The 962,415-nt window shown below is 49.6% G+C and overlaps 331 protein-coding genes and 15 non-coding genes across 346 annotated transcripts; 178 read left to right on the top strand and 168 right to left on the bottom strand.

Moving 5' to 3' along the window:
- Positions 1 to 2,744: 2,744 nt before the first annotated feature.
- Positions 2,745 to 5,034, top strand: BO83DRAFT_329049 (uncharacterized protein). Its single transcript, XM_025528181.1, has 2 exons — positions 2,745 to 3,304; positions 3,367 to 5,034. Exons 1-2 carry the CDS (start codon positions 3,054 to 3,056, stop codon positions 4,994 to 4,996), a joined length of 1,881 nt encoding a protein of 626 aa, XP_025393566.1. The 5' UTR covers positions 2,745 to 3,053; the 3' UTR covers positions 4,997 to 5,034.
- Positions 5,035 to 5,109: 75 nt separating this feature from the next.
- On the bottom strand, positions 5,110 to 8,545 carry BO83DRAFT_404890 (rRNA-processing protein UTP21; the record flags this gene model as incomplete). The annotated part of the gene is made up of 5 exons (XM_025533758.1): positions 8,410 to 8,545; positions 6,805 to 8,307; positions 6,493 to 6,750; positions 5,793 to 6,431; positions 5,110 to 5,694 (listed from the first exon to the last, which is right to left on the bottom strand). The coding sequence occupies exons 1-5, from the start codon at positions 8,530 to 8,532 to the stop codon at positions 5,110 to 5,112; spliced, it is 3,108 nt and encodes a 1,035-aa protein (XP_025393565.1). The 5' UTR covers positions 8,533 to 8,545.
- Positions 8,546 to 10,348: 1,803 nt separating this feature from the next.
- Positions 10,349 to 14,710, top strand: BO83DRAFT_11480 (inositol polyphosphate kinase VIP1). Its single transcript, XM_025525961.1, has 3 exons — positions 10,349 to 12,951; positions 13,001 to 14,330; positions 14,402 to 14,710. Exons 1-3 carry the CDS (start codon positions 10,515 to 10,517, stop codon positions 14,463 to 14,465), a joined length of 3,831 nt encoding a protein of 1,276 aa, XP_025393564.1. The 5' UTR covers positions 10,349 to 10,514; the 3' UTR covers positions 14,466 to 14,710.
- BO83DRAFT_11481 (diacylglycerol/lipid kinase family protein) lies at positions 14,711 to 16,480 on the top strand. Its single transcript, XM_025525962.1, has one exon. The coding sequence runs from the start codon at positions 14,956 to 14,958 to the stop codon at positions 16,381 to 16,383; it is 1,428 nt and encodes a 475-aa protein (XP_025393563.1). The 5' UTR covers positions 14,711 to 14,955; the 3' UTR covers positions 16,384 to 16,480.
- A 703-nt stretch (positions 16,481 to 17,183) lies between these two features.
- Positions 17,184 to 20,674, top strand: BO83DRAFT_443595 (lipase ROG1 family protein; the record flags this gene model as incomplete). The annotated part of the gene is made up of 3 exons (XM_025536452.1): positions 17,184 to 17,374; positions 17,464 to 18,300; positions 18,536 to 20,674. 3 exons carry the CDS (start codon positions 17,184 to 17,186, stop codon positions 20,391 to 20,393), a joined length of 2,886 nt encoding a protein of 961 aa, XP_025393562.1. The 3' UTR covers positions 20,394 to 20,674.
- Positions 20,675 to 20,715: 41 nt separating this feature from the next.
- On the bottom strand, positions 20,716 to 22,238 carry BO83DRAFT_374333 (inositol monophosphatase family protein). Its single transcript, XM_025530171.1, has 3 exons — positions 21,905 to 22,238; positions 21,721 to 21,802; positions 20,716 to 21,555 (listed from the first exon to the last, which is right to left on the bottom strand). The coding sequence occupies exons 1-3, from the start codon at positions 22,047 to 22,049 to the stop codon at positions 20,877 to 20,879; spliced, it is 906 nt and encodes a 301-aa protein (XP_025393561.1). The 5' UTR covers positions 22,050 to 22,238; the 3' UTR covers positions 20,716 to 20,876.
- A 2,361-nt stretch (positions 22,239 to 24,599) lies between these two features.
- Positions 24,600 to 26,201, top strand: BO83DRAFT_374331 (protein HGH1). Its single transcript, XM_025530170.1, has 5 exons — positions 24,600 to 24,701; positions 24,779 to 24,824; positions 24,940 to 25,043; positions 25,120 to 25,233; positions 25,291 to 26,201. The coding sequence occupies exons 1-5, from the start codon at positions 24,681 to 24,683 to the stop codon at positions 26,080 to 26,082; spliced, it is 1,077 nt and encodes a 358-aa protein (XP_025393560.1). The 5' UTR covers positions 24,600 to 24,680; the 3' UTR covers positions 26,083 to 26,201.
- A 540-nt stretch (positions 26,202 to 26,741) lies between these two features.
- On the top strand, positions 26,742 to 29,476 carry BO83DRAFT_374328 (transcription factor IIF subunit TFG1). Its single transcript, XM_025530169.1, has 4 exons — positions 26,742 to 28,262; positions 28,343 to 28,636; positions 28,690 to 28,933; positions 29,001 to 29,476. Exons 1-4 carry the CDS (start codon positions 26,913 to 26,915, stop codon positions 29,240 to 29,242), a joined length of 2,130 nt encoding a protein of 709 aa, XP_025393559.1. The 5' UTR covers positions 26,742 to 26,912; the 3' UTR covers positions 29,243 to 29,476.
- Positions 29,477 to 29,878: 402 nt separating this feature from the next.
- BO83DRAFT_384355 (tetrafunctional fatty acid synthase subunit FAS1) lies at positions 29,879 to 36,203 on the bottom strand (the record flags this gene model as incomplete). Its single annotated transcript, XM_025532585.1, has 3 exons — positions 29,879 to 30,352; positions 30,412 to 31,218; positions 31,239 to 36,203. 3 exons carry the CDS (start codon positions 36,201 to 36,203, stop codon positions 29,879 to 29,881), a joined length of 6,246 nt encoding a protein of 2,081 aa, XP_025393558.1.
- Positions 36,204 to 38,357: 2,154 nt separating this feature from the next.
- On the top strand, positions 38,358 to 44,667 carry BO83DRAFT_433535 (trifunctional fatty acid synthase subunit FAS2). Its single transcript, XM_025535694.1, has 3 exons — positions 38,358 to 39,366; positions 39,440 to 44,388; positions 44,448 to 44,667. Exons 1-3 carry the CDS (start codon positions 38,835 to 38,837, stop codon positions 44,556 to 44,558), a joined length of 5,592 nt encoding a protein of 1,863 aa, XP_025393557.1. The 5' UTR covers positions 38,358 to 38,834; the 3' UTR covers positions 44,559 to 44,667.
- Positions 44,668 to 44,941: 274 nt separating this feature from the next.
- On the bottom strand, positions 44,942 to 48,932 carry BO83DRAFT_329021 (tRNA (guanine26-N2)-dimethyltransferase). The gene is made up of 3 exons (XM_025528180.1): positions 48,503 to 48,932; positions 47,758 to 48,416; positions 44,942 to 47,044 (listed from the first exon to the last, which is right to left on the bottom strand). Exons 1-3 carry the CDS (start codon positions 48,735 to 48,737, stop codon positions 44,993 to 44,995), a joined length of 2,946 nt encoding a protein of 981 aa, XP_025393556.1. The 5' UTR covers positions 48,738 to 48,932; the 3' UTR covers positions 44,942 to 44,992.
- A 442-nt stretch (positions 48,933 to 49,374) lies between these two features.
- Positions 49,375 to 50,470, top strand: BO83DRAFT_433532 (putative C2H2 finger domain protein; the record flags this gene model as incomplete). The annotated part of the gene is made up of 2 exons (XM_025535693.1): positions 49,375 to 49,419; positions 49,508 to 50,470. 2 exons carry the CDS (start codon positions 49,375 to 49,377, stop codon positions 50,126 to 50,128), a joined length of 666 nt encoding a protein of 221 aa, XP_025393555.1. The 3' UTR covers positions 50,129 to 50,470.
- Positions 50,471 to 50,478: 8 nt separating this feature from the next.
- Positions 50,479 to 52,203, bottom strand: BO83DRAFT_374323 (pyruvate dehydrogenase (acetyl-transferring) subunit E1 beta). Its single transcript, XM_025530168.1, has 4 exons — positions 51,776 to 52,203; positions 51,577 to 51,700; positions 51,198 to 51,484; positions 50,479 to 51,130 (listed from the first exon to the last, which is right to left on the bottom strand). Exons 1-4 carry the CDS (start codon positions 52,015 to 52,017, stop codon positions 50,659 to 50,661), a joined length of 1,125 nt encoding a protein of 374 aa, XP_025393554.1. The 5' UTR covers positions 52,018 to 52,203; the 3' UTR covers positions 50,479 to 50,658.
- Positions 52,204 to 52,646: 443 nt separating this feature from the next.
- BO83DRAFT_374322 (uncharacterized protein) lies at positions 52,647 to 53,094 on the top strand. Its single transcript, XM_025530167.1, has one exon. It carries the CDS (start codon positions 52,724 to 52,726, stop codon positions 52,967 to 52,969), a length of 246 nt encoding a protein of 81 aa, XP_025393553.1. The 5' UTR covers positions 52,647 to 52,723; the 3' UTR covers positions 52,970 to 53,094.
- On the top strand, positions 52,647 to 54,682 carry BO83DRAFT_413440 (Ser/Thr protein phosphatase family; the record flags this gene model as incomplete). The annotated part of the gene is made up of 1 exon (XM_025534486.1): positions 52,647 to 54,682. Exon 1 carries the CDS (start codon positions 53,036 to 53,038, stop codon positions 54,680 to 54,682), a length of 1,647 nt encoding a protein of 548 aa, XP_025393552.1. The 5' UTR covers positions 52,647 to 53,035.
- A 37-nt stretch (positions 54,683 to 54,719) lies between these two features.
- Positions 54,720 to 56,622, bottom strand: BO83DRAFT_374321 (enoyl-[acyl-carrier-protein] reductase). Its single transcript, XM_025530166.1, has 2 exons — positions 56,115 to 56,622; positions 54,720 to 56,031 (listed from the first exon to the last, which is right to left on the bottom strand). The coding sequence occupies exons 1-2, from the start codon at positions 56,339 to 56,341 to the stop codon at positions 54,990 to 54,992; spliced, it is 1,269 nt and encodes a 422-aa protein (XP_025393551.1). The 5' UTR covers positions 56,342 to 56,622; the 3' UTR covers positions 54,720 to 54,989.
- Positions 56,623 to 56,839: 217 nt separating this feature from the next.
- On the top strand, positions 56,840 to 58,673 carry BO83DRAFT_329009 (glutamyl-tRNA(Gln) amidotransferase subunit HER2). Its single transcript, XM_025528179.1, has 4 exons — positions 56,840 to 57,016; positions 57,088 to 57,412; positions 57,489 to 57,664; positions 57,737 to 58,673. The coding sequence occupies exons 1-4, from the start codon at positions 56,878 to 56,880 to the stop codon at positions 58,609 to 58,611; spliced, it is 1,515 nt and encodes a 504-aa protein (XP_025393550.1). The 5' UTR covers positions 56,840 to 56,877; the 3' UTR covers positions 58,612 to 58,673.
- A 322-nt stretch (positions 58,674 to 58,995) lies between these two features.
- On the bottom strand, positions 58,996 to 60,849 carry BO83DRAFT_394967 (SPRY domain-containing protein; the record flags this gene model as incomplete). Its single annotated transcript, XM_025533047.1, has 1 exon — positions 58,996 to 60,849. One exon carries the CDS (start codon positions 60,847 to 60,849, stop codon positions 58,996 to 58,998), a length of 1,854 nt encoding a protein of 617 aa, XP_025393549.1.
- A 908-nt stretch (positions 60,850 to 61,757) lies between these two features.
- BO83DRAFT_374318 (snoRNA-binding rRNA-processing protein ENP1) lies at positions 61,758 to 63,732 on the top strand. The gene is made up of 3 exons (XM_025530165.1): positions 61,758 to 62,280; positions 62,344 to 62,591; positions 62,647 to 63,732. The coding sequence occupies exons 1-3, from the start codon at positions 61,912 to 61,914 to the stop codon at positions 63,509 to 63,511; spliced, it is 1,482 nt and encodes a 493-aa protein (XP_025393548.1). The 5' UTR covers positions 61,758 to 61,911; the 3' UTR covers positions 63,512 to 63,732.
- A 1,585-nt stretch (positions 63,733 to 65,317) lies between these two features.
- On the top strand, positions 65,318 to 66,993 carry hacA (transcription factor HAC1; the record flags this gene model as incomplete). Its single annotated transcript, XM_025533757.1, has 2 exons — positions 65,318 to 65,830; positions 65,892 to 66,993. The coding sequence occupies exons 1-2, from the start codon at positions 65,625 to 65,627 to the stop codon at positions 66,991 to 66,993; spliced, it is 1,308 nt and encodes a 435-aa protein (XP_025393547.1). The 5' UTR covers positions 65,318 to 65,624.
- Positions 66,994 to 67,482: 489 nt separating this feature from the next.
- Positions 67,483 to 68,238, top strand: BO83DRAFT_302284 (putative SNF7 family protein Fti1/Did2; the record flags this gene model as incomplete). Its single annotated transcript, XM_025527145.1, has 2 exons — positions 67,483 to 67,527; positions 67,648 to 68,238. The coding sequence occupies 2 exons, from the start codon at positions 67,483 to 67,485 to the stop codon at positions 68,236 to 68,238; spliced, it is 636 nt and encodes a 211-aa protein (XP_025393546.1).
- Positions 68,239 to 68,326: 88 nt separating this feature from the next.
- Positions 68,327 to 68,870, top strand: BO83DRAFT_10975 (uncharacterized protein). The gene has a single exon (XM_025525922.1). It carries the CDS (start codon positions 68,414 to 68,416, stop codon positions 68,747 to 68,749), a length of 336 nt encoding a protein of 111 aa, XP_025393545.1. The 5' UTR covers positions 68,327 to 68,413; the 3' UTR covers positions 68,750 to 68,870.
- Positions 68,871 to 68,948: 78 nt separating this feature from the next.
- Positions 68,949 to 69,021, top strand: BO83DRAFT_t8. The gene has a single exon. It is a non-coding gene; the product is annotated as a tRNA-Lys (tRNA).
- Positions 69,022 to 69,422: 401 nt separating this feature from the next.
- BO83DRAFT_394963 (uncharacterized protein) lies at positions 69,423 to 72,349 on the top strand (the record flags this gene model as incomplete). The annotated part of the gene is made up of 7 exons (XM_025533046.1): positions 69,423 to 69,613; positions 69,672 to 70,166; positions 70,228 to 70,752; positions 71,180 to 71,318; positions 71,376 to 71,452; positions 71,507 to 71,580; positions 71,649 to 72,349. 7 exons carry the CDS (start codon positions 69,423 to 69,425, stop codon positions 72,347 to 72,349), a joined length of 2,202 nt encoding a protein of 733 aa, XP_025393544.1.
- A 289-nt stretch (positions 72,350 to 72,638) lies between these two features.
- BO83DRAFT_302468 (3-oxoacid CoA-transferase) lies at positions 72,639 to 74,498 on the top strand (the record flags this gene model as incomplete). The annotated part of the gene is made up of 5 exons (XM_025527153.1): positions 72,639 to 72,876; positions 72,944 to 73,228; positions 73,286 to 73,472; positions 73,525 to 74,278; positions 74,364 to 74,498. 5 exons carry the CDS (start codon positions 72,639 to 72,641, stop codon positions 74,496 to 74,498), a joined length of 1,599 nt encoding a protein of 532 aa, XP_025393543.1.
- A 464-nt stretch (positions 74,499 to 74,962) lies between these two features.
- Positions 74,963 to 77,233, bottom strand: BO83DRAFT_443571 (uncharacterized protein; the record flags this gene model as incomplete). The annotated part of the gene is made up of 6 exons (XM_025536451.1): positions 76,605 to 77,233; positions 76,267 to 76,528; positions 75,801 to 76,199; positions 75,404 to 75,724; positions 75,114 to 75,343; positions 74,963 to 75,053 (listed from the first exon to the last, which is right to left on the bottom strand). The coding sequence occupies exons 1-6, from the start codon at positions 76,952 to 76,954 to the stop codon at positions 74,963 to 74,965; spliced, it is 1,653 nt and encodes a 550-aa protein (XP_025393542.1). The 5' UTR covers positions 76,955 to 77,233.
- A 168-nt stretch (positions 77,234 to 77,401) lies between these two features.
- BO83DRAFT_422554 (putative MFS transporter) lies at positions 77,402 to 79,049 on the bottom strand (the record flags this gene model as incomplete). The annotated part of the gene is made up of 4 exons (XM_025535049.1): positions 77,402 to 77,791; positions 77,855 to 77,996; positions 78,065 to 78,553; positions 78,634 to 79,049. The coding sequence occupies 4 exons, from the start codon at positions 79,047 to 79,049 to the stop codon at positions 77,402 to 77,404; spliced, it is 1,437 nt and encodes a 478-aa protein (XP_025393541.1).
- Positions 79,050 to 80,163: 1,114 nt separating this feature from the next.
- On the top strand, positions 80,164 to 80,253 carry BO83DRAFT_t9. The gene has a single exon. It is a non-coding gene; the product is annotated as a tRNA-Asp (tRNA).
- Positions 80,254 to 80,440: 187 nt separating this feature from the next.
- BO83DRAFT_328984 (cytochrome P450) lies at positions 80,441 to 82,593 on the bottom strand. Its single transcript, XM_025528178.1, has 3 exons — positions 82,141 to 82,593; positions 81,242 to 82,078; positions 80,441 to 81,189 (listed from the first exon to the last, which is right to left on the bottom strand). The coding sequence occupies exons 1-3, from the start codon at positions 82,271 to 82,273 to the stop codon at positions 80,483 to 80,485; spliced, it is 1,677 nt and encodes a 558-aa protein (XP_025393540.1). The 5' UTR covers positions 82,274 to 82,593; the 3' UTR covers positions 80,441 to 80,482.
- A 434-nt stretch (positions 82,594 to 83,027) lies between these two features.
- BO83DRAFT_351945 (putative cytochrome b5 reductase) lies at positions 83,028 to 84,794 on the top strand (the record flags this gene model as incomplete). The annotated part of the gene is made up of 2 exons (XM_025528970.1): positions 83,028 to 83,121; positions 83,173 to 84,794. The coding sequence occupies 2 exons, from the start codon at positions 83,028 to 83,030 to the stop codon at positions 84,477 to 84,479; spliced, it is 1,401 nt and encodes a 466-aa protein (XP_025393539.1). The 3' UTR covers positions 84,480 to 84,794.
- A 504-nt stretch (positions 84,795 to 85,298) lies between these two features.
- On the bottom strand, positions 85,299 to 85,643 carry BO83DRAFT_384336 (uncharacterized protein; the record flags this gene model as incomplete). Its single annotated transcript, XM_025532584.1, has 1 exon — positions 85,299 to 85,643. The coding sequence occupies one exon, from the start codon at positions 85,641 to 85,643 to the stop codon at positions 85,299 to 85,301; it is 345 nt and encodes a 114-aa protein (XP_025393538.1).
- Positions 85,644 to 86,594: 951 nt separating this feature from the next.
- Positions 86,595 to 89,243, top strand: BO83DRAFT_10836 (putative C6 transcription factor). Its single transcript, XM_025525911.1, has 2 exons — positions 86,595 to 87,203; positions 87,273 to 89,243. Exons 1-2 carry the CDS (start codon positions 86,718 to 86,720, stop codon positions 89,001 to 89,003), a joined length of 2,217 nt encoding a protein of 738 aa, XP_025393537.1. The 5' UTR covers positions 86,595 to 86,717; the 3' UTR covers positions 89,004 to 89,243.
- Positions 89,244 to 89,539: 296 nt separating this feature from the next.
- Positions 89,540 to 91,273, top strand: BO83DRAFT_302370 (MFS transporter; the record flags this gene model as incomplete). Its single annotated transcript, XM_025527147.1, has 5 exons — positions 89,540 to 89,902; positions 89,982 to 90,386; positions 90,455 to 90,572; positions 90,628 to 90,882; positions 90,936 to 91,273. 5 exons carry the CDS (start codon positions 89,540 to 89,542, stop codon positions 91,271 to 91,273), a joined length of 1,479 nt encoding a protein of 492 aa, XP_025393536.1.
- A 1,149-nt stretch (positions 91,274 to 92,422) lies between these two features.
- Positions 92,423 to 93,573, top strand: BO83DRAFT_422549 (putative 2,3-diketo-5-methylthio-1-phosphopentane phosphatase; the record flags this gene model as incomplete). Its single annotated transcript, XM_025535048.1, has 4 exons — positions 92,423 to 92,468; positions 92,583 to 92,908; positions 92,976 to 93,404; positions 93,466 to 93,573. 4 exons carry the CDS (start codon positions 92,423 to 92,425, stop codon positions 93,571 to 93,573), a joined length of 909 nt encoding a protein of 302 aa, XP_025393535.1.
- A 764-nt stretch (positions 93,574 to 94,337) lies between these two features.
- BO83DRAFT_374310 (uncharacterized protein) lies at positions 94,338 to 96,547 on the top strand. The gene is made up of 4 exons (XM_025530164.1): positions 94,338 to 95,058; positions 95,119 to 95,482; positions 95,538 to 95,987; positions 96,038 to 96,547. The coding sequence occupies exons 1-4, from the start codon at positions 94,430 to 94,432 to the stop codon at positions 96,113 to 96,115; spliced, it is 1,521 nt and encodes a 506-aa protein (XP_025393534.1). The 5' UTR covers positions 94,338 to 94,429; the 3' UTR covers positions 96,116 to 96,547.
- A 266-nt stretch (positions 96,548 to 96,813) lies between these two features.
- Positions 96,814 to 96,903, bottom strand: BO83DRAFT_t7. The gene has a single exon. It is a non-coding gene; the product is annotated as a tRNA-Asp (tRNA).
- Positions 96,904 to 97,967: 1,064 nt separating this feature from the next.
- Positions 97,968 to 98,970, top strand: BO83DRAFT_443554 (uncharacterized protein; the record flags this gene model as incomplete). Its single annotated transcript, XM_025536450.1, has 2 exons — positions 97,968 to 98,401; positions 98,463 to 98,970. 2 exons carry the CDS (start codon positions 97,968 to 97,970, stop codon positions 98,968 to 98,970), a joined length of 942 nt encoding a protein of 313 aa, XP_025393533.1.
- Positions 98,971 to 100,143: 1,173 nt separating this feature from the next.
- BO83DRAFT_422546 (uncharacterized protein) lies at positions 100,144 to 100,476 on the top strand (the record flags this gene model as incomplete). The annotated part of the gene is made up of 2 exons (XM_025535047.1): positions 100,144 to 100,174; positions 100,271 to 100,476. 2 exons carry the CDS (start codon positions 100,144 to 100,146, stop codon positions 100,474 to 100,476), a joined length of 237 nt encoding a protein of 78 aa, XP_025393532.1.
- A 3,186-nt stretch (positions 100,477 to 103,662) lies between these two features.
- BO83DRAFT_413425 (uncharacterized protein) lies at positions 103,663 to 104,863 on the top strand (the record flags this gene model as incomplete). The annotated part of the gene is made up of 4 exons (XM_025534485.1): positions 103,663 to 103,753; positions 103,808 to 103,897; positions 104,129 to 104,270; positions 104,347 to 104,863. 4 exons carry the CDS (start codon positions 103,663 to 103,665, stop codon positions 104,861 to 104,863), a joined length of 840 nt encoding a protein of 279 aa, XP_025393531.1.
- A 2,162-nt stretch (positions 104,864 to 107,025) lies between these two features.
- BO83DRAFT_351930 (Arabinosidase A) lies at positions 107,026 to 109,303 on the top strand (the record flags this gene model as incomplete). The annotated part of the gene is made up of 8 exons (XM_025528969.1): positions 107,026 to 107,169; positions 107,223 to 107,737; positions 107,786 to 107,869; positions 107,918 to 107,994; positions 108,043 to 108,075; positions 108,125 to 108,276; positions 108,327 to 108,815; positions 108,872 to 109,303. The coding sequence occupies 8 exons, from the start codon at positions 107,026 to 107,028 to the stop codon at positions 109,262 to 109,264; spliced, it is 1,887 nt and encodes a 628-aa protein (XP_025393530.1). The 3' UTR covers positions 109,265 to 109,303.
- Positions 109,304 to 109,897: 594 nt separating this feature from the next.
- Positions 109,898 to 111,789, top strand: BO83DRAFT_351928 (DUF914 domain membrane protein). Its single transcript, XM_025528968.1, has 2 exons — positions 109,898 to 110,614; positions 110,686 to 111,789. Exons 1-2 carry the CDS (start codon positions 110,388 to 110,390, stop codon positions 111,659 to 111,661), a joined length of 1,203 nt encoding a protein of 400 aa, XP_025393529.1. The 5' UTR covers positions 109,898 to 110,387; the 3' UTR covers positions 111,662 to 111,789.
- Positions 111,790 to 112,018: 229 nt separating this feature from the next.
- Positions 112,019 to 112,090, top strand: BO83DRAFT_t10. The gene has a single exon. It is a non-coding gene; the product is annotated as a tRNA-Ala (tRNA).
- A 3,807-nt stretch (positions 112,091 to 115,897) lies between these two features.
- Positions 115,898 to 117,723, top strand: BO83DRAFT_374307 (pepsin-like aspartic protease). The gene is made up of 3 exons (XM_025530163.1): positions 115,898 to 116,437; positions 116,492 to 117,352; positions 117,410 to 117,723. The coding sequence occupies exons 1-3, from the start codon at positions 116,093 to 116,095 to the stop codon at positions 117,482 to 117,484; spliced, it is 1,281 nt and encodes a 426-aa protein (XP_025393528.1). The 5' UTR covers positions 115,898 to 116,092; the 3' UTR covers positions 117,485 to 117,723.
- Positions 117,724 to 118,065: 342 nt separating this feature from the next.
- Positions 118,066 to 119,550, top strand: BO83DRAFT_404860 (uncharacterized protein; the record flags this gene model as incomplete). The annotated part of the gene is made up of 5 exons (XM_025533756.1): positions 118,066 to 118,183; positions 118,222 to 118,303; positions 118,398 to 118,480; positions 118,503 to 118,964; positions 119,057 to 119,550. The coding sequence occupies exons 1-5, from the start codon at positions 118,126 to 118,128 to the stop codon at positions 119,548 to 119,550; spliced, it is 1,179 nt and encodes a 392-aa protein (XP_025393527.1). The 5' UTR covers positions 118,066 to 118,125.
- Positions 119,551 to 119,857: 307 nt separating this feature from the next.
- On the bottom strand, positions 119,858 to 121,303 carry BO83DRAFT_422541 (MFS general substrate transporter; the record flags this gene model as incomplete). Its single annotated transcript, XM_025535046.1, has 3 exons — positions 119,858 to 120,618; positions 120,677 to 121,050; positions 121,107 to 121,303. 3 exons carry the CDS (start codon positions 121,301 to 121,303, stop codon positions 119,858 to 119,860), a joined length of 1,332 nt encoding a protein of 443 aa, XP_025393526.1.
- A 4,468-nt stretch (positions 121,304 to 125,771) lies between these two features.
- On the top strand, positions 125,772 to 126,759 carry BO83DRAFT_10585 (uncharacterized protein). The gene has a single exon (XM_025525891.1). It carries the CDS (start codon positions 125,967 to 125,969, stop codon positions 126,450 to 126,452), a length of 486 nt encoding a protein of 161 aa, XP_025393525.1. The 5' UTR covers positions 125,772 to 125,966; the 3' UTR covers positions 126,453 to 126,759.
- A 1,135-nt stretch (positions 126,760 to 127,894) lies between these two features.
- BO83DRAFT_422539 (uncharacterized protein) lies at positions 127,895 to 128,221 on the bottom strand (the record flags this gene model as incomplete). Its single annotated transcript, XM_025535045.1, has 1 exon — positions 127,895 to 128,221. The coding sequence occupies one exon, from the start codon at positions 128,219 to 128,221 to the stop codon at positions 127,895 to 127,897; it is 327 nt and encodes a 108-aa protein (XP_025393524.1).
- A 726-nt stretch (positions 128,222 to 128,947) lies between these two features.
- Positions 128,948 to 130,171, top strand: BO83DRAFT_433506 (hemolysin-III family protein). The gene is made up of 3 exons (XM_025535692.1): positions 128,948 to 129,546; positions 129,600 to 129,829; positions 129,880 to 130,171. The coding sequence occupies exons 1-2, from the start codon at positions 128,959 to 128,961 to the stop codon at positions 129,756 to 129,758; spliced, it is 747 nt and encodes a 248-aa protein (XP_025393523.1). The 5' UTR covers positions 128,948 to 128,958; the 3' UTR covers positions 129,759 to 129,829; positions 129,880 to 130,171.
- A 284-nt stretch (positions 130,172 to 130,455) lies between these two features.
- BO83DRAFT_t6 lies at positions 130,456 to 130,545 on the bottom strand. Its single transcript has one exon. It is a non-coding gene; the product is annotated as a tRNA-Asp (tRNA).
- Positions 130,546 to 131,253: 708 nt separating this feature from the next.
- Positions 131,254 to 132,264, top strand: BO83DRAFT_443534 (uncharacterized protein; the record flags this gene model as incomplete). Its single annotated transcript, XM_025536449.1, has 2 exons — positions 131,254 to 131,563; positions 131,631 to 132,264. The coding sequence occupies exons 1-2, from the start codon at positions 131,268 to 131,270 to the stop codon at positions 132,262 to 132,264; spliced, it is 930 nt and encodes a 309-aa protein (XP_025393522.1). The 5' UTR covers positions 131,254 to 131,267.
- A 261-nt stretch (positions 132,265 to 132,525) lies between these two features.
- Positions 132,526 to 135,049, bottom strand: BO83DRAFT_443532 (uncharacterized protein; the record flags this gene model as incomplete). Its single annotated transcript, XM_025536448.1, has 3 exons — positions 132,526 to 134,124; positions 134,352 to 134,693; positions 134,765 to 135,049. 3 exons carry the CDS (start codon positions 135,047 to 135,049, stop codon positions 132,526 to 132,528), a joined length of 2,226 nt encoding a protein of 741 aa, XP_025393521.1.
- Positions 135,050 to 138,295: 3,246 nt separating this feature from the next.
- On the bottom strand, positions 138,296 to 140,737 carry BO83DRAFT_279472 (glycoside hydrolase; the record flags this gene model as incomplete). Its single annotated transcript, XM_025527090.1, has 2 exons — positions 138,296 to 139,949; positions 140,034 to 140,737. Coding segments are annotated over 2 exons (2,358 nt in total), but the record flags the coding sequence as incomplete, so codon positions are not given.
- A 1,043-nt stretch (positions 140,738 to 141,780) lies between these two features.
- On the top strand, positions 141,781 to 143,061 carry BO83DRAFT_384322 (uncharacterized protein; the record flags this gene model as incomplete). The annotated part of the gene is made up of 3 exons (XM_025532583.1): positions 141,781 to 142,120; positions 142,181 to 142,801; positions 142,880 to 143,061. The coding sequence occupies 3 exons, from the start codon at positions 141,781 to 141,783 to the stop codon at positions 143,059 to 143,061; spliced, it is 1,143 nt and encodes a 380-aa protein (XP_025393519.1).
- Positions 143,062 to 143,806: 745 nt separating this feature from the next.
- Positions 143,807 to 145,438, top strand: BO83DRAFT_404857 (uncharacterized protein; the record flags this gene model as incomplete). Its single annotated transcript, XM_025533755.1, has 2 exons — positions 143,807 to 145,244; positions 145,320 to 145,438. 2 exons carry the CDS (start codon positions 143,807 to 143,809, stop codon positions 145,436 to 145,438), a joined length of 1,557 nt encoding a protein of 518 aa, XP_025393518.1.
- A 2,326-nt stretch (positions 145,439 to 147,764) lies between these two features.
- On the top strand, positions 147,765 to 148,124 carry BO83DRAFT_422532 (uncharacterized protein; the record flags this gene model as incomplete). Its single annotated transcript, XM_025535044.1, has 1 exon — positions 147,765 to 148,124. The coding sequence occupies one exon, from the start codon at positions 147,765 to 147,767 to the stop codon at positions 148,122 to 148,124; it is 360 nt and encodes a 119-aa protein (XP_025393517.1).
- Positions 148,125 to 149,085: 961 nt separating this feature from the next.
- Positions 149,086 to 149,496, bottom strand: BO83DRAFT_443519 (endoribonuclease L-psp family protein; the record flags this gene model as incomplete). Its single annotated transcript, XM_025536447.1, has 1 exon — positions 149,086 to 149,496. One exon carries the CDS (start codon positions 149,494 to 149,496, stop codon positions 149,086 to 149,088), a length of 411 nt encoding a protein of 136 aa, XP_025393516.1.
- Positions 149,497 to 149,926: 430 nt separating this feature from the next.
- Positions 149,927 to 151,533, top strand: BO83DRAFT_443518 (MFS transporter; the record flags this gene model as incomplete). The annotated part of the gene is made up of 3 exons (XM_025536446.1): positions 149,927 to 150,057; positions 150,114 to 150,433; positions 150,500 to 151,533. 3 exons carry the CDS (start codon positions 149,927 to 149,929, stop codon positions 151,531 to 151,533), a joined length of 1,485 nt encoding a protein of 494 aa, XP_025393515.1.
- Positions 151,534 to 151,763: 230 nt separating this feature from the next.
- On the bottom strand, positions 151,764 to 153,496 carry BO83DRAFT_443514 (uncharacterized protein; the record flags this gene model as incomplete). The annotated part of the gene is made up of 3 exons (XM_025536445.1): positions 152,534 to 153,496; positions 152,061 to 152,476; positions 151,764 to 151,996 (listed from the first exon to the last, which is right to left on the bottom strand). The coding sequence occupies exons 1-3, from the start codon at positions 153,442 to 153,444 to the stop codon at positions 151,764 to 151,766; spliced, it is 1,560 nt and encodes a 519-aa protein (XP_025393514.1). The 5' UTR covers positions 153,445 to 153,496.
- Positions 153,497 to 155,426: 1,930 nt separating this feature from the next.
- BO83DRAFT_351920 (NAD(P)-dependent oxidoreductase) lies at positions 155,427 to 156,605 on the bottom strand. The gene is made up of 2 exons (XM_025528967.1): positions 156,418 to 156,605; positions 155,427 to 156,358 (listed from the first exon to the last, which is right to left on the bottom strand). Exons 1-2 carry the CDS (start codon positions 156,460 to 156,462, stop codon positions 155,489 to 155,491), a joined length of 915 nt encoding a protein of 304 aa, XP_025393513.1. The 5' UTR covers positions 156,463 to 156,605; the 3' UTR covers positions 155,427 to 155,488.
- Positions 156,606 to 158,039: 1,434 nt separating this feature from the next.
- On the top strand, positions 158,040 to 158,500 carry BO83DRAFT_413417 (uncharacterized protein; the record flags this gene model as incomplete). Its single annotated transcript, XM_025534484.1, has 1 exon — positions 158,040 to 158,500. One exon carries the CDS (start codon positions 158,040 to 158,042, stop codon positions 158,487 to 158,489), a length of 450 nt encoding a protein of 149 aa, XP_025393512.1. The 3' UTR covers positions 158,490 to 158,500.
- Positions 158,501 to 159,433: 933 nt separating this feature from the next.
- BO83DRAFT_374299 (uncharacterized protein) lies at positions 159,434 to 160,233 on the top strand. Its single transcript, XM_025530162.1, has one exon. The coding sequence runs from the start codon at positions 159,559 to 159,561 to the stop codon at positions 160,069 to 160,071; it is 513 nt and encodes a 170-aa protein (XP_025393511.1). The 5' UTR covers positions 159,434 to 159,558; the 3' UTR covers positions 160,072 to 160,233.
- Positions 160,234 to 160,423: 190 nt separating this feature from the next.
- Positions 160,424 to 163,126, top strand: BO83DRAFT_351917 (uncharacterized protein). The gene has a single exon (XM_025528966.1). It carries the CDS (start codon positions 160,467 to 160,469, stop codon positions 163,116 to 163,118), a length of 2,652 nt encoding a protein of 883 aa, XP_025393510.1. The 5' UTR covers positions 160,424 to 160,466; the 3' UTR covers positions 163,119 to 163,126.
- A 1,210-nt stretch (positions 163,127 to 164,336) lies between these two features.
- On the top strand, positions 164,337 to 166,630 carry BO83DRAFT_404854 (FAD-dependent oxidoreductase; the record flags this gene model as incomplete). Its single annotated transcript, XM_025533754.1, has 4 exons — positions 164,337 to 164,797; positions 164,858 to 165,324; positions 165,419 to 166,023; positions 166,073 to 166,630. The coding sequence occupies 4 exons, from the start codon at positions 164,337 to 164,339 to the stop codon at positions 166,505 to 166,507; spliced, it is 1,968 nt and encodes a 655-aa protein (XP_025393509.1). The 3' UTR covers positions 166,508 to 166,630.
- Positions 166,631 to 171,776: 5,146 nt separating this feature from the next.
- BO83DRAFT_433499 (cytochrome P450) lies at positions 171,777 to 173,556 on the bottom strand. The gene is made up of 2 exons (XM_025535691.1): positions 172,351 to 173,556; positions 171,777 to 172,293 (listed from the first exon to the last, which is right to left on the bottom strand). Exons 1-2 carry the CDS (start codon positions 173,477 to 173,479, stop codon positions 171,881 to 171,883), a joined length of 1,542 nt encoding a protein of 513 aa, XP_025393508.1. The 5' UTR covers positions 173,480 to 173,556; the 3' UTR covers positions 171,777 to 171,880.
- Positions 173,557 to 174,637: 1,081 nt separating this feature from the next.
- Positions 174,638 to 175,075, bottom strand: BO83DRAFT_422522 (uncharacterized protein; the record flags this gene model as incomplete). Its single annotated transcript, XM_025535043.1, has 1 exon — positions 174,638 to 175,075. One exon carries the CDS (start codon positions 175,073 to 175,075, stop codon positions 174,638 to 174,640), a length of 438 nt encoding a protein of 145 aa, XP_025393507.1.
- A 738-nt stretch (positions 175,076 to 175,813) lies between these two features.
- BO83DRAFT_374292 (uncharacterized protein) lies at positions 175,814 to 176,492 on the bottom strand. The gene is made up of 3 exons (XM_025530161.1): positions 176,352 to 176,492; positions 176,220 to 176,290; positions 175,814 to 176,143 (listed from the first exon to the last, which is right to left on the bottom strand). Exons 1-3 carry the CDS (start codon positions 176,403 to 176,405, stop codon positions 176,029 to 176,031), a joined length of 240 nt encoding a protein of 79 aa, XP_025393506.1. The 5' UTR covers positions 176,406 to 176,492; the 3' UTR covers positions 175,814 to 176,028.
- Positions 176,493 to 178,269: 1,777 nt separating this feature from the next.
- Positions 178,270 to 179,711, bottom strand: BO83DRAFT_374291 (A4/G1 family peptidase). Its single transcript, XM_025530160.1, has one exon. The coding sequence runs from the start codon at positions 179,305 to 179,307 to the stop codon at positions 178,357 to 178,359; it is 951 nt and encodes a 316-aa protein (XP_025393505.1). The 5' UTR covers positions 179,308 to 179,711; the 3' UTR covers positions 178,270 to 178,356.
- Positions 179,505 to 180,182, top strand: BO83DRAFT_10363 (uncharacterized protein). The gene has a single exon (XM_025525877.1). The coding sequence runs from the start codon at positions 179,734 to 179,736 to the stop codon at positions 180,091 to 180,093; it is 360 nt and encodes a 119-aa protein (XP_025393504.1). The 5' UTR covers positions 179,505 to 179,733; the 3' UTR covers positions 180,094 to 180,182.
- A 3,291-nt stretch (positions 180,183 to 183,473) lies between these two features.
- On the bottom strand, positions 183,474 to 185,064 carry BO83DRAFT_10311 (putative allergen). The gene is made up of 2 exons (XM_025525875.1): positions 184,537 to 185,064; positions 183,474 to 184,486 (listed from the first exon to the last, which is right to left on the bottom strand). The coding sequence occupies exons 1-2, from the start codon at positions 184,634 to 184,636 to the stop codon at positions 183,480 to 183,482; spliced, it is 1,107 nt and encodes a 368-aa protein (XP_025393503.1). The 5' UTR covers positions 184,637 to 185,064; the 3' UTR covers positions 183,474 to 183,479.
- A 1,490-nt stretch (positions 185,065 to 186,554) lies between these two features.
- Positions 186,555 to 187,723, bottom strand: sec11 (signal peptidase complex catalytic subunit SEC11). Its single transcript, XM_025535690.1, has 3 exons — positions 187,624 to 187,723; positions 187,310 to 187,518; positions 186,555 to 187,207 (listed from the first exon to the last, which is right to left on the bottom strand). Exons 1-3 carry the CDS (start codon positions 187,702 to 187,704, stop codon positions 186,985 to 186,987), a joined length of 513 nt encoding a protein of 170 aa, XP_025393502.1. The 5' UTR covers positions 187,705 to 187,723; the 3' UTR covers positions 186,555 to 186,984.
- A 61-nt stretch (positions 187,724 to 187,784) lies between these two features.
- BO83DRAFT_374287 (glycosyltransferase) lies at positions 187,785 to 189,344 on the bottom strand. Its single transcript, XM_025530159.1, has one exon. It carries the CDS (start codon positions 189,185 to 189,187, stop codon positions 187,985 to 187,987), a length of 1,203 nt encoding a protein of 400 aa, XP_025393501.1. The 5' UTR covers positions 189,188 to 189,344; the 3' UTR covers positions 187,785 to 187,984.
- Positions 189,345 to 190,538: 1,194 nt separating this feature from the next.
- Positions 190,539 to 190,611, top strand: BO83DRAFT_t11. Its single transcript has one exon. It is a non-coding gene; the product is annotated as a tRNA-Lys (tRNA).
- Positions 190,612 to 190,633: 22 nt separating this feature from the next.
- On the top strand, positions 190,634 to 190,706 carry BO83DRAFT_t12. The gene has a single exon. It is a non-coding gene; the product is annotated as a tRNA-Lys (tRNA).
- Positions 190,707 to 191,144: 438 nt separating this feature from the next.
- Positions 191,145 to 194,224, top strand: BO83DRAFT_404847 (flavin-dependent quinone reductase; the record flags this gene model as incomplete). The annotated part of the gene is made up of 5 exons (XM_025533753.1): positions 191,145 to 191,761; positions 191,885 to 191,965; positions 192,179 to 192,324; positions 192,411 to 193,706; positions 194,110 to 194,224. The coding sequence occupies exons 1-5, from the start codon at positions 191,228 to 191,230 to the stop codon at positions 194,222 to 194,224; spliced, it is 2,172 nt and encodes a 723-aa protein (XP_025393500.1). The 5' UTR covers positions 191,145 to 191,227.
- Positions 194,225 to 194,833: 609 nt separating this feature from the next.
- BO83DRAFT_394932 (YukJ family protein) lies at positions 194,834 to 195,517 on the top strand (the record flags this gene model as incomplete). The annotated part of the gene is made up of 1 exon (XM_025533045.1): positions 194,834 to 195,517. The coding sequence occupies one exon, from the start codon at positions 194,834 to 194,836 to the stop codon at positions 195,515 to 195,517; it is 684 nt and encodes a 227-aa protein (XP_025393499.1).
- Positions 195,518 to 195,692: 175 nt separating this feature from the next.
- Positions 195,693 to 197,241, bottom strand: BO83DRAFT_394931 (aldehyde dehydrogenase family protein; the record flags this gene model as incomplete). The annotated part of the gene is made up of 3 exons (XM_025533044.1): positions 195,693 to 196,316; positions 196,370 to 197,149; positions 197,212 to 197,241. 3 exons carry the CDS (start codon positions 197,239 to 197,241, stop codon positions 195,693 to 195,695), a joined length of 1,434 nt encoding a protein of 477 aa, XP_025393498.1.
- A 3,759-nt stretch (positions 197,242 to 201,000) lies between these two features.
- Positions 201,001 to 201,736, bottom strand: BO83DRAFT_374284 (uncharacterized protein). The gene is made up of 3 exons (XM_025530158.1): positions 201,651 to 201,736; positions 201,228 to 201,588; positions 201,001 to 201,169 (listed from the first exon to the last, which is right to left on the bottom strand). The coding sequence occupies exon 2, from the start codon at positions 201,519 to 201,521 to the stop codon at positions 201,267 to 201,269; it is 255 nt and encodes an 84-aa protein (XP_025393497.1). The 5' UTR covers positions 201,522 to 201,588; positions 201,651 to 201,736; the 3' UTR covers positions 201,001 to 201,169; positions 201,228 to 201,266.
- A 1,309-nt stretch (positions 201,737 to 203,045) lies between these two features.
- On the top strand, positions 203,046 to 205,742 carry BO83DRAFT_394929 (vWA domain-containing protein; the record flags this gene model as incomplete). The annotated part of the gene is made up of 4 exons (XM_025533043.1): positions 203,046 to 203,442; positions 203,499 to 203,818; positions 203,881 to 204,142; positions 205,378 to 205,742. 4 exons carry the CDS (start codon positions 203,046 to 203,048, stop codon positions 205,740 to 205,742), a joined length of 1,344 nt encoding a protein of 447 aa, XP_025393496.1.
- A 1,238-nt stretch (positions 205,743 to 206,980) lies between these two features.
- Positions 206,981 to 208,945, top strand: BO83DRAFT_351881 (cytochrome P450). Its single transcript, XM_025528965.1, has 3 exons — positions 206,981 to 207,093; positions 207,154 to 208,266; positions 208,332 to 208,945. The coding sequence occupies exons 1-3, from the start codon at positions 207,046 to 207,048 to the stop codon at positions 208,662 to 208,664; spliced, it is 1,494 nt and encodes a 497-aa protein (XP_025393495.1). The 5' UTR covers positions 206,981 to 207,045; the 3' UTR covers positions 208,665 to 208,945.
- Positions 208,946 to 209,422: 477 nt separating this feature from the next.
- Positions 209,423 to 210,656, bottom strand: BO83DRAFT_10161 (Zn(II)2Cys6 transcription factor domain-containing protein). The gene has a single exon (XM_025525862.1). The coding sequence runs from the start codon at positions 210,603 to 210,605 to the stop codon at positions 209,475 to 209,477; it is 1,131 nt and encodes a 376-aa protein (XP_025393494.1). The 5' UTR covers positions 210,606 to 210,656; the 3' UTR covers positions 209,423 to 209,474.
- A 556-nt stretch (positions 210,657 to 211,212) lies between these two features.
- BO83DRAFT_351877 (RTA1 domain-containing protein) lies at positions 211,213 to 212,195 on the top strand (the record flags this gene model as incomplete). Its single annotated transcript, XM_025528964.1, has 3 exons — positions 211,213 to 211,378; positions 211,437 to 211,685; positions 211,750 to 212,195. 3 exons carry the CDS (start codon positions 211,213 to 211,215, stop codon positions 212,193 to 212,195), a joined length of 861 nt encoding a protein of 286 aa, XP_025393493.1.
- Positions 212,196 to 212,556: 361 nt separating this feature from the next.
- Positions 212,557 to 213,957, bottom strand: BO83DRAFT_413398 (pyridoxal phosphate-dependent decarboxylase family protein; the record flags this gene model as incomplete). Its single annotated transcript, XM_025534483.1, has 1 exon — positions 212,557 to 213,957. The coding sequence occupies one exon, from the start codon at positions 213,955 to 213,957 to the stop codon at positions 212,557 to 212,559; it is 1,401 nt and encodes a 466-aa protein (XP_025393492.1).
- Positions 213,958 to 215,017: 1,060 nt separating this feature from the next.
- On the top strand, positions 215,018 to 215,088 carry BO83DRAFT_t13. The gene has a single exon. It is a non-coding gene; the product is annotated as a tRNA-Gly (tRNA).
- Positions 215,089 to 216,201: 1,113 nt separating this feature from the next.
- On the top strand, positions 216,202 to 218,603 carry sit1 (putative siderochrome-iron transporter Sit1; the record flags this gene model as incomplete). Its single annotated transcript, XM_025528177.1, has 12 exons — positions 216,202 to 216,417; positions 216,470 to 216,553; positions 216,606 to 216,681; positions 216,731 to 216,795; positions 216,863 to 216,967; positions 217,024 to 217,117; positions 217,164 to 217,489; positions 217,541 to 217,598; positions 217,645 to 217,738; positions 217,790 to 217,977; positions 218,030 to 218,089; positions 218,137 to 218,603. The coding sequence occupies 12 exons, from the start codon at positions 216,202 to 216,204 to the stop codon at positions 218,496 to 218,498; spliced, it is 1,728 nt and encodes a 575-aa protein (XP_025393491.1). The 3' UTR covers positions 218,499 to 218,603.
- A 486-nt stretch (positions 218,604 to 219,089) lies between these two features.
- BO83DRAFT_443462 (uncharacterized protein) lies at positions 219,090 to 224,902 on the top strand (the record flags this gene model as incomplete). The annotated part of the gene is made up of 11 exons (XM_025536444.1): positions 219,090 to 219,404; positions 219,475 to 220,156; positions 220,250 to 220,492; positions 220,552 to 220,850; positions 220,909 to 222,056; positions 222,104 to 222,311; positions 222,381 to 222,644; positions 222,717 to 222,914; positions 222,974 to 223,483; positions 223,545 to 224,047; positions 224,107 to 224,902. The coding sequence occupies 11 exons, from the start codon at positions 219,090 to 219,092 to the stop codon at positions 224,900 to 224,902; spliced, it is 5,166 nt and encodes a 1,721-aa protein (XP_025393490.1).
- A 2,707-nt stretch (positions 224,903 to 227,609) lies between these two features.
- On the top strand, positions 227,610 to 228,080 carry BO83DRAFT_433480 (uncharacterized protein; the record flags this gene model as incomplete). The annotated part of the gene is made up of 2 exons (XM_025535689.1): positions 227,610 to 227,836; positions 227,904 to 228,080. The coding sequence occupies 2 exons, from the start codon at positions 227,610 to 227,612 to the stop codon at positions 227,920 to 227,922; spliced, it is 246 nt and encodes an 81-aa protein (XP_025393489.1). The 3' UTR covers positions 227,923 to 228,080.
- A 1,235-nt stretch (positions 228,081 to 229,315) lies between these two features.
- On the bottom strand, positions 229,316 to 230,368 carry BO83DRAFT_374278 (uncharacterized protein). The gene has a single exon (XM_025530157.1). The coding sequence runs from the start codon at positions 229,976 to 229,978 to the stop codon at positions 229,760 to 229,762; it is 219 nt and encodes a 72-aa protein (XP_025393488.1). The 5' UTR covers positions 229,979 to 230,368; the 3' UTR covers positions 229,316 to 229,759.
- Positions 230,369 to 231,195: 827 nt separating this feature from the next.
- Positions 231,196 to 233,037, bottom strand: BO83DRAFT_404836 (DEAD/DEAH box helicase; the record flags this gene model as incomplete). The annotated part of the gene is made up of 2 exons (XM_025533752.1): positions 231,248 to 233,037; positions 231,196 to 231,215 (listed from the first exon to the last, which is right to left on the bottom strand). The coding sequence occupies exons 1-2, from the start codon at positions 232,836 to 232,838 to the stop codon at positions 231,196 to 231,198; spliced, it is 1,611 nt and encodes a 536-aa protein (XP_025393487.1). The 5' UTR covers positions 232,839 to 233,037.
- A 761-nt stretch (positions 233,038 to 233,798) lies between these two features.
- On the bottom strand, positions 233,799 to 234,543 carry BO83DRAFT_351865 (glycoside hydrolase family 11 protein; the record flags this gene model as incomplete). Its single annotated transcript, XM_025528963.1, has 2 exons — positions 233,799 to 234,198; positions 234,266 to 234,543. The coding sequence occupies 2 exons, from the start codon at positions 234,541 to 234,543 to the stop codon at positions 233,799 to 233,801; spliced, it is 678 nt and encodes a 225-aa protein (XP_025393486.1).
- A 1,233-nt stretch (positions 234,544 to 235,776) lies between these two features.
- BO83DRAFT_433477 (uncharacterized protein) lies at positions 235,777 to 236,765 on the bottom strand (the record flags this gene model as incomplete). The annotated part of the gene is made up of 2 exons (XM_025535688.1): positions 235,777 to 235,859; positions 235,925 to 236,765. The coding sequence occupies 2 exons, from the start codon at positions 236,763 to 236,765 to the stop codon at positions 235,777 to 235,779; spliced, it is 924 nt and encodes a 307-aa protein (XP_025393485.1).
- A 1,382-nt stretch (positions 236,766 to 238,147) lies between these two features.
- On the bottom strand, positions 238,148 to 238,611 carry BO83DRAFT_422499 (uncharacterized protein; the record flags this gene model as incomplete). The annotated part of the gene is made up of 2 exons (XM_025535042.1): positions 238,148 to 238,181; positions 238,232 to 238,611. 2 exons carry the CDS (start codon positions 238,609 to 238,611, stop codon positions 238,148 to 238,150), a joined length of 414 nt encoding a protein of 137 aa, XP_025393484.1.
- Positions 238,612 to 240,075: 1,464 nt separating this feature from the next.
- On the top strand, positions 240,076 to 241,877 carry BO83DRAFT_351864 (sugar porter family MFS transporter; the record flags this gene model as incomplete). Its single annotated transcript, XM_025528962.1, has 4 exons — positions 240,076 to 240,152; positions 240,208 to 240,646; positions 240,699 to 241,346; positions 241,405 to 241,877. The coding sequence occupies 4 exons, from the start codon at positions 240,076 to 240,078 to the stop codon at positions 241,837 to 241,839; spliced, it is 1,599 nt and encodes a 532-aa protein (XP_025393483.1). The 3' UTR covers positions 241,840 to 241,877.
- Positions 241,878 to 244,207: 2,330 nt separating this feature from the next.
- On the top strand, positions 244,208 to 246,171 carry BO83DRAFT_384287 (sugar porter family MFS transporter; the record flags this gene model as incomplete). Its single annotated transcript, XM_025532582.1, has 5 exons — positions 244,208 to 244,630; positions 244,676 to 244,790; positions 244,846 to 245,277; positions 245,339 to 245,692; positions 245,768 to 246,171. 5 exons carry the CDS (start codon positions 244,208 to 244,210, stop codon positions 246,169 to 246,171), a joined length of 1,728 nt encoding a protein of 575 aa, XP_025393482.1.
- Positions 246,172 to 246,465: 294 nt separating this feature from the next.
- On the bottom strand, positions 246,466 to 248,144 carry BO83DRAFT_302761 (uncharacterized protein; the record flags this gene model as incomplete). The annotated part of the gene is made up of 2 exons (XM_025527162.1): positions 246,466 to 246,582; positions 246,669 to 248,144. Coding segments are annotated over 2 exons (1,593 nt in total), but the record flags the coding sequence as incomplete, so codon positions are not given.
- A 1,106-nt stretch (positions 248,145 to 249,250) lies between these two features.
- On the bottom strand, positions 249,251 to 250,273 carry BO83DRAFT_384285 (4-hydroxybenzoate octaprenyltransferase; the record flags this gene model as incomplete). Its single annotated transcript, XM_025532581.1, has 1 exon — positions 249,251 to 250,273. One exon carries the CDS (start codon positions 250,271 to 250,273, stop codon positions 249,251 to 249,253), a length of 1,023 nt encoding a protein of 340 aa, XP_025393480.1.
- A 1,189-nt stretch (positions 250,274 to 251,462) lies between these two features.
- BO83DRAFT_301814 (O-methyltransferase) lies at positions 251,463 to 252,844 on the bottom strand (the record flags this gene model as incomplete). Its single annotated transcript, XM_025527133.1, has 5 exons — positions 251,463 to 251,776; positions 251,839 to 252,278; positions 252,343 to 252,466; positions 252,515 to 252,641; positions 252,704 to 252,844. 5 exons carry the CDS (start codon positions 252,842 to 252,844, stop codon positions 251,463 to 251,465), a joined length of 1,146 nt encoding a protein of 381 aa, XP_025393479.1.
- A 1,077-nt stretch (positions 252,845 to 253,921) lies between these two features.
- BO83DRAFT_443438 (uncharacterized protein) lies at positions 253,922 to 255,259 on the top strand (the record flags this gene model as incomplete). Its single annotated transcript, XM_025536443.1, has 5 exons — positions 253,922 to 254,086; positions 254,161 to 254,536; positions 254,607 to 254,724; positions 254,787 to 254,854; positions 254,922 to 255,259. 5 exons carry the CDS (start codon positions 253,922 to 253,924, stop codon positions 255,257 to 255,259), a joined length of 1,065 nt encoding a protein of 354 aa, XP_025393478.1.
- Positions 255,260 to 256,028: 769 nt separating this feature from the next.
- Positions 256,029 to 259,824, bottom strand: BO83DRAFT_413390 (phosphatases II; the record flags this gene model as incomplete). Its single annotated transcript, XM_025534482.1, has 7 exons — positions 259,416 to 259,824; positions 258,665 to 259,355; positions 257,912 to 258,613; positions 257,842 to 257,862; positions 257,623 to 257,783; positions 257,233 to 257,498; positions 256,029 to 257,183 (listed from the first exon to the last, which is right to left on the bottom strand). Exons 1-7 carry the CDS (start codon positions 259,648 to 259,650, stop codon positions 256,029 to 256,031), a joined length of 3,231 nt encoding a protein of 1,076 aa, XP_025393477.1. The 5' UTR covers positions 259,651 to 259,824.
- Positions 259,825 to 259,993: 169 nt separating this feature from the next.
- Positions 259,994 to 263,048, top strand: BO83DRAFT_351852 (5'-methylthioadenosine/S-adenosylhomocysteine nucleosidase family protein; the record flags this gene model as incomplete). Its single annotated transcript, XM_025528961.1, has 3 exons — positions 259,994 to 260,847; positions 260,899 to 262,929; positions 263,009 to 263,048. The coding sequence occupies exons 1-3, from the start codon at positions 260,015 to 260,017 to the stop codon at positions 263,046 to 263,048; spliced, it is 2,904 nt and encodes a 967-aa protein (XP_025393476.1). The 5' UTR covers positions 259,994 to 260,014.
- A 34-nt stretch (positions 263,049 to 263,082) lies between these two features.
- On the bottom strand, positions 263,083 to 263,999 carry BO83DRAFT_374273 (uncharacterized protein). The gene has a single exon (XM_025530156.1). The coding sequence runs from the start codon at positions 263,947 to 263,949 to the stop codon at positions 263,323 to 263,325; it is 627 nt and encodes a 208-aa protein (XP_025393475.1). The 5' UTR covers positions 263,950 to 263,999; the 3' UTR covers positions 263,083 to 263,322.
- A 269-nt stretch (positions 264,000 to 264,268) lies between these two features.
- On the top strand, positions 264,269 to 265,942 carry BO83DRAFT_328885 (MDR family MFS transporter). The gene is made up of 2 exons (XM_025528176.1): positions 264,269 to 264,289; positions 264,356 to 265,942. Exon 2 carries the CDS (start codon positions 264,425 to 264,427, stop codon positions 265,934 to 265,936), a length of 1,512 nt encoding a protein of 503 aa, XP_025393474.1. The 5' UTR covers positions 264,269 to 264,289; positions 264,356 to 264,424; the 3' UTR covers positions 265,937 to 265,942.
- BO83DRAFT_328883 (uncharacterized protein) lies at positions 265,903 to 267,543 on the bottom strand. The gene is made up of 3 exons (XM_025528175.1): positions 267,010 to 267,543; positions 266,894 to 266,961; positions 265,903 to 266,748 (listed from the first exon to the last, which is right to left on the bottom strand). The coding sequence occupies exons 1-3, from the start codon at positions 267,400 to 267,402 to the stop codon at positions 266,103 to 266,105; spliced, it is 1,107 nt and encodes a 368-aa protein (XP_025393473.1). The 5' UTR covers positions 267,403 to 267,543; the 3' UTR covers positions 265,903 to 266,102.
- A 144-nt stretch (positions 267,544 to 267,687) lies between these two features.
- BO83DRAFT_404827 (uncharacterized protein) lies at positions 267,688 to 269,047 on the bottom strand (the record flags this gene model as incomplete). The annotated part of the gene is made up of 4 exons (XM_025533751.1): positions 267,688 to 268,482; positions 268,536 to 268,606; positions 268,657 to 268,788; positions 268,844 to 269,047. The coding sequence occupies 4 exons, from the start codon at positions 269,045 to 269,047 to the stop codon at positions 267,726 to 267,728; spliced, it is 1,164 nt and encodes a 387-aa protein (XP_025393472.1). The 3' UTR covers positions 267,688 to 267,725.
- A 355-nt stretch (positions 269,048 to 269,402) lies between these two features.
- Positions 269,403 to 271,071, bottom strand: BO83DRAFT_374270 (uncharacterized protein). The gene has a single exon (XM_025530155.1). The coding sequence runs from the start codon at positions 270,878 to 270,880 to the stop codon at positions 269,627 to 269,629; it is 1,254 nt and encodes a 417-aa protein (XP_025393471.1). The 5' UTR covers positions 270,881 to 271,071; the 3' UTR covers positions 269,403 to 269,626.
- A 1,788-nt stretch (positions 271,072 to 272,859) lies between these two features.
- On the top strand, positions 272,860 to 276,199 carry BO83DRAFT_302060 (putative ubiquitin conjugating enzyme; the record flags this gene model as incomplete). Its single annotated transcript, XM_025527140.1, has 2 exons — positions 272,860 to 273,019; positions 273,075 to 276,199. 2 exons carry the CDS (start codon positions 272,860 to 272,862, stop codon positions 276,197 to 276,199), a joined length of 3,285 nt encoding a protein of 1,094 aa, XP_025393470.1.
- Positions 276,200 to 276,403: 204 nt separating this feature from the next.
- BO83DRAFT_9915 (uncharacterized protein) lies at positions 276,404 to 277,164 on the bottom strand. The gene has a single exon (XM_025537773.1). It carries the CDS (start codon positions 277,088 to 277,090, stop codon positions 276,608 to 276,610), a length of 483 nt encoding a protein of 160 aa, XP_025393469.1. The 5' UTR covers positions 277,091 to 277,164; the 3' UTR covers positions 276,404 to 276,607.
- A 401-nt stretch (positions 277,165 to 277,565) lies between these two features.
- BO83DRAFT_9911 (ankyrin) lies at positions 277,566 to 279,509 on the top strand. The gene has a single exon (XM_025537772.1). The coding sequence runs from the start codon at positions 277,658 to 277,660 to the stop codon at positions 279,392 to 279,394; it is 1,737 nt and encodes a 578-aa protein (XP_025393468.1). The 5' UTR covers positions 277,566 to 277,657; the 3' UTR covers positions 279,395 to 279,509.
- An 821-nt stretch (positions 279,510 to 280,330) lies between these two features.
- On the bottom strand, positions 280,331 to 282,043 carry BO83DRAFT_404823 (non-structural maintenance of chromosomes element 1 family protein). Its single transcript, XM_025533750.1, has 3 exons — positions 281,780 to 282,043; positions 281,081 to 281,697; positions 280,331 to 280,998 (listed from the first exon to the last, which is right to left on the bottom strand). Exons 1-3 carry the CDS (start codon positions 281,910 to 281,912, stop codon positions 280,705 to 280,707), a joined length of 1,044 nt encoding a protein of 347 aa, XP_025393467.1. The 5' UTR covers positions 281,913 to 282,043; the 3' UTR covers positions 280,331 to 280,704.
- A 203-nt stretch (positions 282,044 to 282,246) lies between these two features.
- On the bottom strand, positions 282,247 to 283,283 carry BO83DRAFT_374265 (zinc finger CCCH domain-containing RNA-binding protein). Its single transcript, XM_025530154.1, has 2 exons — positions 282,832 to 283,283; positions 282,247 to 282,749 (listed from the first exon to the last, which is right to left on the bottom strand). The coding sequence occupies exons 1-2, from the start codon at positions 283,130 to 283,132 to the stop codon at positions 282,421 to 282,423; spliced, it is 630 nt and encodes a 209-aa protein (XP_025393466.1). The 5' UTR covers positions 283,133 to 283,283; the 3' UTR covers positions 282,247 to 282,420.
- A 207-nt stretch (positions 283,284 to 283,490) lies between these two features.
- BO83DRAFT_413379 (NAD(P)/FAD-dependent oxidoreductase) lies at positions 283,491 to 284,898 on the bottom strand (the record flags this gene model as incomplete). The annotated part of the gene is made up of 2 exons (XM_025534481.1): positions 283,491 to 284,390; positions 284,444 to 284,898. The coding sequence occupies 2 exons, from the start codon at positions 284,896 to 284,898 to the stop codon at positions 283,532 to 283,534; spliced, it is 1,314 nt and encodes a 437-aa protein (XP_025393465.1). The 3' UTR covers positions 283,491 to 283,531.
- A 1,872-nt stretch (positions 284,899 to 286,770) lies between these two features.
- BO83DRAFT_374264 (SDR family oxidoreductase) lies at positions 286,771 to 288,114 on the top strand. Its single transcript, XM_025530153.1, has 4 exons — positions 286,771 to 287,016; positions 287,105 to 287,418; positions 287,507 to 287,877; positions 287,932 to 288,114. The coding sequence occupies exons 1-4, from the start codon at positions 286,977 to 286,979 to the stop codon at positions 287,966 to 287,968; spliced, it is 762 nt and encodes a 253-aa protein (XP_025393464.1). The 5' UTR covers positions 286,771 to 286,976; the 3' UTR covers positions 287,969 to 288,114.
- A 580-nt stretch (positions 288,115 to 288,694) lies between these two features.
- On the top strand, positions 288,695 to 289,761 carry nctB (negative cofactor 2 transcription regulator complex subunit NCB2). The gene is made up of 4 exons (XM_025530152.1): positions 288,695 to 288,802; positions 288,876 to 288,902; positions 289,051 to 289,310; positions 289,376 to 289,761. The coding sequence occupies exons 1-4, from the start codon at positions 288,781 to 288,783 to the stop codon at positions 289,493 to 289,495; spliced, it is 429 nt and encodes a 142-aa protein (XP_025393463.1). The 5' UTR covers positions 288,695 to 288,780; the 3' UTR covers positions 289,496 to 289,761.
- Positions 289,762 to 291,234: 1,473 nt separating this feature from the next.
- BO83DRAFT_443405 (hydantoinase/oxoprolinase) lies at positions 291,235 to 295,506 on the bottom strand. The gene has a single exon (XM_025536442.1). It carries the CDS (start codon positions 295,463 to 295,465, stop codon positions 291,401 to 291,403), a length of 4,065 nt encoding a protein of 1,354 aa, XP_025393462.1. The 5' UTR covers positions 295,466 to 295,506; the 3' UTR covers positions 291,235 to 291,400.
- Positions 295,507 to 297,069: 1,563 nt separating this feature from the next.
- Positions 297,070 to 297,969, bottom strand: BO83DRAFT_394899 (uncharacterized protein; the record flags this gene model as incomplete). Its single annotated transcript, XM_025533041.1, has 1 exon — positions 297,070 to 297,969. The coding sequence occupies one exon, from the start codon at positions 297,967 to 297,969 to the stop codon at positions 297,070 to 297,072; it is 900 nt and encodes a 299-aa protein (XP_025393461.1).
- A 3,197-nt stretch (positions 297,970 to 301,166) lies between these two features.
- BO83DRAFT_302853 (pectinesterase precursor) lies at positions 301,167 to 302,552 on the bottom strand (the record flags this gene model as incomplete). The annotated part of the gene is made up of 5 exons (XM_025527165.1): positions 301,167 to 301,579; positions 301,629 to 301,693; positions 301,745 to 302,136; positions 302,191 to 302,331; positions 302,391 to 302,552. 5 exons carry the CDS (start codon positions 302,550 to 302,552, stop codon positions 301,167 to 301,169), a joined length of 1,173 nt encoding a protein of 390 aa, XP_025393460.1.
- Positions 302,553 to 304,157: 1,605 nt separating this feature from the next.
- On the top strand, positions 304,158 to 304,939 carry BO83DRAFT_328858 (uncharacterized protein). Its single transcript, XM_025528174.1, has 2 exons — positions 304,158 to 304,510; positions 304,565 to 304,939. Exons 1-2 carry the CDS (start codon positions 304,178 to 304,180, stop codon positions 304,907 to 304,909), a joined length of 678 nt encoding a protein of 225 aa, XP_025393459.1. The 5' UTR covers positions 304,158 to 304,177; the 3' UTR covers positions 304,910 to 304,939.
- A 233-nt stretch (positions 304,940 to 305,172) lies between these two features.
- Positions 305,173 to 307,198, bottom strand: BO83DRAFT_351820 (MDR family MFS transporter; the record flags this gene model as incomplete). Its single annotated transcript, XM_025528960.1, has 4 exons — positions 306,867 to 307,198; positions 306,777 to 306,806; positions 306,294 to 306,726; positions 305,173 to 306,239 (listed from the first exon to the last, which is right to left on the bottom strand). The coding sequence occupies exons 1-4, from the start codon at positions 307,044 to 307,046 to the stop codon at positions 305,173 to 305,175; spliced, it is 1,710 nt and encodes a 569-aa protein (XP_025393458.1). The 5' UTR covers positions 307,047 to 307,198.
- A 543-nt stretch (positions 307,199 to 307,741) lies between these two features.
- BO83DRAFT_404817 (uncharacterized protein) lies at positions 307,742 to 309,580 on the bottom strand (the record flags this gene model as incomplete). The annotated part of the gene is made up of 6 exons (XM_025533749.1): positions 307,742 to 307,948; positions 308,013 to 308,975; positions 309,048 to 309,101; positions 309,126 to 309,278; positions 309,336 to 309,444; positions 309,540 to 309,580. The coding sequence occupies 6 exons, from the start codon at positions 309,578 to 309,580 to the stop codon at positions 307,742 to 307,744; spliced, it is 1,527 nt and encodes a 508-aa protein (XP_025393457.1).
- Positions 309,581 to 309,996: 416 nt separating this feature from the next.
- BO83DRAFT_384262 (uncharacterized protein) lies at positions 309,997 to 311,187 on the bottom strand (the record flags this gene model as incomplete). Its single annotated transcript, XM_025532580.1, has 5 exons — positions 309,997 to 310,019; positions 310,099 to 310,144; positions 310,274 to 310,445; positions 310,715 to 310,751; positions 310,929 to 311,187. The coding sequence occupies 5 exons, from the start codon at positions 311,185 to 311,187 to the stop codon at positions 309,997 to 309,999; spliced, it is 537 nt and encodes a 178-aa protein (XP_025393456.1).
- Positions 311,188 to 315,041: 3,854 nt separating this feature from the next.
- On the top strand, positions 315,042 to 319,257 carry BO83DRAFT_443384 (uncharacterized protein; the record flags this gene model as incomplete). Its single annotated transcript, XM_025536441.1, has 4 exons — positions 315,042 to 315,235; positions 315,294 to 316,885; positions 317,117 to 317,232; positions 317,293 to 319,257. The coding sequence occupies 4 exons, from the start codon at positions 315,042 to 315,044 to the stop codon at positions 319,255 to 319,257; spliced, it is 3,867 nt and encodes a 1,288-aa protein (XP_025393455.1).
- A 1,193-nt stretch (positions 319,258 to 320,450) lies between these two features.
- On the bottom strand, positions 320,451 to 321,281 carry BO83DRAFT_413373 (uncharacterized protein; the record flags this gene model as incomplete). Its single annotated transcript, XM_025534480.1, has 4 exons — positions 320,942 to 321,281; positions 320,789 to 320,888; positions 320,641 to 320,739; positions 320,451 to 320,576 (listed from the first exon to the last, which is right to left on the bottom strand). Exons 1-4 carry the CDS (start codon positions 321,235 to 321,237, stop codon positions 320,451 to 320,453), a joined length of 621 nt encoding a protein of 206 aa, XP_025393454.1. The 5' UTR covers positions 321,238 to 321,281.
- A 231-nt stretch (positions 321,282 to 321,512) lies between these two features.
- Positions 321,513 to 322,944, top strand: BO83DRAFT_443379 (glycoside hydrolase family 27 protein; the record flags this gene model as incomplete). Its single annotated transcript, XM_025536440.1, has 2 exons — positions 321,513 to 322,258; positions 322,322 to 322,944. Exons 1-2 carry the CDS (start codon positions 321,655 to 321,657, stop codon positions 322,942 to 322,944), a joined length of 1,227 nt encoding a protein of 408 aa, XP_025393453.1. The 5' UTR covers positions 321,513 to 321,654.
- Positions 322,945 to 324,763: 1,819 nt separating this feature from the next.
- On the top strand, positions 324,764 to 327,127 carry BO83DRAFT_394889 (putative C6 transcription factor; the record flags this gene model as incomplete). The annotated part of the gene is made up of 3 exons (XM_025533040.1): positions 324,764 to 325,480; positions 325,540 to 326,099; positions 326,149 to 327,127. The coding sequence occupies 3 exons, from the start codon at positions 324,764 to 324,766 to the stop codon at positions 327,125 to 327,127; spliced, it is 2,256 nt and encodes a 751-aa protein (XP_025393452.1).
- Positions 326,850 to 328,733, bottom strand: BO83DRAFT_433455 (glycoside hydrolase family 88 protein; the record flags this gene model as incomplete). The annotated part of the gene is made up of 2 exons (XM_025535687.1): positions 326,850 to 328,513; positions 328,584 to 328,733. The coding sequence occupies 2 exons, from the start codon at positions 328,731 to 328,733 to the stop codon at positions 327,224 to 327,226; spliced, it is 1,440 nt and encodes a 479-aa protein (XP_025393451.1). The 3' UTR covers positions 326,850 to 327,223.
- Positions 328,734 to 329,086: 353 nt separating this feature from the next.
- Positions 329,087 to 330,857, top strand: BO83DRAFT_413370 (putative MFS transporter; the record flags this gene model as incomplete). The annotated part of the gene is made up of 6 exons (XM_025534479.1): positions 329,087 to 329,361; positions 329,424 to 329,650; positions 329,709 to 329,787; positions 329,850 to 330,323; positions 330,377 to 330,807; positions 330,848 to 330,857. The coding sequence occupies exons 1-6, from the start codon at positions 329,107 to 329,109 to the stop codon at positions 330,855 to 330,857; spliced, it is 1,476 nt and encodes a 491-aa protein (XP_025393450.1). The 5' UTR covers positions 329,087 to 329,106.
- Positions 330,858 to 331,133: 276 nt separating this feature from the next.
- On the bottom strand, positions 331,134 to 332,414 carry BO83DRAFT_351811 (uncharacterized protein; the record flags this gene model as incomplete). Its single annotated transcript, XM_025528959.1, has 2 exons — positions 332,035 to 332,414; positions 331,134 to 331,978 (listed from the first exon to the last, which is right to left on the bottom strand). Exons 1-2 carry the CDS (start codon positions 332,309 to 332,311, stop codon positions 331,134 to 331,136), a joined length of 1,122 nt encoding a protein of 373 aa, XP_025393449.1. The 5' UTR covers positions 332,312 to 332,414.
- Positions 332,415 to 332,895: 481 nt separating this feature from the next.
- On the top strand, positions 332,896 to 335,562 carry BO83DRAFT_351807 (uncharacterized protein; the record flags this gene model as incomplete). Its single annotated transcript, XM_025528958.1, has 4 exons — positions 332,896 to 333,547; positions 333,610 to 333,694; positions 334,309 to 334,444; positions 334,500 to 335,562. The coding sequence occupies 4 exons, from the start codon at positions 332,896 to 332,898 to the stop codon at positions 335,403 to 335,405; spliced, it is 1,779 nt and encodes a 592-aa protein (XP_025393448.1). The 3' UTR covers positions 335,406 to 335,562.
- A 162-nt stretch (positions 335,563 to 335,724) lies between these two features.
- On the bottom strand, positions 335,725 to 339,832 carry BO83DRAFT_404811 (uncharacterized protein; the record flags this gene model as incomplete). Its single annotated transcript, XM_025533748.1, has 4 exons — positions 335,725 to 337,720; positions 337,781 to 338,411; positions 338,469 to 339,054; positions 339,191 to 339,832. 4 exons carry the CDS (start codon positions 339,830 to 339,832, stop codon positions 335,725 to 335,727), a joined length of 3,855 nt encoding a protein of 1,284 aa, XP_025393447.1.
- A 215-nt stretch (positions 339,833 to 340,047) lies between these two features.
- BO83DRAFT_374257 (uncharacterized protein) lies at positions 340,048 to 340,887 on the top strand. Its single transcript, XM_025530151.1, has one exon. The coding sequence runs from the start codon at positions 340,509 to 340,511 to the stop codon at positions 340,752 to 340,754; it is 246 nt and encodes an 81-aa protein (XP_025393446.1). The 5' UTR covers positions 340,048 to 340,508; the 3' UTR covers positions 340,755 to 340,887.
- A 231-nt stretch (positions 340,888 to 341,118) lies between these two features.
- BO83DRAFT_351801 (putative chromatin remodeling complex subunit (Arp9)) lies at positions 341,119 to 343,581 on the top strand. The gene is made up of 3 exons (XM_025528957.1): positions 341,119 to 341,170; positions 341,251 to 342,679; positions 342,733 to 343,581. Exons 1-3 carry the CDS (start codon positions 341,141 to 341,143, stop codon positions 343,278 to 343,280), a joined length of 2,007 nt encoding a protein of 668 aa, XP_025393445.1. The 5' UTR covers positions 341,119 to 341,140; the 3' UTR covers positions 343,281 to 343,581.
- Positions 343,582 to 344,047: 466 nt separating this feature from the next.
- On the bottom strand, positions 344,048 to 344,670 carry BO83DRAFT_433448 (RidA family protein; the record flags this gene model as incomplete). The annotated part of the gene is made up of 2 exons (XM_025535686.1): positions 344,048 to 344,473; positions 344,559 to 344,670. The coding sequence occupies 2 exons, from the start codon at positions 344,668 to 344,670 to the stop codon at positions 344,139 to 344,141; spliced, it is 447 nt and encodes a 148-aa protein (XP_025393444.1). The 3' UTR covers positions 344,048 to 344,138.
- Positions 344,671 to 344,965: 295 nt separating this feature from the next.
- BO83DRAFT_384249 (uncharacterized protein) lies at positions 344,966 to 346,181 on the bottom strand (the record flags this gene model as incomplete). The annotated part of the gene is made up of 4 exons (XM_025532579.1): positions 344,966 to 345,198; positions 345,248 to 345,424; positions 345,503 to 345,704; positions 345,759 to 346,181. The coding sequence occupies 4 exons, from the start codon at positions 346,179 to 346,181 to the stop codon at positions 344,966 to 344,968; spliced, it is 1,035 nt and encodes a 344-aa protein (XP_025393443.1).
- Positions 346,182 to 346,519: 338 nt separating this feature from the next.
- Positions 346,520 to 348,335, top strand: BO83DRAFT_302000 (FAD binding domain protein; the record flags this gene model as incomplete). The annotated part of the gene is made up of 4 exons (XM_025527138.1): positions 346,520 to 346,702; positions 346,817 to 347,237; positions 347,292 to 347,353; positions 347,412 to 348,335. 4 exons carry the CDS (start codon positions 346,520 to 346,522, stop codon positions 348,333 to 348,335), a joined length of 1,590 nt encoding a protein of 529 aa, XP_025393442.1.
- Positions 348,336 to 349,113: 778 nt separating this feature from the next.
- BO83DRAFT_9616 (Pfs, NACHT and ankyrin domain protein) lies at positions 349,114 to 350,927 on the top strand. The gene is made up of 3 exons (XM_025537750.1): positions 349,114 to 350,192; positions 350,250 to 350,318; positions 350,376 to 350,927. Exons 1-3 carry the CDS (start codon positions 349,205 to 349,207, stop codon positions 350,687 to 350,689), a joined length of 1,371 nt encoding a protein of 456 aa, XP_025393441.1. The 5' UTR covers positions 349,114 to 349,204; the 3' UTR covers positions 350,690 to 350,927.
- Positions 350,928 to 351,165: 238 nt separating this feature from the next.
- BO83DRAFT_422457 (uncharacterized protein) lies at positions 351,166 to 353,677 on the top strand (the record flags this gene model as incomplete). Its single annotated transcript, XM_025535040.1, has 3 exons — positions 351,166 to 351,223; positions 351,271 to 351,346; positions 351,403 to 353,677. 3 exons carry the CDS (start codon positions 351,166 to 351,168, stop codon positions 353,675 to 353,677), a joined length of 2,409 nt encoding a protein of 802 aa, XP_025393440.1.
- A 1,022-nt stretch (positions 353,678 to 354,699) lies between these two features.
- On the bottom strand, positions 354,700 to 355,779 carry BO83DRAFT_433444 (BTB/POZ domain-containing protein; the record flags this gene model as incomplete). The annotated part of the gene is made up of 4 exons (XM_025535685.1): positions 354,700 to 354,937; positions 355,013 to 355,485; positions 355,529 to 355,652; positions 355,712 to 355,779. 4 exons carry the CDS (start codon positions 355,777 to 355,779, stop codon positions 354,700 to 354,702), a joined length of 903 nt encoding a protein of 300 aa, XP_025393439.1.
- Positions 355,780 to 357,585: 1,806 nt separating this feature from the next.
- BO83DRAFT_433443 (uncharacterized protein) lies at positions 357,586 to 358,300 on the top strand. The gene is made up of 2 exons (XM_025535684.1): positions 357,586 to 357,850; positions 357,896 to 358,300. The coding sequence occupies exons 1-2, from the start codon at positions 357,604 to 357,606 to the stop codon at positions 358,078 to 358,080; spliced, it is 432 nt and encodes a 143-aa protein (XP_025393438.1). The 5' UTR covers positions 357,586 to 357,603; the 3' UTR covers positions 358,081 to 358,300.
- A 476-nt stretch (positions 358,301 to 358,776) lies between these two features.
- Positions 358,777 to 359,409, top strand: BO83DRAFT_9545 (putative integral membrane protein). The gene has a single exon (XM_025537744.1). It carries the CDS (start codon positions 358,898 to 358,900, stop codon positions 359,396 to 359,398), a length of 501 nt encoding a protein of 166 aa, XP_025393437.1. The 5' UTR covers positions 358,777 to 358,897; the 3' UTR covers positions 359,399 to 359,409.
- Positions 359,410 to 360,041: 632 nt separating this feature from the next.
- On the top strand, positions 360,042 to 360,600 carry BO83DRAFT_9538 (uncharacterized protein). Its single transcript, XM_025537743.1, has one exon. The coding sequence runs from the start codon at positions 360,130 to 360,132 to the stop codon at positions 360,511 to 360,513; it is 384 nt and encodes a 127-aa protein (XP_025393436.1). The 5' UTR covers positions 360,042 to 360,129; the 3' UTR covers positions 360,514 to 360,600.
- Positions 360,601 to 361,915: 1,315 nt separating this feature from the next.
- BO83DRAFT_374250 (putative C2H2 finger domain protein (Kin17)) lies at positions 361,916 to 363,821 on the top strand. The gene is made up of 4 exons (XM_025530150.1): positions 361,916 to 362,300; positions 362,351 to 362,424; positions 362,479 to 362,659; positions 362,712 to 363,821. The coding sequence occupies exons 1-4, from the start codon at positions 362,247 to 362,249 to the stop codon at positions 363,423 to 363,425; spliced, it is 1,023 nt and encodes a 340-aa protein (XP_025393434.1). The 5' UTR covers positions 361,916 to 362,246; the 3' UTR covers positions 363,426 to 363,821.
- Positions 361,984 to 362,365, top strand: BO83DRAFT_9519 (uncharacterized protein). Its single transcript, XM_025537739.1, has 2 exons — positions 361,984 to 362,300; positions 362,351 to 362,365. The coding sequence occupies exon 1, from the start codon at positions 362,030 to 362,032 to the stop codon at positions 362,219 to 362,221; it is 192 nt and encodes a 63-aa protein (XP_025393435.1). The 5' UTR covers positions 361,984 to 362,029; the 3' UTR covers positions 362,222 to 362,300; positions 362,351 to 362,365.
- Positions 363,822 to 364,359: 538 nt separating the features above from the next.
- On the top strand, positions 364,360 to 364,450 carry BO83DRAFT_t14. The gene has a single exon. It is a non-coding gene; the product is annotated as a tRNA-Pro (tRNA).
- Positions 364,451 to 365,081: 631 nt separating this feature from the next.
- On the top strand, positions 365,082 to 366,046 carry BO83DRAFT_394877 (pyrroline-5-carboxylate reductase; the record flags this gene model as incomplete). Its single annotated transcript, XM_025533039.1, has 2 exons — positions 365,082 to 365,142; positions 365,229 to 366,046. The coding sequence occupies 2 exons, from the start codon at positions 365,082 to 365,084 to the stop codon at positions 366,044 to 366,046; spliced, it is 879 nt and encodes a 292-aa protein (XP_025393433.1).
- A 696-nt stretch (positions 366,047 to 366,742) lies between these two features.
- On the top strand, positions 366,743 to 367,990 carry BO83DRAFT_433439 (putative proline oxidase Put1; the record flags this gene model as incomplete). Its single annotated transcript, XM_025535683.1, has 2 exons — positions 366,743 to 367,110; positions 367,177 to 367,990. 2 exons carry the CDS (start codon positions 366,743 to 366,745, stop codon positions 367,988 to 367,990), a joined length of 1,182 nt encoding a protein of 393 aa, XP_025393432.1.
- Positions 367,991 to 368,057: 67 nt separating this feature from the next.
- BO83DRAFT_413355 (uncharacterized protein) lies at positions 368,058 to 368,918 on the bottom strand. Its single transcript, XM_025534478.1, has 2 exons — positions 368,803 to 368,918; positions 368,058 to 368,738 (listed from the first exon to the last, which is right to left on the bottom strand). Exon 2 carries the CDS (start codon positions 368,645 to 368,647, stop codon positions 368,249 to 368,251), a length of 399 nt encoding a protein of 132 aa, XP_025393431.1. The 5' UTR covers positions 368,648 to 368,738; positions 368,803 to 368,918; the 3' UTR covers positions 368,058 to 368,248.
- Positions 368,415 to 369,228, top strand: BO83DRAFT_9441 (uncharacterized protein). The gene is made up of 2 exons (XM_025537728.1): positions 368,415 to 368,743; positions 368,808 to 369,228. The coding sequence occupies exons 1-2, from the start codon at positions 368,672 to 368,674 to the stop codon at positions 369,156 to 369,158; spliced, it is 423 nt and encodes a 140-aa protein (XP_025393430.1). The 5' UTR covers positions 368,415 to 368,671; the 3' UTR covers positions 369,159 to 369,228.
- Positions 369,229 to 369,248: 20 nt separating this feature from the next.
- treA (alpha,alpha-trehalase treA) lies at positions 369,249 to 372,966 on the top strand. Its single transcript, XM_025528956.1, has 4 exons — positions 369,249 to 369,516; positions 369,568 to 371,310; positions 371,357 to 371,647; positions 371,693 to 372,966. Exons 1-4 carry the CDS (start codon positions 369,505 to 369,507, stop codon positions 372,863 to 372,865), a joined length of 3,219 nt encoding a protein of 1,072 aa, XP_025393429.1. The 5' UTR covers positions 369,249 to 369,504; the 3' UTR covers positions 372,866 to 372,966.
- A 127-nt stretch (positions 372,967 to 373,093) lies between these two features.
- On the bottom strand, positions 373,094 to 375,762 carry cat1 (catalase catB). Its single transcript, XM_025530149.1, has 6 exons — positions 375,412 to 375,762; positions 375,137 to 375,362; positions 374,671 to 375,086; positions 374,456 to 374,620; positions 374,194 to 374,368; positions 373,094 to 374,125 (listed from the first exon to the last, which is right to left on the bottom strand). The coding sequence occupies exons 1-6, from the start codon at positions 375,685 to 375,687 to the stop codon at positions 373,200 to 373,202; spliced, it is 2,184 nt and encodes a 727-aa protein (XP_025393428.1). The 5' UTR covers positions 375,688 to 375,762; the 3' UTR covers positions 373,094 to 373,199.
- Positions 375,763 to 376,811: 1,049 nt separating this feature from the next.
- On the bottom strand, positions 376,812 to 377,987 carry BO83DRAFT_443340 (quercetin 2,3-dioxygenase; the record flags this gene model as incomplete). Its single annotated transcript, XM_025536439.1, has 2 exons — positions 376,812 to 377,478; positions 377,542 to 377,987. 2 exons carry the CDS (start codon positions 377,985 to 377,987, stop codon positions 376,821 to 376,823), a joined length of 1,104 nt encoding a protein of 367 aa, XP_025393427.1. The 3' UTR covers positions 376,812 to 376,820.
- Positions 377,988 to 379,298: 1,311 nt separating this feature from the next.
- Positions 379,299 to 379,388, bottom strand: BO83DRAFT_t5. Its single transcript has one exon. It is a non-coding gene; the product is annotated as a tRNA-Ile (tRNA).
- A 389-nt stretch (positions 379,389 to 379,777) lies between these two features.
- Positions 379,778 to 381,844, bottom strand: BO83DRAFT_404799 (SRR1 family protein). The gene is made up of 3 exons (XM_025533747.1): positions 380,989 to 381,844; positions 380,252 to 380,920; positions 379,778 to 380,175 (listed from the first exon to the last, which is right to left on the bottom strand). The coding sequence occupies exons 1-3, from the start codon at positions 381,387 to 381,389 to the stop codon at positions 379,884 to 379,886; spliced, it is 1,362 nt and encodes a 453-aa protein (XP_025393426.1). The 5' UTR covers positions 381,390 to 381,844; the 3' UTR covers positions 379,778 to 379,883.
- Positions 381,845 to 382,232: 388 nt separating this feature from the next.
- On the bottom strand, positions 382,233 to 385,712 carry BO83DRAFT_328810 (pyruvate decarboxylase; the record flags this gene model as incomplete). Its single annotated transcript, XM_025528173.1, has 10 exons — positions 382,233 to 382,649; positions 382,696 to 384,041; positions 384,088 to 384,547; positions 384,601 to 384,854; positions 384,909 to 384,978; positions 385,032 to 385,208; positions 385,259 to 385,341; positions 385,399 to 385,431; positions 385,482 to 385,586; positions 385,646 to 385,712. 10 exons carry the CDS (start codon positions 385,710 to 385,712, stop codon positions 382,293 to 382,295), a joined length of 2,952 nt encoding a protein of 983 aa, XP_025393425.1. The 3' UTR covers positions 382,233 to 382,292.
- A 2,109-nt stretch (positions 385,713 to 387,821) lies between these two features.
- Positions 387,822 to 389,434, top strand: BO83DRAFT_351773 (MFS general substrate transporter; the record flags this gene model as incomplete). The annotated part of the gene is made up of 3 exons (XM_025528955.1): positions 387,822 to 388,325; positions 388,362 to 388,478; positions 388,527 to 389,434. Exons 1-3 carry the CDS (start codon positions 388,004 to 388,006, stop codon positions 389,432 to 389,434), a joined length of 1,347 nt encoding a protein of 448 aa, XP_025393424.1. The 5' UTR covers positions 387,822 to 388,003.
- A 4,384-nt stretch (positions 389,435 to 393,818) lies between these two features.
- Positions 393,819 to 395,111, top strand: BO83DRAFT_9321 (high affinity zinc ion transporter). The gene has a single exon (XM_025537717.1). The coding sequence runs from the start codon at positions 394,021 to 394,023 to the stop codon at positions 395,071 to 395,073; it is 1,053 nt and encodes a 350-aa protein (XP_025393423.1). The 5' UTR covers positions 393,819 to 394,020; the 3' UTR covers positions 395,074 to 395,111.
- Positions 395,112 to 395,875: 764 nt separating this feature from the next.
- BO83DRAFT_404794 (uncharacterized protein) lies at positions 395,876 to 396,632 on the bottom strand. The gene is made up of 3 exons (XM_025533746.1): positions 396,421 to 396,632; positions 396,306 to 396,368; positions 395,876 to 396,250 (listed from the first exon to the last, which is right to left on the bottom strand). Exons 1-3 carry the CDS (start codon positions 396,581 to 396,583, stop codon positions 395,910 to 395,912), a joined length of 567 nt encoding a protein of 188 aa, XP_025393422.1. The 5' UTR covers positions 396,584 to 396,632; the 3' UTR covers positions 395,876 to 395,909.
- Positions 396,633 to 397,406: 774 nt separating this feature from the next.
- BO83DRAFT_394867 (NAD(P)-binding protein) lies at positions 397,407 to 400,428 on the bottom strand (the record flags this gene model as incomplete). Its single annotated transcript, XM_025533038.1, has 2 exons — positions 397,407 to 398,462; positions 399,499 to 400,428. 2 exons carry the CDS (start codon positions 400,426 to 400,428, stop codon positions 397,407 to 397,409), a joined length of 1,986 nt encoding a protein of 661 aa, XP_025393421.1.
- A 676-nt stretch (positions 400,429 to 401,104) lies between these two features.
- Positions 401,105 to 402,214, bottom strand: BO83DRAFT_9261 (uncharacterized protein). The gene is made up of 3 exons (XM_025537711.1): positions 402,179 to 402,214; positions 401,377 to 402,121; positions 401,105 to 401,315 (listed from the first exon to the last, which is right to left on the bottom strand). The coding sequence occupies exons 2-3, from the start codon at positions 402,005 to 402,007 to the stop codon at positions 401,194 to 401,196; spliced, it is 753 nt and encodes a 250-aa protein (XP_025393420.1). The 5' UTR covers positions 402,008 to 402,121; positions 402,179 to 402,214; the 3' UTR covers positions 401,105 to 401,193.
- Positions 402,215 to 411,901: 9,687 nt separating this feature from the next.
- Positions 411,902 to 413,721, bottom strand: BO83DRAFT_374235 (C1 family peptidase). The gene is made up of 4 exons (XM_025530148.1): positions 413,496 to 413,721; positions 413,355 to 413,443; positions 412,429 to 413,286; positions 411,902 to 412,372 (listed from the first exon to the last, which is right to left on the bottom strand). Exons 1-4 carry the CDS (start codon positions 413,620 to 413,622, stop codon positions 411,938 to 411,940), a joined length of 1,509 nt encoding a protein of 502 aa, XP_025393419.1. The 5' UTR covers positions 413,623 to 413,721; the 3' UTR covers positions 411,902 to 411,937.
- A 667-nt stretch (positions 413,722 to 414,388) lies between these two features.
- BO83DRAFT_384227 (uncharacterized protein) lies at positions 414,389 to 414,724 on the bottom strand (the record flags this gene model as incomplete). Its single annotated transcript, XM_025532578.1, has 1 exon — positions 414,389 to 414,724. The coding sequence occupies one exon, from the start codon at positions 414,722 to 414,724 to the stop codon at positions 414,389 to 414,391; it is 336 nt and encodes a 111-aa protein (XP_025393418.1).
- Positions 414,725 to 415,933: 1,209 nt separating this feature from the next.
- BO83DRAFT_394865 (uncharacterized protein) lies at positions 415,934 to 416,880 on the bottom strand (the record flags this gene model as incomplete). The annotated part of the gene is made up of 3 exons (XM_025533037.1): positions 415,934 to 416,120; positions 416,162 to 416,437; positions 416,501 to 416,880. 3 exons carry the CDS (start codon positions 416,878 to 416,880, stop codon positions 415,934 to 415,936), a joined length of 843 nt encoding a protein of 280 aa, XP_025393417.1.
- A 344-nt stretch (positions 416,881 to 417,224) lies between these two features.
- On the bottom strand, positions 417,225 to 417,861 carry BO83DRAFT_413343 (uncharacterized protein). Its single transcript, XM_025534477.1, has 5 exons — positions 417,797 to 417,861; positions 417,679 to 417,735; positions 417,611 to 417,626; positions 417,413 to 417,544; positions 417,225 to 417,342 (listed from the first exon to the last, which is right to left on the bottom strand). The coding sequence occupies exons 1-5, from the start codon at positions 417,806 to 417,808 to the stop codon at positions 417,308 to 417,310; spliced, it is 252 nt and encodes an 83-aa protein (XP_025393416.1). The 5' UTR covers positions 417,809 to 417,861; the 3' UTR covers positions 417,225 to 417,307.
- Positions 417,862 to 418,454: 593 nt separating this feature from the next.
- BO83DRAFT_351760 (S53 family peptidase) lies at positions 418,455 to 421,216 on the bottom strand (the record flags this gene model as incomplete). Its single annotated transcript, XM_025528954.1, has 9 exons — positions 418,455 to 418,910; positions 418,986 to 419,160; positions 419,236 to 419,411; positions 419,458 to 419,634; positions 419,682 to 419,819; positions 419,872 to 420,068; positions 420,113 to 420,644; positions 420,698 to 420,961; positions 421,008 to 421,216. The coding sequence occupies 9 exons, from the start codon at positions 421,214 to 421,216 to the stop codon at positions 418,838 to 418,840; spliced, it is 1,941 nt and encodes a 646-aa protein (XP_025393415.1). The 3' UTR covers positions 418,455 to 418,837.
- Positions 421,217 to 423,195: 1,979 nt separating this feature from the next.
- Positions 423,196 to 430,790, bottom strand: BO83DRAFT_413341 (ketoacyl-synt-domain-containing protein; the record flags this gene model as incomplete). The annotated part of the gene is made up of 6 exons (XM_025534476.1): positions 423,196 to 427,519; positions 427,559 to 429,547; positions 429,621 to 429,957; positions 430,019 to 430,351; positions 430,423 to 430,549; positions 430,653 to 430,790. 6 exons carry the CDS (start codon positions 430,788 to 430,790, stop codon positions 423,196 to 423,198), a joined length of 7,248 nt encoding a protein of 2,415 aa, XP_025393414.1.
- Positions 430,791 to 432,153: 1,363 nt separating this feature from the next.
- Positions 432,154 to 433,623, bottom strand: BO83DRAFT_374233 (uncharacterized protein). Its single transcript, XM_025530147.1, has one exon. It carries the CDS (start codon positions 433,427 to 433,429, stop codon positions 432,239 to 432,241), a length of 1,191 nt encoding a protein of 396 aa, XP_025393413.1. The 5' UTR covers positions 433,430 to 433,623; the 3' UTR covers positions 432,154 to 432,238.
- A 513-nt stretch (positions 433,624 to 434,136) lies between these two features.
- On the top strand, positions 434,137 to 435,518 carry BO83DRAFT_374232 (uncharacterized protein). Its single transcript, XM_025530146.1, has 2 exons — positions 434,137 to 434,369; positions 434,435 to 435,518. The coding sequence occupies exons 1-2, from the start codon at positions 434,202 to 434,204 to the stop codon at positions 435,356 to 435,358; spliced, it is 1,092 nt and encodes a 363-aa protein (XP_025393412.1). The 5' UTR covers positions 434,137 to 434,201; the 3' UTR covers positions 435,359 to 435,518.
- Positions 435,519 to 436,069: 551 nt separating this feature from the next.
- On the bottom strand, positions 436,070 to 438,055 carry BO83DRAFT_443305 (anion exchange family protein; the record flags this gene model as incomplete). The annotated part of the gene is made up of 6 exons (XM_025536438.1): positions 436,070 to 436,594; positions 436,741 to 436,884; positions 436,952 to 437,155; positions 437,209 to 437,384; positions 437,437 to 437,792; positions 437,850 to 438,055. 6 exons carry the CDS (start codon positions 438,053 to 438,055, stop codon positions 436,070 to 436,072), a joined length of 1,611 nt encoding a protein of 536 aa, XP_025393411.1.
- A 355-nt stretch (positions 438,056 to 438,410) lies between these two features.
- BO83DRAFT_443293 (SET domain-containing protein) lies at positions 438,411 to 440,729 on the top strand (the record flags this gene model as incomplete). Its single annotated transcript, XM_025536437.1, has 7 exons — positions 438,411 to 438,794; positions 438,846 to 438,917; positions 438,971 to 439,336; positions 439,387 to 439,419; positions 439,472 to 439,704; positions 439,757 to 440,318; positions 440,391 to 440,729. Exons 1-7 carry the CDS (start codon positions 438,555 to 438,557, stop codon positions 440,727 to 440,729), a joined length of 1,845 nt encoding a protein of 614 aa, XP_025393410.1. The 5' UTR covers positions 438,411 to 438,554.
- A 677-nt stretch (positions 440,730 to 441,406) lies between these two features.
- BO83DRAFT_374230 (catalase R) lies at positions 441,407 to 444,021 on the bottom strand. The gene is made up of 5 exons (XM_025530145.1): positions 443,634 to 444,021; positions 443,346 to 443,571; positions 442,867 to 443,282; positions 442,644 to 442,808; positions 441,407 to 442,592 (listed from the first exon to the last, which is right to left on the bottom strand). Exons 1-5 carry the CDS (start codon positions 443,925 to 443,927, stop codon positions 441,501 to 441,503), a joined length of 2,193 nt encoding a protein of 730 aa, XP_025393409.1. The 5' UTR covers positions 443,928 to 444,021; the 3' UTR covers positions 441,407 to 441,500.
- A 1,069-nt stretch (positions 444,022 to 445,090) lies between these two features.
- On the top strand, positions 445,091 to 447,860 carry BO83DRAFT_374229 (catalase/peroxidase). Its single transcript, XM_025530144.1, has one exon. The coding sequence runs from the start codon at positions 445,483 to 445,485 to the stop codon at positions 447,769 to 447,771; it is 2,289 nt and encodes a 762-aa protein (XP_025393408.1). The 5' UTR covers positions 445,091 to 445,482; the 3' UTR covers positions 447,772 to 447,860.
- Positions 447,861 to 448,103: 243 nt separating this feature from the next.
- On the top strand, positions 448,104 to 449,560 carry BO83DRAFT_443287 (flavin monoamine oxidase family protein; the record flags this gene model as incomplete). Its single annotated transcript, XM_025536436.1, has 1 exon — positions 448,104 to 449,560. The coding sequence occupies exon 1, from the start codon at positions 448,118 to 448,120 to the stop codon at positions 449,558 to 449,560; it is 1,443 nt and encodes a 480-aa protein (XP_025393407.1). The 5' UTR covers positions 448,104 to 448,117.
- A 950-nt stretch (positions 449,561 to 450,510) lies between these two features.
- BO83DRAFT_9175 (uncharacterized protein) lies at positions 450,511 to 451,599 on the top strand. The gene is made up of 2 exons (XM_025537705.1): positions 450,511 to 451,433; positions 451,496 to 451,599. Exon 1 carries the CDS (start codon positions 450,657 to 450,659, stop codon positions 451,380 to 451,382), a length of 726 nt encoding a protein of 241 aa, XP_025393406.1. The 5' UTR covers positions 450,511 to 450,656; the 3' UTR covers positions 451,383 to 451,433; positions 451,496 to 451,599.
- On the top strand, positions 451,491 to 452,561 carry BO83DRAFT_443276 (uncharacterized protein). Its single transcript, XM_025536435.1, has one exon. The coding sequence runs from the start codon at positions 451,754 to 451,756 to the stop codon at positions 452,315 to 452,317; it is 564 nt and encodes a 187-aa protein (XP_025393405.1). The 5' UTR covers positions 451,491 to 451,753; the 3' UTR covers positions 452,318 to 452,561.
- Positions 452,562 to 452,825: 264 nt separating this feature from the next.
- On the bottom strand, positions 452,826 to 454,203 carry BO83DRAFT_413334 (uncharacterized protein; the record flags this gene model as incomplete). Its single annotated transcript, XM_025534475.1, has 3 exons — positions 453,907 to 454,203; positions 453,819 to 453,855; positions 452,826 to 453,769 (listed from the first exon to the last, which is right to left on the bottom strand). The coding sequence occupies exons 1-3, from the start codon at positions 454,114 to 454,116 to the stop codon at positions 452,826 to 452,828; spliced, it is 1,191 nt and encodes a 396-aa protein (XP_025393404.1). The 5' UTR covers positions 454,117 to 454,203.
- Positions 454,204 to 455,939: 1,736 nt separating this feature from the next.
- On the top strand, positions 455,940 to 458,804 carry BO83DRAFT_443269 (putative endoglucanase; the record flags this gene model as incomplete). Its single annotated transcript, XM_025536434.1, has 7 exons — positions 455,940 to 456,039; positions 456,088 to 456,232; positions 456,276 to 456,474; positions 456,521 to 456,761; positions 456,811 to 456,864; positions 456,914 to 458,716; positions 458,763 to 458,804. The coding sequence occupies 7 exons, from the start codon at positions 455,940 to 455,942 to the stop codon at positions 458,774 to 458,776; spliced, it is 2,556 nt and encodes an 851-aa protein (XP_025393403.1). The 3' UTR covers positions 458,777 to 458,804.
- Positions 458,805 to 458,921: 117 nt separating this feature from the next.
- On the bottom strand, positions 458,922 to 460,297 carry BO83DRAFT_374228 (FMN dependent dehydrogenase). Its single transcript, XM_025530143.1, has one exon. It carries the CDS (start codon positions 460,219 to 460,221, stop codon positions 459,019 to 459,021), a length of 1,203 nt encoding a protein of 400 aa, XP_025393402.1. The 5' UTR covers positions 460,222 to 460,297; the 3' UTR covers positions 458,922 to 459,018.
- Positions 460,298 to 463,987: 3,690 nt separating this feature from the next.
- Positions 463,988 to 465,865, top strand: BO83DRAFT_443267 (MFS transporter; the record flags this gene model as incomplete). The annotated part of the gene is made up of 5 exons (XM_025536433.1): positions 463,988 to 464,412; positions 464,477 to 465,087; positions 465,144 to 465,390; positions 465,451 to 465,574; positions 465,641 to 465,865. The coding sequence occupies 5 exons, from the start codon at positions 463,988 to 463,990 to the stop codon at positions 465,863 to 465,865; spliced, it is 1,632 nt and encodes a 543-aa protein (XP_025393401.1).
- Positions 465,866 to 466,360: 495 nt separating this feature from the next.
- Positions 466,361 to 466,432, top strand: BO83DRAFT_t15. The gene has a single exon. It is a non-coding gene; the product is annotated as a tRNA-Ala (tRNA).
- A 636-nt stretch (positions 466,433 to 467,068) lies between these two features.
- On the bottom strand, positions 467,069 to 469,292 carry BO83DRAFT_443265 (beta-hexosaminidase; the record flags this gene model as incomplete). The annotated part of the gene is made up of 4 exons (XM_025536432.1): positions 467,069 to 468,670; positions 468,717 to 468,794; positions 468,825 to 469,189; positions 469,238 to 469,292. 4 exons carry the CDS (start codon positions 469,290 to 469,292, stop codon positions 467,069 to 467,071), a joined length of 2,100 nt encoding a protein of 699 aa, XP_025393400.1.
- A 791-nt stretch (positions 469,293 to 470,083) lies between these two features.
- BO83DRAFT_433415 (uncharacterized protein) lies at positions 470,084 to 471,420 on the bottom strand (the record flags this gene model as incomplete). Its single annotated transcript, XM_025535682.1, has 2 exons — positions 470,084 to 470,367; positions 471,045 to 471,420. 2 exons carry the CDS (start codon positions 471,418 to 471,420, stop codon positions 470,084 to 470,086), a joined length of 660 nt encoding a protein of 219 aa, XP_025393399.1.
- A 1,375-nt stretch (positions 471,421 to 472,795) lies between these two features.
- Positions 472,796 to 474,956, bottom strand: BO83DRAFT_8928 (amino acid transporter). The gene is made up of 5 exons (XM_025537693.1): positions 474,500 to 474,956; positions 474,398 to 474,444; positions 474,294 to 474,347; positions 473,193 to 474,240; positions 472,796 to 473,131 (listed from the first exon to the last, which is right to left on the bottom strand). The coding sequence occupies exons 1-5, from the start codon at positions 474,791 to 474,793 to the stop codon at positions 472,955 to 472,957; spliced, it is 1,620 nt and encodes a 539-aa protein (XP_025393398.1). The 5' UTR covers positions 474,794 to 474,956; the 3' UTR covers positions 472,796 to 472,954.
- Positions 474,957 to 476,464: 1,508 nt separating this feature from the next.
- Positions 476,465 to 478,066, bottom strand: BO83DRAFT_8924 (magnesium transporter CorA family protein). The gene is made up of 3 exons (XM_025537692.1): positions 477,900 to 478,066; positions 477,270 to 477,789; positions 476,465 to 477,213 (listed from the first exon to the last, which is right to left on the bottom strand). Exons 2-3 carry the CDS (start codon positions 477,773 to 477,775, stop codon positions 476,628 to 476,630), a joined length of 1,092 nt encoding a protein of 363 aa, XP_025393397.1. The 5' UTR covers positions 477,776 to 477,789; positions 477,900 to 478,066; the 3' UTR covers positions 476,465 to 476,627.
- Positions 478,067 to 478,640: 574 nt separating this feature from the next.
- Positions 478,641 to 478,941, top strand: BO83DRAFT_422418 (uncharacterized protein; the record flags this gene model as incomplete). The annotated part of the gene is made up of 3 exons (XM_025535039.1): positions 478,641 to 478,663; positions 478,723 to 478,866; positions 478,920 to 478,941. 3 exons carry the CDS (start codon positions 478,641 to 478,643, stop codon positions 478,939 to 478,941), a joined length of 189 nt encoding a protein of 62 aa, XP_025393396.1.
- A 924-nt stretch (positions 478,942 to 479,865) lies between these two features.
- Positions 479,866 to 480,690, top strand: BO83DRAFT_302283 (RibD family protein; the record flags this gene model as incomplete). The annotated part of the gene is made up of 1 exon (XM_025527144.1): positions 479,866 to 480,690. One exon carries the CDS (start codon positions 479,866 to 479,868, stop codon positions 480,688 to 480,690), a length of 825 nt encoding a protein of 274 aa, XP_025393395.1.
- A 1,339-nt stretch (positions 480,691 to 482,029) lies between these two features.
- BO83DRAFT_328768 (uncharacterized protein) lies at positions 482,030 to 484,950 on the top strand (the record flags this gene model as incomplete). The annotated part of the gene is made up of 2 exons (XM_025528172.1): positions 482,030 to 483,483; positions 484,594 to 484,950. 2 exons carry the CDS (start codon positions 482,030 to 482,032, stop codon positions 484,781 to 484,783), a joined length of 1,644 nt encoding a protein of 547 aa, XP_025393394.1. The 3' UTR covers positions 484,784 to 484,950.
- A 639-nt stretch (positions 484,951 to 485,589) lies between these two features.
- Positions 485,590 to 487,464, top strand: BO83DRAFT_374224 (putative aromatic-L-amino-acid decarboxylase). Its single transcript, XM_025530142.1, has 3 exons — positions 485,590 to 485,750; positions 485,864 to 486,794; positions 486,847 to 487,464. The coding sequence occupies exons 1-3, from the start codon at positions 485,702 to 485,704 to the stop codon at positions 487,415 to 487,417; spliced, it is 1,551 nt and encodes a 516-aa protein (XP_025393393.1). The 5' UTR covers positions 485,590 to 485,701; the 3' UTR covers positions 487,418 to 487,464.
- A 1,332-nt stretch (positions 487,465 to 488,796) lies between these two features.
- BO83DRAFT_443240 (uncharacterized protein) lies at positions 488,797 to 490,730 on the top strand (the record flags this gene model as incomplete). The annotated part of the gene is made up of 1 exon (XM_025536431.1): positions 488,797 to 490,730. One exon carries the CDS (start codon positions 488,797 to 488,799, stop codon positions 490,681 to 490,683), a length of 1,887 nt encoding a protein of 628 aa, XP_025393392.1. The 3' UTR covers positions 490,684 to 490,730.
- A 123-nt stretch (positions 490,731 to 490,853) lies between these two features.
- On the top strand, positions 490,854 to 491,589 carry BO83DRAFT_8854 (DUF427 domain-containing protein). The gene is made up of 4 exons (XM_025537684.1): positions 490,854 to 491,026; positions 491,083 to 491,188; positions 491,278 to 491,358; positions 491,430 to 491,589. The coding sequence occupies exons 1-4, from the start codon at positions 490,946 to 490,948 to the stop codon at positions 491,462 to 491,464; spliced, it is 303 nt and encodes a 100-aa protein (XP_025393391.1). The 5' UTR covers positions 490,854 to 490,945; the 3' UTR covers positions 491,465 to 491,589.
- Positions 491,590 to 492,832: 1,243 nt separating this feature from the next.
- BO83DRAFT_8848 (uncharacterized protein) lies at positions 492,833 to 493,546 on the bottom strand. Its single transcript, XM_025537682.1, has one exon. It carries the CDS (start codon positions 493,423 to 493,425, stop codon positions 492,991 to 492,993), a length of 435 nt encoding a protein of 144 aa, XP_025393390.1. The 5' UTR covers positions 493,426 to 493,546; the 3' UTR covers positions 492,833 to 492,990.
- BO83DRAFT_433406 (uncharacterized protein) lies at positions 493,267 to 494,132 on the top strand (the record flags this gene model as incomplete). Its single annotated transcript, XM_025535681.1, has 1 exon — positions 493,267 to 494,132. The coding sequence occupies exon 1, from the start codon at positions 493,593 to 493,595 to the stop codon at positions 494,130 to 494,132; it is 540 nt and encodes a 179-aa protein (XP_025393389.1). The 5' UTR covers positions 493,267 to 493,592.
- Positions 494,133 to 494,385: 253 nt separating this feature from the next.
- On the bottom strand, positions 494,386 to 496,712 carry BO83DRAFT_404775 (C6 zinc finger domain protein; the record flags this gene model as incomplete). The annotated part of the gene is made up of 2 exons (XM_025533745.1): positions 494,386 to 495,611; positions 495,664 to 496,712. 2 exons carry the CDS (start codon positions 496,710 to 496,712, stop codon positions 494,555 to 494,557), a joined length of 2,106 nt encoding a protein of 701 aa, XP_025393388.1. The 3' UTR covers positions 494,386 to 494,554.
- Positions 496,713 to 497,167: 455 nt separating this feature from the next.
- Positions 497,168 to 498,756, top strand: BO83DRAFT_443224 (putative MFS monocarboxylate transporter; the record flags this gene model as incomplete). Its single annotated transcript, XM_025536430.1, has 5 exons — positions 497,168 to 497,217; positions 497,266 to 497,482; positions 497,536 to 498,324; positions 498,389 to 498,486; positions 498,565 to 498,756. The coding sequence occupies 5 exons, from the start codon at positions 497,168 to 497,170 to the stop codon at positions 498,716 to 498,718; spliced, it is 1,308 nt and encodes a 435-aa protein (XP_025393387.1). The 3' UTR covers positions 498,719 to 498,756.
- Positions 498,757 to 498,909: 153 nt separating this feature from the next.
- On the bottom strand, positions 498,910 to 501,009 carry BO83DRAFT_404774 (extracellular metalloproteinase; the record flags this gene model as incomplete). Its single annotated transcript, XM_025533744.1, has 5 exons — positions 498,910 to 499,108; positions 499,183 to 499,597; positions 499,648 to 500,198; positions 500,240 to 500,628; positions 500,674 to 501,009. The coding sequence occupies 5 exons, from the start codon at positions 501,007 to 501,009 to the stop codon at positions 498,910 to 498,912; spliced, it is 1,890 nt and encodes a 629-aa protein (XP_025393386.1).
- Positions 501,010 to 501,330: 321 nt separating this feature from the next.
- On the bottom strand, positions 501,331 to 502,512 carry BO83DRAFT_8825 (2-oxo-4-hydroxy-4-carboxy-5-ureidoimidazoline decarboxylase). The gene is made up of 3 exons (XM_025537676.1): positions 501,924 to 502,512; positions 501,768 to 501,867; positions 501,331 to 501,712 (listed from the first exon to the last, which is right to left on the bottom strand). The coding sequence occupies exons 1-3, from the start codon at positions 502,325 to 502,327 to the stop codon at positions 501,653 to 501,655; spliced, it is 564 nt and encodes a 187-aa protein (XP_025393385.1). The 5' UTR covers positions 502,328 to 502,512; the 3' UTR covers positions 501,331 to 501,652.
- Positions 502,513 to 503,795: 1,283 nt separating this feature from the next.
- BO83DRAFT_374221 (putative GPI-anchored cell surface glycoprotein) lies at positions 503,796 to 507,785 on the top strand. The gene is made up of 3 exons (XM_025530141.1): positions 503,796 to 504,292; positions 504,419 to 504,606; positions 504,674 to 507,785. The coding sequence occupies exons 1-3, from the start codon at positions 504,219 to 504,221 to the stop codon at positions 507,760 to 507,762; spliced, it is 3,351 nt and encodes a 1,116-aa protein (XP_025393384.1). The 5' UTR covers positions 503,796 to 504,218; the 3' UTR covers positions 507,763 to 507,785.
- Positions 507,786 to 508,183: 398 nt separating this feature from the next.
- On the bottom strand, positions 508,184 to 509,804 carry BO83DRAFT_374220 (pseudouridine synthase PUS4). The gene is made up of 2 exons (XM_025530140.1): positions 509,582 to 509,804; positions 508,184 to 509,519 (listed from the first exon to the last, which is right to left on the bottom strand). The coding sequence occupies exons 1-2, from the start codon at positions 509,613 to 509,615 to the stop codon at positions 508,348 to 508,350; spliced, it is 1,206 nt and encodes a 401-aa protein (XP_025393383.1). The 5' UTR covers positions 509,616 to 509,804; the 3' UTR covers positions 508,184 to 508,347.
- Positions 509,805 to 510,107: 303 nt separating this feature from the next.
- BO83DRAFT_374219 (uncharacterized protein) lies at positions 510,108 to 512,616 on the top strand. Its single transcript, XM_025530139.1, has 5 exons — positions 510,108 to 510,544; positions 510,615 to 510,883; positions 510,949 to 511,107; positions 511,163 to 512,366; positions 512,416 to 512,616. The coding sequence occupies exons 1-4, from the start codon at positions 510,340 to 510,342 to the stop codon at positions 512,291 to 512,293; spliced, it is 1,764 nt and encodes a 587-aa protein (XP_025393382.1). The 5' UTR covers positions 510,108 to 510,339; the 3' UTR covers positions 512,294 to 512,366; positions 512,416 to 512,616.
- On the bottom strand, positions 512,547 to 513,919 carry BO83DRAFT_374217 (EBP2 family rRNA-processing protein). Its single transcript, XM_025530138.1, has 2 exons — positions 513,076 to 513,919; positions 512,547 to 513,002 (listed from the first exon to the last, which is right to left on the bottom strand). Exons 1-2 carry the CDS (start codon positions 513,857 to 513,859, stop codon positions 512,689 to 512,691), a joined length of 1,098 nt encoding a protein of 365 aa, XP_025393381.1. The 5' UTR covers positions 513,860 to 513,919; the 3' UTR covers positions 512,547 to 512,688.
- A 938-nt stretch (positions 513,920 to 514,857) lies between these two features.
- Positions 514,858 to 516,835, top strand: BO83DRAFT_433398 (HET domain-containing protein; the record flags this gene model as incomplete). Its single annotated transcript, XM_025535680.1, has 2 exons — positions 514,858 to 514,875; positions 514,935 to 516,835. The coding sequence occupies 2 exons, from the start codon at positions 514,858 to 514,860 to the stop codon at positions 516,762 to 516,764; spliced, it is 1,848 nt and encodes a 615-aa protein (XP_025393380.1). The 3' UTR covers positions 516,765 to 516,835.
- Positions 516,836 to 518,666: 1,831 nt separating this feature from the next.
- On the bottom strand, positions 518,667 to 520,446 carry BO83DRAFT_301782 (phthalate transporter; the record flags this gene model as incomplete). The annotated part of the gene is made up of 6 exons (XM_025527131.1): positions 518,667 to 518,934; positions 519,001 to 519,037; positions 519,088 to 519,598; positions 519,654 to 519,905; positions 519,977 to 520,148; positions 520,238 to 520,446. The coding sequence occupies 6 exons, from the start codon at positions 520,444 to 520,446 to the stop codon at positions 518,667 to 518,669; spliced, it is 1,449 nt and encodes a 482-aa protein (XP_025393379.1).
- Positions 520,447 to 521,227: 781 nt separating this feature from the next.
- BO83DRAFT_8703 (Zn(II)2Cys6 transcription factor) lies at positions 521,228 to 524,107 on the bottom strand. Its single transcript, XM_025537670.1, has 5 exons — positions 524,064 to 524,107; positions 522,849 to 524,000; positions 522,100 to 522,800; positions 521,888 to 522,052; positions 521,228 to 521,838 (listed from the first exon to the last, which is right to left on the bottom strand). Exons 2-5 carry the CDS (start codon positions 523,668 to 523,670, stop codon positions 521,448 to 521,450), a joined length of 2,079 nt encoding a protein of 692 aa, XP_025393378.1. The 5' UTR covers positions 523,671 to 524,000; positions 524,064 to 524,107; the 3' UTR covers positions 521,228 to 521,447.
- Positions 524,108 to 524,292: 185 nt separating this feature from the next.
- On the bottom strand, positions 524,293 to 526,632 carry BO83DRAFT_374215 (putative MFS multidrug transporter). Its single transcript, XM_025530137.1, has 2 exons — positions 524,705 to 526,632; positions 524,293 to 524,650 (listed from the first exon to the last, which is right to left on the bottom strand). Exons 1-2 carry the CDS (start codon positions 526,446 to 526,448, stop codon positions 524,532 to 524,534), a joined length of 1,863 nt encoding a protein of 620 aa, XP_025393377.1. The 5' UTR covers positions 526,449 to 526,632; the 3' UTR covers positions 524,293 to 524,531.
- Positions 526,633 to 527,511: 879 nt separating this feature from the next.
- On the top strand, positions 527,512 to 528,051 carry BO83DRAFT_374214 (uncharacterized protein). The gene has a single exon (XM_025530136.1). It carries the CDS (start codon positions 527,582 to 527,584, stop codon positions 527,801 to 527,803), a length of 222 nt encoding a protein of 73 aa, XP_025393376.1. The 5' UTR covers positions 527,512 to 527,581; the 3' UTR covers positions 527,804 to 528,051.
- A 95-nt stretch (positions 528,052 to 528,146) lies between these two features.
- Positions 528,147 to 529,091, top strand: BO83DRAFT_302562 (type 1 glutamine amidotransferase; the record flags this gene model as incomplete). Its single annotated transcript, XM_025527157.1, has 3 exons — positions 528,147 to 528,384; positions 528,484 to 528,710; positions 528,807 to 529,091. The coding sequence occupies 3 exons, from the start codon at positions 528,147 to 528,149 to the stop codon at positions 529,089 to 529,091; spliced, it is 750 nt and encodes a 249-aa protein (XP_025393375.1).
- Positions 529,092 to 529,126: 35 nt separating this feature from the next.
- On the bottom strand, positions 529,127 to 530,306 carry BO83DRAFT_374212 (OPI10 family protein). Its single transcript, XM_025530135.1, has one exon. The coding sequence runs from the start codon at positions 530,072 to 530,074 to the stop codon at positions 529,412 to 529,414; it is 663 nt and encodes a 220-aa protein (XP_025393374.1). The 5' UTR covers positions 530,075 to 530,306; the 3' UTR covers positions 529,127 to 529,411.
- A 155-nt stretch (positions 530,307 to 530,461) lies between these two features.
- Positions 530,462 to 531,846, top strand: BO83DRAFT_413310 (thiamine pyrophosphokinase-related protein). The gene is made up of 2 exons (XM_025534474.1): positions 530,462 to 530,604; positions 530,670 to 531,846. Exons 1-2 carry the CDS (start codon positions 530,564 to 530,566, stop codon positions 531,595 to 531,597), a joined length of 969 nt encoding a protein of 322 aa, XP_025393373.1. The 5' UTR covers positions 530,462 to 530,563; the 3' UTR covers positions 531,598 to 531,846.
- Positions 531,637 to 532,469, bottom strand: BO83DRAFT_433391 (DNA-directed RNA polymerase core subunit RPB8). Its single transcript, XM_025535679.1, has 2 exons — positions 532,005 to 532,469; positions 531,637 to 531,916 (listed from the first exon to the last, which is right to left on the bottom strand). Exons 1-2 carry the CDS (start codon positions 532,331 to 532,333, stop codon positions 531,811 to 531,813), a joined length of 435 nt encoding a protein of 144 aa, XP_025393372.1. The 5' UTR covers positions 532,334 to 532,469; the 3' UTR covers positions 531,637 to 531,810.
- A 157-nt stretch (positions 532,470 to 532,626) lies between these two features.
- On the top strand, positions 532,627 to 534,296 carry BO83DRAFT_443184 (elongator complex protein 4; the record flags this gene model as incomplete). The annotated part of the gene is made up of 3 exons (XM_025536429.1): positions 532,627 to 533,098; positions 533,164 to 533,490; positions 533,547 to 534,296. The coding sequence occupies 3 exons, from the start codon at positions 532,627 to 532,629 to the stop codon at positions 533,870 to 533,872; spliced, it is 1,125 nt and encodes a 374-aa protein (XP_025393370.1). The 3' UTR covers positions 533,873 to 534,296.
- BO83DRAFT_422394 (uncharacterized protein) lies at positions 533,912 to 534,202 on the bottom strand (the record flags this gene model as incomplete). Its single annotated transcript, XM_025535038.1, has 2 exons — positions 533,912 to 534,087; positions 534,145 to 534,202. 2 exons carry the CDS (start codon positions 534,200 to 534,202, stop codon positions 533,912 to 533,914), a joined length of 234 nt encoding a protein of 77 aa, XP_025393371.1.
- A 145-nt stretch (positions 534,297 to 534,441) lies between the features above and the next one.
- BO83DRAFT_374208 (tRNA splicing endonuclease subunit SEN34) lies at positions 534,442 to 536,073 on the top strand. The gene has a single exon (XM_025530134.1). It carries the CDS (start codon positions 534,790 to 534,792, stop codon positions 535,732 to 535,734), a length of 945 nt encoding a protein of 314 aa, XP_025393369.1. The 5' UTR covers positions 534,442 to 534,789; the 3' UTR covers positions 535,735 to 536,073.
- Positions 536,074 to 536,654: 581 nt separating this feature from the next.
- BO83DRAFT_422392 (RNase P/RNase MRP complex subunit) lies at positions 536,655 to 537,489 on the bottom strand (the record flags this gene model as incomplete). Its single annotated transcript, XM_025535037.1, has 2 exons — positions 536,655 to 536,869; positions 536,967 to 537,489. The coding sequence occupies 2 exons, from the start codon at positions 537,487 to 537,489 to the stop codon at positions 536,655 to 536,657; spliced, it is 738 nt and encodes a 245-aa protein (XP_025393368.1).
- A 781-nt stretch (positions 537,490 to 538,270) lies between these two features.
- Positions 538,271 to 539,430, top strand: BO83DRAFT_351679 (putative oxidoreductase, 2OG-Fe(II) oxygenase family; the record flags this gene model as incomplete). The annotated part of the gene is made up of 2 exons (XM_025528953.1): positions 538,271 to 538,636; positions 538,726 to 539,430. The coding sequence occupies exons 1-2, from the start codon at positions 538,283 to 538,285 to the stop codon at positions 539,428 to 539,430; spliced, it is 1,059 nt and encodes a 352-aa protein (XP_025393367.1). The 5' UTR covers positions 538,271 to 538,282.
- Positions 539,431 to 539,639: 209 nt separating this feature from the next.
- Positions 539,640 to 542,764, bottom strand: BO83DRAFT_413305 (AAA family ATPase; the record flags this gene model as incomplete). The annotated part of the gene is made up of 3 exons (XM_025534473.1): positions 539,640 to 540,555; positions 540,631 to 542,095; positions 542,165 to 542,764. 3 exons carry the CDS (start codon positions 542,762 to 542,764, stop codon positions 539,744 to 539,746), a joined length of 2,877 nt encoding a protein of 958 aa, XP_025393366.1. The 3' UTR covers positions 539,640 to 539,743.
- A 1,011-nt stretch (positions 542,765 to 543,775) lies between these two features.
- Positions 543,776 to 546,021, top strand: BO83DRAFT_404757 (uncharacterized protein; the record flags this gene model as incomplete). Its single annotated transcript, XM_025533743.1, has 6 exons — positions 543,776 to 543,945; positions 543,998 to 544,313; positions 544,359 to 544,557; positions 544,634 to 544,800; positions 544,825 to 544,966; positions 545,020 to 546,021. 6 exons carry the CDS (start codon positions 543,776 to 543,778, stop codon positions 545,961 to 545,963), a joined length of 1,938 nt encoding a protein of 645 aa, XP_025393365.1. The 3' UTR covers positions 545,964 to 546,021.
- A 1,818-nt stretch (positions 546,022 to 547,839) lies between these two features.
- On the bottom strand, positions 547,840 to 548,637 carry BO83DRAFT_374204 (ribonuclease H family protein). The gene has a single exon (XM_025530133.1). It carries the CDS (start codon positions 548,421 to 548,423, stop codon positions 548,094 to 548,096), a length of 330 nt encoding a protein of 109 aa, XP_025393364.1. The 5' UTR covers positions 548,424 to 548,637; the 3' UTR covers positions 547,840 to 548,093.
- A 2,876-nt stretch (positions 548,638 to 551,513) lies between these two features.
- On the bottom strand, positions 551,514 to 552,901 carry BO83DRAFT_384177 (uncharacterized protein; the record flags this gene model as incomplete). The annotated part of the gene is made up of 4 exons (XM_025532577.1): positions 551,514 to 551,687; positions 551,749 to 551,815; positions 551,867 to 552,682; positions 552,738 to 552,901. The coding sequence occupies 4 exons, from the start codon at positions 552,899 to 552,901 to the stop codon at positions 551,514 to 551,516; spliced, it is 1,221 nt and encodes a 406-aa protein (XP_025393363.1).
- A 3,086-nt stretch (positions 552,902 to 555,987) lies between these two features.
- BO83DRAFT_374201 (uncharacterized protein) lies at positions 555,988 to 556,277 on the bottom strand. Its single transcript, XM_025530132.1, has one exon. It carries the CDS (start codon positions 556,218 to 556,220, stop codon positions 556,029 to 556,031), a length of 192 nt encoding a protein of 63 aa, XP_025393362.1. The 5' UTR covers positions 556,221 to 556,277; the 3' UTR covers positions 555,988 to 556,028.
- Positions 556,278 to 557,281: 1,004 nt separating this feature from the next.
- On the top strand, positions 557,282 to 557,581 carry BO83DRAFT_8485 (uncharacterized protein). Its single transcript, XM_025537655.1, has one exon. The coding sequence runs from the start codon at positions 557,356 to 557,358 to the stop codon at positions 557,524 to 557,526; it is 171 nt and encodes a 56-aa protein (XP_025393361.1). The 5' UTR covers positions 557,282 to 557,355; the 3' UTR covers positions 557,527 to 557,581.
- Positions 557,582 to 558,035: 454 nt separating this feature from the next.
- BO83DRAFT_8368 (GMF family protein) lies at positions 558,036 to 559,007 on the bottom strand. The gene is made up of 4 exons (XM_025537644.1): positions 558,899 to 559,007; positions 558,726 to 558,825; positions 558,449 to 558,579; positions 558,036 to 558,384 (listed from the first exon to the last, which is right to left on the bottom strand). The coding sequence occupies exons 1-4, from the start codon at positions 558,899 to 558,901 to the stop codon at positions 558,193 to 558,195; spliced, it is 426 nt and encodes a 141-aa protein (XP_025393360.1). The 5' UTR covers positions 558,902 to 559,007; the 3' UTR covers positions 558,036 to 558,192.
- A 350-nt stretch (positions 559,008 to 559,357) lies between these two features.
- BO83DRAFT_302453 (flavin adenine dinucleotide pyrophosphatase) lies at positions 559,358 to 560,446 on the top strand (the record flags this gene model as incomplete). Its single annotated transcript, XM_025527151.1, has 3 exons — positions 559,358 to 559,444; positions 559,551 to 559,717; positions 559,819 to 560,446. The coding sequence occupies 3 exons, from the start codon at positions 559,358 to 559,360 to the stop codon at positions 560,444 to 560,446; spliced, it is 882 nt and encodes a 293-aa protein (XP_025393359.1).
- A 122-nt stretch (positions 560,447 to 560,568) lies between these two features.
- BO83DRAFT_8428 (uncharacterized protein) lies at positions 560,569 to 561,397 on the bottom strand. Its single transcript, XM_025537648.1, has one exon. The coding sequence runs from the start codon at positions 561,120 to 561,122 to the stop codon at positions 560,691 to 560,693; it is 432 nt and encodes a 143-aa protein (XP_025393358.1). The 5' UTR covers positions 561,123 to 561,397; the 3' UTR covers positions 560,569 to 560,690.
- BO83DRAFT_8478 (Ras family protein) lies at positions 561,397 to 562,984 on the bottom strand. The gene is made up of 4 exons (XM_025537654.1): positions 562,586 to 562,984; positions 562,317 to 562,431; positions 561,974 to 562,249; positions 561,397 to 561,907 (listed from the first exon to the last, which is right to left on the bottom strand). The coding sequence occupies exons 1-4, from the start codon at positions 562,595 to 562,597 to the stop codon at positions 561,672 to 561,674; spliced, it is 639 nt and encodes a 212-aa protein (XP_025393357.1). The 5' UTR covers positions 562,598 to 562,984; the 3' UTR covers positions 561,397 to 561,671.
- A 4,433-nt stretch (positions 562,985 to 567,417) lies between these two features.
- On the bottom strand, positions 567,418 to 569,491 carry BO83DRAFT_328707 (isocyanide synthase family protein; the record flags this gene model as incomplete). Its single annotated transcript, XM_025528171.1, has 5 exons — positions 567,418 to 568,033; positions 568,107 to 568,194; positions 568,291 to 568,741; positions 568,828 to 569,213; positions 569,275 to 569,491. 5 exons carry the CDS (start codon positions 569,489 to 569,491, stop codon positions 567,559 to 567,561), a joined length of 1,617 nt encoding a protein of 538 aa, XP_025393356.1. The 3' UTR covers positions 567,418 to 567,558.
- A 1,378-nt stretch (positions 569,492 to 570,869) lies between these two features.
- Positions 570,870 to 572,004, bottom strand: BO83DRAFT_302475 (oxidoreductase, short chain dehydrogenase/reductase family; the record flags this gene model as incomplete). The annotated part of the gene is made up of 4 exons (XM_025527154.1): positions 570,870 to 571,014; positions 571,090 to 571,145; positions 571,202 to 571,511; positions 571,568 to 572,004. The coding sequence occupies 4 exons, from the start codon at positions 572,002 to 572,004 to the stop codon at positions 570,870 to 570,872; spliced, it is 948 nt and encodes a 315-aa protein (XP_025393355.1).
- Positions 572,005 to 577,363: 5,359 nt separating this feature from the next.
- Positions 577,364 to 579,159, top strand: BO83DRAFT_328699 (PTH11-like integral membrane protein; the record flags this gene model as incomplete). Its single annotated transcript, XM_025528170.1, has 6 exons — positions 577,364 to 577,558; positions 577,629 to 577,665; positions 577,719 to 577,786; positions 577,846 to 578,219; positions 578,274 to 578,341; positions 578,399 to 579,159. 6 exons carry the CDS (start codon positions 577,364 to 577,366, stop codon positions 578,785 to 578,787), a joined length of 1,131 nt encoding a protein of 376 aa, XP_025393354.1. The 3' UTR covers positions 578,788 to 579,159.
- Positions 579,160 to 581,129: 1,970 nt separating this feature from the next.
- sreA (siderophore transcription factor SreA) lies at positions 581,130 to 582,965 on the bottom strand (the record flags this gene model as incomplete). Its single annotated transcript, XM_025527134.1, has 3 exons — positions 581,130 to 581,965; positions 582,030 to 582,568; positions 582,634 to 582,965. 3 exons carry the CDS (start codon positions 582,963 to 582,965, stop codon positions 581,130 to 581,132), a joined length of 1,707 nt encoding a protein of 568 aa, XP_025393353.1.
- A 4,723-nt stretch (positions 582,966 to 587,688) lies between these two features.
- On the bottom strand, positions 587,689 to 588,889 carry BO83DRAFT_374193 (TVP15 family protein). Its single transcript, XM_025530131.1, has 4 exons — positions 588,750 to 588,889; positions 588,566 to 588,681; positions 588,414 to 588,503; positions 587,689 to 588,353 (listed from the first exon to the last, which is right to left on the bottom strand). The coding sequence occupies exons 1-4, from the start codon at positions 588,767 to 588,769 to the stop codon at positions 588,181 to 588,183; spliced, it is 399 nt and encodes a 132-aa protein (XP_025393352.1). The 5' UTR covers positions 588,770 to 588,889; the 3' UTR covers positions 587,689 to 588,180.
- Positions 588,890 to 589,551: 662 nt separating this feature from the next.
- On the bottom strand, positions 589,552 to 590,738 carry BO83DRAFT_351659 (uncharacterized protein; the record flags this gene model as incomplete). Its single annotated transcript, XM_025528952.1, has 2 exons — positions 589,933 to 590,738; positions 589,552 to 589,865 (listed from the first exon to the last, which is right to left on the bottom strand). Exons 1-2 carry the CDS (start codon positions 590,642 to 590,644, stop codon positions 589,552 to 589,554), a joined length of 1,026 nt encoding a protein of 341 aa, XP_025393351.1. The 5' UTR covers positions 590,645 to 590,738.
- A 42-nt stretch (positions 590,739 to 590,780) lies between these two features.
- On the bottom strand, positions 590,781 to 592,497 carry BO83DRAFT_413293 (FAD-dependent oxidoreductase). Its single transcript, XM_025534472.1, has 5 exons — positions 592,287 to 592,497; positions 592,071 to 592,223; positions 591,900 to 592,003; positions 591,746 to 591,849; positions 590,781 to 591,692 (listed from the first exon to the last, which is right to left on the bottom strand). Exons 1-5 carry the CDS (start codon positions 592,313 to 592,315, stop codon positions 590,973 to 590,975), a joined length of 1,110 nt encoding a protein of 369 aa, XP_025393350.1. The 5' UTR covers positions 592,316 to 592,497; the 3' UTR covers positions 590,781 to 590,972.
- An 876-nt stretch (positions 592,498 to 593,373) lies between these two features.
- Positions 593,374 to 594,933, top strand: BO83DRAFT_394814 (OTU domain-containing protein; the record flags this gene model as incomplete). Its single annotated transcript, XM_025533036.1, has 3 exons — positions 593,374 to 593,599; positions 593,696 to 594,123; positions 594,175 to 594,933. The coding sequence occupies 3 exons, from the start codon at positions 593,374 to 593,376 to the stop codon at positions 594,931 to 594,933; spliced, it is 1,413 nt and encodes a 470-aa protein (XP_025393349.1).
- Positions 594,934 to 596,410: 1,477 nt separating this feature from the next.
- Positions 596,411 to 596,501, top strand: BO83DRAFT_t16. Its single transcript has one exon. It is a non-coding gene; the product is annotated as a tRNA-Asp (tRNA).
- Positions 596,502 to 596,815: 314 nt separating this feature from the next.
- On the bottom strand, positions 596,816 to 599,967 carry BO83DRAFT_351649 (MHYT domain signaling protein). Its single transcript, XM_025528950.1, has 4 exons — positions 599,621 to 599,967; positions 599,001 to 599,565; positions 598,763 to 598,948; positions 596,816 to 598,696 (listed from the first exon to the last, which is right to left on the bottom strand). Exons 1-4 carry the CDS (start codon positions 599,773 to 599,775, stop codon positions 597,242 to 597,244), a joined length of 2,361 nt encoding a protein of 786 aa, XP_025393348.1. The 5' UTR covers positions 599,776 to 599,967; the 3' UTR covers positions 596,816 to 597,241.
- Positions 599,968 to 600,623: 656 nt separating this feature from the next.
- On the top strand, positions 600,624 to 601,050 carry BO83DRAFT_8032 (uncharacterized protein). Its single transcript, XM_025537618.1, has 2 exons — positions 600,624 to 600,874; positions 600,924 to 601,050. The coding sequence occupies exons 1-2, from the start codon at positions 600,757 to 600,759 to the stop codon at positions 601,001 to 601,003; spliced, it is 198 nt and encodes a 65-aa protein (XP_025393347.1). The 5' UTR covers positions 600,624 to 600,756; the 3' UTR covers positions 601,004 to 601,050.
- Positions 601,051 to 602,162: 1,112 nt separating this feature from the next.
- BO83DRAFT_374188 (uncharacterized protein) lies at positions 602,163 to 602,947 on the bottom strand. The gene has a single exon (XM_025530130.1). The coding sequence runs from the start codon at positions 602,794 to 602,796 to the stop codon at positions 602,569 to 602,571; it is 228 nt and encodes a 75-aa protein (XP_025393346.1). The 5' UTR covers positions 602,797 to 602,947; the 3' UTR covers positions 602,163 to 602,568.
- Positions 602,948 to 609,174: 6,227 nt separating this feature from the next.
- BO83DRAFT_374186 (purine and uridine phosphorylase) lies at positions 609,175 to 610,472 on the bottom strand. The gene has a single exon (XM_025530129.1). The coding sequence runs from the start codon at positions 610,278 to 610,280 to the stop codon at positions 609,297 to 609,299; it is 984 nt and encodes a 327-aa protein (XP_025393345.1). The 5' UTR covers positions 610,281 to 610,472; the 3' UTR covers positions 609,175 to 609,296.
- A 3,732-nt stretch (positions 610,473 to 614,204) lies between these two features.
- Positions 614,205 to 614,507, bottom strand: BO83DRAFT_302884 (thioredoxin family protein; the record flags this gene model as incomplete). The annotated part of the gene is made up of 1 exon (XM_025527166.1): positions 614,205 to 614,507. A coding segment is annotated over one exon (303 nt), but the record flags the coding sequence as incomplete, so codon positions are not given.
- Positions 614,508 to 615,960: 1,453 nt separating this feature from the next.
- Positions 615,961 to 618,807, bottom strand: BO83DRAFT_7858 (uncharacterized protein). Its single transcript, XM_025537609.1, has one exon. The coding sequence runs from the start codon at positions 618,490 to 618,492 to the stop codon at positions 616,084 to 616,086; it is 2,409 nt and encodes an 802-aa protein (XP_025393343.1). The 5' UTR covers positions 618,493 to 618,807; the 3' UTR covers positions 615,961 to 616,083.
- Positions 618,808 to 627,966: 9,159 nt separating this feature from the next.
- On the top strand, positions 627,967 to 628,038 carry BO83DRAFT_t17. The gene has a single exon. It is a non-coding gene; the product is annotated as a tRNA-Met (tRNA).
- A 318-nt stretch (positions 628,039 to 628,356) lies between these two features.
- Positions 628,357 to 631,390, top strand: BO83DRAFT_7789 (AP-1 complex subunit gamma). Its single transcript, XM_025537601.1, has 5 exons — positions 628,357 to 628,518; positions 628,629 to 628,752; positions 628,815 to 629,003; positions 629,055 to 631,167; positions 631,223 to 631,390. The coding sequence occupies exons 1-5, from the start codon at positions 628,509 to 628,511 to the stop codon at positions 631,316 to 631,318; spliced, it is 2,532 nt and encodes an 843-aa protein (XP_025393342.1). The 5' UTR covers positions 628,357 to 628,508; the 3' UTR covers positions 631,319 to 631,390.
- A 3,215-nt stretch (positions 631,391 to 634,605) lies between these two features.
- BO83DRAFT_422370 (nuclear transcription factor Y subunit beta) lies at positions 634,606 to 636,053 on the top strand (the record flags this gene model as incomplete). The annotated part of the gene is made up of 5 exons (XM_025535036.1): positions 634,606 to 634,765; positions 635,143 to 635,253; positions 635,319 to 635,446; positions 635,543 to 635,799; positions 635,852 to 636,053. The coding sequence occupies 5 exons, from the start codon at positions 634,606 to 634,608 to the stop codon at positions 636,051 to 636,053; spliced, it is 858 nt and encodes a 285-aa protein (XP_025393341.1).
- Positions 636,054 to 636,482: 429 nt separating this feature from the next.
- BO83DRAFT_404740 (C6 transcription factor) lies at positions 636,483 to 639,564 on the bottom strand. The gene is made up of 3 exons (XM_025533742.1): positions 639,377 to 639,564; positions 638,113 to 639,298; positions 636,483 to 638,058 (listed from the first exon to the last, which is right to left on the bottom strand). The coding sequence occupies exons 1-3, from the start codon at positions 639,438 to 639,440 to the stop codon at positions 636,897 to 636,899; spliced, it is 2,412 nt and encodes an 803-aa protein (XP_025393340.1). The 5' UTR covers positions 639,441 to 639,564; the 3' UTR covers positions 636,483 to 636,896.
- A 455-nt stretch (positions 639,565 to 640,019) lies between these two features.
- BO83DRAFT_374176 (S-adenosyl-L-methionine-dependent methyltransferase) lies at positions 640,020 to 641,851 on the bottom strand. The gene is made up of 5 exons (XM_025530128.1): positions 641,458 to 641,851; positions 641,248 to 641,371; positions 641,047 to 641,170; positions 640,525 to 640,982; positions 640,020 to 640,468 (listed from the first exon to the last, which is right to left on the bottom strand). Exons 1-5 carry the CDS (start codon positions 641,779 to 641,781, stop codon positions 640,158 to 640,160), a joined length of 1,341 nt encoding a protein of 446 aa, XP_025393339.1. The 5' UTR covers positions 641,782 to 641,851; the 3' UTR covers positions 640,020 to 640,157.
- A 2,495-nt stretch (positions 641,852 to 644,346) lies between these two features.
- Positions 644,347 to 645,789, top strand: BO83DRAFT_301959 (uncharacterized protein; the record flags this gene model as incomplete). The annotated part of the gene is made up of 6 exons (XM_025527137.1): positions 644,347 to 644,517; positions 644,594 to 644,823; positions 644,883 to 644,972; positions 645,019 to 645,263; positions 645,320 to 645,350; positions 645,429 to 645,789. The coding sequence occupies 6 exons, from the start codon at positions 644,347 to 644,349 to the stop codon at positions 645,787 to 645,789; spliced, it is 1,128 nt and encodes a 375-aa protein (XP_025393338.1).
- Positions 645,790 to 646,015: 226 nt separating this feature from the next.
- BO83DRAFT_7547 (TatD family hydrolase) lies at positions 646,016 to 647,419 on the bottom strand. The gene has a single exon (XM_025537580.1). The coding sequence runs from the start codon at positions 647,314 to 647,316 to the stop codon at positions 646,135 to 646,137; it is 1,182 nt and encodes a 393-aa protein (XP_025393337.1). The 5' UTR covers positions 647,317 to 647,419; the 3' UTR covers positions 646,016 to 646,134.
- Positions 647,420 to 647,613: 194 nt separating this feature from the next.
- Positions 647,614 to 649,156, top strand: BO83DRAFT_374171 (uncharacterized protein). Its single transcript, XM_025530127.1, has one exon. The coding sequence runs from the start codon at positions 647,755 to 647,757 to the stop codon at positions 649,000 to 649,002; it is 1,248 nt and encodes a 415-aa protein (XP_025393336.1). The 5' UTR covers positions 647,614 to 647,754; the 3' UTR covers positions 649,003 to 649,156.
- Positions 649,157 to 649,441: 285 nt separating this feature from the next.
- On the bottom strand, positions 649,442 to 651,209 carry BO83DRAFT_384155 (putative alpha/beta hydrolase; the record flags this gene model as incomplete). Its single annotated transcript, XM_025532576.1, has 2 exons — positions 649,442 to 650,974; positions 651,042 to 651,209. 2 exons carry the CDS (start codon positions 651,207 to 651,209, stop codon positions 649,442 to 649,444), a joined length of 1,701 nt encoding a protein of 566 aa, XP_025393335.1.
- Positions 651,210 to 652,104: 895 nt separating this feature from the next.
- BO83DRAFT_394800 (Spo7-like protein) lies at positions 652,105 to 653,499 on the top strand (the record flags this gene model as incomplete). The annotated part of the gene is made up of 1 exon (XM_025533035.1): positions 652,105 to 653,499. One exon carries the CDS (start codon positions 652,105 to 652,107, stop codon positions 653,497 to 653,499), a length of 1,395 nt encoding a protein of 464 aa, XP_025393334.1.
- Positions 653,500 to 654,715: 1,216 nt separating this feature from the next.
- On the bottom strand, positions 654,716 to 670,916 carry BO83DRAFT_394798 (MCM DNA helicase complex subunit MCM3; the record flags this gene model as incomplete). The annotated part of the gene is made up of 10 exons (XM_025533034.1): positions 654,716 to 654,752; positions 654,815 to 656,812; positions 656,858 to 656,883; positions 656,941 to 657,204; positions 657,259 to 657,364; positions 657,415 to 657,461; positions 657,733 to 657,787; positions 665,952 to 666,061; positions 666,152 to 666,210; positions 667,439 to 670,916. 10 exons carry the CDS (start codon positions 670,914 to 670,916, stop codon positions 654,716 to 654,718), a joined length of 6,180 nt encoding a protein of 2,059 aa, XP_025393333.1.
- An 845-nt stretch (positions 670,917 to 671,761) lies between these two features.
- BO83DRAFT_404731 (signal recognition particle subunit SRP68) lies at positions 671,762 to 673,926 on the top strand. The gene is made up of 3 exons (XM_025533741.1): positions 671,762 to 671,989; positions 672,082 to 673,215; positions 673,272 to 673,926. Exons 1-3 carry the CDS (start codon positions 671,799 to 671,801, stop codon positions 673,777 to 673,779), a joined length of 1,833 nt encoding a protein of 610 aa, XP_025393332.1. The 5' UTR covers positions 671,762 to 671,798; the 3' UTR covers positions 673,780 to 673,926.
- Positions 673,927 to 675,448: 1,522 nt separating this feature from the next.
- On the top strand, positions 675,449 to 678,088 carry erg5 (C-22 sterol desaturase erg5). The gene is made up of 4 exons (XM_025530126.1): positions 675,449 to 675,998; positions 676,072 to 676,222; positions 676,307 to 677,555; positions 677,607 to 678,088. Exons 1-4 carry the CDS (start codon positions 675,839 to 675,841, stop codon positions 677,640 to 677,642), a joined length of 1,596 nt encoding a protein of 531 aa, XP_025393331.1. The 5' UTR covers positions 675,449 to 675,838; the 3' UTR covers positions 677,643 to 678,088.
- A 3,622-nt stretch (positions 678,089 to 681,710) lies between these two features.
- On the top strand, positions 681,711 to 682,316 carry BO83DRAFT_443041 (uncharacterized protein; the record flags this gene model as incomplete). The annotated part of the gene is made up of 1 exon (XM_025536428.1): positions 681,711 to 682,316. The coding sequence occupies one exon, from the start codon at positions 681,711 to 681,713 to the stop codon at positions 682,314 to 682,316; it is 606 nt and encodes a 201-aa protein (XP_025393330.1).
- Positions 682,317 to 682,486: 170 nt separating this feature from the next.
- Positions 682,487 to 683,660, top strand: BO83DRAFT_413275 (rhodanese-like domain-containing protein). Its single transcript, XM_025534471.1, has 3 exons — positions 682,487 to 682,564; positions 682,653 to 683,029; positions 683,088 to 683,660. Exons 2-3 carry the CDS (start codon positions 682,751 to 682,753, stop codon positions 683,475 to 683,477), a joined length of 669 nt encoding a protein of 222 aa, XP_025393329.1. The 5' UTR covers positions 682,487 to 682,564; positions 682,653 to 682,750; the 3' UTR covers positions 683,478 to 683,660.
- BO83DRAFT_328634 (putative mitochondrial translation initiation factor IF-2) lies at positions 683,636 to 687,790 on the bottom strand. Its single transcript, XM_025528169.1, has 4 exons — positions 687,594 to 687,790; positions 686,954 to 687,477; positions 684,385 to 686,876; positions 683,636 to 684,331 (listed from the first exon to the last, which is right to left on the bottom strand). Exons 2-4 carry the CDS (start codon positions 687,407 to 687,409, stop codon positions 684,088 to 684,090), a joined length of 3,192 nt encoding a protein of 1,063 aa, XP_025393328.1. The 5' UTR covers positions 687,410 to 687,477; positions 687,594 to 687,790; the 3' UTR covers positions 683,636 to 684,087.
- Positions 687,791 to 687,934: 144 nt separating this feature from the next.
- thtA lies at positions 687,935 to 692,318 on the bottom strand. Its single transcript, XM_025537567.1, has 5 exons — positions 691,549 to 692,318; positions 691,380 to 691,494; positions 689,766 to 691,320; positions 689,540 to 689,706; positions 687,935 to 689,489 (listed from the first exon to the last, which is right to left on the bottom strand). Exons 1-5 carry the CDS (start codon positions 692,118 to 692,120, stop codon positions 688,047 to 688,049), a joined length of 3,852 nt encoding a protein of 1,283 aa, XP_025393327.1. The 5' UTR covers positions 692,121 to 692,318; the 3' UTR covers positions 687,935 to 688,046.
- Positions 692,319 to 693,202: 884 nt separating this feature from the next.
- Positions 693,203 to 694,951, top strand: BO83DRAFT_413272 (TBC domain-containing protein). Its single transcript, XM_025534470.1, has 3 exons — positions 693,203 to 693,724; positions 693,774 to 693,905; positions 693,958 to 694,951. The coding sequence occupies exons 1-3, from the start codon at positions 693,475 to 693,477 to the stop codon at positions 694,842 to 694,844; spliced, it is 1,269 nt and encodes a 422-aa protein (XP_025393326.1). The 5' UTR covers positions 693,203 to 693,474; the 3' UTR covers positions 694,845 to 694,951.
- Positions 694,952 to 695,140: 189 nt separating this feature from the next.
- On the top strand, positions 695,141 to 696,576 carry BO83DRAFT_351591 (Yip1 family protein). The gene is made up of 4 exons (XM_025528949.1): positions 695,141 to 695,232; positions 695,291 to 695,342; positions 695,413 to 696,118; positions 696,196 to 696,576. Exons 1-4 carry the CDS (start codon positions 695,188 to 695,190, stop codon positions 696,284 to 696,286), a joined length of 894 nt encoding a protein of 297 aa, XP_025393325.1. The 5' UTR covers positions 695,141 to 695,187; the 3' UTR covers positions 696,287 to 696,576.
- A 175-nt stretch (positions 696,577 to 696,751) lies between these two features.
- Positions 696,752 to 697,377, top strand: BO83DRAFT_374158 (uncharacterized protein). Its single transcript, XM_025530125.1, has one exon. It carries the CDS (start codon positions 696,848 to 696,850, stop codon positions 697,058 to 697,060), a length of 213 nt encoding a protein of 70 aa, XP_025393324.1. The 5' UTR covers positions 696,752 to 696,847; the 3' UTR covers positions 697,061 to 697,377.
- Positions 697,299 to 697,637, bottom strand: BO83DRAFT_404725 (ubiquitin-domain-containing protein; the record flags this gene model as incomplete). The annotated part of the gene is made up of 2 exons (XM_025533740.1): positions 697,299 to 697,498; positions 697,601 to 697,637. Coding segments are annotated over 2 exons (237 nt in total), but the record flags the coding sequence as incomplete, so codon positions are not given.
- Positions 697,638 to 698,036: 399 nt separating this feature from the next.
- Positions 698,037 to 700,330, bottom strand: BO83DRAFT_328622 (TFIIB-type zinc finger domain-containing protein). The gene is made up of 8 exons (XM_025528168.1): positions 700,146 to 700,330; positions 699,971 to 700,061; positions 699,761 to 699,870; positions 699,454 to 699,698; positions 699,292 to 699,397; positions 699,097 to 699,235; positions 698,659 to 699,045; positions 698,037 to 698,608 (listed from the first exon to the last, which is right to left on the bottom strand). The coding sequence occupies exons 1-8, from the start codon at positions 700,248 to 700,250 to the stop codon at positions 698,157 to 698,159; spliced, it is 1,635 nt and encodes a 544-aa protein (XP_025393322.1). The 5' UTR covers positions 700,251 to 700,330; the 3' UTR covers positions 698,037 to 698,156.
- Positions 700,331 to 700,555: 225 nt separating this feature from the next.
- On the bottom strand, positions 700,556 to 701,716 carry BO83DRAFT_374156 (Eukaryotic translation initiation factor eIF-5A). The gene is made up of 4 exons (XM_025530124.1): positions 701,656 to 701,716; positions 701,167 to 701,430; positions 700,976 to 701,108; positions 700,556 to 700,908 (listed from the first exon to the last, which is right to left on the bottom strand). Exons 1-4 carry the CDS (start codon positions 701,665 to 701,667, stop codon positions 700,838 to 700,840), a joined length of 480 nt encoding a protein of 159 aa, XP_025393321.1. The 5' UTR covers positions 701,668 to 701,716; the 3' UTR covers positions 700,556 to 700,837.
- Positions 701,717 to 702,178: 462 nt separating this feature from the next.
- On the top strand, positions 702,179 to 706,163 carry BO83DRAFT_302793 (putative GARP complex subunit (Sac2); the record flags this gene model as incomplete). The annotated part of the gene is made up of 8 exons (XM_025527163.1): positions 702,179 to 703,039; positions 703,091 to 703,385; positions 703,440 to 704,224; positions 704,270 to 704,346; positions 704,749 to 704,796; positions 704,852 to 704,885; positions 704,964 to 705,089; positions 705,171 to 706,163. 8 exons carry the CDS (start codon positions 702,179 to 702,181, stop codon positions 706,161 to 706,163), a joined length of 3,219 nt encoding a protein of 1,072 aa, XP_025393320.1.
- A 695-nt stretch (positions 706,164 to 706,858) lies between these two features.
- On the top strand, positions 706,859 to 707,754 carry BO83DRAFT_433345 (uncharacterized protein; the record flags this gene model as incomplete). The annotated part of the gene is made up of 1 exon (XM_025535678.1): positions 706,859 to 707,754. The coding sequence occupies exon 1, from the start codon at positions 706,999 to 707,001 to the stop codon at positions 707,752 to 707,754; it is 756 nt and encodes a 251-aa protein (XP_025393319.1). The 5' UTR covers positions 706,859 to 706,998.
- Positions 707,755 to 707,773: 19 nt separating this feature from the next.
- BO83DRAFT_351579 (FTFMHR domain-containing protein) lies at positions 707,774 to 710,759 on the bottom strand. Its single transcript, XM_025528948.1, has 7 exons — positions 710,615 to 710,759; positions 710,512 to 710,566; positions 709,389 to 710,460; positions 709,220 to 709,342; positions 709,123 to 709,173; positions 708,951 to 709,075; positions 707,774 to 708,906 (listed from the first exon to the last, which is right to left on the bottom strand). The coding sequence occupies exons 1-7, from the start codon at positions 710,688 to 710,690 to the stop codon at positions 707,865 to 707,867; spliced, it is 2,544 nt and encodes an 847-aa protein (XP_025393318.1). The 5' UTR covers positions 710,691 to 710,759; the 3' UTR covers positions 707,774 to 707,864.
- A 321-nt stretch (positions 710,760 to 711,080) lies between these two features.
- BO83DRAFT_433342 (Pfs domain protein) lies at positions 711,081 to 717,256 on the bottom strand. Its single transcript, XM_025535677.1, has 5 exons — positions 716,057 to 717,256; positions 715,464 to 715,989; positions 714,758 to 715,401; positions 713,759 to 714,709; positions 711,081 to 713,699 (listed from the first exon to the last, which is right to left on the bottom strand). Exons 1-5 carry the CDS (start codon positions 717,057 to 717,059, stop codon positions 711,409 to 711,411), a joined length of 5,415 nt encoding a protein of 1,804 aa, XP_025393317.1. The 5' UTR covers positions 717,060 to 717,256; the 3' UTR covers positions 711,081 to 711,408.
- Positions 717,257 to 717,633: 377 nt separating this feature from the next.
- Positions 717,634 to 719,394, bottom strand: BO83DRAFT_404719 (homogentisate 1,2-dioxygenase; the record flags this gene model as incomplete). Its single annotated transcript, XM_025533739.1, has 7 exons — positions 717,634 to 717,774; positions 717,826 to 717,944; positions 717,995 to 718,082; positions 718,108 to 718,344; positions 718,404 to 719,026; positions 719,060 to 719,106; positions 719,198 to 719,394. The coding sequence occupies 7 exons, from the start codon at positions 719,392 to 719,394 to the stop codon at positions 717,634 to 717,636; spliced, it is 1,452 nt and encodes a 483-aa protein (XP_025393316.1).
- A 1,538-nt stretch (positions 719,395 to 720,932) lies between these two features.
- BO83DRAFT_394784 (dipeptidyl peptidase III) lies at positions 720,933 to 723,355 on the top strand (the record flags this gene model as incomplete). Its single annotated transcript, XM_025533033.1, has 8 exons — positions 720,933 to 721,024; positions 721,084 to 721,285; positions 721,335 to 722,133; positions 722,180 to 722,229; positions 722,276 to 722,714; positions 722,767 to 722,840; positions 722,889 to 722,912; positions 722,966 to 723,355. The coding sequence occupies 8 exons, from the start codon at positions 720,933 to 720,935 to the stop codon at positions 723,353 to 723,355; spliced, it is 2,070 nt and encodes a 689-aa protein (XP_025393315.1).
- Positions 723,356 to 724,162: 807 nt separating this feature from the next.
- BO83DRAFT_374149 (uncharacterized protein) lies at positions 724,163 to 724,877 on the top strand. Its single transcript, XM_025530123.1, has 2 exons — positions 724,163 to 724,216; positions 724,274 to 724,877. The coding sequence occupies exon 2, from the start codon at positions 724,315 to 724,317 to the stop codon at positions 724,705 to 724,707; it is 393 nt and encodes a 130-aa protein (XP_025393314.1). The 5' UTR covers positions 724,163 to 724,216; positions 724,274 to 724,314; the 3' UTR covers positions 724,708 to 724,877.
- A 723-nt stretch (positions 724,878 to 725,600) lies between these two features.
- On the top strand, positions 725,601 to 727,651 carry BO83DRAFT_374148 (3-oxoacid CoA-transferase). Its single transcript, XM_025530122.1, has 6 exons — positions 725,601 to 725,943; positions 726,012 to 726,206; positions 726,267 to 726,653; positions 726,717 to 727,061; positions 727,121 to 727,218; positions 727,288 to 727,651. Exons 1-6 carry the CDS (start codon positions 725,682 to 725,684, stop codon positions 727,513 to 727,515), a joined length of 1,515 nt encoding a protein of 504 aa, XP_025393313.1. The 5' UTR covers positions 725,601 to 725,681; the 3' UTR covers positions 727,516 to 727,651.
- A 58-nt stretch (positions 727,652 to 727,709) lies between these two features.
- BO83DRAFT_374147 (uncharacterized protein) lies at positions 727,710 to 728,153 on the bottom strand. Its single transcript, XM_025530121.1, has one exon. It carries the CDS (start codon positions 728,041 to 728,043, stop codon positions 727,768 to 727,770), a length of 276 nt encoding a protein of 91 aa, XP_025393312.1. The 5' UTR covers positions 728,044 to 728,153; the 3' UTR covers positions 727,710 to 727,767.
- A 609-nt stretch (positions 728,154 to 728,762) lies between these two features.
- On the bottom strand, positions 728,763 to 730,044 carry BO83DRAFT_433336 (Zn(II)2Cys6 transcription factor domain-containing protein). The gene is made up of 4 exons (XM_025535676.1): positions 729,855 to 730,044; positions 729,785 to 729,798; positions 729,661 to 729,723; positions 728,763 to 729,608 (listed from the first exon to the last, which is right to left on the bottom strand). The coding sequence occupies exons 1-4, from the start codon at positions 729,927 to 729,929 to the stop codon at positions 728,939 to 728,941; spliced, it is 822 nt and encodes a 273-aa protein (XP_025393311.1). The 5' UTR covers positions 729,930 to 730,044; the 3' UTR covers positions 728,763 to 728,938.
- Positions 730,045 to 730,691: 647 nt separating this feature from the next.
- Positions 730,692 to 734,708, top strand: BO83DRAFT_404716 (transcription factor; the record flags this gene model as incomplete). Its single annotated transcript, XM_025533738.1, has 5 exons — positions 730,692 to 730,941; positions 731,005 to 731,827; positions 732,333 to 732,873; positions 732,898 to 733,982; positions 734,117 to 734,708. The coding sequence occupies 5 exons, from the start codon at positions 730,692 to 730,694 to the stop codon at positions 734,619 to 734,621; spliced, it is 3,204 nt and encodes a 1,067-aa protein (XP_025393310.1). The 3' UTR covers positions 734,622 to 734,708.
- Positions 734,709 to 735,295: 587 nt separating this feature from the next.
- Positions 735,296 to 737,914, bottom strand: pab1 (polyadenylate-binding protein). The gene is made up of 2 exons (XM_025537545.1): positions 735,590 to 737,914; positions 735,296 to 735,529 (listed from the first exon to the last, which is right to left on the bottom strand). Exons 1-2 carry the CDS (start codon positions 737,722 to 737,724, stop codon positions 735,370 to 735,372), a joined length of 2,295 nt encoding a protein of 764 aa, XP_025393309.1. The 5' UTR covers positions 737,725 to 737,914; the 3' UTR covers positions 735,296 to 735,369.
- A 1,149-nt stretch (positions 737,915 to 739,063) lies between these two features.
- Positions 739,064 to 743,250, bottom strand: BO83DRAFT_433332 (IQ and HECT domain protein). The gene is made up of 2 exons (XM_025535675.1): positions 740,077 to 743,250; positions 739,064 to 740,019 (listed from the first exon to the last, which is right to left on the bottom strand). Exons 1-2 carry the CDS (start codon positions 743,092 to 743,094, stop codon positions 739,348 to 739,350), a joined length of 3,690 nt encoding a protein of 1,229 aa, XP_025393308.1. The 5' UTR covers positions 743,095 to 743,250; the 3' UTR covers positions 739,064 to 739,347.
- A 713-nt stretch (positions 743,251 to 743,963) lies between these two features.
- Positions 743,964 to 744,962, bottom strand: BO83DRAFT_374142 (mitochondrial 54S ribosomal protein mL41). The gene is made up of 2 exons (XM_025530120.1): positions 744,714 to 744,962; positions 743,964 to 744,635 (listed from the first exon to the last, which is right to left on the bottom strand). The coding sequence occupies exons 1-2, from the start codon at positions 744,894 to 744,896 to the stop codon at positions 744,414 to 744,416; spliced, it is 405 nt and encodes a 134-aa protein (XP_025393307.1). The 5' UTR covers positions 744,897 to 744,962; the 3' UTR covers positions 743,964 to 744,413.
- Positions 744,963 to 745,113: 151 nt separating this feature from the next.
- On the top strand, positions 745,114 to 748,351 carry BO83DRAFT_374141 (UTP14 family protein). Its single transcript, XM_025530119.1, has 2 exons — positions 745,114 to 747,959; positions 748,043 to 748,351. Exons 1-2 carry the CDS (start codon positions 745,221 to 745,223, stop codon positions 748,223 to 748,225), a joined length of 2,922 nt encoding a protein of 973 aa, XP_025393306.1. The 5' UTR covers positions 745,114 to 745,220; the 3' UTR covers positions 748,226 to 748,351.
- A 622-nt stretch (positions 748,352 to 748,973) lies between these two features.
- BO83DRAFT_6992 (uncharacterized protein) lies at positions 748,974 to 749,828 on the top strand. The gene has a single exon (XM_025537544.1). The coding sequence runs from the start codon at positions 749,074 to 749,076 to the stop codon at positions 749,554 to 749,556; it is 483 nt and encodes a 160-aa protein (XP_025393305.1). The 5' UTR covers positions 748,974 to 749,073; the 3' UTR covers positions 749,557 to 749,828.
- On the top strand, positions 749,826 to 753,243 carry BO83DRAFT_443000 (glucan endo-1,3-beta-D-glucosidase; the record flags this gene model as incomplete). Its single annotated transcript, XM_025536427.1, has 6 exons — positions 749,826 to 750,262; positions 750,315 to 750,798; positions 750,853 to 750,962; positions 751,011 to 752,738; positions 752,793 to 752,854; positions 752,901 to 753,243. Exons 1-6 carry the CDS (start codon positions 750,101 to 750,103, stop codon positions 753,241 to 753,243), a joined length of 2,889 nt encoding a protein of 962 aa, XP_025393304.1. The 5' UTR covers positions 749,826 to 750,100.
- Positions 753,244 to 756,870: 3,627 nt separating this feature from the next.
- On the top strand, positions 756,871 to 758,310 carry BO83DRAFT_422327 (calcium/proton exchanger; the record flags this gene model as incomplete). Its single annotated transcript, XM_025535035.1, has 3 exons — positions 756,871 to 757,251; positions 757,325 to 758,175; positions 758,238 to 758,310. The coding sequence occupies 3 exons, from the start codon at positions 756,871 to 756,873 to the stop codon at positions 758,308 to 758,310; spliced, it is 1,305 nt and encodes a 434-aa protein (XP_025393303.1).
- A 616-nt stretch (positions 758,311 to 758,926) lies between these two features.
- BO83DRAFT_404710 (putative plasma membrane phosphate transporter Pho87) lies at positions 758,927 to 764,336 on the top strand (the record flags this gene model as incomplete). Its single annotated transcript, XM_025533737.1, has 8 exons — positions 758,927 to 759,337; positions 759,441 to 759,773; positions 759,844 to 760,262; positions 760,642 to 760,706; positions 761,001 to 761,550; positions 761,703 to 762,954; positions 763,013 to 764,132; positions 764,191 to 764,336. Exons 1-8 carry the CDS (start codon positions 758,990 to 758,992, stop codon positions 764,334 to 764,336), a joined length of 4,233 nt encoding a protein of 1,410 aa, XP_025393302.1. The 5' UTR covers positions 758,927 to 758,989.
- Positions 764,337 to 765,268: 932 nt separating this feature from the next.
- Positions 765,269 to 766,110, bottom strand: BO83DRAFT_384119 (uncharacterized protein; the record flags this gene model as incomplete). Its single annotated transcript, XM_025532575.1, has 2 exons — positions 765,269 to 765,700; positions 765,727 to 766,110. 2 exons carry the CDS (start codon positions 766,108 to 766,110, stop codon positions 765,269 to 765,271), a joined length of 816 nt encoding a protein of 271 aa, XP_025393301.1.
- A 1,556-nt stretch (positions 766,111 to 767,666) lies between these two features.
- BO83DRAFT_6447 (uncharacterized protein) lies at positions 767,667 to 768,561 on the top strand. The gene is made up of 2 exons (XM_025537501.1): positions 767,667 to 768,245; positions 768,422 to 768,561. Exons 1-2 carry the CDS (start codon positions 767,758 to 767,760, stop codon positions 768,426 to 768,428), a joined length of 495 nt encoding a protein of 164 aa, XP_025393300.1. The 5' UTR covers positions 767,667 to 767,757; the 3' UTR covers positions 768,429 to 768,561.
- BO83DRAFT_6564 (uncharacterized protein) lies at positions 768,428 to 769,175 on the top strand. Its single transcript, XM_025537511.1, has one exon. It carries the CDS (start codon positions 768,606 to 768,608, stop codon positions 769,104 to 769,106), a length of 501 nt encoding a protein of 166 aa, XP_025393299.1. The 5' UTR covers positions 768,428 to 768,605; the 3' UTR covers positions 769,107 to 769,175.
- Positions 769,176 to 771,156: 1,981 nt separating this feature from the next.
- Positions 771,157 to 772,015, top strand: BO83DRAFT_374134 (DUF2470 domain-containing protein). Its single transcript, XM_025530117.1, has one exon. It carries the CDS (start codon positions 771,287 to 771,289, stop codon positions 771,947 to 771,949), a length of 663 nt encoding a protein of 220 aa, XP_025393298.1. The 5' UTR covers positions 771,157 to 771,286; the 3' UTR covers positions 771,950 to 772,015.
- Positions 772,016 to 772,360: 345 nt separating this feature from the next.
- BO83DRAFT_6403 (uncharacterized protein) lies at positions 772,361 to 772,778 on the bottom strand. The gene has a single exon (XM_025537499.1). It carries the CDS (start codon positions 772,677 to 772,679, stop codon positions 772,395 to 772,397), a length of 285 nt encoding a protein of 94 aa, XP_025393297.1. The 5' UTR covers positions 772,680 to 772,778; the 3' UTR covers positions 772,361 to 772,394.
- A 19-nt stretch (positions 772,779 to 772,797) lies between these two features.
- Positions 772,798 to 774,971, top strand: BO83DRAFT_422322 (40S ribosomal eS8 domain-containing protein; the record flags this gene model as incomplete). The annotated part of the gene is made up of 3 exons (XM_025535034.1): positions 772,798 to 772,871; positions 772,951 to 773,475; positions 773,945 to 774,971. 3 exons carry the CDS (start codon positions 772,798 to 772,800, stop codon positions 774,969 to 774,971), a joined length of 1,626 nt encoding a protein of 541 aa, XP_025393296.1.
- Positions 774,972 to 775,152: 181 nt separating this feature from the next.
- On the bottom strand, positions 775,153 to 781,979 carry BO83DRAFT_6378 (guanine nucleotide exchange factor DCK1). Its single transcript, XM_025537495.1, has one exon. It carries the CDS (start codon positions 781,818 to 781,820, stop codon positions 775,467 to 775,469), a length of 6,354 nt encoding a protein of 2,117 aa, XP_025393295.1. The 5' UTR covers positions 781,821 to 781,979; the 3' UTR covers positions 775,153 to 775,466.
- Positions 781,980 to 783,837: 1,858 nt separating this feature from the next.
- Positions 783,838 to 789,267, bottom strand: BO83DRAFT_404706 (GTP-Rho binding exocyst subunit SEC3). Its single transcript, XM_025533736.1, has 4 exons — positions 788,838 to 789,267; positions 786,470 to 788,766; positions 785,278 to 786,395; positions 783,838 to 785,222 (listed from the first exon to the last, which is right to left on the bottom strand). The coding sequence occupies exons 1-4, from the start codon at positions 789,034 to 789,036 to the stop codon at positions 784,304 to 784,306; spliced, it is 4,533 nt and encodes a 1,510-aa protein (XP_025393294.1). The 5' UTR covers positions 789,037 to 789,267; the 3' UTR covers positions 783,838 to 784,303.
- A 1,688-nt stretch (positions 789,268 to 790,955) lies between these two features.
- Positions 790,956 to 792,224, bottom strand: BO83DRAFT_374130 (short-chain dehydrogenase). The gene has a single exon (XM_025530116.1). The coding sequence runs from the start codon at positions 792,056 to 792,058 to the stop codon at positions 791,084 to 791,086; it is 975 nt and encodes a 324-aa protein (XP_025393293.1). The 5' UTR covers positions 792,059 to 792,224; the 3' UTR covers positions 790,956 to 791,083.
- A 135-nt stretch (positions 792,225 to 792,359) lies between these two features.
- BO83DRAFT_302676 (uncharacterized protein) lies at positions 792,360 to 793,922 on the top strand (the record flags this gene model as incomplete). Its single annotated transcript, XM_025527160.1, has 1 exon — positions 792,360 to 793,922. The coding sequence occupies one exon, from the start codon at positions 792,360 to 792,362 to the stop codon at positions 793,920 to 793,922; it is 1,563 nt and encodes a 520-aa protein (XP_025393292.1).
- Positions 793,923 to 794,380: 458 nt separating this feature from the next.
- On the top strand, positions 794,381 to 795,621 carry BO83DRAFT_384112 (nucleolar and coiled-body phosphoprotein 1 family protein; the record flags this gene model as incomplete). The annotated part of the gene is made up of 2 exons (XM_025532574.1): positions 794,381 to 794,440; positions 794,509 to 795,621. The coding sequence occupies 2 exons, from the start codon at positions 794,381 to 794,383 to the stop codon at positions 795,619 to 795,621; spliced, it is 1,173 nt and encodes a 390-aa protein (XP_025393291.1).
- A 330-nt stretch (positions 795,622 to 795,951) lies between these two features.
- On the bottom strand, positions 795,952 to 798,349 carry BO83DRAFT_351533 (F-box/WD repeat-containing protein). The gene is made up of 3 exons (XM_025528947.1): positions 798,299 to 798,349; positions 797,082 to 798,234; positions 795,952 to 797,011 (listed from the first exon to the last, which is right to left on the bottom strand). The coding sequence occupies exons 2-3, from the start codon at positions 798,155 to 798,157 to the stop codon at positions 796,267 to 796,269; spliced, it is 1,821 nt and encodes a 606-aa protein (XP_025393290.1). The 5' UTR covers positions 798,158 to 798,234; positions 798,299 to 798,349; the 3' UTR covers positions 795,952 to 796,266.
- Positions 798,350 to 799,069: 720 nt separating this feature from the next.
- Positions 799,070 to 800,778, top strand: BO83DRAFT_328566 (cytochrome P450; the record flags this gene model as incomplete). Its single annotated transcript, XM_025528167.1, has 3 exons — positions 799,070 to 799,401; positions 799,470 to 800,578; positions 800,639 to 800,778. 3 exons carry the CDS (start codon positions 799,070 to 799,072, stop codon positions 800,776 to 800,778), a joined length of 1,581 nt encoding a protein of 526 aa, XP_025393289.1.
- A 149-nt stretch (positions 800,779 to 800,927) lies between these two features.
- BO83DRAFT_6334 (mitochondrial 37S ribosomal protein mS37) lies at positions 800,928 to 802,071 on the bottom strand. Its single transcript, XM_025537492.1, has 3 exons — positions 801,612 to 802,071; positions 801,457 to 801,536; positions 800,928 to 801,350 (listed from the first exon to the last, which is right to left on the bottom strand). The coding sequence occupies exons 1-3, from the start codon at positions 801,736 to 801,738 to the stop codon at positions 801,252 to 801,254; spliced, it is 306 nt and encodes a 101-aa protein (XP_025393288.1). The 5' UTR covers positions 801,739 to 802,071; the 3' UTR covers positions 800,928 to 801,251.
- On the top strand, positions 801,982 to 803,720 carry BO83DRAFT_433314 (DnaJ family domain-containing protein). The gene is made up of 2 exons (XM_025535674.1): positions 801,982 to 802,402; positions 802,462 to 803,720. Exons 1-2 carry the CDS (start codon positions 802,025 to 802,027, stop codon positions 803,644 to 803,646), a joined length of 1,563 nt encoding a protein of 520 aa, XP_025393287.1. The 5' UTR covers positions 801,982 to 802,024; the 3' UTR covers positions 803,647 to 803,720.
- Positions 803,721 to 805,477: 1,757 nt separating this feature from the next.
- On the top strand, positions 805,478 to 807,333 carry BO83DRAFT_374125 (uncharacterized protein). The gene has a single exon (XM_025530115.1). It carries the CDS (start codon positions 805,655 to 805,657, stop codon positions 807,062 to 807,064), a length of 1,410 nt encoding a protein of 469 aa, XP_025393286.1. The 5' UTR covers positions 805,478 to 805,654; the 3' UTR covers positions 807,065 to 807,333.
- Positions 807,334 to 807,566: 233 nt separating this feature from the next.
- BO83DRAFT_374123 (GNAT family N-acetyltransferase) lies at positions 807,567 to 809,889 on the bottom strand. Its single transcript, XM_025530114.1, has 3 exons — positions 808,037 to 809,889; positions 807,799 to 807,967; positions 807,567 to 807,741 (listed from the first exon to the last, which is right to left on the bottom strand). The coding sequence occupies exons 1-2, from the start codon at positions 809,473 to 809,475 to the stop codon at positions 807,850 to 807,852; spliced, it is 1,557 nt and encodes a 518-aa protein (XP_025393285.1). The 5' UTR covers positions 809,476 to 809,889; the 3' UTR covers positions 807,567 to 807,741; positions 807,799 to 807,849.
- Positions 809,890 to 810,166: 277 nt separating this feature from the next.
- BO83DRAFT_413237 (putative proline utilization protein PrnX-like) lies at positions 810,167 to 811,674 on the bottom strand (the record flags this gene model as incomplete). Its single annotated transcript, XM_025534469.1, has 1 exon — positions 810,167 to 811,674. Exon 1 carries the CDS (start codon positions 811,577 to 811,579, stop codon positions 810,167 to 810,169), a length of 1,413 nt encoding a protein of 470 aa, XP_025393284.1. The 5' UTR covers positions 811,580 to 811,674.
- Positions 811,675 to 813,424: 1,750 nt separating this feature from the next.
- Positions 813,425 to 815,217, bottom strand: BO83DRAFT_6190 (cyclin family protein). Its single transcript, XM_025537481.1, has one exon. The coding sequence runs from the start codon at positions 814,927 to 814,929 to the stop codon at positions 813,628 to 813,630; it is 1,302 nt and encodes a 433-aa protein (XP_025393283.1). The 5' UTR covers positions 814,930 to 815,217; the 3' UTR covers positions 813,425 to 813,627.
- Positions 815,218 to 816,662: 1,445 nt separating this feature from the next.
- On the bottom strand, positions 816,663 to 817,450 carry xgeA (putative endoglucanase; the record flags this gene model as incomplete). The annotated part of the gene is made up of 2 exons (XM_025527141.1): positions 816,663 to 817,065; positions 817,128 to 817,450. 2 exons carry the CDS (start codon positions 817,448 to 817,450, stop codon positions 816,663 to 816,665), a joined length of 726 nt encoding a protein of 241 aa, XP_025393282.1.
- A 1,094-nt stretch (positions 817,451 to 818,544) lies between these two features.
- Positions 818,545 to 819,510, top strand: erg2 (C-8 sterol isomerase ERG2). The gene is made up of 3 exons (XM_025530113.1): positions 818,545 to 818,886; positions 818,963 to 818,989; positions 819,064 to 819,510. The coding sequence occupies exons 1-3, from the start codon at positions 818,604 to 818,606 to the stop codon at positions 819,399 to 819,401; spliced, it is 648 nt and encodes a 215-aa protein (XP_025393281.1). The 5' UTR covers positions 818,545 to 818,603; the 3' UTR covers positions 819,402 to 819,510.
- A 92-nt stretch (positions 819,511 to 819,602) lies between these two features.
- Positions 819,603 to 821,061, top strand: BO83DRAFT_433307 (putative PP-loop ATPase superfamily protein). Its single transcript, XM_025535673.1, has one exon. The coding sequence runs from the start codon at positions 819,763 to 819,765 to the stop codon at positions 821,011 to 821,013; it is 1,251 nt and encodes a 416-aa protein (XP_025393280.1). The 5' UTR covers positions 819,603 to 819,762; the 3' UTR covers positions 821,014 to 821,061.
- Positions 821,062 to 821,595: 534 nt separating this feature from the next.
- Positions 821,596 to 825,682, bottom strand: BO83DRAFT_394760 (putative Ras guanyl-nucleotide exchange factor RasGEF; the record flags this gene model as incomplete). Its single annotated transcript, XM_025533032.1, has 7 exons — positions 821,596 to 821,822; positions 821,867 to 821,996; positions 822,452 to 822,886; positions 822,931 to 824,369; positions 824,776 to 824,961; positions 825,040 to 825,361; positions 825,440 to 825,682. 7 exons carry the CDS (start codon positions 825,680 to 825,682, stop codon positions 821,596 to 821,598), a joined length of 2,982 nt encoding a protein of 993 aa, XP_025393279.1.
- A 239-nt stretch (positions 825,683 to 825,921) lies between these two features.
- Positions 825,922 to 827,110, top strand: BO83DRAFT_6039 (uncharacterized protein). Its single transcript, XM_025537470.1, has 2 exons — positions 825,922 to 826,407; positions 826,781 to 827,110. The coding sequence occupies exons 1-2, from the start codon at positions 826,161 to 826,163 to the stop codon at positions 826,996 to 826,998; spliced, it is 465 nt and encodes a 154-aa protein (XP_025393278.1). The 5' UTR covers positions 825,922 to 826,160; the 3' UTR covers positions 826,999 to 827,110.
- A 1,382-nt stretch (positions 827,111 to 828,492) lies between these two features.
- On the bottom strand, positions 828,493 to 829,132 carry BO83DRAFT_422303 (zinc finger HIT domain-containing protein; the record flags this gene model as incomplete). The annotated part of the gene is made up of 2 exons (XM_025535033.1): positions 828,493 to 828,991; positions 829,062 to 829,132. The coding sequence occupies 2 exons, from the start codon at positions 829,130 to 829,132 to the stop codon at positions 828,493 to 828,495; spliced, it is 570 nt and encodes a 189-aa protein (XP_025393277.1).
- Positions 829,133 to 829,669: 537 nt separating this feature from the next.
- On the top strand, positions 829,670 to 831,482 carry BO83DRAFT_422302 (Zn(II)2Cys6 transcription factor domain-containing protein; the record flags this gene model as incomplete). Its single annotated transcript, XM_025535032.1, has 4 exons — positions 829,670 to 829,729; positions 829,819 to 830,346; positions 830,412 to 830,552; positions 830,631 to 831,482. 4 exons carry the CDS (start codon positions 829,670 to 829,672, stop codon positions 831,480 to 831,482), a joined length of 1,581 nt encoding a protein of 526 aa, XP_025393276.1.
- Positions 831,483 to 832,168: 686 nt separating this feature from the next.
- BO83DRAFT_5981 (NifU family protein) lies at positions 832,169 to 833,400 on the top strand. Its single transcript, XM_025537463.1, has 3 exons — positions 832,169 to 832,535; positions 832,617 to 833,153; positions 833,224 to 833,400. Exons 1-3 carry the CDS (start codon positions 832,236 to 832,238, stop codon positions 833,377 to 833,379), a joined length of 993 nt encoding a protein of 330 aa, XP_025393275.1. The 5' UTR covers positions 832,169 to 832,235; the 3' UTR covers positions 833,380 to 833,400.
- A 7,636-nt stretch (positions 833,401 to 841,036) lies between these two features.
- Positions 841,037 to 843,767, top strand: BO83DRAFT_302831 (uncharacterized protein; the record flags this gene model as incomplete). The annotated part of the gene is made up of 2 exons (XM_025527164.1): positions 841,037 to 843,183; positions 843,245 to 843,767. The coding sequence occupies 2 exons, from the start codon at positions 841,037 to 841,039 to the stop codon at positions 843,765 to 843,767; spliced, it is 2,670 nt and encodes an 889-aa protein (XP_025393274.1).
- A 716-nt stretch (positions 843,768 to 844,483) lies between these two features.
- Positions 844,484 to 846,109, top strand: BO83DRAFT_413226 (60S ribosomal protein eL15; the record flags this gene model as incomplete). The annotated part of the gene is made up of 6 exons (XM_025534468.1): positions 844,484 to 844,494; positions 844,744 to 844,786; positions 844,903 to 844,989; positions 845,218 to 845,374; positions 845,440 to 845,666; positions 845,735 to 846,109. The coding sequence occupies 6 exons, from the start codon at positions 844,484 to 844,486 to the stop codon at positions 845,873 to 845,875; spliced, it is 666 nt and encodes a 221-aa protein (XP_025393273.1). The 3' UTR covers positions 845,876 to 846,109.
- Positions 846,110 to 846,878: 769 nt separating this feature from the next.
- Positions 846,879 to 850,931, top strand: BO83DRAFT_5832 (HECT-type E3 ubiquitin-protein ligase). Its single transcript, XM_025537451.1, has 3 exons — positions 846,879 to 847,731; positions 847,791 to 849,902; positions 849,965 to 850,931. Exons 1-3 carry the CDS (start codon positions 847,164 to 847,166, stop codon positions 850,867 to 850,869), a joined length of 3,585 nt encoding a protein of 1,194 aa, XP_025393272.1. The 5' UTR covers positions 846,879 to 847,163; the 3' UTR covers positions 850,870 to 850,931.
- Positions 850,932 to 852,631: 1,700 nt separating this feature from the next.
- Positions 852,632 to 854,197, top strand: BO83DRAFT_433298 (zinc-dependent alcohol dehydrogenase family protein; the record flags this gene model as incomplete). Its single annotated transcript, XM_025535672.1, has 7 exons — positions 852,632 to 852,723; positions 852,806 to 852,861; positions 852,921 to 852,990; positions 853,063 to 853,131; positions 853,202 to 853,564; positions 853,631 to 853,943; positions 854,004 to 854,197. Exons 2-7 carry the CDS (start codon positions 852,824 to 852,826, stop codon positions 854,195 to 854,197), a joined length of 1,047 nt encoding a protein of 348 aa, XP_025393271.1. The 5' UTR covers positions 852,632 to 852,723; positions 852,806 to 852,823.
- Positions 854,198 to 854,592: 395 nt separating this feature from the next.
- Positions 854,593 to 855,857, top strand: BO83DRAFT_328524 (uncharacterized protein). The gene is made up of 2 exons (XM_025528166.1): positions 854,593 to 855,098; positions 855,189 to 855,857. Exons 1-2 carry the CDS (start codon positions 854,683 to 854,685, stop codon positions 855,718 to 855,720), a joined length of 948 nt encoding a protein of 315 aa, XP_025393270.1. The 5' UTR covers positions 854,593 to 854,682; the 3' UTR covers positions 855,721 to 855,857.
- On the bottom strand, positions 855,731 to 857,437 carry BO83DRAFT_5589 (RING-H2 finger protein). The gene is made up of 4 exons (XM_025537432.1): positions 857,327 to 857,437; positions 857,141 to 857,208; positions 856,557 to 857,088; positions 855,731 to 856,506 (listed from the first exon to the last, which is right to left on the bottom strand). Exons 1-4 carry the CDS (start codon positions 857,328 to 857,330, stop codon positions 855,830 to 855,832), a joined length of 1,281 nt encoding a protein of 426 aa, XP_025393269.1. The 5' UTR covers positions 857,331 to 857,437; the 3' UTR covers positions 855,731 to 855,829.
- A 720-nt stretch (positions 857,438 to 858,157) lies between these two features.
- Positions 858,158 to 860,833, top strand: BO83DRAFT_351483 (histone acetyltransferase NGG1). Its single transcript, XM_025528946.1, has 2 exons — positions 858,158 to 858,938; positions 859,029 to 860,833. Exons 1-2 carry the CDS (start codon positions 858,392 to 858,394, stop codon positions 860,534 to 860,536), a joined length of 2,055 nt encoding a protein of 684 aa, XP_025393268.1. The 5' UTR covers positions 858,158 to 858,391; the 3' UTR covers positions 860,537 to 860,833.
- An 88-nt stretch (positions 860,834 to 860,921) lies between these two features.
- BO83DRAFT_351481 (nitrogen permease regulating protein NPR2) lies at positions 860,922 to 862,883 on the bottom strand. Its single transcript, XM_025528945.1, has 4 exons — positions 862,820 to 862,883; positions 862,333 to 862,761; positions 862,127 to 862,263; positions 860,922 to 862,070 (listed from the first exon to the last, which is right to left on the bottom strand). Exons 1-4 carry the CDS (start codon positions 862,860 to 862,862, stop codon positions 860,991 to 860,993), a joined length of 1,689 nt encoding a protein of 562 aa, XP_025393267.1. The 5' UTR covers positions 862,863 to 862,883; the 3' UTR covers positions 860,922 to 860,990.
- Positions 862,884 to 863,410: 527 nt separating this feature from the next.
- BO83DRAFT_5508 (uncharacterized protein) lies at positions 863,411 to 864,527 on the bottom strand. The gene has a single exon (XM_025537422.1). The coding sequence runs from the start codon at positions 864,341 to 864,343 to the stop codon at positions 863,429 to 863,431; it is 915 nt and encodes a 304-aa protein (XP_025393266.1). The 5' UTR covers positions 864,344 to 864,527; the 3' UTR covers positions 863,411 to 863,428.
- A 1,139-nt stretch (positions 864,528 to 865,666) lies between these two features.
- Positions 865,667 to 868,648, top strand: BO83DRAFT_442924 (putative DNA repair protein; the record flags this gene model as incomplete). Its single annotated transcript, XM_025536426.1, has 9 exons — positions 865,667 to 866,192; positions 866,251 to 866,268; positions 866,326 to 866,459; positions 866,509 to 866,607; positions 866,654 to 866,807; positions 866,864 to 866,979; positions 867,004 to 867,132; positions 867,182 to 867,766; positions 867,818 to 868,648. The coding sequence occupies exons 1-9, from the start codon at positions 866,165 to 866,167 to the stop codon at positions 868,646 to 868,648; spliced, it is 2,094 nt and encodes a 697-aa protein (XP_025393265.1). The 5' UTR covers positions 865,667 to 866,164.
- A 314-nt stretch (positions 868,649 to 868,962) lies between these two features.
- On the bottom strand, positions 868,963 to 872,366 carry BO83DRAFT_351476 (urease Ure). Its single transcript, XM_025528944.1, has 6 exons — positions 872,045 to 872,366; positions 871,885 to 871,971; positions 871,787 to 871,813; positions 869,661 to 871,718; positions 869,544 to 869,603; positions 868,963 to 869,488 (listed from the first exon to the last, which is right to left on the bottom strand). The coding sequence occupies exons 1-6, from the start codon at positions 872,063 to 872,065 to the stop codon at positions 869,228 to 869,230; spliced, it is 2,514 nt and encodes an 837-aa protein (XP_025393264.1). The 5' UTR covers positions 872,066 to 872,366; the 3' UTR covers positions 868,963 to 869,227.
- A 429-nt stretch (positions 872,367 to 872,795) lies between these two features.
- On the bottom strand, positions 872,796 to 874,711 carry BO83DRAFT_374096 (HMG-box). Its single transcript, XM_025530112.1, has 3 exons — positions 874,488 to 874,711; positions 873,559 to 873,945; positions 872,796 to 873,502 (listed from the first exon to the last, which is right to left on the bottom strand). Exons 1-3 carry the CDS (start codon positions 874,566 to 874,568, stop codon positions 873,059 to 873,061), a joined length of 912 nt encoding a protein of 303 aa, XP_025393263.1. The 5' UTR covers positions 874,569 to 874,711; the 3' UTR covers positions 872,796 to 873,058.
- A 1,676-nt stretch (positions 874,712 to 876,387) lies between these two features.
- BO83DRAFT_374095 (cytochrome b5 reductase family protein) lies at positions 876,388 to 877,770 on the bottom strand. Its single transcript, XM_025530111.1, has 4 exons — positions 877,642 to 877,770; positions 877,256 to 877,535; positions 877,126 to 877,200; positions 876,388 to 877,069 (listed from the first exon to the last, which is right to left on the bottom strand). The coding sequence occupies exons 1-4, from the start codon at positions 877,684 to 877,686 to the stop codon at positions 876,501 to 876,503; spliced, it is 969 nt and encodes a 322-aa protein (XP_025393262.1). The 5' UTR covers positions 877,687 to 877,770; the 3' UTR covers positions 876,388 to 876,500.
- Positions 877,771 to 878,762: 992 nt separating this feature from the next.
- Positions 878,763 to 880,129, bottom strand: BO83DRAFT_413215 (60S ribosomal protein eL20). Its single transcript, XM_025534467.1, has 5 exons — positions 880,059 to 880,129; positions 879,991 to 879,994; positions 879,432 to 879,616; positions 879,184 to 879,360; positions 878,763 to 879,120 (listed from the first exon to the last, which is right to left on the bottom strand). The coding sequence occupies exons 2-5, from the start codon at positions 879,992 to 879,994 to the stop codon at positions 878,968 to 878,970; spliced, it is 519 nt and encodes a 172-aa protein (XP_025393261.1). The 5' UTR covers positions 880,059 to 880,129; the 3' UTR covers positions 878,763 to 878,967.
- A 221-nt stretch (positions 880,130 to 880,350) lies between these two features.
- csn12 lies at positions 880,351 to 882,407 on the top strand. The gene is made up of 5 exons (XM_025528943.1): positions 880,351 to 881,030; positions 881,081 to 881,306; positions 881,362 to 881,423; positions 881,473 to 881,893; positions 881,949 to 882,407. The coding sequence occupies exons 1-5, from the start codon at positions 880,465 to 880,467 to the stop codon at positions 882,033 to 882,035; spliced, it is 1,362 nt and encodes a 453-aa protein (XP_025393260.1). The 5' UTR covers positions 880,351 to 880,464; the 3' UTR covers positions 882,036 to 882,407.
- A 196-nt stretch (positions 882,408 to 882,603) lies between these two features.
- BO83DRAFT_404679 (BTB/POZ domain-containing protein) lies at positions 882,604 to 883,905 on the bottom strand (the record flags this gene model as incomplete). The annotated part of the gene is made up of 4 exons (XM_025533735.1): positions 883,660 to 883,905; positions 883,123 to 883,572; positions 882,757 to 883,030; positions 882,604 to 882,645 (listed from the first exon to the last, which is right to left on the bottom strand). The coding sequence occupies exons 1-4, from the start codon at positions 883,875 to 883,877 to the stop codon at positions 882,604 to 882,606; spliced, it is 984 nt and encodes a 327-aa protein (XP_025393259.1). The 5' UTR covers positions 883,878 to 883,905.
- Positions 883,906 to 884,783: 878 nt separating this feature from the next.
- Positions 884,784 to 886,703, bottom strand: BO83DRAFT_374091 (ubiquitin-protein ligase RMD5). The gene is made up of 4 exons (XM_025530110.1): positions 886,388 to 886,703; positions 886,189 to 886,316; positions 885,363 to 886,130; positions 884,784 to 885,302 (listed from the first exon to the last, which is right to left on the bottom strand). Exons 1-4 carry the CDS (start codon positions 886,506 to 886,508, stop codon positions 885,084 to 885,086), a joined length of 1,236 nt encoding a protein of 411 aa, XP_025393258.1. The 5' UTR covers positions 886,509 to 886,703; the 3' UTR covers positions 884,784 to 885,083.
- Positions 886,704 to 888,795: 2,092 nt separating this feature from the next.
- Positions 888,796 to 891,979, top strand: BO83DRAFT_374089 (putative Sin3 complex subunit (Stb2)). The gene has a single exon (XM_025530109.1). The coding sequence runs from the start codon at positions 889,286 to 889,288 to the stop codon at positions 891,860 to 891,862; it is 2,577 nt and encodes an 858-aa protein (XP_025393257.1). The 5' UTR covers positions 888,796 to 889,285; the 3' UTR covers positions 891,863 to 891,979.
- BO83DRAFT_328493 (Tim10/DDP family zinc finger protein) lies at positions 891,880 to 892,806 on the bottom strand. The gene is made up of 3 exons (XM_025528165.1): positions 892,751 to 892,806; positions 892,549 to 892,680; positions 891,880 to 892,421 (listed from the first exon to the last, which is right to left on the bottom strand). Exons 2-3 carry the CDS (start codon positions 892,644 to 892,646, stop codon positions 892,238 to 892,240), a joined length of 282 nt encoding a protein of 93 aa, XP_025393256.1. The 5' UTR covers positions 892,647 to 892,680; positions 892,751 to 892,806; the 3' UTR covers positions 891,880 to 892,237.
- A 167-nt stretch (positions 892,807 to 892,973) lies between these two features.
- On the top strand, positions 892,974 to 895,514 carry BO83DRAFT_5321 (putative lysyl-tRNA synthetase). The gene is made up of 4 exons (XM_025537417.1): positions 892,974 to 893,583; positions 893,645 to 893,805; positions 893,861 to 894,286; positions 894,337 to 895,514. The coding sequence occupies exons 1-4, from the start codon at positions 893,210 to 893,212 to the stop codon at positions 895,152 to 895,154; spliced, it is 1,779 nt and encodes a 592-aa protein (XP_025393255.1). The 5' UTR covers positions 892,974 to 893,209; the 3' UTR covers positions 895,155 to 895,514.
- A 118-nt stretch (positions 895,515 to 895,632) lies between these two features.
- BO83DRAFT_328486 (uncharacterized protein) lies at positions 895,633 to 896,922 on the top strand. Its single transcript, XM_025528164.1, has 2 exons — positions 895,633 to 895,724; positions 895,796 to 896,922. The coding sequence occupies exons 1-2, from the start codon at positions 895,661 to 895,663 to the stop codon at positions 896,836 to 896,838; spliced, it is 1,107 nt and encodes a 368-aa protein (XP_025393254.1). The 5' UTR covers positions 895,633 to 895,660; the 3' UTR covers positions 896,839 to 896,922.
- Position 896,923: 1 nt separating this feature from the next.
- Positions 896,924 to 902,913, bottom strand: pxa1 (putative peroxisomal ABC transporter (PXA1); the record flags this gene model as incomplete). The annotated part of the gene is made up of 6 exons (XM_025534466.1): positions 900,080 to 902,913; positions 899,443 to 899,659; positions 899,072 to 899,148; positions 898,873 to 898,929; positions 898,636 to 898,818; positions 896,924 to 898,537 (listed from the first exon to the last, which is right to left on the bottom strand). Exons 1-6 carry the CDS (start codon positions 902,513 to 902,515, stop codon positions 896,924 to 896,926), a joined length of 4,584 nt encoding a protein of 1,527 aa, XP_025393253.1. The 5' UTR covers positions 902,516 to 902,913.
- A 4,562-nt stretch (positions 902,914 to 907,475) lies between these two features.
- Positions 907,476 to 912,281, top strand: BO83DRAFT_302630 (NIF-domain-containing protein; the record flags this gene model as incomplete). Its single annotated transcript, XM_025527158.1, has 11 exons — positions 907,476 to 907,575; positions 907,672 to 908,867; positions 908,921 to 909,070; positions 909,126 to 909,228; positions 909,295 to 909,464; positions 909,838 to 909,886; positions 910,792 to 910,983; positions 911,079 to 911,110; positions 911,332 to 911,628; positions 911,685 to 911,759; positions 911,826 to 912,281. The coding sequence occupies 11 exons, from the start codon at positions 907,476 to 907,478 to the stop codon at positions 912,279 to 912,281; spliced, it is 2,820 nt and encodes a 939-aa protein (XP_025393252.1).
- A 232-nt stretch (positions 912,282 to 912,513) lies between these two features.
- On the bottom strand, positions 912,514 to 913,420 carry BO83DRAFT_433277 (uncharacterized protein; the record flags this gene model as incomplete). The annotated part of the gene is made up of 2 exons (XM_025535671.1): positions 913,185 to 913,420; positions 912,514 to 913,098 (listed from the first exon to the last, which is right to left on the bottom strand). The coding sequence occupies exons 1-2, from the start codon at positions 913,314 to 913,316 to the stop codon at positions 912,514 to 912,516; spliced, it is 717 nt and encodes a 238-aa protein (XP_025393251.1). The 5' UTR covers positions 913,317 to 913,420.
- A 148-nt stretch (positions 913,421 to 913,568) lies between these two features.
- Positions 913,569 to 914,867, bottom strand: BO83DRAFT_351441 (aldo/keto reductase; the record flags this gene model as incomplete). The annotated part of the gene is made up of 3 exons (XM_025528942.1): positions 914,507 to 914,867; positions 913,664 to 914,451; positions 913,569 to 913,595 (listed from the first exon to the last, which is right to left on the bottom strand). The coding sequence occupies exons 1-3, from the start codon at positions 914,649 to 914,651 to the stop codon at positions 913,569 to 913,571; spliced, it is 960 nt and encodes a 319-aa protein (XP_025393250.1). The 5' UTR covers positions 914,652 to 914,867.
- A 341-nt stretch (positions 914,868 to 915,208) lies between these two features.
- abaA (transcription factor AbaA) lies at positions 915,209 to 917,699 on the bottom strand (the record flags this gene model as incomplete). Its single annotated transcript, XM_025528941.1, has 3 exons — positions 915,209 to 916,973; positions 917,030 to 917,206; positions 917,261 to 917,699. The coding sequence occupies 3 exons, from the start codon at positions 917,697 to 917,699 to the stop codon at positions 915,226 to 915,228; spliced, it is 2,364 nt and encodes a 787-aa protein (XP_025393249.1). The 3' UTR covers positions 915,209 to 915,225.
- A 992-nt stretch (positions 917,700 to 918,691) lies between these two features.
- mrd1 (RNA-binding ribosome biosynthesis protein MRD1) lies at positions 918,692 to 921,527 on the bottom strand (the record flags this gene model as incomplete). The annotated part of the gene is made up of 4 exons (XM_025527136.1): positions 918,692 to 919,909; positions 919,960 to 920,232; positions 920,446 to 921,204; positions 921,300 to 921,527. 4 exons carry the CDS (start codon positions 921,525 to 921,527, stop codon positions 918,692 to 918,694), a joined length of 2,478 nt encoding a protein of 825 aa, XP_025393248.1.
- A 185-nt stretch (positions 921,528 to 921,712) lies between these two features.
- BO83DRAFT_328469 (dynein light chain DYN2) lies at positions 921,713 to 922,670 on the top strand. Its single transcript, XM_025528163.1, has 7 exons — positions 921,713 to 921,847; positions 921,899 to 921,921; positions 921,972 to 922,005; positions 922,059 to 922,093; positions 922,139 to 922,165; positions 922,219 to 922,288; positions 922,338 to 922,670. Exons 1-7 carry the CDS (start codon positions 921,817 to 921,819, stop codon positions 922,400 to 922,402), a joined length of 285 nt encoding a protein of 94 aa, XP_025393247.1. The 5' UTR covers positions 921,713 to 921,816; the 3' UTR covers positions 922,403 to 922,670.
- Positions 922,671 to 922,905: 235 nt separating this feature from the next.
- On the top strand, positions 922,906 to 924,160 carry BO83DRAFT_433272 (rhodopsin family protein). The gene is made up of 7 exons (XM_025535670.1): positions 922,906 to 923,056; positions 923,188 to 923,241; positions 923,354 to 923,387; positions 923,467 to 923,491; positions 923,552 to 923,584; positions 923,652 to 923,692; positions 923,761 to 924,160. Exons 1-7 carry the CDS (start codon positions 923,026 to 923,028, stop codon positions 923,954 to 923,956), a joined length of 414 nt encoding a protein of 137 aa, XP_025393246.1. The 5' UTR covers positions 922,906 to 923,025; the 3' UTR covers positions 923,957 to 924,160.
- Positions 924,161 to 924,329: 169 nt separating this feature from the next.
- BO83DRAFT_413201 (sodium:solute symporter family protein) lies at positions 924,330 to 926,633 on the bottom strand (the record flags this gene model as incomplete). The annotated part of the gene is made up of 5 exons (XM_025534465.1): positions 926,490 to 926,633; positions 926,242 to 926,414; positions 925,673 to 926,189; positions 924,967 to 925,620; positions 924,330 to 924,906 (listed from the first exon to the last, which is right to left on the bottom strand). Exons 1-5 carry the CDS (start codon positions 926,609 to 926,611, stop codon positions 924,330 to 924,332), a joined length of 2,043 nt encoding a protein of 680 aa, XP_025393245.1. The 5' UTR covers positions 926,612 to 926,633.
- Positions 926,634 to 928,012: 1,379 nt separating this feature from the next.
- BO83DRAFT_413200 (HIT family protein) lies at positions 928,013 to 928,945 on the top strand (the record flags this gene model as incomplete). The annotated part of the gene is made up of 1 exon (XM_025534464.1): positions 928,013 to 928,945. Exon 1 carries the CDS (start codon positions 928,040 to 928,042, stop codon positions 928,943 to 928,945), a length of 906 nt encoding a protein of 301 aa, XP_025393244.1. The 5' UTR covers positions 928,013 to 928,039.
- Positions 928,946 to 929,003: 58 nt separating this feature from the next.
- On the bottom strand, positions 929,004 to 930,142 carry BO83DRAFT_374074 (SEC61-beta family protein). Its single transcript, XM_025530108.1, has 3 exons — positions 929,983 to 930,142; positions 929,500 to 929,845; positions 929,004 to 929,439 (listed from the first exon to the last, which is right to left on the bottom strand). Exons 1-3 carry the CDS (start codon positions 929,983 to 929,985, stop codon positions 929,405 to 929,407), a joined length of 384 nt encoding a protein of 127 aa, XP_025393243.1. The 5' UTR covers positions 929,986 to 930,142; the 3' UTR covers positions 929,004 to 929,404.
- A 143-nt stretch (positions 930,143 to 930,285) lies between these two features.
- Positions 930,286 to 930,357, top strand: BO83DRAFT_t18. Its single transcript has one exon. It is a non-coding gene; the product is annotated as a tRNA-Glu (tRNA).
- Positions 930,358 to 930,469: 112 nt separating this feature from the next.
- BO83DRAFT_374073 (uncharacterized protein) lies at positions 930,470 to 931,556 on the bottom strand. The gene has a single exon (XM_025530107.1). The coding sequence runs from the start codon at positions 931,087 to 931,089 to the stop codon at positions 930,892 to 930,894; it is 198 nt and encodes a 65-aa protein (XP_025393242.1). The 5' UTR covers positions 931,090 to 931,556; the 3' UTR covers positions 930,470 to 930,891.
- A 2,737-nt stretch (positions 931,557 to 934,293) lies between these two features.
- Positions 934,294 to 935,480, top strand: BO83DRAFT_302481 (uncharacterized protein; the record flags this gene model as incomplete). The annotated part of the gene is made up of 4 exons (XM_025527155.1): positions 934,294 to 934,376; positions 934,446 to 934,884; positions 934,941 to 935,135; positions 935,190 to 935,480. The coding sequence occupies 4 exons, from the start codon at positions 934,294 to 934,296 to the stop codon at positions 935,478 to 935,480; spliced, it is 1,008 nt and encodes a 335-aa protein (XP_025393241.1).
- An 807-nt stretch (positions 935,481 to 936,287) lies between these two features.
- BO83DRAFT_t4 lies at positions 936,288 to 936,359 on the bottom strand. Its single transcript has one exon. It is a non-coding gene; the product is annotated as a tRNA-Glu (tRNA).
- Positions 936,360 to 936,965: 606 nt separating this feature from the next.
- BO83DRAFT_433267 (ABC multidrug transporter) lies at positions 936,966 to 941,439 on the bottom strand (the record flags this gene model as incomplete). Its single annotated transcript, XM_025535669.1, has 1 exon — positions 936,966 to 941,439. One exon carries the CDS (start codon positions 941,437 to 941,439, stop codon positions 937,129 to 937,131), a length of 4,311 nt encoding a protein of 1,436 aa, XP_025393240.1. The 3' UTR covers positions 936,966 to 937,128.
- Positions 941,440 to 943,988: 2,549 nt separating this feature from the next.
- On the top strand, positions 943,989 to 944,836 carry BO83DRAFT_4899 (uncharacterized protein). Its single transcript, XM_025537391.1, has one exon. The coding sequence runs from the start codon at positions 944,116 to 944,118 to the stop codon at positions 944,605 to 944,607; it is 492 nt and encodes a 163-aa protein (XP_025393239.1). The 5' UTR covers positions 943,989 to 944,115; the 3' UTR covers positions 944,608 to 944,836.
- Positions 944,837 to 945,079: 243 nt separating this feature from the next.
- On the bottom strand, positions 945,080 to 951,045 carry BO83DRAFT_394729 (uncharacterized protein; the record flags this gene model as incomplete). The annotated part of the gene is made up of 7 exons (XM_025533031.1): positions 945,080 to 945,375; positions 945,432 to 945,861; positions 945,926 to 946,197; positions 948,989 to 950,099; positions 950,224 to 950,676; positions 950,737 to 950,936; positions 950,997 to 951,045. 7 exons carry the CDS (start codon positions 951,043 to 951,045, stop codon positions 945,080 to 945,082), a joined length of 2,811 nt encoding a protein of 936 aa, XP_025393238.1.
- A 1,906-nt stretch (positions 951,046 to 952,951) lies between these two features.
- Positions 952,952 to 956,220, top strand: sha1 (putative calmodulin-binding protein Sha1). Its single transcript, XM_025528940.1, has 2 exons — positions 952,952 to 955,737; positions 955,788 to 956,220. Exons 1-2 carry the CDS (start codon positions 953,133 to 953,135, stop codon positions 956,123 to 956,125), a joined length of 2,943 nt encoding a protein of 980 aa, XP_025393237.1. The 5' UTR covers positions 952,952 to 953,132; the 3' UTR covers positions 956,126 to 956,220.
- Positions 956,221 to 956,458: 238 nt separating this feature from the next.
- Positions 956,459 to 956,886, top strand: BO83DRAFT_374066 (uncharacterized protein). The gene has a single exon (XM_025530106.1). The coding sequence runs from the start codon at positions 956,520 to 956,522 to the stop codon at positions 956,688 to 956,690; it is 171 nt and encodes a 56-aa protein (XP_025393236.1). The 5' UTR covers positions 956,459 to 956,519; the 3' UTR covers positions 956,691 to 956,886.
- The last annotated feature ends 5,529 nt before the right edge of the window (positions 956,887 to 962,415 follow it).

Raw genomic sequence — 962,415 nt, 5'->3', positions numbered from 1 at the left:
TTTTTTTTAAAATTTAATAATAGATATTTTTTATGTTAATCTTAAAAAATATTTATTATCTGAGATTCTATCAAGAATCTCTAAAATAAAAATAAGAATAATAATTTTTATAAAATTTTATTAAAATCTTTATAATTTATATAAAAATATAAATTATTATTTTTCTTAAATATAAAAAAAAATAAGAATCCCAGTAAAATTTTTAGAAAATTAAATTTAATTTAATCTTAAATTTTTTTTACTATATTTATATAAGATCTTAAGTTCAGTCCTAAAAAAATTTATTAAATTATATAAAATAATTTATTAATTTTAAAATTAATAATATAGTTCACAGGACTATAAAATAATAATTAATAAAAAAATTTATAAAAAATATATTTTAAACTTTTTAAATTTACATAAGATTTATTTAAAATTTATAAATAAATTATAAAATTTACTTTTAAATAGTTAAATACTTTTAGAAAATTTAATAATAATATATATCCCAGCTTAATTCTGAGTAGCTCTAGTAAACTGGATAATTAAAAAAATAAAATAAATAATATAATATATTATTATTAATAATTATAAAATATTAAGTTAATATGTAAATCCTGAAGAATAATTATTAATAATAAGATTAAATTTTTTTTAAGTTAAAAATTATTATTAAATTTTATATAATATTATTTAAAAGTACAAGTGCTTTCTTATAAATTAATAATAATAATAAAAATTTTTTATATATTATAAGTAAAGATTAAGACTTGATTAATAATTTTAATTTTAAGAATAATAATAAGAATATATTAAAAATAATATATTTTAATAAAATAATAATTAATAATATTTACTTTAATATAATTCTTAAAATTTATAAAAGTTTCAAGATCATTTTAAATATAAATAAAAATATAAAAATTATTTTAATTTTTTATTTTTTTTCTTAATTATAAAAAAATAAATAAATTTTAATAAACTAAATCTTCCTGCTCTTAATATAATAATAATTTAAAAGATATTAGATATTTTTATATATAAAAAAATATGATTAATTACTATTCTTTTAATAGAATTTTTTTATAATATAAAATATTATTTTTAATTGATTTATTATTATAATCTCAGGACTGCTGCTATAATTTATAATTAATAAAATATTTATTTTTTTATTTATATTTTCTTCTATTATTTTATAATTTATAATAATAAATAATAATAATTACTATTTTTTCTTATTCTTCAGGTAAGTGTAGAATATATTTTTAAATATAATAATTTAAATTTAAAAAAATTTTAATAAAATAAAATAAAACCTGTTTCTTCTTAATTTAATAAAAAAATATTATTTTAAAATATTAAATAAATATAAAATTCTTTTAAATCTTGATTAAATTATTAATATATCTGTTTAAGCTGAGTTATAATATTTAATTAAAATATTATAATATTTTTAATTAAAATAAGAATCTAGTCTTTAAATTAAGATTTTAATTTTTAAAAAATTATTTCTCATTTAAAAATCTTATTATTAATGAAATAATACTATTTCTGTTTATATATTAAATCTATATAATTAATAATAATAATAATAATCATTTTATATAAATACTTCTTGGGAGTTTCCTGGAATATATATTTTAGATTAATAATTTATTTCTAATATTTTTAAAGATTAAAGTTTAATATAAAATAAAAAATATAAATAAGTTTAATTTTACTCTTTAATAAATATGATTTTCAAGTTATTTTTTTTAGTAATTAGAATAGTATTCAATAATAATTCTATAAAGATTTAATTATTGATTAACTTTAATTTTTTATTATTTTAACATAGTGGTATCTTTCTCAGATAATTAAAAATAGAAGAATTAAAATATAATAAAATTTATTTATCAGAATAGAAGACTTGTTGACTAGATAAGAAATTAATTATTAAATATTATAAATTTATCTAATAATAATAAAGATAATCTATATTCATGAACTAAACTAATTCTTGAGGAATTAATAATCTTCTATAAAGAGATTAGTATCTTATAAGTATTAGAATAATATAGAATCATTGTTAATAATCTTACAACTCTTACAACCACTACAATACGTCATCCTGATGATCTTTACCATGATAGCTGGGTTAATCTATCATACAGCTCCACTCTAACAATTTTTCTAGTCTTATATAATTTTATTTAAATTTGTTAATTTAATATTTTGTTATTATTTCTTTTGGAGCAAGACTGAATTACTTATAAAGAAAATATATCTAATAAACCTTCTAAGAAAAATCTTGCTAGGAAGAATTATAAACCAGTCTTAGTATAAAGGAATTAGTAAGACTTATTAGTTTTTTAATTGTCTGAAAATTATGATAATTGATTAAATCTAATAAAAGCCTGTGTATCTATAAGAATTAATAAATATAAAAAATTATCTACTTGACTACTTCTTAGAAATTAGGCTGTTTTATATGTTTCTATAAATTAATTTTAATATATAAGTTCTATCTTTTTAAATTATTTTTCTATTTATTTTTTACCCATTTTTTTTAATTTCTTTTTCTATTTCTCAGTTAGTTCCTGTTTTATTTTCTAGTAGTCTTATATTTTGATTATCTTGCCAGAGATTACTGTGTTCTTTAAGTCTGAAAGGTAACGTGACCTTGGCGCAGCAGTCCCGTGATAAGGCATGGGATGACTGAGGTCTCACAGTGCCTAGGCCACTAGCAATCTCTGTAATTTCATGAAAAAGTCTAAAATTTTCAAGTCCTTCAGCCTTCTCTCACGGTCTTGTTCTTCGTAATTTCCTTTTTAATTTATATCTAGTTGTTATTATTTCTAGTCCTTAAAATCCGATAAATTATATGACTATTATGTATGTATCACATAATAAGACTAGGGATAATGGTGGGCCATGTGATAATACAAGTTGCATAACTGTGGATCAATCAGCATTCCAACTCTGTCAATATCTTTTGTGTTTCTCGCACATCCAACCTAACATCCGAGCCTCGTTGAAGTGCGACATTACACACTGTCCGTGCTTGTGTAGTAGCCATTCTGTCCACCATGGGGATTCCATTCCTCACACGTCATTTGTATCCGTTTGCCGAGGCCGTCATATTGGGAAAGTCCCAGGAAGTCCAGCACAAACAAACAGAACATGTTGAGGCTGTTGTAATAGATGGACCAAGTCTTGTTTACCATGTCTCCACGCGCCTGTTATCGCTGTCGAATACTTTCTCACAGCCAACCTGCGATGAAGTAAGCTGTGCGGTGATGGTCTACCTCTTGCAACTAAACATGCTTGGTGTGAAAATGTACAGTATATAGTCCATTGTGTTTCCTATAATAGGCCGTGTTGAAACTAAATTCTTGATAGACATAAGATATACTTTGACGGGGCGTTACCTGATGAGAAACGGGAAACGCGCCTTGCTCGACTGGAGAGGTCAAGAAAAAAACTTGTGACGCTCCGGACCAATTCACCGCAATGCTTTCAAAAGTCTAGTAGCTCACCCAGGTCTCGCACAATAAGCCCGAAGAACATTTTGCAGAGAAGGAGCCTACCGGCAAGATATGCTAATATTCCCGAAAATCCCTTCATCGTTCCTGCGGTCTTTGAAGATCTCAAAAATCGATGGTGCAAGAAGAACATAAACAGCGTGGTAAAAGACGTTGCGGACCTGGATACTGCTTCCTTAAGCGGTTTTCCCTGGAGAGATGCTGTCATGATGGTCCCAGGTGAAGCAGATACATATTGCGCTCATGTTGCTAGGCTCACCGGCTGTGCTATACTCACTAATGACTCGGATCTACTGCTTCATGACCTTGGGAAACATGGTTCCGTCGTCCTAATGGATTCAATTGAGCAGTGGACGTGCGAAATTTCTAGACATAAGCACACCTTGATACGAGCTTTGAGACTGTGTCCAAACCTAGTCGCAAACCGGCTAGGTCTGACAAGCTTGCTTCCTTTGGCTTACGAGTTGAAAAGTCATCCGGACACTGGTTTGAAGCAGATAATACAGCAATCAAAGGATAAAGACGAATCCTCCGAACATATACCGGGATATTGTCACTTTGTGGAAGAATACAAAAGCAGACCAAGCCTTTCCCAGGAAATGCTATGTGAAAGCTATCCCCAACACCTTGATCCAAGAATATCAGAGCTATTCTCATTGCGTGGGAGAATTCAGGACTCCTCAGGACAGTTATGCATGTATCTCGTCCTTCTGAATGAGGACCCTGCGCGACAATGTGCATGGGCTCAGGGCAAGCTGTATAGAAGCATGGCGTATACCGCTCTCAATATATCTTTCTCTGCTGACGAAAGCTATGCTTTCGTCGACGAGTATGTCCGACGAGGAAGTAGAATTACAACAGACCGCATACCACTGGGAAATAGGGAGTGGCTTCTGCTGGAAATGAGTTCACTATGTTCACTTTTGGACACAGTACATCTTCAGTCGCGGCTTGAACCTGCTTCGCCAGCATATTGGAGAATCCTCGCATTCTATATAATTCACTATGAGCAAACCGGTTCTGCTATCAATCATACGGAGCATTTAAGGCGACTGTTAATGTTGGGAAACGGTGACAACCTTGATTGGGCTGATGTCCATCTAATGGCGCAGATGCAATCTGTGCTATATTCATTGAGGATTCTCAGACAAATCCTTGGATTTACAGGGTTTACCGACGATCTGACACTTCGAACTAGGACTATATTGGATAATTTGCCCCCCCTGCACATTTTGATGAGGCCTGTACACGAGATGACTCAGGAATTTCGCACTGATTGCTCCGTCAGTGACCTTGTAGATCGGCTGGTTAAGCTCATGGGAAATAGCTCATATGAAGAAAACTCCCCAGACTACATGGCCGAGTCGCACACAGGTCGAGATGAGTCTGCATCGTCACCCACAGAACTTAATGGATCTGGGGATGCCCGAGCTAGTCGATCTACCAGGACGCTAGCTAACATGTACGAATTACTTTCAGAGCAATGAATTTACATCCCTATGTACCGAAACATCACTATACATCGAATTGTGCTATAATAAAGACCATTCATGTTAGCTCGTGTGGCCCAACTTTCCAGAAAGAAGATACGAAAATATCATCAGCGTGTAGACCGCAAGAACCCAACTACTCCTCTGCAGTAACCGACCAATCCAGCCAAGCGCTCTGCCTCCCGCTGCAGTGCCTGACTCCATCCCGTAAGGGCAGATTTCAAAGCGTTTTCGTCGTCCACACTGGTACCAGAGCATTCTGCCACAATATCGGCATGTATTCTCAGAAAGACTGCCATCCATGTGTTGACGAGCTCAAAGTCTCTTCTCGATCCCAGGCGAGTAGATAACGCGGAGACAAAGGCGGATAGCTCAGAGTAACCGTCTCGTACCTGTGGATCCAGTGACCTAATCTCAAGATCTGCCTTTGCTGGAGGCATACCTTTCAAGTGCTCAACAAACGAATCGAAGTTTCCCGAGACATAACCTGAATGTAGAAGATCAGTGAAACGCGTGCTCATAATTCCGGACGTATCCTTGGAATTGTGGAGTTTCGCGATTCGCGAGCGCTCAGCAACCGTGCCCTCACTTGATGTATTCGGGTCACTATCGGGGAGCTTTTGTTCACCGGCAGCTGGAAGAAAGAATGGAGCCTTCTGGGGGGCTTTCGGTGGATCTTTAGGTTTGTTGCGTTCCTGGCAGAGGTCAGAAGCAAATCACGAGACCAAGGCGAGGCACATTATATATTTGATAAACCTGCAGCTGTAACAGCAAAGATCGGGAAAGGGCTCACCTTGATTAAGTTCAACTGAAGCAACGTTTGCCACTTGCTCTTAGGAACAACACTAAGAGTGACCATATCCCCATTGAGCTGTTCGATGGATGGTAACGGGCCGTCCACTTCCGCTTCATCAGAGCCATCTGAAAATGCTGCTTCGATAACTCCAGGATAGCCGTCGTTGGAAGAAGTGGGGATGTGAACATTTGTCATGGCATGCTCATCCACATTTCGCGTTGAGATAGGTACAAACAAACTTTTGTTGGACCAAAGGCTGATCCCTACCCCGTCAGCATGTGCAGTAGCCAAGAACTCGCCCGTTGAGGACATCGCCAAAGAGGTGCATGTGCTTGAGGCGCGGAATACATCAATGAGATGGCCCGTGGGTAAATCCCAAACGCGGATTGTAGAGTCCATGGAAGCTGCAATGATCCAGCGTCCATCGGTTGAAAATGTGAGATCATTGATTTGGCCCACGCATCCCCAAAATTCACGAATGACTTTCTTGGTTTCAACATCAACAACGCGAATTGAGAGGTCGTCACAGCTAAATGCAACAAGCTCGTTTGTGTGGTTGCTTCGAAGTCCAATGATAGAAGTCATAGGATACCAATCAAGCTGATCAACCAGGTGACCCGACACTAGGTCCCAAAACTGATTTGGAATGACAATTTCAGTACAATTTAAATCAGGCACAGAGGGGAGTTGGTCTTACCTTGACTTTACCGTCGAGTCCACAACTAATAACAGTGCGATTCAGTCCATCAATCATCAAGCCAGTGACTGCTTTGGTGTGTTTGATATCATGGCTCTCAGAGATGGGCGACGGAGTAGGCCGTTGTTTAAGATCACCCTTGGGAGACTTGGCTGGGAAACTCTGTCTGTATAGACCAGATTGCATGTTGAACATGTCAATGGTACCTCCCGCAGACCCAATTATTGCGAAGGTTCCGCAACGTGAAAGAGCCACGCTCTATCACAAAGACATCAGAAAGAAAGTTCTCGATATACCGAGGTATTTGCTTACCTTGACTTCGGTTCCATCGCTGGTTTCGAATGCCCAACGCCCGGCTTTCTTTTTGCCCCAGAACCATGTTCGAGCATATTTATCTCCACGATGGCCAGTAACTATACTTTCCCAGCCCGTCCTGCTCGAATCTTCTGCTCTTGTTGTTTTAGGATTCGCCCAGATGGGGCCGGACGTCGTGGTACCCATCCCGCCATCGCGGTTCAGGGAGCAGGCGATACAGGTAATTTCCGGTGCCCGGAAGTCGGTCTCCAAGTTAGCATGCGTGACACCAGTATAGGTGCTGGGTGCACCCCTTCTTTTGGATTTGTGTTCAACGGCTCCCTGAGAAATCTCGGTGTTCTGGCTATCCTTCCGTACACTGAAACCCCAGAGGCTGCAATCCTTACTAGCGCTCAGCAACCACTTTCCACTGAATTCAGAGCCATCAGACCCTGAAGGCAAGAACTCTAGGGCAGTAATTGCAGCCGAATGCCCACTTCTTATGTGAAGAGGCCTGGGAATATGCGAGAATGGAACTTCATCGAAAATCCATGTCTTGAGAGAATTATCTTTCCCAGATGAGACCAGGACAGGCTGGCCGTCCAAGAACTGTAAATGGCTTATTCCCGAACCCGACTCACCAGCGAGTGCATGTGCCCGACGGAGGACGCCCATCGCCCTTCCACCGTTGTTCAGGTCCCATATAGTAACATCACCACTTTCAACAGAACCAGTCACCATCATGCCAGCAGTTCGTCCATGTTCGCCCGCACCTAGGCCATCTTGCCGAAAGGCGAGCGATGTGACACAGTCCATTTGTGGAGAGCCTGCACGCAAGGTCATAGCCAGTTGGCATGTCTCAACATTACAGATAGATAGTGCTCCACTCTTGTATGCAATGGCAATCAGGGATAACGCGGGTGTTGGTTGAAGAGCAGTCACTGCACCTGCATGTGCTGACATTGGGGGCATTGAATATACTAGCCTCCCGGTCTTTACATTCCAGATGTCAACCTTTCCGTCACATCTGCCAACGAATACTTTGTTGAGGTATGTCGGCATGTTGCAGATTTGACCGGTATATACCGGTTCATCTGAAAGGTTACTGACACGTTGAGGTCTGAGAGTCGTGTAGTGTTGATACGAGGCATTTTTCCACACTTGAATGCACCTGCTGCTGCAGCCAACAATCCATGTGCCGAATACAAGCAGCCGTTCAATGGGCTCCGAAAACCCAGCAGGCACTTCTAAAGACGCAATCTTTTTACCTCTCTTGAACACCCATATACCCCCTTCCGAGCCGGGGCGAAGATTTCCCCATGCTGCAAAGATCCTGTCTTGCCAAGCACAAGTAGCAGTGATGATATCTGGAGTCTGAGGACGACTTATAAATACCAAGTTGAGACCTCGCTTCAGATCGTAGGTCTGCAAGCAGCGCCCTACAGATGTGGTGATTTGGAATGTCGCTTTGCCTAGGCGGACAGAGGTGAAGGGAACTTCGGTTGATACCAGTCCTAAAGTCTGCATTAAAATTAGTATATTTCATTATATAACATCTGGGCAGCTAGCAAGCCTCCAGATAGAAACGTTCGTCAAAGTAAGGTTTTTTTTTTTTTTGCGTACCCGGAAGGGCGAAAAGATTTTAGATCCAGGCGTTCGCGGGGATTTCTCAGTTTCCTCTGCGACTGTTCTCTTTTGCCGTTTTGCCAGAGGCAAATCAAAGCCATCATCTTTCAAAGACGGCATTATTCGTTTATTCAACTGTAATTGAGTGAACGAGGCGCCAGAAAGCTAATGGTATCTAAAGTAAATATTTCTGGAGGCATATCTGCGACGGAATTATTGTATCTCCGGCTTACAGGAACCCTTCCTATTGGTTCAAATTACAGTGTGCGAAGTACGACCACTAGTACTTACTATACTAGTACTCGATAGGTACTGCGTCCAATGTAACTACTGGATGACAATATTATGGACTACTCTTGCGGAAACATTTGTTTAAAAATTTTTGAGGAAATTCAATCATATTATCTTACATTGAGATTCTGTGCTACTCTGATTCTGGTGTCTTTTGAAAGTAAACTACACTAACCAGTCACAGTCACATGATCTGTAACACTTGGTTCTACCGTAATGATAATTACCACAGACAATGTAATAAAGTAAAGCTCTTTATTTGAGGATATACACTATGTTCAAACATGAACGTCTTCATGTACGTAGCTTTCAAGTCATATGACCAATTTGGATTTGACAGTCGTATATGACTTGCTGTACTTCTTACGATTCCATAGCATGGACATATACCCTGCTGATTGGTATGGTACTGCGGAGGCAATGGCTCAGCAATTGAAACATTCATTTTGATTACTATGGTAGCACTAAGCATAGCTTTGCTTAACCGCCTGATTTTGAATCATCTACTAATATCATCTCTTGCAAATCTAGAAAGGAAGGCCTATATATTCTCGATTTTCGAAACACTCAATTAGTTTAGAGCGTTTCGATGAACCAATGATGTACGTGGAACGCCACTGTAAAACAGACGACTTTGTAAGTCATGCTAGTCCTCTATAGGTTGGTCACGCTGATCGGTAGACTCAAGAAGATTCTACGACGTACTGCAATCTCTAGGGCGTCTACACTTACAGAGTACCAAAGTATTCATTGTCTGCCCCTTTCAGAGACAAGTAGAATATACTCCATCTACCCCTCTTGACCCACAAACCCACAAATCGACCAAAATGTGGTTAAGCTGCAGAACGTGATTTGGCAGTTTAATCAAGGTAGGTACTTAAGTTAGTTGAAGCTACTACTATAAGTAGTAACTATTGCTTCGTGAGGGAATCAATGGTATGGTAGTAGTACTTATTCGATATGGTTGTATTGTGAGAACCTCCAAACAGATTCATTATATTCTTGCGCTTGGTTTGGTAGAAAGGCAAGGCAACAGACAAAACGAATTAGCCATTGCCTATAAGCCTGTGTACTGTGTGTAGGCTGGGGTTCAACCAGGGGTGACATTAATAGATTGTTGGTGATCCGAGTTGTGGAACTAAATTGCTAGACTCCGCACTGCATGCATTAGCTTAATACTCAAAGTCGCACTGTATGTACTCTGTAAGTATAATTATACACTGTATGGAGTACCAAGCAGAAGAATATATCTGCGAAAAATGCTCTGTAGACCTTCAAAAACTAGATTTTCTTTCAGTTAACAAATCTGATTACATTTCTATAGTACTCAACGCAGCCCGCAATCCACAATGAGTTCAGTAGTATTGACCAGAAGGCCAACCTGCGATTTGCCTTAAGCTGGACCCGGCACAACGGGAAGGTCAATACGTGAGTACCCACAATGCACAATCGCTCCTGCTGGATAACCACAGGGTTTAATTGCGCCACTTTCACAGCGGTCGCCAACGGGCCAGATTTAATTGAAAGAAAGCGAGGATAGAAACAATCCCGATCTATTTCTCTTTTCTTTTCTTTTCTCTTTTCTCACTTATTATATTTAATATCATTTTTCCCTTTCGAGGCAAAGGATCAACTAACAAACTGTACACCAAGACACATCTTCTGAGACGAAAATACGTCATTCACTGACTTTTCGTTATCTGTTGACTCCACGTTCGGCAAGCTCCTACCCAGAACCTGACCAGTGCCAACCCGTGACCAAGCTCATTTTATCCGACATCTTCGTGCCAAATTTCTAAGCCTTATGTTCAATGGATATCAGCGAGCCCATTGTCTCTCTTTCTAGTGACGTTGGCACCACAGTCCCCAGTATGGAAGCGAAGCCAGACTCCCGAGCATCGTCGCCGAGTGTAGGCTCCGATCGCATAGACAAAGGCTCCTTCAGCTTCCTCTCTGAACCAACCGCCCCGAATTCTTCGAAAGGAAACACCAATGGCGTGCAGGTCCAAGGATCCCAGCCGTACCAATTCGAAAGTTCTTCAAGTAACTGGAACGTTGGACAAGGCCCTAACCCTTCAGTCCGCTCATCTAGTCGAGCGCCCAGAAGGCTCAGTGGGAGCACGGCTGCAAGCTCCATCAGTGAAGCTGAAGTCTCCGGAACACCGCACCTTGGAAGAATTGGTGTCTGTGCATTGGACGTGAAAGCTCGCAGCAAGCCTAGCCAAAACATATTGACGCGTCTTCAGTCCAAAGGTGGATTTGAAGTAATTGTCTTTGGTGACAAGGTGATCCTCGACGAAGCTGTAGAGAATTGGCCTATCTGCGAATACCTGATAGCATTCTTTTCTGATGGGTTTCCGCTGGACAAAGCTATCGCATATGCAAGACTTCGAAAGCCATTTTGTGTCAATGATCTTCCCATGCAGAAGGTATTATGGGACCGGCGTCTCTGCTTGAAGATACTAGATCAGATGAGCGTCCCGACCCCCAAGAGACTGGAGGTTAACCGAGACGGAGGGCCTACCCTGGAATCCCCAGAACTCGCCGAGCATGTATATAATCTGACAGGAGTGAAACTCGAGGGTCCCAGTGACGGCACTGGTGGAGGAGCCTCGAGAACAATGAACGTGAGGATATCTGACGATGGCGATTCTCTTATTGTTGACGGCAAGGTTTTCAGAAAACCTTTCGTTGAGAAGCCAGTAAACGGGGAAGACCACAATATTCATATATATTTCCCTAATGACCAGCAATATAGTGGCGGTGGTAGAAGGCTATTTCGAAAGGTTGGGAACAAAAGCTCCGAATACGACCCCGACCTTACCGTCCCCAGATCAGTCACAGAAACGGATACAAGCTACATCTATGAACAGTTCCTGAGGGTCGATAATTCAGAGGACGTCAAAGCCTATACAGTCGGTCCAGATTTCTGCCATGCAGAGACGAGGAAGTCTCCTGTGGTTGACGGACTCGTTCGCCGCAATACCCATGGAAAGGAGCTCAGGTATATAACAAAACTGAGCAAGGATGAAGCAGCTATTGCTTCTAAAATATCAAATGGATTTGGCCAGAGAATATGCGGGTTCGACATGCTTCGCGTGGGGGAGAAAAGTTATGTGATTGACGTTAACGGCTGGAGCTTTGTCAAAGACAACAATGACTATTACGACAGATGCGCTGCTATTCTGAGAGACACTTTCCTGAATGAAAGGCGCAAACTCGAAGGACTTATTGAGCCCGTCGATGCTATTCCTGCTGATTCTGGACATTCTTGGAGACATTCTATGTCTCACAGACACACCCTAAAGACCCTTTTGAAATCCCCAAGTGCATCGAAGCTTCATGGGAGCCAAGCGGGCTTAAGAAGTTCTGACACAGGCTCGTCTGATTCCATTGTTTCGCGACCAATAACTTCATCATCCGCGGAGAAGGTCGACAATGGAAACGGCCATGTAGACCCTAGTGGGCTCGACAAACTCGCGCACCCCAAGATCTATACTTCGCAGAACTCTAAGTCGTCAATATTACCAGTGGATCTGCCTACCGAGGGCCTGCCGCCGCCGCCGCCGCCAGCTTCGAAACACTCATGGAAACTCAAGGGAATGGTAGCAGTCATTAGACACGCAGATCGCACACCCAAGCAGAAGTTTAAATTTACGTTTCACAGCCAGCCTTTCATTGACTTGCTCAAAGGCCATCAAGAAGAGGTAGTGATAAAGGGTGAGGCTGCATTGGCAAGCGTTTCGGATGCGGTCAAGGTTGCCATGGACCAGAATCTTGAAGATATGGACAAGTTAAAGCTACTCCGAACGTCACTTGAGAAGAAAGGTGGCTGGCCAGGGACTAAGGTCCAAATCAAACCAATGTTTCGCAAGCGGAAGCCAGAAGAGCTACGCGGGCAGACTTCGTCGGTCCTCCCGACATCCCCTTCTGAGCCACCGCAGCATGAATTACTTGTATCTATGCAAGACCAGCATGCCGCAGAAAATGATCGACTCAGTCGACCTCAAACGCGGAGTGACTCGATATCCGGTGCAACCTTTTCGAGATTCTCTGCCGCAGAAAACGACCTGATTCTAGACAAACTCCAACTCGTGATTAAGTGGGGTGGGGAACCAACGCATGCAGCACGCTATCAATCGCAGGATTTAGGGCTTAACATGCGTGATGATCTGAAGCTCATGAACAAGGAAGCATTGAATAATGTCCGCATATATACAAGCTCTGAACGAAGAGTAAGCACGAGTGGTAAGTCAAGACAATGTTCTTTCTGGTCTCAATCTAATGGGTAATATAGCCCAAATATGGGCTTGCTCCTTTCTCGATCAGAAGGAGCTTCCCGAAAATTTCATACAAGTCCGAAAAGATCTTCTGGACGACTCGAATGCTGCGAAGGATCTCATGGATAAGGTGAAGAAGAAGCTAAAGCTCCTTTTAAGGGAAGGATCCGCGCCCTCGCAGTTTACGTGGCCAAAGGACAATATCCCGGAACCATCAGTCGTGCTAGCTACTGTGGTTGAACTGATGAAGTTTCATCGGGATGTTATGAGACACAATTTCCGCAGATTTGACGAATCGTCGTCTCAGCCTACTGGGACAGATGAAATAAATGACGGCTGCCCATCCTTCCAGCCTAACACAGGATGCGAAAAGCCTTCTTTGTCTTCCATTCAAGGAAGATGGTGTACAGGTGAAGATCCCATGCTTTTCAAAGAACGATGGGAGAAGCTTTTTGCCGAATTTTGCGATACGGAGAAGGTTGATCCCAGTAAACTTTCTGAGCTTTACGACAGCATGAAGTTCGATGCCCTTCATAACCGACAATTCTTAGAATGGGTCTTTATGCCACCTGATAGCGACGATAGTGAAGACGAAAAGCATCATTATACCTTGAAGAATACCAGACGAGATGATTCTGTCAGTCCTAACAATGAGAGTGACAATGATAAAAATGAAGAACAAACAGAAGGCTCTCTTTTTGCCCATCGGTTCGGATGGAAGAAGCGCATGCATGCATTCGAACTAATGCCACACTTCAGAGCACTTGATGACAGTTACGACCACTATTTCAAGTTATATCCAGGCTCCAGCTCAACGAAGGCTAAGATTGATGGGAGACTTTCGAAACTGAGGGAGCTATATAAACTGGCCAAGGTACTCTTTGATTATGTGACACCGCAGGAATATGGGATAACGGACACGGAGAAATTGGAGATTGGCCTTTTGACATCCTTGCCACTCCTTCAAGGAATAGTGAGGGATTTGGAAGAGGTCCAGGCTTCGCCGGACGCAAAGTCTTTCTTCTACTTCACGAAGGAGTCACACATTTATACTCTCCTAAACTGCATCTTAGAAGGGGGGATACAGACCAAGATAGCCAGGACTGCCATTCCCGAGCTGGACTACTTATCTCAGATCTGCTTCGAGCTCTATGAGGCCAAGGACTGTGAATCTTCAACAAATTCCTACTCGATTCGGATATCAATAAGCCCTGGTTGTCATGCTTTTGATCCACTGGACGTGCAACTCGATTCCCGGCATGCCATTGGATGTGCACCAAGGAGGAGCTTGACTGCCCATCAGGACTGGAAAGAGGTTATCGAGACCTTGAAGGCGAGATTCGACACGTAAGTTACGCCCTCAAACGCTATACATGAAATTGATACTTTCATACTGATCAGTCACTATCATCTTCCAGAGTAAAGCTTCCCAAGACATTTATCGCAGTGAACCTTAGTGATAAGCACGGATCACACTCTTGACGAGAATTTCATATATGATGGTTTCATACACGGGTTTGAGTTCCTGCCATACAGAATTTGTGGCTGTATGGTCTCTCCTTTCCCGTGTACATTCTCTTGAGCAGGTCCTCTGGTATTATGCTCATCTACACAGGATGTTGCGGTGCGACACATATTTCCGAGCAATCCCTTCCATGTAGAACAATCTAGAGCTTACCAGCGAAAATGGCGAAACAATCATGGGGTCTTAGTTGGTCGAGTTAGTGACTTGGTGACCGGATTGATGACATGATAGTGTTAGTGTGCCCCGCTCTTAGAGCTACTTGGGTCTAGATAGATAGTCCCGCTTAGGAAGCTGACATCCATGGACATTCCTATATATTCCGGCGTGGTCCTGACCTTCTTAGGCCGTTAGTCTACTGCTTATTGCTTCTTTTCTGCTTCTTTTCATGTGTCCTTGAGCCCATTCCAAATTTTTCCGGATAGGCGACCTTCAAAACGTTCGCCCCACATGGCATCTTCTGTTGTATATACTGTCGACGTTGAGTGCTCTAATGACTGTGGTGCACACAAAGATAACATCCGGTGCATATCCCAACACGATCAAAATGAATTAATAATCGCCTGTAATAGCATTATCTCCATAGTGCCCCTAAAAAAGGATGGGGATATATTGTATCGCCTGCTATTCTTCCGGGATGACGACGACACATGCGACCATGAGAGCAAACACACGTTACTCGAAAGCATTCAGCTAGCTACTTTACCTCCACAATTGCAAAAGCACCTGTTTACGGAGTTGCCGCCTTATCTACGTTCCTCTGGTCCTGAAGGGGCTAAGATAGATATCATTGTTTCTACGACATCTGGAACAGGAACAGGTGCGAGCTTCTGTAGCAACATCCTACGGCCGTTGCTGTCATACATCGGAGTAGCAGATTATGAGCTCCATGAGACGAAGTCGACTCAAACTATCACAGAATTATGCTACGAAAAGTTCATTCCGCGTGCCAAGCAAAGACTTCCGCAGACAATTATTCTCCTCTCAGGTGATGGAGGCCTAACCGACATAATTGATGCTTTCCACAGTACCCTGGAGGGTCTTCTCGTGCCTCCAACCATTGCTCTCATCCCAACTGGAACAGGAAATGCTATGGCGAATTCAATAGGATTGTTGAGGTACCCAACGGCTGGTTGGGTAGCATTATTACAAGGGACACCGACTAGTGTACCTACATTTGTCGCCGAACTTTCACCGGGAGCGAGATATATTATTGACGAAGGTCGTGAAAGAGTTCCCATTACACGCAATTCGGCGAGCTTTCAAGGAAACCCCAAGGTTTACGGTGGCGTTGTTGCGAGTTGGGGTCTTCATGCGGCATTGGTTGCCGATAGCGATACTGTTCAGTATCGCAAGTTTGGAGCCGATAGGTTCAAGCTAGCCGCAAAAGAATTGCTCTACCCTTCTGACAGTGCCGAACCCCACAAGTTTAGCGGCAAGGTTACACTTTTCAAGTCGGACGACCAAAGTAGGAGCACGCGCGAAGAACTACTGGCGTGCACCGAGCATATGTATGTGTTGGCTAGTCTTGTCTCGAGTCTCGAGAGAAATTTCATGATTTCTCCTTGCTCAAGGCCTTTGGACGGTCGGCTGTGGATGGTTCATTTTGAGCCAATGTCGTCATCAAAGGTTATGCAAGTTATGGCTTCTGCATACCAGGCGGGGCAGCACGTGGAGGATGAAAGTGTCTCTTATGGTGAGATTGAAGGATTCCGGATTGAATTTCGTGAAGCAGACGAGAGATGGAGGCGGATCTGCATCGATGGAAAGATCATAGCGGTTGAAGATGGTGGTTGGGTGGAAATACGTAAAACTTCCAGGGCCTTACTTATGATTTTGCAGCACCAGAAGGCCTCGCCCGGATGTAATGACGATTGAGATAGTTACCATGAAAGGATAATTCAGTTGCAGAGGTCATGCCTGTGGTGGCCACTGCCATAGCCCCTGGCTCAGTTACATTGTACGTTTGAAGTAGTTAAGCTTTGAAGGTCTGGCCACCCGACCCGTTAGTTAGTTAGTTATAACTGCACTGAGTGACTAGTGGTTATTGCTTGTAACTAGTTACCGCAATTCAGTTTTGGAGGGTTCTAGCGTGATATGAATGCACTGACTGGACCAGGGTCCAGTGGAGACTACTTATCCATACCTCTTCGTAGCTTTCTACAGCTAATCTAATTATTATACCTCTCAGAAGCGCTACTTGTCCGAGCTATCCGATGGGGGACGTCTCTCTTATTTCTGTAGGTTAACCATAGAAGTAATTTGAACAAGGGAATAAAAGTAGAAATACCAGGCAGAATATCTGCTACCACTAGTACGTATTTGGCGAGCAGAATAGGAGAAGAAAGGCGGTCATGCTAGTGCGGACGGAAACGAAAGGAACTTATTAGTTAGTTAGTGTAAGTATAGTGTAAGTAGTAATCCTAGCACTTTATTTGACAGTCCTCCCGTCCAGTCAGGGGATACTACACTTTTAGCCATGGCATAATGGACGTATCGGGTGACCGGGCAGCATCTTCTTTTACACCGATCTGCAGGCCTTTCATTGATAGCTTTAATGAAACACATATTCTATCTATTTACCTGGACATAGTCGGCCACCTGCCATATACCCTTATCTGACGTTCAGAGAACCGGTCAGTCATCGTCTACGATGGTAATATATGTACTTGTCTCCCATGTTCATATCTCCACGAACATATTCCGCATCGCAAACACCAGATCAAGGGCTTCGCTTGGCCGCCAGTGAAAACCGACTGAAGTATCATACGCTTCAAGGGTGGCGTGCAGACGCGACAGTTGCTAGCCGAGCTCCTGAAATGTTACTGATTCATCAGGCCGGCAGTGTTCGTGTCGGCGAGATAATCAGGTTTGTGACCTTCATCCCTTAGCTCCTCCCTCATCATAGAAGCTACGCTACATGCAAAACCTGTTACTTATTAAAACCCGCCGAAACAGATACACGTTGACGTACACACCTGCGGCAGACAACATCCGCCCTCCTCCGGCTAAGCTACACGTCAAGGTTAAGAATACATCTGCGCTGCCCCTACGAGCTGCATATCTACATGGCCCGTACACTCTTTATGCGTCATGTTATCCGTCCACGTACAACCCGAATATTGGCGTCGACCAACAAGAATCAGAGTGTATTCCACAATACGAACCGTATCTCAAAGCCGGGGGCAGTTGGAATGCGGCCTTAATTGTACCCCAGAATACTTGCCACGATGGAGGAGAAATCCACTACAAATCTGAGAAAAGTACGACCTGGGTCATTGAAATCATATCTCAAGTCGTATTCTCGAGCACCGCAACCGTCAATTTCGAGCTGCTAGTTGGTCGTGATGAGAATTCGGTAGAATCACTAGCTACGGGTGCATCCTTTGGTGCCGGGCTACCGAAGGCTGCTCAGTTGCATGAGCACTGGTCAGTTGATACAAGGGGCAAGCAGGTGCTTGCTACCAAGGGCGTCTACTCTCGTTCTATAACTTTACTATTGGACGACACTGCTAGTCTCTGGAACACACCGCATCTTCCACCAGTGGACTCTCATGATGAGCAGGCTTCAGCAACAAATGGTGATAACCAAAGCCAGCCGACTAAAGACAACCACATGAAAAGAATTCACCTTGTTGTGTTGACCCATGGACTACACAGCAATCTGGGGGCAGACATGCTTTACCTGAAAGAGAGCATTGATGCCGCCGTGAGGATGGCTAAAAGTAAGGCGAAAGCTAAAGGTCAGGGACACGGAGATCAGCAAAATGCCGAAGCATACCCAGCAATGGAAAGGTAAGCGGAGCGTTGGTGCGCCACATGCGGATGCTGCAGCGACCTATTTATTTCAGTTATCGGTTGCCTTGCGCGAAATTTTCCACACATGGCTTACAACAAAATGTTCTTTTCCTCGTTCTTACGGACTCTTTACTTCCGAATTCTCCTCCCCTTCCGCACTTTGATTATTATCTTTTCAAAAAAGAGAATTGAATGACTCACAGGATGAATTGCTAACTTAAGCCTATAGTAGGCCAGATTGTGAAGACAGCGAGAACGACGATGAGCAGGTAATAGTAAGGGGCTTTCCCGGAAATGCAACCCGCACAGAGCGTGGTATACAGTACCTTGGCAAACGTCTCGCAAAATATGTTCTGCGAATCGCATGTCCGGAGCAGCCTTTCGGTTCCCAGAAAGGTGTAGGAAAGAATCCAGCGCCGTTTACACCGTGGAAGCGAGCCACTGGAGAGCCTTCACAACATGACGAGTCTCGCGATATGTACGGAGAACCGTCGCTCTCTCGGAATGGTGGTTATCAGGTCACCAGCATCAGCTTTGTCGGTCATTCACTTGGCGGTCTCGTTCAAACGTACGCGATCGCCTATATTCAAAAGCACTTCCCTGACTTCTTCGACAAAATTAGACCGGTGAATTTCATAGCCCTGGCAACCCCATTTCTTGGTCTAAGTAATGAGAATCCGGTGTATGTTCGTTTTGCCTTAGATTTGGGACTCGTTGGTCGGACAGGCCAGGATTTAGGGCTAAGCTGGACAGCACCAAGGGTGAGGGGTGGTTGGGAGACTTTGATAGGAGGAAGGGGGCATTCTGTAAACTCCCAAGGAGTTTCAGACGCTCGTTCCAAGCCTTTGCTGAGGGTGCTTCCTTGTGGTCCCGCCCATGAGGTTCTTACAAAATTTCAACGCCGCACAATTTATTCCAATGTTGTAAATGATGGAATAGTACCTCTGCGGACCTCTTGTTTGCTCTTTCTTGACTGGAAAGGGCTTGACCGGGTTGAAAAGGCTAGGAGGGAAAATGGCATTGTGGGCACCATGGCCGAATGGGGCTGGGCAGAATTGACAGGAGCTAATTCAAATTCTTCACGGACCCATCTGACCAGCGAGGTAGAACTGACAATCACCAATGAGCAGAGCAGCTATGGCAACGGGGCTCGGTCAACAACAGACGATGCCTCTGCGGACCAAGATGTTACAATCGCGGCTGGTGTTACAAGCTGTACAACTAACCCCCCCTCATTCGAACAGCATCGGTATCCTGCTTCACCTGGAAACAGTGTAAATACTACTCCCAGACAGGCCTTGTCTCGATCTACGTCAATGGGCCCATTGTCCAAGATGTTTTCAATTTTGCGACCGAAGGAGACAGCCAGAACACAGTCGGGAAATAAACAAACGAGGATATACAAGCGCAGCCAAACCGTTGACACACTTGGTGTTATGGAGAGCCCAACCGTTGGCAGTTCTTGCGCTCAGGGACCCTCTGCTGCTGGCGACTTCCATGATTACGGGCCTCATACCCCTCCCCAAACTACGTTCTTCGAATCAGCTAGTGATCTTCTTATGCCGCCCCTTCCTTCCATAGACTTTATACTCGATCCCGCTAAGAGGCCGAGAACAATATTCCATGATCGCATCTACAACCCCGAAGATATACCGCCCCCGATGGCGCCTAAGCGGCGAGCATTGACATTGGGATCTTTACAACAAAAACCATCGAATGCACAACCTGCTCCAAGAGTTGATTCCCGGGAGAAGTCACTTCCCGTCAACGAAACTGAGAGTGGCCTTAGGCTTGAAGAAAAAATCGCTAGAGCTTATCACCGTGATTTGTCATGGCGCAAAGTCCTTGTCCGCCTTGAGCCTGACGCTCACAACAACATCATTGTACGGCGAATGTTCACCAATGCCTATGGCTGGCCTGTTGTGGAACACCTCGTCAATACCCATTTCGGACCTCCATCAATAGCTCGCTACAATGATGCAAATGGACAGTGCGCTGACCCGTTGAATGCATCGACAATCGAAACTGAAAGCTCGAAGAATGGTGATGAACCTCGAGCCACTTTACAAGAACCACAATTGGATACATGAAGTTTGTTGCCAATGTCATACATACTGAAAGGGATTCAGCGCACCGCGCTGAACACTCATTTCAGGTCTAGACCCTAACCCACATACAATCCGGGGTCAAAGTAAAGGAACCTAATAGCCGATACTGGTTACCTTTGAATTTCTCGCGTTCCATGGGTTCATGCTTCCGTTGGGATCTTGAGGCTTGCCAAGGATTGCTCAACATGTACGCCAATATGTGTTGATTGCTTTTCGATTCGTATGATAGGTCTCCTATCAGAACTGGGGCTAAGGAGGAAAGTGCTGGCTGCGTCCATATATATATTCAGCTGAGGACTCAAATACTTGCGCATTCAGAGATGCATATGTACGTCATATAGTATATAGTATTGTAATTTTACTCATTCACAGCACAGTATATTTGCACACCGTAAACGATGATACTGATCTGAGACATAGCTGACTCACGGTAGACCGAAGCATTTGATCCTCTAAGTGCAGGTATCAGTATTCAAAACTTCCCTGAATCTGCCCCCAAAACTCCTTAATGAGCTCCAACCTGCTGTTCTCATCGGAGCATGCTCTAACGGCAAGGTATTTTCTTCCATCGAGAGTTGCTTCCCACGTTCCTGGGTTTCCATCTATCATGACACCACCTGCTTCGGTCAGTATTACCCAGCCTGCACAAACATCCCAGGCCCAGCAACCCCCTTCCCAGTATATGTCTAAAGTTCCAGCTGCGACAGCACAGAGGTTCAGCGCCGCAGAACCCATGCTGCGCATCGAACGGACCATTGCACCGCCATCTTCCTTTGCTCGGCCGAGTTTCTCGAAAGTTCGCACCTTTGTTTCCCAATTGGCACCTGTCCTCTCCGAGCCCCACTCAATACCGACGAGTGAATTTTCCAGGCCTTTCAAGGGCCCTATATCATCGCCCTTTAAGGGAAGCTTGGTGGTGCGGTTCAAGTATGACCCACGGCCTTGTATTGCAGAATAAAGACTGCGAGTTAAAGGGTTGAAGACGACACCTACAATGGGTACACGGCGAACAGCGAACCCAAGCGAAATACAGGAGCAGGGGAATCCATGCACAAAATTGACCGTACCATCGATAGGATCAACTACAAATGTGGGTGCATCGGTTAGGGGATGGGCTGGGTCATAGGTCTCCTCTCCATGAAACCTGTCGGTCATGTAAGTCAAGAATAACATCGAGTTGAAAGTAAGATGGTGTCAGTGAGAGTGAGTGCAGTGGACCGCACTTTAAAGCGCAGGTAGGTGAGGAATGGACCGTGAAGCATGGTTGTTGGGGGAAGGGGGGATGATAAAGAAATCCGTATAGACCTACTGGTATGATGGATATTTTTCCATTAAGGCAGAGGATATCATAGTTTCAACGGCTTTATCATATCGAGTGACGATATCAGCAGCTAAAAGGACGGGTTTAGCGGAGCTTCGTTCATCTGCACGACCAAACCGCATAGCTACATTGCGTGTACGTCAAGCTGGTGGGGCATATATAGTAGTCTTACAATTCATCTTTGATCCAGTATTATCATCGGTAGGTAGAGCGCTGTTGATGATATCCCCAGCACGGAAGGCCAGGCTGATCAGGTAATCATGGATCTCGTCAAGATCAATGGGTTTGCCGTCATGTTGGTAAGATTTAGGAGCCATGATTCTCATGCATAGGAATATGCATAGGAATGGAGTTCGACGGAAATGGAAAAGTGTCTTTGACTTTAGTGGATGCTCCGTTTGTACAGTGGGATGGGCACCGATTTATGGATCAGAATACCAGGGTACGAGGAAGAGAGATACAAGATGGTGAGGAGGTCTTCAAATTGAACGAGAAGCCGCTTACGCGTGAGAACGGAGAGGGGCCCCCGAACCTTGTCTGTCTGATGCTTTTGGTTTTAGCCATGCTCGGCTCGGGCCGCCGAATGTACTGAGCCTATTCCATCTAGTCCTACAACGTATGTGAGGGGTAGGACCTTCCTCTGTTGGCAGGTCGGTTGACTGCTTGTCCTGGCGGTAGTGATATTGAACTCGGTCGTGAGTACCACATCTATGAGACTTGTATATTGCCGGGAAATTTAAGTTTGAATGTCCTGTAGTCTAATTCCGAATATAGGTAAACCCCAACTATGTTGAAGAGTGGACTGGCCGGTTCGGCATCCGTGGCTCTGTGCCCGCAGATGTCATTCTGCATCCATGAATCAGGAGAGTATTGCGCAATGCCAGTGAGGAAGAAGATCGTTTTTGCGCCAAGGTCCAACTCTACTTATGATATCTATTCGTATCCGAGTGACTACCCGACAATTCAATAATTGTCATCACTGGCTGGAGGCCCTAACGCTCTGGCTCAGTTTTTTGTTTAAGAGGGCTCTTAGCACCAATCGACAGCATCCAAACAGTGCAGCCTGGATGGTGGTCTGGCCAAGGATACTGAATACCAAACAATTATTGAAAACGTGCATGTATGCTGCTTCACAAGCCTTATTGCCACCTCAATCTTGACTGGAGATCAATGACCCGGGCCCAGTTCTTTGTTCTATATCCTTGGAACGTATTTACAGCTGTCAAGCAATGTTTACTGGGTTGTGGTCTCATCCGTGGCATTGGATGTTAAATGCTTCGTAAAGCCCATCAAGCCGTTTCACCACGAGTTAATCAGACCAGTGGCCATCGCATCTTCCCGATATGCCATGCCACCATCATAGCAATATACAACACCATTCCGAGGCTTTACTCGCTTCATTACTAGGAGGCGGTGATGAGAAATGTCTCTGTTAATGCTGCTGGTCTAAACCGGGAGGAGCTTCGTCAAGAAGCTACCCGGAAAAGCATCAGGGAACTGCGTTCGGTCCCCAGCAGCAGAGTCTGGATTACCACCAACAGATACTGCACCATCGGAAATAGCATGGACAGGCTGGAAAGATACTTGCACGGCATTTGGCATTTATATTATTAGGCAGGTAGGTATTTATCGCATGAGAGTCCTGAGCATGATGCTATTGTCCTAGATATCCCCCGCATTCAGGGCAAAGGCCCACTATTCAGGCCAGTAAAAAGGGTACCTGGTGTTGATGTGGCAAGGAACCGAGATGAAAAACTTGGGAATGACTTCCCTTTCATCGTACCGGACAAGGCAGACTACTGGATTAACGGGTTCGTGACAATGTCTGGGACCTAGCGGCTTAACTTGACCTCCTTTCTCTCGCTGAAGTGGCCTCAACTCGCGTCTGCAAGGATCAACTCTGCCGGATTGCCGCCTTCCTGCTCCGCGTTACTTTGGAGGAAAGAAATAGATCACCGCCCCATAAATAGGACGGACAAAGAAGACCCATTGCGTACGATGAAGTGGGTTTCAATGGCAGACTTGCTGCCCTCTGCCTACGCGTGGTTTAACAGGCTGGCGGGAAACTTGTCTAATTGGCGAATATCTCGTGAAACGATAGCCCGAGATTGATTAGGCGCGGTGGCTGGCAATTCAATGAATGGCAAATAGCACAGCAGCCGCAGTCCGGCTTCACTCCTTGGAGGTGATTGTTCTGGCCTGAAGAAGTCGTTGAGGCCACACGGGAATGAAGGCGAGGAAGACGAGAAGGAGAAGAAAGGCGAAGAGGCCGATATCAATGAGAAAGTGGACAAAGCGAGTGCGGTGAGTAAGGACTCTGTTTAGGATTGCTACCTTCCATGTTGTATTGACTCACCCTTGCAACTCCTCCCTGCCTTGATGCTGTTGCAGCTCCCTGGAGCGTCAATAGTACATTGTGCGTCTTCTTGTAAGTCAGCATGCGCACAATCATGCTAAATTCGATAACACATATTTATAACCCTAGTGCTCTCAGTCCTTAATTGATCAAATGGTGACAATAGGGGTGACTTCTGTCTCTGTGACAACCATATAACTTTGTATACATCGCGGGGCACGCAACTCGGAAGAGATGGGTCACCGCCCAGCCCAGTAGTAGAAGGTCCTCTCCTCAATCACGAAGCAGTGTCTAACACCGCGCGTTTGTTTTACCGAAATCCAGTAGTCTGTTTGATACTTATATACATAGAAACTTCACATGAATGTAGTAAATCAAGCCAGATTGAACAGGAAGAACCTACTACCTTATGGCTGGATGGCTACCCAATCGAGTGGGCGGTACCGAAGTCTGAAATAGTTGACCCCCACCAGCCGGCGGGGAAAAGAAGACGAAGAAAAGGAAGAGAAAGCACATATTACATTAATATCAGCGTGTGCAAATTGTCGCCTCTTTACCTCTTCACTCAAATTGAAGTTAAGAACCCTTTAACATGCCGACAGAGCTAGAAGAGGTAGGTAGAACCATGCCTTTGACTGAAAGGAAGCCCGGGGTCCTCAGTTTGGAGACTGATATATTCGCATCGACCAGCTTGTTGAATTCCTCCACCATGGAAACACCCCGATCAGACAGATTGGTAAGCTACAGATTGCATAGACTTCTGCTTCTTAGACCGCAGGTTTCTGCTATATACATATCTCGCCATCTTCCGAGGCATACATCAGCGTCATTCTAACTTCTGGTCTTTTCAGCATGCGAAAATCTAGTTGGCTTTTCGGTCTCACAACCAGAACTTTTCAAACGCCACCAGCTTCTACCAGTCCGTGACTTGAAGCTTTTGGTCCGCGACTACACAGTCAGTACTCGGGTCCTTCATTTGTGTCGACAAACATTGACCAAGGCATTCGCTGATCTTCTTCCGACCCCGAAAGCCTATCGCCAAAAATGCGATAACAATACTTATCAACCTTTCGGCCGATGATGAAGTCTTAGCGGCTCTTGCGGAAGACGATGCTTTCGTCGAAACCCTCTTAGTTAAATTGACGGTGAGTTGTCTAATTGATATCAATATCTGCATAGCAGCCTAACACCCAGTTCTACAGAATGTCAAGGAGCCGAATGCGGATGATGTCGCCATGTTGTTCGCCAACCTCGCGAAATCAGAAAAGATGAAAAAATTGCTCGCGCTGAAACGGAAGGTTCCTGAGGGGGTATCAAGTTCTGCTAATGCGATCGATCAGCTGATGGACTGTTTCGTCAAAGGGGCCGAGGGCACCCTTAACAAAAACGCCAATTTCGACTATCTGTCCTATTTGTTTGCTGATCTCTCAAAATATGAGGAAGGGCGGGCCTATTTCACTACAAAGCAAGAGTACGATGATGTTGTGCCAGTGACGAAACTAACCGTTTTCACGGAACACGCGAGTGGGATCCGGAGAAAGGGAGTCGCGTCAACTATCAAAAACGTCGCATTTGACCTGCCTTTCCATCCCAAACTCCTGTCTGAAGACGAGGCTGATATTCTTCCCTATATCTTGTTGCCTATCATGGGCCCTGAGGAATATGATGACGAAGAATCTATGGATATGCTGCCAGATCTCCAGCTGCTGCCGCCCGACAAACAAAGAGACAGCGACACTAGTATCATTGTGACACACCTTGAGACCCTGCTGCTGCTCACCACGACGCGTGAGGGACGGGATAAGATGAGGGCCATCAAAGTATATCCTATAATCCGAGAATGTCACCTCCATGTTGATGACGACGCTGTTCGGGAAGCCTGCGATAGGCTAGTTCAGGTTTTGATGCGGGATGAAGAGGGCGAAGAAAAGCCGCATCCCCCTATCGACAGGAATGTATATGATGATGACCAAAAGGTTGAGGAGCTATTCTAAGGATCTGCATTTGAAAAGGTGCGCATGTGTTGTGAGGCATTCGGGAGCCCGTACCAATAGACGAGCCTAGTGGCCTTTATACAAAACATCCAAAAAGTCTTGAAAAAGATTCATCTTTTCAAAATCTCTCGATAATGATTCTTGACCTGTAAGCTTGGGCCGTCATGTATTGTAGTCTAGACCTGTGACGCTGTTGTCAGACTGAAGTCTAGTCAAACTATTTCCTTAAAGTAGTTAAACGGATGCATTTGTTCGCATCGTTGCCAATACTATACATTATGTATATATTTACCTATATGACCAGCCTGCTTGCCCCAGGCATTTCGCATGGTATATCAGACTGAAAATAGATCATACCCACAGTCCGCTTTGTATCCAATACTTCAAAGTATTTCTTTGATCTGTACAGGCCGAGGTAAAAGGTAATTCGCATAATAGTGATAATGTCCAATAGACACCATAAGGGCTGACAACTTGAGTAAGTTTTTGTAAAAATACAATGTAGCCCACACTGACATTATCTGAGCAACACCAGACGGAGTATGCCGTTGTACCTTTGTGACGCCACCACCTTTGTCAACAAGTGAAGGTCCACTTACATAATCACTTTCACTTCAGTCATCTCGCGTCCGCCCGGCTTCACTTCAAGTACTCATCGCCTGAGTAGTTATCTACTCTCGCTCGAGATCTTCATCTTCCACCCGGCACACCGCATGAATTTGACAATCTCACTCTGGCCTTAAGCACAACACTTGCAGTATTCAAGCCAGTTTTCCTTGAAGACTTTCCAAAGGCTTCCCTGACCCCGACAAGTACCACAGAACGTTATTATGACCACACCTACTAATGATCAGACTCTCAAGACCCCGACGGGGTCGAACGGCCCTCCACCACTGCGCATTCGCCGGCCAAAAGTGGCTGATCCTCTAGTGCGACCGAAGAGGAGACCGGCAATGAGACCCCCAGCTCCAACGTCGGCAGCAAATGGCGCATCAAGAATGCCCAACTCCAGACCAGTCACTTCGGGCCAGCTACCAGGGGCTCGCGCTGAGAAAAGCTTGACCCCAAAGAATGATTTCTCGGCAAACGGTTTCAGCGGCCCGTTGTTGTCTGAGAATTACGTTGATTACCCCGTCGTGACTACAAGACGAGCATTGCGCGAAGGCTTGAAGCACCATATCGCCAGGTTCACCTCGAAAAAGTCCGTCGATCCTCGCGACGAAAGTCAGTTTACTCGCCCCGTTAGACTCCAGCGCCGAGATCCACGAGCACGGCCGAACGACGCGAACGTCGAGAGAGGCCAACTCAATTCGAAACCCGGCTCCGAACAAAGTACCCAGATGGATGAACTTGAACGCGAGGAGTTGGAGGCTAGAAAAGCAGCTCGTGAAAAAGAGCGCGCAGATAATATGGCCCAAATAGCCCCTTCCGTCGGCTCAGCGCCGAAAAGGCATAATGCTCCCAAACAGAAAACTCAGCAAGTGACTAAAACAGACATGACCCCCGAGGAGATTGCCAGGACCCGGATCAAGTATGAGGAGGCCCTTCCGTGGCATTTGGAGGATTTCGACAACAAAAATATCTGGGTTGGAAATTATGAAGCCGCGTTGTCAGAGACCCACGCAGTCTTTGTGCTTGAGAATACAGGGAAGATGAGAATGATACCAGTTGAGAAGTGGTATCGCTTCAGCGCGAAGAATACATTCAAGGCTTTGACTATAGAAGAAGCCGAGAGACTCATGGCTAAGAAGATCAAAGATCCGCGGTGGTTCATGGAGAAACAACAAGAACAAGCTCAACGGAAGGAACTGGAACAATTTGCCAGACAACAAAAAGTGTACGCTGGTAAACAGGGAACCCCAGGCGGTGTCGAAGGATTAGAAGCGGATGAGATGGACTTCGAAGAGGATAGATTTGCCGATGATGAGGAGCATGATGATCTTTTCAACGAGGATGAGGAAGCCAAGGCCGCTGAAAAGCGAATCAAGCAAGACCAATTGAAAGCCAATGTGTTTGATCTGAAGAACGAAAAGGACTATGAAGAGGAGGAACTTAGAGAGAAAAGAGAAAAGGAAGCCCGTCGAGTGCTTGGAAAGAAAGTACGCAAGGCCCTCCAGAAAAGGGAAAAGAACTATGATTATAGTAGCGGTTCAGATGTGAACCCTTATTCAGATGAGGAGGTACATTTTTCGTCCTTACCCTTTTCATATGTATTTGTACAGGATTTTTTTTTCTCTTGTGACAATCTGACATTGGACAGAGCTCGGACGACAGTGAAGCCGAACGACAGAAGGAGGAGGAAGAGGGCAAAGCCGAGGAGGACAAGAACAAGAAAGAGTCCTCAAAAGGCAACCTTACTCCATCAGGTCGCTCACGACACGCCGATCCGACCAAGAAAGGCTCTGCCGCAGCACCTAGAAAGCGACTAGGGTCTCCTTCTGATGCAAGTGGTACAGATACGTCCCGCAAGAAGGGGAAGAGCAAACATCCGTCTTCCCAGCCGACACCTCAGCCACCATCTCGTCCTATGTCTCCAAGCGCGTCATCATTACCCGTACGTTTTACGTTGGCTAAACTGCATTTGTTTCGATTATTGACTCGGCCTAGGTCAGCAAAAAGCGTGTTCGGAATGTGTTAGCAGGCGGCGCGGGATCTGCTAGCGATGTTGACGGCGGGGCTGGATCGGGAGGCGAAATGAGTGAGAGTGGAAAGGTTAAGAAACTAAAGCTCAATCCTCCGTCAGTGGCATCACAGAGTGTGACACCGCAGGGCTCAAGGGCCGGCAGTCCGGCTCCCTTGGGCAGCAAGAGCTTCTCTGGCAGTCGTGCTAGCAGTCCGGAATCTTTGAGGGGTAAGTTATATGATTCTATCATTCTGTGCACTACGAATCGATTTACTGAGTGGCTGTACACCTGCAGGTCCAACCCGCATTTCAACCCCGGGTCCATCTGGTAGTGCCCAGGGCTTCCCAACACCTGCAGAAATCCATGCTGCTATTCCGCAGTCTGGTATTGGAAGTAGTGATCTGCTTAGAATCTTCCGTCCTCGTATTGGGGAATCCAAAGAGAACCACCGGCGTTTCATAGCAATTGTCAAAGATGTTGGAGTGTACGGGAAAGAAGATAGGCTCCTACGACCTGGTTCACTGAAAGAAACATAAACCGATACATCACTATCATGCAGATCATATGACAGTGTTGTCTCGCACCAACGAACAAAGTGCTTTCGCGAAGCGTGAGCGATCAATGGAAAGACCAGAAAAAAGCCTTGCCGTTGCACTGACCTAAAGGCAAATCCCCATGGTTTTGTAGGGGTTGCTGGACAGTGTACAGCTAGCTATAGGGCACAAGAGACAAAGGCGCCACCGGTGTATCTAATCTTAATTCGATAATCTACATAAGTTGAATGCTCTTCGTACCTGTCAAGGCAAAGTGATTTTTTAGACCCGATCGTTGTCAAAGTCTTCGTAATTGTAGCGAAAGAGGCAGCGTCAACCCATGAACGAGCGAATCGACTTGTGCATAGAATAATGTTGCAAGTAGTAACGAATGCATATGAGCAGTTTGAAATCACCTCAATTCGTAACAGAGTATGTGAAGAAATTTCATATTATTCTCATTCGCACCGTAACAGTTGATTGATACGACTATATTCCTACATCAATCGCCAAGGGCTTGACATATTGAACAGTGATATTAGGGGCAAATTCGAAACACCAGCGCTAGAACAAGACTGAGATTTAGAAGAAACAAACGAACAACAGAACTCCTATATATATTGGAAAATGAATCTACCCCTAGGCATCAGCCACTCCAGTGTTGCGTTCACCATCCTCATATTTCTCCCAGTTGGCTAGGATATGCGCGATTCTGGGAGAGTTGGTGAGTCTGTAAACATCCTCGAAGTACTCCTTGGTGATCTCGAACGGTCTTGCTGTGACGTTCGGGATGTATTTGCCGATCAGTTTACTAGGGTCAATAGTAGTCTTGTTGATCTTCTTGAGCAAGAAAGAGCGGAAGGGCTTGACACCAGAACGAAGGAAGGTGCTGTGGAAGGGCACATCAATGCCTCGGAGAGGAATGGTGGCGAAGCCGCGCTCGAGAGCAATAGGCTTAGGCTTCGACTCTGTCTGCTTGACACACTCTTGGATAATATTGACAAGGTGCGTCTTGACGTCGTCCAAAGACATGCTCTGCATAAGTGCAGGGATGTCAATGTTCTGAGCCTTGAGATAGTTGAGCAGGTTCGTGAGACAGTCGAGTGCCCGAAGCTACAAAGAAGTTAGAACAGAACGCACAATAAGTTGTAGATATAGGGGTTAAGACTCACATCACCGGCAGCAACATATTGCATGTTGGCGACATTGTAGTTGACAATCTCCAGGAGCCAGCCAGTCTCCTCAGAAATGTTCTCCACCACATATTGCAAGGCTTGTTCGTTGAACGTCTTGGAGATTCGGCTCGGGTTGACAGCACACATAGAGTAGTTAGAGCGACCTTGCTCGTCTCGCTCAACAGCAACCTGCATTGTCAAGCCACGATAGAACACAACAGAGACCAAGCTTTCAATGGGCATGACATCGGCAAGTGCGGCGAGAGCCGAATACTCACCCAGCGAGTGACCTGCAAAGCTGCTATCTCTTTGGACGAGACCCTTGGAACGCATGTCCTCGAAACTTGCCTTCTCCATCAAAGTCAGAGCCGGCTGAGTGAACTGAGTTGCGGAAAGCAGGCCAGAGGGCGAACGGTAAGTGTAAGACGCCGTATCCTCATCGATCTCCTTGAAGATCTTCTCAGACTTGATGGATCCATCTGCGTTGACGGTTTCAAAGGTCATCGACATGTAATTCTGCCGGATAGCTTTACCACGAGGACCACCAAAGTAGACAGTCAGCTCCTTGGGGTTGTTCTTCACAATGTCGATGATTGAGAGACCGTAATTCTCGATGAAATGGCGGTCTGCACGATCCCAAACCTCTTTGGCAACTGGGCTGTTGGCGTACAATTCCATACCCATTCCCTGCTCCTGGGATCCCTGGCCGGTGAAGACGTACGACGTGACAGGTTGCTCTACTTCAGCCTCACCAAGGAGAACCTTATCTTCAGTGTCTTTGTTGATGACCTCGACCTTGATGATCTTACGACCAGCGATCATACCAACATGCTGTAACTTGACGGCGATGACATCATTGGGCAAGACCATGCCAACCAGGGACACATGGAAGCCTCGAACGCGGCCAATGTTGTTTTCGGCGCCCACGTCTCAACATAGCTGCGGACGGCAGCACTCGAGTACATCCCGTGAGTGATAGTACCGGGCAAGTTGGCGTAGCTGGAGAAGACTCGAGATACATGGATGGGGTTGTAGTCGCCAGAGACACGAGCGTATGTTTCGTTGGACGCAGGAGCGCGCAATTCCAAGGCAGTCTTGCCGCTGAGAGGGATGGGGTTCTCAAAGTAGACCGGTTGTTCAATAGACGTTCCGTTGCGCTGAAGGTAGTCGATCACGGGGTTTCCGTGAGAAGTACCGGCTTCATAGTCCACAGACGCCACTTGGATAATCTCCTTAGTGGGGAGCTCGAGAAGTACTTGACCAATTGTCTGGACGTGGCTGAATACAGACTTGTTCTTGAAACGGATCAGACTTTGAAGACGGAAAGTCAACGTCTGACCCAACAGCTCAACATCGGGGCCATCCATGCGGAACCATTCCTTCGAGCGAAGGATCGCAACATCCCGACTGGAAGCGAGATGAACCTGCATAGGCACTTCGTCCTTGCGCTGGAAGGTGTTTTCGAAGTCCAGATAGGCTCCACGGTACAAGAATTGACTGGTGACGTGCATGATAGGCTGACCATCTCTTTCAATTGTACCGCAGACTTCAACCATCTTACCAGATTCCTGGTTAATGACAGCGTTGATCTGAGCAGTAGTGTCCAGAACATCCCCGACCTTGAGAGGCTGAGCTCCAGGGACCATCTTAAACCCATTGGAAAGGTGAACCAGCTTCAAGAGATCACCATCGATGGTGCGTGGGAAGATAGGCTTCGTGATTGCCTGCCAACCAGCAACAATGGCAAAGTCCATGGGAGCATAGACCTCTTTACCGGGACGGTCGACAAAGGCTTCGCCAGTGTTACCGACTGCATGAACGAAATCAGCAACGGCTTGGGACGTGATAGTGGTACGCCCGCCGCTGAAAGTGGCAGTGGTGGGCGTATCAAACGGAACATCCTTGTTGCCAAACCACACACGGTAGTAGAACTCCTTGATGCGGTCATTGCGGCCGTCCATAACCTCACGGATGGGAGCGTAGCCTGCCTCAGGGTGATATGTGAACAAGAAAGTTAAAGGCACAACGCCGGCCTCGGCCGTTCGTCCTTCATACATAGTAAAGCTGATTTGACTCTGCTCGTTCATCTTCACCTCGACTGTCTTGACAAGCTTGCCAGACTGATAAGGTTCTCTCACGATGATAGTCGTCTTCGAAGGATCATCCGGGAAAGAAACTTCAACATACATACCCGGAACGGGCGCAACAATCCGTTTCATCGGGTTAGTCTGGAAACGATGGCCTTGGACAAATACATCGGCCAGGAACATGGCATGCCGCCAGGAATATGACGGTCCAGCAAGGAGACGCAACCAACGGTCCAGATCCGGCAGGTCAGCGGTAGGGGAGGACGACAAGCGGTAGGCGACCTTGTTAGCGTCTTCCGAGATGGTGAGGCCGTCGATGTCCGAATCATCAACATCCTGCTGGAAACGACCTCCGAAGTATTCAATAACAGGCACTCCGCTGTTATCGCCGCCGTAGACATCCTTGGTCAAGCTTTCAATATGACCTTGATGAATACCATTCAGGATGTCCGCAACTGGCTCGTCAATAATGTTCGAGAACTTGGCAGCCATCGGACCCTGCAGGATACATGTTCTACCAACGTCCTGACCAACAACCGCCTCAAGGTCTTCGCTTTGCCACAGGGAGTCCTTCTTGAACCAGTACTCGAAGTTCTCATCCAGAGAGGGGACGAACGGCACTGGCTTTTGACCGCGCCGCTGGCAGAGCAATAGGAAGTGCTGGACATCTTGAGCGTTGATCAACTGAGATGCCGCTTCCGGATAGGAAGCCAGGATGTTGTCAATGGCCGGGTACGGTGTGTTGAGCTCCGAGTAGTTTTGAAGCAGAGACGGTTGACCCTCAGTAGTGGTGAATCGTTCTTCAACTCGACGGATGAAATCGCCGGTCAGCTTCTTCAAAGATTCATCAATCCATCTACTCTCATGCTTGACATACATGAGGTCCACCATGCGGTGAACCACTTCGGTGTAAGTCATGTCTTCCAGGTCGACTGTCTCTCCGGCAGCGTTGCGACCGAACCAAACCTTCTGGAAATCGTCGTTAAGCTTTTGGATGATGTAGTTCCGAAGCTTCTTGAGCTCGGGGACACGCTTTGCCTTGTCAAGCTTGAAGATCTTCTGGTCCATTTCGTGCCAGAAGAGAACACCTCGAGTGGCCAACTTGTGAATAGGCTCACCCATCTCCGAAAGTACGGTGACAACACCACCTGCCGAGCCCTTGTAAGTCTTCTCCCAGTCCTTGTCGTCGAGACCCGGAGCCTCGGCGATGGCCTTCTTGGCGTTCTTGGATGTATGCGCTTCTTTGGAGATCATCATGCGACTGCCGAACAGGCATCCATCAAAAGGCATAGGCGGGTAACCGAAGCCAGAAGACCAGGTACCAGACAGGTAGGGATAGGTATCTTCCGAGCCGCCGAAACCACTGCCGGCAACCAGAACGATATTCTCGCAGCGCCTAATGCGGCTATACATCTGCAAAATTGGCTGGTGGAAATCTTCAAAGGAGTGATGTCCACCACCACGTCCACCAGTCCATTGCAGGATGATAGGGAACTTCGGATTAGCCTTTGCGATATTGATGACTTGCTGAATTGCATCGACAGAGCCCGGCTTGAAGGCGATGTGCTTGATACCCAGCGTTTCAATGTATTCGTTGGCCACCTCGATAGATGGCACACCGGCACCGATGGTCAATCCTTCAATTGGCACACCCTCAGCCCTCAGCCTGCCAATCAGGGGAATCTGCCAAGCCATAGCCCGGGGGTTAACATAGATCAGGTTGATTGTTATACCACGACCAGGGGGGATCGCCTTTTCAATCTTGTTGACGGCCTCGGTCATTGATTTGGCATTATAATAACCGCCACCAGCAAGTTCAATGTGATAGCCAGCGTTCATGGTCGCAGCAACAAAATCCCATGGAACAGTGGTTGGCGTCATTCCAGCAACCATGATGGGAGGGATGCCTAGCAACCGACTCATCTTGGTATCAACGAAGGTTTGCCCCACTGCATTCTTCACGAGACGCGGTCCATATTCCTTAACCCAGTCAATGGCATACTGGACGGAGTGTTCATCGCGATCGAAGAGCTCAGGCTTGTAGCCAACTTCGGCGTTGGTGCCATCCATAGCCCCAGCAAGAACCACGCGGACACCGGTACCATCCTTGTTGCGGTTTGTAAGAACTCCAAGACCGGAGATGCCACCAGGTCCAAAGTCAACGATATGTGTGGCCCCTGAGAAGACAGTTGCCTGCTCCCAATTAACGGCATCGTGAGTGATCATTCGAACCAGGGCGGGAACAACATTAGCTTCACCGGACTTGCTCAGATCACTGCCAGACTTCGTATCGAAAACCGGGATTGCGAGGGACCCGGCAGGGATCTCGATGTCTTCAAGATCTTCCAGAATCCGGTCATATGCCGGGTACAAGTACTGGCTGTGGAACGGAGCGGTGATAGGAAGGAAGCGGTTAACGAAGCGAACTTTACGTTGTGTGTAGGGCACCCGGTTTTGGTCCAAACCTGTCGGAGCCTTGACCTTGCGCAGGCGCAAGTTGAGACCGTAAAGAGAGAGAGGCGGTCCAGTGACAACGAAATTCCGAGCACTGTTGACAAGCGAAATGGAGATATGGCGATCCTCGGGAAGATGCTGGTTCGTAGTGTCAATATGTTCCTGAACGGCAGATCTTGGGAGGTCTCGGATAGACAACATAGGCGTAGGCGTGCCTTCTCCGTTTTCGATCGAATCCTGGAGGACAGACGGGGCAATGGAAGTGCGGGGGTAGGCCTGCTGACTACGGAGACCAATCCAGAAAAGCATCGTCAAGGCATTCTTGGCGGCCTTGTCGAAGCTCTCCCAAGTAGAGGCAGAGGCAATTGCAGCAGCTGTTACGACTCCCTGGGAATGACCAGTGGTTCCACTGAACCTTTCCAGAAGCTCACCGGGCGTTTTGCCCAAGACCTTGCATGTCACAACAAAGTGCGCCAGCTGAACCAATCCGATCAACGGCAAGCTCACCGGGGCCGACACAAGGTAGTCGGTGTCGGGCTGAGAGTCACGATCCTGAAGCCATTGCATGATATCCAATCCCTTGGAATAGAGCTTGCTGGCTTCGGGCTCATGAGAGAGACTCTGCAGCAATTCCGCGGACGAAGTGATAAGATCGTCGACGAAGGAAGGGTAAGTGGTGTAGATTTCTCTCAGCTCATCAAAGTACTCTTCGATATTCCCTTGTCCTCCGAAAACCGAGTAGATGCTCGCCTTCTCGTCCGAGGCAGCTCGGAACAATGCGGAGTCGTAGGGCTTAAGAGGGCGACCAACTGCTGTTCTCCCAGCATAGTAAGCCTGGACGACGGTAACCTTCTTGGAGGTAATGCCGGGTAGGCTGGCAGCAACAGCATGGACGTCATTGCCCCTCATAAAGGCGCGTTCAAACTCGTTCAGAGCCAGCTTCAGAACCTCCACATAAGTTCCACTCGCATCATCCTCGCCTTCTTCAACTTCATGTGCAACATGTCCGATGTATCTAGCCACCAGTTCCGGAACTGAGGAAGGCTCATCATCCTGAGCAAGCTCGTCCGTCGGCTGTGGTAAAGAAGCTGTAAAGGTATCCTTCAATTGCGACGCATGGAAATGAAGGGAGGTCGGCACAAGGAAGGAGAATTCGAGTGACCCATGTGTGAGAATAAGGGGCCTCAACGACTGTGACGAGCGAGGGGTATTAATGCCCGTCTGGGGGCCAGTGGACGTTCCGTACATCTCGTGGTCTCGTGTATGTCTCTATTGGTTTGGTCTGGGATAACGCAATTGAAAGCCAAGCAATGGCGAAGGTATTATCAACAAGGATATATCGAGAGACTCTGTTATGTATAAGCGTTATGCAAGATCCTAGAAATTTTTCGAGAAAGGAATGATATTGCAATGGCAAGGCTCTGATTGATGGGGTAGGAAAGGCACTTGCGGGGAAAAAATCCGGAACGAAAACACTTATTTTTTTTTTCTTTCCCAAGGATGGGAGTGCAGGAGTTGAGTGAAGGGTATGAACAATTGAATCAACTGTTCCCGGGGTATCCTACCTAATTCTATCACGGATGGGTCTTTTCTTTCGAACAATACTTGATCAAGTCTGGCCGAGTGTCATCGACTGGTCCACCGTCCACCGATGAGAAGATAGCGGTGTAATGAGGTTATGGGCAAGTTTTAGAGGGAAAATATTACAATATGGAAAAAACGGTAAAATAGATATGAAGAACAAAATGAAGAAGGATGACAATAGAAGGGGAAAAAAAGGGAGAGAAGGTGGACTGGTACAGACTGGAGTGGACGGGGTGAACCAGACCTTAATTGGTACAAAAAAAAGCTGTTCACCACATCCAGGCGATATTTTATTATTACACGTGCAGAGATAGGTGTGGCACTCACACAACGCTGCCCACACAACCAAGCACCACAACCACAACACACTCTGTTGAACCGGCCGAGCGGAGGCAGAATTCCGCCGGCTTGGGCTGGTTGAATGGGAACTGACCGGATTAGGTATGGTGGGCAAGAGGATCTCCCCAAAGGTCCAAAATGGTTGGGCTGGCCCGTAGGGTTGGATATGACAATACCTGACCAGTGACCACTAGTCCAGTACTCATAACTACTCCGTCTATCTATCTATATATCCATGCACCGTTTTTCAACGCCTGCCTGGCAGCCACAAAGTGTGCAATGTAGGTAGTAAATTGCAATTGTACTGGTTGTAGTAGCATTAAGGTAGCGTACCTACCCGCATTATACATGTATACCTTGCAGTTTAAAGAAAATCTATAGGAGCTCTGAAAGACCTAGCTACTGCCTCCATCAATGGCCATATATGCGGACCATAGTCTACATAGAGACATATAACATGCTAAGGCAAAAGTATTAGTCCCTTCATAACACGTATTTGAGATGTATCTAGCCCCGTTTCTAGCCTGAATGTAGTCGCTTATACTGCTCTCACGTTTATTACTTATGCAAGGACGTCTACTGGGAAATGGGGACCCAAGATCGGTTCAACTATAATGGGCCAATCAATGCTACTCGAATGTTATCATAGTAGTACTCAGAGATATTGACGAGTGGCATATAGTCGATCAAAGAAGTACTTCCGTGGTACACTGTTGTCAATGATAGCCTAGCTGTCACTGGTTGAGGCATTCCGTTTCATACTTCTTGAAGCCAAAATGTAGATTAGTACTTGCTACACATTTCCCAACCATTACCATCTAATTAACTCCGAAATCTCCAAATTCTAAACTCCAGATAGTATGTATGTAAAGCTAGAAAATGCTGCTGAGTGACTATACAAAGGCACCTATGATGAACAGGCACTACTTAGTAGAGATAAGTAACTACTAGTATTGTAGAAAGTATACTTTGTATTCATGGAGTGTAGGTATCAGCTAAGTCATTTATTACGCGTGGGTAATGAGAAAAAAATTACGGAGCCAAGTTAGCTCAACTTATGATTTGGTTTGACTCCAACTTCCATATTTCCGTTTATCATGATGATTATTATTATTATTATTTTTATTATTATTATCACCATCATGGACTCTCATTGGAGGGAGAAGATGTTCTACCCTGTTCCATTCCAATTTAATGGCCGTTTCCATGAGTTGTTCCCCAAAACGTCCCTCCTGGAGTACATCCATACTCCGTACTCCGTACCGCACGAAAGTAATCTCCCGCCCCAACACTCACCAAAAGCTTCTAGTCCAAAATCCCATCCACCCATAACTCTGTAAGCCCTCTTTTGTCGGTGCATAGATAGTATCCTTCCAATCTCCCTATTTCGTCTAATGGAAATTCATAATTCTACTATTTTATTTTTTTTTTATTGTGATTTTTTTTGTCCCCTATCCCATCCACTTTTCTTTGGGACATCTCGGTCCCAGGGCATCGGCGAATTCTCCCCACCGCCAGTGGCTCCAGGCTGGGGTGAGTACTCTTAATTCCCACCTCTAACAACTTTTTTTTCCCTTCCGTTCCAGCATCTTTTTTCCGCTGGCTGGTTGTATGTGCGGTTCAACCAGGAGCCAGAAAACAACTTCTTCTTTCCAAGTAATTATTTCTCTATTTTGCTGACTGATTCTTGTTCAATTAGAACTGAAACTGTTCAACCATCATCACCTTATATTATCACTTTAATTATATTCTTCTTCTCTTACCCTAAGCCTCATCACTCGATTTCCCTACCGTTGGCCGCTGTTCTTCCTGGATTATCTCTCGAGCCGGTTTTTCCAGTCGTATCTTCCCCCCACCAAGTCTGTCGCAATTTCCTGATACTGCGACCGCTATTCTTGAACCGCACCGGGGCTCTTTTCTATACTCTTGCTATTCTATTACCTAGTCTCCTTCAATATGCGGCCCGAAATCGAGCAGGAGCTGGCTCACACTTTGCTGGTTGAACTTCTGGCCTACCAGTTCGCTTCACCGGTGAGATGGATTGAGACCCAGGATGTCATTCTCGCAGAGAAGAGGACAGAGCGAATTGTGGAAATCGGTCCCGCAGACACACTGGGTGGTATGGCGAGACGGACCCTCGCATCAAAATATGAGGCATACGATGCTGCTACTTCCGTGCAGCGTCAAATACTTTGCTACAACAAAGATGCGAAGGAGATCTATTACGATGTTGATCCCGTGGAGGAAGAAGAAGCGCAACCATCGGCAGAGCCTGCGGCCGGTGCCCCTGCTGCTGCTGCTGCTCCTGCTGCTGCTCCTGCCGCTGCTGCTCCCGCGGCTGCTGCTCCACCTAGTGCCGGCCCTGCAGCAGCAATTGAGGACGCACCGGTTACGGCAGTGGATGTGCTGAGGACTCTGGTCGCGCAGAAGTTGAAGAAGAGCTTGTCGGATGTGCCCTTGAGTAAAGCCATCAAAGATCTGGTTGGAGGTATGTATTTGCCATCTCATCCGCCCCCACATCATTGCAAATGGATATTAATTTGGTTCCCTCTCACTACCAGGCAAATCCACTCTGCAGAATGAAATTTTGGGAGATCTCGGAAAGGAATTCGGTTCGACGCCCGAGAAACCGGAAGACACCCCTCTGGACGAGCTAGGCGCATCTATGCAGGCGACATTCAATGGACAACTCGGCAAGCAGTCTTCATCCCTCATTGCTCGCCTGGTCTCGTCGAAGATGCCCGGTGGCTTCAACATTACCGCAGTTCGCAAATACCTTGAGACAAGATGGGGTTTGGGATCTGGTCGTCAAGATGGCGTCCTTCTCCTTGCTCTCACTATGGAGCCACCCTCCCGTATTGGCTCCGAGGCTGAGGCCAAGTCGTACCTTGATGATGTTACCAACAAATACGCTGCCAGCGCCGGCATCAGCCTTTCGGCACCGGCAGCTGGTGGTGATAGCGGGGCAGGTGGTGGCGGCATGCTTATGGATCCGGCCGCGATTGATGCCTTGACCAAAGACCAACGGGCATTATTCAAGCAGCAGCTGGAGATAATTGCGCGTTATTTGAAGATGGATCTACGCGCCGGTCAAAAGGCTTACATCACTTCTCAGGAGTCTCAGAAAACATTGCAGGCCCAGCTGGACCTTTGGCAGGCCGAGCATGGCGATTTCTATGCTTCTGGTATCGAGCCGGCTTTCGATGCCCTGAAAGCACGCGTGTATGATTCTTCTTGGAACTGGGCACGCCAGGATGCTCTGAGCATGTACTACGACATCATTTTCGGCAGGCTCAAGGTCGTGGATCGTGAGATTGTGAGCCAGTGCATTCGCATTATGAACCGTTCAAACCCACTGCTTCTTGAGTTCATGCAGTACCACATTGACAACTGCCCCACTGATCGGGGTGAGACTTATCAGTTGGCCAAGGAACTTGGTGAGCAACTTATCGAAAACTGCAAGGAAGTCTTGGGTGTCGCCCCTGTGTACAAGGATGTCGCTGTGCCCACCGGACCCCAGACAACTGTCGATGCCAGAGGAAACATTGGGTACAAGGAGGTTCCCCGGGCTAGCGCTCGCAAGTTGGAACACTACGTGAAGCAAATGGCGGAGGGAGGCCCTATCTCCGAGTACAGCAACCGCACGAAGGTCCAGAATGATCTCCGCAGTGTCTACAAGTTGATCCGCAGACAGCATCGCTTGTCCAAGTCATCGCAACTTCAGTTCAATGCGCTCTACAAGGAAGTTATTCGTGCTCTCAGCATGAATGAGAACCAGATCATGCCCCAAGAGAACGGTTCTGGCAAGAAGACCGGCAGGAATGGTGTCAAGCGCAACGGCAGCCCCCGCGCAGGTAAAGTGGAGACCATTCCCTTCTTGCATCTCAAGAAGAAGTCCGAACACGGCTGGGATTACAGCAAGAAACTCACCGGTGTTTACCTGGACGTATTGGAATCTGCTGCACGGTCAGGTCTCACCTTCCAAGGCAAGAACGTCTTGATGACAGGCGCAGGTGCAGGATCCATTGGAGCGGAAGTGCTGCAAGGCCTGATTAGTGGTGGCGCCAAGGTGGTTGTCACGACAAGCCGATACTCTCGTGAGGTCACTGAGTACTACCAAGCCATGTATGCCCGCTATGGTAGCCGTGGCTCCCAGCTTGTTGTGGTGCCTTTCAACCAAGGTAGCAAGCAAGATGTGGAAGCACTTGTCGACTATATCTACGACGCAAAGAAGGGTCTCGGCTGGGATTTGGACTTTGTTGTTCCATTTGCCGCCATTCCTGAGAATGGACGTGAAATTGACTCGATTGACTCGAAGTCTGAACTGGCTCACCGCATCATGTTGACAAACCTCTTGCGACTTTTGGGTTGCATCAAGACACAGAAGCAGAGCAACGGTTTTGAAACCCGTCCCGCTCAAGTCATCCTCCCCTTGTCTCCTAACCATGGTACTTTCGGAAACGATGGTCTCTACTCTGAGTCTAAGCTGGCTTTGGAAACCCTCTTCAACCGCTGGTATTCGGAGAACTGGAACAACTACCTGACCATTTGTGGTGCTGTGATTGGATGGACTCGGGGTACAGGTCTCATGAGCGGCAACAACATGGTTGCCGAAGGTGTTGAGAAGCTCGGTGTCCGTACCTTTTCCCAGCAAGAGATGGCCTTCAACTTGCTTGGTCTCATGGCGCCTGCGATCGTCAACCTGTGTCAGCTCGACCCTGTCTGGGCCGACCTTAATGGTGGTCTCCAATTCATCCCTGACTTGAAGGACCTCATGACCAAGCTTCGCACGGAAATCATGGAGACAAGTGATGTTCGCCAGGCAGTCATCAAAGAGACTGCAATCGAAAACAAGATCGTCAATGGAGAGGATAGTGAGGTCCTCTATAAACGGGTGATCGCTGAGCCCCGTGCCAACATCAAGTTCCAGTTCCCTAATCTGCCTAACTGGGAGGAGGATGTGAAGCCACTTAACGACAACCTGAAAGGCATGGTCAACCTGGACAAGGTCGTGGTGGTCACCGGATTTTCGGAGGTCGGACCCTGGGGTAACTCTCGCACACGCTGGGAGATGGAGGCTTACGGCAAATTCTCCCTTGAGGGATGTGTGGAGATGGCATGGATCATGGGTCTTATCAAACACCACAACGGTCCATTGAAGGGTAAGGCCTATTCAGGATGGGTTGACGCGAAGTCTGGGGAGCCCGTGGATGATAAGGATGTGAAGCCGAAGTACGAGAAGTTCATCCTTGAACATTCTGGTATCCGGCTTATCGAGCCCGAATTGTTCAAGGGCTATGATCCCAAGAAGAAGCAGCTGCTCCAGGAAATTGTCATCCAGGAGGACTTGGATCCGTTTGAAGCTTCGAAGGAGACCGCAGAGGAATTCAAGCGTGAGCATGGCGAAAAGGTGGAGATCTTTGAATTGCCAGAGTCTGGCGAGTACACTGTGCGTCTGAAGAAGGGAGCCACTCTCTTGATCCCGAAGGCCCTTCAGTTCGACCGCCTTGTTGCTGGCCAGATCCCTACTGGCTGGGATGCTAAGAGATACGGTATCCCTGACGATATCATCGAACAAGTTGACCCGGTCACGTTGTTCGTCCTTGTCTGCACTGCTGAGTCTATGCTTTCAGCTGGTATTACCGATCCGTATGAATTCTACAAGTACGTCCACCTGTCTGAGGTCGGAAACTGCATCGGCTCGGGTATCGGTGGTACCCACGCGTTGCGGGGAATGTACAAGGACCGCTACCTGGACAAGCCTCTTCAAAAGGACATTCTGCAGGAGTCTTTCATCAACACTATGAGTGCCTGGGTTAACATGCTTCTCTTGTCCTCAACTGGCCCGATCAAGACTCCAGTCGGAGCTTGCGCCACTGCGGTCGAATCCGTTGACATTGGTTACGAGACGATCGTGGAAGGAAAGGCTCGTGTCTGCTTTGTTGGAGGATTCGACGATTTCCAAGAAGAAGGATCCTATGAATTCGCCAACATGAAGGCGACCAGCAATGCTGAAGATGAGTTTGCCCATGGTCGCACCCCGCAAGAAATGTCGCGGCCCACCACTACCACTCGTGCTGGCTTCATGGAGTCTCAGGGTTGCGGTATGCAACTCATTATGAGTGCCCAGCTTGCTCTGGACATGGGTGTACCGATCTATGGTATCATTGCGCTGACCACCACGGCTACCGACAAGATTGGTCGCTCTGTTCCCGCACCCGGTCAAGGAGTTCTCACCACCGCGCGCGAGAACCCTGGCAAGTTCCCATCTCCTTTGCTGGACATCAAGTACCGTCGCCGTCAGCTTGACCTGCGTAAGAAGCAGATTAAGGAATGGCAAGAATCCGAGTTGTTGTACCTCCAGGAAGAAGCCGAGGCTATGAAAGCCCAGGCCGCTGATGAATCTTTCGACGTCTCTGGCTACCTCCACGAGCGCGCTCAGCACATTGAACGCGAAGCTATCCGCCAGGAGAAGGATGCCCAGTTCAGCCTTGGAAACAACTTCTGGAAGCAGGATTCACGTATCGCTCCTCTCCGTGGTGCTCTCGCCACCTGGGGTCTGACTGTTGACGATATCGGTGTCGCCTCATTCCACGGTACTTCTACTGTCGCTAATGACAAGAATGAATCGGACGTCATTTGCCAGCAGATGAAGCACCTAGGTCGGAAGAAGGGCAACGCCCTTTTGGGTATCTTCCAGAAATATCTCACTGGACATCCCAAGGGTGCTGCTGGTGCCTGGATGTTCAACGGCTGTCTTCAGGTTCTTGAAAGTGGTCTGGTTCCTGGCAACCGCAACGCTGATAACGTCGACAAGGTGATGGAGAAATTTGACTACATCGTTTACCCAAGCCGCAGCATCCAGACTGACGGTATCAATGCCTTCTCTGTCACTTCATTTGGTTTCGGCCAGAAGGGTGCACAGGTTATTGGTATTCACCCCAAGTACCTCTACGCAACCCTGGATCGAGCACAGTACCAGACCTACAAGGCCAAGGTCGAGGCGAGACAGAAGAAGGCATACCGCTTCTTCCACAACGGCCTGATCAACAACAGCATCTTCGTCGCTAAGGATAAGGCTCCTTACGAAGATGCCCAGCAGAGCAAGGTCTTCCTCAACCCTGATTACCGTGTGGCTGCCGACAAGAAGACCTCGCAGCTCAAGTTTCCTGCCCAGCCCCCCAAGGCTGATGACAAAGGACTTGAGAGCACAAAGACTATGATCGAGTCGCTGGCCAAGGCTAATGCTTCTGAAGACTCGAAGGTCGGTGTGGATGTGGAGAACATCGAAAGTTTCAATATTGAAAATGAAACCTTCATTGAACGGAATTTCACCGCAAGCGAGCAAGAGTACTGCCAAAAGGCAGCGTCTCCTCGATCATCCTTTGCCGGACGGTGGAGTGCCAAGGAAGCTGTTTTCAAGGCCTTGGGTGTCAGCAGCAAGGGCGCAGGTGCCCCTCTCAAGGACATTGAGATCTCAAGTGACTCAACCGGGGCTCCCGTCGTCAATGTAAGTACTACTTTGTAACTGCCCCGCCGATAGGAAATCCCGACTAACTTGCTATCCAGCTTCACGGTGCTGCAGCTGAAGCTGCCAAGCAGGCTGGCGTCAAACAGGTCAGCGTCAGCATCAGCCACAGTGATACCCAGGCAGTCGCGGTCGCGGTCTCCAAATTTTAATGCGCTTGATGAGGAATAATGGCCTGAATTTATGTCATGTACCTTGAGTGTAATCTATCATGTCTCTTTCCTAGCCTCGTTAGACAGTATTAGATTGTCAATACATAACGTGTTTTATTCCAATGCTTGCTCAAGTGTTTACTTATCATTGTCTCTTCCTCATGTTTGTTGCACTGCTTCGTTCCGATAAGAAAAGTAATACGTGGCTTGCTGACCTCACAGCGAACACCTCAACTCTTTAACTCGGTTGTATTCCCACGGCGACTTAGAAGAGTGTAATGAATCCATGATGGACAAATTCTCAAAGCTTACACGGGTATACTTCAAAACTATCTAAGGTACTATTAAGTACGTAATGCAATGATAATTGAAGTGTAGTTATGGTGGATGATAGCTATCTACAACTACACTAGATAAATGCGCATTTCAGTGTTCTACTTGCCTCCGGATGCTCGGCTCAGAGGACCCCAGTTCTCACGAGGATTTATCTGATACCGCACCAGCCGCTTCTTGGCCGTCTCCCTGCCCAATGCCTCATCGAATACAACCTCCAGCGTGCTAGGGTGCGGTCTGCCTGTACCATTGGGACTACGGGGAGGCTTTGTGTCCTGGGGGCCCTTCTGCGTTGTTCCCGGCTGTTCACGCTGGGGATCAGATTCTCTTCTCTTCCTTCCAAACGCTTGACGGGCACCGGAGCGATACAAGGCAGCTTCAATCTTGGTAACCATATCTTTGACATCCTTTGCCTCTTCTGTGACTGCCTGAAGCTCGGTCTTGAGAAGTGCCAGAGACGGGTCTTCCCCCTCACAGCCTTGAACGTTCTCCCGGCTCTTGGACATAATGACAGCGCCGGGACTACCGGGCTTGAGGGCGCCTTCTCTGATGGGAGACTTCTGCCTCACCCATTCCCTCATTATCTCCCAGATCACCTCCCAAGGAGCATCGGTACGAATTGTATTCGGTCTGGCGTGGCTACGGGTCGACCGGTAGCCTAGGTGTCGAATAGCCCCACGCATGGCATCAATGGAAATTGTGGATGTATGCAAGACTTTGGATAAGGCGCTGAGACTGAAGTAGAAGGGGTATTCTTCCCGGGCGGCGGGGTCGAGCCGTGGGATGATTGCAGAATACTCGTTCACGGGGATATCCCCACCGACTGTGCCAGTAGGTGTCTGATTGGCTTCGTCACTGGGAATTTCTAGATTCAGATCTTCTTCCATTGCTGTGGTCAACATTCCCTCGATCCGGTCAAGGGTGTGATACACGTCCCTATCTGCCTGGGGAAGCATATCAAGGATCCTGCGGATGAAGTGAGCATTATGAAGAGGACCAGCCCACATAGGACCGCTGAGGTGAGTCCTAGAGCCACAATGGCCACAACGACTATCTGCTACCGGACCCTGAGCGAAGCCGAAGTGATAGAACGGATTTCCTTTCTTGTCCAGCTTCTGTTTCGTCTGGGTTATAGGCTGAGTCGACCAAGCGCCACAACCAGCATCGCAGTTGTAGACCATCATCATGTTTCCAGATATATACTTGACTTCAGCTGGGGAGCGATGGACACGGACGAACACTCGGGCATAAAAATCGATCGATAGGGACAGAAGCGGCTCAATCGCGAGACCATATTTCGCAGCGGAGGCTGCAAGCCCGTGCAGAATGAGACGCAGGCCACCTTCGTGGCAATGCGGTCCTTTCACTGGAATTCCGCCATATAGGGCGAACGACTTCTCGGGATACCCGTACGACGCCCAGACACCTGCATCGGTACAGGTCACACAAAGAAGGCCGCCATCCTTGACTCCCTGGACCGCAGCATCCATGAACGGTGCAGCAGAGCCGTAAGGGTCCAGATCAATCACGTCGAATTTTCCTAGGTGGTTCTCGACAGTTGGGGTGTTGGCTTGTTGGTTTAAGAGACTGTACATGTAAGCGCGCGCATCCCCGGTGTTAGGACGGATCTTTTCGCCGAGACTATTGTATTTGATGTTCGTCTTCATGGATTCAATTGCCGAGGGTGACAGGTCGTTTGCGACGACGCAAGAGGTGAAAGGTATCTCCGAGGCATATCGCAGGGCACGCAGACCCGTAGCCGAGAGGGCGTCTAGAATCGTAAAAGACGGCGCCGTGTCCTGCTCTGCCTGCTGTGCTGCAGTCGGATTCCCTTGGCCTTGATTCTGATCCTGCGTTTGTTCCTTGACATCGACCTCTTCTCTCTTGCGCTTCTTGCCCTTCGCTAAGTCGCTCGCCGCAGCCTTTTGCTTCCTCTTCTCGGCCTTCTGTTTCTTCAGGGCCAGCAAATGCTCCCCATATGCGCGAATGGCAAGGACACTAAGGTCCCGATTGAACTGTTGGATAGGGTTGTAGAAGACTGATTGCGATTGCTCGTCAGCTTTGCGATCCCTTTTCGTACCGGGAGCCTGAGCCGGGGGGTTCAGAATGTACGCCAATCCTTCCTTCACTGCTCTGTACTCAGTGCCGTCATACTGTATCAATTGTTCAGCCATCTCCGCAGCCGATGAGCGGGTAGAGTAGACTCGGCGGAGTGGCGGGCGTTGTTGGAATCCTAGGGTGGTGCAGCGGGCAATTGCGCGATGGCTGCGGAGTCTGAAGTGGACTGAGAGGGCACGATAAAGGACACCAAGGTGTGGGCTCATGGACCCGGACTTTGGAAATTGACCTGGTGGTGACTTGGCTATGGGCTAGGCAATAGATGAACAGCAAGCAAGTCCTTCGTCTTTTTTTCTGCTTGTCGGGAAACTTTTTTTTGACTTCCGCCCGCCAACCTTTCCGATCAGCTAAGCACGGACCAACTCCCTACTATCTAACCACATAAATGTCATAACTATAAACTCAACTCATTCCCCTCTTCACATTCTATCAGAGCTGTCATTAACATTAATTCTTGCTTCTTGCTTATTATACAATCATATCGGCCGTTGCTCCCGTCCTTGAAGTATTATGTGTCGAAGCACTAACCGCTAGACCAAGAATGATTTATCGCGTCTGATCAGCCAGGCGACGAAGAGATATGTGTCCCCAAAACTATGTTTGTCCGAATCAATTTGGGTCAGAGCCAGGACCCAATGACGGGGACCTGGCTATAGATTTCATTCCATCCCTTGGCCTCCCAGCCATAACCTTGCCCCGTACGCCCGATGATGCCCAAGGCGCCTGCAAGCCATATGGATGCTCCCACCGCGGCAATGCCGTTGACCGTCCACCACATCTTCCTCTGTCGGCGGATTCGTTGTTCACTTTCCGAGGCTCCCAGATAACCCTCTAGGGAGCCCTTTTTTCGGTCACGTTCTTTCCGGACCGTTGTCACTCTCCAGCCCATCCATGCAGCCCAGCCGCCGACGAAGTGCCACACCCCAACGGCGACGAATAACAGATAGTATAGATTCCAGAGTGCGGGGGCCCGTGCAAAGCCGTGGGCCACATAACCCAGCCCGACTCCTGAGCTTCCCCCATCGACCATTAACGGAGTGATGCGGTTGACGAGCACATGGGCGCCAAGTAACGGAACCAACGAATATCCTAACCGAGCTTGGAGACTCATCCGAGGCCAAAACGTCAACGAGTGTCTCTGTGACCTTGTCTCGGCACCGTAGAGTCGCGCCCGCCGTGCGGAACGAATGTTGCGCAAAGCAATTCCGGACGCAATATGAATCAGAACAGGCGCGGTCAGGACGAGATGTTCGAGGCCCGGAGATTGATAGACGGGTCTGGTGAGAAGTAGGAAGCTCTCGCTATCGGGTACGGATCGAGTAGCCAGGGGGATGAGAGAGGTATTGGCCCAATGCAATGCAAGGAATAGGGTTGGTGGATACGTCGAGTATCGTTGAAAGGCAGACACTGGAGATATTGAGGTCATTGTTAGCTCCTAGGAACAACGTATATTCTTGCCATTATCACAATAGCTTGCATATACTTAGCCATACACCAGGAATCCCAACTGTGTCCGCGAAGACCTAACTTGAGCGATGAGAACCGACCACCCCCGGCGATGGGCTCGCGTGCCGATGGCGGACTTGGTTCTCTGGGGAAGTATTCACCAGATTCGAGGTCTGGAAACTCATCTTGGACTGGCGATGGGTCTAATTCTTGCATTGAAAATATGGAGCGCGTTTCGATATCCTCTGGTTTGGATGGCTTGCTTTCTTTTGAGGCAGCCATGGCTCCAAAAACAGCACCGGGCCACCAGGTGCTATGTTATATATGTCCACGCCAGGAGTCAGAATTAGGGCTGGTCAGCTATTACAATCAAACCGGCTGCGATGCGGTTGTCTGAATCCAGACCATGGTCGTTTGAACAATAATTCCTCGCTGTGATTTGGGGCAGCAGATTTCCTTGGAACTTGATCTCATCGACACTTTCTTGGTAAAGAACTGCTAGGCGATGATCCTCCGTATTAGAGGCCTCATGATTGGCCCGTTATGGTCGACCTCCCGTAGTCACGGTATTGCACCGGTATTGACGGTATCTAATCGAACACCAGTTCAAGCTCCTCTTCCGCGGGCGGTGGTTTTCTTTCGGCAGAAAGTATCGATCTCAAGGCGCAGTCGCTGATAGATGTATGCTACCTAACAAGTTACGACAACCAGAGGCTCAAACCATCACCGCTCAGCGAGCAAACAGCAAGTTTCCAGACCCGTACACACGCTCTTTCGCTGTCCGCGACAAAACCCTTTCCAAGCGTATCTGCGTACTCCTCATAGAACGATGGCGCCTGCAAGTGCCCAAATTCCGAACATTTCCCCTATTGAAGTTATATATATTCATAGCAACAAGTTCCCAAATTTTAGCTGACCAATGCGTCTACATACACAGCGAGGCTTTACCAATCCCACTCCCAAGGTGCGATTCAAGGCTTAGTTTCAAGAGCTTGAGGGATGTAAAGACCCGTGCTTTCATGCTAACTCAGGACCACCGCATCTCAAACTAGACCGAATCTGCGCGTTCCGCTCTGAGCTCCTTCACCTGCACGCTCTGCAACAAGTCTTACTCTCGCCATCCAGAATACGAGGCCCATATTTCTTCATATGACCATCAACACCGCAAGCGTCTCCAAGACCTCAAGCAGTTATCCCGGGACCCCAATGCCGCCGAGAAGGCCAGAAGAGCCGAACGGAAGGCCGACGCCGAGGCCGGGTTAAGGGTCATTGACACCCCCAAAGCTGCATCAGTATCTACTACGGGAACGGGATCTGGAGCAGGTGGAAGTACAGGGGGCGGGGGAGGGTTTAAAAAGGGAGGCTTCAAAAGTTCCTTTACCACTGTGAAAGGACCTGTGGCTCCTGCAGCTCCCACGAAGAAAAACGTCCTAGGCGGTGACGATGATGACAATGAAATTCCAGAAGCAGATGATACGAGTCTGCGGCGCGCTCGGAGCCAATCGACGAAACGCGAAAATATGCAGGTTGATCAGGCGGAGAGCGATACTGATGAAGAGTACGACGGGGATGGGGGTATGAATGGGGTGTATTACAATCCTCGAAATCCCACCGGTTGTTCCCCTGCGTGTGCTGGTGCTAGGAACGTTCCTCTAGAGACTTCCTTTGTCTGAAACGAGCATCATGCGGAGCACAGTACGGATGTGGCGATCACATCGACTATGTACTGTGACGTCAAATGGCCGATCACTATCCCAATTTCCTTTCCTAATGACTTGGATGCGTCCAATACGTATGTGGATGATGCTATCCAGAAACGAGACATTGCAAGCATGGAGGTGGTTTCTCAACCGTCTCTCTCCTTAGCCGAGGGTCGATAATCTAGTAATAGCAACGGCACCGGAGGAGCAGACCCGAATTCATCGCGGGCTCGTTTGTGGTGGCACACGCCAAGAGGAACAAAGCCAGATGCGATTATGAGAACATGCTACGGAAATTTACAACCATGCTCGAGCACATTAGCTTCTAAGAATGCAGAGTAACGTTGATTGTGTTGTATAGTCGTACAAAATCCAAGGAAGTAGGAGAGCGAGGTAATATGAGGGAAAAGGAGAAATGGCTGTAACAATGATAGGGTACTAGACACATGATTTTATTAATTCAGTTTTTCTTCACCGTCGGTTCATATACAACGGCTCATCCTTTACAGGCGCAAGAGCTTGGCAGCCTGGCTGACGATGGTGTCCTCCTGGGGGAAGCTCATGTTCTCGAGACCAACGGCGTAGGGGGTGGGGACCTCGGCACCAGTAACACGGACGGCGGGAGCAGTCAGGTAGTCGAAACCGTATTCCATGGAGAGAGCGAGGATCTCGGAGGAGACACCGAACATGGGGAAACCGGACTCGACGCACATGATGCGACCAGTCTTCTTGAGCGACTGGACGATAGTCTCAACGTCGAGGGGCTTGACGGAACGAAGGTTGATGACCTCAGCATCAACACCGTACTTCTGCTTCAGCTCAGCGGCAGCGTTGAGCGACTGTCCAACACAGCGGGACAGAGTGACGATGGTCAAGTCCTTTCCGGGGCGCTCAATCTTGGCCTTGCCAATAGGAAGAACAAAGTCATCCTTCTGAGCGGCCTCGCTCATGGGGAAGGCCTGACCGTACAGCAGCCTGTACAAGAATTGTCAGACTCAAAAACATTCCACAGATACTCCAATACTTCCACGGGGCTACGTACTCGTTCTCAAGGACAACAACGGGGTTAGGGTCGCGGATGGCAGCCTTCAGCAGACCCTTGGCATCCTCCGAGCTCCAGGGAGCGACAACCTTCAGACCAGGGATACTGCCGTACCAAGCAGAGTAGTCCTGGGAGTGCTGGGCGGCAACACCAGCGGCGAAACCGTTCGGTCCACGGAAAGTGATGTTGCAGGGCTGGATACCACCAGACATGTAGTGGGTCTTGGCGGCAGAGTTGATGATCTGATCGATAGCCTGCATGGCGAAGTTGAAGGTCATGAACTCGCACTAGAGATCGGACACCAGGTCTTAGTATATTGCGCATTTTCCCTCTGATGAACGTTGAATTTCCAGAGGTAACAGCAGATCCAGGAACTTACAATGGGGTGCAGTCCAGCAAGAGCAGCACCGACGGCGAGACCACAGAAACCGGCTTCCGTGATGGGGGTGTCAATGACCCGCTTGGGACCAAAGCGGTCCAACAGACCCCTCGTTACCTTGTAACTATAATAGTAGAGCGAATTCAGACATGCGATCTATGGACTGCAGCAAATTCAGACGAGGGACAGGGTGCCATACGCTCCGTTGTACTGCGCAACCTCCTCTCCAAGAATGAAAGTCTTCTTGTTGCTCTCCAGCTCCTCGGCGAGCGCCTCGTTCAGAGCATCACGGACAGTGACCTCCTTGGTACCAGATTCCGTAGCATATCCCCGGAAGCGCAGGATTGAGGGCGCGCATGCGGTCTGAGGGCGAAGGGGAGCCGAAGTAAGGCGCGAAGAAAGCAGACGAGCTGCTGGGCGGAAAAGTCGGGGAGCAGCCATGGCCGGACTGTGAGATAAATAATATAAGAAGAAGGAAGGGAGAAAAAAAAAAGCAAGAGTAGAGGAAAGGAGAATTACTTCACGGAAATACCGGTCTGTTGGACAATTGGTATCAAAGGAAGAAAGAACAGCCGATGGGGAGGCTCGTCACTCTTTTTCGGGGGTTCGGGGAATCTTTTTCGTCGACGAGGTTTCGGCGGAAGGTTGGTTTTTGGTGAGAAGCTTCGAAGGGACTTGTTGGGCTTAGCGCTGACTAAGCCGTGTTGCGGTTTTGCTCTTTCCTGACGGTCTCACCGGTCGCCTCCTTCCGTAGCCTCCGTTTTGTCTCTCTCTCGCTCTTTCCCTCTCTCCCTGGCGTCTCGTCGGGATCTTTCCCTCCGATAAGCACTTCTGGGCCCCCCCTTCCTATCTATCTGAACTATTCCGTTTATTTAGTTAGCGCCTATCCGTGATAAGCTTGGTGTCGATGCGTAAACCATCAAGGTACTTCCCTCACTTATCCATCTACCACCACGGGTGTTGCATGGCTAACTGATCCGACTCTCTTTCCATCCTTCTCACAATTAGAGAGAGAGAGTTTACTTGCGCGTGTCATTCATTACATTAATTGCTCGTTGTCGGTCGATACCTCTGCTTCGTATTTAGATATCCAATCCACAATTTCTGCTATCATTCTTCTCAATATCGTCCCTAAGGGAGCATGAGCATGAGCATGTTCAGCAGCTACTATATGCTCTTCTCTACATTAGTGACCTTTCTTCTATTCTTTATATCCCCCTTCGTTTATGCTGTACAACCGACTGCGCCCAAGCCCATCGAGGCTCCATTGCGTGACCTGAAATGGGGCCAGCTCAATTTCCTTCACACCACAGATACTCATGGCTGGTTAGCTGGTCATTTACAAGAGTATGGCGCTGAAGTCTTCTTCGGAGCCATTCCCAGGCCTTACTGATTTCCAATCCCTTATAGACCGTCGTACTCCGCTGACTGGGGTGACTATATCTCCTTCGCTACCCGCATGCGCGAGAAGGCAGAGTCTATGGGTGTCGATCTACTAGTCATTGATACCGGCGATAGAGTGGAAGGAAACGGACTTTACGACTCTTCAGACCCCAAAGGCATCTACATCTCGAAAATTCTGCGAGAGCAGCATATCGACCTGATGTCATCGGGCAATCATGAGCTGTACAAGGAATCCACAGCATCAGCTGAGTTCTTTACCACTGCACTCAATTTCGCCGGACACTATCTTGCATCAAACATAGACTTCTATGACCCACGGACAAACTCTTTCAGGCCATTGGCACCTCGCTTTACGAAGATCGTCACCAAGCAATTGGGCATCCGCATCGTGGCCTTTGGATTTCTCTTCGACTTCAAAGGAAATGCTAACAACACTGTCGTGCGGCCTGTGAGGGAGACAATAAAGGAGGCATGGTTTCAGGAAGCTATCAGGGACCATGAGGTGGACCTCTTCTTGGTGATCGGTCATGCCCCTGTACATTCGGAGGAGTATTGGGACATATGGCGAGAAATCAGATCTCTTCGCTGGAGTACACCCATCCAATTCTTTGGCGGCCATTACCACATCCGTGACTACGCAAAGTATGATCGAATGTCCTACGGCTTGGCCAGCGGTCGCTTCATGGAAACGATCGGTTTTATGTCCATTAGTGGCCTCCCGACCCACCGTCAGCCCGGACTGTCCGCCTTAGCGTCCTCCCTGTGGCCATGGGACCGTTTCCATTTCAATCGGAAATATATCGATAATAACTTATTGTCATTCTATCATCATACTGGCCTGAATGAGACCACGTTCCCCACGGAACATGGACAGAACGTTTCCCAACTCATTGAGGAATCCCGGAGCGCTCTTCAGCTGGATGAAGTGTACGGGTGTGCTCCTCGCGATTTGTTCATGTTTCAAGCGAAATATCCAGGTGAGGGTAATATTTATACCTGGCTGGAGACTGAAGTGCTACCCGTATCCGTGAGAGACGAATCTCGTGCTGGGACGCCAGCCGTTGTTATAGTCAACACCGGTGCCATCCGCTTTGACATCTTTAAGGGTTCTTTTACGAAGGATAATACATATATCGTCTCCCCATTCACAAGCGGCTTTCGTTATGTGAAAGATATCCCTTACTCCCGAGCCTACCGTCTCGCCGATGTGCTAAACCGGGGACCGGGAATCTTGACTGAGGGCGACCAATTAGACAATTTGACTTGGCAGCTTGCTCCCCCTGAGCAATCAGCATATACCCGTGGTGTATTTGGCAGCAGTGGTAGCCAATCAAGCGCTGGCTTCCTTACCAACCAAGTCCCATTCCTGAGTAGTGGAGATGCTGAGCCTGACCTAATTCCCGGATACACTACCCATGATGATGGAGGCAAAGATGGCGATGACACCATTCACTCGCCGATCGACTTCTTCCAGGTGCCGAATGTTATCAGGGGAACACCTCGTTGGGGTGCATCTGAACCCCCGGAAATAGTAGACCTGGTCTATATTGATTTCATCGAGTCTAACGTGGCTGCAGTGGCCCCATACGCTGGTATTGATGCAGATTTTTCTCGCGACAGCGACGTCTATATGCCAAATACAACATTGACCGGCTTGATAGAGGACTGGATAAAAGGAAACTGGCCCTGCGAGCAGGCATGAGCGTTCACCGTGAATCGCCTTTCAGTTGGTGGCTGGCGTATACATGCAAATTGTGCAATGACGGCCAACGGGCCACTATTTCCTTAGTCTTGTTCTTACTACCAGCGCACAAGCAATGAAACTAGCTGAGTTTTAGATAAAGAATACTAGTGGGTATGTGGGGTCTTCCCACTTGACTGGTAGTAATAGCTATGGATAAAATGTACTAGCTATACATCAACCGAAGTCATTCGACAGCCAAGAAAGCGTACTGTACAGATTCGGATTTATCGAAACACCCGAGTCAGAAGATGAGCTTGTAGCTAGTTCATTCCTGTTCCTCGTACCTGAGCAAGCCCTTGCCGCTGCGGTAACCGCTGAGGGTTTCCTGCACGCCTGCTACAAGCTCGGAGCCCTCCGTGTCCCATTTCCATTTGAACTCCTCAACGGGGATATCCTTGAACCTACCAGCCCGTGTCAGCTGCAGTACATCATTGATGGTGTTTTCCTTCAGCTGCGGATTCTTGTCGCCCCATTTGCTAACCCAGAAGCCATCGAAAACGAGGTTCTTGAAGATCAACAATCCCGACGGCAGAGAAACTGGCTGCTTCGACATGGCCCCGTAGGTGACCAGATGCGAACCTGGTGCGAGTGTTTTTGCCAGTGCGGTGGCACTCTTTCCACCGACACAGTTCAAAGCGAGGCGGATGGGCTCCTTCCCCTTGCGCGTGAGCTCATGTACAACGTTCCTGAATTCGCCTGAAAGCAACTCGGCCTCTGTAACCACCGCAGTCGCACCGAGATCTGTGAGTTCTTTCTTCAAAGCTTCTGTCTCCTCTGGAGTCTTCCGTTCCCGGACGACATTGAGGGTCTTGATACCCCACTCTCGTGCAAGCTGAATAGCAGCGCGTCCAACACCACTGTTTGCCCCGTTCTGGATCAACCAGTGCTCTCCGGCACGCATCCAGTCCCAGTCGCAAAAATCTTTGATCATGCGGTAAGCTGTTACTGGGTTGACACTAACCGTGCTGATCTGAAGTGGGGTCAAGCCGTCCTTGTTTTCAATTTTGATCAACTGCGATTCATCCAGCTGAGCATGAGTGCGCCAGGTGCCCTGTCCAGTCTGTTTCATGACAACCCAGTCACCCTTGCTGAGGTTTTTCACTCCAGAGCCGGTGGACAAAACCTCGAATGCGCCCTCATTTCCAGCGACAGCGGCCGGCTCCTGCGTACCGAGTGTCGATTGGAACGGTGGCTTGCTCGGGTATACACCCTGGATCTGATTCACGTCGGCAGGATTCAGCGGCGCAGCGAGCAGGCGGAGATTGACTTGAGTACCATGGGGCGCGGAGATGGAGTGCTTGTGAAGCCTGGATGACTGTCAGATACCTTGTCCCATTGTGCAATAGCCGGGTCGCTGAAATGTAGGATCCGACGCGGTGCGAGGACTTACTGCAGGACGTCCTTGGGCTCTCCGTAGCGCGAGTAGATGAGAGCCTTCGATTGCGTATACCCGTAGACCGAAATCCATCTTTTATCCCCAATCTGAGTATGAGGATATGCTCCTTGCAATTGGCGCTTGCTCACTGAGGCTATTTGCGATGCAGCTCCAGTTCTGATGGAGCACGCAGCGTGGCTTCCGGAAGCCCTCACCGCGGACCGAATCATACCCCCAGACATCATTGTAACCACAGTAAACTGGTATAGTCAGATTAGTCTGGTGAGATGAGAGAGAGGGTGAAGTCTCCACGACGATGCGGTCGCGAGGAAATTCCTGATGACGTCGTCCCTGCAGCCCTCGGGCCGACGGAGATGAAGACGCCGATTCGGGTATTCATTTTGGCCCTCTGGATTGACAGAGGAGGGGGATGAGTTCTGTCCTTGGATATTTACAGACAATCGTAAACACAGATGCAAGGGACATTGCTACCAAGACTAACCCATGTCTTCATGAGTGTGCGGCACTGAGTCTGGTCCTTGTTTACTATACGTCAAGTTCCTACTCAGCAGGCGCTGGAGCTTCGAGAAGCTCTCGAGTACCGGTATGGTACCGTACAGTATGATACCATGGAGAGAAAGCACTCACCGCCCTGTCTCGTCCACCGCCCGCGGGGATGTCCGCCGCATACAATCAATCGATCAATGAATCGATCAGTTTTCTAGAAAGCTTCCATTGTCTGGGTGGTAACCCTTTCTGTATAGAGCTACACACATCAATGTCGCTCTTGCGCGAAGCCGAGAAGTGCTTGGCTAATCAGGGCTCTCATGCGGCTCTAAATGCGCTAATCACCACTCTACATCAGTCCGGGCAATGGTTGGAACGTGTGAGAGATGCGGATGCGCGGCGCACCCGGGGTGAGTATGAAGGCTGCATTGCAACCAATCCTCGCTTTCTTCAGAGCTAACAAACTCGCTTCGCCAACTAGGAACGCCCAAATCCGAGGTAGACGGCCTGTTGGTCGCCGTTAAGGACAATATATGCACACGCGATCTTCCAACAACATGCGCTTCAAACGCTCTGGATAAATTCGTCAGTCCGTTTAACGCGACAGTTGTTCAACAATTGGAAGACGCAGGTGCCGTCGTGGCCGGCAAAGCCAATCTCGACGAATTTGGAATGGGATCCCACTCTATACATTCGAACTTTGGTCCTGTCAAAAGCTCGCGCCGTGACCTGCATGCCGAGTATCTCTCGGCCGGTGGTAGTTCGGGTGGAAGTGCGGTTGCTGTTGCGACAGCCCAATGTTATGCGTATGTAACTCTCCGGATCCGCCTTGAATCATAGGGCTAGGAACGGCTTGGCTTAACATTGCTGGGATATTTATAGAGCGTTGGGTACTGATACAGGCGGCTCCGTGCGATTGCCCGCCGCATATACGGGAACAGTCGGCTTCAAGCCTTCTTATGGGCTAGTTTCTCGCTGGGGAGTGGTTGCGTACGCCAATTCACTGGACACGGTCGGAGTACTGGGAAGAGACGTGGCCAGCGTTCGCCGTGTCTTCGGTATGTCTTGACTTTGTCGGAGTCCTCCTGTCTCGCTGCGTCTCGACTTGCTAACCCGTGCTCGTAACATAGGCGTGGTGAACCAGCATGATTCACGCGACCCCACTAACCTTTCTCCCTCCAGTCGGTCGCGGCTAGATTCACATCTTAGGATGCCTGCCTTGGCGTCTCGGACAAACTCTCCCCTGAGGATAGGAGTTCCAGTCGAGTACAACATATCAGAGTTGTCTCCATCTGCGCGACATGCGTGGTCTCGCTCGCTGGCCCATTTGCAGCGACAGGGCCACAGCATCCAAACGGTCTCCCTTCCAACGACTAAACTCGCGTTGTCGGCATACTATGTACTCGCGCCTGCTGAGGCATCCTCAAACCTGGCCAAGTATGATGGCGTCAGGTACGGGAGCCGCCCTGAAGCACCAGATGGGAATGCATCGTCAGAAAGTTATCTATATGCGAAAACACGAGGTGAAGGTTTCGGCTCCGAAGTCAAAAGACGGATCCTGCTCGGGGCATTTAGCCTAAGCGCTGATGCTATGGATAACTACTTTATTCAAGCACAGCGGGTTCGCCGCCTTGTTCAACATGATTTCAACACCGCGTTCAGGGCACGTCAACCCCTGATTTCTACGCAACTGGGATCAAATTCAGATTCTGCAGACGATGGTGTAGACGTTCTCATTTGCCCAACAGCGCCGTCATCACCACCACGCATTTCAAGCCTTATCGGACCCGATGCGACAGCTTCGCCCTTGGAGGCATATACGAATGATGTTTTTACTGTGCCTGCTAGTCTGGCAGGCCTTCCAGCCATATCTGTACCGGTCACTACAGAAAGCGCTGGTGATGCCGAGGATGGAGATTTGGCCGGAATCCAGATTATTGGTCAATACGGTGATGATGAGCTTGTGTTAAAGGTTGCCGAGATGCTCGAGGGCAGGCACCTATGAAAAAACTTTTGTCTCCATAAATGCGAATACCCCAGACCCCATTCATAGACGTCTATATGTATACAGTTAACTATGTTTAAACTAGAGGAATTCTGCGCCAGTTCTCCTAACAGGTGTTGCTGTAGTTCGTATAAAACCTTGCAAACTGAGATGTGCTCAGGGTTCGGAGCGCAAAAAGAGGGAACTATTGCAGACTAGCATAATATGTATACTTGTTCAGAGTTCGAAGTCGTACTATAATTCTACCAGCCCCGTAAGGTGCCCTTGTCACAGGTCGATCATTACAACACCAACCACCCTGAATCAAGGCCGGTGTAGTAGGTTGGGTTAGGGATGCTAGACGTAATCACGTAACCAGTGGCCGAGGCGTTGATGGTATGGCGTTCAAGACATCTCAACATCTCCATCTCCAGTTGACGCGTCGGGTATTGTAGTCTGAGGTGCCTCTGGGACCGTGGCATCGGCGCTCGTGGTGTCTTCAAGCGTGGTCTGGCCTGAATCTAGGTCCATGACACTCCCGGCTTCGTTGCCATTGCCAGCGGGATTAGCAGCAGCCTCGGTTTGACCGTCGGCAACTGGAGGAATAGCGGACTCATAAGCCGCACTGACACCACCTTTCAACACCTCGGAGCCACCAACTGCCCCAGTTCCAGAGCCATCGATCTCTGCATTGTTGACAACGTTGCCATCTACTCCGCCCCAGACGCACATCGCCTCAACCTCGTCCACGATATCTGCAATTATGTCCTCAACTATTTGCTCATTGAATCGTTCGCCAATTCCCCGAATTGGCTCGCCGTTGTCTGTATGAGATGGCGGGCCCACCCACCATGGCCCGTCGAAGCGGCATTCAACCGCGCCTCCGCCGTAGCAGCTGACAGCGGGATAATAACCGATCATTCCATCATCTGCATTCTCGCGCTCACCGATGCCCAAGTTATTCGTGCCATTGGCGAGTCGGCTAGCCGGTGGTAAGAAAGCATAGAGTTCTTCGAAAGGAGTGCCCATCTTCACACCGTTCTTGTATATCGTGATGCTTGAACCGGGTAGAGTCCGCAAGGATGCATCCTCAGCATTGAACGGAGATGGAGGCCCAAACGTAGGTGTTTCTTTGAGGTTGAATGCGTAATCGCGTAGCTGTTTTGTTGGAAACACGTTCGATTGTTGCCAACAAAAGTCTGATTTATAGTGAAAAGGAATGCGGTCACGGACTATATTCGTGACTGACGGGGCTTCTGAGCTTGGTGTTGAAACCTCGCCATCCGCACCTGACTCATAAGTTCCCTCTACAACTTTCTTGTGAAGAGAGAGTGGCGGAAGGGTGATCAGTAGGCCGATAACATCTCCCTCACGAATGGATTCGCCTTTGGGAAAAAAGTACTCGCACCGCATCCGATTGACAACCTCGCCATTCACATCACGAATACCGTATCCATAACAGTCGACGCCAACGTTGGCATCAAGGTCTGCCTCCCTTCGTGCGAAACCGAGACGTACATGTCCCCTGGACGGTAAACTTCCATTGCTATTTGAAGAGGGAGCCGATGAATTATTCATAACACCACTGACGATGCGCGCTTCGTAGTAATAAGATCCCTCGCGCGCGCAGACATTGGCGCGTGCAGTATGCCAAGGCTCGTTAGAAGTAACTGCGAGAGCGTCTTTACTGAAAAGTATGGCAGCTGGAGAGTCTTCGAAGCTGAAGCGGGCGTGGTAAGGCTGAACATCAGTCTGGCGGTATTTGATATGCGGAAAGCTGGGGTCGGCTATAGCGTAGCTATAACGAAATCCATTCTTGTTGGTGAGCTTATCGACGATCTCAAAGAAGTCCCAGCTCTGACCGATAACGCTTGATGTTTTTCGGTTGACAAAATTCAGCTGCCGGGGTTGTGGGGGTAACAGATCAGATGAGCGAGGCTCTGCCAGCAAAAGAGGCCTTAGTATGCTGAGATCTGAGCTGGGAAGTGCAGTGTTTTGGACAGCAACTGCTCGCTTCTTCGGTGGCATGCTTTCCTGATCCAGACCCTTGGCCTCACGCTTTTTGCGGCTGTCACGTTTGGTACGCTTTGACTTCAATCCATCGGCTTGTGCAGGGGCATTGCTTGCAGGTATAGGAGAAGATCTCGCATTAGAATCAGGTAAGGAACCGGCGAAAAATGGTGTTCCTCCAGGAGGCAAGATCGGAGAGTTCAAATTAGACGAAGGTGCAGAAGACCCAGCCGGTTGTGTAGAAGCCATTGTTGATCGACTCGAAAAATGCAATGTTGAGTGCAAGAGTTTATAGGCCCGGGGCAATATCAGATAGAATAGACGTCAGTACGGAATACTTGTTGATGGGAACCCAACAGTCCGGTGTAGGTTGCGCATATGACTCGGTATCGGCAACGACAGGGAAAAGCCAGTCAGATATACTGTTACCACAGCTTTGTCGAATCAAATGTACAGGTCTCGGAGGGGAGCGGCTCTATCAAGAGTGACCAGAAGCCTCGATATACGATGAGCGGAGGTGATGTTACAGTTTCCAGGATTACCCGGGGTCGCAATAACGCCTGTTAAAAAGTAGCAGAAGGTCAGAATCACATATGAATCAGTGTCAATCCAGAGCTGTCTTTGTATTCTCATTGTGGGTGTCGGAGATGAGCCTCCACGGGATATTGAAGGTGCCATATGTACCACGCCCTGAACACCATATAGAAAGTTGGAGATGGTGAACGCGGAAGTGGGTTCGGAGTGGCCTGGGACTTACCACAAGGGCTGCTGGTCGACACGACTTAGATTAGCCAGTTGTAGTTATGAAATAGACCGCATTCAGTTTATTAGGCAGTCCTATAAGGTCAAATAGTCGTTGATTGAACTCTTCTTGCAAGCTTCAAGGCCCGTCCTGCATCACATGCCTGTTGTTTATGCGCAAGTTGCATGCGACGAGCGGAAAGCAATCTTGTCGCCCATTAAAGGCGGTGAGCTACAGTATTGCCGGCAGGTGTCGAGGGCCAAGTGGTGCCTCGAGATAAGAGGGGTAAAGGCGGTCAAAATTACCATCCAATTAAGAGATAGCATGTATAAAGCGGTGAGGACTGACTCCGCTTTGGCGACGCCAAAAAAAGAGCTCGACAAAAAATTTGAATCACATGACCTGGAAATTTACACACATTTTCTTGGAGATTGATACCCGAGAGAGAGACGATCCACGTTCGCAGTGCCTATTATCCGGTGATTAGGTGGATTCGGTGCTAGCTGGAGCCTTTTGATATCATATAAACCTCGGCTTCTAAGACACACATCCAAAGGGGCCCCGTCACCATGCCCAAGGCAACATCCTCTCGCTCCGCCGCCGGCCGCCGGCACAATCCTCTAGCTGAGGATTATATGACTGCTGGTCATCTGAGAACTCAATCGGCCAAAAAGTCCAGTCGCAAGTCTCGTGAGGGAGACGAACAAGAAGATGGGGAGCGCTTCGTTGATGCGAAGATGTCCCGGAAGATCTTGCAAATCGGACAGGAACTGGCTGATGAGGATGCTGAAGAACAAAGAGCCACAGCAGGCGCTGCTGCTGATATGACGAACGCAGCCTTTGATTTTGAGTCTCGCCTGGAAGGCGATGAGGCCTTTTCCGATGATGAAAAATTCCAAGACGACCAATGGGACGACGAAGAGGAAATTGAGGAAGTTGTATGTCACTGGAATCTTTTCTTCAAAAATCTCTGGGAACCCTTTTGCTGATATATCGATTAGGAGGTCGACCCCGATGACCTTGATATGTTCAACAAGTTCATTCCTGCAGGCGACGAAGACCCGATATTCAACCCCAGTGGACCCGAAGCCGAAGGTCAGACTAGGAACTTAGCCGATCTCATCCTGGAGAAGATCGCGGAACATGAAGCGAAGCAGGGCGGAGAGAGCGGCGGGCCCTTCATTCAGGGTGGTGGATTACCGGAGGATGCTGTTCAAATACCCGCGAAAGCGGTAGAGGTATATGAAAAGTGAGTACGGATTGCGCCGTGTTGCGGTTCACGCAAGGCTAATTGAAAATCAAAGGGTCGGCATGATACTTTCTCGCTACAAATCTGGACCTCTTCCGAAGCCCTTCAAGATCCTTCCTTCCGTGCCCAACTGGCCCACCCTTCTCGATATTACACGGCCTGAGTCTTGGACGGCCAATGCTGTCTATGCCGGTACCAGAATTTTCATTTCGTCGAAGCCAGCAGTCGCACAGGAGTTCATCGCGACAGTGCTCCTTGACCGCGTCCGGGAGGAAATTCACGAGACCAAGAAGCTCAATGTCCACACCTACAATGCGTTGAAGAAAGCGCTATACAAGCCCGCCTGTTTCTTCAAGGGCCTACTCTTCCCCTTGGTGTCGAGCGGAACCTGCACACTACGAGAAGCCCACATTGTCTCTTCTGTCATTGCACGTGTCTCTATTCCGGTCTTGCACTCAGCTGCAGCATTACTCCGCATGTGTGATCTCGCTGCTGAACAGTCGTTGCGCTCTTTGGAAAGTACCGGTGCAGTGAACATGTTCATTCGCGTTTTCCTGGAGAAGAAGTATGCGCTTCCCTACAAGGTGATTGACGCCCTCGTTTTCCATTTCCTGCGCTTCCGTGCTACCGACAATGATGCCATGATGACCGATGGATCCCGTGAAGCCAACAAGGTTTACAAGCTTCCTGTCCTTTGGCACCAGTCTCTGCTGGTGTTTGCGCAACGCTACCGCAATGATATCACCGAGGATCAGCGTGAGGCGCTTTTGGATTTGCTTTTGGTCCGTGGACACAAGGATATCGGACCCGAGGTCAGGCGGGAACTGCTGGCAGGTAGAGGACGAGGTGTGGTTGCACCAGACCCGGAGAACCAAGGTGCTATTGATGCCGGTGATGATACGATGGATGTCACGTTATAGACGAAATGCTGCGGGACCGCGTTAGGAGTATAAACTGGGAGGCGAGACGAGGTGCCCCCCGGTGACTTCGAAAAATTTGCATCTTGCTATGATTCAATCACGAGTCGTGACCGGCATGGGCGTTATTTTTGGGCTATTGAATTGTTACATCCATTTCTTTTGTTTCTTAGGCACATATTATTCCCACGGTTACACATGAGTTTGGCAGCTAGGTGCTTTCACTTGAGCACAGTAAAAGGTAGATAAGAATCAATCAACCCTTTGGATAGAAAACGAGGGGGTGAACACATCTTGTTGTTACGTACAGCATTGTTTTCATAAGCGCATGCCACCATTCATTCATACATCATTCCTACCTTCCGACGGAGTGCAACAAAGCGTGAAGGGGGCGACGGCCCCAAACCTGAACAGGGCTGTAGGATTTCTAGAAGCGTTTTTAATTAAGTACGAGACGCTTTTTGCCCCCTCTCCCCCACTCCCCCTGTCTCTCGATAAGTGTCTAGGAGTATATTCGATATTGCGTCGGAGCTAAGATCAATCTAACGGCGAAGGGAGACCGTCGGACTTAATTATTTAGATATCAGGCCATGACCCGAATAGTACTACTGTGCATGCGCATTGCGCAATACTGAGCCCGTCGAGGGTGACCCCGTGTTTCTGGTACATTCCACCCGCTAACCTAGTCGGTCAAGGAATGCGGGAAATTGAATAACAAGTTCCAGACCCCCAAGATACTGGTGCTCCAATGATTTCCCCTGCCACGACCACAACATTGGAAGCCCCCTTCTGGCCCCATCTTTCACACCCTCCGTCTCTAAGAATGGCGCCACGGTGGATCAAGTTCCACGGATTCACTTTGTCTATCACCAATGAACTGCGCCAACCACGTTCTTTGGCCCCTGGGAGACTCTTTCAATCTAGCCCTGGATGCCACACTCAAAAAGGAGTGCACAATAAGAGTCCAGACGCGTTCACACATGGATGGTAATAAGTGATAACATCAATGAAAAATAAGGCCTCCCAGATCGAAAAACAGTTATGACTACACACTACACACAAAAGAGCGAAAGCAAGGCTGTATGTAATACAGAATAGAACTACTATCTACTAAAGCTTGCGGATTTAATTGCCGGACAAAGTAAGACATCGGCGGGGGTCGTGTTCAAATAGAGGCAGTGCGAGAGATAAAAATGGCACAGGCATCATCGGAAGAATAATCACCGTGGGGAATTGGGCTAGAACAAAGTGGAATGGAGTAAAGTCCGTCAATCATCTATCGACTATGTAGTTAGTATCTACTATGTACGTACCTATCTCCAAGGTATCTACGGAGTATGATCCGCAAGATTGCGAGTTGAGACCACAAGAGGGGCGCAGGGAGCCACCGGGGGAGGGTTCCACCTTGAGAGCGAGACTTGTCGCAGGTAAAGAGGCCTTTGAGACGGAAGGTGTGAAAGATGGGGCCAGAAGGGGGGCTTCCAATGTTGTGGCAGGGGGAAACACACTGGGGGGGATCTCTTCTCTCCCTTCGCAGTCCCTCCCCTCCCAAGCATTTGGCTTACAGAACGTACTGTGTAAAGTTACGGGGAACCATGGTGCCTGTAGTATTTACCGTACGGTCATCTGGGGCGCAAAAGGGCACATTCACCCAACCGGACATTGCACAGGGGCGTAATGGGTCTGTAACGGTTACCGGAACTTGGCTGACGACGATGACTCCGCCCCCTTACTTGCAGGGAGGCGGCCTGATCTGACCACGTTGGCCTTTTAAAGAGTCGCTCACTCCCCCAGCTCTCACAGTCGATCAGGAAATCGTCCTCACTCTCATCCTTTTATTCTTTCTTGGTTATTGAGGACACCTGTCCTTCTTGGCCCCATCCATCTTGTTGTCTGGTACACTTGACCTCAGGCACCACTTGGCCAGGCCTGGCCCCCCCAGCTTCCCCCGTTATGACACCGTGGCCTGTGTTCCTGTGACACGGGCAAGCAGACCTCCACAACAAGCTGTGTCGACCTACATCACCGTCCTCCCTTGCAGTGCGGTTTAAGATAAGGCTCATAGTAATTTGATTGATCCACAATCAAAGATCAATCACCTGTCACGCTTGCAATAATGGAAGAAGCATTCTCTCCAGTCGACTCCCTCGCCGGCTCCCCGACGCCTGAGTTGCCATTGCTGACAGTGTCCCCGGCGGACACGTCGCTTGACGACTCGTCGATGCAGGCAGGGGAGACCAAAGCCGAAGAGAAGAAGCCTGTGAAGAAGAGAAAGTCATGGGGCCAGGAATTGCCTGTCCCGAAGACTAACTTGCCTCCGAGGTAAGACATTTAGATCCATATATAACTATATCTATTCACATGATGCTAATTCGACATCCAGAAAACGGGCCAAGACTGAAGATGAGAAAGAGCAACGTCGTATCGAGCGCGTCCTTCGCAATCGTGCGGCAGCACAAACATCACGCGAGCGCAAGAGGCTCGAAATGGAGAAGTTGGAAAATGAGAAGATTCAGATGGAACAGCAGAACCAGTTCCTTCTGCAACGACTATCCCAGATGGAAGCCGAGAACAATCGCTTGAACCAACAAGTCGCTCAACTATCGGCTGAGGTCCGGGGCTCCCGCGGCAACACTCCCAAGCCCGGCTCCCCTGTCTCCGCTTCTCCTACTCTCACCCCCACCCTGTTCAAACAAGAGCGCGACGAAATCCCTCTTGAACGAATTCCTTTCCCCACACCCTCTATCACCGACTACTCCCCTACCTTGAGGCCTTCCACTCTGGCTGAGTCCTCCGACGTGACACAACATCCTGCAGCGGTGTTGTGCGACCTGCAGTGTCCGTCGCTGGACTCGAAGGAGAAGGAAGTGCCCTCTCTCTCTTTGACGTCGGCTCAAACCCTGAACCTCACGCTGCCGATGATCTTGCAGCTCCTCTTTCTGACGATGACTTCCACCGCCTATTCAACGTTGATTCACCCGTTGGGTCAGATTCTTCAGTCCTTGAAGACGGGTTCGCCTTTGACGTTCTCGACGGAGGAGATCTATCAGCATTTCCATTTGATTCTATGGTTGATTTCGACCCCGAGTCTGTTGGCTTCGAAGGCATCGAGCCGCCCCACGGTCTTCCGGATGAGACTTCTCGCCAGACTTCTAGCGTGCAACCCAGCCTTGGCGCGTCCACTTCGCGATGCGACGGGCAGGGCATTGCAGCTGGCTGTTAGCGAGCAGTTTCGCCAGGGAGATGCATCGGCTATCGATGGTAACGGAGTCCAATGGAGCTGGGAGTCCTTGTTGACCTTGGCGTGGACGATAGACCTACTCGAAAAGCCGGGACGACGCAAACGAATCTTGAGCGGTTTGAAATCAGCGAAAACTGGACGGCGAAGTAATATCGGCAAGTCTCAAAGGAGTACACGGAGTTCATGGAGTTCACGAAGCACCCAAGAGGCGTTGACGTCTCTCCTGATGGGCAAGCATAGTTGAGGTTCCGGCTGTAAATTATCATAAATCATTATAATTTTATTTTAGATTTTCAATACAGCAGTCAATGGTCTGCTTATCAGTTTCCTTTCGCTTCTTGTCATCGACAGGTGACTCGGAATATTAGTTTCTGATCCCGTTGGATTTGCAAGTAGCTGAGCACCATAGTATTGTAGGTACCACATCAGTTCTTTAGGCATCAGCGGTAATACTTTACTGCCATTGTTGTCAACTGTAGTCGGCATGCAGGCTGGAGTGGCACCTCCGCGCGCAGCGGATACGGCGATCGGGATGACGTTGCCACGCAGTCCCCCGCCCTCCCATCTAGACTGTGACTGTCTGTCCATCGGGGCTGAATGTTGCCTCCCGCTTCCAATCCTTTGACCCCAAACTTCCCATCTCTTCCATGCGCCCAAGCCTCACATTTTGCCTAGATACCCTTTTTGTGCTCACTCTATTTTTCGTCACCTGTTCCTTTAGTCCTAGAACAAAATGGTTCGGAAGGATCCTATCTTTGAAGCCCGTACCAATGTCAAGGTAGGCGGTGCCCCATTATTCCCCCTCTCTGCGGCAACATTTCAGCGTTTGCCCGCTTATCAGCACTCCCTTGTCTGAGTAATTGTCAGTTGGCTGATTCTATTATTGTCCATCTTTTAGCTACACTCTAATCGACTGAAAAAGGAGGCCGCCCGTGCCGAAGCGACCTTTAAATCCGAGAAAGCTAAGGCCGACAAGGCCATGAAAAACCGCGAATTTCAGATCGCCCGCATCCATGCCGCTTCTGCCGTACGAGAAAAACGCAGACAGGTGACCCTCAAGGCGGAGGCTGCTAGAGCAGATGTTATTATCAACGAGCTCAAGGCTGCGCAGAGCACTCGGGACACGTCTCGAACGCTTGCATTGGCATCACGGGGCTTGGATGCTGCTTCCAAGAGTGTAAATCTTGAGAGCTTGGTTTCCCATGCGAACAATTTCCTGGCGCGCTCCGAAGATTTCAAGATTGCTAGCAGTGCGATCGAGGATGTTGCGCAAGGGATCTCTTTGCAGGAGAATGGCGCAGAGGGTGAAGCCGATGTGGATCGCCTGATGGAGCAACTTGCTGATGACGCTGGGGTGGATCTCCGGATGGCTTTGGAGCAGGATGCTGCTGCTGCTCCTAAGGAGGAGGTTAAGGCTCCGAAACAAGTTGACACTGAAGTTGAGGATGGTTTGGATGCTAGGCTACGAGCTCTCAGGGCGACCAACTGAATCTCAACAACTTCGTTTTTATCGTCCTCTACGGTCACGTTAACTTTGGCCTTGTACTTGTTGTTATGCTTTCGGATTCGGCGAACTTTTGGGGTCTAACAGCGCGTTGGGTATTTTTAGCTTTGAGGTTCAGTTACTCTTGAGAGTATATTGTTCTGTGGGCGCTCATGACTATATGGTCCATCATCATGCTATGCTTTACATACTTTGTGGGTTCTTGCAATCTCTTTCGTTACATACCCGTGAAAATCGCACTTTTGCTGCATACGTTCATTGTCTTGCCATGCATTTGAAGGATTTCCAAATGGTCGGTCTTATAAGAGAGACGCACTTTTCCTCTGCACAGATACTGTTCGAGTGGTATAGATACCTTTCCTCATATTGTCATTTTCGGTCCTTTCTTGAATTGGTACGTTTCTTCCATGCACGTGCTCGATTTTCTGTCCATGGACGATTATGGAGCATTGTTACAAGGAGAATGTCTTTTATCCATACGCTCATTGTGGGGTAGGTACCATCGTCTATTCAAGACAAGTGTTTCAAGGAGCAGTGACATGGTCAGTATGTAGGATTATGGCCGCTAGTTAACAATACATATAAAAAGGGTGCATAGAGGAAATTCTCAGTAGGCGCAGCATTATACTTCATTGCCCCCTCACGGCTGTTGTAGACTCATAAATTCTAAATAGATACCAGTATTCAACGAGCAAGCCCGGCTAGCTCAATCGGTAGAGCGTGAGACTCTTAATCTCAAGGCTGCGGGTTCGAGCCCCGCGTTGGGCTTTCCTTTTTTTGCCCATCACAAAGTGTGTTTGTTCACCACCCGGCTAACATGACTTGTCCTTCATTTTTCTTCTTCCACCCGTCTTTTGCTATGCTTGTACCTTGTGCTCCCAATTCAATCGACCTCTCGTAGGCCTTCTTACAGTTCTAGCATAGCTGAAACTCTTTTCCAGAGCCACAGCCGTTTACTTCCGGATGTTGTTCCGCCACTGTCTATGAATGCCGCGTAAAATATGTTTCCGTGATCGTCATTTATCAGCCAGTGAGCCACTTTTGATCCGGGCCGTGTCATCTTCATGAGCCGGTAGTATGTTTCCAAGACCCAGCCACGAATGTTGGGATAGCGAAAAGGCTATACCCAACAACCACAAAGCTGCTTGAGTTAACCCTTGTAACAGGCGATGGATAGCTCCGCTGCGTTGGATCCCAACAAAGCATCTCATGGTCGACAAGCCGCCTGCTTGAATTGTAGGAAAAGCAAGATCCGGTGCAATCGAGGCCAGGATGATGCGTCGTGTAGCAGATGCAAACAGGCCAATGTTGAATGCATCATCCCCAGTCACCATGTCGGTAGACAGAAAGGGGTCAAAAAGTACGCGCTAAACGCATTGATCTTTCAAGGACCCCCAAGCTGACATGGTGAAAATTAGCAAACGCAAAGGCCTTGAAAAAGCATTACATCAGATTGAACAGGCCATAAAAAGGCCGAGGAGTGATGCGTCAGGGTCTGAGGCGGCCCAGAAGCTCATATCTGACCTTCAAGAGATGCTCAGCAATACACGCGAACCGCAGTTACATAGCGAGGCAGACGACCAGTCCGAAGATTTTGACCGGTCCTATACGTACCATTCGCCCCGGGATAATATCGACGATAACCTGTCTCTAGATGATGCAGAGAATCCTTTGCAACTACTCGCACGTGCATCTGATCTACAGCTATCGCCGACCGAGGTGCGTGGTGCACACAAATGGCCACCTTCAACAATTCAACCATCAGGCATGCTGCAGAACAGCACCGAAGGAAGCGACCCTGCCGCGCAATCATATTTTGTTCCTATCAGGGCAAGTCTAGATGTTGGCCCGGATATAGACCCCATCGACATCGGTCTTGTAACTCCGAGTGAAGCTGAATCGCTGTTCTCTTTGTATGCCCAGGCTGCGTTGACTAAATTTGTGCCTTCATAGCTTACTTACCATTGATGCCAGCTTTTATCAGAACCTCGCACATACTCGATGGGGCCTTGATCCCCTGGTCCATACTGTCTCGTTTGTGCGGACCCAATCCGCATTTCTATTCACCTCTATCATGGCCGCAGCTGCATTGTTCTTGCCATCTGCTACAGCACTGTCGAAGCGGCTATCTAGACACTGCAAGACACTTGCTCAGAATGTCATTGTTCGACGCCACAGATCTGTTGAGATCGTCCTAGCCTTCATGGTGAATGTTCCATGGATGGAGCCAGGTAGTTGCTTAGGAGATGACGATACATGTTCCTACATTGCCATGGCTCTAGCTGTTGCTTTGGATCTTTCGTTGAACAAGATTGTGCTTCCATCATCTAGCTTTGAGCCGAGTCTACTTAGGAGACTCGCCAAGGCCGAGACTATCGATGCAAAGAGAGCTCTATACATGGACCGATTTGATGGCGTAGAGCCGACATCTGCATGGGGCCGAAGACTTCTTCGAAGGCGCGAGAGAACTTGGATAGCGCTGTTTGTTCTCGAAAGAGGGTAAGCATTTCATTCATCAGAAGCTCTGCTATTATACCTGTGAGGCACTACTACCACATCAGCCACGTTCCTCCATACCACACTTCCCTCATGGCACACCCTGCTGCCTACTTCGAAGGGTAATGCTTTCTCCTTATAAAATTTTCCTCTTAGTACAGGCAGAGGCCCTTCCATCTTCTTGACAGAGATATTTACCTATCTGAAGTATGAAATACTGCCTCGGGCCTGAAATCAACCAAAACTACAGATAATAGAGCCTCTGCCCGTACTAAGAGAAAAACCTTATAAGCAGAAAGTCTTACCCTTCTTCAAGATGGGCGGCAGGTTGTGACACGAGTGAAGTGTGATGTAGAGGACGCCTGGCTGGAGTGGCGGTAGCATCTTCCTTATACATGGGTGTAGCACCCGTCTAACCCTTGGCTTGCAGTGTATGTTTAGCTCGCGGACGAAGCTATACAGTTCCTTCGACAGCCCTTATAAACCACTGCGATAAGTGGCATGTGTCCGATTCTGCAGACTCGCGCGATGGCCCGATGAACTCAATGGCTGTCCTCAGACGGAACCTGGTAAGTACACTGGCGGTCTCAAGCGTACGAAAGGACCTTTTTGACCGGAGCGAATAGGATGGTCTCTTCCTGAGAGTAAAAGCCAATTGCGATAGCCACCAGGTCACAGATGCCGGGTCTGAGGTAGCGCAATCGTACGTGTGCATCCCACAAGTTGTGGACACGCGAATAACTCACGGCGTTCCCAGGATCAAGAATATGATTGAAAGCTTCTACGACCAGTGGTATGAGATATGGGCACCTGAGATAGGGGAAGGTCACTGTAAGTCCCTCGTAGGGGTGTGGCAGGCTCGCATCAGCCCATTGTACAAACGGCTAATCTACATCAAGCACGCTCCCTTCCACCGTATGTGGAGATTCTTGTAACGCATACGAGGTTATCGACATATGGTGGTGTTATCAATCACCCTACAGCACCCGTGGAAGTCAAAAGATTCTTTCGTGCCGCCGGCCTATCTTCTGCACTAAATGTCTTGAGAGCAGCTATACAAGGAGAGGCGCGATTGAAGTCTATGCCTAACAACACAGTCATCATGATATCCTTTGCTGCATGCTCAGCACTTAGTCTTAGCGTCATGCCAGAAGACAGCAGGTCTAGTTTGGCGCCAAGTGTTCATAATCTGATCGAAGAAACTGCAGGGGTCCTCGAGCGTATCGGAGCTACTACCCGCCATAGAAACGGCGCCTCTGTTCTCTATGGGCGCTTTTTGAGGGCGCTTGTCAGACGCGCTCCTGTAAGCGCAGGCTCCCAGAACGGACCGCGAGGCTTGGTCGAAACGGGGGCCCTACAACCTCCGCCAGACTTGGATGGGTATTGCCCAGTGGCTTCCGGGACACAGCCATCCTCGATACCGTCGCCTTTTATATGGCCTGAACCACTTAGATTTTCTGCCATGTCCGATGACCAGATCATAGACGCAGTGAACCGGGCTGGCACTGCATTTGGGACAACTGTGCCTGACGTCCCACTGGATGACCTAATGACTTGGGACTGGTTCGACGTCGGAAATGCGGCAGATTTTGGCTTCTGAATGGGTGGAAGCTTGCGCGCAGATCGGTGGCTACGCGGATTGATGAATGATCTCATTTCTGGTTCCGATCCGAAGGGTCCTGGGAGCTCCGCCGCTCGGCGACCAGAAGTAGCGCCGAGTGCCGAGGGGTGCCGTTCTCAGCTTCTCATATTAACCAGCCCGATTCCCTGCTTTTCTTTAACTGGATAGCTTCTGCAACACTTTCTCGATTGCTATTTAGATTATTTTGTCGCCACGAGGGAAAATGGCAACCATTCGATTATCTGCGTCGGTCTTGTCGCGAAGGTTGATGCTCCGTCCGCAATGCTATCGACGGTCGCAACCACTCACGAGCCTCTATGCGCCTCCCGCTACTAAAGCCGGTAGCCGGGCCAGATACTCAACTTCTACACATGAGCAAGCTCCGCGGGCTCCGAAGATTGATCGTGCCGCTTCAAAGTTATTCAAAGATGCGGATGCGGCCGTAGCAGATCTGAAGAGCGGGTCAACCATTCTTAGTTCAGGCTTCGGCCTATGTGGTGTCGCAGGTAAGGTCTCTCCTCGCGCTTTGCCAGATAATAATACAGTTTGACTGACAAAACAAAACTACTGTAGAAACGTTGATCTCTGCGATACATCGCAGAGGGGCCGACAACTTGCATTCCTTGACGGCGGTTTCGAACAATGCTGGTCTCGCTGGGAAGGGCGGGCTGTCTACCCTAACGCAAGCGGGACAGGTCAACAGACTCATACTTTCCTACCTGGGAAATAACAAAGCTCTGGAGAAGAAGTACTTGACGGGAAATATTGCCATCGAACTGTGTCCACAAGGCAGTCTGGCCGAGCGACTACGTGCTGGAGGAGCTGGGATCCCCGCGTTTTATACCCCCACGGGAGTTCGTAAGTCGTTGGTCACTAAGGGATACATGATATAAGTTACTGACTTGCTTTTGGCAGATACTCTGCTTCAGAAGGGAGAGATCCCGGTGCGTGTAGACGAATCCGGAAAGGTGCTCGAGCATGGCAAGCCCCGCGAGACAAGGGAGTTCAATGGAAAAACTTATATGATGGAGACTGCACTCAATGGGGATGTGGCGATTCTCAGAGCATGGAAGGCAGATGCTGCAGGAAATTGTGTTTTCCGGTAGGCATTTCTCGACTCTTAAATACGATGAATTGCTAATGATGTGACTTAGTTACACTACGAAGGCATTCGGCCCCATCATGGCGAAGGCAGCAGCCCTTACCATTGTGGAAGCCGAGAACATTGTCCCCATTGGCTCAATCGACCCTAATGATGTCGATCTACCTGGAATCTTTGTTGATAGAATTGTCCCCGCAACCGATGAAAAGCATATCGAAATCAAGAAACTGCGATCTGACAAGGGTGATGAGGCAAACAAGAAGGCAGATGACGCTGCGACTATCCTGCGGAACCGGATCGCCAAGCGGGCTGCTCGGGAACTCAAGCAGGGTTACTATGTCAACCTCGGTGTTGGTATTCCTACACTGGCCCCCTCATTTCTGCCCGAAGACGTAAAGGTTTGGATCCAATCCGAGAACGGTATCCTGGGAATGGGACCTTATCCGACCGAAGAGGAAGTTGATGCGGATGTCATCAACGCCGGCAAAGAGACCGTCACTCTGGTACCGGGCGCTTCCACATTTGATAGCAGTGAGTCGTTTGGAATGATTCGCGGCGGGCATGTAGACGTGTCGATCTTGGGGGCTTTGCAGGTCGGCGCGAACGGCGACCTGGCGAACTACATGATTCCCGGCAAGGTGTTCAAGGGAATGGGAGGAGCCATGGACTTGATCTCCAACCCCGAGAAGACCAAGATTGTGGTTGCCACCAGCCACACGGCGAAGGACGGATCCCCGAAGATTGTGGACCAGTGCAGCCTTCCTTTGACTGGCGCCAACTGTGTCAGCACTATTATCACCGAACTGGTAAGTGGGAAAAGAGCCCTGGCCGATGACGGCAATCAGCAATCTTTCAGGGAAGGAAAGACAGAACTAACAGCGGACTATATAGTGCGTCTTCCAGGTCGACCGGACCAAGGGCGAGCTTCTGTTGACGGAACTGGCCCCAGGCGTGGAGGTCGAGGAGATTCAAAACAAGACTGGGGCGAAGTTTACGGTTGCGGAAAACCTGGAGATCATGGAGTAAAATGAGTCGAGGCTGGGTGTACATGTTATGAACCGCCCGTTACCTGTAAATCTACTTCTTTGGTTATATATATTGTCAAGACAAAGGATCAGCTGACCCTGGCTGGAGTGAAAGTCTCAACATTATATGGAGTATCATTACTCTTGCCCGGTCTTCTTCACCTCAATGATCCATAATTACCGTACCCAGGAAATCAACCACACATATGATATAATAGATCAATGATATACTACTGCATGCAAGATAAGGTGAGCTTATCCAGCTTTCAAAGACTGTATTGTATGTATATTGAAAGCCCTCCAGAGAACTAGTAGTGCTTACTTACTTACTACCAGCATACATAGCCGACCACCCAAAAAGGGCATGGAACCAATGTATAAACGGGCATCTATTCCGTTACTGCCATCTCCAATGTCCTTTTCGCCATCAAAAGAGTAGATAGAGAGAGATGCGGCGTATATATATCATGTTTGCAATTGCACCTCCAGGAGGACATTCGGAATGGCGGTGCTATTCGCCGGCATGGAATAAGTGAAGTTCCAAAACCTAAAGTCACTATGAAATGTGTTAGCTTATTGATCACCAAAAAAGGCGCTAGAGAGAGGCTTTATATACTTGATGACTTGGTCGCTCAAGCTATACGAGATGTTCAGGGTATTCGGGTCCATATTGCCCGACACGGTAATATCCAGGCCAACAATGTCCTCCCAGCCGGCCACATTCCTTTGGGTCTCAAACGGAGATACCAGAAACTGGAACTGAGAGGCCGACGTTCCACGTGGATAGGTCAGGTTCAGATACCCGGGTCCAACCTCGGCATTCAGAGCCGGCTCCGTCGCATACAACTGTGTGATGTTTATTAGTTATGGCCTTTGATTCCGTATAGTTGTTCTAGGAAAACCCACTGTTATCCACCCTGTTCCAGCCCCAGTATCCCACTGAATGACAGCCGGGTTAAACTGTGATGGATTAATGGCCGGGCCACCAACAACAGACTCATTGAAGGTCTCTGCTCCAATGCTGATGCCTTCACTCAGCCACGCAGCCACCTGTCGCGGGAAGGAGTCATATGGAATAGAGTAAGCGGAAGTGTTGACCGTATGCTCACCAGGGAAGGCCTTCAGGGCTTGAACGGCCGATGACGGGACAAGCGAGTTATGAAAATTCGACAGGATAGCTATCAGGGGCGAGATGGAAAAGTCGGAGTTATGAGACATCATATACACCTTGTATTTTATCGGTTGTTAGCGCCCAGACCCAATCAGCACAGTAATGATCCACCCCCCGGCCGGTCCTGCTCACCTTATCAATAACCGGAGAAGTCTCTTTCCCGACCAGCGACCAAATATGTCCCGACATGATACCAAAGTACTTTTGCATATCAAACCCATAAGCTCGATCCCAAGGACCTGCGAGGTTCTTCAGCCCAGCATGATACAACTCCCCAATGGTGTCCCATGTATCCTGCAACATCTCCTTCCCTTTCCCCTTCATGACCGAGTCCTCTGCAGCGTACTTGGCCCACATGGTCAACGCAATCAGGGAAACGCCCGTGTACGTGGCACTGTTGAATTCCGAAAGCGTGTCTGCGCGATCGAACAGCTGGATGATCTCCTTTGCGTACGTCTCGCCGGAATTTGTCATATTCTGGTCTCCAAGTTTGCGTCCCGTCCAGCCTGTGATGATGGCACGCATTAAGGACTGCGCAGTCAACTAGTCAGCTAAACTCTCACTTATTCGTATGGAGAGTTGATGAATCCTCACTCACCGGGTTCGTATACGAGGGATACAAATTATCATCATCCACTCCACCGACCCGATAACTGTCCCCGGTAGTGTCATTGTAAAGCGAGGCATGCATCAGTTGCGTCATATCTGCATCGATCAGATGCGGGAATTCCTCGAGAGCTATGATAAAGGCTGTGCCGATGAACTCTCTCCAGTTGGGGTCCCAGGTATCGTAGATGATCGGCGGGTATGCTGGGGTTCCTACTGTAGGTTCTTCGGGATATTGCTGGTAGTCTCCGTACCTGTGTGAGACGCATAGGCCGGCCGGTTAGTCAATTATTATGTTTAGGGGAAAATGCCTCCCAAGGTGCTAATCACACCCACCATTGATCACTTGTATCCTTGAACTGCGCATCTATCACATTTCGAATGATAGTCATGGCCTGAGCTACGTCATCGCCCTGATCCCGAGCCAACAATCCCACGGCATACCACACGGACGTCCTGGTATCGTGTCGCAGCGCCGTCGCAGCACTCGGATCATAGACATATCCCGCCGAAGCATCATATATCCGATCGAGGTAATCCATTGACTCTGTGAATAGGTGGCATGTATTTGTGGGCCAGGATGACTGGCACCAGCCATTATTATTGCTAGTACTGGCTGATACCGCCAGGGTAGTAGATCCGACGAGTGCGAGCACGACTGCTCTCAGATACCGCGACATTTTGTCTAGAAACAGAACCAGAAAATCCGAGTTAATCCTCACAAAGTACGCACAAACAGCGGGAACAGGGAATGCCAGTGTTTTATCCGTCTACATCATCGCTTTCCATCTGCGGGGGAAAATAAATACAACACAACCCCATCGACGACCATTATTGGTGCGAGTTATTTTCCCCCTCTCCCCCTCTGTGGGGTTCGGGTTTATCGCAAGTTTTGTTTGTTGACTTCGGTCTTTTAGCCGAACTGCATGGACTGGTTGACTCTCCTATATACTAATTCCTAATCAATCGGGTTGGGATCGGCCGAAATGCGGGGTTGCAGGTGAGCTAGCATTTCATTTATCCCAGTCCCTATCTATCTGTCTATCTATTTATCCCTTAGTTGTACAACCAGTGATAGATAGATAAGATAGGGCTATAAGTATTATAAATAGATGTTACAGAGAAGTTTAGGCGGCTTCTTCATCTTCATTCCTTGGTGCCGGTCGCCGCTGCTGCTTTTCCTTTCCGGCAAAACTGAGCAGCATGCCAATGTCATAGACAGCCTTCAAAATACCCGCAATGGTGAATGAAAGCCCGAAGACACCTCGATCAGCCAAGATACCGGTCAACAGAGGTCCAAGGCTCTGGGCACAGGTTTTGACGACATTAATCGATCCCATGATAGCCGTGCGACGGTCCGGCGGCAGCGCTGCAGCAAGGAAGGCCGAGCGAGGAGCCACATCCATAGTTTGAGAGCAGGCGCGGAGCACCAAAAAGGTCAGCGCCAGCGGGAGAACCGAAGGAACTGGGATAAGTGCCAAGCAAACAGCGGAGGGAAGATGAGTGAAGACCATGGTCTGCAGTAGTCAGCAAAAGAGTGGCCTGATGTCGGAAAAGGATATATCTCGGAGAGAGCAAACCTTGACATTGCCAATGCGCTTGGCGATGGATGAGGCCACCAGCACCGAGGCCGCAGAGATAAGGCTAGTTGTGAAGAAGATGGATCCGAGTGACCCTTCAGGGAGGGAGAACTTGCGCTTAAAGAAGTATGTCATCCACGACCTATACGACATGTCAGTCTCATTGAACTATACGGTTTAATGGGGCCAGCCTTGAAAGAGTTGCCATACAGAGATGCCAGTCCAGAGGCGAACGAGTCCAATGCGAACAGGATCGCAAGTCGCAGAAACAAGGAGACGACCTCGGAATCGCCGAGGAAAGAAAGGATCGATTTCTTCTTTTGAGGCTGCTGCTCTTGAGGGGCGGCGTTGCTCGTTTGATCGCCCAGCAAAGGTTGTCGTTCACCCTCATTAATAGACCGTTGCGCAGGCTTCTTCTTCTCGGCCTCGACAGCGGAGCTCAGTGCAATAGACAGGAGAAACTTGAGCGCGCCGATAGCGGCGTAGGCAAAAAAGATTACTCGACAGGCGGGGATATAGGGCCATCCCCAGATAACCTGAAGCAGGTTGATGGCCCATCCACCGGTCATCATGCCCAGAGCGGTGCCCGCATTGCCAATCAGCGAGTACCAAGCGAAGATATCGCTCAAGATCTCTTTGGGGGTCAGATGGGCCAAAGTTGATTCTTCGACAGCCCGGAAGGGGCCAATTTCGTTTCCACTGTTATTGAGTTTGTAAGCCCGTATTGTCGGGGATACTATAAATAGTCGGATGCTTCGCTCGGAATTCGGAGAACTCACCTCGGACTTATGACACCGAAGACGGCCGCCGCCAGAAGGACCCAGTAATTGCCGACCGAAGCAAAGAGGATGCCGCTGCCGACCATCAAAGCTGAACCCAGGGCGAGGACGGCCCTGCGACCCATGGCATCGGCGAACAGAGTGAGGAGGAAGCTGATAGCGACATCGCCCACCAGGGTCAAGGTCATGAAAAGACCGATGCGTTCATCGGAGATATCCAATGCTGAGAGATAAGCAGCCAGTATCAGAGTTGAACCACCGTAGGCGAAGAGACGCACAAAGCGCTGGGCGCAGAGCAGTTTGACATCTCGAGGGGATTGCCAGACTGAAGTCAGGCCAAGTTCAGCGAGGATGCGGTGATGCACACGCGTTCCTCGCGCAGAGGCGGAGGAGGGTGGATCGGACGGAGCCGACATGATAATAATGCGCCCTTAAGTAAAATAGGCAATCAACCCCTCAATTGAAAAAGTATGGTAGTAAATATACAAATGTAATGTAAATATGGACAAGAAGAAAAGGAGGTAGAGAAGGGAGAAAGAGAGCGAAGAGGGGGAAGGAAGAGAGTAGAAAGAGAAGAAGGATGGAGGGGACGGGGAGGCGGAATTGAAGTTCTGCAGATCGTCTCCTCCAGGCAGCCAGGCACCCCTGCAGCCAGGCACCCCATCCAGGGTCCAATCCAGAAACATCAATTAATCGGCTGTCATCAACACCTCCAATTGGACCTGCACTCAAGTTAAGTCTTTAATTCACTTAGAAGAAGTTCATCTTGCTCTAAGTGATTACTCCACGAAATGCCCAGCATTTTCGTCAATCATGTTGGGAGTTAGTATGTCTGTTCAGCCAACATGACACGCCCTGATCCTTCCTCTGTCCTCGTCTTTCTCCTATTTTGCTCTTATACTTTTTCATTTATCATAGTCCATGATGACCTAGTCTCTCGTGCCTTACCTTGACCCCTTCTGCTTCTCCATTCCACTTAGAAAGAGCTTTTCCCTCACCGAGACCTTCACCGGTTGTAGCTACACCAGGACAGTCAGTCTCTTCTATGCCGAACTACGACCAGAAAAGCCTAATGTTGATTTAGCTCCTCATAGGAATTTGTGAATATTCTCTTGTGTTACATCCAAATCTACTATGGAGCATCCAGCTGGCAGGGAGATATAGGAACAACGTATAATAAGCAGATGAGTAATAACTACCGAGGGTGGCCCACTAATAGGGCTGATAAACACTCAGCCTTACAGTAGAAGTCAACCTTTTCAGACTTCATTCATCTAAACCTCATAACCTACCCACAAAAGAAAAGTGATAGTAGCTATACCGTTTACCAATATGAGACTAAAATAGTTCTATGGCGTTGCCAACCTGTGGTTCCTTGGTCAATTATTCAGTTAACAACGCAGATAATCCAGAGGCACGAAAGGGAAAGTCAGGCGAACCGATGTACAGAAAATAAATAAACCAAGGATATTCCTACGCTCCTCAATGCTGCTGTTCATAACATTAAGTCACAATTCACAACATATAACATCCTCGATGGTCTAACGGTCATGATTTCCGCTTGTCAATCCCTACTGGGAACAAGCGCGGGAGACCTGGGTTCGACTCCCAGTCGGGGAGATGTCTTTTTGGTTTTTGGCCTTTTGAACCGTCCAACCCTATCGGGCCACCAAGATGTCTTGGTTGACTTTATCTTTGTAAGGGTAAGACGACAGGAGATAAAATAATCAGAAAGGAGAAATCTATCGTGATATAGGGACAATATAAACGCTACTCTATTTACAAGAACAATGCACATCAAAACACACTCAACAAAGGCTCCAACTCTCGTCTCTCGCTCAGTAACTGTTCAAAGCGACGCCGTTATAGGAGTTTCCGTCTTCGGCGGCCACTTGAGACGCCGTTCAGCGCGGACATACAGGTTATTCGGCCTGATCAGCTGGAACATAGGATCGTACTCAATCGGGCCGTCAGTCTCCTTGGTGAACTTGTACCGGTACACCAGTTTCGGCAAGAACACCTTAACTTCTTGCAGAGCAAAGTTGAAGCCGATGCACATCCGAGGACCGGCCGCGAAGGGAATGTAGGATGATTTGTGTCGGTTCTTGACCTCTTCAGTATCCCATCGGTCTGGGTTGAAACGCGTCGGGTTGTCCCAGACGTCGGGATTATTGTGAAGGTGATGAAGTGCACCGATGACGACCGAGTCTTCAGGCAGTTTGTAGCCACCAGGCAGAATCATGTCCACCTTGGCTGTACGCGCGGGTTGGTAGGACGGGTTGTGTCGGCGCTGGGTTTCTTTGATAAACTTGTCCATGAATGTCAGACGGTCGGTCAGGTCGGCGGTGATTTGCGTATCGGCGTCGATGCCGTTATCCACAAGCTCTTGCAAAAGCCTATCCTGCACACCAGGGTAGTTGACGAGACTGTAAATCAACCATGACAGCAGCGAGCTGGTGGTGGTGAAGCCAGCTCCAGTGGCGACAACCAGGGCTTGGATTAAGCTCGTTTTGGGCAACTTTTCGCCTTTGTTATCCGTCGCCCGGATAGCGTAGTCTGTTCGGCAGTTAGCGGCTGTCTGGAAGGTGATAGCTCTGGGTTGACATACCAATCATGTTATGGGCTTTTAGGGCGGCATCCTGAAGTGGGAGATCCTCAACACCACCACGACTAGCGTTCTGGATGGACTCGTCGACAATGTTCCAAACCCGTCCACGGATTTGTTGAAGACGTTTAGGGTCTCCGAAGGGCAGTTTTGCGTACCAGTCACCTCTGGCAGTGATCTTCTTGTTCAGTTCAAGGGACTCGGCAATCAGAAGGATCAATTCATGCGGGGGTGCATTCATGTTGGAGAAGTGTTGGAAGTCAATTCCCAAGACTAGCTTTCCAACCGCCTGAGAGCCAAGCTTCAACATGTATTGATAGACATTCCACGCTTCGCCTTGCTCATCAAAGGCATCAAACACCTTGAAGGCATCCTCAACCGTCTGCTGCATGACTGGCGCATAATGACGGACAGCCTTCGGGCCGAATGCGGGTGGGAGAAATTTATGGGCAGTTCTCCATTCAGGTGTGTCGGTGTCGCCGAGGAACACACCCGCTTCTTTGTTTTTGATTGCATGTAGCGGATGGGATTCATTGATTTTCTTAGTAAAGAAATCACTTTCCGAGAATACAATCGCACTGAGCTCTGGGTCGTTCGTGTGGTATACCGTGCGGCCGTAATTAGTAGTCTTGAAGAGAGGCCCGTACTGCTCAAACAAGCGCTGGTGGTTGCCCAAGTGATCGGGGTAGATTTCAAAGAAATTTCCAATTATCGGAAGCCCCTTTGGCCCCGGGACCTCTCTCACTGGTTTCCCATCAATGGCGATACTAATTGGGGTTTCAGAAGCGATGATCTCAGCCACACTGGTGAAGACGGCGTCTTCAGACTGAAAGCCAATGCCTAAAGTAGTCAGCTTGGAGCCGATTCTGGAAAAGGACAATGGGAGATAGGAGGTTTGGTACCATTGGGGTCAACTATCGCAAAATGCGCAGCGATTAGGTTTCTAAGCCCATCATAATCTAGCGATGAGTCCACTTCGATCTCTCGAGCGGTTGCCACGGGCTCACCCAGGAGATGAAAAAGCTTTGCAGACATGATGAGAGTGGTTGTTGAAAATCTCTCGACGGGCGGTTGGGGAGATTCTGCCTGCCAAGGGCCATCGTAGAGCTTTATAGAGAGTACGTACTATCTCTAATAAAACCACCCCGATGCGACAGACAAATCAGGGCGAACGACCCAGACTGACAATTAACCCACATAGACCGGTCATGGTTCTCGCTATCCACATAGCACGAAATTGAATGGTTTCTAGTTTCAGCGATAGTGCACCAATGGCGTTCATTTCAAAGACAATTATGCGCATAGACATTGAAGGCCTCGGTGCCTGCCTCGGTTGTTTCGTGAGTCGCCGTCACCGAAAACTTGAACTAACTGCAAAGAAGACAACGATCGCCACCCCAGACCCACTGGCTAAGGAGTTTCTGCCATGAAAAGGAGAATGCTATGGCAGGCTCAAACCAAGAGGTGGGTGGCTTCATCGGCTACGCCGTGCCGACCCTCCAGTCGGGCCGTTAAGCGTCAGACGTGGCCAATCTCCGAAGGAATGATACCGGCCGAGCCAAGAGTTGCGAGACTTTTAGCAACGCAATGTGGGTATCAAGTTGACAATTATGTCGCGCTTCATTAGACGCATACCGCTGCTATACCTCGGAATAAAAATTTGGCAGTTATAATGCCAGAGCCTTGGTTCATTTCGTTCCCTCCTAGCAGAACGGTTATCTTTTAAATTTCATCAACTCTCCTTCAACCAAAAATGGCCCAACCTGTACCCTTAGACTCGACAACCACAATGGGAGCTGATTCCCAGCTTGCCGAGTATACATTGGCCGATGTTGCCAAACATAACCGCAAGGATGACATCTGGATTGCCATCCACGGGCAAGGTAAGGGCTTTTGAGGTATTCACGTGATGAATTACTGAAACTGTTACATAGTATTTGACATCACCGAGTACCTGCAGGACCATCCAGGAGGCGTGGATGTTCTCCTTGAGACCGCAGGCACTGATGCCACCGCAGATTTCGAGGATGTCGGCCATTCGGAAGACTCCAGGGAGATCTTGCAGGAGTATCTGATCGGTACCCTGAAGGACGCTAAAAAGTTTGTTCCTCCAAAGGCAGTCCGTGTAATTACTCAGAAGCCAGAGAAGACCGAAAACCCAGCAACCAATCGTTCGTCGCTCCTAGCAGTCACTGGGGCCTTAGGAGCGGTAACGACCCTGCTCTACGTTCTGAATCGGAAGAGTCCCGGAGTTTTCGATATGAGAAGAGTTCTTGGCAGTGCCATGCCACAAGAGTTCAGTGGGATCAGACTACCAGGCGGTGGATTCGCCAATGGATTCCTCGCTGCCACGCTTTTCTCCTGCGCAATTGGCAGCGTAGTGGCGCGCCAAGCTGCCAAAATGATGAAGATCGAACATGGGTTCATGCGCTATCCTCCGCATATCAAAGCTCGGAAAGTGGCCCGAGCAGACCCTCACATGGCAAAGGGCTTCCTCGACTCCAAAGAATACCAGCGTCTACCCCTGATCCAGAAGGATTTGTTGTCGCCCAATGTGTACCGATTTGTATTCGCTTTGCCTGATGCCAAGGGCGTGATTGGCCTTCCCATTGGACAGCATGTTGCCATCCGCGCCATTATTGATGGGAACACAGTGAGCCGATCCTATACCCCTGTCTCCAACAATTTGGACTTGGGCCGACTCGAACTGGTCGTCAAGTGTTACCCTGATGGTCTACTGAGCGGTAAATACCTTGCCAACCTGAATGTTGGGGACGAGGTGGAGTTCAGGGGACCCAAAGGAGCCATGCGCTACAGCCGAGGGTTGTGTGCCAAGATTGGAATGGTAGCTGGTGGAACAGGCATCACCCCCATGTATCAACTGATTCGGGCTATTTGCGAGGACGAGCGTGATACGACCGAGATCAGTCTGATCTATGCTAACCGGAGCGAGGGGGACATCCTGCTGCGCGAGGAGCTGGAGGAATTCGCTCGCAAGTATCCCAAGAACTTCAAACTCTGGTACATGCTGGACGCGGCCCCCGAGGGGTGGATGTATGGGTCGGGCTACGTGAATGAGACTGTTCTCCGTGAAAGGTTGCCCGTCCCGTCAGCAGAGACTAAGGTTATGCTCTGTGGGCCCCCGGGAATGGTAAACGCGTGCAAAAAGACCTTGGGCGCCATTGGATTCCAGACGTCAGGAACGATCTCGAAGATGAGTGACCAGATCTTTTGTTTCTAGATAGAACATATAATATTAGACCCAAATAATGCTCCAGACTTCTTTTTCTACTCATCTTCCCGATGAAATTGACCGTAATGCTGGAGGAATGACGCCTGGGAAATTTGTACCGCACGGGTGTTTGTCGCTCAACTTGGGCGACGATGGTCACTCAGCACGGGCAAGGCCCGACTGGCTGGCAAATCAGAGGGGCTAATACGTACGGTTTAGTGGATGAGGTTATGACAAGGGTCAAGAGGGTCTGCCATCTCGAATTCCTGAGATAGCGGACCAAGCCCGAGTACACAGTAATTGTGGTGTTACTTTGTGAGCCGTTATGTGTCATTTGTGCGTGGTTGGGAAAAAGGGAGCATCGTATGGACTAGTCTTGCCAGAAAAGGCAGGCCGCAGTGGAGGCAACTAGGCCATACTTGCCTAACCGAGACTGGTGGCTCCATCCTGATAATTAAACGCTCCACCTTCCAACTTGGCTTCGACTTTCTAGAATTGCTTCTCTCGCGTTGTACCTCGGCTTACCTTTGCTCTGCCCTATTATGTGGCTTAGTCTGTTTAGTGATCTTGGTTTTTGCTTCATATCTTTTCACCCCCAATCACCGCTGTTTCGATTGTTGTTGCATAATTGTCTTCTGGTTCATAACGACCTCTGCTCCCGAACAATGTACAGACGCCCTCCCTACAGTAGTAGATTACGTCCTCGTCATTAAACGAGTGTCAAACAACCGAGGCTCAAAGTCTTTATCTAGATGCCTTACTCCCTTGAGAGGGTCCCGTTTCCAGGCTGACGACTCCCTGCCGTGTTTTCGTTGAACCGCATCCACTCTACATTAACTGGTCTTCCCTGGAATAGAAATCCTTTTCGGTCTTAGGAAGAGTGGTAGGTGTCTGTTTCAGTGTCTGCTTGAAATTGTTGCCTCCATTCTGGCCTTTCCTGCTTGCCTCATTCAGCTGGCTGCTGACGATGCGTATGCTGATAAAGGATTGGGTTCGCTTAATATAGAACCCAAGCGTCAAATGACACAACAACAAGACATGGTCTGCTCTGATTGTGCTAAAGCCAGCTAAGGATAAGGCCAAAAGCAACCGGAAGACCATGCAGAGCATGTAGGTGTAGTAGGGAACGCCCGACCGGGCAGGTGCGAGGCGTTGCATGCGGCAGCCTGCCATCTTTCATTCAGCAAGCCGGTGGCCTCATCGGATATCATATACAAGTATTCCCTGTATTATTCACATTCCCAGGATTATTTGTGTCCACCAAGGCGACCTCTTTTGCATAAGACACGGCACACGGCCTCGACACCAATTACATCATCTTAATAAAGGGTCAATTGTCATGGCTGATGTCTCATAAATAGTTCTCATCAATCTACTCCATAAGCCTGGCCACATCCCCCACGAGATCATTATATTCCCTAGCCGCCCCTTGAATTCGCACAGAACTTCCTAATTCTTACCTTTGCAGTCAAGTTACACGCTCGATGGTCGTCACAATTGACTGGGCCCAGGCGGGAACATTCGCTTGACCGGTGTTCATTATGGCAAGACTCGCCATAGCAAAAGCTGCTTGCTTCGCTTTTGTTTGAGCCGCATTTGCCAGACCCTGATCCTTGATCAGAAAAAGCATCATCATCAGCTAGCTGAACGAGGCTCTGCTGAGCATATTCAACAATTTGGAATGCCCCTACCCTACCTAAGATGCTTGTCTGCCGTCCAATGTCTCGAAAGAGGATATATAGCAGCTTCTACTTATCGGATCGATCCAAGATGACATGTCTGACCAATGAAGTGGAAGATATACTTGTATTTGCTTTTGAGAAGCACGCCAAATCCTACTAACATGTTATAGATGAATGCCCACATACAGCGCTGCATTCTAGTAGCCCCGCTTGCGTTACTATGAGTGCCATTGGCCACGGCTTTAGTGTACAAAGTACTACTCACCAGACTAAAGCAAAAGGTATTTGTATGAAGAAGCAATTTTGATACTTTTTTCATGGACAAGTGATGTATGTCAGCATCGATCGGGCTGGTCGGGGTCGCATAAGCTTATGCGGCTTGGCGGCCCCACGTGTAGTACTTCTTACACTTCAGCCGGAACGTTGAACTGCAATTCATCAATTCATATATTTCCTCGTCATTACGAAGTGCGAACAGAAATCGGATAAGTTGGAGCCGGGCGTCCAGTCGTGTCTTTCTTCAGTACGACATTTCGAGCGCAGAGCCCAGAAAGTCTTAACTACGATGAGCGCTATATCACCAAAGCCACAAAGTCTGACTGATGCTTCCTCTCCACTTCAGACTTACGCCCGCACTTGCTCTTCTTGTCGACAGCGAAAGATAAAATGTGACCGACAACGGCCTTGTATCAATTGCAGTCGCTCGGGCGTGGAATGCATCTATCCCCCCGGACGCGGCAGGGCTCCTAAGCGGCCCCGCAAGGCTGTGAACGCGCAGTTGTCACACCGATTAACTCGGCTCGAGTCTATCATAAGGAGTTTTGAGTACCATCAGAATCAGGGAAGCTCAACTCCCCAATCTGCAGCGCCAGTCACGCTATCGTCCTCAGCAGACAGCAGAGTGTCAGGAACTTCCCGTACTCAATCTGTCTCCCGCACGGGCAATTCAGACTCGGAGAATTCAATCGAGCAGCATCTAGGCCGCCTATTGATAGATGAAACACGGAGCTATTATGTCAGTAATGTGCTCTGGGCGAATCTGGGCGATGAGGTATGTCTGGGTCCCGACCAAGACCCGCACTGCATCCGTTCGCTTTCAAGCTAACGAGTAACGGTGCAGATTGCAGAACTGCGGGATCTACTACATGAGCCCTTGGAAGAAGAAGACTCTGCCTTTTTGGAGGAATCCGTTTCAGAGCGACCTTTGCCCACAGGTTCCAATGCTTCAATATTGGGATTCCGGGCTCTTGCTCATTCGCTTCATCCCTATCATCCACCCTTGACTGAGTCGGTAACCCTTTTCGGGGTATTTCAGGAGAACGTTTCCCCGATGGTGCGTATCTTCCACATGCCCACGTTAGTTCGCAACTATTGGGATGCGGTTGCGTCTCTCGAATCGCTCGATAAAGATACTGAAGCACTCTTATTCGCCATATATTACTCTGCAGTAATAAGCATGGAGCCCGAGCAGTGCCTAAGAACTATTGGCGTCTCCAAGGCACATGCTTCAGAAACCTATCTGTTCGCCATAGAACAAGCCTTAGCCCGTGCTGACCTGCTAAATACGCAAAGTGTCATGCTATTGCAAGCCGCAGTGCTTTTCCTTTTCGCGCTACGCAACGAAGACGATTCCCGGACCGTCTGGTCGCTCACAGCACTCATCTTTCACATCGCGCAAGCTATGGGCCTCCACCGCGATGGCATCGTGTTCGGGCTCAAGCCCATGGAGACAGAGCTACGCCGGCGGCTGTGGTGGCACATTTGTCTTCTAGATGCCCGCTCATCAGAGTACCATGGCTGCGAGCCAATTGTGCGGGGCTCAGCCTTTGACACGAAGCTACCGCTCAATGTTGAAGATGCTGACCTGACTGCTGACATGGGCGAGCTACCCGTTGAGAGGGCCGGTGTAACTGGCATGTATTTCTGTCTTATCAGGTGTGAGGTTATGCAGACCATGTGGAAGCTTAGCTGTGTGGTTCCAGGCTTGGGAGGTCCGAGAAATGGGACTGGCAGGCCGTCATTGAAAGAACGTGAAGCATTAGTGCAGAACCTACACGATCGCCTTGAAGAGCGATATTTACAGCATTGTGATACGTCACAGCCTTTTGGCTTGGCTTCAACATTCGTAGCCCGTCTAATGGTTGCACGTGCGTGGCTAGTTGCACGATACCCTCTAGATGAGATGGAACATGGTGACAATTTATCGGACCCTGTGCGCGATCAGCTCTTCTTGTCATCCATTGAGGTCCTGAAACTATCCAGCTTGGTCCTCACAAACAAAAGGATTGCCCACTGGAGTTGGCACTCAAAGACGCATATTCAGTGGCATGCCGTTGCCTTTGTGCTCTCTGAGATCTGCACTCGGCCCCCTTCGGCAGACTGTGACCGCGCATGGGGGTACGTCAATACCGTTTATAACAATTGGAAGATGAAGGAAAGCGGAAGAAAGGGTACCCTATGGCGGCCTATCAGACAACTGATGGCCAAGGCACAGTACATACGAGAGATGCAGGAGCTTGACCCTGCTGGCAGAGGGAGACAACGAGCACCGACCAATCGAGATGATATGCAAGGGGTCCCAGGCTCCGAATTGTGCTGGGATACGAACACGACATATGGGCCTACACCTGTCGACCCAACCTGCAATGTAGTAAGGAATCTTCCTAGCGATTTCTTGACGGAGACTTTGGATCCCTTTGAAGAGCTTTTCCCGGGTGTTCCGCACGTTGAAGGCTCCGCTCATGAACCGTGCGATAATTTCGGACCAATGCTCCCTCTTCTTGATGACTCCCATATTCCTGAGTGGCTGGTTCCGGAGTGGGCGAGAAAATCACCAGGCAATCAGACATAAGGTGAAGCAGGGGACACAATTTCCCTTTCTTCGGCATACTGCAGGTCTCACATCATAAGACCAGAACGTACACGATCCCTAGAAGCTATCCAAGCGAAAATTGTACCACATTTTAAGCCTTGTTAACCCATTACCATTTTGGTATGTACGAGCGTGCCAAAGATTTGGCAGGAAGAAGTAAGGATAAAAGCGATTCGATATTAGTTTGGATGAGGGTGCACAGAGCGGGCTTTCAACATCTTCGTTTTGGTCGTCATGAGTGCGACCGAGTGGAGGAGCCCATGGGATCTAAGCTCGATGTCATTGGAATCATACGGACTATGACTGAGGCAGACGGGGTTCGGATAAGCCTATGCGACCCCGGACCAAACTGCATGAGCCTTCCGTTCCGGCCATCGGTTGCGCATAAGACCAGTCTGTCCGGGGACCCCCTCTGCATGGATGCTTGTTAAATGGAGGGAATCCCCCCCAAGTGAGGCATGGCAGCGCTGTTTGCTTGCTCTCATTTCATCCCAAACTGGGTACTAACATCAACCATGTCTCTCGACCACCAAGAGCGTACCAAAAGCGAGGCGGTTTTGGTTCATCCCCTACTTTACGAGGCAACAACCCCTGATGTTCTGGTCGACTTCAATGGCCAAGATGATCCCTACCGTTCCATCAATTGGCCTTTTCGGAAGAAGGCCATCACGACCATTCTATATGGAATGACTACATGCTGGATCACCTTTGCGTCGGCGATCTATTCGGCGGGGATGCTGCCGATCGCGCACGAGTTTGGCGTCTCGAAAGAAGTAGCCACATTGGGAATCAGCTTGCTGGTCTTTGGTCTCGGGCTAGGACCGTTACTGTGGGCGCCTCTGAGCGAGGTTTATGGTCGTAAAATGGTCACCATCTTGGTACGTGCCCTGTCATGCGACTGTTAGTTCAGAACGTCAAGTCACCAAGTGCAGTCATTCGAGCTGACTGGCGATACAGCCATATTTCATAGCAGGCATTTTCTCTTTCGGAACGGCAACAGCAAAGGATATCCAAACATTAATGATCACCCGATTTTTCTCTGGATTCTTCGGCAGCTCTAGCGTGGCGATAACCGGCGGTGCAATGGCGGATATCTGGAGGCCCGAACATCGCGGTGTGGCCATCGTCGTTTACTCGGTCACTCTCGTTGGCGGACCTTGCCTTGGCCCCATCATTGGCGGAGCCTTCGTGTCTAATAGTAGCCTAGGTTGGCGCTGGACGGAATACCTGACGGGGATATTGATGGTAGTGCAATCTGTGCTGGACTTCTTGATTCTTGATGAGAGCTATCCACCTGCATTGTTGGTCCGAAAAGCACGCCGGCTGCGGCTGGAGGGCAAGAACTGGGCTCTGCACGCGAAGGTGAGCAAGCGCAGGTGCTGAGAGAGTTGTTGCTTCTTCAAGTAGGTTTCAATCTAACTAAACAATAGCACGAAGAATGGGACGTATCTGTTTCCGAAATGTCGCAGAAATATTTGATCCGTCCTTTCCAGATACTGAACACCCCAATTGGGCTGTTCATGTCGATCTATGGGTCTTTCGTTTACGGTTGGTAGTAATTTTTGGCAAGGGTTTTGGATGCGGTGACTTACGATCTTAACAGCAATTTTATATGTAAACCTCGAAAGCTTTCCCATTGAATTCCAGGAGAAGCGCGGATGGAACCATGTTACCGGAGGCCTTCCCTTTGTCGCCCTCCTCGTCGGGATCTTCGCCGCGGCTCTAGCCAACGTTTATAACAACCGATATTACTTTAGAAGGCTTCGCGAGAATGACGGCAAACCCGTGCCCGAAGCACGATTGCCTCCGATGATGGTTGGAGGGGTTGCCTTCACCGGGGGCTTATTTATTTTTGCCTGTCAGTCCCTAACTCCCCGATATGAATTGTTGTGCCACACTGACTAGATGTAGGGACCTCATCGCCTCACATCAACTATTGGCCATCACTCATTGGCATCGCATTAACGGGCTTCGGGTTTACCACCATCTTTCAGAGTTCAATCAATTATTTGGTTGACACATTCCTGCGCGTCAGCGCGAGCGCAGTTGCGGCCACCACTCTTCTGCGATCCATCCTAGCAGGTGTATTCCCTCTATTTGTGCAGCCGATGTTCCAGGGCATCGGAGTGAGTTGGGGCATCACGGTATTTGGGTGCGTTGCGGCGGTCTTGATCCCCGTTCCATTTCTCTTCTTTGCATTTGGCAAGAGAATTCGTGCAAAGAGTCGATGGAGCAATCATGGTGCATGATCCTGGATTCGCACGCATCGACCCATGTGTTTTCTGGGGTCTCGGGTGGCTTTTGAAGACCCTCCGTTTAACTAGTTTTGCTTCTTTCCGGTACCTGCTAGACTCTACCTATTGAGATGCTGTTGATAGTCATTTGGATACATAGAATGCGATGATGGCCGTCTCATATCCTAAGAGGGGGACGTGACCAACCTATGTTATATGCATGCATATACGATGAAGCAGGCAAGCTACAGATACCATAATGATAACTTTCTCGATTTTAATGTAGGATCGTGGAAAGGCCTATGTAGGCACTGATGATATCTGGGGATGGCACGGCCTCTGGTTGGGCGTAAAGTGACCTGGTGGAGAAGGAATGTTGTCATAACCCCATCGCTAGCCGAGCGGCTTCATCCGGATTTGCGCAACCACTCCTCGGCAAGATAGTTGTGGCGGGTGGCTCTTCGGAACCGAGCATGCCATGTGTACACATAATGAGTATCTTGAAAACTGAATGCATGCTTATTGCGAAGATGTCAAAAGTCAAAGCAGTTTACAAAGTATTCAAAGTTCATTAAGTCCAGTATGTGTGACTGGTGGATGTGGGAGCATGTTGGCCCGCGATACCTTCCGTAACCGGATGAAAGGGTAGTAGATCAGAACAGTTGGTTATGTCACCAAAGGGACGATGACGTTTATGGAAGATTCAGACCAACCCAATCCCTAACTTTACTTACTTTGTTTAGTGTCCCCTCGGCTTGCCGATCGGATCTAATATTAGCCACAGTTCCTTCATGCTGCACCATTATTCGGTCCCCTGTTGGTCCCACCAGATAAGAAAACAACAACAACTTACCCCCCGGGGAATTCTTGGATCCACTGGGGCTGGACTACCGTTAGTCAGTCAATTCGGTCGGCAGTGGTCGCATCATTGCCGGTTTCTTCAGAGCCCAGGTACGTCATTGGAAAGGTCCGGTTTCTCGTCGCCACAAGTTCTCCTCTTTTCTTCTTTTTTTTTTATCCTCCCCGAAGCTATTTCACCAGGGGCATATCCTCATATCTTTAGTCTGGGCTGTCGCCATCTATACATCATCATTATCAGCATTATTATTACTCCTGTTTCACCGGTTTCTCAACCCGTCCAGTAAAGAAATACCTGTCTTAGATATGTCGTCCAACGGTACCACAACGAGGAAGATTGTCTGCTTCTCAGGTATGTAAAAGAACAGTAACCCCTGTACCTTTGCTTGTAATGCTTGCTTTCTTGTGCCGTGGATCAGTATATCTCCACTTGGACCATGCCGCTAATCCGCGACCTATCGGACAGACTTCGATGGAACGATATTCATGCAAGATACAGGCCATGTCCTCTTCGATAACCTAGGATGTGGCGCCAAGCGCCGCCAAATGCTTGACGAGCAAATCAAATCCGGCGAGCGCTCGTTCCGCGAAGTCTCCGAGGAAATGTGGGGTTCGCTACGGATCCCCTTCGAGGACGGCTTCGATGTGATGCAGGAGGAGCTGGATATCGATCCTGGGTTCCAGGAATTTCACAAGTTTTGTATCGAAAAGGGAATTGAGTTCAACGTTATCAGTGCTGGGTTGAAGCCTATTTTGCAGAAAGTGCTGGACACTTTCCTGGGAGAGCAAGAGGTATGGTGATTTGATTTGGGAGTGAGAGTTAGGGTTTGGTTGGGTAGTTGCTGACTGTTTGTCTCAGGCTTCGCGCATTCAGATTGTCGCCAATGATGCAGAAATCAAGTCCGACGGGTCGGAGTGGAAGCCGATCTGGAGGCATGAAACAGAGCTTGGTCACGACAAGGCGCTGTCCATTAAAGAGGGTCGTGCGCAGGCAGCAGAAGATGCTTTGGAAGGAGAGATCCCTCTTATTATCTTCATTGGTGACGGCGTGTCCGACCTCCCGGCTGCTCGCGAAGCAGATGTTCTCTTTGCACGCAAGGGCCTGCGGTTGGAAGAATACTGCATTGAGAACAAGATCCCCTACATTGGTTTCGACTCATTTTCCGACGTCAAGCGGGAAGTAGAAGCGATCATGAAGGAGGACCAGGAGAAGACCAAGGGTGTGGGCAAGCCTGCCCGATTCAACCCCCGGGCTAACATGTGGCGGCGGATTTCTAGCAGGCAGGCTGTAAGTTCATGTTGGAGTGTTGCAGATGCATGATTCATCCAAGCTGACAATATCACAACAGGTTCCGAAATTTGTCGCTGCCACACCATCCAACGAAGAGAAGATGTTCCTCTGGCCAGAGAGCTTCTCCGAATACCGACCCAAGAATGCGGATGATATCCGAGTGTGAGAGCCGATCTCAGTTAATGGCTGGATGATTCATTTTCAGGCGTTTGGAGGAGTGAGCTGGGTACATAGATCCTAGATGTGTCCAAATGAATGTTACTTATGGTATTTTCTATTGTGTTCGTGTTATATTGGATATGGGTGAAAACTGGGACGGCGTTAGGTTGGCTAGTACGCACCATGAGAGCTTGCATTTGAGTGCTTGGTGTGTGTTAGTGGGATGGGATAGTGACCATTACATGTCAAACAAAGAAATGGATATTGAGATCCCGAAAAGGAAGCTGATGCGAAACTCTCATCGACACGCCATGTGGCGTCGAGGGCCAAGCAATTGCCAAGAGACGACAAGCTCTGGAGTATATCCCCTGAGAAGATATGTTACTGGATTTCAACCTTGGCACCGAGTATTGCTGCCATTATTGACAGGGTTATTATGAATCTGCTTGCCGATACGAAGTGCACAGCCCTCACGGAGATAATTTTGTGCGCCAATAATCCGCAGGTTCATGTTCTCCTAGTACAGTCGCGCATCCTCTGATATATTCTACCCAATCGACATGATCTCTTCAGCGTAACAACCTGACCTTGCAACAGATGTAATGGCTGATGCCTAGTGTGGCTGCAGCACAGCCTCGTAATCTGACCCTCCCGTCGCGCTGACTGCCTAATCGGGGCAAGTGTTGTCGGATATGGCCGAAACATCCAGCTTAGGTGTACAGTAGTAGAGAATACAATAAGAGTTCTTTGTCCGGATGGGCGCTGTCTCACCCCATATTTCACTTATTTTCCACGTCTCACGCCCTATAACGTCGTGGCATTTGTTCCTAGACACCGTCAGCGACAACGCTTCCTCAAAAGTTATGGCTCTCAGAGCCAACCTCGTCAAGGGTATCGCATCCGGCATCGGTCTAGCCTCGGAGAGCATAACAGCCTATAAAGCAAGTAGAGACGAGAAAAAGGCGAATGCATCGGACACGGATAATACTGTCAGAGAAGCGACTGCAGAGGATGCCGACAAAGTCGAGCAACTCATCAACGAGCAACATGAAGAGGAATGGGTCCTCGACGAGGCGCAAGATGAGTTAGCTGGGGATGAGCACCGTGCCGAGTCCGAGCCTGCCGGTGGTGATATCGAGGGCCTAGCAGTCTCGTTCCTCCAGAACTATCCCGCTCCACCTTCGTACGCTCCCACGTCGGATTCTCCCAGACTGTCTTGTCCTGTGGTGCTACCTCAGCGAAGGCCGAAGTCTCGCAAGCGAGGCTTCATTCGAGCCTATGCTCCTGTTCTGGAGGCCTTTGGTATCGACAAGACTATGTTTCTTGACTTTTTGGAGACGTCGAACCGAGCGTGTCAGGCGACTCCGTGGTTGCAAGCTATTAATTTGGCTTCTATTGGGACTATGTTCATTCCTGAGCCTATTTCGATAGCTGTTTCGATTCTGATACAGTTGGCGACTGATGTGGCTATGGCTGTTGATGGTAGGAGAAGGTAAGGCCTGTGTGGTAGGATGTGGTGTTACTTTATGTGATGCTGATGCATAGTATATAGGACGAACAAATTCTTTGACAAGATCAATGACGAGTTCTTTCGCCCTCGTGGTCTTTTCTGTTTGGTTATGACATGGAAGCCCGGGTCTGACTCACCCTACGCTACCTTCGATATGAACTCCACGATATCCGCGGCCATCGAGCATGGTGGAGCAGGATTGATGAACAGGGTTCGGCATAAACTCAAGTCATCGGACGCTAAGACGCACGGCACTTTGCCCTTCTCGGAGTGTGCCCCTCTTGTCTTTCCCGACCTGGATGAGTTAGCAGAACATCGAGGAGACAATCAGTCTAAACTGAAGGGTACGAAGCGAAGAAAGGAGTTCGTCTCGGATTACTGGGACCGGAGGTCACAGGCCAAATTTGTATGTCATCGGGACCACATACTAGTGGGTAGTGGAACTGACCCGGAGATTTTAGATGATGAAGAATCCCGATAGTGCTTTGAGTCAGGGTCACAAGCCAACGTTCACATCACGTTATGCCGACCCTAGCCATCCTGCCAGCAGCGGCTCCTTGGTCGGTCTACTTACGGGTGGACATATGACTGGTGAGCGATTAGTGCAACTTCGAGGTGGCGGATATGGAACCGATAGAAGAAGAGGTCTCGGCAGGCAGTCGATTGAAACGCCACCTTTGTCCCTTGGAGGGCTGGCGGCTGGTATTCGTGCAGCCAGGTTTGGACGATTACCGATGGAAGATCCACGAGGGCAGGATGAGATGCACCGCGAAGAGAGTTATCAGCATTCACCTGCTCATATGTCGTATGGTGGCCAAAGCGTTCCTGGTCGTGGACGGGGAGTCAGAGACATTCGCCAGACAGGATCTCTAGGAAGTCCCATTGGAGGAATCAAGAAGCTGCTGAAAGAGGTATTTATGATACCTTTTCCGATGACTTACAGATGCTAACATGATGGCAGAACATTATTTATCTCATGATTGTCAATATGCCTTCGGAGGAAGATATGGAGGCAGCTCGGCGGATTCTCCAGTCGTGATCATTGCTTTGATCCTGCGTCGATCGGTCGCTTTATTCTTTAGCGGGACTTGGTAACTTTGCTGCTTTATTGATATTTTTTGGTGGATCTAGCGATGCCAATATAATAGCAAAGACGTGCAGAGTAGTGATTCAGACTGGTTAGGGTAATGGGTACCTGCATCGTTTCTGTTGTCATTAGGCAGTTATGGGATACGACTCAAATGGTTCCTTAAAAGCCCGGCTTTTAGTTGTCACACAAAATGGCAGTAATAGCAGCGATTGATGATCAATGCATGACAGGGGAGTGATGCGCTTCTGGTCAGCGAAGCATGGCGTCCCACACTTCGTCACCCACACCTGCAGAATAGCTCATCCAGTGGCACATTTGATCAAGGCCCATAAGTTTGCTATTGCGTCAGAGAGTAATTACCAAAATACAGGTCGATGTCAGCCATTTTCTAAGAAGCCGTCTGCGTAGAATGCATGGGACGCGGCCCATGATAAAAGAACACGAATTGAGCTGAAGATGTGCTAGCTGGCCGAGACTTTTATAGTATGGATACTGGATGAGCTAGGGGGAGTGCACCGTGCATTTTCATTCACAATGGAGCGGAAAAACTGGATTGATCAATAAATTGCCTGTGTTACGTTTATATCACGCCAACAAAAATTATAGTTAGTGTAGGTAGGTAGGTATGGAAAAATTTAAAAAGAAATCTCCCCGACTGGGAGTCGAACCCAGGTCTCCCGCGCTTGTTCCCGAAAGGGATTGACAAGCGGAAATCATGACCGTTAGACCATCGAGGACTTCTTATTTGCTGAGGCTTTATTTTGTTTTATGTTCTTGACAGATATCTAAATGACTCGGACTACCACGCTCAACGAGGCAGCATACCACCACCCATCTGACTATATTTTATAGTGTATCTATATCCTGTATTTATGATCTAGTTGTCCCTTAAGTTACCTGGGTATTTCGTGCGTGGATAGTAACAGAACCCGGTAGTAGTATGGTTGCCGGAGATATATATATTGCCGCAACCCTAGCCGCGCATCCATGGTCAAAATGTATTAAGTTCAAGGTAATATTATCATTATCATACTGGAAAGACACCAATACACAGCATGAGCTATTTGTTAAGCTTGAAAATGTTGGTACAGAGAACCTGCATCGACATGCAAAGCCAGTCTTTGATAAATCGGTGTACCTAAATTCTTGGTTCAGTCACCCGCCGTGCGTTGACATGTTGTCATTGAATCAAGTAATCCCCGAGGGCCAAGTCTTAGAGCTTATGAGGCTTCAATCGTCTTGAATGAGGCATCCATGACTGTCATATACTTCAATTCTCACGCAATCAAGTCAAGCTCTCAAAGAAAAAGAAATGAGGGCTCATTGTAGTGACACCAAGGTGAGTGTCTCCAATGATAATGACACCTTGACAGGCTGCCTTAATGACATCTGTTGCTGTCACATACCCCGCCCCTCCCTTGACTATCCTCATCAAGAGCCCTTGACACAGCATAAGCTCTAGGTCAATACGGCATCACTGCGCTTCATTCATCGATCCGGAAAGAGCCATATGCCCATAGCAATCAATATTTAAGTTTAGGGAGAGTTTGTTGGCCGCCACGTGCATGGGTTGGGTTGTCGAATAGAAAGATTCGAAAAGTCAATATATAATCATTACTTACTTAAGTTGAGGTCCAGAATTAGTGAGATTTGTCAGTGAATACCCTGTCACATGATTGTGGCCTTGCTTCTGTTCCTTTTTCCAAACACTCTACTATCATCCGCGGGCATCAGGGTCGACTAATCACCTACCTACTTTCCTTAATCTGGATCAGACCTCCTTTCCTGACTATCATCTACGATGAAGGAGAGTAAAGCTCGGAAGATATTGAGGTCGCTGTACCTTGAAGTGGTCGGAAGAGAGCATAGCACACCCTTCGTCTCAAATTCGCCTGGCTCACAAGGGGACGTCATGCCGCTGTTTCTGCAAGAACATAACATATCTGTATCTTCTTGGGATCTTGAGTCAAGCTCTGAAAACCCGTCATCTGTACCGTTCGTTCGGCGTTCTCGGTCGTTTCTACAAGCCCACCCCACTACCTCTTATCTTCCCTTCCCCAAGTACATCCCACTGGCCGACAGAGACGAGGCTCGGGAAAGAGGGTGGTTGGTGACCAACGAAGAGAACTGTTCCTATGAGGCTGCTCTTTTTTTTACCCAATATGCCACTGCCAATCGAGTCTTCCACCGTCCGTACTCATCACTGATGGATTTCTGCGAAGTACGCAAAATGACGTGAGTACCGTCTATTCCAGCTGGATTACTGGTTCAGTCATTAAAGCTTGCTAATCTTTAGGCCACCGAATCCTTTCATGAGTTACGCTACACAAATGGGACAGTGTCCATCTACAGGACGCTGCTGGGGCATCCGTCTTTTCCTTGAGCCTCAGATTCGCGATACTCCACCACTTCCCCATATTGCCGCAGTGGCTTACCAGCCAATGAATGCCAGAGATGGTTCGATTTTGGGTGGTGAGCTCGCTACCATCCTCAATATCATGCGTAGTCGCGTCAAGGAGTTTAAAGTGGAAAGTGAAGAGATGATAGAAGGTCTTTCTGATATGAATGAGCAAGAGCTTGAAGATCTTTCCCAGAAGAGTCCAGCCTTCCCAGATGAACAGAAGTTTCCCGTTCTACTTGTTTCATTTGTGGGGCCACAGCATGCACGACTGCTTTGTGCCTCCATGTACACACACGTTCTGATCATTCATGTGTCGAAGCTTTATAGCTTCGAGAGAGAGCAGGATGCTCCGCTCGATCTATTTATGTCTTGGCTGTTTGCGCGTCCTGTGGCGGGAGCCTGACAGATTGTTCTTAAGGGCATTACGAATTTGTATCTACTTATTATGGACTAATTTAATGCATTGTGCTACGTTGCTTTGGTCATTGCGCAGTAGTAGCTGGTCATATACAATAGAAAGATTGGGGCGGCGCCGTCCGGCTGATTTTGGGTCAGTACTCATTCAGGAGCACTTGTGCGGATTGGCGAGCATATTATATGCGGTGGTAGTAATAACCCTTCTATTGGAATCTTCTTCTTCGGCTTTGAAACTGATCCACACCGTACAACACAAGCTCGTAGGGGGAATCACGAACAGAAAACAGCGTAGACTTGAAAGAAGGATAATCCGATACCCTATCACATCGAGAAGACCCAATCTACCTATGGTGTACCGAATGAAATGTTTTTAGGTCTTTTGCTCTTCGATGGTCCCATGCTATCCTCACTAGAGGTTTGGGTTGAAAGGCACTGAGTAGGATACAGCGAAAGAGGAATGATACCTTTACATTCCATCTACAATTACTCTGTCTTTCTCCCTTTATTTAGAATGGCTGGTTATTTGTGGGAGAGAGGTACAATGGGGTCGGGGGGAAAGGAGGGTCCGAAAGAGGAGATACTGCCGGTAGATGACTTGCGATGCCGAATATACTTCACGTTCATCCAGAGTGTCTGCTTTGCGACTTTTTCTCTTCTAGCTCGGCGTTCCCAGTCAATTTATTGTTCAGGAAGGACGAGGGCCGTCATTATGACAATATGAGAGGGTATACCCAAGAATGAGTCTCAAGATCATTAGGACGGGATGTGGGATGTAGTTCCGGTGAACAAGAGATGACTGGAGATGCGAGGCTCAGTGAATACTTACTCGCAGTGGTACAGCCCTTCTTGTGTTGTGGGAAAAATCTTAATTCTGTTTGTTTGATTCACTTGCAAGCTCTTCGCTTCTCGTGTTTCCTTTTTACTTTTCTGCCTCTTCTTTCTCTCCTTTCCTCCTCTTCTTCTTCTCACCACAACCTGCTTCCATCTCAAACGGCTCTGCCAACAGGATTTGTTCAGGGTTTCTCTTCTCACACGTCGACAATCTCGTTTTAACATCCTCTCTCCTTCTGTTCCCTCTCCCTTCCTCCACCCCCCTCTCACCTCCCTTCTGTCAACCTCCCCAGCACTTCGGTTCCTTCGCTTCGCCGGAACCGTCGTGATGGTGGTGCCCGAGTCTGGCAACGTCTGGGGTCCGCCGGCCCTCTGACCGGGGCAGCCGAGACGAACAATAATATTCCTTGGCTAGCAACCGGAACGGAGAGGCCGAAAAGCTGACCACCATGAAGACGTTCTCGCCCTCGCCGGCACAGGCCTGGCGAGCCCGCCAGGAGGAGGAACGACGGCAGCAAGCGAGAAGTCGAAAGGCTCCTCGAGGATGTTGAAGTTGCCCGCGGAAACCCGGCCCTTGTCGATCGACAAGGGCTTAGTGGATGCGATGCCTGGTCGACTCGATCAGGATCCGGCGATGGATGTCACCTTGCTGAAACCTTGATTTTACCCTTGGCCTGTGTCGAACCCGATCAGGCCGAGAAGTGGTGCCTGGTCGATCTCGATCAGGTTACCAATGGGTGCTGGTGCCTAGGTCGACCTCGATCAAGCTCAGCTTTCGGATATACTGCTAAAAAGTTCCTAGCAGCAAATGAGACCTGTGTCAAATTCGATTCGGTCTGAAGTGAGCGGGTTTCTGGTCGATTCCGATCAGATATCCTGCTGAGATATTTCCCTATTGGGGTTCGCGAATGAATCCTTGGCCTGAGTCGGGCCCGACCAGGTTTCAAGAAGTGGTGCCCAGTCGTTCACGATTAGGTTACCATTGGGTGCTGGTGCCTAGGTCGAATGCGATCAGGTCAAATTCGATCAGGTTCAGCTTAGTTATACTGCTAAAAAGTCCCTAGCAGCAAATGAGACCGGCTTCTGGTCGATTCCGACCAGCTTCCCTGCTCAGATTACTCGCCTGCACAAAATCCCGAGCAGAGATTGAGGCCTGTATTGACTCGAACAGGTATCGAGTGGACAACCAGTGCCTGTGTCGACTCGATCAGGTTACTGGTGGGTGCGGGTGTCTGGTCGATTCCGGTCAGGTGCCCAGCGATTCTCCCTGCTGAAAATCCCTGGCAGAGACTGAGGCCTGCGTCGTTCTCGATCAGGTGGTCAGTGGGTACTGATACATGGGCATCCAGCTATCTTGTGTCCCTGCTAAAAATCCCTAGCAGAACACGAGTCCTGTATCGCATAGATCAGGGCTCATGTTGGACACGGCGCCTGCCCTGTAGAGTATATGCGAGACTCGGGCGCAGTAAGGGAGCCTAGCCAATTGGGGTCAGGTGTCCTCGCATTCAAGGGCCTCCTTAATGACCTACAAAATCCCGAGCGGAGCATGAGGCCTGTATCGAGGCTATCAGGTCTCATGTAGATGCCGGGTGCCTGGTCGATTTCGGCCAGGCCTCCAGCGATGAGCTCGCACCTCACCGTGGTGCTGGAGTCTAGTAACCTACGGGTGAAGCTAAGACGAGCTCCCTTTATATTCATTACTGTGGAAAGAATATGTGTGGGTAGATTGAAGTATGGACCATTCGCGATGTACATGCGAAATATACCTACTATTGTGTGTATAGCCAATTACATTGATAGAATGCAATCATTTGGGATAGATACTATAGTACACCCCGACTTACGAGGGTGGGATCCACCAATCATTCATAGAAAAGGAAAGAGAATTGGCTCTGATATATCCTTCTAGCCACGAGCACTGAGATAGTAAAAGTTCCGGCAATATAGCCAGCATTTTGCAATGGCTGGCGTGGTGCTGTGCTCTCGGCAAATATACGGAAGTAGGAAAGGGAGCAACAAATAAGAAGGCTTCCAATATTCCGCTTCCAATATTCACACGAAGACCGAAATGGCATGTTTAAACATATCTTCATCTTGCATTCACCCCATGCAAGAGATCAGCACATACATGACCGTTCGACCCAGGTGATTCTGGGAGGTTTCTTCCCTTCACCTAATGCGTACTTTTGATGAAAGGATCACCTACTGCAATGCAGGGTCAGTAGTTGCATATTCGGAATTATGAATTTCTCTTCTTTGGATAGGAAAGATCCTAAGCTATAGTTCAATTTTCCGGGTTGAAGCTGCTCCTTTCTATGGTCTGCTTCGTGTTGAGAGGAGAATTGGTACAAGCTTACAGATCGTGTTTACTTAATTCATCTCGGTTCCAGCTTGATATCCCAGAGTAGACAACCTTGAATACATTATTTTCTGTTAAAACTATATATACCGACCTGACTGTATACCTTACCAAGTTTGCACCTCGATGGATTCCCTTGAGTTAGGTGAGTTAGGGGTAAATATATTCGTCGTCCCCTCTTGGATCCCAGATTGGTCTCAAGCGTTGTCCATGATCAGTACTCCCGTTCCGGCATGCAATATTCAAATGGATTGAACAACCCGCCATAAGCCTCTCAGGGTCAACTGCCTCATTTGCTTGATCCAATGAATTGAACAAGATTCAGAACAGAGACTGCCATAGCACTGCAGACCAGATGGTATAATTCATTAAACTGGTCTGCGAGGTCGAGGAGCAGATTCGTACCTTTTTCCTTCCCTTTTCTCTTTTCTCTTTCCTCCTCCTTCTCCGTCTCTTCTTTTCGACGCTAAGGACATGCATATCTTGCAAGGCTCGGCCTTCACGCCAGTGAGGATATAGGATCTGCGTCCTGAACGAATGGCCACACTGTGTGTTTATCTGGCTCATTGGTCCCCCGATGAAGGACGGTGTAAAAATGCTTGGCTCATGAATAGTATGACTTGGTGTATCAAGCTGCCTTTAAGGACCACCACTGAACGGATAAGATTCGTCAAGCATTCGAGGGACTTTGTGACATCTTGAGCGTCTTCGAACCAGTGTCTCTCCATCTTACCCACGGCAGTAAGAGTGAATGGTGGTGTAGAATTCTATGAAGGTATAAGGTTGTAAGTTTCAGCTGAATATAGCTTCTAGACCATGTGAAGGAGAACATGGCCTATTGGCGATACCCCGGGTCTGGCCTTCACAAGATCGGAATACTCCCCCGAAGACCAACTTTAACTCTAAATGGGGCCTCGACTTTTCCGGCTGGATGAGGTAACTAGCATCGTCATCATTTTACAGTATCGATACTAGTCTTCATGGCTAGCAGTCCCTGCCGCCCTTTTTGAATTGGTTGATAGCCGCCTGTGAGTCACGGTCGCTTAACTATCAGAAGCGATGGATAGCCCCTGATGGCATTGGAATTGGCGGGTAGGCCGCGTTCCAGAATTCTGCAGGGGCCTGGGCTACGCTTGGCAGGAAGATATCAAGGGCAATATTGATACGCTCGTCTTGCGAATAAGCTGAGGTTATTAAGGGGGATATTCAGACGTCCTATCCACAGTCACTTTGTTAAGACATGCGACTACTTGAAAACTTTCCATGTAAAAGCTATACAACCGCTTCAAGTGGCGTGAAGAAAAAGAGAAACTTGTTAGTTAGCCCTCTGCAGGAGGCCGGGGGGTGAAAATTCATCTACATCGTTTGACTCCCTCGGTAATGGACCCTAGGATTGTCCTGAGAAGCTGATATTCACTTATCGACTTTTGGGTAGTGAGTGGATTTGAAGAAGGTTAGGTCATTTTTTGTCATTGAATACTCTGTCACATGATTGTAGCCTTGCTTTGTGTTCCTCTTCTCTTTGCCTTCCTCAGTCCACCACACTTCGCGCATCTACCACCCGCAACTTACTACTACAGTAAGTCGTCAAGTTGCCTACTCCTTTGGTTCAGTATCATCTCTATTCTTTCAGATTCCTTTTCTAAGATGACTGAAAACGTTGTTCGTGAGCGAGTCATCTCGCTATACCACATTGTTACTGGAGAAGTCGAGGGCCCTAAGAGTGTGTCTTTTGTCTCAAATGAGCCTGGTTCAGAGGGAGATGTTTTGCCATCGTTCCTTCATGAACATAAAATCTCTATCTCTTCTTGGGATATCGAAGCGAACCTTACGGGCTCTCCAGTAACACCGGTGCCGTTCATCCAACAGCCTTAATTATTGCCGCACGACTCCCTTCCTCTAATCGAGCTTCTCTTCCCTGACTATAACCAATCGATTCGGAGAAGCTGGGCAGAAAGATGCGGGTTGGTGATGGCTGATAAGGCTGATTGGTCCGATGAATTGTGCCATTTCTTCGGCGAGTTGGCTCTTGCTACTGAAATCGGCCCTGGCTTACGCTCGAGCTTACTGGATGTTTACAAAGTGCGGCACATAAGGTGAGTACAATACATGTCAGCTAAATCTTAAGAGACCACCATCCTTGTCCAATCACTGATACATTCAAATCTCCAGTCACCCTCATCCTTTCATGTTGTCCGCCCGAGCGTATGGGTTTTTTCCCAATTTCGAAGATGGTTGGAAGATCGATCTTTGCCTTGAGCCGGATAGGCGAATCAAATCACCACTCCCCCATATTATGTTAACTGCTTCCCAGCCAGCACAAGCTAGAGAGGGCTCCATTTTGTATGGGGAGCTTGCAGTGATTGTTTCTGTTATGCATGATCGTGCCATACAGCCTGAGGTAGGAAGCGAAGAGGAGATGAAGAAGCTGTCTCGAATGGATCTAGAAGAGCTTGATGAAGTAGTTGGTGAGAAGGCACCAGCCTTTCCAAATGAGCAGAAATTTCCACTCCTCCTTCTTTCCCTTGTGAACCCACGGCATGCAAGGATACTCTGTGCTTACATGTCTGACGATCTGCTGGTGGTTGAGACGTCGAAGATTTACAGCTTTGAGGAAAAGGAGTCAGCTCCCATCGGTCTGTTCCTATCCTGGCTGTTTGCTTCCCCCTCCCCCGTGGTAGAAACCTGATTCTGTTTAAGCGCCCGTCCCTGATTAAGAACCCAGCAGGAACCTGTGCCTGGTCGAACCCGAGCAGGTCTCAAGTGGACGCGGCCGCCTGATCGAACCCGATCAGGTCTCCAGCGATGAGCTCACACCTCACCGTGGTGCTGGAGTCTAGTAACCAGGGCGTATTGCCTATGGTGAAGCTAAGATGAGCTCCCTCTATCGATCCGGCTACAGCGATCATTAGCTCCTGCGTTAAGGGTATATTTTCGTCGTACGAAACCATTGAGCCTAAGAGCCGCATTATCATTTCTTGTACTATGAAGTATTCATGACGGTGTGAAATATTGAATGCCAATATGTATCTTCATCTTTGCACAATAGAACATGTAGGACGGGTTTTTTTTTCCCCCCATATCAGAACTCTTTACCAGCTTAAAACTTTCAAGTACTAAAATTACTATGTGGTAGAGTCTGACATAGCTTGAGCTATTGCAAACTGAAAGAACATGGTTTCGAACCTCTGGTGATGTCTATCGGTGTGCAATGTATGTACAAGTTACTGCTAGTATGATCCATTTCGAGGTTTAGAATTAGTAGATTCTCTGCGGCCAAGGCCTGTGACACGAGTGGTTGAGGATCATAGCATTATGACGGCTATTTTATATTCTAGGATTACTGGTTGTTCTTCATTTCAACTTGTCTTTCATTTCAACTTGTCAAGGAACAGTTGTGGCCCTGCTCTAGATTTTGTGTGGTGTCGCCGAATTGGAGTGAAGACAGAGTCACGCCTGGAAAGTGGGAGATCAACGTAACCGTCGACTTTCCCGGTCCTTGGATTGAGATATGCGGCTATATTCAACTGAAGTCTAAAGGGCATGGTCTGGTTCGAATATGCAAGTACAATGGGAGACGACTGAAACTAGAGAGACTCGTCAGTAGTGATATAAGCAGCTGTGCCGGTAGCGAAGCTCCAGGAACACTGCACCCGATCGCCATAAACGGCATGAACCATAATGATTGAGGTCTAAGTTTATAATGTCTCGCATAGCGCGGTAGGCGCAGCAGTCAAAGGATGAAAAGAGCAGACTCTATGATGGTTCGGAATCAACGATAAAGCAGAAGAGAAACAGGGGCAAACTCTAACGGTATAATTATGACGAAGGTGGCAGCGACATCCCGGAGAGAGATAAGCCGGGAAGAACCAAGGGACGGCTGTGGCTGGATCAGGGACCGAAAACTACTCCAGTATCAGCAAGTTGTCTCAGGGGTCCCGCCGGGGTTTTCCCTTGCTCGGAGAACATCCACCACATTAAAATGCGGAGTAACGATGAGGGGGAAAGTGCACGGCCGACGTCAGAGTTTCGCTTGGGTGGATCTGCAAAGGCTAGGCGGCTGACTAGCCCGATAGTAGTCCAGCACATGCCCTGAGGGTTCAAGACAACGGATTGACCATATGTTGAGAAGACTGAAATCTCAATATCTTCCATAGATAGGATTTCTGTATCACTATCGACTCCGCATTGGTAAAGCGCAGGCACAAAACTTGTCAGCTGGTTGGACATTGCGACGGAGTTGAGGCGACATGTCTTGAGACACCAACCTTCCCTGACGGGGGACTATGAGCCGAGCTTTGATGCGCCAAAGTTTCTGTAGAACTGAAGAATGGGTGGATCGGCATGTCGTACGACCGGCTAAGGGACCTAAAATTGGAGAGCCGGGGAATTCTGGGGTTAGCCGTCGGGATTATTTCGGTACAACACAGACTCACTGTCCACTTGGATCTCGGCGTGGGTGCGGCTAAAAGGATGGCACAGATGATGGAGTGAGCAACTGGAGGGACTCGGAGGACGCGGTGGAGAGAGGTACCAAGACATCGTGGCGGGCAAGTGCATGCCCCGTGCAGTCACGCTTTTCCTCCCCCTTCTGTCTTCTCCTCCACATTCAACATTCCACCTCCACTCTCCTCCACTGTTCCACTCTTCCACTGGCATCGTCCCTCTTCCTCGATTTCTTGGCTTCTCGGTTGATAGTCTTCGACTTCGTTGTGATGACCCCACCACATCCGCTGCTGTCTTGGTTGTTTACTGCCCCGGTTAATTTCATGAAGTCCGATTATAAAAGGCCTCGTATCCTCCGTTTGCAACAATGAGACCAGGCTCAGCTTCCTTCAGACAGCCGGCAACATGGTGGCATTCTCAGCACTTTCGGGCGTCAGTGCTCTTTCTTTACTGCTCTCCCTCGTTCAACATGCGCATGGAGTTTCCTTGAAGGTCTCCACCCAGGGTGGCAACTCATCCAGTCCCATTCTATATGGGTTTATGTTTGAGGTAGGCTGCAGAAACGGCGCCCATTGACAGTGCATTCTCTAACGATGGTTTAGGATATCAATCACTCAGGAGACGGAGGAATTTACGGGCAATTGCTGCAGAACCCTGGCCTTCAGGGAACGACACCCAACCTGACTGCTTGGGCGGCTGTCGGTGATGCTACCATCGCGATTGATGGTGACAGTCCATTGAATTCTGCCATTCCCAGCACTATTAAGTTGGATGTTGCGGATGATGCTACCGGTGCGGTGGGTCTCACTAATGAGGGATATTGGGGCATCCCAGTCGACGGCAGCGAATTCCAGAGTTCCTTCTGGATAAAGGGAGATTACTCGGGCGACATCACCGTCCGACTGGTTGGAAACTATACCGGCACGGAGTACGGCTCTGCCACTATCACCCATACGTCCACAGCAGACAACTTCACCCAAGCCTCCGTCAAGTTCCCCACCACCAAGGCTCCAGATGGCAACGTCTTGTACGAGCTCACAGTTGATGGAAGCGTGGCTGCTGGTTCGTCGTTGAACTTCGGATACTTGACGCTTTTTGGTGAGACTTATAAATCAAGGTTCGCATGTCCATATCTTGAAGAGTGACATAGGGGCTGATTATGTAGGGAAAATGGCCTGAAGCCCCAGCTTGCCAATGTGCTGGCTGATATGAAAGGATCTTTCCTGAGATTTCCCGGCGGCAACAACCTGTAGGTCCCAACTCATCTAGCAAGGTTAGCGACGCTCACCAGAGACAGTGAGGGAAACAGCGCAGAAAACCGCTGGAAGTGGAACGAGACAATCGGCGATCTCTGGGATCGTCCCGGCCGTGAAGGTATGTCTTAACATCAGGAGCGAAACATTCATTCCTGACGGTAAATAGGCACTTGGACTTACTATAACACTGATGGTCTTGGTAAGTACAATTATATGCAAATATCTAACTACGGTACTAACGCTTGTAGGCCTCCACGAATACTTTTACTGGTGTGAGGATTTGGGACTCGTGCCGGTGCTCGGTGTCTGGGATGGGTTCGCTCTGGAGTCGGGTGGCAACACCCCAATCACAGGCGACGCACTGACCCCTTATATCGATGATGTTCTAAACGAACTTGAAGTATGTTGAGCAACAAATCCCATTGATAGCTGAGGTTAACCCTACGGTAGTACATCTTGGGTGATACGAGCACGACCTACGGAGCATGGCGCGCTGCCAACGGACAAGAGGAGCCGTGGAACCTTACCATGGTCGAGATTGGCAATGAAGATATGCTGGGAGGCGGATGCGAGTCCTACCCCGAACGTTTCACTGCCTTCTATGATGCGATCCATGCAGCTTACCCGGACCTCATCCTTATTGCCAGCACCAGCGAGGCGGATTGCTTGCCCGAGTCGATGCCCGAGGGTAGCTGGGTCGACTACCACGACTACAGCACGCCCGATGGACTGGTGGGCCAGTTCAACTATTTCGACAACTTGGACCGCTCTGTGCCGTACTTCATCGGCGAGTATTCGCGCTGGGAGATCGACTGGCCCAACATGAAGGGGTCGGTTTCCGAGGCCGTTTTCATGATCGGGTTCGAGAGGAACAGCGATGTGGTCAAGATGGCGGCGTATGCGCCATTGCTCCAGCTGGTGAACTCGACTCAGTGGACGGTGAGTCATTGTTGCACAGCGGTATTCGACGGCATAGATGAGCTAACGAGTGGTAGCCGGACCTGATCGGATACACACAGTCACCCGATGACATTTTCCTCTCGACCAGCTACTACGTGCAGGAAATGTTCTCGCGCAACCGAGGTGATACCATTAAGGAGGTGACCTCTGACAGCGACTTTGGACCGTTGTACTGGGTTGCGTCGAGCGCCGGCGACTCGTACTACGTGAAGCTGGCCAACTACGGCTCGGAAACGCAAGACCTTACCGTGAGCATCCCAGGAACGAGCACGGGTAAGTTGACGGTGCTGGCGGACAATGATCCGGATGCGTACAACTCGGACACTCAGACGCTGGTCACGCCGAGTGAATCGACGGTACAGGCGAGCAATGGTACATTTACCTTTAGTTTGCCGGCATGGGCAGTGGCCGTCCTGGCTGCGAACTAGCGTGGACTGGTGCTCGCATAGGCGGCAAGTCGAAAATTATCTGCAGGTGTGGTGTCATGTATTGCAATATTTCAGATTAACGATAGGGAGGTCATGAAGATGAAGTGACGATAGATCCATGCTATATACCTGCCTGTATATAGGGCATTGTCCAATGAAAAGCAACGCCACCACACGTGGCGATACACATGACACCTTAGTACTACTTACTATGCTAATAGTCAGGGAGGGGTAGCACAGAACGAACTGTGTGTCTCTATGTGTGACTGACTGCTATGTAGCGGTCGGTCGGGGAGGACATTTGTATACCGCCAGCGAAGAGAAAGAATCACCCAATCCCCGAACGTGTACCTCCGGATCACTTTATACTTACTGCCGGCATGGCCTCCAACGACCCAACAGAAGAATTAATGGATACGATGGAAAACAAGGCACGGGTAAGCGAAGGAAAAAACAAGCGGATTGGTTGGTTGTGACTGGATGCAAACGGGCGGCCTTTTCTCCACTCGAACTGGGCAGAAGCGAAGACCGTGCGCCGAGACGGGTTCGGGCGCCTTCCGTCTGCAGCTCCCCTCACTTTTCCAAGTTCTCTTTTTACAACTGCTATTTCCCTCCACTTCTCCTTTTGCAATACTGTAATTATGTTTTGACAAGTGCTGACTACTACCATCTCATACAGGGATAGTACTAGTAGTACTACTGTCTGCTGGATCTCAAGTCCACCAAACATTGTATGGTGGTTCCCATGACACTAACTAACTACTGCATTCTACTTACATTATAGAAATCTCCCCACCCGGCCTGCCATTCGCTGCGGCGGCCCACTCCGCGATAAGGAAATCTGAAGTTTTTTGCTTTAGTTGCTTTTTAGTTTCGCCCTCGCGGTCTGGCCTCGTCGGCCTGCTTTAAATCTCCTCTCATCCCAGCGTCCCGTTTCTGCTTTCTTTTCTCTTCTTTTCTTCTTTGCGCCCTTTGGTCCTGGCAGTGAACGACTTCGGAGCTTTGCGTTCACATTTGCTGGCGAAAAGCTCCATTGGATACCCTTTTTCGCAGTTCGCATTTCCTGTTTCTGTTTCTGTTTGAGTTCCCCGTGCGCCTCGTCGCATTCTGCAGCTTCCCCGCCATGTCTGCCGATAATGAAAAGTCCGCGGCTGTCGCCGACGTGCAGCCTCAACCCCAATATTCCACGGAAAAGACAGAGCAGGTGCATACTGTGACCGAGTCGTCGGAGCAGACCGGTCAATCGCAGGATCAGGAAGCCCAGCAGGAGCAGCAGCCAACCCAAAGTCGCATGGCCAGGCTGTTTGCCTATATGAAGACCCGCGATTTCTGGTTGGTTTTGATTCTAGGGTGAGTGCATTTCTTGTCAAAAGATTATTTCAAAGAGCTTCAAAGAGCGGCCGAATACTAATCCAGAACAGTCAAATCATCGCGCTGGCCGATATCAGCTCCTCTACCTTCTCATCCCTCCTCTCCGACGCTGGCAACAGTATCCCCGCTTTCCAGACCCTCTGGAACTACATCCTGCTCAACCTCGTCTACACCAGCATTACCATCTACAAGTACGGCTTCAAGAAATGGTTTCGAATGCTCTATCGTGACTGCTGGCGGTACTTCATTCTTTCCTTCCTGGATGTCGAAGGCAACTACTTCATGGTGCTCGCCTACCGCTATACCTCGCTGCTCAGTGCCGAGCTTTTTAGCTTCTGGACCATCATTTGTGTCGCCATCATCTCCTTCATCTTCCTGCGCGTACGATACCACATCACCCAATACCTTGGTATCTTCCTCGCCTGCGGTGGTCTGGGCATGCTCATCGCTTCCGACTACCTGCGCGGTGCCAACTACCCCGCCGAAGATCAAGTGAAGGGTGACCTGTTTGCCCTTCTGGCCTGCACCATCTACGCCTTTAGCAACCTATTTGAAGAGTTTATGGTTTCCAAGCGGCCCATGTACGAGGTCATTGGTCAGATGGGCTTTTGGGGTATGTTCATCAACGGCGTTCAGTGCGCTATCTTCGACCGGGGCTCCTTCCACGGCGCCACCTGGAACAACAAGGTGGGCGGGTACATTGCGGGTTACACCATAGTGCTGTTCATCTTTTACACGCTGGCGCCCATCATGCTGCGTGTGTCATCAGCCATGTTCTTCAACATCTCCTTGCTGACGATGAACTTCTGGGGCTTGATCATCGGTATCCAGGTGTTCCATTACTCCGTGCAATTCCTGTATCCCATTGCCTTCGTGCTGATCGTCATTGGCCTGTTTGTGTACTTCATCATGGAGGGCGAGATGGGTGAGGCGAAGAAGCCGTGGCTAGGAAAGGACCAGGAGGGTGGAGTGGATGGAATTGGAACGGGCCGTCGCGCGCAGCAGACGGGACATGCGATTGTCTAGATGTGGGTGGTATGAGAATATTGTGCACGGGAACAAAAGTTTATCTGGTTTTTATTTACTTCAACAACTTAATATATAGTACTAGTGCTGGAGTCTGCTGTGCAGGACGGAATGTAATGGAATATGAGTGATCTTAATGATGTTTCTCCTACTTTCCAACTCAATAGTGTTTATTAAATGGTTTTCACTGTATTATCCATTTGATATGATTGTAGGTTGTTTGACATTCTTCGTGGGTCAAGTGCGGAGTACCTCCGACAATACCCTCAAGTAGCGTCTGAGCTGCGAAGTCCACGCTACGTGGGGAAGCCTTTGTCTCCTTGATAAACCATAAGATCTAGTCATCTTTCAACAAATGGGGCTGTGGTTTAGTGGTATAATATTCCCTTAGCATGGGAGAGGTCCGGGGTTCGATTCCCCGCAGCTCCATTTTTTGTCTTTTTCTTTTTGTTGCCTTCTTCCTAGCCGTCATCTTATCTACCCGAGACCAATCTTCTACCGCCGCCTGTCCCAGTCAGTTTATTTTGTTCGATTCTACAAGACACCATTGTAAAGCCGGGATCCGTACATAGTCATCTACTACTACCAAAATTCTATGAATAATTGATTCTTCACCCTTATACCTTCACCATATGGCCTTTTCACCTCATTAGCCTCCTCACTTTCACCATTTTGTAGCAGTCACGGAGACCGTACATGCTAGTTTATCTAGGTAGGAAACGTGACTCAGATAGGTTGAATCATGCCCTCATGGGAATATGCGGGATTCAATGTAGACAGGCTGTTTCACTTGTCTGGCTCTTTGGATCGTCTATATAAAGCTGCTTCTTGCTCTTCATCTTCTTACTTTTTCTCTTCTTTCCCAGGAAGATTTGAATATATATATGAATATATATATCTGAAGGAGGGATGGCTACTTCCTATAGTTCCTACTAGTAATTATATATATTCTCAAAACATAAAGACATTATTCACACCCTATGGCTACGGAGAATCTATCAGGAAGATTCTTTACATATTGATAAAAGACCCAATGGCATTGAAATCGCTGTAATAAGATCAAGCAAACCCCAGCCAAGCCCTCGTGAACCCAAACACCAAGCATTCTTCTATCGCAGGCTCGGTCTTCCTTCTAATCCACGCTGCAAGCTCGAACAACGCTCCTTTATCGACAAAGACATAGTTAGAGTCCTAATCGAGCAGGTATTACCCTATGTCGCACCCGTCAACGACATGGTAATCACCTCCCTTTCTGGAAGCACCCATTATGACGTTAACAAACCCACACCTCGAGGCTCGAGCATCCATCCCCTGTATGTAGCTGCTGATTGCAAGAATAAGTTACATATTTACCTCGGCAGGCGACCAAAGTGGGGAATGGGAAAGCCAAATCACCGGAAGATGCAGGCCATGCTTCAGCCAAAGGAAAAAGACAGATGCAGGGCTGCTGCTCCAATTACAGGTTTGATCGTTCATCTTCCTGCTGCGGGAGCTAGTGGCACAAAGGTTTGATGATAACGCGTCACCAGCGACGCCGTAATGGCGGCGGTGGTGCCAGGTATGATGCAATACGCCCGTACTTGGAGGCTCGAACTCTCGTCCTGTGCATGTGGCCGCTGAAAGGGATAAAGCCTCGGTAGAAAATGCAACGGGGATGCTGGGGGTAGTTTAATGCGGTCGATGCGATGGATGCGTCGATTGGTTTGAAAATCTTCTGAAAAGATCATGATAGAGGAGCTCGAGCCCATTTATCTTGAAAATGCCCTACAGTTTCTCTACAAAGGGGATGACACCAGACTGAGCGATACAACGAGGCAGCTTAGATAATTACTCTGGCCTTGTCAGGTGGCTTGAGAATTTCGTTTCTTGACTAGTCAAGCGTGCTTGTCATATGCTTTCAGGTTGCTCACTAACATAACAAACAGACTGACCATCACTTCAACTCAGGTAATAGCCGTCACACGAGCTCTACATTGTCAAGTCAAACAGATGCGACCTTTGATTCTTCTCATTTTCTCTCAACCATTTCTCATTTCTGCCGCACACATCTTACTATCACTAAAATTCAATTAGCGGCAAAGTTGAGCGTATTCAGGTTAAGAATTGCAGAGGTTCCCGTGGGTCTGCCTGAAAGGCCATTTCCGAACATGCTATAGAAGGCATTTTGTCAATGAAACCGCTGCCGCTATTTGGCAAAGGTCTGCCCACCACTCCTACAGGCGCTGGCCAAGCTCCCGAGATACCCCAGAGAAGTATTAATGTCGAAGTCTTCTCCAATATGTCGCTCGACGATAGGGCGGATGAAGTATATCAGGAGGTTACCCCGCGATGGCCATACTCCTGTCAAGGGCAACGTGACATTTATGAAATCAGGATACCGTGTGTGTCATGTTGAAGACAGGAAGAAATCAACATCTTGGGTCTGCTCCTGAATGTATTTATTCTGTTCATATTATGTATGACAAACTGCCTCTATTCGCAGGATGGATAGTGAGTTGCGCCAGATCCGTCTGAAGATCGGAGGTAAGTCTTCTTGTAACCGGGATGAGTGGCATTGGCTAACCCAGACTTCTCAATAGCAGAAGGGACGACCCCCCCATCTGCGTTCTCCGTTTAAAATCCTAGCAGACAACAGTCGGGCCAGTGTTGCACAGGCTTCAAGTGGATGCGGGTACATGTTTCGCACTCATAAGATTAACGGGTCTCCAGCAAGATAGCTCACACCTCATCGTGGTGCTGGAGTTTAGTAGCCTTGTAGCGAAGCTGAGATGAGCTTTATTTCTTCTCTTTTCCTGTGAGCATGGAGATGGGAGTGGATTCTGAATGCGTGGGTTGAGGGGCTGAAGCGGTTAGGATATCCTCAAGAGATCTCTAGTATGCGTAGTTGAATACTGTGATATCGATGCATTTGTTAGAGATGAATACAGAAGTACGGCTCTCTTGCGTATCGATAGATCAAGTAACACAAAACCCGTGGTACTGCACCATGTGAGATCTCATGCATGGCTTAGCAGTAGAAGAGGAAGACATTAAAGGACATGTCATGTTCGTTTCAATGAGCGGTCAGCTGGTCTGATCCCTGTTTAAGGTTCTTACATGATTAAAGTTCTTACCCCTCTGCCCTGTATTGACTCGAGTATGGATTGGATCATTGTAAACAATTGATTGCTTTCATCCGAGCTGACTTCCAGGTATAGCAGTGATCTTCTTTGTGGTACTGTCAGTATTAATGACAGCCTTGTAAAATATGGCCCTTTCTGGACGTGGCAGAATTACTAGGCTGCTTACCGCACCGGAGAGATAAAGAGTAAACTCCATGAGGAGATTCCGGCCATGGTTTGCGTGCAATTATGACTAGTTACATAGGCATCTTTGCATCACAACCATATCGCATATATCCCCTCATTGTCTGACTTGATGACATCATTCATATAGGCCGGTCTCATTAAGAATCCATTGATGCTTTGAATTGTTGTGAGCCATGCTGAGGCCCGCTACTCCGCATTCTGCAACTTCTGGAGTCTGCATAGGGGAGGTCAAAACTAGCTGCACGTAGAACATGACATCGGTGTAGATATACCAAGTGACTAGAAATCGCTCAATTGTACAGTGTCGCCATCTCTTCGTTCCTCAGGAATTGTGTAAGAATATGCTATTAAAAAACAGAAGATGGAGACAGAGCCACCCGGTTAGGGCCGGGCCGCCCGGGATAAGAAACAAAAATAAGGGCACAGAATCTCAGTGCCATCATGGGGAAGGGAGAAGAGGATGAGATAGTGGCGACGTGACAGACAGTCCACACACACACGACACCAACAAAATAAATCACATCACATCATGAAGAAGACCTGCGTAATGATGATAAGCAATCCCACCAATAACACGGGGGCCACTGATAGTGGCTGACCTGAAGCAATTCGGGGAGGAGACGCCAAGCTTGACGATCACCGGAGCTTGAAAGACCAACGGGACAAGATGACAGGCCCGTCGCACCACGCCACTAACTGGCCCTAACACAACTCGGCCTGAATAGTGCGATGAATGTCCCTGTTCTGGGTCTCCGCGATAAGATAAGTCATGGGCTTATCGCGTCATCGGCGCCGATCTCGCGATCAGCTGAAACCAATCATTCAATCAATTTGCATCACCCGACTGGGGGCGAGATTCCAGGGCCAGCTGAAAGGGTCGGCTGCCGAGCCTGTCAGTGGATGCATGTCGCTACGCTGGACGGGAGGGGAGAGAATGACGTCTCAATCTTGGGTCACTTACTTAGTTCACTAGCCAGCTAGTAATTAGTTAGTTAGCTGCTGGCTGGGTAGGTGGTTTAAAAGGCTAGAGGTTTCTCTCTTTCTCTCTCGTCATTTTCTCTTCATCTCATATTCATTTTCTTTCATACCAATTGCCTTCCACTCTGATCAATAATCTTCCATCATGGCTACCAAAATCAAGCTCATCCCTAACCTCAACTACAAGCGTTCAGGCACCAAGTCCTACGTACACTTGATCCGCAAGTACCGCTTCCAACCCACCAAGCCTGGTCCCTACACCCTCAGCAGCTCCATCCAACAGACCGGCCGTCCGTACACTGAAAAGCCCATCGGAGGTCGGGCTCATATTCGCCAGCTGGTGCGGAAGAAGAGCACCACCAGCGATGAGGTTGGCGATGTCCCGGCCGAAGATGTGCAGAACGACTCCATGTACCTGGCAACCGTGGGTATCGGAACCCCGGCGCAGAACCTGAAGTTGGACTTTGACACTGGTTCCGCTGACCTCTGGGTACATCTCCATTATGAAAGAGCTACATAAGAATCATGGTACTGACAGATGTAGGTCTGGTCGAACAAACTTCCCTCAACCCTTCTATCTGAGAACAAGACTCATGCCATCTTCGACTCGTCCAAATCGAGCACCTTCAAGACCCTGGAAGGTGAATCTTGGGAAATCTCGTATGGAGATGGTTCCTCCGCATCAGGGAGTGTCGGCACCGACGACGTCAACATCGGCGGCGTAGTAGTCAAGAACCAAGCCGTCGAGCTGGCAGAGAAGATGTCCAGCACATTCGCCCAAGGCGAAGGGGACGGATTGCTCGGTCTAGCATTCAGCAACATCAACACTGTGCAGCCAAAGTCCGTGAAAACGCCCGTCGAGAACATGATCCTGCAGGATGACATTCCGAAGTCAGCTGAGCTGTTTACGGCTAAGCTGGATACCTGGCGGGACACTGATGACGAGTCCTTCTACACCTTTGGCTTCATTGATCAGGATCTGGTGAAGACGGCAGGCGAAGAGGTCTACTACACCCCTGTCGATAACAGCCAAGGCTTCTGGCTCTTCAACTCGACCTCTGCAACGGTAAATGGAAAGACTATTAACCGGTCGGGTAACACCGCCATTGCTGATACTGGCACCACGCTGGCGTTGGTGGACGATGACACGTGTGAGGCGATCTATAGCGCAATTGACGGCGCGTATTATGACCAGGAAGTCCAGGGCTGGATCTATCCGACCGATACGGCGCAGGATAAGCTACCCACTGTGTCCTTCGCCGTGGGCGAGAAGCAATTTGTGGTGCAAAAGGAGGACCTGGCCTTTTCGGAGGCGAAGACGGGCTATGTATACGGAGGAATCCAGAGTCGTGGTGATATGACCATGGATATTCTGGGAGATACCTTTTTGAAGAGTATTTACGCTGTAAGTGTATTCATTTGCTGCTGACGGCGATATTGAAGCTTACTAACTGGATTGCAGATCTTTGATGTCGGTAACCTGCGCTTTGGAGCCGTCCAGCGCGAGGAGTTGCGCCAGAGTCTGAAGTCGGAGTAGACGCGAATATATTATGGTTTAATGATGTTATGTAATTGCAGTCTCAATGAATTTCCCCGATAGTGCTTCCTCGCTCAACTCATCCGTAATGTGTTCGGCTCAAATATACGAGTCACGAAGGGCTACCGGATACCCTCAATGATTGAGGTTTGGTACCACTGAATTGTCGAGACCCAGTATGAAGGGTTACTTTCTTGGTACACGCATTTAGGAGCATTATACGGCGTATCAGTAGTGTGTATCATTGTGTAGATATCTGTAGTCAGTCATGCATTTTCCTGCGACGGCGCATAGCAGTCACTCCAGACATACGAGCACCAATAATTGGACTATATTCCATCGCGCTTGGCGCCGCCTATATTCCCGACAGATAGTATTGAGGCAAGTTAACCACTAGAGTTCTATTTTAGTCATCAGCAAATCCAGCCCCCCATGTTGGAGTGGCGAAAGAGTATTTGTAGCTGTTCCTGGCGCTTAACGAAACACCAAGCAAAAGAAGATCAGGCTGCTTGTCAGGGACTCGAGGATCCCCTCACCTTCGAACAACTTCTCAGAACCTATACTAGATATTCAAACTTCTTTTTGTTTCTCAAAGACCCCCCTTTGCCTCTCTAAGACCTTCTTGCATCATCAGTCCTCTCATGGCTTCATCCCTGGCCGATCAAACTCCTGAAAGTTCAACGACAAATAACATGGTCCGTTCGAACTCACATATACAACTTGAAACCTGCCACCAGAAATTAGAGTCCACATTCTCTTTCTACTCAATGTGGAAGGGCTTAAGTCACTAGTTCATGCATCGCCCATTTATCATGACCAGTATCTTCTAGATCGCAAGCGCCTTCTCCTCAACAGCCTAGCAACCACACTGGGCAGCATTTTCTTCGAAGCTTGTATTGTTCCAAGAGACTAGCTCAGTGAGCTTCTCGCAGACACGCAACCACGATAGAATCCATGATTTATTCGAGACACTCACAAAGCGGCGCTTTTCGGCCCGTCACTCAGATTCCAACGGCAGGACTCACATTGAAAGATGCCATAGATATGGTAACTTTTTATCTCTCGGTCTTGAAACCTTTCTCACGGCACTATTCTGCGTGGGCATTAGGAAATCTAGCCGAAGAGCGGGAAGCAACACATACCAAGATCGACGAAGGCCTGAGTGAATCGGAAGAATTTAGGATAATCCGCTCTCTGTATCGCTTCCAGTTATGTAGTAATGTATTCGGCATCGGACCCAACAAGGACAAGCTTGATCTTTTCAGGATAGACTTTCAACTCAGTGATACCGAGATTTTAAAGCTACTCGAAGATTTATGGGAACCATGGGAAGTAGAGGAGATCAATTGCATCAATATCTTTGCGGAAACAAAATGTCGTGAGATTCATGATGCTGTGAGCTGGGATTTCAGTGAGAAGAACCCACGGTTTGATGATCAGGAAAGACCGCCCAGTCCGGACGGGGCAGTGAATATACCACGTTAGTGAGCCTCTAAATATATGCAAGCTTTTTATTGTGTTTATTCTGCTGTAGAAACCTAGCTAACTGGCAGACAACCCGCGAATAAAAAGAGCACAGCCATGCTTTTCTAATCGGGACTATTACACAAGGCCTCGAGCGTTTGTATACTATCTTTTTCAAGGTCCAGGAGCACTCGGAATTAGTCAACATAATGGAGCAGACCTTGGTTCTTTGGCTCGAGGATTTCCTTGAAGGAGATGTTCATGGCGCGTTCACCCACGCGGCACAAAGTGGGCGTCGAGTTAGGGCACCGTCCGAGCGAGATAAGAAGGAGGAGCGAAGAGAGCCTTTGCCTTTCCGGGGTGATAGGGTGAACGACTACTCGGAAGGAGCGTATCCGCCATTGGCATGGACACTTTTGTGGAAAGGAACATACAGCAATATGTTAGGAAGCTACATACCTGATGAATTCCACAGGTGGGGGTATGTTATGTGGGATGCGGCCCGGTTGGAGCGCACCGGTGCGAAGGAAGTATTCGCAAGGGGGTGGGACTTGATGTGGGGTGAGAATGAAGATGCGAGAGACCAGAGAGAACTTTTTTGAGCGGATCTGGGGCTGTGTTTCTAAACAGAAAGTAAGCAAGTACGCGGTATTGATGTCGCTCCGTCTATAGTTACTTTTGGGTCAACCAGCCACATGACTGGCAAGCTCATCGTATCACCTCGACGTGGGTTGGTTAGCCAGTTTTCTGATGTTATGTAATTGCAGGTTCCGTCTTTTAAATTGATGCTAATGGCTGAGCTCAGATGTACGTACGTAGTATATGATAGAGCAATTTAGCACTCCGTATCTTGTTGTGTTATCGATCGTTCTCATTTGAACCGCAAATGAAACTCTCATTGGGTTCCGGTCAGACCTTCCACCCTTTTCCGTCCTTCCACTGCCACAACCTCAACGCCACAAAAAATACCATCCCAGCTCCTACCGTAACAGCCGCAAACAGCTGCCCCTTCCAGAAAACGGCATGTTCCAGATCCAATAACGCTCCCGCAATAGGATTGCCAATGAGAATGCCAAGCCCCGAAAACACAGAAGCCATGCCCAACCACGTCCCCATTAGAGCCATGTCCGGACACAAACCCGCCAAAACCGGAGGCATTAGGGCGACAATCGTTCCGGATGGGAAGCCATAGATAACAGCAAAGACGATGGCGCCAGCGTTATTGTGTATGCCCATCCATGCGAATGCGAGGATAGTGACCACAAGACTCACCATAATCATGACATTCAGCGGTCCCAGACGATCAGCGAGCATGTTGGGTGCAATCCGACCGAAGAAAGAAGAGGCGCTGAGAATGGATAGGATGTAGAAGGATATGTTATCGCCTGCGTGGAGATAAATGGTGAAATAGGTCGGGAGATAGAAGTAGGGGAAGTAGAGGCCCACAAGGTCGAAGAAAAGCGCGAGGCAGTAGATAACGAAAGGAACTTCACGAAAGGCCGTGAGATCAAGGAGCCGCCGAGTCTTTTCAAGAGGAGGAAGGCGTGATTTCATCACCGCTATGGAGAAGAGGAGGCCGGCTAAAGCAATAAAGGCAATTATACGGGTTGTCCAGCCGAATCCGACGCGGTCGATTAGTTTGTGAAACACGATGGGATAGATTACAGCGCCTAGCATGTAAATTTCAAGTGAGTATAATTTAATGAAATCAATCGAATCAGGACTTACCGACACTGCCCCCTGATGCAGCAGTTCCAACGGCAAAGGCTCGTCGGGAGGTAAAGTATGTGACGGGTATGGCAAGGCTAGGGATGAAGAGAAGGCCAGAACCGATGCCCACGGCGACGCCATGAGCCAGAAAGAATTGGTAGTATTCCTTGGATATTGAGGCCATCATCAGTCCAAACACGACCAGAAACGTGCCTCCTATCAGCAAAGTCTTGATATATCCTCTATCAAAAATCGGACCAACGACAAATCCCAGTGAAAGTAAGAGGAAACTTTGAACTGTTCCGATCCAGGCTATAGAGGATGGGGAGTAACCTTTCAGCAGTCTGGTTTCGTAGTAACTCTGATAAACGCCAAATGTATTGATTATGCCCCTATAGTCCTCGGGGTCAGTTAACGGGACTGCACAGGGATGATCCAGCAGACCGACCAGGAGTTGAAGAAAAGGAAGAAAGCGCCAGCTACTTGTACCCAGGCAACGATGCCTCCATCGGGTGCAGGAGAAGATGGAAAAGCAGCATCCTGAGCAGCCGAGCGTTTCTTTGTTTCTACAATATTTGGTTTAGCTATGTGATTTGCGGACAGGGGACGTATTGACGAAGCATCGTTATCCGAGGGAACAGCCATGGTCAACACCTTGAGCGAAGATTGTTGAGGAGCCAAATATGGGACCCCGAGGACCACAGCACCATATTGTAATACTGATCATGCTGTCAATAGAGCTTGTCGTTATGCACATCAGAAATCGCCCATTGGTCTGAGGACGACCAAGGTGTTGTCAGTGACCAGAAGAAGAGGATCGCACTATGCTTCGTTGTCGGCCTCCTAAGAAGGGCGGCAGAAAATGCAAAGGAGATCATTTATAGCTTAGCTCCCAGCATAAGCCTCTTATTGGTTACTACTTGGCAGCTGATGAAGCAGCGTGACGAAGCAGCTATTGCTATGGTCATCTCGGACTGGGGTGTTCGTCTCGTTGATGCAAAAGCAAGAGAAGCAGCAAATTCGTCTGTTGTTTTATTTAGGTGATTGTTGGTTGATTCTTGTTGAGAAGATTTTATCCAGAGCAAACGGGAGAACAAGACGTAGATGGTAGGTAGAAAGGAGTGGTCGGTCGGGAAGGTGTGGGCGTGCCCGCAGCAGCGATGCGAACGCTGCATGATCTGGCCAGGTGTTGTTACTGGACTGGGCCAGTACAAAGACTATTTGTAGGTTTATTGTCCGACAATTAAACACTATAAGGCTCGACGTGATTCTATCAGACCAGACTAAGGTCAGCAGATGCAGAGTCTAAAGACTTATTCAGTCACCGCCCCCTGCCCCCCTCCCCCCAACTCAAACCAAAAAACAACACGGCAAGGCCGGCGAAGCAACCGATCATTTGTTCACCTCCGGCTCAATCTCTTGAAGCTCGTCACTTTTCAGGTAGTAGCCATCTTTGCTTAGAACACAGGGGAAGCTGGATCTTCCAAGCTGGAGCCTTTAGTGGTCTTTCCATTGAACTTTGGGAACCTTCTGCGCTCACATGACTCTGTATGTGGCCGACCCTTGCGTCCAAGTGAACCGTAGGACTACTCTGCTGTGTAATGTTATCAACCGAGCTTTGCATTGCAGTCATCTATAAACCAGAACGTAGCCTGTTAGCACAGATAGATGTTTGATTGATGCCAACTGGGTGGTTGCCCATTTGGTTCAATTCAGAGAGCAAAGCTTGTCATATTCATTCGCCTTGCAGGGGAGGTCAAGAGATGACCTCACTTCTTTGTAGACCAGAGTGAGCGATAGAACATTCTGAAATTGCCGATGGACGATCTGTCTCTGAGAATTTAAGCACCGTTGGATCATCATAGTATTACTTTGATCAGGCCCCACATAGCTTAGCGACCGTGGTTTGAATCCAGCCAGAAGAAAGCAGAATGGAAAGATGAGAGGTGGGGATGGAAAGAGTGAGAGACGGCTAGTTTGTCGGACGGCTGCTGCCGAGCCGTTTAGTTATAGGCCGATCGGGACCAGGGACTGCACCTAGTAAAAAACCATTAGACGAAACGCACAATCGCAGTCGCGCCGTCCCTATTTTTGCCCTACATGGTACTCTGCTCTTCTTATGAGAAAAGGGAACAGAAACAATTCTGTCAAGCTGCCATATTGCGTAATATATAGTGGCTAGGACAAATCATCAGCTGTACTTTGTTTTCGTGTGCATGTCGTTCACCATTCCTTTTCCTGCTACACCGTGGATATCACCTCAGATTGGTACACGAATATGGTGGCCTCTGGGTCTCAATAGATTGAACTTACGCCCAATCCATTCCCATTGGCGAGTGCTTAGATGACAAGCGACCGTATACCATCAGGTCAAATTGTGAGGACATGTGTTATCAGTAAATGCCATGAAATGGGCGCCATCCGCGCATGACTACATACAAAAGAGCCGAGCTTGCCAGATGGCAGAAGGTCTATACTCACCAACACGCCGCGCAAGCGACAGATTGCATCATCCGATTCAAGCAAAATTTAGTTGCCGAGGACAGCGACCGGAAAAAACCCGCAAGTCGGGGTGATGCCCAGGCAGGTTGAAAAACAGGGATGGCAGCATGAATATGCCCATTAGGGAGGATCATCTCCAAGACCCGCCAGTCTATTGAAGTTGCTACCCTCCTTGATGACGAGACACTACCAAAGTCTCCACTGCTGGAGGGGGTCAATAGATGGTCACATGGATCAGTCCCGCCACAGTCAATTGAACTTTGGCATCCATGCAGGGATACCACTGTGGTTAGTTTCCTGAAGGAAATCAGCAGCGTCGCAACAATTGGGCGACTTATGTCGGTAAGCTGACACACAAAGTGCAATGATGCCGAGATCCAATGCGCTTGTTCACTATCGGCCCCTTTAGAAGGCTTGCGTTGATCAAAATCTTCCTTTATCAAAGACTAGCCGGCAATCCTTCAGCGAATCCACTTGGAAGCCTGGGAGATATTGCGCCATATGACTGAGTCGTAGCCCACACCGTTAATCTCGGCGGTCAATCCCCGATCGTGTCACCCTCCCATTTGTGCGACATGGTCAAATCCCGAAGCCATGCCCATTTCATTGAGGGCATGCTTGGTGATTGACCTCTTCCGCGGCGGTTGGTCTAGGCACGTGGGGCCAGCAAGCCTATCAGCGTTTGCAAGAACTTCTTTAGACACTGCTGCAGACAGAAGCTTATCAGCATTCCTAGGGAAATTCTAGACCAGTTAATGGACCGTAAGAGCTTGAGGATTTGATGATTGTGAAGTGCCTGTGCAGTAGGTGGTTATGGCAAACATACACCTCATCCAGTATGTACGTCCGATAAAGTTTTTGTACCCGAGGGGTCCGACTGGTAAGCATCCACGGCAGCAGTGGCGCATTTCCAGGACACCGGATAGGAGATAGTGTACGAGCCAATGGTAAGACAGTGAGACTAGTACCTCGCTGAGAAAATTTTTGTGGGATCAAAAACCTAAGAGTTTAATCTCCTGGCTAGACCGGGGAGGGGCGCGGAAGAATAGGAGAGAGTTAGAGGGACAGAGAGGGGCAAGAGAGCTAAAGACTAGAACAGAAAATGCCAAACAAACATTTCTTGGAATTTCGCGCACTATTGCCTTTGGCACTCCTCTTTCCCTCCCAGCCACCACTTTTTTTTTTCGGTTGGTTGGCCCTGGCTTTGTTGCGCTGACTGACTTTTCGCCCCTTTTGCGACCATGGTCCGGGCGCGTTGGCGCGCAAAATGGCCGCGATGGGAATTGTGTGCCGCTGTAGAAACCAGAAATTGAAGACAAGGTGGTGGTGGTGCACGGAGATGAATTGATGAGGGTAGTGTTAGCCTGAAACTTGCATGAAAATATTAGCTATAGTTTTGAAGAAAGTCATGAATGCCCAAAATTGGAGCTATGACCTCTGCCCGCGACAGCATCTATTGCAGATGGTGGGTAGCTAGTAAGTAATTGAATGACATCTCCCCTTAATCAGGATATTTGTCCAGCGATAACCCTGAATGGAAATCCCTCATTGGTGACATTCATGTGATGTAAAAGAGTGGAGTGCATATGCAGAGCACAGAAGCATTGACATTGCTAATAGTCAGTCACAAAAGCAACCCAAAGGGTAAGCGACAGGTCTGCGACCGTTCTATGAAATCGATCGTGATAGACAGGAGACAAGGATTATCAGGGCCCTATGACGGGAGTTCCTGGTCAACAGGATCGCCCACGTTAGCGTCTTATCACGCAAGATAAGCCGGCGGTCGCATTTGCCACAGACGTGATGGGATCTGCGGATAGCACCGGCTCTGGTGGGAGGGATCGCCACCGGGGTACGTACGATGTTTCTATGTACAGAGCATGTCGTGGAGGCTGTGGTGGTACGAATTGGATGTGTCACCAGAGTGATCTTCGACAATCCAGACTGGGGGGGGGAGAAGTGGAGGGAACCATGAAAATCAATCAGTGAATGGGTGGATGTGACTCTGAGTGTGACTGTGACAAGCGAGTCGAGAAACTGAGACGGTGACAGAAATCTCCACTAAGTTTCCGAGAATAGAAAAAAAAAAAAAGACCACCGACAAAAACAAAAACAGACACAAGAAATCTAAAATAGAAAAGCTAACAAAAAGAAAAAGCCGACGAGCTTATCAGTCCCACGTGCCCGTGCACGGACTGTCTGGATGGGCTTCTGGAACATTGGCGCTCCTTCATGATGATTCAATGGCTGATGCGGTCCCTTTTACAATTTTGATTTTTTGTTTCAAGATTGTATAATATTTGACTTGACTATGATTGTTTCGAGTCCAGATGCATTGTTCACACGCAGCCCATTGGCTCCAAGTTTGACTGCATCATCAGACGCGTCTCAGGAACAGCAGAAAAGAGCAGGTTCGCCAGGAGGGACCCGCGATTGGGCTGTGTTTGTCGGCCTGAATTGCGGGCTGGAACAGTCGGTCTCCACCGGGCGATCCACCGCAACGTCGATTTGGCTTTGGCAGACCGAGTTCTAGAGCGTTCGCCCACCAGGTTTTCCTGTCCCATGACCTGGCGGTTATCAAGCTTGCTCATCCTCCACCCTGTCAAAATGTATATAGACCTTCCCCGACCAGCTCGGAGAGAATTCTTTTGACATTCAGACAAGCAAAAGCCAAAGCTCCTTCTTTTCTCCGGACCTTTCGATTCTTTCGCCCTTCCCTCTCCCATTTCGGGTGCGGGACTCTGCATCTGCTCCTCCATTAGCACACGCAGCAGAGAGGCAACACAGAACTACGCTAGACCATACAATGTCCTACACTTCCTCCTCCCGCTTTTCCAGATCACCTTCCCCCGCGCCTCGCACTAGACGACCTTCTCCGTTGGAAAGAACCTCATTGCACCTCCGTCTCAGCCTGCTCTCCGGCGAGAAATATGACCAGGAAAGCAGTGCCAAGGAACCCGATCTTCGTCGCTGCCTCAGCCATGCCCACATCCACGCCAAGTCCATGGCTATGGTCAAGCGAGACATTCGCGTCCACATCCGCTCCATGGGCATGGCCATGGACGATGACAGCGACGAGGAGCTCCTTGATCACGAAGTCCTCCCGCCGCCACCGTCGCGCCGATCGTCCCGCAGCAGCTCCAAGTCCGCTGCGGCCCCACGGGTGACGGTATCACCCAAACCCAGCGAGAAATCGAGTCTGCTCGATAAGGGTCGCAAGTGCTTGGAGAAGCTTTTCCCTCGCAAGAACAACGTGCATCTAGCTCAGTCTAGAGTTACCGTCGTCACTTGAAGCCCGTCCATCTCTTCGCCTGCTCGTCTCTCGGTTTAAACCCCCACTGCTAGTGCTTATCGGTTTCGCCACCAACCTCTACTACCCATAGTATGATGATATCCATCTCTGCTTGTGGTAATCACGCCATTTCGGGTACCCGCGCCCATACCCATGGTGCTTCACCGTCACCTAGACTGCCCGTCAGAGTCTCTTGTCAGTCCTATTCATCCCGCCAGTCCGTTCGAGACTGGCGCGCTCTCATCCGGTTGAGAGCCTTGACCTGACGCCGGCTTCTGGTCGTGAAGTCCATATTACTATCTCCTTCACTTTTTCCTACCTCAATGTATCTTCCCCTATCATGTCCTTGAAGCGGGCTTCAACGACCACGATGTTCGGAAGTAATGTGTGCCAGTCACTATTTCCTTTGTTTACTTGTCTGGGCTTGGAGTTATAGCGTGCTTTGCTTTTGCTTAGCAATGGATACCAATTAGAGTATAGAAGACCATAGATTAGATTTTTAGAATCTATTTTGTCAGTGACATCTATCTTCCTCCCTCTCAAATGTAGTGTGTCTTTGTGTTCCCCCATTTCATCCCCAGCTAACCCGAATGACTCACCCAAATCACCATTAACTAGCACCAACACCACGTTCCACACACGGTCGCACAACGTAACCGTTCACAACCCCTAAAACAGCCAATCATACTATTATGCACCTCATGACTCGCAAATGCTAATACTCGGCTCTCAAGCCACCTGGCACAACCCCGCCGTGGTTGGAATAGCCAACTTCGGGCCGACGATAACAAAGCCGCTCTTGCAGCGGCTAATTTGATATTCAGCCTGAACCGCGATAGGCCGACAGTTCCCGGGCCATCCTTGTATGTATGCAGGTCACCCCCTCCTTGGCCGCACCTGCATAACCGAGACGTATCTCGGTCAAACATGTCGTGCTCTGTTTCTCTGATGCCGTGCAATGCCCTACAATGCCGTGCGGGCCTGAATTGCGGTCGGACCGACTTTACACCTCATATTCTCTAAGTTATAAGATGCCAGTTCGGGATTTGTTGACGCCACCGAAGTCATTAATGTTGTTTTCTTATTTTGTTTTTTTTGTGTCTTATCGATTGCTACTGATGATTATGAGAGTTCATTGGAGTTTAGTAAAACAATAATAGACTGATGAGTAAGGATGGAAGGTAAATCTGGGCCCCTCTGCGCTATCCGCCAGCGGTCGCGCGATTCGAAGCTTGATTCGGCTGGATGTCACCACAATCTCGACTGAAACATGATAAACTGACATAACTGGTCATTGAGACAGACCCTTCTGAAGAGCAGACGGGAAATAGGATAATGAAATATAAGTTGGATGAAAGAAAGGAAATGGCAACACCCCGTTGACTAGCCGAAAATGGGGAGTCAAATGGTACACGTCCATAGCTAAAGCATAATCCATGTCTTCAGAGGTGAGGCAGAAATGTCGTCCAATCCACAGTGCGATAAGCGCTGACTTCCAAAGCTCTTAGCCCAACGAAAGCCTCCACGATCAAGTATAACCTTGCAGCAGCATACGTGCAAGCAAGGGGGAATATACTCCAGAATTCGGCCTTCAGTGGCAGTACTTTGGAGACCTTGACAGATTCCCTTGTCAGTCGCGCTTGCTCCACGTCTTCCAGCTTGGATTTCCAGAAGATTCTGCAAAAGAAGCGCTGCCAGCGTCCTATCCGATACCAGGCAGCTGACGTCTCGAAGACCCAGAACGCAACAGTGTTTCCGAACAGAAACATACTGCATACTCGCCAGAGGATGAGCTCCGCCTTTGTTGGGAACCCGAAATTCCAGCCAATGAGATGGATCGAGGCATATAACAAAGTCGCAACACATAGGAAGGACAATTAGGCACGCATCAAGTCTCTTCCATGGAGCGTCAATGCATGGTGCAACTGGGTGTATAAGCTTGGGCTTTCAAAGCACATGAGCTACCTGGGGATCAGTGGTTTGGTATCAGCCGGGAGGAGAAGGATATATTCAGCTGGAAATGCGATATATTGGCAGGTCTGTAGACTTAAGGTATCTCAATCAGTGCCATTCGGACCGGTGGGGGGGGGGGATTGAATCTTATCTCTAACGGTATATACGTCGATTGAATGGACGAGCTCTGCTCGGCTAAAAGGAAGAGAGGATGAGGCTAGACATCAGTACGTGCCGGGGTACCATACTACATCTACTATATGAAACAGCAACCCCAGGCACGCCCATGCACCACTACAGTACTACGTCCGGGGCCCCCTGTCTGTTCCTGCGCACATCCGCCTGTGATAGGCTCGTGGGCCTCATCTTGCATGCGCCACTCCTGGGAGGCACCCCCTCACCCAACTCTTCCGTCAAGCGCCTGGTGTGACAGAAGCTCGATTCCTCTCCAAAGAAAACTAACCGCCCAGTAAAATATTGACCCAGTCCGCTCAACCATTCTCATTACCTTGTACGCTCTACTTCAAAGTAAAAGAAAGATACAATTTGCGATATGCAAGCAACATTCGCGGACAATCCATCGACAACGGAAACACTCCCGCGCCAGCGGAAGCCTTCTCCTCTTCCCCCGGGAGCCATTGCGGAAGAACCAGCAACACCGGAGAAAATCTTCTTCGATGACGGTGCCCCCATTCTTGTCTCTTACGAGGAGATCCCCGAATGGTATCAAGACAATGAATTTATTCGACACGGCTATCGACCTGTCTCCAATTCCACCCATGCGTGCTTCGCCAGTTGGCTATATCTGCACAATGAAACCGTGAACATCTATTCGCATCTAGTTCCAGCCGTCTTCTTTCTCGCAGCAGAGGGCATGTTCCATCAGTATCTTCAAGTCAGATACCCAGAAGCCACGTTATCCGACCACGCCATCTTTGCCTTCTTTCTCCTGACTGCTGTTATATGTTTGGGTCTGTCGACTACCTATCACACATTAATGAATCACTCCCTCCAGGTCTCGGAATTGTGGTTACGACTCGACTTTGTTGGTATTATTGTCCTGACCCTGGGAGATTTCGTCTCGGGTATCTACATGGTCTTCTATTGCGAGCCTCTATTGCGACGGATATACTGGGGCATGGTAGGTTCCCTACCGCACCGTTTGGTACATAAATATCTAATAGGGATTTGAAGATCATCTCACTGAGCTGCATCACAATAATGATCCTCGTGAACCCCAAGTTTCAAGGACCCTGTTGGCGCACCTTCCGTGTCGGCACCTTTGTCGGCACTGGACTATCTGGCTTCGCACCTCTAATCCACGGTACAGCATCTATGGCTTTGCCCAAATGATGGTACAGTCCGGCATGCCATATTACCTAGGCGAAGGAGGGCTCCTCATTCTAGGTGCACTTTTCTATACTGTTAGTACACCGACCTAAGAACTAAGTCCCATCATGACAAGTGAATATAGATGCGCATGCCAGAATCAATGAAACCTGGGAGACTTGACATTTTCGGTTGCTCTCACCAAATATTTCATGTCCTGGTCGTCCTTGCCACGGTTGTTCAGCTGGTTGGCATTCTCTCCGCGTTTGATTATAACTACAACCATGGCGAATGCAGGCTGCCATGACGTGACGATTTCTCAGCCATATGACCCCTCAGTTATAACGATACATATCTTATATCCGCGCTCATTTCATCTGTGTTTACTAGAGATGGTGGTATAAAGACGAAGTTCGGCACTTACTATTATACGCTACAACAATACCTCACGTCAGCATTTAAAGAATCATTTCAACGAAACCAGCTATAATTTCCTATAAAACACACCCTTTGTACTACAAAGAACACCCGCTCTACAATAATGTAAATCAGAGGAGACTTATAGAGTAGACATACTTACTTAGATCTCATTATCAGTGAACGAATCTGAAGAAAATCCCAAAGAAAATCATTATTACAACAAACAGTGTGTCAAAATTACAACCTCAACCTGAGATGGATAGAAAAAACTGGCAAAGATACGCAAAAAGAAAAAAGAAATCTCCCCGACTGGGAGTCGAACCCAGGTCTCCCGCGCTTGTTCCCGAAAGGGATTGACAAGCGGAAATCATGACCGTTAGACCATCGAGGACTTCTTATTAATACGCTGCATTTATCTGCTATATGAAATAAAGAAAAATTAATTATAGCCCTACCATAGCGGGTATGGAGGGTAAAAGTAGTCAAAATATTACGATTTACTTTACGAAAATAGCTGAACACCAAATGATACCAAATGATCCCATACACTATATACTAGTATGGAAATAGGGAAAGCCTCGTAGACTCACAAGTTGCCTGTGACGAGCTCACCATCACCACATAACATGCAAGGCTTTCTGACCTGCTCCCTATGTTGTTCAGCATATCCCAGTTTCTGATTACCCTGCATGATATTGCTCAACTTCCCGATTTATTTAGCTGTAATATGCAAACGGATTTTCTATATATCAAGCCATGGTTCGTAAGTCTGCACCGACGACATGGCGATTTCCGCCAGGCTTGTACCGAACGGGATGTTCCCGTGCCATTCGCAAGGACATAAAAGTACCTAGAATATCTGCGCTAAGTACTATACATAAGCCACCCACCTTTCAGAGGGCTTTCTCGGAGAATAAAAAGATATAAGGTCGTCACTAGCGGCTGGTGGCACTTCCTTTCGCAGTACAACAACTACTAGCTTTCCTCTCAGCTGACTGGTGCACTGACCCCCCCAATCTGCAGCCTAGCCCATCTTGTGTCTGTTTACGCGCCTGCATCTTCCACTTTATTCAAATTTCCCACACAGCAAACATTTTCACTTGAAGAGACGCAATGGAAAGAGCCGCAAGCCCAATTTCCACTTTGGTCGGGCTAGCAACCCGAGCTGACCCTTCGCCTCTACCGCCCCCTCAGGAAATATTTGTCCATATCCAGGAGATGTATGACTCTGGGAAGCCATTCTACACCAAAGAGTTGTTCCAAGATCTCAAACAGCAGATACAGGATGCTCGCGATGGAGTTATCCAGAGTATACGTGTGCCAGTGTTGGATGGAGTAATTGTTGAGTTTCCAGTACTCATAGGGCAGGTCTATCCAGCACATGATGAGCCTGGTATGGAGTACATTATGTATGTGTTTTTATTGATACATTTCTCATGCTAAGCTGCCTTAACTCACGGACTTTGATCTGCGAAGCCGAAACCCCTGTATATCATATTCATCTCTGCAAGAAGTACTTGATGATGATAACCTAGGGGATTATCTGCCCTACAACCATATCGAGATTGGCCATTACAAGTATCTACGGGATATCTACACCAAGGAGCTGTACCTGAACAGTTCAGTTGATTCAGTACATGACGCAAGCAAGCTCCTACAAGAATGTCGCCAGATCTGGGAGAACACCACAGAGTGCCAAGAGCTTCGGGTAAAGCTCATGTCAAGAAAGACTGTCCCTATTACCAAGATCGTTGGGATTGCGCTCGGATCTTTCGCAACAGTCTACCCTGAACTACAAGATCGATCGGTTTTTCAGCACGCTCTACTTTTGACTCTCCGTGACGTATATTGCAAAATGCACAATGTGTCACAGGATGCTATTCCATGTTTTGCACAGGACCCAGAATGCAAGAAGAATGATATACTTGCTGCAGGGGAGAATGGAATCAAGATCGTAGAAGACCCCGACGCCTTTCTCAAAGTTGATGAGTCCACAGTGGTGGTTTCGGTTGCTCCGGATATTGCTGTGCGGCAAATTGTCTTTGATATAGCTCGGCCAGCTGTCCTGATATGGAGCAAAGTAAGGGATGAGAATGAAGATCATATGTGAGTTGCTCATTTTCTCTTCCTCTTCCTCTTTTTCTTCTTCCTCCAGTCTACGGGATATGCAAACTTATCTTGTCTAGGACCGACCCTGTTTCTCCACGCGTGTTAACTTGCATACGGGAATACTATGATGAATTTGATTTCCCTGATTATAATTCATATTTTTCAGACCTTGCGGTATACATTCGTCGGAACTAGGGTGGAGCCGACGAGGACGCAGGATATTAAACCGAAGAGACTTGTCAGAGCAGAGTCAGCGGATCTGTCAAAGGATGTCTACCATTTGCTCATCGTATAACTCCAATCCTAGGGATCTGGAGCCCGCATGCACTGCTATGTTACTAGCACTTCCTGATTCTAGTTCGGGAGGTAGGTTGAGATCCCATAGACGACATCTAACTCGGGCAATAAGTTCGAACTCTCGTACGTCCCAGTGACACGATAAATCCAGTGATGTCCTCAGGTCTGCTACGAAGTAATTCATATCCATATCCAGAATCTTGTAGAAATTTTCGTAGTTTTCAATCCACTTCTGAGGTAGTTCATTCCCAGGAAATGATGTCCAGCTGGCGCCGAATATAGTTTGACTATATTCAAACAACTTCAATAACTGTTCCGTCGTTTCTGTCCATTCTATAATCTTAGGAACAGCCGTCATCATCCTTCCCAGCACTGGAGTCCATTGTGGTCCTTGAGCCACTTGTTCTGGATTCAAAGGTCGTAAAAACGACCAGATAATTCGACAGAGATCCCATGAATATGTCCAAGGCAACTTCACACCGCAATACAATGTAGTCTGGATGTCATCGAACTTGTCCACTAGCATCTCAAATTCTCCTTGTCCCCCGGCAACTTCCGAATAATTGACTTGTCGAAGAAACTGCCATGTTGCATGCTGATCACGGAACATCCATCCAAACTCTCTGTTTGAATCTTCCCATTTATCCCACAATTGTTTCTCAAGCTTCGGCAACGGGTTTTGCAGATATAGAGAAAAGTTAAAGACCCTGTCTCTGACGCTGGCGAAGGGGATGGGAAGTTCGTCATCGCCTAAGGTGATGACAGATTGATGTGTAGTTTGTTCCATGAGCAGATGGAATTCGCGAATCAAACTATTTTCTTCTGGGGACAGTCCTGAAACAATGTACCGCTCATTCGGCCTTTCACTGGCCCAAGGCAGCAGCCATCTACTGGTAGGAGGTTGTCTGAGCGAAAGTGCGCAGGTCGATACGAAATGATAAGAGCCCGTGACAGATTTTTCTCTGAGAATGACAGGGTTGTTGTATCCACCGAGAAGGAACAAACTATCTTGCCCTTTCTTATATCCTCGATCTGGGAGGGAAACCGATAGAGTTGCTCTTTCATCAAGCGTCATTCTGATCTTTACACGAGTTGGACCACGCTTGATACTGCCACTTAACCCGCAAACCTTGATAGCACAAGTGCGCAAGATCGGCGTAGCTGCACTTAGGTGGCTCTCACTGTCAAAGGCAAGGTAGGATCGGAATATTACATGACCTGAGCCTGAGACTTTATTGTTTTTTCGGTTGAGTCTTTGATTCGTTGTTGAAATGGGTGTAGCGGTCGTGGATACTGCTTGCGACCAGTCTGGGACCCAGGAGGGGAGGTCGAATGTCTTCTTTATTGTTAGACCAGCTAATTCGAGAACATCCATGGAATTGCAAACTTCCATAAGGTATGCAGATAGGCCGGTGTATACACTTTCAACGGAAACGGTGTAGTCGGGTTTAAGTTCACTCTGGGATACCAAGCTAAGCACGGCAAATACCTTGTCCCGCGGATCGGAACATTCATAGGAGGATGCTTGGGCTAATATGGGTAAAAGTTCACGATCGGTAAGCCCCTACCAGTGTTCATTCCAGAAAAGCCAGTCGGGTATAGGAACGTCTTCATTGGCCAACGCAAAGGGCGCTTTAGGCCATGTAGCTGAATGTGCACCGCATAGTAACTCAGGGTTCCGAGCTAGTAATGCTTCAACAAGGAACCATAGTCTGGTGAACAATGGTCTTTCTAGAAGAATCCTAAAGCTCTCCGAGTATCTTTGTTTATATGCTCATGGCCAGTGCTCACTTCGGAGCCTGTTACAGCGATGCTGTTGAGAAAATCCAAAGCTTCTCGACTGTCGGATGTTTCTTCACCCAAGTAGGCAAGGACTTTAGACCCCCTTTGGCAGATTTTTCGTTTCAAAGAGGTTTGTTGACTTTTTACTTTGAGGTTAGCCTGATCGATGCATAATGAATCAACCCATAAGAGTCGATCAAACTCCTGGTTCCTTATAAAGCGAAGCGCCTGTTGGCAATTGTATGATACATGAACAGTGTCCCAGTACTTGCCTACGAAGACAATGTGGGAATTGTCGGAGTCTTCGTTTTCGTTGGCTCGGGGCATATGATAAGACTTCAAATGATTCAGCTGGACAACTGGGGATGTTCATCACCTCCTGGTCAATATGAAGCAGGCTATCGAAAGGGCCAGCATTCAACCTGACACTCTTTGGAGGGTAGTGTCGGGAATGGACTCTCTTCAGAGTCTGTCGGAGGTTCGCTGTCGCCATGTTCTGTGCTCTCCTCTGATATAATTGTGTTATCTGAATTGAGGCATGATGGCCACAGAGAAATATGAGATAGGTCGTTCAGTGGCAGTGGTGAATCTGTGAGTTCTCTTTCTTGCTCGATGATCGCAATGGCGAAGCAATGATTGCAACATGGAATACCACTTGCCACACTGGCATCTGGCCGTTTGCAGCTTGAACTGTGCCAAAGGCTCATTGTGTGTTGAATTGATGGAGGAGACTGGGAAAGTGAAAGACTAAGGGTGATGGTCTGGAAGAAGAACGTTTTGGTCGGGAGGAGAAAGGACAAATGGGCGACTTAGAAAATACGGGTGAATCGCTGCTTTCTATAATTGGTGACCGTGAATCACGGAAACTTGGGATTCTAGTTATCTGGGTCGGACTGAAAAGGGATGAGACCAGACTTGATGCTTGAAGCTGAAAATGATAAGTTATCCGACCCAGTTGAAAGAAGTCTAGGCCCCATTTATAGGTCAAGGCGCGTGCTAGTTCACTTGGAATTTGGGGGATTTTTTTTTCCAACCTATCGTAGACAAGACCCGGATTATCACCGATTTCCAGGCATTTATCTCATCTAATACTCATAGAGGTTGTCTTTCGGGGGGTCCCACAACACTACTTGCTATCCACTAATTTTAGGTAGAGAAAAATCAATTCAAATACGCTCGAACTATCTTACACAACCCAATAACTAGTCAAGGAATTCCGTCCCCTCCCAGTCATTAGAGTTATAAACATCTCTTACGTTGTCTTTTTCCAAGCAACAATTGAGAGAGATAAACAGAGGTTATAATTATTCATGCAACATACAGGTTTTATAATTCCGCTGGCGTGAGGGCCTCACAACACATTCATGTGCACAGCACCAAAAGAAGGAAATCTACTCATTAGCGATAGAGACAATATAGCTTTATAACATATGCTATCTGGTCTGCAATGCTGTGGAATTTTTTTGATTCTATAGTTGTTCGAGACATTGAACAGGTATTTACAGTTGAAGCAGTCGACATTAGAAAGGACTTATGGAAAGTTGAACAACTCGCTGGACTGCACATCCAGCCCGCCCATGTCGCTCAAAGACCAGATTGGTGCATTTAGTTAGTATGATAACATTATACTATTACTGCTTGAAATGGTGATTTTCTGCGGCTGCTTCTAGGAGGTTCAAACTTCCTTGCAAAAGTGTCTTTAATACCATGAGGACGTAGAAAACTCTACTTATCACCAGAAGGGCAAAAAACTGCGCAGTTGTGTGAGTGGAGTAAATTCAGCCCACCTCTTTTGAATTTAGAGAGTATAATGTTACATTATCATCACTCATCACCCTAAAAATCCACCGCACAACTCCACTCTGCAGTACAATTAGCCAACAAGTATGAATACACATCCTCACCGTTACCCGTCCTAGTCTCCTCGCACGTAACCAACGGTGATGAACTATCCGTCGACTTGACACAACGAGCAGTATTCCCTCCATCGGCATCAGCACACTCCCACACCCCCGAGGTGCTCGATGTCTCAGTGCAGGAGTAGCCTCCGGAGACACCACAAACAGACCAGTCGGAAAAGGTGAAATCAGCGACTAACTTCGTAGTCAGGGCCTTCCCTGTATTGGAATTGGTCGCTTCATACGCAAGGTTCTCGCAGAAGTCCCCGTCGGTGATATCTGCTGATGAAGCGATAACTTTATTCCCGTCGTTGACCGTAATACAATTGGAGTTGACACAGGACTTCTCCACTGTCTTGGTGCGCCAAATGGCAAAGGCCTGGGAGGTTTCCGTAGCGGTTGCTGAGGCTGTAGAGATGGTTGTGCGGGAGCCAGAACAGTAGCTCACATGGTCGATGATGCCCGTGGTAGCACAAGCGACGATATCGCCGTCCGCTTGAGTGAAGGTGTAAGGGTACGGGTCTATAGTGCGGTCGACGCCCACGGTGGTGCGAGAACCAGTGCAGTAGCTCACATCGTCAATGATGCCCGTGGAGGCGCAGCCGACGATCCAGCCATCGGCCTGGGTAAAGGTGTAAGGATATGCATTGGTGGTCGTCTTGGTCGGCAAAGCTGTGTATCCGCATGGGTTGGTCCCGACAGTGAGGGTTGGGTAACTTCCGCTACCCCCGCTGCAGGAGCAGACGGTGTCATCCGATCCACTGTCAGGATCCTGGGCCTCTACGCAAAGAGGGATGCTGGAAGTGATACTTGCTTCGGCAGCGGTGCCGGTTTCTGTAGCGGTGATGGCCGCTACCTCACTACCGTAGAGGGATCGGAAGACGGATCCCAGGTATTGATCGATCGATGATTGCAATGCAGAATTGGTGGACGCGGCGGTGGGAACGAACTCGTAGTAGATGGTAGTGCCTGCTCCGCCCATGGTCACGTCCGCCGTTTCAGTGCTGGTGCTGGTGCTGCTCGTGCTGCTGGACTCGTCGTCGCTGTCGTCTCCACTGTCGTTGCTGCTCCCGCTGCTGCCACTGCTCCCGCCACCACCGCTATCACCTTCTCCCCCAAAGCTCCCATCCAGATTGAGGTCAGGAGGGCAAACTGCACAGGCGCAGAATATGAGACCTTTATCCGTCCGATTAGAGCTGGTGCTCAAAATGTACGGGACATCGATGAGAATACTTACAGTGATGACCGGTGTGCTCTCCAGAAGAGGTAGGGGTCGGTCCAGCAGGGGATCCTGTGCTCATTCGAGTAGTACGAGTGTTCAGGACCGGATCAGTAGTGCTGGTATCGGTGGGGTAGGGGTGTGGCGTAACAATAGTCGTTGAAGGAGACAGTGTTGTGCCCCCTGTCACGCTGGTTGTGCCCCCAAATACTCCAGTCCATGCGGGACTGGTGTAGGTGGCATTTCCAAAGGACCAACTGACACCTGCAATAGTACTTGTCGTACCCCCATAGACGTTTGTCACGCCGCCCACCGTTCTATTGGGTACGAAGTCAGCTTTCATCAATATATATGGTGAAATGGGGAAAAGATGTTTCTTTGAAAGGAATGTTGGCTACTCACGGGGTATACACCACAGGAAAAGGAGTGGGAAGGATAGAGCTGGTCTGATAGACCCTGGATTGGCCTGGCGTGATGGCCTGATTCCAGACATTGATATAATTGGTAGTGACGGGAGCGATAGAAAGTCGCGTGGGAATGGCCGAATTCTGCATGGATTTGTAGGTCACAACGTTTCCGTTATCCAGGGTTGTGGTCTTGGTGGCCGTGGAGGCCCATGTGATGTGCGTGTCCCACTCGCTGAAGGTAATGGTGGTTGTAGTTTCCAGCGGCTTGGGCGGCATGATCATGAGGCAAGGCGGCACGCAGGTTACGACTGGAGAGGGCTCCATCCAGACAGTTGGGTCGATGGTGACAGTCGTAGTGCTCGTGGTGGTGGTTAAAGGACTGGTGCCATCATCATCATCATCATCTGAGTCTCCTAGATGATTGGTCTCCAGGTCAATGGCCCACTCGGCCGTGCCACCGAAGTTGAACTGCTCGTAGTATGCCATCCGGCTCGCGCGCGTAGTGGAATTCATGTAGCCTACCCATTGGGTCTCGTTATAAACCAGAATATCAGTGTCGTACGTGGAGTAAGTCTGGGTCGTCGTATCCGAGGCTAGAATCTCCTCCATCTCGGCCTCAGCGATGTATCCGGCTGTGTCAGTGCAGGGTCCTGCGGCGCCCGCAGTATCATATGTACACCACGACTCATAGCAGCCCGCGGTGGTCATATGAAAGGAACGGCCGTAGCTGGAGACACCGACGCGAATGTCTTTTGTCGCTACCCCAGCTTTGGTGATCATCGCCAATGCCCACATTGTTTCCGTCATATTCACATGCGAGAACAAACAGTCTCCATCGCTGCAACCCCATTGCGAATATTCGTTGCCCAGATCCCAGATACCATGAAGATCGTAAGTCATGTAATTGATATAGTCAACGACTTCGGCCATCTCAGCGATTGGGAAGGCTTTCAGATACCAGTACGATGACGGAGCAGTTACCGAAATGATTGTATCATTGGCCACGAGTGCACGCAGGACTTTCAGAAATTCCAGGTAATTCTCGCCTTCATCTGAACCACCTGCCGGAATCCCGGAGATATCAGGCTCCCCAGGATACTCCCAATCGAAGTCGACTCCATCAAGTTCTTTCTCAGTAATGAAATTGGCCACGTTCGTCGCGAAGGTCTCACGATTTGCCGCAGCGGTTCCCTCACGGAATATCATATACGTGCTGCTGCTCGTAGAAAAGTCCCATCCACCAAAGGACAAGATTCGCTTAGTCCCAACCAGTTTCAGAAAAAGATTAAAATCTGATTCCATCCCATCTACATTGATAGAGAAGTCGGATGCAATGTTTCCAAAGCCGAAATTGACATGCGTATACTTCGTAGTATTCACGTCAGAGGCCTGCCATCTGAGACACGTACGGTTGACACTGCTGGCTTCCAGATAACCAATCACATCATATCCAGACGGCTCCTCGGCATAGTTGGTAATGTTCGTTCCACAATTGTAGATGCAACCATTTGAGCCAGCGGCTGCGGTACCTGGGGCCCCTGTGGAAGCTCGCGTGTCATTGCAGTACAACGGGGTAGTACCACACTGACCCCAGACATCACAGCATGCATTTAGAGGACACGGGTTTAACTGAGCCCAGTAAAAGGAAGTGGGTGCATCAGTGAAGTTGGTTCCCGGCACCTGGGGCCCACAAACAGCGTTGGTTATAGCTGCCGGGTAGGGGGCATTGCCAGTAGAAAGACAAATGTTGGTCCCCGCCTGCAAGTCATCACATCCGTACCAGCCCCATGTATCGTTGTTGTAGGAGTCGATCTCCGCGACCGTGAGGCTATAAGTCTGCGCCAGCGCCGAACAAGTGTCACCGGACTGGACTGTGTAGGTATAACAGGTGCCGTTGCTATAAGCGGATGGGGAGAAATCTGGCAAACCCCCGGAGGAGCAGCACACATATTGTCCAACTTCCAGTGTCGAGCATAGATCTGAGGCAGTATTATATTGGTAGAACTCAGCAGCAGTGATACCACATTCAGAGACGAGTGTAGCACATAAATCACCTGACACGACCTGGATATAAGAACAGCTGCTGTCACGATGAGCCAGATGAGCGTGGGTGTGTGAATGAGTGTGGCCGTGGAAGTAGCCGTACTGAGAACGACGGCGAGTCAACGAGTGGGATGAGGTAGTTGTATTTGACGTAATAGTAGTGAATGCACCAGTACTGTTGCGAAGCCCTGTTTGACTAGTCCACAGGGTTGTTGTTCCAGAACTGTGGCTGTCATAGTCCGATATACAGTCGGCCTTGCTCCAGGATTGAATGTATTGTTGTACAGTAGTGATGTCTCCGTTCGTTGAAACTGCCACACCCAAAGTATTATTGGCGTTTGAACCGCAGTATTGCAAGATTGCCCGGTCGTAAGTGGAATTTTGTGACAGGGAGATCATCTCATTGAGTGCAAAATCAACGTTGGGAGTCAGCTGCAAACTGCCACCAAGGTAAACCCCGACGCTTACTCGATTAGAGTAGCCGAATAATTCTCCCTTGTGAGGGTTGGCAATCAGGTAGCTATGCATATCTCGCAGCAGAGCGAGAAGCTGCGAACTCCCCGGCGGGGAGCTGGCTTTCCAAATGCCAACCTCATACGTAACAGGAGAGCTGGAGCCGCTGTCGGATGAATTGGTGCTGGATGGACCCCAGGAGGCAAGGTCTCCGGGGGTTGTGCAAGTGTAGATGGTTGAATGATGTTGAGGATCAGTCACAGTGTTGTAGATGTTGAAATCGAGAAGCATGCTTTCATTGCACTGCGCGAGTCTTTCCAAATCAGGGTAAACAAACCAATCGGCTGGGTCTGTGCTGGAGCAGGGCGCAGGGCACGGCTTTGGCTTCTGCACTCGAGCTCTTGCCTGGATTTCACGCTCCGTGCTTGCCAGCGCTGGGTGAACCAGAAGGCTGCTCGCCAACAGTCCACCCGTGAGCTGCGAAATCAGGCGCATATCAGGAATTGCCGCCGCTTATAATTCAACAGTCGTTAAGAATGCCAGGAGTATACAAAAGAACAAAAGGAACGACTAAAAATGCGAGGCTGCAAGGGAGAAATCTAAGGAGAGACACAGAGTAAAATAAGTAATGAACGGCGGTGCTAAGCAGAATCCGGCAGAGAAACTGATCTTTGGTGCTTCACAAGTGTTGAGAAATATAGCCATCTTAAATCATTTGAGGTATACCACTCATCCTCTAGGCATCACTATCACACAGTGATTCATAATAGGCTGCAATATTCTGTATAGTATTATTCTATTCCCTTTTTTTTGGATGTAGTTACACCCGAAATGAAAAATTATTTCCGAGACCCCACTGGTCAATGCAGGCAGTCGTGACCGTCCACAGGATCCGGCCCGAAACTAGTGAGATCCGCCTCAACCCTAACACAGATCCGGGGAAGCTCAGATACAACCAGACCACAATATACCCCTACCAGTAAGATTTGGTGGGACCGGGCAATTTCCGACTTGCCATTGCTATTTCTCAAGCCCCAAACACCGGGTAGCTGCGGCCTAACCGAAGGAGTATGTTGTATGAGGGATTTACTTGTCTCTGGCACGCGATACTGGCTAGATTTTGTTAGTTGACCACGCCCATTGAGTGTCATTTCCCAATAACAACCCAGACCATGAGTTTAGCTCACCTTGCATCGCTATCGGATCCACTGTTTAGTCCGATATGAAGATGTTATTGCAATCTCTGGTGGATGGGCTAATTCTTTACGCGGTGTGCTCAGAAAAGGGCTGTGGACGAGGGAAGCGTTTCACCGAAATCGTCATACTATAATGGCGTCGGAAATATAAATCTAGTTCTGAATTTCCTGTAGAAAGAGAGCATTGTGAGTGACTATATTTTCAATGATTTGAGCACCGCAATGTTCCGATCTTTTGTTGCCTTGGGGTTCACTATCGGCCTGCTGGCCATGCCAGGAGCTGCCGTTACGGTAGACAATGCCTTCAATATCTATACTGGTACTGGTACTGGTAGCTGCGCCAGTCGATTGTCAACGCTTACGAACCTGTGGAAGGATACAAATACCTTGGTTGCTGGTCTTGCTACTGCGTATAAGACTGCGGTGGGCACGGAGGCGACCGAGGATCGAGTGGTCGCCCAGAAGCTCTTTACGGCATGGATGGGAGTCCAATTTGATAACTCTGGTGACGCCCCGGCACCTATAGGAGAGTGGAGTGGGACTTACATGGCGGCTTTCAAAGGTTAGTGGTCCCTTTTGCTGTCAAGAGACATGCCATCCTGAGATGTCCGAAATCAAACAGAAAACTTCGATGTGCTGGAACAATTCGTGGCCAGTGGAGAGTATCCGTCTTGGAAGACTCCGCCTAAATTATTTTGTGACAACTTTGGAGACTGGTTTGACTGGACAGATCAGGCATTAGACGCTTCAGGAAAGCCCGTGGAATTGAACGGAGTCGCTCTAACTATTGAAGACATGTTTGAGCAGGTAAGGGAACAGGATGGATATGATGCTCACCGCCCATACTGGGTTTCCGACCTGGGTGTCTATGTCTTCCCACGGCCAACATCGACCGGCGATTTGTGCGGGCAGAGTTCAGGCAGTAAGACTCTTCAGGGGGTGAGCATTCCTGGCTACTGGCAGGGATACTACCAGGCTACTGTCAACGGAGAGACGGAAACCATCGAATACGACGACCTGGCGGACATTGTGCTGCTATGTCCCGACTCCTTTGATAGTAAAGTCCCGTGGCAGTACGAAACCCTAGCCGACCTGTCAAAACTCAGTATAGGGGAAAAAGTGCCTCTGTATGATGTGATGCCTCGGAGTAGCACCTTATTCCACGAACTGTGGCACCTGATGACTTTCTGGATGGGGAAGATATACGATGAACCCATAACTGGCCGCCTTACCGATCACAAGTGTAAGTTCCCCTCCGAGTGGCTGTTTAAGAAGGCCAAGTCTTTGCGCTGAGCCTGACATCATTATCCTCAACTGCTAGATCTGGTTCAAGATTGTATTGTACTTGCGGCTGGTTGGTACAGCAATATGCATCCCATTCAGAATGTGGAAAACTACGTGTATCTGGCAATAACTTGGTGGTTTTGGGTCGAAAAAAGGGTTGCCTTTTACGACGGCAGGCCTCGTGCCTGGAATTGGGACTCCGAAGAGGAGGACTATTAGGGGGAATAATTCATATATAAATAGACACCTTATAGCCGTTGCTGGCGAGGGATGAGCCCCGGCAACGAGCTTTAAAGAGTGTATACGAACAGGAAGGCAGTTTCTTAGCTATATCTCTCACTCTCTTGTAGCCTGGAATCTTCTTTTCTACGACCCGACATTCTCTCAACCGGCTGATCTCCTGTTCGCATCGATATTTGATGGATCCTGTGTAATGGTGCCTTGTCTATGCGGTCAATAGAGTGAGGTTTTCATCGTATCCTACATGTGTTCCGGTCTTAGTACCCCTGTAACCTTGGCGCAGGATCTGTATCTTGCATGTAGTGTGGCACGATGCACGCTACAGTGAGTCATTTTCAAGATAGTCGATGATTTCTGCGGCCATCATGCTAGTGCCACACTCAGAGATCAGTTCTTGGCCAGGAATCGCTGTCATGGATAAATCTAAAACCGGGCTTTTGGCTCTACGAACGGATGCAGTATCCAAAGTCAGGCTTGCCCCACTCACCAATACTCCAAGGGTTCTAGTAAGCCTCAAGGACTCAATAGTGTATGGGTCCATCCACCCGTAGAGCGTTCGGAGATAAAGCTTTCCAGGCAGACCCACGGGAATTTCCTTCGGCCGCAACTACCCGAACACACTCTACTAGTATTCTTTTTATTTACGCACTAGATTGTCCAACCAATCTTGTTTCACTTCACCCTTCTTTTTGAAATCCCCCATCACCATCAACAACAAGCCACTATGAACAAGCTTCCACCGGAACTTATTGATGCCATCGGAAGCCATTTTGATTACTCGGACTGGTGCGCCCTCCGACTTACATGCAAGATTTTCTATCAACTCTCTTCTTCCCACTTTGCGAGGCGCTATTTTCGGCATGTCAGCGTGATTCTAACCCGGGATGCTCTTGCGGAGCTCGAATCTCTCACCCTGCATGAATCATTCAGAAGGGTAGTAGAAGAGTTGAGCATCATCCCCCAGGCATTTGGAGATTACGAGATGGATCTTGATGCCTTTAAAATTATCTTACACCTTTGTACGCCGGAGAGCCAAGATTGGACAGTTGAGGAAGTGCAAGCGCAATATTTGATATATGAGGCTGCTCAGACGGATCATCTAGCATTCGCAGAGTCTGTTAGCTTAGTCAAGAGTCTTAGTCGATGCCTAGAGCGATTGGAAAATGTTTCTATAATCGGGTTGAGACCCTATCCTTCCCAACGACCAGACAGTCAGAACCCGTTTGTCTGTCTCGGCATGCGCGCCTTACGGAAACAGCTCCCCTTCGACCCCTGTATACGGTTCTTGCTGGTCGGTGCCGATGCACATCGCCCTGTTCATCGGAATTTCATTTCGCGCTCCATAGTATGGACTATGTGGAAGGACATAAGACATCCGGTTTGGGCCAAGGGGCTTACCAGTCTCTTCGAAGCTATGTGTGCAGCGTCTCCCCCTATAAAAGTTCGAAGGCTGTACACCTGCCACGTTGAAGACGAGTTCGTGGTTCCGCCAGACTGTTTTACTCTTTCTGAATCACTTTACCAGAGCCTGAAATTTCTTCTTCATGAGCTACGGGACCTGGAAGTACGTCTCGGCCCCTCAAATCGGAATGAAACATCGGAGTCTCTTCCATGTCTCGTTATCCGGGCTGCTCCGAATCTCCACATTCTCCGTCTTACTCTGTGGGACCAATTCCATAACTTAAGCGCGGATAATTTCACCAACCTGGCCAAACAAGTCCGTTTCACCTGCCTCTCGGAGCTTCATCTCCACTGGGTCGAGCTCACTCAACCCAGCTTCCAGTTATTCTTGCGCACAGCCGCCCCTACCCTGCAGGTTCTGACCCTGATTGCAGTTAGTTTGAATGACCCAGTACCAGTAAGGATGGGTTCTTCACCAGAGTTCCGTGAGGCCATGTTGACTCTCTGGCGTCACTTCTTGAATACTTTGCGTGACGCCATTCCAGGTGTTAACTTCTTCCGGATGCGGGGGCTTGCATATCGCCAGCGTAGGTTTTCCATGGACGATCCCTTAAAAAGTGCGATGGATTTGCGCAATCTATACTCCCACGACAGTTATGTCTATAAGATCAATACGACAGTGAGCTTTACCGAATGGATCAATCAGTTAAAATTGCGCCCAGGATGTCCCTTGGAGGATCGCCGTCTACCAAGACATCGCAGTACGTTGCCTATGAGTCATATTGTGGCTGTTGACCGTCACTAACTTTGATGACCTTTATGACAGTGATGTTGAGCCGCAAAATTACATCACCGCTTCCAGACGGCGGACCGCGAACGAAACCTAGAAATGTCTTTCATGAACGATATTGTAGTGGCTTCTGCAAATGCGATGTTAAACATCGATTTAACATGACATAAGGAAGGGATCTGCCCACAATCACACATGCTGATGTTAAGTCCATCTTCTTTACAGCGGATTATGACGTTTGCTTGGATAGGTCCTGTATGGCAACAATGATAGTCCCAGAGCCATAGTCTGAACCAGGCAATCACACCCCACCGGACAGCACTATTTAATTCTCCTCTCCAACATTTGCTCTGACTTTGAGGCCGCAAGCCTTTGAAAGAGAGTAGATGACCCACGGAGGCTATATAATTCATCGAAGTCTTCATGTATCATATTTACACCACTCACAGCCTATGCAAACTTCCGGTTTAACAGGTGGGTGGTGGAATCTCAATGTCGTGATCTTGGTGCAATCTGTCTCTTATGCATCACCTTGTGAGTGTATGTCCTCGAACTGGCTGTAGTGACCAGTATAGCCTTATCTGTAAGGGGGCTGGTAACAAGCAAGAGGCTTAGTGGAGCCGGCTTCAAGGACTATCAAGAATAAATAATAATGGCTTTATGGTAACTAGAATACATTCTAGTCAGCACTGCAGCACAGTTATCATTCGGTACACCGTATTGCAATGCTTATGATTGGACTTTAGGGAAATTATTCAATCATTCTGCTGTGTCAGCCAATGCAGAATACTAATATCTTCCAAATATATGAGACATGGAAAGTTAGACTAGTGATACCTATCTAGGTTACCCGCCAGCTATTCTATCTCTTGTTTCACCCCCTCCTGAGAGGCCTATCTGCTATCAAAGTAAAGTCTCTAATGAGGAAGCTCATTAGTGCACTGCATCCTGCCAAAGCACAACACCCCGCCCACACAATGCGTAGACTATCCGAATACGCCGTCTTCAAATCCTCTTTGGCCACAGATTCCGGTATCTTCCACCAACGAAGCAACATGCCCACTGTATTCATCTGCATGAGACATATGAGCTGGATACTTCATGAGTTTAGAATAAATGCAGTTCTGGAAGATGACTCCCCCAATTACGATGCCGATGGCCTGCCCCAGAGTTCGGAAAAAGCTGCACTAGCCACCGCCATGGCCAAATAGCGCGGCTCAGCAGATGCCTGAATCACATATATCAGGGTAGGAAAAAGGTATCCAAGCCCGAGGCCGTGAACAAGCATCAGACAGACCCATCCAGTCACGCTTGTATGGGTGTTGATAATGCAAGAAAGGCCAGAGCCCAAACAGGCAAGAAAGGAACCCAGAATCACGGCCCAGCGGTAGCGGCCCCAGCGGGTGTTTAGGTAATTGGCAATTGTGAACATGGTATAGCAACTCCTGAATTGGGATTCGGGATGACCCTTGCAGACTTTTGCAAAATTGCACGGCTTTGATCGGTGCTAGAGCTGCATGAGTTCTGTGAGTGTGGATCACGGCGGGCTGAGCCTGCAGCTACAGACTCGGTTTCATAGTCTGTATGCTTCGTCGGTGATTAGGGGTCATCGGACAACTAAAATATAATTTAAGTTTGAGATATTCAAAATTCAAATCTAAGATATGATGTAGTAATATCTTATCTTCTTCAAAGTATTTTAATCACACGTTAAAAGCTTATATCCTAGAGTTTTTCCAGATGGTGATGTCTATCGCTTGTATGGCATCTCAAGTATGGTCATTGTCCGATGGCCGCTAATCACCGCCGTAGTATGACCATTCCGTCTATGGATCTGCATGTCTTGTGACCAAATTAGACCTACTTAAGGCAGACATTATGCACAAGATTCGTTAGTTGATCAGGAGCGCAACAGAGCCCTTCGCGGGGCTTCCATTTCTTTCCCTACATGCCTGATGAAAGAAATTATGAAGCCAGCGTGGCAATGTGGATATCCTCAAACTATTCACGAACAAGAAGTATACTTCGTCTGTCCGCCAGGTGTTAGCGTCGATTCAACACTTACGCCCGGTCTTAAGACTGGAAGCTCTTCTGGAATGTATTAATGTTGCCACAATTCATCACTACGTAGTTGATTTTTGTGCATGGTAGTTATCATTATTTCTATACGTTTCGAGTCCGCACTCCAACAATGCTGAGTATCAATGTGGCTCTGTTAGCCTGCATTGCGATGTTCTACACCTTCCGTCGATTGAGGAAGAGTTACAAGTTTAGGAAATTACGTCAGTCATTATCATGTCGTACTCCGCCTCGCGTCCAACGACGAGGGCCTCTGGGCATCAATAATGCCCTTGAGCGACTACGATTCTGAGGCGACATATTAGACGGATATCTGGTCGGAAAATTCGAGAAGTAAGGATTTACCCACGAGATTAAGGAAACAGGGCTATATGCTATCATTACAGCACAACCTGAGAATATCCGAACCATCATGTCTACCGACTTCGAGAGCTTCGGACCGGGTAAAACTCGAAAGCGCAGTATGGCTCCTCTGCTCGGCCAGGGCCTGTTTACAGTTGATGGAGAGAAATGGAGGCATGCACGGAATCTGCTTCGCCCGCTCTTTGGGAAGAGTAATATCACAGACCTGACACTGGCCCACAAGTATATGGAAATGGTCTTGGATTTTACGATTCCTAACGACGATGCCACTTGGTCTGGCTGGACGGGACCCATTGATTTGAAAGGTCTTTTCGAACGCTTTACAATGGATACGGCCACTGAAGCAATCTTTGGACGCAGTGTGAACTCCCAACTGTGGGCCAAGGCCTCAAATTCCGAGGGTAAATAAGACGATTCTGCTGCCAACATGACCCAAGGTTTTTCCAGAGCATTTGACGTCAGCCTACTGGGGATAGTGATCCGCCTGATTACCGGGCGCCTCTCTTTTCTTTTCAGCCGGCGTAAGTTCAGTAGCGCATTCAACTTCGTCCAGAGATATGTGTCGCTTCAAGTCCACCATCTGCTGAAAGATGACCTGTCGCAACATAGTGGGATACAAAAGTCCATAATGCATCTGATAGAAAAGGAATACTAATCCAGGTTCGTGATTCGGGTGAGGGCAAGGTATTCCATCGGCTATTGCGGGAAATTTTGAAGAAGAAAAGTAAATTTCAAACCCTAGATTCCCGAAACACTATGGATAAACTAGAATCTTTTGACTAATGGTCTATATTAGTTGACCAGCTAATGGGAAGATGATACAATGTCTGCAGGTCTCTTCATTCTGTGAGTAAGTTTTCTCATAGATTATAGTATATATTCATAATAAATTTTAATCTAAAGCACAATAAAAATAAAACTGGTAGTATTATAAGATAATATAGTTTGAATCTTATCATAAGGTAAAATAAGTAAATATTTTTATTAATTTGAATATATTCTTAGCATATTTGTCTAATCTTGTTCTTGGCATAGCTTATCATTGTCAAAATAGAAAAAAGTTATTCTGTTTTTAGTACTAGATTACATGGAGTTTACTTCAGACCATGCTGAACTGTAAGCCCATACCCTTCTTGAAGATACCTCTTCCAATAAACAGCTTTGAATATGTCAGACGGACAGATATTGCACATAGTCTAACACATCTGAAATGACCGACAAGCCGCTCCACAACCATCTCCGCAAAGATTAGCAGTCGGCGGATGTACACAAAATCACCTTTTACGCACTTCGTGTTATTCAATGCCACGTCCTGAATTGAATGGGATCATAACCTACCAGAATCTGATGTTGCACACATTTCTATTCTTCTATCGTCGGGAGTCGAATGCCTCCACTTCAATCTCAATCAACATCGACGGAAAGGCGAGGCGAGGGACAGCTATAGAAGTCCAGACGGGACGGTGTCCAGGAATACGTTTCTTAAGCTTTTCGACAATGTAGTCAAAAGAAGCGCCCATGTCGACATGGTACGAGCGGATAAGGTAGACGTCCTCCCAACCTTTCAAACCAGCAGCCTGAAGCACTTGATCGACATTCTCAAAAGCCAGATCAACCTGCCTGCGCACGTCTGTCGCATCCAAATCACCGGACTGAGTCCAGCCACCCTGTCCTGCACATTTCACAATGTTCCCGGGAAGGATGACAGCCTGGGAGTAGTGGCACAGGTCGCTATGCTTCTGCCCAGCACCATTCTCGTTAACAAAGGTAAGTGTCGACATCTGGTAAGAGGAGTCCGAAGGAAGAAAGAAACCTGGACACAAATAGCCAGCCTATAATAGCATGAAAATGAGCGAGACCGAATCTGTGCATTCCTGTCGAAGATTCTTGAATACTTATGTCACGTTATCAATGGACCACAACCACCATTGGAGAAGTCTTGGCGTTTTGGAGACAAGTCCAACGCAGTGAGAAGCAATCACCTCCCCATTATCCAAGCCGTCTTTCCAAATCCAGTTGGGTTACTGCGCTTCTCTGGGGTAAATATATTTGCGCTGGCTTTCTCCAGAATCTCTTGGCGTGTTATGGAGGCTGGTATGCAATATATTACCCTCTGCGCTTCTGGTCCTGGGACCTCTATCCAGAGCTAACCCATCTTCCTGCTCTAACAGCCAGAGTATTTCCGCACGATCCCTGGGAAGGAAAGGTGAGATGGAGTCTTGCAAGCCGAAAAAGCACGTATCTAGCGTGAAGGAGATGTCGAGGACACGGGAAGTTCTCTTCGTCACTGTCCTCTGCATGACCCAGTTATTGAATCAGTCAAGCTTGGGGCAGACATTGAGGTACGAGTTTCGGCCATAGCTGTAGCTATAATTCTTTTCAATCTGACCATCCCCAGTATAATCCATATAATTGGGTCCTCATTCGGAATCGCCGAGACCGGCGAGCTAAGCTGGCTGATTGCCGGGTACAGTCTCACCGTGGGCACATTTATCTTAATATTCGGACGCATGGGGGATGTCTTTGGGTACAAACGGCTTGTTATTATTGGACTAGGATGGTATGCAACTTGGTCTCTGGTCTCTGGTTTGGCTGTGTACTCAAACAAAGTGCTTTTCATATGTTGTCGGGCACTGGCTGGGATCGGGCCCTCAATTACCTTGCCGAATGCCCTTGCCATGTTGGGGTCTTCATATGAGCCGGGCTTCAAGAAGGTACGTTGCACTGGGCCGTCAAATGTTACCTTAATGGGGCTCGCTAACCAAATGAATACTTCACAGCAAGTGGCATACTGCCTTTTTGCCGCCGTGTCACCTACAGGAATCGTGTTGGGTGCTACGTTTGCTGCTTTATTTGCGTTAACATGGTGGCCCTGGGCATTTTTCGCATCTGCCATTGTCACCGCGATGATTGCAGTAATCGCGTGGGCGGTTCTTCCGGAACTACCAAGAGGAGAACATATGGTTTCAACCGGACCTGTCGGAAACACGCTACATCGCTACTATATCCAGCTTGACCTAGCAGGATCGTTCACCGGTGTGATTGGGTTAGTCCTGTTTAACTTCGCCTGGAACCAAGCGGTCTTGACGGGCTGGCAAGCACCCTATGTTTGTGTCACCCTAGTCCTAGGCGTTGTCTTCACTATTGCCTTCATATACATTGAGAACCACGTATCGCAGTTTCCTCTGATCCCTCGGGAAGCTTTCAACCTGGACACGGCATTCATCCTGGGCTGCGTCGCCAGTGCATGGGGAACCTTCGGAATCTGGATTTACTACATCTGGCAATATTTCGAGGTTGTACGAGAACTGCCACCGCTGCTCGCCTGTGCTTGGAAGACACCGGTGACAATAACGGGATTTGTTGCTGCAATGGTAACTGCTATAATCCTGAACAAACTACACCCCTCGTGGGTAATGGTTATCGCGCTTGCAGCCTCCGTTGTCGGGACTGTTCTCCCTGCAACAACTCCAGAACATCAGATTTACTGGGGACAGACCTTTGTGTGTTTAATTGTTATGCCGTGGGGTATGGATATGAGTTTCCCGGCTGCTACGTTGCAGTTGTCTAATCGGATGACGAGAGAACACCAGGGTGTTTCAGCGAGCTTGGTGAATACCGTGGTCAATTATAGCATTTCGTTGGCTTTAGGCTTTGCTGGTACAGTGGAAAGGGAGGTTAGCAAGGGGTTGACAGGGAAAGAGAAGGTTTTGAAGGGGTCTGCTGCGGCGTGGTACTTTGGGGTAGGGCTTTCGGTGTTTGGGCTTGCGCTCAGTCTTATGTTTGTGCTATTGAGGTATCACCGAGAGAAGGTTTGAGGCCGCAGGCGATCTCAGGAAGAGAGACTTGAAGCGGGCTGTGAGTCTGGTAATTGCCTCGACCTTGTTTCATTGTTTAGCGTTGGTTAATCCAATCAGATCCCAGTGCCTGGCTCGAATAAAATAAAATGGTGCCTTGGAGACGCATCGGGGAATGGAGGGATTAGTAATGTTTGAGGTACAGATCAGAGAAGATTCCGCGGTATAGATTTTAGCATAACACGTTGGTTTCATCCTCCGCCGACTACATCAGCACCGCTTGCATATAACTGCAAGCTTTGCCCTATCAGATCAACGAACGGCCACTGCTCATTTCCACGCATTATTCTCGCCCACAGTTTGACAACAAAGGACGCCAATTGATTGCAGTCCCTATTATCGAGGAAATCAATTTCAAAATCTACGGATGATCGCCCTTCGTCCACCACACGTTGGATCCACCCTAGTAGTAGTCGTTCGTGCTCTATACAAAAGGTTAGCCTACTCCTTCTTTTATAGTGCTGACCAGCGAGAGACAGGAGACAGACCCTCTAACGGTTGCTCCTCCTTTGTTCTTTCAACCTGTCTAAGCCACTTTTCTACCAAAACCGCAAATTCCAACCCGCAAAGCGCGTGTTGGATACTCCATACGAAAGCCTGGCTGCGCGAAACATATTCGATGCCTAGTTTAACGGGAATACTAAGAGCGTGTGTGGCATGAAGTAGTGCTGGAAGAAGATTTTTCTCACGCGACACAGGAGGAGATTGATGTAAGGTACGAGCTATCTCGACTGGACTTCGTGTTTCTAGCTTTCGGCACGGCCCAAGGTCGATTTGCAGCCGGGTATATGCTAAACCAAGTAATGCAGTAGCGGTAAAGGGGATAGGACCGTTTGGGTTCAGCGGGTCCAGGCTGGATTCTGGAGCGAGTTGCCATGTGGATGTCCAGTTACGGAGGGCATTCCTGAGGAGATAAGTACGAAGATCACGAATGAGATCCTCCGGAGTAGGAAAAACGTACGTTAACATGTCTGCTTGAGGCACACTATTGCATAAGGCTGCTTGGCGGCCCAGCAGGATGCGCTGCAGCAGACCATGCAATGTCAAGATGCTGGCTGTTGGCGATGGGGTCGGCTGCGTTGTAGACACAGGCATAACCTTACCTTCATCCAGCAATGATGCGAGTGCGTCCTGGAAAAAATTCTGCTCGTGATGAATACTCTGACGAACTTGTTTCCAGTGCATTTCGTTGACCGTTCGCCATTCGTCACATGTGCACGGCAGTCGTAAGTTGATTTCAGTGCTCAAGAGGATAGGAGGTAGGTTATAAGCGATACTCTGCAGATTTAGAAACGCGAAGCCAAAAAGCTTCACCCGCCGCGTCGCTTCTAGCTCAAGCCACGTTTGCCAATTGAGGTTCGACGCATCTGACTCTGAAGTATCCTCCTCGACCAGTCCACTCTCTCTCATTAGACGAACAAATAGACTCTGAAAATCACAGGCGTCCCGCAAAAGCTCAAGGTCCTGCTGCCAGGTACCAAAAATCATCAGGTTCAGCAGACATCTAAGGTCATCCGTAATGGTTGGGCGCGACGAAAACGGCCCAGAGGTTACGGGCAATTCTGCAGTCAGCTGCTCACCCCTTGAGATTCCCCTGGCCTTGGCCCTCTGCTTCTCTTGGAATATGGCCTTGGCTGCAAAGTAAAGCATCCGGCCTGTGCGATGTTGGTATCGATACTGTGCTCCGGCTGCTGCCATTGCCAGGACTAGCTCTAGCGGATGCTTTTCCGGGCTAAATGACGCGCAATGGATGAAGGGCATATGGAGATAGACCCCATCAAAATAGGCATTCAAGAAGCGGGTAAGCGACTCGCGAGACGGCAGGCTGAAGCTTGGTACAAGATGCTTGAACGGGCCAAATGCATGCAACATATCTGCCCTTTGTGCCTCTGTAATCCTAAGAAGCGGGATATAAACGGCTGCCTGTACTATGCGTGGTAGAAACAGAGCAGAAAGACCACGTTAGCACCTTTATAAGCGTAACGAGGGCGTCTAGACCACTACTTACTCCATGGATTCAAGGGGATGGGGAGCAATGTGGGTATTTGCGCCCGGTGGCCTGACTCTATCTGTTCTTCTGCAGTATCGGGTTCGGGCGCCAGAGTATAAAAATTGCGATCTTGAAACGCAGCATTGAGACCTTGGTCCGGAGCAATACCGTCGAAATTTCGTAGACTATCAGAGTCGAAGCCAAGTCCCATGCTATCAATGAAACCTGTAAACTCTTCAAGTGACGGGTAGATGCTTGATGCATAGAGAGCTATAGCCAGTATCAGCATGAGCAAGTCACTCAATATAAGCAGTCGTAATTCACCTGGGTCTTGATAGCTATGATTTGTAGTTCCGACGCCGTCAGCTCCCTGCACGGGTGCTGCGAAAGGGTTCGTGACTTGCTGCGCCAACAACTGATGATCTACAGCGGGCTCTTGGCGGTGAGTGGCGCTAGGTGTGCTAAAATCACCATTTGGTTGTTGTGGTTTCGCCTGTAGGCCAGGGGCTATGGTGGATGACGACAGGAAAGGTTCAACACCCCCATGAACCAAGCTGTGATGGCGCCTCAACAGATCCCGCCTAGCAAACGCTTCCCCACAAGCGCAGGCATATGGTTTCTCGTGTGTATCTAGGCCAGGTGAGAAGTCGAGCAAACTAGGGAGTCGCCAGTAACCTACGGAGCCTCACATGTCGTTGAAGGTGTTCGAGCCGGCGGAAGGCACGCTGACAGTAGGGGCAGATACGCGACTTCCTGGTAGCCCTTACGGGTACAGTAGGGGGAGACATCATTGTGTCGCACAAAACTGCCTTTGCAGCAAACTCTCGGGAGGAGACGCCCGCCCCTTTAGACAATCACTACTTTTCGAACTACACGTGACATGATGATGTCACGGAAATTCCGTGATAGTCACTCATGAAATGCTTATGAATAGTCAAAATTTGCAATAACCCACTGTGCTTTTATCACGTTTAGACATCCAATGGGGCGTCAAAGCCGAACATTGGCTCTAAGCTAAAGAACACTTTGGAGACGCTTTGGAGACGCTTTGGAGATGCTTTGGAGAAGCTTTGGAGACCCTCTGGAGACGCTTTTGGGACACTTTAGAGATTTGTAAGAGAGTTAACTATTGGATTCTACGAAGCGTGGGTATATGAGACATAATCTTAATATCACTTCTGAATCTTCCGCATAATAGGAGTAGGTAAACACAATTGATACTAGGTAGCTGATATAGTCCATAAATAAATCCACGTACACTAGGTGAGTTTTTTATTATTGCCTTCCTTGATCACAACTACGATATCAAAATGACACACGAACATTCTTTATTACCGGCTCTTCCGGCTGCCTTGGTGGAACTCTCCTCGCCCGTTGAGAGAGCGTCCAGCTCCCTCCATACAATATCCTCAGTATCTCTACCTGTAATTACTCCCAACTCCTTTATACATAGACGGCCGCTGTCTATATAATATGATATAGTATATAGACTATAATACACTCTTGCTTATATTAGACTAGTATAATAAGACCAGGCTAAGTGGTATAACCTAGTATAGAATCGAGAGCCGCCCGTGTTATATTGGCCTTGAAACTGAGGATCTCGATGACCGGGTTTTCGATTCGGCATGCTAATTTGAATGTCATTGTCGCAGATGAGCTGATTTTACGAATGGTAGACTTGGCTGTGAGTGTAGGTTCAAAAACATGATGCGACATAGGTGATTTATGGGGGTCGACCTCGACGCTACGGATTAAGATCCTAACTTGCTAATTTCAGCTAGCTCGTCTAACCACTTTGACTCTCGGAATAAAGGGCCGAATAAATCGTAGTGTACTATATGTATATGGTCTATATATATTTCAAGATGATGGCTCGTCGGTAGGTAAGAGGTGCCTCGCTCCAGTGAGCATCTCAACATCAACCTACTGCTCATTCTCAAACTTCATACCCGCCTCCTGGCGCACAGCGCCATACATACCCGCCACATCGCCCCTCTCACCCATATGCTCCTTCACCTTCGCCATGTAGTCATCCGCCAACTCAACCCCTTTCATCCTGGCGCCCACCTTACCCGCCAAATCCATCGCATGACGGGCATCCTTCCTAGCCAAATCAACCGCAAACAACGGTTCCTTGCGCTCATGGTAATCACCCGACCTCATTCTAGCGGAGTAAGCAACATAAGGACCGGGGAACACAGCCTCAAAGAACTGGTGCAAGGCATCCGTGCCCAGGCCACACTTATCCGCAACCACCAATCCCTCCGCAATACTCTCAACCATACCCAGCACAAACGTGTTACCGAGGATCTTCAACTGCGACGCCTTAGCAGGAGACTGATCACTGAAATCCACAACTGCCTTGGCAATAACTCCCGTCGTGTAGGGCTTGACCTGCTCGACTGGACCCGCCAGCACGGGGATGACCTGGCCGGCGGCGGCCATGGGCGGGGCACCGAAGACGGGACTGGCGACGAAGTGGGCGCCCTTGGCTTGGAGCTTTTCGGAGATGGAGGTTGTGGTGTCAGGGTGGACGGTGGAGCAGTCGACGAAGAGCTTGTCGGTGAGGGGGGAGCCGCTGGCGATGCTGGCATCGATGATGGATTGGATGGCGGCGTCGTCGCCGACGCAGGTGAAGATGATGTCGGACTTGGTGACGGCTTCAGAGATGGTGTTGGAGATGATGGTGTTGGGAGTCGCGGCTTGGAATTCTTGAGCGCGGGTGATGTTGCGATTGTAGATGATTAGGGGAGTGGTCAGGGACCCTTTGGCGGCGAGGTTTTTGGCCATGCCCTGTTCTTTGGTTAGAGGTTGTGGATTGTTGGTCAGTTATTGCGAATGGGGGTGCGTACGCGGCCCATGTTACCGAGGCCCAGCCAGGCGAGTTGAGGTGCCATTGTGTGTGATGTGAGAAGGTGATGGGGATAGAAGGGAAGTGGTCAAGGTAGAGACGTTGGTGTCTTGATGATCTCACGGGGAGGATGGAAGAAGTGTTGGCTTGAATGATGGTTTTGAGAATGCCATGTCTGTCTGTGTTTATACATCTTTTGCACCGGGTGTTCTGGTCATGAACACGAGCAGAGTCAAGCTGATGAACAAACGGGGCAGTTCTACAAAATCATTCTAAACGGGTTTAGATTCCGCCCACGCTTGTTCCGAGCGGAGGCTAAGCTGGATTCGGACGGTGTTTTTGCACCCAGCATCTTCCAGAAGGTGGCCTTGATGATTAATTCAGCTTAATAATGTAGCTGTCGTCCTTGATGATTGTCTTTGGCTGTTTATTTGTGTTGTGTTGAATGAATTCGCAGATGATGTCAGGTATATGTGATCTACTACGGTAATGCGCAGTTGGTGTTTGGCTCTGTCGGTCATTGTCCGTTGTCAAATGTATTATTTCCATGTTGTTGTGTTATACTCAGGCTGTACATTGGTATTATCCCACTACCATTGATACTCATTGTCTGACGGCATGAAGTATGTGTGATGGATGCCACCGACGCAGGGACAACCGTGCTACGTACAACAGACCCTGATCTGCCGTCTAACCTTGATCGGACTAGTCTGTCTGATCGAACAGGGCTTAGTGTCCGCTAGAGAAATTTAAGGTTAGTGCGACGGATGGAGACTAAGCCAAAGGCGGAAAGATGGTCCGCACCCCGTCTTGCCACATCGCCTGCTTTGACAATTTAGCTATACCGGCCATGATTGCTACGGGCGAGGTGCATATGATGAAGCTTGGAGAATTCTGATCGACTGCTTATAAATGCTGTTACTTGTAGTGGGTGGTCCAGTCATAAACAAGGGACTTTGCTAAGCGGTGAATCCGGTACTCAACTTCAGATGGAGAAAAGAGTGGCATCAACTGTGTGGCTTCTCTAGTATCAGCTCAGGCTTACAACCCTTTGTTAGATCTTCTCGCTCGAGGACCGAATGGGATGTGACCTTGGCTTTGATAGGGCCTCGTCGGTATCTCTAGTCAGTGTGTTTGGTACCAGATTATACTCAGTCTCTAGGGCCTATGAATCAGAGATCCTAGAGACTAAAACAGTAGGGGAAATAGTCCCCCATGTTCTGACAGCAATGAGTCGTGGCCCAAAGCTTATCCTCTGCGCTAATTTGAGAATCCAACGTTACATTTATGTCATTCTAGGCAGGGACTTGCGGAAAACAAAGAGGGGAAATGAGACATTTAGCAGGGGTTGGAGCTTGACTATGATGGCTGCCTCTGGATGAGCGCTTGGTCGTGGACATGTGATCCCAGCTTCCTCCTAGTTTGACAGGCGTTTCATATTAGACCAAAGTCTATGTCAGGCTGGATACCTGCCAGTCATCAATAAGATCGAAAAGTCTTATAGAAGGCCATCCTTCTTTCTCCCTTTTTAAAGACATATCTCAGAAGCCATTCTCTTTTATCTTTCTTTCACTCTATCTCAAGCAAAGCTCAAACCCAATCCAATCCTCCCAGAGCAGAAACATGAAATACGTCTCAAACTGGCATCCTGTCCACGGGGTCCCCATCGTGGATGGAAAGTTCCAAAATCCCACTACTGGTGTCATCGAAGAGATAACCGACAAGAACTTTGTGATTTGCGGGCCTCCTTTTATCAAAACTACGTGGATAAATCTGAAACCTGGCAACGGATTTCGCACTATATGCACCGACTTTCCACCCCCGATCGAAGATGTTTTTGTTGCTATTGCGGGCCATGTGAAAGAAAGGGCGTACGAAATCGAAAATATCAGCGCGACCAAGTATGAAATGACGGTGGTCTGTTCAACCAATCTGACTCAGGAGATGATGCACGAGGTGGTGATGCGGATGAAAGGGAATTTGTGGAAGGATGTGTACGTTCCGCCGGAGGCAATTGCGGCTTTCGAGGCATTTATGGAAGACGAGCGAAAGAAGGAAAATCCTCGGTTCTGATTCATTGTCTGGTGAGACAAGACTCAAGCTAGTAGCAGTAGGTTGGGCAGTAGCTCGTTCCACTATGCTTGACTTGGCCTGTGACATGGTCCTTTTGGGACATGGGTTGACAGCTGATGTTAAACATAACCAGTTGAGAGGCACTACAATAGCAGCGATTTATCATTAAGCTTCATCCAACAGCCACTGGATATAAAACTTTACCCCTTGTAGAAAAAAAGAGCAATTCGACGGTCTACGCATAACTGGTCGTGGTATAGAATCCTAGCAAACTCAACATCCGCACTAAAATCTCACTTCGCTTGTCTCCAGCCTTACAGGCTCTAAGCATGCTCCCAAGCGTTTCTTTCCCTTATTCCCTGAGCCATGGCCTCCGATTAAATTCACCGGCACCGATAATAAGCGAGATTATCACTATCACCTTCTGATTCACCGAGAACACCTATGAATGTGTGCACTGAGTGTGGGCACCCCATACTCTGGACACAACGAGAAGCACGCACATACTGTGGTGATGGCAATGATGTTGCCTCCACTTCTTCAATTACTTCTGATGTTATAATGGTGCCTTCTATCTTAAGTTCTTGAGATAATGACCAGCTCCGATGACCTTTGGCGAGGATACAAATGTGAGCGACTCATCGCTAGTACTTGTCGCCAAGTCGGTAAATATGCAAACATTGATGGTAAGCTGGAGGTAGCGGCAATCGTTGTAAGACGCATCTTTGAGTCATGTTTAGAAGAAAGATGAGATTAGTAGATAGTTAAGAGACAACCATGAAATGGTATCCATTAAGGTTATGTCAAGCTCGGGTAGCCGTCCGGATCCACCGATCAGCATCGTGGGGTAAATGATGTAATATCCCCTCTCAAACACGATATAAGAACCTTCATTCATCCCATGTGTCTATTTCTCCCATTATTCTCTTCCTTCAATATATATACTCAAGACAATCTCACTGAAATCACATCGCACATTGTGAACAGTCATCATCACCCTATCCTCAACAACATCATAATATATACTCTACCACGAACACTCACCCAACCACCACCTCAATCAACCAAAATGTCCACAATCCACTTCCCCCACCGCTTCCTCCCCGGCACGACCGAAAACTTCGTATCCAACGAGATCTACGTCCCCAAGTTGACCGCCTCCCGGGTATGGCCGAATTTGATCACCCCCTCCCGCTGGACATCCTACTACAGCAACGTGGACCAAGTAACACCGCCCCCAACCAGCGACGGAACGTTCCAGAACCCCGGCGACAGGTTCAGTTTCGCGACATTCGGATTCCCGCCGCTCCAAGCAGAGATCTGCGAATGCGTGGCCCCCACAGCAACCTCACCGGGTCGGTTAGCCTGGCGCGCATGGCAGGAAGGAGATGAGGAGACGGCGCTGGAGGTGTATCATGCGTGGATTGTGGAGGATATGGAGTGGGGAGTAGTGAGGATTCTAACGCAGGAGGTGCAGGCGGGAAAGCCGGCTGCTGGATTGGCGGAGAAGAAGCCGAATCCGATGCTTTTGGGACATCAGGAGTGGGTGGATGGTTTGGGGAGATTTAGTTTTGAGAATTGATTAATTGAGAAGGGACGGGTTAAGGGTGTTGTTATCCCTGTACATAGGGTAGAGGACTTATTGGGATGGTTTCGTGGTTCTTTGCATTCTTTGGTAGTGGTCGCAGACATGGTTGGATCATGAATGAAGGGTCGAGGGAGGGTTGAAAGAGACCCTGGCATGTCCATATTTATCCCTTGCAGATGCTTTGTAGATGGTTGTAGAGCCTCATTGGTGGAATGTGGATGCATGCCGATCGCTAGGCAGCTGCGCAGGCAGAACTGCTGCCAAGCTGCCAGCCGGGGAAGTATAAGACCATTGACGATATGGTCTGGGCTTGAGACAGCACACAGCAGTCTGTCTTTAATTGATGATTTTTTAGTCGAGAATCGTGCAGCTTGATAATAGCCCCTGCAATGTCCGCCCTCTCGCAAACCCTGCGGTCCCTGACTGAGAGCAAAATCCGTGAGCTCGAGAAGCGACGCAAAAGCTATGAGGCTGACAAGGCTGCCATTTTAGAGGCGGCTCATGCCACTCAGGACACTCGTCAGCGACTCGAGCACCTGCTCAAGGGAGCAAAGGAGCTCTGCCCATCGGCTTCTAGCGATCCCACTATGGTTAACATTGAGCGGTGGCTGCATCAATCAATCTACGACTCGTCAATCCCGCCAGAAAAATTGCAGGAATTTGAGGCTCAGCTTCTCAGGAAACTCAACATCCAAAGTCGAAAGCTAGGCCTGGCTGACTTGTACTCGCGGCTGCTAACGGAGTGGGTGGACCCGCCTGTTGCGGCGCCCCAGGATGAGAGCGAGATGGCGGTCGACGACGACTACATGGTTGTGGATGAGCGACAGAAGCAGCGTCTGCAGCAACTGTGTGATCAATTCGACGCGTCCGTATTCGAACCGTTGGAGACAAACGAATGGCAGATACGGGCCTTCCTTGATGACCTGTTTCCGGATGAGGAGAGTGTAAATGCCTTGGTCAATCTTCGCAGGCGGCTCAAGGACGAGACCACGTCATTCTGGGAAGAACAAGAGCCTTTTACCACGCAATCTGTAGAGTATTGTGTCCGTGGACTCTTGAATGAAGAACTTCTCAGTGAGGAGAAGCGGGAGATTATGAATTCTTTCCTGAAGACACCGGTCGCTCTGACTGAGATCGCCGATGTGTTGAATATGCGATACAGTGATATCGAAAACTGGGCCTGGCATGCTGGGGAAAATGGTATTCCCGTTGTCCCCCGGCAGCAGGCAAATGGGAAGTATCGTATCTGGATGGACGAGGATCTCCTGCAGTTGATTTTCCTGCAGTATATCGGCACGCGACATTGTAACATTCTGAAGCGTCTATTATCAAGGTTTGTCCAAAAGGACTCGGTGTGGAACTGGAAACCCGAGCGACAGATGACGGCACGCGATCGCCTTCGACGGAAATACTACATGGATAATGACGAAGTATATTCAACTGCCGAGCAGTTGCGATTCACAGAGTACCTGGAAACTTACTTCTTGTCGCAGCTTCCAAAATCAGAGAGAACATTGAGTGAGAAGGGCAATTCATATGATGACGACAATGAGGTTGCTGGGACAAATCCAACAAGGCACGAGGGAAAGAATTTCCGACAGCAGCTGCTACGAAAGATTGCCACGGAGGCGCTTGTCCGTCGACACTTGCACGGTGCAGCGGTGGTGGTTCAATCCGACATGAGATGGTACGCCACTTGTCTGCCGCACAGTACAATTGTCATTATCATGAAGTATATTGGGTTCCCAAAGAGGTGGATTGACTTCTACCATCGTTATCTGGAAGCTCCCCTAAACATGGACAGCTCCTATGAGGGACGTGAGCCAGTTGGACCCCGCATCAGGAAGCGGGGAATTCCATTCGGGCATGCCGCTGAGAAACTGTTTGGAGAAATGATCCTCTTTTTCATGGATTTAGCAGTAAATCGCGAAACGGGCTTGCTCTTATACCGTCTGCATGATGACTTGTGGTTGTGCGGCGAGCCAGCCAAGTGTGTACGAGCATGGGAAGTGATGGGTAATTTCGCCAAAGTCACAGGGCTAGAGTTTAATTACAGCAAAACTGGGTCGGCTTATCTGGCTGAGTACAGAGATCCCAGAATCGCTGCCCAGCTCCCGGAAGGTTCAGTCACATTTGGATTTCTGAAACTGGATGCAGACACCGAGACGTGGGTGATTGACGAGACCCTTGTCGATGCGCACGTTCAGCAACTCAAACAGCAACTGGATCGTTGCGATAGTGTTATATCCTGGGTCCGCACATGGAACAGCTGCATCGGAAGGTTCTTCAAGAATACCTTCGGTCAGCCTGCCTACTGCTTTGGGGAGCCACATGTACGTGCCATTTTGACCACGTACAAGAATATCCAAGATAGGATTTTGAATGACTCGGCATCAACAAGTATTCCGGAACATCTGCGGGCAATTATCACAGGACGGCTTGGTGGATTTGAGATTCCGGATGCTTTCTTTTTCTTCCCCGAAGAACTAGGTGGACTTGGCCTACGCAATCCCTTCACATCCGTGCTCCTGGTTGAGGGTATCATGGGCGAGCCACCGCTAGCGAGGATAAAGCAATATCTAGAGGAAGAGAAAACTTGGTATTCTCAGCGAAAAAAGACGTTCGAAGACTTGAGCGATCAACGGCGGCGAAAGATGCTACAGACCTGTGTTTCCAATGCAGATCTCGACGGCGACTTGGTGGCCGAGCGAGAAATCCATGCTTTCATGTCATTTGAGGAATTCTCTCGATTCCGCGAAACTGCAAGTGGCAATCTCAGACGAATGTATATCGATCTGATGCGCGTTCCGACAATGCAACCACTTGAAGCATCACCGGAGCTTGAGAGAGCTCTACGGGAGACTCTAACCCAGGGGCAAGTTGGCAACTTGGACAGTGAAGAGCTATGGCACTTGCAATTATATGCCGGAGAGGTGCTAGAGAAACTGGGAGGTCTTAGACTGGTGGACCAGAAGTTCTTGCCCGTCGGAGTTCTGGGGATGGTGAAGGAAACTCGGGTCAAGTGGCAAATGGTGCTCTGACGTATCACCTTCTTATGAGCTTTGATTTTCTGAAATATAGTCAATTATACAGTTTCAGCAGCGAATATTCTGGTCTGTTACACTCACACTCAAGGGCTTTGGCTACTAAGACATGTCTGAACTAGTGCCATCGGTGCAATTATAACAGAGCACAAAACGCAACAGACGAATGTACTCAGAGAGAGGAACATCATTGATGCCTTTTTCATATTTCAGCAAGGATCAGCTTCGTGCAAGGTCAATGAGAGTAACCTATCCAATTGCATCTGCTCGTTCTCGTGTATGGCGTTTAGTGCCCCAATAGTATATGCATCAATGTCTGCACTAGCCTGCTACTCAGTCACATTGACCTATCAGCGCTTAAACCCTGGGGGCCAGAATTGTGTCGAAAGAGAAAATCAGTGGTGACCAGTCGCGCTAATTCAGCCGCGGCTGACTAGCGGCGATGGGAATCAATAGCTGCATGCCGACAGGTTATTGCGATTTGCGACGCGGGCGCCGTCCCCACATTTTGAACAATAGTTTGGAGCTGACTCTTAGTATATTGCTTTTTCATGCAGAGTTCCCTGGATTTTGAGTAAGTCGATTGCAGTTAGCGATTGCATATCGTCAATCTTTTGTCGATCTGTCGCGTCTGCTGAATACCACAATACTTGGAGCCGGACACCCATCCTGTATAGTATTAGTGAAATGCGTGTTCTTGTTTCCATGCGAGTAAGCTAGTTTAAGAGTGACCGGGTTATTCAATGCCAGTGAGTCCGACCATGAATGTTTCGGTGGAATAAGCGGTGTACACCGATATGTCCAGCTGAGTGTGATAGTCAGCTAGGTGAGAAAATATCGTCCGTGAAACATAAACAAAGGTAGCTTTTTGTCGCAAGATAGGCTAATCCTCGATGATTAATATCCCTCTGTTATAGAGTAGGGAACGATATAGGAAGCTGTCGATGACCTCACGACTTCAAGAGTATTCAATTTCAACCTCCGCGGGCCCCGTACGTCATAAGGCCACTGGAAAGTCTCTGTTAAGCACATTGTGACAGATCCAAGATCAATAAAGTTCATTGTAAAAGAACGTGAGGGCGGCGATCGACGATCTGAACCTATTAGCGTCTCATTCAGCCGCTAGCCGCGGGATACTTATAGTACTAGAGTAGCCATTACCCGCCCATCACTTTGCATTCGCAGCGGGCCTCCCATAGCAAGTTGGCAGTAACCATGAAGGGGTATCTTTCGAGGGGATTGCTCATCTCAATGGTGGCACCTGGAGCATATGCACAGGCTACAAGGGCTATAGCTTCGCTGAGCGCAGCAGCGGCAATTGTGACAACGAGCCCTTCTGCTGCGCCGCCCTTGTTTCCCTATGAATCAGTACAGCTGACTGAGAATGCATTGGCTAGAGCTGATGCCGCCCTTAATAACGCGAGTCTTTCGAGGATATTTGCTTTTGGGGCAAGTAACTCGATTAACAGCAGCGGGACTCCCCAGCATCGTTGCAAAGTCATGCCAGGGGATGCGACATGGCCAACCGAATCGACCTGGAGTGTTTTTGACCAGTTGCTTGGTGGGAGCTTGCTTAAGCCTGCACCTTTGGCAGCGTCCTGCTACCCGAACTGGCCTGAATATAACACTGAGCAATGTTCTGAGGTAACATCAAACTGGCTTGACAACTCTCTGCAGTGAGTATATCAGTGTCATACTTCCGCGTCAAGGTAAAACTTCAAGCTGAGAAATTTCAGCTACGATGACCCTAGCTCTATCATGGCACCCTTGGATGAGGGTCGCTCGTGCATGCCCATAGGGTACAACTATACCAGCACCTGTACGCAAGGCGCTTACCCTACGTACGTCGTCAACGTGTCCACTGTTGCTCAGATTCAGTTGGCTGTGAACTTTGCCCGAAACCAGAATCTTCGTTTGATAGTCAAGAACACCGGTCACGATTTTAACGGCAAGCCATCAGGGAAAGGAGGTCTGTCAATTTGGACGCACCGACTCAAAAACAAGGCTTTCTACCCCTCCTTCACGTCTGACGGTGGTTATGTTGGACCTGCTATAAAGCTGGGAGCTGGGGTTCAAGTTTCGGAGGCGTATGACTTCGGGAAAGCGTTGAATGTGACCGTCATCGGAGGCGGATGTCTCTCTGTTGGAGTTGCTGGTGGCTTCACACTTGGTGGAGGCCATTCGCCATTGAGCAGCATGTATGGCATGGCGGCAGATCAGGTTTTGGCTCTGGAAGGTTGGTTTTCCCTGTGACTCAACATATTATCGTTGGTGACAATTCGCTGATCAATCTACAGTTGTCTTGGCGGACGGTCGCTTTATCACTGCAACTTCCAAGCAGAACTCAGACGTCTTCTGGATGCTTCTCGGCGGTGGAGGCAGCACAATTGGCGTGGTAACATCCATGACCATCAAGGCGTATCCGAAATTGCCCACGACAATTGTAAATTTCAACTGGACGATGAACGACACTCCAAATGCTGAAGCTTTTTGGGCCGCTTTCCAGTCTTACCTAGACCACTTCGAGGACTTTGTCAACGCTGGAACATATGGATACTATTTGCTGGGATCTTCGGCAGCTGAGAATGGGCAAGCTTCTTCCAATGACACTGACTACAACTTCCGCATGGTCTCCTTTGTTGCGCCCAACATGACCATTCCACAGACGCAGAACCTTCTCAGACCTTGGTTCAATACCCTCAATAGCCTTAACATCAGCTTCACTCCCGTTTACAGCCATGCGGATAGCTTCTATGAAGTTTGGGAGGAGGATAACTTCCCTCTGGAAACCGGGGGGTTAGACATATACAAACTGGCTTCACGTCTTCTGCCTCGAAATGTCTTCGAAAACGAGGACCTCCGGAACAAAAACTTCCTTGCCCAAAGGGACGCTGTTGAGAAGGTACGCTGACCGTTCAACTCGTATTCGTATTAGTTACTGACCTTAGTAGGGCTTATTCATCATGGGCTTCCACATCAGTGGAAAAGGAAGCGCTGTCGAGCCGCCGACGAACATTGCAGTTCTGCCGGCATGGCGTGACGCTCTTTCTCACGTCATCGTCGCAACCGAATGGGAGTTCAATTCGAGCTGGGAAACAGTCAAAGATTCTTCACTCTTTGTGACGAACTGGATGGATGCTCTGCGGGAGATCTCTCCCGACTCTGGCGCGTATATGAATGAGGGTGATTTATTGGAGCCCAACTTCCAGCAGGCATTCTATGGTGCCAACTACCCGCGGCTATATGAGTTGAAGCAAAAGTACGACCCGACCGGGTTGTTCTTTGCTCTTACGGCGGTGGGGTCGGAGGACTGGGAAGTTCAAGTCACGGATCCTTTGCCGTATTCGTGGAACAATAATGGGCGGTTGTGTCCGAGATCTTCTTGAAGAGGGGTGAGGTCAGTGCACGAATGATATGTGAAGAGTAGCGCTTAGAGCCATCAAAATATTCAGTGCCATCGTACCCCGTCTCGGTGGAAGGACAGGGGTATAGAGCGGTTGTCAGTCAAGGCAGGCAAGCAATTAGAGATGATAATCGGATGATTAATTCCCCATAATTGAAATGATTTCAAGGCAAGGATGGATCGTCAGGATAAGGTGAAGAATGTCGGAGGACAAAGGTGACACCAACACCGCCGGGGGACAACTCGAGGCTGCAGACCGAGAACGTGACTTTCTCGGTTCAGCTAGCCCCAACGACGACAACGAACATAGCCAAGTATCAGATTCAGCTCTGACAGGATTGGAAGCACATCCCTTGGTTCTTCGAGCGCATAAACAGCTGTACATTGTACCTGTTCCTCGACCTGAACCACGAGAACAATAGCCTTCTCTGACCCAGTAATCAAGCATGTGCCATTACCGCACATGAACGAAAACCTGAAGAGCTGCGAGCTATCCCTGCCAATCTTCTATGATAGGCGAGCAGCTTTTTCGGTTAGTACGTGTGCATCTCATAAATGACTCACTCCAGGCATTTAAAGAATAGATCTACAACCGCGACAGTCGCCAAAATCCACCTCTCCCCGAAACCCAGTGAGTAGCCCAAACCGGGAAATACCCACGCGCCGAACGCGACTCAGCTGAGCCCGCAGGCCAACCTGTCCAGTCATTTGCCAACAATCTGGTCTGCATCTGCCCTATGTGTCAGCAACTGCCTCGGTGAAAAGATTGTCCAACAATCAAAGAAATTTCTCAATTGATACTGGTGAAATGAAGGCGGCTAAGTGAGTCGGGCTGCAGTCACCAGATAAACCCTCGCACACATACAAATTACATCATCAGTCATATGAGCGAAGGAAACACGAAAAAGGCAAAAGGACATGATGCATGAAATAGATGGGGCCAAGCAGCCAACCTCCCAAACCAGTTACTGGTCGTGGTACTTTCTGGCAAGAAGGCATGGTACTTTTGCTCGAGGGCTACATACAGGGGGGGGAGGGATCGGCGTGGACCCATCTTCTTGTAACGGAGGGTTCGGAAGTCTCCGCGGCGAACGGTAATGCAATGGTACTTTTGGCCGCATCAGATCGGAGACACCCGGTGGAGCCACCAGTGCTTCAATTTCTACTAGTAGTATTGGGATGTGGCAGGACTCGTAATTGAGGTCTGTCTAGGAAATGAGTCTGGCCCCCCTTCCCCCAACGGAACTGGGCTCTTTTGCTTGGTGGGACGGTTTATTGATTTTGTTTCTGTTTATATACTCTAGAGTAACTTATCTTGGCGGTCGGGATGGTTCTAATACGATAGATCTAGTGGTGTGGCGTGCTGACGTTGGTAGGTCCCGTCAGCGATAGGAACTAGTATGACTTCCAACTTCGTGGCGGTGCTGTTGTTCCTCTTCCTCCTCTTCCTTTCTCCCCGGGTAGGTGGGTAGGAGAGGTAAGAACGTCATCCTACATATCACTCTGGTTCTTCTATGGTCGAACACCAGCTGAGTTCTTCATATGATTAGGCAACAAAGGGTACACCGGCAGCTGTGACGTCAGGGATTAATCTAACTTAGGGCGCATGGACAGTGTCACCCCACGCTATGAATTTAGCTCATCACAGGGCGTTCATTCGTTACAGGGGCAGCTGAAGGATAGTGAAGTTGTCATAAATCGAATAGAAAGAGATGGTAAAGGGCTCAGATAACCTTTAAGTTTCAAAAATAAAGGAGAGATAAGACTTTTTGAAATATTCAGACTGCTAGATGGTATATAATGGAGCAACGCTGATCCGCTTCACGGCAAGGGAAATGCAAACAAAAAAATCGAGGCCAATAAACGTAAAAATGCGGAAATTTGGGAAAGTCTGATAAAAAGGGAGATCAACACGAAGTGAAGAAAAAGCAAGCAGATGCCGAACAAGGAAGAAAAGAAAGAGTCCAGAAATAACAGAGTTCCGTTAAACACCCGACATCGCCATTTCTCCGGAAGCTCATCACTCATCGCTAGCTTGAAGAAGACTGCTTTGGTCGGTTGGTTATGCGTTTCTTCTCTTGTTCTAGAAATTAGACGGCGTCAAATGATGCACAAAAGACAGAGATAATGGGCAGTACATACCTAAAGCTTCGTTGATCTGGCGCACAGTATCATCATGTATTTTGGCCCATTGGGCTTGGTATGTAGCCAGGTCCGGTAAATCAGAATGTGTGCCATTAGTGGCACGACCAGAGCCATTGTTTGCGCTGGTGGCACTTCGGTCCATTGTGTGTTACTAGTATGTATGTTGTATGGTCGCCGCCTGAACACGAGTGAAAGAAGAAGACGTCCGTTAAGGCTCAAATTAAGCTTCGAAGAGGAGAGGGGTAGGTTGAACGCAAGATAAGCTCTCACTGGGAAGTGATCATTTTAAGTCGACCTGTTAGCAGGCTGTTGAGCATATTTATAGACAACTAAGTGGCCCCGACGTCAAGTCCATTCATCATTCCGGGTCTATCGACCTGATAATTCACTCTCCCGTGCCATGTGGCCGCCCGTCGACGAGGAGTCCACACCCTTGTGTATCGGCCTTGTTCGACAATTTCCTTGCATTCCGTGGAATGGACAAGATTTGTTATTCAAAGAACTGAAGAGATGACCCGCTGCTGATGGGGGGGGGGTAAAAGCTTCCCCATTGTGGCAGAGTGGACAGGCGGTGGATATGCAGGTTAGCTTCTGTGGAATACCACCGTCCGACAATAATGCGCCAGGCCCTTCTTCCCAAAGGGAGCCCGTCGTGACCGACGAGTCCTTGGGACATCAGGCTGGTCGGCTCCCGATTGGCCGGGGAAGTAGAGAGAAACCAACACCGGAACGAAGTCGAAGGGCGGGACGGAACACGTAGTTCGCAGGGTGAGGGTTTGTGTGACAGACTGTCGGGATCAACGGTTCTGGTCTGATTGGCTTCTTACTCTCCGATCCGTTCACGCGGATGGTCTTCCGGGCATACTAGTAGTTTTGATCCCGGGTATTGGGCACCGACGAGCCGGTTAGGCTATAGTAGCAATGTAATCTATTGTGCGACAAGTGACGACGATGTTGGAGGAGTGGGCACGACTGACGGTCGCCGGGCGGAATCTAGAACTCAAAAAGAAAGAAAGGGAGGACAGGCGACAAAGAAGAGAAAAAAATATGATGAGAAAAAGCAATGAGATGCAGATCGACACATCGATCAATGGAAGATTCGCCCTTTCTTCTTTCGAGGTGTGTGGATGCGTTATTCGAGAAAGTCAGACATGTTTAATTCGGTGGGTATCGCGATTGATCGTGTTTCCGATCGGCTGGACCGCGGCGGATGGAGTCCGTCAGCCCGTCTATTGAACCACATCTGCGCGAAAAATGGCTGGCAATTGCTTCAGGCGATCAATAGTCCAATCGGGGAAGCAATTCCGTTGTCCATCTTGCAGGACCCTGAGATCCACCACTGACCACAACTTCATGGATGATTTAGAACGCCGGAAAAAGCACCATTGGCAGATAAAATTGTGGGACGGGAATCTTCTAGGCCTCCTTTTCACCGCCACTTCCGTCGCCCTTGTTAATCAGTATTTCCAGCCTCAAGGAAAAGGAACCCAAGGCTCAAAGAACGGCTTGTGGAAGGAAGCCTGTGAGGGTTGAGTTCACCGCCATAAGCGTCAGAACCAACAAACGATGATAAATACTAACCTCCCATCTCTGTGGCTGGCCATTGGATCTGGATGTTGTGGAACCCGGCTGGGTTCCTGATACTAAATGACTAGTAAGATTTAGAGCTGGTGCAAAAGCATGGCAAACCAACAGGCATCTTTCCAGGTACCAGCCGTCGTCGCATGCAAACCCATCATATGACAGGATACATCTCAGCCTCGTTTCACCCGACGACAGGTACAGAGCGCGGGTTTGATACGCTAGACGTGGCCTGTCATGTCGGTTTGCCTAGTGACGAGTTCCCTATTTCGTTATAAGCTCTACTTCCTAGCCAGGCGGGCAGATATATGTGATGCTGCTGTGTCACGCCCAGTTGTTATAAGGCAGCGGGCCCTGGTTGCATGTTTTCCTTGGCTTGGGCTTCCCTTTGTTTCCGTTCTTCGTCACCTACTAATAATAGGTAATCATGTCGACGCCCATGAATCTTGTGTTCCGTCTCCTTTCTTTCCGATACTTTTACTTGCCGCCCCCTTTGCTCCGGTTTTCTTGTGCAACATCAGGCTTTTCGTATAGTTTCGCTATACAGCCCATGGCCCTGTTGAGTCTGCAGTAGTTCCCCACATAACAGCATCCAGCAAACCCGCTATCAAGTGAGACATCCATTGTCCCTCTACCCGAGATCCCTGAGGGTTGAGGCGGACTCAGCCTGTTGAAAAGCCCAATCAGTCAGCGATGCGTATCATGGTTCTTATGGTCTGGAATGTGTCAGTGGCTGTAGCCTTCGTACTGTGGAGCGAAGGTCAAAGAATGTTATCAACCTATTAAACACATGTTAGAATAGTCCGACGTACAGCAACTAATTGTCCTTGAGCTACTAGGGGATAGCAAGGGGGGCTCTACGTACCTACCTCACCTCGCCTGACTGAAGCTGTGGCAACTATAGCACCTGTAAGGAGTCGGCCATGCAAAGTTACCTCGCTGACATAGTGTTCGTTTCCTCCATGTTTCTGCAGCAAAACAACTCAAGGCAAAGGGAAGAGACTAGGTCGGTCATGTGTATAACCACTGACACATTCCCTGATATGATTCATCACTGACTTGTTTGGTTGTTCAACATGCCGGATCTGTCTGAACCCTCAGGGATCTCGCAAAGAGAAACAATGAATGCCTCACTTGATAGCGGTTCTGCTGGACTTTTTACTCCGTCTAGCCATCTTCATTCTATAATCACCAAAGATACATCAGAATGATGCTAGTTGCCATGGCAGTAGTTGTGGTGGTCAGAGACTACATGGACACAGATGGTGAAGGATCTGGTAATACCTGGCTCCAGTGAATAAAATATCTCCGCATAATACATAGCGAAGTAATTGAGATTTTTTGAGCTGCGGCGCATGTCAGACACATCCATGCTACAGAGTCCTCCCTGGCATGGAACTGCCTTCCCTCCAAGTCAGGGTACCCGGGCAAAATCTCGTGATCAATTGGCACCTGACTTTTCTTCGCTTGTGACACTGGCAGCTACCCCGAGTTGATACAGTTCTATGTAGAATTGCACAAAACCATGCATTCTCAAATCCCCCAACTAATAACTGGAGGAGATACTATGTAGGTAATACGCTCTTAAATCATCGCCATCTCTACAAATTCAGACAGAAACAAGCAGGAATCATCTTAATGCCACCTTCGTCCCATTCCTTGAACAAACGGTCAGTGCATACTCCTCCACCCACGGCCCTGGATCCCTGCTTTCAAGCACAGAGAACTTCTGGGCTAGCCGAACCGTGACATACCCTGCCTCCGTCAGTGCATACTGTTGGCCAACGCAAATTCGTGGGCCCCCGTTGAATGGCAAGTACTCCCATCCCGGACGGATCTCAGCCCAACGTTCAGGCCGGAACTCATTTGCATCCGGGCCGAAAAAATCTTCACGACGGTGAAGAGCATAGACATGATAGGCAACAATAGAGCCCTTTGGCACGAAAACAGACGACTTGCCGTCTGGCCCACCACCGCGAGGAAGTACTGTATCCGTGTTCGCAAAGCGCAGATTTGCTGGGACAACAGGGTGGAGGCGAAGAGCTACAGTGCCAAGTAAGCCATGACTCCTGAGACTTTTTGCGTGTCGGGATCACTTACATTCATTCAGGCAGAATTTCACATATGTCAGATTACGTAGTTGCTCGTACGACGGCGGGCGGCCTTCTAGGAAAGCAACTTCCTCGCGCAATTTGCTCCAGATGCGAGGGTTCTTTGCTAGCATAAAGAACAGGTTGCTCAACAAGGATGCCGTGGTATCTCGCCCGGCCAGGAGAATATTCATTAGTTCGTCGCGAATCCGCCTTCGGTCTCCCGTCTGCTGGGCTAGACTACGCAGGAAAAGGTAATTCTTCTTTCCCTTTGCATCGTGACTATCCTCTTCGATAAATTCTTTCTGGTTGCTGGACTGCTCTCGCACTTTCAGTGCACTGTCGACGAATTGCTCCACCAATTTATGGCAGATACGATTGGACTCTTCTGCTTTACGGTCGCGCAGGAGATATTTGAGCTTACCAAGGCGTAGGTTCATTGCGATGGCCTTTTGTGCATAATTGAAAGCTCCGGCAAAGTCCTGTTCTGTACTGTCACGGGTCCCAGCCAGTCGCTTCTTGAGGCTGTGCACGCTGTGCCCGAAGAGGAATTCCGTTGCAGAGTCGATGGTGAGCTCAAAGAATAACTCCTGTAGATCGACCGTTCTGCCATCGGTTGGGATCAGTGTGGTCATTTCGTTGACGAGTTCCTCAAAAATATCCAAGTGCGCGACTTGCTCTTTCGCGAAATTTGGACGGACCATGGCACGCGACTGCGCCCAGTGCTCGCCGTCGCTGGTGAAGATGCCATGGCCCAAAAGCGGACCCATTGCATCGATACGGCCTGCCAAGCCATAATCCTTAAATCGGAGGGACAAGATTGTCTTTATGTTCTCCGGCTCGCAAGTTATAACGTAATGGGTCAATCGTCGTTGTGTATATGTGTTGCCATATAGCTTGAATCGCTCGCTGAACCGCTCGAGAAGCTTGTGTTTCCTGACATATCTGATCTGCTCAAAAAGAATATCGAGGCCGAAGATAGGATCCTTCTGAGGATAAGATGGTGGTGGTTGACAATTGTTCGCTTTCATTATACGACGATGCGTCCATTCCCGTTGCAGGTAGGTTATGGTATACCAAAGAAAGAGAGTGACGGTCGCAATCGTAAAAACAGGATGATCAACTTTGTTGAAATCCATGGTGAGCTGCAATCCTGTCTGGAGATGAACAGTAGAAGAAAACTCTGGGTTGACGGGCGACCAGAAGTCCTTTTAAGCAGCGGCTGAGTGATATATCAGATGATGGCAAGCTGCAGCTCCCACGGCTACCACGGAGGGTGTCCGCCGATTGTGAACCATACCTTGTAGCGCTAGGATGCCTGAATCATTCGGCGAACAGGGTCTCCTCATGTGAAGTACAGCCTCGGCAGCAGGATTAGACTGACATGCTGATGGCCCTGCGAGGAGGGGGCATTCGCTGGCCCTTCAGCCAGCCATTCATGCTCTGTTTAGCGGGGGTCTTACTAGCTTTCAGCTAGATGAAGATACTTGCAGAAAAAAGCAATTCGACTTGAGTCATTCTAGTTGCGCAGCTCATCTCTCACGTGTCAACTTTCGATTATCATATTTCACCGCAGCTATACAGTTGGACGATAACAGTATGACGGTTCCACGGCAAAGCCCCGAATGACATCATTCATGGCGGTGATGATTTTTGCTTCTTCCATTTATTGCTTTCTAATTCCTTTTCGTTGTCTTTTCTGCCACCTCAATGGCCATGATGACCTGTTCCCGGGATGCAGAATCTCGGAGCTTCCCTAACAATACCAGCCGTACGCTCACCGAGATGTACGTACATAATCCAGCATAAGGCCCGCCCTCTTCAGCCAAGTAGATAGGCCCTCAAGCGGTTTAGTCGGGTGTAACCACTCCAAACTTAATCTGTAACTGCTGAAAGAGGTAGGCCTCGCTAATTGGAGATCACGCTTGCCTGGAGACTGATGTGATAAGCACTAGAAACCCCGTGGACGCGACAGTGCCACCACGAATGGGTGTTGCGTATTCCGTGGTCTATACGCATTCACGCAAGTACCGATAAATTATGGAGCTTGCTTCTGGGAGGCAAAAATAGTTCAAGTGACGCCTTTTTAGCCCGGTGCTACCCCACACTGCAGCAACGCAGTCTCAACAACCGATCTCACTCCCAGCCACCAAGGCGTGAGATCACTTTCCACCTCGAGGATGACCATTGATGGAAACCTAGGAGAATTAATCGACATCTCATGAAGAATGAGCGAGCAAGGATATACGCAGACATACTGTCATAGTTGAACAAAAAAAAAACAATAATAAACCCGATCACTGAGCATCAAGCAGCTGGTCATCACGGGCCTCCAAGCAAGCATCGGTCATCTTATCGATTGCATCCGCCCGCTCCGTGTCTGCGACCCAACCTCTGTCCACCAATCTGGCCAAGGCATCCCCCACCCAGTGCTGGCAGTTCCACTCCAAATCCAAATACCCATTGCGCACCGGCGTTCGTGCCACCGTCTCCCGAATATCATCTTCCTCAACGGAGACCGACAAATCCGTCACCGGCACCGCACGCACCAAATCCCCAAGTTCCATCGGATCAGCCCCAGGGTATTCCACATATCTATAGAGACCCTGGGTACCTAGGATATGTAGGATACTGCGTTTTTGTGATGCGAATTGCACGTATAGAGCCGTGTGTCGGTATTCGCTGTAATCGAGGGGATCGCCTCTGTAGACAAGGATAAAGAGTCTGTGAGACATGCTCACAGTGATTATCTGTTGTTGTTCTGGAAAGTTCTCAACTAGAACAAAAAAAGAAATCCCCCAAGAAACGGGGATAGCAATGGTAAATGATGATCAAGTATGGAGGGGCAATTAATGCGGTGGTCGCGTTAAAGAGATAAGGCCGACCGGGAAGAAGACACGCTAATCGTTATTGGGAAGTTGTGGATGGTGGGTTTGGTACCCGTTCTGCCTGCCGAGGTTTGTGTGTGCCTGAGCGCATTCAAGTCATACAACAAATCAGTATGCAAGATTTCATAAGTATTCAACATGAATAAGTAGTACTTCATAGAGGATAGTAGCATTGTTTTATATTTGGATAGGTATGATGTGTGGCTTGCTTTTGCATTTATGATGGCAACGGAAGCTTGCTTCGGAAGCTTCTGAAGGTTCCGGAAAAGTAAGCATATGCTTCACATGATACTAACTATCAGCCTCATATTTTGATCAATAAACTACTAATCATTGAACAGTTGAGTTTCCAGTTAAATAATAAACTTTCAAGAATAACTGCCGTTAGCCAAATCTTGAATAAGAAACTTTTGTATATTCTAGTAGGTATGCAAGTACGTACAACTTCAACCGTTTCAATCAACGCAAAACGCTACGAACTTATAACATACGATCTAAATAAGATCTTCAGGCCAAGTAGTACCCCACTAGATAGCAGATATCTTACTTGGATTTTCATAAAGATTAGCACTTAATCGAAGCACATGCATTTGGAGAAGAACAAGCAAACGTCAGGTCGAATTCCTGCGGTGTAAAGATACTCCGTCGCTATACCATCATTATTATCCTCGTCATTGATGGGGAAGAAAGAAGCTCAATCCCAACAATAACTGGTACAGCTACAGGAGATATTGCATTGAGCTACTACCACTAAGTCTCAATGTGATCCTCCTCAGCGTTCAAGGCTCTAAGCTTCACACTTATTTCTTTCCGGTCGAGCCACCGTTTCCGCTGGGAGGAGTATAGGTCGAACCACCACTTCCGTTGTTGTAGTAGGTACTTCCATTGGGGTTGGAGTAGTAGTAAGATCCGTTGCTGAGAGGAAGGTATTAGATGGGTTTTGGTTCGCTCTAGTAGAATTATAGGTAGGGTATTGAGATGGATGACTGACCTGTTCGAGTAGTGGTAAGAGTTCGAGTTAGAGCTACCGGATCCGTAGTCGCGGGAGCACCAGTGATTTCCCTTTTTTTTTAGTTGATTTGTTAGTCGTTGTTGAGGGTGACTCATGGTATATGGAACTTACCTGGCTGTTGGTGCCGGAGCCCTTGTAGCTGAAGTCCTTTCCGGAGCTGGACATGGTTTTGTTTGTTGTTTGTAATTGTTTGATGGAGAGAAGATGTCAGAGGGTCAAGAAAATGGGGCTTGGATGAAGAGTTGGAAGTTGGATAGAGGGGAGTGAGAAGGGTGGAAGCATCTTAAATAGAGGAATCTTAAATGGAAGGAGGGGCACGGCAGCAGCCGGCAACGGATCTTTGGTTCCATGTCGTGAATATGGAACTTTCCTTATTCCATTCACTATATCTATATTGGTGATTTGACTGGTATTAATTGACAAATATTGGGAGATTGGTTACACGCATGTAGGATAATAGACCTGTCACGTGTCGAGGAGTTGAATGATTGATGTATCGAATTTGCTGTGACTGAGTGGACAAGATCTTTGGTCATCATTGATTCCTATGTGTATGAATTAGAGATATCCTTCTGTTTCAAGATGCATCCAGGCCATCGTCTGCGTTACGATGGAGATACTACAATCGATACCAGCACTAAGTACTAAGTAAGAGTTGGTCCTGCTGGAAAGCTTTCTACCCAATTAGGAAGGCACTGCGTTGGCTTATGCATTTTGCACAAATACTTACGTCAGCATACGTCACACATTCTGTGCACATTCCCAATACGGAATAGTCCCAATCAAGGAAAGTATGTGCGACAGGTGGGATCTCTGCCTTATCCCAGCCTAGATCCTGTACCTGACAGCTTCAGGGTAACGGTATCGGACCCCGAGGTCCCTGCATTGGCTGCATTGCTAATAGAGCCTAATGGCACGAACTCGCTTCGATCGATAAGGCTGCAGTTATCCCGCTACATTCGCAGAAACCTCCTTGCCACGTCTGGCGAGGAAGTAAGGTATACAAAAGCCCGTCCTTGTATGGGAAAGAAGATAATCTCCTATGTCTAGCTAATGCGTTGTTCATCGTCCAAAAACATGGTGGTCAGAGGTGGTATGTCACATCATTCATAGCTGACGTTCTCAGAACATCGTTGTCCCGGACGAAGACACTCACACTTACAAAGGTAGTGATGTACTTCACCCCGGTGTCTTGTACACAGTGCCTAATCCTCTTCAATATATCAATACCACAAACTTAAGGTGTGGCGCTACTCTGCTGCCTATACAGATCACGTGTCTCTTCTCAACGTCGTGTCTTCCAAAAAGCATGAAAGTTCTGACGGCCTACACTCATCACCGCAACCGAGCTACCATGTTTATGTTGCCCCTATGCCTCTGATTCGTGTTTTCTAGGCCTCTACCTTATTTTCAAAATATGACTTTGCCTTAAATTGCACTTACCAAGCATTGGCTATGTTGGTTCCTGTTTGACCATGTCTCTATCGCGATGGCTCAAGGACTATTACCGGAAAAGGTAATCCAAGCCCTCCTTCATCTCCTTTAGTAAAGCTGACTTCAAAGCCCCTATAAGATCTTTTAATATTTTTTCGGTTCTCCCTTTCCCATTAGTCCCATACTACCAATGCTTGGGTTCATGCTAAGAGCCTTCCAACATGCCATCCACGACCCGACGCTTCCCCCCAACGCTCCCAACTTCTGTCTAGATTGAGCTGTTCATAGAGATAATTAGTTTGAGGCATTCAGATAAACGATATATGTCACGCCATGCATACAAGCTTTTACAAAGTTATGATCGACAGAGCAAAAGCACTTACACAGCCGAGCTGCGAGATCTCACTAGTGATCTTCGGATCTTCAGATCGACAGCACAACTCTAGAATACCTTCTACAATTTATCGGATCAGGAACATTGATTCTCAGCATCGCGCGCGCGCATTCATTTCTTCTACTCAAAGTAGGTACAATCACTCAAAATTATCAACAGAAATTCAATTAACAACTCAACAAGATCAGATCAATCCGGATAGCTCATCACTCATTTTTCATTCATCCCCGGGTTTGTCGTCTGGACGAAGACATTGAAGCGACCGATATCTCATGCATAGGGATGCATTTAGATGTACTTGACAGTGACGCTGTCGCTGGTGACGGAGGTCTCGGTGAGGACAGTGTCATCCTGCTCAATGTCCATAATGGTGGCGTCAGCGGGGCCGACAGTAGAATCGCCGCTGGTGGCCTCAGCATTGGTGAAGGTAACGGAGCCGAAGTCAGCGAAAGCAACAAGGGAGTCACCGGACTCGAAGTCCTCAACGATCCACTCGGCGTTGTACTCGCAAAGGTCACCCTCAACGTTGCCGCTGAAGGTGTGGGTAACGGACTGGCCAGTGGTCAGGTTCTCAATGGTAGCGCTACCGCTGCTGTCGCTGGTGGCCTCAACAGTGACCTTGATGCTGTCACCCTCGGAGATGGTGATGTCGTCGAAGTCGTAGGCGTAGTCGGGGTACCACTCGTACCAGGCATCGTAGGAAGTCTGGCCATCCTCGTAGCAGAAATCGATACCGGTCTGGAGGATAGCGGTCTCGCAGGTGTCACCGTCGATACCAACCCAGGCGGAGGCGCAGTACTCCGTGGACTGTCTCTTGGCCTTGTTCTTGAAGCCACCGCCGCCGAAGCCACCGCCGCCGAAGCCACCGCCGCCGTAGCCACCGCCGTAGCCACCGCCGTAGCCACCACCGTAGCCCCCGCCGTAGCCCCCGCCGTAGCCACCGCCGTAGCCACTGGAGGAGCTAGAACCAGCAGAGACACTGGGTACAGTGAACTCGCCAGTGACCTTGGTGTAGCCGGTGCCGACCAAGACGGCACCAGCCCAGTTCTCACTGTACTCCTCGTTGGAGGTGCCGTTCAGCTTGAGGATCTCCTTGTCGGAACCAGGGACGTAGGGAGGGTTAGTGTGACGCTTGCCAGCGGCGCGGGCCTCCTTGCGAGCACGGCGCTTCTCAGTGAGAGGAGCAGCCAGAGCGGCAGTGGCGAAGAGGGAGCCGGTCAGGATGGTAGAGAACTTCATTTTGACGGTTGGAGGATTGGTTTCTTCGAAAGGATGAAGAGCTAACTTATTGGCAAGGCTAGTGATGGGAAGAGTGAGATGATCGAACCAGGCGATGCTTGAGAGACTTGCGATGCTGGATGAAGAAGAAAAGCAACCAGAAAAGCGGGACTCAGGTCTCTATTTATGCTCGAGCTTTCTGCAAATGAAGCTGGTGTTTTCTTTCTCTATTTTCCCTCTTCCATGCTCTTCCGATAGCATGCAATCCGCCGACGATGACACCACTGCTCCTCCTCGTCCGACGGAGTTTAATCTCCAGGTCCGCCAACTAAAGTCGACTAAAACCGGGGATGCAGAGTCGTTCACCGTCGGGGCAGCAGCAGCCATAGCTGCAGAAAAGACGTTCCCCGCCCAACGATACGGGGAAAACGATTGTGGACATGCAAAATGTCGAGCGAGAGTGGAGCATCATACTATCCGTCCAGCATGACCCGCACGAGTCGCCATCTCTCTACGCCAAAAAGACATTCTGGTTGGAGCGCAATTCCTTGCAAGCCAAGATTGTGTTGCATTAGTGATCATCTCCTCTTCCTTCGTCCAGGCCGCAAAGGACCTCCCGGCAAGCCATATCCACCTTTTTTTTTCCCCCTCATTGTTGGATCCCGTTTCTACCTAGTAAGGTCCTCCTTCAGAACGTACCTAACGGGCACGGCTAGCCAGCCAGCCGGCAAGCCAACCCGCGGACTAAACACGGATACTCCGGATAGAACGAAACTCTCCCTAGCAGCGCGGACGAACATGCAATAGTACGGCAGCCACCCGATCAAAGGGGCGAATTGAAGTCAACCAGACATCGTTCCACCAGTGGAGAGGGGAGGGATTTGGGGGGAGGGAGGGAAGAGAGGGGGGGGACGGAAGTCCGACGGCTTGGCCCAGCGCCGGGAGCAGCGGCAACTAACTAGGTTACTCGGCCTTATCTTACGGCAGGGCTTAATGGCGCTGGCTGGCGCTTTGGGCAGGTTTGGTATATTGGAGTGGAGGATTAGTGGTCGGATGGCGTTGCCCGAAGAGGCATGGGAAGGTGAAAAGGGAAGAGGCACCGGCGCAGGCACAACAAGCTTCACCCAAGCCTTGTGGGCAAATGATAAGCAATTAGGGAGGGGCGCGGGTTGGGATGGAAACTGCAAAGAGGATAGTACAAATGTTAGTAGTACCATACTAGATGGATTAAGGTAAGAGAGGGGGGAAAGGTGTGCGGGGAAAGTCATCAATTGGCTAGCAGGGGTTTGATAAGGGAGGATTGGAGATGAATAATGCTAGGTAACTACTATCTCTTAGAATGCTGCTGGCTGGCTGGCTAGGTAACAACAAGACTGAGTACGAACAAAAGTAGACTAGATAAATCGATGGGCTTGAGCCGGCGTGTCTTGGCCGAAATCGGATGTAACCTTTTTCAGTCAGTATATTAGCAGTTTTGTTGAAAGTCTGCACTGCACGGGCAGTGGAGATCGAAAATGAAATGGATCATGACGGACGAGGCGCGAGGGGAATCCGATTCGGGGCACAGCACCAACAGCGATGGAGGGTTTAGTGGATAGAGAAATAGATTAAAAACGGGAGTCTAATTCTGCAGAGATAAAGCCGGTGACAAGGCACAGCAACCAATCAGATACGATAGAGCTATACAGTCAGACAATGCCGCCACAAAAGGATTGTTTGGTGTGGGGGGTTTCTCTAATATAATCCATCCAATCATAACTAACGGGCGGGATCCGTCCGGCTGATCCCTTCTGGATTGAGCTTAATCTCCTTGACGAATACTCAGAGTACTGTTGCCAATTCGCTTGTAAGTTATTATTTTAATCAATTGTTACTTATACTTATCCGCTTCGGCGAATTTATCTCCGGGTTTCTTGCTTCTACTATTTGCAGCGGATCTCTGCAGGCACCCAACTTTACCTTACCCAGTCTAACGAATTGATTGGTTTGATTTGTTTTCTAAATGAAATCGTAGTAGTAGTATCTTGTATCTTCTATCTGTTTCTTGCTGATCCTAATTCTTCCTTCACTTTATACCGATCCAATTATGTCATTATTCCAGTCTCTCTAATTCAGCTCCGAGCGAGTTAGCTCCCACTAAATTCCAGCTTCCAGCTCGGGAATGGACTTTCCCTTTCGGGGAGCTTCTCCGGATTTAGCAGAGTACTAGACTAATAGTAGGCAGCACAAGACAAGAACCTATCCAATATGGAGTAGTACCCACTACAATAGCAAACAAGTTCAGTTAACTCCTCCTCCTTATCAAACCTCCGATATGACCGATAAAAAACATTATGCAAAGATAAGTTGTGTGGCAATTCCGCAGGATTCCACTGACAATCAGAAGATACTAAATATGTACTAGTTACTCCGTAGGGTACCGGCGAAATCCTTCCTACGAACCAGCTAGCTAGCTAGCTAGCCAGCCAACTAAGCGGAAGGTCGGAAAACCCGCACAAGCCCCTGACTTAATCCCTCAATCCATGCCCTTTTCCAACATCATACTTATAGTCATCGTACAGTCATAATCCTGCAACCTACCTATTGCATCGGAGATGCAAGGTACATACCACAGATATATACATACAGGTTATGGGTAGGGATTGGGTTGGTTATACGCGGTATACGCCGGATATGCATGATTTTATTATCATCTCCTGCCGGGGCATCATGGAATAGAGTGATTAAAACCTATATTTGCATACCATGGATATTAACGATAGTAATAATCACAAGGGTCATGATCATGATCCTGATCGCAACCCGATCATTCGAACCAGGCATGACACGACTGGGCTGATTTCTGCAGCTTGGCCAGGGAAACACCCCCCCCCTTGGGGTGAGCGCTATGACATAGGAGTTTAATTTGTACTATACTAAACTAGTTATAGTCAATTCAATTCATTTAAACAATTTCCCTTTCTAGCCGAGATTGTTCTCTATCCGGATATCCCACCCGGACTTTCCATCTCTGCCAGAACATAATACTACTATACTGTCGCTAAAATATCTTCATACTAGTATACTACTCAGTAAATAGAATACTCCATCGGTCCTCCGACAATCCAAAATGGATCTTCTTCATTCAAATTTCGCAGTTTCCCCCCGACACCATGCAGACGATATCATGCGAGATGCACGTGTGTGTTTATCTCATAACTTTCCATTCTAATCCCTGATAATGTCTGCGCGGGATTCCGTGGGGACTCCGTGACAATTCCACAGTGCTTGTCTGAAGAAAAAGATAGCGGAGAGTACTCGGGGAAATTTTTCCCAAGGTGCTGCTTCTGCAAGCATGTGATGGACAGGGGTTTTGTTCTGGATCCTGATTTTTGTACTATGTACTACGTATGTATGTAGTGGTGGAATGGTCTAGATTGTTGCTGGTGGGATTTTGGATGTGTTTTCTCGGTTGGTGAGGAGGGAGTGGCTGGGTGGGTGGGTTGGCTGATCGAGGTTGGAGAGTATGGGTGGTGAGGGTATATACTTGTTTCTTTGGCGTGTGTGTTTGAGGGATTTATTTTGATTTACAGTGGTGGTGGTGGTGGTGGTGAATGTGTTTCGTGGTAGTCGTGGGGGTGAATGTTGTTGTTTGGTTGCGATAGTGGGTAAGTAAGTAGTGATGATTTGTTATAGTGCGGGTCGGTCTACTCAAGGAAGGTGAGTATTTGAGGTGTTGGATTCCCGGCAGGTGCGTTTGCATTCTTTGCTATTTATTAGCATCTATCATTGTGATATTTTACTTCAATCTCTCATGGCTATATTACATGATGTTAAAGTTATAAGTGAGTTGAGACTGGAGTTATCACCAAAGTGCGCCCTTCAGAAAAGTTAAGTCCAATCCGTTCACTATTAAGTACCACTACATTGTTGAAATTTAACCAGGACAATCAAAGAATACTCTGCATCGATATAGATGAGGTCGTGAAAAGATCATCAAGATCGACATGATCGACAACTAAATCGTGGCGTTACTAGCTGTCGCCATGGCGGAAGAAGTCGCGATCAGCCATCCGCCATCCGCCATCCGCCATCATCAGCCACCCGATAAGCCTGTATACACATCTACATTAATCGTACACTCTACTCTTCACTACAATTCACTCCAGGTATCTAAAAAAAATACATCACTCCATTTCTAGTCTATAAACTGTTTAACCACTGTAGTCAATGACAACAGCCAACCGAACAGGCCCAGCAGAGAGGTTTCCACCAATACCACCCTCATCAGTCTCAGCAGAAGTATAAGCATTGTCAACCTCGGCGGCATCAGCCGTGATGCTGGAGCAAGTGGAGCCCAGGGCATCACAGATCTGCATACCCTGAACGCTCATATCATTGTCCTGAGCCTGGATAGCACTAACATCGAATCCAGACCAATCGTCGTTGGCAGTGGATCCGAAATCAAATTCACCCCAGGTGCAAGCATATCCGCCGCTGCTACCAGTGGGGAGGGAAGAGCCCTGGGCAGCACCGAATGCACCCTGAGTGTCCTCATCAAAGGCGACGTACTTGGTCTCACCAGAGGACAGGGTGAAGGACAAGGCAGAGTATCCGTACCAGCCGTCCATCTTTCCATCGGGGCCGTACTTGTTCCAGAAGACAACGGTCCAGTCCTCGGAGTTCTGGCCCGTCAGTTGCATGACGTACTTGTAGTTGGAGGCCTCGGAGGCAGACACCTCGATGATGTTGCTGCCCCACGGGTCGCCGACGTTGCCGATGTAGGTGTCGCCGCTGCCGTAGGAGGAGGTCTCGCTGCCGAATCCAGAGGTCGAGTAGTCGCCGTCACTGGGGGTGGAGGTCCAGTCGGAGGAGCTGGCGCTGCTGGTGGAGCTGGAGCTGGAGCTGGAGGAGGGGGCGGAGATGGAAACCGAGGCAGAGGCCGAGATGTCGATCTGGCGACGGGAGTGGCCTTGGACCTTGGTGGGGGTCGGCTGGCTGAGGGCGCTGGGGAGAGCAGCTGCCAGCAGCAGGAAGGGGGTGGTGAAGTACATCTTTCTTGTTATTTGAAGAGAGTGTATGTAGAGAGTGTGTGTGTCGCGTCGAGCGAGTGTGTATAACGATAGTGTGAATGTAAAGAATGGATGTCGTACACCTATCGAAAGAGTACGACGGAGTCTTGGTATGTAAAGACTGTGTGGTAGTTGGGAATCACAATTTCCTGAGTGTTCAGAGAGGAGGATATGGAAGAAGAAGACGAGGTCTATATACCTGTGCTGGTGGGCGTGCCATGGCTGTCTCTCTTCTGGAACTGAAATAATGGATGTGTCCAGAACAGGGAGGGGATGGGGTGCGTCAGCCTGAATGCCATGGATTGAGGTAGTGGAGGGTGGTTGACGCGGTGGAGGGTCTACAAGCCATTGTGGAAGTCAGAGCAAGCAAAGTAATCCCATTGGCTGGATATTGGCTTGGGATGAAGTTTAGAGGCATCCACTGCCATGAATCTGGACTGTGGTCGGTGGAGGAGTGGATTAGGGTTTCTTGGTGGGGGGAATAGGTTGTGACATGAGAAGAGTTGTTTGAAAACTCAGCCAAAGGTATCGGCTGTTTCACGTGTGTGAGACTGCCGTCGATTCATGCCTCAAAAAGTGGCTTGAGGCTGTTACTTCCATTGTATGTGTGTGAGAACTGGGCTGTTTCAGTTTCAACGGCTATAAGGCTGATGCATGAGACTGTGTCTGTTCAGATAGAAGCAAAGCGGGCGAAAGGATCAAAGAAATCACCAATCTAGAGTGAAGTGGACGACAAACTCCCGAGAAAACTGGGTTTCCTATAGTCTGGTGGAGCTATTAGTACGCACTATTTTCGTTGACAGTGATTCTGGCCAAGCGTATCTGTTTTCTGTCTGTCCAACTGGTCTTTGCTTCCCCCTTCTATCACTCACCTTCAACCATCGGTAACCTGCCTCTACACCCATTCAGCCCCTATTCACCCTCAACTTACCAGCAGCGCACAAAGCCCTCCCAGCCAAGACAGGAATAAAGCCCACAAAAGAAGAATTCACAAAAATAATCAATCCACGAATTGTCACCATCAACCATGGTTTTACCTTTCTGGGCCAGGGGCTCGAACCCAATGCACGCAAGCAGTGGTTCCGCCCTTAGGCAAAGCAACAACGCTCATTGGGCGAAAATGTAACCGGTCCAGGGGAACATCCGCTCCGACCAATGGCAAAACATCGCCTACAAAATCCATGCACAGTCAGCGGTTATTGGGCGAGAGCGAACCGTGGGTCAGAAGCTTGGATTTCTCAAAGAGGGAAAGCAGCTGCTCCTTGGCGGGCCAGCACACGTTCTGAGGGCGTCGCCCTGTGCGCGGTGTTCCTGACGACCCAGCGTCCTGTTGCCGAGAATTCCATGGACGGTGTCCTTCCAACGGGATCAAAGAATTTTCTTTCACGAGGGTCTGTTGTTCTGCTTGTGGGTGGGGAGGAAGTAGATCTGGACACTTTTAGTGTCGTTTGTTTATCCCAGAAAGAGCAGGTGGAACCAGCACACAACTTGTGCCAATGCATGGCATTTGTGCGGCAATTCTAATAGCTGCTGCTAACCTGCTTCAGCATTGCTCTCTCCACAGTATGTGTTTGTTTGGTTGACATCCACGAATATTCAAATTGGATTGGACTTCGAGGCGAGCCGATCCTGCTTGCGAGGCTCACACTTTGCAATTGAGTTCAGCCATGGAGTTTGTGGCCAAGATTGATGACCTGGCAGAAACTCTTGGGGTGTGGCGAAGAATAAGCGGTGCGAGTTGGATGACACTAGGCTAGTGTCTTGCTTGTTGCGATCAATGTGAGCTAGCGTAAACTGGGCTGGGTGTCTAGACTCAGCGATTACGCAGTATAGTGCACACTACTAGAGAGAGGTCAGTATACTCATCACATACCCTAGGTGCAGTCGTCATGAGAGGTTCGAAACCTGATTCTCCGCCTCCCACACTATGGATATACAAGCTTAAACTTCCGCTGTGGCAAGATGAGCTTCAGCATGTTGCCTCATGTAGCAATCTGGAGTGAGCTGTGCAGCTTGAATTGACTTTGGGTGTATGAGCAGAGCCGGCTGAGGAATCTGGTTCCGAGTGTGCCCGGTCGGGGCGTGTTTCAGTGGCCACTGCGAGATTTGAGAAAGGCTGTTAATCAGCGGGTGAGATATTTATGGTGTGACTAGGCAGAAGTTTAAAGGTCCTGATATCATGAATTAGCTTGTCACTAATGTCTTAGTCTAGTGTAAGGCACTTTTGCTTTCCTGAGGTGCCGGGGTTTTATACAGTGTCATATGCAGGTGAAAGTTTCCCACATGATATCATGTGAACAGCCATAGTTGGTGTCACTGATCTACTGCTGATAGCAGTCAAACATGTCATAGATGTCCTGTTGTCGACCGAGGTCTGATGCAGATGGAAATCAATCTGGCCAAGTCTCCGACAAAGCATACTAAGTAGCTCTGTTCTTTTCCCGATCGCATCATTAACCAGTTACTGCTCCGAACACACTCCAGCACCAAACCTACAACCACCCTACAACAAACACAACCGCACTTGAATGAACCGCAACCCAATTATGCATTTATTAACCCAGCTAACCCCAAAACCCAAAAAATACCCTGACAAACAAACAAGGCAGAAAGAATCCAGTTCCAGAAAAAACGAACTCCTACCGCATTACTCCCTTTGCAAAAGCACCAACAACCCCATAACCCCCAACATCACCGTCTTCAACCACGGATGCTCTGACAGAAGAATCGTCACATACCCCACAAACGGAATATACCCAAACACGCTTCCCACGACATCGTCCCGATCGAGGTAATCCTGTCCGCGCGCATAGAGTTCCGTATCATCCGCAATGTTGTTGTCGCCTTTCGTGAGAAGCTTGGCTTCGGATCTGCATGATTCGAACCATAACCAGATTAGCATACTGCGCTCACACACTCCAAGTTTCATTATATCTGGAACGAATATATTCCGAATCGGGGAATACACTCACCCCTCTCCAAACTGCCTCACTACCCGATGCACAATCGGAATATCCTTATCCTTGACCTGATACACCACGATTTCTCCAACGTTCAGCGTCGGTTGCGTATTCCGGAGGAAGAGGAGATCTCCGCGCTGGAAAGCGGGCTCCATGGAGCCACTGAGGACGACTACTATCGGACTGGGGGAGTTGGTGAGGACCGAGAGACCTTTCCACATCTGTAGATTTCCACCCGAGTGTTAGTGTCTGTAAGCAATTGATCTTGCGATCGTATATTTTCCCCGATGGTAGTTTGTGATGGGGAAGGATTGAAGGTATCGTACCATAAATGCAGTGCTCAGGACCAGCCCGAAATTGAGCAGCTGGATGGCTGTTTGCCGTACATTTTGGATTCCGGATAGCATGGTTGCGTTGGGGGGTTGTGAGGGTTGGTGGTGACGTGCTTGTGCTTTGTATGTATGGATGGTCTAGGTGGCCTTGTTTGTTTGATAGGTCGTGATGCTTAGGTAAGGTGTGGCTGGTGCTGATGGTTTTGGCACGTGAGTGTGGCGTGTGGTGGGTGTGGGGCTAGCCGGCCTGGGATGTAAAGGCTATTGCGGTGATTCTTTGTTTAGGATTGGGTTTTTCAGGCCTATGTATTGTGAGTCTAGTAGATGATATTAACACTGGTATCATAGTGTCTATCTACTCTTCCCGCAAGAGCGGTCCCCTCTTAATCGGCTCTAGTACAGTATACTGCTGCGTCGGCGGAAGTGCATCCTGACTCCAATGCACGATTGCATGCCGAAGCCAATGCGCATATGTCCCGGGAACATTATCTGATCCCTCATTCTCCCTCCACAACGACCCGAGTGTCACATTCATCACCTCCAGGATATATCCGTGAGCGAGTTTAAACCCGAAACTCTTCGTCAGACAAGCTTCGACGATCTCTCTCGCCTGCTTCTGCTCTGCGGTCTCCACCTCGCCTTCCTTGGGCAGCGGCAACAACATGAGCTCGAATGCTTTCCGGCCATCCCATCCAGTCATGTCATTGATCAACTGCGACCCCTGCATAAACTCGATGCCGTAGAGATGCTCCGCGACATACTTCGGTCCATCCCAGTTATCTTCTTCATCGACTAAGCCCATGACCAGAGTCATGACCTGCCCCTGGATAATATAGTCCGTTAACTCTCTGCACTGCTGCTCCGTCAGATTACCAGTTCCAGTGAGGAACGGCAGTTCCTTCAACAGTGGACTTCGATGCATCCCGTCTGTACACGTCTTTCCTTCCCATAACTTCAATAGTAGACGATGACACCGCTCGAATAGCGGGTTGTTGCGTCTCGACATGAGGAAATAATTGGTAAGACTGCGCTCGTTGGCATCGCCAGCATTGTAGGAGAGCACCTCGAACCGCGAGTCCGGGTTTCCGACCGTCTCACGCCACAATCGATCCACGTCGCCGATCTGGATCAGTCCGACGTCGGCGTAGATACCGCCGTACTTAAGGAGTAGAGGTAGGCGAACAAGGTCAGATGTGTGCTGCTTCGCGTAGGTACCACCGATGGTGCCTTCGGCAAATGCGCGAGGGAAGTTGTTCGTGTCATTGGTATCGATGAAATTTGCTATGTTGAGAGGGGAAGACGGTTCGCGGTCGATCACACGTACGACCCAGCCGGCTTTGGAGAACCGCCGGTGCCATGCGCGCACGTTTCGCTTTGTATATGGGTGCATAGTGGAGTAGCCGCTGTGCCAGAAGAGCCAGATGTTTTTCTCGTCTGTCACGGGTCGGGGGTGGAGGAGGTCATGGTCGACTTCGGAATCGGAACGGATGTCCAGGAGATGTTCTGGGATGATGTGTACCCCTGCTGGTACGGGATATTGCTGGCTAGAAATACCCATGTTATTGTGGTGAGCTGAGGATGTAGTTTGTACTAGTGGCATTTATCACTTGGTGATCGATTCGGGGAGGATGTATGGAGAAGCCTGGGCCTGTCACTCTGTGAGGAGTGCTTGAAATGATATTGTTGTTGATTGTCGGCGACATGCAGGATTCCTTCCCCATTTATACAATTCTGATATCTATACAGGTACCGAATCTGGAATATCCGCGACCCACCTGGTGGAGAGGCGGTGCAGCATTTAGAATGAGTACAACATGACTCATGGTGAGTGAGGCCTTCCGGGGCCAATCAAGTCTCCTAAATTAAGCTAGTGCTCACTCGTGGCGCACATAAGAGTTCTCAAACTGACACTGCAATTTTATGCCGGCATATATCGCTTCGCTTGACTAAATCCGATCACGGGCTATTCCAAGTATGTTATTTCATTGAATTCAGACCTCAGTTGTGGCTGAGTGACTTTGGTGCTCTGTGAGTGTTCTGACAGCAAATGTGGCAAAGTATGGGTTTTAGTGCACCCACACGGCGCTAGTCCAGAATGGTCGGATTGTCTATGGAATCGGATATGCGATTTGATGCAACTGGCATCTTTTCTTCGGAGATATACAGCACCACGTAGACAATGGGTTGCAGGATCGACGCTACTGCAGGTCTGCCAGATCCATGATACAGTGGGTTGGTCACCGTAGGCGGGTCATTGTACAGCATCTGCCCGGTACATCCAAGGGGTCAGGCAATTAGCCCACCACCACCACCCAATATCTCCTCACAATAACTGAACGGTGAATACACTCTCATCAACGCGTCACGAGGGCGCGTCCTCATCGGACAAATGTTGAAAGTGGATTTTCGCGATTCTTTCGACATCTCAGTTGGCGGATGCTTCTTATTGGTCTGTCTAGATCATATCAGATCGATATCTACGGTGTGAGTGTGAACTGGGGCATTTCATGGTAGCACGTGGTTCTTCTAACATTGAGCTGTCTTACATACTCTGTGGTAGTTTGGTGCACGTCAGTGTATTGTATGTAGCTTAATGGTTATTGTTATTACTATAGTTGGTTATATGGAAAATGCCCGAGATACATCCTATCCGCACAATATATATCTCGACACCCTAGAGAGAAATAAATCCACCATCGCCATCTCACGAAGACAGCCCTTCCAGACATCTCAAGCAAGATAAATAACTCCAAAGTCTCTGGAAAATCGAAAGGCAGGACAGTAACAAGCAATGTATACAAAGCATCCAAACCCATGTCACATGACATCAAAAACAGACTATACCCAGAGCGGCCAATCATAAGCCCCAGCTTCTGTAACACTAAAAGAAAGCGGTTTTCACCAAGCCAGCCCGGCTAGCTCAATCGGTAGAGCGTGAGACTCTTAATCTCAAGGCTGCGGGTTCGAGCCCCGCGTTGGGCTGTTCAACTTCCTCTTTCCCTTTGCCCGGCTAGCTCAATCGGTAGAGCGTGAGACTCTTAATCTCAAGGCTGCGGGTTCGAGCCCCGCGTTGGGCTTGAGGAGTTGTTTCTTTTTTCTCTATCTCATGTCAAATTCTTTTTTTTGGTGGTGGATTGTTTGTTTGCCGGTACCCGCTGTGTCGGGTAAGTAGATAGATTGCCCGCAGTCTGAGGAAAGTCACGTGCCCATGCCTATCTTCCGCACTTTACAGAGAAAAATACAATGATTCGCCACGCTCGGCATCACGCCGAAGAAATCCGCAACCCTCTCAAGGCCCAAACTGCATCAATATAAAAACATATACTTTGTCACGCGTAGTAAACAAAGTGCATCAGCAAAGAGCATTATCAATCAACGTATACAACATTGACTCACCTCACATCAGCAAACGGCGTTCGGCCTCGGCCTTCGGACAAGGCTTATCCGACCACCAGAACCGAAACATATCAAACAGCCTCTGAATCGCATAAATACCCATACACCCCGTAGAACCGTACCACGAACGTAGCACAGAGAAAAACAAAAACACCCATCGTCCTACCTGGACCAAAAAGAGCAAGAACTGGGATTGATCATCATGCCCCCCTCCATCGGCCTCATAATCTGCAGCCAGCGCACACCCCGCGCAGGCCCCCAAATCGGCACATTCATCCACAACACCATCCGTGAATCCTACCCCGCTGAAAAAGCCACCATTACGACCATTGACCTGGCAGAATGGAATCTCCCACTCTATAATGAGTCAGGGATGCCTTCGCGCATCAGCTCAGCAGATGAGTACGAGCACGAGCACACCAAGGCCTGGTCACGGGAGATATCGCGCCACGAGGCGTTTATTTTCGTCACACCGCAGTATAACTGGGGGTATCCGGCGAGTGTGAAGAATGCAATCGATTATTTGTTCCATGAGTGGAAGGGGAAGCCGGCGTTGGTGGTGAGTTATGGGGGGCATGGGGGTGGGAAGGCGGCGGAGCAGCTGAGGCAGGTGTTGCAGGGGGTGAGGATGAGGCCGTTGGAGAGGATGGTCGGGTTGAAGTTTCCGGAGATGAAGGAGGTTGAGAGGGCGGCTAGAGGGGAGGATTTGGGATTGGATGGGGAGGGGGGATACTGGGTTGGGGAGAGGGAGGGGATTCAGGCTGCTTTTGGGGAGTTGATTGCTGCGCTGGAGGGTGAGAAGGAATAGATGGGGGTGTTTTGTGCTTGCTTGCTATAGCATGTGGCTTATGTGATTCAGTTAGTAATAGATCATTGCCCTGAGGCTGGGATAGAAGACTGGCGCAAGAAGATACTGTCACAAGTTCATGATATTACCTGGGTGTTGCCATGTGATGCCAACCCGGCCATATACCTGAAAGTAGATGATCAGATGCACATTAATGTTGTACAGACAACCCCATATCTACCCCGTCATTATGGTAAAAACCCGCAACCACATTGTGATTCATGATCACCCAGAGAAATTAGATAATTGTGTCAAAGTTGAAGTCAGGCGAACTTGTCTTGTCAAATAGTGTCTGTCCACAAACAGATAGATGCAGGAACTGCGCACCCCTGCGTACTCTACACCCGTGGATATCTCATAAGTGAAGCATATGATTCCCTGTTTGTCATGAGGACGCCGGGGTGTATCATCACATATTATCCAACTGGACTATTGTCCAAATCGGTGTATAAGTAAGCATATTAAGAGCTTTACAGTGGTGCAGCACACTCCCCCAGCCACTATACGCTTGAGATGACCAGTTAAACACACTAGCCAGTCATCGACACATCCCCTTTAAAAACCTACTGTTATATGATCAACCGTGTCTGATGGTCCACCTCTTTATTTTACTCTGCTCCCTCGTAGCCCTACTACCGGCGGCTGCCCCTTTCGAGACCATAACCTGCGACATCTGCATCCTCGGAGGCGGAAGCTCAGGAACATACAGCGCCATCCAACTAAAAGATGCAGGGAAGCACGTGGTAGTAATAGAGCCCACCAACCGGCTCGGAGGACACGCAGAGACACTATACTTACCAGATGGCAACTACGTCGACTACGGCGTCGAAGGTGTCTTCAACAACGAGCTCTCCCGCAACTATTTCCGCCGACTAGGGGTAGACTGGAAGCCACTACTCCCACTGAACAAACGAACCGACTTTGTTGACTTTTCAACTGGTGAACGTGTCGACCCGCCAGCAGGAATCTTACAAGCCCTGGTATCAACATTCCATTACCGCTCATCCATAAAGCACTGGACGTTCCTCACAAAAGGGGTATACGACCTCCCCGACCCTGTACCAGAAGACCTCCTCCGTCCATTCCGGGACTTCGTCGAGGAACATTCCCTCGAAGCTGCCCTGCATGTGGTGTTCCTTTTCTCCCAGAATGTAGGGAACCTTCTCGACATGCCCACTCTCTATGCGATCCAAAACTTCGGAGTCCCCCACGTTGACGCTCTCATCCATGGCTACATCACACCGAAAAACGGCATGTATGAACTGTACAGACAAGCAACGGAAACACTCGGTTCGGACGTGCTGTTCCAGACAAACGTGGTTGCAACAAACCGGTCTAATTCCGGGGTGGAGGTAACTGTTCAGCATGCGAACGGCACCCACAAGCTCATTCGAGCCAGAAACCTGCTTATAACCTTCCCTCCGCTCATGCAGAAACTTCAAGGCTTCGATTTGGATGAAACAGAAACGGACCTGTTCCAGAAATGGTTCTGGAGAACATACTACGTCGCCGTGGTCAATAATACCGGTATCCCAGACAAGCTGTGGGTCACTAATACCGATCCCTCCAACGGACTGGGTTCTTTACCTCGCATGCCATTCGACTTTCTACTGCAGTATATGGGAGCGCCGGGACATTCAACGAGCAAATTAGTCGGCGATATGAACTTCACCGCAGAAGACGCGAGAGACCTTATCGCGGCGGATTTTGCGCGGATGAAGGCGAAGGGGACGTTTCCGATCCAGGATCCTCAGATCGTGGTGTTTGGGGATAGTTCGCCGGAGACGTTGATGGTGTCACCGGAGGAGATTCGCAATGGATTCTATCGCAAGTTGTATGCGCTTCAGGGGCGGAGAAGTACGTATTTTACGGGGTTGACGTTTTGTTCGGATTTTTCGTCGTTGATATGGGCGTATACGGAGACGGTTTTGGAGAGTATGAGTTGGGATGTGTAGGATTATTGATCGTATATACCATGCTTAATTATATTTGCCATCCTCAATTAAATTACACTAGTCTATTAATAGACATCACCAACGGAAAGTACTTTCTTTCTTATAATCTAGCAGATAAATTTTATCATAATAACCTCTACTATTACCCCCCCCCAATGACGTCGACAAACCCGCCACAAACACCAAGCAAGTTATCCTCAGCGCGGGGGAAATCAAAACCAGAATTTGGTACAGTACTGGATTATTTTCTCACCCATTAAGACACTACTAATTCTAGCACAGCATACATTGTATCACCCACCGCAACGCCACCAATATGACCAGTGGCCTGACACATAGACCTGACACATTCATCGTCAGATACACTCCGTATAGACAGTTCCAGACCGCACTCTGAAATACCGCACTACGTCACAGCCATTGAAGGGCTAATAGTAAGTATCTCCTATTAGTACTCAGCTAGCCTGCCCCCGCCGATCCCCAAACCAAGATTTAAGCGACAATTTACACTCAATGAATGCAGCAGATCGAATGGGGGTGACGATAACGGGCGGGCCAAGCATTGAATGCGTCGGGCTGGTTGGCTGGCGGGGAAACGGACGGGATGCCCGTCCCGCCGCCCATCGGTTGGCAGTGAGCTAAGCTTAGTACTCTCTCTTAGTACTAGTAGCCTGCACGTGGGGAAAGCCCGTCTCCCGCTTGGCTTATCGCTTGGATTTGGATGGTTGCGATCGGCAAGAGATAAGTTAGTAAGTAGTTGGTTGATGTGTCGATTTTGTACTTGTCTTATCTATTGGTGGGTGAATTGTGGCTGGCGTGATGATGATGATGATGATGATGATGAATTGGGGTGGGGTGGTACATACCCTTAGGTAGGTAGTATAAAGGAGGGGTTTGTGTTCCCTTTCCCTTCACTGTAAACAGCAATTGAATTCCACCACCATACACCAGAACATTCTCCAAAAACAGACTGTCTAAGGAACATCCTTCATATCAACTCCACAAAATGACCATCCCCCACTACGGCGTCTGGATCGCCCAACCAACACGCTACACCGCCCAAACCGAGGAAGAAGATCCCAAGTCGCCTCACATCTACCTCTACTTCAAAGACGACTCCTCATCTAGCAAAGACTACGAAGCCGCCATCAACGTCAAATCCACCGACAAGGACACTCGTCTAGTCTACTGGTTCGACCGGAACTTCACGCACCCAATCACAGAGCAGCTATCCATTCTCGACGAGGGTTTCCACCTCCTAAAATCATATTCCCACCGCAGTCGTCGACACCAGGAATCCTCCTCCAAGCTGCGGGGTCTGGACTTCCTGCGCACAAAGGGTCTGGTGAATATCGAGGCCGGCGCTGTTTTGTCTGAAGCTGATACGGGACCGCATAATGCTGTGCTTGAGGCCTTGGAGCCTATTTTGAATGATGCGATTAGTCAGAAGGCGACGGTGTATATCTTTGGATCGTCGTATGGGTCCGGGATTCATGATGTGCATATGAATCAGGGCAGTGCGCCGTCGTATGAGAATGGGATTTATGAGGATGGGGCGCTGTTGTTTAGCTTCGAGGATGGCCATTGGGAGGCGGTGTTTTTGGCGTTTGCGTCGCAGGAGATTCCCACGGATGATAAGGGGGAGGCGGAGGAGGGGAGTAAGTCGCTGGCTAGTATTTTGGGGCAGTAGGTTTTATGGTGTTGGGTATGGGGTTTTGGGGTAGGACTAATTTGGTGGAATGTTAGTGTGGAACTAGGTTCATGGATTAAGATTTGATAGTGATGAATACGTATTACTATGATAGCTTCAAGTATCATTTATTGAAATCTCTGTCCAGGGTCTATGTACAGACTATGTCCCCAAGTTAAGCCTTCTTCACCCACAACATTTGAGACTGGGTATAACTCTTCAGCCCCTCCAGACCCCATTCGCGACCGTTTCCACTCGCCTTCATACCCCCAAATGGAATATTTGGAGCAACCTGGAAGTGGGAATTGATCCACACCGATCCAGACTCCAACTGAGTACCGATACGTTGTGCGCGATCCACATCCTTGCTCCACACCGAGGCTCCAAGACCTGTATCGGTGTCATTGGCGCGAGCAATAACCTCATCGTCGTCGGACCATTTCATCAACGGAAGAATAGGTCCAAACGCCTCCTCTTGCACCACTCTGGAGTTGTCAGGAGGATTGTCGATGATAGTAGGGGTAACAAAGTAGCCCTCGGATTCAGTGATAGATCCTCCAAGGGCTGGTTTAAGGTTCTCGGTTTGAATAGAAGAGAAGAGATCCTTGAGCTTCCCGTATTGCATTTCATTCTGTACAGGGCCAAAGAATACGTCGGGTTCAGTGCCATTTCCGACCTTGAGGTTCTTAGTGAAGTTGACGAAGGCCTCAAGGAATTTGTCGTAGATCTTTTCGTGGACGTAGAGACGCTTGATCATCATGCAGACCTGGGCCGAAACGAGGAAACTCAATGTGGCAATCTAATCTCTCGGTTAGCCTTCAGTGGATTCTGCCTGAAAGAAGATAAGCATACCTGCGGAACAACCTGCTCAATATCCACATCCTCACAAACAATAGCGGGATCATTTCCTCCCAGCTCCAAGGTAACCGATTTCAAGGTATCCGCACAATGACGCATGATCCTTTTTCCAGTCTCTGTTGATCCTGTGAAGCTGATCTTGTTGATTCCCGGATGCGCCGTCATCAACGGCCCAATATTCCCATCGTCACTCAATACCTGTACCACACCGGGCGGAAAGATTTTCGCCGCCAACTCCCCAATCTTCAACGCGCAGTACGGTGTGAAAGGAGATGGCTTAATGATGATACAGTTGCCCGTATAAACTGCCGGGGCAATTTTCCCTACTGCGAGCAGCAGGGGAAAGTTCCACGGCACGATGCCTGCGACCACACCCATGGGCGTAAAGCGTTGAATAACGCGCTGGTCATCAGTATCTTGGAGCACTTCATCATTAAGTTCGAGTTGCGGAATTTGTTTGCACCATGTTCCGGACATGCTAACCTCGATGGCTGCTTGGCCGTGCGGCTTGCCCTGTTCTTGGACCAGGAGAGCCGTGAGCTCCTCAGCGTGTAGATCAATGGCTTCACCTAGGGCGACAACCTTGCTACGGCGCTCGGAGGGGCTCAATTTGGACCACGTCTTGAAAGCGATCCGGGCGCTATCTACAGCACGGTCCAAGTCTGACGCAGTGGAGACGGGGACGGGTGGATTGGGCTTGCGCGTGGCCGGATTGAGGCTGTGGCGTGTTGCTGATGTGGTTGTGAGTTCATTGTTGATAGTGTTGTAGAAGGACTGTAAAGAAATTAGTCATTTTGTGTCGAGGTATTAGGAGATGAAATGGATTCGACACGTACAGTGAAATCGATCTTATCCAAGGAACCCATTCTGATGTGTAAGGTCACGATATAACTTCAGGCAAAAGAAATTGACGTGCTATTTTTCTTGAAGAGAAGAGATTTCTCTGTCTTATAATTTCGAGATATGAGCTAGCAGAGCTAGCATTTGTAGCTTCGTATTTGTATCTTGGCTGGCTGGGTAATCCCTCAAGCAACTCCACCTTCAGCTCCCAGGTGGGGATAAAGTGGGAACTATGGGCCGCATGCCGTGCCGATGAATACGAGAGGCGTATGCCGCGTGACGACGCGTGACGGCTGGAGCACATCACGAAATGATGCTATGTAGCCCGGGTATCCGTAGTGTAGACTGCATTATGGGCACTTTCTGATCGTCGGGATCAATGGCGTCTCGGGAACTACCCCGAAAAAGGGAATACGGGTTTCGCGGGGCCCCGTGACTCACCAGATCATTCAGCTTCCTTTCAACACATTCGGATCGAATTTGGCTTAGTAGATAGTGGACGGCAGATCAAAGCGGGAGTTGTAATGCCTTATGCCCGAAAGCTAGATAAGGATCGTTAACCCCGCAGGATGGAGATCTGCGAACGGATCAGCATCTGAAGGCTTGGCTGCCTACAGATCCACGCCGCTCATATCACGCCCGCCAATGAGAGTGTAATATCTAAGCAAAGATGTGAGGAGTCACATCGGGTTGTGCTGAGAACGGCCCGTTGATTCGGCAGGGTTTATCGGCGACAAGAAGCATAGGTATCTAGCCCGTTGTACGGAGTCTGAATACTCCACAAAAGATGTTCGCTTAGCTGTGAGGCTGGCCTACTACTTGGCGGCGCATCAATAGCTTGTAATGAAGTGAGTAACTTACACATTTGATCGCTAGTGGCGTGCTTAGTAAACCTTTAAAAAACTCTCCCCGCAGTTCAGAATCCTATTGTGGAAGTCAATTTGTAGCCTCCGAGAAGTTCCATAGCTGCCAGAACGTAATGACTTAGAATATTCGATGATAATGATGATAGAGTTGATGAATTTGGTGGAGTTGTTGTAATGCAGAGTAAAGAAGCGATGACTGAGACCGCCGAAGAGATCATGGAGCCTGATCATGTGATTCATGCATCTACAAAGATAAGACAATTGACGAATATAAGACCAGTCCGTTTTTATCTCTTCATTAACAAAATACTTGGTAATCTCATTCTGGTGTCGCGTCGCACAAAAACAAAATAGAACAGAGCTAGATAGCAAATCCTTCAAAATGAATAAACAAACGAAAAGAAAGCCCTATATCCGCTGCAGATACTTGATAATCTCCAAACGATCCTCCCTCTTCGCCAAGTCCAGGGGAGTATGTCCTTCATCGTCAATGCTGTCGGGATCGGCCTTGCTCTGTACCAGAAGCTCGACACACGCCAAGTGCCCTTTCTCGGCAGCTGCATGCAATGCAGTCTTACCCCACTGACAATGGACCGTGAAGTCAGCTCCGTAGAGTAGCAAGTATTGCACGACCTTTATATGACCGCTGGCAGCCGCTTCAAATAACGGTGTGTCGTTTGTGAATTTAGCTTTGGCATTGGGATTGGCCCCTGCTTTGAGAAGCAGCTGTGTTAATCCGTTGTGACCCATCCTGGCAGCGTAATGCAGCGCGGTCAGTTCCCACTCATCAGTTGTAGTGTTTAAATCACCGCCCCTTTCAATAAATCTCTTCACCGATGGCATATTACCTGCTTTAGCTGCTTCTACCAGCCTTCTTCCGTAGTCTTTCCGGAGGCGAGGGTCGATTGGTTGCTGGAGTGGTCGTGAAACAGGGGATTTTGGAGAACTGTTTCGATCCGCTCGTTTCTTCTCAATGTCAACTTTCTTTGGTTGTTGACAAGGCAGCTCAACTGGTACAGGTGCAGGTTGAAGAGAACGTGCTGCCTGTGTATAACTTGGCGGAGGTTCGCAAGTTATTGGTGGTTGTTGGTGAAACTGCGATTGGTGGACGGGAACGTTCTGGGGATATGTTCTGACCTCCGCATTACCCCCGTGTGCTGGAACACCCAAACTGATATTTTCCGGGACCTCAACCTCAGGAGGGCTGGGGGAAGCGATAGCTAAGGGATTGTTATTAGGACCTTCCATAAAGGAAGAGACACACAAATATGTAGATGGGTTACTCACCATCTGGGGTGACCGGGCCCTCAATCAAAAGCAATAGGTCTTTTGTGTATGCAGCTGCTGTAAGCGCTGCATATCCCTGCCACAGGTCATTCTTATGGGAGTCCGAGTAGTCGCAAATGCCTCGAATAACAAGACACTCGAATGCTTCCTGATAATTCAAAATCAGAAATAAACTTCACGATACTAATCGCGGTACCTCTATTACTTACCAACGCACCTGCTGCTTCCATCTCAAAGCACAGAATATTATGCTTTTTTCTCAGCCGCTCCCGAAACTTCCCATTCATGATGACCTGGTTTCCTGATCCAATAAGTCCGTAGTGAATGCGTGGTTCGTTTATTTTCCGTGCCCTTCGGCTCATCACCATGCTGTTACTGCAACTGGAGCAATCATCTCCAGACACATGATCATAATCCGCACGGTATAGGACATCATTCACTATACCAGGGTGGGAGAAATCATCCCACATTCTGGGATATTTCTCCAGTGCTTTGTTGACGGCATCTAATAACTTATTATCCTCCATCATATGCCTTGCCCTCATAACGTTAATGGCTGCCAAGGCTTTCCATGCTGGTTTCCGAAGAACTCCAGTTGTAGTGATGTCTTCGTCCAGTCCTCGCTTGCCGAGATCGTACTGAAGCACGCCAGGATACCTGGCAACTGGAGTGCTGACCACCACATCTCCTAAGCGAATATCATTGGTTTGGCTTGGTACACCACCTCCGATACCCACCAGCAAAGCGAACTGTATGGCGGGAAAGGCACGTTTCATCATGTTTGCGGCAAGGGCTGCCTGAGCGACCCCATAGCCACCGGCGGGCAAGACAGCCAACACAACGTTATGACCACCAATCTGGCCAAACTCATATTGGTTATCGTCGAACTCTGATAGGATTTCATGGTCAGATGGTTTTCCATGTCCCGTGTCTAACATGGCTTTTGCTGCCGTGAGCTCGAGCGCTAAGGCGCAGACCCAGCCCACTCGATAATCGGCGCATCGTAGTGACTGTTGGGGGCTGTATGCGCGCATAGTTGTTTCATAAGGAAATCAAACGAGAGAGAAAGAATATGAGAAGCAACTTGTATGAAAGGAAATTGAGGGTTTGTCTTTTTCTTGCGAGGGGCATTGCCGACTTTTGTATTATGTTTGTCAGTCTGCTCAATGTTGGGCCGCAAGGCAAGCCCATCCCCTTATCAGCAGTCATTGCCAGCTAGTTGCAAGTATAACTCAGCTTTACAAGTGTTCGGGCAGCTATACGTTCACAAATATGTGTCCAAGTCTGCTTTCAACTCTCGGAATCTCACGGAAAACACTCTATGGCTTCTATGCCGTTCAGAATGTATGCATGAAACAATTGAGCGATGGCGCCTGAAGCAACGGGTATGAAATGTTCTTGGGAGCTTGGTTGGCGGTCTTCAAGCTAACCCAAAAGCTTGAGCATACACTCTAGTGATTTCAGCAATGCGTGATATTTTTTTTTTTTTTTTTTTAATTGTCTTCATCTTAATCATTATTATCTTCTAAGCTTGGTCTCCGCTTCATATTGAGCAAACTTGAACCAGTACAATACTACATTGCTGATCTACAGGCCTTCTTCGTATCTTGATGAGCCACATCATAACTGCATTGGACATCTATGAACATAAAACGAGTGGAAAGCACAAAAGTTGTCACGGAAACGGTTGTGGTATGTATAAAGCGAGTATATTCGAAGAAAACCACCAACTCAACCACCTCAATCACTTGACCATACTTCCAAGGAACCATAACTGCGCTGGGACTGTCTAGATAGACCACTGTAGTTAGGTTAATCAAAAACGCTTCACAATATGTGTACGACCGGAAAAAGCTTACCTCACACCCCCCTGGCCTGACGTGAGCCCAACAAAATGTTTAGGGCGTTTTGCCCAACTCTGAGGCTAATGCTCGGCCGAAACTCTCAGCCACATATATAGCCATAGTCTGTGCTAGGTATGACATCATATACTTCTTGTAGTTGTCGTTTGACTTGTGGAAAGCTTGTAGCTTCTCGGAAGGACAGTGCCTGATCAGATGACTTTGCAATAGCTTTCGGAGAGAGTCATTCATGGCTGCCTTTTGAACTTCTGCCAAAGCATGTTCAACAATTGCTTCCTCGGGTGGTGGCATAGTGTTCGTGGAAAAGATAAGGAAGTAGAACTAGTTGAAAGATAGAATATGATTATTGGAAGGTTTTCTGAGCAATTGTTAACGTGTTGGTGCTTGGACGGAGATAAGTGAAGGTAGATTTGACCAGACTTATATAGCCTTGACTGACATATATCTACTCCGAGATCTAGGATATTCGAAAGGCAGATATTGCTGTAACCCCCTCATCATTGAACGATGTAGCCCAGAAAGGCAAGACCGCCTAACAAGCAGACAGCGTGTACGGGTACATTGCGGTCGTTGTGTCCGTACAACTATCAGATCAATGCCAGAGACCTTCAGCCTTCGAGGCTGAAGGAAATTTTGGCTTGCTTTGGTCGGGAATCGGGAGTTGGTCTAGGGCATGAAGCACATAGTAATCCCATAGGTAGTCAGCAGTTCATTGTCTGATTAGGGTACTTGGGCGTGATTGCATTGACATAGGAATACATGAAACAAACAAAAAAGTGGCAAATGGTTCACGCAGGCAGCTGATCAGAAGCGGTGTGGATTGGTGTGCCTCATACAAAAGCATCTTGCAGGAAGGCCCCTTACTGGATGGACATCAGCCGGAACATTTGCAGGCAATAATTTGCAGATTTGCACATTTGTGGACACACTGCATATCAACTGGGGGTATGCCAGCAGAATGACCGACGTGTCTTCACGCTATCAGGCCACGGAGAGCTTGCCCTTTATCTTCTTCATGCAGCGCAAGGCTGAGCGTTGTGTCTGAGTGCGTTGATTGGCCACTAGTAACAGCACTGGACTTTGCTTGCATGTAATGTTTCGGGCAGACGATAGGCAGTGATGTCATCGAGTTTCAACAAAATTCCAGATGTATTCTTCACATTAGCAGATACTGAGTCAGGCATTATCGACAGTTACAAGGGGTGAGCACATCTGGCGAACTCAACCTTCGAATCGGCCACATAAAGCCGAACATGGAGGCAGATTTGAAGAGCAGCGACCGAAACTTCCGACATCAGGCATCAAGACAGCCTGTTAGGCTCTCCCCTGAATATGTTGTCAGGAATAACTGTACTCATATTGTAGGCCGTATATCGCCATACATTGGGAATGGAAGGTTGCTTCTCCGCGGTTGTCGCGCAACGTTGGGGGGAGAATGTTATAACATGCATGATATCATAGGTGCCCCGCCGCGAGCCCCGCCCTGACCCCACCTGTCAGTTGTCGTTTGCTTCGACACTTTGTTCCATATTCATTCTTCGGCACCCAAAAACTCAGCCGCTTCTTGAGGAACGCCCTACAACCTCCAGACTAGCATGAAAGCTGGCTGTACAAGATTTGGGCTCCCCAACCCTCAGTCACGCGCACACGATATATGGCTGCCTTATCAGGGTATTGTGTGCTGGCAACCTTGCGGCGATAACATAAAAGATGTCGGGCCGAAGGCAGAAAAGATGGTCGAATACATAGAGTCCACAACTATAGCCAACACTCAAGAAACCAGTAACGATCACTTCCATTGTCAGGCCTTCAGTCATGGGTTCGGAGTACAGCGATGAGTATGAAGGGTACGAATCCTCAAGTGTTGGCGACGAGCACGAAGATACTATCAATGAGATTGTTGCCGAGGTTGTCGACCAGTTTCTCACCGAATTCAGTAGACATCTCGGAATCCAACAGCCCGAAATCTCATCATTATCGCGCTCGTTGGCGCCCAAGATACCCGAGACTGAGGAAGAGTATCGAGAGTATGTCTGGGGTTACATTGAGCATTACCTCCAGTCGTATTACCAACCCGGGGATCCATACGTGGAGGAACTAGTGAAGAGTGCGGCTGTTCGCGCCAAGGATCTCACACAAAAATACGACTTGGAACCCGGAACCACGCCAAAGTTGGCCGTCATGGCCTTATATGACTTTGTGATCCTCTGCGGTACGCTTTAGATCCCCTCAACAGATCCCTATTCCCACGCTGAGCTTCTGAGTTAGATGACAGCCGTTCAATGAAAAGGGAAAAGGGTGCTCGTATACGGGCTCTCGAAGATACTTGTCAACGTGTTGCTGAAATTGCCAGCGCTATACAAGACCAGGATGTGTATCTTCGGTTTCTGAACAACCAAGAAGATCGGCACCTGAATAAGCTGTCACCAACTGAGATCAAAAACCACATGAAGAAGGTCAGGTATTATGGGTGGACCAGACTGGGAAACGCGCTCAGAACCAAGATTGTCCAGCCTCTCATTTTCGACCCGTTGGAGAATGGCCTTTTTGCGAAGCCGGTCATTACTATCGTTGTAACAGATGGACACGTGAGTATTAACAAGTTCCTGCAAGGTTGTCTTAAGACTAACCTATACATGATCATTGTTAGCCAGATGGTGAGGATGAGAATTGCTTTGGTGAGACCATCTTGGAATGCAAAAAGAGATTGACCCAGCTTTCCAAGCAGCCAGCGGGTGCAATATTTCTCATCTCGAGGGTTGGCAATGATGCCAATGCAGAGAATTTCCTAAGTAACCTCAGGATGAACAAGGAGTTACAAGAGGTGCTCTATTGTTGTCAAGACCAGCTGGATGAGAGGCGGGAGGTGTTCCGCAGAGCTGGCGGAGATAATCAATATTCTTCGTATGTGAGTATACTCTCTCTTGCTTCTGTTGAGTATAGAAATGCGTCACGATTTCTAACTTATTGTTACAGCTGATTAAATTATTCGTCGCTGCACTGGACAGCCAGACTAAGTGAAGTAGGTCATGGTGACCTCTACCTGTTCGCATGAGAGTACATTCTTTGTAAATAATTTGAATTCAAACTGCCTTCTCGTATGTTACCGTATTTTCCTTGTACTGTATGTTTCGAGTAACAAATAAGTCAAGCAATACTAATCACCTGACGATGTATGGAAACCACGTCGGCTTCTTCTGCAGCATATGTGCAAGCAAGAACAGCGATGCTGCAGATGCAATGCAGCCGTAACTATGTCGCGAGGCCTGTGCTGCAGGAAGCTATCGCCCGAAACCACCCAATGCTAACGTAAATGTGATGAGCTGGTCTTTTAGTGTGTATGCTTAGCTGAAGGAGTAATCAATGCCAAACGGATAGTTATATCCACTCTCTGGAGTTATCTATCTATCTATCTATATCCACACTCTAGACATCAGAATATGAGTATGATGACAAAACTTACATACTGAAATAATTTTCTCTGATGACATCATAGTCTTTATATGTGTTATCCTTTTTTTTATTACAGCTATGTTATAACACGAAAATTCATAAGAAATACGTAGTGAACAATCGTCTATTAAGCTGACATTATGCACTTCACTCTGACACTCCTAGTCAGGGAGAATGTGTCTAGCTTGCTGAGCACTGGCACTTCTCCATTTAGCAAAATTCGTGTCGATGATAACATGCGATCATACAATCTAATGAACTACAATGACCTAACGGACCATTCCGAACCTTCACCTTAGCACAATAAGCAGATACCATAATTGTTACATTCAAATTACATAGTAAGAACACCCCAGTCTGAACGTATTTTTGGTCTGTACGACAGGGAATTGCCGCGATCTAGAACCAAAGCTTGTCTCACCTACAATTTATCTCAAGGCTGGCTCAGTAGGTGTCATCGCACACCTCTTATCTCGCTGCAACTCACACAAGACCATCAACATATTGACTGACAACCTACTGATCTGCTTTCTACGTTTTGAATGATGTCTGTAACCATCCACTCGCAAGTTGTCGATCTTGACTGCCTAATACCTAGAGTCGTTGACCGCGAACGCGAAGGTATCTACTGCAGACTTTTTCTTTTTTCTTTTTTTTTCAAAATCCAAATACGCTCTGCTAACGCATGCATCAGATGAAGATGTCCAACAACTCATCCCCTGGGTCTTCCAACAATCAAACCTTATGGACCGGGACTGTACACAGAGCTGGCCAGAAGAAGAGCTTCTCTTCAAGACCTTGTTCGCTCAACTCGTCGCCTATATAGAGGAGCAAGAACATGGAAATATGATTTCAGAAATCTTGTGCAAGGCGACGGGGATAACAAATATTCTGAAACCCAGCGAGACAATCACGTTACCTAGGAAAAGCTGGAGGGTTGGTGACAGGTCGACGCATGTGCAGTTCCTCCACACGCAGAGCCATGTTTTTGGGGACTTGATGCGAAGCATCTATCGTAGACTTGAGGATGTGGATGATGAAGCACCGAGGCTCGGGTAAGTGATACATACACTCTATATTGGATGGGTATAGTTAGCGTGGTGATAACATATCTCCAGTGCCTTGCCATTCCCACGGGATGTGAAATATGTAGTGGGCAGGATGCAATATGCTGCCCGATTAGAGGGGGATGTTCATGTTGGGACTCAAGCTGAATTTATACCGATAGTCTCTTTTACCGGGGTAGGTTTATTGGTTACTCCTTTTGGAAAGGCGGCTCTCTAATGGAGTACAGTGGTACAAGGGACAAACTTGGAACGATCTCTTGACAGATACAATTTGCACTATGCTGGGACATCTGACCATGAATCTAACACATAGTTCACATGGCGGGGTCCAAAGCCAGGAAGTCTTTGTTGTTGGTCTCCATGGACCCTATCTTCATATATGCCGGGCATTCTTTCCGCGAGATCGAATTGCTAGGGTATATCAACATGGATACTCGGATGAGGAGGAGTTTGATTTGGAGTTTACGCAGGGATATAACCTATATCTGAAAGAAGATTGGCTTGAAGCTACACGTGCATTGAGCAGATTGCTTCGATATCTTCTTAGTGGAAAGGCAATGGTTGCGGCTGTGCACAGAAAGGATTAAGATGGATGGGGAGGTGATGTTTGGTGTCATTAGATAGATTGGCTGGTTTGAAAAGAATCAAGCTGCAACTGCGATAGATAACGTTCCACGCCAGTGACTTGCATTGCCTCGCAGGTTCTCTAGCAAAGCGGAAGTATTTATCGTACATGCCGACCGGAGGCACCCAAGAGCGAGCAGCAACGCAATGATGGCGTGATGATAGCAAAGCTTCTTGAGCCAACGACATGGCTACTCAACTTTTGTCTTCAATCCGCCTCTGCTTGCTCATTGACTAGTAAGTAATCGAGATCTGGGGTGAAGCGAGCACACCTGTGAGATCTCATAATGCTTGTGGGACTGCTGGCCCGCCCAGGTGTGAGATGTGAGATGCGGACCACCAAGACGTAAGCATAAGCACTAGTAAGTCAGTACTCTCAGCACCCAATCAGTGATCACATATCTGAAATGCCAAAGTCAACTAGTCCTACATAAGTATTTGAGGTGCAGATAATCCTTCCCACTGCACCAGGCTGTTCATGCATGCTGGAAGCCTGGAACACACCGCCCAGTCGCATTGCCTTGTCCCCCATTCTTGACATTTGAAAAGGGCCCCCAATCCAGGCCCCGCCAACAGAGGGGACATTGCCAGATGATTAGCAGCAATCAGCCGCATTTAAATGATCCCACCCACCCATCAATCATGATTCATCCAGCTCTGCATCCGTAGCAATGGCGCTCAACGTCTCGGTCTACGCGACCGTCGTAACGGTCCTGCTGGTACAATATTCCCTAGGCCTTCAACTCCCTATTAATGATTATGAACTAATCCCGTTCCAGCTGCCCGTTCTTCTAGCAATAAAACGGCTCTACTTCCATCCTCTCTCCCGCTACAATGGCCCACAACTCTGGGCGCTAACGCGACTCCCTTATATGCTCGCCTTTCGGTCGGGTCGGCTGGCTCACGACATCAAAAGATTCCATGACATATATGGCGATACTGTCCGCGTAGCCCCGGATGAGTTGTCATTCTTGGATCCCGACTGCATAAAAGACATCTACAGCCGTCGGCCCACCAACCCACATTATAAGACGCTACCCAAGGATCCAATCCGCCAAAAGCCTCCACAACCCGGGCAGCCCGGCGACATTCTAGATGTGGAAGATGAAGACCACTCGCGCATTCGGAAAGCCTATGCTCCCGCATTTAGTCCACAGGCCTTGAACGCCCAAAAGCCACTAGTAACTTCATACGTCTCGAACATGATTGCTCAGCTAAAGTCGCGGGCAAACAGCTCCGACCCATCGAGGAGAATAGTTGACCTTCAGCGATGGATCACTTACTGCACATTTGATATCATCTGCTCACTGAGCTTCGGGGAAGATTTCGGCTGCCTTGACAATGATAGTTACCACGAATGGGTCGGGATGGTGGTTAATTCCGTGAAAGGCAAAGTGCAGATTGCGGCTTTTCGCTTCTATCCATGGCTCTTTAACTACCTAGTTAAGAGCTTACCGAAATCTGCCCAATTGATGGTGGAAAGGCATCAGGCCATGACTAATGAGAAGGTCCAGAAGCGTTTACATACAGCAGTAGACCGACCGGATTTCTTCTCATACCTTCTCAAGTCGAAGAATGAGCTTACAGAACCCGAGATGGAAATTAACGCGGGCACCTTTATCTTCGCAGGAAGCCATACACTCCAGTCCTCACTCACGGGGATCCTGTTCCATTTACTGAAGAACCCCGAAGCCCTGGCCAGGGTAACAGAAGAGGTCCGAAGTAGTTTCCCCGACGAGAAGGATTTGGATGCGAACAAGCTATCGAAATTACCAATCTTGGATGCAGCCATCAAGGAGGGTATCCGACTAACCGCGCCTGTGCCGCTTGGAATTACAAGACTTATTCCCAGTGGGGGACATACCGTCTGTGGAGAATTCTTCCCCGGGGGTGTAAGTGTCCATGAACGCTTCTGAGAACCCCTCGAACACAAAAGCTAATGCACCCAACTATACAGACCAAAGTATCATACAACTCATGGGCTGCAGGCCTATCCCCCCGAAACTTTTCCGACCCTACCAATTTCCATCTGGAGCGCTGGCTGAACCCCGATGAGGGTCGCTTCGCAAACGATCGGCGCTCTGCGATACAACCATTCCTGCAGGGGCCGCGGGACTGTATTGGACAGAATCTGGCACGGTTGGAGATGTCACTCGTAATCGGATATCTGATTTATCACTTCAATTTCGTATTGCCGAAGGGACGAGATGCTCTGGGTGAGTGGGAGGATCAGGAGACTTATGCTGTGTGGATGAAGTCGCCACTTATGGTGGAGTTGGTTGCGCGTTGATTTTATCTCAAGACAAGATGCTAGCAGGAGCGGAATTGAATGGAATGACATGTTGGGTTCATGGATCGCAGGGTGGACTTGACTTGGTTGTGTAACATGCTTTTACGAAGACTATGTAACTCTGTTTGCAGCTCATCATCGGGTCGCAGCTCATCATGGTCTGAAAAATGGTGAGCGTGGTCTAATATTCTGCTTTAGAACCACGCTGAAGTCAAGTTCAGACCACACCGAGGTATTTTCAGATCATGAAGAGCCTGAATTCTGAGAATCGATAAATAATTGCCTGATAGAAGAAGCCTAATCTACACCCTAACTACTTTTTTTCTTTCCAATCACATGCACCTTAAACTCCCCTGAAACTCTTGAAATGGGGAGGGGGATTCGGTATAGTAGCGGGTGACTGGGATTGATTTATAAACGCCCTTTAGAACATGGTTGACGTATTTGGAGACCATGTTGAGCTTCAACCCGAACTAGCCTCGAGTCATGAATGAGTGAAACTGAGCCACCGACTCCATGAATACCAATGGAGGAAAGACCACGCCGCCAGTAACATTGTCTCCCTTCTTGGTCTTAACGCCTGATATACTAGTTCGCACATATAGATGCAGCAGAGGGCTTTCAGCATACATGCTTCGTGTTGTATGCCAGACTGTTAGGAAATTATCTGAGAAACTCCAACAACAGTGGCTCTCGGATGACTGACGAACGGGTGTTTTCAAGAAGATAGGATAGTCTGGTTCCATAGCATGTGACCGTGAAGATACCTCGATCCAATCTTCCTACGAAGATGGACTGGACGACTGGGCGTTATGACTTCCGCTTTATAGCTTCCCAAGCCCATACGAGCTCTGGCCCAGGAGCTGGTCCCGAACGATACAAAGCGGTATTCACCAAAAACGCACCCCATCCATCCAACCACCAATTCTCAGCCATCAGCTCAAGTGCAACACCATAATGAGCAAGTACCACCAGTGCTGTGGGATGGTTTGCCTGTAACAAATCCAAATACTTCGCATTTATCACGGCAGGCCATCTCATCATAATGGAAGGGGCTGGGTTTGCTACGCCGATTGCCTGTTGCAGCAGATCAAGGAACTTTTGAACGGATTCTTCAATCACTAGGCTCTCGCTATCGTAGCATTCCGGCCGAGAAGGTCGTCTCAGATTGTCATATATGTCCGATATGCGAGCATACAGTTCCCGCGCATGCGCGGTGTTCGATTCTTCACGCGGCTGCTCGCCGAGTTTTAGTAAATCTCTCATACCGCCTGCTTCAATCCATGGGCGAGCCTGTCCCACTATTGAAGCCACTCCCCGAATTAACATGAAGACCTCAAGAACAGCTGACAGATGCTGAGCTCCTGGGTCGACCTTTGGTCCATGCGCAGCAAACGAAAACATGACGACGAAACATGCAAACGCGAACAAAGCATGACAGTTTCCCGAAGTCACATTGTTTAAAAGAGGCTTACACAAAGATAGCGAATGGTTGTTGTGTGTCATGGCGGCCTCAGTGTACTTGTGTCTTCTGTCGACAGGGCCATGGTGACTTAGGTGAAGTGCAGATAGAGCCAATAGACTGTGCATTAAGAACGGATGCGATAGAGCCTCCTGTGGGACAAATTCCCGCAGAACCTTCTCTGTGGATTTGTCGTGCACCAATGTCCGCACGGTCGCCACGTGCCAGTGATTCAGGAGCTCCAAATCCAGCAGTGGGAGCTGGAAGCTGTCGTTTCTCGGAATGAGATCGACACGGGTCCTAGGGGCAGCAAAGTCGTGATGCAATGTTTGGGGGGTGAATTCGCCCTCGAATGAGCATCTGATGTGCTTCTTATGGCACGAGCTGCAAATAGGTCGAAACTCGTCGCATTTTATCCGACGGTGTTTGCACTGGGCACAGCCGTGATGGGATTTGGTATGAGACCGTCGAGATGGCATGCCATTTACCTAATCTCCCTAGACCATGCAGATAGCAACCGTCGCTCTGTGCCGATACGGTGCAGCTGTGTGAAGCGAATTCTGGGTAATTCCCAGCGTCTCGGCATTTCGGCCTAAGGTATCAACTCAAGCCGTAAACTATCCTTTTTTGGGAATGGTTTTCGAAGCGGCATCGGAACCAATCCTTCGCAGCTAATCAGCAACTGCCTTTAGTTCCACCCATCTATTCTTGTTTCCCTGGCTGTGAGATGAACGGTCTGCATAACCACGGAAGCGCAGCAACGATCATCGATATATCCAAGTCGCTGGCTAATAAGGATTCGATCTCAACCGAACTTCAATGACTAAGCGTATAGCCTGCAGAAACTATGCTCAGATCGGGGACGCGTCCAGTGGGACTTGAGGGCCTTTGCTATCTCTTGGATAACGTTTCTCTTTCTGAAAAGGGCATAGTTTTCGAATGGATGATTATGTCCACATCATGCCGAAATGATGCCTTTTAAAGCTGGCCTGCCCGTGCCCCAGACTTCTCCGCGCTGAACTGCATATTTTTGTCAAAAGGAAACGTGTGAAGCAGTCCAGGGAGAGGGGACTCAAGCCGATCCAAATGGGGCTTGTAATTCGTTCCGGCTTTGAATACTACTATTATTACCCGTCTCTAGCAGCGGCGGTGATATTCATCATCTGTTTCGTGCTAACCACGCTCTTGCACACGTTCCAGCTCATCCGGACGAAAACATGGTTCTTCATACCGTTTCTCATTGGGGGATACTGTAAGCAAGATGAACTGCATACAAGGATACTGAGAAATTCTAACGTGATTCACTGCAGTTGAGTTTGTAGGCTACTGCGCCCGTGCCGTCTCTTGCAACCAATCACCCAATTGGACACTGGGCCCTTTTCTGATCAACTCACTGCTACCTCTGGTTGCGCCTGCTCTCTTTGCGGCTAGCATATATATGGAATTGGGGAGGTTGATCGTTGTTCTCCATGCTCAGAATCTCAGTCTCATTCGAGTGAAATGGTTAACCAAGATCTTCGTCGCCGGTGACGTTCTATCATTTCTTCTTCAAGCCGGAGGTAGGATCATTTTAGTTGGGGATGCCACAAACACCTGCTAAAGTTTCAATCCTTCTACCTACAGGAGCTGGTCTCATGGGTACTCACTCTCAAAGCGGTGCTCAAAACGGCTCGCATATCATTGTTGTCGGTCTCGTGGTCCAGATTGTTTTCTTCGGTTTTTTCATCATCACCACCGCAATTTTCCACCGTCGCATGCTACAAAGTCCGACGCCGTACTCCCTTGAGATAAACTGGAAGAAGCTTATCTGGGTGTTGTACTCAGCTAGCGTGCTCATCCTTGTGCGGTCGATTTACCGTCTCATCGAGTATATCGAAGGGTTCGGAGGATATTTGCTTTCTCATGAGGCGTATCTTTATGTATTTGACGCTTTGCTTATGTTTGCGGTCATGCTGATATTCCATGTCGTCCACCCGAGCGAGCTTAATGCTTGGTTGAAGTCAGGCGGACTAGTTAGCAAAGGGTTTCGCTTTGAAAGGCTGAACGGGAACGCGATACCCATCAGCTGATACTACCTTTATTATACACTTGTTTTCCGCTATTCACATATTTTGCTGCTCAAGGTGATTACGGTCTCATCCTAACCAGATTTCGTGTAGTGACAGGTTTGTGTTGGTCCACAACGCTGCAGCAAGAATTGTATTCATTCAGTGCTGCTGCATATAATGCATGCTGTCATATCAAACAAACTCGGCTACATGTGTTTCACTTAAGAGTCAGCTGATCAGAACAACCTTAAAGCACTAGATGTCAAATGCGACAACCACCCCCTTCACTTACACTTGTGTTACGCCATTCCCGCCTGGGAAAATGAAACGACTCTGGTTAAAGCAGTAAGTATTATGCTTATATTTCCCAGCATGCTTTATTTCAATCTATGATCCCTTTGCTAACCAGTCGTGCATTCCGATCCAGAGCGTCGATTATATCGCGAATGTCGTCATCTGTAGTCTGTGGGTTGATTGTACACATACGAAGGCAGACAACCCCGCGAATGCGGGTGGTGAGCACGACTGCGATGTTCTGAGCCGCCATTCTTTGGGATACAAGGCTGTTAATCTCATCGATGGCCTCTGCACTCTTTCCAGGCGGATTGAAACGGAAGTTGATAACAGCCATGTTACTAGGTGTGACGATTTCCCACTCGCTGAGCTTACTCAGCTCAGTCTGAACGAGATCCGAAAGTTCGAATCCACGCAGAGTCATCCGGTCAATCATATCCGTCCCGAGAATTTGCAGGGAGAACCAAAGCCTCATGTGACGAGCTGGTCGTGTCAATTCGATCCCGAAGTTGAAGGGATTTTCAACATAGCCGTCTTCGACATCACGTAAGAAGTGCGCGGTTGTGGCGAAACTCTCCCTTGGATGGGACTTGTCCTTGAAAAGGACAACACTACAGCCGTAGGTTTGGAAAAACCACTTGTGAGGATCCCAAGCAATGCTGTCAGCGCGGCCGATACCTTGCAGAAGGTTCCTGCGCGATTCGCAGAAAGCGACTGATCCTCCATACGCAGCGTCGACGTGCATCCACATTCCGTGCTCTGCGGCTATGTCTGCAATCGCATCAAGGGGATCAATACTCCCAGTACTGGTCGAGCCGCAGGTTGTGATTACCACATACGGCTTTGAACCGTTTTCGATGTCCTGGGTAATAGCCCGTCGAAGACTCTCCGGATCCATTTGAAATCCGGCATTACAGGGCACCGACCTTATCTGATGCTTTAAAAGGCCCGTTATACGGAGCGCTTTTGCTATACAGAAGTGTGTCTCCTCTGTCACATATGCTGTTGCTTTTGTGCGCATGTGATCTTCCACAAGCTGGTCCCGTGCAACAGTCAATGCAGTAAGGCAAGCAAGGGAGGCACCAGACACAAACTGTCCCCCTGCTGATGGAGGCAGTCCAAACTTTTCGGCTACCCAGCGAATGATGGATTCTTCTACCGCGCAAATCCCGGAACCCGACTCCGAACTCCCTGCGTAATTGTTGAAGGCGGTCGAAATGACATCCCCCAGCCATGATAGAGGAGAGGCTGCCGAGGGTACAAAGGCGTAGAATCTTGGGTGATTGACGTTGAATCGATAGGAGAGAATATCTTCGAACTCTTTCACAACATCTTCCAGTGACCTCCCTTGGTCAGGCGGAGACGACTTCAACAATTTGACCAGCTGCTCTTTTGTGGGACGTTTGACCAAGGTTGCTTGATCAGATAGAAATTTGTCGCCGACAATGCCTGAAAGCCCTTGGAGTGCTTCTCTCACGATTCCGTCCATAGCGAAAATGGCGAAGGGCCACTAAAACTGGATGTGGCAAGATCTAGGGATCAATGTAGCCCGGTTTCAATATAATAACTGCGCTATGCAATCTTGGATGGCCTTTATCGCCAATACTCGCGGGAAATAGACAATTTTTCTTGGTTTTATACTGCACCATGATACCAGGGGCCCATCACCACTAGATACGCAGGAAACGCTAATGCGAGCAGCCGCATCGTGAAAATCATGGGTGTCCACTGGCACATTCCACCCTTCAGCTAGGAACTGCCTATCATTTGCAGGATATTGTGCGTTTTCTGTGCCGGCAAAAGTATAGTGTTGACCTCTGTCGCCTCTGGAAAGCAAGGTTAGTTGGTTAAGGTTCGGCGAGATGTCCGACTATCAAGGTTCCTCTTGGCATAACTTGGTCATTTGAGTCAGGCTTCAACAGGTTACCGAGAGGCTTTCAGGTCATTATGTGAAATATCAGGGATAAATAGGCTAATTTAACCACGAGCAGGTCACTGATTGTAAACGCGCCTGTCGAACGGTGCTCGAATATGCTCTGCGGGTTGGAGAGTACCACGACGCCTTCTTGTCCTTCTCACCTCACTGTGTCTAGGGGGTCGCAGGCTTTTTTTTTTTTTTTTTTTTTTTTTTTTTCTTTTATCCCGTTCTCATATAATTATTCCTGTATTTAGCAACACGCATAATACTTTACCAACTGGGCTTTGATTTGCATAGCTTGGATGATGAAAATGATGGGTTGTGTAATACTTGTGCAACCACCCCTTGCAATGAAATATATCACCAACCTTTATGCTGGAAATGATGATCACAAAAAGCCTACTGTTAGTAGTAGGTATCTACACCCCTCGCACAAAGTAAGCTTGGTAGGGTGGCCTGATGATCTAGGTACCGTAGAAACTAATAAAATCTGAATTGTACACGTCAGGTCAGATGGTCGAGGTTGTGCCATGATACTGTGTGTTGCGGATGACGATCGTCGTGGAGGATTGCTTACTACATGAACTGTTAGGGTATGTTTCAAAATATGAAAACTCTTTTCAATCAAGTAGCATCATTGGTCTAGTGGTAGAATTCATCGTTGCCATCGATGAGGCCCGTGTTCGATTCACGGATGATGCATTGTGATTTCTTTTTTGGGTTTCTTTTATCAACCTTACTGTACCCGGCTTACTGGACGAATGGACCCATTCTTTTTTTCCCCCACCCTTCTATCTTATCCGTGATTGTTTCTTATCATAGGGCATTCAATATTCTTCATTCTTGAGTTACTTCCCAATTGATAACTGTACTGTCTCGTCCTCGAATGCGAGATACACCATCACACTTCAACATCTCAATAGACTCCTGTTGAATGTTATTGATGCCTAGCATACTAAGACACTGGCCTGTGTAACATTCCACGCCCTTTACACAAGGGACTCGTTTGACACTTGTCATGCCATGCACAAGAGTCTATCCGAAAACGCGATCGGCAAGCCATCATGTGTACCACAAGACTGGAAATCCTAGAGAGAACCGGTAGTCGTTTCCGAGGAGTGATTGAAGCGATGTCACTCGGTCGGGTGGCCCGGGTGACTTGATGGCTTTTCAATGGTTTGGTATCTTCATGGACAAAAGATACTTGCACAAGGTCACTGAATACATGAAGTGAGTATGTCATATTGATTGCTATACTATTTAATTGCTCAGCATGACGCGAGCCAGGCGCATATATCTGTAAAATGGCCTCATCCAGAAGTGGCGCGCCATGTGGTGATATAATTCGAGCATCTGCACATGACGAAAGTAGCACTTGGATTTGCGTCAAGTTGGCGAGAGCTGCTCATCATGATAGTATTGATCCTACACCTGCAACACCAACGAGAGGGTGGACACAGCATATCTTGCTCTCCGACCGGCGTTTCGAAAAGGTGTATAAGGAGATTCCTGTTAATGTGAATAGCTACAGCAATGCAGCATATTTATCAGATTGAAGTGGGGTCTTTCCAAACTCCAACCTCTTTTCATCAGATAAGATAGATAGTAAGTTGTCTACTGAATCGATGAAAGAGGGGTTTTATTCCCGTCACATAGGTGTTAGCTGATGCTGGGATGATGGCCGCTGACGTTCCTACCACTGTCCGACACTCTTTTATCCCCTCATATTCCCCCACTCGCTTTCACACCACTTCTCTGCTATCATTGGCAAAGCTCCCTCCGGATACCTGACAGAATAATCAGGCGAGGGCTATGATGTCTAATAATAAGGAGAGCTCTCATGCCACCGAGACTCCCGCTTCGGCTCATGACGCGCAAGGTCCTGGCGTAGGACTTGGAAGTCCAGGCGTCCAGCGGATCGAGGCTCTTTCATCCCACCTACATATCCTCGACCGTGTGTTTCTATTCTGTGGCGTTTTCCTTATTGCCTATGTTTACGGCCTCGATAGTCTATTGCGTGGCACTTATCAGGTTGGCCTCCGCCAGCATGCTCACCGAACTATCAATGCTCATGGTCCGCTAGCCATACGCTACAGCGTCATATGAATCACATAGTGTGTTGTCGAGTGTCGATATCCTTCGAGCCGTCATTGCAGCAGCAGCGCAGGTTTGTGGCCCCTATTTCTCCAATTCAGCAACTAACCTAATCTACTATACAGCCGACTGCAGCTAAGATCGCCGATGTTTTTGGGAGAGTGGAATTGATTTTGGTCTCGATATTTTTCTACACCCTTGGTACTGATTGCAATTCATCCTGAGTTGGGGTGTTCTAACACTAAATTAGGCACCATTGTTGAGGCGTCTTCGAGTACGGTTGAGCAGTTTGCTGCGGGAGCTGTGCTTTACCAGGTGAGTTGAGTCCTACTTGGCTAAACAGATACTGCTACGCTTTGACTAACAATGTGGTGTATGATAGATTGGTTACACGGCTATTATCCTGCTGGTTGAGGTTCTGGTTGCAGATGTCACGTCGCTTCGCTCCCGTCTGTTGTTCTCATATATTCCAACACTTCCATTTTTAGTAAGTTGGACAGATTGGAATCAAATGAAGTATTTGAACCCAGCTGATGCCGGTAGATCAACACTTGGATTAGTGGAAACATAACTGGGGCCGTGCTGAAAGTGACTACATGGCGCTGGGGAATCGGCATGTTTGCGATAATCTATCCTAGTGAGTATATCCCCGCACGAGTCAGTCAATATCTGACAGGTTTCAGTCTGCACGCTCCCTCTTCTCATGGTACTTTACATTGTGTACCACAGAGCCAAGAAGGATGGTACAATGGATCATATCGCAGGCGCCTTTCGCACGTTGGGTGTTCGGCGACTGGCGATTGAGTTGTTTTGGCAACTGGACGTGATTGGTATTATCCTGATGATCGCTTTTCTTGCCATGATTCTGGTACCTCTCACGATAGCCGGCGGCCTGGACTCTCAGTGGAAGAAAGCAAGGATCATCGTTCCTCTCGTTTTGGGGCTGTGTTGTATTCCCGCATGGGTCATTTGGGAGAGAGCCTGCAAGCATCCTATGGTCCCATTTAAGGTAGGCAGCTAGTATATGGTCTGGGAGTTTCTGATACTAACGGGTCTATAGCTTCTAAAGGATAGAGCGGTCTGGGGTGCCTTGGGAATTGCTGTCATGTTGAACACCGGTAAGCAGGAGCATATACTTCCAGTACTCCGTCTAACGAGGTGCAGCATGGGCTCTTCAAAATGAATATCTATACACCGTTCTCATTGTTAGCTTTGGTGAGAGTATTACAAGCGCAACGAGGATAAGGTCCCTTTATAGGTAAGCTGGTGGAGCTCTGCTCTGCATAGACGTCAAACTTATCCTTCACAGCTTTGCCAGTGTTCTCACTGGATCCATTCTAGGCCTTGTAGTCTACAAGGCCAGGCGACTCAAGCCATTCATCGTTGGAGGTACATTGTTGTTCATGGTGGCCTATGGTATTCTGATCTACTACCGCGGAGGGCCCACATCGTCCAGTCATTCGGGGATAATTGGCGCCCAGATTCTTTTGGGGATTGGTAAGTCCAGATACACCAATTGGGAGTTTGATTTTCTGACGAGTATGTTTAGCTGGAGGATTGTTTCCCTATCCTGCGCAAGCCAGCATCCAAGCTGCCACCAAGCATGAGCGTGAGTTCCCTATTATCTTCTCTTCGACTACTACTGACGTCAGAAAGACTTGGCCGTTGTCACCGGATTATTTCTAGCCTGTTACAATATCGGCACCGCAATCGGAGGAAGCATTTCTGGAGCCGTCTGGACCCAAGTTCTTCCCGGAGAGCTAAACAGTAGACTCAGTAACGCCACAATGGCAGCTCAAGCATATAAGGATCCGTTCACATTCAGTGCTACTTACCCAATTGGGACTCCGGAGCGTGATGCTGTGGTAGCTGCTTACAAGCATACGCAGAGGCTGTTGTGCATTACCGGCATTTGCTTGACCGTGCCGCTGGTTGCATTTTCTCTCTGCACCCGCAACTTGGTTTTGACGAAAGAGCAAAGTTTTGCACATGCGGAAGAGGATACTGATGAAGCTTGATCGGCTATGACAACATACTAGTGCGGGGTCATAGATGCTACTTTGAACTTGTAGCAGGGAGCTGTGATTGCTTAGAAGCATAGTGCTTATTGATGATATCCTGTTGCCTCAATTGCTTATTGAACCATGGAAATCAGAAACACACCATATTTTCATAACATGTGACCACAGAGTAATTGGATGAATCAGACACGTATCGTACGATTGTTGCGACTAGAACTGGCTCAACTCGTTGAATTACAGGTTCGCAACTCCGTTAGTCAGCCACCTTCCATGAAAACCTGGTCAACTGGTTGCTGTGATCTGTGAAAAAAAAACCACCACATACGCGCTCACTTGGACGTGTACCAGAGAATCAGAGAAGTTGTGTCTCATATGGGGGTGATGTCAAGTTGAAGTATTACAACTCATTAGAATGTGAAGATAACTCTACCTTAAGTAGCATGAGATCAGAAAGAGATGTTCTCATCCCATTACCTCTAGACTGATGGTTTGCTACTCTGTCTTTCAATTCTACTTGACTTCGACTTCAGTCCTGCTCACACATACTTTAGTCCTGCTTCGGACCAAATCATAGGATACTCAGTGATCATGCCTGTCGACTTCGATGCTATCTGGGAGGACCTTCTTGCAGATTTGAAGACACTCCCCGCTATCTCGTTTGATGGATTTGCCCGCCGAATTCATTTCCGAGCTCGCTGGAATAGTGACTTCAATAGTCTGAGGAAGTACATTGACACTGACCAGCCATACCCTGCTGGCGATGAAAGTCACAACCAGGAGCTTGATGGCATGGACACGGGATATGACTTCAGCAGGCTGGGGAATTGGTTCCTTGCTACCGAATTCATAGGTATTGATGATGATGGCTATTGGCAGATGGCTATGGCAGCGCAACTTGCACCGGTCAGTCCATTACTTCATTATGGCTGTGAAATGCTTCAGCAATAGCTAACATAGAGCCCACTAATCTCAGTACCTTATCTATCCCATTTTTACCCCAGAAGTACTCCGCGGTCTCATGTCGATGTGTCTTGCCGAGCATCTCAATAGTAAATTCAAAAGCAATGGTCATCCTAGCCTCATGGAGCTAGCAAACACTACCGGCTTCGCGGACTACTTCATCAACAGAATACAAACCAAATCTTTCATCATTAACCTTGCCTTGACTGACCCCACAAGGTCAGATCATTTGTTTAGCATTTCAACTCTTCTGGTCGCGGACTATCTGTATTACAAAACGGCTTGGCTTGACATATTTAAACTGCTCTCGAAAGACAGACCAAGCTTTAAAGCACTCCATGCCTGGTCTCTTGTGACATGGAATGAGCAAGAACGGGGAGATGGAGTGGAGACAGATAACATTGTGAAGAACTGTGGTATAGCCGCGACAATGGCATATTGTTCTGTGCTAGGCTCGCTGTCGACTTTCGATGCACTGAACTTCTTCTACAAGGCAGTAATGGCTGCGATTGATACGGATTCGTTTCCAGAACTTCGCCCGTACCTCGACAGCATCCAAGCAAGTCTGAAGAGGTTGATTGACGAAGCCGCCATCATCAACGAATTTGTAAGCTACTCCGAGAAGCTTTACACGACCTTCTACCACAACATGTCCGAGAATTGGCGTCATGGAGTACGCACCGCGTGGAGAGAACGTAATACTGGCGCTTTAACAGACTGGATCAACAAGGGTTAGGCTCGCCCATCCCGGCCTACTTTTATGTGGACACTATGGAATGAGGTTAGAGCTAACTTTAATGATATAGCTACACACTCGAATTCTAGGAATCTATCTCCGCCTATACCGGTAGAATTACAATCTCGTCTCTTATCTGGAACGAACCTGAATCTTTCTCGAAGTGAATCAAAGCAGATAGAGGCCGTTGCTAACAACAACCGATTCCTTGTGTCCGCGAAGCCGCCACGATATAGCCACGAGGGGTATGGCACCGTGGCGTCAAAGTCTCTGAAAGTGTGCTCGATCGGCTTCAGTAAGTTCCGTACATATGGATATATTTCAGCAGTATTAATTTGGCTGATGGGAGGATAGACCGTGAAGAGCCCTTCACAACACCCTCGCAAGTATTCTACACTACTACTGGACTTCGAGCGGTAGATCCAGATTCCACCAAAGCGAGTTGTCCACATGCCCATATTGGACCACTGAGAAGGGGTCATGTTCTCTATCGCCTGACTGGCAACCCCGATGACTATACGTACGAGGCGGTGGAAATAAGGTCTATAGAAGTGGGCCCTGAAACAGAACAGACCGTATACAGCGTGTCGCTGTGGGCAGGCGAGCAATCGCATCACGCGAACGGTTACCTTCTTGCCATCAATGATCCCAACGTAAGTTCAACCAAATTTTGTTACCATCTTTGATCCGTCCTTGTAACTGATTCATTAGAGAGCTGTGGAAGCCACGGCCCGTGCCCTTCGTGCCCTTCCACCGAAGAAGCGACTTTCACTTCTTGCGTCATTTCACGAGCTCAGTTCGACATTCACGAAGAACGACATTCAGGCTATCCATGAGCGACTGAGTTTTGAGCTCTATGGTAGTTATGGGAAGAGAGAGGAAGACCCTATCTCACGGTCCGAGATCTTCCCGGCCCTCGTCTCTCCTAGCGACCTGCTAAAGGCGATGAAATATAACCCTCGACAGCTACCCAATGGTATTCCTCTGGACAGGATACAAAGGAGATTTTCGTTGTTCGCAATAGGCGACGCTAACTTGCCTTCGGCATACACGCTGCCCGACTTGAGCTTCCTAGATGACTGTATTCTTATAAATGACGTGCCTCAGATCAGATGCAGGTCGAACCACCATAGCAGAACGTTTCAATGGACACGCAGAGTGCAAGAAAATATGTTTGAACATGGAGTCCTATCACTTTACTCTCACGGGCTGTCGGGCAAGGGTGTGGTACTCATTTCTACCACAGATGCACCTGAAGGCTGCTCAAAGAAGGACGTCCAAGCATTTGAGGCATTGCCCAAAAGCGTAGCAAAAAACGTCCAGCTGCTTCACGCTAAGCGGCAAGCAGGCGAAAATGAAAGCGACGATGAAGGGGAATACATACCCGTTATCACAGTCTCAATGCAATACGACAAGAACACATGGGCCCCGGATGAACCAATAGATGAACCGAAGGATCCTATGTCCGGTATGGACGTGCAATGGGGTTTTCTGTACCCACCTGATGGATCCCAGACCACAGAAACGAGAGTACCCATTCTTGACGAGCTCAGAGATCGACTAAACGAAAAATACAATCGAGAGTTTGACAGGCTTTATGATAGCTGGGAGGTAATACTGGATGACGGCAGGACCAGAGCAACCGTGGAATTTAACCTTGCAAGCGTCGTGCCTTTCATCTCCGATGCTGGAATGGACGTCAACACCTTGAATGTGAATTTCAAGTCCCAGTTGGGGATCGATATCACTCTTCCGATTCTTTTCCAGTCATTTTATATCGACTATGATGTGGACCTGCGCACAGTCAAGGGGGCCATATTTGACTACAATCCTCTGATGCGTGACACAAAAGGAGATAGGTAGGGCTAAATGTGTCATGTTTTGCTTCATGTGCTAACATATACAGGCATTACATCTGTGGGACTTCCGACATTGATGATTCCGAGATCTATGATATGCGATTGAAGACATCTAGAGCGTTTGCAGATTGTGCGAACTTGACTGCGCCGACCTCGGTCACGTCGGCCTTACAGCCAGCACATGTGACCGAACAGTTGCATCTGCTGCAAGAGCCTACTGTTGATGAACTTCTCAATCCGTATGGCTATGATGAGGTTGCAGTAGGTTAAACATGACAAACAGGATGAACGGGTTTCAGTAGCTGACCAAGTATCGCGGCACAGATTCATAACATGACTCAAATACTCATCAAATCGATGATGTTCTACCACATGGATGACGATCAGCGCGAAGATTTGACAGGCCAGGCAAAGCCCACAGATTTAGATTCGAGTTTGGCGGAAAATCTCCCGTCAGACCTGCAGAAATTTTTTCGAGAGAAGTACGCCCCGGCGTTTCTATGTCAGTCGGTGATGCGATATGAAAAGTATGAAGATAATTTCACGGAGCAGGAGAAGAAGAACATGCGGTATTGGTGGGACGGAAATGTGAGTATTATGCGACATAACAAACCTCTGATGAATGAGTGAATTCTAATGCGCTTCCATTATCTCTTGTAGGGTGACAAGTGTCTTGCAAAGTCCAAGGAATATGCAGAAATCAACCGCCGTGCTTCTGTTGAAGCCGTTCGACAATTTAATAAAGACATACTCGATAAATATCTCGACAATAACCCGACGGAATGGGCCTGCACTCTTTACGCCGCTCTGAAGGATAAGGGCCGAATGTTGACGTATCTAGCACATCCTATCCAGGGCGTAAGTTAAAGCGTTGCACTTATACTATGGCTTTCTATTGATGCGATGTTTCATTTCAGAGCGTAAATGTGATCAACCGCGAGTGCTGTATCCTTGACGCATTGGCACCATCGGAGGGAATAGCTGATCAGTGGTTCGAATACTTCGTTGGCTTCGCCAGTGAGCGCCATATTCACTATCCATACATTGATCCAGACGAGGACCTGGCTGGTCAATGGTTACATGATTCGATGAAGGATCTCATTCAACGTGTCCTTGAGGGAGATCCTTCCGTCGATGAGGATGTGCGCAAGGGGTTGGAAAAAGACATAGAAGAGTTTGAAAAGGCGAATGGACTTGATCAAACTGCAACCGCTGAGGCCAGGGCCAGCAATATCGTGGAGAAGGGGGCGGTGTTCTTTGCAGAAGCGAAGAAGTGGCTGACCGCGGTAGGCAAAGGCCTTGCGGTTGCTTTGCAAGGCACGAGGTTGTTTCAATTGGCGGAAGCTAGCTTTGAGCAGGTGACAAAAGCTATCGGTGACAGCTTGCCAGGGCTTAAGAAGCTGAAGCCAATTGCTACTATAGGAATGGTATGTCATTGTGACTCTTCGCGATCGGACCGGACCGGTAGAGCTAATCGAAGTTCACTAGGTCGCGTTTTACGTATTCCAACTTGCGTCGAGTCTCTATGGGCTGATCACAGATTGGGACACCATGGAAGACGCTAAGAAAGCTGTGGTAATTTTGGAGATGATACAAACCGTTGTGAATGGCATCAGCCAGGCTCGTGATGCCTGGAATAACTACAAAAACAGAGATACTGCCACAACTCCAGAGGACGCCTTAGATACCGCCACTCTAAACCAGGGGGTTGAGAAGTCAGTTTCTGAAAGTGGAGGCGGGCTCGCTGAGATGTCCGACGGGATTAATGGCGAAGGCACATTCAACGAGATTGTTAGCGAGCACTTGCTCCCAGAGGGCCCAGCTACCGAAGGCGACAATGCAGGACGGTGGAACGAAGGCGCCGACAAACCTCCAGAGAATATACCAGCTGGTGGGGAGGATGTAGTGTCCAAGTGGAAGGTATCTGGAAATGCTGTCAAGATCCTCAATGCTTTCTTAGGCATTGGATTAGTTATCGCAATGACCTTCAGGTCGGTTCACTCATTCCAATCCGCAGCTTACTTATCCGGTATCCACTAACAAGAAACAGTTTGGTTCAGGACTGGGATAAATTGACAACGGGAGGAAAGATCATCAACACGATCGCGCTGCTTTCGCAAACACTCACCGTGGTTTTGGATATTGTGGAAGTGGGCTCATCCATTGGACTCTATACAGTCACAGGGGTATTTGCCACAGCTTTGCCCATACTCGGGGCTGTGCTCGCGGTTCTTGGCGTTGTGATGATGCTGATCAACCTGTTTGTGAACTTGTTCGGGGGCTCTCCACCTCCCGACCCGGTGCAGGAGTTCATCGACCATGTAGCGAAAGACCTAGTTGGGGGATTTGAAAAGGCGCCTCCGCCGAAACTTGACTATACCATCCCCAGCGTCAGCTATGAATCCGGCAAAGTGACAAGCATCACCATCAAGGGCGAAAACACCACAGCCGATGAGATCAGCATCCCTAACGCACGAATCATTGTGACCAGCGGCAGCGCCGACGTCTGTCTGTTCTCTACGAATGAATTTGAACTGGTGGAGGATACAGACACCGACAAGGACTCGGATGGACATCTCTATGTGACTCCGAACAGTAAAGCCGAGGGCACCTTGTCCAGTAGCGTCCTCGGTGATGAGACGGAATACCATGAATATGATCTAGTAGTCGGAGGAAACAAGAAGGATACAGAGAACAGTTTGCACAAGCTGATCCTGCAAGCGAAGGAGAGCTTCACTGCAGTCTGGACAGGGAAGATTAACAAACGCGGTCGGAGCATGGTCGAGATCATTGAGAAATCGGATCTTGACAAATGCCATGTTCAGTACACGGTGGCGAGAATCTGAAAGTCCGAACCTGCTGCTAATGATGATTGCTTTGTTCCAGCCCACAGAATGGACTCTGGGTATTGATTATGGCGTGCTTCTTAGCGAACAGAATGAATCAAACACGGATATTCTGAATGGCTTTGATACCGACCGGCACGGGTTCATCCAAGCGACCGTATTCGTCGGCGTCTTTTGAAACTGATAATCAAAAATCCCTCAGTAATAATTGGATGCGATGTTTTCGAAGATATTGCCTCCCGGTAGTAACACACAGTCCTCTAGTGTGTGGAAGTGATGCGACCGTGAGGGAGTAGACGAAATCGAACCATCTAGAGCTGTTTAGTTAGTTCGGTTGGGCAGTCAGTAGATAACCAGTAGATAGTCAGTCAGTCAGGTGGTCGCCGGTCGGTCGGTCGGTCGGTCGGTCGGGCGGGCCAGCCAGCTAGACTAACTAGATAGCCAGTTGTCGGGAACTTGGTAGAGAGTGAGTATCTAACTAGCGTCCGGTGGGACGAGGCGAGAGCGATCGAAGGAAGAAGAAGAAGAAGAAAAATCAGGGCGAGAGCGTGATCAACAGGGGTGAGGCAGCTGCTAAGCATTCATCACACCAACACCACTACCACCAATCCACGTCGCCTGATCAGGGCGAGCGCGTAAATAGTTAAGAGCAACATCATTCATACGACAATTTTAATTATGTTGGAAGATCAGTAGTCGTCATCAATTGATCTATAATTCCATCCCACATGAGATGATCACCCCTTGAAACAATTCCAAGTGAAAGAAAACGGTCGCATGCCATTGACGACTCGTTACACAGGAATGCCCAGAACATGAGGAATTGAAGGCAGGGGGGGTGGATGTAGCATGTAGCAACCTGTTGCAAGTTTGAACTTGCAATGAAATCAAACTAAGAGGAGGTCCGGGCGGCGGAAATATCCCCGTGACAGGGAAACATTTTCTTAGCTTGGCGTGGTGGTGGTGGTAGTTGGTGCCGTGCCGGTGCCGATTTACCGCGGACTTTTGACCTTTAACTTTTTGAGTTTCATGTTAGGAAGTATAGAAGGTGTCGATTGTATGGTTCCATCTAATCAGCGGGTGATTCATGGATTAGGTATTTTTATTATTATCATTATTATTATTGATGATGATTTTACGTTCCGTTCCGTTATCCGGATTATCGTCGACCAACCAACCAACAATTGCAGGTCTACCACTCTTCTTCGTGCTTGGTTCTTGTGGTCCGTCCTGGACCATAATTCTTAATTGATCGGCAAAAAAGCAAGAGAAGGGACTAAACTAAGCATTGCTCGCTACCAGTAAATCAAGTAACGTAGGTAGTGTAGTTACTTGTGATACTCATATTAGGGGCTAGTATACATATTTTATTTTTTTTATCGTAATCTATAAGGGATGTATGTTACCTTGGCGGATATCATCATCATCATCATCAGGCCTCGTCATCATGAAGAAAGTAAATATGGAATATGGAATGAGGAACCCCTCTGACCGATTTCGTGAATATACGTGTACTTTGGTGGTGTGGAATGACGATCGCATTTGCAATATTGTTAAGGCGGTGTAAGGTGTAATGATGGGTGGTATAGTCATATGGTAGGAAGTATCTAACTAGTTAGTTTTGTAGTTACGGTGTGTGTGTGTGTCACATCTAGATCTCAAGCCAGAAAAAGAATCGGAGAATTAAACATTAGAGTTTCAGCACCGGAAAGTTCTGTCCCCTTCAGCTGCCATGGTACACACAGCTAGACGGGAAGTGAGAATAATGGGATGGAGGGGGGGTGGTTAGTAGTGAACCCGATTGCCGCCACACCTTCTCTTTCTTTTTTTTTTGCCCCCTTCTCGGTCGGGATCCCGTGTTGCAAGTTTGCAAGTTGCAACAGCACAAACTCGCATTCCTCAAAGGGGAATTGACTGGATTGGGGGTTTGGTTGGGGGTTGGAAGAGTTACGTACAACTTTTGGTAGTAGATTGTCTGGTGATCGAGACTGTTTCTATGTAAAAAAAATAATAATGATAATTGCAATGGCGAAAATCTATCAACCCAACGCGCCGATTTAACCGAGTTAGATACTACTATCATGAAGATATTGGTGGTGGTGGTGGTTATGGTGGTGGTTGGGTGTGAGTAACTAGTATCCAAGTCAAAAGTGTTGGGTAAAGGAAAAGAAAAGTTTTTCCTTCTAGACTTGAAGCAGACTCTTGTCTTCTATGCGTGATTTGATAAGGGTGGCGTTGCTTGTTAGTTAGCTAGTTACTACTTCCTTAGTAGCTTTCCCGTTTTTCGCCAGGACTAAACCCAAAGCAGAGCAAGCTAGCCACGTTCTAGTCCTTGCAATCGCCCGTTCGGATCCAAAGTGCCGTTCGGACGGTCGAATTATTTTTGGAATGGGGGCCGGGTTTACTGTTCGCATGATCAGCAGGGAAAAGAAAAAAAAAAGAAAAAAAAAAAAAGGGAAAATAACGCAAGTCAGGAACAAGGAGTCATAGAGTACGTACTACTCGCAAAGGACAAGAAAAAGTTATATAAACTCCCTTCTGGTACCGTCAATTGCGACTTGGAATTACTATCCATCCAACAAAGCAAAGCAAAGCAAAGCAAGCTTCTCTCTTCTTCTTCTACTACTACTCTCTACATCATCGCATTCCAAAACCTCTCCACACAAGTCTATCCCACATTCCTCCAAAAACAACCACAACCATCAAAATGACTATCCCTTATCCCTTGATCGGCCCTGAATCCTACGGCCTTGGCTCCAAGCAGGCTCGTCGCAACCGCAGTGCCTGCAGCACCCCTCGCAGCGTTGACAGCAACGTCATTGATGCTGCTTTCGCCAAGGAAGTCCAGTCTACCAACGCCTCCCAGGAGCATTTGGATTCTTGTGCCAGCAGCAACAAGTCTGAGAAGAAGTGGAAGGCTAGATTCTCGAGGAAGTATGTTCCATACCACTTGTCTATTTTATTCCACTTTGGGATTGATGCTAACGATAAAACTAATTAGGTTCTTCCACTTCGCTTGAACTACACCACCACACTATACACAACATTACACTACGAACGAAAACAACATAATCAACAACAATAATGAAATCGCTGGACGGAATATAGCAAAGCAAAGCAAAGCATGGGTGTTTAGATGGATTGGATTGCATAGTTGGGAGCATTGGTTTTTTTTTTCTTTTTGCATCATGTCATGATTGTTATGGATAATTTAGATATAATACTTAATTAATACCCGCGGGATATGCACGCTCTACATTTATATCTTCTTCTCCTTTCGAATATAAATTTTGGGTATTATACAAAACTTAATGATTAGCATTGACCGGAGAATAAATCCTATCCTATCCTACATATACTACTATGTGTACTATGTATGTACTCTGCAGAAACCTGTTCTGAAGAAATGAAATAATTAATTAATCAATTGATCCCTGTCATCACACGCACATCATACACACTAATCTGCTATCTACTACGAAGTAGATAGCTAGTTAGATAACCGACAGAGTGACTCAAACCGGTTTCAATTTTCTAGAACAGCCCAGACACACTTTCACAGATAACGCTAGCGACAAACTAGTCTAGCAAGTAGTAGTAGCAACCACTCACAATCCCTGAAATTTCTCCTCCCTCCCTCCCGACGCTAACGATTTTAGTCTCCCGCTCGGATAGAACGGCCCTTGCCCTTGCCCTGCCCTGCCCTGCCCTGCCACGCCACGCCACGCCACTAAAGCTACTAACTGTCTATCTACGCCACGGCGATCGGGTCAATCAGTCAATCAGTCAGATTAATCAAATCAGTGGAGAATCATGTCGGCCAATCACGGAAACTATTTATTCGATAGTTGGGATGATAGTCTGTAGGGATTTTGTTCTGGGTATGGGGGGGTTTGATCGTTTTCTGCAGGTAATCATGGTGGGGACTATTGGTGTATACTAGTTTGTGGTATGGGGATCATATTTGGGAATTTAAGGTAATTAAATTAAATGGTTTGCTAGTATCAGGGGTAGGGGTAGTAGTATAGTAGGTAGTAATTTTTAATGTGTCCATTTATCGCTGGCTTGGGAGCTAGAGCCTTAGAATCAGGGGTAGTAGAGTAGTACTTGCAAGGCGATGCTTACTGTAGTACGGAGCTGACTAGTAGTAGTAGAAGTAGAATGTAAGTGAGTGATTTACTTGCACAGCATTGATCAAGTCAGGTGGTGTTTCATCCATCCATCCCCTGAGGTAGGTACTTAGTAATTCTGTCATGCTGACTGACTGGACTGGTGAGTTTTCATGTTACACGACGGGCGATCAACTAATGTCATGTCATGTCGTGTCATGTCTGCTTTCGGGTAGTCTTATATTACTACTACTACTAATACGAGGAGAATTCATTCATATCATTCATAATTTCATTTATTCATCGTAACTGCTTCGCATCTATGTATAAGGTCGGATGATGCCACTCCTTTCCTTATAGTATAGTCACAATGACATACTCAAAAGTAAAGTTACCCATGAATCCACCCACCCACAGGGTTTACTTACTATATATATAGCAAGCAAGGCAGGCAGGCAAGCAACCAAGCAAGCAACATCAAAGTCCATGATGCCACGACCTGTGGAGACTCAGATGGGACCCTCCCTGAATATCACTGCAACCTACTTTGTAAAAACAGACCCACGGATAAAGGAGCGATCATACAGAAAGAAAGAATAAGACAGGGTGAGACTCTCGTATGTGGGTCCAGACCATAAAAAAAAAAGCTCCGATCAACCCGACCGGATTCGGTCGGTCGGTAAGTCTTGGCCATCCGGTATGACAGGATAACAAATTGCCAGACAAGCTTTCATTTCATCATCCCCATTTACCTGGAAGGAGAATCAGATGGTCCCTTACTGTCAGATCCTTTGTTACCTCCCTGACGTCTGTCTCGGGCGGATTGGCCCCAGGTACTCAGTTGGTTGATGTTCCTTGGGCTGGTGATGATGCTGGCTTTCGCTTCAGTGATCTGAGCACCGCCGCTGGTATTACCTCCGGACTTGTTGTTGTTGTTGTTGGTGGTGGAGCCGGTTCTGTCAGACATCTTGGATATATATTATACCGGTAGCAGATTGCGGTGGGGTATACTATATGTTAAGTGGTATCTTGGGTTGGACGAGTGAGATTCTCTCGAGAACAACTGTTTAGATACTGTCTGGAGGAGAGCTGGAGCTGGAGATGTCAGGGTGTGAAGACCGTTGTGAGCGATGATGCTTTTGAGATTGGTGTGATGGTTTCATGGTTTATATAGATGAGATGACTTGTTTCTTGACTTTGGGGATTGATGATTGAAAGATACTGAAGCTGCTTTCTCCGGCGACGTGAGAAATATGCATCGCTGGATTTCATCTTACAGCGGATATTGTAGAGGAGTATACCGTCAATCTGGAGAGTTAATATGAGGGATATGCATCAGTAAACTGTGATTTCTGAGAGATTCCGAACCTGTCTGGAGCAGTGTAGGAAGATGAAGAGTCCATCATAAGATATGCTTCACAAATCGAGACACGGAATGCAAATAAGCTTATGTGACTTCAATCACTGCATTTCTGGGTCATTGCCGCAATATCAATGTATATTTCTCATATCGATGCCGGAGGATTTTTTGGGGTTGGGCGATTGAAAGCTTATTATAGAATATGCAAGTAAGCTTGTATGACCTGAAAGCACTGCATCTCTGGTTTGTACCGCAATATCAGGTACGGTTAGCCCTATTAGAAAAAGAAGACATCCTTGAAACTCACTTAGCTGAAGCTTTTAACGTCTAGTCACTATGTCGGTGCCGCAACTTCTCACGCGAAACTGGCATGGCCGTGGGAGCAAGCCGTAACATCGACAGCTTGCGATCCACGAAAGAGAGACAACAAAGTGGGCGCTTTGTTGCGGAAAACAGATTTTGCAGTGGCTTCTGGAATCAGAGGATAAAGGAAAGGAAGGGAGCGAGGCTTTGTTGGTGGATGAATGGGAGGAACAATCAGAAGAAAGAGGAGAAAGAAACGATGCGGATGAACGTGACGTGACAATGGGCTCGTGAGTTGCCAAAAGAAAAATTACGAACTGAGTTTCTTATCGGAGTTTACATGATGATGAAATGCATCTTATTCCAGGATTATTTGTAGCTTTGGGCATGTTCCCGACAGTTTGGATGATATCCTGCTTGTGAGTTTGCTCAAAGTAAAGTCATAGTCATTTGTAAGTATGATGGTATGTCTATTGTCTATTGTCTAGAATGCTAACACTATACCCATAGTGACTGTCTAATTATACTGATCTCTGGCCCCCTCCACGCCTTCCACGGCCCTGCCGCGGGCACTCTTCTGCCTCTTCTCAAAACCACTGCCATCGCCTGGCCCGCCAATACTGGCATCGCGTTTGCCACCAGGACGACCACGCGGCGCAAAAGACGAGCCTCGAACCGAGTCACCTCCGTGTCCATAGTTGAATCCGGGAATACCCTTCAACCCCATCTTGCCAACGATCTTTTTGTCGATGACAGGGGGTTCAGGGCATGCCATGCCTTGGATAGCCATCTCGTTGGCCATCTGAACAAGACCCGGTTTGTCGAGACGAAGCTGCTTCAGGAGACCTGAACCAGCAAAGAAACCGATGAAAGATGAGTAGGCGCGTTGCTTCTTCTCTTCGTCAATCGTGTACATAGCCTCCGCGACGGTCTCTGCATACGAGGCAGCTCCCTCGATGATGGCGTCGGTCTGGGGATGGGGCTGGATGGGCAAGTGGCGATTGTTCCTCAGGAAGAAGGTCTCCGCTTCGGTAAGGAGGATGATGGCGCGACCATCATTGCCAGCACGGGCTGTACGGCCAACACGGTGAACGTACTGTTCGCCGTTGGTCGGCAAGCCAACCTGGATGACCAAGTCGACGTTGGGGAAATCCATGCCCCGACCAATGACATCGGACGCGAAGAGGATTCCGGCAGCCGCTTCCTTGAATTGAGCGGTAGTCTTGGTGCGAGCGCTCTGACTGAGTCGGGAGTGAATCTCAAACACACTCAACTTCGTCAAGCCCCGAGAAAAGGCAGCTGCGAAGAGACTGACCATGTTTGCCGTGACGCCAAAAACGATGATTTTCGAACTGGTCTTCGTTTCCAACTGAAGAAGGGAGGCAAGAGTGGTAAAAGAATCTGCCACAGACGGCATCAGCACATGATACTGGGGAACTCTCTCATGCGTTGGGGTTTCGTTTTCATCAATAGTAGAAATGCTACTGTAGCCTGGCTTGAGCACAACACTGACCACATCCCTGACTTTGGGAGGAAGAGTGGCAGAGAAGCACATTCCCTGCCATCCAGCGCTTTTGGGGGGAATGTGTCGGATAATGTGCTTCACATCAGCTAGGAAGCCACTCTCGAGCATCGTATCAGCCTCGTCCAGAATCAAGGTCCGGATGTTAGACAGCTTGATGGCCGCCTCGGGCTCGGACAGGTAATCTTTCAACCGTCCTGGAGTTGCTACAAGAACAGAGGGAGCCTCTTTCATGAAGCGCGAAAATGCAGAAGCCCGAGCGGTTCCACCAACAGCAATGTCGCATTTCAGAGGTACTGCCATTTGCGATGTCAGTTGATCACATGACTTGGCAATCTGCTGGGCCAGTTCACGCGTAGGGGTAACGATCAAGGTGGCGACCTGCCCTCTAGGCGGTGCCATAGAGGGATCAAGAAGACAGTGCAATGTAGGTAGCAGGAAGGCCAGCGTTTTGCCGGTACCAGTCTTAGCCTGGACGAGGCAGTCACTGCGCCAATCTGGCAGTTCAGTTAGCACCCGTTGCTGAACGGGCGTCATATGGGTGAAACCCAGGACCTTGAGAGCTTGGAGAAGCTTAGGGTTCAGCTTTCCAGCCATGGTCTCATACAGCACCGTGCCGACGGTAGTTCCAGTATTCTGCATGATGAATGGTTGAGTTTCTATCTTTATAGAAAAACTTGCAACTAATTGCTAGAGGAAAATTTCGACAGTGAAATTATAGTATGACGATTCGGCAAATGGCCGTTTTTACCTGCAAATAGCAAGGTAGTGAAACAGTGAGTGAGTCTGCTCCCTTCTCATCTCCTTCTTCACTTTATATATATGATATATGATGGAGGTGGTTCTGATGGGTAGGTGCGAACCAACTGCCTCGTGGGTCTCTTCGAATCTCGTCGAGATTTGCCTGCCAAGACAATACTTAGTAAGCTGTTGGTGATTGGCTGCTTTGAACCCACCACCCTGAAATGGAGTGCGGGCCGCCCATCTTTATCGGAAAGCGAATAGGAGCTTTCCTTTGCGAAGCTTGTCCATGGCGCTGACGGGCTTGTCGATTTTTATTTACATAGAGAAAAGTGGCTTTTCATTGGTAGATGTGTTGAAGGATCATAAGAGATAAGTGGGACATCCCAAATGTGAAAAATTGCTGGTTGTCTGAAACTGAGACACCCCCTGACGTGTAAAAAGAAGATGCTCTGGGATTGCTGAGGTCGAAAATGTCTGGACTCCTGCTGTTCAAATTATAGCTCATAGAGTCATGGCTCGATCAACCCTGTCGTCTACTCTGAAATGACCGCCACAATATGACAGGAGCTTGCATGCATAACACTTGGCGTTAATGTCACAGACTGCTACAACTAGACCAAAAGAGGTATCTTTCGGATAGTGGCGCGCCTCGATCTGCCGACATACTTCGTAATATACTATTCTCCGAGTACGAAGGATACTACGCTAGATGGCTTGATTGACTCCAGATGACAAGTGCATTGATAGCGAACAACTAATTGTTTCACACATCATACGACTGCTCAGTATCTGCAAGGACCATCGCACTTATTTCCCACATCCACTCAATCCCTGCAAGCACGGTTGGACATCTGCAGCTCACTGAACAGTGATGGAGGAAGATCCGCTGCTCTCATAGCCCTCGGTAGCCACGATCTGGTAGTTGTGAGTACCCAGGTTCATCCCCAACTTAGCCCAAGCGTTGAAGTGGTTGGAAGTGGTAACAGTTCCTCCAACTCTCTTGTTCTGGCGAACGGACCAGTACTGGGTGAAGGTAGCGGTTCCTTGGATAGAAGCGGCGTTGGTGCGGGTAGCCGTGTAGATATCGTAGACGGATCCATCGGAGGTGACGGTGCCCTTGTACGTGCCTCCACTGCCGGGGTTGTAGTCGCCGTAGGACTCGACGATGTAGTACTCGATCAGGGGGTCAGTGGTCCAGCCATAGACGGAGAGGTAGCCGTTGCCGCTAGGGGTGAAGGTGCCGCTGTAGGTGATGTCCCTGAAGTTATGTGAGCATTTGTTTCACTGGATACCCTAGAGGGACGGCTTGAGAGAGGTTAACTTACTGTGCACTTCCAGGGTTCCAGCCCTTTCCACCAACAAAGTTGCCAACGTTGGACCACTCGACGGTGTACGAGCCAGCGTCACCGTTGGTGTAGGTCACATCACCACCGCCGTCGGTCCAGAAGGAATAGTAGAAGCCGTTGTTCTCGCCGGTCGAGCTCGGGGTCGAACGCTCAGAGAGCTTGTGCAAGGCATCTGAACGCTCGACGACAGAGTCGTGGGGAACGGCCAGAACAGCCTTAGCTGCGGCGAAGCAGAGGAGAAGGTTCTTGGTGAGCATGTTGAAAGAGACTTGGCTTGAGGAGTTGATTCAATGGGGCTGGGTGTAAGAAAAGAAGAAGGTCTGCAGCGATGGAGGAGACGTTCCTGATATACCCATGATTCTGCAGAAGCTATTTAGCCTTTATTAAGAAGGGTACCTGCCGAGACCCTGCCGAGGCCCTAAATGTGAGACCCTGCCGTACCTGAAACGTCCGCTGTGATGGGGTTTAGCCTAGTCGGTGGAGCATCCGTGGGCGATTTGGAAAGCCGGATTGATCTCCCGAAACAGCCTAAATCGCCTTCTAGGGTCCTGCAGACATCCTGAAATCATAATGCCTGTTCGGTTTGGCAGTGGAGCTTCAAGGGTCTAGATTTCGGTTGTGAATCTCGATATCCGCCTGTATAGCTTGACTCTATTGCTGTGTTAAAAGCATCTTGGCTCGAATGCTTCATTGTTCATTACGTAAGACCCATTGTTTGGCTCTCATCCAATCAAGGATGGAATATAAAACCATTGATGACACTGTATACTACTTTAACAATGATTATAATCCTACTGGAATCTAGACGGAGACATACTGCCGGTATCTAGTTAGGAAGGAAAATGCTAGCGTGTGCCAAATTAGGGATGTATCTCCTGCTGTTAGTGACTCAGCAGAGTGCCACCGCCGCGTTAAATTTGAGGATAACACAATCACTACTATTTTAGGAAGGTGCCAATTGAGATCCTTCGCATGAAACCTAATTGGAAAGTAGAACGCGAGAGGAAAGACCGTGCAGAACCGGCTTCCCGACGGTCAAAGAAAAAAAGGCTAGACGCCAAAAGATGTTTTGATATTAGCCTGTGGCTCAAGAAGATCCGATTGCTCAGATAGCCGCCCGATACCTTGTAGTATAAGTATCCACTAGGTGGGGCGCCAATAGTTCCATGACAGTGCTCTTTCCATTCTGAGAACTGGTGAGATGGCTCTGCCGTGAAATTACCATACTCTTCCCTTCTGTGGCATTATCTGAGGGTCTACGCGTTTCAATATGATTTAGAATATTTGTCATTGAGCACTGCTAAGTCTGTAGGCAGCTGAGCAAAGCAACATGAAGTGTATCATTGTGATGCAGTAAAATAATAGCAAGGGCCAAAGCCGGCAAAACCTATCACCAGCAAAATGGCTAACAATTGGCTAATAAAACATCAACTTGAAGAAAGTAATATAGCAATCGAAAATTCATTCTTCCCCGAAAAAAGCAATAAAATTCAGCAATAGTCTTTGGTATCGTAATCCGGATAAATGTGATCGAGGCTGCAAACCGAGTTGCCGCCCAGATAGAACGAGGTAACTATGATTCAACCATCAGTATAGGAGCACGACACAATGACAACATCAACATGTAGAAGAACTCACGATCAACAGGCAGAGTACTGCTTGGGTTTTTGATCACGACCTGGCTTTCTTCAGCCGAAGTCAGACTATTCTCGCACTTCAGCTGCTCCGTGCCGTAGGTGGTTGAATTGCCTCCCAACCACACGTCGACATGCCATATATGGCTCTTCCAGTCTTTAGTGCACTGTTCGCAGTAGTCTTCGTTGATCAGATATTTCTGTAGGTAGGGGGAGTAGATGACCTCGCATCTATCGAATTCGCCAGGTGCCGTGGCAAAAGTAAGCGGATTCTCGTGGGTGCCGATGCCGCCAGCCGCCATGCCGCGGCCACAGTCTTCCGAGATGTCTGAACCTGGAGGGTCGTTGTCGGGATATCCATAGAAGGTGTAGGATACTCTGCTGACAACATGGCATTCTCCATCCTGGGACTGGCTTCCTCCCTGTACGGACTGTGTGTCAGTTACATTGACAACTGCAGTTGGCCGCTGAGAGTCCTCCCCTTCAGAAGTAGCACTGGGCTGGTGCGGAACATCACCGGTCGGAGTGGCACTCGTGGTATGAGTGCCAGTTCCATTGTGAGGACCGCCTTCGTTATAAGTGCCTCCATCGGGATCCATAGGAAGGGTGTCATCTCCCTGAGTAGTACTTACTCCGGTGTTATGGCTGACTCCATTGTCGTTGTTGTCGTGCTTAAGCTTTTTAGGGAGCAAGACTGAGAGACAGACAACGGCAACCACTATGGCGACGAGGAAAATGGTTCCGAGAAGGATCCACACCAGCTTTTTGCGTTTGTATTTTGGACCTTTTGTTGGCTGCACATTGTTCGGAGCTGGGAGAGAGCTGGACTTTGGATTGGAAGACATGATTATACGTAGAGACGAAAGATGGAAGTTATTTGTAGTGAATTAAAGAGCGCGTGGGTAGTTTGTAAGGTAGACAGTCTGTGTTGTGGTGGCTTGGAAGGAAACAAAGAGAAAAGGGGCTTAAGAGCTTAGAAGCGCCATGTTGTTGATAGACTCATCGCTACGTCTGCAGGTTGAGTCACAGACCGGGGTCAGCCACGGTTCGGTTCTCAACCATGAGCAAACATCAGGATAACCAACCCATGATGAGCTACATAAACAGTAAGTATGAGCGTGGCTAGACAGCACAGCCTCTGATGACTGCGTAGCCGACAGGACGAAAATGAGAGCGCATCATTGGATCGCCCTGCGAGGCTGTCGGCGTGTTGATTGCCAGTTCTATTCCATGAGGGCCTAGCCCAGAAAAAGTCGGATACTGGCTGTCATCCACTGATCGGAATAAGTCAACATAGATGACGCCAGCACGCAGCTTCAATAGTACGTCGCGGTGATGCAGGATATCGGCCAGGAGGAGCCTAGCACCCTTACGCTGGATCAATCCCTTCTTAAGTACTTCGGCCCCGGATTTATAAACTGACTGCACCTAGATTTCCTGAGCGACGCAGGTGTCAATGCCACACGGGGTATGAACTGTTTTCGTATACCCGTTAACTGGGTGATATTGGCGGCGTAAGGCGCAGCGTCGGCGTGGTGAGCGACATACACCATTCGATCTAATATCGACGAGATAATGTAATAGATAACCCATAACACTCGTAATGCTATTGCTGTAATTAATATAACCAATGAACGTGTGTTTAATTGTAGGCCTGTTCAACTTGATCATTTTGAGAGGAATGATAGATCCCTCAAGAGTCCACGCTAAGAAATCCTGCCGTTTTGGTTACAAACGGCAGGGAAAGGCGAGACTAGGGTTCGTTGTCCGATCGGCTTAACTGTATAAGCCTTTACAAAATATGAGTATCAAATGATCGTAGACGAGATAGAGTGAGCTTCACGATTTATCGTATAATTGATGCTCAGCTCAAGACCCGTTATCATACTAAAGAGTTATTCCGGAACCCGTTTAAGTAGCTTCATATAGAGGAATAAGATTAAGAATCCTTGCCATTTTTATGTAGCAAAAAACAGCAGGAGACGACGAGACTAATTTTCGTTAATAATCAAATACAACTGCATGAGGACTTTGTTAGAGCGTCGAAGACAATGCAGACTGAGAGGAAGTGAGTTTCACACACCTTGTTCGTCGAGATCAATTTCAACCCACGACCCAGCGTTATCAAATCAACGTAATAACTTAGAGGCCCAGCCCTATCCATGCGATAGAGGGTCTTTTAGAGAGGTATAATGTTTAAGACTGAGGACATCCAGATATAACAAGTTCACTGAATGGCCGTGCTCACAATCGCGTCTTCGCTATAAACAGAATCAGCCAAGGATGAACTTTACTCAAGCGCTGTACAAACCTGATGTCCATAACATCGTCCTCGGTAAGCGAGAGATATATGGTCGATTCGTTAAGCGGGAGACAGATGGTCGACTGACTGGGTCCCATTAATTGGGGCTGTCCTGCGGCAGCATATTGATAGTTGACTAGATCGCCGCGTGCAATGGCCAGGATAGAAGTTGTATCATAATCCGGCGGGTGATAAACCGCAAGCAAAACACCACGCATAGTAGGGGGGATGGCTGGGTTGTAGTTGTAGATCGCGTAGGTCAAGGTATCGATATCATCGATGGCCCTCTGAAACTGGTCGGGTCTGTTCCAGTATTCTTCTGTACACGGGAGATATAGCCATGTTGTAGTAAACTGCCACTGAGACACATCAAAAAGATCATCGGCCATCTTTAGCTATTGAAACACGATATTAAGCGGATAGTTAGAAGTAACACGCGTCTGAGCAAATAAAGAAGCCAGAAGAAGCGAGGAGTTGGAAGAGGTAAGGTTAGAAGAGGATGCTGAATTCATACTTCCATCTCTGAGCAGTCACTCCTTCCGAAATTCGAATTCAATATAGTAATTCCTGGGGCTGGTAACACGGCTTGCCGAGAATATGATAGCCATTCCCATTCTTGCAAGCTTTATGAATGCAGATGTCTGCGTATCTTGAGATTCACAAAGAAAGGTTGCCTCGGTGAAGACCTGTGGCAGCTTTCATCGATCCGGGCCCAGGGCCCGTGTTGGTCTTTAAGGAGTTGGTTAGTTTACGACACGGAAACGAGGGAAGAGTGACTGTGCAATTGAAAGCGTGCAACGATCGTCATGAAAAGTAAGCCACAGCAACTAGGGGTTTAGGCAACTTCAAGTCCAAAGCCAGATACTATCTGTTAAAGCCCTAAGTGTAAGGAATCACAGTTCGGTTCAGATAAGGTGCACTGACGCTCGGAGATACTGGTCCTCCGAGGTAGGGCCCGAGGGGCATGTACGTGAAAGCACGCACTAATGAGGTGGCAGCGAGGTAGTAGTGAGCTCAGGCGACAAAAAGTAGATGATGGAAAATAGGTAACATTCTCGTTTGAACTAGCCTGATTGTAATTCAGTGTAACCCCTACTTTAGTGGTCGCTATCTGGTGTTAAGCTCAAGGATAGCTCATGTCGGGGTTTCTTAGAAAGCCCCACTAACTCTAAATATTGCAAGCTGGATAAGCATTTAAGGTTCAAACTGATATTATTGAGGTGGATATAGTGGTCTATCCCATCTCTGTGATCAACTACTAAACTCTCTGCCTTATGACTCTTGTTCTAATCGGTGGGGTAATTGGACGCACCACACAACACTTGCAATGATTTCTTGTCGCGACGCGCGTCAACTTCATCGAATCAGACGGCTCAACGGGCAACAGATAGCCACTAGTACTCCATAGCCATCACCTCATCAATCAGCACGAAGGCGTCACCACTAAGCTTCAACCAAAGTCCACTGAGCTGTGGTGATGTATCGCTAGAGCAATGTCCGTGCATCGGCTCTCGCCTACGATAATAATTTGGGATTGTCGAACCAGCGAGCTTCTCCCTGTCTAGTTGGTTGTTGGCAATCATATGAATAGCATGGGCTGATATAAAAAAATATTCCTGCCAGTATATATCCAGCGAAATTGCGCACTCACAGGGCACTCAGCACGCAATTGACGCTAATAGCATGTCACCACCAGCACATCCTGGCCGCTCAGCGAAGCGCCATGAGAGGTCATGGAGCCCCGATCGGAAAGATCATTTATATCTTGTGCTGAGCCTGTTTCTAGTCGCCCTCAGATGTTCTGGAGTTTTACTTTTCCATCCATCCACGAATAAGCCAACAGCACCGTTATCATGGCGCTTTTGGAATTTCCCAAGCTCAACTCCACACTAGGGACACTGAGGGCCTATCATTTGGCCGCAATCATATTGTGAGAGATGCCAGTGTCCTTTTCTATGTGATCGCTAACCTCGAGCCCCTTTCAGCGTCTCCTCGTTCTTGGCAGGTTATGACTCCGGCATTGCGGGCGGAATTTTGAGCTACACAACCTTTGAGGATGACTTTCGTTATACTAGCGGAGAGGAGTCTAAGGTCTCCTCCTTAACGGTCGGTTTGGAGCAGCTCGGTTCCTTCGTCGCATCTCTCTTTGCCTATTATCTCACCGATAAGTTCGGGCGCAAATGGGTCATCATCGGCTCAACTGCCGTCTTCTGCATCGGGGTCATTATCCAGGTCATTAACACCCACTCGCTTGGCGCATGGTACGCAGCCCGCATCATCGCTGGTATTGGTATGGGAGGCCAAAGTGTTGTCGTCCCTATGTACTCCGCCGAGATGACGCCGAAGGAAATCAGAGGGCGATGTGGTTCCTTCTACCAATGGCTATACACATGGGGTATCCTAGCGGCTTACTGGATAGACTACGTACGTGTACTAACAGAGCATTGTGCCTGGTCATTGGCTGACAAACGCATAGGGTGTCGCAGCGAGTGCAAGCATTTCGAAAACATCGCGCGAATGGCAAATCCCCGTGGGTCTTCAGCTGGTCTCGGGAGGAATCATGGTGATCGGAGCGTGTACACTGCCCGAGTCCGTACGTTGGCTGCTAAGCCAAAACAGAACCGACGAAGCTTGGAAATCCTTGACCTGGATTCGTGGTGACGAAGGAGAGAAGACCATCGAAGAATTTAAGGAAACACAACTGGGTTTGAAGGCAGAAAAGGCAGCAAAAGAGAACTTTTCTCTTCGTGAGCTGTGGGAACCGGCTAATCGCCTGCGTTTCTGCGTCGGGCCTATGCTTTTCATGTTCCAAAATGCGACGGGAAGCAGTGCCCTCGCCGTCTTCGCGCCAGAATACTTCAAGCTTCTTGTCGGAAGCGGAGGTAATCGCGATCTTCTGCTCACTGGTCTCTTCGGTGCCGTGAAATTCATCGCTTGCACGTTCTTCATCCTCTTCCTCGCAGAGCGATTCGGTCGTCGGATGTTGCTTACGGGCGGATCAGTCTTCATGGCCGTGTGTATGTTGATCACCGCTTTGATCGTCAAATGTATCCCGACCGAGTCGAGTACGTCGGTCACCTCTGCCGGCCGAGCCACGGTGGCCATGCTCTATTTGGATATCATGGTAGGCAATCGTCTTCTTACATTGCTTGCCTTAGTGCCTGACTAACGTTTTCTACTAGGTGTACAACTGTTCATGGGGTCCGGTCCCTTGGGCATATGTGCCAGAGATCTTTCCCACGCGTATTCGAGCCCTGGGACTAGCATGCAGTATGTTGGCTCACTGGGCAACATCATTCTGTTTCTCTTTTGCCAGTCCCTACATGATTGATAACATCGGTGCAAACACCTTTCTGTTGTTCATGGCTTTCGACATTGCCGCTGCACTCTTCTGCTTCGTCTTTGTGCGAGAAACCCGGGGTCAGAACCTGGAGGTCGCGGCAGGAACAGAGTGGGACGTGGTCGAAAAGTCCGCCGATGGTCTGGAGGCAAGCGAGAAAGGTGAAATCGACCCTGATAGACCTTCAGAGATTGCTGTGGCGCCTGGTGCTGGCAAACAGCTAGAGGTCGTCGCCGTGCATGATACTTATGGCTTGAACTTTAAGCGGCGGTCGTAAAACTAATCATATATAATCATCGATCTGAGGGTATAATTGTTATGCAGGAATTATGATTTGCAGTGCTGGAATGTTTTACAGGTATCTTGTCGGTTGATAGTGGGAATACACTAGAAGTGGTCATTGTCATGCATCTCGATCCATTTCATAATTGCTAGGATATAATGGGTCTTATCATTTTGTTACAATATTCTTAAGATACTACAAACCATGGAGTTGTTACTCAAGGTGGAGAGATCTTCAATCATACTAAGGAGGGTCCAGAACCGTCCAGAACCACTCCATCTTACTTCATGTACTGTAGCCATTAACCGTCCGAAAATAAAATAAAAGTAGAGACAGGAGGCTCGGTGTGATTCTCACGTGGTCGATTCACCTCTCTAGCGACTGACTGTTCAACTCAATCTTTGCCGTCCACTTCCCCTCCTACTCCGGCACAATATTGTCTCGCTCTCACCTAAGATCATCTCATAAGACTATGTCTATCTCTGGTCAGAATCAAGTTTTGCCCCATGTCGGCCCAAACTTAAATGGACAATATAGACGTTACCAATTCCTCTTAGCATTTGTTGGAGCCGTAGGTTCAAGTCCGTCTGTCTCCAGGTCTCTTTGTGAGACAACAGTTGGGTTCAATAACTTCCTACCCTCTATAGAATCACTATTGAGCTAAAGTTTCTGACAAGTGTGTCTAAGTAGGCCATCCAGGACACTCGAAAGATACAGCAGCGTCAAGGATTGTTTGACAACAATTGAAAGTTATCAGTTTTGATCAGACTGTGTTCATGCCAGAATGATATACACTCTAGACCAGCAAACCTCAAATCATCAAAAGCCGGGGGGTTAGCCCGATAGCGCATATGTCAAAAAACCTGCTCAAGCGAGATGATCCATGATCGGACAAGACGCCACGCATTTATTGCAGCCCCACGGGTTGCTACAAACGAAGGGTTAAGGTTCGATGTTTTCTAGACTGATCGGAAGATCATTCACCTCGTGGATGCAAATCGATTTTGTCGATGACGGTTCGTCAAGATGCAGGAGAAGCCGTGGCACAAAAACCATTGGAGGTCGCAACAACCATTGGAGGTCGCAGCAGAGGGGGTCTACTTGGCAGGTGACGATCGAAAGGCTATACCATTCCCTAAGGGTAAATGCCAATTTACGGCTAAGTCCTTTCCCTGTGAGCAACACTTTGAGTATTGTTTACGTTCCATTTTTCCATCTTAACTTTTCATCAGCAGACTCAACTTTCCCCCACTTTGCCATATTGAAAGGCTTTTGATCACCTCATCTTACGATCATGTGCCTGCAGTGGCGTCTGGGGGGCCTAATAGGAATCAAACTAGGACATTACCCCGGTCAAGGGTCATCTGCACAGTCAACTCCTTCTGAAAGACCATCCCGAAGTGGTGCCGCATCAAGAGCCGGGCAATTTGTTAGAGTTCGGCCGCTGCCGACGGCCGACAGCCGATGAGGGCCCAGACTCGCCCACACGGCCCGTGCCCGGCCATGCGATACGGTGATTGGATACATTGCTCGCTTCTTTTCACCTCGATTGCGAGACCTGGAGCAGGAATCGTGTTCATAACTCCGAAGTCTCAGAGAGACACGTTGACAACCACGCTAAGCTCATGCACGTGAGAGCTGACGCCGCCACGTGGATCTAGCCGGTTCCTGTTCTTTTCGCCATGCCGTTGTTTGTTCCCAGATTTCCCCAGATCCCCAACCAATCCCCCATAGGGCAAGGCAACGTGACATTTGGGGTTGCAGTAGGACCCTTTTCTGACATGCGTATGCCTTATGTTGTACTCTGGAAGCGAGGTCCTTGTTTTCCTCCAGTAAGCCACGTGCTGCTTACAACTTCCAAGTGCGTCTCTTTGGTCAAATGGGCCACTACCAGCGAAGCTAACGGCCCCTGTCTACTATTTCTGGGGTAATACCCCGGGTCGAGGTCGCCCATGGGGTGAGGGTGTGTCACAGGCGGCTAAAGACTAGCCGGGATTTTTTTTTGGTGGCGTTTTCCAGCGGCCTCGACTGGCTCTTTCGCTGGGAAATTGAGAGCCAGGACCATCACGCCGACCCTCGCCAGTGGGTGAACGCTACGAGCGAGCCAGAATCCTATCCCGACAATTGCCCGGTATGGCTTCTTGGCTGTTGGGCCTCAATTCGTAACCGAGCCCTAACCAGACGCCACAAAAATGCCTTGCGCCGATGCTGAGGTTCGTGGCGAGACGGCGTGCTTATAATACACGGCGTCCCTCGTGTTGCTGTGTCGCTTGGCGAGGCTTGACTTGACTTTTCTCCCGTTTCTTTGCACGATTTTGCCTTCGAAGCATATTCTTGGCACTTGAGGTGAAAGCTTGTCACGATGGTGGTCAGTCAATCTGTCGTTGGTCGTACCAACGCCGAGAAGCCTCATGGCTTGATGGGCATGCTCAAAAATCCCTATGTCTTTGCGACATGTGCGTTCGCCTCCCTTGGTTGTATCATGTACGGATATGATCAGGGTGTCATGAGTCCCGTCCTGGTCATGGAAAATTTCGAGAACCATTTCCCGTACTTCATGGGCTCAACCGTCCAGGGATGGCTGGTTGCTTCTTTGGAGTTGGGTGCTTGGGCTGGTGCGCTGTTCAATGGTTACCTCGCGGATCGCATTTCTCGCAAGTACTCTATGATGGTTGCTGTGATAATTTTCACTCTGGGCTCTAGTCTTCAAGCCGGCGCCCAGAAGCCGTCGTACTTCTTTGCTGGTCGTATCGTCGGTGGTATCGGTATTGGCATGTTCAGTCAGGTAAGCGATTCTCTTATTCTTCTTTTCTTGTGCTAATCGGTGTAGGTTATTCCACTTTATCAAGCCGAAATTGCGCCTCCAGAGCTGAGAGGTTCTTTGGTCTCCCTGCAACAATTGTCCATCACCATCGGTACATCGATCGCTTTCTGGCTGGATTATGGTACATTTTCCCTTCGCTGTCTATGCATAATACTCTGTTTCTAACCCTGCATCAGGAATGCAATACGTCGGCGGCACTACCTGCAATCCCGAAGGCATCTCCAACCCCTACCTCGCCGATGGCACCTACAACGCTGCGCAGAACCACGGACACACATGCTTGGGACAGAAGACCATCGCGTGGCGCCTGCCCCTCGCCCTGCAGATTTTGTTTGCCTGGATTCTGTTCTTCGGGATGTTCTTCTTCCCCTTCTCCCCTCGCTGGCTGATGTCCAAGCACCGCGAAGAAGAAGCGACCGCCGCCCTCTCCAAGCTCAGACGACTGCCACCAAACGACCCCCTTCTGCGCGCTGAAATTCTCGAAATCAAAGCTGCTGTTCTCTTTGATGAGGAATCTGAAGCCGAAGCGATCCGTCAGGGTGGCAAGCTTGCCCCCTGGAAGATGCTTTTTGCTCCCAACATGTTCAAGCGTCTTGTTCTGGGATGCGGTATGTTATTCCACCCGTCTTCATCCTCAATGACATATCTAACAATAGTATTCGTAAACAGGAGCCATGATCTTCCAACAATTCACCGGTATCAACGCTGTCCTCTACTACGCCCCTCAGATCTTCTCATCGTTCGGTTTTTCCTCCACCAAACAGACCCTCCTGGCCACCGGTGTCACCGGTATTCTCCAGATTATCTTCACCCTGCCTGCAGTGCTCCTGCTCGACAAGTTCGGTCGTAAGACCTTCCTGATCGCCGGAGCGATCGGCATGTTCTGCTGTCACATTGTGGTCGCCATCGTGGAGGGCCTGTACGAAGATAACTGGAACAAGAACGAGGGTCTGGATAAGGCCCAGGGATGGGTAGCCATTGCGTTCATCTGGCTGTTTGCCGTCAACTTCGCCTACTCTTGGGGTACGTACATACCAACCACTCCCCCTCCACCCCCCTCCCTCATAACAAATACTAACCACTCATGGAAAATTACAGGTCCCGTCACATGGGTTCTTGCCCAGGAAATCTTCCCCAACAGTACCCGCTCTCGCGGTGTCTCCATCGTCGCCTCGACCAACTGGATGTTCAACTTCGTCATCGGTCTGACCACCAAGGACATGCTGAAATCCATGAAGTACGGTACTTATATCTTCTTCGCTATTTTCAGTGCGTTGGGTGGTCTTTTCATCTGGAAGTTTGCCCCTGAGACGAAGGATAAGACCCTTGAGGAATTGGATATCTTCTTCGGTGGTGGTATGGATAGTATTGCCGAGGCGGATCGTCAGCGCATGGAGAGAATCTATGATAGTTTGGGATTGTCAGGTGTTAAGGAGGTGGGCGATCTGGTGGTGGAGAAGGAGAAGGGTGAGATTACGGGTGAGGTTGTGGAGATGTCGTAAATGGTTGAGTTAGCTTGGGGGACAGTGTGATGACAGGGTGGGTGGGTGTGCAAAGGTGGTTGGGCTGATGTCGTTTTGTGGTAATGTGTTTAATGTGTTGGGTTATTAGTGACTGATAACACTGGAATTGCAGTGTGTAGCTAGTTTGGTAATAATGATTGCTTATATGCAAATACTCTCTCCTTGTCTCAGGATATTATCTGGTAAAGTATATACTAACACTGAAGTCTTACAATGCCCAGTTCTGAACAAGTAGTATACGAAATGTAGGATACAAAATATACAAGTACTAAATCACACCCCCGAATCAATCTCATCCACAAAACCCCGATTACTAAAAGCCGTCCAATCCCGACACGTCTGCGCCATAGACTCCGGAATAGCAAGTCTTTCAATATCCTCGGGTCGTTCCTTTACCACAGAAAATACCCATTAGCGATTAACCCATCACAATAGAGCACAACCAAGACAGAAAGAAATGAAGGAAGGAAACTTACAACCACATTCAAAAGCAAACCCACACTAACATGCCACGACATATGACAATGAAGCGGCCAAACACCGGGATTATTCGCCTGCCATTCAAGCACCACATACGCGGGACTATCCTCCGTACCTGGCTGGACGATCTGTGTATCGCGACGTTGAGGGTTTATAGGATTAGTGACGACTCCATCCCAGGTCCCTCTTCCCTGGGCTAGCACCCAGTAGTTATGGCCGTGGAGGTGCAGCGGGTGCTGCATGGAGAAGAGATTGTAGATGATGAGACGAACGGAGGAATTAGAGCCGAAGTTGTAGGCGTTCAGGTCTGGGTCTGGGTCTGAGAAATTACCGGATTTTCCCAGGAGGAGGAGAGGGGTGTTGTAGTCTGAGCGGAAGGTGGAGTTGTTGATGTAGAATAAGGTGTGGCCGGTGGTGTTTTGGGCGAGGGTGATTTCGATGGTTTGGGTGGCGGCGGGTGTAGATGGGGGTGTTTGGGGGTAGTAAGGGACTGTGAGGTTGAGGGGGTCGTTGGCGCAGTTGTTGCTTTCCCAGGTTGTTGTGGTGGTGGTGGCTGGCCAGGTTGCTGTGTCGGCGTGTTCGTAGTAGATGGCGGCTTTGACTGTGGGGATGCTGGCTGTGGCGTTGAGGCAGGTCATGTCGATGGAGGCGCGCATCCAGTATGAGTCTGTTGGGTTGCCGGTGGCTGTTACTATTACGTCGGTGCGCTGGCCGACACCGAGGGTGACGACGTCGGTGGTGTAGGGGTGTACGGGGACGAAGTCGTTGGCGATCACGGTCATGGTATGGTTGTCGATGGTGAATTTCTGGTTCGCGTTGGAACCCGTATTCATTAGTCGGAGACGATGGGTTTTGCCGGAGGAGAAGTTGAAGCGGGATAGGCTGGAGCTGGGGCTGCAGGTGGTAGTGGAGCTGCTGTTGCAGTTGTAGGCGCCGCGGCCGTTGATCAGGTTGTTGTCGACGTTGGGGAAGACCGGGGGGATGGAGAAGATGCTTTCTAGGACTTCGAAGTAGCTCAAATGGCTGTAGTCGGAGATGATGACGGGCCCTAGGTCATAGTCGTAGGTGGCTTCGGGCTGGACAGGGCCGTGGATGATCATGGGCCCGTATGCACCATCGGTGTACTGGGCGCTGTAGTGGGAATGGTACCAGCTGGTGCCGTACTGGTCGGCTTGGAAGGTGTAAGTGAAGCTTCCTCCGGGGGCGATAGGGCACTGGGTGATGCCGGGGACTCCGTCTTCCCAGGGAGTCTTGGCTTGTGTGAGTCCATGCCAGTGCAGGGTCAAGCCTTCTGCTGTGTCGGTCGTGATCATGTTGTTGACGGTGACGAAGATCATGTCGCCCCAGTTGGCTTCGATTAATGGGCCGGGAAATTGCCCGTTGATGAGGATGCCGCTCTTCTGGTAGCCATCTGGGGCGGTGATATCCCGTGTGATGGTAAAGTTGTAGTGACGTGTAACACCTGTGTCAGGGGGGCCTCCTGAGGGCGAGATGTCCTTCCATGGGGGGTGTTCGAGGTTGGAATGCTGATTTTGGTTGTTGCCATTAGAGTGCAAGAAAGGGCTAAGAGGGGATGTTGGCAAGAGGCCGTAAGGAGAGAGACCTATCAAAATATTAGTTAGCCGAGAGAGCACTACAGGGTTGAAGGAAAGAAAAGGGGCATTTATGAAGAATACCGTCAGGGAAATGTTGCTCAAAAGCGTTGAAGGAGACAACCGTCCCCAAAAGGAGGAACCAAGACTGCCAATAGACCATGATATTACGCTATTCTGTTGTTTGCTGGGGAGACAGCATGATTTCAGATGGGTCGCAGCTTAGATATAAGTATGTTTTACTCCTAAATAAACACGGATCCTGCGAGTTAGATATAAATTTAGACTTGTGAAGGATCAACCTTTACGCCCGATTTGAGGTGAACAATTGATCTGAGTGGGAACAGGGGGCTTGTAGATGGCTAGCCACGTTTTCCTATGTTTGTAGCATGCTTGTTGGGATCATCTATAGTACTACTTCAAATATTCAGTTCATGGACCCAGATCATGACACCAAATAGGGATGTTTCCAGAACTCTACAGATCTGCATCAGCAACGTGGTGCATCTCTGGAGAGCAACGATAATCCATGAGTATGAGGGCCAGCTCGACCCCCAGATTCGAGTTGGACAGGATCGCGTTTGATGCAGACCTTGTGGTGGCCCCCAATTAGTGACCCACTTACGGATAAAGATTTAGAAGATCTGGAGTTATGTGACTGTAGATGTTGATTCTTTGTTTGGCCCCCACAATACTACTGCTTACTACTGCTTAGTATCTAGAGACTTACCCTACCTAACTGCTTGCTGAGAATGTTGATGCAGCATGTTGCAAAGATCAATAACTAGACACCCTATTTTCTGCCACGCACTTTCTGATGATTTACATTCATAAGTAATCAGCGGGTTTGAGTAGATCGATAGCCTATGGGGGAAATAATCCTCGAACTATAACTATTCTTTAATTCAATATATCTTAATCTACTCTATCACAACTCTCCCCCTTACACCACTCTCATCCACCCCTCATGAAACTTCTCCTCCAACCTACGCCAAAAGATCCACCAAATACTGAGCCAAAAACCCAGCCGACTTACTCCCCCCAACAATAAAGAACCCCATACGGAACCAATACAAACAACTAGCCGGCTTAGTCAAATCGACCGAATAAATCATCACGGCCAACGAAAGCGCGGTGCCACCACAGCCCACAAGGAAGTAAACCGCGGACAAGCCCGCAGTAACACCCACCGCAACCATGAACCCAACCATAGCGACACCGAGCACAGAGGCAATAATCTTAGTAGAATGTCTATACCTCACCGCCATGGACTTAACACCCGCCTGAACATCATGCTGCACATCCTGATGCGCGTAGATCGTCTCATAGATAATCGTCCAGAGGAACTCAACCACGAACAAGCAAGCCGCTGGAGCGGAAAACGGGTCCACGCCCATCCCGACAGCGGGGAGGATCATAGTCACGGAGAAAGGCAGGCCCAGGAAAACGGGGGTGAAGTCCATGAAGCGTTTACAGAGGGGGTAGATGGCGTGAAGTACGCCCATGGCGAGACTGTATGCGTGACATTGGGCGGGGAGGTGGCTCAGGATCCAGGCGGTGATGGCGACTTGAGCTAGGGTGAAGATGTGGCCTTGCGTAGTGGAGACGGCTCCGCGGGCAATGGGTCGACAGCGGGTTCGGGGTACTTTGCGGTCGAAGTCTTGGTCGACATTGTCGTTCCAGGTGCAGGCGGCCCCGCGGATGAAGTTGGTGACGATCCAGAAGAAGATGAAGGATTGGAGGAATTCAGGGGCTGTGATGGGCGGGGATGCTAGTGTGGCGCCCGCGGAGAGGCCCATTAGGGTGGGCATGAAGAAGCCGAGGAAGCCCGGTCGGTCGAGTCGCATTAGTTGGACGTAGGGAACCCAGGATGATGGGACCAATTTGGCTACGCCTTGGATTGGCATCTCGTTTGTAACGGGGTTGCCCTTTGGGGCTTTGACCTCCTCGTGACGGGCCGTTATGGCCACTTTGTGCACGGTTTGGCGCTGGGTAAGGGTCTCTTCCATTGTGTTGGAGTCAGGAGTGAAGGATGGTTGAAGGATGAATCGGGGAGGCTATGATAGGGTAGACACTGTGAGTGCAGTGTTGAGAAGTGTATATCTAATCTTAGAGGAACCGACAGTGTTTTTGGAAGGATGAAGGATGATTGATGATGGATGGTTCTGGTTCATTGATATGGGAGGAATGTGTCTTATATATCTTTGATTCCAACATTCGTTGCACACACACACATTGTTCTAGATACAGATATTGATCCGAGAACAGGTAGATACACATGAGTGAGAGATTATTCTGCCAAGTCGTTCCTAAGCTATACTCACCATCTGGAGACAGGCAGACTCGAGCCACGGCAAATGAAGAAAACTGGACGAGTGAAGATTGCGGGCTGTGCTCACGGTGGCCCGCCCTCTTCGATTAGGTTGGGGTCCAAGAAATGGGGCAGTTAAGCAAGCGAGCCTGCAATGGCTTAGCGGTTTACTGTGAGGGAGTCGTGCTGCAGTCCGAATGCAGTAAGTGATGTGCTTGAGAAGGCGTTCTGCCAATTATTCGGACCGTCGATCTTTGACTAACTGCAGAAATTGGTTGCTGCATACAAAGGAGTGCCTTGATACAGATGAGGCTGTATACTCAATTGTTAGTAGATGTCATAGCATTTGATTTTGAGATCAGGGATCAAATGCATCAGCGGATAAGTATTTAAGCATGTTTTGGCAGGTCTCCACTTATCAATTGTCTAGACACACTACTACTGGTACTCCACTGCACCAAGTGTTTGCAGCTGCAGCCAAGCGTTATGCCGGAGCAGTCAAAATCTGACGTGAGAAGAAGTATATAAATGGAAAGAGAAAAGAGAGTGAAAACGGGATAGCAGAAAATGATGTACTACGGAGTACTTACAGCACAAATGGGATCGATGATTCGATCGAGCGGTACTGCAATACAATACAGCAGCGTAACAAGAGGTAATCAATTGGATTAACTGGTCAATCTCGGAAATGAACTCTGCTTCCAGCAAAATGGGGGCCCATCTATCTCGAGGTCTCCGCATATCAGAGAGCGGCTATAGCCCCCACCGAACTAATAGAAAGGAGCCCTATCTCCGATTTGACATGGGCCAATACACTAGCAACATGGAGAAAATTCAATTTTCAATTGAGCTAAGTAGAGGTACGTGCACCAGCAATAAGTTCTGCATTATGCAGCAACGGCTTCGATAATGCTATCCTGCAAGCTCTCTGTATACGTGTGCACCTTGTTAATCTTCAGCCCTGCGCTCTGTAACAGCCGATTCCACTGTTCCTGAGTTCGCTCCCGAGCACCCAAAGCCGCCATCATGAGCATGTCTAACTGTGCCTGCTGCCAGTGAACGCCAACGTTGGGCAGGACCATGTCATCAATCAGAATGTAAGAGTCTGGAGCCATTGCATCCTTGATATTCTGCAAAATCTCCACGCACTTGTGGTCTGGCCAATCATGGAGGATATTCCGTAGATAGTAGAATTTCGCTCCTATTCTCATGTTAACGATTGTATACTACAGGGTAAGCGATGGGAGTTGGGAGAGGTCATACCTTTGACTGGCTGCGGAGTGAAAAAGTTATAAGCCATGAACTCTACGCCAGGATGCTGCGTCGCGTTGGCCGTGGTCGGGGCCAGATCCTGAACAATCACTCGGCCTTCGAGTTGGCTGTACTTTTCCCGAAAGGAAATGGCTTGCTGGCCGAACCCTCCTCCAATATCCACGAAAAGGGCTCGGTCAGCGCTTGTTTCATTGGCCTTGTCGGAGGCTGGGAAGACATCCAAGAAGGTAGGCATGCCAAATCGGTTGGCCTGCATGTGTTCATTGAAGAACGCCAAATTCTCAGGGTGTTCTTGCAGCCATAGAAACGCCGGTAATTCCGTGTTCATGACTCTCTGGAAAGGTGTCTTTACACTGTCCTGAATATCGGGGTACCCATTGTCCTTCAGGAAGGCCGGAAGATCTTGGATGGATGGGCCGGCATTGTTGAAGCTGCATTAAAAGGCAGTTATTTAATCAAGTCCCTTTTGAGAGTCGGGGTATGGGTATTACATACAGATGGCCAACGGCAGCTTGGAATCCACGCTGGGAAAATGTTCTAGAGATGTTGGACGCAGTGAACGTATCTTTGGCCACCTCCTGGACCGCGTGATAGGAAGCCAAATAACGCAGTAACCGGCCTTGTTCGGTTAGAACCGAGCCCTCTCACTTGTGAGGGAATTACATACCCATGAACACTGGATTGGCTCCTGTGCTCTCACTCAGCTGGTCCACAGTGAGGGGGCCATCGGCCTGGGTTAATAGCTCGAATAGCTTTAAATCGATGGCGGTGCGGATACAAGCCAGTTGCATATTCTGGTGAGGGAATATCCAGTTAAGTATACTTGGCTTAGCCAACTGCAGGAGCGGATGCATACGTAGAAGGTAAAGCGCTGGACAGTATCATCTGGAGACTCGATAGAAGCATACAGCTTGCTCAGTGAATCCAAGATATCCTTGCGTGTTTTCTCATCACCGGCCTTGGCCTGTCTCCGAACTTCTTCCACTAGGGCCTCCATTGCTTTCTTTGCTCGTTCGTATGTTTGGGGTTTCAAGTCACTGACGGGTGTTGAATTTTGAGAACCAATGGAGGAGATGAGGCCTGAGTAGGACAGGATTGTTACTACTATTTAACTACAGGGAAGATCACACTGGACACAATGTACAAACATCACATTGGGCATCCTTGATGCTGGGTTCGCACTGAGGACAAAGAAAGAACCTCTGGGCGGTTAATGTCAATGCCGCCTCCAGCAACCTACGTTTGGATTTCCAGGGGACCTCTAGTCGACTAAACTCCAGTAAAGTAAGCTTTGATTTGTATGGTGGAGCCGGTTTGGGGGCCGCTGCAATACTGAAGCCCTGGTCCACATAGGGTAAGTCGCTCCCCGCCCTGGAGGGCCGCTTTCCATCGCAAACGATAATACAAACGGGATAATCTGATCGACGGCTGGTGGAGACCCTAACCCACAGACAGCACTCATGCCGAGCCTTCCCAGCCTTTGAGTTGGCCGCTCGGCTACACAAATCTCCAAATTTCATACTAATTTCTGACCGGCGGAGCCTTAGCCCAAGTCTGTTCGCGGCTCGCGTTCCAGTTGCATGTCTTCGGCCAGCGCAGCCACTGGGAATGACGAACGACGAATCACACTAACGAACTGGTCAGTAGTTGTCGGCAAAGGACAAACAGCTTGCTAATGAACTAGTTAGTGAGAAAAGCGTACAGAAGTGTCAGCAATACGCATTGACGGCCGGTAATCTTAATGGATGGTGGCTACTCCAGATGTGGTAATATTCTCTCGGCTATCCCGTGGACTAAACATGTTCCCAGCAGGTACTCCTCCTCACTTTGGCCCCCAGACAGGTACAAGAATGTACATGAGTCCGATACAGCCACAGGTCGATCGGGCTCACTACCACAAACTGGCGAGGTTGACTGCATATTCCAGCTGCACGTCTACGCCTGTGGGGGCGTCTTGTTCATGGATGCATGCTTATATGCGTGAAAACCCCTCCTTTCGCTATGAAGACAAGCCAAGCCCATATCAGTCGCCCCTACCAGCCCCGGTCGCGAAGCAGAAAGAAAAGCATTCAGTATGAGTGCACCACCGGCTGGCGGTGATCAGAATCGCGGCCCTGCTCTGGTGGCCATTTACTGGGCCGAGACATCTTTCGCCATTCTGGCGGTCGCATTGCGACTCTATGGCCGGAAACTGATCAACGGCTTTGGCGCTGATGACTATATGATGGTCTTCACCCTGGTACGCACTCCATTCCATTTCCTATGCCTCATATCCAACCATACTAATATGTATCTCCTCTTCCCCTTCTTCAGCTCCTATTCATCACTCTAGCTGCATTTGTGACCTACCTCGCCGACAAAGGAGGCTGTCGACATCTATACTACTTGACAACCGACCAACAACTCCTAGTCGTGAAGTTCAACTGGATCACTCAAGTATGGGGTATTTTCGGCTTCGCGACCGGCAAGAGCTCAGTGGCTCTACAAATCAAGCGAATCTTGGGCCCGAATGATAACTGGATGAAATGGCTCTTATGGTTCCTCATGATCTCTACCATCATATTCTGCGGTTTGGACTGCCTCTTCGGCTTCGTGCAGTGTGATCCTCCCCGCGCATTATGGGAGCCTTGGATTCCCCATACCTGCTGGGACACAAACGTGCAGGCGAATTTTGCGATATTCATATCAGGTATGTTGCGAATTACATCCCTGGAGAACATCTTTCACTGGATTATCTGACTGATATCGTTGCCCTACAGCATGGAACGTGCTGGTAGACCTTGTCCTCGCTGCTATTCCCATCCCGATTATCTGGCGTACGAGCCTCACCCTCAAGCAGCGGATTGCTACCTGTACCCTTCTTGGGCTTGGTCCAGTGTTAGTATTATATCTTTTATCCCCGGTATTCTGATCAATCGTAACTAACTTCTTCATTCTAGAGCTGCAGCCTTCGGCCTCGTCAAAATCCAATACCTCGCTGGACTGAAAGAGCGTTCTGACCTGACCTGTACAGCCTCCCTTCTTCCCAACCCCCCTCTTTCATCGCAGTGGTTACTAACTCCGACTCTTCACAGGGCAAACATACAACCTGTACGTCTGGTCCGGGTCCGAACTCTTCGTGATCATCATCTGCGGCTGCGTGCCCCCGATGCGTCCTGTATTCACGACTCTGTTCGGACAAAACAAGAGCCAGTTTACAGGCTACTATGACTCCTCCTCTGGATATAAGCGTCGACAGAGTTACAAACTCAGTACCCTGGGATCGTCACAGCCGGTCCAAAGTCAGGATGAGGACACCGAAGCGCTGCATTCTCGGGTGGAGGGGACCGGATCACATCTGCCCCAGTCGCGTTTTACTGAGGGGGGAATTTATCGGGAGGTTAACATATCGATAGTAGAGGGACCTAAGTGATAAGTTATATTTATATTATAATTGATTTATGTTATTCGTACATTTGTTATTTTGTGCTTGACTCCTTTTGTGGTTTTATAAATGCCATTTTGTAGGAGCTACTTCTCGTTTCGAGTAAGATACGGTATTGATACTATAGGTAAACGGCGCCAACCTGCTGTATCGACTACAATTTTGCCGCTAGGGGTATGTTTTCGACGAGGGATGGAGTAAACAATCGCTGGGTTCTGCGTTACCCTGAGGAAGAGAAACAGGCGCAACCCTGGCGGAGAACGGTTGAAGAGAGATGCAGTAGAGTCGCCTCAAGGGAAAGGCAGAACGGCGAACTTAACCCAACCCACTGGTTTTCCTTCCCAATCAAACTGTCATATCTCCCTCTGTAAAGGGTCCGAGTTGCGACGAATGCGATCCGGATGACGCAGGGGAAATATTGCTAGCTTGGCGACCTTGACTAGTCGTGGATCCTCCATCTAGCTCCCGATTGATCCCTTGTTTCGTGCTGAAACATTACTCAGTTTATATAGATAGATTGATTGGAGATCGGACTGCCCTCATTCAGCGCAGCCAGGGCACTTTTGTAGGGCGTATGTGACCAGAACAGGCCTCCAAACTGCAGAATTCGCTACATACAGGACCCTTTTCCTTCACTCGTAACGTATCGCGTATCTGGCAGTATTGCTCAAATACCGTAATTTTAAATGAAGCTATACCCAACTCAAACTGGCCAATCAGACCGTATATACCCAAGCTCTTTCAGGGGTGCGTTCCCCTATGGGACTCTCTTTTCCTCTATCCTCACGTTCTTTCCCAATGTTCTTGGGTTCGTTTTAAGCTTCGGCGTAAGCCTCGTTTCCGACGTCTGGCGCCTGCGGGGGCCCGCTCGCTCCTTTTCCCTACCCGGTAGAACGCTTCCGACCTTACCCAATTTAGTATCCGTTTGCTCTCGGAGCACATCATAGATGAACTGAAATTGCATCTCGTTATAAACCATCATCATGCGTTGCTCGCGCATCTGGTTAACCGTGTCAAAGACAGGGTCGGCTTCGGGATCGGCTAGCTGCAGCAGCTGGCCCGATTCAAGCTCTTGGAGGAGATGATCAAGGGCGATGAAAGTCCCTGTGCGGCCGACTCCTGCACTGCAGTGGACCACACGTGGATTATGAGGCCCCGATTTGGAAGTTGATGATCTGATCAGTTCAAGGAGAGCCTCGCGATCGTCGCCTTCGGGCTTTGAATAATCTGCCCAGCCTACAAAGAGATAATGCCACACGGTTTTCGTCTCCGAGCCGATTGTCAGCTCGAGCTTGCGAATCTCCGAGCGAGACTTGACATCATACGTTAACTCTAATAAGGTAACCTTGCCAATTGTTTTGAGGCGTTCCTCCTGATTGTTTGGGTCGATCACGGGTGTATCTATCTCCTGAGCAGCAAAAGACCTATTCGACTCCTTAGGCGATTCCTCGTTGGCAATCACCTCAGCAACAGGGTGGCCAACAATGGTGGGTCCAGAAGTTTCTATAACCTCAGCTGTCTCGGTTTTCTCGGCCGCGGAACTCCCAGCCATGTCAGTAGTGGTTTCAAATACTTTTTCGGGGGCAGTCTCTTCGTTATTGGCCTGGTCGACAGCAGCGGGATCAGCGGGGTTGGCCTCTTGAGACTGTTTTGTTTCAGCCGTCCCCTCTGAGAATGGCTCTTTGATAGGCTCCTCAACCAGGATCATCGAAGCCTGCTCCAGGTGCGGAGGAAAGTACTGTGCACATTTTTCCCGACCATCCTCAAAGGTCTGCGTCAACATGACAATGACGGCGACATCTTTGCTTTCATGGAAAACCATTTGCCAAAAGTGCGAGAGATACCCGAATACAGGGCCCTGCCGATTGAGACGACGGTTATTGTCAGCATTGGTGTAAGAGGCAGACAAATGCTAGCCTAAAGCAAGGTCATCAAACATGCCAAGAAATTGGCCAACGTACCTGCGTCGCAATATACGTTCTCTCCTCTTGCGTAACTGAGTCCTTGAGTATGATCGGTGAGGCGTTGATAAAATCACATTCGCCCTCGGGCACCCGCAGATGAATCCGGCAGTTCGCCCATGCCTGGACATTGACATAACGATTGCGGGCCCTGACTTCGGGACCATTTTCAAGGGCATAGGGATGCGCAGGATCGTTGGCAAGTATGCCTTCATGCAGACGCGTCCTTTCTTGCCATGCGATTTCCTCAAACTTGTTCTGAATCTCTACAAATAAAAAAAAAAACGATCAGTCAGCCGGCTTCCCACATGTGCGAGGCGCTCCCCTGCCTCGTTTTTCCTACTTTCTATATCTTGTTATCGGTCGTATGTTCTCCGCTCCCTCACTTACCCGAGTCTGATTGGCACAGGAACGGTGGTAAATCATCTGTATTCTGATCATCCAATCTGAAGTTTCCCTCCTCGCCAAACATCTCAACAATCTCTAGGCTGTCTTCGCTGCTTCTGTTCAGCTCGGGTGCTGTAGCCTGTCCCTTTTTGAAGCTCTGCGACCTGCAAAACATGATTTCAGTAGGAGTACAGTGCAATAATGCAGCACTGGAAGTCATACGTATCCAGATCATCACTACCCCTGAAGAAAGCATCAGTATCAGAACCCTAATTTTGGGTTGAGTACATACCCAACTGCAAATTCTGTGATCCCCTTCGCTTTCAGTTCAGATTGAGCGATGAAGTGGCGAATTGTCAAATCCAGTGAGGGATCGTACTGTGGCTTTTGAACATTCTGCCACACCGCATAAATCAGCTCCTCAGCTGCATCTGGAATCACCTCACCCGATATGGAGGTGAGATATTCATTTTCATCGTCATCTGTAAATTCCGAGTGCAATCGTTCCGGAAGAGATCCTATACTGGTTGGAAGCGAATTTGAATCCCTTCTTGATCCGGACCATGCTGATTGCGACCGCCCGCCATCTACATGTCCTGCAAGAGAGATTTGTGCCAGCGAAATCAGGTGGTTCGCGACATGATCTATCATATCCTTCGGCTTTAGCTCTAGTTTCTGCACTGTAGGACAGAAAGGACATTCTCGTATGATGATATCGTCGGGTGATTTTTGATAGCATGCGGCCGCGATGTCGTCGATGTCATCGTCATCGAATTGGCCTTCATGATGTTGATGCAAATGTTCCCTGAAGCCAGATTCTAACTGGAAGAAGAATGTCGTATTGTGTGTGCTATCGACACAGGTCCAACCACTGGCAGGGTGCTGATTCTTCATGTGACTCAGCCAATCCTTGCCCGACTCAAAAAGGGAGTTTGGGGTGGGACAAGACTCCAGGACACAAACATACGGCATGAGGTCTTGAATAAAGTGGCGCCTTTCTCAAGGATTAGTTATAAATCTTGCTCTGTGTGCTTAGAGCACTCACTTCCAACTTCTTCCGCTCAGCTCTTCTGTAGAACAAGCCAAGAAGCAGTATGGACACTCCGACTCCTTGTGGTTGCCAGACACCTTTGGTGGTGGAGGGATATCCGCACCGCTACAATCCACATCATAGGATGTCCTTTCATTGGCCGACTTTTCAGAGTAAGCTTTTGAAATTCGATCGGGTTGAGCTGTTGTCGCTGTCATAGTAGACGGGCCTACCCTTCGCATACGTGATGGGTTTTGTGTCACAGCTCCTTGTGCCTTCGACGTGAGGGAACCTGTAATGCTGGCGCTGGCCCTGAGCGCTGGCCTTGGAGTGAATTGATGGCTCTGGTCAGTCCCCGCAATTAGAGCGTTTGTAGCCTTCTTGGCTTTCAGGTAGGAAAAGTATTGCTGGCGCAAACAAACGGTACTGAAAATGCGTTCCCGCAGGCCATCAATCGCTTTGGAACCCTTCATGCGGAACTCTATGAGCCTTTTTGCACCGTCCTTGAATGCTTCTGTCAGATTTACTCCATTCTCATCAAACTCAGCATAGTTCCCAACTTTGACGTATCTGCGATGAATCCCCGAGCGACGGATGGCGCGAGACAAGCGGAAAAGGCCATCCAGCGTCTCACTGATAGCTTGGAGGGAAGCTTCATATAGCAGCCCAGTAGGCATGGTGGAATTTAATGGAAGTGTAGACTGCTCTGGGTATGTTGATATCAAAGATTATCGAACCAGGAAGAAGCTCCAGGCATATGACATACTGATAAGGTCAACTTTTAAATCATCTAGCAAATCGACCATCGTCGATTGCAGCAATGGGGCGTTGCGCAATCTCCAGTCCATCGAAGCTCGGCCAGGGGCCAGTATGAAATTATTTGCCGCCCACGAGTTGAACCGGAATATTTCGTTTTCTATGTCCGGCTCGGTCCCATCCAGTGCGCTCGCAAATCTGTCAAATAGTTGGGCACATTCAGCAGCTCTGGATGCAACAGCCATTTTGACTGAGTGATTCAATGTTCTGATAACAATGAGGCCGTTTGGTATATTGGGCCGGATTTTGAGAGGAATAACATCAAACTATGCGGGGGGGTCATCTGCTAATATATGAGAGTCGGGGAGCACCTTCCAATTGGGCGTCTACTTACATCAAAGCGCTAAACCCGAAAGGGCAACAAGAATCCTTCCAGATGAGGGGTTAACAGGGGAGGATTTGCAGTTCAGTTAAATAGTTAGCAGCCACCAGGCAAGCTGACAAATCCTAACTAGGAAGTGAAGCACCAGCCGCACATGAGGATAGTTCACTGACAACAATACACAACACTAATTCTTCCGCGACATTCTCCAAGGCATACCTCCCACGATGGCTCATCGTTCAGCAGACATCGACCTGGTGTATTTAGTTTCAGATGTCATTACAGCGCTAGGGGGGGCCTGCAAGCACTCCCCTCGATTATACCGCGAGCTGAAGGTATCGCTGGCTATAATGGCTCTGGAAATACACAATACAGATATTCGCATGGCCCTCTTCGAACGACCAAAATTACAGAGGGCATTTGAGAACCTGGCGAAAGCGTTAGACGGGGCTTTCCGCAAGGACTTCGTCAAGGCGAAGTATCAGCATTTAAAGGCAGAAGAAACGCAACCTCTTAGCCTCTCCAAGTGGTGGCCTTGGTTGTTCACCAGTTGGGCTGACAGCTCTAAAGAGTCTATGCAAAATTGGACACAAACCCCTTACTCATATCTTGGAATGGTCTGTGAGCTTTTTCAAAGCTCTTTACCACGAGAGCTACGGGTCAGAGAGCTCCTAGTTGATGATTATCGAGTAATTCGAGACCTGACCAGGTTGGTCAATGAGCTGGTAGAACAACTCGATCGTGGTCAGTTTCTTGATGATGACGAAGACTTCACTGAAAAGGCACAGCCGAACCCGCCGATCAGCGAGGCAGCTATTCGTGGTGGGACCAGCGTCCGCTATCTGTCGCAGAATCTGTACCACACACTGCACGAGAATTGGCCTTGTCAATTGGAAGGGCATGAGCATGGCGGAAAGTTAGGCCATTGTGTGGAAGCAAAGTTCTGCCTTGACCCCCAGTGGAGTTCGCGCGATCCGGATCCATCGCGCGGTAGCTTTTTTATCCTGTTGGCGGGTTCAGATATCATTCAGGAATGCCGGATTCATTGGCTTCCCACCAAGTTAAATAGCCCCTGCCTTCCCAGAGCAGCCAGTAGCTAACATATATCCAGTATTGTAAATAATGAGAACACCCCTGCATGCCTTGTGGATCACGAAGCCTCGAAAGACGTCTGTTTGCAGCTGACGAAGGACGACAACAACCGATTATGGGGTCTGGAATTAGGGCAGCCACTTGAGGTCCTACAGCTCGAGGAAGAGTGTGCTGAAAGATCTCTTGAAAGTCTTCGAAAGTTGCTGGAGATTGTGAAGCCCACATATGCAGCAAAGCGAGTTCTGGGGCTGGTATTAACGCGATCTCTTCTACACCTTCTGGAAGGACCATGGGTCAATTCGTATCTATCTATCGATGATATCTTCGTCTTCTGCAAAGTGCAGAATGGCTATCCATGCCCATTATTTGACAGGGTATTCCTCTCGACGGCTTTTAAGGCAATTGATAGCGAAAGCAGTCCCCAAGCTAGCCGACGGCCTCCTTACAGCATTCACCCGTTTCCGACAATCCTTGCCCTCGGGATCGCGCTGGCAGAAATGGAGCTAGGAGACGAGCTTGTTGACATCTACGGTCAGCCATCTTTTGCTGGACTGAGAAACAAGCCATCTAGGCTTGCAAAGAAGCTATGGGAGGAGTGTGAGCGTCGGTTCCATTTGGGGACTGGACTAATGCGGGCCGTCAAATTTTGTACGGATCAAACTTCGTTCCTTCGCTTCGCCGACATGGGAAAGGAGACTGTTTTCACCGATTCAGAATTTGTGGACGCCTATTACAGGAAGGCTATCAGACCGTTGGAAGAAGACCTTGTGAATGGGGCCAAGTGGACGTGGGACGAAGTAAACTGGCTGAAACGCCGCGACCTTGGCGATCAAGGAGTTTGCAAAATCATCAAGTCGAAAAATTACCCCCCTTTGAATGACAGCACTCATCGAATTCGAAATACAGAACAAAAGTGGAGCAAATCACCAGGACATGCGTCAAGCTTACTCGCAATATCAGAGGTCAATGGTTCCATGGAAGATTTCCAACAGAACCCCTCTAGCGACATAACCCTGCTTACCAATGACAGGGCACAACATTGCCAACCATCCAGCACCCCGGAGCCTGTGAGACCGAAGACTAGAGATGGCTTCGACATAGCCATCATTTGTGCACTCCCTCCAGAAGCCGATGCAGTTTTGTCTGCTTTCGACCATCACTGGGACAAAGACTTGTACGGCAAGGCAACGAATGATCCAAACTTTTACTCTGTGGGCGTTATGCGTGGTCGAAATGTTGTATTGGTTCATCCTCCACGCTCTGGCAAAGCACCTGCCGCCAATGTCGCTACCGCGTGTGCCATGAGTTTTACCAAAGTGACGCTGGCTCTCATTGTTGGGGTGTGCGGAGGCGTTCCATATAAACACAACAAGGATGTCCTACTTGGTGATGTTGTGATTAGCAAAGGAGTCATACAATACGATCATGGACGACAGTACTCGGATGGATTTAAACGGAAGGTTGAAATGGAAGCAGCATTAGGTAGACCGAACCCACAAATTGGCTCGGTGTTGGCGGCACTAGAAACTCAGTTTCACCGAGAGAACGCCCAGCATAAGATTACCGCCTTCCTCGATGGCTTGGACGAAGATGTGACATCCTACCCTGGAGATATGGAAGACAGGTTATTCCCATCCTGGTATCGTCATAAACACCACAATCGCCAGGTGTGTCGAGTGTGTGCAGATTGCTGCAACAGCAACGACTCCGTCTGCGACGTTTCCCCAGAACTCAACTGTCAAGTGACTGGTTGCGAGGAGATACACATCGTAAAACGACGTCGGCAAAATCAAAAGAACCAACCGTTTGTACATGTCGGTCTCATGGCCTCTGGAGATAGCGTTCTCAAGTCCGCTATACATCGGGACCAGATCGCGGAGAACGAGGATGTTATTGCATTCGAGATGGAAGGAGCAGGTGCTTGGGATGCCCTACCCTGTGTTGTCATTAAGGGAGTCTGTGACTACGCTGATAGCCACAAGAACAAATTGTGGCAGAAATATGCAGCATTCACTGCAGCTGCTTGCGCTAGGGAATTCATCCAGTACTGGTAGTGCCGCCAGAATCGACTGGCAGGTCAATCTGCAACAGTTTCCTGGGCTCGCTCCCACCTGTACCACAGGTACCAGTTCACTCGGGACCACCCAAATGGCACCGATCGCAAAATAGAAGCCACTCGTAAAAGCGCACAAGTAATTGGCGCTCAGATTGTGCGAATTGCTGAGGGGAAAGAAGCCATAGAACTTAGCCGAAGCAAGCCACTGCCACAGCTGCAGGACATGTGAGCCTTTCACTCCGACTTCGCCTGAGAACGTCCAGTTCCTGACTATTTGCTGTGAGCAAACTGGAGGAAGCCAGTGGTTTTGGCTACTATATAGTATATTCAAGATGTTCTACACAACTTGGTACCCATCCCAAGACTAGGGTACTCTAGTACTCGGCCTCAAAGCGTTTCACGAAGCTCCTCCACCTGCGAGACATCCTCCACAAAGGCAGCGCCATACTCTCTCATAATCTGTATCCTCTCCTCCATTTTCATGGCAAAACTGATTCTCATAAAACCCCTTGGCATTTCCTCGGCATTCGCAAACCTCAACACCCACACGCCTACACCATCCGCCGGCCACCCAAACACCAGCACTTTCTTTTCTTCCTCCGTCATCTCTCTCACCCCTAGAACCGCCTCAAGCTCATCCTCCCTACTCGGCCACCACGTCGCCCCAGTCCGGCGCAAGAGCTTACAGAACCTGTCCTCCTCGTCGACACTGGATGCGCGCTGCACGGCCTGAAAGCGCGGGAGCGAGAGGAAAAGCAGGTCAACCAGGTCAGCGTTTTTAATGAGGACGCCACCGGTGGAGGGGTACCCATAGACCAGGCATCCTCCGGGGCTGAAGACGGTCCGTTCCGTTGTCGGGAGAGGGGGGTTAACGGGACACGAGACGGCGGAGTCGTCCTGCTCCATGCCGTCGAGTGCTGGGAGTCGTCGGCCCACGATCGGGAGGCGGTCCACGTTGATGGGGAGGACGCGGCCGATGGTTTGGGCGTAGAGGAAGGAGAGGATGCTGGACATGTTATGTTGCTCGACTGAATCTGGGTTTGATAAGGCCAGCGGGTGATAACTAACTAGTTAGTTAATCGGCCCCGAACTGCCCGGGTCAGGCGCCCCACCGCCGAGAGAGTCAGTCGGTCCACAATCTCCGAGTCAGAATGGTGCCTGAGGCATTAACCCCATACTATATAGAATTTCAGGTATGATTGGGGATTCTGATATTCAGAGATATTATTTCTTTGAACGTCTCTACTACAGATCAAATCCTTTACAACTCTTACATTTATCTCTTATTATGGAGCCTCAAGTATCGTCTAGTTTACACGGAGGGGAAGGTGAAGAGAAAGACTGGCGTTTCTGGGTATCTACTTCCTAACATCATCTTCGACATAGAGTATATACTAACACATATGGGAACTACTTATAGACCATCTTCATCGCATTATCTATAACGTCCATTCTCTCCGCCCTCGACACCTCGGTCATTTCCACCGCCATGCCTACCATCGTGCACGACCTCGACTCCAGCTCCGCTTACGTATGGATCGCGAACGCATACTTTCTCACCAGCACTGCGTTTCAGCCGCTCTATGGCCAGTCGGCTAATATATTTGGCCGACGCAGTCTAATTATTCTTTCTGTTGTTCTCTTCGCCATCGGATCTGCTGTCTCTGGCTCTGCCAGGTCCACGAATGTCCTGATCGTCGGACGTACGACCCAGGGCGTAGGCGGCGGAGGTATCAACGTGCTCGTTGACATCATCGTGTCGGATCTCATTCCTCTGCGTGAGCGGCCAAAGTATATGGGAATCATATTCAGTGTTTTTGCGGTGGCGTTGAGTCTTGGTCCTGTGATCGGTGGGATCATGACGCAGCGGGTGACCTGGCGATGGATATTTTATATGAATTTGCCAATCTCGGGAGCTGCGCTGGTGCTTTTGGTGTTGTTCTTGAGGACGGAGTATGAGAAGGATTCGATACGGGATATGTTGAAGCGGGTGGATTTTGCTGGGAATACGCTTCTCGTTGCCTCGGTGCTTGCGGTCTTGTTGGCTTTGACGTGGGGTGGAACGGAGCATCCCTGGTCGTCGTGGAGGACAATCCTGCCGCTTGTGTTGGGGATTCTGGGTCTCGCTGGGTTTATGGTCTTTCAGGCGTCAGGGAAGGGCGTGGAAGAACCGACGATGCCGATTCGGTTATTTGCGAATCGGACGTCGCTGGCAACGTTCGGGCTGACGTTTTTGCATGCCATCCTCACGTACTGGATGACATACTTTCTTCCGGTATATTTTCAGGCGGTTTTGGAGGCGTCGTCTACGGCGTCTGGGGTGGATTTCCTTCCTAGTGCTGTTGTGGCGATCCCGTTTGCGATTCTGGCGGGGGCCGGGCTGTCTATATTGGGCCGGTATCGCCCGTTTCAGTTCATTGGGGTCATCTTGCTGACTATTTCTTTTGGGTTGTTGACAAGGCTGAACGCGATGACTTCGACGGGGTATTGGGTTGGGGTGCAGATTCTCGCTGCAGCTGGGAGCGGAGTGCTTCTTACGACCACGTTGCCGGCCATTCAGGCCCCGTTTCCTGAGGCAGATGTAGCCGTTGCGACAGCTACCTGGGCGTTTTTGCGCAGTTTTGGGGGTTTTTGGGGTGGGGCGATACCGTCGGCTGTATTCAATTCCAGAGTGAATGCTTTGGTGGATTGCGTGAAGAGTTCTGTACTGCGGGAGGAGTTGAGAAATGGTGGGGCATATGCACTGGCGTCGAAGACATTCATGCAGTCTTTGGATTCAACGCCTGGTGTTAAGGCGCAGGTCTTGGGGGTTTATGTTGACAGTTTGAGGTTGGTGTGGCAGGTAGGAATCGCGTTCGGCTTATTGGCGTTTGTGGTAGCTTTCATTATCAAGGAGGTGCCCATGCGGGAACAGCTTGAGACAAAGTTTGGCCTGACTGGTAGGGAGGATGACGGCTGCAGCAGTGGGGCACCTATTGAGAGCGCAGGGAAACATGTATGAGTGAGGGATGAAAGGAATGTCTGGTGTTCGGCGAGAAGTAGATCTTGTTGTTTTAGTTCATGCCACGAATTGATAACTTGATCCACTCCCCGGCATTCTAAACCTGGTCTATATAGTAATTTTGGCCACAAAGCCTGTCCAAACGTAAGTTAATCTCACTACCTAGCTAGCTAGGCTGGCCCTCGCTGAGTTGATCGTGAGATTCAGCTGGGACGGTCGACCTCAGAAGCCAAGTTGCATCGATGTCATCATAGCCCATTAGCTCAACGGAGTCATGCCAATAGCTACTCGGCTCGCCACCGAAGTCGCCTTCGGTCGGGTCCATCAGGTTTAATGGCTGAGAATGATGGCACAAGTTCGCATCTTCCGACCCACAGAGATCTTGAGACGATGACTTTTCTTGCGATGAAAGGAGTTTGGGAATTTCAGGATCTTTCTCTAGGAGTAAGCACGGCTGGTCAAACGGTGATAGACTTGCCAATTCGGAAATCCCCTCAGTACAATGTTGTGGTCTACTAATTGTTTCCTTGACAAACTCAGGAACGAAACCTCGGAGATCAGGATGTGCGATGAGAAAGTCCGATCCGACAGCGAAAGGACACGAGACAGAAGCTGGAGAAAAATATTGTCGAAATTGCGGACTAACAGCTAGTCTGCGGTCAAGGCCGATTTCGTATGCGTCTTCGAATTTTAGCGCCGGGGAAAAGTACATGTCGCGAAGCGCATCCATCGCAAATGTCTCACATGCTTCGTTATGGGTAATTATGGCATTTTCTGATTGGGTAGAGAGCAAGTGGGAGCGTAGTTGTGGCCTGGATTTGTGTTAGGCGAGTTCTATCGAGGGAATAACTTTAATCACCATGGTAGCATGTCTATGGAGATATTATGAGGGAGGCTCATCTGGATTGGTCTTCAAGGAGTCAGTAAAGGTCAAGAACGGACTCTGATCTCGCTCACGTTGGTCGTAGCCAGCCTGGAATCTGTGACGCATATAAATGGCACCCGCTATGTTGCGTGAGCAAAGACTATACCCGAGTTAATAAAGCGTATGCTAACTTGTGATGACCACCTACCAAGAACGCCATTTGAACAAGGTACAGCAAGGCCAGCTGGTCTATCGGCCTTGCCAATGGTCGCAAAAGCATGAACCGGCGATGCAAGTGAGCCAAGAGGCGCTGTATCGATTCCTCATTCTCGCTAACAGGATCATCCCAGCCATTTAATACTCCATGTACTATGATGTGCGTGTCACAGAGCGGTGAAAATGGCGTGGAGTCGACCGTCTTCAGGTCTTCGTAGTCGAGGAAGATTCGACTAATTAGACCAGGATCCGGTTCAGTGTGTCCTTCTTCTGTACCAGCCTGGGCGGCTTTATCGTCGGTGGAATTCAATGTTAATTTCATCGCTTCAGCGATAGTAACTAAATGATCGGCCAGTGTGCGCAACTCGTTGCGCTCTTTGCGCATCTGCCTGAGCTCATCCGAAAGTGCCTTGTCTGCGCCGCCTTGCAGCTGCGAGACTTGGAGCTCCAACAGTGCGAGGCGGTCCTTGGTGCGTTGGCGAGCAGCGCGTTGTGCATTTCGATCTTGGACACTCTCTTCGTTCCGCGTTTGAGATAGCCTGCGACATATGAGAAATGAGAAGCAGCCATGACTGTCTTGCTGTCGCCTGTTTTGGCGGGACACGTGCTGACTGCTTAGTGAGCCGCTAGGAAGTGATCCTTTCACTTAGTGTAGCTATTTGAACAGGGAGTGATATTCTTTTGTTAAAAATTTCTTTGCATGCATTATTATAACGCTCTTTCATGTCCCCCTCTCTTATCCGTCCACTGAAGAAATGAATGGGGTACCTCAAAGAGATCTGGGATAAGCTCTGGAACTATAGCATCATCGATAGTGGCTCGCACGGCACACTCTCCGTCCAATATGTGCTCAATATTCCCCAGAGTACTGTACATGACCCCAGAGGAATGAGACATCGGGCTATTAACGACTTGTTGGTCGTTATCCGAGGAATATTCCTTTCTGCCGCCTTTCCATCTCCCAACTAGCGACGGGTAAGACGAGTAGCACTCCAATGAGCCATTGTGACAAAGTCCACTAAGGAGGTCTGGGAAATCCATATTGTCATCGTCTGTGAGCCGTGTCGAAGCAGCGAGGATCTTCTGGGACGCCCTGTATGTAATGGCGTACGCCGCACTGCATGCCGCCTTTTCTATCATGCATGCCATCCGGACATTGTTCCCAGTTCCAGCTGGGGGATCGTACGAATAAGGCGGAAGGTAGCGAGATGGCATCGCCGTTATGTCGTGAGGCATCAACTGAATAGGTGAAGAGCCGTCGCATTTAATACCACAGTGACCGATCCAAAGAACGTCCCAGCTGTCACCGTACGGAGAATCTGTGGTCGCATTGCTTTCCGGAGAGTTGATCCTCGGTATTTGCTGAGCGCCTAGGGCGAGTCCTTTTAATTGCATTTTGATATTTATATCCCAGTCAATGTCGTCCTCAAGTATTAGTGCGCTTGCGATCCCAGCTGCGACGATTCTATAGATTCCATTAGATGATTTGAATGAACAGTATGTAAGACAGGTCGCTACCTCTGTACAGCATTCGCATGCGGGCGGGAAGCAGTAAAGGCTTCAACGCCCTTCTTTGATTCGTTCAATCCCTACCACGAACAGTAAGCAGACATCCATCGTGCGTTCCAGCTCCACTAACCTTGGCGCTATCTTCCTCGAGGACAAACCCGTCGATGAAGTCGACGTGAAATCCTGTAGCTGAGGATGCAAGTACAATCGCATCGCGTCTGTCTAAGCGTTGTACCGGGCTAATCGCAAATATTTTCTCAAACTATAATATGTCAATATTTCGGGTGAAAGGTCAGCGAGGTGGTGGAGTAACATACACCTAGTGTGTTGTTTGCGATCGCGTCGAAGGGGTCCCGGATCTCGTCGGGCTTAACATTTCGGCCGTGTCCAATGTTCCCATGAAATAACAAAGACCAGAGTAAAGCTAGGATAACGAGAAATAAGATGGCCAGATTTAAAGATCGACGGCGTGTTCCAGGAACCAACCTGACCGGAGACCCCGGAGTGATCATAGCAGCCATGTTCATTAATGGGATGATCAGGAATGCGAGCGCAGACCCCGCCTTTTTTAAGACCCCAATGATTACCTTTCAGATCTCCACTCTTTCTTTGATTGATGCGATGCATTGTGACCAAACAGCGTGACAGGCAGGTCAGCGTCCAATCAAATGCTTTGTTTAGACGCCGTAGTTGTGGGACTTAACCTGAACTAGCAATCAGCTTAGGGACCGGCCACTTTACCCGCATTAGAGCATGGTCAGAACACCAATCAGCACTTCCACTGAGCCGTAATCATACACAGGTACGAGATCATTGTGTGGTGTCTGAAGAATATGGCTTCAAACCTAAAAGTCCTTACAATCTATGTTGGATGCATTCAGTCGCAGTTCATGTGCTGATCAGTCTCTCAATAAGAAGGCACGAGAGGTTGTAGCTTGATTGAGCTTTGAGCAGTCGCAACAATCAGGCTTGTCCTCACTGTCTTGGTCTATCTTTCACAAGCCATTAGTTATGCCCCGGGTCTCCTAACTGACGGGTCCAGAGCGGCTACCGAGAATAGCACGCTGGGCATACAGCCAATAAGAGAAGCATAGCATTACTCAGGCTTTCTCAGGCGTTATAATTGATGATGTTGACAGGGTTGAAGCAGATGCATACGGCGGCGGGATTTCTGCCTCCGCAACGTACCCTTCGAAGCTTTGAGTAGCTTTTTCTGGCTCTCGAGAGTTTGCCAATAGCTCCACCGGAAGATCAGGAATATCAAAGGTACTTGTTTTCCCCGCACATTCAAATGAAAATGACGCGCACAACCGATACGTCCTGCTGATGTTGAATGTGCGGAAAGATACATCCGTATGCCTGATTCTAAGAGGTCCAAAGGCCTGTGCTAAGTCCACTTTCCCCATAACTGGCATACCGAGCGACGTCCGTGATAGTATCTCAATCCGCTCGTCAACTTGGCCCGATAATGTTCCCATTAGAGACGGAGCGGCCCGAGCGGCAGTTTGACTGACCATGGAGATGGACAGAGATTGCATCACAATGTCGGGAGGTGATGTAACAGAGGAGTCCTCCATAAACGGCGTAATATCTAAAAGGCATGGAATTGGTGTGGATTGTACCAGGCGTGTGAGATAGGAAAAAGACGCTTTGAAGCTGAACCGAGGCAGCTGACCAGGTGAAAGCCATGACTGGATCTTCTCCTGTACCTTTAAGCTTCTTCCCTTGTTTTCTGGGAGTAGAAGCATGCTTCGAATATTGAAAAGCTGCTCCTTCTGTTGTTGATATGTCGTGGGGTAGTCATCTGTGCTCTTCAATTCCAATCTAGCTTCAAGCGGTAAAAAGTTCAATCGTATGACCTCAGAGAACAATGGTGACTTTCTCCCTAAGATCCCCCGCTGTGGTCTAAACACTTCGGCGTGAATTCGGTATTCGATGGTGCACTCCAGCTTCCGTAAAGAATCATGAGTTTGCGTTGCAAAGGTTGGTGGCAAGGGATGATTTGCGTCGCTGCGGAAAGGCAAAGTTTCTGACCATCTTGAAGACGCGGATTGGACATGTGATGGAAAGACAAACTCAAACGGCCATTCATACGTATCAGGGGCAACTGTATTGCCATTTGGGTGCCATAGAATCCTCTCCTTTTCGAAAAGCATACACTTGCTTCGATAACTGGCGGCAGGGGCTGCGGATCCCTTGGTCTTCTGCACCTTTGCCTTTGCGCGCCCGGAGAATGTCACTCGAATGTCCTGAATTTCCGTTGGGGTGGAACATTGAAAGACAATGCGACCTCTGATTCGGTCATTTCCAGCGTACCATTGCTGCTGGTTAATCAACGACACGGTGATGGGCATTGTGAGGAATAGCACACAACCCAGACTTGGGTGGCTTTAGTGACAAAGGAGATGCTGAGAAGTGATCGCAAAAAAGAGAAGTGCAGGAGGAGCGGGATGGCACACCTTTGTACCATTGTGTAGTGGCTTGTCCCACATGTTTTTTTTCATCTGAAAGCATTGCCCAGGATATTAATAGGATTTGAGTGTCAAAGCTGTTAAGACCCATTGATAGTCGATGATGTCTGTTACAGTGGGGGGACGCCCGTAGCAATTCGCAAATGAGGCGCGCCATCCTAAACGAATACGCGGGAACTTCCTGATTCGGAAGGGGTGGCGTCCCACTTGCTCTCCACTCGACCATCCCAAATCAGTGCAACTTCCTCGGTTCCACTACCCATGTCTGCTGAAATCGAGATATCTGGAGCTCTACCTGTTATGTACTAGATGAACAGATCACTGACCTTCCTCATGCGATTTAAACCGCGGCATCCCATGGTCATCAATTCAGGTAGCCTACCCACTGCTAGCAAGCAAGATAACACGCTTTCAACCAATTCTCCAAACAACACAATCCCTACCTTGCCTCTACCTAAGCAAACGCACGGGAAGTACCTCTACAAACATTGATCCAAGATATCTCTTTCTCTATGAAACAAATGTCCTCTACCGCCTCCTGCAGCCCCTTGGTGATTTGTGTTTTGATCGAACAGATAGTTACTAGCTGGGGTCCTGGTGTTCATATATCAGGATCATGCAGATAATACTGTTTTCACGCCTTTCAAAGGCCTCAATCTTACAAAGGGGCAGGTAAGCAGACAGTTGTGGCAGGTAGAGGTCTTGATTAGAAACATGTCAGCTATGCTTGATCATAAAAAACAATCATAAAAAACAGGTGGAGTAGTATATTACCGCTATTTTAGTAGAGAGGCACTGAAATCGAGGATGTTGCGGTGGAGGCCTGGGGGAGGGGTTGGTAAGCACTTTATCCACTTGATTTTCAAAGATGAATGGATGTCCTGTACTAATTCTACTACAGGGTCAACCCAGCGTGATACTCGATTGGTTAGTTCCATTTCTGGCCAGGAACCCCCAGATCCAATCTGTATAGCATGTATGACATATCTGCGAATCAAAGGAAAGCGATCGTGGGTTGCTTAGACGCGAGGATCATTCCGCGGCGCGTGATGTGCTATCTAACCCACAATGATCCTTTCAGGTTCCTGGCAAAAGAAAAGGCAGAAAGTAAGATTTGCGCACAGGCCAGGGTTCTTGCTGCTTGAGTATGGAGTACTCCACAGGAAGATCCGGTAGTACGCATGCAAGATATTACCTCCTAGTAATAACACACCACAACCAGTATTCGTCACATCGAAGACTCTACAGAATCCTGAGGTTTCCTTTTCAAGAGATATGAATCATATAACAAAGTGTTGTGGGATTATTGTTTATGTGAGACCCCGGTATCTTGCGAGACTAAGACCTCTTTATTCATCACATAATTAAATAGTCTATGTTGTACCTCCGCCTACATAAATGGTTTAGGCATCCTGCCCATCTCCCTTACCGCTGGATGCCTAGATTCTCAGTCAAAACAACAACAGGGAGTAACGTGATCTACTAATCTGTTAGCCTATCCCCTTCGAGTGGCTTACAGCCACAGGAACATCAAACAGCCTTATCAACTACATATACTTACCACATTTATATCTACAGATAACTTTTGACAAAATCCCTAAAAAGCGCTGCATTACTGAAGCCATCAACTGTCTCGAACCTCATCAAAAAATCTTCCTTTCACCACCGTGATCGCTGTTGCTTCTCCATACTTGATGTGTTCCTGACTGCCCCGCCTTATTTCCACCACCGAGCCTTGCACGGAAAACTGACCCGTTGCATTTCCTCACTTTGCGCCATTACGTCTCCCCTTCTGTCACACTTCTTGATCGGCTTCCCAGTTAAACTTGACGAATAAACTTGTTCTATCCTCAGCAATCAGCATGCCTTGGAAAGCCTTTCGCAAGGACCTTTCCGATGCGTGCCTTCGAGCGAAATTTTCCCATCTGAGTCACCTCAGGCTCGGTGACGAAGACAGTACCATTGCCTTTACCTACAGCTTCCAGTCCTGCATGCACATTGAATTTATTGTCTCCATTCTCGGTATGTGAGCACCTAAATGATGTGGTCTTGGTCTTTCTTACTAATGACGTGGTAGATGCCACTGAATACCCCGATGATCACAGTTATTTTGCGTTCGCTGTCACGGACAATATCCCCCCAGCCGTGTCCTCCCTTCTGGAGACAGTACAAACCAAGTTCAATGGTTGTTCCTTGGAAATATTTCTAGAAGGCTTTTGTGATTATCTTGACCAGGCTGCCCTTGGGAAAGAACCGCGTGCGAGTTCCCCAGTAGATGACGACTTCGACGCCATCTCAGATGATGAAGATATCGCCTGGGATGAGTACTCTGATGCCCCACGGATGGACCATTTTGTGGATATGAAGCAACTGCGGACTGATCTTCGAGCAGCTAAAAGCGCAGGCTTCAAAGTCGGCTATCTTGGCGACCTGGAGGGCTCTTTCATTGTGTCTGTTTCCTGCCGCATTGCTAGCCTAGGCATTTCACAAGACGCTATGCAAATGTGGAATGTCTGCCCCCAGCATTTTATAGTGCTGCTTCTTCATTATCCATGGGGTTACCGGAGTCTAGACCACATTGTATCCCAGTCACAGACAGCCCCTTCGCCAGTCAAGATGTATGTCGGTCTTTGCGATAGGTACAAGCCCACGACAATGTCTATCCCAGAGACGCACCAGGAGATTTCGAGCCCCGGTGTATCAAGCTCGATGCCCAATTCGGCTTTAATATCTTCGTTCATTACTGACCCGTTAGAGATCCTTCTCAATGATCGGTTCGTTAATATTGTACAAGATCGACTCAAGCACGGGTTCTCATGGACAGGCGCAGAAATATTCTACAATGACGCTCAGGGTAAGAAGTTAGATCCCGAGGATGCCAAGCTTCCCAAATACTTTGTTCCGGAGAAATGGGCCAAGTTCACACCCGGCTTCGTCAAAGCAGATGATCTGCCACAGCACACGGCACATCAGCTATCCCTTCCTCTCATTGCGATGCAATATAGCCTTCGCCGTTTTGTCAAGTGCACCGAATTCTGTCTGAACTGCCATTGCAAAATAGACACCGGTTTTGAGGCCCTGAAGCCATATGTTTGTTCCAGTCCGTTATGTCTCTATCAATATATGCAGCTTGGGATGGGTCCCAAGCTGGAATGGGAGATAGTCACACAGCCGTATGTCGTCGACATGCTCGTGAGCTTTGCTTATGCTCGGGCTGCGCAGGGGCAACTGACTGATCTTCCCTCTGGACTCGGCATGAAGGTTGCTCGTGGCGCCTTTGCTGGATCGAGTCCGCCATCATGCAACGCGAGATTGGATTTTGCCAAGATGACACTAATGGCCCGAGGGCCTCATAATCTCAAAGTTGGTGAATGGATTCTACTGAAGCCAGGCAATGTGTGCGATCCTTCATCGTACTTTCCATCGCTCTGCAGTACTGTGCTCCAGGTGCATGACCAGTCGCTTGTCGAGATTTCGCAGCCTATCTCTGTAGGTTATCTGGCCGGCCAGCAAGACTTGCCTCCGGTCGGGCTAGACGTGCAAATTGTGCCATTTCAATCTGAATTTGATAGCTTGAGTAATGAGCTGAAGCAGAAAGCAGTCATGCTACTCCTCGACACACTGCCCGATGTCTTCTCAATGAAAAGGTTCATCGAGAGCAGTACGCCTGAACACAGACCCCTCGCCTCATGGCATGACCAAATTTGCCCATCAGCTCTATATGTACTACGGTGGATTCTTGCTTCAAATAGGTCATGCATCGTATACGACGACGACCCTGAGCACCAGGTGACAGGGATGCACAACTACATGCAGTTCAGGTTAGCGCAAGGGTCTCCAGACAAAGAAGCTCGATTTGTCCAGGAACTCAACAACAGCTCAAGCAAGGAGTTCCCCACGCTTTTCGCTTGGCACGGAAGTCCACTTTATAACTGGCACAGCATATTGAGAGAAGGTCTAAACTTTGATCGACTGTTGAATGGCCGTGCTTATGGAAATGGAGTTTATATGGCGAGCGATCTTCACACTTCTCTCGCATACTGCTGTCGTGGTGGTATGTCTGGAGGCAAGTGGTCAAGAAGCCAGTTAGACATCACTTCTGCTATCTCGCTAAATGAAGTCGTCAATTCACCGGAAAAGTTTCAGAATAAAAACCCCTATGTGGTTTCTCAACTAGACTGGATTCAGTCGCGGTACCTGTTTATCTCAGGCGATGGTATCAAAGCTCGGGGAGAAAACAAGAGCAAACCCTCCAGGGTTTACGAACAGGACCCGGCTTGGACGGCGCGCGGCCCAGATTTTCAGCCGGTTTCCATTCCTATATCGGCCCTTGGCACTCGACAGGGCCAGAGCCACAAGAACAAAAATGAAGCCGATAAACAAGCCACAGATAATAGACAAAAGAAAAGAAAGTCATCTGCAAAAGGGCTATCTGGTCTGTCTGAGAGCTCATCGACAACTGATTCCAACGATGATACGGAGATTGAGGATCTTCGCTTGCTTGATTCGGATTCGGATGACGATGTCATCGGAAAATCAAGACGCATTGATGCATCAAAGTCCAATCACAATCTGAGACGCGGGTCCAAAACCGACTTCCAGCCCGGAACTTTGCAAGCTCATTCCTTCAAGCTCCTCGGACCGCCGAGCTACGCGACCACAGCCGCAACCAAGTCACTACAGCGTCATCTCAAGACAACATTGCGCATTCAGGACCGAGAGCCCCTACATGAGATCGGCTGGTATGTGGACCCCACACTTATCAACAACATCTATCAATGGATCGTCGAGTTCCACAGCTTCGATCCCTCTCTTCCTTTGGCACAGGATCTCAAGCAAAAAGGTCTCAAGAGCGTCGTTATGGAAATACGCTTTCCGCCGCAGTTTCCAATGTCTCCGCCTTTTGTCCGTGTTGTTCGACCCCGATTTATCTCTTTCCAACAACGCGGTGGTGGCCATGTGACCGCTGGTGGCGCCATGTGCATGGAGCTGCTCACCAGCTCAGGCTGGCTTCCTACGAGCTCCATAGACAGTGTGTTTCTGCAGGTGCGTATGGCCCTTTGTTCAACAGAGCCATGGCCTGCACGCATTGAACGAGATGGCGAATATCCGTTCAGTGAAGCTGTGGGTGCGTACAGGCGAGCTTGTCAAGCACATGGATGGAAGATCCCAGATGATTTCAACCACATCGAGGCGTCATGATTTTAATTGTTGACTATGGTTTTCGAGAAATTTTTCGTCAGTGTGTGACTATACCTTATGCTGCAACATTCTGCGCCAAGTTTCATTGTTATAAAGCGTTCGTCGCGGTGTCACACTAGTTTGAAAGCATTCAGGTATCAAAAGAATAGGAATCTGCAGAAATTGTGAACCATCAAGGGTTTTTATCGTTTCCTCTGGTAATTGATGTAGATAAATCAGGGAATGTTCTACGAAATCTCCTACTAGCTTCATTCAAGGGAAGATCAGTCGGTCTTCATGCCCATCCCTCCCATCAGGCCCAGATCTCTTATAAGCGCACATATAAACAAAGCAGGTAAATATGCTCTTACTTACATCAAGTTTCAAAATTCTACTCCAGTCACAACTTTACGCAATTCCCTGGCAGATTCATACCGAGACGGATGACTGCAAAAGACCAGCCTTCCTCAGCGCCGGAATAGCCTTGTCAGCCACCCATTCAGTGCATTTGACCAACGACCGTCTTTCCTCGCCGTCCTCATAAAACTCTAACGGCGATAGCCTCTTGAACGGTTCAGTCTTCATTCGTTTGATATTGAACGCCTTTTGTTGTGGGGGAGCTGGAAGCTCTCGTAGAACCTTGTCCCACGAGTCGGGATAATTTGCTGCATTCGTCATACCAAGTAGCGTTCGTGAAAAGAAGTTTTCATCGGACTCTGGTCGAGCAACGAGTTTAGTTTCGTAATGCATTCCTTCTGGTGAGGTGATGTCCCCGGTCACTTCATGGATGGTTCCAGAGCCAGTCACTGGGTCTGTTTCAACGAAGATTGCGGTGTGATAACGGGGAGAAGGAAGGTCGGGGTCTGGGATTGTCAAATGGGTTCTGATTGTGTAGACGGGGTGGTGAGCCATGTTGGATTTGTGCTTTCTGATATGGTAGTAGTGGAGGGGAATATTATAAGGCGGGGGTGTGAGGCAGGGAAGTCGGTAAGGAGGGAACACAGTGGAAGTCATGTGTCGTTGGCGGCTACGGCTTTTGGTTGCCTGGTGTGTCTGCCTTCATCCTACATTGCTTACTCTCACTCACTATCACACTCTACACTCTATATTCCATTTTCAGTAACTTATATGGCATGAGTATCTCGGAGACACGGGAACATGGAGAGAATTCCCTCACAGCAACGGCATACCTCAGCACACACCACGATGACCACACCAAAGATATGCACCGCGCAATTCACTACGCGCACAAAGGTAGCCCCAACCCTATATGCAAAACTGCAGAAGCGATATAGCAAACAGACGTCACCGCCTTCAGACTGGTGATTCTGCCTGAATATTGCTTATGTGTTGTTCGAAGAGAGTGAATAGAGATGGCTAGAAGAAGAATCTTCTCTCTACTGATCTCTTACTCTTCTTTCCTATCTCCATTTTCTTTTCCATCCAAACGGCATCTTGAACTATCGGCTCTCAAGCATTATGTCTAGCGAACTGGATACTCAAGTCTCTTACGACACGGATATCAGAGTCTCATTGCCGTTTCTGCAAGCAGCGCGGCAGAGGAACTATGACTATCTGACTTCGTTGCTCGCTGAGGGCTATCATCCCAACAAACGCGACGAGAATGGCTACATGGCTTTGCATCGGGCCATAATCGAAGCTCCTGAAGACCTTACTACTGTGGCAATGCTGCTGACGTACGGGGCAAGTCCACATGCCTTCTTCAGGCCAGGGAACAGCTCGCTAGAGATCACGCCCCTACACTACGCTGCCATGAGGGGTGATGTTGGACTCGTTTCCCTCTTCCTCCATCATGGAAAAAATGACGTGACACCTCGAACACTCAAATATTGGACCACTCCGCTGGAGAATGCCATCAGCTATGGTCGTCTATCGGTTGTGGCGAGGTTCATTGAGTTCTTCTCCAGCAGCCAGCTTCTGCACAAACCGACCCGTGGAATTGATGAATCGATCATCTTAGCCGCTAAGCTCTGGTACTCAAAGGCGTTGACCTTGCTTCTGGACTACAGAAAGCACCACATGTATCCCAATTCCAGCGGGTTTGATGTACTCAAACATGCCTTCTGCGAAGCAATCCGGCCTGAAGCTTGCACGTCCAGCGTCCAAGGCATTACCGAACGAACTGGAAAACCCGGAGACAATACTCCTTCCAAGTGCGCCCATCTTCTTATCCAGGCCGGAATCCGCTTCAGGGATGACGAAATGGACAGATTGCTCAGTATAACCTGCAGCAACGCCCACTTGATCGGTGTCACCCGTCTGCTTCTGAACATGGGCCCCAAGGTGACCGGGGATCACATTACCCGCGCTATCGAAAGCCAGAGTTATCACATGGTGAAAATAGTGACCAAATATGTCATCACCAGTGGCGGAGAAGCCGCAATGAAGCGTGATAGCGAGCCAGACTTCATCCAGTATGCTGCTGGCCACGGCAATTTGGACACCTTTGAATACCTTTCCACGGAACTCAGTACAACCTCATCCCAGAGCGCATCTCTGTCAACGACCGAGAGTCGCAAGACGCCCCTCATCCACTACGCCGTGTGGGGCCTCCGCCTCGACGTGGTCCAGCACCTTCTATTAACTCGAGGCTCGAGCGCCAACGAAAAAGATGAATATGGCCACTCACCATTGATGTACGCTTTCGATATCGCCGACGCAAGCGACGAGAACACACGTCTGGCCATCATTCAGCTCCTCATGCAGCACGGTGTCGATATCAAGGCCAGCTCGATTGAAGGACTGACCGCTCTACATCTCGCCGTCAGATTAGGTGTTACACCCGCCGTCCAGCTCCTTCTCGAAAAGGGCAGTAACCCCAACGCGAAAACCGCCACTGGCAGCGATCTGTATCTCAGACGCAACCCGTCCTTCTGGAGTCCCGAAACCAACGCGCGCCTCCGAACCCCCTTGCACTGGGCCGTCGATCGCCTGGCCAATGTTTCCGTGGACATCGTGAGGCTTTTGCTTCATTATGGTGCGGATATGAACGCTCAGGACGGAAATGGTGTCACGCCTTTGAATCTTCTCCTCGGCGACGGATGGTGTATTAATGGAGCTTGGAATGCTCGTATGGAAGTCGCGAATCTCTTGCTGTCCTGTGGTGCGGACGTTGATATCAGAGATATGAGCGGCATCTCGGCACGTCAGAGAGTCGATCAGCGTGATGCGGAGTTGCATGCCTCTGCTGTTTAGATGGCTTGAAGGCTGGGCACCTTGGTCTTTGGCTTAAGTCTTCTCTGTTTTATTAATTTTGACTCATGATTTACTGCTTGATCTTTGGTCTTGCCTTACATGAGGGGTTCGTTTTACATATTGGCTTTGACTTGAATTTCCCATGGTTTATTCCCTGATCTTTCAATCTCACCATACCGAATTTGTTTAACATATTGCCTTTGGCTCTCCTTCGCCTGGTTATGTCGATTTACATAATATGTTGCTTGGTCTTTTTTCGGAGACTCTTGCTTTGCCTTTGGCTTGAGTAGAATTGTCGCTTGGTGTTTACGAAGATGATGACATATTGACATGTTGGTGAAGTGAATTTTACATCAGGAAACATTGTGGATATGCTGCTATGTTCAAGCTTTCTTTTCTTGTTATCTCTGGTATGAGACTCGGGGTTTGTCTTACTTCTGTGCTTTGCTGCAGATGGTTTGTTGCGGAGTTGGGATAGGAAGGCTGTTGGGGATGTAATGGTGGAATGGGATTTTCTTTTTCTCGAAAGGAAAAAGAACAAAAAAAGAGAACAGAAAAATGAAAAGACAAAAAAAGAAGAATATCTACAAGAACAAACAATGGTTGGAAAAATACTAAAAGAAGAAAAAAGAAGGAAAAGGAAACAACAAAAAGAGGGGATGATGGGACGTGTAATATCACGGATAATACTGGAATGTTTTCTCATTTTGCTAATGCTTTACAATAGTGATGATAGTTTGATAGTAATTCCACTTGAATTGAAATTTGAACTTATCTCTAGTAATGCAAGATGAAGGTCTAAAGGTGGTAGAAACTATCCGACTAGAACGCTACCAACACAAGCTATTGTAGTCTTACATGACACAGTCTGTATAGGATAGAACTTTTGAATAGCTTCAAATATACGAATTGTGGTATCTGAAGTGATGTGTTGCCCTTCTTTCCTCTTCTTTCTGAGCAGTGGCCATATATTGTGACCGTTTTCGATAAATACCAGATATGGTGGTCTGTAGATAGTGGTCACACTGAGTGGTCTTTCAACCAGGTTCGACTGATGAACAGGCCAGTCGTTGACTGGAATCAGTCGATCCCCTCAAGGTACTACATCAAGGAAGTATCCTCTCCGTCGGGGGGCCTCGCAGGTGTATCTTGGTATGACCCTGCGTCCTATGGCTCCGAGCGAGTCCTCGAAGTCTCCGACCCTCGAAGTTCTGATTGCATCCGAAGAGCTCATGGCCAAGTGCCTCGCGACATGCTCCTAAGGCAGCCTAAGGTATTCTGATGATAAAAATAATCATCGCTCATCCCCTTCAATCACTCCCAGCCTCTTCCTCACCACCATCCACTTCATCTTCAACATCCATCTCCGGCAACGTGAACTGCGTACTAGGCCCCGCCTCCGCCTGCTGAGCATTCGCAGCCGAGCGTCTAGCCCTCTGCGCAGCCGGATCAGACATGGTAATGGCGCGCTCACCAACAAACCTATCACCCGGCCAGGCACTCTTGCACACAGGACAACTCTCGGACTTTTGCATACGAAAGAAATTCCGCATGCAGTGGTCATGCAATCGTCCAGTACAATCGCGGTCTCCGCATCGTTGACCCTATACACAAACAACACAATCATTAGCCAATGATGCCCCCAAACCACATTTCACTCCCACACGTATAGAAATTCGAACTCACCGCAGTAATAATATCCCGACACGCAGCACAGAACTTAATCTTCCTAATCCCCTCATCATTATACGCCGCCACCAACCACCCCCTCAACTCCATCAACCCGCGCGGACTCAACCGATAATACCCCTTCCTACTCTTCTCAAACCACCCCTGCTCCAAAAGCTGCTTCAGCATCGTCTCCGCCTGCGTCATCGTCAATGACTGCGCTGCACCTCCCTGCGTCGCTTGCTGCTGTTGTGTCCCTGATTCCCGTCGATTTGCGTCCCCTGCACCTGCCTTGGCTAGCTGCAGCGCCTGCATACTACTTATGACCATTGCTTCCTGGCGGCGGGTGTTGTATGTGTCGAACATGGCGTCGAGGATGCGCTTCACGAAGGCAATTTCGTCGGCGGAGTAGGTGGTCGCGAGCTGGGTCAGGGCGTCGCTGGTTGTGTTGACGAGGGCGTAGACTCGTTCGGGGGCTGGGGGAGGGGGTGCGTTGGGGTCATTGTTGTTGATTTCGATTTGGGGTAGTATGCTCCGGATTTCGAGGTCGAAGGGGGATATAGCGCTGTTGGCGGCTGCGATGTAGGTTTGGAGGTCGTCTTCCGTTATGTCTTCGGGTGAGACTTGTTCTTCGTCTAGATGTAGAGGGTTTGACGTTAGTGATTGACGTAGATCTCATTTGATATGCTGGTGTAAGGTATATGGTATAGGGAATACCTCTAACGGAGAATATCGCAGCCAGGACGGGCTTTGCTTCTGAAAAGGTCATGGTGGACCGCGCCATGAAGGCTTGGAGAAATGCGCGGTTGCTGTCATCGTAGCGCTCGTGGTCTTCTGCGTATCGGGGCATTTTTGTATGTAGTTGGTTGGGGTTAATGGGAGGGAGATCGTGGGCTTTGGTGGTTATACGGTGAGATGAAGCATTGCGAATTTTCTTGTTGATTGGAGGGGATTTGGTAGCTCTTTTATGCGGGGAGTATATGAATGGATGAACTGGACAAAGAAATTGGATGCGACGGACGACGCGATGGACGCGCCGGCGGCCCCGCGTTTATTGGTTCTGGATGCCAAGACTGGAGGTTCTTTGTGGCATCCAATGTTTATGACTTCGATGATAGTTTCTAGCAGCGTTAATTACTTTTTATAGAAACGATTAATACAGAGTATACTACCATATAGAAGAACTCGGTTTCATTCCTAAACACAATCCAGAACCATATTGCGGATATCGCAAATGCAGTTGATATCATAGCGTAAAGAAACTAGAATAGAAATACAGCTGACAGATGATGGTCATTCTCCCCCAACGCCGCATATAGAACAACACAAAGGACATTCCAAATCACAGATCTCCCCCCCTAGTACCTCCTCCGGGTCGGCTCCGGACTAGGACTGCGGCTGACACTTCTCGCATCCCTGCCACGCTCCTTCAGCCACTTCTTCGTACTGAGACGAAGATCCCGGTCCAACTCATTGCTGGGGTCCTTCCGATGAATGAAATTGCAGAATCCACCACGTACACACCCCTCGCCACTATTTAACCGACAACACGCTTCTCGGAAATCCGTAACCGGTGATAATTCACAATATATGGGTCGTGCCGCGTACCATCGTGAATTCAAAGCGTCGCAGGCCGCCTGGGCATCTTCTTCGTATTTGAAACGCGCGTAGACATTTCCGATGAGGTCTGTCAAAGAGGAGATGTAATGTTAGCCTATATCGTTCTACTATCCGGGGAAGGGATAATATAATGAATGGATGCGACTCACGGTCATTGTTGTTATCGCAGACAACCAGTTCCTCCAATTCGCCATACTTGCACATCTCACACCACACATCCTCGTAGAAAGCATCAAAGTGGTTCTGTAGCTGACTGGGGTTCATCTTGCTCTTCGGGTCGTACGCGGGATTCTGATACATGTTCGGCATCAGGATCGTCTGAGAGTATGAGGGCTTGACGTGCTTCCGGGAGCAGCGATCGCCATGTCTGCAAGCTCCAATTTTATAGTAGAAGGAGCAGTTGACCTTGTCCTGCTCTGTACCGAAGATGGAGGCGAGATAGTTGGCCATGGTGGATCGTGTTGCGCCGAGCTCGGTTCGCGGAGATGGAGTAATGAACGGTGATGAGGAAAGGATGTAGGTGGAGGTACCGAGAAATTAGAGAAGAATAAGACTACGCGAAGGCTGCAACAACGCAGAGCAAATATGTTAGCGCGACGTGGTTTCCCCAGCTCTTGATTGCAGATTCTGGAGAGCTTCGATCTCGTGGCGGCCGCGCTGACTAATCTCGGAGAAGCTTCTGGTGCCTGAGGCTTCAATAATCAACATGTACCTTACTCAGCTTTTTATGTGTGATTAACTTTGGGTTGAATTACTATTTCTTTATAGTTCACTAGCCAAGGAAAAGTCTTAGTTATTATTCTATTGAGGAGATCTAGCCACTCTGTACGTTTGTGGATGCAAAGCTGACTATATACGTTCCAAGCCTCTACGGCTCACCCCCAGCCCGCTGATATCTACAGCAGGCTGGACCCCTTCCACCAAATCGGCAATGACCTTGCCAGTTCCAAGAGCAAGCGAGATTCCCCAAGGGCCATGGCCCGAAGCAACAAACACTCCACCTTTCCTGCTTCCTGCGCTGGTGTTGATGTCACTTCCCAACAAGCTGTCGTCAATTCTCCCCACAAAAGGTGTGCCACGATCTGAAGCAGGACGGAAACAAAGGCCTTCACGGACTATCTTCAGGTCGTTGACGTTCGGGGTTTCGTCGGTCGATTCCGTTTTGCCTTCTGCAAGTTTTCCAAGCAGGCGAACGGACGCCGCCTTCAATCTATCCATCTCCTTTTGGTCTATCGACTTATGGGAGTCGTCCGCTCGTTCCGGAAGCGGGATTGTCTTGGTATTCAAACCCGCAATGTAGATTTCCCTTCCTTCCCGAGAGAACAATTCCGGGCTGAAGCCGCAGGATGGCGGCCATGTCGTGAACAACGCATGGGTCTCCCCATGATACTTTTCCTGCTCGTGTTCCAGAGTATGTCTTGGAGAGTGGAGAACCAAAGAATATCCAGCGAGTGGATATATAGGAAGTGCAACTTTGGAGAATGGGAACAGATCACGGAATACTTGCGGTGTCCACGGTCCAGCGCAGACAACCAGATTCGTACAGGGGATAGTAGATTCAGATTTTGTGTTCAAGTCCACGATTCTGACGCCGGTGATGGTCCCGGCCTCGTTCCTAACAAGCGACGAAGCTTTTGTTGGGTAGTGGAGCTTGACACCTCGTGACGTGCAGCTGTCCATAAGGAATCTGCATAACCTCACGGGATCACTAATGATTATCAGCGTCTTTGCTTCGTTGCGCGAGGATTCAATGAGCCTTACACTTGACCTGTCGTATTCTTATCACTGATTTGCTCTACCTTCGCCCCCTGCTGCCGTGTCACCCATTCTGGGACCTCGGGTTCCCCGTACTGACTTGTGCCTGCGGCTGTCTCTGCGCGACTTGTACCTGCACGAAGCCAATCGTCGCCACGAGCACCTCCTTGGTTGTTCACGGAGCCTAAGCTCAGCGCCACACCTTTCATATAACCCCATTTCTGCCTTCCATCGTGCTCGGCAGCAAGAGACTCGTGTAGGTTGAAAGACAGCTCTCCTAATGGCGCGAGAGAAGGCGCAAACCAATCCTTGGCTAGGAAGCCAGCAGCGTAACCAGACGCAGAGCAGAACAGCTCGGATGCTGATTCAACGACATGGATTTCTTCTTGCGGTTGGCTTTGAGACAGATAGTAGGCAATTGAGGAGCCAATGATACCTCCTCCAAGAATGACGGTAGGCATGTTGAAATGGAGCTATGACTTTTATGGGGGTTTTCGGGTAACGATTGCGCCCAAGTTATACAACCCCAACACGGGTCTGGATATGAATCTTTGTATTTCAACAAACTCAGGTTGGGTTCTGTCAAGTTTATATAAAGTAGGAGTGGGAGTGGGTATCTCCAGAACTCCAAGGCGGGGTAGATCCGGGACAGTCGATTAGATGAACAGAGTGGATCACGCCCTTCGAATGATGATTCCCGGACGAGGACCTGTGCACGCTGCCCGCTGCCATTTGCCCTTATCGAACCGGCACCCTTCCCGAGTTGACCGGGCCGGTTGACTTTGTATTAACAAGCATCAGGATGCATTATCTGGTTAATGTATCTATCTTGAACTTCAGATAGAGCAAGCAAGTTTGCTACCTTGCGTGATGTTGTTGCTTGGAGATAGCGTTCCGAACTCGGACGGCCTGCCGATTCCGGAGGGCCAGACGTTTCCGGGTCTTCGTCCCTCCCCTCAAAATTGATGGGAAATCCATTCTCTAAAAGGAACTTATGCTTATACAATTATTCTAATACACTGTACTCAATTACTTGTCTTGAGAAGCAAGAGTTGAGACTACCCTCATGTTGAGTGGTAGACCCATACGTTCTACTCAAGTTACCGGGAAAAAGTATAGCTTCCCCACGGGCTTCAGGATACAGTGGGTTCTCTCCAGATTGTTTAGGCCCTTGGCAGATATTCTAGAATTTTCTAAGACATGCTCTGTTCATAGAATGGCATTTGCATTTGGGAATTGATTTCTGGACCCTAAAGGATATAGGCGTGGTATATACAAGCCGTTTCATTCAAGCCTGTGGCTGATTGAAGGCCATCGGAGGACTGACTAGCCACAATACTAGCAAAATCGGTCAGTGTATTATAGATTCCGCTTCTTACCATTTATAGAGACTGGAGTATACATACTAGTAGGATGATGCTATAGTATGTTTTGCTATGCCTTTCCACGGGCTCCACCAACCATGGTTAATGTTTTCCGCGGAAAAGTCAACCTCTCAAGAAACAATTACTTCAAGGAACTTGTCAGAAGTCTGAGAATAGTGCGACTGGGGGAATTATAGTCATCTTGGTAGTATTTGAGTCTAGAAGGTCTATGGCAGTGGAATTGACTAGCGCCATACATTAAATAGCGGATAAATTGCCGACAAAGACCCCACGTTTCCCCTTGTTTCATCAGCGCTACTAGAGCTCGCGGGATCTCACGACTCTCCTTGTCATTCATAGTAAGTAACGTTCTATATATCAGTCACATGAACAATGAAGGGGATACTTTCTCCATCGAGATGTCATTCTGTTGGATGGTACCACTACTGCCGAGCCGCTGCTCCATACTACAGAACGCAAACAGGCTTGCACAAGGTTGTGTCCCGCGGGAACCAGTGTAAACCTTCCTGACTCTGCATCCAGCTATTCTTAGTATACTAGCATTCACCTGTGATTTTTGTCTATTTTGGCCATCCACCAAGTCAATTATCATGACTCTTGGTGCAAGTCTCAGTGCCCTAATTTATCAAAGGGATGGCTCCCAACCTCATCAAGGTTGTCGTCAAAGTTATCGGAAGTATGTATCTCAGGCAAACAGCTGCTCAGTATAACACAGTTCACCTACTCTACGCAGCGAGCAGGTGGTAGGGCTAAGCGCCATGGGCTCTATCATCCAGGTACTCTGTAGGTTTACCAGACGCTAGAAATATAAGGACATATTCGAGCCAGACCGCGTGCACTGCCTCACACCTCCAACTGATGGGTTCTTTATAGTCATCAAATCAATAGATAAATCAGGCCCACTCTTCTTTGGCGATGAATATGAAAGCTTTGTAATTGTTCACATTTCACTGCAGAGGTGTTGGAGGAAGTCAGTTGCACGGGGGATATGGCATAGGGCTCTCGTGTAGACACTCCGTCGGGCCGTCCGTTCTTGGAAGGCAGTGGCCGGGTCCGATACGAGAGCATCCACCCCCACTCTCGTCATAGCATCCATTTATTCAGCCACTTGCTGTGCAACCAGACCAGTTCCATCGTCACACAAACCAAGCACAATGTCGAGCAAGACTATCATCGTTACCGGTGCCTCTCGAGGTAATCTTGTCCAACCCATTCCATGTCCTCAAACCCAATTCATCCGCAACCTCAACCCCGCAGTCACTGACCACACTCGCACACCCAGGAATCGGCCTCGCCATCACGAAATACCTCCTCACCGCACCCCAATCCCACAATGTTGTCGTGATCGCTCGTAGTCGCGAACCCCTCGAGAAGCTCAAGGAGCAATACAGCAAGCAGGTCGAAGTGCTCAATGGAGACCTGGCTGATTTCTCCCTTGGTCAGAAGGCCGTGGACCTGGCTCTCAAGTCCTTTGGCCGTCTGGACGGCATGGTCCTCAACCACGGCATGCTCGGACAAGTAGGCAAGGTCAAGGATGCCGATTTCGCGCAATGGAAGCACGCGTTTGACGTGAACTTTATCAGTCTTACTGCTTTCGTAAGTGCGGAGTTTTCGAGTCTATGGCGGATAGTGTTGCATCAATGGATCTCGATAGCTAATGCATTGATATTGATTAACTGCTTAGATCAAAGCCGGTCTTCCCGCCCTCCGTGAATCCAAGGGAAAAATCATCTTCACTTCGTCGGGCGCTGCCGTCACGGCTTATAGAGGATGGGCTCTTTACGGTGCGACCAAGGCCGCCATGAACCACCTCGCTTTGAGCTTGGGAGAGGAAGAACCCGAGGTTACTACGATTTCTATTCGGCCTGGCATGGTTGACACCGAGATGCAGCGGGAGCTGCGTGAGGACCACGCTACGACTCTGGAGCCGCAGATGCATGCCAAGTTTACGACGGTCCACAAGGATGGCAAGCTCCTCAAGCCAGAGCAGCCCGGTCATGTTATGGCCAAGCTGGTGTTGGACGCTCCTAACGAGCTTACTGGGAAGTTCTTCACGTGAGTGATTTGAAAAATCTCTTCATTTCAGGATAAAGCTAACGGCTAAACTAGGTGGAACGACAAGGCTCTCGAGGCGTTCCAGGAGTAGATTACAACTAGATGATTCTTATGAAGACAGTCAGTATATACCGTCAACAAGACTCAATATAGAACATATTGCGAAATAGAATACAAATCAGCCGAAAGATGAAAAGCAGGTTACATTTCTGAAGCATTAGGCGTAAGCCTTCATACTTAGCATGGAATGTAATGTGATCATCATGTAAAAAAGTGTGGACGCTTAAAAAGAATTATATGTCGCATACCTTACGGATATCGAAATGGGGTATTGTGTGGTCGTGATAAGCGATTTGCAGATTCTGCACCTAGATTCTTTGAATAAGTCAGCAATGTACGATGCAATGACTGACTGGCAAATTCCGAAAGTGAGGAAATATTTCAGTGGTCCGTTTGGCTTGGACAGTGTACGTCACCATAGATGGTATGATAGGGGCGACAACGATGTTCATCATGATAATTGGAAGGCAAATAAGAGAAAAAGGGTGAAATACATACCATTGAAGTTAGTTCCTTGAGGAATTTCAAGAATTGAGCAAGCAAACCAAGAAAAGTGAAGCCATTTTTCACTTTCTGTTGTGCGAAGAGCACTGCATGAGTGAAGAAATCATGAACCGAAAAAAAGCTGTGAACCGAGATTAAAAACCCCAGAGGCGGTATGTTTCTGCCAGGCGGTTCTTCCGTTCCGTGACGAGTCCCTCCGCGCCGGGATTTAATCGCAAGCTATTTATACCAACCAGTTGCTCCCCGCGCACCGTCACAATACATACTTTCCAATCTGGAGCCAACTTCCACCACTGTGCAGAACGCGCGTTTCGCCTAGTTCCTTCCTTGTCGCCCATCATGTCAGATCGCGAATTTAGTGGTAAGTTTTATTCCAGATTACTTCCTCGCGCAAATTCAAGGTATCGAGCTAACTCGCCGCTTTTCCCTACTAGCCAACGACGACTTGTCGCTACCTAAAGGTATGTCGCCTTCCTCCGTGTTGTCGCGTCGCATCAACTCCGCCACGTTCGAGGTCGTCGGGGCCAGTCGCCTTTTGCTTTGTTTTTCTCGGATTCAGTACATAACATAATCAAATATACATCATATACTAAATCGCAAACTATACAGCGACGGTTCAAAAGATTATCACCGAGATTCTACCACCCTCATCCGGCCAGACTTTCTCCAAAGATGCCCGCGATCTCCTCATGGAGTGCTGTGTCGAATTCATCACCTTGATCTCCTCCGAGGCCAACGACATCAGCGAAAAGGAAGCCAAGAAGACTATCGCCTGCGAACATGTCGAGCGCGCCCTCCGTGATCTCGGTTTCAGCGACTACATTCCCGATGTCCTTGCCGTCGCGGAAGAGCATAAAGAGCAACTGAAGGTATGTAGCTGACACCCTCCTCATGTTTATGGCGTTATCCGGCTGACATGAATCTATCACACTAGTCGCGAGAGAAGAAGCAGAGCAAGATGGAGCAGAGCGGGTTGTCCGAGGAGGAGCTTCTACGGCAACAACAGGAATTGTTCCGCTCAGCTACCGAGAAGTATCATGCCGCTCCGGAGTGAGGGTCACGAGTTCTGGATATCCGGAAACGCAAAAAGTAATGCGGTTAGTCTCATGCTGGTCATAGAGGGTCTGGTTTCGGAGTTTTTGAGACGTTTCCTACGACGGGGGCTTGGAGTTTGGGCGGTTATGGTACTTTAACGCTTTATACGATTTGTGGGAAGGGGGCTTATCTTTCTATATTCATACTATTTTCTATATTCTCTCGGCTGGGCAAGTCTTACTGAAATACCTTATACTATTTATTGATGTGCATGGCGGTACACGGATGCCTTTTAACAGGAGGATATGTTTTATCAATAGTGCTTATACCCATGGTAGTGACTATGGTCGATTTCCGGGAAATACCTAATAGCAAGGACTAACAGTGTCCAAATACCTTGGCGGCATTGCAGCTCGCTAGGCGTTGGTCGAGGCTATCCTGACCTAGTACCACTTATATTCTAATCTAATCGCTTCCAAGCATACTGACTGTTTGAAACCCTACATTTGAAATTATTGTCGGCATAATTTCTCCATTGGGTCCCCTTTGTATTTCTCGGGTAGTTCGTAGTGGTATATACTAGATACCCCGACTCACCGCGAATTGAGACTCATGGCAACTTAGTACGTACCACATTCGGCCAACCAATGGATCTCACTCCTAACAGTGTACCGTATAATAGTGTCACGAACCTAACTACCTACAATTCTTTAAAATTAAGAATAAAAAGAAAGGAAAGCATACCAACTAGCTACTAACAGATAGATTGAAGAGGAAAAAAAGATATAAAAACATACAACAGAAGGGATTCGCTGGTGGTCACCCACCCAACTACTAACCTCCCGGCGTGTGGCTTAAGTACGGCTGAGCGGACGGGAAGCCCTGTTTTCCACACCCTATGGTCGTATGTACCAGACTCTACTAAGCAATGGGTTATATTGTACTCTCTCATATGTTAGCTTCCACTAAATTGGCGGCTTCTCGTCTGTGGGTTGGGAACGAGGATGAACTTCAGAAGAAGTGTGGAGGGTGCTATAGAGCGGGTTAGTGTTAGTGAATGAGATGGGGTGTATACAAAGATTGCTTATCTAGCTAGAGAGCTATTATTCGTCCAGTGCTGGTCTATATGCTGATATTTAAGATTACTGTGGTTTATCCTCGGTACATCCACTCGTTATATATAAACGGGTAGGGCTCTTGTTCGTCGGAAACTACAGTGCTGGTAGATTGACATTGGCAAAGAATGATAACCCCCAACTAAAATAAAGGAAAAGCCCAACTGCAATGAAAATACTAGTAACAACCCCAAAATAGTCTACTCACAGTAGAGAAAGAAATCAAAGGTGGTAGTTGAACTGTGGCGTTTTCAGGCTGTTCCAGGCACAGAAAGGGACACCGCCTGCGGCAGTAGTAGTAGTCGCCCACCCAGTACAGCAGCCGAATCACACCAAGTGCTACAAGCAACATGACTGCTTCATGCCTCAATTTGAATTTATCGAGCAGGCTTCCGATCCGATGAAGTATGAGAGTGAGGTTAATACATTCACTCACTCCCATCCGACCCTGTACCTATCTTTGAACCCACTGTATAAACAAAATGTGCGCTACTGAGAACGCTCGGCTTTGCGCCGGGAATCATGAACCAGCCCATCGCTACCGTGCAGAGATCTCTAGGGACCGGAGTCTCAGCGGACTAGAGAGATCCCTAAGCTGAATGGTGGTGAACTAAACCAATGAAGCCACTGCACTGTGCTATTACGATAATGTTGACTATGTGGCCTCGTCAAAATTACATCTTATTATCGAATAACAATCTGTGATACGACAACTTCTATGAGGCATTTGAGGGCCAAGTATGCAAATGCCTGGATGATAAAGGAGCTCGGATGAATTGTCATGCAGTGACACCTGCCCCCATGAAGCATTACTCCAATTCCCACCCCCTCTCCTCTTGCTTCATGGCATACCACTGCTTCACATACTCCAGGCCCGTGTGTGGTCCATATGGCTCAGCTTCCCACAGTGGAATCGGGGCTTGCTGCCCCGTCTCTTGTAAACATGACTTTTGCAGCTCGTCCAGACTGCCTCCGCGGTCATAGATGATGCCATCTGTCAAAAGGCTCCGCATATCTGCCCTCAGTTCTTCTGTTTCCAGAGTACAGACCATCCCATCATCATCGAGCAAAACACCATACCCGTTGCGTGCACCCTCCACCGTCACCAATTTCCGACGGACATCCATTGCAACTCGCTCAGCGGGTCTAGTAAGAGGATCACCCAACCCACCACCTCCCCACGTCACCCATTCTAACAAATCCCCCGGATCAACACGTACATGGTCGCATTTTGACGGCAGGGTCTCCGTAACTGGACTATCGGCACTGCGAGAGGACCGATATAAGATCTTCCGCGAACGTTGTCCCGGCTTCCCCCCTTTGAGACCCCATGGCTTCGTGAACCACCGATCATCATGCAGACTGATCTCCCCTCTCGCTAGAAATCGATACAGGGTTCGTTGTGCATTGCCTCCTCGGAAGTATCCCGGGCCACCGCTGTCCGCGACACTCTCGTTCGCCTCAATACGAAGGGGGTAGTTCAGCTCGATGCTCTCCGTTGGGATTGACTTGATAGCGGGGAACAAGCAATGACAGTCCAGTCCATCGCCTGCTGCTCGAGCCGGAACCCCACCAAAGCCAATCTGATATAGTTGATACCATTCTCCAGTGGGATAGTACCCAGAATAGAAGAAATGGGGCGAGTCGCTGAACCCAGCTGCCGCTACATAGGCATCGTTCTTCTGCCCGATCAGCGCTTGGATCACGTCCATGGTCCGGCCTAGGAAGTGAGTGCGACAAGAAATTGGGGCGGGCCGGATTGGCTTTAGAACGGTGCCTTCGGGGATATGCACTTCAATGAGGTCGTGGAATCCGTCGTTGATGACTGTTCCCGGCGCGGCAGCGGCAATGAGGTAGTATCCCACCAGCATCTTAAACATGGTTTCTGAGAGAAAAAAGTTGATGCTGTGCTCACTCTGCGGAGAAGTACCACTCCAATCGAACATTAACCCCCCAGCGCTAGTTTTCTGCATCGAACATGTTACGGCCCAGGGTCCGACGCCGTGGCCGTCGTCGTCGACGAAGTCGGTAAATGTGCTGAGTTTATCGTCGAATTGACGCCCAACAATCTTGGCTAGACCAGTTTGATTCCGATCTAGAAGCTCCTGACATGCAGCTAGATACACCTCGGTTCCGAAGCGGGTGGCCAGCTCGGAGATGCGCGTTGCTGCCATGCGACATGCTGTCACCAGAGCGGTCAGATCCGATCGATACCACGCCGGTTGGCGGGAGTTTCGACATAGCAGATCAACCAGGTCGCTGTTCATCACCCCTTGGGAGTAGAGCTTGATGCATGGAATCTGGACTCCATCATCATAGATGGAGGTGGCTTTGATGGACATGCTGCCCGGAACCATGCCGCCAACATCGGTCAAGTGTCCGAATTGAGAAGCCCAGCCAATCAACCGATGTTCATGGAAGATGGGAAGGATGATAATCACATCGTTCAAGTGGCTGACAGCCCCCTTGACCATGTATGTGTCATTGGTAATGAAAACATCGCCTTCTTCGATACTTCCCGTCCACACCCCAAGGAACTCTTTGATGAAGCTGCCGAATTGGCCCACGAGCATCTTGCCCTCTGCAGTTGTGATGACATTGAATTCGTCTTGCTGCTCGCGGATTGCAGGGGACATGCTGCAGCGGAGCATCAATTTGTCCATTTCGCCACGGATGCATGCCAGTGAAGAGGATATCAGAGTCGCGATGAGCGGATTACTGCGCATCAATTCCGCTGCTGATTCCGAGGTATGTTGCGTCGTTGGAGGTGGTTGCTCCGCAATTGGCAGGATGAGAATATTACCCAGGCGATCGATCTCACCTGAATAGCCGGGAAGAATCAGTGTGTTGCTGTCCATTTCCGTGATGATGCAGGGTCCTGTAACCCGGATACCTTCGAGAGTGATTTTCTCTCGCTCCCACACTGTCGCTAGCTGTTCTCGGCCCTCGATAATAATAACCTGGGTGCCAATGACGGCCGAGGACGGAGGCTCGCTAGATTCTGCTTTAGGGACTACTGTCAGCTCCACATCTGATGAACCATCCTCGAAAATTACGCCGATACGCATCAGCTCGAGTTCAAAGCCAGGAAGACAGTAGCCAAACTGCTGCTGATGCTTTTTGTTGAAAGCGTCTTGTAGCACACGGCGCCAAGCCTGGTCGTTCAGTTGGATTTCGTCGTGCGAGAGATTGATTGTGATGGTCAGGGCCTGCCCTTTGTATCTGACATCAACCTCGTACGTGGCAACCAATGGCATAGGCCAGTCTGAACCACAAGAGTCTCGCATTATCTGTTCGCAGTGCTTTTCCAGTTCTTCCACCTGATGTCGCAGTTCCTCCGACGAGGTATCGCTCACCATCCGAGTAAAGGTGACGGACTGCTCATGACTCAACTTGGTTGTCAGATCGCCCTGTGCACACAGGATGCCTGGAGATGGAGGTACGATGACTGGCCATGCACCTAGAAGCTTTCCTACTGCATTGGCATGCAGTGGCCCAGCACCGCCAAACGCAACGAGTGCAAAGTCTCTTGGATCATATCCCTGTTCGACAGAGACCAATCGAACAGCACCATACATTGTTTCATTGACAATGTTGATTATGTCCTCTGCCGTCTGTCTCAGAGGTAGTCCCATTGCAGTGGCAAGTTTCTGAACCGCGGTCTTTGCTGCCTCTGTATCCAAGCAAAATTCACCACCCAGTAGGGTATGGGGTAAGTATCCCAGAACAAGATTTGCATCGGTCACCGTCGCTTCTGTCCCTCCCTTTCCATAAGAGGCTGGACCTGGCGCTGCCCCAGAACTCTCTGGTCCAACCCGCAAGGTCTCGGTGACCTCCATATATGTTGCGATTGAGCCGCCTCCAGCCCCAACGGTATGAATATCCACGGCCGGTGCACGAACCGTTAGGGTATCGACCACAGTATCCCGACGGATACGCGGCTTCCCCTCCAAAATGAGCGCACAGTCCGTTGAAGTCCCTCCCATGTCGAGAGTGATAAGGTTTTTGTAAGGGGTGCTTCGAGCGACCGCATCAGCCACGCCTTTGGCTCCTCCAGCCGGCCCAGACATCAAGATATTCACGGGGAACTCCCCGGCGAGGCCGACACTCGTCAAGCCACCATCACTCTTCAACACCCGAATCGCCTCTGTCTCCGACGCCAACTGCTCGGACAGCTCGCGCAAGTAATTCTGCATCACCGGCTTTACCAAAGCATTTGTACAGGTCGTGACCGTTCGCTCATACTCGCCCACCTCCCGCAACACTTCACTCGAGCAATTGACCGCCACTCCCGGACCACATACCTCTCGAATTATTTTCGCAACAGCCTCTTCATGGGCAGGATTCCTATACGAACTCAGCAACGAAACCGCCACCGCCTCCGGCATCTCTCTCTCCACCAACTCCAGCAAATCCCCTCTCAGCCTCTCTTCATCAACCTCCACCACCGTCTCCCCACCAACCGACATCCTCTCCACACACTGAACCACCCTTTCCAGCGGCACCGGCGGCTCAGGAGGGGTATAGTAAAGCCAAGCTCCAAGACCCCCAGGGATTTGCGACCGCCTCACAGCTAGAATATCTTTATGTCCTGCTGTGACCACCAAGGCAGTCCGCGCCCCTTTGCCTTCCAAAACGGCATTCGTCGCCGTCGTGGTACCATGATGAATGAACCTGAATGTCCCATTCCAATCATATCGTCCCTTCAAAATCCGTCGCACCTTCGCGATCCCCTCTCTGATCCCGATCGTTTGGTTAGGCGTGGTGGGGACTTTGGCGCGGACTGTCTCCCCATTCGGAGTGAAGACGCACACGTCAGTAAACGTACCGCCTACGTCGACTCCGAGGCGAAATTCGTTGGATGATACCATCATTATAACCAATTCAAAGCTCGTTGTCTATATAGAAGAAGTCGGAAATCATAGCTCAGAGAGTTCGAATTGGGATTGGGACTGGGCATAAGCATAGGCAACTTATCTCAAACGACTGAGGGGTATAGTCGCGATCGGCGGACTGATAATATTTTAGCTGCAGATGCGTGCCGTGTATGATGCACCTAGGACGATGATGGGTCCCCCGGACGGGCCGATTGACTGTACGATATACGTTTTGGCAAATAGGGTTGATGCCGTCGGCATGTACGCATAAGTCTCGGAAACAAGCTACTGTGTATGGTAAGGTGCCGCGATTGTAGATCGTTTCCGCTGCTAGGAACTTTTGTAAGACCATGCGGCTTAGCTGGAGGGGGGGAATTCTACCTCGTATTAGAGAAAGTTACCCTGTGGTTTTGCATGCCGTCTCTTATCTGTGAAGGGATGGCACTTTCCATGATTGATGCATGTATCGGGCCTCCCCTTCCCGGGGTGATAGATACTTGCTAACTCGAGGACATCATCAAAACCTTAATGCAATCAGCCTTTACATTTGTATAAAACCCCAGTATATATAAAATCGGAAGAAGAATTACATTATATGATCACAGAATACGGAGGCCATCATTAACATCCGTCTAGCCTCTGGTGCCTGAACGTACCTATACGCTTACCTATTTGAATGTTCAGTAGTAATTTCACTCGATTATACCAGCAGTTGTTAATCATCAACGGTCGTTCCCCGTTCATTTTCGTTCATTTCCCCCGGTATTTAAATAGTAGACTTCCTAGGTTACCCTACGCCCCCGATTCAGTTGTCCGTCCGGGTGGAGTTGCTCGGGATTTAACATACGCAGTTTGATACCCGCTTATGTTCGTGTAAGATCAGGGTTTTTGAGGTACTGCTATGCTAGCATCCGTGCCAGATTTCCGCATCCCTTCCTCGACCGATGGGGCTTCACTCCTCACGCAAACAAAATACAGTGAGTGGTAGTTGTAACTTCTCATTGTTGCTCTTATTGTGTAGCATCGCATTGCATGATATAAACCTTTTCAGTGAAATAGCAAGTACATACGACCACAGGGTGTGGAAAACAGGGCTTCCCGTCCGCTCAGCCGTACTTAAGCCACACGCCGGGAGGTTAGTAGTTGGGTGGGTGACCACCAGCGAATCCCTTCTGTTGTATGTTTTTGTTTTGCCTAGATGCAGTTCGCGAAGAAGGGCGAGCAGGAGATGGCTACCTACTCATAGTAATAAGCAGAAAAATATGTCTGATGAAGTTGGTCTTTTTTTCATTTCTGTTGTGCATATTCCCCCTGTCTTGACTTATCCATACCTAGAGAATTATAGAAACGACATGTGATAGTAAGAACCACATGATGTTGAAGACAGAAATTCCCTGCTTCTTATTGTTTTGAACTGGCTCATAGTGAATAGGTGTTTTACCCTGTGGCTTTCTTGCTTTTTCACCTTTAATTAATCAAAACACAAAGTTTTCTAATTTCATAAGACATTGGTCCAGGCTCTGGTTTACTGATGAAGAGGTGAGTTGTGAAACACGTGATAGAAGCCGATATGCTATACCAATTTATTATTCACAGAATCTCTATCCAAGAACAAAGGTGTGAAACTGGGGTTTTGCTTGTATCCAGATTTTCAGAGCAGCCTCTGCAAGTGCAACGCGCTTCCTGATGCCGCTTTCTGACTCAACAACCATCAAGTTCACAGTGGCAAGTCGGACATAGTAGTGACTAGTGTGGTCGTCTGTAAAGATGGTTTTTTGTTCCGAGTCACGCCAGTCCGCGACGTCGAGACCATAGCTTTTTGCAGGATGAGATTCGGAGTACGAAACAGTATATTTTCCTTCGTACGGCAAGGACAAAGCCAGGACATCGAATTTAGCTCCATTATTCCAATCAGGAATATGACGAAGGCGTCCCCAGTTAATAGAAGTAGGTTCTAACCACCCAACCATGTTGCCACCTTGATCGAGAAGCTTGACATAGTCCATGGAGTCTTCAGGGCCTTTCATCCGAAGCCTAAGCGACTGGGTATGAACAAGGATGCATCCATCTAGACAAGCATGCTGGGCTTTAAGTGGAAACCTTGCCTCTTGGTCGCTCACAGCGAGGAGGCCTCCTTGCATGCAGTATGCTTCATCACCCATCTGGGCAAGCGATGACCATCTTCTCCGAATGATATTATCATATTCTTCCCAAGTAACCTTAGCATCAAGAGCTTTCGGGAGCTTACCTGGGAAGCAACCTCCCTTCCAGGCTATTAATACAGCAAGACGAGCCCGAATATTCGTTTTGTCACGCTGAAAAGGATCTAGCTCGTGGGGCTCTGTTGATGTATTTTGAAGAACTTTCCATGATATGTGCCCATCCTGGGAGGACGGGATAGCAATTTGTGCTAGCGATGCAGAGATTTTCTTCCATATGTGGGATTTGTGGCAGAAGCGTATCTCATTATCAACGGACGACCATGACCATGATGGAAACATTCCTTGTATGTTTTGATATCTCATAGGATAAGTTCCATCATTGGTCTTCCAAAGAAGAGCCCGACTAAAGTCACTAAACGGCAGGCCATAATGATGGTTTTGTCCATAAAGGAAGTGCAAGATCCCTGAGAATGCGAAGAGAATATCAGACTTGCAAGTAAGATCCCTGCTTGTGAATTCGCCTAACAAATTCGGATATTCAGACCACGGTATTTGGACATCTGAAATTATAGAGTAATGACATGGACAGTCCTCATCCTCGAGTGCGGTCTTCCCATGGCAATGATAAAATACCCCTTGGTCAGTGAATACTAGTAATCTTGGTGAAAGGTTTGCTTCTTGGAATGTCCATCCTCGAGTTTGCCATTTTGAGAATCGACAAATCTTATCGTACGCGTCAATGTCTTTAAGCAGGTATATTCCCTGTGTTTGACCTGTCCACAGTGGGGATCGCCTCTTTGCATTTGTTCCGGGAAGACCGTAATGTGCATCACTTCCTGCCATGGCAACTAGGGTTAGATATGACTGATTGTATATCTTGCCCATGGCATTCAGCTGTATTGCCTTCTTGCATGGCTCATCGTCTTGTAATATGCAAAGTCGATCAACCCAGAGAAATGATATTCCTAGGCTTGAACATGCCTCTATTGCATTCTTGATTGTTGCTGGCAAGCAGCTAACATCTGCAAGAGACCCTTCCTTGCCTAGGTCGTCAATATTACCCAGCTTTGCTTGTAGGACGTCACCTCCTCTTCCCCAAACATAGCTTAGAGTAGCATATTTGCAGTCTTGAGGGGCCAATATGACACATCTTTTCTCGGTGTCAATGACGCGAAATTCTCTCACTGGTAAGCCATATGTTTCATGATGATGGGGTACCTCATGACCGGCGCTATCTGCGCAGTTCTGAAGCCAAGTGAAAACTTTGTTCCAGTTTACTTGCGGCTGTGGCCTTTGCAGAGATATCAATTTTTTTCCCGACAGTGCACCCGCAGCCCCGATGAAAGTTGCCTTCCCTGCAAGACAAATCTCGTTAGCCTCTTTGATTCAATACGGGTATATTATTAGGAGTTCAGGGAGACACATAAAATGAAGAGGGTGGAGGGGGCTATCGTACGATGGATGGGAGCCACAGTGGAAAATTCAAGTGACTTGAGTGACAGCTCGATCACCAATTCATATTTGATACCTCTGATTACCCCAGGAATAAATTCCACATCTAGTCTGATCATTGTCTGCGATGAAAGTCGATTCTGGTTCGCTATTGACGTTGCATGGCTGGCAAATGTTCCGCAGGTCTGACAAGATGTAGATCGTTTTTGAACATCATTTAGAGTTCCCAAATCAAATGCGAAACTTAATAAATTCGTATTGGCTCCATACCGTCCCCATATTGGTAATTCTGCGTCATATTTAGAGACGAGGATACATCGTGCAAGGTGTCCTAGCCTCATATGTGCACAGAACTGACAAAGGGGATCTGTTTGGATGTTCGAGCATTCTGAGCACTCAGTATGAAATAAATCATGCACTGTCATGCCTCGAATCATCTCTCCATTGTTGGTATAGTATCTTAGCTCCAAGTTTCCCACCTTAGACTGACACAATGAGCATGGCTCTTTCGTAGGTTCTTGATGTCTTGAGAAGATAAGGTCACGTATGCTGACGGCGTACCTCATTTGTATGACCAGAGTTTTATGCAGAGAGATGCTTCAGAGATGTAAAAGTAAACAACCCATCATCAAAACAACTGAAAGGAAAAGAAAAAGTATACCTAGGTTGATGGTCCCTTTATAGGCCACAGACCTTTTTAACAAGTTATGGCTGTGGTAAACATGGAGGGGTAGTTAGCAATTTTATTTGCTTAGAAGGACTTTCTCCTCCTTTGATCTAACGTGATCAGACAACGAAGGCTGCGGTCGGACCGCTGCCATAACAAATTGCGTGTATTGATAATTAATCAACCAAAATTGAAGCCTTTCAACATCACATAAGTGGAGATATATACAGTTTTACTCGGTGATTGATCTAATTGGACGTTATAAAACTTTGTGGCCTTCATTACTGCAGTGGCTGCAGCATGATGGCCAGCGCTATGCGTCACCTACTATTAAGATGCCTGATGTTAACTCCTCTTCTCCTTAAGCTGAAATACAAGCTTCATCTTAACCTTCCTTTTAGTAAAAGCTAACATAAGGCCTTTTCTTTTCTTATTCTACCTCTCTTTACTAGCCCCTTCCCGTTCCTTCCATTCTAGGAGACATTTCCGAGCTGATAGGCAACCTAGAAACTAGTACGTACAGTAAACGGGTACCGGCTGACTTCTTATTAGCTGTCGATCCCTCAGCCCTTTAAAGATCATAGGGTTATCATTTTCCCAATTTGTAAGAAATAGAGTGCTGCACGCAGCCTGTGGACTAAGAATTATGATTTGTACTTGAAGAGCAGTGATAGCTAAATACAGTATTATGTTCTATGTATACTATGTTATCTCAAAATACTGCTGAGTATATGGTAAAATGGAAGCACTTAGAAGATTCACTACTGGTCACTATCGAGCGCTACAGGGGAAGGTAGGGAAGATAGAGGTAATTGGACCTAGGTAGAACACAGGATGCTAACATGTTGTAACTCTGTACGGAGTACTTCCTATGGACTTCCAGATTGTTGTCTCGGTATATCTACCAATCTCATGTCAGTACGTGGCCGTGCATGCTGCCAAGGAAGACAGTACCACAGCCAGCAACATCTGATCCATCTCATTAATTCAAGTGGACATGAGCGGGGTAAGCATGGTTATCCCAACCCTTATGCACTTATCCTAAAGTCACCCCCGTCGCCCAACAATAAAGCAGCGCTCATTCTTGGCTCATGCAAACAGCACCCACTGCATCCATGATACTGTTAGTCGCTGCGGCACTGCACGTTCTGATAACAAAACCTCTTCATCCGCTCCCATATCTATGGGATATTTCATTTCCACAATCGGATTCCCTTCTCGAGATAAGATCACTATACCAACAGGCATATGTTGTGAACGTGCGCGCAAGAGACGGTGATGGCCTGTTCTGATGGCACACATCTCCACGAACAATGAAGAGGAGATTTTCACGTTAAACAAATGCTATAATGCACTTCCCATTCAAGCACTTGCGTTGCTGATCCATTTCAATACCATTTTTCTTATTTCTTGTATTCTACACATCCTCCACGGTAAATGTACGATGAACGCTAACCCGATGCTTATGCTGCACTCCGCCGTGCCAACCGCCCGTCAAGTTCTCTCGACTACCGTTCAAGTATTTACTCCCTAGTGGCGTCGACACAGACGTGATAACCCCGTGCGCGTGCGAGTTATCTACAGACAAAAGATCCGGTCGCCAGCAGTTCACCTCGTCCTTGGTGACCGATTTCTTCGGCGTGGAGCTTGACAATCCATAACCCCCCGCAATGCAGGCCCCCCGCCGCACGCAATGTGGCCTGTCCAAGCGATATGACGAGCTGCCGTCGAGGAACCAGCGGAAGAGCGGGCGGAGGGTAATGAGGCTGCCCGCGATGATGGCGAGGCCAGTCTCCATGACGGACCAGATGGCGATTTGGTAAGTCGAGTCTGCATTGTCAGATAACCCTACTTGTGATGAGGTTGTGGAGAAGCTTACAGAGGAAGTCCGCGTCGGCGTAGTGTTTCAGGTATGGGAGGCGGATGACTACGGCCACGCTTGCACTATAAGGTTGGTTAGCGTGTCCTTGTTCAGGGATGTGGAAAGTCACATACATTGCTCCCAGCCCGAGAATCGCACCTAATGCTACCTTTGTTCGCGGCGACATGTGCAGCCCCCAGATTAACGCTGCCGGGAAGATCCCAAGCGTAAAGTCACAGACCATGGTGAGCGAACTATAGGTGTATGCGATGATGAGAAGGATATCGGTTGATAAGCAGTTGCCCGACTCGAGAGGGTTGATCTGCCCCCAAAAGTACCCGATTGGTAGGCAATCGAGCAGCAGAATAAGCCAGAAGACGAGTCCGATGCATACCACAGTGCCTATCACACTCCAGAGGATGTAACGGTGCAGTGGACGGACGGCCAGTCGAAGGAGGGCAAGGGCAATGGCTACTTTAGCGACGGCCGACGCCCACAGGTAGAGCATTTGTCCAAGCCACCAGTACTGATAGGTGTTAGAGGCAGGTCATGATGGGCAGAGCGGCTTGGTGGAACGTACTATCATCGCATACTGCACTGCGTGCAGACTATCCGAGGGATTCATACTCTTTAGACTAATCGACTCGAAATCCGCGAGCGCATGGCCGACCCCGGCTTCCGTCCCTATCATACACAGCACGCTCAATGATATGAACAGCGCCTACAATTAGTCAGTCTTCGATATCAAGCATCTACTAAGGATAGGACGAAGAAAATTACCAGCGCTGCTACCATAAGCGCGTCATCCCACCCAAACGCGCGCAGGATGTATAACCGCACAAAGCATCGCAACGCCACAGCAATTATCGCTAAGCCAACCGTGACAGACGAGACGATGAAAATTGCTAGGCTGTGGCCAACCAAAGGTAGGGTGTATTCCATTCTGACCAGCAGACAACGGGGAGCTCGATTTGTAAATCGGCTCGAAACTCAAGAAGCAGGGAGCAGAAGGGCCTTATACGCATTTGTAAGAGCTAAAGCGCGGCTCAAGAAAGGAAGGTAAAGGATCGAATCAGCAGCACATCGAAACCCTACCTACTGGGGGATTTACAAGCAGGAAACGGTTCATCTCATCAGCAGCAGCATGACTCGCGTGCTGATCAGACTGGGCGTCGGCTTTGAAACAGTAAGTATGGTTCTCTATATGGCGTGTAAAGGCTCCAATTACCACTCGATAACCCATATCAATTGGACATTGCCTGTGCTTTTTGCGAAGGGGTTTGCTAGGCAAGTTGGATTGATGGCCTACTTCTCATTCTGCCAGTAATGACATCCACGCAAAATCATCTCCCTTAGCTGTGCTGGTAAAATTCAGGAGGTTATCCCGGTCGACATCACTTACTACTGCCATAGGAACGATGCAATGGCCCAAGCTCTGTTTCAGTAGTGCTCTTCACTTGTTTCATATCCTGACCCCCACAGTTTTACAAACCATTGTAGACTAGAGCAATACACACCTCATCTAATCAAATCGCCCGCATTCATAACATCAGATCAACAGTTCCCCATCTACGTACGGATCAACCCGATCCAGACCCAATGTAGGCCTGAATGCAGCAGAGCTTATTCCATGATAGGAGGTATGTGGGGCTGAATTAGAGACACACCGAAACTCTCCTGACTCGCGTCTTATGAAAGGAGGTTGAACCATATCTTTGCAAACAAAATTCGGCGACTCTGCGCTGATAGAACTCGATACGAGGATAAGTTACAAAGCCATGTCTTTAAGTGCTATTATTAGTGCTTAATTTTAAGTTGTGTGCTTACTGGTGGGTCTGACTATGCCGAGATGGCCAAGACGGTTTATATGCCGAGACTCTTATGAAACCATGAATGACGTTTCAAGTTGCCTACGGCAGTCTTGTTGTTCTTACATGGGGACTGATTGTAGCTAGCTACCTTAGTCTATAGTCGCAGTGCATTAAAGTGTTAATAAACTGCGGGATACCGCATACAGCCGGAGAATCAGGCATCCACCCCCTCCCCATCTCCACAGCACTCGTTAATTAGAGGCTTCATTTAGTTAGGATATATTAGGGTTATACTGTAAATATGGTTATACCGATACCATCTGGAACAACCTGGTAATGACAGACTTTGATTTCTTTCTTAGATCAATTGTTTCTGTGATGTCATCTCTTATTCTAATTATCTTATCTTGAATCATTCGACGCTATTATTCAATACTCTCGTCATTATCCAGACTATTCTTCACACTTATAAATGTCTAAGAGTTTATTGGTCAGGAACAAGAATTACCAACCTTGGCTTCCCGCACGGGTTATTAGTAAAAGCGCCGCCTGGTCATCACTCGGCAACCGCAGCTGTCGTGATGATGATGCCGCCCAAACCTTAAGTATGAACCACGATCGTATTTAGTATTGATAGCAAGGGACACGTTACACAGTAATTCATAATGACGTCTAGTTAATACACAGTTTAAAGAAGGCTAGAAGGACCATCGATAATTACATAGTGCAACCAGTACTCCTTTCTAGCCCTTAATAATGACTATCCGCCATTTTGTCAACCCCTCTCGCCCTATTCTCAAGCCCTTACCATCTATTCAGAAACAACACCGCTTCATATCCCAATCACCCATCATCATGGCATCCCGTATATCCGAGGCAATCAAGACCGACCACCGCGAGATTGAAGACTACTACAACAAGATCCTAAGCTCTGCTACCGAGACCGAGAAAACCAAATGGCAGAACCAATTTACCTGGGAACTGGCTCGTCATTCAATCGCTGAGGAGCTGGTCGTCTATCCCCAGTTCGAGAAGTCTCTTCCTGACGGCCTGGCTATGGCAGATAAGGACCGCAAAGAGCATCAATCTGTGAGTCATCCATCAAGCGTTTCACCCAACAGCTATTGATCTTAGTGTCTGTAGGTCAAAGAACAACTGAAGAAATTCCAAAACATGAAGCCCACGGACCCGGCATTTGAGTCTACTGTCCGAGCTCTGATGAAGGACCTCTCTGAGCACATCAAGGAAGAAGAGAGCCAGGATCTCCCGAAGTTGGAGGACGCCGTGTCGGTAGAGGAAAGCGAGAAGCTTGCCAAGTCCTTTGGAAGGACGAAGATGTTTGTGCCGTCGCGGTCTCATCCTAGTGCGCCTGATAAGCCGCCTTTTGAGACGGCGATTGGATTGTTGACGGCTCCCATTGATCATCTGGCGGATTTGTTTCGGAAGTGGCCGCATACGGAGGGGATGCCGAATCCTTCTACTAAGTGATGTATCTATTTTCTTTAATGTATGCTTGGGACGTGTAAAATATCTTTGGTGTTGATTGTGTCCGATTATCTTGGATATATTGGGAGGGATGGCAAGAATGACACACGCGAAGTGCATAGTATTGTTAAGCTCACCTGGTCTATATTATCATTTTATGTGCTAGATACTGCAATTTTTATCTAGCACACTCAGTGGAATAATGGAAATGCAATGCGCACTAACTATAGCCATATGACTATTAAAGATTAGAAGTGATGTGTACCCTATGTACCTCCTCTCTTCATCTCTCGTTCCTCAATCTCCTGACCAGTAGCCTTTTGATGCGCATCGCCCAACCGAATATCACGCAAACACAAACTAAGAAGAAACCCAACCCCGGCGACAGCAGTATAAAACACCCACACCCATCGCAAAGCAGCCGTCAACGCATGGAACACCACCGTCCGATCCTCGCCAACAGGTAGTGTCTCCACAATCGCAGCAGCAGCCGTCGAAGCCTCTACGATCTCCTGTGCGACCTTATCCCCCAGCACCGCGGCCATCTCTCCGCGTTGCCCGCTTACGGCGCGCGCATATAATACTGATCCGACAACGACAGATATCGCGGCTGCTAGCTGGCGCACGAATGAAAATGTTCCAGTCCCGCGACTCAGCTCGGCAGGCGTGGTATTGGCCTGTAGGGCGATTAATGTAGCTTGGAAGTTAGGACCGATGCCGAGACCGGCGACGATCTGAAAGAGAATAATCCGCGGCCAGGACTTGGTGGCGGGGAGGTCGATGAATAGGCCATAGCCTAAGGTGGCGAGGAACATGCCTAGGATGATGGCTTCGCGAGAGCGGCCGGTGGTGCGCATGACGAAGCCGGCCAGGCCGGATGAGATGGCGAGGGCTCCTACCAGTGGGAGGAGGTAGACGCCGCTTAGTAGGGAGCTGGCGAGGAGGATGTTCTGGAAGTAGACGGGGAGGTAGAAGCAGGAGCCCAGGAAGACGGTGGAGTGGCAGAAGTTGATCAGTAGGATAGTGAGGTTGTACCGGTTGGAAAAGAGCGTTGTGGGGATAATGGGGATCCGAGCGACTCGGGCTTCGTAGACGAGGAAGAGGCCCGCAGTGAGGACCCCGAAGATAAGGAGACAGATGATCGTGGGGGAAGACCATGGATAGACTGAGCCGCCTAGCTCGAGGCCGAAGAGGAGCATGAGTGTCGCGCCGACGATGAGGCACAGTCCGATCCAGTCGAGGGAGAGAAGGCCGGCTTTGAGAGGGGTGAGAGACGCGGTGTGTAGTTGTAGGAAAAGGAGAAGGCCAAAGAAGGCAAGGCCGCCGATGGGTACTGAAGATGGGATTTAGAAGACTGGCATCAGGAGGAGTGGGGGATAGGACGAACGGTTGATATAGAAGCACCATCGCCAGGTTGAGTAAGTCGTGAATGCGCCACCGATGATGGGTCCGATGGCACCAGCAATCGCCCAGGTTGCGCCGAAAATTCCTAGATACGCTGATCGGCGACGTACGTTGAACATATCTGACACGCAGATGTTAGCTAGCACGGTGATGCCGCCGCTGCCTACGCCTTGGATAGCGCGGCCCGCGATGACCATTTTGACATTGATTGCTACGCCGCAAATCAGGCTGCCGCCCAGGAACAGTGCGACAACTGTCATAAGGATCGGTTTGCGGCCCCAGATATCGCTGATACGACCCCACAGCGGCACACAGGAGGCATTGGCTAGCAGATACGACGAGGCGATCCAGGTGTAGGCGCTGTCGGAAGCTTTGAAATGGGCGACCATCTCTGGAAGAGCTGTGGAGACAATGGTCTGTGGAAGCGTAAGGATTTTGCCAAGTATGATCGGTTTTGTTGACCTACGATGTCTAGAGCTGCTAGGAAAACACATAACTACGCACGAAGATTAGGCAGTGTACGAGACAGAGACGGTGATTATATGGATATGCGTACACTCAGGGATGTCATCACAACTGCTACCCTTTGTTTGCTCTGATGATCAGTGGGAAAGACATCCTCCGCTGTTTCAGTAGAAGTGCCTTTTCCCACGTCAACATGATTGGAGAGGTTGTGGTCATCTTCTAGGTGTTGGTACTGTCGAGGACAGTGATCTTGTTCTGCATTGACAGCCATGAAACGGAGACTATCGTGAAGAATAAATATGAAAGGAACGTGACAGCCTCTAGGGAAGAGGAAAATGCAGTGGTAGCAAAACAAATTCAATGAATGAGCGGCTACGACAAAAAGAGTCAAGAAAATCAAATAACCGAAGAAAAGGTGTGGTGGGATAGTCTTCTGCAGACAGATGGCCACAAGAGTCCAGAGGACTCAATATGTAGGCAGCACTTCTTAAAACCTTCAACGGCAGCATGTGGGGAAATAGATCGATCATAGATTTACACAACGTCATGGCTATTTTGGGCTCTGATCGCGATGCTGACCACTGGTTGGATCTGCCTGTGTTAAGGGTGGAGACATAAAGGAGGAACATCAAGAAAGGGGCAGGAGAAACATAATGGGACCCAATTAGATGGATGTCCGGCTCAATCTTCTAAGACTAGACTACTTACTGGCCGAGGAGCCGGTCGGCAAAACAACAGAAAATTCAACGCAAATGGCCTGCAAATGTGGGTCCAGCTCCTTTTTTGTGACTGGCATCGTGCCATGTGGTAATAACGCCGGAATTGCCAAAGCTATTGGCATCGGCCCGTGCCGTGAGAGGGAAGGAGGTTTGGCGAAGACGCTTGGCCTGGCAGCCGCGCATTCCAAGTACCCTAATAAAAAGCAAAGACTGGCGTTCCTGCCCCTGGGGCCCCAATTTAGGCTACCTACATATGCCTCCATCGGTTTCTCAAAGTCTGGGCTGCAGCCTTTGGTTTCCTATCCCTCGTAAAGATACCCTTCTTGTTACCATCCACCCTGCTGACCCCTACAGCCGCCTGAAAGTCAGCAAAGTTCCAGACTTGCTCTCCCACCACTGACTCCACAGGGTCAAACACCCGATGATACATGTCGAGCAGTTCGACCTGGAGTTCCTCGCTCCACGGAAGCCCAAGCACAGAATGGAGGCCAGCAATAGTATCCGCCCCGTATTCTGACGATGGGCTTGTCGTATTTGCCCTCCCAGCCCAGTAGCTCCTTTTCGAGAGCCGCCTCTGCCTCCTCAATCTCGCCAGTTTGGGTATACCACCCGAAATAGCGGTTAAGGCAGAGAACATCAAACATATCCGAGATTCGATCAGGCTCATAGGTAGCATCTCCGTAATTTGTAGAACAGACGGGACGGGTGGAGTCAAGCTGGTGAGCCAGGTCAATCAGTGGCGCGAAATAGTCACGGGCTCCTGCCTCATGCGATGCAGGCTCATTTGCAATCGACCACATGACAACGCTGGCGTGGTTTTTGTCCCGAGCAATGAGCTCCCGGATTGCTTGCTTGTGAGCTTCGCGCGTCTTATTGTTGATTCCTTCCGGGGTGATTGTCTGCTGACTGTCCTCGCTGGACTGCCCAGCCCCAATGGAGTATGACAGGCCAACGGCGGGTGTCTCGTCAATGACAACAATTCCGTGCCGGTCCGCGAATTCCATCACCTCTTCGGCGTAGGGGTAGTGTGAGGTGGGAAATGAGTTTGCTCCCATCCAGTTCATCAGCTGAAAATCGTGGACCATGTACGCTGGGTCGTAACCTTTGCCGCGCACGTTACTGTCTTCGTGTTTCCCAAAGCCAGTGAAGTAGAATGGCTTGTCGTTGATGAGAAATTGGTTCCCGCTGACTTTGACTGTGCGTACACCCGTCGCAACACTATAAGTGTCAATTATAATGTCGTCCGAGCCCACTATGCTCACTTGAAATTGGTAAAGATATGCTTCTCCCGGATGCCACACTCCGGCAGAATCTATGGTAACGATACCACGAGTACCTGATGCCTCGGTAACAGTCCTTCCATCCTCATCGACCACGTTGATCTTGATGCGCTCTGTCGTTAAGTTTGATACCGTGACAAGGTAATCGATCAGCCCGGTTGTGCCATCCACGTTAGTGACAACTCTGATGTCCTGGATGTGCTGTTTCGGAACAGAGTCAGCGAGACGGAGCGTGCAAGTCCAGCATAAGTGAAGAAATCATGCTGAATAGACCTGTGTTATTTTACCTGTATACTCCTCCACCTCGATCCTACCGGGAGGGATAGTCTCGTGAGTCAGCACGTTACTTACGGCGATAGTCAAACGGAAGCTATCACCCGCAGAGACGAGACCCGTGATGTCTGCTTCGAAAGGCGTGTAGCCACCCACATGCTCGGCGACTAGATGATCGTTGATATAAATACGACCATGGTGCGTGGCGGCCTCAACGCGCACGAGATATTGCTGGTGTGATTATCCACTGGGAACAAAAGCCTCGCGCTGGTAGTAAACTCATCCGACATGGTCATGAATCTGACGATTGACAAAGATGTCGTTGTAAGAGGCTGGAACGGGGCACTCGAGATTGGTGGCTAATGGGGCTGTCCAGAGTGCGACCGTCTCATTACCGCTGGATCCGAGAGCGAATTTTCAAAGTCCATCAAGGGAGACTATTTATCTGAAAGGTGTTTGTTGGGGCTTTGGCATTGCTGGTCTCTGCTGGACCGTTTGCCGTGAGTGTAAAAGTGAGGGTGTAGAGGTTGCATGTTGGATTAGGGATAATATTGACAATACTGAGAGGTACCTCATCTTCACAAAGTCCAGGTAAATTTATCAGGAGACTCGATCTTGCCAGGAGTAGACTAGTCATTGTGTGCCATAATAACGCATCTTATAGAACAGAGGCGGCAATTGACTGCTATGCATATACTCACCATCGGCTACTGATACATTTATCACGTTAGCTATTTGGTGAATTGAAATCTTTTATTCCAACAGTAATATCAAGTCAATAGTCCCCTTGGCAGCATTGCCAAGATACTGCCAAGCACGACCCTCTTGTTCTTCTTTGCAGATGTGGTCCCGAAGCGGTCCCGAAAAAGGGTCCAGAATGCAGCCAAGAACCAAAGTGCGGAGAAATTAGAGTGTGCGGCGCCCACGGACCCGATTAATACTATAATCATCAATTGCCGATTAAAGGTGAAACTAAATGGGGTGTTGTAGAGCATGGTGCTTACAGTCATGCCATCAGTGATTCATCTGTCGATGACAAACCTATACATACCATCTAACTGCGACTGTATCAGGCTCTCTTCTTGCATCATGTACCCCTTTAAGGGCACTTGTGCATCGTAGCCATATCAATTGGTGAGAAATCGATTAATGTATTTCTCGCCCAGGTGGCAACGTTTCTTGCTCATATTTCTGTAAATCCTTGTTTAGTTCCATTACGCATATACATTCCTCTCATTTGCATCGGCATAGCGATATAAGATTAACATATCTGGGCCTCCATTTGAATTTCCGCCCCTTGGAATGACAAACGGAGCTTCACCGGCTGTATGAATACTTAATGAACGAAAGATTAGTGCCATCCAATTCTCTTCTGACCTAGTAGGTGAATTGTTGAAACTAAGTTAATAGGAACATAATGTCAGAGAAATTAGATGTGGGGTTCTACGATATGAATTTCTATGAAACTCAGGTTAACCAGCCGGCCTTCACCAATGGACGCGCAAGGTGACAATGAGATAACAGAATGAAATAATGACAGATAGAGTGAAGATAGGGATACTTGGCGGTCACAGATAAGCAGCACTGTGCGAATTGATGAGCTGTGGATGAATTGACTAAACTAGTTAGCCACGTCCGGTGCAGGCTGTCCCAGAGTATGAACACACATTTGTTGTGCGCCGATTAACTCGACGCATAATGTCACTATGTAGAGAGATATTACATTCACCTTTAACCCAGTATACGTAAACAGAAATGGGCTATTAAATCCAGCTTCTAACCCCCCAAACTGCTTTCTTCCCCTCTCCCAAACAAAATTGTGGAAAATCCCTATCTCATGAGATGTGCCTGGGTCTTGCCTATATATAACCTGGGACTTACCGTCAATGTCAGATACTCTGGCATATATAAACGTGTTTATCTTGCCGATCGGAATTTTCCTACACTCCCGCATCATCGCGCTCAAGTGTTCGCCTTTTGTATCCTTACAGGAATGGCACAATGCGAACAACTTCTCCCCCAAATCCAATCTTTTCTGACAATAAAACGGGTTCAAAGGGGAGCTCTCAAGCGACGCTGTAATTACACTTCTGACGCCACCGAATGAGATGTCGAACATCGAGTCTCTTATCCCAGCCATCCTGCATCACACAAGATAGACCTTTCTACCATACTCACTCATCCTTAATGCGAATATAAGTGAGCTAGCAGGTTATATATACTAGGCAACTTCTTGACACGGTGATAATTCGTTGTGGAGCCGCGTCAGTGTTGAGTTTTCATCGAATTGCACACATACGATTACCATCAGAATAAAAGCGCGACTGGAGAGCCGCAAAAGTTGTTGACATTCAGAGAATGAAATGGGATAGTCCATGCTTACTAGGAGGGAGGGTTATGGGAGAGTTGATGAAGGAGCACAGTGACTTCCACCTGCTCCTCTGTGATGGAAAAATTATCCGGTGTCTGATAACATGTTATGGTGAGTCGATAATACCACAGGATAGCTACTGCCATTGATGCTGACTGGGAATAGCTACTTGATGGTGCCTAGCTGGGGGCTGACAACTTCCAGAATGGATAAACAAAGATTTCGTGTTTCTTGTCCACTTGTTGTGACGTCGATACCTCGTGAGCACTTGCTTGCTGTGGCAGGGAGATCAAGGAACGATCAGACATGCAAATATACAGCAGCAGTACAGTTTCAAGCTCAGCTGAGACACTGACTACCAGAGAATGTCTTTTGGGGAGGTTATATGTGGATGCACTATTATCTTTACAACATGTGATTATTATAATTACTTTGATCTGATGATTGGGCTGTGGCACGCATTGGAGCTTGTCTATGAGACCTAAAGGGTACGTCGATGTATTCACTTTGCAGGAAAGAGCGAAAACTAGCAAACGTTCACCTAATCGTCACATGCTTGCTAACTATAGAGCACCATAAGAGCACACAGCACCATATCATGCTCGCTGCCACACAATGTTCATTGCTCGCTACCACAAACCGTCTTTGTTCACAACCATGCACTGTGCCTCGTTCACTGCTGCACAGTCTACCCGCTCGCAGCCACAAGCTCTCCTTGTTCACAACAAGAAATTCTGCCTTTCTCGCTGCCGCAGAAGGATTCTAATTCATAGCCTTCTGTATATAGCCCACTTCTGAGGGAATTGGTCCATATGTTCCTTCACGAATGGGTTTGTATCAAAGGCATAAAGCCTGTCTCCTTCCCTGTCGTTTGGTTTCCTTTCCTTTTTCTCCCCTAGTTCTCACTGCTCTTCTGAGACATTGGTTGTAACAATGGATTAAACGGAGTTGAATGAGGTTGTGATTGTCGCAGGTCTTATTGGCTTTGCTATTGCTCTTAAGAAAGAGGGCCTCAAGTTTCGAAAATGATATCGCAAGCTACAGGAAGCCAGAGCTGCTCAACCGGGCGCCTCTGTCTTCCAGCAGTTGGCAGTGATTCGTTCGCCGCCTCCAGCTTTGCTGCCGATCCATTCACATTCAACGATTGGACTCAACTTCTGGGAGAATCAAGGTGCCTTAGGGGAAGGTACTCGTCTTGAGGACTCAGGAGAACGGGGAAATCGAATGTGGTATGGAAGTGACCCACGGTGGTAGTTGCATATATATCTCGCTGGCCTGGGAACTAACCTCTATTTTTGAGCGGTTGGCAGAGTTTGGGGACGCCCACCGGCGATGAGTCTACCCTTCTACGTAGGGCCGGTGATTAGTAGCCTTCGGGCGAAGCTAAGATGGGCTCAGATGTATTTAGATCGAATGAAAGTATTTGCAGTTTACTTCTTCACTTCCTGTCCTATTAAGCAATGTTGCTTCTAGTCATCTTCAGGGTTCAACCCCTATGCGGTGCAACTATTGCAACAGCGCTCTTTAGAAGACGTGTCTCAAACTTTTGTACTGAGGTTTATGATATAAAAAGAACGTCCTCATAGTAATTTCCTGATAACATTGTTACAAGGAAATGGATTTAAATGGCATACTAATCTTCAAAAGATTCCTTCGAACTTGTTTCTTCCTCCCAGGTGGTCCCATCGTCATAATCTTTCACATGTACTCTGTCCATTAGCCATGACATCTGTGAGCGCACTTCCAGCTTGCATATTGAAAGTTTCGGCATATTGATAGCCAAACACCACTTATTAAATGATATACTTCAGCTGCCCCATTTGTAACCCATCGCTAGGTCAATGTAGCTGACAAGGGTCTTGAGGTATTTCTGCGGAGGATCATTTATACGGCGTCCTATATATTCCAAACTCTTCGCCTGAATACGCTCCTGGTTTTATGTCTAAGTAGCCACAGCCTTTAGGCTGCTCTGGAAAAGTTGACGGAACAAAGCTTTGCCATCGACCATTGCCTTGTAAGTCCAACTTGGCACGGACCATATTCGCTCACTCCAAGACCGACAGGCGATTTTTCTGAGGAAGGCTCGGCCTCTGCCATCTACTTCTTACAACACTTCTTCGTGGGTATATGACGCGCTGGTACCAACATACAGGCTTGCTTCATGACAACAATGCGTGGTTGGCGTCGGCGACCATGAAGATTGTTGCAGTCTTGACGGCCATGTCAACAGAGCTGACGAAGGAGGCTCTGTAAGATATGCTGCAGTCCAGGCTGTATTGTAGGACTCCACCGTCGTCTGTTTACTAGATCCGCTGATTTCAAACGACCTTGTTCTCATTCCTCTTACTATGTATCTGTGAGCAACAAAGTGGCGACGGTGCTGTATCGGCGGATAAGGGTTCGTAGAACCAAGGCTTCGCCAGATAAGACATTAATAGTGTGTGTTCTGAAACCAAACAAAGCGTTGATTTAAATCGGGTTGAAATGCTTTTGCCAAAATGTCCAGGTTGCTCCAACTGCTCCGACCAATTATAGACTGGCATGAAATTCCCACTTCCTTTCCACGTACTAGTTCCCTAAACAGAAATGGGCTGCGCGGCCAATTGATCACTATGAATCACGCACGTAGGCACGGAATATCACATCAGCTGCATCGGATGAGCAGCGTAGCATGGGTGGGGGTCATTGATCATGGGGTTCAGAGTGAACTTCGGGTCGAAGGCCTGACATATATTGTTTGTGACATGAGTTAAGATATATACTCCTAGGTTGTGACGTGTTCCGCAATTACGAGCTTTGAGTAACATGCCCCGTCACTGGTAGGACATCATTCCTGACCATGCACCTACGTTTCTCGAGCCTCAAGAGCTTTTTTGAAACAATATGACCCATGCCGATTGCCAGTATCATAACAGCAAAGATTTCCAGCATGTGAGAGGAATAGAAAGAAAGAAAATCCAAAAAAATTTGGCGAGGTATTCCGCTAGCTGCAGCAGTTTGTGGACCATCGTGGGATCAGCAACCAAGAACGCAGGCATTTCTATCCCTTTCCTCCCCCTTCTTTCCTCGGTGTTACCACAACCACCAGGATCAAAGTTGGGGCAAAGCCCGTAAATTTGCAATAAGAAGGATAGCGTAAGATATTTAGGCGAGAGAACAAATGTGTGTCAATTATCATACGCAATTGAACAGCAACGAATCACATAACCTCTTAGTGATCGGCGTCGGGTGATTAGATGCCCACATGCTTGAAAAAAAAAGTCTCAGTCGAGTAAGCACACCAATCGGAAGTCTGGGGAAAATGCAAGCACCTTAGAGTGAAAGCTGGATAGGTGCTAACCTCAAACATAACCCCCAGACTGAGATGCCCTGGAACCTAGTTTCATGTAAGCGGAGGCGTGAGTGCCCTCCCCTGTTTCTATTTCATCATCTTATCTTTTGGTAAATCTCCGATCATCCACTGTGGTTACAGTCGGAAGGTAAATGAGGTTCTCGTCCATCAGCAAAGAGTATTAAATGATTTCATGGTGGGATCAAGCGGCATAGAATTCCAAATGGAAGGAATACTGACCAGCTTCCCCGCCACAAGAAGACGCTGAACTAGCGTAAGGGACTGCTTAAGTATGATTGCGGGCTTCTTGAATCGAAACGGCCCGAATGATCTCGCCATTATCCTGGCCACGAGTGGGACTAGTGGCACCAAGAAGCTGGTCCCAATCACGTTGTTCAATCTTCTAGTCAGTACAACCTTCACAATGGATAGTCTGGGATTGGATACTGAATCCCGCTGTCTGAATATGATGCCGCTCCATCATGTGTATGATCCCGTCGCAACCACACAAGAGATGTGAAAAGACCTGCGCTAACAGAACCAGTGGTGGTATTATACGTAGCTTGTGGGCTCCCCTTGTGGCGGGAGGCATGACAATCTGTTGCTCGCAATTTGATCCGAACCTGTTCTGGGACGTGGTTGAGAAGTATCACCCAACGTGGTACTACGCGGCACCAACAATGCACGAGATGATAGTAGCTGAAGCTGCGCATCGAGCTGATGCCGTAAAAAATTGCGTAAAAAATTGCACCATTACATCCATCTGCAACGCAGCAGCCGCATTGCCCCCGAATGTTGCACAGCAACTTCAGGTAATATTTCTATGCCCAGTGTCACTCAGCTATGCGATGACCGAGTGTTTACCCATAACTGCTCCGCCTCAAAGTGACGCTTCCAATCGACCTGAAAGCTCAGGCCTGGCGGTGGGTCCAGAGCTGGCTATTTTCGACACTCAACATCCGCAGCAGCGTGCCTCTACTGGCTCAGTAGGCCGAATTTGCGTGCGAGGTCTGCCCGTATTTCCGGGTTACCTTAACAGTGATGGGCTGGACCGGAACTCATTCAGCCCAGCAGGGTGGTTTGATACAGGCGATCTCGGACATACTGACGGGGACGGGTGGTTCTATATCACAGGACGAACAAAAGAAGTCATTAATCGCGGAGGAGAGACGATCTCTCCCGTGGAGGTCGAGGATGCAATCATGTCGGCTGCCCGAGACAAGTCTTCTAATCTTTACGGCCGTATCAAGGCGGCTCTGGCATTTCCTACTCCGCATGATGTCCTTCAAGAGGTCGTCGGGGTGGCCCTTGTAATCCCAGCAGACCACACAAGGCCCGACCTTCGCCAAATGCATCAGGCCCTCAAGGAGCGTCTACACCAACCCAAATGGCCCGTTCTCTTGGTTTATATGGATGACCTTCCTAGATCAGGGAATAAACTGCGGCGCATCGGCCTAAGCCAGCGACTGGGCTTGGAGACATTGACCGACCAAGTTCCCATAGCCGAACGGCACTACGAGGCGCTGTGCCCGCCAGTGGATACGCCTGTCAGCGAGCCCATTGCTCAAACACGATGTGAGATTGATTTCCCTCTGGTCAAGACATATATCACACAGGCTTCCGGCCTGTTCAACCTAATACTGCGAACGCACGTGGACGGATACCCGCGAGCTATCCTCTTCCGAGACGGGACCGGAGGAGTGTCGCCAGAGGAGGTCCTCACCCGTCTCTCCCATCTCATGCATGGATATCTCATCCCCAGCACGCTGGAAATACTGGATGGTTTCATTCCGCGGGACACCCATGGGCTGATTGACGAAGCTGCTGTGCAAGCCAAGCTGCGCGCCTTGCACGCAACAGCCACGTCGCCCACGCAGCAGCGGGTATCTGATCTTTTCGCGACGGCACTCAGGCGTGCCCCGGAAGATGTGACACCTGCGACCGACTTTTTTGAGTCGGGCGGGGACAGTATGAGCGCGGGCCAGCTTATCTCCAAGATCCGACAGGAGTTCCGGGTGCCTGTCGCAGGGGATGTTCTGTTCCAGCACAGTACCGTGGGCGCTATTACGGCCATCGTTGAGGCGGCAATTGCTGACACCAAGATACGTAAGATCAGAAAGCAGGATCTTCCAGGATGTCGAGAGACATATAGCTCCACCCAGCCGTGGGTATTATTCTTGAACCTGGTTCCCTCCGTCATCCTTTACCCAATGCTTCAGGCCCTGCGCTGGACATTTCTGGTGTATATGCTCTTCGGGGTCTCGACGCGGTTTCCGCTGCGCCCGAATCTCTTTGGACGTTTGCTTGGCCTCATACTGATGCGACTGACTGTTCAACTGGCGATGGAATTAATCTCTCCCATCATAGGGATCTCACTGAAATGGCTCCTTGTTGGTAGATATCGCGAAGGAATGTATCCAATGTGGGGACTGTACCATATGCGGTGGTGGTTGGCACAGAAAGCGCTCCAAGTGTGCGGCAAGGTATGTTATCAATTCTTATACTCTCCGTGTCACCACGGTCAGCTGATAGAAGGGCACCAGGGGGTGTTCGACCGCTTTGATTTCAGCCGCATCTGGTACTACCGAGCCCTGGGAGCACATATCGGACGCAATGTCTACATCGACGAATTCACGGGCCTTGGGGAGTACGACCTCCTTCACATTGGCGACAATGTAGTACTGGAGCACTGTATCTGCCGTCCGTTTGCGAGTGAGCGCAACACCTCGATGTTGCTCCAGCCCATCTCCATTGGAGCCAGCTCCTACATCGGCCTTAGGTCGACCGTGGTGCCTGGGACTACGCTGCCCCCGGGAACGTGTCTCGGCGCCAACTCGTCCACCTGGGAGATTGACGATGCCGATGAATCCAACCGCGACCAATCTTCTGCCAAGGCGCTGAAGCCCCACTGGATCTGGTACATCTTGGTCGCGGGATGGCTGGAGATCTTCGTCCGCTTCGTATCGGAACTACCGCGGATCGCAGGACTGCTCCCCATCGTGAGTCGCTATCCGACGGTCGCGGACGACCAGTTGCGACACACTGTCTCCTGGCTCACCAGCCGTACCCGGATCGGCTACTTCCTTCTCATGCGGGTCTACTCCGCTCTTGCCGGACCCCTGGCGTGGTTCCTAGCCGTGCTGGTCGTGAAGCGTGGGCTGGATGCATGTTGTGGCCGCCCCCTTCGAGGCCCTATGAGCCAATTGTCCCCTGCTCAGAAGGTAAGACGCGCGGCTCTCGACGCAATCATTCCACAAGGGGATATTTCCCGCCTGTCGCGGCTCGTGGGACCAAACTACGAGCTGGTCTCAGTGGCGGTGCGGATGCTGGGTGGGCGGGTGGGGAAACGTGTATACTGGCCTCGCACGAAGTTGAATCTGATCCCTGATTTTGACCAGATAGACATTGGGAACGACGTGGTCTTCGGATCCCGGTCATTCCTGGTCACAGCGGATGGATTGGGGAGGGAACCTATTGTCATAGGGGATGGCACCATGCTGGGGGACAGATCTGTGGTGTTTCCGGGAGTCACCATTGGAACGTGCGCGATGGTGGGCTCGGGGGCATTGCTGCGCCGGAACGGCTTCTATCCGGATGACAGCGTCTGGACTGGTAGCAAGCATGGAGATGCCATTCGCTTCCCTCAACTCAAGGGAAAGAGAGATGCTGCTAGAGATCCCGACGGAAGGCGCGACACGACAAAGCCGTTTGGACGCGCCTTGTACCAAGGGAAGGCGAACTACCATGTGCTAGGTCTGGGACCCATTGTCGGGTTCTCTAGCTTCATGGTCGCCTTCACCGCGGTATATCCCATGGCGGTGCCGCTGGCGGCATTGTTGGTGGTGAACCGTCTTCTCCCAATGGAGCTGATGGCATTTGGGATGCGATGGTGGCGTCCGTTTGCCGTGTACGGCGTACTAGCTGCAGTGATGGCGGCAGTGACGCTAATTCAAACGGTGGTGTCCTTGGGTATTGTCATCGCCGTCAAGTGGATACTCGTTGGACAGCGGACTGAAGGCTCATACCCCTACGACGGTAGCAGTTATTGCCAACGCTGGCAGATTATGCGGACCATTGACATCCTCCTTGAGGAGTCCTTTGGCGGGACGGGTATCCTGTCGTTACTCACCGGAACGGCGTATCTGAGCTGGTTTTACCGGGCCATGGGGGCGAAGATCGGGGCAGATTGTGCGTTGAATGCGAACGGGGATCCACACATCTTTTTCACAGAGCCGGACTTGGTGACGTTGGGGGATAGAGTCACGGTGGATGATGCTAGTCTGGTGTGCCATCTCAACACGCGGGGGGACTTCGAGTTGCATACGCTGAAAGTGGGCGATCGAAGTGTGATGCGCACGGGGTCTCGATTGCTGTCGGGGGCGTCGATGGGGAAGGATGCGTGTCTGTTGGAGCATACACTGGTGCTGTCGGGGGATCATGTTGAGGATGGCACGACGTTGCAGGGCTGGCCAGCGGAGGAGTTTAGGGGGGATCGACTACGACCGTAGGCTATATACAATCTGCGCGATGGAGAAAGTATTTTTACTTGCAAGCTGGTGGCATCTGGGTTGGAGGTAAATCTAAAAGCTCTAAATACTTCTAGGACAACAGTTCCTTGCATTCAATCGACTCGCAAGAAATAATCAGGACGTACATGTTCAGAAATTTAGTAGACTGTCCAGTTCTGCAATTCAAGATTCTTTACGTAGAAAAGCTCTCAATCCCCCGGATCATCGCAGATGCAGAGCTGCAGTTCAAATCATTCCCTCGTCCATAACACGACATCATGCCTCCAAATCATTCATGGACTCTGACCAACCATTTGCCCTGAGATATGTTTATTTCAGCCCTCACACCCCAACAACAACCGGAACGAGATAAGATAGAGATGAAATGTCCATCTCAAAACATCCAACCCGGCAGAATACGCTGCAACCCACTACTTGCAGCAGCACCGGGGTGCGGCAGGTGGCCCAGCGGATGATCTGCGCACTTGCGCACATCCGCGGGGGTGACGCCTTTGAGGGAGATCGGCTGAGTCGAGTTTCAGTACTCCGAGGGAACCGCACTCTTCTTCGGCACTGTTATCGGTGGATATGGCGTTGGTGGCGTAGATGGTGAAGAGGAGGTAGGTGAGAAGTTTCATTTTGGGTGGTTTTCTTCGAGGATGGTGGGATGAAGAAGGATGTATTGGGGTTGCTGAGGGTGGAGGCAGGATAGAAGATCGTAAGAAGTATGAAACAGGATTTGGTTCACGGATTTAGTATTCTTTCAGTAGAAGTTTCAACAATGATGTGGTGGCCTTACGGTGAGGTGTTGCTGCTGCTTTATAAATTGGAGTTATCAAGTAAAAAGAAGACGTGGCAGGATTGGTCTTGTCTGCTGCCTGTTGTCTGTACTACCTGTTTCTTTGTTCTATGGCGTTATGGTAGATACCTAGACTTGGTGGCCCGACTGAACTGAGAATGCCAGTGATTCATTGGAGTTACCATGGTGGATTTGGTAGGTTTTAGCTTGGAGCTCCTTATCTACAGGGGTATGACTCCTGTGAAGGAATGAACCCAACACTTGGTGAGATGAGATTAGTCTATGAATGCCTATTTAGTGGCTCTTGGAAGGGTCTGTACTATATGATGAGATAATATTCTGACAACGATAGATTTGGGATAAATCTGGCCAATTTGCAAATTGCTGCCTGAAATCAACAATACGAAAACTGAGGATTCGAGCAACTCCCTGCGATGAAAGTCTGTGACATCCGCGGAAGATCGGGCTCGAAGATCTGTGCTGATGGGTCTAGGATACGGTCGATGATGTGCATCACGCCCTATGTCAATAATAATTATAAGATTATTGTTCGATGGTCTTGCAAGGAAGCAATGAGTGCGTACACTGGTAACCGGGATATCTGATTCCACTACTCTTGCCACTTGGTTGAGAATAACCGTTTCATCTTGTACTTGCGAGCTCACAAAGAGGTAGGTGGCAGTCTGATCTTGATATCAGCTACAAGCATTATATCTGGATGGGTATGTTCACCTGAAATCGCTGCAAAGTCTCATTGAAAATAGCTGATGTGAACTCGGAGTTAGGCACATAGTGGTGGATGATAGTGTTCCCCAGCCACCATTTCCCTTTCCTATGCGAAATAAGCCACAACGATACAAGATCAGAACATTTGATCAGACATACGGAGTCGGCTCGAAGCTATCAAAGTATGCCCCAGTATATTTCTCAAAGGCATCGTTATTCGGCGCAAAGAATGTAAATTTCCAATCTGGATCTGTGTCTAACGCTTGTGCAAATCCGCCAAGTTCATCGATCTTCTCAGACAGGATGCTTAAGTCGGACCGAGACTTAATGAAATCTAGAGCGGTCGTCGTATTTGAGGAACTGGGTGCTACATAGCCGGGTATGTTTCGGTAATTCAGAGAGTCTGTTGTGGCTATCGCAAGTCCAATCAGTGAAAGGAGACCTGGGTATATCATATTGAAGTTTCGGAAGTGTTGCCAAAACAATTTTAAGAAACGAGATATGATGAGCTAGGAGAATCTCATTGAAGGTTTATGATAAAGAACTCGGGCAACCTGTTCAGTTACTAGTAGTAGTTTGGCCGCTAGATCTCCCGGAAGATCTCCCGGAGCATCTCCGCAACCTCATCCACCAAACCCGGCCAATGAGAATATATCACTCGGCTGAAAGGCTGCAGCTCTATTAGCTGGTAACTCTATTCTACCTATCCCCTTTGATACGGCGGGGAACCCGGACAACGACCGGAGGTTGCAAAGTTAGCCACTGATCTGATAGAGAAACGAGCCTGCTACAAATGAAACTTTTATAATTGCCTCATAAATGACTCCTCGGTTACCTCCGCACACAAATGGTCCAGCATCACCAGCAGCACAATGGGACGCGATCATCAACTCTTCTCATGCCGCTTGGCCATAGTGGCAATTTTAACCTTCGCCCGCTCGGTACTGGGAGGCACTAGCCTGGCACACAAACCTCAGATGGGCTGGAACGCATGGAACGCATTCAAAGCGACGGTAAACTACACAATAGTCCAGGATGTTATGGAGCGCTTCGATACTCTTGGGCTGAAAGAAGTAGGCTACGAATACGTGCTGCTTGATGACGGATGGGCAAGCTACAATCGCACATCCGACGGGTATCTTCAAGCCAATGCAACATCTTTCCCCAAGGGCATTGAAGCACTGGCCCAAGAGGTACATGCCAAGGGCCTAAAATTAGGTCTTTACGGAGACAGTGGGCACTACACATGTGCATGGAGACCAGGAAGCTGGGGATATGAAGAGAGAGACGCTCAAACGTTCGCAAGCTGGGGGGTGGACTACCTCAAGTATGACAACTGTGGTGGATTCCAGTCGTTGACGGAGGCACCTCAAGTCCGCTTTGGAGCAATGAAGAATGCGCTCGCACTTTCGGGCCGAGATATCTTTTATTCTGTGTGTGGTTGGGGTTATCAGTTCCCTTGGCACTGGGGCGGAGGTGAGATACATCATGCCAACGATCCTATCTTCCATTCAAGATACTAATTTCGCCTATCCGAAGATATCGGTCACTCTTACAGAATGTCTGGCGACATCACGACAAGCTTCACCAATGAAACCGAGTGTCAGTGCAAGACCGCCTACTGTCTTAACACTGGATATGCCGGTTGCTCAGTCCTATCGATCATCAATAAAATGAAAGAAATCAGCCAATATCAGACTCAGGGTCACTGGTTAGATATGGATATGCTCGAAGTCGGAAATGCCAATTTCACACTTAACCAGCAACAAACACACTTTGCGTTCTGGGCGGCGCTGAAATCACCCTTGATCATTGGGGCTGATCTCAGCAAGCTTTCCAATGATAGCTTAGGTGTGCTCACCAATACGGCAATCATTTCCGTCAATCAAGATGTTCTTGGAGAGCCTGTGACGTATAGAAAGGCCCAAAGTAAGGAAGGCCTCTTTCAAGTATGGGCTGGAAATGTCGAGGGGGGGTATGTTGTGCTTCTACTGAATGAGAAGAGTTATCCGCAGACTGTGTTTCTGAGCTTTGCGAGTCTTGGGCTTGGCGCGCCTCAACAAGTCATTGAACTTTGGTCGGAAAAGACTCTGCAGGATGCCAATACATTCAATGGAACTCTAGGGTCCTATCAAACTCATGTTTTTAGAGTGCAGACATGACAAGTTAGGTTGTGGCTTCTAGTTTCAACACTTCAACTCTATCATCACTAAACTTACTATCCTCGCCTTAGTACGTCTTTACGTAGTTATTTCTTACTTGTATCAACTAGACTTGTTTGTGCCTTAACGTTTGCTAGAAGGGCATCTCATCCGGGGGTGAACGGGACGTCACCGGATGGAGCACTCAAGTTGGGAAGCTTGGTTCGATGGCATGATTGAATACTAAGGAGACTTGTTATGCATTCACTACGGGTGTTCCTTCTGCCGAATGCATCTCGGCAGGGTGATGTGGAGGATATACTTGTGCTACTGATCATGACTGTGTGGGGGCATGCTCCACCTATGGTGGCGGAGTTGGGAGGTTCAGTAGGCTGAAAGCCAGTCACTCTGTAAAGGGGCGATTGAAACATCTGCAGGAATCAGCAACGCCGAGAGACAGCACACGCAAGGGACAAAGCCGATAGAACACGTACACATAGTGTATGTCAACCTCCGAGCCAAATGTGATTGGAAGCAAAATGAAATATAGGCCGTTAAGGTACGCCTAACGACATATACCAAGCTTCATCTGTGTTAGTTAGCGCGTGATACACTAGCAAATACGTCAATTATGAATAACGGATGTGAAGACGATCCATCTCATTCTCCTACAATTTCGGCTCGTAGTGGTAAGAGTTCATTCCACAAACCTCGTGTCGAGTGCGTTGCAAGTTGATAATTGAGTGGTCCAAGCTTCTTTGGCTAGATCCTTAAAACATCCAGTCGATGCTAAATCTTGAAATCTCTGAGAGATGGACTGATTTTGGGTTGACAGGTTGCGCGGCCAGATGGATCCCGTGCACAAGGGTTCGCAAATTCCCTCTCTTTTCATTCGCCCCACTAAGCTGTTCTCTGTCTTTACGGAGTATTCTCTTCAGGATTGTCTAGGGTGCATTGCAGGATTTTCATGACGCACTCACACACGCGGAAAGGGTCTTTAGTGCCCCCTGCACATACGTAAGTTACCCGCCGATCCTTCCCTGAAGACATGGACCCTGGGTATTAACTGCAGGTGGGTCTGTCTTCCACTCCGCACGAAATACATTTTCTATGTCCTATACACAACAGTAGAAGCAAACGCTGGAACTCAGGGAGAACGAACATGCTAGTTCAGTAAAAATCCGGTGTTATTAGAGATCCTGTAAGTGAGTTAGTGAGGGTCAGAGACCAACCCGGCTTTCCTGTACAATTAGGGCCAGCGCGCCCCAACTCCTGATCAAGACTTGACAGTAGCAACGAACCACTACCTACAGTCAAAAGCGGAAGTTCCTGATCAGTGATCTATCGGAGTATGTCCATCTCTTTCCTAATTCAAACCTCTAATATAGCAAATCGAACATCTTGCTAAAGCATTTTAGGGAAATCTCCGGTGTCGGACACTCGCCGGCAACTACCCCGCCCGCCGACAGGAGGTTGATTGGTGCAGCACAGGTCTCCATGTCAACTAGGCTCAACGGCAAGGAGGATGTTCCAGAAGTGGCATGACGAGTGCAAATTGCGGGGAAAAGAAGGAATTCCCCATAGGGGCGTTCGTCTTTGAGAATGTGTAGTTCTGTATGTCAGACGTCCCTGTCTTCCTGGACAAAACATCCCTATCGTGAACCTCAATAATTCCAGCCCTGTCTACCCGATGACCGCAAAATCTCAACCCGCGACAACCAACGCCAGCGCAGGAGACTTGCCGGAGACAGCTACCAAAGGAGAGGAGGAAATTCCAGCCTGCCAGTTTTGTCGCAAGAAAAAAGCCAAATGCAATCGAGCGCAGCCCTGTTCGCAATGTATGCGATCGGATGTCGTTTGCGTCTACGATGATCGACGAAATAAGCCCGGTCTCCGAGCTGGGGCGGTCGACCAGCTATATCGCCGCGTCGAGACGCTCGAGAATATGTTTCTGGGCCAGGAGATGCTCTGGCAGCAGATGTGGCAGTCTTTGTTTCCGAACACTGAGCCCCCGCGATCCCTGGCCAAGGGGACCACGGCAGCCACGACCCTGGCGGAGCGTCGGGAGCAGCTGAAGGCCTCAGTACTAGACTCTGCAAATGTGGCGACAAAAAGAACGAGCACAGAAGCAATTACACACGATTATTTGCCACCAGATTGTGCTCCTCCCCAAGCCAAACGCGCCCGCGTGGGAAGTGAGCTGGCTTACCATGCGGTTGCTCTAGAATCTGAGTCTCGCGTGGCCAGCCCCTTACCTGATGCCGTCTTGACCGAACTCGTCGATTTTTACTTCACCAATATACATCCATGGATACCGATACTACACGTCAAGAAATTTCGCGAGCGGATGCGATCGCCGGAAGAACGAAAGCACATAAATTGCATCTTACATGCCATTGTCTCTGTCTGCGCCCGCTTCTCACAAAACAAACAATATGGCGATACGTTGGATATGAAAGAGATCGCCAAGAAAAGTCGACAAGAGGTAATCTTGCAGAGCACCGAAACCTTCTCGGTCGAGAATCTACAGGCGCTGGTGATTGTCGCATTTGAAACAGTGAGCTAGGGGCCCACGCTATGTCTTAGAGAGAAGTAGACTGATTTACTTTCGAACAGATAAATCGCGGTCGCGGGCCCTCGTCATGGTCTATGATTGGCAGCATGGCGGGAACCGTAGAGCAACTTCAACTTGGAGTAGAAGAAGATGACCTATATCGCGTCAAGGGCATGGGGGAACGGCTAATCAGGCGCATGGTTTTTCTTACACCATCACGGTCGTGGAGCGAAGCGGAGGAGCGGCGACGTATATTCTGGGCCGTCTTTCTCATGGACCGCTTCTGCAGCGTCTCTACAGGCTGGAAGATCAGTCTGAGAAATGCGGATGTGAAGCGCCGTCTTCCATGTGAAGGCGCTCTATGGGAGAAGGAGCAGGAAGTCTGCACCCCGTATTTTGGAATCTCTGATATCAAGAACACTACCCTTTCTAATAGCCATTCCGCTACGATAGATGGCTGTGAAGAGCAGGCCATCGGCGCTTTTGCGTACATAATTGAGGCTACTGAATCACTGGCCCTTGTGACCAACTTCTATCTCCACCACGCCTTTCTGATTAACGATGCTAGCAAGGCACGATTATGGCTGGTGAAATTCAAGGAACTAGATTTGCGACTAATTCAGTGCGTATGAAGTCTTGTACCGTTCTCTTCATGATGCTGATGCGCGCAGATGGAAAATCCACCTACCTCCTAAATGGCGCGAAGCCTGCGTCCTCAACGAACAGAGAGTCATGGATCCAAATCTGACTCTGGCGCACATAACCCACAACACGGCGGTAATTCTGCTACATCAAGGCATTGCTTATCCACCAGCGCACTGGCAGAAATGTCCCATTAGACTCCCGTCGGCATCCTCCGCCGATACGTGCTTGGAAGCAGCTTCAGAGATAGCAACTATTGCTGATCAATTCTTGTCCTTTTCTCCCATTTTCACGAACCCCCAGTTTTCTTTCTGTCTATTTATCGCCGGCCGCACACTCCTCGCACACGCTAGGCACAATAGGGTGCCGCCATCCCAGGCTCTCAACACCTTAATTGCAAACCTGATGGAGATCTCACAGCGATGGACAAGACAGCATGATGGCAGTCAAGCCCAGCAGGAGGACAGCCTAGCATTCAAATTCGCAACTAGGCTGACAGAAGCCCAGCAGAACCGAGCCCGTGTATCTCGTCCGAGCCTGGATATTCGCACGACCGCCTATTCAGATGAGTCTAAGGAGGAGATGTACAAGGATCTCGCGGGAACAAACTCGGATGATCCACCAGAGTATGAGTCGCTTGGTGGACCATTGCAGCTGGCCTCGTTCCCCTCGCAGCAGGCTACTTATGGCTCATTCGACCCATTCAGCCTAGCCTTCCCACCGCTGCCACCAGCCTTTCAGCAGGATTTCTCGCCGACTGGTCTAGATCCATTTTCTTTTTATAATATGCAACTGCCATCAGATCCTAGTATCTCTTCTCCGCTTGAAACCCGCAGTCACGAGTCAGGTTCCAGGCATGATTCGGAGAGTTCCATGACTAGTCTCATGCCGACAGATATCTCGCACCTCTTCGATGTGACATCTAGCCCAGGACAGCGGATTAGTTATTACGGCAATACGCGGGGCCTAACCAAGGACTCGGTGACCGACGGAAATGAGAATCAGTAACAAAACTGCGTGATTGATCGTTTGCATATTTACGTCAAACCTTTATATTCTATGTCTACATTCCCACCCAAAAGGAGAACTGATGCTTGTACCATGCTACCCTTTCATACAGTCGTCAAGCAAGTCCATCTCAAGAAGCATATTTCCAAACAGCAAGAAATAGTAATCAGCATATACAAGCCCGTGGTTCGACCACCTCCGAGGAGCAAACTCATAATTATTGATCGTCGCGCCCGTGAGGATAGTTTCAAAAGCGTTCCCGTCCCCAACCACCTTTAGTGCTTCAAAGCCTTTGCAAGCCTCAGTCTGATGGGTCGAACACCGGTCAGCGTAGATGGGCACCTCCAACGAAGGGCCAGTCTCGAAACGCATAGGGGGATTTAGATACCCTCCGACCGTACAATCAACCAGCTTCATCGCGGCCCGAAGGTAGCGATTAGCCGTGTCAGTATCCTGCAACTTCTTATATGCCTTATAAAGCAACAGCAGTCCACAAGCGGCGATCATGGCAGCAGAAGTATCCCGTGGTGAGGTGTCAGTAACAGGCGCATCGAAATCCCAATACGGGACGCCATCGTCCGGCAATCTCGCAAGAAATACATCCACCAGCGCTCTAGCAGTGCGAAGAAATTCCGTCTCCTTTGTCCATCCGAAGGTCTGCACAAATCCCAGAATCCCCCATGCCTGGCCCCGTGCCCAGCAGCTACTGTCACTGTATCCCTGGTTCGTAAATTTTGCCTTGACTGCCCCAGTTTTGGGATCCAAATTAACCACGTGGAAGGTCGTACAGTCATCTCGGATGTGATGCTTCTGCGTGGTGATTGCATGCGCCCTGGCTATGTCATATAACCTCCGACAATCTGTTTCCCTCGCCACCCAGAACAGTATATCCAGGTTCAGCATATTATCGATAATAACTAGGAAGTCTTGCGACGGGTCTTTGTATGCATAGCGCTTCGTGATACACTGATCCCAGCTGCGGATACACTGGGTTGATTCGCTGAAGCGGCTAGCAAGGGAGTGGGCTGCTAGTACGAGGGTGTTGTATGCTGCTGGGTCTCGATGCAGGGCCCATGCCTTCATTGCCCAGGGCCAAATCATGAAGCCTAGGTCGTGGGTGTCCTTACGGAGGGCATTCTGATGCAGGTTGGCTGTCCACCAGCGACAGAGGTGCTCATGTTGGAAGGGATGGGGGCGGAGAACGGACTCGCTGTTTGCTTGCGTGGATTGGGGAGCAGGATGCCGGTCGCGGAAGAGAGTGTTTCGCTCTAGAAGGAGATATAGAGAGCCTGGGAAGAATCCGGATGTCCAGAAGTCGAGGGCTCGGTAGATGTATGTGGTTTTGTCTTCGCCAGTGTATTCGGGGTATAGGGTTGGAGGTTTCGTCTGTTTTTGTAATAAGCATTTTCGGGCTTACTGACGGGCCTATAATGCCTCAAAAGGTTGTTTCACTCACACTACCCATCGCCTTGGATGCGACGAACCAGACCTTTGCTAGGACGGATTCTGAATATAGGGCTTCGAGTACTCGCGTCCATTGCTTGGATGGGAGTACTTCGGAGCCGGAGCCGTTGACGGTCGCTGGGGGTCCCGCTTCGATAGACATTGTTCTTAGTTTGTCAAAGGACCGATGCTGAGTTAGGAGAAGTTAATCGAACACTGAATACGCAATAAGAGACTTGTTAAGACCTGCTTGTTCCTCTCTACAAGAATTCGTTCTCCATTTGTGGAAGTATGCATTCGCAGTCGGAAAAGGGTCCGGGAATTCCTCCGCGCAAGAAGTCCATGCCAGAATTCCGTGGATAGGCATTTCGGGGCATCTCCCGGAGTCCCTCCGACGAGCCTACGAGACACCCGTTACAGGTAAGCCTTCCCCACCATGCAAGCTCTGAGTCCGGCGGATACAAATCCATACATTGATAACCTTCTTTGATGTGCAATTTGCCTAACTCCACAACCCCACAATCCCCAGATTCACAATGGCATCCAAAATCTCCGATATAGACACCACAACAGCCGATCACCTCGAAACGACCGAGAAGAAAGACCCCTATGCAGCAGACCCAGGCATTGAGATCGACGAGGCGACAGATAAACGACTGTTCTGGATGATCACTCGTCGTATCTTAGTTATTCAGATCGTTACCTACTTTTTCCAGTCACTTGACAAGGGCATTTTGAACTATGCCTCTATCATGGGTATTAAGGACGATGCACATCTGGTCGGACAAGAGGTACACACCAAGCCATTATTAGCTCACCATGTGCCTTTTATGTTGATTTGATAATCATTTAGTATTCGCTACTGGGCACGATTCTGTATATCGGCATTCTTGTGGGCGAATACCCCCAGAATCTACTGTTGCAGAAGTTTCCAGTTGCCAAGATGCTCTCTGTCAATGTATTTATTTGGGGTGCGATCGTGGCATGCTCGGCTGCATCTACACGTTTTGGATCGTTGATGGCGGTCCGGTTTCTGTTGGGGTTCTTCGAGAGCTGTATTCAGCCTGCGATGATGCTCATGTGAGTGTCCTCTTTCCGGTCTCTGGATTGAGTGAGTCTTGCTGACTTTAAATGCTAGAACAGCCATGTGGTATAAACGAGAAGAACAGTCGGTCTTGAACTCGATATGGTACTGCATGACTGGGGTGCAGCTAATGGTATGTCATTCTTCCTCTCGCTTGGCCATTGAAGATGCAGCTCGGTTAATTACCCACATAAGATCGGTGGTCTACTCGCCTTTGGCACCTCCCAGTACGTAGGCGGAGTGATCAAGAACTGGCAGTTGCTCTTCCTCGCTCTCGGATGTGCTACATGCGTGTGGTCGTTCTTTATTGGATTCTTCCTTCCAGACAGCCCTCTTTCGGCAAAGTGCTACAGCGAAGAAGACAAGAAACTGATGGTAGAGCGGGTACGACACAACGAGACCGGAATCGAGAACCGACAATTCAAGAGATATCAGGTTATCGAAACGATCCAAGACCCTATCGTTTGGTGCTGCGTGATACTCATTCTCGTGGCCAACTTGGTCATCGGTGGCCTAGGCGTCTTCTCTAACCTGATCATCGAGCAGTTCGGCTTCTCGCTGCTCCAGACCGAGCTATTGAATATAGCTCAAGGCTCATGGACAATTATCGTGATGGTCGGATCAGCATGGTGCTCCCAGCGCTTCCAACAGACGTGTTTAATCATGATCGTGAGCTTTACCCTTACCCACCCACTCACCACCAAAAGCTAATTAAATACCAGCTCTGGACCATCCCAGCCATTGTCGGAACCATCGTCATCCTCGTCGTAACACCCACAGCATCCAACGCCGGCGGCATGCTGATCGCCTTCTACTGCACCCAGTTCTTCCTCGCCGAAGGCAACATGATCATATCCCTGATCACCCGCAACACAGCCGGTCAGACTAAAAAAAGTCTCACCATGACATTCCTTTTTGTTGGTTGGGCGGTGGGAAATCTCATCGCTCCGCAGATCTTTCAGAGTTCTGACGCTCCAAGATACTTGCACGGCTTTCTGGCGCATATTGTGATTTACGCTGTATTTATTGCGCTAACAGTCCGGACAAGGGTGATTTTGATGAGAAGGAATAAGGCGAAGGAGGGTGAAAGCAGTGATGTCTCGCATGAGTTGGCGTTTCAGGATTTGACGGATAGGGAGAATCCGAATTTTCGGTACGTTTATTAAGTTGTGTTCAAATTCTTGTGAATTCAGGGAAGTATAGTCTGCCTGCTAGTAGCTAGTTAGTGATGTACGGATTTGGAATATGTCACAATAACTGTATGATTATAAAACTCATGAAAGATTATCCCGGACATGAGTGCTGAATCTAACCGACATTCTTGGGTACTATCATTACTACTATAGTGAACAAAATAATCTCGGTCTTATCAGAAGTCTATATAGAGCTTCTATGAAACAAATCTATTTCATTTAGTAACTACTTATTCTCAATTCCAATGTTTATGTACATGCCAAGCAAGTGCATTCATCGACTTATCTACTTCTCTGCAACCGCAAACAGCAAATCCGCCCAACTGAACGGATCAACTGGCGATGCCTGACCCTTCACAGACGCATCATAAGCATCCTTCACACGCGAAGTCCAAGGCACATCAACCCCCCTCTCCAAAGCTTCATAATAGAGTAGACCCCAAGCAGCCGGATTCGTCTTTCCATCCTGATATCCAATATACCGATTCACCGCGGAAATGTTCGCCCAAGGACCATCCACCAAAACCACCTCACACCGATAAAAGCTCGCATCATACGGCACCGTATAATTCATGAGGTATTTCCCCGCATACTCTGCCGCCGTAAAGAGAAGATTATCCTCCAAAGCAAACAAGTCATAGTCCTGGTTAGCCACCACCCTCGCAGCAAGTGCCGTCCATTGCAGCGCATCCTGTACATGGGACTGATCGCGACCCGCTTCGGAGTTCTGGCCTGTGGATGCTAGATAATTATAAGGCACTCCGGCACAGCGATCATACTTGTATGCGTATAAGGCATAATTGTATAGAGCCACGTCGTCCAAGTAGACTGCGAAATTGAGCAAGCCCATGATACTGGCCATGCCGTAGTTCGCTTGTCCGATGATAATGCTCTGTCGGGCGAAGAGCCAGTAGAGCTGGACGCTCAAGCCCGAGCCACCTTTGTATGTCGCGCCTTGCTCGACCCAGCCGCCTTCCCAGCGCATGATCTCGGCTGCGTTGGCGAAGATGGAGCCTTCGATGCCGATTAGAAGGGATCGGTCTGTGCCGATTATGTTCTCAAGATCGGAGCCCCAGGCGTCGAGGATCGTGGTGGAGCGGTTCCAGTGGCTTTGGCTGCGGGTGATGTACCCTGTTTCAATCCAAGGTATTAGCCCTGGAAAGGGCCCTTTGGGTTTGTGTACTTACACATAATAGCATTCTGATATGCAGCGCGGGAATCATCATGAAAACTGGTATAGTTGCTTATCTGCCCGCGACTGATCACGGGATACGGGCCCTGCATTTCATAGGATGCATTGGAGTAGGGGTCTTGAGCGAATCGGGTGTATGCAGATGCCCAAGGTTCTACACCGTTGAGGACATTTGTTCGCATGAGCTCGAGTTGATCGTGGCTATGCCAAAGGCCTGGGTGTTGGAATTGATTCGTTTTGTTCTTGGAGCCGGGTGTGTCGGGGACCATCATTACGGGCCCTGGTGTGGATAAGCATGTGGGTGGGAATGTTGGAGGTTGACGTCTAGCTCGTACCGTTTAGACGTGGGACATCTTGAATCAGTCCGTAGACGTGAGTAGCGGTGGTCACCGCAAGGCATAGCTTGAGAATATGCATGATCGTAATGCTTGATAGTAGTGAGGTTGGAATCTTGGTGGTGGCATGTTGTTCATATTACCAGCTTTCATCTCATGTTCAAAGATTAGATTAGACACCGGGCTAAGTGCCGGACAGGGACCGATTCTCTAACTAAGCTAAGGAATATAGTCAATATCCATGCGGGGAAGAGCTCGGAAAATGCGCCGGTGTGCATAAATTAGGTGGCATACGCGTTCTTCCCGAGAAGACGGGAAGAAAGGCGGATCTGGTGGGGAGCAGGAAGAACGGCTGCTTCATTTGCCGATGTCCCTGAAGAACGAGTACAAAACAACCCTACTTTAATATAGATATCAAATTCAATTGATTCAGAGTAGTAAATTCAAAGCATATAAAGTAGCTTGTATCACCATCACATCCTCCCTTCTCAAAATCATCCCAAGCTTCACAACACTTCAACATGATGTCCATTCTTTCCCTCCTCGCCCTCCCTCTCTTTCACCACCTCGCCCACGCAGGCACCATCTACCACAGCAACTTCACCTCCGGACTATCCCCCTTCTCCGCCTGCAATGTAGAACCCCCATCCTACTCTACCGCCACAGACGGCAACCTCACTGTCTACTTTGACGAGTCTTACTACGACGGCACCCGCGACCGCAAAGGCGCCGAGATCTGCGTCTTTGAGAACGACACCACCATCAATGTGGCCCAAATGACCAAGGAAGGCTGGCAGGGCTTTTCTATCTACGTGCCCTTGGATACCTACCCGACGGACAAGAGCGCCATCATTGCCCAGCAGTTCTGCCCCGGCGGGTGCTCCTTGTGGTGTGGCACCGTCGAGATCGTGAATAATACTCTTCAGACTACGCATCGCGCGGCTTGTTATACGGGCACAACGGCGACTATTGTGGATGATATTGAGAGAGATGCGTGGCATAGTGTCGTGGTGCATATGCGCGTGTCGGAGGAGAGTGATGGCTCTTATGAGGTTTGGTGGGATGGGGAGCAGGTTTACAGTGTGTCGGATATTGATGTGGGTTTTGGGACTTCGGACGATGATGATGCGTTGACTACCGGGTGGTACTTTAAGAATGGGGAGTATTGTTTTGGTGAGTTGATTGATCAGTTGATTAGGGGTTTTTTTGTTACTCTTGCTAACTGGATTATCTAGATACCGACGCCTACACTGATGTGACTAGAACCCTGTACTTTGATACCATCACTTGGTATGAGACCGATGATGGCAGCGATGATGGGTATAAGACGGTTTATCCTTGATTGTGATTCATCTTGAGGGAAACGTGTGTATAGTGTCGCTGTGTGGTTTGTGCTGGCGAGGAAGGGGTTTTTGAGATAAACCTGTATTATTGACTTGCTATAATAATGAGAAAGTATTCTTTTAAAAATCAAAATGTACTGAAGTAGAATCAATCCACCTCTTGTGCTCTGTTACGGCATTGGCCAAGCAAGATGCTTCATCGGGTGGAAAAGTGGATCCCAGCGCACTGACATCGATCTTCATACTACGGTAGCCACTTTGTGGCATCTGCAATATCTTGTCCTCTTCCCATTTGGTAATCTGTGCCCTATAACCTCTGGCCTTGCTGATTGCTTCTTCTGAACAAGAATTTGAGAGCACGATGAGTGAGACAAAATGCTCGCTTATCATAAACGCCCCGCACTACGGCCTTGGCGGCGAAGAATTATGTGAGATCCCTGCACTTTTCATGGTTTGCATCTGAGACATTTTAGCCTGTACTTAGAGTGGCGATTTATATTAGATTCGTATGTCCCTCGTCCGCGCTGACTTTTGCAATATTTATATATATATATATATATTTTTTTAATGAGTAAACATGTCATCTGTTAGCGCTACTCTCATACGCCGAGGCACCGAAGTTATATCAGCTCGGCTTCAACCCGGTCAAGATCCTCTGGTGAAAGAATGGATAGGCATCTTTCTCATCTTCTTCACTGTTTTTGCTTTCTTCCTTGCAACCTTCTGGGTGAGTCAATAGTATTATCAAAATAAACAAGTAATATACTCATAAAAGAGAACAGATCGCCTACACCTCGCAAGTCATCGGAGCCCTAGCTGCAATCGAAGACCCTAACTCCAGCCCACCCCCCTACATCCGCCTCGACAACCAAACCGACAACCGCAATGATCCTGAACTCACAACCACCCCAACCCGAAAACCAATAACCAGCGACCTACGCACATCCATCAACTACCTCTTCAGCATCGGCGGCGGCGGTATTTTCTCCACCTTCCGCGGATTCCGCATGTATCTCGCCTTCATCTCGCTAGATATGGTCTTAGCCCTCTTAATACCCGCATTCATTTCCATTCCTTTCCACATGACCCTCGTCTCGTTTCTAGCCAATTTCATGGGCAGGATGTTCCTCGCTACATGGCAAATGGCATGGGTGCATGTAGTCATCGCAGATAAATCGCCTTTCGTCGGCTATCGACGCATGCTAGGGTACCAGCATTGGAAACGGATTGCTCCTGTTGCAGTGCTGCATAGTGCTGTCATGTCTGTGACTTCCTCGCTGAATTTGGCTGTCTCTAGGGCTGTTGGGTGGGTTATTGTGGGTATTCTTGGTGAGAAGGGATCGAGTGGTGGAAAGGAAGAGGGGGGACTTGGTGTTGTTCTCTTGTTTATGTTCTTTTTCTTACTCACTGTCCCTGTTAATGCGATATTCACTCGTGTGGCGGCTTCGATGTTGCCTGAGGGACTTGATCCCATTGTGCCGTTTGATCGGCGGTTTGGTGGTAAGGTGAAGATGGGGGGTGGGGATGCGAGGTTGGGTATTGTGGATGCGTGGAGGACGATCGAGTGGTCTGCGAGGGTTCGATACTTTAAGATTGTTTTTCAGGCGATTGCTATTGAGATTGTTTTGGGTGTGGTTGGGGGGTTGCTGGTTTTGGGGGAGCTGAAGTGGTTGCTTTACTCTCACTGAATACGTCCCCGTTGGCTCAATTCTTGCGCTGATTGCATTCATACATGAGCGAAAGTCTTCCGGACTTAATGCACGATAACCTACTGAGCGTCATTGAGATGTCGCCTTTCTATAGCCTCGACTGGAACTATCGAAGGACAAAAGTATGGTGATCTGAAAACGTACATCACAATCTTTCTGGATATATGCAACACTGATTGTCTAAGATCTTCATAAGAGTGGCCACGCTTTCCAATCTAGAGAAAGCATGCAAAATGATAGTAACCATTGTCTACTTACAGTCATTTATCAAGAAACAAAGCTAACGAGCAGTTGTGACTCAGATTATAACACCTTTCTTGAAATACGTCGATAATATGTCCATATCAGTCTCAGAAAGTTTCAGGATATTGTCTTCACGATACACCCGTTCCACATATCTGGCTTCTTCAAGGCCAAGGGTGCCACCCTTATATTGCTGCCACATTGCCGTTTGTAGCTCAACAAGCGTGGCCTTTCCGACTGCCCTGATTATCTTCACATCTATATAGTCCTTTGCACCGTCATCATCGCAAATAAGGCTCTCCCTTCCATTTGCATCTATCACCGAGCACTCTTCATCAGTCATAATTCCGGGCCTTAATCCCAGCCAGCTTTCGCTATTGAAACATTCAAATGCATCCACGATTACCCCATCCCCAATATCTGACACAACAGAGGCTCCTGCCGCAAGCAGAAGCCGGACAATATCTCTCCGTTCGAACTGGAAACGACGAATATCCGGGGACGGCTTCTTCATTGTCGACAGAATCTCGAGATGAGCCTGCCTGAGTCCAACTCTCCAATTCATCACTGACATGGTCAACACATTACCAATTCTCCTCGAGAGTGGTACGTTGACATCAGCATTTCCGACCTCGATCAAATATTGGACACATTCTGGATTCCCTTCCATGACGGCAGCCGCCAATGCACTCCCGTATTCACCAATCTGGGGGGCCAAGTTCACGTTTGCACGTTTAACTCCCACCAAATATTTTAACATATTCAGAGAGTCGAAATTTTTAGCAGCGGCATCCAGGGCGCTACCGTACGGTCCGTATTGCAGAACCATATCAACATCTGCTCCGCCCTGCTCCACCAAGAATTTTGTGCCCTCCAACCAATTATCACGAGTTGCCATAGCCAATGGACTGCCACCGTATTTCAAGCGCACGTTCACTTCTGCGTGGCCTTCAAAGATCAATAGCTGCAGCATGTCCATATCTTCTCGACGTATGGCCGCTTCAAATGCGCATAGACCCCAATGCGCCCCGCCTACCTCCAAATTCACGTCCGCTTTAGCGTCCTTCACCAGAAATTTGGCCACCTCAACATGTCCATAATAGGCAGCCTTGATCAGTGGCGTCGATTTGTTTGTGTCGTCGGGTCCGCCTTGTATCCCAACAGTACCACCTTTTGCCAGAAGGATCCGCAGGATTTGGATATGGCCATATTCCGCAGCAAGGAGCACGTAGGTTCGACCATGGAGATTAGTACTGGCTAGATTTAGCTCGCCATTATTCCACCATGAGTCCGATAGTTGGCGGAATCCAAATTGGCATACGGCCAATATAGAGTATTCAGGAGGACTTAAACTTGCACCATAACACTGAGCCCAGATTCGGTATTGCGCACTGCTATCCTGCGGAGCACCGAGAAACCTCTCTAGAAGCTCAACTACAGGAGAAAATTCCTCTGTCGACACGCAGGTAGGGTCTAAGATCGCAATATGTGTTGGCCAGAAACAGGAGAGGTAGTAGATGAATGCTCGTGTAAAGCAGGACCATTTGGGCGTCTCTTCCCATTGGTAGCGAGGAAACTTGTGTGTGGTTTCATTCCAAGCTTCGCTCAACATAAACAGCAAGCACGCTTTGCCCACCAACAGGTTAGTGACTGCAGTCGTCCAGCTTTTACGGAGCTCGAAGAACTCTGCCACCGATAAATGCGATACTCTCCATACGTTCCGCTCGGAATCGATGACTAAAAGATTGCGGCATAATGCCAACAGTGCCTCGTCGCTGATTGAGGCACACAACTTTGCATCCGTACTGTCAGGATTGATGCGGATTGCATCGAGTAGAGCTTCCCGTGAAAGCGGTTGTCGTGCGTCCAGAACCCACTTGAAAGCGCGTAGCGCGAGATCTCGGTCGTGGGGATGACTTTCCTCTATCTCCTCCAAGAGCTTTTTATACGTATCGTCGAGGGTTCTGGGAAGTGTCTGAAGACACTCCAGTATAGCTTCAGATGACACGCATCTTTCGAGCTGTTTAAGTTGTAGGTAGGTCCATTGAAACCTAACATTATCATTAGCAACCTTCGAAACTTTCGCCGAAAAAGAGAAGGACAACGCTTACATTCCTTGGCTTTTTTCTGACAGGGTCGACTCAACCGTTTCCCGCAGTTCACGGAATGCACCGTTGTTCTCGATCAGCCTTGGCATCTCTTGGCTAATGTAGGCCTCAATATCCTGCTGGTTATCGTTCGCCTGAACATCGATGTTTGGATGCGAGCGAACCTGCTGCTGAACATCCCGGTCAGGACGGCTTGCAATGAACAACTTGACTGGCCGTTTACTGCTCGAAAGCAACTTCTTGAAAAGCTGAAGGAGTTCACCACGCGAAGCAGGATCGCATTCGTCGAAAGCGTCCAACACCAATGTAGTTCGAGGGTAGAGGTTTAGGGACTCGGTCAATAACTCCTCGCAGGTTTTCAAGCCAAGATCAGAGGCACGGGTACGTAAATACAGATATTTGGATTTAAGCCTGGATCGTATGTACAGCGAATGGGTCTCGCTTGGATTGGACTTGCTTTCGTTAGCAGATAATTGACGCACGTAGCTCCGCGCTACGGCAAGGGGTCGTGTTCGGATGTCCTCTTCTCGGTAGCAGTAAAAATAGGCAAACCCTTCGTCGTTTGGCACTCTTGCGAGTGTGTCTTTGACATGATCGATAACTCTCGAAGTCAGGAAGGTTTTTCCCGTGCCCGCTTGACGGCGTCAGCGCCAAGTCCAAACAGATGAAAAAAGAGTGCTTAAACACTTACGAGAGCCACGCAACCATAATACGGCGGAAGAACTGCTTTCTTCCCATTCTCGGAATTCATCCTTTTGTAAGAGCCACTCGCCCGTCCCAGGTGTCCGATTGCCGCTCACAGTATCATGATGTGCCCCATACTTAACTGGTGAGATCCACTCTAAGATCTTCAGAACCTCCTCACTTTTAAGCTCATCCAAGGATTCTATCACCTGGGCCTCTATGCGGGGTAGGCGCTTTCGGATGACCTGCAAGTCGTTGGATGCCTTTATACCTGTGGCTGCACTGCACGCCTGAGCAGTCATAGCGAGCTCTTCTTCCTTCGCAGTCAGATCCGAGAATCGCCCCGAGCTTTTGTCAAACATCGTGTTCAATATCTTAGCCCAGGTCGATTGTTTTAGCATCTTAATGCTGTAACTCAATATTTCCAAGACAGCTGCGTAAACATTAATCAGGTCTCCCCGTAGAGTGTCGACAATATCACTGTTTTCGGTTGCATAGGCGGACTGATATTCTCTGCCACGGAATGTGGCATGTAGAACCCGCTCGACAGTCCCAAGCAAGGCGAACATCGCATTGTTATACTCTACAGGGATCTATACACTTTCAGTTAGGAAGTTGGTTCGAAATATCATGGACCGTGATTACTTGAAGGCACGCTGTGTGAAACCTCAAGCCAAAGCATTACAGGCACATCATGTTAAGGAGCTGTGTAATGTGGACACAACCTACCTCCAAAGCCGCTTTGATCAACCCCCACGGCCCTGCAGCCTGTGAGGGTGCGAACGGGACGACGAGATCCCCGATCCATTTGATCCAAGTCGCGCATTTGACAGCGTAGTCTCGTACGAATTCACCTTTGTATTTCCAGCCTTTCTCATCGCAGACCTTTGCCTTCTTTCGGAGATCCTTAAGCAGAATATCCAGATCTCTTGGATCGGTGTTCGAACTCGGTTCGTAACCCAATTCGCGAAGATGATCTTGGGTTTTCTGGAGGAGCCTCGCAAACGCTTCCTTCCAGAGATTTACGGATACTTCCTCGTCGCTGTCTGGCTTCTTCCAAATCTCGGGCAAGCTGGAATCAGGGGTTTTATCATCACCTATAACACTGCTGACCTCATGTCGGGTGTCGCTGGTTGATAGCGACCTTCTCTTCTCTGGAAGGCTTCGAGGCACAGCTCCTTCATGCTGACTCCTGTTGGTGATCGACGGCTTACTCGACACAGACGTACTTCTCTTCTGCGAGAGCTCCTTTGCGGGTTCAATGGGGTCACTTCGCTTGCAGTCTGGTGACGTGGACTGATTGTCGGCAGCAGGCTCTTTATGTCGAGAACGATGCAACCGGCGTGAAATTTTCGCTTTCAACCGATGCATCAATGCTCCGCACGTTGACCATAACGTGGGCATTGCATAGCAGAGGTTAGACTCCAGTTGCTCCGGGAGGGCATGTCCCGGTGTTTAAACCCAGCTGTCGGGTGCGATCAATTGTGTGCTGGCTCAGCCGCACGCGGGGTTCACGCGCTAAGTAGGTCGATAGGACTATCTTGTTTCTTTCGCCCACTGACAATTGGCACCGGCTGCAAACATTGCTTTTTCTGAGGGTATTTTCGTCCTCATACCAGGAGTGGCTGTCTGATGACGTGTCACTCTTGGGCATCTATCCAAATAGCATACATTATCGAGATGGTGCTTTTAACAATTTCTATCAAGTTGTCAAGAAACACCAGCATAACACGAAATGAATTTGATGAGCTCAGGCTCGACTGCTTTGAACAAACCAATGCCAGCATCAATAGAAGGCAAGCGACCGGCAGTGAGGATACAGAATGCATGGATGGGGTGGTTAGTGGACAAAGGAGGTGAACTGTACACACCTAATACCCCTGCATGGAGTATCCCCCTCCATCCACTTGCTGCCTTTTCTCTGCCAGTTGTATTGACGCTCTGATCTGCGTGGCCTTCCCCTGTCACTAAAACAAGGAGTGGGTGGAGTGGTTGGAGCTTCTACAATCGTCTCGATTCTAGTTTCACAGACATAAAGATACGTTTTATGGCCAAGATCAGGCTCAGTCTGGGGTTCAAGTTCGACCTATTGCTACTCGTCGCCTGCCGGCCAATTCATCACACCCTCCACCCCTGTGAAATGGCAGTATGCTTGCTCATCGCTGAGCCCCGCAGCACTGTTCGACAATGCACATTGCTATGCCTCAGAATGCATTTCAAGCGAAGTGAAAGGCTGGAAGAGTTCGAAATATCTCAAGAAAATCAAATATATATTTCAATTTCCCAAAGATAGCAAACGTCGACAAAGATGGAAATTTTTTTGCAGGTGTGAAATGTGCATGGGGAAGTTAAGGTTACCTCGACGCAAAGGGGAGGGCCCTGGGGCCTGGAAGCATTACAAAGCTAAACCATTAAGATATGGCCATGACAGTTTCGCTATATCATGTTGGATGTAATCAAGTACCACTCAACATCAAGCCTGATCATTATATCATGGAGAAATGAAATGTGCAGTAGATTTCAGACCGCGGTCAAAGCACGGGCCGCGACCGCGGCGCACTAAGCCCGATTAGGCCATCCGCCCAACCTCGAGCGCGCAAAGATCGCTGGTGCAAACACCGCGGAGCATTGGCTGCTACTGCGACAGTTCCAGCTCTCCTCACCCTCCGACTGTCAAGGATGCCGCCCTTCAGAGATGAGCATATCCTGGTACGTGCCGATTTCTCCTAGCGCACTAATCATTGATCTACCCCCTACTGGCGGACTCAAACTGACCCCCTCCTCCCCAGATAATTGCGCCAGGCTCGCAAGTGACCCTGGCGCAACTGGGTCTCCCAGAGTCATTCACCCCTGCCCGCTTTCGCTTCCCTACGCGCATGTTTCCCGCCGAAAAGAAGGGTGAATACGAACCGTACAAGATCCGCGAGCGACGACAGGAAGTTCCCGTCAGCAATGGCAATGGCACCGACGCGCCCAAGGAGGACGTGGAGATGAAGGATGCGGAGTCGGCACAGCAAGACGGAGCCGTGAAGACCGAGAATGAACCCTCCGAACAGCCCGAAAATGCGCAAAAGACTGAGGGCCAAGATGCCAATGGAGAGGAGAAGCAGGGAACGACAACTGAGATCTTCTACGAGGAGGACGTAACCTCCGATGAGGGGGCTGTCTATCCAATTCAGAGTGGTCGCATTGTCGACTGGCCATGTTTCTTTGCCCTTCTGACGCATGTTTACAACACGATGAGCCCGCCATTTCACACCCCGATCATGCTGATCTCTGAACCGGCATGGTCCGCCCGCGACCGGGAGACGATCACACAGTTTGTCTTTGAAAAGTTCAAGACGCCCGCCTTCTGCCTTATGGACTCCGCTCTCGCTGTATGCTACGGATACGGTACTTCGACGGCTACGGTGGTTGATGTTGGCAAGGACAAGGTTAATGTCACTGCCGTCACTGACTTCCTTGTCAACGAGCATGGAAGAGGTATCGCACTGGAAGGCTGCGGTGGTGACTACATGACGGATAGGATTGTGGAGCTTTTGGGCCCGAAGGGATTTACAAGGGAGATGTGCGAACAGTTGAAGCGCAGCAATATCACTGAGCTTTTGCCCCCGGGCACACCCCTTCCTGGTGCCGCTGCAACTGCGCGACAGGGCGCTAACCCAGCCGCTTCGGCCTCAACCGGGACCAAGGATGGTAATGCACCGAATGAAAACATCCCCCGCGGTCCGGGTGAAGGCACCCAGACCGGTGGTGAAGGCAACGGCGAGGCCGACGAAGATGAGGGAGTTTTGGATGTCGCAGCCATTGTCAGTGGTAACACGAGTGAGTTCCTCGCCAATCGGGAGAAAGAGAAGGCCGAGAAGGCATCGACCAAGAAGGGCGCGACAGATCAATCCGGCAAGCCCCTCCGTCTCCCCAACTCCAAGAAAGAAAAGGCTTCGTTCCAATTTGAGGAGTACGTGAGGATAGAACCTGAGAAGGATACGCCCAACGGGCCCGGGCGGTATATGCGTCAGTCTCGCGAGATCGAGGTCGGTGTTGAGCGCTTCCTCGCCGCAACTCCCAAGCAAAATTCTGGAGACCGTCTCACCGGCGGCCTGCTCGAGGATATTGCAACTCAGATCCACCATACTATCCTCGCAGTGCCTGATGCGACGAAGCGGAGTGAACTCTGGGACTCGCTCATCGTAGTCGGCAATGGCAGCAAAATCAAGGGTATGTAGCCGAATCATATCACCATGAAGATATTAATTGACGTTCGCTTATAGGCTTCACACAATCCCTGCTGGGCACAATAACCCAGAAGTACATTCTCTCCCCATCCGCCACTATGTTCACCTCCGAAATCCCCTCCAACTTCTCTACCCCCCTTCCTACCGGAGGAACCAACACTCCGGCACCTTCCGGCCAGGCCGGTCCGATGAATCACCCTGCGGGTCACGGTGTGAATCCTCTGCTTGTCGCAGCCACCCATGCCAACAACCCCATGCCCGGCACTCCTTCTATGGACCCCGCCATGTCGCATCACCGCTCGACGGGACACTCTCAAACCCCCACATCAGTCAAAACTTTGAGACCCCCGGAATACTTCCCCGAGTGGAAGGAGCAGAGCAACACCAATGCCCCTGGCGCTGCTACCACGGGAGGGCCTGGTGCCCCAAGCGGTGGCCACGGCATGGAGGAAGCCGTGTTCCTCGGAGCACAGGTTGCATCGAAGGTTGTTTTCGTGATCGACCAAGGCGTCAGCAAGGGTTTCATGAGCCGAGTGGAGTACAACGAGAACGGCCCTTCTGCGATCCATGAGTACACCATGTGATCACCTTTAATGAATGGCCTCTGTGCCTGGGGATTGATACGCGTGTTTGTTCACATATGAAAGCGGATTTTTATTTACGGACCTGGTTCTGGTTCCTTTTGATGCTTTAAATTTACGGTTAATTATTTTTCTTAACTTGTTCCTCGTGGATATTGTATTCTACGTGATGGCGTCTTTCACTGAAAAAGCAAGTCTGACTCGGATGCTAGGATAGGTGGAGTCTGGTCGGATAGTACTCTGAATAGTATTCGTGCAATGAGTTGATGTAGTTGCTTTGGTAGGCAGCCGGAGCCATAAGCCTAGAGAGAGCTACTGGTGCTGATTTGTGGCCGACGACGTATGCTCTGTTATGATGATGTGTGTAGAGATACCTTTACTCTCCTCATATACGCGACGCACAAACAACAGCCAGCAAGCTTAAACTCCCTCCTAGGCCCAATCTACTGCACATCTCTTACAGACACAGACTGGTTACTTTACAATAAATATAGTCCACCCCATGTGGAAAATCCGCCCCAACCCCAATTCAACACCGTCCTGCACTGATCTGACGCATAGAGGTTCTACCGAAGTCTCAAAGATACGTGGATTCTCAAAGTTGAGGGGTTCAAGTGCAAAAAAGTGCCGATGGCGTTCGAAAACAAACGATACGTTCCCAATCGGGAATTTACGGATACTTCGGGAAGAGGTTCTGAACGGATCAAGGTGTTGATCGAGAATGCATATGGTCAACTAATCGAGGAACGTGTAAGTACCTTGGGAATAAACCAGTCTACTGCATCTATACATATTGAACCCACAAGTTCTCACAAGATATACCTCCACAGCCTATATATCAATCCCATCTCCAACTTTTTTTCACCCCAAAAAAACATCCACCTCAATCTCCAAATTCTGCCCTTCAAACGGCAACGCCTCAATCCCCAACATAGTCCAAGTAGGCTGATGATCGGGACACCACTTCTTAACATGCTCCACCATCAGGTTGATAATCTTCTCTCGGGTCTGGGGCAACTGGACATGGTACGTGCGGATCTTTACCACGCGGTCCCAGCCGGATTTCACGCTAGCGCGTAGATCGGGCTTGGCTTTTTCTAGTGTGTAGAGGATGACTTCGTTGATGTTGGTGAATGCTTGGGCGACTTCTTCTTCCAGGGTCGTGGGGACTTCGGTGGATGTGGGGGACATGCCGGCTGATTTCCGAGGGGGGTGGGGGGGGAGTAGTTAGTTGGTGATGAGAGGAATGGAATGGGGCTGGCCGGGGGGAGGGGGGCTCACTCTGGCCGGCTATTTCCATTCGGTCTCCGGCTATGCAAGCTTCGGCGAAGCCGTAGGCTTCTTGGAAGTGTTGGCCGCGGCCGGGGCGGGAGTAGCTGGGGATTGGGGACATGGTAGTAGTGAGGTTGGTGTGGAGATATGGGGTAAGAGGGGATAAGAAAGGTAAACTGCTTTGTTTTAAGAGGGTTTATGGCTTTTTATGTTGTGTTGTGCCTGGAAGTGTCATTTATCGATCTTGACGCTATCAACTCTAGTTGCAGTAGTGCTTACTAGCTGTCAGGGGTCCTTCGTAGAATTGATAATCAGTAGCCGCTCAGACATGCGATGTAGTGTTGAAGCGTTGATCATTGGATGTTAAAGCATAAGTTTTCCTCGTAACCACATAAACATCTATAATGTTGAGCACCTCACTCCTCGCCAGATAGTTCCATTGGCAGTTCCGGCGTAGTGTTGAATGCTTTCAAGCCTGTCTCTCCCGTGCCAGTATTCACCCCACGTGTAGCAAGTTCTGACAAGGCGACATCGCCCTGTGGCACGTAAGCTGATGAGGACATGCCGACATAGCTGCTTCGATATCGATGAGTGTTCTTAGTGCGGCGGTAGATGATAGCGAAAGCTGGAAGACAGCCGACGATAACAGCTAGCAATAAAGTTTAGCATAGCAGAGAGAATAACAGGGAAATTCATACCTATCCCCGCCTCGATCATGCCCCAGAATGCCAGCCAAGAACTGCTTGGGGTGCTGTCGTTGTTGGCGCGAGTACCAATTTGGATGACTCGTACAACTGCCATGATCACGCAGATGGTGCCCAAGGCAAACACGGCAGCGACACTGATCTTCTGGCTCAGCGGAAGACGCAGCGACACTACCAGTCGCAACGGCAGCACCATGACTTATTCACTTCAGTAATGAATTCTCATCGTACTCGGGAACAGAAACCTACTCATTATATCGCTAACTGCATCGACCGCAAAACTATAATACAGACTGGCAATCTCTGCCACGGCGTCTCGATGTGTACTGCACTCCCCTTCGCACTTGTCAGTATCCACACATGCAGGGGACACGGAGCACTGACCAACGGTGAACCATGCATGCATACTTTGACATGAGGTAAAATTGGATACAATTGCCCCGATAAAGGTCTACACAGCTGTCAGCTGAACGTTTTCCCGCAATAGGTCGACTTATGGACGCACCACGATGCAAAAACACAATACCGCATACCACCATTTCATCTTACCCGGCAGGTCTTGGAGAAGTCGGCGATAGAGAAACAGAAAGTATAGCTTGACGGACCACAGCGACCCCCATAATAGCATGGTGTTCGCAAAAAAGACCTTGATCATGAAAAGGGCGTCGGATAGCATAGTCGCCCAAGGACCGATCTTGCCATCCGTATACGCATCGATTTTGTACACAACCGGGGTGACGATAATGTACGCAATGCTCATGGCCAGGAAGCAGGCCCACGACAGCAGAATGCAACCATCCTCGACCTGCAGCGACCGTAATTTCCAGAAGATCAGACTAAACCGAGCAATGACCACCGCCGACGACAAGGCGATCATGGTATAGCCAGTGGCCTGTACCTGGCTGGCTGAGACATAATTTCTTTCCATCCGGACTGGTGGAGCGATCGCCAGCGATGTCTAAGTCGTTTAACGGCAGACATCCTTTTCATATTCTGCCGACAGCCCGGGTGGTAAGCATCCTGCGGCGGGCAACAGGATGCATTAGCAAGTGTTAATTTTCACGGATACGGCTAATCTGGATGTCATCCGTCATCAAGCGAGCCGGACGGCCGCTAAGGAAGAACCGGCGGTATAGCGCCTTGTTTTGGGTAAAGCCACCAGGGTGGCCTATAAAGGAATGAGCCCCCTGCAGTAAGTCAATGCCTCCTGAAACCTCTACGACTCCTGCTTCAACCCTTATCTTCATCCTGTTCCTGCCAAGCACCATGCGGCCCGGCACGCTGTTCATCGCTACGCTTCTGGCGAGAGTGACAGCGCTGGACAACACAACCAGTCGCATTGTTGCTAAATTGGCATCCTATGGAGTTGATGCCTATGAGTTTTTCAACTCCAGCGTGCTGCTGGACTCGTCATTGAGCACGCGGTCGTTGGGATTTTGCTCCGAGCTGGTGAGTTACTTCCCGTCTTCCTACGTGCTAAAACCGGACGATGGCACCCGAACCCTGTCTAGTCGTTGGGCTAACGCATAAGCACCAAATTGACATTTTCACTAATTCGACCAGTGTTCCGCACTTCCCCGGCTCTATCCTGGCCACGTGTTGCAACGCTCGACTACGGCTTACTCGACTTGGGATGCCAGCTTCTGGTCGCAGCAACAGGAGGATGTCGATCCAGCCTGCGTATTCCAGCCAGCCAGTGCAGTGGAAGTCGCTGTCAGCCTGCTGCTGTCAGAGCTGACGCTGTGTCCGTTTGCTGTCAAGAGTGGCGGTCATGCCGCTTTTGCCGGCGCCTCCAATATCCAGGATGGCTTGACGATCGATCTGGTCGGGCTGAACTCCACGGCCTTGTCCAGGAATTCCACTATTGCGTCTGTCGGTGCGGGTAACCGCTGGTTGGATGTCTATGATTGGCTAGATCCCATGGGCTTATCGGTCATTGGTGGTCGTGTGTCCGACATTGGCGTGGGCGGCCTGACGCTGGGAGGTATGTGACAGATCAACCAGAGGCAAGGAGAATGTAAGCTAACAAGGTATCCAGGAGGTATCTCCTTCTTCTCCGGTTTTCACGGCTGGGCCTGTGACAATGTTGCCAATTATGAGGTATATCGATCTATATTGCTTATCAATACTGCTTCTGTATCTGACAAGATTGGTCTAGGTTGTTCTGGCCGACGGTAGCATTGTCGATGTTAACCTTGACACTCATCCCGATCTTTACTGGGCCCTGCGTGGTGGTGGCAATAACTTTGGCATTGTTACCCGCTTCGACCTGACAACGCACACTCAGGGCCTCATGTGGGGAGGTTCACGCATTTGGCTAGAAGATTATCAATCCGACATCCTCCATGCGCTAGTTGACTTTGGAATCAATTCGCCGTCGGACCCCAACGGGGCACTAATTGTGTCGGTGGCCTACGCTGAGGGTCTCTACCTACTGGTCGCAGACTTGGAGTACGCAAAGCCGGTGGTCAATCCTCCTATTTTTGAGAACTTCAGCAGCTCGGGAGTTCTCGAGGATACCATGGCCATCCGTAGTCTATCCAATATTACCCTTCTGTTCAAGGAATCCAATCCTAACGGACTGCGCGAGAGCTATTGGACGGGCACCGTCCAGCTTGACTATGAGCTGGCGACCAACATCACCAACATGTTCAAGCAGGAACTCGTTCCTATTCAGAACGTGACCGGCCTTGTCCCCGCTCTCGTTTGGCAAGTTATCAGCACTAACACCATGGAGCACATGGCCAAGAATGGAGGTAACGCGCTAGGACTCGATCCGAAGGACGGACCCTTGCTGCTGATCAACCTTGCTTTCATGTGGGACGATGAGGCTGATGACGCCGCAGTTATGGCTGTTCTGGGCAGAGTCACTCAAAAAGCGCTTTCAGCAGCGAAGGCTCGCGGTCTGGGAAGTCGCTATCTGTACATGAACTACGCGAGTCAGTACCAGTCCGTTGTGCCCTCTTACGGCACGGCAAACCAGGCTCGCTTGCAGGCGGTCTCCAAGAAGTACGACCCTTTGCAGGTGTTCCAGAATCTGCAACCGGGTTATTTCAAGCTTGATGGGGCGCCAGCTTTGTAGGATGCTCGATGCATAGATATTTCGGGAATCACGAATTTCTTTTTCATGCTAATTGCAGTGGATTATACAAAACTTGGCTCTTCAGGTCAGTGCCTACGACTGAATCCCTATGGACCTCAAAGCTGGGGTTTCCCAAATAGAAAAAATTATTTGATTGTACTGGGGTTAATAATGATACTACACTAAGCAATAACACCTGTGTCCGACAGCACGCTAGTTCACTTTATTTAAAAAAGAATAAAATAAAAAACATTTCTAAGTTCGAGTCATTCTTCCGACCCGCCGTGCCCGACTCAATCACCTTCATAAGAGACAAGGCTGAGAAACGGAAATGACTTCCCCTGCAGCAATGATCAGTTTCGGCGCTAACCATGCAGTACGAGAGCAATACTCACTTATTTAACCATCACCGAGAACGAAAACGCAACTTGAATTCTAATTTTAGAATACATTTCGCGAACTATTATTACTGTTCATATGGTGAATATTCAGACTACGACGTCCTTCTCTTTGCGAAGCTTCTACAATAACCGCACCCAAGACATCTCCTTAGCGCCAGCCATTTTCAGGCACCCACCTTATGAAACACGACACATGAGAAACGATAGCCTGAGAATACGCGCCCAGCTAATACCGAATCCTGCTAATCAGCTATTCCTACCGCGACACCACCTTACACTCATCTAATATGACAACCCCCCTCAGCCTCGCAGCGCCTATAGACGCATTAACATCGTAGCCTGATGACAAGCTACCCAACAAATCCAGCACAACACCGGTCCATCTCCTTCCAATTTTCTACCACTCAAGACTGAAATCACTTTTCCAAGACCACCATCTGAATAAAGAAACTACTGAACGCTATCAATATGTCCTCCCCCCACCCCAACGCCTCCTACACCCTCGCCTGGATCTGCGCGCTCCCCGAAGAATATGACGTCGCGATCGCAATCCTTGACGAAATCCACGGTTTACCGCAACACCAACCCCTCGAAGACAAGAACGCTTATCTACTAGGCAGAATAGGCGCGCATAATGTCGTTATGGTCTGTCTCCCTGCAGGACGGATGGGGACAACTGCCGCCGCAATCGTAGCGGAGAACTTGTGTCAGACTTTCCGGTCGGTGAAGTATGGGTTTATTGTTGGTATTGGGGGTGGTGTTCCAGGGTCCGGGAGGGATATCAGGTTGGGAGATGTGGTGGTTAGTGTTCCGGGGGGTGGGTATGGGGGTGTCGTGCAATATGATTATGGTAAGGTTGGAGGTGATGGGAAGTACATTCATCGGGAGCATATTAATGCACCGCCGGGAAAGTTGTTGGCGAATGTTACGCTTTTGGGGTGTCTTTCGAGGAGGAAGAATGTGGGTGATCAAGGGAATATGACGGCTAATATCTTGGCGTCGCTGGGGGAGAAGTATGCGTATCCTGCCGGTCTGCGGGATAGGTTGTTCTGCTCGGATTATTCGCATAGCAGTATCCCGGGATATACTGGCTGTGAAGCCTGTAATCCTGTGGGCGAGATTTTTAGGAGGCTGAGGACTAGTGATTTGCCAGTTGTGCATTTGGGTACGATTGCTTCGGGGGATAGTTTGATCATTAATGCTGAACTCCGGGATAGAGTAAATGGGGAATATGGGAGATCGATATTGTGTTTTGAGTGTGGATCAGCTGGGGTTATGAATATTTTGCCTTGTTTGGTTGTTAAGGGCATTGCGGGCTATGCGGATTCGCATAGGTATGATGCGTGGAGGCCGCGAGCTATTGCTGCTGCTTGCAGCTATGCAAAGGCTTTGATTTTGCAGATTCCTCCGGAAGAGGTGCCGCAGCAGAAGGATTTTGTGCATGTGACAGATCTGAGTAAGTGGGACACTTCATTAAGGTTACATGCGACTTGCTAACGGTTTTGCCTCCTAGTCAAAAATCTGCGTGATGAACTGGGTCAAATAAAGGCGGCAATTGATGGTCTCTGGAGTCTTCAGAAAGGTGAAGTTTCAATTAGGAGAGTGTTGTCCCTTTTGCAATAAGCTAACTACAGTACAGATAATGCATATACAAAGAGCTACACTGATCACTGCCTGACGACTGTGAGGAGCAGAAGCGTGAGCATCATGACAAGCCTCACTAGCAGGCTAGCCTTCACATATTATGGATTGATGCATGCGAGCCAGTACGTAAGCCACAGGATGTCGTTCTTCGTCGACAGCATGAAGCGGTATATCTGCTCCAAGCTACCTGGGTACCCTTCAAGAGACGCAAAAGCCGGCCCTAGTGCTGGAGCACTCCCTTCCGTACTTTCATTTCAAGGATGGGGGTGGCATCTCATTGCAGAGCCGCATATGTGGATGTCCTCGTGATATATAGTGAAATTTCTCAATCCGACCTCACTTGAATGAGGATCAACACATGTCTGCCTATTTACGGAGATAAAGTCGAGCAATGTTCGTGATGTGGCTCGTATGGAGGGGTCAAAGGGATTGCCGAGACTTGCAAATTGGCATTTCCGGCACTTCATGCTCTCGCTTGGTCGCACGATCATCACTTTAGCCTGTCTGCCTTCAAGTTGACAATCGTTTTCTATTTCTATTGGTGCGGAAGCATTCCCACACACGGCTCAGCGGTCTCGTATTCGTGCCGATCAGAGGAGATTGAGTATGGCTTCGTCTTGGCATGACAGATATATAGACCCTGAGCTGAAAATTTAGCCTTATATCGAGGGATAGGGGATTCTACTCCCATCACGGGAGTTTATAGAGTTTTTGTCAGATTATCTCTAACTGCTGCAGTTTTGGTCAGCACAAACGGGGAGTACTAACAAACAATCCCCTATAATATGGCGGAACTCACAGTGGGATATGTTTCTGGTATCATTGCCGCTGGCGTGTTTCTGGGTAGGTGACTCAGCCCTGAAGATTAAACATAAGCTAACTGCTTCAAGTCCGTCTCTTTATTCCAACGATCATTTGTCTCTTGGTTATTGGCCATCTGCCCGCTGAAAATTCGATCGTCTCTTGGTATTGTTTCCCTCACGGCCTGTCTCGTAAATCAAATATCACTGATAATGCTATAGGTCAGTCGTTAGCCGGCTGCTTCACTCATCATATTGGCCCACAATACTAGACTCAGATACCGCCGCCAGCACAGGCGTCAGCAAGAGGATTCTGACCTATTCCTGGCTTCAGTTGATCGCAGCTGTACTTGTATCAATTACCGGAATCGTCACTCCTCTTGGTCTCTACGACACAATCGGTCCCCAAGACAACCCCACAGACGTTCTCTTCCACTACGCACCTGATACATCAGCCTTTGGAAAGGCAACCCCTAGTAGGGATGGATATAAATCACTTCGGATGTGTTATGCAGATGAGGATCCCGACACCCCAGAGGGCTGTCCCGGCGCACCACCAAATCGGGAGGACATGGACGACATCACTGAAGCCTATTCCGTTTGGCCTAGCAGTATCAGTCTGTTTACGAGCGGAAACGTGTCAGCGACAGTCTCCAGCGTGTTCGATGTCCAGTGGCGGTCGTTTCGCTCATCGACGCAAATAGTACCAGGCGCTAGCCCTACAGGCAGTGTCTTCTCTCAGGGATATTATCGACAAATTTCCCAGCTGATCTTGGATGAGGACTTGTTGGCTGTTGAGGGTTTAATCGTGGATAGCAAGGCTGGACGGATCGGTTTCCGCAATCATACTATTCCTGCAAACCTGCCCATGGGTGCTGAGTGGACAGAGGATATCCTGTTCATCGAACCCGAAAGCCGCTGTGTCGACACTAATTTGACAGTTGATTACAACTACGATCCCCAGGCACAATTTAGCAGCTTCAGTACCGACAACATGTATAACACCGATCTTCGGAATCTAGCACTAGTTGACCGCGGTGGCTTCGTTAATTTATCACATGAAAGATACGATATCAATGCCTCCAATTTCCAGGAGAATGCTGCACTGTACGAACGTGCCTACAATGCCGCATGGAGACACAATATGCTCATAATGCAGTACTTCAACGTGACGACCAACGGATCAGACGGACGCGTACCATTTGAGTATATGCACTCAGAGCTTGGAAAGAGATTTAGTCTGGCAAACATTTCGACTAATTTCGTCGAGCCGATGACTGTCCAAACAGACTCTGGTTACGGTAGTTTCCTTGACCTGCAGGACGGTTTTAACTTGGGAACCAACTATTCGACTGAACAGTCCAAAAATCCGCTAAACCTCAGCACCTATGATGTCTACGCCATCGGCAGTGAAGCCTGTCATTACCCTTCCGATACGGCTCTATCAAACATGTCATTCGTCGGCATAGCCTGCGGTACTATTTTCGCCGCTCCTCGGAGACTCGACGGTGACCCGCTCATCCCAGACACAAACAGCACCTGGAGCACCCCGCTCTATTCCTGTGCAGCGGCGACCAAGGCGGCTGTTCGCGAGGTCACTTTTCGATTCAACGGTACCGGAGGCCTAGACAAACTAGTCATCCAAAGCATCAACGAAAAGAAATACAAAGACCCCTCCGAGCTCCCCCTCTGGGGCGTCGAGCGACTGACGAACCACACCATGCTAAATGTGCGCCCTCTATGGGGCCTCGTCTCACCCGAAGTCGGCGCTCGCGACGACATCTCCACCGTGCAAAGAGACTACCTCTGGCTGCCCGGCTACACGGACCTCCTCACATCTGACACCTTAGTCGGCGAGCCAAGCATGCCCGGAAACCTATTCTACACACAGAGACTCCTCTCCCTATTTGACATCACGACTCTCGACGATGCGACCTCTCGATACACAGGATCCGGTGACCTAGCTCTATACAACCGCTGGTATGAACTATCTTCCTCCGCCAGCGGCGTCGAGAAAATGCTCGGGCTTATATGGACCGACATGAGCGCCAATACCATTGTCGGGACGCGTGGCTGGCATAATGCTCCAAGCCAAGCCCCTGAGAATAAAAAGATGGCGAAGCGAGATGCGGGAGGGGTCAGCGTGCCCGTGACACTGTGGTCAAGGAATATCAAATATCACGTTCCGTATGCCATTCCGGCGTTTATTGTTCTTGCTCTTTCTCTTGCGCTCGCGGGATTCACGGTCTGTCTTCTCATTTCACGCCGTACGGGTTTGGGACAGATGCGGACTTATCTTGCTCGTACCTCGCCGGGTAGGATTCTTGGAACTGGGCTTCATCCGGATCAGGCCGGTGTTCTTGCGTCAACCAAGGCTTGGATTCAGCAGGTGGGTGTGCGGAAGGCTACATTACCGGGACAGAAGGAGGACGGAATGATTCCATTGTTGGATATCCCTGCTGCTGCTACTGAGGAGGGGAGTCGAGATCGGAAGTAAGGTTGGCTGTTGTTTATTTCGGTCTGGGAAGTTCGTTCTTATTGCTTTTATTTCATCATGATCTATTCTTTCTGTCCTGTAATGAACTTTGATACCTAGGGACAAAATTTAGCTCAAAAAAATGCTGATCATGTAGGCGCTGGTTAGGAGCATTGATATCACGCAATGTTCTGGGGATTAGTATGTTGCAAAGATCAACGTGCAGTAATCAGCTTTAGTTTTCTAAATTTCGAGTATCTATATCTGCATTCGCCATGATCGAGTCTCAGGCCGCTGCTGTCGGGCACTTCAATCTGCTGGATGACAGCCAGCTCTAGCAAAAGGACTACTGGAATGAATTTGCTTGGAAAAGCGCTATTTGTTGGATCCTTTTGACAAAGATCCTGCGTAAGTCCCAGTCGGAATGCCGCCGTGACTGGATAATGCACACCTGGCTTTGATTACTGCGATGGGGTGCTCGATAACCTCAGTGAGCTAAGGTCCACTCACTTACATGAAGGCTGCTCGAGAAGTACTTATACTGATATGCAAAAAGGCGACAACGATGCAGCCATAATGAACGCACTGAGACGATTCGGTGGTGTACCAGACATCTGTAATCGAAACAATTGGCGTTGGACCTTGTTCTATTGCAACGAAGATCATTCGCTCACAGTTGTTGAACGTTGTTATGATTGATGCCAGAATAATGGGAAGGAGAACACTGATACCTGCTTCCGTTGGATCGTGACCTGATTGGTATCGCGGGATTGAGGATATATGAGTATGTAGATTGAAGGCTTGAGTTTACGTTCTTGATTGGTGTTGGTTTGGGCTTACTATGCAATTTACCATTGGGATTAGTATCATGTACTACGTTTTTTCGTACATAGGCCGTGGGAATGTTGTTTGAATGGAGGGGCCATGCTCTATCTATCATCCAGGGTTCGAGTAGGATCGTCTTAATGTCATACCAATGAGACCTGCAAACACACTTCATAAACATAAGCTGCAAAATAACGAATGAATAAGATAAGGCATGCTCAATACCCATTGTGAGCCTGCGTCCGATGACGCTTCGCCTCGCCTCGCGGCCCAAACGACCTCTTGCAATCCGAACACCAAAAATGCTTCATCGTATCATGTCGCTTCAAACTCGCCTTATCCATAAAAAGCCGACAGCAGTCTAGACAAACCCTCTCGCGATAAGTATCACAGGTTTCACGAATAAGTGAGATGACGCCGGAGGGGATAATCTCTATATCCCAGGTTGTCATGATCCTGTCTCCATAACGTAAGCCACAATGGAATGCACTCCTGGTGCTTTTAGTTGATTTGAATGATCTGATCACATACCGTAATTTCCTCTCCACACTAGCCATTTTTTCTATCATTAATGTGGAGAAGTCGTATGCAAACAGTGGGTATTCCATGCGTGTCTCGCGGAATGCGGGAATCTCCTTCAGTGTAGCAAGATGCTCCAAGGCGAAACTTGCTACTGTATCCCGCAGCTTCGAGCTTGGCGGGCTATCCGGTCCGTAGACTTTCTCGATAATCCGGATAAATTCCTTGTAACTCCAGAATAGGGTAAGTCTATCTTCTAGCTTCTTCTTCGCCAGAGCCATTAGGGGCTCGACGGCGTATTTATCAGCGACGTTGTACATTGCGATACTAACATGCGCTTTTGTAGTCGGAGCCTCATATTCGGGGTTATTGGCAGGGTGTTTCTTGTCCGGTGTTTCATCATAGTCTCCACGATAGAAATAGTCGATCATCTTACTAATGATTGTGGGATCATCGTGGATAGTAACGACACTTGTTTTCGCCTCCTGTAACCCGTCAGATTCATTCTAATGTATCCCATAGACTCACCTGAAATTTCCCACACAAGGCCTTTTCGAAGAATGGAGACTGCGGACAGATGATACATCGATGGACTTTGAAGGTCGATGGGTGGCATTTTATCTCGAAGTCGGAGTATATTCCATTTCGGATACTAGGTTTGTTTATTGTTAGTTGGTGTGTGGTTTATAGGGTTCTCGAACAAAATATCACTTCGATAGGATGGCAAGCGGGGTGCTGGGGTTGGTGGCCATGCTCCTCAACAGTGCGAACCAGTGCATTTTCGACGGATGAGTAGAGATGCTTAGGTGTTTAAGGAAAGTAGGTCAATGATGATATTTTAATGCTTGTATGAATACGTCACAGAAGTAGGGTAATGCTAGGGTCATGTTTGCGTTGTGGTCGGATGCGCGCTATAGGCTTCCGTACCAATGAAGGCTATGCATAGGGTGGAGTGGATAACCTCGCCAACGGTTCGGACTGTATGGCTTCAGGGCTCTTTTTGTATCAGGTTCAGGTCTATATAGGCGGATGTTAACAGTTGTTCTGATTATAATTCAAGGAATCAGCTGGGCCGACGTTGTAAAAAGCAATCTTGAATTTGACATATCCAAAATGAGAACGACGCGCATCACATACAACGACATCAACTAGACCAACGCCCAAGTAACCAGTCGGCTAGCTCATGATGGCCTCCCCTTCTTGCAAAGCCCGCTGCCTGACGACGTATAGACTCCAGATCTGCATCTTCCCCATAGGCATTCAAAAACAACTGGACCATATCGAAATGGCCATACTCCGCAGCGCGGTCAATTGCTGTTCTACCACATATTTGTGCAGCTGGTGCAGTGACATCTGCTCCACGTTCAAGAAGCAGTACAGCCAGCTTCAACATCCCACTTCTGGCAGCCGCCTGGATCGCAGTAGCCCCTCCTTTCAGTGCTGGAAAGGCATTGACGTCCGCACCTCGGTTCATTAATAAATTGGCTAAGTTGAAATGGCGCCATCTGATAACCTCTTGAAGGGGTGTCCCGTATGATCTGGTTGCGTGGATGTTAACGGCGGCACCATGATTGATAAGAAGAATACAGGACTCCCTGTAGCCATTGTGAGCTATGCGCTGAAGCATAGTGCTTCCATCTTCTGCGCAGAAGTCTGGATTTGCGCCTGACTCTAAAAGAAACTCAATGGCGTCCTTCAACTCCCTTTCCCTCCTACAAAACAAACCCGGGATACAATGCAGTCGATCCCATGCCCTTTGGATTGCTCTGTGGCGAAGCGATGGCAGAATCATGTTTAGTTTTTCAAGTATTTGCCGACAGTAAGCTATGTCAACTTTCCGGGTGGACGTTAGATTCACCGCCAGCGTGTCAACCCACCCAGGCTGCTTGTGAAAGTCAGAGACTTCGGCTAGAAGCAAATCAATAACGCTAAAGCTCAATCTTTCGCGTAATGCAAGCCATAGCAGGCTTTGGTGGGAGGTTTGGTGTATTCCAGGAGGTGCAACAGCGTTGGCGCCATATTGTAACAATAAATTTATCATCTCCTCGTTCCTGTCCATTATAGCCCAGTCAAGAAGGCTTACCTCTTGTAGACTCAAAAGAAAGCTCGGCCCGAAGAAAGTGAACTTTATACCTAGCTTCAAAGCCATATTCCTCCATCATATGTTTCATCATTTGATCTAAGGTTCTCGATAAATAGGAAGCAATGATTGATTCTTTGTGTCGATTCCATATCTCCTCCGGAATTCGAGGAGCTTTCTTCGGCATTGTGGTGCAAGTAAAGATGATCCAGAGAATCAGTTTCTCACGCTGGGGAAGACTTTGATGAAGGGGGGGGAGAAAGACGTCACTGACTATCCTTATAAACGGCAGGTAGGTGGTACTATATCCTTCTCGGGGCGCACCGATTTCAACTGAGACCAAGGATTCATCTTCTGGTTGGGCAACACCCGAATCAGGGTTTACTAGGAGCACAGCCTCCGCATACTGACGCCTTCATTGGCTGAAGCCCAACTTCGGACGCTGTGATACGGTGCGGCAGAGTGCCCTCAGCTTCCAGAATTTGGTTTCCTCAACTGTGTTGGACGTTTACTAGTGCTGTTCATGCTATGGCCACAATTTGGTTTTCACCGACCTCCCTATTCAAATCCAAAATTTGGTTTGTCGCCTGGAATATATAATAGTCGAAGGACACTATGGAGATGGACATTCTTCCAAAGGGCAGCAAAGATGCCTTGGTCGATAGACACGTCGCTATCGTTCATCACCCTTCTCCTCACGAGAATCTCGTTCCTTCTTAAAATCTGGAACCATGTTGCAAATTGGTCTTACAGGAGGGTTCTACCCCAAGGTTTGCGGTCGCACGGATTATAACAACCGATACTAATGAACCTAGGAGTAGCCAGATCTACCCCCGATGCCTCGATTCTCAGAAGGCAACAACGACATCAACAACATCAACTACACCATGTCGATCCAGAGATTCTGCTCGAATCTGGGCTACATCCCGGAGTCTACCAAACGCTGGTTGTTAATCAGGTCTGTGAAGCGACGCCACCTAAAGCTTCGAGCCCGGGTTGACTCGCAGAAGACACTCGTTGTAAACATCGGTTCGGTTGCGTATACTGTATGACCGACATAGCTGTTCCAGCTTTACCTACGATATCTATCCATCGGGATTTACAGATATTCAATATGACTTTGGAATATTACAGCTATCATAATAATTTTTGAACAAGAGAAAGCTCTTGGATTTGTCGAATCGCAATACAGCCTTTGGGCCCTAATACAGTTTGATTAGAGCGAAGTGGGGCTCATATCAGTGGACTGTCTCAAGTCATAAAGCATAGAAACAATGGATGCAGCGTTTGTCCTTAGATGACTGACCACTTGAACTCATGACTGAGTTAGGCACCCTCATCTAAGTGAGGTGCCTGATTAGATACCTACATCATGCTGCGTAGGCTCAGATTCGGGGCACTTTCAACGCATGACCACATTCCAACGGAATAGGGACTTTTTAATCAGGCACCATCAAATCTTATTAACCCCACAGACAGCTCTTGGTCCTCTGGGAGCCTCCCCTCCCCAAACTGTCGTACAAAGGCGAATGCGTCGGATGACTGATCCAAGGCAACCTTTATCAAGGCCGTGAGATTTTAGTGCGGGGTGTGTGGCTATGCCATGTAACCAAGCTACTACCAGCCTCACGCACTATGGCCGCTATGCCCGCTGTAACACACTAAACAGTAGCTCGTCTCACCCGGGAAACAGCCTCCCGACATCCGGCTGCATCTTACTCTTCTCTTCTCTTCAATCACCCATACTTCGTCTAACTCCTCTTTTTTCTGCATACACCTCCCCCCCTCCATCTTTAAAGTAATACAATCAAATCAAAATGGCCTCCGGACTCATCCTCAACCCCCAAAACCTCCTCCGCGCCGCCCCCCTCATCTCATCCACCTGCACCCTCTGGTTCGCATTCGACCAAGACCTCGTCCTGAACGTCTTCCTGCATCCGGACCACCGTCCCCGCAGTAACGAGATCTTACCATCCTATTTCCGCGTATTCTTCCGCCGCGGCGTCGTCCGCGTCCTAGGCCTCCTGGCCCTCTCCATGGCGGGAGGCGGATACAACATTTTAAAGGACCGTCGATCAGGGGTAGTCGCGGGCCTCCGATCATCCTTGTCGTGGTATGTAGCCGGCACAGCACTCGCCGCTAGTCATTTGCTTTATGTGCCTGTTATTGCACCCAAGGTGCTGGCCATCATGGAGGATGAGTCGAAGGGTTCCTCGACGGAGGATTTGGAGGGTTGGTTGACCATCCATCGGGTGAGGACTTGGACGGTGGATTTTGCAGCGTGGGCTTGTTTTGCGGTGGGGGTGGGGCTGGCGTAGGCGGTTTGGGGATTGGTTGGTATGTGAATAGGTATTTACTGAGATGTACTTTGATGTACTCATCTAGGAATATTCGATGGGATTCAATTCAGTTCTATGTGATCATACTTCGCTGCAATCTCCACCACATGCCGTACCTTCGTATGCACCAGACAGCCGCAGCACTACATATCGTGCTTAGGGTTCCAAGCGCGGTAAAATACCACCCTAGTCGGGGAATTCGATGCACAGTGTGAGCTCTACAGAAAGATGCCAGACTCCGCATCAAAGCCCTATTCTTGGGGAGAGCCCGATCGGTCAGAACCAAAGACATATTTCTTCCTTTCTAGATTCATACGTACTGACGACAGGACACCAGAACCACATCAACTATGCACGAAGCTTGCCCGGTTATGCCACGAAAGTGCATCCCCAACGGAAATGTTCGGCTTTCGCATCACGATCTCCCAGGGAAATACTCTGCAGGATGTCTCATGGGAGAGTAGCTGGACTACATTCTATTGCAGGTTACTTAGGCATGCCTTTAATCGAGATGTCGCAGTTAATGGGATTTAGGAGAATCTCAACATACTCTCAAAGGGCCTGGACTATGTTGTTCTCCAATTGATGGGAGTACTCACGTCAGGAGGACGAAATGTCAAGCCATGCTTGATCCATGCCGATCTATGGGTGGGAAACACGGGGACATTCTCTGATAGGAAGCATCTATATCTTTGACTCTGCCGCATTCTATGCGCATAACGAGATGGAGACAGCAAATTGGCGATGCAGCAATAACAAGATCCATGACCAAGTGTATATACGCACTTACTTGCATCACTTCGCGCCCAGTGAACCACAACAGGAATGAGATGACAGGACCGGCATGTACTCGGTATACTATAATACTATCTACTCTGTCAGTCATAGAAGTGAAGGGACTGCTGTTCATCAGAAGTGAGTTGCCCTCCCAAGCTCTCTGCACGTGCGAGGCTGACTCCGAAGCCAGGGCCTATGTTGAATTGTATTATTTGGTCGATGAATACGTGCCATTCGGAGAAGGTACCGGGCCTCGAAAGACTGGCAAGTCTGAGCGGGTTTCACTCTCGGATGAACGAGATTATACTAGAGCTTGAGCGATCGTAGCCTTCGCTACCTGGGAGCTGGGACTATGGGCATGAAGCTTTCGACAGCTTATTGCATAGACAACGAACTGAAATTTTAGGACATTGATTTTCAATCAGGAACCTCATACATGTTTGAACAGACTTTCTTTGCTTATTCCGGCAATACATGCGTGGAACAAATTGATGTGTTATTGTTGCCCCCCGAAGTTCGGATTTATCCGAGCTCAAAGTGTAGTTGTAGGTCGGCTAGACAGTATCTTAACTCCGTTGACTCTATGGTGGCTTATCAGCCACATCGCACCACGATTGCAGGTCAGATATACAGTGGATTTAGCTCGGTTGACCCCTTTCGAGGACGCAGCTCACCAGGCCCACGCTAATTCCTCACCAGACCTGCGCTAACCCACTTGGGTGGTCACGTGAGGTCTGACCTGACCTGGTCAGGTCAGCTATAGTTTCATTATAGTCCCAAAGACGTTAGCCTGGTCTGGCGAGAAATCAGCGTGGGCCTGGTGAGCTGTGGTTATTTTACTTTCCTTACAGAACATCATCTTTCGGGTCACCTCATCTATTCAGTTCAGTTACAAGTTCATTTACTGAATGTACAATCTTTAAACGAGGGAGCGCTGGTAGTAATAAGTATTTATATATTCACTAAGATTCTATTCCAACTTGTAAGAATATCTACTGTTGTCTTTTAAAAAATTTATTCCTCTATGTTAGAGATCAAGTGGCATGGTTTTTGAAAATACAAGAGAAACTTAGTAACTAGAGGTCACGGCAGCTCTTTTTTAGGGTGACGTGGAACATTCACTCTGCACGTGATTGGTTTTCATTCCACGCGACGCTAAAAACCGACATAGCTGACCTGCAACCACACTCTTACAGCACAAATTAAAACTTTCATTCCACGTCACCTCTTTCATCTCTCTTACACACTGCTACCACTACTAATCACCTTCTTCCCTCTCCCCTCTATCATCAACCATGCGCAAGTACTCGAGAATATGAGTATTATCACTTATTCAGTGCTTATCTACTGCTTATATTGCTTTTTATGATTCCAAAGTAATTCTAAAGTGAGATTTTAATAAAAGACTAATGAAATTTTAATGAAATAGTCCTGGTACCAGTGGTATCTGCGTGAAGTTGAGGCCGGGCGCCTGAAGTTGCCGGAATATGATAAAGTATATAAGTACTTTCCAATTACTTGCCAAGCACTTTCTAACTACTTAGAATGCTAATGGGGAAGTCATCAAAGAAAGTAAGTTTAATCACATCAGAACAATCCATCCTTGTAAGTAGAAATATATAAGAACGATGAGTTTCCAAAAAAAACAGTAATTCATATAGTCGCGTGGAACAAAAACTGCTTAGTAATGGACTTGGCATCACGTGCAGGGTGAACGTTCCACGTCACCTTAAAAAAGAGCTGCCGTGACCTCTCACAAAGCTCGTTTGACCCTCAGTTTGACCCTCAAGGTTGAAAGGGTTCAAGAGCTCGAGGAGCTGGGTTCAACCCCTTATGAAGCTCGGCACTTGTCTTATCGGCTTATCTAGCCCAAATGGGAAGACTGGTCTTTCACGTGATACCTTAGTCATCTCAGCGATTCCGCCACCCGCTCCGCGTCTTGATTGCAAAGCGCTCCGCTCGACATCTAAGTTCCTTGTCTCAGCGTTCTCTTCTATCCTTGTTCTTCGGTTCTTTGGGAGATAATTAGATTTGATTGTCTCTGCCCACCATGCCACGCGCAGAAGCTGGTTCCACAAAGGCGATCAGCAACAAGATCAAGGCTGTACGTTGCCCTCCTGTCCGCACTTAAAACAACATACTAACGTTCAACAGAAAGGCTTAGGCAGACTTCGATGGTACTGTCAGGCTTGTTCGCGCCAATGTCGCGATGAGAACGGGTTTCGCTGGTGAGTTCTCGGAGTAGTGGAATATCTAACGCCTATGATACTGACGTCTCCAAGCCATGTCCAGAGTGAAAGCCATGTGCGCCAGGTACTGCTTATCGGCGAAGACCCTAAGAAATACATCGAAGACTACAGCAAGCAATTCCTCGACAACTTTCTCAATTTACTCAAGACCGGTCATGGCGAGAAGAAGGTCCACATCAACCAGTTTTACCAGCAAGTCATTGCCGATAAGGAGGTTAGTGGTCCGTAATCCATGCTGAGTGAGTCCGTTGCTAACATGAAAATAGCACATCCATATGAACGCTACGAAGTGGAAGAGTCTTTCACAGTTTGCTGCATACTTGGGTCGCGAGGGAATTTGCCGTGTTGAGGAGACGGAGAAGGGACTGTTCGTGTCTTATATCGATCGGAGTCCGGAGGCCATGAGACGACAGGAGGCTTTGCTAAAGAAGGAACGTCAGGATCGAGGTGATGAGGAGCAGGAGCAGCGACAGATTCGGGAGCAGATTAAGCGCGCTCAGCAGTCTGCGAAGGAGGAGGAAGATATCGACCCTGAAGCTCGCAAGCTGCAACGCAAGGAGGGTGAGAAGGTCAAGCTGAATATTGGATTCGGTTCGAAGACAAACGGCGACTCGAAGAGCGAGTCACCGAAGCCCGCATCGTCTGAGGAGAAGGATAACGGTGCGTCGGCCACTCCAGAAACTGCCGATGCTTCGCCTGCGCCTGCTGCCGCTGCCACTCCCACCTCCGCCCCGCCTGCGCCGCAGGCTGCGCCGAAAGTATCTTTGTCCTTCGGTGGTGGTGGAAACAAGCCAAAGAATGTCTTTGCTGCGGCTGTAAAGAAGAACCCTCTTGCAGGAAAGAAAGGGCCAGTTATGGAACAACCCAAGAAGATGACGGAGCAGGAGCGCATCATGAAGCAGGAGATGGAGGCTATGGAGCGGAAGCGTATGCGGGGTTCTGCTGGGTTCCCTGATGCGAAGCGCCCGAAAATCTCTTGAGCTGTCTTTCGAAAATAATATTTCTATGTGGGTAATGCCCATACCTCACACCCTCATCGGCATCGATGCCGCTCCGCCCAGGCGACGTTGATCTGTTTTTCCGTCGGCCAGTGGGCTTTTCTAATACACCATGCGGTTGTTACTATGGCAAGTCCGACTTGAATAACCCTCACGCCGTGCGCCCTCGTTATCGGTGGCGGCATTTCAAGCAACGCTTTCTTATGGTCGCCGTTCAGTCGGATATCTGTTGGTTGGGACGCACTGTTTCTGTTTGGTGCAATAACTATGCTATTGGCGTAGTTATCTTAAATTCCTCGGTCGCCTTCGATAGATTTATGACTAGATAGCGTTGGCAATAAGGTTGCCAACGAATGAATATCTAATTTACATGTTCTTTGTCACTGTTTCTTTCAGTATTGCCTCGATGAGTAAGGTACGTGCATATCTCCCAATAATGCTATTTATTCCCCTGCCGTAACTCCGGGTGTCCTTCACCCAGCACGATATAGGGGGATGGCTATGTGTACTGTCAGGCAGGGTAATGAGCTTCATTTGAGTGCTCATGTCTGTCTTGTGCGAGATATTATCGCCGTCTTTTGATTTTATTGGCACTATTTACACATGTTAAGTGAAGATGGTGACGATAGTGATTACCGCTTCCCACTAAAACGCCCAACCCGTGGGTAAATATATATTAGTTACACCACTCTATCCGTGGAAACGTATTGCACCAGTGAGAACCACACTAGACACAACTAAAAGAAGTAATGAAGCCGGAATAGGATTTATGAAATAGTAACCTCATCTCGAACCGAAAACTAAACCAGGATCTATGGTACTCCGCCAAACATAGTGTTAAGTCGTTCGCGATCTACTTGGGAGTTATTTTACTGGCTGTTGATAAAGCCAAAATTAGAGGCATTTATCATAACAAGCCCGGGTGGTCTAGTGGTATGATTCTCGCTTAGGGATCCAAACCCAAGCATATCTGCGAGAGGTCCCGCGTTCGATCCGCGGCTCGGGCCTTGTACCTTCCTCTTTTTTTTGTCTTTTTTTGTTCCGCTCCCGCCTTACACACAACTAGTTGTCTCACTCTCCCAAGCCAGGAGACAAGAAGCGCGCGAGAGAATCAGTCATGACGATCATCAAGGAGGGAGGCAGCAGAACAGTGTGCTCCTTCCTGTATTCTGTCCCTTAGGGAAGGAACTTCGAGATTCCGTCTTTTTCCAGCTCATTATCCCGATCCCTCAGCATGAATCTATCTTCAGCTCTCACACCCTTCCACTCACTCCAGTTGGCCTCGCACTCCTGCCTGCATCCTCCACAGACCCCATATATAATGTTGTAACACAGCGTGACCTAATCAGCATATGAATCTGACACCAGACGTGAGGGTTCGAACTCAATCCAATGCGTTGTCAGTCACCGACCCACCATCCCCGCAGTGAACCATGATAGCTATCTATCATTCGGGTTCAACCCCCGAGCCCGGCATATCGCGCCGTGCCTTTTCTTCCACCGGCGGAGATACGCTCCGCTGATTGATTGACTCATCCACCAATCTCAATTTTCACATTCCATAATCGAACATACATCAATCACACAAGAATTGAGAGTTACACTTACAACCACAAAAACCCCATACTGAAACTAAAGATGGCTGTACAATCGCTTTCCCCCGAGGGGAGAGAGAAAACCCTCGCATTTATCGGATGTGGTATGTTTCCACCACCAGCACCAACACTACAATTCAACAACCATCAACATCCCCAAATATTTACAACCTACTAACGGAGGATAAAGGCAACATGGGCTCCGCCATTCTAAGCGGTCTACTTGACGCAACGCGTAACCAAGCGGGAAAAATCAACCACTTCATCATAAGCACCAAGACCGCCGCATCCGCGGAACGTCTCCGCACCCAATATGCAGAGGATGCGTCCCGCGTGACCATCGCACACGACTCCAACCTCCGCGCGATGCGCGAAGCAGACATCATTCTACTAGCCTGCAAGCCCTTTCTAGCGAAAGGTATTCTCTCCGCCCCGGGTGTCGGGGAAGCGTTGTCCGGAAAGCTAGTGATTAGTATCATGGCGGGGATGACGCCCACTGACATACTTGACTGTCTGAGCGATGGTGACCGCGAAAGCGTCAAAATCGTTCGGGCAATGCCGAATGTCGCTGCGCGGTTGCGACAGTCTATGACTATTGTTGAGCTTCCAGAGAGGAAGCCGCTAGAGGAGGAGTTGGTGGAGATAGTGACGTGGGTGTTTGAGGTGATTGGGAAGGTTAAGTTTCTTAGTGCGGACTTATTTGATGTTGGAACAATGTTAGTAGGCGCGGGGATAGGGGTTCTGACGGTGCCTTTGGAGGGATTGTTGGATGGGTGTGTGGTGGAAGGGTTGAGGAGGGCGGAGGCCCTGGAGATGGCTGCTCAGACGTTGTCCGGGATGGCGGCGTTGTTGAAAGAGGGGTCGCACCCTGCAGTTTTGAGGGAGAATATTTCCTCCCCGAGGGGTTGTACCATCCAGGGAGTGATGACGGTGGAAAGAGCTGGGGCCAGAGCAACATTTGCAGATGCGGTGATTAACGGCACGAGACATCTGAAGGGGGATCGATAGATGTACTATTTTCGGGGTATGATTCCGAAAAGATTAGATCGAAAGATAGACAATGATATATAGATAGAACACCGATAGAACCCGTCAACTGATACACTGTTTGTCTTCGATAAGAACGCACAGCACCCATTGGTTCATACTAAATGCCCTCCTTCCATATACCAGTTCCATCACCCTGCAGCGGTAACCTTAACCGAATACCACCGGAAACACCCACCGAATGCAATCCATCATCCATCACAACCACCACCAACTTACAACGTCACTAAAACCATGCAGACACAATTCCCCCCCCTCGCGTGGACTCAAGCCAATCGGTCAAAAAACCGCCCTGTCGCGATCTACAACCACATACTCTGCGCTGGCATCCCTACCCCTCACTACTACTATCTGACGGACATCTAACAAGGGGTAAATAAGTAGACAGGGGGATACCATAAACCCTGAACGTAGAATGAAGGAACACACTTATCCAGTCCATCCTCTGAAATGAGATCAAAAGTATTACTCTGGCCAAAACGGCCTACCACTTCCCCTCTTCTCTACTACCAACTCCTCCACAACCACCCACCAAACTACCACCATGCCTACAACACCTCACCTACACACCACACCATCCCCAAACCCCCCATCCCAGCCCCCCTATCCGCCCTCCCAACCCGAACCTTCCTCCGCTCCCTCCTTTTCACCTCCGTGATGGCTTCCCCACTCCTCAAACCCTGTCTCTCCGTGCTAAAGTACTTGGTCGACTCCAATTCCCTCCTCTTCAGTCCGGCCAAGAACCCCGTTGTGAATTATCTGCTGCGCAGGACCATCTACGATCATTTCTGCGCGGGGGTTAACGAAGGAGAAGTCCGGAGTACGGTGCAGGAGATAAAAGGGCTTGGGTTCAAGGGTGTGATTTTGGGGTATGCGAGGGAGTCGATTGCGAAGGTTGAGGATGTGCATTCTATTCAGTCTGCTGAGGAGAAGATGGAGGTGTTGGATCGCGCGGTCGAGGAGTGGAGGGTTGGTACGCTACGGACGTTGAGGATGTGTGGGAGGGGGGATTATTTGGCTGTTAAGTATGTTTTTCCCTTTTCTTTTGGGTAGGTGGGATGCGTTTGGGCTAATGGTGTTTTTCATGTTAGGTTTACTGGAGCGGGGCCTGCCGCCGTGGAGGCACTCTCGCGTGGTGATCGTGTTCCGCCGAAGCGGATTCAGGACGCTATGATGGAGATTTGTGATGCTGTTGCGGCGCAGGGATCGCGGGTGTGGATTGATGCCGAGCAGCAGATCTTTCAGTCGGCGATTGATGCGTGGGCGGTCGATTTGATGAGGAAGTATAACCGGGTAGAGAGGGCGGATGCGCCGGTGGTTTTGAATACCTATCAGGCGTATTTGAAGTCTTCTACGGCTAGGCTTAATGAGCATCTACGGCTTGCGCAGGAAGAGGGCTGGGCTATGGGTGTTAAGCTTGTTAGGGGAGCGTATATTGCGCATGATCATCGGGACCGGATTCATGATTCTAAGGCCGATACGGACAGGAACTATGATCATATTGTGGAGAGTCTGATTACGAGACAGTATCCGCTGGGAGGAGAGCCTGGACAGCCGTTCCCTAAGGTGCGTCTGTTTGTGGCGTCGCATAACGGGGTAAGTGTGCGGAAGGCGTGTGCGCTGTATCGGCAGCGGGCGCTGAGTGGGTTGCCTTTGATTCCGGTGGAGGTTGGTCAGTTGCAGGGAATGGCAGATGAAGTGAGTCTAGGGATGGTAAGGGGATCGACGGATGGGGCTGCGCCGGGGGTGTTCAAGTGTTTGGCGTGGGGGTCGACGGAGGAGTGTCTGCATTTCTTGCTGCGGAGGGCCGTTGAAAATCAGTCGGCGATGGAACGGACGAGAGATACGGCGCGGGCGCTGAGGGAAGAGGCGTGGAGGAGATTGGGTGGGGGAGCTGTGATGTAAAGACATACCTTTCGGCTTTCAGTTCAATGTGAATATGATTCGATGATTATCAATCTAGAGATACCCGGTTGTATGTATACCTTTCGGCTCGGAAACCGACCTCGGAGGACGTTCCGGAGTCTGGATTCTCTTTAGTATGAGTATTCTCTCCTTGAAGGAACCATAATTAATCCCTGTTATCGCAGCACTCGGACTTGGGTTCCTGTACCTTAGCGGTATGCATCTGTCCTTATCAACTAGGGATCGTTAGACGCTAAGCTAAAGGATCGGCCCCCGTCTACTTCGTAGGATCTCCATGGCCTCTTCGTAATCGGCATCCTCATCCTCTAGCACAGCTTCCTTCTCACATCCCTCAAGTATTTCTAGCACGTAATCCTGACAGTCCCATTCGAGGGTCTCATTATCCACGGGCGTGGCGTTGACGACGTCCTTCACGGTCGGGATATCGGGGCTGCCAATCTGACATACAAAGATGGACTCGATGAAACCCGGGTTATCGGAAGGAAGCCCATTGAATACCATCTTTTGGAAGCTGGGATGCTCGCCATCGACTTCGAAAACGAGGTCTTCAGTATCTGAGTGGAGATGGAGGGCCCAGTGTTGAAAGTTGCCGTAGCGAGGGTGGTAGATGGCCACGGCGAGGTATGGGGGTTTCATGACCGGTGAGGTTGATGACCCGGAATGAATGTGTACTGTAACTTTGGAGGTATTATGAGTATGTTTGGATCAAGGGATGAAATGTCATTTCCTGTTGTTGCGGGGATCATCTCCTACTGTCAGTAAGGAAGAGGGAGAGGGGAGGCATGACATGCCTGAGGCAGTGAGGCATCAAGGTACCGTAATTGTGTGGTTTGCACTGCTTGAGCCTCTTCCTCCTTCTTTCCCCTCATCTCACTTCACTTCCTCATCATTTCCACCATCATCATCAACATCATCTTCCGTCATTCAATTGCCTCACCGCCATCCCGTGTCCGTTCCTTGGTTACCTCCCTTTTGCCTTCCTTTGTTCCCCCGGCCGACCACCTCGCTACCCAATCATGGCCCACCGCAGGGGCTTGTCCGTGGCACTGGGCCCAACGCGGGATCCCCGGACTTCCGGCCTCGCACCATTCCAGGGCCTTCCGTACCCCACAAAATGACCTGGTCGAGTAGGAATGTCTTGCCCTGAGGACCGTGCCAGCAAGTGACGAAGGTTCTTCGGTTCGGTTCCATCGTCTCCCGCGGGGTAATTCCATCACCGCTGACCCAGAACTGAAGTTCCTCAAGAATCTTTTCTCAAGGGGCAGTGCATTTAATCTCCTGGTGTTCGCCTGTCTCTCGTTCATTTCACCGATCGCCCTTGGCATTCCCTGTCTCGGACACGAGGTGGACCGACTACTGCAGGATAAAACTCCGATCAAATCTCGCGTCGCTCTCAAATCTTATTTATATCTCCTATCCTTTTCTCCTTCCCTTCCACTTTCTGAGCGGATAAAGCAACCGCATAGCTTCACTGGGCTCCCGGCCTTTGCAAGATGCAAGTCAAGGTGTGTTTTAGAATCCTGACCCATAAAACTGTGGCTAATTCAATGTGGTAGTTCCTGGCAACGTTGTTGCCGCTTTTGCTGCATCTTCCTGCGGCTGTGGACGGTCTGCAAGGCAAAAATGCGCGTATTTCGGCGTCTTTGAAGAGACACGCCGGTCGCGACGTGCCCCAAACAGCTCTTAACTCCACCAATGTCTATGCGACTAAATTCTCGGGCGTGACCTGGGATGAGGACCATTGGCTGCTCACCACCACGACGCCTGACCAGGGCCACTACCAGTCGCGTGGGTCTGTTGCCAACGGATACCTGGGAATTAATGTTGCCAACATTGGTCCCTTCTTCGAGCTTGACGATCCCGTCAATGGCGATGTGATCAATGGCTGGCCCCTGTACTCCCGGCGTCAGAGTTTCGCTACTATTTCCGGTTTCTGGGATAGACAAGCCCACACCAACGGCTCCAATTTCCCCTGGCTTTCGCAGTATGGAGATGACAGTGTAATCAGTGGTGTTCCGCATTGGAGTGGCCTGGTTCTTGAACTGGGTGATGACACGTACCTGGACGCTACCGTGGATAACCGCACGATTTCGAACTTTGAGTCTACCTATGACTTCAAATCAGGCGTGCTGTCCTGGTCGTATACCTGGACCCCTCAAGGAAACAAAGGCTCTTATGCAATCACCTATCGACTCTTCGCGCACAAGCTGTATGTGAACCGAGCCGTGGTGGACATGGAAATCACTCCTTTGACGAACGGCAATGCTACGGTAGTCAACGTGTTGGATGGCTATGCAGCTGTCCGCACAGACTTTGTCGCATCTGGTCAAGAGGAGGGTGCGATCTTCTCTGCTGTGCGGCCCTGGGGAGTCAATAATGTCACGGCTTACGTCTATGCGACTTTGGATGGCTCCGAGGGTGTCAACTTGTCTTCGCGTAGGATCGTTACCGACAAGCCTTATGTGAGCACAAACAGCTCGTCGGTTGCACAGGCGGTCGATGTCACGTTTACTGCGAATGAGACTGTCCGCATCACCAAGTTTGTGGGTGCCGCCACCACGGACTACTTTCTTCTCACACAGGAGACAGCCAAGGCTGCATGCCTGGCTGGCTTGGCTGATGGCTACGTCAAGTCGCTGCAGTCGCATGTTGGAGAATGGGCCACGATTATGCACGACAACTCAGTTGATCGCTTCACGGATCCAGCGACCGGCAGGCTGCCTGAAGATAGCCACATTGTCGACTCGGCCATCATTGCTGTGACGAACACCTACTATCTGCTGCAGAACACCGCAGGAACCAATGCGATCGCGGCTGCTGGTGGAATCCCTGTGAATGTTGACAGTTGTGCGCCCGGTGGACTTACCTCGGATTCGTACGGTGGTCAGATCTTCTGGGATGCAGATCTATGGATGCAGCCTGGTCTTGTGGCCTCTCACCCTGAGTCGGCTCAGCGGTACACCAACTACCGTATCGCATTGCACTACCAAGCTCAGGCTAACATCGAAACTGCATTCACTGGCTCGAAAAACCAAACCTCATTCAGCTCTTCCGCCGCGATCTACCCCTGGACTAGCGGTAGATTTGGCAACTGCACCGCAACCGGACCGTGCTGGGACTACCAGTATCATCTGAATGGCGACATTGGCCTGGCAATGATCAATCAGTGGGTTGCAAGTGGCGACACGGCATGGTTCAAGAACTACCTGTTCCCCATCTATGATGCAGCAGCCACTCTTTACTCTGAACTGGTGGAGCGAAATGGCTCATCCTACACATTGACGAACATGACTGATCCGGTAGGTAACATGCCCCTTTTACATGACTTAGCTCTGACCTCCGCAGGATGAGTATGCAAACAGCATTAACGCGGGCGGATTCACGATGCCGTTGATCGCCGAAACATTGCAGAACGCCAACAAGCTCCGCAAGCAGTTTGGTCTGGAGCCGAACGAGACATGGGACGAAATTGCAGAGGACGTTCTCATTCTCCGCGAGAACGGTGTCACCCTGGAATACACAACGATGAACGGCACTGCCGTCGTTAAGCAAGCCGACATCGTCCTCAACACGTTCCCGTTGACTTATGAGTCGGACAACTACACGGCGACGAACTCGCTGACCGACTTGGACTACGTAGGTTGCAAGTACCCATGTGAGGTTCCAAGCTAACAAAAACAGTATGCAAACAAGCAATCCGCAGATGGGCCAGCAATGACATATGCCATCTTCGCGATCGTCGCCAGCGATGTCTCTCCGTCCGGCTGCTCTGCCTACACCTACCACCAGTACTCTTACGCCCCATATGCACGTGGTCCGTGGTACCAGCTGTCCGAGCAGATGATCGACGATGCTAGCATCAATGGCGGAACTCACCCCGCGTTCCCATTCATTACCGGCCACGGTGGTGCTAACCAGGTAGCCCTCTATGGGTACCTCGGTCTGCGTCTCCACCCTGATGACACCCTCTACATCGACCCGAATCTTCCGCCTCAGATCCCTCATATCACTTACCGGACCTTCTACTGGCATGGCTGGCCAATCTCCGCGTGGTCCAACTACACGCACACCACAATCCAGCGGGATTCATCTCTTGCACCACTGGCAAGCGCCGACCTTCTCTTCTCCAACGTTAGCATCAAGGTCCAAGTAGGCCAGTCCACCGCGTCGGCCGACGAGGCGACTATTTACTACCTTCCACTCTCTGGAGAACTGACGGTCCCCAACCGCATGATCGGGTCTGTTAACACAACTCCTGGCAACCAGGTCCAGTGTCATCCAGTCTACTCCCCGGATGCCTACGAGCCAGGCCAGTTCCCCATCTCTGCCGTGGACGGTGCTACCTCCACCAAGTGGCAGCCCTCGACGTCTAATTTGTCTTCTTTGACGGTCACTTTGTCCACCACGACAGACGCGGCTGCGGAGGCAGTTTCTGGCTTCTACTTTGACTGGTACCAGGCACCGCCCCAGAACCTGACCGTCATCTTCCACGATTCGCCTATCGAGAACCCCTCCACTGTGTTCGCTGCCGCTGGCTCGAACTCCACAGGATACCGGGTGGTTACATCGATGTCCAACATCGTGCAGTCGAAGCCGTACAACGCCATCTCTGCGGAGGAGCTGAACGTGGTCTCTATCCCCACCGCCAACACCACCACAATCACACTGGATGCGCCCGTCCAGAAAGCCCGGTACGCCACGCTCTTGATCGCAGGCAACCAGGCCAACGAGACTGCTGGTGCTACGGTAGCCGAGTGGGTCATTCTGGGACAGAACAGCACTTCCAGCTCCACGGCGCAGGCCAAGCGGCAGATGAGTGCACGGAGCAAGGCCACTCTGGCCCACCTTAGCTGAATAGCTTGCTCACTTTAACTACGAGACGGTCGCTTCTGTAACATAAGTATCCTTCCATATCTGGATGAGAAGTACATAATCAATTAATGCTACATAATATGAATTACGATCGATCGATCCTCGCTAGCCACAACCGGCTACACCACTCCAGTCTTCCGACCGGCCAGTGTACCAGCCACAACTAGATAATGTATGTATGCGAGCACGCTAATAGATACAAGAAGACAACCCCGCCATAATACCGCTGTCACATAAACAGCACAGCAGACCATAAACTGATGCCCCTAACCTCAGAGACACCCACCACTCACCCTCACTCATTAAAGAGGACTGATTACTCCTCATCCAGCGCAAACCGATCCAGGAACCTAAACGTCCTCAACCCCTCCCTAACACTATCCACAAACTCGGCCCCAACCGTCTGCCCCACCACAACACCCTCTCTCTCATCATCAATCCCCGCATTCCGCAACGCACCCTCCCCACTCCCAACCGCCCCCACCGTCTTCCCGAACCGAAACGCATCCACCAGCACCTGCAACGGTCTTCCAGCCGGATACAGGGTGCTCACCGCACTAGCCGTAGAATTGCGCTGTGGTGCAGTGACCGATCCCTCCGGAAAGAGACCCTCCGCACCAGGCGCGACAATCACCGCATCGAACTGGATCGCGTCCGAGGCCGAATACGTCTGATCGACTCCGTCGGTCAATCTTTCCGCGACGACTACTACGTCCACTTCATCGTCTTTCAGCTCTGTCGCGAGGTCCTGTGCGGCGGTGATCGACGAGGGGGTTTGCACGGAGGCGAGGAAGCCAACCTTCAGGTTGGAGAGTTTCTTGAGTGGCGTGCCGAAGGTGCCTACGTCGGTGGTTTTGTTGTCGTGGTAGTATGTCGGGTCTGGGGAGGGGGCGGGGACGTCGATGGCGCGGGCGACGCGTCGGGCGAGGTCGTTGGAGATGCGGTTGAGTTGGATGATGACGTTTTGGCGCACCGTGGTCGATTTAATGTTGCTGGTTTCGAAGCGGATGGCGTCGATTAGGAATTGTTGTTCCGTGGGGACGAGGGAGTTGTAGAAGAGCCGCGGTTGGGACCAGACGTCTTGGAAGGTCGGGGACGTGCTGCGTAGGAGGTGGCCTGAGGTGGTGCGGCCCGGGGAGGTGAAGAAGCCGTTGCCGGTTGTTTGGTTGGCTTGTTTCGGGGAGGCGGAGTTGAGGGTGTTGGGGCTGTAGGCGTTCGGGTTCAAGGGGATGTACATTTGGCCTAAGATAAGTGGGTGGGTGGTTAGTGGGAGGTGAACGGGGAGGTAAGGGAGGGAGGAGGGGATTTACCTGCGCCATCGCGGTTGTTGTTGTGGATTGGGACGCGGGGCTGGTTGATGGGCAGCTGTTCGAAGTTGGGGCCGCCATGGCGGTTCAACTGGGTGTCGAGGTAGGAGAAGAGACGGCCCTGCAGCAGAGGGTCCTCGGTGAAGTCGACTCCGCGGACGATGTGGCCGGGTTGGAACTGGTTGCGGTTAGATTGGTTCGTAGCGTAGGTAAGGTCCATGAAGGTTATGCGGGCGGAGAGACAGGGAAGCAAGGAGCGACATACCATGACTTGCTCGGTCTCCGCAAAGTAGTTGAGCGGGTTGCGGTTGAGGGTCATTTTTCCGAGTTTCGTGATAGGCACGTACTCTTCCGGCACGATCTTGGTGGGATCAAAGAGATCGAACCCGAAGCGCAGCTGGTCTTCTTCGTTCATGATTTGCACGCCGAGCTGTGGATGTTAGTTTTGAGTTCGCTGCAAGGGGATGTGTAGCAACATACCTCCCACTCCGGGTACCGTCCATATTCAATCGATGTCCAGAGATCCTGACGCATAAAGTCCGAGTTCTTGCCCGAGACCTGTTGCGCTTCTTCCCAGACCATGCTGGCCTTGCCCTGCAGCGACTTCCAATGGAACTTGACTAGCTTGGACGTGCCGCTGTCCGTCACGAGCCGGTATGTGTGCACGCCGAAGCCGTCCACATGCCGGAAGGAGCGCGGAATACCATGTCCAGCCATCGCCCAGAAAAGAGTATGCAGAGCACTGGGCTGTTGGCTGAAGAAGTCCCAGGCCGAGTCGTGGGCAGTAGCAGCTTGGGGAATCTCGCTGTCACCTCTGGGCTTGACGGCGTGGATCAGATCGGGGAATTGAATGGCATCCTGAATGAAGAACACGGGGATGTTGTTTCCGACGAGATCTGACGGGTCAGTGTTTGGCTGAGAGTAGAGAAAAAAAGGGATGGCTTACCGAAATTACCCTCATCAGTGTAGAAGCGAGTCGCAAAACCGTGCACATCGCGAGCAAGATCGGTACTGCCACGACTACCAGCGACAGTGGAGAAGCGCACGAACATGGGAGTTTCCTTGCCCTTTTCGGAGAGAAAAGAGGCCGCCGTGAGATTGGAGAAGTCGCCGTAGGAGACGAAGACACCATGGGCACCGGCGCCACGGGCATGTACGGCGCGTTCGGGAACCTACATTCTTAGTGGTGCAATTGCGTTGTAGACGAACAATAGAACTTACTCGTTCATGATCGAAGCGCTGAATCTTCTGGCGGAAGATGAAGTCCTCCAGCAAAGTGGGACCGCGTTCACCAGCGCTCAAACTGTTCTGGTCCTCAATGGGGCCGCCCACGTCGGAAGTGAGGTAGGTGTTATTGTCATTGAGGTAGTACTGAGAGAGGAATTCCTCAGTGGATTCTGAGGCATCTGAGGCGTCGCGAGCAGAGAGGTCACGACTCATGTAAGGGCAGGCGGCATTAGCGAGGCCAATGAGGCCGACGAGGCCGATGGGACGCATGGTCGCGTGGAAGGGAAGGGGAAGATTGGACTAGGTCCAGGGAAGATGAGGCAATTGGAGAAGTGAGAGGGTGAAGGAAGGGGAGGGGAAGGGGAGAGAAGAGAGGGGGAGACTGAGGGAGTTATATAGAGTAAATGGGATTGGCATTGGCATTGCATTGGCATTGGCAGTGAGTAGCTACTATCTGAGTAGATACTAGTAATACTAGTACGAATGTAGGAGCCGTCTGTTCCCAGCATGTTCTGTTAGATACCAGTCGGGTGTGTACCTTACTTGGGATGATATCTTTCGGTAAGGAATCCTGGGATGCGTATTGAGATGCAGACACACGGCCAATGGCGCGTTGCTCATTGGCCGGGGGGTCCATGCCCCGGCCGAGACCCAGGCTTGGCGATGAGGAGGAGGTCGAAGCTGACTGGCGGGAGGGCTTGGTAATCGGGAGGTCTGGATGAAAGGGACTGGCTTGGCAGGCGATGACGTTGAATTCCACTCGTATCGTGCCATAAAATACAGTATTATCACGATGAAAATAATAAAATGACAAAATAGCAATGATGTTGCACAAAACCTGAAAATAGGAAGTGTCGGGATTGTCAATTAGTCTTCCCCACTCATGTAACAATAACAATGATAACAACAACAACACACTACTAGTAATTGGTCTTCCCCTTGCAGGGTGAGAACTACAATTCAGCTGTGACCCAAATACTTACTGTACTACCTCAGGCATAAACTTACTAACAACCAGGGACAGGCTTTATGCACGAGGAAGATAATTCTACAACGTACATTGGCCGGACATGTTCATGTTCATGTTCCATCTGCAGGACCCTAACCAACTATTAATAACTAACCCGACGGTTCCTTACAGCACATCCCCTCCCCCAGTCACACTACTACTAGTACCACTACTAGTACTACAACTAAATATGATCAGACCATCCCGCCAAGCCTACCCCCGCAGCCGGGGATTCTTGGTCCTGCAACGTGCTGAATTTCCATCACACCGACGCGTCGCCGCCCAGACTCACTCACAAAGAAAGAAAGAACATCACAAAATTTCTATTTCTGTACAATGCCTAGTCTACACATCCCCTATCATCTATCATACTAGTAGTATACTATACTAGTATCTAAAAATACTTCGGCCAAACCGGATCCTCCCACGTCCTTCCCCCCTTTATCAACTGACTATCCACTCCATCCGCTCCCGAAGAAACATACAACACCTTGGCCTGTGCCCCCTCATTCCAATACTTATACGTCACTCCCTTAGGCACAAACACCACATCTCCCATCTCCACTCTGGCAGTCTCATACTCCCCAATCTGCACCTGCACGCTACCCTCCAGCACCTCCAACGCCGCCGGGCCCGCCGTCCACGTCGGCGCCGTCGCGTTGCTCGGCTGCCGACTCATGATGATCGTGCTCAGGGTATAGTTTGTATCCTGGGCCTGCGTGGCCGTCACCAATGGCTGCACGATCTGGTACGCCCCGTACTGCGAGTTGAGGTACTTGGGGCCGTAGTTGTTGGCGATGAAGTATGGCTTGCCGGCGGCGCCGAGGGTATCGGATTCGGCGTGCCAGCCGGAGTCGGAGGGTGCAGTGCCGTTGACGAAGTCCCGGCGGGGAGTGAAGTCGAGTTGGGCGTAGACGTCGTATTGTTGCAGGCTGGAGATGGTGCTGCTGTCGGGACCGGTGGCGGAGGAGGAAGAAGAGTTGCCGGAGCCAGGTACGTAGGGGGTTTCGGTGCCGGAGGTGTAGTTGGTGCCGAGGGCGTAGAAGAGGTCCCTATTATTTCAAGATTCGATTAATATGCTGATATGTGAGTACATAGATGGGGTATTGGTTTACTCGAATCCACCAGGAACAATCACTCCCACCATCTCAGTGTCCGGGTCGAGGATCTGGAACGTGTGTGTTGTGTTCCGAGGTACAGAGCCATAGTCTCCCTGTGTGAGGAGACGGGCCTCCTGTTCTCCATCGCCCTTTTGGGCCCAGAGCTGAAAGCGACCCTTGAAGTTGAAGAAGTTCTCATAGTGCGTGTGGTGGATGTGAGGGAGGACACCGAGGGAGCCGCTCGAGGGCGCATTGGTGCTCATCAGCGTGAAGGCATAATCGGAGGAGGGGCCGGTGACGGTGAACCGGTACAGTTGGGAGTCAATCGTCACGGCATGTGAGTTCTCATAGTGAGGGAGGATATAGGGGCGAGGGGACGACGGGGCCTCGGAGACGTAGAGGTCCTCGACGGATAGGGCTGAGGAGAGGGCCAAAAGAGAAGAGAGAACGAGAGAACGCATGACGATGGAGTCTTCAGATCCAGATTCCGATCAGATCTTGCTAATTCTTCGATTGATAGACATTCTCTGCAGCTACGATTCTACACACTTATACCCTTCGCGTGGACAATGAAGCCCGATACTTCACCCCGGAAATCCCGAGATTCTGCAACAGGGCCCATCTGGTACGCGAAATGAGCTGCAGACCTCGTCGCAGGTCCCGACTTGTTGGAATTGCAGATACCTCAACGACCAGGCAAGACAATAGGGCAGACGAACCTCGGTGCCTGTACGTATCAGGGCATGAGTCTCCGGAATGACGAAATGCCGTGAGTGTCGGAAATTCCGAGAGTAGGAATAGCGATCAACAGGTCCACTGCAGGAACTATCCAGGCCAAGGACGCCATTCTTGGCGGGAACAGAGTGAGTCGTCGTCCTGCCTTGGATTCTTCACGCCCCGGGCTGCAGATTATCTGCAACCACCTATACCTACCTTAAATCCCCATATACTCTAAAAGTATCATTTACAGGAATATCAAATGTCTACTTACTCTGCACCTCTAACACAGAAACCACCCAGCAACACTGAAGAAACCAAATGCCCCCGATGTCGATCACCGTCGATCATTCAAGGTCCGAGAGGTCCGATAAACGGCGGGTCGTCAGGTCGGCATTTGTCTTTGCGGAAAAACCACACAGGCAGCGGGGAAATGCCGCATACAGAGTAGTCTACCCAATGTCAACCGGACTTATACAGTAGTCTGTAGATAATAGCCATACACTAACCCACTCTAGTAAGTCAAGACATCGCTTGTAAGTCCACGACAGACGGATCCAGGAACATTGACGGTCAATAAGCACGTAAATAGCATAGGGTTGTCCGTGAAGATTGACTAAGCGGGAACAATCGGAAAATAACTAATTTGCCAGACTCCGTAGGAGGGAACTTGTGGCTGTACACTTGGGTCAGTTATGAGGATCTGCTTGCACCAAGACTTGGTGCGGACAGTGGCCGAGTAAATAATCTATCAGTGTCTGCATTTGTGCTCCGTGGTGTTGGGGGGACAGTGCCAAGGATAGTTTGACGTGAAACGTGCCGCCAGTTTTATCTACTTTCGCTTCTTTCTTTTCACTGGTAGATTATTATCTCTCGGTAGTGGATAACCCGAGAAGAAACATTTCCAGCTGAGCTCATTACGACATAGACACCATATAACATATTGTAAACATGTAAAAAGGTAAAGGGAAAATTGAAATGAAAAGAAGATGTGTGTTGTTGTGGGGTGTGTGCGGGTAAAAAAAGTGCAATGAAAAAAAAGGAGAAAAAAGAATTGTCCCTGGGCGGGGTCGAACCGCCGATCTCAGTGATTCCTGTATGATGAAACCATAAGCACTATGCCTTAACCACTTGGCCACAGGGACAACTGTTTTATGTGGGGAATTTCTTAATATGGCTTATACCCTACTTTTGGCATATCCGATATCCCGGGGTGAACTTTTATTTTTTTTTTTTTGTTTGTTCATGGTTCCTTGGGTTGATTGTGGGGAGGGGGAAGCTTTAAGTTTGGTACGACGTGACTTTTGCCTTTGTAGAGTGGCGTGTCTTGTTTATTTGGGTTGGTGTTGTTGTAGCTAAATGTATCTGAGGGGTTTGGGTTGTGGTTTTGACTGACGTGCGACCGAAATACATAGATTCGCAGACCATGAAGCAAGGTAGACTATCAGGCTATCTATCTATTCATCAGTTGTTTATTTTCTAACTACAGTACATATTAAATCTTCTCAATCGTTCAGTCATCATTATCATCCAACAAATCTGATAAGTTCCATCACTTCTCCAACCTGTCGTTCTCACCACACCCCCCGACAGACAGATTGCTCTATCCCGCCGACCGTCTCACAGAGCGAGCGACAGCATTAGAGCCTACTACTTGCATCACTCCCCTGAGACCCTCTCATCCGGCGATAAACAGAACACACATCCTGCACATTATCCTTCCCCCAACTAACGAGAAGTTTATTCCTCTGGACAAAGTCCATAGTATCCAGCATCTTCTCTTCCCTCCGCTCGCATTCCGTATCCGAGAGCTCGCCATCAGCACACCGCAGATAAACTTTCAACATGTTGAAATGCTTATCCTTAGGGAGATGGAACGTATTGTAGTTCTGGTTGATTTTTCGGTGGATGGTAATGTCCCATGGATCTCTCCTAAAATAAAATACCACCATCATTAGTATACTACTCATGTCTATGACACAGAAAGGAAAGGAAAGAACAAACTCACGTATCCAGCGACATCCCCTCCGCGACCACCGCATCCCAAACCATCCCCACGGGCAACGCCAAATCCATCACAACCTGCCGAACAGGAACATCCGGCGTATACGAGAAGATAAAACTCTCATCATCGACCAACAGAAACGCCTTCGGACTCTCCAGCACAGTCATTCCGCAATCGCTCAGTATCTTCTTATCGAGCTTCGTGTATGCCGAATCCTGCAGCAGGATTTCGATTTCTGTCGCTGTCCATGCCATTTCCTGCAGAATTCGTCGCAGCATAAGCAGGAATGCGTGCTGGTAGGCACTTCGCTCCCTGGTGAACTTGTCAAGTCTGAGGTTGGTTATGCTATTGCAGCCGAAGGCGATGATCTTGCTGACGGGACGTTTGATGGTCGGTAGATTGCGCAGAGCCGCGAGCATGTCCTTGTAGAGGGTACTGTCTGTCCAGGTGTGGAAAATGGTGTTGAAGCTTTCGTGCGCGGATGCTATTTCTTTCTTGGTGGGGTCGTAGTCGTCGTAGTCGTCTTCTTCATCGTCTTCGTCTTCCCCGTCTAGACGGCGGAATTTGTGGCCTAGGGCGAGGTTCGAGTATAGGTAGGAGGGATGGCGTGTTTCGGGGCTGGGGGTGATGTAGTCTGTTGGGGCGGGGAAGAGTTCGAGGAAATGTTTTACACTGAATTTATGGTCGATTAGTATTTGCAATTTAGTAGATGATGAAGAAGTAGAGGAAGCAATACGTACCCAACCATAGCTACACCCTGTTTATTGCGCTCAATCCTTTCCGTCATCACTTCAAACCCCACATCCGCGCCATCCAAAGCAGAAATGTACACGATATCCCCCGGCTTACACTTCTCCACTCTAGCCTGTGCCTCCTGGATGGCTTCCTTGGTCCACCGGGGTGTCCCCTCTGGATATAGTTCTTTGTACCGTTGCGCCCTAAGGTGTGGATGCAAACCGGTCTCCGGCCCGCTAGGTCGTAGAGACGGCTGTAGGCCGATCTCCGAGGCGGCAAGGCTTTGGGTGGTGTTCGTCGGTGGTGCCACGTCCATGGGGTCGCTTGAGGTTGTGGACGACGCGCTCTCCTCGGACTCGTCGATGTCCATGGGATCGGGGGTGTACATAGTACTAGGAGTAGTCATATCGATTATATGGACTGTTCACGAGAGTAGAAGATTCAAGCTAGATTCGGCGAAGATAGGTGAATGCGAAGGTCGTTGATTCGATTTCTAGTATAGTCTCGATGACCAGCGACAAGGATGATTCAAGAAGGAGTTGCATGTTGGAGTAATTTATACTTGTTTTTGAGAGATGTGGAGAGGAAAACAGTAAAGGTAGGTTTCCAGGACAATTGATCCTATTGCGGCTCTTCCCTGTACATTCACTGTCAGTTGGACTATAGGTTGGGGAGTCGTAAAGGTTATTGTTGAAACCAGGTTTCCAGGGAGATTCGGGAAGAGAAAGAAAAGAAAGTATGCTGTATATAGATGGTAAGTGCCGCATGATGATAGTGCAGCAGCTCAGACATTGGATGTGAATAGGGAGAAGTATCATGTTTTAATGCTGAGGTGTACAGCCATGCCTCGCATTAGAGGCTATTCATTGTGCATCAATGGTTGGCAGTTGGTGACATGGGTGGCTTGCATTGCTGTATTGACTGTAGGCTACCGTGAATATATCGTCTAGCTGATATGCCGAGGTCTGTATCACCCGCTAGTTAATGAGATGGACCACGGAAAATTGTTCCGTTGTTCGAAAGTAACAGAGGAATTATGTTCCGGGATAAACCATAGAAAATGCCCCACAAATCCAACCATTCAGTTTGAATCAAAATCGAACAACACATCCATACAAGGTTACCCTGTCTATCACCCACGATCCGACCAGAGTTAGATTACGTCACCTGAAACAAAAGCAAATGATATTTTCATCCTTTCCCACCATAGCTATTCGATGGAATGTAAATAGCTCATTGAATATTAAACATCATAGCACCATGGTTCAAAGCTCGCAGATAAGATATTGCTATACCTCTGGCCTATGCCCTAATCATTCGCCTCCTCTGTACCAGGACTTTGAGAATTCTCTGACCCTTCCGCGCTTTGATCTGCAATAATTTTGCCCAGCCGCCTAAGGTCATCGGTTATATCGTCAGGCTGGATGCACAGCTCGAGGAAGGCGAGTTTATCCGACTCTGCATCCACCCTATCCAGTGCTTGCTTCAAATCCCCTATTGTCTTGATCTTCATGGCGAACATGGGCGGACTGTCCTCTAGCCCCTCATCTTCCTTGCTGGCATAAGGATTATGCGACGGAGCGTGAGGTTTTGAAGAAAAGGAATTGGCCAATTGGACATAGTCCCAGTTTGCCAAGTAGTTATACGGTCCATCATGCATAGCAGTCTACTCCGTTGTCAGTGATGTCCACGACTTGTTCTAATTGACTTACCTCGATCTTGTAACCCAGATTGTTGAAAAGAAATATGATCGCGTTCGCTCTATGCCGAATCATGGTGCTGACTTCTTGCGCTGTCATCTGAAACCCTCCATCTCCAATAAGGATGATGGATCGACCTTGTGTCCGAGCAAGCTGGGAACCAAATCCAGCAGGCAATGCCCAACCGATAGAGCAATATGGAAATTGTAGCTGGCAGTTGGCTTCAGGGGGGAGGAGAATATGATTAGCAATGAGCCATGACTCTCCTGCGTCGCAGAGCAACGTGTCATGCTCCTTTATAAGTCCCTGGATACCGCTGATAGCGCTTTTCAAGGTTAAGGGTGTCTCTGAGGTTTCTGTTTCCTCGGGGGGCAAGCAACCAAGAAGTGGCTTGGGTCGCGGAATGGAATCAGTCTTCGGTTTCATTCCAGACATGATGAGCTGCGCTACCAATGCATCAATCTTCACAGGCTTAATGTGCTTTCCGTCGGGCAGCTCGACCCAGTCATTGTCCACGCTAATCATGCGATAACCTTCTTGCTTATTGCTACTCATCATAACATGAAGATCGGACCAATTTCCACCAAGAACTAACCAGAGATCTGAGCGCATGACAATTTGCTCACCCTCTGGGTTCGTCATCCCAGCCCAGAACTGACCGCAATACTGCGGATGAGATTCATCGATGCAACGGCCATCGGGCTGACAAAGAACCGCACAACCAAGCTTGTCTGCTAGACGTTCAATTTGACGACGGGGGAGAGATAGACCTGCTAGACTCCCAAGCAATAGCACAGGCCTTTGAGACGAGTTCCATATACTCTTAATGGATTCTACAGCCTCTTCTAGCACGCGTGGCTGGCTCTTCGAGTTCACCTTCCGGCTCAGTGGCGAAGGTTGAGCGCATGCGGCGGAACCAAGATCATTAGGAATCTCAATGTAGACCGGCATATTGGAGTCGAGGCATTCACCTATCGTATCATCCAGTACATCAGAGGCAGTCTCTGCAGATTCGAGGCGCACGGATGCAGCAGTAACTCCTTCGAATGCACGGAGGGCCTGGTCTTTATTCTTAGCGCTGGGAGCGTGATGCAGAAATTTGTCGCTTTTCACCAGGCTCGTGGTGGGACAACCGGAGAGTATAATCAATCTGATATTTTGCGAGCAGGCTCCTGATACGGGATTGAGAACAGAGAGACTGCCTACAATGTAGGGAACAACGACAACCGCAATGCGGGCTGGTGATACGCGGGCGTATCCATCTGCGGCATATCCAGCGTTTAGCTCGTTGCAGCACGTCACCATACGAAGATTGGGGTTCTTCAGCAGATTATCGAGGAGGAAGAAATTAGTATCCCCTAATAAGTTAGCAAGCGATACGAAATTATAGATTGATATACAAACCTGGTACAGCGAAGTAATCGCGAATGCCCAGCTCCTCAAAGCGATAGGCCAGAAATGTGCCAATATTATAAGTGGTCTGATTAAATGTAGGCCGAGAGCTCGGCAAGTTCGCTACCACCTGGGGTTCTGGGATTGTTTCAGCATTAGGTATCTTGATGACTGCCTCGCCGAGCAATTGACTGCCATAACGTAACGGCGCTTCTGGGTATGTTCCTTTAGGTATATCATTCTGCATAGAATGGAGAATTCGAGGAAGCTCGTCCAGTGCAAAATCATGGCATGGTTGATAGAACCTTTCTTCGGTGAAAACAAGGATAGCCTTTTCTATCTGTTCTCGAGTACCCCCATAAGGTACAACTTTCACCTGCGCCATCCTTGACACCAACTTAGATATGTCAATGCCAATCGGGGTCCCTGGAGGCAAGCCCACAACGACAACTGTTCCTCTAGGTTGCACATACTGGGATTGGTAAGAAGGTAGTTATATCAGGCGCCGCTCAGGAAAAGACTAACCTGAAGTGCCCCTTTGAGAAGTGCTCCCGATCCCTCTATTATAATTGCAGCATCGGGCCCGTCGCCAATCATACCCTGAACTTCAGCCACCATATCGGCTGGGGAATTGTAATCTATGTAGTACTCGGCACCAAGCTTCTGTTTATATAGGTGATCACTATAATCTCCTGTAGATATGACCAGAACTCGACAGCCACGGGCCTTAGCGTATTGACATGTCAATGTTGTTAGTCCGCCTGGCGGTCCCGCAACAGCTTCATCGCGTTAGCTGTGGCCTATTAATTATAACCATTCATGGACAGACGTACCTAGAAGGCTATCGGGCTGTGCACCACTTTCCTGTACCGCTCTGAAGCACGTAGTCCCGACGCAGATAATCTAAGTAGGATATTAACGATCTCAAGGGTAATAGATGACGAGCCTGAGCTTACCGGAGCCACAACATCAAGAGGGATCTGTTTAGGGAGTCGCACGACATGGCATGCTTGGCTGATGCAGTATTCCCGAAAGGTACCATCAACTGAATATCCGGTCATCCGAGCGTGTGGGCACGAGACGTAATCTGATTGTTTATCTGCATCGCAGACACCACAGGTCCTATTGATACACTAATCGAACGTCAGAAGCATACCATTCCAGCAGCAATGGTGGATATTACCTGTATACCGACATGATCACCAATGTTAATGTCCTTCACTTCGTTACCGGCCGCTACAACAATACCCGTACCTTCGTGACCATCTTACACCGGAAGTCAGTATAATGTGGGAAAGCTTCGACAGCCGTGGACCTGCACACCGACGCGATGTTCCTTTCTAGTGACATGATTTCCTAGAGTAGTCAGCGCCTGGTGTCTTAGTCTGGGACCGGATAAGGTTAACCTCTCCACTGATGAAGGGCGGAGTGACAAAGCCCGGAGAACTTCAAGTTGACCAGTACTTCGTCGGGACCTGGGGATAGAGGGGGGTTGTTTCTGCATTCCCGACCTGATACATCAGCAGGCGAACAGAGCGACAAGTGTGCACAGAAAATTAAAAATCCTCACCAGTAGTAATGCGTGGCCGCCCGAACAGCTGAGGCTGTGGCATTGGCATTGTCTGAATCGGGGCCATTGCTGTTCCGATGTTTCTTTGTCGAAGTATTAGGAAGAGTAAAAGCAGCAACAAGCGCTACTGCGAAAGAGAATGACGACCTGTGGCGATAGTTAAAGAACTATAAACTCACCAGATCAATTCCTCAGCCTGTTCTGCTAGCGAGTTCACCATCCGCCACCCCGGATCATGTGCATGTTTTTATAAAATCCATGAGTACGTGAAGGCTGCGCACAGACATATTATCATCCATAGGTAAGATCTCAAAGCCCCTGATGACCTGAGTGAGTTCCAGAAATTAAAAACACCTTAGAAGGATATACTTTCTAAAAACCTGGCACCCGCAAACATGGGGGGAGAAATGAGGAAACAGCCCGCCGGTGGATCGAGACACATCTCAGGTGACTAAGCTTACATCACCTGGAGCTCGACAGGTAAATGGGAGCTAATAAAGTCATGGGACCTCGCATTAATCTGAACAGTAGCCAGAATTGTATGCAAACTTCATGTACAGCAAGTGGAGGGATTTATACCCGGTTTCACTGCCAGGGTAGTAGAGAGAAGCGATAACATTCGAATGCAACCAGGCAGACCCATATTCCATCAGCAGAAGTATGCCCACAAGCCCAATGCAGCAGGGTTACCTGGGGATCCTTGTCTATTGACTCGAGAGGCCTATGAACCAAGAACAGAAAATGCGCTTAACAGTAACTCATAGCAGCATATCTCGCGTATCACATGGCTATGGTCATCGTAGTCATGGTATTTCAGTTGCGCACTTCCTTGGCTAAGTTGCTGAGACTTGATTGTGAGACATGTTGCTGGGATAGCCAAGCTTGATGGCCAGCTATCAAGGTAGTCTAGACGTCCGCGTTACTACAAGAAATGATGCCGAGCAAAGTGTCTGATACTCTCGGTCCCTGTCTGACCGCATGCTATAGCATTTTCTTGCAATGGCAGAAGCGTGAAAGGTGCGGACCGACATTGCCGGGCCTGTGTGAGCAAAACAGTTGCCTACGAAGCTACTACAGGGATTAACAGACAGGCGTCTGCTCCTCGGTAGACATCGCATGTGCTTATGCGCTGTTTGTAGTTGATATTCTGGTTCTAGAGGGAGAGAAAAGGAGACTCACGAAATCCTCGGAGAACCGATCAAACAATCCCCTGTAAGGCCTAATTTAGGAAGCCGTTGACCGCTTGTTCACTGCGCTGGTACCCGAGGAAGCGAGTGGGGGCCTTTAATCGGGAGGAAGAGCTGGGGTGTTTTGAGAACTGTCCGTCGCTAATACATGCAGCTCGTGTCCGGAAGCCGGGACCCGGTAGCTGTCTGGGAAATGAGCCATGCCGTTGTATGGATCACCGGGTGTAAATATGAGATATTCATTGCAAACCCTGCAGGTGATGTTAAGTGCCATTTGAGCAGTCAGTTTAAAACCAGAGCCAACTCAGCATGCAACGCTGAGATTTCGTCTTGGCGAATGAATCTCAAATGAACAATAGCAGAGTCGAAAGGGTCTGCTCTTGCATGCTGTGGTTACCATGACTAATTCGTAGACAACCATTGGCAGCTGTTCGAAGTATGACTGGTTCTTAGCCAACTTTCGGCGTCTGCGAGCCAGGAAATTGACTGATCATAACGTGCAATTGATGAATCGATGGTAGTCTGTGAGTCATCAACAAAGTATGTGCTCCAGCGGTTGCTCCAGCGGTAACTGCAGCTCAAGTATGGGTTGGCACATCTTGAATGAGGTCTCCAGTAGAGCAGCCGGCAATTACGTAATTGGAAGAAACGGTTGACCTCAAGCCTTGTGAGGTGGCTACAAATGAGCCACTCTTTCATGAATCAAGACGCCCGATAGACAGGAGCCTTGTAGTCGCAACAAGGTAAAATTAAGAGCAGCCAGAAGCGACGCGGAGTCGCGGGGCCCGATGTGGTACGACGGGTGATTTCTGGGGATTTCGGGAGCGCCCTACGGCGACGACTGCCGGTTACCGAAAAAGGGGAAGTTCCCGGAATGGGCCAACCAGAAACGAGGGATTATTATCAGAATACCCACTTTCGGAGATAAGGGCTATCGCAATTTTTTTTTCCTGCAGCGTCCAGGCCCGCAAGAGCAGATGCCCAATATGCAGGGTTCAATAAGCTGTCTGGCTCAAGACCCTTTGTGTAGACCCTTTCTTACTATTTATACCAGCTTCCTGTAACCAGTACTGTATCTCTGCCAGTTCTACTCAATCGCGTTGGTGTACATTGAGCGCTTGTGCGAACGTTCTTATCCAACGAGGGCAATTCGCAAGCTACCAATCTGGGAATGGCTGATATTGAGACCCATGTACGCCATAGCCTGGACCAAGGGGCCCACGCAACCATAGAGAAATCGGCTTCACAGGTAATAGCAGCAGAGGAACAAGATGACACTTTCGATGAGAAATATCCAGAGGGAGGTCTTCAAGCCTGGCTTGTGGTATTAGGGTCATGGTGTGCAATGGTTCCCTCAATGGGATTGTTGAATACCATTTCAGTCCTCCATGCATGGACATCCACCCATCAGCTCTCTGAATATTCTGAATCCAGTGTTGGATGGATTTTTGGCGTCTTCAGCTTCTTCCTATATTTTGCGGGCGCCCAGGTCGGTATGTTTTATCCCAATATCCACACATCAAGCGCAGCGGCTGATTTGACGATGCCGACAGGTCCGATATTTGACAGCCGTGGACCGCTGCCAGTTGTAGTTCCGGGCTCGATTGGTTTGGTGGTAGCAGTATTCTGCTTTAGTGAGAGCACAGGTTAGTCTTATTTCATGATTGTTCGAGGGTGCCACTAACGCATAACAGAGTACTACCAAATCATGCTCTCTTTTAGCGTCCTAGGCGGCCTCTCATCCTGCTGTCTCTTCACTCCTGCCATCTCCGCCATCGGGCACTGGTTCAATGTTCGGCGTGGCATTGCCACCGGAATCGCCTGTACAGCCGGCGGACTCGGTGGCGTCTTCTTCCCCCTAATCATATTGTATGTCGCCCCGAAGCTGGGCTTCGCGTGGGCCATGCGCATCATCGGGATAATCTGTTTTGTGCTATGCGGTTGCGCATGCCTTCTTCTAAAGACACGGCTCAAGCCCGACACAAAGCGTGGCATGGCGATCGACCTTCGCGCCCTCCGAGAGCCCAACTACGCCCTCACAACGCTTGCAGTATGGATGGTCGAATTCGCTGTATTCGTACCTTATACCTATCTCTGCTCGTACGGTTTATATGCCAACATCGGAGAGTCGCTCTCGTACAAACTGTGTATCTTCCTCAACGTCGGAGCCATCCCGGGACGTGCATTCCCAGGACTCCTCGCGGACAGATTCGGACGGTTCAACGTGATGGCATTCACTGCATTAGTTTGTGCCATCATGACGCTCGCATTGTGGTACAATGCTGGCACGAATGATGGTGCCATTATCGCGTACTCGGTCATGTTCGGGTTCTGGAGCGGTGCGGCTATCAGCTTGACGCCCGTTTGTATCGCACAGGTGTGTCGAACGGAGGATATAGGCAAGCGAAACGGAACGACGTTCACTCTGGTGAGCTTCGGAACCCTAACTGCGATCCCTATTGCGGGGGCGATACAAGAGAGGGACGGAGGTGCTTTCTGGGGATTGATTCTTTTTGGTGGAATCCTGTATCTTGCGGCGTGTGCTGCATTCGTCGTCGCGAGGGGATTTGCTGGTGGTTGGAGGCTGAGAACAAAATTTTAGAAGTATGTATCTGAGACAAAACATAGAAGGATAATATAATAATGCATAGGAATACTAGTAGGGGATTCACTGTTGCAGAATTGGCTGACTGAGTGTTTGTAAGTGGAGAACAAGGAGGCTGGCAGACGGGATTAGGAAGACCCTCGCACCGCCTCGCTGTCTTGTATATACTGGCCTGCTCCGGGTGATGAGATTCAATATCTCCTGTTATAGCGTCGCCAATTCTCACTAATATCTATAAAGCGGGGTGAGGCAGGAGCAATCGGTTAGTATTAGGGGAGTAGCTAAGCAATAACCTCCTTTGCATTATTGGTTGCCTCAGGCACACAGACTAACATGTTTACTCTCCGGGACTCCCGGACCAAGTCGCAATTCTATGCTAGTGTGGAAGCAGGATCTACTCCAATTACTCTGATATGGAGCATAGAAGGTCTCTATTCTGTTAGTCTATAGTCCTGGCACCACCAGGGCGTCCGGATTCGGAAAGTATACTGTCCGAGCGACTGAAATCGATCACATTACTGGGTGCCTGAGCTGTGGTATGAACAAGGATGTCAGTAGAGGCAGTGCTGAGGAGAGTTTTTTTCCAGGGAAGCGCCCTAGCCGGGCTCATAGCCACTTGTTGTAACTTTCTGCTTTCCGGAGGATTAGTTTGGTCTGAGAGACAAGGATCATCGGCGTGACTCTGTCCCGTGTCCAAGATGGAGGCAACCCCCATGCCTCTGGCAAGTGCTGTAAGAGAGACCAGAAGCTTGCATCACAATGCCTCCGTCGAAAATGATTTCTCTGGAGCCGAGTATGAATGAATGATCACTGCGTTGCACAGGATGCGACTTCGTGAACGCTAGCCTCAGTGGCGCGGAATGCACGTTCCCAGGACTAGACTAATGCAAATCAGGATGCAACCATTTGCCTTGTTGAACAGCACCACTCGAGCAGAAGGCAGGACGAAGCCACAGTGGGTACACTGTTTCCAGACGAGTTCCTCCCGAACACGTCCTCGAAGCATGGAATGGGTATTTGGCCTCACTCTGGCCTGGAAGTAGTGCACACTTTTCTAATTGGCATAGCTTTGAAGCAACATCTTAGACAGACTTCCGGTGAAAGTGATTCCGTAGACAATATTGATGACACACCGCGGGAGGTGTGTGGAGTGTCGCGAACCGCATGACTCGAATATCTTTACTACAATGAACATATTGCTGCTTGTAACCAGGGGTTTCGGTGCCACCGATTGGTGGATAGGAGAAGTCCGGGAGTAGTTGAAAATGAATTCTCTTCGTGACTAGAGAAGGAAAAAGTAACGAGAGCGCACCGCGCTCTCCGTCCTCGTAAGCTGGATAGGACTCGTTATGTCGGTGGGGGCAAGTTCACCAGGGCAGCCTAGCCTCCATTCTGATGACTGCAAAGTTGGCGTCGAGCTGGATCATGATACGTGCGCAAGGTATCTCAAGGTGGGTAAGCAGTACGAATAGAAATCTGTAGCGTCGAGTATGTGAGTACCCTGCTATCCGGATTGGGAGTTAGAACTCGCCAATCTCGAGGAGGACGAAAAACTCTTACTTGCACTAGTCAAAGACGGCGAGAAAATGGTGGTCACTAATAGACCAGACACACACACGGGCGCTTCGGAGCGTTTCAGGCCGCCAGAGAGAGTAGGAAAAGGAGACAGAGCAGAATGAGGACCTTGAGTGACCGGGAAGACACGTGAGTGCCACCAAGGTGCTCATGCTCTCAAGGTGCTCATTCTCTCCATTTTATAAGTATTCTGACTTTCAACACCCGCACAACGATTCCTCTCGTTTCTTTCCTTCCTTTCGGTCATGAATGCTGGTCTTCGCTCACCTGGCAGGTGTATCCAAGATGAGACGGATGAAGGAGGTTGATCGTCATTCACCAACCCGTGATTAGAATCCACTTCAGGCGACGGCTGCTGACATTTAGCGTCTTTTCTGGTCAAGCCTGTGGTGGGGAAGCAGGGTCAGGCAACGCTCCCTCACTAACCAAGGTTTAGCCATGCTACAAGAGTTATTGCAGGCTGTTATGTAACTCGCCGTTCAGCTGCCTCACCCCACAGCCGACTCAAGCCAAATGAGGGGCTGCACCGTCATGCTTGGTGCAGCGTGGAATGGTTATGACGCGCGGATAGCGCAGGAAAATGGCACGACGGATGAAATTGGTTGCTCTGGAAGGACATAAATAGGCCCTCATGCCTCTGGTTGCTCGATCTTTTCTAATTAACCACAAATCAAGTCTCAAGTTCTCAAGCGAAAACAAAGCCTTCAATCTCAAACTACTTTAGTACATCTTTACCGGTTTTATACCAACTTTGCCAAAATGTCTCCCTGCTCCTGCAACTGCTGCTCTGGCAACTGCTCCAGCTGCTCCTGCGCCTCTTGCAGCGTGAGTAACCCATATTTTTTGAGCCACCTGGTCTTGTATACCGCCGAAACCAGAGGAAACTAACCTTATAATAATTAGCATTAAATGCTGTCGATGCTCGCTCCCCGGCCATGACTTCACCACCGCGCCTCGGCCATCTATACCAAAACCACCAATTTCAGGCTGCATCTCGGGCTTGAAGACAACACTTTAGGGTATATTGAGATGGTTGATTTGAAACACTTGGGTGCGCAAGTGGGAGTGAATGGAATGTATTCATGATATGGGTTTATGATTTTAGTTGTCTTGTCTATCATGTCACCTACATATAAGCTTCAGGTGTGCCAAGTACAATAAAGGCTTTTAGGATAAACCTGTCCCGCAATAAACAGATAATCGTAGATAAAGCTGTCAAAAGGCAACGCTATGAAGCATCTGCAGACTCCATGCAGATGCACGTGTCAAATGCATGTAGTGAAACGTTGGACAGCACTCCACAGGTTGATCGCAGTCGCGTTCACTATTTCGACCTCCACTACAGAAGGGTTCGAGACAAGCACGGGAATAGCCGCAAGGGGCAAGAACTTCCAGATGGCTCGCTTTTTACAGCATGGAATGCATCATCCACATGTTGGCGGCGGACTCTGCATCGGAACTTTCCCCGATAGGAAGCATCCAGCGTGACTCAATTGGCAGGATCCACGAACAGCCAAAGAGATTTCAGGCTTTTAGACTCTGAGGACTGGATTAGGGGTCTCAGCTGTGTGGGACTTTGCAGTTTGCATCTGCCGACGGAGCTCTCGGTTAAGCTAGATTATGACTGCATCATCGCAGTGCGATATGGGGCCAAAACGCAAGGGGTATTTGACAGCGCCTCGTACTGCGTGCTGTACATGATATTTTCTATGTTTATATGCCTTTTATGTTATTCAAATGTGTTGCTTCTGTATCTGGTCTTCAGTCATGATGTCGGTGACTATGAATGCAGGAGGTAGTACCCATTGTCAATCAAACCGACTTGGGTGTATCGACAATGATTGAGCTAACAAAGAAGGCAAACCGCAGCAATAGTGTAAGACATGGGGCTAAAAGTTAGCGAGGACTGGTTCACGAGGGCGAATAGAACTAGGAGGAATTATGTAGGAGACAGGCATCCATTGACCACTGTTTCGCTTGGGTTAGACAGCGGCAACTTCGGATTTGTTTCCTGATCAGTTCGATCAACTGTGGCGTTTTCTAGTCGGCATTAAGCGCCGCAGGGTGGTCCACCATGAAGAAGAAAATGACTGAATCTTTATAAATGCGTCTATTATCCATCTAAGACAACCCGGGATAGGAGCCATGCGATTCGACTAAGATGGTGGACTGGTGTAAGTACCTGCTTGGTCGCCAAGAAGTGAGCAAATAACTCACAGCGCCAGTCGGGGGACATCCGATATCACAGCTGAATCTGGGTTTGGGCAGCAGGGGCACACACCAACCAGGCTATGCACGTAGTAGAGAGGGGGCGGACAATGGATCGGGCCAACCGGTGGCATGCGCGACGAGGGAAGCGGTACCTTAGTGGAGGTCTAAACCATGCTAAAACCAGGCCAGACCCGGTCGGGTGTGGGCTGGGCTTCATCTCTTCCGCCGACCATCGTCCTCGCTACCTCCCCACCCGCATCCACGGCACCTGTCTGACAGCCCATCACCATCACCCTCATCATTACTACCAACGTTCTTCCTCCGCTGACTTTCCACCAAGGTCCTACCTGCTACAATTCCCTCTCCTGATTATTTTTTGCACCGTGAATTGAGTGGTGGTGTGATGGTGACAATCTGATGATGGTCATATCCTTTTCTTTCCCGACGAAGATGCCCCTGCTCTTGGAGCGATATTCTTGCATGAAGATGATGCAGAACGTGGGATTTGACGAATGTAGTTGACTCAATCATTGGCTAACACTCGCAAAAAGCAATAGTCAGATAAGTTAAATGAATAAACGAGTCAGAGGCAGGCTACCTTGTTAGTGTCGGGGACCGGGCCTGTCCACGCTCTCAAGGTCCTCACAAGGTCCTCACCTGGAAAATCTCTGCCACGCACTTCCATTATATAAGACCGTGACGCAACGATGGCCAAACTGAGGAAATGATCAGAGCCGTCAATTCTATTTTCTCATCTTTCAATTCCCTGAGTGACATACTATCTCAATACTATCAAAATGTCGTTCAATCCTAATGATGTTGATCTCGACACGGCCGACCCAACGGAGATCATTTGCTATCTCAACAAGTCAGAAAATGACTACAACGGCCATCTGGGCGCCCGCATTTCGGCTATTTTCGTGATCTTTGCCGTTTCAACTGCAGTGACCTTCTTCCCCGTCGTCGCCAAGCGCGTCCCCAGGCTGCATATTCCACTATACGTCTACCTTTTCGCTCGTTACTTCGGTGCTGGTGTTATCATTGCAACAGCTTTTATCCATCTTCTGGACCCCGCATACTCTGAAATCGGCCCGCAGTCATGTGTCGGAATGACTGGTAACTGGGCGGATTATTCCTGGTGCCCTGCGATCGTCTTGACCTCGCTCATGTGCATCTTCCTCCTTGACTTTGGTGCTGAGCGCTATGTCGAAGTCAAGTATGGCGTCTGCAGAGAGGATCCCGAGCCAATCATGACCAGTGCAGTGGATAACTCGACTGTGGACAAGGCATCGCCCGGAAACTCTAGGAAGAGCGAGGCTGATGTGGAGGAGTTGTCCACCACTGACACATTGATCGAAAGGTCTTTCAAGCAACAGATTGCCGCCTTCCTCATTCTCGAGTTCGGTGTCATCTTCCACTCCGTCATTATTGGTCTAAACCTGGGAGTTACCGGCGAAGAATTCGTGACGCTCTACCCGGTTCTTGTCTTCCACCAGTCCTTCGAAGGCCTGGGTATTGGAGCTCGTATGTCCGCCATTCCTTTCCGCAAGGGCAGCTGGCTGCCGTGGATCCTTTGCAGCTTGTACGGATTGACCACGCCCATCTCGATCGCTATTGGCCTTGGTGTCAGAACAACCTATAACTCTGGCTCATACACTGCCAACGTGGTCTCCGGTGTTCTGGACTCCATTTCCGCCGGTATCCTAATCTACACTGGTCTGGTTGAGCTTTTGGCTAGAGACTTCCTTTTTGACCCTCACCGCTCCCAAGACAACAAGAGACTGGCATTTATGGTCATCACCATGCTCTGGGGTGCTGGTATTATGGCTCTTCTCGGAAAGTGGGCTTAAGGTCCGATGGAGGTGCTGTCGTTAAATCGTGTGTGTCGCTTCTGTTAAGATTCTGCTCATGCAACCTTCTTCTTGCTCATATTGCACCCATTTGCTGTTCGAAATACCCTTGCATTCTATTCCAAAATTGTTTGTCATGTGCACATATGTATGGACGATAATAATTAGCTAGAACAAAATTGCTCAGACTAATATATGATCTATATTTCCTCCTTCTGTTATTATAGATGCACATCTACGTACTTCTCCACGAACTAAGGTGGCATTCCTTTCAGCAATTTAATCTGAACGAGACTGGCCTCGAATATCAAATCGACAAATATTGAGCTGAGCAACAAGCAAAAGTCTCCTCTGTCCAGCTCGATATCCGGCTAAGATCTATATGAGGGAAGATGTACTGCGACGATGAGTGGCCTTCATCGAGAAGCACGTGCCACCTTAGCTGTCTTCCAAGCCTGCTAGTACGGGTCGCCTACTACCAACCAATCTACAAACATGCAGAGGTCTTTATCGAGACGTGTCGCGTCCTCAAATAGACATATAATTGTGCTTATATCGAACAAGATGTGGTCCTACCGATGCTGGGTTCAACAAACACCTCGGAGAACTGCATAGACAACGACAGCAACCTCCTGTCTTCCACCATCAAACAATCAAACTCAGTTAGTTTCTTTCAATTGCAATAACCCCTCGATTTTTTTTTTTTTATTTCATCATTTAATTCACGTCTACATTGACTAACCAATTCTTATCTTCATACCAGCCCTCTCACCATCACCCATCCCCCCCCCCCATAAATATCCCCACCAACCCCTTTTCAGCTGCTCAACAACATCCTAACTAGTAGTAGGCGCCGTGTCCTTAACAATGGGGTAATAATACCCACTCTCATCCAAGCTTGACGTATCCCAGTACACCTGGTAAACATCGGTGACATTAGTCTCCTTGAGACGGAACACATCGGTCAACTCGCCTGACGACTCCTCCCACATGAGATAAGAGCCATAGAAGAGGAAGTCATCAGTGACGGCATCAGAAGGCGTATCGATTCCGTTGCCGGTGAAACCAACGGGTAGGATCTCGTCGGCCGTGGGACGGATATAGAACAGGGTGTCGGAGTCGAGGGTGACACCGTCGGTGGTGGCAGTGGTATTTAGTTCGGTGTCGGTGATGACGACTGCAGCATGGTTAGTAAGATTGCTCTGTGTATGTGGTTTGGAAGGAATGCTGACAGGTGACGTCGGTGGTGACGGATCCATAGGGCCAAAGAGATGAATCACCGGCGTAGGCGAGTCCTGGTGATGTCAGCGTGATATTGGGGATTAAGTTGAGATAACTACTATGTACCATCGGAATAGAAGAACTTGAGAGCGGAAGCGCCGACACCCCAGGCATACAGACTGAAGGAACCGCTGGGGTTGCGCTTCTCGAGGCTGGATTCGATCTCTGCAGACGGAGCGGCAAGAGCACCAGCGGCCAGGGCCAAGGCGGAGATGATGGACGACTTCATGGTGAGCAAAATTGATCACTGGAGTACTGCAGACTTACAAGAAAACTAGATACATTCATGACGAGAGAACAGTCCCGCTTTATATCCTCAGTTCCTCAGCGAGGGAACTATCCTCACCCAACTGCATAACCCCGCACCCAACATGATTGCCTAAGCTTAAGTTCCTTAGGGGTTCGGGGTCCAAAAACAAACCAATGACAGATTGAGAACTCTTATTCTGTTATTTTTAATCTCGTATAGACTATGGGCATACGTATGCAGACCAACTGTATGCGGGATAGTGGCGACTAGCGCTGGGACTCCCGGCTTGGCCTGAAGGGCCTTCGGAGGGATATGGACTGAGAAATATACGCTTAGGTGCCATTTCAGGCCTTGAAGATGTCATGCGGGATGATTATTTTACAGACACTCACTCATTGTTCTTCGTTCGTAAATCTGCTAACTACACTGGCTGGTATGATAGAACTGTACGATTTGAGAATGAAGCTCTACAAAACAAGAACGAATAGCTTCACCCCACTACAGCTCTCCTCGACCCTGCGATGAGGCGAAAAGTGGAGATTCTAACAAATAACGTTATTGCCCACTTAATAATTTTTATCTAATCCGGGCGAACCAAGTTTGACGGTGGGCCAGAGATCTAGATAGCAGCTCAACATCGGAAATCCCGAGATTCTGCAGACATTCCAAATATTGCTATCCTGCAAGCAAATCGAGCTTTTTCTTATTCCATACATCAACACACACTGTTCAAAACACAAAATGACATCACCAAAGTGCTATTCATTAAAGTCTATATCTATCACTTATCTATAATGTCACCCTACTCAGGAACCCCCCTCAAACTCACCACCGTATCCCGCACACTCTCCCTCAACCCGCGATAAACCAGCCCCAAATCGCCCACCGACGCCGAATTATCAAACCCATACTTCGGCCCACCCTCCGGATACTCTCCATCCCTCAACGCCTCCTCCCCCTCCGGCAACCCCCCCTTAACTTCCGGAAACTCCTCCCCCAGAACCTCGACAATCTCCCTATTACAAAACCCCCCGGCCGTCAAAAAATACCTCTTCCCATCCGTCACCTCCCCCTTCTCCAACGCCACCGCATGCGCCATTGCCGCATCCCTCACATCCACCCAGAACGCACTCCCCGTCGCCGGACACTTCTCCTTAAACTTCCCCGCCACGAAATCCCTAATCCTCGTATTCGACGTATTCACCTCCCCCAGATTCCTCAACGACCCAGGCACAACCGGCCCAAATATCAACGACGGATTCATCACCGTTAACCCAAACTTCGGCTTCTCCCGCTCCATAAACTTCCACGCTTCCCGCTCCGCCAGCGCCTTACTCGTCCGATACCCAGCCTGTCCCTGCGCATTCGCAGGACTAACCGCCTCTTCCCAGGACACGTTATTCCAATCCTTCTCAGAGTACTTGCTCCCCGCAGGTTTACTGGGATTCCACATCGCCGCGAACGACGACGTAATCACCACTTTCTTCACCGTAGGTGCGTACTTTTGCACGGAACTTAATATCCCGATGGTGCCGTTAACAGCTGGATCCAACATGTCCTTCTTGATATTGTCGATGCTATAGTGGAATGGACTCGCCGTGTGGATTACACCGGTGAGTGGAGGGTCATTGACCACGGCAGAGTCGAATGCCGAGAGGAGGGAGATGTCCGGGACAATTTTTATAGTAAGTCGGTGAGGTGGGATATCAGGACGGATGGATTGTACCTGCGAGGCTTTTTCAGCGCTCCGCACGGTCGTGATTATGTCGTGGCCTCGTGAGAGTAGGATGTCGATTAGTGTGCTGGCGAGGAAGCCGGTGCCGCCGGTGATGAGGATTTGGGACATTTTCTTGGTAAACTTAGTAGTAGTTTGATTGGTGTGGTTGGAGAACGAGAATTAATATTTTATATTTAAGATGAGAGAGAGAGAGAGAGAGAGAGGATGGGTTGAGGTGAGTATTATTTATACTATAACATTTTTTTCTTAGATGTTAAGACTTCTCCGTCAATTGATAATCTGAAAGTAAGCAAGCAGGTAGTTAACTAGTAGTGATAAACACCGACCCTTATCACCGCATACCTCCGCTCTGATCGGGAGGAGATTAGCGGGTGGGTCGGGGTTTATGCTAAGCTCCGTGTACTTACCTAGGTAACCCGTTGTACCTGTCCGTATCCGTGTCCGGTTTATATTACTAAGGCTGTGTAACTTTGTAACTAACTAGATCGGGCTAGATGCTTATGTTAATCAGCTGTGCGGAAGTGGAATCCTTCGCGTGGTCTCTGTACTGCTGATAGGTGTTTGTGGCGGAAGGACATAGGATTTAGGGGTTTACTACTAGTACTTATCGAAAGAGGGGGGAGATGATTGGGCTGTTTGAGGGGTTCGGTTCGGGTTCGGAAGGTTTACTAGGACGTGGCAGCTAGGTAGTTAGTTGGTTAGTTTGTACTTGGAGGATGGATGACATCATGGGGTTATGCTTATCAGCTTGGTGTTTAGGTCAAGTACTTTTAAAAGTGTTGTTTGATTGATGGAGGTGAGGAGGGATAGTATTTTCTGATTGGTGTAGGTGGTCATGTACTGAGTTGATTGTTGCGTTTCTCCAGCCCACATGTCAGCTGTGCATGAATGATGGCTACTGCGTATGGATGATACTTTGAATTTGATGAATGTACATCGTAGATACATCCTGTATTTTGTACAAGGTTAGACTACTAAATAATTATCGAATCGCATCTCTGGCTCGGAAGACGGCCCGACCCGAGTTCATGGATCATGAGCTTTTATTATTTTATTAGCCATCAGGCAGGGTCTCAGGTAGAAGATATGAGATGTGAGTAGTAAGTAGTCATAACAGTGATAAAGGTATGATGAATCACCTCCTAACCACCCTCACAACCCCCATCTCAAATCTCGTTCTATTAATCTTCGTCAACACCCTCCCCATCCACTCACACCATTGCACAATCCTCTCATGCACCTCATCACTCCCAAACCTCTCTTCGACCGTTTCCACAAACCGACTCTCCATCCACTGCCAAACAAACGCCCTCCTCGACACCAACTCCACATCCCACCACCTCTGCACCCCGCCCTCCTTCCACTTCGGCTGCTCCCCCACCAGAATAAAAACCGGTCCCATGATCGAAAACAGCTCCATGATTTCCTCCACAAGCGCCTCATCCTCAAGCCAGATAACCTCCTCGCTCACAACCACCAACGGCAACGAAAACACCACCCTTGCTGCCTTGCCATTCATATCGGGCTGCTCCAGACGGTCCCCTGCCCCGAGGATCAAGTCGACAATGTTGTCGGGGACGAGGTAGAGAACGTCGCTGTCGATGTTGAATTGGCGGGAGAAGGGGGGTATATATTCGCTACTGCATTCGTCATTGTACATTTGAGCCTGGATTTGTTGTTGGTCATCAAGGCGGTTCGTTTGTGGAGCTGATATACGCTGCGCCCATTTCTGTGCAATGGCTCGCGATTCGCTGTTCACGTGTAGTAAAGGAGTATGGATTTGTACGTGGTCCAGGAGGCTCATGTCGAATACTATCTCGTAGTTGCCATTGGGGTCGCTGACTTGGCCTGCCTCTCCTGTATAGGGGATGGGTTTGGCCACCCAGCAACCTTTTCTGTGGGGAAGTAAGGCTGAGGGAGGGTATGTGGGTTCGGGGAGGGCGGATTGCCAAATTTGGTGTCGGAGTTCGGCGGGGAGGAAGTTGAAGAGTGGGAATGTTTCTGCTGTGTTGGCTGTTGTTGTTTGATTTCTTTTTGGGGAGGTGTGTGGATCGGGGTCGGATGAATCAATCGGAGTGTTCCTCATGTTTGTAGATTGGATGGTGTAGGAGCAGTGTCGATCAGTTCTCGACTGGACTTATAGACTGGGGAAAGGTGACACGGAGATAATAAGCAGGGAAAGCTGTCAAGGCTGACTGATGGGCTACCTATGTTAGTGAATGAAGACTGCGCCACACCCCCCGCATGTGACTATCCGGTCGCAAGATTGCTGTCGATAAATTTCGAGATGATATTGACAGGTAGAAAGTGAACTTGTAGTCGCTGAATAACTTCGTTTGGCCTTTTTGGTGATTGATGTTAGATTGACGAGGTAATTGACATCCTTAATGGCTTCTTTGAGGGAGGAGGAACGTACGCGACCGTTGTAAGTGTGCACCAATGAACCCAACTGACCGAAGTTCCAACTCAAGCACTCTCTACGTCTTCTTTATCGGGAAAATGTTTTGAAAGCAGTAAGAGCCATGAAATGATTAACACAAAGATCTCGGGTTTACTAAGCACCGAGCTCGTGAGTGACGTGATCAGAAGGGTATGTAAATTTGATGGAATGACCCAGGCCAGGGACAACAGCGCTAAAGGATTCAAGAACCAGCTCAGAGCAATGCAGATCATGAAAGCGTGATTGAACAGAAATAAATAGCACAACGCGACTTGCACGTTTCACATCTCAGATGTGCGTGAGGGAATCTATGCATAAACAAAGGAAATCAACAGCCGGCTAGAGAAGAATCAGGGTCGTGAGGAGACATAAGGAAGAAAAAAAAGAGAGAAAGAGCTAACACAGCATTGGCTATACTGTGGGATCAACATGCACCCCCAAGCATAGGTCAATGAAGGATGTTGAATAGTGTGGGTATAGATCAGGCTGGCATAGAACCGAAGGTAAAGGGAACTTGTAGTCGCTTTTTGCTACTGTACAACCAGGCCTATTAGCCATACAATGTAGTCAACATTCATGGGCTGAGTATCGTACCTTGGAAATTCGTTCTTGCTTCGCGCAATGCACTCATGGCACTGAAGAGATGTCTTTCTGCCTCTTCTATGTGCGAGTGGATAACTGTGACGTCATAGGCATTTCGATAGTTTGCAAGAACATGAATTCTCGCCTTGGCCGAGCTACATTGTACCAGATGCATTAGCATTAATGCAATCAAGATTGCCATGATCGCGACTTGTTTCGCCATAGCCACACGTGGACAATGAGATGGTAAGGAATACCTAAGAGCAGCTTCCCCCCATTCGATCGCCAACTGTATCGACTTCACATGTTGATCAGGGGTGGCCTCCATTGTCAACAGCGGCTCGTTCATGTAGATGGCCTTTCTTTGAATAAAGATCTTATCGAGGTACTTATAATGCTCATAAGCGTCGGTGAGCTCCCCCGACCACGGATTTTGTTTGCGATAGGTTTTAGGATCTATAGTGTCGAACCATTGACGAAGCAAGGCAATCGTGTTATGATTCTCGCGAATCTCATATTTCATATGTCGTAAAGTCCACGGACACGACCAAGGAACGTATGAATAGCGCCTGGTATGTTGGCCCAAAAGCGACCCCGCACACAGTTTTGACCTCACAATCGGCCGTTTGGTGATGTGATGCATGTGATCTGGCGGTGAGGGGAGATTCGCTTGATAGAGGGGTAGTTATCGCTTCGATAGATACGGACTATGAAGGGTGTGGATGGGTAGTGGGTGTTATGGTAAATGGTTGCGGTCCTGCGCAGCTAGCATTAGAAGTGTGAATGAGGAGAAGAATGTGGACCGAGCAGGTACCTCGCTCAGTGTTATAAAGGGAGCTCTCAGCTTTGTGCTCCCTGGCGTTTACAGGGGGGGGGGGGTTACCCCGCATCTTCGGCGTTGCTTATGTCACCGCAGTTAACAATGCGCCGGGGAACGTCAGCCGACCAAAGTCAATCATTCCACTGTTCTGCACTGCCCAGATGAGTCAATTTCTTGCAGTTATTTAGGAGACTATAGTAGAATATTCTCCATGAGCAACTAAATTGGATGAGGAATTAAGGATCTATTATTTAACACGTAAGGTGAAGAATTATTATTTGAAAGTAAAGACGGATCTCGTGCTTCCCGTTGGGTGTAACTCCCGCCCGCTGATCGACAATCAGGCACAAATAAAGCGGCAGTTGCACCGATGCCAGTAGCAGAGCCAGTTTGTCCACCGTGTGGCTGTAATTAGCGTAGTTAGCGAGCATCGGAGTATACAATCAGTGTTGCCTAGCGCTTTATAGACCCTATGTCCACCTGTTGCGTCACCTCATCAAAGATCGCCTTGCCCCATGGCCGCTAATTACTTGCATACCGTCGGTCGGCATCCAGATCCTCTTGACCCACCAAATTACATGGAACTTAGGCTAGATTGTGGTAATACAACGAACTAGATAGTTAAGTATTGGTTGGCCCAGAAGTATAGAAAGATTTCTTGCAGCGCTTATGCATCACACACGGAGCGGTATTATAACCGTGCACTTGCTAGCGTAGTCTACTTCTGTTTAAGAGGGGCCTCAGGCATATTGCCGTCTCCATTGTGTAGAGCTCAAAGGTAAAAGTGGCAGTGAACATGGGTGCATGTAGCTAGTCCTATCGCAGAGCTACGTATCTATCGTTGTATTCCCTTGGGTCCTCACCCAATAATAACCGTAAGGTTTCACTTCCTTCGCACCGGTGCGTTCCAGCCGCGCTGCATCCCACATAACGGAGCCTCATTCTGAAATATACGACACACCCTCATCTCCTATCATGTTACTGTAAGTTCCTTCCCATAGTATTGTCCACGCCAGTGGCGGGTACTCTCCGTCCGAGTTATTGACAATATCACCTCGAAAGGGCAAAGGATCTCTCAGCTCCTCTCTTTTGTCCGTGGGCGACGGGTAATCGAGGCGGCGATCGTGTCTTGTCTCAACTTCGAGAGCCCCGCCGCACCCACCCAGAAAATCGGCCCCTAACATAACCAAGTTATTCTCCATAATGCGGACTACCTCCATGTGGTCTTGGATCTCGTACATGATCTTGTGGAGGAATCCGAGGCCTCGTGTAAAGATTCCCCTCATGTAGCAGTCATCGTAAGCAGTCATCAGAATAGTTTCCTCCCGAATATTCTGTGTGTCACAAATCAAGGCATCAAAGTCTTGGAACTAGGGGAGTACTGACTGCGAATATTGATTGCACCAATTGGGGTACATAGAAGGTCACTAGATTGCAACGGTGTTGTCCTTGGACAAGCCTTGAAATGTGAGTTGATGAGGTCCTGGGGACATGGGTCTATTTTCCGGTAATTCTCCGGATCAATGCTCTGGGCCCATTCGTCCAGTGAGGCCACGGTCTCTCCCATGAGACTGGACCTCATGGAACGTGGCCCTTATCTTCGTATGGAATTCATTCAAGAACGTAGTTGACAGCGATGGCGTTTATCCGGCGCGCTCTGAGGTGAAAGTAGTTGTCAAAGACAACACGCATGCTCAGTATCTCCCCGCAGAACGCACACAAGGGTCCTGGGGGATTATATTGTTCCTCATTCATTGTTATGCAGCTGCACCGATCTACCTAGTGTCTGGAGTTTTAAGAGAGATTCAGGCACAGCGATGAAGTAACAATGTTCACAGAGCTTCTGAACAGGCTAGCATGTTATATCTGAGCGGAAACAGACCCCGAATGTAAGGACAGCAGTGCGCACACCCTGGCTTTGAAGGTATTGGTTGTTGGCGAAAAAGAGTTTTTGACTTCTCAAGTAGACTGAAAGACACGATGGACGGATGATGTATTGCGTAGAAGCCGTTCTATGAGAATTGAGAGATGTGAAAACGAAAGGTTACCGCTTCATCACCTCGACTTGACTGACTGCTCCCGATCAACTGGCACACCCAGAGGATAAGTAGCCAGGGGTTTTCATTTCTTTCTCGCTTTCAGATGCTGCTTCTCCCGGCGATTGAGGACAAGACAAAGACAATATAGACATTTAGAAGTTCTTTGCGCCTACACGCCAGCTTGAGTTTGAATTTGGCTCTGTGCATCTAACACATGAAGCCAACGCCCATATGCGGGTGCAGAGGATGTCACAGGCGTCTATTAGCTATGGTTGAGATAAAGCTGTCCATGGGAGGATGGTCAATTGCATCCCAACTCGTATGAGCGGCAGAGACTGTCGGGACCAAATTGGCCACGGTGCTTGTCGTGCTCGTTATGGAGGCGCCGGGGGATGTCAGGCTCGGTAATGAACCCGCAAATCGGCGAATTTTCTTCTTTGATCAACACATATTCTAGGCTTTAGAGGAATATTGTCCGTTATCTAGGCTTCTGTGTCATAGTGGGCAGCATAACTGACGAGTTCGCTAAGGCTGATGCAGGAGAACTGGAATGACTCAACAGAGCAACAAGAATGATATTAGAATGCGTCATATTGAGCCCGGAGGGGAAGGATTTGCATTCGATCCTCTTGAAAAGTCTAACATTACATGAGACTTGTTGCTCCGGAGAAAGTTGGCAAAACCAGCATATTGGTAAGCCGGGCACAGAGCCTGAGACGTAGGTCGCATACCTCGGACTGCCCGAACATGCCTTTGCACTAGACATTGACCTCATGGAGGACACCTAGCGACAAACCAGCTTGATGAACGACAACGCAGCAACCAGAAAGAGAGCGCGGTCTCAAAAAACAGCATAGAGAGTTTTCACATGTCGACAAACTCTTAGAACCCGTAGAAAAGAATTCGGTGTCCTCATGTTTACGCACCACCGTCCCTCTCTCCCAAGATCGAGTGACGCATCTGCTTCGTAACATATACCGTCAACGGCACGCCTGGGGTAATCATCCTCATCCCCCTCCATCGCGTTGTCCCAACTCTCTCGACCACAGCAACCAGCGTCGGGACTGTACGCCTGCCAGGTTCTTTCCCCGATGGGTCCCAGTTGTCGCAAGCGTCGTCGTCGTGGTTGTTCTCCATCATCTGCTGGCTGTGCAGCTGGCCGTGACGACCCGGCCGGAAAATAGAGACAGCTTTCTTTCCGTTTCTGCACTGCGTGATGGCCAGACAGATCTCTTGGAACACGATAGTGGTGGCAACGATCAGTCAGGCAAGGAATATCATCGCCACACTACTGAAACGGCTTGTGGTGCCTATTTGAGACAATTCTTTTGCATGCTGGACTCCACTTCGTGTGCATCCCGTCGGGAGGTCATCGACGAGGATGATTTCGTCTAGGAACTGGTCTCTATCTTGTGTGTACCATTGCTAGCTGCAAGCTTACCCCAATGAGAGCAATGGAAAGTCCTATTTAGAAAACCATCAGTCGTGATGCGAGTTTGTTTAGGTCTGGAGGGCTTACCATTCTTATATATATAAGATCCGGCTAAGCGAAACTGAGATTCACCACCCACATTCGTGTCCGAAAATCTTCTCACATAGTCGATCTGGAGATAGAGGAACGCTCAGCTTAACGAAGCAGAGTTTACGGCAGTCCCCCTCTGCCAAAGTGGTGGGGCGTTTGCCAACGAGACATGCCTTAGGCGTGTGAAAATACCAAGTTCTGGGTTATTCGCCCATTCCAGGACTCTTTCCAAAGCGGGTAGAGTTGTGGAGAGAAAAGAGTCTCCTAAAGCAGACGGTGTACTAGGGAAACGAACGAAATTATATATCCGAGTGGCAAAATTCAGGTGAAGCAGTCAGCAATGGTGAAATCAGGACAGTGACCGAGAAGATTGGTGGCAAATGTCGATTGAATATGATTTGTGTACATGGATTCCCAGACTCGTAGGGAATGAAGACCTATGGAATACCTATTGCAGGGGTTTGATATCCTTCACACCCACGATCCAGTGGTCTAACGACATTGAATATCATAGGTTAATGATCAACGAACGCACACCCCCTCGCTTGAACCGCCTTTGACAACTGTTACTGGTTGTACGTTGGTTTCTCTAGGAGAAGACAGCGATTGCGTTTCCTTTGGAGGTCCAGATGAAAAACTCGAAGGATGAGGGATCCTACCCACCAGTTTTATCATTGGAGTCTTCGGTTTTGTTCCTTTCTTTGTCGCAGTCACAGGACGTCACAACCTTGCGAGTTGACGGCCACCGAGTGATCAAACACCGTATGTCTGTCTTTTGTGATGGTTTCCAGGTACTTGTCCAAGTAACCGTCGCAGCAATTCGGTCCGCGTTGAAGGGAGGTCCAACGTCTGATCCGGCTATCTTCAGCCAGATACCAACGACTTTCTATATTACTGCAGACAATGTATCCTCAGATCGTCATCATGTTTCATCCATTCCACTTCTTTTGGTTTCGCTCCGCAGCAGTTCCCAGTAGAGGTCGTTGGATCTGAAATGGGCAATTTGCCGGTGGTATGGATCTTCACAGGCCGATATACCGGGGAGATTCTTTTTTTCTGAATGATATCGAAGTCATCATCGGACTATGGATGAAAAGCTTGTTCGGCTGGTAGTAAGCCATAGCATCAATCAGGGATCGGAAGAAATAGCGTGCTGAACAAGAGCAGATGCATGCATCTTATCGAATTGTATATAAGGTTGCTGTTCTGTAATGGCTCAACCGATGCTGGACAGGTCGAGAAAGGCTCACACCAAGTGGCCTTTTGGTGAGATAAGTTTTTCTGGACCCGAGGACACGCTATTAAATGTCAAACATTGGATTTGGCTCGAGCCGTGAGTGATTATATATGGAGATAGCCGAGCTTCAGAAAGATTCATCATGTAACTTGTCCAATGTAAAAAGCTCTCGCAGGCAAATTTTCAACATTTAGTTTGACAAGCATCTGCTCTAACCGGAGGAGCAAATTGAGTCTGAAAATGTAGGTCGAACACTTCATAGTAGACACGCACTTGAGAGACGGTAGGAACACCCACAAATTTGGGATCGAAGCCATCTTTATCGACTGGATCTCTTCTTTGATACCACAACTGAAACCAGGCGTATCTGCTTGATTGTGTGGGTCTGGAACGTTGTTCACAGAGAAACTCGTTTCTTCCTGGGCTGTTTATTCGACACCCAGAACCACTCCTGCTTGGTGATGAAGTAAGGACCTGGGTGTCGCAACGGTGCCTTTATACCACATTTAGCAGGAAGAAATTGAGAAACATATGCTTGCATTAGCTGACGCCAGCACGCGGCACCGATCCTGCTTGGTGATGGAAAGGTGTTGCAGTGGCGATGAGCGATTTATAATCGTCTCTTGGGACCAAAGCAGGTAAATAGTTATAGACATGAAATACATGGACACGAGATATGTCCACCGTTTCTCTAATAAACCATAAAGTGAGACAAAAGTCGACATAAGTCCGGCGGACCGAAAATTGACCTGGGTAAGCCTGTATACGGCGTAGATAAAGCAGCAGAGGGAAACGAATTCCTTCGGAGTTGGTTTCGGTATCCCAAAGCACCAATAACCAAAGCCCGGTCATAATAGGCGACGGAACGCTTCGATGGTTCTCGTCCGAGTCACTCGAGAACATTCATAGGCCGTGATCCGTCCCGTTCACTTTGACCGGACCTGCGTCCCTGGATGAGCACGAATGCCATTCGAAACCTCTAAGGTGTATCTCCCCAGCTGGATGGAAGGGATGATTGAGTAGACGACCAATAAACTCAAAAAGCCATGGTGCCCGCATATCGATCACACCGATTTACGGCGGTCGGCAGTTCCCTTGTCGTCCTTCTGCTTTTTGTTACTCTATAAATCCTGGGCGCAACCTTCATATTGCGCTTCTGTTTATGTAAGGAGCAGTCATGCATTCTCCGACAATGTTATCTTCGTTAAGCTTGTAGTGAAATGGTTGGATGGGCACCAGTAGGTTTGTTCCCTTCTGCCTATCATCTTTAGTGAGCAGCTCTGTACAAATAGAGGGCATATAACGATGGCAGTGGATGGCATTCACTCTTTCAAAGTTGAATAACGATGTCTGGCGAAGGGAGGCAAGTCGTACTTTGCTAAATCACGGGTAACAGCCTGCTCAACTCTTTCATTGTGTAGACCCCGTACATTATTTTCATGATGGGAACATTCTCTCTGCGTAGCACGGCTGGGCCCATACCCAATCACTCCGATGCCGATTATTTCATATTGCAAGCGTAAGAGGAACTATAGCATGTCTGCGTAGCTGGCCTAGTGCATATCACCAAAGAATGAGCGGGTGAAATGAACATTTGTTCGAGCTCAAAGCCAAGGGAGGGAGCCAATGATGCTTGTGTTCCGTGCTGTGAAGAAGAATGTGGGATCCAATGTGAACGACAACTGGACTTTGAGCCACACCATGGTATTCCACTATATTATTCATGGCTTACATGAAGAAATATCCGTCATTGTCGAGGGGCAAGCCTTGATTCCTTGTCGGGAAGGGAGAACATCCAAAGAGAGTCAGTGCGCAACAGCCAGAGTCAATGAGCTCATCAGTATCCATGCTATTGGAATAGGCAAAGGTTTTCTAGACCTATCATGCACGAAAGCCCAAGCCCAAGCATCAGTGCACTTGTAGATCTTGCATACAGCCAATGAAAGCGGCCTCATCATGACTGTTTGATTATGTTCACACAAGATAGCCGTTCGGGCGACGACAGCAATGAGACATCTATATGTCGGGAAGTGGCTCAGAGGACACAGCAAGACAAACAACATCATAGGGATAACTCGATTGCAATATTATCAAAGAAACCACCAATGATCTTGTCTTCGTATCCTAGGAGTGGATGTGGCTACGCCACAATCCCGACTGTATGAAATCACCTCGTGCAAGGCGATACTTAAGAGAAGGATACAACTTGTAGTCGTAGAGAATGCGTAATGCCGCAGATTGAAAGGTGACTGCATAGTCAACATTCAGATGCAGGAAGCTGGGTCATTCGCGTGTAGTGCCAGGGCGACACTGTCATGAATGTTAAAGAATGCAATGGCGGAATAGGGTGCCGAACCCAGCAAGTATAAGTGCTTCTCGTATAGACCGCCCTCCGTAGCCTTCAGAGATTGCAGCTGTGGGTATATGGCAAGTGTCTCTTGCATAGGGGTAAAGAGAACAAGTCCTTGAGATAGACTGAACGAAGTAATGAAAGGCGAAGAATGCGAGGAAAGGATTGAACGAAGAAAATCCAACACTAGTCATAGTTGCACTTTGCATACTGCAGCAGGACATAAACTGGTAATTTCTGGGGCTGGATGCAATAGCTCCGGTGCTAAAAGCTGGACCCCGCAATAAAAAGTTCAGACGAGCGCAGGAACGAATAGGTTGATCCTCTCAAATGCATGCAGCCACCTTCCCGGCAGTAGGCACAGCAGAAACGGCTTTTGAGTAAGGAAGGTCAGAGATGAGATGTATGACTTATACCATAGCCCGTATATCCTCCTACTCATATTCAAAATGCTAGTGTATTGAAACAAGCACAAGATGAAGCCCTTTTCAGCTTCCAGAGGCAAGATTTGCAGTAGAGCCCGCTCAGTCATTTCCATCGCGAATCGGAAAATATCAGCGGGGGCGATTTTAGTTGACATAATATATATTTCCATCATTCTGAAAGACTCGCAGAACTTTTGTGCCGTTCCTTGAACGATATGTCGATTGACCCGAATTGGATCTCTTTTGACACATCACTGAACTCAGAGTGTGACGAGGAATGTGTGATATATAAAGCTCACACTGACTTGGAAGAGATGTGAGATACCATTTCGAAAATATCAAGTGTTGTCGTTTGACAAATCTGGTTTGTGGATATGCAACCCCTCAAGCCATCATGTTTGTGCTTGAAGCGCACTGTCGTCAGCCGAGTCTTCAGTACTTGGCAAAGGGGGTATCTTGGAGGGTGCCAAAGAACATCTCCAGGTGCAAGGACATTCCAGAGGCAAAATTCTTATAATGTTTCGAGAGCTTGTGTGTTTTGGCGACCAGACATCATAAGCTGTGTGGTCTCAGAGGCCACACAAGCAATTCTGTAGTCGTCAAAGACAAACCACAATGACACAGGGTCAAGATGCACCTCGAAACGTGGTCTGTATTTCAGGATGTACGGTATAGGAACGCCGAGTTCAATGTCAGTATAACCGTCACACGCATGTTCATCACTGAGTGTTTGTGTAGGTGTAGAATGCACACGATATATAGCGCTTCAGCAGACGGTAGGTCTTGGGAGGTATTCTGTGAGGTCTCAGAGTAGGAACATACGCCGGACGACATAGTTTAGCGTTATATACTTCACAGAACCTGCAAAGTCAAACCGCTCTCTGTATTTCGTGTCATACTCAGGATGCTAGACAACAACCGATTTGCCGTAGTGGTGGCCCCCAAAGAGACCCCGGAAGGTCACTTTGTGACTTCCCATTAGGATGGGAGTAGAAAGGCAACGCGTCAGTTGGAAATTGAATCGACATGCGAAAGCAGAACCACGTCGCATCTTCTTCTGCATGGCCGAGACCTTCAATAACTGACAATATAGTGAACAACAATGAATGTAATTCCCAGATGTTGGTCGGAGAGCAGAGAACACATTCTCCGGGAAATCTACCAACAGGAAGCTCGAACAACATGGTGATTATATTGCATTCTTCTCATGGGACTGGACCATGCTCTTCTCATGAGAAAGAAGGAAGATTATTGTCATTCACGACAACAGATCCAGTTCGATCTCTGATGCCAGCTCAACGGAGCAAAGGGCTTGGGGAGTGTCTCTGGCAATTGAGGAAGTGAGATATGCGTCACTAGTTGTGGACTTGCAAGGCTTGGTTACTCGCCATTGTTGCCCTGGAAATAACCGACAATGGCATGGGGAGGTTGTTCATGAGTTCATGACTTGAGTATATAGTATTGCTCTGTATTGATTGGAGAGAAGGAATGAGGAGCAATAGAGGATAAGATAGTGGCGCCTCTTATAGACTTGGACTGGTCTGTGATATGGCGTTTGCCGTGAATTTGAAGTCAAATATGGGAAAGTTCCGTTCATATAATCTGTAATGGAGACATGGTAGACTCTTAAGGGATGTGTAGAGAGTGGAATATCCCGAGAGGATTCTCTAGGAACTTGCGAGTTTTTATATCTAAAATGTCAACATAATTGGATTCACCTATGTACTGCGCCATCAACACAATTTGAATTCCAATCCGCATTGATGGATACTATGTGAAGTAAAGACGGGAGACGTAAGTGATCCACTCGATATCATCTTCACGCAGTAGACTGGCGCTAAAGTGCTATAGATTGACTGCAATGCACCTAGATACCTCGAATTTGTTTGGGAAAAGTGCTGCTCACAAAACAATCATTCACTCGAACTGTACATCCGACGCTAATCGGCTCAGGCTGTTTGTCCTGTACCACGAGAATATCTGAATATTATTGGTTAGACACTATGTTTGGCCTGAGAGGATATTCGATAATATCCCGTCGCTTTCATCACTTAGCCGTCACTCTCATCAGTTACCTGCCCCTGTCCACGCTTCCTACGGGATATCACCATCACAGATGAGAACATATTATGATTTAATGATTTGTCATTGCGCCGCACTGAATACTAGAAATAGCGAGTTCAAGCCAACACGCCCATCGGGTCCCACCTGGGCAAGACCTTCGGACTCTGGTCTAAAATTGCGCGCACTTCACTCGAAACGAAGTCCGAGTCCACCACTGCCTGAAGTGTATATTCATCCATCCAGCGATCTGTCATCACAAACCAGCCCTTATCGCCAGCAGCTTCGCCCCACGAATTCTCGACACGCCAGCGCACTGGCTTTCCATCTTCGATATGCACACCTGTGATGACCATGGCATGGGTCATTGCTGATTCTCCGCTCACCAGCCTTTGGGCTTTGCTCATTCCCAAGGAGATATTGAATCCCAGTGTGAGGTCCATGATGTCGAGATCCATAATTCCCAGCGTACTGTTGCTGAATTTACCTACATCACAACCGAAGAACACAGGATGCCCGGCCTTGAGCATGGAGATGACCGCTTTCTTGAGGATCTATGATAGAAGCGTGTTAGTGAGAAGGAATCGAAGAAGATGATATGTTCACGTACTTTCATCTCGACGTTGGCATACGTGAGTGGTCGTCCTTCCAGCACATTTCCTAGCCTCTCCACTGTCAACAGTCGGTTATATTCATTGCGCGGATCATTGACCAAGCTGAACAGGCGCGCAGGAGCGACAGTGCCCTTCCTTACAGCTCCCAGGCTCGTGGCTTGACGAGCAAACTCCCGTGGAGTGAGTCTAATCTCTTTAGACTTCCCTTCAGCATCATAATACTGCCACACAAACGTCTCATCAGGACTAGGAGGGGGTCCCAGCAGAAGAGTAACCATCGAGTGGATCTCCTTCAAGAATCGCTCCTTAGCATCCGCCAAGCCGGCAGCATCATTACTCCGCACCAGCCGTCTCAACACAAGCGCCTGCTCACGCAACTTAGCCGTGAGCAACCAATTCATCTTGGAGCTATTCTGCGCATGGTATGCATCCGGATACAGATCATGCGGGACGAGACCATACTTCTCAATCAAGTTGACGACCATGTCCCACTGGCCGCCATCACTGACGGGGTCTTCGAGAAGTTTCTGGACCAAACGACCGGAAAGGTCCTCGTCCGCAGTGGTGATAATCTGCTCGAAGAACCAATTCGCCTTCTCCAGCTTGTCCCAGTAAAATAGGTATGCTTGGCTCAGCTCAAAGTCCTTGAGGTTGTACGCCTTCATCAACGGCACTCGGTATACATTGGTCGATGCGAAGAGCCAGCATCGGCCAGAGGATCGCTGGTTCGTGATCGGGGAGCCTTCGATGGGGACTTTGATGTTGAAGATGTGGAGGTCGGATTGTAGAGCGGGGCGGTTGGCTAGCACTTCAGTGTAGGGCTGACTGGCGAGACTAGATATGGCGAGACGGTTCTGTTGTTATCCGTGAACAGAGTTAGTTTGGCTACGAATGAGAGAGCTGGACGGGTTGCTACACTTGCCTTGGCATTGCCCAGTAAGGTCTCGTTCCAGTCTTGGACATGCTGGAGGGAGAGAGTGGAAGTCCGTTCGCGCTCATGGTATGGTGGTGCTGTGATTATCAGCATATGTCCTATCTAAGATAGAAGCAGGTGCTTTCGTACGAGGCTGGGTTGACTCCTTCGTGTAGAGTGGCAGAGAGCAAGTATCGGCATCTTCAACCCACTCGCGGTGCGAGCGCTTTTCCTCGCTATGGCTAATGAGTTCTGGCTTGGAATAACTGGCACCCATGGTGACTGGTTACGCTTTCTAGTAGAACTGAAACAGAAATGAAATTATATGGGTGCCTATGGGGGGAAACGAGGGAAGATGACCGATAAGGAAGCAGACAGGCAGGCGAAAGTGGTCATTCATAAGCGTGAAGGACCCGGGGAGCCAGCGAGCGGGGAATCGAACAGCGCAGGATAAGATATAGGCGTTCTATTGGACTGGCGGGCAAGGGATTATCGGCTGATTGTTGATAATTGGCCGCTCTGGCGGCTAAGCAAGGCTTAACGCTCGGACGGGGCAACCAAGGATGATCACATTCTCGGCGTGGATTCCGACATGCGGCAAGGTTGCCTTTTAGCCCTACTGATATCTAAGGCATCCAATTTAGGTACACTACCGAGCAAATGATCGATTGTACATGGTCTGGAGATCAGGAATATGATAGCCTGCATTAGTTCAGCATAACGACGGTTGTTGATCGACGTGACTAGCTACGCGATAACTGATAATGAAACCGGCGACCACCAAGATATTTTTTCTGTATCGGCAATACTAGTACAGCTCTGTGGATGAAGTCTGCTCAACGAAGTAAATCTCCAAATTATAAGACACACTTAATTTTCTCCCTTACTAGGGACATACATACATGCGAGCTTGTCTTGGCTTCATCCCATGAACTGGAGACTATTGAACCCCAGCACCACGCTAAGGTGCAAGCTCATCGTCGGGGGTAAGTAGTGAAGTAGATAACACTATATGGCGGGACATGTGCATCTATACCTACCACTTATGACGGCAATATCCAGCCTATTCCCTCCTTTTCTTGCTTAGTCGTAGCTCTCTCCTCGCCTTCCGATCTGCCAGCCATTGGCTGACTATACTGCGAGCAGGGGGTAGGATCTCTGAGCAGGCCCTGAAAGGTATATGTACGCTGACTGGCAGCAGCCCAGGAGCTTGACTTGCTCGGCAAACGTTCATTATCTTGCGAATGCAGTGCTGAAACCGCCATGATCTTGCGGAAGCGAAGTCTTTTCAAACCAAACTTCCCATTTCCGGGCTTGATGAGATATCTATATATTCTATTCTCCCGGGCAGACTTGTTTCTCGCCATATTCAGTGCCATGACCTTAGTGCTGGGGTCGGCCTTCCACGAATTGTACGATAACTTGGAGATTCTGTCTCGAAGCTGGCCCACCCTTATCCGCGGGCAATGAATTAGGGTGGAAGCAGCCTCACAAATCTCCGACCCCCCTTCCCAGCGTTTCGAAAACCATTGTCGTGAGATATCCGCGGCCTTGTGAAGGCCTCAGACTTGTCGAAGCACCATACCGCGGGGTATGCCGACGCTTTGTTCATGTCCTAACTCTGATACATCCGGCACTTGACAGCTACGGAGTATAAGCATGGACTGAAGCTTAAATTCGAAGAACGGAATAACATACAGGAACAACAACACGGAAGTTTGTAGAGAACAGTGATAAATCGATCATCTGATAAACGATGTACAAGTAACAGTAATTGGCAAACGAGATGTAAGAGATGAAATGCCCAAATACTAGCTGAACAGCTGGTAAATAGCTAGCAAATTATGCAGCCCGCCTGGTGAGGCCAACGAGAACAGATTGAGCCGGAGATGAAGTGAGTTGAGGCAGAGATAGTTAGTGAAGGAAATGTAGGCGAGGAAGTGCGGCGAAAATGGACATGTTTCTCTGCGTAGCATTGTGATGAGACAGAAGGTGCGATGAGGGGGTGGAAAGTCCGATGTCAAGAACTGGCGCTGAGACGAAACTGGGAAAGAGCACCTATGTGTCACAATAACCAGATTTGCAGAATACTGCTCACCATGTCCGTGTATGTACATGTGTGTAGACACTACTAGCAGATATCACCGGGAGGATGTGTGCTCCCAACATCTGTATCTAATCATATAATCATCTATAAGCAAAATAGTATTGACTCTAGCATAGTTGTAGTCGGACCCGTATCGGGTCCTTGCTATCTAAATGTTTCTAATAGTGCGAACAGGAGTCCCAAAACTCAAAACAAATCATGGGCCTCTATTCAATGACTCTCGCTCATATCGCCGCCTTAGTTCCATATTTGTGCGCGTGAAAAGGTCGAATATCTAGCTCAAAGTCGGCCTTGCAGTAGTGCGAGATACGCCGCATGTCCAACAATTAAATAATCAAATCCATCGAGTTGTAGATAAGTACACATGGGAAGCCAGAAGGGACTAAATCCTCCAGTCCGAGATTGGCCAGTAAGTCGGTCGCCCTAAGACTGCGAAGCAGGAATATGGGCCCCATATGGCGCAGTGATTCTTCCCTGGGCTTCATGCCCTATGCATCATTGTGTCGACAAGGTAAATCTGCTGCTCACGGCGCATGAGTGTTAGAGTACGCCCGGGAACCTGAAGGAACCGATAATCCACCCAAGGAGTGAAAAAGTCGTCTCTGTGGTTCAGCAGGCCTGCTATACCATCGAAGGTACGGGCTATATCACCGTATCCGGGATCTTGACTGTAGACCGCGTTGTTAAAGGTGACAAAACCTTCTGTCACGATAAACGGGTTGCATAGTTGGCAAACGCCCAGTCGGCTGCTACAGCCATTTCTTCTGTGTCTGAAATGATCCCAAACCTTCTAACGCGGGATAGACGACAAAACGGCAATAAAACTTCGTTGAAGTCGTATCCAAGTCCGTTATTGCAAAAGGTCGAGCTAACTTGGCCGTTCCTGATCCAGTCAACGCCATTATGCTTGCGCAGGCGAATCACCATAGATATAACAGCCTCTGGAGTAGATCCAGATTGATATGATCCCTCGTACATCGGTTCACTTCAATATTCGTAGTGTGGGTTTCCTCGATCACGGTATTTTCTCGAATCGTCGATAGTGCACAGCATTTGAGTTAGTTTCGATATTTTCTCCCAGAGCAAGATGAATTGGCCGCAGTCGTCAGGGTCAGGCGCATATATGTGAACAACAAGTTTAACTTTATCGTACGGTACCCTTGGCAGATTACTGAATTTGTTATGATCTCGTCTTCCGATCACCCACTTCACACGTAGTAGTTTACAGCGAATCTCGATCCACGGATCTTCGAAGGTTGAGGAAAGATGAATGTCAAATGTATTGTAAAGACGGTCGGCTATATCATGATAGATTGCCTGACTGGTTCGAAGGATCGCAAGGGAGCCCTCCTGAACAAGCTTCTCCCAGATGAGTAAGCGTATTACGGAGGCAAAAAAGATAAAATAACCAAACGGTGCAGCGTTCATATTGGATGTTGGCTGATATTACTGATTGATAAAGATGTTAAGAGAGTTGTATTGGGTAATGTGGGCTATAGTGCGGACTAAAGGAGAAATGGTAAAGTCATGTTCATAGTGACATCTAAAAGTCAAATCAGCGCCCAAATTCGTAGAGTCTTGAAGGCATCATGACGACTTCCATGACAGACTTCCATGACACAAAAACAGGAGCAATTCTTAGACTGTTTAGCAGCCCAGAGACCATATATAATCATAATAATATCTACCATGACTTTAGATCCAGCGCGGTACGGCCCAACACGATTTACGCAGGCTTTACCATGCAGTACTTGATCATTCTATATATCATTGCTAGAAACCACCGTAGAATTCCTTAGGGCGTAGAGATAACCTCTTTAACTCACGTACAATTGCCATACATCAAATGCGGCCCTCATTTCATCATACTGTTCATCTTCTTCCACACACCTACGCGACTTCGCATTAGCCCAGACATGATACCAAAAAGAAGTAAAGGGAAAATGTGAACTTCGCATACTCTCAAAAGAGACAAATCCAGTCTTGTCTTCATCATAGAAGTTGAACATTGCCTCCAACTGCATATCGTTCAGTTGGCTGCCGCTGCTGCTGCCTTTCACGGCGTTCTTGAACTCGGGAAGAGCGAGCTTTCCTATTCAGATACATGCACTATTAGTATCGAGAAGCCACTAGTGGGCATGTTGTACATGGTATTTACCTTCGCCGGATTTATCCTAAATTCGGTGTTAGTATCTAATAACCCAAATTATTTTAGGTACGACTTACCGCCTGCTGGAAGAGAGCCTTCAGCTCATCGTAAAAGCCCTGCGTTCCCGTGGATTCCTACATAATCAGGATGAGTCTATGACAAGGAGTAATACACCTAAAAATAGCAGGTACTAACCGAAGCAGACATTTTGTATATTCCGAGAGTTGATAATTACTAGTAAGTATGAAAATGGATGTGTTAAGCACGGCCAGATCGATGTCGTGGAATTTTTCATCTCCACTTTTCCTGCTCGGATGCGCGACACTCACTCGCTGAAGGGGCGACCCACTTGCTTATTTGGGTCATAACCATGGATTAAGTTGACGACCGATATTCCCTTCAAGCATATGCCCTACTATTGATTGAGTGACGCCAACGTAGGAAGAGTGTCTTTAGAGGGTCTGATCTTCGAATTTTTCATACTCCTGCATTCTTCTTTTCGGAACATGCTCTCCCACCATCCACTGTACCGTGCAAACCCCACGTTTTATGGAGACTACTAACGCACCTGTGACACAGTTGCATATTTCATGTAGTCAGAGGGAAGTACTCGACATTGTAATCGTGTGCTCAACTACCAATGTTACGTAACTCTCTGTCCTTTCATGGAAGTTAGTCATTCTATGCAGTTGAAATTCGACAATCTAGCTGGCACTAGTAGTAATATACTTATGTGAGGAATCTGCGACGTGCATTGCAAACTTTCGGCGTAGAAGTGGTGTCCCGAAAAGTCTTCATTGACTAATGATTCACATTTTGTATATTCATACCTGTTTCTATGTGAAGAAGGGTTCTACTGGGAGGTTGTTCTACTTGGTTAGAACCCCTGATCAACACAAACCCAACCCCAGCCAGTCCCTTCCCAATATAGCATCAAATGAGCGATATACAAAGTACTCTCTGCTTTCTAAATATCCGAAAACGACAAATAGTTGGTCCATGCCAATATAATTCCCGATAAGAAATGTAAGCATCAAGATCAGGATCAGCAATCTTGGCACGAACATCCCCGGCGGACCTGCGTCGGAACCCCGGTGACACGATAAGCAGCCGTCTGCAGGATGCACGGGATGTGACCAATATCACTGCGGGGTTCCTTGAAGAGATGTCTCACATTGCTAATCAGCTATCAATCTTGCCTCACTTTCTTTCCTCCGAACACGGTCAAATCCCCCGTTACGGTAGGTTCAGGAACACGTCCAGCAATTTCGGGAAGTTAGGCGTTCCGAGGCCGCTGACGGGGTCCCATCTTTTTTTCACCGACTGTTAGCATATTGTTCATATATTGAAGCATGATGATAAAGAAAGGAAGGGAACTTCATACCCAGGAGCAGTATAGAATCCTTCCGTCCCACAGCCCGGGTTCGACCCATTCGTGATATCGTTCAATGCCCACGCATTTCGGTACAGAACCGGGTTGAGGAAGCCCAGTGGGCCCTTTCCTGCCGCGATACGCTTCTCGATAATGCGGTTAATTACAGAGGAGAAGATCGGAGTGCCTTCGTATCATTGTCATTAGTAGTTGGATTAGGACGGAGATTGGTGGATGTGAATGGGGTAGGGTAGCAACGCACTAGCACTCGTTCCACCCTCGAGGATGAATTCTCCCGCATTGTATTCGGCGATGTTGTCGCCGTTTGCTGCGACGTCGGGGTACCCGCGTCCCAGGCGGTTGTAAATTCCGCCGTTTTTGCCGAAGCTGGCATTGCCTTCGTAGTAGGGGTAGGGTGGGTTGTGGTTTTCGAAGTACCTGATCTTTGTTAGACTGGAGCAAATTTTAAGTCGGAAGGACGTACTCAGCGACTGCTTCGGCTTGGTAGTCTGGAATAGTGTAGATATTGCTGAAGCCACCGCCGGAGGAGTATGCGATCGAGTAAGGGTGGCCGACCGGGTCGACGACAGCGCTTTCCCCATCCGCGATGGTCTTTCCGGGGTAAAGCTTCGTGGCGCCGACGTTGGTCACGTAGGGGCAACTAGTAACATTAAACATAGCTTTCAAATAAAGGAGAAGTGTGCATACGAGTTAGGGAACGCGGGACTGAAGATGGTTCCGTTTCCGAGACAGCCGTTGGTCGAGTCATCGCCTGGGGGACCTGCAACACCGTCATCGCCAGATGCGAAGAGGATGGAAGTTCCTTGGAGCCCGAGTTTCAAGAATCTATTATTGGTGTCAGCCTAAGTATGTATAAGCAGAGGTGATTGAGTTATACTCGTTGCATTGCCTCTGCTGATAGTAAGCAGGGAGGTCCGCCTCCTGGCCACCGTAAGAGACGGAGATGACGTTCGTGGGCTTGTAGACACCACACATCAACTGTCCCTTGTAACCACCGGTTGAATTATCCGGATAGGTTGGATCGAGGGTCGGGCTGTCTCCGCATTCTCCATAGGCACAGTAGGTGCAGTACGACTAATTCATTAGCTCAATTCCAAACACCTAGTGAGCCAACTTACCCCATCAACCGCATCAAGGAACGTATTGAAGAATCCATCCGTTTCAATCTCCCCACTGGCATAGTTATAGTCGTCCGTCTGATAAAGCGTGATGGTCTGAGGATAAACAATCGGATATGCGAGCTGAAAGTCCAGATCTGACTCCGCACCAGCATCTGCGACAGGAACGGGCGCCGACGCTCCATCGATGAATGCCGGCTTAGGGTGTGTCCCTCTGGGAATGTACGGGGTGAAGTTGCGGAAAAAGAGATCAAGATCTTCCTGGGCGTAGTAGTCTCCTTCTTCGAAGATTCCGAGCGAGTTGCTGGCGCTGACGTTGCCGCTTGAATGAGGAATTTTGTACAGAGCGGCAACACAAGCGGGTGTAATAACCTCGTCGCAAGTGCTGAGAGACGTCGCGTTAACTGATGTCTGCTTCAAGGGCTTGTACTTTTTAGTGTGCTTGGCAGATGGTCCCTTGGAGGTTAATGGTAGAAGAACACCAGGCTTAACAAAGTCAATGTGTTGTTGGATCTTCTGCGGGACGCGGTACCTGATTGTCTGTTATTATACGATACGTCTTGGGTACTTAAGCGGGATTCATACTCTTCTGCTGCTAGGGTTTTGAAACCGGAGACCTTGTCGGTGTAGTGGTAATACTTGGTGTGTAGGAGGCTTTCCGCCTCTTTGGTAGTTGCATCAAACACAATCCAACCTTTGTTTTGGGTGTGGATTAAACGAGACTGGTCCACACCGGATTCAATAAGCCAGTTTCGCACTGCGTCAACAGTCTCATTTGACGGTGCAAAGGCGCTGTGTACCTCTTCTTGAGTCCAGAATTTGCCGTAGTTAGGCGACACAGAGTCGGACCTGACTAGTTAGTCGGAATATTTCAGAAGGCAGGGAATCAACATACACGCTCATGAGATACTCATACGCGCGATCAAGATTGCTCTGCGTCAGACCGATGCGCACCAAGACATGCTCAGTGCCATTGACCCGCCCAATCTTCTCCCATTTCGATGGTGTACCAGATCGCCTCTCATGAATGACATGATCGGAGGTTGGCAAGGCTAGTGCAGAAACCGCGAGGGTCACACTGCAAAGTGTCGAGAAGAACTTCATACTGACTGCCTGTCACGTCTGTACTCCCCTTCAGTGCCAGAGTACTGGTGACCAACACATACCGCCAGCTTCCTCTTTATGTTCGAAAGCCTCCGACGCAACTCCGTATACACTCCGATGGGGTTGCATCCTTTCGGCATCCAAATCATATTAGGGCACGGGAACTAGCAACGCTTCACTTGAACGGACCCTTATCGGACCATCGTGAATATCTAGTTATGTAACTAAATGTATCTTATCCACCATTGCGACCAATGATGTCCCGAGACGAGTGAAGGATGATTAAATGTCTTGCTTTTAGATGTCAATGGCGCCATGTGAGTGCGGACACCTGACGGGTGTTTGATTAATCGGAGAGGGGTACCCATGCATGCACGGGATAAGAGCTATCACATACTGCCCTGTCATGCCGGCAAGCCCAGCTAATTGCAGTTCAATTTACGTTGGCTGTCAGATTGACTGGATAGACCGCTATTTATTGTTATCGGAAGGAAGGCTTCGTTGAAAACAGATACTCATCTGATGCGAAAGAGATAACGGGGGATCGACGTCTGGAAATTGCTAGGAAGATTGGAAGGTTGGATGTCATCCTGTGCAAGAGAAGGAGCCATTATGAGGGGATTACTACGACCCTACATAGGACTGAGGGATTCCTATCTACTAACTAGACATCTGCACTTTCAAAAAATTTTGGACATTTAGTATCTAAAAGTTCTTACGGTGTAATTTTACCAGACTTAAGTCGCCTTCCTTTTCCGATCTAGTACGCCGGGTATTAGCGCATCGGGCAAGATTGATTTTTGAGACAGCCGTAGTCTAGTCCAGATTGGCGCCACTTTTTGCTCTGTGGCAACAGCTCGGGAGGTGAAGTGTGCATATACTAAAGTGCGTGGCATGAGTAAATGTTCCGGGGGAAAATGAGAATGAGGAGAGTATTGCACCAAGCGATCTTCTCTCGGAGCTCAAAAATATTTTTTTCAACGTGCGTTTACATCTAAGAGGTATGAAATGAAAATAGGGAGGCACAGTGCTTATCATAACATCTGGAAATGTGAACTGAATTCCCCAATTTCTCATAGTTTCGGGAAAAACGGGAGATATGGTTTCAGTAGGGAAAGTTCGCTAGGAGGCAGTTCATTCAATCAGCCTCATAGAAAACGACAAAGAAATCTCACCTGGTAAAGTTCTTGACTACTATGGACAAGTTACAGCAGGCAACCGGTTAGAGACTCTTCGTAACTTAGTTATGCTCGTCAAATTTTGGCTTCTACGAGAGACGGACACGAGTTACACAGACAGGTACTATACATTTGCAAGCATTCCAAAAATGAATCCGGCTGGTAGGCATGTTCATAGGATGGGCCGTAGATCTTTTTAATACCCGAGCAACGCAGGCTAATCGTTACGAATGCAGCAGCCCCTGCCTCATTCATCATTATATTGGCAATTTGGCCCCGGCACTCATATTATCTCAGAGTCTTATTTTAAGACTTGGATAAGGGATCGCAGGGTGTTGTTGTACCATATTTTGTGATAATGTGCCGTTATGGAATGAAAAGCCTTACTTTGTAGGTATTATGGCAATGCAGTGTTGGCTACATGAATGTCAATGGAACTGTCAAAAAGAAAAGCCAGCAAAGTTACCACAGTAGTGGCCAGTAACGATCTACCACCAGGAGCATATCATCAATAGCAGCCAGTCGTCCATTGCCCCCGCTCTGTGATATCATCATATCAAAAAGGAACGATCGTTGAGATACGTGCACCCTTCAATTGCTTTTTCTGCCCCGCTCCTTACCACAGCGCGGCTATTACGGGAACAAATACCACCGGTTGTGTGATCTCCGGAAAATATGTTCGATCGAGAGAATGCACTACTATGCCCTCTCACCCTCGAAGTTCAATCGCGATATTAAAGACTGGTGCCGCATTTTGGAGAGAAGAATTACTATCATGAAATATCCAAATGCGAGATCACTCTATTCCGCCTCCTTCCCCATAATCTTCCTCAATTCCCCCACCACAATCTCAGCAATGCTCAACACCGACGTCGCCGAATCCATCAAGGTCAAAAACGGGACATCCACACCCATCGATGTGAATATATATTGTCTTAGCTCCGCCGACAACATACTATCCATGCCATACTCACTCAATGGCAACTTCAAATCCAACTTCGGTAGCGGCAATAGAATAATGTTTGACATCTTCTTCGCCAATGCCTGATTCACCGCTTCACGTACTTGCTTCTCGTCGCCTGACGCCAGTACAGTTTGAATTACCGACGCAGGGGTGTTAATTCCGCCTTCGGACTGGGATGCCTGACGCTGCAGGGCGTTGATGAGTACCGAGAAGCGGGTGTTGTCTAGATTGTGCCAGAAACCTGTAAAGCCTTGTTTGCGGTGGTCTTGAAGTCCGGTGTCTTCAATACCAGATAGAATGTGGCATTGTGCGAGGCGATCCCTAGGGACGGTTTGTTCCTGATCGATCTCGGAGGAGAGGGCGAAGTCAATAACTTGGAGGACTTCATTCTCAGGGAGTGGGCGGATGCCCTTGCGAAGGAGGAGCTCGCCGATTTCGCTGTGCTCGTGGAGGTATCCGACCTCGGATATAGCGCCCAATCCGAGGGAGATAGCGCGCAGCCCCAGACTCCGGCGATAGCGAGCAAAAACGTCCAGAAAGTGGTTTGCAGCGCAATAGTTGCCTTCAGTAGCTGTGCCAATCTGCCCAGCGACCGAGCTGGTCAGAAGGAAGAAATCCAGAGCGGACTCGCACTTGAGATTGTCCAGGGCTTGGTGAAGATTCCATGTTCCGCGCACCTTGGCTTGCGTGCCTGTGAGCCAGTGCTCGTGAGGCATGTACTTGAAGATGGCTTCGTGGAGGCCCATAGCGGCCTGAATCACTCCCCCTAGAGGCGCATCAGCAACTGCTGCCGCTACTGCGCGCTCGACGTCCTCATACACAATGACGTCGCTGGTTGCGACGGTACAGCGGGCCCCAGCCTCTTCCAGCTCCTGGACAATTTGCCTGGCAGCTGGTTTGGCTAAACCCGTGCGGCCGAGGAATACGAAGCGACGGGCTCCGCGGCTCATCATCCACCGTGATAGACTTCGACCGAGGCCGCCGAGACAGCCGACCAAGAGGTAAGATTTGCTTGGGTTGAGAACGGTGCTGTAGAGCTCAGGAACCGTGGGGACGATCTGCGTCTCATCTTCAAAGGAAATTACGATTTTACCCATCCGCTTGGCGTTGTTGAAGTGGTTGCAGGCTGCACTCAGTTCTGAGACGGGGAAGACGGCCAAGGGTTGAACGGGCCGAACGTGTCCGGCGCGGACCAGCTGCAAAACACGCGCAAGGATTGTACACTTCAAGTGGCGAGCCGCTATGGGCGTGTCGAGCTCGTTCAGCATGTTCAGGTCGAATGACGTGAAAGTAGTTCCGCGCGCAAACGTGGACATGTTGAGCTTACCGCAGTCGAGAATATCGCGTTTACCAATCTCGACAAAGCGCCCCCAGTCGGCTAGGCAGTTCCAGCTTTCGTGGAGGAGGTCCCCCACCAAGGAATTCAAAATAACATCGACACCGCGGCCTCTAGTTTGGACTTTGACCTTCTCCGCGAACGTGGTATCACGCGAGGAAAAGATGTTCTCGGAACGGAGCCCGAATTGCTCTACCAGATACCGCTTCTTTTCCTCGTTGCCCACGGTAGCGTAAATCTTGCCTGCCCCAAGATGCTGAGCGAGTTGGATGGTTGCAATGCCGACAGCACCAGCAGCAGAGTGAATAAGAATCGACTCAGCGGGCTGGAGACGTGCGCGGTATTCGAGCGCGTACACGGCTGTGAAAAACACAAGGAGAACGCCCGCCATGATGACCAAGTCTTCGTTATCCTCTAGCCTGATACAGCTCCACCAAGGAACCGGCTCGTAGGTGCCAAAGTGGCCGTTATGCATGACTGCCACTCGATCGCCGACCGCGAATGATTGCACGTCGGCACCCAACCCCACAATTTGCCCTGTGAACTCAGAACTGCAGGTGGCATTTTTCGTCGACACTCGACCGGCCATCACATAAACATCTTTGGCATTGAGACCCACACATACAACCTTAACAAGAACGTGGTCGGCTGGCAGCGTGGGTGATAATGGCCGTTGCACGAACCTTGCCGAGTTCACTTGGCCTGGCTCCGACACTAACAAATAGGCGTTGTCAGCCTGAGCTAGTGGCTTGGGAATGGAAATGCTGTTTTGTCGTCTCCTGAATTCACGGTTCAACCGCTCGTCGGGCACAACGCGGCTGATCAGGAGCTGCGAGCTGTCGCAAATGTACTCAAAGTCTACTTCATTCTTCTGCTGCAAAATTTGGCGGACATATCGGGAAACCACTGACATTTCAGTTGCTGGGTCAATTTCCACAGAGAAGATCCTGGTAGAGGGCTGCTCGACGATGAGAGCCCGAGCCAGACCGGTAAAGATAGACCGTGTGGGATCAAATCCGTTGTGAACACCACTTCCGCTAATCCAGAAGATATGGGCGGCATGCTCGATCAATTCTTTGAATGCATCATACTCCTCTGCCGTTGGGTCTGACAGCAGGGATTTGTGCATTTCTATCACCGAGACGGCCAAGGCTTGGGGCGGAATGGGTGAGGAGAGAATATCGCGTAGCGTCAATGCCTGCACCGGCCTGTCCAACTCTTTGCTTAAATGACCAGCTAGCTCCGCGTCCGAAGATGAAGCCCCGATCAGAACAACATGGTTGAATTGTGGGGTGAATTTGGGGTTGGGACGTAGAACGTATACACCGTGATCGTGATCCGTTAGTTGCAAGTGCGATGAGGGCACTGAGGCCGGAAATTGTGTGCAAGGACCCAGAAAAAAGGTGCAGTCGTTGGTATGCTTCCTCAGGTGGCCAAACACTGCGTGGTCACTTCCCTGTCCCAGAATGCACACGTTGTACTGGTTATCTGAGGTGGCCTTGCGGTAAGCCATAGAGCGAAGGCCTAAAGGCACTGCATACTTGCGGATTTCCGCAACCTCCAGCGCTCCATTGCATCCTATTCTACCCAATGAAAATGTCTCACAACGCCGGTAGACTATAGAGGTCTCCAGGACCTCCAAGCAAGCCAAGGTTACAAAAGACAGGTCGGTTGTGAGGCACAGAATCCTGGAATCAGGCTTCTTGTGGACAATCATGTCCAGGGCAGCTAGCAGCCAGGAGCGGGACCCAAAAGCTCCGAGATCGGTCACAGAGAGCACATGAGCGAGACCAGAAGAAAAGACGGAATCTTCGGATATCTGTGTTATGTCGGGCTTCCAGTGCACGCGTCCCATAGGATGGCGGACATCCTCCATGCCTTCTTGTGCGCTGAAGGCGGTCATTTCAATGTCCTTAAACTGTACCACGGGCTGATTCTTCTGATTGAACAAGTATATGGTTGCCCTGTGCATTTTGAGTCCGACTACCGAAGCCTTGGCACGAATGATCCCAGCCTCGCCTGGAGCATACGGGGCCAGGCTCATGCTGACCTCTCCGAGCAGAGTCGGGACCCGGGCCACAAGCCCATGAAGGGAGCCACCATTGCATGCAATGAGGGCAAGCTGAAGAACAGTGTCCAGTAGTGTCGGGTGCAGGAAGTATCTAGGATACGGCTGAGCGCTGGTGGGGATTTCGGGGGCAAATGACTCGGTTGGAGCTTCGGCATATAAGATTTTTTTGCTTTCTGGAGTATAGACCGCTTTTATGCGTTGAAACGCCGTACCATACTTGAGGCCGCCTCGAGAAATAATGTCATACCAAACGTGTTTAGTTCGGACAGCCAGTCGGCAATCAGGGGATGGGGCTGCGTGTGAAGTATTATCGGGGTTGCAACCCAACCGGATCATTCCCTTGGCGTGAAGGGTGTAGCTATTTCGGTCCAACACGGTGAAAATTTGGAATTCCCACCAATGTTGCGAATCGCGAACGTTGGAAATCGAGAGTGGATGAAGCTCGGTAAATAGCTCAATAGAGTCCTCATCTTTTAAAGAGAGGGCTTTTAGCAAGGCTACTTGCCGAAGGATGACGCATTTGCTAATTAGGTCTGCGCCTGAGGGCAAAGCTTTTTGTATCAGTGCCTCCACTGCCATGGCAATATATCCTGCGGCGGGGAATACGGCGGTATCTCCCAGTCGGTGGTCCCGGAGCCAAGGTACATGACCGAGGTGCAAGAGGTTGCGCCACGCAAAGGATGCCGGGCTTCCTCCAGGCACTTCTGTCCCGAGCAATTCGTGCCTAGGATTCTGGCGGTATCGGCTCTCCTGGCTTGTTCTTGATTCATTTCAGACGGGTTCCTCATAGTACCAGGCGTAAGTTGGGAGATCGTAGATGAATCTAGCTGGCGATCCGTCGGGGTAACTGCGCAGTAACTTCGTGAAATCCAGACTGAAGCCATGAACGAAAAGATATCCGAGGAAGCTGAGTAGTGTCACTGATCCATCTTGACCTCGCTCTAATGTGCCGTGGTAAGGTGTCAACTGTCCGAGCGTTTGCGTGATGGGGAGTTTCAGGGCCGTGTGCGGTCCAATTTCGAGCCACAAGTCGGGATCTATCAACTCTGACAGCCCCTTCAGACCTTCGGAGAACCTCACAGGGGACTCTAGGTTAAATCTCCAGTACCACGTAGTACGAGCAGCTTGGCGCTCCAAGGGTTTACATATAGCCGTCGAATACATTTCCGCGTCAGAATTTTCTGTTTCAGGGACCAGGACTTTGGCAAAAATGGCAGCTTCATCGAGGAGGCTTTGGTAGATTTCACCTACGCTGACCATGTGATGAGAATGGTACGCTTTCCCATCAGTCTTCAGTATCCGAGCAAACGCGCCTTTTGCCTGAACAGCGGTAACCAGAGTCTCAACTTCCCTACGGTCACCACTGATGGTCACATTAGATGACGAATTGATACACGCCACCTTAACGCTGTCGGTGAGGTCTAGCTTGATGATCAATTCCAGAGCCATATCCGAGCTCAGACCAACGGCTGCCATGGCGCCTGCGGCTGATGCTTGTTTTGCAACCGCGTAACCCCTGTAATATGCAAGAACGATTGCCTCGCGCGCGGACAGTAGACCAGCCACGTATGCAGCTCCAATCTCACCAGAGGAGTGTCCGATTGCTCCCCCAGCAAGGATTGACCAAGATCGCAGCAGCACCACCAAGCCAATCTGAACAGCTGTGGTGATCGGCTGTGCGAACACTGCCTGGTTGATGGGGCAGCTGTCTGACTCGTCCATTAGGACATCATAAATTCTCCAATCAGGGGCGCGTGAAAGCGACCTCAGTTCGTCGTCGAGCTGTCGAATTGTATTGGCAAACGTTGGGTAGTGTAATAGCTGACGAGCCATGCCTTGCCACTGGGCGCCCTGACCGGTGAATACAAATGCTATCTTTCTACTACCTAACTCAAGGTTGGAAGAAGGAAGTTGCAGGTTCGCAACTGTGATGTCTTGTGTCAAGGTCTCTTGTCGGGCGATCACATAGCCACGACAGGCAAACTGAGATCTTCTCTGTCCTAGGGTATAAGCAAGGTCGCTGACTGAGACGCACGAAAGGTCTGAATTGGATAGCCGTTCCACTCGGCCCTCGAGGGATTGAGGGCAGTTTGCAGAGAAGGGAAGTATATACGGCGGCTGTGATGATTGAGACTGCTTATAACGTTCCGCAGCTGTTCCCCCATTTCTTATTGAGACTTGATTTTGTTTATGGTCCGCTTCCTCTATGATGCCGTGAGCATTCGCGCCCCCATAACCAAACGAGTTGACACTGATGCGGCTTGGCACACGGCGGGTGGATACTGGGAAAGGGGTTATGCGGGTAACGACGTCGACGCCCCATTCCTCAGTCTTGATCTTGGGGTTGATCTTTTTGACGCTAATGGTCGCTGGAATCTGCCTATGCTCCAAGGCAAGGGTAGCTTTGATGAGACTAGACAACCCGCTAGACACCTCACCGTGGCCGAGGTTTGGCTTGACTGAGCCAATTAATGTTGCGCAAGTCCGTTGCTCTTTGCGGAAAACGCGCGATAGGGCTTCTACCTCCATGGGATCGCCAACTTGAGTGCCAGTGCCATGACACTCGATGTACGCTGTCTCTGCGGGATCTAGCCCAGCTCGGGCATATGCCTTGCAAATTACGGCCACCTGGCCGTCGATGCTTGGTTGTGCTATACCTGGTGTGCGGCCATTACTGTTCACCGCAGTGCCACGAATGATCGACCGAATAACATCTTGATTGCGGATAGCATCATCTAGTCGTTTGATGTAGATAGCACTAACACCGTCTGCTCGTGCGTACCTTAGCGTTTTGGTGCCGTGTTAGTCATAGGCATGAATGACCGGTAATGATTGGGTCGGGGCACCGGACTCACCCATCAGCGGAAGTATCAAAGGTATGGCAAAAAGATGTTGGCGATAGAAACCCACCCTGGGACACTGCCGCATGTAACTCAGGGGATTGAATCAGGTTGACACCCGCCACGATGGCTGAATCACACTCGCCATTCTGTAATGCGTTGCAAGCAAGGTGAAGTGCGTAGAAAGAGGACGAGCAAGCTGTGTCTACCGTACAACTCGGCCCTTTAAGATTGAAGACATGGCTAATGCGGTTTCCAAGAATAGTGGCGCCCATGCCCAGGTTACTGTACCGCGTCAAGTTCTCTGGGTCTTTCGTCTGCATGGCGATGTAATCTGGGGTGAATGATGCCACTGTTCGTATGATTAGCAGATTATCTCGTAGCCCAGTTCATTAAATTGGCAGGCGACGCACTATAAACTCCCACATTAGCACCGGATACTTCATCGAGGGTTACGCCGGCGCTCTCAAAGGTCTCGAATACTACCTCTAGCACCCTCCTCTGCTGAGGGTCCATAACAGCTGCTTCTCGATTATTGATGCCGAAGAACCGGTTGTCGAAGCTGCGGAGGTCATCCTGAAGAAAGTATCCGCCCAACGGGAGAGTCGTGCCCGGCTCATCCTTGCCGCCCCTATAGCTATAGATGTTGAAGCGATCCTTAGGGACCTCACCCACACCAGAGCGGCCTTCTCTCAAAAAATCCCAGAGCTGTGCGGGACTGGAAATATTGCCGGGAAGCCGGCAGCCTAGACAATTCTAAGGTTAGTCTTATTCAAACGCCGGACTGCATGGGCAAAGTAATAAGGCCGACACTTACCAATACCGACGACGGCCATAGGCAAGCTTGTTTGCCGCGCAGTGGCAGGAGCAACCAGCAGTCCTGGAACTGTCTCGGCGTCTGGTAATTGCATAGTTATAGTCAAGATTCTGTGACGTTCTACACACTATATGCCGCTTTCGAAGGGAGGCTTAAGGAGATTAAATACTGCTATAAGGACCACACTTCCGGGGTCGTTCCTAGGCACATTCGGCTTGAGTTATACATACATCACCGTTACTCCGGTTCGCAAGGTAAGAGTAACAATTAAACAGTGCAGCACTACGTCTAGGAGGCTCAGCATTGATTTCTGGGACATCCGGAGAAGGCGGCTCGGAGCTAGAAATGGCCTGCCCACCGTGAACCATCTAGCCGAGTTGTTAGTGCAAGGGACACAGCTGTGGATTCCAAATGTTACTGAGTGGGCGCTTTCTGAAAAGCTGGAGATCCACTGGGGTGGCGCAATCAGGTCAGTACTGCATACATACCAGTACGGACTATGAAGTCCGAAATGCGGTAATCAATTACTGCTTTAGACCACCGGCAGTAGTGCGACAGAACATGAGATTCTAGTACAGTCTAGACGCGGCAGCACCCGCGCCCGCCTCCTCCTTCTTCAGCCCCCACTGTATGTCATGCTTATCCCAACTCCTGTTTCATGATCTCTAGCTTGGGTTCCTTCCTGGCCGTGCCCTACCTGTCATTCATCCCATCCACCAACGTACTTTCCCTATATAATTGACGAAGACTGAACTCATTCAGAAGACTGAAAGGTGATGTAGCTATAGTCCAAGTATTTTGGTACTACCATGGTTTGGGGCAGCTTTTCCTAGCTCGATATGTTGAGGTAGATACAAATGTATTGCTAGCGATAGGGCGCTCGGATGCAGCGGTCGGAGGAAGATGCACATGATTATGTGGTATCGCCATTGAGTGATCTGCCAGTCTTACTTCGGGGTCCCGGTTGTGGCGGGTTTAGGAATTACTTAGCGTGCTGTGATATAAATGATCTTTGGCATGTGATCAATTCTGCATGTCAATTACGATCAAACAATACCGTTATCAAACATTACTCGGGTGTTTTAGGAGGTTCGTAGAGAGCTTTTAAAAAACGGTGTATATATTTCCAAGTCACACAAAGCAGCCTATTCAGTGTCAAGGTTTCTCTGACTATGACTGAAGTGTTTTGTCAGTTCCTGCGCGATCTGATACTCTCCGACTATTCTTCATCCCGACCTTGTGAACGCGCCCTCTTACATTTGAACACTGCTAAATATAGACTGGAGACACTGGTAGTCATGAATGTGCCCTCACTCAAGGCAATCGCCGACAAAGCGCGACGGGGTGGGACGTGAGAACTACAGCCTTAATTCAATCAAACCTTTGAATTACGAGTAACGCTGCATCCGAGTGGGTTTCTTGCACGGACATGTTTACTACAGGATCCTACTGAGGGGTGCATATCATAGATCTTCAGTGGAAGGCAAATGGAGGGTAGTGTATTGTATTGTTTGAAAGCCTACTGTGTGAGTCCGTGGCCACGCCAGTACACAGTAATCTGCACATCTTTACTTTAATAGGAAGGAGTATGCCAGCACAAGATGCAGAGTCGAACGATCGTTAGCAAGGCTATTCTGTGAGGTACACATCTTGACCGTCACTTTGCTTACTCGGTTGGGCAAACAAGAAAGTCTACTATACACGCACTTGTTTGGGAGGACGCTTCAGAAGGACCGATAATTTCTGCTATTTCCTATTGATAGACTAATAAGATCTACATGTGACAAGTGCAAGAGGGGGATTCGCTTTCTCTGCCTCAGTTTGCCAATAGCTCCTCCGTAAGAACTTCCACAATTCCCTGCAGGTACTGCATGATATGTTCGGGCTCGTGGTACGCGTCATTGAAGCTGTACACTAGCTGCAGTTGGTCCCGGAAGGTGGACATAAGCAACATATTCATACCCATCACAACATCGACTCCGAGCATGAAATCCCGAATGATCACTCTGTTGGTTCCGTAGGACCGTTGCATGTAATTCTCAATTATTCCCAGGCTGCTAGGAATTGCGTCTCTAGGGACTGGCCCCTTCTGATACTCCGGATTTTGGGTGACAGCAAACAGAATGTCCGTCATATGCGGCACCAAGGGCAGCTTACTGGGATCATTGGCGAACGTCGTCCGGTAAAAGCGGTTAAGAGCTTGCGCCATTTGGTCGAATGAATTTGGAGAATCCAGGTGCACTGGAAACAAGGTGTAACCAAGCGAGGCAGTGTACTGCGCCTTATGTTTTGGCAGGTAGGGGCGGAGATTGAACTGCGCAGTATTGACGTAATGGCACGATGGATGGTCAGGATCGGCATGCTTCTTAATCGTCTGAATGTAGGCTGCGTGGACCGCGGAAGTAACAGTGATGCCTCTCGCTTTGCAGGCCTGGATGATGGCCTCGGTGGTACGCGTGGGTATATCCAGCCTCGCATGCTGTGACTGGCCGGCCGGACGATTGCCGAGGTTAGAGACAGGCCCGATGCCAGGAGCGTGGTCCATGTAAGGCTTATAGAGCGCCATTACTCTTTCCAACTCCTCAGGGGTCGGTTGCGCAGCCACCCCGAGGATTTCACGAAGGGTAGGCGCCAACCGGGAGGGTTCATCGCCAAACGTGATATTCTCCGTGGGTGAAGACACTAGGATGCTTAGCAGACGGTCCAACAACCGAATGACTCCAATGCCATCGATCGTCTCGTGCGGGGTACGTAGGACCAATTGGGAGGAGGCAGGTAGGTAGTACAGAGTAGCCTGCGTGATAGGCGTGATAGTGGCGTACAAGTCCTCTGCGTTGGCCGCTGCAGATGTGATCACGGTCGAGGCAACCCAAGCCTGCAAGGCTGTCTCGTCGGGCACCTCATAGACTTTGGTTGTGTCGTTGTGGACTGTAGCTATCTGGGGCTGTTCATACCGCAGCTGCGTCCAGGCCTTCTTCAACGATGCTTCCACCTCAGTCACCGGCATGTCCAACTCAAGCTGGAGTTTGGTGAAAATGGTGTAATGACGCCTGCCATTGCAGGCAGCGGCAGAAAGAGATGCGATCAAGGCAAAATAATTTTCAAGGCCATCTCCAGGGCGCTCCCAGCGATGGGCTGACACTTGTGACCAGGCCATACCTGCGGTAGATTGTCGACGAGAAAGGGGAGATAAAATTTTGAGGGGATATGACTGCAGCGATAGTACAGTGAGTGGAAATGAACCCCTCCGGCCGCCCTTTTTAAGAGTACCGCCCCCTCAGAAGTGAACGCGAGCTATTGGAGACAAAGGGGCGGGGGGCGCTGTGACATGCAGTACAAACAAGGGTTAACCATGGGGATCGTCGTAAAGCTTCACAAACACTACTCTGACTCCTATTGATCCCTGTTCTTTTAGTGCTTACTTGATGCCTTAGGGCCTCTTCACTCAGCCACTTAGCGTCAATTTTCCTTTCTTTCCCTCTTTTCTTGGCTTGATTGCCTTGTGATTGAATGCGGCCTTTCATACTCCCTACTGCAGTCAGCATGTTGGATTCCCAACGAGGCCAGGATGCCCTGACGCTGACAATGGAAACTGACAGCGGGCACAAGGCTGAGCCGCCACCAACTTCGTTCGCTCCGCTCCCCGTCAATGATGACACGGACAGGTCCTACAGTCGTATGTTATTTACCAATTCCCATACGGCGTCTTCCTTTGTTCTTGCTCTTCCTGGTTGCAAAGGTCACAGTATTCGCCTTAAGTTGCTTTGACTGTGTCCCTCATGGCGCTTGACATCCCATTTGGTACCCCCGACTGCGGAGAAGGGATTTTCATTACAACCATTCTTCTTATTGTCCTCATCACGGTGTTCACATTGCTTCGGGTTATCAGTAAATTTGTTGCCCATCAAGACTGGTGGTGGGATGACTTCTTCGCCATCCTCGCATTGGTATGCGTGCTTCTATACACTGACAAAGTAACATACGTTTCTGACTGCATTGTCATTTGACTCAGCCGCTCGAGTTAATCGTTCTCTCCCTCGTGCTGGCGTGGAGGCAAATCGGTCTCGGCTATCATATGGATGTAGTTGCCGAAATAAACCCAGAATATATCATGACCGGCGCCCGCTACCTATACGTGGCAACGTTTTTCTTCGACGGCTCAGTCTGTGTGCCAAAGATTTCGGCCTTGTTTTTCTACGCACGCGTATTTCGATCCAACAACCGCGCCTTTCGCATACACCTCTGGATCGTGGGTGGGCTCACATCTGGATGGCTCTTAGCAGCCTGGATCACTACCATTCTTGAATGCCACCCCATCCCAAAGGTCTGGAACACTACCATACCAGGAACATGCATCGCCCAATTCCAATGGTATATCTCAACGGCCGCCCTTTCGTCTACGATCGACCTGTACATCTTGTGCCTACCAATCCCCATGATATGGGGTCTGCAAGTCAGTCTAAAGCGACGCGTATACCTCCTGACTGCCTTCATGATGGCTTACTCGGTCGTTGTGCTATCCCTTGGCCGCCTCGTCGCTGTCGTCCAAGTCATACCCATCATGAACCAGGACTTCACCTGGCTCTTTGTCAAATACTGCTATTGGTCCGTACTTGAGGGATCAATCTCCATTATCTCCATTAGCGTGCCTAACTGTATTGCCTTGGTGAAGGCGCTGCGGAATACTCCAGATTCAAAGGTTAGCTTGGGTAGCAATCAAGGGAGTAGAAAGTCCCCTAGCAATATGGGCTCGCATCTCGGTGGGCGGAAAGACACTGTCTCGTGGCAAAAGGGACATGCAGGCTGCGGCAGTGTCGACAAGCTCGTTTCAGATGTTCAAGTCAGCCCGAGTGAGTACGGGCATCGCCGGAACATGGATATCCCACTCGGCGCGGTCCGCATTGAAACTGATATTGAGGTGAGCAGGCTTGTATGATATGACTAGATATGTGTACATACACCAATGGAGATAGCATAACATGGGGTTTATTGTTACTAGTATGCCAAGTGTTATCTGGCTGGGCAATTCAGCAGCTTGTATAGATGATTACATGCCAAAGTCACCACAAATCAGTCACTGCATGCATGCGTTGCGATATCTGGCCGCCGGACACGGGAAGAAACTCTGTTGACAGAGCGCTATATTGTTGTATTCAGTTAATGTACCAGATCTACATATACTATCAGCTGACGAGGCGTATTAGCACAGATGACTAATGGTAGTAAACTCTACTCCCCTTATGCCAAGGTTGTGATACCGAGACTCGAGATATATAATTACGACACTGTCCACGGGGCCTTGAGCAAATTTTTCATCTTGGCGGAGGGCATCTTGAGAGGAAGGCTGGGGTAGTCATCCACTATGTTCCTAACTTATTGGCAACATGCTCTCAGATGCTATTTGGCAGAGAGTAGGCGTGAGACAGAAAGTCAGACTGCTAGCCTCAATTCGAAATAAGTATTGGTATCAAGCAGAAGTAATCAAATTTCAACCATACGTCTCGGTTTGCCACCCTGCTAGAATCCTCGAGAATACGATTGGGAAGTATTCACCTTCTCTCTCGGCCATCGCTATAGGAGACTTCAACTATTTCCCACTCCTCTAGCGAAGCAACTCCCCCTCGCCCTCCATTCTTCTTCTCTCGCCCTAAAGACCCCTCCCCACCTCCCCAGGAAACCTAGGTGGACCCCCCAAACTGCACAAAACCGCCTCCCCATCCGCCGTCAACCCATCCAACACCCCCAACTCTTCTGCTCCAAACCACCTCGGCATAACCCACACCCGGAACGGAATCAACCCTATAATCAGAATTGGGAACCCTATGGCCGCAATAGTCTGAGAGATAGCCACGCACGTAGCGACCCCCACAACCTGGCACATCACGTAAAGTACAATCTTCCGCTTCGGAACACGGGGTAATCTCTTATTCCGCGGGATGAACCGATCCTCCCGAAGTAGAAAGATGATCTTCTGCAGCATGCCGTTTGATTCAATGGAGCCCCAGCCTACTATGAAGAAGACACCCGCGAACACGGCGGCCGGCATGGTGTGTAGGACTATCAGGAGGGGACCTGTCATGGTGCCGATTATGGCCAACCCCATGAGGAAGTGGGAGATGCGTTGCTCGATTACGACTGTGGGGGTAGTGATGGGGTGGCGGAGTTCAGTACCCTCGGGGTCGTCCGGGTCGGAGGTGGGGATGATGTGGAGGGTTGTTTCGGTGACAGTTAGGGAGGTGGTGTGGACGGGGGCCTGGATTGGTAGATTGTTTAGTATCGGGTTTGTGTACGTGGGGGAAAAGTGAGTTGGGGTTGTACCTGTGGGACGAGGCCGTTCGGCATTGGGATGCCGGTGATTCCGGCGATGAAGGTGGTGCAGCCTAAGAGGAAGAAGTCCCAATGGAAGCCGGCTGGTTTCTTTAAGGGGTATTGTCTGCTTTGAGCACCGAGGCTGCTGACATTCTGTTTCGGGTTGGTATCATAAATCGGGGAAGTAAATGTCATGTTTACTGGGGATTGATTGACTTACATGGTCATAATAGAAGAGCAGCATGACCAAGAATCCGAAAGGTAGGGCTGCAAATATCCATTTTGTCTCCAACTCCCAGAAATGAATCAGCCAACCACGCGGCTGTGTAGGATAGAATGCCCGAGTTATGGGCACGAATGAGATACCGGTCTCCTTGAGGTTGCCAGGGATATGTGCGAATCCTACCCAGAAGATGGTTCCAATCTGGTTGAGAGTGAGTGTAAGGTCGTCAGAAATGAATAAGGAGTAAATCTTACCACATAAGCATAATCAGCCAGTAGTCCACGAAACCATGGTCGGCAGATTGTGCTTGAGCCCAGCAACTCAAGTCCGTATATTGTGAAGAAGTACAGAATAGCAATCATGCAACTCATGAAGCCTGCGGTTGGCCCGTAGACAGTGAACTCGTTAACGAGCTCTTCGACGCCCTTTACTGCTCGGTTTAGTACTAATCCCTGCAAGAAAATACTCTCCATCAGACTTACTGCAATAGATAATCCCAACATATGCACCAAATGACTCAGATGAAAAGTCGGTCACATAGCGCATATAGTCGCAGAGGTTGCACACAGCAACAATCCAATGGAAGATCGCCGCCCAGATAGCAGTCCAGCACATGAAGTTAGCGTATATGGAGGGCTCGTATATGACTACAATATCATATATGGTGTAGTTGAACAGCGATATTAGTCCAGTGATACCGACAATAGTAAGTGGTTGTGCGCCCAGGACGCTGAACACCATAGCTGCGAGTGCCGAGGAAAACAGCGCTTCATTGATGCCGTAGAACTCTCCGGTTCGGCGATACATATCCAATGTGTAGGCGATAGCAGGGAGAATACTGAGTACGTTAGAGAAAACAATACCAAAGTGGTGTAGTCAAGGACCTAGGACCTACTTAATGAAGTATATGCGAATCGTACTTGCGACGGTTCGATAAGTGAACGCATCTCGGACGTCACTCCAGTAGTAGGGTAGTCGCCGACGCACATCATGATACATGCCTCTGCATGGATTCAGGACACGAAAGCGTCTCCATCCTGTCCGGTTGTCATAAGAGTAAGTATATGGACTCTGCCTACTGAGGTACTTAGTGTCGGGCATGGTGGTTTGATTATTGTCATGTATAGGACAGGGACGGTAGGAAAAGACGGTCTCTTATTTATACTAATGATTATTGGGCTTGTACCAGACCTAAAACCCTTTCGCTTTCACACATCTCCGAACCGATCTAGCCGATTTTGTAGGGCCGAGAGGGAAAGTTCTCATGTTGGGGTGGACGGTCAACTGCCCTTGGATGATGCGTCAACACAACATACTGTTCGCAACCTTGGAGAGAACAAGACCTGACTCTAGTGTTACCTGCTATCTAACCCACACTTTCTATATAGATACTATCGTCCTGTCTACCTTGCTAGAGCAAAGAACTATCTTGGATAACTTGGATAATTGGGTTGAGCGATGAGAGAAAATTAGTCAGCAATTCTGCCCGAGCAGAATCTGCCTTTCTTGGCATGCCAGGGGTAGCCGATAGCCGAGTAAAGACCCTCTTCATAATAGTATGATCTCAGTATTTTCAGCAATAAGCTATCGTTGAGGTATAATGGACTCTATAGCACTACCCCTTGTTTCACAATTGTCGAACATCCTTCAGAACCCAATCTTTCCGGCGCATCTTCAGTCGGCCGTACAGGCTGTCCAGCAGAGTCTGGATAGGAAGCAGAAACGTGCAAGTAAGGACGGTGGCTCAAAAGAAAATGGCGACTCGCAGCTCTACCTTAAAATTGAAGCTTCATTAGTAAATAAAGAGACGAGTTCAGCGCAAGGCAGCAGGTTAATCTTGGTAAATATCAGATTTTCACCGACGATTCCGACCTTGCCTGACTTTGCCTAGGGACACATTGATCTTCGAAGTGGGAAGGCAGTGCCGTTGCCACCCACTCCGGTCTCAACGCCTGACTCTAGGGTAGGCTTGCTTGGTGCCCAATAGTACAATGATTCGAGTAACAAGTTTTACAGATTAGCACAGAATATGCTACTACCACCATTGACTCCAACAAATGCCGTGATAACGGGGACGCTCAGAGCTACCCCAACAAGCGGCGCAAGACCATAAGCGCACTTCGACCAGCAAAGGCGAACACCATTCATCCGGACAGATCAGTTGATTGTGAGTTCGAAAGCTTATCCTCAGCAGCCGCTGCCGATTCCAGTGGATCCAAGCCTTCTGTGCGACAGGTCCACAGTGACACCCGCTTTCCGCAACGAAAGAACCCACGGCAGGAGTATTCGTTGCCTGTTCTGGAACCGACCTCGGCCGATAAGCTTATAGCAGGGATATGGCGACAGCTACATTCGCCTGTAAAGCTGAGTCGTCTGCCTTCGGTATGATCCTGTTAGGAAAGGAAGTATGCTTCAAAGGCTAACAGATTCAGATCATACAATCCAATACGGACATCCGAACCGGTGTCAGTCTTGAGGTAACCGTCCCGAGAGCATTGACACGAGCTTGACTAACAGGAGAAGGTCTTTCGCGAGATCAACACCCTATGTCTGAAATACTACAACCAAAGCCAATCCTCCCGTGCTCTGGAAATGATCGTCCAAGCATACTGGGTAGAATGTTTCGAAGCACGCGTTGCCGTTATCCGACTAGAGAAGCCCCAACTATCAATGACAGATGCGCGAATGATGGTTCTGAAGGAGGCTTGTATGGTTCTCAATTGGAAGGAAAAGGATCTTCGTAATCGAATGTACTGCTTTCGCCTCTCCCATCGACTGATTGCATTACTAATGCATACATAGGGCTATCTGGCGCGGTTACAAAGAAATCAAGGACACAGGCGGCTGGGCATGTCTCATATTCGCAAGTACCGGCATATATCGATTCTGCAAGTATCGCACGGAGTTCGGGGAAGGATTGTTTACCCGCCTACGGCATCTGCGATCTAGCTTCGAGGTAGCGGCCGACACTCTTCACCCGGGATGGCGGGACCTGCTGCAAGTTATCAGGCAAGATACGTCGATCGCATATCACGGCCATCCGCATGAGTGGGTAACCATGTCTGAGGATGCAGCTGTCCCTCTGGCTTCAACATACGCGCATCTCAACCTTCCCCAAGGGTTTCATTACCAGTTCATCGACGTGTGTGTACTAGATCACGCTGTATTTGGAGATCAGGATCCACGTCATGTCCCGGAGCTAGATCCCGATGTGTGTCTTATATGCAAAGCAAGGCAGTCAGATGAGATGGAGAAGAATCAATGCCTGTGTTTTCCAGCGTTATTCGGTGGCGTTCGTCATCCGGTGCCAGTCCAGGTATTTCGGACGTCGACTGGGAAGAACAATGGCGTTATTGCGCGGTGTGTGAGTTATTTGTTTTCTTTACCCGAGCATAGCGCACCCCTCTCTTTTGACAACTTACTGACGCAGAAGTAGAACTTCGAACGCGGAACCGTCATAGGCGAATTCACAGGCCTCATCACAAACGGCATAGAAGGAGTAGACGTGATGCTTGGTGGCTCACGTGGTCGAACATATCAAATATATCAGGAACAGATGGGCAATTTCACCCGGTTCATCAACCACTCGTGTCGACCGAATAGCCAATTTCAACGGTTCTACTGGAGGGGCATGGAGCGCATAATTGTGGTCTCACGGGGTATTATGGCAGGAACTGAAATCACTGTCGACTATTCGGATAATTATTGGCGCCAGCTGAGCAAGAAATGTCTTTGTGGGGAGTCATGTTGTCGATTTGCTGGGAGGGAGGGATAGCGGTTACTAGTATCTTTGCACAGTCCTGATTTGGCGTTCAGAGAGTGAACATTCAGCGGATCCGGATTCAGGGACCTAGTGCAGCCATAACATGCGATAACAGAGGATAAAGAGCAAGAATGGCAACCAGAATAAATATATCCCTGTAGATAGCAACTTCGATCAGAGAGTCTCATATAACTTTCCTCGAGATACCCTATCACCTCCCAATGCCTAATCTCCTACCATGGAGTCATACTAGCACCTCACTATCGTACCTCTCCCCATCTCGTACATCTTACATCTCAACCCCTTAATCTTGCCCCCGACGATCCCCAGTCTCCCTCTCCACCCCCAATACTGCCCCCTCATTTTCCTTCCTTAAATCATGAGCCCTCGCAAACAGTGTAACCACTGACGCCAACCCTACAAAAGCAATATACATCACCCAGACCATCCGCAGCGCCCGAAAAAATGTCCCTCTGACAGCAACCTGCTCACTGACTTCCAAGACCACTAATCTTCTCCACATCCGACGCCGCAATCGTAATTTCCATTCTTTATTCGAGGGGTCCATAATCATAGATATTTAGACAAGCGAAAAGTCTGAGGGTTGTTGATTACACTGAAAGCTTTCACAAAGAAAAGAATATATATATTCATAAACGTGTGTTAGAGCAACACAACACATCAGTAGAGATATGTACAGTCTAGTACATTCTATTTAAATAAATATATCGATCAAGCGATCTATCACAATCAATGATGATCATGAGTACATGTACAACACCCTTACTCATCAAGGGCAAACCGATCCACAAAGCGGAAAGTGTAAAGTCCCTTCAAGACCTCCTTGGCGATCTTCTCAGTGGTCTCACTCGAGCCAGTGTACACACCAGAGCGGGAGGTATCAATACCAGCATTCTTGAGCGCAGCGCTACCGCTACCCACAGCAGCCACGGGCTTACCGTACCTAAAAGAGTCGACCAGGATCTGGTAAGGTCTGGCAGGAGGGTAGAGAGTAGAGGTGGCGGTAGAGTTCATCTGGTTGGCGAGGGAGGGAGAGGCAAAGAGGCTCTGGACACCGTCGGCGATAATAAGGGCATCAAAGTTGATGGCGTCAGAGAGAGCGTAGGTGGTGTTGACACCATCGGCGTAGGCCTCGGTGACGATGTTCAGGTCGACGCCAGCAGCAGAGAACTGAGCGGCCATGGCCTGACCCTGCTTGATGGACTCAGGGTGAGAGTTGGAAGCGAGGAAGCCAACCTGCAGACCTTCGATGCTGAGGAGGGGCTTGCCGAAGGTACCGACGTTGGAGGTCTTGTTGGAGTGGTAGTAGGTCGGGTTGGGGGAAGGCTCGTCAAGACCAAGACCACGGGCGACACGGACAGCAAGGTTGTTGTTGACCATATTCAACTGGTTGACAACGTTCTTGCGAACGTGGGGGCTGTTGACCTTGGAGTTCTCAAAGACAATGGCGTTGACAACCATCTGCTGCTCAGCGGGGATCAGAGAGTTCCAGAACATGGCGGGCTGGGACCAGTGGTCGTGGAAGGTCGGGCTGGGCTCGCGGATGAGGTGGCCAGAGGCGTAGCGGTAAGGAGAGGTGAAGAAGCCGTGACCGTGGGTCTGGTTAGCTTGCATGGGGTAGCCATTGCTCATAGTGTTGGGGGTGTAAGCCCAGTTGTTGGTAGGGATCTGCTGCTGACCAAATCCGTCACGGTTGTTGTTGTGGACGGGCTTGCGGGGACGGTTGACGGGGATTTGCTCAAAGTTGGGACCGCCGTGACGGGTCAACTGGGTGTCTAGGTAGGAGAACAGACGTCCTTGCAGCAGGGGGTCATCGGTGAAGTCAATGCCAGGAACAACGTGGCCGGGTTGAAACTATAGAAATTAGAATTTGACTTGAAGCTTAAAGCAACGGGTGATACATACACCAGCCTGTTCAACTTCAGCAAAGTAGTTGGTGGGGTTGGCGTTGAGCTCCATCATTCCGAGAGGGGTATAAGGGACAACCTCCTCAGGGACCAGCTTGGTGGGATCCAGGAGGTCGAAGCCAAAGCGAAGCATGTCAGCCTCATCCATGATCTGGGCTTGCAGCTAGAGGATTGTCAGCGACCGAGGTTATGAGTGAACAGGAGCCGGATTGGGGACTAACCTCGTATTTGGGGTAGTGACCGTTGGCGATCGCATTGTACAGATCCTGACGGTGGTAGTCGCTGTTCTTACCAGCAGCAGCCTGAGCTTCATCCCACACCAGACTGGCAACACCCTGCTGGGACTTCCAGCGGTAGCGAACCACCTTGGAGGTGCCATTGGCAGCGACAAAGCGGAAGCTGTGGACACCGTATCCGTTCATGTGGCGGAAAGAACGAGGAATACCGTTACCAGACATCAGCCACAAGGCACTGTGGAGGGCAGTGCTCTGCTGGCTGAAGAAGTCCCAAGCGGAAGTGTGTGCAGTTGCGGCCTGAGGGATCTCATTGTTGGGCATGGGCTTGATGGCGTGGACGAGATCGGGAAACTGGATGGCATCCTGGATGAAGAAAGGGGCAAAGTTGATTCCGACGATGTCTAGAAGAGACATAATCGTTAGCATGTATAACAATTGTTATTGTGTTGTCATATCAAGCATACCATAGTTACCCTCGTCAGTGTAGAACCGACAAGCATGACCGTGAACATCACGCGCGGTATCAACACTTCCACGGAAACCGACAACAGTAGAGAAGCGACAGAACATGGGGGTCTCCTTGTCATTGGCACTCAAGAAATCGGCAGCCGTGACGTTGGACCAGTCGGCGTAGGACTTGAAAGTACCGTATGCACCGGCACCACGGGCGTGGACGACACGCTCGGGGACCTAATTGAACAAGAAAACTTGGTCAATTCATTGTTAAACACTGTGACAGCTACTATACTTACACGCTCATGGTCGAACCGTTGGAGCTTCTGACGGAAGATAAAGTCCTCCAACAGGGTAGGTCCACGGCGACCGGCCTTGAGACTGTACTGGTCGGAGATCGGGGTCCCAAAGTCGGTAGTCATGTAGCTACCAGTGTCATTGACATAGAGAGTGTTGTCAATGGTCTGTTCCGTGACCTCAATGGTATCGCCAGCATTGTCCTGCTCCTGGGTGAAACTCATTTCACCCGACAGATAGGGGCATTGAGCCCCAGCGATACCAGCAACAGCTGGCAAAAGCCAGAAATGACGCATGGCGGAGGAATCGAAGACGAAAAGAATTCAGAATGCTGGGATCTTTCGAGAAGCCTCACCAAGGGAAGTCCTCTCGGGTCCTTATATCGGCTTCCATGGCGAGGCCGGTAAACAGCCCACGCGTCTTAGTTAAGCTACAAATCCAGAATTTGAGTCGATTTACAGCCAAACGGTGTCGGGACTTGGTAATCCGGACCCTCCTGTTGGGGAGACGAAGGGGCTCCACCAGGGTCATGCAATGTTGATCACTCGATGTGATGAAACGAGGAACACAATGGGCTCAATCAAGATAGATCACCACAATAAGTGACAAACCGGTACTCGGTGACAAGAACAAGTACCTTCTGCATGAGGCTAATCGGAAAGTACACCCACGTTGAGTTAGCACATGGGATTTCTATGGGCTACTAATGACTTCGCGTCATACCAATTTCGGCGATTTAGTGTTGTGCCTGCTGCAAGCCGAATAGAAATGCGCTGAGAGCGGGTGGCTTGCAGGCATGCCAAGGCCGTGGGTTAGGCGTGGGTTACTTCAGCAAGCGGTTCTGGACACACGCTGCTTGGTAAGAGGCCAAGCCGATGAACATCATCATCTCCACCGACTTGGTTTCAAGAGGTTAGGGCTGGTGGCCCGATTGGTGCGGCTGCTTGGTAATCCCCGGAATCTGGATCGTTCCGCCGGTTCCATAGCCAGACCAGCTACCCAGACACTCTATCTACATGTTGCGAACGAGGTTTCTGCACGTTTCTGAGCTCTGGACCTCTCCCAGTTATTAATCGGTCATCATCCCATGCCTTTAACCTGGTGCGTCATCGAGGGTGGGAGGATCGCCGATGGAAAGATGACAATTATTAGAGAAAGGGCTGGTCAGGTCATCACCCGCCACGTGATCGGGTCTGGAGCAGTGGGGAGAAAACGATGAATAATGACTGCTACTAATCAATAAATGCTCCTAGTGAAGGAACCCCCAGAATTATGCAGAGGGTAGTTCGCTACGAGTCTCTTCACTAAACCTCCTTGGTAATACGGCTAGTCTGGAGGCATCTAGTTCGTCTACCATGATGCGCGACGTCGCACGGCCCTTCACTTGAGCACCAATCTGGCTTGAACTCTCTCAAATCCTCGATGCTGGCTGGCTCTCTCCCCGCACTTGCCACTCTTAGTCAGTTGCCGTTCTGCATCTCTGGCAGCACCCAAACTTCCTCAATTTTCCAATCGTTCTTGGCTACAATCCCTTGACTCAGCAGCCGATGACCAAGCACCTCCCCGGATTTGCAGATCCTTGCGGGGTGAGTAATCCGGCGAATTCGAGCTGCCGCAATCCGGGTGCTACGAGGGCGTGTGACCGGGCCATTTCGGGCCAGACAGAGAGGGGTTGATGAGGGGAAAGTGCAGAGGGGAAAGCCTATATAAGGTGCATCCCAGGGACAGGCAAGGGTGTGACTGGAAAAGTTTATCGTGGCATCATCATTTTTGTCTGAGAACCATCATCCATCCCATCAGACATCTGCCATAGACATCACATCTCCGCATATCCACATCTAATATCCAACCATGGCCGAGGCTAAGTGTCCTTTTAGCCAAAGCAGGTCTAACGCCAACGTTGCTGGTGGAGGCACCCGCAACACTGACTGGTGGCCTGATCAGTTGAACCTGGCCATTCTTCGCCAGCATGCTCCAGCATCCAACCCGTACGAGCGGGACTTCGACTACACCGCCGCTTTTAACAGCCTCGACTACTATGCCGTCAAGAAAGATCTTCATGCCTTGATGACCGACTCGCAAGACTGGTGGCCTGCTGATTTCGGTCACTATGGCGGCTTGTTCATCCGCATGGCTTGGCACAGTGCCGGTACCTACCGGGTCTTCGATGGCCGCGGTGGTGGTGGTCAGGGTCAACAACGGTTCGCTCCTCTCAACAGCTGGCCTGACAATGCTAGCTTGGACAAGGCTCGTCGCTTGCTGTGGCCCATCAAGCAGAAGTACGGAGCAAAGATTTCCTGGGCGGACTTGATGCTGCTGGCCGGCAATGTAGCCCTGGAGTCGATGGGCTTCAAGACATATGGATTTTCCGGTGGTCGTGCAGACACATGGGAGGCAGACGAGTCGGTCTACTGGGGAGGAGAGTCAACCTGGATGGGTAACGACGTACGTTACTCCGATGGCTTCCCGGGAGTCACCAAGCATGGTGCGCTCTCTGGGGACGAACCACCCCATCGCAACATTCACACCCGCGATCTGGAGAAGCCGCTGGCTGCATCGCACATGGGTTTGATCTACGTTAATCCCGAGGGTCCCGATGGCAACCCAGACCCGGTTGCCGCCGCGCGCGACATCCGCACCACCTTCGGTCGCATGGGAATGAACGACGAAGAGACGGTCGCTCTGATCGCTGGTGGCCACAGTTTTGGCAAGACACACGGTGCCGCTCCATCGGATAATGTCGATGTTGAACCCGCTGCTGCTGGTCTCGAAAACCAAGGGTTGGGCTGGTCCAACCGCTACCAGTCCGGCAAAGGGCCACACGCTATCACCAGCGGTATCGAAGTGACCTGGACCAAGACTCCCACCAAGTGGAGCCATGCGTTCCTCGAATACTTGTTCCGCTTCGACTGGGAACTCACCAAGAGTCCTGCGGGCGCCAACCAGTGGCAGGCCAAGAACACCGAGGCCATCATTCCCGATGCCTATGACCCCTCCAAGAAGCACCTGCCTAAGATGCTGACCACCGATTTGTCGCTCCGTTACGATCCCACCTACGAGAAGATCTCGCGGCGCTTCTTGGAGAACCCTGACCAGTTCGCCGATGCTTTCTCTCGTGCTTGGTTCAAGCTTCTCCACCGTGACATGGGTCCCCGAACCCGGTACATTGGGCCCGAGGCACCAACCGAGGATCTGATCTGGCAGGACCCCATCCCGGCTGTCAACCACACTCTGGTTGATGCGAACGACATCGCTGCTTTGAAGCGCACTATTCTCGACACTGGACTGGACAAGTCCAAGTTTGTTTCCACCGCCTGGGCTTCTGCATCGACCTTCCGCGGTACCGACAAGCGCGGTGGTGCGAACGGTGCCCGCATCCGCCTGACACCACAGCGCCAGTGGGAGGTCAACAACCAGCCATGGCTGGAGGAGACCTTGTCCGCGCTCGAGAAGATTCAGAAGGACTTTAACGACCGGAATTGCTCAACTGGTAAGAAGATCTCCCTCGCCGATCTCATCGTCCTGGCTGGTTGCGCGGCTATTGAAAAGGCTGCCCAAGAGGCCGGCCAATCCATCACCGTTCCCTTCACCCCCGGCCGTATGGACGCCAGTCAAGAGCAGACCGAGGTGGAATCTTTCTCTCACCTCGAGCCTGTGGCTGATGGATTCCGCAACTATGGAAAGTCCTCGTCTCGGGTGCGCGCCGAACACTATCTCGTCGACAAGGCACACCTGTTGACGCTCACTGCGCCCGAGATGACCGTCCTGGTGGGTGGCCTGCGCGTCCTGAACACCAACTACGATGGATCGAAGCATGGTGTCTTCACCTCCACTCCTGGTCGCTTGACAAATGAATTTTTCACCAACGTCCTTGACATGAACACGGCCTGGAAGGCTAAGGATGGTGGTCGCGATCTGTACGAGGGTACGGATCGTAAGACGGGTCAGCCCAAGTGGACGGCGACTCGGGCGGATCTGGTCTTTGGCTCGCATGCTGAGCTTCGCGCTCTGGCTGAGGTCTATGGAAGCTCGGATGGACAGGAAAAGTTTGTCAAAGACTTTGTCACCGCTTGGGATAAGGTCATGAATCTGGACCGGTTTGACCTGAAGACCTCGAGTATTGCACGCTCCAAGCTGTGAATAGTGCTTGCATCCGTTCAAATTGATTTAGTTAGCATGAGTAATGAAATAGTTGATTAATGACACTACTTGGATCTCACCGTTATTAATTGGTCAAACATACCTTATGCAATGATGAATCTAATGTAAACGAATGCCATGTAAAGTTACTTCCATCTTAAGGTTGCACAGTTGCGCCTTCCTACCGATACTCTGTTGTCCCGGCGGGTTTTCAATCGGGCAGGTCACAAGCCACTCTCGGGTTATATTGTCGAGCTGTCGAGCCGTCAAGAGACTGACCTGGCCGGCCTGTTGAGACAAAGCTCGGATTTCTTGATCTCAGCAGATGATATCAACCTCAAAAGCTATGACTCTCCATCTCCTTATTCTACTCCTCATCTCCCTCTTCGCAGCAGCCTTCTCCGTCTCGGAAGTGGACGTTGCAATCATCGGCGCAGGCTTATCCGGCCTCTCCGCAGCAAAAGACATCGGCGCCGCTGGTAAAACCTTTGCCATACTTGAAGCCCGCAATCGTGTCGGAGGTCGTGTCCTGAATGTCGAACTTCCTGACGGTATTGTCGAGGAAGTTGGGGCCGAGTTTGTGGGTCCAACGCAGGACCGAGTCCTAGCGCTTGCAGCTGAACTGGGGCTAGTTACCTATCCAACCTATAACACAGGAAATTGCACTTTTCTGAGAAACGGTACAATTACCAATTATACATGTGAATTGGGTAGTGCTAGTCTCCCGCCCTTAGCCACTGAGGCTTTGATCGAGGTGGGAACACTCCAGCAGCAGCTCAATGCCCTCGCCGCCGAAATCGATGTGCGGGCACCATGGGACCATCCTAACGCCTCTATGTGGGATACCATGACTCTGGGGACCTTCTTCGCCTCGCAGCTTACATTGTCTGATGCGAAGTTTCTCCTCGATACATTCGTTACTGGGGTTCTCGCTACCGAGACTAATGAGCCCTCGCTGCTGTATACGCTCGCTTATATCGCGGCAAGTGGGAATGAGACGGAGGTGGGAACTCTGGATCGGCTTATTGATGTGGTTGGAGGTGCTCAGGAGAGTAGGATAGTTGGCGGGACCCAGCTGATAGCGTTGAGGTTGGCGGATAAACTGGGAACAGAGAACATCCACCTCCGCAGCCCGGTCCAAAGAGTCCAACTTCACGATGGACGATACATGATCATCTCGGATGCGACCCAGATCATAGCAAAGCGAGTCATCGTCGCAATGTCCCCTCCCATGGCCGCACGCATCTCCTACGACCCACCTCTCCCCCCAGCACGAGATCAACTCACTCAGCGTATGGGCATGGGGTCAATAGGCAAAGCAATCGCCATCTATCCAACCCCTTGGTGGCGTGAGCAGGGGCTGAATGCGCAAGCACTTGCCGATACCGGCATCATCCACATAACGTTCGACAACACCCCGGTTGATGAATCCGTTGGTGCTATCATGGGGTTCATCGTTGGTGATGACATGAGACTAGTGGACAAGATGAACCAGACAGAGATTGAAGCAGCAGTTGTTGACAGCTTCGTGGGTATGTTTGGTCTACAAGCCGCGCATCCTGACCATGTGATTGTTCAGCGCTGGGACTGGGAGGAATATTCCCGCGGTGGACCAGTCGCTTTTGCGCCTCCTAGTGTGCTCACTGATTATGGTGAGTATTTGAGGGAGTCTGTGGGTGGGATTTACTTTGCTGGTACGGAGGCGTCATACTATTGGACTGGGTATATGGATGGGGCTGTTCGGTCGGGAGAACATGTGGCGGCGGAGGTGTTGAGATCGTTGGAGTGACCAGTTGTTCTCAGTTCCTTTGTTCAGAGGATATTGGGGTATTATTATTATAGGCAAGGGAGTCGTCTATATGGTCGTGGCGACGAATGGCAGTTGCTGTTTTCATAACTTCATGGTAGTTTCATGGAACAGTCAAGTGGTGGTCGACCCCGTCCGCAGTAGTATTATGAACTTCGTCTGCTCAGTTTATATATTGCCCTAATAGTACTGAAACCCTGAACCGCACGCATACTATCTACTAACTCTCTCAAACAATCTCCAATTCTATTAGGACCGAAGATATATATTGTTGAGACATCTATCTGAGTTACCCCTGCTGCTTGGTGGCTATAGTGTCGATATATCGGTTTGGTCTACTTGGCGAATGTTCCAACATATATTGCTACATCATGCGAGATAACCGCAACCAGTCGTTCTGACAACCGAGTCGCATGACTAGAGGACTATGGGAGACTACTCCGAGCAAGTCCAGGAACCTAGAAAATCACCCCTGTGAACTGAACAGAGTCCGCAAGGTTCTGGTTTAATCTCATTGCTCCGGCGATCTGTTCGATGGGCCGCCAGCTGGCCATTTTGATAGCCCGGGCGGCTCGCTGTCAAATCATAGCGAAAGAAGGCCTGCCAGACCCACCGCAAACAAAAGCACTGATGCCCCACCATATATCAGCTCGGCAGCTGAGCTGAAAGTTGAGCAGTCATGTCTCTTGCGAGTTCTTCACATCCTTTTCCCCCTCTATTTGACCACCTCGCACAGAGGATCCTCTCCTCTATGTATCGGACACTGCTTGGTTCCCGAACTGTGAAAGCAAACCGTTTTAAACAAAGACAATGCGCTTGATACACGCCACAACCCTCGGGTTGGAGGAATTTGTGGGCCAGAATATACCCAGGTACGCCATCCTGTCTCATACCTGAGGAGAAGATGAAGTCACTTTCCAGGACATGCAGACGCCAACTGCCACCAAGAAATTGGGGTACGCCAAAATCAAGCATTCGTGTGAACGGGCTCTGCAATATGGCCTAGGCTATGTATGGGTGGATAGATGCTGCATAGATTAAGACCAGCAGTTCCGAGCTTTCTGAAGCCATCAACTTTATGATGGCATGGTACGCCAAGTCTAAGATATGCTATGCTCACTTAGCAGATGTACCTCCAATTACCGATCAAGGGCTTGATGAAGCTGCCTTTTCGCGGAGTCGATGGTTCACTCGAGGGTGGACCCTTCAGGAGCTTATTGCGCCATGTCATTTGCTATTCCTGGCTCAAGATTGGTCAGACATATACGAGAGGGGGACTTTAGCTGGGCTTATAAGTGACATCACTGGCATTAGTCACTCCTTTCTACAAGTGAGGCTGTACAGTGAAAACAGTGAAAGTCTCAAATTCGAGCTTATATCAACAAGCATCGCGGAACGAATGAGCTGGGCATCGAACCGTGAAACAAGCCGAATAGAGGACATGGCATATTCTTTGCTGGGTATTTTACAAGTCAGCATGCCCCTCTTGTATGGAGAAGGATCTGCTGCCTTTCGAAGATTACAAGAAGAAATCATCAAATATTCCGACGATCAGTCATTGTTTGCGTGGAGCTACAGAGCACCAGAACAGGATTTGAGTCATAAACGACCTATACGTCGGTCATTGCTCGAGGGAATAGTTTCCTTCTTCATAGTCTTTGAAACTTCTCCAGAATGTTCTGGAGCAATGCAAACAGACGACTCAAACATCTCGGGAATACTCGCTGAGTCCCCAGCGGCATTTCGAGGTTGTGGCGACATAGTTCTATGCGACGTCAAAAAGCCGACCCCTCCTTTTCGATGACCAATAAGGCCTAAGCATAGAACTGCCACTTCTTGAGCTCTCAGACGGCTGGTTCGTTTTCCTTCAGTGCCAAACGAAGAGAGATCCTACTAGGCTAATAGCGGTGCCATCAGAGAAGATAGAGAAGATAGACAATACCTATTGGCGATCCCAGACGTGGGAACTACGTGGCCGATCATGCAGCCTGGCTTAGATGGCCCCGCTAACAGCTTTATGTTTTCCCTGATACTGATGCGACCTATGCAGGAACTGTAAATCGCCCATGGTATTCTATCTTTATTAGGGGTCTTCCGCCCAATCTTGGGATAGTGAACATACTCCCATCTAATCCTGGCGAGCAATCTGATTCGAGGGTCGTCTTCAAAAGAACCATGAGAGATTTTAACTTCGACACCGAAGACGTTTTTGTTTGGCTTCAGGACATGGATGACAACCGTCACTCATTCATATTGGATGTTAGAATAGAAAAGCCCAGCTGGAGCTACGACTCCAATTGGACTATCCTCACACCTTATTTGTTCCTTCCTCCTCTAAGTAATGACACGCCAACGTTCGAAGACTTGAAGAACTCAGTGCGAGAGCAGCACTCGGCAACTAAGCCCTCGATCCCATATTACGTTGAAATAACGACACAGATGTTGTCTCAAAGTGCCATTTACGTCATTGATATTGTACCCAAGCTCCTGGACAGGGAACAAACTAGTCTAGAAATACATGATTCAAGATACTGGATAGGTCTTCTGCACGAGGGTCTCAACCGTGACTTACTCGTGGAGAGCGTTTATCGAAGTTGGCTCGATTACTTGTGTGACAGAGGCATTCACGTTCTTCGACTGCTTGCGCTTTCACCTTGGTTCTTCACTATTCCCATTGACCACTTAGCTAAATTGTGTGTTTCATTGACCATGCCAGTAGTCTCACACATCATTTCCTGAAAAGAATGTTTGACGGCTACCAGCTATCAAGATCATCTAGCAGCTGTCTTTTGAAAGATGCGTCAAACAGTCATGGCTGATAAATTCAGTCTCGCAGCTGTTAGCTCGGCAAGCTATTTACTATTTAGCAATCCTTCTGCTGTACGCAGGATTTGCATCTGGGTTCTGAAGTATTCACGTTCGCGGAGTGTCATGAAGATGTTTTTGTTGTACATCATCTGCAAATGTATTCCACCAAAGACGCCCTTGTCTCTTGCTGGTAAGGAGGAAACATATGGTGAAGATTGAAAACTCAAATTTGTTTACACTCTCATCAATTAAATACTAATGAATCTATATTTTCCGAGCAGACTGCGTAGCTATTATGTACTCATCTTAAATCAAAGATAACCATAACTTCTATATTGTAAGACCTCCATGTATTTAATGATACGAAGATCCCCAGCAACAATGGGTATATCCGTAGAAACAAGTAATTCTATTCATTGCCAGTACTATAGTATAAAAGTTACACCTCACCCTCCGACACCTGTTTATACACCTTCAACTCAACCACACTACCAGCCTGCCTATCCAAAAGATCCCTCTCCGTATCATTCGACCCCCTCTCACCCCCTTCATTCTTTACCCCCCTTGCTTCCCCATCAACAGTATTGGCTCTCATCCTAGTATTAACATGAACCCCCACACCCCCCTCCTTAACCCACTTCCAACTCCAACTCCGTCTCCTCCCAACACTCCAACTCCACGACCCCACCCCACTCCCACTTCCACTTCCCCCCTTCCTGACCCCACCACACCCCACACTCCTCACAAAAACATTAACCCCAGGCAAACACGAACACCACACGGCAACATCCACCTCCAACATAGCAAGCACCCAACAATACCAAGCCTCCCAACTGGCATCATAACTCACATAAAACATCCGATAAATAAACCACACCCTCACCCCAGCCACAACAGCAGCCAAATACCCCAACCCAAACACCACCCCATTGAGCAACAGCTTCTGCCTCAACCTCATCTGCAAGCCCCAGCAAAGCACAGCGGGTAGCGTCGTGGCTACGATATCTTGCAAGAGACTTATAAACGTCGCGGCGATGAGATGAGCAGGTTCATTGTAGCACGTGTATTTGTGCGTGGCGGTATACTCGGGATCGACTTCCATCCAGTAGGCCGAAAAGGGACGACAGGCGACCCAGATCACGATGAAGAAGGCGAGCGTGTAGGCTGCTACGCTGGCGATGCTGATGTAGATGATGTTGAGGAGGCGAGGGGAGATGGTGGTACGGTGGCCCATGCGCCGATAGAAGAGAAGGACCGAGATCTTGGTGAAGCTCGAGGAGAGGATGTAGAAGAGCTCTTGTGCGATGGCGAGTTTGCGTGATTGGAGAAGTTGGGGAAGTGTGTTGTCCCAGACGTGGTGGTTTTCGCCGTATTTGTAGGCTCCTGGGTGGTTGGTTAGTACGGGTGAGTTGATGAGGAGTGATTTGGGTACCGAGGGGGAAGCTGATGTTGAGGCCTATGGCTGGGATCTGGGGGTTGTTAGAAGGTATTGGGTTGTGATTGGGGGACGCCTGTCTTACTAGTGCTAATGCGATGAATATGTCGTCTAGTTTACCCTGTCGCTGAATTACACAGCGAGCCCATAATCGAAGGATGACTGCTGTGACGGCGATGGATCCGAAGATAACTGGAAGCACAATAGACGCTGCCCCATGGGTTTCCGGGTTGATGGTGTTGCGTGCAGGCCATGATTCCATGACCGAAAGTGGTGGATGCAGCCCCCCTGGCATGTTGAATGGAATGAATAGAACTGACAGGATGATGACCTGTAGTCAAGCTCTACGTGCAACAAACCAGGAAACGCATCCTTTACATACCTGCCACAGCAAGCATAATATAAGCTCCAGTGTCTGTATATTTAGCTCAACGCGCAAAAAGATGACATACACAAAACAAGGCTCCCTATTAGGGATGCAAGCAGGAAATGACACGAAAAAATTCTCTGAATCAATTTAACCATGACACCAATGACTAGATGGAGCCAATAAGGCCCCGAAGCTCAAAAATGGGACAGTCCGTTGTGGGGCGGCAACCCTAAATTGGCCGTCGATCTGGGGCGTTTCAGGTGAAACGCCCACACAAAGAAGAGGTGGTAGTCCTGGCACCTGCTGTCAACTGGATCAACCTGCAGGTGGATGTCGCAGTGGCGTGAGGGCAGTAGACGTATCAATATTTCATCCCGGCTTGTGGTCTTCAGTCCCGGATTGATTGCACGGGCCGGTTTTGACGTTGATGGATCAACAGGCACCTTCAAGATTCACTCTTTATCTTGCTTCTTGTGGTGACCGTCCGTAGACATTATTCGCCGGATATGGTTCCAGGACGTTGATCAAATCACGATGTCCACAGTAACTTTAATGGCTTTACCGGCCTTGCTTGGAGCTTTGATCGCACTTTAGTTTCGGCCGAAGGGGCTTGGTCACGTCCCCACTAGCATGATCCCAATTCGATGACTTAAAAAAAATTTAAATTGCATTCTTCGCTAACTGCCAATAATATGATTTAATTCGTAAGTCACGTCCATGTTACGGGTGTGAAGATGGTTCATTATTGGAGGGTGTTCATATTAGCTCCCCGCCACTTCCCTCTGTCGGAGTGCCATAGGGCCAATCTCTGAACAAAAACCTGGATCGAGTCTATTCCGACCGAGCGGCAAAAGCCTCAAGTCAAATTTTTGTCTGGAAGTGTGGAGCCTTTCGGCATGTTATGGCAGGCCTTGCAGTTACTGCTCCGGATATGACAAGTTATCAGGCCGGGTACCAGGCGAGTCATAGCTGCCAAGCCCTCTTTCACTGAGACATGCTTTACCTGAGTACTCCTTTGGGCAAGACGAAAGCCAACTGCACATTTTGTGTGAATTTCAACTGGAAAAGGTCGTTCGGGTCTAAAAGCTAACATGGCTGCGCTAGCCCTGCAGGCGTCAGGAGAAATACCCGACCGTGCCTGTCCGGGACTGCGTGCCATCAGACTGGCATGCATTCATCCTCATCTGCAGCTCGTTGTTCCGCCAATCAGAGCTCATTCTGTCTCCGGCAATGCCCTATGAATGTCAAACAGTTCACAGCTTCTATGAAGAGTATTGCATCATGATCCTATGAGTACTGTCCGAACACACGCGGATATTAGCCAAGTCTAAGGCCCTCTGTCAAGATGTTGATGGCTATTATGTCGGAGGCTGCTCCGTGATGAATCAGTCACGCAGCAACATCTGCCCCAAACCTCCTCATAATTAATCTATTCGGCTATTCGGTCCTTTCTCCGGATATATGTCCTCGTCTCTGCATCCACAGAATCAGATCATCCATCACTTCGCAGGTTAAGATTCGTCCGTCTGACCACACAATGCCTTGGTCCGTTCCAGGTCAGGTATAGCATGTCCGTTCGAATCACTAACGCAGGGCCAGCTGCATGTCACGCATGTGCTAACATCGTTGTTTGTAGCATTGTGCCTGAAGAACAGCTCCGGCACTTGAACCTGCTAGTTATATAAGCTTCATGCTCTCCCACATGGATTGACAATCTATCAGTAGCACCAAGGCAATCAGCAGTCACAATGTGGCGTACACTCACAGCCCTGGCAGCAGGCTACTTGATTGACTCGGTCCAGGCAGCCGATTCTCAGGAATATACCTGGAAGAATGTAGTCACAGGAGGTATGATTTATTTTTCGGCATAGGGAATGAACAAGCTAATGTTCCCAGGTGGCGGAGGCTTCACGCCGGGCATCGTGTTCAACCCTTCAGCCAAAGGTGTCGCGTATGCTCGCACCGACATCGGCGGTGCATACCGGTTGAACTCGGATGATACATGGACTCCCTTGATGGACTGGGCCAACAACTCCAATTGGTACGTAAGCCCCTCCTACGGTATGCCCGTGCTCACTGTTCAGGCACGACTGGGGTATTGATGCGATCGCGACTGATCCCGTTGATACCGACCGAGTGTATGTTGCAGTAGGCATGTACACCAACGACTGGGATCCCAATGACGGCTCGATCCTGCGGTCAACCGACCAGGGCGATACCTGGGAGGAGACAAAGCTTCCCTTCAAAGTTGGAGGGAATATGCCCGGTCGGGGCGTTGGCGAAGTATGGCCCATGTCTGTTTCTTGCAAGCATACACTGACCACTGCAGCGACTGGCCGTGGACCCGAACGACAACAGCATCTTGTACTTTGGAGCCCGCAGTGGCAATGGCTTGTGGAAGAGCACGGACTATGGCGCGACATGGTCGAACGTGACTGCCTTTAAGTGGACTGGCACTTATTTCCAAGACTCCAGCTCCACCTACACGTCTGATCCGGTAGGAATTGCCTGGGTCACCTTCGACTCGACCTCAGGGTCCAGTGGCTCTCCGACTCCGCGCATCTTTGTCGGTATGTTAAAGACTCCAGATCCTTCAGGGCAGTTCATTGACAGTAACAGGCGTGGTGGACACTGGAGAATCAGTCTTTGTTTCTGAAGATGCTGGTGAAACTTGTAAGCACTTCTAATTCTCTTTTTCACAAACTTCAACCAACAATCACAGGGGCTTGGGTGTCCGGAGAGCCATCGTATGGCTTCCTCCCCCACAAAGGTGTTCTGTCACCATCCGAGCACACTCTCTATATCTCCTACTCTAACGGCGCCGGCCCGTATGACGGCACCAATGGCACTGTCCACAAATATAACATCACCAGCGGCACCTGGACCGACATCAGCCCGACGTCTATGGCGGACACCTACTATGGCTATGGTGGACTAGCAATCGACCTCCAGGTTCCTGGAACCGTCATGGTAGCAGCTCTCAACTGCTGGTGGCCCGATGAGTTGATCTGGCGTAGTAAAGATTCAGGAACAACTTGGTCACCTATCTGGGCTTGGAATGGCTATCCCAGCATCAACTACTACTACTCGTATGACATCTCCAACGCCCCGTGGCTACAAGACGACACCTCAACGGACGAGTTCCCAGTCCGCGTCGGGTGGATGGTCGAAGCCCTCGCCATTGACCCCTTCGACTCTGACCACTGGCTTTACGGTACTGGCGCGACCATCTACGGTGGCCACGACCTACAGAACTGGGACAGCTCGCATAACGTAACCATCGAGTCCCTCGCCGTAGGCATCGAAGAGATGGCTGTCCTAGGTCTCATTACTCCCCCGGGCGGTCCTGCCCTCCTTTCTGCGGTCGGCGATGACGGCGGTTTCTACCACACTTCCCTCACCACCGCTCCTTCACAATACTACCACACCCCGACCTACGGGTCAACCAACGGTATCGACTATGCCGGCAACAACCCCGCAAACATCGTTCGTTCTGGATCCAGTGACTCCGATCCCACCCTCGCTTTATCTTCCAGCTTCGGTGAGTCCTGGTACGCCGACTACGCCGCCTCTTCCTCAACTGCGACCGGCCAAGTCGCCCTCTCCGCAGACGCCGACACCATCCTGCTCATGAACAGCGACGGCGCCTATCGCTCCAAGAGCTCGGCTACCCTCAGCGCAGTCTCTTCTCTCCCCTCTGGAGCTGTCATCGCCTCTGACAAGGCTAACAACTCCTACTTCTACGGAGCGTCCGGCTCCTCTTTCTACCTTTCATCTGACACCGCGGAGACCTTTACCGTCACCGCCACCCTCGGCAGTAGCACAACCGCCAACGCCATCCGCGCGCATCCCTCCCTTGCTGGTGACGTCTGGGTCAGTACTGACACAGGCCTCTTCCACTCAACCAACTACGGCAAGTCCTTCACTCAGATTGGAAGTGGATGCACGGAGGGATGGAGCTTCGGATTTGGCAAGCCCGCTTCCGACAGTGATTACCCCGTGCTATTCGGCTTCTTCACCGTCGATGGCGTCACGGGTCTCTTCAAAACAGAAGATCAAGGTGTCAATTGGCAGATAATCTCCGACGCCGAGCACGGATTCGGGGCTGCATCGGCGAATGTCGTTAATGGTGATTTGCAGAACTATGGAAGGGTATTTGTTGGGACGAATGGACGGGGGATATTCTATGGCGATCCGAGTGGTAGTCTTCCGAGTGCGACTGCTACTGCATCTAGTGCTTCGTCGACGGCGGTGAAGACTTCGACCTCAACTTCGACTTCTAAGGTAGGTACGAGCACAACGATTTCGAGCACAAAGAGTACGGCTACAACTATCACTACGAGCAGTATTAAGTCGACGACCTTGACGACGACTACGAAGTCGAGTAGTTCGACTACTTCGACGACATCGACTGCTACTGGGACGGCGTCAGCGTATGGGCAGTGTGGTGGCAGCGGGTATACGGGAGCGACGCAGTGTCCGAGTGGTTGGACGTGCACGTATGAGAATGAGTATTATTCGCAGTGTAAGTTATTCCTTGACATTGGATGCATGGAGACTGAATATTGCAGGTCTGGCGGGTTGAGTGGTCGTAGTAGGGGTAGGGAGGGTTGATGATGATTATTGATATCGAAAGTATATTTTGACATCGATACTGAACCAACCGAATTCGTAGTACTCCGAGTTATGCAACTGGTCTGCTTCGTAAGTTCTTAATAATAAATGCTTATCGATGGCCTAGTATGCGTTAATCTACTGCAATGCGCTGATATGAGGACATCATGTCCATCCCTTCCATACCACATATACCACCCGCGTAGCACACATCTACTCCCTCACCAAACACTCCCTATTCAAATCCTCCTTGCTCACACTCCTTATCCCCCCCAAATGCAACGACAACTGCAACTCACCCAGCAAACTCCTCAACACATGCCTTACCCCCTCCTCCCCAGCAATCGCCAACCCATAAACATACGGCCTACCCACCAGCACCATCTTGGCCCCCAACGCCAGCGCCTTCATCACATCCGCACCACACCTCACCCCGGAATCAAACAACACCTCAATCTGCTCCCCCACGGCATCCACAATCCCCGGCAACACCGTCAACGACCCAACGCCCCCATCCATCTGCCTGCCCCCATGATTCGAAACAACAATACCCTGCATTCCATACTCTACCGCCCTCCTCGCATCCCCCACACTCTGTACCCCCTTCAAGACAATCGGACCCTCCCAATGCTCCTTCAAAAACGCCAAATCCTCCCACGAATGTGACACCCCGGGGAATACAATCTTCGTCCACTCCGCCGCAGCAGTGCCCTTATCCTCCTCCACCTCCTTCCCATATTTATCCTTGAAATGCTTCCTAAACACCGGATCACTGAATCCCATCTCCACCCCAATGCTATCCGCCCTCAGGAACGGATTATACCCATTATCCATATCTGTTGGCCTCCACCCTAAGATATACGTATCCAATGTGACAACCAACACATCATACCCATGCTTCTTCGCCCGCTCCAACAAACTAACCGTTATATCATTATGCTCATTCCCAGGCCAATACAGCTGAAACCACCGCTTCCCATCCGCCCCGTTTGCTTCCGCTACATCCTCAGTAGAGGTCGCTGTCGCCGTGCTCAACGTATACGGCACATCCAGCTCCGCCGCGGCGCGCGCTACGGCACGTTCACCCTCTGGGTGGAAGATAGTTTGCACCCCTACGGGGGCGATGGCGATAGGCGAGGAGAAGGTTTTGCCGAAGAGGGTGGTCGATAGATCGGGGAACTTGGCCGAGGGGACCAGTCGGGAAGGTATTACGGACCAGCTCTGGAATGCGGACCGGTTTTTGCGGTCGGTTTCGCCTGTCCCTGCCGACCCATGTACGTAGCTGAAACTATTGGCCGAGAGGCGTCCGCGGGCGAGGTTCTCCCATTCGCTGGGGATGAAGGTTATAGCGGGCTTTTGGTCGCGGAGGCCGTGCGCGTACACTTCGGATTGGTAGGCGTAGGGTGAGGGTGACATTTTGGCGTTATGTTTTTGTGTTCTGGGGTTTGTATATGTAAGAGTGTAGGAAGGAGTAAAGGTTGTATGAGTTTTAAGAAGGGAAAGGAGTTATGAGAGTGTATTTGGGAGATATATGTGTCAACAGCTGTTGCATTTCAGGTTTTTAGCCAGGATGATTGATATCAGCGATGACGACATGGATGGAGCGGGTGGGGCGGATCCTCAGGCACCGAGGATGTGCAGCGGTTCATGCACTGAGTTCAGGGACATTTATCCTGGTAGAATAAGGACACCATACTGAGCGGCACTATAGAAGGTAAGAGATCTATACTTGTGACATAGTAGTCGCGTACGGGCTCGGGTGAGTCCTTGTAGGGTCCTGCGGCGGTGTTTCCTAAGAGGCATCTTACCCGTCTGCAGCGCTTGTCTCGACACCCACCTTTTCTCGGTCAGGTTAGGTAAATTATCCAACAACCCATTGGTCATCTCTTGTAGTTGTTATGTTGCCCTGAGTAGATAAGTCCTCGTTTAATGTACAAGGTACTATTGGACCCTTACCACTCAGAGAAGAAATCGCTTCACTATACAGCCTGACGGACGGTTGGATTTCTGCATCGGGTATGGGTAAAATAAGGGTTCGTTACCACGAAAGACAGGGGAAATTTACCCTTTGCTAAGCCCATTATCATCAGCACAATATAGGATGTCCTTGCTTTCCTATTCGAGTACACTGGTATCTCCTCCTCCATGGTAGGATGTCCATCCCCGTCGAATCGGTAAATTCTGAGGACATCTGCCACTGCAATGGTTGTGGAGCGAACAACGCTGTCAGCAACACAACCACTATCATCCCATGAAAGGATCACACTGGTGCCAAACAGACCCTCTTAACTCCATCAACGAGATAGCCAAATAGCCAGCAGGAAAGTCCGGATGGTCCGTGGCACAGTGGGGCGATGTGGATCATCCGTGACTTGGCTCAAAGTTTTGATGCTCTAGAACGCCACTGGTGATCCACCCGTTAAGACTCTGTCTAGGCCTTCAAGGTCCCATTCATCGCCATCTCCCACCCTTCAGCCTTCTAGACATTGGTAAACAAAGCCCTCACCGCCACCTCAACCTTATCTTTGCTACTTACTGTACCTCTCAGCTCCTACTAGCTGGAGATATCCACATCGCCGCTGCCGTCCAGGTGCCTTCCGCCCGTGTCCGGTCCGCTGCCCCGTTAGGGTATGGTGCCTTGACGAGAGCGTGGTGGAGATGGAGCCAGAGGCAACCAATTGAGCAGTGTGTTCTCGATAGCCGACTGCCAGTTGTTAATCCCTATGTTTACCTTAGTGTCTTGGATAATAGCTATTGACTGACCAGACCTGGTCTATGGAGAACTTACCATACGGTAGATTGCGGGTCCTTGTACGGTCGCTTGGGCATGCTTCAGTTAATAGCGCGCTAGAAGCGGCCATTTCTGCCATATAATTCTCGTGAGAAAACAGTCACCCACGTTAATGACAAAAGTATCAGGGACACTCAGGTATATCGGACAATATCAGCCCCAGACAGCAAAAGCAGAAGGCGTAGCTTCCCGCCAAACATCCGGGGCCTGACAGTTCTGCCTAAACGCATACTCCATGATGAAGAATGATCACCAAGCATGCATGCAATGAATGGACATAAAAGACATTGATCATCAATCAGACTGTCAGCCCAAGGGAGGATGAGGGTGGGTGACGATTGAGATTAGCGTTTCAGCCATCACACTTATAACCAGATCTAGCATAATTTTGAAGCATGACCTCACAGAAGTGTACGTCACTACCATCCAATTTCGCTTCACTTGCTATAGTATTAAAACTGTCAGCCTGGAGAACCAGCCCTTTCAGTCGCGGTTTGGTGGGGCTTGTGATACACCACATCGAATTATTGGCAAGTCGTCCTGGAAAGTTGGGGGCGCCCCTGGCATTGGAATCCGGGTTGTCTGTCGTCATCTCATTCAAGGGGAATCTGAGACATGGGGATTGTTGGTCAAAACAGGGTTATCTAGGCACCGTTTTCTTGGCCAATTTTTTCGTGGGCAAGTCTGCCGAGGATGGATTCCTGGCGATAACAGAACGATATGGCTGGAATTCGACACGCTAGCTGATTTTCATTGCAGTACTTTGGTTGGTTGGTGAGGGAAATCTCTAGCTTCACTATCACCGCTACTATTGATATACTACGCTGACAGACTTTTTTCAGTTCTTTCTTTTTATTCTTTATGACCCGCCGTCCATTCAACGTGGGCCAGTCAATGCGAGATTTACGACCACGCTGTCGAGCTGCGTGGATTATATACTTCAATATCAATAGCTCCATAGCATTACAGTATCAGTAATCAACTAGTGGAGACTGCGATAGCCCGTAGGGTTGTGTTGGTTGTAATGCTTCATTAATTTAGTATACAGTTGTGGGTTCAACGGACATGTCGCTCTCTCTTGGCTAAAACGGTTGTTGCTTGAAGTGCATACTATGGGGATCTGCCACCTCTCATTCTGATCTCTCCCCCTCTCAGCCCCTCCAAAGTACTGACAAAAAAGCCACCCTTGCGGGAATCAGTGGGTGATCATGGTGATCATGACGAATCCTCTACATACTTACCTACCCCTGAGTACGCAATGTGCGGAGATTATTTACATGGCGGACATCAAAAAGCGGTCGCGCAACAGGGTCCTGATTTTACCGGATGCGGTCAGGGCGGTTAGGGTAATCATTCAGGGCCCGGTGGATTTGTTGTTGTCTCGGCCCGATAGTTTCGGCATTGAAGCTTCTCACTATTTGTCGATCGACCCAACGGGAGCGACGGCTTGGGTCTCGGGATGGAAGGCTAAGGAGAAGAAGAAAAAGCAAGCAAGTAAGCAAGCAAGCATTGGGAAAAAGGGACCGGATCAGCTTCCCGCCGCACACGGGTTCATCCGGACGGTGATCAGTGGCTAGATAGAGATAGGGGTGCTACAGTAGGGATTCCAGACACTCTCAAACCAAAGGAGCACGCAATCAGGTTTCGCTGACTGGTTGAAAAATAATCCATTCCAATTTTTTAGAGGTGTTGTATTTTTCTTTCTAGGCTTAATCCACGTCGCCGATCGATGAACAGCTGGTCACACAAGCTTTCCAAGCAATACTACTATCCATTCATTGACCCTTCACAGACCACATGTCAAGCGGCGATCGTGGAGCAGAAAGCATTGGATATCCACCCCGTAAATCCACTATCGATAGCATCGTTGTAACGATCCACTCTGTGGCGAGCATGTGAACAGTTACTCGACTCTGCTGGAGTCGTAACCCCCGTCTGGAAAAGGGAAGAGGAGAAGGATGGGGGGTGGTAGTGTTATTCAGCAGGGAGGCGAATGAGAAATCACAGACCTGATCCACCAGAGACAATGTGGTCGCACTTCGCACTGCAGGGTGAGACTGGAGGAGACAGATAAGCCAGTAGACTATTAATAAACTAGCGATAATGCGATAAACGCAATGGCAGGGTCAACTGAACTATGCTGGACGCGCAATCGATGAAGAAATGCTGCAACACCAGAAATTAGGGCACGGAGCGCGACCGAAAAAGAAGTGTGGACGGAGAGAAAGTCTATCGATGCCACACCATCACTGCCTTCCCCCAGCTGAGAGAACCCACTTTTTCCTCAGATTCTTTACAGACTTTTTTTCCTTGCGCCCCGCCAATCTACTATTTAAAAAATGACCCGGCTGTCCCTGTCTCGTAGTTCCTCAATTCAGAATCTCTATCAAAATGGCCATCTTCGATCTTTTGCGAGGCCGCCGCGCGCAGGAGCAGCCGCAGCCGCAGCAGTTTGACGGCGATACTCCCTCCAAATTTCCCCAATTCACTATCTTTTCTCGTCCGGGCTCGTCGTTAGGTGATGCCAGTAGCACGCCTTCATCGGGTATTGCCACCCCAATCGAAGAGAAGCAGCTCACGAAGCTGGGACCATGTCCCGAAATTGGTCGTCTGGCCTCGTGGAAAGGCGCCCTCATCCTGCTCGTCACCTCCGGCTCCCAATTCCTAGACAATGTCTTCATGACCAGTGCCAATGTTGCTTTGTCATCTATTCAAGAGAACTTTGACGTGTCGGACACCAATCTCCAATGGATGATCTCCGCATACACCCTTACGTTTGGTGGGTTCTTGCTCCTTGCGGGTGTTCTTTCCGACCGGTATGTACCATGTCCCCTTGAGACAATATCCTTCACCAAGCTAACTATAGACTTTCTCATCCAGGTATGGTCGCAAGTTGATCCTCTGTCTGGGTCTCAGCTGGCTCTCCCTATGGACCCTGGCCATTGGCTTCGGCCAATCATTCATCCAACTCACAGTCTTCCGCGGTCTGCAGGGCATGGGAGCTGCGCTCACTGTGCCTTCAGCGATCGGAATCATCAGCTCCTACTTCAGTGGTCTTGATCGGACCCGCGCACTGTCCATCTACGCTTCCTCCGGAACTGTGGGGTTCTGCGTGGGTCTTATTTTTGGTGGCTTCCTTACTTCCTCTCTGGGATGGCGATACATCTTCTACTTCATTGTCATCATCACCGGCTCGCTAGGCATCCTGGGTGCGATTGTCCTTCCCAAGGACAACCTTGCTGGCAAGGAAAAGCCCAAGATGGACTATGTCGGCGCCATGCTCTCCACTGCGGGTCTGATTCTCCTCCAATTCGTGCTGTCCAGCGGTGGCTCCTATGGCTGGGGCACACCCTTCATCATTGTCCTTCTGGTGCTAGCCGTTGCCCTGCTGGTGGCTTTTACTCTCTGGGAGAAGTTCATTTCGTACCCACTGATGCCTCTGGGCTTGTGGAAGCTCCCTAACTTTGCTGGTCTATGGATCGCAGGATTTAGTGAGTCCCTCCACCTCTAATCTTTCTGCATACAGAAAACTAACTTACCCTTCCAGCCTGCTACGGCAGCTACCAAAACGTCATCTACTACATCGTCCTAATGGCGCAAGAAGTGGACAAGCTGTCCGCCGGCGACACCGCACTCCGCTTCCTCCCCATGGGAGTGATCGGTTTCATCGCCTCCATGGGCACCGGCAAGGCCCTCGAATACGTCAATGGGAAATACACCCTGCTGGCGGGGCTGATCCTCACTGTTCTCGCCCCAGTCCCGAGCGCTATCACATCCAGCCCGGAAACCAGTTTGTACGTGATCCACTCACTATCCCCTGAATGAATGAATGTTGGCTAATGATTTACATCCAGCTGGGTCAATGTCCTCCCCACCTCCCTGATCAGCATCACTGCCGTGTCTCTCATCTTCGTCACCACCAGCACTGCCATTCTCACTACTGTCCCGGTGCATGTGAAGAGTCTATGTGGTGGAATGGTAAGCTCCATCCCCTATTTCCCGTCTTACATCACATTGGAAACCCTGAACTAATGAAGAAAATAGCTCAACACAGCCTTCCAAATCGGCTCCGGCGTCGCCCTTGCCATCTCCGCGGCCGTCGCTGAAGAAGTAGACATCAAAAAGGGACATGATCTCGCGCATCAATACCGCACGGGATTGTGGTGCTCTGCCGGTCTAGCTGGTCTAGGCCTGATAATTGCATTCTTTAGTGTGAGCAGGAGGGGAATTGGGCCGGGTGATAGGGATGATACTGTTTGCGCGATATAAGTAGACTTTTCTTTTTCTTTCTCTTTTCTTTTCTTTGTCTTCTTTTCTTTTTCCTTCGATTCACTTCTCTGACCCCATTATTTGTTTTGCTTTTCGATGATTCCCTTCTTACTGATTGTGATTTGAGATCTGTTGTGTTTGGTGTTGGTGAGAGGGTACTTCATTACTTGCTTGCTTATTTCTTTCTTTTTCTCCCTAGATGGGATGGGATACAACGGGTTATAGATGGGAAACAGCGGGACGGAAAAGTGGGCTATACATTATCATTGGTTTTTGGGATTTGATTTTCATCGTTCCTTCTTGCTAGATGATATGACATGTTATGACTGCTATGATATATAGATAGATAGATGGGGGGGCGAATATACATACATACATATATTGATTATTGTGAATATCACTTGTTTACTTTTGCTCATTGATCCCAGTGAATGAAAGGGAAAAGTGATTGAGTATCTCCTGAACCATTAGATCAATCAGGAAAGTATCTCAACTGGGGTTGTAGCTCAGTGGTAGAGCGCTCGCTTTGCATGCGAGAGGTCAAGGGTTCGATCCCCTTCAGCTCCATTTTTTGTTTTTTTTTTCTCCCGCACCCCCCTCTCCTCTCAAACTCTCTATGCTACCTACCCACCCATCAAAACTAGGTCAGTTTGACCATATTGAAATTTTGCTTTTTGTGACTCATGCGACATATTTTTATTAGTGATATGAACATAAATAGAGAAGAATAAAGTTTCACCAGAACAAAATCCTGCTTCTGGATCACTTTCGCTTATAACTAGTACGGAGTAGATTGCAATGAGAAAAACTTTAAATCTGGGCGGGTCCGGCAGACGGGAGGGAGGGGAACCATTACCCACCTCTATTCTACCCACTATCCAGTGATAATAATTTTCAGGGACTCGTGGGTGACTTGGACCATGAATGGGTGGTTTGGATTCTTGGTTTTTTTTATTAGGGGGATTGAAGTGGCGAATTCTGTGAAGTTCGAACTGGGTGAGGTTTTTGTGGTTGGTTTCTAGGTCTAGTTCAGATGCACTCGTTCTTGGCAGTAGTAAGATATATTTCTGCTCCTAAACATCGACTTCACCACCAGAATTCTTGTGATGCGCTGAAAAATTCACCGAAGGATACACTACTTATCACTAGTAGCATTGACTACCAAAGGTGATTGGGAAAAACAGCAACTACTAAGTAGTTAATTCACTTCGCACTCCCCCACAACTTAACCTCCCCCATCATCCCTACAAATCCCTCCGCGATCCTCTGCACCGGTGCCTCGATCGCAATGGGTGCCCACACCGAGTACTCCCCATTAACGCCAAGTCTCGCTAGGAATTCCATCTTCTTACCCCCGTCAACAGATAAAAATGTTTTATTTCCCTTTCCGATCAAGCTCACATCCGACCATTTTCCGACCGGGAGACTGTAGTTCAGTGTGTATGGGTTCCCGCCGCTCACAAGGGTGATATTACTGATTGACCCGTTGCAGTTGAGGAGGGTAGAATCCCTCCCTGAGAATAAAGGTGACGGGTGACTTGTGGAAGGATATACAGAGAAAGAGAGGGTGTAGTCTCTCCCTTTGCTTTGGATAGGGGTGGTGAGGGTGCATGTTCCCGTGAATCTTATGGTTGAGTTAGAAGTATTGATGGGACAGGTGTGGTTTAATGTAGCGTGGTAGTTGTTCCCAGATAAATCCGGGACAGTTGTCCCAGTGGTATTGGCGAAGTTGTAATGTAGAATCAGATCGGTCTTGCTCGGTACATGACGATCGAGGCTCTGGCCTGGGATCACAGGGTGGAGTGTATCGAACACATCATCGTATTCATCTTCCAGGATATCACCGCCCCATTGCTTGTCTGCTAGTGTGGGGAGAACGTCACGCCAGGAGTAATACGCCTTGAGATAGGTCGTTGCGTTGGGACCGTAGTCGTTCCAGAGGGCGGCGATGTGGCCGAGTACGTAGGGGTTATCTCTTGGAGGATTGTTGGTTGCGTTAGTGGTAGAGAAGATGTTGGGCGCGTAGGGGCCGTTGTTTGCTGGATCACCGTGGAAGACTCGTGTCTTGTTGAGGTACTGGGGATAGCTTCCGGACCATTTCCCGACTATGTAGAAGGCGTCGTCGGAGTTGAGAACCGAGTAGTTGTTCTTGATGTAGTCGAAGTAGGGGTTGTCTTCGTAGAATTCCCAGTGCTGGATGGTGACGGCTTTGGAGACGTTGGCCCCCTGCGATGGTGTGAAGGTGCCCCAGATGCGGGAGTTTTTGTCGGATTGCTCGGCAATGTAGGTGTGCATGTCGTTGACGAAGTCGGTATAGTCGGAGACGTAGGAAGAGGAGTATTCGTCCGCACCGAGGTGGACGATTTTGCTGTGGAACCAAGGAAGGAAGATCTTCCAGATTGTTTTCATGGTCGGGATGGTGTCTGGATGGCTGATGTTGAGCATGCTGAGGTCTGTCAGGCCGAGTTCTGGTCGCCATTGCACGATGGCGAGGGCATGGCCGGGCGCTTCGATTTCAGGGATGATGGTGACACCGCGACGGGCGCATTGGCGCTGGATGTGATCGAATTGGCTGCGCGTGTACGATTCGTTGGCTCGTTTGTTGAGCCCGGATAGGGTGGGGTCGTCGGACCAGGGCCGGAATGCTGCGTAGAGATCTAGAGATTCCTGGGTGGAGTAGAGATCGACGTTGTTGTAGAGATTGTCGCTCAGATGGAGGTGGAAGACGTTTTGCTTGAAGAAGGACAGATACGAGCACATCTCAATCAAGAAGTCGGGTGGGTAGTAGTGACGTCCGGCATCGAGCTTATCGGTTAGATGTATGGTCGTGTACAGGTGTTTGAGGGCTTACCATGACGCCTCGCGTCCCCCATCCTGGAGCATCGATGGCAGAGCCTTGAGGGAGGTTGTGTTTACTGACCACAGCAGCCTGGATTAGCGAGCGTGTTCCCCATCAAACGCCTAAGGGGCTTGCCCCAGAGATGGTAATTCCATGATTGTCGATGAGCAAGGCATATGCCTCCGCTGTGAAGCGTCCCGCAACATCGCGGAAGTCCGTATCATTGGAGAGGGTCAGGAAAATTGCATGGTCGCTAGAGGTACTACTGGTGACAAGTGGGAGGTCGATCCCAAGAGAAGAACGAAGGTCCTCTTGGAAGGTCGCGCCAAATTCTTTCAAAGTCGGTGGAATCAATGTTTGGCCTTGAGTATCCACAGTACTGGCATGGCGAGCATCCACGACAATCTTGGTGAGTTGTGACAGTTCATAGGTGCCATTATTATCAGCAAAGGGAATAGTGGGGACCGTCACCAGACGGGCGAACCCTGTAATTGTAAGAGACTACATGAGCTATGATACGTCAAGGTGCATACCGCAGATGGTGAAGTCGAGAATAAGACCGACGGTGCCAAGTGCCCTCCACCGCATGATGATGCCTGAACTATTCTTAAAGTCTTAGAATGGGCGTGCGTCCGAATAAATAGTACCCTGGCAGACCCGCATGTAACCTGCAAATACTAGCGAAGTTGTGCAGCACGATAGCAAGGTTGCAGCTCGGCTAGCAGGGTTATATTGACCGTTTCATGCGACCTGGAAACGGTACTTAGAAGAGATCCTTGATTGGTTATGATTGCCAAGTTGAGGGCTAAGTCCAAACCCCGCACGGACGTGATATGCGCTTCACTCTGATAACCTATGAGGGGTCGGGTTATTATCGGATTGCCCCGACAGTTGGATGCAGATCATGTACTAGAGCATGCTAGTAGTGTCACCTTCCCCTCTTCATGTAACGTACTGTTGTGCAGAAGGTACTGATAGATCGAGGTTCTTCAATGGGAGAATGTAACATATAGGCCATGGAAGGTCTGTGTTGAAGGAACCGATAAGCTAAAGCAGCACTGGATATGATGTAGTCTCTGATCAGGGTATACGTCAAAACTACAAAGCGCATGATTCGATATTGCGAGTAGCATTTTCTACGTAGATGTACTGATACGCGATGGAAGTAAAAGGTAGAGTATGGGGAACTCACAATCGAGTCAATCATTATTCCGGCAACAGCTGAGATGCCTGAAGTGTATATATGACATTATAATCCCAGATATCCAGAATAGTGCAGATCAGGCTAGCAGAAAGCTTCATATTTTAGTATCAATATACTAAATCCAACCACACCACCCCATTTCCCATCCCAGATACAGACAGTCTATCCATCGGATCTACACTAGATCTATGTCGTACCCGAACAAAGTGTTAAAATCCTCCTTTTCAGCCCCAACTTCACGCTCCGAGTCCGCATCACCATCGCTTTCCTGCACCTTAACCTTTGCTGGAGGTGATAAACGATGTTTCGGACTCTTCGTAACCGGACTCTTCGCTGCATGATGCTGATGCCGATTCTGCTCACTTTCCTTCTTCACTACCTTATTCTCTCCTTGTGACGCCTCTCTCTCCTCAACATCGAGAGCCTCCAAGGTGGTATTAACTTGATCTAGTCCTCGGGCTAGTAGATCACGTAGATCCTTGAGATTGGTTTTTTGCAGCTCCAGACAATTGGAAATATCGTCCACGTGATCCAACAATAAACTAGTCTGGGTAGATAAGAAGTAGTCGACGTCCCGAGACAGTCTTTTCTGTATTCTCTTCAAGTCTCTATCAAGGCAGTCCAGATCCTCGGGGCTGAATGATCTAGATGGGGAGGACATGGTGGTGAGGTTGCTGCTAATGCTGGGGGATGAGTATCGAACACGATACGTGTTTGAGTGGTAAGTGGTGAGTGGTGAGTAACTGAGCTCGAGCCTGATCAGACCAAATTACACAATATGATCTCTACAACAGAAGATTAGAAGGAAATAACAATCATATTTATGTCCCCCAAATAACATAACCCAATATCATCCTAAATCCAAAGATACCCATATCCCCGGAACCTTCCAATCCCACCATTCCCAATATCAAACCACCAACCCCCAAACCCGGAACTTCCCACCAACCTCCAAACCCAACAAAGACTACTGCAATACTACCTACCCACTTACTACTCCTCATTCCCTTCCCCGCCATCCAACCCACAAGAAAGTAAACTCTCCGCCTCACTCTCCCCACCACTCTCCATCAAACTCTCGGGATACTCCACCCGACAACAAGCGCACGCGCACGCACACCCAGACCTACACTCACACTCACTACCATCCAGACTCGGATCGATTTCCACCTCCGTCTCGGAATTGCTCTCCTCCTCACTTTCCGTCTCGGACTCGGTACTTCCCTCAGTGTGTGCCTGTTTTCCATTTTCCTTCTTCTGGATTCCGTTTCCCTTGTCCGGAATGTAGAGTGGCTCCAGTTCCTTTCCATACCCATATGAAAAAAGCCCCATTCCGGAACATTCGGCATCTGCCTCGACCGCGTCATCGATCACTTTATCCCATATGTCTCTGCACTTGTCCTTCAGGGTCCGGGAACAGCCCTGCTCGGTCATCTTTGACATGTAGATTTTGCGCACTTGGCCGAGTGAGGAGGCCGAGATGGAGGGTTTGTGGGAATGTTTTTTGGTCATGGTGGTGACTGTAGTAGTTTTGGTCGGGGTGCGATGGGAGGGATGAATGGAGGTGGTAGGGTCGGAGGGGTGGTGTTGATTTGCGGTCCCCCCCTTTTCTTTGCCTTCTTTTTTTTTGGGGTTTAGTTCAATGTAGTTGGAGTAGATAGAAGGAGAGAAGAGACTCTAGAAAGGATCGAAGATGGTAAGGGGCAAACGTGGCACCCGTGGAGTACGAAAGACTGACGGAGAAAGGAGGATGGAACACGGAACGTCAAAAAGGTCATCAGTTTTGAGTTTCTCTGGATTGGGATTGTGTTGCTACCTAGCAGGGGGATTGAGTTACCTGTGATAATTGCTCGACGATAGTGAATGGGCTCATGTTAGTCGTTATAGCGGATCATTTTACAAGGGAAGTGAGCACGCTCGGGGGAAAAGGAAGATAGAGCTGCGTGAACGGATGCATAGTATCAAATCTGACATCCCGACCACATCTAAAAAACGGAACGCACCACCTCTCCCAAAAATTCACTCGCTCTAGTATACATTTGTAAGCGATGGACTGAAATCGTGCCAAAATCCCATCGCCGTAGGACAAAGTAGAAGGAAATGGGAACCTCCGACGTCTCGCTGTCTCGATGGATGGACGGCTGTTGGCGTGAGCTCGAGTTCAATAGCGCATAGGGCTGAACCGTATCGGAATGGTCGACGTTGATAAAATAATCTATATCGGATGATACCCCGTCCTATGTCGACGTCTCTGGAAAATAAGCATGAAATAGTCGGACTTGTCTTCTGGCGTTAGGGCAGGGGCACGTGCGGCAGTATCCGCGGGGGTCTTGGCGATCGATTTGTCGAACCGTTGACGAACAGGCGCATGGGCATTGGGAGGTCTCCGATTGCTGTGTTGGGTCGTATCCATCATGCCACTCAAGGCTTCAAAGGGCCACAACAAACAAACGAACAAGCATTCTCAACAGTAAGCACCAGGTAAAATCATTACTTGCAAGAAATGCAAGAACTTTTGGAACAGTATATACAGAACAAAGAGCAAGTCAACAATCTCCCACACCAGGCAGAACCTCATGTGAAGAGAAACCTTCCTACATATGGGCCACTAAACAAATCTCTGGTTGCTGGGGCATCGATCCGGTCGGTCCATTGTCGCAAGGGAACTTCGGCACACGCACGGGCTTCGGATTGTCGCTACAGGGCTTCGTTTAACGGAGGTCGCTAAGGGATGGTATCCAAATGGGGGATTAGTAGTCACGTGGCGCAGGGGAAATCCAATACTCGCTGGGATGGCCGGTTGTCGCAAGGGATGCAATGGGTGGGTGAAGGGCTCCGTATGGGGATGTTATGTCGCTGGGTATATAACAGGCGCTGGGTATAAATTGCTGCGGGGCTCGCTTGGGTCGGCATACGGGCTGTCGCTCAAGGGATCGTTTCGTACACGGGCTTGTTGCAGGGGTTCGCTCGGGTATCAAGTCGCGGGGGTAGATATAATAATGCGGGTGTGTCGAAGAGCGCCTCGGGCAAACACAATGGCCGTCCATCAGTTCTCTCGTCCGTCCTTATCCGATTTGGCGTCGCCGGGTAGATTTCTTTCGGAGGCTGAATCTGCTACAACTGCTTCGGTAATAGGGCCATGGTAGAAGCGCTTGCCGCTGATGAACCAGTAAACCAGCGCAAACAGCAAGACAAACACCAGGAACACACAGGCATAGTTCATCTGAGGGAGGGCGGTTTGGTCAGCCCAAAGAGAGCACGGGTATGCAATCATTTCTACTTACGTTGTCAGGGGTCACGGGACGGTCCGTGGGAAGAACGAAAATAATGCTGACGAAGAGCGTCCAGAGGCAGGCCCAGGCATTTACAGCCTTGCTGAAGATGCCCATGTGCCAAGGTCCGGGTCTGAATTGGCCAAACAGCAGTTTGCACAGAATGGGGATGCAATAACTCCAGTCAAGAGCGATGGAGCAGAGGGTGAACACGGCATCAACTGCCGTGTAGGACCCCAGAGCGATAAGATTGATGGCAATGCAGAAGAAAACGGAGATCCAGACTGCATAGAGGGGAGTGCCAGTCATGGGAGAAACCTTGACCCAGACGTTGGAAAAGGGAAGCATGCGGTCACGGGAGAAGGCAAAGACAGTTCGGCCAAGCGACTGCATGGCTGTGAAGGTGACAAACTTGATAATGAGCAGAGCAGAAACGGTGAAGAAGATGGCACCACCCTTGCCAAGGCTGTTATAGAAGATCTGCGCGACTGGCTGTTCCATCTTGGAGTTAAGGATAGCGTTCGGGTCACCCATGCAGAAGCACAGAACAATGTTGAACAGGAAGCCAGCCAGATAAGTGAACAGCATAGCCATTGAAATCGCCCAAGGCGCCTTAATCTCAGGGTTGCTGATTTCCTCGGTAATATGAGCCGTGGCATCATAGTCCGTCATGGTCCAGCTGACTGACAGGAAGCCAAACAGCCAACTGAAACCGATGGGCTGCCAACCAGAGGTCGATTCGACATGGGTGAAGACGTACGAGGCATCGTGTTTGTCGTCGGTCATGACCAGAAGAGCAATAGCACAAGCTACGAGGATGCAGACGTGAAAGATGACATAAAACTTGGTCATCTTTTCCATCCAGTATGTAGACAGAGAGTTAACCAGACCGGTAATGAAGGTCAAAGCAGCCATCACACCAACTGTCGTTGTGGTTTTGATCTCGTAGTTGTCCATTCCCTTGCACATCGAGACAATGGCCAGGAGCATTTGCGCACCGCCATACTCGGATGAGGCCACGCCACAGATCTGACCGAGAAAGTTCAACCAACCGGTCACCCTAGACAGTATCAACATTCATCCTCTGAAGCAAGATCATCAGTGTTTTCATACCAACTGATCGACGGAACCCAATCATGTGGAGCAAGTCTCGAGATCGTAAAGTACCTGTCGCTTAGAGTCAGCAGCCGTCGTCCCGAGCGAACGGTGAAACTTACAGGCCTCCAGAGGTCGGGTAGGCAGATACAAGCTCAGCAACCGAAAGCTGCAATATGTTTCATCAGCGTCCGCACAGCGTATTGTTATATTGGACTACCCACCGCGATACACATGCACCCAGCTCCCGAAACAAACCAACACCATACCACCGCGCTGCTTCCTCCCGCCTCGAGAGGATAGGACATGGTGGTCATGATGGTTGCGAACAGACCACTGATACTGACTGCGAACGAAAAAGTGGAGAGATAACCGAACTCTCGCTTGAAGACGGGCTTGTAACCAAACTCTGCGGCGAGTTGAGTGTCGGCCTGATTCGTACCGGCGATGCGGACTTTCTCGAGTTCGGCGCCGTCAGTTTCCATGGCTGGGTTCGCAGCTGCTTTGATGTCTGCCATGATTGCTTGTCGGTTATGCAGCGTGGTTGAGGCAAAATAGAAAGGGCAGGCTGAGTTAGGAAGCGTCAACTGGCAGAAAATAAAGAAAACGAAAAAAAAGTTTTAAGAGAAACCGAAAAGATTTTAAAGCTGCATGCAAGGCGTCAGCAACAATAAATCCGGTCTAAGATATATCCGGTTTAGTTCATATCGGCAAGACCAAGTTGCGCGTCGGTGGGACGAGTTATAACGAAGCTCAATGGTCAAGCGACGCAGCGACCTGGTAAGCTTCGCCGGCGGGTCGTATAGAAAACCGCTACGGCGTACTGGCGTTCCGGAGTTGCCCCTCTATCTCCCTATTCCACGGAGACGAGGCACAGGAACATGGGCTAGTGGACTCGAGTGGATCACCATGACATCCCGTCTGGGATTCCTGGCTGTTTTGCGGGACAGCTTTCCTACACCCGGTTTAGCCGATGCACCGGACCTTGAATCCAACGCCTCCCCAATGGCCAGCCGTCCCCCGCCGGCGCTCATTTCCCAGAGGCTCTCCTCGTCTATCGGTGCCCCTGATTGGTGTTATCCGTTAGCCACGACGCCACATGGGACCCCCGGTACCGCTGATGTCATCGCACGGGCCTGGGGTCCTCTGGTGACTCGGCTAACATGCCTAGTATGGTGATAATAGAAACCATTGGAAAGGCAGAGCAAATTGCATGTGCGAGGTGACTGAGTCGTATGAATTGTGGTTGCGAATTTACGTGATTCTCTCAGGTGACCTGGCTGAGAATAGGGGAGAGACGGAGGCAGCCTAGTGCAGCGAAGTCTTTAATCGGGCCGAATGTCTTGGTGGGACACTGTTGGATTACCTAACTGGCTTATCTTGCAGCTGGGGAATTCCATTGGCGGACTGTTCGATAGGAGTGCGTCTTGGCTGCAGTGATGGAAAGGCTTGTCTTACTGGCCAGATAAGGTGTCGGGGCCGTATCTTTCCGATGCTGACAATGACTGACGGACACAGTAGGGATGAGCATTCTTTGAACCAGCCCTCCCCTGTCACGTGCAAGGGTACCGGAACAGGCAAGTTTTTCCAGGATGCCTTGCCAGCCAAGCCGTATGTATAGTCCGGCCATATTATACCCTTACACTATCCCAACAACAGAATGGTTGATATTATCTAAGGTTTCATCAACTTAGTGTCTGGAAACTATCACTCTATCGGGAAGGATTAGCTTTGGTTCATGATAGAACAGCAGTGCTTATCTGTAATTGCGCGGTCCGCGACCGTGCCTTCGACTCTCAGTTTATCAAGCCCGGACACTAGTCTGCAGGCCCATTGGTTGATACCAGCAATGAGCAGGTACTCGTATGATCAGCGACCCGGCTAGATCGGTTTGCCTGCCCGTGTTCCGTCTGAAGCGCCTCAACATTTTGCGATGTACTCCACATGGGACGGTCCGTCGTCCCTGGCCAGGAGCGGGGACGGGGAAGCTTGCTGTATGGGACTTTGGTCGGAGATCTCGTAGATAACAAATATCGATTGAGAGATATGGTTATCGATCAGAGATAGCATGAGAGGTGATTAGACGATGACAAATGAATGACAGACGATAAATTGGTAACGGTGAGTTGATGGCAAGATTATGGACAGAGGGATGTGGAACTGGCATGAACTCGGTCACCTGAGACGGCGTGACTTCTTCAAACTCCCCAAAAAGTACACGGTCCTCAAGCTCATTCCTATACGCTGGAACATGTTGTCCGACGGGAGTATTCGCGAATAGCATTGCCCCAGTAATGCTATCATGGATGATTTGCGACCATATGAAAATAGTGCTAGGACCCCAAATTATGTCTAGAGCAACCGCAGCCTCTTCGCAAGTAAGCAGCAAACCACGACAAATACACACATGCACCCTACGATACCAAAAAACCATCCAAGATTCTCCACATTCTGTCCAGGGACCTCCACGTTCATACCAAACAACCCAGTGACCATATGCAAGGGAACAAAGATTGTCGCCAGGATGGTCACTTTACTCAAGACTTCATTGACATCGTAACTCAACCGGATATTGTTGACGCTGAGCTGCGCCAGGAAATTCGATTGCGACCGGCCCACAATCTCATCGAAATGTGACAGACTGGTCAATGTGGTCACCAGATGGTCTTGCACGTCGCCCAGGTACACCAAAAGATCGCCATCCGGGAACATTGGATTTCTGTCCTTCGCCTGACAACGCTTGACGAAGCCATTCAAGACGTCGTATTTACCGGTCAAGCAGCGGATAAGCTGGGTGATACTCTTGCGGAGGCTGTCGAGTTGAGGAATGAGCGCCTTGACGTCGTCGACGCGGGCGATGAACACTTGATCTTCGATCGCATCGGCTTCGCGTTCTGCTGCGCGCATGTACGGTTCGAAATCATCGATGATCTCGTCACTATTGGTTAGTGTGTCAGTAGGTTCGGGGATTAGAACAAGAAATAGCAGGCGTACATAAGAGCGTAGCAGATCCAATCACTGGATACGAGATGCGTGTCCTGTGTCCGACGGATCCGGTCCCGGACTCGGGCGATGTGGTGACAACCACTGGGAGAAAAGGTCACTGTGGCATTCTTGAACACCAGAATGTAGAACCCTGAGGAGCCGGGGATAGACGATGATGGCTTGAGGCTTCGAGAACTCTTGAGGTCGTCTGTCGGAAGCAAGGTTTGGAAGGAGATCAAATAGTAGTTCCGAAATGCTTCAATCTTCTCGCGAGGTTCCCTAGTCGCAATGTCCTCTGCCGTCAGAGGGTGGATGGACAATGCCTGGCAGACAGTGCTAACCTCCTCCTCGGTGGCGTCGCAAATGTCAACCCACCATGTGTCCCGCTCCAAACCTTTGGTGTCGGCAGACAAGGTAGACTGCTCGATGAGCAGGCCCTCCCAGGTGGACGAGGTGACGACCTGTTGGGTTCGACAGGAAAAGTGGGAAAACCGGTGGAGTCCCTTCGCGTCCATTCTGTGAGTCCAGACTGAGCAACCACCTCAGGGAGGGAAAAAAAACGACACAAAGCAGATTTGATTCACGACGGGTTAAACCACAAGAAAAACGCAAAAGCCAGAAACGGGCAGAAAGGCGTACACTCAGCCCATTCTATGATATAGACGCTTGTTGACTGATCGAACAAGCAAAACGCCAAAGATCGACACGGTTTTCATCCGTGAGCGCCTGGGCCGGAACAGGTAGAAAGTGAGTGATCTATTCTGCGAGAGAAAGCTGAAAGAAACAGAACATCCACGTTGCGCAAAGCCAGGGGTCAACTGATATTTCACAGAATCCAAGCAGCAGCCTTGTAGGGCTGAGGGAGCGGGCCCCTTTCCCCTCCCGAGGAGCCAATAGTGGATCCCCCACGCAAGTTTTCCGGCTGCCCTGCCCAGTCACCCTTCACACCTGGCGCGACTTGACCCTGCCAGCCCTCCTGGTTGGCCAGCCCTCGAGGACCCCGTGGACAGCTTACGGAAAGTCGGAAGGCAGGATTTGGTAGGATCATCGGGTTCAGGCAGCATTTTTCACCACGGACCTTCCTGAATGGGACTAGACAATTCTAATTAGAGATCCAGCGTCTTTGGGGCGGTGCAACGTTTACCCACGCTGTTGTGGCTCGGACGAGACCCGTTGGAAATGACGATAGTAGGCTGCCACCTTGGCAATGGCGCAAGCAAATGAGATATAACCTTGACATAAGATCCTTGGCTTGTTTTTCCCACCTTCCAGGATCATGTCTTGATCATTTTGTTCATCATTGAACTTTGAAAGTCCTCTCCCTCAATACCACAAAGGCCCTTTGTTCGTTGAAAGAAAGAACGCCCACGACTAACCGAGATGTCCTCCACCTCCACTCTCATGTAAGCTGCAGCACGATTGCTAACTAACTTTGCTAGCGAGCTGACCTGATTTCCTACAGATCCGCAGTAGGGGTCGTGTGGAGATATGCCTGGTTTTTGGCGTTTCGTCCATTGGCCATCCTCGTGCTGACGGGTGCAACCATATCCCTTATTCGATCTGGTGTCTCACTTTGCAAGGATATTCCCTCTATGGCCTATGAGATGTAGGTATCTGCTTGACTGGAGATTGCGCTTTCAGCTAATCTTGATGCCCCAGATTCATGTGGTTCACCTCCTAATGTGATGGGAAGGGGATGTGTTAATACCTGTATTACGTACTGGAGCGAAGGTATCTTGGCGTTGATGATTTGTCATGGTTGCATTGTGTGTCTTATGAAGCGATACTTGCATTGCATATGTACATTGTATTGTGTTTTTCTGCCAGCATCTGCTGTTCAAACTATGTGTCATATTAATTGGAGTTCAGTGTTTGAAGGTAATTCAAACTGCCGTGTGCCCAAAACAAAGGACCTGTCATGTTGAGACTTGAAACATTCAATATTGAAAGCTATCAAGCCCCGAAATTCTTTGATTATCAAGCGATTTCTAAATAGAAGTCCTGTAGACCGATTTATTGATTGTATCACGACTGACAACAATGATTTGCATCGTGTGTGTCGGTTGAGGAGAACAGGGCAGGGAGAAGGCGACCGGAATTGACCGGTAATTGGAAGGGTCACATGACGCAAGTGTATTTCCAAAAATGGGTAGTCCGACAAGGTCATCAAAGAAGGTACTGGATTGTTCAATGTTGTTGAAAGCAGGGAATATGAAGAAACCGCGTGAACAAGTCTCTAGCACATAGCACAGTTCACTGGGATTGAATTCAACAGTCCGCTTGGAGATGACATACCAACTATCATTCTGGCATAAACCTTCGATATCTCTAACCTCATCACATTATCATATAATTACTGCCATGCAAACCGGTCGCTGACAGCCAAAACTGGACTTGAGAGAAGCATCCAAAACCAGCCAATCAGATGCGATGACTTTCGAAGCAAAGCGGACATAATTTCGACCAGTCATCAGTTCCCGGCGTTGAATCCGCTCAAAGTCTCAATACTATGCCTGAGGCATCAGTGCACCCCGCCATCCAATCCGAGCGAAGATCACCGATACCGCACCACCATCAATTCAACAATAACAACAACACCACCACTATGGATAGCCTCAACTTCCCCACCGAAGGCCGCACCTTCCTGGAACCCCATCTCCCACCCAAAGATGGCAACCCATCATCGTCATCGCTCCCCTTCACCACCCTCACCTTCGCCACATCCCTCGACTCACAATTAGCTCTAGCCCCGGGCACGCGGACCGTACTGTCCGGACCGCAATCCAAAGCTATGACGCACTATCTACGCTCGCGCCATGACGCTATTCTTATCGGCGTAGGCACCGCCGTGGCCGATAATCCCGGCCTGAACTGTCGATTGGCAGGGGTAGGCGGATACGGCTCCGAAGGTTTGGCGGGCCAACCCCGACCAATCATTATTGACCCCTCAGCCAGATGGGAGTTTACGGCGCAGTCAAAGATCTTTGAGCTAGCGAGGAATGGACGCGGCAGGGCTCCGTTTATCGTTACGGCTGCGGAGACGGTGCCTTCTGCGGCTCAAAAGGAGGTTCTGGAGGGTCATGGGGGAAAGTTCATTGCGTTGCCAATGGGGCTGGGTTCGGATGGTGCGCATCGAATTGATTGGACTGCGTTGTTGGAGTGTCTTGTGCGGGAGGGACTAAAGAGTGTGATGATTGAAGGGGGTGGTTCAATCATCAACTCATTGCTTGAGCCGGGATGTCAGTCGTTGTTGGATTCGGTGATTGTTACGATTGCTCCGACATGGTTGGGCCAAGGGGGCGTGGTGGTTTCACCAAAGAGGAGGGTCGAGGGGGGTGTGATTGTTCCGGCTTCGAGGCTGACCGGCGTGAAGTGGTATCCGCTTGGGGAGGATGTGGTGCTTTGTGGCAGGATTAAGGGTTCTGAGTAGGGGTGGTTGGGTTCGTCATAACGCAGATTTCTCCATTCAGGATAAAATAGATGGTTCAGTTATGATGCTTTAGTTTTGTTCGGACTCTGCCGTTATAAGCATCTTCACTGTATTCAGTATAATATCCAGGCAGTTGAAGATATTCGTCTCCCCCAAGAAGTTTTCTCTGCTGGAAGGCCTCGAACCTCAAAGTACAGGTTTTTGGCAATCCTACATCACGAAAGGGTGTTGTTAACGCGGATACCTAATGCCATAGTAAATGCTCATGATAGAAAAGTAAAGGAGAGCAACAAGCATGGTATATATGTAAGGTATGCGGCTCCTTGACGGCACTAACGACAGGAAAGCGGGAATGCATTTCCGGGCCAATTTAATGGACCTGCCGCCGGGTCCCGCATATATTTTTGACGTGTCGAATCTGAGAGCGCTTTTCTGACTACGCCGGGGAAGGAGCGTCTTCAAGAATTCATTCTATCGGTCTCAGGGCGATGTATCCATGGCGCAGATTACGGTTGAGTAATGGCCACCTTTTTAATGACTTCAAATCCTTACCAATACCTCTGCGAGGGTGTCACCGGAGCTATGGTTGGTCATTGCTTTAACTAGATGCACAGTTATATCCTCTACACAATCCATGTCAGTCGTCCCTCTGTTATAGATGTAGGAGTGGTGCTGCAATGGAGACAGATATGTTCCGTACCATCAGCCGTGATCCTTGGCTTTGTGCCCAGTAATCATAGAAAATAACTTTGCGGCACAGCACGTATCCTTACAAGAAAAGTTTATTGGCCGGCCCATTATAGAGAAAGAGGTTATAACCGTGAATGACTACCTTTTCGGCCTGGTGGGACTGACCTACGTGGATTCTTCCTCTCAAAATCTTGCTTTCTTTTCGGAGTCTTCCACAGCGCACTTTTCAGTGATGAAGTTCTTATTTCTGTGGCGTCTGGCCCAAAGAATACAGATTCTCACTTTTCCAGCATGTGACGACTGAAGTACTCCACAAAATCAACAAGCCGTTTGTAAGATCCTGGAACACGCCAGAAAATTTCGAAAAGCACCGGTTCGCAAAACGGTTCATTAGTAGGCTGGCTGGTACAGGATCAGATTTTACATCTTACTGGATGGTAAGCAGAATATCCTCAAACCTACTAATCTCGCAGAATAATGCTATAATCGGGGATTTTCCAAGATCCCAAAAGAATTACTGAAAACACAAAACCATGGTACCTTTATAAGGTGCTGTTATCCTATAGATGATTGAGCACATCTTGATATATCGCCACATGCCCATAAGTACTACGAAATCGGAAACGCAAGCATCAAATCGATCGCCACGATGTCCGACTTTTCTCTTATGGAAGATGTCTGGAATGAGATTTGCGGGTATCTCGAGACCGGAGACCTCAACAGCATTTCCTTGACATCCCGCACACTGAATCGTGTTGCCACTCGCTATCTCTATCGAAAGATTCAATGGGATTGGAATGGCAATATGTCTCGATACCGAATCATGTCGCTGTGGACAACTCTTGTCCGAAATAAGGACACACGCAGCCGCCTGTGTGGCTTAATCCGAGAGGTGCACTTACTGGGGCGCAGTCCTCCCCAAAAGACTCAGCTCATTGGGAGTCCTGGGATCCAAGGGTGCAGTCCTGACCTGACCTATATCACTAAGACTGATAAAATGCCGTTTTACCAGGAAATCGACTATCTTCAATATATTGTGGGTTGTATCATAGAAAGCCCGAAGGACCGTGCAGATTGGCGCAGGTCCATTGCAGCACGAAACGTCTACGCCATGGTGGCCCTCCTCCTACCTTTTCTCTATAATTTAAGGTCTCTCAAGCTCGATTACACCTTCCTTGTTAACGGCGGACTTCCTGGAGTGATAATTGAACGCCTCACTTCTGGTGCGAATATATGTTCCGCAGAGTTGCGAAACAACTTTGACCACCTCGAAGAAATCGATTACGGAACCAACGCACTACAAAACAATCTTCCACGTTTGCGTGATAACACACGCGTTCCGTTTGGTTTTTCATCACAAGTGATCCCAATATTTCGGTTACAAAAGATCAAGCACCTCAAGGTCTGGCTACATAGCCATCATGGTCTTCGGCTGTGGCGGGTTCCAGGTATTCAAACGGACTACACGGCACTCAAAACCCTTATCCTGGACCAAGTTTCAATCATGGACTGCGCGCTCTTCAAAATTTTACAAAGAATGAAAAACCTTCGCACTCTTCACCTTGGTATGGACAACGAAGAGAGCAGTTCTTTGTATCATGTTGTACCCTCTTACGATGATGGAGAATGCATTTTGAATGGACTGGAAGCATTATATGAGTGTCTGGAGCACCTCTCAATCAGCTTCTCTAGCACACCAACAGACCTGGAGACTGCCAGTGACACCCACATATGGGGTCCTTTATTCAGATCTATGATGCCTGAATTCTTTCAGGGTTTTACTCGGCTCAAAACACTCGAATTACCGGTCGAGCTGCTTAATGGATTCGAGGATATAAAAGTGCCTTGTATAAATCGAGGTTTACCAGTAACACTGGAAAGGCTTGGCCTACGGTGGGACTTCCAATATGTGGGAAGGGCAGAGGGGTTGACCTCCTATACAGTGCGCGTTCTCCGGGATGTGTTGGCGGATTTCCTTCGGTTGTCGGACCGTCATCGGCGGGTGCCTCTATTGCAGGAAGTGATTATCCGTCTGTTCATCAGCGATGACGAGCTTGATATCACTGTGAAGGAATGTGATGACTTGATTGAGGAATTCAACATGTATGTTGGAGTTCGCTTTGACCATATGCGACCAGGACTCTGGACAAACGGACCTTGATGGTCGATTATATGTCACTGGATATAGGCCTTTGATAACGTCTATGGAATCAATCCAATGAAAGCCATATACACAGCCACCTCCTTAATTCCCCCTCCCGATTTTTGATATTCAAATACGTCCTTTATACCAGGGATGCTGGGCGCTTTTTGTTCTCCTGATTGTCGCCAGAATGGAAGACACAAATGTCATCAAAAGTACATCTTTTTACAACATTTATGTACTACACGATACAAACAAGAATCAAATCATCTACATACACCTACGAAACTCTCATCGTGATGCAACATTTTGTTCATGATTCAAGGTGCACCAATAATTACCTCCTTTCACCAGAGACTTCCAAAATGACTACAAATTTATTAATCAGTGAGTAAAAGGATTGTTGGAATATGAAATCCCTGATAAACATCGCATTGTGTTTGGTCCCATCAGCAAAGCTCATCGCATCATGAGATGTCCAAAGATCGACTTATTGCTGCCGACCCAAGATTATGTATCGAGCAAGGCAATCTCATTCATCTTCCTACTACAGTTATTCACCACCAGAATCCTTAGCAAACAATGAAATAAACTCAGAAACCCTGCAAATCACCACATCGCACATGCCTTCACCTGCAGCCTCGTATCTCGCTCAGCCAGTCAGCATAGCCACATCCTACACTCCGAGTCACGCAAACACGAGACGAGGCGGAGTTATCCGCATGACTACGCCCATCAGCAGCCTCGCGCAACATAAACAAGGCTGAGGCTCTACGCACAATTTTTTATAACGAACTCTGTCCCTACTCAATTCACCGTGCTACAAGACATTTCACCTTTCTACTTTATACAAAGAACTAAAGACATATATATCATTCCAGCGTTAGACGAGGCATCTTCCGATTCATTAAACTCTACACTCCACATAACCAACCTCAACCATAACATAAATACCACCCGCTGTCTCCCCAAATTTTTCAAAATTGAAGACAATGTGCTTCACCTCATACTCTGACGAACCCGCTTCCCCGTACCGTCTTCGACCCACAACCACGTATCGACCCGGTCAGGGAACATCCTGGTCCCGATATCCAAGAAGAACAAGGAGGCGAGGCGGACGATACTATGGAGGAGGCTATGTTCCTGGCGCAGCTTGTGGCGGAGGGGGAAGTGGGCCAGGCTGTGGTGGTGGTGGAGGAGGCGGCGGAGGGGGAGGCTGCGGAGGAGGTGGAGGGGGAAGCTGAAGATGTGTCTGGATGATGTTATTCATTTTGCTTGGGTAGTTGTTTTTCTGTTCCGTTGGGCTACAGGAAAGACTTTGTAATTGGCTTGAGGGGGTAGATGTTTGGCTAGACGGTTTTCAACATATTAAGGGTTAATATTGTGGTATTGATATGAGATATAATCTATCTTTATTTCACGTTTTCCATTAGTCTATACCAAGACATTAAATGAATGCATCATACGCGCTAAAACAAAGGGACTCGGCTGGAACAAATATACACAAGTAGTAATCATTGAGTAGTCAGTGTGCTTATGAGATATATGCTAGTGTATTTGGATTTCAAAATTTCACTGCAATGGACAACCGAGCAATTTGAGCTCGCTCGGAAATCGGAATGGAAGCACACCCTGGGAGCCTCATTAGCAACCACAACATTGTCAAAACCCCACTCACTGCCTAGCAAAATTTCATTTCCAGAATATTCTCATTATTATTAAAGTAAACACGAAATCGTATCCTCTTATCAAAACCACCAATAAGTACTCAAATGCATACTCACTCGGAAAGAAGCAATGTCCTGTCGACAAACACCGCCGTTACCCGCGAAATATCCGTCAATACCCCTAATAGCACGCTTGTCCAACGCACATGATGCACAAGGGGCAATTTATCCGGACCCTGAATAGATTAACTCATTTCTGGCGCATTATCAAGATCCATGTGTAGCTTCCAATTAGACCAAAAGCGTAGATCAGACGCCCTTTCCAAGACATGTCGGAACACCTTCGGAACCAATTCCGGTGCCAACCCCACCGGCCTCGGCTTATCGATAAAAGAAATCCAGATCCTCATTCCTGCCTCCTCCGAACTCTCCGCTGAAGTTCATTTCAGTTCTCCCATTCCACTTCCTCAATCCCTCCTTGGATTACCCCTGGGACTCTCATATCTATTCAATGGATCGCGAACAATTTCGGGAAGCCGCCCACTCGGCCATTGACGACAGTTAGTCCCTGTGCCCAATCCCTGCACCCCGCACTTCTCCAATCCCCGCTCGGATCACCACAAAAAAGCACACACGGAGAGAGAGACACAGCTAACCACCCCAAAAACAACAGTAATCAACTACTTCGATGACCTTCCGAACCAGCGCGTCCTTCCCACCATCGAACCAGGCTACCTCCGTCCCCTAATCCCATCCTCTCCCCCCGAGAACCCCGAACCATGGAGCGCCATCCAATCGGACATTGAAACCAAGATTAAGCCGGGCATCACGCACTGGCAATCCCCCAACTTCATGGCCTTCTTCCCCGCAGGCGTCACCTACCCCAGCATTCTAGGTGAAATGTACAGCGCAGCCTTCACAGCCCCCGCATTCAACTGGCTCTGCTCCCCGGCGTGCACGGAACTTGAGACCATCGTGATGGACTGGCTCGCTCAGGCGCTTGCATTGCCGGAATGCTTCCTCAGCACGTCAGAGAACCGCGGAGGAGGTGTGATCCAGGTTACGGCGAGTGACACGGTCGCGACAATGATGATTGCTGCGAGGGAAAGGCGCGTGACTGAGATTGTGGTCAGTGAGGGGTTCAAGCCTGATACGGTGGAGTATGAGGATCGGATGATGGAGTTGAGGAGTCGATTGGTAGCATTGGCTAGTAACCAGGCGCATAGCAGTACGGCGAAGGGAGCGTTGTTGGCGGGAACGAGGTTTAGAAGTGTCGAGGCGAGGTTGGAGGATAACTTGGAGATGACTGGGGAGAGGTTGAGGGATGTTTTGGAGGGGTTGGATCGGAATAACCTGACGCCTTATTTCATTACCTTGGGTCTTGGTACGACGAATTCGTGTGCCGTTGATCGGTTCAGAGAGATCAAGGCTGTATTGGCCGAGAAGGAGCATTGGAAGAGGATTTGGGTCCATATTGATGCTGCTTATGCGGGTGCGGCGCTGGTCGCGGATGAGTGGCAGTATCTTTCCAAGGAGTTTGCCGAGGGAGTCGACAGCTTCAATTTGAATATGCACAAGTGGCTGTTGGTTAACTTTGATGCTAGGTTTGTCCTTTCCCAGTTCTTTTACGGCACTTCAAGTTGCTAACCGGAATAGTTGCCTCTTCATTCGCAACCGCGAAGATCTCACCAACGCCCTCGACATTACCCCTGCCTACCTGCGCAACCACTACTCCGACTCCGGCAAGGTGACAGACTACCGTAACTGGAGCATGTCTCTGGGCCGTCGGTTCCGCGCCTTGAAGATCTGGTTTGTCATGCGCAGCTACGGTCTCACCGGCATGAAGGACTACATCCGCAAGTCCATCGGACTGGGAGAGACCTTTGCGGGTCTAGTCCGTAGTCGGGCTGATCTGTTTGAGATCATCACCACTCCTGCATTCGGGTTGACTGTGTTCCGGATCAAGAGCCCCAAGTCGGGGACGACGATGGTGGAAGCTGAGAATGGGGTTGTTGTTGCACAGCCGGATGAGGCTGCGAACGAGCTGACCAAGGAGGTGTATGAACTGGTTAACTCTCGGGGAGAAATCTTCATTACTTCGACCGTTATCTGTAAGGTTTATGCTATTCGGGTTGTGAGTACGAACCCGGCGGCCGAGGAGAAGTATGTTAGAAGGGCATTTGAGATTTTGGTGGAGACGGCGGAGGAGGTCATTAAGCGGGGGTAGGTGTTGGATACTCTTTTCTAGATGTTGTAAATGTCTTTGATTTTGGCTGTAGATATGATATATGATGTTTCATTCAGATAGTACTTTATTGAAATTGAGGTGGAAGTGAGTTCATGATGAGCGCGTTCAAATTATCTGGCCATGTTGTTGGCTTGACAGTTTGATGATCATGCTCATCTACGATATTTCCAATGTAATATACATTGTTAGACGAGATAATACAGAGAAGCTCTCCGGTCTCCGGGGTTCTTACCAGGATAGGGGACACATTTTTGGGGCCATAGCATCTGGCAAGGTACGTCTCTCCGAATTCAGTTTCAAACCATCTTTCTAGGTCTGCGGGCCGGTTTTGCCATCCCTCTGGAATTCCGAGTGGGGTTTCAGTAGTCTAAATTGAGCATCAATCAATATGTCTTGTTGGGCGAGGCTTGGCTGTACATTATCTCAACTTCCGGGGAGCTCCATCTCCATGACTTCGAGGGAAACTCGCTCGTAAAGGGGGTTGGCGGAGTTTCGGATTGGCATGTCTATTATGACGGTAACCGTGTCTGAGAGAACTGTTTTCTGGAAATCCAAATGAACTCGGCAACTGAACCAACAGTATGAAGAAAGACACATTTCAATGGAGTGGAACTGCAGATGAAGTCTCAGCCAAGTAGATACGCCATCTAATTATGCGAATGGTCCGAGGGTACGACCCGGGAGAGTCAGTCCTTAGTTTCTTAGATGTAGGATTATAATGACTGTCAAATCCCCTGCCAATTTCTTTGACATAAAGAAGTACATCAAGCTAAACATTGAACTTCACTTGTTACAAAGACATTTATTATCCCCAAAGCAGAGAAACCGCGAATGGCCGCCCACTCACGCAAGAAAGAAGTCATAATGATAAAGTCATTGTAAAGCAGTGACGAAGCCACACTATACATGCAATGGAAGATCCCACTGCAGACCGTACATTACATCGAATGACTACCATTTTTCGCAAGGGAAACGACGCACCAACCACAATCCCTCAAAGCCATCTGCAGATCACATAAATACTCAACACCTCTTCAGAAACCCAGTCTTGGTCACCACGTTTCATCTATCACCCCCTATTCTTCCTTGCCTTTGTAATGCGCACGGTCAGAGAAGGAAAACCCCATGCCATGCATTACCAGTACTATAGAGTAGAAGACCAGCATGGATGTCTCCGAATCATACCTCCCTGGAAGAAAGATATATAGATAATACCTGTACCTCATGAACAGGGGGATGTATCGACTGCCAGCCCTAGTTCCAACACCTGTCACTGCCAGCATCACTATATAAACGTCATTTGTCAACACACGCAAAATTTGAGAAAGAACAAGCCATTTGTCGATTGTCTATTCAAGATGCACCACGTCGAAGAACCAATCGCTCAGATGGAGGACTTTAACATGCTCAGTGATAGTGATATGGATGTGGTTGATGGGTTGGTGCCAGTCTTCGCCGCCTGTGGCTTCATCCCTACCTCCAACCCCGATGATTCCAAGGAGAATATACCCCCTCCAGCAGAGGATGAAGGTACCATCGACGACGATGCTACCGATGTGGCTACCGAGGTAGCTACCGAGGTTGATCTCAACGAAGTCATGGAGGACTTGGACATCGATCATGACTATGAGGCGTCCGAGAGTGGGGATGATAGCGAGTACAGTGAGGAGGATATGGACCTTGCGGATGGTGATAGTGAGCAAGGTGTCGACAGTGACTGGGGGGATGATGAAGAACGGAGAGAAGGTGAAGATGAAGAAGATGAAGACTATGATCCTGAAAACGTGCCCATCAAGAAATCTAGTATTGATCGCATCATAGACACCTTCAATCATCTGTATGATAGTGACGCACGTCTATCTTCTTCTCATCATAATGAGGATGATAGCATGGAAGATCTGGTCTACGGGGATACCGAAAGCGATGAGTCTGGATCAGCTAAGTCTCATGATGGAGACATGGAGGACACCCCAACTGACGACCAGGGTGAGCCTGGCTGTTGCATTCCCTCGCAAATGGATATGTCAGACGATGATGATGAGAGTGAATCTGAGGATGATTCTGAAGACGACGATGAAGACGACGACACTGTGTGGTTCCCTAAATTCCGCTTTCTAGCAAGAGCCAACTATATGGAAGGGTACAATGAGAAGCAGGGAATTATTCATGATCTACGCCCATCAAACCAACCGTACTCGAAATATCCAACGGCGAAACTACATGTATTGATTGAAATCACCACTTACGATCCACCTACCCGAATTCGCGTCCCCGTGAAGCCACTAGTCCTTTCATCCAGGGTCTTCTCCAGAATCTTCGGATATGAAGAAACCGGAGATGCACAGCCCAATAAGCAGGCTCTCTGGGACGAGGATGAGCTTATCTGGTACGAAAATCTGTCGTTCGATTGGCCCAATCCCGCAGCTATGCTATGGGTTCTGCAGACCCTGACCAGGGGATGGGTCGATTGGACAGAACCTGTTGAGCTTGCGCTTATCAGGGACATCGCTGTTATTGTGAATAGATTCGAGCTACGAGACGCCATGGAGCGCTTTTCAGCTGTCTGGCTGGGACACGTCTGTGTGGGACCGGATAGACACGTGCCCTCACACAAAGAGCTAGTGGACTGGGTGTTGTTCATTACTTGGGTATTTCAGTCTGGATCCGGACGGGATTTCCGACATGCTACGCGTGGTGTGATTATGGATTACACGTTCAAGTCCAAGCCAAAAAACGGACTTCTGCCCAGGGATATGTATGAAGCTATTTATCAGGCTCGAGTGGATCTGTACCGGAGCTTGGGGATTATTATTCGGAAACACTGGAATTCCATGGCTGAGAACAACCAGAAGGGTTTTGGGACTCCCTGCGAGCATCAATCAATGTATCCTTGGCTATCTATTCTCAAGGTAACGGATAACCCAAGCAAATACAAGGCGTCTCTGAGTCGCGTTCATCAGGAGATGAAATCGATGGTGATGAACAAATTTGTACTCGAGCCTTCAGCCTGTGCGTGGTGTGAAAGGACAGTGAAAACCCTGCAAGCCTGCGAGGATGAGATGCGACGGATATTGGGGATCGACTGTGATGGTAATCAGGTTCATAAGTCCGATTGCTCCGAAAGACCGTGTTTGCATTGCCCGCAGTTCAACTTCTGGCGAGTGTCCTGGCCTTGTCTAGATTGGCTGGGATGCGAGTCGGATGAAAGGCCGTGCACGAGGATGCATGGGTTAGCGATGAGATGAATTATATAGGTAGAGGGTCCTTTTACCCTGTGCTATACACGGTAGTGTACTTACAGGTGGAGATTTGGTCTCTGTTTAGGTTTTATGCACTCGGGGCAATTTCCCCGCACTTACGCCATGACAGCATTATTAATGCAACTGTATCACATCAGCAACAACTAGCAACATAACTATTATTTCTCCTTCTCTTTTGCTCACTCCCTTTGCCTGTTTCTTCAATACACAAGCACTAGTGTAACTCATCTTCCGCTCCCCCATAACCATGCCCCTCGCTAGAGCAACCTTCAACGACATCGTCCTCGCCGAATCCCCCACCTGGGAGACCGTCGAAGGGAACATCTACGTAAGCCCCCAAACCACATAGCCTATATACCCAAACAGACTTACCACAATATCCAGTTCCCACCCACCGCAATCAAAGATAAATCGCTCTTCGTTCCGATCGACAAAGTGACATATTGTCCGTGGAAAGGAGATGCATCATATTATTCTCTTGTGATTGGGCGTTAGAATCTCCCTCCATCTCTTCGTTTGTTCAAACTGCTCCCCACGGAGACAGAGTGATTATATCGTTGTTAACAGTTTGATATCTAGCTACGTCAATCCCCGGTGCAGCGTGGTATTATCCCAACCCATATGACGCTGCAAGCAATATCAAGGACCATGTAGCGTTTTGTATGTTTGACCTATTAATTGTTTCTAGGCTAGTGGAAGTTGTGAAGTCAGCTAACAGCGCACGGGTTCAGACACGACAGAGAGTATCAAAGTGACCGTGGAATGAAAGCATAGTGGAGCTTGATGTGGTGAATGGCATGTTTGTAGTAAGCATGGATGATTGATACAGAAGTACTAGTTTGATATAACATTCACATTCAATACCCGAGTACATCTATCCTAGTACGAAAGAAACAAGCACCCGTCACTCACTACTCCATTTCTTCACAAGGCCATACTTCTCCTTCAAAAGTCGAATGGCGGCCTCCGCCAACTTTCCAATCTTCCCAATCTTCGCAATCTAACCATGCTAATATCCCAATTGAGATCGCCTCGCAACCCGCGCTGTATCTCCACCGCCATAAGGGAGTCAATCGGCATCTCTACAATATCCTCCGCGGACATCTTAGCAGCCCGCGGCATATGTCGCGCCAGGTGCTTGCTCAATTCGTTAAGTCAGATTGTTCTCCACATTGGGCTCAAGGAGCATGGCCGGCTTCTGCTCGATCCACCGCAGGAGCTCCTCGAAGGCTGCCCCACCAGCAATTGTTCTTTGTCCTTCCTTTAGCTCGATATTGGTATAGAGGGAGAATCGCGGGTCGGAAGGCGGCCACACTGTCCGGACAGTAGGGTCGCTCGTGGGGCGGGTGTTTCCAAGGCCGACAATACAGGCGTCTGACGTTATCCCCAGGGAGGTGGTGGACCGCTTCGTGGAGCTCCTGGAACATGAGTATGGATGCTGCGCCGTGGATAATGACAGTCACTTCCTGCTGCAGTCTATCTCAATCGGCTTTCTTCAATCCCAGGTGTGACTCGGTGGTATCGCCGATGAGGCAGAGCACTTTGCCGGAGTCGAAGATCTCTTTCACCTGTTCCGGCATTGATGCCTCCCATTTCTCCATGGCCTGTTGCAAAGAGTGGCGACACAGTACGTAAACTTTTTGGTGGGCAGCTGCACGGCCAATTTGTATAGGATACATCCTCCAAGATTGCCAGTGGCTCCAGTCAGGAAGACCACTTGATCGCGATACCAGTTGACATGGTCAAGACGGAGGAGATCGTCAGCCATACTCGTCCTGGACTGTCCGGATATTGGAATGCAACGCTGCTCAACGACCCTTTCGGTATAGCTAGAGGTGTATTCATTCCCATCATGATCCCCAAGACATGCGACGTAAGGGCCACTGTCGTGCTGCAAGGGATACTAGCGGACTGACCCTTGTCGCAGGTCTCCATGAAGTTTAGTAGCCTACCCCGGGCATTCTTGCTTTCTTGAGAAATGTACCCGAGTAAGGACAGCGTGTTTACCTACACGTTTCTTCCCCGCCCTCAAGATCTCTCTATGAAGATCCCCAAAGAGGCCCGACACGTATGAAAATCACTTCCTAATGAATTGTCACCTCATGCATAAATAACGCGGACAAGCAGTAGTAGCAGCAGCATGCAATGGAATGCCCTTTACCTGGGCTTCCCATGTCTCATCTTGACTTTTTGGCGTCCGATACATTGACATCAAGATGAGTCATTTCATGATTGCAGCTGGTCGCAATAAGTTGAGGAATTAAGGAAGTTAAACGTTGAAACCTTCTTCTCTTAGTTTTTGTTTCTCTTCGTACTGGATACCGTGTTCACCACCCAACCACTCAGGCATTGCCTTTCGGCCACCCACACAGCGCATAACAAGATCAGAGTATAGACCGCAACACAGTAATGACACCACCGATAGACATTTCCGACGTTAACGGCCCCTGATGGTCGGATTAAATTGCTAAGAGCGCAAGAGCTGCATGACGGACGAAGTAGGTGTATCACTGACCTGGACGGATTTTCCTCCTGCTGCCGGCCTTCTATAAGAACGCTGCTGGTTCTCTTAACTAGGCCGTGGAGACATCCGAGTTTGACCTCTGCTAACCCTGTCGACCTCTTTCTGTTCATTGGCTCAGACGATTCGGGGTTTATTTCCCGGAGTAATCCGGCCGTACGAACGAGAATGCCGTATACCATCGGGAATGCTGGAGTCCTGTCCATGGTTGTTCATGGCCCCCCTGTCTAGCAGTAGGGGTATGTTAGTAGTAATGCTCAAACTACAGAGCCAATAAGTATATATCTTTCCCTCCCTCCCTTTTCACAGAGCCAACGCCCCATGCAAACACCTCATATTCATTACCCTGTCAACAGAACCGACAAAAAGCATCATGCGCCTCCTCAATTTTGCCCCATTTCTGTGTCTGCTTGGGTCCACCCAGGCCCTATCATTAGGCCAACGCTGTCTAGAAGCACTCAATACCATGAGCACCGTTCCCGGCCAATACATCGCAACCATCGAGCGGGAAACATGCAGTTGGGGTTGCAAACCTCGGCCAGAAGAATGGGATACGGCGTTCGAAGGGGTCATCCAAAAGGTTGTCGAAGATGGGGCGCGATACACTGGCATTGACGACCCCAAGGCGCAGGATGCTTTCGCAAGCTACCTGAACGACGTCTTCCAAGATATCAACAGCAAATGTGGTGATCGCCTCGGCGATGACAATCTGTGCAGCGATTCTCCCCAAACGGCGGCGCTGAAGCAATGCGTCGATGATAACGCCAAGTGGGCGGCAACAACAGCTGCCTTGCGGCTTGTGGGCTATTTGTCCGAGGACAGGTGCGAGAAGGTATCGGACTACTTCAAGAGTGAGCAGCTGTGGAACAAGGATTTGCCGAACAGGTCTCAGGTCTATGTTCAGAACTGTTAGGGGGTATAGAGTCTGGCTGAAACGATAGAAGTTTATATCTATGGTCCACGGAGGAAAGAGGAATTGTCGCTTTCCGATGGGGTCAGACAAGAGACGGATGATCTGGCTGAAATGAAAGGAATAACTCGTGACGGATAATGGAAGAGCCATGTCAGAATGAACCTTTCGGTATCAATTTTCGCGGTGATCAGTAGGCCATGGTGGTGGGAGGAAACGGGATCCACGGCAGGTATTTGCGAAGATTTAGCCAGGCGTCTATATACTATTGAGATGGCAAGGGCTTCAAGTAGAGGTCTGCAAGCTTGTATCTCTTAAAGACGGCGTAGCATTGTGTAAATGCAAACCTTACTTGCATGCTGGAACAAAGTGATATGATCGGATATACTCTGGAGTATTACTGAGATTGTCTGGAATTGAACAGATCACCCCCGAGATAACTCTGGGTCTGTCAGCTCATTCAACAGTTCCGTCCAGTCGGCAGTGTCCAGGGCTAGGTCGTTTCCTGTCTCAAGCATTTCGGTCCAGATGTCCTCTAACTGCCTTTCTTGGGTAACATTGTCACTAGTGGCAGCTGGGAGATGTGGCGGGACATTGCTAAAATCAGTTCTGAGAGGTTGGGTATAAGCCTGTGTGTGACCCGGATGAGAACGCGCTGCGTCATTCCCATGTGGAACAACAGGGGCGCTCTCATCACTCCGCTGCAGCTTTCCAGTCCTCCAATGCTTTTGTAGTACACCCATCATGGCATTTATTCCTTCCCTGACCAGGGCAGAGGACTCTTGTGCCTTGCTCAGCATGCGGCAGGCCTCTAGCACTTCTTCCTTGCGCTTCTCGGCGAGTATATCGTCCCAGTTGAAGCACACGTCCAGTAATAGTATTACGGCGGCAGCGAATACATGATGCATAACTGACCAGACAACAGAGTTGGGTGGGGTATAGTTTGGTTCGTTTCCGTCCATGATCCTCTTAATCTCGAGCACCTTTCGGGCGGATTGTAGACAAATAACATGAGAATAGGAGTACGCTGGCTCACGGGCCCCTCTGATGAAGAAGTCACGATGTAGGCGGCACAAACGCGAGAAGAAGCCCTGTTGCAGGAGACAGCCTTGCCAGGCAATGGTCGGGCGCTCTTCGTAAAGCGAAGCGAAACGTCGTCGAGATGACGGGTCCAGGCGGAAGAAACCAGGTATTTCCGCCACAGCTTGATGGAACTTTCGGTCTAGCTCGAGGACTTTTTCGTATTGTGGCTCCAAGCCATGCAGGTGCTCGTAGGATGTTGCATCAACTATCTCTCGGCAGACAGACGCTAGTTTCAGACGTTGAAGGAAGAAGGACATGTCTGTTGGTGTGGAACTTGGCAGTGATACCATTTCGCGACACATTGCTTTGTCATCTATATTTAAGGGTTGGTTGACGTTCATGTGGCGCGGCTGGATGAGATACGTCCACTCTTGAGGACCAGGGAGGAAGCCCAGTAGCCTGCAACGTTTAGTGAGCGCTTGGCATTCACAGAGCTCTGGATAGTTATTACCAGTCAAAAGACGTCAGATCCCACCAAATCCGTCTCTTGAGTTCCAGATCTACTGAATCGTAATCAACTCCCTCTCTCTCATTCCGAGACCGTGGAGAGTCAATGCAATGGAGCATAAGACTCTTTGCTTGGCTGACGATAGCGCCGTGCACAAAGAGACCGCTCACAGACGGTGGAATGTTCCAGTTGGAGACATTATGCATGACTACCATGGTAGCCTGTAAGCCCACGAGCGTCGGAGATAGCGAGTAATGGCTCTGGATTAACGCGGCACCAGTAAGGAAGGCAAAGTCTCGGCTTCGACCTTCTACATCGGCAGATGCCACCACAGTTTGCTGCAGACATAGAGAGCTGGCTAGGATGCCGAAAAGCAGCGCCAAGTGGCTGAGATCTACGGGAGCACCCCTTTCGATGCAACAGTAGATCCCATCTATTTGGTCCTCCACGCACTTGGGAACAAGTATATGGTAGAGATAGTCGACGTAGCGATGATAATATCGAAAGAGATCCAAAGCCTCCGACTTCGCGGGGATAAAGTCAGTCAATTTAATCGACGCCGGATTCTCGTTAATGGCGGACCGATTCATGTATGGCATTGATAGCAGGGGTCTTGCTGTCTCCTGGTTCACGCTTAAGTTGCGCCCTCTTACCGAATCGTCTAGTTCATCTCGAAACCATTTCGGGGTTGCTGTTGGCACCCGGTCAGCCATGGGGATGTTCTCCAGCCAGACCGCTGTGAGTAGCGACTCCCGATTGCTTGGCCGCAATGGAGCTTCAGTAGGTCCAGTAGAAACATTTTCGGCTCCCGGAGGCACACTTGAGTTACTCGCAGGTGGTGTCTGCATTGCGCCAGCCGGTGATGAGTTCGGGACCCTTGTGACCTCTGGTCTTCCATAACGGCATGCCAACCGGCGCGCGGAGCAACTGCTGCATGGCTGCTGACGATCGCATTTAATCTTCTTCTGTCGACAAGAGTCGCAAGACACTGGGTCCTGCCTGGGAGCGCGTCTGGAGGTATGCGCAAATTGTAATGCAGCCTTGCGCTTCATGATGAGATCAGATGAGATGCCGAGTTGATGACTTGACCGGAGGCGATTAATTGACCGAATCACGTGAGTGTCTATCTCCGCTTTAGCAAACAGTCATTTCACTCCTACACTACAATGTTGTAGAGAGCAATGATGTTCCGTGATGCTGATAGAATTGTTGTCGGTTGTTTCTGCAGTGTGGATTGTTGGTCGTGATGGCCCGCCGCCGCCGCCCGGAAGCTCCGCGGACAGTCCGAGCCTCCATCAAGCTTTATACATACTATCGCAACACCATGAACCATGTCCCCGGAGGCTCCGGGGCTTACAACTTTGATCTGTATCACTTGTCACTGTATGAAAATGATATATATGCGCTCGGAGGCTCTGCTTCAACATGTTCTATCAACCCCAAATAACATTGAGCCTCACTAGACACCATATCTTCAGCTTCACCTTGTCAAACCTAACTAGCAACCATGGCTCACCCTAACGATGCCCCTTCCACCAAAACACCCTCCGAGTACACGTACCTCCCCCATACCCCCAACAAGAAACATATCACTAACTACACCAGACCCCTTGCCATAATGACCCTCCTCGGCTCATTCTGCGGCATGTTCTGCACCGTCGGCTTCGTGAACTCCTTCGGCCTCTTTCTCGAGTACTACAAAAAAGACCAACTCTCCAACCAACCCGAATCGACCATCGCATGGATAGCCTCAATCGACATCTTCTTCATCTTCGGGGTGTCTGTCGTATCTGGCCCTCTTCTCGACACACTCGGGCCACGAGTGCGTATTCACCCCATGCATATCCACACTATACTAACTAATAAACGATGCAGCTCCTCCTCTGCATCGGCTCCCTCGGCACCATCTTCTCCATAATGATGACCTCCCTCTGCAAACAACTCTACCAATTCATTCTCGCCCAAGGCATCCTCCTGGGCATCTCCCTATCCCTACTCACCTGTCCCATGATCGCCCTCGTCGGCCAACACATCAAGATCAAGCGCGGCGCAGCAGTCGGCATCGTCATCGGGGGATCCTCCCTCGGCGGCGTCCTCTGGCCGATTATCGTTAATGAACTACTCAAGAAACCGAAAATCGGGTTCGGATGGACCATGCGCATCGTGGGATTCATCATGTTGCCGCTACTCACAGTGACGTGTATTTGTTGTAGGCCTGCTGCACCACCACCACCATCACCTTCTCAACAATCACAGGCGCACCCAGAACCAGCATCAGGAAAACCCTCACCCCAACATTCTTCTCCCTCCCCAAAAGAATCAGAATCAAATACAACCCCCCTCCTCAAAAACCCAACCCTCCACCTAACCTGCCTCTCCTTCTTCATCATCTACTTCGGAATGTTCTCACCCTTCTTCTACGTCTCCAGCTACGGCGTCGCGAAGGGCTTTTCCTCCTCGTTTTCATTCTATACGATCTCAATGCTGAACGGCGCGTCCCTCTTCGGGAGAATCATCGGGGGCATGCTAGCTGACAAGTACGGACGGTTTAATGTCTGTATCGTGTTTACGATCCTCTCCGGGGTGATTTGTCTCTGTTGGACGAAGGCGACGAGTGTGGCAGGGTTGGTAGTGTTTGCGGTGGCGTATGGGTTTGCTTCGGGGGTTGAGTTCTTCCCCTATCTTTGAGTTGGGTATGGATATGAGGGCTAATGATGGATGTGTGTAGGCTATTCTCTCCCTCCAGCAAGCATGTGCATTGCAGCTTGCTACGCCGAAGACGGTGGGGTTGGCGGTGGGGGTTGTTATGGGGGCTACTGCTTTGAGGTATGTATCTACTAGTATTTCATACTATGGTGGTGGTGGTGGTGCTTGGGCTAACGGTATCCTGGGATGGGAATATAGTGCTATGGCTGGGATACCTATCTCCGGAGCGCTTGTGCAAAAGTATGGGTTTCTTGCGCTGTCGGTATACGCCGGGGTGAGCCTGTTGGTGGGTGGGGTGTTGTTGGGTGTGGCGAGGGGGAAGCAGAGGTTGGAATTCTGGGCTGTTGTTTGAATTCTTACATACTGGGGGGTGTGTTGAGTGATAGATGGGATGTCGTGTTGGTTCAGTTGTTGGTTATGGTATGCCGAGTAGGCTAGAGGGTGATGACTGTTTTATAGAATGTATTTCATATTTAAATCCGCTAATCTTGTATTAGCGCTAGCTAATTAGTCTCTCTTCTCCACTCATCTGCTACGCTACAACTAACATCCCCTAGGAAGAAGTGTACTCCCCCTTCGCATCCGACTAAACCCACCACCACCACTATAACCCGCTCCCTGTCCCAATCCTCTCTTCGCAAAGCCCCTCCATATCTCACATCGGTTCTTTCCCCCAGTCAAGACAATATCTGCGTCGAGGATCGCATCTCTCGCTTGCACGAAGTTCGGATTACATGGTTGTCTTCATTCAAATATTAGTCAAGATCCGACGGAGACTCTGGAGGTAGAAAAACAGCTAATTTGTGGACCACTTACAGCGCCATCCCATCCACCACCAACTTCATCATCAAGTACTTCCCGTCTGTCGGCACTCCGTCTCTGAACACCGGTCTGGGACCATCATTCTTCCCGTACTTGTCGATGAGATTCCACATCACCTCGTATAGCATAGTCGCCCAGACGGTTCCGATAGCGTGTACACCATTCATGGTATTCACGCTCGTGTAGTTCAAAGGATTCTCGGCGAATGAAGTGGAGTAGGGATAGTCGCGGACACCGCGTTTATCGTTATCCGCCCAGGCGCCCATAGTGTAGGACGTCCTGCGTGTATCATTGGGTCTGATTCGAATGGCCGTGGCCATAAAGTCGCCCCAGCCTTCGCCCATACCGCCCGATTCGAGGGTGTTGAGACATCCGGCGTTGTGAGAGCCGCCGGTGAGGCGGTTCGATACTGAACGGTTAGACTGGGTTGGTTAATTGGTAATGGGAGAGGGGGCTTACCACCGTGAGTGTATTCGTGAATTACGATGCCCGCGTCGAAACTTCCATCCCGCGACGGGGTGGATTCGATCCAGATGTACATGCGCATACGGCCGGGGATACCGTCGGGTGGAGTGGCAAAGTTTGCGTTGCTGTATCCGGAGCCGTCTTGTGCGTTGAGGATCACGTAGTCTTTGTCGCGGCCGCCGCGGCCGCTGTTGTTCCATTGGAAGTTGCCGGCGAATTCGGTGAAGCCTAGTGTGTAGAGGAGGTCGTGGTAGGTGTTTGCCGTATAGAAGAGTTGGACGATGGAAGCGTTGATGTATGATCGGGGTGGGGACATGTTGGGGGAGTAGGGCCATTGGAAGTTCAAGTCTGGGTTGGAGGGGCGTAGGTTGTAGAGATAGGAGTCACCGCCGGTGGGATTCCAGTGCGCGATGGCGTTGTTGCCTCTCGTGGTGGTGTAGTTGTTTTGTCCGTCGCTGACCCAGGTGTATTCGGATGCGGATAGGTCCCAGGGATTGGCGAGGATGGCGCGATGTCCTTCTGTTGGGTCGTTGGTGCCCCAGGGACTGTTTCTTAGCTTGGCTTTTTGGTTGGTAGGGTCACTTACTAGACTTGATATGTCGCGTCTGCTACGTAGTCGACTACGCCATGGACAGTGGTGGTTTCTGCATCAATGTAGGTCAGTAGCCAGTGCTCGTACATGTCCGTTTCTATCCTCCATGTGAGTGCCAGAGTCCCATCTGGCTTGACGAGGTAGACTAGTTTAGCTGTAGGGTCAGATACTGCACCCACTGCCTGTCTGAAGGTGTACTTGTTTTGTCCGTCAGCAGCTTCTGTAGAAACATTGTCAATAGTGAGTGGAAGCTGTAAAACATCTCTTGCTCCTCTAAGAGCAGCTACGGGACTTGACAGGTTTGGGTTGTCCAGGTAGCTGCTCGGCAACGCGCCTGTATAGAATGAATGTCCGAAAGATAGAAGCTGTCCGTCTCTTTCAATCTGTAACAGTGAGCTTCCCCTCACCAGAGTGAATGAGGAGCATACATTAACATTACAGTCCGCATTGTCAATGTCAATACCATGAGCCGTTTGGCGAAAGTATACATGCGCAACACCATTATCGCCAACATAGTGGTCATCGACGAGACGGAAGCTTGCTCCAGGAACTATGGTTTGAACCAGTCGAGCTGCTGTATTGGTATAGTGCTCATCGGCGGACACTGTTACTGATTGGTTTGCGTTCACATCGATTGAGTTGACATATTCTGTGTTAGAGGTCAAACGAAGGGAGTTCAGATCCAAAGGTGCTGGAGTTGAGGCCGCAGCATATGCCAGAATGGCCAAAGGCAATGGCCTTCTGCTGAAGTGCAGTCCATGCATGTTTGCCAATGGGTGGATGGAATGAAAGATGATTTAGGATCATTGATAGACTAGAACATGGTTTATCTATTTTGCCAGTTTTCTCAGGTACTATAAGAGCAGTCAGTACAGCCATAGCTACCCCTATCCTTCCCATTTCCCCATAGCATCCCCTATCAAGAAAAGCTACTGTCCGACGTTGCATGGCTGTCCAACGATGGCGATGTACAACCTCACCTCCTCCGATATCATTGGCCTATCGATGACTGACCTCCCGGGTTGTCTCACAAGCTAGCTTGCAGAATGTTAAGGGATCCCATAAAAAGCTACTCTATAAGCAACAATAGATCAAATCCAGTCCGTATAATACTAAAGAAGTGCTGGTAGTACGCATCCTAGGGACGGAAGATCGTCCCGCTGTGAGACAAGACCGACTTCCCATAATTGGCCGGCACTAGTCAGCCACCTTTATACTAACGGAATCACCAATTGCCACGCAGATTACCGCCATTGTCTCCCATCGGAGATAGAGAGCTCCGCTGAGGAATCATTTAGATGGATATTGTACGTTGCAAAGCAGCGGCTTTGGCAAGGAGATATATCGGCGTCTGCCGATGTCCAAGGGTATTCATTGTTGATATTAGGTATGCCCGCATGATGTGAATTATATTTTAGCAGACTGCTCCAATTTCCGCGCCCGATCCTTTGCAATATCGCACATGGCCTGTAAAATACCCATTGTCAGCACTGTTCGGTGGTTGGGTGGACAGCCACCTCACCTGTATGATCTCCTCCACTTCGCGATCCGCATCACCCCGGTCGATCCTCTCACGCATCTCCTCCATGATGACATCCCTGTTGCGACCGTTGACAAAAGTACTATGCCACGGAGATATGTCAGACCGACACAAGTCATTGGGTGATTGACAACATACACAAATCGCAAGCCGGGGAACTTTTCCTCATATTCCGCATTCATGCGCTTCAGCTTCTCCGCTTGTTCCTCTGCTCCGGTGTTCAGGTTTGCTTGTTCCTTCTTGCTCATTTCACTCAAGTGCTCTGTCGGGGCTCCCTTGGGCTGTCCCAGGCGAGGATGCGACCCCAGAATCCCCACCAGGATATCGCGATCTTTAGACGAGTTGGCAGCGGACAGAGCGGACATGCGACCGCCAACAGCATCGATCAGCGTGGAATAGGATGAGAATGTCTGGTTTGCGAGAACGGGAGCCATGAGGGTGTGCAGCTCCGGCGACGACTCGAACAGGGTATCCAGGACGCGGAATTGCTGCTCCTGCGGGAGTGATGTAATAGACGACGGAGCGGGGAGATCGGAGGACATGATGGCGGGGAGGGGGGCGGGGAGGAGATTAATTGACAAGGACTATGAGCTGAAGCTGATGTTTTCGAGTAAAAGTAACTTGATCAATTTCCATTTGTTTTAGAAAAGCAACGGTGATAGTTAAAGTGGGGGTAGTTGGATATATGCTGCTTGGATGAGTCCCCGCATCGGCAGCCTCCGAGCGATGAAGAGGCAGCGGGACGGAGACCTCCAGATGCGGACAGTTCATCCACCCCCATACCCCCATCACAATTGTGAATGAGATCCATCTCAATTGCAACGAGGAATCAGTATTCACAGAAATTTGGACTAAGACTGAAGGTGCACGGACAAGAGCTGTGGGAGCTAGAGCTAGAGCTTGAGCTTCTCATCAGCATCCGTTAAAATGATTACATTGCAGACTGACGACACGGTCGGACATGCTCAGAATATCCGCAGGGGTTCTAGATCCCTGACCTTCCATATTCCCTAGCGAGTAAAATGGGGAATCTGGGGAGGGGGAGAACGATGACAAAGAATCGGATTGTCCATCGATAGGGGCCATGTAAGGTAGGATAAAGTTTAAGTGGGCAACCAGATAGACTCCAAGGAGAATTTCTCAGTGATAGAGAGATAGATATTGGGGGCCTGGATAATTAGCAGTGGACGATCGCATGGCTATCCTGACCGATTTTGAGCCTAGCCGATATGTACTAGTACTATGTAACACCATACCGTCGTGTATGACCTTGGTATTCTATCGGTAAAGTAAGTAACCGTTCGCACGGCCCTGGCAGCGACCAGGAAAGCCACCTGCAGATGAAAAGCAAACCCGCATCATCCCTGCTGCTTCTTCTTCTTCTTCTCCTTCCTCCTCCTCCTCCTCCTCCTCCTCCTCCTCCTCCTCCTCCTCCTCCTCCTCCTCCTCCTCCTCCTCCCGTTCATGCCGGTTGTCGGATGCCGAGAGGAATTGGAACCACGAGCAACATGAGTCGTTCTCTAACAAATTGTATTCCGCGACCGTGGAGAAGGGGTGTGAACTAGTATTAACAACTACTAAGTAAAGCAAGTCGGTACCTGAAGAGTCAGTCAATTGAAAATTGGTTCAACCAATAGTCCCACGGTCGGACTTCCTTCTGCGGCGTCATTATTGGAACCCCATCTGGTGTTGCCTTCAGGGACATAATTTCATCAAGTACTAGTAGTAGTCCACTTGTCAATGGCCTGATTAATGAGAGAAGCGGACAGAGACAGATACATTAATATTGGGATTAAACTACTTGACTTCCTTTCTTTTTCTTTTCCCTTCCTACTCATTCTCTCCCTCAGTGAATGAATGAACTTATTCAAGTTATTGGACAACTTGTGACTTGAAAGTGGAGAGAAAGGCACCCAGGCCAATCCACTTTTTCCACACCCATTCATTATCAACCAACCAACCAACCATCACTCACCATCTCCCCCCCTCATTTCTGCCCCTGAACGGTCTCAAAGACCGGGCTGAACTCCTGAGAGGTTCGTGGGCACAAAAGTCACCAACCAACTCGGTCCTCTCGGCCGTCTTTGCGGATGGATCAGCATTCTTGTTCACGGAAAAGGAATTAGTTATACATTGTATCTGATTCTCAATCCATCCCCCCGTTTAGTGTGTCCCGCCCGTCTTGATCTCGCTCCACCGCTGGTGTGTGTCTCGCTCTCGCTGCCATCACACATCGGCGCACTGCTTGGCTTTGCTTTGCTTTGCTTCCTTACATCCTGAACCTTTCCGCTAGACCCTCCCTTTCCCCTCTTTTTTCCTCCTCTCGCCCTCCTCTTTCTTCTCTTCCCCTCCTCCCCCATCGTCCATCATCATCATCACTTGAATCGTGATCTGTGACGGTCCTTGGCATCTGCCTCCAATGCAGTTCCCGTCATGTCGCTCAATGGGCTAGATAATCCCACCGTCATCGATGCCTACCAGACCGCGCTCACTGAGGCCGGTGGATGGTAAGTACTTAGTCCGTGTGTCTCGGCTATACCCTGCAGCACCTTCGGGTCCTCCGTTGCAAGGGTGGCCATTGCAACCCAATCGCATCGACTGTCGCTAATGCGCATGGCTTGGGTCTCTTCTAGGTTTCTCCTCCGGTATGTATCAAGGGATGAAGTCGATCTCCTTGATCGCGGCACCGGCGGGGTGCCCGACGTGCGCAACGCGATCGACAGCTACGAGGAGAAGTCTCCGCTCTATGGCTTCCTACAATATCGGCGACGGAAAGTGGTCCTCAGCTATCTGCCAGAGGGCATGTCCCGTCTCGTTCAGGGTTCGTCCAAGATATATTGTCCCGTCCTGACAATCCTGCATCCACTGACCTCGTCATCTCCCTGCAGCCCGAACGACGGTCCAATTCCAATCGATTCTAGACAAGTTCTCCCCGCATGATACGGTATTCTCGGTGACGCAGCCATCGGAACTTACAGAAAGCGCATTGTCCTCCGCATGCTTACTGCATACGGCTTCCGGTTCGATCACTTCCTCTTCCAGCTCCCTCCGTCGTCGCCGATTGAAAGAGATCGCGGAAGATGCCGAAGAGATTACCGTAGGCAAGGACGAGAACCAGGCGCAGTCCGCGGCCGATGGAATGCCGCGCCAGAGATCGTTCAGTCAGCTGTCCGAAGCCACGGTGGTTCCCCCATCAGTGGTGTCGAGTATCCAGCAATCACCAGTCGGCAACGATTCGACCCCGAAAACTTCCGAAAACGCCTCCATTCGAGAGCGGTCCTCGTCCGTGGCCACGTCGGAGCGGGCTCCTTCCTATAAGAGCTTTCGAGAAGACGCATCCTATGCTCCGTCGGAGCCCCGCCAATCTTCGCAGTCCGCCAGGCCGTCAGTACGTGACCTGGAACGTGCCGGATACAAAGCTAAGGTTAAGCTGGGCCCCCGCCCTTCAGTAGATGGCAGCGGACGCCCTCGCACGGCAGGCAACCTCTCTCGGAGCGCTGAGCGGCGGCCTGTGGCATCTTTGCCTGCGGGCGTTCGATCATCATCACTGCGCAAGTCCAATCCCAGTCCTTCGCGGCCTCGATCTTCTGGAGGCAACGGGACCCCCGTCGCCAGCAAAGTACCAGCGGTGCCTCCGTTACTGGTGCCTCCCTTTTCCATGCCCATCTCGCGGCCCAAAATATCGCCCGGTGCCAAGTCACTAAGCGCGCTGTCTTCCTCCACCACGTCCAACGAGAAAGAGCGGTTGATGAAGGCGCTTCAGATGCGGAAAACGCAAATGGAGAAAAAAGCAAAGGAAGGGAAGAACAGTTCCGCGACAGATAAGGGAGAGACGTCCGGGCTGGATATGACCGAAAATAAGGAGAACATCGGTCATATACCAAGTAGAATGAAGCACGACGGGGGCGATGACCGAATGGCCCACTTGGCAGGGCCGAACAAGGAGCCCCTTTCCGAAACTCAGCCAAGCCTGCAGCCCACGCTCCGTCATCAGGGGGCTGAGGAAGAAGACGGCCGTACTACTCCTAAATCCCCTGAACCCTCGGGCGACCACCTCTCCCTTAGCCAACCGGAACACCTGAGCGACAGCAGTAATGAGGTTCAGGCGACAACACCCACTCGTTCGGGATCTGAAACGCAGGAGGGCGACAGGGACTTGGACGCATCCAATTCCGGAGGCGTCTCGGGTGGCCCCAGCTCCCCGACTAGGCTGCCTAGCGCCATCGCCGCTCCACTCGAGAACAATTCTGGAAAGGCTCCGGACGAAGAGATTGTTGGCCCCTCGCCACCAAAACCAGTCCCCCATCCTGTTGTTCCTGGCGAACAAGAGGTCCTCCCTCACCACCACCACCACCACCACCAACCCAGCACGCCAGACGTGACTGAGTCCGATCTATTCGAGTCGCCTGCTCGGCCCGATTCCCCCCACCATCTTCCAGCGGCCACCTTCACCCCCAAGTCCTTGTCGATCGCCGCTCCCCCTCCGACGGAGCCGCAGCATGACTTGACCCCTGAATCCTCGAATGTGGAGCGACAGCACAGCACGTCTCGAAAGGAGAAACGCAAACCCTACCTCGAACCTATTCAAGTCCCAACTCCCGACTACTCGGATGACGAGAACCTTCTTTCAGACGACTCCTTCATGGAAGAATTGACCAGTGCCACGGTTGAGGAGGCCAAGCCCATCTCCGTGGGCGTGTCACCCCTCTCCCCAGGCTACTCCAACAGCAGCAACGGCAACGTCTCGCCTGATGCGTGGAGGAATTCGCGTGCCGTTTCAAACCCCAGTGCCATTGGACACCAGTCTCCCAACATGTCGACCGTAGCCATGGGCCGCTCCGTCTCGACGACGGGTGCCGATTCTGGTTCCCCGAACGGGCCGGTCCTGGTGGCAAGGAAGATCAATGTGTCGTCGGGCATCTCCAGCCGCATCAAGGCATTGGAGAAGTTCTCCAGCAATCGCGACGCCCCTTCTACGAACGGCCAAACCCTCGCCGCCCCCTCCGCTGCCTCCTTCGAGACTCTTCGCAAAGGCTACTCGGGACCTTCGATGCCCCGACCTCTCTCATACGCCCCTGAATCTTTCTCGCGCTCAGCAAGTGTGAGACGACCTAGCTCACAGGCGGGCCCTGGCCTCGCTGGTCCTGGCCTCTCGCGCTCTCCTAGCTCGGTCTCTGTGACCGCTCGCATTGTTCGCGATCCCACCGCTGCTGAAACCAACCCGAACGCTGACCCATCCGAGCCGGCCGTCCTCAATCTACAACCCAGCCAGATTACTGTTGAACAGGAAACTACACAGCTCCCTGTGTTGAGTCTGCAAACAGAACCTACCATCACTCCGTCGGAAGATGATACCTTGCCCCCGTCCTCTGCTGGATCCGACCAGCAATCCTCCGTGTCCATGCAGCGTCCGGAGAGTCGAATCTCTACCCCTACATCCATTAAAGAAGAAGAGGTAGCATCACCCGCCAAGTCGTCTGGTGATGCGCCCTCCTCCCCTGATGAGAAGAAAGAATCCCGTGCGACGCGACTCCTGCGCCGCATGTCCTCTATCACTTCGCGTAAGAGCGTTGTTGGTGTGTTGAACCCTATCAAGGGAGATGACCATGTGGTCCCCATCAAGCTTGAGGAACCCGAGAGGCCAGTCTCGAGGGCGACGGAGGTGGCTCCGGCGATTGATATTGGCGAGGTCAATGTGCAGTTTCCTGACACTCTCCTGTGGAAGCGTCGGTTTGTCCGAATTGATGACCAGGGTTATCTGATCCTGACGCCTGGCAATCTGGACTCGACCAACCGCAACCTAGTCAAGCGGTATCATATGTCTGAGTTCCGCACTCCTTGCCTGCCGGACGAAGACCGCCAGGAGCTGCCCAACAGCATCCTGCTGGATTTCCTGGACGGCAACACTCTCCAGTGCGCCTGCGAGTCGAGACAGGGGCAAACCTTTGTGCTTCAGAGTAAGTCGCCCGCCTTTTGAAACGTTCAACGGATGGTAACTAACACAATGTTAGCGCTGCTCGACGCTCACAACACCTACCAGACCGTCTCTCATTAGCCTTGATCTCCTGCATAGAGCTTGTGCCTTTTCCTTCTCCTTGACCTGCATATATTGCGCATTCCTTCCTCCTTTCCTTCCTCATCCGGTGTTTTCAGCGGTATACCCCCTCAAAACGGTTTCCTTCTACCCACTGTTTTGTATCCATCACATTCTACTCTTCTATCCCTTTTTGTTGGACTTGTTGGTGAGACAGGATGTTCTGTCGGCTTGCTCTGTAGGATGTGGGTCTTGGGATTCTTCGTGTCGACATTAGCAGCATTGGCGGTTGGTTCTTTAATAGCGTGGCGTGGTTGTCCAGACATTTAGATTGTTCTACTGTCAGCAGTGCGGTCCCGTTAAGTCTTGGATTGTAGCCTTAGACTGTTGGTTGACTGGCTAGCTCCTGCTTGAGCAAAGTTGGAAGACTATTCCCGACATGTTGGCAAACATCTACTCATCCTTCAACATCCAAGAATACATGCGAACATTTATTACATCTCCCAACGCCGGCCTAGTAGCTACAGACTAATTCTGTTTCGGGGAACGCGGGGACGACGGCCGAGCCAGTCGCTTCTCCTCCCAGTCCTCAAGGAATTTTTGAACCTTGGGACCCCAGACCTCCTCGCCGGCCTCGAGGTCCTTGTACTCGAGCACCTTGTCCGGGTGAAGCTCGAACTGGGCCTGACGGGACCGGATGAGCGAGCTCATCAGACCGCAGCTTCCGACCGCCTTGCCCAGATCGTGCGCCAACGAGCGCACATAGAAACCAGACGACACCGTCATGGTGATCTTCACCGCAGCCGGCTGAGGCTGCGACTGGGGCTTGGACTCGGAGGCTCCCTCCTTAGCTTCCTCCTTGGTAGCCTCCGAAGACTCCTGCTCGGCCGGCTCAACAGGCGCAGCCTCACCCTCAGCAACCTTCTGCTTCTTAGCCGAGGGAGCAGACTCAGCATCGTCACCTTCAACCTTCTCCTGAGCATCCTCCGCAGGCGGGGACTTTCTCTTCGCAGAGGCCTCTCCTTCTCCCTCACCCTCCTTCTCCACAGCGGGCAACTCGTCCTCCTTCGCCAACAATTTTTCCGCGACAGCCTTCTCCTCGCCCTCAGCCTCAACCTCCGGCCACTTAAACTCATGAGTCCCAGGCTCATACCACTCCAGGATCCTCAAATCCGTGACCTCAACCGGCCTCTTCTGGATCTCAATCGGCGGCTCCTTGCCTTCGCGCGCATACTCATAAAGCTTTTTTCCATTGACCCTGAGCGCCGAGAAAATCGGCGGCCGTTGCATGATCTTCCCGCGGAACTGCTCCAATGCCTTCTCGACCATCTCCCTCGTCACATGCTCGTAGGGCGCCTTGCGCACCACCTTTCCCAGTCGATCATAGGTATCTGTCTCGGCGCCGAACAGCACAACGGTCTCATATTGCTTCGTGCATCCCAAGAACTCGTTCAGATGTTTCGTGCCCTTGCCGACGCCCGCGACGAGAACGCCGGTCGCCAGGGGGTCGAGGGTGCCTCCGTGGCCGATCTTGACGTCGAGACGCTGCGTGCGGCGGCGCTTGCGCTGGAAATTGCTTTCGCGGGCGCGACGGGCGCGCTCGTCGGCGAGCCAGGGGGCGAAGAGCTTGGAGGGGTTGAAGTGCGTTTGGAGGGTACGGACGACGTCGGCGGAGGAGACGCCTTGGGGTTTGTGGACGGCTGTTCATTACCCATTGTTAGATAGATGTCGGGTTAGAGGGGGTGATTAGAAGGAGAATTACCGAATACGCCTTCGTAGATCTTTTCACCGGACATGGTGCGACGGAAGGGTCTGAGGGCTTGACGGAAGCTCATCGGCGAGCGATGAGGGTCGGAAGGTGGGTGAGGTTATTGGGGAAGCACAATTGATTGATCGACTAGCACAGCTCGGTGATGCGATCGTACACACACATATATATATATAGCCAAATATAACCGAAGAAAATAGAGGTGCAACGAATACTACACCCAAAGTAGTAAAGTAGTAAGTTAGTAGTGAAGTTCGACCAAAAATATATTTTCAGCTCCGCAAAGTTACAAACTTACCCGCAATGCAAGTTTCCCATTACGGGACCGAGTCTAGTCCAGTCTAGGCATGAAAGAAATCCCGCTGGTAGTAGTAATTTACCACTTCAAATGCAGTAATTACCCGGTAAGCTTGCCCACCTCCGCACCTATTCCCGGCATAAGCAGTGGTGTAAATGTCTGGTAAATTACCGGACTGTCCTCCGGCTGGCAGCACAACAAGCAGCATCATCGCTGTGACTGCAGTCAGTCAGTCAGTCAGCTTCACCCCTCCGTCCCTCTACTACTTAGTATCTATCCCTCACTTCAGTTACTACTCCTCCCTCGTTCACTTACTCATTCAATCCGTCACTTTACTACTTACCCACCACCTTATCCATTGCTTTTCTTAAATCTATCTAGCCCCTCTCCAAAACGAGAGAAATTACTCAACTAAGCGCCCTCCGAGCATCGAAAGCAACATGCAGTCCCCACCATGACCTCCCGCGAAGATAGTGTCCTGGCCGCCAGAGACCCCTCCCTCACCGACGAAAACGACTGGGAAGAGTTCAGCCTGTCGGAAGTTCGAGTCCTGGTTCCGGGCAAATCCCGCTATGCGAATCTGTTGACTGCCTCGCCGGAGAATCCGGTCCAGGTGACGGGGTGTTTGGATGAGGTGGAGGAGGAGCAGGAGAAGCTAGGTAAATCCCCCCTCATTTTCTTATCTTTATAGCTATGGAGGGGGTGCGGTGCTAACTGAATACTGGCTAGTGGTCGACCCAGAATACTTGACGAAACGCATCGTTCTCGAAAACGTCACCCACTTCGCCTACGGACAACATAATGACGGGGAAGTCGGGTTCTGGGTGGCTGGGAAGGCGGGCTGGTTCTCGATATCTCCGGCGAAGGGGTACAAGGCCATCTTTAATGATGTGGTGGAGGCGATCGATTTGTTGTATTTCCTGGCGGATCGTCATCAGTCGAAGAGGAGGAGGAAGAGGAGGAATTGGAATCCCAGTGTAGAGTATTTGTGTGAGGAGGTAGGTTCCCATTTCTTTCTTCTGTTTTTTGGTGGATGTTGTTTGCTGATGTTTTGGTCGGGTAGTATGTGAGCCATACGCATGGGATTTGTGAGGATGCAGATGACTCCGCTGAGGTGTTCTATAAACATCATGACTTTCTGCTGTCGAGGATGTTGAAGGGTGAGGAGGATGTGCAATGGACCACTACGTGCATTTTTGAGCATCTGTGCGAGAAGTTTCCAGTATGTCCTTCTGTTCTTCCTTAGGGGAAGAGGTGGGAATGTGCTAATTGTGTAGGATGATTACGAGCAGATTAAAGCGCAGTACGAAGGGGCGAAGGAGGTAGAGTCGGAGGAGGAAGAGGAAGATGAAATAGAGGAAGACAAGGAAGAGGACGAGAAAGAGGACCAGGATGAGGCGGAAGCACAAACAGATACATCTGGACTATCGAAAGACCAGGCTGATGCTATCTACAAGGTCATTCTCGACCTCAAAGAAGCAGGATACCTGGCCAAGCGTCAATTGACCTTCGAGCTTCTAATCAACACCCTCGTCGAACGCTTCGCAATCGACAGTACCGACTACGCACACGACCTTGTCGGTGCACGGGCCGAAGCTATCATCGAAATGATGGACGAGGCGAAAACATACAACTTTGACTGGTCTCGCAAGGTTATCTACCGCGAGCTCAAAGCCGCGGCCAAGAAAAATAGAGTTCAGCAAATTACGCTCACCCCGCTGCGGCCTCGCCCGACCGATGACGATGAATCGTCGGGAGAAGAGAGCGAGCATGAAGACCATCCCCGACTGCGAAGACGTAGGGTACACAAGTCGGTCTTGCGACCGAAGAGCTCTGTTGCCACGAAGCAGACCGGCAAGCGAACACGAAGTGCAGTTGATGACCAAGATGACGACTCGGACAACGAGGACGATGCGATGGATGAATTCGAGACTCCAAGCAAAGTCCGCGGACATGATCTCGTTCGCGACCCGTTGTCGACCCGCGCGAAGCGCAGGACGCGGTCGCTTCTGTACGATGCAACCCCCATCCAAAAGACGCCATTGCAAGAGACGCTTCAGAGCCGGAACACGTCTGTTTCTGTGGCGGACCGTGAGACAAACGCGGATGCATCAGATTTGGAAGCCACCCATGAAGATGATATAACATCCGATACCTGGACATGTCACGTTCGAGGCTGCGAAAAGGTCATCCACAAGAGCAATTCCAAACGTGGCAAGGAGCTGATCCAGGATCATGCCCTGGCTCATGCAGATGATACTAAAGCAAAGATCGATCTTGTCTTTGCTGAACAGAGACTCAACATTGGACTTCCTGTTGACAATCTCCTCAGTCGTATCAGAGAGATGGGCGCGTTTGATACTGAGCATCCGGTGGATGGCGCCTTCACTAATGGAGTGAAGACATAGTCAGGCATCACTGGGATGCAACAATTTAGATACAATTTCTGTGCACAGATGATGTGCGTGTGCAGACTACAAGGTATGTTACTTATTGCTTCTACATTCAATGACATGCTTACATTTCTCAGTAGCGTAGCTCGCAGCACTTACGGAGTCAGGTTAGCGGCGTTGAGTGGCATGATACATGGCGGGTGGGATTCTGCTTCTTGAGATATGATGTGATACCAGAGATACCAGCATAATGAAGTCCCCTACTCAGGTTCAGCTAGATAGACAGTCACCATTCCATGATTATCAATATACAAATCAAACTGTCTATGGAAACACTGCTTTTATAACCCGACCGGTATCCGACAAGCTAACAATAAAACAAACCATAAAGAAATGTACAGCGAATGGAATCAAGAACGGCCCTTAGCAGCAGCCCTCCTGCTCTTGCCAGGCCTCTTCGCACCACCGCCCTTAGGACCACCCTTCATCTTCTTAACGGAGAAGTCACGCATATCACCACTCGAGACAGCATCACCACTCTTAGCAAAGCGCTTCTTACCACCAAACCCGAACTTCTCATTCTTCTTCTGACGCTTCATCGATGGACCACCCTCAGCATCACGACCGCGCTTGCGACCACCACCAGCCTGAGCCGCATCATCAATAGCGACATCGAACATGTTGGACGAATCATCCGTAGGACCGCCAGTCTCAGCCTTGCGCTCTGCACAAAACAGTTAGCCACACAAACCAACCAACCCCAAAAGGGAAATGAAAATGGAATCGTAAGAACATACTCTTCTTCAACGCGTTGATCTTCTCCAACGTCTCCCTCTTCTCCTTCGCCCTCTGCTGCAACTTCGCAACCTGCACCTGTTTACCAAACTTCTTCAGATCGCGCTGCTTTCTCGCCTCCGCAGCGGCCTTCTTCGCCGCCGCCTCATCATACAACTTCTTCTTGATCTTGCCCATGTGCTCATCCGTCTTCACCATCTCGGCAAAGTAATCGCCCGGTCGCGTAAACGGCACGCCTTCTTTCTTGAGCGTGCTCCGCGCCGTCATCGCCGCCGCTTGGCATACCTTGTAGAACGCCAGTTCGCGGTTCAGGTCGTCGTTGGCGTCGGGGACCTCAATCGGCTCTTGCGAGACAAGACTGTTGTGCTCGGAGAAGGGCGTCGCGGGAGTGAGGAAGGAAATGCGTTTCAGACTGCTGGTGATCGCGGCACTGTTGTTGATTGTGAGGCGCTGGTGTGTGACGACGTCTTCGCGCTCGTCGTCCTCCAGGTCGCTGAGCGGGATGTCGGATTCTTCTTCTTCGTCTTCGTCTTCTTCTTCTTCCTCATCTTCGGAGGGTTCTTCGGCGTCGGGGGTTTCTTCCTCTTCGGACTCTTCCGAAACTTCCTCCTCCTCTTCCTCCTTCTTCTTCTTCTTCTCTTCAACAACCGATTCCTTCACATCATCACCCTTAATAGTAGCGTTCTTCTTCTTCGCCGCCTTGACAAGCTTCTTCTGCTTCTCGGCCTCGTAGTCGCGACCGCGGTGCTCGTCCAGAGCCTGAAGGAGCTTGCTGCGCTTAGGCATGGTGAATTATGATATGTGTGGTGTGGGTGGAATTGGGGTGCTGTTGGTATGGTGCAAAGCTGCCGGCTGGAACTTTGCTTGCTGCAAATCAATGGGAATATTTTTTTGGGGAGATTTGGTAGCGCTAAGGATGGATTGGGTTTAGTGTTGTGGGGTTGGGGGAGGAAGGTTGTTCCGTTATCGGGGATGGGTTATCGATAAGGGAGGGTGTGGTGATAAGGGGGATGGATGGATTGTTTGAAGAGAAGAGGAGTTGGTTATGATTGATGATTGCACAGTTCATGATCGGGACTTGTGTTGATTGTGTTTGGTATTGTAATTATGGGGATATTTGAAATGTGGTTAAAATGAGGATTGGTAGTTTAGGAGCATGTTAATTCTGTTGATATTACAAGATACTGGTTATCAAACTATATATAACTGGGATAGGGCAATCCGCTCTGCTCTATATTTATGCTCACCTGGCACTGATTTCTACTTTACTGGGACAGCGCAGGCCCTAGGAAATGGCCATTCATAAACTCTTGGCATTATCACTGGCCCTCTTTGACCAGGGAAGGGGGGTCACTACTCGGTGCACCTGAACAGCGCCAGTCTACAGGCATCAAGTATGGCACGTTCATGAACTTTCTGCTAGTCAAATAGGACAAAATATACTCTATAGTCAATAGTCTAACTTGATGGGCAATAAGATCAGGTGTCAGACCGGCCCAGCCAGGCGACAGAGAGATATGTGCTCCAACATAATTCTTATCCGCTTTTGAACGATGATGGTACCTCCTTCCTTTCTTGATGCTGGTGTGGTGGTAGTATTCCCATTCAGATATCCTATCCTCGAATCTGCAGACACTTGGAATACTCAAACAACTTTCACAAAGGCTGTGTGTCAAAAAGACAAAGACAGCTACTCTTGGAATAAATGTTCTCTAATAAATAATTAGTGTGTCCAGGGTGCAGCATTAGCGCCGCACCATCATGTTTGGCGCACTCCGCACTTCATGACCCAAAGGCAGCTCGTAAGGATACCCAATGACTACCCAAGCTACTAGGAATAATTGAGAACATTATACACTAGCACGGCCACCACCTCATCCTGAACCTGTTACTTTCCAGAATGCCTTTGTCATACAACAAGTTAGACCCCAGTGCCAAACAGATCCGTCTTTTGACTATCTTTCCCGATGAGAATGACGAGAACCCCGTTCGAGCATCGCTCCATACCGTATCTCTCAATGATGCCGGCGACTTCGAAGCCCTGTCCTACGTATGGGGCGACACTTCTGTGACCGTTGACATCTCGGTTGATGACTGTATAGTCGGTGTAACACCGAATCTGCATGCTTTCTTGAGGGGACTTCGCCAGCCTGATACAGAACGCACGGTGTGGGTTGATTATGTCTGCATCAATCAGAACGATATCTCGGAGCGGAATTCGCAGGTTGTTTTGATGTATCAAATCTATTCAACTGCCAGGTCGGTGGTTGCTTGGTTGGGAGATCTGAAGCCGGAAGCACTGAAGCTCATCGAGTGGTATCATGCTAAACAAGATGGGCTTTACTTGGAAAGCACCGGTCTTGATAATATTTTCGAAGCTATAGTGGTGCTCTATGTAGCTGCTGATGCACTGTGTGCCGCGCAGTATTGGCATCGGCTATGGACCTTCCAAGAGTGGCATCTCTCAAGAAATGCCGTTGTATGCATGCATGGAAAGACGACTTTTACCATAGGGAACATCTTTGAGCAATTACACGAGGAGATCATCGTTGCCAGAGTTTTTGTTATGGCTCTTACCTCATCGGGCACATCATCGAAAGCAAATACACTCGAGACGGACGATTGTCACAATTACATTCTTTTCGTCCTTACACTGCAACAAGGCCTCGACAGCCTTCTGAATAGGATCCCTCGGGATCTTCTTCATATCAATCCAGATACCCCGCGTCCATCTGGACTTGGGGACTTGCTATTGCTTACGGTTGACCGGCATTGCAGTAATCAACTGGACAATGTATATGCGTTATATGGGCTTTCTCCTGCGGCTAGGGAAACATACCCTCCCGACTACCGAAAGACCATCAGTCAGGTCAATCATGAAACAACGTCCTTTGTCTTGGGACACGAAGCCAATATAAGTATACTCGATGACTTTGATTTTTGTTTCAGCTCTTCTAATATGGACGACTTACTCCCTTCATGGGTTGTGGACTTCACCGCGACGGATCCGGAGCATCGAGCAAAGTTGCAACCTAACTTTCCCAAAGCAGTGCAAGTGAATGAGGCTCCCTGGAAGCCGATTCAAGATCATGCCCCTATAATCACAGATGATATGCAGACTCTCAAGCTCTGGTGTCAGAAGATAGGAGTTGCCTCTCCTCCATACTTGTTTGACTCACCAGGCTTGGACTGTCTTGGGCAGGTACAGGCGCTTGCCAAAACCGCCGCAAGGCCCGATGATATATTCAAAGCTACTTATAACTACACTGGTTGCCCCAGTTATTTTATAGAGGATACGTTCCTCGATATCATGAAAATTTCTGTCTCTGATGAGCATGAAAAGTTTCTGGAGGCAACGAGAGGATCTCTCGCAGCGCTTCGCCTCTGTTATGAAAAGCTTACAGAAAAGCGATTTTTTACGATGGCCACCTCAACTGGAAGGTGTATTGTTGGCTTTACGGATTGTGAGATTGAAGAAGGTGATCATATTGTCATCCCCTGTGGCATCGTCCAAGTGTTTGTTCTCCGCCCTATCCCAGAGGAGATGCTTGTGGATGGCGGAAAGGCCCAGTGCTTCAAGTTCATTGGGCGGGCTTTCGTCGAGAGCATATCACATCCAGAGGGAACTACTCCGGATCCTCTCCGTTCCGAGATGAAGAGGACACCTACTACACAATTTTGTCTTCGATAAATGATTTTAAACAGGATAGAGAAAGACATATATTACTGTTGCGTGGGATACACCTCCCCATATATAGGCGTATACACTACATCCCAATGAAGCCTGCAAGCTTTCTTTATTCGAGAAAAATAGTATAGAGATACTGCCATAAGACTACCAGAATAAGCATTGTATGCTAGTCATGAATCAAGAATAGGCCACGCCTATCATTGATTCGATAGGACTATACGCGTATATAGTTTTTTAGGATATACAAGCTAATTACCACATGACAATGTCTACTATCCAATATAGTAATAACTCTACATTCTTTTGCAATCACCTCCGGGGTAATCTGTGCTTACTTTGGAAGATTTGATGGATAAGAAAGAAAAAGGGATTAGTGTGAGGCATGATGTTAAGATTTGAGAGTGATGAGGAGAGAGCTGGTTGATGGGGGAGTTGATTTGGTGTTTAGGTAGATTGAAAAACGTCATACCACTATATTCATGGAATTTAATACCCTTGTTTTCTTAGGAGATCTTTTCTGCGCAAGACCAACGTCAAATGTGACTGACTACAGATTTACTCCAATCAGTCCATAAACTATCATGCTGCTTCACCCTCTTCAACAATGCAAGAACGTTGCCACTAGACATGAAGCTCAATATCCCTTGCTAGAGGCGTCTTCCCGATACAGTCTACGACATTGGAGGATGCCGATCAACCCTACGAATTAAACCGAAAAGATAGATCTTTGTAACGAAGCATTCCAGAAGAACCTGTTGGAAATAAAACTCACCCAATGCATCGACCCCAAAGTAGTACCCTACCACAATCACCTCGAAAAAGACATAACCAACAAGACATAATCACACTACAGAAAAAAAAAGTTCTGCTGTACCTTACTGGCGGCGGCAATGATTATTGATTTAACACTGCATAGGGCTGAATACATCCTCCCTTTTTCTTTCTAGGTCATCCTATAGATAGAGGACGGATTGTCAGAACTCTAAACCCCTGACTGCAAAGGATACTCCACGCAACCGTTTTTGTCAGACGGAGTCTCCGCCTCTGTATGCAGGACACCAAATCTCGTTCAAACTCTATTGATTTATACACATGCCATAGCCTTGTGTAGTAGGTAGACGGAAAGGACCGAAAGAACTATGCTCTGCAAGGGGGACAAAATTTGAAGACATGTTGTGACACTGAAACCATGAGCTAGAGAGTGTAGAGTATCAAACTCGGTATATGCAGCAGAATGGTGACGAAAGAAACCATCTACAGGATACTGTAGAGGGCTGCATCGTTCGGGGGTTTTGTCCCATTTGGTAAATGGCATGTATGCTTCGGTCAGTCCGAGCTCGGAGACAACGCGTGTAGTAATAGTAAACTTCTAGCAGGTATAGATGATGGATGCATTGTAGAGATTTCAATATATTCAACAGTCCCAACGCATTCAACCTCTACCTAGGGATGATGATACAGGCCAATTTGCCTACCATTACCAGACATATATAGCCCTAAGATCATCACACTGCCAATAGCCATCCACTAAAGCAAGATAGAAGAGTGGGTTCGGATAGGGGCCTGCTGGTAGTGAATGGAAGCTGTCATTTCAGGTTACGCTTGACGGTAAACTTTATCTCTCGTGAGGACTTAATAGACTCAAGTACTACTAGTAAGTTCGCTAGGCGCAAAGAATGTCGGGTGAGTCTAACATCAATACGATGGATGAACGGATCAATGGCATCTAGATTAGGAACAGGGATGTAGAAGTGACTAAACTAGCAACGTCTTTGTCTACTCATTTATAACCATAAAAGGATGGAATAGATGAACTAGATTGTATACTGCCATCTACTGCGACCCTAATCAACAGCATCCATACAGTATCCGCTTTGCCCAACTCTCACACCCAATAACTTCCTAATACGTATACTTGAACCCAGCCAATCCCTCAATCGGCTTCCCCCCACGATCAACCCGCTTATTTGCCCGCCAGAACTTAAAGCTGAGTCCCGCCACTACCAGAATAATCAGCGCGTTAGCGATCATTGTGGTCAGCAGCCCGGGTCGGTAATCCGGGGCATCTTGGGCCCTAAAGACTGTTGTGCCGATGATGCCTCCGATACTGCCCCCGCCGATGAGGGTAGCGGATGTGAAGGCGCGTTTCCATTGGCCGCGGACGTTGTTACTAGTTCGCTGCATTAGCTTTGGGATATAAGGTAGAGAGGGTAGTGAATTATGGGGAAGGGCTTACCTCTGCCATGAGACTAACGCTGGACAGTTTGCGTTGGCTATCCATCCATCAGCATGACGACTATACCTTCAAGCGAAGAATACTCACCAGCAATAGTCGCCAGAAAAACACCAAAATACCGTGGCCCTGACTCCTTGAGATACCCCAACAGCGCAAGCCCCAACAAACCCATAGCAGCATTCGCAGCAATGATCGGTCCCCTGAGGTGCCATTTATCGGCATAAACCGCCTGGGTGTACATCACTATCGCCGCTGCAACATACGGCGGAGCCACCAGACACTGGGCCTTTGCTACCGAGAACCCCATACTATCTTCCAGAATGATAGGAAGGAAGTAAGCGATGGAGTAGCTGTTCGCTGTTGTGAGCATATACATGGCAGCGTATGCCCAGACCTTACTATCTGCGCCGCTGCGGAGATAACTTTTCAATGTGAATGGCTCCATGTAGACGTCCGAGCGGTCATTCTCGATGGTAGCTACCACGTAGGCGGCCTCGGATTCGTTGAGGAAGTGCCATGACTTGGGAGATTGCTCGGGGAAGTCGACGAGGATGGCGTAGGAGCCGATGCCCATTACGCAGGTTAGGATGCCTTCGATCTGTGGTGGTCTGCATTAGTGTATGTCTGCAGGGTCTGTGTGGTAGAGGCAGTACAATGAAGATCCATCTCCACCCGGACTTGCCGCCGAGTCCATCCATCTGCATCAGTCCATATGCGAGAATACCGCCGAATCCGGATGCCGTACTGCCAATCAGGTAGAAGAGGGCATTTCGCTTCTGTAGTTCGAAGCGAGGGTACCAGGTACTAAGGAGGTAGACGCATCCTGGGTAGAAACCGGCTTCCAGGGCACCAAGAATGACCCGCAGTCCAGCCAGCACTGGCCATGTTGGCGAGAGGCCAAAGCCCTAGTTGTGATCAGTCAACGCCTCCACTACCACCTCCAAACAGTATAACACCCCATAATCATAAAACTTACAATCATCACGATTCCCCACATCAAAACGATAGCAGAAAGAAACAGCCTCGGCCCAATTTTCCGAATAATTACCGTCATGGGGGGCTGAAACACAGTATAGGTGATGAAAAAGACCAACGAGCTAATGCTGTAACCATTATTCTTGGCATTCATCTTCAAGTCTTCCTGCATCCTATCAGTACAACAAATTGAGTTAGCTTAATCTCTTGGCCAAGCCATGGCCTTGGAGCGGGGTTGAAAGAAGTACTGGAAAGCCCATACCCGGCAACCGAGGCAGCTCCCAAGTTGGTTCTATCCAGCAAACTGATGCAATATAGAAAACCCAGCGGAACTACCAAACGAATGTCAATTCGTCTCGTGAGTCTTTTCTTCTCTTTCGGAGTGAAATAGTCGAGGGATTCGCCGGGTTGGATGCTGTTCTTCTCGGCATCTTCAATGTGAGATGCCTCTAAGGGCTTTTCTGTTTCCATTGCTGCGGGTACGGGGGATTCTTCTTTCATGCTTGGGGGCATCGGGATGGAGGATTGGGATGCATTCTTTGACTGCTGTAGTAGGATGACATTATATAGCCGTCAAAGGGATAGACATAGACGAAAGTTTCCCCGCATGATGACCCCGCAGATCTACTACCCCGGATTTCGCCATCGCAGGCCAAGGGTAAACATGACTCGAGGAGAGAGAATTTGAGTTGTGGGTAGCGATAGGACACGTCACGAGTCCCGCAGTTGTACGGTAGATGGAAAGTCCACGGCAGGTCACTGTGTACTTGGCACCGAGGGACAAGAGAATCAGTGGAAGGGATCGTTTAGGCCCTGTTCCGTGCGGCCAAGGACTCGTATAATACGACAAAATGGATCTTGGTTCTCTTATAGCCAGAGCCTGGATCATCTCTGGGTATATTAGAGTTATCAATATCGTTCTCGAGTCTTTCGGCTCTCCCGAGGCAGACCGGGGAGGAGGAGGACTGATCTGGGAATTTGAGTTTGTTATCTATATTCCAAGTCATGACATCAACATGTCCATGTGAGATATGATTGAACCGTTTGATTTGGCAAGCTGTGACTCAAAGTACCTAAACGGAAGTGTTTCCGCGATTCATCAGCAAATCACCAGCAGTCTGGGCTGCAAGTTCAGTCTGCGGGGCTCCTTATAAGCTATTAATCCATGAAAACTGTGTATTTATCAACTCGGTCGTACAAGGGGCTGTTGGCAGATAGCCCTAATTCATAAAAAAGAAAGAGAATCATCTCTGATGAAAGTTTGTGAAGGTTGGGGGAGATCGCTAAGGATATAAATGACATATTCCCGCCCAATGCTAGCTGCGTCACCGATGATATCCGTGTCTAAGCATCACGGCTGATAGTACCAAAACATAAACCTCACAACTCTAGTGGTATCTAAACAAATCCCTTCCATAAATCAAACCAGTCAAGCCTCAACTCCAGCAGAAATATAGAGACAGCCACACAGTTTAAAACCCCCCAAAAGGATAATGGCTAATGGAACGATGTGGCGCAACATAGTAATCCTGGTATGGATGATTCTCCATCGAAAAGTCCGCAGTCGCCATGAGCGGATTGATTACCCCAGCTGGCACCTTGGGCCGGGCAGGAGTATGATCCGCGGTCAAAGGATGGTCACTATTAAATAACGCCAGGATATCTTCCGACATATGCATTGGAGGACCGTGAGAGTCACTCCAGCCCCAGGCTTCCTGAAGCTCCTGCTTCACGTGCTCTGCTTTCCAGCCCGTTTGCTTTATGATGTCCTCGAGGATGCCCAAGGCCTCTTGTTGAGCTTCCCTAGTTGCCAGGCACTCTGCGGCAATAGCGAGGAAACGAATCGATAGACTTGCGACTCCGCTGCTTCATATTAGGCATTGATTCAGTTACACGCATACTGGCAACGTACCGATCCCTGGAGTGTGCCACGATGCCGCAGACATCCCTTGCATGGCTTTGCTGTACGGTCTGCATCTCGGCACTGTACTCTGACTCGACAGGATTTGTCTTCGTAAGCAGGATGCGTGCAGTGTGGTATAGTAGTCGAGCGATGATCGTAGAACGCTTGATTAGCCTATGGATGTTAATATGGCATGTGCAAATAGATCAACCGATGCTCACCATATCTGTGGAAAGACGGATTTAGAGTTTGTCTGCCACGACTGAATATATCCCAGAGGCATCATGGACCGCGGTACAGCTCGAGCCCACTGATCGCACCACTCATTATAAGTGCACCATTCCTGATAACGTTGGCTGATCCGCACGTCGTTGGCAGCCTCCAGTGCCGGTGGTTGGGCTAACGATCGAAAGTTCGCAATTTTGGCGCAAATGAAGACCATCTGATGCGTCCAGGCTTCTTCATTGCCCGCAACACTTGGCTGTGCGTGATTCAGATCCAGTTCAACGCCCCACGTGTCCGGGTCCCAGGAAAGCGTCCAATTGAAATGCAAACAGCTGAGTAGTTCCATGCTTACATTCAACCAGAAACAAGCACCTCCCAGTCCCGGCGTTCTGGCATTCCAGTGACACTCTTTGATTAAAGCTCGCGCACCAGCAATGTGGCTCATGCCTTGAATTGGTCGGCCAGACATTAACTCGTAGATGTTCAGGAGAATCGCCGTAGTTGCGCATAGAGCCGAGTCACGATCAGGGTCTTGTAATGAGCGAAGAAGATATTGTGAGGCGACATTGTGATGTTCTGCGGCCTTCTCCTCCCCGTATGAGGCGTCCACGTGGAAAAGATGCCTCGCACCGCATGCTAACAGGGCTTTGAGAAGCATAGGTTCTTCGAGCGCATGGAATGGCAGAATATGCGTGAACTATGAAAATAAGCAACTGACGACACGTCGCAAGAATCGACGACTTACATGTTTCACCGCATCCATCGAATCCATCCATAGCCCGACCTCTTCAACGAATACCTGCAGCAGGTATACTTCCTCTGGGTTGTTGAGACAAGTATGGTTGGTGGCATTTATATGACCATCTTTTGTGGATCTGAACGGGGCAAAGGATGCACTCTGGTCGTAAAAAGCAGGGGCATTTGGTGGGCCGCTAAACGGTCCTGCCAGACTCCCGGACTGGGGCGTCCCGAAGCCATGTACGAATGAGGCACTCAGACTAGGAGTCAGACAAGGCCCTGTCGCATTCCCCTTTTCCAACGAAGGTTCCGCCACTTCGGGAGGATATCTCTCAATCCCGCCCACATATTCAGACGCTATAAGCCGCGACTCATCCCGAAAGGTCACACCCGCCGCTGGTATACGGACTACGCAGTGCGGGGGTGTCGATTTCTGGATATCTATGAAGTTTAAGCGAATTCCACGCCTGCACACTCTGCCCGACTTCCGGCAGTTCTGGCATCGGTGCAAAGCTTCGTCGCACTTCAGGTGACGTTCTCGACATGTTAGGCAGCCTGTCCGCACTCGCCTCGGCTTCGCAAGGACAATCTTGCTTTTTCGCTTGGCGGCTGACGGGCGTGGCGCATCCAACGATGTGCTGTTTGGTGTTGAAACTCCGCCCTCGTCAGATGGGCTCGTGTCTTGTGTGATAGCCTCGGTCGTAACAGCCAAACTGTTTTCGTCGAGATCGAACTCTAGTATATCGGTGATCTGCCCTGAAGCGGTCAGGTCCAGTGAAAGATCCAGGTCCGACGGGACAGAGACATGGTCGCTGAGAGCTGACGCCATGTCAGGCTGCTTCAATCAACGATAACCCGTCCAGCCTGAATCACAGTATATCGTCCAGTCTTGGGTTATGATCACCAGCAAACCCCAAATTCAGCCCCCGAAACTGTCACTCCCGAGCATTCTGCCAACCACAAGATCTATAGCGCCGTCCGGCCTCCTAACGCAGCACCACTTCACATAGATATTCGGGGCCGATAAGATAAGTGACGTAGTTGACAGGGATGGCCAACTCTGAACGAAGATTTGCGCACGATTCGAAGGTTTTCAAGGTGACACCGAAATTTAAATGCATAGGCACCGGTATTTGGAAGCGATCTAAGGGTCGTTGATCTGCTCGAAATTGCTGTTAGCTTATGGAAAGTAATATAAAATAGCGTGCAGTCACAGTCAGACCTTATGGATTAACAGCAGAAGGAGACAATGAAGTGTCGTCAACCAACTCACACTGGCAATAGAGAGACAGACACCGGGGAATCTCAAAAGATCCGCGGGGAATCGTGACTCCGGGTAGGAGAGACTAGTCCCAGAATGGTCTAGGCGACCGATCAATACCGCGGCAGAACAAAGAAGCGATACGGTCCCGCTCAATTATTTCAATTCATAGTCTACTTGAAGTGGCATCTTTCACAAATTCGTATTTTCAATTTTATGATTTGCTGTAAAGTGTTCGCATCTCTTTATAAAAGCTCGCAATTTTGTGCAACATTACCTTTATCCAGAACTTTTGGCATTGGGTCGTAAATCAATGAGGTCTTCAGCAACGTGCTGCTCAGATAGCAGCTGCAAGAGAGGTCTATGTTATCGCCGTCTACATTCCTTCGGTCAACTCCATGTACTGTAGCAGATCAGCAGCTCAAGTTCTTATGCTTTAGTTCCCAGTCTGGGTACTCGGACTCGAAGGTGCAGAATGAGCATAAGAGCACCCCAGATGGCAGCAGAGAAGAAAGTAGCGCGAAGGGCAGCAGCATACGCTCCGATCACTAGTCAAGTTTCAGTATCTCTAACGTCCAAGGGTACATATATCCAAAACTTACCTTGTTGCTGATGCATTGAATCGAGTTTCGCGATTGCTTGTACGGATTTACGAACAAGGAGGATGACATCCTCCTTGTTTGGTCCGGTGACCATCTCTTCGAGTTGATACACGAGGGTGTTCTGGAAGATCCAGCTGCTGGTTGCGACACCCATCACCGATCCGAGATTTCTCCACAAACCCAAGGTCGTCGTGGCCACGGCCTGGTCCTCTTGATCAGTAGTGGCAAGAACCGATACCATTAGCGAAGGGAAAGAGCATCCTTGTCCGAGACTGGAGAGCGAAACGCAAACCATCGCAAGCCAATCGGGCGTACCGACGCCCATGGAAGCAGCAGCGCAACCACCGAGCAGTAGAAAGATGTCGCCAAAGATAATGGTTGGCTTAAGCCGTTTAGTCCAAGTGATGATGAAGCCTGTCGACACACTGGAGATCGTCACCGCAAGAGTTGAGCCAATTAGCCTGAGACCCGAGTCAGTCGGAGTAGCTAGCTTGACTGCCTGAAAATACAGGGGCGCATTGAAGACCATAGTGTTAACGGAGATGGCGCCGAAGAAGTTTCCAAAGATAAGGCTGGCACGAGGCTCCTGTACCAATAGCGAAATTGGCATAACTCCCCGCTCCACGGTCCGCTCATAGCGAACAAAAACAACAGCTAAGATGAAGGATGAGATCAAGGATGTGATAACAATGGGGTGAGTCCAGCTCAACACATTACCACCCAGATTCAGTCCCATAATCAATGAAGTCACACCGACGACAAGTATGAATGAGCCGACAATGTCAATGCTCTTGAGGAGCTGCATCAGACTCTTCCTCTCTGTTTTGGCCCTCTTCAAGCCCAGGTCGGCAGGGGTTGTCCAAGCTGCCACGATGAAGTAAACAAAGATGAAGGGCAATTGCACGAGGAACGCACCTCTCCACCCCACTTGGTCGCACAGGAACCCGCCGAATGCCAAGCCAAGGCAACCACCAATGCCCAGACAGAGGTTGATGTAGGACTGATAGACGCCTCGGTATTCAAGGCGCACTAGATCACTGGAGAGAATCATGCCCATGGAGAACACACCACCAGCTCCGAGTCCGCAAAACGCTCGAGCAGCGATGAAGCTGAACATGCTTTGGGCGGCTGCGCACCATGCCGTTGTGACGAAAAAGATGGCAATGGCGAAAAGGTAGACTGGCTTCCTTCCAAATGTGTCAGAAATGCGCCCAAAAAGCGGGAGGAAAGCGGTAGATGTCAATAGGAACGCGGTCGATAGCCAAGATGCGGAGTTCGAAGCGTGGAAGTAGGAGGTTATAACAGGGTGACTCGAAGCCATCAAGGTGGAGTCAAAAAATCCGATCACGTATCCCATCATGATACCAGAGAAGATAAGCCAGAATCTCATGGGTGAGACATTGATGAACCGTGAAGCATAGCCAGTAGGCTCACCGGCAACTCCATCTTCAGCATCTCCGGGCACTTGTTTCTGGCTCACTGGAGCAGAAGGGAGTCGCTCGAGATTAGGTTCAATATCGAGCCCTTGCGGGATTGAGGTGACTCTGGAGAGACTAAGCAACGCCGGGTCTTCCTCGGGGGCGCAGAGGGTTGAGGACAGGCTTGGATCAACATCCTTATCTACAGTCGTATCCTCTTGACTGATATATAATGATTGACGGGAAGATTCATGCAACAGTGGCGTAGACTCAGTAGCTTGGAGGGAAGATGGTGGCTTTCCATCTGTTGCATGGGGAGAAGTCATAATCGCAGTAGATGCGGTGAAAGAGATTGGATCAAATAATCACTCTAGAATACGACTTTGGAATCAACTTAAAGATCATAGAACATAGTATATGAAACTGAATATCAAACTTTGTTCATACAAAGAAGAAAAAGATAATGGAGAAAGGAAAGGAAAGGGAGCAGCCTACAAAGGGAGGTGTAATTCAGACGGGCAGACTGGCTGAGACAAATTTTATAGAGGGATTTTCTGGTGAGTGGCACTAAAGAATGCATGCTGCGGCACGGTGGATTCCCTCCCGCACGGAACTATGGATATGACTCGACTCGGTCAGCCTTTGCCTCCTCGACCTAATTGCGCGGAAAGACCAACCCATTCTCCACCGATTTGGACGGCTGCATTGGTTGGTTCAAAGGCACGAGGAGCCCAAAAATTGACTTGCCCGTCAAAGTTCTTCAAGATTCATGGTAGACATGAAGCCAACAAACCCTGGAAGCTGTTTTGATAAGCGCAGTTAGCGGCATTGCTGCCTCCAACCCCTCATCTTTTAGTATGGATTTAGGATGCATGTGGACAGGATCCTTCTTGATGCACGCAAATGAGTGTCTTGCTCGTGCTGCGATTTCGGCCCACTCCCAGAACATCACGTGTGTCTACTCTTGCTGATTGGCTCAACTGCAGTCATCGGACTCCAAACCGTGTATGCACACTGCATGGTCTAACCTAAATGGGGATAGCGGCCCTCACAGCGATACCGGCAGAGTACATCTCGGTAAGGCATCAATACCGAGTGGACTATCCACTACTTTAGCACTTATCTATGGGGATGCAGTAGTCACCTGTGTCATCTGCGGAGCTGATGGCGTGCGAACTGTCAGGCCCAGGTACCATCATCTCTCTACCAATGGTTACTTTTCTCTTATGACATTGATCGGACCACTAGCCGAGCTCTGTCATTTTCCGAAGCCAAGGATGAGTGATTTCTTTTAGACAGGTGAAGAGAATGAAGCCGCCGGTACTGCCCAAGTCAATGGATCAGCCTTAGCAGATGACACAGTGCTGTATGCATGCAGCTTGCATGTTCAATAAATAAGTGCTGCTGAAAGAACCCTGCCACATTGCACCAACTAGTTGCAGGATTCAATTCCGACTGCATGCGGTGTGCAACTGGATACTTTGTATTCGTCTCTGCCCAATGCTTGAACAAGATTTACTCTTCATCCCTCCAATCACCTCCAATCCAGAAAGCAAGAGCCATCCGGCGGCCGCTTTGCTATGACATCCTCCCCGCATCAAGATGCATGATCAACCACTACTTGCAAAATTTTAGTCAAGGCCATCCTATCAGGTGCACCGTGTATACTCCTTATCAATAACACTGCATTGTCTTTTGAGAGATTTTCAAGAGAGACATAGAACCTCTTAAATAAAAGACTTTGGATGGAATCGGTCCGAGCGGGAGGCACAGCCGAAGGAGGTGGCGGGACTGATAACAGACTAGCGCATTCGATAAGAGGGTCCAACGGTGATTCATACACCAGATTTACCTGTCCAGGCCACCATTTCCGACACAGTCATTACGCATATCCAACAAGGAGATCGAACCATAATCTGCGAACAGCTGGCATCGCAGCAACTTACTTTTCAACCTGCTCCTGCAGCTGCTTTCCTCTCCGGCCTCTGCCTTCGAATCACCGGATTACCCCTCCCTCCACCACAATGCCCCCGCTTCGTATCGCCATCCTTGAATGCGACACCCCAGTCGAGAAAGTAAACAACACATATGGAGGCTATCGCGGTGTATTCTCCCTCCTACTCCGTGAAAGTGCTGCAGCACTAGGTCAGCCCGATAAGCTAGACCCAGAAACCGGCCTCGAGATTAGCGGCTGGGACGTGGTGACGGCGCAAGAATACCCCAACCTGGAGGAGGTAGATGCAGTTGTTTTGTCCGGGTCCAGTAAGTTACTTTACCTGTCCCTTCCTTCCCTTATTCCCGCGCATCGTGCATCATGCACTCTCTCTGCAAGGCGCTCCCTGTGACTCATAAGTCTCCTAGAACATGATTCTTTCGAGAACCACCCATGGATCCTGAAGCTGGTTGAATTCACCAAGAAAGCTTTCGAAGACAAGCGCGTTAAGATATTTGCCATCTGCTTCGGCCATCAGATCCTGGCACGTGCTCTTGGCGCCAGGGTTGGTCGCAACACTGCAGGATGGGAAATTGCAGTGTGTGAGGTGGACTTGACTGAGACGGGAAAGGAGTTGTTCGGGAGGGATAAGCTTGTATGTCTACCACCTTTCTTGCCCACCGATCTTCAGACTTCTCATATAGCTTCTATGGTGGGGTACTGAACCTATGCTAACAAACTATTTTTACAGCGCATTCATCAAATGCACCAAGACATTGCATACGGATACCCGTCCGAGGTAGTGTCCCTGGGCGCTTCCCCGAGATGTGCCGTGCAGGGCATGTATGTCCCGGGAAAGTTGATTGCTGTGCAGGGCCATCCCGAATTCAGAGAAGATATCATATCCGAGATCATCAATATGCGGACTGCGTCTGGTCTCTTCTCGAAAGAACAATCAGAAGATGCCTTGAGTCGCGCAGGTCTCCCACACGACGGCATCGCGATTACCATGGCCTTCCTGAAGTTTTTGATTTGAGCATACCTGACCATATAGAGCGATACTATAATTTCTGCCCGGGTTAATGGCTGATATACATTCATAGCCTGACTCCCCGATAAACTTCATCTCAAGCGACGCACATAGATAGATCAAGAATAGGAATCATATCTTTTTATCCACTAAAGATGCAAATGGTTAAAACCTCAAACCCAAGCGCATCTAGCCAGATGACCATAAACGATGGGTATAGAGCGACCTATGGAAATCAGAGACACCGAAATGCAAACGCTCAAAATCGACAAACCCTCCGAACCAAGCAACAAGCCAAATCCAAATAAAACAAGCACAGCACCACATCACCCCGAAGCCGACGGATCCTCCCTCTCCAAAAACGTCGGATCCATCTCGACCTTCCTCTCAAACTTCGTCCACCAATCGCGAAAAGTCTTCAACGGAACAGTTTCCTGTCCTCGATTACTGGGATCCTCGGACGCAAAGCTGGCCAAGAAATTAAACGCATTGCCGATAATCCTCTGCGCCAGCACCTTTGTAGTAATTTCCTTCTGTTGTCGGTTATGTCGTACCAACTCCAGCGACTGGCCCGCGCCACCACCAGCCTGTTCCGCCTCCAGCGCAGCAATCTGCTGTGCAACAGCCTGAACAGGTTCAAGCGAGATGCCCAACGTCACCATTGGTGCTGCGCCGGCCATCGCATTGCCATTTTGTAGTCCTGGGATTTGCGGCGCCTGGACTTTAAGAATCGCAGAGGGTCTCTCGTTCGCTAGCGCTCCGATAAACTTGAACTGGGGTGCGTTATTCGGATCAGGGAATTGAATGTAAATAGCAGCGGCGGTATCGGGCGGGAGGACGGTGCCGGGGAGGAAGAAGACGACGAGTTCGGTGAGTTTGGGCGGGAGGGGGAAATTGAAGGCGAATTTTGTGGTTTGGCCGTTTGGTTGTGTTTCGACGGCGACGATGTCTGTGAGGCACGGATGGTCTGGTATGATGACGGAGAACATGGTGGGCAATTGATGATGATGATGATGATGATGATGACGAATTAGGAGTGTTGTATTGTATAGAGCATGTAGATCAGATCTCGATCTGGTTGGAGTGGTTGATTCTTGATGGTGTATTGTTATAGCTGGACTAGAACAGATCGGAGGGAATTGCGACGCATGGCTTAAAAGGGTTGTTTCTTTGGAGCTTCTCCGGGAGGTGGAGAAAGAAGCTAGCTAGACCAGCCTTTTGAAGAATTTCCTGGCGCGTTCCATGATGGAATCCCAAAGAAAGACTCGGTGACGAAATACCCGTCTTCTGGCTATTGCCCTTATCGATAAGGGTTCCCTTCCCGCCCGCCGCGCTCTAGGCTGGTTGAAGAACATCCCGTTGGTAGGGGGGGTCCCATCCCCGCGGCTGACTTTTGTGATTGTTGTTGTTGGTGATAGACTCACTAGACAGCAGGCTTTGTATATATACGTCTTTTGTTCATACACTGTTCTGGCATCATGGGCAAGTCAAATCTTGAATTGGTTATCGAGTGCGATAGGTATTTATCGTCCATTTTCCCTCGTCCCGATCGCTTGGATTCTAATCGTCAGATCCGCATGGCAGATTTCCGTACTACCAAGATAGCCCCGCATCCTATCTTGAACATCTGAAGAACTATCATGTTTTCAAGGTCGCCGGCTGTGATGCTACTCTCGGATATATTCTGAATTCGACAGTAGAGCGATTCGACTTGCCCTCGGAATGGTGGGCAATTGACTCCGGCAACCGGAGCGTCACCCTCCTTGCTCCGGCCGATGCGACTCCTCAACAGCGCAGCGAGATTATGGCCAAGACGTTGAATAAAGCGGTGGAGCTGGGAACATTTGACGTTCTCAAAGGATGGCGCAATGAGATGTATCCTATCTATGGACCAGGAGGTAAATTCCTCCTGGAAATGGAACGATCTGCTACCCCGCTATTCGGTGTCGTTTCGTACGGCGTACACTCGACCGTTTACGTGGAGGACGAGAATGGTCTACGCATCTGGGTGCCCAGGCGTTCGAGAACGAAGCAGACATACCCCGGTATGCTTGATAACTCCGTGGCGGGTGGAATGAGCACCACGGAGCACCCGTTCGAATGTCTTGTCCGTGAGGCGATGGAGGAAGCGTCTCTGCCGGAAGACGTTGTCAGGGCAAATGCCACTCCGGCCGGATGTGTTACGTACACGTATGTCCGGAGTGCAAAGGCTGGAGGCGAAACGGACCTGGTGCAGCCGGAGGTCGAATATATCTTCGATGTTAAGGTTGGGGCTGATATTATCCCCAAACCGTGCGACACCGAAGTCGAAGAGTTCAAGCTTTTCACTATCGAAGAGACGAAGCAGGCATTGGCTAATGGGGAGTTCAAGCCCAACTGTGCCGTTGTCTTGATCGATTTCTTCGTCCGACACGGTATTTTGACAGCGGAGAACGAGCCGGACTATCTTGAAATCATCGCACGGATGCATCGGCGCTTGGAGTTCCCGACCGCATCACACGTGACGGTATAGATTACGGCTGACTCGCATATATGGAATCAGAAATGTGTTGTGAAGCAAGATTTAATGTTCTATTTGATATACCCTATCACCAATCAAACGCCGGCGCTGCAATCAAAGTACCCCAAGCATGCAAAAGACTTTTCTGACTATCCGAGACAGAACGGGCTAACGCCTCAGACCTTCTGAACACTATATGTGATGGTCGTGAAAGTTCTTTTTTGTCTATTTCTTCAGGAGCAGATACACGTAGTCGATCCTCAAGGGTGCCAGCTTCTTGTAAGGACCTTCGAGGTAAAGCAAAAGACCACCGAAAGAGATGAAAACGGCCCTAGACGCGAATTTAGTTAGCTGTTGTACAAAGAGCGGCAAAGAAGTCCGCAGCAGACCGCGATCCGCGACACATGGGATAATCTTACATGTTACCCTGGCTGGAACCCTCCTCAAAGCGGTAAACCTTGCCATGGCAGACATAATCGTAGTCATTCGCCAAGGTCTGCTCGCCCATTCCAACCTCTCTCCAGCCCTTCGAACCGGAGTCGTCCTTGCCATCCAGAGAAAGCGTCGAGGCCAGAGCCATGTTCAGCGACTCGTTAACAACGCAGGGGTAAAGCTCGGAGTTGACATCGAGAGTGAAGTGCGAAAGGGTGTCGGTCGAGTTGCAGCTCAGACGCGAAACACGGTCATATTTCTGGGAGTTGATCGCGGTGATCGTGAAGGTGTCTTCGAAGAGTAACGGGTCGGACATGGTTGCGATGGTGGCTTTGAAGCGTTCAATTGAATCGCAAAAATGTATAGGATACCGGCTTTTACGCAAAAGACGGTAGTCGGGAAGGGACAAGACGTGCGCTGGCAACAAGCTGATGTGGTGGTCGTGGTAGCGCCAGAAAGAGGTGAAAGCGAAGAAGTCGAGGGCGGACAGCTTTTTTGCTCGACTTTTAGCGCGGCGCCGCTTTTACTTTCCCGGAGCTGCCCCGCAGCAAATCTTCAAAGTATTCCCGTTCGGATCATTGCATTCCAATCATTCTACCAACTTACACGATGTCTTTTCGCAAGAGAAATATTGGTCTTTCGGCAGGTGCTGATCGCACTGGTGCTGTTAATGCTAACGCACAGCCACAGCAGGCTCCTGCGACGCCAGAATTGACTCCCGGCGTTCGCCCCTCCCCCGATGATGGGCGGCCGACTACTTCCACTGGTACTCCGTCGCTGGATAACCTTTTGGCTGGGCATGGAGGTCTTCCCATAGGGAAGACGCTATTGATTGAGGAGAATGGGACTACAGACTTTGCGGGTGCATTGCTAAGATACTATGCGGCAGAGGGTGTGGTACAAGATCAAAAGATTCATGTCGTGGGAATGCCTGAACAATGGGGAAGGAGTCTTCCGGGCCTCTTAGGTCCGGCTGATGCTGTTGATGACAAGCAAGATAAACGGAAAGGAGAGCGCATGAAGATCGCTTGGCGATATGAGCGTCTGGGCGAGTTTGGAGCAGGGATTGCTGGTTCAAGAGGTATACTGTCTTGTCGGATTTATCGCTGTGATATTTTATAGTTTGCTAACAGACACGTCCTGCAGCGCCCTCAGGAGACCAGAGCCAATCTGCCACTGATCCAAACGTCGACAAACGGCCAGCATTCTGCCATGCATTTGACCTCACGAAACGTCTCACTCATCCTTCCATCGCCAACGTGAACTATATACCCCTCGCGCCATCGAACGAGCCCTTGTTCGTGTCGATACATAAACGACTTCAAGCCGCAATTGCCTCTTGTCCACCCAACACTGTCCATCGCATCCTCATTCCTTCCTTGCTGAACCCCACGATATACCCGCCCGATTCCTGCCAGCCCGACAACCTTCTGCCGTTCCTACACTCTCTCAGAGCTTTGATGAGCGCGCAGGGTGCGCGGGTGACGGCGATGATCACGTTACCCTTATCTCTTTTCCCCGTGCCACAGGGCTTGTGCGATGGATGGAATTATTGAGTGACGGTGTCATTGAGTTGTGTCCCTTCCCGCACTCCTCTGACGCTCTCGCAACCTCGGGTGCCGCTACTTCTCAGGAAGAACCGCCACAGGGCATGCTGAAAGTCCATCGTTTGCCAGTACTGCACGAACGTGGCGGTGGTAGCGATCAGAACATCGGACAGGATTGGGCTTTCACGCTGAGCCGGAAGAGGTTTGAGATCAAGCCATTCAGCTTACCGCCAGCTGAAGGAGACAAGGAAGGGCAGGATGCGGCGGTGACGGGTGCAATGCCAAAGAAGGCGGATCTTGAGTTCTAAGTTCCACGATGGGTTGGGATAGCCAAAACCAGACCACAATCACTCCTCGTGATTCGAATCGTCCAACATATTCTGCAGCTCAATCTGCTCGGACATGGCGGACCCAGTGTTGACCATTGATCGGAGGTAGTGTCTTCCGTATGAGTCAAGCCCCGGTCCAGCAGGTGATGCTGAGAAATGAGACCGAAGACGAGGTGCGATGAATCTCGAGAAGCCTAGATATGCTTCGAGCTGTCAGCAGCTGTCATTGGAGAATAGGCGAGCGGTGGTACCTAGAAGTAGCAGGAAGGGTGCAAAGAACACCAGGAACAGCAGGGACAAGAAGCTCATTATGACTTGTGGCAATAGAGCCACTTGAACAGCTTTAGATAATGATTATACGGACTCTTATCATCATAATCTAGTGGTAGCTTCCAGGAATCGCTGAAGAGCATCGACTCCCACATGACATGACTAAGCACATACAATCCACTAGCTTGAATAGGAAAGGCGTACTTCCAGCGCAGCTCTTTAAGAGCTTCCACCCCACCGAATATTTTTTCTCGCTTCCATCCTCATCGCTCATTCAACGACAATCTGGATTTGCTGGCCAAGTCCACAAGCCTCATTCTTCAATTCGACACTCTATAATGCTGAGTTGTATTGATGGTAAGCAGTGGTCCTATCCTTCTGCGCAATTGTCCCTTGCTTGCATGATTATACAAATACTATAATCTGTCAATCCCCTGAAGCTCATTAAAATAATCTCATTAAAACGAGCATATGTGATTGAGAAACGTATCGAGAATGAATAGCATTTTCTTGCGCTTTTATATTTCATCCATACCAATCATTGGAATCTGAACGCTAACGTTCATATACAGTCGCAGCAGCAGATCCCTTGATAAATTGAATTGCCCTTAGTCGTCGCTAAAAAAATGGATATCGAACCCACCCTTCCTATTCCGATCTCGTATATTGGGGGTAGCTACTTTCTCTTCTCAATTGATGCAGTTACGTATGTGAGACGCGAGCATCACATTTGCGGCGTCTTAAGCGGCACATTGCCTCAAATCCCACAACAGAATGTCTTCCTGGGCTTGCCCTTGAAGCTAATGCCGGAAGAGGCCCGGTTGCTCGTGGAGAAAGGTGTAGCATGCATTGTAGACGAGGTAAAAGTCCAAAAGGACGGAATGCGAGCCCTCATGGAGGAAGATCGCAAGAAGTATCTCCGTGAGCTAGAATCTCAAGGCCAGCATGCTATGCGACTACAACACGACCGGAAGGAGCAGCAACGCGAGAAGGCTTTAAAGAAAATAGAAGAAAAGAAGGCTGCCAAGGCCAAAAAGTCTGCTGAAAAGCAGCAGCAGGAGGAGCAGCCTGACCCTGTTAATAATGAGGCTGCTGCTAAGGACCCGGTTGTTGACTTGTTCGCACACGATCACCAGTCGTCGCGCCGTTCTTCGTCTGCCACTGCTGCTCCCTTTGGCACTGTTATGGGAGTCACGCCTGCTACGTCTTATCCGCCTCTTCCGTATGAGTGGTCTGCTGAGCAAAAGCTACCCCTTCCTGATGTGCCTTCCTCATACCCTTTGTTCGCTCATCTTCACTCCGAAGGATACTACCTGTCCCCTGGGTTGCGATTCGGGTGTCAGTATCTTGCTTATCCCGGTGACCCTTTGCGGTTCCATTCCCACTTCTTGAGTGTGTCTGCTGAATGGGATGAAGAGTTGGATTTGATGAGCATCGTTGCTGGAGGTCGACTAGGTACTGGTGTGAAGAAGGGTTTCATGATTGGGGGAGCTGAAAAGAAGCTCGAGGGATCGGATGCTGGGGATCCCAGTAGTGTGAGGACTTTCAGCATTGAATGGGGTGGAATGTGATGTGCCTGAACTATATTCGACGTTCTCTTCGATCTTATTGATCGTCTCTGAGCTGAGCTCCGCATGCTGCGCGCGCAGCTTGCAGCGTATTCCATTGCTGCTTTTCTCCTCGGTGGAGTAGAAGCGCAATGCCAGAGGGGGCTGTGCAGCGCTGCAAATTGCATTTAAGCGCTCTCTCAAGTCCAGCAGAAATGCATACGGACTTTACTGCTGCAGCCGATAGTACTGTTACCTGACAAGGTTACGAGAATACTCTACAGCTGTCGATTCTTCCAGCTGACATTGGGCAGCGCAGTCCGGCATAAAGGACTTTGGTTGGAGGTTACCAACGCTATGAACATCATACCATGGCTAAATAACAAACATGAAATCAGAACGAAATCATTCTTAAATTATACAATTCAGTCTATGTCCGCGTACTCTTCTTATGATTACTACCGTATCAAAGAGGCCCTGGCCTCCATGCACAAAGGACATGTCTCAAGCCTGACTATCCTGCTGTACCGAATTGACAAGGCAATCGGTCTTGGGTCACTCCAAGCACTCACTCGACAGCAAGACTCGTTCACATCGTGAGAGGAGCATCAATCCTTCATCGAATATCAGATGCTGGTGCGAAGGCTGAGTAATGTCTCTTGCCTTTGTAGGATCTGCCCCCTCATAACACCATATGGATTTAAAATCTCCGTAGCGGCCCGTGCCTGCTTGATGCGAAGCCTGTCAGATGTGCTGCAGACGGCAGTACTCTCGATGGTGTATCTCCTTGCGTGTCAGCCTCGAGTAGTCTACCACAACTGTGGTCAAACTATACTCCGGTTCCAAGCTCTGCAGGATAATCTCCCTGGTCGTACCCTCGCGCAGTCCACCATATAGCGATCTAACGATCATTTCCACTAAAAGTCTTCCACCCTCCCAGCAGCCTAGATATAATCCACATTCCGCCACTTAAACTTCTTATTCGCTCTGTCCACCGGCCGATTCTGGAACTGACTGCCATGAAGCTCAAACACAAGCTCCTCCTTCTTATCAGAATCAGCACTCGCCTCCCCAGCCACGGCCGCCCCATCAGCATCAGCATCATCCGCCTCAGGCAAAGGCACACTAAACCGGAAGATAGTCTGCTCCTTAGGAATAGCTAAACCAAACAACCACATTAGCATCACACCCAACCCAAACTTCATCAATCATCAAAAGCGAAGAGGAGGAAAAAAAAAAAAAGGTGAAAAACATACTCTTAACCTCATCCTCCCTCGTAACCACCACAAACGTAAACTTCGTATCCCTCACCACAATGCCCCTAACCCCCACCCTCCCCTCACACCGACTCCTGACCACCTCCACCTCCGCACCATGAAAATCCGCACTGGAGAGCTTACTCCCATGCGACAACGGGGTCATGGGCGGCTTGAATTTCTTCTCCCCCAAGTCCAACATATCCTGCATATACCGCACCCACATGCCATGCAGTTCCTGGAAAATCGCATACTTGCATTCTTCCTTGGGGAGGTCGTATAGTCCTGAGGCGCGCTTCTGGCGCGCGGATAAAGGCTGCGGCTTTTGTTTGCGCAGGAAGTACTCTTTCTTGCGGAGGCGGTGGAGGCGACGCCGTGAGCGGTTGTCGGCGGGTGTTGGGGATGTTGGCCGCAGGTAGAGTGGCTTTTGTTTTATGCGCTCGGTGAAGAGTTGGGTTGCTGTGTCGGGGGAGTGGGCGCGTGAGAGGAGGGTGTGGGCGATGTGTGGTTTGGGAGTTGTCATTTTTAGGGATGGTTCTGGTTCTGTGATCGGGGGTGGGTGTTTGTTGGGAATTGGAGTGGTGGTTTAGTGGTGGTGGTGATGGTGACGGAGTTGATGGTGTTGGTGTTGGAAAATTGGTGGTTATCGGAAGTTGCTGATAAGATCACATGCTGATTGGGTTGGGTCCACTGGTTGGAGATGTATGCTACTTAGACTCTTGCATTCAGCATCAATTCATCGGGAATAGATTCGCATGTGAATTCTTCCATTTATATGACATGATGAAGTTACAGGATCGTCAATGAGAGGAGATTGATTAGTTTGAAGCAACTTCGACGCCAACTGTGACATGCTGGAGCTATATCAAGGCCTCGCCTACGAATTGATTGCCATAGCAAATAGCTCAATTCTGACGATACTATAGTGATTGCCAATCTGGAAACAAATTTTCTGCATCGGAGATCCTACAAGTGTCCTCTATATGGCTCATGAATTAGGATTACATACAAAATTACCGCATCTGGTCTTGTTTGTTAACCTACGCCTCCACAACATCAACCTATGCGGCAATGAAGCCCTCGCATCAGAATATAGAGCACGATGTATCGCTCAGATAAATTGAGAGCATAATTATCATACATAATATGCTGTATGTCTGAATGTCCGCCTCTTTTTTTTCCAAATCACATTATGGTTGCCGATCATCCCTCGGCATAAACGTCTTCCCCGCATATCACAAACTATATATACTACCAACCTGATCAACAGTGGGACATTTCCACCAGAACGAATGTGCAGCCAACAACTTACCAAAATGTCCAATCCAAGCAGCCTACCTCCATTCCCCTCCTCAGTCCCTACAGCCCCCCTCCTCCGTCTCTCACTTTCCAAATTACAAGCCCACGATGTCACAGAAACCCACAACCTCCTACAAGCCTGCAAAGACATCGGGTTCTTCTACCTCGATCTCCGCGACGCCGACGAGGGCACCAACCTCTTAAACAACGCAAACAAGCTCTTCCCAATAAGCGAAACCCTATTCGACCTTCCCTTGGATGAGAAAAAGAAATACGACCTCGCCAGCCAGAACTCCTACTACGGATACAAAGCGCAAGGCGCCATGATAGCAGACAGACAGGGCAACCTAGATGGGAATGAATTCTACAATGTTCTTATACCCACTACACCCTTCCTACATACACTTGAATCACACACACACACACACACACACACACACACTAACACTCACCTACATAGGTCTCCAAAGACGACATCTTAAACCTCACACCCCCCCTCCCATCCCCCCAAATCCTCCAAGTATCCCGCCCTCTCCTCTCATCATTCATCCAAACCTCCCACAACATCGTAACCCTCCTCCTCTCAATCCTAAGCACCAGCCTCTCCCTCCCCTCCTCTTCCACACTCCCCAATCTCCACCGCCTAACCTCCCCAAGCGGTGACCAAATCCGCTTCATCAAAGCCCCTCCTACCACCACCACCCAGAACCCCACACTAGGCGAACATACCGACTTCGGCAGCGTCACCATCCTCTTCAACCGTCTCGGAGGCCTCCAGGTCCTCCCTCCCGGGGCGGACGCAGAATGGACGTACGTGCGTCCCCTACCCGGCCATGCTATTATCAATCTGGGTGATGCGATGGTGAAGTTCACGAACGGGCTGTTTCGATCGAATATCCATCGCGTGGTTGCGCCGCCGGGACAGCAGGCGGGGTGCACGCGGTATAGTCTGGTGTATTTTGCGAGGCCCGAGGATGAGGTTCCTTTGCGGCGGTTGGAGTCGGATAGGATTCCGGCGTTGGGGGAGGGCGTGGTTGAGGAGGAGATTAGTAGTAAGGATTGGGTGATTAGGAGGGCGTTGGGGAGGAGGGTTGATTTAGGAAGGCCGGTGGATTATGAGAAGGCGGCTGGGACGGAGGGGGTGAGTAGGAGGTTGGGGGTGTAGAGTTGGGAGTTTGCAGTATATTTACAATGATTTTGTCCGTGGGAGTGGTGGTTACAGGAGCTTTGGTGTGCACCGAGAGGGTTTTTAGATGATTTTTGTTGGGCCTGGTTGATGCGTGGAGGGTAATACTAGAGGTTTATGTCGATCATAAGAAGTAGCCAGTATCTAGTGTCTGTAGTTTATATGATGAGAATCTTGTGAACGATAATCAGAGCCTTGGGAGCATTGCTATTGGTTTTCTTCAGTTGCTATAGACTTTCCTCGTACAATTAGTTAGACAATAAACTCACAACATAGTCAGCGGACTACTACTTCACTCAAAATCATCAGGATAATCATCCTCATCATCGAACGGCAGGCCGTGCATATCCGACACACCGCGTCCAGTAGACTCCTGAATCTTCTGCATCTGATGCCTCGACTGAGACTGATACAGAGCCATCTCATCAAAGTCTTCACGTCTATCAACTTGCCAATGCTGAGAACCGATAGTTCGAGGAGATCCTCCACCTACAAGATCATTCGCACGACCACCACCACCACGACGCCGATTCCTCGGAGGCGACATAACCTCCTCAGAAGCTCTCATAGACTGCTGGTTATAGCCAGAAGAGAATCTATGCAGAGCCCGATCACCAGACATATTAGGCAACCAGTCATCAGACCGTAACCGTTCAACAAAAGCGCGATGCGCCATATCAGCTCCGAGGACGCGCGAGACATAGTCATAGAATTCCTTGGACGCAGCTGCAACTTGCTGAACGTGCTTAACCTGCAAGAAAACCGGCTTGGACGTTTCCTCGGCCTCGAATTCCGCCAGCGCGATGGCCGTTTGACATCCGTTGCGAATCTGTCTCCCGTTCCAACGGGTTCCGGATTTACTGTTCTGCTCCCAGTTTGCGTCAGCCCACTCCAGGATGGGGCCGGTGTCGATGGTTAATGATGTCTTTCGCGACTTGGCTTTTTCTAAATTCATCTCCCAGATGGCGTGGTTCTGGCCTTTGTTGAGCCCTGGGTAGTAGAGAGCTAGGTGGATGCGAGAGACGAAGGCTTCGTCGAAGGATCCTACTCGGTTGGTGGTCAGGAATAGTAGGCCTTTGTAGTATTCTAGTACTCTTAGGAAGACTTTTTGTGTGGAATGTCAATGTCAGTAAGGATGGAGGACCTTGTCAAATAGAGTAGAAGGGGAAATATGCTCACCTGATACAATTGCGTTCCTTTCCAACTCCGTTTTGCTGCGCGCCGCAAGGAAGACGTCGGCTTCGTCTAGTAGTAGGACGCAATTCCACGCCTCAGCCTGGGCGGATATACGATTCAGCTTGTCTTCCACTACTTCCGCGCTTGTTCCCAAGTCACCGCAGGTGATCGGATACAGTGGCCTTTCAAGCCAAGCCGCCATACATTCAGCAGTCGAGGTCTTGCCTACACCCGGCTCGCCGTGGAGCAAGATAATAAGGCCTTCTCCTTTTCCTCTGACCACATCCGGATCAATTTTTTGGCTTTCTCCGTCCTCTTTCGACTTTCTATCTGCAAAATGGCGCTTCACCTGCGCGTAGAGCATTCTCTTGTGACCCGGCCGCAATTTGAGATTTTTCCAGCCATCGTCGGTAGGAACCGGACGCATGCATTCGAGGTCGCAAAGTGCCCAGCGACGGCGATGGAGATCCCATGCGCAAGCACGGTCGGGCATCATAACAAGCTCATCTTTGCTCCAGAATTCCTTCCTAGTTACTTGCTGTTCCGGGGCAGACTCTTGCCGAGCCAGGAAGGCATCGTCGCGGATGAAGTCCTTGGTTAACTCTGCGTCCACCCAGTCATCGTCGTAAATGGTTTCGGAAGACGATCGAATATATTCCTTAGACTCGCGGTTTGCTAGTACTTGGATATACAAAGATTCGGATACTTCGCTTCCTGTTCCTCCCATGGTACTGGGAATCGACAAGCTGGGCACCCACTCCTGGTCTTCGTTGCGGGCTGTTTTGAAATCAACAATGATATTACCCTTTATATAGTCGGTCCGTCTGTTAAAGCTTCCCGGGCAGGATGCGCCATCCATGTGGCATGTTAGGGTGGACCCCGAATAGAAACGATGTTGTGGGGTAGCGAAGGTAGCAAAGAGCTCGCCTTGCTTCAATAACTTATCGCGCAGCGCTGGGTAGCCGCCCACAAACTGAGTCGGGACTATGCCCAAAGACCGAATTGGGCGCTCTCCACTGAAATGAGGAAGATGAAAGTCTCGTGAAAGCACGCCGAATTGCTCTCCATCGTATCCAATTTTATAAAGTCGGATGATGAAAGGGTTAACCCGCCCGGGGTAGCTTGAGTCCAGGACTGGTCGTCCCTCAGAAACCTGCAACACTTTCCATATACTTGGACGATTGGTTGGCTGGACATGTGGTGCACTTTGCTCCGGAGTGAACCAACAAACCACCTGCATACCTGGGTGAAATAGATACCATAGATTGCTAAAAGAGATTGTTGGGTCAATAGTCGATGGGCTTGGAGTGAAGTTTTTCAGTAGAGCACGATGGCGGCTTATTACCGGACTGAGATGACGATCCATGAAACTGACAAGGCAGTCGAGCGCACGAAAGGCCTGACGAGAATCAATTGGCTCTTTGCCTGGTTCTAGAGGTGTAGGATCATCGAGCTCCTCATGGCCACTCTCTATTTTCCATTAAGCAGCGAGCTGTCGATGCCGCTCGCGGATCTCCTCGTCGTATCCGACGAGTACTTTGTATGGGCGTAAGATGACAAATGGGGCAGACTGGTCAATCTTGGAAACAATATCCTTCAAAATGGATGCCAAAAGACTGGAGTTGATTCGAATACGCTCGGGGAGATCATCTTCGGCGCCGCCAGTATCTGTTTTGGGCTTTGGATCTCCTTCTGGTTTCATTTCGTTCTCCTCAGCCCTTATCAGAGCAAGGATTCCAAAGCGGCGGATGCTTCTCTCGGTTTGCTGCCAGCAGTATTGCGCAGGGCCTTCCAAGACATCGATGACATGACGTTTTTCCTCGGCATACATCGTCTTGAATTCGTTCCATTTCACGTAACGGAGATCCATTATAACATCATCAGAATCCTCACATGGGTAATGCCTGGACTCTTCGTCTTCCGTATCGATGGAGGCAGAGCCATCACGGCTGTGATTGTCATCTTTATCTTTTGCAGCTTGCTCGGGAATCTTAGCATGGTTTTCTTCGAGACTTTGTATTCTAGCGCGAAGATCCTGCAACTCTTTCAACAACTCCAGAGAGGCGTCCTGGTTCAATAGCTTCGTAGGAGTATCGACCGGGATCTCCACTACCGGCTCTTCAGTGATGGTCGCCATGCTGGGATGATATCTTCAAGTGTAAATCAGATCGACTGGCGAACGTTTACGAGAGGCAAAGACACCACATTGAAGGGCCAAAGACCATGATTCGTGTACCGGTTTTCTGGGTGTGGCTTTATATGCTTGTAGGCTCAGCACATCTCCATTGAGGCATTTGAGAGACGTGCGCTCTAGCTAGGAAAGACATAGAACTGCACATGTAACCCACGACGAAGCTGATTGTGGTTCGGACCCCCGGAAATGTAATCTGGCAAATGAGAAGCTGAGGATTGTGGTCAATACGAACTATCCCTGTCTAGAGTCGGAGTCTCGGGCTACCGTGCATGAACTACATGGCGAGACCGTGTCCAATATGCAACACTCGTTCAGCTTCGTGGGATGGCGTTCTTTATGTGCCATCATTGCATGAGACAAACAGTATCCAACCACTCCTAATTCAGAGGAGCTGAAAGTGGCTGGCTGAACAGCCTGGAGAATAGCATCTGGCACGAGTAACAACGTGAGAAATCCTGCAAGTGCACGGGTTCCCCGCCTGTAAACCCGCATGGAAGGAGCCATCTGCACGTCAGCGTATCTATAGCAGTAGGGAATGCTGTCATACTTCTCCGCGGGCTGGACTATGCTTGCTAGTCAGTTTGACTTTCTCGTACCAGGAAGTCCGTGGATACGTAAAGACCTATCCCCTCAAATGGTGGTAAAGGCTGAAATTGTCAGGCCAAAAGCCTCATTTATGGCATCCCTTCTACATTTATGGCATCCCTTCTACGTGGTTGTCGGCGCGAGAACCACGAGCGCGGAATTCACCCACCTATAGGCCAGCAGGGTAGTGATTCGACGGCAACTGTCTTTGTGGCTGAACTATGCGTGCTAGCCAAGCTGGCCCGATCACGCGGAGGTCCTATAGACGTAAGACGAATGAGGCCCACATATCTATCATGGTGAGCCAGATAACGAAGGCAATAGTAGCTCTGAGGATGGCAGTAAGAACGATCATAATCGCAAGCAGAAATGGAGTCATCTTTGATGCCTAGAATGAGTCCGGAGCAAGAAACCCACATGACAAAAAGCTGGCTTAGAGGACATGGCCATCGACTCCGGTTGCCGCTTTCCCACAAGACCCAGCCACAACCATCAGCCCCGATCGAACCCGCAGACACCCAGCAAGATCTTAAGGAAGAGTGAGGCGATGTGATGCTCCTGTCTCACTATGTTCTGACCCTTTTATTTTAGTGTCGACGAGGTAGATGAGTTTTGCCAAGTCATCCAATGCTATTCAAACGAGACAAAGAGTAGTAGCGAGCCCAACGGTGGCCATGGAAGCGCAAGGTTCGATATATACGGCGCGCACAGCTGGAAAGAGGTGGTTAGTATCGTCCAAGCGGTCGAGAAAGACTACAATCACAGCGCCACTGGCTGGAAGGGGGCTGCGAGATGGGCCTTTCGCAAACTCGGTGAGCATGCAGAGGACTTCAACCCTTGGTTGGACCTTTTGCCGGATGACAAGTATTTTAGCATTGCTTGTGGTGGGCTCAAGATAATACTTGGTGTTAGTACGCTCTGTCCCTGGCTTCATGCATACTGATCGATGTAGATGGCAGCGCGAAGAAGCGAACAGCGGGAGGTTATTCTTGCATTCTTTGCTGAAATTCCAGAAATTATCTTCTGGACCGATCGCTACCATTCTCTTTTCCAGGACGAGGAGGGATTGAAGTCCTACCTGTACGAGTTCTATCTCGCTCTCCTGGCCAGAATCCAGGGAATGATTGCAGCATTGGTGGGTGTATCACTGTGTAGGTGTCGTCGGCTTTTAGCTGCAGCAGAGATGACACACATCCAGTCCTGTACTAACATGCATCTTTGTCTCAGGGAGAAAGATTATTTCAGGTCTGAGTGTGAAGAATGCAGACAAATCGCTTGGATATGTCAACCAACGCTTCTCGCGGGCCAGAACCCAGCTCGACAGACATCTCCAATTCGTGCGCGATCGGCTGCAAGTGGATACAAACCAACGAGTCGTTTATATAAAGCCGATCGTGGACGATCTGGCAACAGGGTAGAAAAAAGTGATTCAGCAAAATTCAGATCTGCGAAATGACATGCGCGAGAGCATAAGTCGACTGGAAAAGCGGTTGAAACCATGGGGCATTGTCGCGGAGCAGATGGAGCAGGTCCTTCAAAATGAGTTGCAGAAAGCGCAGTGTAGGTCCTTACTGCTGTTTCTATTTAACTCAGACAATGACCTTGCACTTCAGGGCGAATTAACCGGGAGAACATACAACGAGAGAATCGGCAGTGGCAGATTATGCGCCAAGGGTATCCCAGAAGCGACCTCTACTTCTTCCTTCGCTTGGATGAGCAGGACGTGCGGCAGCAGCTTATCCAAGACCTCGATGATACAGGTCGTGATGGGCAAGATATTGATATGGCTGCTCAAACCCACGCTCAACAACTTCTCCGTATGCCACAATTTCAAAGTTGGATCCGGTCTGACCAGCCAGACATGCTCCACGTCGACGGAAACTGTGACAACTATGCTATGGCGAGATGTTCTCCATTCAGTCTCCTTTGTTGCGTGCTTGCCAATGAGCTACTACAGCAACCGCAAGCCCAGGTTCTATTCTTCTTCTGTGGACTGCACAACCTGGCTGGGGAGCCCATGGCAGGGCCGGTAGGTCTTGTCAAATCGCTCATCATACAAATGCTCCTGGATAGGGACGACAAATATGATCTCCTTTTCCTGACCATTGGGCGGAGAGAAGAAGCGTTGTATCAAAATGATCTTCCCTCTCTGTGTGAGACATTTAGGGAAATGCTGGTCCAAAAACCCTCCGCCGCTCTATTCTGCATCATCGACGGTGCATCGCTCTTCGAGGTGCGAGAATGGCATGAAGAGATGGAGTATGTTGTTCAGCAGTTGTTCAACCTAACGACTGATCCGGACATTGCAACGGTGTTCAAGGTACTTATTACGAGCCCGGGTATTAGCCGACTCGCAAGTGGTGTTCCCCAAGAATGTCGCTTGTATGTGCCAGAAACCAACGAGAGAATCTCGGATGCAGGCTTCCGGAGCCTAGAGGCATTTCAAGACGAAGTTTATCGCCGTCGAGAAGACTTGGCAGATACTGCAGGGAAATATGAGGTCAACCCATATGAGGCAATGTACAAGGTGGACATGTACAGTGAGGAATATGAGTAGAGAGTGAGCAGCACTATTAAGAAGTATGATCGATCATGGTGATGAATTAAGATAGCGACAATTCTTTCGACGAATCTAAGTTGTAGAGTTGAAAGATTTATTACAGTTGCAATAATAGTACTAACGCAGTTCTCCATCCTATCATGTTGCTCTTTGATATTCTATGTCCACACAATATTGATGAATACGTAATGTAAAGTGCCTTCGAGCCCATTTTCATCATCTCTTGCCACCACTGAATCCTTACTAGCACATAAGCAAATATACCACTCGCTCACCTCATCTACCTGGCTATATTTACCCTCAATATAGCTACTTACATCCTAAACCAAAAAGACAACAAACATAACAAAACCAACCCAGTAAAAAACACAACACACCGACCCAACATACCAGCAAATACTCCGTACAACCCTACGTAAATAACAAACGTAGGCTGCCTAATAACCCGCCAAGAAGGCAACTACACATACATGCATGCACAAAAGGAATGAGTCAGAAAGAAGCAAAATCAAACCCAGCCCACTGGCACATCTTTTTTTTTTTTTTTTATTTCTTTTTCTTACAAGGATGAACTCCTATTCGGTTCCGGCCTGTTGGGTCGCCATACATGAAAAAGAAATGTCCACATTGATCATCTGAGTTTTTGCTTTCTTTGTTTTGTTTTTGTTTTTGCTTTTGTTCAAAGTTTGGTGGCTCGGGTCGGTGAATACATAGGAGTACTTAACAAGTAACTTTGATGGTTGGGAGTATCTGTGGGTTCGGTCTTGGTTACTTTCATGGGAGGAGTGCGTTGAGTGGCTTTTTCTTTTGTTTTGTCGTCAGTCTTATATTATGTTTATTATATGTTTCTGTGGCGGGTTATGTGGTCATACTACTCTGTATAAATGGCATGATAAGAGCTAAGAATGAAGTACTCTCCGCTGTATGTATTAGCTAACCATGAGAAAATAAAAAAAAATCAATCCAACAAATTCGAATCCCGTGTACTCCGTATCAACAGAGTTTACCAGGATCCCTCATCCCAAGTAACCCTGACCCGACATGCCAAGAAAATGATCAATCATGCAATGCATGGATTACCCTGTTTCTGGTGGATGGCAATCAGTCAGTTGGCAAATCGCCAGATACTTCCGGTAGGCAGAGTGGCTGCAAGAGAACCCTTCCATCGGAGCGGTGACGATTCTCTCAAGCAAGCAACTGGTGGTTATGCGAGGGTAAGCGGAGAAAAAGTAAACATGATGGCTGAGGATGACGCAAGTGGGCGGACGAACGCGGTTATATACATGGCAAGGCTTTATTTGGGATGAGTGTAAATTATTGAAAGATCGGGAATCTGTCATTGTTTTGTATGTCTTTAATGTGTTCCTTTTCTACTTCCTACTTCATTGTGCTGTATACAATCTTCATGTTAGGAAGTGGCTCTCTTCGGATTTCTCGTCAAATTTATTCAAATTAAAATATTCTTGAGCACTGTAAATATGTACTAAACTACATTACAGCAAGTAGCATATGATGAAAGGAAAGGGTCAAAGGAATAAGGATATCGTCCAAGATACTCAGTAGATAATCCGCAATTCTCCGGCGGGTCGTCGACGGACCGGACCGTTTGGGTGGCCCATGGTAACTGCACCGTATTTCCATGTATCCCTCAAGGTATGATACAGTGGCAGTTTCATAAAAGTACGTATACAGATAAGGCATGCCATGATCATCACCAGGATGACGCTTCTCGACTCGGAAGATCGGCCAATTTGAAAGAAGCAAGAATTATTTAGCCCCCTTGATCGACGTAAAGGGCTAGTTTCTCACCACCTTCCTGGTTACAAAATTGTCATCATCATGATGATAAAGTAATGTTACACAAGATTATCAGAAATCCTTCCGTAAGTATACACCGGATTTTGTCAGGGAAATATACACCTGACACTCACTCCGTCCCCTCTTCGTGTCGACAATATCTTTTTTTGGTTGCTTTACCAAAAGATGCGACATGTTTCGTTAAGAGGTAAGGTCATGAAGCCTTGAAGTGATTCAGTCTACTACCAATCACATAGATTCAATTTGCTCGGAACATAAATGAAACACTTTTTGAAGTTTATTCCTAGACACAGACTTCCAGGCTGTCTGCTAGCTGTCATCGAAAGAGGAGCTTTGCACATCACACCTCGCGTTCTTCAGGCTATTGCACAGCCTTTCAACAAAATATATAGTGTTCATCAAGTCATTGCACAGCTTGTCAGCATACTGATTCTCCTCTCTTTGAAACCATACATATTGCACATCTCCCTTCTCCTTGAGCCGGCTATCGAGAACCACTACATACGTCGAGTCGGAGTATATCGTGACATCCAGCCGAGGATCCGAAATCAGTTGCTGAGACCTCTTCAAGGCCATCCCTAGACCGAGGATAATGGATGGTATAGTTACAATTTTCAGAGTCTTGCCTAGATATTCCATGAGACCTTAGCAAGTTGGTGCTTCACGTGTTTGGATTGGCCGTTCCCGGCAGTTTCCCTGTGCCCGCGATGCGTGTTTAACTATTACCTCTATCATTTCTCTGTTGTTTCTGATCAACGCTATTGGCAAGTCCCAGGAAAGGCATGCTGGTAGATAGTTTTGATGCATCTGAGAAAATTATATAGTTGTCAAACCAAACTATACTGTGATTGAGACAGTTTCATGCTGTCGAGCTACATATTAACTAGATAAGAAGTAAGAAACAAATACCTCAGTGAGTAACCAGTAGTATGATAATATACAATACCATTTCCAGCTATCACACTCTCATTACTTTCCTACCATATTAATTCTCCTTAGCGGGAATGACTCTAGTACTAAGTAGTCAGACCTAACAAAAACTATCATAGCCATCTCGACTCGAGACATGCACATTCCCCCCTCATAAACACTGTAATTACCCCATCCCAGTCTCTACATCCACCTATTACCCACATCTACAATTACCCTCCTCAACCCCACAAATGATCATCCGATAACCCACCACCCCAGAACAGGAAACACCCCCTCCGTGGACTGAGCCAGAGCATTCCATTCCATTACATCCGATCCCGAGTACCATTCGTAGTAGACTAACACTTCGGTTACGTGGATGAAGTGGATCCCCGGGCCCGGTAGTCAAGGTATTACCAGATAAGGATAGGCACATTACCTACTAGTAGGTAGATACGGGTCGGGGTAGAGCAGTTAATGGGTACGTACGTACCTTTGTACTTAGGACTTAGGCGGGAGTCCGTGCTACTCTACCTCTAACTACCTCTGAGTACTAAGTACTTTAGGGTATCAGCCATAGCGTAGATCGCCAAATAATAATAACGCTAGAGGAACATTCTGTCTCCTCTTCAAAGCCTCAAACGAGTCATGAGATGACATGTTAATATCGGGGAAGAAAGGGAGAATAGGGAAAGAGAATGGGGAGTGGGAGTGGAGGGAAGATCAGCATTGGGGATTTATCCTGTTCGGGGTAAGCGTAACGGCTGGTAGTCTGTTAACTTTGTGAGGAAATAGGATGTACAGTCCAAGGGTGGGTGGGGGGGAAGGGGAAGGATATGACAGCTGGATCGTGATTGATTTGGAGTTTTGGGGTTACCTGGTACTTATCTACTACCTAAGTAGTACTTAGGGGGAATGAAAGAGTGCATAGCAATACCATTTTGTAAAAGAATTGAGTACTAACTAGTATAATCTATGAATTATGCTCTACACCATACATTTATTCAAATAATGTAACAAAAAAAAAAAAAAAAAATCAATCCCTACTTAATTTGGGTATACACATTTCCATACAACCGCTCTTTCCTCAAACTAGTTTGGTACTTTGCACGTATGCCCACTGCTAAGTATAATAATAAAACCCGGAATATAACCTACAGACCAGACCAGCACAATGGCCGAAAGAGTAAATACTCTGCTGCTTGATGCTGCTGGTGGCACAACACCCCCTCCCTCACTCACACCACACCAGGCCACGCCAACAACCTAACCCAACCCAACGGGTCCCTCAATTCCATCAACTTTGGACTCAATCCACCCCCGGTAACTTAACATACCGTCTTATGCATCGGCATTCCGCATTGGGTCCTTGGCACAGCGAGACTACCGTCTACCTGCGTATTTATGTGGGGAATTAAAGTAGACCCTATTCCTGGTTCAATATGATGAATAGTATCCTACCTAAAGAGAAGAAGTACCTATACACATATATTTCTTTTGTCTTGTGGTAAGATAAGGAAGTTACACAGTATTTATCTATCTACCCATCTACAGAGGTGAGGAGTAAGTGAGTGAGTGAGTGAGTGAGTGAGTGTCAAGACCCACTTCCTTCCATCCTTCCTACTATGTATGTACACTGTACACTGTACACAACTGTAGAATAGCTGAAATTTCCATCCTCACATTAATTAACAAAATGAATAAATCTTCATAATATAAGCACTATAACCCCTCCCCTCCAACAACCTACCTAGTACCTAAGTACTACTAGCACCACACTACTACTACCATCCCACCAAACGTCTATGAAGGATCCGTGCATGAACATGAACATGAACATCCGTCATCCGGCCGAATCCTCCCTTCTTACGGGATTTGGTCGGCGTTTGCAATTCGACACCCCAAAAAAAATCTACTCCGTATCTGCGCGAGTCAGGGGTAACACATCGCCAACCTCATTGGCAGTACGTACGTATCGAATAATTTATTTTAGTACGTAGGGGCTATTTAAATTTTTTAATTTATCGGGTTTCCGGTTTTCTGGGACCGGGAAATTGGATCAACTTGATGAAGTATTAGGTTAGTAGATAGTAGATACTAGACACACCGCGTGAGGATGTGATGTGGGCAGTCTCTGCATCCATCCATCAGTCCTCATGCACAGTGCTCGGAAGAGGATAACCAAGTCACCGGGGAGTTGGACAGGGAAAAGTACTTCCTGCCCAATGGACAGTTAATGTCAAGCCAAGAGAGCTTTGCTGTCACACACACACACTCCCTCTCTTCTTACTTTAGGAGAATTTACCCCGTGCATCATGCGATGTGCAGTCAACTTGCCGGATGAGAAGAAGAAAGACAAAGCCAAAGCGCCGGGAACCGGGCCCGGCCAACATCATTCTTGCGGGGCAGTGGAGCTAGCTGGGTACTCCCTGGAATGATTCAGGAGGCCAAGCTGATGTTTGCTCGATCCCACGCCAGCCATCATTCTCATCGGGGGGTCTGGATCCCTCGGCCTAAGGCCAGGGTACGGAGTATACCGTTACTGCTGCTGGTTATTGGTTGATAACGGCCATTTAACATACGCAGCGGGGCGTACCGATTCCCACCCTGCCATTTAAGTTGGGACCACAAGTGGCTCCGGTTGACCCGTGGCTTTGGCCTTTCCCGACCAGCTGGCTGACTAGTGGCTCCTGCTCAGCTTAGTTTGCAGGGCATTGTGCCACCGTTCAGCTGGTTCGCCACGGCGTCCAAACTAAGCGTAGAAATCGTTACACAACAGGGAGGAACCAGGAAAGAATCAGGTGCCACAGAGTAACATCAGGATTCAAACAATGCTAGGTCCGCCAACCATCGTTGCATCTCAGTGCCTTGTGGCACTCGAGCTGCAAAGGTAAAGCTTGCTGGACTGCTATTCTTGTCGTAGGGAGCGCGAGCACGTAAGTGAACAGACGCAGCTTGGCAGCCGGTGCAAGTCCTGACCTGCCATTTGCGCTGCAAAACGAAGTAGATTGATTGTATACCAGCCAACTATCTACCCAGTACTGATCCTGACCTTTGCCAATCGCTCTTCAACCCGTCGAACAATCTCGGGGTCTGGTTTCGGTTTGTCTCGGCGGGGTCTGTGATGTATTAGTAACTGCGTGGGCCACCTTAGCAGATGTATGACTTACGGATCTCGTATTGTTTCAGGTCCCTTCTCTTGCCCGCAACCGGAGCAATTTCTCTCTCCCGATCGGTACAATGTCGAACACTTGTGGCATGTATAGCGTACGCGCTGCCGCGCCTTCTTCCACGTCCGTGCAGGAGGTTCTGCGGGAGCATCGACATCTCCAGGATAGCCATGCGGGTATTTGCCGAGTTTAGGTCTGAGTTCATTAGCACAGACGCCTTCATCAAATGCAATTGATCTGGGGTGGACGCACGGGTCGCGAGGGCACATTGTGCACCGAATATGCTGGCAAGTACTGCATTCCGTAGCATCCGAAGCGAACACAGTGCTACACTGATGACAAGTACGGCGGACTCGTTGTCGGGTCGGGTGGTGGATGACATCCTGGCCGCCGGTGCGCGAAGGCAGCGTAAGAGGAGGTTGCTTGGGTTTATGCTGCACAGGGACAGTTTTGTGCAGTTTCTGCGCGACAATGGCCTGGAGTGCAGCTTGGGTGTCGTCCCGGTGGTCGTTGGTCTTGGTGGAGGGGTGGTGAGGGCAGCTCTTGCAGCGGACGTGCTGGCAGTTGACACAAACTTTGTTCGGGCCAAAGGTGGTCTGGCAGCGATGGCAGGTACGGCGCACTCGCATCCGGATAGGTCTGACAACACGCTGGACGGTCGTATCGCTAGGGGACCTCCATTCTCCAGGCTCCAGGGTCAATCCGTATTTCGCAAATAGAGCCCGCGCCTTCTCTTCTTGAATGGCGCCCCAGTTGGTGAAAACGGTCGCATCGGGTGTAGCTTTGACGGTAGGAGCCTGCGGGATACGTTGGGGGCTGTAACGCAAGTCAGTGCCACAAAGTAACTAGAATTACTCGGCGATGAACATACGCGGGAGCTTGGCTTGGCTCAGGCTCTCTTGATTTCTGCATGACGGGGGAGGTGGTCCGGACAGTCGAGCTCCTCCTCAAAGCCATCTTCATGCGCTTAACATATTTTGACAAGCCATCATTCTTGCCTTCATTAGAAGGGGTGGGATCCTGTTGAGTCGACATTTCTCCGGTAATATAGTCGAGCTTTATCATTCCTTGCTGGTCGTATTTAAATCAAATCATGTGTAGCGTCGCACGACATCGACAAGGCGGGTGACTGTTTTGGCGGTGTCGGAAAAGGTCGAATAGTGTAAAGACACTTTTGGGGTGGGCGCTATTAATTCATACCAGCTGGAATCGGAAGGGATGATGTTGAGTAATTATGGCGGTGATGGTGGAATTCTGGGAAGCAAAAGCGCCGAAGAGCGACTACCCAGATTGGGGGGGTAACGACAAAGTGGGTGGAATAAGGTGGGAAACGAGGGAGCCACCGGTTAAGTATGGCAGGTCGCACGGGCGTGTACCGTAACCGTAGGCTTGGGACAACCCGACAAGACGGTGAGATGGGTGAGAAAACCCAACAGGAAGGGTCGCAGGGAATTGGAACAGCCTGGGGGCAAATCCAACTAATGATTGGCTGAAGGGCGGTCAGATCCTGTGGACCGGGTGTGGATGAGATGTCCGATGTAAAGTATAAGGTGTGTAAAGTATGTAGGGGAAAGGGAGGTGACGTTGTGAAAGGATAGGTTGCAGTGGTTGCAGTGGTGGTGGTGGTGGTGAATTGCACGCTGGGAGCGGAACAAAAGTCACCGGCCAAGATGGTGGAAAACTGAAGATTCACGACTGACTGACTGACGGGGAGGAGAGGAAGATAAAAAGAAGGCAACGACCAGCGCGAGCCGAACGTCAAATAGAAGCCGAACAGACTTTCTGGGGGAACCGGACGAGCGAGAGGGGGGTGGGTAAGGAAGTTGTATGTAAAGTAACAGTCAGTAAGTAAAAGTAAGAGTGGCAGGCGCCTAAAGTAGTAACAAAGTATGGCACATGGCTTCTCACCCGATCCTCTTTTCTATACCGTTGTGGTTATTTTCAGTTCCTTTTAATTTTCCTATCCTCTCTTTAATTTTTATTCTCTTATTTTATATTGATTTTCCATTCTTCTCCCATACCTGCATTGAGATGTACCTTCTAGATTCACCTCTGCTTTATTAAGGACACCAACGGACCAAACATTGACATGAACCGGAGCCTCTACTAACAAAGTCAAAACTGTGGATTTAATTCCCCCTACCCATTTATAGCCAACCAGTCTATTCTCACTAGGAAGACTCCATACCCAGCTACTATCGAGAAACAACTGCCTGTTTCTCCGTGAAGAAAACCAACGATCAATTACCATGGCAGGAAGCAGCACGATCCGAGCGGGAAACAAAGGAAGTAAAGTAAAGAAGTAGCAGAAACGCTAGAATCAAGAATCAAGACCGATTAGGCAAAGCCGTGCGTCTCTGTTTTGCCGATAGGCCAATCTGGTCAGGAGCTGGTTGGTTGATATACGCCTCTACATCCTCATGCAGCATGATGACCAGCAACTAGCGGGCGAACCGATGCGACGGGGCGCTTTGGGGGGAGGGAAGATGGAGTCTAATGCCGTGGCACCCTACCCACTCTGGAACAATGCCCGAACCCACCGCGTCTCGCCCGCGGGTCTGAAGAAGGTCGCGCCGGAAGATGTGTTGTTGTTCTGTATTTTGCTGATCCGGAAATACTATCGGATTCTTACTACTACTGAGAATGTGAGTAATTTACAACAGACAGGAATGAACATGAACATGACATCCTTTCATATCCGCGTGGTCGGAATCGGATGTTGCTGCTGCTGCCGCTGAGGATGATGTCAGCTGGAAAAAGTGAGCGGTTACCAAACAGAACTACCGCGTATTTTCCGGGATATGCCTCAGACAACCAAAGCCCGTGTATTTTACAGTTCGTCACACACCCCAACAGCCACGAAGCTGCATGAAGACGATAGTGATGGGAATAATAGCAACGCTCTAGGTACAGAGTACATGAGGGTCAGTTATCAACGGCCCAAGGCTACCAGAAACGTTTCTGTGCATGGACTCGAGAGGATGACAAGTGACTTTGAGCAAATAGAGAAAGAAGCCTTACGTAGATGGCGGTGCCGCTGCTGCAGACAACATGATGAAATGGAACATTGGGGGATGCTTTCCCTTCAAATTCACGCCAGGATAGCGATGCGCCGTTCAATCAGGAAGCCCCATGGAGGATGGAACTGCCTCCTGAGCTGAGACTCAACTCACTTCGACCGAAGATCCGGCCGAAGGATAGAAAAAGACTACTAAAAGAGCGAAACCTACCAATTTATATTATATTAACTGTACCCGGGAACCGATTCCTAGTGAGAACTCAAAGGAATTGCAGTGTCATCATAGTGTCTGATCTCGACTGGGTGTTCTTTCTTCATAACCGACTTTCCCAGATTATCCAACAATTCATGCATAAATCAGGTGTGACAAGACTGCGGACATTCCCCTAGGAAGGAAAAAATAAGGGACCAACTTACAATTTTCCTATTTTCTGGTTACTTTTTCACTACAAGATAAAACTCAATATTGTAGACATCTCTAACTATCTAACTTACCTCAATCACAACGAACTAACCCTCAAAGTAACTATAGGCTAAGTACTGAAGTACTACCCGCCCGGAAATTCTAGACTCCCTGACCAACAACTCATCACACAACGCTGAAACCATAGTACATACATACATCTTCATACCGAGGTATCCCGACAGATTGGTCTAGTTACTCTGTGTAAATACAACATTCCATCGCATCCCATTTATACAGCTAGTCCATGCATTGCATAATGCATGACACCACACACCACACCACACCACGATTCCTACCCTACCAAAGAGGGAAAAAAAAAGAAAAAGAAAATTAATTAGAAACGGCAACGGCTTTATGCAGCCTGTCTTGTTCTGCTGCAGTGTAGGCGCCAACTCAACACGCTAGATAAATACTTACCTGCCTATTCATTACTGACCCTGTAAGCAAGTATGTATGTACGTATGAAATGTGTATGTATGTACGTACGTATCTAAGCGGAAAAAGTAGTAGCGCGAAAGTATAGGAATTTGTCAGTAGTGAAGAGAGAAAAAAAAAAAAAACATGAAGCAACGGAAGAACTTTAACTTGCAGTGAGCGCCTGACGGAGTAGATCGGAGAAATATGAACCTACCGGATTGCGTTGGAGGGTTAGGTTGGATTTTTGCTCCAGTGGTTTGTTACATACTTTGAGTTGAAGGGTTGGTGTTGTATGGGTAAACGAATAAGGATTGTCTTTGTTGTTGTGGACACATGTTTTGATAGTTGATGATGATGATGATGATGATGATGATGATGATGATGATGATGGTGGTGGTGGTGGTGGTGGTGTTGTTATGCTTATTGTTGGAACCGTGGTTCTGCTTTTTCATTGCTCCTTGCTTTTGAGGGAGCTTTTGTTGTAGATTCGGGAAAGCCGACCGGGGAGGTATTTAGACAGTAGATAGGTTAGAAAGATAGCCAACCGTCAAATTACTATTTACTACAAAGTACATAAGTAGATATATACATACTACTCACTCCTCTATTGACTATTCAGCATCGTACCGAATATCCGGAAATCAAACAAATAAAAGATGGGCCCCGGGTGCCAAACACCCGGGTACACTGGACTCGATCCATCAGACATCAATCAGCACTTCACTTCACAGCCAGCCAGCCAACTACCTTACTTAGTAACCCGTAATCTGCAGGGCTGAATAATTAATTAATATAACTACAACAAAAAGAAAAAGAAGTAATCATGTTGAATACCACACCACACCACACCACACCACACCACAACCCCTCAGTAATCAATCAATCAATCAATCAATCAGTAAGCTTCAAACACAGCTGACCGACCACCGATCTCCGTCTGGGTCAGAAAAAGAGAGGGGGAAGGGGATTGAAGGGGACCTAGGGGACTTGAAGGGGGTAGGAAAGGGGAAGAGCATGGGCCCAATCATATCTCAGTTTTTCTATGTATGGCCGGGATATCCAGTCCCAGTGCCGCGGAGAGCACCGAACACACTGAACCTTCAACCTAAAAGAATGCCCGTCGAGGGGGGTGGATGCCAGCCAGGCTGTCAGAACTCCTGCCTTTAGTGGAATGGTGAGATGTTGGTGTAGTGGAGATTCACTGGGTGTGTGGGGTCCGGGTATGGAGCTAGTATTGATGGTGTTATTTATGTATCTGTGTATGTATGTTGGTTTCGTTTTACGAGGTACGTAGCTACTTATGTACTAAGTAGTAGTTAGCTTGTATGGAGGAGGCTTGATTGGGATCATTGGAGGATTTAGCAGACGTATGGAAGGTTCTATGGCTTCGATCGATTGATTAATTGATCGTTGAGTCTTAGGTAAGTAGAGATACATTGTATTAGTTAAGTACACCTTGATCATATGTCTATGTTACAGTGCATGCAATTATCATTTCTACTGGTGGTATCTGCTTGCTACCTTGGTCTCATTCAAACCGGAAAAGATATCCCAATAATATGTTGAACCTCACTTCCACCTCACCTTATGAGTGAATATAGGATGAGATATTTCCTTCATCCAACCAAGACACACGTTCGATTCAAACAGCACCCTATCCTTACTACTCGTAGGCAACATACCCAACCACTATATACACCCTTCCCTCGACATCACCACCATCATCGCCAATCATCAACTGATATAAAGATCAAGTAATAACAACATCTACTCTACCACAAAACAACCCCATACACTACAGTAGGTACTAACACAGACATTCCCTAAGTAACAATAAAAAAAAAAAAAAAAAAAAAAGGCAGATAGATAGCCCCAACAAAACAAAACAAGAATACAAAGAAAACAAAAAACAAGGTTCAAGGCGCATATTTGCCCGAGTGGATCCCTCATCCAACCCAACCCAACCAGTTGGTACATTTAAGCTACTAACTTACTCCCAGGATAGAACATGTCAAAACAGTCAACTCTGGAAAAGAATTCCGTGATTTACTTCTTATCTAAGTAGGTGGTTTTTTACACCATGTGTGCGTATATCATGGTGAGGCGATTTCATCGATAGTCATGTAAGGGATTATAAGAGTAGGTAATGACAAATCTTGTCGGGGGAATTTGTGATTGCTTATGAATCGTTTTGGGGTTTGTTTTGGGTAAGTAGGTATGCTTTATGCCTCGGTTTGGTTCGTAACAAGTACTGTGGTGTAGTGTTTAGTGGTTCGTGGGAAGACTTCTCAGCTCTTATTGAGGTATCCGAATCTAACTTGATCATGTATACAATGCCAGCACTATAATTATAATGTAAACGCATAGGCGTCATGAAGGACCAATATAAAGGCCTCAGACCCTACCAGACAATAGTAAATATGCCTAATCCGCGCTTTGCAGCTTCGACTCGATCGAGATAATGTCATCCTCTTCATATACCTCAATCACCCGGTTAACCTCCGCCGTATTGCGCATCAACTCGACAGCGCCCGCATACATCATGCGCTGATTCGGGTTACAGTTCTCGGGGAGGTAATAGAGCATGACGTAAGGAACCGTAGGACGGCCGGAAGCCTGATGCCAGAATCATACGTTAGGTCTGTTTCACATGTCTAGGTGACAGAAGTAGAATACTCACCAAGGTCAAGGGATAGCTGAGGAGGATAAACCGAGGAGACGATTCCGGAAGCTCATCGGCTACATCCTCCATCTTGGAGTAAACCTCGCCATCTTCAGGTCGAATCTCCTGGGTCTTGTTGTCGATGATATCTGTCAACCTGTTGTCAACCACGCATTGTCCTATGATATCCGACGTGAGGCGAACAAGTTCGCGCGACAGCTGTAACGGTTGTGCTCGTGATAGGCAGAGGATAGAAAGCGGGGCTATGGAGGGACGACAGGAGACGGGATCCTACAAATAATGGCCTGCGGATCCTTGGCGCGGGAGGTTCCCAAGCGGAACTTGCGAAGTTTTTCTTTGGTCTCGGGAGAGAAGGAGTATAGTCGTGATTCAGACTGCATGGAGAGTAGCTCAGGTTAGCAGGGGGGAGGAAGCGGGCACGCGATGCGGGGCAGTCCAACCACTTACCATGTTGTGAATGGGTGATGCGACAGTAAGGCGGAAGCAGAAACAGGATATTCGGAAGTGCGCTAGAAGCAAGAGGAGTAAAAATCGGTAAACCCCCAGACGGGATGTGAGCGGGGATGGACGGGGGAGCTATCTGGTTGGGGATGAGTTTGACCGAAGAGACGTAAAGGAGGAACAAGCAAGTGGTGGTTGCTCCGCGTTTTCGGCCCGGTGGGATGAAAGGCGCGGCACTTCTCCACCTCCTCCTCGCTCTCCTTGTCTTTCCATTCAATAATTCTCCTCCCCGCCCGCGCTTGTTTGTTACTCCGCCATTCCTCTCCTCCTCCCTTCTCCCTCATGTTCAGTCGTCTCGGTCAAGTTGCCCGCCATCTCACTCGACCGTCTCTCAACCTCTCTTCCACGCCTACCTTCACCTCGCCCTCTTTGACCCCGCCCCTGCTTCGTACACCATCCCCCAAAATGACATCATCCGTCCTCCCGAAGAACAAAAGAACCATTCACACGGCGGCATGCCTGATCATTGGTGACGAGGTTCTTGGTGGAAAGGTAAGAAGCGAATGAGCTGTCCGCTGTTCAGTTCTTTTCTATCTTCCCTTACGCATCGTGCATACCCACGTCCCTTGGCTTGGACTGACGATTTCCGAACTGCCAGACCATCGACACGAACTCCGCCTTCTTCGCCAAGTTCTGCTTCTCCCTCGGCATCCAACTGAAGCGTATCGAAGTGATTGCCGACGATGAGAGCGAAATCATTGAGGCAGTGCGACGTATGAGCGACCGCTATGACTTCGTCGTCACCAGTGGAGGCATTGGCCCAACGTCCGTACACCCCCCAACATCGACAAATAAAAACCCCCACGCGATATGAATACTGCATATGGCTTGAAAAGCTGACTGATATATGATGTGAATCGCAAAAGCCACGACGACATCACCTATGAATCGATAGCCAAGGCCTTTGGTCTGAACCTAAAGCTCCACCAAGCTGCCTTCGAGCGTATGAAGAAGCTCTCCAAGCCTCATCCCATGCAACCAAACTTCGACTGGGACACCCCGTCACCTAGTCTGACGGCAAAGCTGCGCATGGTTGAGATCCCTCACAACGAGTCTGTGCCTTTGGAGGAACAGGCCGTTTTCGTTGCGGATGATATGTGGGTGCCCATTGCTATCGTCAACGGCAACGTCCATATACTTCCTGGTGTTCCTCGTCTCTTCGAAAGGCTACTCGAGCACCTGAAGCCGAACTTGTTGCCTCGCTTGGTCAACCCGGAGGGAAAGGGCATCTATCGTTACCTGTTCAGCACACCACTCCCGGAGAGTACGGTCGCCCCTTACCTGACGGAACTTGCTACTCGTGTGGCTTCGAAGAACATCAAAGTTGGCAGTTACCCCCGGTGGGGTAATAAGCGCAACACTGTGACTCTGGTCGGCACTGACAAGGAGTTCATGGACTCGCTTATCGCAGAGGTGGAGCAGAATGTCGAGGGAACCAAGGTAACTCGAGAGGATGAGCTTGACCCTCCCTCGGACGCTGAGGAGGGCAAATAAGCGGAACGTTGGCGGTCATAGTATGCCTTTGCAAACAATAGTTGCTAGATTTGTAGACAATGACACGCTAATCCGAATATGTCATGATAGCACTGGGTGTATGGACGTTAGGATTCGTGAACCTGCGTAGGGGCGTTATCTTCGACAGTAGCGTCCATCCACATCTGCCATTAGGAACGCGTGCTGTTCAAACAACGTACCATTCACCACTCAGATGTTGTTGTTAAGGTTTGAAGACCAGCCACTAAATCTCCAAGACATCACTAAGTAACCCACTATAAGATACTAACCACAGAGGAAGTGAAGAATGAGAAGGCTTATTCTCGGAGACCAAAATTCCAGAATCAAATAAGATTACCCAATATTTCAAGTGTATACATGAAGGAAGAAAACCAGACAGACTAAGATAGAGATGCTTATGGCGCGCCGCTGCTGAGTGCAGAATAGGGGAAACAAAACCAGAGACCGACCAAAATGAAAGAGGGGAAGAGGGGAAGAAGGGGAAACGGGCAGAGACGTTAGGTGGCACAATGATATCGCAACGTCTAAACACCTGACAGACGGAAGTATCAACGTGCAGTTCATCTCGTCGAAAAGGGTTCAGCAGATGAGATCCCGCCCGACAAAGTGCAAAGTTGGTAAATGAAAGAAACGACCAAACGTATCCCGGATGCATATAGGAAAGAGATCAATGAAGATGAAAGTAAAGACGAATAGTAAAGATAATCAGCGGCTGCTGAATGTGCAAAAGATCTGAATTGCTCGTCCAGCGTGGCCGACAAGACGAAAAGGAAGGATGATTCTGCAGCTCCGGATGGTACCACAATGCGGACCGCGACAATAGCGTACCTATATTAATGCACAGATCTATTGACAGGCTCCGTTCTCGTCCTTTCAAAGATCGAGAAATCGTCAAAGAAAAATCAATCTTCCAAAAAAAGAGATAATAAGAATAAACAAAATAGAGGAACAAAGGGGGAATCGAACGTTCATGGAGACGATGGCGGCATTAGGGTGTGAGAGCAGACATCATCTGAGAGTGAGGCTCGTATGGTATAATGATCACAAAATCAAAAGGCGTTGACAAGCCACATGTTGCAGCAAGGCAAGTGGCCCGTCTCTGTTGCTGACCTCTCTTTTCCAACCGGGAGTGACTGTATGTGTTTTTGCTTTCCTTCCGTATCTCGACCTGTATGTATTTCTTTTAGATCCAACGCCTGTCCCATTACATAATTATACATTTTCCACAGCAGCCAGCGTCATCGCCAGGCTCGCTGACGTCCATTTTTCCTTCCGGGGCGCGTGAGCCGCCGCCCGCGCCAGACGGGTACGATGACATCTCTTTGTTGAACCGACGAATCTCGCGCACCAGGTCGTAGAAAGCGTTCTCAACGTTGATACGGGACTTGGCGGATGTCTCGATGAATTTGCAGCCGAACTGCCGTGCTAGAGCCTCACCCTCTGTAGAGATAGAATCGTCAGCCAAAACCTCCCGCGACAAAGCAGATGCTGGACCGGGAAACCCACCTTCTTCGGAAACAGCCCTCTCCTTTTCCAAATCGCACTTGTTGCCAACCACGATGATGGGGAAGTAGTCCTTATCCTTGACTCGCAGGATCTGTTGTTGGAAAGTCATAATTTCCTCGAATGATTGGCGCGACGTTATCGAGTATACGAGAAGGAAACCTTCGCCGGTTCGCATGTACTGTTCACGCATCGCCGAGTACTCTTCCTGTCCGGCAGTATCTAGGACGTCCAACAATGCCACCTCCTCGTCGATGACGCACTGCTTGCGGTAGGAATCTGTTCAAGCACGAATCGAAAGATAAGCCACACGGTCGGAAAGGTACAGCAGAGCTTCAGCGCCCACCTTCAATTGTCGGATCATATTCATCCACGAAGTGGCTCTGGATCAATTGGATGGTCAAGCATGACTTTCCGACACCACCACCACCGACGACGACGAGTTTGTATTCTCTTAAAAACTATATGCGACCGAGAGGTGAGCGAATCGTCATTTTTTCCGGGGGGCGAGGGAGTTCGGAGATCATGAAGAGAAAGTGGAAGTCGGGAAGGGAGGTGACAGGAGGCACATGGAAGCTAATGACGGAAAGTGGAAAGCGCAGCGACAAGGCTTACCTTTGAAGCCATTCTGGTAGGTTCTGGCTTGGTATTATGCTGTGAGGGAGGGAAGGGAAAGAGGGGGAGAGAAAGAGAAGCGGTTAATCGAAGCTATCCCAACAGGAGCTGTGACAGCGGGTCTCAGGAGCAGCAACACAAATTTCTTTTGCAGAAAGAGACAAGACGAACAAAGAGTCGGGGCCCAGGTCGTCGGGGGTTTCGCGCAAAGCAAAGGCGCCTAAAGGGCAGTCCACAGCAACGGCGGGTCTAATTGATTAGGCCAAGCTTAAAGCAGCAGACTGGGGGGGTAGTGGAAGCAGAAGTGCGTGTGGGAAGCAGGATCCAGGGGGGGGGGTCGTGGAACTTTGCAGGCAGGCGGGAATTGAAAGGCGAACCGGCAGGGTTTCTGCGTAGTCTGCAGTTCGTCTTGACCCAATTCGTTTTAAGCGACCAGGGAATATGGAAAAGTCAAAGGGAACTACTTAGAACACCTTCGAGAATCAGGGTGGATTCAAGGAGGAGTAGAAGAAGAAGAAGAAAGAATAGAAAAAGAAAGTAAAAAGAAAAAAAGGGAAAGAGAATGGGGTGGAGAGACTTGGGGGAGGGGAAAGGGGAGAGAGGGAGACACAGAGAGAGAGGATGATGATTAAGGAGAGTTAAACCAACTGAGGAACGGAGGTGGGGATAGGCAGAGCAGCCCAGAAAGGAGGAAGAGTCTAGATAGTCAACTACTGAATACTAACTAATTAGTAGTGGACAAACAGTCAAGTAGTAGTAAGTAGTATAATTGGAGAGGAATTTCTTCCAGAGAACACAAGCCAATGTCACAAATTGAAATATGTAAATAATAATTATTAACCGCGGGATAAGCGCCTTGATTGGTGTGGAATAACCCCTACCGACGCAGTGAAAAAGAGCGCACTTCCATGGAGAAATTGATATGATGCGGCTGCTGATTGGAAGGAAGGGGATTTCGAAGGTTCGCCAGAATTAATCTTACCATAATCACTAATGATATGATAATCCACCTAGTGCAGGAGTCGGTTCAGTACAAAGGTCCTAGTCTTATCTGACTAGTACTGCTGCTGCTGCTGCTACTGCTGGTCTTAAAAAAACAACAACTTGCCTCCGATTAGTCGGCAGGAACTATGAGTACTGAATTGAAAGGGGGGAAGAAGGGAAGGGGAGGGAGTGCAAGTGTGAGAGAGAGAAAGAGAAAGAGATGAGCAGTGGGTGTGGCATTAACCGGCAACGCGTGTGGATTCCCACCAATCCAGCCAACTGTTTAATTTCACTGGTCCCGGTTGGCCCACCCGCCGATAATTAACCTCAATCGTCCGATCGCAAGATATGAAATGAACCTGAACAGCCTGCAAGCAGTCAGTCAGAAGTAGATTCCCCAGACAGACAGACGGCCTAGTAATTAGCATAGTTCTGTCAATCCTAGTATTTAATTTTCTTCACTCAGTCTGATCATCCTTGATAGGCTAACTGCAATGGTATTGGAACAAAATTGAGTCAGTCAATCGGGGGGGAGGAGGAAGAGGGAAAATGGTTGCATAGTGAGGTAGCCTGAAAAAAGGGGCCGGGGATCGAATTCCCAGGGCACACCCAAGATTAATGATCCATTGGGTCTAGTCTCTCGCTGTCCCTCTCTCTCTCTCTCTCTCTCTCTTCCTCTCTTCTCTCTTTCTCTCTTACTGCCAATACCCGTAAGAATTTGGTGGTTAATGGTTAAATAATACGAAGAGAATAAATTAGTTCCCTAGTACTATCTAGTTATCTGGTTCAACTTACTTAATATAATATTATGGATTTCATTTCGTATTGATGATCTAACCCAGCAGATGTATTCCACCACAACCGCAACACTCAATAAATGGTGACTTTATTTATTAGCCTGGCACACAACAATAAAATTCCCGACTCTACTAGCAGTTATTATGCAACTTGATTCGACTACATGACTTGTGAGACCATTCCATTCATCATACTATCTGTCTCTCTCCCAGATTAATCTTCACCAAGATCCACCCACCTTTTTTAGCGCCGGTCGTTAATGCTTCTAAATCGTCCAGTTGTGTCTCCATCCCAACCTTTTCCCCCCCCTGAGGGTCCTTTTCCCCCCCTGGCTCACCTTACGCAACACAGTAAACGAACGAATAGCTTCCGGAGTCAAAGCCAATCATCATGAAGCCTACTGGGTGGATGCGCTCCTCTCTTGACTCTGCGTCCCGCTCCGGTTCCTTGAACAAGTGAACTCCTTCGGTCCCAGGGTGCAGTCTTACTTACGCAAGCACGGTAAGAAGATGCAACAAAACGAACACCCATTGCTAATAAGTTTCCCGTCCGGCTCAGTCAAAACTCGGAACGATCCATTGAACTAAAGGCCCTGGCCGTTACGATTTAATAGAAAAAAAACGGGGGCGGATTTCCCGAGAGGAAGTTCTACTGGAAAAGAAAAAAAGAGGGTAAATGTGTGAGTGGGAGACAAGAGAGAGAGAGAAAAGACAGCATTCATCCGAGAGGTTCTTGTCCTTTCCCGGCAACCGTTTTCCTTCTAGAAGGGTAGAAATCCATTCTCAGCCTTAACAGATGTTACCTGACAGCTCCGATTTGACACACCGAATTACATCATGATTCGAAATATTGAGTCTGGGTTTGGCTTCGTTTTGGCTTCGACAGCGTCATGGAATTGTGTCCCTGAGAGGGGGGGAAGCGAACCTGAGTCCAATGGAGGGAGTCGTGCTCGACTAGTCCAGAAGAAGCCTAAAATAGCCCCAGAGGCCGAGTTCAGGATGTTCTCCACGCCTCCACTTTGCCAAAGGTGATATATTGGTCTGTGAGACCGTCCGATCCCATAGCCCAAGTTGCTGCTCAATCAACCACTGGCGAATGAGGCGGCGACATCGATACCAACTCCTTGCTCCTCCTTCGGTGATGAGCGGAGTAAATCCCGGATGATACCCTCGAGTGTCAAAAGATGACGTCCCGCAAATTTTAACCCCGGAAGTTCTGAACACATTTTTTGGCATCCTTGCATCCCAGCTGCAGCTGGGGAGATTTTGCCCTTGCTCCCCGTAATACCACTACTTCCTGCAGTGTCGTGCGTTGATCCTTTCCCACCACATGCGCTTCTCATTGAGTCTCTCTCCAGGGTCGTCTTATCTTCTGTTTCTGCTACTACTACTACCCTGAAGCGAAACTAAACCCACCCGTGTTTCCGAGCCATGGCACCCAAGCCACCGACTCAAGTCACATTGCCTGATTCTGCGCACAACTGCTGATCACGGAAATTTCTTCCATTCTACCGACTCGTCACATTGACAGAGCCATGGGTTTGGTTTGGGGGCTACCCAAGTCTGGGTAAACCGACCGCTTCAGCGAACAAAGATACGGCGGCGTCCCTGCGCCATACCTGCGGGGTCGTCCGGGCATGCGACCGAGATCGGTACCTGTCACCTAACCTGACTATCGTACCAGTCATACTCCAGACCTCAATCCATGTGCCTGAATGCCCAAATCATGATCAAACATTCTCCTGCAGCAACTACCAGACCAGCCCAGCAGAGCACTAATTTAGCTGCGAAGATACCCTAACCGAAGTACATCCCCACCGCCCTCCGATGTGCGGTCTGCGTGTGCGTGCTTGCTTTTATCTTCGAGCAACAAGACCGAAACTTCAATGACTGGATCGCTAGCCCCAGGCGACAGCCATCAAACCACGTCCATGACGTGGCCAGACAAGAAACGGGGCATGCAGCATCAAGCCCATCCATCACATTGAGACTTGCAGTAGGCAGAGTACCTAGGCCACACCTAGTACAGCTACCTGAGTGGGGTCACTTCAGTCAACCTTCTCTCTCCCCTCTGTGACACATCCAACGCCTCCAACCATGTCGTCAAAACGTCAACAATAACTTTGTTCCATAACTGGCGCATGTCAGAATGATCTGCGGGGTACCAAGACCCAGATAGGCGTCGCTTAATCCATCACAATTGACTTTTGGCTGACACAAAAACCCTGAGCCACAAAAGGGGTCATAGCTGAATACTGCCCCCTTTTCGGATCTCGGATAACTACCTAACTACCTTTGTCTATATTGACACTGCCACTACAAGTAAGTAACGGAGTACAATAGGAATTGGCACATTCCAAATCAGCAGCCATTAATCGTAAGAAAAAGACCAAACCAATTATCAGGATTGAATTTCAAATCATATGTTCTTACATAGCATAATTCATTCATTTCCCTTTCGGCCCCCAATGATAATATGCAGGGGTGTATGTAGATAGTCTACTTAAAGCTTTGGGGGGGGGCCAAACCAGCCGGCCGGGGGGGTGTCCGTTCTATCTCCTGAAGAAACTTCAGTGGAGAAGGAGAGGGAAGGGACCATGATATTTCCAAACTAGCAATTGGCTGCATATTGTACAGTGAAATTATCTTGATACTTTAAAAAGCTTTTCGTGTCAAGCCCCTCTTAAGCGATGCGCGGTTAAGAAGTCCTCCCCCGATAACTATTCTAGTATACTAATATAGATATGCCTCATTAATAGAGAAGCCAAGCGAAGCTTACTTATCACTTCCTCTACAAGAGGGTACAGTCAGTGCACAGCTAACCCCGATATGTTCATGTTCATTGTATTGATTGAAATATGTCGCTACGTACATTCCCGACTAGCTAGCTGCCTTATCTTTTGCTTTTTGGTTTTCTTTTTTCAGAATAGACCAGGTCCTCTGGCAGTTCTCTTCTCTTCTCTCCTTGAAATAAAAACGGAAACATGTTATGGAGATTTTTTTTTCTTTTGATTAAAGAAGAAGAATGTAAAAGAAACAAAGAAATTCGTTCTGAGAAGTCGTCATCATATCGTATCGTCCATGGGTACTTAATATTGACCCCGCAGTAAGATGGAAGAGTAATCCAGGGATAATAAAGTGACCATTATCAAGAGATCAGACCGGTACTAAACCCCAAAGGTAAGATCAAAGTCAGCATGGAAATCCCGAATGCAACAAGAAAAGAACCGGTTCTTCTTCAGCCGGCTCCCAAGTCAGAGTCGTAGTGAAGGTATCGTAAAAGACAACGTCCCCTTGTTCCCAGGTATGCCAATAACAAACCCTGCGGTCGTAGAGAAGAGGATTCAGAACATTGCATAGTCTATTTGAGTCAGCGTCTGAAATGTCTTCCATGGCGTAGGTGGCTTCCGAGGTGATGTTGCTTTGAGAGAGGAGTGGATGGTAACGGAAGCAGGGCCGGCCATGCGAGAAGTGTGGTGTGATCAAGGGCAGACTGTTAGTCTTAGTGTTGGTGTTGGTGGTTGAGCCTGATGCCTTCCAGGAGAACTGCTGGAGCATTTCGACGGTGTAGCTGGCTGGAAGGTGGGAGAAGAACAGAGATGAAGCGGAGAAGAGACTGCGTCGGGTTTTCTCTGAGATGGGGACAGTGGCGGTGATCATTTGATATCTGAGTTGGGAGGGAGTTTTATGTGAGTGGGAAGTAATGAGTTTTAGGGGAGAGGGAGCGAGGGAGGGCTTACTTGGATGGAGATGAAATTGGGGACTGCTTCGTGTTGTCGGCGTCTTTATCCTTCGTTATTTCAGCTGCCCCATCGAAGGGCACCCAACCTACCCGGATAAGCTCTTCTAGCTCCTGTGGATCACTGTCTTCGGCTTCTTCTTCTATATTGAAGTCGGATGCCGAAAGATGAGAAGCGTCCATACTCTCGGCTTTCTGCGCGATCAGCTCGTGGTCATGACTGTCTGTGAATCCGCGAAGGAGGATAGGCGAGTTCTCGTTTGCTAGAGCCTGGACTTTCTCCTTGTCGATTGCGCCAATTGAGGTTGGATTGACAGGAGTAACCATCATACCGCAGGGATAGATGGGGTCGACTGTCACCGGCGATGACCAGTTATACAGCTCAGATTTAAACCGGTAGCACCATGGATGTCCGTTCTTGAGAACCACCTCCAGTCTTGGGTCCGCGTCGAAAATCTCTCGCCATCCATACATAAAGCCGCCGTCAACAGTATAGCAAAGTGCTGAATGCCATGGTGTGACTGGCGTTGGAGTTCTCGGGAGAACATTTATGGAGATCTTGGTTAATCCATTTGAAGGGTGGATGGAAAGACGAATGTAACCTGGGAAGTTCCTTGATATAGCTTCTGCGAAGGCCTACAGTGAAACCACATGTGTTAGTGGCAGTCAATACTGTGCATGCTTGGTTAGCGCTAGAGCTCGGGGTGAATTATTCCACTCACCGCGCCCCGTTCTATCATGGATTTAGCGACATCTCCCAAATGTTTCTTATGCGATTTGCGAGACTTGGTACCATCATCTACATGAAGGTGTTCCAAGTCCTTGGTCAAAAACTTGATGTATCCTCGGTACGTGGTGCAGATGTTTTCATCGGACTTGATCTTGACAGCGGCGTCAAATCCCTCCGGTGTGTACCTTCTAATCAGCTCCTGGCGAAACTCTGGAGCCAATTTCTCGTACGTCTCGCCATCAAGGTTGACGTTTTCATGAATATGAACAAGGTCGCGCAGTCTGGCGAAATCGATATGGTTGTATTTGTTTTCGGCTGCCATATCCCTCAGTGCATGGCTATACTCCCAGACGTCTCTGTCAGACACGCCGAGGATATCTATCGACAGTCAGTTTCTATCTGAGCATACAAGATCAAGAGTATGATCTTCTCGACTTACCGTTGTACACGAGGCCATCAGACACGATGGTGAGTTTAGCGCCATAGTCATAGACGTCACCAATAGCAGCGCAGAGTCCATTAAGGTGCGCGAGAGAAATCTCTTCGCCTTTATCAGGAAGGCTTCCCAAGACCTTATTCTCCCGGTTCGGAGATTTGAAGGGGAAAGCCGGCAAGATCATTTGGATCGGCTGTTTGGCGCGTATCTGATTACACATCTTGGATAGAAACATAATGTTTCCATCGCTGGTGTGGTCCCTTGCCGTGGCTGGCACCACGCTACGATACCGACCGATGACTTCCATGACTTTGAAGGCCTTGAGCAGTGGATCATCATCGTACTTGCATTCTGAGGCTTGTGGGTCGATGCTGGACGCCATGGGGGGCTTGTCCAACTCCATATGGAAGATGCCTTGGTCCTTGTTGAAAGGGTCTGCCTCCATATGGAGGGTATCTGATTTCATATGGACAGGGTCTGACCCCATGGGGATGACATCCACGTCCACAGGAGGCACCTCTGACTCCGTATGGAAGGTATCTGATTTCATAAGGAACATATTCGTCCCCAAAGAGACAACGCCTGCTCCAAGCTTGGGTGTGTCATCCATATTGGCGCAGTTTAGATCCAAGTATGGGCAGGTGTGTTGAGTGCATCTCAGAAGATTGAGACGTGAAGGAGTACACGTCCAGATAACACGGTGTGAGACTGCACTTCACTGGCGACATGACGACTAAGCGATGTAAACTCATGTTCAACTATGGCTTGAGCTCGGCGTGAACCGTTCAGGGCTCAGGGGCCGTGATGTCAATCACCAGAATCAACATTGCTCGGTGCCGGATGCAGTAATGCATGTACCCGCCGGAACCAGACGATGATTAGCCCCTTCGTGTACCCTCACCATCCACTATCAGTTTCAGGGTGACAAGGTGGGGGTGCAATGCTTTGCTGGCATTATTTGCAGAATGCTTATAACTCGCTCAGCCACATCGAAACGAGATGTCTTAAGGGTGGTGCGAACAAGAGAGAGAATGGGTTGAATACTATTTAGTAGTTCTACACAAGAAAGTTCAATATATACAATGAGCCGGCAGGGATAATGCAGATCGATTGTCCCCTCGGGTCGCGAAAATGTCACCGTTGCATCGGCACCAAACTCCAAAGGCTCGTTCAACGGCACATTGGGAGTGCGGTTATATATACTGGGTCGTAGATCCACTTGGCGACATGGCAAATTTCTAGCTACGAACATTTCGCGAACCAAAACTGCTGGACGTCCATGTTATAAGCAGAGGTATTGGAAAGATATATTCCATCAACGTATAACCGATACCGGATATAGTTGGCAATGGCGGACTCGGTAGTATCACGTCGCTCCCTTCACATAGCGGAGTCAATGCAATACAGCTACTTAGATCCAGATATGTACTCTAATCATGTAATATCATCTGACCAAATTATCTAGATCTACCCAAACCGAGCCAATTCTAAAGTCGCTGCACAACGGGTGCTTCTACAAGCCCACAATTCAGATATGGGTATACACTAAGCCTTGCGGTGCATGGAAGTCGGCGATGCCTATGAGAAGATGTCATCAGCTATGCTGTTGATGTTTGTATGCGAGTTTGACTTACTTGGTGGCTAGGGAAGATCAACGTATCCGCAATCACAACATTCTCGCGCCGACCGGCGGCAAATACAACCACCTCAGCAATGTCATCGGGTGTAAGTGGTTCGCAGCCGCTGTATTATCCATAGTTGTCAGTATTTGTTCATGTGCCTTTAGTCCGCTGAGAGTAATATAAAAGGGGTCCTCACGCATAAACTGCATCTGCCTTGGCCTTGTCACCGTAGAATCGTACAACGGAGAATTCCTATCGAAGATTATACATTAGAAAGGGCCATGCGATTGACATAGGTGAAGTCTTACCGTCTCAACTTGACCAGGATCAATCTCAATAATACGAATTCTTGTGGCAATGAGTTCCTTCCTCAGAGCATCGGTGAAGGATCTAATAGCCGCCTTCGTGGCGCAGTAGATGCTACCACCAGGGTATGCCTCACGGCCAGCGATACTGCCAATGTTGATGATATCTCCTCGACCACCATCAGCCCTCTTCTTGAATATGGGAAGGATAGCCTGAGTCATGTTGATCAGTCCGGTAACGTTGGTCGCGAACATGATGTTGATGTCTTCAGCTTCAATTTCTGGGGCCTTGGCAACACCCTTAACGAGGCCTCTGTATTCTTCTTAGTATGGCCTTGGGATTGACAATGGAACAAAGTTGTGACTCACGCATTGTTGACCAAGACATCAATCTCCTTGAACTCCTCGGGCAGAGAAGGCACGAATTTCTTGATATCTTCCGGGTTGCTCACATCCAGCTGCACAGGCAGCACCTTCACACCCTCACCAACTTCCTCCTTGATCTCCTTGGCCAGCTCCTGCAGAGACTCGATCCGTCTAGCAGTCACGATGATCTTCAGGTCCTTGGGAGAAGTGCGAGCGAATTCCTTGGCAGTGCTTCGTCCAATACCGGAAGAAGCACCAGTCACGAGGATGGTCTTGCCTTCAAGACGCTTTGCCATTGCTGTCGCCATTGTGCGTTTGATGAATGCTGGCCTGATCGCAGCACGAAACGGAAGTGGGGTGGATGCGGAGAATGTCCCGGATGAAGGGGAGAGCTGTCGCAGGGATCTGATAGTGCTGTGACACGCTTGTAAAAGCCGCATAAAGAGCCTGTCAGCTGGCGTTGGTGACGGTTAAGTTAAGGAAGAAAAGGTTTCCAATCGGACGAGAGGACAGGGGCTATTGGTGGTTTCTTATGAATCACAGGCCGAAGGTCGGGATGGCGTGCGGGGATCCGGCGAGGCCATTTCGTGCTCGGCGGGCGGGGGGCCTGGCCTCGGCTGATGGTTATGCCGGTCGGACTGGCTTCCGATGGCTGCTTTACATTCTTCCAGCTTCTGCTTCTCCCCCTACTTTACGTCTGCTGGGATGGATGGCTCATTGGCGATAGGCTCACCTCTTTATTCGACACAGAGCGCTACCAGCTTCTCAAAGTACACTTTTGAGTCATTTATCAACATGAGTACCTTGACTCGACCTTCAAAATTTGTCAATATATGTCTCTTGAAAAGTTGACTCACCCGTTGAGTGAACTCGCTCGTTTCCTGATTGCCGGAAACACCACGGGATAACAAGTCATACAGAGACAATTTTCAAGGCCATTAGCAGAGGATGTCATGTTCATGCTTAACCAGAGCTTTCCTCATCCAAGCATACCATCTTGTATGCTTGGCTAGGCCCGACGAAAGCATTGATCGTCCGCACTCATGCAAAGATTCAAACTGACACTGCTGATAGACCACCGCACATGATCTTCACAGAACAATCTATATAAATATCGCATATATTTTTCCTTCTGTTATTGGCGCCAGTGTGGGAATGTCCGTGAATGGCAGATACCCTCATACGACACGGACGTATCGTTTCAGTTGGCGATAGCTTAACAGCGGGAAATCTTCGAAGAAAGGGAAATTAAAAACATTTTTCCACAGCGTTCCTGATCATGAATCTGGCAATTCATGTCACGATGATGGGGAAAGCAGTTCATTCGCGATCTTGACCTCTTAGCGACCTTGACCTTTTAGCGATCTGATGACCACGAGATAGTCTTATGGCCTGCGCAATGAGCGGCCACGAAACCAAAATCCCCGAAGAGCGGGCTTTGCTTTTCAGAACGCAGAATACGCCAAGGCTTCCATGCATTTCTAGGTAAATAAATGTGCATGACTATGCAGAACTAGCCTATTGGGCTGGATCAAGATTTATGCTACCTATCTGCGAAAATTAACTACAAAGACAAAAATCGGACATAATTACCTGTTGAGTCTGTTGGACACGGGGTTATTGCATTAACTTCAATAAAGACGACACCAGAAGGCACAAAACCACGGGTCCGTGAGGAAAGCTACCTATTCGCCTTTATAATTGCGACATGAGAGGATCAGTGCGAGGTGACAGCTATAAAAAGCCACTGGGCATATGATAAAGAAGATCTTCCTTCGGATACTTTGATGTGCGAGTTTCCGGTATTGGTCTGGTGCTGGCGATCGTTTGTTACCGAACGTGCTAGCGAAGAGCTCAAGAGTTCAGGCCGCGTTCGTCTACAGTCCATCCAGTGCATCCACTATGATGAAAGACAAGCCTAGTTTGAACGAACCACGGACTTCAGGGATCTGCAAACTCCAAGCGAAGAGATCGTCATCCCGGTTTTCAACCTTAAGATCATGTGCTCGGGCACGGTAGGCACGCTCTCTGGTTGTTGCGCGCGTATGAGGTGCCGGACACTTTAGATGATCTAGCATTGACACCTCGATATTTGTGGATTTCACATCAGTAGGATTGAACTAACACGGTATCTACTAAGCCACGTTTAGCACGAAGAATAGGAACAACAATGTTATGAGGTAACAAAATTTGCGAGCATAAAGAAGGAAATCAATCATGGGTACCAAGCCAGGAAGTCTAAAGCCCGAAAACCCAAGTCAACTGTGGAGTGTATTCCTTTTTCAGCGAATGGCCGGCGCTCCGAAGGGGCGTTGATTGCGAGATTCGGAACTCATGGTGGTTAACAGGTTAACACCAGGTAATCAGGTCCGACGTGGTAAGTAGTCTTTGGGACCCTCAGCCCTATTGGAGGAATCGTAGTTTGTAAACAGAATTGTCTATACGAAATTAAGGTTGGGGTTGAAGAATCAAGGAATTCTGGTAGACTTTGAGCCCGGAAGCGATTCCGATGCTCGTGCAATGTTTGACAAAAGTCCTGAGGCCATGGCTTGGACAGTCCGTCATCTGAAGGAGGTAACTATTGAAATGGTTGTACGTAGTATCTTCTTGTCGAAGTTCTGGCAATTGCTTTGGGATGGAGTTGGGGGCAGTGGATCGTCAGGGATAGTGGCTGGTCACTCGCTCTTTGACCGCTTCGGTGCCTTCTTTCCCTTTTCCCTCTCCGGCCGACGATCATCGCTAGCTTTTGACACTCCTCCAGAGCCCCAGAGTCAAGGCATCTGTACCAATGAGAGAGACCTCATGCTCCAGGAAAGTTCGACGGGCTATTTCCGGGGGCCAAAATGACATTATTGACATTTGACACAGGTCTATCTATTCCACTGTTGACACCTCCCTCGTCCGTCGATCTTCGCACCTTGACTATACCCTTCACTCCAAAAGCATTGGATTTGCACGTCATTTGCATCCTCCCCCGTTGCACGTACCCCATGGTATCTATCGTGCAACTAAGAATTGCCCCTTTTATGACACCTGGAGCTTCGCATGGGACGGTGCCTTGAGAGGACCATGGTGGGGACTTTTCCACCCATTAGTTGGCACCAATGAACGAAACGCCACCAAGCATAGGCTCAAAGACAAATACTCAGCTATCGAGACCAAGCTTCAGAGCCAGAAGGCATTTAGTCATCGGGTTGCATGGCAAGAAATTCAAATAGAACGTCGGGCAGCTTCCCCGACCTTCCGTAAAAGGTTTCTGCTGCGTTTCTGTTTACTATTCAATGGTGGCGCTCTACCAACTGGCTGGTAGTGGACATCCTTTGCCGCTTAGAGCTTACCCGGCGCAGCAATAGCGCCGCGCTATCCAGCCTCGTCCTCCCCATTCCCTTTGGACCTGCATGGGGGACCCATCGTCTATTGATGATCCTAGCCATATTCTCGCAGCTGCATCGCTGAATTGGGATGAGAATTTGCAACAGCCGTAAGACAATCGAACCCCGAGTCTTCCTTCGGGTTCCATTCCCCCGGAATAATGTATGTCATTTGGATTACCAAGCCACGAGGAGCAACAATGGAAAGCACGCCCCTGTTCTATGCAGACTCGATGCGAGGGTTGTACAGCATTCTCCACATGCAAGCTCGGAGTCCACAGCTTTGATGCAGCCAAGCCTGGCAACGGCTGCAGGCTTGCGACCTGGACTCGTATGGTCCCTGGAGGCACGAGTCATGCGAAACAAACAATATCCCCCGCCATAATACACGCTATTTTGTGGAATAGTAGTTAATATCGTCTGCCTTTGTCCCGGGCATCCGCGGTTTCAGTGTTTCTTTCATCATTTATGAATAGGTGGCACAGCACTTAGTGTCCAGGCAAATTATGCAATTTCAAATCCTTACCGGGTCAAACTTCGGCCATGGTGTGCTCTCTGGATTGATGTGATCGACGGTTACAGGTGAGGAAAACGGAAATAGAAGACTATGACTACTAGTAGTTGTCGCTTGCCGCCCAAGGTTGCGAGGAGACAGGGACCTGCGTGGACAATAGCACGAAGCGCGGACACGCTGCCTATCGAGCACTCGAGCGTACATCAAAGACTTCCCCAAATATGCCGATCAATCACTGAGCAGATAGCGATCTATCGTTTTAGGAATTTTCCGACCAGTGATGAATGATAAGTAAGAAACCATGGTTGATGTTGTCCACGTTTGACCGGAACGGGTGAACGCAGAGGATAAATGTAAGAAGCTGGCGAACGCTAAGAGAATATCTGCTCCACAGCGAAGCTGATTGTGCGAACTGTTGTTGACCTCTTTTACGACAACCCACAATCTTAATATGCAAGTTTAGCTTTTATCGAGGCGCGAAACCTTGTTGGGGAGGAGCCATCCGGGGTCTTCCGCTAATCGGGGTCTGGTGAAGTGGTGATGGCCATCTTTTGCCCTGCTATGCATGCTCCTCATGTCCTTGTTGCCTTGGACGTACCCTGAATTGCCAGTGTTAGCCAGAACCCAGGCTCCCAGAAAGGACTTAGTTCATGCAAGGCATTGGACTAGAGATCTCGTGTTTCTCCTCGCTGGGTGACCCACCGCCACGCTGAAGGGCAGATCATTTCTTATCTTGAACTATTCGCAGGGATAGAATGACATGGACGAGCGAATAAATGCTCGAAATCGTGCCATACACGTTTTAGTCTACCTAGTGCCAGAAGACTTCTATGCCCCTTTAGGATTGTGTGCCTCCACCGACACTATCCACACCAGCACGGTCGTGGCCGAGTCTCATCAATTTGAAACCCGTGGAAGAACATTCTTCAACATCATCTAAGCCGGATCAAGAACGCCACCCAGCTTTCTCCATGTGGCTATTGATCCTGGTCTTATTTTGTAGCACCCCGGGGACTTTGCTTGCGGTCCCTTCAGGGGCACAAGATGAGCTGGGGATACACGAGCCAGAAGGTTGAAACGGGCATTTTGTGTTTTGAACTTCCCTCCTCTACTTGGTGGAGCCAATCTAGCCGAATCAACGGTACCGTACGAGGGATATTGCCGAGTCCGTACCAGCCAAGTCGAAAAACGCACTATACTCCAGGAGGGAAGTTCTCAAGACACCATTGTGGCGTCCCATGGATCGACCATCGGAGAGAGACTCCAGTGACAGGGCGTTGGGTGCCATTCTGGGTCGCGCTCTCCAGGCCGCCGTCTTGATTGACTAATGTCTCCCCTACAAGCGCATCCACTCTGCCGTCTGCCCACGACACCAGTGGAGACCGACAGCTTAGTGCCATAGATCATTACTGCAATTTGGAAGGAGTCCGGGTCATGTAGCCACACTGTGCCGGGCAACACCGAGCTGAAATTGTCTACTACGTACGCTATGAATCTCCTTCCAGGGCTCCCCAGCAGTCTAGCGGCCTTCGCACGCTATTAACTACTATCAAACTTTGAGCTATTGCGGGGGGTATTCGGGCTTAATTCGCTGAACTGTTAAAAGCAGGACCCCCGATACTTTTCTTTTCCCTCTTTTACCCCGGTGTAGGATCTTGAAAAGCAACCCTACTTCAAGAGTTGGCGTTAGCCCACACATTCCCTTCTCGAAACCTTGTCGGTGCATATTCGACCCATGTGGTAAAACACGTTCCGGCCTCTAGGTTTAAGAACCTGGAGACTGTACATCTACGCAGATCGATCTATTGACCGCAAACCAATGCAATAACAACAACCTACGCTTCATCGTTTACATCACAAATCACACGCTCTTTTGTGCAACACTTATCTGCTCAACTGGCCCACTCCTTTGCCATGCTGGACGAAATGATGGGAAGCATGCTGCTTCCCCGGACTACGGATGATGGTACAGCTCGCGGACAGCGAGCCCTGGTAGTGACAGCCGTGCTTACCGCATTCTCAATCGTCATCGTCGCTATGCGAATGTATGCGCGAATCGGGATAATGAAATTGACTGGTCGTGAAGATTATACGATTCTCATTTCTTTGGTACGTATCCTGGATAGGGGATTTGGATGCTTGCTGGTAAAGTGGCTTATATTGATATTGTTGCATGTAGGTGTTAGCATGCACTTATCTTGGTCTTGTTGCTGCTGGTAAGTTGTGGCCATCCGTCAGCCACCGGAAATATCTCTCTTACATGCTGCAGAGGTACATTTTGGACTCGGGAAACATGACGACGATTTGTCCGACGTTGTTGTGAAAGAACAACTAAAGGTAACACTTCCCAATACGACTCAGTCTCTAAACCTATACTGATCCTCTCTGTCATGAAGCGACTCTGGGCTGCTATCCCCTTCTATAACGCCAGCTTGATCTTTACCAAATTTTCCATTCTTTTCCAGTATCTTCGGATCTTCCCCGACCGTCGCTTCCGGCTTGCCTGCTGGATCGTGTTTGGTATTGTGGCTACTTACGGAACATGGGCAGTAGTCAGTGGTTTCTTGAACTGTGTCCCAGTGGCCAAATTCTGGGACCGCAACATCTCCGGCTACTGCCTTAGTTTCGAGGCAGTCTGGTTCTTCAACGCATCGATGAACATCGCTACGGACACGACGCTGTTGATCCTGCCGATGCCTCTTCTGTCGCAATTACAACTTCCGCGCATGCAGAAATTGGCCCTGATGGGCGTCTTTGCAGTCGGTGGACTGTAAGTCATGGCGATCGCCAATCTGTCCAATGCATGCTAATCACCATGCTCCAGGGTCGTGATCACAAGTATCCTCCGTCTATCCAGTCTACGAAGCGTAGCTCAGAGCACCGACACATCTTGTATGTACTCTTCCGCCGCGTCCCTTATTCTGGGATTCAAACTGACAAACGAATCAGACAGCAACGTCGGCGCTGCCTATTGGACCGCTGCAGAATGCAACGTCGCCATCATCTGCGCATGCCTACCATTCCTTCGTCCGCTCGTCAGCCGCCTCTTCCCTCGCTTCCTCTCGACCAACAGCTACAATCGCTACACCCGCAACCCCACCATGTCAGCCAGTCGCATGACCGCCACTCGGATGACCGCGCGCTCGCACCGGCAAAAGGTCGAGCTTTACTCCCAAGACCGTGACTACGGCATGTACACTATCGACGTCAAGTCCGGTGAAGCGAGCCACGATGGCGCGCTAGACGGAATCGCAGTCACCACGACGACAATGATTCAGGAGACATCGAGAAACAACGACGAGTCGACCAGTCAGCGTCGGCTAGTTGTGGATGTTTAATGATCATTTCTGTCTCTGACCTTTCGCAATCTCGCACACACTCATTACTTCCCATATATTCACGAACTTACTTTCTTCTGATACCACGATGCATGATATATGACGCTGCATCTTCAACATTACCCCTTCTTTTCCATATACTCTTTGATCCTGATATCCCACACCTGCACTTTGTTTCACGCATGCATACCTACTTACCTACCGATCCACCTTCGTGTACATTCTTCTCATTCTCCGGATGTCTAATCATCGACGACTTTACGACCATGCTACAAGTTAAACCCCCTCTTTCTGTTTCTCAGTTCTTTGTACATTTACTTCCTCCTCCTTTCGCTCATCTAACGAGCTCCTAGTATAATCTCTCTGTACAACAGACACTAATAGATAGTAGACGGAGAAAACCGGTAACTAGCAAGATCGATAAATATCAGACCAAGAAAAAAAAGAAAAAACCAAACACCACTAGAACAGACCAACCTAGCGTCCCGGATAAATAGAAACCCGCCCTCCCTACGGAGTATTTATCTACCTACCCACCGAAATCTAAGATTAATAATTCTCACACGGTCAGAATTTCCCCCCCGCCCCCTTCCTCCCTCCCCCTAATCTTGATCTTATCAATCGCATCACATCATACCATATCTCAATTAGTACGTAGTGACATTCGCCAGATCTAGAACAACACCCCCTCTCACCCTCTCCTGTACCCCTCCTTCACAGCACAGTAGATAGATAGATAGATAGATAGATATATACTATTGTTATACACAAGTAGAACGATACTACAGTAGGGGAAGGTCATTATCGGACTAATTTCACTCACTTAGGTAGCTACTCACTATCTACCGCCAGTCCACACAATCAATCCCAATCAATTGAGATAGAACGCCTTTAGCATACATACTAGGTCCCATTTCCAACACTTTGCTAGCTACAATTCTCTAATTCTCTCAAGAATAAGGACCTCCTACCTCAGCACACACACACACACACACATACATACCCAAGCTTTACTAACATGCAGCCTATATCCATGAATCAGAACTCTGTGATGATCATAATAAGCGATGATCCTCTGAAATTAGCCGAGGCAGGGTAATACACAAAACAACGTAAAGATTGCAGTAGTAGTAGTAGTAGTAGTAGTAGTAGTAGTAGTAGTAGTAGTAGTAGTAGTAGTGAACTAACCAGCCGTATGTATGCTTGATACACTCAATTTATCTCCAGACCGGAAAACCCGGACGTAGAAAACTACTAATTACTACCGGTAGAGATGGGGCAGAAAAAAGAAAAATTCACACAAAACAGGTTTAAGGTAGATAGTGAGTATAATTTACCTATAGAAACTAGTAGTTATCTACTATCTATGGAAAATCCAACCAACGAATGACGCACAACTCAATCAACTTATATCAATTAACGAAATGTCCTACCATATTACTTCCAAACAGCAGCTTCCTTTTCCGTACGTGTGAAAATTTACAGTTAGCAAATGTGACAAAACAGCGATCGACTTGTTTATGTTTTGGTTTTCGTAACGAAAGAAACAGAAAGAAAAAAAAAAGCCGACGATCAAATCAAATCAAATCAAATCCCTTGCAGTGAGGGGTAAAATGTTTTAGACTGAACTAGAGGACTTGCGATGATATAATAACAATTACATGAGAATAATACTCTTAGTTGTAGGAGAGATTTTTGAGTACTGGAAAGGCCGAGGTCGGGCCGATCCGATCTAGTGAAAAGGAAATCTGGCAGTTAAGCTTATCAATCAGTCAATCTATGGTTGAGAGATAAAAAACTGATTTAATCAAATTGATGGGGTTTCAAGATAATCAATCGGTCGCTACAGGCTCGATCAGTCAAAGATCTTAATTAACTAGTTTACTTTAGATCAATAACAGCCATCATATGATCTTGATAAGTCCCATATTACCGAAATCTATTCAGTTATTCCATGACCTTACGAACACAGTCATCTCACACCCGGTTATCCCGTGATTAATAGCCTTGTCCACACGTCCGTCCGCCGGTACAGATTTAAACAAGGTGAAGGGGAGAGTGAGAGAAGAAGAGAAAATAAAAGTGTAACAAAACAAGCCTCCGTAGTGTCTTTCTTTTGTAATCGCTTATCCCGCCAGCGCTTCAAACAAATTAATCCCAAGTAGAATTAATGGAAAATGTAGAGAACTTTTTTTCCCTAATAGTGCACAAGTCCCGTGAAACTCATCGTGTTGCAAATGGTATCTCGTCAGAAAAAGTCTGCGCCAAATATGTGATTGGTGAAAGAGTAAAGGTAGAGAGCAATAACAGCATACACAGTCCTTGGACAATTGGATCCATGATCATTGTTGTCCTAGTTCCGCTAGCTCTCGCTCCTTTGCTCGCAGCATCTCTCTCATCTCTTCCGCTTCTCGTTGCAACTTTAAGCGACGCTCTTCCCTGATGTTGTCGAACTCCGACACACCGGGCAGCAACTGTGAGGGAGGGGGCGCAAGAGGAGAAGCTTGGTGAGATGGATGGTGCTGACGGCTGAGGGCAGCGAGTGAGGGGTCTAGGCGCGATTCGTCATGGCTGTTGGGGTTGAGGAGAGAAGAGATAGAACTGAGGCGGGCCGGAGGGGAAGGATTGACAGAAGACATGATCGGAGGAAGTTGGTTGGACCCGTTTTCCAAAGTCGTCGGGATAGACAACGCTTCTGCTGATGACGCGGTTTCTGCAAGGGTGCGTTTCTTCGGATTACCCGAGGGATTTGGCGAAAGAGACCGTCGACCAAACTGAGACACCGGAGAGTGGCTTGGGGCGTTGATGCGATCCGGCTCTAACAATCTTGGTGGCGGGGGATGGTGCGGTAAGGAGACGGGGCTGGAACTAAATCCGGTAAAATCGACAGGCGGGGGTGCAAAGCCAAATTGCTTGGGCGCGGCCGGTGAAATCCTGTCTCCGGACATCGGTCCATAGTGATCCACCGGCTCAGAGCTGTAGTAGCGGTAGTGATCGTCGTGGACGCGAGCCAACGTCGCTGGGGAGGCCTCTGGCGACGCAGAAGAGCCATTCGACGACTGCGTGGCAGCAGTCGGGGAGTGTTCCCGCAGCGCCGGCACAACGCGTTTTCGCCGCTTGATTATGGTCTTCTTCATTGTGGTGGGGCGATAGCACCCGTGGAGCTTGTAGTATAGACCTAATAGGGATGTTAGCCGCTTCAGGGCTCGTTTTGATTCCCGAGATAAGGCAAGAGAACATACCGCACGCATTGCAGATCGGATGACCATTCTCGTCTCGTCGCCAGAGCGGGGTCACAGTAGTTCCACAATTCTGACACGATACCAACATGTTTCCCTCGGCCGACGCACCACTTTTTCCGGGTACGTCCGGTTCCTGTGGTGGCAGAGGCTTTTCGCTATCTGGATTGGCGGGTCGACCCCAAGCATGCACCGGCACAGTCCCTCGGGCAGAGGACTTGTACACGCGGTTGTTGTAAGCTGGGCACCCGTCACACCCCTCAGCACCCCCTGTGCCGTTACAGTTGCCCCCACCTGGGCAAGATCCTTTGGAGCCATGACAGCCTCCTTCGCTATGGGTGTGTGCCTCATGCTGGGGTGCTATCGATGGTGGCTGTTGCTGTGCCGGTTGGGGTTGGACAGGTTCCGTGCTGCTCTGTATACGATTCCGCTTTGTGGGCCGGGCAACATTCCGTGCCTTCAAATACAGACCACAGGCATTGCAAATCATCGCTCCGGTCGGTGATCGTCGCCATAGCGGAGTGCTTTTCGTTCCACAGTTACTAAGTGTTACCAAGGAAGTCAGTACCGCCCAGGTAACAAACCAAGAGAGCCCAGGAAAACTCACCTGCAGGAATGTCCTAGAAAGGAAGTGTCCTTCTGAGACTTGGGTGATGTCCTTTCTGCGAGTGGGTTCGAAGCGGATTCGGTCGACGGCAGTGTAGGCCGTTCAGCATCGTAGGTGGGTGTATGTTTTCTCTCGTAGGCATCGTAGGCATCGTAGCCTCGAGCCACATCATCGTCACGGGAACGGTCCACAAGATGTTCTCGACCAGCCTGAGCAGATGAGATCAGCTGCTGAGCAGCGTCCAAGTCTTCCGCCGATGGATGCCGCGCAACCATATCCCGATTTCGAGGGAGCGATCGCACCGTCTCCATCTGGGGAATTGATGCCAGCATTGCCAACAAAAAAACGCCCACAGAAGATATTCGCTATCCTTCTCTATCTCACAGCGACAAGGTCCCCAGATCAAGGCAACCTGTGAGAGTAGAGCGAGTCACTCAAGATGAGAGCGTAGTCGAAATAAGGAGAAGGCTTTGTCGTGAAGGAACGTCGCACCACAGTCGGGGGGGCAAAGTAATGTATCGTATCACAAAGTCAAAAGTCGGTCAAGATGACAGTGCAGGGGGAAGGGAGAAAAAAGAAAAGAAAAGTCTAGCGACAGCCTGACTGAGAGGCAGGTAACTGCAGCTAGTGAAACTTCCAGAGCCAACCAGGCGGAGCCGGAGAGACGATAGAACACTGATCCCTGACGGTGACCTAAGCGTACTAGGCAGAGATAGGGGGTTCTCGGAAAAGTTGAGCGATCGTAAAGTTAAAAGGCAAAGATCAAGTAAGCAGCAGTCAAACTGTATTGATGGGACAACAGATCTGCCACGAAACGCTCGTATGTTGGCCAATCCAGGACGGGATGGTGTGAGTGGCGATCCTGTCGTAACGGATAGTGTGCCCCGGAGTACTGGGTGCGGATGAACAGGTGAGGAAAGGGTTTAAAAAAAGAAACGAGAGATCAAAAAAAAAAAAAAAAAAGGAAAAGGGCCGATCTCAAATAGATTGAGGGTGGGAGGCAAAGGGGAAAAGAACGGGAACAGAGGAGGCTCGAATGACAGAGACAGAGAGAGAGGGAGAGAGAAAGAGAACGGTCTGGAGAAACGGGATGATAGATCGATCGTTGTTTGGTGGGAGGGGAGGACAGCGGCGACAGGACAAGAAAGATCGGCGGTAACAGGACGATCAAAGAAGACGGATGGAATGTCGGATCAGATATGAAGGAGGGGTGTTGAGAGAGTAGTAGTAGAAGACGATGATGAAAGGGGGATGGAAGAAAAAGAAAGGGAGAGGATTAGGGGGGGCTGAGTGGATGGTGGAGGGAGTGGTGGTGAATGAGCAGGAAGGCGAGAGAGCCGAGGAAGAGATTGATAATAGAGGCAGGAAGTGGGTAAGTATGGAAATGGATGGTGGTGGTGGTGGTGGTGATGATGATGATGATGATGATGAAGGTGAGGGTGACCAGATAACCACGGGCCAGACCTTTTTCGGACGGTTCTGTCATGAGACGGGCAAATAGAAAGTACCAGATTACTTACCAACAACACGCCTCTCGGTCTGTTTTTTTTTCACTCAACTATTTTTAATGCGCTCTCGGTTTTATCTTTTTTTTGGGATGTCTCTGCCTTTTCTTTTTGGGGTTTTTTGAATTCGATTTTTTCTTTTTTTCGCTCCCTTCGCTTCTTCGCGTGTTCTGTCGGTCTGTCAACTTTTCCCAGCAGTATGGTCTTTTTGCTTATCAGGCAGCCCTCTCTGTTATCGATCTCCCAGGGGGATCTACGACCGGGGGCTATTCCTTTTCCTTCTTCTCGTCAGGGTTTTGCTTTTTCCTACTCTGCAATCTGTAGGTTCAAACCGATAGTTTGACACAATAAAAGTCTGAAACTCTTTAAACTTCGTTCATCTTCTATTTTTCCTTCCGCTAAGGAAGGGTGTGGTCAGAATTTTTGCGCGTGAGAGCTCGGTCGCGCAGTTCCCTCACCCTTTTTTTTTGCCCTCTTTGCTGGCCAATTCCCATCCCATTTGCCTACGGCCTCCCCAGATCGAATCTCTCGGGCTCCACCGCTTCCTATTGTGGTTTAGTAAACTGGGTCTAAGGGGCACTGCGCCTTCCCGAATCGTCCGTAGCGTGTCCGTTCACGAATAAGCGTTATTCATCAACCTATCATTGGCGAACCAAATTCTGGCGCTTCAGTCAGCGGCATTCTAGGCAACCACATTGGCTGCTTCGGAGATTCTATCACGATATCCCGAACTTCTATGCTCCGCTCCGATGGTCACACTATGCAATCTTTCGTTCGGTAGTCGGCCATAACGAAAGCACCGCCCTAGTGGTGCTAGCTGTTGGACTAGGTAACCAGACTGCATAAGATGGGCCCGAAGAGTCCCACTGGTCCCTATTTGGGACAATGTGGAAGCCCGTAAGGCTACTGCCTAAGCACACCGGAACAGGTTGTTATCTCTCCGACGGGCGGGCTGACGAAAGAGCCCGGTTTGATCTATCTCGCTCATGTGATTGGATTCTTACCCACCCAAGAACTGACAGCAACAACATCAACAACAAAGTACCTCAATTTATTTTCCCCTTCCGGATTGCTGATTCGCCCTGGTGTATGTAAACCATCATCTTCTAGACTTTTCATAACCTTCCGACACTGGCTGCACAAGGCGCAAGGCGCAAGGCGCAGCTGCGTCTGACTTTTGACACGCCTCCTCTTTTTTTTGTCTCATCCCCTTGTCTGTTCCCACACTTCTAAGCATGCACACCGGATGGATCTGATAGGTAACATACACAATAATAGGGATGGTTGGATGATTGGATACTGAAGATGAGAAGAGAGGCAAAAGAGGGGGGGCCGAAAGTATCCATCCCAAACGCCGACCTCCTTATCGAAACGTTCGCTTATTTTGTCTCTCAACTTTCGGAAATAATCTATTTCTGACCGTTCTACGGAGAAGTAAGCCACTCTATAAATCCATCTCCATTCCTCCGGAGCACTCCGTAGTACTGTTAGTTACAATTAATCAATCAATCAATCAACCAAGCCCAGCCGACTCATCCGACCTATCTAACCATGTATCAACTGTAAACCAAGTAATCAATCAATCAAATCAAATCAAATCAACCAACAGAATCAACTTAATCAAAGCGCCACTAAGTACGTAGGTAGTAGCCCACCACCACCCCCTTAGTCGATCGTGGCGTGATGTATGACCCCGATAACCTGACCACACCCCCCTCTCCTCTCTCTCGCCCCCAGCTCGGCACAAAAATGGATACGATATGATATGATATGATATGATGTGAGATGGATATGATATGATCCCAGCAGACTACTACGCTACTACCTAGTACCTACCTAGTTACCTACCAGGCTGGCTTACTTACTTACTTACCTGCCTGTACCGGTAAAGTTCCTAACCGATAACGCTAAAATCGGCAACCTGCGTCGATTTAGCTTTCGACACACCCTTTTCCTTTTCTTTTGCCCATCACCCACACCACCCCCTCATCAACGCGGATTTTAATTTGCCGCCCTACACCGACTCGGGGGTTCCAACGCGCGGAAGTTCCGCAACTGCGGGATAACTTGTTGGTACGTACTTGGGAGGGTATCTAATCAATACTGCATAAGTGTCTGTGTCTGTGTGTATGTGATGGTCGTCATCACATACACTACATACATACATACCTACATACCTACATACATAGTCTACACAACGAATGTGGAAATTCATCGTCGAGTTAGTTTTGCCCTGCGTACGTAATTTAAAATGAAAAAAAAAACCCCCGGATATGGTCGGAAATGAATATTACTCGTCTGGTTCATCGGTCGCCTGAGCGTGTCGCCTACTAGGATGTACACGAATATCACTTTGTCGGTTGTTGCTTTCGAGTTGAAAAGAAGGAAAGAGCGAGCGAGCAAATAATTCGGGCACCCCCCTTCTCGCAAGGTGAGGCTGATTCTGGATCGATCCGTTGATTGATAAGTCGATATCGATTTCTTGGCGGGGCTTGGCAAGGGGCTTGGCGGTTATAGCTGTGGACGGAATTCTTGAACGAGGCGCACGCGCGCGCGGATTTTGACTAGGCAGTCGGAGGGGCTCGGGAGTCGGGCTCGGGAGTAACGGTTTTACGCTACGATTAGGTTGATCTTGCGCGTTGAAATAGTGGAGGATGGGGGAAAGGGGCAATGACAGCTGCAGTGATAGGCTCGCTCTGTGTGAGGTTCTAGTGTCTAGTGTCTGGTCTAGACTAGTTGGTATTGGGTGAGGCATACGACAGGTGGGCTTTTCGTTCCTCGATCGTTGATATGCATTGATAAGTCGACGAGAAAATTTTTTGATCTGATCCAACAGAATATTCCACAAGAGGATGGGGGAAGCGTGTCCTCAACAACCGTGAAAAGAAAAGCCGAATAAAACATAGCCCCGTGACTCGAGTGGGACGGCGCAGAAGTTTACCGCATCCGGAATCGAACACACAACGGCCCCATCTTGATAATCAGTCGACCTGGATAGGGTGAAGAAGGCCCATGTGTAACACTTATCTCCGAGCTGGGGTATCGCCATCTCCGAATTCTGGGACCGGAAGTTCATACCGAACCGGCCGCTCGTGCTTGTTAATGTCAAACGTTCCTATGGAGCAGGTTTGCCCGAGGCGATCTTTGACTTGTTTGAAGCCCACGCCCCCCTTGGTCTGCTTTCTACGAGTGGGGGCGTGGGATGGGGATGGCTTAGTTCTGAACTTGATCGAGCTAGTTCGAGTGATTTGCATGTTGCCTGAGCGGCAAGCCGGATCAGATAACTCTACCCACACATGCTTAGTATGGGACTGTCCGTGGTGGCTGTCGTCGAAGACAAGTCCATGTGTTTCCTTGTCCCACGTTGGGTAGCTTAAGACGGCGGGACGCCGCTGTTGTGGTGCTGTAGCATCGCTAACTAGTACTCGGTTTGTATACTGTAGTGCTTGGCCATGATAGGCGATTCATGTGGTGTGATGTTCGTCTAAACTCCCCATCTACTAACTTACTAGCTGTTATCACGCCACGCGGCCATATCTGGACTGGCGAGTCCACGTCAGACTTCGGCTTAGGATTTATTATATATCATCTACTACTTATTATACAAAACTAATGGGCATGAAACAGCGCCATCCGGTACGAACGGACCACTGGCCCCACAGGACAGCCTAGACCTATAAAATTCTCCAATGCAAACATCCACCATTTGAGAAAAGGAAAAAGATAACGTGATGTAGAATGATTCGGTGTCATCTTCTGGCCGGAAAACCCGGCCCAAACCTGATCCTTTTGTCTTTGCAACCACCATCACGTCAATCATCGCTGAGAATCAATCGTCGCGCTCGTCGATCATCAAACATCGCATAAGAGTTATTTTCGCTTTCCCTGACTCTCACTCGTGCTTCGAACGCCTCGTTTGCAGTCACGGTGGCATGTACTTGTCAGCGAGAGGGATCGCAGACGATAACCAACTCTGAGAACACAAAGGATTATGCGTCATACACCATCACTCCGTTAACAAAGAACAGATTTCACACCGCGTTTAGACCTGCTCGGCGCCCCAACCCTGGTCGTTCTCACGCATGTTGGAAGGGGGCTCGATGGAGGGAATGAACTCCAGGGCAAGGTAGCCCAGGCCGATGAATCCGATGATGGAGCCGGCAATGTACCGCAAAACGTGATCGTGCAGCAGGATACATCCAACGAAGATGTAGACTACGCAAGTGGTCAACTCATTAGCAGGGATCTACGGCGATCACGGATAGTGTGACTTACAAGCACCACGTCCCAGGAAAGAGAAAAGGAAGGACGCGTAGCGGTAAACGTAATCGGGAACGTTGGGCAGGAATTCCAATCCACCGACAACTAAGGCCATGGTGTAAGTATGCTGTCAGATGCGCTATACTGCTGCCTGATCCGAGACTTACTGAGACCAAAGAGAATCACGTAGATGCCGACGATGATGGAGCTCATAGACGGAGGGAAGAACTGCGAGATACCACCGAGAACCATCAACACGCCGACGGCGATGTTAACAATCCGACTGCAGGTGTTGACGTTAGAGCACATTCCACCAAAACTACATGTGATGCGAGGCCATCGTCGACGTACAAGATGTTAGAAAGATCCATTTTGGCAAGTGTTGAGGCCTAAAGAGCTCTTCCTGCTAATATAACCGGTTGTCGAGGTATATATAGGGCGTTTGACGACGAATATTGAGTATCGGAACGGGTAGAGAGGGGAGAACTTCTGTAGATCAACTGCGTTAGCCGGTTCATTCAACAGGATGAGACCAACGCCGGATTGGGCTCCGGCAGGCCAGCCATAACAGCTACGTCAGCTATGGTCGCGCGAGTGACGGCCACTCCAAAGGATTGAGGGCAGCATAACATTGCAGCCAGGGGATGGAAGCTCACCTTGGAAGCCAAGCTTCTTTGACAGATACGAGTTGGAAGGAAGAGGGCGGAAGGGAAATCAAGGAGATGGAGAGGCTCAAGCATCAGTTGTCGCGCTGTCGCAAGCAGCGGGTCTGCCAAGGCGCTGGGTGGATGACTCAGCAGGCCTCGTCTCCGAAGCGCCCGCAAATACGCGAGATGAAAGACCCATTTCAGCTACTATTTCTGGATGTGCGAGGATAACTATTCTACAAAGGAGCCTTTTATGCGGCATTGATGTCAGGAAAAGGGGCTAGATGCACTCAACATTTCATACTATTTTTCTGTTTGTCCCCATTGTCTCTGAAAGACATATGCAGACTTAATTGATCACGAGGGCCACTCATACGTCATATCTGATAGGCAACTACGATCTGTCAAGTATGACAGCTGTTGACTTGACGGGCATTTTTTGCTTCGAACAGATGCCTGACAGACTCCCAACATGTAACAGTGCCAGAAAGCCCTACACTAGCCGTTTAGATCGCCATGAGATCACCTTGCCTCTTCTCCAGTCTCACAGCCGACAATCCATTGGCTAGTCGACTCATATTCATGGAGTCGCGTCCTAAATCGGCGTAGATAGCGTCCAGATCCGTACCAAGACCGACAGTATCAGCAGTTTCCAAACTGCGCCCATCAATGAAAGGTGCAAGGGAAGGCCACACAGCCTGGGCATTGTTGAAAAAGAGATCTACGCCCAGGTCGCCTAGTCCTTTGATCTCCTTGATTAACTTTCTCGTTTCGTCTCGGTCGTTATGGGCTTTCTTCAGGAGATTGTTAAGATCACCATCTGCAATATGCAGTCAGTCACCGGCCAAAATCTTACATGACGCATTCCTGCGGTGAAACACACGTACCGTACTTCTCATTGACGAACTCTGCCAAATCGCCTAGATTCGTTGCACCTTGCTCCCGATAGCGATTATATCCCCCATCCTTGAGAACCATCGTTCTCTCCTCCCAGCTGCTCTCCCCTAGTTTCCGTATATCATGATACCCGACCTCGATAAGCTTATTAACTGCACGCTGCGTCAGGTCGTGCGAGATGGGGCGCGACTTCAGCATCGCGTCCATAACCATAGCAAGTAGAGTGTCCGGAGAGCTCTCCAGACCTTTCTCTGCGATTTCGGTGCCATACAAGGGCGGGCGACCAAATTCCTTGACAACCTTTTGCAGTTTGGGCTTGTTTGATGCACTTTCTGCTGCTTCTTCGTTGTCTTCCTCGCCTTCTGCGTCCTCATCTTCTTCCTCTTCATCACCTTGTTCTTTCACAAGGTCGACGTTCTCGTCATCTGCCTCATTGTAATCTTCCTCTTCATCGAGTTCTTCATTGTCTTCCTCGTCCTCTTCCTCGAAGTCTTCGTCCTTATACCCTGAGTCCTCCTGGATCAAGTCATCTTCTTCGGCAGTGCTTGCAGCTGACTTGGACGCTTTGGTAGGCGGCTGCTCTTTCTCTGCCTCGAGACTTCCTTCACCGGTGTCGACACCAGGGTCTCGCTGATCAAGCTTGCGCTTGGGGGCATCAGCTGCGTCGGTTTCGCTTTCTACCTGGGGCGATTTGTACTTCATCTTGGCGAGAAGCTGCTAGAATTTGAACGAGATGGAATCGGCGTATAATACAATGAGAATTATAATAATATGGAGCAATTGAGTTGAGATCCCGTGAGTTGTTGTAGTAGAAAGTTTTGATTGATAAGTTGCCTGGGGTAGATAGTAAATGGGCTTCTCCGCGGCTATGGCGTCATGATGAATTCAGACGCTATGCCCGTCATTCATGGCTGGAAATTGAAAAGTTCTTGCATGTAACGTACCAGTAACCACAGCGAAAGAACTATGCTTTTAAGGTTAACGTGCCAAACTTTATAGTCTGCCCCAGGATAAAATGCTATGTCTGAGTCTACAGCTTCGCTTTATCCTTGCGGCGCAACGTTTCCTGGACCAGCTTCACAGCATCCTCCGCACATCCAAATGACGCCTGATACCCAAAGCCACCATGACCGTAGTTATGCACAACGGACACACCGTCGACCTTCTCCGCTTCAATACGCGGCCCGCCCTCACGGAGGGGGCGCAATCCAACGCCATGTCTGATTATATCCAGACCTTCGATACCCTGTCCCTTCTCGACCAGCTCCGGGCATAGAGCTATTGCCCGCTTCATGATCCGAACAGCCAAGTTGGGATCAGGCAGCGGATCCCACTGGTTCTTTTGATACGAACCTCCAATGACAGTTCCACCACCCGCTGCACGGGTCATCATGTAAACGACCTCATCCTCGCCATCGTCGGTGCCAGATATAGACACCATCTTACCAGGGTCATTACGCACGACGACAATCTGGCCACGTGCAGGGTAGAGCTTGTCATCGAGCACACCACCCAACTTCTTGGACGAGAGTCCGGTGCAATTGACGACCACATCGGCCTTTTGGCCGGTGTGGTGGCCATTTGCTGCATCTGCTACGTGCTTGAGAACGGCTCGTTTGAAGACGACGCCGTTTTTCCGGCATTGGCCGACTAGCCAGGGTAGGTAGACGGCGGTGTTGATGCACACTGATGTGAATTTAGATGCGTTGTCGATGCCGGGGGCTAGCTGATCGGCGGGGATATCTTGGAACTTGATGAGATTAGGCGAGAGTTTGGTGATAGTGGGAAGATGTGTTTACTCACGTCAGGAACAACTTCCATATACCATGGGTCTTTCTGCACCAATTCAGAGAACCATTCTCCGGTTGCTGATCCCTGATCCTTTGTACGGTTGTAAACAATGGTCTCTGATGGGGTATGCTTAGTAGAGTTCTCTGATGAGAGGCTTGCAGCGTACCTTGGAAATGGATGCCCGCTTCGGGGTGGTTCTTCGTGAGCTCCCTCAGGGTGGGCCAGGTGTTTCGTTCCCATCGCTCATGATCGCTTCCCGCCTTGCCCACACTTTGAGATGAAAAGCACTTGCATTAGTCTTTGATACGGGTAGTGAGATGCACAGCTGAGGGCCTACCCTTGGAGGACATACGGAAGATAGTTGGCGCCAGCCCAGGGAGAAGTATATTCGATGTCGTAGTCACCGGGCATGTGCTTGGCCAGAACAGTAATGCTGTTAGAGGCATCTTGGGAAAGCAGATATGCGGTGGTGAGACCGGAGACACCAGCCCTGGTGATCCTCGAAATCAGCATACGCTGGTGACATGTGAGCTTGCGGGGAAGTAGTTCTTACCCCAGGATTACAATGCGGTTGTTAGCCATCTTGCGTTCGGCAATGAATTAGAGATTCTTGGGGAGACGGTTCGCAAAAGACTCCAATGGCATAGACAGGTTTATAAGCAAGCACTTAGACATGAAGATAAAGAGATAGGAATAAGCATGAGTCAAGCCAAGGGGAGGGGATGTTGAGACACGATCCCCGTCAGTCAAATTAGTTATCGGAGGCCGATCCCGCCATTCTGATAAGACTTCGACTCCTCTTTTTCTGTCTTTTGCTCGGACCTCATTCGGCGATTACAGGTAAGGTACGGGCGGCTTCCGGTAACCACTAATGTATAATCGGTGTATGTACGGTACAAAGTACCTAACGGAACGCGTCCCGACCGCGGCTTACCATACGGACCGGTCGACATAGCCTTGCCCGGCGGTAAGTATAGGGCAGGATCTAGGACCCTGAATAAAATTGTGACTAAATGGGTAAGAAAAGAAAGATGGGACGATGTGCAGAAAGGCTGATCTGCCAAATTTGTTCAGGCCACTTCATCAGGTATGCCTGCATGTGCCGGAGAGATGTACCAGCAAAGCGCCAGGATCTGTCTGGCCTGACCGCTCCCGAACGGACAGATCCATTGTAAGCGCCGAGGCGACGGAGGGGAAAGGTTCTTTCGTCATCGGTGACAACCTCACACCCCCATTGCAGCCAATAACAACTAACATATTAGCTCACCGCCTCGTCCTCGGTAAGGAACGGGGCTGTAAGAGGGTAGGCTTTTTCCTGGTAAGGTAAAGTTAAGTAAGTTGATTCTGTAAGTAAACGGGGTTCCTCCGCACTCTCCGTCCGAACAAGAAAAGTCTCGCCTGTCTCTCTCGCGTGTAGATCGTGTGTTGCTTTTCTCTCCCTCTTTCCTCTCCCCCCCCCAATTTATTCACTCTCTCCCCATTCTACTGCTCCAGAACACTCGGCTGTTCACCTTTAACTATTGTGTGGCTCCCCACTTTTCCTATTGTCCCGCCTCTATTCTCCTCTGCTCGACGAGGCTCTTCTGTGTTCCCCTTGCGCCAAATGAGGGCCGTTCGTCGGGCAGGGCTATACATCAACCATGGCGGACGCTCCAAATGGTGGCAGAATCGTGCCTATAGTCACGACTGCCCGTCAACACTACTCCAGCTCTCCGATAGATGAAACCATGGCCAAAACATCTTCGCAGTCCTCTCAAAAGGCTAAGACGCCTCGCAATGCACGCAACAAGACTGCAGAGGCGGAAACCCTGGAGATTCCTTGCCTCAATGCGCTAGGGCTCTATGCTCTCCCCACTGAGGGTGATGGTAACGTGGTCCCTGCCATTGGGCATCTAGCTTCAATCTAGACCTCAATTGGGTTAGAGAAGCGTGCTCTCCAATCTATCTAACTCTGCATCGTAGGCAACTGCCTTTACTACGCGCTGTCGGATCAGACTTATGGGGATTTCACTCACGCCGACGAAATCCGTGATCGTCTTGCAGACCACATATCCGCCAACAAAGACTACTTCATGAGCTTCATAGCCGCGGCCGGTGGGGAGCGTCGAGCCCCCCGACGAGCTGCCGCTGCAGCCGCCCGCCAATCTTATTGTTCCTCTTCGTCCGCTAGCCCGGCGCCTCCTACAGCCAAGGATAAAGAGCGGAGCTTTGACTCCAAGGTGGCAGAGTCCCGGAAGAAGGGCGTTTGGGGAGGAGCAGAGGAAATCCAAGCTTTCTGCCAGGCCTTCAAGAAGGACGTTCGCGTCTATACCATGTACGGCATTCAGAATTTTCGTGACGTTCACGCCCCTGAAGGAGAGGAACGCGAATTCATTCATATCGCATTCCACGTAAGATACATTGTGCTGAGATATCACTGTACAGTTGTCTAACGGGTTTAGGATTTTCACCACTACTCCTCTGTGCGGCATAACGATGGGCCTCACACCGGTCTGCCTTGTATTCCCACAGTCGGTAAAGAGCAGGAAGCAGAGGCGTCAGCTGCTGAACCCACAGTTGTCGACATGGCTACCCCCTGGAAGATCTCTGCAATTCAGGAGGGTCTGGGGGGTAAGTATGATCAAGGCGCTATAGTAGAAATGCTACAGCAGTGCCGCGGCAATATTGACCGGGCGTTCATGAATCTCCTCGGCGAGGATAGTAATACGTCTCTGGCAGACGCGCCCTCGTCCAAGGCCATCATGAAGTCACGCCTGCAAGCATCCTCAAGATCATCGTCACCTTTCAGCGTCGGCAGCAAACGTTCAGCAGATGAGAGTGACGCTGACGACAACCCTCAGCCAGCTGTCCGACGTACCCGGACTCGCGAGAGTAAAAGGCGTATTCTCCCTGATGTCATGGTCGGGATTGAGTTTAGAGACGATCAGAATGATCTGGTCTCGTTGCGGTTGCGAGTCAGCCCAGACACTGTCGTTCCCAAGCCTGCAGTCCAGCCAAGCACTGAGCAGGCTGAGACCAGCTCTTTCGAGTCTGCAACGGATAGTCCCAGTCTTTTGCCGCAGGACAGGAAGCTCAGAATCCGGTCAAAAACCGTTTCAAGTGAAACTTCTAGCATTCCGAATGAGTCCAGCGATGAGCGAAAGCCACCCCGACGGAGCCAGCGGATTTCCAGGACTCGTCCGGCGCCTAGAAGTGCTTGAAATTGCAACTTGCATCTTCCCTTACTCTCATCTACACTTTATGAGAACATCGATTCCGATTCATCACAATTTCCTCTTATGCATACGACATAACGACTCATCCTTCACCTTCGCTTTATTGCTTTCCTGATCATTGCATTACGAGCGCGTTGGGTGTTGATCATACTTTCCCGCTTTACCATTAGAGCATCTGTCGACATTCACATTTCTCTTCCTTTCATACCACCGGCGACTTGGAGCACTTACGACCCAACCCATTTTCCTCCCGCATATTTTCACCATCTCCAAAGACATAGTCAATGACGACTTTTTGACTTGACTTACACGCGAAGCATACGACACACATACCATCTACATCTTCATGAGGCGTTATTGGACGGTTGCACATTGCATAAATCCCGTGAAATTTCTAACTTGCATACATGCATTGGGTCGGTGCACCTTTCGGAAAAGTTACCTTCTCATCTATTGATTTGGCCTGGCGGTCTTCTGGAGAATACTTTTTACATTCGAATGATTCTGCTGAACATACTGCTGCACGGATTACAATGTCTTTGATAGAAGGAATGTTTGTCTGCCAAACACACTATTTTGCTTCATATCACAGGCTATTGCAGAATAGACTGGTAGAATTCCATTACTTCTTATTCCTGGACTGTTCTGGGGCTAGTTAGCTATTCTACTAGCGATGACTGAGCCGATGAGTCTCATTTGCCACGAAAACAAAGGCACAATACTCGACCATAGCATACTAGTTCCACCTCCAGTACGTAGACTTGTAGACAGTATCAAGTATACCACAACAGAGTCAATCTTTCACATCGTATAGGATACCTGGTAGTAAGCTAACGCTACAAATATTGATTACATACTCACACGAGAAAGAAGAAAAACAAAACCAAAAGTCTCCCCCGTTTTCTGTTGAACATCAAGCAAACAAAATCCAATGCAATCGTCAACAAACGCTACCCAACCCGACAAGGTACCTTAGCCATACAGCCCATACTATACTATACCAACCTACATCTGAAGCCCAAATGAAACCCAATTCACCATACATAATTTCATAACAGACAATTCATCAGGCACCAAACCAAACCCCACCCTCGTCTCTCATTTCCTCTCTCAAACATGCACCCACACACACACACACACACACACACACACACACACACACACACACACACCACCTAGTAATTTCTCCCAACCAACCATTCAATCCTCCTACAATAAACCCCTCCCTCCTCAGTACTCACAGCTACCGATTACACATAATAATTTAATTGTATTTACCCCTCCTTCTTCTCCTCCTCCTCCCCCTCCACTAACTTATCCCCACCACTAGTACTTTAGTGAGAGTGTAGTTTACCGACCGACCAATAACCAGCTACTTATAACAAACCCAACAATCCTTCCTTTTGGCGCCTGACATTTCCTTTTGATATATAGCATATTACAACAAAGACATTCTATCAATTCCTCGATGGTCTAACGGTCATGATTTCCGCTTGTCAATCCCAGTTTGGGAACAAGCGCGGGAGACCTGGGTTCGACTCCCAGTCGGGGAGATTTTTTTGTTTTTTTTTTTTTCTTCCTCTTCTTCTTTTTTTTTCTACCTTGGGGGAAGGAAATCTTATGTTGGGTTTAGTGTGGTGGCTGTTTCAATATTTTGAGGGGGTTCGTACTAGTTCCTTGTGGTATTGGATATGTAGGAGTTGGTTGAGTATTGTTTTGTTTATGAAAAGGGTTAATATGATTGTTTTGAGCGTAGTTGATGGTATTTTGAACAATCATGGGCTGTTAATGAATGCTTAGGTGTAGTAATTTTCTAGTTTGTGTCGCTCGTTGTATGATTAATGTATGTATAGGATAATAGATATCTGTCTATATGTACATGACGGAAATGACACCAGAGTGGGTTGCTTCAAATTCGCTAGTATATGGATAACAAGAAAGGAAAAGGGAGAAAGAGACATGTAATCTGCTTGCTGAGGGTGAGGACATTGCGATACGATGTGATCGTTTGACGGGCGTGAAATCGTGAAGAGATGTGCGCATAACCGTATTGCCTGCAGGTCCATGCTATGGCCTTCTGGCTAACCCCTTATAATCTGTTTCGTGGGGGTGGGCGGCTCTGCTCTTTTGCAGCCGGATGTCTCCAAAGGCCGCGTGCAGGCTCACTCCATTCTGGTGCATATCTGGCGCACACGTGTATCTGATGGAGGACCTATATTCCTTCGAGGTCTCTGGGTGAGAGCCGGGCATCTGGCTCAGAGCAGTGTTTGAGTTGAGTAGTCTAATCTCATGTTCATCCTGTGGCCGCTGAGCTCCGGGTCACCGAAGTCCGAGTAATGGCTGTATTTGGTCGCAGGCGAACGCCAGGTGAATAGCAAAGGTTATAGAGTTCATCCACATAACTGCTGCTAGCCAAGTCACCAGCAACAACGGTGGCGTGCGAAGCATGTTTGGCAGATTCCAGTGATCGCGTAGATAGCTTAGCGACGTCCACCTTGACCTCCTTGCGGACCATGATATCGCCCAACTGCGAAAGCTCCGTCAGCGTTTCCTGCGAGAGATCCCCATGGGCGGGATCCATATGCTTGCGTGGCCAGAGTTTCAGAACAGAACGGATGGAAGGTGTGATGTCGGCTTCCGTAGCGGAGCTGCTGCGTGCATTTGAATAGTACAGTTCCCTGCCCAGTTCTTTTGCAAACCCGTCGCCTCCGATGTTCGTGTCGTTGAGTTGCTGCTGTGCGCGGAAGAGGCGTAGAGGCATGAAGGTAAAGTCTGGGTTTGAGACTTGAGTATCCAGGTTTCCAACAGCGCAGAACGGTAGTAGAATAGAGTTTGACGCATCAGAATCAGATAAAGCCCGGCAGGGGGCAATAAGAGGTTTGGCCGAGAATTTCGAGGCCATGTTGATATCAGGAGGAAGTGCGCTTTGTAGCGATGTCATTGCATGGATCAGTTGCTCGCGGAAGTCATCGATCTCCTTATTTGACTGGGCCGCTTCTGATCTCAGCCAAGACAAGCAGGTCGATATGGTCCATCCTTCCATGTGTGAGATCAAATCGAGGTGGTGAATGTTAATCCGTTTGATCGGTAATGTTGATGAAGGCAATGGGTTACCGGTTCCCTTCGCTGTTAGTACCTCAAAGTGGTCGGAAATAGTAGGGCGCATAACAAAGGAAACGAGGTGGACGCCCGGCTCGTAATTGCGGCCTCCGGTCGCGTAATCTCGCATGTCTTTCAGATGCTCGCCCAACACAGGCAGCGGAATGTGCATTCGGCTCGACAAAGCTGATGTGACGTTCTCGATCGTGGTGAAACGGAAACCTGCGGCGGCCAGTCGATTCGCTTCCTGTTTGTCCAGATGGCGCACTGTGAAAAGCATCTGACCCTTGCTATTGTTCAACCGAGAGTATCCCATTGCCCGAGAGAAGCGCGAAGTGGGAGCAGTCGTAATCAGTACGTCGTCGTATAGCTTTCCAAGCGCCGGCAGAGGCTGTCGAACTTCATCGGCGAGATCCTGAGCGGTAACGCAAAAGTGTCGCTTGAAGAGCTCGTCGAAATCGTTCTGCAGCTCATTCTCCTGATCCAGAGCCTCTCCCTTGGCAAGGAAGTGCTCCGCCGCATCTTTGTCTGTCTCGATCCGACTCCTCATGAAAGGAACGACATCCTTGACCAGATTCCAGTGTCTACTCGCTCGGTATGCCCAAAGGAAAGCGGGATGGCTTCGGGTAAGATCGTCATCGTTGAACGTCTATCGAGTCGTGTGGAAGAATCCTGCATCAGCGCAAGTCGAAAGTGGACTAGCTTGTGAACATACCTTGCCAACATAACGATCGACAATCTTCCGGCTAGGAAGCAGCGCGTGAGGAGTGACCATGATCCGTCCGGACTGGTCAAAGAAGGCACAAGTCAAAACGAGCTGTCGAGCTTGTATGTTCAGCCTTCTCCGGTTTCCACCAGCAACTACGGCGCACGCCGTCAGAACTCCGCAAGCAGCGCATGCCTATAATCCGTTAACATCCGCCAAATTCGGTACCTCCTGGAATTCGACCTACCAGAACAGAACTGATAATGACAACTTGGCTCCGCGAAAGCTGACCATTATGCTTCATGGTTGTGTCATGGTTGTAGTAGTATGTACCAACTGCAGCAGTCCAATGCATGCCAGAGACAGCAAGAGCAAGGACACAGCCGCAAATACCACGTCGCCACCAACTATCTGTCCAAGTGGCCCTCCACCGAAAGAAGACCGTCAACGCAACAGTACTAGCAAACACCGCAATGATGGTGGCACCGATGATGTTTGCAATCCGGTAGCTACAGCGGTAGTTGCTGATACCGAGCTGGCCGATATAATGCATACCACATACTGCACCACCTGTGAGTATACCACCCGTCAGGATTCGGAGATAACTGGCTTTCTCGCTGGCTCCTATGCTGTAGAAGGCAACGAGCAAGACGACAACCGGAAGCACGAAAGATACGCCCGTAAACGTCATGCTATAAATGATCTGAAGCTGCGCATCCCCACTTCCCAAGACAATGGCACGGTTTCCAATGTAATGCATACACCAGATACCGACACCACCCATTGTTATGGAGGAGGTGAGCAATAGATACCTATACTTACGGTCAGACGGATTCTTGTTGTTATCAGACAGTGTGGATATCGTACCAGTTGTACAGACCAGACCTCGATGTCCGTCGGTGCAGAAGCTCCAGAGTGGTTGTACATCCCATCACACTGACTACGTAAGCCAGAAAGATGAACCCTCCCATGTAAGACACATGGACATTGTCCCCGTGGGGAGCCCTGTCCGTGAGCAACATTCTCGGCGTGAGAAGCTTGTTAAAACCAGATATTACCCGCAGGACAGCGGCATGGAGAGGATGATAAAAGATCCCTCACTGCATTTGCAAACATACAACACTGGGGAGGTTACACAGCAGCAGCAGCAGCAACGGGGCGTTGCATGAGGGGGGCAAAAACAGAGTAAGCCTGACAGGAGCAGGCTTAACTAGTATCATGCGGGAATCCTTTCTAATATAACAAATTAACAATGGCATTCAGCTTCCAGGAGCTCCACGCGGCTGGCCCGTACTACGTACTAGCCACGATTCTCCAGGTACCAGATTGACGGACCGTAATGCAATCAAGGACGTTAATTTATCGAGCAGACTAAAATGTGTTATGTCCTAGTGGGAACCGTTTATTGCCCTTGGGTGGCCGCAGACCCTTCATTTTTCACATTGGCTGTACGCGCTCAATTTGTGGACGAGGGCGCCAGAATGAGGGTCTGGCGCTCTTCCAGCGTTCACATTGGGCAATGTAAATTGAAATATCCAGTCTCCTTCCAAAATGTATCAGAGTCTGCTCCGTGTCTGATTGGATCAGAACCATCGATCGAGGTTGAACCAGGAACCATGGGGCATTGAGTTTACTGGATCGGTTCCAGACTTGCAGCCTTGGTTGGCGAGTCAGAAACAGGACTGAAGGGCCGAAGGCTTTGATCAGATTAGTCCAGGAAATTAAAATTCTTCCCATCTGTCAAAGTCGGTTATTACTTGTCGACCAGATGGGTCTACATTTGTGGCTCTCGGCGGATAAGGACCGCTAAAGCCAACCCTGCCGGATGAGGGCCAAGAAGGTTCAGCTGCGCCGTCTGGCTGAACCTTCGCTCTTCTCCGAGAATAAACATGCTTTGCACTATAGGTGAGCCATGCAGGACAATTTCATAGCTCTGGGAAAGGCTATTAGGGAAATTGAAAGATAATTACGTATCAGGATACCAAGCGCCTAAACTTCCCCTAATGGCGAGAAGACCGTCAGCACGTCCTCTGGAACTCCGTCGGCTAAACCATCCTCGAGCCAACAATACGTCACGGGTCCTCAGCTTAGGTAGCAACGATCCAGACTCCAGAGGGGGGCATGTTGGACCGTCAGCACTCAGCAGATGAAACTCAAAGCGGAACCAGACAATTGGTACACTCAAAGTTGAGATTTTCGATGGGATCAAAAGAGCAGAATTTCGCCAATTGCCAGCATCCACGCGGTTGACAAAGACCCTGAGTGGTCAATGGATGCAGTGGCGGGCTTAGCTCGGGGCACGTCCAACGGGAATCATGTGGTTCACAGGCGTGGGTAAGACAATCAATCTCTCGCAGTGGAACTGAGAAGGGCGAGCTGGAATCCGCCGGATGGGACCAAATGGAGACGAGAGACCATCGGTAGCACGTTTGAAACCTGAGTCTTGGACCGTTGGATAAGCTGAACGTGGCCGAGTGGGAAAGAAGAGAGGGGGAGGATCCAGACAGAGGGGTCAGAGATGCACTCCCGTTGGACCATCACGCGCTCACTAGTCCTGTTCAGGGTTAGGCTGCTGCCCCGTGACTCAAGATCGTGGGTTCCATCTCTCGATTGGCTAATCCTGATCTGGCTAGCTGGCCGAGCATGATTCCGCTAGTCTGTTTGTGGTCACCACCCACACACGCTGAGAGATCCTCTTCTGTAAATTCTGTAAGCGATGCCATCTCGTCTCTGGCACTCTAATCAATATATGCAAGTCGGGCCGAGGAAGAAACTGGGAAGTGTCAAACTCTAAAGGATGTATTTCCTCTTTTTTAGGGCCAAATTTCTTGGTAGGATACTATGAAGTTAAACGGACGGAGTGCCCAACCCTTTCAGGTCAACAATGATGCGAGATACTACCTAGTTTTAGTCCAGGCTAAACTCTAAGAGAGTCGGTAGAAGTAGTAGGTAAGGTACTTTTGCCTCCGTGGAAATAGCAACAAAACAATATGGATCCAGCTTGTGAGCGTCTTATCCCGTCAGCAGCAGCAGCAGCAGCAGCAGCAAGAGATTCGCAACAACCAATTGATTGTCCGCCAAATCCTTCCGGTAAACCCCTGCCGGATATTCCCCCTACTAACCTTACTGCGTAAGCGTCAGAACTCGATGACGATTCGCCCCTTGTGTTGACTATCTACTTAGTATACATCAGGATGAGTATCTGTTCTCAGGATTTTCAACGCAGATTTTCTTTACAACCAAGCCAGAAATCAAAAGCCCACTTAAGTTCGGATTATGCGGAAGTAAATTATCCTCCCGGACGACCCGCGAAGAAAAAATAAAAGAGAGAACCAAACTATCAAGTGATTGATAACCATGGAAGGGAATGTTTCCAATTCCATAACCATTCCATAGGAACCGCCCTGACCCACTGTAAGCATATCAACACAGAACACACAGTAGCACAAGCATGAGCCTGCAGGCATCCAGATAAATGAATTCGTCACCCTTTTCCGGCTTGTTGCTGACAGCACTGGCGTTGCCGCCCAAGTGATCAGATCCTTTCACTCCTCCATCGCCTTTGTAGACTTCCTATTGAGGTATCCAGGAAGATCCTCCATCCTTCTACGGCCCCCAAGAATCATATTCAGGATGCGGACCGCCGGAAACAGCCCCATACCACAAATATCCTTTTCTCTCCACGATCAACACACGCTTCGATCATGCAATTCTGCGTATTCCGGAGTACCTCGGTCTCCCTCCTATGCGGTACAGCCGAACTGCAACTGGGCTAGCCAGGTCCATGACTAGATTAATTCATATGGCAGCCAATATCACCTAATTAAATCATCGGGCACGGGCCTCACTAGAGCTCTTTTCTGTTGCATAATAGGGTGTAGCCGGGGTGTGTATTCCGCAGTTTCAGGGGATAAACAATAGAGAAGAAGCACAACAGTCCAGCACCGCATAACCCAGGAGGGCAGTGAAGATGTAGTCATTAGAAAGGTGGCTGTGCGCACAGTGCAGGTGTAGCTGAAAGATGGAGCCGTGAGCCGTGTCATGGTGGTACTCTGGCCCACTCCCCTGGGAATCCTTTGGTGTGCCGAAAGATGTCCGTACTCGGACGGGGCTAATGCGGTAGTCAAGCCTGATAAGGTAGATTATGTAGTAATCTTCGCAGAGTTCTGGTCAGGAGTGTTTCCGATAGCAAAGGAGGTGGGAAGATAATATTTTCCCGCGTAAATGAGAAAATGGATAGTATTTTCCGTAGACCACACCCACTTATGACATCTGCACGTGTTAATCGCCTTGTCAATGCGTCTAGCCGGTACCTTGCATGAAATCTCCGCATTGACTATTTGCATCCTTGAATAAGCTTCTGATATATCCCAAACTCCATCGCTATAATATAGTACTATCTGTGTAATATATGTGGTACCCCCAGTCGATAATAATATGGTTCTTGGATCCGGACTTGACCAAATGTTTGGGAGACGTGCGACTGACTCGAAGACCCAGTTTTTGATCAGACCGCCTCTTTGGGTATGATTAAACTGGGGAGGCCAGTTTCAAGTGCCAGCTGTCTTATCTAATTATATTCAATCGGGGGCTGCTCAGTACCTACTAAAAGACAGTGGAGTCGTCTTACTCCGAGTATTGCGTGGATGTAGAGCTTGGTGGTCATTACCTAGCTTGACTGTTCTTGGTAGGTAACAACAATGTTAGTGTGAAAGATACAAGCTTCGGTTTTCATTGTCAACAATAGACAAAGGTGTAGGTACCATCTTATCAACGGTCGGGTTTGACACCTCCTAGCTCATCGGTGTACACGCACTTAGAAACATACTTGTCGACACTATGCTACTCCTCTCCCCACTGATATAAACGCTTTCCTGGAAGTGAGGTGAGATAATAATACCTCTGATAAGAGCATCATCTACGCTACGCCCATTGAAAGATAGTTGCGACCATATCGCTAGTATATGACGCCACAAGTAGATATAGCGTGTTTAATGCTTATCATTTGGGGGTATGTCAAAATTTCTCTGAGGACATACTCTACCTGACCTGGATTATTACTCATCGAGATCTATCTGCAGCCACCTTCCTAGAGATCCATATCTTATCAAACTCACACGTTTACTACTAACTGCCTCATTAGGTTCTATACACATCTTGTCATCGATGTTGAAGCTGCCATTTGCTGTATCAAAAGCCAAGAACAGCAATGAGGAAGGACTTAGCGACCATCTCCTCCACCAGTAAGGTCCGGAAATCTGTAGAAAAGTTTGCCGGGCAGAGTAATAACAATTGTGCAACTTAGAGGGGGTGAATCACCCGGATGATGAAACATAGTACAAAGTGTATCCTCGTTTAGAAATCCGTGGTCACTATGATCACTTCCGGTTGAGCTTCGATCGTATGCGACTCTTTGTCAAGTCTTACGCGCCCGAGGGAGAAAATGTCTACACCATGCGCCGCTACACTGCTGACATGTTACTATCTATCTCGAAGGTTTTCTCCTCTCGGTCTAGTATTCATACCTCTGTTCATATTCGAGACAAAAAATAAAAGGACGTAAGATTCTATGTGAGCAGCATGGATCCAAGGAAGGGGAACTGCTATAGACCTGCGGCCCATTGGCACAGAGTTCTAAGCGTCCTTATCAAGTTGCGACGTACCAACTAGAGTAAAGGCACCATTCGGACGAATGGGTATTCTCTCTATATATATACGGTTAGGTATCTATTCAATTCAACTGTTTGTTATAAATCAGACCCGTCATTTCTCGCCACCCCACTTTTCCTATACCAGCCCTCACCAAATTCAGAAACTTGTTTTTGGCAGAGTATCCCTTTGGACTGGAGCTGACACCTCCTGCTTTACTCCTGCTGCAGTAGTGCTCTGGCTAGCAGCCGTTCTATTTCTGTTGAAGCACTGGAGAACGTCCATGAGGTTGGAACAAGCAGAGCCACCAAAATTCCGGGAGTGTTGCTGACGAATGCGTGAATTGTGCTCTATAATCTCAATTAGCTACTGTAACTTCGAAACTTTCAAATCATGTCGTGTCGTCTGCCGATAATGGTCTCGGGTCGCTTCAGAGAGGGTTCTCATTTCAGAGTTGTCCATCACAGAGAAACTCACAGCATTCCAGCGCAGTCCTTGCGCAAAACAACCTGGCCGTTTTCATCAAAGTCTTGTCAATTGGGCGAGCATACGATACACGCGCCAATCTGTTAAAACCGGATTGTTCCGATTGAAGCCTGCAGAAGTTAACAGTACCACTAACGTTATTGCTGTTGTTCACCAGGTCCATAAACAACAGTTCGCAACCAGATTCACGGTATGGACTCTCCAATTCAGTACTTGTCGAGACAACTAGGGTCGTAAAATAGAGTAAAAGTCAATGTTCACTAGGGAATTAAGCACTCTACAGCAACGGTAGATCTCTGGGAAGAAATGAAAAAGTCCAAATTATGAAGCCCAAGTAGCTCAAATCTGGCAGATCACATCTTCTCTGGGACTTCCGATAGATATTTACGCTTTTTGGGAAGGCGAGAATAGGACGGTACCGGATCAGGAGAAGGATGTTTCCGGAGTTCAGTTCCACGGTCAGGCAGTAGTCGCATACTCTCCAAACATTTTATGGAGTAAGTAGCTTGGAGGGTGGTTCCGCACATACCCCCTTGGGCATTGACATCAGCTCCACGGTCAAGTAGTAGTTGCACAATCTTCTCATGTTTCTGAGTGTAAGCAGCTTGGAGAGCACTCCCGCATATACCTCTTTGGGCATTAACATCAGCTCCACAGTCAAGTAGTAATTGCACAATCTTCTCATGTCCCATGGTGCAAGCAGCTTGGAGGGCATTGTTATATATACCCCCTTGGGCATTGACATCAGCTCCGCGGTCAAGTAGTAGTTGCACAATCTTTTCATGTTCATGAGCACAAGCAGCTTGGAGAGCATTCCCGTACCTGCCCCCTTGGGCATTGACATCAGCTCCATGGTCAAGTAGTAGTTGCACAATCTTCTCATGTTTCTGAGCGCAAGCAGCTTGGAGAGCATTCCCGTACGGGCCCCCTTGAGCATTGACCTTAGCTCCACGGAGCAGTAGTCGCACAATCCTCTCATCTCTGTTCCAGTAGGTGATGTGGAGGGCGGTTCCGCTGTCCATGTTACTTCGGGCATTAACATCAGCTCCATGGTCAAGCAGTAATTGCACAATCTTCTTATATCTTTTAGAGCAAGCAGCTTGGCCCCTGGGGTTCTCATACCAGCACGCCTGGGCATTGACATCAGCTCCACGGTCAAGCAGTAGTTGCACAATCTTCTCATCTCTCTTGCAGTAAGCGATGTGGAGGGTGGTTCCGCCGTCTGTGTTACTTCGGGCATTAACATCAGCTCCATGGTCAAGCAGTAATTGCATAATCTTCTTATGTCTTTCAGAGCAAGCAGCTTGGAGGGCGTTCTCATACCAGCCCACCTGGGCATTGACATCAGCTCCACGGTCAAGCAGTAGTTGCACAATCTTCTCATGTCCCATAGTGCAAGCAGCTTGGAGGGCGTTCCCATTCCAGCCTGCCTGGGCATTGATATCAGCTCCATGGTCAAGCAGTAGTTGCACAATCTTCTCATGTCCCATGGTGCAAGCAGCTTGGAGGGCGTTCCCATACCAGCCCGCCTGGACATTGACATCAGCTCCACGGTCAAGCAGTAGTTGCACAATCTTCTCATGTCCTATGGTGCAAGTAGCTTGGAAGGCGTTCCCATTCCAGCCTGCCTGGGCATTAATATCAGCTCCGGCCTCTACCAGCATCACAATAATATTGCAGTGTCCTCGACGCGCGGCTGCTATTAGGGCAATGTGAAGTATTGTCCCCCAATCACTGGTCCCCCACACAGCAGCCTGACTCACATTTCGGTAATGTGTTTTGGGCTGGTACGGAATCGATGCCTTAGCACTCTCAGTGGTAGTATCGATTGTGGCCTTCAACGCTAAGAGCTTACTCAGGTTATTGGCATTCCCTCGAAACGAAGCCGTAACTAAGGCCGTTCCGTAATCGTGGAGATCAATGGGCGTAGACGTATGATGGGAGATGCTGGCACCATGCCCCAGTAGCATCTGCATAATTTCAACGTGTCCCTCAGCAGCAGCGGCAAGGAGGGCATCTCCATATTGCTTGCCGGTCGAACTGACGTTAGCTCCATACTCCAAGAGTTGTAACACAATATCAACGTATCCCTTTGCGGCAGCGACATATAATGGGCTGCCAAAAAGTCCCTGGGTGTTGATGTTCGCGCCCCATTGTAGAAGTATAGACACAACCTCTCCATATCCTTCCGCGCAAGCTGCCTGTAGGGCATTCCCGCACAAGCCACCTTCAGCATTGACATCCGCACCGTGCTCTAGAAGCATTCTGGCAATGGCTCTATGGCCTTTGGATGAGGCCGCATATAAAGAATGACTGAGCTCCCTCCCTGGAAACTCAACCTGTACAATGTCGTGGCGAGAACTCGATGACGAGAGATGTAGTGTCTCTTTATAAAGTTGATGTCTCTCTATAATCTTACAGATTTCCTCGTGGCTTTGCCCAAAGGCCGTCCGCTTCACGTTGTTGTATCCTTTACATCTCGCATTGGCATCTGCACCCCAGTCCAAGAGCATGCGCACAACCTTTTCGTGGCCCTTTAAGGAAGCTGCATAAAGAGCGTTTCCTAACCGACCACCCTGTGCATTGACATTACTGCCTGCCTGCAAGAAGAATTTGACGACATCAATGTGTCCGTTTCGAGAGGCCCAAATCAATCCACTGGATCCTGTCGAGTCAATTCCTTCAAGAGCATTCTGATTGGACGTAATCAGTTTTCGAGCAATTTGTTCATGTCCATTAAATGCTGCCAGGTGAATTGCAGTTATCGTGGGTTTTTCATGATTGCGCATCGCACTTTTCCAGAATATAGGAAACCAAATGGCGAAATTCATTGTAGACATGTCATAAATATGATCCAATAGACTTCCTGCTTCGGTGTGAAAGGCAGGAGGGGCATTTCGTACATGATATGCCCAGTGCTCTGCAGCATATGCCAGTAGACTTTGAACATTGACTCTGTGAGAACCAGTGCCCTGTAGGTCACCAGACAGCAAATATCTGACACAGATTTCCGATAGTTGATGGTGAGCATCTCTTATACAAAAAGAGTATGGGGAGCCTGTGACCCCTCCATTATCCCTTTCGATGAGGAACTCTTTGGCTGTCTGATGGACAAGGTATACTCTTGAACTTTGCACGAAGACAAATAGTCCACAAAGCCTGCGTATCTTTTGTCCTAGTCCCATTGGGTCTAAGCTGGCATCTTCTGCCCGTCCGCACTTTGGTGAAATGGCCACGCCCAACGCCATAGCCATTTCTTCAATGCTTAATGGGCGACAGGCGCCGACGATGATCATCAGAATTTTCTTTACCGTAGCAATTTGGCCAGGAGGAACGCGGGCTAGAATTTTCTGATATGCTGCAGTCACAGAGGGAGGCAACAATCGAATCGTCTCTTCATCTGGTCGAAGGCTATCTCGAAACGTATCGTGTACGTCACTGATGGCCAGGTGTAGCCAAAGGTAGGTTCGATGTTCCATCCCAAGAAGCTGTTGCTCGAGCTTTTTCTGCATGCTACGTGACAACTCCAAAGCTTCTGCCAGCTCTTGAACTTTTAATTTGATAACATGATCGATTTCACCACGAATCTTGATATTCTCATCCTCGCCTCGCAACCGGATGTGTGGTGTTATATTGGTAATGCCGCGAAAGCTGGTTTGGATGTCATCGTAGGGACGGCTCGTGACCAGGAACTTGATCCAGGCTGTAGGATTTGCAATAGTCGACCGACGGAGGTCTTCGAGTTTGGCTATTAGATGTTCCCGATGAGACGTATGGCATTCATCGAGGGCGTCGAAGACACAGATGGTGTTTTGAAAGGCAGGGTCTGATGCAGCCGACATTAACACCCGCCAAAGCTCATCAACCTCGTGTTGAAGTTTATTTCCATTTCGTTCCCAAGAAGGTATTGCAAGCCTTACCAACTGTGGTTGCTGGCTGAAGAGCTGATGGAGAACTGCACAGAGTGCTGTGGCCAGACTGTTTTGTTCTTTATTGTCCTTGAAGAAAAAGTAACAGACGGAACCCTTTGACGTAAATTCTTTGAAGTCAATGTCGATCAGTGACCTGGCTAGAACTGATTTCCCGCAACCAGGGTCGGCTGATATCCAGAGGAGATCATGTGTACAATTATCCCACCAGTGGAGATATTGCGCATTTTGTGTGACCCACTGACATGTGCCCGGTACTCGGCGAGGGTTGATGTTCTTTTGCTCCTCATAGTTCGATATTTTGAATACTTGGTGACATTGCCGCTGCTGCTCAGTAAAAACCGCAGCCTTCTGTTCTTGGTTTTGAATTTCTTGTTGCTTGTAGATCTTTTCCAAACGTTGGTTGGTGCCTTTGATTTCTTCTCTCAACCCGCCTACGGTCTTTAAGTCACTCTCTTTAGATATATGGAGCAATCGGTTTACTTACTACATACATCCACAACCAAGCTCTCTCGGGAAACCTGGCCGACCGGTATATAGCCCAGGAGCTCCTTCGTATATGATGCTGCGGCCAATGCTGCATATCCTTGCCATTGTTCGTTCTTGTGCGAATCGGCGTAGTCACAGATTCCACGAATGACGAGACAGGGGAAGTCCATCATTAATCCAGCAGCCTCCATCTCAAAACATAGTGCGCCAGTATCAAGTCTTAGCTTCTCCCGAGTCGTTCCATGTTTCATAACGACATTGCCAGACGCAATAGTTCCGTAGTGTAATTGTGGGTTACTGCTTTCCCGTTCCGTCCTTGTCTCTTCCCACTCCGCTGGGCACCTATCACAACTGTCTTCAGTTGCTGGATGTTCGTATTTTGAGTGGAATAGTCGATCTTGCTGTGTATTCGGTCTACCGAAGCTTTGCCGGGTTCGTGCCGTTCTTCCAGTCGCGCGGTGAATGTATTCTGGAAAGCGAGGTTCATCCGTAAGCTCAGCAGCTTTCATTGCGTTCACAGCCATTAACAGAGTCCTCGGGGGACTATTCAATGACCCGACTCGATGAAATTCTCCATCTGCACCGATTCTACCCATATCATACTGTATAACCCCCCCAGAAGTGCCTTCCGGGCAACTGATGACAACATCACCCAGTCGTATATCATGAGTAGCCGACGGAATCCCGCCACCAACCCCGACAATTAAGCCGATGCGAAGTGATTTCGAGAATGTGCGGGTCATGTTGTTTGCGACCGTGGCAGCTGAGATGGTCCCATATTGCCCCGCAGGGAGGCAGGCGATCACAACGTTGTGTTGCCCAATTCGGCCCAGCGTGTAGATATTTGGGTCTGATGGATCTTGCATGCCAAGCAGACCGAAACTTTCATCCAGCATCTCTTTAGCTGCGGCAGCCTCGATCGGTAAGGCGCATATCCAACCGATTTGGAAATCCTCGAGTTGGGGGGTGGACATCTTCGCGATCTAGTCTGCCAACATAAGCCCTGATTGGGTATGGACGCGTGATGTAGAATAGAAGAACTGAATAGTTGTAGGGGGATTGATGTATTCTCGACGATATTTCGATGAGAGAGAAGATGAGTGCACCAACACCAGGAAAGACACCAGTTTTAGCCGCAATCGCTCAGCCTCGAAGGGGAGCTGAAAACGCACAGCATCGGGCGGTAAAAGGTAAATTGTTATTGGTGACGCCTGCTAAACACCGCATGCATGACATGCTCTCCACGGACGATCGAGAGGTAATACGCAATGTGATTGATCATCCGGTCTGTTACTAAGCTGTTTCTCGTACAAATAGACCTACGGGACACGACACTAGCAGAGACAAAGGCCCTCCAGGCTGAGGGCCCATGCTACCAATTAGGAGCATAATGTGACTGCCTTGCGACGTCACTTGTTCGATATCCATTCTTAGTGGTCAAGAAGAAACCGCGATACCAAATTCGTGAAGCTGATAAGCGCGCCCATAGCTGCGCATCTTAGTAGGACACCTGGTAATCTATGCCGTCGACGTTGACTTGTGCAATACTATTACCGGTGTGAAGGCCCGGGGACTGTGTCAATATCCTGCGCCACACATATTAGAAGAGGCATCTACACCTTGTATGAAACCTGTATGGTACAGATTAACATGACAGTGCGCACTCTTGTCCATTTGACCGGCTAGGTGTTGTAACATAGTAAGATGCGCCACTCGCAACCGAATCCTGGATGTCTGGTGATCTGACCGTCCCTCCTCATTTTTGCTCTGTTCCATTGATAGCTACGGAGTAGGCTGTTTAAGTTGTATCTGACTGGGTAAGACCGGCCAGACACTGGTTATTAATCTTGTCCATGTTCAGCTTTTTATATAATGTATTTAGTGGAATTCTGTTTTCGTGTGAAGTCTAGTATACACACTGTGTTGGTTGAAGGCAGGAATTACCCATTTCTCTGTACTAGTTTTCTTACTTTCCATCCGCGGCCTGGTATTACTATTGAAGTAATAGATATGGCATGCAGGCTGCAAGCTAAAGACCAGCTAGTATTATACGGCAACGCTGGGTGATTGGTGAGACAGGACGACATCTTGGTCCGTACAAAAATGTCTACGATTCCTTTCCATGGAAAAAGAGATACATGCCACATATTGGAAGGAGCTGTTCGGTGTTTGAAATCCTCCCTCCCAGTCTATAAACTGCTGGGCTTTGTACCGTGCGAATCTCATTTTGACTTGCAAAAGAGTACTGTGTTTGTATGGTGCTTGTCTTAAAGAGCCTATGAATGGCTCTCTTTGAAAGGTAGTGTAGCTTGTCGGGCTAGATGATGTCTTTTATGTAGAGCGCTATCTCTGGGATCTTCATGTTGTGCTTGTCGTGCATGACGCAGTTGGTTACCGGGAGAATGATTGTGAGTTTGGTAGAGATGTAATTATAATCTTCTCTCAGACTGAAATAGAAGGTTGCTTGAATATTGAAGGTCCGCCTCCGTAACAGTCGTCGTGAAAAGAATGTGATGTTGATTGGAGCCTCTGTAGCTGGGCTTCCTAATCTCATGTAGCTTTGTCCCACAAGGGCGGGGCAGGCCCTCAGCTTGAAAGTCTCGTTGATGCATTTATCAGTTTTGAAATTTGTGTCTAAAGTATGTCTTCGTGGCTTCCACGGAATGGGATTCTACCAGGTTTTTGGTGGAAGTCGGGCTAAGTGATGCTGCTATAATATCAGAAGTTTCCCGCGAAATCTGATTCATATTGGACATTCTGTGCTTTGTACCAAGAGATCTATGGACATTGTGTATTGTGGCAAATTTCGAATATCCGGCCATTATAAGGATCTGACGGAGGAAGAAACAAAACCGCTGCTTATCAAGTGCCATGTCTTGAAGGGTCTTGCGCGGTGATATTCTTAGAAATGGGTTGGTTTAAAGTGTTGTCTTTCCAGAGAAGCGGAATCTCTGTGTATTATCTACTACAGAGATTGAATTAAGCCAAATCCCCTATTGACTTAATGCCAAAAACCGCTTCATTGTGTAGAGCAATCGTAAGAAGAAAGATACCTGGGGCAAACTACAGTTGATTATAGTCTAGAATTCTAATTCCAAACCTGACAACCGATCAGTAGTCTTTGAGTCATCCTCAAGGCGGTCATTTTTGCCCCTGATTCTTCTTCCTCGTGGGCTCGTGATATATAACCGGAAGCAAGACGACGCTCACGGTGTTTCTTGCGGGCATCTTCACTCTTTAAAAGTTCCTTCTACCCATAGTCAATGAAGAAATCAAAATGCAAATAGTAAAAAAGCAGATATATATATATATATATATATGAGACAGATTGAGAAGACAAAAGAAACAAGATATCAGTTACTTGATAAAAGCATAGCAAAAACATCCTTCTTATATCTTGTCCAGAGCTATTATAAATAGCCTTGATTAAATGCCTGGAGAATTTTACCACCGGAAAGTCTTGGAACAACCATCAGAATTATGATTATGTCAAATGGAGCATATAGGTTAGAGAAGATGAGCATTATAGAAATAATCACTTAGGATTATTATCAAGCTAATAGTACAGAATATTAAGTTATAAGCGGCTCAGGGAATATATGCCTGTTGACTGATCCCGTCCTGAGTAGGCCCTGAGTGCTCACTGAGCCTTGACCGGTGATGAGAAATACTCAGTGAGCGACCCCCTGAGCCCCCTCATTTGAGCGGCCCCATCCAGATAGGAAAGGTTACGTTGATTCTAGAAAATCAAGTCTGTAGAGTTACATCATATAAATATAATTTTCTACCTTGGGAAAGCGAGGCCTACTCGAAGTTCAGATGTATTGTAAGCTGTCTCCAACTCTGGTCTGTTTAGACAAAGCATTTGTCATAACTCAGCTAATCATATACGACAGTATGTCCGTAAACACAATTGTTAGTATATTCCTCAGGGAATTTGGAGACTTAGGATGATAATCCGGCTCACTTCGAATACGGCATTTAAGCTATAATATGAGATGGTATATGTCACAGGGGTAATGATATCTAATAAGACTGTGCGTCATCCAGTTACCATATGAAGATCCACGAGTATCGAAATTCGTAGTGATGCTATCAATTCCATTTTTTTTTTACAGCAGGCATAGTATCGTCTCAATATATTTGGTTATGTTGTGGATAGCAACGCATTTCCTTTACATCGTATCGAAGCTCATTTCCTTTGAATACTACGTCTTACTACTACACTTGGAGACAAATAGTAGATGACAGTCTTGCATTATGCCTAGGCTAATTAGCGCCTGGATGGTTCTATACTGTAGGTCAATATACGGAGATCCAGCAGCTGGGCAATGTTAATGTGAGTTTTTGGTGATCCTCTTTGAACAAAACAATGTAGTGGCATCTATCTGCTTTGGAGACTATCTCACTTCGATATGTTGCTGCTACTCGTTGTCTGGTTGCTTGAGGTAGTTATTTAGTTTAACATCAATTAGGAGATGCAGGACAGACTGGATATTTCTGGGTCCGCCGATTGTAGTGTAGGTTATGCATCGTCAGTAGATCTAGTATAAGTGGCAAGATACAGGGATTTTAAGTCGTCGGAGTTGGACTTGCTTACTGGGATGTCTATTCAGAGTGTAATATGTCAGGCAAGCCTGATGTCATCTTACACTAGCGTATGATGCGCTTCAATGAAAACAAATAACCCAAGTACCTGCATAGTGATGAAGGTCTTAATACAACTGCTACTATGGTCCAGGAATACGGTCATGACTACATCTACAACAAATATTACCATCGACTCATATAGATCGTCTGGTGTGTGTGTGCGGGGTAAGAAGCCCATCAATTAGATTTCATCTGTAACTAGCATAACCATCAAGGTATCCCCTCATTATCGTCTATAAACGGGGAATTTATGCAAGCAGAGCCTTGATCTTCTCCTCCAGACCCTTGGGGTTGGCACCGGTGAGGTCGTCGAACTTCTGGCCGTTCTTGAAGAGAAGGAAAGTGGGCATGGCACGGATACCGAGCTCGGCAGCAACCTCGGACAGTTCGTCGACGTCGATCTTGTAGAACTTGGCGTTGGGGTACTCGTTGCTGAACTGCTCGACCTTGGGGGAGATGGCCTTGCAAGGACCGCACCAGGTAGCGAAGCAGTCAACGACGACGGGGCCGGTGGACTCGCCAAGGACCTTCTCGTTGAATTCGGCCTTACTGCAGCAGAGACAGTTGAGTTAGTAAGGTCTCAGAAAGGATGAACGGGTAAGGCGTGGGGAGAAGGAGGGCGGGGATGTCTGCTGGCGAGACCATAACTTCAAGGAGAAAAGGAGAGGGATTGCACATACGATGTGATGTCCTGAACTTTGTGAGACATGTTGGAGGATGTGTGAGAGAAAGCGCGACGGCTGTGGATAAACGGAGTTGAACGGAGGAAAGAGGGCGCTACTGCGGTTCTAGTGGAAGACTGGATAGAGAATCTAGCGGAGGAGGAAGAGAGAAGGCGTCGGGAGGCCAGAGTGGATGGTTTAAAACTATGGGAAGGTTGAGACGATGATTAGCTCCGAATGAGGGGCAGCCCAGCAACGGAGGGGCACAAATCGATTTTGTAGTGGAGAGTTGAGTGGCTGACACACAACCCCGAACAGTGACGTTGCACCGCCTTCTGACTAATCACTCGGGGCGTCGAAGCCTCTCGGTCACAGTCGAAGGCCAGGGTCGCTTCTGGGCAATATGGGCTTACCAAGAGACACCTCGAGAAAGACGAAGGCGCGATTGATTTGTCAGGCTAACAGCAGACATTCTGACTGCAATTGTGAATAGTAATAGGCAAATATATGAAATGATATAATCAACAGTAAATTACGGGCCGGTTGGGCAACTTGGTTGGTGGAAGAGAAAGGGGAAGGAGATGCACGAAACGTAACGGTGAAGGAAGAAACCAAAGGCAAATGACGTGCTCCCGTCGCTTATGAATCGCGACCGGTCTGGACAGGCGCTGGTGGCCTGAGGCAGCAGAAGCAACAGCCGCCATCGGCGAGTCTCTCCAATCACCTGATCTGAGTGCGGAATAGCATGGCAGTATCGTTCATGGGTCACAACATGGGGTAGTTTATTGTCGAGGGTGTGGGAAATTCCCTCTGGTGATATTTACAGGCAATGGGCAAGCGGGCCAAGCTGTCATCCATCTCTCGAAAGACAACGAGCCGCAATACTCGAGCATATAGTACAGTCAAGACATTAAACAATAGCACGGGTAGTAATCGTAATAAGGAAAGATGAACAGGTAGAACTTGTGTCACAATATGTGCATTGAAATAAAGAACGAGAATGCTTCGAGTCTATCAAAAACGCGTAAGTGCCCGCGATCACCACAAGACAGTGATCGGGGCAAACTCATTCAAACTTCCGCTGATGTGGGGGTATCAACAAATTCGAGAACTAACAATGCCCACCGACAAGACAAGAGCACGGACAAGACCTGTGCTTGACCCGGTGAGAGCGTTGGAGAAATATAAGCATGGCTACATCCAGCGCCATGAACCCTGAGGAAATCCGCCGGGGAAGTGTGAGGGGAAGGTGAGGGGGGGATCTGGAAGGAAAAGGAGCGACATAGGAAAGGTTTTAACGAGCGACTGGGGTATATACGGGAAATATTAGATAAATGCACCATGTTGACATCAAAGAAATCTCAACACGCGCAAATTATTCCTCATGGTAGCAAGGGCGTCACTAGGATCTACCTTGGTTGATCCAAGCAACGTTGCGCACAAGGTTGTCCGCTGGCGACCGGGCTCAATTTGGGCGCCCATTTGCGTGGTGGTCCGACGTTTCGAGCTCGAACTCGGCAGAATGCTCTTCGATGGGGCTGAACTCTTCTTCGGCACAGAACGACTGGACATTCTTCAGGAGTCCTTCGTTGGACTTTGGACGGATCGCTGGTGTCACAAGTACAGGTCGCCGGGCGATTTGATCATGCCAGGTCTCCTCGGCTTGCTCTGGTACGCTATCCATAGGCGTATCCTTGTCAGGTGACGCACCAGCTACATCAGGACCAGATTTGGGACTCTCATCCTGGTTGGTCCCAAATCTGACAAGAGGTTCGCTAACTGGGGCCTCATCTCCATGGGAGGATCCCTCACGGCCCTCTTCCATGATGTTTCGCGATGAACTGAGGCTGGTGCGCAGTGGATTGCTCGCCTTTTTCTGAGATATGCGGCGTAGAAATTGTCCCGACATCCATGACCCTTCGGAGTCAATCGATGCTAACGATTGGGACAAAGGAAGATTATCCGGGTCACCTTCCCAGCTTTCGCCTGTCCAAGAATGGTGAGGATTTCTCGGGATGTCCTGTGGTTCTGATCCAGAACTGGGGATGGGATACTGGGTCCCCATGTTGATATCTGACATCTCGTCTTCTCTCTCAAACTCATCCAACACCTCTGGAATATCGGGTGATTGAAGCCGTGAGTCAGGTGGAGAAAGGGGCTCGTCACCGAAATGTTCGGTAAACTTAGACTGCGACCGCTTGATGGTACCTGACCCTAGGAATGTCCGAGGAGCAGCAACGAATGAAGGAGGTGGTCCAGACGATTGCGTCTGAACCTTGAAGAAAGATTCATGAGACGGATTCGAGTGCTCAGGGCTGCGTTCATGGAAACGTTCACGATAGCTGCGTTTAAGCCGCGAGCTACCCCGTCTGAAAATGGAAGTAAGCGTATTAACACGTCCGCTACCGTGGTCAGACAAGCGCCGGTCTGAGTCAATGGTTCGCGAAATATCGGATGTGGATTCTCGGCCTATGCCATAGAGTTGCGAAGAAGTTGGACTATACAGTTCACGCCTCGACGGCGAATGAGACAGGCTGCTGCCGGACATGCCCATGTCTTGCGAGGGAGCAAAGCTGCGACGCATCACAAGCTTTGGTTCCCGAATGGAGCTATCGTCGATGTTACCAATGACATGCACACTATCAACGGACTCGTGGCCACGTCGCTCTGTGTCTTTGGAAGCACCTCTCAGCCAAGATCCAGAAGTATTACCGCTCAGGAAGGCATTGGTTTCATTGGTCCGAGGGGCATATTCTTTTGACCGATCAGAGACAGCCCGGCTCTCCGCGCCCGGCCGACCACGTCGAACTAAAGATGTGTCCTCAGCCTCGCTGGATGGTTCTTGAGGAACAACATCGGCTTCGGCTTCTGCTTCTGCTTCTGCTTCTGCTTGCCGTTGTTGTTCCGCAGCGCGTTCCAACTTCCGGTGGAGTCTGGCTTGATCTTCAAGTTGCTTCCTCTCCCTGCGCCGACGGTCCCTTTCGAGCAATTCCCTTAGGGCACCGGCATCCAGGTCGTCGGCTAGCTTGTCTACTCTCTTCTTAGAACGCGAGTGCTCGTTGTGTGTGGCATAGGCAGGGGTCTTATCCTTCCGGATTGAAGGCTCAGACGGTCTTTGACTCTTAGCTGTCGGCACCCGAGGAGTTTCCACATAGCGTATGACTGGACGAGGCGTCCATGCAGCAAAAGTGTTAACCTTGAACGTATAGGATTCGAAAATATCCGAGAGTGAGGATGCAGCGGAGTCACGCATAGAAAGGCTGGTATCAGAACAATGTCGGTCGGAGCGTCGACTCTGGGCCCCATTAGCCCGGCGTGTCTCAATGGACAACCGCTCCGCGGGTAGCGGAGAGTGACGGCGAGGAATATCGATGGGAGCAGAAGCCAGCATCCGTATTTCCCGTTCCCTGGCAATCTCGTATGCCTTGCGCTTACTCAGCTTCTTCTTTAACACTGCCGGACCATTTTCGTTACGCTTGGATTTCAACAACGATGCAGAGCGAGACAAAGAGGGTTGTTCGTGGCTCATGGTGGAGTAAGTAGTGTAGGCGTCGGAATGCTGACCAGCTCGGGAGACCGGGGCCCGGTTTTCTTTGATCGGGGTCGGCTGCTCACTGTGTGACGTAGGTGGAGGGTACTGGACGACAGGGGAAGACGTCGGATGAGAAGCATCGTGCAAAAAGCTCGGGACAACTTCAACAGGTTGGGCGTGTCTGTTCTTCTGACGTTTGGAGTGCTTGCGGGACAGTCTGCCGAGCTTGCCGTCATCGAAGCTGTGGCGAGGCTCTTGCGACGACTGGACATCCGCCACAGCAGGTGCATCCAGTTGGATTGTATGCCGCTTGTTCTTACGACCAAACGGCCATATCGCCATGGCGTCTGGTTGATGATACCTCGTCCCGTCTGACCAGTCAAACGTGGACACTGAAACTATCGAAGGTGACGTTGGAGCGGGTGACTGGACTCATCAGGAAGGACCGGGGGGGAAGAAGGATTAGACACGCGACCAGCAGGCGAATTTAGAGCAAATAGCAAGGCACGGGTAACAGCCTGAAATAAACAAAGCACCAGACAAACAGGGTGACAGAAGAAAGGAAGAGGAGGAACAATCCGAGGTAGTAGTTTGTCTAGAGATGGAGGCGAACCGAGACATGCAAAGCGGTGGGAAGGGACTAGGGTGCAGCGGAGCGTGTGGGTTGTTGTAAGTAGTAAGTAGTGTGTGTGTGAGTGAGTAGGCAGTGGAAGTAGTAAGTGCAAGGATGATCCAGGCGCTGGTAATTGGCTACCTGAGTAGTGTAGGTATGGAGACCGGGGCGAGGATCAGAAGGGGTCGTAGCAGGTGACTATTGGTTTAGAACGAACGGGTAATCGTAGTCAGGAAAAGTAGTGGAAATTCGGTTTAGTAGCAATAGTGAGACCTGGAGCCACGCCACATGGGGTGGCGGAAAATCAGAGATACAGAGGGGTGGAAATCTCGTTTTCCGGTCACAAACAAAACAAGGAGTTTAGAAAGGAGAAGAGAAACAGAAAGGAGTGGAAAAGAGGGGAAAGGGGGGGAGAGGGAGGGAAGAAGAGGAAAAGCGAGAGAGAGAGAGGGAGACACCCCGATGAGATGAGAAAGCGAGGAAGATGAAGAAAGGAGAGAAGAGGAAAAAGGGAGACAAGACGACGAAGATGTAGAAAGATGGTAAGTAACGAGCGAGACGAGACGAGACGAGCAAAGAAGGGTAAGCAAAGCAAGCAAGTACCAGGTGATGAGCCCAACGAGGACCGACAAGCTGCCTATCTTTCGTAGTGGATTTTCCTACTTGACAGCCAGAAGAGAAGCAAAGCAAAGCAAAGCTATTCTGCCTACCTCCTAGTTTACCGACTAGTTAGTACCAACATACTATGACTACTTTACCTAGTAGTACCTACACAAAACGGTCCCAAGTCGAGAGCGAGGGACTGAGAGGGCCGAGACACAAACAAACCCGCCCGTTTCTGAACCAGGGGATCTCGTCAGTTGGTTAGTGGTTACACACCGTCGACCCTCCCCGGGCCCGGCCGTCACAGCAGAACCACTTGGAACCAGTCCCAAGTAATCCACCACCGGGACGCTTGATTTTTGATTTTCTTCATTGAATTTTTTTTTTTTTTCTGATTATTATCATGGATCATTTTATTATTATTATTATTATCATTATTATTATTGCTATGTATATTCTTTTTATTATTGTCATTAACAGAAAGAGATTAGTTCATTACCGACTTACTTACCTCCTCCATACATACTGCTCTCGCTCTCTCTTTCTCCTCTCTCCCTCTCTCCCTCTCTTTACGCTGCTGTTCAGGTGATGGATTATATGCATCAATCCGTTCTTTCTAATTGACCACCCCCTCCCCTCCCCTCCCCTTTCTTTTCCCTTACCCACCCAGATGTTCCTTCGTCTAGTAATACTAGTGGATAAAGAACCAACCCATTTTAGGGTCATTGAGAGGAGATAATGTCCAGCACATACCTGCAGATGCCGCCTCTCAACTCTCCAACGGTAACCCGTTTGCTCTCTTTCTGTGTGATGCTTATTTGGTACGTATCTAGCTAGTGCTAAACCAGGAGAGGGATCATAATCTGAATGGTAAGGGAGAATTGAACCACGGAAGACACAAAAATCGATTGTCGAAGAAAATTTCTTCCTAATGTGGAGAAAAGACCACTAGTGGCACCTAAACTGCCAGATTGCAACCCAATCCGATTATTGTTACCAGAAACTAGGGGCAACTTCATTGGTACCTGCCTTAGGGACTGCCTAGCCAGTGAATGACCCATGGTATCTGCCGTACTCCACACTCCATACTTAGAAACCCACTAAACCACAGCAGCTAGTAATTTATCCGGATATTGTTACTGCACAACGCAGCCCACTTTACAACACACTCGGTATGTGCGAGCTCCGTCAGTACCACCTCAAAACAAGGCGCCAATCGATACAGCCTCAGCTCCTCCCGGGGGGAGCCTTTCGGGGCAGGAGGCAAGGCGTTTTCTCCCTTGAAGATCATATTATCTCCTAGAACATACCTAGCTAGATACTGTTGTTCTCTGAGATCAATCTTTACTTACCTTCGTGAGATCTGCTAATTAAGACGAATTTCATAGCCAATGATGTCATGCTAAAGCTTACTATACCCTTCCAACAACACACACAGACGAGATCGATGCAACCTGATCGGAATTGAGTTTATCGTGATAAGAGAAAGGAAGCTTCTCTGAGAATGTGTTAGGCAGCTGCTCCTTAGCCTTTTTGGACGATGCCAAGGAAGTCTCCTCTAGTTATCGAGGGCGCGCGCCTACTATGACATATATTCAAGGAGCTCGACATGACCTGTAGATGTGGTCACCCCCGCGGAAAGTACCGTGCAAGACCTTTTCAGACCTACCTACATGAGCCGGATGCACGCTCAATACCCCCGCTCATCTTACCGACGGCAATAACCGCTCCTCATTCACAAAGTACCCTGGAATACTGAGAGCCATGCATGATTACTCCCCATGCCTACTTGGTGGCTTCGCAGTATCTAAGCGATCACACTTACAAAAATACAGTAAGCACGATGAAAGATTTTCTCATGTTCCGCGCCCCGGCCTTAGCTAAGCAGTTAGGCCCCATCCTCGCGACATGAGGAATGCTTAGAGGGGGCGAGATGACGGTCCAACGGGCTTCTTGGGGTGGGGAGACACCGTCCACAGGAGCCATAACCGCGATGCGAAAATCTTAGCTTGGCTTCAACCGAGTTTGTTAGAGCCGATGACAATTTTACCAGCTGATACGATCAAAGATCCAGACCAGCAGAGATGCAGTGTAGAAGTTTGGTGGGTGGGTTGTGTTCGTTCCTAGTCTGGCGGGCTAGTTAGGGATTGGTACTTGACCACTGATGTCCAATAGGGATCTCTGCTGGTTGATCGTATGAAGTAATCCTACTCAGCAGTGTCTTACTCACCTGATACTACTTATCTCCATCGGTCGGACATGGCTGACTTTTCATTATTCTGCACTCTTCCATCACCTGAAAACCACTCTGACACATTTTAGTCAGGTACCGCCCACATCAAACAGGGGTGGATGGAGTACCACGATGGGAGTTCATGTTAAACTTCCCGCTCCCAGCCCATCCAATTTCCGCTGGCCACAAGCTAATAGATTGACAATTTTGACAGCCATTGACAGGTCGAGTATGCATTGGCCAAAGCGTGCAGCACCCATCACAATAACGTAAACCGCCCGTAACCCGTAACGGCCGAATCTCCATTGTCAGTTAGGAAGCTGCTGCTCGCAATTACAGTGGGGCCTCTTTTTTCCGACTAAAAAATCTTAGGGTCCAAAGGTTGAGAACTCCAAAACATCAGATGCAGTGCTATGTCCGTCGATCACCGTGGTTTTGATCCGGTCGTATGTTCGAAATGAGAAAGTCGCAGGCCTGGACAGTATCAACCTGCGTCAGTGGCTCACTCTAGTTCGCTGCGATCAGACTGGGAGCGGTTCGACTCTCCCGAGTTTGAGTGACCTGAGTCATCACCACGCCGGACCCCGGCAACGGAAATAATCTCCTGTTGTTTACTTTGGTCCTTGCAGATTGCTTAGGCGGGCCCGACTCTCCCTAGTCCCTACGAAACAATTGAGAACAAGCGAGTTGGTGTCTAGCCACTCGAGTCTTGAGTTGGTTCGTACTCGACCGGAAATGCCGAAGCCAGGCCCATGCGAGCCCACTTACGCGCGTGCTGCATCAGAGCTGGAGGAGCGCAGAGTAGTCGCGCAATTTTACTATTGACCTTAATACTGTCTAGTTACTACACAATGTTGCTGGCATCCTGTCAAGCTCCCGATTTAGGTAAACGTTAACGATCTCTCTCGTCGTTACCTATCTCGTGCTTAAAGCCTGTGATTGTCATGACATCTGCTGGCCCGGCGCATCATCGGACTACTAGTTACCGATACGCTTCTACTAGTCTCAAGCTTGTCAGTTTTGTCTACTTCGTGACTTCGTCCATTGAGTTCGGACCATCACCCCCTCGCGATATACCCATAGGTTTGAAGGGTTCTCCAGCGCAAATCAGTGGACCAATGTTCCTGATTTCTTGGAGACCCGGCTAGATCTCAGTGTAATGAGAGGCACGAGATGAGAGAGTGAGACATTCCGTCTGACTAACACCCGCTGGAGCACAAAGCAGCCGCTAGCTTTTCCTGCCTTGCATGTACTGAGGCGAGAGCAGGTGGCCGTCAACCCTTGTTAATGGGGTTTCACTCGGAGAGTTCAGCGTGGCTTAACTCTGTGTACAGCATTCGGGTAGGCAGGGAAAGGTAGCCAACTCTCCCAGTACCATGGTTTTAGGGCAGCTCTAATTAAACGCACAGGACGCCCAGAGTTTTCTTGGTATCAGTAGTATGTTTTGTCTAGTCCCGGCGTCCCCTCCGTTCTAGATAGACAGATAACTAATCGTGCGTGCTCCGCTACCCATGCATGTCATGCTCCATCGGCCATATGGAGCATCCATATTGTGGGTTTTCGTAATCAGTATTCAGTCACTAGTAACTTATCACCGAACAGTCTCGGTGTGAACGCCCTTGTTGATAGGCGGATTAATTTCCCTTCTATGAGGGGGTGTGGGTCTTCCTAACATTAAGAAGCCGTTGTGTATCCAACCAATTTTGGTACCTGACTCCCTAACTTATTAGGATAGTCGGGTGCGTTACCCTTCCTATTTTGTGTTACATGCTGGGCGACATAGTATTTTGCAGAGCTGCTGAAGTGTCATAGGCAACGGAGTATATTTAATGGGTGTGTATGAGTGAGGAGATACCGTGCAGCAATGCGCTGCAACATAAATGTCCATTCCAGTACGCTGTGCTGCAGTGTGAATGGGCACTGCATTCAATACGTCCATGCACTCTGCACTCCATACAGAATAGTAATACTAGTACTTCATCCTTGCGTCGCAAATTCTTTTTCTCTTTTCTGAAGTATATACATCCTACATATGCATAAGCATATGCTGCTGTTGGATTGCCCCGGCGACAGTCTATACAACTCAACACACCAGCGTAATAGCACCTACTACTCCCAGGAGACTTCTACCCGATATCTCATTATGCCAGTTCACACCATCTATGTATATGATGTCTAACTAGTCTTCACACGCAAGAACATTACATGTTCTAGCTCCTTCCTATAATGGCTAATATCACTAATGTGGTTTCCCCGAACAGCACTCCGTCAACTGCACTATGCTGTCGATTCGATATATATATATATAGAATCGAACAAATAATACTTCAATTGCAGCATCAACCAACACCATCCATATGAGAAAACACGTCCACTTATTCCAACACATGCACAACCGGAATGCCACGGAATCTACCGCCGACTCAACAACATAGCCATGACCAATCCATGGAAGACCGCAACACACCCCCAATATTTCGACCAGTGCAGTATCTAAACCACCAGCACGAGGCGCCCAGACCACAAAGCCAGCAACCAGATGCAACTACTACATTCTTAAAACGCACATCGCTAACATCACCAGATCACAGACACCCGATATGACATATCCAACTGTCAAGGCAACCAGACATTTGCATCTACATACATACATACATACACACACATACATGCTATAACGTCCAAGCATTAAACTCAAATTCAACTGCCAGCAATCCAGTCAGTCCAGTTTACCTCCAACAGACGTTGAAAGAAAGAAAGAAAAAAAGAAGAGAAATCTTGTTTTGGTTCCCTTGGCACGGAGCTAACGTGAAGCCCGGCAGGTGTTGTAAGGCACCACGTCGGATTGAGCTGGCAGGCAGGCCGGCAGGCAGACAGAGTACTTACAATCTCTGTGTGCATGCGTGCATGCATGCATAAGTGCTTTTCTACGACATCTAACCACACCACCAACTTATTACTACTACTATCATTCCATGATATTTTGCTGCGTGGTCCGCATGCTCACTATACTCATCCACCACTGAAACACCTAAGCAGGCAAATACCTACATTACATGTGGCATCACCAAAACGCATTGAAATGGATGGGATGGTGGTCTTGGACTCGACTCGAGCTCGGTCATCGTTCCACACCAAAGCCCCAAAGTCCACTGAACTTACGGACAAAAGTGAGACATGAAAAGAAGTCTAGATTCGACCAGACCCGTTTAGTCTCTAACGGACGTGCGCGCCACGTTGTTGGGAGGGGGACTGACTGACTCCACAAAATCTTGGTCCCATTGCCCATGTCCGACGGCTTCCTGCGCCCAATATAATTTCAATCAATATCTGTCGTCGGGATAACACCGGAGTTCGGGCAGTTCATTTGGGAGATACGGTGCGACGGGAATACTTACCCTTGGTTAGTACCAAGGCCAAGATCCGAGATAAAAATAAAACTTTGAGGAGCCATGGCTCATGTCTAGATGGAAATGGGTAATGTAAGTTATGTCTTGGACAGGATCGGGAAGAAAAATGTAATTTCAAAAGAGAGAGAAAAAAAAAATAAAAATAATCATGCCGTCGTCCTGACCTATCCGTTCATTCCAATGATCCCTGGGACAGAGAGAAGATGATCGTGACATTGGAACCAGGAGGCAGGAAAAGACACCCGCCCACTGATAAGCGTACATGATAGTAGTCCAATAAAAGAAATAAATTAACGTGGGAGGAAATTTCCTGCGGGTGCTGATAGTAGATAGTAATACCCACCAACCATTCCGCGGGTGGGCGTTGAGCGCAATCCGTGGGAATGAATGGTAGTACAACACCAGTAGTAGTACTAGTAAGCATAGGATGGAATACGATGGTTCTAGCCATCGACATGAGTGATCGATCGTAGTGTAGCAAAAAATATACTATGAAAACCCCCCCAGTACCATAACAACAGTAATAACAACAGGCATCATCAAGTTAATGAACAACCAGAACAACAATCAAACCCATGTCCAAAGTAACAAGTCGATAAAGAAATAAATACATTCACACCCCATTCCCATATCTTCATTTCATTTCATCTCATTTCCAATCAATACAAAATCGTTACTGAGTGAACCTCTTCCTCAACCGATTCGGCTCACGTTCCAGAACCCGATATCGACGAGTACTAACATGTCGACTCAGAAACTTCTTTAACGACCAAGACTCATCGCGGCTTTTCTCCGCTGTCTGTTTAGTAGTATTGTTATTATTCGTAGTGTAGCCAGTTACATAGCCAAAGAAAGACGCTCGCCGTTTGTTGTAAGGTTCAGGATTACAACACAAATCCACATCCTCTTGGTCTGCGTGGCGGCGTCGGAGGGAGGTTGCCATTGACTCTGTGCTCATTTCTCTCTTTCTCTCTTTCTTTTCTTCTTTCCGCACTGGGTGCAGGGAAAGCGTACTTGCACGCGGCGAGACTAATGGAATGGATGTGGTCCGTGGGCCTGTTTTTTTCTTTTCTTTTCTTTTCTTTTTTTTTTTTTTTTTTTAATTGATGGACAGCCACTGACATACACAGTCACACACACCCCTGTACGCCACTAGATAGGTGGATAGATCAAATGGAAAAGGTGGTCCTCTTTTTTTATCTGCCTGATCTTTGGGTTAGGCAATAATAGATCTTAGGGTATAGCCTGGCTGGCTGGCTGGTGGTGCCGCTGGGGCTGGCTGCGTGTGTATGGTGTTTCCGGGGACTTGTTGCGGATTTAGGCCGAGAGATGAGACAGGTAGACAGGCAACGAAGATTCTGAAGGCGGGGTTGGTTGGTTGGCTGGTTAGGTTTGGTTCGTTCGATGGATGATTGAATGAATAAATGAATGGGTGATGAGTGGTGGGTGATCGATCGGTTTGTTGCGGTTATGCAGGTATGGATCTGTCTTGTATATTGCTAATTTAAACAAGGGTTGTAGTTAAAAGAACTGTTTGGCAAATCCGAGGATTATTTGTTTTGGACTGGCGTTAAGTTCCTAATCGGTAGGTAGCTAGATACGTATCATGTACGAAGACGCAATGCGGCAACAAAGAGGACATATGTCAGTTTACGTTCATCAGTAATACGCAGGAGACAGTCAGTAGGTTAGTTGGTTAGTCAAGCTGTTCGCAGGTGTGAGACTATGGCTAACTACTTAGGAGCTACATCGGGAAACTTTCACTTGCGCGGGCACAGGCAGCATGGTTAGTCTGTCTACTGACTACTCAAGTGTGATTATTCCGGGTCCCTCGGAGGGGCGGCGGGAATGAAAGAGGGACTTGATCCATGGTTTGCCGACCCGGACTGAGAGCCAGTAGTGAAGCAGCGTGGTTGGATGATCCAGTGTTGGGACCGGTGTTCTGCGAGAAAAAAAAAATGCACGTGTTTTTTAATCAATTATTTACCCCACCTATAGGTGACAGATGTAATACTTCGCGATCGATTGTTTTGATTCTAGAAGTGTTCGATTATCAGCAGATGCTATCGTTTGTTTCTGGGGAAGTTTGTGATGGTATGATCTCCTAGTAACCATGCTATGAGCATGGGGAGAGCCTGAAAGATCATAACGATCGATTGTTTGATTGCATGTCTTACAGCCGGCTGATTCGTCTCTTCGGAATTCGTTCGTATCCGATGGTATCGTTAATTGATAAGCTTACATGGATCCATCGGCTGACGTGGAAGAGCTCCAGTGAGGACGGCTTGGCTGAATATTTGTCCGTTAGTTGCTCGCTACTGTTCACTGTCCTGAGTTATACACTCATACGGAAGCAGCTGAGAACCACGGTTCAATGAAGGACAAAAATAGTTGACATGGTATGTTCCGTAGTTTTCTTTGCGATGGTAACGAAAGTTGGAGTTCGATGATCATGTTGATCTGTTGGGTTGTCAGTGTTGTGGGCCATGACAAAGATATACTATCGGGCTCGGTTGGTTGCATCTCACCGCCAGGTTCAGTACTATATGACCGGATAAACGTATCAGGTTCATTGTTTGGCCTACACCGCCAGGTGGATGGGAAGTAAAAAGGCCCTGCCTCTACCGATGTATCGTTTGATGTTTCTGTCCAGTAAGATATCTAGCGCTCTGAGAGCTCATCTGTGATGCTATAGTGGTTGGTAGAAGTATCAGGCCTAAGAGAGGAATATATAAATACCGTTCTCCAATGTTGTAATCTTTCTATGTACCTTCAGTATGCATATGATCAAGTTACTAGTGGGCAGTATTATGACCAGACTTGATGTGTTCATATTGTGTCGCACAGTATACAGGTCCTAACCATATGATTGACATTTTCCCTGAGGGCCTCAACAAGTTAACTGGAATTAGGCTTGGTCTATAATACTAAAATTAGCTGGGCATTATAACAACCCAAGCATGTTAGCTCAGGGGAAGAGCGCCGGGCTCATAACCCGGAGGTCCCTGGATCGAAACCAGGACATGCTATTCGACTTCTTTTTTTTATTTTTATTTTTTTCTTTTTACCTTGTCCCCATAGTTGATGACTGACATCTTTATTGTTTTGATTGTATCATTCCCAGCTAGAGCACATTTTAACATCCAAAGAAGTAATCACCAGCTTTTCAAAGCCCTGATAGGGTTCATGATATACTTGCTCGCTGCTAGCTTTACTCCGTGATTAAGCTCACTGTGCCAGCACGTGATGCGCCGGCCGCCCTTGAGGGATGCCAAGCCGGCCAACTCGCAAAGGACGGGCGAGGCTCTTGACGACTGCGTTGCTGCTGCTGCATCCGACCATAACTCCCTGACCCCGTCATTATTATTTCCTCCATATCACCGACCTCCGGATCGCGCAGACTGGTCTCTTCGCATCCGTTCTTTTTCTCCGACCCTCCCCTTTACGTCGATCCTCTCCCTTCTTTTCACCTCCCCATCCGGGGGTCCTTGTGGCCGCCATGGCATCCCGTAGGTGTCCTTGTGTTGAACCCTCCCCCACATTGCTATACTGCTCCCATGCCCCTGTCCCCGGAATTCGATCGCTAACTGTCGCCCCCTCTCCCGCCTACCATATATAGTCAAGCAGTTTATCCGAAATGTGCGGTCTGCCAAAACAATCGCCGATGAACGAGCAGTCATTCAAAAGGAGAGTGCGGCCATCCGTGCGTCTTTCAGGGAAGAGAGCCATGATTCGGGCATCCGGTTAGCATTGGCACCGCCAACCTCTACAACCCCTCGAACCCGCCGCTCACTTCTTTGCGCAGGAGAAACAATGTGGCCAAGCTTCTCTATTTATTCACACTCGGTGAACGGACACACTTTGGTCAAATCGAATGTCTGAAGCTACTGGCCTCCCACCGTTTCGCCGACAAGCGCCTGGGATACTTGGGGACGATGCTGTTACTGGATGAGAACCAAGAAGTTTTGACGCTGGTAACGAACTCATTGAAGAAGTGAGTTTCGTAAACAAAATCGGCATGAATCTCCTGGCTGATGTCTTGCAGTGACCTTAATCACTCCAACCAATACATCGTCGGCTTGGCCCTCTGCGCCCTGGGCAATATCGCCTCCGTCGAAATGTCCCGAGACCTTTTCCCCGAAGTCGAAAACCTAATGTCTACTGCAAACCCTTATATTCGGAGGAAGGCGGCACTGTGTGCTATGCGCGTATGTCGCAAGGTTCCCGACCTGCAGGAGCATTTCCTGGAAAAGGCAAAGAATCTTCTGTCGGACAGAAACCACGGTGTTCTGCTGTGCGGTTTAACACTCGCGATTGACATGTGTGAAGCTGAGGAGGCGGAAGAAGGACAGGAGGGTGTGATCGAGATGTTCCGGCCGTTGGCCGGTGGTCTTGTGCGCTCCCTTAAGGGGTTGACCACCTCGGGATACGCCCCAGAACATGACGTCTCCGGTATCACCGATCCCTTCCTCCAAGTGAAGATCCTGCGCCTTCTCAGAGTACTAGGAAGAGGGGATGCGGCGACCAGCGAAATGATCAACGACATTCTGGCCCAGGTGGCCACCAACACTGATTCGACGAAGAACGTCGGCAACGCTATTCTCTACGAGGCCGTCCTGACAATCCTCGACATCGAAGCGGATTCTGGATTGAGGGTGCTGGGTGTTAACATTCTTGGAAAGTTCCTGACCAACAAGGACAACAATATTCGTTACGTTGCTCTGAACACGCTGAACAAAGTTGTTGCAATTGAGCCCAACGCTGTTCAGCGGCACCGCAACACCATCCTGGAGTGTCTCCGCGACCCGGACATCAGTATCAGAAGGCGTGCCCTTGATCTCAGTTTCATGCTGATCAATGAGAGTAACGTGCGCGTTCTCGTTCGCGAGCTGCTCGCCTTCCTAGAAGTTGCCGACAACGAGTTCAAGCCAGCCATGACTACTCAAATTGGTATCGCTGCTGACCGATATGCCCCCAACAAACGCTGGCATGTTGACACGATTCTCCGAGTACTCAAGCTTGCCGGTGCCTATGTTAAGGAGCAGATCCTCTCGTCCTTTGTTCGCCTCATCGCCACCACACCAGAGCTGCAGACCTACTCTGTGCAGAAGCTTTATCTCTCGCTGAAAGAAGACATTTCGCAAGAAGGCCTTACCCTTGCGGCTACCTGGGTCATTGGCGAGTACGGTGATAACCTTCTCCGTGGCGGTCAGTATGAGGAAGAGGAGCTGGTCAAAGAGGTCAGGGAGAGCGACATTGTTGACCTGTTCACCAACATCCTCAATAGCACATACGCCACGCAAACAGTGGTGGAGTACATCACTACGGCCTCTATGAAGCTTACCGTGCGCATGTCCGATGCAGCACAGGTTGAGCGGCTCCGTCGCTTCCTCAGCAGCCGGACTGCCGATCTAAGTGTTGAGATTCAACAGCGGGCTGTCGAGTACGTCAACCTGTTCGGCTACGACCAGATTCGTCGTGGAGTTCTCGAACGCATGCCCCCGCCTGAGATCCGCGAAGAACAAAGAGTGTTGGGTGCACCGACCAAGAAGCGCCAGAGCAAGATTCTGAAAGACAAATCCAAGAAGCCTGCTAAACAGGCCGAGCAGGACATGCTTCTGGACCTCATGGGCGGCGACGCCCCACCGACCAGCCCAACTACCAACGGTTCCCAGAATACGGCTGATCTCCTTGCCGATATCCTCGGCGGCGACTCCAGCTTATCCTCACCTTCTCCCCAACCCGCACAGAAGCCTGCAGGATCTGCCAATACCAGCGCTATCATGGACCTGTTCAACACGAACGGAAGCACGCCGTCTCCAAAACCTGCCGAGCCTGCATCTTCTCTGGATCTCCTAGCAGGCCTGGGATCTTCTGCCTCGCCCGCACCCGCTCCTGCCCCTTCGGCGGCTCCTGCTCACACGGCCTTCAACAAGAACGACCTCTCCCTTGCCCTCCAGGTCCAACGTGGCAGCGGTGGGAGTGCGCAGATTCAGGCTCGTTTCCGCAACACTTCAAGCTTTGGCCGCTTCTCCAATGTTGGATTGCAAGCAGCCGTGCCCAAGAGTCAGAAGCTACAGCTCAGCGCGATCAATAAAGCTGATCTCGATGCTGGTGACGAAGGTATCCAGATGCTCAAAGTTGCAGCACTCACTGGGGTAAGCAAAAACCAACCATGACCTTTTTGATTGCCGTTGACTAATGTTCTTTCAGGCCCTCCCACCTAAGCTCCGCCTTCGTCTCCGTATCACGTATGCCAAGGACGGTTCCGATCCTGTAACAGACCAGGTGGACTGGACCGAGCCGTGAACGGTCACCAGGGCCGTTCTTTCATAAACCCTTTTATTCACCTTACAAGAACCTTTTAGACCGCCCATCTAATCTTACTTTATCAACCCAATCATTGTATCAGGAGGGAAGATGGAAGCAAGCAAGCCAACCCTTGGGAGAAGACTACCTACTTGACCATTCATAGTTCCTCACATTACATACATGCATGTTCATACATACCCGGTCCGTTTCTAGCTCTCCATTTTCATCATCTCTCTCCTTCGCTGTCATGTGTTCCCTTTGCCTTCTATGTAAATGCTTGGTGTGTTGCTGAGGCGGCCTAGGAGTGGCCGGTTTCCCCATATGTGGGGTCTAAAATGAAAATGTTCCTCTTCACTTTACCACGGACTTCTACTTGTGATTAGTATATATCTCGGAGTTAGGAGATTTGCGACTGCGGCGTTAACAACAAGTGTCCGGTGATGGCACGGTCGTTTGTTTCCGCTTCAGTGATGCTTTGCAATCCCCAGACCACCATGACTGTGACTATGACTACCCAAAACCGGGTGAGACAAAGGATTAGAAGTTCCACACGTCATCGATAACAGAATGAGGCAAATCGACAGGGACCGGCGTTCTACCAGAGACAGCTGCGGCCTCCGATGCACTCGTGCCTAATGAGCAGTGCCGGGTCAAGGAAGATTTCATCAGTCTGAAATGCGAGAAGTGAGACATTAAGCTTTTGTTTGATGATGCTGGTCGGGAATTTAATGGCTGATTTATATGATAGCTATTAGCAGTGATCTTTATTATTGCATGGTGTTGAGGCCTTCCTTATCATCTTTTTTATTGATCTCCCCTTCTATTGACTCAGGCTTGGCTTCCCGGCAGGTTTTTTCTAGGGCGCGTATATTGACCAATTCGCTCGAGGCGCTTATGCGTCGAAGGGGAGGGTGTGGCTCGGGTGAGTTGGCTTCAGTGGGACAAGGCGTCTAAGCTGCAGCCGACCGGATTAGGGCTGCTTGCTTCGCCCAAGTTTGATCTACTCTACTGGTCACATTGTCCAGGCACAAGGACGCCGTTGGCCTCTCTTACTGGCTGCTTCATGATAGCCTCAGGCCGCTTTGTATGTAGATAACTGATTGTGATGTGATACTCGGAGGTCATGGCCCCAGAGTCTTGGGCTAAGATCCTTCCTTCCTTGTAGTAACTTTTATAGATGAACAAGTAGTGGTGGTGGTGACTGTTGGGTATGAACCTGCAAAGTTAATGATAACGTAAATGAAGCACTTGGTGGATGGATGCCTTTGTCCTTATCCCCACCATCTTCTGAGCGTTGGGCTGCAGAGGTTCCACTTAGTAGTCTCGCCTGATGACAACCATAAAGTAGGCTGTTTCACTTGAAGAATGGAATTCTCAAGGTGGTGGTGTGGACGGTGGTTACTACTAATTGTTTATCAGCAGCTTCCATGCGGTCATCCTTGACTGTTTTGTTTGACGATTTGGGTCCAAGATTGAAGGATTATACATTGGTGCCTGATATGACACCTGCTATCCGGTCCACACTTTAGCCAGGATTCTACATCCATGCATGAACTTGGTATATTTAATCATGCAGTCTCAGCCGGGGTATCAACACCTCTGGTTTTAGTTCGCTAGAGATCTGGACCGTATATCGGCCAAAAATGTGCCCATAGTGCAAGCTCATGAGATGTCAGATCAGATAGATGTAGGATACAGATCAACGGGGGCCATTAGTCGCGATTATGGGAGAAGCTTGCGCTCGAGCCGGATGAGCTCGGAGATAGCCAAATCTGAAACTTACTATACTGCAAATGCTCCGTAATATATTCGCGACAGAGTGACCCGAGAAGATGTATCCCAATTGTAGATCGCATGGTTCGTCTCTGGCAAACTTGATGATGACGATGTCAGGCCGACATCACGTGTAATACCGTATTGTGACCCCCCTCATCTCCCCTCACCTGCAATTGAGGGTCTGCACCTTTCCGAAAACAGAACAATACATAAGGATACTGCGTAAGGGGAGCGTAATAGAGTCCTGAGGCCATCAGCAGCGTCGCGCGTTTCCTCGTCCTTTCGGTCTCTCTCTCTCTCTCTCGCTCGCGCTCTCTCTTCCCTCTTCTCTCTCTTTCTCCTCTTTCTCTTGACAGTGAGCAAAGCATTCAACGCTCATCAATCGCGATTTCATTAAAACTAGCATCATCATCAATTTCATCTATCAAGTCCCCTCCGTTGGAAACCACCGTTTATATCTAGATCTCCGTCCGATCTCATTGGTGTCGGGCGCCTTTCTCGCAACAACCAGTGATCGTTGCTCGTCTTGCCAGGGACTTCTGGTTCGCCAATTGATTGCTGCGCGCATCGCGGCCGTCCCCAGTAATACCTGCCCTACGACCATTTGCCTGCTCTCTACTGGACGGTAAGCCAATAACTCTACACGCCCCATCCATCCCCCAGCGTCGTGGGCCACCGGAATTTGATCCAATCGCCTGGTCGGTTGCTCCCTCTTTAATTGTTGGTTTTGCTGCTTCTTCCCAGCTGCGCAACGTGCCACACTGCCAGTCTGACCCACGGTTACTTCCGTGTTGCATTACCCGCGTCACATCCCGCCCCGACTTGTTCCCAGATCTTCCGGGCTGCTGGAAACTGTCAAGTGCGCATGGCTTGCTGACGTGACCACTCCTGCAGTCGCGCGCGCGCTGCCCTCTAAACCTCCCTCCACACTGAGCCACAGGGGCTTTGCCAAAAAAAGAGTTTCCAGGTTTCTGGTGCTGTATCCATCTTTACTCTGGCTAATCAAATCAGATCTTTCCATTTAGAAGAAGAAAGAAATTAAATCAAAAAAGAAAGAAAAAAAGAAATACGAAAAAAAAACGCGCTGGAAATCCCAAAAAGACAGACAGGCAAGACAGATTTAAAGTACCTTAGAAAACAATAACAAACAGAATACGCCTGCTGCGACCAAACACACAACCCACCCCCCTCCCTCCACCCTCCTTGTCGAATAATAGATCCCGCCGGTCCTTGCTCACGACGCTAAAGCAGGACTATCGCAGAAGCATTGCCAATCCCCCACACGCGCAACTACGCCCGTCTTTCCCCGTTCAGGCTGTCGTGAAGCGAATCGCTGCCCAGCCAGACGCACCCTCGTTGTCCTTGGCGCGGCTGTATCATAGCGCGCGAGATCGAGAATCCACCGCGTGCTGCACGCAGCTCTGACGTGGTTTGCCAACAGAGCAGTTAGAGACAAGCCCCCGTTCTAAATCCAGTATCTCTGCACGTTCTCAGAACAGCTAAAAATCATGTCGTCGACCTCTCCCTCGAAGGAACCGGAGGTGGAACCCGAAGTTCAATCGGGTGAAGACCAGGAACAAATGGATAAGGACCAACAAGACACTCAGGCGCAGGGTCAGGGAGAGTTCGAGGTGAAGGAGCAGGATAGATGGCTGCCAATTGCAAATGGTTAGTTGCGTTCCCTTGCAGCTTTCTCTTTTTCCTGATTTGCGCGTACCTTACGTTTATCTGCTGGTCAACCGCCTCTTGCCCTACTATGATGGTTCACCCACCCCCCCTCAACCGCACACCCCCGTTGCCTTTATTTGATCCTAACCGCCAGTCTTCTGTATGTTTTGTGACTTGAGTTCTCATGGCTTGGATAACTCCTCTCCGTGCTCTTCCCTCATTCGTCTCTTGGTCGTTCGCATATTCCCCATCATATAAGCCCGCCTACCCTCCTAATGTCTGGAAGTAAAAGACGCCTGATCACTTTCATTCATGCCTGCGACCCCCGCATATATCACAGTTGATACCAGGTCAGGATACTAATGTCGCAAATTAAGTGGCCCGTATCATGAAGCTGGCTTTGCCTGAAAATGCCAAAATCGCAAAGGAGGCCAAGGAGTGTATGCAAGAATGTGTGAGCGAGTTTATCTCATTCATCACTAGCGAAGGTTGGTGCGACCACACCTGCTCTACAAGCTCTTTCACTGACGGAGTCTTACCCATTTGTGCGTAGCCTCCGAGAAATGCCAGCAGGAAAAGCGCAAGACCGTCAACGGGGAGGACATTCTATTCGCCATGACCTCCCTCGGGTTTGAAAACTATGCAGAGGCCCTTAAGATTTACCTGTCCAAGTATCGCGAGGTGAGACCTGTGCAACCGTCCCCAATCATGTTGCCTTTCCTCGTAACAGGCGACATGGAGTTTCATGACGTATCCGGACGCTAATTATTCCTCTAGACCCAATCTGCAAGAGGCGAGCACCAGAACCGTCCAACAAGCAGTGGATATGGTGCTGGCGCGCCCGTAGGGGCCCCCGGGCCTGCTGGTCCTGGTGGCCGTCCAATGGGACCTGGTGCAGGGTTTCCTGATGCTGCTGATAGCGCCAACAATATCATGAACCAAAGCTTGGACCCGTCTGAGCAGGACACTTCCGCTTATGGCTACCCCCCGATGGTCGGCCAGCCGCACAACGGCACCACCGGTGAATCTTATTAGTATGCTACTGTGCGGGAGAACCATCCGCTGGACTTGACGACTATCCTGCAGCAAGGGTCTTCTTCAGCATCGGACAAGCAGAGACTCGAACATCAGCTTCCCTTCGCCCCTGCAGAGGCTGGATGCCCCTCGTCTTCAGCATGAAAGGCGGCTGGGATCACAGGCCCAAGCGACGAACGTTTCCGGATGTTACTCCCTGTACAGCGATCCTAATTACGCGGTACGATACAATGGGTTACTTACGGGATATTAACGGAACGAACACGAATCAAGCAATACGACAGAAACAACGGAGCCGAGAGAGATAGTTTTTCCCCCCTGATTTGGTTTATTTTTGCTTCTGATTCTTCATCTTCTCTTCTACAACCGGCTGGAGCACTAGCCGACCCTGCCAGGCCCACTTGGCGTTCTCAGTCACCTCCATATAACCAGAGCAACTGCACCTCTCAACATCAAGCCAACCAAGAGAGAGAGAAATTGCCCATATATTTTCATGCTTACGAGTACAATATTCATCTGCGCGTTATGGTTGACCAGAGAAAAAGGGGTACCCACACCCGATTGCTAGGGGCCTGTTACATGTATTTATTGTCTGAGTTGAGTATCTATTATTTGCGTGTGTATGTGTGTCTTAGTCATTATTCATTGCAGAGTATGGGATACTGTTCAGAAGGAGGAAGAAGAAGAAGAAGACAACAGGAAACCTGACAAATAGAACACGGATTGGACTTCACTGTCCCTGACAGCCATTAAAAATCACGTGGTTGCATTCAAAACCGTACAGTAGAAGCCAAGTCTTATGGTTACCGCTAGATAATTCCTGTACGACAGAAAATAGTTCATGAGCGGCTTGCGCGGTGTAACCGGAATCCCCCTAATTACGTACGTACTCAAGAGAAGAACGGGCTAGCTTACCATCATATAAACAACGGGACGATCGATAGAAAGAAAGAAAGAAACGAAAACAAAAAGTCATCATCATAGTCATCATCATAGGAATATAATGCAAATCTAACCAAACCAGAAGAAAGATACCACGACTCGCTAAATGAACAGGAAAATAACCACAGATCCAGACACCTGGGGTACGAGATATTTATCCATGCATCCACCCTCCATCTAACAGAAGATCCGACATCGGAGTCTCCTGCCAGTAGATCTGACGCCACTCATCCTCTAACTCGGGAAGTCCTTCCATGGCCATTGGTAGCACGGGTTGGTCCAGATCTGTGAAGGAGAAGAGTTGGCGCCAGTCGAGCGATTCGCGGGGCGCGTCGGCGTCGATGGCGTCGACGACGGGGGTCATGGTGGCGGAGGGTGGGGGTGGGGGGATCCAGGCGTCTAGATGATGATGATGATGGTGGTGGTTTTGTTGTTGGGGCTGAGGTTGAGGGTGGTTGTGGTGTGGGCTTGTTGGGAGGTGGTTCGTGGAAGAGTCTGGGGTGGGGACTTCGAAGGGAAGGGGGCGGTCTGTGGGGTTTGGGTTGGGGGTTCGTGTTGTTTGCGTTGCTGTGGGTGCGGAGGTGGATGTGGAAGTAGTGGAGTGTAGGGTGGTTTTGAGTTGGTCTTGAGGGTTGCTGAAGCGGCGGGGTGGTCGTTCGCTGGTGGCCATTCGGAGGTCTTCTTGGAGGCGTCTGGAGTCTTCGAAAAGCCGAAGGATGGTATTGGCGTGGAACCAGTAGCTTGCTAGTTCGCGGAGGGAGTAGGAGGCTGAGTCGAAGCGGCGGAGAGCGTTGATTGCTAGGACGGGGTTGGAGAAGCGGAGTTCGACGCGGACTTGGATCATGGCTGTGAAGAGGGTGTGGACGCCGGAGTACCACAGGAACTTGAGGCGGTCGTTTAGTCGGAGTTCTTCGAAGATGGAGGTGATGACTCCTGCGGCTGCACTGCAGATTTCGGCATCGTGCGGGCCGTAGTCGTCTGAGTAGGCGGATGCTCGGGGGTGTGGGCGGTGGAGGAGGATCAGGAAATTGTTGTAGGTGAGATGGAGCATGGCGGACCAGGGGTCCATGTCGGATGCTCGGAGACGTAATTTATCGGGCAGCTTCAGAGACCAATTGGCAAGGGCTTCGTCGGCTTCGAGGAGGACGGCTTTGCGGCGCTCTGGACTCACTCGTAGTCCGAAGCGGCTTCGAACGATGTACGAGATCATCACTGAGAGTTCGGAGAAATGAATCACATAGTCGGATTGAACACGAGGTCCGCAGCCTTCAAAGTCGGAAATTGTCAATGGGGACACATCGGAGTCTTCGAGATTGCTGTGTATAAAGTCAGCAACCAATTGGAAAGGAGGGGAGGGGGTATCTGCTCACATTGCCTGCGGTCGACCATAGGAAAGTGATACCATAACGTCGAATTGCACTATGATGTACCATAGCCTCCTCCACATTCGTCGATCACGAGAGACAAACCGGCTGGAGATAGGATTTCGGTGCATTCCAAGACCAGTGGCAATTCTGGCAGCTACGCCCACCCAGTAGTGCGCATTCGCTGCGACATCATCATCGGCACCATCTGAGTGCCAAGTCAAGAGGAGGGCAGCTTGTACCAGGATATCGCGATTACGCTCAATGCGGGAATCAAACAACCACTTGGCACGACGGAAGAAGATGTCCTTCAGGGCATCGCGTTCTGCTTTCGGACGCGTGACGTGGGCTCCCACCAGCAGGATGGCTTGTAGCAGCAGAATTGGGGGAGGATCAGCGGGGTCTCGATTGCGATACTGCGCCATGAACAGGTCCTCGTCGATGATAGGATACCCCGGGTTGACGTGATCGAAGTAAGCTTGCACCAGCTCATCTGCTAGGGCCGGTTCAGGCAAAGTGAGAGCATCCATGAGGAGCTGATCATGCCCGGTTTTTAACTGTCGTCGCGGAATCTCATTGCCTGCAAAGTGATACACGTCGTCATCCTTGTCACGCTGCTGACGGATCAAGAAAGACATGTTCGACAGCTCATGGCCCACATATATAGCTCGCACACCCCGACGAATCTCCCGACTGCCCGATTCTTCCTCATCGATCAGCTTCACTAATCGTTTCTCTAAGTCCGCATGCGAGTCTGATTCGGCCGCGACATCCGGGGGCGGAGGACGGTTATATGCCGGCGATTCGGAAGCTGACCCGGTGCCATTATGGGGAGGGTGGTGATTAACATTATGATTAAGCGTTTGATGAAGGTTATGGAGGCTTGAGGTGGGATGTGCGACAGGTGTTGTCACTTCCGGTTGGACACCGCGGAAGGTGGTGGTGAAAGCGTCAGGCGGGGTTGTAGCCGTGAGGGGCAAAGAGTGTCTGTGTGTAGGCTCAGAAGAAGCAGGAGGTGGTCGACAGCGGATCGGAACAGGGTCGAGGATTGATCGCACAGCCAGACGCTTCTTCTTTTCGTGAATCCGACAGTCCGTCTTTCCCGCGGAACGGCAATTGGAGCAGGGGAGGCCGACGATGCGGGCATCGCATCGGACTTTGCGCCGATGGCAGTGGACGCAGGCCGCGGAGCCTAGATAGACAGTTTCATTAGAACCATGAGAAGAATAGCAGATATATGCAGAGTCCTTGATGACATTGCAGAGCGTACCTGACTTGCGCTTAGTCACCCCATTCCCGGCGGGTGGATGACTGCTGTGCGCTGCGGAGGTCATTGCCGAAACATCGACACAGATTCAAGGGTCCGGAGACTCGCTAATTCGTCATCCCTTATCCGAGAGATCTGAGGGATAGAGCATAAGGTCAGATCAGGACATGATCTACCCATGAACAGAAGGATTGGAGAAGAGAAAGAAGCAGAGGGAAAGAAGAAGAAGGAGAAGGAGGAGGAGAAATGGCAGACATGAAGAGGAGAAAAGGCGGGAAACTCGAATTGCTTTGCTCGGCATGGTTGTGATTGGTCGATAATGGACAATCGGGTGGGGCCCGACCAGGGCGGGTCTGGGGGAGTCACGTGGCGGGGTGCTGATCGATTCCCTTGAATTTAGTCAGACCTTCGATGCTTTTTCTCCTCGTCTTCTGGAAGCCTGTCATTGCCCGCCATTTGAATGCTACCGTCCTGCCCATGGTTAGTTTGAAGCATACCTATCTAGGTTACTACTCACGCCCAGGACCCCTCCCATTATCCTGCCCTGCATCTGTGTGACAGCCGGTGTCTTCCTCGTGCGCTTATCCACCCTGGGATCCACTCCTGGCGTCAGCTCCGTTATCAGTCCGCCTATCGTCCATTTCTTCTCTCTCACTGGACCGTTGGTAAAATTCCTTATCAACATACTACATTCTCGAGATAAAGTGTTTGACAAAAATGTACGGCTAACCGGATCCATGGGTACTCATACCAAATTCTCCTGCATCGCAGACAGGTCCTGATTTCACGCCAATTCGCACTCTATCAAGCTCTCCACTCCCTTCTCCACCGTCCAGATCTTGACTACTTTCAACCCCGCCGATTCAATCAACGTAGTCCAGTGCTTCTCCGTCCGTTCCCCCGAGGCAATTGACATCATGATCATGTCAAGACTAGTCGTTTCGAAATGCGCGTCGAGACTGGGGACAACATACTCATTGACCAACAGCTTACTGTATCCTGGTTTCATGGCTGGGATAAGGTTGGACAGGATCTGACCGCACACATCATCAGGCCAGTCATGTAGAACCGAATGCATATAGTACACCCGTGCTCCTGAACCTTGTCAGCCCTACGCATCAATCACTAGAAGTGACCGTTTCAAGCCTTACCTTTCACCGGCTGTTCCGTAAAGAAATTATGCGCCATTGGGTCAATGGACACATGCACGTCCTTCACAGTTTCTATAACCTGTGGGAGATCCTGCACCACAAGACGCCCAGGCACTTCCGGCCACTTGCGACGAAATTCAGACACATCGTGCCCAGTGCTACCACCCACATCAACTAAGAAGACGTCCTTCTCGCTCAGCTCAGTACCCTCAATCAACCGCTCCTGGACTGGATAGAATCCCTTGTCCATCCAGCTTGGTCGTCCCTGATGGTACGCCGACATGTGGTTGCCGAATTGTTTGGCAAGGGTAGGGTTCTTTTGTACCAATTCGAAGAAGTGTTCGTCGACACGCTGTCCCAGCTGATATGGGGACTTGGTGGGGTCGGTTGGATTGCGGAATCCGTTTTGTTTAAGGAAGGCTGGGATAGCGTAGATACCTGGGTATAACCAACCTGAGCTGGGGTTTGTAAAAATAACGTTAGTACCTTAACCTTTTCATTAGCACCCTGGGTGTCACTCACAGGGCAGGGAAAGCATCTCCATATCGCTCCACACTCAGTGTGATCGAGAGATTCGTTGCGATGTACTCGTCCGGTCCCGCTTCAGTGATTACGTTCATAGATGCCAGATGCTTCATGATGCGCGCTGGGAGGCGTAAGTGAACCAACAACTCGACCTGAGAATTACATGCCAGATTTGCAAGTAGATTAGTGAATACTTACACAACAAGACCGGATCACTCTGTGTAGTCACCGCAAGCTCTGCGACAGACTTGGGCTTGTCCTGGGATAATTCGCTGAACACACCTACAGCTAGAGCTGTTTCAATAGCAGCGTGCAGAGTAGCCTACAGCAGAAACCGTTCGTCAGATCTCAGCGAGCATACACATCGCAAAGCATTTCTTAAAAATTCAAGTAATAGGCAGGACTTACTGTAGTCCAGCACTGTCTAACAATCGCTTCTCGCGGGGTCTCCAGCGCATTCGCCAAGGCTCTCGCAGCATCTCGCAGTCTTAGTCTTTCTTGTGAATCCTCCAGAGAGATGGATTTGTGGGATGCGATCTGGTCGATAAGAGCCGGAACGGCGTCTGGTGCATTTGGTGAAATGGCAATCGTGTCCACGCTCACGTTCGACTCGGACGGGACATGGCCGTTGGAATGAGTGCCTTTCGTATGGTGTTCATTGGTGTGATGACCATTGGTGCGATCCCCATTGGTATAATGCTCAGTGACCGTTGAGCCGTTTTTATGAGGCATTTTGTGGTTATTTTGGGTATGCTTTCGGAGCGAGTTACAAGGTCTAAGCAAGATGTCCGTTTGAATGGCGCCTTCTACGACTTAATATGGGTCGGCAGCCAGACGGATGGGGCAGCCTGTGTAGGCTTCTCGCCTTGCGCGCTTCTATAGCATTACAATATAGCCTGCACTAGAATACTTTATGCTACTTAGATTAACATAGTTAGCCTCCATTCCCTTCCGTGCCCACCGAGGATGTAAATCAAGGAGACAAGCCTGATACTGCTGCAACCTCCATTGGTCATTTATCTCAAGTCTGCCCACTCTGGCGACCTGCAGTAGGGCCGCTAATGTAACGGCGACGTCTTAATAGACTCCACTCCTTGGAGAGGGGTAGTAATGACCCTGGTTGGTTGGTTGTACTGTCATTAGCAGATAATGAAAGTTCATACCAATGGTCCGGCTAGGTCAAAGACGCGTGCTACATTAACGCAGGCTTCATATCGCTAGATGCAATGGCAAAGAACAGGCAGGGTATACGGAGCTCCTTCTCCATGTTCTCTCTGTGATTAGCTGGCACCGTGGGTAACTAGACATGGTGGTTTGGAACGGATAACTAGTTTAGAGGTTTCGCACGAGTTAGGTGGCAGCGGCAATATGACATTGTATTAGTCTCTCCGCCGATTTCTGGTGGGGGTTCGAGACTAGATAGCCTAGCTTCTTAGTGCGGCACTCTCACTAATAAGGTCACGGAAATAGCAGTATTTAATCAGAGATAGTGGGGGTTCGAGGACGGGCGTCCGCTCATGAGATAGAGTCCGGCCCCGACGGCTTCGCACCAAGAGCATCTAGCGCACGTTTATAAAGTGCCACTGCTGCGCCGTATTCTGGGACTAATCTATCTCAATTAACAGGCACCACACGGGATTCGCGAGATATAGGTACCGTATAAGTACAAGGGTTCATACCAATAGATCCTACACAATCCCAAGAATCGAAGGACCATGGGTAATTCATTCATCTTGAGCCAGGAGTAGCTGGCATCAGCGAAATGATTATACTTGTGCGACGCGTTTCAGTGAGCGTAGTAAAGTTCGTCTATGTAGTGCTGTTAGAAGCATCCGTGTCTCAGTAAGAAAAGCAGAGGTACCCCTGAGACGGACAAGGGTTGCTTTCAATTAATTATCACCGCGCAAACCGCACTGCTGGCTTGCAGGGATACTCGTATAGCGCATGACACCACACTCCGCGCCATTGACATCCATAAGCCCGGGCCTGCATCGTACTTTTGAACTGCCCTTGTGTTACTAGTTTAAAGTGGGACATCCGATGGATGATTTGTTATCAATAGGAGATGGTTAATTGTTAGCACTATGGTACGACCCTGTAGCGACGGTGTACTTGGCTGTTGGGGGAACTCTGCGGTGCCAAGAACGTGGTGGATTGTCTAGGTAAGACAAGCAACATAGGCTCATGACGTTCAGCCTTAAATGTTGCTGTAGGGGAAAGTGACATTCAGCCACATGTACTCATTTGGGAGTGCTTTGAAGTTGCACACAAGCCCTATCCTTTGATCGTCTATCTCAAGGGAGAATTGCAATCTCTAAAATCACCAATTAGCTGGAAATACTTGAATGTATAGCAGCAATTTCTATTACCAATCTAAATTGCGGGCAGTGGCGTCCAAAAGGACAAAGAAAGCAGCGTACGTAACTCACTAAGGCATTGCACTATAGTACGCTAGGGATAGAACGGTGTGAGATGGTGCGTGACGCCGGCGCCGGCGCCGTCGCTGGTGGAACCGGACTCCAGGCAGAAGCTCGTTCGGAAGTCGGAACTGTGGGAAAGTCAAGAAGCTCGGTTAATATTGGGACCTGTTCATTTCATGTGCTCTTTGCCTTCCTTGAGCGATCCCAACTATTCCGCAGTAGCGTTCAATCCACTAATCTCGATCTAGCAATGACCGTCTCCTGCTTATTCCAACACGGACAGTGTGTTGAACCCTGGAATGTCGGGCATCTTACCTCGGCCGACAATATGATCGAGGCTCAGCTCTAGGCCAAAAGTGATTTCACATCATTGAATGATGTTTATGATGGTGCCACGTTTCTGTGCCGCTATTGGTTTGCTTGCCCGGGGATTTCTTGGACGGCTTCGATGCTGTCGTCTGTGTCAGGTAGTAGTAGATCGCACATTGTTCCTGCCCAGAATTTTAGAAATGTACATTACTCTGGATCTAGGCGTCTCGACTCCAGAGCCTAGAGCAGAATAATATAAAGGTTGGAGGCAAAAGATTCTCCATGCAACTCTAAAGCGACTTCGGATGCACGAGATGGTCCGTAATCGGCCTTCGAAGAGACAGGGATTATGTTGCACAGCTGGTGAACTAATTGACACTAGAGGAAAAGCAAATCCTGTCAAAGTACAATGAAAGGACTGTGCGTAAACCCCTTAGATGAATCTCTGGATAGCCTGAGTCGCGAATTGAACATTTTGCTGGATTCACATCAACGGAGGACTGTTTGATGTTTGCGGCATTCGACTCATCCATGTCCAACCAAAGCTGTGGATGCTGGATACGAAGCGATGGCTGCTGTATCTCCAGAATATGCCCACCAGACTAAGGGCCCACGAATTTTGGCTGTCTTTTGGGCCATGACCAGTCTTGCAATTCTAGCTGTGGCAGCCAGGCTCTTCATCCGTATTAAAGTCTTGCGCAACCCAGGTGCAGATGACTGGCTGATCGCAGCGTCAATGGTGAGTCAATTACGCTTTTCCTCAGGTCCGACTGCCACAATTGTCCTTTTGCCGTAAAGTCTGACGATCATTTTAGGTTTTCAGCATATCATATTCTGTAGTAACAACGGTCGACGTCGCTCTAGGTTACGGAAAACATGCAATCGTCATAGCAGATAGACTAGAACTCGTTTTGCTAGTCAACTATATCAACTTCGCCTTGGGTATAATATCCTTCGCCTTACCCAAATTAGCCGTGGCAGCCCTGCTGAGCCGTTTTCTGAATCCGACAACTATACAACGTGCAATCTTGTGGGGGCTGACGGGGTTCGTGGCACTGGTGTCGTGCATTTGCATCTTGGTGCTCTTTACCATGTGCGATCCAGCGAGAGCTCTTTGGGACACGTCTCTTCTGTCGAAGGGCGCACATTGCCGGAGCTCGTGGATCCTTGTGGACTATGCCATCTTCACTGGAGGTAGGTGCGACCCTAACTGAATGAAGCCGAGCTTAATCAACCATAGCCGTATCTGCTTTTACGGATCTCTATTTGGCAATTTATCCGACAATCATTTTGCTGAAACTCAATATGTCGCTGCGGAAACGATTGGCATTGTGCGCAGCGTTGGGCCTGAGTGCGGTGTAAGCAAGAACTCAGAGAGCTCATCGTCATCAGTATTCGCTAACAAACACGAAAATAGAGCTTGCGCAATGGCAATAATTAAGTGCATGCAGCTACCGGGCCTTGCTGATCTCAGCGATACGACATGTAAGTTGCTTTTGACAAAACGCCGTGTGACCGGAGTCCGACTGACACTATAGCAGATGCCACAGCAGATCTTGTGATCTGGACAAGGTAAGCCAATATGTGTTACTCTGTGGCACCAAGCCGTTGTTGAGAGGAAATCCCGGACATTGACAATATTCTCGACAGTATCGAATCAAACGTCGTGATCCTAGCCTCATGTATCCCCACGTTACAACCGCTTCTCGAAATAATTCTCGGAAAGCGCAGTCTGAGAAGTACCAGCAGATATCAGTACAAAGAGAGTAGTACACAACTGCCCGAGTCCAACAAGTGGAGCAGCAAGCGGTCCGCACACCGGAAAAGCAAGAGCAATATGATGGTCGCAGATGTTGGCAGCCAGGATAGCATTCTGCAGACAGTTGACGATCACGGGGACGAGAGCCATTATATGGGGCACATCCGTCGTACAGATAACATCACCATTGTGTACGAAAGTGTGACGCCAGAGTCAGGTGGTGCTGATAATACAAATAACCATGTAAAATAGGAGGGCTACACCGACGGCGTCTCTAGCATATCCTTTTCTTTTCTGTCTTCTTTTTGGGTTGGTCTATAATAACGTAAACGTCGTTTCTCCATTGTCTAGACGCAATTTCATACGAGTGCTTCTAGACATCCTGGCGAAACGGAGTATTCCAACTAATTTGGGTTCGAATGCTTGCTAGTTTGGGAAGTTAGCGTGATGGTCCAGCACTATTGAGTTTGAATGTTGCGTTGCTTCCATACCTTCATATCGCTGGCACAACACAAATCTTTCAGTATGCGATTGTGTACGCATTCCGGCTCTGGAATAATAGCCTTGCATGTGCCTGATATCCCGCAGTTGGATGTATCATCCAAAAACGAACCTTTTCCAGTTTTCAGCGAGCTGTTGAACGCCTTGATGTAAATCCCACCCGCGGATATCGCAGATCTGTCGAGCGATTTCCTCAAGCAAGTCATCCATTTGTTGCCCCGCCGTATGCAGATCGCTCTCAATGAGTACCCTATCATCAGGCAAAGCCTTGATAACGTCGATGACCTTCTTTGACGAAGGCCCACCGAAGTTTATCACAGAAGAGAAGGAGAAATAGACGTCTGATGGATTGGATTGATGCAGGAATTGCTTCAATGGCTCCACCGGTCCGGAGTAAGAATGCATGCAGATCCGTGGTGGGAATGGTAGAGACTTTTCTTCTGGTTTTGCAGGTTCCTGTTGCTTTCGTTCGTCCTCTGCGTCGCTCTCTGCATGCGCATCTGTAACGCTATATCGTCGGCGTCTCTCCCGCCGTGAGGCGCTCTTCCGCTCATGCCCAGACCAGAGGGCCTTGAAGAGGTCAAAGACCGCCCCATGAGCTTGAACGCTATGCACAGAAACTGGTCGTTGAAGTTCTCCAGCTAGGCGCAACTGCGCCTCCAAAACGGCTTTTTGATGCGCCAACTGAACACGATACGGCGAGAGCTGTCTACCTTCGCGCGACCCGGTGGTCATTCGCTCATCCCGAGTTTCTTTTTCCTCCTCGGTCCACGCCTTGGGAAGCCTAAAAGCACGATCAAGGCCAATCTCACCCACAAGAGAATGGGGATACGCCAGCAACCGTGCTCGAGATTCCGACAGCAACTCTGACAGCGGCTTCGGATCAGGCAACGACAGGATGAAGTCATCATCTGGCTCTGGAGTAAGGACCTTTTTATAGTGCAGCTTCTTCCGCTCAATTGGTGAGGTAGTTTCGTTGGTATCGGGTGAACCAGTTACATCGTCGATGATTTGATGCGAGAACCATGGGTGCCAGCCAAAGCACGGAAGCACAGGCCCTGTTGTCGAACTTTGGGCGGACTCCTGACCCTGGGTCAAGGATGTGGCGGTCTGAAGCACCAAGTCTTGGTCCTCTCCGCGAGTGGACATGACTGTCAATGTCGATACTTTCATCTGGGGGATTTCCGCAATGGATGACATGGTGTCAGTGGGGTGACAATGGGCGTCAAACACCCCCAAGTGCCATGGGAATGCATCATTCGGATTGGCCTCCGACATGGTGCATGTAAAATGGAAATGCCAAAAAGCCGATGAGGAGTTCGAGTGTCAAGGCAAAAAGAATAATGTTTCCAGAGGTAGCTTGGGTATGTGTTGATTGACAAACGATGAGTGATGAATGAATGGAAAGCGAAGCTGTGACGTAAGGAAAAGCCCACCGATACGAACGTGATACGCGGTGTATTGATGCCTGGGGCAGACAGCGGATATGGAGCATCACATGCTTCTTCATTGTCTGCTTCTCCGCATTGTAAATCTGGGGATGCAATCATGCTTGCTATATTCCCTGCATGGACACTGCAGAACTATGCCTTCCTACTATAGTCATGCCACTTGCTTCTCATATATCTAGTAAGAAAACAAACATTTCCACGTATTCAATATCCTCCTTCCATCTTCTATAGCCCACTCCATAGCCGCCCTCCTCCCCTCATCTTCATGTCCTCCATCTCCGCCTTCTTGACTCTTCCCCTCCTCACTCTCTTCTCCCTCCCTCTCGCCCTGTTCGCATGCTTCACCACCTTCCTTTCCATCGTATTTCTTATCCTCCGCTTCTCTGTCATATATATCGAACTATGTCTTGCCCTAATCACAAACTACTTTGTCATCCCAACAGCCGCCAACACCTCCCTCCTCAACTTCTCCGCATCTGAGCCCACCACTCCAGCAGCCTCCACGACACCCAAGCGTCGCTCCGTCGACCACAGCTTAAACAACGGACTCCTCACTGCACTCGCAACATACCGTCCAGGCTACAATGCTCCTCGTCGAACAAACAGTTTGACCACTACAGCCTCCACCTCCTCGACCCAAGACACCAGCACTGCTCCACTCTATCGCAAAGATGAAGCCCCAAGAAACACACCCCCCCGCCACTCCGCCTCCTCTGCCCTCCTAACACTCATCAGTGGCGACGAAGGCCGCGACTTCGAAGGTCTAGGTGGCTGGCGCTGTGCAACCACAGCAGCAGCAACAACAGCAACCACTACCACCACCACCGCCACAACGACAAGATATCCAGGCCATCCTCTCCTCTCAGACACCGCCTCCCCCTCACCAAATCTCACCAGTACCGACCACGACGAAAGAGCATGGCTATCCATCAACGAGCGACTAGAACTTCCCTCTCAGCCACTTTTATCCATCCGAAACAACAGCAACAGCAGCAGCGCCAACAGTGAACCCTTCGAAGCCCTCCCCTGGAGACATCGACAAATGGCTTCAACCAGCCCTCCCCCCGGAGGCATTACCAATATCACCCGCCATCACCATCGCTCCGCAACCACCTCCTTACTATCCACTAGCCTGTCCCCGAAATCTTCATTGCCGGATGCTCTAGATCATCCGCAACGTAGGGCTACCTCACCACCACTATCACAACAACAAAATCACAGAAATACGCTCTTCTGCACCCCCTCACCTACCGAGAGGTTTCCAAGCGCATCGATCCCTCGGGTATCGAGCCCTACTGATGGATTAGGGGGATATTTCTCCTTGCGACCCGGTAGCACAAGCAGCACGAGCGGGTCAACGACACCAGGTGAAGAGCGACGATCGCCGAGACCATCGGCCAAGTCTATGATCCATTACCCGGCTGGCGTGAGATATCGAAGGAGAAGTATGTCGGGGCCGAATAGTGGGGTGAAGTTGACCAGGGCGTCGTCAGGGACGGAGCGGGCGTTGTAACTGATCGTTTTGATTGTGATTATGGTCATGTACACGCTCGTTTGGTGGTGTTGTTTTGTGGAATGTCTGGATAATGTGCTATCTAAGTAGTATTTTCCGACTGGATATGACGGGGTTAGGTTTACAATTTCCTAAACGATTTACGAATCATGACACACGAATCTTCTTCTACTTCTATATTTTGATGCTATCTTTTCACATTCCTACTTCTACCGTTAAGGTATTTACATTCCACGTAGTCCATGATCGACAGATACCCTTTGAGACATCGCCCGATCTATGAAGAAACGAACTCATCATGTATTTACTGATTCCAGAAGAAAACAAAAGAACAAATCCCGCTATTTAGTGACCCAACACATCATGAACACCTCTTGAAACAAAATGAAAGTTCTGACCTCTGTTTTGGTCAGACTAGACTGCATAGAAATGCAGAGCTCTATGAAGATCGATTAGCTCTCTCCTTCTCAGCCACCTGCTCCATCTCAGCCAAGACGATCCGGTTAAATTCTTCCCATCCGTCTAGATAGATATGATGGCCTGCCCTCTTGATGATAACCACCTTGGCCGAGCCATTGTCCGTTTCGCGTTCCTCTACCGTCGCGTTCTGCAGGATACGCTCCTTCTCTTGGTCCAGCTTAGCCTTCGCGGCTATTCCGCCCTTCACGTCCATCCAGTCGTGGTCACCATACATGAAGATGATGGGGAGACCGTTTTCGCGCTTAGGTGTCGTTGAAGGGGGCTGGGAGGGGGCAGAATTGGTAGAGGAAGATCCAAAAGTAGACTGGGAGGTGGTCGTTGCAGCTGCGGCCTTCGCAGACTCGAGGACAGCAGATGCGGGGGACGGGTTTTGCTGGATGTATTGACGACCGACGCCCTCGATGCGGCGAATTAGCGGGCTGCGGGCGAAAGCGCCCGGGGCGAGAATGTACGATAGAGCGTACTCGCCGCTGCCGCGCATGCTGAAGATCGAATACGAATAGTCGTGCAGAGCCTTGGCCTCCTCTGCCGGGAGATGGGAGAAGCGCCGGGATGTCCACCCGGAGACCAGGCGCGGACCAAGCGGTCCCGCCCATCGCACCAAACTGAAGGGGGAGATGTTGGCATCCCAAAGGTAGGCGAACCACTTGGGAACCATGCGCCGGGGCGGCTGGTCTGGGGAAGCACCACTATTTGTAGGGGAACCCTTCAGCAGAATATTGTTGTCGCCCTTCTGAAGCTCAGTGGGGGGAACCGAAGAGGCGGATTCGGCGATATTGCGCTGGTTTTGGGTGAGCTCATTCGCCATAGTCGACTCGTTTGGCGCAGGCATTTCTGCCCGCACAGCATATGGATCCTCCGGGATTCCCACGGGGGAAGCTAGGATAAGCTTGTTAAGTCGCCCCGGATATTTGAGAGCGTATGCCACGGCCATGTAGCCTCCCAAACTATGGCCGAGGAGTGTGAAACGGTCGATGTTGCGCTTGACTCGCCATTCTTCTAGCGCATCTACGAACCATGCCTCTGCCTCTTTGATGGCCTGTTCACGCTCCTTCGCCTTGATGCGAAAGGGCGGTCGCGTACTGCGGCCCATGCCCAGGAGGTCCAGCGCATGGAGTTGCCACCCTTTCAGGCGACTAAGCGGCTCGAAATTTTTATAGAAGAACCCCAGACCAGCACCGTATCCATGGAGCATGACCAGATGTTGATCTGCTTCTTCACCAATGCGCTCGACTGAGAACTCGTTCAGAGCCCGATTCTTCCCGCTCAGCTCCACCATGCTAGAGCGCCACATTCGAGGGCCGTACGGGTCATTGGTAGAACTGGCTGATACCTCGCCCTGCTGGGTTTGATCGGCGGACTGGAGACTGCCTGTCCATCCGGAAACATTGCTCGTTTTACCGGTCTGGAGGTGGGTTGGGGGTTGGTGCTGGAGATAAGGGAGGTGGGAAAGAACTCTGTGTTCGGCTGTGGCGGCGGGTAAAGACGCCCACTGGAAGAAAACCCAGTCTCAGTCACCCATGCGACAATTGACTTTGTTCCTCAGTAAAGAAACGTACCCATTGACTAAAGCCTTCCCTGTAGCCTAGGGGAAACCAGGCCAAGGGGGGAGGCGTTGCGCTGGCTCCGCGCGCTGCATGTGGCGTACTCTCTCGGCCAGAAGCCACGGGTTCCTGGCTGCGGCCGCGGAACTGGCCGCTGGGCGAGTTGAGCGACTCGGAGGCCATCGTAGATGTAGACGACGAGCGTCTAGATTCCGTCGGTCGGGAAGAAGAGGAGATGTAACGAGCGCTTTCAAACGAGGTCCAGGAACGTGAGACTGGGACCTGAAAAGAAAGCGAAGGGAATCGCGCGATCGACACTTTGTCGCCAGGAAAGACGGAGTGACAGAGGGAAAAGCTCTGTCACTCTCTCGACTGCCACGGAGAAGAAGGGGGTATTTAAAGACAGCGAGTGGAAAATAGATTAACTTCTGTTTTTAGGAGGGCGCAGTGGAGAGAGTAAGAAACTGGTCAGTGGTACAAAACAAGAAACGGTTGAGGACAACGCCTAAGACCGTTAACCCCGATCTGAGATGGAGTTAAGGAATAAGGTAAGTTTGTGAGTTAGGCAACCAGAGATGATGACGCTGAAGATGATAAATGAGTCAGCAGTACCTAACCTGCACAATTAAAGACTCTGAATGTCAAAGACAGCACATGCATGCAAAAGAGAGGCAGTAGATTGGAACAAAAGAGGGGGAGGAGGAGAAGGCAGAAAGTTGAGAAAAGGAACAGCTGAAAGTCCAGCGGAAGTGGAGCCTCAACCAAGTGTTGGCCGATTGGAATGAATGGATGACGATGCTTCTTCACTCTTTCTTGTCCTCTCCTTCTCCCTCTCCCTCTCCCCATACCTTTTTCCTGTCTTCCTCGATACCTCTTCTTTTTTTTTTCTTCCATGCGATGAGATAGCGCTGGGCCGCAAAGGCCAAAAATCCACCTCCGTGTTATTGAATTATTCCTCTGCGATCTGAGCCTCGGAGCTCACTTCTGGTCCATCTATTCTTTTCCGTCCTGACGAACCCGATCTCCCTGGCCCTTCCTCGCCTTTCCCTCTTCTCTGGTTTCCACTCCAGAGCTCACCATGGCCTCAGCAAGCCTAGACCAACTGGTCAAGGGCTCTCCAGCACCCAACAATCGTCTTGCATCTTCTGCGACATCCTCCTCCGAATCATTGGCGCCTGCATTTCACTCCCAAGCTCCCTCTAGCGATCCCTCTTCCCCGCCACGGTCGTCAACTCCCGATCCACTGTCGACCCTCCCCTCTTCCCCACCCCAGATATACCTCAATCTCCTCATTCTTGAGAGCTCTCTGCGAGCTCAATACCTGGCTCTCCGGGAACGCCGCCGACAAAATACGTTCTTCCTTCTCTTGCTTGCCGCCTGGATCGCCTACTTTGCCTACGCGCTCTTTCTCCGCCCGCGCGAAGATGGCCGCGGTGTCGGAGGATCGGTCTATTGGGTGGTCGAAATGGGGGAAAAGGTCGCCCTGATGGGTGGCGTGGTCACAGCCCTTCTGGTCTGGGGAACAGGGCAATGGGAACGGGGAGTTCGTTGGCCGCGGCGCTGGCTCGCCGTAGCCAACCGCGGCCTCCGCACCATGAACACCAAGATCGTGGTCATCCGAGGTCCCTGGTGGCAGGAACTCTTCTCCTACCTCTCCTTTCTCTTCCCCTTCTCTGCACCCTTTTTCCCGTCCCCCGTGGGCGATTTCCACTACGTCGAGCGCCCTGCGTCCGAAAGACGTGGTAGTCGGCAGCACTACCAGCAGTACTACAACCACGACGCGGAATCCGGTCTGGTACAGGAAGACCTCAGCCCGGGAGGGGACTACATTCGACTTCTTCTACTGCCGAAGTCATTCTCGCCCGAGTTTCGCGAAAATTGGGATGAATACCGCAGCGAGTTCTGGGATAAGGAAAATGATCGTCGTGCTCAGCTGCGCCAGAAGCTGCGTCAAAGGGAGCGTCAGCTCGCCCAGCAGGACGGCGGCTGGTTCTGGTGGTTCGGATTGAGTTGGAAGGCGTCGCAACGCCGACGAGTCGCTGCCGCAACGATCAGCCGACCCGGCGATGCTGACAAGATCCCACATCGTCCCCATCACCACCACCATTCGTCCAGTATCTCAAAGCTCGTCCATGAATCCAAGTCGCCCTTGCGACGCGGCGGACCACGCTCCGAATCCCACTCCCGCACGCCATCACGCAGCACTACCCCCGTTGACACTGACGACCGACCCCCGTCCAGGTCATCCGTCAGTGGCCGTCCCCGCCGCGGAAGCACAAGTCCAAGCACAGAACAACAAATCCAGCAATCACGAAAGAAGAAGGCATCCAAAGCCGCCACTCGTGGCCTGTCTCCTTTGACGCAGGCCCAAATCCGAGAGGGCGTGCGCACCCCATCCTTTTCCTCCGACGATTCCTCCTTTATGGGCACACCCAGCGAAAAAGAGAAACCCAAAGAAGATGGTGCTGAATAGAAACTTTCTCCGGTCCTTGGTCTCCCAAACCAACACCAATTTCTGGTCTAATCTACCAATTATCCCCCGTATGTCCATTGCCAATATTATACCCTCTGAATTGCACACTACACACATACACACACAAATACTATCTCATCTCGATGTACTTACCGCCGTCGTAGGGTGTGTGTCGAAATAAAGCTCTTCTCTTCTCTTCTCTTCTCTTCTCCCTTTTCCATGCCTTGCCGATTTCTGTCTTATACATTTCGGTGTTTCTGTTTTCTTCCCATTTTCCGATTTAACTCCTTCTCTTTTTAATACCCCTCATATTCTATCATCTTTATGGTGCAATTTACTTTTACTTTTTGAGTTTTTGGCATCAGGGGGTATGGTATAACTATGCGACTGAACTTACGTCCCTTAGTCAATGAGTGACTGAAATCTTCTGCGTCGCATCACATGATTTCCACTTTTCCAAAGCGGATCTGTGAAAAAAGATTAGATCAGAATCAGATTACTTAGTCCTTGGTCTGGATAGTAATATATACGCATGCATATATGATTCCCTCTCTTCTCTTGTCTTTTTGAATTTTTTGGGGGGTGTACTGCGTACAAGCGCTTCCCGTGTAGTAGATACACTGAGTAGTGAGTGGGACAGACTAGCCTAGCCTAAGTGATATAAGTACGTAGTGGGCAAACTCAAATCCAGGCCTGTTCCTGCGCCTCGGATGTAAGGGGTATGCATGATAAAGGGGCAAACTGCTGTAGTATTGAAAAAAAAGCAATGAAAGGGAAGGGCTATCTACGAGACTAGGGGAGGGGTTGAAAAAGGAAGTATAGTTTATAGTCCAACTCCGTAGTCTATCTAGTATCTGAGTTTAGTCTCTTGGGAATCTAAAACCCGGCCTATCATATCATAGCATTTTATATCAAGGAAGTCCTAAAGTCGGGGCTGGGGTAGATAAGTAATTTGTAGACATTGATGTTTGTGAAATATTACATGGATGGCATTTCGATTAAAAAGAGACGCATGCACATGGAGGAAGTAGAAGATTGGAAGCCAAGTAACATAGATGATCAGTTTCCGAGACGCCGAACTATCCGTAATAATAGGTTATATGTATTCAGGCAACATAAGTGTAAGAAAAATCATGCGCGTGATGGTATCCATCCCATTTCTCTAGGTCGTATAACGTTGTATAATGAGTTCCAGTGGTTTTGTGTTTGTTTTTGGTTAGATTCTGTAGACGGTTTCGTCATCCTCAAGGTACCTGTTTCGCAGAAGTCATTAGCACTTGTGTCATGTTACCGGGACAATGGTTAGTGAGCATACATTAATTCGTTCCTCTCGTTCATAGCCCTCAGGGCCTGGATAGCTTCCCCGCGCTGGAAGACGTGCGATTCGCCGAGGGAAGGCGTGTTGCGCAGCGCAGTGTTCACGGCTCCGATAAGCGATTCGACGTCGGCGGTGTCACCGTGGGTGAATAGTCGTGTGCCCATCAGAGGACCCAGTGCTTGCCTGAAGACCGTCAAGCGAGCGGGCTGGATCGGCTCCGATGAAGCAGTCGTGTTCTGCGACTGCGAGTTGTCTGTTTGGGACTCGACCAGCTGTGACGCGGGTCGAGATGAAGCCACAGACATCCGGGACTGGCTTTGTGTTTGTGTCTGCGTGCGGGATGTTTGGCTAGAGCGGAGTCGTTGTCCGCGGGGACTAGAATTGTACAAGCCATCGCCATCCTCGGAGACAGCATCTCCGTCCGCATCCATCTCTGTGTCCTCGTTGGTGGCGGAACGAGCGTTGGCTGCACGGGATCGGAGACCGCCTCTCCTGGATGATCTGGGGGTGGCGCTGGATGTTTGCGCAGGAGTGTTATCGTCGTCAGAGTCAGAGTCGCTACTGTCTGAATCTTCGTCAAACGAAGCGACCTTTCTCCTCTTGCGGCGCTCATCTTCAACGATTTCCTTGAACATGGCGAACCGGAGGATAGACTCTGCGACCTTGGCGTCGCGCTCCTCGACTCTGTTGGAGAGGCGTGACTTGGCGTGGGCGGTGGATAGACGGATCAAGGTTTCCAAGGTACGAGCAGTAATGGGCGATGTTCTGCGCTGGTTACCAGACAGTTCGTCGTTTCTCAGAGCAGAATATGTTGCGACAATGTGGTCGGCGGCACCCTTGGTCAAGACGGGCTTGACACGAGACTTGGCGTATTGAATGTATTTCTTGATGAAGGGAATGCTCAAGATTTCAATGTTCTTGCTCTTGGACCGGCTCATGTGGGCCATGCCGGCGTGAAGCATGACATTGAACTTCTCGTAAACATCTGTGGGCTGGTTCGAGTCCTGTGTATCCTCGAGGCCGACACCAAGCGTTTGGTGAAGCTGTTCGCGGACAGGAGCACCCTCCTCAGTACCGGGCTGGCGGTAGCGATGCATACGGAGGACGTGCTCTGACACCATTCTGTCCCTGGAATCCTCAATGTCATCGGTCACGACGAAGAGCAAATCGAAACGCGACAAAAGAGAGTCCGGAAGGGCAATGTTCTTGTGGGGGTCTTTGTGGGGGTCGTATTGTCCGTAGATCGGATTGGCGGCGGCCAGGACACTGCATCGGGCGTTCAAACTCGTGTGAATACCGGCCTTCGCAATGGTGACCGTCTGCTGCTCCATGACTTCGTGGATAGCCACACGATCGACATCGCTCATCTTGTCGAACTCATCAATACAAACCACACCGCGATCACCCAGAACCATGGCACCAGCTTCAAGTCTTCGCTCGCCAGTTTCCTTGTCAGACGTGACGGCAGCCGTAAGACCGACACCAGAAGATCCTCGACCTGTCGTGGCAATTGCAAGCGGGGCGGTGTTCAAAACGAAACGAAGCAGTTGAGACTTGGCGGTCGAAGGGTCACCGACCATGAGAATGTTGATATCACCACGCAAATGAGTGCCGTTGTCCAGGTTCTTCTCCATACCACCGAGCAGCATGAGCAGGATGGCCTTCTTGATGTAGTCATGTCCGTAGATACTGGGCGCGAGCGAGTGCGACAAGAGTTCAAAAACACCCTTCTTCTTGGAGACCTTATTGATGTTGCGGATGTCGGTATCGGTAATGGTGGCCTGTGCGATTCCTCCACCGGACTTTGAAGACAATTGGATAATGTTATTCGCAAGGACAAGCGTGCGGAATGTAGCAGACGTAGACGAAGCGTTTCTATTACCTAGAGAGCGGTAAACTCCGACCAACTGGATTCTGTCTCCGGGCTTAGCGCGGTCAACCAGATCATCGTCAACAATCACATCCACACTCCGAGGCAGCTGGCCAGCCGGGGCTCTCTCAGGCATTTCTTGAATCGAGATAGTCTGGTGGTCCATATACGTGGAGAAACCGTATTCTGTGACAAGCTAATATGAGGAAAAGTGTTAGCCTCAGGATATTGGTACTCTATCAAACAGACATACCGGGTTCTTCTCTTCGTCTTCCTGGGGATAGATGCTCATGCTAGTGGCACCACTAGCCGTCATTGTCGCATCAATGTACTTCCTTGTAAGAAACTTCTGACCGCGCTCGCTCCAATGCACACTCTGAATAATCTTGGGCCGGACCAAAGAGCACTTCGTGACGATACCCTCGAGGGAGATCATTCGGTTCAGGTGGGAGGAACCGAGCGTCCTAGGGTTGCAGGAATATTCTCCGAATGCACCAACAAACCCGCAATGGTAGTTCTAGATACTGTTAGAAGTCAAACGAGCATCGTGGAGGTGCCCTGTTTCCCATACCACATCGTCTCCCGTTTCCCTCGATGGCCTATTCGGCAAAGTCTTGATGATCTCTTTGAGGGCCTTTTCGAAGGCATCAGAGTATTCATATGGCGACGTGAGAAGGCTGTAAGCGATTAGCCAAGGCGTTCGTATGGGGGAGCGATTGTTTCCTACCCATCGGCCATCTCACGGTTATGCGCTCGGATCTCGTCGATGCTAACCTGCGCAACGTATGGCATTAGCTTCCGGAACCCTTATTCTATGTCCAATGTATGAGGTTATATGCATACTATCAATCGACGCAATCCCCGATTCAACATCAACAAGATATCAGCCCGGTAACTAGTCGCTGGTTAGTGTCTGCCATAGCGTGGTCTTCTATAGTTGTTAAGGGAAGGTTGATGAGCAACGGACCTGCGCGCTCTCGCATCACCTATATTAGAATCGAGTTAGCATATTGCAACCCATTGGAGCAAGTCTGTCCGGGCTTACTGGGGTCAAGAAACTCGACGGCGGCACGCACTCGATCCTGCGCGGCGTCGTCAAACTGTCCCTCCATGGCGGCGGACTTTCCCACGGACTGCTAGTAAAGAAGAAAATAAGGGGTATCTTGGGAGAATTTGCAATGAAGCGTGGAAACAGAAAGTAGCTAGAAGGGTGGGGTCCAGTGGGAGAAAAGCAAGCGGGGAGAAATGTCGAGGTGATTTTTGATGCTCGTTGATGGGGAAGAAAGGGTGGGTTGCCGGGAGGATCTTTCAGGTTGCCATACGCGACAGCTCAATCGGGTAATATTGGAGCGCGTCCGCCAGAAGGACGCGTGCTACCGTGTCAGTGTATCAGATGAGTCAGCTACACATAACGAATGCATATATATAATACATGCATACTAGGACTGGCGCTCTAACAATTAACTACGCCGTACAACAGCACTAGTAATACCTTTGTATATTCCTCCTAATATCTTCCTTTACTTCCAAAATACTTGCATATTTTTACAAGAAAAAGAAACATCTCTCAAGCTTCATCCACAGCGCTACAATCATAAAGCACTCCTAAAGGAACCGCAGCTTCCGAATGATTATAGCCCAAGTTCAACGCCATAATCTGTCCCACGGCGATCCCATAGTAAGTAGCAAAGTCTTGCAGGGTGCCATAGCCCAGAGTAAACTGTGTCATGGTACATGCAGTATTGTCACAGATGGGAATCTTCACTGTCTCGCCCGTCTGAAGGATATCATAAGGGCCAGGGTTCAAGGCGGCAATATACCCAGTTTGAGCGGTCTGATTTATGACGGACTCGACCGTGATGTTAAATCGTTCGTTGGCAATTTTCTGAATGGTATCTCCAGGCATGATTGTATAGACGTGTGGACCACTATCGATACAGGTGTTGGTGGCCTCGGTGTTGTTGGTGCTGAAGCAACTCATATCATCTGGGAAGGTCGGTTGAGCAGGGATGCGAAGCACCTCGCCAGCATAGATGAAGTTGGGATCAGCAAGGATATTCAACCTGGCGAGATCACAGGTTCCCACGCCGTATTTGGCGGCAATGGCAGACAGAGTGTCGTTCTCTTGAACAGTATAAGTCTCGTTCAAGGCAGTAATATCTAAATTTATCACAGTCCCCGTGGTTGGGAGGGCTATGGGCAGGGTGAAGAGTTAGTGTAGAACATTGGGTTGGGACAGAAAAGGTAACGGACCATCGTAATTGATTGCTGGAAGAGCGGCAGCCACTGCTGACAGGCTGAGAAGTGTAGCAACGAGCATGGTTTTTTAACTTTAGCGCTCCAACTTGTTCTTTGGCATACAACTCTGACTCCCTCTGGTGCAGTAGAGTTGCCCTTTATATAAGCCAAAAAACCAAGTCAGAAAATTTTCGAAATCAACCCATTGCGAGGCCAACGACATCACTACCCAGTTTTGGTGTCTATGACCGACTCGAGATAGCCGTGCTCCGTGAAATCCTGGTCATTGGGCACCTTTCTCGCTTTTTCTTACTCGGACTAGCATAGCTTCAACACTAAATGCAAGCGGACTGAAGCCATAGCATGGAATTTCGAGAGTCGTGCCATTCCCGCATACCCCAGAGCATGAAAGTCATGCGGAGACTTCCCCACATTGACTGGGGGCAACGAACGGACAAATGGAAATTACCCAGCCCCATCCGGAGCATGGATGAGTGTGGCCTAGTGTAGATACGTAGTGTAAAGCTGTTGGTATTCGTGCGGCTGGACGTTTCGGAGGTCGGAGGCAATTGTAACATCCGATCTCCGTCGGCTTTGGGATTAAGGCTTGTCCTTGACTGGGCTTAGCCAAGCAAGATTCTTTCATGAGAGCCAAGCTAATAGTGCGTCTGATGTCACACATGCAAGTGACATCCAAAAACTTCCATCAAGGCGGCCTCATGACTAACTTCGTAGTTGTAATTTGTTAGCAAGATAGGTTATATGTGCTGAGATTGAAGAAGAGAATAGGTAACAAGGTCAGATCTTTCACAGTTTTTATAATACAGATTGAAACGAAGTGAATTTGAATGGATAAAATGCGTCATCTCCATCGCCATTCCGTACGAAGTTGGATCCGGTCCTAGAAAACCTCAGAACACGCACATGTCATCATTGGCTACCTCTTCGGTTGGCTCCCTAATAGATAGGCGTAAGGTAAGCGGTCAACTTCCAGAGCATGGCCTGGATAGAGGTTGCGTTCTGTTCGCAAATCATGGTGTTGTTGTCAGTCCAGTATGGGCGCGACGGCCAAGTGCAAAGCTCTTGGACCTCGCCCGCATGCTCTCCAGAAGTAACGGTGGCATTGATGGTAGTAGGCACCACACCTTCTTCCACCCACTTGACCATGTGGGCAAAATTGTCCCGAGGGAAGCCAGCATTGGGTTGCTCATCGTTGGTCGCGCAGTGGGCTGCACCAGGGACAAGATAGAACCGATACCAGTCGTTGAGTTTCTCATTACCATCAGCAAAAGAGAGTTCAGGGTACATGATCTTGCGAACCGATTCGTGGTAGTGAATCGATCCGGTCGGGGGCACACTGCTATCGGCCTCCCCATGGTAGTGAAGCAGACGGCCTCCCTTGGAGTGAAAGGGGGTCAGGTCAGGAAGCGTGGTCTGAAGAGAGTCCATGTATTTGGTCATTCCTTCGATCATCCATGCCTTTAGGTCATCGTTGGTGACTCCCCACATGTCCAATTCTGTGACATTTTGCCAGTTTAGGAACTTGGTAATCCATTCTCCGTTGGAGTTAGGAGAAGTGATCGTCCAAGAATCCGTGGTGCTGTCGTAGACAGTGGTGTCTCCAAAGCCGGCAGCAGGCTGGAAAGGAAAGTATACGAGGTCACCGTTCGAATCTTTCTGTTGTTTGAGAACCAGGTCAGCAGTCTGAAGGCAAAGGAACGCAGGTGTTAGGAAATGGTTCATACCAGTCCAGTCAGGAGATCCTCAATCACCTCGATATCTTTGGCATTGATAGTTCCATTCTGCGCGGGAGTGGCTGAGGTCGTCTGTCTCTTGCTCCTCTTTCCGTATCCCAAGCCAAGGCTGCTGGTCGAACCAGCCTCGCAGTAGTAAGACTTACCCAGCATTGAGGAGACGTTGAAATTCTGGAAACAGAGATCGCTACGAGCAACTACCCCATCAACTTTGCCATCCATGCCATCACAGGCATTGATAGTTGCGTTAATCACCGTATCGAACACGCAAGAAGGCGGATAATAGCCAATGGTCTGAATCTGGATGGGAGGAGCGATGTGGTTCACCTGCTGCTGGCCGTAGCGCATAGCAGGGGCACCCGCAACGATGCCATCGTATAATTCTGGGGCACGCTGGGCTTGACTTATGGCCTCACGTCCACCTTCAGAGCAACCGATGAAGTAGGTGTACAACTTGGTAGCGTTACTCCCGACGTTGAAGAAGTTATTGGTAAAGGCCTTTCCAATTTGGGTCATCTCGGCGATGGCCTGATATCCCCAGTTGTAGATGGCAGGCCAATTGGCAGTCCCATTTCCGAGAATGACAACATCGTCGAAGTCAGTGCCACCCCAGTAAGGGAAGCCGCCGTCAGTATAGCCAGTGGCGGCCCCAAAGGCGACTCCTCCAGCGATATCACCTCCTCCTGAGCCGTTGTTGATCTCATACGCGGAACCACCTGTAGCGAGAAATCTGTTCTGGAATGTGTCTGGGCTCGGCATCCAATACTGGACAACTACGCGGTCGTCACCGTTCTGGTGGCTGTAGGCAAAAGATACTTCGCAGAAGTTGATGGTCAAGTCCTCCCAGAAAATAGAATCGGTGAGGGAATAATTGCGATAGATACTGGCAGATACAGAGCTGGTATCGATGGTGATTCCAGATGGAATGTCATCGCTAGCAGTGGGCAGAACGGACGTGACATAGTCGGTCGTACACACACTGTTCAGCGATGCCGCAGATGCGACACCGACAAGAATGGCAGCAGCCAGGCTGTGCATTGCAAGTGAAGAGAAGGGACGGGTCTTTAACCCTAGAAAGAGCGATAGGATATAGAACAAAAGAAATTCAATGATTGCAATTGTGGAAACAGAGTAGACAGAACTGAGACTCACGACATTATTATACCATTGGATCCTACAGGGGTGGCTCACTTAAATCGAAGCTTTGAACCCTTACTATTCGGCACAACCAAGACACTTACGTATGTCTCTAGTTATTAATCTCGCGGCCTGCATCATGGGATGTCGATCATTGAGTAGCGTGTCTGGCATAGAAGGTTGAAAGTCTCCGTGCCTGCGCAAATTCCCGAGAATCTTATCTTATCATTGAGCTTAAATGCGAGATTCTGAAAAATCGAAACACTTGACCACCTGTGAGTGGCTGATCAAGTCCCCGAGAGCCGAGATTTCGGGTCAAACAACCTCGGTCTTCGGTCATTGCCAGTCGGAGATTCGGCTTCACTTGCCTCAATAGGTTGACTTTGTGAGCATCAGGTAGGAGACCCATCCCGCAGGCCGACCGGTAGCTCGGCTCTACGCGATGAATATAACGTACCATAGGGCACTGGTAAGGTTATGGGGTGAAGAAGGTAAATTATTAGTCTGATATGCCATTGGGGGACTAGTTAGCTAGATATGGCCACCAGCCCACAACAGACACAACCTTGAATCCGTCGTGGCAAGGTAGGACAGAAGGCCTATCGAAAATAAGTAGGAGGTTATGGAAAAATGAGAAATTACCCTCAACTGCAATTGCCCCTCAATCTTCATAAGTACAAGCACAAAGCGAGACCAATGTATCCCTTTCCAGTACTGCCATCTTTAAGAACAACAACAGCATCCTGATAAGAGCCACCTGCTCATACAGTTCAATTTCCACACCAGCGGGTAAAACGCAATCGCCGTGTGGGTAAGCGACATCAGTCGGATAAAACGCCTCGTCGTCAGTTTAGAAATCGTCGAGGCATGTTTAGATGGAATGATCAACTTGCCGGAGAACAGACGTGCAGTTGAGGTACCAGTACTTCCCAGCACGAATGACCAAGCGTATCCAGCTTCCTGGGCTAATTTCCAGTAGAGCCTCGTTGTTAGCGCACTGGAAAACCCCTTTGGTGCCCATGTTGGTGACCCTAGGAAAATTTGGTGTAGTGATAGATGGGAAATTGGTGAAGGTGTATAAGAGAAATATGGGAGAAGATGATCCTGAGAAAAGACGGGGTTCAAGAAGCAAGTTATACCACTGAGCATGCAGAAGGATATGGAACCGTGTCCTGACTACTAACGGTGGAGTATAGCACTCGGCTGGATCGGTATGGTTTGAGTTCACATCTACACAATAGCATAGAGCAGGTGCGATCAGCCTTCCGGGATGATATTGCAGCTACTTATTGACTTCGAAGTCGGCAGTCTGAGTTCTAGACCAGCCCTACCATGGGATCCAAAGGCTGACGATTCACTGTTGCTTTGGTATTTCATTCACTCAGACGTGTATATTTTGTCGGTCGTCGGTAGTTACCTGCCTCTTCAACAACAATAGCATTCTGTTACAGACCAGCATGATATGTAGAAAAAAAGCACCCCAAGCAGAGTTGAAGCTTCTTCATGCAAAAACCCCAGGAGACACACACGGTCATGATGGATTGGCATCATCAGATCATCTTACAGGCGCCGATATAATCAGTCCATTTCTGTATATGATGCGCAACACTCTGCATCTCGATCCTCTCATTGTGGTGAACTTTGGACTCCTTGTAATTGGGATCATAACCTCCCTCCGCTCGACTGGAAATATCGTCTACGGCTACGCCGCAAAGACATGTCTGTCAACCTTTCATGTAAAAGTCGATGATCCTCTCTATCACGACATCATCCGCTGGATGGCAGACCATGTATTCCAGCATCGCAATTTCCTCTCCGCCCTAGCACACACCGCAAACAATTCCAATGCAAGAAGAATCTCGGGACTTTCATGAATGCAGGAAATCATCACACTAATGGAATGTTCTTTCCCTGCAAAGAGGATGCCAGACGATCGTCAATCGAACTGAAGCCATTCCATGGGTCTCGACTCTCTCGCTTCAACCAGAAATGGATTTACTTCTATCATAGATCCAACAGCCTCAATTACTCCGACCCCCTGATGGACAGGGAAGACATACCCACTTGACCCTACGATGTCTCAGCCTATCCCTCTCACCACTCAGATCCTTCCTCGAAGAAGCCCGTGCCTATTCTTGCAAGGTCTCCGAAACCACCATCTCAATTTACCGCACCCAACCATTCCATCGGGATATCCGCTGGAAGCCCATCGCGACTCGCCCACTCCGAGATATCTCCACCATCATCCTGAACGAGAACAAAAAACAAAGGATCCTCCAAGATATATCCGAATACCTCTCCCCCCAAACCAGACAGTGGTACGCCAACCACGGCATCCCCTATCGACGCGGTTACCTCTTTTCTGGACCTCCAGGCACAGGTAAGACTAGCCTTGTGTCCGCCCTCGCCGGAGGCTTCGGTCTAGACATCTACGTCCTAAGCTAGCAAGATCCAACGATGAAGGAGTCAGGATTTATCCACATGTTCTCGGATAGCCCGACTCAGTGTGTCGTGTTGTTGGAAGATGTTGACGCCGCAGGCCTGAACAGAAATGAACCCATGATCCCTACTACCACCAACACAATAGTACCTATCCAGATGATACACCAAAAGCAATAGAACAAGTGAGAGCACCAGAACCAATCTCATATACGGCAAATGCGTCCGAAATCTCACTATCTGGTTTACTCAACGCAATCGACGGCGTCTCTTCCCACGAGGGCCGCATTCTGATCATGACAACCAACGCGCCGCAGCAACTAGACCGCGCATTGATACGTCCGGGACGACGCATGGACTTGCATATACGATTTGAGCTTCCGTCTCGCGAGGAGCTGAAGAACTTGCTCTTAAGTCTATACAGCTGTGACCGTCAGGGTGATCAGGAAAAGCAAGCGTTCGAGAATGAGAAAGAAAAACTGGAAAAACTTGCGGAGCAGTTTTCGAAAAGTCCGCCGGAGGGTCGGTTCAGTATTGCTGATGTCCAGGGGTTTCTGTTGCAGTATAAACGGGAGCTTAAGCAAGCGTGTGAGAACGTTGTTGGTTGGGTTGAGGGGGAAGTAGGTGTCGAGGATGAACGAAATACTAATACTGAGTAGGTGTGTGATAAATGGAAGAGGATAAGGGTCTTTCAATCGAGAATACATTGCAGTCAATCCTGAGGTGGTTGTTGAAGGGGAGAAAAGCGTTCCTCTAAGGGATAACAAGATCGTCTTTACTTGCGCGTTTCGTATTTCCAGAATATGCTCTGTGCTCGAGAAATAATAAACCTCGTATCACTATTAAGTAGTTGCTTGTAGCTGAGCATAATAAGAATACAGGTTTTTGAGGTATTCTAAGGACGAAGTAGCATATCTTCCTCAAACAAAGGTAAAGTTCGCGCACAGTTTTGTCTTAGGACTTCGTTTCTTCAGCATATTAGTAACAAAACAGGGATGACTGCGTCTCATCTTGAACTAGTACAACATTCACATCGACCTAAGTTGGACTCCTCAGTATCCGGTCGTTGTATCCTCCATCTGACCCTACTCTAATCTCAGCAATCTACAGTATGTACCGGGTAAACGCTGGGTTCAGCGCTCAACCGCAAATGCCCCCGCCAAGTGCCTCCATGACTGAACTGACAGCAACCCACAGTGGTACCACTGTTGTGCAGAGTAGTCACACATTTCTCGACAGCGGCCAGGATTGTCTTTTTCTCAGCGGTCGTATCACAGTTTGACCCGGTCGTCGTCGCCTTGTACGCATATCCCAGCACCTTCTCCCCACTGACATCTGTACCGTAGGTCAAGGTGCACGAGTCCGCATCCGACTTCGACTTGATGAGACCAGCCAAAAACTCCCAAATTTCAAGCCCGGCCTTGACTGTGAAGATCACGTGGGATGCGACTTTCGCGGTAGTCACGATTTTCTGGATCGTGATGCCCGTTCTTTTCTCCAAGTCTGTCGTGTCGGATGTGACATTCGCCCATTGCCAGGCGTAGTCGGCGTTGATGACCTTCAATGTTGCAGTCATGTTGCCAAGGCCATCGTCCCAGTCTGCAACGATTGGTGTGGTGATCACTTCATATGTTGTTTCATTGTCTCCAGCAACACATGGATCAATAAACCCGCATGCGAGAACGCCACACAGGACCTTGCTGAACTTGACCATTCTCCGTCGGTGTAGCGGTGATACAGAGCACAGAGGTCGATTATGAGGAGACAAGTAAGTTGCAGGAGGTTCATGCACACTACAGAGCGTTTCTAAATCAGTACTTGTTCAAAGAATTAGGGCACATTGGAAGTGACGCTTCCATACCTGGTGATAAGTGCTGGAAAGAATGAGGCAAGGACAGTGAGAGATGTGAGCGATGAGTTGATGAAGAATACAGGAAGACTCAGTGACTTGGGCCCTTTATATACCTTTGCAGCCTGGCGGACACAAGTCCTGCCAATACTCGCATAAAAGTCTCTAATCTTCGGAGGTGTACATCAGAAGGCTCTTCAAATGGTTTTGTTCGCGCTAGCGAAGCAAAGGATCAACTAGCTAGCTTGATTTGTATAGCAGGATCTGACGAGAGGATTCCTGCTGTCATCTTTACCAGCGAGGAAAGATAAGAGAAGAGCATTCTCCACCTTATGAAAGGCTGTATTTATCGAATTTGCTGCGTTTCTTCTACATTCTACTCACGTTAGCTAATATAAGTTGGCCTAAGGGCAACCAATCATGATATTGCAGATCACGATGTTATCGTAGATCAAACAGCCTGTGAATGCCGAAGGAGAAAAAGGAATTGACCTGAGTAGACAAATCTGAAGCGATACACAAGTCCCAGTTTGGGAAACCGACAATTGGAAGGTACGGCCCTGATTACCAATCCGGAAAAAGCTCATATCTCCCTTGTGCCTAAAGATACAGTATCTAGTCCCAAAGCATGATGATGGCCGGTGGACATGTGCTGATTTGTGTCTGGTGACACGGCTTTATGAGTCTAAAAAGGATAAGCTTCTGGTCTAGATGGATAGACGGAGAAATTCCGGGATAATGGAACAGCCTCAATGGCTACTAGCAGTAGGGCAAGAGTCAGTCCCTAAGGTCAAAGAGGGTTAGTTCAATTACTATAAGCCTCCTTCCTTCACGGATCCCCGCTTTTTGGCCCCCACTGACTGCTGACTCGCATGCTTGAGGAAATACGTAACATGTGAAGGTCAATTCATCTGGGTTAGGTTATCGACTGGATAACATGCCAGTGTGCACTTGAGCCTGTTGTTAGCGCTGACATGGAACTATCGCACTTCGCACAAATTTGCCGTCACCTGATGTGGCTTGCAATCAAGTTAGTAGCTCCCTAGAATGATACAGTGAAAAATAGAGGGAAATCGATGTTGAGTATTCCAGGACTAGTTGACGGTGATTTGCAATTAGGCTCAAAGCAGAATTGAGGGCAAAGAATGAAACCAAGCTGTCACGGAACTCTTCATCAATAGTGTACAATTTCAATAATGATCAGGTGCTATGCTTTGACTATACTACTATACATTCAGATCTCTTTATACATATATACATACTCGCCCAACTTGAACACCACACCCCGTTTGGGGTACATCCTAGAAATACACTTTCAACTCAACGAGTCTCACCCTCGCCTAGAGGGGTTTGTCCCTCGTTTTGGGGCTCATATATGTCCTGTTCTTCGGCATCAGAAACATCTTCTCCTTCTTCTGCCTCCTCTGCCACCCATTCTTCTTCCTCTTCTTCATTCTCTCCTTCTTCTTCGACCTCCATGTCCTCCTCCAGATCGTCGAACTCATCTTCTTCATCTTCCACGAGACTTTCATCGTCCATCAATTCCTCCTTCGTTCCGAGTTCCTTGTCTCTTTCCTCGAGCAGCGTCTCGGCCTCCATGTCATATTCATCAGGGTAGTCGAGGGTATTTCTGAACGGCGAGGGTGCAACATCGGAATCTTGCTCATCATCGTCCAACTCGGAGATACCAACATTGATTGGAGGCTCATCAGTTGGCTCAGAAGTGGTATCTCGTGCTTCAACTCGAATATTGCTACTGTCTTGTCCCGCCTTTTCAGCAGTCGGTTCATTCCGTGACTTAGACCTAGTCAGGCCGCCCACACCAAGAATACCGCCTGTCCACACATAACGATCACGTCCAAGTTCATCAACCATCTCGCCTTTCTCCTGCCGACGCCGGAGGAGCACACCCTGGAACTTCTCACGGAGGTAAGGAAGTCTAGCAACTGCTGCGATCGTCTTAGGCGCCGCATCGTATATAGCTTGAAGATCCGTGCCTCCCTCGTGAATGCTCCGTTCGCGAAGTCGCCTCAATGCAGCAGCCAGATATACCATGGACACGTACGTGGGCTGCATGAAGTCCGGCTGGATCTTGCTCCAGTAGCGCCGGCCCAATCTGCCCAGTACATTAGGTGGCTTTGCCCGTTTAGGATTCTCCATCGCATCAATGGTTGAAGGCACCCCCGGAGGTCGTGCACCATATCCTCGACGAAGATTATCCCATCCAGGGAAGTTGGGCATGAACTTATGTTCAAAGACAGTGAAAGCTTCAATCTGATCAGACAACCTGTCGGAGGACGCAAGCATCTGCACAAAAGTGGACCAATTGAAGGTTGTCATGGAGAAGCCTGCCTCCACATACTTTGCTATGACCTCGGAGATCTTCGAAACCTCGTTTCCATAAGCCAAAGAACGCAGATACAGTGAAAGAGGGCGAGATAGCATGAAGCGGTACGCCGGTAGAATCGGGTCCTTCTTTGTCGTAGCTGACTCGGATGGCGTAGCTTGGGAGTCGTCGGAATTCACCAAGAGCTCGGCATGAGATGGTAAGGGCGGTGTACTTGGGTTGAGTTGACGACTAAGCCAATCATCAATCTCAGGAGAAGTGGGACTGGCTATCTTCAATGCACGAGTGAAAGCCAGGTTCCAGCATTCCTCCACCTGTTGGTACTGTTCAGCCTTCAGATGCGCGAGCATCAAAGCAGACAGCAAACGAAGAGGCGCGATGTCATGGTAATTCTCTTCATCAGAGTCTTTGGGTGGATGACTAGCGGTATAGTCATCGAAAAGCCTCCGAGCCGACAGATAAGCCCCCTTCATACCATAGGCAGAGATCATATATTCGTAGTAAACAGCAGGGAATCCCTTCCTGGCAGACATCCTACCAGAACCCAGCAAGGGGTACTTCGTCGCCAACTTGGTAGAGTGGTAATCTGCAAGAGTCTCTGCAAGGAATTTCTCGGAATTTTCGAGACGAATATTCGCGTGGTTGCCGACCTGACCACCCTGTGCCAAAAGTTGCAGATCTCGCTGGATCTGACTCTTGAGCACAAGGAGCCTCGAGCCAAGTCCCGGTTGGTTGAATCTGTCTTTGATTTCGCGGAAGATGATGTGCACCATGTCCCGATTGCGGTCCTTCAGATAGCCATACAGAATGACTGCGTAATGGAATTCAGTTGCGTAAACGCGGCGGCCTCGGTGAAGTGCCCTCAGGATGCGACGGGCAGAATCCGTCTGGCCTATGAGCACAAGACTGAGCATAAGAGCAGAATAGGTCATATCATCGGGTTCTAGTCCTGAGGCGTCCATCCGCGAGCGTATCCTTGATATAGCTTCCAGGTCCATCCGGAAAGCATAATTCCAGAGCAGGATATTCCACATTCTTACGCGGGAACCCTTGACGTCGAGGCCGAGGCAAGTCTCTGCAACGTGCTCAGCCATCTCCCACTCTGAGTTGTTGCAATAAGCCTCCACAACTGTATCAATCATGGGGGTTGTTATCTGCACGTTATGTCGTTGGGCTAGACTGAGCAAATCACGGACATGAGTGACATCGCCTCGGTTAGCACAAAGACCCATCATTATACCAAAAGTGTGCGAGCTGGGCTCAACACCCTCTTCCATCATCTTCTTGAACATGGTGAAGGTCCCTGAAAGATCTCCCGCTTTGGAATAAGCTGTAAGCAGGATATTCCAACATATGTCATTCGGTTGAAGGTTAAACTCCTCCGAAATTCTTCGGAACTGACGCGTGGTCTGTTCAACATCGCCAATTCTGGCGTAGACATAGAGAAGTGGAGCCACAATTTTGCGGCTTCGCGGCTTTCCGTGGTCCGAAAGGAATCTGTCGAATACATGCCGGACATTATCCACATCACCGGCTCTCGAAAAAACAATAAGCGCCTGCCTGTAGACGTCCTCTGTCGGTTTGCGATGGAAGTGAGAAATCTCATCGAGGAAGTACAAGATACCGGTCGTGATCTCGAAAGAAGCGAGACGCTTCAACAGCTTAGCCAGAAGCTTTCGGGGTGGAATCTCTTCCTCCATCTGCCAACGGAAATTCCGATAAACCACGATAGATCGAACAAACGTCGATCGGTGCTCTGATTCTTGAAGGGTGTTGATAAGATCAAGATAATTCCGCGAAGTGATCAAGTCCAGATGGTTGAACTTTTGCAGTAGTGCTAGAAGGGTCTCCGTCGCAGTAGCTTCGGCAAACTCCGTGCTAGAAAATACATTATTGAGTATGAAGCGAGCAGCAAGACGTACTGGACTGTCGAGACTCTGGTCTTGTAAGTAATCAGCAAGTGCTAACAAAGGCTTATGCACGGAAGACACCTGTAGCCAAGGGGCGACAGTGTGCCACAGCGACTTGTCGCCCAACGGCCTCGATCTCCAAATATCTTGCACATAATCCCATTGTTCAGAGTTCACAAACTGTGCAAAACAGTATGCCCAACATAAGACGCCGCGGCTGTATGAGATTGCTTCCTGACATATCCCATCCACATCCGAAATATTCCCCGTAGCAATACAGGACTTGGTCATGTGCAAATAATCCTCAGAAGTTCGGGACTCGATAGGCAGGGAGTTGAGAAGTCGCCTGGCTCTTCTGTTATCAACGTCACGATCAGAGCTGCATAGTCTCGCCAGCAATGCAGAAGTCAGGTCGAGAGGGTGACCAGCCTTTGAGAAAAGGCTCCATAATTTATCGGAATCTTCGATCTCCTCCTTATCCAGTAACGCTCTAAGTTCGGTCTTGGCAGTGTCGCGGTCCTCATCAGCAATTATTTCGGCAGAGTCGTCAAGCATGTGAGCCTCAGCATCCACCCTGCGGTCTAGGCTAACAGCCTCTGACGAGTAATTCCTGGAAACGCCAGGGACGGCCTTCCTTCTCCGTCGCGGGACAATCCTTCTTGGCGAACGTATCGAGCATGTCGCTATAAACTCCTGTGTGCGGGGGGGATAGAGAAACTCGAGAACGGGGGCCCGCGGGTCCGTGGCTGTCCTTCCGGTTGTCGAGGTGGCGGTTGAAGTATTCGACGCGGATCTTTGCGGTGCCTGCAGAAAAACCAAAAGCTCCGCCCCCACGCTACTGAACTGCCCAAGAGTTGAATAGATCGAACCCCGACCTCGAATGGCGCCATTGGGATCCCGGAAGAAACGCCGTCCCGCGTTCTCAAGACATCCGGCAGCCCGTTCCAGCATTACCTCGAGAAATTGCGGTGCCAAACCCTGAATTTCACCGAAACTTGACTGCGATGCATAACATATCGGGATCAAACTGTATTCGATGCCAATTGAGGTCAGCGAGCTGGGCGTGCAGGAATGTGCAGAGTGCTAAGGGAGTCAGGCCATACCACGCAAAGCAATCTTGTGCACGAAGCTCACAGCCTGCCGTTAGATGGCTGCTCCTCCTGGAGAGATTTGAGAGAGGACCCGGCTTCAGAGAAGACAGAACCGACGGCTCCAAGCAAGAAAGCCAAGGGGTGTGGTTTGATGGCCGGGGAGGTTGACGTGGGATAATTTTCGAGATGGCCGAGCAGCAAGCTTTCCCGATGCTGGAAAAGAGAATCCCGCGAAATCAGCCGGGGATTTGTTTGGCCGAGTCCTGACCACCTCAGCCCGCACTCATTCGGGTGGGAACACCACCATCGCCCCGAGCTCCCCCAGTCGTCAAATATTGCTGGCAAAATGGAGATCACCGATTTTATTTTCTCCCAGAGGGAGGAGAGTCTCTTGACGGGAAACTACAACGCTTATCGAGCGCACACGACCCGCAAGTTGCACAGCGCCCGCCAGCGACTTGGACAGACAACCCCCAAACGCAGCAAGTACATTGCCAAACGACCTGTGACGGCGGAAGATGTGAACAGCAATGTGGAGTATGTTCCTAAATCATGTTTGACGTCTTTCTACGAACAATGCTATGGCTGATACCGCTATAAGAATTGTACTAACACTCCGAGTATCTTAGATATGTTCACACCCTACTCATCAGCGCCGAACGGGCATGGGCGAACGCAATGCACATGAAGACTACTCACTCGGCAGACCCTTCGGCCAAGGGAATTAGCGGTACGACCAGGGGTCACATTATTTCGAAACTCCGGAAGGCGGTTACATATGCGAAGCAATTGGTGCTCGTTCTTGAGGATCAGGAAACTTCTGGGGCTACGGACACTGATGTCCTCGAAGCTCGTGCATACCTGGCATCCCTCTTGGGGGCATTCTTCTTGGAGAAGCGCAATTGGGAGCAGTGTCTCCAAAACTACTCCGTATCCAGAGTCGTCTATGCAGCGCTGGGTCAGCAAGTCAAGAAGGACGCCTTCCGAGACCTTCTTTCCGGCACTGTCGACCCCAGTATAAGATACGCAGCATATCAACTGAAGCTTCCGCGGTCAAAGCCCATCCCGTCTTTGGCTCTTAGCTATTTCCCATCGGACGCGACCATTAGGTCCGAGGTTGAGAAGTTGGACCCTAACTGTCTGAAGGAGGATGCAGCGGGCACACGGAGGACCGCTGACGGGGAGGTGCAGCAACTCCCTGGAAGCATCACATGGAGATCGCATACAGTTGGTTTGGAAGATGCCGCAATCTCACAGGCTCTCGCGTCCGCAGCGGCAGCTGAGTCTCGTCTTAGTACGTGGCTTGCGGAAGACGAGGGTAAGAATGCCTCTTCGAAAGATAAAGCCGCTGCCTACGATAATGTTATCATCGCCAGTCAAGATGCCGTCGATGCTACAAAGACTGCGATCGATGACCTCGCTGGAGAGGGAGTTGACCCGAGTGATAAGAGAATGCAGGCTCTGCAAATAACGCGGACTGCTGTCAACTATGATCTGGTTGGGTGGAGAATAGGACGGAACCGTGTTCTTTGCGGAGACAACGACGGCGTTGCTTTCGAATTTGTCCCGACCAAGCTACCCAAGGGTGCCAAGGCTTCTGATGATGCCACCGGTAAGAAGCTGGCACGGCTGCGCGAAAGAGTCGTCCTGTACGATTCTACCCTTCAAAGTATCGAATTCATTCTTGAGCTTCCCGGAGTTGCGGCGGATACGGCGTTTGTTCGGGAGTTAGATGCCAAGCGGCGGTATTTCCGTGCTCTAAGGTACAGCAGCGCAGCCCTTCAGTAACAACGTAACATGCTAACTGGAGACTTCTTAGATGTCTGACCATTGGAAGATCGCACGGAATTCTGGGCAAGGCCACCAATGCCCTCGCCCTGTTCGCGCAGGCTTTGGCCCTTGTCACGGAGACCGCACGGTCGCCGCAATCCTTGACTGAAACGGAAGGGCCACCGAGGCTGGATATCTCCCGTAGCCAGGTCCAGACCCTGGAATCCACCTTGAAGGGCCTTGTTGCGCAATATCGCGGTTTGGTGACTCTGGAGAACATTTCCGCTGAAGCACAGTCGAAATCCGTACCTCAGCGCCCCGCAATTGAACGTCTACACGATTACGCCGGTGATGCTCTGGATTTGGCCAACATTGTTCCTTATCCCCCTCAGATGCAGCCGATCCCAGTGAAGCCTTTGTTCCTCGATGTGGCTTGGAACTACATTGACTACCCTCGCCAAGGCGCCCCTACTGCAGACAGGGCTCAGGCTCAACCGGAACCACAACCGGAAGAGAAGAAGGGTGGACGACGCGGCTGGTTCGGCTTTGGTCGGTAGTCTGCTGATTGTTAAGGCTGCGAAAGGGTATCTAACTCTCCACCGGCTTTATTGCCATGACATAGTGTGTAATGTGCTATTGCATGTCAGCACCCACCAGGTGTATCTAGCGTACATAGTAAATCTGATGATGATGATACTGCGACCAATGAATCGCTTAGCAGAATAAGTCTTGACTTTATATTCCATATGGCCTATTACTGTTTTATCCAAGTTTGTGCTGATGTCGATCTCAAAAATATACATAAGAGTGTATAAGGAGATTGTCCTGGCAGCGGCGCACTGAGGGACACTTTTTTTTCTGCCACCGCCTAATGTTACAGTTTTCTCAGTCAATTTCTCAGATCTGTATGTTCTTAAATCCGCTTAATTCCGCGATTTTTCCAGCGAGGTTCGCTAGGTTCTGCCGCTTAAAGCGGTCTAAAAGGCGGTGGGCTGGGAGGCACAATCAGTTTGTAGTAGGGTAGATGTCTAGACTCTTAGAGACGAGATCTTCCCATACAATACATTGAAACGGTCACGATTTCATCATCGACACTGTACTGATAGGCGGAGTATCATCCGGACGTCTCCGACTACATCCACCCATCATATTGTCAACTGTCAAAGATGCTCAGTTCCCCGTGGAAACCGCACGGGCCAATTCTCCGGATAAGCCGAGCCAACATCCACTCGGAAGTTTGACAGCCGGATCACCTTTCTAGAGTCCAACAAATGGTACGATAGCAATTTGCATTGCTTGGCTACCAGTAAACTGCGTCGTTATTCATATTCTATGGGCTGGTTAGTGGCCGGCTCCTCCGGGCATTCATTTTCACTGTACCGAAGGTTTGGAGAGGTGACTGATGTGGCGTTAATAATTTGTGGTTTGCAGATTGTCTCGCTGTGCTTTTTATGCGGTCTAGATTATCTGAGTTTGTTGTGAAATTAATGGTACGGATACGAAGATGTAGCTTGTCTTCGTCTAGAATGGTAATGCTTGCTCCCTGGTGCTACAGTAACTTTTTGTTCTTATTGGACTTTGGGAAGATTGAAATGTATTCAATGGTGGTGAATTACCACTACGTAGTAGTACTTCCTGAATAGTATATATATAATCGAAGCAAGCACGGTGACTTGAAATTTTAATCCACAGGCACGTGCCTCATACTATGGCCATGAAACTGGAGATGACTACATCATTGCAGCCAGGACCACATGTTAGTAAATTGTACTATTATTTTCACAACCATCTAAGAGATGACGGAACATCGAACACACGACATCTCAAGGGTTCGTAATACAATTGCCATCCAGTTAATATGGGTTTGGACCGTTCTGACTATCGAGCGGGAATGGCACCCGCCTCACCTTTACAAAGATCGGTACCTGGTGCTAGTGATTTGAGCTAGCCATAACCTGCCTAGCGACTGCTCAAAGGGGCAAGCGCCGTCTGACAAATTGGCTGCAGCGCATGTGGGATGTTGCCAAACGAGCCATTCTCGTCAGAATCGGGACACGGATGTACGGCGTGGAAAATACGCGCGGATACGAGCGATCATCCAGGGGCAGTTGAATTGTCTCCTCCGCATCAGCCATCCTCCCGTGCAGATTTGATTCCTACTTACTCCGTACAAGGGTTTGCTTAAGATTCCCACGTAAGCCCACAAATTGCAGGGTGTCGGTCACGAAAAATATTATCATTTGACCTGCTGTTCCTAGATCCTAGTAATATACTAGATTTCTACGATTGACTATATTATACTCTTGTTTATTTTCAAAATCTGTTTTGCGCTGTGGAAAAACAAAGACTTTAATCATAATATTCTGCCGATCCTGCACATCGGGGGCTTCCTGCGTCGCCGTACTGCCAGCGTCCGGCGTTCCGGCCAATCCAGAGCGAGTTTGTCTGCCCTCGCCAATAATTCTGCCCCGAAATTAGAGTTGCGTCTCCCCTGGATTCGCTTTCCTCTTCTTTTCCCTCCGCCGTCGCCGCTCTTCTCCTCCTCCTCCCTCCTCTCCTTCCCTACCCCGTTGGAGACCGTTATACCGTCTCAATTGATCAATCAGATCATCCGACATGGCCTCTGTCAACGGGAGCTTCGTCTCCCCCTCGGCTGATGCCGTCGTCTCCCCCAGGCTCTTTGAGCCCACCGGTCTGGTCGCCTCCGTCCTCGAGGGCTTCACCGTTTGGAAGGCCTTGTTGACTCTGTTCGTTGCCGCTGTCATCTACGACCAATGTACGTCTTTTCTCTACGCCAATTTTTGAGGTTTGGGGGGAAAATCACGTCTCAATTCTAACCGTTCATATAGTCCGTTATCTCTGGCTCAAGGGCTCCATTGTCGGCCCAGCATGGAAGTTGCCTTTCATGGGACCTTTCCTTCAGTCGGTGAACCCCAAGTTCCACGAATACAAGGCCAAATGGGACAGCGGTGAATTGAGCTGTGTCTCCGTCTTTCATAAGTAAGTAACCTTTTGCGACATGTTCCGGGTGTGTCGCGAGGCGCATAGCTGGAAGAGGCCAGATTCTAATTTATCTGCTTATAGATTCGTTGTTATCGCATCCACTCGCGACATGTCGCGCAAGATCTTCAACTCGCCCACCTACGTCAAGCCTTGTGTTGTGGATGTTGCGCACAAGCTTCTTGGTGCCGACAACTGGGTCTTCTTGGACGGCAAAGACCACGTTGAATTCCGTAAAGGTCTCAACGGTCTTTTCACTCGCCAGGCTCTTTCCTTCTACCTCCCTCGCATGGAAGAGGTCTACAACGAGTATTACGCCCGTTTCTTGCGCATCTCGAAGGAGAACAACTTCAAGCCTACTCCTTGGATGCCCGAATTCCGTGAGCTCATGTGCGCCGTGTCCTGCCGTACTTTCGTTGGTCACTATATCACCGAAGAAGCTATCCAGAAGATCGCCGATGACTACTACATGATCACTGCCGCCCTGGAGCTGGTCAACTTCCCCTTCATCCTGCCTTACACCAAGGCCTGGTACGGCAAGAAGGCCGCCGACATGGTTCTGGCCGAGTTCTCCAACTGTGCTGCCAAGAGTAAGGCTCGCATGGCTGCTGGCGGAGAAATCTCCTGTATCATGGACGCGTGGGTCAAGGCTCAGCAGGACTCCGCCAAGTACCGTGAGAAGATCGCTCAGGGTATCCAAGTCGACGCCAGTGAAAAGCCCGCCCAGGTTTTGCGTGACTTCACCGATTACGAAATCGCCCAGACCGTCTTCACCTTCCTGTTCGCCTCCCAGGATGCCACTAGTGCTGCCTCTACCTGGCTGTTCCAGCTCATGGCCGACCGCCCCGATGTTCTTGACAAGGTCCGCGAGGAGAACTTGGCCGTTCGCAACGGTGATATCAAGGCCCCTCTGACCATGGAGCTGCTTGACCAGCTGCCCTACACTCGTGCTGTCGTCAAGGAGACTCTGCGTTACCGCCCTCCCGTTATCATGGTTCCCTACCTGGTCAAGAAGGACTTCCCCATTAGCGAGAACGTCACCGTGAGCAAGGGCTCCATGATCATTCCCTCGGTGTGGCCCGCCTGCCATGATGAGGAGGCTTACCCCAACGCCGACTCTTTCGACCCTGATCGCTGGATCACTGGTACCGCCGAGCAGCAGACCAAGAACTGGCTCGTTTTCGGTACCGGTCCCCACTACTGCCTTGGTCAGACCTACGCCCAGCTGAACCTGATGGCCATGATTGGCAAGGCCAGTATGGAGATGGACTGGGAGCACACTCCCACTCCCGAGTCGGAAGACATCAAGGTCTTTGCCACGATCTTCCCTCAGGTATGTTTCCTTGCGCTATACCGAAACGAATCGAAAGCTAACGAAGTCCAGGATGATTGCCTGCTTGCATTCCGTCCCCGCCCTTGAGCGTTTCTGCCGTCTTCGCTAAAGTACTAAAGACGTCAGGCGCTGCAACGTCAGTTATGCCGGATTCTCCTGCCTTGCTGAAAAAAGCAGGCGCCTGCTTCGTGACTACGGGCACCCTCTTCTGTCCTGGTGATAGAATGGCTGCAGGCATTTTTTCTTTTGCCTTTCTGAAATGTAACTACTTGTTAGTATTGTTTTTCCTTTTTCCAAATCCTTTCTGAACATTTTGGATGGGAGTTGCGGACGGTCGACCTTTGAGGTACGGCCACTGGCCTCTGTCTGTTGGAGGCACCGACGCCGCGGACAGGGTGTCTGGAGTAACATGATATCGAAACGATCCATCTGCGGTCGTCCGCTCCCGCGATGAGCGACGCATTGAAGGACATGTCATTTTTAGACCACGCTACCTAGACTTAATAATAATAATGTGACATCTGAGCTGCTAGCCAGGGAATAGAATACCATCACTAGCCCTATGTGAAAGATGTAGTTGAATAGGTTTTCTTCCACCAGTCCTTCAATTACCATGTCAGGATTCACATCCAGCCCTTGCCATCACTACCACGTCCCTTCACCAAACCATAGTCATCATGGTATATAAAGCCCATCACTCCCACTCCCCAAAGACTTTCTTTACTCCAACAACCCGACTCTGGTACAACATCGATATATACACTGCCCTGCAAGAAGGCCATCTCTCCAAGCACATACTACGTTCCCTACTCAGCTATATTTACCAAAAATCCACTGCGATAGCAATCTGCCCATCCAAACCCTACATCAAATAAAGATGCTTCCTCACTAACAACTACTGCCTACAAAACACCTACTCTCTTCAACAAATCTATATACAATATGCAATAGACAAAAGGCAAACCAACCGGCATGCTACCGCTCCCGTCTGCCCTCTAATGACATACCCTGAACTAGAAGAACACAAAGAAGGCATGTTTGGCGTCCCCCCCCCTAGTGGCCACTATGCTTGCGCCCATCTACCGAATAAAATACAAATCTACACAGTGTTCGTCCAAACAATCAACACAACCCTGCCAGAAATGCCGATCATCTGGACGGGTGCATATTAACCAGCTAGTATTAGCTACTAGGCTAGGTGGAAGTGAAAGGGAAGCACATGTGGTTCCTTTTTAAAGCCCTTACTGTCCAGAGATGGCTGGGATAGAACAAAAGCATGGACAAGAGATCTTTCTTGAAGCTTGTTGGGTGGCCGTCGATAACACCACAGGCTGAAGTATTACATATTGGGATATAGCATAGGACACTGCCGATGGAGATTCAGAAGTGGACATGCATACCTGTGCATCGATTCCAAGAATCGCTGCGATAATAAAGGTATCAGGCATCAACGGTGATGCCAATGTCGACAGTGAACGTGGTATTCTCGGTTATAGCAGTGATGTCGATGATAGCTGCAAGCATTGCCAAGGAGTATATTCCAATCACTCAAAGTAGAGAGTGATTCTTCTGTCGTCCTCATTGATGGAGGCACTGGGAGAACAATATTTCTAGAGATATTGGGATGGAAACAGGTCCATGGATTAATCCAATTATGTTGTTCCTTGACATCACTTCCTGAGTTTCTGGACATTGATTTTTCAAGGTTTGCTGCCTACTGGTAAAATGGGCAACTTTGGTCTTGATACTACATACGGGCAAGCCATCGCAATCATCGAGGGATCAGCCGAGTTTACGAAGTATTTGAAACTCGTGCGAGCTAAAATACCATCAGATACTATCACTGAACATTGGGCCGGGTCCTTGATGCCTGTGCTCCGTCCTTGTTCCTTTTCCTTCATTCAAATGCGGTATATCGATGATCATTCGTGAACGAAGAACGTTATAGGACGCAGAGGGTCGGCGATTAGTTCTTGCTAAAGCCTGAGCGGTTCCTTGAATGGCCACGGCTTCGCAAGGGAGGTGAAGCCGCTAGTTGAGCCCTATATACTACTAACTAACTATATATTTTCTCCCAGTAGGCTACTGCGTGGAGGAGCCCATTGGGTATAAGGTACGCTAAAGTCATATACTGCCTCGATCAGATCTCCTTTTTGGAAGATATACCATTGCGGATGGTTTTACCACAAATCAATCACTATATTCTACCTTGATACTGGTCTCGGGGACTCTTCTCTCTTTCTCAATATCTACAGGTACACATCAACTCTGAAAAATTCGCGTCTCCTTATTAAGTTGGCTTTCCTGCCATACAGTTAGTTCATCAGAACATGATCGATGCAAAGACCTCGACAGGAGCTCAACCATCACTCGCCGGGGCGGATACTGGGCGGTGACTTCGAAATTCATGCCAAAGACGAATGCTTGCACTCTTGCAACATTAGAAACAGGCACGTTCTCTGCATCCAGGTGCACAAAATGCGCGGATTGCAGAAGATCAAACTCCCCGTCATACAACTGGCGGCCGATACAGGCAGGCAGAGAGCATACTAGGCCCATTGGGCGTGGTGGTCGCTGGTGATTTTGAAGTAGGCCTGCCAAGATCAGATTCATCTGATATACTACAGCAGCGGAGCAGGGCTACGAGAGCGTATCATGAATACATAGAAGCCGTCCCGGTTCCTGGCCATCATGGTTGAAGTCGAGCAGGCCCACGGGCGGAAAAAAAAGATAGGATGATCACACTATCCAGGCCGAAATACGCATTCTCTTTGAATCACCGCTTGAAGAGGCCTGCATCTGGATACAGGTAGCAGAGGCAAGGGCAAAGTATGTGTGGAACCTGAGGCGATGTGGGAACAGTTTTCAACTCAGGAAATGCCGGTGCTTTATGGGGAACTATCCTCTATTCTATGAGTAAAGAAAAGGGATATCCCGAGAGAAGTACTGGCACAGGGCATCTCAGTAGAGGGATATGCAATGGCCGAGACTGGAAGGCTCGAACGTACGAAAAAGGGAAATTAAAGCAGCGAATGGAGAGTCAATTAGTCCATCTACCCATGGTATATTTATCTTCCACCATCACCACTACCATCACCATGTCCACCACGTCTACCATAATCAGCTTGACCAGTGGTCCACATCCACCACATCCACACGAAGACTGGACTTGAAAATGAATCACCAAGATATTATAAATCGCCATCGAGAACACTCTGTTCAGGGTCATTGAGGTGTCTTTTTGAATGTCCTGGAGAGTCCTGAGAGACACTATCACCCATTAATAATATTTATTTTCTCAATAACTATATATTTAACCCAAAAACAGATGAAGCCACAAATCATCTGAAGGAGCGCTGTGAGATTGATGGTGAAGTCGGGAATCTGATCAGCCGACTATAAAATCGAAATGCGCGCATTGACTGGGCAAAATATGATTTGCGTGACCGATAGGTTCTAGCAAAGAAAGAAGATTAGCACGCTCTTTTATTATGAACAAATTACCCTTTGAACTCACACTCCCAAATTCAGGTCTATCATTGCTAAAATCCTTTCATCTACAATTATGGCGTTCGGAATAGCAGGCCGGATTGAAAACCTGGTAATTGATATCCTCGATAGTAGGGGTAACAAGAGGCCACAGCACTCCGAACAAACAATATAGGTATTCTCAACTAGGATGCCAGATATCTCTAGAGCGCTTTCGTTTTACCTACCATCCCAAATCGTGTTATGCTATCCATGCTAGGATGAACAAAATATCATAGACACACCATGGTGGGGGCCTATGGTTAGCTACATAGTTGCTACATATGTGACTGCTATATTCCTTGGTCTTATGTTCTGGTGGTGGTGGTTATCTGTCCGGAATTGGTGGGTACAAACTGATGATATGATAGTAACCGACCCGTGCGTTCAAAGGATTACTGACTATTACTGCGAGCTTCCCCAGATGTCGGATTCAGAGGTCTCTTCCCAGCTACTGTGCATATAGCGGCGCATATATCTCCCCTGGACAGTCTCATTGCGTCTTAAATGCCACTTCAGAAGACAGTCGAAGCAAGCACCTATAAGTAACAGGGTAAAGTCCAGTTCGTTTGGGTTGACAACATGAAGCTATAGGAGTTGGCAGAACGATCTGATGGAATTGGCCCGATGGAATGGGAGACACACTGGCTCAAGGTTGTTCGCAAGACGGGTATAGGTTATGTGTTACCGAACTTTTCCAAATTGTCCCCCGTAAAGCGTGGTCCCTTCGGAATAGTCCGACGCGTCGGAAAATTGGCTTGCGAGCTGCGCCTTCCGCAGGATTGGGCGATCCATCCAATCATTAGCGTGGTGCATCCTGAACAGGCGCATGAGGATGAGTTCAAGAGTATGAGGCCGGACATAGCATCTGCTCCACCGGTGATGGTCGACGGTAAGGAGGAACACGAAGTCGATAAGATCCTACAAGTTAAAGCAGATGAAGTGCTGCTACGTTGGAAACAGCAAAAGTGGCGAGATAATGAGGAGTTCCAAGTGGACTGTACGGACGAACATCCCGCGAAGATATATCTTAAGGGCAGCAAGAATCCCCGCATCCCTAATACGGTGCAAAATGTCCTTCTTTTGTCTAGCTTCTTGCTTAATGGCACGGCGTTGAAGTGTTGGCAAACGGTTTGTATAAACCGTGCGGCTGGAATAATGGCCCGGGCCTTAGTGATGGGTGCGATGATTGCTGATGTTGTGGGTGTGGGGAAAGACATATATTGCACATGAGTACCTTTTCAGAATATTGCAAGAGACTTTCGAATAGACTGTTCAATCTTCGAATATATCTAAACATGTAGTATAGATCCATCTCTATATAAACTATAAATGGAAGGCGGTCAACACCGCAACTGACATCACCCGAAGCCGGACTTCCATCCGTCGGATATCGGCTGTCACTCTAAGCATTATCAGCTCGACAACTTTCTCAACTTGCCTATATCTAACCCAGACATATCAAGTCATCTTTATCTGGGGTAAGTACTTCTCTACACACACAATCTTCTATTCGAAAATCATACAGCCGATACCACCCAATATCAAACCACACACTAACTTCCGCAGAATACCCCCAACTATCTTCCCCATCCGCAACCGCATCAGCAACACCAACAACCTCATCTCCAACTCAGAGCTCAAAGCTAACAACAACATCAACAACAATGGCCTCTCTCCTCCCCCTCCGCCGGGCACCCACGTCCCTTCTCACCTCCACCTCCAAGCCATCCACCCACCTCGCCCGCTCCCTCCTCACCAGCACCGTTATCCCCTCCACCCGGCCCTTCACAACCAGATCCTCCACTTTCCTCCCCAACACCATCACCAAAAGGACCACTGCCATCAACCCTCACCACCACTCCCTGATTTCCTCTCCATCCATCCGCCAAAAAAGCACCAAAGACAACGACTCCCCCACCTTCCGCCAATGGGGCTTTGAAGACGTACGTCCCTACCACCACAATTCCCACTCACCCACCCAAACTAACAAAAAAGAAATAGATAACCGCCTCCCTCCCCAGCAACACCCCCAACAGCCCGACCCAAAAACCCATCATTCTAATCGACGTGCGCGAGCCCGCCGAGCTCTCCTCCACGGGCATCATCCCCTCGGCCGTGAGCGTGCCGCTAGCATCCCAGCCCGACGCGCTGTTCCTGACTCCGGAGGAATTCGAGACGAGGTTTGGGTTCCCCAAGCCTGGTGTGAAGGGGGAGGAAGAGGACGCGGATATCGTGTTCTATTGTAAGGCTGGGGTGAGAGCGCGCGCGGCGGCGCAGTTGGCGGAGCAGGCGGGGTATGAGGCGGGTCGGCTGGGGGTTTATGATGGGAGTTGGTTGGATTGGGCGAAGAGGGGAGGTAGGGTGGAGAGGTGGGAGGGGGATGATAATTAATTAAATCTTGGGATTATATGTAAGTGGTTGTTGTGTGGGTGGATGAGGGTGATGGATGAGGGTGATGGTTGTATATACTACTGAGTGTGTGTATCATGTGAATTACTATAGTGGTGGCGTATGTACTATTACCAGTACTTATGTTCTGGGAAAATGTCGAACAAACAATCAATTCAACTAGAGATCCATGATTATCATTAACAGAAAAACAAAAACCTAGGTATCGACCACGCTTTACTTTTCCAACCACCTCTTCTCTTCTCCCCTCTCTCCTCTCCCCCTCTTTCATGTCATGTACAGGCATCTTGCTTTTGATTGAAAGTCGTAGTCATTTCTCATGCAATGCTCTTTTACTTTTCTTCGTCAAATCCAAAGAATGCACCTATCATTTCCTTTCATTCTCCTCGCATGAAGCAGCACATGTCTCATCATCACGGCAAAGGAACTTGAAACCGCTGTACAATACCACGTATATGGCATGCCGGAGCCCGTTACCAAACGCCATAACCCCGCCACGCTGTACTCAAGTGAGTGCCCAGGGCCTGTGATCGATGGGCCATGCGTAGGGCTGGGTTCGGCATCCGGACTACAGAAGGAACGGGTAAGGCGATCATGGGATGTCAAAGACAGGCTTAAGCTTCTTGACGAGACCCCACTCCTCCATGGAGACGTCGGAGCGGTAGAACTCCTTGAGGGTGTCGATACTGGCACGAGAGATGTGCGAGTACAGGGTGTCCTTGTCTTCGAGCTGACGACCGTACATGGGCTGGTTGCTTCCCTCGATCTTGACGGCCACGGAGGGTTGACCCCTCTTGCAGACCTGGATGGGCTTGTGATCACGCTCAATCGAGACACTGTATGCGCAATCAGTAATTGGAAGGTAGGGATAACAGGGACAAAAACTTACACTCTACCAAGGTCGATAATTTCCTTAGCGCCAGTCTCAGGGTTAGCCTTGACAGCCGCAATAGGAGTGTGCAGACGCAGACTTCCTTCTGCGACATCAACACCAATGACGATGGGGTCCTTCTTGTTGAAAACAGCCACGGTCTTGAGCACGCAGGGGAAGACAGCAAGCATCTTGCTCTCCTCCTTGCGGCGCTCCGTCAGCTCAGCCATGTGCTTGGTGAAGTCATCGAACAGGTGGTAGATGATGTCGGCAGTGAAAATCTTGACGCCAACTTCATCAGCATAGGCAGCTGCTTCCTTGTCCACCTTGACATCGAAACACAGCATAACGGCGTACTCCTTAGCCTTCTCCAACATGGTACCAGCCATCATGACATCACGCTTGTACACAGGACCGATAGAAATGTTGGCGACGGGAATCTTGGAGACACGGAGGAACTCGAGCAGAGCTTCCAGCGATCCAAGAGTGGAGGCCTGCACGCTGACACCACGCTGGTCCCTGGAGACCTTGCTGAGCAGGTTCTCCAGATCGGACATGACCTCCTCCTCAATGTCCTCTTCGTCATCATCCGGTCCGACAACCATCAAACGAGAACCGGCAATGGCCTGTTCAAGGTCGTTGGCGGCAATCTTAACACCAAGGGCAGCCTTGACCTCCTTGTTGTGCACGTACTGAGACTTGAGACGCAGTTCCTTGAGAGGAGCCGGCGTCAGCAACGCTCGAATATTCGTTGATATAGGACCGTTTAGACCACACAAGACGATTCGATCACCCTCGCGGAGGATACCGTTCGACAGGACAACGTCAATGGTAGTACCGAGACCCTCAATGACCTTGACTTCAAGAACAGTACACTCAACCTCGGACAGGTACATCAGAGAGTTCGTCATACGCTCCTGGGTCAGAGTGGTCAACAGCTTGAGCATGTCAGGGATACCTTCACCGGTGTGGGCGGAGGTGGGCACGAGAGAGACGTTGCGGGCCATGGACTTGTTCTCGTAGAACAGCTCCGAGTTGAAACCCTGCTCAGCGAACAAGACCTTGGTGCGCTCCAAACGAGTGCGGAACTCATTCTGAACGCCCTTGTTCTGCAAGGCCAAACTCTCCTGGAAGCCGTTGTTGTCGATCTTCTTCCAGCCGTACAGACGATCGATCTTGTTCAGAGCGACGATGAAAGGAGTACGGCGATCGCGGAGCAACCTCATGGACTCAAGGGTCTGGGGCTCAAGACCGTGCATGATATCGACAACCAGGATGGCAATGTTACAGAGGGAGGAACCTCTCGAACGCAAGTTGGAGAAGGACTCGTGACCAGGAGTATCAATGATGAGCAGACCAGGGATCTTGAAATCAAACTGGCCATCCTTGTTCACCACGGCAGTCTTCTGACGCAGAGCATCGACAGGGAAGTAGGTAGCACCGATCTGCTGCGTAATACCACCAGCTTCACCTTCCTGGACGTTTGTCTGACGAATCTTATCCAGCAACTTGGTCTTACCGGTATCGACGTGACCCAGAATACAGCAAATAGGAGAACGGAGGTTGTCCTTGGAGCGCGCGGCCATAGCCTCCTCATGCTGCTTCTTTCTCCGCTCGGCGGCTTCGGCCTTGCGCTGAGCAATAGCCTTCTGTGCCGCGGACTGCTCCTCGTCCTCAGAGTCCTCGTCAGAGGAATCATCGGAATCATCCTCACTCTCATCCTCCTCAGCCTGCTTGCCGGCAGGCTTCTCGTCAGCCTTGCCATTGGCGGCGGGCTTCTCCTCTTCCTCGTCGCTAGGAGCATCCCAGCTGTCCTTCACTTCCTCGGCATCGGCAGCCTTCTCCCAGTCATCGAGTTCGCTCTCCTTTCCGCCAGCGGCGGCGGCGGCAGCAGCAGCCTCAGCCTCAGCCTTGGCCTTCTTCTCTTCCTCCTCCTTTCTTCTGCGCTCCTCTTCAGCTTCACGCTGCGCCTTGGCGCGGGCAGCAGCAGCTTCCAGGTCATCCTCCTGCTTCTTGGGCCCACGCTTCTTCCGGTTCTCGTAAACAGGGCGCTTCTTCTCGGCCTGGCCCTCTTCCAGACCAGCAACCTTACCGATACCAGCTGCAAGCATCTGCTGCATGCGCCGCTCATTGCGCTCCTTGGCTTCTCTCTGGGCCTTGGTGAGCAGCTTACCCTCCTTACGAAGCTGCTCCTTCTTCTCCTTCTCCTTCTCCTTCTTCTTTTGGCGGGCCTCTTCCCGCTTCTTCTCCTCTTCCTCTTCAATACGGAGTCTCTCCTCTTCAGCGGCTTGCGCCTCGGCTAACAAGCGCTCCTCCTCTTCACGCTGCTTGCGGAGAGCCTCCTGTTGCTTCTGGATAGCCAGCAGGTGTGCAGGGATCTTCTTCTTCTTGCCACCGGTCTCCGGAACGGGGGCAGCAGCGGGGGCGGGGGCAGCCTCCTCCTTCTTCTCAGGCTCGGCCTTAGCGGGCTGAGCCTTCTCAGCGGGGGCGGCGGTCTTCTTCTTGGCAGCCTAGAAAACGAGATAGACCTATTAGTTCGACACGATCACGCAATGATGAAAGAGCCGCAAAAGCGCAAGAAACATACCTGCTCCCTCTTACGCTGCTTCTCACGCTCCTTCTTCTCGCGCTCCTTCTCCTTCTTAGACTTCACACGGAAGCCACCCTCCTCCTCCTCAGCGGGCTTGGGCTCAGGCGCAGCAGCAGCCTTCTTAGGCTTAGCCTTTCCGGCGAACACATCGTCATCATCGAAGGTACCCTCCTCAGGCTGCTTGCTAGCGAAGTCGGCATCGCCGTTGGCCTCCTGAGTGGCATCCTCACCCTCAACGAAGTCGTTGACCGGCTTTCCCTTCTTCGCCTTCTTGTTCTTGTTCTTCCTCAAAGCGGCGAGCAAACCACCACCGCCCATGCCAGCATCATCGTCGGCAGCACCTTCTTCAGCAGCGGGAGCTTCAGCCTCGCCACCGGGAGCAGGGACGGACTCTCCGAGCTCAGCTTCCCAGTCCTCCTCTTGCCTCTTGTTTCCCTTCTTCTTGGGCGCCATATTGATAGGTGGAGGATTCGGTCGACCTCGCTTTTATTCCTTTAGTTGGATATGTAGATGGAATTAGCCTATATAGAAAGTGTTGAACCGTTAGTCAAGTGAATATAAGACGGTATTATGTGACCGAGCGACGTCGGCAGGCAATGAGGATGAATGCAGGTTGATGGTGGTAGTGCGCACTAACAATGAGGTATCAGCTTTCTCCGGCCCGCGCGATCTGCGGAAGGCAAAGAGTGGCGAAAGATAAGCCCGAAAAGAAAAAAATCCTTCCAAAGGGATCGTGAAGAATGGAAAGAAAAGAAAGAGCGAAAAACAAGCAACCGTTTTCCCCCCTGGTGGTCGATAAAGATCCAAAGGTTGGAGACTCGATGAGGCGGGAAGGACGAGTTGCCTTTGGGGTAATAAGAATTTTGGGCCGGGCGTTTGGTGGGGACAATCGCCGGATTATTATGCGAGAGGCCGCCGGTGGCCCGCGCTCTTATTGTTCGCGACTGGCACACAATAATCACCTTCGTACTATTAAGCTGCTGGCTGCATTCAATTTGCGTCAAAAATTAAGCATCTATGTACACAGTATAATTCTATATATAGCATGCTGCCAAATTTTGTCCTTCACGAACGAAATTGTAGATAATCCCTAGACATCCATCGGGAGAATCCGCTGCAGCCATCTCATAACGCTCGCAACAGCATCGCTTGTTTCTCCCAGTACGTGTCTTGTCAATTCCGCAAATTGCTCGGGGACTCCCTGCTCTGAGCGGATGCCTGCAGCTGTCGGACCACCGAGCGTCTCCTTACTTAGCATCTGCATTAGATAGCCAGACCCACGTATGAGCAAGCGGCTGAGAATGTCACCGTCAATATGCATTTGAGATGGCTGAGGGTCCATCAGCCCGACTGTATTGCGCTGTCTTCTCCTCTTGGGAATGAATGGGCAAATCATAGGATCACGGATGCATAAGTCCTGCAGAAAGCGTAGAAGGCGCCACTCCTTCTCACCAATAGTCAAGAAACGATAAACTGTGCCATTCATCGCAGTACCATAGAATACCTGAGAAGTAGTGGAAAGGGGTGACTTATCAGAGCCAGAACTGAGCCTCATCACCGACGAGGGGAGGTGTGCTTCACACATAGCTGTGGGTAGCATCTTGTTGCTCTCTGTCACACCATTCTCCGTCAAAAGGCTCACCCGCCCACCTCTGCTGGAGCATAGAATAAGGTTCAGCTTTCCACCAATATAAACATGAGCGAGACCATCATGCTTTTGACGATCATAAGCATGGAGCGTTAGTTTGTCTTCTGTGGCCTTGAGCACCATAAGTGACTCCCTCGACGTGGTCATGTAGAGGTACGGCTCCCTGGCGGTTATGAGGACCGCCGGAGACAGGACGGAGTATCTAGCCGCTCGGACCCATCGAGTCTGCGAGAATTTTGGCTCCAGTGGCACAATTTCATGACCCGTCGATACCATTAAGGTGAACGCACCGTATGGTGCAATTGCGAAAACCGGACCCTCAAACTTGTGAATATATTTGACAGAGCATTCAATCCGCGACGGTTTCAATGGATCGCGGTATGCTTGTAAGAATATGACTCGGCCACGCTCTTGCTGATTTTTGCGAGAAGTGCCAATGACAATGAAGTGATATTCCTCGTCACCTTTCCTGGGCGTCCACTCCAGTATGCAGCTGATCTTCTCTCCTGCTGCACCTTGAGGTCGCCACGGCCGGGGATCGTCATCCAAAGGATTTTCGAGGGAATCGATAAGCGAGTGTTGCATGTCAGGGTCGACAAACTCGATGAAGGGCCGCGTGTAGCGCTTGATGGGGTCTGCGTCTGTGTCGTATTCTGTCTGGGAATAAACCACTATCAAGCTTTTAAGATGTCGTGAATAAGCTAGTCTGCTAGCGCTACCGGGCAAGTCGATCCTCCTTGGAACAGTCTTCGTCCCTTGCTCCAAGGTACATATCATGAGCTGTCCGTCGGCGACGCAGAAAAGCGTGTTGGAAAGCCCATCCATGTCTTGACTCCCAGAAATCGAGATAGAAAAGCTATGTATGCTTTTTGGGTGGTATGCAGGCTAAAGGGTGTTAGTATTAATGGTTGAATTGACGAGCTCATGATACTCACATTATTCTGGTCGGTGACCCATATTCTCTGAAGAGAGTAATCGGCTAGTCCGCTGTTGCAAGATGCTTGCCAGAACCCTTGTCCACAGGTCAACAATGCAAACTGCCCCTTTCCCTGCACTTTCACCGATGTATGGCCTAGCTGTTGCGGCGTTACCTGGGTTAATGCTGCATATCAATGTGATCAGCATAGGGAACACGAATGTGCGTGACAGATCAATCCTCACCAATGGGGGCGTCAGGGTTCTCCCTGTCAAGCAATAGCCCGAATGGAACCAGGATACCGCTTCGCAAACCGCATAGAATAGTGCACATTCTCGTTGAAACTTTATCGGCCTTTCTAATGACAGCAATACTATCAATGGCTCTCGATATGTCGTTCTCACTCCCGACGTTGACAGTGGCTTCCAGTAAGAAAGAGATGCTTTCGGAGATGCGATACACCAAGACCCTTCCGTTGCTCGTGCCTAGAAACAAAAATAGTGACGAGTCAAAATTCTCCATGGTCATACAAACCGGCTCATGTTGAATTAACAAGGGTGGAGCTAGATCAAGCAGCTGATGCTGGCCATCTGACGTGAGTTTCTTCACGTGAAGGTGTACTTCATCTTGTGTCCTAACAACAGCAGTGATGAGCGAGGCCGGTCCATCAACCGCAGCCACCGCAATAGTCTGGCCAGGATCGACCTCAAAGCGATAGCCCGGCATCTCTGGGGTTGTGCCAACGCAAATTGTTTTGTCTGTCACTTGTAAGATAGCTCCCAATACAGTGCATCCTGCTGCCAAGGTCTGTGTGCTAGAGTCAAGCCCGGACTCTGCCTCATCAATAGCACAAAGTTCTTCCCCAAAATCGGCAGGCAAGTACAATAAAAGTGAGGACATAGGGTCAGATGTTAGGACAAAAACACCTCCGGTCGTGCCGTCTGGCATGGACCATATATCTCTGGTTCCAGATAACTCCTCCAGCGCAACAATGAGCCCGATTTGTGCCTCAACTCCGTGCCGCAGCTCAACTACTGCACCTCGTGAGAACGAGGAAGCAGAGCAAACAAAAAGGCGATCGGTTGCGATATCCGAGGGCACCGTGTCCTCACTTTTCACAACAACGGAGTCGGTGACAGGGGTCCAGTTCATAAACTTCTGGACACACCGCGGATGGTCACGAGCTTTCTGGACAAAAAGCCCGCCATCACCTGTGGTGCCCGCTGCAAGGAGTAGGTCACCACCTTCGTAGCCAATATCCAGAATATCAAATGCTGCATCAACGTCACAGCACAGCTGGCCTAAATGTGCCTGATTCTCGAGCTCGCCGTCAGTGCCAATTCCCAAGTACGTAATTTCACCGTCTTCGCGACAGAGGTAAATGTCATCATGTTTCTGATTGTATAGCCAATTGCGCAACGGCCTCGCCCATCTGGTCCAGAGAGGGGACTTTTGAGATTCTTTCTCATAGACAGGGAGCGGGTATCTGCTGGGGAGTCTCTGAGGGTCAAGCTTATTTTGGTATACTGTTATCGATGTCGTCGTGACGAGCATGAATGAAGAAGTCTTAGTCAAGGGAATCAACATAGTAGGAAGCCTATCCTCCAGCGGCAATACTTTTTTGGTCACCCGTGGGGTGGCCTGGCGTAAAGACTCGTTCGCGTCCCATTCGTAACAAACAGCTTGTGTCAACTGATCTTGAGCAATCAATAGTAGTAGAGTGATCTTGTCCCCGTCTTCAGATTTGGGATACAGAAATTCCATGGCAATTATATCGCCGTCAACGCGGAAGAAGCGCTCCTACATAAGTGACACACAAGTTAGTCGCATTTCAGTATCTAGAAGTAATCAGAACATACCTCTGCTATAGGGTCAAGTCTGTTTTGGGTCATCTGTGCTTGAATTACCGGCGGCCGCTTCAAGACGAAGATCCCAAAATAGTCACTTGAAGCACTAACTGCTACCGCACGAGACCTGCAACAACTCTCAGCCTATGATCATCATGGGAAGGTTTCTCAAGAGGCATACCTTGGTTCCACAGCAATATTCCGGCCGAATCGTTCAAAAGCACTGACATCGTTCGGCAGCGGCCGACGATGGTAGACAAATTGACCACTCGCGTTCGAAAAGTACAAAAATACTAGCTCTTTCGAAGCAAGGCTAAGAACCAATATTTGTGGAGGAAGATCCTGGCGCAAGTCCGAGCTCGCGCGCAGTGTCGAATTGCTCGCTGCGAGCTTCATCTCCTCTTCCCAAGGCAATTCGGTGCTGACATTAATGACTTTTGCTGCCATGATACACGAGTCAAAGTCATTTTTGGTAGTGACCTCCTCCAGATGAACCCCAGATACTGCTTCTTTGATTTGCAAATGTCGCTCACCCACGAAGACGACATCGTTTTGGTCTTTGCTTCTGAGATGCGCAGGGAGAATCCATTGAATGATAGGACTTGATACTAGAGTATGCGACAATAGTCCGACTTTTGTCTGGGATGCAGAATGTATGCTTTCTGTCTCGATTTCCATCGAATCCCCACCTCCACCTGCAACGGTCGCTGAATTATTTGCGGCTAATCCTGCACCGCTTCCTGATGTAGCCATGATAGCTTCTCTGATTGACCGTGGAGAAAGAGGGCCCGTGAAATCAAAGAAAGTGGTCCCTTGCCAAACGAAAGGATGGCCAGAGGACACAAAATGAGTAGAAAGAGAGACGCGGAAAGAGAAAAGGAAAACGGAACGAAAGAGTAGAATAGCTGACCAACGGTGTCCGCAGCTGCTTTTCGACGGATATCGAGTCCTACTTCCGTGGAGTTGAAAAACTAGAGAAGAATGGGAGGGAAGGTCTCTCAAGGCTTTAACTCATGAATTCTCATGCTTGGAGTAGTATGAGAAAGCAATTTCATGTCAGGAAAGTGCTGAGACACCAGAGGCGAAGTGAAAACAGAGCGCAGTGCTACCATGCGAGAACAGATCAAAGAGAAATACCCTCTGTAGATTTAGACACCGCTATGCAAAACCGAAACCTAGTTGGAGCTTAAGCAAAATATAATCTGTGGAAGACTTGTCACAGGACAAAGGATTTGGGACTTACACCCTGGCAGTGATAACTTATGAAAACGCTTGCGGTGGTGCTAGCGATAAGTACTGAGATGGTTTCTCAAATTACCCAAACACCATATGGTTGTCCAGAAGCTTGTGTCTGACAACAAAACGTGTTCATGGGACATAGGCAGCGGGGAAGTAGTATGTCGAATTAAACACGATGGCCAGCAGTGGAACCCAAGCAGTTCGCGGGAAGGTCAATTGAATATGTTTGGTTTTAGTATGATGCCATCGGCCCACTATGAGTTTGCAGCATTGTCTGCAGCTATCTTTGTGAGCCAGCAGAATTGATTTTGAATAAGACCGTTTTAGTTGCCTGCGAATTAATCAACAGTGACCCGGTGACTCGTGAGAACCTCAGCCAGCCATGTAGGAAGTCTGGAGGGGCAGTGGATCGACCATCAAAGCCTCGCCTGCTCGTTCGGGCGGTCGGCCGGCGATACAGATCCAACCAAGCAAATCACACAGATCACGGGACACAGACCTGATGTGTGGCCTGAGGCGGCTACGCGTCCGTTTTGGGTTTGGCCATGGCCGCAATCACCTCCGGCTTTGCATATCGCCTATGCTATCCCATAGATATTTTGTTGCCTACATTGCGGTCCTGTCGGTGAATCTGGAGAAGCCAGGGCTGGACTGGTTCCCATAACCGGATTTTGAGATCCCCAAACGCAAGCTCTGATCTGGCGAAAGGCCCGTTCATCCGTTGCATCCAAGTATAGACCACACATTGTTAACGCTATACATCGGGATACAAATAAGAACTATATCGTCGAGTTGTTTCATTTGACCAAAATTTGGAATACGCAGGTTTTCACAGACAATTTCTTTGGAGTATACTGCCGCCTCAACGATGGATCAGCCATCTGAGAATAACGAACCAGAGCACATCACGGAGACAAATCTGGAAACAGAGCAGAAGTCCGCCGCCGAGGCCGAGGCCCTGGAGTCAGAGAAACTCAAGAATGCGGAGCTCGAAAATCTCAGAGCCGAAAAAGAAACGGCAATTCGCCAAGCATGCGACTTGCGTGATATTGATGCATTAGTCTCATACGCTACCTCAGAAGGTGGCTTCCTCAATGATGATGTCCGGCGAACAGCCTGTGAGCGCTACCTAATACCAATTATATACATTATCTGACGTTCGACAAGGGCCTATTCTTCTACAGTGTGATCGACGGGGACCCAAATTCGATTTCACAGGATGGGAACATCTACCTGCACATATTGACGAAGAACAAGTTCAGCTTGATGTGAACAGGTCGTTCGTCTACTACCCTGAATGTAAGTCATCCATTCAGTTATTTTGTCGATCGGTGGTGTCTAACTTGACCAGGCTCTGACCAGGAGCTCTCTATCAAGAAGGATGAGCTCTCCAAGTTGATCAAGCAAGTCCTGCGGTGCTTTCCCATGCTCTGCTACTTTCAGGGCTATCATGATATCGTTCAAGTCCTACTACTAGTGCTCGGTGGACAAAATAGCGCTGCTGCCGTGGCACAAATATCTCTTCTTCGGATAAGAGATTACATGTTGCCGTCCCTTTCGCCAGCGCTGAAACATCTAGAGCTGATCCCTGCGATCATTGAGAAGGCAGACCCTGCATTACGGCGTCACCTCGCCGAAATCAAACCATTCTTTGCACTCGCCGCAACTTTGACGATGTACTCTCACGACATCCAAGAATATAGCGGCATTGCACGCCTTTTCGATTTCCTGCTGGCCCAGGAACCAGTAGTCTCCATATACCTCTTTGCAGCCATCATTCTCTCCCGCAAGAAAGAATTGCTTGAATTTTCAGTCGATGAAACCGATATGCTGCATTTTACCCTGTCCAAGCTTCCAAATCCCTTGGATCTTGAGGGTTTGATATCCCGCGCGATGCAGCTTTTTGAAGCTCACCCGCCGGAAAGTCTGCCATTTGGAGCCTGGAAGCGCATTCCAGATTGCAGTGTGCTGAAATCTTCAAGGGATCTCGTCAGGATCCAAGGACCCGATGAAACAGTCGACCTCTTCGCGAAACAAGTACGGCATCTACGTTGGGAGGAGCGGAAGGAGAAGACCGTTGCTTTCTTGTGGTATCACAGACGGACAATCGGCTCTGTGGCTGTGACAATGTTCATTGGTGCTATGTCGTTCTGGATCAAGAAGAGGGGATTTGACAATACGATATGGGCGTATGTCAGTAGGTTCCATGGGGCTTTGCAGGCCCGAGGCTATCTTTAATCTTATGTGACCATTGGGAAAGATAGAAAAGCACCGGTTCAGAACTAAGGCCTGGGATTTTATGTACAAATATCAAAGACAGGTTATAAAAACATGCTAATAAGGAGAAATCAGTTTTACGAGACAAAGAACAGCTTCAGCACACAGAATAGACAGTAGAGGCGGACGCACAAAATGCGAAACACAGCCCGCGTCAGCCCGTGTTGAATAGATGGACAGTCTCCACATGGTGGCTAGTGCGTGGCTTTCCCGGCAGCCGCTGAGGTGTACTCTTGCATTCCCGCATCTCCCAGGAACCGAGAGCTCAACAACCACCCTTGAAAACTAACGTGAGCTGCCCAAGATGGCGAACCAGGGCTATGATGTGGTAGTGGACGTTGACGCCGAGGTAAGACTTCAATAACAGTTCGCATCTCCGATCGCAGTATACTAATATCATTTTCCAGGGCGATCTCGGCCATACCGACCTCCAAGAAGACCTCGAATTCCACCGTTCCAGTAAGCTAGCTGGCCTTGAGCACAACCACCACCTCATTCCAACGCACACCTACTTACCTCCCCTTCTCAGACTTCGAAAACGACCAACGCAACGCCAAAGCCCAACAAGACTCTGCCCCCTTCCTCGGCGGCGGTTCATCGCGCGGCCGTGACCGATCCCCCGGCGGCACCCCCTCCAAGCTCAACTGGTGGTCAATCCATTACTACTCGCAATTCTTCGATGTAGACACGAACGAAGTCCTCCGCCGCTGCGTCGCAGCCATCTACCCGCGCAGCAACTTCCTCGACGTCCTGGAAGGAAACCCGGACCTCTACGGACCCTTCTGGATCGCAACCACCGTCGTCGTCATCCTCTTCCTAACCGGTACCATCTCGCAATGGCTCTCCAACAATGACGATGAGCACTTCGAATACGATTTCACTTTGCTATCCGGCGCCGCAGGCTTGGTTTACGGATACACGGGCATCATCCCCATTGCGCTGTGGGGTGCGCTGAAGTGGTTCGGCAGCTCCAGCGCGGACTTAGTCGAGTCGTGGGCGCTCTATGGATACTCGAACCTGGTTTGGATTGCGGTCGCACTGGTTAGCTGGAGTCCTTTGACGGCGTTGAACTGGGCTCTGGTGGGTGTTGGCTTCGGGTGGACAGTCTTCTTCCTCCTGCGCAATCTGTACCCGGTTCTTAGTGCTACGGATGCGAAGGCTAGCAAAATCTTGCTGATTCTGGTCATTGTCCTACATGCTGGGTTTGCGTTGGCGATTAAGATCTTGTTCTTTGCGTAAGTGGTTCCCTGGCCCCTGCTCTGGTGTGTTATTCTCATGTGAGGAATTGTGACTAATATGGGCTTATGTGCAGACATGGAAGCCCCGTTTCGAAGAAGAACAAGGACCACGATGACGACGATGACCACGACGATGACAAGCGACGGATGTTTGGTGGCTGGTAAAAAGGTGCTAAGATGTCGGTGTTGGTATCGGTGTGGTTCCCTTCGGTTGTTATACTGTTCAGTTGCTGTCTTTCCCCCCAGGGGACCATGACATTTGCTCCGGCAGCATTATGTCATGTCATATCATGTGTCGACTTGCTGGTTTATGTTCTCAAGTGTTGTTATTTCTGATATCGTTCCCACTGTTTTGTCTGTTGAACGTTTCCCTTTCCACCAAGCCGTGCTGCATGTGTGTATGTGTATCTACTAAGAATGCGACGAGAGCTTTTTTTGAATTTTACAGGTTGTGCTTTGATTGCAACTTCTTCCCGAGGAGTCAACTATAGACATTTGACTTCGGCTATAAGTAATGATTCATCATTCCAACGCCATGTAGAAAATCTCCCACGTTGCAATCGTATCGTGACCCCAGCAGCACTTTTCCCCAGCAACGCAGAAAAACCGTAATAAGATAATCGTCTATTTGAGCTTCTTCTTGGGGCGGAGCTGGTTGGTGTGACCACACTTCTTCTTGCGGCAGTTGGTGGCACGGGGGGGAAGGCGGGCCTAATCGGGTTATCAATGTTAGTGGGGGAATTTTCGCTAGCCGGGACTCAAAAGAGGGGCGGGATCGAGTCGAGGGGTAAGGAAGTAGCATGGATGAATGGATGGACGTACGTAGCACTTGCGGCAGATGGACTTCTCGCAGTTGTACTTGGAGGCAAGAGCCTTAAGGGAGGGCTCGATGATACCACCACGCAGACGGAGGACCAGGTGAAGGGTGGACTCCTATAGTCGAGAAGATAACCCGTCAGTCAAACTATATCCCGGTGGATTGATGTCGCGTTGAATGCCGATAGTCGTGAAACGTCCATGAATGCGACCGTGCCGATGTTACTATTCCCCCTCCTCAGAACCTAGTTGCGTGTTGTGTCGCCCCCCACCGACCCGAATCGCATCATGTTCGTAACCGACTATCCGAGCAGACGAAATCGACGTATAAGATATTTCGCGGAACCGGTTCATTTCATACCTTCTGGATGTTGTAGTCGCTCAGGGTGCGGCCATCCTCAAGCTGCTTACCAGCGAAGATAAGACGCTGCTGATCCGGGGGGATACCCTCCTTGTCCTGGATCTTGGTCTTGACGTTGTCGATGGTGTCGCTCGACTCGACGTCGAGGGTAATGGTCTTACCCGTGAGGGTCTTGACGAAACTATTGATCGGGAAGAAGCCTGGGTCAGTTTCCTTGTTTCATTTCTCGATGATATATTCGTGCCATCTTTCGGATTTCGGGCTGGATTCGACGGGTGGTTTGCCAGGGAACTTGGAATCACCTACATCTGCACTGCAGAGACGCGGAAAAAACGACATGTTAGCTTGCGACTTCAAAGAACACGCATTTCGCATTCACGAACGAAAAAGGTATACGTACTGGCTGCGGTTTTCGTTGTTGCTGGCTGACGATCGGCTGACAAGGTCGGTCGGATGAGGCGATGTCAATTTCACGATTTCTCGCTTAGCAAAGGTGGAACGGACCGCACGTGATCAGGGTTTAGGGCAGTCCGGCCGCGTTCGGGGCCTCTCCGCAGTCTCCATAATTAGTCCGTAGACTACTACTACTTTTACATCATCCATTTAGCATCATCCATACGTTGGAGGCTGCCCGTGGTCCGTGGTCCGCGGTCCGCGTTTGGTTGTGTTTCTATGATGCTCGACCCGACATCTGTGTTCAATGATGCAAACCAGCCTTCCTTCAAATAATTTTGATTTGCAGGGAAAATACAACCTCAAGGACTAACAGTATAGGATGTTTCTATTCTTGATACTTATATACTACTTTAAAGACGGGACCCAATTGGCTCAGTTCCCTAGTATATATGATCGCCAAGCTCAATTTGAGTCACCATCCTCCAGCTCAGACATGCTCTCTTCATCATTGTCTGGATCCGCACTGGAGTCCCGAGTGAATTCCATGCCCATCGATCCAAAGTACTCAACCCGCCGCTGCTCTTCAAGCCACCGGTTGATTTTATTTTCTGCTTGTGATACAGCCCTAATCAATGTAGATAGGGAAACACCGGCTACCTTGGCAGCTGTCTCGTAGAATGACCTCGCAGTATCCGGAAGATCAGATTCGGTTCGATACCGCGTGTATGAGCATCCCGGCCGTGGAGTGTCCAGGTCATTATCTGCAATGACCTGTCTTGCTCTTAATTGGCTGGTGGACGCCTTGATCAATTCATCAAGAGCTTCCTCATCTGTCATGTCTGGAGTAGGAGCTGTGGTCTGGCTTTCTCCAGCACTTGGACCAGTCGGAAAGAGATCTGCGAGGGGATTTGATACTGGAACATTGTTCAGCACCGAGAAGGGGAAAATGTGGCATAATTCATACCTTTACTTGGATCGAGCCAGCTATTCTCGTACCAGTTCATATACTCGTCGAGCTGGGATGGTGTCATGCTGAAGACGTCTCTCTCAGTCACCAATATCTCCTTTCCCTTGCCAAGCTGACCCGCAGGCGTCTTCCGATTGTCATAATGTCTCTGTATTTGTGACCAAAGATTCCAGTCGATCACTTGCACTGTGGGCTCTTCAACAGTCGTGGGATATCTTTCAATATCGTCGAACGGGAACAGAAGCTTGGTAGTGATGACAACCAGAGCGACTAGTTGCAGCTCGGGCAGTTGGAGTGGTCTTCTCCTTCCAGATATGCTTGTAGGGTATTTAAAGTCGAACCCTAGAAGATGCTGCAACTTCTTTGCGGCCGGGTGAATATCCACTGCAAGTAGGTTAACGAATAGGAATGATTGAAGACGGGGGCGTCGCATACGAGGAAGCGCAAGTCTCTTGACATATTTATATAACAAGACTGGCCAGTTCAAAGATGGAAATTGCATGCTGAACTTGTTATGATAAAGCAGCAGAAGGTCTGAGACAGCTCCATGAAGGTGCTCGGCTTGGAGTAGCCTCTATCATATAGTCAGACACGACTATCAATTCCTCCTGACATATCATAGGCACTCACCGTGGTCTCAAGTATCGAAATGAACTCTTGTGGCAGTTTATCCCTCATCTCTCGAGGAATAATTTTTACAATCCTGATGAAAGGAACATCACCACGCATTACCATTCTAAACATTCACTTAGCCCTTGTAAGATCCAAAGTGGTTTATACTTGACTACTCACCCATAGAAATCCCCAACACCCACTGGAAGCCTCATTAACAGGGCGCCTAGATAGCACAAAGCAATGCTATCAATAAGGCGAGGCCATGTAGCCTGCCTTCCTCTGAACCTGGTGTCGTCGGATCCATCCAGCCCCGAGGTTACCTGCGAACTGAAGAACTCAGGCTCCTCGTCCTGTTCTGAAGGATCATTGATCTTCTCGGCGTACGTCTCCAATCGGAGTGCCCAAAGATCGCGAACGACAGACTATGCATGCATCAGTGAGCCGTTCATTAGTGGTTTCCCCAAGGGGGCTATGTCATGCATACCTCCAACTCGGACGGAAAGCCGCGCTGATGGACCAGCGCGTGACATTGCTTCCAGAGAATCAATTGGTAGACTTGCAGAAATAGACTATAAGCCTGGCGTCCCCGGTATGCTGCCCGATATTAGCCGATGTGGAGAGCGCGTCACCTCCAAACCATGATGGTAGTATGATGGTGGTGGTTGTAGTTATGGTAGGTTGGAGGCTCTCTTACTCTTTTGAGACTTCTCCGCTGCAGCCTTCTTTACGCGACTGGTCCGGCCTTGCGTGTTAAAGTCATCGGGATCCTCTTCGACTTGACGTCCCTACGCGACAGATGGAGAATGAGTGGGCTGATCGGTCGCGTGCGTAGAATGAGTGAGGGGCGGGAGAGAGGGGAAAGATCAGACCTCTTGTTGATGACCCCGCCTGCAGAACCAGAGGCCATTATCCAGATAATACCGTCGTTCACGGCACCCTTCCTGCCCGCAAACCCCTCGGGTGATGTACTCCATCCAGGGCAGCGCTCTTCATTCTTCCTTGTCCAAAGGTTGTGGAGGAACAGAAGGCCTGGGTCTTCCGGAGCGGGTCAGCGCAGCTACCAGAGATTTGTTACCAGTCAGATTTTTTCTACCGTTGATGCAGGACCCCGAAAAAGTAATATCCGCATGCGCCTTATCGCCCACTGCGTAGCCTTTAATTCTTGCGATAAGGTTGGTACTTCATTGTTTCCGTAGGTTTTATGCACGCGTGTCTCAGGATATCGGATCTACACTGGTACGCTGCTTATCTTGTCTACGAATGACATTTGGACATGACATGTTGGGAGAAAGGTAGTTAATTTTTTATTCGTCAAACTATCGTGAAAGTGCTGAACTCAAGAACTGTTTCTCTGACAAGGCAGGATTTATGCTGCCGAATTAACGTGACCATCATGGCCAGCTCAGCGTATACCCAAGGCTAAACAGACGGATATAAGAGTACGTGGCGCCGCAGCTGCCCAAAAGGCCGTATCATCCACCTGACCAAGGGCAAAGCCGAGCGAGGCTCTTCAAATACACCATGGATGACAGAGCAGTTAACGGTCCATAGACACAATAATTTAGTTGCCCTTGGGAGCCTCCTTGACATCCATGCAGACCTGCTCGCCCATGGAGGACAGGATGGTGACGTCTGGAAATGAGATTCGTCAGTAATCATGCCAACAGCCACTTATCCAAAATGGATGGGTGTTACTCACTGCAGTCCTTCTCCTCCTCGTGGAACATGCGGCGGATACGGTCGCCAACCTCACCCTCGGGAACCTTGACGTCGTCCTTGGTGTTACCGGCCTCGTCCATCAGGGAAAGGAAGTCGTCGTCAGTAACGTCAAGCTATATCCGTGTTAGCGGGTCAAGTTCATCAAGACCGTACATGTTCCGAACTACTCACGAGCTGGTATTCCTTGCGGTAGACGTTGGGGACATCCATGTTGTGGGTGGAGGGGGACAGATCCTCAAGCTTCTTCTGGGTGAAGATATCGATGGCAACGATGTGGACCTTGGCGTGACCGTGCTTGCCAGTCTTGGAGGTGGACATCTCAACGATCTTGCAGGGGCGGCCCTTGATGACAACGTGACCGTTCTTGCGCAGGGCAGAGCACTGCATGGGGTAGGTGGCCGAGGCGCCGGCATCGGCGGACTCGAAGGTCTCGTGCTATTGAGTGTGAATATTAGCAAACTAGCCCATGATCAAGATGATAGAGGATGGTCCAAGAGTGTAGCGAAATATGCAATGTCTGCAGGAACGAGGGGGGTTGGGTGGGGGGCAGCGATCGAGATGCGAGGCCCCGAAAACACCCAACCCAACCGAGCAAGCAGGACGAAGATAGGCCGCAACAGTGTAGACCGGGAAGTTCGCAGAAGGAGAGTTAGCACCTACCTCGTCAGCCATGGTGATGGATTTAGGGGGTATGAGGTAAAAAGTGAAAGGGAGAGGTGAGGAGGATGTTGGAATTGAGGAGGAGATTAGAGGAAAAGGAAGAGAAAAAAGCGAAGGAAGGACGAAGAGGGGGACACAGGCGAAAAGAAATCGACAAATGGACTGCGAAAAAAAGGCACTGGTTGTGGCGGGGTTTTGTGGTCGCTAGTCCCAGTCCGGTCTAGTCTCGGACAAACCACGTCCGCGGTTGCTGCAGTGCGCCGTAGCATCTCGGCCTGCTATTCCACGTATACTCCTAACGACTATAGTAATACTTAGTAGCTATCTACTCTTTATCCTCCCGTCGATAAGTATCAGCCTGGCCTCGGCCTTACCTTCGTCTTCTCGAATGTACGCGGCCGTATAATATCTCCCAGTACCCACCTGTGTTCTGGGAGAACTTCCCTCACCTCACCACCTCACCCCTCGATGAACCCGGGGAGCTCTCCGCTATCCGCACGCTTCTCCGTGTCGGCCTCCCAAGATGTGGCTAGACCGCATTTCGGGTCATGCGACGCCCTCCGGTCCCCAATTCGATAGTCGCAGCAGCTCTCCCTTGCCTCGAAGGACCTCATCTCGCTTGGCTCCGACTCCGAACAATCGCCCCGCTTCCAGTCGCCAAGGTTCGGCGTTGTCTCTCCTGTCGACTCCGAACGACTCGTCTACATCCCTCTCCGCGACTGCGCGTGAAGGTTCCTCGCCAAAACCAAGTGCTACGAGACCACGCCCATCCGATGTTGCTGATCCGCTCGAGGTCTTGAATGGGATCATTGGAAAACAAGGCAAAACAAGAGACAGCTCTCCAGCGTCCGTCGCGGAAGTGAAACCCTCGGAGCTTGTGGAGGACATTGATTTTCATGGACTCAGCCTGGAAGACTTTATCGCGGAAGAAGAACAACCTAGAAGAGCCTGGCAAAGTGATGTCGGCGCCCAGACCATCCAGCAGTTCGAGAAGGAAAGGGACAAATTTCAGGACCTGCACTCGGCAATCACTGGCTGCGATGACGTCTCCAAGTCAGTTGAAATGTACTTGAATGACTTTCAGAATGAATTGGGAGCTGTATCAGCAGAAATAGAGAGTTTGCAGTCTCGTTCGATACTACTGAATGCGATGCTAGAGAACCGACGGAATGTTGAACAGCTGCTTGGACCTGCTGTGGAGGAAATCAGCTTGTCTCCGAAGACCGTCCGATTAGTGGCGGAGGGACCTATTGATGAGAACTGGGTCAAGGCTCTGAATGAGATCGAGACTCGGACGGCTAGCATCGAAGCCAAGGCCTCAGGCACCAATAGTAGCAAGTCTATCGAAGATGTGCGGCCTCTGCTGGGTGATATCAAGAAGAAGGTACTGCTTCCGGTATAAATTTACTTTACAGATTGACTAACAGACATGCAGGCAGTGGAGCGGATCCGGGACTACCTGGTGTCTCAAATTCGAGCCCTGCGATCTCCGAACATCAATGCACAGATCATCCAGCAGCAGCGACTGGTTAAGTTCAAGGACTTGTACGGCTACATATCACGAGCCCACCCCACTCTCACGGGAGAAATCACCCAGGCCTACATCAACACGATGCGATGGTATTACCTGTCGCATTTCACAAGGTATCACCAAGCACTCGAAAAAATCAAGGTCTATCCGAGCGATCGGAATGAGGTATTAGGAGGGGATCCATCCTCACATAAAACAGGTGTGTTTGGGCTTACTGCTCAGTGCATCATTTGACTGATACTGACTGGCACAGGTAATATTGTTCCCGGCGGCCGAGCTGGTTCTGCGGCGCACGACCCCTTCTCTCTCGGCAGGAGAGTCGACATACTTAGGGCAGGTAATCAGATGGCAATATCTTCCTACTTGGCAGAGGAGGACAATGCTTTCCACGGACTCGAAGTCCCTTTCCGAAACTTCAACCTTGCTCTCCTCGATAATGTTTCCGCCGAATACTCGTTCATGACCGAGATGTTCTCCACATTGGGCTTCCAACAGATATCTCGCAAGGCCGTTGAGATCTTCGAACCAGTCTTCACCCTTGGGCAGGCCCTGACCAAGCACCTGATCGAGCAGACTACAGATGCGCTCGGAGTTCTGATCTGCGTGCGATTGAACCAGCAAGCCGCTTTCGAATTGCAGCGGCGCAAGGTACCGGTGGCCGACTCCTATGTCAACGGAACAAACATGCAATTGTGGCCTCGGTTCCAAGTCATCATGGACACGCAGTGCGAGTCATTGAAACGGGTAGCAGCGAACACCGGCCGTAGTGCGGTCTCCGCATTGTCTCTTGCTGGAGGAGACGATCTCAACAAGTCATCCGCACCTCATTTTCTCACTCAGCGTTTTGGACAACTTCTCCACGGCATTCTGGTGCTGAGCAGTGAAGCCGGGGATGACGAGCCAGTGGCCAATAGTCTGGGCCGATTGACCACAGAGTTTGACAATCTTCTAGCGAAGCTTAGCCGGATTGGCGGCGATGCCAAACGGAGGGAGAGGTTTCTTTACAATAATTATTCGCTTGTTCTGGCTATTATTAGTGTAAGTCGATTGATCCGCTGCGGATGCTGATGCTGACGGACGCAGGATACCCATGGCAAACTAGCCACCGAACAGAAACAGGTACGTGCCACATTGCCAGTTCAAAGGATTGAACTAACAGCGTGCAGCATTTGGAAGACATGCTCAAGAACGTAGGCAAGCGTGGCTAATCGATAGACATTCTTCAACAGACCCGCTGGGTTGGTCTGAATCTGCCACTGTATATTTCATAGCTTGAGATGGCACGCCCAAATAGTCTACTGTACGATAATATGATCCATAGAAGCGACCACCCCATATATAGTTAGAACATAAAGTATTCAATCAGATACCCCTGAATCAGCATACGAAAACCATGTTCCAATCTTCACCAACCAAGTATTGGGCCAGGAACATCTCCGAAGATAACGATAATAGCAGAGCTTATCGGCATCGGCACCGACGCCGACTCCGCCCGTCGTGGGGAACAACCACCACTCAAATGCTCCTCCTCACCCCAACAACCCACCTCCCGTACAATGCAGGCATTGTCTAAATGATCCCACGGAGTCACTTAATTATTATGGCCACCCGTATCCTCCGTTCCATTCCCAATGGCCGTCTCCTATCGCGGCGCGCCTTCTCCAGCACTGCCGCCTCCAGGGCCGACGTCACACATGCAGTAACCAATCCCTACCAAAACCATCTACCTGCATTCTTGCAACAAATACAAACAGCAATCTAACACGTCACTGTCAAGGTTATAGGCGCAGGGGTCGTCGGACTGGCAGTTGCGCGTCAACTAGCCATGAAAGAGGGCACATCGACGATTCTACTAGAGAGACATGACGCGCCGGGGACGGAGACGAGTAGTCGCAATTCAGAGGTAGCATTCCAGACCTAATTACGCCTATACAATTATCTCCTCAAAAGATACTATAATGCTAAGCAATACCTTTGGAAATAGGTCATCCACGCAGGCCTCTACTACGGCGCCGACACCCTCAAAACCTCCCTCTGCATCAAAGGCAAAGAGCTCCTGTACGCACTCTGCGCCCAACACAACATCCCGCACCGCAACACCAAAAAATGGATCGTCGCCCAAACCCCAGAACAATGGGAAGCATGTCTGCGCGTGCACGAACACGCCAAACGCATCGGCGTCCCCACACGCATCCTAGGCCAGGAAGAAGCACAGCGGCGCGAACCCGAAGTGCGCGCCCTGGCCGGCATCGTGGAGAGCCCGACAACCGGCATCATCGACAGCCATTCCCTAATGACCTACCTACAAGGAGATTTCGAAGATCGCGGCGGAGACTGCGCGTTCATGACGCAAGTGACGGGCATCGAACCCCTCCCTGCTAGTGAGGGTGGCGGATACCGGATCAGCGCTGTGTCAGCAGACGGGAGTGAGACGACCATCACAGCGGAGACAGTGATAAACAGTGCAGGAAATGGGGCCTGTGCGATCAATAACATGGTGATGCCGGCTGAGCGGCATCGAAAAGCTTATTTCGCCAAGGGGACGTATTTCTCTTACTCGGCTTCAACGCCGAAGACCTCGGTGTTGGTGTATCCGACTACGTTGCCGGGAACGGGCGGGCTAGGGACCCATTTGACCCTTGATATGGGCGGCAGGATCCGGTTTGGGCCGGATGTCGAATGGGTGGAGGATCCGAGTGATTTGAGGCCGAGTCCGGCAAGGTTGCAGCAGGCGTTGCCGGAGATCAGGGCGTATTTGCCTAATGTGGATGTTGAGGCGATTGATTTGGATTATTGTGGGATTCGGCCGAAGTTGGGGAAGGGAGGGGCGGTGAATACGGGGAAAGGGTTTCAGGATTTTGTGATTCAAGAGGAGGAAGGGTTTCCTGGGTTTGTGAATTTGTTGGGCATTGAGAGTCCTGGATTGACGAGTTGTTTGGCCATTGGGGAGAGGGTAAGGGATATTTTGTATGCTTAGATAGTTACTACTACTTTTATGTACATAGTAGATGCAGACTTTGGGTTGCGTACATACTAGTCGGAGAATATACATAGTTTGTATATCGGAGTGGAGCATGAGTGTGTGAAACACGCAGACAAAGAATACCACACAAAGTAAAGACAAGCCTGCAAGGCGAACTTGGCAGTCCATCATCGAACAAAAGACCTCAGACCACACATAACCAAGGTCGATCAAGTCTTGTTCCGCAGGCTTAGCATGGCTGGAACACCATCAAGGACGACGCGTTGGACTCCACCTATGATTAAGCTTCCCCATCGGCTACGTCAAGACTTGTGGCAGATAGATACATACCCTTCAGACATAGCATATTTCGCACAGTATTGTAAGTAGAAACAAATATTCTTATTTGAGGGAGAAGAGTGTACCTGAATTGATAGATCACATCCAATTTCTATTTTAGTCAAATATAGTAGAATGATGGGGGAGCCCAAATATGAAAGAATCTAGAATGAACAATCAGCGAGGAGTTACCCAATACGGAAGGGGCGGGTAGTTGGGTTGTTCGCCACGCCTTTTTGCCAGCAGATCCCCGATCCCCTCAAAAGTCCAGACCCGGACTTGGTTACGCGTGTTCGATGCTCTGAGTACTTATATGATATGGTATTCTTTCCTTGGTCATTTTTGTAGTTCGATCTATATTATCATGATTTGCTTTACTACGTGAGAGATTGAATTGGTTTACTCCGTATATCTTTACTTACTTTATACTTCTCTCTTCACCTATATTTCCTTTATCTTAAGTACTACATCTACTGCTATCTATATCATATATACTACACACTTATCCACAATGACCACCCATCTACACCAACCACCACATCAGCACTCACACACATCCTATAACCCCTACCACCCCTACACCATCCCCAACCACACCCACACCCACACCCAAACCAAGAAACAACGCTCACGTTCAAACCGACGCCAACGCCAACACCCCACCCATTCTTCTTCATCCTCATCCAAAAGCAGCAACAGCAACCGCTGCTTCACTTGGCTGCTCCTCCCCCGACAAAGCAACACACACATCGCCAAAAACCGCTCTTCATTCAGCAGCTACCGGCGAGCACCATGCAAGATCGCGAACCAGCGGGTGCTAGGCGTAGGAACCGTGCAGCTCCGGGTGCAACGGGCACCAGACGATCCGCGCACGAATACCCTTGTGCTGCATGACGTGCTGCATATGCCAAATGCCAGGTGTAATGGGATTAGTGTGGCGAAGTATACGGGAGAGAGTGAGGAGGAGACGGCGTCAGAGGGGGGCAGTAGTGCTGGGGAGAGGGCGGTTGTGGAAGAGGCTGAGAATGGGGGTGTTGTGAAGGTGAAGAGTGAGAGGGAAGATGGGGAGGGGTTGTGGTTTGCGAGGGGGAGGAATTCGAATAATGAAGGTGGGGATGATGGGTTGAGGGTTGTCTTGGCGGGGGAGAGGAAGGATGATGATGGTGCTGGTGGGGAGGGTGATGGTAAAGGGATCATGGGGGTGGTTGCGTCGAAGGAGGAATTGGAGATGTTGAATGAGAGGGTTAGGAATCGGTCGTGGGTATAAATCAGTACCCTATTTGTGGGTTATTATATTGTACATAGATTGGTATACATCATGTCGGATTCATAAATGAGATCGTAACGCAGTTGATGGCATCAGTTCTGGTGTAGTGGTCATTCCACATCCATTAGCACATCGCTCATGATATGCAGCACATACGAAAACTTTCGTACGCTCCACTTTCCCGTATCCTTTAGCAGTCCTGCGTAGTCGAGTAAAACGCGGCGGGCTGCTTGATAGCCTCCCTGGATGGGAACACCGCGTAGGTATATCGTGCCGCCGTTCCGAATAAAAATCATCGCAGGTTCTTCAGACGGCGGAAAAGATTGGCCTTCTTGAGGCTCCATGAAGCTGGTGAACCCCTCAGTGCCCACCTTTTGCCAATCAATATCATCGAAAAGCTCGATGGAGTGTCCGCCTTGCTGCATCTCAGAGGTACTTGGAACCATGAAGACGTAAAGACCCAGCACTAGTGCTGCGTAGAAAAGGGAGAATACAGAATGGAACATTGTATGGTCTGATGCCTTCCTATTCGTCATGGCTCGGTAGATGTGTGCTGCATGCAAGCAAGCTCGTCTGGCAGCCGGTGTTTGTGACCATGCTGCAATGTCATCGAGTGCTTTTCGGGCAGGGCCTGGGCCAGAACGGCCAGCTGCCATGTCGAAGATTTGGGTGTCTGCTGTTAGCGTCATGCACATATTGTGCCACATGACGGCTGCGTTTGGATTGAGTCGGTCCAGCACATCGCCATATTTGCTTGTTAGCTGGAGCTGAAGTGATGGCAGACATCTTGCACGCCCGTCCATGGCATATGTATTGCAGGGGGCGAAGGGGTAGCTGGCACGATTCGAAAGGAGTCGATAGTATGCCTCTGAAAGCCTCGACTGAACCATTGCTAGTACTGCATACATGCAGAAATCATCTATCGGGCTGCGAAGTGTTGGAATGTCGACATTCTCCGATGGCATCAGTATCGTAGGCATCAAGCTGACTTTGTCGCTACCGCTTAGCTGCATCCAGCGTGTGGAAGATGTAGCTCGGAAGAGCGCTTCATTACACGGCAGTATCAGTTGGACAGAGTCTGGCACGATAATCGGACTCGTAGACATGAACGATGAGTACCAAGAGTCGAGCAGCAGTAGTCCAGTTATAAGCCTGTGATGTCAGCAAATGCTCTTCTGAATGATTGTTCAACTCACCGTTTTACTGATTCTACCTTGCTCCAGGCTTTCCACCGAGTCTCAGTATTAGGGACGGCGTCGAACAGGTGCGTGTCAAGCACCTGCCCTTCCCTAGCTGCGAAGAGTCCGTGCCGCTGTGCGATCTATAAGTGTGTCAGCCGTATTCTAAGGTTCTGATTGAAGGGCATACCGATATGAGATTAACATAGAGCATTTGGCACTTTTCAAGATGTTCTTTTTCCTACAGAAATTAGTATAACTCAGTTTCTTTCTCGATTAAAACTTACTCCTGTCATGGCAGCCAAATTCAAAAACAGAAATGCAGCTGCAAAAGTAGACACGGTGGACAAAGAACCCTCGACTCCAACTGAACACTTGGCTAATTCAGCTGTAATACTTCCAAGCATGGACTACAGCATATTAGCAACGCACACTGCATATAAGACCTGATCATACCGAGAAGTTGTTGACAACGAAGCTTAACGTGCCTTTGGTTCCCAACAGGACCATGCCAATGAGACACATGGCATAGAGCAAGGATGGACGGGCGTCTTTTGCAGAGAATGTTGGGATGTGGATAAACGGCACCAGTGGGTGAAAGTCGCGGAAGAACAGATCTAGTGCCATATCCAGAATTTCCGCAGGAGGAAAATTAGTATTGCGATGTGGTTGGGTAAAGGGCGAGACTGCAGTAGCCTCCGAGGAACGCATCTGAGATTGACCTTGGCTTTGGTTGAACATTGTGTAAAGACGCTGCCTGCATTCTTCATCGACGCCGTACCTCGACCCCTGCAGATAACCCGACGGGGCGCTGGAAGAGTGGGTTGGCCTGAAAGCGAACACATTGTGCTGTTCGCTGTAGACTACATCATGCCATAAGCTGTTCATGAGCCGCCCAGTGTTGTTGGATGGAGCAAGCCAATAGCGCTGAACACGGGCAAACCGTTCAGTTGGAATACTACTTCCAGAGCACAAGCTCATGCTATCAATAGATGGTCGTGGTTGCTCCGAAGAAGCAACGGCCTCCCCTAACATGCCGAGATTAGAATTCCCCCTGAGGTCGACTGATCCTTGCTGTGAGATCGAGTCCCCTTGCGGTTCCAGCCAGAATTGCAGTATGTCGTTATGCAATGGATCAAGAACTGTCCCTCTGTAGCATTGCTGGTCCGGAACAGGCACGTCATTCCAGCCAAAGTAACCTTGATGCTCATTTGTCACGATCTGATTAGATACTGGTTCAGTGCGAGGTTGATGAGCAGATACGTTGGCAAGAAAGTCCAAGGAAGTCGACTGCTGATCGAGAGCCGCGGACAAGGTAAAATTGTGAGGTGCCGACGAACCATGCTGGAGCGGGCGAGCACTCTCCGCACCCATACCAAGGACGTAGTTCTGATTCCCCGCTGTCATAGTTGATGGTCGATGAGCAGGAGCTTGATTAGTAGGCGTGGCAGGAATACCAGCACCTGGTCCAACCGCTGCATTGGCAGCTGGTTGATTATGACCCCTGGCATGGCGGCTTAGGACATCACTGCAACAGTGTTAGCGCGTGCAGGAGTGAAAATAGTCACAGCTTCAATACCTTCGTGAAAATCGCTTATGACAGACACTACATTCATAGGGCTTCTCCTTGGTATCTACCAGACGTCAGCAGGATGCAGCCATATGCAGGTCGGTTGACTTACGTGAGCGTTCGTGGCGCTTGAAATGCTCCGTTTTCTTGAACCGTCGATCGCATATGGTGCACTTTCGCAACACCATTATGGTATTCTTGAGGCTTTTGGCAGAATTGAAGAACTAAGCAGTTGATATTTAGCTGGACATGGTGTGGTCGGCTCTCGCCATTTCTTAGAAGAAGAAGAAGAGGATCCGTGATGTGAGGGGAGTGCATCGCAAACATAACCGGCTACCTGCAGCCCCGGTCTGGCTTAAGCCTCGATCGGGTAAGGCGTGGGCGCCGAACTGCCGGAGCCGTGGGGTAGCCGTACGGATACCAGATTGATACACAGTGCAGCCAATGAGAAACACCCGATTATAGTTAGTCATCGCATCTGTGAATCCTGGGGTAACTAATCGCCCGTATTGCATTTATCAATGGAAGTTGTTAAAGGTTTATGCACTTAGTTCAGAAACTCTTTGTGGGATTACTTTCAAGAACCCGGTGAGATGTCATCCCATTTTGCTAACCCATCAACAGATACAAACATCTCCAGCTAAGAGGCATCAGATAGACTTTGAAAGTTTGCATGACCAGCAACGTGTTGAAACGGAGGCTCGAAGAAAATTCCCCCTTAATGATAGGAGTCTCTATAGAAAACCCCAAATTACAAATGTACATATCGAGTCAATTGTTCGTCTTGCTGCCATTCAAACCAGGTAGAACCGTAGTATTCTGGCATTATCACCTCTGATTCTTTCTTGGATTATGGCGACATCTGGAGCTTGTCAAGATCAACCTCAATCAGCACTGGAATAGAATTCAGTATCGTCGAGATCTCTTGAACTCCACATGCTGGTCATAGACAGCATGTGATGCAGCCCGCTTCTCTTTCTGCAAGTGTACTGACCTCGTCGGAGCTTCCAACCGTGATGGAACTCGGACGGCGAACTCATGAGCGCTTTCGCGCATATGAGACAGGAAAAATTTGGCATAAGCAGCCGCCGTGGCAGCGGCATACTCCTGCCACTGATCGTTCTTATGCGAGTCAGCATAATCGCATATGCCACGAACGACAAGGCAGTCGGTGGTGGTTCTCATGACTCCTGCCGCCTCCATCTCAACACAGATCACATTTTCCTGGCCCAGGCGGTCTCGGTATCTTGCATCTCGAACGAGCTGATTACCAGATGCGATAAGACCGTAGAAAACGCTTGGGCCGTCATGCTGTCGAGTCCTTGGACTTCGGCTGCCGATGCACTTGTCACAATTTGGTTCCGTCTCAATGTGCACATCACCTGCGTCGAATAGCATGTCTTTGTCTGCGCCTGGGTATAAGTATTTCGGTTGCATTGAGGCAATCAGATCAAGATCGCCAAGGAGCGGATTCGAAGCGGACTGGAAGGAAATGAAGCCATCGGACTGGATTTTCGTGATGACTGCTCGTAAATAGGGTGGTGGTTGTTGTTTCTGTGCCGTCATCTTAAACTCGGAGTTCTGGATCCATTTCCCCATATCACCTTGTAGCACCCCGGTACCGACGACGACATCACCAAGCCGTATGTCCCGATTTGCGGAAGGTACTCCCCCTCCGATTCCAACGACCAGGCAGAATTTCACTCGCGGGAAAGTTCGGATCAAGTGAGAAGCAACATTTGTGGCGGAATTCGTGCCATAATCATCGTGTGGGAGACCAGCAGCAACCACATTGAACCCTTTCATCCGTCCGAGACAGTAGCAATTAGGGTCATTTCGGTCTTTTTCGAGGTCAGGGTGGGTTGAATCGAACAATACGCGGACGGCAAGAAGTTCTTTGGACAGCGCACACACAATGCCTACCTCGTAGTCCTCGTGAGTAACACCTCCAGACGGGGACCTTGACAATGACAGTCTCCTGGAACCATCGGTAGTGGCAGGAGCTAAGCTTGTTCCAAGTCCTGAGTCGTGGAAGTCGACGTCTGAATCGGACCCCGAATCATCTGAGCATGACAAGACGTCTTTCTGTTCAGGGTAGCCGGTGTCGTTCCAGGTCCATCGCAAGTCTCTGTTGTAACCAAATAATATCGCGCCATGGCTCCAACTGCTTGGTCGAATGGAGTTCGGCTTAGGGATTCTCTTTTTGAAGTGCGAAGGCAGGATTACTTGTGCCAGTTCGCAATGTTCTGTCTGTTCCGAGAGTCCAATGCACTTGCAAGCAGGGGGGCCATTGTCTAGGCAGTTGCACCAAATCAAATTGCGGGTCAGTCGGACCGGTCTACTATGTGGATTTCCAAACCGATCGATGATATTTGTAAGATCATACCCACTGACTGCAAGGTAAGATTTACCTTCTGGCAATGTGCTCCAATATGGGCATAGTTGGTGGTTATCAACCGGGCGAATAATCTCACCAAACCCCGTCCCAAATAGCACTGCCGCACGAATATCTCTGGTAAAGTCAACCCAGCTTTTCCCTCTGATCCCCAACTTACAAAGCCGAGGATACAACGGGTCTTCCTGGGTCGCTATATCCTTGAAATCCCATCCTTCCAGGTTTCCCCGAGACATATTGAGTGACGCTCCGCCGCCTGCCCTCATGATATCTGCTTGATGATCCATGATCTTCTCGAGCATGTTATACAAACGATCGACTCTATCTTGAATCCGTACTGGAGGTAGAGTTGCCTCACTTGGTTCGCTCTGTTTTGCGTGGTACAGTTTCAGACTAAGGTTATCAGGGTTCAACAAGACCTCCATTGCAGAGCTTGGGTTGAATGTGTTCTCTGGGACTTTAATGTCGGTAAGATCTAACTGGAATGCAAAGCCGAGTGGATCCGTTCTGTTGAAATATAGGGAGGCAAAAAGAAGGTGCAATAGAGCGCAGGCTCCATTCACCAACCACCCCCTTTTGGCTCCTGCATCCCACATTACCACGTATTGTCTGGCAATCCACGAGAGCTTTTCAATGTACTCATCCCGAATTAGTCGATACGGTATATCTCTATTGCCATATATTGCCGGGTCACCGCCTGTGATTAGCCTGCCTGCCGTGATCAATGTGTTTTTCAAGCTGCAGCGAGCGGACGGTGGCCCCAACCAAGACCGATTGATCGAATAACTAGCATCTGTCGCTCCTTGTGGCAAGTCAGCTTGTGAAACCCTTCTCCACCCCTAGAATCATGCTATGACATACCGGCATAGTATTTTGCGTCAGAACACCAACCAAGAATATGTCGGCTCGACTCCAAATCGGCTAGTGTGATGTGTCCGACATGAGCCCCAATGCCATCCAGATACGAAATGCGATCTCCATGCACATTATAACGAAGGTGCCACATCATCTGATCCTGATCTTGGATGTACTCTGTCGGAATCAATAAGCTAGAAAATCCTTTGATGAATAGCTTATCTTTAAAAACATCCACCTGCGTTGCTTGGGCTAGACCCGCCAAAATGTTGAGCGGGATTTCAAGGCCAGTATTTTGTCTGGAGCGGTATGGTATTGGGAAGCCCATCACCACTGTGGGGTTTCGGAACAAGTGATGCCAGCATTGTCCCAGGAGCGGCGACGAGCTCGCTTGCTCCTGATCCTCACACTTGAAATCAATACAGCATAATACCCGTGTGATAGCTGCTGCTTGTGGATTTGGGTTCGATGCGTCTTTATAACTCATACCCGGGTATTCCTGTCTACTAGCCCGGGCGAACTGAAGCTTCAAAGCTCGAATCTCTTCTTGTTTCAAAGCCACATTCCGTCGGTGTTCCCCCTTGACTTTCAACTCGGCCACTTGGTGCTCCAGCCGTTCAATGTGGTCCTTGGTCCGCTGACGAATGGTTCTTTGGGCTTCCCAATCGTTGGAGCGCTTCCTCTCCAGCCGTTCGGCAGATAGCGACGTCACATTACGAGTCCCAGCACGGGACTCGCGCTTTTTGACCTGGGGGGGTTCTGGAGAAGGGCTGGCGCTGTTGATGAACGGTGTGCAGTACAATATCCTAGAGTTGTGGGGCGAGGAACGGAGAGCAGAGCCCAGCCACGCAAGTTGTTCCCCAATCTCTGTAATTGAACTCTCTATCCCAGTGACTTCAACTAGAAACTCCTTTTCATTCGTCCAAGCCGCGAGTTGTGTATTGTCTGGCAGTGTACCTATAGACATGATAAGCATCCGCGGGTACCAATGGGAGAAAAGCGTACGGCTGTGTTTATAATCATGCTCACTAAGCAGTGTAGCCTCGACTAGCTGAAGGATATCGGCACCATGTGAATGCCATGTTTGCTGAAGGTATTGCAAGCAAGTCATTGCTTGAGCATCCTCACTGGACCCTGTAATCGTGATTATCTTCCCAAGGAAGCCTTCTTCACTTATGTCATACTCCTGCTCTGCGATGAAAGACGCGGGATCCCAATTGAGAAGGAATACTACCTGATATATTGTTGGCTGGTCATATCGACTGACTCTTCGGGATGACGGGAGGATCTCCAGGATTCGGTCGCGAATATCATCTTGAATATTTGGCTCTGCTGGGTGCAGGTGAAGTTTCCTCCGAAGACTTCCAATTAGCCATTCATACACTGGGCTGGTGGTGATCAAGTCCCAATATTTCGTATGTTCAGGGAGATTTTCATCACCATCTTCAATTGGTATATCTTCGTCAACGTCTGTATTCACTGCCCCACTGTCGAATTGTGGAATGGCAAAATAATGACCTGCGTCCTCTAGATGTTGATCCCAGAGGTCCATGAGGTCGCCTAATTCCATTTTGGTGTCGTCATGTGTGGACACGTAGGTTTCAGTCTGATCTTCTAGGTACTTCATTCTCAATGCATTCACAATTTCACTGCCAGGCCACTTTATCAGTTTCTACATGGAGGCGACGCCAAGTCTTGGGGAAAGACTAACTTTCTATGTCGACGGATGAATACCATGATATCCCTGTGTATCTGAGTCGAGCCTATTTGACCAAATCTCATTGCAAAAGCTTTCAGAAGTTGAGGAAGAATACCGTGAATTCTTTCCCGAAGGTTTCGGGTATCTTGATCATACTGGGCTTTTCTGAACAAATCATTGACCAATTCGGAAATATAGATTTGCTTATCCGAAGGGGAAATGCTAGACTTAGTTGTATAAATAGATTCAGTGTCTTCGCCGTGGTCGTCCTCTGCCTTTCTCGGGCTAGCTGCCGCCGAAAAGGGGAATATCTCTTCGCCAGACACTAAGCTTTGAACATTATGAATATGTTCTGTGTGATATACATCTCGGCGTGGAATCTTTTGATGGGTAGTAGATGCATATCCAGAATCCGTTGGCGGCACACTGAGGGTACTTTCCCTTAGTCCACTCCATTCCGGGGTTGGATTGCTATCTCCCCTCTTATTGATGCCTCTTGCTTGGGGTGGCGGAAACATCATAGAAAGGGGTGGAGACGCTACACATGGTTAGGATGTTTAGTGGCGCATTCCTGAAATAGTGTACGTTGAGTCGAGATATCTCACCGGAGTGTGTTGTTTGTGGAGCTGGAACCATCAATAGAAGCTCCTTTGCATAGGCCGCTGCCGCAGCTGCTGCATATTGTTGCCATGCCTTGTTTGTGTGAGAGTCTGCATAGTCACAGATGCCCCGAATGACCAGGCTTGGAAAGATACCCATGAGACCTGTGGTCCCCACATCGATACAGAGGACTCCTAGCTCCTGGCCTATATGATCTCGAAGTTGGCTATTTTTCATCACTTGATCCCCAGACGCAATGGATCCATAGTGGATGACAGGCTCATCCTGCTCTCGTTCAGGTCGTATTATCAACGTGGATCGATCGCAATTCGCACACGAACCAGGTGCGATATGTTCATATTCAGCTTGAAATAGACAGTCCTCTTCTGGTCTCAAGGACTTGCCGAAAGGAGACATTTTCCTTTGAATATCAGCCATATTCTTGGCGATTTGACGCCCCATAAGCCCCCTAAGGCCGTGATCGGTTTGGAGGGTAGCTAAAGTATTTGACAGATATTCAGGGATCTCACTCAGCGGTCCGGTCCGGAAGAAATATTTCCTGCTTGATGCTCTATCAAGATCGTACCTGATCACCCCTCCAGATTTGCCTGTTAGCTGGCTCACTACAACATCGCCTAATCGAATATCGGCGCTGCTCCTTGGTACGCCACCTCCAATACCGACTGCAAGAGAAAAGCGGATGGCAGGAAAAGTCGAGAACATCTCCCTTTCCAAAGCTGCAATTGCCTGAGTATCACCGCACCTACTCCACGGTAAACGAGCAATAACGATGTTGTAAATTCCAATTCTTCCAAGGATAACCCGATCTATAGCCGAAAAATTTTCCGACATTTGTAGATGTAATTCATCCAACATCATTGACGCAACTGCTGTATCCAGAGGCGAGCCGCATATCCACCCGACGGTGTACTCATCGTGGCGTGGGGTTATATCGTGGTCCTGTTGATGGAGAGTGTGCACGTCGCTTTTTGATGAATTTGTGGACATCTTCTGTACGGCGGATGGCTGTCAGACCACGAAGCACAAGCGAGGAGAGAATCAGGAAGGATAGAGAGATCAGTTTATCTCTCTCCTCTTCTAGTCCCACTTGGGAGATAGAATTGTAGTAATAAGAAGGGGAGGAAGATGGGCTGTACAATGATCCGACTCTTGACATAGAAGAGGCTACAACGGAAGAGGTGGTGGAATGGCCGTCACTTTGGGCAAGAGTGGGCGGGGTTAAGAGCGAGGCTGAGCTTTATCCCGATTCAACTGCCTAAATTTCTCCCAAGGCTGAAAGAGACGAGACATTCATCCTATATAAACTGGATTAATATTCTGCATACACAAATCGACCATTGCTCCTAGGATGGTTCTCGCCGGATTTCTATGTAATTTATATACCGCTTTCGCATCGTCTAGAAATATGATATCTACGATACCCTTCTCCTTCCTGGAAGCTGGTCTTGCTGCTTGGCGCCTCGCGCGCAAAACGCCAGCCAGCTGGCCGTAGCGCCTCCCAAAATGATTCAGAGCTGACTGTCTCAGCCTTGCAGAAATACGCACACATTTCTTTACCTAGCTAAGCTTTGTCGTGGTCCTTGTACATTTCTGCCAGCCAATCATCATCATAACACGCTTCTAGCTGCTTCTTCCATGCTTCTTTATTGGACTTGACTTGACTGAGAATTTTCTTGATGTTTGGGTACGTAGAGAATTTGTCCTACAAAGGTTATCAGCTCTGCTCCAACCAGCGTGGAGACCAAAGACGTACAGGTAAAGCATCCCATACTTTAGGATGTGGACCTCGGTTCTTGAATGTTCCACAGCCACTTCGCGCATACTCGGTGAACAGGAGAGATCGGCTACTTTCGACCATGAAAGTCATTTGATCTGTGCAGTCAGCAATTTGCCCCAAAGTACATCTAGGGCTATTAACCTACTTTCTAAAACTCTCCGTGGATCGTTCATCTGGTTGCGTATTTCACGCACATAGTCATCGCTGAAGTTGCCATGTGGTGTATGGCTGACCTCAACACTACCTCCACCAGGCGACCTCAGAGCGTCCGAGTCCGCTTCCATACAGACACGCAAGAAACTCTGTTGCCGAGTTACGGTGAAAATACGGAGGACGAAACGTGTTGGACGCCACATCCCATCGTGGCCCAAACCATAGAAAGTCAGCTAATGGCGTGACTGGATCTCTAGATGGGGCAGTCAGTACGCAATTCACGGACGGGTCGGTGTGATCGATAGAGGTTGCATTTTGGGACGCGAATTTGGTCAGATCGTACTGTAGGGGACCGTCAGTATTCATTTTCACCGTCGTCCCACAAGGTAATTGTTGCATACCTTGTAGGGAACGACATTTCCATGCCATGCTACCAAATCAAAAGGACTGTGATCCTGCTCAATGATGCTATATCGACCATTTGCCTTGTTGACAACCTCCCAGTCTTCATGGAGGTTCTCGTCAATGTGGGCTACAGGGTGGAGAAAGTCTCGTGGATTTGCTAGTCCATGACCACCCAAGGGACCCAAATCAGGTAACTCCCAGCGAGAACCCCATACCTCGATGATGTACCCACGAGCCACATCATGCTCGTGACCTAGGCAGACAGCGAAGCGAATTCCACGCGGGACCACACAGATTTCACCTGGTTCCAGGAACAGCATCCCCATCTCCGTTTGTATGTCGAGGATTCCTTGTTGAGCCACGATTAGAAAGTCACCGTCCGTATTACAATATGCTCGGTGGTCCATATTTGCATTTATCATGAAGACATAGAGTGCAATGCCTTCTCGCAGATTTGGATCTCCACTTCCCCCAAGGGTGTGCAAACCATCTACAAAGTCAATCTTCTCGTCATCGTTGGGAAGAGGAAACGGTGCCCATTCAGTCTGACCAGCAAGCGTTATCACCTTAGGATTGAGTGTAAGGAAGCAGTTCTCGATGTCTGATTTGTGTTCATATGCTTCCCTATAGCCATCTTCACGACGTCAGGAACATCGGTTCGGCATGAAAACAGAGAGGAATACATACTGTGTGCAGCTGCTGGCCTCACCCGGTACATATAAGTGCTAAAGTTGGCATGTCTTGAGGCTGTGAAGGCAGAGTACGTAAGGCTTCAGTGTATAGACCAAACCGCGGCTCTTGTGGGTTATTTTGACCAGCTGGTAAGGTCCCTGGGATGACCTCTGACTGAAAGCGGTTCCCAAACCCAGCCATGTATTCGTATGGATCATTGTCGCGGGTAGGCTTCCGAGTCATGGTGTCTGTGTAGTGGAACACTTTAGTCAGGTCTTTGATGGGTTTTCGTTGATTGGATGTGGGTGCCTGCATTGTGGAAGAAGTATGGGACCAGAAGAAGCTAATAAAGCTGTAATAATGAATCGATGGATCAAGATTTGTGTGACTGAAGTTGTATAGATACAGCAGCAGCAACAAAAGAGAGTCTTTAAGTATATGATGGCAATAGTAGCTGATTAACATGATTGAGACATACGTCAATGCATAACCTGAGGGTTTGAATAGGCCCCTCATGATCCCATGATAGCTTTGGACGTCCAAATGATGGGGTATGTGGAGCAAGTCAGCATATTGGGGGCTAGCTGATGAGCTGTGGGTATCCGTTGCTCTTGAGCAAAGACCCACATGGCTGACAGCGAGGTTGAACCAGTTTCATGGAAATTTGAGAGTGTCAAAGATCCCATAGATAATCCAAGGGTATTGACTATCATCTGTCCCCGCATGAAGGGAAGCTTCTTCCCCATAATCCACTCCTCCAATGCGGGGCTACCGACTACGTATGTGGAGCCATTCCACGATGGCAACTGGGGGTATGAGACCGTACCAATTAAGCTTATTTTTGGTAGTGGGTGTTATGGGGCATAGCTAAAGGTGTTTATTGCATGGTGCGCAGTCTACGCCATAAGTATGATCCAGATAGTAATACACACATATGAACTGAGGGATACGCCTCTAATCAAGAGCAAGAACATCTTCCACCATTCTCATCGTCTCATGACGTAGACGCTCCATGTCCAGCTTCGACTCACGATATTTCTGAGTTACTCTCTTGCGAGCGCGGCTTCGGCTTCCACGCACCGCTTGACGTATGCTTCATAGTCGAATACTTTGCATTTTTCTTCAGTTCCTAAAAGTGCCCGGAAGGCTCCTGAATCAGTTTTACTAACAGATCCGATGGAACTTCGAGACACAACATGGGAGATGGTGATTCGCGGACGTGGGGCGCGGCATATCTGTCCAAATAGGGATGCTGACATCTTGAGGAAGTAAAATGAGTTGGGCTATGAGTTGGCTTCAGTAAATTGTAATATGTGAGATCTGTATTGGCTTCCTCATGGGCCATGAATGTATGAGTAGCCGAGTCGTCCCTGTGGATAGAGCGGAGGTATCTGGAAATCCCCGCAGATGCTCGGGGACAGCCCCGCAAGAAATGTGGGGTTTTACATATGCCTTCATGCCTTCGGTCTCTCAGTTTCTGTATACTATGGTGCAACATAAGGTCTGATGGAAAATTTATCTAACTAATATTGTGAAGCTTATCTGATGGAGGTCAAGCCAAGTTAGTGGTTGACAAACCTCCCACAATGATGCGTAGTTCATGGCAGTAGGCAATAGAGATCTGGCGAGCACTGACATGTTTGCACAGCATAGTAATAGAGGTAATAGTTGTGTGATTCTCACACTGCTATCGCGTTCACAGCCAATCAAGTGCTTTTTCTTATCAGGATGGCATGGTTTGTCGCGCGAAGTCACATGTGCGGGGTCATACAATAATGTTTCGCGTTGAAAGTAACATGATCTACTATGGTATTCTCTCGAGCTACGTAGTCAATTGAGTACCAAATACAGCAATGGTCAGGCCTCAGGTATACCAATTGTCGGTGGGCGCCGCATTTGACGGTTTGAGCCCACAGGAAAAGCTCTATGCTCATCACATGGCGAAGTACCACACATGTCCACCCACAAACGCGCAGCGATAACTTCTGACATGTTGCATACAAGGGCTGCCTGGAATGGCACGCGAATTATCCTCCGTCAAGTATCTCCAGAGGCTAATGGCATTTTCAACTTTATAATGGCCCTTTACCATAGCTGTGACGGGAATTGGGAACAACTTGCCACCGAAACTGGAGTCAGCATTCAAGAAATAGAGAATTTCCTGAACTACGCCGCTACATTCCTATCGAATGTTGGCAATTACTTTGTAAGGATTATCCTGGGGCCCCTAAGTGAACATTACCTCATTCGTCTAGGGGTCCGGTGACCAGAAATTCACGCCTGATGTATCCGAGGAGGCTCTTACCTCTCTAGCATCAGTATCTTTGTCGGCGAGTAAACTCCTTGAGCAGATCAAAGACCCAATGATCAGCCCTCTTCCGAGCAGTTTAGGCCACCCTGGACCGTTTACCCAATCATCATATTATTTGGGTGAGAACTGCCTTGAGTCTTCAGAGGATATTGCCACGATATCAAAACTCATGGAGGATCAATCAATCATGCCTGAGAACACTCGACTAAAGATATATCAAGATTCTGAGGCTTGTTGCTATGATATTATGCAAGCATCTGTGGTAGAGGACAAGGTGGCATTGGAAGGATTTGGTGGGTCGGGAGCGTCCGATAAGAAGGCATTTCTGATGAGAGGAGATCACAAAGAAGAACTTGAACGTATTTGTGATTGCCTACAACAAGCCATTCCATATGCGTCAAGTCCTGCTCAAGTGGACATGCTGCGGCAGATAATTGAAAGTTTCCAGACCGGAAGCCTCGAAGCGTACCGCGAATCGCTGAGGATATGGGTGAATGACAAGGCCCCTTCGGTTGAAACAGTCATAGGCTTTGTCGAGCCATATCGCGATCCATTAGGTGTTCGTGCAGAGTTTGAAGGGATAGTCGGAATACCGGATGCTGCCGAAACCAAGATATTGAATACGCTTGCAACCAAAGCGAATCAATTGGTCTACAAACTTCCCTGGGTTGAAGATACCGGTGACAGCAAGGGCCCTTACGAAAAGGAATTATTTGAGCCACCTGATTTCTCAAGCATCAACAGTGAGCCTCCATATGCCCAACCATACCCTGAAGCTGACACGTCTAGGTCTGGTATACTGCTCGAGTATCATTTTCCCAGGAATCAACCTTCCAAACGTCAGTAATCCATCCAAGGTTATTGCATATCACTAACTTCTAGCAGTATATTGACATTCGACAAGATACAGGCTACAAAAACATCATCTTCAGTAACCGCATGGTGTCTGAGAGTAGTCGATCTCGCGGTTTACACATGGTGGACGCATCAGAACAAGACACTTTCAAGAAGCATCGGTTCCATGCCTACTACATCTGGGTCGTGCTGCATGAAATCCTCGGACATGGCACTGGAAGATTCTTGACTGAATCTTCTGATGGTGGTCTCAATTTCGACATTGGAAATCCGCCCCTGGATCCCTTTACTGGAGGACCCGTGGAAAGCTGGTATCGGGCTGGGCAAACATGGACGGGGGTGTTCAACGACCTTGCAACAACAGTGGATGAATGCAGAGCAGAACTCGTCGGCGCTTACTTGATCGACGACCTAGAAATACTGAGCATTTTTGGCTACACAGGCCAAAGCGAGGTCAAGCCCGATGACAGTAAGTCGCCCCGGAGAAGCCAGAAGACTAAAGCTAAGTCTGTTACTTACAGTCGCCTACAACATGTATCTTCAGCTGGGCGTCGATGGACTTCGAGGCCTTGAGAATTACGATCCCACGACCCAAGTAAGTTAAGACATGCCGGATATTGAAGGTAGTGCTAACCGATGACAGAAATGGGGACAAGCACATAGTCGAGTAAGTCTAGTTTACAATCTTGCCATGTTAACGCTCCCCTAACTCCAATTTAGGCACACTATGCCATGTTTCGGCACCTCCTCCGCGACAGTGGCGGTCTCTATAGCGTTACGAGCAATCTAGAGAAGAATAGCTTGACGGTCAAAGTTGACCGATCGCGAGTAATCTCTCATGGCAAACCATCACTGGGTCGCATGCTCTTGAAACTTCATATCTATCGTTGCACCGCTGACGTCTCCAACTGTCGCCGTTTCTATGAGGATCTATCGCATGTTGACGAACAAGCTCTGAAATGGAGAGATATTGTTGTCTCCAAGAAGGATCCTCCTCTGGTGTTTAGCCAGGCCAATACTTACCTTGTCGGTGATGATGTAAAGATAAAGGAATACGAACCCACAGCTCGAGGAGTTGTGCAAAGCTGGGCGGAAAGAAGTATTGAATAGTACTTCCCACTCGGCATATTACTACACAGCCAGAAAACAATTGCACAGAAAGCCTTCAAATGATCGCAAACTTCCCCATTGAACCCACCAAATGCGCCCTGCTGTACAGAACTCTGAGCAAATCGCAAAATTACCTCCAAAACTTTACCCAATTCACAGGATCGCTCTCTTCCATCCAAAGCTGAACCCACGTGCGAGGCGTCGTGGTAGCTAACTGCCTCTGCAAAACGACAATGCGATATATCAAAATTGGTAAGTCCCACGGACGATAATACTTCTGAACAAGCTCAGCCGAAGCCACACGCTCCTTCTTTCCAAATAAATTCACCAATAGCGGGCTTGCCAGAGACACTAGTAGGCTGGAATATACTTGGATTTGGCACATGTACTGCTGGCGGTAAGACGGTCAACTCCGTTTGTTAGATGAGCTTTAAGGCCCTTTGGCTTATACAGTGACACTAGCAGAGTCATTGTTAGATCATTGACTGTCCCAACATGACAAAAAAGCTAATGGATTGCTATTCTTTGTACATACAGGAATTTACTATATGAAAATATCCGTAACTATCATGTAAGTTACAAACATCAGTTCCGAATCAAAACAAAGATTAACCAAGTGTAGTGTAATACATACATAACATTTTGCAGAACAAAAAGAATGAAAACTCAAAATTCTTGTGTCATTATACTGATACGTGTGGAAGATTCCAATCCGCTGCAAATGCCCTATATTCCTGCCTACGCAGGATTGGGTACATTCCACAAAGGCAACATAATCGAGTATGTGCCTACGCATATAAAATAACCTCAGAATCCTGTCGTCTACCTGTCAAGATCATAAACCATCTGATCAAGGCCTTTGTTCGTTTGTCGAAATCTTCTCACCTATCTCGGCATTACTGAAGAGAAAATCTTTAGACATACACCGGACAACACCCAACCCCGACCGAGTCAAAATCATGCCGTACTACGTCTATCTCCAAGAGCACGTCATCGACGAGTTGCAGGAACCCTTCCTACAAAGACACTACCTGGTAACTGCTGCCAATGCCCTTGCGGCCAGTGATTTCCTTGTCGGACTGGGCAAATATGCTGAGGCAAAGGACGGTCGGGTGTATAGTGCTAAGGCGGAGACCATGGAGTGGTGGAACTGTACGGTAACTTCAGCCGGTGACATCCGGTGGATCTACAACGAAATCATGGCCAATAGGCCGGAGAATTACAACAATGTGGAAGAGTTGGCCGATAGCCGTGGTAAAATCATTCTCTGCGAGTTGGACATAGCGAATTGGCCAATTATTCCTGTCATTCAGAACACTTCGCTTGATGATAGGGATCACCAGATCTATTAGATCAGCCACTTTTACCATATGACGAGGATACATTGGCTGATTCGAATGCTGATGGTTGATGGAGTCTTTGTCTTAAGGGGACCCAGAATGGTTTATGGTTACGGTCACGTGGTTGTCGGTTTCCCGAACCTCTTAGCAGAAGCATGTATCAAGTATGACCAGAATGCGAAATAATTATGTCTTTAATATTAAGTGGCCAGAGTAGTCCATCTTCACCCTCCATCATAATGTAGAATCCAGGAAAAAGTTGTTGTAAAGCAGGGGAATGTGGCTACCCCAGATCGAGACCCCACAAGATCTCCCGAGTCGGAGGGAAAGTCGGCAGAGTCAAGGCTGGCCAGGAACCCCGGCGAGTTCACCCGATTTGTCTTGCCGACGCCCGCCCCGCTATCGGAATCGTAAAATACACCCGTCGTTGTGACGGGTTTGCCCCATTGGGCGCTTATCTAATCAATCATCACTGCCGGAGGACCCTGAATTGACTGACGGAAAAGCAGAAAGTAACTAAGAAACAATCCGTGCATTGGGGGATACCGGTAAAATCGGAGAATGTTTGACAAGGCCATCCCGCTCCGATCGCGTGCCTCACATAGCGCTTTTGAGGGGAAAGACTGGGGTGATTTAGACAAGGGGGTTGTGGACACCCCGCAGGCAGAACGTTTCTCCCCCCCACAAGTGTACGAGGCAATACGACCCCAGCGGTCAGGCAGTGGGGTCGGCTTCGGAAGGCGGCAAAGCGATGCTGAAAGTCGGCGGCGGATAATCGCTTTTGTCGGCTGCGCCATTATGTTCACTAGCCGAACGGCGAGCTACGCGATGCTGCAAGAGCCGGTCTGGCCTAGGCTGAGCTTCTTTTTTATCGCTGGCGTTGTCCTTCCTTCTCTCTTTCTCTTCTTTTCTTTCTTTCTTTTCCCCAGTTTTTTTGGATTCCCTCCGCAGATCTCAATTCTTTTGTTTAAGGCTGGCCGACAATCATGTCGCGGCCTGTTCCTGCGGTGTTCCGCCCCATCTGGAGGCGGAATTTCTCCGTCTCAACTGCCAAGCGCGCAATCGATAAACTATGCCCGTCCGCTCAGGAAGCGATCAAGGATATGAAGGGTTCTTCGACCCTTCTCGTTGGTGGTTTCGGTTTCGCTGGTGTCCCTACTACGTTGATTGATGCCGTCCGTGACCGTCCGGACATCAAGGATTTGACTGTCGTCTCCAACAATGCTGGAATGCCCGGTGTTGGTCTCGGTAGGTCTACTCCAGTGCAATTGAACGATCACACTGTTTGTGATTGGTCTAACGGACAATGATAATAGGCCAGCTGCTGGAAAGCAAGCAGATCAGCAAGATGATTGCCTCTTTTATCGGTGAAAACAAGGTCTTCGAGAAAATGTATCTCACTGGTGACCTCTCTCTGGAATTGACCCCCCAGGGTACCATTGCGGAAAAGTGTGCCGCTGGTGCCGCTGGTGTCCCTGCCTTCTATACCCCTGCTGCTTACGGAACAATTGGTACGCATACTTCAATGGCTGTCTATGTCCCGGACTTAGACTAATTATTCGGTTGTGTAGTGCAATCTGGTGAACTCCCCGTTCGTTACAACAAGGACGGTAGCGTCGCTATCAAGAACGCCCCCAAGGAAGAACGCGAATTCAACGGAAAGAAATACATCCTGGAAGAATCGATTTTCGGTGACTACGCCCTGGTTAAGGTCCACAAGGCCGACAAGCTCGGTAACTGCCAGTTCCGCAAGTCCATGAACAACTTCAACGAGGCCATGGCCAAGAACGCCAAGTACACCATCGTCGAGGCCGACCACATCGTCGAAGTTGGCGAGATTGACCCCGAAAGCATCCACCTCCAGGGCATCTATGTCAACAAGGTCATCCAGAGCACCGGCGAGAAGAAGATCGAGAAGCTCACTTTCGCCAAGGACCCCAACGAGATGCTCCAGGCTGGTTAGTACTTAGTCCAAGCCCGAGTTCATAGCGCAAGTTTGCTAACATGTGTCGGTGTTGTAGGTTCCGGTGAGGCCACCATCCGTCGTGAACGTATCGTCAAGCGTGCCGCCAAGGAATTCAAGGACGGCATGTACGTCAACCTTGGTATCGGAATGCCCCTGATTGCTCCCGCCTACGTCGAGGAGGGTGTTGAGGTCGTCCTCCAGGCCGAGAACGGTATCCTGGGTCTGGGTGGCTACCCCAAGCCCGGTGAGGAGGACCCCGACTTGATCAACCCCGGCAAGGAGACCGTCACCCTGGGTCGCGGTGCTTCTGTTTTCGGTTCCCACGAGAGTTTCGGTATGATCCGCTCTGGCCGCATTGACCTGACCATGCTTGGTGCTCTCCAGGTCAGCCAGTACGGAGGTAAGCTCAGCACCTTTCACCACAAACTCATAATAAACAATACTAATCCTTGACTTCAGATCTCGCCAACTTCATGCTTCCCGGTAAGGTTAAGGGTATGGGCGGTGCCATGGACCTCGTTTCCAACCCCGAGAAGACCAAGGTCGTCGTCACCATGGTGAGTCACCCTCTACTTATACCACCACAAGTACATTTGAATGTCCACCACTAACATAGTTTTAAATAGGAACACACCGACAAGAAGGGCAACCCCAAGATCCTCCCCGAGTGCAGCTTCCCCCTGACCGGACCCCGCTGCGTGTGGAAGATCATCACCGATCTGGCCGTCTTCGAAGTCAGCCCCACCGAGGGTCTGACTCTTGCCGAGTACGCCGAGGGCGTGACTGTCGAGGAGATCCGCAGCAAGACTGCCGCTCCTTTCAAGGTTTCTGCTGATCTGAAGCCTATGCTGTAAATTTATTATTATTATACCACTTTTTTTGATGCATAAGTATGATGGTTGTTTATAGATTGTGATTGATTGGTTGTTGTATATAAACGTTGATGTTGATGACTGGTTTGGTTGGATAAAAAGGGAAATTCAAAACTAGATTCATGATATACACTACACTCATTATTCCTTAAAACATAAAACATACACAGACCCCAATACAATACAATACATCACTGATGGATGGCAAACGACAGAGAAAGAGGAGGGAGATTATCAATGTGTCGTCTTCGACCTATTAACCGACCCTGTGGTCCCCTTCCGCGTCCCCTCAACAGGATTCGGCGCAGTACCGGTATTCATCCTCCTAGCGGCAGCGACATTCGGGGCCTTGAAGGCAATATCATTCTGTTCGCGGTATTCCTCTTCCTCTTCCTCTTGCTGTTCGTGCCAGGCATTCTCGTAGTCGTCGATGGGGAGGTCGTCGTCGCGGACAGCGCCGTGGACTTTCTTCGGTTGCGGGGGTGGGGAGGCGACTGGTTTGGAGGGCATTTTGGATGAGCAGAGGAGATTGACTAGATTGGTTTATTGGAGGTGATTATTGGCCTTATGAAGGATGTTCTGTAGACTTATGATTGCGAGATGAAGTTGGGATGTGATGGATTGGTAATGGGGAAAAAGGTTGGTTTAAATAGCCAGGTATATCAGGAGTTATTGGGTAGCGTAGGTTTGAAGAAGCGTTATGATGAGGTCATGCATTATAAAGTATCATTGTATTTGGTATGATTGGATTTAGTTCGAATGGTTCCACAAAAGATGCCAGGTTTGTGCACATGATTGCTTGGGTGATATGCTGTGTGGTAATGGTACTGTGTATAGTTGGCGGCGAATATACTTCATCCTAGTATTGAATGGGTGATGGCGTCATGGCGATGTAAGTCGCGCAGTGTTTGAGAGACTTGCAGGATACCATGTGCTGAGCTATCTGTAGAGCATATTCCTGCAGGTATTGCTCAGGTCTCAAGTATTATATGGAAAGCTTTGGATGGAATGGATGGATGCTGCGGCTGAAATGGGTTTGTTGTGGGGACGGGCGGATAGATTCATCATTTCCCGATTAGGAAACATATCACGAGATTCTTGACACAGTACTTTCACATGATGCATGTTGTTATCACTGAAATCTTGGAAAAGTGCTTTGAGAGTTCTGACTCCCGATATTGTACTCGTTTGGTCATACTAATAGACAAATAGTAAATAACTAGACCATTGTATATACAGCATATAGGTCCCCTTTAACCAGTAGACCCAAGGACTCCTCCATAATAAAATAAGCATACTTCCATAAAGACACAACGCGAAGATATAAAGTTGTGACGTCCCAGCGACGGACCAGCTCTATCGTCAACAATCGCTTGCATGCCCCGTATATCTCTTGTCTAATAGACTACCAAAGAAATTGCTGTTGAAAGCTCACAGGAGGTGCACCCCTCCACAGACTCGGTTTCTGCAAACTAGGAAATTCATGGACCGCTTCCGCTCGAGTGCGTTGATACTGTATCGCTTCGAAAACAGGGTCCATTCGTGGACGATTCTCCCTGGCCTCACCATCTAATGCGCTGCTATATGAAACTTTAGTCGACGATAAACCGGCATCGATCGGACTATTGGGTATATCAATCTGGTGTATCCGTGGTAGCGTAGGCATTTCGCGATATCCTTGGAACTCGGGCATCTGGTCTTTTGGAGATCCAGTCTCCGGTTGGTATTCAGGGTGTGAGACAGAAGGACGCTCAACGGCTTCAGGCCCCGAAGAGTGCCGTGACGAACCATCTCCTTCATTGCTCAAACAGTCATTCTGCCAGTCCCGGATTTCCTGTACTGTGTGTAGAGGAAACTTCTTCCAATAGTCGGTGCCTCGCTTTCCGGGGCGGGAAGATGACGAGTACGTTTGAGGCGGACTGCCGCTGTTCCGATGCCTGCTTGAACGATCTTGGCGTCCCTGGACACTGGCAGAGAGCTGAGAGTCCGGGATCTGGGCGAGGAGATTCAGAAGAAGACTCTCTGTTTGGTGAAGACGGTGTTCCAAGGCTTCTATGTAACCTTTTGCCGGCCCACTAAGACGTATAAGCTTGGACACGTCCAAGTCCAGCAGCTAACGTAGCTTACCGTTTCAACTGTTCGGGCCAGTCGCACGACCGATTGTGCTGGTCGCATTGAGTGCAAATTGGCCTTTCAAATCAAATTGCATGAGTAAAAGATGGAACTAAAAAACGAAGAATTTCCTACTTACTTATTCCCGCTGCACTAGAAACACACGGACTGTTAGATGCGAAGAAACATGAAGAATAGAATAATCTCACCTTCTGTTTCCGGAACCGGCAGGAATTACAAGCCACTGTGATGCGTGACACTTTGTTCGGCTTTGCAGGCGCCATTGTTGACCGGTTAATAGTTTGAACGAAGGGTAACGCAGTAAAGTATGCAGTAGATTGACCGGCTCCGCTCGGGGATCATCGTAGTACAAAGTATCAGCCAGAGGGCAGGATTAAGAGGGCGCTGGAGGAAAAGCGTTATGGAGCAGCGGACTGCCGCCATAGAAAGGCTAAGCAATTCGGGTCGATCGTGATTGCCACTTCGGGATAAGCGCAGGGTCGGTGGGACTTCCACGGCTGAACGCTTAGCCGACGCGTGGCTCCTTCTCTGTGCAGTGCCTGTGCCTGTTCTTCAGGGATCAACAATCACCCTGCTCTGCACATCTGATCATCTACTCAGCAGCTATACACTATAAACGTTGGTGGTTGTGGCATACTTAGCCAGTCCATCGCAGAACGGCATATGGAGATTAGTAGGAAGCCGGCCTGTGCGGTTGCCACTAATTCAGTATAGGCTGGATTAGATAAGCGCAGCAAGTATCCATCTGTGCCTCCACAACTATACTGGCTCCAAATAATCAAGAGCCAACAAAAATAAACTACTGATTATAGTAGATACTAGAAGGTGGAATTACGAGACATGAATAAAGTTGCAAGCGGCGAAATTATGGCGACATGCGCAGGACAAACCTTCAGCCTGAATAATAGCCGGAGCGGGGAAGTATATAGAGCTTCAATGCGGGGATCATAGTATTGATATCCAGAGATTCGTTCCTCGCCTCTGTTTTTAGTACCAGTACCGTGTTTCGGTCTTGCGAAAACACAATGGCTACAGAGAAACCTACTTATCGCATCGCATCCATTCCCGGTGACGGCATTGGCGAGGAAGTGGTGCGAGCAACCATTGAAGTGGTCAACAAGCTCGCTCAGACGTTGAACACATTCAACATTGAATTCACGCATCTCCCATGGGGTACTGAATACTACAAGCAACATGGTCGGTACGTGTCTGAAGGTTACTTGGATACTCTGCGGAACTTCGACGCAGGCTTGTTTGGCTCTGTGGGACATCCAGGTATGAATATCTGAACCTTACAAGACAGACAGTCGATTGCAATTCACGCACTAACTAATCTAGACGTGCCCGACCACGTCTCCTTATGGGGCCTGCTACTAGCGCTCCGCAGTCCATTGCAACTATATGCCAATGTCCGTCCTGTGCGCACCTTTCCCGGAACCAAGTCACCTCTGACCACAGCTGTGAATGGCATCGATTGGGTCCTTGTGCGAGAGAATTCCGAGGGAGAGTATTGTGGTCAAGGTGGACGCAGCCACACGGGTCAGCCATGGGAAGCTGCGACAGAGGTGGCCATCTTCACAAGGGTTGGTGTCGAGAGGATTATGCGCTTTGCCTTCGAAACAGCACGCTCCAGACCACGTCACCACCTGACCGTCGTCACCAAGAGTAATGCCATGCGCCATGGAATGGTCCTCTGGGATGAGGTCGCTGAGGAGGTCGCCAAAGACTTCCCGGATGTCACCTGGGATAAGATGTTGGTGGACGCCATGACCCTCCGCATGATTTCAAAGCCAGATTCACTGGATACTATCGTGGGAACCAATTTGCATATGGACATTTTATCTGACCTTGCAGCTGGTTTGGCTGGTTCCATCGGTGTGGCACCATCCAGCAACCTCGACCCTACCCGCAAGAACCCCTCGCTGTTCGAGCCGGTTCATGGAAGTGCTTTCGATATCATGGGTAAGGGCGTCGCCAATCCGGTGGCTACCTTCTGGTCCGCTGCGGAGATGCTCGCATGGCTGGGTGAAAAAGATGCTTCCAAAAAGTTGATGGACTGTGTCGAAAAGGTGTGCGCTGCTGGGGTTTTGACACCGGATCTCGGGGGTTCGGCGAATACGCAGGGAGTTGTGGATGCGGTTTGCAAAGAAATCGAGCAGCAGTTGGCTTCATCTTAAAAAAAGGATGCGGCAAGGTCTCCTTGCATTGTGTGTTGGTGTTGGGAAAGACGCGAAATAGAGATACTTCCTCTCCTGTCAAGCATAGCATCGAGTGAACGGTTCCACATTCAATTGCATTATCATTAGTTCTAGTTCCCATCCGTTGAATAGGCAATATATATCCTTGATAAACAGTGTTTTTTCGATTGAATACCTGGAACTAACTGAACTCCTGGCTTGCCCTTCTCTATTCCCTACTTCTTTTGGCGGATCTCGCAAGCAGTGTAGACTGGCTAGCAATAGGCGTCAAGATCTTTGAAGTCAATCCACCTCTGACGATTAGGAATTGCATGTGAGTAATAGGTCTTTAAGAATAACCAATTGCTCTAGGATTAATTACTATATCTGGAAAACTTGACGCTCAGTAGTAATTAGAAATGGAAATGGTGGAAGTGTCGTTCATGACTAAGCAGGCACCCGGATTTGCGACTCGCAATTCAATCCGAGATTCTTGACTTCAACGCCATCTTCTTCCATGCTCTCTCCTTATTTGCGACGGCAGCATCATGATCCCAGCAGAATGGAGCCTCCGGATCTTACCAATGGCCCATCCGAGATTGGTTCCCTGACCGCGCATTCCAAGGATGAGAGCCAATTTGTCGGTAGCTCCAGTGGCGTCTACTTCATCAATACCGTCCGACGGGCTTTCTCCGAAAGTTTAGATCCGAGTGGTTCATCGCCTGCACAAGACTTCCCCCAGCCGGAGGATACCCTGGTAGGCAGTGATGCCTCGCAGAAAACGTCCCCGGCTGCGCTGCAGGATGATCAGTTTCCGAGCCAATGGGCATATGATCCCGCAGTGGCAGCAGTCTTGGGGAATGCTCCCCCGCTTGATACAGCTCGGGAACTCATGATGATGTACTTCAAAGTTTGGCATCCTCTGTTCCCATTCCTGCATGGCCCTACTTTCTTGCAGGCTATGGAGGGCCTATATTCAGAAGACCGCCAGGAGCCAACTGGTAATGCTCCAATGGCGGATCACCGGCATGTATGCTGGACAACAATCTTTCAGTGTATATTCAATCTAGCCAATGCTGTTCATCCGGAGAATCAACTTCCGCTGGAGTCTCGGATTGAATCGCCCAGTAAAATGCATTCTCTCCTCGGCACGCTAACTAGTAAGCACGATATGTTGTCCTTGCAGGCACTTCTTGCTTGCCAACTATATCTGCTTGCAAAAATGTCCCTCCGGACAGCCTCCACCGTAGGTGGCTGCATGCTCCGTTCCATGCTGCACGCAGGTCTCCATCGCTGTCCATACCGATACAAGGAGCTTACAACCCACGACAGACAGCTGCGCAAGAGGATCTTCTGGTGTGCATACGCCATTGACCGATACCTAAGCCAGGCACTTGGGCTGCCCCTAGGCGTGCAAGACTCGGATATCGATGTCTGTTCGCCCAATGCTCCTGAAAATCATATACCAGGGATGTACAATAGATCGCATTTCGCACGATCTACTTCGTATCCTGAGCAAAGGGAACACCGCCTCCAGCTCAAAAGCAACCAACACCACGAAAACACATCACCACGTACCTTCTCGGCCCACAGTAGCTCCTCGGCCGAAGAAGCCCAGCAAAACCGCCGCGAACTTGCCTTTGCAAGCTACGTCGAGTCCGGCACCCTGACAGGACGAGCCCTCGAGCTCTTCCACAAATCCATTACAGTGCGCTCTGTCCCACGCAGCTCCGTACTGTTCCTCATCACAGACGTCCACAAATGGTGGAACAACCTCTCCATCGAAACGCTCCAAGGCCAACACCAACAATCAACCACCGACCAACCCTCATCATCGTCCCCCGCAGCAACAACGACAACCGCATTCAACTTCGCCCCCTTCTTCACCGTCCTCTACCAACACCTCATCCTCCTCATCAACCGTCCCTCCCTCTCCCTCAGCCCATCCACCCCCGAATTCTGCTCCGGGCTCCAAACCTGCATCAACGCCGCAAGGGAGATCATCTCCGCTCTAACGACGCAGCAAGAAAGCGGCCAATCATTCTTCTGGCCCGGTTTCCTCTCTGCTGCCTGGATGTCAGGTCTCGTCCTTGCATTTGCATGCCAACTCCGCCAATACGTCTTATCCAAGGGAGCTCAGTACGTTGCATAAGCTCCTCCCCAGCTCTTCTTCCTGCACACCTTGTCTCACAAAAAATCCCCCTAACCTGCATGCACCCCACACCCGCCCCAATCTACCTACCTACCCACCTTACTAACATCACCCAAAACAGAGAAATCACCAAATGTCTCACAATCCTGCACACCATGTCCACGCAATGGGAAGCAGCCAAACACTGCCACAGGGCACTTTCCCTCCTATCTCGGACTATCCAGGAATCAGGCACTACCACCACCGCCGCATGTGAAGGATCACCCAACAAACGACGAAAAGTAGCAGTAGATCCTCACCACACCGCCTTCTTCACTCCCATTAACTCGCTATCTTCGACGAATATGGATGATGAATATGCACGTGGACGAGCAGGGAGGAGGACTCCTACTGCTGCTGCTGCGACAACATCTGGTCTGCATGAAACTGCTAATACTAGTGGCGGGCATGTACACCTGTCTCATGAGGATAGATTATTCGCTGCGGAGGGGGTGAGTACTAATTCTAATGATAATAATAATGGAGATGCGGTGGGGGAGTTTGATTTTGGAATTGTGGATCTGCTCGAGGGGAGTAATTTTGATGATTTGGCGGATATGTTTGGGCAGCAGTATCCTTCTTTTTGAGCTAGTACTTATTCCATCATGGGTTGGTATATATGGGAAGGGGAGGGTGTATGATAGTGCATATTACGAAATACAGAGACCGTGTAAATACAACAAGTTACGTCTACGAGTGGAAAGGATATCTACATATACGTATAATACGTGAGAAAGATCCCGTGAGGAAGTCATAAGTCTATATTACACTCGTGTCATATCGTAGGATACGAGGTAGGTAGTATGGCGGGGATAGGAAGAGAAGACGTCACAACTTCCTCCCTCTCGTGACATGAAATAAGAGAACCATGGCATCCGAACAACTTTTCATCTCCGTTCCCAGAATTGGCCCGCCTTCCTTTGCCCATCGCCCTCTTGTATCACGTGCTAACATTGCCAGGGAACAACCCCCAAAGCGCTATTCAAGAGGAAGGAGAAAGAAAAAGAGACGGGAGATCCGGTAAAGGTGATGTCGCTCGCTAATCATGGACCGATGACACCACTAACAAAGAACTTTTGGGAACCGAGGGATATCAGGACCAGGAGGGAAGGAGAAGAGAGGGATAAAAAAAAAAAAAAAAGTGGAAAGGTTGAGGGGGTGGGTAAAATGGAAGGAGGTGTCGGATAGGAGGAAAATAAGAGGTGAAATCGTTAATTCGAGTAGAAGAGGAGGTAGAAGAGGTCATCAAAAATAGGTGGGAGTAAAAAAAAAAAAAAAATTCGACATGGCAGACTGCTGAGATCAAACCACCGGTGCAGGAGATGAGACGCGAATTTACGCCTTGTTCTCCTCAGTAGAGGCCTCCTTCTCCGCCTCGGGCTTGGCAGCCTCAGCGGCAGGAGCCTCGGACTCGGTGCCCTTGTTCTTCATGTACTCATCGTAAACGCTAAGGGCCTCGTCGACCTTGGCGCGAAGGGCTTCCTCGTCCTCAAGCCTACAATAATGTATTAGCAACTAAAAGTAACAGTGTAAAGAGTAGAAGGGAAATACTCACAGGCTGAGCAACTCGGTGTTGTCCATCTCCAGAAGCATACCAGTGATCTTACCAGCCAGCTCAGGCTGCTGGGCCTGAATCTTGGGGTAGAGAGCCTCACCGAGCATCTGCTTCTGCTGGGCCGGGGGAGCGGCACCAAGAGTCTGAGCGTTAACACCACCAGCGGCACCTTCCTGAGGACCGGCGGGAGCAGCAGCGTTCTGTCCGCGACCACCCTGGCCAGGGCGGATCTGACCCTGCTGAACAGGAACACCACCACGGCCCTGGCCGTAACCGGGACCGCCACGCATACCCTGACCCATGGGCATTCCGGGGACCTGACCACGGCCACCAGCGCCGCGTCCGAACTGCACCTGAGCCATCTGGGGGTAACCCATGCCGTTAGGAATGGCACCAGGGCCCTGCATGCCCATGGGGATACCCTGAGCAAAGTTGGGAGGGATCTGCTGGTTGGGGCCCATGCCGCGACCACCCTGCTGGCCAGGGAAGGGACCGGGGTACTGGCCGGGGCGTCCACCGGGGATACCCATCACCATACCGGGCTGAGGGGGGAAGGCCATGCCGCGCTGACCACCAGGGATGAAACCCTGCTGGCCGGGGCCGTAGAAGACAGCGGGCTGCATGTAAGGCTGGGGCATACCAGCGGCAGCGGCGGCCTGCTGCTGTCTGATGGTGTTGCGAGCCTGAATGCTGGCCTCAAGCTGGCTGCGGCGGACATCCTTGCGCTGGGCAAGGGCAACGTAGAGGGGCTTGCCGTTGACCATTCTCTGGTTCATCTCGGTGACAGCCTTGGAAGCCTCATCGGGGCTGCTGAAGCAGACGAAACCGAAACCCTTGCTCTTACCGAAGGGCTTCTTGTCAGACTTCTTGGCCTCCTTGTCCTTCTCCTCGGAGGACTCGGCGGCCTTCTCCTCGGCCTTCTCCTCGGCCTTCTCAGCCTCGGGGGTGGCCTCCTTGTCGTTCTCCTTGTTAGCCTCCTTCTCCTTACCAGCAGATTCGGGAGACGATTCGCGCTCGACGTTGGTGTCGCGCATAACCTTGGCAGAGGTGATGGTGCCGTAAGGTCCGAAGAGCTCACGGAGCTTCTCATCATCAATGTCGTCGGTCAGGTTCTTCACGTAGAGGTTGACACCCTGGTACTTGGAAGCCTTCTCCAGACGGGCGGCCTCGTACTGCTTGCGCAGCTCCTCCTCGCGCTCGTGCTTCTTCTGGGCACGACCGACGTAGAGCTTCTGGCTGCGGATCTCCTTGTCGTTCATCTCCTCGACGGCGGCCTGCGCGCTCTCGTGGGTAGAGAAGTTGACAAAACCGAAGCCACGGCTCTTGCCCTCTTGGTCACGGCTGAGGGTGGCGGAGGTGATCTCACCGAACTTCTCGAACATCTTGCGGAACTCATCGTCATCGATCTCAGAGTCGAGGTTCTTGATGTAGACGTTGGTGAAGTTGGCCTTCATCTCCTCGAACTTGCTCTGGCGGTCCTTCTTGGAGATGTGGTGACCGACGAAGACCTTCTTGTCGTTCAGCAGCATGCCGTTGACGTGCTTGATGGCGTTGTTGGCAGCCTCAGCAGTCTCGTAGTGGACGAAACCGTATCCCTTGGAGTTGCCGAACTCATCCTGAGCGACCTTGCAGCTGAGAATGTTGCCGAAGGCGGCGAAGGTGTCGTGGAGAGCCTTGTTGTCAATGGCGCTGTCCAGGTTCTTGATGAAGACGTTGCCCTGGCCAGTCTTGCGGAGAGCGGGGTCACGCTGGGACCACATGATACGGCAAGGCTTGCCCTTGATCAGAGTGTAGTTGAGGTCTTCCAGAGCACGCTCACCATCGGCGGTGTTGTTGTAGTTGACGTAGGCGTATCCCAGGGAGCGTCTGGTGACAGCATCACGGCAGACACGGATGGAAGCAACCTGGCCGATGGAAGAGAACAGCTCGTAGAGCATGGCCTCGGTCACGGAGGGGTCGAGTTCACCGACATAGAGAGAAGCCGAGTGAGGCTGGTTGGCAGCGGGAGCCGGAGTAGAGTTCTCAACGGCAGTGACCTCGGGGGTGGTGGCACTGGGGGCAGCAGCAGCAGGGCTGGCCTCAGCGGCGCCGTTGACGTTCTCGGCAGCGGGGGTGGTAGAGACGTCGGCAGACATTTTTGTGGTGTTACTGTTGGACAAGAGGTAAAGATGTTAGCACAGGTGTCGATGAAGAGGATACGAGAGAGTAAGTGGGGAGGGGGGGAGAGGGACTAGCTGTAACAGGCGATGGAATTGGAGGATTGGAACAAAGCTCTCAAACAACAATGAACGAGAACAAGCGCAAGACAAAGGATAAGAGACGAATGATGACAGCGGGAAGATGAGCAAGGAGATGAGATAAAAACAGAGGCAGTGTGGGCTTGTCTGATGGAGACGGGGATTTCCTTCCCAGGCGGTCACACTATCACCGTGATAGAAGGCAGGCAAGGGAAGGTCGACAAGAGATGGAGGGGGGATGGTGGAGGAATGACGATCCACGCAGCAAAAGTACAACCTCAAATTAAACACCGGGAAACACCGTCAAGACAACGGCTGCTGGTATGAAAAGAAGGCTGGGGAAGTGAAGCGAAAAAGACGATCACGAGGGATGAAGAATATGCGGTTGAGGGAAAACTTCCAGATGCACGCACAAAACACGCGCGCCCACACGCACACACACACACACACCGCACAACTTTTCGGAGACAGTGGGAAAAAGTCACAGTAGGGCCCCAACACCAACACAAAATTTTAATGGACGGGGGGAGGGAGTATTTACTTTGGTTTTTTTGGTCTTTTTTCCGGGTTTTTTTAGGGGATTTTTTTCGAGGAGTTTTCGAAAAAGGGGGATATGAAAAAAGAAGAAGAAGAGAAAAGGATGCTGGGGATAGACAGCAGAGAAGGGTTTTATGGATTTTTTGGGGAAGGAAGAAAGAAGGAAGAAGAGCGGATGGAGGAGGAAGAGGAAGAGACGGCGAAGAATGAAAATCGCCCCGAAAAAGACCTTTCTCTCTGACTGTGACTGACTGAAATTCTGCCTGCCTTTTTTTTCTTTTTTTGTTATCTGAAAAAAACTCAAAACGATAAAATTTTCTTTTGCTCTCTTTGGGTCGGCAGGTGGCGCTAAACCTTATTAGGGTATGGTCCTCGCTGCTTGAACGGCGCTTCACGGAATGGTGGATTCCTTTTCGGCCTTTAAACTCGAGCGGCAAAAAAAAAAAGGAAAAAAACCAAACTAACATTTGAAGGATCTTAAGTTATATGTGCCTCAGGCATTAAAACGGGGGCTAGGCCACCATCAGGCAGGCAATCAAGAATATCACCAGCCATCCATCCAATTCATTCATTCACCATCCATTCGTGGTGTTATTGGTTCGGGAGCTTGGAACGACAGCCACAGTTTTCGTGCAGAGGCCGGGCCTCTATTCAACAAAGGATCTCTAACAAAGCGAACCATTTTCGAACAAATATTGATGAAGGCTATCTATCTGGTTGGTCGAAGCTACCCCTCGCCATATGAACAAAGCCCCGAGACGAAAGCAAGTGTAGTAGATACTAGGACTCGAGCTAGAAATAGCACCCATCCTCGGTAAAATAGACACAATATGAAACGCGTTGACAACAACCACAAGAACAAGAACAAGAAAAGAACACATGGATCACCAGGACGCCTAGCTATGCTACTCATAATTATTCACTAAATGCGCTGCAGGTATAATTGCATTGACCGGTCCGTGTCATGCAAACTCTCCATTCCCCTCAGCTCAGATCAAATCCAGCTCCGGAATTGACCGCATACAAAAGCTTCTCCCGCAGGATATTGGCGTTGGTATACCGGGGCAGCTTGAGAAGGTTCACGCAGGTGCTCGTACTGGGGAGTCGTTCTTGATCCTCGCTCGAGTCTCGAATGCTGAAACGAGGATTGAGATGGCTGAAACCTAATAAAGGAGCCCGGGGGGTCGACGTCACAAATCGAAGCACTTTCTGTCTTTCTTCGTTGGACATCTTCTCCATCACATCCCAGAACAGCTTGACGGTGGGGTGCTCTTCTTTGTCATCCCCGATCGTGTATACTCCTCCGTAAAGCGTGTTGCGTCGCAAGTCGGCTACATCAATGTCTCCTGAATCACCACTCACAAGGGTCTGCAGCTCCGTCTGGTTGAACATCGACAGCCACGACGGCTGGATAATTTGTCCCAGACCCTGGAGGAAAGCGTTGGTCTGCAGAGCAGGCTGGACTTGAAGCCGGTAGCGAGCAATGTAAGAGATATAAACCAACCGATTCTGATTCGTAACAGGTATGTCTGACCCGTGGCTTTTCAAGTCCCGGGTAGTCGTGCGGTTACCCCCGTCGGGAAGCGGTATCGTATCAGTGACGGTGAAGTTCAACGAGAAGTCCTCCACATCACCAGGATAGTTCTTCAGTTGCAACTGTAGCACGGGTTAGCAGCTAGCACACAGTGCTAAAGAGCAACACGCTTCACTTACCAATCCCTGGTACAGTCCCTGGTCAAGATCCTTCAGATCATTCAGGTTGGCGCGGTAGGCTGTCTCACGCTGGGCCGAACCCGTGCCGCCCGTCAAAGCCCACTTCAGCAGAAAGAACGGGGCAAAGTTGACATCCACCAAGATGCCCTCATATAGACACTTTCCGATGATGCGGCCTAGGAATTCATAGCGCCTAAGTAGGTCACGGACGTTCTCGTTCCATTCCGCAGTGTTCTCAACAAAGCCGAGTTGTCGTAGAAGCTCTCGCCGCTGCTCGACTGCAGCAGGGTTCGGATAGAGCAGGTGCTGGTCGTTCTCTTCGAATAGATTCAGATCACTTGTCGATTTGAAAGCTTCACTAGTCACGCTCGTGAGGAACTCTTTGGTAACACCACCGCCATCGATACCAGCTTCGGTTGTATTGAACTTGTCAATGAACGTGATCTGAATGGGCTCCTTCAACCCATCCCCCAGCTCGTAGAACTCATCAAAGGCGTCCTTGAAAATGCTCTCACGCCTGATATTGGCATGGTGCCGGCTCAGTATATCTTGTACAGCAGGACGTCCATCAATCAGACGGCCCATTGAGGCCTGCGCCACAGACATGCGCCAGGCATCCGGGTCGATATACCCCTGTCTTCGGCGCATTTGATCCCGATAGATGAATTCGCGGAATATCTGGACTCTCGTCGGGAAAGGTATGAAGAAAGGCATGTTGCGGAGAATTTCCATCCTCGGGGCCACGGCCTCCAGCTGCTTCCTGCGAGCGGCCTGTTGTTGGCGACGTCTCAATGCCTCGATACGGCGTGTCTGTTGAGCGCGGCCAGTACCGATCAGGCCTGGGGAAGGCTCAAAGAAGGAATCATTCATTAAATCATCCTGTTCTTCCTCCTCATCCTCATCCTGGAGCTGATGCCTATTCTCCTCTTCTGCTACAACGGCAGGGATGAAGCCTTCCATGTCGAAGCGGCTTGTCATCAACCAGTGCCCGTCTGGAAGGAATTTCCGTCTTGAATCTCGCTCATGGATCATCCGCAAGAGGCCAGTGACCAGACCCTTGAAGTAGTCGAGCGGAATTCCCGTAACGCCGGGAAGCCCTTTCTCTTTGTTCTTCATCTCAATGTCCCTCACGCTTGCAATAGCATCCGGTGGCGCTGCAGACGAGCTAAAGTAGCTTCGAATGCCCCCGGTGTCTTGGGTTGCTTCTTTTTCACTCAGATCTGCCGAGTTCCAATACAGTGTGAAACCTAGGTTTTTGAGAAAGATTGTCATATCCTTGATGTCTTTCAAGGGAAGAGCGCTCTCCTTGGTCCAGGAAACTCTTGTGTTCGAGGAAGCGGTGAAAGACGACTCGCTGGAAAAGAACTCCTCATCATCCATCACTTTGAGAACGAAAGTATAGAGCTCGAGGAATAGAAGTATGATTGTCCATTCTTCATCCCTTTCCATTTGAGTTATCTCCGGAGACCTAGTACCCTGCGATTCCTCGGCCGGTTTCAGCAGAGGCAACACTTTCGTCGAATCTTGACTAATGGCAGCGAAGATTCTGCTTGCCTTGGATGCTTGCCAGAAATATTTGATCGCGGGTATTCTTGAGCCTTGCTGGCCTGTCAGCTGGTCACTCGAGGTCGCCGATCCCAAATACAACCACATTCGGATGTCATCACCCCGGCGAGGAAATACTCTCAGCAGCGTCAGAGCGTATGTTGCGAGAATCTTGGCTTCTTTAGATGCATCCGATTGAGCATTTGCCAGCTCCCCCTGAGAGAGATGCGTAGTGTGTAGCTGAGAAAGAAGCCCCGTGATATTGCTTTGATTCACAAGGCTGACTAGCTGCTCCTTGATGAAGGGGTGCAGTGGTGTTTGCTCGGGAGCCTCATCGTAGTCGTTAGAATCTTCTGACTCTAGGCGGCGAGATATATGCACAGCGGTAGAGTTCAGCAGCTCCGATACCACCTTCACAAAACCCGGTTCTGGCGCCGGACGACCTGTCTGACCTCCCAGAGCGCAGCGGTGGAAGAAGATAAAGTAGGCAAGCAGCCAAAGACGGGCATCCACGTCTTCTTCACTCTTCGGTCGGTCTCCGAACAGCGTTTGTAACGGTCCCAAGGCGGAGGTCAGCAACTTATAATTGATATTATTTGCTAACCCGTCCAGACTTCCAATGTATTCCGGGAGGTTGGGAATGGTTAGATATATCTTCGCAAACCATTCATAGGCCGTAAGGGTTTCAGACGTAATGGGTCGAAGCAAAGCAAGCACACTCTCAGTAAGGCTATCCCTGGAAAGCTTATACCTTGTAGATATTGATTCAAAGTCTTTTGTGAGAATCACCATGACCGAGTAGTATTCTTTAGCTAGTCGTGCCATGTGCTTCGGTATCAGCCCCGTGAGAAAGACGAGTAGCTGAAGGAGATGTTGAACCGCAAACACCGGCACCGTTGGCGACGTCACAGACCGCAAGACACGGAGAGTCAAACCCGCCAGTTTCTTCAACGGCGTGGTCCATTCCCCTTCGGTCGCGATTGAGGGGACTTCATGCAATGTCCTCTGGAACGCCTCGGAGAAGTATACCAGCCGAGCAACATCCCCACTGTGCCACGGTTCCAGAAACTGGACCAGCAAACGAAGCTGCGATAAGCAGTCCGCAGCTGTTCCGTATCGGAGGGAAGGTTGCAAAACAACATCAGGCTGTTGAGCGAGGATGTCAAAGGAGGGGAGATGATCTTTGCCCTGCTTCTTCTCTATGGTATCCCACTCGGTGCGCCACGTCCTGCGCGTTATCTTCCGGCTCCGATAACCCCTCCATGTCCGTTGGACGAGTCGGCTCGCCGTCAACCGCTCTCTTTCCTGCTGCCTCGCAAGCCGTTCCTGTTGGGCAATCGCAAGAGTATTCTGGGGGCCTGCGCCGTGAGGGTTTTGTCGACCGGAGGGATATGCGGCGAAAGGGTTCGTATTGCGGCCCCCGAGGTTAACCTGCCGTGGACGGCGGGAGTTCCCTGTAAATGACTGGAACATAGCTTCGTCTTAGACGATCACGCTGAGATTAAAGTCTGTCGACGACAAGACTCGGGCGGACTAATGTGAAGGTCACTGTAGAGATGAACAGCATTAGTCAAGCGTCTCCATAACGCAGCCCACGGATGAGCAGCCTAAACACGCAGTGAAGCGGAGGTGGGTGGAGGATGGATTGAGCATTGCAGCTGTCTCTTTGCTGTCTCGTCCTGCACGCACTCCGGGATCGCCGCTGATTGCTTCTTACGGCCACGCACCGTTTCCCACCAAATACTTTTATTGCCACTCACTTTGCCGCCACGCTGCCGATATCACGCTTAATAATGGTCCAATTGCTCTATCTAGATGATGCTGGAATTCTTCATCTGCATGCTGAGAACTGAGTGTTTGTTCCTAGAGGCTGTCTATCATTTCGTCGCTAAATGGAAGATGCTGCTGATTTATAGGTGAGAAATATCCATTTATTCCCTATGTTATGATGAGTGTGAGCCGGCTACTATTCCGACAAACAGTTTATATATATATATAACCAACAATCAGTAGCCATGGAACCGGAAAAGCGAAGACTGCAGTGTGTGATACTAATAGACCAGGGCCCCTAACGCCTCCTTCTTGAGTACTCTAAGTAATGTGCTTGGAGATGAATAGTAAATCGCAGGGCGGTTTTTATGCTTTGATTATAGTTCGAAAGGTGCCGTTCTACTAGTTTAGAAGGCCCCTAGTAATACTAGGGCTGGATCTGCCATATATCCCAGCTTGTATCACCAACTCTAACTTAATATGAGTCCCCCCCACAATACAAACTGCAAGGAAATAGCCGTAGCACTCAATGCATACCGCATCGCAAGTTTAGAGCGGATTCTACCCATGTTCCTGAACCTCATGAAATCTGTGATTGGTGATATCTAAACCATTTGCTAATATGCAATGAAAAACCCAGAGATGCGCCGCAAACCAATATACGTACCAAGCAAGGTAAGATCAAAGCTACACGCCCTGTCGTCTCAACCGCTTGATACCTAGGTAGCCCTGTATAAAACTGTGCCCTCAACTTCAAATCCCACAGCTACTGTACATAGAATACAGTCCACGCAAGCCGGACCGGCAAATGAAGCATGCAGAGCCGATAAACTTCAGTGACCGCTCCCCAAAGAGCAACACCACCAGTACAGCCGACTCAACTCCGGCGCTGCGGTCAATTTATGCCTGATGTAACCGTCGAACTGTGCATGGACGAAGGGGGGTATGTATGATATGCCTCATCATGTCCGAAAAAACCGAATGTGTTTCCCTCTCGAAAAGTGCAAGGACCGCGATGTCGATTATTGACGAGCATGCTGAGTAGTCGATGATGACTCCGCTGCGGCCTCGGAGTCCAGACGCTCCTGCTCCAGAACTTCCTGACCGTTATCCGAGGCCCACATATCGAGGTAGTCCTTTCCGCTAAAAGCCCGCTGAAGGGTGACGATTCTTCCGTCTTTCTCGATTTCTTTCGTGTACTTGGATTTGGTGGGAGGCATACGCTTGGTCACGAAGGGGGTCAACTATATCATACATCTCCGTGTTAGTAATTCAACTCATAGATAACAGTCAATTGAACATTGTAGAAGGTATAATCCCACCTTGAATTGATCCAAGTTTTCAGGCACAGCGAAAGTGCGGACCTTTTTCCAATCGATCACATATGACCCGTTCTTCGCAAAGTAACCCATCGATCCGGTCCGGTTACCCTTGTAGTAGCCACCAAGGACCTGTTTCGTGGTCAGGCGCAAGCGCGCCATCATGGGCTGCGAGGGCTTGAACATGGTGGGCAGGCAGGGAGGCAATTGACGGTCGGTGGGTTGCGGAGGTAACAAGACGGAGCGTTGGACAAGATGTTCGGGGAAGAGACGATAGGAAGGCTCTTTCTGGGCGGCGCTAGAGAGAAGTAGCTCCGCCCCGCCAAGAACTTTTTTCGTGGTCCGCATCGGAAAAGTAAAAAAATCAACGGCTGCATCTTGACAACTTCTTGCGGTGCGTGGTCGCCATTCAAGCTGTTGTTTCTTTCTTTTAATCTTCTGAGATTTATTTGAATAGATTTATTCTTATTTACATAGACCACAGCTCAGGAGCTGCGACACACGCCCATCATGCCTCGCAGGCAGACGCAAATGCGCGGTCCTAAAGACCGGGACCAGTCCTTGCAGAAGTCGAAGAATCCCGCACCCAAGAACAAGAAGTCCGGCAACTACCTGAATGCTTTTGCTATCGCAGAGAGCGAAAACCCCGGAAAGCTGGGCGTTAAGCGCACCCGTCTGGGCAAGCAAGACGAACCGTTCAAACGCAGGCGACACAACCCTCAAGATGACGACGATTCGGACGGCCCGGACTACAGCAAGCGCCGTCGCACTGAAGACGATGAGGCGGAAATGGACTCGAATGCTGGCAGCGATGGCGAAGGACACCGGTGGAGGATTGGTGAGGTCGGTAGTGACGATGACAGCGAGTTGGACAGTGACGAAGCCATGGGTTCCAGTGATGAGGAAAGGTTCGAGGGTTTCACGTTCCGCGGAAGTTCTACAATGAAAAACAAGCCGAAGCAGAAGGCCCCCGAACGCAAGAAGCGCACTCGTGATATCAACTTGTCCGAGGATGCTGAAGTATCGGAGGAGGACGATCTTGAAGACGACGAGGACGACCTGGGAGAGGATGCGATAGATTTGACTACGGCTTGGGATATGAACATGGCAGAGGAGGAAGAGGAAAAGGCCAAGAAGGCCAAGTCTAATTCTAAGCAATCGGCTGAAAGCGATGAATCGGAAGAATACGACTCTGAAAGCGAGGACAGCGACTCTGACGACAATGACGATGAGTTGCCATTATCGGGAGACGAAATGGACGAAGATGAGGTGGATGAGCATGGTCTTTCCAAGCTACAGGACTTTGTCAACGCTCTGAACACCGAGGGTACCACGAAGACGGCTCGAAAGACAGGCGGAAAACAAGAACAAGGGGCCCCTACGGAGTTCGGTCTGACTTCTACCAAAAAACTCACTATTGCCGATCTTTTGCCATCTATTACAGATTCTCGCCTGAAGAGTTCCCTCAAGCATGTCGACGCTGCTACAACCTCAAACAAGAAGACGTCCGGTGTTCCTGGCAAGCTGGATGCGCCTCTTGCAAAACGCCAACAGGATCGGCTGGACCGAGCGGCCGCATATGAGAAGAGCAAAGAGACTCTTGACCGCTGGCTGGAGACTGTCAAGGCGAACCGCCGAGCCGAGCACCTTATGTTCCCTCTGCCTGATCCCGAAGCCAACCAGACGCACCGGATGGGCGCTGCTGAGCCACGAACGGATCTTGAAAGCACCATCCAAAATATTCTTCAGGAGAGTGGACTTACTGAAAACAACGGAAAGTCAGCGGAAGAACAGGTGCAGGAGTTTGAAGAACTCCAGGCCCGGAAACTGCCTATTGAGGAGATCAGGGCTCGCAGGGCAGAACTACGCAAGCGTCGTGATCTGCTCTTCCGGGAGGAAGTGCGCGCCAAGCGCATTAAGAAGATTAAGAGCAAGTCGTACCGTCGTGTGCACCGCAAGGAGAGAGAGAGGCTTGAGCAACAGGAACGCCAGGCTCTCTTAGAAGCCGGCGTGGACCTGGATGAAGAGGAGAGGGAGAAGAACGATCGTCTAAGAGCGGAGGCCAGAATGGGTTCGAAGCACAAGGAGAGCAAGTGGGCGAAGAGCCTGAAGCAGACTGGTCGGACCGCCTGGGATGAGGACGCTCGACATGGCACACAAGATCTTGCTCTACGGGAGGAAGAACTACGGAAGAGGATCGAAGGAAAGCGTGTCACCAACGGGGATGAAGACTACCTTGGCTCTTCCAGTTCTGAGTCCGAAGATGAGGACCCATGGGATGAAGAGGCTGGGTCAGATGCTGAGAAGCGCAAGATCCGCCAGAAGCTCAGTCAGCTGGAAGGCGACGATGATGCTGACGCAGAGTTCAAGGGACCTCATGCCAAGCTCCTTTCGATGAAGTTCATGCAGAATGCGGACGCTGCGCGTAAAGCAGAGAATGATGCTGAAATTCGACGTCTCAACCGGGAGCTCCACGGTGAAGAATCGCAGTCTGAGGCGGAATCTGAAGTCGGTCGGCGGAAGTTCGGTCACAACAAGGAGGAGGCGAAGACAGCAAAGGAAACCAAAGCGAAGCTGCCTCGAAATGAATTCGAAGAGGCACCGGGTTCTGACGATGAGGATCAGCGAGAGGCGGATCAAGAGGTCGACATTGTTGTTGACCGTCCCGCAAAGAAGGGACCGGCCGTCTCCCAAAACAAGTCCCGTGGTCGTCCTCAAAAAGAAGTTGCAGAAGAAGATGGGGAAGATGCTGCTGCTGCGGAGGAGAACCCGTGGCTCGTGCAGACGAACCGCAATAACCGTCGCGCCACCGTGAACGACTCACAGCAAACTGTTGACATCACGCTAGATGACGCGAATGTCAGCAGTGGTAAATCGAAGAGTGCTCCCAAACCCCAAAAGGCATCGGCACCTAGCAAAAAGAAGGTTGATTCCGAGGTGTACGGTAGCGATGAGGAGGAGAGCGTGCCAGTGCTTCTCAAGAATCATGATCTGGTGAAGAGGGCTTTCGCGGGCGACGAAGTCGTGCAGGACTTTGAGCAAGAGAAGTTCGACACCATCAAGGAGGAGGACGATCAAGTGATTGACAACACCCTCCCCGGCTGGGGTAGCTGGGCCGGTGATGGCATCAGCAAGAAACAGCAAAAGCGCCAGAAACGGTTCCTCACCAAGGTCGAGGGAGTGAAGCCGGAAGACCGGAAGGATGCCAAGCTCTCCCGGGTCATCATCAACGAGAAACGGGTCAAGAAGGTAAGAACGACGATCAGTCGGGCTCTAGCGCGTGTGATCCTTAATTTGTGCATGATGAACTAACGTCTGCTGTTTTTGTCCAGAACACCAAGTACATGGCTACGCAACTCCCTCACCCCTTCGAAACGAAGCAGCAGTACGAGAGATCGCTCCGTCTGCCCATCGGTCCTGAGTGGTCTACTAAGGAGACTTTCCAAAATGCAACCAAGCCACGCGTGATGATCAAGCAAGGTGTCATCAAACCGATGGAAAAGCCCATGGTTTAATGTATGCGGTGGTCTGGCTACTACGAGTTGGCAGTCATGATGGGTATCTGGATAGACGAGAGCAAGGCATTTTGCCTGCCTGGGGTCTTTTGGTGGCGTTATTGTAGAATTAAGTTTGGTCATGATACCAAGTCATTTTAAGATTTCTCTGAACGATGGGTTTATTGGTTAAGAGGCTGCGACTAGAGGGTTGTCAAGGTGATGATTTTGTGTCATCCCCGCATCAACCGGATTATTCGTAGCATCCGATCTGCAGACCAGCACTGGTTTCAAGTTATCTTAGTGCTGGACCCTTTGTGCAGGATCTTAGTCTCCGGGATTGGTCACCCCCCTATAAGGTTGTCGAATAAGCAGTGTTTTGGATCCAAGATGATCAGGTCTGGTGAGTCCCTGCACCGTGATACTCTCTTCTCCCAAATGCGGAGTGGTGTTTCCTTGAATGCAGGCCACATGGACATCGAGATTCGGACCGACTTGGATCCATGGAAAGGAGCAAGCCACTCAGAGAGTGAGTTGCGTCCCTTGCAACGACGACTGACAGGGCGGAATGCCACGACGGGCGTTGGCTGGGAAAAATCAGAGATCGAGCATTCAACAATCAAACTAACGAAATTTACTTTAACCTTGGCGTATGGGTACATTCCTTGATGCCTAGGGAGCATACGCCTCTCAGACCAGGTCTAGGAAAGGTAACCGTGATATGGAGAGAAAGCCACAGAGTCAAGTCAAGGACCATGAGACACTCGAAGCCCGGTCGCAAAGCTGGTCGGACAGTATTCAACTTTTGTCCTTTGATCAGAAGGTGAAGGAGGAGAAAGTACGTAGTTTCTTGGGGAAGTATATGAGGCATGGGGGGATGCAGCAGTAAACCATCGATGCTCCACTTGTTCTTGGTTTACCCGCATCTTGCAAACAGAACAGCGACAAAGCAACTCAACAACTACCATCACCCGTCCTTCCACTCTCCCTCTTCTCTCCTCTCCCTTCAAAACCAACTACTAGTTTTTTATCTGTTCACACTAGTAATTCGTCCACGACACACCATCAACAATCAATCAATCAATCAATCAATCATTTGGCCCTCCATCGGTTATGCAAACTATTTTCGATTAATCAATCTGCCCCCCTTCATCAGCTGTCTTAATCATCCGGCTGCAGTAAGCTTCCATCTCCCCTGCACATACCCGCCCGACTTCAGGCAGATGGCGCTCTGCATGCACCACGGCTTGCAGAGCCCGAGGATGGTGCATTCCACCCCCCTCAACCCTACATTCCCCGTGCTATGTTTTCGTTATGCCTCGAGGTCTGGGATCAGACACCACAACAATTGACCATTGTGCAGATCGACGCCTCGTAATACCTCCGTTGGCACTTGTTCCAGCCCGCCAGTGTTCGTCTGGTATCCTTCTGCACCGGGGCCGGAGTTTTGCCCGGGCCTGAGATTCCTACTGGCTGAGACCGGAATCTATACTCGACCTAGGTGAGCTATTTCACTGCTATTTGAGAAATGTCTTGTCCCGCTCGATCTTCTCCTGTTGTTTACTATCCTTTCCCATCCCTTCCTCATATACTGGAGCCTGTCTCTCGAGTGTTCCGTACACTCGAATAATATTGTATACGAAAGGAGACTTGGGAGATCCAAACTTGGATCGTTTCTTGGCTCCTACTATAATATTCTTCTTCTTAATGATTCCATTGCGGTCATTGTTACTGCTTTGTTGCATGTTTTGATCCTTCTCCTCAACCAACCCCACTGGCTGGTCACTTTAATACATATAAGCCTTTTGGCCTTGGGACGCGTGGCGGAGCTTGGACCGTCTACTACACATTTTATTTTCTTTTTTTTGTCCGAAAAACACGGCACAGATCTTCATAATGGAGAGGAAACACAGATGGGGCTCTTCATTCTTACTAATGTGGCTTCTAGCTGCAGAAGGAGTATACTCGGCGCCGAGACACTCTTCTTCAGCTGCGTCCTCGAGGACGCAATTTCCACCGGGTGCTGAAACTGAAAGAGTACTAGCGGGTACAAAAGGCGTAAGTGCCGAATGGCCAGACTATCATGGAGTTGGTTCTAATAACCATTTAGTTCTATCCGACCAGCCTTGAGCGCGAGGGCCATCCGGTGCGCCCAACCCCGACATCCACAGGGAAAAATAAAGACCCCTTGGGGCTTGATGGGCTGTTTGATGCCCTGGGAGATACCGCGAACCTCCCAAACGAATTACTGAGCGAGTTTCTACCGGGCTGGGATAAGAATTACCCAGTGACCGTACCGGTATCAGCATATAAACCGGCTAGTGCGGATACAACTACTTCAGCTACAAAACCACAAACGGAGCCAGAGACTTCTGAGACCTCCACGGCGGAAGCTCCTAGTCAGAACGCCCCAGAGGCTACAACCGACACTTCTCAAACCAGCAGTCAAGCATCCAGTACAACAACAAGCGCGACCCAGTCCTCAAGCTCAAGCTCAGCGAGCCAGGCCCAGCCCTCAAGCTCAGCAAGTCTGACCACGACCGCAAGTCAAACAACGCAAGCCGAGAATTCAATCACTTCATCTGTTGTGCAAGGTAAGACTTTCATTGGGTAAATGTCTTATAATTTCTAACATGCCTTGGCCTTAGCCTCAGTTACATCAATGTCTGGTCAGGACGTCTTTGTGCCATTGGCGACAGGTCCAATTCCGCAAACCATTACAGCGCGGAACGATCATCCTGTGCCTAAGAAAGGAATTGTATGTATTTCCGTGTTCAAGATGTCATAACTTCCCTAACAAACACAGGAAAATGTCACGACACCGATCGAGACAAACAAGTTCTACGCTGGACTCTTCCTAGGTTCACAGACCAATACTACTTTTACCCATCCCTATGGGGTGTCATGGGCGAAAGGAAGCGGGAATGCCCAAAGTTATGGAATGGCCATTTCCCACAACGAGGTTAATGTCGTTGCAAATGGCCCCACCAACACCAACATTCCTGGCAATCCCATCCAGTACTACATCAACCCTATTGGCATTCAGCATATGATTCTGTCGGCCACAGAACTGAATACCTCGACTGTGCTGACCGCGGAAAATCTTCTGCCATTCTCCGCTGACGCTGTTCTGAGTCCCACTCCCGGGTCAAGCCAAAGAATTACCATCCCTCTGGTGCAGGGAATGGGCTTCGTCACGGGCATGTACAACAACCTACAGCCCCTGATCCAGAGTGGTGTTTTCTTCAACAAAGTCGTCACGGCTTCCTCGCCCCGGATTGGCATCTACAAATACAAGGTGTCTCTGGCGGATGGAACAGAGTGGCTTGTTTATGCCATTCCTCAGGATGGAAAGGACCCGGATTTCCGCCTGGAATCTAACACCAACTTCCGTGGCCCAAGCGGGTGGTCTGGTACGATCCAAATCACCAAGAATCCAGCAGGTGCGTCTGGGGAGAAGCTGTTGGACGGCTCTAGCGGCGTCTTTGCTTTGGAAGCTGCTGTATCCGGGTCGGTTCTGAACGGTGCTGGTACATACAATCTGGCATTCGCCAAGACAGGGAAGCAGCTGCAAGAGACACCACTGCTCATGTATGCCCTGCCCCATCACGTCGAATCGTTTGACAACACTACCAAGGGCCGTATGACCAGTATCTCGCTCCGGACAACGACAAAGGGTAATGCAACTGCTGTTGTAGGAGAAACCTGGACGATGCTTGAACCGAACCTTCCGACCCAAATGGGCTTTGACCCGTGGACTGTATCGTCCGGTAACGTCAACAATCTGAGCGCTGCTGCCAAACAAGTCATCCTTTCTGTGGCGCCCACCGAGCTCAACCAAAGCATCGACCAACAGTCAGACCTGAATAGCATGTACTACAGTGGAAAGGCATTGAGCAAATTCGCGACCCTTATTTACACAGTGAATAAGCTAGGAGGTAACCCTGATCTGGCAGCCTCGGCCTTAGAGAACCTCAAGACCGCCTTTTCTCGCTTCATCGATAACAAGCAACAGTTCCCCTTGGTGTATGACAGCGTATGGAGGGGAGTGGTGTCCTCTGCCAGCTACGGAGGCGATTCTGGTGCTGACTTTGGAAACACTTACTACAATGACCACCACTTCCACTATGGATATTTTATCCATGCTGCTGCCATTATTGGGTCGCTTGATTCGACATGGCTTACGGATTCCAACAAGGCCTGGGTGAACATGCTTGTCCGCGACGCTGGAAACTCGGCCGCAAACGACCCGTACTTCCCCTTCTCGCGCTCATTCGATTGGTACCATGGGCACTCGTGGGCCAAGGGTTTGTTCGAGTCGTTTGACGGAAAGGACGAGGAATCAACATCGGAAGATACAATGTTCGCGTACGCCCTGAAGATGTGGGGCAAGACTATTGGCGATGCTAGCATGGAAGCCCGCGGCAACCTGATGCTGGGAATCCTCAGACGCAGCTTGCACAACTACTTCCTCATGGAGAGTGACAACAAGAATCAGCCTGCGAACTTTATCGCCAACAAGGTGACTGGCATTGTAGGTTTGGGTCTGCCCTTTACTTCGATCGTTGAGAACTGACATGTTTCAAAGCTGTTTGAGAACAAGGTTGATCACACTACCTACTTTGGTAACAACCTGGAGTACATCCAAGGGTATGCATGTCCTCTATGAGTTTATTCGTGCATCATGCTAATCTAGTCAAAGCATCCACATGCTGCCCCTTCTGCCTTCGTCTCCATATGTACGAAGCCAGAACTTTGTTCGCGAGGAGTGGAATGCACTCTTTTCGGCCAACGCCACCGACCCTGCGTCGAACGTCACCGGAGGATGGAAGGGTGTCTTGTACGCCAACCTGGCCCTGATTGACCCTGCATCTTCGTGGAACTTCTTCGCACAGTCCAGCTTCGATTACAGTTGGATTGATGGTGGAGCGTCACGCACATGGTATCTTGCATTTGCAGCGGGTCAGTATATCCCTCCTGACTCATTACTCAATAATGTTGCTAACAACGTCGCAGGCTTGGGCGGAGGTCCTGCTTAAGGAGGCAGCATAGCGATGATGCATTTGATATATTTAGTTTGGCATTTTTGATTGTTCAGGACTTCTTTCCTGGAAGATATGCAGCATGTGTTGCTGATATGTTTTGGCTGGCGCCGTCTACTATACCTGTTCATATATCCGACTATCCTGTGGACGTAGTGATATAGATGTTTATTAATGACTTGATCTACATTGGCATCGATAGCAAAGAAAGAAATTATCCTTGATTCTTAGCATCGTTGGAAGTTGTGCCTCTAATACCGACCGTAACATTTTACCCCGACTATCCCCAACACCGCCACTCAGCCGCGAAGCATAGCCCCGAACACCTTCGAAGGCTGTACAGCCTCATAACAAGCTTATCTCTCACGAACACAAAGTGAGATATGTCCCAATCACTCGGGATCTATCGACCCCGCACGTGGTGGGCTGCGTGACCTAGCTTAAACTACTAGTACTTAAGAAGTAGTTCTTATACTAGGCTGAGTGACTGGGGGAGAGGGAAGCTCGGATACGTATGATCTGATAAGTGAGACATCAAATCATCGCCGTGGCTTATACGTTCATCCTAGATAAGTAAATACTACATAAAGTTTGCTAAGAAGGCTGCCTGATGCGGAATGAAAGTAACCATACCTCCGTTCCTGTGGCTTGGGATGATTCTGCTTCTTTGAGGAATGTTACTTACTTGAACAAGCCACAGTAATTTATCTTTCTATCTCATTAAGAGGGAATGTCGAGGGGTTGGGTAGTAGCTCGATCATTCTGTATACCTTACCAATTCTATTTTATTTAGACTAGTTAATTAGTTAGCTAACTACCTAGTCTAGATAATCAACACCCTCAATCCATCTCGATAGACTAGGTACCACTTAGTACTATACTGAGAATCGAACAAAGTGCAAACACAGTAATCTGATTGGTAACTGCACCTCAACCGGTGAGTAACAGTGGGTCAAAACAGCAAGGGACGGGGACGGGAAAAAAGAGTGCACGGATCAAGTTGGGTCTTGCTCTTAAGTCTAAGTTCCGTGATCCATCTGGCAACAACATATTCCTTCGAGGCTTGAAGTTTAATTTCATTTCTCTTGGGTTTGAAGTAGTAAGTTGGTTAACGTAGCTGGATGGATGTCTCAGCCGCTTATTGATTCTGAATACTACACTGTGTAATGTGGCTGTAGTACCCAATCGAAGGGAAGTGCCGTTGGTCGGTACTACTTACTAGTACTTTGTAAATACTGTAGTTGTTGTAAATGGTAGGCTACCATGTTGTATACGAGCATCACAGTTACCCAAGTAGGGAAGTGATTAGTAGTTTAGTTACCTGACGCTGTAATAATGTCATAGTTGGTACTGAGTTTCAATGTTGGTCTCTCGTTTACTTGCTGTCACTCTTTGTCAAGAATATCTCCGGGCTTTCCAATATTAGCAAATCCGGCAGCATGTCATGTTGGAAGTTAACAACGTGTTGCGAACTCTGTGGGATGGTCGATCGATTCCATGTTGACTGAACTCAGAATTTTGTTGTTAAATCTCCCACTCTTCAAAACCCGACAACCAGCTCATAAATCTTAAACGCAGTCAAAACCAGCTACTTCATGGTCCAGAACTTTGTGTGAGTAGCGAACGAATGAGCATGTTACGTCAAAGGGGGGCCATGCCCCTGAGGGTGGGCCTGATCGTGGCAGTGCAAAATGCATAGTAAACTAGTGAGTGGGTTTTTCCAACCCTCATCCGGTGTCACGGCAGTCCAGGAACATGGTATGTTTGATCAGTAGTGATTTATTCATGATGAGGGACTCTGACATAGTGGGGATTATTTTATTGAGGAAGGATGCTATGTAAGTAGGTAGAATTATCATGCTGACTTCTTTTTTAATTTAGTGCACTGCATTAGGTATCAAGTTGAAGAACATGGAGATTCAAGTGATTAAAGGTGGCTGGAGCTGGAAGCATCAGACCCACCCGGATTAGTCCGGGAGCTCTCGTCACAAACAGCCGATTCCTGCTGCTGCTTTCTGGGAAAAAAAAAAAAAAGAAGCTCAGGCTCTATCGATCTATCCTCTGCATTAGTCGACATCACTATTACCCGGCATGGAGAAGCTGGTCCGCACGCTGATGTCTATCACTCTTTCCACCCAGTAAACACCCAATAATCCCAACTTTTCAGTCCTTCCTTTCCAAACTTTCCTTCTTCTTTAAGTACTACTTACTCTTCCCCCCAAATCGCATTCCCCGGTCGGCTTCGGGCAGTATCCTCTGGTCCCAATCGTCTCCCGCGAAGTGGTCAACGTCATCGTCATCCAACTCCCATCATTCTCTCGTTTAAAAGTACCCTTCCTGCCCAGAGAGTTAAGTTAAAAAAGATTTCTAACCCGTCCCAGGTAGCATTACGACTGTCAGTCACTACGCGTACTTACTTTATTACTCTTCCTCAACTTAGCCCCCCCACACCCTGCCACAATCACACTGGGCAGCTTTCCACACTTTCCCCCCCCTCCATCAATCCCTGGAACGTTGGATGATCTGGATTGAGGCTGTGCAGCTGCCTCCCTCCTTTTGGTCCATCCCCTCAGTCTTTGGTCCACCAGAATTTCCTCATCAACCAATTACCACCGTCAGTGGAACATCCGGAATCGTGATCACTGCTTAGCGACTCTTTCGGCTACCACTAAAATTTGTACGGGTTGGAGTACGTAGCCACCATCTCTTGGCCCCTGTACCTTGCAAAACTCCCTTTCTTTGGTTCATTCATCACCCTGGAAAAAAGCTCAACGTGTGCACACGTCGCACGGTTCTAGCCATCCCTGATTCGCCGTGTCCAAGCTTGCAAGGTGGCTTGTGCTGTGATAATCCTTTGCTAAGCACAAGCAAAGTTCAGAAGAAAGCCTACCCACGCGACAAGCCACAACATCAGGCTTGCTCCATCCGATCACGGGGTGCTACATTGGCAACTGACTGTTCAATTCGATTAAGCCCCGTTTTCAAGAGTCGATTGGAAGAAACTATAGATCAGAAGACCCAGTCGCTCATATCGCTTATATCTCTCAACCCCCGTTTGTTGTGGTTCCAGATTGTCGCCACAGGACTGACATTTCCCAATGGGTAAGTGTTAGAGAGAGAACCATCGTTCCTTAGCACTCCTCATCCATGTTTCGAGTCCTGCTCCTACCTAATTCTTAATTCCGTTTCCCCACCTCAAGTTTCTTCACATCTACGTCCCTCTTATTCAGGTATCATTGTCCTTCCATTCGTTTGCTTTTACCTCTCTTGCTGGCTGGCTATGATCGGCACGGCTTGTTGTTTCTTCACGCACACTTAGTTCAGTATACTCTGTGGCAGTATATCCGGTCGTTCATAAGCTTTACACTTTCCCCACTCTTTGTTCGTTTAAACTACTTTGTCGTGTCAACTCGCCTTCCTTTCCTATTTGTTATTCTCACAACACCATCCGTGGCGAATGACGACCATTGCCAGCCTTTGTCTCATCTTTTCACATTTACCCGCCTCGTCCTATTAGGTGCTACGCTCGGTAGACTGGGCTAACAGAATTTCCAACGTGCTTTTACAGCGACCAACAATATCTTCAAGTCGTTTAGACGCTACTCCTGGGGCCCCAAACGGAGAATGACGGGCTTATCATCTGAAAATGGTTCCACGGAGCCTGATGAGAGAGCAGCATTGCTCGGCGACATTGCTCGCAGTAACTCCGGCCTCCGTCCGCGCCAGCAGAAGCAGCACTGGTCTCACTGGCCGAGGCGTGTGGCTCATTTGACCTGGTCGACTCTCGTTCGCGATTATGTCAATGTTCTGCTCATTTTCGTGCCACTCGGTATCGTCTCCGGTGCTCTCCATTGGGACAGCACGGTCATTTTCACCTTGAACTTCTTAGCAATCATCCCTCTGGCCTCTCTTCTGAGTTTCGCAACCGAAGAACTGGCAGCGACCATGGGCCAAGCCCTGGGAGGCTTGATGAATGCCACGTTTGGCAATGCTGTGGAGTTGATCGTATGTATCTCTCGCGAACTTTTTGTCTAATGAGTTGTAATGACCCGGCGCTGACAAGCATTGCCACGGTTAGGTCAGTATCATTGCTCTGAAAGACAACCAAATCCGCGTGGTCCAAGCCAGTATGCTTGGTAGCATCCTGTCCAACATTCTGCTCGTTCTCGGCTGCTGCTTCTTCGTCGGAGGTCTCAAGTACTCGCAGCAATCTTTCAATAGCACGGTAGCGTCGACAATGTCATCCCTGATGACGGTTTCATCTGCTTCGCTGATTATTCCCGCCACCCTTTACGCCTCTTTGAGTGGCTCCAACGATAAGGAGCAAAGACGTGACAACATCCTGATCCTCTCGCACGGAACTGCCATCATCCTTTTGGTTCTCTATGTGATGTACCTCTACTTCCAGCTCAAGTCGCATGCGGAGCTCTTCGAAGCAGCCAACGATGAGCTCAATGATACAGAGAACCAGGGCGGCGAAGTAGAAGAGGCTGAGGAGGAGGAGCACTTGCTCAGTCCGTGGGCGGCCACTGTTGCATTGATTGTCGTCACGGTCTTGGTTGCTATCTGCGCCGACTATCTGGTTGGAAGTATTGACAGCATTGTGACGAAGACTGGCATGAGTCGCACGTTCATCGGTCTGGTTCTCATTCCCATTGTTGGAAATGCCGCAGAGCATGTGACCGCTGTTGTTGTCGCCTGGAAAGGAAAAATGGATCTTGCCATTGGTGTTGCCATCGGAAGCAGTCTTCAGATCGCTCTGTTTGTCACGCCATTCCTGGTCATTCTTGGATGGATTATGAACGTGGAGATGACACTTCATTTCCATATCTTTGAGACCATGGCTTTCTTCATCTCTGGACTGGTCGTGACATTCCTGATCCAGGACGGAAAGTCGAATTACCTCGAGGGTGGACTGTGCTTAGGAATGTAAGTTGCTCTTATGCTACTATATTTTCACTCGCCTAGGAGCCTTTACTAACCCGTCACAGGTATCTAATTCTGGCAATTGCCTTCTACATCTACCCAGATGATATCAACGAAGACGCCCTGTTCAACCACTAAAATTGTTGTTTAATGGGTTGGGCACTTATTGAGCTGCTGCCTACTAGCATCTCCGCTCACTTTCTCATTTTCTATCTACTTCTTCCTCGTCTCTTCTCGAGGTTGTTTAACTCGAGTATATCGTTGTAACAAGCGAGCTAGCTTCCTCGGTTGGGCTTTGTACAGACATGCCCGGATGCTGTTCTAGGCATTTTTCACGTTTTACTATGGGAGGTTCTTTTGTGTTTCATTCAAGCTGCGGGTCAGTACCACTGTATGCCAGACGGGCTACAACAATGTGTTTCAATAGGCCAAGAGCCGAGTTTTCAAAAGTCGCCAATGACTTGGGTCCGTGCTGCAGACCGGAAAACGGGTTAATCAGGAATACCAAAACGCTTTTGTCAGATTTGCAATCATAGATAGGACATTCAACTTAATCTGTCGTAAGATGCAGATTTTCCGTATGAGTTCGTAGTAGATAATGCAATAGAAATCGTCACCCCGTCATCATCACTGTGGAGGCATTCCATCATGTCCGCAATCCAAGGAAATTCTTGGCAGTGGATGACTCAGCCGCGGATGTGGAGAGGAAAATCGTTCGCCGGCCTCCAAGGCAAGAGAGCCAGATTCGGGTCGATGTGACTTCCTCACCTGCCATCCTCCTTGACCTTGATTGTTCATTGAGGGCCTATATCACACCATGCCGCCGCGTCTCAACCTTTTCACCGCACGGGCGGTCCCCGTCCTTCGTCAGTCCGCCAACAGCTCGGCTGCTTCCCGACGCAGTTTTGCGACCATCCTCAACACCAACCGGCCTTGCGCGGCCTCGATTGGCCATGGCTTGAAGTCCGGCCTGTCGGCTTCCGTTCGGACACAGAGGAGGTGCAGCTCCTCGGGCTCTGATGGTCAGGATAGACCCAAGGGCCCGACCGAGGACCCTTTGCCCCATGTTAGCGAAGAGGCCGCGGAGGTCAGCAAGATCATGGATAAGAAGTGCGATGGTACCCCGGCCAGTCCTGAATTGGAACAGGGAACGCCTATTTCTGAGGTGCGTTGATCCATCTGGGATGCCGTGTTGTAGCTGTTGCTACTGCGGCTGCTTCTCCCGCGGTATATCTGGGTCTTTTATATTGACTATTATCTCCGCATAGATTCTGCAACGTGATAAAGAGGCCCTGAAGCATATGCCCAAGGTCATGCAAGACCAGATGAAGCGCCCCTCCGGTAGCCGTTCATTCTCGACGTCCGCTCGCCGCCTGCAGCCAGAACTTCAGGGAAAGGAATTCGATGATGCCTCGGCGTCGGTCGTTGCCAACATGATCTCCCAGGTCAACCAGCAGGCCACCGAACTGCACCCTGGACTCAAGTTCGAAGTGCCCGAGAACCTTCCCAAGACTGAGAACTTCCGCAAGAGATACGAGACGATAGTGGAGCAGTTCACTAAGCTGCTTATGCAAGATGGCAAGCTGAGCAAGGCTCAGAACGTACGTTTACTCTGCCAGGGGAACTTTCTCTTATTTGAGAGGATTTAGACTGACTGGTTTACTGGATTAGACTATGGCATTCATTCTGGATCACTTGCGCACTGCTCCTCCCCCGAACATCAACCCCCGGCGCCGCTTGCTCCCGGGCCCTCCCGCTCCTCAGCTCCCTCTTAACCCCGTCCTCTATCTCACCTTGATTGTCGACTCTGTCGCGCCTTTGCTCAAGCTCCGTCAACAGAAGGGTATCCTTGGTGGTGGTGTGTCTGTGCAGGTCCCTTCTCCTCTCGCTCTGAGACAGCGCCGGAGAACCGCGATCAAGTGGATCATCGATGCCTCTGACAAGCGTAAGGATAGTCTGTTTGGCCAGCGCGTGGCTAACGAGCTGGTTGCTGTTGCTGAGGGCCGCAGTGGAGTGTGGGAGAAGAGAGAGCAGGTGCACAAGCTTGGTGTGGCTGGCCGTTCTAACCTTGGATTGGTTGCGCGCCGGAGGTAGTGTACTTATTCTAGCTTACTTGCGTGAGGGATGGAGACAGAGAGAGAGAGAGAGAGAGAGAGTCCCATTTCTACTGTGATGATATCAGAGGGCGTTCGGCTACATTGTACCTATGATGGTATGCAGTAGGGGAGCTAGAGAGATGGATGGTTGGATGGTGTTGTATATTATCTTGAAACCTGTACCTCATTTTCTTTGACCGTTTTGAAAGCATTTGGATTAGAGAATTTACGCATAATTGATTCAAAGGAAATATCTGACTACTACTTAATACTGCTAGTTTATAGCCTAGTTGAAGTGAGAGTGAGTGATGCGACTAATGGAGTCCTCGACTTTGGCCACGAGCCAATGGCACGGGCGATGACTAACTAACAGCGCTAGTCGCGGCTGGGACCCTCTCCAATTCTGGCCAATTCTGGTCCCCGGAAAGCAGCTTATCTGTAGCTTCACCGATCCGCATTGCCTGCCTCCTCGCGATCTGTAGGATGCACTTCATTTCCTACAGGCATCTTTCCATTGGCGTGTTAAGCGGCATGCTTCATTGACAGCTGGATCGGGTGCAATCCCTGTTCTAGACGCGTGGGGAAGGAGAGTCTGACGCCGATCGGGTATAGTACTCAGTACTAACTATTCCTGCTGGCGTCCCGTGCTTCATCATTATTCGTCCTCCCGATAACGACCAACGCACTGCAGATAACTACCAGGCTAGTTATACACGACCATCAACTAGCTAGCGTTAGCGGCACGACCTGAGAACGTGGAACGTCGCCCATTCAACACCCTCGCACAAATACGCTGGACAGTCTCCGGCCGCTGTCTCTGCTGCCCCGCTCTTCCCTGTCTCTTTTCCTTCCTGTCCAACACCGTGTCGTCGAATGCCGGCGATCGAACCTGGGCACGCATCGCTTCTGCGAGGGGTGCCTCTCCCGACGATAACGACGTAACCCCAAGCGGCCAGTCCATCGAACTCGGCCAGTATCCTGACACACCTGCCACAACTGCCCGCCAGTCTCACGCGACTCTTCCTCCTACCCAGCTGACTGACCCAGGCTCTGACTTTCCTCCCTACCATCGTACAGACCACCGGGAAGGTCATCCTCAGAAGTCTACACCGCGGGACAAACCAGTTATCATCAAATATTGGATAGAAGCTCTTCGTCGTCACCCTCACCGCCACCAGACTAGCGGTTCTGCCGACAAGATGAAGTTCTCACATAGCATTCAGTTCAATGCGGTGCCGGACTGGAGTGCTTATTATCTGGCTTACAGCAATCTCAAGAAATTGTATGTCTACCCTCTCTCCCTCTCTCTTGTCCTCCGCCGGGGGAATTTTCTTCCTATATTGCGAATGTCACATTACACTCCGAGAGTGCATGTTACATTGGCGGAAATTCTGTCTGTTGAATGGATCCCTCTAACTGTTGTCCAATGTTCAGGATTTACTCCTTAGAACAGGAAGTGCATAGATCGGCCGGACATGACCATGTAGATGTTGAACAAGCGCCATTGTTAGATGGCGGCAGTCTGAACACTGATGCGATATTTCGTCGGGCTCTGGATGCAGAGTTGGAGAAGATCTGCTCGTTTTATCAATCCAAGGAGGCGGAGATATTTACAGAGGTCGAGGACGTCCTCAGAGATGCCGAGGAATATGCGCACAGGGCCGATACGATGAATGTCGATCCCATGAGTGATGCCATGGTCAAGGGTCGCACAGCCAGTTCAAGCTCCAGACAGCGGCCTGGGAGCATTGTTCGTCCGGTGCCATCGAACCAGGAACGGCGTCATAGCGCATTCAGTGAAACTCTGGCCGATGATGACGATGACGATGCAGACAGTGACGACGAACCCGCGCATCAATATCGACCGCAGTCGCATGGCGCTGAGTCTAGCAATCCGGATGGTAGTCGTACGGACGACATGAGGGACTCTGTGCTCTGGGGTGCCGATTCTCGGATTCTGGGCTACAGCGGTCCGTCCACGCACCGCGGGGGTGCACACGACGAGCACTTTTCAGATCCAATTGTCGTAGATCTCTACAACTCGGGGCTCTCGCTGAAGAAGCGGGCTGTTGCGACTTATGTTTCCATCTGTGGACTCAAGTCGTACATTCAGCTTAACAAGACCGGATTCTCCAAGGCGCTGAAGAAGTACGATAAGATCCTTGACCGCAATCTGCGTCGGGAGTACATGAATTCCGTCGTGTCTTTGACGTATCCATTCAAAGACTCTACCATGGAAAAGGTGGATGACAACATTCGCAAAGTCGAAGAGGTTTACGCGAATGTCGTCACCACCGGTAACATTCCCCTCGCCAAACGTGAACTCCGCCTGCACCTCAGGGAACATGTTGTTTGGGAGCGAAACACGGTTTGGAGAGAGATGATTGGTATCGAAAGGAAGGCCCAGGCTGCGAACGTCGGTATTCGCAGGACGCTTCTGGGCGGAGACGAGGATCCTTCCAAAGCTCGACGCCAGGGGGACGAGCAGGAAGTGGTGTCCAAGATGCTCAGGACGCCGTTTGGAGTCATCCGAATTCCACAATGGCTCTGTAGTTTGAGTCTCGTCACCCTTGTTCTCATCCTGCTTGTCTTTGGCATTTTGTTGTCCGTCCCGATAATGGAGAAGCCGGAACAGCAGAATTGTCTGGCCATGCTTGTTTTCGTCAGCTTGCTGTGGGCTACAGAGGTTGGTTCATTCCCTTACATCCTTCTTCAATAGCTAACCTTGGAGTCTGTCGCTGCAGGTTATTCCTCTATTCGTCACATCGCTACTCATTCCTTTCCTCGTCGTGATGCTCCGTATCATGTTATCCGACAACAAGCCCCACGAACGCTTAGGCGCGAAGGAAGCCACCGCCGCTGCTTTCAGCGCCATGTGGACGCCAGTCATCATGCTGCTGCTTGGAGGCTTCACCATCGCTGCAGCGCTGTCCAAGTACGATATTGCTCGTCGTATGGCCATGTTCGTCCTGAGTAAAGCCGGGTCCAATCCCAACATCTTGCTGCTCACCAACATGTTTGTGAGCATGTTTCTGAGTATGTGGATCAGCAATGTCGCCTCGCCGGTGCTCTGCTACTCGATCATCCAGCCTCTGTTGCGTAATCTGGCGCCCGATTCCAGCTTTGCCAAGTCCCTTGTTTTAGGTATTGCTTTGGCCGCCAACGTGGGCGGTGCCGCGTCGCCAATCGCGTCGCCTCAAAACATCATCGCTTTGCAGAATATTTATCCGAGCATGAGCTGGGGGACCTGGTTCTTCATCTCACTGCCAGTGTGCATTCTCTCCATTGTCGCGATCTGGATGCTTCTGGTGCTTACCTTCAAGCCTGGTCGCGAGACGGCCGTCGCCATCCGTCCCTTGAAAGACAAGTTTACAGGAGTTCAGTGGTTCATCAGTCTTGTCACGCTGTCAACCATTGCGTTGTGGTGTGGCAGTCACCAACTCGAGCATATTTTCGGAGACATGGGCGTTATCGCCATTATTCCGATGGTCCTGTTCTTCGGCACGGGTATCCTAAATAAAGAGGATTTCAACAACTTCCTCTGGACGATCATCATTCTGGCCGCTGGTGGTCTTTGCCTCGGAAAAGCCGTCACGTCCTCGGGTCTCCTTCACACCCTTGCGAATGCCATCCGCCTGCGGGTGGAGCACCTCAGTCTCTATGGTGTGCTGCTTGTGTTCTCCGCCCTCATCCTGGTCATTGCCACGTTCATCTCCCACACTGTGGCCGCCCTGATCATGCTCCCGCTTGTGCGACAGATCGGACTCGGCATGGATGACCCGCACCCGAACCTGCTCGTGATGGCGAGCGCATTGATGTGTTCGGTAGCCATGGCTCTGCCGACCAGTGGCTTCCCTAACATGAGTAAGTCGCCCTCCACTGACAATACCCAGATAAGTATGTATGTACTGACAACTCGCAGCGGCCATCATGACCGAGGTGCCCCAGACGGGTCAGCGGTATCTGCAAGTCCGTCATTTCTTCACCCGCGGTATCCCCGCCAGCTTGATGTCCTTTGCCGTGATTGTAACGGTAGGATACGGGCTGATGTACATTGCTGGACTGTGAGCAGTTATCACTGACATCTCACACTAATTGCTTTGCTATCTCTTTTGATTCATGTTATAAGTGGTGGAATGCGAAAGATAATAGGCCTGCTCTGAGTTGATTTAGCCACGCGGCGCGATCTGGTCTAGGCATGCTCATTTAGATGGTGCGTTTTTATGGTGGATGTTGCTTATGGTTATATTCGACGGATGATGGTACCGATTTACTTTCTTCTTTTTTTTCTTCTCGTTTGGCTAGATGATGAACGATAGAAATATACCAGATTTGAAGCTATAGAAGTAGGAGGAGTAGGCTATAGACTCAATTCATTTATCCTGTACTAGGAACTACTGACCATTGAATAGAAATGGTAGTATGATGGAAAGTACAGGTCTGTACAGCACAATTGACACAGAAAAGCAGCTCCTGCACCTGCTCATGCATAGCACAAGAAAAGAAAAGAAAAGAAAGAAGTAAGCAATATCATCATTCATCAATCGCGTTATGAAATGAAAAAGACAACCACAACCAGATCTAGACCGTATCAAGCAACAGTCAAATCATAAACATAACATAACATAGTAACATATGTATGATGAAGAAAACCACAAGTCGGTCAAGTAGTAATAGTTGTAGTAAGACGAAGGTATCGTATCAAAGCATCATCAAGATCCAACAGAGAGAAAGAGTATAGCAAGACACCGCGACCCATACACACACACATATGAGCGGAATAGTAACTTAAATAATGTCCAACGAGACTGACTTTTTCCTCAACAAGAAAATCCCAGTACTCTTCCTCAAAACACACTCAGTTCCTGTCCCGCACGAATTAGTCACGTATGTCCCAATATAAGAATGTATGTGTGTAATAGTGTAGTAGTAAAGTATATCGCTCGCTCGATTTCACGAACTGATGTATATCAGATAAATTATAGTAGGGTGGGTTATAATCAAGTTGCAACCCAGGGGCATGGCATCAAAGGGGAAGGAAGGAAAAATGGGGGAGAAGAAGGGGGATAAACATACAACAACCCAAGGGTAAGATCACCATGAATCTTAGCCTTCAACTGCACCTCAATATCCAGATTGAGATCAAGTCTCAACCTCAACTGCTCATCCTTGCCTTCCTTTTCTTCCCCGCCGCCGCCTCCACCGAGGATCCCGCCCACAGCTTTGCCCGCACTGCCTGTTACTCCGTTCAGTGCGTTGCCTGCTGTGTTTTGGACGAGATCACCGGCTTGGCCCACGCCGGGGAGGCCGCCCAGGGGTCCGCCGTCCTGGCCTTGTTGCTGTTGGGGGCGCTGGCGGCGCTGGCGGCGGGGGCGATCTACTTGTTGGTTGTTGTTATCCATGTCGGAGTATTCGTCTCTTTGGCGGAGTTTCTGGGGTGGTCGGGAGCGACGTTTACGGTCTTGGTTGGGTTGGGGGGCGCGTTGTTCTGGTTCTGGTTCTGGTTCGGAGTCGGAGGATTGGGGTTCTTGTTTGGGGGTTTGGTGTTTTCTTCTTCTTGGTCTTCTTGTTTGGGTTGGGTGTCTTGTTCTTGTTCTTCTTGAGGTTCTTGTTTAGGTTGAGGGTCTTCTTCTTTGTCCTCTTCTTTGGTCTTGTCTTCTGTGTCGTTATTGTCGTTGTCGGTGTTGGTGTTATCCTCAGGCTTCTGTTCTTGTTCTTCCTGATCACCAGTAGGAGGGTTCTCTTGTTGAGGGGAGGAAGGGGAAGAAGTAGGGTTGTTGTTCTCTCCTTCTTGGGAAGGGTTATTGGTAGAAGACTCAGGCTGCTTGGACTGATCAGACATGATGAAAGAAAGAGAAAGAGAAGAGGAAGGGAAATCAACGAGATCTAATACTTCAGCGGCGGTCTGGGGCACGGGGACGTACACTATATAGGGCTCGGCTGGACCGTCCAATGGCCGGGCAATATTTATAGATGCAGGTTGAAACTTACCCACGGAAATACGCAAGGGAGAGAGACTAGAGAGTAGAGAGCAGGGTGAAAGTAAAGATGAGGGAGGGGGGCGGAGGCGACGTCAGTCGATGTATGGAAAATAAAAGAAAAAAAGAAAAATATGGGGGGGGAGGATCAAGCCAGTATGTCATTTGTGCCACTCATCCTCCACCTTGCAGGCAAGATGAATGAATGAATGATGGATGACGATGATGATGATGATGACGTCGCGTGGATGGAGTCCCTAATACATCTTACTTACTAGTATCTTCACTTTTAATTTAGTACATCGGAGAAATTATTGGAGAGATCGTCGCACTTCGGCCGGGATCGCTTAAGGGCATCGTAATCTTCCTGGGATCATCTTCATCTTCTTGTCTGTGACTGGGCTGGATCCACTATACGACGTCAGTGCACTGACTGGGTTTAGTTGGTCCACCTGAAAGCCTGTCAGACTTTACTTGGTCCCCCCTCTCTATCTTTTCGATCTAGTCTACAGTAACTGTGTCTATTAGGTATTTTTTTTCTTTGTCTTTTTCTGCCTTTAAGTTGATGGCAAAGAACTATCCCGGGTATATGGCGACTCGGATACAGTTGCCGCGAGACTTTGAAGGGATAACCGTGGATGCTGGCCGAAGGTTTCTTGGATCACACGTTCGGCCGGCGGCAATGCAGACGAGGGTTCCATGGTCCAAATGTATCACAATCAGGGAATGAGTATCCGAAGTGTCGCGATGGAGGCATGTTATTGATGGTGACACAGACCCAACACCTACAGAGACAGAATAGAAATTAGACAATAGAAAAAAAGAGGGTCCGGGCAACGTGGACATCGATGACGATCACTGGCTCGACCGTCATCGGCTGACTTGAGGATCATCTCAGACACAATGCCGTTGACGATGATGATGATGCAGTCATGGTGGAAAGTCTTCAATTTTAATTAAACGAAGGGAAGAGCATCATTGGTGAAGGTGAAGTCGCCCAGCCGCTCCCTCCCTGCGCCCACAACGTCATCCTCCCATCCTCCAGCCCTGCACGTTCATTTCTCCACATCTCCAAACAAACGGCCATACATCATTTTCTGGTATTCGTTTCGTTTTGTTCTAGAGTTTAGGTTTTCCCTTCTTTTTCCCTCCGAAGTGTACTCCCTTTTTTCCCATTTTTGCCTGTTCAATTTACTACGATTATTCTCACTGTCTGTCTGTCTGTTGTGTCCGCACTCCGGCCGACTGACGAATTGCCCCATCCAGCAATCCTAGCGAAGACTGACCACTACTTACTTCCCTCTCTTCTTCGCCTCCCGCATTCGGGGTCCCTTTTGTATGTAAACCAACCCATGCCGCTCTGCCCGCTTTCTGCGAATCTAACTGTCACTTCGGGCTGGTAGGAAATTATATCAATCCCATCCATTACATCTCTCTCACCACAACCCCCGCCATCCCCATCTTCTGCCCCGTTTACTACTCCATCCCCCATAATCTACTACTAGATCAACATGGCTACCGCTCAGGCTGAGAAACCAGCCACCAAAACCTTTGCTAATGATCCTGATGATGTCTCCGACTACGATTCCGAGGATGACTATTCTGATGACGATACCCAACAAAAGCCTCAACAACAGCAGCAACAACAACAACGCCGTCGTCGTCGTCCCCGGCAGCAAGACCCCAACGATGAAGACGACACCTACTATTCCGATGAGTACTCGGATGACTATGATGACTACGACGATGAAGATGATGACTACTACGACGACGAGGAAGAAGAAGTCCAGGCCATGGAACGCTACCAGCCCACCACCATCAGCAGCCGCGACAATGTGCCGGCACAACCGATCGCAAACGGCGGTATGCAAGAAGCGGAAGGTAAAACCGGCAATGACTGGGAGGATCAAGACGGAATGAAATTGAAATTGGAATTGAACTTGGATATTGAAGTCGAATTAAAGGCTCATATCCATGGTGACTTGACGTTGTCGTTGCTGTAAGTACCTCCCCTTTTTCTGCTTCTGATTGATCACAATGATTGCGGCGGCGGGGAATCTGGCCTGCGTGCGGACCAAATGCATGCAATGCAATCAATCAAATCACTTAATCTCGTTCGCTACTAGTACTTGATCGAGATCCGATGGTTGACATGATACCCATTCTCTTTTCCAGCGCATGATTTCGCCTCTCGCCTCTTGCCTCTTTGCCTCCAGCACCGCTGCATTTCTATCATGTTCATCCGTCTTTTCTCCGTCGCCGAAATCCCGAGCGTGTTCGGTTGTCGTCGAACAGAACCAAATCAATCTTCCGGCCGAATTAGTTCAATGGTTCGTTCGATAAAATCCCGGGGATAAGAATGGGTTTCTTTTCTTTTTCTCTTTTCGCCACATTGCTGGCGCGTGTGTGGTTGACCGTCGGTCGGACGGTCGGTCGGGTTCCGTTCCTGGCGATCGTTGCACTTTTCGTCCATTTCGGCCGGCGCTCGCAAAATCCACTTCATTCCATTCCGTTCCGTTTCCGTTATGACGTTTACGAAAGGACTTTCCTCGGTGCTTTTCTTTCTTCTCTCAACAATAGCGGTTGTTATTTTGCAATGAATTGCCTTGTATTCTTTTTTTTTTTTCTACATTGCCATTGTTCGGATAGAAGTGGCGACTGCACTTGGGTACTGATGTATGCGATGTTCTTATCTATGGTGATGCTGATGCCGATGCTTATTTTGACCCATCTACTCCATATTTCAGTGTCTGTGCGCACTTATACCTTTGTTGGTATGGTTTGCTTGATCTTTTTTGCAGCTATCATAACGAAGGATATACTTTCTTTCCGAATATATCATTATATGTCGATGTGTTAGTAGTGCTCTGTAGATTTCTTCTGCATATCATGTGCTTCGGAAACGCCGACCGTAGATATACGATACTCCAACAGTCACCAAAAAGTATCGATTCACAACAACAAAAGAGAGCAATCTACCTGACGTACTTCAATGCACTAGACTGTAACTACTGCAGAGCAACTGGACTCATCTAACGTATATATCAAATCACAATATGCATTGCATACTTCTAAAGTACTCAACCCTAACTTACCAGATGGAGCCTAAACGAAGTAATAATGAAGAAAATGAATATCTTGAAATAATACTCTAAGTTTGCGAGCAAGGAAAAACGACAAGGAGATCCGTTTGTAAAGGGTTCCTTTATAATATCCAGATGCATGTGCCGTTGCCACCATACCCTTCCGTAGTGATACGCTGCATGGAGGAAATGTTTATATCACAGCAGTACATCTCTTCTTCTGGATATTCACCGTGGAAGTTCAAGTCTGAAGAAGCATCCTGAGATTGATGGGGTTTGCTTGATATGCTTGAATTTATAATTCTCGGTCGATCTCATAATAGGTATAGATGCTGTTTACTAGTTCTATATCTCAAAGATAGGTACCTAAAGTCTTCTGGTGGTGTGAGTTGGATACATGACGATTAGCAACCTTTTTATTCGTATTCCTCACATAATTTCTAGTTATTGTGAATGGTTGTGGAATGTAACTAGGTGCTCTTTCTTAGTAATTCATCCCAATACTTTCATTACTCAATTGGCGCTACCAGATTTTGAAAGTCAGATGTCGAGACATCCACTATGTCAGCTTGCCTTATTTTTTTTTTCCTTACCAGAGATATCACTGGGTTATCTTAGCCAAAACACCGTTCCTGCAAGTAGTATTAAAGACTTGATAGTAAGATATATGTTTCTTGCGCAATAGTCGTCAAGACTAATGAAACAACTGGCCAGATTTATACTCGCTGCTATTGTTTGTGGACTGATCTAAGTATTTAGTTGATTGTGATTACTCTCCTACTTAGTTCGAAGATCCAAACCCTATAGGGTAAGGGGGGATATAGTCTAGCTACTAGTATATGATGTACTACAGAATTTATAGGGAATAAAAACCTGTTTTATGTTATAGCTTGAAGCCTATCTTAGCTATTCATGTTGAAGAACATTGGAGTAGCCAGCTATTTATTGCTGGGAATAGAGTATCAACAACTACTACTAACAATATTAATGTCAACTCTGTTTACATGGAACAATGATATCTTATGTGACTCAACGCAATGATTATGCGATGAAACGATTGAAATGTACAATTGGTCAATATAAGATAGAAATGCAAGCGCATTCGGCTGAGTTGTGATACTAGGTTTTCCAGAGTTTACATATATCCTGGTCAGTCAGCGACTACACAGTATAATATTGCATGTTTGTACTTGCATTGAGGCTGTCCAAGACTTGGAATTGGCCGTTTTAAGTATGCTGCTCTTGGGAGATCCTCTTCTTCAATTATAGCCAGGTAAAATTAATTGTGCCGTGACTCAGTATTCTTAACTGTTTATCAGTATTGCTGGGAGTGATCGCTATACTATATTGACCAGTTAGGTAAAATCCAGCGTCGCCAGATTGTGAGCGACACTATAAAGTTCGGTAGTATACTGGACATTGTGACAGATAATGGCTTTAAGAAGTGCTGGTCCTATTAGTAGCTCTAATTGTGATGTTTAAACTGCAAGAGTCATGATTGACTGCAGTAGTAGAAAAAAGTGTGCTAGTTCAGTTACCAGCAGAAGGAGCAAGGTGCTCAGAATATATAGTGAGACTTTTACTCCATGATATAGTAATTCTAGCACTGAGATGAAACCAACATTCACTAAATCCTCTCAATAAATAGTATACGCCACATAGAACGATAATAATATACTAGAAACAAGTAGGAGCCGACAATTTCACGTGTGGCCTCAATATTGCGGAGTGCCAATTCCTCGGGAAGGGTGAGCCCATCGCGAAGATGACAATCCCGAGGTACTCTTGGCGGGATCGAAAAGGAGTCTCGCAAACTGCCACCACTTGATCGCCTAAACCCGCGCATACCAGCAGCCATTTCCTAACTACTCAACATATATCAATCGCCAAATTCCACCCAACACAAGAAAGGAAGTCAAAAGAAAGAAAAGAAAAAAAAAGCAGTCAAGAAGCAAAAATGGCACCAGACCGCTCCAACATCTCCTTCACCATCACCCACATGAACGCCAACCACCAAGACTCCCTAGCAGCCTATCTCCAAGTTTACTGCCACGTTTCCGCGCGCGAAGCCAAATCTGCCCGTCTCGAAGACATCAGCTTATCCGATCTCGTCATCAGCGCCAATGGCACACGCTACACCGTGCCCATCGACCCAGCAATGGGAAGTTTCTCCGAGTCGCGATCCCGCCTGGTAGCCATGCACCAGGAATGTCTTGCGCGACTGGGTCGGTCGGACATTACCATCAAGGAGTATCGGCGGCCAGAGGGGATTGAAATCTTTCTCTTCTTCGTGTTTGCAACGGCATTGGTGGCGTTCTCTCGACGCAGTAACTTCCTACCTGGGTCGTTGTTCTACGAAACGGTTGGACTGGGGGCGGTTCCGCCACTGGCGCAACTGTTTTACAAGACACAGCCGTTTGTGCTTACGGTGATGGGCGGGTCGCATGTGGTGGAGGCTAGTTTGCTCACGGTGAAGAGGTTGAGGCGGCATGGAGTGCCGGTGTTGTCGTTGGTGTGGTGCGCTTGGGTGGTGTCGAATTTGATTGAGGGGTATACGGTGTGGATGAGGTTTGATCGGATGGTGAGGGAGGAGGGGGCGAAGAAGGAGCATCGGAAGTAGTCAGATACGTTGTATGTAATTCAGAAGAACAAAACATGTCTATCTACCGGATTAATGAACCACAACACATTAAGACATATTGAACTACTACTACTAGACTAGTGTCTCCTGCTCTATTGCGCAGTGGCTTATCGCTTATCGGCTAGTTAGCGGGCATCGACTAGCGGCTTACTCATCAAATCACGGGACCAGACTAAACCAATCTCAGACTAGGGTAGTAGGGCAACTTCCACAAGCGAGCCACAGTGCGAAATTCAACGGAAGCCGACGACAAGCACTCAACTCCTTACGACCAACCCAACGACCCTTGCCCGCTGCGTTCCTGGTGAAGGGCTGCAGGATTAGAGGTGAGTTTGTTGCAATTAATCCGTCGTGATTTCGATCCCTCTCGATTTTTTCCCGGTGTCGTCGACGGTCGGTGTGCGCGTGCAATCTACGATCGGTTTCAAATTGAAGAAATACATTCCGGGGTATATCGAAGAGTGAAGAAGAGAAAGATCATCAGAGCAGTTGTTTGGTGCAAGGGAAATATTAGCGGCGGCGACGACGACGATTGAAAAGAAAAGAACAACTCAAAAGAAAGATTTTTTTTTTCTTCGCTTTCTCGTCCATACCCGAATTCGCACTCATTTCCAGCATCGAGCATCGCCACACACACACACACAACGCACAATACATAACAATTCAATTCAAATCGACTCGACAATCGCACGAACAACCATCGACGCATCGGGGCAAATTCTTCGAAAGAGGGATTGACAATCACCGACAACAGTCTATTGCTATTGCTACTAGCGAGCAATCCCAACTAATTCTTCTGCCATCTACAGTCCCCTCGAACAGCAAACATGGGTATCTCACGCGACTCTCGTCACAAGCGCTCGGCTACCGGCGCGAAGAGGGCCACCTACCGCAAGAAGAGGTATGCATGAGTTCCTACTGTCTCTATTCCAGTACATCACACTACGAAAGAATACGACTGACGCACGGCAATCCAACAGGGCGTTCGAGAAGGGTCGCCAGCCCTCCAACACCCGTATCGGAACCAAGAGAATCCACCTGGTCCGCACCCGTGGTGGTAACCAGAAGTTCCGTGCCCTTCGTCTCGAATCCGGCAACTTCTCCTGGGGTTCTGAGGGTATCTCCCGCAAGACCCGTGTCATCGTTGTTGCCTACCACCCCTCCAACAACGAGCTCGTCCGCACCAACACCCTGACCAAGTCGGCCGTCGTTCAGATCGATGCTGCTCCTTTCCGTCAATGGTACGAGGCTCACTACGGCCAGCCCATCGGCCGTCGTCGCCAGCAGAAGACCGAGACCACCGAGGAGAAGAAGTCCAACAGCGTTGTGAAGAAGCAGGCTGCTCGCTTTGCTGAGCAGGGCAAGGTCGAGTCTGCTGTTGAGCGTCAGTTCGAGTCCGGTCGTCTGTACGCTGTTGTGTCGTCCCGCCCCGGCCAGAGCGGCCGCGTGGACGGATACATCCTGGAGGGTGATGAGCTGGCTTTCTACCAGCGTGCTATCCGCAAGTAAAGAAATCCAATACACAAAAGCGAATAGTTCACGTTGTGTGGTTGTTAAGTTAAAAGGGCTGGATGGATCGGAGTTAGCATTTTCCAGAAAATTAGCTCTGAATTGATGGATGAATCAGATGTTCACACTTTTCTGTCCTTAGCAGATATCAACTGTAGTGTACTTCCCGTAGTGTAGTTCATACCAACCTAACTCACTAGTGTAGTACCTTGTTATCCGATGACGAAACCTCCTATCTACCTACCTACTAACTGACTTAGTTAATTAATTAACCCCTCATACCTACCTACCTACCTACATACCATTGATGTAACCACCACACCTTCCATCTATATACCTTCCCCCCTCTCTACCCCATACCCTCTCCCACCTCACCTTATATCACTACCACCACCACAACCAACACAATTAACCACCATGTCCACCACCCACCCCCAAACAACCCCAAAACACCACCAAAAACAGTGAAGACATCAATCCTCCTCCTAAGCGACACCCACACCCTAACCCCCTCCCCTCCCTCCCACCCCGCCAGCACCACCCCCTACCGGCACCCCCTCCCCCCACGGACCTCCTCATCCACGCCGGCGACCTCACAAAAGTCGGACACAAGCACGAGCACCTCACCACGCTCTCCTTCCTAAAGTCCGCCCCAGCACCCCTAAAACTCATTATCCCGGGCAACCACGACATAACCCTCGACGAGCCATACTACAAGCGTATCGGGCACTACCGCCACCGCTACCGCACCGACCACACGGCGCCCTCCGCAACCGCCGGAAGCGATAATGTTTCCGCGGGGAAACTCACGCTCGGTAGGGGACTGTCTGATGAGGAGTTACGGGAGATAAAGGAGTTGTATACGGGGAAGGAAGCACAGGATGCAGGGATTAGGTATCTGGAGGAAGGGATGCATGTGTTTAGGTTGGGGAATGGGGCTGTGCTGAGGGTGTATGCGAGTCCGTATACGCCTGAGTTTTGTCAGTGGGGGTTTGCGTACCCCCGAAATATGGACAGGTATAATCCTCCGGAGGAGGAGGAGGGTGGGGATGAGGATGGGGATAATGGGGAAGGGGAAAGGGGAAGGAAGGTAGTAGTAGTGCCGGATTATCCCGGGGTGGATGTGATGATTACGCATGGACCGCCGTATGGGGTGTTGGATCAGGTAGTGCCGAATCATATGAGTGTGGGGTGTGAGCATTTGTATCGGGCTGTGAAGAGGGCGAGGCCGAGATTACATGTGTTTGGACATATTCATGAGGGGTATGGGGCGACGAGGAGGGAGTGGAGTTCGGGGAATGAAAGTGTGATTCAGTGTGATAAGGAGAGGACGTTGGAGGAACGGTGTGCGAGGGTGGATGTTAGTGGGGAAGGGGGCAATGGGTTGAGGGTTGGGGAGGAGACGTTGTTTGTTAATGCGAGTGTGGTGACGGTGCAGTATCATGCTGTTAATGCGCCGTGGGTGGTAGAGATGGATTTACCGGCTGAGTAGGACCCTATTAGATATGGAGTTTGGAGGTGCCTTGATGGTACTTGGTTTGTCTATGGAATAGAGGTACAGTATATAGTTATTTATTTATTTAATGGCCGTCACTTATGTTTGTGACATGGTAGTTACTCTGTTAACACTGTTAATGTTAATGTTACACTGATGCTGTTCATTGCAATGCAACTACCTGTACAATCACCGATATGGCATAATAATATACATGTACAGTCCAACAAACGAGATGTCCAACAGAAGGGAGAGAAGGGAAGTAGGTATCTCACTAAAAAAGGTATATCATGCCTGGATATGTCAAGAAATGAAAGTGCTTTAAAATGTAATAATGTCCAACCAGAGAAGTGAAGTATAATGACTGTGCAACCGGCCGGATTCCACGCTGCAATGCAAGACAATGCCGATGTCGACGCTGAATGAAATAGAATGCAAAAATGATGAATGTCCAGACATTATCAGGAAGAAAAAAAAGAAGTCCGCGAGGTATCACTCCTCACGCACGGGCGTCTCCGTCCGGAAATCTAAGCGGCTACCCTTGCGACTGACCCCTTTGAGCAGACTGAACCGCTTGAACACGGAGTCGCGCATGCCGCCGCTCTGGCTGACCGGACTCATCAACTCAGGGCTGCGAACAGAATTGACACTGCTCCGCGTCACCGGCCGGGGGTAGTCGGTGATCGAAGGAATCGTCGACCATCCGCCCTTAGGGCTGCTCACGGATGGCCGATCGTCCGCAGATGTCCCATTCGTGTGGGAGGTGGTCCGACTCACGCTGTCGTGCGACTTGCCTGCCGTGTCGCGAGAAGCACTTCTTGTCCGTTGCTTCTTCTGGCTCTGGCTCTCTTCAGTCGCGCTGGCGCTTATCGACAATGACGATGCGTGCTTGTGTAGCACATCGCCTAATCGGCTCCGTCTCTTGTGATGGGTGTCTCGCGACTGAGTAGTTGTCCGGCTGTGAATGGTGGCTGCATCATCCTGATCGACCTCCCCGTTGACGTGCTCCTCTGTAGTTGTGCCATTGGCCTTGGTATCCGACTGCGGCTTTGGATCTTCTTGCACAGTAGACACCGAATTGCTCGCCGCGTGATTGCCGCGCTTGAAAGGGTTCATGACACTGATCCGGTGACTGACAGACTGCTTGGCAGAGTGCTTGCGACTATGGATCTTCCGCGAAGAGCGAATCAGTTCCTGCTCGGGACTGAGCGCCCGCGACGCAGGCGGCTTCTGGCGTTCCTTGATGGACTCCGGAGTGCTACGCCGAGGCCACTGAGGCGTCTGTTCAATTTCTGCCGGACGGAGCGAAGAGATTTCCGGTTCGAATGCCTCTTCAAAACGGCGCGTCAACTCGGCTTGCGTAGCCTGATGCGCCGGCCGGTGGTACAAGGCCAGCGCTTGCTTGATAGCCAAGGCATGGTCGATGAGGGCCACTGCCAGTGCATTCTTCATTGGATCGACCGGCTTCGGTGTCACTAGGCCACCCTCCTCCTCTTCATGCGCATCAGACAAGAAAGGGCGATAAGCAGCAACGCAGTTGGGGGTGGCTGCGTGAAGGTCGAGCAACTGTTCCAAAGCCTCGCTGAGGTTGTTAAAGCCTGTGTCCTCCCCGGAGGCCGCCCGACGCTGCAACATGGACAGCTCATGTGTCTTGCGCCACGTCCGTTCGAGCGCCGTATGCAAAGGCGACAGTGCAACTTCCTTCACCTCAACCACCTCACTTCTGCGGAGGATGTTCGGGAAAGGCTCTGCAGTGGTATAAACCGTCTTCTCAACCCACTGCTCCTTGACATCCACGTCACGAACGTGCTTTCGTAAGGTTGAGCTGAAGTGACAGGGCTCCGACACCAGAAGATGGTCTCGAACGGACTGCGGGATCTTCGAACGTTGGTAGACCGGATGATCCACGTCGCGATGAACACTGACAGGATTGATGTGCAGGTATTGGCCCTCGTAATCATGCACTTCTCCGGAAGACACGACCTGCGCAGCCGGGTGCTCTCGCTGCATACGGTCAATGAAAGAGACCATACGCTCCGTCGGTGCACACTCAATGATAAATTGCTTGTCACGAAGAGTGGTAGGGAACCCGAGTCCCTTGTATTGCACACGGAAGTACCGCGGGAACTGCTTGCTTTCCTTTGAGATGAGATCGTAAATCTTGGCCATGGAGCCGTGTGCTCGTGAGAGCTTGGCAAAATCCACCACAATGTCTTCGTACTGCTGCGCGAGTTCCTTATAGCACACCAGTGCATGTGCCCAGGCTTTGGCGTCCTCGAAGTGTTGAATAACCGCAAAGTAAAGGGCTTCCTTTCTCTCGAAAGAAGTCTGTTCTGGGAAAGGCGGGTTGAGCAGCTCAGGCAACATCCGCTTCGGATCCCAATCATATAGATCGGCATGGAATTGAAGGGCCAGGCCGGCCTCGGTGAAGTTTCCTGCTGCAGCCTGCACCTGAGCGAGCTCGTGGACGTAGCGGATGAAGATATCTTCACGACCCATGTCTTTCATGTACTTCATCAACCGAAGAGTGTGTAGGCTCTCGGCCATCGAGCCTCCCTGAGAGGCCACGAAGAGGTCGAGCAGCTCATCCACCGTCGCAATCAGGGCCTTGACCGCATTGGACAGGTCTTCGTCGTAGTCTGCGGAGCTTTCAAAATGATCTGACAGCTCAGCGATGAATAGTTTCTGCACAACACTTTCGCTCATGTTCTTCCTCTTAAAGAGGTTGTCCAAGCTGGAAATAACCTCCGTTTCGATTATAGAGAGATCCTGGTTCAGACTCCATTCGCTCAGAATCATCGTCCGTAGGATGTCGACGGCCACGTGCCGTAGTCCTTCGTGGACACTGAGACAAAGCTCAATTATGGGTGCTACCAGGCCAGGAACATACTGCACCTGATAGCCGCCCAACCGACTCAACCCGTACTGTTCTTTCTCCTCATCAGTGGTTTCCCAGCCGATTGATTCCCAGCTGGAGTGTAGCAAGTCCGCACCCTGTTCCCGGACATCGCCCGCGATCTTCCAGATGGCGCGTCGCTTCTGCTCGGGGTAGGTCTCAAGAGCAAGAGCATCACTCGAGACAACCTTGAGCAAAGTCATGAAGAATGTCTCCCATAGTCTCGTATCGAACGTCTCCGCATCATCCGGAGATGGAAGGAATTTATTGGTCAAGATGGTTGCCAGATACTCCAGACTCTTGACAGTCGCCCGGTGGTTGTAGACATGAACGCTGAACCAGCTTTCAGGATACGCTTCGCAGTTGAGGATCGAAGTATGTACTTCGAATGCCTGTGTAAGGAAACTGGAGAGCTCTAGGCCCTTCAGCCGGGGCCGCTTGGGGTTGGGTATTGTCGCCGCTCCAGCCAGAACTGCGGACAGCTCCACCAGCGCTTCGTCGAATTTTTGAGAGTGCTTGGAGGATTTCACCTGGAACGGGAATGTTTTGCTGAAGAGCAAAGAAAGGTAGGTTGTCTCCTCAACACCGTCAGGGATGATGGAATAGTATGAGGACACAATCTTCGGCACGAACTCGTACAGGAACGGGTCTGGTTGCTTCAACAGCTCCGCCACGATCGCGCAACACAACCGGACCTGGTCGCGGTAGAGGTCCGATACAGAACCTGTCGCACCCCAGTAGGGTGCCAACCAGCTGATACAGCTGGACACCAGGCTCTTTCGCTCCGATCCTGAGCCGAATATCTCTAGCCGTGTGTAGTGTTGGATGAGAACCAGCTTATAGAGAATCAGCATGCCCGTGACATCCTTGCATGAGTCGATGAAGCTGAGTGCGATCATGATCGCCTCATCACGACTGAGTACTTTCGAGAGCTCTGGGAGCCAGGTGTGGAAATGCTGAACCACGAGGGTTTTGTTCCCCACCATCGCAGGCGAAGGGTTTTTCATTAGAGCCTCGAGCGACTTGAAGATTGTATGCAGATCCCGGTTAAACGTCGACTGTACTCTAGTGATGCCAATACCTTCCTCTTTCTCTTTCTGCTGCAGACGGGCATTGATGATGAACTTGAGGACATGGCGTCCTACCTTGAACGTTGCACGGAGATTCCGCGACTGCTGAGCATCGGAACTGGCCTGAAGGAGACGTAGATAGCTTCTGACGAGACACGGCGTAGCGAAGGGGAAGTTGAATTGATTATCAGCGTAGTGATCAACTAACGGGCCCAGGTTGAACCGTCGGTCGTGAACAATACCAAGAACAGTCACGAGATCGTTGAAAATCAAGTCCTCGTACTCTTCATTGCCTGCATTTTCCACCAAGATCCCGAAAAGGGAGTCCAAGACGCTGCTGAGCTGCTTCACAATCTCGATCTCCGGGACAAAAAGCACACGCTTAAGGGTATCTAATACTTCGTTCACAGGTCGTTCCCTCCAGTTCAGAAGGCCGAGTATCACCTGATCCTGTGAATATTCCGTGCTGCAGAGATGCGTATCCAATCGCAGGGTAGCCAAAGGACCGGTGATTGCCTCGTCTTTCGCTGACTCATTCTTGCCCAGCGAACTCCATGGTAGAGAGAGATAAGCTCCCTTGCCATTCTCGATATGCGACGTATGCTTATCGTAGGCATGCAACAGGAGCGAATGAGGGCCGTCGCGCATGAAGGCCTGGTTGTCCCACAGTGGCATCCAGGCAAGCGCAAAGGGAAACTCGGGCGCATCTGCAATACTCATGATCAAATGCGATCCAGGGATCTGATCGGTGGGGATGTTGAGACGAATGGTTTGGTTCCAAGGCGAACCCCGATCGGCTACTGTGGTGCGCCATGCTGTCTGTGCTGCATGGTTGGACGCGGGGACAACGCACCGATCAACGCGCGCCCCCGACGATGTGCGGACCTCCAGAGTTAGTTGCAGGTTACGGAGTCCTGTATGCCCTGGAACCGGAACTTGACCGGATTGCGGATGCGAAAGCAGTGCTTCTGGAGGAAACGTCGCGTGGGAGATTGTCACGTAAATATCCGACCGAGGTTTTGTTGGGGCCTGAGAGAAGCCCATCCTCCTCGTCTGAACGACATTGTGCAACGATGTGGGATTTTTCCGGACCAGGCTATCTGCGTCGGGGTCCACATAGGGGTAGAGGTGGAAATGCAGACGAGCAGCTCGTTGAGAGCGCACATACTTGCCAGTAGGGCTTGGAAGTAATGTGCGAACAACGCCATCGAAACCATCATCTCGTCCCTCTTTATCCTCGCCGTCCTCAGATGGAGACCAGATATTGATCACCTGCTCCGTGTCCTTTTCCTGACGCAGGATCTGAGAAACTTCGAGGAAACCCACTCCTACCGTCCGAAGCTGAGTCGATTCTTTAACCGGCTGGCTGCTAGACTTTTCCTTGGCACTTGTATTACTTCCAGATGACGGAGGCGGAGCTTTACTCGGCTCCTTTCCTTGTTCGGGACTTGTGATACCGCGTGGCTTCGAGGTCCACATCATACTGCGGCGAGTCCTGAGACTCCCCTTGACTGATTGGTTAATCCCATTTTGCTGCTTGTTACCAGGAGAGCTGTCCCGCGAAATAGACGTCCTCGGCTGGGCGGCGGCGGCGCTGCTGACGACTGATGCAGTTTCTGGGGCGCGAACCATGACGACCATGTAGAGTCTCGGGCCGTTTGCAGCGCTGTCGCCAATATCCGTGCTGCTCAAGTCGGTGAACAGCGTTTTCAGTTTGGCGCTCTGTCCCATACTTGCAAACTTCTCGGGCGAAGGAATGTCCAAGATGTACGTCTCAGAAAGGGGTGTGAGAGCTCCCGTCTCCGACTGCGAGCACAAGTAGACAGCCAAAGTTACTGGCCCGGGCGCATGTCCAGAGACGGCATTGACTTCGAGCATCAAATGATGGAGCGCAGCGGCGTCTGATTGCTGCATGGGACTGCTGTCGAGCATGCTCATTTCGGATTGTAGCCGAGCCAGTTCTACGGCCGAATCCTCCCCAGTGAGCAGACGCCCTCTTTGCTGAGGATCTCTCACAATGATCTCGCCCCCCAGCGCTTTGTTTCCGCGAACGAGTTTCCAGACTACTTCCTGCCGCAGCGCATCCTTCTCTTGTGCGGTGAGCACATTATACAGCAGCTGGCGCCTTGCGAAATCGAGTTCCTCGACGATCTTCGTCATCTCCTCTACCGTAACATACTGGCGGGAGAGCAATAACTGATGTAGATTGGTGGAATGCCATTCGCGTAGGCAAGAAGCAATCTCGTCGACGAGTGGCTCGGAGAGCGAGGTGGGTGTTTCATCGCCAATCTTGAGCATTGGCACAGGCGCGGCTGGTTTGGGTGCGTCGGGGTCTCGAGGGGCCACGTTGATGGGGGCGAGCGGCATTGAATTCGTCCGAAGGAAGTTCTGAGGGGAGCGCGGGCTGGCTGGGCTTCCGCGCCCATCTTCGTCCAGCCTCTGAATGAAAATCTGAGACGGCTTTCCTTTTTTCGCGATTACGACGTTGGATACTTCCCCGAACGCGTGGTCATCATCTTGGAAGGAGGCCATGCTATGGCGCACATCTCCCTCCGGAACCGTGAAGGCGACACTCGACCGGTCGCCATTGGTAATTGTCTTCTCTCCATCGCCTAGCACTTCACGGATCTCGACACAATTCCGGGGAAAGATTCCAGAGAATACTCTCGCCTCTAGGGTTTGACCCTTGGAGCTCGTCAAGCCCGCCAACAAGGATGGCGGCGCGACGAGGTAACCACGACACCATTCCCCATTGGCGCCACCTTGTTCAATTATATACAGCTCATCACCAAGCTCCAGAGGCAGATCGGCCGGGGTAGTCGGCTGAAATGGGTAGATAGCGACAGCGAAAGCGATTCGAGGCAGAGGCCGCCAGGGCATATCTGCGATCGAGGCGGCAGTCCAGAGCACACCCCGCCGCGGCGTTCGTCACAATGGGCGTTCCGAGGAATGAAGGAGTACCGATGAAGCGGGGTCGAAGGGGGGAGGGGTTCAGATCTGACAGTTCCTTCTGTTGATTGATTGAGGGGCGCTACATGCAGGTATGGTATGAGAAGAAAGGGAGGAATGTAGACGGGGTTTTTTCGAGATGCGGAAGCGCGAATTCGAGGTGTGCCTTGCGATATTGGTGTCTTGCTAATTGGAATAAAGGGGGGGATATGGAGTGTCAAACTAGATGGCCATCACCAAATGTGCGGTTAGCGAGAGATAGATTCCAGTAAGCGAAACGTAGGCGTGCTTTGTTGGCGTGTCAAAGTTAGAGAGAGGGTCATGATAAGCGGAGGAGCAAAAGCCATCCAGGAGCGGGTGTCGCAAAGGGTCTCAGTGACCGGAACACCGCTGCAATTGGGGCCAGCGGAATTCTTTAGTGAAGGTACTAGTGACCGTAGCTGAAGTAAGAACCGTGACGAGGAGAGCACCAGTAAATTGATTCCTTCCAGCTTCAGGCCTCCGACAATTTTGGTGGCAGGCCCCCTAGCAGTGGAATGGGAGTGGAGCCGAGGGAGTTGTTCACTTGGCAGGAACTGTGGAGAAGGCACACAGATGAAACGAAGGGAGGGGGGTTTAAAGGAGGAGGGGAGAGGAAGAGGAGGGAGCTTACCCAAAGCTAAAAGGGAATGTAGGAGAGGGAGGGTAGAAGGGAAGGGGGGGGAGAGAGGAGAGATGAAATTGAAGGCGTGGGAGAAGAGGGACGATAGTAAGAGCCACAGAAAAGAAGGAGAAGGGGAGAGGGAGAGGAAGAAGAAGAAGAAGACTGATGATCACAGGGCCGATGATGGGATGCTTTCCATTGAGCAGGAGAGCCTGAGGATCGGGGCGGGAGGCGGAGAGGGAGGCAAGTGTTGCCAGTAACAGCCTGAGGCTAGAACATTGCTTCAAGGGTAACTCGACTAGCGATTCCCCGAGCAGGTTGATTAACTTTAATTGATCGTTATATTGGCCTCGTCATTACTGATCTTATGCTTCCCACCCATCGGTAGGTCCAGAGAAAATTGGAATTGAGCTTGTCTGATGCTAACTACTGTATATTCCACATATCCCGCGCCCTCCTTTTGGGGGTTTGTGTCCAACGTTGCTAAGTTGTGCCTGGTCCATCCAACAAACGGATCTGGCACACTATTCCAACTCATCCATGGGTCCATTTCCGACCGATCGAGTGCAAGCCAGTGAAAGTGGAGAGGAGGCTGCGTGTATCCAAGTTTCACCAGCACGTTTCCTTCCCTCGAATTTATTTTATTTTTTCACTTATTTTATTTTTCTTTTCTAAGAACGTCCATCCCGTCAGAGGAAGAGCAAAAGCAAGGGGAGACAATCCGCCCTTCCTTCCACCATTGAGGTCCGTGAACTTTCCAATAGCTGTGGGATATACTTAGACTAGATTGTAGTAGGTAAGACTTATACTTGGGACCTGTCCATGTGTCCAGACCGGCCCCGACCGTCAATAGATGGATGTCTTAATCCTTCTCTTATTATCTAACTATCTTATATTTAGATGATCAACTCGCTGATTACTTGTTACAAAGTAGATACTAGTTAGTTAGTTAGGCACGGAGCCAGGCTGACATGTTAATACATCCAGCACAGACCCAGCGCGTGGCCCCCTGAATCCAGGGCTATAAAATCCAACTAAACTAAGTGAGTAGAGTACTAAGTAGATACCAAAAAAGGTTTGAGATGGAGTCGGAGCATCTGCCCGCTGACTGGTCTATCCGGCTGGGCCGCTAAATTGGTCTCCCTCGCTTTTCTTTTTTGAGAGGCGTTTCTCTGTCCCTCTTGGGTGATGATCTGCCGGTTGCCAGTATCGGTTCCTTCATCGTTCATCATTACTCTCTACAATGATGTAGAGTAGACTAGCTAGCTAACGTTACTCCACGCTCCGATTATCCCCCAATACTATAGATGCCAATCTTATGGACCATCCCTTCATATGCAATGGAGTTCTCTTTCCCTTCTATCGCCTCACTTGATATTCGGTACAGCGCCCGCGCTGGATCGAAATCTTCCTAACGCTGCTTCCCGTTCCTCTCTCAACGTCGTTTACTCTTTCGTCCCACCAGAGCAAATGCAGTGCGACCTTAGCAGTCAGGTTACCAATTACCTTCCTCCCCTTCATTGATCACGGGCTATAGATACATCAACTGGTATAGGTACTTAAGACAGAAAGCAAGAAGTGAAGAACACAGAAAAAAAATGCAAATATCCAACCCATGCGCCCATCTTATGATGCGCAAAAAGAACAAAAGTCCTACCATATCCACTTCATCCAGACAACCTTGCCTTTGATAGGCGGTCGTCATGATGCGGGGATAGACCCTGAAAGGACTCTGGCCACACGAGTCAGACAAGGAAAGAGACACCGCTCTTCACCTCTGGAACATGGCAATGGCGTCCTCCTTGCGCCATTCGAGCTCCAACTGGCCTTCGTACACCGCATCAACAACGCGCCGGGTCCGATCGTACGCTTCCCCATACCGACCCTCGCACTCCCGGAGTACCTTCAACACCAAGCTCCGACTCAGGCCGGGGTCGTCCGCGTCACCGAAATGCTTCTCGACCCGCTTCTTCAACATTTCGATCCCTCGCCGAATTTCCTTGGCATCGTATGTCGCCAACACCTTCTTCGCCACCGATCGGGAGTGGCTAGGTCGGCTGGCAATGTCGGCGGGGTTTATGCCCGTCGCCACTAGATTCTCCACTGACTCAATAAACTCTAGCAGCTTGCCCAGTGGTCGGTGAATGATGGAGTCGAGGTAGAGTTTCATATGCTCCTGCATGTCTTGGTGCGCCCGATCGCGCCACCGCTCCAGGACGGGGAGGCTCCGGACATCGACCTCCTCGATGTAGTGGTTCATGTTTTCAATGAGGAGAATGTGGTAATTTAAGATTTCCTTATCTTCCGGGTCTCCCGAAGTCGCAGCCGCTCCCGTGGGTTGGCCCGGCGCCTCCTTGGCGATGAACTTGAGCGATTCCCACATGGCGCGGTTGATGCGATCGTAGGCTTCGTTTACGTTGACCCGGATGTCGTAGAACTCTTGCGAAAGCATGTTCTCCACAGCCGTGGAGAAGTGGGGGAAGACACGCATAAATGAGATCACTCCTTTGCGCTTGTTGACCTTGACCTTGGTCTCCTCGATGCCTCGAATTTGCTCGTCGACAAACCGATTGAAGAGGCCAAGCAACCGGGAATGGAGTTTTTGAAGAGAGTGGATAACAAAGTCCTGGTTGGTGTCATCAAACTCGGAAATAGCCTTCTCAATGGCCAGCAATATTCCAATTCCTTGTCTACATGATAAAGTCAGTCTGTAGTCTTTTGACAAGCGCACAGGAGTCAACTTACAGTGGGTCAGCTCTGATAGCCCAGTCCACAAGGTTTTGCATATCAGTCGGCCAAAACGCGAAAAGTTCGTCCATGATCTGCTCAACTTTCTTGGCCATCGCTCGGTCGGGATCGTGCAGCTGTTTAGAACCAAAACTGGGTATCCTGCGCTCATCCGGAGCCCCTGACATAACCAGGTCTGGAAAGTCGACCGTTGAAAGCGAGTTGAGATGGAAGAAGTAGACGATAAAATTCTGCTCTTCCGAGATCATATGCAGGGTCTCTTGAAGCGTTCCCCCAAAAGCTTCGAATGGCTCCAGCTTGCCCTGTTGCTTTTCCCCTGAGGGAAGCCTGAGGCCTGCTGCAGCTCTAATGGTCTTGCCTCGTCGCACTGTGAGTTTGCGGGCCGCCATGGTAATTCCTTCAGACTCCTTCTCCTTCTCCTGGTGAGTAAAGAGGAGTTCCTGCTCCTCTCCACTAGGCTTCCTCGCCGCCTTCTTCCACGCCAGGTTGTTGTCTCGGAAATCATTCTGGTAAGGGTGTTTGGCCTGCTGTTCATACAAGTTGATGAGCGCGTGCCACTCTCCGGAACTAACTTCCCGAGCGAAGAGGATCACAGCATGATACTGCCACAATTCACGACGGGAATAGCCACGGGCTTCGCTGTCGAGCTTCAGGGGGTCCTTTTGACCATTGGCAGCCGCATCAATCCTCTTTTGTTCCGCAACCTTGTATGCAATAGCCATGAATTGCTTCAGTCGTTGTAAGAACACACGAGCATGTGTGCGATACTCTTCCTTCTTTTCTTTGATTGCACGCATTTGGCCGATTTCTGTGTCGGCATACACGCCCAGGCTGCCATGGTCTCCAGCCGCATCGGCAAGCCGCCTCTTGTTATGCCAGATGTCAGAATCAATCATCAACATCGCTTTGTACAACGTAGATAGGGCGAGTTCGGTATCTCGGAGGCCATCGGGATTGCTCAATGACGACTCCTTCAAGGCACGAACGTCGTCTGAAGAGATGGAAAGAGTCTTGAGTAGGTTTTGTAGCTCGTTCTGAAGCAATTTTTGATTGGCTGTTTGCACCTGTAGACCCTGGGATTGCGTTTCGATATAAGCCACGTCATCGTTGAGAGTCTGTTACCTCCGTTAGCATACAACCGAAGTGGCCGAGGCGATGGAATAGGGCCAGGAAAGGCCGGCAAACTTACGTTGAGCTCATGGGAATACAAGGTAAGGAGATTGTCCAGCTCCTCACACTCCACGATCGTCTTGTCGATAAGTTTGGCAAGTTGATCGATCTTGCCCTCCTGCTGTTCGAGGTTACCAAGCCAGCTGGTAGCCTCTACACGGCCAATCTCTCGGCGGATGTCTGCCTCCAAATCTTCAATCTTCTTTTCGTCTCCTAGTCGTCCGTTCCAGCCTAGGTCAGTCAAGATATCGTCAAAGTCAATGCCACGCCCTTCAAGAACACTAGGGTTGAGTCCGAGCGCTTGACAGTACTTGATCGTGTTATCCTCGTGACGCCTGCGGCGACGATCATGGGGCGAAGGAGACACGGATCTCGATCTTTCTGTATCAACTTTTACAGAAGCTCTTGATGTATCTCTTGGCTCTGCGAGTACCTCAGTCGAACCGACCGTAGGTTCTTCGGGCGCAGGTTGAGTCACTTCAACTGCGGGTGGCTCCATCCTGGGGGGTTCGGCAGGAGGCTGCACAGCTGGCGCTGCTGGCGGCGCCAGTGGCGCTGGCGGTTGCACCTCCTTCTCAGGGGATGAAGATACAACTGGGGGAGTCTCTGCTTCCGGTGTCGCAGGAGAAGTCACCGTATTCTCGCTGTTAGTCCGAAGCAAGAACGGAGCAGGCACCACGCTGGTAATCCCATCCGGCTCATCAGCGGCAGCCTTCTGCTTTTTCGCAGCTGCGAGAAGCCGCTCACCAGCACCACCAGGCCTCGGCTTGAAGGCCCCATGGGCAGTGGCAGCTTTGCGGAATGCGCTTGCAACGTCCTTGGTCTGCTTCTTCTTGATCATCGGGCCAAGCCCAGGACGGTGTGCATCGGGATCATTTTCTTCCACAGGCTCAGTGGCCTCCAGATCACTAGGAGGCGGTGGTACTGCAGCTGCAGCAGTCTCTGCTATCGGCTGAATCGGCTCTGGATCCTTTGTCAAAACCGGCAGTGTCGGAGCTGTGGGCACCGGCGCCTCAGCAGACTCGACGGTTGGTGGGGGTTTGTTAAATCCTGAAGAGCCTGGCGTGAGTGCTGCTGGAACCTCGACGGCGGGGGTATTGATGGGGTTGCTCGGGGGCTCAGGCTCCTGTCGCTCTGCTCGTGCGGGCGAGCCAATGGGCTTTTCGGCTGCTTCCCTTAAGGGCGATCTGGGACCCACGCTACTACCCGGACTATGCATGAAGGTGAGATTTTCTCCAGAAACCGACCCAGGTGTAGTAGGCCGAAGACCGTCTATACTGCGGCTGGGATGGAGATCCTGGGTACGAAGCGTAGGTCTGGACTCAGGACCTTTCCGCCCGTCGCGTGAGGATGGTGGTCGGGAGTCAGGGAGGGGACTTCCCGACCTGGCGTCTTCAAAATTGCCATTCGACCGTTCCCGCTGACCGGCAACAGGAGCGGCCTGCAAACTAGAGGGATAGTCCCTATTCCTCGGTTCCGGGGGAGATATTATGGGCACCTTGGGCACTCTGGAATCCGCTGCTGCAAGACGTTCGGCTGCACGGGGAGGTGGCTGTTCGCGCTGGTCAGGAGGCATTGGCGGGGCGTGTTGAGGAGGACTAAACGGAGGAGTACCGCTTTTACCAGACTGGCCAGTAGACGGTCTCCCCATCTGATCCCGACTTCTTTGCGCACGTAGGGCATGCTCCTCAGATGGTGGTGGCGGTGGTCGTCGTGGTCCATCGCGACTGGGCGCGCGGCTAGAATACGGTGACTGGGGCCGGCTGCCTTGTGAAGAGGGAGGCCGCGGGGGAGGCAGGGTCACTTCAGGACGCGGAGGACCAGGAGGAGGGCCTTTAGGAGCTGGCGGACCTGCAGCTGATGCACCAGCAAGCAGCTGTCGTTCACGCTCATCGAAGCCGATCAAGGTCGGTACCTTGCCGCCAGTGTATTTTCTGTAGATCTTAACGAGGCTGCCTATGAAGAAATCCTTCTCTTTAGAGGTCCGTGCATGCCAATAGTAAGGCTTTCCAACGGTGACGATGAATCCAACATTGGCAGCCCACTGCTTGTGTTGTTGTTCTAACGGCGTGCTCGGGACCAAGGCGTTGTAAGACTGGATTGAGGAGAGGTCATCCAACATCCATGTCTTGCCAATCGAGAACGAGCCATCATTGTTCTCGCGCGCCTTGTGCATGCGCACTCTTCCTGACCGTCTCACAGCGACAATGATCACACGAGGTTTCTTGTTCTCGGGCGGCGAATTGGGCGGAGCGGGGGTGGACGGATATGCCGCATCTTCCAAAATGCGGACATGTGTTATGTAGGACTCGACCACTAGAAGGAGGAAGGGAAATCAGTCGACCGGACACCTTGTTAGGAGTGGAGCGTGGGAGAACTGCACATACACGAGCCATCGCTGTCTTTCTTGCCAAAACAGCTATGAATGATCCGCCGCTTCTCGTCCTCGAATTTCTCGGCCCTCGACATCGAGGCATCCCCGGGGCCGGCGTTACCGCCATTGCGACTATCACCAGCTCGACGAGGGTCTCTTTGAGGGGGCATCTCGCCGGGCGGGGGACCCCGCATGCGGTCACGACTACTCATGGTTGCTAATCGATCTCCGAAAGCCTGGATCACTCAGGAGGTGTTCGGGGATCAAGTGGACATGGTCGGGAAGACGGGGGCAGGGATCACACGGGGCGCGCGCCGTGGGCGAGGACTGGGATGGTCAGTCAATCGATAAGCTCCAACGAGCAAGATCGTGATTCATTCAAAAAGCAAGTATATTGGTAGAAGGCGACGCCATACACGATTTGGCGCAGAACCGAGTTCCAAAACCGACGGAAGGTGGAGGAGGAGGAGGAGGGAGCCAGAGAGGTGGGATTAGGTCATTCCTTAGCCACTAAGCTACCGTTAACTTGGGAGGGTGTGAGAGTATGGGCTAGCGGCTGCGGATACGGCACGGAACTTGGTCTCGGCGGAGGTGGCAGTAATTACGATGCAATTGTAGACACACTCCTCACTAGGGTCGATGATGCGAAAAGTAGGACTAGCTGTATGCTAAATTATTTACTGCATTCTTGGAATTAGGGGAGTTACAGAGCTCGCTCCTCAGTAGATCCCCTATATGCCATCCAGCACTTTTTCGAGCTTGTACAACATAATTATGTAAGCACATAGAAGCGTTTGCATTAAGCGGGCACGGTCCACTCCGGTTGCCTGTGCATAAGCAACTAACTAACTGTCATGCAGGATGCCTGAGTCCAATCCAATTTTGGATCCAGTTTAACCTCACTTCTCGTCTTGGGGCATCGATTGGGAGAAATACCCAGCTGCAATACTGACCATAAAAGTGCTTCATATATAGGTATCTAACATACTAATGTCTAAACTTGCGAACGATAGGGCTGATTCGGTTTATTGGACCCTTGAGCTTACTATATACTAGTACTAACTTGTGCAACTGGAGGTGAGAGCCAAACTGACAGCTACTATTGATGGTAGCAAGCACAGGAGATTGCCAGCGGGCTTCAATCTCCGCTACAGGAACAGAAAAGGAGCAATGGACTACATACCGGCCCGGTGAATGTCCTCCTCTTTCCTCCCCACCACCCAAGAACGATCAGAGCAACAAACCCTGCGAGTACTACCCTCACATAATTTATGTCGTGTACCGTGGCCGGTAACCAGACAGGAAGACAAAAGAACACCAATATGACTGTCACCCAGAGAACAGCAACCGCATTACAGCTATGGACGGACAGGATATTAATGCCGTTTTCATGAGTGATCACGGCGTGCTTACTTATAAACCAACAAGCTATCGAAGCAACAACAAGGCCAAAGAAAGCCGTTAGGCTCCCTCCCATCACCAAAGGTATCGATAGGATACCTGCGTAACCAGCCCATGAGTTGGTAATGCTGTATCCCAGGGTCAAGGTTGACAAAAAAAGAGAATTGACGAGGAAGCTCGGCATGGGCATTGCTAGGGCTCTCGATATCAGACATCCCGGCAGCTGCTTTCTGAATCCAATGAAGAAGAATCAGCAAAGACACCTTTCGTGCCATGATATAGGCAGAATTCAAGGAACACCATATGACTAAATAGATCGTAAGTATACACATAAGGTTCAGTTTAAGTTAGAGTAACGACTAGTTACAGGTAATGAATGCACTGACCCGTGGTACGCAACCCGAACTGCACCGCTAACGAACAAGACGGAGGTTATTAGTATATTTAAAGCATTGAACCCGCCCGCACATCGCAGTAAATGTCTGTGAGCATAATGTGGCAGTGATTGACGTGTTTAATGTATTACATTTGGATTGGTCGCACGGACAGGCATGCAGCTTACTTTGCCTGCGTACTCCATATTCCCCTATCGGGAACTGTAAACTGTAAACTGTAAACAGACCGAAGATAAGCCTACATTCGCTCTTGATAAGGCGGATTTCCTAAAGATCTTTGTCATTATCTTCACGCGGGAATAGGAAACCTCCGATGAAGGCAAGATATAGGGAATGTTTAATTGGGGTGGATAGTAGTAAATGCATAGACACTGAAATCCAAGAAGCGAGTATCAGATTACAACACCCCACACTGAGAGTGAAAGTAGAAGACAAACGAAACCAAACCCTACACACATATAGACTAATCCGTCAACGAAAATCGCGCGACTTCTTCTTCCGTAGAGGCAACATTCCTTACAGTCCAATCCCACAAGTCATCCTGCTTGCTCAGATCATAACTCTCCTCACTCGAGCGAATCTGCTCCTTCCCCTCATAATAAACCCCACTACTCGACGAAATCTCCTTACCACTGGCCAACCAAGCCAACGTAGCCCCCGACACCTGCGGCAACCTGATATTCGGGGTTCCCAGCAACACACGCAGAAGCGGAATGACGCGAGGGAGAATCACATGCCAGAGAAAGCGCAAGACGGGGTTCGCTTCACGGACCAGCCCAGTCCCAGGCATGAGACCAGGATCAAACGCAACAACGGTCCACGACTTAAGTCTTGCATCCTTCGACTTATTGAGACGCCGATGCAGCGCGTACACCCAAAGAACGTTGGCAAGCTTGCTGGTTGAGTAACGCTGGCGGCCGGGATTCTGGGCTGTGCTTTTGGTCGGTTGAGCGAGTTCCTCCGCACTGGTGTACTTTGCGTCGGGCAGGCCGGTCTTTTGTGCGGGATCGTGTGTGCCGCTGGAGGTAACTACTATCCTTGCTGTGTGGGCGAGGTGGGGGATCATGAGGGAGAATAATAGGGCGTGGCCGATGTGGTTGATCGCGAAGGTTTTTTCGTATCCGTTTACTGTGTATTCGACGGGTCCGGGGAACTGTAGGCCTGCGTTGAGGAGGAGGTACTGGATGGGAGGGTATTTGTTGGTTTCCCATTGTTGGACGAAGGATCGAATTTGGGATAGGTCGGAGAGGTCGAGTCGGAGGTAGTTGACGTTGTTTTGGCCTAGAATTTTGTTTATAGAGCCGGCGGCATCTTGAGAGTTGGATCGAGATGAAATTATTACTTGATAGTTGGGGAACTGGCGCGCGAGTTCTAGGGTGCAGTAGTAGCCTAGACCGGCGGTACCTCCGGTAATGAGGATGCTGCGAGAATAGGACATGTTTGTAAATAGGAGGGCTGGGTTTGGTGTCTATGTCTGAGGCGGGCTGATGCCATATTTATGCCCCAATATCTCGGTGTTAGGAACGGAGATATGTGATCCATGCTGTGAGAACTATGACCCTTCTAGGGTTGGATGAGGCAGCAATGTTCCGCTTCGGGAATAGCGGGAACGGCACCGTCGATATCTCGAGGCGCCAGTCTGGACCGGCCACTCATCTATAAGAAGGCCATGAATGAAAGGATCAGGGGAAAATCGTCGCTGCCGTTCCATGCTAGTTTCTCGTGACAGCTTGGCCGAGATGGGCTTGGATGCAAACATTGTATCTCCGTCTCAGCCGGATGACCCTGACCCGTCCCAGCTGCTGCACTATCTTCCGGATTACGAGGTTGTCATTTGCAGTACCTGCCGATATGCCGTCCAGCCCCATGGGATCTTGCGTCATCTGAAAGATATTCATCGGATCCTCCGTGGCCGCCGGCGCAAGTATTCTCATTACGTTGCCAGCTTGTGCCTTAGAGAGCCCAACGACGTCGTACCTCCCAGTGGTGCTGATCAGTTTCCGGTCCCATACCTACCGGTTGAGCCCGGTCTTCGATGCCAGGCAGCTGGTTGCATGTATCTATGTGCTTCTAACAAGCGTATGCAGTCACACTGGAGGACTGTGCATGGACGAAAGGGCGATTGCACCACAGACTGGCGTCCGGTTCCCCTACAGACTTTCTTCCGCGGCAATCACTTACGGTATTTCACTTCTGTTGGAGCAAAGCCACATAATGATTTGCCATCCTCTGTGCTCGGTCCACTCACAGCAGGGCTTTCAGGAGACCAGCTCCATGCAGGCCTGGACTCCATGGACTCTGCTCTTCTGGACCACTACCTCCGACACACATACCATAGTTTCACCACCAACGAAGAAACAGATAAGATATGGCGCTCGGTTGTGCCGGGATTAGCACACCAGAATGTATTCCTTCTGCATGGCCTGCTAGCCTGCACAAGCTTGCACAGAGCATACATGAGCTCTGAGCATGCGAACCAGGAAAAGGCATTTCTTTTAAGAGCCTACCACCATCAAGGCATTGCTCTCCCGCGTTTTCGGCACGCGATTGAGCATCCTACGGCGGATAATTGCCATGCCATTTTGGCATTTGCATATCTGCTAGTGGTATACTCTTTTGCCGCTGATCAACCTGGGTGCTCAGACTCAAACTTGAGCGAGGACTCGTTGCTTCTAGTGGATCGGAATAGTGGCGAAGGCACCGAGCTTGATAGCATTCTTTGCAACTGGCTATACTTTCTCCGCGCTGGTTGCTCTATGCTGTGTGAGGTATGGGAGCAGTTGAACGAGGGACCCGTCAGAGCACTTTCGGAGGCCTGGGACATTGATTATGGTTACGACCCAGAACCCTCATATTTGACACTTCTCTTGTCAGTGATCCCAAATAAGACAACCGTCACACAAAGCACTGGCGATATAAATGAGACGACTCTCGTTTGGCCCGAAGATGTAACAGCCATTTATCAAGAGGCTGCCATTGTTTTGTGCCGATCATTTGCGTACGTGCGTGCCCACCGCGGACTACTTACTACCTGGGACGTTCTCCGCATATGGCCCATGGAAGTGTCGCTAGAATACATGGCTCTTCTCCACCAACGGCACCCGGGCGCACTTATATTGCTAGCGTACTATTGTGTTCTGTTGAAGCAGATGGAGAGGCACTGGTACTTCGAAGGGCGCGCGGCAATGCTAATTCGCGCCATTCAAAGACATTTGAAGCCGGAGTGGCATATATTTATCCGGAAGCCATTGCATATGGTTGAAGGAGTACCTGATGATGGCCATCTTCTTGAGAAGATTTAGCTATCTCTACAGGCAGTTCGGGGAGCATTCCGTGTCGGACAGCGTAGTAGTTTCGGTATTGCTTCCACCAGCGGATTATACCGTTCACAGGATGAGCCGCTGAGGAGCCATATGGAAGGTTAGCACATCAGGATTTACCCTCTCGGCGAGTCAATACATCGACTTGACTTTGACTTCACTATCAATGAGTACACCTGAGAGATTCATTCCAGCCTTTGGTCCAGAATCTCTAGTCCCTGGCACGTGACCCATCGTCTCACGGAACCATAATCACGTGAGCCCCACGTAAAAAGTCAGCCGAGCAATCACGAACCGCGCCCGACTGACCGCCTTTGATGTCTTTGTGCTGTTTTTTCCTTCCTTTTTTTTTTCTGCCTCGCCGATAAAGGGAAACTTGAAAACATCCAAGGCAATCTTTTCAATTTCGCAGTTTGCAGCGTTTGTGCCAGACAGTCATCATGGCCGGTCAGAAATCCAAGCAGGCTAAGCCCGCCAAGGTGTCCAAGAGCAAGGAGACTGTAAGGCAAATCGACTACCTGTTTACTGTGTATAGATAGGCAATACTGATCAGTCATGAATCAACCAGCCTGCTCCTCCCGCTCAACTCGTCGCCGCGATCAGCGCTTTCCTGAGCGAATCTGGTCTCTCTAAGACCAAGGAAGCTTTTGTCAAAGAACTATCCAGCAAGTCGATCGACTCTGATGCGAAGAACGTGCCGTCCCTGCTCGAACTCTACCAGTCCTGGGAAAAATCCTCCGAGAAGTCCTCCGGTTCTAGCTCATCGGACAGCGAGAGCGACGATGAGAGTGAGAGTGGAAGCGAGAGTGATAGCGAGAGCAGTGATAGCAGCTCCGACGAGTCCAGCGATTCTGATGTCGAGATGAACGACAAGTCCGAGTCCGACAGCGACAGCGACTCCGACGAGGAGAAGGAGAAGAAGAAGCCCGCTGCCCCTGCTGCCAAGTCTCAGGGCACCAAGCGCAAGGCCGAGTCCAGCTCCTCCGAGTCTGATTCCGAATCTGAGTCTGATGAGGCCCTGAAGTCGAAGAAGACCAAGGTGACTTCCGCCAAGGAGGAGTCTTCTGACTCGGACTCCTCCGACTCTGAGTCCGACTCTTCCTCTTCCTCTTCCGAGTCTGAAGTGTCCTCCGACTCCGACTCCTCTAGCGATGACTCCAGCTCCTCTTCTGAGTCCGATTCCGACTCTGAATCTGACTCGGACTCTGACTCTTCCTCCGACGAGGACGACAAGAAAGCCGACAAGAAGGCCTTGAAGACTGCTACCAAGACCCCTCTACCTCCGTCCGAATCTAGCTCCAGCGGCTCTTCCTCATCTTCTTCCTCCGATTCCGACACCACCGGAACCGTCAGCAACTCCGACTCTGCTGCCAAAGAGCAGTCCCAGTCTGCCCAGATGTCCGCATCCAGCAGCGCCAGCCCTGCTCCCGGCAACGCCCCCCAGAAGAAGAAGCACACCGGTGCTCGCCCCACTCCTCTGGCGCAGCTGAGTGAAGGCCCCACCGACCACCTCCTTTCGAACGACTACGTTCCCTACGCCTACGCCGAGAAGGCCTGGCAGGATCTCTCGGTCACCCGCGGCAAGGGCTTCACCAAGGAGAAGAACAAGAAGAAGCGCGGCTCTTACCGTGGTGGTCCCATCGACATCTCGGGCGGCAAGTCTTTCAAGTTCGATGACTAGATCCGCGATACTATCTAAGAGATGGAGACCAGTCTCGCCTCTTGATATAGGGGACCACCAAAGCATACCTACAGCTTTTACATGCTCGAAACAAAATGGGTATTCAAAAAAGTTCTATTCGCTTATGATTCCATCCATATAGATCTATATGCAGCCTAGATGGGTCATTGAGTCATTTTCTACAGCAAGGCGCTACTGGAGCCCGGTCGGATTGCTTTTCTTGCAGCTTTTCTTTTTGCTTTTTGCTTCACGCTGCTTCACCTGTATGTACTATCTACTTGCATCATCTAGATCTTTAGAGATGTTATAAACATGTATTCAGATATCCTTGCTTTTCATTGTAAACCCTAGCCTTTGGAGTAATCGTACATCCGGTAGGTCGTCGTAAATATTAGCCTCTTGCTATGCTCAATTCAAATTTATCCACGCATCGTGCTATGCAATCAGTCCCCAAATCCAGCTGAAGGACCACAACCCAGTCCAAGTATGCATAGCTCATGCGGATCTAGTTAAACCAGTCGCCTTTTGAAACGTCTCCAAACAACCCAACACCGGTAAACAACATCCAGTACACACACCACACCATAGACAAACCCTATTGTCCCTTCCTCTCACAATTACCCAACATCATCTCCATATTACCAACTACTCAACCAAATCATCAACCCGTCTCCACGACCCCGACTTCTCCAACCTCTCCCACCTCCGATCCCACCCTGTAACCTCCTCTGCAAGATGATCCTCCACCCCGACGGACCGAAACGGCTGCTGCTTGCGCAAAGTGATAGAAGACGTAGTATCCTCAGGGCGCTCGTAGCCCGATAACTCCAGAACTTTGTCCGCGGGATAGGTGTGCGCAACAGTGCTGTCGAGACCTACGTCGTTAGAGAGTAGAAGTGGCTCCCGGTACCAGTTCTGACAAGGGCCGAGGAGGTCATCCGTGGAGGCGAAGTCAAGGCGAACGACGCCGTCCGCGACACCAGTGTAGATGGTTGGTGAAGAGGGGGAGGGCGAAGTCATGCTGTAGATTGCGCCGCGGTAGGAACGGGTGTTGTGGCGGCGACGGCCTTGGGTGCGGCTGGATGGTGGGTGGGCGGAGAGGAAGATGGAGATGTCTTTGCGGGGAAAAGGGGTGAGGGAGAGGTTTGAGAGGCTGTTTACGATTGGTTCGTTGTTGTTCTTGGGGAGGGTCGAGGAAGGACGTGCATCGCGGTAGCTGTATGTTTCGTTCTTTGGCATATGCAGGTCAAAGATCTTGACTAGAGCGTCACCGCCGGAACCGACGACGAAGCGGTCGTGGCCAAAGGGGTGGATGCAGTATATGGGGTTTTGGTCTGTGGTATCACGGTAAACCTGTTCGTATTCGTCGTTTGAACGGAGGTCGTGCAGTCTGAGCGTGTTAGTCTGAGGGTGGAATGATGGGGGTTGGAGGAGGGGGGGGGGGGGGGGGGGCGGTTTACCTGATGGCTCTATCGCCCCAGGCTGCGAGGAAGACTTGGCCGGTGGGATCTAGGGGAGAAATGGCGTTGACATTGGGTCTGATGGGCCTATGGAGATTGACTCGCTCGAAGTCCACTAACTCTGCATCGAGCCCACGAATGGGTGATAGACCTTGCGGTGTAATGGTGGAGATAATCACCGCTTCGTGGGCGCTTCCTGTGCCGACTGCGAAGAGTGTAGGTGAAAGGGACTTGTGGTACGTGTGGCGCGAACTTAGGTTTGAATCGTCGCCAGTGTCGGCATTGAGACGAGCGAAAGGCTGGACCATCTCTTCTCCCGAAGTGGTAGTGAAGAAAGATATCGACCCGTCGCTCAAGTGGGCAGATAAGATTGGGTCCTTTCCGTCACTCATATCTGTTCGCTCAATGCCTTGTCCAGAGGTCAAGAACCGCTGCTTGTATACGTGAGACGCGCTATTAGGGTCGATAGAGAGATGGAAAAGCTCTCCGCGCACTCGTGCAACGACTATATGTTCAGTCTCGGGTTCCTTGGAAGGGTGTCCAGGACGTAGAAGATGGACACCACAAATGTCATCATGGCTGCTGATGTCGTCGAGATCGTTGAAGACAACCCATTTCCCCTTCGAATTGGGGCCAGGTTCGGTGATGCGCAGAACTAATTCGTCTGCCGCACCCCATGCAAGTACCTCCTTTCGATCGTTCCACGAGGAGCTATTCCAGACTTCATACGAGTCCAGAGCAGGACGATATCCGTGAGTAGGGTTGTCCCCTCGTGTGGAACTATGGGATCCGACCTTGACTGCTTCTGCGGCTGGTACGACGAATCTTCCGACAACTGCATGTTTGTCTAATGCTCTTGACCGAGATGTGAGTGCCTGGGCTGCTTCTCTCCAGATTTCAGGAGTTTCCACACCAGGGAACTTGGTCTCAACAAAGATTCTAAAAATGCGCCAGTCTTGAGCAGCGACAACATGTCGTAAACGCCAACAGGTCATTGATAGGTTCACCAACGCGCTGGCAGATTGCAAATAGCTTGCAATAAGCTGTATGATTTCCGGGGGAAGCTGCGCAAGCATGTTGAGCGTCAGGATGTCAAATTTAAGACTGTCTTATATGCTCAAGTAGATGATTCACAGGGCTGACGTAAAAATCTCTGGCATCACCCGTGTTAGTCAAGTGAGTTGCCAAAATTCACGAGGATGTAGAGAAATATTCACAGATTTACTGATCTAAACAACGACAAGGGAATGCTCTAGGAAAGGCGAGGTGGTGGTGGTGGCATGAAGGATTCGCCATGGCGACTCAAGACATTGTGCGCCCCGTCCGATCTATCGCCGCGGTAATCTGCAGAGTGCGTGAGGCCATCAACGTGACCCGTGTATCAACATTCTTAAATGTATATATGTTTGCTAAGCCTGGGAATAGACTAGTGACAAGTAGACACCCCAGATATAAATTCTAGATGCGATGCTATGGGAGATGGCACAGAATGTTTGATGTGGATGGTGGAGAAATGTGGCTGGAGAGCCTTATGTCATCCGGTACTTATCTTATCGGCTCCTCGGCTCTTCCTTTGGTACTTATCGGCAATCCAGACTATCTGAGTGGTGGAAGCCCATTATCTTCATGAGGAGTTGGAGAAACTGAAGATAGACGATGTTACCCCCTCATCTGGTGACTCAGGCTCTTCGGCTATATATCTGGGCCTATCCAGGGCTTCGGTATACCTCTTCCATCTATTCTGGTGCTTGTTCCTCCTCTGCGTGGCGTACACCTCTACCCTAAACCTCCTGGCTCAGTTATAGTAGCTCTTTATTCATCGTTTGCCTGGTATGCCAGGAATTGAGCTTGCGGAGTCGGCCGAAACTTACTTTATTGCTCATATGACATCTTGTGGAATTCGCGTTCTTTGAGCACAGCGTTGATGGGAATTACATCCTTCACTTGTGTATCAGCTCAAACATCTATATCTTGAAGTACCAGGCAACATGGCGGTCTCTGCCGTTACTTTCGCAGCAACCAGCTTTTGCATCCTACTACTGGCCTACAAACTGATTATATACCCCGTCTTTCTCTCCCCGTTGTCCAAGATACCCAATGCGCACTGGTCAGCTCCAATCTCTCCAGTATGGATTATCTGGAGACGGTATAGGGCACAGAACAACAGGACCATCCAATCCGCACATGAAAGACTAGGGCCTATTGTCCGGCTTGCACCATCGGAAGTCTCCGTTAACTGCGTCGATGGGGGCATCAAGTCTATCTACACGGGTGGGTATGAGAAACACGAATGGTACCCTCGTGTCTTTGGCTCTTTTGGGTAAGCGTAGCCCCAACACCGAGTGCATGCGACGACTATATTGACATGTATAATCCGCACAATGGTAGAACCGTTAGCATGTTCACCATGACAAACAACAAAGCCCACTCCACCCGCAAAAGAATGCTGTCCAACATTTACAGCAAGTCATTCCTGCAATCCTCACCCCATATCCACCTCATCTCCGAGACAATCCTGCTCGATCGTCTCCTCCCCATCATCCAAAATGCCGCCTCCTCAGGCTCGCCCATTGAAATGCACGACCTCGACCAGGGCATCACAATGGACTTCGTCTCCGCCTACCTTTACGGTCTAGCCAACGGGACCAACTTCCTTCAAGACGAGTCTTTCCGGCGCAAGACTCTCCGCCTTTACCAAAGCAGAAAGCCCTTCGAATTCTACCACCAAGAAGTCCCAAACCTCGTATCATGGGCCAAGCGTCTCGGCCTCCGCCTAATCCCCAAATGGTGCGACGAAGCCAACGAAGTCCTCGACGCCTGGGGTCTATCCTTCTGCGACAAAGCAGACGAATGCCTCAGCTCGACCCAACTCAACACAGAACCCATGGTCTACAAGCAACTCAAGCAAAGCATATCCAAACAGCTCCCGCCCAAAGAATCATCATCCTACCCCAAGCTCATCGAGCAACAACGCTTCGACATCGCCTGCGAACTCTATGACCACCTCACAGCCGGCCACGAAACCAGCGCCGTAGCCCTGACCTACCTGTTCTGGGAACTCTCCAAGCACCCGGACCTCCAGTCGTCTCTCCGCGAGGAGCTCCACACCCTAGAACCTAAGATCCTGTACCCCCGTCCATCATCCTCTCGAGACCTCCCCACCCCCAAATCCATCGACTCCCTACCCCTCCTCGACGCCATCGTAACAGAGACCCTACGCCTGCATGCCCCAATCCCCGGTATCCAGCCCCGAGTCACCCCGTCCTCTGGATGCACGCTAGTCGGGTATAGCGATATCCCCGGGAACACGCGGGTCAGTGCGCAGGCGTACTCGCTTCATCGCAATCCGGAGGTCTTCCCGGAGCCGGAGACGTGGCAGCCGAAGCGGTGGCTGAAGGAATGTAACTCGTCGGAGGAGTTGGAGGAACGGAGACGCTGGTTTTGGGCGTTTGGTAGTGGGGGGAGGATGTGTGTGGGAAGTAATTTGGCTTTGCAGGGTATGTATACCTTTCATGGAGTAGTTGATGAGATAGATGAAGCTGACCAGTTGTTTATAGAGATGAAATTGGTCGTAGCGGCTATCTATACCAATTATACGACGGCTATAATCGACGATGAGGATATTGAGGCTATTGATGCGTATACGGTTAAGCCGAGGGGGGAGAAGCTGGTCTTGAAGTTCGAGTCTGTCGCTTAGTTCTATGTTTTCTTTCTGGTAGCTATTCTAGTATATAGTTTTTGATTTCCTGTACTTCTTCACTATTCTTCAACAGACCCAGTAGTTACATCTACAGAGCATTATACGATACGACCAAAATAAAATCGAAAATGATTGATAACATACAACATCCACATAATAATATACAAAAAAAAAACCCCCTCCCACCTACCCTCAACACAGAATCAAAACTGATGTGGTAGGTAGTAGCATATTACAAACCCAAAACTCCAAAATATAAAGGAATATTTTCTCTCTCTCCCACTCCGCGTAGAAGTTCTTCACTTCTATACCACCACACCGTCTACTCATCCATCATATCAGACCAGACCAGACAAGAGTGAGAGTTCGACGACGGTAGGTAGTAGGTAAATCGTATGCCCGTATGCAACCGCTCGAAATAAGGTATTGAATCACACGCAAATAATGTAGTATATATATTGTTTGGCAGTTCAACCCAACACACCGTCCTTCTTCTTGGGACCGACCACCTTGGGGAACATTCTCATGAGGTGGTAGTTGATGGGGTTGCGCTTCTGGGACTTGGGTTTCTGTTTGGTGGAAAAGGGGTGATTAGCACAGTCCAGAACCCATAGATAATCCAGCATCGAGGTATTTCCACCGGAGGAGAGTGATAGAAAGTGGAGGGAAACGTACAGGTGCATCCATGCAAGATCTCAATTGTTGTTCGAGAACGGCGCATCCCTCGTGGGTGTAGCCCTGGGATGCCCAGCAGCCTGATCGAAGTCATATCATATTAGCCACGTACTTCAAACCACACAGAACTCCCTGGGGAATGTTGCATAACTCACTCAGCATAGACGACATCACCGCAACGCAGGTATTCGGCTCATTGGTGTTCGGACGCCGGACGCGCAGGTGAGGGATGGACTGCAGACGGACCGGGTTAAGGCGGGTAGAGACAGCTTTCGCGGGCATGGTTGCAATTGGTATCTTTGAATCCTCTCAAAAACAAAGGTACAAGGAAGGGAGGAGGGGGGGAGATAGCGACAACAGCAGCCGAGTGACGATGCGGTCAAACCAAAAGTTGACTGAAGGCTTCGGAGGTGCCAAGACTTTTTCGGCGATTTGCCCGCCGCGGAAGTTGTCTGGCTGATGTAATCACCGCGGCGAGTTCAGGCTGATAAGTAACCTGGTTTGCCTCTGCTTCTTCAGCTTTTACTATATTGGAAGATTGCTTTAGAAACGCTGATCGGAGACAGAAATGAGCAGAAGGCATGTGAGCGCTTTTTACACTAATACGGTCGCTCCGGTATGTGCGCCCAGACGTCGGGTTATACCCTCATCGAGATGCTTCTCTGTGGGGAGCGTGCGGCGAACCGCGGCGGGTTCGAAGCCGGGTGAGCAGCATGAGAATACCAAGTCACAGGATGAGTCGAAGAAAGAAGAGGAGCAGGGAGCTATGGCGCGGCGACTGTCGGAAATGACAGAGCAGGCTATGCTGGAAGGAGGCCGGTCCGCGCAGAGAAACATGCAACAGGCGGGGTTCTCGGACGAGCTGAAGCAACAGCTGGAGGAGAGGGTGGCGGCGGCAGCTTTCAAGAATGAGTACGCGGCCGCGCACTCTATCGTTGATATGCCGGTATGCTTGCTATACACGTATCGCAGTTTCGATGGCAATCGGTTACTGACAAGTCCCAGTCAAGCGCAGGTCAAGGAACACGAGACATCGCAAGCGCTCAGGCATGGACCGGAACAGAAACCACCCACGACATCACATTACGAATGCTGGACGACTCCAAGAAACGCATACGCACACCATACAAGATCCCCCAGCCAAACCCGGTTGACATGCGAATTAGCCCGAAGCCCAAAGATTCCACTGGCCTGCGTCTAGCGAAAGCCCGAGAGCGCACGGCAACATATTCTTTGAGCCAGAGTGAGGGGATCTCCGAGGATGAACGCGAAGCTATGCGCCGAGAGATGCGAGAACGCTTCTCCCCCGGGGCACGACCCATGCCGGCCACGTTGCAGGGGTTATCGGCGCTTGCGAACGAGCGGATTGAGGATGCGATGGCGCGTGGTCAGTTCAACAGGATAAAGAGGGGCAAGGGTGTCAATACGGAGACAGATCACCGAGCCAATAGTCCGTTCATCGATACGACCGAGTACTTCATGAACAAGATGATTCAGAAGCAGGAGATTGTGCCGCCGTGGATCGAGAAACAACAGGACCTAGCTAGGGAGGTTGATCGGTTCCGATCACGCTTGAGAGCGGAGTGGCGACGACATGCAGCCCGGCTGATCGCCAGCGAAGGAGGGTCTCTGGATGTGCAGATGAGACGGGCGGATGCATATGCCGCAGCGGAGGCTCGACTGGCAGAAAGGGCCAAGATAGAGAAGATGTTCCGCGAGAGCGATAGTGCGAGTGATGCTGGAGGGCTGGACTCTTCAGACGGAACTACGCAGAGCTCTGATAATGCGGTATCAGAGCCGCAAGAGGATAAAGAGCCTTTGCCCTATGTTACGCCTCTGCGTGATCCGCAATATATGAACACGGAGCGTTCGTTTCTTGAACTGACGATCAAGAATCTCAATGCACTTACTCGGACTTACAATCTCCAGGCTCCTCCTGTGGCACAGAAGCCGTACCTCAATCTTGAGCGTGAGCTAGCTGCATGTTATGCGGAAGTGGCTCCAAGCTTGGCGGAGGAAATCAAGCGGCGTGCAACTGAACGAGCTCGTCCAAGAAATTCGGGACCTCAAGCTGCGAACATTTTGGAGTCTCTGAGCACATCGAGTAAGGTGCGTGTATATGAGGAGGATCAGGCAAAGGGCTATGGGTTCAAAGAATTCTGGCGCGATCTGTTCTCGAAGAAGGAATAGACAGTCAGGGGCCTTGTATATAATAAAGATGATGCGCTGTGTATGATACTACCTGCATAATAGATCTGAATGATTCCGATGACCAAAAGACAAGGTATCTATCTAACGCGACGTTATCCATTCCAGCTAAAATAATATCCCGCTATCTCGACCAATACGAAGCATCAAAGTCCCCGTCTCAACACTTACTACCAGACCGCTACTTATAAATGTTATCACAGCATCATCGTCAACAACCCCTTCCATACCAAGCGCTAGCGTAGCAGAACATGATGAATATCATTAGTAGTACAGCGCCCAGCTCATCGTGTGTACTTCTCCGCTTTGAGTTGGCCAGTGCTCGTTTTGTGATTGTGGTGTTGGGCTCGAACACCCGCTTGAGCAGTGATGTGTTTCGTTATAGTGGTGCTGTGAAGCCGGACCAGGAGGTATTGAATTGCCTTGGGGGCCATGCTGCTTGTGCCATATCGGAATGAGTGATGGGGATGATGCTGCGCAGGTAGGTCTCGGTATTTGTGTTGCTTGGTGAATGGTAAGGGACTCTTTGACTAGCGCTCGAATAGTATGTTCTTTAGGTATGATAAATAATTGAATATTAAAACGAGTGTGTGGCTAATTTTCAGCGATGAGCATCGAGCGATGGCATGATGGTGAAGATTTTGTCCCTGTTGCAGATGAGTATGCACCGAACGCACATTACTGGCCATCATGGGGAGTAGCCAGCGATTTGTGCCTTCCTGATATGAGCTGAGGATAAAATTGGCTTAAGTAGGATTAGCTCGTGTGATAATGCTGCTCCAAACGATGAATATGGGCTATATGAGTGTATGTATTGCCATCATAGCTTCCGTCAATTGACCTCGCCTGGTCCCGCTGGACATGATCAGTCAGTACCAAATGTGGTGAGTTATTGTTGCTCATTCTCAACTGTCGAGACTAAACTTAGAGCCTTGGATGACTGCCATTTCAGCTTTTGATATCATCTGAAGCATAGGTTGAGAACAGATAGTGTCCACGGGCTTTGAGGGCGATGATGTGCGTAAGGGAGGGAGGAGAGAGGGAAGTGAGAGTCAAGACCACAAGGCCCAGTCTCTAGAACTCTTAGTAGGATGATACCTCGTCTTCAATCTTGGTCTATCATCTCTCACGAGTGTCTCTTCAACTTCTGATTGAGAGCATACTAGAAGTGCGCTCTTAAGAGGTCATCTATACAATAGTGGCCCCATAGTATACATCTGGTTGACTGAAACATGCGTTCAACATGTGGCAAGACCAGTAGCCCACTCGGCTTCACTACAAAACACAAAAGTACCAATGGCGACGATCTGTAATGTCCTTGTTACCAGTCAGAGCAACTTCAGATATTACTTAGTGGAGAACATCTCGTCAGCAACATGAAGCTGCCGTTGCAATTCGCACGTCCACAGGCTGATCAAACCGCCAACCAACCATCGAGTGGTGATTATTTGCATTTAGCAAGGGGTTTTAGGTTTGCTAGAATCCGTTCTCAAAGCAGTCTGTCTGATAAGGTAGTCAGCGGAAAATGACTCGGACTTGATTCAAGCTGTGACTCGACAGCATTGATACCTGCATACAGCGGGATGTGCTTGGAACAGACCCTGTAGTTTGCCCCGGGCACAGACAAACCCTATCCCAATCCATGCCGCTGCCGTCTGTCACAAAGCGCTAAATTAGCGGGGATTGATTCGAGCATAACTGCCAGTAGTCAACCGCCCGATGTGATGGGGTGTGCCGTGCATGCAGGGCCGGCGCGTAAATTGACCAACGACCGACGAGGGACGGCCGTCGCAGCAGATCACCTCTTGCACACCATCACATCAACTCCCCCAGGCCTCTCAATATACCGCTTCCCCCCTCTTTTCCTCCATCATGTCTCTTCCATTGCGCAAGGGATTTGCAGCCTCCAGACCAGATTCGATATGTCTGCAGGTGCTACTTAATCGTCACCTTGTCTGCAGTCACAAAAGCTTCATCCCGGCCTCAAATAATGCCCTATCTGCTATTCTTTGCGCTCCTTCCCCGCCTCATTACTGCTGGCTCAGTATCTAAGAAGCAGTTGAATCCTGTCCGTCGAAACAGCTATCCCATCACTCCAGCCGTGGACGAGTCGCTCCTGGCCATCCAGATCGGAGGCATCGTCGGTGCATACGTGATCTTCGTTGCTGTACTTCTTTCGCTGCTCCTCTTCGTGGGCCGCCGTCTGCGACGAGCCGTCCTCTCCTCCAACTACTCACTCCACGTCGAGATGATGAAGCCCGTGAAGCCGCCTCCCAGCATGGATCCCAGTCCTGTCACCCCGATCTCTGTCAACCTGCCCAGCCCGGGCCCTCGAAGCTTCAGCCGGTCCTGGAGTAGCCTCGGCAAGGGCTCTCGCTCCCACGCCTCAGGGACCACCACCAGCGTCGCCACGATCGACGAATCCGTCGTAGCAACTGACCGCCAGCGCGCTCAGGAGGACTTGGAGATGCTCTACGCCGCCGTGATGGAGCATGACGCACAGAAAGAAGCTGTCGCCGCAGCTCGGGGTGCCAACCAGGACTTCTCCGATGGAGACGAAGCTGTAGCAGAAGCAGCAGCAGCAGCAGCAGAGAAAGAGATTCCCTCTCCAGACAGCATCCCCACGAACCCATTCACAGATCGCTCCTCACACGTCTCCTCCAACAACTCCCCACTGAGCCCGCGGTCCAGCGGCCGGCTTTCCCGCATCTCCTCCCTTTCGCTGTTCAACCTCAAGTCGCAGAACCAGCAGCAATCATCAAGCAGCAGCAACAGCAGCAAACTGCGTTCTCCACGACCCTTCCCTCTCCGCAAACTCTCGATCTCCTCTCCTGTCGCCTCCCCATCCTACCAGGCCGATCAACCCCCCTTAACCCCAAGACACTACAATCCTCCACCCCGACCCCCAGCACCTCCTCTCCCAGTAGCAACACCTGCAATGACTGCACAAAAGCAGCAACAACCATCCCTTCCCCAAATCAACACCCAACCTCCTCCTTCCCTCCCAACTCCTCGTCTCGAGCCACCCCGCGCCAAAGAGAGATCCCCCCGCGGGCCCGTCCCTCCTCCCCTAACCCTAACCACTCCCACAGGGAGCAACACAACCCACCACGGACGCAGTCCATCATCATCGCTACCCTTCCGTGACGCTTACCCGCTTCAGAGCGCGCCAGCCACTAAACTCACGGTGCTGGAGAGGCCGATGAAACAGCTGAACGGGCCCAGAACGGGCATGCCCACCCCGTATAGTCCGTACATGCCGTTTACCCCGGTGACGCCGTTGACACCCAGCTCGATGATTACGAAGAGGCAGAGACGGAGGGCGGAAAAGGAGAGCGGGTTGAAAGTGTTGAATGAGGATGATTTGGTCAGGGATGACGGGGATATGTGGGGGTATTAGCTTCTTCTTCTTCTTCTATTCACTTTTTCTTCTTCTTGGGTTCTTCCTGTGATTCTTTTCTCTTATGACTAGGGTGAGTAGGATATATACGGTGATGATGTTCCGGGGGTTTATACTGCTTCTCTGGTTATGTGGTATATGGTTATGCTTGATTTATGAATATACGAGTATTTATTCGATTTATGTTGAATGGTCAAATTGCCTGCATAATGGGAGAAAGAAAGGTGACTTAGTTACATTGATTAGCCCGAGCAATTATTACAACCACACTGCATCCACCTTTTCGGACACATGACTCACTGCCCCTTACTCTAGCACGTCTCTATTTTCATCATTCACATTTAGATACTAGTACATTGACTATAGGCTTCTACAGTACAGAAGAGAGAATCATTCGATCTTTGCAGAAATCCACCAGAGTAGTAAGTTTTAAGTAGAGGTAGATGATCTGCATCGCAACCATAACCATGCCATACCCATAACCCTAAATAGATGCAAATGCCAAACACCGTTGGAAAGAAGAGAAGAGTTACTTCTAGAAAAAAGGTAGTACAAGTATTCGTCTATACAACTCCCGCTCTGTACTCCGTCTCGGCTTTAATTTTTTTTTTTTTTTTTCACTACATATAGTGTCTTGCTCTTGACTGCTTTTGCTCTCGGTGTATGTCACACAGTCCCTGTCGGCTGTTTAGTATTGATGATACATCCATCCTGATTCTGCTGAGATATCTTACCTCTGTCGTAGCCACCACCCTTCAACTAACACCCCTCTAAAAGATAGGAATCTAAATAGCAGGACACTCCCACGTATCCCGCTTAATCTTCATCAAAGCCGACTGTTTATGCGGGAACGAAACCTCGCCTTCCTTGTAGAAGCCTGCTTCCTGAAGGTACGTAATCAACCTACTTACTCATTAGTATCTCTACCTGCATCTTCCTCCATTGAGTGATGGTAGAATAGTGGGGACATACTTGAAATTATCCACCCTCGGCTCCAACATAACCGTCTGGGTTCTCGAATCCGCCAAAAAGCAATAATGCACCAATGCACTCAGCCAGATCTGCACCCGATGTGGGCCACGGTACTCCTGCTCGCCGATTAACAGGTGAATGCCTCGATCGTAGTTGTCGGCTCCGCCAATTAACGGCCCCAGCCGGTCTTCCTTCACCCAGTACAGCTCGAAGTAGCCGAATGGCTTGCCGTCCCAGCAGCCGATGACGGGGAAACTGTGCTTGCTACTGAGGTTAGTGCGCAGGAATTTCTCCTGATGTTCGATGGGGCCGGCTTCGCCCCAGGAGGCATTGACGCGGGGGTCGTTCATCCATTTGTGCAGCAGGTCGAGGTCCGACGGCCCTGCGGTTAACGGCTGGTCGAGACTGCTGGTGGAGTGACTTGCGGAGTGGCTGGGTGTGGGGTTATTGGGACCTGGGGCGGGGTTTGTGTGAGATGGGGGGATGTAGGGGATGCGGAAGGAGAGGTATTGTTGCACGCTGGGGATGTAACGGATGTAGAAGACGTCGCCTTGGTGCGGGGGTTTGGGGCGGATGGGGTGTCGGATGCCGTTGGTGAAGGTGTATTGGGTAGGAGGTGGAGGGAAGTATGTGGGCAGATGGCTGGTAGAGGCAAAGGGACCTTCGTTGGGGACGTAGTGTGCGACCTCTTGGCCGGCTGTGTGGGCGAGGTTGAAGCTCTCGCGCGAGGGCGAGGCCACGCGCTGGACAAACGGGGAGCCAGACACCGACTGGGGAATGACCTGCGGGCTCATGGTGAAGACGAACAGCCGGGGGTCGATCTGCCAGAAGCTGCGACGGCTGACGAACATGTTGGCCCAGGATTGCGGGTCATAGGGCTCAGCGCCGACGGACGAGTCCTCGGAGGCAATGAGGCCCATGCGCTCGAGTTTCTGTAGCAGCGTACGTCCCTTGAAGAAACCTTCGCGCTTGATGTTAACGCGCCAGTCGCCTCTGGGCTGGCCAGAAGGCGGGGTATTGGCGGAGGCGTCAGTCTGCAGACGACGGTCGGGCTGGGGTTCGTGGAAGTACCACCACAGCGTGACCCAGAGCATCATGGCGATCTGACGAGTTGGGGAGCTGACCGGCTTGTAGTCACTGCTGGGTGGGTCGACAATGTAGGAGATGTAAAGGGAGTCATCGCGCAGGGTGGGGGTGGTGAAACGAGTAAGGCGGGCACGTTGCTCATCATCGCCAGTCCCGCGAGCTCGACCACGCTCTTCATCGTTGGTGTCTGTGGTGTCGGGGTCTGGACGGTTGGTTGCGAGAACGATGCTCCAGCCAGGAGGCACGATGGACTGGCTGGAGTTGACATCGTTGGATTTGAAGGTGAAGCCACCGAAGACGGGGGAGACTGTGAAGCTCAGCCCGTTGGGCAGATGGCACACGTGATAGCGCATAGTTGCTGACTGAACCTGACTTGGAGCAGGAAAGGGGAAGAAGAGAAAGCAGGAAGAGAAAGCAGGAAGAGAAAGCAAGAGGCAGGAAAGAAGAAAGAGTAAATAGTCACTAGTAAATCGTAGTATCTACACAGTGGGGGGCAAAGAATGAGCTTGTGTGGGATGATGCGCAAGTTGCCCCTCACTGGGTTTTTGACGATCGCGCGGCGCCTGCAGGAAACTCACTTTTGCTTTCACCGGCGCTGCAGGAAATAGATCAGCCCAGTTCGGGTGCTGTCCGACTGGGTGGCCACATGTTCCTGGGGTGCCAATGGATCCCCGCGGCAGCACGAGAGATGCAGAAGTTGCAGTGAGCTGAGGCAGATGAAGCAGAAGCAGAACAAGAAATGAAGCTCAAAGAAAAGAGAAGAGAGACGATGGTTGATGTCATGTTCCGGGCGGTCAGCAAATTAGTTGAAATTGGGAGAGTTGATTGGTTGGGAGTCCATTCCTTACCCTATTTTCTCTGATTTACTTCTAATTTACTTGATAATTTTATGAGCATTCGAGAAAGAGGATGAACAATAGAATAGAATAGAGATAGAATGAATGATTGAATTGAATATGGATATCATAGTCCAGCAATTACCTCCTTCTCGGTGCCCGCATCGTGAGTTTCAAGTAATTACTACATGAAAAGAAAGAAAAGCAATCAAAATTCCTCCAGTGTCGTGCCCACTCCCTTCTCCCGCGCCAGCCGCACCAGATCGCCGCCCGTCACCAGATCCATCAAGCCCATCCCCACGCTCTTGAAGATCACATTGCCGCGCTCCACCCAGTCCCGAAGACTCTTGCCATCCTCACTGTTGTCGCCCTCCCCGCGCGACGCATCCCGAACAATCAGCAGCTCTCCCAATTCCACCACCTGATGCGGCCGAATGCCCGCCTGCACAATCTCGCCGGCTTCCTTCAGCGCTGCATCCAAACTGTCCACCACCACCACGCCACTCCGTCGCACATGCTTGTGAAAATGCCGATGCGAGCTGTGCACCGTCACCTCGTCGCGCAGCAACTCAGGTGGCAGCTCCGTCATATGCGGCCGGTATGATCCAATCGCGCTGATCAGACGGCCCTTTCGGCGTCCGTCGCGCGACGTGAGGATATGTGCAGGGAAGAGCGGTTCCGTCGAGGGCGTGCAACAGAAAATCGCATCTGCCTTGAGCAGCGCATCGTGCAGGATGCGGTCGTACTCGACAAAGTCCGTGCTGACAGCGGAGAATTTCACATCGCCGCGCCAGCTGGCGTTTTCGGGGCTGTAGATATCACGCAGCAGCTGGGCAGCGCGGTCAAAGGATCGGTTGATAATATACACTCGTTTGATGCCCTCTCCACGCAGGATCAGCGCCAGCCGAATGTGCCAGTATGCCTGCTTGCCCGCTCCGAATACCACCACGGTCCGCACGCGCTTGCGTTTGTTGAGGGTCATAGTGGCGGTCAGAGCAGTGCGGAAGGGGGTGAGTTCGTGAGCGTTGATCAGTCCAAAGGGTAAGCTCGTCTCGTCGATCAGTGTCACCGTCCCTTGCGGGGAGGTATCGCGGGAGCCGGCGGCGGGCCAGGCCCCCATGGTGTTGGACAAACCGGTGTCGATGGGTTGCTGATTCACGCAGCCGGGGGTCAGGGATTTGCTGCTGGAGGAGGGAGAGGAAGAGGTATGGTCGTCGTCCTCTTGAGAGGACATGGATTGTTCACTGCCTTCGGAGGAGATGGAGGACATGGACTTGCGCTGGTTGACTCGGCTGGAGGAGGAAGTCCGGGAGGCTGTGGAGGACAAGTCTAAAGCAGGATCGACGGAGCAGCCAGCCTGACCGTTATCTTGTAAGGAGATCATCTTCATGCCCATGGTGTTGCCCGTGCTGGCGGGCATGAACAGAGTGGTGCAACCATTCTGACGGGTAATGGCCGTGCGCGTGGGTTGGTAGGCGGCCGCACAGCCCTTTTCTTGGCTACCGGTGGAGTAGTCCCTCAGAGCATTGGAAAGGTTCTGCTGGAGGTCGATGATCTGGTCGCGCGAGAGCGACAGGAGGAGGGAGCGGAGTTGTGTTTGAGAGAGGATGGTGAGTGGCATGATAAGTCAGTTGATAAGAAAAGAGGAAGAGGGAGGGGAGAGTAGTAGGAGTGTAGAGGAGGGAGGGACAGGATGGAGGATGGAGGAGAGGTGGAGAAGAACGAGCAGGGCAAGGGACAGTCCGGGAACAGCGGAGACGATGGGGGAGTTAATATATTAATTTAGTATCTGAGTACATGCGATAAAGACACGGACAGAGAGAGAAAGAAAGTCGCGAAGACGCAAGCGGGCGGGTTCACTTTTCTGGGCGGGCGGACCGGATGACGACAATCTCTCAGCCTCGGCGGGGCGTTGGATAATACCGATTATCTTATTTTCCCTTTGAAAATGGAAGATAATACTGTAGAATAATTCAAGTGATATCCCAAGTATACACACCCACAAGTAATTGATAGTCCGGTCCATCAATTCCTATCCCTGATAGAAGGGCAGAAGTGATCATCGGAAAGGAAGCCACTCGGGGAATTTGCTCGTGCGTCTATACCTTGTAGTACTTTTAGTCCAGTAGTAGTAGTGATGATACACCCTCCACCATCCATTATCATCCCAAAACTCTCTCTCCTTTGTTGGATTGGTTTGTTAATTGCCCAGCATTGGCATCTCCAACTATCTGATACATACATAACTCCCCAATTACACACTTCGAGGCAGTTCTGGCGAATTCGATACTATAAATACCATACGAACTGGTAATCCCCTCTTCCCTTCCCCTTGGCATCCATCCACCACCACTGGCAACTAGTCCTAATCCAGTAAGTATCTGGTGGGGGGAAGGATGGGTGGGGTGGAGCCCAGACACTAAACTAGGAAATCCTCCTCCCCACCACCCAATCCATCCGCAACGGGAAGGGGAAATAATCAGCAGAAAAAAGAAAGAAGAAAGCAATTGTCATTTCCATAAATTCAAGACAAGATTCGATAGTTTCTGCCGTTGTGTTGCTTGTCTCTCAATAATTCATCCACTAGTTGGTGGTTCTACTTGTCATAATGGGTAATGGGGTTTGCTGTCATATCATTTCATGATACCTTTACTTGCTAATTGCTTAATGCAACCATGTTGGTTGGTTTGTGTCTGACATACGTATACCAGCATAGGGAATTATGATCTCCGTGGCATGAAGTACGTACTTGCATACATAACTATAACTCCTAATGGAGTACCAGTTACTAGACATCCGTGGTGATGGCTGAAACATCTTGCAACAGGCAGATGCAATAAGCCAGTATAGAGTACAGATTGTCTGCCTATCTACTCTCCATCCATCCGATTACGCATCATCCATTCCAATTCCACGTAAGTCCATCCCCCCTCTCTCTACCCCAGATAAGCATTGTTGAAAATATTCCCACATTCCTATCCTCTCCGCGCGTACCATGCATAAAAGTACATTCCTCATTCCTCGCTGTCAATCAACCATCCCCTCTCGCCACCCTTACTCCTCCACGGCTACTATCGGCCCTGCACTCTGCCATCTCATTGCTCGCACGGATACCATTTCCTTCTGTCCAGATGATCAAGCACAATACCTTAGTCAATACTCATGTATTAATCAGATGATAATAATAATAATAATAATACTATGCTATTATACCGTGAGTAGGGCGCAAATCTACCGTGCTTGTACATACAGATCCAGGTAATAATATCAATGTCATCATCAAAGGGGTCAGTTGGGCAATCTGGGACGGAAATATGGGTAGAAAAAATAAATGTTCACCGACGTGGAAGCATTCAAAAAAAAATAATAAGTCAAGAATGAACAAAAAGCAAAATACACATGGAAGAAAAATCAATATCCAGAGAACAGTATCAACGCCGCTGTGCAATGCATATTCAATCACATCACGGGATTCGAGTGTAACACGGGAAGAGAGAGGGGTAGAGGGTATTGGGTCAACTGCTTTTATCATCACACGGTAAGACAGAGAAAAGGAATTCATCAACGATCCCGAAATTTGGGTTGATAGGGTGAAGTCGGAAAGCAAAAATGCAATGCAGGTATTCGAAGACAATCGTCCGAAACTCATCAAGTCCAGCTCGATGAACCCTAATGCCGGCGGCCTCCCATGTACGACCCTGCCGCGGATGCCAGGAACCGCGCTACAAACCCCGGGTGGGTTTGCCCGGGTCCATGTGCGTGACTCAGGGAGTGTCGGGCTTTCTTATTCGGCTGCGAAAGCTCCTCCACTTTCGTGCCGCCCATCGAGACATAGCCGTTGCTCACCGACGGGCTGCGACTGCCATCCACCACGTGGACCTCGTTCATACTGGCTATCGAGCTGGAGGTGCGCAGACTAGCGGGCGTGTCGCCTCGTGAGCTGGGTGCGATGCTGGAAGCGCGCGAGCTCAGCGAGGGTAGCGTTTCAGCACGTGATAGACCTGGGACGTCCTGTACAGCTGGCGGAGAAGAGACGGACGCATGACTGCGGGTCGAGGGACGTCGACGAGGTGGGTACGGGCGGTACCGCTCCGACTCGGCCACAGACGCTGGGGAGGCGCAGTAGGAGCTGCCTGAGGAGACGGAAGAAAGGGAAGCTGACGATGCTGGGCTGGGGGGCAGACGTCTCCGTGTGGGAGACTCGCCAGGCAGACGGCGACCCTCGGCCTTCTGACGGTGAAGGCGAGCAGCAAACAGGTCGGCAGAGGCATGGAAGCGACGCCATTCACGAGGCTGACGCAGCTGAGCCTCGCGCTGTCGCTGCTCCTGGAGCTGGAGACGCCGACGGATGGGCATGAGGAACGGCTCCAGGTGGTGCAGGAGGTCGGCCTCGTCAACACAGATATCCCAGTCCAGCAGGAAGAGCAGCTGACGCTCCATCAGGTTGACTTCGGGCAGCGAGAACCCAAAGCCCTCGTAGCCGCGGACGGAGGTGTACCGGGCCCAGTGCTTGTTCTTTGGACTGGAGTCGTTGAGGTTCTTGGCTGCCAGAATCAGGGAAGCCAGGAAGATGCGATGCACTGTGCAGCGCATGCCCTTGGCGACGGGGGGCAGGCGAGCCCGCAACCGGGCCAGGTAGACCAGCGAGGTCATCAGCGTCGGCACCTGCACCTGCGAGCGGAGCACTAGCGAGGTAATAAAGGTGGTGACAGATGGTAGAGGAGGCAGGTCTGCATCCAAGGGCGGCGTGCTGGGGGGAGTGGGCTGGCCATGCGCGTGATGTGCTGTCACATGCGGTTCGCAGCGGATGACCTGCATCGCTTGTTGAGCCAGATGAGAGATCATGTCTCGCGAGACGGGCTGCATGATGAACTCATGCAGCGCCGCCCGATCGAAGTCCATGATGCCGGTGGTGGTGTTGGTGGTGGGGGATGCAAAGTTGGTGTAAGGAGAGTAGGGATGGACAGCCATGGTACTTTGCAGGATGCAGGGGAAGAAAAAGAGGAGGGACGAGAGAGCGAGAGCCAGCAAACAAAAAAGAAAGCGAGCAAGACGAAGGATATAGAGAGGGCTTGAAGAGACGAGTGAAGAATGTGAATCCTGCCAGCAGGAAAGGGTAAGGAATGTGTTGTCGTGTCAACCTCCGTGATGAATGGGCTTGAGATAGTAGTGAGACAGTCACTTGAGACAAGTGATAAGATCGGTTAATTGCCACTTGAGGGGAGGGAGGATCCTTCCAGTATTAAATAGAAGCAGAGACAAGAATTGTCAACGAGTTAATGATAATAAATAAAAATAGTATATAGTATAACAAGTAGTAGTAGTGGTGGTGGTGGTGGTGGTGGTGGGGAAATAAAAATAACCACACGATGCTATGATGGCGGAGTAAGTGGTTGTTGATTATGATGTTTGTGTTGGTATAGTTAAATAACTTCCCTCGTGAAGAATGAATGACCGACCAGAAAACAACAGCGACGAAACGACGGATCATCCAAGCCTGATATAACACCAACAGCGAAGGCTGGACAGGAGCTGCAAGGACAGGAGGGCACCCGACGCGCATTGCATTACATGCATTCAAATCCATCCATTCAATCCCATTCAGGTTGGGACCTGACAAGCACCCTAGACAAGAACGAACTAACCACCAGTCCTGCAGGGGCCGATCGATGGATGATCGCTGGATGTGGGTTTGGCGCGCGCGACAGCCCGAGACCACCAGTAGCCAAGCATAACGGGATGATGGGATGATTGGATGACGGGATTGGAAGGGAAGAAGGGCACGAAAATGGAACTGGAATTATGTGTAAGTGTCTGTGTCTGTGTGTCCTGGGGTGGGTTTGGGGGGCGCGCGCCAAAAGAATGCCCGAGACACGAGATGCAGGAATGAATCAAGGAGCGTGGCGGGAAATGGTGGAAAAAAAGGCAAAAAAAAGTGAGAGGCCCAGCTGAGCGCGTCGCCAGCACGAAGTCTCCCATCACGATCCTAGAACGCGTGAGAGATACTTGGCCAGCCTGATGTTATTTCTAATTATACTCAAGGAGGATTTTCTCAACATGTGTTAGTTATTTTCCCCTCCATTCCAGTCTGATTGATTGATTGATTGATGCTACCCCTCTCTTTTCCTCCCTGTCAGCACTTTAGGGCTGCTGCACTTAAGCGCCCGGATGCAAGCGCCGCAATTGATGATCGTGCATAAGTTGGCAAGCTAGCTAAAATAGCTGGATGTGACTGTGCTTCCCCCTCATGCTGATGCTTCTATTCTTGTTACTTCACCTGGCTAGCTGCTACACTGGCTAACGCCTGTCTGTCTTGCATTGGCTCTGCTTGACATCCCTCTCTTCTCCACCTCCGCGGTTAGGTCTCGACGTGGGTGAAGATGGTTATATTTAGCAATCTTGATGGAATTCCTCCATGATTATCAACCCAACGGGGTTCCAGGCCTATGTACATATGATGATTCGACTGTCGCCTGGTCGCCCCGGCGCGTCATCAAACCATCGACTCCTGCTTGCCACCTCGAGTAACCCCCCCTTCTTCAGGAAAACAACCCCACCCTCCCCCTCGTCCTATAACTATGTCCCTCCGGTCTCCTGCCTAGGGAGCTGAAACACGGCGCCTACATTCTCATTCTCCGCTCCTAACAATCCCTTTTTGAAATCATTAGTATGTATCCTGCCACACTTGGTGTTTGTGATTATATTTACTCGATGGAAACGGAGTACTCGGACACCTTCAGCTCGGCGTCGCTGCCGGTGAAGGGCTCGGTACCCGCCTCAAGGGTGGTCAGGTACAGGCTGTCAGAGACACCCTCGTTGTCCACCAGGTAGGTGAAGAAGTCGTTCAGGTCACCGGAGAAGTCCTCGGTGGTCGACTGGGCGACGAAGCTGTAGACGGTGGTGTCGCCGTTGGGGCCGGTGTACAGGTCCCAGGTCACGCCGTTGATCGTCGGGGTGGCAATGGTGGAGCCGGATGACGAGATGGGGCCAGCACCGCCGAGAGCAGCAAGCCAGACCATGATCTCGTACTCATCGGAAGAGGAGTCGGCGGTCGAGCCCAGGAACATGTCGTAGGCCACGTCGGCCACGATATCGGAGCCAGAGTAACTATTCCCAAAGAGTCAGCATGTGTCCTGATGGTCAGTCGGAAGGTTTAGGCTGCAACATACGTCCACTTCCAGGTGGAGGGGATGCTAGAGATGGAGCTCAGCTGAGTACCAGTGAACTGCAGAGCAGCGTTGGCGTAGCTCTTGACGTCACTGCTGCCACCCTCCCAGGACCAGCTGGTGTGCCAGGCGATCTCGCTGCCGCTGGCCGAGTCGACGCCAGTGCACTGGGAGCCGCTGGAGGCGTTGTCTTCACCCCAGAGGTCGTTGTACACGATGAAGTCACCGGCGGTGGCGGTATCCCATTGGCCGCAGAAGTCGCTGCGGCGGCTGATAGAGGCGGCCGAAGCCAAAGAAAGAAGAGCGGAAAGAGCGAGAACCTTCATGATGATGGTGATTATTGGTCAAAGGAAAGACGATTGGTCGGGTAAAGTATTGATATTGGTGCAATGTGCGATCAACGTCCACTGACCCGGAGAATTATAGTGAATGAGCTGCTTTAAAGAGAAATCCATCTTCCTCCGACCGGGCTGCCTTCTTATACCCATGGGTGTGCCGTCTAGGTCTTCTGGAACAGGATAAAATTAGGCATAGCCCTCATCAAGCAGAAACAGCCGGGGCGATTTAGCCTATGGACCTGCTGAGCTTGGTCCTCATTGCCGTTGAGACATGTGCACTCAGAGTCAACGAAGGTTCTTGGGAACTCCGTCGCCGAATGGATCCTGACCCCGAGTGGATCAGGAGGGAGAAGGCCGATAGGATGAGTGTGGTGCTTGTTCCTGGTCTCGAAACGGTCCCACGGAATGCCCCGTGCAGGATGGAGGTCAACCAAACTCACGGACACGGTGGAAATATCCAGAGGAAGTTTAGATCAGGGGAATATCAGTGGATTCGTCATCTCGAGACGGGATAATGACCCGGATGAGAGGGGGGCAGCCACGGAGACGGTCCGTTTCGGATTAGATAACAGGATGCCGTTTAAATGAATGTCCAGGACGCCCGAGAGGGGCGTGGCTCGTCCGCAGGGTTCCAAAAGGTGAACAGCTTTATTAATCGATCGGACTAATCCCCCATCGGGCTCCGTCGAGACACATGGTGCTGTCAGAACAAGCTATTTTTGTGGACGGATTAATTTGACGTTGAAGATTATCAAAGTAGAGTTACAGTAACTAGAACTACGGAAAAACTAACAGACTAGTTAGTGAGTTTGACTCGGAGAAATGAATAATTACGGGATGATCAAAATGATAGTTTTGGCGTGTTTGACAGCCAGGCAAACACGGCCAAAAGCTGCTGTCTACTGCTGACTCAGCCGGACCATCCTGGTAGCCTTCCCGGATCAGGCAACCTGGAATTGAATATCCTCAATCCATCAATCAGAACAATAAAGAATAATCACCCCATCCTTTCCACGCCCTCTTCTCTCTTTCTCCTTCCCACGCCTCCCCCTCCCCCCTCCCCCTTCTCCACCATCCATTAGCTCTCTGCAGCTCCTGTTTTTCCGGTCAATTGCTTTCCCATCCGGAACAGTTCGTCATCATGCGCTGCGCTAGCTTCGCCGTGGCCCTCCTGGCCCTTTTCACCGGTCTCTACAGCTACCTGAACGCGCGGCTGGAGCAGTTCTACATCTTCGATCCGTCCCACCTGCACGACCTGTCGCAGCGCGCCATTGCTGCTCACGGTAATGACACCCGGTCGGTGGTCAACTTCATCGTCTCCGAGCTGGGCGAGAAGGTCACCGACACGCACCTGAACCTGGACGAGGAATGGGTGTTCAACAACGCCGGTGGTGCGATGGGGGCAATGTATATTATCCATGCTAGTGCGTCCCCTCTTTTGCTCCATACCACCTCTATATTTATCCATAGGGTCTGTGCTAAGCTTTATTTTCCCTATAGGTATCACGGAGTACTTGATCATTTTCGGTATGGCTTCCCCTGTATTCGGGTATTTTTATGCCCTTGATTGCACGTGCTAATCCTCTCTCCTCTTGCATTAGGCACCGCTATTGGTACTGAGGGCCACACTGGCCGTCACACGGCCGACGACTACTTCAACATCCTCCAGGGCACCCAGCTCGCCTATGTTCCTGGATCCTACGAGCCCGAGGTTTACCCCCAGGGTAGCGTGCACCACCTCCGCCGCGGTGAGGTCAAGCAGTACAAGATGGATGAGTCCTGCTTTGCTCTGGAATACGCCCGTGGCTGGATCCCCCCGATGCTCTTCTTCGGATACGCCGATACCTTCTCCAGCACTCTCGACTTCCCGACCCTGTGGGCGACGTCGAGAATCACTGGTCGCGAAATGATCTCCAACCTGCTCAAGGGCAAGATGTAAACCATAGATGGCGAGATGATGGGTATATGTACAATACTATTACTATTCTCACTATATTAGATAGACGACGACGTTGTCCGATAGAATACACTACCATTTAATAACGCTACCACAATTCATCCTTTCACCCCCTTACCTCTTTCTCTTCTCCGTTGTGCCTGTTTATTTTTCACCCTTCCCGGGGAACTAACCACACAAACACTGCAAACACACCCACACCCTGACTCATCCAATCCCTTATCGATAAGCCAACATCCAGGCCCGCGAAATCAGTTTATCAAAAATTGCTCCCCTCATCGCCTCCACCATCACCCACTATACCCTCACCCTCAACCCAGAACCACACCCACAAGCCACCACCATGCCCCCCTCCCCCTGCGCCCGCTGCCACGACCAACGGGCAGTAATCATCCGGCCCAAGAACAGGCAAAAACTGTGCCGCACGTGCTTCCTACACGTCTTCGAAACCGAAGTCCACGAAACCATCACCTCGACCTCCCTCTTCTACCCTGGCGAACGAGTCGCCATCGGCGCCAGCGGCGGCAAAGACAGCACCGTTCTGGCCGCCGTCCTCAAGACTCTCAACGAACGCTACAACTACGGCCTCGACCTATGTCTTCTCTCCATCGATGAAGGCATCAAGGGTTACCGCGACGACAGTCTCGAGACTGTGAAACGCAACGCCCAACAATACAATATGCCACTCGTAATCGTCAGCTACGGAGACCTATACGGCTGGACCATGGACCAGGTCGTAGCGCAGGTCGGCAAAAAGGGAAACTGCACATACTGCGGGGTATTTCGGCGGCAGGCGCTGGATCGTGGGGCCGCGAAGCTGGGCATTAAGCATGTGGTGACAGGTCATAATGCGGATGATGTGGCGGAAACGGTGATGATGAATCTGTTGAGAGGAGATTTACCGCGCTTGTCGCGGGGTACGAGTACTGTGACGGGATCCGCGGCTAGTGATATTAAGAGGAGTAAGCCGTTGAAGTATGCTTATGAGAAGGAGATTGTGCTGTATGCGCATCATCGCCAGTTGGATTATTTCTCCACAGAGTGTATTTACTCGCCGGAGGCGTTTCGGGGCAGTGCGCGGACGTTGATCAAGGATTTGGAGAAGATTAGGCCGTCTTCGATTTTGGATATTGTCAAGTCTGGGGAGGATATGGCGCTTTTGGTGCCCGCTGAGGTTAGGGGGAAGGGGGGGGAGGATGAGGAGGGCGGCGGTGGTGGTGGGTGTGGGAGTCAGAATGGGAGGACGAGGGGTGGTGAGATGGCGGAGATGGAGAAGAAGTTGAAGGAAGATGAGGCTGCCAAGGATAGGGAGATGGAGATTACTTCTGACAGCGTGCCTAGGAGGCAGCAACAGCAGCAGTCAGAGCAGATGCAGACGCCGGCACAGAAGAAGGTCAAGTCGCAGGTACTGGGGACGTGTGAGCGCTGCGGGTATATCTCCAGTCAGCGCGTGTGCAAGGCGTGTACGCTACTGGAGGGATTGAATAAGAATCGGCCCAAGACGGCGATTGAGATGGAGGTTGGCTTGGAGGATGAGGAGAGCAGCTCGACGTTGCGCCGGCAGATGGAGAAAGTTGAGCTGGGAGGTCTTTGAAGATATATATTTATGCCGTTATACATATACCCATGATCACAGAGTTATATTATTAGAAGCAAAGTTCAGCCTCAGTCAACAGGCTACTAGTACTGTAAATAAAACGACAACCTTAAAGAGGATTATCAGTACCATCATAATCTCACTTCTAACATAATAGTATATCCATCCCATGTGACTGACAAGTATGACCTACATACTAATACATGCCAGCCATATCTATCATACACCAGCCCATTCAGTCAGAGAAGATATCATGTTCAAACTAATACATTTAATACGAACTCTACAATACATAATTACCTCCTACCATCTCAAAAACAACCCCCTCTTAAAAGACCCTCAAAATCAATCATCATATTTTATCTATAATACAACCCCCTTCCCCCCAAACATATCATACATACAAAATATCATACAAAACCCCCTCAAAACGAACACAAAAGCCACAAATGAATCACAAATTTAGAGAAAAAGAAATATACACCCAAAACTCCACCCATGACTTAATTTATCCACCCTCCATCTTTATCCCCCCCATCTCCATCCCTCCCCCCCAAATACCCCAACCATAAAATCAATTCACTCAACCCTCTCCTTCCCCGCCTCAACAGGCAAATCCCACCCGACCCGTCTAGCCGTCAACCGAATCCTCTCTTCCTCATCGAGGGTAGTACCAGGGTTATATCTCTCGACGAGCTCGGCATACACGCGCTGGGCTTTAGCGTAGATAGCGAACTGGTTTGCCTGGTCGAGGCGATGTTGGCGGAGGGATTCTTGTGCGTCTGCGTCCACAACACCCGATCGTGCTTGTTGTTGCTGCTGCTGCTGCTGCTGCTGGTTGCTGGTGTACATGTCGCGGAGGCGGTGTTGGAGAGGAGTAGGAGTGGAGAGGGTCCGGCGGGGGAGTTCGCGGAGGAGGGCGCGGTAGGTTGTGGTTGTTTTCGCGGCCGTGGACATTTTGATTTCTTTTTTTTTATTCCCTTTGGGATGGAGGAGGTGTTTAGTTTGGGTGGGTGGTATAGGTTTGGTGCTGGATTTGATGATGGGTGTGGAGGCTACGGATAAGTTTACGGAGGATGCGGTGTATATCACGTGATTTCACATTTCTTTCTCTCTCTCTAAGTTTGTAGCAAAGATATGGATGGGGTTGTGTGTAGTAGAAAACTACATTATGTACATCATCATCAATCAAATGACGATCATCATTCATTGTACTCGTCAGCTTGGTGGTTGCTGTTGCTGTTGCAGACTCTGCTGCAACTAATCATAACTCTCCCTCTCTCTCGTCTCTCACGACCGTAACCAGCCGAACTTCTTGCGTCCGGTGTCGCCGCCTGCCGAGGGTTCGACTTGCATACTGCGCGAATACAAGTCCTGGTGATTGTCAGCATCATAGAAATGGAATGGGTTAATGGGGATTGGGGAAGGGGTGTACCTCGTCATCCCCCGACAGCTTAATCTCCAATATCAACCTTTCTACCTCCTCGTACCTGGACATATGCGGATACGGTGTCTTCTGGCTACGCTGGATTCCCAGAACCACCTCTCCCATTACCTCGAACTTGCGCCAGTTGATGCGGTTCTTGTTGTCGCCCACAAACGTCTTGTTGCCCTCCTCCGCTGACACCAGATCGCGTCGGTGCAACGGCAGGAACGGGATGCGCTCCGCAAAGGAATTGTCCCATGCGAGACGATATGCAAAATGACTCTTCTGTGTCCCCATGAGGATGACCAGCCTCATAAAGTCTTTTTGTGTCTGCACCGGGACCAGGTCCCGTGTCTGGGACAGTCGGTGCACCGGGGTTCCGTTGATGCCGGCGATCACGGCCCCGAGAGAATTGTAGTTGTTAAGTCGGCGGAGTTTCTGCGGCTGTCAGACAATGTCTCGGCGCTATTCTTCCGAGTCAGACTTACCAATGCTATGTTCATAAATTTCTCAAGCGCCTTGGCCCGATGCTTCGGCTTGTCCCGAAGTAAGATCACGCTGGCTACGAAGAATGCGACATGGTTGAACTGCTTGATCATCCGGTTGACGTGCTTCAAGCTCAAAATCTTATCCTTCTCCACGCCGGAGATGCTGACATGTCGCACAAGGTCTCGCGGTCGGAAAGAATTAAACATGATCCAGTCCATGCGCGTCAGCTCCCGTGCGAAATCCTCATCCGGGATCTCCATCAGCTGGCGCCATTGAATTTTCGTTAGCGGGATGCGTGGCGTGAGATCCAGATTATGCGCCTCCCGTTGCGCAGCTTCGGTACTCAGGAATGTGAACGACTGGCTGGCGATGGTCCCGGGCTTTTCGGAGGTAAACGAATTCGACATCGACCCCGACAGTCTCGACGCAGGCTCGGCTGCACCTTCGCTAAGGTCCAAAGCGCTCATGCTGTAAATAGGGTCCTCTTCCTCTTCCTCGCCTTCATCGCCAAGCGGCGGCGCCCCAAGGAAAATTGATGGTGAGCTGCGCCCGGAAAACTGGAACGGGGGGTCGGCAGTGTCAGGTTCTTCCATGTCGCCATCCCTATACGGCCATCCGATATTATCGTCATCTGCATTCCCCTCCAGATACGATCCGATCTCCTTGGCGGCGAACATGTAAAAGTGGCTCTTCTCCAGCGTCGTGACGAAATCGGTGATTCGCTTGCGAGTCTTCGGGTACGCCAAGTCGCCCGGATATTCAGAAATCCACTGCGCCATCACTCCCAGCAGCCTCAGCTGAACTGCGATGCGGTCGAGCTGGTCCGTCATGTCGTTCTCATTCCGTTCGAATCGGTTGATCAGAGCATTCAGCAAGGTACACGGCGCGGCGAACTTGCGATAGAGACACAAAAAGATAGACGCGAACTTCGAATCTTGCTTTGACATCGGTTGTGCGACCAGACGATCTACTAGCTCGTCAAAGGTGAAGCCTGCATCATTCGATGAGCTCTCGCTAGGCGTCTGGTCCTTGCTTCCCGGGCTCGACGGAGCACTCCGGGGCCCATCAAAGTCCTCCCCCATCTCTAGAAAGTTGCTGAACGCATCTGACCCGCCGCTGTTGCGCCAGGCCGTGTGAAGTCGATGTTGTCGGTTGAGATCCTTACTTGGTGACGACTCCCCGGATACAGACTGTTTGCGCGAGGCCAACCGGGACCCCGAAGGAGGCGTATGCGGTCGCACCGGATGCGAGTTGCTCCGGGCGTAACGAAAGGCCTGGCCATTGGAAGCCAGGTTGGCAGAGGTGGCCGGGTCGGTGGGTTGCCGGTCTACACCGTACCCATCGACAGCTGGATCAAGAGGTCCTGTGATTGGGCCGCCTGCGGCTCCGGATAATACAGCGGTGGGGGTCTCTGAGTTGGTGCGGCTGTGATGCCAGTCTGGGGTGGCGGATGAGTTGGAGGGGAAATCGATGAAGTCTAAAAGAGGAGCCGTTAGCATCCACGTGTGAACCAGACCAGCGGGAAAATAACGGCCACAGGAATTGGATGGTCCAGCTGCGGTCCAGCTGCTCTTGCGCTGGACCCGAGGGATCGGCGGGTCCTGAAAACCACTGCACCACGAGATACGCGAACGCTAAACACACGCCGCGCCGCAAACTAGCGCGAAACCCAGTGGGCCATCACTCTAAGGGATGGGCTATAGCCGGGGGGGCGACGCAATGCGTTGGGTGATGCGAGCAGACAGATGGCCACCGAGGCAGTGGACCGTTCCGCCCTGTTCTTTGGCTTTCCTCGCCTCTCGCGTATCCACATGGCAATCGCATAGGTCAGCTTGTCCACTTACCATATTTACGGCTGATCACAGAGCGCAGAACTAAGGCAATGCACATCTTCTGCGACCGTGGTGAGTCAGGTGAGGTCCGGTGGATTTCATAGCCACCCAATATTGGCTCCACAGGGCTGTCAGGGGGTTGTATGTCGCATTTGCTGGCCACCAGCGTAAAGGGTATGTCAGAAGCGGTTAAGGAGTCTGCAGTCCATCAGCCCACATCCTAGAGTTACATTGCGCGGCGACCCCGGCCGCTGCAGAACCGGCAATGCGACCAACCTAGTAGTTCGGTAAATTCAGGGAAACTGGCCGGTTGAGTCATATCCAGTAGAACCAGCACCCCATCCACTGTAGGAGGCGAGTCGCTACCCAGTAAGGGCCAGTTGACTTCGCCATTGTTCCCAATCGTAATCTCCAATGTATCTATCTCCATCAAGCGAACCAAGTACACCGTCCCGTCCAGGGACATCTTCTTTGTGGTCGTTCGGGAAGTAAGCGGATGCTTCATGTCCAAGGCGGTTTCAATGAATGTCGATTTTCCGACATGGTCAGGACCGACCACCGCGATGCTCACATGGGGGAAACTCGGCTTCGGCGTTGTCTGCGGTACACGCACGGGGGTCAGAAAAACATTGCGCTCGCCAAGGGTCCAATGACATGAGTTTGGATTTAGCCATACCTCCTCACGGGTTGATGATGGCACCCTATCCCCTCCGGCCGATGGCGGGTTCTCATCCTCCTCCAGAAGTGTCCGGCCGACCTTATTCCCCGATTCCATCGCCGTTCTAGCCGAATCAAGTCGGTACAAACCTCCGACGGGAGCAGAAATCGTTCGACTGGGAAGGCCCGGTCGTTGTGGGAATGGCGCAGCATCGGCTTTATCGCTAGATGCTCGTTCTCTTCGCGAGGGTTGGGAGGCCATGGTGACGATGTGGCTTTACTTTCTTTTTTTTTTCTCTTTCTGCGCGAACGGATGGGCGGTGCTGTGGCGCGAGTAAGGTCCGGTCGAACAAACAAGGTGCGACAGCGCAGGGTCCAACAGCTACGTAAGTGAGTGAGGCGGACACGACAGCTCATCCATTGTCGCTTGGGTGGAAAACGTAGAAAAGGTCCAGGCTTCGTCGGGTTCGCCGCAATCGAAAGATTTCCAAGAGGCTGCTCGAATCAGCTGGGGGGGTTAATGTTCCCCTTTTATCTTCGGTTGTTTGTGGTGGTCAAATTTCGATGATGATTAGCTGAGTGATTTTTTTTTAATTGTCGTCTGCCTCGTTTTTCTTCTTTCTTTTCTTTTTCTCCGTCTTTCCTTTTCCTGCTTTTCTCGACTATCGTGGATCTCGTCGGCTGAGGCAGGTTACCGGAGCTGGACACAGGTAGAACCCAAGTTAGCAACAGAAACAACAATGGGACCGGCAAGAGGGTCGCACAAGTCTTACGAGAACTCGTCCGGGTTGGAAAATCGACCAGGGGGCAGTAAGAGCTATGAGTGGCAGCGAAGAAACAGAGGGGTGTCAGGGAGAGAGCAGCTTGAGGGAGTGCCGCCAGTTGCAGGGGGGAAGATGTCACTCGACCGAAAAATTGAGCCCCCAAAGAGTCAGTCAGAAGTTGGGGCAGTTTGGGGTGGAGGCTGCGGGCGGGGAGATTTGAAAAGTAAGTCTGGTTTGGTTTTAACCCTCTCTCTCTCTCTCCAACGGCAGGTTGATTATTATAATTATGGTTATGCTTTTGTGTTTTGAAATTCTTATTATTAGAAACACCGGGGCACTTCTATGGGTCAATCCGGCAGAATCCCTAGCGGAGCAACACAATGGCAGGACATCCCAGGCCAACTGGGGAAGATTGTGATCTTACTAGAATCGGCCGTGTTCACCACCGGATGGACCTTGTGTGTCCCGCCGCCGCCTTTCTCTCCTCACGCTTTCCCTTCCTCCTCACCAAACTCTCCGGCCAACGATCCAGAACCCCAATCGCTACTGCTTGTCAGCAAGGGAGTCGGCCGTCCAAAGCTAACTCAACTAAGCAGCGCGGCAAGTTACTTTGCATTCAACAATGGCAATGCGTGCAAACCAGTTCACCCAGTTGATTGTTCCCCAGAGTGTCTCCAAGCATACAGTAAGAACGTCACAGGCAAACGGTGTCTCTCTCTCTTCCTCTCTCTCTCTCTCCTCCCCGGAAATTCCCATTGACATGAGCGGGCGGAGGTGCTCGGGACGAATAACATCGCAGTTCGTCAAAACTTAGCCAGTGTCCCAAGACGGGGAGATCGGTAACTAGCTCAAGTAGTCTGAAGGCCTTTACGAATCACAACAAGGCAAATCCTAAGGTTAAGGCCAATTGCTCAAGTCCCCGTTGTTCGGGCATCTCGTTGGTAGACATGAGATGTGATGAGGCACGGTGATGGACGATTGGCGGCATTTGAAGGAATCCTTTCGAACGGGTCACATTTCCCCGCCATTTTCCCCCCTCATATGGGGGGCTGGAGAGATACTACGGAGTAAACAGATAGGATACATTGCCTAGGTTGAAAGGCTCTCATGAAGATCTGCGACGTTGAGGTCGCTCGCTTCAGTTCGGCTGGGGATGCAGTGCGTGGAGTGGAAGTGGATAATTCCACCTGAACCATTCTCATGCTTCCGCCATGGACAACAGAATTTCCAATCCTGCCATGCTGAAAGTCAAACTCTGAAACATGGCTTGACCAGGTTTCGATGCACATAGCGACTGCTATTGGTTTCAATGCTTGGTCCACGATGGCGCTGTCTGGGTATGTTTTGACTTTAGTCACATGTTAGCATAAAGAGTCACTACTTTAGACGATCTCTTGCCGGGCATCATTGCCAGTAGGCCTGTCTGGATACTAGATGGGGTAGTTGGTGGAGTATACACTAAAAGTCTTATGCTACATGCTGCACGATGACATCTCTGTCTTCCGTGGGAGACTTTCAGTAACCCGTTGAGATAGATGTTTCGATGCCTTAGGCCTTAAAGTGGCCAACTCCGTCACTTTTAACATCGCACTACATTATGATATGCCGATGTCGGCATCAATGGTCTTGATCTCTCAAGTCTACATTGGTGCATTGTTATCTCGTCAAACAGGTCAGATGGCATAACACAGTCTGGCTTAGGTATATCTTAGACTCTTTGACTTCTCGCAGGAGGAAAATCCGGTTCATGCACCTCATGCTTACATGGCGTTGTGCAGATGGGTGACATGCACACTTGCGGGAACCTGAAGACACGTCGGAGACTCGGTGATACTGTTGAAACTTGATGGCGGTGTATGCTGTGAAGCCATGCAAAAGTACCGAGCTTCAGCTAGACCGCATATTAGGAAAGTGAACGCTGTTTCGGCCTGCCACGCCTCTGTCCAGGCTCGAAAAATAACGCGGACAGCGGAAAGTACTTCGTATTGGGAAATCTCATTTGTTCCTAGTTGAATATAATGGCTTCCGAATGATGGATCAACCGCGGTCGGTGATGAGTAGTCGTGGTTGCGCGAGTTAACGGACTATTATATATTTTCATATGCATCCTCGGGATGTACTTGAACATCCGTCTTTACCAGGCCTTGTCATCCTTCCTCATCTCCATGAACACCTGACTGGACTAGCATGCAAATACACACATCCTCGGCAGATCTCATCGTGGAGTGCGCAGCCGGGAAGTACCCAGGCATGAATGCCGGCAGCGTTGGGTCCTGCTCCAATGAACTCGCAACTATTATGGGGTCCCTTACATGCCCTCGTGTGGAAGCTCATTACCAGTGACTAGGGACGTGAAGCGCACGAACCCCTCCGCTTTCTTCCCAGTCTCCAAGCCCTCCTCGCATCTTTCCCGTAGCCTCCTCACCCGTCCCACTCCTCGGTTGAAGCCCTTCTCACGGGTCCACGGTCCGTTATGACGGTGCGGTCCTTTGCCTCTCCCATGGTGTCGACCCCGTCCTCCAAAGCGCTGAGTCTCCACCCATGCTTCCTCCAGAGTAGTCTTGTAGATATCGTACAGCTCCTCACGAAGCGAAGGGAACCGATCGAGTAAATCTTTGAGTTCGGCCGAGCTCCCTAGGGATTTGATATCGAGGCCGTTCTGAGCCTTAGGTACTACCTCGCTGGTCGCATGTTCGTTCGATTCGCTGGGAGGCTGTTGAGCGTCGGCGGTTGGACCGGTCGGTTTTGGTGATGGTGCTTTAGGTGCGCAGTAGATTTTATGGGACTGAGTGCATGCCAGGGAGCAACTAGAACGACGACAATTAGCACCGGTATGTTCTTTCCTTCTCAGAGAAATGGATTGAAGCACAAACATACCTCATGAGCCCACATGTTGGGCATCGGTACTTCGAAGGCTCCGAGACGCAGACCTCACAAGTGCCGGGCATTTTATCGCCAGCGTCCCATCCAAACCTTGTGCCAACTGCGCGACAATCAAGCTCTGTAGGACATTGTCTTGCTTCGGCCGGTCGCAAGGGTCGTATGAAGCGAGCGTGATGGCGTGTGGACCAAAGATGGGGTACCTTAAGTCCTACAGAATTGAAGGTTTCTGCAAAGGAAAAGTGATGATAAAAGAATGACAGCCGATAAGGAACCGTCAGGCACGATCGTCTAGCGGACCGAAAAAGAAACAAACTCAGCCCAATAATGGGGGCTCACGTGAAGTGGCGCGGTCCATGACGACAATCGATCCCCATCCTCTCCTCAGATACGTATCTACTAGTACCTGAAATACCTACAAGTGCCTCGCTAGATTTCCTCGTCAATTATTCGTCGTACGGGATTACTGATGCGGTCTTGACAATGCTACGAAAGCCCGAATGATCATAGTCATCTTCCTACAGCGAGCGGTTCTCCGTCTGCAGTCTGCCCGCCCTAAATCTTATCAATCGTGGCAGACGGCTTGTGGGACGAAATAATCGGCTATGGGAGGCATTCCTTTTCGATCAACCGGATGCAATACGTGCCGGCGACGAAAGGTCAAGGTAAGACCAATCATGCAAGGCCCGAACAGGCTTGATTGCCCTCGGAGAAAGAACAGGAACGGTCATCTAAACTATGACTCTGTGTGTAGTGTGACGAGGCAAAGCCGGAATGCAATCGATGCATCAAGAATGGCCATGTTTGTACCGGCTATGAACGGAAAAGGGTCTTTATCCACAAATCGTCCGAGGTCATAGATGATGGAGAACTGAAGCTCGTCCGTCGCCCGAAGTCGACTTCCGGGAAGATTCCCGACCGTCAATTAACACGGGTGGAGCCAGGCCTTCCCCGTGTGAATATCAATGCGGAGGTCCGATCACAGTTGCTCGCCTCCTTTGTGGGGGGCTTTCTTCCTTCGTCACGGCATTTGCAAGATGGTAAAGATTCAAACATCCTCAAAACGCTTCCTGAACTATGTGGTAATAGTCCTCTGCTGGACAGAGCACTTCTATCGCTCTCTTCTGCTTTTCTTGCGAAACAACACAAGGACGATCGATTGCTCGGGTATAGTACGAAGCTCTATAACAATTCGATGGAGATCATGCATGGCAAGATCAGATCCGGCAGAGGCCTAGGCCAAGATGTCCTATACACAACAGTTATTTTCCAATTATATGAAGTCAGTGTTCCCATTCTCATCATCTTATGCCTTTTCTTCGCAAGCTGGTCTAACATTTCACAAAGTTAATCCACTCGTCACCCCCGGGATTTATGGCCTGGATAGCACATGTGCAAGGCAGTAACGCGATCATTAACCAGTGCAGCGTCCGCCAAAAAGAAACTATTGCTGAGAAGTTGTTCCACCGTCAACTTAAATTTGTTACTGTCAGTCTCCTTGGCTTCGGATTGATCAACCAGCTGATCCTCGTAACAACTGAGTGTTGCTGACATCGAATCGCCCAGTTATGTGATGCGGTGGGGAGACGCAAGGCCGCCACCCTCTATGAAGTTCTGACTACGCAACAACGCTTATCCCAGAGCTCAACGGAACTTGAGCCAATCGATGAACTGACGGACCTTCTGGCCGAGTGCTCTGCTCTCACAGAGCACGTAGACATTTTCATCGAGCAACTCCCTGCCAGCCCTAATGACAGTAAGAACGACGGCGAGAACTTATTGGGTTCTTGCCTATCGCTAGAAGGAAGACTACACCAGACATGTCTCAGGATGCAGGAGAAACTTGGGACGCCGTCTACAGGCCTTCATGATGTTCCCTTACGGGAAGACATGAGAGCACACCTTGCCACCTCTTTATTCCCCGATCCCTTCCAATTCGCCTCCCTGGCCTGCGCTGAATCGCACCTCATCTATTGGGCCACATTGATTATTCTGTACCCGCTAGTTGATGAACTTCTCGACGTTCTTGGCTATCGCAGAAATGACGTTGCACCCTCGCAGTCCTGTGCCACTCATCCCCCGACGAGTGAACAGCGTTCCTTGGACTTGGATGTGGCAACAGATTTCACAGCGCTGGCGGAGCATTATGCAGATGAGATTTGTCGATCCGTTATGTACTGTACACAGTCTGATATGAATACGCTGGGCGCGCAATACTTGCTTGCCCCTCTCAGCCAATGTGCGCAATTCTTCCAGGTCCACGAAGTAGCGCAAAAATACAGGTGGTGTCAGGGGGTGTTTGTGCTCTTTGACTCGCTAGGTCTGGGAATAGCTCCGTTGCTGAAGGATATGGTTTGGCCCCAATACCGCTCCGCTCGTCTACGTCGGTCTTTGTCATCGGCGGGAAAGGTCTCATGATGAGCTTTGGCCTGTTCAACGCGATTTCGGTGCCAAGGTGGCAGGTCACAGTTGAACCTGTCGGAATCACGCATGGAAGCACGGGAACTACACCGAGTACATCTTGAACGGCTACCAGCGACCGACCTACATAATATCAAACTAGGATTACCAACCGACATGTTGGTTTAATCATGACCAGAAAGCAAGCGAGTGATGCGAGCAGCAGCAGCAGCTCATTGTTGGTCTTGATGCAGGACAAGGTACTGGGCCGCGAGCGACAGGTCACCACATGTCTGTCTCTACACCACACGTCGACCTTAACGCTCACCAGCCAGGAATATTCAGGAAAGGCCGGGTTAACCGCGATAGGTTCACCAAGTAGCAGACCCAAGCATGTGGCCTCTTGCACAACGCAGGTATAACCGAAGCGGAACTCGGCTGAGAGGCATTCCTGTTACACCCATGATATATAGTGCTTAGTACTACGGGCATTTAGGCCCACCAGTCAGATAGTCTACATTACACTGTACGAGTAACAAGCAGAAAGAATTGAATGCCGAACAATTCCTGGGGCAGCGATGTCAAACTGCCGGCAGTTGATTGGTGGATTCCGCTCTTCATTTGTCAGCATCCTCCGGTTGGGAAGATCACGTGCCATCACATTGCGTCAGAGGGAATCGAGTTTCCCATCGGCATTTCTGGTCGCTTTTCTTCTGAACAGGAACGAGTCTGATACCTGCCACTCTCCCCTCTTATCATCACAGCGTCAATATGTCTGTCAGCTCAGCGTCTGGAAACATGCTTAGGCGCACACTCTTCAGCGTCAGATTGACTACGCAGCAACTGAATGCTGCGGAGTGCTCCTCCCGGATCGCCAAACCCGCGGTGTTCGGATCATACAGGAATGTCCACCGTTCGGCACGAGTGCCTGCTATCACCGCCTCAGAGGCTCGTCGCCGGCCGACCTTGAAGCCTCACCAGCACTCGCTCGTGCAGGCTCGCGTAAATGGACCATCGCCGTCCAGCAAGCGCACGATATTCATTCAAACAGAAAACACCCCGAACCCTGATGTAAGGCTTCCCGTGGCACACCAGCACGAAGATCCCAATGAAAGAACAAGCATCTGACCCTTGTATGCGGAACCCAAACAGGCATTGAAGTTCATCCCTAACCACCGTGTCCTCCCCGAGAATTTCCCGACCACTTTCCTCGAATACCTGTCCCCCCGCTCTACCCTCGCTCCTCCGCACCCCTCTCCCTTGGCAGCAAGCTTGCTCAATGTCGACGGTGTCACCTCTGTATTTTACGGGCCTGACTTCATCACCGTAACCAAGGCGACCGACGCCAACTGGGCGCACATCAAGCCCGAGATCTTCAGTCTCATCACTCAGGCCGTGACTTCGGGCGAGGCGATCGTAAACACCGTTGCCAAGACTGGTGAGAGTGGCCAGGAAGGTGGCGAGTCGGAGTCCCTGGCCTACGAGGAAGAGGAAGACGAGGTGATTGGCATGATCAAGGAGCTTTTGGACACAAGGATCCGTCCTGCAATTCAGGAAGACGGTGGCGACATTGAGTTCCGCGGCTTTGAGAACGGTATTGTCTTGTTGAAGCTGCGCGGTGCTTGCCGGACCTGCGATTCGAGTACCGTGACGCTGCGTAACGGTATTGAGTCCATGCTCATGCACTATGTGAGTATCACACTGCCTGCATACATATTGAAAATAGAGTTTGACTGATTGTGTGTCTTTTTGCCTACAGATCGAAGAAGTTCAAGGAGTCGAGCAAGTGCTAGACCAAGAAGAGGAAATTTCGATGCACGAGTTCGCCAGATTCGAGGAAAAGCTGCGCCAGCAGAAGGGCGCTGCCGCTACTGCCTCGACGGGCGGCAAGGGAACGTTGGATTCGGCCCCTTGAACACCCTCCTATTTCACCTACTATATTTTAATCACTTCTATCTCATGTGTATTGTATTTTGACGTCGGATATACTACCATCTGGGTTACGGTCCATAGAAAGCTTTGCCAGACAATGCTCAATCTCCCCTCTATCAGTATACCAATCAAGCAAGAATATCCGTAATGCTTGTGCAGAAAACGCAAGCCCCAATCATTCTCAATATTGATGTATTCCAATGACCCATACGTACTAGACGGCCAAATGAATAAAACCCACCTTCCCCCCCTAACCCTCTAAGTCCGAGAGAGACATCACTCCAGGAAAAGACCTCAACCGAGCCGAGGGATATCACATTCTCACACACACACACACACACACACACACACATACTCCGTACAAACTACCGAAACCCAACCTGCCATCTGTGCGTAGCCCAGCCCAGCCCACAGTAGTATCATGTGTGTGTGTGTGTGTGTGTGCGCGCGCGACAAACCTAACTAACATAACCAACCCACCAGACTATACACTAGTTACATACTAAGTGTAACACTAACAGTGGAACTGGACTGCTCTTAGTAGCGGCAGAGATCATCGGCTCGGGGAGATCGGGAAATGGAGACAGGATTTTTAGCTTCAACTGATTTGGTTCGGTCTGGTTAGTTTATACGGACTTGGTGATGAAGTTTGGTGGTATATTGTGTTGGGAGGGTATGTATTGGGAGGAGTGTTGTTGATGTGGGGTTGAGGATTGAGGATTGAGGTGTGGTGTCAGACCGATTGGTATACTAGTATACCTCTACTTAGACCTTTTGAAGTGAGGTTGAGAAGGGTAGGGAGTACTGCTTAGTATGTGCTGTATATGGTTGGTATTGTTGATGGAGTGAATGGGGGGAGAACGTCCATGTGACTTTGATACTTACCATGATCCACTGCCCGAATATGATAGCAAACTGGTTCCTCTGGTATTTCGTTATCCATTGCACGTAGTAAGTCTCCGAATGAAAGAAGAGTTGACATACGATAAAAGACGCCCCAAGCTGATTAACTATATCAAGCCCGAACCGTCATCTACCTTGATGCAACTGTCACCGGCGTTGGCTAAGATCATCCTCCGCATCAAGTACTATATACTCCTCACAACCCCTTTCCCCATTTTAGACTGTAGCAGATCGTGTACTAGGCTAGATCAATGCGTTAACTTCGTTCTTCGAGATTATTAAAGTTGGGCTATATGCCGAGATCGGTCCGAAACGCGTCATAGATATCTGTGCTGATATGAAGGTCTGCATTTAATAAGAATACCGACTAGGCATACTAGGCTACGATTATTTCGAGAAGGCTTGTTGGTGGCTTAGTAGAAGATCGATGGGGCTGACTGGTCGTGTGGTACAGACAAACTTTTCTGAAACATGAGGAAGCAGCTCAATCGCTATGTTTGATATATAGTGAGAGAACTTCTACAAGAAAAGGTCCGAAGCGCAGAATAGCACTGCTAGCAGCTACCTTTGCGCTCATCTAGAGAAAAGAGCAGAAATAGACAACTGGATGAGGGTATGGGGGGGTTGTAGTATGAGGTGCGGAATGCATGCCGTGAGTGGATTTAGAGCGTCGGTGGGAAGTGAGATAAGAGAATCCGAATGAAAAATAATAGAAAAGATCAACTTCCAAAAGCAAAAGAAAAGGACAATACATGGAAAAGTGTTGGAAGGTAATCTCCAGTCTCCCGGAGGCAAGGGAGCGACCAAGTGATAAGATACGACATCACTTGATACTAGGGACATGAATCAGCCATGATGCTTACTGTCTGTACCCCAGCTCTCTTACTCTTCTACTAATCAGCACAAGATGTATATGCAAGGTGGTTCAACTGCTTCGGTCTTACGGGTGATGCCACGCAGTCAACCAGACATCTCATGACGGCAGCCTCCCTAGCCCACGCGAGCATAGCACTGCAGGACGTACAGACTGATGGAAGAAGATTAGATCGGCACTCTTCGGCGAAAGGTCTTTCGGACAATATGTCCACCTGGTCAGCAAAACCGACCTGGAATGGGCTGGACTTGCTCTAGGCTCTTCGATAACCCTGGATAAGGAAGAGCTGTCAGGGTCGGACTCCTGACAACGACGCAACCTTAATCGAGGCATCTTCCTAGTCCGTTAAGAAAAGATGACACTCTTGACAGTTCGGAATCAGCCAGACAATAGATCCATCCCTCTGGGGTAATAAACCATAGTAGGAAACATGTCCAACTTACACACAACGAAAGGCGATATGTCCTGCTCTTCGGAACCGAGATACGAAGAGCCACGCATCAGTGCCACAGCTAATGGTGGGGTCTGAGGGGGGGAAAAGATGTTAGTGAACTCCGCTGTGGCTGTAGCCCAATCGGACATGCAGACAAGTCAGATGAGGATATCCCCGAGTCCCGCTAATCATGTTGGTCCCTGTAGCGCAAGTCTAGAGTGATCCGTGGGCCGGGGTTCAAGCCTCATCGCTTACGGGAGATGGGGGTCTATGATTAATGGAGACTGGACCCGGATCTCGTTCCCTGGGAGTGTCGCATCCTACTCGCGAGGTTCAAGAGTAATTTACGACCAGACATTCCATGAGCGAAATCCGAGCGGAATCCGAGTCGACTATTCTGCATATTGGTGTGTCTGTGAGTGTGTGGTGAAGAAAGTTCAAGGGGTGATGGGGGAGGGCGAAGTTACAATAACAACAATAGCAGAAAATGGCAGGGCAGACGAGAAGATGACAGGGTTGGCTGGCAACCGAACGCGGGAAAGCTCTCTCCGCAATTTCCAACGGAGACGATCCTGCAAAAGGAATGGACTCCATGGCAGGATGTGGTATTGATTGGATCGCCATCCCTTGCCTTCCAGTTAGTTCAGTTCTTCCCCCGCAGTCAGGTGCATGGCTGTTTTTTTCCCCCCCTTCTTCTTCTATTGTATTGGAGGGGAGGCGGAAGAGGGAGGGGGGTGGGGGGAAGACAGGGAGATGTTCCCATTCGAGTACTAATCTAGGAAGGAGAAGAAGGAAGAGGAGATATGGGGATGAGCAAGTTCGGTCAGACTAAGAATGAGTCTCCTACAGACTACTACTAGTCAGGGAAAAGTAAGACGAGAGGGAGGTGCATTTGCTGCAAGACCAATGTATGGAGGGTCATCATTACCTTTTTGCCCATCGTTCAGGTTCAAGGTACGTGCAGCAACCGGGAGGGGAAGAGAGAAGGAGAAGCGAACTAAGGTTGAGGGTGATCGCGTTGATTCGCGTTGGTTTGGACCCGCGGCCAGGATTGCCGTGTAACCTAACGCCAGTATGACGTTAACGAATTCCCAGTGCGGAATGACACAAAGAAACTTACTAGGAAAATTCCATCCATGCATGAAAGAAAATAAAAAGAGAAGAAAATAAATTCCTTTGGCATGAGAAACTGTGCCAAGTGAAAAGAGAAGAGCAATACTATTATGAAATGGAAATCTTGGTATATTTTTCTGTGTAGTCAGTGTCTCTTGAATATTTTCGGAATTTATTAATATTTTCTTGATTTTTTTTTTGCTATTGTCTCTTCCCACCCCCGCATAGTATATACACAGCAATAAGAAGTTACTCTCCCCTGCTACTCTCGTGGCGTTTCTGCCGTCACTTTCGACTCTGGATAGCTGTGTATTATTGTCGATTAGACATACTATCAGCATTCAAACCCTGCCAATAATATCCCCGTTGGCGGTCGCATGATAACCACCTAACCCTGGGAATTGAGGATTGAATTTCGGGGGTTTCATGGTGCACCGTTGTTTGGAACCGCTGCGGCCGTGAAATCCCTCCAATTCTCCTTCGGGGGTTCAACAGGGCTCAGGATAGCCCAACAGCCTAATCCTCCCCGTTCATCCCTCTTTCTGGGTTGCGCCCAAGCTCCTTCAGTGTTCCAGTCTTTCCCCTCCCCTCCTCCCAGCCTCCACAGCCCCATCGCGGGTTGGATCGGGTGATTCCTCAACAAGATTCTAACCCCCAGGTTCTTGAACCCGATAGGGTTTGAACGGCATTGCGTTCCCTCTATCTAGATAGTTGATCTTGTTGAAGGAAGTAGCAGAAGTTTAGTCATTTTTGTACCTGATCTGTCAAAATTAATTTTAGTTGGTTAGCTTCTATAGGCTAATTTCTATCAGGGTAGTATTTGTCTTAGTGGTAGTAGCTCCGTGAGTAGAAGAAGAAATTAAAGAAAAGCCCCGCTTCAGGGTCAACGGGGAAATGAGGAGAAGAGGGAGGGAAAAAAAAAAAAAAAAAAAAAAAAAAAAAAAAAAAAGGAAGAAGGAAATGGACCAGGCCGCCAGTCGCAAATCCGGCGATACTCAGAGGGCGACCGGGGCATTTTTGTCTAGGCCAGTCAGAAAGCGCGGAGGATCTTCGACTTGACCTCCAGAGGCCCGCCCGGCCCACTCGCGGGCGTTCCATCGACGGCCGACTGGTTCTTGCTGCTCTACTCTCCTCTTTTGCTGCTGGTCGCCTGCTGTCTGTCATACTGCTCCTGCTGCTGCTGTTGCTGCTGCTTGCTGCTTGCTGCTACATACGGACTTTCAATCACTACTATGTACAGTATGAACCCCCTTCCTCAATTCCTTCTTCCCCCCTCCTCCTCTTGCCCCAGTTTTTTATTTCCTGAATTTAACAATAATTTTCCCCCCCCCTTTTCTAAACTCTTCAGGGTAGTCAGATTGAAAGTTGTGCAGGAGTTGAGAGTCTATTACCCCGTCAATCCTCCCCGGTTGTCTCTTTTCTCTCCTCTTCGTCCTTTTTTGTTGTTGAAAGCACTCGAGAATCCTTTCCCCATCTTGCGGCCTATGGTTCCGTACCGTATCTAGACTCACGTCGATTTTCTTACCCCGCCTTGGAGCGATAAATTGATCGTATGCTCCAGGTACGTAGTCGCCCCCCTTAGCCGTGGTTAGTGTGGATGGAGGTAAAAGGTACCGGGCCACAATCGTTCACTTGTACTTTGCTTTCACCACGGACTTGAAGGTTGGCACTGCTGGTAAGGACCAGGATAAAAAGAACCACAACCACGACCACTTCCTCCTCTTTCCCTCCAATCCCTTTCTCCCCCCCAAAAAACTAAACTTGCTCGGTCATAGCTCAACCTTTCACACCCTCGACACCAACCTTCAACCCGCGCCACTGCTGCTCGGTGCTCCGACCCGTGGCTCGCTGTTTTCTCCTCCTGGCTCGTCTCGTCCAGTGGCCTGAGGTCGACTTTGAACTAGTCCAGAGCTACCTCCCTTAGCTTGCATTAATATTATCCTCCTACGCAACTTACGACTGTACAACCTTGCCTTCTCCTCTTTCCTCCTACCACCGTGCTAATTCTCGGTCCTGATCATCATCTCTTCTTCTCTCTTTCCCCTTCTTCTCTTCCCTTCTCCTCCATAAACTACTACTTAATTGTCACTCTTACTACTTCCCACTATTATTCTCCCTGTTGCCCCTTGCCGCCATTCTGTCTCCCTCCCTCTTGGCCCACTCTCGATAAGGCTTCCGATCACACCACACCCCATCCCCGGCTGAAGATCGTCATCGGTCAAGCAACGTTGCAGAAGCCACACTGCCACTCCTGTCTGTCTCTGCGACCTGCGCCGCTCTGCGATCCGCACACACACACACATACTCTCTCACTCTTTCTTTAACGCCCGCGTCCCCCAATCCACCCTTCTTGCGCCGTGACAAGCTCGAGATTAATAAGGGGCCTAACTGTCAACCTAATTCGCTTTGGTCGGGTCGCAGAATATTTTCTGGCCTTCGACGGGCTCTCTCGCTCCCCTTGCTGCTGTGATCGTCGCTCGTCAGTCTCAAGATGCGCTGCTCTTGACGAGATTTGCCCATAGTTACTGGTGCCATTTTGCCTGCCAACGTTATCCGTCTATGGTCACGCTACCGTCTCCCCATCCCGCACACCTCTTGATCCCTTTCATCGCGACTCGACATACAGTGAGGTCATAGGTCTTCTCGAGCGACGTACCGCGAATAACCCCTCCGAATTACCACCACCATCACTCCAAAAAAAAAGTTATAACAGGAAACGGAAAGAACAAACATATTCTTCTGTTGGTCTGGTGGGTTTGCCCCTCTAGGCTCGCCTCAATTCTCGCCTTTCGACTGGTCGCAAAGCGCCATTTTACACAATACCTTCTTTGATTAGACAGAAGCCTGGTCGCTTCGCCTGGAGAACAATCTCCAGTTACAACTGGGACGGATTTTACGATCGGGTTGATTGCTTGTGTTTTATGTTGGATAGACGGTACAAAAAGTTGCGTTTTATTCTCTGTTAGATTGGTAAGTGAATCCTTATGCTCCGTGCCTAATGCCGCTCGTCCGGGGACAATGTGCTGACCACACGGGGTGGCGCAAACAGACGCGATCACGATTTTCTGCGATTTCTACTTGTCTGGGACGGACGGCGATACCCAAGTTTTTATACTGGTTCCGGGCTTGACCTGAATTTGTACTTTTTCCACAAGGTACGTATATATTTCTCGGTATCTATTTGTGTGGTTTGCGTTGCGATCGTGGTCCGTGGCCTGGCCTTCCCCGCAATTTCCCCGGAGAGCTATTTACTATATGGTCCCTCGACTGTTCCATTTGTCACCGCTGCCCTCGAGCAAGCCTATGACACGAAGCTCTTAGCCCATCCGAGATAAGTACGGACGAACGGGCAGTTGTGTGCTTTTTCCAGCCTCAGGTTCAGTGGCTCCTCTAAGAAAAATTTCCCCGGGAAGTTTCTGAACGGGGACAGCCCCTGGAATCCAGGCATGAAAATAGCATGATCCCATTGAGCGCATGTGAAGCGGGATTCTACTGGGTTTTTGGGCTTTGATCATATGATCCGCAGGAAGCTCCTGAGGCTGGCGTTTTCCAGGCCCATGGGTGGCTGCCCGTCTCGCCACCCACAGCTGCTTCCCCCAAAACTTACTCAGCATACACGAGCTACACCTGGGCTCGTCAGGCTTCCATGACTTTTATTTCCTTTTGCTCGGCGAATCCCATTCCCCGGCTGAATCTCCTCGTCCCTCTTACACTTTGACTTTTATATTCCTCCCTCCAGCATTGGACTGTCCCAACTTTTGTGCATCTGCCTCAACAACCATCAGCCTGGGCTAACTTATCATGCCGCAAGCAATAGCTTATACCTCTAGGAGCTCTTATTTCAAACGGAATAATTCACTCCAGACACGGTGGTTTCTGATTTACTATTAGAGTGTTTTTGCCTCGTTGATTTTCGCCCACTCGATTTGAATCGAAGGTAAGCACTCCTCTTGGCTATAATTTGCCGTGCGGTACTTACCGGCTTCGAGTGAATATCCCGGACCTTTCATTGTATTCTGAAGAGGTCAAGCGTTCGTTACACGGATCGAGTCATTCACGATCTAATATCCTCTGACGTCAGTTGTCTCTGTAAGTGAACCCCAATAATGGCTCTATATATCTTAATCTTATCTCTTCCATCTTGCTCTCCTCTCCGCCTTGCGACGTCCACTTCCTTACTCTCAAACATTTCTTCAAGCCACTCCTCTCATCTCAGCCCATGTTGAATCTTCTATCACTCGGAAATTACTGACAAATCTATGGCCAGTGTACTTTGCGTCTTGCTATACGCCGTCTACCAGTTCTTATTAAAACATCATGGCTGCGCCACCCGGCAAATCCACTGCGCAAGCGGCCAAGCCTGTCACTTCGTCGACTCCGACCAGTAACGTGTCCGCCAGGCTAGAGAAAACCCACCCTGGCGTTCGCCGATCCACCCCTGATTCCGAGGCTTTGGCGTCCTCTGATGACGATGGAGACCATTCACAGCATGTCGCCACATCTACGAGCATGCCAGCGCCCAAACCTGCTCGCCGTACGTCATGGCTAAATGAAATTCCAGCTACCGCGACCAGAAAGGCATCATTGACCACTAGTGGTCCCTTGTCCACTGGAGCCTCTAACCCAAGCAGTCCTGCTACCGACCAATCTGGATGGCCGAACACGAGTCCTGGTATCGGTAGCTCCATGCCCTGGAACCATGTAGGGAACCCTTCCTTTCCCTGGGGCACTGGTATCTGGAATACCGAGTCTCGAAAGGAGCCTCCGCCGCGGCTTGCGGAAATCGTCCCATCTCCGACCATGTCCAACCCCTCTACTGCGAGCAATTATTTCACGGAGGAAATACTGAGCCCTACGACTCGTACGACCGCTGGCGAATCGGCTATCCCATTCTCAATTCCTCTGCATCCGACTCCTAAAACCTATCGGTCGCAGTCATACTCGGTAGGTCAGTTGGATCCTGAGTTCCTGAGCTTCATGGCGAACAAGGCGTCAACACCTTACTCTGGCGGTCGTCCTCGTAACGGCAGCCAATTCTCCGCCTTACAGCATCGGTCATCGCGGCCTAGTCTTCTGGGGGAGCTGGGTCACGACCCCGCTACGCTCGGACGTGTGCGCGAGGATGATGACGATGACGCTGGCAGCCCAGATGGTTCGGACGGTAGCTTTAGCAACTATGCAGCCAACCAAGCCCGGACCATCGAACAGCTGTCAAGGGAAAATGCTCTTCTACGCCAAGCAGCAGGACAGATGGACAACCCAATGAGAGATCGTACCATGTCGACTGCATCCGCAGCTAGCGGATATGCCATCGGAAGTGGCATCCATAATTTGCACCGTATTCGCGGCAGTGTTCCCGAGGAGACCGACCTGGCGGTAGAAGATCTTGACGAGGTTGGCGATATCCCTGGTTACAATAACATTCATAGTAGCGGTCGGAGAAGACTCTCCGAGCATTCAGCAAATCTCGAGAAGCAGCTCCCCCCTTACACGTCGTTCCAAAACCGTACTCTGGAAAACGTCCGCAAGGCTCATTGGCAAACTTCTCTTGACTTTGGTAGCATTGCGGATATCCCTCAGAGTCGACGTCACTCCTTTGCGGACATTCCTATGCGACACGCTTCTGTCTCAGGGGAGACCCAGGCAGCCCCCAGTACTAGGGCTGGAATGGGTGATAGAGAAGAGGACTATGCGAGCATTGTTGACGGCCCTCTTTCGAATGTTCAAGGCCAGAATCGTGAGTATCCTCGTTTTCATGTGGCCCCTCGTCCCGAGGAACATGAAATGGAGACGGAGTATTTACGAGCTCGTCGATTTGCAGAAGCCTATTTTGCTCGCGACCCAGTTCTCCGCGCCGCCGACGGCCCCGCTTCGATGGCCACGTCCCTCCACCAGGCATACACGATGCCGAACGCCTACGGCCGCCACCAGCCTGGCCTCGCCCATTCGCACCAAAACCAGCTCCTGTATATCGTTACATTCAAATGCCATCGGGCGGATGTCTTTTATATCCAGGAAGATACTGGTCTCCAGGTGAAACCCGGTGACCTCGTCATCGTCGAAGCCGACCGCGGTACGGATCTTGGCACTATACAGCACGCTAACGTGTCTATGCAAAGAGCCCGGGAGCTGAAACAGCAGTATGCCGAGGAGCACTACAAGTGCTTGATGATGTTCTCTAGACAGGGTCAGAATGGGGCCGCGAATGCGGTCAATGCTTCTAGTGGTGTACCCGGCTTGAACAACAGAAGCGCCATTGGTGGCATGGGTCCACATGGTCCGCATGGGATGCAGGACTCTGCTGCCGACATCAAGCCTAAACTAATTAAGAGGCTTGCCCAGAATCATGAAATTCTAACTTTACGTGAAAAGGAAGGAAACGAAGCGAAGGCAAAGCGGGTCTGCCAGCAGAAGGTTACCGAGCATCGGCTGAATATGGAAATCCTTGATGCCGAATTCCAAATGTAAGTTCACTTGTGTCGTTCGGCACAGTCAATCACCTGCTAAACAGGACTTTTTCACTAGGGACTGGAAGAAGCTCACTTTCTATTACTTTGCGGACTCCTATATCAATTTCAATTCGCTTGTTACCGATCTTTTCAAAATCTATAAGACCCGCATCTGGATGTCGGCTATCAATCCAGCGTCATTTGTGACGCCCCCCAGTGCTGGCTTGTCGGCTCCAAACCCTCTAGCTTACAATCACGATGCGCAAGCGGATCGCCCTCTTGACGGCCGAATCTACGGTCATCCTCGTGACGCCATGGGCACAGGACGTGACATCGGCGCCAACCAGATGGGGATGTTGCGCAATGCTTATGCCGACTCCTATCAGCCGTTCAGCCAAGCCTCTCGCCAAACAGAGCTAGGTGGACTCGCTTCTGTGGATCCTTTTTCACCCTACTCGGCGAACAACTATGGCTCTTTGGAATCGGGATACGTTGATTACGGCGCAGGTACGGGCGCAAGCTCTGGGCCCTCCCGCCTACATGCTGCCCCCAGCGAATGGATAAACAACCGTTTCCAGGGGTTGTCCCTGAATTCCTGAGGAATACCATGCGATTTCTCTGTACAAATTGATTCAATACCGCTGTACATCGAAAGCAGCTTTTCTTTCTATCGTCTTCTTCCGCCACCTATGCAAAACTTATCCTCCTGTCTCCCAAACCCTGAAGAGGGACCACCCGCTCCGCTTTCATGTATTCAGATTTCACTTTTCTTGTCGTTTACTCGCTGACTTCGCTCTTTTACACCATTACTACATCTCTCTTTTCTAATGTGTTTCCTACAAGAGATTAGAAATCATGTGCAACGGATCAAAAGGAAAGACTCATGACCTGTCGTTAGTGCTGATACTTAATCATAGACTTCGGCTTTGATGGTCTAGAGGCTTGAGCATGTCCGTCTCGGGCTATGCTGCAAGCCATCAGATCATTGCCAATTAAATGGATCGGTTTTCTTCTATTGTCTCCTAATTGCTAATTGTGTATTATGTTAATGCCAAATTGGCCCTATATTTACCATCTGCGTGGTTGTGAAGTCTCCATATATAGGCTTGTCAAGATGGGGTTAAGGCTCGTTGCTGTTTACTTTCACGCGAGCATGCCATTTTCAACTCCCAATGATGGGTCCTTGACGATAGAATCAATCTCGTTTCTTTCTGGGCGGTGCATGAGCCAGATGAAGGTAGCTTATAATTATTAGAAAGGGTACAACATTTACGTCTTTCATTTTCAATGCCTATGGTATCACGTAAGAAGAGGAATGGGTCTATCGTAAGTTGCTGAGGTCTAACAGCAAGGATGAGTGTCTGAAGTGGTTGCCTTGTCGCCTTACGGTCGCAAAAAGCGTAGAAAAAAAAGACTAGTAGTAATAAGGCAGGCGGTGTGCATTAATACCTCAGGCATTAAAACGAGACATAGTGCGGACGTTGATTGGTTAGAGTGGGGGCTCGCCTAATTCTCTAGCGTCCCACACACAAGGTCGTTGAAGAGACTACTATCTTTGCTCCTCCAACTTTTCAGCTGTGACAACCGACGACAATCGACGACCTGCCACGCCGACAAGGTACGTTCTATCGCGCCCTTTCGCTGTGATTCCTGCTGCGATACAACGAATCGCTTTGCAGCCATCAAGAAAAAGAAAATTGAGCACGAGAGACTGATATTCCGATTTTCGTCCAGATGGGTGCCCTCAAGTACGTGGAAGAGATCCAGAAGAAGAAGCAGTCCGACGTGATTCGCTTCCTGCTGCGTGTCCGTTGCTGGGAGGTGAGAATTCCCCCCTTATATTGCGATCACTTAACATCCCGCCGGGTGCTCGTGTAGTTTGCCATAGGATGCCCTTCTTGAATAGAGAAATGGTGTTACTGGGCGGCTCGAAACGAACTTTTTTCCCTTCGCCGGCGGATGGATGTGGCACAAACAGAGAGACTTGAGAGAAGCCTCATGTGTCTTGCTATACACTCGTTGAACTTTGCTGAGAGTGCATCAATATAGCTCCGTCAACTGAACGCTATCCACCGTGCTTCCCGCCCCTCTCGCCCCGACAAGGCTCGTCGTCTCGGCTACAAGGCCAAGCAGGGCTATGTTGTCTACCGTATCCGTGTGAGACGCGGTGGTCGTAAGAGACCCGCTCCTAAGGGTGCCACCTACGGTATGTATATCCTATGTTCTGGATCGATTGGAGTCGGATTGAGGCTAATTCATTTGCGACTACAGGCAAGCCCACCAACATGGGTATCAACCAGCTCAAGTACCAGCGCGCTCTCCGTGCTACCGCTGAGGAGCGTGTTGGCCGTCGCTGCGCCAACCTGCGTGTCCTGAACTCCTACTGGATCAACCAGGACTCCACCTACAAGTACTTCGAGGTCATCCTCGTCGACCCCCAGCACAAGGCCATCCGCCGCGATGCTCGCATCAACTGGATCTGCAACGCGGTCCACAAGGTACGTTATGATTGCCCTTGGGAGGTTCGCCTTAATTACATTTTACTGACCTTGAATGCGTTTTATAGCACCGCGAGGCCCGTGGTCTTACCGCCACCGGCAAGAAGTCCCGTGGTATCAACAAGGGCCACCGCTACAACAACACCCGCTCTGGTCGCCGCCACACCTGGAAGCGCCAGAACACCCAGAGCTACTGGCGTTACCGTTAAATGTAGATGGGGTGTTTATTGGGGTTGTTGGTTATGGGAAAAATTTGATCCTGTGGATGTCACTATTTCGATCAAAACTCGCATCTACGGTGCCGTTCTGGAACTGCTGGGGTGTGAGCATAATGCAACAGATCTTCTGGATCGGATGTTAGCCAAAATACCTTTTTTCACTTTTCTCGGTTCAACTGTATTGTTCACCTTAACGAAGTATGACGACCACTTTTACCTTTGTTCAACGATCTGCAGCACGTAGGGCGTAGCTAAGGGTATGGGGTGGACTGATCCATGTAGACCGGTTTTTTGCTTCTGCCGATCAGTGCCAGGTGCCTTGGCATGTGATTGAGTTGGAAAGGGACGGCGCTACGCTGTGACTGCACTATAGCCCTGTCTGGGAACCTGCGGGGGGGAAGGGACACTGTTGAGTGGTGATGTATGGTCTGTATTGCAGGACCTCCAAGTCCACCTGGCAGCAAGAGTCTTAGACCCCAGTCGACCAGTGTCGCTGGTTGCAAACCAGTAGGATGGAGCCCAAGAAGAATAAAAATAGTAGCGTTGGCGTTTGTCCCAAAGGCCAGTGAAACCCCGACCGGCGCCCGACGTTGCCTTGAAGCCCACACAGTTCAAGGCCCGTGGTTCGTCCAGTCAGCGCCTATGCTTGCCGGCCTCAGGCAGCCAAGTCTCGTGCGCCCATCGCAGCTTGCGCATCCGCCGGGCTAAACTGGGTAACTTCCCCCCCCCCTCAAAGGTGGGAAGTCAAACCCACTTCCTTACCAGGACTCATTTCTTGCTCCATCCCTCGTTTTCTCATCTCCCTTGCCCTGACGTCTTTCCTTCTAATTCATCCCCTGTTTGACTTCTTTCCGCTTTTGTTCCAGGGGCGCCCTCCATTTCCTCGTCCTCGACCAAGCTCCACGTTACATCCCCCTCCTCTCCTCACGTTACATACTACTACCCCCGAAACTCCCCTCGATACCTTACTCATCAGCTGTTTCTACAATTAGCTACACGCTCTTTCTTTCTTCCTGTTAAAACGGTCTCGACTTAAACAAATCTCCTTGCCACGAACTCCTTAGCAGAAAACTTGCCTCGTGACACTGAACCGGATTTACTTATCGTCCACGAACAACGAAGCCCTATCTACCCCTGCTTATCGCAGACCGTACCCTGAGATTTATACATTTTCTTCGCCATTTACCACACCCCCAATTCGCGTGGCACAACCAAACACAACTTCAAAAACTAAATCCCCTCGATTTATCGAAAGCTGGGGACAGCAAATGTGCCCCATATGCCGTCTCGGACCCCATATAACCCATCCTATCCCCCGACCTCCGGCTCCCCGTCTAGTCATATCCGTTCGGCTGCAATTCCCTTCCCGGCAGAAGGAAACTCGCCTCATCGGATACCGCAAGATGGTTCAGGTCTTTCGTCCATGACTGGAAATCCAGCGACTTCACCCCCTCATCGTCGGGGACATTCTCGTTCCGTCAGCCATCCGTTCCCCTCGCCCTTCGGCGGTATGACGAAGCGGCGCAATCGGTCGATCTCGAAGAAGGATAACTATTTGTTCGATTCCGATGATGAAGATGACGATGAGGTTACCTACTTGCCGGACCCGAACTCGTCTAGTCCTCGTAAAGGGGCCGCGCGTCCGACTCCGTCTGATGAGATGACCTCGGGGAAGTGCATGGTTTGTAACAGTACGGTGCGCTGGCCGCGGAATCTCAAAGTTTTCCGGTGCACGGAATGTTTGACTGTGAATGACTTGGAGCTGTTTGTGGATTCTGGCAAGGCTGGCGGTAATGGCCTTTCGGGGAGTGATGGAAAGGCACCCACCCATACGGTGCCCCGTAAAGGTATAGATTATCCCCGCTAGGCCTGTTTACGGGACAAATAGTGAACTGACTGTGTTTAGCCATGCCACTTTCTATCGAGCGAACAAAAACGATCCTAGATGATTGTCTTTCCAGGTATCTCCGACAGCTCCTGGAACCTCAGCATCCCAATTCTACACCAGAGAATCATAGCGGAAAGTACTTGGATGTCGCGCAGGATGAGAATTTATCACAGTCTCCAACTCACTCGTCCGGGTACTTGTCTGAACCGCGACCTTTGGTGGATCCCCGGAGCCGCAGTTCCTCTACATCCAGTAAGACTGGCAAAACGGAGGGAGTAAGCGGCGTACCGAACTACTCGAAGCCCAACTTGACTCCTTCCTTTGCGCACGGAGAGAGAAAGGGCTCCGAGATGAGGACCAGAGACGCTCAAAACGCCCCGAGACGTGATCGCTCGCCTCGGAATGCTGCCAGATCAAACGGTCCAGAAGCTAGAGGTCCTACTAGTCGTCCGTACATCTTCAGATCGCTTGAGGAATATATCATCACGTCATTCAAAGGCTGTGACTGTCTGAACAGCTCCTTTACCACAGCACAGCCGGCCCCGCGGCATGCTGTTAACAGCAGCCCACCAAAGCAGAAAGCGGAACCAAGCTCTGCTCAGGCCCCCAGTGAGGTAACATTTGAACCCGATCCGAAGCTACTGCTTCTTGGAGACATTGCAGAGAATTCCTCCTGGTGGATGAACGAAGTAGAACAGATTAGTAGCTCTCATCGGTCCCGCTCGAAAGAGCGCCGGGAGAAGACCTCTAGTTCATCTAGGCCTGTTTCTTCTAGGAGCCCTCGGATTAATTGGGCAGAACTTGCACAGTGGCACCACCTGATCATGACGGCGGGAACGTCATGGGTGGAGCTGTGGTCAACAATGAAGCCTACAGAGATGAAGAGGGAAGAAGACGCCGTTATAGCCCAGGAGTGGACTACCACCGACCTGGCTATGGTTGACAGAGAGATTACAGAGTCGCGCTTACATTTACACCGAACGCTCTTGAAAGCGACCGAGAACCTGCTAAAACGGCCCAGACGGCCATTAAAGAGGCCCGAGGATACCAGGTTCCTACTGATGCTACTGACGAACCCGTTGATTTACCCATCCAGTTCATCGTTCGCATCTTACAGTCTGGCGCCTTCGGCGGCCCGTGGTGACCGGAGGCCCTCGCACCCGAAAGATGGCACTCCAAGACCAGCTCCTCGGAATCCAAAGCCCCCATCAAAATCCCGCAGTAATGGCCCGGGGCATCATTATGGCATTGTCAAGCGGATATTGGGGCTTTTGGCCAATTTACCGAATGACTGCCATCACTACTTGGTGTCCTGGTTCTCGCGGTTCTCGGCTGGGCAATTTGAGAAGATCGTGGACCTTGTTGGGGGGTTTGTTACTCATCGGTTAATGCGTCAACATGGGAGGAAGCGCAGCGAGTCGACTCAGCACGATGATGACTTGGTGCCCAGCTTCTCTAGTGCCGCGGGCCATACTCCGGCCGAGCTGCATGCGGCGATCAATGGCAGAAGCCCCAACAAAGCAAATGAGCAGCGCGACCAGCCCGTGGTCTACACTGATGACTGGCAGGTGCGAGCTGCGGCGCGAGTGATGTCTCTGCTCTTCACGGCGAACAATGCGAACGTTTCCCGAAAGCCGGACGGCGTCCTTGGCCAAGATGCGAGTTCTGTGGCTAGAAGTCAGGCCAGCCGGCGGGGGCATATGATTCCGATCAGTTCCTTTTACAATACACTGCTAGACTATTCCGACCTTGTCGCCGACTTTGAGGCCTGGGAGTCGAAGACGACCAAGTTCTCCTTCTGCCAATACCCTTTCTTCCTGAGCATCTGGGCCAAGATCCATATCCTGGAACACGATGCACGCCGGCAGATGGAGGTCAAAGCTCGCGAAGCGTTCTTTAACAGCATCATGAGTCGCACGGCGATCAGCCAGTATCTTGTGCTGAAGGTGCGCCGCGACTGCTTGGTGGAAGACAGTCTGCGGGGAGTCAGTGAAGTGGTTGGCTCTAGCCAGGAGGAGATCAAGAAGGGACTACGCATCGAATTCCTCGGTGAAGAGGGCGTTGATGCGGGAGGTCTCCGCAAGGAATGGTTCCTGCTCCTTGTCCGGGAAGTCTTTGATCCTCACCACGGTAAGTACACGTTGATTGTCAGCCAAAACATGCAATGAGCCACTTAATTGACTTTCTTATAGGGCTATTTATCTATGATGACGACTCGCGATACTGTTATTTCAATCCATACTGCTTCGAGTCCTCGGAGCAGTTCTTCCTGGTCGGCGTCCTACTGGGACTGGCCATTTACAATTCGACCATCCTCGACATTGCACTGCCACCGTTTGCCTTCAAGAAGCTCCTGGCTGCGGCACCGCTGTCGTCAATTACACGGCCTACGTACAAGTGCGGCCTGGATGATCTGGCGGAGCTCCGCCCGGCGCTTGCCAAGGGTCTACGGGCGCTGCTTGACTACGAAGGGGACGTTGCGGAGACGTTCTGCTACGACTTTGTTGCGCAGGTAGATCGTTACGGCGAAACAGTGTCGGTACCCCTTTGCGCCGGAGGGGAGAATCGGCCGGTGACCAATGCGAACCGCCGGGAGTTCGTGGACCTGTATGTACACTTTCTCCTAGACACGGCGGTCACACGGCAGTTCGAGCCGTTCAAACGGGGGTTCTTCACTGTCTGCGGCGGCAATGCACTCTCTTTGTTTCGTCCGGAAGAGATCGAGCTACTGGTGCGCGGTTCGGACGAGCCGCTGGACGTGGCGTCCCTGCGGGCGGTTGCCACGTATGACAACTGGTCCAATACACGGCCAGAGACAGAGCCGGTGGTCCGGTGGTTTTGGGATTTCTTCGAACAGACACAGCCGCAGGCGCAACGGAAGATCCTGTCGTTTGTGACGGGAAGCGACCGCATCCCCGCTATGGGGGCGACGAGCCTGTCGATCCGGCTGGTGTGTCTTGGGGACGAGACGAGCCGATTCCCGACGGCGCGGACGTGTTTCAACCAGCTAGGACTGTATAAATATGAGACGCGGGAGAAATTGGAGCGCATGCTTTGGGATGCGGTGTTGAATAGCGAGGGGTTCGGGCTGAAGTAGAGACGGGAGCAGGACTCCCTTAATTGCGAGCCTTGGCACTGGCGTCTGGGACATCATTCGGGGCATCGGGCATTAACAGCATTAGCACTAGTTTTATTTTTGAGTATTGGGGCGTTTTCTTATTTCAATTCTTGTACGAGGTTTTGGGGGTGGTGAGATTCGTCCGGGGTGCATTTGGTAGACGGGGCTGGACCGGGTTGATGGCCTGCGGGGGAAGACGAGATGCATCCGCGGTGTACGGTTGACAAGGCACCGATACGAGCTGTCGGCGGCGGTCATGAGACGGCAGCCACGTAAGTTGAGTACTAGCAAAGCCAGTCGGACCGGGAGGAGACGGTACGGGGTCGGGCCATAGCCAGGGGGAATCGGACCGAAAGAGAGAGAGTGTGTGTGTGATGTACATAGCAGTTGCCCGAAGATAAGTTAGAGAGGGTCCCGATGTGGATAGGTCGTTGGGCGACCAAATGAAAGCGGTAATTACTCGAATGATGCAGGAGGCAGTAGACAGTATACAGTCTAGTGTTAGTGCCTCCTCTCGACCTTGGTCAAGAGAGAGACAGAGAGAGAGGAGGTGCATGCATGAGAAACAGCGCTAGTCGTGCCGTAGCGAGTGGGGCAGCGGTGAGTTTGTTTTGTTTCGCGCTGGAAGAGAAAGAAGAGCAACTCGAGGAACGATCGTCGGTGTCAGAAGGGAATTTCATACCCCTCGATGAAGTCATTCCTTCATTGATTCCATTCCTCAATAGTAGTAGAACAGGAACCGCCATCTATCTATCTCTGTATAATAGATACAGATAGATATTGTCCCTGGTTCCTGGCCCAGATCTCAATCCAGTCTCTCTAGAGTCGGGAAAATCAAGGCCACTCGGGAAGATACCACGTTGAAGTGGGTTGGGGGGAGGGGGGGAATGAAGTCATGCGGATCGTAAGTAGTTAGTTAGTTAGTTAGTAACCTAGGCTTGTGGGGGTAGACTAAGCGCCCTTATTTTTTTATTTTTTTTTATTTTTTTTTGGTTTCCTTGTCGCCCTTAACTCGTTGTAGAATAGAGAGGTTCTGGCGGTTTCTGTGATGAAGTCATAGGTTTTGGGTTGCTGGGTTGGTTTCTGGTTCTGATTCTCTTGGGTTCGATTGCTGGACCCACTTGTAAGGTAGCTAGTACTAGCTTCCAGTCTGGATCCTGGACTTGGACTCTATAGTAGTAGTTGTTGTTGTTGTTGTTGGTGTTGGTGGTGGTGGTGTAGATGGTGTAGATGGTGTCGGTGGTAATTGCGGGGGATCATTCATGGCTTGTGTCTGTCTCACTGTATCTTTGCTTACCTTAGTACTACTTAGTAGTAGGAATAGTCAGTTTGTGACTGGATAGAAAGTAAGTTTGTTAGGTTGGGGGGGGTGTGATAGTAGTACTATACCCTATGGGTTGAGTGCATGAGTGTTTCATAGACGGAATGGAAGGGAATGGAATTGGTCCATGTCTCCCGTCGTCGTGTCGTAGTAGTAAGTAGTGAAGCCGTAGGAGGACAGATCCCCGGAGAAGGAGAACAACGACAACAACAACAACATCAGGCCATCCCCACTGGGGATTAGTCCGAATTTCCCTTACGTAGTATGGTAAGGAAGTTAGTTTATTCCTGGTTTGGATCCTGGTATAGAATAATATGAGTTAGTTAACTTTGGTATTTTACCCCTCGAATTGCTGCCATTCAAATAGCCTCGTCTTTCCCTCTGTTCTTTCTCGTCTTCATCTTTTATCTCTTATCCATAACTCACTCTTCCATACTTATACTCTCTCTTTCTCTCTCTCTCTCTCTCTCTCCCACTTCGCTGTTCCTCTTATTCTTCTTCGTTGATATTCTGTATGTTTTTTTTCTCGTCTCTTTCTGAGATTCTTGCTTGGGGTTTTTGTTGGTTCTTTGCTGACGGTGTTGGTCCCTGTAGTAGATTATCATTATCATCATGGGTTCCACGCTTCCTCAGACTATGAAGGCTCTTCGGTATGCATCTTGTCCCCGTGTCTAATAGTTAGTCGGGATGTGGCTAACACAGGTACCAGCTATGACAAGCCAGAGTCGCACAGCATCGCTGAGGTCCCATTGCCTGAGCTCCGTGACAACGATGTCCTGGTATGTCTTTCCCTCCTCTTCCATACATATACATACCATATACCTTCTAACAATTCTCCCTTTCCCTCACAGATCAAAGTCAAGGCCTGCGGTGTCTGCGGAACCGACTTGCACATCCACGAGGGTGAATTCATCGCAAAGGTAGCGTAACCCCTCCCCTACCTCCCACACCCCCTCTCGCATCCCACTAACATGATTGAAAAAAAAATAGTTCCCTCTCGTCCCCGGCCACGAAACAGTCGGTGTCGTCGCCGCCGTCGGTCCCAAAGTCAAGGGCTTCGACATCGGTGACCGCGTCGTCGCCGACAACTCCGAGCTCTGTGGCGAGTGCTTCTACTGCCGTCGCGGCGATGAGCTGTTCTGCGAACACTTCGAGGCCCACGGTGTCACCATGAACGGTGGCTTTGCTGAATACTGCGCGTACCCTGCTGGCAGGGTATTCAAGATCAAGAACCTTTCCGATGTTGATGCCACGTTGTTGGAGCCGGCCAGCTGTGCCGCGCATGGTTTGGATAAGATTGCGCCCAAGATGGGGTCGTCGGTGTTGTTGTTTGGAGCTGGGCCGACTGGTCTGGTATGTTCCTCTCCCACTTTGGTTTGGTGAGAAGGTATGAAGTGGCGCTAACGGTGAACTGTGTAGATCCTGGCTCAGTTGCTCCGCCAATGCGGTGGCTGCCGCGTGGTGGTTGTCGCTCCTGAGGGATTGAAGATGGATCTGGCCAAGTCGCTGGATGCAGGTGACGAGTACGTTGCGCTGTCGCGACAGGATCCTAGCGCGCAGTTCCAGAAGCTGAAGGACGAGAACCCCTACGGATTTGACATTGTTGTTGAGGCCACGGGTAGTGTTAAGATCCTGGAAGACTCGATTAACTATGTCCGCAGAGGTGGTAAGTTGGTCGTGTATGGTGTTTATTCCAACAAGGACCGTGTGTCTTGGCCTCCTAGCAAGATCTGTGAGTATCCCTCTATTCTTCTAACTAGTGAGGTGGACATATGCTGATGAATGGTAATAGTCGGTGATGAGATTACCATCCTGGGTAGCTTCTCTGAGGTGTACAAGTTCCCTGCGGCGATTGACTACCTCGACTCGGGCAAGGTCAAGGTCAAGGGCATTGTCAACAAGACGTTCAAGATCGATCAGTGGGAGGAGTGTCTGGCGGCGATGAAGAACAAGACGGCTATTAAGGCTGCGATTACTTTTGATTAAGTTAGTGCTGGTCACTAGGTGTATATAGTAATGAGTTATGTTTGATATGAAGCTGTACTTCTTGCAGATGATACTCGTAGTAGTAATAAGTCCTTTTCAAGAGATTCCAGTTGGTATTAATGTGGGTTCACCAGGTATATAAATATGGAGTGAGTACCCGGGGAGTCATTCTGACGTAGATCTCCACCAGGACTGTAATTTAAACCAAACCAGGATAACGAGGACCTTGAGGTCAGAATAGACGTAAGTTTAAATGAATTATTTGCAATAACTAGCTAGTACAGTAGCTATAAGCTATAGCTAGGTTCAACTCCGGTTGAACCGCCAGCCGATAAAAACCAAGCGCAACTTATCGATAAGAAAGATTCTCCACACCAAGCTCTCCTCTCCCATCCATCCATCACCTCACAACTTACCTCCATACAACCTCCTCAACACACACACACACCTAAACCACACCCCAATTTCAATCCCCACCATTGAAAATGGTCAAACCCCTAACCTTTAAAGGCGACAAGCCCAAGAAACGCAAACACACATCCACCTCCACCTCTACCGATGGCTCCCACCCAACTAAGAAACAATCCACGTCCACCAGCCTTACAACCCAACAAGAAGACCCCTCTGCCACCGAACACCACGACGAAAACACCCTCTCAGACCAATCCTGGGTATCCGCCGACACCAGCAGCGACATCTCAGGCCCGATCCTCCTTATTCTGCGCACCACACCACCCACGTGCCTCGCGACCGACGCGCACGGCACCGTCTTCGCCTCTCCACTCGAGAACATGATCGAGGGGGACCCCCGGACCGCGGAACCGCATGATGTGCGACAGGTTTGGATTGCGAGTAAGATTGCGGGCATTGAGGGGTGGAGTTTGAAGGGGTCGAATGGGCGGTATGCATAAATACCCTTTCCCCCCCCCAAATCCATTCTGTTTGATTGTTGTGGATGATGGGATCAGCTAATGAGATATCCATGGAATAGATACCTGACCAGCGACAAACACGGCATCATGTCCGCCAATGCATCTGCCATCTCGCAGCACGAGATATATACGATTAATGAGAGTGGGGTTGGGGGTGGGGGGTTCTTTGTTTTTGGGACGGGGACGGGGGCTTCCTCGTCTTCTGCTGCGCAGAGGGGTGATGGTGTGGATGATAAGGAGGAGAAAAAGAAGCAGACCTATATTGTTGCGCGGACTGTTGCGTCGAAGACGACCGCTTCTGGGGCGAAGGTTGAGGTTCGTGGGGATGAGACTATTCTCAATGATGGGGAGGAGGGTGACGGGGGGACGAATATTCGGGTGCGCATGCAGGCGCGCTTCAAACCGCGCATTCAAGCGAGTAAGGAGATTAAGGCGCGGGAGAAGATTGGGAGGAAGGAGTTGGAGGGCATTGTGGGGAGACGGTTGGATGATGATGAAGTGAAGAGGTTGAGGAAGGCGAGGAAGGAGGGTGATTTTCATGAGGTCGTGTTGGATGTTAGAGTCCGGGGGAAACATGATAAGTTTGCTTAATTTTTTTTTTTTTCATCTATTTTTCTATAGATGGTTGGGTTTGTTTGTCATGTACAAGTCTATTCTATCATGAGTGTTATGTAAGTCTAGGGTTGCGTGGAATGTCTATCTAATGAGGTTGTGGCCATGGGTCTTCCGGTGGAAATCTGAACCAGCTGCTTGGGAGCACGCTTTTCTTGCACAGTGGACAGAGACTGCTGCTCTGCGTTAGGGATGTGTCGATGCATGGTGGGTGGTAAATGTGTCCGCACGGCAGCTCGCGCACTGCTGATAAATCCCGCTCAAAATCATCCAGGCAGATCGCGCACGTCGTCTGCTGTCGGCTGAGTCGGTTCTTGTGTTGCACATAGGCATCTGGCTGACCTGCTATTATCGCCTGAGAGGGTCGTCTGATGGACTCGCCGTCTATTGCTTTTTCCGCCTCATCATCCGTCTCACGAATTGCGACGGTGGGGGTCTTAGAGTCCTTGTCTTCAGCAGCATGTTCAGTGATTCGTGGTAGATGCCCCGGCGTGGAGTTCTCATTGATCGATTCGTCGTCGTCACCACCGCCCATGTAGATGTAAATGGGCATCGTCTCCAAAAATTCTGGTGGAACCTTCATGTGAAGCTGGGCTAATTGCTCCAGGTCTGCTTCTCCGGCTTCCAGGCGGCGCTGGAGCTCCCGCTGGTGCCGCCTGTGCACCAGTTGGTAGAATAAAAGAAGTATAATAGTAAGAACGAGAACAGTCCCCAGAATGGCGAGAATGAACCCCCATATACTGGGCATCTTCTTTCCGCCACTATCTGCGGAGCATGTCAGCTTCTTACTTCAACGCCGTGACAACAAAGCCTACCTATATCTATGACCGCAAATAGTCGAGAAGCTCCTGACGACGATAATGGAGTTAGATTGTCTGGGTCATCGGAATCCGGTACACTCCCGTCGCGTGACAGCTGCTCCATCAAGGTAGCACCCGCCGCGCCGGGGATTCCGTACACCGGGAAGTTGCTCTGCGATTGCCAATTAGTGCTGTCTCCCAGCTGCCAGGCCGGGTCATTTGCCGATGGCGGTTTTGTGTCATCGTTAGACGGCAGAAAAAAGAGCAGCGCGTCCGGCACGGTGCCCTGCGAGACATCTAGAAACGCCTGCGAACATTCGTCGCTTATCCAAGGTGCCAGCCCGATCACACGGCCGTCGAACGGCGTGACGCCTTGTAGGCGGGTGACATTGGCCGGGATATACGGTGCAGTGGCATTGTTGCACGGATCTTGAGTTCCGAGGCTGGGAACAAAGAGAAGACCCTGAATTGAGCCTTTGTCCGGGGCTTTTTGTTTCGACAGGGTCTGAACGGTACCGTCAAGTTTGAGAGAAAAGATCGCACTCTCCTAAGGGGCACAGTCAGCTTCTCATACACGAGTTTCACGGTGTCTGACGCACGTTCAGAGCGATGGTAGTGTTGGACGGATCAGCAAAGAGCGTCGCAACCGTGGTGAGCGATTTGGCAGCTAGATAAGAGGCATATCAGCGATCGCTCAGATATGGACAGTGAGACATCCACGGAAGGATGAACAGGCAGCACGATCGAAGGAATGTGCAGCATTCTCTGAAGCAAGGGGAGCATACTCATGGTGTGACACGGTCGTGCGACCAGCACGAGACCCGTGGACAAGAGGAATCCAGCAGTTTAAAATCCAAGTCCAGGGAGCATCGTCATCCGCATTCCGATCCGATCAAAGTGAGAGTCGACGTCAGACGCACGATGTCTACTGCAATGGGAGAGTGTGCGAACAGAGGCAATCTATTATCTCGTCTATGGGACTTGTGCGAAGAATGCTGACAGGTCAGGTCCATTCGACTGCCCGTCGCGGATAATTGCGGCGGCCACCTGTACCAAGGCCACGACCAAGCAGAAAAATCTGCAGTTTGCTGTGGTACTGCTTGTGTGCTGGCTCTTCGCAGATCAAATTTGCTTGTCCTGGCCATCCTGGGTCGTCTGTATGCCGTTTGCAGTGAATGCGACGTTTGCGGCATGAACCAAGCATGGTTACTCTTGAGGGTCTAAAAATAGCCAAAATGAAGATAGATGGTGATGCTTAGATGCAAGCATCCTACCCAAACCGGCCATGACATTACGATTGGTTCTGCCAATGGTGAAAAGTCAAGGAAGGGCCCAGCTGTAGTCTGTACTACCTCGCTGTGTCAAGAGTAGAGGCGATCACTGCAGTGCGATGGAGTAAACTACGGTTAGCATGTATGCCTTGTAGATCCTCCACTTCTCCATGTCAGTGGATCCGAGTTGGGTTTAGCGTTTCACCTCTAGCTAGTTTGTTTACTATGCATTGTTTGCACGTTTTGTATTTAAGTCATGTGATATAGACCCCACGTGAGATCACATGTCCTCTCACGTGGAGACGGGCATCTCGAGATCAGCATCTCCAGCATCATCATCAACAACAACAACAACAATCAGACTACTACTCAATTGAGACGGTGCTGAGCTTGTCTGCAAAGACAGGAACGATAGCTCTGAATCTGCGTGCTTGAGTGAGCGCGTTGACCGCAGGTCCCCGATCCGAGCATGAACACTATGAGCTATTAGTCCACGCGAATCCAGACCACATCAGACTGCCAATCCCTTCGCGCATCGCATATCGTCCAATAGCTTTCTACCAAACTCACACCTCAAATATGCCCTCTGCAAACAAAGGCAAAGGCAAAGGCCGCGAGGCTCGTCCATCCCGAAGTCGCAACACTACCCCAAACTCCAGCTTCAGCGCCGGCCCGACCGCCTCCGCCCCGCTCCACAGCTACCTTGACAACGATGTCTCCAAGCTGATGATGACCGGCTCGACCATCCAGTATGGAGAATTGCTCGAGCGCATGGGTGGAGTTGGCCCGATCCCCGATTCCAAGTCACTCGAGTTGTTGATGGAACACCTCAAGACCCTGAGCCAGCTAGCCGAAACACGAGGTGACGCATGCAATGCCGGCATCAGAGAGCTATCACAGAAGCGCAAGGAGGTCGTTGAAGAGCAAGAGTCAGCCGAGCGAGAAGGGACCGATCGAGTGAAGATGAAGCGAGAAGCCGATGACGAGGAGGAAGAGAAGGTACTGAAGGGAGGCAAGCTAAAGAGGCGCAAGGAACGCGGAAGCAGTTCCAAGGAGGAACGTCCGCTGACTCACGGTGCCCATGATGTTGCGCGACAAGACGGTGCTGAGACGAAGGTGGAAGGAGGTGAGTCTATCTTTCACTCCGTATTTGCGATGAAGTGTAGCCTTTCAAGTCTACTCATCATGCGCCTCGATCCTATGCTAACTCATGCAGCCGCATCCCCAGCTTCCAAAAAGTCCAAGCATGCTGCTTCCGAAGAGGCCTCGTCTCTATCCCCCAGATCGCGAAAATCTCCCCAACCAGCTGCCGATGAAGCGGCCGAGGATGCAGGGTCGCCCGGATCGGATGATAGCTCCGAGTCACACCAACCTGAGCCCGCGCCGGCCGTGCCACAGGTGCAAGTGTTCGGTCCCAACCCGCTCAAATTCGATGACCCCACCATATATCACATCCGGGAGGTTACTCCAGACATGACCGATGAGGAGAAAAAGGCTATCTACAGCGTCGCCCGATTCCCCTGGAGTGATTTGAGCCATCTGATGGCAGGCTCCCCTCCGGATCGCGATTTCAGTAGCTCCAAGCCCGCGAGTCAAGTCAACGCCAACACATTCCTAGCCTATATCGATCCATACGTCCGACCATTGACAGAAGAAGACATAGCGTTCCTCAAAGAGAAGGTGAGCTCTCCAATCGACCTCGCCAAGGCCCATCGCTCACCCACCCAGGGCGATCGCACGACCCCCTTCATCATGCCTCGACGCGGAAAGAAACACTACACCGAAGTATGGGCCGAGGACGACGGGCTCATGAACGTCGACCAACCCAACGGCGACAAAGAGCGGCTACCGCTCAACCAAGGCCGAGGAAACATCGACCAAGTGACCGACGAGACTGTCGAAACCGACAAAGTCTCCGTCGGCCCTCTCGTCAGCCGTCTCTACTCACTACTCCGCTATGAGCATCGAGCCCTCCCCGACGAATCCGCCCCCAACGCCAACGGCTCCGTCAACGGCGACATGGCGAATGGCCCCATGAACCCCGACTCCATGGACATCGACCACCCAACCGGCGAGACCTCCAACGAAACCAAACCTTTCCCCTCCGCAACCGCCTTCCCCGACTCCTCCCCCAATAACTTCAAAGTCCCCGCCGCCAAGCTCGACCACTCGCAGCTAGACGAGCGCCTGAAAGCCGAACTCCGCCACGTCGGCTTCCTCGGGCCAGACGACAACCCCGACTACGACGCCCACTACGACGACGACATCGCCCAACGCCTCCGCCTCCTCCAAAGCGAGCTCAAGAAACAAATGATCATCAACAGCGCCCGCAAGACCCGTCTCCTCGACATCGCCCGCGAACGCATGGCCTACCAGGAGTACATGACCATCCACGACGACCTGGACTCCCAGGTTCAACAGGCCTACCTGAAACGTACCCGCACCCTCGGAAAAAGCAAAAAGGGCTCCCAGGCCAAACACCGTCCCGGTGGCGCCGGCGGCGGCAGCCATGTCGTCAGTGCTGCAGGCGTTGGCCGTCCCGCGATTGGTGATGTTGCCCGCACGCTTATGGATCGACGTAAGCGGTGGCGCGATTGCATCGGTCTGGTCTTCAAGGATAGTAAGACTAGTGTTCCTGGGAAGAATGAGTCGGTCTTTGAACCGTCATTGATGGCGGAGGTTGAGAAGGCCGAGGTGGAGGGCTGGGATGAGGAACAGGAATGATCGATCGATGCATCCATTCCTTGCTTGCTTGCATGTCTTCCTGCCCGCTTATTCCGGTTTTCGTTTCGATGTACATATTGCGTTTGTTTTGTCTGGTTCCTTCTTTGGTTGATATCTTAGCGATGATTGAGTGGGGGATTTTACCTTTTGGTTTAGCTTTGGGTTATGGCGTTGGGGAGGGATGAATGAATGGATGGATCGATATGATCGGGATGTTTTACTTGTGAGGTAACATATACTCAGTGTATCAGCTGGGGAGATACTTGGCTCTCTATATATAGATCAGGTAACGAGGATTAATAACACTCTACTTACTTCATTACTGTAATTCTCCTAAGTGACTTGAAATGAATATTACTGAAATAGGTGTATTTAATGTATATTGGTAAGTAATAATTCAGCAAATCGGGTATCAACATAAGCAAAGCAAGCTAGAAAGGAGTAGAGGTAGTAATTATCGATGCAATATGAGCACTTCTCCCGGGAACCTCTTCAACCGCGCCGTCAACTCTCTCTCGCTGATCTCCAACTCTGTACAGATCTGATCGAAACAATGCATCCCATCGAGATACTTCGACAGCGCCTTGTCATCAATATCATCTTCCTCTTCCTCACCTTCGAGAGTCACGAACGTGGCCGGCCGACTTCCACTGTAAACTGAGGTTGAGTGATGGCTCGGCCCACCATCGTGCTGTGCAATCGGAGCCGGGTCGTCTCCAGCACTAGTGGCGTAAGGACTGTTCGTGCCTGTGCCGGGCCCCCGCGACGATGGACCGCTGGGTGGATGTAATGAGGGCGAGCTGTGGTGATGATAGTGAGAGGATTTCATGGGTGGTGCTGGGTTTCCTGTTGCTATGGCGTACTTGTGCACACGGTAAATGAAGCCCTTGATGACGCCGAAAGTGATGAAGCGGCGGATGTCGATGTGGGCGAGTTGTCGACTGTGTTGGAGGTACCATTGTTTGACGCTTTGGCCTTGCTTGAGACTGGCGTAGAGCTCAACGAGGCCGACGCCGTCGACGAGTTGGGGCTCGGTGGGATGTATGTCTGTGGTAGTGGCGGTGTCGTCGTCGGTGGCTGTTCCTGGAGCCGGCGACGTGGTTCTGCTGCTGCTGGCTTGGATGGTGCCGGCGCTAGGACTAGGGCTAGGGGTTCGACTAGGGCTGCGGCTGGAAATCGTGATCTCGCTGACGCTACTGGCTGTGAGAGGTTGACCGACTGGGGGCCAGACGGTGTCGGGATCGTAATGCGGGGGATACCCCGGGGTCAGGGCGGCCGAAGCAGCGGTGATTGGAGAGGCAAAGACGGTGTTGACGTAACGGGCGCATTCCTGCTGCATTTCTTCGTCCGTGGCAATTGTGGAGCTGAATTGGGCGGTTGGGGCATATATGGCTGAGAAGGAGAAGATGTCGAGGAGGAACAAGCAGCCGTAGTAGAGCAGGTGACGAATGGCGCGGCAGGTTAGGGAGAAGTCTGTGTCGGCAAGAATGGAAATAATCCGAACGCTATTGACGCCATTGATGTGGGGGACGATCTGGAGGGGAAGTTCAGCTGGCTGCGATGCAGCGAGAGGCGCAGGTATGAACATACTCGTTGCATGGTCAGATCCCAGTTCTCATCCATGAAGGTCTGGTAGCGGACCGTGAACAGCGGCACATGCCATGCCTTGACAGGCGGCGGGGCAGGATAGATGGGGAAGAGCTTGATGTTAAGGGTGTTCAGCTCGTCTGGGATCTCCCGGGTTAGCAGCTGGGATTTGGGCAGACGCGCAGTGGACTGAAAGGGGTAGGCGTTACCGATTGGGATCATGCACTCGCAGTAATTGTTCAGATCCTCCATCAGCGTCTCACACAGGCTGTATACCTTTCCCTCACCGGATTTGGAATGATCTCGCGATAGGAAGCCATTCTGCTCCTCCAATCCATGCATCAAATCGGCCAGCTTCTGCACAACACTCTTGTAGGTGCTGAAATCCTCATCCTCCGACAGCACCACGCAGAAATTGAAGATGAACTCATTCCGGTCGTATCGCAGGGACTTCATGCAGATCGGATAGCCCAAGATGCGGTAGCCATTGGTGCAGACCTGGATCAGGTTCCCACACAGCTCTTGCCGGGGAATGACGAAGAAGGAGATGTCGGAGAAAGTGAGGAAGAGGGGCTGCGAGGGGGCAGTTGCGGAGGGGACAATCGCGCCATCGGGGACTTGGTGGACGACCTTGGGCCCTGAAGCAGTCAGCAAATGACATTGCATGAAACCTCTAATGAGATCGGGGCTGCTTACCTTCCTGTGTGTCGAATTTGCTGTAGAAGATGGCTTTGATCATGGTGGAATGGGAGACATCGAGAAGGAAGGGGAGGGGAGGGGGGAAAGACAGACAAACTCGCGGGGAGCTGCGGGGAGCTTCCAGCCCAACGCGGAATTTCCAGCATCCATCCGCCGACCGCTAACTGTTATTTGCCCCCTCACGCTCTGGGATATTCACAACGCTCTCAGATCATACCATATTCTTATATAAAATTATTGTCTATTGTGTGTTACCGCATTCTTCTAATCTGCAATTTATTTCAACTTTAAAGAAAAGACGATCAAGGAAGGCGCATCTATGTGCAAATGGTGCCACATGTGGCTCAAAGGGGGTATTACAACTGTAAAAAGTGAAAAAAAAAAAAAAAAAAAAAAAAAAAAAAAAAAAAAAGAGGGTGCGCAGAGTCACGGGAAATCTATACGGTCGAAAGAGGAATCGGAGATGTGAGAAGCAGAGCAATGAGCAATATCGCCAAGGAAGATATCCACCGAGGATGCGCCGCAAATGCATGAATCAGAGTAGCCGGACCCATTTCGCTAAATGTTGAACCTCGCAAGGAAAGGAAACCGCAGTCGACTGCCGTTCTATCGGGCTGTCCGTGACGACGAATGAGCATAACGCTGGATACCCCGGCTGGACAGCATGGACGGGGTGGGGAGAACGAATGGCTCTGAAAGTGAGGCAGATGATCGACCGCCGACCCTTCCGACGGGCGGCATTGGAGGAGACGTATCGTATAGATAACCCAGTGGCTGACCCATCCGGATCGCACTGAGCACGTCGGTGTAGCTCCCTCGCTCCCCGGCTTCCTTCAGCCACTGCTCCCAATCCTCGTCCAGTGACACGTCTGCCCCCTGCTCGCGGGCTGCGGTCGCCGCTATGAGGCGATGGTTCAGCTCGACTCCGCAGCTTTCCATTTCGTCATCGCTTGAATCTTCCTCCTCTTTCTCTTCCACAATGCAATCGATCCCCCGGTCATCGATCAAGCTGCTGGTAGAGCGCACGGTCTCGAATGTCACCACCGGGTATTCCGGTTCTGGCAAGAATTCATCCTCCTCCTCCTCCTCCGTCTCATCCTCGTAGTGGACCTCGATCGATGGGAGGGGAGAAGGAGAAGCGGGTCGAATATTGTCTGCCGTAGTATCGCGGACTTTGACTCCCTCTTCCTTCTCGTAACGCTCGCGAGCCGATTTGGTGCCTTCCCAGCGGCAGAGGGAAGAGATCTCAGTCTCCGTAAGACCAAGCTCGTCAAACGCCCGGAACAGTCTTCGGTGCCATGGAAAACGACCGAGCCTCATGCGGTGTGGACCATAGGAATAGTCAAGTCCCGGATACTGAGCCTCGGGGCAGTCAAGCGATCCATAGAATGTGGATGTTTCGACTCGAACTTCGGGGACCAGGTTGCGGGTAATATGTGCTGAGAATGTAGCCGGGTCACTCGCGCGCGGGCGCGGAAATAATGTGCTGTGCACTATTTGGGCCAGTGAAGGCTTATGCATGGTGATGGTGATGGCGGTGTTGACAGTAAGAGTTGGAGACGGGGAGCGTTGATAAGGGACGGAGGTATGTAGTAGTATACCAAGGAGAAGTATAGAAATAATTCGGAAAGAAAGGGATGTTGATTAAAAGATGGGGGTGAAACTTGTAATGACGAAAGGAGGGGAAGGGAATAAGTGAAGGCTAGTAACAATAAAATAAATGAGAGTTTGGTCGTTCAATAGCGGAAAGGCAAGGAATGAATCGAGGGCAGGAGATGCAAAAAAGGGACTGTGAATGCAAATAGATCTGGTTCCGGACGGGGGGCCGTTGGGGATCGTCGGGCAATAGTGGAAAACGGGGACGGGCTAGAAAAGGAGATATGCCGCGATGCAGTCGTCAGATCTCGCCACGGTTTCAGCCACGGCCCGCATTCAAATATTGATTAGTGAAACGGTCGTTAAGGCGGGTGGTTATGATTGCTTAAGGGGAAGGCCGACGCAGAAAAGGCATGCCTCCACCAGATCAACACATGGAAACCCGGTCCACACGTGGGTTCAAATTGGAGATGAAGATGAGGGTGGGTATGGGACGCTGATGACGATGACCCTCAGACTCTATTTATTCCTCCTTATCGGTTCGACTTTGGGATCGTTGGGCTCTTGGTGAAAGGTGTTGTAACACGCCAAATGTCTTAACTTCAGGTACCGTTAGGACCCAAAGCCTAATCCGTCAGTTCTTGTCACTTAGAAGCCTAGTAAGAATGGCCCATGGTGATGACGATAATGATCGCTGTCGTCCGTAGGGCTGTTCCCGATCCAGGGAAAAGCAGGGAAAAGAAAGCGTTAGTGATGATTTCCAGAAAAGAAAATCAAGCCCGGGTTGGAAAAAGCGAAGGATGGAGGTGATCATGTTTATATATCAGGCCAGGAGTCTTTTGGTGCCAGTCGGGTGACACACACTGGGACAAACCGGACCACGCATGCAAATGACCAGCGCATAGGGGACGAACTGCGTGGAGTCGTGAGTTAGCCAACCTAAATCCGTGACAACAGGAGAGATCCATCGAAGGAAGAGTTGTCCGCCTCTCCCAATAAAGTCGAGCCATGAATGGCACCGAAACCTGTGCTGGCGAGCGGGTCTTGACGCCCACTCGCCTCACAGTCATTGCCTGCAAGGCCACTTGGTCGCGGGCAGGGCTTTCTCTGCCCGTTGGCTTTCACGCCGGGGCCATGTAGGTACTTGCCCTGGAGAGCCCCGGATTATACCATGATAGGATCAGGACAATTTTTCTCACTCGTGGGATGGAAGGCCTAGACAAGGGGTGAGCAGCTGCCTGTTGATCCATCAGTAACGGGCCGCGGATGGGCTGGTCAGTGAGTTTCTTGGTGTGCAGAGAGAGATTGAAGGAATTCCTCTTGTCTGGCTGCTTAAGACTAGGGTCCGGGCAAGTGGCGGTAAGATTCAGTACAGTAGTACTAGTAGATCGGGCAGGCACAGCAACCTCATCATCATCGTCATCCAATGGTGCCAATGAGAAAACAAATCATCTCCTCCGTCACACTTCGAGTTGTTTTCTACTTTGACCATCGAGTTGTTCACCGTCTCGTAATATTTCTCGGTCACGTGTATACACGCTCCCGATTGGGAAACCACGGCCACCACAACTGCCTCTTCTTTTTGCCAGCTTCTCCTCTATCTTTCCAACTCATCATCATCATTATTGTCATCGTCATTGTTTCACATGCTGCTTTTGTCGAACGGTATACTTCTATCTCCCCAGGATGTATTAAGTTGCGTGCCGCTCCAGCCTTCGTTCATTGTGACGCAACCACGTCTAACTAATGTCGACCTTCGATGGGTTTGTCCGGGGTAGGTGTATACTTCCGATCCCTTCGACAAGCTAAGTCTGCTTTCTAATGCACTGTAGAATTTCCCTCCATTCAGAGTAAGAACTTGGTAAACTCCCGATAGGTGAATACCAACTCTAAAAAAAGTCATGCAGTTGACTACTTCCGCAAAAATACAGACAGGCCGCCTCCGCTCGCCTGTTTTCTCAGCCATGTTCACAGTGATCATCTTCAAGGGCTGGAGTCTTTTAGAACTCCGTTTATATACTGCTCTGCAGCGACTCGAGAGGTGCTTATCGCTCTAAAATCTGCCGTAGCACAAGCTCATATTCTCCCAGATGCTCCTGCGTATCGAAAAGTATCCTCATCGTATGAACTTTAGCAAAGGGATCCTAGAGTCCCGGAAGCTGCATTACAAGCATCTGTCCAAGCTTCTGGTATGTATCCTAAGCCCGTTTCATTATAGTAAACTCACTGGCACAGAGGCCAATCCCGTTGAACACGCCAACGGAGCTGGATCTCACCCCACGGCTATCTATCAGAGTCACTCTGTTCGATGCAAATCACTGCATAGGCGCAGTAATGTTTCTGATAGAGGGAAATGGAAAGGCTATACTATATACTGGCGATATTCGCGGTATGTAGTCTCTTCACTAGCTTCCGCAGTCTTATTTCCCTGCTAATGGACTGTAGCTGAACCCTGGTGGGTTAACAGCATTATCCGGAATCCCGTTCTCGTCCCCTATACCCTGGGAATTAAGCAGCTAGACAACATTTACATTGACAACACCTTTGCCCGTCCGTCGCATGTATGTCATACCTTTCCATCAAAGGCAGAGGGCTTGAAAGAACTTCTGAACAAAGTCCAAGCGTATCCAGACAGCACTACATTCTATCTTCGGGCTTGGACCTTTGGCTACGAAGAAGTCTGGATGGCACTGTCAGCTGCCCTCGATTCGAAGGTGCGTGTTGTTTTCTACAACAACCAAGCTGTTGTGCTGATACAACCAGATCCACGTGGACCGATACCAAATGGATCTATACAGGTCACTAGCCGCACGCGGTGTGAACGATGCTCCTTTCCTTTGTGGATATGAACTCGGGAACCGTTTCGTTCCAGGCTGTCTTTGCGAGGATGAGAGCTCCCGCATCCATAGTTGCGAGCCAGGCCTCTACTGCTCCGCGGCTGCGTCTCAAGACACCGTCCGCATCACGCCAATTGTGACCCGCACAAATGATGGCTCAGAGATGCCCGAGATCGGGGCTGGCGGGGGAGGCGGTGATCTATACCAAGTGCATGAACTCGAGCTCCCGGACCAGTCAGCACTGGAACAGTTAGAAAAGCTCTGTTCCGAGCGCATTCAAGACACTAGTGCACTCTCGCAGACGAGACAGGCTCTTATCGACGCGTTCCGATCAAGAACCAAAGCACTATCTCTTGACAACTACGGAATGAAAGATGCACATGACTTGCCTCTAGAAGACCTCGTGGGCATACTGAGTCGTGGCCGTCCTGATAACGATTCTGCATCGAGCAAAGTGAAGCAGCACACACATCTACGAGACAGACAAGGCAAATCCCTCCCCAAGACCATTGTACGTATTCATCGTAGATCTCAGTCCTTAAATACTCTCTAACGTCCATAGCACTTCCCCTACTCCCGCCACTCCTCGTACTCCGAATTGTGCCATCTCGTTTCCGCATTCAGACCCAAAGATGTACACCCTTGCACAGTCGATCCCCTGAGCTGGGACGAGGAAGTCTCCATGCAAACCCTCTTTGGGCACCTCTGCAGTGCGAGTGGATTCGCCCACGACCAGCAGATGCGGGACCTAACAGCAAACGATCCAGAGATACGAGCAAGAAAACGAGCCCGCTACGAAGGTTCCTTTACAACACAGTCCAGCCAACAAACATCCAGCATGGTAGACAGCAGTATACCAGAACCATTCCAATCAAGCCACCCTCCACCCCCCGCAGCCACCTCTGATCTACTGTCCTCCTCAGACCGAATCCCCCTTCCATCGTCCCTCGAGCCAATCGAAGAGCCCGCCCCAGTACCCACGGACCATCCTCTCATCATCCCCACCCCATCCCCAGAAACCGCAAAGGCACGCCGCGACGAAATCCGCCGTGCCTGGCACATGCTCAACAACGCTGAGCCCTCCGAGCGAACACTCTACCAGCTCAACTCCCTCCCTTCTTCTTTGGCCGAGGAAGAATCTGAACTATCTAAGTCTGAAATTGCTCCGACCCCGCATCCTCCACTAGACAACCCACCTCATGCCACAATAACGGCATCCAAACACACCTCATCAATCCAAACACAGACACCCTCTCCCATTTCCAACACCAACCCAGACCCCAACATTCAACAACATATACTCAACCCTCAGCCACACCACCACACTCAGATGACAATGAGACCCAAACCCAAACCCAAACGAACAGCCAATCCAGCGAACCACTCTCCTTAGCATCATCAACATTCGAGTCCCAGGAACAGGAGACAAGCATCGAGCAACAACGACAACAGGAAGAAGAAAGTATAATACCCAACTATGACGGCACAGCAGACCATATCACTCCTCATTACCGCCATCGCCGCCGACAGCAAAGTCTTCGACGATCGGTATCAGCCCAACTCCGCCGGGACGCATATCTAGCCGCGCGAGCAGATAGCTTTGAAGCGTGGGCGGCAGTTTCGCTCATATCAACCGGGGATAACCATACTGAAGAAGAGATTGAGCTCTGATTAGGTCAGTCATGCGGTCTACATACATTTCATAGTGCTTCATGTACTATAAGGAAATAAGAGAAACAAATGCAGTTCATATCATGCATGGCTCATCACGTAAGTCAGGTCAGGTCAGGTTACTATATACAATCCTCCTTCCTTCCCTCCTTCCATCTCATGCATTACTCCTCCTACCTACCCCTTTCAACCAACCCACCTAAGGCCTTTCATAAGATATCGTAAAAAGAAAAGAAAGTAAAAGTCTATACATAAGAAGAAAGCAAACAACCCGAAATCTTCACCCTCAAAGATATCATGCTTAGTAAACGAAGTAATCCTGTGTCAGGGGCAGACTGCCTGCCGGTTCGGCATCGCAGAGCACTCCATCCGCCTCGACACGGTAACTTTCCGGATCGACGTGCATCTTGGGCATGATGTCGTTGAACTTCATGTCGGCTTTGCCGATGTTGCGGCAGTTTTTGACGGCTTCGACGCGTTTTTGCAGGTTGTAGGATTGGACCACGCCGGCGTCGAGGGAGGCTTGGGAGACGAAGGTGATGGATGTGGAGGGGACGAGGGCCTGGGGTTTTTGGTTAGTGATGAGGGATTAGGTCTGGAGGGCGGTGGTGACTTACGCCGAATTGGGGACGCATGATGACCGGTTGGACGGTGGGGATGGATGCGTTGGGGTCACCCTGGTTTTCATTAGCATGTGCATTTTTAGGAGTTGGATTACAGTAGGGGAGACGTACCATCACTGACACGGCGATCATGCCACTCTTCACCACCTGCGTTGGCTTCACACCAAACGCGCTGGGCGTCCACAGGACGAGATCGGCGATCTTGCCGACCTCGATACTGCCGATCATATGGGACATACCCTGCGCGATGGCCGGGTTAATGGTGTACTTGCTGACGTAGCGCTTCACACGGAAGTTGTCGGCACCGGTGCCTTCATCCTCGGGCAGTGGGCCGCGCTGCTCCTTGTTCTTGTGTGCGGTGTTCCACGTCCGCAGGATGACTTCACCGCAGCGACCCATAGCCTGGGAGTCAGAAGACATCATGCTGATAGCGCCAAGGTCGTGAAGAACATCTTCAGCCGCAATGGTTTCGGCACGGATACGAGACTCTGCGAAGGCGACGTCCTCGGCAATGTTCTTGGACAGATGGTGGCAGACCATAAGCATGTCAAGATGTTCATCGAGGGTGTTGAGAGTAAAGGGACGGGTTGGGTTGGTACTACTGGGGAGGACGTTGGGGTGCTCCACAACCGAGATGATGTCCGGAGCGTGACCACCTCCGGCACCTTCGGTGTGGTAGGTGTGGATAGTGCGGTTCTTGAATGATTCGATGGTTTGTTCAACGAAACCGGATTCGTTCAGCGTGTCGGTGTGAATCATGCACTGGACGTCGAACTTGTCGCACAGGTCGAGGCAGCTGTCAATAGCGGCGGGCGTAGAACCCCAATCTTCGTGCAGCTTCAATCCGGCGGCACCAGCATAGATCTGCTCCTCGATGCTTACGCCACCGCAATCGTTACCTTTACCGGTGATACCAACATTGATGGGCAGACGGTCGCAGGCTTGGAGCATCTGGCGCATGTGAACGGGACCAGGCGTGCAAGTTGTGGCATTGGAGCCAGTCGAAGGACCGGTTCCTCCTCCCAAGAACGTAGTGATACCAGAGGCGAGCGCCTCATCCACCTGCTGGGGGCAAATGAAGTGGATATGAGTGTCGAAACCACCAGCTGTGACGATCTTGTTTTCACCTGCAATGACATCGGTGGAGGAGCCGATAGTCATGCCCGGGGTGACACCATCCATGATATCAGGGTTTCCAGCTTTACCAATGCCCACAATGATTCCATCCTTGATTCCAATATCAGCCTTGAAGATACCAGTCCAGTCGATGATCAGAGCGTTCGTGACAACGGTGTCCAAAGCATGCTCCGTAGACTTCTCCGAAGATTGACCCATGCCATCTCGAATAGACTTGCCACCGCCGAATGTACACTCGTCTCCATAAGATGTGTAGTCCTTCTCCACACGAACCCAGAGGTTGGTCAGACCCAGACGCACGAGATCACCAGTAGTAGGGCCAAACATGCGCGCATAGGCCTCACGATCCATCGAGAACGGTGTAGGTACCAGCGCGCTATCGGCAGTAGGTTCGGGAACATGGGCGAAGTTCTGCACTTGGAGACGGGCCATGATCTCCTCGGCACGGGCAAGATCGACCTTGCCGGACGCGATGCAGTTACCTCCACGAATAACCTGGTGGCCACCAATTTCCACGAGCGTAACCACCTTGGTGTCTCCGGGTTCGAATCGTACCGACGTACCGGCGGGAATGTCGAGTCGATATCCATAGGATCGAAGGCGGTCGAAGTGCAGCTGCGGGTTGGTTTCGATGAAGTGGTAGTGCGAACCGACCTGAATAGGACGGTCACCCCTGCTCATCACCTTGAGCTTGATTCGCTTCCTTCCCTCGTTCAGGACGATACGTTCGTTCTTCACGGGTATTATCGCTCCGGGCGTCTTCTCGGGTTCATAGTCATCCGGGTCGGGGTCGGGGAAGGCATCTGCAGGGGGAATGGGGAGGAAACTGCCGTAAAGAGCCTTTTCAAGGTCTCCATCGTCGCTACTGATAGGGTTGTGTACGGTCACCAGATAGGTACCAGTGGTGAATGTTCCTTCTACCTGTAATTCGTACAGGGTAGAAACGACGGAGGGGAGAACGTGCCGGCGACCCAGCATGCTCTTTCCGATAGACATGAGATCGGCTACGGAGTATTGTCCATCGCGGATCAGCTGTAATCGGGGAACAGGAGTTAACAGGGATGATCAATGTGATTTTCTCGGGGTGGTGGGCTGTTTACCTCCTGCAGGTTGGACGAGATCAACGCCTACCAAATATCGTCAGTCATGTTTCCAGCAAATCACGATGCGCATGAAATCAAGCTAATATGCAACATACCGCAGCTTCGGCATGGTTGAGACGAATACCGCGAGCCAGTCGACGCTGAGCCAGGAAGCCCAGCTGAGAGATAACGAGCTTGTCAAGCTGGAGAGAAGAGCAGAAAGTCAGTCACTCCACCTAATTCGAGCAGTTTAGCGCGGCAAATGTCGCAGCATACCTCCTTGGGACTCAAATGCATGCTGGGCTGGCAGTGAAAATGCCCTTGACTTCGAAATCACAGACGTCCTCGCGGGACCAAGAATGAAGCAGCGGACCCAACCTCCGACGCAAAGCGGGTTTTCTGGGGGTGGAGGAGGTGGGCGGGCAACAATATGAGCTGTCAGATAGCAAACGCGGACTTTGTTGTTATTTTGGAGAAGTTGACAGGCCAGAATGGACCAGGGACGCAGGCTCGGGAGAGGAATTTAAACGCCACGGCCGGGGGAGAAAAGGCGCGCCGGATCGGGAGGTAAGAGTGGAAAAGGTGGGGATATCCAGACATTCCATCTTTGGCATCCCTCATACTTTGGCGAAACGAGCGAAGCCTTCTACCCGATAAGCGGTCGGCAGCTGCTGATAAGCATGACATCGACCTATGGCAGCCCGGCTTGGACCAGGTGACTAACGGCTTGCAGTCAATCGGGAAACTTCGCTTGGAGTTTTGGAACTGAACATCGGCACTCGCCGGCCACTGCAGCCTCCACTTCTTTCCCCTTTCAGTCTAGTCGCTATCAGTTCCAATATGTACCCCGGGGAATGATACCACCACCGTAACATCTATTTGAGCTAGTATCTACATTCTACATGCTGCTACTGGACTAGTCAATGTATAAGCTGTCATTTAGGTTGAAAATAAGCTTTTCTTTTTCCTTTTTATTCTTTTTTTTTGTCTTCCATTCCAAATTGAACTACCAATGACCCAGCCCCAACTGAATAACACCCCGCAAAGCGCAAAACAGTCAAGACGCCAACAGGTCCTAGGAATTTAAAAGAGATAACACAGCGACCCCAATAGCAATGGCTCCCAACAAATCAATCCGCAATATGCTACACACACAGAGAGTAGTCATATAAAGGGACAAAATTTACATCACGTAGCAACTACCAGTAGCAGTAGACAGGCGCCCAATTCCAACTTGAACACCATACCTTCTCCAGATCATGATCACCAATCGCCTCATACTGGTCATACTTACTCCTCAGCACCGGCCTCGCTCTTGCGCTTCTTCTTGGTGGCGCGCTTGTTCTCGCCACCTGCAGCCTTGCGGGCAGGGGTCTCTTCCTGCTCCTTCTCCTTGCGAGCAGCAGCGCCGCGCTTCTTCTTCTCGGGGGACTCCTTCTTTTTCTCGCTGGGGGTCGGTGCCTCCTTAGCAGCAGGCTTGCCCTCGCTGCGACGACGCTTGGTGCTGCGCGGGGGAGTGGGCTCCTTGACCGGCTCGGGAGAAGACTCCTCCTCGGACTCTTCCTCGGATTCCTGCTCCTCATCTTCAGACGCCTCGGTGGCCTCGGCGCCCTCAATGCCCTGGTGCAGCTGGCTGGCAGCCTTGGCATCATCCGAGTAAGGGAGACCAGCCTTGTAGGCCTTCACCTTCTCCTTGTAGATGGCAAGGTTGTCCGCATACAGCTTCTTCCAGACCTGTGCGCAAGTTAGCAACGGTGCTCTTCGTGATCAAAAGGCGCAAGTCGACATACCTCCTTCTGGGGTTCAGGCATCTCAGCCCAACGGCGAGTACCCTCGTCGGAAACCTCCTTGGGCTTGGCATTGGGACCCAGCTCCTCAGCAATACGGGAGCGGTTGTGCTGCATGTAAAGGAAGAAGGGAGTCAAGGCGCGCTTGGGAGCGTTGGGGTCCGGGGGAGCACGCTTGCGCTTCTTCTTCTCGCCCACTTCGGACTTGGCGCCAGGGCTGGTAGCGCGCGCACCAAGCAGACCAGACTCATACAGAGAGCTGGTGATGCCGGTGATGCTGCTGATGTCTAGAGCAGTGGGGGTGCGACCCAGGACAGTGTCGGCATGGTTGAGGTAGGCCTTGGTCAGCTCAGAGACCGCGGCCGACAGTTGCACTAGGCTGGAGACAACCTGCGAATGAATTAGTGGGGCTTGTTGGGGAGCAGCATGGGCGACGGTGCGGATGCCGGAAGTCATGGTATGGATGGCAACGGTAGCACGGGAGATGGGCGCCACCAGCGCCGGGGCAGGCGCTGCTGATGGCGCCCGCTCTGGAGATGAGCGTCCGCGCCGGGCCATGGGGAGTGGGAAAGGCGTGGCGCGAAACCAAGGAAACGCGCGGTGCGATTACAGAAGCGAAGGAGAGGGCAAACAAAGGGGAATCAAAGCCGAAAAGCCGGCTGAAAAGGAGATAAAGCCAGAGAATTCAAATGCGAACACCCAAGGAATGGTACAAAACTGGGTTGAGGGGGGAAATGAAAGCCAAAGGCGTCGCGCAAAGCCCGTCGGGGCGGCCTTTGTTTACGGACGCGTGGTGGTGAATTTTGGGGGGGTGCGAGGCCAGCGCAGCGCCCGTCCACCGTAGCTTAAGGGAAGCAGTCGGCAGGCCGCGCGCGCGCCGGAGGGCAAAACGACGGAAAGAAACGATACACCAGAAAACCAAATTAACTTACACTGTCGCGAGTGCGGGTAAAATCTTCAACGTTAACGGTGACAGTGTCATCCCTAGCCTTGGAATCTTCGCGGCGAGACATGATGGAATGAGCAGACGGCGGGGGGCGGGCAACCACACCGGAACGATTAATGGATGAGATATGGGGGGGGGGGCGGCGAACACAAGTAATGTTAAGGAAGAAGGGAAAGAGAGGGATGGGCGATGACGGGAAGAAAAGAAGATTTTTCGCTCGCTAGCGGGGTCCAGTTTAGCGGGACGAGGCCTCCTAAATACTGCCCCGTTCGCCGCTGGCCTCCCCTCGCTGTTTTGGGCTTAGGGAACTCTTCTTCTCTTTCTTCGGGCTGATCGTCCCTCCCTAATCATAGTGGCCTTTAGGGGGTCTGCCTTCCCTAAACCTGGGCGACTGTCTTCCCCCCTCCCAGTGTCTCTAGAGGGCCTTTCCCACTAATTCTCTCAGGGAGGAGGGGCCTTCCTGGTCTTCCACTCTTCTGCTGCTGCTGCTGCTGCAGGGCCCCCCTTGGCACCCGGGCCTAACCTGTTAACCTGAGCAACCCCTCCTCCCACAAACTGTCGCCCTGAAACTCGCTGAAACCCACTACTGTACTGTAGCCCGCCGCCACCTGCCCATCTTCCCCCGAACCCTTCCGGCGCAAGCAAGCAAACAATCCCACCCCCCTCTCCCCTCTCTCAGAACCTATGTACCCAACCTTGACAATCCCATTGAAGAAACACCAATTTTCAACAACATAGATTTCAAAGATAGGTCAAAAATCACAGCGTATTTGTCGCATAAACTTACACTACTCACAAAACTCATCAACAACCACCCCAACACATATATATATACCCAATCGCAACCCTGAAAATATAGATGACAGTACTTACTCCTCATGCTGGTCAGCCACCCCACACCCGGCGCATCCGCGTAGCTGCGCACCTACACAGTAGTAAACGGTCCATCCCACGCACCCTCCCCCAAAAACCCTTTGTGCAAGTTAGCAGCAACAAACGAGCCTACTGCTGTGGCTACCCCGCGCGCCGCCGCACCAGCACTCTTCAATCTTCTTCCCCCGAGCAACTGACTACTACGAGACGGAAGAAATCTGCATCCTCATACAGCCTGCTGCTGCTGCTGCTGCTGTTTATCTACCATGATGATGACACGCCGGCGCGCATTTTATGATACATCATATTATTATCATATGGGGTTTATTTTTGTTTGTTCAGGTATCATAATATTAATTTTCTAATGTACATTATCTTCTGATTGTTTCAATTCAATTCATTTCTAGTAGATGTCTTTGTAGTTGATCTCATTGCTGGGGTTATGGAGATATATTTCAGTTACTAGTAGTACAGCATGAATACTGAAGTTGATTGTGATGGCGCGACAACTTTCTTTGATCACACAATATGTAAATCGTACTACTATCAGTAACTACAACCGCAATACTATATGCCCGAGATATATATCACTATCGAGATCCCGAGAAAATTATTATATTCACATCATTATAGCCAGTACTATTGATCATACAGGCGTTGAAGGAAAAGATTTCTTAAAACATAATCTCATCAAGAGCTTTGCTTGAGTAAAGATGAAACAAGTACTATTAATGTATAACTGATCAATATTGCGCAGCGATTGATTCAGTAAACAATGGTTTTATCATTCATTTGGTGGTTTGCTGGACTTCTTTCTTTGTTCTTGCGGGGCAGGGTTTTGTTTACTTTTCTGCGTAGGCGCATGGGACGCCTTGCTGCTTGTGCTTGTGCTTAGTAGGTCCTCTGCTTATCGTGGTAGTGAGGGGCTACTGCTTACTCCCCGGAGATACCTCTCGCGCGCTACTTGACAGATCAGGCGCGGCATCTGTCTTTTGTAGATTACGATATGAATTTTTGTGTTTATCGCAAGTAGGTATATATTCTACACGCTCAAACCGGTCTAAAATGACATGGCATGTTCTTTCTTTCCTGTCAATGATTTTATCACTCTTCATGTACACCCCGTCTAGAACTTGAAGACCTGCTCCTTAGAGTAGCCCAGCTCCTTCAGGATACCGGACAGCTCGCCCTGGTCCGTAGGGCTGTTCTTGGTGCCACTGATGGCCTTGTACATGCCGGGGGGACCGCAGACGAAGATCTTGATGTTCTCCTCCTTGGGCTCGGGGAGGACGGTCTTCAGGAGCTCCTTGTTGATGTAGCCCTTGCCGCCGGTCCACTCCTTGGGAGGGTTGTCCAGGACGTAGAAGGCACGGAAGCGGCGGGGGTAGGTGTTCTCGAGCTCCTCGAATTCCTTCTTCAGGAGGATGTCCTCCTCCTTGACGTTACCGAAGACCAGGGTAACCTTGGTCTGGTCCTCGGGGTTCTTGAAGATCTCACGCGCCAGCTGGTACATGGGGGTAATACCGGTACCACCAGCGATCAGGCAGATGTGGTTGTGCTTGTTGGTCTCCCAGGGGTACTTGACAATGGGGCCCTTGAAGTCCAGGCGCTGGCCGACGTTCATGCTGTGCAGGTGCTCGGACATGGGTCCGTTGGGGTAGACCTTGACGACAAGGTCGATGTAGCCGGGGGTTTCTGCGCCAAGTCAGTGATTGTCCAAAAGTATTCGAGGCTGAATTGTGAGAGCATACCCTCATCGCTGGTGGGGGTGTAAGGGCGGATGACAGCCTTGGCGTCGGCAGGCTTGAACTTGGTCAGGAGGGCAGCTGCGCGTTCATGAGTAGGAAGTCCGGGTGGTTATCTCAGAACAAGGCGACATACAGGCAACCTGGAGGCCGGAGACAGCTTCCTTGTCCTCGAACTCGAAGCGCAAGCGCTTGGTGTTGTGGTTCAGGACCTCGATCTCGGACAGCTTCAGGTCAAACCATCCTTGGTCACCACCCTTGAAGACCTTGGGGCGGTCGACAACAGCGGGGGCCTCAGCGGTGGCCGAGTTGTAGCGGTAGAGACCGACAGCGACACCGGTGATACCAACGGCGGCGTAGATGGGGGCCAGGGAAGACTTGCCCTTGGGCGCTTCCGTGGAGTACTTGCGGAAGCCCTGTGGTAAGCCGGAATTAGCACAAAATTCGGTCGTCGGTAGAGATCGGGAAGGGCGAAAAGGGTAGGAAAATAACAGCGCTCAGGTGAAGAGGGATGAAGCATACCTGCTTGAGGGGCTGAGCGCAGCGGAAAGCTTGACGAGCGAACATTTTGAATGAATGACAGACACAAATGCGTGCTCAATGGGTGGTGAGAGGAAGAGGAAAGGTCAAGGGAGCAAGAGCGGAGGGAAGAGGACCTTCGGCAAAGGTAATTACTACCAGTCTCAAGCTCCTCCCTCTCGGACTCCGAGACGCCGTTTCCGCACATGACGCAATGGGGCCGCTCGCGTGCCTGGCGTTTTACTAATTACAATCTGACATTTGATCGAACATCTCCATCTTTATGTAACTTTTGTCGATGGATAGAAGATTGGGTGCTCTATACTGGGGTTATACATCTGGCCTTGTGAACCGCACACTATTATAAAACTCTCCTGAAATGACCCAGGCAGCCCGATGGCCTGACTCACTGGCCTCCCTTACAGAACATATACTACCTGCAATATGGCCGAGCGCCAGCGGATAAATTCATACCTGGAATCAAACCAAGTTTCTGTAGATACTTGACCGAATCCCTGCCTAGCTGAAATTATTCTAGACATGGCAGTCTAGAACGCAAGAATAATTGCTGTACTGTGTATGTACGCCCAATGCCTAGCAGGATCTCTTGCCCGCAAGCCGTCGTTCTAGAGGCTAGTTTGTCAAAGGTTTGTAGTGGAATGACTGGCCCCAGATCAAGTGAATAGACTAGACACACGTAAGTGCCACTAATACCTGGAAGATAACAAAGTCATTGATGCAAGAAGCCATGATGTCAAGCGTGTTATATGTTTTCCCACTGCCACCCTCGACATCCGACGGATATACATGGCTAAACCCGAGCCAGCCAGAAACGCCACCGCGACTAGGCTCTGTCAACGTCCCACAAATATACCCATAATATTGGAACAAAAAAATAACGTTCCGCATGCTAGCCTATATTTGCAGGTATTAGATAAACCCAACTGGCAAACAATCTGGGGAAGCATTAATAGATGATTGTTGCATACATATATCGAAAACCCCCAAATTGTGGGTTCCAGATGTAGGTTATGGTAAGAATTTCGATCCTCGTGGAATAGCAGGACCAGCACTACGCAAAGCGTTCTACGATGTCTACAGTACGCTATGCCCCGTCCAAGAATAAACAGAAACAATACCCCGGTATTTTTTGATATAACTTGAAAGGGTCGCTGCAGAGGACTTAAAGAGACATAAAAACCATCCGTCCCATTACCTGGGTTGAGGAAACACGCCCTGTCCGCGTGCTCCGTGTCCTTCGTGCATGCTATGGCCATAACATAGTCATTCATCCACACACTCCGATCACCCAAACCCAAAACGTCACATTTACGCGAAAGTAGAGGGACGAGAGTAAGCGAACACCTTCTTGCTGTTGGCAGCACGGTGGGGCAGGGGGAACTTGAGGTTCTTGGAGAGGAGCTGCTTGATGTAGGGGCGGCGGATGCTGTCGGCGTTCTCGATCTCAACAACCTTAAGGATCTGTAGGCACGTAGTTAGATCGCAGTGCTCCTCGGCAAAAAGAGGATAGGAATCTCAACGTACGTGGATGGAGCCGAAGCGGGCACGGTGACGGGCAGCCATGTCCTGGTAGAGAGCCTCAACAGCCTCGGTGCGGCTCATCTCACGGAACTCCTTGTACATGTTGTGGGTGCCGGAGCGGGAGTCGTAGCGGAGCCAGATACCGAAGTTCTTGACCTTGGTAGGGCGCTTCTCGCTGATCTATTGGAGGAGAAAAAAGACAGGCGTCAGCCAACACTGCCAACTTGTCGCTTTGTAACGGCCACACATACCACATTGATGCTGACGATCTCACCGTTGGCCTTCTTGACCTTGCGGAGCTGGGTCAGGAAGTACCAGAACCGGGACTTAGCGACAACAGTGTTGGGCGCAAAGATGCGCATGCGGTACAGCTTGGGCGTGGGGTTAGCCTCGGTGGGCAGGTGACGCCCAATGACCTGGTACTCGGTGAGACGCCCTATGGATCCCAGTCAGCCATGTCCTCCTATCCGATGAGAACTGCCTCGTGCAATGGTTTCAGTCGTTGCGTATATTCCGTGCGAAACGTTGTTGACGGTTGTGCGAGTTGCCGATACTTCTGCGATTATTTCATGTGTGCGCCACGATATCGAAATTTTCGTCCTCCCATATCAGTCGTCCGAAGTTGAATAATCCACCCATCAATCTTGCTTCCGATCGAGTCCAATCCAATTTCAATCAAGATTTGTACGATCCGATGTCGCCGAGATAGAATGATGCCGTAAAAAGTCGTTCAACGATCGCAGGGGGAACATCGCAAAAGCCGATCCACCATTGGGAAACAATATTGGAATTCTGGAAAATTTCACTCACCCATCTGGTAAATTCAGTCAGTAACAAGTTCAATATGTCGATGAGCAGATCAAAAAGGTTGGGCTTACTTTGATTGTTGACGCTGTAGTGGTTAGTCGACGAGAGGTGTGCCGGCTGCTGGACTCGTCGCGGAAAGGAGGATTTTTGGAACAGTTGATTGTGAGCTAGGTTTAGCCCTGCTTAGGGCTAAGCGACCGTGTGGCTTGGTTATCCACCTTGCCTGTTTTGGAACACTAGCCACAGCCAAGGTGGCAGCAGTGATTAGATAAGACGGATTCCCTGAGCGGCGCCGCAGTTTCCCCACCTTCGCCCGATCGCGTCCGCGGCTGGCTTCATGGACCTGGAACTCCTGTCAGTGACGCCGATTGTTGGTCTCCGTGGCTCGGACGTACGATCGCCGTGAATGCATGTCCGCTGTTGAACCTTTCCCCTCCTTCCCCGCGACCTACCTCTACATTCTTGCAGTCATCAACCATGTCCAACATCTTCGATGATTTCAAGGAGGGCCAGAAGATCGGCTCTGGCGCCCGCCTGGCGGCATCTCTCTCCCCCGTCGCGACTGCGGAGTACCCCGACCGTCTGAAGTCATTCTACTACTTCTCTGACGCCGTACATGTTTCCGCCGACCTCCGATACTCGCTCTTCCAAGCAAATGGCCTGAGGCTTCCCAAGCAAGAACAGAACTCATGGGTCGATATCTTTACCGCTTATTGGAAAGCCGTGGGGGAGATAGTTCGATTCGACGACTCCCCCAGACATGCTAGTTGGGTGAAAGTGTTCGATGCGTGGAAGGATACGGCAAATCAATTGATTAGGGGCTACTCGACAGGCAGTCTGCAAGCTTGGACGGTGCCATGCTTGTACTCTGTCGGAAGATATTTGCGGGCCTTCGCCATGAAGGCCGATGCTGAGCTTTCTGCCCAAGACTCCGTCACTTTCGACGATCGCTTTCAAGATGATGCGACGGATGCCAAGAACCCAAAGCTGGAGGAAGCTACACGGGTGCTCAACAGGATGTTTACTTTATGTCTAAGTGACCGGTAAGCTATTTTCGGAAGTGTTGTGGACATACCATGCTAAGGTTGTTTAGGGCACCGATCGAGGAATCACGAAAATGGGGCATCTACGACACTACAAACCTACTGTTCAAGACATACTTCAGACTCAACACCGTTGGCCTTTCCAAGAACTTGCTGCGTGCCCTCAATGCCTCATCTGCCGACCTTCCCGGCTTGGACGCCTTTCCCAAGTCTCATATTGTCACCTTTGAGTACTACGTCGGTGTTATACACTTTCTGGATGAAAATTATGCCGAAGTATGTGCTTCCGTCACCTGTTTTGGGTTCTGTTGCTAATAGCTGGGTTTAATAGGCTGAAGAGCATCTGTCGTACGCATGGAGGATGTGTAACAAAGCTGCGACGAAGAATAGAGAGTCAGTAGTATACATGTCGTCTTCGTGCTATATTGCTGACTACTTCCAGGTTGATTCTCACCTACCTCGTTCCCTGCCATCTTGTCACCACACACACATTGCCCAGCAAAAAGCTTCTTGCACCGTTCCCTCGTGTAGAGAAGCTCTTCCGTCCATTGTGCGACTGTATCAAAAAGGGAGACCTGGGCGGGTTTGATGCCGCGATGACAGCCGGAGAGGAAGAATTCGTCAAGAGGCGCATATACTTACCCCTGGAAAGGGGACGCGATATCGCTTTACGGAACCTCTTCCGCAAGGTCTTCATCGCCGGTGGATTCGACGAACCCAAGGAAGGACAACCTCCCATTCGTCGCACACGGGTTCCCGTTGCCGAGTTTGCAGCAGCATTAAGGATCGGTACTCATGCCGATGATCGGTCCCGCGTAGACATTGATGAGGTTGAGTGTCTGCTGTCAAACCTTATCTACAAGGTGCGCATTAAGATGCCCGTAAACCGTCGAAACACCAAGCTGACAAGAGTTGTAGGGATTGATGAAAGGATACATTGCCCGTGAACGCGGCATGGTTGTATTGAGCAAAGGTGGCACCGCATTCCCTGGAACGGGGGTTTAGCTCTACTATCATCCGTCATCGCATCTTCGGTGACGGCCTATCACACTTATCGAACAGTATCGGGTCACCAGTATACCATCGCCCGAAGGGCATTACCCGAGAGCCTTCAAGATCACGGCTATGGCAGGGACGTCTGCAGCGCTGACCCGCCTGTATTACATGCGCTCCAACAGGCCTTTGAGCAGCTCCCGTGCAGCATGCATATCATAGATGACCGCTTACAGGACCCATACCTCCAACGGCGCTGGTACATGAACGGACGGTATGCCCGCAGTTGTGCAAGTCGTACAGTTAGTACTGGTGACATGCCTCTACTGCCTGGTTCAAGCTGAAAACGCTGTAAATTTATACCATGATAGACCGATAATAAACACCACATGACTTCATGACAGATACAATCTCGCATTTCTGTATAAATCCCCATAACAGACACATTACTATACAAACATCGCATCAAGCAATACATAGCATACACTACTAATCCATCCCAACACAACAATGTCATCCCCTCCCAATACATTATACCAAATAGAACAATCCGCCCAAACCAGCCGGGCTGCATATATCACTAACATGTCCCTTCACCCCTCGCCGCCTCCTCAAGATCATCCTATAGTAAACCACCCACATTAGCCCTCCACACACACACACACACACACACACACACACACACACACACACACACCCTTTCACATTGCAAAAAAGAGAAATCAGAACTCACCATATGATTACACATCGCCACAAACAAATCAAAAAACAACTTCCCCCCACGTTCCATCTCCATCTGCATCGTCCCACTCCGCTTAAACGTTCCCCGACTGCGTATGATCAGCGCCAGATAATGCGCCCGCAGCTTACTCTCCGTATCCGGCGTGTGCATGTACGCGTACCGCGCACTGCTCAGGATAATGTGGCAGGGGATGTTGGAGTGGAGGCCTTGCTTTTTCAACGAGAGGCGTTTGAGATGCTCGAGGGAGTATTTCTCGGCTGCGCAGCTATACAGTACAGTTTCTTGTGTTAACATGGGATTGGGGGGGGGGTTATTGATTGAGAATTTGTCTTGGGAGGAAGGGGTTGGTTGACGTACTATACTGCGGTGTCGCGGAGGATTTCGGCTCCTACGGCTGGGTGGAAGATGATGGCGCTGGGGTCGGTGGTGTCTTTGGTATTAGTGGTAGTTTTACTTCTGGAATTAGGGGTGGAGGATGAGGAGGAGGTTGTTGTTTCCAAGTCCCATGTGTTGGTGGATTTGTCGTGGCGGAGACGGGGGTAGTAGTCGCCGCGATAGAGATATTCGAGGACGCAGGAGAAGATTTCGGGTTGTTCGTCGGGGAGGTCGATTGTTTTCATGGATTTGATGGGGCTTGGTGAGGACGAAGGGGAAGAAGAAGGAGAGGAAGAGGAGGTATCATTGCTGGGGGGATTGCAGAGGGCTGCGAAGTAGGGCGAGACGCAGAGGATGTCTTTGTGTGCGGCGAAGAGGCGTTTGGTTGGGCCGATAGTGAGGGTTATTACGCCGTGGGAGAGGGATGAGTTGCTATTTGGGTGGAATTGGGTCTAAGGGTTAGTGGGTGATTTTGATTTTTTTTTTACTGAGATGGGATAGGGAGAGGGGTGTAAGAACCTTCCATCTGGGGGTGTGTCGGGGGTGTGTCTGCTGCGATGGAGACGTCGTGATGCGACGACTGATTGTTCGCGAGATCGGGGTTTGGCCTTGCCGGCTCGGTACCTGGAGGAGAAGCTATCTGGGTGGTGGGAATGTAGGCGTTTTGTGGAGAGGACTCTGGGGCTAGGGCGATGGAGGCCCTGCTGCTGCTGTGGTTGTTGCTGTTGGGATAGCATTGTGAGGGAGGGGATTTGGGGGGATATGGGATGGAATAGTAGCTGGGGAGAAAAGAACTTGACCCTGGAGATGGAATTCAGGGGTTCCTTGCGATTATAAAACTAGTGGTAGTACTGTAGGATACTCGATGGTAGAGAAAGAGATGGTAAGAACTGGACAGATACATGTATGTTTGACCTCTCCTATTTGGAGTGCCTTCTTTGTCTCTGGAAAGGGGGTTGCTGAAACACAAGCACAGGCCATCCTTTCTCCTCGCAGAGGAAGGAGAACGAGGGAAAAGTCTCCAGCCCTTTTATCTCCAGATCCTGGTCGAATTTGACGCATTATAGATCAACTCGACCAGGATGCATGTTCCTCTCTATGCAGGAGGGGACATGGAGAGGGGAAGAGCAGCGAACGCGTAACGGCAGGTACTGCTAGTAATTGACGCGTAAAGTGGTTTTTTGTGCATCGCCAAATGATCGCGCAGTCACGGGAGAGCCATTGGCCAATGATGGCTTCAAGGGGGGAGATTGGGAGGTGGAGACTTGGAGACGCCAGAGCGAATCAGCCCGGCATTCTTCGTTCCGTCCACACCCGCGATCGGCGCAGAGATTCGATGCATCCAAGTTTGTGGATAGCTATGGTTTGTATGGCCAGCGGGGACAGGGTTCTTCCTGGTCATTACTACTCGTTGACTAAACGCAAAAGCATGGCTCGTCGTGTCCAGTTGGTGCGGATGGGCGGAATTCACCATCCGTGACTCATGAGTCCATCTAGGAATCATTTGTCTGTCATACCGTTGGACCGGTTGCATCAACAGCCGCTCCTTGAGAATACACACGACACCGTAAGACAGTTTAATTTCGCATGCAGGGACCCGCTTGCATCTCCTGAAGACAGCCTTTCACTGTGAGATGGTTAGTCTTGTCCTTTCTAAGCTGGAACCTAAGGCGTTTGATCTCCCAGAAGCTGATAGCTCAGATTCCTACCCCGCCAATACACTGGGCGACAAAACGCTGATAATATTATATCCTTTCAAGCATAGTAACGAAACGTTGCGTTATGTACAACCATGTACAACCCTAGGTCCTGAGCCTGCCCAACCTAAGTACGCCCATACCCTAACGCCTGCTTGCAAATTGTGTAACCGACGCCCGTTGCGGTGTGGAGATGTGCCTGCACTTATGTCCGCTATATCTGCTGAACCGACCCTGTCGGTCCAACTAGAGGAAAACCTTTCTCGCCTCCCGAGGATGACTCTCACTCGGACAGTAAGGGCACTTGAATCGGCTACCCTTGCACAACCGTTTGAGTGACTCCTCCGCGATAACATGCCCACAGGGCATCATCATGGGAGGATTCTCATCCGTAGTTTGCTCCTTTGATACGGGACATACAAAGATAGAATGGAAGAGATAAGACGGGGGTAGCGGGATCTCGACCTATACGGCGTACCAGTCAGCTCATGAACCGTCAGACATGTCCGCATCAACTTGACTTACCGGGAGCTCATTCTCCGTGGTCCACTCGGTCCGTTTGGCTTTCATGATGGTCTGCAGCTTCAACAGCGTCGGCAGCGCTATGGCACCAGCAGTAGCAGCAACATATAGGGGCGAATCTGCCGACAATCCGAGTAGCGAGCAAAACTCTCGCGTGAATGAGTGTGCCACATCGGACCATGCCGACGGGTTGTTGAAGATATGGTTGTACGGGGAGTCTCGCAGATTGGGGCAAAAGGCCATTGCACCCATGAGCTGCTGGACCTCGCGCAGATACCTGGGCAAGAATGTGTGGAATTCACGCCTGCCATATTCCAAAGCTGCCTGCCGCCCACCCGGACTGGGTCCTTGCTGATGTTGTCCGCCGTAGAAAAGCCAGACGAATTGCAGCCTGCACAATTCAAACTCAAGGTTACTACCCCTCGCCTCCAAAGCCTCCTTGTTCTCCCTGGACCACTGTATTGCCGGCAGCAGGTTGTTGTTTTCCTTCAGCTCATGAAGAATGTGGTACATAGTGTGGAACTGTTGCCGCACTTCGCCCGGCGGAACTTCGTCGAGATCTAAGAGCGAGGCCGCATTGTCTATAGCCCCTATATCTCCTTCCTGCTGCTTCTTCATCGCTTTCTTTTGTGCCATTTCGTTCAGGAACTCTGATGCAACGGAAAACTGTCCTTCTCGGAGAAGGTGCATGGCGATAGCTCTGTTGATAAGGTGTTCTTGGGAGGAAAGGACATCGTGTTCGGTGCTCGGCAAAGGCCGGTCTTTGAATAACTGCGACAGTGAAGTAGTCAACATATGCCATTCACCATAGGAATCCGACGCGTGCTACCTTATCTAACGATTTGGAGTATTTGTTCAGACCACTGTGTGTTTCTTTAAGACTATCGTTGATAGAATCAAAAGATGATTTGACGGGATTCTGGAGCTTAGCCAGTGTAATGGATGCTTGACTGGGATCTGGGATTGTCCGCGTGATCAGTATAGTTCCAGGATCAAGGCCCGCGCAACGTCCGACGAGGCACACGCACCTGCAGCAATTGCATCTCGTGCCGACTGAAGCAAATCTATGGTAGACTGCACGTTCTTGATACCTTGACCGGCCTTGATCTTCTTGGAAAGCCGGTCGTGCTCTTTCTGCACCAGCTCCATGACGGGGCAGACGGGAAAGCGGTGTCCGACAGTTACCGCACCTTCACTAGGCAATCGTTGCAGCCATATGTAGGTGATTCTGATGGTTGTGCTGCTCACCGCAAGATCTGAAATAAGAATGTGAAGCTCGACAACGAAATTGTAAGGGAAATACTCGAATAAAATAGAGTCGCCTTCTTCTCCAGGTCATCGGAGCATATGGGCAGGTGAGGAGGAGAACGGAGCGGCAACCAGCCCAATTACGACATGAACCATCACGTGCATCTATCCGGGTGCCCCGCCCGCAGCCCGTTTGCAGTCAACTTTGCCCAATGACATGATCTAGATCACTCCAATGCAATCTATAACTGATTGCTGTCTACTAAACAAAGGTCATTCGTGAATCCTAGTATCCCTTTTAAGACGCTAAGCTTCTGGCTGTCACTGAACTTCAATAGTGATTTGAATAATGAACTCGCAATGAGTACGGCCTCGGATTTCCAGTCACACTCTGAAATTGCTTTCCCCCTCACTAATGCAACGAGATGCCGCCTTACGTTGCCAGCTCACAAGTAGCTAACCAACCAACGAGTCAAGAAGAGAACCCGAGTCACTGAGCAAGTAGAGATCCGTGCCTTACCCGAACAGCCTGTATGAATGCCTCTGCTCCACTTGTCAGAGACCATGCTCGAATCATACTGGACGCTTCCCACCCACTCAGTCTTTCAGGCCCTCTTTGTCCTGCGAAATCGGGTGATCGAAGCACACGCTCGCTAACCACACTGGTCTGCTTCGTTTCTAGAGCCTTAGCAGGTACCTGTCGTCTGCACTACCAAGGCCCAAGGAGATAGGCATATCTCCGTACCTTCGAATCAAAAGCCAATATCAACTGCGAATTCAGTGAGAGACATTTAGAAGGGACCACAACAAAGGTGTCCCTCCATACGCCTTCTTTGTCAACGTGGTGTCTCTCCTCTGCGGCCCTTAATTTTGGACAGGCTTCCAGATATGTGGCGAGAACGAGTGATTAGTCTAGGCAAGTCTCACTTTTTGTCGCGGTGAAGTAGCTCTGCCCGCGCTGAAGGATATCTATTCACAACTGTTGTAAAGCCTCGATGTCCACCACAGCATAGCACTCATAGGGTCTAGGTATGCCTTCGTGTAGCAACATGTACGGCTCATTCAAAGATGCCAAGATGCCAACTCAAAGCGCAGTCACTTTTTCGTAGTTATCAAGCCATCCAACCAAGCTCGTTATGTTCGGGAATATGACTGGGTCCGGTAGTAGTAGTTCCAAGGTGACAGTAGTGGGTTTCCCGCATGGCAGTACATGGCTTAGATATCGATGGACTGCACCCGACTCGCTCAGGAACCCACATACACCAAGTTTGACCGGCACAGTGGATATTGCCAGATTGAGCAGACACGAAAATATGGATTATTCCTATATGATTGTGAAAGGGTATCGGTAACTTCCTCGTGAAGCAGAATAGTCACTGTACTCCGTAGGATCATACAGACAGCTTCTGACCAATCACAGCCAAACATGGAGCCTCGCTTACGCTAGCTCACCCGGTGGGTCCCCGCCGCGGCACTATATAAGCTCAGCGCACCCGCCCATCTTTTGGACTTTTTCTTTCTTTCTTTCTCCATCCTGGTGCACGGGTTTTACACGTGTCAGTGAGGAGACATCCGAGACCGTGTTTTTGCTAGTTGAAAACTACCTAGTTTGACCGCTCTCCTTGGTCTTCGGATCGGGGAGGAATTTTTGAAAAAAAAGATGCCATGTCTCCAAAATTTGGAGACGGTTCAAGAGTACTTAGACGGCGCTGCTGTTGCCCTTGCGTTAGTTCATTTGGGTAGTACTCGAGATTGGTCTTCTTTTCACTGCTGTTGTCTCCCTTGTGGAGGCCTGGAGAGAAGAGAGCCTAATCACTTGTAGAAAAATTATTATCCAATAGATGATATGCTAGACACCTATGCTGCCTGCTACATGTGAATGAATCCAGTTGTTCGCTGCACATGCGCGACTCGGGCCGTATCACTGGGTACTTAGGCGGGACGCGTCCAGTGTGTGCCCACTCGCCACGGCTGCTCCCATAGGGCTCTTGTGGCAGTGCTGAGGAACGATTGAGTTGTGGCTGAATGCACCTAGGCAGCTGCGTTTCATGCAGAATTGATTGGTCTAGATGAGTAGATGTAGGGTAGTGTTCTAGAATGGTAACAGCGCTCTCACGCTTACCCTCAGGGATCGTAAGACTAACCATATACCGTCGCGTTATTCTGTATCTATCTTAATGGCATTGAGACACCTGCTAGTTTCGGATATACACAGTCTATTCCGTGGGGTCTGTTGGACCAAAGTGGCCCCCAAAATCAGGGCGATGATGGCTTAGCCGCTCACCGCTCCAGGTCTGGTGGGAATCCCTTGTGACGTCGCCAACTGAAGTCGCTGCACATGCCGGTAACAACAACCACCTCTCGGCCAGGCTTGTGCTTCTACTTTCTCCTTCAAATGATCTGACATGACATGGACAGCCCTTAACCCGGCTTGTCACATCCGTGCTTGACGTTTTAAAGCTCCTAGCTCCTTCAACCTCGGATATGTTACGGTTCTTCTTGACCTCTGTACAATACAACAAGACCCCCGGAGGGTCAACGCTTCTGTCTCTTTCGCCTTTATTTGAGCACGGCCTCCTGATTTCCTCTTCTTCAGATTTCTTGAACTCACGTACACTCTCATAGTGGAAGCACCATATATACACCCCTTATGTGCTAAAGAATTGCCCGTCTTAACCATGCCACCTCCCGCAACGCAGACAGGTGGCCAAGCACCGCCTCCTACGTCGGCCCCCCGCGAGTTGGCAAAACACTCCATCAACACGAAAGATGTACCGTCTACACAGCTCAGTGGTCCCGAGGGACAGTCGCCACAGCATGGCCACCAGAGACTCGTATTCACCGATCCAGTTGCCCTCAGATATCTCGAAGAGGATAATTCAGCAGTTGTGCTAGGTCGACGATTGACTTTGGAAGGATATGAGGCTTTCATTGTTGAACAATGGGCCTGCACGCGCATACACCCTACCTTCATAATAACCACCTATACTGGGGATCCTTCGCACAAGGTCGTGGTGGGGGTGCTGAGCGTCCCCACAGACGAATCTAAGTGGTCGCTCCGTATGAAGATGTATTTCGGCGCAGTCACGCAATGCCAAGCGCGGAAGAAGGAAACACCTTTAGGAACACTTATGGTTACCGATCTTAACGTGTTCCCATTGGCACTGACTCTTATTCCGGTACCCGACGGTGATGTCCTAAAACACAAGGATGATTTTATCGTCAATGAAAACCTGAAACGGTTGGGCTGCTCAGGCCGCTCTGGTTTGAAGCTACAGCCACCCTCGCCCGCTACCGAGGGAAAGTTCCACCACCTTTACCGGACGAGCGAGAAGGTGCCTCTATATACTGCCGTCATAGAGCTTGTGAAGCAATGCCAGATCGCCCTGATGATGTTTGGCAATCTTGCCCCAGAGTACGTTGATGGACTGCTGTGCGATGTCACAGAAGCGGCCATAAATGATTGGTGGACCGAGACGGGTATGGATTTATACAACATTGAACCGAGTGATTCTATGTTGGGCCCTATCTCAGTAGCCGCCCTGCTGGGTACTCTCATGGGGGCGCGAAACCGGCTACATGCTTTCGGCGCTCCGGTTGGGAAGGATGCGTTTGATATTCATAACCTAAAGAAAGGCATTGGGAGCTTTCAAAAATCACAGAAGCTGAAACGTACCCGAAGGTTAGATCGACAGACCTTGGATCGCCTGCACCGGGTAACAGCAAAAGCTGCGAATGCAGAAGGCTGGACCGATGCCGTAAAATCAACCATGGCAGAATTAAGCGGACACGGGGGAGAGATGGTTATGGGAATGGTCCGCGGCCGCGAAAAAGGCGGGATAGCTGATATCGAGACCCTCGATATTGACAACTTCGCACACCTGGTCACCGGTGAACGAGCCAAATGGCTGTGGCGGGGAAAGCCGCGGAAGGGCGGAATTGACGACGGCTTTTCTGGCAGTGCACAGAGTGCAGATATGGTATTCACTACAGACGATCAGGGTGGCCATATTTGGACAAGTCGAAAACGATCTTCGCACGAAGATTTAGTGGCGGACCGCGCGCTGCAAAGCTCAGATCGTCCATTGAGGCCGCCAGAATCAGCATCGTCCTTAGATGAGAAAGACCAGAATCTGGGCCGGTTAGTTCGAAAAGGTGTGAGCGGGAAAGTGTCAGATGCGCGGGCGGGGTTTGGCCGGTTCAAGGATGCAGTAGGCCTCCGGTCCCATCCGCAGAAGCATTCGAGGGATGACATAGACCTTGGCGGTGACCCTGCTCATTTGCCTCCCATCGATAGCGACACGGAGGTGTCTCAGTCGAAGAAATCTGATGGTGCTCCAGTCGGATCCGTGGACGTGCAGGACCTTGAAGGCCAGGCCCCGAAGGATGACTTGCAGGTTGAGTCTCCTCCAAGGACAATATTACCGCAATCACCCAAATCAAGAGCGCCAGCCATAACCGTAGAAACGGTTCCATCCCAGGCTGATTCGGAGTCGTCGCGTAAGGTGTCAGTACCCAGAGCAGATGACGAAGCGCAGGACCTTGAGCGCTGGAGGACACGCTCCACCGACATTACCGTCGACCCTAGGGAGCAGACATCTGAAGTTGGTATTATGCTCCTGCGTCGACCGCAGAGCTGTACCGAACTGAATGTGGAGAGAGACTCCAGTCGTCTTGATAACTACTGGGCCCGCCATCTGTCCTTCAGCACTGTCGAAGAGGTCGTGCTGGGATGGAATGACTTGGGAGGTGAGGCTTTCAAAGAGAAGCCCGATACCCTTCTGGAAGAGGCCATCATGCAAGAAGACATTCTAGCCTCAGATGCACGAATCTTCAGCTCACGTATCCAGGAGCTTAGTGAACACACTGTACCTTGGGTTGAACATCAAGTATCTTCTGTGGATGACCTCAGTCGGTGCTTACACGAGAGTCACGAAAAGGTCAACGCCGCCTACCTGGAACGGCTGTCTACATTTGAACAGATGAGAGCTAGATCGAGCGATCTGTTGACGGAAGAGCACAGCCAACTCACCGATTACATGAGGAGGGTTGAACTAATGGGCGCGAAGCTGGACTACGAGCTCCATGTTCTAGATTCCCGTGTCGAGGATGTCGAAACCAACCTCGACGAATTCGAACGGCATGTAAATGCCATCGAAAACAGGGTCAAGCTGCTGATACGGGGCGAGCACGAAAAGCAGGACAGTTCCTGGTTCTCCTGGTTGGGGAGAATTACCGGATGCTCAACACAGTGACTGCGAATTCTCAGTTCCCAGAAAGAAGCCTTGTAGACATATATCATTTCTAATGTACATAATTTCCGAGATAGACTTGCGCAGTTCGCGTTGACCGTGCAATGCCAAAGACCCAGCCTTCGCTAACAGCAAACCCCCATCCCAGATCCAAACAACCCTGTATATCCATGTCCGAGCGGAAGTCATCCATCCCAATTAGCATAAAACCCAGGCCTTCCGCTCCTGTTCAGTCATGCCATAAGAGAGACCAGAGGAAAACAAGCCATCCAGAAGAGCAAGCATGACAGATCTGAAACCCGAATAGATTATACCCGTTTTATGAAAGAACAGCAAAAGATCCAATTAGATGAACAATCGTTTCGTTGACCTCGCACTTTACATGCCGAAACCACCCATGCCGCCCTTCTGGTTCGCCTCACCCTGCATCTTCTCGCTAACCTTCATGTTGACTTCGAAGAACTTGCCGACACAGCGGTCAATGCAGACGGACTCGCCCTTGTTGAGGTCGCCTTCGCGGTAGTCGTTGGGAATGCACTTCTTGATGCAGGACTCGGTGAGACTGGTGGTCATGATTGGGTTAGTTAAGTATATAAGGTGTCGGGAAGCAGGTGTGGTGTGGTGTGGTGTTGGGAAGGGGAAGATGAATATCGGCTTCAAAGCATTTAAATAGGATGATAGAAGCTTACCGGCTGAACATGTCGGTGACCATCTCAACTTCCGTCTCAGCCGCAGCAATCTTCTGTTCCGAGGAAAGCTTGGGGGCGCCGCCGAAGAGGAAAGACATGATGACGATGTGTAGTGAGGGTGGTGTTGTTTAGCTGAGGTTAGTCAATTAGTAGCTGGTTTCAATGTAAGACGGGCAATTCCAGGAGTAAATCGGTCACTCACAAGTGATAACAGAGTTGATCAATGAGTATTAGAAGGAGTATGATGTGAATGCGCTGAATTGAGCTGCCGGAGCAGACCTGAAGTTGCCGGGATTCGAAGCTGGCCCTGCCGCTGCCGCTCCTCACCGCCTTAGGAATTTTCGCCGGATTTGCAAACGCGTATTTCCCGCACAACTTGGCTCTCTTACTTTTTCTCTTTTCCCTTCCTTTTCTCAATATGTGAGCACGTAGTAGTTCTCTTTTCACTCTCAATGCAACCAATTCGCCCGTTGAGGGCGTCGTCGCTGCGGGTTGGAGGTCTTTTGTCTAGGTAAGCAGTTTTCATGTTTCTGCTGTGTTTTTCACAATGGCTCCTCTTTATCCTGCAACTTGCATGATGAGACATACCCTTCCAATTACAGAACCGCTGCATTGAAGCTTGGGGGTTTATCTTCCAAGTTATGAGTAACAAGGAAGCTTTATGTCTTCTGATTTATCTTGTCTCTGTTTTTATATTGCATGGCTTGTGTCTGTTAGACAGTTTGCTAACGGCATGTTCAGGACAGGACTTCCGATTTCCCGTACATCGCAGGCTTTCCAGACTTCTGGCAGGCTTGCTCGAGTAATACAGCACACTCATGCACCTTTGGTACAAACAAGGCAGAACAGCGTCGATGCGTATCCCGAGAAGGCGTTCAAGAGGCGTGTGCAACTGATCGAAGAGGCTGTTGCTGAGCCGTATCCCCGGCTCGCGTCAAACAAGAACACGGTGAGCTGTGCGGAATTTCGTGGCCGCTACAGCCATCTAGCAGATAATGAAATAGTAGAGGATGATACAGTTGTTATTAATGGTAGGTCCTAGTTTCTAGCCTAGCTGGCTTCTACCATGTCGTCTCGTACTTAAATCAGTAGGTAGGGTACGTACCTTAAGACTTGTTGGAGGCAATTTGATATTCTTCGACTTGCTTCATGATGGCCATAAAATTCAAGTTATGTGCAATCGTCGTCGTTTGAAGGATATTCCTCCGGCGACCTTCAAGCAGTTCTACCGGATGCTTCGGCGTGGCGATGCCTTCTGTATGTTCCACCAGCCGTCCTTAGTATCCTGCTTAGACTGAACGATAGCCTATAGCCGTAACGGGTAATCCTCACCGGACTGAACGAGGCGAGCTTACGCTCCTGGCGACTGAATTGCCGCAGCTGCTGTCGCCCTGTCTGCATGATATTCCGGTTGATGCCCAGGGGCAGGAGAACTCGCCGTATCCCCGACATGTTCAGTTCCTTGCGGACCCGGAGACAGTAAATGTCATCAGAGCTAGATCGGCAGTTGTCCAGTATCTTCGCCGGTTCTTTGTCGACCGGTCTTTTATGGAGGTTAATACGCCTATTATTGAAGCGGTTGCTGGCGGTGCAATTGCTCGTCCATTCCATACTACAGCCACTGAGTTCCCGGATCGTCAATTGTCGCTACGGATTGCGCCAGAACTCTGGCTGAAGAGGTTGGTGGTAGGAGGGTTTGATCGGGTTTTTGAGATTGGACCTTCGTTCCGCAATGAAGGTATTATTTGTCGGTCGAAGTGCTTGAGCGAGTACTGACTATAGTGACAGGCCTCGACAAAACCCACAATCCCGAGTTTACCACTTGCGAGTTCTACCACGCCTACGCCAACCTGGAGGATCTCATGACCACGACCGAGCAGCTACTTTCGGGCCTGGCTGAACACCTTACTGCTTTCCACAAATCGTCCCCCTTCAAGAAGCCTAATCAGGAAGACACACCTCTGCCGTTTTCCCATCTCAACTTCTCTGCGCCCTTCCGCCGACTCGACTTCATCACCTCTATCGAGCAGAGCATCGAGCAGAAGCTGCCAGACCTCACGTCTCCCGATGCTCTGGACCAGGTGAAGGCGATCTTCCGTGACCGCAACCACGCACTTCCCGACAAAGTGACCCTCCCCCGGCTGCTGGACGAGCTCTGCAGCATCTACGTCGAACCCCAGTGCATCGACCCGACCTTCATCGTCAACCCGCCCGAGTGCTTGTCCCCTCTATCTAAATCCTTCATCCACCCCACCACCAACCAGCGCGTCGCCGCCCGCGGAGAGCTTTTCATCGAGGGCCGCGAAGTCGTGAACACATACGAGGAGGAGAATTCGCCATTCGAGCAACGCCGCAAGTTCGAAGACCAGGTCCGGTACAGCAAACAGGCGGATGAAGCGGAAGAGATCGATGAGAGTTACTTGAAGGCGCTGGAATGGGGTCTCCCTCCGACTGGCGGCTGGGGATGCGGTATCGACCGTCTCTGCATGTTGTTTACTGGAATAACGAGAATCGGGGACATTCTGCCTTTTGGCAACTTGCGCAAAGTGACTACCCGTGCCGATGCAGCGGCTGAGGGCCAGGCTGCTGAAGGGAAGGAGATCTAGACAGCGCTCAGTGAATGGGAGACACGATGACGCGTCTTGCGGCGGCACTCTCATTGGTCCGTTACATGCGAGTGGATTTTCGCGATTCTTGCAAGATCTCGCCATGAGTGTCGCTCGACGTTCACAGTCTTGCTAGACTGCTGCGCTGCTCGACTGCTGAACTTGAAATTCAAATGGAGTCAGAAAGGGCTCCAACCGCAGCTATGCAGCAAGCTGCCTGTACATTACATGAACCTTATGTTATAGTAACCACACAATCCACCTCTTCATTGTACATACCCACAATCCAGATATCACAACTCTCAACTGAATCCAACACACACCCACCACTTTACATTCTATCAATCAATTCCATTCAGCCGGCCGATGCCATCCGATAAGAAGCGCCGATAAGCACAATTGACCGGCGCGGGCCGAGGCCCTCTATCATCCCACCTGCAATCTTTTCCCCTCATTATCTCCTCTTTCCACCACCACTCAACAACAACACCAACACCAACACCACAATGGCTCTCGACGACATACCCGTAGCGCAAGCCGTCACCGTCACCCTGCAAGACCTAATCGACGGTACGTCCCCCAACCCCAATCCCCAAAACAACCCAACCCACATCCATCTCACTAACCCTCCACAAAAACAGGAACCATCCCCCCCACGACCCTAACAGAAGCCTTCGGCCCCTCCTCGCTGGGCATAATCCTGGTCAAAAACCTCCCCGCAACCTTCCCCCACCTACGCGCGCAAGTCCTCTCCAACGCCTCGTACCTCGCCTCGCTGCCCCCCTCAACCCTAGACTCCCTCACCTGCGCCTCCGCAAAATACCTCATCGGCTGGTCCCTAGGCAAAGAAACCCTCCGTGACGGGCACTACGACACACACAAGGGCTCCTACTACCTGAACTGCGCGTTCTACAACGACCCGTCCCTCCAAGGCGCGCCGTCCATCGACGCAGAATTCCCCGAATATACCTCCCCCAATATCTGGCCGAGCGAGACGGATCTCCCCACCTTCCGGAGCAGCTTCGAGCAGCTCTGCACACTGATTATTGATACGGCGGCGTTGGTGGCGCGCGCGTGTGATCGCTTCGCGGTGGAAAGTGTCGATGGGTATAAGCCTGGGTATTTGGAGAAGGTCGTGAGGGGGAGTTTTACCACTAAGGCGAGGTTGTTGCATTATTTTCCTACTGAAGGTTCTTCCTCTCCTTCGGAGGGAGGGAAAAAAGAAGAAAGTGAGGGTGAGGGTAATGATGATGATGATGACGACTGGTGCGCAACCCACCTCGACCACGGATGTCTAACGGGCCTTACGTCCGCAATGTTTGTCGATGAGGAGGCGCACGATCCCTCCTCCTCCACTTTGGAAGATAAATCCTCTCCCCTCCCGGAACTCATGTCCTCGCCGGATCCTAAGGCCGGGTTGTATATCCGCTCCAGGACGGGCCAGGTTGTTAAGGTCAATATACCGAAGGATTGTCTTGCGTTTCAGACGGGTGAGGCGTTGCAGCTGATCACGAGGGGGCAGTTCCGTGCTGTGCCGCATTTCGTGAAGGGGGCTAGAGGGGTCGGGAAGGTGGCGAGGAATACGTTGGCGGTGTTTACGCAGCCGAATTTGGAGGAGGAGGTAACGCCTGGGGTTACGTTTGGGGATTTTGCTAGGGGCGTGGTGGAGAAGACGTCGAAGTAGGATGCTACATCATTATTTGATGGGGGTGGGTGTATAGTTTGTTTGTTTAGCCTCTGGTATCATCTTGAATATAGTACAGTCCAGCTCAATCATCATGTCTTCCTCGCTTCCGTTCCCTCTCTTTATCAGGCACATAGTCCCCTTCTTCTGTTTCCTCTGTCCCGCCGCGCAGCTGATCCATACGGAGCGTGAAATCTTCCTCCTCTTCCTCTTCCTCTTCTTCTTCCTCCTCCTCCTCCTCCTCCTCATCATCATCATCATCATCCTCCTCATCACCAACAGACAACCGACTCGTCCCCTCCTCCGCCTCACTAACAGGGTTACTCAAATCCGCATCCCCCAACCCCGTACTAACAAGCTTACTGAGCTTCCCCATCTTGGCGAAATTCGACCTGGACTTGGTCGACGGCCGTCCCACATCGCCCGGTATCTTGGCCTCTCTAAAATCCGCCGCTTTCGCCACCCCATCCAGCACACGAAGATTCGCCCTCCACATCTTCATATCCCTAGCGTCGCTATAATGCCCCACATCCTCGCCATTCAGCGAGTCAATTGCAAGCGTCTGCGTGCGGAAATCGCCCCAGAACCATTTCTGCCCTTCTGGGATGCGCTCGTCCGCTTGGCGAGAATACTCCCGTCCGCGGAGCACACCATCCAGATCGTATCCGAGGGATAGGGATCCGAACATGAGTTGCAGGGCGTCGGGCTCGTAGAGTCGGCCGAGAATCATGTCCTGGGATACGTCGACCATGGCGCCGGGGTGCATGCGGTACCAGTCGCCGTAGCCGCTCATGCCGACGTAGTGGAAGGCGGAGACGACTTCATCTGGGTTCAGGGGTTTGATGGGGTGGAGGGTGTTGCTGGTGAGGTAGATGCGGCGGTCGCTGGGGGTGTAGATCTTGCCGCGGATGCGGATGGTGTATTTCTCTGCGAGGTGCTTGGATTTGCGGTCTGAGTCGCAGTTTTTCAGGTCGAGGCGGATCTCTTCGATCACCATTATCTCGGTGACGGTTGGTGAGGGGGTGATGTTGGGGTTGTAGTTCTGGGGTTTCAGGCGTACGGCGTCGCCGATGGTCAGGAGCTCGGCGCCGATGAAGATCCCCTGGCTGTAGATGGATGCGTCGGGCCAGATGCCTTTGAAGTGGTGTTTGTCTAGGAGGCTGAAGGAGGACATGATGGTCATGGCGTATTCGATGGAGGGGTGGAGGTTCTCGCGAGGGATGTTTTGGAGGAAGTGTTCGTAGGCGTTGAAGGGTTTGATGGATTTCAGATAGACGTATTTGTAGTGCAGGGAGTAGCTCTTGTCAGGGCTGTGGGGGTCAGGGAAGGTTTCGACGCGGAAGCCTGAGTAGTTGACGCTCTGTTTTTTGGGGGATGTCTGGACGATGTCTTGGAAGATGGTGTCTTCTTCTGGGACCTGACTGACGATACCTGCTCGCCATTCTGGGGTGCCCGACCATCGCTTCTCGCTGGGGAAATATATTTGGATCTGGTTATGTTCAGGGTTCCAGGCTAGTTCGCCTTCAAAATCCGGCGTCCAGAGCACAACTTCTCCGGCACGGGGGAGAAAGGATGGTTGCATGTCCAGCTTCTGGATGTATTCGTTGAGTGATGAACGCTCTGCGCGCCAGTCCATGCTTCCAGGCTCTGTGATGTCCTTCTCCTGTAAGCCCTGTAGCTCGAGCTGCAGCACGGCCATCTTGAATACGTCTGGTGTCCCTTCGTTATCTGTACAAGGGCATGTCGCCGACGAAAGCTTGCCTGGAGGCCTGCCTGGAGGTCGGCCAGGGGGCCTACCAGGGGGTCGTCCGGGTCTTCCTGGTGGTCTTCCCGGTGGCCTTCCGGGTGGTTTGCTTGCGCTTGATCCGGGAGGTCGACCAGGCGGCCTCCCCGGTGGCCTACCAGGGGTTCGAATCGGCGTTCCAGTCCCAGGAGGTCTCCCCCGAGGTCTTCCAGGACCTCGTCTTTCTGAGCCGCCTTCTGTAGATTACTGTCAGTGTTGCATAGGACATCCGAATATTGGTCGCGACATACCTTGTTTTCTCTTAGACATTTTCTCGCAAAGAACACAGATACACGGCTCTTGGCCGCCTGTCATAAGATAGTAGAAGTGCGGAAAGAACTGCTTCGTGGAGTTGAAATACACATCTGTTGGATGGCCATAGAGGAAACGATCGTACTGCTGAGAATCAGGGATATGAATGCACCCAGAAGTAAAGGGCTAAAAACCTACAATGTCGGGGTTTGCAATACGCGGCCTGTCAAATAGAGCATAACCATCAGGCAGACTGTCCAGAATGTATTCCACTCCTAAAAAGCAGGGTTAGTGAAGCGGAATAAAAGCGAATATAATTTCAATATGCTAGCATGCAGCGACATGTCTCTTTTCCTTTCTGATCAAAGAACAGCGACTACCATTGGCCTTCACATGACGGTACAATAAAGTACACGATGCGCCAAACATCTCAATATGGATCTGAAGTACAGAGTCCGAAAGGAGTAATGGATAAATAAATCACAAACAACTTCCAAAGCAACCGTGCAAAGGTGTAGAGCATCAACCGAAGTAGAATAAGATCAAAGTAAGCCATGCAATCAACGTACCACGCTCATAAGCCCCCGTTTTCTGCAGCCACATGGCGGCCAGCTTCTCTCGATAGTAACTATCGTCTGGTCTCAGGAATCTCTCATCTTTGGGCCAGTTGTCCTGGGTGCCGTCGCTGAATGTCCGGTTGATTGGTATTACGACCACTTTTTGCTGGTCTGGTGAAGACGAGTCTTCCATAATGATTGACATTATAGTAGAAGGGGCGTGTTCCCCCTGCAGTAGTTAAAATTAGATAAGATCTGAATAAGAGATGGAAGTAAGCTGTGATTAGTCTGCACGCAACATGCACATTTTGGGATAGAAATGAACACGTGACTTGAATACTGAATAGAAGAAGAGGGAAAAGTGAAGGGTAAAGATTCAAGAGGCAGGAAGACAAGAACAGAGCTATGCAGCATTGATGATAGTTGATTGCATGGGACAAGAAGAGGATCCGCTCTGCCGCCGTGGGTGATGGTCATGTGACTCTACAGATGGGTAAATCATCAGGTTATATCTATTTGCATCATCCAAAAGTCCAGTTACAGATTCACTCGGACACTAAGTCAACATGAATAGAAAATGAAACAATGGTCACAGCGTCGGCTAGTTTGACCTGCAGTGGATGAGAGCCTACTGCTGATCATCCTGTACCTCAACTGCTTCCGATTCGGATTCATAGGGTGGTGGAGAAAGCTCTCCTTCTTCCACCCAGACCTTGCGCAGCTCGTTCTCAATATCCTCCCGACGCTGTTTCCACTCTTCCACCTTGTCAAGCCGCTTCCGTATCTCCTGCAACTCCTTCTCAACTCCCAGCTTTTCCTTGGCGGTGCCGATCCTCTCAAACTCCCATTGCTCGCCCCCTTCGCCAATACTAATGCTAAGGTTGTATGTGTGGTACTTCTTGAGCGATGCGCGTGTGGAGATCGTAATCACGGTGATTCCCCGCTCCTTTGCCCGCTGGTACAGTAGGCCCTCGACATCAGACGAGACCGCTGAGGTTCCTTCATCAAGGAAGGCATAGCGAGGCTCGTGATAGTAAATTCGTGCCAATGCCATGCGTTGCTTCTCTCCTCCACTCAGGACATCCTTCCACTCCTTTCGAGTGTCCCACCCGCCTTCGCGCCCAGGGAGGTAGCCTAGGTGAGCGTCGTCCAGAATTTTCTGCAGTGCAGCATCGGTCACACCTGCCTCGTGCATGTCGATTGCAGTGTGGGGGTAGATTACTTGATCGCGGAGAGTCCCCACGCTGAGATAGGGCCGCTGGGGAAGGAACATGATGCCGTCAAGCCCAAACCCTCTGGGGCGACTGACCAACCCGCGGTACACTGGCCACAGCCCTGATACAACCCGGGCAATGGCAGTCTTGCCGACCCCATTCGGTCCAGATATCAGGAGGTGGTCGCCGGAGTGCACGACGAATGACAGTGACTCGATCAGATCATCGCCACCCCGGGGATATAATGAAGGCGCGACGATGGGAACCTGTTCGAGACGAACACCATCAAAGCCGTTATGAATAGTCCCTTGTACATCCGCGAGAGAGTATAGCTCCGCATGAGAATTGCGTGGGGGGTAGTATGCACTCGCATGCACTCGGTGAAGGGTGGATATCAAGCTGTAGACTCGAGACGTGTACCCAGCCAACTCCGAGATGTCTTTGATACTATACATCATCCGGCCACCTGCATCCGCCAGAGATAGCATCAAACGTTTGTTCGTGATGAACTCCTTCATGCGATCGCGTTCTCGACCAGTCTCCTTCGGCACGTCCACAAGCTCCAGGGCACCACCCATGCCGCCCCAGGCTGGAAGAAATATTGGCAGAGACGTGATCAGATACCCAAACGCAGACCAAGCGTATTTCAGAATGACGTCTTCTAGCATGTTGTATCGGATCTTGAGGCTATAGATGCCCTCCATCCAGCGCTGAAGGTCTTTGAAGCTTCTCATCAGGAAAACACGTTCGATGTCCGCGCCGCCATAGAAAGAGATTTCCTCAGCATTGGCGAGCAACCGTGAATGTAGACCCCGGAAGTCACCCTCTTTCTTTCCCTCCACAGCCTTCAGCTTTCCAAACGGTGGTGAAAGCTTTCGCAGAACTGCTGCGGTACTGAAGTAGCCCGTGAGGATACCGGTAAGGGCCAAAGGCCCGAGAGAACGATACAGTTGATAATTAAACACGAATAGGTCCACCATAGGCTTCCCCATGGACGAGTATAGAGCTGCTGCTGCAGAACAGAAGAGCGTGAGGTCCTGGGTAATGAACTGGTCTGGTCCTTGGCCAACACCGCCATCCAGATTCATCAACTTGTAGTAGTTGTTATCGCCAGTAAGATAGAGATCGTGGATATACCTCGTTAATCGGGTCCGGAACGCAATAGACACCTTCGATTGAAGGAACTTGATCATGGCATTGGTGTAGGAAGCCAGTGTGCCAATCCCACACCATTTGAGAATGCCCCAAGCGAAAGCGCGCCCTTTGCCCGCGACAAGATCCCTTACAATCTCGCCATCAAGCCGTGCGATCAATAGAGACAGGTACGTCCGCAAGAGCAAGAAAACCCCATGACCCATCAATAATCCGGTTTCTTTGCTACCCCATCTCGGGACCATGATACTCCCTAGGCTGAGGAATTGATGAAGGAATGCAAGGTTGATCCCAGGCTTTGTGGTTGGCGGCGGTATTTGATTCACTGATTCGCCGTCGCCGACACGGGCGGCAGCAGGTGGATTCAAGAACAAGCGCCGATGCGCATCGAAAGTCGTCTGTTTGGTCGGATGGATCACAACCTTGGAGGTCATGGAGCCCTTATAGGGCACATAGATGGTACGAGTGCCATCCTTGCCTCGAATCCCGGAATTCCGACGCAGCAGCTGTCTTCCTCGCGCACGTTCTTTGGCCCTTTCGCTGAACCATTTGTAGCCTCCATAACCGGAACCCACGATAGATAGGATCAGTGCAATAGTGGCGATGATTTGGGTGGTCTTTGATGAACGCTTGATCCGGGAGCGAACGAGACTGGCGTATTTGTTGTACAGCGCCACGAGAGGATCTTCTCGACGGCGAAGCGTTGAATGAGCGGCCATTATGCCTCATGTATAGCCACAGAGCCACTTCTAACACAATCTGTGGGCACCTTGTAGGACAGTGCCTTCACGGCAGCTGGCATTCTTAGGCCAGACTGTCGAAGGCCATCAGGAGATGGGGAGAAGCGTCCGCAGGGATGACGCGTTCTATATCGGTCTGTGGTGGTATTTCGAGGTTGGAAATGCTGTAAGCAAGAAATATGAGTGAGAATAGGTGTGGTTGTGAGACAGTTGTTAGCGGACAACTCACTCAGGAGCTCACATCATGGTTGAAGCTGACAATGTTGTTGAGATTTAATGCATGTGAAGACCTCGGGCCAACATTGCGGAGGGGCGGAGGCGCATCTCACGTGCGGAGTCCCCAGACCTTCATTACATCAAGTATCAGTAGCCACAAGTTTTAGCCTTCACAGAGACCTGCTCGCTAATTTAGGAGATTGCCTATGAGCCTAATCTCCGAAATATTGTGTCGATGGCTTCCTAGCTGCTTTTAGATGTTCAAGTAACTAATGAAGCCGTTGACATCATCCGGTCGATGTCGGAGTAGTGAATCGCTTGATTTCACAGATCTTGTACCACAAGTACTACTAATTGAGCCACCCAAATTGCATCAGATAATCGGCAGTTATTGGCTGTGACAATTGTCTGCGTTATTGAGCTTTGCAGATCCATCCTCTGGCAGTCTTACTATGTAGGCCCTTAAGCGCCCAACTTCCTAAAAGGGACTGCAACCAAGACGGGCCGGATAGTGCAGGTAGTAGTTACGAGGTTGGTGGTATTATCTGATAGAAGTAGTTGTTATCTGTATCATTTAGTTGATCTGGTGCCGGTCGATTAAGCTTCAATAGCGGGAGGTTGATGGTAAAATACAAGGTCTACCAATATCGCACGAGGCACCTAAACTTGAGGTCAGTGCTGGTCCGCTAGACTTTAATCGAAGAACCATATGGCTGGCCGGCACTTTGGCAACCAGGGAAGCCCGGAAGATTTACGCAAATGTGGATCGTTTCACAGACTTGAACATGGTATTTCTTGATTCCGACATTGGGGCCTAGCTATCCCATTTGTCCTCGATCGTATGACTTGACAGCCAGAAAGTGAAGGCATAAACATGAATGAATGATCTCGAAAAACAAAAATAGCATCCGAAGGCTGCAGTCTCGCACTTGATGCGGGGGTTGGATACAAGAGTGGGGATGGCATGGAGATCAGGTATTACAGGGTAATTACCAGCTCTTTCTCTAGCTGCTGAAGCTGAAAGCTGGTATACAATCCAAACAGTCTCCGCATACCTGTCTGAAACCAAAACTTGACAATCACTTGGATCTCAAGACAAGCAAAGTATTTCGTAGAATGCGCCATCCCCTCTGTGTCAATGATCAACCCGGGGGGATACTGGAATGTATCACCCAGACAGAAATGTTGTGTTATTGGGGTTGTTGCTTGACTCCTACTTAGCAGACCCCGTAAACTATGGATGGCTGCAGTGGCATCTTCTTTGGCAGGGATGACTATCACCATTAGAAGCAGACCGTTATTTACGAAGGCAGGGTAGCACAAACGAATAAAAAGGGAGATTGATACCTACAGCGTATAGAATATTGAGACTAGGTATGTGTGCAGGTGTGCAAGCATGGATAGGTGGCTAGATAGGATGATCGACTCTTCTTTCGACAACTGCCCGGGCCTATTCTTGTTGAGCAGCATCTGATTCGCAGGCAGTCCCAAGTAGATGCATGGAATGACGCCCCGGGCGCATTATCCGCCAGCCATGGTGATGAGCCTTTCTAGACTAGAGCATGTTAATGTTCTTGGAAGATGACCTCTAGATTTCTGAAAAGCTTGCTGCGGACGGCGACCTTGGTCCCAGCGAAGGAGGAATTAGATTTAGATTGACGGGCGACGACATGGGAGACCTGAGCAGTAGCTGAGGCCGATCACGGTCGGTGATAGTTAGCCAATGGTAGGACCTATTCTCAACGGACAACGAATGATGCATGTCTTGATTAACCCAATAAAATGCCAGAGGGGCTGAAGATATTAGATGTGAGCGGAGTCGTGGTACTGTCTAGGGCGTGCGGTTTTTTAGGCTGGAAGGCTAGCAGGACGAGAAGCGAATGAAGATAGTGACTTCTTCGGAGTGGAGGGGTGCCCGTCCAGAATCTCAATTGCGGAAGTCGGTAATTTCGACTCGATCCTGTATCATGAGGTACTGATCACCCACAATAGCTGTAACTTATTCCTGAGCCTTGCCTACTTTAGTAGTGGTGCTGCTCGCTTGGCTGAGCAGATGGCCGTCGTCACCTGGAACTGTTTCCAGGGTCTTGAAGGGGAGGGAGGGAGGGCCAGGGTGTAGGTCTCCCATGATTGTTGGTGGTCATGAGGGACGAGAAGCTGCAGGTTCAGTGAAGGTGGTGTGCACCATGAATTGATCCGTCTCGGGGCAAGTACAGGCTGTTACGGAAGAGAGAGAGATGCTGTGGCTACAGAAATCACGGCCCCCTCCAAAGGACACCATGAAATGGGAGCAGATATGCATGACTTCGAAAGGACTATTGAGCTGTTAGATATACGCCAGCCTCACCTTGTCACTGGTGATTGAGACCACCTTAACTCTTGGCTACCTCCGATTCGTCCTGGAAGCGCCCACGGAAGAAAAGACGAGCCAGATCCCTGCACCAAGCCTTCTCGGGGTAACAATGATAGCACTTACTTTCGGGGTTTGCTATGCGATCCGTGAAAGAAAATGAATGAAAATAAAATAATCAGACTTTCATGACTTCTCCCAATTTTCGTGATAATTTGGATGGGTACAACTGCTATAGTTATAATACTTACGAGGATATGAGCCCATTCTCGAGTCGGAACTTGTTCCGGATGACCTCGAGTCGAAGGCTACAGAAGACTTACACTTCTACCGGGGACCGGGCTGCTGCTGTGGGTAGGCGTGTAACTCACTAGCTTCTGGCTATGCATGAATTACATCAGTCTGGATCAAATGAAGTATGGGGGATCCTGCTGGTATCCTTATCGTCCACATGTCTGTGCAATAGATAATTTGAATCTTTTGGAAAGCGTGGCTCACCATGGTGCTCATGGTAAGTGATTTACCGGTTCCAATGGGAGGTAATCAGGGCGTGCAAAATTCAAGGTACGGGGCATCACCCGTCAAATCAGGCCCGAACCTGCTGCAAATGGAGAACTGAACCTCCGTCTCCAATGCTGGACCAGCCAGTCGCAGCAGTTCTAAGGGTGTCTGGCCCCAATTCTGCAGCCCTGCATCTTTTGGTCCGGACCAGACTTGGCCTGTGTTCTCCCGCTTTTTCTTTTTCCATTTTTCGTTCCTTTTTTCATTCGCCTTTTACTCCTGGGGCCCGTACTAATTTCTCATGCGGGTTCCAATGTCTGCTTGCTGCTTTTCCTTTTACCCCTTGCCCCCCAAGGCACATCCGAGCATTCATCCACCATCAACGTCCCTACTTACTTAACAGTACCAGTTAATTTAAGGTCATCACCTCCGTAAAAGTCAGCGCATAGCAACACGAATGGAGTAATTTTAAATTATTTTGTTTTCTTGTACCTTCTTATTATTATTATTATCATTCCTGTATTATTATTGTTATTGCGATGATAATGTTAATTTTGGTTTTATTACTATCATCATTGCTGTATTCGCCCACCCACTTTCCACCTCCCTCCTCCCCCTCCCCTCCCTTCTCCTCTCTCTCTCTCTCCCCCCTCGGGCTCTACGTATTCTTTTGCTATTTCCCTCTCTTTCTCGGTTCTCTTTTTACTCTAGTTTCCTCCCCCTTTCCCCTTCCTCTTCCTCTTTCTGCTTAAACCGGTTAGCCGCCAGTCAAGGAGCTAAGGAATAAGCCACTCTCCACTATCATCAACCGGCTTGCTTGACCATATCAAAGCACCACCGCACCTGGGCTGATTCCCCTTGGACTTCCGTGCTCCCCTGTCGCTCATCCCGACTGTAGAAAACCGTCATCGGACCGTGTCCAACTAGTGGGAAGAAAAGGTCTCTCTTAGCCGCTGGCTACACTTTTGACACTTCCTTTGCCCATCGACTAAGCGAAAGGGACGAACCCACAGCACAAGAATCAGATCATCAACCGCCGATCAGATTACTTTCGAGGGGGCCCTCTTTTAGAGTTCCTTTTCACCTTAACTTCCCTCCCGCTGGCCAACAACCCGTCAGCCCCAGTGCAACAAGCGATCATACCCTAGATCGTTTACGTTACAGCTATTATTCTTCTCCAACTAACTAACTCAATTAACTACCGGGCTGTCTGGCCGGTGACCTTTGCCTTAACCTTGCCTGAACCTTTTATCATTATTACCTACTACCAACTATTTCGTACCACTCTAATACAAAAGAGGTCATCAACGAGTCAAGAGGAGCTGCTTGCGCCCTGGCTCAACCACGTGATCCCCTACGTTCAAACAGTCCTGCACTTCACACGCTCGAACCCTTCCATTCCTGCGATCATCCCCAGACTTGACTTCCAGATCGTGCCGGTCGCATATGCTTTTCTGCTCGTCTGCCGCCCTGTATTCTGGACATTGGAGTGCGGATTGATTGGATCTGCTCATTGCGAACGAGTCTTTTAGTGCTGCGCACTAGCCTTATTCAAGGCGGTGGTCCGGGTCCCAGAGCTAAGCAACTTACTGGTACTACCACCTTAGTAACCTGCCTCCATCCCATCCATTCAGTACGTGCGAAGAGCCAGGAGGCGTGACTGCACCCTCTCTCTCTCTCCTCTTCTTCTTCCTTGCCGGCGCAACCCCCCTCCCTCCCCTTCTCGGCGGTAACCCTGGTGGTCATTGTCCTCCAACTCCTCTCTATCTCTCTCTCGCTCTCTCTTTTCTTCTCTCGTCACTCTTCTCTCCCTTCGTTTTTTTTTTTTTGGTTTCCCCGTCGGCTTAAGTGAACCTCGCTCTGCTACCCTCAATGCTCGGAGGGAGCTTAGAGCGAGATTCTTCACCATTAAACTCAAAACCGACCACTGGAGAAGCGCTCATGCCTATCGCGACGAGTCCCCCCGACTCCAGTAAGTTTCCAACTCCGTTTTTCCTGGCTTCGCAATCAAATTCTCCGATGCGCTTGAGTTGGTTCCGAGTGCCGTTGCTGATATCTCCTTTGTTAGATCCTGAACCGCCGCCTCAGGACCAGCCCGCCACCACCGATGCGTCGCCTCCGTCCAACCATGTAGAGCCCGTCAATGCGGCTCAAGAGTCCGTCGCACCAGCCCAGGGTTCGGTAGAGGACTCTGCAACCACGTCTACTGACGCACCGAAGAAACATCATTTGCTGTTGCCCATCCCGTCGCGTGCATCCTTAAAAGCGGATCGACAATCTACGCTGGACAAGAGTCAAGACACCGCTCACGATGACTCCGAAAATACTCTTCGCGGTTCGAAAAGAAGCATATTCAAGGGTCGTAGGGACCGGAGCAGAGGTAGCAGTATGAGGTCCCGTCGGCAAAACCAGGAGGGGGCGAGTATGGAGGAAGATAAGTCGGCAAGCCCTGACTTGCGTGATCCGGCCAAGCCAGAGAGGAGAAGCAAGGTCTCGTATAGGTTGTTCGCTTTCTTGAGCTGCTGTTCCTCGCCCAGCGATGATTCGGAGGACCCTGCCATCCCAGCGAAGAGGACATCCAGACAGCCATCGGTTCCCCACACCCAGGCCACTCCGGAGAAGGCTGACACCAATGCTGGTGATTCGAGCACCGCGGAATCCAAAGACCCCAGCTACTACCGGGATGAGAAACCCAACATGACTGTGACGTCGAACCAGTCCATGTCTCAAGTGGACGAAGAGCGCACTGTGACTACTTCCGAGCAGGGCGCTCAGCTCGATGGTGCAACGGTACTTTCGGGTGCGGCAGAGACAGAGAAAGTACCGACTTTGCCACAGGACAGTGCTGAATCACAGGGGTTTGGTGTAGGCCAGAGTACCCAACCTTCCACTACGACCGCCGAAGCAAGCGCTGTTGCTAGCGAAGTGGAGGAACCCGCTCAGAAAACAGAGGAGCAAGCGATCTCGCCCCTCACTGAAAAGTCTCAGGATGCTCCGACAGCTCCTATAGAGCTGAATGAATTGCCTAAGCCCCCGGCGTCCGAAAATAGCTATGACGACGAGAAGTATACTTCACACGACGAGGAGGCGACAGTAATTCCAGCTGAATTGCCTCCGCCGACGGGCCCATCTGGACACCACGCCGATACAATGCTAGAGGAGACGCAACAGCAATTCCTCTTGCCGCCACCTCTTCCCCATCTGCGGGACAGGAAATGCTTGGTTCTTGATTTGGACGAGACATTGGTTCACAGTAGTTTCAAGGTCCGCCATCCTCAATTTATCATCAACCCAGTGTTAGACTAACCTATGTTCAGGTTCTTGAACGCGCGGATTTTACCATTCCCGTGGAGATTGAAGGTCAATATCACAACATCTACGTTATAAAAAGACCTGGAGTCGACCAATTCATGAAAAGGGTGGGTGAGTTGTATGAAGTGGTTGTCTTTACCGCTTCTGTGTCGAAGGTGAGTTATTCCAAACTAGGAATCATCGGCTACGCATTCGCTCATGCTTCATTAGTACGGTGATCCTCTGCTGGATCAGCTAGATATTCACAACGTTGTCCACCACCGACTGTTCAGGGATAGTTGCTATAACCATCAAGGCAACTATGTCAAGGTTTGTTCCACTCAGTGTACATTGTCTTGTGTGAATTGTTAACTGATCCCTGGTTAGGATCTCTCTCAAGTAGGCCGCGACCTACGAGATACGATTATCATCGATAATTCCCCAACTTCGTATATCTTCCACCCTCAACATGCGATACCCATCAGCAGCTGGTTCTCTGACGCCCACGATAACGAGCTTCTCGATCTGATTCCCGTCCTCGAAGACCTTGCCGGGGCACAAGTGAAAGACGTTAGTCTGGTTCTCGACATTACATTGTGATGCCTGTAACTCTAGTTTTTCTGGCATTTGCATTACAGCATGCTTATCTTCACCTTGCGGGTCCACTCGGTTTTCAAAAGAAAGAGTCATCTGATTTTTGATCAACTATACGCATGGAACGTCTGCCGTGTCGAGCAGCCAGACCGTCCGGGCAGCTCAATCCAGCTTCGTCTGGGATCTGAACGCTCGTGGCAGTTCCACAGTGAAGATGTGTTTTCTTTAACTTTTCCTCCCCATCATCATCTTTTTGCCTTTATCCCCATGTCATTCGCACCGTTTTTCTTCCGAGCACCGGCCATGTTCTTGCGCTCCCAGCGAGCAGATACCAGATTACCCCCGCCAGTCTTGTTTCCTAGTGTTTAAAGTTTTCTTTCCTGTTGCATACCGCAGGCGTCAGTCTTGGTCATCAGCCAAAATTTTGCTGATCTCATGTATACGCTCCCCGATTTACATTCCCTCTTTTCTTTCATCTGTCTCTTTCTACTTTTGATTCCTTTCATCGTCCCCATTTTGTTCTTTTTGCTTAACATGCAGCCCATAAGAGGCTCGACCCGCCGTCCTGGTTCTTTTCCTAGTCTCTTTGTGCCTGAAGATGTGAACCCCCAAAACCCAGCGTTGTTTTTGTCATTGGTTCGCCAAGGTCTATTTGTTTTTGGAGACTCCCCTGCGCGTGGCATTTTGATTCATGTCTCAAGCGCCTGTCGCTGCTTCTGGTACACGCATGGTCTGAACGGTTCCAGATTTACATGGGATCGGACTTTGCAATGTATATGTACTGATTGGGCGTGCGTGCTGTACATAAAAGCGTCCGCCTCCACCATCCAGCTTGTCCCGTGTTTAAGTAGTTTTGAATTGACCGTTTCACGAGACGGCCGAGTTCCAGAGTAGTATAGATCAGAAGTAACGAGTAAAACAGGCAGTAACGCATATTGGACAGAATTATTGGCGATATATCGAGCATCTAGACTACAGCGTAGAGTGGATCGCCTCTTTAACGGCGAAGGCGGGCTGGAATCACGCCGCGGCAATAATGACCGATCGGTCGGTCATCTCCAAATCTTCCATCGCATCCCGCTTTTGTCCGCACTACATCGTGTCAGCTCATGTGAGTATTCTCCGATTAGCCCCGTCCTGAACTCTTTCCTACATATATACATACATATTTCCCCTGCAAGGCTGTGTCCGCTTCCTTGAGCCTCCATCCAAAGCTCCGACGATCTCCTGATATTTCTTGGCAGCGTCATACCCAATCTCCCCGCCTCCAACTGCATCACCACCAAACCACTTTTTTTCCCAGGACCACCCTACACACACACACACACACACACACACACACACACCCCATCGCTCAACATGAAGGACAAAAACGGCTGGGACGGAAAGCTACGGGTCGAACCGAAAGCCACGATCACGAACCCGGAAGCACTAGAAGACCCCGATTACTCGGACTCGGATGCGCCGCCCGTGGAGGAGATCGAGGCCGATGAAGGTATGTCAATCAACATCCATGAATACCGGGATGCTGTGCTGTGGTATACCGGTGATACAAAGGACAATATACTGATGGTTGGGTTTTGTGTGCAGATCTATTGGAGGACGAGGACCCGGAAGCAGAGGTATACGCTGATACTTCTTCCGACGCGACGCGTTCGTTGATTGATGGACACAGTCAGTTAGCTAACACACCTCGCATCAGGAAATCGACCTCGTTCACTGTCGCATAACTTCGCTTCCGGCGTTGCGGTTGGAGCGGTTTCCCAAGGTGAAGGTATAGCGATGATACCCAGTATTTGTGTGGTCGCGCGACACAGTGCTAATTGGGCGGTGGATGATGTAGAGATTATGTTTCCGACAGAATCAAATCTCACGAATCGAATTCCCCACGGAAGTTGCCAAGTCGTTGACGGAACTCGATCTCTACGATAATCTGATATCGCATGTGAAGGGGCTTGATGAGTTCGAGCATTTGACCAGCTTGGATCTTAGCTTCAATAAGATTAAGCATGTAAAGAATATTTCGCATTTGGTCAAGTTGACGGATCTGTATTTTGTGCAGAATAAGATCTCGAAGATAGAGGGGGTGGAGACGTTTACGTCGTTGAGGAATCTGGAGCTGGGGGCGAATAGGATTCGGGTGGGTTTTGGATGTGCTTGAGATGATTGTTGAGGTATCGTTCTGACTGCTTGCAGGAGATTGAGAATCTGGATAATCTGAAGGCGTTGGAGGAGCTGTGGCTGGGGAAGAATAAGATCACGGAATTGAAGGTACGTCGGTTGCGTTGTAAGTCTTGGGTGTGCTGTGCGTTGGCTGACTGACTGCGGTGATGATAGAACCTCGATGGTCTCTCCAACCTGCGCATCCTCTCTATCCAGTCGAACCGTCTCACGAGTATCAGTGGGCTCTCGAACCTGAAGAACCTGGAGGAACTCTATGTGTCCCATAATGCGATCACCGACCTTAGCGGTCTCGAGGAGAACACCTCGTTGCGCGTGCTGGACTTTTCCAACAACCAGGTGTCCAAGCTGGAAAATGTGTCTCATCTGAAGAATCTGGAGGAGCTGTGGGCGTCCAACAACCAACTGTCGAGCTTCGATGAAGTGGAGCGCGAACTCCGGGACAAGGAGAAACTCCAAACGGTGTACTTTGAGGGCAACCCGCTACAGACGAGAGCGCCAGCATTGTATCGGAACAAGGTGCGGTTGGCGATACCGCATATCATGCAGGTTGACGCGAGTAAGTCTCTTTTCTTTATCTGTCGATGCTTAAGAGATACTAACGAAACGTAGCGTATATCCGCGTTGTATAAGGGAACGATTTCTTCATCTTACATGCCATCAACCTCATTCATAGCTATTAATGTACCCGCCCACCTACCCATCACCTATTAGAATTACAATAAACGAAGTGACGGACGTAGCCCGCTATACATACATACATGTACAACCCAACCGACCCACCCTATTATACAGAGAAAGAATGGAAACAAATCATACAATCATCAACCCACTTCACATCACATCACTTCGTCCCCTCACCCTCACCCTCCCCATCCTTCCTCTCCTTCTCCCCTTGCCCTTCCATCCCATTCCCACTCTCACCCTCACTCTCCACCCCAAACCGATACAACCCCATCAAACTCTTCCCCCCAAACCTCCACACATCCCGATCCAGCATCCTCTTCACCCGCTCCGGCACATGCGCCTTCCTCCTCATCGGCCCATCCGCCAAATAATCCAACGGTATGCCACTCTTCACCAGATCCTTATACATATGGCTGTCCTTATCCACGTAAAAGAACGTATGGTATGGGTTGCGCGTCATCGCCGAGACGTGGTTATGTCGTGAGGGTTGGATCGTGCATGTTAGGGTCGGTCCTTGGGGTTGTGATGGTGATGGTGATGGTGTGGAGTGTGTGGCTGTATGCGAGGGAGATTCGTCTCTTCCCTCTAAACTCTGGCTTTGCGATTGAGTTAATGTTTGTGTTTGAGATTGTACGGGGATAGTAATAGGCGACGCCGCAATGGCCGAAGACGCCGCGGCCGCGGACTCGAAGATGGCGATGGTATTGTGTGCGGATTTGGGGGATGTGTTTGTGGGATCGTACTATCCATCATTTATTTTTTTATTAGCATTGAGTTTGTTTATGTAATGTATCTAGGGGAGAAAAATGGGAAAAGGGAGGGGGTTACTTTTAGATTTCGAAATGTCACGACTTCGCCGAATTTCTGGAGTGCGGAGAGGATGAGTTTGCTTTCGGAGAGGGAGCGTGGGGCCGGGTGCGTTTTGATGTGGATGCTGCTGGTTAGGGGTTTTAGGGTCATTTTTTTTCTTGCTTATATTGGGACTGGGATTGGGAATATTTGGGTTGGTATTGAAGGAGTGGATGTTAAGGTGAGTGGATGATGGGAGATGATGGATGGATGGGATGGATGGAGAAATGTTGGTTATCGCGACGCGGTCTTGGCGGGTTTATCTTATCTATTATCTACAACCATGTCACATGCATCAAGTTATAACATCTACTAAGATTGGTATGTATTCATATATCGTATATACACTCATAGCTGGGTCGTTTAGAAGATAGGAGCGTAGAGTCCGTACTGTGATTCAAGTTAGTAAACATTTCCATATATTGATACAATGGAAGAAAAAAGGGGATAAAACTCACTCCCAAAGGATCATTGAACCGCAACCCGCGATCCAACCCAGCAATAGCCTTAATCTCCTCCTCCTCCAAATTCCATCCGGTAACATCCAAGTTCTGCTTCAACCGCTGAGGGTTGTTACTCTTCGGAATAACCGCAACACCCCTCTGCGTAGCCCACCTCAACAACACCTGCGCCGGCGTGCGTCCATGCTTCTCCGCAATGCCCTTAACCAGCTGATGCTCGAACAACGGCGGCGAATTCACCGCATTCTGCACGCTCAACTCGAGGAAACTCAACGGTCCGAAAGAACTATACGCCGTAACTGTCAACCCCTCCTTCTGGGCATACTCAACCAGTCTCGTCTGCGTGAGGTAGGGATGATGCTCGATCTGCAGCGTAGCAGGACGAATGCGCGCATACCGCAGCAGGTCCATAACCAGCTGCGCAGAGAAGTTACTAATACCGATACTGCGAGCGAGCTTCTTGTCCACGAGCGACTCCATCGCCGTCCAGGTCTCTTGGATCGTGGCGTTGCCGAACTCCAGCTTGTCGTTCTCGGACATCCAGCCCGGCGGGTAGCGAACCGCAGGGTCGACGTATTTCAGCGCGATGGGGAAGTGCACGATGTACAGGTCGAAGTAGTCGATGCCCCAGTCGGCGAGCTGCTTGCGGCAGATGGGTTCTACGCGGTCGCCGTCGTGGAAGCTGTTCCATAGCTTGGAGACGATGAAGAGCTCTTCGCGCTTCACGAGACCGTCTTTGATGGCCCGCGCGACGCCTTGGCCGGCTTCGACTTCGTTGCCGTAGTCTGGCTTTTGTTAGATTGGGAATATTTGTAGTATTTTATTGAGGAGGAGCAGTACCGCAGGCGCCGTCAAACAAACGGTATCCTTCCTTGATGGCGTGGTAGATCTGGTCGGCGCAGGTGTCGTTGTTCACCTTCCAGAGACCGAAGCCCACGAGGGGCATGTCGTAGCCACTGTTTAGCTTGACGGTGGGAGAGGCCATGGTGAATTGAAGGAGTAACAAGGTCGTGTTGAGACAAGGTATTATAAAGACGCGGTCAAAGTAGGATCAGGGGGGATGAAGGGAGAGAAAGGGAAGGTTTGGAGGGGTAATAAGTAACTGCCCCTCGGTCATGGCATTATGAACTCAAATCCATTGCGCGTATCCACTGGAGGCGCCATACACGGCACAGATAGCGGCATTGGAGGCTAAATGAATTTGTGGCGGCTGTATTGAATTGGGGTAAGTAACTTATCCAAGGGTTGGCCGGATGCCATCCAAAGTCGGGCCCGGCTAAATGCATCCATCTGCCGGCTAAATGCCGCCACTTGACCCTAATTTTGGTTCTACCACTACGGAGTACTGTGTTTACAAAATAGGGAATAATAATACTTACTACTGTTAGATTCTATTGAGAGTCTGATAATAAGAATCAATGAATAAATAATCATTGTAAAAGGTATCCTGCCATTGCTTTACACTGCATATGAATCGAAGATTAACCGGCCCCCATCACATTATTAAGAATACTTTTTTCGCCATAATTATCATTAAGTAGTCTCGCTCGGCCTGTCATTTAAACGGCCTGTACTGTATTACTCGCGGTGTAAGAGTGCGCGTGCTCATGCGCCCCTCCATTCATATCGGTCGGCAGGCTGCTCGGCCACTTATCGAGCTCCTCGGGCATGAAATCATAGCTGTGGCTTGGATTTGGCTCACGGGGCACCGCAACGTGGTGCTCGGATGACGGGAAGCCAATGTGCGGGTAGTGGCTGCCGGGGATGTCCCCAGACATTGCGGTGGTTGGTGGCATCCAGGATGCCTGGCTGTTGTTCATATCGTCGATAGACTGTGCGCTCGTCACCAGCATACCGTTCAGCAGGGCGTTGTTGTCGTGCACATTGACCCCAAGTGGCTGGCTGTGGACATAGTGGCTATCATGCTCAAGGCTGTATGGACCATGGGAGGAATGCGACAAAGGAACCTCTGGCATGCTAAGAATGCTTGTACCACTGTTGGGCCCGTTGAGGCTGGTTGGCTGGTTGATATCATGTGATTGGAGGCTTGGGAAGCCATCCAAACCCAAGGTCACAGCGATCTTATCGTTAAGGCGGTCTTCTTGCTTGGGAAGGGGACTCATGAAATCAAAAGGTGCGTTGAACATTTGTGCAACGCTCTCCTGGCCTGTCGAATACAGAGGCCAAGGGTTTTGGGAAACTCCATTGTTGTGAAGGAGTTCGTGCGGCTGGGGTTGATGGTAAACGTTAGGGCCCGGCCGGTTCAGGAGTATGGAGTCAGCAAGCGACATTGGGGGAGGGAGATCGGGGCCCGTCGCTGCTTTGGGGCTTGCATGAGGGATTCGATCCGACGAAACCACTCTACGCCATGTTGTAGTGCCAACTACGTCGCGGGGCAGCGTCTGTCGGAATTGCCAGAGAATGATTGCCACCCTCTTTTGCTCACTCACGGAATGTCCAGAGTAGGGGTTGGACATTCTCCGCGAGCTGTAGGGTGTCATAGCTCGAATCTCCTGAACTACGGTCAGGTGGCGGAGGAACTCCCGAGCTTTCCCGTGGCCATGGTGTCCAGCTTCCTCGGCCAGCTTTTGTTCTTGCGTGAGCTTGGTGAAGCGATTCGCCCACCATTTGGATTCAAAGTGAGGCTTCACCTTGGTGTGCGTCGCGGTGTGCGTTGGCCTCGCAACTTCTTGCCGGGCTTGATAGATCTCTTGTCCATTTTCATACATGTAGATCTTGGAGGACCAATTCTCCATCTCACTGAGAATCGGAGCTCCAGCCGCACTAGCTTGGGCAAAATCTAATTCCAAGTGAATGCCGAGTTTAGAGCGAGCAGCCGGGAAGTCATCCATCAACTTCAGGTTGGAATCGATTAGGATAATGTCACAGTCCAACGACCCATTGGAATTCGCCATCAGCGAATGGAGGTAAGGATAGGATGTTTGCCAGTTCTTGATCTCATTCAATGAGATCGGTGCTACCGGATGCCGCTGGTCGTCTTGAAGGCGACTGTAGATATGGCTTGCGTCCTCAACACGATCGTTCTTGTCTGGCTCGTTTACCCACATATCGAACCCGAGGCCCTGGATAGTACTGAAGTTGCTCTCGGGCCAGCTGGCGTTCATGGAAAACGGGGTAGGCGGCAGTTCTCCATAGGCCTGTCTCATAGGGTCATGATAGGTGGGGTGGATGTGAGTGCCATAATGACTTGGCAAGGGAGGATCCATGGCAGGCCCCCATCTTGGACCAGCGGGCGGATGTTGGTTGTTCGAGCGGACGTTCGCCTCTTCTCGTACAAGTCGCTCCCCTAAGCACTCATATTAGCCCAGTCCGACTTTAGTATAACTTGGCTATGCCACTTACAATCGGGGTCTCCTTTGAGGAACGAGTCGAGGACTTGGAGGTGGCTGGAGACTTGCTTTCGAGTTCTTCGTTTACCAGTTTTCTTGTAGATGAACTCAGCAATGAGCTCATTTCGACCATATGACTTTCCTCGCTCGGACCATTTCCGTCTGCCCATTGGCGGATTCGCCTCGAGAGCTATCACAACATTAGTATTCATATGTCGTGCAGCTGATGGATTGCTTTTCTCACCTTGTTGAAACGCGTCTTCAAGCTCGTCCGACCATACCGGTTCCCCATCTTTGCCAGTGTCTCGACGAGGACGGGACCTGTACTCCAGATACTTGCTGGACCTGAGATAGCTTCTGGGCCTGCTACGAGGACCGATTAGGCTGGGCCCAAATGAATGCAGGCGCCGGAGCTTCTTGCTCTGGAACCGGAGGTTCTGAGGGGGCTGAAGGGTGGTGGGAACAGTGGGCACTGGATGTGTTGGAACTGGGGGTTGAGGATACTTGAAGGCAAGTTGCTGCAGCTGGTCGTCACGACCAACAGTGCTGCTGTCGGCTAGGTTGTCAGAGTATGTCTGGACGTTACCAGAGGTGTTCTGCAGGGCCCTGTCCGTATGGGCACCGATGCTCTCAAGAGCTGACTGGTGTTGAGGCACAATACACCCCGTTTGCCAGTGCGCCATCGAGCGGACCACCGGAGAGGATTGACTCTGGGAAAGAATGACAGAGAATCCCGAAAAGGAGGGTGATGGAGGACAGCAAAATGCTTACTATCGCCGTACCAAAGAACCCAGTAGTCACAAACCAGCGATCAAGAACGTAGATGCTTGGAGAGAATGTAAGAATTGGGAGAGAGAATGTGGGAGCGAAGAGCATGGTGTTTATAGGAAACCACTACTCTCCCTGGAGAGGGAGGCCTAGTGGCATAGCTGAATCACGCTGCTCGTTGATACACCACCCCTCCAAGGGCTATGTCAACTGTTCAAGGCGGGGAAAGGAATCTCCTCCCAAGTTTCACGCGTCCAGGTCGAGCTATGGACGAAGGAAGATCCTGTGTCCGAGCAAATCAGGAGGAAAGGTACTGCACGATGGGAACAAGCGGAAGACCCATGCAAGGGATGTTCCCTGAGCACGAACCAGTAAGCTGCTCCTCGGAGGTTTTAGTGCACGAGACAAGCAGTGACTGCTAATTTGAGATACGTTTTGGAGCAGCTAGACGTCCAAGTCCGTGGCAATGACCATTCTCTGGAATGAAGTGTGGCCAACGACATCGTCCAGGGCCACGGGAGTGGAATGTAAGAGGTGGTTACGTAGATCATATTGGAATGTATGGCCTGGACAAATTGGACAATCCCAGGACCAGCTAGTCTTCACTTGGATATCCAGGGTTCGAGCAACTAGGTGTATAAGGAGTTAAGGGTAAGAAGCCTTGAATCGGCGAGGATAAAGGAACCCGGGATGGGATGACAGGAATAGACTCGGATGAAAGACTTCACTGCACGAGCGGACGGGTAACTCTGCAGGACGCGCGCGTATGTACGTGTTGACAGCCGCAGGAACGTGTTTAACCTGCGTCCGCACTCCATGCTCAGTGTCCGAGACGCAAGGGATATAAACATCAAAATCGTACCATTGCTATTGTCTGTCCCTACTAACAGGGAGAAAGAGCAGGGACTTAGTCCTCTTCGCCGTCCTGGGCCCCTACAGTGAACTTCTTGCGCCCAGGCCCGGCAAGCTTTTGTAGCTTGACCCTGTCCATCTGTTCCCCTACTTTCTTTTCGATCTGCTTGATTTCTTCCTCGGCATCGATCGCCTCCTCGTTTGCAAACTCCAGGACCAGCTTTCTGCCCAGAAGATGGGTATTCTTCAACGCGTCCATAGCGTTTTCCGCTTCGCGAGCGCTTACAAAATCCGCAAAACCGAAACCGCGAGCCGATCTGTCAAACTTCTTAGGAACCCGCACAGAGCGCAATTGCCCATAGGCTCCAAAGAGTGACCGAACGTCCTTCTTGGTGGCCTGGAACGGCAAGTTCTTAATGATGATCTTCGTCCTTCTGGCCGCCACCTTCTTAGCGGTATCTTCACGCCTCCGCTCTTCGGCCGCATCCATTCCACGGTGAGACACCCTAACTACCAGTTCATGCTGATCAAGCTTGTAGCCATTCATGGCGGCAAGCGCAGATTGGGCCTGAGCTTTCGACCTGAACTCCACGAAACCGAAACCCATGCTGAGCGTTTGTCCGGGATGCTTAGGGTCGGGCTTAGTCTTGATCTTAGCAGACACAAAGCCATCCAGTGGCCGGAATAAGTCCACAAAACTCTGGGTCGTAGTAGCAAAGTTGAGGTTCTTTACGAAGAGGGTTGTAGTGGGCGTAAGGTCATCGACCTCATCTGCCGCGAAAGTGTCAGCAGTGGAGAAGCCTTGAGAGACGGCCTTAGTCTCTATGGTTGCCTTCTGTGGCACGGCTGCAGCATCAAACAGATCCTTGGGAGCCTTCTCCAGGAAGAGGATAGAGTCGCCGAGTTTCCGGTAGGCAAGTCCCTTGAAAGCTTTCTGTGCCTCATCTGGTCTCGAAAACTCCACGATAGCTATCGTTCCACTAGGGGGCATGAGTAACCTCGTTATTTGCCCGAATGGTTCGAACATCTTCCTGAGCTCATCAGTCTTGACGCCGTACGAGAAGTTCTTTACAAGGATAGCAGTGTTTCCACGCTCCCGCTGCTTGAAGGCTTCAATATTAACCCCATTAGCTGAGAAGTAAGCTTTCGTTTCTTGGATTACGTGGGTTTCAGCGTGCGCCTGCTTCACAGCAGCGTCAGATGAAGTAGGATCCAAGAGATCTGCTTTGGAAACACCAAGTCGCTCAGCTACTGAAGACATAACGGCATCGGTCTGCAATATATTAGCGTATAATACTGGCGGCTATTGTGCGAGCTACTCACGTTCATGTAAAGAGAGTTCCAGCTAAACGTAGAAGACGAAGCATCCATCTTCTTTTTGATTTGCTTTTGCTTTTTCAAAGGCAGTTTCGCCAGCTCAGCATCATCAATCTTGTAAGTCTTCTTCGCAGCTGCTGGCAGAATGTGCATCAAGCGACCTTGGAAGTGCTTTCCGTCGAGATTTTTGTAGGCCTCTACGGCCGCATCTGCGTCGAGGTACTGAATGTAGGCAAACCCCTTGCTGGTATTAACCCTGGTATCGAAAGCCACATGGATCTAGGCACATTAGCATAGTTCAAATAACTAATGAGTGAATCAAGCAGCAATATTGAGGTGTGTAGCTCATCAGATAACAAGAGGCATCTACTAAAATACTCTTTCCTGGTAACATCATGTGCTTTGGCATCTGATGTCCCTATCAGGACGATCATCATTGAGCTGGGTAGGGGGTCGTGGATGGCAGGAACTAAAACTCATGGATTTACTAACCTCTTCAATTCGTCCAAAAGGAGCAAATAGCGGTTCGAGATCTGACTCCGACGTGTCGTAAGCAAGGTTTCGCACAAACAGACGTGCAGATAGACGAATGCCGTCGATATTCGTGTCGACCTGCGGCTCCTGAACCGTCTTGGCTTCAGTCGCCGCGGGAGCGACAATCTGGGCATCTCTAGAGTCAGCACCTGGATCCTCTGCTTCTTCTGGAGCTGCGGGTTCCTTCTGCTGCGCAGCAGCGTCGAAATCCGCCTGTTCTTCCTCATCAAGCAGACCAAGAAGGCGACTTGTCTTGGAGCGGAGCCAGTCCGCATCCGAAACAGCTGGTGCCTCTGTCTCGGCGACAGTATCATCCTGCTCTGCCGGTGCCTCGGCGTTGCCTTCCCCACTGTGGTCTACCACCATGGGTTCGGGTGATCCATGAGCTTCGTGGTCAGCAGTGTGCATCTCCTGAGAGCGATCATGGTCATCGCCAAGCTTCGCCTTCTTCCTTTGTGCATAGGTAAGCTCCTGGGGTTGCTCCTCTACTTCAGCGGGCTGTTCTGCAGGTGAGTCAAGCTCCAGTGGCTTGGGCACATCATCATTTGCCCATGTCTTAGTCTTAGACGAATGCTGCATTACAGAGAGATACTCTTGTAAGCGAGCGTCTTGCGGGGCATTTTCGCCATCCCGTTTACGCTTGAGGGAAGTATCTGCGGCATCGCCTGCAGAGATCTTATCATGTTTTCCAGCTTTGCGAGTGGGTTCGGCATCGATCTACAAGATTACTGGTCAGTCACAAGACCACCTTGACTGTCAGCGGGGAAAACAAAAGAAACAAAGCAAGTGTGAATAGGGAGTAGAGCACATACCGGCTTAGCAATGTCTACTGAGATTTTGGACATCTTCATGTAAGTCTTATTAAAGTAAGACACAGCCTGCTGGGCCGCCTCATGGCTCTTGAAGCCCACGAAGCCAATCCTGCGCTTAGGCAATACATGAGCGTCTGTGACTTGGAAGCGAGTAGCAAAGTGCTTCCTCAATTGATCATCAGATAAGGTTGGCGGAAGGCCAGAGACAAATACTCTGGTGCTCTCCATGATCGTGACAATGTGTGCCACTGAAATAGTTTGGAAAGAAAAAAGTTCGAAAAAATTTTGGTGGAATGTTTTTTTTGCTTCCTTATAGTGCCGAGGGCGGTGAGGAGGGCGGCCTGGCCCGTGCGTGATCCGGGCGGCGTCCATTGCGCGCAGCCGGCAATGTTGATTCCCAATACTTCCATTGGGCTTCGTGGGACGTCTTTGTACACTAAATTTATAGTGGTTGATCCGTGTCTTGAATCCTTGCTCATTTTACCTTAAACTACATTCCTCATCGACGTCCAGCAAAATGGCTAGCGAAAAGAAGGATAAGCTTGAGGGTAAGTCCCCGAACGCGGCATCGTCAAACGATGGCTAACATGACCGTTCAGCGCAGATCAAGTCCGTCGATATGGTAAGAGGGATTGCTGGAGGTAAATAAGAATTGTGCTCACAGCATGGCAGACGGAGGATATGCAGCAGGAGGCTGTTGAAGTTGGTATGGTCAGCCCTACGGGTCACCTGGAAAAGGAGAGCTAACACGATGGATAGCAATTGAGGCAATGGACAAATACCACATCGAGAAGGTAGGTTCGGCGTGTTCTGTTGGTTACTATTGCTAACGACGATAGGATATTGCTCAATACATCAAGCGAGAGGTCAGCACTGCGCACTGTATCCGAACACACAGCTCGTTGCTCACAATCCACAGTTCGATTCGCGCAAGGGTGCGACATGGCACTGTGTCGTCGGGAGGAACTTTGGCAGCTTCGTCACGCATGGTGAGTGACGTTGCCAGGGCATCAGGAGTAAGGGCTAACTTTCGAGCAGAGACGAAACACTTCATCTACTTCTACCTCGGGCACTGCGCCATTCTCCTTTTCAAGACCCAATGAACATACGACCGCAGACACCGGTCTGAATCGCCCAAGCGATGTCTATAACCTTTTCGGATAATTCAAGCAGAAGTAACGTGCAATGAAAGGTCCCATGCAAGCGCTGGAAGGAAATGCAGCCATATGGTCCCGAACAAAATGCTGCGGGGTTTGCCTAGAGGGCACAACGCGGCGGTGATTCTTCCGCGCATCTACCTGCTACTTGATTCCAATTCTTTGTTAATCATTTCAAAATATCCTGCTAGTGAATACAAGTTGATCCAATCGGAAAACTTCTGCAGCGCTGCACCGTAGACACGTAGGCTTTCCAGCATGCAGGATACACTGCCAACCACTACTACTACTATATATAATATGCACACCCAGCAACGCTACGACACCGCCGAGTGCGGAACGCCAAGTGCCAACCCGCGCCAAGCCACAGCGCCACACGTCAGCCCCAACCAGTTTATTATATGGCTGCCTCCCCCTTCCCATTAACTTGGGCTGCTGCCAATGTTATCCCTCTACACGTCGCATTACATGATCCAACGCGATCCCGATTCCTGTCATTCATTACCTTCTTAGTTAGAATAAACCAACCCACCCTTTGTTCTTCCTGAGAGCACCCCAAACCCGTAAACATGGCCATCTGCATCACCTTCGGAACACATGGTATGTGACTTATCTACTCCCTTCCCTCCTACTCCACCGACCGAGGCGACGACACTTATGGATATCGATTCCACAAGAACCCACACTCAACCAACAAGAAAGATGCCGAAACTAACACCAAAGGAAATCAGAGTTCACTTCCATGTTAGAAGGATATGAGAATGTCCGCGCATTCTGCTATAACTGTATGAGTTCCCTGGACCCTGACAATCATGACTGCTAATTTTAGCTCTGGTTCCTGACCCAACCAATAATTTACTCGATTATTGACTGACCCGTCTTACTCTTCAAATCTAGGCCAACATTGGAATGGTCATTGTTTGACGAGATGGTAAGCTTATATCTTACTAATTCCTTAGAATGAGGATATGTTTGGAGTTGTATGCTAATGTATGATGATTAACAACTAGGCCGTGGTTCACCGTCTGCTTCATTGTAATTATGTCCCCCGTCCGCATGACGCCGGACTCTACTGACCGTATATCTTCCATATAGCCTGTCATCCCTCTCGCAACACATAAGTACAAGGTATTTTGATATATCATTTTGTCCTTAACCTATATGCATATTCACGGTTTAGCTAATACCCTCATAGGAAGTCACCTGCTACACATGCCGCTTTACGCAGGATCTACGGTAACTCCATCCCAACATATTCCAGGAACAAGGGAAGGGAAAGTAAAGAAACTAATATATCATCGCAGCGACCGCCCTGATATCACACCAGAGACGAGACCACCTCCGGGTGTCGTACCAGGCCAATTACCACAGGCGTACTATGGCGGCGGTGCACCTTTCTATCCCCCACAGCAGGCATCAGGCCCACCTCCACAGGCGTCCGGGGGTGTGGTAGCGCCGCCGCCGCAGCAGGCAGAGCAGCAGAACCATGTGTATAAGTGATGATTATTTCTGACTCTTGTTTTCGTTGATGATGTATTATGATCGGTTGATGGTCCGTTGTCTGTATTTAACCAATACCTTTTGCTTGCTTGCTTGCTTGCTTGCTTGTTGCCCTTGTGTCTGATGGTTAGCTTACTAGCTATCGCGCATGTATTGTACCAAATCCGATTTATTCACTCTATTGGGGTGCGCAGTATATTGAATGAACTCATATTATCATAGTACTAATTGAACTCAAGATAATACAGTAACGAATGGGGTATATATCCAAACAGATGAAGAAAACCAATAAAAACCATCCCAGACCCAACATATCCAGACATCAAACACATATCTCATCAAGAGAGTAACCAAGGCCTCGCAACATAATAACCTACTTCTCCAAAGCCTCCTTCTTCTCCATCACAGGCGTCTGCACCCCAGAAACATCCCCACTCGTCATCTCCCCCACAAGCATCCCCTTTCTTCTTCCCCTCTTCCCCGTAATATCCAACGCCATCATCCTCACCGTCCTTACAATACTCTCCCGACCCTCATACAGCGGGAAAATAACCACGCCGAAAGTGGTACAGAACAGCCAAATCAGACCGACAACGACCCAACCTGTGAAGAATTTCTTGCTGAAGACGTACGAGCTGCCGTACATAGGAATGGGCCAGAGAATAAGGAAGCAGAGGACCATGAAGATGGTCAAGGTGCGGGAGTAGAGAGCAGCACGGTTGAGTTTGCGCGTTTCTTCCTCCTCCTGGGCGGCGGACTGGGTGTTGATTTCGCCGGGGATGAGTTCGATGTCGACGTGCGCGGCGGCAGCGACGTCGGCGTCGTCGACGCGGCGGATGGCGCGCATGGTGCCGTAGTCGTAGTTTTGGGAGCCGAAGATGAGGGTGAGGATCGGGGAGAAGACAACGGGACTGAGCAGGGCGGCGACGTTGCCAGCGAGCATTGGGTAGCTGGTGCGGGAGTTTTGTTAGTTGGTTGTATGGAGAGAGAACATGTTAGGGTGGACTCACTTTGCGCCTGTCGTGGTGACGGTCAGGATGCCGTATTGTTTTTTGGTTGTCACGAGCCACGCGATAAGGGAGACGGCGAGGCCAAGGGGTGGCGAGACGGCTGCTGCAATCCAGTTCTGGTGCTTCCAGATGAGGGACATGGCGCCGGGGAAGACTGCAGAGGAGATAATCACGCCCATCAACAGGTAGAGATAACCCATTCCAATACCAGCGTAGTAAAGACCGGTGGAGAAGCCGGCCATGGCGATGGCCCAGAACACACAGGTCATGTGCGAGACCCAGACGAGACGCTTGCCCTTGGCGGATGGGTCGATGTAGGCCTGGTAGATATCGTAGGTGAAGATGGATGAAACGGCAATCAACTGGGCGGAGAAAGCGGAGGTGACTGCCATGAAGATCATGATTGTCGTGCAAACTGCGCCGCTGTAGCCGAGGAGCTTGACGGCAGCAAAGGGCAGTACGAGACCGGCTGTGACGTCGTCGGAGCTCAAGCGTTGAGTGCCCTCCAAGGAGAGAGCAGTCATGCCCAAAGTGCTGGCGCACAGCCAGGGAATCGCGAACCAGCAAAGACCACCAATGACATATCCGGGGAAAGCGTGCACGGGGCTCGCGGCAATGGCTTTGTTGTAGTAGCCGTTGTCGAGGAAGACGGTACTGTTGCATTCATTAGCAAGCAATCGATGCGGAAGTGTGGTGGCTAACGTACCCAAAGTTGCCGACCAGGTTGATAATCCAGAAGATGCCACCCTCCTTTGACCTCATGGTCAGATAGCTTCCCTCGGCATTGCCTTCAACTGGGTGAAGTTTCGATGCTGCTACTAGTGCATCATAGACAGCTCCCGGAGATCCAAGCTTGTCGCTAGTCGCATAGGCAGAGAATGCGAAGATGAAGATGACGACAATGATCACAACGGTGTGCATGTAGTCCGTGATGAACGTCGCCTTAATACCACCGAATAGGGTATAGAGCACGACACCAATCGGCAGGAGGAAACAGGCAGCAACTGTATTAACCCCCGTGAGAGACGTCAAGACGGCAGAACCACCAGTCAGCAGCATGGCGGTAACGAGAATGTTGGTCATCAAGCAGAAGACGATGAAAACAACATGCACGACGGTTCCATATCGAGCACGAAGCGCTTCGAGGAAGGTATGCGCATTTGGAGCCCTCCGCTTGAGCTCAATGGCCAGGGTAGCGAACAAGATGATTTGGACTGTAGCACCTGTATCACCGAGTCAGAATGCCTTCGGCGTGTTGCTGCTGGCTGTAGATACCTGATGCATAGAAGAATGGACCCGAGATGCCGTATTCATAGGCCACAGTGGTCGACTGAAGAAGAGTTGCAGCCCATGTCCAACTACTGACGACTGCCGCGGCAACCAAACCCGACTTGACTGATCTTCCAGCCGTGGAGAACATTTCCGATGTCTGCACTTCATTCTGGTATCTATGTGAGAGCCGTTAGTCTTGCGATCCCATACTTGAAGAAAATCCACGTTTGGAAAGGGATTAGATTACATACCGCTTCAAAGCCCAGGTGATGAAGATCATGAGCAGGGCAAAGGCAAAGCCCAGACCAATGATGATGCCATAGCCAAACCCTTGCGAGAGAGGCGCTGTGAATGTGACTGTGTCTGAAGACATGTTGGCAGTGTTTGAACACGCGAAACGATGCCTTGCTATGGCTGGACAATGACTGAAGGAGACAAGGCCCTGAGCATGGCGGCAGGGGCAAGAACATATAGGGCACGGGACCCTTGAGAAATCTCCGACCTCGCAGACACGCTGGTGATCGGCGGTAAGTTCATATTGAATGAATCACTACCAGTCCAATATCATTGGATCCGAGGAGTCAGGCCTGGGGAAGCGAATGGCTGATAAGAGCAACTCCTGGTGGCCGTTTCGTAATGTGCTTTCATCAGATGGGGGTGTAACATCAATGGCAGTGGACTAGCGGCAGGTGAGTTTAGTACCGAGTCATCGAGTAAGTGCCATCGTTCCACAGTTCCATAAGCATACACATGGATTATCCCATGCCCTCTCCACTTTCTTTGCAACAAAATCAACAGCCGAACCCCAAGTGGGTTATCAACGTATCGGGTCCGGGCTGCTTATTGGCGAGGCGGAAATGCTTCTTATCAGCGGAGGTCAGCGCAATGACGCCCATTGGTCCGAGTGGGGAGCGGACGATGATAAGAAACCGTAGACTATCAGATAAGGATGTCAGCGAAGTCATGGATTGGTGTGTTGGTGCAAACCTTCTCTTTGCCAAGAGTTTATGGTTTTATAGGGAGCAGCCTTGATGATAGCGCTCTATCAGTTACTTAGTTTACTTACTCGATCCTGCCACTAATGCTTTGGGGGTCTTCCCCACTGCTCGTGGTTTTGGAAACCGGGGAATTTCCATCACTCGTCGATTCCTGTAATTGGTGGGTGTTTGAGTAAGAACAATTGATCTTGCCTAGTTTATCTGATATATGCCAGATCTCAGGACTGTGCGTACTGCGTAGGGCAGGCCTTGCTTGTGGATATGTCACCCACGTGTACTTCACCTTAGGCTGTTAAGTTCTTGGTATGTGGATTAAGTACAATAAATATTATCTCGTGCCATTGGATCATAGTCTATTTGAAAGGAGTGTGTGCACATAATATACATCGCTTGTGCATTTCGATGCTACTACCGAGTACTGATGAAATCCTGAATGTGATGACAATCTACGATTGGGGTGCCGATGATATAAATATGCCATTAACCTACGCCGGTGTAGCCAGTGATCTAGATCTGCACTGAGTATATATACATGATCTATTGAGTTTCCCTCTGACCCTCTTAGACTGGCACAGAATCACTGTCATGACCTGACCAGTAGTACCATCACCCCATCACTATAGTACTATACAATGAGTCCAGTTACTGCTAGTAAACCTCGCATGACTCACCAAGCAATCATAACATCAGCACTAAGTGGTTACTAGTAATAACCACTATTCAGGATCACCTCATAAACATCCACAGCCCACCACACCCAGAACCAAACCATCTACTACCAACACCACTACACCAACAACACTATGACCACCGAAATCCACCGCACCAACAACCTAACCATCACCCTCTCACCCACACCAACAACCCCAGGCCACACCCTCGCAACCCTAACCACCACCACCACTACCACCCTCTTCTCCCTCCCCAAATCCACCTTCACCACCACCCTCCTCACCCTACGCACCCTAACCCCCATTCTAAAACAAGCCTACCACACCTCCCGCATCGCCCTAATAACCTCCGGCAACAGGACCATCTCCCTCCTCCCTCTCCACGGCCTCCCCTCACCAAACACCTGGACGCCCATACTAAGTCCCGAAACGTCCTTCCACCCCAACAACCCCAACTACATAACATCCAAATCCGGCCCCCGCATGCCCTCGGCTCAACTAACCCACCTAGTTAACACCCTCATAACCCATACCAAATCCACCCCAAACTACACCTTCCACGGCCCCTCCACAGACACCAACCTCTTCGCGAACATAATCCGCGGCACGGAGCACCCCCAATGGCGTATCTGGGAGGATGAGTCCCACGTGGCGTTTCTCACGCCATACCCGAACACCCCCGGGTTCACGGTGCTAGTGCCACGAAGGCATTTGGGGAGTGATATATTTGCGCTCGGGGAAGAGGAATATATAGGGTTGGTGGGGGCGGCGTGGACGGTTGGCCGGGTGTTGATGAAGGCGTTGGGGGTGGAGAGGTGTGGGATGGTGTTTGAGGGGTTGGAGGTGGATTATGCGCATGTTAAGTTGGTTCCGGTTTATGGGACGGGGGAGGATGAGGGGGGTGGGGAGAGGGAGGTGTATAGGGAGGTGTATCCTGGGTATGTGAGTTCTTTGCCTGGGCCCGAGGTGGAGGATGTGGAGGAGTTGGTGAGGAGGGCTGGGGAGATTCGGGGGGTGATTGCTGCGCGGGGATTATGAGGAACATGGAGAGTGGTTGTGGGAATTATAAAATAAGAATTGGGACAGGATTCGCTTCCACGGGTCTCGTATTTCATTGACAAGCACTATATTACACAAAACGCATTTCTTCACGGAACTAGGCTCTCCATTAATGGTTGATGGGCACAAGTGCACGGCATGTTTTTATAGCGATGATTGTTCCATCCTATACTGCAGATAGATCTGGACCAATTGTAGAAGCACAAGATCGGCATGTGCCTTCCCCACTACCAGCACACACGAGAAAGAGGCAAGGGACATCAGGGGTATATGTATCGAAGGGCAAAAGGTCGGATGATGGATTCGCTGGCCTCGCTTGATCCTCGCGCTGCTGATCTCGCGCGCAACCCCGAATCATTCGACACGAGCCAGACATATCACGTATTATAGAATCAGGAGACAGCAACAAGACGAGAGTACAAGTCGCATTTCAGCGGCTTATGCGGAGAACTTGCGGGTGATCTTGGCAATGACTGGATATGCGCGTTAGAGATCGTTGAACCATCCGAAGACTGCCCAGGAAGAACACTTACCGTGGAGACCAACGACGGAGAAGATGAAGCCCAGACTGAGAACCAGGACAACGACGGGGTCGACCCTCAGACCGGGGCTCTCGTCAGTGTAGAGCTTGAGCATCGTGCCGGAGGAGCCACCAGCACCGGCGGCGCGAGTCGAGCTGGGTCTGGCATTGCGGAGGGACTCCTTGTGGTCAGCGGCCGCGCGACGACGCAGAGCAGCCCGGGGACCACCAGGAGGAGTGGGAGAGGAAGGGCGGTTGACGGAGGAGACAGCAGAGGCGCCGGTGCCAGCGCCAGCAGACTTGGAGTCGGGACCGGACTCAGCACCGGAGGTCATGGGAGAAGCAGCACGGGGAGAGGCCTGAAGAGAATAGAGACGTTAGATCAGGTTGCTATGAGTTTGATTGACTGTAGTCGTCACGATTTCGTCGATGGTCTGGTCCAGTTCGCTTGGACAACGATAGAAACCAAGAGGATCGGCAGGACAAGGGTGCTCACCATTTTGAAGAATATGGAGATTCAAGAAGATACAAATCAAAGAAAGTGAAGCTGAATTAAACAATAATGACAACAAGAAGCACGGAAGCAATTGGCCGGTGTAGAGGGAAGGAGTCGGCTGAGAAGTAGAAGAGGAGGAGATACTGGTAGGAGGTCCGGGAGGTGAGGTCGCGAGATGCCAGAAAGAGGCCACGCTCACGATTTCCAGCTGGCGGAAGGTACCGTCATTTACGGTAATGCCAAGAGCTATAGTCTAAGAAAGTGGCTAATATAACATAAGTTGGGTGCTTCTTACACAACAAGTCCGATGTGGTGTAACGGCTAACATCGCCGTCTTTCACACGGCAGCTCGGGGTTCGATTCCCCGCATCGGAGTTCTCTTTTTCTCTTTATCTCTTTTTTTTGTCTTCTTTCCTTTCTTCCCGTTGAACCTTCTCATGTGTGATGGATGCGCATAATACAATTTTACTGCTAGCTAAGCTAGTCTGTGGCCTCAGTAGTTCTTCTTCGACTTCATAAATATGTAGCTTGATCGATTACGAAATAAGGCTCTGAGCACCACTGGCCTACGGTTCCCTCCACCATCGCTCTCCACTGCAAGTTCTAGACCTTGAAGCTGCTAGGTTGTGACGATCCAAGGTCCGAAGTTTGTAGACTGCTAGATATATTGTGCGCCATCCAGAACCTTGGATCCGATCTTGACTCCACTCCACAATCAGGCAGGTCAGCTCCGACAAAGTGATGCTTTAGGGACGGATAGTCTAGTCTACGGCTAAAAGGGGCAAAACCACGAGCCCTATGCGTGTCCCTGAAAACATTGTGGAGCAGTTCGGCCTCGCGCGGTTGAATTATCCATTCTTGCGGAGCAGACTTGTTTGTCTACCCGCCACTCACGTGGAAGCTTCTTTCTTAAGTTGAACCGGCAGAGATCCGGCCCATGGATGCCATTCCAGGACCGCTGGCAGGCAGCCACATAGACGCGACAGCCGTTGGAAGAGTTCTCCTGACATGACAACCAATTAGAACGGATTCTTCATTCGCCGGGCTAGAGTGTATAAGCTGTAAAGCGTAGAGAAGACTCGGACCTTCAATGACTTGTGTCGCCATAGCAATACTGCCCCAATCTGTGACAGCGGAAAATCTTGGGTGCTTCGCACAATGCCGTTGTTTCACCGGGGCGCACTAAGCAGGTCGAATGGCACATGGAGCAAGCAGCAAGGGGAAGGGAAATGCGCACTAAAATAGCCACACGCCACTATCTTAGAAGATTTGATGGGCTCACAGACCTGTGGCTTTCAGCACTTTGGTTTGAGAACTGCATTGGTGCTTGTGCTTGCATTAAGGTGAGACCGGAGTCTCCGGAATGCAATGAAGTTCTCAAACAGATGGAGGATCTCTGTTTCGTATTCGCTATTGTGTATACACGTTATCAAGTCTAGCTAATTCGTCGGTTCGGCGTCGACTCCGACAATAAGGTTAGATGGGTACGTAACCCGGCGTGAGAAGAGGCTTGAATGTCGTTATGCGTCTGCCTAAGGCAAATCCTATCGACCTGGACCTCTTCCCGATGGTTCATGGTTCATGGTTCATGCAGAAGCAAGGCAGAGATGCATAGCTCTTTCTCTTGCCTGGCTGAACCATGCATTGCTGACCCTGCAGAGACTGCCATGCACACACGAGTGACACCGCACTTTGTACTAGGTTTCAGGAAGCTGAGCCACGGATCTGGTCTGATCTGAGCCGGCCACCACAATTTTGGCCCCAATTCTGGCTGGCCCCGTTCCATCTCCGGGGCAAAGGGAAGCCGTCTGACGCGCGCTAGTCTCGATGGGGAGGTAGTTCAGTGCAGTGTTTATCTAGTCTGCACACTGTTGACTGTGGTAGATAACTAGTTGGTAAACAGTGGAATGGTTGCCTAAGACATCCCAGTCCTAGATCTTTTGGATGCGGGATCTTTCTGGCTTGTATGGTGTACAACAATTCAGATATGGTGAATACTTTTTTTTTCTTTTCTATGAATTTTGGTCAAAGAAATCGTATAGTGGGCATGTGTACCAATATGAAATGATCGTGGATTATTCTCATGTAGATCGCATTCTACGTGCCTTCCTTCTTATAGATATGGATCTCCTGCCGCCCCCGATTCCAATGCTTGCCTATTTTATACTTTCTTGCGAGCCGTTGGTTTGCAGCTCTTCCGCCACTTGTGAACTTTGACAATCCCCCACATCCATTGCCATGGTGTGTACGGTATAGAGCTGCTGCACTCGGCTGATAGTATAATAAATCTTTAGACAGATCTGATACTTCGAAGCATCAAGATAATTAATTAATTCAATGATTGGGCAGGAAAGTCTCCCCAAATCAATGCGATCTTTGAATGCCCCAACAAATTGGGGGCAAGCAGCGAGATAGTTAACTACGATGGACTGTGTATAGCTCGGATGCGCCGCCCCTCTGGGGCAAGATGCGAGTAAGTGCACACAGAATTTCTGGAGCTACGATAGTCAAGTAATAATAGGGCTTTGAGAATTAGAGGTAACGCGCGGCATTTTACTAGAGGGTTAATAATATCGTAATCGGGAACCCAAGTTTCAAAAGGCAGCCGGTCCATGGGTCCGACCCACTGCGACGCGACGAATTCAGGAGACAATCGAGTCTAGTTCCTTTCTCTCTCGAGTTTAGCCCAGGCACGGGATCCAGTTCGGAGACCCGGAATAACGAATAACAACAAATCAACAACAACACCGAATTAGAAGGATTATTTCATCACCACAACAAACATGAGCAGAAGCAGTCAGTGCCCAAGGAGGGAAAAGGAACAGAGAAGATAATCAGCCATAGCAATAGCAAGCGGAAGAAGATATTCTTTTGGATCATCAGGACTGAGGAATGAAGAAGAGTATTTTCTTATGAATGAATGGTTCCAGGTGCTCCCGTAATTACCGTGGGTAGATTAAAAGCTTCTTGGCTCATTGGGGAGGATGGACTTATCCCGCGTATAAGCCGAACGCCATGATAAAAAACCCATCATAAAATTAGAAGAAGAAAATTGGGGCCCAGGACGGACGGAGTCTGGCACATTTTGCTTTGCCGTTAAACCGTCGCTTATATGCTTGACTGCGACTAAACCTGGTTGTCATGTAAGGTGTGGGTTTGGTCTAGTCTTGAGCATCGTCCAACCCTCTGCTGATTTCTGTGATCATCACTTGCCTTTTCCCGCTTTTTTCCCTTCCATTGCTGTGTCTGGACTTTCCAGCTGAACCCTGGATGCCACATACGCCTCCCCCGACCGGAAAGCAGCCCCCTCCTCCTCCTCCTCCTCCAAAAAGTGCGTGAGTAATCAATCCGTTTGGAATTGTCTTCTTCTGTCAGTTGGTTCACTACTACGTATTCACATCTCGGGCTTAGCTTGACAGCAGCCTCCCGTTTTTTCCCTCTCTCTCCCATTCCACTCATCATCTTCCATCGTTCTTCTCCCAGCCTTTCTTTTCCACCTCTCACATTCATACTTCCTCCTTCCCCCCCCGACACTCGTTTTTCTTCCCCTTTCATCTCCTACAGCATTTACTCCTTATTCCCTTTTCTTTCTTTTTCTCCTTCCCTCAGTCTCTCTCTCTCCCCCTCCCTATTGCCCTCTCCGACTGACACTGGGCCTTGGTATTGAGTCCGCAGGTGCTCAGCCTTACGCCAACAGACCTCCCTCCAATCCCGAACCATCGATCATCGGACTGAGCCTCCCCGCCCAAGGGTGTAACACACGACCATTTGCATCACGGCTTAACAATCCTACGGCCTCCCCCCGAGACTTTCTCATTCTCCTCCTTCACCCTGCAGCCAGCCAGTCTCCGGGCGAAGATACCCTCCGCTCGCCCCGTTAGCCCGTCTTAAGTGTGGCTTGGTGTGGCTTATACGCTTGTCTTCGAGTGGTCGTCGTCCTCCTCTCAGAATTCGTCATCTTCGAGAACCCCGACCTCCTGAAATCCCCCTCCTGACAACCTCAAAAAACAAGGCCTCGGCCGCAACCCGCACAGTTTGAGGTTGTCACCTCCCCAGTTCGCGAACCTGTATCCTTGATCCTCTACCTCTGCCATATTGTCGCGGCCGTCGGGTGGTCGAACCGTCATATTGTATCCCGATCCTGAGCCTCCGACGGACACCAGCTCCGTAACGGAGCACTTCGTCAAGATTTATTCCCACAATTCGCGGGCCTCCCTGCTCGGGGGCACTTTCGATCCATCTTTTAGACGCGGTTTCCGTGCCCGAGAAGGGTATACGAATGTTCCTCCGAATCCCCCCAAGCGACACAGGATGTATCGGCCAAACTCGCTCTGGACTTGGTCCTTTTGCATCGTTACCCTCGTCCAGACCATCATTACCCTTGCCCTCGAGTCGTAAGTGTGGCCTTCATAACCGTTGATTTGAATCTTTCCGAGTGGTTATGCTGACTACCGCACGAATAGTTATGTCTTCGCAAACTTCCAGATCCAACTGTTTCCCAAGGGTGAACCCTCGACTGCATCAAAGACTGTAACAACCTTCTTGGCACTCTACTGTTTCGGTTTTATATATGAGTTGATCCTCGTTTACGATGCTCTACGCCTCAAGAATACCATTCAAGTCATCGGTCTGTGCGTGTGCAACCTCGGTCTTCTGATTTACGGAGCGGTGCAAGTCCAGCAGATCAAGGACTCCATCGAAATGCTTGTGGCCGAAAGCGCCATCACGGTAGACGTGTGGGGGGAAACGGAGCCTTTTCTGATTATCATTCCGTGCGTCGTTGCCATGGGCTCTGTCCTGATGATGATTATCGCTTGGAAGCTCTACGATGAATTTGCATGGTCAATCTACAAGCATATCAGCGCCGATCTGCGAATGAAGCGCCGGTATCTTACATATCAGGTACTTTTGCATGCCCGCCGAAGTGGGGACCCGAACCTAACTAACAAGCTTTCTAGATCTATATCGCTCTGCTGAAGTTCGATTTCTTTTTCTTCCTTGGTTTCACGGTCCAGTTTCTTGTCATTGTGACGAACAAGACGGATGTTGAATTCGGTCTCACAACGGCTGCCATTCCCGTTACCATTCTCATTCTTGTTTGCGCTGCGATCTTCGTCAAGCGAGAGAGCTCGATCGGAATGATTATCGTCATTGTACGTTATAGTATCCTTCACTGGGTCTGAATATCTTCTAACTGGGTATCGCAGCTTCTATACTTCGCGGCTATGGCCTACTTCCTGTTTAAGCTGGTCCGCATGTACCAGCCTCAAACATATCAAGAGTACCTGCCCGCCCGGCGGTCTCTGACATTCTTCGCTGTGATCACACTTCTTTTGATCGTTCTGACGATCATCAACGCCTGCATCTGCATGCACAATTTCCATAAGGGTCTGAAGCAGCACGTGCACAAGAAGAAGTCCCGCGACAAGGATGAGAAGACAACTGAGTTGTCTTCCAACATCTCGGGCCAGGTGCCGAATCGCATGATGATTGACTGAGCGACTTCAGCCCCACGTTATGAACCAAACACATTAAAACGACCAAAAAAAAAAGAGGAAGACTAAAAATAACAGCAAACCTACAAATCGGGGGACTTTTTTCTTTTCCACATTTCTAACCAGTGCACATTTATTCATGGAGCGATATATCGTTTTTAAAGGTTAGCGAGTTGTGCAAATAGTCCGCCAGTAGGTGGAACCACTGCTTGGATACTGAGATTGGGCGTGTTTCCGGGATTTACCATATGATACCTCCTACTGCGTTGCTCGGTTTTTCTTACGAACCTTCGACTGTCTTTCCTTGTTGATTTCCTCGGAGTTTTGTCTGAAGTGGCTGTTCATCCTCCCCGCATCACGCTCTTACTTACTCAATGACGCGCCGAGTCGCGTCTCATTGATGAAATTCCCTTTTCCTTATATTTCCGTTTTGGTCATCATTTCCCCCCTTATATCTACATATCTCTACCCCCCCGATTATGTGAATATCACGACTTTGCATTATGTACTGTAGTTATTAATTTGCCTTGTTGCTTGGAGATAATCAAAAAGACACTACTCAAACCAGCCTATGGTCCTACACCCATTGATAATCAATGGAAAAGTTACAGACAGATAACTGAACCAACAGCAGAGCACCGGACAGTCGAGCGAGAAAGTAAGTAGCTACTATGTATATACACACGCACACACACACACACGAAGACCAAAAAAAGGATCGGGGGAAAGGAAACCCATAGTTATCAATCATCGCTATTTCATTTAGAATTTAGAAACAAGACAGAAAAAAAGAGATCACGAAAAAGATATCTCCGATGCGGGGAATCGAACCCCGAGCTGCCGTGTGAAAGACGGCGATGTTAGCCGTTACACCACATCGGATTATTGTTGAAGACCGAACTGATCTTATAATCTAAGTAGAATGAATAATCAAGCCTTAGTTTTCTCCTCTCCACCACACAAAGAACTACTAGCTTTACCACTCACTACTCTAATTCACAACAACAACAACGACAACAACAACAACCATTCCATTTACGGGTCAATGAGACTTATATCACAAAGTCATGTAAGTAATAGAACAATAAATAAATTTTAGTGATAGGTTGTTTCTGACAGGACTGGCGTGAGGGGGCATTGAAAGCAGCAGGGAGGAAATACTAACTTATCGTTTTTACAATGAGGTATAGTTCAATAAAGTTACATGTGGTGGTGGCAGGAACAATCTTACTGTGTATCTATATCTGGATGACTGCTCAGTAGCTATTGGTCGGTAGTAGAGCATCCGAGGGTGATATAATAGGAACAATAGAGGGGTGAAAGGGAGGGAGTAAGGGACTAGGGCGCGAGGTATGCCCGGAAACTACTTCCTCGTTACTACTAGTACTTGGTTCTATTCCAAATTAGATAGTAGATCATTACAAGTGTTGCATCAAAAAGGCAAAAAGTCGCTCATATGATTGATCCAATTATATAGCAGGGGCTGTGGTTATCAACAGATTCGCTCGAGCAGCAGATATATATGTATAGAAAAAACGAGTATTAACAGGTAGAAGTAGTGAAAACCGAAACTAGCTATATGCAAAAAGCAGCGAGTGTGTATATAGAGCAGTCGGTCGATATAGTCGAAAAAGAAAGTCAGTTGGTTATTTTATTTCCCCTTTCCCCACTTCTTCACTCGGAAGACATAATACAACATGACGGCGCCGGCAATGTTGAATACGAAATAGCACCAGAAAATTCCGTAGTCGCGCCAGCGGTCTTTCCAGTAGACCCACCGAAGAGCAAGATAATCATCGGCTATTGTCATGGAGCAGTACTCGCAGGCAGAGGTGGCGTTTGGATTGTACACCTGGCCTCCGGCGGCTTCGACATACTTCTGCATGTATTGTCCACAGGTGTAGTTGGATGGGGGGTCGAAAACACTGAGCTCGGAAGTACTGCACTCCACCGGGCGGCCATGAAGGATTGAACTGCCGACTCCGGCCGTGTAGTACGTGAAAGGGGAGACACGGTACATGAAAATCCAGAATCCGGGTAGGTCTCCGGGTGGTTGCAGCATACCATTGAAGATGAAAGCAAACGCAAACATGAGAATGGCCAATATGCCTGCCACCGGTGCCTGGGGGATCGCGGCTATCACGAAGTGAGCCATGCTGGCCACATACAGATAGAATTGGACGATGTAGAGAAGGGCAAGGACGTGTCGCTCGGCATCTTGACTCGTGCCCATCACAGCCCAGTAAAACGACGCCCAAACACAAACCCCCAGAACAAAGTGGTAGGGGATTTCGACGAAGACGTTTGAGAGAATGAATACTTTCCACGAGTAGACTCTGGATGGCCGCTCCCGGACTTCATATAACGCCCGCTGCGCAACGAATCTGGGAGTGATCTGATTGACGAGGGTCGTGAAAACCGTGGCCAGGAGGAAGACACTGAAGAGAGCACACTGGAAACCCTGTTGGGTGTTGTTCGCTTTGTAAAAGGAGAAACCGATGAACAATCCACACGCTATACCCAACGAATACTTTGCGAACACATATTCCGGTTGGCGGTAGTACTGCTGAAACGCACGCTTCATGACGTGGTAGAGTTGGCTGGTGAAAGGCATGGCAAATTCCATATTGCTGCTATCGCCATCCCGGGCTCGTGGCTCGGGCTGTTGTTGCGGATCCTGAAGACGTTCGAGCTCTGCGAGGACTTCCTGGCGCTCAGGGCTATCGTTCCATTTCTGAACCCAGTCAATGCCTTCCGATGCTTCCCCAGCGACAATTTCAAGAATGTACTCCGCCGGATTTTCCATGTTCCCGCAGGGCTTAGCACCGCAGCGCTCAAAGTATTCCAAAAGTATGCGGGATTGGTCTCCAATATCACCAAAGTAGACAGTTTTGCCTCCTTTAGCTAGGAACAACAAGCGATCGAAGGTCTGGAACAGCAGGGCACTCGGTTGGTGGATGGTGGCAAGGACTGCCTGACCGTGATCGGCAAGCCTTCTCAGGAGCGCACAAATTGTCCAGGAGCTCTGTGAGTCTAGACCGCTGGTCGGCTCGTCGAGGAATATCAATAACGTCGGTTTCGCAGCAAGTTCAACACCAATACTCAGCAACTTTCGCTGCTCCACATTCAAGCCCTCTCCCAGAGAACCCACAACAGCCTCCGCAAAGTCTTGCATGCGTAGAATTTTGATGACCTCTTCGACATATTCGTACTTCTCCTTTTGAGATACTGATGCGGGCTGACGGAGCATGGCACTGAAGCGGAGGGCCTCGCGTACCGTAGTTGTCTCCATATGAAGATCCTGCTGTTGAACATACCCCGTCTCTCGTGGAAAATTAGCCTTCAAAGCTCTTCCGTTCACCAAAACATCGCCGGTAACAACACCAATAGATACCCTTTGGGCGAGGACATCCAAAAGTGTAGTTTTTCCGGCCCCAGAAACCCCCATCAGCGCGGTCAAAGTGCCTGGCTTAACCCATCCATTCACGTTATCAAGAAGTCGCCGGGTACCATCTTTGACGGGTATATCATAATTGAGGCCCTTCCACGAGAGGATATCTGTTTGCTGAGGAAGGTTAATAGCATCCACTTGGTCCCGCACTTCGGGCTTGTCTGGGGGCGCTTCTCCATCTTCGATCTTATCGGAGGATAGTAGATATTGCGGAACATGACCAGACCGGAAAACCAGGGTTTCTGCTTTGGATGTCTCAACCGAGTTGTATTCGGAAAGAAACAAGTAGAGACCGGTAAATAATACCAGGTAGGCGACGAGAATTCCGTAATTTCGCCAAACATGGCTGTAGTAATATTGGTAATTCTGCTCCACATAAGCGTCCCCGGAGACGAACCGCTGTCCTGCGACGGCACCCACGGTTGAACAGATGAAGGATGAGCCAACAGCATAGCTTGGGATCACCGATGCGCATTCAAAGTTCCTGCCATGGAACTCATTCGCTAACAGGGCCTCATACACATAGTAGATTGGGTTAACCCAGCGGATCCATGAAAGCCACGGGTGCATGTATGGTTGCGGCAACACGAAGCCAGTGTATACCACAATGCATAAGATACAAACACCAGCCATTGCCATTGCCTGCGCGCTTGTCCTTGTAGCTGCAGCTAAGCTACGGAAAATCCCGGACATCGTCAAGACAGAAGTCAACAGAAACATGTAGCAAATGAAGAACTGCGATGGTTCTCGTCGAAGGTTGGACATCAGATAAAGAATCACACAAAAGAGAGTACCTCGTGTAAATTTGATAGGCAGATCCATGATCCAACTGGCCAAAGCCTCAGCAAAGGGATGGACGAACGCATAACCCGCTTGCTTCACAGCGATGGGCCTCTGGCTATATAGTTGAATGATCTCGTTGAGTGCGATCAAGGCATTGAAAAGCACAGCAAAGTATAGCACAGCCCCTTTTTGAAAGAATGTGGCGGTAGTGGGCGCAGAGTTGAAAAAAATCGAGCCTATCACCAATCCCAGGATGGGTTGTGTCACTACCGTAACGATTACGGTTGGTAGGTCGTTTCGTAGTCGCTGAAAAGCCCGGCGCAGGCAGAGACGGACTTGCATCGGAACAGAGAGCAAATATGGACTGCGTGGCCGAGTATGGCGGGCCTGCTGCTCTTCATGATGGGCCTTGAATGCTTTGGCCTCGTTTGAATCCGGTGGATGAGCGCGTTGATACTCCTCTATCTGACCGCAGAGCTCCTTATACTCGGGGCTTCGCTTCCAATATTCCTCGAACTCCTTCGCCGTGCGTGGCACCTTGTCCACCATATCAGGACGGGCTTTTCGTTCGCCGGGATTAGTAACTGAAGTCAGGAAGTCGCCGCTGACCTGACGATCTGGTAGTTCCCAGCCCATTTCCTCGAAGTAAGGTACTGCACGATCGCGGCGACCGAAGTAGATCTCACGACCTTCGTAGAGGACGACGACTTTGTCGACGAGATCATACATCGACTGAGAAGCTTGATATGCAGCGATAGCATGACACGATCGACCCATGTCGGCAGAAAGACGTAATGCCCTGACAAATTTTAGAGCAGACGATGCATCGAGACCTCGCGTGCTGTTATCCCAAGCCCCGATACGACACCTTGAGACGAACATCTCGGCAATACTGACCCTCTTCCGCTCACCACCGCTAACTCCTCGCACAAAGTTGTCCCCTACTTTGGTGTGATAGGTGTGTGAGAGGCCAAACACAGCCAAGACAACCTGCGTGAGGGTATCCACATAATCGGAGCGTGTCAAGCCGTCGATTCGTTTCTGAGGGGCCCGTGCATGCGCTGCGAATGAAAGCGTTTGACCAACGGTAAGGTGTGGAAAGTGTTGATCGACTTCCTTGTTGTAAGCTACCTCTCCACGGTGGTGCTTGATCATATCCTCATATTCGATCCCTTGGTAATGAATGGTACTCTGAGGTTCGAGCGTCAGACCACCCAGGTGGCCACAGAGGGTTTTCAGGAATGTTGAACATCCACTTCCAGGGCGACCGAGAACAAGCAGGAGCTCTCCACTCTGGAGGAAGCCATCGAAGTTGTGGAGAATCTGCCTTGGTGGAGGGGACGCTCGTCTTGAAAGCGCATGCGCGGCAGCGCGGAAGGGAGCTGCCAACTGCGTAGCAATAGTATTCTGGATCTGTAATGCTGAGCCTGATCCAGACACGCAAAGATTAGAAAAAACGACACCCTGCGTCTGCTGTACAATGCCTGACTGGTTCAGGGCCGTTAGGACGAGTTTTGCCCAGAGACGTTGATCGAACGCCGGATTGGCGGGATCCAAACGGGGGTCATCCTTTTCAATGATCGTAGCAGCTTGTGAAATCCTTCGACCAGTTCGGGTAGAGGCAATTCGTGTCAAATTGTGAAGCTCTTGTTCCTCCTCGTCCGACGATGAGGTCTGCTCCTTATCCGATGGATACGGGTCGTGAGCGCTGGCGTCCTTTTCGTCCATCATGCCAGTCAATGAGAGTTCCTAGATAGACCCGTTTCGAGAGCCTTCAGGTCACCAAGCGAGAGGGAAATTGGCAACGAGAGAGAGGCGGAATTCCGCCAGAGATAAGGGTTGAACAGAAGGTCCCGTATGTATGGGATACACCTAATCAATAAAAGCCCACAGGGCAAACTATAGAAGGGCCAATTTCGAGTGTTAATGTTAGGAAGCGATCGCCCCGCTTCGTGTCCAGCCATATTTCGATAATAATTAGATCTCACTCCCTTCATCCGCATTAGTGCACACTTATGCCTTGTTTCTAGAATTATTTCAGCCATCTGCCATGTCTATGCAGTCAAGCATGGCCGGGCGGCCTGCTCCTTTGGGATGCATGATCTAGGCGGCCCTAACTGCGGCCTGCAGCAGCTAGCGCAACAATAAGCCCCGACTAGAGCGTGAATTGATCAGCGCTATTATTACACATAGTCGATCACTTCAGGCCACACCGGGTGGACCACCTTCAGTCTTGTCATTGACGATTCTGACTGGCTGAATTGAAAATGCCATTGTTCTTAGCATCTTAATATGTGTCGTTGCTGGACTGTATGTGGCGAGGCTGTCGACGGAGACTTGTGGCACGTACGTAGCTGCATTTGTGTGGAGCTGGACACTGTATCTCATCGTTGTACCTTAAGAATGACCTAGCGGGAAGATGGAGGTGATGATCCCGTCAAGAAATGCATGAAGCGGCTGTAGGTTTACTCCGTTAGGCCAAACAGTCATTGAAGTAGGGTCCGGAAAAACTGCCACTCGCCTGTTTTTTCTGCTCGGGCGGAATTACGTGACTGATGGGAGGAGCCAGCAAAAGCAATCAGCCATAAAACACGTCAACCTGCGACTTCCTATAAGTGCCCTATCCCGGAACTTGTTCTATGACCTACTGTAATGAGAACAAGGAAGGGAAATATTGACGGGACGCGACGCCCAAACCACCGACTCAGTCACGGCTGATCGGCCCTCCGACGCGCCGGTGATCAACTATCAATCCCGGATCCGGTATCCATTTGGGCTCAAACTCAGCACCAAAGATACTCCGTGGCTCTGAGTTCGCCGGGAAATCTGAAGGGCAACCATGCTAGCACTTCAGTGTGGATACGGACCATCGTGGATTCGAGAATGCCGCCCCACGCATGAGAGACTGAGCAACAAGCACCTTGCGGTGAAGCTTACATTTCAGAAGACTGCACTGTGTACGGAGACTCCGTAAATTATCTCCTTTGTTCGATCTCCAACTCTCCTTACTGCATGTTGTTGCTTGTTCCGTAAATTGCTTCCAGGCGATTGTGACGTGTCTACTCCCTAACCCGTAGCAATCAAAGTATGATGGCTGTCTCTTCTCCTGAAACGAAGAATGAATAGCTTTTGTTCCCTATACAGCCAATTATGCCAGGAAACAGTTGCTTATTGTCTAGTAACGCTCATTGGAGTAGGCTGGAGGCGAGGAATTGACTCCCCTGCTCTATACGGAGTAATGGACGACGCTCGGATGGAGAAAGCATTACAACCATCAAAAGGTTGTTACGGCTCATACCGCTACCGAAGTTGTTCTGGAGTAAACAAAGTTATCAAATTGAAACCCTTTAGCCTCGAGGGTGTCTTGAGTCCAAAGCCTGTCTTGGTAGACAGTAAAGTTGGACGTGGCGAACTCGAACTTGAACATGTGGGCCTTCGCACATGTAGCGTTGCTGTTTCTGTTGCTTGGTACTGGAGCTTAGCATTTACCAGACATCACATCGCAGATCTCAGGCAGCAGGCAGCGTATGCACTGGGCCCGTAACACAGGGCTTCTCAGCTTGGTGGAGTGATTCCGAGCCATGCTAGAGATTAGCATCGCAAGCTTTACTGAACGCGGCTATGATCGTGATCTGATCTGACACGCTTAGAGATGATGCAGTAGAGCCATCCCTTGGCTCTAAAATGTCTCAGTAAGGAGTAGAAAAAAAAGAAGTATCTTCGAGCCGTTCAGGTGAACAAGGCTTTGTGCAGGATGGCCGGCGCTGAAGGGCTCTAAGATCCGGAAGTCCGCTTCACAGCATAACGGTGACACAAAGGTGGGCTTTAAAGTTCAGAGCAGGACCAGAGCCCGACATGATACGCAAGTTAAATCAGCGTTGTGGGATTTATGGTGGACGAGAAATCCTGACAGCTCTTTCCGACAGGTTAGCCATATAGACAGATGCAGCCAAGGCAACCGCAACCCCGGAAATATTCCAGAAGGTGTATCGGACAAAAATAAGCAATACCAATCACTAAGTAAAAGGCATGTCTAAGCTTTTGAAGTCCCAGATGAATTCACAAGGAAGTCGAATGATACTCAGTAAAAACAGTCCCATCCACCTCAATATCACCACCACCACCAGCCAAACAAACAAAACAAACAAACATTCCCCCCCCCCCCCCCCCGGTACTCCCCCAGCTCACCCAATACAGTAAGCGGTCAAGCCCACCACCAACGCATCGCACCATAAAAAAAACCCACGACAGCTAAGCTTGACTCACCTTCTCTTCTTCTCCCCTAAGCGCCATCCCCACCAATGCTGCGTTTCTTTGCTACACACGACAAGAAGACCTCCAGGTCTTCCTGTCCTCGGCTCTGATTTCCCCTTCCGGGGGAAATCATCCGAAACCCCCTTGCAAATGAGAAATTCGGAGGAATCTTCACCCTATGCACCCGCCATTTGGAAAATGATTCATTTCCTAAATGGCCGGTACTGCCCTCAAGGGCCTGGTGTGACATCCTTGCACACACCTGCAATTGGCATCAGAAACATCGGGGGAGGAAGGCGAAGGGATGTAAGGGTTCGCTCTTGCATTTCTTTTCCTTTTCTCTTTTTCCCCATGGGAGAGTCGTTGCGAAGATTGTGTGTGCACTCGGCAACTTTTGACCGGGTGTGCGACACTTTAGTGCAATACGCAGCATGCCGTTTCCTGTTCCCCCCTCGCTGCTCACCCCCCTTATGGGGGGTGGGTTGGAGGGGGAGGATGGGATTGGTATCATTCGATTCCGATTATTCTGGTGGGGGTGGCGCTTCACTTCTTTTTTCTGAGGTTAGTTGGATCCCCTATCTTATGAAATCATGTGTCTTCGCGGTTAGAGAACTGGAAAGGACTTTGTTTTCCCCCGGCTAATTGTTGGGTTTGGGGACCTGTATGGGTCCTTGTTTTAGGTTCTTGATGGCCTAGGGGGGTTGGGGATACCCTATATTGGTAATGAGGAAGAGCCGTTATGGGCATGTGTTTAAGCTGCTATTGCAGGATAGTTATATACGTCTGTTGAGAATGCAGCTTCCCATTGCACAATTCACTGCTTCGTACTTCGAATAAGACATGTAGAGAGACTGGACAGAATTATCGTAACCAATTGGACTTTGAACACGTTGGTCGCTTAGCATCTAGCTGGATATTATAGAAACAAAAATGAACACAGGGCCCCCGAGAACATTCAGGATATTTTCCGAATTTGAAAAGAAAAAAAAGAGAAATCGTTGCCTCCATGTTGCTCCCACTCGTCATTATGATCTCGCATGTATGTCCACTTACTCCTCATCGCCAATCTAGACATTATAAGTCAGTATAACTTTCAATAAAACTAAACGAGGAATCATCGTACCTTGGGAGCCAGGTAAAATCTCAGATGACCGCTACCAAGGCCATACTCAACGAGGAGCGGCACCTCCTGCGACAGGCACAGGGTGACCTTGTTCGACAGGTTGGTAGCCTTGCAGAAGTTGACGAGGTACTTGAGAGAGAAAGTGAGGGCGACGGGTTCGGTGAGGGAGATGGAGACGTTCTGTGCGGGGTTCTCGACGTTGGTGTGCTGACGGACGGTGACGGAGCCACTGCCAATGTCACCCTGGCAGGAGAACTTGACACCCTCCTTCGTGGCCTCAATGACAACTGGGAGAGGAATTAGTCGCGAATCAAACCCATTGCCAATGGAAAGAACAACATACCGGACTCAGAGAGAGCATTCAGATCCCTGCAGATACGCTGGAACTCTGCTGCCGGCATCTCTACCGTAGCAGCGTACTCTGTCTCCGGGATGGCCAGGTGCTCCTGGTCAATGTCCATCAACTTGATATCATACTCGCTAAGTCTATCCGTCTCGGCACTCTCGAACATCAGGTTGACGGCATCGGGAGAGTCCTCAGCCTTGAGAGTGAGAATGTCTTCGTTTTGGGCGGCACGCAGGACCTTGGTCAGGGAGACCAGGTTGATACCGAGGGCAATGTTACGGTCGCAACGGTAGGGGGAGAATCCCTCGGCCTTGAGCATCATGGAGACAAGAGCGACATGGGAGTTGTCCATGGCCTGAAGTGAGATACCGGAGTCATTGCAGTCGAAGTTGCAGTCTTGGACCAGGTCCTTGATGGCGTCGACGACCTGAAGAAACCGTATGTCAGCAATCAAGCAATGTCATGCAACAGTATGATCGAACGTTACTTACGCGCTTCAGGAGACTGGCTTGTTCTAGGCGAGCTTCAAGCACTGAAAAAGTTGTTAGCATACAATCTTGAACCAGTTTGCAGCTTGTGACGCTCACTTTTGATGTGATGGTATGTGAGTACGGTGAGAAGCTAATGAGAAGGAGAAGAGGAAGATGAGGAGAGGCTGAGATAAGTAGGTAGTGGTTAGCAGGTGAAAGCAGGATCGTGAAGAATTGAAAGTCGTAAAGAACTGACAGAAGGAATTGAGTGCGTAGGAAGGATAGCGGCGTGTCTTTCAGGTTGGGGTGAATTTATTGAGGGACCTGAAAGTGCAGCGAATTCGCGTTCGAGGGTTTCATTAGTGGGGAGGCACGCGTCCCAGTCGCGTCATTCCTTAGGCTGATATCACCCTTTGGGGTTAGTCTGGTGCTGCCTGAGGCTGGGCTATACCGCACCCGTCACAAAGAAGCGTCACTACCACTTGTGACTAATCCTGCAACTGAAATAGTTATCTCTATGGAGTATGGGAAGTTATTTCTGTGTAGCCAGAGGCCTACAGGGTGGTGAAGTATGCTTTCTGCTAGGCAGGCAGTACTGAAACAGTGCGTGCGCTGTTCATCCAAGCATACCAGACTCTTATTGTGCGCATTCGAATAACCCAACCCAGTGCCTTTAGGTCGCAGGTAACACTTGACTAGAGAATGATGTTTAACAATGACAATGATATCGGCGTAGGACTGACCACTAAACACACTACTAAACTCCGTAGCCGCTAAGAGTCAAATACAATGATAACTCAGCAATGCATCACGTCACAACTACTAGGATCATGCTATAGTTACTAGCCCTGCAATATGACCAGGGAAATGCAGATGAGCAGTCAACATATGAATATTCAATTGGTCTCGAGTGAGGGACAAGTGGAGAAAGCGGAATATGAATTCCTCATGACAGTCCTCTTCCGCGGTAATGGCTGGATTACAAATGCAATCAGTATGGAGATGATGACAGGCATTCGAACAACTCAGAGGGTAATAGTACATGCCTTACGAATTACTGAGCCATAGAATCAGTATAAATATTAGGATCAGGTGTTAACTTGTCCGAACGATCCATTTTCTCCTTCCTATAGTGACAGTGGAGTAACATTCAAACGCAAACCTATCCTGAATATGACCGCAGTATTCATGTCAGTTGCTCATCTAAAAGCCAAGGCACTTTCGTAGTATACACATCGCAAGAAAAGCTCACACAAGCAACAGAACAGGAGCCAGCGGCTACATCGGCGGTGACCTTCTATCAGTACTTGTATCCAAGTACCCAGACCTGCACTACCGCTTACTGGTCCGAAGCCGCGATAGTGGGCAGAAGATCAAGGCACAATATCCTACTGTCGAGATTATCCAAGGCGATCTTGATACTTCAGAGACGCTGGCAGCAGAAAGTGCTAGGGCCGATATCATCATCCGTTAGTGGACGCATCCATTCATTGTCACATAGTATCCATCATAAGGGAAGAGTACCCGCTGACATCACCGGCCTAAAAGACACAGCTGATGCTGCTGACCACCTTGGAGCAGCCAAGGCAATAGCTCAGGGTGCGCTGGAAGGGCATACCGAAGAACGCCCTGTCTATTGGTTGCATACCAGTGGTGCCGGGATCTTCTCGTTCTCAGACACTGAGAACGAGGTATATGGGGAGAAAGGCGAGAAGATCTATGATGATGTGCAAGATATCCACGAGATTATAAACTTTCCTGACCATGCGTTCCACCGAGATGTGGATAAAGCGGTGTTGGAGGCTGGATCGGTGCGTCCAGGTGTCCTGAAGACTGCTATCGTATCCCCGGTGACTGTTTACGGTAGGCTTCAATAACGACCAACATGTAATAGAATGGAGATAACTAAGTGGCTGCTATGTCTTAGGTCGTGGCCGAGGGCCCTGCTCCCAACGCAGCAGACAGATATACGAGCTAGCCAAACTGACCATCCAACGCCAGAAAGTTCCCATCATCGGCCGGGGCCTTTCATTCGCGACCGATATTCACATTCAAGATCTGACTAGTTTATATGTCATTCTTTTCGAAAAGGCCCTTTCAAAACAAGATGATGGGCTTTGGGGTCCGGAGGCATACTACCTCAGTGAGAATGGGGAGCATTGCTGGGGTGAGCTGGCCCGTTCAATTGGACAGATTTGTGTAACGGAAGGATTCATCCCAAACGCCGAAGAGGAGGCTTTTGGCTTCGAGGACGCTCGGAAATGGGCAGGCTATGAGGCTGCTAGTTGGGGGCTGAATGTACGATGTCGGGCCAGTCGTGCTCGTCAGTTGCTGGGGTGGCAGCCGTCTGCGCCATCGCTGAAATCCGAGCTTCGGGATATCGTGAAAGGGGAATATCGCCGTCTGCAGGAGGCGGAAAGCAGTGCATGAGGTTCTGTTAAGATTTTGGTTATGAATTGATACAAGTGGATTGCAAAGAATTGGCCGACTTACATTCGGGCCATAGTAACCGAAGATTGAGGTTCCTTCAGTGGTACTACGCAAATCACACAATCTATACCATCAAATACACCTCAATCAACGGAGCAAGACATCATTCTTCAGACATAATTGAATACTGTCTCGATATCAATAATTACGCTAGAATGTAGGATATGTACACAAGGCTGATGATACAGAACAAACGAGATCAAGCGAAAGCCGCCAGCTTTGCTTCGGCAAGCATAGTGAGTATACAGGAAGACGAACGGACGAGTCAAGAAAAAAGTACATGATATACAGTATCAACGATTGTAAGGCCCAAGGGTGTCCGCCAGGGGAAAGAGGTAATAATAAGTAACCGGGCTGAGATAGAATGCAAAACTGCCTTAACGCCGCTGACACCGGACCGCTCTATACATTTCTGGGTATCAATCTGCAAAGGTTGCTAGGAAGAGTCGGCTTCCAGCTCGAGGTAGAGTGAAGCTTAGGTGATAATATGCGGGGAGGAGGAAGGGAAAAGGAATTCGGGTATCGAGGTGGCGGTAGAGGGATAGGGTTGGAAGAATGCCGTCGAATGTTGGCGGAATCAGATGCTTGTGACACGTTTCGCAGCTATCGTGGTACGAGGTCGTTGCTTGATTACCATTTCTAGCTCCTTGAGCATGTTTGTATTGGCATCAGTGCGCTCCCGAGCGGCTGCTTGTCGTGCTCTATCTTCCTTGACTCGCGCGATTCGTTCTTCTCGGGTTAATGACATCCTCTTGTTCCGAGCCGGAAGAGCTACAGCTTCAAAAATTTCCTCCTCATCATCTAGTGTATGAACGATGCTGGGATCTGTGGTTTCGCCAGTCAACGCTCGAAGGGCGTCTGCAGGGCTGCCCTCGACTGCAGTGGAGCCCCCAAGGCTGGGTGTGGGTGACAGGGGTGTTTTCAAAAAGCTCGAGGGTCGCGAAAATTCCGGATTTGCGGGTTTTTCCAAACTACTCATCAATGCGGATTTGCCCGACTCCCACTCCTGGAGAAGGCTTCTAATGTCCGCTCCAATCGATTCATACTGAGGCATGAGGCTCGCCTCGAATTCACCAGCATCCGGTCGCTCGAGATTAGAGCTAGATGCCTCCTTGAGGATGTGCATCTTTGCGTGAAGCGCACGAATTCCCTGGGAGAGCGAATTGATATTTCGGTATTGTGCACGGAGATTGTCCTTGTTGGGCGAAGCTGTTGGTAGCGGAGAAGGGGGGATGACATCACCTGGCACGATGATTAGCTCTGGCATGGATTCTGTTGAGGAGTGGTACTTACGATCGTCCTCGTTGAGGATGTTGGTCATCTTGTGGATGTTCTCGCCGGTCACATGGGCCAGGTCCCGCATCTGCTCAACTGCCGTGGTCCATCTAGCAATATCGGACCCGCCGCCATCCGCGCCGAGCGCGAGAAGACAACAGAGGATGCTCTTTCTCACGATGTAAAGCCTTCCGAAAAGTGTGCGAAGGGCGCGTAGAGAGTACTGATCTTCGGTGGCTCGCTCATCGAACGCTGCCTGGGCCTCCATAAGCTCCTCCTCTGATATATCGTAGATATCGTAATACTTGGCGAGGTTGGCGGCATCGGTAAGTGGGCGTAGGGTATGTTGGGCCCGGATGTACTGGCCTAGCATGAGATAGAACGACTCCGACACAGTTCGGCGCAGTCTCAGACATCGTCGCGTTTGCGTCTGATCTTCGAGTCGGCTTACTGGGGGCAACGGTGTGCTTCTACTCGATGGATTAGTGATCTTTGTCAGCTAAGCTAGAAGTCAGAGCAACTTACATGCGGTAGCCTCTTGAGACCAGCTCAACTTCCTGTATGAATACAACCGATGCGGAAGCGGCAGAGTCAAACCCTTGAGCGTTGCTGATAAAAGTCACAGCTGCGTCAACAGCTTGATGACGCAAATATTTAAGCCACTGTCGCTTGGCGAACGCATAAAACAGAACCCCAATTACAGGCACGAGAACCAACAAAACTCCGACTTTCCGAGGGTTAAGACCAGACGAGGTTCGAGACCGGCTCCAATGTAACAACCAAGCTACGGAGAAAGAAGTCGAGGCCGTGACAACAGCACCTTGTATGCCAAACGTGGTGGAGATAGACGGAAGGTCTGCTGGAAGAGCCGTAGACATCACATCTGCAGCTGATGTGTAAGAGGGCGCAGAGTGTTCGTTCAGCAGCTGAGACGCAACGATGACATAGCCGAACTGTTCCAGGAATCTTTCGTTGTCGCTTCGTCCAACGCGAGAGTTCAGAGCAGACTGGTCAGAGAGGTTCGTTAGTAACAATCACAACCAAGGCAATAGGTGGGGTGTTCATACCGTGCAAACATCATAGAGTCGACCCAGAGCTGCCCGCTGTCGCGAGACTTTCCGGTCAAGGGGCTTGGGTAGTTTATTCCGAATACGCTCCTGGAATTTCGAAACTCCTCGTGGGGCAAAATCCGCAGCCGTAGAGTCGGAGAAATCATCGCTATGGTCTGTCTCCTTGACAGGCCAGTTTGGGTCGTGTTCGCCTTCCCCTGACGTATGACCAGATAAGACTTTGTAATTTCCCCAACATATGAACCGGGATAACTCACCCTGGAGGTAGTCCGCCAAAGGCGAGTTCTCATAGACGAGCGATTCCATGACCAGTGAACATTCCGTAATGGTGGTGATGAGAGAGGAGTCGGGGAGTAACACGGATGCTGTAAGGCTAGGAAGAGGAAACAAGGATCAAGGCGGGAAAGTCGAGCAATGAAGTTGAGACAGGTGTAAGATTCAAGCGCGTTCAGTTGCGAATTATCGCAAACCCATCTCCGCGACAGTCCAATGGGGCGCGTGGGAAAGTCGACTCAAGGAGAGGGCAATGAAGTGGAGGAGCGAGTCAGTAGTATCGAATGGGAACGGGGGGGAAGAAGGGCGACGAGCTAAAGGCTAAAGCAAGTTGACTAGTTGTTGAAATCCGAGGCGCGGCGGGTTGTAAGGGAGGGCGAGTGGATACGCAAGAGGAGTTATAGTAAGCGGGATTAAGGCCGGCGCAGGATATACATAGCAATCTACCCCTGGCAGATGGAGACACTCTGGGTTGAAGAACAAGGAGAAAGCCCGAACGAAGGTGCCTGTGCAGCGGCCACGTTGAAGATCAGACCATGTGTGTGTCTGGGGAACTGGATTGCCTGCGCTTTCTCTTTTTCTGCTCGAATCGGAGCTGGCGCTGCTCCGACGACCGCCCGGCCTTGTCCGTTTCCTTTTTCTCTTAACCTGCAAACCAGAAATTCCTAACTAAGAATAGGCGCCCCCCTCCCCACCGTTTCGGTGGGCTTCCTTTTTCCCCTTGTGCGAATCAATCAGCTCGATTCGATCTGGCCGATTCATTCCTACAGGGCACTGCTAATCTCTTTTTCCATCCAGTGAGCGCTCGCGATGGGTTACACCCCCCAGGCTTTCTCAACGGACTCAAACGGGGATCACACAAGTTAGTTTGCGAGGGGATGATCGCAAGTCTGTGCTTTGACTTTTCCCCTCATCAACCAAAACTTGGGTGGAACTGACGTCTTGTGAACTACGGCAGACCGAGGTTTCAGCAGCGAGCATATGTTGGAGCCCGCGTGGCATCTCGGATGTCACCATTATTACCTCGGGGTACACATTCAAACGGCTTGTTTCATGTTGCTCGGATTTGAGGCAGCCTTGGAGCACGGCTCTTGATGGCTAATACCAAGAACTCAAACATTGGCATAGGATTTATTGATGCTGCATTGAGGTTGTTTCAAGTGGCTCATTACTTTTCAACGACAGACACGCCTATTCATCATCACTACAGACTGGCACTGGATCTCGAGAGAAAATGACAAGGTAAGCCAGGGGCGGCAAATTCGTCTCTCACTGCAGCCTACTGCACATTGCCACATATATCTTTTCAACTTCCATGTCTCCTTGCCATCTGCACATGCGCCGTGCCTAATGAGGATCCTGGTCGGACCCTACAGCATACAGGGGGCAATTTTGCTGTGGCGTAAGCAGTTACATGCAGCTTTACGTCTCCTTGCACTATCAATTTCGCTCTCTTCGCCATCGGGATTGTTGTAATGCTTCATAGATTTAATATCTACTACTCTGTACATGGGGATGTTAAACGAATACGAGGGGATGCTGTTCGTGCAGCAACAATTTATTTAATTACTCCTCAGTGGACACCGTTAGGCCTTTGTATGTGATCGACATCTAACCTAAAAGAGACTAAATTAATATTCTAGAAAAGTAGTCAGTGGTCGCATCGGACCTTGAAGAATGTGGAGGACTACGTTAAGTAGCACCCACAGCGAGTCACCTAGTGAAGGATGTTCAATGACCTTGGCCAGGCAGGAGCAACTGTGATTGAGGGTGTCTCGATTTGCCATCCACGATGGCTGCCTAAGGTGTCAACCCCCTTCCCGTTGCACGGGCAACGGATCGTCAACATCGCGTCTCCATACCTCAGACCCATCCTCGACCGAACTTTCTATGATTTAGCCTCGATCTCGCCCCCGAAGCTTGACAGGTCATCCCATCATATAACTTGAAGGCCTTCCTCTACTTCTAATGTCAACTGAATATTAGCTCCCAACCGACAATTGAACCTGACACGCCATACAGAAGTCAGGATAATTATTTACGAATTATCTCCATGGAATAGAGGCACTGCCTGAACATCAAGACTACTTTAAAAGGATTCTCCTTACATTATTCTCAATATGTCCGGCTTTCTGTACGAAGCCACGACCCCTTGCCCTTCAAAGACGAGCACTTCATTCTTCAGCCGGGGCAGCAACAGAAGCTCGTCCGACAGCATGTGGGAAGATAGTCTGGGCAGCTGGGACGATACTGCTAACATCGAGTTCACGACCGAAGCCAAACAGTCTGTTCTCACAGGGGCCAAGCCCAGACGAAGAACCAAGACAGGCACATCCTTTGCTATTCACGAAGACCATGGAGAGAAAGCTGCACAGCCCGCATACAAGCCGAAGCGGGATTCGAGCATAGCAGCACCGACCACGAGCCGCAAAACATCTTTACTTGCGCAGCCAGCTCAGAGATTTCGCCCCAAAATCAGCTTCGGTCCAAGCCCAGACACGCAGTCGCGTCAAGAAGTATTAGCTCACAAGTCAACAAGTAAGAGAATGGACACAGAGAAAAACAACGCGCTTTTGATGCGCATCAATGGAGCAGATGGTCAGGAGAAGGCAAAAAATAGCCTGAAGACGGATGTACGCCGTAACACGGTTTATATTCCCCCGGATGACGGTACAGTGGCCAGTGTATTTATGGGTCTCTTCAGCCCGCCCAAGTCGGACAATTTGGACAAGTGTATCAATGAAGATACTCAAGTCAACAGCTTGGAGTCACAGATTTCTAAGAAGCGACAAGCCAAACGATCTCTCGCATCGTCTGCTCAACGGGCTCCATTGAAGCCAAGCTCTAAAGTAATACAGGAGTCCTGCATACACCACGACATTGCCGGGAAGAACGGCGGAAAGGAAAATGTGCCTCCAGGAACAGTTATCGCTGAAGGCAAGAAAATACATCAGGCCCTGAAAGCCAAGGAGGATTTGGGAAACCGCCTAAATGCTCCTCAGATGGCAGCTAGAAGAGCTGGTGCTACAAATGCCTCTGCAAAGCCTACATCCAAGCCTCTATCTACCAAGACGAGCAACACTCAGCAGAGGAGCAATGTACTGAGCAACAGCCAAAACACCACTAAAGCACGACAGAACAAGTCTGAACACAATAGCACCATGAAGCCAAGTTTGACATCAGACTACAACCGAAACGCTTCTATACGAACCTCAAATCTATCCACGTCACAGAGGCCATCAAAAACAAGCATAGTATCCAAATCGACTACATCGCGTAACAACACGAAGCCTATTGCGAAGGATTGTCCACTTATCTCAGACAACATCACAAACCCGGCACTGTACGAAGAGAATTGGCTCTCGCACCAGGAGGTGGCAATAACACAGTTGGTCAATGAAATGTTCCAATGTACTTATGAGGAGCCAGAAATCGACAGCCACGCCATGCTTCGACATGAGCTCCTCACCTTGTACCAGGGAGCATCTTTCGCACACCTCCACAAACGTCTTCAAGCATCATTGTTATACGGCGCTTTGAGTATACCAAAAGACGTGCTCACGCGCAGTAGCCGTCTTCACAACGATCTGGGCTTGAAACGGAAGTTCTTGGATATTTGGATCAAGACCTACGACCTGCGAGCATTGCGAGCCGCGGTGGAAGCAATCATTGGAAGGACGATACCCACCTCTAAGTTGGTTCATGGAGACGATGCCTCGGATAATGACAGGGCGATGAAACGAAAGTTGGAAGGATTCCTGGATGCATTCTTGTTACGAAACCAGGATATTGACCCTCAAGAAAAGATCGCTGCCGGAGAGAATGGCGGTGCAGCTGGCCAGGCATACCGTCGGACTGTTCTTCGAAGCATGATGATGGTTGTCCTTCTGGACAAAGCGAGAATGGGCCATGGGACAGCCGTTCCGCGACGCCTTTTCCTCTCTTCATCACCTGTCAAGTCCTCTAGTGCGGTGCTCCAGGCACTGGGTCGGTTCTTGCTGCCATCGTGCGGGGACATCATCAAAGCATTGAGCCACTTGGACTGCGAATTGAGTTATGAGCAGCATCCATTGGAAGAATATGACTACCGGGTTGGCAACCTTGCTGTAGATCTTCGGGACGGTGTGAGGTTGACAAGGATTGTGGAATTGTTATTCTATCCTTCAACCTCATCCGGTGAAGTGTCGAACGGAAGTTTGCCGCTTTCGAGTCATCTGAAGTTCCCATGCAGGAGCCGCACGGTAAAGCTTTTTAACATTCAAATTGCCTTGAATGCGCTGGCTTATGCCCAAGAGACAAGGAAGCTCGCGAAAGACATACGCGCAGAAGATATCGTCGATGGACACCGCGAGAAGACCATTGCGTTGTTGTGGAAGCTGGTCAGCACATGGGGCCTTGCTGGGCTAGTAGACTGGGGGGACGTCAAAAAGGAGATTGAAAGACTGAGGCAGAAAGTTGCTTTTCAGGCTGGTGAGGATGGCATGCCATTGAGCGGGAATGATGAGAGCGACGAACCAACCTTGCTGCTCAAGCAATGGGCATCTACCCTTGCACATCTCAAGGGCGTATCGGTTGACAACCTGAGCACGAGCTTCAGCGATGGCAAGGTATACGAAAGTATTGTTGACGAATACGACGGATATCTCGTGGAGCATGCCGAGGATCATAGCAGAACAGCATCTCTAGAATCGCGTCTGCGGGCATTGGGATGCAGTGCAGAATTCGGTGAGTTTACCAATGACATTACTCCTTCCATAGCGACTAACATAGACCAGCCAAACTCGTGTCTCCCTCTTCAAAGACTCATGTCGTCGACAGCGACTTTACAATTGGAGCACTCGCGTTTCTCTGTTCGCGGCTTCTGCCAGCTACGAAGCGCGCGCGAGCTGCGACAGTACTCCAGACAGCATGGCGACGGATCCTGACGCGTCGAAATGATAAGCGCCGAGTCATCGCAAGGGATATTGCCAGACAATGCGCTGCAGTTGTACGAACACAAAACCGAATCCTCTGGGCGAAGGCGGTGATTGTGCGGTGGTGGAGGCTGACTCGAGCTCAACAGCATGGTCGAGTAGTTGCTGCATATGCCTACGAGGACAACCAATATCTATGAACGCGAGTCACCATATGGGGATAGGGATTGTTACACCATCCAGATGGTTTCTACAGCTCAGAAGGTCCAAGTGCAGCACTACCGTTTAGTTTGTGTATTCAGACAATAATTCATAATTCATAATTCCAATCACGCAGCATCACCCCCCAAATAGTGAAAGACACTTAGTCGCTACGTAACATCCCCTGCCCCCTCGCATCATAGCCCTCCAGCCAGATCATCATCCAACTAGTACCTAAACACCATCTATGATAGTTACTTGTTACACATAAGCATCCAACACCCAACACCCAACCACACACCTCCCACTAAGAAGCCTTATCTATCTCCCAGGACAACTAATAAAGGAAGCAAATAAAGAACTACAGATACGATGATGAGATCATTATCCAACATGATTATGTACATGGAGCATAGTAGGGGGTTGATAGTACCGATCATATCACAACTACTGTCCGAAGCAAAGTACTTACTTGCTTTTGTCATATATACCCAACCAAGTCACTACCTATTGACCCAACTATATCCTAACTACCTATGCCCCTTGCTAAGTTATTTGTTGTAAGTTTGTAACTAAGAGCAAAGGTAGTTAATGGGTTAGTTTGATAGTAATCTGTCTTATGTACATAGGAAATTATGTATGCGTTAAGCGTTATATGCATTATGGTGAAGATTGAAGAAGAAGAAAGCCAGAACAAGATAACCAGCGATCATGACGACAAAGTCTGCAACGATATACATCATACTAACTACAATAGTTAGTAACTTGTATGATGATGATGATGGTGATAAAAATAAATTCATACTATATATATATATATTAATGATGCTATAATATATGCATCTGCCTATTTGCTCTACTGCTTGGCATTTACCATACTAGTAGGTACAATATTTGTCTGGGATCAACCATGCAATCAAATCAAATTACCATCAATTTACATCTGGAAGAAGATTCAAAAGGATAATTACCAGGTATTAACATGAAGTAAGAAAGATGAAATCAAATTGAATTATTACTTACATACATTATTTGTGACTTTAGTAAGTAATAGTAATAATCATAGTTAATCGTGATACAAGTAAGATTTTCTACGATGATATGCTTATGCTTCATGTTACATTAACTGTTACAGTAGGGTGTACCTACCTAGTAGTAGTAACTAGTAAAGGTGTCGCTTACGTGGGAGAGATCAGCCAGCCATCCATTCATCCATCGTAATAATTATCATCCCACACACACACACGGGAGGAGATGGAGGGAGAGAGAGTTTGTCGAGGTAAACTCGTATGATGTCACTGGTTTTTTTGTTTTGTCCGCAGCTGACGAGGAACCTAGTTAACTACTACTACTACGTACAAAGTAACTACTTATTAAATGTACTGTAGTTGGCTGAAGTAATGATTTGTTCACGACTGATGTTATCCATTATTCATTAATTAATTTACCAATATTAATCTAATGTGCCTGTTGTCAGTGGGTTCCGGTGGTTGGGATATTTAAAGAAAATGACGTCGGTTGAGCATCTGCCATCTGCCAGCTGAAGCGGCCGATCGCATTTTCCCCTCCCTCCTCTACGAAGTATGACCGAGGTAGTATTGGGTATCCGCCTCGATGATATAATGATTCCCGATGATCAGATGCTGTTCTTGAATCAGAACGACGAATCCGGAGGGTTGAGAGTAGCAGCAGCCCTGCGGGGAAAAGAAACGTCAGACCTTCGAGAAGATTACTGGAAGCGGCAACACACGTCTCCTCTTTTCTTATTCTTACTCTTGTCTCTCTCTCTCTCTCTCTCTCCACCTTTGCCTTGTCCGATGACCAGATCGATCGCCAACGGGCTTTGACTTCCCTCCCTTACGCCGTACAGTAGTCTCGCTGCAAAGGGCCCTGCAGTGCATTGGTACCGGCCTGCTGGTTGGAGTCCCGGTAGACTATATGTACCTGTGCTGGCGTGAACGAACTTTAATCGCGGGGTTGTTATTGGTAGAACGGCCGGTCCGCCATCAGGAAATTCATTCCTCTCTGGCAACCCTTCCTGAGAAAAGAGCGGTCGATCGCCGGCTCGGAGGGAATCGCGAGATGCTCTTTGCTGGCCGGAGTTGCTATTCTTCCGGATCAGCGGAGAGGTAAGATGAAAAGGGGTATCTTAGACTTAGTCCGTATTGCAATGAGGCTTAGACAGACACACACTCTGTCTCCCGGTATCGACTCGCTCCCGTGGACAGTCTGTGATGTGCAGACAGACGTGTCCGAGGACCTGGACAGCTTGTCTTCTTCTAAGCCCCCTTAATTGGGTACGTCTAATCGATTCAAGCTGCAACATAGCCTAGTCGCTCTCTCTTTCCCCCTGAGCAAACTTCGACGTGGTCATGCTTGGTAATCGTTCGCCAAGAACTCGTCCTGCAATATAGGAGCAGATGATCGACGAAGATCTCCCACCTTCCGGGGGGTGATACTCCTTTTCAGACCGGCCAGTATCTACTTGGTGCTCTTGAGATGCTTCCTCCCATCCTCCACCATCCCACAGCCGCAGTTATTCGCCCAAGTATTTGGAATTTGGAATGGCGCTTGGCATCCTTGGCCGGTCACCAACTCAACGCGGGATCCTCTTGGACCAGTTGCACCGGGGAGGCAAGGAGAAGGAATGTGTCGACGGCGGACAGTAGGTCGGTCGCTGTAGCTCCGGACTCCGGGAAAGACCGGGGACCGACCACTCTCCCACGCCGATGGGGGGTTCTAGCCAGAAGCTCATTCCACCGCAACAGGCGTCGTTCGCAACTTGGCTGTGATCATCTTGGCGGCAATTCTCCGTCGTACCGGGGGCAAGGTCACAGGACGTTGCCAAGAACTGCAGTGGAATGTCCAGAGGGGAGGGATGAGCACTGAGCAAGGGGCAGTCGAAACGGGGACCACTCGGTTTTTCAATTCCGCCTCTCAAGTGAAGGGATCCCCCATCTTCATGGTTGCATGGGGTGAAATGTATATGCCTTGGCCATCTTGGCGGCCCTCTTGGCCGTCTCAGTCGCAATCATGACTCTCCCAAGAGGCTGTGATGTCTGTGATGTTGAAGGTTTCGGATGATCCGCGGTGTCTCCCCAGCCCAGTGTGGTATGTCGATCATGCGCTCAATGATGAGGGCATTGCCATCCCTCTGAAGAACTGGGCTCGATGCTGCCACTGACACATTCTAGACGTTTGCCTACCACGGTAAGATTTCGACGTGCAGGCCGGCCCGTCCTGGAGTACTTGGGTTCTGGATCTTCATCCGCCTTTGCAATGGCTTTGTTCTTTGTTGTCTCTTCTTTTCTTCATCGTGACTGAAGCAAGGGCGTACCCCCCCCATGTGCGACTAGATTGCTGCATTAGCGACCATCTTATCTTCCGTGTACCCAATACCTGGTATACGGAAGGTATGGTAATTGTGGTTACATGAATCGAAGCGAGGAGGAGTAGGCTGATTAACGTCGACGACGTTCTGAATCCTTCCATAACTGATCATGCCATGCGCTCAGTCATGGGCTCGGAGTGTGGGAGGCGCACTTGCATATGTCATGACGGCAGCCTCGTTTTTATCCGCATAAAAGCCATGGATGGGATGTCTGATGTCCGGGGGTGGGTTTAGCTCAACAGCCAGGGGAGTCGACGATGATTTGCCAATTGACCGAGTCCAAGACCCCGATCCATCAATCACGATGGTTGTACGGGGTACAGATGGACAATGCTGGGTCGGCGGAAATGAAGCTGGGTGTCGCACGGCTAGCTGACCATGAGACAGGCAAAAGGCACCTTGTTGCCGTGCCGGACTGGCGAGTCGCTGGGACTTTTTTTCTGGGGCATGGATTACTCGATTGGGTGCGTCGTGCATCGCAACTTGAAGCCGGCGCGAATCCAAGCGCGAGTCCCGTGCTGGTGGAGAGGGCAAGAGGAGGAGAAAGCCATCGACGGTCCAGTCAGCGTCGTTAGGGCATCGACCTAGGGAGAATAAAATCCCTCATACAAACCGCTCTTAGGCCGACGTCGGCCATTAAGGTACAAGGCTCTAACTCTTAGTCGCCTTAGCTGCAGGCCAATGACACCACCGCAGCAGGACTTTTGATCCTGGGCGCGGAGGTCGATAAGCGGACGTATTAATCCTTAATCCTAATCCTGGGTAGCTCAGTCGGTATTTGTTAGGTTAATGCTATTCTTATCCGGCGTTGATCCCGGCGTCTGTCTGCCTGTCAACCTCTCACAGTAGCAGTAGCAGTTATACCATAGCACCGCGCCGAAAAAAGTGGCCCTGAGGCATCCGCCCACCAAAGAGACAATCCCATTCATGCTCTCTGGTCTGTTCGTCTCCATAATCGATCTCATGGTGGTCCACTCGCACGCGCGACAGTTCAGAATCTCCACCAGGTGCTGCTGGTGGTTTGATCATCAATATGCAAGCTAGCATAGTAGCCATCCTGTCCCAGAAAAGGCTGGGGGAGGAAGAACTGGATGGGGTTGAGGACGGTTGTTCGTATGCCACATAGCATTTCCTCTTCCGGGTGGCCGGTGACCATCGTGGTAGCAGACTCTACCTGCCTACTGTACTGTTTCCCTTCTCCTCCTGTAAGAGTCGCCTTTGGAGTTTGGGTTTCAATTAAGATTTTATTTTATTATTTTCCCCTTCCTCATTATTTCCTTTTTCTTCGGGGTTTGCTTGCCTTCCCTCGGCCATGCCGTTCAGCCAGAGATCTTCAGCTCTTCAATGAGGATCGAAAGTTTGCACGCTGTTCACGAGCACTTGGAAAGAATGATTGTATATAGTTTATATTTCTTATTCTGTTTTTCCTTTCCATCGCCGGTCGGAGTTTAATTGCGGAAACTCTGTTTCAATCTTGGCTTCTAGGCCGCGTAGCACATACACCATATGTATTCGGAACATAAGTATACATAAGTCGCATGTACCTTGTATCTTGTTCTCGATCCAAGTGCGGAGAATCCGTGTTGGCGGCCATGGATGAGGATCCTTCAGAGGGGACTGAGTGTGCGTGTGAGTGTGGTAGCCAAGCATGGGGTCGCTAAAAGGTCGCATTTCCTTCCCCCCAACAGCGGCATATGCAATGTGTAACGGGGGTGAAACTGGCGCTTCAACCCACGCCGTAAGCAACAATAACAACCAGCATACTTAGTTGAATGAACCAGGGCCGGAATGTCCAAAAGGGCAATTGGAGTCGTAAGACTTCACGAGGTAACGAAGGATCGTGTAAATGGGCCGACCCCGTTGGTTCGTGAAAGCAGTAAGTTAGTACTACTAACTCCAAGGACTGCCAGTGCCGATAGTTAGTCTAGTTAGTACTTCCCCAGCAATTTTTTTTTTTTTTTCTTTTTTCCTATTCCCATGACTGGCTGAGATTTGGATCGATCCTGATTGCTGGGATCGAGGATAAAAGCGGGCAAAAACAGCAAAAGAAAAGTACTCCCGAAACGCGCAGATTGGCTGCTGCGATTGTGGGAAGCTGCATCTCCCGGAGCAGCCATGGCACTGAGTGGGGGTTATCCCTGAATCGCATGAAGCTTGTCCCAGCACTTCAAGGCTTCGCAAATCGTGAGGCGTTTGGTAGTAGTCTAGCTGGGCCCCCCATCCTCAGCGACCGTAAATTGTGCAGGTTTCTGATTGTAAGCCCGTTGGTGTGGAAGTGGATGGGGGTGGGATTAGCCCGCTCGATGGTCTCCGCTTTGGAGATCGCTACCGTGGTTTTGAGCTCGGTGAACCGCCGCCCGGCTGTCAGTCATTAGAGAGAAGGGTGATGCAGTTTGGGTCTCTACTCTGTAGTTCTCTGGTTCTGGCGCTGACCGCTTCTCTCAGCCCTTTGCCATCGGGCATAGATCTGGTCATCGTCACCATACTGCTTTTTGCCCTTCTTCCCTGTCTCCATTCTTCCGGAGATACTCTATCCACAACTCAATCCAGTCTGGGAAAGACGGCACGATCGCCTGAAGTGAAGGATGGGATCTGAGATGCAGTTTTGATCGTTTCCAGTCCGGATTTGGGGGTGGTCTTGGCACGGGTCTCGTATGTACGGCGTATGTATGAGCATCGGTCTGTATGTATGGATACCAGGCCGATCCCGATGGGCTCTTCCTTCTTCCTCTTGCGCTCTCCCCTTCCCATCACTGCCACCCGCGCTGAGTTTGCTGAGCCTTTCTTGTCGGACATGCCTAATTCTTAGCTTAGTGGTCCCCAAGGCTGAGATCCTAGAGATAAACGGACAAGTTGCTGGATGAGACAAAACTCTATCTCTAGAATTGGCTGCTACCT

Source organism: Aspergillus eucalypticola, assembly GCF_003184535.1.
Source record: "Aspergillus eucalypticola CBS 122712 chromosome Unknown BO83scaffold_1, whole genome shotgun sequence".
Classification (NCBI taxonomy): Eukaryota; Fungi; Ascomycota; class Eurotiomycetes; order Eurotiales; family Aspergillaceae; genus Aspergillus; species Aspergillus eucalypticola.
The sequence above is the reverse complement of the archived record's forward strand: the minus strand, read 5'-3'. Positions and strand labels throughout refer to the sequence as shown.

Coding starts and splice junctions, on each gene's coding strand:
- BO83DRAFT_329049 (XM_025528181.1), top strand. CDS start 3,054: ATGGGGATTCCATTCCTCACACGTCATTTGTATCCGTTTGCCGAGGCC. Junction 3,305..3,366: donor AACATGCTTGGTGTGAAAAT/GTACAGTATATA, acceptor AATTCTTGATAG/ACATAAGATATACTTTGACG.
- BO83DRAFT_11480 (XM_025525961.1), top strand. CDS start 10,515: ATGGATATCAGCGAGCCCATTGTCTCTCTTTCTAGTGACGTTGGCACC. Junction 12,952..13,000: donor ACGAAGAGTAAGCACGAGTG/GTAAGTCAAGAC, acceptor TGGGTAATATAG/CCCAAATATGGGCTTGCTCC. Junction 14,331..14,401: donor TTGAAGGCGAGATTCGACAC/GTAAGTTACGCC, acceptor ATCATCTTCCAG/AGTAAAGCTTCCCAAGACAT.
- BO83DRAFT_11481 (XM_025525962.1), top strand. CDS start 14,956: ATGGCATCTTCTGTTGTATATACTGTCGACGTTGAGTGCTCTAATGAC.
- BO83DRAFT_374333 (XM_025530171.1), bottom strand. CDS start 22,049: ATGGCTCCTAAATCTTACCAACATGACGGCAAACCCATTGATCTTGAC. Junction 21,803..21,904: donor TACTGGATCAAAGATGAATT/GTAAGACTACTA, acceptor CCGTCCTTTTAG/CTGCTGATATCGTCACTCGA. Junction 21,556..21,720: donor GAAAAATATCCATCATACCA/GTAGGTCTATAC, acceptor CATGACCGACAG/GTTTCATGGAGAGGAGACCT.
- BO83DRAFT_374331 (XM_025530170.1), top strand. CDS start 24,681: ATGCCGACAGAGCTAGAAGAG. Junction 24,702..24,778: donor TGCCGACAGAGCTAGAAGAG/GTAGGTAGAACC, acceptor CGCATCGACCAG/CTTGTTGAATTCCTCCACCA. Junction 24,825..24,939: donor CACCCCGATCAGACAGATTG/GTAAGCTACAGA, acceptor TGGTCTTTTCAG/CATGCGAAAATCTAGTTGGC.
- BO83DRAFT_374328 (XM_025530169.1), top strand. CDS start 26,913: ATGACCACACCTACTAATGATCAGACTCTCAAGACCCCGACGGGGTCG. Junction 28,263..28,342: donor ACCCTTATTCAGATGAGGAG/GTACATTTTTCG, acceptor GACATTGGACAG/AGCTCGGACGACAGTGAAGC. Junction 28,934..29,000: donor CAGTCCGGAATCTTTGAGGG/GTAAGTTATATG, acceptor GTACACCTGCAG/GTCCAACCCGCATTTCAACC.
- BO83DRAFT_433535 (XM_025535694.1), top strand. CDS start 38,835: ATGCGGCCCGAAATCGAGCAGGAGCTGGCTCACACTTTGCTGGTTGAA. Junction 39,367..39,439: donor CATCAAAGATCTGGTTGGAG/GTATGTATTTGC, acceptor TCTCACTACCAG/GCAAATCCACTCTGCAGAAT. Junction 44,389..44,447: donor CCGGGGCTCCCGTCGTCAAT/GTAAGTACTACT, acceptor CTTGCTATCCAG/CTTCACGGTGCTGCAGCTGA.
- BO83DRAFT_329021 (XM_025528180.1), bottom strand. CDS start 48,737: ATGGCTGCCTCAAAAGAAAGCAAGCCATCCAAACCAGAGGATATCGAA. Junction 48,417..48,502: donor ACACAGTTGGGATTCCTGGT/GTATGGCTAAGT, acceptor CAATATCTCCAG/TGTCTGCCTTTCAACGATAC. Junction 47,045..47,757: donor CGGTCAACGGCATTGCCGCG/GTGGGAGCATCC, acceptor CAATTGATACAG/TATGACGGCACTGAGTACAG.
- BO83DRAFT_374323 (XM_025530168.1), bottom strand. CDS start 52,017: ATGGCTGCTCCCCGACTTTTCCGCCCAGCAGCTCGTCTGCTTTCTTCG. Junction 51,485..51,576: donor TTGCTGGACTGCACCCCATT/GTAAGTTCCTGG, acceptor TCCGATCTCTAG/TGCGAGTTCATGACCTTCAA. Junction 51,131..51,197: donor GTTGTTGTCCTTGAGAACGA/GTACGTAGCCCC, acceptor ATTCTTGTACAG/GCTGCTGTACGGTCAGGCCT.
- BO83DRAFT_374322 (XM_025530167.1), top strand. CDS start 52,724: ATGAGCATGTTCAGCAGCTACTATATGCTCTTCTCTACATTAGTGACC.
- BO83DRAFT_374321 (XM_025530166.1), bottom strand. CDS start 56,341: ATGTCTGGGGGTATGATTCGGTCCGCGGTGAGGGCTTCCGGAAGCCAC. Junction 56,032..56,114: donor GAGCCCAAGGACGTCCTGCA/GTAAGTCCTCGC, acceptor ACAGTCATCCAG/GCTTCACAAGCACTCCATCT.
- BO83DRAFT_329009 (XM_025528179.1), top strand. CDS start 56,878: ATGTCGCTCTTGCGCGAAGCCGAGAAGTGCTTGGCTAATCAGGGCTCT. Junction 57,017..57,087: donor GGATGCGCGGCGCACCCGGG/GTGAGTATGAAG, acceptor TTCGCCAACTAG/GAACGCCCAAATCCGAGGTA. Junction 57,413..57,488: donor GCGACAGCCCAATGTTATGC/GTATGTAACTCT, acceptor GGATATTTATAG/AGCGTTGGGTACTGATACAG.
- BO83DRAFT_374318 (XM_025530165.1), top strand. CDS start 61,912: ATGCCCAAGGCAACATCCTCTCGCTCCGCCGCCGGCCGCCGGCACAAT. Junction 62,281..62,343: donor AAGAGGAAATTGAGGAAGTT/GTATGTCACTGG, acceptor TATATCGATTAG/GAGGTCGACCCCGATGACCT. Junction 62,592..62,646: donor GCGGTAGAGGTATATGAAAA/GTGAGTACGGAT, acceptor TGAAAATCAAAG/GGTCGGCATGATACTTTCTC.
- BO83DRAFT_10975 (XM_025525922.1), top strand. CDS start 68,414: ATGGTCCATCATCATGCTATGCTTTACATACTTTGTGGGTTCTTGCAA.
- BO83DRAFT_328984 (XM_025528178.1), bottom strand. CDS start 82,273: ATGTCTGCAAAGCTTTTTCATCTCCTGGGTGAGCCCGTGGCAACCGCT. Junction 82,079..82,140: donor TGCGATAGTTGACCCCAATG/GTACCAAACCTC, acceptor TGACTACTTTAG/GCATTGGCTTTCAGTCTGAA. Junction 81,190..81,241: donor AAAAGCCCATAACATGATTG/GTATGTCAACCC, acceptor ACTGCCGAACAG/ACTACGCTATCCGGGCGACG.
- BO83DRAFT_10836 (XM_025525911.1), top strand. CDS start 86,718: ATGAGCGCTATATCACCAAAGCCACAAAGTCTGACTGATGCTTCCTCT. Junction 87,204..87,272: donor GGGCGAATCTGGGCGATGAG/GTATGTCTGGGT, acceptor GTAACGGTGCAG/ATTGCAGAACTGCGGGATCT.
- BO83DRAFT_374310 (XM_025530164.1), top strand. CDS start 94,430: ATGGCTCTCAGAGCCAACCTCGTCAAGGGTATCGCATCCGGCATCGGT. Junction 95,483..95,537: donor GGAGGTCACAGGCCAAATTT/GTATGTCATCGG, acceptor CGGAGATTTTAG/ATGATGAAGAATCCCGATAG. Junction 95,988..96,037: donor TCAAGAAGCTGCTGAAAGAG/GTATTTATGATA, acceptor ACATGATGGCAG/AACATTATTTATCTCATGAT.
- BO83DRAFT_351928 (XM_025528968.1), top strand. CDS start 110,388: ATGTCTGCCGATAATGAAAAGTCCGCGGCTGTCGCCGACGTGCAGCCT. Junction 110,615..110,685: donor TGGTTGGTTTTGATTCTAGG/GTGAGTGCATTT, acceptor AATCCAGAACAG/TCAAATCATCGCGCTGGCCG.
- BO83DRAFT_374307 (XM_025530163.1), top strand. CDS start 116,093: ATGGCTACCAAAATCAAGCTCATCCCTAACCTCAACTACAAGCGTTCA. Junction 116,438..116,491: donor CTGGTTCCGCTGACCTCTGG/GTACATCTCCAT, acceptor TGACAGATGTAG/GTCTGGTCGAACAAACTTCC. Junction 117,353..117,409: donor TTTTGAAGAGTATTTACGCT/GTAAGTGTATTC, acceptor ACTGGATTGCAG/ATCTTTGATGTCGGTAACCT.
- BO83DRAFT_10585 (XM_025525891.1), top strand. CDS start 125,967: ATGTCCTACACTTCCTCCTCCCGCTTTTCCAGATCACCTTCCCCCGCG.
- BO83DRAFT_433506 (XM_025535692.1), top strand. CDS start 128,959: ATGCAAGCAACATTCGCGGACAATCCATCGACAACGGAAACACTCCCG. Junction 129,547..129,599: donor GACGGATATACTGGGGCATG/GTAGGTTCCCTA, acceptor AGGGATTTGAAG/ATCATCTCACTGAGCTGCAT.
- BO83DRAFT_351920 (XM_025528967.1), bottom strand. CDS start 156,462: ATGGCACCTCAACTCGCCTGGCTGGGCCTCGGTAACATGGGCCGC. Junction 156,359..156,417: donor GCCTCGGTAACATGGGCCGC/GTACGCACCCCC, acceptor ACCAAAGAACAG/GGCATGGCCAAAAACCTCGC.
- BO83DRAFT_374299 (XM_025530162.1), top strand. CDS start 159,559: ATGTCCACAATCCACTTCCCCCACCGCTTCCTCCCCGGCACGACCGAA.
- BO83DRAFT_351917 (XM_025528966.1), top strand. CDS start 160,467: ATGTCCGCCCTCTCGCAAACCCTGCGGTCCCTGACTGAGAGCAAAATC.
- BO83DRAFT_433499 (XM_025535691.1), bottom strand. CDS start 173,479: ATGGATTTCAACAAAGTTGATCATCCTGTTTTTACGATTGCGACCGTC. Junction 172,294..172,350: donor GAAATTCTGCCTGAATGAAT/GTAAGTGATCCC, acceptor TTGGCACTGTAG/CTCTTCGCCTCCACCCTGTT.
- BO83DRAFT_374292 (XM_025530161.1), bottom strand. CDS start 176,405: ATGTCCAGCTCCGGAAAGGACTTCAGCTACAAGGGCTCCGGCACCAAC. Junction 176,291..176,351: donor GCTCCGGCACCAACAGCCAG/GTAAGTTCCATA, acceptor CTAAAAAAAAAG/GGAAATCACTGGTGCTCCCG. Junction 176,144..176,219: donor TCTTACCACTACTCGAACAG/GTCAGTCATCCA, acceptor CCTTCCTCTCAG/CAACGGATCTTACTACTACT.
- BO83DRAFT_374291 (XM_025530160.1), bottom strand. CDS start 179,307: ATGAAGTTCTCTACCATCCTGACCGGCTCCCTCTTCGCCACTGCCGCT.
- BO83DRAFT_10363 (XM_025525877.1), top strand. CDS start 179,734: ATGTCGAGCGAGAGTGGAGCATCATACTATCCGTCCAGCATGACCCGC.
- BO83DRAFT_10311 (XM_025525875.1), bottom strand. CDS start 184,636: ATGGCATTCAGGCTGACGCACCCCATCCCCTCCCTGTTCTGGACACAT. Junction 184,487..184,536: donor TGGCACGCCCACCAGCACAG/GTATATAGACCT, acceptor CTGAACACTCAG/GAAATTGTGATTCCCAACTA.
- sec11 (XM_025535690.1), bottom strand. CDS start 187,704: ATGCTATCCGGAATCCAAAATGTACGGCAAACAGCCATCCAGCTGCTC. Junction 187,519..187,623: donor TCCTGAGCACTGCATTTATG/GTACGATACCTT, acceptor GGAAATCTACAG/ATGTGGAAAGGTCTCTCGGT. Junction 187,208..187,309: donor GTGAGGCAGTTTGGAGAGGG/GTGAGTGTATTC, acceptor CGAATCATGCAG/ATCCGAAGCCAAGCTTCTCA.
- BO83DRAFT_374287 (XM_025530159.1), bottom strand. CDS start 189,187: ATGGGTATTTCTAGCCAGCAATATCCCGTACCAGCAGGGGTACACATC.
- BO83DRAFT_374284 (XM_025530158.1), bottom strand. CDS start 201,521: ATGCCACCACCCGAGGAAGCAATTGTTGAACATGCTTTGGCAGAAGTT.
- BO83DRAFT_351881 (XM_025528965.1), top strand. CDS start 207,046: ATGGCGCTCAACGTCTCGGTCTACGCGACCGTCGTAACGGTCCTGCTG. Junction 207,094..207,153: donor CCGTCGTAACGGTCCTGCTG/GTACAATATTCC, acceptor ATCCCGTTCCAG/CTGCCCGTTCTTCTAGCAAT. Junction 208,267..208,331: donor GAGAATTCTTCCCCGGGGGT/GTAAGTGTCCAT, acceptor CCAACTATACAG/ACCAAAGTATCATACAACTC.
- BO83DRAFT_10161 (XM_025525862.1), bottom strand. CDS start 210,605: ATGCCATCTCGACGGTCTCATACCAAATCCCATCACGGCTGTGCCCAG.
- BO83DRAFT_374278 (XM_025530157.1), bottom strand. CDS start 229,978: ATGTCTGACAGAACCGGCTCCACCACCAACAACAACAACAACAAGTCC.
- BO83DRAFT_374273 (XM_025530156.1), bottom strand. CDS start 263,949: ATGTCCAGCATCCTCTCCTTCCTCTACGCCCAAACCATCGGCCGCGTC.
- BO83DRAFT_328885 (XM_025528176.1), top strand. CDS start 264,425: ATGCCTACCATCGTGCACGACCTCGACTCCAGCTCCGCTTACGTATGG.
- BO83DRAFT_328883 (XM_025528175.1), bottom strand. CDS start 267,402: ATGCGCAAAGAGCGCAACGAGTTGCGCACACTGGCCGATCATTTAGTT. Junction 266,962..267,009: donor TTGTTCAAATGGCGTTCTTG/GTAGGTGGTCAT, acceptor ACTCGGGTATAG/TCTTTGCTCACGCAACATAG. Junction 266,749..266,893: donor CCAGGCTGGCTACGACCAAC/GTGAGCGAGATC, acceptor ACACAAATCCAG/GCCACAACTACGCTCCCACT.
- BO83DRAFT_374270 (XM_025530155.1), bottom strand. CDS start 270,880: ATGCCCATCACCGTGTCGTTGATTAACCAGCAGCAATGGTACGCTGGA.
- BO83DRAFT_9915 (XM_025537773.1), bottom strand. CDS start 277,090: ATGGCTCACCACCCCGTCTACACAATCAGAACCCATTTGACAATCCCA.
- BO83DRAFT_9911 (XM_025537772.1), top strand. CDS start 277,658: ATGTCTAGCGAACTGGATACTCAAGTCTCTTACGACACGGATATCAGA.
- BO83DRAFT_404823 (XM_025533750.1), bottom strand. CDS start 281,912: ATGCCCCGATACGCAGAAGACCACGAGCGCTACGATGACAGCAACCGC. Junction 281,698..281,779: donor TGCGATATTCTCCGTTAGAG/GTATTCCCTATA, acceptor CTCTACATCTAG/ACGAAGAACAAGTCTCACCC. Junction 280,999..281,080: donor GTCGGGATATTATTACTGCG/GTGAGTTCGAAT, acceptor GTTTGTGTATAG/GGTCAACGATGCGGAGACCG.
- BO83DRAFT_374265 (XM_025530154.1), bottom strand. CDS start 283,132: ATGGCCAACTATCTCGCCTCCATCTTCGGTACAGAGCAGGACAAGGTC. Junction 282,750..282,831: donor CTGCGATAACAACAATGACC/GTGAGTCGCATC, acceptor CCTCTTTGACAG/ACCTCATCGGAAATGTCTAC.
- BO83DRAFT_374264 (XM_025530153.1), top strand. CDS start 286,977: ATGTCGAGCAAGACTATCATCGTTACCGGTGCCTCTCGAG. Junction 287,017..287,104: donor CGTTACCGGTGCCTCTCGAG/GTAATCTTGTCC, acceptor TCGCACACCCAG/GAATCGGCCTCGCCATCACG. Junction 287,878..287,931: donor CTTACTGGGAAGTTCTTCAC/GTGAGTGATTTG, acceptor CGGCTAAACTAG/GTGGAACGACAAGGCTCTCG.
- nctB (XM_025530152.1), top strand. CDS start 288,781: ATGTCAGATCGCGAATTTAGTG. Junction 288,803..288,875: donor GTCAGATCGCGAATTTAGTG/GTAAGTTTTATT, acceptor TTTCCCTACTAG/CCAACGACGACTTGTCGCTA. Junction 289,311..289,375: donor AGCATAAAGAGCAACTGAAG/GTATGTAGCTGA, acceptor CTATCACACTAG/TCGCGAGAGAAGAAGCAGAG.
- BO83DRAFT_443405 (XM_025536442.1), bottom strand. CDS start 295,465: ATGATGGTATCATCCAACGAATTTCGCCTCGGAGTCGACGTAGGCGGT.
- BO83DRAFT_328858 (XM_025528174.1), top strand. CDS start 304,178: ATGACTATCCGCCATTTTGTCAACCCCTCTCGCCCTATTCTCAAGCCC. Junction 304,511..304,564: donor ACCGCAAAGAGCATCAATCT/GTGAGTCATCCA, acceptor TAGTGTCTGTAG/GTCAAAGAACAACTGAAGAA.
- BO83DRAFT_374257 (XM_025530151.1), top strand. CDS start 340,509: ATGGCCAAGATCAGGCTCAGTCTGGGGTTCAAGTTCGACCTATTGCTA.
- BO83DRAFT_351801 (XM_025528957.1), top strand. CDS start 341,141: ATGCCGCCCTTCAGAGATGAGCATATCCTG. Junction 341,171..341,250: donor TCAGAGATGAGCATATCCTG/GTACGTGCCGAT, acceptor CCTCCTCCCCAG/ATAATTGCGCCAGGCTCGCA. Junction 342,680..342,732: donor CAATGGCAGCAAAATCAAGG/GTATGTAGCCGA, acceptor GTTCGCTTATAG/GCTTCACACAATCCCTGCTG.
- BO83DRAFT_9616 (XM_025537750.1), top strand. CDS start 349,205: ATGTCCTCCCCCCACCCCAACGCCTCCTACACCCTCGCCTGGATCTGC. Junction 350,193..350,249: donor TGTGCATGTGACAGATCTGA/GTAAGTGGGACA, acceptor TTTGCCTCCTAG/TCAAAAATCTGCGTGATGAA. Junction 350,319..350,375: donor TCTCTGGAGTCTTCAGAAAG/GTGAAGTTTCAA, acceptor ACTACAGTACAG/ATAATGCATATACAAAGAGC.
- BO83DRAFT_433443 (XM_025535684.1), top strand. CDS start 357,604: ATGCTATGGCCACAATTTGGTTTTCACCGACCTCCCTATTCAAATCCA. Junction 357,851..357,895: donor CAGGAGGGTTCTACCCCAAG/GTTTGCGGTCGC, acceptor TAATGAACCTAG/GAGTAGCCAGATCTACCCCC.
- BO83DRAFT_9545 (XM_025537744.1), top strand. CDS start 358,898: ATGGCCTCCGGACTCATCCTCAACCCCCAAAACCTCCTCCGCGCCGCC.
- BO83DRAFT_9538 (XM_025537743.1), top strand. CDS start 360,130: ATGCGCATAACGAGATGGAGACAGCAAATTGGCGATGCAGCAATAACA.
- BO83DRAFT_9519 (XM_025537739.1), top strand. CDS start 362,030: ATGAAGCTCGGCACTTGTCTTATCGGCTTATCTAGCCCAAATGGGAAG.
- BO83DRAFT_374250 (XM_025530150.1), top strand. CDS start 362,247: ATGCCACGCGCAGAAGCTGGTTCCACAAAGGCGATCAGCAACAAGATC. Junction 362,301..362,350: donor TCAGCAACAAGATCAAGGCT/GTACGTTGCCCT, acceptor AACGTTCAACAG/AAAGGCTTAGGCAGACTTCG. Junction 362,660..362,711: donor AAGTCATTGCCGATAAGGAG/GTTAGTGGTCCG, acceptor ACATGAAAATAG/CACATCCATATGAACGCTAC.
- BO83DRAFT_413355 (XM_025534478.1), bottom strand. CDS start 368,647: ATGAAACCCCCATACCTCGCCGTGGCCATCTACCACCCTCGCTACGGC.
- BO83DRAFT_9441 (XM_025537728.1), top strand. CDS start 368,672: ATGAATGTGTACTGTAACTTTGGAGGTATTATGAGTATGTTTGGATCA. Junction 368,744..368,807: donor ATGAAATGTCATTTCCTGTT/GTTGCGGGGATC, acceptor GACATGCCTGAG/GCAGTGAGGCATCAAGGTAC.
- treA (XM_025528956.1), top strand. Junction 371,311..371,356: donor TGACGAACATGACTGATCCG/GTAGGTAACATG, acceptor TGACCTCCGCAG/GATGAGTATGCAAACAGCAT. Junction 371,648..371,692: donor CGCTGACCGACTTGGACTAC/GTAGGTTGCAAG, acceptor TAACAAAAACAG/TATGCAAACAAGCAATCCGC.
- cat1 (XM_025530149.1), bottom strand. CDS start 375,687: ATGCGTCCCATCGGCCTCGTCGGCCTCATTGGCCTCGCTAATGCCGCC. Junction 375,363..375,411: donor AGCGCTTCGATCATGAACGA/GTAAGTTCTATT, acceptor CTAAGAATGTAG/GTTCCCGAACGCGCCGTACA. Junction 374,126..374,193: donor CAACAACCGCGATGGCGCAG/GTAAATCCCCTC, acceptor CACTTATCTTAG/GCCAAATGTACATCCCCTTG.
- BO83DRAFT_404799 (XM_025533747.1), bottom strand. CDS start 381,389: ATGACTACTCCTAGTACTATGTACACCCCCGATCCCATGGACATCGAC. Junction 380,921..380,988: donor CAGGGTGTAGCTATGGTTGG/GTACGTATTGCT, acceptor CCATAAATTCAG/TGTAAAACATTTCCTCGAAC. Junction 380,176..380,251: donor GAGGGGATGTCGCTGGATAC/GTGAGTTTGTTC, acceptor ATTTTATTTTAG/GAGAGATCCATGGGACATTA.
- BO83DRAFT_9321 (XM_025537717.1), top strand. CDS start 394,021: ATGTCGTTCAATCCTAATGATGTTGATCTCGACACGGCCGACCCAACG.
- BO83DRAFT_404794 (XM_025533746.1), bottom strand. CDS start 396,583: ATGAAGTCGTCCATCATCTCCGCCTTGGCCCTGGCCGCTGGTGCTCTT. Junction 396,369..396,420: donor CAAGTTCTTCTATTCCGATG/GTACATAGTAGT, acceptor TGACATCACCAG/GACTCGCCTACGCCGGTGAT. Junction 396,251..396,305: donor CGTCACCACCGACGTCACCT/GTCAGCATTCCT, acceptor ACCATGCTGCAG/TCGTCATCACCGACACCGAA.
- BO83DRAFT_9261 (XM_025537711.1), bottom strand. CDS start 402,007: ATGCATCACATCACCAAACGGCCGATTGTGAGGTCAAAACTGTGTGCG. Junction 401,316..401,376: donor AGCAAGAACGAATTTCCAAG/GTACGATACTCA, acceptor CTGGTTGTACAG/TAGCAAAAAGCGACTACAAG.
- BO83DRAFT_374235 (XM_025530148.1), bottom strand. CDS start 413,622: ATGGGTGCCAGTTATTCCAAGCCAGAACTCATTAGCCATAGCGAGGAA. Junction 413,444..413,495: donor GAAGGAGTCAACCCAGCCTC/GTACGAAAGCAC, acceptor TGATAATCACAG/CACCACCATACCATGAGCGC. Junction 412,373..412,428: donor ATGCCAACGTCGAGATGAAA/GTACGTGAACAT, acceptor CTTCTATCATAG/ATCCTCAAGAAAGCGGTCAT.
- BO83DRAFT_413343 (XM_025534477.1), bottom strand. Junction 417,343..417,412: donor TGGATTTGTCTCTTTTGAGA/GTATGCGAAGTT, acceptor GAAGTCGCGTAG/GTGTGTGGAAGAAGATGAAC.
- BO83DRAFT_374233 (XM_025530147.1), bottom strand. CDS start 433,429: ATGCCGGTGACTGAGGTGGAAGCATCGTTGAAGAAGGCCTGGACGCAG.
- BO83DRAFT_374232 (XM_025530146.1), top strand. CDS start 434,202: ATGGCGCTTGACATCCCATTTGGTACCCCCGACTGCGGAGAAGGGATT. Junction 434,370..434,434: donor TCTTCGCCATCCTCGCATTG/GTATGCGTGCTT, acceptor CATTTGACTCAG/CCGCTCGAGTTAATCGTTCT.
- BO83DRAFT_374230 (XM_025530145.1), bottom strand. CDS start 443,927: ATGCGTCATTTCTGGCTTTTGCCAGCTGTTGCTGGTATCGCTGGGGCT. Junction 443,283..443,345: donor CACTGACGAGGGTAACTATG/GTATGCTTGATA, acceptor TGTCTCTTCTAG/ACATCGTCGGAATCAACTTT. Junction 442,593..442,643: donor CTGAAGTTGAACAGGCTGGT/GTATGTATCACC, acceptor TAATTTCTATAG/TTTCAACCCGGCCACGTTGT.
- BO83DRAFT_374229 (XM_025530144.1), top strand. CDS start 445,483: ATGGCCGAGGCTAAGTGTCCTTTTAGCCAAAGCAGGTCTAACGCCAAC.
- BO83DRAFT_9175 (XM_025537705.1), top strand. CDS start 450,657: ATGATGGCATGGTACGCCAAGTCTAAGATATGCTATGCTCACTTAGCA.
- BO83DRAFT_443276 (XM_025536435.1), top strand. CDS start 451,754: ATGAGAGATTTTAACTTCGACACCGAAGACGTTTTTGTTTGGCTTCAG.
- BO83DRAFT_374228 (XM_025530143.1), bottom strand. CDS start 460,221: ATGTCACCCTCACCCTACGCCTACCAATCCGAAGTGTACGCGCACGGC.
- BO83DRAFT_8928 (XM_025537693.1), bottom strand. CDS start 474,793: ATGGCAGACATCAAAGCAGCTGCGAACCCAGCCATGGAAACTGACGGC. Junction 474,241..474,293: donor TGGGTTCCGTCGATCAGTTG/GTATGAAAACAC, acceptor GATACTGTCTAG/GGTGACCGGTTGGTTGAACT. Junction 473,132..473,192: donor GTCCCGTGACCCCTGACAAC/GTAAGTAGAAAT, acceptor GCCCTCCCTCAG/ATGAACTATGCCTGTGTGTT.
- BO83DRAFT_8924 (XM_025537692.1), bottom strand. CDS start 477,775: ATGGACGCGAAGGGACTCCACCGGTTTTCCCACTTTTCCTGTCGAACC. Junction 477,214..477,269: donor TGGATCTGCTACGCTCTTAT/GTACGCCTGCTA, acceptor ACTAACCAATAG/TGACGAGATCATCGATGATT.
- BO83DRAFT_374224 (XM_025530142.1), top strand. CDS start 485,702: ATGGATCGCGAACAATTTCGGGAAGCCGCCCACTCGGCCATTGACGAC. Junction 485,751..485,863: donor CCACTCGGCCATTGACGACA/GTTAGTCCCTGT, acceptor CAAAAACAACAG/TAATCAACTACTTCGATGAC. Junction 486,795..486,846: donor TTGGTTAACTTTGATGCTAG/GTTTGTCCTTTC, acceptor TAACCGGAATAG/TTGCCTCTTCATTCGCAACC.
- BO83DRAFT_8854 (XM_025537684.1), top strand. CDS start 490,946: ATGCCCCTCGCTAGAGCAACCTTCAACGACATCGTCCTCGCCGAATCC. Junction 491,189..491,277: donor TTATTCTCTTGTGATTGGGC/GTTAGAATCTCC, acceptor TTTGATATCTAG/CTACGTCAATCCCCGGTGCA. Junction 491,359..491,429: donor CAAGGACCATGTAGCGTTTT/GTATGTTTGACC, acceptor GCACGGGTTCAG/ACACGACAGAGAGTATCAAA.
- BO83DRAFT_8848 (XM_025537682.1), bottom strand. CDS start 493,425: ATGGACAGGACTCCAGCATTCCCGATGGTATACGGCATTCTCGTTCGT.
- BO83DRAFT_8825 (XM_025537676.1), bottom strand. CDS start 502,327: ATGTCCTCCGATCTCCCCGCTCCGTCGTCTATTACATCACTCCCGCAG. Junction 501,868..501,923: donor TTCCCCGGCTTGCGATTTGT/GTATGTTGTCAA, acceptor TCCGTGGCATAG/TACTTTTGTCAACGGTCGCA. Junction 501,713..501,767: donor AAGTGGAGGAGATCATACAG/GTGAGGTGGCTG, acceptor GGTATTTTACAG/GCCATGTGCGATATTGCAAA.
- BO83DRAFT_374221 (XM_025530141.1), top strand. CDS start 504,219: ATGTCGCTCAATGGGCTAGATAATCCCACCGTCATCGATGCCTACCAG. Junction 504,293..504,418: donor CTCACTGAGGCCGGTGGATG/GTAAGTACTTAG, acceptor GGTCTCTTCTAG/GTTTCTCCTCCGGTATGTAT. Junction 504,607..504,673: donor CATGTCCCGTCTCGTTCAGG/GTTCGTCCAAGA, acceptor ATCTCCCTGCAG/CCCGAACGACGGTCCAATTC.
- BO83DRAFT_374220 (XM_025530140.1), bottom strand. CDS start 509,615: ATGTCCGGTGAAAAGATCTACGAAGGCGTATTCG. Junction 509,520..509,581: donor GATCTACGAAGGCGTATTCG/GTAATTCTCCTT, acceptor GGTAATGAACAG/CCGTCCACAAACCCCAAGGC.
- BO83DRAFT_374219 (XM_025530139.1), top strand. CDS start 510,340: ATGACCTCCCGCGAAGATAGTGTCCTGGCCGCCAGAGACCCCTCCCTC. Junction 510,545..510,614: donor GGAGGAGCAGGAGAAGCTAG/GTAAATCCCCCC, acceptor AATACTGGCTAG/TGGTCGACCCAGAATACTTG. Junction 510,884..510,948: donor TAGAGTATTTGTGTGAGGAG/GTAGGTTCCCAT, acceptor TTGGTCGGGTAG/TATGTGAGCCATACGCATGG.
- BO83DRAFT_374217 (XM_025530138.1), bottom strand. CDS start 513,859: ATGCCTAAGCGCAGCAAGCTCCTTCAGGCTCTGGACGAGCACCGCGGT. Junction 513,003..513,075: donor GATCAACGCGTTGAAGAAGA/GTATGTTCTTAC, acceptor TGTTTTGTGCAG/AGCGCAAGGCTGAGACTGGC.
- BO83DRAFT_8703 (XM_025537670.1), bottom strand. CDS start 523,670: ATGGCGTCAGCTCTCAGCGACCATGTCTCTGTCCCGTCGGACCTGGAT. Junction 522,053..522,099: donor TCCGTCTTTCCACAGATATG/GTGAGCATCGGT, acceptor TAACATCCATAG/GCTAATCAAGCGTTCTACGA. Junction 521,839..521,887: donor GTGGCACACTCCAGGGATCG/GTACGTTGCCAG, acceptor AATATGAAGCAG/CGGAGTCGCAAGTCTATCGA.
- BO83DRAFT_374215 (XM_025530137.1), bottom strand. CDS start 526,448: ATGACTTCTCCCCATGCAACAGATGGAAAGCCACCATCTTCCCTCCAA. Junction 524,651..524,704: donor TTCAATGCATCAGCAACAAG/GTAAGTTTTGGA, acceptor AAACTTGACTAG/TGATCGGAGCGTATGCTGCT.
- BO83DRAFT_374214 (XM_025530136.1), top strand. CDS start 527,582: ATGCGGTGTGCAACTGGATACTTTGTATTCGTCTCTGCCCAATGCTTG.
- BO83DRAFT_374212 (XM_025530135.1), bottom strand. CDS start 530,074: ATGTTCTCCGTCATCATACCAGACCATCCGTGCCTCACAGACATCGTC.
- BO83DRAFT_413310 (XM_025534474.1), top strand. CDS start 530,564: ATGGGCAAGTCAAATCTTGAATTGGTTATCGAGTGCGATAG. Junction 530,605..530,669: donor TTGGTTATCGAGTGCGATAG/GTATTTATCGTC, acceptor TCCGCATGGCAG/ATTTCCGTACTACCAAGATA.
- BO83DRAFT_433391 (XM_025535679.1), bottom strand. CDS start 532,333: ATGTCCGACCCGTTACTCTTCGAAGACACCTTCACGATCACCGCGATC. Junction 531,917..532,004: donor GGTTCCAGCCAGGGTAACAT/GTAAGATTATCC, acceptor ATTCGCGTCTAG/GGCCGTTTTCATCTCTTTCG.
- BO83DRAFT_374208 (XM_025530134.1), top strand. CDS start 534,790: ATGGATATCGAACCCACCCTTCCTATTCCGATCTCGTATATTGGGGGT.
- BO83DRAFT_374204 (XM_025530133.1), bottom strand. CDS start 548,423: ATGGAATATCTAGGCAAGACTCTGAAAATTGTAACTATACCATCCATT.
- BO83DRAFT_374201 (XM_025530132.1), bottom strand. CDS start 556,220: ATGAAAAAGCAGAACCACGGTTCCAACAATAAGCATAACAACACCACC.
- BO83DRAFT_8485 (XM_025537655.1), top strand. CDS start 557,356: ATGAGTGAATATAGGATGAGATATTTCCTTCATCCAACCAAGACACAC.
- BO83DRAFT_8368 (XM_025537644.1), bottom strand. Junction 558,580..558,725: donor GGATCCGCAGGCCATTATTT/GTAGGATCCCGT, acceptor ACAGGTTGACAG/ATATCATCGACAACAAGACC. Junction 558,385..558,448: donor TCAGCTATCCCTTGACCTTG/GTGAGTATTCTA, acceptor TTCTGGCATCAG/GCTTCCGGCCGTCCTACGGT.
- BO83DRAFT_8428 (XM_025537648.1), bottom strand. CDS start 561,122: ATGCATCCGGGATACGTTTGGTCGTTTCTTTCATTTACCAACTTTGCA.
- BO83DRAFT_8478 (XM_025537654.1), bottom strand. Junction 562,250..562,316: donor ATATGATCCGACAATTGAAG/GTGGGCGCTGAA, acceptor GTGCTTGAACAG/ATTCCTACCGCAAGCAGTGC. Junction 561,908..561,973: donor GAGGGCTGTTTCCGAAGAAG/GTGGGTTTCCCG, acceptor CTATCTCTACAG/AGGGTGAGGCTCTAGCACGG.
- BO83DRAFT_374193 (XM_025530131.1), bottom strand. CDS start 588,769: ATGGATCTTTCTAACATCTT. Junction 588,682..588,749: donor ATGGATCTTTCTAACATCTT/GTACGTCGACGA, acceptor CAACACCTGCAG/TCGGATTGTTAACATCGCCG. Junction 588,504..588,565: donor CGTGATTCTCTTTGGTCTCA/GTAAGTCTCGGA, acceptor CCATGGCCTTAG/TTGTCGGTGGATTGGAATTC.
- BO83DRAFT_413293 (XM_025534472.1), bottom strand. CDS start 592,315: ATGGCTAACAACCGCATTGTAATCCTGGG. Junction 592,004..592,070: donor CTTCCGTATGTCCTCCAAGG/GTAGGCCCTCAG, acceptor TTCATCTCAAAG/TGTGGGCAAGGCGGGAAGCG. Junction 591,693..591,745: donor ATATGGAAGTTGTTCCTGAC/GTGAGTAAACAC, acceptor AATCTCATCAAG/TTCCAAGATATCCCCGCCGA.
- BO83DRAFT_351649 (XM_025528950.1), bottom strand. CDS start 599,775: ATGTTGCTCACGGACAGGGCTCCCCACGGGGACAATGTCCATGTGTCT. Junction 599,566..599,620: donor AGGTCTGGTCTGTACAACTG/GTACGATATCCA, acceptor CCGTAAGTATAG/GTATCTATTGCTCACCTCCT. Junction 598,949..599,000: donor TCATTATCAGTTCTGTTCTG/GTAGGTCGAATT, acceptor AACGGATTATAG/GCATGCGCTGCTTGCGGAGT.
- BO83DRAFT_8032 (XM_025537618.1), top strand. CDS start 600,757: ATGGCGAGAAGACCGTCAGCACGTCCTCTGGAACTCCGTCGGCTAAAC. Junction 600,875..600,923: donor TCCAGACTCCAGAGGGGGGC/ATGTTGGACCGT, acceptor GCGGAACCAGAC/AATTGGTACACTCAAAGTTG.
- BO83DRAFT_374188 (XM_025530130.1), bottom strand. CDS start 602,796: ATGACACGGCTCACGGCTCCATCTTTCAGCTACACCTGCACTGTGCGC.
- BO83DRAFT_374186 (XM_025530129.1), bottom strand. CDS start 610,280: ATGTCCACCCCCCAACTCGAGGATTTCCAAATCGGTTGGATATGCGCC.
- BO83DRAFT_7858 (XM_025537609.1), bottom strand. CDS start 618,492: ATGGCGATATGGCCGTTTGGTCGTAAGAACAAGCGGCATACAATCCAA.
- BO83DRAFT_7789 (XM_025537601.1), top strand. Junction 628,753..628,814: donor AGCCATGATTCGGGCATCCG/GTTAGCATTGGC, acceptor TTCTTTGCGCAG/GAGAAACAATGTGGCCAAGC. Junction 629,004..629,054: donor GTAACGAACTCATTGAAGAA/GTGAGTTTCGTA, acceptor GATGTCTTGCAG/TGACCTTAATCACTCCAACC.
- BO83DRAFT_404740 (XM_025533742.1), bottom strand. CDS start 639,440: ATGACCTCCGCAGCGCACAGCAGTCATCCACCCGCCGGGAATGGGGTG. Junction 639,299..639,376: donor GGTGACTAAGCGCAAGTCAG/GTACGCTCTGCA, acceptor CTGTCTATCTAG/GCTCCGCGGCCTGCGTCCAC. Junction 638,059..638,112: donor TATGGTCGACCGCAGGCAAT/GTGAGCAGATAC, acceptor CTTTATACACAG/CAATCTCGAAGACTCCGATG.
- BO83DRAFT_374176 (XM_025530128.1), bottom strand. CDS start 641,781: ATGCCTCATAAAAACGGCTCAACGGTCACTGAGCATTATACCAATGGG. Junction 640,983..641,046: donor GGAGATGCTTTCCCTGCCCT/GTGAGTGACACC, acceptor TACAAACCCCAG/CTCAGGTTGGTTATACCCAG. Junction 640,469..640,524: donor TACGGAACAGCCGGTGAAAG/GTAAGGCTTGAA, acceptor GACAAGGTTCAG/GAGCACGGGTGTACTATATG.
- BO83DRAFT_7547 (XM_025537580.1), bottom strand. CDS start 647,316: ATGTCGGAGGCCAATCCGAATGATGCATTCCCATGGCACTTGGGGGTG.
- BO83DRAFT_374171 (XM_025530127.1), top strand. CDS start 647,755: ATGTCCTCCATCTCCGCCTTCTTGACTCTTCCCCTCCTCACTCTCTTC.
- BO83DRAFT_404731 (XM_025533741.1), top strand. CDS start 671,799: ATGGAGATCACCGATTTTATTTTCTCCCAGAGGGAGGAGAGTCTCTTG. Junction 671,990..672,081: donor GATGTGAACAGCAATGTGGA/GTATGTTCCTAA, acceptor CGAGTATCTTAG/ATATGTTCACACCCTACTCA. Junction 673,216..673,271: donor CGGTATTTCCGTGCTCTAAG/GTACAGCAGCGC, acceptor GAGACTTCTTAG/ATGTCTGACCATTGGAAGAT.
- erg5 (XM_025530126.1), top strand. CDS start 675,839: ATGGCCTCTGTCAACGGGAGCTTCGTCTCCCCCTCGGCTGATGCCGTC. Junction 675,999..676,071: donor CGCTGTCATCTACGACCAAT/GTACGTCTTTTC, acceptor CCGTTCATATAG/TCCGTTATCTCTGGCTCAAG. Junction 676,223..676,306: donor TGTGTCTCCGTCTTTCATAA/GTAAGTAACCTT, acceptor ATCTGCTTATAG/ATTCGTTGTTATCGCATCCA.
- BO83DRAFT_413275 (XM_025534471.1), top strand. CDS start 682,751: ATGGCCTCTCTCCTCCCCCTCCGCCGGGCACCCACGTCCCTTCTCACC. Junction 683,030..683,087: donor GCCAATGGGGCTTTGAAGAC/GTACGTCCCTAC, acceptor AAAAAGAAATAG/ATAACCGCCTCCCTCCCCAG.
- BO83DRAFT_328634 (XM_025528169.1), bottom strand. CDS start 687,409: ATGGCGCCCAAGAAGAAGGGAAACAAGAGGCAAGAGGAGGACTGGGAA. Junction 686,877..686,953: donor AGCAGCGTAAGAGGGAGCAG/GTATGTTTCTTG, acceptor CTCGTTTTCTAG/GCTGCCAAGAAGAAGACCGC. Junction 684,332..684,384: donor ATTATCGACCTTGGTAGAGT/GTAAGTTTTTGT, acceptor TTGCGCATACAG/TGTCTCGATTGAGCGTGATC.
- thtA (XM_025537567.1), bottom strand. CDS start 692,120: ATGGCTACATCAGGAAGCGGTGCAGGATTAGCCGCAAATAATTCAGCG. Junction 691,495..691,548: donor AATATTGCTGTGGAACCAAG/GTATGCCTCTTG, acceptor GAGTTGTTGCAG/GTCTCGTGCGGTAGCAGTTA. Junction 691,321..691,379: donor GACTTGACCCTATAGCAGAG/GTATGTTCTGAT, acceptor TCACTTATGTAG/GAGCGCTTCTTCCGCGTTGA.
- BO83DRAFT_413272 (XM_025534470.1), top strand. CDS start 693,475: ATGGATCAGCCATCTGAGAATAACGAACCAGAGCACATCACGGAGACA. Junction 693,725..693,773: donor TGATGTCCGGCGAACAGCCT/GTGAGCGCTACC, acceptor ACGTTCGACAAG/GGCCTATTCTTCTACAGTGT. Junction 693,906..693,957: donor GTTCGTCTACTACCCTGAAT/GTAAGTCATCCA, acceptor TAACTTGACCAG/GCTCTGACCAGGAGCTCTCT.
- BO83DRAFT_351591 (XM_025528949.1), top strand. CDS start 695,188: ATGGCGAACCAGGGCTATGATGTGGTAGTGGACGTTGACGCCGAG. Junction 695,233..695,290: donor TAGTGGACGTTGACGCCGAG/GTAAGACTTCAA, acceptor ATCATTTTCCAG/GGCGATCTCGGCCATACCGA. Junction 695,343..695,412: donor CCTCGAATTCCACCGTTCCA/GTAAGCTAGCTG, acceptor TCCCCTTCTCAG/ACTTCGAAAACGACCAACGC.
- BO83DRAFT_374158 (XM_025530125.1), top strand. CDS start 696,848: ATGTTAGTGGGGGAATTTTCGCTAGCCGGGACTCAAAAGAGGGGCGGG.
- BO83DRAFT_328622 (XM_025528168.1), bottom strand. CDS start 700,250: ATGGAGTACATCACCCGAGGGGTTTGCGGGCAGGAAGGGTGCCGTGAA. Junction 700,062..700,145: donor GGCGGGGTCATCAACAAGAG/GTCTGATCTTTC, acceptor TCTGTCGCGTAG/GGACGTCAAGTCGAAGAGGA. Junction 698,609..698,658: donor CTGGCTCGATCCAAGTAAAG/GTATGAATTATG, acceptor ACAATGTTCCAG/TATCAAATCCCCTCGCAGAT.
- BO83DRAFT_374156 (XM_025530124.1), bottom strand. Junction 701,109..701,166: donor ACCGCAAGGAATACCAGCTC/GTGAGTAGTTCG, acceptor ACACGGATATAG/CTTGACGTTACTGACGACGA. Junction 700,909..700,975: donor CGAGGAGGAGAAGGACTGCA/GTGAGTAACACC, acceptor TCTCATTTCCAG/ACGTCACCATCCTGTCCTCC.
- BO83DRAFT_351579 (XM_025528948.1), bottom strand. CDS start 710,690: ATGGTGTTGCGAAAGTGCACCATATGCGATCGACGGTTCAAGAAAACG. Junction 710,567..710,614: donor CAAGCGCCACGAACGCTCAC/GTAAGTCAACCG, acceptor GACGTCTGGTAG/ATACCAAGGAGAAGCCCTAT. Junction 710,461..710,511: donor CATAAGCGATTTTCACGAAG/GTATTGAAGCTG, acceptor ACACTGTTGCAG/TGATGTCCTAAGCCGCCATG.
- BO83DRAFT_433342 (XM_025535677.1), bottom strand. CDS start 717,059: ATGTCCACAAATTCATCAAAAAGCGACGTGCACACTCTCCATCAACAG. Junction 714,710..714,757: donor GCATGATTATAAACACAGCC/GTACGCTTTTCT, acceptor TCATGTCTATAG/GTACACTGCCAGACAATACA. Junction 713,700..713,758: donor TGACGCAAAATACTATGCCG/GTATGTCATAGC, acceptor ACTTGCCACAAG/GAGCGACAGATGCTAGTTAT.
- BO83DRAFT_374149 (XM_025530123.1), top strand. CDS start 724,315: ATGCCGTACTACGTCTATCTCCAAGAGCACGTCATCGACGAGTTGCAG.
- BO83DRAFT_374148 (XM_025530122.1), top strand. CDS start 725,682: ATGTCGCGGCCTGTTCCTGCGGTGTTCCGCCCCATCTGGAGGCGGAAT. Junction 726,654..726,716: donor CAACGAGATGCTCCAGGCTG/GTTAGTACTTAG, acceptor TCGGTGTTGTAG/GTTCCGGTGAGGCCACCATC. Junction 727,062..727,120: donor CCAGGTCAGCCAGTACGGAG/GTAAGCTCAGCA, acceptor CCTTGACTTCAG/ATCTCGCCAACTTCATGCTT.
- BO83DRAFT_374147 (XM_025530121.1), bottom strand. CDS start 728,043: ATGCCCTCCAAACCAGTCGCCTCCCCACCCCCGCAACCGAAGAAAGTC.
- BO83DRAFT_433336 (XM_025535676.1), bottom strand. CDS start 729,929: ATGGCGCCTGCAAAGCCGAACAAAGTGTCACGCATCACAGTGGCTTGT. Junction 729,609..729,660: donor TGGCCCGAACAGTTGAAACG/GTAAGCTACGTT, acceptor TATACGTCTTAG/TGGGCCGGCAAAAGGTTACA.
- pab1 (XM_025537545.1), bottom strand. CDS start 737,724: ATGTCTGCCGACGTCTCTACCACCCCCGCTGCCGAGAACGTCAACGGC. Junction 735,530..735,589: donor AACACCGAGTTGCTCAGCCT/GTGAGTATTTCC, acceptor ACATTATTGTAG/GCTTGAGGACGAGGAAGCCC.
- BO83DRAFT_433332 (XM_025535675.1), bottom strand. CDS start 743,094: ATGTTCCAGTCATTTACAGGGAACTCCCGCCGTCCACGGCAGGTTAAC. Junction 740,020..740,076: donor AGGGACTGTACCAGGGATTG/GTAAGTGAAGCG, acceptor CCCGTGCTACAG/TTGCAACTGAAGAACTATCC.
- BO83DRAFT_374142 (XM_025530120.1), bottom strand. CDS start 744,896: ATGTTCAAGCCCTCGCAGCCCATGATGGCGCGCTTGCGCCTGACCACG. Junction 744,636..744,713: donor AAAACTTGGATCAATTCAAG/GTGGGATTATAC, acceptor TGTATGATATAG/TTGACCCCCTTCGTGACCAA.
- BO83DRAFT_374141 (XM_025530119.1), top strand. CDS start 745,221: ATGCCTCGCAGGCAGACGCAAATGCGCGGTCCTAAAGACCGGGACCAG. Junction 747,960..748,042: donor ACGAGAAACGGGTCAAGAAG/GTAAGAACGACG, acceptor GTTTTTGTCCAG/AACACCAAGTACATGGCTAC.
- BO83DRAFT_6992 (XM_025537544.1), top strand. CDS start 749,074: ATGGGGGGATGCAGCAGTAAACCATCGATGCTCCACTTGTTCTTGGTT.
- BO83DRAFT_6447 (XM_025537501.1), top strand. CDS start 767,758: ATGGCTACCGCTCAGGCTGAGAAACCAGCCACCAAAACCTTTGCTAAT.
- BO83DRAFT_6564 (XM_025537511.1), top strand. CDS start 768,606: ATGGGTTTCTTTTCTTTTTCTCTTTTCGCCACATTGCTGGCGCGTGTG.
- BO83DRAFT_374134 (XM_025530117.1), top strand. CDS start 771,287: ATGGCACCAGACCGCTCCAACATCTCCTTCACCATCACCCACATGAAC.
- BO83DRAFT_6403 (XM_025537499.1), bottom strand. CDS start 772,679: ATGCGTCGATGGTTGTTCGTGCGATTGTCGAGTCGATTTGAATTGAAT.
- BO83DRAFT_6378 (XM_025537495.1), bottom strand. CDS start 781,820: ATGCCCTGGCGGCCTCTGCCTCGAATCGCTTTCGCTGTCGCTATCTAC.
- BO83DRAFT_404706 (XM_025533736.1), bottom strand. CDS start 789,036: ATGAGTAGTCGTGACCGCATGCGGGGTCCCCCGCCCGGCGAGATGCCC. Junction 786,396..786,469: donor TGTATTCCCATGAGCTCAAC/GTAAGTTTGCCG, acceptor CGGAGGTAACAG/ACTCTCAACGATGACGTGGC. Junction 785,223..785,277: donor GCTATCAGAGCTGACCCACT/GTAAGTTGACTC, acceptor TTTATCATGTAG/ACAAGGAATTGGAATATTGC.
- BO83DRAFT_374130 (XM_025530116.1), bottom strand. CDS start 792,058: ATGTCCTATTCTCGCAGCATCCTCATTACCGGAGGTACCGCCGGTCTA.
- BO83DRAFT_351533 (XM_025528947.1), bottom strand. CDS start 798,157: ATGCTTGCGCAGCTTCCCCCGGAAATCATACAGCTTATTGCAAGCTAT. Junction 797,012..797,081: donor TGGGGCGATAGAGCCATCAG/GTAAACCGCCCC, acceptor TAACACGCTCAG/ACTGCACGACCTCCGTTCAA.
- BO83DRAFT_6334 (XM_025537492.1), bottom strand. CDS start 801,738: ATGCCCGCGAAAGCTGTCTCTACCCGCCTTAACCCGGTCCGTCTGCAG. Junction 801,537..801,611: donor GGTGATGTCGTCTATGCTGA/GTGAGTTATGCA, acceptor GACTTCGATCAG/GCTGCTGGGCATCCCAGGGC. Junction 801,351..801,456: donor GATCTTGCATGGATGCACCT/GTACGTTTCCCT, acceptor TCCACCAAACAG/AAACCCAAGTCCCAGAAGCG.
- BO83DRAFT_433314 (XM_025535674.1), top strand. CDS start 802,025: ATGAGCAGAAGGCATGTGAGCGCTTTTTACACTAATACGGTCGCTCCG. Junction 802,403..802,461: donor ACTCTATCGTTGATATGCCG/GTATGCTTGCTA, acceptor GACAAGTCCCAG/TCAAGCGCAGGTCAAGGAAC.
- BO83DRAFT_374125 (XM_025530115.1), top strand. CDS start 805,655: ATGCCCTATCTGCTATTCTTTGCGCTCCTTCCCCGCCTCATTACTGCT.
- BO83DRAFT_374123 (XM_025530114.1), bottom strand. CDS start 809,475: ATGCGCTATCACGTGTGCCATCTGCCCAACGGGCTGAGCTTCACAGTC. Junction 807,968..808,036: donor CCGAGGGTGGATAATTTCAA/GTATGTCCCCAC, acceptor ATGAGTAAGTAG/GTTGATTACGTACCTTCAGG.
- BO83DRAFT_6190 (XM_025537481.1), bottom strand. CDS start 814,929: ATGGCTGTCCATCCCTACTCTCCTTACACCAACTTTGCATCCCCCACC.
- erg2 (XM_025530113.1), top strand. CDS start 818,604: ATGCGCTGCGCTAGCTTCGCCGTGGCCCTCCTGGCCCTTTTCACCGGT. Junction 818,887..818,962: donor AATGTATATTATCCATGCTA/GTGCGTCCCCTC, acceptor TTTTCCCTATAG/GTATCACGGAGTACTTGATC. Junction 818,990..819,063: donor GGAGTACTTGATCATTTTCG/GTATGGCTTCCC, acceptor CTCTTGCATTAG/GCACCGCTATTGGTACTGAG.
- BO83DRAFT_433307 (XM_025535673.1), top strand. CDS start 819,763: ATGCCCCCCTCCCCCTGCGCCCGCTGCCACGACCAACGGGCAGTAATC.
- BO83DRAFT_6039 (XM_025537470.1), top strand. CDS start 826,161: ATGGGACCGGCAAGAGGGTCGCACAAGTCTTACGAGAACTCGTCCGGG. Junction 826,408..826,780: donor CGGGCGGGGAGATTTGAAAA/GTAAGTCTGGTT, acceptor TCAACTAAGCAG/CGCGGCAAGTTACTTTGCAT.
- BO83DRAFT_5981 (XM_025537463.1), top strand. CDS start 832,236: ATGTCTGTCAGCTCAGCGTCTGGAAACATGCTTAGGCGCACACTCTTC. Junction 832,536..832,616: donor AAAACACCCCGAACCCTGAT/GTAAGGCTTCCC, acceptor GAACCCAAACAG/GCATTGAAGTTCATCCCTAA. Junction 833,154..833,223: donor AGTCCATGCTCATGCACTAT/GTGAGTATCACA, acceptor TTTTGCCTACAG/ATCGAAGAAGTTCAAGGAGT.
- BO83DRAFT_5832 (XM_025537451.1), top strand. CDS start 847,164: ATGCCGTCTCGGACCCCATATAACCCATCCTATCCCCCGACCTCCGGC. Junction 847,732..847,790: donor CCATACGGTGCCCCGTAAAG/GTATAGATTATC, acceptor GACTGTGTTTAG/CCATGCCACTTTCTATCGAG. Junction 849,903..849,964: donor AGTCTTTGATCCTCACCACG/GTAAGTACACGT, acceptor ACTTTCTTATAG/GGCTATTTATCTATGATGAC.
- BO83DRAFT_328524 (XM_025528166.1), top strand. CDS start 854,683: ATGGTCAAACCCCTAACCTTTAAAGGCGACAAGCCCAAGAAACGCAAA. Junction 855,099..855,188: donor TTGAAGGGGTCGAATGGGCG/GTATGCATAAAT, acceptor TCCATGGAATAG/ATACCTGACCAGCGACAAAC.
- BO83DRAFT_5589 (XM_025537432.1), bottom strand. Junction 857,089..857,140: donor ACACTACCATCGCTCTGAAC/GTGCGTCAGACA, acceptor TGTGCCCCTTAG/GAGAGTGCGATCTTTTCTCT. Junction 856,507..856,556: donor ATTTGCGGTCATAGATATAG/GTAGGCTTTGTT, acceptor CATGCTCCGCAG/ATAGTGGCGGAAAGAAGATG.
- BO83DRAFT_351483 (XM_025528946.1), top strand. CDS start 858,392: ATGCCCTCTGCAAACAAAGGCAAAGGCAAAGGCCGCGAGGCTCGTCCA. Junction 858,939..859,028: donor TGAGACGAAGGTGGAAGGAG/GTGAGTCTATCT, acceptor TAACTCATGCAG/CCGCATCCCCAGCTTCCAAA.
- BO83DRAFT_351481 (XM_025528945.1), bottom strand. CDS start 862,862: ATGATCAAAGCCATCTTCTACAGCAAATTCGACACACAGGAAG. Junction 862,762..862,819: donor CAAATTCGACACACAGGAAG/GTAAGCAGCCCC, acceptor TGACTGCTTCAG/GGCCCAAGGTCGTCCACCAA. Junction 862,264..862,332: donor CGAGTGCATGATCCCAATCG/GTAACGCCTACC, acceptor GGGAGATCCCAG/ACGAGCTGAACACCCTTAAC.
- BO83DRAFT_5508 (XM_025537422.1), bottom strand. CDS start 864,343: ATGCATAAGCCTTCACTGGCCCAAATAGTGCACAGCACATTATTTCCG.
- BO83DRAFT_351476 (XM_025528944.1), bottom strand. CDS start 872,065: ATGCATTTGAGTCCCAAGGAG. Junction 871,814..871,884: donor TCAACCATGCCGAAGCTGCG/GTATGTTGCATA, acceptor GATATTTGGTAG/GCGTTGATCTCGTCCAACCT. Junction 869,489..869,543: donor TCATGCGTCCCCAATTCGGC/GTAAGTCACCAC, acceptor CAAAAACCCCAG/GCCCTCGTCCCCTCCACATC.
- BO83DRAFT_374096 (XM_025530112.1), bottom strand. CDS start 874,568: ATGTCTCGCCGCGAAGATTCCAAGGCTAGGGATGACACTGTCACCGTT. Junction 873,946..874,487: donor TTACCCGCACTCGCGACAGT/GTAAGTTAATTT, acceptor ATTCATTCGCAG/GTTGTCTCCAGCCTAGTGCA. Junction 873,503..873,558: donor TGCCTGAACCCCAGAAGGAG/GTATGTCGACTT, acceptor ACTTGCGCACAG/GTCTGGAAGAAGCTGTATGC.
- BO83DRAFT_374095 (XM_025530111.1), bottom strand. CDS start 877,686: ATGTTCGCTCGTCAAGCTTTCCGCTGCGCTCAGCCCCTCAAGCAG. Junction 877,536..877,641: donor GCGCTCAGCCCCTCAAGCAG/GTATGCTTCATC, acceptor GGCTTACCACAG/GGCTTCCGCAAGTACTCCAC. Junction 877,070..877,125: donor CACCCCCACCAGCGATGAGG/GTATGCTCTCAC, acceptor GACTTGGCGCAG/AAACCCCCGGCTACATCGAC.
- BO83DRAFT_413215 (XM_025534467.1), bottom strand. Junction 879,361..879,431: donor AGATCGTCAGCATCAATGTG/GTATGTGTGGCC, acceptor CTCCTCCAATAG/ATCAGCGAGAAGCGCCCTAC. Junction 879,121..879,183: donor CCCGCTTCGGCTCCATCCAC/GTACGTTGAGAT, acceptor ACGTGCCTACAG/ATCCTTAAGGTTGTTGAGAT.
- csn12 (XM_025528943.1), top strand. CDS start 880,465: ATGTCCAACATCTTCGATGATTTCAAGGAGGGCCAGAAGATCGGCTCT. Junction 881,031..881,080: donor ACTTTATGTCTAAGTGACCG/GTAAGCTATTTT, acceptor AAGGTTGTTTAG/GGCACCGATCGAGGAATCAC. Junction 881,894..881,948: donor TGTCAAACCTTATCTACAAG/GTGCGCATTAAG, acceptor CAAGAGTTGTAG/GGATTGATGAAAGGATACAT.
- BO83DRAFT_374091 (XM_025530110.1), bottom strand. CDS start 886,508: ATGGAGCTGGTGCAGAAAGAGCACGACCGGCTTTCCAAGAAGATCAAG. Junction 886,131..886,188: donor ACTCCAAATCGTTAGATAAG/GTAGCACGCGTC, acceptor TCACTGTCGCAG/TTATTCAAAGACCGGCCTTT. Junction 885,303..885,362: donor CCACGGAGAATGAGCTCCCG/GTAAGTCAAGTT, acceptor TACGCCGTATAG/GTCGAGATCCCGCTACCCCC.
- BO83DRAFT_374089 (XM_025530109.1), top strand. CDS start 889,286: ATGCCACCTCCCGCAACGCAGACAGGTGGCCAAGCACCGCCTCCTACG.
- BO83DRAFT_328493 (XM_025528165.1), bottom strand. CDS start 892,646: ATGTCTTTCCTCTTCGGCGGCGCCCCCAAGCTTTCCTCGGAACAGAAG. Junction 892,422..892,548: donor GTCACCGACATGTTCAGCCG/GTAAGCTTCTAT, acceptor CATGACCACCAG/TCTCACCGAGTCCTGCATCA.
- BO83DRAFT_5321 (XM_025537417.1), top strand. CDS start 893,210: ATGTCTTCTGATTTATCTTGTCTCTGTTTTTATATTGCATGGCTTGTG. Junction 893,584..893,644: donor ACAGTTGTTATTAATGGTAG/GTCCTAGTTTCT, acceptor ATCAGTAGGTAG/GGTACGTACCTTAAGACTTG. Junction 894,287..894,336: donor ACCTTCGTTCCGCAATGAAG/GTATTATTTGTC, acceptor CTATAGTGACAG/GCCTCGACAAAACCCACAAT.
- BO83DRAFT_328486 (XM_025528164.1), top strand. CDS start 895,661: ATGGCTCTCGACGACATACCCGTAGCGCAAGCCGTCACCGTCACCCTG. Junction 895,725..895,795: donor CCTGCAAGACCTAATCGACG/GTACGTCCCCCA, acceptor CCACAAAAACAG/GAACCATCCCCCCCACGACC.
- BO83DRAFT_328469 (XM_025528163.1), top strand. CDS start 921,817: ATGGCTAGCGAAAAGAAGGATAAGCTTGAGG. Junction 921,848..921,898: donor AAAGAAGGATAAGCTTGAGG/GTAAGTCCCCGA, acceptor ATGACCGTTCAG/CGCAGATCAAGTCCGTCGAT. Junction 921,922..921,971: donor AGATCAAGTCCGTCGATATG/GTAAGAGGGATT, acceptor ACAGCATGGCAG/ACGGAGGATATGCAGCAGGA.
- BO83DRAFT_433272 (XM_025535670.1), top strand. CDS start 923,026: ATGGCCATCTGCATCACCTTCGGAACACATG. Junction 923,388..923,466: donor GGTCATTGTTTGACGAGATG/GTAAGCTTATAT, acceptor ATTAACAACTAG/GCCGTGGTTCACCGTCTGCT. Junction 923,693..923,760: donor CGCTTTACGCAGGATCTACG/GTAACTCCATCC, acceptor ATATCATCGCAG/CGACCGCCCTGATATCACAC.
- BO83DRAFT_374074 (XM_025530108.1), bottom strand. Junction 929,440..929,499: donor CTCCGTCGTTGGTCTCCACG/GTAAGTGTTCTT, acceptor GCGCATATCCAG/TCATTGCCAAGATCACCCGC.
- BO83DRAFT_374073 (XM_025530107.1), bottom strand. CDS start 931,089: ATGGCGACACAAGTCATTGAAGGTCCGAGTCTTCTCTACGCTTTACAG.
- BO83DRAFT_4899 (XM_025537391.1), top strand. CDS start 944,116: ATGAGAAATTCGGAGGAATCTTCACCCTATGCACCCGCCATTTGGAAA.
- sha1 (XM_025528940.1), top strand. CDS start 953,133: ATGTCCGGCTTTCTGTACGAAGCCACGACCCCTTGCCCTTCAAAGACG. Junction 955,738..955,787: donor GGGATGCAGTGCAGAATTCG/GTGAGTTTACCA, acceptor AACATAGACCAG/CCAAACTCGTGTCTCCCTCT.
- BO83DRAFT_374066 (XM_025530106.1), top strand. CDS start 956,520: ATGATTATGTACATGGAGCATAGTAGGGGGTTGATAGTACCGATCATA.